Consider the following 1153433-nt stretch of genomic DNA (forward strand, 5'->3'; position numbering starts at 1 on the left):
TGGCTCAAGATATTGTTGCAACATAACGGGTAAATATCTTCAATTTTTTTCTGCAAACACGAAATGTCAATAGGGCCTAGTTATTCCTAATTCATACATTAACTTTAGGTGTATCTCGCTGAGATTTGTATAACAGGTTTGGTTGTTCATCAGTCAAGATTTGGCAATTATTTCTATTAGCATAGCGGCTGAGATGGAATATGGCTTTGTCGCTAAAGAGAACATTTCCCATTAAGTTCTCACTCTCCACAATTTCCAACAAACCATAGCACATGGCCTTGCGAGCTGCATAGTCTTCGGCTTCAAGCTTATGCACAGTTTCGATGTGGTATATATGCTTGTTTAAATGATAGCGTAGAGTTTTCCGAACAGTATTAAGCGAAATGCCAAGCTTCCGGCTGAGTCTTCAACGTAGATGCTTGAGGGCTACGCGTAATCGCTTCTTGTACGCTTTGCACAACTCATGGCGTTACCCAAGGTCTCCCAGAACGGTCTTCATCTCTTTACCATTACCAGTTCGTTTGAAGTTATTTATCAAGGTTTTAGTTGCTGCTCTGGTAGGGGCTTATTCTCTGAATTTGTGGAAGAAGACCTCTTGCATCTGTTGACACGTTAATCCATTCGTACAGAGCACAAACAATGGCTAGTCTGTCCTCTGGTGACAACATTCTTTCAGATTACCTGCAAGGAAATTGGAATTAGAACACATTTCTCAATATATAGAGACTTTATAAACACAATATATATATATATATATAGCAATTGCGCAAGTAGTAGTAACTTGTTTTCGCACTAAATGAATTGTTTAGGAAATAAATTATTATTAACTAACTTTGCAGCAATTGCGCAAGTAGTAGTAACTTGTTTTCGCACTAAATGAATTTAAGATCATACAATATTATATATATATATAATATAACGATCCTCGGTTTTGATGAAACATCAGGTTTAAATTAGAGGACTTCCTGTTCTCATGGGAACAAACACCGAGTACCCGCTAAATGGCCGGGAAGTAATCAAAAAAGGAAAAAAAAAAAAAAAAAGAATTCGTTAAAGACACCTCCCCCTTGTGCGGTTTTCTTGCGACACAAACGAAAAAGGAAAGGAAGGGGCTTTTGTCTGAGAAATGCCATAGGTAGAAGTCGCACCATGCGATTGTCCGATCCGCATCATGTGGAAGCTTTTATTTCTGTTCTTTCTGTAACTGCGCTGATGATTTACTTTTATTTAACCCAGAAATCTTTGTATAAGTTTCAAAATAAATATTTAAAAGACCACTGGCCTGATTATTTCCCATCTCGAAAGCTCGCTTGCGTTACAGTATCTATACATAATACACACACACACCCTCTTACCCGGTTCTTAAACTCTGTTTCTTTATTCTGATATGTTAGTAAATAGTACATTTTTTGCTTTGTAAGTATTATAATTGGATTATGTTGTTCTTATGTGCCGGTTAAGGATTTTATGTCTTTAGTAAATCTGCATGCAATTGTTGTAGAGTTATCAACAATCTAAAAGTTTAAGTGGTGCTAGGCCTAACGTGGCCGCCATTTGTTTGCATTTGGAACTCTTAGTAGAAAAGTGAATGAAGTAGATTGGTGCACCAGCTTCGGAGTCTTTTTGCACAGTGGGAAATAAAATTAACTTTCAATTTTGTGCACCGAGAAGTTTGTCGTTCTGCCCGTTGGCAGAATTACTTGTTTTTAAGTAGAAAACTTTAATTTTTAATAGTAAAATATTGTTTAATTGTTTTTAAATGTATTCGGTGCTTTAGCTTTTTCTGTATTTTACAGTTTTTAACGAAGATGTTCTGAGTTTTTATGTATCTTTGCCATGCCGCTTAATGAGAACTGAATTCATTGAATGAGAAATATATCTCTAATAACATTCGAGGAAAGACTTTTGAATAAATTGCAGTAAAAAATGTGTATAATTTAATAGGCAGTGCAAGGAAGTCATATGTGATATCCACATGGGATTTTTTAAAATTATAAAAATAAAAAAATAAAATGTTAAAACTCTTTCTGTTAATACTTTTTCTCTCATTGCCAAAATTTTTTTCTTCATCTCCTTGAAATATGGACATAGCCCCCTTGCTGTAATCACATTTCTCAAACAGTGTCACCCCCAATGTGATTATCGGATCACGAGAATGAAGAGCTGATGATAACTACGCGATAAGCTCAAGGCGGGCTGTATTAAGAGTTGAGGAGAAATTTTAAGAGATTACCTAATTCCTACCTATCAAGGATTGAAATCTTGGGCGAATTATATCACTTAAGCCTATTTTTTTCTTCCAGAGTGATAAAGAATGAGTCTTTTTTAGTATTACTTACCAAGGAAAATTTTTTTCCTCTTTTTTTTTCTTCCAATCTTTTAATATTTAGAAGAGGTAAAAAATGCTTCAATTTCTTCAATTTTGATCCAGGTCCCTTAAATTACTTCATTTAAAGACTGTAGATAATTCATGAGGATGGAAATAAGTGGAAGTATAATAATCGAGACTTTTTTTTTTAATGGAAATTGTAGGTCTCCAATTGATGGATTATAATACGTCTGATTAGCTATGGTTTTCTTTTTTTCTTTTTTTTTATTTGCATAATTCTTTTAAATATAGAATGGTGTTTTGACTGAATTTACGGAAAAATGAATTTTAATCAATAATTATTCAAAGACGATGGACGGATTAAGTACTATACTGAAATCACAATACGGGAAAATTCAACGCTTTGTCATTAATACGTAAATAATGGATCAAAAAACAGTTTATGTTAATTACCAAGGAATTAAGCCATTATCGAAGCAAATTTAATTATACTTATGTTCCATCAGAAAGATCACTGGTGTTATCTTTCTGTAAAAGCTGCAAAATTTCTTGATTTTAGTCCTTTATTTTAAATGCTTTTAAAAGCATTATATGAGTATGATTTTTACTTCCTTGCACGAAGTCAAAAGGAAGTATTGTAATCTCGAAAAGTTTCAGGCAGCATATTTCAACGAAAATATCCATTTTGACCGCTATCGAATGAAATTTAACGATATTTTTGCGTGATATCTGTACGTAATTACAGAATAAAACACTGTTTTACTCCAAAAAAATTATAAAACTGCTTTAATATGAATTCTGAAGAGAATTTTTCGTGGCGTCTGTACGAACGTACGTACGTACGTATCTCGCATAACTCAAAAACGAGTAGCCTCAGAACGATGAAATTTGTATATAGGACTGCTATAACATGTAGATGGGCACCTCGTATTTTGGTTGCAACCGACCGCACCAAACGTATATAAATATATTTATATATATATCCGCTCTGTTACCCGGCTCATTGATATCAGTTTCTTTACTGTTATATGTTTGTAAATTGTACATTTTTTGCTTTAAATATAATTGAATTATGTTGTTCTTATCTTCAGGTTAAGGTTTTTATGCCTTTAGTAAATTTGTATACAATATTTTTAGAATTATCAACAAGTTGTTTAAGTGCCGCTAAGCCTAATAATTTTTTGATGGCGGCCATTGCTTGTTTACATTTGAAACAGCAGGATAGTGGATTTGTTGCCAATCTAGAGAAACTTAGCTTCGCAACAACAAAGATAACGCCTTCATTTATTATTGCGAATTAAATCAGGCTTAATCCTTTCCGGAATTTTTTCGAGGAAATAAGTGTTTAAGATTTACGTCGTAATTTTTATTACAGATATTTTGAGTTTTTCTGTATTTTTGCATTCTCGTGAAGTGAGAACTGAATTAATTGAATGAGAAATACTCAATCGTCTGCGAAAAACTGTTTCTTTTTTGTTTTGTTTGCTTAATTTCTTTTATACACCGTTCTAGATTTATTATAGCATTTGAATAGAACATGTGGCAACGATTAGATAATTCTTTAAATGATATAAATTTTGTGCATTCTGAGTTATAATATGAAAGAAATGTAATACTGTTAAGTGAACCAACCTATCGCCAGAGTGTCGCTATCGTAAACAAATAGAGTGAATTTTAAAGAATGCATTTATTCTATTATGGTTTATGCGCTGTGGGCGAAGTAGATTTAATTAAATCCGACAAGTTTAAACAAAATGCAAGAAAAAATGCGTATAATTTAATATTCCGTACAAGGAAGTCATGTGGTGTACACATCAGATTTTTTTATTTATGGTCTTACAGCTTATTTTTCATTATGCAACAGTCACAGCTAACTAGAAAACGATACTTAATAATCTCCGTTTTATATAATATTTGTGGCAACAGTCATAATGTTTTTAAACTAAATATGGCTGGCTACACAGTGATGCCTTTAGATCCAAGGAGGCAGCAATAAACGTTGAGAACGAGTTTTAGAAAACGATTTATTTCGCTAAATATGTTGTTCCGAATGACACTGAAAGGTTTGCAGCTATGTGAGAGATTTCTAGGTATTCTTCATGAATCTACAACTCAAATTTAGGATCCACTTTTGCTTAAATTTTGATTTTAATGTCGAAGCTATTGATATGATGATGAGTTCCCTTATCGTATTACTGGAAAGGATTTTTTTATTCAGTTAATTTTTGCTTCTGAAAAATATTCTTTTACAGTTTTCTTCAACTGAAAAAGGTACTCCATCGTACAATTTTTAACACAGCAGTCTAATTTTAATTCATTTTCCATTAGCAAACTGCTTAGTTTTGTTAAGTTTTAAAACTTATCGTAATTAGTATCTTTACATTTATTAGTTAAGAAACACTAATTAACCAATGTAAGTGCTTTATATTTTTCTTTTTGAATTTTCACTTTGAGTCATGAAGCTCTGAGAATTGATTCGGGGAACCTCGGAGCTCCGCGGAACACAGTTAAGAGACCACTGCTGTAAACTATTTGAGTTCTAGAATTGAAGATAAATAAACAAAGTTAAATACAAAAAACAGCACTATCAACAAGAGATTGTTTTGATGACAAAATCTGACTTTTTTTTTATCATTAACAATTAAAAAAGCATGCATCGTTGTAATAAAACAAATGAAAATAAACAGTAATATTAAATAACATGAATTCAGATTTGTGCCTACTGCCTTGTCCTCAAGATTCATTTGCAATGACAGAAAATTAAAATTGTCCTCATTTGAAACATTTGTAAACTGCCGTACTCTGAAGAAAGTTTATTGAATAAAAAATAATAATTCATGTGCAAAAATTTGTTAATTAAAATAATTTAAGATAATTAATAAGAATTTAAAAATGATATTTTATGTGCTGCAAAACAATATAAGCAAATAATGCATTCTTCTCAAGTGCTTAATGAAAGGTATCACTAAACATGTCAGGGCCGACCAGCGGCCGAGCGGTAAAATCGCTGAACCCTGGTAGTTCGGTCCGAGGTTCGAATCACACGAACGGCTGCATGGGCGTTTTCGTGGTTTTTCCCATGTGTAACGTGTATACGAGCCAGTTTCCTTAGAACGTCCTCCACAAAGGCATCCCTCCCCTTAGGCAGAAAGCCCTAGTGTGCTTTGCCGTATTCTCAATACACCAACATGTCACTTTGATTACTAATAGGTATCGAGTTCGAATTCCGGAAGTTGCATCATCAAATTTTCTGAAAAATCTCATTTTGTAACACTCGTATAACACAGCTGCGATGCTTTTTTCCAATTACCTTTATTGTTTCTTCTCGATCATTCGTTAACTTGATTCATTTTTGTCAGCAATTATGCCAAACGCGAAGTCAACCCGTAGAGAAAAATATTCTGACCATGAAATTCAAACAAGGGAGAGAAAATATTTTTATAATTCATATTTTTATAAACAAAAGATCACAGAAAATCCTTGAAAAAATTATTTTATTATGTTTGTAATTTGAATCCTAGTTTCGTCCAGATCTACATCTAAGCACGAAAGAAATCGAATCTCTCCCTTTCTTGTGGACGTAAATCCCTATTCGCAAGCAAAAAAAAATTTGCAAAGCTACCTGTACACGCGGACCAGTTGAAACCGGTGATTAAAAGCAATGGCACTTCTCTTTCAACATAAATATCGATTATTAGTTACAAACCTTACATTACATCGGCAACTCTTAAAGCCAAATTTTTCTTGTTTTGCTCAAAAAAAAAAAGGGGGGGATCCAGAATTATAGTTCTCGAAGACTGCTCAACAAGCCACAGAGTACTATATAGTATATGTTGACTTACACCAGAAGACCTTCCCCGTGAGAGATCGTAATAACGGAGAGTCTCGTTGTATCTGAAGATAACAGTTTTCTGTCGGTCCACAAACAACGTCCATCACCCGGCGACAGCAATGGGACTCTGGAGTGACATGAGGACTGTAATCCTGAAGAAGTGTCAGCTCCCAGAATGGCCGACTTGGGGACATAACACTGGTATTAAGGGATTACGGCGCGCTCGATATGGCCTTCTTCGGGACTTGTTGAGTCTTGCTTTTTATGGAAGATCGTTCATCTGACGCTGGGGACCATGATGTACTCCAGGCCATGTGTTTGCTAGCACCCAACCTCGGCTCAAGATGTTGAATGGAAGAATCGAGTAGTTTTCTTATTCTCCGGCTTGCGCATTCTCGGAGTTCACGAGGCGAGAGATGAATTATGCCCCGAGCTGAGATTCAGAAGGGTTTCCATTGTTCTGCCGGTTAAGCAACCCCCAAATAAGTGCTAAAAGGAGGTGGTGGGGTATAAAAGAGAGGTCCTTTTTCAAAACCCTGCTTATGTGTTCGATTATAATAAGTAAGAGTACGTATTTGTTTAATAAAATAATTCACCTTGTGACGAAACTGACTCCATAAAGCTGAATATTATACATGGTTTTTAACTGGAGCTATCCAGTCTGACAGTAAATAGGAATACTTTTGCTTTTGCGAAATATTTTTTTTTTCCTTATAGCAAATCGGAAGTTCCCAAAGTTAGGAATAATTATTAATTAGAATTTAACCTCCGAGATACACGTTACACATGGGGAAAACTTCGAAAACACCTATGCAGCCAGCTCGTTCGCGGGATTCGAACCTTGTACCGAACTACCAGTGTTCAGCGACTTTAACGTTTACTCGGCCGCTGGTTGGCCCTCACGACGGGCGGAAAGATTTGAGCTGTTTGCAATTTTTTAAACCTTAATTTTCAGTAATCTAATTCATAATTCGAGCTTTGTTAAAACGAATTTCGTAAAGGAGGGCGTATGACTGCAGACGCTTTGAAATACAAAATATTTAACGTCTAAAACGTGCCTAAGCACTAAATCTTTTCTGATTGGAATAAAGAAAATTCTCAGAACAGGTTAAAATATCAGTCGTGTTAATAAAAGAAAAACAAATCCGCTACTTGCAATATTAGAAATTAAAAACGGATTTTGTGGTATCTGAACATATTTATTATACATTGTAAGGTTTATCTTAATTTATCTAACAGTTAATTTTTTAGTTAAAAGTTACTTTCCTCTCTTTCCTGAACTTCAGCTTATAACTTCCCGCCAGAACGTATTTTCAAAATCGCGATCAAATGCAAATGAGAAGTATTTAACTGCGAAGTACTATTGACTTCGTCAGAGAGTCATTCTGATCAGCGCGCGTTAGAATTTTGGCGATACTCTCTCACAAACTGTTATTACGCTCGGCCGTACTTTAGGCGCTTGATAGCTTCGCAGTTAGTTTGCGTTAAGGGGCCAACTCTGTTAGAATCTTGATAGCTTCGACTATATCTTTTTAGTTAAGATTAGTTAAGTTTTATTTCTTAGTTTCCCGAGTTTAAGCCCGAGTGGAGGCTGTAAACTCCAAAAAAGAGTCTTCTGTGAACTTTATTTGTAATAATTAAGAGTATTTAACCCTTCTTGATTTTCTGCTCTCTGTCTACTGAAATAAAGCCATTATTCGCTTACCTGTACTTAAGGTTCCTTAACTTTAGTGCAGCCGAGCAGTAAAGCCGCTGAGCACTGGTAGTTCGGTCCGAGGTTTGAATTCCGCGAACGGGCTGGCTGCATGGGCGTTTTCGTGTTTTTCCCCATGTGTAACGTGTATACGAGCCAGTTTCCCTTAGAAAGTCCTCCACGAAGGCATCCCTTCCCTTAGGAAGATAGCCCTAGTGTGTTTTGCCGCAATTTCAATAAACCAAACCAAACCAACCTTAACTTTAGCTGTAAATCAAAGATAGGAATCTTACAACCTCAATATCCGTAACGAAAGAAAATAGAGAAAATAACAAAAATGAATGTAGGAGTAATGTATTAAAAGTAGAAAAGCCATTTAGAATATAACAACTGTTTAGAAATATATCTATATAAAACTAGAAAGCCCGGCGGTCATGCGAAACGATCGCTGTTCTAAATATTATAAATCGTAATTAAAGTAATTTGTGCAAAAGTGTCTGCTAATTCAAACTGAATTACCCAGGGCAGACGGCGAGGAAGCCCCTTTGCTTACTGCCCCACGGGGTTTTCCCTGTCTACTTGCTTAATTGCTTAAAGTAGAGTGCAATGAAGGAAACCACTGGCGGTACATTTCTTAAGAGCCACGCTAGCTCAATCAATAAAGGTGATTTAAATAATAAAATGTTAATTCACATGTCAAATATCTCTTTGTATACAACACTTCTTGTGTAGATCTTTTCATCATTTCTAAGCTCGCCTTGCAGAGGACCATCCATTATTTTTAATTTTACGTTCGTTCTTTCACGAACTCTTGAACAGGAACTCAGAAACTCTTGCGTTCAGTTGTAAACCATTTCAAAAACAGATGATTGGTAATGCAAACAAATGTTCACGTTCCCCCTGACACACTCAATTTGCGTTCAGCTGAAAATTCATTTTAAAACACAATGTCGGAATAAATTCGGGCAAAATTTTAAACTCCTTACGCGAAAGGATATTTAGCATAGGAGATTGGGTAAACCTACCTGATGAGATGTACTACGCACGACTCGTTAGTTGGTTTCGTCTCCTTTAATTTCTGTAAATTAATAATGTTTGCGAGTTTGCTAATTCATATGTAAATATAGTTAAATGCAGCAACAATTGTATGAATTAAAAATATTTAACTGTTCTTAAATACCATGATAATTTAATTAAAATAATCATAACTGCATATATGATATCATTATATGGACTATTTGAATGCCGTGGCAACTTCACCCCATTGTATTGCTAGTACAGTTACGCAAGCAACCAGTAAACTATCGGCGACAAACAGACACCTAAGCCGAATATATAAAAGGTACTTATAATTTTATACACATTTCTATAGAAATATGAAAATATTAAAAATATTCTAAATAAAAATATACCCAACCTGAAAGGAAAACATGTTAACGATGATAATACTGTTGAGGGTAATTCATTTCTTCAAGATTTTTGTGAAAAGCTGTGATCTGTAGTATTTACACAAAGCTTGGGTATTTACACAATGCCAAACAGAGCTACACTGCGGGGAAAAAAGGGGGGCAGTTCTACATACCCCATTCTACTGGACCGATTGACAAAATTCATTTTCCATTTTTCATGTCTCGAAAGCGCCACTTAGGATAAGTATTAGATTTATATATATAGCATTGTTTTAATATAGGTATTTTGATGCAAAATCGGATTTTTTCTAAAATGACATGCCAATTTTTTTGCATATTTTTCTAAAATGACATGCTAATTTTTTTTTTTTTTTTTTTTTTTTTTTTTTTTTCAATCTGCCAAATTTCGTAAAACTCGCACGAGAAGTTTTTTTAAAAATTAGCTCTCAAAATTTTTCCTTCTCAGTGTTAATTGAATTCGGTATATATTTATTAATATCTTTTTTTATTAAACTCATTTGATACCTTCTTCCAGAATTTGAAATTTAGGCTTAATCCGAATACAATTCGCATATTTATTATTATTTTTTTTTATTTGTATTTTAAAATTATTTTTATAAATTTTTCGAAAGACGTTTTGTATTATAACCTATAAAATTTTTAGCATCACCTTAAAGTAGATGTATTTCTAAGCATATCTGCAAAAAATTAGAGTTTTGTATTCAAAATTTCCTAATATATACGTTATTTACATCTTGGCGCGTTTTGAAATTTGACGTATTTAATATAAGCGATAATAACGAAAATGTGGTTTATGCACTTTGATAAAATTATTTGAAAGAATGAACGATGGACTTTCCTTCCTCTCGTGCATCAATGAAAAATAAGGAAAGTAAGTTGGTTATTATAAATTAAGAATTCCGCCAAGTGAATTATTATCGGCGCAAACTGAAAAAAAATCCGCCAAGATAAATTTTTAAATTTCTCAGCAAAAATTACAAAATTTAATACTAGGCATAATTTGAGTCGTAGAAGTGAAATATGGAAAAAAAATTGATATGTTATTTCAGAAAAAGTCCGATTTTGTATCAAAATACCTATGCTAGAATAATGCTATATATAAATCTAATATATCCTAAGTCGCGCTTTCGAGACATGAAAATCGCAAGATGAACTGTCAATAGGCCCAGTAAAATGGGAAATATAGAACTGTTTAACTGGTGTTTTTTTTTTTTTTTTTTTTTTTTTTTTTTTTTTTTTTGAGCGCGTGCAGTGTACATTTGAAAATAATGTTTAACCAAAAAAAAAAGTTCCGAAAGCTTTCAGATTTTATATTACGCCCAAACAGACGTTTTTATAACGTTTTGTGTATTGCCTTTATTTATTCAATATCTTCGCATTCGCACTTAAACCGTAAAATTCAATTCAACAGCAATATCTCAAAATATTTTTAAAAAGCATATCTTTCAAATTTCCGATACACAGTATCTCGAGCTGGAGATAATTTTTTCCCGTAGAGTGTTGCCATGGCTCGTTTTGAAATCCTTGAATTTGTTAATCCAAAATTCGTTAAAGTTTACCAAAAATGGGAAATGGTTAATGAAACAAATTCCAAATCTATGCTTCCAGATGCCCTTATTCGAGTGGAAGATTACGCTATTCAAAATTTGATGTCTCTAAGTACCGTTGTTTTTTCAAAGTGTGAGAAACATACATACAGTCATGCAGATTCTTCATTATTTAATTTCTTTAAATATAATGCAGGACTCTAATATTTGATGGCAACAATTTGAAAAATGAAAGGCGGTTTATAGTGAACCAACGCAAAATGCCAAAACAAAATTAATAGCCCTTTGGGCTAGTTACTATAAATTATTACTGTTATATGAAATCCCTATTTATTTCAGCAAAATTATTTGATTCTGCTCTTCGGTAATAAAAAGAAATCATGCTTTATCCCCGCAGTTGTAATCTAATTTGAATACTTTTATCTTCCTCAAACAGATAGATGTACACAATCTCTTTTCTTTCTTTAACCTCTTTCGTTTAAAAGAATTTATATTAAGCTGTAATAGATTCAGATATACTTTGATGCTTAATCAATATGAAACCACAAGATGTCTTATTGCGTAAATATTTTTATATCGTTCCTGAAAACAAAAATCGAAATTAGGAACTTAAAGTTTTCTGCTAATGATTATTAATCTGTAGTCGTGGCTACTAATTTATTAAAGAAACTTTTCACCGCTTTTCACAAAAATCTTGATATGTCCTAATTTGTTTTGACGATATTTTTTTTTAATTCGCATAAAATATCGATTTTGCCATCTTACAATTTGAAAAGCTTATTACTTCCTTGTACGAAGTAAAAAGGAAGTATTGTAATCGAGAAAAGTTTCAGGCAGCATATTTCAACGAAAATATCCATTTTGACTGCTATCGAATGCAATTTAACGATGTTTTTGCGTGATATGTGTACGTAAGGACAGAATAAAATACTCTTTTCCTTCAAAAAAAATTATAAAACTGCTTTAAAATGAATTCTGAAGAGAATTTTTCGTGGCGTCTGTACGAACGTATGTACGTATACGTATCTCGCATAACTCAAAAACGAGTAGCCTCAAAACGTTGAAATTTTGTATATAGGACTGCTATAACATGTAGATGTGCACCTCGTATTTTGGTTGCAATCGGCCGCACCAAACGTATATAAATATATTTATATATATATCCGCTCTGTTATCCGGCTCATTGCTCTCAGTTTCTTTACTGTTATATGTTTGTAAATTGTACATTTTTTGCTTTAAAAATGATTGTATTATGTTGTTTTTATCTTCTGGTTAATGTTTTTATGCCTTTAGTAAATCTGTATGCAATATTTTTAGAATTATCAACAATTTTAAAGTTGTCTAAGTGCCGCTAAGCCTTTTTTTAATGGCGGCCATTGATGTTTACATTTGAAACAGGAGACTAGTGGATTTGTTGCCAATCTAGAGAAACTTAGCTTCGCAACAACAAAGATAACGCATTCATTTATTATTGCCAATTAAATCACGCTTAATTCTTTCTGGAATTTTTTCGAGGAAATAAGCGTTTGAAATTAACTTCGTAATTTTTAATACAGATATTTTGAGTTTTTATGTATTTTTGCCTTTTCGCGAAGTAAGAACTGAATTAATTAAATGAGAAATACTCAATCGTCTGTGAAAAACTGTTTCTTTTTTGTTTTGTTTGCTTAATTTCTTTTATACATCATTCTAGCTTTATTATAGTATTTGAATAGAACATGTGGCAACGATTAGATAATTCTATTCTTTAAATGATATAAATTTTGTGCATTATGAGGTATAATATGAACGAAATATATAAGTTAACTGTTATATAATTATTGGATTATATAACAGCTAACTTAGTTTCCGTTATATAATTATTATATAAGTTAACTGTTATATAATTATTAATACTGTTAAGTGAATCTAGCGCTGGAGTGTCGCTATGGTAAACAAATACTAGAGGGAATTTTAAAGAATGCATTTATTCTATTGTGGTTTATGCGCTGTCGGCGAAGTAGATTTAATTCAATCCAATAAGTTTAAATCAAATGCAAGAAAAAATGCGTATAATTTAATATTCCAATACAAGGAAGTCATGTGGTGTACACATCAGATTTTTTATCTTCGTATCATTATATGCAATAATATCAACTTTTCCTGTCTGTCTCAGAACTTTTGTTGCTGTTTGTTCTTAATTTTGGAAAACTGAAACATGATAAAAGTTTTATGTGCCATCAGCTTAACACTACAATAATAATTACTTTTTGAAGCGCTGCATGTATTATAATTCTTAGCACTAAAGAGCAGTTTAACTAATTACGTGATGTTTAATGTGCATTAAATTAGTCTTCCTCAGACAATAGTTATCTGTTATAATATGATGAAATTTACGTCCTATAGTTCAAGTTATATATATAGTTAAGAATTTTGCATATGTGTAAATAATTTTAATGAAATTATAAATGAGAACGTAATTTTTAGCCTATAGTGGTTAGCCCAGAAGGCCTATTAATTTCATATTGGCATTCTGCGTCGAAAACTTTAAACGTCCGTATCACTCTTCAAATTGTTGCCACCCAATATTATCACCCTGCGCTATATTTAAGGAAATTAAATAATGAAGAATCTACATAAATGTATATATGCTTTTCGCATTGGGAAGAAACAACGGTACTTAGAGCCATCGAATTTTTAATAATGTAATCCTCCAACCGAACATGGGCACTTGGAAGCCGAATTTTGAATTTATTTTATCATATTTTTCAAATTTTGTGAAACTTTAACGAGTTTTTGATTAACAAACTCAACGATTTCAAAGCGAGCAATGGCAAAACTGTCTCGAACGCGCGAGACTGTGTATCGAAAATTCTAAACAAATGCTGTTTTTAAATATTTTGTGATATTGTTGAATTGAATTTTATGTGTTTTAAGTACAAAGAGTACATAGAGTTTAAGTACATTTAATAAATAAAGGTTGGCACAAAACGATAGCAAAACGTCATTTTTGGGCGTAATATAAAATCTGAAAGTTTTCAGTCCCCCCCCCCCAATAAGGCAACATGAAACTCTTGAAAGAGACGAAGCTCTGCTCTGCCGAAAAAATAAGATTAAAGGGGCAAATCTATTTAAAACTGACGTAGCTGGCTAAATTGGCCAGAATATCGCCAAGCTGGCGATGATTTTGGCGACTATTTGTGGCCAAATTTGGGGAGAGATCACCAAAAATCGCCAAACGTGACTATATCTTGGACACAGTTTGGTCCGGTTCCTGTATAACTGTAACTAGTATTGTAACTGAATAAGTGTAATTGATCCCTATATGTAACTGTAACCTTATCCGACTCTCATATGTAACCGTTTAATTGCATATACCTTCCAATAATTTCGAGAAATGCAAGGTACTACCGATTTCTTGACGGCCGAGAGAACGCTATATACAACCGCAGACAGCATCAGCTCTCAGTTGTTTAGTTCAGCGTGAGTTCGGAATATTAAGAAATCTCCGTAGGAGCTTCGCCTTTTCAGATGAGCTTTGCATTGCACTGTGTTTAACGTTTTTAATAGTCTGGAATGTAACTACTGATTATACTGTGTGATACTGAGAAGAGGTGTACGAGTATTTTTGTGGAAAGTTCCAGAACTGTAAAGTATTTCTTTCGATAAAAATAAATTTTATAAAGCTATAATTAGTTCTGTGCGCATTCAATCGAGTACGAACTCGTACGCCCGCAACAATATATTGCTCGGAAACAGGATCTTCCAAAGGAAATGCATGGCTAAATATCTCTTAAATAGTTGCTCTCATTTCCATTGTTCCTTTTTAAGAAATGAAGCAAGCAATAGCTTTCAAAGTAGAAAATATTTGCCCCCCCCCCGCAAGTAAAAAGTGTCTACTGGTGAAATGGTCAGAAAATGTAATGCGGGCAAATGAAATCAAAATTGTTATTAATTAAAATTTTAAAGCAGCCTTATTCAAATATGCATATTAAGTTTAGAATACAATTTTCTAAACACACTCTAGAAAAACATTAAATTAGAAGCATTGATTTCTAATTCCCCTTTATGAAAATGCTAAAATCTCAGACTTAACGAAATTTAATTTAATAGGAATAATTTGGACTCTTTCATAATTTAATTTGGACTCTTTCATCAGGTAAAATTGGTTTTAATTATAAAATTTTGTCAATTTTTTGTATCAGTTTTTTTATGTTATGCATATCCCTCTCGGGGTGATATTTAAACAGAAAAATAAAAAACTTACTGTAACTTTCCTTGCAGCTGGGCCGTATTAAAATTTAAATTTCATACATTTTTCTGAAAGATATGTGTGGAAAGCTGTCGAGGGTTTGATACTCTATCTTATTTGATCCATTTCTTAAACTGGAATTAATGGATCCGATCAGATGTTTGAGAGCTTTTCTGGAGAAATAAGGTATTAAGATTATCTCATTGGGAATTCTAAGTAATTCCTCAATTAATTTCAAGATGTTACTAAATATTAGAATTAGAATTAGAAAATATTTCTCATTGCATCGTATTTTCCTTTAAAATTCTTTGTAGAATTATGAACAATATAAAAGTTTAATTGGCGAGTTAAGCCTAACGAACCGCAATTTGTTTACATTTGAAACTATGTAAAATAGTAAATTAAATCAGTTTCTGCACCTTCAGTGTCTTTTTGCCAAGTGGGACCAAAAGCGAACTTTCAGTTTTGTGCACCGAAGAATCTGCCTTATTACCCGCTGGCCGAATTGCTTGTTTTTGCATAGAAACTCTAATTTTAATTGTAAAAATTGTTTTAACTGTATTTGGTGTTTTATGCTTTTCTGTATTTTACAATTTTTAATAAAGATGTTTTGAGATTTCATCCATTTTTGCTTCGCCGCGAAGTGAGAACTGACTTAATTGAATTAGGTGGCTCTAGGTCTAACGAGGCCGCCATTTGTTTACATTTGAAAGTCTTAGTAAAATAGTGAATTAAGTAAGTTTATGCACCAACTTCAGTGTCTTTTTACCCAGTGGGACGGAAAGTTAACTTTCAGTTTTGTGCACCGAAAACCTGATCTTCCTGCCCGTTTTCCGAATTGCTTGCTTTCGCGTAGAGACTGTAATTTGAATTGTACTAATTCTTTTTTTAATGTTTTTAAATGCATTGGCTGTTTTAGGTTTTTCGTTATTTAGAAATTTTTAATGAAGATATTTTAAACTTTTATGGTTTCCCGCGAAATGAGAACTGAATTGATTGGCAAAGAAATATATCTGTAATGAAATTCGAAAAAATAAGTTTAAATGAAGTGGAGCAAAAATGTGTATAATTTAATAGACCGCACAAGGATATCGTGTAATGTCTCCATAAAATATTTTAAAATTTCATACGTGTAAAGTCTGTGCGATTTAATTTATATTTCTCTTGTGCAGGTCAGTTAAATAGAACTCACAAAAGCATCTCTTCTCCGAAGTAGACAGGCCTGGTAAGTTTTGCCATGACTCAATAAAACCAAAACTTTTTGCACAAATAAATTTATAAATATAATTCTTCCAAAAGTATCTTAATACTTTAATTATTCATTCTGTTTCAACGTTATATCAGTAAAAACACAAATGTTTCAGTACTTATCTGAATATACATCCGAATGTGGTTGCAATGCTACAGATTAAAGAATGAATATCTTACAAAACAAAGTCCAGTTGGGTTAAATGATGTTTATCTAACATGTTTTCTTTGAGAAACAGTAGGTCTAAGTTACTATATGTTTTATTTTTTTTATTTTATTTATTTATTTATTTATTTATTTTTTGAAAAAAGTAAATGTTAAAGCACTTGAAGTAGGAAAATGGTTTTTTTATTTTTTTTAATTTTTTATATGCGGAATTCATTTTAATAAAGCATGTTAGCTTCTTCTAGAACGCTAATTTATTTTTATTTATCGAATCAAATCTTTATACCAATTTCCGCCTGAGGTACTGTGTGCCTAAAATTTTTAAATAATGTAAATAATAAGTTAAAGGACAGATAACATTATTAAGACAACAACTGTATCTGAGTGAAGCAGAAACAGAAATATGATAGGCGGAGAATGACATGTTAAGAAAGGAAGGTAATATTTTTAAGAAGGTTATAAGGTATTTCTCCCGCCTTCTTGGCATGCCTTCGTGGTGTTGTGGTCAGCACTCTGGGCGCGTATTCCAAAGGTCTAATTTAAATTCCAGAATATAAATATATGAGTGCAAAAAAAGAAGAAAATTAAATAACTTATATCTTAAAATTCAAATCTACAAGAACCGAAATTCTAAATTGAATCCTAAAAGAATTTTTTTCTGAAAAAGAATACTTCTAATTTCGAAGGTTGTCTCAAAAACTACAATTTAAAACCGGTTGAAATGGTATTCCAGTTCTCGATGGCACTTCAACGAAGATATCGTTCATCGAATTGTTTAAAAGAATTTTTTTACTCAAAGGGGCAGTTTGTCCAAAAGGGCTATTACTTCCGTTTTCGCATTTTGTGTTGAAAACTTAAATGCATTCGATCACTTTTCAAATTGTTGCCACCAAATATTTTAACCCTGTATTATATTTAAAGAAATTAAATAATGAAGAATCTGCATAAATGTACGTATGTTTCTCGCATTGTGATAAAACAACGGTATCTAGAGCTATAAGACATTTCCCCCGCCTTCCTAGCATGCCTTTGTGGTGTGCAGGCTGGGCGCGTAATCTAGAGGTTCTCGGTTCGATTCCCGGCGAAAGCGTTGCTCATTCTTCATCTTGCCTGCTTCCGAAAATACCTAATGTCTCTACAAGGTTTTATTTTTATCAAAAGAAGTGATTATATGTTTCCAATTAATTTATTTAGTTATTTGAGTAGTTAATTCCTTCGGAAGACTCTCCATTCCAGACCTTTTCGTTCCAGAAAGGCATCCACAAAGCCATTCTCACACACTATAGTACTGTTTGCTCTAAAAACTTGCAAAAACAAGTTATGCTGTGATGAAATAAGGCAGTTCATAGAGAACAGTTTGTGATTCAGACATAATTTTATGCATCAAATGCTACAGATGGGCGTCTCTTCTTCGTCAAAAACATAAGCCTGAACGTCTCTGAACATTTCGAGCCCGTCCTGAATCCTTGGAAAGCGAATGGTCCTTCTGTATAGATTTCCTATGCATAACTGAAATACAAGTCGGTTACCTTATAAGGTAGCCCTCCCACCTTCTAAGCGTGCCTTCGCGGTGTAGTGGTCTGCACGCTGGGCGCGTATTCAAGAGGTCCGTGGTTTGATTCCCGGCAAAGGCGTTGCTCATTTTTCACATCTCCTGCTTCCCAAAAAAACTTAATGTCTCTACAACCTTTACAAAATTCTCAAAAAAAAATTATTAAGAAAATTATCATCCTGCCTTAAGATATGACTCTCAAGTGCTTTGTCATAATTAAGAAGCTAACAACCCTCCCCCCCCAATAATTGACTGTAAAGGAACTGCTCAACCAGCTCGTGTTGTAAGCGCATTGAAATAAATGGATAATAAGGTATCTTAAACTTAGTCGTACCTTAACTTTTATGCTTTGCCGCAAAATGAGAACTGAATTGATTGACAGAGACGGTTGTGGTCGTAAATTTGTTATTTTGTCTGAATGTCATGAGTGATAGCATATTCATATCTCAGGTGATATTTGTCTTTACTTTTTGGTCACCTTTTCCTGTCGGATAATGAAGAGCACTAAGACAGAAATGGGGGGAAATCCCAAAATAATAATGAAAAAAGAATCAATCAATTCCATTGTGAGCAAATGATGCAGGGAAGGTGGAGAGGATTCCATCAGCAGCGTTGTGACTGACCACCAGGTGTCGTCTTACATCCCCAGGAGGGATCAACTTCTAATTGGACCAGATAGCCCACGCTTCTAGGAGTGACAGAAACTCCTGATGAGGAGCCATGGTCCAGATCGCGGCATAGTCGTCCTTTCTAATTAGTCCCGGGGATCAACGAGACGGGAATGACTCCCTGGAAGCTACCCCCCTGACCATCTTCTTTCTCTTGGAATAGTCTGCAATCCCGACCGTACTCCACGCACTCCCTGTAAGAATTTTCTTGTTGAAGAGAAAAGGGAAAGGGGGATACACTATGACTGTAGTTATAAATTTTTCTGGACCGCACCATGACAGATCTAACCACGTGATTGGTGGAGACAGTTTTTTTTATTGTTGTTGGGAGGGTCTCGGATGGGGAGGGTAACTTCAGGATTTCTTCAGAGTTTGTTATATTGGTGGGACTTAGAAATAAATTGTCCTCCTCTTAAAAGAGCAGTAAGATTTTTTTTAGCTTCCTCTCTAAGTTAAAGACGAACTGAGATGCTTTAAGATCTGAGATGTTCTTAGTTTTATAGATTACTGTAGTGGTAGCTTTATCTTTTTCCTCCTTCTTTTTTTCTTTTTTTAGAGGACAGACAATTCTCGGGGGCAATTATGAAAGAGAAAAGTGATTTTTGTTTTTCATTCGAAGATGATGTCTACCGTTATTAAAAACCTTAAATTGCTAGTTGGAGCCTTGATGATTTGTAATTATATATTTTTAATTTATTTTCTTTCCTTATGATAAGAGAGACGCGTAACTACGTAGTTTAAGTCGCATATATCGTATGATGAGATATGAAACTTGTGACGCTCTTAGTTTCAAATAAGATTTACTCATTTTGATATACGTAAAAAAGTAAATTTCTATAATAATAGTTTGAAATGGTTGGCCAAATTTAGTAAGGAAGAACTGGAAAACCTAAAGTTTTTCTCAACACAAATTTTCAAATCCTCATCCTCGAAGCCAACCTGAACTTACAGTTTAAAGCATTAATTTTGCACACTAAAAATTTTAGTGATTATGTGTCAAAGCCATCTGTAATCGTTTTACTCATAATTCAGTTCATTTTAAAGCCATTTTACAAATTCCAAGCTCTTAATAATTGCCGATTTCCAGTTTGTTTCAATCGCTTCTTTTGATTTATGAAAACGGGAAACTAAATAGAAATAACTTAAAATCTACTTTAAAATATACATAACTTAACAAACAGTCTATTCTAAATTCATCATCCAACTAATGCACAAAGCGCCAGCCGAGATCATCAAAATTCACTAATTAAATAAATCCTTGTAAATTCCCAATCTTTTTTCCAAGATTTGTCCTGTCTTATAAGATTTGTCCTGACTAATGCGTCGGAAGCTTGGGCACTTATTTTACGTGATGAGGAAGCTGTGTTGCATACTTGGTGGGGTCGAAAATCTAATTTAGATCTATTCAAGATCTATAGGCAACCTGATGTAGTAAAATTCTTCAAACTACAAAGACTTAAATGGAGTTGTCATCTAGCCAGAATGCATGAAGTTCGGTGTTGCAAGAAAATCTTTCTGAAAAACCTATAGGAACCAGACCTCGGAGCAAGACCCCCGGTGAGACGGATCGATTGTGTTGAAAATGATCTAAATAGGCGTCGGCAAACGCGTTTTTGACTGTGGGTCATAATCAGCCAAAGTAGGTATATTAAGAAGACGCTTCGGGTCAGTAGTATTTTTCATTTTAGAATAATGTATTTCGGAGAATAATAAGATAAATTTTATTGAGATAATAATCATAATACGCTTTAAATTTCAAACATAAAAATTGTGATTATAATTCTAAATATTATAGAAACAAACATACTTGAATGAACTTCATTTTCCTCCTTATCAGTAGCTGCCATGAAGTTGAACTTGTGATGTCAGTTTAACCAAATTTCGCTTATAATTAGTTTTCTTAAAACAAATTTCGGGAGGTGAAAGTATTTTGTCATAGGCACCCCAGACCCGAAAGTGATTTGTGACTCTGACTGTCAGAGAACCTGAGTTCGAATCCGGGAGAAGACATGTATGTAAATTTTCCGTCTCTTCATATAGGAGGCAACGATGGCGCACCAATTAGTTGCCTCCATAATAAAGTGACCAGCGCTTCTGACCTAAGGTAGCGGCTAATTTCTGCAACGGGTAATGCTCACCACTGGAGGGGGGGGGGAAGTATTTGCTTGCCATTATAAGTTGAACCGAAAACAGACAAAATGGCAAAACCAGTTTTTTGGAATTATGGATTAAGGATCCGTTGCCAAATTTATATATATATCCTTGAAATTATGTCACATTTTTTTAAAAGCATGTTCGTTATTTTAAGTTTTTTATTACTATTATTATTATTATTATTTAAAGAAAAAGAAATCCTCGTGCACCACAAAGTATCACACGAGACTTTTTTACTTACGATTTGAATTATCGTAAGTAAAAAAGGCAAAATTGTAAGTAATAACATCAATTTTCAAAAATACAATGAAATCATGCACAAAGAAAAAAAAAACACACACAAAAAAAAGTAAATACAAAAGCATAAAAGTGTATAAAGATATTATTTACAGTGTTTAAAATAAAAGACAACAAAATCGTTGAAAGCTCGGTAGGCCGAAGCTGAAGATAAAAATCACAATCAATATTTCGGCGGCCAATGTATTCCAATTAATTTTAATCTACATTTCAATAGATTTCTTGCTTTATCAAGCAATGGGCAGTCAAAAAGCAGGTGAAAAACACTTTGCTGAGCGCTAAGACTGCAGTAACACAAATTGAAAGACGTCAGCTTAAACCGTTCAAGAAAGACATTAAACTTTCCGTGTCCAGACAAAAATTGCTTAACTTTAAAACTGAGCAACAAGTCCTTACTTTTCAGTCTTTCAAAAATAGTTGGGAAGAATGTTTTTGTAAGAGATCCTTTATCAGAAGAGATATAATCACAGTCCCACTGCTCAATCATTTTAGCTTTGAATGTTTTTTTAAATAAGATTTTGGAATATTTACATCAACATTAATATCATTTTTAGTTGCATTCTTAGCAAGCCAATCAGCTCTCTCGTTTCCATAATTACCGGAATGACCACGGACAAATGTATAAAACACCAAAATACCCTTCTTCTCCAGATCTCCGAGAGTCTGCAATATATTAACAATAATATCATTACATAAAGAGGTATTTTTAAGGGATTCCAGGGATAAGAGTGAATCCGTACAGATTAAGTAGCTGGAACCACGTCCATCCTGGCTAATTATCCACTTAATTGCAAAATTAAAACACAGAAGCTCAGAAATATATACAGTACATTCATTTCTAATGCGAAATTGGTGGCACTCAATTTCAATATCATTTTCAAAAATAACATAAGCGAAACCAACTTTATCATCATCCTACTACCATCCCTATACAACACAAGTGAGAATGAATTTACATCAGTGTCCATACTATCCAAAATTTGTACTGGTTGTCTTACAGAAGGATGTGGAAGAACAGACAAGGGCAATAAACGACCAAAATCAGAACTGGAGCAATTTCCAAGACTGTTCTTATAATCTATAAAGGCCAGAATAAACAAATCCAGGTTGGTGTATTTAATTATGGCAAAGCACACTAGGGCTATCTGCTTAAGGGGAGGGATGCCTTCGTGGAGGACTTTCTAAGGGAAACTGACTTGTATACACGTTACACATGAGGAAAACAACGAAAACGCCCATGCAGCCAGCCCGTTCGCGGGATTCAACCTCGTACCGAACTACCAGTGTTCAGCGACTTTACCGCTTGGCCGCTGATGGGCTAAACAAATCCAGCGGTGGAAATCCCGCAAGAGAGAAAAAAGCATTATAAACTAATAGTTTGGTAACCCCTTAGTATATAACTCGCAGTAAAATTCGTTTAGAGTTAATTAACTGGTTACAGTAAGTTTGTAATAAAAAAAAATTAAATAAATAAATAAATAAATAAAAATTATTACTCATTTTCGGTTCATATTTTTATGTATTCTTCAAGTACTCGTTTTATATTTATGTTTTCGAATTTTCTTGTATATATTGTGCTCTATTTTCGGAACTCAAGTGATTCACTTAAAATTATGAAATGGGTCACTCGGTGACTCGCGGGTCATAATTTGCCGAAGTCTGATTTAAACATTCTGAAGGTCAAAAACTGGAAAAGAGTTGCCATAAGCAGAGATGCTTTTAGAAGATTTCTGAAGAAAAGCAGGGCCCACCCTAGACAGTCGAGCCAATGAAGAAGAAGAAGAACTCCTTATACTGTGAGCTTGACTGCTGAAAATAATTTTTTTGTACGATTTAATATAGAGCTTCAATTCATTACAAAGTTGCTTTCCAAAGATCCGAAGAATAGAGAAATCTGTCATGCCAACATATGCTTCTTTAAATATAAAGGATAGAAGACTGAATCTGAATATGTATTTTACCAGATGTTTATCAATTTTTTTACCAGTTTACCAGATGACAAATATCGAAATAAAAAAAGACACTAATTCTCGAGTCTGTTTTATATATTCTAACAATAGACCCTATTTATAGCATCTGTGTCTTAAAAAGTAAAGTATATAGTATTTTATGAATGCAATGTTAATAATATGCCAACAAAAATCGATGAGAGAATAAGATCATTGAGTATCAGTAATTCATTCTGGTTCAGCACCAGACTACTAAACGGCCTCGTTTCTACAATATCGAAAGTTCTTCCCATGTGTAGAGTAAATATGAACGAAGTTTTCTTAGAAATCCCCAAACGAAAATCAATCAGATAGTTGTCAAGCGCTTTTCATACTAAGCAACTTACAATAAAATAAATAAATCTTATAATCGCAATAACTAACTTCAGAAAATAATTTTTAAAAATAATAATTTTAAGAAGAGCAACCTCACAGGAGTCCATTCATTTGGAACTGTAGGTAGTGGCTTCAGGCATGAAGTAACCTATTTAGTCCCGGATAATAAGTGGGATAAACTGTATTTTAAAATTTTAAAGTATTTAAAAAAATTTGAAATGTTTCAGATTTTAAATTACGTCTATACCTTCATTTATTAAATATCATGTTCTACGTAATCAAACAATAAAATTCAGTTCAACCGCAAAATCATTTTGAAATAAGCATACCTTTAGAATTTCTGATACAGAGTCTTGCGCGCTGGAGATTAAAAAAAAAAAAAAAAAAAAAAAAAAAAATTCCGTACAGTGTTGCCATGGCTTGCTTTGAAATCATTTAGTTTTTTAATCAAAAATTCGTTGAAGTGTTAAAAATCTGAAATCGATAATAAAACAAATTTAAAATTCCTAATTCGGGCATTAAAATACTCATATTTGGGTATCTAGACACTGGACTACGTTATTCAAATTTTGATGGCTCTAGGTACCGTTGTTTTATCACAGTGCGAGAAACATACATACATTCATCCAGATTCTTCATTATTAAACTCCTTTAAATATAATATAACGATATAACAGGCATAACATTGGGTGGCAACAATTTGAAAAGTGAGACAACGCTTATCGTGAATCGACGCAAAATGCCAAAACGAAATTAATAGTCCTTCTAGTCAAATTGCTTCTTTAGTAAAAAAAAAAAAAAAAAAAAATTGAAAGGTTTTCAATTAATAGTCCTTCTAGTCAAATTGCTTCTTTAGTAAAAAAAAAAAAAAAAAAAAAAAAAAAAAAAAAATTGAAAGGTTTTCAGATTTTAAATGAAGTTCAAAGGGGCGTTTTTTTAACGTTTTGAGTGCTACCTTAAGCAGTTCGATAGCAATGTCGCAAAATAATTTTAAAATGCGCATCTCTTTAGAATTTCCGTTACACAGTTTCGCGCGCTGGAGATAACTTTTTTTTTTTTTTTTTTTTCCGTAGAGTGTTGCCATTGCTCGCTTTTAAATCGTTGAGTTTGTTACTCAAAAATTCATTAAAGTTTTACAAAATATGAAATCGATTATAAATCAAATTCCAAATTTCCGATTTGGTCTTCCACACGCCCCTATTCGTAGGAGGATGACGTCATTGAAAATTCGATGGCTCTATGTACCGTTGCTTTATCACAATGCGTGAAATACACATACATTGATGCAGATTTTTCATTATTTAATTTCTTCAAATATAATGCAGGAGTCTAATGGGTGGCAACAGTTTGAAAAGTGAAACGAACATTTATAGTGATTCAACGGAAAATCGCAAAACGGAAACAATAGTCCTTCAGAGACAAAGCCCCTTTGGATTAATAATAAGTAAATCAAATCTGAATGTGATCAACTTCTCCTTCAAATCAGCGTCCTTATATTAGGTTTTCAAATCAAATATTTTTGTTTAAGTTGGGCAGCGCCAAACTGCAGCTCTGATTCGCGATAAATGCAGTTCGCGTTGTAGTAAGAACTAATTTTATTTTTCCAGTATACTTAAAAATTTGAAGCGGATGTTGCTGCTCTATCTTACACTATTTTAGCTACCAATAATTTAATTATTTCAACTGCATTATGCATAAAATAATTTCAAAAGACGCACGCTTCACCAGTAGCCGAGTAGTCAAGATCGCTGGATGCTAAGATGAGCAGTGTTCGATCACAGGCGAACGTCCTGACTGCATTGTAGATTTTCGGGAATTGTTGTTTGTGTAATGATGATATGAGGCAGTTTTCCCTGTAAAGGTCCTCCAGGAAGACATCCCTTTTGCCTAGGTAGATAGTCCTCGTGTGAGTTTCTATATTCAAACAACTAAAGCAAACCAAAATATGCAGCTCACGCTAATTTTCAAAGTATAAAATGAAATAAAAATTATCACTCGCTTGTGACTTAATGTTATAGCTACTTTTTAAAACAGATTCCGGCTATTGGAAGGGAAAAAATGCGTATCAAATACATTGCACAAATGACATATCTGAAACCTTACCCAAAGGTGCTACAGTAGCAATTTTAAAGAAAAAATACATTCTGCATCATCAAAAATTGACGATGCAGGTTGTAAATGAATATTCAAAGACTAGGTGTGATGTTCATGTTTTAACCCCAGATTTAGTTTATAGAGAAAATCAGATTTATCAAAGTCAGGACACATGAAAAACCAAATGCATCTTTGAATATATTCTAAGCAGTGATGGACGGGCTAAATAGTTATACTAGTATAAGAGCATGCATAAGAAAATGCACTTCAGACATAACGTCTGTTAAAATACATGAAATATTCGAAATAAAACTTTTACATAAAAACATGATAAAATTTAAGAAAAAAAAATTTCTGAAAGCCTTCAGATTTTATCTTGCGCCTAAAAGGGGGTTTTTTAAACGTTTTGTATGTTACCTTTATTTATAACATATCATGTTCTTCGCATTTAAACCATAAAATTCAGTTCAACAGCAATATCATAAAATGTTTAAAAAGAGCATACCTTTAGAATTTCCGATACACAGTTTCGCGCGCTGGAGATAATTTCTCCCTCCCCCCGTACCATGGTGCCATTGCTCGCTTGGAAATCGTTGAGTTTGTTAATCAAAATTTTGTTTTAAGTTTCGAAATTAGTTTTACAAGATAGGAAATAAATAATAAAAAATTTGGACTTCCAGATACCCAAATTCGAGTGAAGGACTACATTATTCAAAATTTGATGTCTGTAGGTACCGCTGTTTTTTTCACAATACGAGAAAAATACATACATTCATGCAGATTCTTCATTATTTAATTTTTTTAAATATAATGCAGGGCTCTAATATTTGGTGGCAGCAATTTGAAAAGTGAAACGCCGTTTTGCAGTGGACGACGCAACATGCCAAAGCGAAATTAATAGCACTTTTGGGAAAATTGTCCGTTTGGGCTAATAATAGTCTGTATAAAGAATTAATTGCACATGTTAATATGATAACAATGCAAGAAATTTAAGGAATTAGAAAGGATTATATATTGCTTATTACACTTGTATGTGCATAGTATAAAGTAAAGTATAAAAAATTGAATAATTTCTAATAAAAAAGCATTTTTCAAACGTGATATCTAATCTGATTGGATGGCTTTGTATTATTTGATTATTCAAAACACTTAAGGGCTATCTCCAAAGGAATGAATGCCTTCGTGGAGGACTTTCTGAGCAAACCGGCTCTTATCCACGTTACACATGGAATAAACCACAGAAAAGATAATGCAGTTAACCCGTTACCCTGGAATAATATCGGGATCGAACTATCAATGTTCAGCAATTTTACCGCTCAGCCGTTGGTGGGTCCAGTCTAACTGGAAGAGAAATATAAAATTTAAAATTAGATGAGAAAGTCACCTAAGATTAATGTGAATTTTAAACTTTTTATAAATTCTTAGACTTTTAAATGCCTTCAAACAATGTCTGACCGACCATGAAATCAAAAATTATTCACTGACCTAAATTATTCAATTCCATATCAACTTCAATCTAAAGCAACAGTTCTCAAACCTTTTCAGTCCAAAGGGAAGGAAGGATTATTGCTTTCGTTTTGCGATTTTGCGTTGAATCACTATAAACGGCGTATCACTTTTCAAATTGTTGCCACAAAATGTTAGAGTCTTGCATTATATTTGAAGAAATTAAATAATGAAGAATATGCATAAATGTATGCATGTTTCTCGCATTGTGATAAAACAACGGTACCTAGAGCCATCCAATTTTGAATGACGTAATCCTACTGCACATAGGGCATTTGAAAGCTGGAATTTGTTTTATGCTTGATTTAATATTTTGTAAAACTTTAACTAATTTTTGATGAACGAACTCAAGATATAAAGCGAGCAATGGTAACACACTACGGGGGAAAAAAAAATCTCCAGCGGGTGGAACTGTGTATCGGAAATTCTGAAGATATGCTCATTTTAAAATTATTGTGCGACATTGCTCTGGAACTGAATTTTATGGTTTAACTGCAAAGAACATGATATTTCATAAACAAAGATAACACAAAAAGCGTTAAAAAAACGCCCCATTGGACGCAATTTAAAATCTGAAGCCTTTCAGAATTTTATTCTACTTTTTTTTTAAAAAAAGATTTTAATTTAAATTATTTAACGTGTTTCACGAATTAAGCAACAAAAATTATAGAAAATGCCGATAAATACCAGAACTTGAATAAAATCAGATTTTTATATTTGTAAACTAAAATTAAGTACTTAATAGCAAAATGACCGCATTGCCCCCCCCTAGGGAGGTTGTTTTCTTTGCCTAATAACTAAGCTCATTTTTCACTACTTGTAATGTAAGCTTTTTGGAGCAAAATGATATCAAACTAGACAGTGAATGAACGTATAGAATTATGAAGAAAAATAAATTTCTTCTGCCTTTTCTCCAGTGTCTAGTATATCGACTGACCTCTACGCACGTCTGTCCATCAACTGATAGAAGTTGGGAGGAAATGAAACTTTTTTTTCCAGTAAACTTAATGAAAAAACAAGTGAGAGAGGATCTAATTAAAGATTCTGAATGGCGTGCCAAACGTATATGTGTTTGACAAGGGCCAATTACTACTTCAACTGTCGTTCCCTATTCCATAGAACAAGCCAGCCTCAGACAAAGAAAGAAAAGGCGGCAAATTTCAAAAGAAGATTCGGAACGGCTTTTATATTATTTAGCTACAATAGAGGCAGCGCAGCTGTAATTGGACGCCAGAACCTGTTTTCCTATTTAAATGCTATTTTTTTTTTTTTTTTTTTTTAATGTTTAGGTTATGGAGGGTTAAATATGGCTTCTTTGGTTTTATTTATTTATTTTTTTTTTTTATTTTTTTTACTTTTCGGCTGATAAACATCAACTTCTGTTATACATAGAAAGAATATTCTATTCGATTTGCTACTTAAGAGCTAACGGGTATTTTGAAATGAAGTTGGAGGCTAAGATAGGTTTCTGATTACTATGTCAATTATTTATTTTTACCCCCAAAAGCGATGTTAGTCCCAAATGAAATAACACTCTCGAAACGGCATTTTACAAAAGTGTTGCAACCCTTAAATCCTTTGCATCACTTTTCAAACTGTTGCCACCAAATATTATCGACCAGTATTACATTAACGGGAATAATAATAATAAATAAACAAGAATCTGCATGAATATTTCTCTCACTGGGAAAAAACTACGTCACCTAGAACCATGAAATTTTGAATAACGTAGTCCTCCACCAGAACATGAAGACCTGGAAGCCGGAATTTTGAATTTCGATTTTGTTTTATTATCTCTTTCGTATTTTGTAACACTTTAACGAATTTTTGATTAACAAACTCAACGGTTTCAAAGCGAGTATTGGTAACATTGAAAGCGAGTATTGATAACAAGGGGGTGGAGGAAATTTTTTTTTATCTCCAGCGAGCGAGAGTGTCTATCGGAAATTCTAAAGACATGCTATTTTTAAACATGTTGCGAGTTTGCTGATGAGTTGAATTTTATGTGGCCTAAACGTGAAGAACGAGGCCCGGGGTTCGATTCCCGGGCTGGGCAAGGTTAACTCAGACTTTCATCCCTTGATTTCCACCACTTGGGTCGATAAAATGAGTACCAAGTTCGCTTAGGGACTAAACACTGGAGGTCCTGCGACAAGCCGACCACGTGTTCAGGGCATATGCTTACGCACTCCGGGGCCCACGGTCAAGAAAGCAGATTTCGGGCACTGCAGGCCTTGGGCCATTATTCCTGTTACGCCACTGAGTTTAGTTTAAACGCGAAGAACGTGATATTTAATAAATAAAGTAAACACATACGTTAATAATAAAAAGACAAAAGAAAATTGTTGTAAACTGAACATTGATATGATGAATTGAGAAAAGACCGAAGGAAACAGAAAAATGCATGCCAACACTGAACACTGCATCGAGAATTCTAAATATATACTGTCATACTGCTTTTAAAATTTTTGTAATTTTGCTTTTTGAATAGTATATGGTGGAAGTGCGAAGAAAATAACGCTTAATAATAAAGCTAAAAAGACAAAAAAAAAAAAAAAAAAAAAAAAAAAGCGGGGTTAACAGAAACGAGTGAAACAGCAGACTGGTAGACTGTGAGCTTATCGAGAGTGTAAGAAAACCTTAGCAAATCGTTAAAATCTAAAACCTTTCAGATTGTTAGTCCCTTTTTTAATTGTTTTATTAATATGTTAATTTGTAGCATCTGTGTATAGAAAGCGTTACGTTTGAAACATTTTTTTTCCCAATAAATATACCGCATTCAATGCGCTAGCGTATAAATAGGAATTTAACTTAAAGCACAAAATTTCATATTTAACTAACTACTCAAGCTTTAGTTCCAAGATTTTCATGAGATTAATTCTGAGACATTTTTTAAGAGCTTGAGTTAAGTAGCAGCTTTTTTTTTTTTTTTTTTTTTTTTTTTTTTTCATAGCGGGCACTAGCCATTTTAGGCATTGGGCACTGCCACGGACAGAAGCAGTGGCCATTTTATTATGGAGGCAACTAACAATCAATCACATTACCACTTATTGAAGGAGCAGACATTTTACATCTATCTTTCTCCAGGATTCGAATCCGGGCCCTTAGTACAGCACTAAGAGTCACTAATCACTTTCTTGACTGGGCGACGCACATAGCATTTTTGAACTGATTATTGTTTTGTTTTGCTTTTCGGATTATTTACATACTATACTAAGCCATTCTAAGGGTTAATTTGCTTTTAGTACTTACATTACAATTATGCAATTATAATATGCAATTAAAATATAATTATTATATGCAATTAAAATACGCAGATTAGAAAGCTATTTGAAATCTACATTGGTGACTAAGAAAAAAGTCTCTATTGAGTAAGTAACGTTAGATAAAAACGTTAAACTCAAATAGCAAAATAGATCTTGAAACATTTACAAAATTTCAAAAGAATAAAACTACTGATAGTAATTTTTACTCAAAAGGGGATTTGTCCCTGAATTTTTTTTTTTTTTTTTTTGCGATTTCGTGTTGAATCACTATAAATGTCCGTCTCACTTTTCAAACGGTTGCCACCGAATGTTAGAGTCTTGCATTATATTTGAAGAAATTAAATGATGAAAAGTCTGCATAAATGTATGTCTATTTCTCGCATTGGGATAAAACAACGGTACCTAGAGCCACTGAATTTTGAATGACGTAATCCTCCATAGAATATGGGTATGTGGAAGACCAAATTTGAAATTTGGAATTTGTTTTATGATCGATTTCATAATTTGTAAAACTTTAACGAATTTTTGATTAACAAACTCAACGATTTCAAAGCGAGCTATGGCAACACTCTACGAAAAAAAAAACATTTTTATCTCCAGCGCGCGGAACTGTGTATGGGAAATTCTAAAGATAGGCTCATTTTAAAATTATTTTGCGACATTGCTAATGAACTGAATTTTATGGTTTAAGTGCAAAGAACATGATATTTAATAAATAAATGTAACACACAAAACGTTAAAAAAATGCCCTTTTGGACGTAATTTAAAATCTGAAACCTTTCAGATTTTTTTTGGGGGGGGAGGATGTTTTTTGTTTGTTTGTTTGTTTTGTTTTTTGTTTTGGATATACTTAGTTAGCAATTTTTAATTCGTATGGTAAAAATTTTGTTCTGCAACTTCTCTGAGAGCATTATTTTTGATTCTTTAATACAGAATTATGATTCTTTAATAGCCTGTTTATCAAAATAATGCATGACAACTAAAGTGGTATTTTCACATTAATCGTAATGCACGAATATATTTTCTGTGTGTGTTTATAGATGAAAAAATACACGAAAAATTGCGTATCTACATCTGGGAAAATGATGTTCACTCTGCACAAAAGGGGGGAGGGAGAGGGAGGCAGTTTTACATATCTCGTTCTATGAGGTCGACAGACGAAATTTAGCTTGCGTTTTTCACGTCTTGGAAGCTAACTTAATATACGTATATATATATGTATACATATATGTGTGTGTGTGTAAGATGAAAAATATGTAAATCAAAATTATATTTTAAACTAACGGGTAAAACATTTAATTCTCAGTCTCTGTTCTAAAATTCGCTATAACTTCTCTCGATTGCGCCAGTTTTAGAAATTTCCTTTTTGAATGGCCTGTGTAGAGCTGATGACGTAATAATTGTAAAATGAAACTTTTTAACTCAAACCAAAAACATTTCTCTTCGTGTCCTTCCACCTTCCATAACTACGCACTCCCTCTTCTCTCTTTGTTCTGCTTGGACGTAATTTCGTAGTGCAGCTTCATATTGCAATAATATAAAAACTGTAACTATTCTTGAATAGGCACGGATAGAGTGCCAAGTGAACTGTGGCCTCACAAAATGGGACTTTTTCTGAAGTTTCATAGCGATTCTTTTTCATATTTCGATTCTAGGACTCACATTATGCTTAAACATCAATTTTTTTTTCTAATTAGGTGAGAAACTTACCGAGAAATTCAAAAATTATCTTGGCGCAATTATTTCAGTTTGCAATTTGCTTGGCGAAGTTCTCAATATATGGTACCTTATTTTCCTTTCCTTTCTATTTTGCGCGAGAGAAAAAGAAAGTGCATCGTTCATTCTGTCAAATAATTTCTTTTATATTTCATTTTTTATGCGTCATTGTTAGTAAAAAGGGGCTTTGTCCCTGAAGGACTATTGTTCTCGTTTTGCGATTTTGCGTCGAATCACTATAAATGTCTGTTTCACTTTTTAAACTCTTGCCACCCAATGTTAGAGTCCTGCATTATATTTGCAGAAAATAAATAATGAAAAATCTGCATAAATGTATGTATATTTATCGCATTGTGATGAAACAACGGTACCTAGAGCCACCGAATATTGAATGACGTAATCCTACTGCGAATATGCGCATCTGAAAGTTCAAATTTGAAATTTGGAATTTGTTTTATGATCGATTTCATATTTTGTAAACCTTTAACGAATTTTTAATTAACAAACTCAAGGATTTCAAAGCAAGCCATGGCAACGTTGTACAGAGAAACATATTTATCTCCAGCGCGCCAGACTGCATCGGAAATTCTAAAGTCAGGCTCAATTTAAAACTATTTTGCGATATTGCTTCACACTTAAACCATAAAACTGAATTTTAAATTTTATGGTTTAAGTATGAAGGACGTGATATTTAATAAATAAAGGTAACAGACAAAATGTTAAAAAAACGCCACCTTGGACGTAATTTAAAATCTGAAACCTTTCAGAATTTCTTTTTTTGGTTTTTATTTTTAAATTTTTTATTACCTTTTTTGAAATTTTAACGGTTAAATTTTTTCGAATACTAGATTGTATTAAGTGCTCAGATTGCAATGTTATTAATTTTAGATCCGTAAACCACAGTTCGCGTTATTATTGCTTAAAACAAAGATGCTAAATTTCCAAACGAGCCGATATGTAAATTCACATATATTTTAAAAATATTGAATAAGAAACTGTAATTTTTTGAAGGTATGCTTAGAAATCTATCTAGTTTAAGAAAATGATAAAAATTTTATAGGTCAATGTTTTCGAAAAATTAATAAATATTTCTAGAAAATACAAATTTTAAATATAAATCAGAAAATAACTGCCAATCATTTTTGGATCGAATCTAAATTTCGAACTAGGGTAGAAGAAATCAAGTAAGTTTAATAAAAGAAAAATATATTAATAAATATATATCAAATTCAATTAACACTGACAAGCTAAATTGTGAACAATTTTCTTAAAAATCTACTAGTAAGATTTTTACAAAACTTGGTAATTCGGCATAATTTCACTCATAGAATCGAAATATGGAAAACAAATCGGTGAATCATTTCAGAAAAAGTCCGATATTGTGTCAAAATACCTATGTTAGAACAAAGCTATATATACATCTATATATAATTGAAAAAGAAAATGTAAAGCTAACTGGTAATTAGACGTAAGACCTATCTGGTCTCAAAAACTTTTGCTTTCGAGATATGAAAAACATGAGCTAAAAATTAGAAGAAATGTTTATAAATGTTTGTAATAGGATATGCATATGCGCAGTACCACGTCAGGTTGATTATATAAATATTCATAAGAAATATATGCGCAGCAAAAAATGAGGAAGATTAATTTACAAGCGATAAATGTCCGCAAATTTTGATTAAAAAACTTATATTAATTCTCGAAGCGCACATGAGTTATATATAAAATTTACAGCTGAAGTGTAATTTTAGGTGTAACTGAAGTGTAAGTTTTTTCTAGTGTAATTTAAAAATACATGGAACTTGGTAGTAATTTTATTACTACGAAAAAAAAATTTTTTTTTAATCCTAATACAACGTCTTATTATTATTAACGCCGCAATTTTAGTATTTTTGATCAGATATTCATTCAATTAAACCGATTATTTTTTTAATTCATTAAAATATGGTGGTTTTAAAATCAAAAGCCATAATGCTTTAAATTTTTATCCCAAAGGGGCAATTTGCCCAGAAGTGCTATTAATTTCTTTTTGGCATTTTGCGTCGCTTCACTAGAAGCGTTGTTTCACTTTTTAGACTGTTGCCACCGAATAATATCTCCCTGTATTACATTTAAAGAAGTTAAATAATGAAGAATCTGCATAAATGTATGTATGTTTCTCGCATTGTGATAAAACAACGGTACCTAGAGCCATCTAATTTTGAATAGCGTACGTCTCCTCTCGAATATGAGCATCCGGAAGCCCTAATTTGGAATCTGGAATTTGTTTTATTATCTATTTCATATTCTGTAAAGCTTTTATGAGTTTTTGATTGAGAAACTCAACGATTTTAAAGCGAGCAATAGCAACATTGTACGGAAAAAAGGAAACATTTTTATCTTCAGCGCGCGAGACTGTGCATCGGAAATTCTTAAGATATGCTCTTTTAAATATTTTGGAATATTGCTTTTGAATCGAATTTTATGGTTTAAGTGAAAAGAACATTTAATAAATAAAGTTAACACACAAAACTTTAAATAAAAGTTCCTTTGGGCGTAATATAAAATCTGAAAGCTTTCAGATTTTTTTTTTTTTTTGGGGGGGAGGGGGGTATGTAATTTTATATTTTTTAGACATGGATGCAGTGTCTTTTTGTTTGTTTGTTTGATATATGAAGTAGTTTTAAGCTTATTTTAAATATTAGCAAATTTTCATTTACGTAAAATGTTCTTGGCGATAATTTAATAATCTTGAGTATTTGGTTATTGATGTGTCTATGTGTCTGCTAAGTGGTTTGCATTTGATATAACAAAAATCCTTTTGTTTTCCTGAAAATACATCGCGCATTTCAAATGGATTGGGAGATTGCATACTCAAATTCTTTTCTAAACTGAAGCCAATCTAAGATGGAATTGTTGTTAATTTTAAATTTCAAACTGGCGAATAATCTAGATCTTTTACAAAAGAAAAAGAAAAGAAAAATAACTTTCCGTTTTTTTTTTTTTTTTTCCATACATATTATCGAAGACTATTAACATAAAGCAAAATATTAAAAAAATATTTTTGTTTGAAATGCATTAATCTGTAATAAAGCATTTTCCTTTTTCTTAATCAGGCCAATTCAACCATCCCATTGTTCCATTATTGGAAGTATAATTTATAAATAAAAATGGAACGGAAATGGTTTAAATAAAAAAAAAATCAGTCATACTTTAAAAGGCACATATTTTTAGTAAAAATTTAAATAAGGGATTTAAAATTTCAAAAATAAAATAACAGCTGAAATTTAAAGCGAAGCATTCGAAACGAGCGCTACCTTCGAAATACAAGTTATGTTTACAATAATTCCTAATAGATGGCAGTAGCAGTGTCGACTGGCAATAAAGAAGGATGAAGTTCTGATCTACTTGCTTTCTAAAAACATTAAAATTGTTAAATTTCGTTTCAGTTGCCATTAAAAATTTTCAATTAAACGATTATTTTTTTTTTTCATTCTCAAATGTCGCAAGTAAAGAACTGGAAGTAATTCTATTGGCTCTGACTCCAAATTAATCTTTATTTTTAAAAACTCCGTTTCATCAAATAACGTCAATCCACGTTTTAAATCAAAAGTAATTTTTATTTTGTTTTTAGCAAATGTAAACAACTCTTTAGAACAACGTCATTAGCAGTCTTTTGTTGCCATTCTCAAAACAACAAAAAACAAATAAAGCGATATTAATCAGTATTTAAAGTTACCGTATAAGTTCAAGCCAAAAAAATTCTACGTTTAAATGTGTAGTTTAAAACTGGAATATTACATTTGACTATTCCTTTAAAAATTATTAAAATGAGTGCATTTTATTTACTCATTCAAATAATTTATTTATTTATTTATTTATTTTTAAATTTCCTGGTCTTTGAAGAGTAAATTTAATTGTAGTGTCACTGTTCGCTTTTAGAAACGGTGATCTGTCACAAGAATGCAATTACGAAAACTAATATTATGAATTCTATGAAAACTAATAATATATATCTCTGTTCAATAAAAATTAACTTCAGTTTTGCAATTTCAATTACTTTAATTATTAATATTACAATTGAGATCTACGTGAAACGTTAGATCTGAAAGGTTCTATGCGTAGCGCAATAAATCCCGAAATTCTGCCAATTTACATCATCATTCCTGCGATTTGACTTTTTTTTTCGCTTTTACAAAATGGCTATTTATTTTCAAGTATTATTTATATTATCAGTTCATAAATTTATTTCTTGAAAATTGTCATCCAAATTCTTTGCAATTTTACACTAAAAATATGATCAGAATATAGGTAAAAAAAAAAAAAAAAAAAAAAAAAAAAAAAAAATACAGGCTTAGAGGAATTAAGAAATTAAAAGTTTTGATAAAAAATTAAATTTTCTCAATTTGCTTAATTTTCTAGATTTGCTTAATAGCTATACATGTAACATCAAGAGCTATTTTTTAGCTTATTTCGAAATCACGTATTATCGCAACCACTTTAGCAGAAGTCGCCAGAATTTCGGAATGTTCTCAATTTTGGTAACTATGCGCAAAACCAGTCTTCCGGCTACCTTGCCCAAAGTAATCCTCCTGTCAAGCAACTTCATCATTTTCGTATGCGTTCTTTTTGTTGTATTCTAAATTCCATTTTTTTTATAAATAAATCGTTATGTTTTTTGCCTTAAACACAATTTTTGGCACACATGCATATGGAATTTGCGAGCAATAGAAAAACTGCGGTAAAATTTCTGAGGAAATACAGTATTTTTTGCAATATCATTAAAAGAGAACAATGATGAGATTCGTTTCGCAAATAGCCGATGCGCAGGGCCGAGACAGTGCTCGATGCCGAGTTTAAGCAACTCTCTGATATTTTTTAATCGAAAAGAGATCGCTGTGTACATAGGAATAAGAGCAAAGCAAAATATTACAGAAGAAATGTAAGTGTTTTAATTTTTAATGTATCACATAATATTTATTTCATAATTAAAATTTGCATTTGAAACTTCTGAAGTACGTCTTCTTTTATGTGCTGGTAATGTGTAACGACTTACAATAAATACTGACAGTTTAGGAATCATTTTAAAAAAATCGCCAACTTGCACCCATAAGCAACTTTTACCTTTTCATCTACAAAAAATCGCCAAATTGCGCAGAGATGGTTGGATTATCAGGTAAGTACCTAAAATCAAATATCATATTAAATAAATCATACAGAAAGAATAATGTAAATTCAAAGAAGTGCTAAAATTTAAATCTCAGTTTAAACAATAATGTAGCCATACGCACTGTGTGTAAATCTGAACTTTGGTCTGTTTCTATGGCAAAAAGGTATCAATAAAATGTACGCACGTGTATGGGCGTATATATGCCCACATAATATACGCATATGCATACACAGACATACGCACGTACGTACTTATATACGTGCATACATGGAGACATACATCTATACACACGTGCATGCATTACATACATTTCTGAGTCCGGTCCCGATAACAGAAGAGTACCAAAAAAAGGAACAATTTTAAATCTGCCGTTCTACTGGGCCAATTGACAAAATTTAACTAACGCCTTTTTTTTTTTTTTTTTTTTTTTTTTTTTTTTTTTTTTTTTTTTTTTAACCCCATGTCTCGAAAGCGCGACGTAGGATACATCTTGAATTTACATATGGCATTGTTCTACCATATGTTTCCTGACATAAAATCGGATTTTTTCTGAAATGACATAAAGACTTTTTTCCCCATATGCTGATTCTACGATTCATACTATGCAAAGTGCTACGTTTTGTGAAGATCGCACGAGTAGTTTTTAAAAAATTCGCTCTCAAAATTAGAGTTCCTCGATTTGAATTTAATTTGATATATATTTATTAATCTCTCTTTCTTTAATTAAACTTGCTTGATTTCTTCTTTCACAATTCGCAATTTAAGTTCAGGCCAAATAAAATTTGCAGATTTTTTTTTTTTTTAATTTATTTTTTTAGTAATAAATTTTCGTAAATTTTTCGAAAAACTGTTTTGAATTATAACCTATAAAATTTTTAGCATGAATTTTTAAAGCAGATGTATTTCCAGGCAAACCTGCAAAGTTTCCCAAGATGTACGTGAATTTACGTATACGCGCGTTTTGAAATTTGTCATGTTTTTATAAGCGATAATAACGCGAAATGTGGTTTACACTTTGTTGAAATTATTTGAAAAAATTAATGATGTGCGTACTCTTTTTTCCCCTCTCGTGCACAACGAAAGGGAAACAAAAATAGGTTACGGTAAATTAAGAATTTCGGCAAGTGGATTATTCTTGGCGCAAACTCAAAAATATGCATCAAGGGGAATTTTTAAATTTCTCGGGAAATTCCTCACTCTACTTTAAAAAAAAATTTTTTAGGCAAAATTTTAGTCATAGAATCTAAGAATGGAAATACATCACTATGTCATTTCAGTAAAAGTCCGATTTTGTGTCAAAATACCTACGTTAGAACAATATAAAACGTAAATCTAATATATACCACAAATCGCGCTTTTGAGACATGAAAAACGCAAATTTTATCAATTGGCCCAATTGTTTTATAAAGAATACTAGCCGGTAGGAGGCCAGCCTTCGTTTGGCTTTTAAATGGGCCAGAAAAATGCCTAAAGGTATCACCAAGCATTAAATTTAAAAACTGCACAGAATTTTACTCTGCAGAGCAACTTTATAAAAATTTTATTTTATATATTTAAAAAAAAATTACATTCCAGTAATGAAATTCAATGCTGATTTCCAGTAATGCATTATGTAAAGTACTATGTAACTAGCAATATGTATGTAGAGTACCATGTACTAAGTACCAGTAATGTATTGTGTAATCCGGTAATATAGTCCACGTCTTCCACGTACAATGTTTTGTATAAATAACGTATGATGTAGTCACTGTATCTAAAAAAACACATGTATTCAAAGGAAAATCACGACAGAACTGTGAAAAGCGAACGCAGTATAGCGCATTTCTTACTATGTAATGTATACTATGTAACCCAATAATGTAATTCTTTTATATATTCCAATATTATATAAAGTACTAAGTAACTAGTACCACGTATGTAGTGTACAGTATACTAAGTGCTATGTATTCCAGTAAGGCGCTTTATGTCAAAGACACGAATGTGAAAAGCGAAAGTAGTAAAGTATAATGTATTATATATTATGCAATGTATTCAACGTAATTCCAAACAAAGTGTATTAAATAATACAATGTAAGATTTAATGTTTTGTTTTCTGACATAGTGTATGTACTCTAATATAATAATCCCCAGTAATTCCATGTATAATGTACAGTACAATATAATTTAGGGTGTAATGTATTACATCCTAACATAACGTATGTATCGAAAGAAAAGTATAAATGAAACCTAAGACCCTAGTATGAAACGCGAAATGTAACATAACGTACAACTTTTCAAGAATAACTGCAGTTTTATCCAATGTAACATCATGAAACAAGATATCATCGTAATTTAGCTAATTTAAATATCCCATGTAACCAACATCCTGTGTAACTCGGATGACCTGTATCACTAAAAATTGTGCCTCTGAAATCGGGGGAAAAAAAATTGCTGTGACAGTCTTACATCCCACTGACCAGCCACAAAATCCGCTTGGTTAAACCGGAGACTGGTAGCCTGGCCAGTGTCTCCCATCCGATCCCATAATAAAATTACAATGAAATAAGCAATATCCCTTAACACAAATATTAATTATCCTAATAAATAAATTGACCAACTTCCCGTTGCAAAATCTTAAGAATTCAAATGGTATAAAGGTAGATAAGAACTTTTCCTAAAAGAAAAAAAAAAAAAAAAAAATCATGCAAAATTTTTTATATAATTATAATTAAAACATAATATCAAAAATACAATGAAATAAACAATAACTCTCATATTTTCAAGAGAAAACAGTCAGCAGTCCAGTATCAAAAGCAATGAATGAAAAAATACATTCCTAAAAGAATGAAACTATCATCAGAAAGCAATAACCAATGAAAATTGTGCTTTGTGGATGACATAATTCAAAATATACAAACCTCTTTGCCATTAGCTAATAAAGAGAGAGAGAGAGGGAAAAAAAAAGAAGGAAATTATTTCTGGTGTGCCTCGCGAGACACATGCTCTTTAGAATAAGAAGATTGTGATGTGCGTGTTGCGTGTATAATTAATAATATTTTATCTCATATTTTCAACATTCGGCAGTCCAGTATACAAAGCTATGAATGAAAAACTCTTGCCAAAACCACATTTCTAAAAGAATGAAACTATTCAAAATGACGCGATTTCATCAAAAAAGATAAAATAAAAAACAAATCTGATTCGAATTTTGAAAAAATCGCTTCGAGGTGCACTGGCTCTTTCTAGATGCGCCTATGTACCCAATTTCGTAGCCCTGTGTCTATTAGCGTATGCGCAGCACGAACGGAAGACACACACAGACAGACTCTTTCTTTTATTATATGTAGAGATTAAAAATTATCTAAAAAATTTAACTTCCTGAAAAATAATTAGTTTATCTAAATTATAATTAGCTTTCTGAAAATAATTTTTTTTTTATGTTCAGTAATACAGTTTATCCACTGGTATTCGCGACATTGCAATGCGGGAATGGTAGCAAATTCAAATTTCATTTCAAATAGTTCTATTAAAACGTTTTAAAACATTCAACAATTTTGCGTAACTGATTTTTTTTTAATGCCCAGAAACAAACAACTCTAGCAGCAAGCGCTGGAAATCCACATAAATTTTAAACCTGCTTTTCCTGTCGACCCTTAATCACAACGTTGTCCACCTCATAACACTCGCTGCCAAGCCATCTTGTAAGAACTGTCCTTCTGACATGCTAATCACAGAGACGGGCATAAATCAGAGGCCAATTTCGGGCCTCATTGGAGAGTGAGGAGGGGACCTAACTCTCGCACCCTCCCAGCTCGGATTTCATAACCCAATTTTTAGAAGCGCATGTTCTTACGATGTAACCTGTCACACAGTGTTGTAGAAAATGATGTGTGTTACGGTGGTTAGAGACAAAATTAATGAGATTTTTTTTTCTTTATTGTTTACGTGTATTATTTTATCACCTCTTCGCAGATATGGCATGCGTTGGTTTTATATTTCCGCACGTAGTTCGACGCACCTTTATTTACATGGAGACTTGGCAAGAGATGTAACTTGAGTTGTTTTTCTCAGGAGGTGCCCTCTTTGCCTGTAGAATTTAACAGATACCATATCAGTTCCCTAATCGTTTCCCAACATGTTTGCAACAAGGCATTTCTGTGACTTATTATTATCGTAACTCGAGTTTACGGTTTATGACATCATTTTTAAAATATAGAACAACCCTTTCTTTAATATCATCCTTAAGTTTTGGAAACAATTAGCACTGCTTTTCCTAAAAGTAGATGCTTTTCAGTTAATTTTCATAACATGGTTACGAATTTTTATGTACCCTGGTGTGGGAAATTAAGAGAACTTTCATATTTGATCTACGATCTCCGGAACTACCGGACAGATTTTAATAAAATCTGGTGTGGACATAGGTTGATATAATACAAACAAAATAAACATTCAAGAGTTATAATAGACACACACATGTTCGTGTGTAACACTCATGGGAGTTCGAAGGTCTGAAACAGCGGCTGCAGAAAACACAAAAGAAATGGGTTAATAGGGGTATGATCCCCTCTTACAGCCATACAGGCCTCGCAGCGTGATGTCGTACTGGAAATAAGGCAGTTTATCAGGGCCTGTGGCAATTAGTCCCACTCATCCAGCAACGCTGTTTTCAGTTCCTGGATGGTTCTCGGAGAGGGGTTGCGAGTTGCAATTGCCCTCCGCAGAGCGTGCCGGATATGCTCTATAGGGTTGAGGTCTGGAGATCTGGCTGGCCAATCCACCTGGCAAATATCCTTCTTAGATGCGCTTTGCGTTGCGTTGTGTTTAACATTCTTAGAACTTTGAAATGTAAATAATGATTGCGCACTGTGGTACTGAAAAGAGCTTTACGAGTATTTTTGTGGAAAGTTCTAGAGCTGTGAAGAGTTCCTTTTGGTAAAATAAATTTTATCAAGCTATCATCGTTTCCATGGGTATTCAATCTATTAACGAACCCGTAGGCAAGCCGCAACATCAATAACTCAGACGAAATGGGGATCGAAGAACAGAAAGCCGTTGAAAAGACATTATTTCTTATGCATGCACGACATAATTATCGATTTTCGCTTAAATGATTTAGAGAATATATAGTTTAATTCTCTGATAATAAAATTGCAAAAAATATGTCTTTCAAAGTTTAATAAGGTTTATCAGTGGATATTATCTAACAGAGATGGCCTAGGTGGAGCAGTGAAACATTTTATGGTATATTAGATGAATATGCATTGAAACTAACAAGGGAACGTTATATATCTTTTGTAAGTTCATCAAATCATTCTAGAAACACCAGCAAAAAACAACGATATGTAAGAAAATAATCTGGGGAAAACTGTTTATTAATAATATATTCTGAAACTCACTATAATATTTTGTTATTTGTGGTTATATTGGGTCGTACCTAAGTCATCCAAAATTGTGTAAGGAAATGCCCTAAGTTGCAGGTTTAAAATCTGATCTAAATTTTACCAACAGCGAACTTTACTCGACATAATATTAATGTTATAATCGATAAAACTTGCTGTTATGTGAAACGCTAATTTGCTGATATTACATGGGATGTTCCCGAAGTTCTAAGAACTGAGCTTTCGTTCAATTCCTAGGACCTGCAGAGAACCCTATTGACCAGACTTGGCATGTTTATGCAAATATCCCCTAATTGCTAATTATTATATAGTCTACTATAGCTTGCTATAGCTAATATTGTTTAGTCCGATTCTGTTGTTTGACTGCTGTAGACGCATTTCTAAAGCACTGTTTTGCAACCGTTGAAGATGCGAAGAGCAATTTTTTTCTGGACAATAAGTATCAAAACTTCAGAAACAGTTTAACGTCCGAAAGGAGTATTCAGCTCCTACCATTGGAAAAAAAGATTTACGTATTGTTCGATTTAAAAGTTTAGTCACGTCGTAAATGAGTAAATTGAAGAGACACCAAAAATCCTTTGAAGTCGACTTAAAAAATTAATTTTTCGTTGGGATAAGTGTATTCAAATAAATAATGATATAAGGCTACGAAATTTTTGCCATCACCCTAAAGTAGATGTAATTCTAAGCATACCTGTAAAAAAATTGAAGCTTTGTTTAAAATTTCCCAAGATGTATGTGAATTTTTATAATACTAATTTTGAAATTAGTCATATTTGTTATTAGTGATAATAATGTCAAATGTGGTTTACTCACTTTGTTAAAATTATTTGAAAGTAATGAACGATGCACCTTTTTTTAGACTCGTACACAATGAAGAAGAAAGAAAAATAGGTTACTATAAATTAAGAATTTCACCGAGTGAATTATCCTCGGTGCAAACTGAAAAAAGGGAGCCAAGGTAAATTTTTGAATTTCTCGGTAACTTTCTCGCCGAATGTTACTAGACTTAATATTTAGGCATAATTTGAGTTGTAGAATCGAAATATGGGAAAACATCGATATGTCTTTTCGGAGAAAGTCGGATTTTGTGCCAAAATACACGTATTAATGTAATGCTATGTATATCGTAAGTCGCGTTTTCCAGACATGAAAAATGTAAATTAAATTTCGTCAACAGGTCCAATAAAACAAGAGATGTAGAACTGTCCCCCCCTTTTTTTTTGGTGTGTGTGTGGGCGAGTGTACATTAATATTCCAGCTTCATGAACTAATAATTCAAAGCATAATTTAAATAATGAATTTGAAAATGCCTTGATATATCGCATAAAACAAACTACTTATTCTGATGCTTTCCGATATTAGAACAAATATTGATTCCGATGTCAAAACTTGGAATGAAGTTTATGGAATTTTCAATCAAACCAATAAAAGTACAATCACGAAAACCATCACGAAATTAATTGAATGCATTTTAAAAGAGGAAAATACGTAGAAAGGAATTTCTAGAGATAACAAAGAGATGTAATTCTGATTCCAAAACGTTTAAAGCCAATCTGTTTCGACATTTGCTGCTGCGGGTTACCTAAAGAAAAAGTTAATAACGATCCAAACCCAAAATAGTCTATGAATACCCAAATCTGAAGAAAATAAAAATAAAAATAAGAATACTGCAGTATTATTAGTAGAGAAATACCACCAGATAACATATTAAAAATAATGTTTTTGACTAATTTTAAAAAAGCTAATAAACAAAATTAAAAATCTGAAAGAGTTCAGGTTTTAACAATCATCTAAAAGGAATTCTTACGATTTTTTATGTTCTCGCTCAGCTTGTAGTCTACCTGCTGTTGCACTGATTACTCCTGGATTTATTAATTAAGTATCATTTTCTTCGCACTGACACCACGTACAAGTCAGCAGCAATACAAAAAAGAAAAAAAAAAAAAAATTAAAAGCAACATAGCTGCACAGGTTTTAGAATTCCCGATACAGCTTTAATTGTTGGCATAAATGTTTCTAAATTTTTCAGTCTTTTCTCTGTTTGTCATATCAATGTTAAGTTTCTTAGTAAGATGTCTTACAAAACCTTTTTCTTTTCTTTCTTTTTTTTCTTTTTATTTTTAACGTTTTGTGTTAACTTTAATTATTAAATATCACGGTCTTCTCATTTATGCCACATAAAATTCGATTCAACAGCAAAATAACAAAATATTTAAAAACACCATAACTTAAGAATTTCCGATGAACAGTCTGACGCGAGTGAGATAAATATATTTTATTCTGGACACTGTTGCCACTGCTCGCATTCAGACTGTTAAGTTTGTTAATCAAAAATTTATTAAAACTTTATGAAATATAAAATATAATATTCGAAATTCAAAATTTGGCCTTCCGAGTGCACATATTTCGATGGAGGAGAACATTATTCAAAATTTGATGGCTCTACGTACCGTCGTTTTTTTCACTGTACGAGAAACATGCATACATACGTACATGCAGATTCTTCATTATTTAATTCCTTTAAAGATAATACAGGGCGATAGTATTTGGTGGCAACAATTTGAAAAGTGATTCGCCGTTTCTAGAGGACGACGCAAAATTCCATTAGCATAGTCCGGCTAATTCTCTTTTAGGCTATTAAAAAAGTATTTAACTATACATGCAAGTAAAGATTTTCATCCTTGCTTTCGTGGTAGAGAATTTTGAGTGCATGTACTACATGCAGAGTGTAAAAAGACTGTAGACACAGCTTTAAGAGGTGGCAAAATGTAGTAATTTTCTTAGCATAATGCATGGTGGAATGTGAATTCTGTATTCACATAAAAAATACGGAATTCACATTCCACCATGCATTATTTACATAGTAAATACGAAGAACATGAAAAACGAAACGTCTTTTACTGGGGGCAAAAGTAATAATCTTTTTAATATAATGCGTGGTAGAATGTAAAATGTAAATTTCATGTTCACAAAATAAGTACGAAGAACGTGAAAAACGGAAATTCTTTAACATACATGTCCGTATGAACGACCCGTAACTGTAATACATGCATCATAATGACGATACCCCTTTACGAGAATCAAAATGACTCAACCTGAAACCAGCTTCACCAGGATTAGCGTCCCTGCTGCAGAAGTGCCAGTCAGGTATTACAGAAGTGCCGGTGTATACCAGTCACGTTGTCCTCTCGTTATGTATCGCGACTGATGGTCGTTCATTCGAACAATTCTTAAACAGCGTTGCGAATTTTGTACATATGTAAATAATTTTAGAGAAATTATATATGTTTGTATAATGTAGCAACATGTAAATGCTTCAAAGATGCTTTACCGAAAAAGTAAAAATACAGGGTAAGTCTAATTAATATTCAGCAAATGGTTATCTCCCTAAACTGGCGAAATATCGCCAAGCTGGCGACGCTTTTGGTGACTAATATTTCTTGCCAGATTTGGCGGGAAATTTCCAAAAGCTGTCAAGCGATGTTTGGGTCCGTCCATGAATAATTCTAATTGTTATTCTTATTGAACAAGCTCTCTTTAGATTTTTCGCGTTACATTACACAGAAAAATATAACAATTCCACAGATAATTGCCCTAAAATCATCCAACTAAGTACAAAATACGTACACACTATTTTTACTCTTACATTTCTTATTAACTGCTTTAGAAAAAAAATACCGGCTAATACCCAATAAAGTGGTTTTAATTGACAAATTTATAGAAGTACCAGTAATTGAACAGTCGGTAAATTTACAATATCTAGTTCCCATGCGCATCATTTGCTTCAAAAACAGAGACTCTCTCTATATAAAGAGTTTTATTAAACTGTATATGTAACTGTAACCGTATCCAGCTCTCATATGCCTTCCAGTAATTTGGAGAAGAAGAAGGTACTAGAAATTTCTCGAAATCCGGGGAGGGGACTGTATAAAACCGGAAAGAGCACCATTATCTAAGTAGTTGTTTGTTTCAACATGAGTTCGGAGTATTGAGATATCCTATTGGTGAGCTTCGCTCTTAAGACGCCCTTTGCATTGCGTTGGGTTTAACATTCTTAACAGTTTGAAGTGTAACTATTGATTGTACTGTATGATACTTTGAAGAGTTGTGCGAGTATTTTTTGCAAAGTTCCAGAACTCTGAAGTGTTCGTTTTGGTAAAATAAATTTAACCAGCCTGTCATCAAACTCTGTGTGCATCCAGTCTGTTAAGAAATACGCATGCAACAATATCAAACATCAATTTCTTGCAAATATCGACTATACAAAATATTTTTCCTTCTTCATGATATTTACACGTACTGTGTTCCCGCATCCCCATTGTACCATACACTGAATCACGAGAATCTTAACTTTTCCCATATCCGGTCACCCATTAAAGTTATTCCTCTATTCTGTTACGCCCTACATATAATAGTTTATTAACATATCACAAATCGTTAACATGAGCCAATTTCACTTAGAAAATCTTCCACGAGGACTTTCTCCTCCTAGACCGACAGTTCCGTGTTGAATAACGTAATTATGTTAAAAGTTATTTTGAATTACATTTTACGTTCGCATCATTATGAATTACTTTATTGTATCATTATGCTCTGCTATTTATTTTGACATATTTTACTAATGCCAGATATGTTTCCAATAAAATAACTATTTATTTTATTAATTATTTTATTGTTGCGTGCGTACGGGTTCGATGATAGGTTTAGTTACCAGTTAACTGTGGCGCTTTCGTTTAAGAGTGCGCACCGTTTTGTGTGGCCAGAATCGAGCCATGGTGAGTCTATTCGTCCATCACAGAGTAAGTTGAGCTGGTAAGATACTGGATGAAAAAGATGGGTTTATTTTATAAAATTGAAAATTTTATTACTAATATTTACTTATTTGGTAAACATAAACATACAGTACATACATATTAAACTAAAAACGCAATCAATTAAATTAAATATTATACATATAAAAGTAAGAATTTAAATTCCAGCTGTGGAGTGATATTCAGCGAAACAGGGTACTAAGCACAATGGGACTTTGCAAATCGAACACCAGTCACGCGATTCCTTCCTGATCTTACGTTTGTAGCAATGCGAACACCTTCGCGTAGGTTTTTTTTTTCCCCCGATGTTCCGGGTATATAATCCGGAACATGATTCCCGCCTAATTGGCTTATATTAGGTCTAAATGGCCGAGTTTGTGTCGATTTATTTCTTTCAATTGGATACGTCGCAAAACTATCTTCAATAAATTAGAGCAAAAAGTTGATACGCGATCATGTTCCATTATTTTTTTATATAATATGAATGCATTCAGACACATAATGTCTAAGAAATGGAGAAAGATCTTTTTGTAGTACTTTTTGAGTCATTTTCTTGCTGTGCAGTACGCTATGATAATTCCATCGCTCATATCCACTCCACCCATTTTTTTTTTTTATAATCAATCACTAGCTCCGGTTTCTTTGTTATTATTTTTCTTTTCTCTGTTTCTATTATGCTGTCATTATGTACAGTACTTACTAAATAAACCTCCCTCTTATCTTTCCATTTCATTAACATAATATACGCATGACGAGTATACTCGTCAATACACAAAATCGTATCGCTTCTCCATAACGAGTATACTCATCAATCACAGTTAACTGGTTAATAAAATTTATTTTATTCAAATAAACACTTCATAGTTCTGGAATTTCCGCAGAAATACTGATACAGGTGTCCAAACTATCACAAAATACAATCAGTAGTTACGCTTCAAGTTACTAAGAACGTTAAACACAACGCAATGCAATGAGCATTTAAAGAGAAAGCTAACTCGGAATTATCTCAGATCTCACTCTGAACTAACAACTCGCAACAACAATAACTAGATTGGGACTAGAACAATAACTAGATTATTGGGGACAGATGCTCTCTCTGGCCTTATATAGCTTTCAACCGGCCGCCGAGATATTTCTAGTACTTTCTGCCTCTCTAAATTACTGAAAAACAACATGAGGGTCGAATTACGGTTGCAGCTAATACAGTGATCAGTTACATTTATTTAATTACAATACTTATTACGGTGATACAGAGACCGGACCCAAATGTCGCCAAATGGTTGACAAGTTTGGCGACTTTTTGAGCTTTTTCGTCACACTTCGGGACAAAGTAAGTTGCGAAAATTAATGTTGGCGACATCTCGCCAAATTACCGAGATACCCATTTACTCAACGTTAAATGGACTCGCTCCTGTATTCTTACTTTTCCGGCTTAGCGTCTCTCTTTAGATTTTTCGCATTACATTACACAGAAAAATGTAACAATTCCACATATAACTGCCCTAAAATCATCCAACTAAGTACAAAATACGTAACACTATTTTTACTCTTACATTTTTCATTAACTGCTTTAGGAAAAAATACCGGCTAATATCCGATAAAGTGGTTTTAATTAACAAATTTATAGAAGTACCAATATTTGAATAGCCGGTAAATTTACAATATCTAGTTCTCATACGCATCATTTGCTCCAAAAACAGAGCCTCTCTAGTTTTATTTTGCTTTTAACAGGTATTATATCAACAGAAATACCATAAGAAAATTTCTTTAAGGAAAAGGAAATGCGAGTTAAAAAATAAGTAATCTGTTACACATGCATCATTTTTTTTTAATTCTTTTACAACAACATACGAGTATGCTGTTTATTTACTAACTATTTTGCTAAAAAAAATTTTCGAGCAGATTTCCAGAATTATCCTAACTTCTCAAACCTTTCTAATTTTATCATTCTGATGTCACAAAGGTTATATAATTTGATATACAGTTAGCTCCACTTAAAAAAAAATGAAAAGAAAAGAAAAGAGAGAAAGAAAGTTGTATGAAATTCTCAGTTCCTAAATCTCTCTCGTACTCACCTTCCGAGAGAAAAGAAAAGCTCCAGTTAAAGGTAAATACTGATAAACTTCAGAAACATGAATTTGTCCCGTTCTGTAGCAGCGCTGCTAAGTTACTTTTATTTTACCGGTGGCCAAACACATTTATGTGAGAGGGTTCTTCAATGTGCTTCACCCCAAAAAAAATGATTTGCGTATAAGACATCTAAGTACACACAAGCGAAATATGAAATATGTTATTCGTGTTTCTGGAGTATATTTCAGCTCCAGGGAGGGTATGGTGTTTTTTTTTCTTTTTATCGCCATTTGTAGAAGCTTGAGGGATCGTGGAATAATTGAAAAAAAAAATCTCATCAGTTGTTACAATTCTGTAAATTATAAAACTTATCAACACCATTTAAAGTCACCTAGATATGCTTTTTCCTTCTTTCGTGTACACCGTAGTGAGGTTTCAGTTTAATTTCAACTAACAGTTTGCAATTTTAATTGATCTTCCCTGGAATATTTTTTTTCTCCTCTAAGACATGATTATTGAATATCAGAAAATGCAAATTTGTATTCGCTGAATTTTTTACTATTTGCTCTGGTGAATGCTGGAATACGCATATTCATTTCATTTCTTCAGAGAGAAGATTTCTGACCTCCTAGCTGTCAAGCCACTCGATATTTATGCCAGCTCGTCAGAATGTATAGCTGTTACTAATTTCTTGAATGGAATATATTGCATGTTCAGAACACTAAATTACACGCTACATTGCAACACTTAAGAGAAAACATTTTACAAGAACAAAACTAAGGATGATACAATACTGAAGTGGAATGAACTATACAGGAATTCTACTACTGCCTCTTTGGCTAAACTATATTTTCCTTCCATTCCTTACAGATTGAATAATAAACACTTTTTCTGCAATTTTGAAGTTACTCAATTTCTAACCGGACATGGTAAATTCAATTCATATCTGAAGAGATTTAGATTATCGAGTACAGACTTGTATTCATGCAGTTCCGGGGAGTGCAAAATGTCGAACATTTGTTGTTCTATTGTTCGAAGCTCAAGGAAGGACGAAAGGAACTCATTTCTAGGTTAAACTCAGTGAATATTACATTTCCTCACCCTCTTTACGTATTTGTCCAACATAAAATGACTTTCTCTTCCTTCTGTAAATTTATGTCTTACGTGTCATCTGTGAATTTGTAAGTTTATTTTATTTTGTACTGTGTTGTTGTATTTTTTTTTTTTTTTTACTTACCTCTGTAAGTTTTGTGTGCCTATGTGGTGTACAAGGAATTTAAAATTTTCAATTAAAAAAAAAGGGAAAACACTAATAATAAATTTTAAAACCAGTTATTAAATGTAACTACTATGCAAGTCTGTAATATAAACAGGCACACTTTAAAATTTTGCAATAAAATAACAAAAATATTGCAGTAATCAGAATGACATCTAAATGCAATTAGTCCATGTACCATGAGTCCGATTCAGAAGCGTACACATTAATTCAATGACTAATTCTATTAAAATTATTGTGTTAAATATAATATGAAATGGACACCAATTTAACAATAGAGTAACAATGCAATTTGCAGTGTAAAACTATAGGTAATAGTATACGGTAATACATAACAAAAGGTATAAATTAGTTAAAAGATATCGTTGGAAAATAAACCATTTTCTGGAATTGAACATCTATAAGTTACAACTGACGCATGACATCTAAAAGAATTCTTGTAAGTTGCAGTAATGCCTGTTGGTTCAACTTCGAGTTGATACTAAGTTCAACTAAGGTACACTCTTAGACGGGAAAAAAAAAAAAAAAAAAAAAAAAAAAACGCATCAAGAAGGTGGTGTGGTGTGATGTATTTAATTATGCCAAAGCACACTAGGGCTATCTCTCTAAGGGGATGGATGCCTTCGCGAAGGACTTCCTAAGGGAAACTGGCTCGTATACAGGTTACACATGGGGAAAACCACGAAAACACCCATGTAGACAGCCCGTTCGCGGGATTCGAACCTCGGACCGAACTACCAGTGTTCAGCAACTTTACCGCTCGGCCGCTGGTGGACCGCCACATCAAGAAGGAGTTATCCGAATGAGACGAAAATCGGTAGAAGTGATGTACATGTACAGAAAAACAAATGATTACAGTTTGAGAAAAATTGGATGATTTATTGATCACAAACTGAAAAAGTCAGTAATGCGTTTGTCCACCTCTGGCCCTTATGCAAGCAGTTATTCGGCTTAGCATCGATTGATAGAGGTTGCGGATGTCCTCCTGAGGAATATCGTGTCAAATTCTGTCCAACTGGCATGTTAGATCGTCAACATCCCGAGCTGGTTGGAGGGCCCTGCCCATAATGCTCCAAAAGTGCTCAATAGGAGAGAGATCCGGCGACCTTGCTGGCCGGTAATGTTCTGCAAGCACTAAGGCAAGCAGTAGAAACATGTGCAGTGTGGGGGCGGTTGTTATTTAGCTGAAATGTAAGCTCAGGATGGCGTGACATGAAGGGCAACACAACGGGCCTTAGAACTTCGTCGACGTACCGCTGTGCTGTAAGGTTGCGATAGATGACAACCAAAGGGGTCCAACTATAAAATGAAATGGCACCCCAGATCATCACTCCTGGTTGTCGGCCTGTCTGCCGGAAGACAGTCAGGTTGGTATCACACCGCTGTCCGGGACGTCTCCAGACTAGCCTTCGCTGTCATCGGGGTTCAGTTCAAAGCGGGACTCATCACTGAAGACTATTCTACTCCAGTCGGTGACATTCCAGTGCGAATGAGCCCGACACTACTACTACAAACGGGCTTGACGTTGTATAGAGGTCAATGGTAGTCGGCGCAAGGGGCGCCGTGACCTCAGCCCCCTTTCTGTGCATTATCTATGAAGGGTCCTTGAGGTCACTAAAGCACTAGTTCCACGTACAATCGATGACAATGATGCATCTGGGGCTGTGAGTGCGGCTTTGACGATTGCTCGGTCTTCATGTTCTGTCGTTTCTCTAAACCTACCGCTTCCTTCTTGACGCTGTGTGCTGTTCACCCATTCCTGCCAACATCGTCTAATAGTGACATCGCTCCTGCTCAGATGTCAAGCTATTCGCCGATAAGACCAACCGGCTTCTTTGAGCCCAACTACACGACCTCTCTCAAATTCTGACATCTGCGCATTCCTTCCAGAGTTCCCCCCCGGGGGTTGACTCAGGCGAATGCCTGGGAAGTACTGGTTAGGATCTGTACCTAGGCAGTCTCAACCACGTGGGTATAATAAGACTTCACAGAAGGCCTGAGGGCTCTCCGGACAGAGTAAGGCTTAGCAGGGACCGTACTGGTACTGCCTTGCCTGCCCTTGCTCTGTGGGGTCGCTACATGGTTGATTGTTTTTGGAGTGGGATGGCATCTAATCTGAATGGCAAAGTAACCGGGGCGGAGCCGTCTCGCTCTATGAGTTGTCTACCAGAGTACACAGAAGGAAATTTGTGAAGAGTTACTACCTGGAATAGTAATTTCTCCTCTTAAATATCCTGCCAGTTGCGCAGATCAGATGCGCTGTAGCGACAACCGTTCATTCATTGGCAGCCAAAATGTCAAACTTTGCATTTTCCGTCGCAACCTGCATGCATATCAATTTGTGTATAATTTGCTAACCAAGCAGAAAGACCACTGAATATTCGTACTCTGCAGTATTTTCTCTGTCTCTCTTTCTTTTCTTTTTTTTTCCTTGTGAAAAAAAAACTATTTGGGGGGGACGACAGGAAATTTGTATAATGTTTTTATGCTTTCGTCAAATTAAGTGTAAGCAATTATGCATAATATTGCATATTAAATTATAACAGAAAATTTTGATATTCTTGCCTTTTAGGACATTTAAGAGGAATATTCATTATAATAGCAATAAAGAACTGATATAAATATATGCAGATATTTAAGTAGCATGGAGATATTCAAATAAATTAATGTAAACTGCAATTTTATGCTTCCTAATATTTGTCGTAATCTATATATATATAAAGAAGAGAGTCTCTGTATTAGTTTGTTCGCTAATAACTCAGTCACTACCGACACCAAACTTTCTACAATTCTTTTCTGGATCCTTGGAAAGGTTGACGTTCACTCTTTTCCAAATAAAAAAAAAAAAGCTAGAATCATAGATATTAACTCAAAACGCTAATTTTCGCCCTCATTTTTCCTGGCAACAGTCTCGCACGCTGGAGACACAAATCTGTTTTATTTTGAAAAGTCTTGCTACTGCTTGCTTTCAAATCGTGAAGTTTGTTAATAAAAAATTTCTTAAGTTTCACAAAATCAATATATATATATATATATAAGAATGTCTGTTTGTGTGTTTGTTTTTTTTGTTCGCGGTATTAATTTCTGATCAATTACGATCAATTTTTGCCATTAATCGACTAAAATTGAATATAGGTGAAATATTGGATGGAACTTGAACTTTTACGACCATTTGATTAGAAAGACGAAAATCATTGAAAACTGCGTGCTATTGTTGCTGATATAATGACAGAGAATAAGTTTATTTTTCTATTGAAATGTTTTATATGGGTTCCATATCGCATCAGGCTGAAAAATGTATGACTGGGAATCGTAATTTTTGCACTGCTATTAAAGAAGGATTACAGAGGTATCGTTCTCTCTGTTGTTAGATTACCCTTAATCTAGCTTATCTGGCATTGGGTACTTCCGCTAGTATTATATGTTGAAAACAGAAATAGTTTTAGATATAAAAAAAAAATGTTCAATTTAATTATATTCTAAAGCTGTAAATATTTAATGCGAACTAATAGGACGAAATTAGTTATCTGTTGATATTAGGATGCATTAAATTGTCTGCTCTTATCAAAAGGAAAAAAAAGGGATAGCGTGAGTTGCTCTCAATGAGTTGTAAATCGTGTTGGCATCATGCCATAAACTCCCCGAATACGTATCATCTGTTTATTCATTGCAGCTTAAGAATGTAATTCTTTACTCTTTTTAGCGGCCGAGCGGTAAAGTGGCTGAACACTGGTAGTTCAATCCGAGGTTGAATCCCGCGAACGGGCTGGCTGCATGGGTTCTTTTCGTGGTTTTCCCCATGTGTAATGTGTATACGAGCCAATTTCCCTTAGAAAGTCCTCCACGAAGGCATCCCTCTCCTTAGGCAGATAGCCCTCGAGGCTTTGCCGTCATTAAATAACCTAACCTAACCTTTAATCTTCAACTGCAGTAGACAGTAACTGCATCTGAAAGTTTTGCCATTAGTTGCAAACTCGATAACAGAAATATTCCATAACTATTCTCATTGTAAAACTCGCTATAGATCCGGTAAACTGTTTTTTTTTTTTTATCAGTCGCAGACTTTTACTGATACTAATTCCAACAGAGACCTGGAAACAAATATTTTCATCACAAACACAAGCCCTCGTAGAGCGGTACGGAAAACACCCCCTGTCAGCTAGTTTCGAGAACCTTAAATGATATGAGTAGCTTGTAGCTTCTCTCGGAATAGCCATCGTAACTTGGAGCGTAAAATTGAAGGCGGGAAGCTATCTTAAATTAGATTCCGTTCGCCTGAAAGTGCAATGAACAGACCATGTGCACGGCTGTTGATGACGAAACGTTCCGAATCGCTTTTGAGTTAGAAGCCCTTGTCCTCGAATTGTGAAATACTGAATTCAGATTACGCGAAGAATAAAAAGCTGAAAAGAAAGCACCGTCACTACCCCACTCCGAACCACCCCGAGGCGAGCGGTGTAAATTTTGCGCAAAGAACCGTCATTACGCCATGCAGCTGGTGATGATAGAAATTTAGAACGAAAGAGGCATTCTTGATGTTTAAAATTTACAAAGTGTTTCCCTCTTTATTGTACATCGAAAACTGTCTGAAAAGGAAAGTTATGATTCCAAGACGTGAGTTTCCTGGTAAGATATAATGTGACTATTCAAGAAGACTTGTACAAACAAATAACTCGTTGATGTATAACAGTTGTAAACAAATATATTAAAGAATTTTTGTTCAGACTGGTTACTTTTGTTGATCCATTTGTGCTGTTTAAATACAGGAGACCATCAATAGAGCAGCCACACCATTGGGACTTTTAATGCTCCAGTGTTGGATACTATCTACCACCAGTCAGGCATTTATTGGAAAAAATATCTAAATGGGTACAATGAATATACAATGATAATTATAATTAATTAATTTATAAGATCTTTGTTATGGTGCTTTCAGGTTATCGCTATTAATGGACAAATAGCTGATGAGAGTTTCCAGTTTATTTCGTAGGAATTTTTTTTTTTTTTTTTTTTTTTCAGAATTTCTTTAAACCAGAGTTGAGCTGATATTATAGAGTATGGCTTGAAGTGAAGATGCTTGGTAATTTCACAATTGAAGAGGTAATGATCTATTGTACCTTCTTGTTCACAAATGCATTTATTTGTATGATATAGACCAAATCTATTTAGGTATGAAGGAAAAGGTATTAAATATGCAGCATGCTGTTTAAATACAAATATCCTGATCCAGTACTTGCATATTTTACAAGCAGAGCCTTTACTACTCCAAGGCGAAAACGCTCTTATATCACTGGGCAGTGGCCGAATTAACGTATCTTCAAAATTGTTGTTTTCAGAAAAACATATATTTAAATGTTTGACATGCTTTTTACCTTTTAGTAATGATTTCTATGCAATAATTCCAACACACCAAGAGCTTTCTTGTTAGTCCAAAGGGGCTATGTTCCTGAAGGACTACTGTTTTCGTTTTGCGATTTTGCGTTGAATCACTCTGAATGTCCGTTTCACTTTTCAAACTGTTGCCACCAAATACTATCGCCCTGTATTATATTTGAAGAAATTAAATAATGAGGAATCGACATACATGTATGTATGTTTCTTGCACTGTGATAAAACAACGGTCCCTAGAGCCATCCAATTTTGAATGACGTAATCCTACTGCGAATATGGGCATCTGGAAGACCAAATTTGAAATTTGAAATTTGTTTTGTTATCGGTTTCATATTTTGTAAAACTTTAACGAATTCTTCATTAACAAACTCAACGATTTAAAAGCGAGAAATGGCAACACTTTACAGGAAGGGAAAAAAACCTTTTCATCTCCAGTGCGCGGAACTGTGTATGGAAAATTCTAAAGATAGGCTCATTTTAAAATTATTTTGCGACATTGCTGTTGAAATTGATAAATAAAGGTAACACACAGAACGTTAAGAAAACGCCTCTTTGGACGTAATTTAAAATTTGAAACCTTTCAGATTTTTTTAAAAAATTGTTTTCTTGTTTTTGCTTCTAGTTTCCTGTACGCACAATACACATGTGGAAACAACTTCCAATGTAAAAGTTATTCCTAGCTACATCCCAAGCAAGCAATGAGCAAGGTAATTCCTCACAAGCATTGTATCATCAAAAATACAAGAATTACACTTGTTTCTTACAAGTCAAGTATTAATTCTAAAGAAGTAATACTCTTTCAAAAAGCATAATTCAAACACAAAGCTGGAGTTGACAAGTAACATCAGTTGACTCCTTGATTGTTGTTGTTGGTGACTTCAGAACATTTGTCTGACATCAGAACAAGCCCACGATATTCATAGGAAGGAGTACAAGGAGTGCAAGATTACTCCCGTCGTTGGCAACAGCCTTGGGCACCATATAGGTGACAGTACAATTTTGCCCGATTCTGAGGAAGACACCTCGGGAATAGGTCCGAGGGTCTCCCACCCCTCTTCTTCTACCACCAGTTCACACGAAGACTTTCGATTTGCCGTATATTTAAAGTATTCCTATGCTGCAAAAACGTTCCACATTTACAAACATCCATATCTTCTCCGAGATTCGAATTCGAGTTCTTCGGTACGATAGGTCAGAGTTGCTAGTCACTATCCCTTTCAAGCGGCTAAATTTCATGATAAAGTACTAAAGCTCCCGTTTGCTCTTAACTGTCATTTGTATAATTATTAAGTTATAAGGTATTTCTCTCGCCTTTGTGGTGTAATGGTCAGCACGCTCGACGCGTATTTAAGACGTCAGTGATTCGAGTCCTGGCGAAGGCACTGCTCATTTTTCATGTCTCCTGCTTCGAAATAACCTAATGTCTCTACAGTGGCGCCCCGAGCTAAAAAAGGTGGTGTATGCTGATTCTCCACCGCTAGGATTTGGCGATTGGATCCCCTAATCCCCAATCGCACTTTAAAAGGGGAAGTATATAAAGTATTTCTTCCTCCTTCATTGCATGCCCTCGTGGTGTAGTGGTCAGCATTTTCGGTGCGTATTCGAGAGGTTCGAGTCCCGGCAAGAGCATTGCTCATTTTTCACGTCTCTCAGCATCAAAAATCCTAAAGTATTTCGGAGAATATCCTTCTCTTTATTAGCACAACGTGCAGTGGTACAGAAAAATGATCTTGTACAGGCATCAGGTTAATTTCAGAGAGGAAAAAATTCAGCAGTGGTCTCGGTGGGATTCGAAAATGAGACCTCATATTTGGTTGTAAGGTATTTCTTCCGCCTTCCTAGCGTGCCTTCGGGGTGTAGGGGTTCTGCACACTGGGCCGATATTCCAGGTGACAGGTGACGGAGGACGGAGACGCCTGGTGTTTAACATAGACGCCCTCCCCTATCTAGGAACAACAACTCCCTGGGGCTCTGTGAGGCTGCCTCGGAAGTTTATAATACAGTTCTAAAGATCAATACATGGCCAAACAGGGGCTGAGGATTATTGTTTGACAATGGTTACGTGACAATAGCTTTGTGCGTGTGCATGCCCGTTGGAATAACACATATACATAAAAATATACAAAACAAATACAAGAATAGATACATACACAGACAAAAACAAACAAATACTAACAGATACGAACATAAAGATGCATTGATATTAAGAAAATATGACAGATATGTCAGATAGTAATACAAAAGTGAAATGCTAAAATACTAAAAAATGCTAAATACAGGGCCGATATATCCAGAGGACCGTGATTCGATTCCCGGCGAAGGCGTTGCTAATTTTTCATCTCTTCTGCTTCCAAAAATTACCTAATATTTCTATATAGTAGTCGAACGTAGCTTTCAATTACAGCTCGAAGGCACGCAGTAAGGAGGGGAAATACTTCTTACAAAGTCTAAAAGTGCTTTTTAGTGAGAACTACAAAAATACAAATTAGTATTTTTGGCAATAAAATATAAACACCAAGAGCTTTCGTTACAGGACAAAACTCGATCGAGGTTAGATATTCAATTCAAGTAAAATGCCTTTCTAAAGATACTCTAATACTAGTTCTTCTTTTGAACGTATATTCGTATTCACATTGCCCCGCTTTTATTACATTTCTTCTGGTATTAGAATCTCTATTCTTCTGTCGATTGCTATGCATGTTAAACCATTTACGAGATCTGCACAACTTATGGCTTTGATGGGAAAAGCTCTGCAACAATGCTGATTGCAGGAAGTCAGCCTAAGGAGGAAGCTTTCAAACTTTTAACGAGCAGGAGAAGACATGCTGGAACAAAAATTAATCGCAGTAAATTTGTGCTTAATGATGCAAACTCACGAAAGGCCGGAAGATAGTATTTGCTAATAAGGAAAAAAAAGGGGAGCCGATCTGCAAAGCCTTCACTTAGAGAGTAGAGTTCACGTTACTGTAAAAATTGTACTGTAAGAGCCACTTCCCAAATAAATCGATGAATTGTTTAACAAAGGATCTAATGGATATGTTGATCGAAAAAATTCATAAACATTGAACAAGAAGAGCTCTTTGTAGGCTTTTCCTGGTCTCGTTGTACCCTCGTGTAAAATGTAATTAATTAAGAAGCTCGGTGAACGAGCGATTTAAGCATTAAAATGCCCGTTAGATTTATAGCTTATCTTTTAATTGCAAATTCCACTAGATACTCTGAATAACATTTAATGTAAGGCCTTCAAAAAGGCAAGAGGCTAAAGCACCAGAGCTCTTGCATTCCGTCCCTTTTTTGGAAGAGATTAATTGCTTAGGGATGTAATGTGTTTTAAATGAAAGGGTTAGTTGCATGGAGTTAGAAAACGAAAGAATTAGTAGCATAAGAACATGATCGATTTTCGAATATCTAATACAAACATAAACCATCTTACCTTCGAGAAACTTCTACTACGACATTTTTCTTCTTTGGCAAAAGCTCTTTGAATGTTTCCTTATATGTTAAACTGCTATTCTTAGTTACTCCTTGCAGAAAGAAAATGTCCAAAAGTAGTGATTCCCAAAAACATTAAATTGGCTAATTAATAATTGCATAAACCATCTTACCTTCGAGAAACTTCTACTACGACATTTTTCTTCTTTGGAAAAAGCTCTTTGAATGTTTCCTTATATGTTAAACTGCTATTCTTAGTTACTCCTTGCAGAAAGAAAATGTCCAAAAGTAGTGATTCCCAAAAACATTAAATTGGCTAATACTCTTGAGAATCAACCTTTTAATAGTAGCCAAGGAGCTAAAGAGGCGAAAGAATTATAGTTTGTCTCAAAATTAGTTACCGAGGCCGATGGACTTTTCTTGACTATCGTCGTATGTAAAGAACACACGGGATACACCATTCGTTTCTTATAAAATCTTCCTACAATCAAACAGAAGTCTTTCGCCTAATCTGATCGTTTAAATAAGTTTTGCTACAGGGGACGGCAAGGGGACATAATTTCATTGAAGAAAGAAGAAAATTCCTTACAGCATGACTTGTGACCCAACTGAAAGCACTTACAAATTTTTATATACTTGCTGCAGTTTATCAAATTATTATTTAGAGCTCCTCACGCAGTATGGAAATGGAATGACAACAAATAAAGAATTTTCGAAACATTATACACTTGACAAACTGCGTACAAATAGCCATCTCAGTTCGCGCAGCGGGATGGATTGTTTGCCGTCATTTAATAAGATTTTGTAAAGGTATGTGTCTGTAATACTTGTATAATCAGATGAACGTCTGGTTGTTTATTCCAAAACTATTTAGGTAGTCATATTTGTCGAGCCTGTTTTTATTGCTTATTTGCTTTCCAATGTTCCTTTACCGCCTTTCGAATTAATAACCCCCTTCCTTTATCAGGATCCTTTAGCGTGTACTGGGTATGATGACACCCTCATTGGGAAACTATGGGTTAAGGCAATAATCGTCAAACTTATGAACTTCTTTAAATCCTACTTCCTTTCAAGACATAGTTTTCATCCCAAATCATTTTTCTTTTCCTAATCGTACGAAGCACCTACTACAAAAGGCACAATAGTCTTCATAACAAAAACTTTCATTTTCTTATGACTATCGTTCAATTTACCACATCTGATCCGCCACCCGGCCATTCGCTGTGGTGCGCTGATAGTGATTTCTTCCTTCCGTGGGATGTCATCATCCTGCTCGTTGTCCTACAGGGCAGCTTAGGTCAGAAGCCGTCTCGTCGGGTAGAGCTGTAAGCTACCAACCAAAACAACTATCAATTCGTTAAAAACAAATCTTAGATTTGTTTATGGCCTGTAAACTTACTTTTCTAGTCAAATATGAAATCACTTAAGCAAAAAGAAACTGAAATTGAATTGTACATAAGAAAGAAATTGAAGTGTAGTTAGTAATAAATAACATATGTAATGACAGACTTTTTTTAATCAGACTTATTAACTTTAAAAAAAAAGATGGAACTCCCTTTTTTTTTCCACCAAAGGTTTTTTAGTGTTGCGAGAGTAGGTAGTGGCTGCCATTCGAATACAGTTGCTCAAGTGTTCGAATGTGTTTCTGGACTTATGTTCAGTAAATTTCATACTGGAAAAAGAAATCTCACACAGATATTGTAGAGCTGAATTGTAGAATAATGTAGATATTGTTGAATTGTAGATATTGTAGAGCCTTCACTTTGAGACAAACCTGGACCAAAATTGGGTATTTTCTTTAGAAACAAGAGACCAAATAATTCCAGAGCACGAAAGAAGCGATTTTACAGATAAATCATCTTGAAAATCAATCAGTTCCAACTCCACTGCCTCTCTGTCTTCTTAAAAATCAAAAATAGAGAACTCTTCAGAATTAATCTCTGTAAAAGGCGATTTGACAAACAATTGAAATCCTTTTGAAATCTCGGAAGCATTTATTGAATTCACTACTCTTTTACGAAACGATACACTGGCATAGCACACACATTTGTCCTGTACCTAAATAAAAAAGCAATCGGTTTTCCATTTTGAAAGAAAGTGATACGTTTTTTAGTTTTTGCTTGAACACGCCATCGTTAGAACAGACCTGTAATGGTACCAATGAGTAAATCAAGCTATCCGAGTTAGCAAATGTCTAATATTCGCACGAAAAACGTAACGTGCACAACGTCACGCGTATACAATCAACTATGAGAAGAGGCTGGCAATGGCAGAAACTAGCAGTTGTTGTCATCGGCCTCAGCTCAGTGGAGGAATCAAGGTTAGCCAACCGGAGCTTTAACGCGATCTACCGAAAATGTCCCCTTGAGCTACTAGTAGCTCGCGATCGACGGTTTGGCGATCACTGGGTTAAGGCATAGGTACAGATAAAAGATGAGGTGCACATAATCTGTAACTAAAATTGTTCTTGTTGGGACTTATCTCCCTTGTCTGACAGTAATATCAGATCAAATCCACGGATTGTGTTGCGGCCAAAAAGCAAAGGTAGCGTCTATTGTTAGCCAAGGCGTTTGGTGCCTTATAGTGACAGCACAAATTTGTCCAGATTCGTCCCAGTTTTGAAAGATAATCTCCAGTGGTATAGATCTAAGGATCTCTTCCAGCAACCTGTTTAGACTTTCGACTCGATGGTATTTTAAGTACCCTCGTATCGAAATTATACACTTACAAACATCACGGGATTCGAATCTAAACCAAGGTTATGACAGAGGGCTCCCATACCAACAGGCTAATAAGGCGGAGTCAATAAATTATAATGGATTTCCTCTCTTTAATAGATTATCAATAAATAAATTTGTGAAATTCGTGCATTATGGGAAATGAGTAAGCCTACCATGAAACAGAACTAACATTTTTTTTAATTAACATCTCATACTTTTGAGGAAAGAATTTCATCAAGTATGATTTGTGCTGCCTTTGAAAATGAACGTGAAAATATTACTTCACATTTTATCCCAATTATCGTCAATTACTCAAATACAAGCTTCGCATCATATTGGTCGAAAACAATTATCATTTGTAGAGACATTAGGTGTTCTTTTGGAAGCAAGCAAGATGAAAAATTAACAACCACCTTCGCCGGGAATCGAACCACGGACCTCTGAAATACCGGCCCAGCGTGCAGAACCACTACACCATGAAGGCACGCTAAGAAGGCGGGAGGAATACCTCATACATTAATTAGATTATACTAGAAACACACATTCTGGCATTTTACTATTGTATCGTTAGAAATGATAAGAATTTACTTCTCCTACGCAGAATGAAAATATTATTTTTCAGAAACAATCGATTTGTTTATACGCGATACCCATATACTGTATCTCAAAGTTGTTATCAATATACTTTACTCACGAGGTTGTCCGGTCGAACTTCAAAGTGATGAAAAGGGCGCAATCTCGAGCGCTGTATTCATCCGCGGTTGAAACAAGGAGAAAAAAAGAAGGCATAATTATTTAGTGATCACGGCGGTGCGAAGTTTTAAAACTTCTCAAACCTAGTTGCATCCGAAAACTTGTTGAAGAATGCGGCAAAAATGCAAAAATTTTCTTAATTAGTGCGTCACTTAAGCTGGTGATTAATAACACCCTTTCATCAAGAGCACGGGCAACACCTGCTCTGTTACGTCAGAGCGAAAACTCTGTACGCGCGTGCTGGGCCCCCGCAATAAGATGGATTGTTTACGCGGGAAATTTCTTTTCGCTTCGCTTGCCTCTAACTTAAACGGTTTTCTCGACTTATCCAAAATAGAAGAGACGATATTCCGGCAGAATGGCCGTTTATTTACCAAAAACTAGAAAGTTTATTGGATATTTTTAATTATTTAGTAAATGGTTGAAAGAAAAAAAAAATCTTAGAACTTTTTATGCTTTCCAAGCTGTTCTTTTAACTTCGGTCTTGTTACATATTCTGCCATTCAAGCTCAGCCAAAAGTTGTGGGTTGGATCCTCGCTTCCATTGCTTAAAAAATGAAGTTTCTACTCAATAAGCTTTCGAGTCATTTTGAATTAAGGTGTTCTTTCCACAAGAAAAACCATTTTTTCATGTGTAAGTACCGTATATTCTGGCTTACAAAGCGCACTTTTAATACAAAAAATAAGATCAAAATTTAGAGGTGCCTGCTTAACGTCAGATAGGAAAATGACAGATTTAAAAATAAGGAAAAGCATACAAAAATTAGATTTTTATATGCGCCTAAATGCTGTTTATTTAAAAGGACTGTCATACATTATGATCATTATCGGATGGCATGAAAAATTCGTCACATTAGTCTTTCGTTGTAGCTTCAGACACATCACCGAATTCTGTTTCATCTTCACGATCACTGTCATTCTGATCCATGAATAAATAATCACCTTCCGCTCCATCTATATTCTTAGTTATATTACATGTTTTAAACGATTTTTGAATTATATCGCGTTTAATTTCATTCCATGATTTTATTAGCCACTCATACACTATTTCTAAGACTGGCATGATGCTTTTGGCCACCTTTTGTGAATGATTTTTTACCCTTTAAGGTATATGCCTACCCTAAATTCGTCGTTCTGGTGAAAATTTTCGAAATTGTTTTTTATTTATTCATTTTATAGGCCATACATTTAGGTTTCCAAAAATGCTTCACTTTTGTTTTTACGATAGTATAGAAAATTAACCGGAAGTGAATAATTGGATGCCAGAAGTTGGTATTTAAATGGTCGTAAAAATGTAAAAAAAAAGTTTAAACAACTATTTTCTAATTATTAAACAATATAAAAGCTGTAAAAACAACACATCCTTCACTGTGTGACACTTTGCTGATAAAATGCCTACATGGGAAGACTCAGAACAATAATGGGTGTTTTAATAACCTTTTGAGGACTATTTTACCTAAAGAAACATTTGTTCAACTGAAAACATTGCGTTTAGCTGCACATATTGCTTTATTATTATTTAATTCAAGATATTTAAGACTTTTACCTATTTTCAGGTATATAGAAATAGAAATTAATCCCATTATGCTTGACAGCTACATGAGAATAGACAAACAGCTAATTCAGAAATCGAAACGCCAATCTCTACAAGCAACAAAGTTATCGAGAAAAATGCTAAAAGAAAATCAAATTTAGTTAAGAATGAAGTAAAAGAGGGCCTAGCATACAAATACGGCGAGTTTTAAAGGTCTAAAGTGGATACAAAATTTTTGCTTTGTATTAAAATCTTTAAAAGCATTTTCTGAGCAATTGTGTTTTTCGTTACTTTTGTTTGCGATTACGTTAAAATTTCTCAAAATGTATTTAAAACATTGAAATGAAATTTTGCCAAAATGTTTTATTCATCTTTAGCTGTGTTCTGTAGCAAAACCTGACCTCTTTTTATTTATTGATTGATTTTATTGACAGTATTTTGAAGAAAAGAGGATTTTTTTGTTTTTATTTTAATTTTGAGTTTTTGTACCAAGTTTTGAATATTTCAAAAAATGTTATAAGTACAGCAAATCTTTTGCTACAGAACACAGGTAAATATGTTATTTATATCCTGTGTAAAGATTATTGAAGTATATTCAATAGAATCTATTATAGAAGATCTGGCGTAAATGAAATTTTCACAAAAAGTTTACTAAATATTGCCTATATTTTTTTTAAAAAAAGGAAACGTTCTATGAAATCCCATTTAAATTCATAGTTTTATATCCCATCTTACTCAGAAACATGTGTGTTTAATTAAAATTTTATGTATTTAAAAAAAAGTGCTTCGTATGTAGGCACATACCTTAACATGCATGTATTCTAGTGTCGTTTTAAATTTTCTTTGGATAGTTTCTTGATACACGCATCCAAAGGCTGAACTAATGGCGTTAATCCTCGTGGAATTACTGCTATGTCTGGCTTTTTCAACAATTTCTTCGTATTATCCGTTAGTGTCGCTGCTCAGTGCGAACTGAAGTGAACTGAGTGAACCTCACGAACTTGATGAACTGAGGACTAAAATAAAACCAAAGAGCACGAAGGAAAAGCAGTCATGATTGCTGCTTACGTGGTTGAAACGAAGAGATTGCTTGCTGCTTACGTGTTACGTATTTCTAATTTTATGTGTTTCTATCATTTAAGTTCTTTTTGTAACTACTAACAAAGTAAGTTTGTGGTGTGAAATGAAGCCTCCCATTTTTCGACTGGATTGCGTCATTTTAAACTGGATTATCTTCCATTTTTAGAGGAGTTCTTCAAGCCGCCTGCCGCGAAGAAGACAAAAGGGTAAGTTTACCTTTCGACATACTGTTACATTTTTGTATTCTTCTGACACCAATTGTTACGTCATTTTCTTCCTTCACATTCGTACGGGGTTCGTAGATTTGGAGTGAATAACGACGACACTCGATGAAATATCGAAACATCGATAACATTTAGCCAATACTGATCAGGACAGCTCCAAAGTCACTTTTACAGTCGTCGAAGATCTACTATAAACACTCTCTGTAACAATCAGCGACACAGCCTTCAGGTTATTAGGCTATCACGGTTGAGACAGCTTCACTGCAAAGCACTAGATTACATCTCTCGACTCTTCACAGTCTAAGACAAAACTCGGTGATGCACTAAAAGACTCTCTCGATGCACTCGACGACCAACTCGGCGCTAGACTTCGAGACACTCTCTTAATGACTGACTCTCAGCTCGCTAGACGAGGCACACACACTCGATACTGACTAGACGATGCACACTCACTCGCCCTCTCGATGAAGCACACTCTCGATACTATCTCGCACTCTAGACGAGGCACACACACATACTGACTGCGGACCGCAGGGTTTATATAGTTTTCGGCTTGTGTTCGAGAACATTCTGGGCTAAAGCGGTTCGTTCCAGAAGGTTCTCCATCAGTCCATGGCATATCGCCAATTCTGCCCCCAAATGGGCGATTTCTCGCCAAATGTGGCAACCCTGCCTTTCCTTACCATTTTATGGCAACTCTAAAACTGCTTTGCGGGGAAGCCATCTCACCGCGCCTGTTCATTTAGTAACAATACTATTTTATTGATCTTCTACGAGTTAGATGATATATGAACCTGTTCCAAACTAAAATACTTTCTGGACTCTTTAAGGCAAAAGAACGCTTTTGCCAAACTTTTTTTATCCGTACACCACTCGTACACTATTTCTAAACTGGCGTGATGCATTTGGCCACCTTTTGGCGACACCTTTAACATACATGTATTTTACTGTCGTTTTAAATTTTCTTTGAATAGTTTCTTGATACACGTAATCCAAAGGCTGAACTAATGGCGTTAATCCTCCAGGAATAACTGCTAGGTCGGTCTATTTCAACAATTTCTTTGCATTATCCTTTAGCTGGTATCTGAACCTGTCCCAAACTAAAAGACTTTCTGGATTCTTTAAGGCAACAGGACACTTTTGCCAAACTTATTTTATCCCCAATTTCACACCTTTTTTGCTCACCCGTCCTTTCTTGCATGAAAACATGATTTGGAAAATTACATTTGGATAACGTTTTACTTTTAAAAAAGTTACTGGTTTTAATTTTCTATATATTTCAAAATACATCGTCATCAAATGAGAATCTGAACATCCCCGCCTTTGTAGCAAAATATTACATTCTTGCAAAAATTTCATGGAACTTTCTTCGTTTGCAGGCAAATCCCACAAGTATACATTTCAAAATTTAGCTGAAAACCAAAAATATCGCAGTTTGCCTTTAGAACTTCTAATACACCCAAAACAGCGTATATGAAAATGGCGGGTCGCTTGTTCAACAGCAACAGATCTTACAGTTATCAATATGATTACCTAAAGAATTGCTGTGCGCGTGGTTGCCACAGTTTGTCGACTTCTGAAAATTTGGCGACTTCTATCAAGGGGGTTGCGATAATGCCAAAGTACCACAAAAATTTATATAATTGGTGACTTTCTGTGAACTGTCGAATGCGAGTCAGGACCTCCCCTGCAGTCAAGGGCTTGCGGGCCCACTTCCGTCAGTCTTAGCATAAGGGTTAGAATTTAGAGATAAATTTTACAATCAAACTGTCTTTATTATTTACGGTTACTGAGCTTCTAATGAAGGGTTAAAAATTAAGTGACAATGTGTCATTTCCTATCATTTATCAAGCTATATGAAAATATTAAAATTATTCTTTGCTAAATAATTTCTCGTTTTAAGGAAATTATATTTTAATGGTTATAAGATTTGTTGTGTCCAATTATTTATGCTTACTCTTCATCTGAGTTTTTGTAAAAAGTAAGTAGTTTGTCAGAGAAAACTAAGAAAAACTGTCTGTTTTTTACGAAGCATCTTCATACAAAACTATAAAAAAATTAGTTAATATGTATATTATTACACACGATAAATTACACAGACACAAATAAAAGTCCATAAAGTAAATTTAACGTAGTAAATTTAAATTAAGTATTAGTGTCGTAATATTAATTCACGTTTCAAACTATTGCCACCAAATATTACAGCCCTGTATTATATTTAAAGAAATTAAATAATGAAGAATCTGCATAAATGCATAAATGTTTCTCGCACTGCGAAAAAACAGCGTTACTTAGAGCCAACAAATTTTGAATAACGTAGCCCTCCAACCGAACATAGAAGCACTTGGAAGCCCGAATTTGGAATTTGCTTTATTATCTATTTCATATTTTGTCAAAATTAAACAATTTTTTACTAAAAAACTCAACGGTTTCAAAACGAGGAATGGCCCCATTGTGAGGGAAAAAAAAACATTTTATCTCCAAAGCGCGAGACTGTGTATCGAAAATTCTAAAGATATGCTCAATTTAAAATTATTTTGCGATATCGCTGTTGAATTGAATTTTATGGTTTAAGTGCGAAGAACATGATATTTATATTATGATATATAATTTTTTTAATAAATAAAGGTAACACACAAAACGTTAAACAAACGGCCTTTTGGGCGTAATGTAAAATCCGAAAATTTTAAGGTTTCCCCCCCCCATTAGAGATAATTTACGTTTGCAATGCAAATTGATTATATCAGTTTTGAAAGTTAGAAATAATTAAGGCAATTAAATTAAGGCAATATCTCATGTAATTAAGGTACAAATACGTATTATTCTCGATTTCCTTTTCAAATTCTAAAGTAAGAAATTATATCAAATTATAAAATTATTACTTATTATAACAATAATCGAGAAGGGCAAAGGAATACATTTAATTTTAAAAATGCAGAAAAGAATAATAAAGTTTTAGAAGCATTTCCCTGTTTTGTTCTAAAGTAATTAAATTCATGAGCGTTCATTTTAACTCTATTCTAAAGCAATGGAAAAAAAAAAAAAACTTAAATTTGAAATGAAATGATTCACTAAATTAATATAAAAAATTCTGGGAAGATATGTCAGGAAGCGTTTAATTATTTCACATCTAATCATGTTAACTCCTTTTCCACCTATTGTAAGGTTGCAAAAAATCTAATGAAGTTTTTTAAATTTTTATTAGCATTTCAAAGAAAAAAATTCAGTGTTGCCATCTAGGGGAAAAAACGAAACTCACTGCTTAATTAAAATGCAAAATTCTAATAATCATTTAAGCAATTAACAGAAAAATTTTTAAAAAATAAATGCGTTCAAGTAGTTGCAACCTATCTCAATTTTTTTTCCTTCAAGAATCTCTTACATGAGATATTTTCACTTGATATAATTCATATCAACTAATCAAAATTACACTAATTAAATGGTATAATTAGTTCTTATTTAAGTTTCATTAAATAATTTCTGTATCAAATAATACGACAAATTGACTGAGACAATTTCAGAATTTTTAATAATATTATATAAAGTAGTTTTCTGTATTTCTCTCAGTTTTTTCAAATTTGAAAATCATATGCAATGTTTTTAATTAATAATTAATTTGCTAATTGAATTCTGCTACATTGCTTGTTGAAATAAGCTGGCTTTTTGACGTCAAATTAATTCTCTCTTTTACGGAGAACTACTCTATTTTTAAAAATATTTTTAACTCTAGGGATTTTGATAGAGATTCTTCTGTAAGGTTCTCTTGATGGAGCTAAAATTATTTTATCCATAATATATTTATTTATATTAACGAGAAATAATTTTTTTCATCAGCTCATTAATGTTTGGCTAAGTACCTGGAATAATAACTTTATACTTATTACCCTTACAAATATAGAGTTTTAAGCTGTATTTTAAAAACAGAGAAAAACTCAAATTTAGGGTAGTTAGTTGAAATAAATATTAACTGAGAGATATCGGTAATCAGACACTGTAAGTTATATCAACGGTATAATTACTTATGCAAGACTTTCATATTTTAAAAATCGCCCAAAAGGGTTTGTTAAGGTTAAAAACACTCTAGCTGAGGTCGTACTCTATCAGTCTGTTGTTCCACTCACTCCTACTAAACTTTTTTTTTTGTCTTTTTAGCTTTATTATTAAGCATCATATTCTTCTCACTTACATCCTATGTAGTTCAACAGCTAAATTTCAAAAATTTTAAAAGCAGCATATACGTTTAGAATTACGATGCAGCGCTTAGTGTTGGCATACCCTTTTCTGTTTTTCTTTTCATTCTTTTCTCAGTTTATCGTATTGTAAAGATTCTGTATTGTGTACCTTAAGTTACAGTTGAATGTGAAGAATCTTAAGAACTAGTAAGCGAATAATCTCTTTCGTGAGATAGAAAGCAACAACTGAGAAGGGTGAAATAACCCTTTATTATTCCAATTAAAGTTTAACAGAATTCCATCTTTGGAGTTTTACAATATAGGCGACACTCGGGCTTGAACTTAGGAAACTAAGAATTAAAACTTAACTAATCTTAACTAAAAAGATATAGCCGAAGCTATCAAGATTCTAACGGAGTTGGTCTTTAACGCTAATTGACTGCAAAGCTATCAAGGGCCTAAAGTACGGCCGAGCGTTAATAATAGCTTACGAGAGGGTAGCCTAAAAAGGCGGACACGTGCTAACCATAATCTCTGGTTCTCTCTGACTAAGACAGTAGAACTTCGCGGTTAAATAACGCTCTTCCTTAATTTGCAATCCGACGTGATTCTAAAGCTACGTTCTGGTCGGAAGTGGTAAGTTAAAATTAAGAAGCGATAGGAAAGGAAGTTTAACTTAAAAAATTTATTTTTAAATTAAAGTTTTGGGTACTTTTCCGTTTTGCCGGCGCAAACGATAAAGTCGCCAATAATGGTATAACTGATGCCAAACGGAATATCCTCGCTGGTAACCTTTTACGCCTCATTTTCAAAACAAATCGCAACCATTTCTTATCAGATTGATTGTTTCTTTCAATACTGGCATACGATTACACAGAATTTTTTTTTTTTCAGATAGTTCAATTTCATGCTCTAAGGCCATTCGCGGTAATTAAGTCAATTACGATGCAATCACACCGCTCACCCGAAGGCGAAAATATAGAAGAGGCAAAATCAAGGGTTAAATTCATCCATTCTAATGAGAATGCATTAGTGAAGTAAAGCACTGCGGTTTGACATAATTTCTGAGTAAGCTATTCCTACGAATTGAAATAATTCTTGTATTCCAAATTAAGATTTAACTTGAAATTAATGTAGATAATGACTGAGAGAATTATATTTTTGTAGCGTAGTTTATGTGAGATGAGATCACTTGGGGTCACGTGATACGAACCGGCGAATCAGGATGTTGAACAATGATAGCATAGTAAATTCTTAAATTAATGTCTTTTTACAAATTTGTCTTTATTTATTGTCTTTTTACAAAATTACAAAACATATTAAAATGTTTATGCCTTCAAAATAAAAAAATTCTTAGAACTAACATTTGTTAGCATTTTTTATGTATATACTGTATGTTGTCGCCAATAAAGTCTGCTTGGCGAGATTTGCGCCGGCGAAACAGGAAAGTACCAAGTTTTGTGTTTTACTTTATTTATTAAATATGACGTTCTTGGCTTGTATGACACATAAAACTCGACTCAACAGCAAAATAACAAAATGTTTAAAAATTGCACATCTTTAGAATTTCCAATAGACAGTCTCGCACGCTGGAGATAAAAATGTTTTTTTTTTTTTTTTTGTATACAATGTTACCACTGCTCGCTTTCGAATCGTAGAGACTGTTAATGAAATATTCATTTTAAAGTTAAAAAAAAAATATGAAATATAAAATTCGAAATTCAAAATTCGGACTCTCAGGTGCAGATGTGCGGGTAGCATATATGCATTCTGTACCGCGCCACGCACATAGGGCGAAATCCTTCATCGTGATTGGATACGGCTTCCGATGACATCATTTCCTCTACGTTTAGGAACGCCTTGACTTTGCCTTGGCTCGAGGGTAAACTCCATACCGTTTGTTTACATTTTGATAGCAGTACCGAAACGATTATTACGTACGTTGTATTTTTGTTGCTATGAGATTACACTTGCAACACTGCAGTGTGGTGAATTTAATCTAAAAATGTAGCGTTTTTTTCCCTAGAGAGAAAAAGTGTTATTTCTTTTAGTGTTAACAACGCAAATGTGTATTAATATTAAGTGCAGAGATTTCTAATCAATGTATGTTCATTATATATCCATTCTCTGCAGATGCAGTCACCGAAAGCGTGAGACAAGTCACTTTTCGGAAATAGCAAAAACGACGTTGGGTGCTAACATAGTACAGAGTAAATTCACAAAATTTACTTTTGGAGTTAGACTAATATAGATTTGGAAGACATATAGAGATACGTATTTTAAATTGAATAGTATTACTTTACGAATATTGCCCATTTTTTAATGTGTAACATCTTTTGCATCTTTGCATATAAAAAAGCGTTTGTCAGAGAAGGAAGTTTCTTTTGTTGTACATGTGTATTAAATTCAGAGACAGTACTAAATGCACTTTTTTCTTTTATTTAAGGCAACAGAATATTAGAAATGACATGGACATTAACATGTAAATAGCATAAAGTTTGCAAAGGAAATATTTTCTGCAATGTGAAAGGAACAGAATTCAGCTGTTGCAATAGTAATAATATACTTGTTAGCACGCAATATCTTTATAGTTGGATCGAGACCGTCGTGTTTTGGTTTTGCACTAAATTTATGAACTCAGCTATTTATGCAACCTAAATGCTTAAGCTTGCTTCTGATATTAACAGCATGTTTGAAAGATTCTATAATTCCATGAAACAAAAAGCCATCTTCAGAACGCTGAGGATACATTTTTTTTTCCCCAAAGAAAACAAACGATAATTTTCACGCTTAATTATCACTCAGGCGAGTCATTCATTAAAAACAAAACCATAAGAATCCCGTCTAAACGACATTACGCCGAGAGAAAATGATGTCATCCAAAAAGAATGTCCAATCACAAGTACGGATTTTTCCCTATGCGCGTGGCGCGGTACAGAATGTTTATATGCGTGCGGGTGCTTTTCAAACTTTAATGCCTTTAGGCACCGTTGTTTTCTCACAGTGCGAGAAACATAAATACATACATGCAGATTCTTCGTTATTTATTTTCTTTAAATATAACACAGGCGATAGTATTGATGGTAACAATTTGAATAGTGATACGTCGTTTATAGTGATTCAACGTAAAATGCCATTTCGAGAGTAATACCCCACTTTAGACTAACATCCCTTCTGGACTAATAATTGCACAACTATAAGCCTCAAACCTCACTTTTTTGTGGTTTGAAGGGAAAACTATGCAAGCCCAAAGACAGCATCAGTTTCTCAGTTCAGATATGACTTCAGAGTATTGAGATATCTCCGTGCGAGCTTCGCTCTTAAATACACTTTGCATTGCTTTGTGTTTAACGTTCTTAATTGAAGTATAACTATTGATAGCGTTCTGTGATACTGAGAAGAGCTGTACGAGTGCTTCTGGGGAAAAGTTATAGAACTGTAAAGTGTTTCTTTTGGGAAAATAAATTTGATTAAGCTATTATCCGCCTGTGGCCGTTCAATTCATTACGAAACCGTACTCATGCAGCAATATTTTTAGGTAACGAGAAATCTGAAAAATTCTTATGTTATTAATTATGCCTTTGCTTGGTTTCGAATCATCTACCTTTCCAGATGCTATTCTAATGCGCTTATCACTTACATCACAACAGAGCATGGATGATAGATGCGGAAATTTCTTCCCAAAAGGGCGACTGGGAAGAACCACAAGATCCAGTCGATGAAATCCAAGTGATGATTTTAGTGTTTTTCATTTTAAATAGTGGGTTTTTATCCTCCACATTTCACTTCGGACACTACTGTAGAAATTGTTAAACTTTCTGCAGCCAGAAAACGGAAGAAATACACAGCCGGGATTCAAATTATCGATCTTCCTTTTCCAGTTGGATGTGTTAGCCACTTACATGGGGAAAGCATATAAGGGGGACTGCTATAATTCCTTGCAATATGAGTGTGTACAATTTTCAAATTTCACTTAACGCGAAATGATAAAGTTGTAACGGGGTTCTTATTCTATTCGTATAAATTTTTTTGCAAGTCTAAAAATTTGTTTATCCTGAAATCTGAATTTTAGTAGTACTTAAATTAGTGGTTCCCAAACTTGCTAGGATCGCAAACCCATTTTAGATGCTCGGGGTGTATTTGGACCCCAAATTCTTAGAGATATGTATTTTATAATATGTTTATAATATGTAAAGGACTTCCTCTGGAAAATGTTCTCATTTTTTTTTTTTTTTTTTTTCCACATAGGGAAAATCACGAACATACTCATGCAGCCAGCCCGTTCCCCGGGATTCAAAAACTGGTCAAAATTACGCACTCAGCTGCTTTGTGTTGATATATATATATATTTTTTTTTATTAAATTTTCTTTCTTGAAATTTTAAATCATCGCCTCCCAGCAAAACCAGTTGCTAAACTAAAATTGTAGACATCCCAATAAATAAATAAAAATCGCACATATTTCTTACGCAGTGTTTCTAACTGTATATTATCTTTGCTTTTAATGGGCAAGCAAAATGAATTGTTCTGCTACGATCATTCTCGCGTTCTTCTTCGAAAAATCTCAGTTTTTATAAGAAGATTCAAATTCGGTCCACCCTCTTTCTACCAACCAACTTCGTCTTTCGATTATCTCGTACATACCTAGAGCCTTTCAAAAATTCCATCATCTTCCACGGGTTTTTTATTTATTTATTTATTTGTTTATTTATTTTTCATCTTGCAAAAACAGAGGACTTGGGAAGAAGGCTGGAATGAAGACAAGAATCCAACTGAATAATTCATACTTTGATTTGACTTTTCTTTTGGGTTGGTTTTTCTCAAGTTGCTTTTTTTCTTGCCACTTTCATTTTGAATGACCCCTTGACTGGATACGTGAACTATAAATATATAAACAGATTTTTTTAAAAAAAGAAAAATAAGTTACTTCAGATATGCATTCCAAGTTTCACATTAGCTATAATGAAGGGGCGTAACGCAGCAGCCGAAATGGAAAGGTTCGAAATTTGTCGTTCTTTTTCTTTGTAATAGCGTTATGCTAATTGATTCCTTGCATTTAAAATACAGGTTTCGGAGTATATGCAGTATATGCATCTGGAGTTAATGCTTCAGAACATTTATGCTGTGATATTTAAGTTAAATTAGTAGTTGCCAAATAGAGTATGATTATGAGAAAATAATCAATTAACATACAGTTTGGAAAGGGGAAAACTTCGAACGATTCCAAAAACAAAAAAACAAAAAAAAATATGGTGAAATTCTTCTAAAATAATCGTTTATGGCTTCAGACAATTTTATTCTTCTGCAAAGGCTTATAGAACATGATTATCGGTACCGTTTTTATAATATAACCATCCACTGCTTCAGATAATTTTATTCTCTGTAAAAGTAGTAAACTTGTAGAACATGACTATTGATACCGTTAATAATAATAACCATCCATGCTTCAGACAATTTTATTCGGTACTTTTCCGTTTTGCCGGCGCAGGCGATAAAGTTGCCAATAATGGTACAACTGATGCCAAACGTAATATCCCGCTGGTAACCTTTTACGCATCATTTTCAAAACAAATCGCAGCCATTTCTTATCTGAATCATTGTTTCTTTTAATACTGGCATACAATTACATAGAATTTTTATCAGATTGTTCAATTTTATGCCCTAAGGCCATTCACGGTAATTAAGTAAATTAGGATGCAATCACAGCGCTCACCCGAAGGCGAAAATATAGAAAAGACAAAGTCAAGGGTTAAATTCATCAGTTCTAATGAAAATGCATTAGCGAAGTAAAGCACTACGGTTTTACATAATTTCTGAGTAAGCTATTCGTATGAATTGAAATAATTCTTGTATTCCAAATTTAGATTTAACTTGAAATTATTGTAGATAATTACTAAGAAAATTAGATTTTTGTAGCGTAGTTTACTCGAGATGAGATCACTTGGGATCACGTGATATGAACCGGCGGATCAGGATGCTGAACCATGAAAACATAGTAAATTCTTAAATTAATGTCTTTTTACAAATTTATGGTCTTTATTTATTGGCATTTTACAAAGTTTTCAACGATACTAAAATGTTTATGCTTTCAAAATAAAAAATTCTTAGAACTAACATTTTTTATGTGTATACTGTATGTATACACATAACATTTTTTTTATGTATATACTGTGGCGAGATTTGCGCCGGCGAAACGGAAAAGTACCTTTTATTCTTTTGCAAAGGCTGATATAACATGACTATCGGTACCATTTATAATATAACCATTCACGGCTTCAGATAATTTTATTTTCTGTAAAAGTAGTAATCTTGTAGAACATGACTATTGGTACCGTTTATAATAATAACCATCCATGCTTCAAACAATTTTATTCTTTTGAAAAGGCTTATAGAACATGACTATCGGTACCGTTTATAATATAACCATCCACTCCTTCAGACAATTAGCGGCCGAGCGGTAAAGTCGCTGAACACTGGTTGTTCGGTCCGAGGTTCGAATTCCGCGAACGGGCTGGCTGCATGGGCGTTTTCGTGGTTTTCCCCATGTGTAACGCGTATACGAGGCAGTTTCCCTTAGAAAGTCCTCCACGAAGGCACACTCCCCTTAGGCAGATAGCCCTAGTGTGCTTTGCCATAATTAAATACACCAACACCAACCTTCAGACAATTTTATTCTTCTGTAAAAGTAGTAATCTTATAGTACATGACTATCGGTGCCGTTTGTAATATAAACAACATCCATGGCTTCAGACAATTTTATTCTTCTGAAAAAGCAATAGTGTTATAGAACATGACTGTCAGTACCAATATTTATTTCCTGTGAGGAATCCGCCGAAAAAATCGCGAACGAAAATGTCTTTGAGTAAACAGCGCAAGAAAAAAAAAAACATCGTCATACAAAACATCGTACGAGAAGAGAAAGTAATTAGAAAATATCGCGGTTCTAAAACATCGTGGTATAAAACACCACCGTAAAAAATTATAGCATGATGATAATAACACATATAGGTGTTTTCAGACAAAAAGTTTAAAATGCATTTTCGGACCATCAGTCTAACTTCACAAAAGAGATTACCAATAATGGAACTTTATAAAAGAGATTTATTAAATAATGACCGTTTATAGTTGACTATTCAAGTTTAAAAGACTATTAACTGTTACACGTAGCATTCGTTTTCCACTCATTTTCTGTTTTTGAATTTTTTAGTTTCCTTTTGCTTTATCAGTAAACACTTTCAGTAAACATTCAAAAATATGAAATATAGAGGTAAAAATATTCCTCATCCCTTCTTGCGTTCACAAATTATTATTCAACATGCGCTTAGAATTTTTAAAATCTGAAAACGCATGTCTGTGATATAATGATTTTTAGGTGCATTATTTCTTATCACAATAAATTCTATGTTTTAAAGTTGGGAAGTTTTTGCGATACTTTATTTTCTACGACGATGTTCTGCGATGTCTTCTCCTTGCTTTCTTTTTTCCTACGATGTTTTGTGCTGTGGAATTTTACCCTTGCGATGTTTTTGTCCGTGATGATTTTGATTTTCGCCTGTAACTTTTATCTATGCTCGCAAAAATACTGATCTTTTTTACAGTTTGCCATTAACGGAAGGTGGTGGACATGCAATGTTCTATTCTGTATAGGCAAATAATATGCATATCTTTCAACTTCTTCGTAAAGCACAAGAAATTCCCGTTTTACGAACGAGTTTTCTTTTTGAAAATGTCAAATTGTACTGTTTTAAATCATCTTTAAGTTTTGTGTTTCTCGGATAATTTATGAACAGAATATATTACATTTATTCATGATCCTGATACAGGGTTATAAAGAACGAATGAACTGATTTGGAGGGCCTGTTTTTTTAGTTAACACGCATCTTCACGGAATGGATCATTGCCCATTTGTAAGATAGGTTTCTAAGTTTTGAGTAATTGCTAGCAGGGCGCTATTATCTCTGATTGCCTCATTTATTTTCGATGCTGATCTGCTTGTTCACGTTTAAAATGGCGGCATATCTGCGAAAAAGCACTTTGCGTTTTCGAGTTCGAGAACAATCAAAAATGATTTGGATAGCTTCAAGAATGTTGATATCTGGGTGAAAGTTGTGAATGTCTGTGTTTCGGGAGATAAAACAGAGAAAATTCGAAAGGCACTTCAACGTATGTCATATTCATGTTAACTTTAAGCTTAAGATTCCTCAATTACTTAAATTCTCACAAGAAAGGCAATAGAATCTTGTTATTAGTAGAACATTTTCGCCTAGTTAGAAGTCTGAAGTTCTGTGGCTTAATAAAATACTATAACACCATAAAACAGTTTCTTTCTTTTTTGCGGAACCTTGCTTAGTGACTCATACGGAGTAATAGTAATACAGTATAATGTTGTAAGAATTTATATTTATTTTAAATAACCAATTTTATTTAATTTGTTATTCTTTCCTATAAGCCTTCATTCCCTTAATTGTCATTGCCAGAATATTTAAATTTGGTAGCGTGCGTGAAGGAATGCAAAATCTACTTGGAGGAGAAAAAATGTAAATACCGGGTTTTCCAGAAGGAAAAAGTTAGAGAGAGTTAGGCTATTGTCATCACCTCTGTTACGTGAGCGTCTTACTCCCGGAGTTATTGCTGGTTTACGTGGCATACAGCATTTACTTTGCTGCCACCAATTTCGACGCAGGTTTAAGAAACAGGAATATCTGAATCCTGTAGCTTAAATTTCTACTACTTGTGAACATCTTCACATTTTTAGTTTAGTTCTGCGATTTCAGTTACAGCTCAAGGGAGGCGCATTGTGTTAGCGTCGAGATGACGCAGTGTAAATTTCAAAAAGTTTAATAAAGGATACTTGTAACCCTTCTCCCGTGTAGTTCCTACAAGAACTTGCTACACGTACAGTTGTCACTTAGAAGCGTATCTGCACTTAGAAGCGTATTTTGCAAAAGTATCTGCGTACCTTTGCATAACGTACCAATAACGTACTGTATAATATAAAACTCAGTACGAATAACGTACTGTATAATATAACAATCAGTAAGAATAAGCATAATGCACGAATAATGTAATGTATTCCTCATACTTTATGATACCAGCCCGTACGTTGTTGTAATTTTTTGACTAATAGCAGATCGCTATTTATTTTATTTTGATTTTAATTTTACATTGCTCGGAGTTGCAATTACTTTTTAACACCCTAATGTGTTTTTCAGCGGACGCGTCGAGAAAAAGGAACAGAGCAGTGAAGCTCCAAAAAAGATTTATTCGGGAATATTCATGTTTTTATAAAAAAATTTTCGCATTAAACAAGAGCTTCAATGGTCTGTTTCGGCGAAACGCGTAATGGTATTTAGCCTAGTTCGACACTTAGTCAATTTTTCCTTGAAAAGCCTGTTGAGGGTACGAGTGGGTTAATTTACCATTTTCCGCTATGTAATTATTGTATTTTTGTATTATTGCAATTTATGTTTTCAATATAATTTTTGCGTTTTATGTATTGGCATTTTTTCAGTCCATCTATTTTTTATATGTATTAACTTTTCATATATATATATTTTTTTCCGTCAATCTATTTTTTATGTGTGTTAACTTTTCACATATCACAACGGTCAGATTAATTTTTTCGTGCATTAGCATATCTTCCAACATTAATTTTGGCGGTTTTAATTTATCCGTTGTACACTTACGACGCCCCTGTTTGGCCACGGGGGAACAAACTTATTTTGATATCTCAATAAACTCCCGGTGCGGGGGCCTCTTGCGGCTCCAGGGAGTTGTTGCCTCTAGGAAGGGCGTGGGACACATGCCTGTTTACCTCTGTTTAATTGTTCCCATCGGTTTCGTATTATAAGCTTGCGCACAAAGCACACTAGTAATTTTAAATAAGCAATAATATGTGATCCAAGAAAGAGTTACTCCGTTTTACATGCATTAACTCCGTCAGGTAAAATAGTCGGTTTAGTTTGGTTTATGTGATTACGGCAACGTCTCGAGGGCTATCTGCCTAAGGGAAAGGATGCCTTCGGGGAGGACTTTCTAACGGAAACTGGCTCGTATAAACGGTACACGTGGAGAAAGCTAACAAAACGCCCCTGTAGCCATCAGAAATGAATTAAAATCATGAAATGAAGTTTCACTATAGTAAATTGCGAAAATACTCTGCTTCATTTTATAAAGTATTTCTTCCACCTTCTTAGCGAGCCTTCGTGGTCTGCACGCTCAGAGCATAATTGAGAGGTCCGCGGTTTGATTCGCGGCGAAGGCGTTGCTAATTTTTCATCTTGACTGCTTCCAATTAACCGAATGTCTCTGCATATTTTTTAATTCAAGCAAACGGAACATAGAAATAAAATTGAACGAAGAAGATGATATAAAACAAAGAAGTTTAATACACGGAAACTTTTTTAGGCGTCCGTCTTTGAAGGGGAACAATACGTCTAGGAAATTAAGTAAATACTGGCATTGAACATAACGTTCTTCAAAGTAACCAAAATTGTTTGAAACTGTAGTTGAACATCTTAAAGAGACTCTACTGTAGATTTAAATATGCATCTTTGCGCGTGAAGAGTAATCAGTAATTTTATGTTGCATCGCTATTTCGTTTACGTGAAGGGGTATTTCTGAGTACCGAACACAAATACATCAGTGGGTATATAATGGCAGAAGAGCTGCTGGAGAGGACAATGAGAATTACAGATGTAGAATTTGATTCTGTGTCTGAACGAACGAATTTTATTTCATTCTGTTGCAAAAAAAAAAAATAAGATTTGATTCTGTTATCATGCAGAAAAAAATCAATCGCAAATTATCAATCTAATTATTAATTTTAAATTATCCTTATAATAAACACCAGAGAATGGAATCCCGTATGCCCTTTCCTTCATAATGGAGAGTCAAGGGAGAGAGACAAGGGCTTAATGGTCCCAAATGGCATAAGTCGAAATGGCATAATGGTTCGAGTCCCGGCGAGGGCATTGCACATTTTTCACGTCTTCAGCATCAAAAATAAACTAATTACTCTACACCTGATCCTTCGATTTTTTTTTTTTTTTCATCCGAAAACTGAAAAAGGAGTCGAAATTAAATTTATTTTTAGATTTTTGTTTATCCTGCAGTAGTTCACTGAGTATAGAACAGGAAAAAAAATATTAGTAAAAGCATTTCACGCGCAGTTTCTTCCCTGTTTAACCCCGCAACGAAATATCTTCGGAAAAGTAAATAAATGCATAAATAAATCTGAGGAGATAATAAAATTGCCTTTCTTCTTTCTCTTAAAATCGTGGACCACCGAGTAATACTTTCGAATTTCTCATCACCTCTCACCTCCATCATTACTACTGATAAAACTTTTCTCGAAACAATACGCGCAATTTAATAACCGTAACTCGGTATCGTGATCCATCGGTCCTATTCGGACAGACCGCAATGCATGACGAGAAAACGAAGTGTTTATTTTCATTCGGTTTTAATGAATGCCCCTTCAGAAAATCCCTGCACTCCGTCGCATCTATCACAGGGTGGGATGGGGGTGGCAGTTCTCGGTCCCCTGATCGTCAGCAGTCTCACCTGATACTCTGGAAGATTCGGATTCGTGATAAATTTCGAAAAGGGAATTATTATCCACGGCTCTTCTGCGCGCGCACAATCCGCGGAACACGTTTCAGCGTGAAGACGAAAGCGATTTTCGAGTTCGAATATTATATTACCGGCAAAACCGATACGGATTTTGTAGCAGTTTGGGTCATCTTTTATTGATTGCGTATTTAAGCAATTTAAGGGGAACAAGCTCCGGGAAATTGAGAACCAGTCGATATTCCGGGAATTATTTATTTTGATTATTTTGCCCCGTCTCGTGCAGAAGTAATTTTTCATAGAGATTATCTAAGTGATTAATATAAAGCGTTAAAAAAAGCAGTCATATTGCGTAGAAACTGAACTTACAGAAAAGGTAAAAATAATGCATAAAATAAAACATAGAGGCACGTGGAAATACTGAAAACAAACTTTAGTATTCAGTGTAAAAATTCTCGTTATATTTCAATCGATTATATCGTAAAATAATTTTGCGAGCGTAAGAAAACAGGCAATTTATGTATATTCATAACGTATGTGTGTAGTGTATCAGTATAACATTTAACGTAACGATTAATATTTTGTATTAATAGAATTACGGAAAAAATATTTATTACATTTATTACGTCTAATGCAATTATAACCTCGATTTTGTTTAGAATATAAAAATAAGAAAGCGAGTGCAGAGTACAAAACATAGTCATGTCAAAAAGGTTAACTGTTTTTTTTTTTTTTTTTTTTTTTTTTTTTTTTTTCTGAAGCGTTTAACTTGTAAAAATAGTAATACAGAGAATATTAGGGGGGATTCGAATGACTGATATTCAATTTCTAGCTGGGCATGATAATCTCCAACACCACCATAGGCTAAATGGGAGAATGCCATAAATTGCTATATTTTTCTTTCTAAAAAAGGGGGCCCAGCAGCGACGAGCGGAATCGAATCCCGACGAACGGGTTGCTGCATAGTTGGTTTTCATGATTTTCCCCATGTGTAGCGTGGATAACAACCAGTTTCCCTTAAAAAGTCTTCCATGAAGACATCCCGTCCGATAGGCAGGACAAGACTAAGTGTGAGAAGCACCAACACATCGCCATTGGCAGAACTGGGGGTGTCGCTCCTTCACACTAACCGTCTTGATAAGAACACTTCCACAGGGCGCACTTATGGCATGCATCGGTGTTAATTGAAAAGTTATCATTCGGGTCTACAGAACTTGTGGAGCTGGAAGATACAGTTGCTGATGACAATGACATTACAATACAATACCATACATACAATACAATACAATACCATACATACAATACAATACAATACCATACATACAATACATTGCAATACCATACATACAATACAATACCATATATACAATACAATGCAATACCATACATACAATACAATACCATACATACAATACAATGCAATACCATACAGTTGATGGGGAAGTATAAATATATATACACAAATAAACAAATAGAATTGAATGGAAAACATTAAACATTATTATCTTGGTTAAGATAGGCCTCGAGTTGCTTCGCCTTATAAGGTATTTCTTCCACCTTCTTAGCATGCCTTCGTGTTGTAATGTTCAGCACACTCGGCGCTTATTCGAGAGGACCGAAGTTCGAGTTCCGGCGAAGGCATTGCTCATTTTTCACGTTTCTTGATTCGAAATAACCTAATGTCTCTACAGTGGCGCCCGAACTAAAAAGAAAGATGGTGGATGATGATTGTCCACCACCAGGATTTGGCGATTGTGTCCTCTAATCCTCAGTCGCCCTTTAAAAAGGGGAGTATATAAGATATTTCTCCGCCTTCTCAGCATGCCTTCGTGGTGTAGTGGTCAGCACGCTCAGCGCGTATTCGAGAGGTCTGTGGTTCGTGACCCGGCCAGGGCACTGCACATTTTTCATGTCTCCTGCTTCGAAGTAGCCTAATGTCTCTACAACCTTAATCAATTAAACTGGGTGGTAAAGCAAGATAAAAAGTAACTGGGGGAAAGCAAGATACCCAGTCGACCAGATTCAGATGATGACAAGTTATTGTTCACCTCATTTTAGTTCGGACGGTACCGTAAAGACTATTAGGTATTTTTGAATGCTAGTTGGATGTGATAACTACGACCAACACGCAGGGGAATGCAGTAATTCTATACATTCCTTACTCTGAGCAAAAAATCAAAAGTACGCCATTATGAGAAAAATCCTTAAATGTGATATCTATGCATAATTTAGTATCATCGACTGAAATACACATGAAGTTGCTTTTCTTGAAGGAATTGCGTTAACTACTGAAATAATTTGCTGAAAATGAAAATAATTTAAAATTCTTCAATTTAGCTAACAGAAATGTATTTAAATCATACTCATTTTTGGTAGGAGCATGGAATATTAGATTAATACTTGAGAGGTAGCTTGTTACTTAGCCTCCATAAGTTCCATTTCTCTACCAATAAATGTCAAGAGAATAGTTATAATAACACTTTATCTCATGATAATTGACATGCTTAGACAAATAGCAAACCAGTGGCTAAGAGATTAAGGCAGCCGAATATTGGTAGTTCAACCTGGGTTCGAATTTCAGTAAATAAGCTCGCTTTGAGTTGGTTTTCAAGCTTTTTCCCCCCGTATGTGATATGCAAATGAACCAGTTTTCCTTAGAAAGTTCCCGATGAAAAGATCCCTTCCTTTCCGTATATTGCCTTCAGGCAGGGATATCTTTATCGCAGTGCGCTTTGCTATATTCAAATGAAAAACAACAAACAAAATAAACCCATACGAATATAAATCACATCTGGATAATATTAGGTTATTTGTATATAAAAAAGCACACGAGTGCTATCTGCCTAACGGAAGATATGCCTTTGCGCAGGATTTTTTTAAGACAAACTGGCTCGCATTCTCGTTACACGTGGAGAAAATCATGAAACCATCTATACAGCCAGCCTGTTTGGGTGAGTTAGAACCCAGCTCGAATAACCAGAATTCAGCGGTCTTAACCACTTGGCCACTGCTGGAGCTACTCACAGATGGAAACAAGTATTCATGACGCAGTCTTTAAATTCTTCAGAGAAAGAAAACAAGCGTTCATAGATAGTTTTTGTAGTCTACTTCTGCGTTGATTTTCTCTTAATCTGTTCACATAGAAAGAAAAAATTTTATTACAGTTGTAGAGTTCTTCACTTTGTAAATGCTAATTTATAGTTGAACGTGAAGAATTTTAAGAACTGATAAGCGAATAATCGCTTGAGTTCGTGTGACAGGAAACAACAAGATAGAAAGGTAAATAACCCTTTATTATTCAAATAAGATTTAACAGAGCTCCGTCTTGGAGCGTAGAATAAAAGCCGACACTTGAGCTTGAACTTAAGAGGCTAAGAATTAAACTAAAACTAAGATTAACTAAAGAGATATAGCCGAAGCTATGAAGATTCTAACCGAGTTGGCCCCTTAACGCTAATTGACTGCGAAGCTATCAAGGGCCTTAGTACGGCCGAGCGTAATAATAGCTTACGAGAGAGTAGCCTTAAAAGGCGGACGTGTGTAGACAGAATACCTGGCAACTCTCTCGCTAAGACCGAAGAACTTCGCGGTTTAAATACCGCTCCTTCTCATTATGTATTCAGACGTGATTCTAAAACTACGTTCTGGCCGGAAGTAGTAAGTTGAAGTTAAGAATCGGCAGGAAAGGAACTTAAAATTTAACTGTTAATACATTTAAGGGGGCTCATACACCGTATTTTATTTATTTTAATAGTAATTACTTCCAACTATTTACAGCTGACTACATAATATAGCTGCTTTGGAAACTAGTAACCAGAAAGTTTGTGTTGCCAAAAATATTTTTGTAATTTAATCCGCTTTGGGACAAAATGTTTCGTCAGGTTTCCACCTTGCGCGCATGATATTTTAAAAATGGCTATTGGTACGTACTTGAAATTGGATGGAATTCTTTATATGGGCATTATTTTCTAACAGAACCCAAAATATGCTAAACATTTTGGTATTAAAAAAAATTTATGGACAAAAACATTACAGATTTTTTTAATAAAATACATTTTATAAACTCACTTCAAATAAAATAAAAATTTAACATGAAATTCTTAGAATTTTTGATTCAAAATAGTTTCCAAATGTTATAAAAGCTATATATTAAATATGGAATTAAATTATGCAACAGAATGTTTTAAACTGTGCGCGGAAGGTGGAAACATGACGAAAACTTTTGTCACAAAGCGGATTAAATTATAAAAATATTTGTGGCAACACAAACTTTCTGATTACTATTTCAGAAAGCAACTATACCATGTAGTCAGCTGTAAAAAGTTGGAAGTAATTGCTTTTAAAATAAATAAGTTATCCCAATTCTTGCAACATTCACATATTCGAAGATCTTATGGGTTTTAAGGTGTATAAGTCCTCTTAACAGTAAGCAATACGCAGACATTTCCAGTCTGAATACACATGCAGAAAATTTATATGAATTATATGAATTTAATATGAAATTGAAATATCAAGTGCACACTGATTAAAACGAAAAGCAAATATATATATATATATATATATAACTCGATTTCGCACTAAGTGAATTTAAGATCATACAACATTATATATGTCACACAAGAGCTTCAATTGTCTGTTTCGGCGAAACGCGTAAGATGTTAGCTTGGTTTCGACGTCCAACTAAATTTCCCTTGAAAAGCCAGGTTGGAAAGGCTAATTTACCATTTTCCGCTTTGTAATTTTTATAATTTTTGTAATTTTATGTTTTTCATATGTTTTAATTTCGTTTTAACTTGTTCCGTCGATCAGTTTTATATGTGTTAACTTTTCACTTATCACATCGATAGATTTTTACTGTATTTTTTGCCATTCACATGTTTCCAACTCTTGAGTTTAACAGTTTTTTATATTCTGCATTTTATTTCGCGTGAAGGCTAATTTTTTCACCCTTCAATGTTATTTTTTTTAAAAAATGCTGCGTTGAACTATTTCTTGGAGCCACAGCTCCTGGTAACTTTTTGGCGAGCTCACTATAATATTTCTTCCTATTATTTCATAATTTTTGCAGCATATTGCGCAAAAAATTTTTTAAGACCAAATAGGTCTTACAGCACATTACTTATTAGCTTTTCAATTTCAATTTTATATATATATATATATATATAATTTATTTCCTAAACAATATTGATTAATTGATTATACAGCCGCTAAGAATTTTCGGACATCCTACACTTATGAGTCAGACACGAAGGGAACACTTTGCCAACTCCCCACTAGAAAGAATGTAAGTTACTTAATACCTTTTCTGGCCTTTATATCTTCATGTACATTCACTGTTCTTATTATATATTATTTTTTATATTATTTTTATATTATTTTTGATTTGTTTTTACAAAGTTTGCATTATTTATCTTATTTTGTAATCTTCTATGTTTATTTCAACTTTACTTTGAATTCTATTTCATAATGACAATTTCCAATGTTTAATTTTTACAAATAATATAGAACTCAAATGCATAAACATGAAGGTGTCGGGGGCGGTTACTCGAGTTATTTCGGATTTCTCTACAGAAATTGCTTTTTACTCCAAATTGAATTGACTAAAATGCTTCATAAGAATAAGTTCTTTGAGTATTAGCATTGGTTCTTAATCCTTTCTATTTGCGGAAATATTTGGCCTGACTAGAATTGCCGGTTTGGCTTTAACTTATAACTCGAGTAAAGACGAAACACCTTCGTATTTACGTATTTTTATCAATTATTGTTCATTGAACGGGAGTTGGTTTGTTCCCCTTGAAAAGTCAACTAATTTCCGATCAATGACAATGATTACATGTTTTTAATTTTTCCTTTTACAATTGAAATTTTGTTCTTCATGATGATTTAACTCCAGTCCATATATATCTGAAATGGTTCAAATTTTAACCGTCTTCCAAAAAGTTCCGTTAAGGTTTTTCATACACTCATTGAGCTCGTTGTTTATTTGTTGTTGCACTTGTTACTACTAACCGCTTTTTTTTTGTATTTTTAGCTTTTTAAGCATCAAATTTTTCGCACTTACTCTGTATACAATTCAAAAGCAAAATTACAAAAATTTTAAAAGCAGCATAGCAGTCTATGTTTAGGATTTCCGATGCAATGTTAAGTGGCATACAATTTTCTGCTTTTTTCAGTCTTTTCTCACTTCATCATATCAATGTTCAGTTTCCTTACTAAGATGGCTTTACAAATTTTTTTGTCTTTTTATTATTAGCGTTCTGTGTGTTTATTTATTAAATATCTCTTTCTTGGCGAGTACGTCACATAAAATTCGATTGAACATCAAAATTGCAAAATGTTTAAAAACAGCATATGTTTAGAATTTGCGATAGACAGTGTCGCGTGCTGGAGATAAAAATGCTCTTTTTCCGTACAGTGTTGCCACTGCTCGCTTTGAAGTCGATGAGTTTGTTAATCAAAAACTGGTTAAAGTTTTACAAAATATGAAAGTTTATTTCTTAGAGATCAAAGAGTCTTTATGAACTGTTGGGTTACGATCAAAAATAATAAACTTTTTGCGGATATTAAGAAAAATTAAATACATGCATAAAATGCAGTACTACGTGGAAGGTATTCAACTGTAGTTGCGGTCTGAAATGTTTAATATTTTGAAAATTATATTTTAGATATGTTATAAGAAATTTTTTCCACCTTCCTAGCGTGCCTTTGTGGTGTAGTGATTCTGCACACTGGGCCGGTATTCCAGAGGTCCGTGGTTCGATTTCCGGCGAAGGCGGTTGCTAATTTTTCAATCTCTCTTGCTTCCAAAAAATCCTAATGTCTCTACAGTGGCGCCCGAACTAAAAGGGTTTTAGATGATGATTCTCCTCACCCAGGATTTGGCTATTACGTCCCCTAAAAAAACACCAGTCGCCCTTTCAAAGGGGGAGTATATAAGGTATTTCTCCCGCCTTCCTAGCGTGCCTTCGTTGTGTAGTGGTCAGCCCTCTGAGCCAGTATTTCAGAGATCCGTGGTTCGATTCCCGGTGAAGGCGTTTGCTCATTTTTCATCTCTCCAACATTTCCAATTAACCTAATGTCTCTACAGTGTTTCATACCTAAATTTCATCTTGAAATAAAACAAAAATTAAATCCATTAACGTTACCAAACTATTCTTAAATGGCAAATTTAAAGTTATGTATGAATAATGTAAAAGGGAAAAGGAAATGCACTGTAATGTTTAAAAATCTTTCCAAGGAAGAAAGCAATTAAGTCCGAATCATCTAATTAAAAACCATTTCTGAGAAACCAGCATTCAATTAGTTTCAAAAGAAATAAGAAATTAGTAGTCAACTCAAATAAATAATTTAGATCAAACTTAAATTCCAAATAAAACATTAATATTAGCTATTTCTGCTATTTCCAGAAGCCTAATTTCTGTTGAGAAGAATGTGACATATACAAAACAAAGACCCCAACCAAGCAAAAAACGATACATAGCTCATGTATTGATTCCTCCTGGTTGGCCTTCAGCTATTTCCTCAACTCAATCCTTTCCATTTATGCCATTAAATGTTCTTAACACACCCTCCGCGTGTTCTAGTCTCTCTATCCAATAGCCTGTGCTCCACCTTCCCCTCCATCATATTGTTCCAAACCGAAATTAAAAAGAAACCCATTTTTCCAGAACGGGAAATTCCAAAATGCGCAAACAACAAGAGCTTGTCCATTTACAGAGTAAATATTGAAATATTATGATTGTGCTTTGAAAGAAGGGGGAAAGGCTGAATTCGGAAGGTGTTGGGGAGGGATGTAGAAAATGTTCGGAATGGGTAATGAGAAGGACTTGTGACAGCCAGAGAAAGAGAGGAAAAATGAAGAGGAAAACGATGGTTAAAAAAGGGGAAAGGCCAACTTGTGTGTCGAGAGGGTTTCGAGTTGCCCATTGATTTCTAGCAGAGGGATTGAAAGAAATTATATCTTTATCTTCAAAGGTCAATGCTCCTCAGATCGAGAGAATCTCAAGATAGGAATGAAACTTCATGACAAATTTTCCGACCACATTCGGTTACGTAAGCTTGATGACTTGTTATTTTTCATAAAGAAAATGAAAAAAGTGCAGTGAACTCTTGCTAAGACAACCATTCTTGGTTCCAAATGATTTTTGGTCTTCTGGGGAAGTGATCGTCTTAGAGAGTTCATGTTTAATATCGATACTTTTATGTGTTCAGAATGCTGGTCACTTTCAAAGGGATACCAATCACTAAAGGGAGTGGTCGCCTCGAGAAGTTGAATGTATTTTATCTTCAAAATCTTACCTGCCCTTCGAATTTGCATCTTTATGATCTCGCACTATAAATTTGAAGAGCAGGTAAGGAAAGTGCCTTTCTGTGCATTCTTCTTGTTTGTTTTTTACTTCCTTCTACGAAGTAAAAAGGAAGTATTGTAATCGCGAAAAGTTTCAGGCAGCATATTTCAACGAAAATATCCATTTTGACCGCTTTCGAATGCAATTTAACGATATTTTTACGTGATATCTGTACGTAAGGACAGAATAAAAGACTCTTTTCCTCCTACAAAAATTATAAAACTGCTTTAAAATGAATTCTGAAGAGAATTTTTGGGGCGTCTGTACGAACGTATGTACGTACGTACGTACGTATCTCACATAACTCAAAAACGAGTAGCCTCAGAACGTTGACATTTTGTATATAGGACTGTAGATGTGCACATCGTATTTTGGTTGCAATCGGCCGCGCCAAACGTATATAAATATATTTATATATATATCCACTCTGTTACCAGGCTCAGTGATCTCAGTTTCTTTACTCTTGTATGTTTGTAAATTGTACATTTTTAGCTTTAAAAATGATTGAATTATGTTGTTCTTATCTTCCGGTTAAGGTTTTTATGCCTTTAGTAAATCTGTATGCAATATTTTTAGAATTATCAAAAATTTTAAAGTTGTTTAAGTGCCGCTAAGCCTAATAATTCTTTTAATGGCGGCCATTGCTTGTTTGCATTTGAAACAGCAGAGTAGTGGATTTGTTGCCAATCTAGAGAAAGGTAGCTTCGCAACAACAAAAATAACGCCTTCATTTATAATTGCGAATTAAATCATGCTTAATCCTTTCTGGAATCTTTTTCGAGGAAATAAGTGTTTAAGATTTAACTGAATTAATTGAATGCGAAATACTCAACCGTCTGTGAAAAACATTTTGTTTTGTTTTGTTTTGTTTTCTTAATTTCTTTTATACATCGTTCTAGCTTTATTATAGTATTTGAATACAACATGTGGCAACGATTAGATAATTCTTTAAATGATATAAATTTTGTGCATTCTGAGTTATAATATGAACGAAATATAACACTGTTAAGTGAGCCTAGCGCCAGAGTGTCGCTATGGTAAACAAATAGTGTGAATTTTAAAGAATGCATTTATTCTTGGTTTATGCGCTGTCGGCGAAGTAGATTTAATTTAATCCAGTAAGTTTAAATGAAATGCAAGAAAAAATGCGTATAATTTAATATTCCGTACAAAGAAGTCATGTGGTGTACACATCAGATTTTTTTTGTTTAGCAGTAATGCTTTCATATTTTTTAGAATGCCTGTTACTTTCAGAGACGTTCATGTTAGGGAAATGATTGCCTCGATAAGGTTGAGTGTACTTTATCATGAACAGCTTAACTGTTCTTCAAATTATATAACTTCATGATCATACATCGTCATGAAGACACTAAACTTAAAGAACAGATAAAGAAAGTGGCCTTTCTCTAAATTTTGTTTTTGTTTATCAGTTATTTCTTTATAAGTGATCCGATGCTAAATGACGTACGAAGTGAAGTACCTTGTGAACTTTTATAATATAAAGATTTGTTCCAGTCAGGATCTGAACTAATTATTGCTTCATGAGTGCTCTCATTGTATACAGTAGATGAGAAGTAAATGAGATATGAAGATAACTGTGATTACACGCATCTCTTTTAATACATTAATGTCGTTGTATCAGGGCCGTTGTTCTATTACTAATTCATCTTTAATGTGAAGCAAAGTGTGTCCATTTCAAATCTGACGATATAGCTGCTTTTCCTTCTCAAAATTTTATTTTAGTTTTTAAAATATTTTAATATATTTAATATATACTCATTTTTAATATATTCCATCTACTGCTTTTCTTAACAAGAACTCTGTTCATTCGCTTGACAAAGTGGATCCTGACCATCTTCTTTTCTTTTTACTTCCTTGCACGAAATAAAAAGGAAGTATTGTAATCGCGAAAAGTTTCGGGCAGCATATTTCAACGAAAATATCCATTTCGACCGCTATCGAATGGAATTTAACGATGTTTTTGCGTGTCATCTGTACGTAAGGACAGGATAAAAGACTCTTTTTCCTACAAAAAAATTATAAAACTGCTTTAAAAGGAATTCTGAAGAGAATTTTTCGTAGTGTCTGTCCGTACGTACGTATCTCGCATAACTGAAAAACGAGTAGCCTCAGAACGTTGAAATTTTTTATATAGGATTGCTATAAAATGTAGATGTGCACCTCGTATTTTGATTGCAATCGACCGCACCAAATGTGTATAAATATATTTATATATATATATCCACTGTGTTATTCGGCTCAGTGATCTCAGTTTCTTTACTCCTATATGTTTTTTAATTATGCATTTTTTGCTTTAAAAATGATGGAATTATGTTGTTCAAATCTTCCGGTTAAGGTTTTTATACTTTTAAGAAATCTGCAAGCAATATTTGTAGAATTAATCAACAATTTAAAAGCTGTTTTAAGTGCGGTTAAGCCTAATGTTTAAATAACATGGTGGACATGTTTGTTTACACTTGAAACAGCGGAATAGTAGATTTGTTGCCAATCTAGAAAGATTAAGCTTCGCAACAACAAAGATAACACCTCCATTTATTATTGCGAATTAAATCATGCTTAATCATTTTGTGAATTTTTTCGATGAAATAAGTGTTTAAGATTTACTTCGCAAATTTTAATAGAGATATTTGGAGTTTTTATGTATTTCTGCCTTGTTGCGAAGTGTAAACTGAATTAATTAAATGATAAATACTGAATGGTCTGCGAAAACCTGTTTCTTTTTTTGTTTTGTTTGCTTAATTTCTTTTATACATCGCTCAAGATTTTTTATAATATTTGAATAGAACATGTGACAAAGATTAGAGAACTTTTCAAATGATATAGATTTTGTGCATTCTGAGTTATAATATGAACGAAATATAACGCTGTTAAGTGAACCTAGCGCCAGAGTGTCGTTATGTTAAACAAATATAGTGAATTTTAAAGAGTGAATTTATTCTATTGTGGTTTATGCGCTCTCGACGAAGTAGATTTAATTCAATCGAATATGTTTAAATGAAATGGAATAAAAAAATGCGTATAATTTAATATTCCGAGCTAGGAAGTCATGTGGTGTGCACATCAGATTTTTTAAATTTTAGTCGAGCGTCCTTCTCGTTAGTGTAGAAAATTTACTCTACACGCTTTATGGTTTAATCTCCAGTACTTTTTTGATACAATTGAGATCCCGGAAAATAACAATAACATCTTTGACAGAAGTTGCTTGGAATTTTATCTCAGAGTAGTTAAACCTGGCCTGTTTTATCGAAGAGCTTGTACATTTTGTTAATTATTCAACCATTTGTTTTTCGTTCTTTCTAAAAAAAATCATTTACAGGAAATCCATGACTTAAGTTTTTTTTTTTTTGCTCTAAAAAGCATCGCATTAAACTGCAGCAAGAAACGAAAATTCCGAAAATATCGCAGCAAAAACATCACGGATGGAAATGTCGCGGAGGAAAGAACGCAAGGTGAAAAAAACCGCCGTTTCAAAACATCGTGATGCAAATCATCGTCGTCTAAAAAAATGCTGTTCAAAAACACCACAGTTTGCCAGATATAGCGCGAAATCTCCCATTTGGCGATATGCCATAGATGGAGCGAGAACATTCTAGAACACATTCTTAGCGGTTTTCTACAGAATATTCTCCACGGTGCGTTAAAGCTATATATACACTGCCTGTTCCGGGAGTAGAAATAATATCTGGAGATTTCAGAAATTAGCTTGAGAGCGATCGACCGAGTCGGGAACTGTACTTTAGTGCTTTGCCGTGAAGCTGTCTTCACCGTTATAACCTGAAGGCTGTGTTACTGATTGTTTCAACATGTTTGTCGTAGTTTTTCGTCGAACTGTCCTGTGTAACAGTGCTTACTGGTGAATAAATTATGTTTTGATTCTTCATGAAGTATTATCATGAATTATCCAAATCCAGGAACCCGTAGAACACAACAATATCGTAGTAAAAAAAAAAACATCTACAAATCAGAGCATGACTCCAACATCGCAGACATGCGTTTTTCAGTCTTTGAAAGTTGTAAATGTATTTCGCATAAGGATTTCAGAACGTAAGAAAGAATGAAGAATTTTTTATTTGATAATTCATATTTTTGAATTAAATAATAAATTTAAACACACATTGTACATGAAAATGTTAATGACACTTTAAGAAGATGAATAAAGGGTGACAAAACAAGGTTTACTTTTCGTCAAAGACTATCAGGTTAACAAAGGTTAAAGAAAACAATTTCGCAATAACTAATTAAACAGTTTCAATAGAGGTAATCTCATACAGTTAAATTTTTGGATTTCCTAATCTTTTTTAGACTATATTTTTCATGGAAAATTAGCAATAAAATTTTATAAAAAACATTAATTAATTAACTAGCTTTATTAGATGTAAGTTTAAAATTCTGTTAACTGCTATAAGTAGCATTAACTTTCCACTCATTTTTTGGTAGTGGATACTTAAATTTTTTTCCCACTTTTCATCGTAAATTTATTAGTTGCTTAAAAATATGAAATTATAAAAGTAAAAATTTCTCATTCCTTCCCCTGGCTCCTAAATGATTGAGCGAATATATACATACAGCTTTTAAAACCTCTCTGTGACATTTTCGTCAAAATAACGAAGTCAGGAACTGAAAAATGTTCTTCTTTTTCTTAGTAAATAGTTCTCTTCTTCAAACTGGCTATTCAATCAAAGCAGCAGCAAAAAATTGCAAATACAGTTAAATTCTAGTATTATAAATAATTAATGTAAAATACTCAGTAAATATTTTATTTAATGAGAATTATATTTAGAAACCATTTTAATGTTTAACGTAATATTGTCTCAGTGGGTTTATTTATGGTTTTAAAACAATCGACATGATGTTTGGTTTTTTTCCTTTCTTTTGTGACAATACAAAGCTTTTGTTATGGAAGCAAAAATTTATGTTTCAGTGTGCTTAAAAGTGTGTGCTATGAGGTCAGAATTTTTCCAAAGAGCTCCATTTTTTTTTTTTTTTTTTTTTACTTTTCATTGATGATACTATCCTATTGTTCTATCTTAGAGGCTACTTTGTCAGTTTTTCACAGTCCTGAAATATATGATTTTTAAAATTTCAAAAATAAAAACAATCTGAATTTCAGATTTTAAATTACTTCCAAAGAGGCATTTTATAACATTTTGTGTGTTACCCTTATTTATTAAATATCATGTTCTTCGCCCTTAAACCATAAAATTCCAGTACAAAAGCAATATCTTTTAAGGAAAAAGGGATTTTAAGTTGAGCCTGTCTTTAGAATTTCCGATACAGTCTCACGCGCTGGAGATAAAAATGTTTTTTCTCTACAACGTTGCCATGGCTCGCTTTGAAACACTGGAGTTTGTTAAACAAAAATTCCTTAAAGTTTTACAAAATATGAAATAGATACTAAAGCAAATTCCAAATTGGGGCTTCCAGATGACCCTATTCGCAGTAGGATGACGTCATTCAAAATTGGATCGCTTTAAGTACCGTTGTTTTATCAGTGCGAGAAACATGCATACATTTATGCAGAAACTTCATTATTTAATTTCTTCAAATGTACTACAGAGCGATAATGTTGGGTGGCAACAGTTTGAAAAGTGAAATGGACATTCAGAGTAAATTCGTCGCGAAACGAAAACAATAGTCCCTCAGCGAAAAAGCCCCTTTGGACTCCTAATCTTATTTCCGGGTATTATTTGTCAAAAAGCATGAAAAGAAAAACAGAAAGATTAATAACTGGAAATCTTAAAAAAAGTACAGCGTTTTAATAGTTTTCCTTACAGGAAGCAATAAACAATTTTAAAATCCCTCATATTCCAAAAGGAATTATTTTTTTCTTCTCTGAACACGCTGACTCATATTTTAAAACTTTAAGGCAGCGACACGATCTTTAACAACAGAAGCTGCTCAGAAGAAAGCTAAAACAAAATCTTGCTTCTTATGGACTTGTATATTCATCAGGTTACTGATATGTGCGCAGTATGAGTAAATCGCATGGGCATTTGCTTTAAAGTAACGCTGCTTGTCAATGAAAAAGATGTGACGCATCTTCGAAATATGTTTAACACTAAAACTCATGAACGTATACTTATGTAAGCATACTTTTGTTAATGTATATCTGCTAAGGCTGTTTAATCATTTGTCGCCCTCAATCTTGTATTTTACATTATTACTTTCTCCGAGATTATTAGACCACTTTTGACGTCACCTTATTATATGATAGCTTACAAATCAGCAAGAAAAAGGAAGAATTTTAGTGAAAAATTCCCTTGAGTAGCATAGTACGTATATGCAGATAACTTTTACCAATTTATTTGCTCAGTATGAAACAACTAACGCATTCTCAGTACATTCTTTATAAGTATGAAACGGAATTTGAGTACGGTCTTAGCATGACTTGCACACCATTACTTCATCTTATTTCTTCCTTAATATTATTATTAAATATATTTAAAAATAACTTTATTTTATTAATTTTCTATTCTACTTATTTCTGCCTTTAACGTTCTGAGTATATTAACTAAAAGAAGGACATAGATCTACTTGATGGATGATCAATAGGTTTCTGTTAGAATACCGTATGTCTGAATGGACTTATTGCGTATATACTATTGAGGGTGTATCGAGCAATAAAAGTCAACCGTAACCTCGTTGAAATTTCAATCAGGGCTGTGGAGTCGGTAGAGAAAATGACCTCCTTCATATATATATATATATATATATATATATTGTATGAACTTAAATATATATATATATATATACATATGGGTTACAGCTTATTTTTTCTAATATAAAAGAAGTAATAGATGCTACAGAAAAAATTGATGGCATAGCAAATTGTTTATATTAATTAGCATTTATTATGAAATGGAAAAACTGGCATTAGTTATTTCTAAGAAACAGTATAGCTTCGGCAAGATTTTCTTTGTTGGAGAGCCATAGATCCGATTGGATAAACTTCAGAGCTGAGAAGAGTCTTTCCACACTAACTTGAGTAGGAGGAAGAGCTATTCCTGTTAGGGCTACTTCTTTTAACTTTTCTGGATAGATTTTTATAAGTTCTAAAACAGGTATCTTGCAAGCGCAATCATATTTCTCTAGTTCTTCAAAGGCCGTGTAGAAATCATGTTTGTATTTTTCCATTTTTATATCGAAAGGCTCTTAGTTCTTTATTTTCATTCGCTTTGCCTTAGCCTCTTCGATATTATCCAAAAATATTTCTCAAGATCTAATTCGACTTTGGAGAAGGATGATAGAGACTCTATCGCAATGTCTGCAGTTTGACTGTCCTGATTTGAATTCTCCAATTGTTCTGAGAATAATTTCATTCTTAATGAAAGTTCGTAGATGGCTTTCTTTGCCCTTTTAATTTGTTTGTCATCCAAGAAAACTTGGTGTTTCGAATCTACATATATTGAACCCAGCAAGATCTCATTGTCTAGCAAACTAGTTTCTCTTTTCTTCATTTAGGAAATGATTCCTTTTGTAATAAACCCTCCATTTCAGAAAGAAAAACATCACATTCTTCCATTCTCGCCTCCTGTCGATTCTTCAGATTGCAGCTTTTTTGTGGCTATATAGGGTGTAGAAAGAAGAGTTTCCAATTTTGCAAGATCATTCCACAGTCTTTCTGTTAGTGAAACATTAGTGTTATATACAGCTTCTAAAAAAGTTTTTAATTCTAATAACCTCTTTATCATTCAATATGTACTACCTTATTGCGTTGCTTGATCAATAATTGCTCTTTGTCCTGCTCGCTTCCTATGGATGGCATCCATTTTGGGAGTTCTTGCTTCTGAATCAGTTTAATCACTAATGACAAATATCACATCCATCCTCCTCCCTTATATTTATTTATTAATACGTCAATAAAATAGAAAATAACTATTTATTAATGTATATAGCTCATAAATAAAAATAATAACTCAGCTTGTCATTATTTTTTTCAATTCATTTTACTTTCATTTCAAATTCAAACTGTCCAACAAAAACTGGAGTCGGAGTAGACCTGTTTTTAGCGACTCCAGCTCCGACTCCTTTTACCCCAAAATCTGCTCTACTCCGATTCCGACTCCGACTCCACAGCCTTTATTTCAATCATGAATCTTCCGGTTACTGACTGGATGTGCTAAGCATATCACCACGAAGATATCCTTACAGCTGATCTTAAAAGAAATCGCTGTCGATATTAAAATAGTTCTCCTTTTGTGAACCCACTTAAAAATGATTTTCTTGTTATAATTCTCTTTATGTTCTTGTTGTTTATCCTCGAAAGATCTGACATACGGGCTTCTGGAGCTGATCTGACTCTTATGTCAGATTAGCTCCAGAAGGTTGTTGACTATCAAAAAATCAATAATAGTGAGAGGATCGGATGTTAAGTCCTCCTTAGAAAGTCCGATTAACCCAGTACATGATCCGGTGAAGCTGTATGGTAACAGCATTTTTACAAGCGGGCTGATTGAGGTAGTCAACGAAACCATAATGAGGAGGAAGTGAGCAGCTTCTGTTGGTCAGATAGACTAGAGCCCCCTGGGCGAAAGCCAAGGAAAGAAGTCTGTCTTTGCTCTATTGCCTGCAGGTCTTAGCTGAACATAATGGAACTGACTTAATGCCTTGGGTGACCCTTCCAGGAGATTACTCTTCCGACGTTCTTCGCCGATTCCGCCCAGGTACAAAGAGAGGTTGTTCCGCTGAGAAGTTGTACGAAGAACCGAAGAATTGTGGTCAGATCTTGTATCGCAAAGCGAAATTCTTCCACCGAAGGATGTCGAACTTATACTTCACAACACTGGCAACATGACGGCTAGCGCCACCATACAGTAGAATTATTATTTAGGAAAGATGCCAAGGCTTCTGACTTTAATTTCCTGACTTGTTGTTGTTGTTGCTGCTTATGTACACTTGTCTGACGTAGTCAGCCCACGCCTACGAAATTCCTCGTGGCAAGGAGCATTAGATTACGCTTGCTGTTGGCAACAGCCTTGAGCACCATTCAGGTGACAGTGAGATTTCAGGTGATAGTGCGACATTCAGGTGACAGTTTGAAGGAGAGCAACCCGGGGTGCCGAGTCCGAGGGTCTCCCACCCCTCTTTCCTTCTACCAAACCATACGAGAGGACTTTCGCCTCGCCGCATATTTGGAGTGCCGCCTTGCCGCACCGTCACTGTACATTTACAAACATCATGTCTTCTCCCGGATTCGAACACGTGCCCTTCGGCACGACAGTCAGCGACGCTAATCACTATCCCCGTTGGGCGATGCCGTATGAGTTCTGATAAGTCAATGTTTGACTACGGAAAACAGCTTTCACTCTTGCCTGCTACTTAACGAACGCTGCTCTGAATTAGAACTACCGGGTGTTAGCTCGTGCAAGTTAAATCTTGATTTAGATTTTAGTTTTTGTCTACCTAGAGGTTGTAACCTTTATATCCAGATATTTAGATTGCCATCTGAGAGAATTTTACCTTCCCCCTTTGTTTCCCTAAGAAGTCCAGGAGACTGGTATTTTGTTTTGTGTTATTTTAATTGGACTTTCAAGGATAAGGCTGTTTGCGCTGTAACAGTTTAGTAAGCTATCAGCAGCAACTTGATCATAACCTTTCGGATTACACTGAGAGAAGAGATTTACATGTAAATAGCTGGTTAACTAAAAATTGCCCTTTAGCTGTTTTATATTGCAAGGTTACTGTGTCTTTGCGGCATAAAATATTGTGAAGCCGAAATTTCTCTCAGAAATTGGTGATAGCGAACGAAAGACAGGAGACATTCTGATACAGGTTGGGCGCCCTAGTTCTTTCGCTGCCATGTTGGTTCAGTGATCGGTGAGCTCTCTTTAAAAGTGCCTATATTCTGGTAATTACTTATTGTGTTTCTCCCAAAGTGATTTTATTTGAATGTGTTCGTGTTCAAGCTTAGTTCTGGATAACAAGCTGTATTTTTGAAGATTGAAGGACTTTGTAAATTCCTACAGCCTAATTTTCATATGAAATGCGAGTTTTTTCCTTTTCTTTATTTACACTGACTGGGAAAATGAATTTTAATGCGTGATTCGTGTATCGCATAGGTTTTACTATTTAATTCTGAAAACTTTTGATTATACGCATGATTACTTTTGATCTCATCTGTATTTTTCTTTACCAAGTGTGATTTAGGCTTTGTGTGGTAGATATTTGTTACTGATGATTTGTGCACCACATATTTAGGTCTTTCTGCCCGATGGACAACTTAGACAATTTTAAAGATAAAAATGCGCAGAACATTTTAAGAATTATTTGTTGGCATTTTAAAGTGTTTTAGAGAGATTTCATTCACATTTTTGTTATTTTAGAACATTTTAATAATCTGAATTTTGGTAATTTATCGTGGTTTTAACTCTATTTATTTTATATTCTATTTTTAGAGTTTGAAAAGTATTTATCTATGAAATTTATCTATGAGTTAGTATTTTACTGTTGTTCCTACACCGATTTTAAATATGTCACAAATTAAAACATCTTTGGCCGACACTATTATTGATTATAAGAAAGAAAATTTGCATCATGATATATTTTCGGTTATGTGTAATATGAATAGAATAGAAGATATCCTGAGAGAGAAGAGTTTCCAAAAAAGTTTAAAATCTTGTAGAGAATTTGAGCAATGAAATTAATTGCATTGTCAATTGAATCATCAATAAAAATTTTAAAAAATCAGAAGCCTCAAAAGAAAGATACTTGGAAGAAAAATTAGATTTTATAGTAAAGGAAATTTCTGAAATACATGGAAAACTTGAATTGGGTGATAAAGATGATGAAGGTGTGATAGAGATCTGCTTAGATATTGTTTAAGACCAAAAATTTTATATTGTTGTATCATAAATTATAATACGACGTTTCGCTTAAGAGAGCTTCTCCTGACGCATGCGCCGTTCGCGTTTATCCGCGCGGTGATGATGACGTAACTGTTTATTACGTATGTATGTTAATGACGTAACTGTTTATTACGTATGTATGTTAATATGTATGTATATCATTCTTTCATCTTTTTCGCCTTTTTTCTCTGCTGTACGCAACTATGTTTAAGTTAATCTCTGTCATTAAAAATGTTCATTGATATTACAATCTATTTAGGCTCATTTATTTCTTCATATATGATGACGAAAAGTTGAATAGTGATGCCTTTCACAGGTGTAATATTTATGAACTATATTCCAGTACTTATTTTTCAATACCGTATAATTACGAATTTCTTTCAGAACGGAGAACTGTAAATATATGCTGACGGATCTAGTATTCGAGAAAATATCGGATGTGCCTGTTTTTTTTGTTTTTTTTTTTTCCCATCATGAAATTGAAATAGACAGGGAAAAGCTTAATAACAAAAATTCCATTTATCAAGCAGAATTTAATGGCTTTGAAATTGCTTTTACGGATTCAAAAACATACTGTTCCATATTGCATACATATTTTTTCGGGTGTCCTTGCAAAAGAAGCTGTCCTGGAGGCGGGGACTAAAGAATTGCGGTTGGATCCTAGCAGAGACCACACCCTTGGCACGAATGATTTTGGTTATAGCGCGTGTCGATGTTACATGGACAAAGTCAAGGGAGTGCGATTCGCTGATGTTTTTTTAAAGTGAAAATAGGTCGGTGTGTATACATAGATACCGAGTTTGGGCAATTGGTACTTTTCCCTTTCGTCGGTGCAAATTTCGCCAAGCAGACTTTATTGGCGACAACATACAGCATACACATAAAAAATATTAACAAATGATAGTTCTAAGAATTTTTTATTTTGAAGGCATAAACATTTTAATATCGTTTAAAAGTTTGTAAAACAGAAATTATGTAAAAACGCAGTGTTTTACTTCGCTAGTGTATTTTCATTAGAATTTATGAATTTAACCCTTGACTTTGTCTTTTCTAAATTTTCGCCTTCGGGTGAGCGGTGTGATTGCATCCTAATTGATTTAATTACCGCGAATAACCTTAGGGCAGTGGTCGGCAAACTTATTAGCCAAAAAGCCAAACATGAACATTACAACAATTTAAAAACAAAATGGGAGCCAAATCTGCTTCTTTAGTAAACTTTTATTACACTAAATAAAACTAAATTTAATACTTAATAAATATTTATTAATTCGAACAATGTGCTTGCATCTTCTTGTAAAGTTTGAGTAAGTTAGGTTTGTATGTTGTTGTTTTTAATTTTAGGCATGATTCCAAGTTCTCATCAATAAGACGACTTCTCAGTTTACTCTTGATAATGTTCATGCTTGAAAAAGATTGTTCACATATATATGTAGAACCGGAAAGGGAAAGAACAGCAAACGCGAGCTTTTTCAGCTGATCGTAAGAGTCAGGAATACTATTCCAAGCGTTGAAAATGACCCTGTCTTCATTCTCGAGGTCATTCAAAGCAGACCACTTGCTCTGCTGTTTTTAAATTCCTGAAACCTGCTGAGAAATGCTTCCCTCATATTTAAACTTATTGTTTTAAAATGGTGTTTATCAATAGAGAAATTATTTTCTTGGCGATGCTTCAGCAGGCTCGTAAAGTGAAACAATGTTTCCCTTTCAAAATTTTGTGCAAAAATGGATAATTTGTTTTCGAATGTTTTTACTTCTTCTAACATCGAAAAAAATTAAGTTTCCTTTCCCTTGTAGTTTACGATTAAGCTGATTTAGATGAGACGTAACGTCTACCATGAAATAAAAGTTTTGGATCCACTGATCGTCTGTTAGTTCTGGATAGTGAACGCCCTTCTCAAAGAGAAATGCTTTAATTTCCGGAAAAAGGGACGCGAAACGTTTTAAAACGTTCCCTCTTGATAACCAACGTACCTTGTTATGAAGCAGAAGATCAGCGTACTCACTCTGCATTTCAAATAAAAATTCTTTGAATTGGCGATGATTAAGAGCTTTAGCTAAAATGGAGTTGATAATGGTAATCACTAATTCCACAACTTACAAATTTCTTCCGGAAATGTTTGTGCACAAAGCGCTTCTTGGTGAATGATACAATGGTAAACAAGTATCTCGTGATTAATTTTTTCTTTCAAAATACCAACAACCCCTTTTCTTACGCCGGTCATTACTTTTGGCCCCATCTGTTGAAATCGACACAGTTTTATCGAAGGAAATATGATGTTTATCCATACACTCAATTACAGCATTGGCGATATCTTCTCCACGCGTCTGATCTTTGGGTCGCAATAATCCTAAAAGTTCTTCTTTAGGGCCTGAATGAGACATAAATCTTACAGAAAGTGAAACTTGCGCTGTATCATTTATGTCACAAGACTCGTCAACTGCTATTGATAAAACCGAACCCAATTTCAGATCTTCCATATACTGGGTGTTTATATTCGAACACATTTTAATTGTTCTATCTTTAAAGGTTTTGGCTGGCAATGGTAACTCTTTAATTCTTTTCAGAATGTCTGTTTTGTTCCTAAAATCCCGAAATAGCTCTTCGGATGTATTTATAAAAAACTTTTTAATGTATTCGCCGTCTATGTACGGTTTTCCTCTTTTAGCAATCTCTTGGCTACAAACAAAACTTCCCAATGTTGTTGGAAGATTGCATCCAGTTATTAAACACAGAAGTTGACGACTCTTGACTCTTCTGAAGTTCCTCAACTGCTTTCTTCCTTGCATCACCGGTAGGATATTTAGTGCTAAATGACGCGTGCTTTCTTGTAAAGTGTCTCCCTAAATTTGACTTCTTGTTATGCGCGAATTTCTCCTTACAAATAAGACATGTCAGAAGTCCATTCAAGTTTTGAATAAACGCAAAATTCTCTGTCCACTCTACTTTAAATTCGCGGTTTTCAGTTTTTTTTTTTTTTTTTTTTTTTTTTTTTTTTTTTTTGGGGGGGGGGGTAGCCATGTTAATTGGGGTGCCTATAAAAATATTCCAAATATATTTTTTTCTAAAGCCACCAGTACAAAATTATTATCATTATTAAATTGATAAAAATAAAAATTTAAAAAATCTTTTTAAAAAATACAATTTTATTAATATATGTAATTGCACTTTTTAGTGCAGTTACATAATAATTTTTCCATCATCAGAATAACAAAACTTTTAATATGACCCAAAATGGAAGAAAGCTTCCAATATTCGGACAAGTAGAAGTTATCAAAAATCGATTACAAATTTTGTACTGGAACCACAGACATACATAGCAGGTGTAATAAAATCGTATAAAAATACCTGTAAGATGTGCAGCTAGATTAAAAAATAACTTTTTAATAAGACAGGACAACGGCAGACACGGTAGATAAGACAAAACTGTTCACACCGCAACTGCTGCTCTGTGATGCCAATTTGTACCTTCACTACTTTGTAAAAAGCATGAACGCGCATGCCGGTAGCTTGTACATGGTTTATGTTTACGTTTACGAAAACTAATAAAATTAAACTCGATGTTCGTTACGTATTTTTACATCAATATAAAATTTTAATTACCTACCTATCTTTTTACTCAAATAAAAAATTATACATGTTCTCGATTTATAGAAGAATATTAATTTATCAAAATAAGATGTAATTTTTTTCTTACGAATTTTTTTTTAAATGAAAATATTATTGCGCCTTCCGTGGATATTTGTACCAGAGCCGCACTTAAAGAGCTAAAGAGCCACATGCGGCTCTGGAGCCGCACTTTGCCGACCACTGCCTTAGAGCATAAAATATAATTATTTTTGTAAATATTCTATGTAATTGTGTGCCAGTATTGAAAGAAACAATCAATATGATAAGAAACGGCTGCGACTTGTTTTGAAAATGGGGCGTAAAAGGGTTACCAGCGAGGATATTCTGTTTCGCATCAGTTGTACCATTATTGGCGACTTGATCGCGTGCGCCGGCAAAACGGAAAAGTACTGTGCAATTCTTTGTTTAGTTATTTTCAAGTTGGCGATTTTGAGAAACGCGCGAAGCAGTGCTCACTTTCCCAGTTTGTCACCAAAGGTGCGGGCTTTCCTAGGATTTTACCAAGAATTGTAAATACAAGGCTTTAAAAGAAAAATATGTACGTACCTTAAAAATAAAACTATTGACTTCTGGTGCAAACATTGGGTTATTTCTGATAAGAGAAAACGTTATTTAAAACTTTTGAAAGTGAGTAAAAGCCTCCAGGAAAATGATAAATGCAAAATGTGGAATTTTGTTGGAGATGCGCAACACTTCGTCGAGACTTGTCAATTAACTAGGGAGATGAGGAAAAGCCTTTTCTAGCCTTGAAGACGGAGACATAAGTAGATTGCAGACTAAAAAGGAATGTTTATACTGATGGAATTTCTACAAGGAGTGGGGAGTGAATGTGTTTGGTGTCATAAATTTTCTTTTGGGAAAGTGCAGAATCGCCCACTGCTTGGCACATTTTTAAGAATTGCACATACTCGGTATCCATGTACACATCGACCTATTTTCACTTAAAAAAACATCCCAGAATTGCACAAAAACGGCTTTGCGCATTCTCTTGACTTTATCCATGGACCAATTTTCACTTAAAAAGGTCAAAGAAAATTGACAAAAATCCAGTTCTTCTTAGTCTTGTAAAAAACGGCAAACAAATAAGTGGGCGATTCTGCACTCTACCCTTTGCTTTGTCGAATTAACAGTTTAGTTTTTTCAGTGTTTGATCTGGTGGTCTATTCAGCTTTTGCAACGTTTGTGCCAGAGGTTTGTTCAGTTTTTTATGTTACTGTTTATTAACACTCGGAGCTCGGACCGGGTTTTCCGAGGGTTGAGTTTAAATTTTTTATTGAATTCTATAGCTTAGGTTTGTGGGAACGCAACCGGGTGGCTGGTTGCCGTCCTTTGTTGTTGGATTTGCCAGTCCTTCCACTTGGCCATATGGTTGGCTTTGGGATTTTGGCTTTCTTTGACCGTTTGGGCGGCTTAATTTCCTTATTGGAATTAGCAAACCAATTAAAAAACGGTTTTAATGAAAAGTTGCCATGAATTAGCCACTCACGCTTATGTACGCAAGTTTTATCGACTTATTTATTCAGCGCAGGAACAGTTGAAACATTCTTGAAAAGTTTCTTATTAATATGATTAAATGCATAAAATCTTGAGAAAAATTACCTTCGTGCTAAATATGGCTTTCTCAGCCCATAGTGTTAAGATAATGTATGAACGAGATAATGTCCCCATGTTTAAGTTTCTTTGAAACCAAAAGAGAACTAAGAATAGCTGAGTATTGAACTGTTTTGGACATCGATCTGCTTTTCATCTGTTTTAGAAACACTGATAAATTTTCAAAAGTATATGCAGTATATTATAGAAGAAAAGCCTGAATGCAAGAAATACCTTAGCAGACCCTCGATTCAGTTCATAGACCTTTGCATTTGGTGATTGTAAGTAAATATGGTGCGCATCACTCAGGCAACCTCACTTACTTTTTGATAGCACTCCCACATAATTAAAAAATAAAAAGCAATGATATTAATGATAATTAAGCAAATTTTTGTGACAATCCTAAAAGTGATTTATTAAAAAAAGGAAGAAAATCTTTTTAATCGGAATTCAAGGAGCATTCTACGTCAGTATCAGTACGTAGTCACTAGTTAAAGTCAGAACTGGCTTGTACAAACTCACGAAATAATTAAAAGGGGACAGGTTGCGTAAAGACTGTAAAGCCTTAAATGAGAAACGACTTCTTTAACTATTACCCTAACATTCCCTTTAATTTTAACAATAAAGGAAAGGGAAATAATTTTACTGATTCCTTTTAAACAAACACCCTCGTACAAACTGCCCTTTAAAAAAATTTCTCATTCTCATTCAAAAATGTTGTTGAATTTTGCGCGACCCCCTATTGCATATTCCACCGCCCATAACCCTTTCTGTTAATGAGTTGCGAGTTATTAATTGGCCTGGGTGGCAGAATCTAATTAGTTGGAATTTTATTTCTTAGCCATCTCACTACCTCCCCTCTCCCCCACGGCACATCTGTGTTCAACCACCCCCTTCTCTGCAGAGCCTTCTCATCTTTGTGTACATTCTGTACAAGGCTCGAGTTTTCCAAAAGGAGGGAGGATGGTAAGAGATTAGGGGGTGGCGAAAGTTTGGATTTCCGCATAGCTTTTTTTCTTCCTAAAACAACTGATTCATTAAAGGCGCTTGGGCTTGCATTTTGAAAAGTCAGACAAAGCTTGCTTTCTCGTTAACTTGTTCGAAGTTTGCGCGCCGAGAGAAAGGGACTGTTTTTTGTATGTGTGCGTTACATACTTGTTGGGATTCAGCAGGGCTGCAGTTTATTATGGAAGTTTGTGATCGCAGAAAAGTGGAAAAGTGCTTGAAAATGAAGCAAAGCTATAAAGTTTGAATATCTGAGTTAATTCAAAGGATTGTAATAAAAGCATAGGCAAAAGCTGAAAAGTGGAAAAGTGCTTGAAAATGAAGCAAAGCTATAAAGTTTGAATATCTGAGTTAATTCAAAGGATTGTAATAAAAGCATAGGCAAAAGCTGAATGTCAGAGAGGTAATCCAAGAAATTTTAGCAGCAAGGTTGATAAATGCTGAATGCTTTAATGAATCAATGAAATTTTAATAAATGTTCAACAATTTAATTCCAGAATGGTCGCAAAGACGTTGTAATCGATTATGCTTTTTGAATCCTATAAAAGTAAAAAAACCTGGTCGAGATTCGAGAGTTGATAATTTTTATAAGCTTTTGCATCATAACTCTAGTTAACAGAAAGTTGTTCTCTAGTCAAAGAAGATTTATTTAATTAAAATAAAAGCGTAAGCATAGGAAATAAAACTTCATTGGTTAGTTTAATGCAAAAACCATATGTATAGTACTTGTTATTTAACTTGCTATTTGTTTATTTGCTATTTTTGCGGAATTGAAACGAATTTCTTAACTGAGTAATCTTTGCTCAAAAATAAACGAGAAAACACTGTTCTGTCAGTTGCGGTCAAGAAAACGTGTGGTCTACTATTTCTTTGTTTTTCTTTTTTCTGTTACGCACTTTGACTACTATTTACATTCGAGAAACAGAATTTAGTGTTACCGTCTCAACTTTTAAAGGGGAAATTTGTTGGGTATTTTCTTCGGAAAGTGAGAAGACCCCTTTGGTGTCTAAAGGGCCGTTCTCACTGGGGTTTATTTGAGCTAACGGAGTCAGTTCCATATGTCGACTAGCTCTGTGTGTAGTTCACACTTTTCAACTATGTGTTTGGTTTATTTAGTTATGGCAAAGCACACTAGGGATATCTGCCTAAGGGGAGGGATGCCTTCGTGGAGGACGTTTTAAGGGAAACTGGCTCGTATACACGTTACACATGGGCAAAACCACGAAAACGACCATGCAGCCAGCCCGTTCGCGGGATTCAAACCTCGGACCGAACTACCAGTGTTCAGTGACTTTACCGCTCGGCCGCTGGTGGGCTTTCAACTACGGGGAAAAACTGGTTTTGGAGAGAGATGGGTCGGCTAAGTCAGTTGTCTCCGTTACCTCAGATAAACCACAGTCTGGAACGGCCCTTAAGGGGAAGTAAATTTTTCCGCACGATAAAAATTGTTCCTTTTCCTAAGGGCCGTTCAGACTGGGATTTATCTGAGCTAATGGCTACGTCCGTTAGGTCAGATAAAGTCCAGTGGAAACGGCCCTTAAGAGGTTGGAAAGAAGGTTGCAGATGCTTACAGTCGTAATTACTGTTATAAATAAATAATACTAGGCACTTTTTGGCGTGCTGTATTTCAATATTTCGCTAAGCCCATTGACATTTGGAAAATGTTTAGGAACTAAAATGCGTTTTTTTTGGGGGGGGGAGGGGCGGTAGAGATACTTATTAACTATTTTTAATTGGATTGTAATACATACTTGTAATATTAAGAAGGAACCAGATGCCTGTAATCGTAATTACTGTCATAAATAAATAATGCTGGGGATTTTTTGGCCTGATGTATTTCAGTATTAAACTACACTAAAGCCCAATGTCATCTGGAAAATATTTAGGAAATAAAATGCGTTTTTTGAGAAAGGGGGGAGAGTCTTTATTTGTCAAGTGTTTTCGATTAGATTGCAATATATACTTGTAATATTTGATTCCGCAGTTTTCGTTTCTTTGTTTTCCCTGCCGTAATTTATGGTTGCTGTGGCTTGATTGTATTTCTAAATCAGTGTAACAAGCAGTGTAACAACAAAATACATCGGTGAAAGATCGAATATTGCATTACATTCTTGTACATTTGGACCCTCACAGGTGTATGTCGACAATCACAGATATGCTGTGGTGTAGGTCGAAAATAGAGGTCATAAAGTGTCATAATAGTTTAAGTTGTTGCAATAAATAAGATTTGAATCACATAATTTATTAAGTTTTTTATTACTAATATTTTATGTTCTCATTTATAACGTACTGTATATTTAAGTAAGTTTTTAACTTCTATTATTTTCCTTTCTCATTTTGAATGTACTGTGTGTTTTAAGTTCTTATAAACTTAAATTCCTATTTTAAGTCTCAAGTGCGTTTTTTCGCGACTGAATGACGGAGAAGAAAATATAATATTCTTATAGGTTCAACATTCACCATTAGAACATGGTGAATGTCGACATTGTAAGTCAGAAAATTGTGTAAGTCAGAAATAAGAGTATTTGGAAAATATTTCGGACATACACCAAGTGACTATGTGAATGTTGACATTCACCGGTGAATGTCGACATTCTCCAAATTTCGGTGTTTCACCGTAACATATATATATATATATATTGCTTCTATTGACATGTATGTCATTGTAGATTGTTATAGATACTGCTAAGTACATACCGTTTCTAAATGATTTAATTGTTTATAAATTTGACGATTTGGTAAACAACTCAATCATCTGAAAGCTACATGCACGTGCTTAGTAATCTCTCGATATGCCGCCTTGATCCTTAGTGGTTAAAAATGTTGGCTGCCGTATCACTACGTCCGGATTCGAATTCCAGATTATTATTAGTGTCTGCACAATGTGGGAGACACTTTAAATACTGGCCACCCGAAAGTCATCTCAAAGGCTTGATGGTAGAGGAGGATGGAGGTGGAAGAATTTCTAAACGGTCCTTTTGGGTTCGTCTCCATATCAAACAGGGACGAAGTGTTCCAGTTCATGCTAATGTAATTCAGTCGCTTCATGTGGTATACCCTGGACAATGTTCTCGGTGATGAGATGGTTTAAAAGTTGCAAGTATCCGGCCATTTGAAACAATAGGATATCTTTATAATTTTTCAACAATCTTTATTGAAATTTCTGTTTAGCATAATTAATAAAAGAGGATTCTAATGCCCTGTATTGAATACCTCGCTTTGGATACCCCTAGACGTTTTAACATTTGTGTTCTATACCTAGAATCGTTTATACGAAAATACGAGTGTTAATATTTTTTGCTGGGTTAAATAATTAATCGGTAATAAATTAGGATTAGAATTTTATGCTTTGCACCAAATTTTTAGGGTTCTTCAAAGAAATACATTAAAGAAGATTAAAAACATTAGCTTCTATTTTTGTGCTGAATAGAAGACAGGCAATCAATTGTTGAAGAAATATATCCAAACGGTGTGGAATAGTGGTGAATAATTTTCTTGAGAGTTTCTCAGAGTCAAATTCATGTCCAGTAAAACCTCCCAAAGTGCACGTCCTCCAGATACCGCTGCGCTCATAACTCAAACATTATTTATGGTCAGCTATTCATCAGCGATCGACTCTTGTCGATTTTATTTATTTATTTATTTGAATACCCGTATCGTGATGTTCTGGGGAAGCAACGAATCTAAGAAGAGAAGAATCGGAGGACGATTCGCTCGCATATATTGCCTGAACCCGAGGGGAAGAAAAGAAACAAAAACCATTCCCATATTTCCCAGAAAACAATTCTTTTCGCAGGGCCGCTTCATCGCGAAGATGGACATGGAAGTTAGGGTTGAGGTTTCGGCTGTGAGATTTATGGGCACGCTCGGGTCAGAACAAGCGGCCGACAGTGACGTCATACTGCCCAGTACAAGGAAAAGAAGGAGAAAAACGGAAGACAAAAAAGAAATTTTGGGAGGGCTAGGAATTTGATAAATGGTCGCCCCCTCCTTCTTTCTCCTCGAGTTACAATTGTTTTCATCGGGTACCTTCTCTGAAGGAGGGTTGCCATAAGAGCTATGCTCATCTTCGCCAAGTTGGCGAGAAATTTTATGAATTTTTGTGTTCGTAAATGCTTTTTTAATGACAAAATCCAGAAAATCGCTTTTATTAGCTTTTATGTAATCTTTTGGTGTACGTCAAACATAAAGAAACTGATTGTACTGCCACAGTTTTTAGATTTTAACGTTTGATTTTAACGTTAAGTTTAAAGATTTTAACGTTTGATCATTTCTGTATAATTAACTCAGCGTAACTGAAAATTTTACGTTCTAAAAATTCAGACAAAACCTAATTTTCGTTAGAAAATTCATAAAAATTTTGAATTTTATAAAACATTTCATATTAGTTTTTATGTAAATTTTATGTCAGTTATGATTAACGCTGTTTACAGCATAACTATATTTACTTATGTCAGATACAATGCATTCTTATATTGATGTTAGATATGATCAATGTTCTAACGCTCGTGCAAGACCGCATACTGATTTTCTTGAAACTGCGCAGGTTGATTTTTTTTTTTTTTCTTTCATATGCACATAGTCTGCTACAGAATTTCACCATGCAAAGTATTCAGAATAATCCAAATAACGTACTACCAACTACCTTTCTGGATTAGGCGGCCATGACATAATATCAAAGAACATTCATGAAAAAAGACGCAAGATAGATCATTACATATTCGACATTTCTCTCTCTCTCTCTCTCTCATCCTCTGACATCTAATCTGCACTATAAAAAAATCAAGCTGCTTTTACAGTATGTCAAAAAATTATATTCAACATAACCTTTCTTTTACGATAATATTCGAAAATTCATGTTGAAACTTATGACCATGGCTCGGGAAGAACTGTGCAAAGTGTAATAGATAGCAAAATACATACATTACTTGCATAGCAAGAAGGATTGCCTACGGTATCCTGCCATAAATAAATGAAAATTAATGCATATGTCAGCAAATAATTCAATTCTGCAATGTGACCAGTTGAGAAAAACAACCTACTAAATACTAATCACTGGTTATGTATCCGATGATGTACCATTGCAAATCATTTGTGGAATTTATTAGATTCTTATAAACTCACAAATAAGTTCAGATTAAAAACTCCTTCAAGCATGCACTTTTATTTTGATATATCTCTAATGCAATTTTATAATACACACTACACCTGTTTTTTATAACACGAACTTAAAAATTATGTACGTATTTGTTTCCTGTAATGTAGGACTGTGGTCCAGTAGTCAACAGTTCTATTGACCATTGGACCGTGTTTCTCATTACTTATGATTCCGATTGGTACCAGACCGTGTCTTACCCACCCACCCCCTCTGGGTTGTGGGATAAAGGTGGCTTATTGGAGACGGGTTAGTGTCTATTCCACTTCTACCTGTATCTCTACTGAACTGTAACCCAGGTATCCACATGCTTGTTTCTGGCCTGTCTTGTATTGTCTACATACAGGGAGGTTATAATTTAAGTGACCCTATTCAGACCCCTGTAGAACCCGTTCTGCCTATCGGATTTTGACAAAACTTGGTATATACATTAGATGGACTATGGGGAAAAGATTTCCGTAATAAAAAATAGTTCAAATTTTGACCATCAGATGGCAATTTTCAAAGTTTCCTTATGCAAATCAGTCAAACCTATAAAGAGACTTGGAGTCAGAGCCAGAAAATCATTCTGTGTGCCTTTGTCATCGTTAATCATGCCCTTACAGAAGAAAGATCGAGCTTTACTGGTAAAACAGTTTTATCAGAACGGCAGCAATAGCTTAGTAGCATTGCCTGAATATTATCGTCGTTTAAAGGGATTGCGAAAACAGTCCACGTCGAAGAATGGTTTGAAGAAGATGGTTATGAAACTTTTTTATTGCAGAAATCTTTTCCCCGTGGTCCATATAACATATATACCAAATTTCATCAAAATTCAATATGCAGAATAGGTCCTAGAGGTGTCTGAATTGGGTAACTTTCATTATAACCACCTTGTACAATACAACAATGTTGTATAAAAATAGCAGTATTGTCCTGCAACCTACTGGATTATAAACTAAGTATTCAGCACCCTTTTCTCTGCCCTACCTTGCAATATCTTTATACAACGCGACAGCAATGTGTAAAGACAACACTATTTTATTAAAAGAGAGTATTGTGCTGTAAACCTAAGAGGATGTAACTGAAGTATTCAAAACGCTTATCTTCGCTTTAACCATGGCAGCTTGCATTGTCCTTGTACAGTGTAACAGTACTGCCTAAAGACAGAAGTGTTGTACTGTAACTCTATCGACACGCTTGTTTCTGGTCTATCATTATGTCTTGCATTGTCTACATGCAATACAGCAGGGCTGTATAAAGACAGGATTGTTGTTCTGTAACCTACTGGATAACTAGGTATTCAACACTCTTTTCTCTGCCCTACCATTACTCCTTGCAATATCTTATATCTAACCATGGCACCTTGCATTGTCCTTGTACAGTGAAACAGTACTGCCTAAAGACAGTTGTACTGTAACTCTATCAACACGCTTGTTTCTGGCCTGTCATTACGTCTTGCATTGTCTACATGCAATACAACAGGGCTGTATAAAGACAGCACTTTTGTTCTATAACCTACTGGACAACTAGGTATTCAACACGCTTTTCTCTGCCCTACCATTACTCCTTGCAATATCTTTATAAAATGCAACACCACTGTGTGAATACAGCACTGTTTTACTGTGTAAACATAGCATTGCTGTATTGTAACTTACCATGTTGTAACCGAGCTATCCAACGCACTTGTTTTCGCTCTAAGTATTACGGCTTGCAATGGCTTTATACAGTATAATAGCGATGTCTAAAGACAGGACTGTTGTACTGTAATCCACTAGGTTGTAATCCGGACATACAGTACATCTGTGTCTATCCTACCATCAGGCTTGGCTTTGCAATGTCTTCATACAAAACAATTATGCAGCAGGACTGTACCTATATCTCAAAAGTCTTGGTGTCTTTTTTTTTTTTTTTTTTTTTTTTTTACTCTTGTCTCGTCCTATTCTATTTAGAATATCAGAAATGGGACAAATAACTTTGTGCTCTGCCACGAAATGGTTGAAAAATATTTTATGCCGGTTTTGACAAATGCAAAACTAATAACAGATTTATTCACGTTATTCTAACCTACAAAAAGGTTGAAAAAATAAGACATTTTAGGCCTGAAATGCTGCGAGATTTAATTTTTGATGACTCAGTGATTGTCTAAATGGAACCTCCAGGATGTCCTCATTTGAGTATGAACCATTCTTCTTTAGGAAATTATCTATAATTGCATTTTTATAGCTTAGGCTTCAGCATATCAATAATCCCAAACGAGCGCGATCTGAAATTGTCGTTTCATCTCATTTACGATACACTAGAAAGCCCGACGGTCATACGAAATGATCGCTGTTCTAGATATTATAAATTGTAATTAAAATGATTTGTACAAAGGTGTATGCTAATTCAAACTGAATTACCCAGGGCAGGCGGCGAGGAGGCCTCTTTGCTCCCACGGGGTTTCCCCCTTCTATTTGTTTAATTGCTTAAAGTATGGTGCAATGAAGGAAACCACTGACGGTACATTTCTTAAGAGCCACCGGTAGCTCAATAAATAAAGTAATTTAAATAATAAAATGTTAACTCACGTTTCAAAGATCTCTTTGTACACAACATTTCTTGTGTAGATCTTTCCATCATTTTTAAGCTCGCCTTGCAGAGGACCATCCATTATTTTTAATTTTACGTCCGTTCTTTCACAAACTCTCGAACAGGCAACATAAAGTTGACCGTGTCCAAATGCAGGCTCAGGTAAAAAAAATGCCAATACGCTTAAGCGTTTGGCCCTGAGACTTATCGATGGTCATAGCAAAGGCAAGTTTTATCTCAAAGTTTATTTCAAAGGAGATAGTATTCTCAATAATCCATTAGTGAATAAATTATTATTTTATTACTTTGCAGCTTCTGTGCAAGAATTAATCATTTTATGACGATTTATTAATATATTTACTTTATTCCAGTCTTTTATTTTTATTCCATTTCACCAGTCTTTGATATATATATATGTTTAGGAAATAAATTATATATATATATATTGCTTCACAAGTCAAATTAAATTTAAATAATTCTCTTGCGCCATTGCTGCAAGAAATGAAATTTGAATTTAACAAATATTCTCTAATATAAATTTTAAATTCAATAAAGAAATTTTAATTGCAAAGATAAAAATAAAATTAATTATTGCTGCGAACTAATTTACAATATCATTTAAATTCTAAGAGTATATGTTAATTAAGTGCACGTATCTATAACCATGAAAAAATATATAATATTCCAAAAAATTAATCTCAAAAAAATTTTTAAAGAGTTTTTAACACAAAATTAAATTGCATAAGTGAATAATTGTTGAGCAGGCAGGAGACAGACTTATCAAGAGGAAGTTGCCTCCAAACCTAATTCTTCAAATACTCAGTTCGTGTTTTGTCATCCATACAGGTAACATTTCAATAAGCAGTTTCTAAATTACTTTGGTTTTCTAAAAAAATTTGGTTTTCTACTCTTAATTGACATTTTATTAATATTTTAATTCCTAGTCATTTTATTTGTTAAATTTCTCAAAATTCCTACTAGTTTAAATTTCTTTTTTAGTATTTCAATACATTTGGTTTTACTTTTGGTTTTGAATTTTACTTTTACCCTTGCCTATATGGATGACGAAACACGAATTGAGTAATTGAAGAGTTAGGTTTGGAGGCAACTTCGCCTTGATAAGTTTGTCACTTGCCTGCTTAACAATTATTCACTTATGCAATTTAATTTGGCCTTAAAAATTTTTTTTGAGATTAATTTTTTGGAATATTTTTTCATGGTTTTAGATACGTGCACTTAATTTACATATGCTTGTAGAATTTAAATGATATTGTAAACTAGTTCGCAGCAATAATTACTTTTATTTTTTAAAATTAAAATTTCTTAATTAAATTTTAATTAGAGAATATTTCTTAAAATCAAATACATATATATAATGTATTCAGGATATATGTAATATATATAATATATTCAGGAGCAGGAATTTTGATGGCGTAGAAGTGTTGATCCATAATGACTAGGAATTTGGAGGCGAAGGCAGATTAAATCTTCAGTTTTATTTTCAGCAACACGTTGCGGCTACACACAAGTCGTCACATTTAATGTGCCTGTTCCAAAAGGCTTACATTATTGATATATTTGCAGCAAAAAAGAAGCAGCAGACAGACTGCAGTCCAGCTAAGGCAAAACGTAGAAAGAAAGTGTGTAATGTTCAGGATGAAATCTCAAGTCAGACTGAGTTAGTTTTGGTTTTCAAAGCATTTTGATTGGACAGTTAATATTGCTGTGAAATTACTATTGGCTGGTTGAGTTTTAGTTCCATTTACATCATCATAATTACGTAAGAATCATATGACATAGAATAGCCTCGAAATGACGCAGTGCTCCAACACTAAACGTACAGAAGGGAAACAGAGATAGTGAACAGATGGCAAGGTCAAGGGCGTTAAACGTCCTTGTTGGCTCATGGAAGTACCGTATATACCCGCGTATAAGTCGAGATATTTTGGACAAAAAAAAAAGACTTCAAAGTGGGGGGGTTGACTTATACGCGGGGCCATAAAAAATTAAAAGAATCGGAAGTTCAAAAATTTATTTATATAATGCAGTTGTTTTCTTCCCGCACTCAAATTGGACGACTTATCAAATAAGTCACTTACTTGAAGTAATTTCATGACTTAAATTATGTGACGAACTAATCACAGAGCTTCATACTTTAACTAAGTTTCGATTAAACCAAAGAATTTTCAGTCCCCGAAACAGCCGATCAATATCGAGCAATAAAAAAAGTTTCGCCAACACGCCAAGAAAAGAGAAATGCAGATAGTTTTTACGTACGTATAAGCCTTTATAATAGTTATTGTTCATTCATGAAATACTTTTGTTAACAGGCGTACACGTCAAAATTTAAAAAAATAGCCCACGCAATAATTGAACAGTTTTGAATATTTTTTTTAACTTTTAAAAAGGGAAAATGCAGATAGATTTTATGTACGCGAATCTTTTCCGGAACAAATTCTAGAAGGTTACTATATACAAAGGGAGGCAACATTAAAAAGCCCGATATTACATTAATTGCTCAGTGGGTTAAAAATGCTTGAAATGAAATACCATCGGAAATGATTATAAAATTATTTAAAAAATGTTGTATTAGCAACGAACTAGACGGCACGGAAGATGATGCTGTTTTTGAAAATGAAAATGATGACGAAGGCTCTAGTAGTGATTGTAACAATACAGAGTTCGAGACTGAAAATATGTATGATGACGAGCCAATGACGACAGAAGAGTTCTATGAAATGTTTGGCGAATCTGACCATGAATCGGACGTTGAAAAATTTTAATTTTGTTTATTTACCAAGGTATTTTTTATCGTATATTTACTTTTTTTTCTCAGATGATTTTGAATAAATGTAGTACTTAAAAAAAATTTTTCGATCGTTTCGATCGATTAAAAGTTTCTCGATCGATTTCGGAAGTGGGGGGTCAACTTATACGCGGGTTTCTTATTTTCTACGAATTTTTTATGTCGAAGTGGGGGGGTCGACTTATACGCGGGTATATACGGTATGTATCCTGACCATTATTGAGAAGACAAAGGCAGTGATCGTCGATTAACTGCTCACTTTGTGTCTATCTCGAGGATTTGTATCACTACTTCCCGAAAGCTATGTCCGAAGTCTCGAATAATAATAAATGGCTCTGGCAGCTGGTCTACGAACTCGTCCAGTTCGTTCTTTCTGGTCAATAGCTTCATTTGGAGGCAGATATATGGAAACGATGGAAACTAATTCTTTGATATTAACCTGTATAGCAACCGCTTGAAGGGATGTTGCTAATAGAAGGACAGTTGACGGATTGTCATGTGAGGTGAGAAGGCCTATTTTTTTTTTTTTTTTTTTTTTGAAACACTTGCAAAACACCACAAGAGAAGGATGATTGGTTATTTTTTAAACACTGAAGGGAAAAAAAAAATTGAGGATTCACTTCTTTCACATTATCTTGGATTTATCACAAAACGATGATTTGAAGAGCTTAACTAAATTTTCCATTGAGGTCTCAGGCTGCAGGAAACTATCCTGAACGACTAATTGACATAATAAAAGCAAGGAAAAGACGGAACACTGTTGATGCGTAGTTATCCTATACTGAAGAGGAAGTATTCTTATTGCGTAAGCTAATGTGTTGACTTCGTAAATAAAATTTGGCAGTCGAGGCGATTTTAATTCGATTTTTTATTTCCAATTGACATTATGTGGCCATAGATCACTTGACACCCTAATCGTGCCTGTTCAAGAACATTTATATTATTGATATTATTGCAATAGGAAGCAGCGTAGCGAAATTGCGTCCAAGTACAGCACAGACAGAAGCTGAAGTTATGAAAGATGTGTGTATGTGGTTATGGCAAAGCCTCGAGGGCTATCTGCCTAAGGGTAGGGATGCCTTCGTGGAGGACTTAAGGGAAACTGGCTTGTATACACGTTACACATGGGGAAAACCACGAAAACGCCCATGCAGCCAGCCCGTTCGCGGTATTCGAACTTCGGTTATGAAAGATGGAAGCACGCGAAGAGAAAAGTTTTGCTTTACAATGGTAGTTTCAGTTCCTAATTATTACGTCATCAGAGCTGCGCAAGCCATAGAATGATCTAGAAATGACGCAATCCAGAGAAGTTATTGCGATTTTTAGAATACAGAGGGAGAATTAATGTTTTACCGTTAGTTTAAAATTTAATTTTGATTCACATATTTTTATCTTGCATATATATGTGTGTATGTATGTGATTATGGCAAAGCCTCGAGGGCTATCTGCCTAGAAGGAGGGATGCCTTCGTGGAGGACTTTTTAAGGGAAACTGGCTCGTATACAAATTACACATGGGGAAAACCACGAAAACGCTCATGCAGCCAGCCCGTTCGCGGGATTCGAACCTCGAACCGAACTACCAGTGTTCAGCGACTTTACCGCTCGGCCGCTGGTTGACCTGCATATATATGTGTGTGTGTGGTTGGTAACTGCTTTCTTTTTCGCTTTATACCTTTTCAGAGTGTGAATAGTTTCTCTGGAACGTAAGCGAGAGAAAACTGTTTAATTATTCCTAATGGTATGATAAGGAGGCATTCTAAAATTTAAAAAAGGACTTCATCATTAAATATCTAAACAAAGTAAAATAAAGCATGTATAAAGTTTAGGTAAGATATTACTTTGCATTTATAACTCGGTTATCCTTCAACCAAAAATTACGACGCCAAATAAAGAATTCTTCGCCACATGAAAACTCCCAGTCGCCAAACGCCAGCGTGTGTACGCTGCGAGAAAAAGGAGGGGAAAACGAAAACCTCTTCCATCAAAAACGTCCATCTGTCTTCCCACACCACTCTCTTTTCTCCACCAAACAGAGACGAAAGCTGGGATGGAGAAAAAAGAAGAAAAATCTACTTTTTTGATTACTTACTCCACTTAGAATTTAAGAAATGGCTCTGTGTTCGCTGTTTAGACTAAATTGATTTGGCACTCAGATAAACTAGACATCATCTAATGTATCATCACTCATAAGTAGTCAGATAAAAATCGCCAAAGATGCCAATATCATCCATAAAGAGGTTACAAGATAATGCACTGTTTTAGTATCGGACGATAATCGATATCATTTTTCACTGATACTCTTTCTTTTTTATCCGTTTAGCCACTTTTTTTTTCTTTGCATAAAAATTCTGATTTAAGAAAAAAATGAGAACATTTATGGTATAATTTTTTTTATTTATTATTTGTGGCATAATTTGGGAACGTATTTATGACTTCAATGAAGTGTGCATATTTTTCTTATAATAATGATACGCAAATCACGCTGACATTGAGGAACAGCTAAATATAATAAAATGCTGCCATTTTTATCAAGAATTTAAAAAAAAAAATTCTTTGCAGTTTAACAACATAGTGTTACTGCGTTCGATACAATTTCTAACTTGTGGGTATACTATGGAATTTCCAAAAGGTAAAATATGTTCATTTCTGTACCGATTAATTGCACATATTACAACACCTCATATGTTCAGCGGTTCTTAGTAACTTAAATGTCTTTTGCAAGATGAAATTGAAAAGCATCTTTTTAGGGGTTGTATGACGCAATAGGTACACTCCATTCTAGAAAAGCTGCTGCTGACATTACGGTAATTGTCCCATTGATGAACTTTAAGATGTCTTTCTGGCAGAAGTCTGTTGTCTGATACATAAAAAGGTTCGATGTAATCTTATTTGCTTTGTAAGACAACTAGAAATATTTCTTTCATGGACATTCAGCAGATCAAAGAATCGCTAAAGAGGTGCCAAAGATGGCAGTACACATTGACATCTTTGGCAACTAGGTTGTGTTTGAGATCACCTATCTGAAGCTTTCAACCTCTAGCAACATCGACGAGAGTGGACAAATGAAACATTTGAGGAGATTCCTTGGATGTCATCTGGATCAATGCATTATCATATCGTGTTATCATACTTTAGAGCCTGAAGATAAGGTACGATAGGCGAATTCTGTAGAAGACAGCTGGAATCTTTCCAACAAGGTTACCCCTGCGGTCGAAGTCGGTGAGACAACAACTTTTACACCATCATCTGCAGCTACTTATAATCCACATAACGAGATACAGCCATCGTACGCTGGCACTTTTAACCAGTCCAACAAGCTGTTCCCCACAAGCACTTAATCCTCATTGCGCAACGCAATCATTGATGTCTATCATAGTATTGGCTTACCCTTCTATGACAATAATAAAAAAGGATAGTCAAATGTTGGTCTACTTTGGCCGCATTCGGTATCAACAGTGCCATCAATATGTGCACCAATATTCAGTACACATTCGGCTTAACAATTTTGAGTAGAGATCTTACTAATCTTCCTGCTCGATTGCGAGCTTTATCTCGGACATCGTTCACGGTATAACACTTAGAAAGTGTCTATTGAACTGAAATTTTGTTTCGCCAAATGTTTATGTATATATATATATATTTCCATTTTAAGAATCAAATTTGCCAAAATATTTTTCAACTTTAATTATGAAAATAGTAATATTAAATGATAAAGAGTTCAGCGTTCTCACTCCGTTTGGCCTAGTAGCACTTTTAATTCCCTGTGCAATTTTTTCCTAGGATAGGATAATCTTTTTCTTAAAATTTAATTAATATTAATAATTTCTTAAATTCAATCCTTTGCAACTCACGCACAGGCACTTCTTATTTTATTTTTGTTTTTATTTTATTTATTATTAAAATTTGTAAATTTGTAATTTCAAGAGTTTACTATAACTCTATATTACGCAAAGGAAATATGAAGTATATTTAATTAAAAAATATGAAACATTTAACTAAAAAATTCCTCCCCTTGAGCTGCAGAGGACTGAATTAAAAGCAATTACAGTGGTTTCCAAAAATTAAAAAAAAAAAAAAAAAAAAAAAAAAAAAAAAAAAAAAACAGAAATAGCGATAACTCGTCCAGAAATAAACCAATCCGTATAAAATTTGAATATGTTGTCATATAACAGCTTCAGAGTAAAACTGCAGTATGCAAATTAGTGGCGCTGAAATCGGAATGCGTCATCTGCCAGGAACATAACGTATTCCAGAGGTCCATGGTTCGATTCCCGGCGAGGACGTTGCTTATTTTTCACCTCTCCTGCTTCCAAAATATACCTAGTGTCTCTACAAACCCCATTCATCAAAGGACTGCAATGGTGAGGCATTGGGTGACTGAGGCACGACAAAGTCAGATAGAAGTAACCAAATGGCTAAATTTGAATCCTTCTGTGCTTCATATACTTTGACAACAAGAACAACCACGTATTCGGCAACCAAGAGGTTCAGCCAAGGACGGCCAACTGCTACGACGAGTGCCGATGACCGATATTTGTTGTTATGAAGGAATAGAACCGCGTCTCCGATTCATTTTAGATCCTTCCTTGCTACAACCACCAGAAGGTTGATGTCGACGTCAACTGTGTATAGAAGGCTTCCCAAAGGAGGTCTGTGCCCAAGGCGACCAGCCATTTGGGTGCAGCTCACGTCACGTCATAGAAGGGAACGCTTTAGGTGGGCACGTCAACATATACACTGGACTGTTGATAGTGGAGGACATTTCTCTTTTAAGTCCAGGTTTAGCCTTCCAAAGCGATAGTAGAGTTATTTGATTTGGAGAGAACATTGAATACTTTATCATCCATTAAACGTTCGTTAAAGGATGCATACGGAGGAGGCAGTGTCTGTGTTTGGGGTGGTATCTCTAGAGAGGACGCGCAGACTTTCACGTCTTTCCACGTGGAACCGTGAATGCTCAGGCCTATAGAGATGAAATCCTTGACGTTTATGTAAGCTACAGGATGATAACTCTGGACCACATAGAATTCGTATAATGAATGATTATCTTCAGCAGCAAACAATTCAGCGCATGGAGTGGCCAGGTCGATCTGAGGACCAGAATCCTATCGATCATATTTGGGTTGCTTAAGGAAGAAATATAGCTGCTCTCAATCTTCCTCTTCAGACGCTTGCCAACTGCTCTGCAAGAGCAGTGGCTTTCATTTCCTGCGCAACCGATTGCCTGCGGTATTGCTTCTAGGGAAGATCGTACTACATATTGCCTCCTCTTCAGGCGCTTGCCAACTGCTCTGCAAGAGCAGTGGCTCTCATTTCTTACGCAACTGATTGCCTGCGGTATTGCTTCTAGGAGAGATCGTACTCCATATTGCCTCCTCTTGCCAACTGCTCTGCAAGAGCAGTGGCTCTCATTTCCTGCGCAACTGATTGCCTGCAGTATTGCTTCTAAGGGAGATCTTACTCCATATTGAAGGTAACTTTTCTATGCCAAACTGATACATTCGATTTGTTCGTTTTATACATATGCTAATTTCTTTAACACCTTAATTGTCTGATAACTTTTTCATGTTTCTTTTAATACCAAGTGTTGTATATTGTGGTTCAGTTTCATTAAATTCTACGTGTAACTTTTTGAGTAAACATCTTTTTTATGATTTTTTTAATTAATGCGCAGCAGCCTATTAAAATAAGAAATTTTTTCAAAAAACTTTTTTAAAACATTTTAAAAAGATTATCCTATCTTAGAAAAATTGTGTAGAGCAGTAATATTGTCTCATGTTAAATGGTAATGAAAAGTTAAAGCTTGAGGAAAAAAATTTTCTTAAGGGCAGTTAAAGTTAGAAAAAAAACGTATTAGCAAAATTGGAGGGGTGTTTCGAATTTAGAACTTTGAAGTTTGAAATATCTCTTGGGAGATGGATATCTCTTAGAAATGAAACTGATATATACACGCTGTTTGAGGAGGGGGATGAAGCAAAACCGAAGAAGCATAAAGTATTTTCTATCGAACTCAGTGACTTAAAAATGTCATATGCTTGCAGTCTCTAAGTTCTTTCGGAGAAAAAGATATGCGTATTTATTCCGAAATTAATGGTTGTAGAATTTTAGAGGACTTGAAATGAAATAGATTTAGCAGATTCTTTTGTGAGGAAAGCGAGACCGGTCTTTTGACTGGGGCTCATGTTTTGGGAAAATTGCTGACTGATAACTTAGTTCAGTTAGATTCGTGTCTGACAGCTGTTAAAACTACACTTGGGTAGACGGTAATTGGAAAACAGAATTTAAGTGCAAGGGGTAACATTTTTACTACTTTTCCATGCATATTAAAAATGCATGGCCAGCTTTAATCGCTTTAAGCGCTTTATGCTCTAAGCTTTAAGCGCGATATGGGAGCTTGAAATTTTAGGAATATCTAATTCGTCCCAAACTGTTAAGGAGAAAGTTAACTTATGTGATTTTGAAGGAAAAATGAAAATTCTTCCCGATGGGAGATATGAAGAAGAATTGCCCTAGAAATGCGATTCTACGAATTTATCTGATAATAAAGAATTAACCTGTAAGAGGCATAATAAAATGATTAATAAGTTAAAATGTGGTAAAACTTTTAAATGACTATCAGAAAATAATTAAGATAAAATAACACGCCGAACAAGTATTAATTTAGAAGTCAAATAATAAAAATCAGCGTTATATTTGCACATTTTCACAGGACTAGTTTCAAATTTGCAAATACAGAGGCTGTTCACACATTTTTTAGACGATGTATATTGTATTCACAAAACTAAATTACATAAAATTCTTGTGTTTTAAATGTTCTATTTGACATCCCTTATTCTGAACTATCTTTCGACGCCGCAATTTCCAGGATAATAATGCCTTTTGAAGTGGCAGAAGAGATGTTCTATCCCATTCCTCCCGAACAGCTTTCCAGAGTCCTGTTAGGGTTTGGGGACAACGTTTGGATAATGCAGTTTTTAAAAGTCCGAAAGCACAAAAATCCATAGGTGACACATCGGGAGATTTAGTAGGGATATCAGTGAAGAGTATGTATGGCCTTGATACCAGTTTTTTGTTCCATTTCTTTTAGGAAATTCACAGTGGATTTTGATGTGTGAGTGCTAGCTTTGTCTTGATGGAGTCTCACAGATGGATGGCACTGTGGGTAAAGCGATGGTATTTCATTCAGAAAAATTGGCAATAAAATATGTTCCTGATAGTATTTGGAGGTAATCTTAACAGTTTTTTGCACTCTCTTTATTTTTAACTCGCCATTCTAAGAAAACCCAGCAGCAATCATGAATTCCTTAGAAAAACTTTCTTTCGATTCTTTAAACCATGTACTTAAATTTTTTTCTCCCCTTTTATGATAATAAATGGCTCTTTTTTGTTATAATCATTAAAATACACCCATGCTTCATCTATTGTGACAATTGTTTTCCATTTTTCTTTGGATAAGTGTTTCTCATATAGAATTCTGCAGTGTGTCCTGCGTCGAGCGATATGCTTTGGAAGTAGACGATGCACATCGCGTTTTTTCGCTTTCTTAAGATTTAAATCAACGTTTATCATTTTGTTTACAGTGGACACCGAGCATTTTAATGATTTTGCAACTGTCCTTTGACTAGGGGGATTTTCTTTTAACATTAAACAACGTACCTTTGCAATAGTCGAAGATGTCCGTTTTCTGCTTGGATACTTGTTTGGAATTTTTGTCCCACTTGAGGCTCCAATTTGACGTTTTTTTCCTTTCTTGTTGATGTTATTACCTATCGACGCTTTAGATATCACAAAGCCATGACTCTCACATCCTTTTTGGATAACGAAGTATGCATATTTCTCTTCGGAAAGAGCGTAAATGAAGCCTTCGAACCAATGCTTTGTTAAATTCACCATTTTCAATAAAACAAAACTTTCAAGCCACAGACGATAATTTTGACTTTTAAAAACATAGTACAATTGCAATTACTTCTTTTGCAGCAAACAACTTTTTATTACCGCTTACCGAAATCGTCTAAAAAATATGCGAACAGCCTCTGTATAACGCTGATTTTTGTTGTTTACTTCTATAGTAATATCAGAAGGTATTTCAAGACTGGGGAAAAAATAAGTATCATCGAACGCGTACCGGAAATCGAACCGACTATAGAATGTCAATATTTGCCTCACAGGCCAGTGATTAAATTAAAACTTCGAAAATTCGCCTGGTTTTTGACGCTTCTATCTCTCGGAAACCTTCGTTAAACAATTGTTCATTTAAAGGAATTAATCTAATACGCTTGATACCCCATGTTTTTGATCATTTAGAATATATCCGATTGGTATAAATGCTGACATTGGGGAAAAGCCTTTTTGATGTTATCTGTTGCACCTAAAAGACTGGATTTATTCAATTGTACGTGCTTTGTTATAAGATTGAGACTCTCCCCAAGTCTCAACGGGAGGAAGGGTATCCTGAACTGAAATGAATTGAAGCTCGGGTTTTTGTCGCCTGCTTTCGTGGTGTGGTGGTCTGCACGCTGGGTGCGTATTTCAGAGGTCCGAGGTTCAATTCCCGGCAAAAGTGATTGCTCATTTTTCAATCTCTCCAGCTTCCAAAAAATCCTAATGTCTCTACAGCGTGACGTCAGCTTCTAGAATGTATAAGAATTCAAAAGTTAGTCTTTGGTTGAAAAGGAGAAAAGAAACGTCAAGAGTGTTTTCAATGTTGAGTTATGTGCTTCAATGTTTGCGGAATGACTCCTGGCATTCTGGAGTTTACATCACCTTGCATTTGGGTAGATGCGAACTCAAGAAATAATTCTAGCTTTTCGTTCTCAACATCTGTGGTGCTCGAAGCTTTGACTCCTTGCCAAGATGAATATCGTGGGCTTGTGTTGACCAGCTGACCGTTGTCAGACAAGTGAGATAGGTACCGACAACAGAAATTTATAAAATGCGGTCCAAGTTGGAGAAAATTCAGTAAGTTACCAGTTTTGGAGATAAAATATTTTGCCAGGTAGACGTCTTCTGTCTAGCTCCGGTTCTTACTAACTTTTCGGTTTCAAAGTACATTTATTCAAAATTAAATGGCTACAAAATAATATAGGAGGTAAATATATGCAAACGTAGTAAATATCCATACATTAAAACTCGTTAGATAAATAAACAAAAATGCAACATCTGCGGAAACCAATATACAAACAAACAAAAAGAAAACAAAAGAAAAGAGAATCTGAAAGGTTTCAGATTTACGTCCAAAGGGGCGTTTTTTTAACATTTTTGTCTATTATCTTTATTTATTAAATATAATTCTTCGCACTTAAACCATAAAATTCGGTTCAACAGCAATATCGCAAAATAGTTCTAAATTGAGCATATCTTTAGAATTTCCGATACATTCTCGCTCGCTGGAGGGTAAAAGTGTTTTTTCTGTACAACATTGTTATTGTTCGCTTTGAAATCCTTGAGTTTGTTAATCAAAAATTCGTTAAAGTTTCACAAAATATGAAATAGATATAAAACAAAATCCAAATTTGGGCTTCCAAATGCCCATATTCGAAGAAGGATTACGTCATTCAAAATTGGATGGGTCTAGGTACCGTTGTTTTATCACAATGTAAGAAACATACATACATACATTCCTGCATATTCTTCATTATTTAATTTCTTTAAATATGATACAGGGCTCTAATATTGGGTGGCAACAGTTTGAAAAGTGAAACGGACATTTATAGCGAACCAACGCAAAATCGCAAAACGAAAACAATAGTCTCTCAGGGACAAACCCCAGGACTAATAGTAAATGCAAATATTTTTCGCAAAAATTTGCGAAGTTAGGTATTTATTTGTATGATTCTGCAGAAATTTGTTCAGCAGTCTGTTACCAGACGATGGAACTAATCAACAGAGTTTAATGTATTTCTATACAGATTTGAATTTATAAGAACAAAGTTCCCTAAATTTACCTCAAGAAATATTTTAACTTCCATTTAAAGATTGAAACCATAAGAATCTTGAAAGTAAAGCAGCTATCAATCGAACTTTGTCTCGTGATAATTCTATCGAACTTATCTCGTACCTTCACTTTCTTCTCTAACACACAATGTAAACGGTTGCAAAGAAAGCAGGTAAAATTCCGGTCAAAGCCTGATATCGAAGAATCGATCATATCGATAAAGAAAAAGCAATAAACCAATACTATTCGACTGAGCATTTTCGATTTTCAATCCGATATATTGGACATTACAATATCGATGGGAGCCACAGTTAGATACCTTTTGCTCGTATATCTCTGTTTGTTACTTTGTCAGAAAATCCATGTTATAATTTTCTGTAAATGTTGTCAGCCTTCCTAGCATATTATACCAAATTAATCAGATTTGAAAAAATTTTTATCGGATAAATGCGACGGTACTATGATATTCGATGATAACTTTATTTTTTCCGGCACAAATAAAGTGTTTAAGCATGCGTGAGGAAACATTAAAAAAAATTTAACTTTCATTTCACTTAGATTTTTATCATTTAGCTATATGATTTTGATTAAAATTTGCATTTATGATACAATGGAATTAATTCTTCATTATTGCTATTTTAGTTCAAAATTGCAATTTAACTGGGCGGGTTTTTAATAGTTTATTCTTCTTTCCCATTCCAGAAATCTAGCAAAATTTTGGGTTATTCAAACTAAGTTCTAGTTTAAATTTTGTAATAGGAATATTTTATAGAGTATTTTTTAAGAACATGTTAACAAAAAATGGCATAAAAACTATTTAAATATTTTTAAAAAAATGTGAAAGATTTCAGATTTTAAATTACGTCCAAAGAGGCGTTTTTTTAACGTTATGTGTGTTACCTTTATTTATTTATTATCATGCTCTTTGCACTTAAACCATAAAATTCAGTTCAACAGCAATGTCGCAAAATAATTTTAAAATGAGCATATCCTTAGAATTTCCCATACACAGTTCCGCGCGCTGGAGATAAAAAGGTTTTTTCCCCCATCCCGTAGAGTGTTGCCATTGCTCGCCATTAAATCGTTGAGTTTGTTAATGAAAAATTTGTTAAAGCTTTACAAAATATGAAACCGATAATAAACAAATTCCAAATTTCAAGTTTGGTCTTCCAAATGCCCCTATTCGCAGTAGGATTACGTCATTCAAAATTGGATGGCTCTAGGTACCGTTGTTTTATCACAATGCGAGAAACATACATACATTTATGCAGATTCTTCATTATTTAATTTCTTCAAATATAATACAGGGCGATAGTATTGGGTGGCAACAGTTTGAAAAATGAAACGGACATTCAGAGTGATTCAACGCAAAATCGCAAAACGAAAACAGTAGTCCTTCAGAGACAAAGCCCTCTTTGGACTAATAACAACAACAAATATTTCAAAAGACTATCAGACTGAGCAAAGCACCTGAGGCAACACTCATCTTTTCTTAGAAGCACTCTTTCGCTGAAACAGTTTAAAAAATGCATTACCATTCATAACAGCTCAATCAGAAATGTTGCTCCAAATTTCATGTTGCTTGCAAGTTCTGTTTCGGAATAATATTGTGTTGTCAGCGGAGGCGTTAATGAACTTTTGCTTAGTGTGCAAGTTAGTTTTATAAAAGTGCAGCATAGCCATTTAGACGAGTTTATTATGTGTTTTACCTGAGAGTGTTTCTAAAGGCCACGGATATTAAACACAAATATCTAGGAGAGTCTCCAAAATATCTCCAAAGGAAAATTGGGATAATGATATGGTTATATGGATTGTTTCCCAGTTGAAAGAAATCGTTTTTAAGGAAGAGAAAATTAATTTTTTTTTAGCCCAAAAGGCCAGTAGCCCGAATGGGCTATAAGTTTCGAAACGAGATTTCGCGGCATATCACTTTAAAAGTCTGAATCACTTTTCAAATTATTGCCACCAAATATGATCGCTCTGTATTACTTTCAAAGAAATTAAATAATGAATAACTGTATGAATGTATGTGAAAAAACGACGGTACCGAGGAGCATAAAATTTTGAATAACGTAGTCCTTCACCTGAACATAGGCATCTGGATGCCCAAATTTTGAATTCCGAATTTTATGTTTCATATTTTTTAAAACTCTAATGAATTTTTAACAAACTCAACAGTTTGAAACAGACCAGTGAAAAATATGAAATATAAAATTCGAAATTTAAAATTTGGGCTTACAGGTGTCCATGTTCGGGTGGAGGACTACGTTATTCAAAATTTGATGGCCCTAGGTACCACCGTTTTTTCCAGTGCGAGAAACATACGTACATTGAACACAAAAAAAAAAAGGGGGGGAGACTCCCGTTCTACTGGGGCGATTGGCGAAATTCAAATTGCGTCAAAATACCTATATTAGAAGAATGCTATATATAAATCTAATATGTATCCTAGTCGTTCTTTCGAGACATGCAAAACACAATTTGAACTTCGTCAATCGGCCCAGTAGAACGGGACATAGAGAACTGTCCCCTTTTTATTTATTTATTTTCGTCTTTTTGGTGGCAACAGTTTGAAAGGGGATTCAGACATTTAAAGTGATACGCAGCCAAATTCCGATTCGTGACTTGTAACTCATACGGGCTAACGCTCTTTTGGACTGATAAATCTAACGAAACTCAATAGGTATTGTTATTCACGCTTATTTAGAACTTAATGATATAAATAACAATAATATAACCATACAATTCCCTATTTGTATTTTATTTACTTATTAAATAAAGAAACTTAGTCTCTGTGTAACAATTAAACAAATTAATGAATGGACGTATGCTAATATCGATACTCATCCAGATCAATCGATGCTCAAATCCAAGCATCTGCTACACTCATCCACTCAGAGTGATTAAGTTCCAATACACTCTCGACGCCATCTTTTAAGAACTCCTTTCTTAAGTACACAGCGTTTAAAATCTCCGCTACCTCAACAAACAATAAAATTTATTACCGAATAAAAGCCATAATATATTACGGCAATAAATAATGCCCGTGTCTCCAGTGACGCAACATCAATTGTGTTCGCACTTAGCCACTCTTAAAAGTCGGGAGAAACTTTGGCAAATCGGTCTCTTTGTTTGCACTGTCAACAAAATACTCCACGTTTATGGCTTTATATTCCTAGCGGTGGCTATTCGGGTTTAATGATATGATAGGGTCCTAGGTAAGCAGTTCGCGTTTGCACAGAACTTGCCCAATTTCGCCGAACTTCTCAAAGAGCACGAAGAGGGAATTTTTACGAGCTTCCATATTAAATAGACATGCTGCACGATGAGGCCGAGGAAGGGATAAGAGAGGAAAGAAAAAAATATAGTTTCGCACATTATGAGTTTTGAATAATTTTATCTTGTGTCAGCTTGCTTCCATTAAATAAATTAAGAATTTTTAAGTAATTTTCTCGGCTCAAGAGATGTAAACAATGTGTTTCTTTTTCGCGAAAACTGCGATTCGCTACCAAAAATTAAACAAAATTTCGGATTATTGTTTTTATATTCTAAATTAAATATTGTTATTAATTAAGTATTACAAATATTGCAACATTAAAAGAATTTCCGTGTTCCCTATCCCTTCACTTTTTAAAAAAATTTCTTTAGTTAATAATGCGAACGCAGATTGTTGTTGCTTGTCGGTTTTTTGATAAATTCTCCAGGAAATATATCGGAACGCATATAGAAATGTGCTCAGAAAAGCTCTTATATGGCGTGTGTAATAATTCTATTAGTGAAATCTTTTCATTTTTGTACTGGAGAATTTTCATTACGATATTAAATGCAGCCATGATGCAATTCTCACGCTTTTTAGATGATATTGCTTTGCTAATAAAAAAAAGTCTGCTTGGAATTTTTTTTAACTGCAATAATATTTTTGAAAGTATAAATTATATTCTGCTACTTGACAGTTTTGTTTTCATGCAAAATGGCGCTTTCAACCTCTTCATCGTCCGTAAAGCGTCTAGCGCGTTCAAGTGAAACTTCTGCAGGGCGGCGGTAACGCGCTTCAAGCGTTCTTCTACATTTTAAAACTTTTAAACGTTTAAAACGTTTTCTAAATGTTTACTTGTTTGAGTTTTTATTTTTGTTTGTTCTAATATCTCCTATAGAGCAGTACTAGTCAGGTATTCTATTTCTAATTGAATTTTTCCCCGGGTTTTATGAATATTCGCGCCATTTTACATATGATACAAAACAGTGAGAGATCTTCAACGTCTACTCAGCAGAAAAAGAGAAAAAATGAGGTTGTGAATTGGAAAGACTAGAAGGATGTACGTTTGATGAGTACAGTCCATAATAACTCGATGATTGATGTTGGAACACGGAAAAGAACTGTAAAAAAATCAATAATTGTAAAAGATTACAAAAACAAAATGGGAGGAGTGGACCGCCTGGATCAGATGTTATCAAATGAATCCTGCTGTTAGAAATAAGCAGAGATATTATTACTTTTCCATTATGCTTTATTTCCTTATAATTTTACTTAATATTCATTTAAATTCATCCACTGCGAAAGTTATGTATGTACCAAGAAAACAACATTACACGCGGCGAAAAACAAAGGGCAGCTGGGTAGAAATTTTCGCGGACAGGAAAGGACGGCGAAAGGGTTAAAGAAGGTATAGATTGCAGGCTATGTTTGTGCTTTTTCCGAAGAAAATTACTCGTTTCTGGTTATTAAAAAACGCTGTGAAAGCTATATCTATATCTAAAACTGTGGTAGGTGATGTTGTCAACAAGAAAAGGGAAAAAATGTCGAAATTTGGCTTCATGTGGAAGAATTTTTCCAAATGCATATCCAAAGACAAAATGGAATATTTAAAATAATGCAAAGATAAGATTTTGAATGTTAAAAGAAAATTTGCCAGGTCAAAAGACAGTTGAAAAATCTGCTCAGTGCCAATTGTTAACAACGTACTAATGCGGATTTGAATCTTAAACAGCCAGAAAAACATAATGTGTAAACTTAAACTTGGCCAAGTAGAGCCAATATAGAATCTTAATGTAGGACTCGGAAAAGAAAAAAATTCCATTATTCCATGAACATTTAATATGCAGTCTCAGCAGGCCAGAACCTATGACCAATAAAGACTGGTGAGCTTTCCTTCAGACTTAAATTCAGAGGATAATCAAGACGTTCAAAATAATAATGCGTATGTTGTAAAAGATGTGAATTTAGCTAAACATGCTTATTTATTTTTGAACACCCTTTAACCACTTAACTGTGATTGACGAGTATACTCGTCATCACAGTTAAGTGGTTAAAGGGTATTTTTGTATGTGTGTATTGACGAGTATACTCGTCATGCGTATAATGTATTGACGAGTATACTCGTCATGCGTATAATGAGATGGAAAGATAAGAGGGAGGTTCATTTAGTAAGTACTGCACATAATGAAAACGTATAATAGACGTTTGTGTATTGACGAGTATACTCGTCATGCGTATAATGAAATAGAAAGATAAGAGGGAGGTTTATTTAGTAAGTACTGTACATAATGAAAACGTATAATAGAAACAGAGAAAAGAAAATAATAACAAAAAAACCGGAGCTAGTGATTGATTATAATAAAAAAAAATGGGTGGAGTGGATAGGAGCGATGGAATTATCATAGCGTACTCCACAGCAAGAAAACGACTCAAAAAGTACTACAAAAAGATATTTCTCCATTTCTTAGACATTATGTGTCTGAATGGATTCGTATTATATATATATATATAAAGAACATTATCGCGTATCAAACTTTTGCTCAAATTTATTGAAAACACTTTTGCAACGTGTCCAGTTGAAAGAAATCAATCGACACAAACTCTGCCATTTAGACCTAATATAAGCCAATTAGGCGGGAGTCATGTTCTGGATTATATACTCGGAGCATCGAAAAAAAAACAAACCTACGCGAAGGTATTCGCATTGCTACAGCAAACGTAAAACCAGGAAGGTATCGCGTTACTGGTGTTCGATTTGCAAAGTCCCGTTGTGTATGGTACCCTGTTTTGCTGAGTATCACTCTACAGCAGGAATTTAAATTTTTGCTTTTATATGTATAATATTTAATTTAATTGATTGTGTTTTTAGTTTAATATGCATGTAATATATGCTTATGTTAACCAAATAAGTAAATATTAGTAATAAAATTTTCAATTTTATAAAATAAACCCATCTTTTTCGTCCAATATCTTACGAGCTCAACTTACTCTGTGATGGACGAATAGACTCGTCGTCGCTCGATTCTGGCGACACAAAATGTGCGCACTCTTAAGCGAGGCGCCACAGTTAACTGGTTAAGTACGAACAAAAACCCGTCAATACTCATTACAATCCCCCCTCCTGCCCCTCGAATTGTCTTTGTTCTATACCGAAAATGTTCGATAATCAATAATTAGCTGTAGTTTAAAATACGTAGAGATGGAAAAGTTTAAATTAATTTAGCTGTGGTTATGACATACTACGACAGAGTCATAAAAATAAAATAATAACTTTGATAGCTTTCTGAATTTTAGTGAGGAAAAGATCGTTTACATTTCAAGAAAATTCAGATGTTATTTGGAAAATACCTATTCTAGAATTTAAATTCAATTTTAGATTTGATAAATTTTTTTCACTGTTGGGGAAAAAAAATTAGTTCTAATGACTGTCTTTTCAAAGCATTAAATAATCATAAAATAAGAAATTTCGACGTTAGAAATAACTGTAACCTCTCGTGCTTGCTTTAAATTACATTATGCTCTCAGGATATTTATCACCCATGTGTTACCACTGCATGAGTCATACATCTTATAATTCACCCTTCATTGTGGCACTGCAGATTATTAATTCTGAGAAGGGCTTTTGTTGCAAGCATCACAAGATCTTTAATTTATCTTTCAAATAAAAACTTTAAACTTAACTTTGCTTAATAAACTCGAAGATTTAAAAAACATTGCATTTGATAATTACTTGGTAATGATTTTATATTCAATTTACATGATAATGTATCTCAGCCAACGTCTCATGTTTTTACATACATACAGCTGATACCGCCCGCTTTGCTGGAATCTGTCATAAACGGATTTCCACATCATCCATGAGGTACTGTGTATCGGGATGCGTCCCCATTGTTTAACGTGGCGGGATCCCCAGTAGGCCTAAACCACGAAAAATTGCCAACATAAAACTAAGGTTTATATATATTTAACTGTTATCATAAATTTCATGAATATAAATATTATCTTTGTTATCAAATTTTTTAATCAATTCTAATTACTTGTCCTTGATTTTTTATAAATCACAATAATTTATTTCTCTTAATAATAATATTTATTTTCATAAATCTTATGATAACAGTCAAATATAAATATTATTATTAATCTTATCATTTAAATGTTGTTTGTATTCATTGGATAGATGCAAGTTGTTTCATTTAGTGTTGTCCAATTTAGTAATTTTAGAGGAAAATGCATTCATTGGCAACATTGTATTTCAACTAGTTTTGGCAACAATGAAAGAAAATTCTGAAGTTGGATTTGAAAACAAAATGTTTGAGAAACTTCATTATATAAGAAAAATCTATTTTGGACAGGATTTACGTAAAATCCGTTCTTAGTGCTGTCTACATCGTGGAATGAGTAACTATGCAAAATTTCAATTCAATCGGGTGTATAGTTTCGGAAATCTCGTGATCAGTCAGTGATATTTCGCTTATATATAGATAGATAATTGATAATTTTTATAAACATGGTCATTATTATGGCAATTAAAGTAAAATGTTTCTCGGTACAATAAGTCGTTTGCGTGCTTCCTGGAAATGAGGTTTTTTAAACATAACTCATGACTTCCGAAACAATGCTGTCAGACCTTATTACTATAAGGCAGACCTTTGGTCATTTAGCTTGAAAATACTCCGTATGATTGGACACCAAAAAGCATGACGTCACACACCTTCCCCCTCCTTATTCTTTTTGTACCCTTGAAATACGATTCCCACGCAGTTTCCGACTAGACCCTTCCAACTATCCCAATTTTGCAGTTTGTTGTTATAGACAAGAATAACAATCAAATATCATCGTTGAAAGGAATGGGGGGGGACAGAAAAAAATAGAGTAACAGCCCTGAAACGAACGTAAAAAAAAAAAAAAAAGTAAAGCGGAAACTATAACTCCCTGTGATGTACTCTTTTTGTGGAAAGCTATCGGCTATTAGTTACTGTTTCAGCGGCGTGTAAAATTAACTTGTCAAAAATATAAATTAGTACGGGGAGGGAGGTGCTGGGAGGAGAAGGAGTGCGGAGTTCCCGCTGAATCGGATCAATGTGAACATCTGGCATTTTCAGCCCTTGTCAAAGCAAGGGGCATTAATTAAACGTAATCAATATCTGGCGCAAGCGACCGACAGTTGTTGCTTTATACCGATGAAGGGTCCGACTTGAGAAAGGGGAAGGGGGTTTACTTCGACCCACAAGCACCTTCGAATGTCCCCTCTCAGAGAGGAGAAATTTTTTTTCTCTGGAAGTGAAATACAGGTACATTGGCTGGTATTGATACTTCGATAACAGTAGACACAGGTTAGAGGATCAGTTTTCTGTGGCATTTTTTGTAAGATTATGTAGCTTTTGATGTATACAATAAATGAGGTTTAAACTGTTGCAAAAAAAGATAATCTAATTTTATGATCTACCCTTTGAAGAATTAATCCACTAGAGTTATCTGTTTCAATTACTAACAATCTCTATGGCATATGGTAAAGTCGTGCGATTTACCATATGCCATAGAGATTGCTAGTTTCAGTCAAATTCAGTCAGTTTCTTCATGTACACTATTCCTACAAATTAAAGGATTATTTAAGTGAAGTGCAAAAGCGGCGGATAATTGGTGGATTCGAAAATTTGGGAACACAGATGAAAGTTGCTCGAGATATGAATACCTTTTAAAGCTTCAGATCAAGAATTTAGTTTCAGTTCCTTTGGTTATGGCAGAGCAATTTAGGATCGGCTTTTAAATAGTGAAACAGTTGACATACAGCCTGGTCAAGAGCGCTTAAGAGCAAGAACTGCACCCGAAGACCATTCCTGTGATTGTTGACTTGAAGAAACAGTGAGGTGATTAACAAGAAAGCTGGTTTTAGATGTTTAGGCTGCCAGAGGAACTGGAATCGGTGGCCCTGTTTGGTACCGTTTATTGACGAGTTCACATAATAACCTGGATTGTGATTCTATACGTGTTTTGATCTGGACGAAAAACAACATGCCTTCCCTTGTTCATGAAAGATCCCGATACCATGAGAGCGTACCATTAATAAATAATCTGAGGTAAAATCGTCAAAAATGTCAAAACTGAGCAGCAGGTGTTTTTTTTTTGGGGGGGGGGATTCTACATCTGTGAACGAGGATTTCGAACCCCATGTAAAGCTGTTTAGAGACATTAACCCAGATATTTTGCTAATAGGCCAATTCTCCTCGGCTTCGAGTATCTCTGATTTAAAAATACTCGGAAACAGAAGATATCAGTCGAATTAACAAGCTAGTTTATTCACAAAACTTGAGACTGAGTGAGCCTAAAAAAAAGTTTTCGAAATACCTCCAGAGATCCTCCAGAACCTGAAAAGGTCAGTTTCAGAAAAACGGAAGTCCTAGAAGACTAGACAAATTTGGTAAATTCTGTAAAATTGAGGTGTGATTTTTGCATTTCTGTCAGAGGCAATCGTATATCATTTAAAAATCGGCCTGTTGCAAAAACAGAGAAAATATTTCCGCATCGTTTTTTAGTTTTTCCTAAATTTGACGTTAAATTCAATGTTTTGAGATTAATCAGCTGATAAACGTGGTAATCTGTGTTAGATGATGTTCTTTGATGACGAATTTGATGATGACGAATTTGTTTTTAATAATTTTTCAGTAAATAACGGTTAGATTTTCTCTTTGTCAATATCTTTTCAGTTTTACAAACAATGTATTTAAAGTACAGGCACATTCAAGGAGTTTGAATATTAACAAGCCAAAAATGAGATGACTGTTAACCCTTTGTTGCATACAAATAATCTAGAGAAGTTAAACGAAAATGTTTGCATTTTCTCTACTTAAAATAACCTTAGTAATAATTAAAAAAAATAATTTTATTCAAATTTCATTTTAAATAATTGCTACAGTTTGTTCACTACAGTGGACAGCATGCATATACGTACATGCATACAAATCTCTTCCCAACGATTTACGGTCATTGCATTTGAAATCATTTGCTGCCTTGTTTGCAGTGATCATTACCGTCTCCTAAATGGTACATTTACAACTGACATGTACATACAGATCCTCCAAAATACCTTCATTTCGTCGATTGTGATGGAATTCATTTTGCTACGATTTTGTAACCTGTACTTATTGGATTCAAATGTCAAATGTTCTAGAAATTCCTTGCCACACATAAACATTTCCAGTGGTGTTTCGACTTGATAAACAGTACGTTTGGATTTCAATTCACTCTTTTCGGTAGATCTTTATTATGACTGAATTTTTTTCCAAACTTCACAATTTTCTCAAACTGACATTTAAAATAAAATGTCTAAAATTTCTAATTATGAATAAAAAATGGCAGTATAAGAAAATGTAAGCAATATTATATAATGTTTACTATGAGAAATTGTACTAACTTGGAAACAGAAGTTGCAGCCATTTTCCAAATAGCAATGCTTTACTTAGTGATGCTACACAGCCATCTATGATCGACAGTTGAAAGTTCTAATAATATAGAATGAATAAACACAGGAATGGACTCTGTTAAGGCATTTAGCATTTACAGAAGAATAAACAAATTTAAACTTTTGTCCACTAGAGTGGACATGATGCAACAAAGGGCTTAAAATGTATAAAAAAAATTAAGTAAAGAGCTACGACACTTTAATTTCTCACTCAAAGTAAATCCTTCTTGAAATGCAGATGCGTAATGCATCATTTGTAATGAATTTGAAATTCTTAGTAATGTCTTTGAAACATAGAATTATTTGGTTCAGTAAATTAATTTTAAAAAAAATTCTGATGTGTCCACACACATGACTTCCTTGTACGAGTTATTAAATGACACAAAATTTTTATTGCATTTAGTTAAAATTCATTTTCTCTAATTTGTTTTATCTCTATCGCTCAAGGCAAGTTCAAAAGGACAACAAAAATCGCAAATTTTCAAGTATAAACTCCAATTTTATTTCAAAAAAATTGTTTTTCTGTAACTGTTTTTAATTGTGTTTGGTATTTTAGGTTTTTCTGTATTTTACAATTTTTAATGAAGATGCTTTGAGTGTTTACGTATTTGTGCCTTGTCGCGAAGCGAGAACTAAATCGGTTGAATGAGAAATATATCTCTGATGAGATTCCAGGAAATAAGTTTAAACGAAGTGCAGTCAAAAATGTGCATAATTTAATAGACCGTACAAGGAAGTCCCCCACCAACAGCCGAGCGGTAAAAGTCGCTGAACACTGGTAGTTCGGTCCAAGGTTCGAATCCCGCGAACGCGCTGGCTGCATGGGCGTTTTCGTGGGTTTCCCCATGTGTAACGTGATACGAGCCAGTTTCCCTTAGAAAGTCCTCCACGAAGGCATCCCTACCCTTAAGCAGATAGCCCTCGAGGCTTTGCCATAATCACACACACACATGTACAAGGAAGTCGTGTGGCGTACATATCTGACTTTTTATCCTATTGAAATGGGAAGTTAATAACAAAGTTCTATGATAAAACCTTTTTATGCAAAGACTGAAATTTTATTATTGACATCTACTTATTTACAACTGACGTAAAAGGAATACAGTTGTAAAACTTTTATTATACTTCGATGTAATCCCCAGTGTTGAATAGAAACCTTTGCCAGGAATGTAGAAATCGTAGTACATTTGCAGAAAGCTAATTCTGTTGGTGGTTGGTTCTAAGGGAGAGGTCTGTTGTCAGCAGAATCTCTGGATCTGTTCGGAAACGAATGCTGTGGAGTGGTTCCTTAAGAATCATATTTACTGTACTTAAGTCTAATAAATATGAAGGATGACAGAGTACTTCTCCGCTTCATCGAGCTAATAAATCACGTGCAGGTTGCGTTCTATGCAACTTAACTCTGCTCGGCAAAGTTATAAGGTATTTCTCTAACCTTCCTAGCATGCCTTCGTGGTGTAGTGGTCAGCACACTCTATGCGTATTCGTGAGGTCTGTGGTTTGAGTACCGGCGAGGGCATCGCTCATTTTTCATCTCCCCTGCTTCCAAAGGTAACCGGAAAAATGCCCACAAGAAAAACGCTCACAGGTGTAAATGCTCACAGGAAAAAAGCCCACCGAGAAATATGCCCACGTAGAAAAATACCCACATGGAAAAATGCTCACTCAGAAATATGTTCACACGGAAAAAAGCTCGCATGGATATCTTCTCACATGGAAAAAAGCTCACTGATAAATAAAATACGTAGAAATATCCTTACATTAATTAATCAATAATTAATCGATTTGGACATCGTACACTTACTTGAATTTTTTAAAGAAAAATTATTTAAATTACCAAAACATCTATGGTATGTATATATTAAAAACTGTATAACTTTTGCGTAGATTTAGTTGCTATACAAGATTAACAAACGGGCCGTTTTGAATTAGGAAAAAAAGAGGAGGAAGGAAGAAAAATGAAACAGAATTACACAGCGAAATATTATTACAATTTTAATTGCTAAAAAAATTAAATAATAATAAGTTACACATTTTATCATATAAACATTTAGAAGAATAAGCAAGTAGAAATAATTATTTTATTTAAATTACGTAAAATACCTTGCTATATATAAATCATGTATATTTCACATAAACTTATAAAGTATTTCTCCGGCCTTCTTAGCATGCCTTCGTGGTGTGGTGGTCTGCACGCTGGGCGCGTATTCCAGAGGTCCGCGGTTCGATTTCCAGCGAAGGCTTTGCTCATTTTTCACATCTTCTGCTTCCAAAATACCTAATATCTCTACAAACGTACTGAATATTAACTAATATAAGTAAATATCTAATTTTAAAATCGATTTCATCATAGTTTCTTACATGATTCGTGATTACCAAATGTCAGTTTTCATATATTTTTTTTTTTTTTTTTTTACTTCAGTACGCCTTGTATTTACAATAGCTAGTAATAAACGTTAACGGGTTAAATCTTTTTCAGTCCGTCAAACAAAAACCACATACTAGGATGGCTACAATTAAATAATGAAAGCTTTCGTAATAATTTGTTGTTATAGGAGATTTTTCGAAGGCTGCTTCATAATGATTCCACACTTCGATTGGAAACTGTGGTCTTCTTGAACATTTTTGGCTCCAAACTTAAATAACTACATTCAAACATCAATTTCTATAGATACAGATCAAAAGTATGCAAAATTAGAGTAAATAAAAAACAAAAATAAACTGGCAGTTACAAGAACAAAAAAATATCGTACAGGAGGCAGTGGTATAAAATATTACAGTACATGCAAAATTTTACTATAGTTTTCCTTCTTTTATATAATGCCTCTGAAAAGGTTAATGTAAGCATTTGTCCTATAATTTTTTCAAATGATCAAATAATTTTTCTTTAAAAATTTGAAGTAGGTGTGCGATGTTCAAATCGATTAATTATTGATTAATGTAAGGATATTTCTATGTATTTTATTTATCAGTGAGCTTATATCTATGTGAGCTTTTTTCCGTGTGAGCATATTTCTGAGTCAGCATTTTTCCATGTGAGTATTTTTCTACGTTCGCATATTTCTACGTGGGCTTTTTTCCTGTGAGCATTTATACCTGTGAGAATCATTCCTGTGGGCTTTTTTCGTGTGGGTGTTTTTCCTAGAACCGCTTCCAAAATACCTAATGTCTCTACAAAGTAACAAAAAAGATTCTGCAGCAAGTCACTTCGCTTCTTTTGCAACGCTGGTCACATGTTAAGTTCTATAAGTTTCGAATTGACAGTTTAACCGTAAGGTACGTGTAATGCCATCATAGTTGAACTAGAAAATTATTATAACTTTCCCATTCCTGAGGCTTTGATGAATTTTTGATTTTTCAGGTGACCCGTAATGATGGCATTCATATGATTGCCAATTTCCTTTTGGCTCATAAGGTCTCATTCAGCCTAAGGCATCCGAAAGCTCTTCTTCGCACTAAATGTTCTAAATGGGTTTAAACAATCTCTTATAGCAGCCATTTTTGCATTTCTATTAACTCCGCTTTCTTATTTCGATAGCATCGTGGTTATAAAAATTTAGACTGCCAGTTCACACATGACTGAATTAATATCGTCACGCTTCATACAAGTTGGTTAAAAAAGGAGTTTGTTTATCGAAAGATGGGCTAGGTATCAAATTAACATATCCTACGAGCGAAAAGCTCTGATTCCTTTTCATGACAGATATATAGCAAGCAGTGTTGCCAGTATAAAAATTCCAGTTTATATATTTTTTCTGAAGACGATCATTTCGAACACCTAAAGCAGACACTTATTAATCACAACTTTTTGCTCACTTTTTAATTATGGTAAATAAAACTAAACCCGTCTAATATTCAAAGAACATGCATTTTGAACATATGCACTTATAACTTTTAAATATTCTTCTTTCGTTTTTCGGCATTTAAAAGTATTCCTGTATCTTACTCACTGAAGTCAGAAAACGAAGAATGTAAAAGTATCCAACCGCGAAAATTCGTAGCATTCCTTGTTGTAAGCACAAAGCAAAGAATGAGAAGAAATTTCCGAGTAGTTATGCTTCTCTGGGAATAAAAGAACAGGTTTTCATTTCGCGGAGGAGGCATAAATAGGTAATTATCCTTCCAGAGGAAGTCTGGAGAAGTGTTCTTCCTAAAGACACATACTCCACCTCCCCCACAAAGGGAAATGCTGCCGACTTGCTTCCTGCACAAAAAGACGAATTGCAGAATGGGCAAAGAATAAAAGTTAATAGGGTTTGCATACAAATTAAGAAGAACAGTGGCCCATGGTAAATAAAAAGTCTACACCATTTACATACAGTATAAAAATATTAAAACTGTAATTGGCATTGATGTATTAATTTATTGGTGTTGTAAAGAAAAGTTAAAGATTTTTTTTTAAATTATATTTATTTAATTAAACCTTAGCACTTTCAAAGTAAGTTAATATTTCACATTTTGATGTCTCAGTCTGCAAACATTACATGAAAGCGAAATGTCTTACAATATTTCATAGGAAACAGAACACTTTGAGATATTAGAACCAGCTTTATAAGCTTGTAGAAACATTAGGTAATTTTTGCAAGCAGGAAAGAGGGAAAATGAGCAACGACCTCGCCGGGAATCGAACCACGAGCCTCTGGAATATGCGCCCAACGCGCAGACCACCACAACACGAAGGCATGCAAAGAAGGCGGGAGAAATACCTTACAAGCTTGTAAAGTCATTAGGTTAATTGGAAGCAGGAAAGATGAAAAATATGCAACTGCCTTCGCCGGGAATCGAACCACGGACCTCTGAAATACCGGCTCAGTGTGCTTGACCACTACACCACAAAGGCACGTTAGGGAAGCGGGAGAAATAACTTATAAGCTTAATATTAAGAATGCGGTTTTAGAACTTAAAGCCATTTTCACAGTATTTTATTTCCATCGAATTTCACCTATCTTGAAGTATTTTCGTATGCATTTTCCACCAGTGTTAAGACGGCCATTATTATGAGGCTTAGTTCTAGTATACCGTATCACAGAATAATGTTGCCACATTTCCAGGAACTCGATTGTAAAATGTTTTTCTGATGTCATTATCTTCGTAGAGCAAACTCAACCACTTAATAAATGTTTAAAAGTTCGATAAAATATTGTTGCGTTCTACGGTTTCGTGGATTTGGAGCGATGGACGACAACACTTGATACAGAATCAAAACAGAATTTATTTATCAGTATTACGCAGAAGAGTTCCAAAGAGACGTTTACAGCCGTCGATAAACGACGATAAAAACGCTGAAACAATCAGTAACACTGCCTTCAGGCTGTAACGGTGAAGACAGCTTCTCAGCAAAGAACTAAAGTACAGCTCCGGACTCAATCGATCGCTCTCAAGCTAATCTCTGAACTCAAAGCACTACTACTGAACTCAACACACTCAGTATACTCTTTACGATAAACTGCTACTTTGCGTAGAGGCAGATTTTATATAGCTTTTGATTTGCCTTCGAGAACATTCTGGGGAAAACCTGAATTCGGGAACATTCGTTCTGGAATGCTCTCGCTACGTGTATGGCACATAGCGAATTTTGTGGCCAAATGTCAACCAAATGGGCGATTTCGCGCTAAATCTGGCAACCCTGCTTTTTCTTGCCACTTTATGGCAACCCTAACTTCGCTTTGTGGTGAAGCTATCTTACCGCAGCAATATGAATATCAATCTATTTTTAGTTCGACCTGGTCACTTTATTCTCGGCAAAATAGATTCAAGCGTACATTCTCCCTACCAATCTTTGCAACGTTCATAGATTTTTACATATACGTCTCACAAAGTAGACAATGAATCTCTGCCGGTTTCATATTCCTTGCGTACTGCCAAAGGGGTAGCTTGATTGTTTTGAATAATTTAAACACGCATAACAATGCATCGATATCATCTAATTTTCACCCAGTGGCATATGTAGCTTGCTAAGAAATAAGAGAATTCACCGTACATTCGGGTATTTGTGATCGTGACTCTTGCGGTGGCGTTATTTCTTATAGAAATAACTTTCTTGGAAACATCTCCGACAGCTGAGAAATATGAGCTCAGAAAGACGAATTATGGAAAAATGAAATACTATATTGGGATATCCAGAATGTCTTTCCATTCGAAGGTACGTCATCTGACCGATGAAACAATGCTTCTCTCCTGTCATTAATGCGTGGCTCAGTGCTCTCTCCAGATTTCTTGAATAAGCTGTTAACCATTCTTTTGTTCTTGTCTGAGTAACTGTCTTCTCTTAAGTGGATCTTTCTTTTCTGCTTTTTACCATCATTCCTTCCGCTCTTGCTGCTATTCTGCAACGTGGTCTTATTCAAGGTCAGCAGACAGACAAGGTTATGCTCTTTCAAGGTCAAACATTTCTTGTATCTTACGCTCGAGACGGTGACGTATGTTATTTATATGCTTAGACTTACGAATCGAGGACATCAACGTCACCACGTTGGTTGACCTTGGTCTAGAAGAGCAAACCTTGTAGTATAGGGACTAATGTTGGCATCCATCACTGAAGTGTACCCAGAGCACGAAATTGGAAAACTGCAATACATAGCAAACAAGCTAATGAAAAATTCGCTGGCAATCGCTGGGTGTTTCAAGGAATATCGGACACCAATAATTTTCGAAAATAAATTATTCAAATTTATTGCAGACTTCGTAATTTACAAATAGAGTACCTGTTTGTGGGGAAAATAAGTATATATTCGTGTTCATTTTAAGCTCTCACCTCTACAAGATCATCGAACACTAATTATTTCTTTCAAGGATCACTTTCTTTTGGAAATTACCAGCAGTTTTTATTTCTTTCGAGAATTTCCAATATTTTTTTCCGATTTCCTTGATAAATGTATTGGAAAGTTAAGGCCTCACGTAATTTTAATTTATAAAATAATACAAACCTGCTTTTCGTAGTCTACAGAAAACCTGTATGCCAATAGTCTTTATAAGGTATTTATCCCGCCTTCTTGGCATGCCTTCGTGATGTGGTGTTCTCTACGCTGGGCGCCTATTCTAGAGATCCATGGTTCGATTTCCAGCGAAGGCGTTGCTCCTTTTTCATCTCTCCTGCTTCGAAATAACCTAATGTGTCTACAGTGGCGCCCGAACTAAAAGGGTGGTGGATGATGATTCTCCACACCCAGGATTTGGCGATTGAGTCCCCTAAAACACCAGCCGTCCTTTAAAAAGTTTAAAAAGTAAAGTCCTTTTAAAAAAAAGGGGTATATAAGGTATTTCTCCCGCCTTCTTAGCGTGCCTTCGTGGTGTGGTGGTCTGCACGCTGGGCGCGTATTCTAAAGGTCCGTGGTTCAATTCCCGGCGAAGGCGTTGCTCATTTTTCACTTCTCCAGCTTCCAAAAGATACCTAATGTCTCTACATCCTCATTCATTTATCTTTGGTAAATTAACTAGGTGAGTACGATTTTATTAATTTTTCATCTGCCTGATTACCTAATTAAAAGGAAGCCCACCAACGGCTGAGCGGTAAAGTCGCCGAACACTGGTAGTTTGGTTCGAGGCTCGGATTCCTCTAACGGGCTCGCTGCATGGGTGTTTTCAGATTTTTCAGATGTGTAACATGTATACGAGCCAGTTTCTCTTAGAAAGTCTTCCTCGAAGGCATCCCTCTCCTTTGGCAGATAACCTTCGAGGCTTTGCCGTAAGCACATAAACCAAACCTAATTAAAAATTGTCTTAAAAAATTTATTCTTGTTTAAACTGAAACATATTCCTATCTCGAATTATAATAAAACTGTATAAGCTTTCATACGCTAAGAAAACATAATCAAACACTGAAAAGATATACAATGGGCATCTTGGCCCGAACCTCGATTTTGAAAACTCTCCTGAAGAAAAAGTATGAAATCGAAACTTCCCCATTCGTTAACAGACTTCCCTCCTTACAAAAGTCGAATGCGGTTATCTTCGAAATCCCTCTGTGAGGACTTAACTGTTCCACGAATAATTATTTAAACCGAGCACGTAACTAACTACTTGGCTACGGTTAATAACTTCAGCAACGAAGAATACAATCTGCAATTATTCCATTTCCCTATGCAAACGTGAAATTAGGTGGTTCAGTATAATAAATGCCGTGATAATGCGAAAATTGCTTGCATTTGCTGTCATTTGCATAATTTTACGAAGGTAATATTCGGCAGTGCTAGAATATATCGGTATATATATATTGCTTGGAACTGTATTAGGAAAGTAGCATGATCCGAAACTCACTCTAGAATTCGAGATTGACAATGTGGCTTAAACTATTATTTGTACACAACTATGTTTTTTTGCAAGGAATTAGTACCAGCTCGTATCCTCTTTAACTCTCTATCCTTGTTTTCCAGTGTATTTTAAAGACTTATGATAGATTTTTATGTGATTCACATCATAAATTTTTGCTTAAATTTCCGGTTTATTTGTCTATTATTAAGTCTGAGGGACCAAATGTTTCAGATAAGTTCTCGCACTCCGTTATAAATTAAATAAAAGTTTGTTAATTGATCGCACAGTTTGAGATATTTAAGTTTGTGACGAACTTTTCAAATTTTATATTTAATTTATAATTTTTTAGACAACTAAATCTAGAAATGTCCTTATTTTTAAATTCCTACTATTAGCTCGCACTGTCCCTATGTCTTGTTCAAATTTTCAGTCGTTAATAAAATACTTTTTATTCATCCACTCAAGTTCAAATACATTATTTTTTAAACTTGTAGTGGATGATACTTGATGTTAATACAGTTTTCTCACATATTAAAAATTTTTTAATTAATTTTTTTTGGATGTTAAAAACTTTTCTTTGTTGTCCTAAGTAGGAATTGACTTTTAATTTTTTGTTTAATTAATTATTAATTCATTAATTTTCATTCGTTAATAAAATACTTTTTATTTATCCATTCAAGTTCAAATACATTTTTTAATTTGTAGTGGATGACACTTGATGTTAATATAGTTTTTTCACATATTAAAATTTTTTTATCAAAATTATAATTTAAAATCAAATTTTTTATATTTATTTTTTTATTATTATTATATTTTTAAAGTCCAAAGGGCAATTTGCCTTGAAGCACTATTAATTTCGTTTTGCTATTTTCCATCGAAAACTTTAAAAGGCTGTATCACTTTTCAAATCATTGCTACCGTATATTATCGCCCTGCCTTATAGTTAAAGAAATTAAATAATCAGGAATTTGCATAAATGTATGTACGTTTCTCGCATTGTGATAAAACAGCCATCAAATATTGAATAACGTAATCTTCCATAGAATATGGGCATGTGGAAGCCGCAATTTGAATTTGAATTTATTATCGATTTCAGATTTTGTAACACTTCAACGAATTTTTGATTAAAAAACTAAACGGTTTCAAAGCAAGCAATGGCAACACTGCAAGAAAAAAAAAAAAAGACATTTTTATCTCCAGCATGCGAGACTCTGTATTGGAAATTCAAAAGATATGCTCATTTTAAAACTAATTTGGAATATTGCTGTTGAACTGAATTTTATAGTTTGAGTACGTAGAACATCATATTTAATGAATAAATATAACACACAAAACGTTAATAAACGCCAATAATATTATTGGACGTAATTTAAAATCTGAAACCTTTCAGTTTTTTTATTTATTTATTTATTTAAAAAAATTCTTTGTTGACCTAAGTAAGAATTGATGTTAAAAATATTGTTTTAATATTAATTGTTACTGTTCTGGTCTGTACACAGAGGCTTTTCGTACATTTTTAGACGATTTTCATTATATTTGCGGAAGTAGGGAGAATAATCATCAGGCCTACGTTTTGCGTTATTTAGGTTTGGGAAATGGTAAGGATCGGAAATTCGTCTTTTTCCATGTTTTTTCAACTTTTTTTGGGGGGGGGAGTGGTTAAACAAGTCTGGAGCATCTTGAACTTGGTTGGTTTTTCGGAAATCTTATCGAAGCATGTAGCTTTACACAATCAACGAAAATGTTGTTACATATGGCTTTATTGGAAAGATCAATCTAAACATATAAAACAGCTAAAGTATCACACATGAACATAGATAAATAATAAAAGAGAACAAACATTTATAAAGTAAGAATCAGAATATAAAAATTTAAACGACAAGGAAAGGAACATAAAAGATGTAGTCTTTACAAAGAGTTCATGAAAGCACTGGCACTCCAATATAGTTTACTTACCTCACCACGTTTCTGAGACTCTTTATCTAGTTCTGGGCATATAAGAATACGCAGGGTTTTCGTTACTTTTTGAATTGCAGATGTAAGTTAAGTAGTCGTCTCAGCATTTTAGGTATTTGAGTTTGCTAAAACATGTCGGCTGTCTATGGCCAAAGCCCTGGCATCGAAAACTCTGTATTGGCAAGCTTCCAAATTTGTAGTTTTTAATCGGTACGTTAAAGTTTATCACTTTAAGGGTTCGGTAGATTGTTTTCCCTTTCATCGTTGCGTGGAAGTTCCAAGAATTTCTTTTGTAATGTCATGTTGTCTGCTGGTGAATTGCTGAAATTTAGTTGTAGGAATGCAAAGTTCCGGCAGGACATCCTAAATTGAACTTGTATCTGTATCTACTGGTAAGCAAGCTTCTGAATGACTACTTAGGTGGGGCAATCTTTTCGATCACGTGTGATGAGTACGATAAATTTCTGTTTTTGCAAACACACTATCTGGTTTTCTCCCATCCTATAAGTCTAAAAGTATGCTAAACGATTTTAGCGTGACCACGAACTTACAAATTTTATAGGAAGTGGGAAATGTCTCTGTCTGAAAAAATGTGCAAATTGCTTTAAAAAAAAAGAGCGGGGGTTGCTGAGAATCGCTGGATACTAAGTCAGTTTTGCACTGTGGTCCGGGTGTAGCTGCATGCCCTATGGTGTAATGAACCATGCAGATATGAACCATGAGACTATGTGCTCCAGTACATATTGGTGTTACCTACAGATAACTTACATATCAAAATGCATTGACATATAAAATACATAAAATTATCCTGCCTATATGCAAAAAACTGCTGTTACTTACATTAAATTAATAGGTAGCACCTATTGAGTTTGCGGATTTAGTTACATTAATACATACACAATATTATTACATATTTTAAATATGCGACTTTGTTGCAATTCACAAGTAAGATGTACTTGCACAATTCCAGATTATGTAAACAGATAGTTATATGAAATTTACTGTGGGTGCCCTAAGTATGAGCTGCAAGTCTTTTGTCATAAATAGCCATACAGAAACTATTCCGTGAAACTGTGAGCCCTAGTTCACAACTGTGCTACCTACAATTAACACCCATAAAAACATACATTGACAAAAAAATAGAATTATCCTACCTTAATAAATATACAAAAAAATAGAATTATCCTACCTTAATAAATATGACTACTCTTACTCGCAATGTTAATAAATTGCACCTACTACATTGCAGATTTGGTTACATAAGGATATACTAAGAATATGCCTTATGAATATATAAGACTTATTTTAAATACAACTTACAGTTCACATTATAGAATATGCAAAGGGATAATTGCATAGAATCTACTAACATGAGCACCTAACGTTATGCAGCACTGAAAACAGAAAAATGTATTCTAGATAAAAAGAATACTGTGCAAGTGCAGAACCCGTCTCCCAATGTGACACTTGCATAAAGCTGCATGCAAAACTTTACAATCACACTACCTAGAATATGCATTAAAGCTTACATTCGCAATTACTTTAGAAGCCTATCCGCTCTCTGAGAAATGTGATAGCAGGATACATTCAAACTGTGGGCATTATAGAATGCCTATGTTACACTGAAGTGCATTTATGGCACGTACACCATTATAATCCTGTTGACTATGTTGAGCATCATGTTGAGCATCATCTTTGGGGGGAAAAGAGTACTTTAGTTTCAATGCACAATGACCAAATTAATAAACACTGGCAAGGAATTTAAATGGAATATAGTACAACTGCATATTTTGCTAAGACGTAGCATAAGTGGTGTTGCATTCTCGGAAAACTTTGATGCAATCCAGAAATAATTATTACATGATACTTACGTCACACCAACTATTTACAAGACACATACCCAACATTGCATGCACCTTAGTGCTTTCTGGATGCACACTGAGAGTATACATAAAGAATTACCTAAATAACTATATACACACAACATTAATTCTAGACTAAAAAATCTGATGTGTACACCACATGACTTCCTTATACGGAATATTAAATTATACCCACTTTTTCTTGCAATTCATTTAAACGTATTGAATTGAATTAAATCTACTTCGTTGATAGCGCATAAACCACAATAGAATAAATGAACTCTAAAATTCACTATAGTAATTTACCATAGCGTCACTCTGGCGCTAGGGTCACTTAACAGCGTTACATTTCGTTCATATTATAACTAAGAATGCATATAAATTTATATCATTTGAAGAATTATCTAATCGTTGCCACATGTTCTATTCAAATACTATAGTAAATCTAGAATGGTGTATAAAAGATATTAAGCAAACAAAACAAAAAAGAAAGTTTTTCACAGACGATTCAGTATTTGTCATTGAATTAATTCAGTTCTCACTTCCCGACAAGGCAAAAATACATAAAAACTCAAAATATCTATATTAAAAAATTACGAAATAAATCTTAAACACTTATTTCCTCGAATAAATTCCAGAATGGATTAAACATGCTTTAATTCGTAATAATAAAAGAAGGTGGTATCTTTGTTGTTGCGAAGCTTAGTTTCTCTAGATTGGCAACAAATCCGCTATTTTGCCAAGTTTTAAATGTAAAGAAACATGTCCGCCATCGCAAAATTAATTTGGCTTAGCTGCATTTAAACAGCTTTTAAATTGTTGATAATTGTACAAATATTGCTTGCAGATTTACTAAAGGCATAAAAACCTTAACCGGAAGATAAGAACAATATAATTCAATCATTTTTGCAAAAAATGCACAACTTACAAACATATAAGAGTAAAGAAACTAAGATCACTGAACTGGCTAATAGAGTGAATATTTATATACGTTTGGCGCGGCCCTTTGCTACCGAAATACGAGGTACACATCTACGCGTTATAGCAGTCCTATATACAAAATTTCAACGTTCTGAGGCTACTCGTTTTTGAGTTATGCGAGAGAAGTATGTACAGACGCCACAAAAAATTCTCTTTAGAATTCATTTTAAATCAGTTTTATAATTTTGTAGGGGGAAAAGAGTACTTTATTCTGCCCTTACGTACACATGTCGCGCAAAAACATCGTTAAATTGCATTCGATAGGGTTGAAAATGGATATTTTTGTGAAATATGATGGCTGAAACTTTTCGCGATTACAATACTTCCTTTTTTACTTCGTGCAAGGAAGTAAAAAGGGACCAAACCATTCAGTTCCTAAATAGTAACTCAATCAATTATACACTTCTGTATATAAATCGGTACTTAACCCTTTTGTCATACAGTTATGAACGGGTGCATTTATTATTTTTACCATATCGCAACAAAAAGTGCAAGTATATATGAGGAGACAGTGCCTAGTTAATACCATTATAAACAGGACTGCAGTTAAAGTGATTTCTTAATGAATATCAAAATACCTTTGAACATTATGCCAAACAGACAGAAGAATGCAAGACAGCACACTGATCAATATCCTAGTGATACCTTTACTAAATTCAGTATACAATAGTAATTATAATCCTAAAAAAAGAATTGCTAATTGCTTTGCTTTACTGACTGGCACAGTCTCTCATACCATTTTTGCAATCTCACAATGAGAGTTGTAAAAGTTCAATTACTATGTCTTATTGCGTGGCCAACGTATTGCAACTGTTCTGGAACCCACAGATGGTTAATTTACCATAAAAGCTGCACAAGGCCAGCTGTACTGCTAATTGCGTATTACTGTAACCTAGCAAACATATAGTTGCATAGTATTGTGAGGAATTTAGTTTGTAAAGCACTATGCCATTACTAAGTAGACTGTACACTGATACCCTAGTTGTCTATTTATTAAACTTTCAGTTATTGATTCCTGTTGGATGTTTGTAATTTTACTCTTCCATTATTGATAGCAGAGTTCTCAACTGCACAATGTTTAACTAATTCCCTAAGCTTTGCTTTTGGCTATTTTATTATTTAATGTATTGTCCGCCCACTGTGACCAATACTGTGGGTTTGGCTGCCTTTGATGTAGAGAACTTGTATCATTGCAGTTGAAAACATAATAGTCCGAGGTCTCCCACTTCTCCACATCTACAGTTATCTCTTCCGCAAACCTATGTTATGAACAAGCCATGTCCTGTGAAGAAGTGGGTGAGCTCACCATTTGTTACTAGCAGGCTTTCCCCAAACTTTCGGAAAGAATCGGAATGTCCTTCTGCCGTTTGGAGCCGTCTTCCATATACTTTGCCATTGTTCCAGGAGGTGAATACATGTCATTTTTCTGATATGTGAGACTGCGAGTTTTAGTGGACGTTCTAATAGAACTACGTCGCTTGCGCAGTTTCTTCCAGCCTGTCCGCTTCTTCATTTCCTTGTGTTCGAACATGGGCTGCGACCCTGTGAAGAGTGGGACGAGCTGACTGCGGTAGTTGCAGCAGTCGTCTAATATCATTCACATATGGGCTTCTACTCTTAAGACCCCTTTTGCTTCCAGGCTGGAGGCAGAGTCACTATAAATTGCAATTTACCCCCACTCACCTGATGCATCTATTGCTGCTTTTAACGTTGCCAACTCCGTCTGGAAGACTGAGTTGTTCTCATTGTGTTTCCTTTTCCAGTCGTGCTTTATGGCACCCTCTTTAATGGCACAGAAGGCACTACCCGTACCTGTTTCAGTCTTGGAACCATCTGTAAACAAGCTTACCTCTTCATGATTTGGGGGCGTGTACGATAGACTAACGGTGCCCTTGAAGTCAGTCTCTGCAAGGTAACCCAGTTGCATTGGCCTGTGCTTCTCATAGTCTCGTGAGTAGTAACGATTCTGCCAGTAATAATTTTGACAGACCTAAATCTTCTCCAAAACGTATCACTCTTGCTACAACTGATTCCCTTTCTGCCTGAAGGTCTAGTGGAGGGATGCCTGCCAGAACCTATAAAGAGGTGGTTGGGTGAGGTTCTGTAACCTTTACATATTATTAGCCGTTGCTCCTCTGCATTGCTAATAAAATTTCCTCATGCCGGTATTAATGCATTTGCGTCATACTTCTGCACAATAAAGGATGATGTGCTCAGTTATGGTCTTGTACCAAGCTTTGAGCATCCCTAGGCAAGTACCCCAGTGCAGTCCTGTAGTTCTTAATATTGTGCTTGTGATATGGGCACTACGCTGCTTCATTGCTTTCAAGTGCGGAATCCAAGAAAGGTTGTTGCTAAGTATGATTCCTAAGTACTTTAGGGATGATTTTATGGAGGTCCCATTTATTTTTTCTGTTGGATTACACTTTAGAACACCTTTGTGTCCAATACAAAGCAGCTTTGAGATTTCCAATGTATGTTTTTAGGTCTATAACATGAATTTGTCTACTTCCCCTTGCGCTCTGGCTTCTATGGCTTTCCTTCCCTTAACTATAACGACAAAGGCATCAGCAAATGCTTGCACTTGCACGTGAATCTGGTTTTGAAACATCCCAAAAGCCCCATATTTGCAGCTATATATTCCAGAGAGTTGGTCCTAGGTAAATAGGGCCATAAATGGTATTCAGGCTGCTACAGTGCTTCCTCCACAATTTATTTTGAGCTACAATTATTGCTTTTTTGTAGGGTGCTCTTTCTTTTCTGTAACCTCTCATTTTGGGGGACCTTAGGAGTTCATCTGTTCCTCTCTGAGCTCTTCTACGCAATGCCCTTACCTTACTTCTCACAACTGTCAGTAATGGGTTTCACCAAAGTATCAAAGTTTTACATATTTCTTAATTTTATACGACTTCAGCACGGCTAATGTTATTGGTAATAAAAGTTTGTTGTAGGCAATGTCCAATTCTGCTTTCGTCTTACAGTTTCCTAAATCAACATGATCTCCTCTAGCTTCAGGCGAATCATGTTTGTAAATTTCTTGTGACTTCCGTATTTGGTGCTGAACAGTTGTTTTGCTGTGTGCAACAGCTGAGAGTCCAGTGCGTAACTCAGAATTCGGTGGTCACTTAGGGACGTGTGTCCAAGACTTTACAGTAGTATATTTGTGTCACTAGAGCAGAAGATACCATTGTAATGTTTGGCCAGTCTTACGCCCTAGAGGTAAGAAATGTAGGTGGAGAGTCTGGAGAATTTATAACTCCCTGTCTGTTTGCCGCAGCAAAGTCAATGACTTTTCGCGCTCTGCTGTTTTCCGTACTTGCCGCCTCCAGAGAGGACTTGTTGTATTAAAAACCATGTGATAATTCGGGAAAGTCATTTTCATAAATAAAACTGGATAAGTTTAACCATGAATGGTAAGAAATGTAGGTGGAGAATTTTTATTGTTATTCATTATTGTTATTTACTTTTCATTTGTTATGTTCTTCGCCTAATTTTCCCTTCTCTATTTTCGTACCATAAAATTAGTAAAAAAAAAAAAAAAAAAATTCGACAATGTGCAAGTAAATATGATATAAAGACTGTGTTTTTTTTTCCTGTGCGCGTGTGTGAACTGTAATTTTAGTTCCTCGTGTTGCATAAAGTAGACCACGATACTTACAACGGTAACTGATAGCTCTAATAAAATTCAAAAAATGTACAGTAGCATTGCGATTGGGTAAAAATTATTAAAAAGTAATAAATGAATTGAAATAATAAAGAAAGGAAGAAAATAAGCAAAAGAAAAATAAAACAAAATTAAAAGTAATGAAATAATGATAACTCAATAATCTAAATTTAGAATGAAATTTCGAAAAGCAGAAATTGTCCGAAATGCTCAGAAAAACTGGTAGGAAACATACAAACAAGTGCTTCAAAGTTGTCTGAAGTATATTCCTTTGTTAGACATGAACGCACTCAAAAAGAATATACTTAACATCTTCATCACCGATACCACAGCTGCACAAAATACTTGAGGCCAGTCCATATCGCTTCAAATAGCTTTCAAAATTGCCACGTCCAGTTAAAAGTTGAGATCATTAAGAATCTGTTAAAAACTGCCCTGTGAAAAATTGTAGGGGAAAACTCTTTGATCCATTGCGCTTTTGGTGACGCTAGATATTCTCTGTTCCAAATACAGCATTTCTATAAGAGTGATTCCAGTGAGAAAGATAAATGTGCTTTCTTTTGAAACAGCAAATTAAAAGGTAAGCTTAGAAATATATCTATGTCTCCTATTACCTATTCATTATTCTCGGTTATAGATACTCAAAGCTCAGTGCCGCTCAGCAGATATTTCCAAAATTGAAAATATAAATGGTTTTAAATTAGAGCATGAACTCTAAACAAGAAGGAATCGTAACAATCACTCCACCCGCGTCTATTATAATTTACACACAGTAATTTCGACGAAGAGTTCGATCCTGACTGACTGTCACAGTTATGCAGTGATTTGACAGAAAGCATGTTTTTTATTGTAATTCTAGCTTTTGAAATGTAAGTAATTCTATACAGTGCAAATATGCATTTTTTCGTTGTTTGTTGTTTCTTGAGGATACGCCAGACCACCAGCATCCTTTACTTTCATATGAACTAGAGAGGATGTACAATGTAAAAGCAGCGTACAGTATACTGTACTCTATTCAAGTTGATAAAATTTTATTCTGTGGAATTTTGTAAATCAAGCGTTACTGTATAGGGTATGCCATATTGAATGGGACAAAAATTGAGCATACCAGTGAACGCTGTAGTTACTTTATTTTGACAAATCAAATTTACAGTGAAACTATAGTTCTTCAAATTTCTACAGATGTTGTATGTGTGCCCCTCCGATGATACGGCAAATAGCTATGCGATATTTCAGTTCCTGCCACACTTCGTAATAGAATATCCTTTGTTAATAATTCGAGCACTTCAGCTATCCACTGCTTCAGTTGCTATAAATCCTGGAGAAATGAAGGGACGGACATTTTATCTTTAACAAGACGCCATAGGAAAAATCACATCTGTGAACCTCGGTCGCCAATAAAGCAATGGCATATCGTTTGACCCAGCGTGACCGATCCAGCGATGGGGTAGACAAGCAAGTAGTCCAGCGATGGGGTAGACAAGCAAGTAGTCCAGCGATGGAGTAGAACAGACAACGATGGGGTTTAGGTGCTGGCTTACATTTTTGTGCCAATGCGGTCTTGCACCAGATTGAAGCAAGGAACAGCTTTCTCCAACTGAGGGAACAGCTACTCAGACAGCATATCTAGGTTAACGTCCCCGTTAATCGATTTTTCCACCAAGGCAAAAAGGACTGAAAATACAACTGTTGAAAATGGCGCAGAAAAAGTTCACCTTTGGAAAATCACGCTCATGTTCCATTACATCATGTGGATTTTCAGTGCCCCCAAACCGTAAATTATGGCGGTTAACATTGCCAGAAGCATTAAAAGTGGCATCATTCCTAAAAACAAATCTCTTCACGAAACCATCTACCTCCAGCTTAACTTGTAAATTCTCACAGAAATCATTGCCCAGCGGTTTAACGCCTGCACCATCTGGAAGGTTTACAGCCGGAACTGCAGACATTTCCTTAACACACGCCATACCCTTACATGAGACACACTGAGTCCAGAACCCGGACGACACGTTGTTTTTGTGGGACTTTCTAAAAACCTTTCACGAAGTTTTTCACTCACTTCGGTTTTCGCTGCTGTTCGTCCTGGACTGGTTTTCTTACACAAGCAACCCGTGTCCTGAAACTGCTTCACTAACCGTTCGATGATGTAATGATGCGGTGTTCCTTTACCAAATTTCGTGCGAAAATGTCTTTGAACGACGATAAACGATATTTTGGCGGATTCCAAAACATAGTAAACATTCGCCAGCATGGATGGCGCCATTTTGATTAACCATGCTTTGGCTGTTATTTCAAAAACTGAAAATTTTTTGCTGTTGTTAGATAAAACTTGTATAATTGTAGTTTCAGAATTAATGTGTTTCGGCTTAATAAATCAATTACAGAATTTGTATTATACTGCTCTTTTGTCCCATTCAGTTTGAATCACCATGTTTTTATGTCCATTTTATAAATAATATTCTGTAATGTATAGTTTATGCTATTCCACTTTGCTTCATGTAGTTACAATATTGTGGCGTATCATTGGATACTGCAGGTGATCACGATAATCTGAAAAGGGTTGAATCTCTAGGGGTGCAGAAATAAATTAATTTTATTTTTATATTTCATTTATATTCCATTCTCATACAATTACTATTGATATTAAGATAAAGTGTTAAAAGTTAAAGTGGCACAGATCATAGACGATATTTTTATTCAGATAAAATAATCAATTATTTTCACCTATCAACATTACTTCCTTTCTATCAACCGGGTCATTTTTTAAAAACATTCCCATTATTTTTACCTTTCTACATCTAGTTAGCAATATACCCTACGACTAATTAGTTCTAATCATTCTTTCTAAACATTTTAGCTTATTTTATAAAGTGCTAATTACAGAAGATGATAGATATGAAAAAAATGTTCAACAATCCTATGATAAATGAAAGAATAGTTCTTTTGAATACTTTAAAAATTCATTAAAAAATGCTTGACACGAGATACCTTATTAAGAACATCGAGTTCTTTAATGATAACCATTTTTCAAACGAAAAAAAAAAACTTTTTCATCCTTTCTAAACACCCGCTTTATTTCCATTGACGTTTGTTATACAGACCAGTTAAGTCTTCTGCGAGAAGCAACAGCGCCATCTACGTTACAGCTTGATTAATAAAACGTTTAATTTTGAATCTGTCCATGGTAGGAAAAAAAAATAATAATGTTTTCTGACGGAGTGAGGAAAAAAAAACACTTTTTTACCTCGATGTTCTAACCTCTTCGTGCCACTTTACCTTGGATTTACCAGATGGAGAATCCTTGCAAAGGAAAAGGGGAGAGACGGAGGGTGGTTCAAATAAAATGGAACGAACGCTGATGAAAAAGACGAAATTAAGGTTAGGCAAATTGCAAAATATTGCATCATAACTTTCTTTTCTGCCTCTTAATCTCGGGAAATGGATGGCAGGTTGCGGAAAAGTTTTGTGTTTTAATGAAATTTAATCACCCCTTCCTCCTGATTAATGAACAAGAGGCGGTGCGAAATTAATTATTTTACAAAGTCTTGCCGAGTTCTTTCAGGTGTCCGTGCGCTCACACCGCTAATTTCTTCCTTCCCCACCACCACCACCGCGCCGACCCCCAGCCAACCCCTTACCCTCGTTCCATGCTGAAAAGAGAGAGGAGAGGATGCTGATAGATGGAGGTGAGGGGAACACAGAGAGTGTAAAGGATCGGGAGATGCTGCACGTGAAAATGGCTCGGATTTGACGTCGCCAGTGCAAGCGCAATTACGAGTGACATTATGAAACTAGTCATAGATCTTAACATACGCTAGTTTTTAGTCAAAATTAGGATCTGTATTATTTCAGTCCTGTATTGTCTCTATCGCTTGTTGAATGCATCGAGGAAGGCATTTAACCATCCCATACGTATTCCAGTGGCCTTTTTAGTCAGAAAGTATTCAGGTTTTATTGTCATATTTACCGATGTGGAATTATTTCTAGCGTGGAATAACCCCTTTTTTTACTTGAGATTTCCTTTTTAGCCCAAAGGGGCAGTAACCCAGAAGGGCCATTAGTCATTAAGTGGCATTTAAACAGCGAATCACTTTTTAAATTGTTGCCACCAAGTATTACCACCCTATATTATTTTTTAAAAAATTAAATAACGAAGAATCTAAATAAATGTACGTACGTTTCTCGCATTATGAAAAAACGACGCTATCTAGAGCCATCCAACTATGAATAACGTAATCCTCCACCCGAACATGGGCATCTGGAAGTTCGAATTTATTTTATTATCTACTTCATATTTTTTAAAACGTTAACGAATTTCTGATTAACAAACTCAAGGATTTCAAAGCGAGGAATGACAACACTGTATGGAAAATAAAACACTTTTTACCTCGAGCGCGCGAGACTGTCTGTCACAAATTCTAAAGATATGTTATTTTTAAATATTTTATAGTATTACTGTTGAATTAAATTTCATGTAGTTTAAGTGCGAAGAACGTAATATTTATTAAATAAAGGTAACACACAAAACGTTACTTTTGGCGTAATATAAAATGTATAAACTTTCAGATTTTATTTCTATTTAAATACAACTTTTCCCCCTCAATTGCGAGTAGAAAACAAATGACAACACAAACTCTCTGCCTATGCCGTATGCTAATATTAAAGTTAGAAGGCTTTAATGACATTCTTTCCAGTTGCTTTCGATATATAGTGGCCAGCATAGCAGTAAAGTAATCTACAAAACTGGGTTCAATTTCTGTAGAGGAAAATCTCCTAAGGCTGCTTCAAGGTCGTATCACACATTCAAAACATTTCGGAAGAACAACTCTTTAGAACAGTTTATCTGCTATGTCAAACGACATGAAAAAGTCGGTCATTTCGGATCGTTTTTGGGTGATCATGTAAATGCGAAACTAGTTCTCCATTACAAATGACGGTTGATGACGAAGATTCGATGCTGATAGCTGATTGATTGCTGAAAACGAGCAACTTACAACTTTTTGTGAAAGAAAGAAAAAATCATGCGTCTTTCTTTCAGTGCTAAAGCAAGTAGACAAATGGTTTGAAACAGTTGTCTGTCTTAAATAAATGGATGTGTGATACCAACCAAATATCTCTAAAGCAATGCTCGAACTAAAAGTGGTGGAAGACAAATCATCTGACCGTCTGTGTAAGGCCTCTCCCCCTCCCCTGCTCTCCCATTAGTTTTGAGGCATGGTAATTAACGAATTAAAGAACAATGAATTCATGACGTCGTTCCTTTTCTTGCAGTTGTCAAAGTATTAGTTCGAAGTTTGTTACTGCCTAGACATAAAAGCCTGGTCGTTAAACTTTCTATATAGGTCTTACGGGGTTACAGAATCATTTCTTTAAATCATCCTGTAAATCTGCATGGCCTATTAGTGGCCAAATGATAAGTCCGCTTATACGGGCAGCTCGACCTAGGCCTTCATATCCTGAAGAACATGCTGGCTGGTGGACGTTTTAATGATCTTTTCCTCGGGTGTTAAGTAATTTAGATGCAGTTCCTTTCAGAAAATCCTCCACGAAATCATCCATTTTCTTAGTCAAATAGTCCTCGTGTGTTTTGCCGTGCTCTAAATAATCCAACCCGGTCCAACCTAAAACTCCTGGGCTTCTGTCAAAGAAACAAGAAAAATGGGCACTGGGTAACTGAAAGAGTGTTGTGGTTAAAGGCCCAGACTATCTTAATAGGATCCTGATCAGTAGTGTAATCTGACAGCCTACATGCAGTTCTTGACAGGGGTACACTGAATTTTTCAACAAACCCTTCTTCCAAAGCTCTTAATAACACAAATTTGTAGACGGTCTGTTGTTTTATCTTAACCCATAGCTTAAATTGTGCCAGTCCGGCTCCGTTACTTGACAGGTTCTGAGATTAATCACAGTTCTAGTCGGAGTGAACGAGCTCTAAATAAGAGGGCTTCAGTACATTTCCTTATGTAACTGAACTATAATTATCAGCAGAAAATATTTTTTGATTTCGGAAATTTTATTTTGGTAATAAATTAATCATAAAAATCGATTATTTTCCTCCTAAACATGTTTTACTTGATAGCTAGAATTATACAGACAGGGGATCGTGGTCTAAAAGTGTTGGACTCTTCTGCCTTTGTTTTTCATACTTACACATAGCCTTTAAAATTTCCTTCCATATTGTCGCGCTGTTTCTGGCATTCTCTCTTTTTATTTTCGTAACGCTTCAACTGTTTATCTTTTTCCATTGGTATTCAGGAAAAGAATGCTCTTTGTTTCCGGTCATCCCTTAAAATAACACATTATAGTAATCTATAATGATCACGGCTTAAATTCAGCCGTAGTCTTATTGTATAATTTCTGAGGTTTTGAATGAAACTGTAGTTCCCAGCCTAAAGAAGCCCTAAAGAAGACATTCCAGCATTCTATTTCATTCTTTATTTATTTATTACTGGTTTAATATTTTTTAATTTTTATTTATCTCTGTACATTTTACTCAATTTCGATTTTAATTAATAATTATTTTATTAGCCCAAAGATCGTTAGCCCAAAAGGGCTATTAATTTCGCTTTGGCACTTTGCGTTGAATCACTATGAATGGCGTATTACTTTTCAAACTGTTGCCACCAAATGTTACAGCCTTACAATATATTTAAACAAATTAAATAACGAAGAATTTGCATAAATTTATATATGTTTTTTGCATTGCGAAGATGATATTTAATAAATAAAGGTTACACACAAAACGTTAAAAAAACGCCCCTTTGGACGCACTGTAAAATCTGAAAGCTTTCACATTTTTTTAATTATTTGCGCTTTTTTTTTTTTTTCCCCTCTCTGTCTGACTGTCACGGGACTCCAATACTTCTGATTTTATAAATTAAGCTCTGTCTTTAGACCTGTTTGATTTCATTCTAAATTTTTCTAATGCTCATTCCATAATTTTTTCTAATACTCATTACTGCCTCCAATATATTTTTTCGCTGATTTTAAGCTTCATAACCTTCTTTATTAATATGCAGAGTTTAAAGAATACATGTAATATTCGGAGTTAGCTTATGGGGTAATAAACATTATGCACTCGCACTCTACGACATTTTAGTATCTCTTAACAATCACTAAAACTCAGTCAAGCATTCTAGTATTTCTATTGATTCGTTTTTACTTCCTTCACAAAGTAAACGAAGTATTGTAATCCTGAAAAATTTTGGATATCATACTTCAACCAAAATATCCATTTTGACCTCTGTTTTGAAGCCTTAAACAAGTTGATAATGAGTGGCAAAAAAACATGTTTCGTTTCACTGAATTCTCTGAGACTTTAAACCGCTTTAAATTAATCCAACTTTCTTTACAAATAGAATTTATTTTAAAAGTCTCATAAAATTAGTTCTTTTCCCAATATACATATATATATATATATATATATATATACGAATATATATATATATATATATATATATATATATATATATATATATATATATACGAGGGTCACTCTGAACTTCTTGTGATACACATATGTTTTTAAAGTTATACTTACAAAATTTTAGGAGTGTTCAAAGTAGTCTCCTTTAGCATCAGTGCATTTATGTAGGCGAATTTACCAAAGGTTAAATGGCGCAAGCCATTCATTTCTTGGAATCGATGAAGAAAATGTACGAGGGTTGGAACTTTAATAGTGGCAACACAGCTGAAAAAACGCTACGCATCAAAACCAAAGAATATCGCGTGTACCACACGTAAACTACATACCTACCTTACCTCTCAGCAAAAAGACTCGTCCTGCCTACTTCACGCGCATGCGGAGTGACGCGAAGAACGGATCCTTGTATTAGCTCGCGGTCTAAAGTAAGTGTTGTTAGGATGTTTTCAAAACAAGAACAACGATGTTGGATAAAAATTAAATGTGCCAGAGGTCGTACAGCACGACAGTGTCATCAAGGGCTTCAAGAGGCTTGCGGGGAATCTGCATTGCCTTACAGAACCGTAGCAAGATGAGTGAAAGCATTCAATGAAGGACGGCAAAACGTGGCAGACATGCTGCGGCCAGGTCGTCCGAGTGTCAGCGATGCAGACGTGCAAGCTGTTGCCTCACTAATGTACAGTGATCGCCATCAAACGATTCGTCAGCTGGCCGGACAAACCGGATTAGCGCATACGACTGTGCTGCACATTCTGAAGGAACGCCTGTCCATGAGAAAAATTGCTTCACGATGGGTTCCATATCAATTGACGGAAATGCAGAAATGGCTACGATACGATGCTGCCCGAACCCACCTGGAGCGCTATGAGCGCGAAGGAGATGCTTTTTTACGCCGTATCATTACGCTGGATGAGACTTGGACCCGATCGTACCAGCCAGAACTGAAACGCCAATCAAACGAATGGCGTCATCACGGGTCACCACGACTTTCGAAATTTCGTCAGAACCTCAGCAATGTGAAAGTTATGGTGATTCTCTTGTACGACAGTGATGGTGTCATCCTAACGCATACCGTTTCCCCACAGCAGACCGTCAATGCACAGTATTACTGCTCATTTTTGGAGCACAATCTCCGACCAGCTTTGAGAAAAAAACGGTGACACTTTCTGCAGAATGCTCCTCTCATTTTGCATGACAATGCTCGGCCGCATGCAGCGCAAGCTGTGACTGATTTGTTCAAGCGATGGGGCTGGGAATTGCTTTACCATCCACCATACTCCCCAGATCTAAGCTCTTGTGACTATGACTTAATTCCTAAGATGAAGGAACCACTTCGTGGCACTCGCTTCCAAACTGTTCCTGAGATTCTTGCGCCAGTAGACCGGTCCATTCAAACTATCAACAAAACAGGCGCTGCTACAGGTATTCTGCGACTTCCACATCGTTGGAAACGGGTTGTACACAATGCTGGCGACTATATTGAAGGACTGTAAAACATGGTGACATGAATCACTTTTGTATTCCTTGTAAATAAATACTTGCCACTATTAAATTTCCAACCCTCGTATTTATTGCCTTATCAATCTCCTCTTCGGAATTTAAACGACGTCCACATAAGTTAATTTTTAGATTAAAAAATAGCCAAAAATCACACATAGCTAAATCGGGTGAATAGGCTGGATGGTCTATCATGATCACTTTGACGCGTTTTTATTCAAGAATCTGAACTGGCAATCCTGCTGAATGAAAAGATGCATTGGCATGGAGGATGAATTCTCTAACATTCACTTCTTGAAGAATTTCTGGAAGACACTTAGTGGTGTACCAGTTAGCTGTGACTGTCTTTTGTCCTTCCAGCTTGATGGCTTTGACCAAACCTGCACTTTCATGGCACGTTGTTTTTTTCACTATTGTGGGGGTAGGATCATCTTCAAAGACTAATTTTTACAAAGACTTTCGAACTCTTAATTTTGATTGTTAAAAAGATAACTATTTTAACTGTATTGGATGTTTTAGGTTTTTCTGTATTTAAAAATTTTTAATGAAGATTCAGTTTTTGTTTACTTTTTTATTTTATTTTATTTTATTTTATTGTTATTTTTTGCCTTGTTGCGACATGAGAACTCTATTGATTGAATAAGAACTATATCTCTAATGAAACTCAAAGAATTAATTTTAAATGGTTTGGTTTCGGTTTTATTAGATTACGGCAAAGCACTCGAGGGTTATCTGCCTTAAGGAAGAGATGCCTTCATGGAGGACTTAAGGAAAACTGGCTAGTATACACGTTACACATGGGAAAAACCACGAAAACGCCCATGCAGCCAGTCCGTTCGCAGGATTCGAACCTCGGATCGAAATTACCAGTGTTCAGCGACGTTACAGCTCGGCCGCTGGTGGGCCTTAATTTTAAATGAAGTGCAGCAAAAAATATGAATAATTTAATAGGGAGTGCAAAGAAATCACGCGGTGTCCGCACAGGTTTTTTTTTAATATCAGCTGCTTTAATATGCTTGTAAAACTATTTTTATATATTGTTACTTCACTTGATTAATTGTTCTTTTTAATATTCCTCATTTCACTTTAGTTGTTACCTCTTATAAATCTTTTGCATTTTTACACATTTGTTTTAAATTAAATGCAAAATATATTCAGTAAGAATATGCGAGTAGAAACTTTGAAAATAGGAATTATCTTGCCTAACAATAATAGCATTCCTTTAATAATAAATAAATTATTAAAAAAAAGAACATTTGCTAGTGAATAATTACTGAGTTAAATAAGCACAGAGTGCAAATTACTTTCATTTTCGCGCACTGCAATTATTCGTTTTCCACTCACCTACCGAACCGCAGTCTAAGAGTGACAAATATACTTATTTTTGCGCATGCGCAAAACAGACGCATATATTAAAAGAAAACCTCGCAATTTCTGTATTCCCTAATTTGGGTACGTGCTAGAAAGTAGAAATACCAGAAAAATAATCGACAATTATTGCGAAGGCAGTCGAACGGAGGAGCAGAAATTACTTCACAATTTTCCCCTAAAAGTTGGAAAAAAATATCCTCAAACCCCAGTTACAATAAAATAAAAATTATTAAGCACCCACTTTTACTAATGGACTTTTAGAAGCGCTTTTCTGAGAGAGCGGGCCCTCATTAAAAATGCGCTGCACGTACGTCACGATTTAGCTCCGCCCACCCTTAAGCTCGATTATTACGCCACTACGGACGATACCTATATCCGTATAATTCGGCAGAGGGCGCAGTTATCATTTCTCAACTGACTAGTTGCCAGGTGAAATTTCTACCAAATGAATGTAATCACAACCATTAACAGTGCGGGTGAAAAAAAAAAAATCCGCTTTTATGCGGATCCTCTGGCCCGGATGCTTTTCTACGACTCCGTTTCGGATGCAACCACGACTCAACATTAATCATTGTTATACATAAAAGGTCAAAAATGTATATATATGTGTAAGACTCAAGTGAAAATGTAGGCAAACTCGGCGACTGCTATTATTATTTCGTGGCAATTTTTTAAGGTTATTCTGCAGTCACGTTTCAATATTATGTGAACTAGCTCTGTGATGTGGAGCCCTATTATGTATCGCTTCTGACGTGGGCTTCGTATAAAGCTGTAGCACAGCCTGCTTTATTGTTTTATTATTTTTTTCTTGAAAATCATTGCTCTAGAAACCTGATTAAAATGTTGGAGTTATGATTAAGTGCATAAATTGACTGTTCTCATATTCCCCCCCCCCGCACACCTCCAAAGGCTGGGCGTACATCAGTTAAAAGCTGAACTCGAGTCTTCAATCGCAAACACGACTGAAAACACGTATTAAAAAGTAAAAGTTGTTTCAATAGAAATAGTTAAAATTTCGCAAGATCGTGAAAGGCCAACAGGCTTGAAAAAGTAATTTCATAATTTTTATTTTATAAGTTCCGTATTTTATAAGTTTCAACATGTTATACAAAAAATGTCACACACACACACAGAACTCTTAAACAAAATAACAACTTTATTTAAAGTGTTAGGATTTATTCGTTTAAAATAAAATGTGGTATTTATAATAAGCAATATAAAATATAATTATCTAAAAATTAAAAAAAAACGACTACTAGATTACACTCGAATGAATAAATAGGAAAAATTACTTCTTCTAAACAAGTACCAGTCCACTGAAATATTAGCAAATAAACTGTTCTTATTTTCACGGTATTAGAAATAGGCCTACTCGGTAATACTTCATTAACAGCATTTGTATTTAGTGTTCAATAAAAACATCAGAAATTTTCAGAAAAAAATGTAAAAATTTATAAAAACTTTTTCCGGAATCTTTATTATATGCGCCTTAAGTGTCTGTTTGTCGCCGATAGTCTATTGGTTGTTGCGTACTTTATTATATGCGGCTTAAGTGTCTGTTTGTCGCCGATAGTTTATTGGTTGCTTGCGTAACTGTACTAGCCAATGGGGAAGAAGCATTGACACGGCATTCAAATAGTCCATATACACTGATAGCATACATGCAATTATCATTGTTTTAATTAAATTATCATGGTATTTAAGAACATTTAAATATTTTTAATGCATACAATTGTTGCTTATTATGCATTTAACCATACTTACATATGAATTACCTAGAAACTTGCAAGCGTTGAGAAAATTAAAGGAGACGAAACCAACTGTAACAGTTTTAAATATTATTAAAATCTTGTAGTTTAAATAATTTAAATAGATGAACATTAGGGTATTTGTGAATGCAATATTTGAAACCAGACTCGAGTGACACGTGCGACTCTCGCACGAAGAATGTAATTTATTTTTAAATGTTAGAATTCTTTCTTCTTCTTGTTTTGTATGTCGTCATTTGAGTGTTAAATAAAGTTTTTTCTGTGTTCCATCATTGGAGTTGCTTCATATCGCCAAAGAAGTATCACACAACTAACGAGTTGTGCGTGTCTCATCAGGTAGATTTACCCAAACTCCTATGCTAAATATCCTTTCACGTAAAGAGTTTAAAAGTTTGCCCGATTTTATTTCGACATTGTACTTTAAACTGAATTTTCAGCTGAACGCAAATTAAGCGTGTCAGGGGGAATGTGAACGCTTGTTTGCATTGGCTGTTTATAATCAATTTATAATATCTAGAACAGCTGTCATTTCGTATGACCGCCAATTCCTTGCTGTCCACTTTTAACGCTTCGCCATATGTAGCAATTTATGCGAATGCTCAGAGCAAAATTTCAATCCATGAAACTCAAAATCAGAGCGTTGCAACAAAAGAAATCCTTAGAAAAGCAAGGACGACAGTAAGATCTATTATCGCTTGGCAATAAATTGCTGAGCCCCCCCCGGTCCATTATTTAACTATGGCAAAACATGTGTGAACTGTCTACCTTTTAGGAGAAACATTTTCCGTAGAATATTAATGGAAACTTTTTCGAAATCATATTTCACAGAAGAAAAATCTAAAGGGTGTAACTAAGAGTTTAGGATGCCAGTAAATGAAGGTAGTATTACACAGGAAAAGGAAAAGTGCATCGAAGTCATTTCAGAAAGCTATGAAAACTTCCTTATCGGTTTTGGTACAAAGCTTAGATTTATGTCCAAAAAAGTTAACTTAAATGAATCTGATATAAATCAGTCTAAAAAAGGCTACCGAAAGCCGAGTGGTCAAATCGCTGAACACTGTTCGTTCTGACATGGGGCTCGATTATAGCCGAACGAGCTGGCTGCATGGGTGTTTTCCCCGAGCGTAATGTGTATACGAGCCAATTTCCCTTACAAAGTTCTCCAAGAAGGTATCCCTCCCTTCAGGCAGATAACCCTAGTGTGCTTTGCCATAATCATATAAACCAAACAGCTTACAAAAGATCCTTGCTCCGATAAGTTCTTAAAAGCTGTATAAGATATTTCTCCCACATTCTTCGCATGCCTTCGTGGTGTGGTGGTCTGCACGCTGGACGCGTATTCCAGAGGTCCGTGGTTCGATTTCCGGCGAAGGTGTTGCATATTTTTCATCTTTCCGGCCTCGAAATAACCTAATGTCTCTACAGCTGTAGCCAACAAAATATATATATATGTCGTTTGTAACATTAAAATAGTGTCTTGAAATCACTAGCCGACAGAGAAAATTTAACTAAAATCTTTTTTGGGTAGAGCGACTGAATATGAAAGATAAATCAACGACATTGTTTGAATTGGCAAATGTTACATATGCTGATTGGATATCTCGAAGCGGAATGATAGCAATCGTCAGATTAAGGCTTAAATGCCAAGCATGTCATCCTAAACCGCCTGTGCAATCATTATCAAGATGTTTTGAACAGCCATGAGTAAATAAATATCCGTGGATCACATCTTTTCGAGATATCCATTGCCTGGGTCTATGTAGCTCGAAGTCACAGTTTGTGACTGCAGCATCAAGAAAAGCAGTCGTGCCTGATGACTGCAGGAAGATCTCCTCTATGCAAGATGACTGACTGTCGGCTTCCGATGTCCTAGCAGAAGTGAGCTCAGTTAAACTGCTTTTAAGATCCTCTCGCTTGAGCCCGTTAACAACAGAGCGGTGTCCTTTCTAAGGATGTGTTGCGAAGTGATCTGGTCTAGCTCTCTTTTAGGCCACATAAACTAATCTGGATTCTACAAATGAACTTGGCGACTTCTCGCACAGGCATGAAATAATACCAGCACAGAAGAATGGTGAAAATAACCCTTTATTAATTTCAACTATGAACAGAAAGGCACGTGCTCTACAATAACACCGAGACAACTTGCGGTAGAAACTAAGAATTTGTAACACGATAAATCCAAATCTAAAAATAGAGTAGTGCTGGTCTAGTTACTTTAAGTTACTGCCAATCTAGGTTGACTTGTTAAACCCAACAGGCGTGATCATTATTCAAAGTGGTCAAGAAGCGTATCAGCGTAACAGCGAGGTCAGAAACGAAACGTGCGCTGGCTAGCAAAAACACGCTCTGTATAAACTCCTGGATTCACTCGTTTAAATACTCACTTCATTCAACTTTAAATTTACATCCTGGCAAGGAAATGCGAGGGGAAGTTGAGGAGTTCAGGAAAGATAGCAAAAATTTAAATAATACGTTAGTTGAACTAAAGAAACCCTACAACATAAACAAAAGTTACAGAACTGTTGTCGGAAACTGCAACTAATCTCCTCGTCTTCCTTGCAGATACAGTGACTGAAATATATATTGCTGAGATGACATCCTTGACCAATAAATTTGCTATCTTCTCGTTTCCATGAGCCTGATGAGATTTTTAATGACGACGTCATAAAACCTCAACCGTGCATAATCCAGCAACTTTGCAGTGAGAAACATTGCTCCTGTGGAATAGATATTATAACCTTTTGACTTTGAAGACCTTTATGTTTGAATACTAATACAACATATGGAGGCTCTTTATGGCTCTTCTCACAATTTCTAGCGACAACAGTCATGCCTGTTATATATGAATGATCTGTGATCCGGTAAACATTCAATAATTATCTTACTATAAGAGTAAGCCGGCATTGTCAAATCTGAGTATACACTGGTGTGCAAAATTAAGGACGAAGTCGAAAAATTAGCATATCAGCTGAACGAAGAGGCAGAGCGGACAGAAAGACCAATCAGGAGATTAAGTAAGGTGATGTACGGTAGCACATGCACAGATATGCAGGTACACGTAATGGGGGAGTGTCTGAGTAGTATAAAGCATGTTGTCGGTGTAAGATCAGTATTTCTGGCAAAGAGATTGCACGCCGTATAGCAGTTCAAATCACACCGAGTTGCTGCCTCAGCGAGAAATGCCGAATAATCAATCTGTTAGACGACATCTGGATGCTTTTACCCGAGGTCAAATCATTGGGAAGTTGGAGGACGGCTGCAGTGTGACAAGTGTGGCTGCAGAGTTCGGAATTGCTCACAGCATCGTTTTACGACTTTGGAGACAATTTCAAACTACAGGAACAGCTATCCGGAGGTTTAGTAGTGGTCGTCCACGAGGAACCACACCCGCAGATGACCGGTATATTGCCTTACAGGCCAGAAGAAACAGGCGGCAGACAGCGGGAGAAATCGCTAGACACACGAAACAGGCGACTGGACGACCGATATCGCGTTTTACCGTGGCCAGAAGACTGCACGGTGGTGGTCTGTTTGCACGACGCCCTGTACGGTGTGTACCTCTAACGCCTGCCCATCGGAGAAGGCGTTCTCTGTGGTGCCGGGAACACCGGAATTGGAGAGACAATGAATGGGGACGAGTACTCTTTACAGATGAGAGCAGATTCAGTCTGAGTAGCGATTCTCATCGCATACTCATCTGGAGAGAGCGGGGAAGCCACAATCATCCCTCGAACATCATTGAAAGGGACAGGTATGGAGGTGGCGGTGTTCTCGTTTGGGGAGGCATCATGCTTGGTAGTCGTACAGACCTTCACATCTTCGACGCAGGTTCAGTCAACGGGACCCGTTATTGTAACGAGATTCTTCTTCCATATGTGCGTCTTTTTAGAGGCGCTATGGGTCCGCAGTTCCTTTTCATGGACGACAATGTACCATGTCATCGCACAATAGCTGCCGAACAGCTCTTAGAGAGTGAGGATATTGAACGTATGTATTGGCCGGCACGATCTCCGGATCTCAATCCCATCGAGCATGTATGGGATTTTCTAGGCAGATGCTTGGCAGCTCGTACCTTATCACCAGTAACGATTCCGGAGCTTCGATTGGCGCTGCAAGACGAATGGGCAGCAGTGCCCCAACAACTCATTGACACCCTTATTCTCAGCATGGGCAGACGCTGTGAAACCTGCCTAGCAGTCAGGAGAGATCATATCCCCTATCAAAGACCGGATGTTTCTTGCTGGACACCCATCACAGGGATGTTTCGGCCTTCAGTCGCATTGCGCTCCATGCTACTTTTTCAATAAAGCTTCTTTTTATCCCTCTGATTTCTCTTTTAGCAAGTGTTGCTTACATTACTCATGTCTTTACGTATTGGGGATCTTACGGTATTAAATGTGTTGGTTTGGAAAGCTTTTGTACAAAGTTATATTGAAAAAAACGTCTCGTCCTTAATTTTTGCACACCAGTGTAGTTTCGTATACTGTATTAGCAGTCCGAAAACTGAATACTTATTATTTGTGTCTGTTAAGTTATTCTTACGGGTCAAATTTTTCTAATTATTTCCTGTGGTTTGTTTTGACATAGCCTATTTCCTCTGTATGTTTCATTCATTTGCAAACGGTATTTATTTCTTTTCTGTCCACCTTATTTAATTTTAAGCAATATGTGGAGTTGGTTCAAAAGAATGACAAAGTAAGAAGATAAAAAAATAATTTTTGCGAATTTGGTTTTTTATTCCAAAAAATAAACGATAAATAGTTTCGGAATAGAATGAGCATTTGTTGTTTCCTATGTGTATTTACGTTCCACAGCAATAATCTGGACAACTGAATTGCTGAAGGATCATAAAAACTGCGCGAAGTAAATTTTAAAAAGTAATCATAGTTTATGTTTAATATCGTTACGAAAAATCTAGTAAGATAGCTTCCCCGCAAAGCAGGTTTAGGGTTGCCAGATAATGGCAAAGAAGGACATGGTTGCCATATTTGCCATATTGCCTATTTGGCGATATCTGGTGACAAAATTGGCGATATTCCATAGATGGTTTAAGAACCTTCTCAAACGAATTCTTACCAGTTTGGACCAGAATGTTCTCTAATGCAGCCAAAAGCTGTATAAACCCTGATGGTACGCGAAGTGCCGAGTCGATCGAGTTCCATCGAGTCGAGTGAGGTGATCGTCAGTGAGAGAGTCTCTCGCAGTCTAGTGCCGAATTGGTCGTCGAATGCATCGAGAGAGTCTCTTAGTGTATCACAAGTTAGTGCATCGTCGAGTTTCATCTTAGCGCTCCAAGAACGACCGAACCGAGTCGGGAGCTGTACTGTAGTGCATCATGCAGCGTGGAGAGTCTCGAGAGTATGTGGAGTTCCGAGCAGAACGACCGAGCAGAGCTGGGAGCTGTACTATGGTGCTTTGCCGTGAAGCTGTCTTCACCGTTATAGGCTACTGAAGGCTGTGTCGCTGATTGTTTCAGCATGTTTATAGGAGTTCTTCGACGACTGTAAACGTGATTTTGGAGCTGTCTTGAATAATACTGGCTAATAAATTGTGTTTCCATACTTCATCAAGTGTCGTCGTTATTCACTCCAAATCCACGAACCCCTACGTACGTACGTAAGGAAAAACATAACAACTGTATGTGAAGGAAAAAACGTAAAAACATACCAAGCTTTCGTTATCTTTGTAATTTAATTTAGATTTTCTCTCCTTATTTAAACTGAGAAAGCTCTTTAAATTTTTCACGTTAAGATTTTTCACTTTGTGCATCACCACTGCGTTCTTGCGCAGCTGCAAAATCTTATGACATTTTCATTAATATGCTATGTTTGTTATATAGGTACTCTTAAGTATTTTCAGTTATTGCAATATGAATTATTAGTGGTTAATTATGTATTATTTATAAATGACACTTAAATTTTTGTGCACTACGAAATAATTCAGGATGTCTTAACAGGTTGCATGACGAAATATCTCTTGAACGATTAGTCGCAAGCCTATGATCGAACTTAAGCTTGTTACTATTAAGTTACAATATGACAAAACATACAGGGCTGTCTGTCTAAAGAAGCGATGCCTTCGTGAAAGACATTTTAAGGGAAATAGCTAATATTTCCATTACACGTAGAGCAAACCAACCATTCAACCAGTCTATTTGAGTGGGTCTGAACACAGAACACCAACATATCACGGTCAATTGTCTCCACCGCTAGTGACCGCTCGAGGGGACGCTACCTCCCGATAAGTGCAAGGGGACGAAAGTCCAAAGCGAGTAAGAGAGGGAGCTGACGAATTCCACGGCAGTAAGGCAAGGACGAAAGGGCTAACTCCGTGTTGACGAGATTGATCAGAGGAGAAGGTCACCACTCCTCTCAACTGACTATATTAGACAAGTAGAAATTTTTACAAGAGATGAATGTCGACCCTCACCATCGACCAAGGGGAGCCCAATCCTTCGAAGGACCGACATATCTACGATGTAACGTTCCCATAGCTTCGGGACGGATGTGACAGTACCATATGGTCCCTGCCGAGCCAGAACCAATCAACGAATAAACGATGGTTCTAATCTATGCGAAGACTGACTATTTGCTCTGCAGGCCGAAGCTGTCTAGACACTGCCTAGACAGATCACTGGCTAGACTTGTGTCTAAGATCCAACTGCCAGTATTCAAGGGTCTTATTCACATGGCAAATGAATCAAATAAGATAGCCCTTTCAGTTTCGGTTATGCAACTCCGTTTGAAAAACATATATGAATTCAGAATATTGAACATGCCCTCTACAGAGGAAGGCACACCCCTGCATGTGTTTGACAAAGGTTTCCTGACTGTTCTGAGGTTCAGAGAGATCTTAGAGCCGTATGTTCGAACATTCAGGGGCGCAATTGGTCATGGGTTCCTGTTAATGGACGACAACGCTCATCCAAATAGGACTCATCTGGTGGACCATTACATGGAAAGTGAGGATATCCACCACATGGTTTAGGCGACCAGATCTCTTGACCTTAACCCTATACAGTATAGCTGGGAAGCTACAGAACATGGAATTTTGCCATCTTCCTTCGAGAACCATCCCGGAATTGAAAACTGCCTTGCTACAAGAGTCGGATCGACTAGCACAGGGTTTCCTCCTCCTGTCCGGTATGCAGTCACGCTGCGCGACCTGTCCGGCTGTGAGAGGGAAACTACACCCCTTATAAGACTCATTTTCACTTTAAGTGTCTCAACGTGGATTTTGGCACTGTGAGCTTTGCTTGTAATAATGCGTAATTATCAGTAAAGCTCACAGTGCAGATGAGCTCACAGTGCTGGATCTGTGTTCTCATAGTAAGATGGCTTTTGGATGACACATCTCCTTCTCTGTAATAAATGCATATTCGCCACAAATTTCATTGCAGTCTGTCCATTCGTTTTTCAGAAATTCGACCTAATATACAAATTCTCTTAATTTTGCACATCTGTGTGTATTGGAAGAAAAGGCAACAAAGAACAAAGTAGAAAGGTCATTTTGGAATTATAATCAAGAAAATGCCACTTATTGGTAGTCTTTGGGGTAATTTTAGATTTCAAAGCCAAACCCTTGGCCACTTGCGGGATTTTAGCATGATCTACTGCCTGAACCACAAGAAGCGTATATTCTTCCTGAAACAAGAAATCTCGCTATTAAATACTGTAAATAATATTTGAATTTATTAAACAATTCTCCATTTGTAAAATATTTCTTAGGAATTCCCTACTAGACACATAATATATAATGACACTATATAAGGTATTTCTCCCACCTTCTTAGCATTCTTCTCCGCCTTCGTAGTGTGGTGGTCAACACGCTGGGTGCGTATTTCAGAGGTCCGTGGTTCGATTCCCAGCCAGGGCGTTGCTCATTTTCCTCTTCTTTCCTGTTTCCAAAAAAATACCTAATGGCTCTACAACTATACTTCATTATTATTATGCTTTCGATGAAAACATTCCACGGGTAGTTTAAAATTTTCTTCTTTTTCGTCCGATTCCATAGAACAGGTAACAGCTGGACTTTGAGATTTGTTGAAACGAAATGCATGAAAACTATACTTCATTTATCGGGACTACAGCTCATGTTAGTTGAGAGCTCTTGTAAAGACATTAATTCGTTTTGGCATTTTGCGTCGATTCACTATAAACGTTGATTCACTTTTCATCTTGTTGCCACCTAATATTATCGCCATGCATTACATTTAAAGAAATTAAATAATGAAGATTCTGCATGAATGTATGTATGTTTCTCGCGTTATGGTAAAACAACGGTACCTAGAGCCATCCAATTTTAAATAACGCTCGTTTTCTCCCGAATATAGGCATCTAGAAGCCCAAATTTGAAATTTGCTTTATTATCTAATTCATATTTAGTAAAATTTTAACGAATTTTTGACTAACAAACTCAACAACGATTTCAAAGCGAGCAATGACCAAACTCTGCAGAAGGGGGGGGGAACATTTTTGTTTCCAGCGTACAAGACTATGTATCGAAAATTCTAAAGATATTCATTTTAAAAATATTTTGCGATATTGCTGTTGAACTGAATTTTATTATTTAAGTGCGAAGAACATGATAAAACGTTAACAAAGTCTCTTTGGAAGTAATGTAAAATCTGAAAGCTTTCAGTTTTTTTTTTTTTTTTTAATTATTATTATTTTTTATTTTTTTAGTCCAAGGGGGTTTTTGTCCCTGAGCGACTATTATTTTCGTTTTTCGATTTTGCGTTGAATCACTCTGAATGTCCGTTTCACTTTTCAGATTGTTGAGAGCAAATATTATCATCGTGAATTATATTTGATGAAATTAAATAATGAAGAATCTGCATCACTATATGCATGTTTTTCTCATTGTGATAAAACGACGGTACCTAGAGCCATTCAATTTTGAATAACCTAATCTTCTAGCGGATATGAGCATCTGGAAGCCCAAATTTGTAAATTGTAATTTGTTTTATTATCGATTTCATATTTTGTAAAACTTTAACGAATTTTTGATTAACAAACTCAAGGATTTCAAAGCGAGCCATGACAACGTTGTACAGAAAACACATTTTTATCATTTTTATCAACAGCGCGTGAGACTGTGTATCGAACATTCTAAGGATAGGCTCATTTTAAAATTATTTCGCGATATTGCTATTGAACTGAATTTAAAGTTTTCCGAACAACATGATATTTAATAAATAAAATTAACACACAAAATGTTTAAAAAACGCCGCTTTGGACGTAATTTAAAATCTGAAAACTTTTAGATTTTATTAAAGTTTTATTATTATTATAGAATAAGATTACTGCTTATGATTCCTTTATCAACTTATATATGAAACTTAGCAACAGATTTTGGATTTAATAATATCAGAAAGTGATAAACAGGTAATAAACAACGAACTTAAGTGATAAACAACGAAATTTTCTTCTGTGTGGGCACGAAAAACTGACTTATCACTTTATAACCAGAAGTAAAAACAAGGATTGAAAAAGCATCCCTACATTTCTGTATTAGAAACAGAAAACAAGAAGGATTGGTCTTTCCAAGAAATAATCTATGAAACCTTTATACCTTAATACGTAGCATTTCGAAATAATCCTGTGCTTATTTTATCGGATTAAGATAGCCATGTATCGCAAAGTCTACATTCAGTGGCAGACATACAAAAAAGAATGGCTTTATCGAAGCAGGAACGGGAATGATTTTTGATGAGCAGATCAACACTTACTACATTGGCAACTGCATTGTTCGCCGTTTCTAAAAAAGAAGAAACTGGTCTCCAGTCATGGTAAGCCCACCCGCAAGAGGGCAATGTGTCATAACGAAAAACAGGGACTATCGCATCGTTGAAAATTTCGGTAAAATTCTGCATCACGAAATTCAATTGATTCTGAAGCATTTTGAAACATGCCACATACATTGCGGACTCGACTTAAATCTAAATTTTACACAACGGTTATATTACTGTTCACATCTAACAAGAGTTGTTGAAGTGGACATTGACTACCTGAATGATATAGCTGTTAGAAGATCAAAAGTATGATGAATAAAAAGGAATTATTTACTTGCGTAAACTTGCACTGCACTAAATACTCGATCCCTCAGACTGACAGACATAAAAACATATTTCTTTACTTCTTCTTTTTGCCATCTTCAGGGGGAGGAGACCAAGGGTCAGAAAACAGATCGTGAAACTCTCCCCTCCTCCCTCCAAGCAGCCCCATTTTTTAAAGAAGCAGATTGTACATGGTGATCACGTTTCGACCATTGTGCAACTCCGCCCCTCATTTGTTGAGCAGGTTAAAAACCCCCGCTTCTCAACCCCCACTCAATGTCTCACACTCAAAAATATGCGACTGGCAATTTCTGCCAACTAGAAAGCTATTGCCACCTGTGATGTCTAATCTGAAAGTTCATATTTCAAACCTAAACGCTTTTGAGAACGACAAGCAAAACAGCGATCTTAGAAAGATTACGGGTACACTTAAATGAATTGGAAAATTATTTAAATTTAATTTTCAAGTTAAGTTTTTATTGAAATCACCCACCTCTAAATGTTTCTTCTAATGTTCGAAAGATCATTCATATTTCTATCTGGACCACATGCTGGTTTGCAAAATAATTAACAGTTCATGTTAATGATCTCGATACGAAGTTAAATTTTTGATTAGATGATCTGATACTTCCTGTGGTGACATTTGCATTTTTGAAAAATGATACAGAAGTTAAGTGTGCATCCAACAGTTTTATATTGCTTACCAAAAACCATTTGTCAACTCGCAGAAATACAGATTAGCAAGTCTTACTGATTTTTATTAATGATTATTCATGCCAGTAATAGATTTAGGATGACATAAGTTATTAAAAATTTCATTTTAATGACTTATCTCAAACATATCAATTTAAACCATATGTGCATACATACGTAACATTGGAGTAATAATTTTGATGATATTTTGTCACAGGAATTTGACGTGATTCAGATACGATCTTCATCATAACTTTTCTTCTTTTTAATTTTTATAAGTTTCCGCATCCTGGCACAAAGTACCATTTGTTCGTACTATTTCTAAGTACCCCAATTATTACGTCGATAAATAATATGACAGTTTATTTACATTCTATATGAAAGTTCTGTGAGAAAAGTGCGCGTTTTCAAGCATTATTAGTATGAAATAAAAGTTAGTAAAATTTTGGAAAATATTTCAAATTTATATTGTACAGACATTAGGATTTTTTGGAAGCAAGAGAGATTGAAAAATGAGCAACCGCCTTCGCCGGGAATCGAACCACGGACCTCTGGAATACCGGGACTGCGTGCAGAATCACTAAACCACGAAGACACGCCAAGAAGGTGGGAGAAATACCTTATATATTCCCCCTTTCCCCCTTTTAAAGGGCGACTGGGGTTTTTAGGGGACCTAGTTGCCAAATCCTGGGGGTTGAGAGTCATCATCCACAACCCTTTTTAGTTCGGGCGCCACTGTAGAGACATTAGGATTTTTTGGAAGCAAGAGAAATTGAAAACAGAGCAATCGCCTTCGCCGGGAATCGAACCACGGACCTCTGAAATACCGGTCCAGCCTTGCAGAACCACTACACCACGAAGGCACGCCAAGAAGGTGGGAGAAATACCTTATAATATTCCACACTGACCAAAAATAATTAAAATGAAGAAATGATAGGGGTTTTTTTCGTACTTTTATGCTATCTGTAGATAGAATTACATTTTCCAACCATGAAAAATTAATGGAAACATCTGAAAATTTGCATAAAAAGAGGTATCGATCTCCGATGTGACCTCATTTGCTTATGTTGTTACATATGTTATCAGCAATGTACGAAAGCAGATATTGTATAGAATTCTGAAAATTGGATATTAAAGTATGAAACTATTAATATTTTAGAGCTAGATGGATCTTTTTCTTTTAATGCAAAGCACTCATTTGCTATTGACCTTAGAAAAGGGAGGCTTTCATGGATAACTTCCTAAGGGAAATCAGCTTATGCTTACGTTACACAAGGAGAAAACCACGAAAATGTTCGCGGAAACATCCCGTTTTCCCTGATTAACTGCCAAGATAAAGAAAATTAAGGGTGTAGAGTTATTAGTATTTTCGTTGTTAGGAAACTAAAGTAATTCGCACTGCTCTCGCCTGGATTCGAACTCCGGACCTACGAGTCGAATATGCTTCCAGTTACACCACGAAGGCACGCGGAAAACAAAGGAGAAAATACCTTAAAACAGAAAAAAAACTTCAAGAGATTTTAAAGGAAAGAAAATTAACGTTTTAGAAAGACCGTAATATATAACAAAGTAACGGAGAATTCGGTCCTCACCTCAAAACGAAGACGTATCTCCGAGCGCTCAAAGTTAAATTTTTATGAATATTTTTATTAATAATGTTTACAATACAAAGAAAAAAAGTACAATAATTGTAAAAAATAATACGATGCAAGAGTTTAAACATGTAAGTGAATACAAATAATGAAAGTACAAAATGAATAATGCAGATTATGCTCATACAAAATGATAAATATAATCATGTAAAATAAAGTATTTTAGATTCGTGGATGGTATGTCCTAATTGCATTATATTGCCATTCAAAATATTGAGTTTTTCTAAAGCTTTAAGTACTTTATTGACTATCATTATAAATCTTTGCTTTGGCTTTCTCGAAAATTTATCTATACTATTCCCTTTTGAAGGGCTACCGTTTCTGCTTTGAAATATGGAGTTTTTAATCTCTTTTTTTTTATAAGAAAATCCTTCTTGAAACGTGCCATTTTTGTAAATAAAAAATGCTCCTGCGGTTCCTGTGTCCATTTTGGAGCCATCAGTGAAAATTTCATATCCCTGTTGCAATATGCAAGGCTGGAATTTTTTGCGGGATGTTTATGTCAAATTGAAGTTGGAAAATCCAACTCTTCCTTTGGAAACTAAATTTCAGCGACATTTAAATCGTTCCATTTTCGAATTGTGCGCTTAAGAGATATTCTGAGTCCAGTTGGTGTGTATTGAGAATACGGCAAAGCACACGAGGGATATCTGCCTAAGGGCAGGGATGCCTTCGTGGAGGACTTTCTAAGGGAAACTGGCTCGTATAGACGTTACACATAGCGAAAACCACCAAAACGCCCGTGTAGCCAGCCCGTTCGCGGGATTCGAACCTCGGACCGAACTACCAGTGTTCAGCGATTTTACCGCTCGGCCGCTGGTGGGCCTGAGTCCAGTAATACCGGCAATGTCTTGTAGTGCTGAGGTTCAAGCAGCTCTATAAACTTCTGGTTATTGCAAGTAGCGCTGCTCTTCGAACTGACAGAACTTTTTCACGCATTTTTAATTGTGGGATTGACCCCCCATGCTGCACATGTAGACATACCTCATTTTACTGCGCTTAACATATAATCTCATTTTTACAAGCTAGAGCCACTCTATTGGTGCTATAATGTCAATTATATTAGCTCTTTGTATACCTCTATGACCTGTTCTAGTAATTATCATAATGTTTCAAATATTTTCAATACATTACCTAGATATTTAAAAGCTGAGTGACTAATACAGTATTTGTTATTTAAATCCTCAAAACCATGGTTTTATCATCTATTAAAATTTTTCCACTTCATGACTTTCGCTTCTTCCTTTACAATAAATATTACTGGATTTCTAGAAAATAGAGTAGAACTCCAATTATCCGAATCAATTGGGATCGGACCCCATTCGGATAAACAAAAATTCGGATAATTGATTTTTTTTTTTTTTTTTTTCCGAATAAAGGTCTACACACACTTTAATTAATTACTGTGTGTTAGAAATGGAAAAAAAAACTGTTTTTAAAGAAAAGTAGTTTTAATTAATTAGAATGAAAAGGTAACACTTTTACGTACGTGTTATATAGCGTACTGTACAGTATGTTTCACGTGTCTGCTTCAACTTCGACATTTAGGTCATCTTCTTCTTCGACAGTTTCTTCTCTCGCACTATTAATAAGTTCATCATCATTTAGAATTTGAAACCTAGGATCTGACAAATCACACACCATCCATTCTGCTGCATCCTCAGCATTAACTTCTGAACATCGAGTAATTTTCAAAAGAATGTTTCTTAATTCCTCGAGTGACTCGTCATCATCATCTTCTCCTGTCTCTTCCCTTTCCTTTTCTTTAGTTTCATTTTCCTTTTCCTTCCCTTCTTCAGCTGATTCTGAAAAATTTGGAAATCCTGAAAGCGAGTCGGATAATCAGCGATTCGGATATTCGAAGTTCGGATAATTAGAGTTGTACTGTATATAAATTTCACACATTTAATATACACAAACTGTAGTTTTTTATATTATTTGAAACTCTTTCGTTAATATAGAAAAATAAACGATCAGTAATCTAATATTATTAGGAGTTGAATTGTCTCCATGCAAGAAAGAGTCACGAACCTCTCTTTTTAAATAAAAAGCGAAAAAACGAAATTTATGTCGAAACCTCAAAACAGGTCCCAAATGAGGCTTAATTTACAAATTCTTATGAAACAAGTGTCTGAGGATTATCTTCAAAAGTTCCATCGTAGCTCTGATCAACGTCAACCTCAGGAGATGAAATTTAAGAATCTTGAAGAGATCTTTCTCTACCATCCGCTTCTCTAAAGTAACGTTCTTGAAGTCAGAAATACTTCTCCGATAATTGCACAGATAAGTAAGAAAGCAAAATGAGAAGACAGAATAAACTTATCGCTTTACAGATTACAAAATGTGCGGATTGCCCTATATATACGTATATATAAAAGTAGAAAGTGGTAAACAAAAAGGAAGAGATAGACGTATTTGGTCAACAAAATTTGCGCACTGAGCTCCAAATTTTAAAATATTAGCGATTTTTGCTCACTTTAATATGAAAAGGCAATCGCTAAGGACACAGGTATGTCAGTCTTTTTCTTCGCCTTTGGTCTTAGCAGACCCATTTTGTGTCGTATTTTTATTTCTTTTACAAAGTTTTTATTCTTCGATTTAATAGGGCTTACCCTTAAAATAATGTAATTTTTTAATAATAGCTTTTTAGCTATTTATTTTAATTGGACATTTGCCAACACGAAGTACCTTGTAGTAGTTTTTCTTTCATCCGTTTCAGGTTTTATAAAATTTTTTGTGTTCTATTTTGTTTAAGTTTAATTTTAATTTAAATTGCAAGCACGTCGGGAAAAAGAGACGAAGCTATTGAAATATTACTATAATAAGATTTAATTAAATAATTTTGTTAATGAAGTACCGCTTTAAGTCTCAATTGTTTCGTTTGACGAAACGTGCTTATGCTATTAGCCAAATTGGAGTTTTCTCATGCTTTTCCCTTGATAAGTCTGCGTGAAACCTCGAATTGAGCTAATTAACCACTTTTTCCATTCTTTGTTTATTATTTCTTTGTCTTTAAAATGTTTTTAATTGTTTGCGAAAAAATTTATGTTTTTTAGGTTTAGAAAAAAATTTTATATTCTTTTCTTTTTTCCAATTAGTTTTTGTAGATTAAATTGTTTGGTAGTTATTCAGGAAGTGTTTTTTTTTTTTTTTTTTTTTCGTAAATTTAGTATTGTATTATTTTTTTTACTTGGTGTTACTGTTGTAATATGGAGCTGCAGTATCATATTTGCTTTAAAGCATTAGCAAAAAAATTTTTACTTTCCTCTTCTGTGCTAATATGATAGATGCTTTAAAGAAATAATTGGCGACCTCAAAATTAGCATTCTACATTTGGTGATCTCCCCCTAAATTCGTCTGTTCTCCCAAATTCGAGATCTTTCGACGTTATGTAACGCTACCGGAAAAGGGCAACTAAAACTACTATTATGCAATCATAGCTCCTTTCTAGAATCCCACCTACTCTGGTATAAATATTTTCTGCTAGCTTCTACCTTGCTAACATCTCCTCACTTTTCTAAATTGCGTGCGTCCTTCTTTTTAAAAAACCAATGTGTATAAAAAATTCTCGTAAGTGTATGATTAAAGAGTACGAGGAATTATTCTAGTGTGCCTGGAAATCTGGAAATAACGATGATAATTGTCTGAGTTTTTGTCATACAGTCGTATGTCTTTAAGGTTTGTCACAACGAATTTCAAGCTAAACTTTACATTACACTACCAAGCAACGCCACTATATGTTAAAATGTGGCATTAGACTATGAAAAGAAAAGATCTGTCTCTATTGGTGGCTGGAGGCCAGTTTCAACATCTCATATACTGAGAGTGCTTTTACACCTGCCTTTTGCAAATTAAATAATGAAGAATCTGCATAAATGTTATGTATGTTTCGCACATAGTCATTAGACAACGGTACCTAGAGTCATCCAATTTTGAATGACGTAATCCTCCTGCGAATAGGGGCATCTGGAAGCCCAAATTTGAAATTTGGAATTTGTTTTATGATCGATTTTATATTTTGTAAATCTTTAACGAATTTTTGATTAACAAGCTCCAGGATTTCAAAGCGAGCCATGGCAACGTTGTACAGAAAAAACATTTTTATCTCCAGCGCGCGAGACTATGTATCGGAAGTTCTAATAGACTCAATTTAAAATTATTTTGCGATATTGCTCTTGAACTGAATTTTATGGTTTAAGTGCGAAAAACGTGATATTTAATAAATAAAGGTAACATACAAAATGCTTTTAAAAAAACGCCCCTTTGGACGTAATAGATTTTCATTTTTTTTAAATTTATTTTTATATAAATTTTTAAAATTATTCGACCCCTTTTGCAATCCTCGGCTTGAAATCGAAGTTTAACGGTGGAGAAATATGCACAGCGCCCCTTCTTGGAGTTCGTCAAAGAGGAGAAAGCATAGAGGAGAAGGCACTTTGGAAAGAGCGATAGAAGCCCCATTATAGGTAAATACCTCAAGGGGATTTTCGAGGAGCGCGAAAGGGATTTCCATACGCAAGAGAAAAGACTTTAAATGGCTAAATAAACTTCGCATCTCGGAACTGTGAATATTTAAAAATATTCCCTCGACGACTTAGGCCTAATCAGCCGATGAGGCTGCAGAGATCGGTTGAAAATTGCATTAGCGGCTTCGCGGATGTTGCAAGAATCACTTTCAACGGCTGGGGAGGTGAATTTTATTGAATTTTCACACACAGCAGGAGTTAAAAATGCTTCTCCACCGTCGAATCACGGCTCTGTGAAAGAAAAAAGGTTTTATTCGAGAACTGGTAACTGTTGCTCGTCGAGAAAGGATTTAGGGAAGAGTGCAAATATTCATTTGTAATCACACACCTTCTTGTTTTTGTTATGTTCTCCGCAGCTCTACTTATATGACATTTATACGCGTTTTAGTTATGTTGTCATTTGTCTCAAACATCACATGTGTTCTAGTACCTTTTGCTGAAATTACCTTCTCCTCGTACGATAAGTATTTTCTACTCACTTTAAAGTTTAATTGCGGGAATCTATTATTAGCTGTATATTATTCCTTCTCCAAATTTCACATAAAAGTCTTCATTTCCTTTTTACTTCCCTGTACGAAGTAAAAAGGAAGTATTGTAATCGAGAAAAGTTCCAGGCAGCGTACTTCAACGAAAATATCCATTTTGACGGCTATCGAATGCAATTCAACAATGTTTTTTGTGTGATATCTGTACGTAAGGACAGAATAAAAGACTTTTCTTCCCAAAAAATTATAAAACTGCTTTAAAATGAATTCTGAAGAGAATTTTTCGTGATGTCTGCACGAACGTATGTATGTATCTCGCATAACTCAAAAAACGAGTAGCCTCAGAACGTTGAAATTTTGTATATAGGACTGCTATAACATGTAGATGTGCACCTCGTATTTGGGTTGCAATCGGCCGCACCAAACGTATATAAATATATTTATATATATATCCACTCTGTTACCCGGCTCAGTGAGCTCTTTCTCTTATATGTTTGTAAATTGTGCATTTTTTGCCTTAAAAATGATTGAATTATGTTGTTCTTATCTTCAGGTTAAAGTTTTTATGCCTTTATGAAATCTGCAAGCAATATTTGTAGAATTATCAACAATTTAAAAGCTGTTTAAGGCGGTTAAGCCTAATTTTTAAATAACATGTCGGACATATTTGTTTACATTTGAAACAGCAGAATAGTAGATTTGTTGCCAATCTAGAGAGACTAAGCTTCTCAACAACAAAGATAACGCCTTCATTTATTATTGCAAATTAAATCATGCTTAATCCTTTCTGGAATTTTTTCGAGGAAATAAATGTTTAAGATTTACTTCGTAATTTCTTTATATAGATATGTTGAGTTTTTATGTATTTTTCCCTTGTCGCGAAGTGAGAACTGAATGAATGAATTGAATGAGAAATACCGAATCGTCTGTGAAAAACTGTTTTTTCTTGTGCTGTTTGCTTAATTTCTTTTATACATCGTTCTAGATGCATTATAGTATTTGAATAGAACATGTGGCAACGATTAGATAATTCTTCGAATGGTATAAATTTATATGTATTCTGATTTATAATATGAACGAAATGCAACGCTATTAAGTGAAGCTAGCGCCAGAGTGTCGCTGTGATAAACAAACAGAGTGAATTTTAAAGAGTGCATTTATTCTATTGTGGTTTATGCGCTCTCGACGAAGTAGATTTAATTCAATTCAATAAGTTTAAATGAAATGCAGGAAAAAATGCGTATAATTTAATATTCCGTACAAGGAAGTCATGTGGTGTACACATCAGATTTTTTAAAATTTCAGTGGTGATGAATTACGAAATTGAGTTAATTGCTAACGGCTAACTTGAATGCTCATCGTGACACTGACATAACCAATTCCAATGCTACTGGACGTATGTCGTTTTGTTCCCCACTTTCATGTTGTGGGGATTTATTTAATTTACGTAACAATTAATTTATGTTTAAGCAACCTTTCATTTCGCTCTTACTTTCAATCTACGCTTTTTTTCCAGAATCTAAATCATCAAGAGCGCGTAGAAAAATGTTAGTATTTAAGGAAAGGTTTTGGAAGGTGAGATCAAAGCATGTTCTGCCTGCCTGAAGGCCACGTTGCTATCTTTGATTTCTTAGCGATTAGACTTCTGTGCGATTGAACGCTTCTTACCATTAAGCTTGTTTACGCCGACTTCCGAGTGAATGTAGCCCAAAGGGCGTCAGCCCAGAATTGCTAGTGATTTCGTTTTGTTATTTTGCGTCTGTTCACTAGAAACAGCGAATCACTTTTTAAATTGTTGCCATAAAATATTAGAGCCCTGCAATATATATAAAGAAATTAAATAATGAAGAATCTGCATAAATGTATGCATGTTTCTCGCATTGCGATATAACAACGGTACCTAGCGCCATCAAATTTTGAAGAACGTAATCCTTCTCGAATATGGGTATCTGGAAGCTCAAATTTTGAATTTGAAATTCATTTTATTACCGATTTCCTCTTTTGTAACACTTTAACAGTTTTTGTTTAACAAACTCAACGATTTCAAAGGCAACAGTTTGAAAAGTGAAACGGACATTTATAGCAAACCAACGCTAAATCGCAAAACGGAAACAATAGTCCTTCAGGGACGAACCCCTGTGGACTAAAATTAAAAATAAATAAATAGAAATAACAAGCCCCTCCCCAAAAAAATCTGAAAGGTTTCAAATTTTAAATTACGTCCAAAAGGGCATTTTTTTAACATTTTTTGTGCTACCTTTATTTATTAAATATCATGTTCATTGCACTAAAACCGTAAAAATCAGTCCAGTAGCAATGGCGCAAAATAATTTTAAAATGAGCTTATCTTTAGAATTTCCGATACACAGTTCCGCGCCCGCTGGAGATAAAAAGGTTTTTTGCCCCCGCCGTAGAGTGTTGACATTGCTCGCTGTTAAATCGTTGAGTTTGTTACTCAAAAATTCGTTAAAATTTTACAAAATATGAAATAGATCATAAAACAAATTCCAAATTTCAATTTAGGTCTTCCACATGCCCATATTCGTAGGAGGATAACGTCATTCAAAATTCGATGCCTCTATGTACTGTTATTTTATCACAGTGCGAGAAATAGACATACATTTATGCAGATTTTTCATTATTTAATTTCTTCAAATATAATGCAAAGCTCTAGCATTTGGTGGCAACAGTTTGAAAAGTGAAACGGACATTTATAGTGATTCAATGTAAAACAAAAACAATAGTCCTGCAGGGACAAAGCCCCTATGGACTAAAAAAAATTTTGAAAGCTTTCAGATTTTACATTTTACGCCCAAATGGGGTTTCTTTAATATTTTGTGTGTTACTTTTGTTTATTATATATCATCTTCTTCGCACGTAAACTATAAAATTTAGTTCAATAGCAATATAGCAAAATAATTTTTTAATTAGCATATCTTTAGAATTTCCGATACACAGTCTCGCACGCTGAAGACAAAAATGTTTTTTTTTTTTTTTTTTTTTTTTTCCCCTTCTGCACAGTTTTGCCATTGCTCGCTTTGAAATCGTTGAGTTTGTTAGTCGAAAATTCGTTAAAGTATTACAAAAATGAAATCGATAATAAAACAAATTTCATATTTTAAATTTGGACTTCCAGATAACCGTATTCGCTAGAAGATTATCCCAGTGCGAGAAACATACACAGATTTATGGAGATTCTTCATGATTTAATTTCTTTAAATATAATACGGGGCGGTATTATTTGGTGGCAACAATCTGAAAAGTGAACCGACATCTATAGTGAACCAACACAAAATGCCAAAACGAAATTAATATTCCTTCAAGAGAAATTGCCCTTTGGACTTATAACGTTGCGCGCCTCTAACTTGCACGCAACCAAGAGGTGACTGTGAAAGCTTGTATAAACCACAGAGTCTTATAAAGGGTTTAAGTCCCTTTTTATTCAACGTAATAAATTACAATGGCGTCCTCTTGACGCTTACAGACTGTGCCCACTAGGCAGTCAAAATAAAAATAATAACCTGAAAAAGAAAGTAAAGACAAGATTCTAACTACGAGGCTCTCTAAAATAACTAACTCACCGCGTTTTACAAATACCGCAGCTAATTCAGCAGACTTGAAGCTCACTGGAACAATTGCAACTACTTCCCGCCAAGCACATAGGCCGCAACGCGGGGTTCTTCAATTCTCGATAACTACCTCCGCGCTCGCTAAGTAAGAATAACTCTCACCGAACTCGTTTCCTTCTATTTAAACCATACTACTTCCGCTGATAATTTGAATGCTTGCGCGTTCTACTCAAATTTACATATTCTGGCATTGGCAGTTCCAGGGGAAAGTAAGGCTTGACAGGAAAGATAGTTTAAACTTAAAATAAATGTTAGTTAAAATAAATATAAACCCTACAGACTAATAAATAAAAGTTTCTGAGGCGATCAAAAAACCCAGAAAAGCACAGAATACAACTTTCTCCCCAAAAAGAAAGAATACTAACCAAAAATGAGCCAATTTTTGCCAAATAGCCGCAAAATTTTAGTCAAGTGTTGATTCCTCAATGAGTGAAAATACATTTAAACTCATCTAAATAATCCAATTTTAAAGATTCGGGTATATTTACTGATTGAAATTGAATATGGAATTAATGGAATATCGAAAAAGAAGAAGCCAAGCACCTCATATTTACTGATTGAAATTGAATATGGAATTAATGGAATATCGAAAAAGAAGAAGCCAAGCACCTCATATTTACAAGAGTATTATTTCCCTTAACCGAAAGTTTCTAAATATTCACTCGTTTCATGCAAATTTCCAATTCAAGATTGTAACTTCGTATTTTATATTCTAACAAAAACACATGCATAATATCAGCATTTTGTATTAAGTACATCGAGCGAAGCTTTTTTTTTTAATCATTATATTAAGTATCTTTTACGCATTCGCATTAGATATTTAAATTATGTGGACATATCAAGTAACTAGAGAAGGTGCTTTCCCTCCTTTTTTGTTCCCCCCTTGTTATTACAACTATTATGAGTATTCAAGTATAATGGTCTTGATGAATACATTCAAGAAAAGAACATTGATTCTGAATGCTGTGCTTTAAAATTACTTTAGAATAGTGAATCATTTACTGTTAGGCATAATGGGAACCATCAGGAAATAAGTAGGTCTTAACTCCATGACAGGGACCCATTGAGTTTGATACACCAAAGGAATAATTCTATGAAGCATACGGAAATATGAATACACTACCGATCAAGAAAGAACTAAACAAGTGATGGTAAGATAATGTAAATTTTGCAGTAGATTCTCAATAAAAATATTTACGATTAAAATTCATTGGACTGGTATTTAAATTGCAATGGTGACGATGTGTTAGGGAATTTTTAACATTTATTACGAATTTTATGTACACGTAAAGAATTTTAGTGAAATTCTGGTATTTTTTGTGTAACGTAACAAGAAATGCTTGAAAGAATCGAAGCTCTGCCGAAAAAAATAGATTACAGGGGCCGCTAAATTGCCGAGATCTCGCCAAGCTGGCGACAGTTTTGGAGACTAATTTCTGATATTCTGATTCGCGATAAATCGACAAAAGTCGCAAACTTGGCGACCATTTGGCGACATTTGGGCCCGGTATCTATGTAACTGTAATTGGTATTGTAACTGAATAACTGTAATTGATCCCTATATGTAACTGTAACTGTATCCGACCCTCATACATACCATCTAGAAATTTCAAGTGGTGGAAAGTTAATGTAATGTAATATACGAGTGTGCTGCAACTCTCCTGGCCGATTATCATCGGCCTCATGGTGAACGCAGCACACCCAACACAGACAAACAAAAATACAGTTAAAAGATTAAAAGAAAAGATTAAAACACAACTTAGAACAGAAATACAGTCAAAGGTGGTAGGTACTAATATACGAGTGTAATGTAATATACGAGTGTGTGTAATATACGAGCATAATATGTAATGTAATATACGAGTGTGTGTAATATACGAGCATAATATGTAATGTAATATACGAGTGTGCTGTAACTCTCCTGGCCGATTATCATCGGCCTCATGGTGAACGCAGCACACCCAACACAGACAAACAAAAATATAGTTAAAAGATTAAAAGAAAAGATTAAAACACAACTTAGAACAGAAATACAGTCAAAAGTAGTAGGTACTAGTGGAAGGTGGTACAGAATTGGAAGGTACTAGAGGTTAGATCGAATCCCCGCTCTCTTATGAAGACCAGCGTAACGTCTGGTCTACGAATGTGGACGTGGGTTCGAATTTCTATACAAAATTCCCATATAAACAAAATTCGTAACACTATTTTTGATGTTATTAGCCCCAAAGGGCATTATAATTTCGTTTTGGTATTTTGCGTCGATTCACTTTCTGCGTTGATTCATTTTTCAAACTGTTGCCACCAACTATTACAGCCCTATATTATATTTAAAGAAACTAAATAAAGAAGAATCAGGAAACATGGAAAATAAGCAATGCCCTCGCCGGACTCGAGCCTAGGACCTCTCGAATACGCGCCGAGTGTGCTGGCTGTTACACCACAAAGGCATGCTAAGAAGGCTGGAGAAATACCTTATTAGCTGACTGTCGCCAACCATACCTCTCGAAAACCTGAAATGATAGTTTGAAGTGCCGTTTCATTTAATAGCAGGCCCCCTTTGGTTGTCGTCCGAGGCATCCTTACAGCACAGCGGTATGTCGACAATATTCTACGCCCCGCTGTTTTGCCCTTCACGCCTCCATTTCACCAAAACAAAGACGACTCGCAAACGACGATAGTTACCTTCGTGCTTGCCCAACGCTACCTTGACCAGCAAGATCGCCGGATCTCTCCCCCATTGAGAATAATTGGAGCATTAAGGGCAGTGCCTTCCAACCAGCTCGGGATTTTGCTGATTTAACGCGCCAGTTGGATAGAATTTGACAGAATATCCCGCGGGATGACATCCGCCAGCTCGATCAATCAATGCCAAGCCAAATAACGGCTTGCATAAGGTCCAGAAGTGGAAGAACACGTCATTGACTTGCTCGATTTGTGTAACTCTTTCTCTTGAATAAATCGTCCATTTTTTCTGAAACTAATCGCTTGTTTTTCTGTGCATGTATATCACAGCTACTGATTTTCATCGGATAATCACTTCCTAAATATTTTTTCGGATAATTTTTTTTTTTTTTTTTTTTTTTTTTTTTTTTTTATCTTATTGTATAAAATTCAAATCCAGTTCAAATACATTTCAGTTTTAAAAACTGCATATTTTAATCCAGATAGTATAAACTAGACAAATTAAAATACATTTGTAAAAGGTACTTGGCAATTTATGAAAACAAGAAATATACAAACAGACATTTGTAATCTCTGGGAGTTACCCAACAGTTTAAGTGTACTGCTCAAACACTTGAGGAAAATACTGTGAGTTCTGTAAGACACAACCCTCTAATTGACTATATTTTTGATGACCGATTAAACAAGCAAACATATACAGGCTCTGCGGATTAACTGTCTATTTTGTGCCGATAATATCCGAAATCTCTACTAATTAACTGCAGGTGATCTACTGATAATCTAGATAACTGTAGATAATTCACTGATTAACTGTCAAGATTAAAGCTGATATGCAGAGAAGCATACAGTACAGTATATTATTACTTAATTTTCTCTTGTCTATGGACGCTTTCGTGGTTCCTCTCTGTGTAACGTGGATGAGAGCCAGTTTCCCTCATAAAATCCTCCACGAAGGCATCCATCTCCTTAGGTAGATGCCCACCAGCGGCCGAGCGGTAAAGTCGCTGAACACTGGTAGTTCGGCCCGAGTTTCGAATCCCGCGAACGGGCCGGCTGTATGGGTGTTTTCGTGGCTTTCCCCATGTGTAACGTGTATACGAGGCAGTTTCCCTTAAAAAGTCCTCCACGAAGGCATCCCTCCCTTAAGGCAGATAGCCCTCGAGTGCTTTGCCGTAATCTAATAAACCAAACCGAACCAAACCTTAGGTAGATAATTTAGTTCGCTTTGCCTTAATCGAGTAAACCAAACTAAACATGTTTCTATTGGTAATGCTTTACAATTGAGTGTACTTCTATGTATATTATACGTATTATACGTATTTTATGTATATTATACTTTTATGTATATTATACTTTTATGTATATTATACGTATATATGTATTATTTATGTATATTATACGAATATCGCGAAATACTTAGCGTTTGCTACTGTCCACAAATTTTATGTAATTGGCGTTGCGATGCGTAACAACCATGCACACGTGGTCGAATCATGGAACTGTTTGCAAACGAATCCTAATATTCCCATATCATTTATTCGCAAAATTGCGCTAAAATAACATTCAAGTTGCAGAAATAAACACAATAACGAAATTACTGTATGAAATTCCCTTTGCAATTATAATAATAACAACGAAATAGACCAAAATTCGTGATCAGGAACACAAATCTCCAAAACAACCATTAAAAAAAAAGGGAGTGTGCTAACTAGTACACTGGAGCCAAAGGAAACGGCATCACTAATAATGTTAGGGCGAGGGCTCGCATGTAGCGGCACCGACTGAACACATTCGGCAAATCGTAATGTGTGACTCCACCTCTGCGGATGTCAGTTGGTTGTGCCATTTCCAGTTTTCCGGCTCTCTGGCAAACGTCATAATTACGGCTGCGGCTCTCCAATAAGAACTACAGTCACACGGAACAAATACAATTGGGCGAATTAGAATTGTTCTTTTTACTGCAGTTGCCGTTTTAAAGCCACTAGAGACAGAGAAAGAGGCGTGTGTAAAATAATGATACCAGGAATTTCATGGAAGGGAACTCTCTTCTTGCAAATTTAAAAGGAGAGATTCGTGATGTATGAGCATGTTGTTATGTTATTTAAGAAGCAGGTTAATTTTTTTGTATATTCTTGCTTTTTAAATGTACTAAGATAAATATTCTGAAATGTTTAAGACATGATTTTTCACGCTGAGTAGACTCCGCATTATCCGAACTACACGAGAAAAGAAGCAATTTCGGATGATGCTTTTTTTTTTTTTTTTTTATCATTCAAGATCAGGTTTTTTTTTTTTTTTTTTTTTTTTTTTTTTTTCCTGAAAAAATGTTATGAGCCATTTGTGCACTCATCACTGTTAAAAACAAGTGTTCCTTTTAAATCAGTTTAAAATAGAAAAAAAACCTAAAAGAATTTCGATTTAAAAATTTTCATTTTATTTAAATCGCCGAAAAGAGCGCAATATACATTTCTACCTTGAGGGGTTAAACAGTTAAACCGCTGTAAAAGAACAAACCTCTCGGTCGTGGGACATTTTCTCTGCGCCAAGTTATTTTCTCTGCGCCAAGATATTTTCTCTGTGCCAAGTTATTTTTTTAAGACGCGCCAAGCTATTTGTGCTTTTATAATGGCAAAGACCGCCGGGCTAAGTTGAGGGATGCTTTCGTGGATGACTTAAACTGTCTTATATCCATGTTGTCTCATATCCATGTTGGTTATGTCGAAAACTTAACTGTCTTATATCCATAAACTGTCTCATATCCATGTTGCATATGTCGAAGACCAGTTTTAGTTTATTTGATTAAGGCAAAGCACTTGAGGGCTATTTGCCTAATGGAAGGGATGCCTTCATGGAGGGATACTTTGTAAAAAACTGACAAGGTTACACAAGGGGGAAGTCCCCGAAAACGCCCATGCAGCCAGCCCGTTCGCGATATGACCGAACTACCAGTGCTCTGTGACTTTACCACTCGGCCGCTGTTGGACGTCGAAGACCAGAAAAGCGCACATATAACTAGGTCTTCAGACAGGGCCGTTACATATAAGCTTCCGCCATTGTATTGCTGGTAATGCCATTTCTGTTGTCTCATATCCATAAGCCTGAGTAGAACCACCAGTGTTCATCGACTTAATCACTCAGTCGCTTCCCTTTTCCATAGAAAGAAGATAAATGCACCAGAATTACCTGTTGGCCAGCGTCAAAATAAATGAATTGTTCTCATCTCTTGCAGCAAGTTTTTTTCCAGTTCAAAGGGGCTTTGTTCCTGGGAGACTATTGTTTTCATTTTGTGATTTTGCGTCGAATCTCTTTGAATGTCCGTTTCACTTTTCAAACTGTTGCCACCCAATATGATCGCCCTGTGTTATATTTGAAGAAATTGAAGAATGAAGAATCTGCATCAATGTATGTATGTTTCTCGCATTGGGATGAAATAACGGTACCTAGAGCCATCCAATTTTGAATGACGTCATCCTACTGCGAATAGGAGAGTCTGGAAGTCCAAATTTGAAGTTTGGAATTTGTTTTATTATCGATTTCATATTTTGTAAATCTTTAACGAATTTTTGACGAAGAAACTCAAAAATTTGAAAGCGAGTAGTGGCAACGTTGTACAGAAACAGCATTTTCATCTTCAGCGCGCGAGACTGTGTATCTAAAATTCTAAAGATATTCTAAATTTAAAATTATTTTGCGATATTGCTACTGAACTGAATTTTATGGCTTAAGTGCGAAGAACATGATATTAATAAATAAAGGTAACATACAAAACGTTGAAAAAACGGCCTTTTAGGCGTAATATAAAATTTGAATTCTTTCAGACTTTTATTCAAGAGGAGCGGCAAAGTCACGAAATACTGGTAGTTCCGACCTGGGTTCTGTTCGCGAACGGGTTCGCTGCATGGGCATTTTAGTGGTTTTCCGCAAGTATAACTAGTTTATAAACGAGTTTCCTTTAGAAAAATCCTTCACGAAGGCATCCCTTCCCTTAGGCAGATAGCCTTCGCGAGCTTTGCCACAATTAAATAAGCCGAACCAATTTCTCATTTTTTAAACAGTTAATAATTACAAATATGTGGAGGTGGTCGCCTTGTTTTGAAAGTACCAAAATTAAAAATGAGCAATCAAGAGACAATTTTAGTTATAATTTTAATTTGCATATTTATTTATCTTACATATCCCCCCCCCTTCAAAGAGCAAAACGCTTGGCAACAGAAAAGCCTTTTTAGAAGAAAGCATTAAAGCATTAAAAATAAATATAATTTTTTGTAAAATACAAAATATCTATCTTTCGAATAATAAACTAATAATTCCAATAACAACATTTTTTAACTGCTTTGTTTCTAGATTAATCTATGCCACGAAGCTTGCGAAACGTCGATGACTTAGTAATTGGGAATTGAAACTTTTTTAACTCAAACCAAAACCTTTCTACTTCTATATTGGATAACTACGCACTTTAGCTTCCCACTATGCGCTACTTGGACGTAATTTCGCTGGGCTTCCTTACTATAGCAAAAGTATCAAAAATGTAATGTTCTATAAATAGGTACGATTAGAGTGTCAAGTGATTGTGGCCACAAATGTCCGTTGGAAACAAAAATGGAATTGAAACTGCCTCGACTACCCAGCTGCTCTGCATTACGATTTCTACCTTCTAAATATGAAGTATCTTTGCAATCAGCGTTTCTACCTCTCAGTATTCCTACCACAATACTTCTCTGAAATTTGCTTTTATTGTGTATAGTCGAACTAAGTGATTTTAAGATTATATATATATATAAAGAAACAGGCCACTCATCTGCGATAGAATTACCATTTTTTAAAATTTCTGTAAATACTTAAATTCTATCTACGACGCTTTTAAATTATGTTTATAACGCTATCACAAATAGACGCTAATAACGCTCAAATCCAGAGGGCATTTACATATTTTAGAACGATTTCCGTAAAGAATGTTTTGGAATAAATATTTCTGACAACAGCTTATTATTGAAATGAGAAATAACGTCCCTTATTTTTTAATTTATTCTTCTTTGAAAATGACCCCCTCCCCGAGGGTTCGACGTATTACAGTTGTGCATATCGCCAATAGCGCCAAAAGTCATCTTAAGCGTCTCTGCCTTCCTACTTCTAAAGTTCTTTCTTTTGCGACACTTCTTACGGCAGATAAGTACCTTTTTAATTCTTGTTTTGTAGAGACATCAGAAAAATTGGAAGCAGAGAGATGAAAAATGAGCAACGCCTTCGCCAGGAATCGAACCACGGGCTCTGGAACCCAGCGTGCTGACCACTGCACTACAAAGGCATGCTAAGAAGGCGGGAGAAATACCTCAGAGTTTTAATAAAATATTATTTATCGGTTAATAATTATTTTTAGTAATCTAAGACGAGAGTTTAAAAGGCTCTAGTTTTTTTGTAAATTTTTGTAATGGGATTTTTGTATTAGTAAACTGTATATTTTAGCATTATAGCTTTACTTTAGAAACACGAATGTATTTCGTTTAAATTTATATTTTATATTAAATTTTAGTTATTTATTTATTTTCCTTTTTTACTTCCTTGTACGAAGTAAAAAGGAAGTATTGTAATCACGAAAATTTTCAGGCATTTCAAAGAAAATATCCATTTTGACCGCTATTGAATGCAATTTAACGATGTTTTTGCGTGATATCTGTACGTAAGGACAGAATAAAATACTCTTTTCCTTCAAAAAAATTATAAAACTGCTTTAAAAGGAATTCTGAAGAGAATTTTTCGTAGTGTCTGTCCGTACGTACGTTCAACAACTCTAACTCTTGAGATAAGGACTGTAATAACCATCTGTGCAAGATCTTCTTCTTTCTTTTTACTTCCTTGTACGAAGTAAAAAGGAAGTATTGTAATCGCGAAATTTTCCAGGCAGCATATTTCAACGAAAATATTCATTTTGACCGCTATCGAATTCAATTTAATGATGTTTTTGCGTAACATCTGTACGTAAGAACAGAATAAAAGACTCTTTTTTGCCAAAAAAAAATTATAAAATTGATTTAAAATGAATTCTGAAAAGAATTTTTAGTGGCGTGTGTAGGTACGTATCTCGCATAACTCAAAAACGAGTAGCCTCAGAACGTTGAAATTTTGTATATAGGGCTGCTATAACATGTAGATGTGCACCTCGTATTTTGGTTGCAATCGGCCGCACCAAACGTATATAAATACATGTATATATATATATATATATATATCCACTCTGTTAACCGGCTCAGTTTTCTCAGTTTCTTTACTCTTATATGTTTATAAGTTGTGCATTTTTAGCTTTAAAAACGATTGAATTATGTTATTCTTATCTTCCAGTTAAGGTTTTTATGCATTTAGTAAATCTGCCTGCAATATTTGTGGAGTTATCAATAATTTAAAAGTTGTTTAAGTAATGCTAAGCCTAATGAATTTTGCGATGGCGGACATGTTTGTTTACATTTCAAACTTCGCAAAATTGCGAATCTGTTGCCAATCTATTGACACTAAGTTTCGCAACAACAAAGATAACGCCTTCTTTTATTATTGCAAATTAAATCATGTTTAATCCATTCTAGAATTTATTCGAGGAAATAAGTGTTTAAGATTTTCTTCGTAATTTTTAATATACATAATTTGAGTTTTAATGTATTTTTGCCTTCTCGGAAAGTGAGAACTGAATTAATTGAAAGAGAAATACTCAATCGTCTGTGAAAAACTATTTCTTTCTTGTGCTGTTTGCTTAATTTCTTTTATACATCGTTTTAGATTTATTATAGTATTTGAATAAAACATGTAGCAACGATTAGATAATTCTTCAAATGATATAAATTTTGTGCATTCTTAGTTATAGTATGAACGAAATATAAGGCTGTTAAGTAAACCTAGCGCCAGAGTGTCGCTGTGGTAAACAAATATAGTGAATTTTAAAGAGTGCCTTTATTCTATTGTGGTTTATGCGCTATCGGCGAAGTAATTTAATTCATTCCAATAAGTTTAAATGAAATGCAAGAAAAAATGCGTATAATTTACAAGGAATATACAAGGAAATCATGTGGTGTACACGTCATATTTTTTAATTTGAAAAGGAAAGCGGCTGTGTAGAGGAGGCATTCGAAACTTTCAGATGAATAGCAATAATAAAATAAATTAAGGCGGGGCATCAGCTAATTTTGAGTGAATAGAAACACGTTGATTTTCTTTCGAAAGGGATTGAACTGAAGTCTGATCCACCTCCTCTTGATAAAGTAGAATTAGATTTTAATTGCATTTTTTTGCCCGTTCTTTTTTTTTTTTTTTTTTTTTTTTTTTTTCTAATTTTTTCCGAAAATTCTGATTTAAAGTTACTGAGTTTTAGAGATTTTTCATTTACAAAATAGTACTAATTTTAAATTTATTTCCTTTCAGCTCTTTGAACGAGTTGGTTCAAAATTATTTTTTCGTGTCGTTAATATATATGCACCTTGTTACCCGCCTTGGTGATTTTTTTTTTTTATTCTTATAGTACGGCAAATGTGCCATTTTTGTTTTAGAAGTGATTAAATTATATTGTATTTATCTTCCGGTTAAGGTTTTTATGCTTTTGGTTGATTGTGCATGCAATAGCTGTAGAAATATAAAAAATTTAAAATTGTAAGTAGCGGTAGGCCTTAGTGGCGGCTATTTGTTTACATTTGAAACGCTTAGTAACATAATGAATTAAGTCAGTTGGTGCACCAATTTCAGTGTGTTTTTGCACAGTGGGACGAAAAGGTAACTTTAAATTTTTGTGCATCGAAAATTTTGCCTTTCTACACATTGGCCGAATTGCTGTTCTTTTGGCCTATAAACTGTAATTTTAAATGCAAAAATTGTTTTCTTTAACTGTTTTTAATTGTATTTAGTGTTTTAGGTTTCTTCTGTATTTCATAATTTTTAATGATTTTTTTTTAAGTTTTTATGTATTTCCCCCTTGCCGGGAAGTTACATCTGAATTGATTGAATGAGAAATGTATCTTTAATAAAATTAGAGGAAATAAGTTTAAATGAAATGCAGCAAATAATAATAATAATAATAATAATAATAATAATAATAATAATAATAATAATAATAATAATAATAATAATAAAATCTGAAATGTTTCAGATTTTAAATTACGTCCAAAGGGGCGTTTTTTAACATTTTGTGTGTTACCTTTCTTTATTAAATATCATGTTCCTCGCACTTAAACCATAAGATCCAGTGCAACAGCAATATCGCAAAATAGTTTTAAAACGAGCATATCTTTAGAATTTCCGATACAGAGACGTACGCGCTGGAGATAAAAATGTTTTTTCTGCACAACGTTGCCATTGCTCGCTTTGAAATCCTTGAGTTTGTTAATCAAAAATTCAAAAAAAAAAAAAAAAAAAAAGAAAAAAATTAAAAAATAGGAAATCGATCATAAAACAAATTTCAAATTTCAAATTTGGTCTTCCACATGCTCATATTCGTTGGAGGATTACGTTATTCAAAATTCGATGACTCTATGTACCGTTATTTTATGACAATGTGAGAAATATACATACATTTACGCAGATTTTCATTATTTAATTTCTTCAAATATAATGCAGGACTCTAACATTTTATGGCAACAGTTTGAAAAGTGAACCGACATTTATCCGTCCGACGCAAAATGCCAACACGAAACTAATAGTCCTTCGGGATTCAAATCCCTTTGGACTCTAAAAAAAAAAAAAAAAAAAAAAAAAAAAGGGGGGGGTATAATATTAGTCCGTACCATGAAGTCATGTGATGTTTGTTCACATCAGATTTTTTTCATGTGTAACCAAAACTCTCACATGTGGACGCGGTTTATGACCTTTCGACTTTCTGCATTTAAATTTTTTTTTCGTTTTATTTATCTTTGTTTTTATAAACATTTATTATATATAATCTATGAATGATAGACAGTGCATTATTTTTCGGGTTTAAAATACATTTGTGGGCTTAAAAGAAGGTTTGAGACCGCACTGCCGATTTTAATTTGTTGGAAATACCAATGGTCTCAAACTAGCGAACCCCAGCAATTTTATGAGGCCCGCAAATACATTTCAATTGTATATTTGTCGCAAAAAGATTCCAAGATTTTAGTTATTTGAAACTTTCAATATTTAGTTACTGTAGATATTTAAATTCGAATTTACATTATTTTTATTAACATTAAGATCAAACAAGACTGAAAACTGGAAGTTGTTTTATTATCGATTTCATATTTTGTCAGACGTTAAAGAATTTTTGATTAACAAATTCGGCGATTTCAAAGCGAGCAGTGGCAACACTGAACAACAACAACAAAAAAAACAAAAAAAAAAACTTTTTTGTCTCCAGCGCGCGAGACTGTGTGTCAGAAATTCTAAAGATAGGCTCATTTTAAAATTATTTTGAGATATAGCTATTGAATTGAATTTTATGGTTTAAGTGCTAAATATATGATTTCTAATAAATAAAGGTAACACACAAAATGTTAAAAAAAAAAATTCTTTGGCCGTAATGTAAAATCTGAAAGCTTTCATATTTTTTTTATTATTTTTTGTTAATTTTAATCCTGGGCAGATGGAAAACACATAACGGGCCTTATGAATATCGTAGGTCACCACTGATGTAAAGCGTTACAATAGGATAAAATAGCCAATGACAGCGGAAAATTAGCTCTGTCTGACAAATATGCATTACTTGTTTTTTTAATGCGAAAATTAATTTTTTTAAAAATAATCTTGATATTTTTAATAAAATTTTTCATTTTGTTAACAAAAATAAAAACATTTGGTGGGTTTAGACTGCACAAGGCTTTCGTAGAATTTGAGACCACTTTCTTAATTTATAAGATAAGTAAGCATTATCAGTGCCAACTATTTGCTAATTTTGATTTTATACCTTTGCTTGATTTTTAAACAAACAGATTTTTCTTAAAAAATATTGAACGCTTTTACTTCAGTTTTGAGTATTTAGTTTTATTTGATAGTTTGAATCTTTCATCTGTCATCAGCCTCACATGTAAGACGATCAAACAAAAGAAAAGGTAAAAAATATTTTTATAATTCTTTGAATAGATACAGTTTGCTAAATCATTTTCACTGCAATTTTTAAAACCTTAAAATAACCTATTTTAAGGGAGCAGAAAAATATACTCATTATTAAATAAAATCATTCTCAACAATGAAATAAATTCAGCTTCAACTTCATAAATTACTTTTAGATATCACCTCACTCCTATTTTTGATTAAATTCCGTCTGAACGATTGATTAGGGAAAACGGGATTCCCCTTTTCAAGAGCAAAATGAGAGAATTCTCTTTGCAATATAAGCTGAAAAATCATTCAAGTTACCAATGCTTAATAATAAATATTTTGCCATTTTATTCCTAATATTAAAAAGAAAGAGGCTTTGCTACTGAAATTCCAAGTTATTTGTTTTCTCTTCTTAAAAAAAAAAAAAAGCCTTTAATGAAAAACTAAGCGATGGAAAGAAGATGGCTTATTACTATAGATGCTAGGTTCATCTTAAAACTTGATATGTAAGCACGCAACCTTGTAATGCTATAACCTTTCGATGACAGTTGATACATTCGTAATGCTCACATAAGTTAAAATAAATATATACACATAAACGCGTTTAGAATTTCTACCACTGCAAAACTTAATATGTCTATTTATTATGCCTGTCTTATTTGATCGTACTATTTATGCCCGATGAGCTGCTTATATTACTACATTTCATACTAAAATATATTCTCCAATTGTCACGTGCAAACTGCTTGAAGATGTTTTCTTTTGGTAATCGTTGGTTCAAGCGCGAATTTCTGCGAATTTTAGAGTGATTTTTCTAAGATATCACAAACACCAGATTTTTTTCGTAAATATCGAATATGTACTTAGTTTTTTTTCAACTGATGATTTTTTTATTCAGTTTCTCATTGCCAAAGAATATACGCATAATATGCTTCAATCTTCCATCACCTGAAAAAGATGTAATTCTGTACAGAAATCAGGATTTTTTATGGTGAAATGAAAGCAGTGAAAAACGAGCAATGCCCTCGCAGGAACTCCAATCACGGAGCTCTCGAGTGTGCTGACCACTACACCACGAAGGCATGCAAAGAAGGCGGGAGAAATACCCCTTTTAAAGGACGAATGTGGATTAGAAGGCCCAATCGCCGAATCCTGGTGGTGAAGAATCTTCATCCACCAGCTTTTTTAGTTCGGGCGCCACTGTAGAAACATTAGGATTTTTGATCCTGAGAGACGTGAAAAATGAGCATTGGCCTCGCCGGGACACGGAACCGTGGACCTCTCAAATACACGTCGAGCGTGCTGACCACTACACCACGAAGGCATGCAAAAAAGGCTGAAGAAATACCTTATATAGTTAGCAACTGCAAGATCTGTATTGTTAATTTAAAACTAAATGCTTCTTTACAAGCTACAGTAGTCGGTCAACAAGTCCAGTAAAAGGAAAGGAGCTACACCAAATACACAGCAAAAATAGTCGTTATGTTACATGCATTTTTTTTTTTTTTTTTTTTTTTTTTTTTAATTTAGAGTTTATTTTAGAAAAATACTGATTTTGGTTTATCATGTCGCAATTACACTGTAGTGTCATTAGGCTATTTTGAAGCATGAAACATGAAAAATGTGCAATGCTCTCGTCGGGCCTCGAACCACGGACCTCTCAAATACGCACCGAGCTAGCTGACAACTACACCACGAAGGTATGCTAAGAAGGTGGAAGAAATACCTTATAATTCTAGAGAAAAATATTTTACTCTTCGAAAGAATTTGTGAAAATGGGCATAGTATACCTAAAATAGAAAAGGAACCATATTTTGGCTACCAGATAATTCTGATTCGGGTATGTTTGTATATATTGCACGTATTTTCTATGTTACTCTATACGTTGCGTAAATATGTTGTCATCTGCAAGGTGTACTGCGCCGCCCTGACGGGAAATTGGTTAGTAATTCTAACTAAGTACCGAAAGCCCGGGTTCAAGTTCCGAAGAAGGCGTGGTTGTAAATTGTGTTTCATAAGGTATTTTATTCCACTTTCCGAATGCCTTCGGGGCGTTAGTGGAAGCACACTTGTCGCCTATTCGAGAGGTCCAGGTTCGATTCCCGGCGAGAGCATTGCACATTTTTCATGTCTCCTGCTTCAAAATAAACTAGACTCTACAGTGGCGCCCGAACTAAAAGATGGTGGACCGTCACCACCAGGATTTTTCGATTGGGGTCCCCTAATGCCCAGTCGCTCTTTAAGAGGCGGAGTACATAAGGTATTTTCTTCCTTCTTCCAGCATGCCTTTGTGGTGTAACAGTAAGCACACTCAAAGCGTATTCGAAAGGTCCAGGATCGAGTCCCGGTTAAGGTATTGCTCATTTTTCATGTCTCCTACTTCAGAAAAATTCTACATTTATTACAGTTTATTGTAAATAAATTGCTTACAAAAGTGTATTACCGTATTTATTCGTCCATTCCCTCTCACGTAATTTCTCCCTAGAGATTTTTCAGCATCAGCGGAAGTTTCAGCTTTTCAGCAGAAGTTTTATTATGGTAGCAAGGTCAAATATCTGCACAAACACAGAATTATTTATGTAAATAGAAAGAATATTATTGAAGCGATAAATCCTAACAAGTAATATAATAATATCAGTGTGTCTTTATACGTGCTTTTTAATGTTTATATAACAATAATTAAATAACAACAAACTAAAAAATCACTGCGTTTGCTACCAATCCCAAATTTAAATACGGCAATATTTGAAAAGAAATTTTTAAAATCCGTACGTTAAATTAGTTCGGTTTTTACCATTCAAAGAACGACGGAAAATTTAAAATATGTAATTTTTGTAAACTGTTTTCAATACTTCAACCGGTCAGAAACACTTAATTGTTTTTTATATTATTAGTGCCGGAGACAAAATTAATTACAACAAGAAGACATAGATCATATCAGATTACCTCGAAAGATACAGTTTTTCGCTATTGAAGAAACAATTCATATGGACAGTCACATATTAAAACTTCGGAATACTGGTAGTTTGAGCCAAGGTTTAGATCCTAGCGAACGGGCTAACTGCATATAAGATTTTGCGGTTTTTCTTATGTGTAGACTTACTATGAGCTAGTCATCTTAGAAATTACACGCAAGGACCCTTCCCTTTAGACCAGTACTGAGCTTTGCCATAAAACAAATAATTTAATCCAGCACTATTCGTTAAACAGGCTGGCTGCATAAGATTTTCGTAGTTTTCCTCGTGCAGGACACACATACGCACATTCTCTAAGAAACCTTTCGCGAAAGCAAAATATTGCCTTCGTTTTTAGCGCTGAAAGCGGTGTTTTATATCTTTAAATATTTTAAGCATTGTCTACAGTACTCAACTAATGCCTTGCATTTACATTCTTTCTTTATGACACAGCTACATTTTCTATATTGCAACATTTTTGTATGATGTGTAATGAATGCTACGACACCAGCTTGAATCATCAAAATTTACTAGCAATTAAATTTAAAGCAGTTTATAAATTGATCTAGTTTAGCCACTTTACTTCTTCTTTCCTGAATAAATATATATAAATTAATGAATAAAAATAAAGTAAGCTACTTTAAACACTTTAATTAAATTATTTTTAAGTATGCTAATATATATTTTTTAAATATTAAGATAGGATACATAGAGATATATATTTAAAAAATTTAAATATTAATTTTCTACACTCTTTTGATTGAAGAATAAGTCTGTAAGGTGAGTAATGTTATAATGCTATTAATCTGGAAAAACCTTATAAGCTAAGGTACTGAAATCCCACGATGCACCTATGCATGTTAATTCTGGCATTTTATGCCTAACTGTATACCTGGAGGGGGCTGTGGTATAAATATGATTGCATTGCAAGAACAATTTTCCCTCCTTAATTTTTATTAGGTATTTTAAATTTTGATTTGAAAATTCACATTTAAGTTACTAGTTATAAGAATATTAATTCATGTCAAATTTATGAGGGAATTTCCTAGCTTTGCTCATTCGAGCTTCGAGAAAATGTCGAAAGATGGCGCTGCAATACTAAAGCCGGTGGTTAACTCAAATAATGTTTTGTTGACGATTTTAATGTTGAGAAGTTCATGTTACATTCAACAGATAAAAAACGAAGAACTTTCTGACAAATATGTATTCAAATATCTTTCTGAATTCTAAATTAATGCAAGCAAATAATTTTCGGCATAGATTTATCAGAAAATTATTTTTAAGGAAATGTAATTTACATGCTTATAATAACGTAATACATCTTTTAAAAGCTTTTTAATAAACTGTTTTTATGTACAAAATGAAGAATCGTGCGCACGTTCTTCATTTATACACGCGGGAATTATACTACGCACATTAACATTATATATATGATACATTAACATTATAACAAGTTCATTTTTTGAAGCATTTTACGTATCTTTTTTTTCACAACACTGATTAGGCACCTTATAAGTGTTGCCACCTTTTCAAAATTGCTGACCAGACAATTTAAGGATATTTAGGAAAATTTTTCAAAATATATTTTTTTGTTTTATTTATAGAGATAATAAAATCAATATTTATTATTTAAATAATAAATAAATAATCAATATTTACATTTATTTATTATAATAAAATCAATATATAATAAAATCAATATTTACATTTATTTATCATTTTTCTTTTTTATTCTCTTATTTCATTTATTTATTATTAAACATATTGAATTAATTAAACTGTTATGTCTGCTTTACAAAAAAGAAATAAATAAAAAACTGTATCTCAGTTAAACAAAAAGGCTTAACAGCAGCAAGACAAAATTAAGAATTTTACCGCTTTAAGTAGCATCTTAGTCTAGAACCTCACTTTTTGTCCGTATCATTTTTCAAATTGTTTCCTACAAATATTATAAGTTAAATTTTACAGTAAATAATTTTAATAAACTTATGTGTGAAATTGTAGTATCTTTTGTATAATGTTGCATGAAAGAGTCAAAGCTCTGCCGGAAAAATTAGATTACAGGGGCAAGTCTATTTAACATTAAGTAAATGGTTATTTAGCTAAATTGGCGAGATATCGCCAATCTGGCCATGGTTTTGGCGACTAATCTTTGTCGGCAAATTTTGCGAGAAATCACTAAAAACCGCCAAACTTGGCGACCATTTGGATCCAGTCCCTGTATACTGAATTTGTACTGTAATATTGAATAACTTCAATTGATCCCTATATGTAATTTCTACAGTATATGACATCCAGTTATTTCGAAGGTACTAGAGAAGTACTAGAGATTTCTCGGAGGCCGGACTAAAGCTATATAACACCGGAGAGAGCATCATCTTTCAGTTTTCTCAGTTCAGAGTTGACTATTGAATATTGGAATGTCTCCGTGTGAGCTTCGCTCTTTAGATGCACTCTTTAGATGTTCTTAGTAGTTTGAAGCGTAACTACTGATTGTGCTCTGTGATACTGAAAACAGCTGTGCGAGTGCTTTAGGGTAAAGTTTCAGAAATTTAAAGTTTTCCTTTTGATAATTAAATTTCATCAAAGTGTTATCGGTTTTTTTTAGCATTCAATTTATAACGAAACTGTACGCACGCAACAGTATGTAGAAAAACTACAGTACGTACAGTGACCAAATTTTGAATACACTTTGTCCTCCACCCAAAGGTCTCCACCTCGAAGGCCGAATTTTTGATTTGTTTTTATTTCATATTTGCTACATATTTAATGAACGTTGTTTGGTCAACAGACTCAGTGATTTGTCAGTGAGCAATGACAACATTATTCGAAATAAATCATTTTTACCTGCAAACGTGCGGGACTGTTGCCATTCGGCAAAATGTAAGATATTAATTAGCTTTTCAATTTTAACCAACAAACCTCGCTTAAGAAGCAACTGGCTGAAATAAAATAGTTCTTATCTTCTACTCATCGGCGTGTTTTCAACCAGTAAAGCTAAGATTCAAATCAAGAACTTATGTTCTTGATTTGAATGTTAATGCGATGTTAAAATATGAATCCTTTCAGATTTTCTTTCTGTTTGCTTATTTTCCTTAACTTTTACATTTATTTCTTTTAATTTTTATATGTATATAAAATAATATAACAACACATACACATTCAGAAATTCAGATTTATTCTGAAAAGCTTGAACCATGACCTTAAAAGTTGACAGTTCTTAAAAATATTTTTTAGTCCAAAGGGGCTTTGTCCTTGAAGGACTATTGTTTTCGTTTTGCGATTTAACGTTGAAAACTTTAAAAGGCTGTATCACTTTTCAAATCGTTGCCACCGAATACTATCGTCCAGCATTATATTTGAAGAAATTAAATAATGAAGAATCTGCATAAATGTATGTCAATTTAAGATTGTGATAAAACAACGGTACCTAGAGCCATGCGATTTTGAATGACGTAATCTTACTGCGAATATAGGCATCTGAAAGCCCCAATTTAGAATTTGTTTTATTATCGATTTCATATTTTGTAAAACTTTAACGAACTTTTGATTAACAAACTCAACAATTTAAAAGCGAGCAGTGGCAACACTGTACGGGGTGGGGGGAAACCTTTTGATCTCCAGCGCGTGGAACTGTGTATCGGAAATTCTAAAGATGCGCTCATTTTAAAATTATTTTCCGACATTTCTGTTGAACTTAATTTTATGGTTTAAGTACGAAGAACATGATATTTAATAAATAAAGGTAACACACAAAACGTTGAGAAAACGCACTTTTGAACGTAATTTAAAATCTGACACCTTTCAGATTTTTTTTTTTTTCCTATTTTTAATATGACTGATTTAAATAAAAATGCATAAAAATCATCAGATGTTAATTAGAAATTACACAACTGAATTCATTAAAATCATAATATATTTTTTCTTTTTTATGATAACTAATGTAGGCGGCTGGTCACTCTTAACAATTATTTTTTTAAAGAAGCAGTACAGTCAATATAGAAAAAAATGTTTGGCAGTATTTAGCATGCTATCGGAATTCGAAAGATATACTTTTATTTTAAATATTTTGTGATTTTGCTTTTGAACTTTATGTGGCAAACGTGCGAAAAAACGACGCTTAATAACAAAGCCAAAATGACCAAAAAAAAAAAAAAAAAAAAAATTGTGTTGGCAGAAGTGTGTCCAAGAGTAAATTGTTAAACTGCGAGTATTGAGAGAGAGTAAAAACCTTCATAAACCCTTCGATGCGATGTTAAAATATGAATCCTTTCAGATTTTCTTTCTTTTTGCTTATTTTCCTTAATTTTTACATTTATTTCCTTTAATTTTTACATGTATATAAAATAATATAACAACACATACACATTCAGAAATTACTCACTTGCCATGAATAATTAATTAAATTAGAAATTAAAAACTTGTAAAGCGAATGTGATAGTTTCAGTTTACAACACTATTTGTGCGTCACAAATTCAAAATTACGTTTTCTGTCACTCCTGGCGTCGGAATTAGTTTGCGGGGGAGGGCATGCAGTAACAATTAACATAGATAAAGGATGAAGGGCATTAGTGACTATATATATTCATTATCCGTAGAAATAAATTACTCGCAAATATTTTCTCAAAATTATATTACATTATTATTTCACGATTTCTACGAAAAACGAAAAATGAACAATTAATTCAGACCATGAATTTAAAAACGGGCTTGTCGAGATGATCCCCCCGGGTTGCATACACTAGCTTAGTATCATACTATGATAGTAGCGGCTCTGGGGGGGGGGTACACCCAGTTCCTACTGCCTGAGAGCGCAGCCTATGCTGTCCCGGATGCGTAATGGCAGACCGCACATTGAGTTGAACAGTGTTAAACGAATGTCGCATACTGCGCATGCCCAGAAAACAATTTGGCGTAATTACTATGTTGGCGCGATTTGAAAAGAAGATAAATACGGTATATGGTAGATGTATCGCCATCTAATTGTAAACAAATCTGGCGTTCAAATCTTCGTAGAGTATAATGTAAATGTAAATTAATTACTGTGTTAAAATACTATTTTTTGCTATACTGCTCAAACAACTAGAGAGCTGAAATTATTGCGAAGTAATGTGAAGCAGTGTTTACATTCAAAATGTAAAATATAATATTTATGAAATTCTGCACATTCCTTTGGAACTGTACAACTTTTCGTTCAGAAAAAGACTGAAATTTAGGATATATTAGTTGAAAATTTATTCATTATACTTCTAAGCAATAAAAACAATTCAGGATTTACCATACGTTCCATTCGTACATACATAAAGAAACACTGAAGAAATTTTACAATTCTTTAATGCTAGTTATTAAATTCTTTGAAATGAGAAAATTAAAGAACGAATATACACTAACAAACTAAGCGAGATACTCCAGTTTACAATTACTGAATTATAACATGTAAACAAATTACATTTAAATAACGAATTATTACGAACATATGTTAATAAATATTAAATGCACTGTTATTGACAAATTAAAATGAAATATATATTAGAAAAATAAGCAAGTGCAATCGGCATGGACGTTAAAATAACTAATAAGCAAAGTTCCACAACATTGCAATTTTAAACATCACTCGAACACACTCGGCAACCATGGAGATCACGAATAAGCTAACGTAGGGTTGCTTAGTCGCCAATATTTCTCCCAGCGCCAAAGGTACCACAAGCATGCGCAGTAAGCGAAATTCGCTTAACACTGTTCAACTCAATGTGCGGTTTGCCATTACGCGTCCCAGATGGTAGTGGCTTCAGCCATTCGAAACGATAGCATAACAGCCATGAACACAGTATCATAGTCTTTTGTTGCCCCCTTCCTCCCCGTCGTGGTATCTGACATCTGAAGTTTGACGAGCGTCCTGTGTGACAGTTCAGCGATGGGATACCGACACAGTTAGTTTTAAGTAAGTCTGCGTTCCAGGATTTAGGCCCCTGGTTTGTAAGCAATAAAGAATTTGTTCTATTCTCTCTCCGAGGTGTTTTATTCTTCACTAGTTTCCACCTCCTGCCTAATATGGAGGGTCTTCATTTGGGAACTCTGTCTCCCCTAGTTGCATTAGTTGCAGAAAAGGCGGAAAACGTTTGTTGTTATTGCCTAGGTGACATCCAGCCCAGTGCCAACAAATCGGTCAAACGAATAAGATTACTAAACACTGATAATTCGACAGGGATTTTAATAACGACGAAAGGGCTAGCCTGCAAGTGAATTTTGTAGCTTTTCTCGTGAACGTGATTTTGAGCTACGAAAGCATTCTTCGTTTTTAACAAAAAAAAGCCTCGTGCACGTTGTGGCAATCAAACAAATAAGAAATATTAAGTGTAATCACAAGACTGTTTATCATAAAGAGTAAATTAGGATCAAAATCCTATTTCGAACATCTTCACTGAATGACTCACTCTTTGAAAAAACAGTTTTCTATGTTTCGTATATCTACCAGCAGGTTATCCCACCCCCAATGTTGGCTTAATGGCCATTTATTCATTATCTGCTCAAAATCGTCTCGGCTCGTCCGCTACCTTCCCTTATCAATTCGGTTCCTTCATCTTTTCAAAAAGCCACTTTCTAAGACAGCGAACACCATGATTTAGGGAAGATAGGCCTGACTGTTTCCACCTAGCTTAGTTTTCAGTTTATAATATTTATTTTACCAATTTCTTTTTAATACACGACCTATTTCCGAATATTAACGCTGGATGACCATATTTAGTTTTAATAAATTTGTAATGGAAACGGGATACGAGCGGACGAATCGGCACGATTATTAACGGGATGAAACCATCTACCAGTTTCACACTATATTCGAATGGCGACACCTCAGTAAAAGCCTCTCGAGTTCGGTGTGAATAGTCGGCGACGGTTTCGAGTTTCAAGATAGTAGATGTATGTGCAAGGGAACAAGTCTTGGACGGTTGCGAGTTTCGAAGGGAAAACTAAAGAAAATCCGGCAGGCATTTCTGCAAAATCCACGAAGTCAACAACTCAAGCCACTCGTGTATTTATGAGTTCTTAATACATCTGAGAACACATGTAGAACAGAAAATCAAACTTCACTATCAGAACACCTTTTTGCCTAGTTAGAAGTTCAAAGTCTTCTTTTCGTGTTGTTGACGGACTTACCTCACTTGTCTGACAATAACATCAGAACAATCATCAATATCCATATCATATTCATTGTTTAAAAGACACTGCGCCTGCCGTTGGCAAAAGCCTTTGCTCAATTCCGCCCCTCCCCCCACTTTTGATAGACTGCACCCCAGAAGGACGGGTCCAAGAGTCTCCCACCCCTCTTTCTCTACCATCAACCTCTCGAGACGACTTTCGGCTCGCTGCATATTTAGACCTTGCCGCACCGACACTACACGTTTACGAACCTTCTCTGGAATTCGAATCCGGGCTCTTCGGTAAGGCAGTCAGGGTCACTAACCACTGTCTCGGTTGGGCTTGGTAGTAAAATATAATTCAGTGAAACCAGTTTATTCTTTCTGATAGTGCTTTTCGATTAATTGTTATTCTTTTGAACGACGCTATTAAAAATGTTTTCTCACTGTTGGTATTCAGAAATAAGCTTTCTGTTTGTTTCGCGTCAAATAGATATTTAATTATTAAACTATCAATTTAAAGACCTATTAAAACTATCAATTTAAAGACCAAAATTCAAAATCTCAATGATAAGTTTATGAACACTTTTTATATGATCTAGTTTAAATTCTTTATTCTATTTTTTACCATGTACTGTTTGTGCAAATGATTTTTATATGCAAAACTAAACATATATTTTCATTAAATTTTAAGTTTTATCAGCAAGCTTGTGAAGAGATGATGATTAGGATTTTATCAGCGAGTAGGTCTGTGCAGAATGTTTAGTGTGCAATGAAACACAGCTATTTTACAATTTTGTAATGCAGAGTCTTGGAAAATGAATGACAGGAATTTAGAAAGTCTCTGTGAGGTTCATATTATATATAAAATGGATTAAAAGTGTTTTTATATAATTCAGGTCACTTAAAAAAGATCATGAACAAAACGAAAAAGTTTCAATGTGTGCCATTAACAGGATGCCATTGCAATGTTCAGTTTCAGCCCTTACTCTAGCAAGAATGTTTGATGTAATATTAGTAAGTGCTTAGGCTTGTCTCCAACCTAAGTTACTTGTCCTACCATTTAATTGAAAGCAACGGCTAAATATTTAAGGATTTAACCTCAATCTCTTATTCCTGATGTTGGAAACTGATTACGTAATTATGCAGTTGATTAACACCTATAAGTACACATCAATCTGACCAATGGGCATTTTTACATTCTGATATTGGCAACACTGGTTGATTGGAAATGAGGGAGTTTGTGAACACAGATGGAAATAGAATCTTACATAAGAAATGCATTTTAAATACAACAGAATCTATCACATTACACCAGTATACAATATGTCCATATTTGGTAACGGCAAGTTTTCCGCGTTTGTGAAAGTTTCAAAATTGTAATACATTTATTATCAGTCATGTTTAATAACCTTTGTTTGTTAATTTAAATGTTCTTTAATTTTTAATTGCCTTACGATGTTTTTTAAATAGTAAAAAACATTAAATATGCACGCATGGTCAAAATGACGGCCACGTGTACCTATGCCTTATAATGAACATGTGCTCTTATAGGTAGGGGTTAAGGAAGATTTATGGAGTGAAATGACCATGAACACAAGACTGTTGGGTTCTTTTAGCATTATATTCTGTTCTGGGTTTTTTATTGTTTTTAATTTTTGAAGAATTCTGGAACTAAAATAACATCTGTCCTAGAACTATTTGTTCCATCTTCAGATGCCGTTTTCATGCGCTAGGTCTCTTTCACCTGAATCACCAATGTATCAATTCCTGATGCAATATAACGGCTGGTCCAGCTTATTTTGGTTCATGAAATTCCACCAGTTGTGTAGGATTTTACAAAATTGCTGTGAAATACTCATTCAAAAAGATTATATGCAATAAAAACACATGCATATAATCTTTTTGAATGAGTATTCCACAGCAATTTTGTAAAATCCTACCATTCATTCCAAAGGACTATGCACTCAAATGCTAGCACATTAATCAATGTTGTATACACACATTTGCATAAATGGAGTGACGAAGAAATAATGAGACACAAAATGCAGGTTATTTTTTAACGAATAACATAATTTATATTTCGTTCATTCAAATACAATATGTGCAGTTTGCAAACGCCTTAAAAACAAAATCTTGTATGTTATTGATTGTACACTATAAGAGATCATTGCAGGAATTCTCATCATACAATTAATTGTACAACGCGATATGTAATTTTGAGAACATATACAGGTCTGGTATTTCAGGGATTTAAAAACTCATAACCATAAATTCAAAAACATAATTATTTTCTTTACAGATGTTTTTCTTATTTCAGTACACAGATTCAGAATAATGCACAAGTAAAATGTCAGATGTTTCGTAAAGAAACCCGACTTAAATCACAGATGGAAATAGAATCTTACATAAGAAATGCATTTTAAGTACAACAGAATCTATCACACAGTTAAACTGTTTGAAAAAAAAATATAGATGTAAAATGACTGATTTGAAACTGCTTTTCGAATATTAATAAAAAATAACATAACAGCTACAATCTTCAACTGTACGTATTTAAAATATTCACATTAGGAATGAACAAAATTTAATTGAACAGAAAAATCATAAGTTCAGATTTCTAAAGTATTACAAGCTTCATCAGCACTGAATGGGGAATAATGAATTATTACAATAAATATTGTAGCTAAGAGTAAACAAGGTAGGCTTCTTAGTTTTCTATACAAGTTTGCTGAGCTTGATAGAAATCGATGATAAAAGTACTGATCTTTGGAAACACACAAAACAACAACAACAAAAAAAAAAAAAAAAAAAAAAAAAAAATTAAGTTTGATATATTTGCAGTATTTACACAGATTTAAAATTAGTTATTTTCAGCTTTACAGTTCCAAGACTGATTAATTAATTAGCAGGTAAAATTCTAATTATCATATGCATAGAAAAGGTCAAAGTATAATAAATAAAATGCTTATGAATCATCGTAATGACCTGAACAAAATATAATAACATTTGCTTTATTCAGTTCATTACAAGAGTAAAATTTAATCTCCAAAAGTTGTAAGCCATTGCCATATTTTAAAGAGCTAAATTTGGAATAAAATATCTATTTAGATTTCACACTAAAGAAACTCATCTGACCAAACTATCATGATTTAGTTATAAGTAAACAGGATTGCACATCCCCAACACTGTTCATTACAAATATATACATATGAATTTAAAAATTTGTAGACAAACTATTTATTTTTTAGATAATTTCTTGCTTACTCTAAAACATCTGAAACAATTTCTGTTTAGCTTAAGAACTGGTACTCTTTTGTTATTGGGACCGGATTCAGAAATGTGCGTATGTATGGATGTATGTGTTCATTGTATGCACATATATATACACGCACACAAATATATATGCACATACATGCACACATTTCTGAATCCGGTCCTGATAATGTCAGAGCATCAAGAATTTCATAAAACAATTCATAAATAAAATAAAATTGATAATAATTATAGAAATCTTCATAACATTTATTAATAACAATAAAGACTGATGGTAAACTTAAGGTAATTTTAAATGCCATGTTTTTGTTAAATTTGTCATTATATTTCTTCTGCTTTTAGATTTTAATTGTATTCGAACATACCACTCGTTTTCACAGCTATAAATTAAGATAAATATTAATGAAATGTCTAACTGAACTGTTTCAACATTTAACTATAAGAATATAATTACATTAATTTATTAAAAGGCCTTACTTAAGCATCTAAAATATTTAAATTAGTGTAACCTTACAAAAGTAAATAAAAATACCGGACATGATATTAAAAAGGGAAATTTTGTTAGAAATAATAAGAAATTTAAAACAAACTTATATCTAAAATAATATCTGCTATTGCTTCAAATATTCCGTTGACAATTTAGGCAAAATTTTGATTTTCACACATTTCTTGACGGTCATTAAAATAATGAATATCATTTTAATAATTTCAACAAGTATTCTGAATAAGTATTTATTCAACTTTTACATTTTTTTACTGGCAAATATCAACTGCAATTTATTAAGAAACATTGCATCAATAATTTATAAACACAATCGTTAAAAAATGCACTTTGTAAATCAAACACAACTGGAAGTGAAATTAACATATTAGTTTGGTTAAACGATTTTCTCTTCATCACAGAAATTTTAAAAAAAAAGTCATTCGATTAATGTAATGCCTATACGTATAATAGACTCCTAAAAGCAAGTTACGAAACTTGAGACCTGTACACATTACCTAAGTATCATCGATACCTATCAAGCTCATTTTACTATACATAATTTTTGCACAAAATCAATCGACATTCATATACAAATGAGTTATACAGAAAATTTTCACGCATATTAATTACAATACCTCTCAAACCGTGCTACTTTCCGAAAAAAAATTTATACAAAATTCAGGGAAGAAAAAAAAAAAACGAAACAAAACAAACGGAAGAATGAAACCGAGGTGGTGAACTTTCTCTGCTTTGATTCCAACACTAGATGTACACTGGCAAATGATAAGGGGGAAAATCAATGTATCGAATAGACGAATGGACGTGAATAACAGCAATCTTTGGGCCTTTTTAAGAAATATTATATAAAAAACAACTTGAAAGCATCACACGGCGTCACAGCCACATTCCACGTGGTGCACCGTAAAACCGCACACCAGGTGGCGTTCCGCTTGAGGGCGATGGTGAACCGAAATCTTCCCCCGAACGGCCACGTTCTTTTGTCCCAACCTTTCATAATTGGAGTGAATGAAAAACGAACGTGAAATTAAAACGTAGCGAGGCGAGTCACTGTCCTCACTGACGAGTCTATATTTATTTATATAAAAGTGCACATATTTCTGCTGATTGCTACACAGTCTTTAGAACAACAACACGGGGGGGAAAGACGCCGAATTGTGAATTCTGATGTACAAGAGTCATATCCGAATTTCCAGATGAGTCATCACAATGATATATTTTATATTTCTGAGAAAGAAATGTACACTTAAAAACAGTTTTCCGCGACCGATGCGCGGTTTTGAAAAGAACGACACTAGCATACAGAAGTAACGTCACTTTTCCTAGTGTACAAGTTCAATGGTCAGGGATTTCATCTCTCCCTGCAAAATCCCCAAAATCTTGCTATTCTTTCTTCTTCTGTGCGACAAAGTGCAAGAAACGATGTTTTTTAAACTTTATTCATTTACTTTTATTTTGATGAGACATGATTCTTGAGGTCTGAGAGATTTTATTTGAAACGTATATATGTGAAGTATTCGAGTCCTTCCTGATTGGCTAGTTTGAGCCTGGCCCTGTTCACCGATTGGCTGATGTTTATCGTCCCCGGTCTACACTAAGGATGAAGCTCGGAAGGCTGAAACGGAAAAGAAACGAAATAAGTACATATATAATACACATGTGGTAAATGCAAATTGTTACAACTAATTATACTACAAAAATTGAATTTATCATTCAGCAGTCAATCTAAACATTCCATTGATATGTAAATTATTTCTAGAGATTTAATTAAATTTATATCCACGATGAGACAGCCCAGAATTGACCAAGGCTTCCTGAACTAGACGTTTCCAACCACCTCTGTTAGCAGACGAACTGGTTCAACTCTTAGTTTTAAAGACCAAACAATCCTCGTCTACAGCATCTATCCATCGAGGTATAGGTCTTCCTCTTCTTCTGGTGTTACCTGGTCTAGCCGAAAAAGTTTTAGTACATTACTGTCATTTACACGGATATCAGTCCAAGCCCAACTGAGGCAGCTTATGTTCAAGTCATGAATAGCGTCTCATGAACATGGCTCTTTGAAACTTCGATATAAGTCATGAATAACGCCTGGCTCTTTGAACATTCGGTATTGCGTCTTCTACGTCAGATACCATTTTCCCGAATTCCTCCAAAAACGCTTCTCAGGACTTTGCGTTCAAAAGTACCAAGGATCCCTTCGTCCTTCACGGTCACAGTCCAGGTCTCCGAAGCGTAAGTCGAAACAGGACGGATTAAGTAACAGCTTTGTTTTTCTAGATAAACAGCCAGATCTAAGTAAATGCTTCAAGCCATAAAAAGCTTTATTAGCCGCAAAAATACGTCTCAAATTTATATCCAATACTGTAAATATATTATTAGTGTAACGCGAAACAGAAATTTGCCATAACAATACAAATATAAGATAGTTTTACACATCTTACATACGAGTATTTCAAGGCACTTTGCGAAAAGAAAAAGGGCTTGTACGTAATAATACGGTTTCGTGTGCAAACTTGATATTCTGAAGTTGTTTTACAATATACTACACAAACGGTTTTGTATAGCAATATTAATAAATGGTCCAAACAAACTCTGAAGCAAAATTAAACGAGCCTATTTCCTTTCTAACTTAAGGAACAAACGATGAATTTTTTTAGTTAAATTTTAGATATCGGACTTCGTTACATTTTAAAGTGTTTTAAAGAAATAACTTTCACCTTAAATTCAAACCAATGGGATATTTCTGTTTTAAAGTGTTAAAACTTTTAAGGATGATGAATTATTTCCATTAATTCAAATATACGTTGTGGGGGGAGTACATATAATGAAACAGTCATAGTAGTTAAAAATAACACTTTACCATCATATTCTAGCAATGACAATTTTTTCTAGAAAAAACATTAGTCAGTAACTAAATGCTCTTTTTTTTTTTTTTTTTTTTTCCTGTACGATTCCGATCATAAGTGCAGTCGTCGTATGACTTCAAGACGATTTCGACAAATTATTTATGTTGTTTAATATTCCAAGTGAGGAAAATATTGATCGCCAGATATTTATAATCACATATAAACACTTATTCCATTTAATTCTTTTAAATAAGACGGTGGGCAACAGCTTTATTTAAGAGAAAGTTTCGGTTAAAATTTTGTAATAAGTTCAATGATGAAAAAAAAAAAAATAATTGCTTAGCTCATGTAGGGCATTATATTGTGGGGTTCCAACCTTTTATCCAACAGCTAAGTGTGTAGGAACCTCGTGAACAGGTAAACGAATATTCGTTTTAGTTCAGAAACAGATACGTAAAACTCAAGAAGGGTTAATTACCCTTTCTCAAAAGAAGAACTTAACAGTTGGCTCCTTTCTCAGAGCGTACAGCAAAGCCTTCACTTGGGCTTGAACTCAAAGTAATAAGAAATAAAACTTTAATAAAAGATACAGCCGAAGCTATTCAGAATTTCTAAGTACGTAGTTGGCCCCTAAATATCGACTATTCTGGCGAAGCTATCAAGGGCCTGAGATACGGCCATGTTAGTAATAGCATAGAGAGAGAGTAGCCACAAGGCAAAAGCATGCTAGTCAGAATCTCTGGCTCTCTAACGAAGTCGGTGGAACTTCGACTTAAATACGCTCTTACTCATCTGCATTAAACGCGTTTCTAAAAACACATTCTGGTAGGAAATTGTAAGCTGAAATTAAGAGGAATGGGAAAGTAGCTTTAACTGAAGATAACTATTAAAAACTTAGGATAACCTTTACAATATAATAGTTTGGACCCTAATATCTGAGATTACCGCTATAAGCCGATAAAAAAAAAAAAAAAAAAAAAAACTCTTTCAAAGTTGAAATTATGCAGCGATAAAACAGCGACTGGAAAAAAAAAGAGTGCACGTGTGCATTTTCTCTTTCTGCACTTGAAGCATTTTTACAAACCAGACAGTTAATTTTTTAAGTTCTTAATACCAATGACTTTGACGACACTTCTGTGCTCAGTCAGATAACAGCATTTTATCATGGCGAAACTGAGACAAAAACGACAGAGCTGAGGGTCCATTCCGAATTCCAAGTGCTTGAGGACGATATATGTATCCTTTAGCTAATATCTCGGTATTCCAGAATTAAAATTCACGTTGCCTGCGCACAATTAGTTTAGTAGGTAATAGTGTTTCTTACACATAGCTCTTAAATAAAGGTGCAATCAAGTTATGGCGACTGACCAATGTTAATCAAAGCAGAAACTTTCACTTTGGTTGTTCCTGCGTGAAGAGACCGATGTCATCGTTATGCCGGGTCATTGCAAGAATAAGATTCTGATTTCCTTTGACATTCAGACTAACAAACCAAAACTTAACTTACATATATGTGTCCCAGGCTGGACAGTGTTCTGAAGTTTGGCCTTGGTGAATACCAACAGACCAGTAGAGCTACCTTTATGACGGGGCCCACTATGTAATGCTTGCCACATGAGTACAGTCTGTCTAGCATAAGAAAAGCTCTCGCTAGTTAGTCTGCAGCTGTCTGTTGCCGTAGAAACAAACCTTGACCCATTTTCCGTAGGGATGTCTTGAACATGAATGACAAACCAAACTTAACTTAGATAATTGTACCCCAGGCTGGACAGTGTTCTGAAGTTTGGCCTTGGTGAATATCAACCGACTAGTAGAGCTGCCTTTATGACGGTGCCCATTATGCAATGCCTGCCACGTGAGTACAGTCTGTCTAGCATAAGAAAAGCTCTCGCCAGTTGGTCTGCAACTGTCTGTTGCTGAAGAAACGAGCCTTGACCCATTTTCCATAGGGATGTGTTGAAGATGAATGACAAACCAAACTTAGATAACTGTGCCCCAGGCTGGACAGTGTTGCGAAGGTTGGCCCTGGTGAATACCAAGAATACCAACCGATCAGTAGAGCTGCCTTTATGATGGAGCCCTTTACGCAACGCCTGCCACATGAGTACAGTCTGTCTAGCATAAGAAAAGCTCTCGCCAGTTAGTCTGCAGCTGTCTGTTGCCGTATAAACGAGCCTTGACCCATTTTCCATAGGGATGTCTTGAAGATGAATGATAACTAACTCTTTTCCCCTCAGCCAATAGTTGCACAAAACAAAAAAGCAATAATGCAACCCTTGGTTCCCCCATTTTAAATATACTAGCCCTGTTGCTACAGCGACCGCCACCCATCAGACAGAGAGTACCTGCATGTACAATTTAACAATTAAAACCTTCTAAAAAGTTAAGACTTTTCAGTTATGATCTTTCATCTCTCATAAGATATGAACTTCATTACAACACAATAACTTTCATGGCCCTTTTTTCCTTGCAGAATGTAATTGGCAGGTGCAAAAAAGACATCGTCAAAGCATTAACGTTTCCAGAACTATTATTGTCATAAAAACATTTGAAACTGAAAATTTAGATTAAGATACGTACTTACCTGATGCATGCCTGCAGGGTCATACATAGATGCGGTGGACTGCGGCGGAAGGCCATCTGCGTAGCCCGCTGTCTGAGAGATCACATGCCTCAGTGCGTTCGCCTGGAAATACACAAAAATACAGAACTTAGCACGTAACTTCATAAAGCTCAACAGCATGAAAAGCTAAATGTTTATATAAACAAGTAATTTTTAAAAAATCTGAAAGCTTTCAGATTTTAATGGTCACCTAAAAGGGTTTGTTAAGGTGCTTTATGCTCTAGCTGAACTTGCAGCTTACTAGTCTGCTAACCCCTAACTCCCTTCTATTAACCCCCTTTTTAGCCTTATTACTAAGCATCATTTTCTTCGCACTTACAACATATACAATTCAACAGCAAAATTACAAAAATTTTAAAAGCAGCCTACGTTTAGAATTCTCTACGCAGTGTGAAGTGTTGGCATACGTTTTTCTGTTTTCTTCAATCTATTCTCAGTTCATCATACGAATGTTCAGCGTTTTTACTAACATGGCTTTACAAAACTTTTATTTTTTTTTATCTTTTTATTATTAACGTTCTGTATGTTTACTTTATTTATTAAATATTGCGTTCTTGGTGCTTACGCTAAATAAAATTCGATTCAACAGCAAAATCCCAAAATATTTAAAAACAGCATGTCTTTAGAATTTCCGACAGACGATCTAGCGCGCTGGAGATAAAAATGTTTTTATTCCGTACAGTGTTGCCGCTGAACGCTTTCAAATCGTTAAGTTTGTTAATCAAAATTTCTCAAAATTTTTGCAAAATATGAAACAAATAGTAAAACAAATTCAAAATTCAAAATTCGGGCTTCCAGTTGGCATATTCGGGTGGAAGACAACGTTTTTTTTTTTTTTTTTTTTTTTTTTTTTTTTTTTTTTTTTTTAAATTAGATGGTTCTAGGTACCGTTGTTTTATCACAATGCGAGAAACACACACATTTATGTAGATTTTTCATTATTTAATTTCCTTAAATATAATACAGGGCTCTAATATTGGGTGGCAACAATTTGAAAAATGATATGCCACAAAATGCCGTTTCGAGAGTAATATCTCATTTGGAACTAAAGTCCCTTTTGATCTAAAAACATTTTCAGAAACTCATCGACAGTTAAAGGATACTGCACTTAAATATAATGTTGGCGATTTCGTTTTGTAATCGTAGCCATTTGTTTAGAAACTTTATTATGTCTGTAAGACATTATATGTACGACAAGAGCAAGAAGAGATATATCACGATAAACATGTATACGTCTAGAATTCTTCAGTTGCCATCTGAAAAGTATAATGTCCTTTGCTTAAACTGACTATGATCCTATCTCTTAACCCTTTGCGGCAGAGTGTGTCCGGTCTGGAACACACCTAAAAATTTCCCTTCTGTATGCACAGAAAAATTGAATGAAAAAGGATTTATAGGTTACTCTGAACCTTCTTTATTTATAGTAGATGGCAGCTCAACACAAACCAGTCCATATATTTTAGCCATGTTCAGTTTTCTAGAAATTTTCCAGATTTTTTTAGGGTATAAAAGGAATCGTTTAAAAAGAAATTTCTATGTTATTTTTTGGGCTGTATGCTAATCTCCTTATTCTATATCAGTTTTAAATTTTTACCTTGAAATGTTGCATAAAATCAAACGGCGAACCCTAGATGTGCCCAAACCGGGCTCACCGATCATCTAGGACAACTGAGAGTCTGTATTCTTTGTTTCTCCGCATCTCATCGGTCAGTTCATTGACAACAATGCTCGTTTCAGCACTCTTTTCGAAGCTCTATTCAATCAGTGTGCCCACACCCACAGAACTAAACGATAAGTGGTATCTTCACAAAATATTAATTGTGTACTTCTCTAAGCCTAATTAGACTGCTTACCTTTTTTTTAATATATATATAAAAACTCCGACTTTAAAAGGTAGCGTGCCGGAAAGTGTTAATAGTGCTTCTAGGCAAACTGCCTCTTTGGACTAAAAATCAATCATAAATCATCGATGCAAATCACCAAATGCTCAACCCGAAATCTAAACAATCGCACTTTAAAGCACATGTAACTAAACAAGAAATTAAAGATTCCTAGCCTCGAAAACAACAACAACGTCTCGAATTTCGCGATGCCTATTGATACTGCACAATCAATGAACGCAATTGCTGTAAGTACTTATGCAAATATTAATGACTCCCCTAAAAAGGAAAAAAGTTTCTCCTGTATATAACATTACATAAGAGCGAGTGGAGGAGGGGGGAAGAGCTAAAGCGACCACCGTACAAGAGCGGGAAAAGAACTCTTTTAAAGGAAGAAAACACTTTTTTAAATTTCAAAGAAAAGCTAAAGTGCAAGGTAATGATGATGAAAAAAAAATCGAAAAAACGGGGATATACTTAAGAAAAACTTCATTGCCGGATAAGTGTGAGCCATTAAGTAGATTAACGAGCTGGAGTAAATAATAATAACAGTAAAAAAAAATTCTCTTCCTCTCACACTTAAATCTGAGAAGCAAAAAGCAGCGACACTAAGGGATAAGTGAAAAACCGACACTTCGGTTTAAGGAATGGCAAGGGGGGACGAAAAAGGGGCGAAAAAAATTCAGGGAGCTGTTTTTATTAGTGGGTGAAAAGTTTTTAAGATTTTTTTTTTCAACGTGGTATAATGTTTGTTAAATCATTGACGCCCGTGTTTTTGTCGCTACTCTTTGACAAATTGTTCCGCAGGACTTAACAGTAATACAGGGGACATAAAGACACTTTTTTTCCCTCCAGTTTTTTTCCACCTTCCCATATTATTAAAAGTTTAATCTACTGGCGAGTTTTTAAGGAACAGTAGACGTTAAGTTTGGTTAAGCGAGTGTAAAAATTAAACGCATTAAAATTGCATGTTGCTATGTTTTGAAAGTTATTTTTTCCAAGTTATGCACTTCCTACTGAATGGTTAAAGTGCTTTAAAAAAAATTAAAGCTTTATTTTCCTGTTAATTTCTTTTAACAAGAAGTAGCAAGAATGAAAAAAAGAAACTTAATATGTTCAGACACATTTGTATTGCCTTAGCGTGGGAAAAAAAGATTGAGTTTTGTGTCAACTATCGAAATTAATACACATTTTCTAGCTTGTTTTATTTTTCGGTATTTAACAGAGCATCTCTAAGCACATAAAATGAAAGCGGTTGTAGTAAAAGTATGTAGAATAACTCTATGAACTGCAAAATGATTACAAAGTAAACAAAACACGCACACACAAAAAACTTTTCACCCTTGTTGTTTTTGTCTTCATATATTATACGGAAAAATGGTTGTCAGTATTAAAGTATGTTAATAAAAATAATATTAATATAATATATAGATATAGTTTAGATAAGTTCTGGCAACAGTGAGTGTTGTCGTCATCAGGAAATCGTGCTTCGCGATACTGTCGTTCAAAAAAAAAAAAAAAGCTATAGTTTGTAATTCCAATAAAAGCATCGTATTTTTGCTCTGCTATTCGTTTTTCTCTTTATTTTTAGAAATACCTTTTTAGGTTATGCATTTTTAAGAAATACTTTTTTAGTCAGAACCTCAAGAAGGTTGGGTTTCTACTTTCCACCCCAATTTTGAAGGACAGCACCGCAGGGAGGGATGTCCGAGGGTTTCCAATCCCTCTTCCCTACCAGCAAACCACACGAGAGGACTTTCGGCTCGCTGTATATTTAGAGTGCCCCCATACCGCAAAGAAACTGTTCATTTACAAGGGATTCGAGCCGGAGCCCTTCGGTACCGCACTACGCAGGTGGCTTTTACTCTACAAAAAGCAGAACTGCCAATCTACTAAATTAAAGAAATCGGAATTTTTTAAAAAATTAAACCGGGAGAATTTTCGCAGAGACAATAAATTTTTAAACGATGAAAATTTATAGAATGAAACTACCTTTTTCTGTATAAAATAATGAACTTAACTATAAATAGTATGTAATTAATAGTTAAAAATGCAAACAATTATTCTTAGATGCAAATGAAAGAAAAAAATTAAAAAAAAATAATAATAATAAAATAAAAAAATCTGAAAGATTTCAGATTTTAAATCACGTCCCAAAAGTTGTTTTTTTAACAATCTGTGTGTTACTTCTATTTATTAAATATCACGTTCTTCGCACTTAAATCATAAAATTCAGTTCAAGAGCAATATAGCAAAATAATTTTAAATTGAGCCTATCTTTAGAATTTCCGATACACATTCTCGTGCGCTGGAGATAAAAATGTTTTTTTCTGTACAACGTTGCCATGGCTCGCTTTCAAATCCTTGAATTTGCTAATCAAAAATTCTTTAAAATTTTACAAAATATGAAATTGATCATAAAACAAATTTCAAATTTCAAATTTGGGCTTCCAGATGCCCCTATTCTCAGTAGGATGACGTCATTCAAAATTGGATGGCTCTAGGTACCGTTGTTTTATCACAATGCAAGAAACATACACACATTTATGCAGATTCTTCATTATTTAATTTCTTCAAATATAATACAGGGCGATAATATTGGGTGGCAACAGTGTGAAAAGTGAAACGGACATTCAGAGTGATTCGACGCAAAATTGCAAAACGAAAACAATAGTCTCTCAGGGACAAAACCCCTTTGAACCAAAAACGCTTCTATTCGATTTATAGCTTATAGCAAAAAAATAATACTTTAAACACTGCTTTCGCACAACTGCACAACAGCGCCAAATTTTATTGTTTCTGCCATGTTTCTTAATTCCTCAAGTGACACTTTGTCCTCATTTTCTATTGTCTCTTCTTTTTCCTGAGTTTCTTTTTCTTTTTCTCCTTTTTTTCTCTCTTCTTCAGCTAATTCTAAATATTTCTGAAATTCTGAAAGCGATTCGAATAGCTGGAATTGTACTTTGCTATAAACAACTATCGCTTGGAAAATTTTCTGCAAGTCGTTAAAAAAATAAAATAAAATAAATAAATAAATAAAATAAAATATAGCCTATGAAACTTTATTTGCGTATCATGTGTATTCATCATTTTACAGTTAATAGATGACAGTTTCTCGCGTTTTCTAGAGTGGCACTAGAATATTCACTTATAAGACGGTAGTCAATATATTAAAACATGCAATGGGAAAATAGAATTTGTCTTGCTTAACTGAACTACTGACTAAACAACTCCTGTTCCTGAATATTTTAAATCCTTGGCAGCAGCTAGTACAAACAAGAAAGACTCCAATACTTCAGTCCCGAATTATTCAGTCTTTTAAAAAGAATTAATAAGAGAAAACAACACTGCGTTTTAATTCCCATCTCAATCGCCATCGTTGTCTCGAGAAATTTACTAACAAGCGCGTGGAGATGCGGCATTCAAAGCCTTTCCGCAGAGCGCTCTTTCAATCAGGCGATTCGACACCGCCTAATTTATTCTCAGAGCAGACGATTAAATAATTCGAAATTTAGTTGGAGCGGAAAAATCCATTATTTCGAGAGTGATGCGGAAGAAGAAGAAGAGGGATCATTTTCCCTCATCGCGCCATTAAAATAACGAGCAGGAAGAATCATTCTTTCCCGCCAAGTGGCAACGGTGCCATCTTCAGGGCATTTAAACTATCAGGCTCGTCGTCGCGAAAAGAATTACGTCAAGCTGTGAATCTGAACGTTTAACGAACGAGCACTTTGGCAGTGCGTACCTGTAAACCCACATGCTCGCTGCATGGAATTCTTTTTAATGCCATTTTAACAAAAGACTTTCTTCTCATTAAGCGGTGTTTGGCTTCCGAAGTAAATTACTGGCAATGAATAGTGAATATAAATAAAATGAAAGTTATTTCTCTTCGGAACATTAATATGTTTTAAAAAGTGTTCAGGAAAACTTCCTCCCAGACGACTACCTGGGATTCCAGATGATTTTGGTCTAGCATATAGACATACATCTCAGAAAGAGATAGCTAAGCGTCAGTATTCACGTGTGTCCTTACTCAGAGGTAGTCGTCTACTAGAACGGTAGTCACGTAAGTTTCACTAGAAACAGTAGTAGAAGTTAAATATTTAAAAACAAAATAGTCACATAAAATTTCATCGAGAGATTAAGTTGCTGCAGAAGATGCCATGGAGGACTTATGTCAGACATTATTTTACTTTCTTAAATCAGAACATTTACCTGTTATAAGTATGTATAAAAAATTTTCCATTTTCTGAGAATAGGGTATTTTATTGAGCAGAATGAATCCGATGATTTTATTGGGACAGCCTCTATTTTTAGCCCAAACAGCGTTCCACTCAGAAGAGCTATTCATTTCGTTTTGGCATTTTGTGTTGGTTCACTATAAATGTCGGTTTACTTTTCAAACTGTTGCCACCGAATATTATCGCCCTGTGTTATATGTTAAGAAATTAAATGATGAAGAATCTGCACATATGTATGTATGTTTCTCGCATTGTGATGAAACAACTGCACCTACAGCCATCCAATTTTGAATAACGTAATCCTCCACCGAATATGGGCATCTGGAAACCCAAATTTGGAATTTGTTTCATTATCGATTTCATATTTTGGAACATTTTAACGAATTTTTGATTAACAAACTCAATAGTTTCAAAGCCAGCAATGGCAACACTGTAGGGGGAAAAAACATGTTTAACTCCAACACGCGAGACTGTGTATCGGAAATTCTAGGTATGCTTTTTTTTTTTTTTTTTTTTAAATTATTTTGCGATATTGCCGGTGAACTGAATTTTATGGTTGAAGTGTGAAGAACGTGATATTTCATAAATAAAGATAACACATAAAACAATAAGAAAGCCCTTTGGGCGTAATTTAAAATCTGAAAGCTTTCAGTTTTTATTTATTTATTTATTAATTTTTCAGAATCTTAGGAATGATGATGCTCATGAACAGTGCTAATTTTACATATATGTAAAATTGTATTATCTTTTGTAAAATGAATTATCTCAAGAGAGCGGAGCGATTAATTTAGAGAAATATCACCAAATGTCGCCAAAGGACGACCAGAAATGTAAACCGTATCTTTTGGGAAAATAAATTTTATTAAGCTACCATCAGTTCTAGGTCCACCAACGACAGAGCGGTAAAAAGAGCTGAACAGTGGTAGTTCGGTCCGGGATTCGAATCCCGGCGAACGGGGGCTGCATGGGCGTTTTCGTGGTTTTTCCCATGTGTAACGTGGAATCCAAGAGTGGAACGACCAAGAATCGAATTACAGTTCGTAACTTACTAAAACCAACGAAGACTGAATTTATGATAACATCAGAGGTCATATGAATGTACGTAACTATGACGTCATCCGAACCACGTGATATCTGATGTCATGTGCTACTTTTTGCTACTCTTCTTAGTTGAAAAAGTTCTGGTAACAGTGATGTACTAGTGGCTTTCAGGGGTAATCCTTCACTAGAAGCGATCACCAGAGAAGCAACTGTATACGTGTTAAATGAAATTTTCCTTCGATGGTTTATTCATTTGTATTCTGTTTATCATACGTGTGTGTCTAATGTCTTGTATATATTCTCTATTGCACGGATTTTAATGCTATGTTTAATAATCGTGATGGAAGTCTTTTAAAAATCTTGTAATTAAGAACTTTAAAGAAGGTGATCGCCTATCTGTGCTCAGCTCCATGTCTGACTGATCCATATACCACTGAATAGATAAAAAAAATTTACATTGAACACTTGTAATTCTCCTATTTAGTCCTGTGTGTGTGTGTTATTATGGCAAAGCCTCGAGGGCTATCTGCCTAAGGGGAGGGATGCCTTCGTGGAGGACTTTTTAAGGGAAACTGGTTCGTATACACGTTACACATGAGGAAAACCACAAAAACGCCCATGCAGCCAGCCTGTTCGCAGGATTCGAACCTCGGACCGAACTACCAGTGTTCAGCGACTTTGCCGCTCGGCCGCTGGTGGGCCTATCCAGTCCTGCCCCTGTATTCTAAACTCTGCCATCGTATATACACACTTTATGAATTTAAAAACCGCGCTGATATAAAAGAAATTGAGCAGAAATATATAAAAATCTTTAGATATATTAATGTCGGTTTAAAACGCAAAAATAAGACTAAAACACGAAGTGATAGGAGGACTATGTGGAGGACTAATAAGTCCACTTATTTGTTTAAAGCAAAAAAAAAAAAAAAAATCCTCAGCTGAAACATGCGGCTTAGAAAAGTCATCGGGAAAGAGAATTTCGAGATTATTCCACATTAACATCGACCTAGCAATTGTCTTTAGAAGCATCTAAATAAATGACCATCTTCAAACTTACTTGAAAAGATAATCTTTGCTCTCTAAACAGAACCTACATCGAATTTCTTCGAGTTATCAACAAATTAATCCTTCAAAGAGAGAGAAAGAAGGATCGTAGATGCTAAATTAATGATCACGACGTCTTTACTTCGGCGAATGAAGTATCTATCACACACGTTTAAGTGTTAATCTTAGCGTTTTAGTTGTTTGAGCGATTCATTTAATTTGTTCGATCGAGCAATCAATTGCATGTACTCACATTAAGTTACAAATCACTTGCTTAAATTATGAAGTAGAGTCGATTGCTTTAGAATTAAGACTGGAACGCATAAAACACTGACCACCACACGCTTTTGGGAAATCCCCCCCCTGGGTTCGTAACATGATGTTTCCTTAGTACTGCATGACTTCAGCTAATTCTTCGTCAGGTTATGACAGTTAAAAGTACAGTATATTTTATAGACTATTTTCACCTGATTTCTCGACAATGGAAAATAATATCGGCCGATTTGCGAACCATACATTTTAGAAAGCCTCGACAGTCTTCCTACCCCTCCAAAAAACATTCTAACACAGAATAGCATAACTTGCCAAATACAAGATAGTAATTATCTTGAGATAATACTAACCAAATGAGCGTCTTTATTAGTTTGCACAATTTACTTCCAGAATTTTATTATTTATTCGTATGATCACTAATATTCTTGATCTAAACAATTATGGCACATGCGCAAGTAACTATATCACACACAAGTAAAATTCAAAGCTTTTGGAAGGTTTAAACAAAAAGGATGCATATACTTTTAATGGTTATATTAGTTTAACTATTTACCAGCATAATCTTTTCTGTGATCACTATCAGATTGTATATATCACGAAATGTAGATTGTTGGTGGTCCGTATGACCAATTAGATGTTCGCGCCAAGTAAGAGAACCGAATATCAGCGAGGAAAGCCAAAGCACACTTTACGCCTGGCGGTAGGATGTACGGTTTCTACGCAAAAGCCCCCATTTCACCCCCCAAGGTCACAGGTAATTCACCACCTTGATAGACACTGGAACCAATCAAAGCTAACAGTACCACGAATAACAGCAAAAAGCCATCAAAACGTCAGGATGACCACAAATATACTATACGAATCAGTACGCATTTATCTGTGTTAATTTTTGAGGTAATCCCTTCCCCTTTTACATTTGCCTTCATTTAAAAAAGGTTGCCAATTTTTCATCTTGCCTGCTTCGAAAAAAATCCTGATGTCTCTACAATGGCCCGAACTAAAAGGATAGATGATTATTTCTCCCCACCCAGGATTTGGCCATTGGGTCCCCTAGAAAGCCCAGTCGCCCTTTAAAAAGGGGAATATATAAGGTATTTCTCCCGATTTTCTAGCGTGCCTTCGTGGTGTAGTGGTTCTGCACGATGGGCTGGTATTCCAGAGGTCCGTGGTTCAATTCACGGCGAAAGCGGTTGCTAATTTTTAATTTTTCATCTTGCCTGCTTCGGAAAAAATCCCAATGTCTCTACAACTGTAACAATATTAACATTTTCTCCTTCTTTCCATCTTTTTACAGTTCTTGTAAGAAGAATTCAGAGTTTTGAAAGCCTATTTGGATTCGAGAAAATTTTAAGATTCACTCCACCTCTATAATTTACAATTCTGATAAGAGTGATACGTTGCACTATATTAGTATAAACTATATTACAAAATATTCTCCTTAACCAGATCAAATTAAATTACCAGATAGGAAGGCTTATGTAAATGCAGTATAACTTATATAAAGATATTTAGATATTTATGAACATGAAAAGAAAGAAAAATGCTGTTATTGATTGTTCCCTTGAAGCCACTCCACTTCTGGTACAAAAGATTATCTATTTCAATCAAAGAGTTCCTCCAAAGAATATGATTAGTTTCGAGAACACGTGAAGAATATTAATCCTGTGGGTCTGACAGATCGTATCTTCTACCAGTTTCGTATGAAGCTTTTTCGTGTACATCATTTTTATCGGATTACGTAACTCGGATGAAGTTGTACAGTTTTGACCAGCCAATAATCAACGACGAAATAATGATATACGTAAGTGCTCATCATCTCCTCATCCCGTCTAAGCAGACGCCGATACGGACACGGGGCGTGCAATCATTTTAAATAAATCCAACCGAAGAAAAGTGGCTTTACAAGCCGATCCCACTATTATCGTTAAAGAGATCTTGGCGGTCATGAGACACAGAACACAAAAACTGGTAAAAATCGATCTTATTTCAAACTTGTTACGATTTCGTACCTACGTTAGAAGATGAGAGTCGGAGATTGAGAAGGAAAAAAAAAGAAGGCCGACACAATAATTGAATCGAAAGCGAAGGGAAGCGGTCGGACACGCATTAAGCAATCACAGAAAGACAAGGCCTATAGGCGGCCTAATTTGTGAGCAGCAGATCCAGTTGATTCTTGGGGAAAGAAGAAAGGCAAGCGGCGTCGCAAATTCGTTAACTGCCTTGTCAAGCAACGAAATCCAGTTAAAGTGAGAACTTGGCCAAATTCAATTGGAAGACCGAAAACATTTTCTCCATAGAGATCCCTCCCCTCCCTTTTACTCTCCCTCGTTCTGTGTGTACCCTTTTTTCTTCTCTTATTTTACTGGATTCCTGTTTTCTTACAACCTACCTCCCCCCTATACGGTTTCTTTTCGTTTAATTTTTTCCCCCGTTTAGTTGGTGACATGCCCGATGAGTAATTAAAGAAAGTTGGACGGCAGAATGGGAAGATAGAGAAAGTCCTCTAGATGGAAGAATGAAAAGAAAATCGAGGGTGATAGCTACTCAATTTCGATCGATTTTCAAGTTACCTGATGATTTTTATCTCATCAATAAAAAGGCTTCCGAAATTTTTTTCATGTATGTCGTATCTTGCGAGTATCTATGAATATGATACAAATTTTTAATTGTAGTTAGGCTCATCAAATCATGCTGTAGCTTACTCACAACGCTAAAATATATAAATTATCATTTTCAAAAGTCAGCATTATTCTAATCTGTTGTGAAGAGAATGGTTCACACATTTGTAAGACAATTTTTATAGAAGTATTTTACCTAACATTTTTGTGTTTTAAATGTTTTCTTTGATAATCCTTACTTTTCACTATCTTTCTACATCGTAATTTCTAAGACAATAAATAAAGCCTCTTACAGTATCAAAAGTATATTATCCCATTTTTCTTGAACAACTTTCCAAAGTCCAAGGAGGATTGTAGGTAGACGTTTCGACAACCTGCTTTTTAACACTTTTCGCCACTCTCTTTATTTTTAATATGCCGTTATAAGAAAAATCAGCAAGAATCATAAATGTTTTTTGAAAAACTTTCTTTGGATTCTTTGAACCCTATTTTAAGATTATTTTTTATCTCCTTTGATGATAATAATTGATCTCTTTTTATTACAGTCATTTAAATACACCCAAGATTCATCTATTGTGACAATATGTTTCCATTTTGGACACGTAAATGTTTCTTATAAAGAATTCTGAAGCGCGTTCAACGGCGATACATCGTAAAGAAAGACGACGCACATTATTATTTTTTAGCCTTTTTAAAATTCAAATCAGCATTAATCACTTTGTTTACAGTTAACAATGAGCACACCTTAACCCTTTGTTGCATCATGTCCACTCTAGTAGACAAAAGTTGTCCATTCCTGTGTTTATTCATTCTATGCTATAAGAACTTTCAACTGTCGATCATAGATGGCTGTATAGCATCACTAAGTAAAGCATTGCTATTTAGAAAATGGCTGCTACTTCTGTTTCCTAGAAAGGAAGGTATTTTGGGGGATCTGTATGTACATGTCGGTTGTACATTTACCATTTAGAGGACGGTAATGATCACTGCAAACAAGGCAGGAAATGATTTCAAATGCAATGACCGTAAATCGTTGGGAAGAGATTTGTATGCATGTACGTATATGCATGCTGTCCACTGTAATGAACAAACTGTAGCAATTATTTAAAACGAAATTTGAATAAAATTATTTTTTTTTATTTTTTATTATTACTAAGGTTCAGTGGCGTAGCGAGAGGGGGGCAAGGGGGTGCATGATGCCCCGGGCGCCGCTCGTACAGGGGCGCCAAATGGTCTCCAAACAAGATTTTCCGGAAAATTTCAGTTTTTATTTTGATCGATTTCTGGAAAATATATTTAAAATTAATAACTATTGTAATATAATTAATTATTTATTTTCTTGATTTGTGTAATAAAATGCTTGCAGTACATCAACCAAAACGTTCTTTCTGACCACTTTATTTCTCCAAAGTAGAGATATATATTTAAACGAAATGCACGTATATCTCTCGTTTTTTATTTTAAAACGATAACACGACCTTGTCCCGAATTTCTCAAATATATCCAGTTTCCAAATTCCGATTCCATAATCTGGAAATGGCATTTTTTGAGATTCGTAACGCTTCCGCTACAATGGATTGCGTTTGACTCTCCTGTAAACGTCTGATGGCCTTCCTGGCTACTGATTCAACTAAGTCATCTTGCTGAGATGTCGTATATTCACTGCTACGAAGCATTCAACGCATGTGAATTGTTTTTAATCTTCTATTACAAAAAGGAATACTGCAGGTCGTTCCTTACTCCTTATCTAAAACGCATAGTTTTCGACGTCACAGACTAAATTTGCATATTCCCAACTTTGTAAACGTTATAATTTTCCTTTATAATCTCTTCTATTTTCTTTTGTTCAAAAATGTTATCGATTATATGGTTATTTCATACCGAACCCACAATACACCCTAATTGTTTTGAGCAGTGAATGTGACTGCATGACGTTACTCCGTAGTAGAAAAGAAACAGAACCTAAAACTCCACTGCAGATCTATAGGGAATATGTTTTTCCAAACCTAAGAGTCGCACTTTAAATACTACTTACTATGAACGTTCGTTCAGCAAATTAAAATAAATTTTCACATATTTACAATCAACGGTGGGACAAGATCCCCTAAGTCATCTAGCATTTTTAAGTGTGGAAAGAGAAAAATTTGAAAGGATCTACTTTGATGAAGTAAATGATAAATTTGCTTCTAAATTTTCAAGGTAAGAAAAATGTATACATAATAATTAATTTTATTCATGTATTATATTATTATTAATAAATATAAGAGCCCGACCAAGTCGAGGTGCACGTGATTGAAGCGAGATGAGGACAAATTAAAATTTTTAAGTTGGCTGGTGGTGTGTCTGACAATTTGAGATCTTTGGCACTCCAAGCATGATGGTGTCCAGTTGGCTATGTCCTTTTGCATGCTATTCCATACGAAACTTTGCTATATCAGTTTCCTTGAAGCCTTGATGCCAGGATGTGACAGACGATGTAACTGACTAAAAATGGCATGGCGAAACACGGAGGTAACATAAGGTCGAAATCTTGAATCCTGAACATCACAATAAAGTGATTTTCCAGGTGACAGCTGCATAGGCTGCAAGTTGAGATTGGTGGAAGATTTGCTTTTCAAGAGGGTTTGTAGTTCTGAATCCCGGTGTTGTTCATCCGCAAGGGCAGCAAAGTTTATTGGCGAAGGAACGGCTAGTTCTTCAATACGAGACAAGATGTCTGCTACAATATTCTGCGAACCCGCAATATAACGGATATCTGTTGAAAATTGCCCTATGAAGTCTAGGTGTCTCATTTGACGAGGAGAAGCTTTATCCGAACGCTGCTGAAAAGTATAGATTAAGGATTTGTGATCTGTGAAGATCATGAAAACGCGTCCCTATAGCATATGCCGATAATATTTGACAGCTTCATAAATTCCTAATAATTCGCGATCGTAAGTGCTGTATCTGGTTTGTGCTAGTGAGAGGTTTTTAGAAAAATATGAAAGTGGTTTCCATAATTCTTGACCTTTTTGTTTTAAAAGTGCTCCTATACCTGTCGTTGATGCGTCAACGTGTAGAGATATTAGGTTATTTTTTGGAAGCAGAAGAGATGAAAAATATGCAACGCCTTCGCCGGGAATCGAAACGCGGACCTCTGGAGTACTGGCCCAGCGTGCAGAACCATTACACCATGAAGGCACGCTAGGAAAGCGGGAGAAATACCTTATAAACTCCCCTTTTTAAAGGGCGACTGGGGTTTTTAGGGGCCGCAATCGCCAAATCCTGGGTGTGGAGAATCCTCATTTAACACCCCTTTTATTTTGGGCGCCACTGTAGAGACATTAGGTTATTTGGAAGCAAGAGAGATTGAAAAAATAGCAATCGCCTTCGCCGGGAATCAAACCGCGGACCTCTGGAGTACCGGCCCAGCGTGTAGAACCACTACACCACGAAAGCATGCTAGGAAAGCGGGAGTCCCTCTCCTTATAAACATAGAGTGATAATGGTTTAGATGCGGAAGGATACTGCAAATTTGTTGCCGAAATTAAATCATTTTTGCATTTTTTTAACGCTTCGCGAGATTCTGCGGTCCAGGTTATAACACGTTTATCGTTTTTCTTGATTCCAACCAAAAAGGAATTTAGAGGTGCTTGTATGGTTGCTGCATGAGGTAAGAAACGTCGATAAAAATTGAGCATAGCAAGAAATCTTCTTAAGTCGTAAGTCCTTCACTGTAGATGGTTCGGGCATATCGCGGATAGCGGTGACTCTATCTGGAAGGGGTCGAATCTCATCAGAGGAAATTTCATGACCAAGAAAGGATACTCTTGACTGGCCAGAAACGCATTTGGAAGGATTAAGACTGACACCGTACCTTTGAAAACGTTCAAAAACTGTTCTCAAACGTGAAAGGTGTTCTTGCTCTGAAGAGGAGGCGATTAAGACGTCATCAAAATAAGGTACACCATTTTAAGGTACACCATAAGTCGAGGCCATTTAGCACCTGCTTCATGAAGCGTTGGAATGTTTGAGCAGCATTGCATAAGCCGAAGTCATGACCGGCAACTCAAATAGTCCAAAAGGCGTAATAACCGCAGTTTTTGGAATATCATCTGGCTTAACGGGCACTTTGTGATACACCTGCTCAAGATTAATGGCTGTAAAAATAGCTTTTCACTCGAAAACTTGCATACAGCCTTGAATGTGAGGGATTGGGTAACGATCAGGAATTGTAGCTGCATTTAACCGGCGATAATTGCCACACGGGCGCCAGTTACCATTTCGTTTCCGAACTAGATGGAGCGGACTGACCCTAGAACTTTTTGAAGGACGGCAAATTCCCTGTTCCATCATGTATTGAAGTTCCTCTTTGGCGGCTTTAAGCTTGTCCAGAGTTAAGCGTCTTCGTTTAGCGGCAATCGGAGGTCCGGTAGTTTCAATATAATGTAATACATCCTGCTTGGGTTCGGAAATACCCATAACTGGGCGCGTGTTTGTAGGGAATTCTCTGAGAAGTTGATGCCATGGGGGAGTTACCCGAAATCAGTTTAATGCTCAAATCTTGACTATTGCGAATTACTCCCGGATAAGTTAAGTTGGTTGTGGAATCTATCAAACGGCGATTTTTAAGATCGGCAAGCAAAGAAAATTTTTGAAAAAATTCTGCGTCGATAATAGAACTTGAAACAGTAGCAATAGTGAATGGCCATTGGAAGTTGTGGTGCAATCCTAAATCAACAGATATCAGGCGTTCACCAAAAGTTTGAATAGGAGTTCCATTTGCTACATAAAGTTGTAACTTGGTAAGGCGCTTTTGTTCGTGAAAATGTGGTGGAACGACAGAAACATCAAAAAACAAGAACGACAAGAAACTTAAGCCCGAATTCTTTTCGATGAGAAAAAGGCGTGCAAAATTCCAGCCGCTGTCGTTCACAACTTCAAGCAACGGCCCGTCTCGTTTCCCTGGTCGTTATAACGACACGGTGGGCGGCATTTGTTTGCCTTGTTTCGAAATTTGTGGTGGTAAAAACAAATACCCGGTCATGAAAAATTATAATAAATTCATTGTTACCGGTGATTTTAACTCTAAACATCCAAGCTGGGGCGCAGGAGATATTGATGCAAGAAGGCGATTGGTATTTGACTTTATCGTCTCTAATAATATAATTTTACTAAATGATTTGAGTTTTCCTGCAACTTTCAAATCTACCATCGGTGAGGTATAGACTGCTCTTGTTATGACCTCACCAGGTTTGTCTATCAATTCTGGAGCTCTGCAAGTTCTGATGGATGAGAGTCTTAGTGATCATCGTTATTTGCAGTTGAATTATGATGAAAATATTCATTGTGCTCCTAAGATTGTTTTAACAAGAGATGTCCACCGGATTACAAGGTATTGTTATAAAATTGCTCCGATAATGCAGAAATTTAAATTAGTTTATTGAAGTGTGAGGACTCTGATACAATTGAAAATTGTATTGAAAAATTTTTGATTTGCTACATAAAGTTGTAACTTGGTAAGGCGCTTTTGTTCGTGAAAATGTGGTGGAACGACAGAAACATCAAAAAACAAGAACGACAAGAAACTTAAGCCCGAATTCTTTTCGATGAGAAAAAGATGTTAAAAAGTTCTATCGATGTTAAAAAGAAGTTACGAACAAAACAAAAGGGAAGTAGGCAGATTTCGTGGTGGACTCCACAACTTACTTGTATGCGACGCCGGATACGTGCTTTGAGGAAAAGTTCGCAAATTTTGAATTTAACGGACAATATATACGTAATGAAAGGAAAATTGCATATAAAAAAAAATTGGCAACTTATAAACATCTAATTTGGAAGACAAAATTTGAAACTAAGAAGAAATTTTTTCTTAATAATCTTTATTATTATGATGGTTTTTATCGAATTGCCTCTGAAAAAGTGAGACGTGCTGTTGCTCTGTATAATCCTCAGCACGCTGACAGTTTGATTGAACTCAATAGACAGAAGCTTTCGCAATCACTCAAATTGGGAGCACCTTAGGATATTTCATTAGATGAGGATAGACTTTCTGATTGCCATTGGATGACGCTGTAATTACAGAGGCAGAGATCAGAAGTGCAGTTGAACAAATAAGGCGTCGAAGCGCTCCGGGCCCGGACTGTTTTAATCCTATATTTGTTCAGATTCTAATTTTTACATATCTGGATATTTTTATATTGCTTTTTAATTACTGTTTTAAATTTTATGTGTTTCCAAGAAATTGGAAAATCGGTCGAGTTGTTTTAATTCCAAAGCAGAATGACAGATATAGACCAATTGTACTTTTGAGTGTTTTTGGAAAAGTGTATGAAAGAATCTTGGTTGAGAGATTGAAGTTTTACTTGAATAGTAGAATGATACTCAGTCGGCGACAGTATGGTTTCACAACTGGCTGTTCTACATATGATGCATTATATGATACTATTGACTTTATTAAAAGCAATAAGAGTTCGCATCACGTAGTGCTGCTGTCCTTGGATGTTTCGTCTGCATTCGATTCAGTGTGCTGGAACTCTATTTTACAAACCATGATTAACCTTAAATTGCCAAGGAATTTGATTCAATGTTATAGGAGTTATTTTAACAATCGCAAAATCTTGTTTAATGCTTTTAAGGATGAGACTGCAGAGATAGAACTAGAGATTTTCATTGGTTGTCCGCAGGGCTCCTTCAGTGCTCCCCTGCTCTGGAATATCATATTAAACAAATTTCTTATTTTGGAATTCCCCAGTGATGTTAACTTTATTGCATATGCAGATGATCTTGCTGTTCTGATGTATGGTGCATCATTGGAAAAACTCGAGAAATCATTTGAGAATGTTATGTTAAAACTGGAAAACTGGAGAATCGGCGAGGGTCTTGAATTCAACTTAGAAAAACTTTTGCAATCATTTTCCCTCGGGCTGGGATCAAAGTGAGAGCTCCACAATTTAGATATCAAGGAAAAAGAATAAAGTTTGTTGATGTTATTAAATATTTGGGAGTCAAGATTGATTGCAAGTTGACCTTCGCAGATCATTTTAAAACAATTCATCGGCTCTCAGATGATATGTTAATGTTTTACAGGAGATCCTTTTTCTAGTGAGACACTTTGTAACAAATCATGCATTCTTAAAGATATTTTGAATAATGTAATTATCCCTAGAGTTTTCTATGGAATTGGTGCCTGGGGATCCAGTGCCGGGGATTGGTCAGGTTGAGGAACAAACTCGATGCCATACAGAGGAGCTGGTGCTTAATGATTACAAGATGTTTCCGTACTGTCTCAACTGAGGTGCTCTGCGTTCTAGCCGGCACGCCGCCTCTTTCAATTTTATATAAATTATATTTTGAAAAATTTTTGTTTAGAACTGGTAGACTTGATTTTAAATTGTATAAAGATATTTTGATTACAAGGCATATGTTTGAAAGAATTAATAATATTTTGGTACATCCTTCTGGGTTTATGTGTTTTTGAATTTGATTGTAAACTCCCAATAGTCGGAGAATTGGATATTTATGCTGACGGGTCCAGGCAAGATGATAAATTGGGTGCAGCATTTGTGATTTATCATTATGGAACTGAAATTGACAATAAAAAATATAAGCTTAATAATTATAATTCTGTATTTCAATCGGAATGCTGTGCTTTACTTAAAGCCCTTCAGTGGGTTAAGGAAATTTTGACTTGTGTTAATTCTATTCATATATATACTGATTGTATGTCTTTGCTTCAATCCTTGACCTCGGCCCGTCCTACTAATTTATTAATATTTGATATTAAATGTCTATTGAAATTTTTGATGCAGAATATGTGCATTCATTTACACTGGATAAAAGCACATGTTGGCTTTGTTGGAAATGAAAGTGCCGACGTGCTGGCTAAAGAGGCCGACCACTAATGATGATTGTGAATATAAACAGAAATTTCTGGTTTGAGAAGTTATGCAATTAGAAACATGAACAATTTTTATAATGATATTTGGAATACTACTAGATGGAATGAATCAGAGAGGTGCGTGGGTCTTTTGAAGTCTATTAAAATTCAAAATGGTATGCGACCAATTAGTAATATTGATTTAAACCAGTTTTTAACTGGGCATGGAAGATTTCCCGCGTACCTTTCGAGATTTAATTTACAAAATTCAGACTTGTGTGGTCATTGCTATCAAGTTGGTAACGCAGATCACTTCTTGAATCATTGTTCCTTACTGGAAAATTTGAGAAAGAAATGTTTGGGAGATAAGTCATGGAACTTGAAAATCGTAAAAACATATTCTAAACGTGCAATGGATTTGATCAATTCTAATATTGAATTTGGAATATTTGTTTAGTATTGTGTATATTTATCTTTTGATTATATGTATTATATTTTCAGTTATGAGTATTTATAGGTTTACTACGAAAATTTTGAAATTTTTCTGAGTAGTGTTTTATTTAATGCATTGTGGATGTTTTGTACATGCGGTATTTCGAAGAGATGCAGTTGATTCTTACATAGATATGGCTTTGCAAATGCTGAGAATCCTGATGGATTACCAGATTTAAATTATCGAAATTAGTGGTTTTGAGTTTTAGGATTTTGATTTTTAAATTTTAAATTTTATGGAATTTTTATATTTTTTAATTGTAGTTTTTGATTTTAAAATGTTCTGAAATTTTAAAGTTTTAAAATTTTTTCTTATATTCTGTTCTTAATAGAGTAATTACTAGGGTTTTAATATGATACATGGCAATCTTAAATTTTTCCAGTTTCGGTTATTGGCAGTCCTGGAGCTTCTTTTCTATGATTATTAAGGATAATTAATACATTTGAATTCAGATAGTAGTAGGACTATTAAAGTAAATTTTTAAAATAAATTAATAGTTTAAATAGAATTATGATTTTACAAATAATATGCTATTAAAGTAATACTGTAGGGAATTCGGTTTGACCTTCTGCAAGTTATTTAAATTGGGAATTCCTCGATGGCTTTGGACCGCCTGTGCCTGTTCCGAAAATTCATGTGAATGAATATTTCTTGAGAGTTTCAGCCACTCTGTTTGCTCGTGGAGTTTTTCATTGTTTTTGGATTTTGAATGTTGGTGTTGTGCTTTGTTGTTTGTATGTCTCTTCCTTATTTTTAGTTCGTTAATTAACCTCCAATTATTTTTAGATAATTAGCTTCTTTTTCTCTCTTCTTTCCTTTTTTGGTCTTGAGGGGGGTCGACCTTTCATAATCATATGGTCATGGGACTAGGAGGATTGGGTCTTCCCTGTATTATGACTATTATGACTTGGAGGAGGGCTTTGATAACGTTTCCTCAGTTGGCTACAGCGTGTATTTCGACCACGTGATGCGGAGCTGTTGCGCTGAAAAGGTTCAGCTTGGATGACTACTAATTGAGCAACCTGTTTGGACAGATCATCAATATAAGCTTGTAACACCACAATACCTGGACCAGGAGCCTGCACTGCGTGTATTTGCGCTGGAATGGCCATCTCGTGAATTTTATCAGCGATTTCGGAAAGATTTTTAAGTGGCTCGCTACTGGCCGCTAAAATAGTTTGCATGTTAGATGGGAGTCTATTCATCCATAATGTTTTAAGAATGTTATCCGTTAGGTTACCGGCGACTAAATCTGACATTTTAGAGAGCAAGTGAGAAGGCCTCATATCACCCAACCGTAAATCATGCAACAGCTGTTCGATTTTAACTGTCTCGGATTCTTCATAAACAGAAATTAATTTTTTTTAAAGATTTGTAATTGTCCGTCGTCGATGGATTCAAAATTATTTCATGAGCTGATTGCAGTACCTCTGATTCTAACGCAGCGATCACTATAAAATTGAGTTTCGTCGGCAGTAATGTGACTCAACTGCGCATCCAATTGAATGAACCATAACGATGGGTCTCGGCGAGAAAAAGGCGGTGGCTTAACTGCCACTCTCGCCAATTGCGAAGCAGCATCGTTGTCAACCACTTTAGCTCAATCAAATATGCACAATAATAATATGTATAGAAAAATAATGAATATGTATATAGTGACACAGTTTCTTGGTACTTGAAATCAGAGAAATTGGAGGCTCAAATGCAGCAGACGATACATATATCCGCTGAAATTATGACAGAAATATGTTGACTCACCGGAATGCGGCAAAAAGCTTGAAATGACAGGTGAATGTCTTACTTGCATCTCATCACACTGGATAACTTACTGCTGCTCAGAATTTAGACATATAAACTCCATACTTGTGCAACATTGAAGGTTGCCATTCGTAATAAATGCGTGTCACCAATTATGGTAGTACAATTTTTTGAGACAGATCGTTAAACAATTATAACAATTGAATGGAACAAATATTATTTTTGTTTTTGGTTGCTATGGGTTATCAGACTGGCAGAGTTAAGTTGTAGTAGGTAAGTTGCCACATATCTGTTTATCTATAATGTATATTAAACTTTTAATTGTTTAAAAACTGTACTTTTTAAAAACACTTATATAAATATGTAAAATAAATAACACCTTTTTAACTAATTCTAGATCATCGTAGGTCAGATTTTTCCGCCGACACAGATGCATTTCCGAATCCAAGGCTAGTGCAGTTAGGTAGTGACTAATCTTTATATATTTTTGAGTATTTTATGGCAGATTCAGCATTTTATTATTATTTGCATTATTTTCTTATTAAGAATATATTCTATACATTATATTACTGAAAGTTTTTTTTGTGGGGGGGGGGGCGCCAAAAAGTTATTTTGCCCCGGGCGCCAGTTACGCTTGCTACGCCACTGCTAAGGTTATTTTAAATAAGGAAAAAAAAACATTTTCGTTCAACTTCTCTAGATTATTTGCATGCAAACAAAGGGTTAACGATTTCGCAACTGTCTTTTGGCATTGGAGGAGCTCCTCTTCCTTGAATATGTATATGGAACAATTTTTCAACTTTGACTTTTTTTTAACCTTTCTTGTTGGCAATATTACCTTCTCGTTCTCGTCCTCGAGATGACATCCGGCCTAAGGCTATAGACCTAAGGCTAACGGATTACGGTCATCCCGACGAAGAAAACTACCGGCAGACACACATTTCCTGATAAAAGGTTAAGGATAAATAAATATAAACCTGATAATATATATTAATATTATCAGGTTATAAAATAAATATAACCTGATAAAGGTTGCAGGTTACATACTGTTAAATTACATAAAATAAATAAATGGTGCGCAAATCCATGCTTCGTTAGACTATTACATTCAATATTCGCAGTGATAATTTTTAGCATTGCAGATTACACACAACTATGCCTGAAGAATGCCTGAAGGGCACACCAAACATTAAATTTAAAAACTGCGCAGAATTTTACTCTGCAGAACAATTTCATCAAACAAAAAAACTACAAATTTTAAAAAAAATGTATTACATATACCAAAATTACAATGAAATAAGTGCATTATATCTCTTAATACAAATATTAGTTATCCTAATAAATAAATTAACCAACTTCCCGTCGCCTTCTCTCAACAAACGTCCAGTATCCAAGAGAAACATTTAATTTAAAAACTGCACAGAATGATCGCCCTCATTTTTCCGAGTGGCAACAATGCTGATTTTTAACAGTCGGCTGTCCAGTATACAATTGAATGAAAAACTGTTGCCGAAACCACATTTCTAAAAAAATGAAACTATTCAAAATTATGCGATAAAATAAAAATTAAAAAAAATCGCTTCGAGGTGCACTGGCTGTTGTCTAGATGAACCTATGTACCAAATTTCGTAGCCCTGGGTCTATTAACTTACTCGTAACACGAACGAAAGACACACAGACTCTTTCTTGTATGTAGAGTGCTCAAATTCGTGCTTCTTTAGGCTTTTACATTATTCACAATGGTTTTTTATGCTACGCTGTGCGTTTAGCATACTGAAACATTTAATGTTTGAAGGGAGTATACACAGATTAAAACAAAGGGAGGAAGAAGTCGAAAAAATTACAAAAGAGGAAGGAAAAAAGCTTGATTAAATAATATATTAAAGGTAAATAGCAATAAGAATAGTTAGAAAACATATATATAAGATGCTGACAGGTAAAGTTCTCAAATTAATTCGCTACAGTTTAGTAATCAACTAGTAGTATCCATGATGAGCCAAGTCATTGAAGCCAATCACTGAAGTTTATTGCAGTTATTGTATAATTTACAGACTCTAGTATTTGCTCATTACATGTTAGTTCTACAGCTAGCAAGTAGCGAATATTACGCTGTTGTGACACCGCACAGTAAGGCAGTGCATGAAGGTCTTTGCCAACTTTGCTAGTATAATTCTGTTTTAGACTGGCACTGAGCCAGACTGACCAATTTGCATCAGCTGGCTTATTGGGGTGAAATTCTTTAGTTTCAGGACATTCAGAGCTATAACGTTCTGGATCTCCCAACTTGCCACAGTTACATAGATCTGTTCTACATAGTTTGAAAACGATGAAGATAGGTTTTAAAAGGACCATGTCCAGTGGGGAACCACGTTATCCAATTCGTTTTGCCCAGTAAATTCGTCGACACTTTTGGAACCATTTTGAAGGTTCTTCTTCCAGTTAAAGCTGTTTCCCATCTCGTCTGCCATTGCTGCAACAAAGATTGCCATGTAGAAGCTTTGAGGTGTGAAATCAATAGCGAGACTTGTGTCTCTTCGGCATATGTGAACATAGCTGCTTCTATCACCAAATGGTCAGCTATTTCATTTCCCTGAATTCCCACGTGTCCACGAACCCAGAAAAGTTGAGGACGATCTGAGGAATGAAAATTTAACAACTGTTGCTGTACCTCATGAACCAAACTGTTTCTGGTGTTGAAGTTTCAGTGCGCCGCTAAGTCAGAAGCAGAATTTGAAAAGATTGAGACTGAATGTTTATTGGCATATAAGGCTGCGGCGAGTCTTGTCGCTTTCCTCAGTGCAACTAATTCGGCTTGGTAAACTGAATTACCTACTTCTAATCTTCTTCGCCATCAGTATATCAGATGATTATCTTCCATTAGGCAAAGCTCATCTCCCGTGCCATTTTCCATTTTAGAGCCACCCGTGAATATCTTAAACTGGGAGTTCCAGTTGATTTGCTTTAGATGAACTATATCCGGGATATCAAAAACTGTTGGATGCCATAGGTCTTTACACAATGGTGCGTCATACTCTTTTGATGCATATAAACGGCCCCACGGAAGTTTCAATTTCTGAAGCGTCAAGACGTTAGAGATGATAGCTTTCCTTTCAACTAAAGGCTAAAGTTGGGGAAGTACGATAAGTTCTTGTAAAGTGTAGCATTTGCTGAGGTTGAATTGTATTGAGCAGTCTTCTTTCTTTTGGGGTACATTTTGTCCCTCAGATTGAGGCTGTCTACAGGACGATTCTCACTGAGACTGTTTTTATCCAGGTTTTAAGATATTCTGCAGGGACTTCCCAACTTGGTTATGCAACCTTTATTATTGAGTTTTGCAGTTGAGCTATCCTTAGTTTAATCTGCATGAGATGCGCAGGCCATAAAAGTCTATTGTTTATGATAATTCCCAAGTATTTAAGATTGGTTACAAACTTGATAGATTGGCCCGAAATTTTAATACGTGGGTTTCTGTTTAGTGCTTAACGTCTGCCAATTAGGAGTGCTTTAATTCTGGCTGCAGAAATTTGAATTTTATACCGCTTCGTCCAGGTTTTGGAAGTTGAAAGGACACTATGCCTTAGTCTCAACTGATGAGCGTCCTGCGATAGTAATTACAAAGTCATAAGAGTAAGATATCCCGTGCACATCTTCAGACCTTCAGATTCCCGAAATGCTCTTTTAGCTATTATATTCCACAGTAAATTCCACGCTATTATATTCCACAGCTCTTTTGGCTACTATATTCCCAGGCAGGAGCCCTGTGGGCAGCTTCAGACCTTTTTATTAGATATTGAACAACACTGAATTAACACTAAATCTGTTTATATGTCGATAATTTTTTTTCCTTTCCTTCACTGGCAAGCCTTCTGATTTGGCGTAATACGTGAAAAGATTGTTTTTTAATCCAGTCATACTTAGTTTTTCTTCTGGGAAATATTTTATTATAAATTTCTTCAACTGAAAATGGTAGTCTTATTGTATTGTAGATATTGTAGAAACAATGCGTTATTTAGAAGCCTGTGAGATAAAAAAATGAGCAACGCCTTCGCCGGGAATCGAACCAAGGACCTCTGGAAATACGCACCCAGCGTGCTTACCACTACACTACGAAGGCGTGCTAAGAAGGAGGGAAAACTACCTTATAGTATGATGCTTAACATTGTCGTCTAAATTGAATTCATTTTACATTAGAAAAATTGTTTAGTTTCGCAGAGCATTGCCCAACATTCTCTTTGAAGAGCACATGTTAAATTTTTAAATTTATAATTATATGTGTCTTTATATTTTTAGTTAATAAACACTAGTCAACTAGTATGCATACATTATAATTTTCTTTTAGATTTTTTTTTTTTTTTTTTAAATATTATTCTGAATAGGGTAAGCCAAAAACTGACAAAATTGTTCGTTCTCTCGATCTTTATTATTAGTTAATGATAGTATAGTATATATACTATCTAATTTAATTTAATACTTTCTTAATGTGCTCATTTTAGTTTTCACCTTGAATCAAGTCTTAAGAACTTCTCTTGCTAGAACATCTGGCGGTCCACCCGTCGATATTCGTTATGCTTTGTGAATATCGACCACGAATAGTAGCCACAAACTCAGATTCTACTAGCCACATACTCAAACTCTATTCCTTAACTTTCCTATGAAATAAACAGCACACATATCTTCCTTTCTACTATCACATTTATGTAAATTTACACTAAAACTAGATAAATTTTCAACTGAAAACTTACCAACATTGATACTGTACTGATTCACAATAAGAAAAGATAACCATATCCATTCATTGTATGACTGCAAAACAGTACCAGGCATCGAAAAAGGAGGGGAAATAATGGCGCAAAGGAAAATTTACGGGCGTGCAATGAAAACGCTACACTGCCGAAACGAAGTCAACAAAAACACAAAGGAGTAAAATTCGCATTTATAACTCCTTAATATACGAATCCCAGTTGAGAGTTACGGGGCAAAGAGGAGGGAAAAGAATGAAAAGCAGCATGTGCTTTTCTTATCCAGAAACGTGGAGCACTAGCGTCAAATGCCTAAGTGGCCATCTCTGCTCTCATTAGTATCCGAGTAATCCTGTTTAGGAGAAGCCAACTTGCGTTTTCTCTCTTTATTTATTTTTCCCCCTTTTCTCTCTTCCACAGCATAGTGATAGAAAAAGCAGCCCAAAATTACGTATATCCCCCCCTCACTAACTCCTATACAACTGAACCTGTACCGTTATTGAATTAGAAGCATGTTTAGCCCGTAGTTTTTTTTTCCTATTCTTTTCCCTTCCCTTTCTCCTGCCTCCTCCCGATTTCTCCCACAAAACTGCGTTGACCAAAAGATTTTTTTTCCCCTCTCCCTTGATTTTTTTTTTTTTTATATTATTTTTTTATATAGACGGATAGATTTTATTTTGCTCTTGTTCAAGAAAGGCAGTCTTTTCAAATTAGGCTTCCTTATTTGTCCTTAACTCGCGTCTTTTATAACGAGCTATGCCAAAAGCAGTTTTCACTGCAACGTTCTCAAAAGAGAATTTTGTTACTTTTTCACTTTTCTTCACTTTTTTTTATTTCAATTATATTTTTTTTTATCCTTTCTATCGTTCGTTGTTTAACTACTTGTTTCTGCCGCCATGCTGTTTCTTCTTCTTCTTTCCCCTCTTCTTCCATACGCCTTTTTTTTTTTCCTTCACGGCTGCCACCTTCTCTAACGAAACTTCGGTTCCTATTTTCTTAAATTCTCGTCTGTGGCTGTCTTTTCGATAAAATGGCTGCTTTGATTCAATTTTTAGCGGCGCGTTGTTTCTTCTTTATTTTACTTATTTATTTTAGAGCGCTAAGTGTTAGCACAGAGATTTTTCAGAGTAAATTAAATAATGTGATTACCCTCTCGCCAGTTTTGTTTCACTTCTACTTTATCGGTTCTCGAAACTCGTGGTTAAAAGGTAGCTAATATTGCCTAATCTTTCACCATCGACTCTTAACTCGTCGACGCGTTGAAGAAACGGGGAAAAGGAGTGACAGATAATTACCATACATGGCTACTTTTCCGTCTGCTGCAGTATTGATAGAATAATGCTACTGTTAATTTGTACTTTTTTTACAGACCGTTCAGAAAAAAATAAAATACGAAATCTCCGACTCCTCATTTCTTCTTTCGTGTTACCACCTGGATCACCCTCGAAATATAAAAAATCAAATAAACATTATCTTAGAGCATTACACAGAACCTTCTTATATTAATTCGCGGGGAAATTGTTTCAAAAACCAAACAATTACGAAATCCTTGGAGCCAAACTGTCTGATTTTTCGTTCAGAGGACCAATCCTATTCACATCAAGTAAGCGTTAAAAAAATGCAATATTTATTATAAATAGAATCTTCCCAATGAAACATGTGATTAATTGTTTAAAATCGTCGTCAGAGTCAACCAGCAAAGGTAGCCGAAACACTGATCCAGCCGCAAAAAATTTATCCAGTTAGGTTATTGTCTGCAAATGGTATCTTAGGCAGAAAGAACATCAAGCAGAAGGCTTTCATCGCTCGTGCTAGGGAGAGTTCTAGACATCCCTATGCTTGGCTAAGATATCCCGCAACACTACGCTGAAAGTAAAATTTTGGGTACCGGAACCAAATCCTGTGACTAGAAATCTCCACCTAAAAATGGTTAGACTAGAACACGAAATGTAAAGTTGTTTATTGAGTCCAATACGACTTTTTATGAGATATTATTTTATGAGTAACGCATTATACAACTAACCCACCGAATTCGCAGGAGCAACACGCGGTATGGTCAAGAAAAGAGAATAAAGCTGGAACTAACCTGTGACTGAACGTTCGCCCCCATGGACGAGTAGGAGTCGCCGCCGTTCATGCTTATGTTGTACATGGAATCCTGAGGCGTCCCCGAACCTGGAGGAGGACTTATTATCTGTCCTTGCGATGAAGGTGCCAGACTGTACGGGGAAGAACCCGCCGCAGACGGAGGTGAGTAGCAGTCATTTATATAATCTAGAAAGAAAAAAAAAATACACACATCAGTCCGTCGCTCAGTGAAGGTGCACAACATGAAGTGGACAATCTGTAACTACTGTGGTAAAGGAATTACATTAAAACTGATCTTACAACCTGACGTCTACCCACAGACCTTACCGAACTGGTTGAGTTATCTTTCCTTGCACGTGTTTAACTGTAATCGCAATATAAAATTGACAATCAAACAAATCTTTATTAACTACTCCTAATAGTTTCACAAACTTAACTGACATACATAACAAGATCCTACTTTGAAACCAGTAATATTTGGGTCGTAATTGCTGTATTTGAATTCTTAAAACAGCTTACCAAACACAGCGACTAACCATCAACATCCGCTTCACAATTTCCTCTCAGAAAAGTTTATTAAGTCAATACGACAGCGAGGCGGCGTAAGCTCCAACACGGGTAAAATTAACTTTCTACTTTTAAATAATGGTACTTACTATTAAATTTTCATAACTTTCTTGTCTTAGAATTTAGGCGGGTGGCGTTCCCACCCCAAGGGCAAATGTCCAGAACCGACCGCTCGCGGGAGGAGACCTGGCATTTGATCTAAGGAACGGAAGCCGGCATCTGACCTGGAGGTTGAATGTCCGGAACCGGCTGGAACTGACCGTGCGCGGGAAGGGAAGGCAGGAGACCTGGTGATAATGTCTTAGAGAGTACTGTGACAAGGTCATGAAAACAAGATACAGTTTAACTCGTATATCACAGCTAGCTATCGAGGTTCCTATGCTTCTTCGTCGAGGTTCCTATGCTTGTGATGAACTGAGGTGGATACGTTCTGTCTTCTTCACTTAAAATATTTATATCAGTATTTGATTATACAGTATTTCCAAGCATTGCTTCTGCTGAACAGATGATACTATCAAAGAGGGACGGAAGAAACTAGTTCTCAAACGTTTTTGCCTTTTTTGTCACATGCAGGGTGCCCTGTTGAATCTAACATCATCGCTATTTTCCTAAAGACTGACATACATAGTCAGCGATCTCAACTCAAATCGCATGGGAGCCGCATGCACGACCTGAAACGCAGATCTGAAAGCAACACTGGGACGTTCTGCACAATTTCAGATGATTGGTATCGATGTAACGCTGATCTAACGACCAGCACAAATACCAGGTTTTACAAGTTACGATAGCTACTCCATCTCCGTGGCAATATGAATCGACCAGCTTATCAAGTTATGATTGACTCGAGGAACGTAAAATTACCAACTGACTGGGAGGGATCACATCACACTACAAAAGTTCTACCAACAGCCGTCAGCTGGCGAAGAGATTTATTGATTGTATCGATGTCCCACCTCAGTGTAGCCATGCGGCCTGACATGTAAGCAACAAAGTCTAATATTTTTTCGTTTAACTAACATCATAAATCTATTAATTCAATAGCCATCGCGCTTACAGACACAATCCATCCATTTCTAAAGTTGTTTATATTTATATTTTAAATTACCATTTCCTGAGATGCGATGCTTAATGTCCCTTCCGTTACCTTCTTTTGTGGGTTTGTCAGAGCGCTACTATGCATGCGTTACATATGCACTTTTGGGCTGTGTGCTTCCAGCTCAATTGGAATGTAATGACTGCTGAAATGTTTGCTAGTGCTTTTGTATTTTGTCAACGAACACTATATTATTGCAATCTACTGTCCAGTGAATCTATGCTATACGGAAATCTATAAGCCCTGTATTAACAGAATTACATAACTGAAATGCACCGGCGGGTCGCATAAAATTGCTTCGCTAGTTTGAGACCAATCGTCATCGATGAAGACTTAAGTGACCCACACGAAGTTCAGTCCTAACGTATTTTGAAGTTTAGTTAAGGAACCACTTAAAGCTTTTAATAGGAACTACAGGTCTGCAGCACTATGATGAAAGAATTCACGAAGCCTGTCATCAGACAAATCTTCATTACAACACAGATTCAGTTACATTGCCCCCTCGACAACATCATTTAATGGAATGACAGCACTGACAATATCTATTTGTTATAAAACGAGACATGCACCAGGAAAAGATTCTTTAAAATCCACTTTAATAACTGGATTATGGCACAGTTGTTATTGTTATGTTGTTGTTGTTGTTATGATTATGTTGATTCCTGCGTCAGGAAACAACAACGTTCCCTCTATGTCCCGCGCATGCGCGATAGAAACGTTTTCAAAACTGTATTATTCAATTTTAAATTGATTTTAATTTCTATATTGTGCTGTTTCCGCCCATGCCAGTTTCGTTATTTCTGAACCACGTCACCTTCTCGATTACAGCTACAGCAAATCTTAATCTCCGAATACTAAAGATTATTCATGAAGTGATTGCTTGACAGCATTTACTGCTTTGATATGTACAATAATTTACTTCACTGTTCTCAAAACCTTCAGAAAATAATTTTTGCGTCATAAAGCAAAATAATTCGCGAAAATATTTTGAAGAACAAAGGTAAATACAAATAAACTCATGACCAGATAAGGCTATGCCATACAAGGTGTAAACTTATTCAATCTACAACTGCTGCGTCAGTCTGAGCGATCGTCTTTCTCGCCTGCCAATATCGACTTCAATCGATGGAAGGACTTCAAGAAAATGCAAAAGACTCCTAACTTTCCGAAAAAATTTAATTTTTAGCAAATCGGGTTCGCTCTTTGAGGGAATTTTTTTTTCTTCTCTCTCGACAGCCAGACTTCCACTCGAGAGAATGAGTAGGCGACGCCAAGAAACCCCTCCCTACAGACGGACTGACTAATGCCCTGTCATTCGTCCATCTCCTTTCCCCGACCCCTGTTAGGCCCCGACAATTTAGCAGATTAAAACTCCAGAAGAAAGGACTGAGATTTCTTTTTTCTCATTAGCGAAACATTTTTATTTATAATGTATTGCAGTTTACTTCCTTTTTTTGGGTACCCTCCTTTCGTTTCTTTGCATGTGTGTTCCTCAGAGAAATTGGCTCAGTTTTTGCAGTAGACTTTTGTCCCTAAGCGGAAAGATTCACTCCTTTCTCATCGGTAACCGATTTAGGAACTTTTTCTTCTTTTGTTTTCCAACTCCGCGTTCCAGTTTTTGAAGATTTGGGAATCGTCTTGCTGTTTTTTTAAACCTCCATGATGGAAATGAAAATGATAGCGATGCTTACTAGAGTGAAATCGAGATGATTCGACCCGTGACAGAGCATGTTCTTTACGAAATAGGAAGAGTCGATAATGGTATTAATCCGGATCGATTGATTTAATAAAAAATTTTACAAGGGGGTGGGGGAACCATCAATCTAAAGAAGAAACAGTCAAAGGTTTCTAGAGCTTCGAGGTCATAGCACTCTAGAGCAAATCAGAATCTACTGCAAATCAGAATTTACTGCAGATATTCGCCGCAAGATTTACAAAACTAACGTTTTGCCAGTACTTGCACTACACGTGCCAAAAAAAGGTTTTCCATCAATACATCACTAAATGGATAGAACGCCGTGAAATGGTTATTTGTCGAAATAAATGATTTAATTATTTTAAACATATATTCATCGCAAAATCCACAAATCATAAACGCACGTTCTTGCACAGTAGGCGTCAAATAGGGTCTTCCGCAAATGCATCATTCTTTTACCACAGCCAAATGTCAATTGTGTGTGTGTCTGATTGTGGCAAAGCCTCGAGGGCTATCTGCCTAAGGGAAGGAATGCCTTCGTGGACTTTTTAAGGGAAACTGGCTCGTATACACGTTATACATGGGGAAAACGCCCATGCAACCAGACCGATCGCGGGATTCGAACCTCGGACCGAACTACCAGTGTTCAGCGACTTTACAGCTCGACATCTGGTGGGCCCAAGTGCCAATTGTAAAATAAATTAATTAAATGCTACGTATCATTGACAGGAACTCTTAGTGGGAAACGAACAGACACATAATTGCATTTAGCAATAAATAAACTGATATATAACTCAATGAGAAAGGAATACTTCGCTTGAAAGGATTACTTTCAGAAATGACACCAACAAAGGGAAATTGATTACATTTCCCTCTGTTGGTTCCCTCTGTTATAAATAAAAGTACGAAATCTACTATGTCTCAAAGCCGTCATCCAAGAATCAAATCCTTAACGAAACAATTCACTGCTTTTCCCAAGGAAAGGTAAATTATGGTAGTTTAATCCTCGTCTGCATTGCTCGGGGAGGGGTTAAAGGGCTGACTGCAAAATGCATTTGTGGTTGTCCCCCAGATGTTATACAAATATACACCAGTTTTCATCATACTATTACAGGCAAATAACTTTCAAGCGCTTTACTGACAATAACCAAGTTACTTTGGCCTTGTTACCTGAAAAACATTAAAAATTTCTATTCTGCGGAAATTCGTACGTACTTTGACACAGATGCAACACATTCAAGGGGTAGTGGCATTCAGCAGTTACAGTCATAGAAGTTTTCAAATGTTATTTTTTACACTGCGTTAATTCAAATATATAAGTTGCGTTTCAGAAAATTTCAAGGCAATCAAAATTTCAGGGAATACTAAAATCTTTTTTTCACAGTTCTGAAGTTTACAATTAAAGAATACAAAGAGTGTAAAACGAGGAATTTAACACATACAACAATATGTACCGAGCTGCTATTAAATCAGTGCCAATATAAATAAATAACAACAACTTATAAAGCAATTAAACATTCATCTGGGAAAATATTTAAACCCCTTCTTTTTTTTTTTTTTTTTTTTTTTTTTTTTTTTACTGCACTTAAAAGTGCAATAAAGAAAGATACTTACACTAGCATACCCAAAAAACATTACAAAAATTCACTTAAAGTAAAGAAAAGCCTCGTCGCTAGTATAATGCGAAGAGACAAATATTCAACATTTTCTGAAAAATCAATAAAATGTGCTGTTATTTCGATAACGCCTTACCAAATAAAAGGAGTTGAATTTCACAGCCAAATAAGTTGCATATAATACAATAATCAACTATCCACTTTCTTACATTGGAAGTATTTGGGGGGGGGGAAAGCTGAAGAGAGAACGCCTGCTCACTACTAATATCACTAAAAAAAAAAAAAAAAAAAAAAAAAGATGTGCATGAAACTTCTTGAAAAAGACGAATTTCTTTAAATTTCTTTTCATAGCTTGAAATTTCTAAAGGTTAATAAATGTCAACTCGAGATTTGCTCCCTGGAATCAAATTCCTCCACCCACTTTTTTCCCCCTTTCCACCCTCTAATTTTTGCAATGTTTGAAACTCAAAGCAATTTGCCAGCAATTGTTGCGGAGTTTCATACAAAACCTTCCCAAAAGAGCCGTACCCCCCCCCTTTTTTTTTAATTCTTTATTTTTTTTCTTTGGTATGAATTAAAAGAGATTTGCCAAATTTATGCAGCTGCGTCATCTGTCTTCAAACGCGGGAAAATTTCTTTGGTGGGAAACCTTTTGTTGCCATTTTTCCTTATCTTTTTTTTAAACAAGAAAAACGAAAGAGGCGCGGCCCGTTGATAGATAAATTATTATTCAAATGAAATTCGTAGGTTTAGCTGCGAAATTCTATTAGCTCCTTTGTCGAAAAGGTGATTTTGGAGGCGAGGAGATTCAATCTGAATGCTTGCAAATCAGAATAAGTGAAGACACTAATTTGAAAGTTTGAATATGTCTGAACGCTATCATTAGCATACAGGATTCAACAAGGTTTAAGAAGACATTCACAACCGACATACGATAATCAACGTTTCCTTTTTTGGTATCTCATATAAAATATACTGTTTTGCAAAATTAAAAAATAATTTGCGAAATAGTTCTTAACATGGAGTTAATGACTAAACTTTGTATGGAAAATTCATCGAAGCTTCTTATAGCGTCCACCAACTTAGAAATTGACCAATATTGTTAAAACTAGAATTTAAAAACGATTATCTTTTAATATTCTGAAATAAATATGAGAACACGTTTTTAAGGATGGATGAATGTGGACAGGTTCTGAACAGTGTTTTGATGTTGCAATGGGAATCAGAGTTTGCATTACAGATCGTAAACGATTGACATAGTCGGGGATGGCGGGGAAAGCTGATCTGAGCAGAAGATATCCGAAAGCATCCTTAAGGTAGTACCATAGACTAACTCAGAACAAATTGTTTGAATGTCGTCTTTGACGGAAGATCGAATACCAAAGAGTATAAGAGGTAAGGATTCTGTCTAGTTTTTCTTGCGCTTCTATGCTGTTTTTCAGCTGGCGATGGAACCGTTCAAAGACTCCATTTGCTTAAGGTCTGCAGGCAGTGGTACGAATACGATGCCTAGAAATTGACTAGAACCGTAAATATCCTTCAGGAGGTTTCAGTTCATGTATGTACGCTAATTCGAATCAAACAAAGGCGAAAAACATGTACTTGTGCACACACTGAAGCTCAGAATATGCAAATAAGTTTTGTGGAAGCGAATAAGATATGAAAGGTGGATTACGATTCTGGATTTTTGCTTCATATAAGCTAGTAAGCATTTAGGAATATCACAGTCATCTACAACAAAGTACATAACAGCTATATGAAAAGGATGTAATATATCTTAAAGACATAATTTAGACGAATATCACAGGGGCAAGAAGGTGGCAGATTAAAAATTGGTCAGTGGAGCTCAAATGCCTCCAGAAATTTAAATATTTCACTAAACTTTACCTCAAGAACACAGACATGATTTCTTACCAATAGTTCTCGTTATTCATACAGCAGCTACTATTTGTACCGTTATCTGTGTTCTGCATTGAAAAAAAATCGCCTATAATCACAAGGGAACTCACACTGACCCCACTGAAAAACACCAATAGTAGCACAATACACCAAAAAGGAAGATCCTCAGACCTCGGCCTTTTTCAAGCCCTTAACAGGGTTATTACGCCTTCTCCTTGTGAACTGGTCAACCCCGGGGGACAAATTTAAATACAGCCAAAGTATTGCATCACAAGTCAGTGGCAATCGGGCCCCAACCAGTCACCCAAAAGGAGAACGAGGTACAAGTCTAAGTCGTAGTCTGTTTCCCTGTGCTGACCAAGGGGAGCCAAACTCCAGAGGACAACCTTTCAATATCTCACCATATAGTGTCTCCACAACGAAATGGCAGACAACACAGTACCAGTACGGTCCTTGACAAGCCTGAACCTGACACCGAAAAATCGATGGTTCTAGTCACTGGAAAGACTAGTTATGTAGCCCAGGAGCCGAGTCTGTCTAAGTACAGGTCTTAGCCAAAACGCCAAGAGTTGCCTTTCAGCCAACCCCCAGAAGGGGATTGGAAAACACCAAATAGCAAACCTGTAAACAAGCTTGTTCCACTATATACTAAGAGTCGCGTAATGTAGATTTCATACAGTGCGACCTAAGCGTTGCGCTAGCACTCTTTCTCTGTCTGAAAGAAGTGTTTCCGATTGGGGTCGCCTACATTACCAATGGAGGACAAACGATTACAGGAAAGTTCTTTTAATGATGAATTCAAAACTGATTTTAGATATTGATTTCCAACAACTTTCAATACCGGCAATACGTAGCTTTCCGTCGAATGTTCATCAGAGACTCATTTTCCACGGTGGTGTGGTGGTTTGTCTGCCTTCCGTGGTGTTCCTTCTGTTTGCCAGAACGATACACGAAGTTACAATGAAGGTCCACACTAATGTATACAGAGGTTCTAGGATCAGTCTGAGCGTAAAACGTCCTACATCTTCAAATAGAGCTTTTCAGGGAGGCTGCTCTATGTCCAAAGTTTCGCCAAACGGTCAATAATGCCGTATTTCAGTCAGACTATGCAGCAGATGAATGCCCTTACGATGTGGGCGTAGTTCAAATGAACAGACAGCATACTTGCCAAACTTGCTTACTGATCATGTCTAAGATGATTAGAATATCCATGTGCAGTAACAGCAGTCTGCTCTTGGAGCTCAGATCTACTGCACTAGAAGTGCTGCCAAAATAGTTGTAGTGGTTGGGGTTGAGAAACCCATAGGTGCTATATGCTTGGGAATCCCAGAGACAGCATGAGTGTTTAAGAGTAAAGTGTCTGTATGGCATGGGGCTACTCTCGAGTGAATTGGTGGTGGACAGTCTCCTGGGGTGTCTGCCATCAAAACTGGGGTGGGACTAACGTGTACAACCAATACTCTACCCCAATTCTACCTGTACTTGTGAAAGAAAAATGGATGTTACTTCTATAAGATTTAATTCTCACTTCAATGAATCCCATGAAAGGACGTCATGGTACATACATGTAAGTTCGTGGTGATCACAATCATACTAGCAATATCTGTCTAAATGGAGATACCATGATTTCATGTTTTCGTAATCATCTACACATTTTGCTCTATTGGTATGAAACTTAGCAGCATTTAAATAGCATAATTTGTCTTCATCCAGTTGTTTTGCTCTATTTATTCAAAATTATGGAACATTTCTTTCTCTTTTTTTTTTTCCCAAGCAATATTTTCTTTCCTAAGCATGACTTAGTTTTGAACATCAAAGTATGACTCAAATTAGAGCAAGATAATGTATGAATGAATGTTTTGCTTTACAGATGAACTTATTATAAAAAAATACCGAAAATAAATCAAGCACTTTCTTTCGTAGAAAACAAATTCGTTCATAATAAATATTAATTTTCGATCAATTTTGTAGTTTTTAAAAGAATGCCTGATGAGACAAAAGCTATTAAAATATCGTTCAATCGATTATTTAAAGTATTAAAAAAATATTTCTGAAAAACTTAACTTGACAAATTCACGCGTACATTTTAAATTCATACACACCAACTTTTTATAAGAATAATGAACAATAAAGTAACTAACATGGCCTATTAGAAGCATATATACATCAGCAATATAAGATGGTTTGATGTTAAACTCATCTCAGTTCTTTATTATTTTTTAACAGTGCAAACACCTCCAATCTAGTCTAATGACTTTTTACATCAATCAGCCGCACAGCCTGCCAGTTTTGTGAGCCATTGCCATCCTCTTTGGTATAAAAACTAATTTATTTTTCACATTAAAATAACGCAAAACTGTTCAGTTAAAAAAATTACGTATATGTGCTTAATAATTCTTACGCTAGAATTAATCTTTTCAAAACCACTCACTTATCACTTAGCTTAAATGTTGCCATTGCACGGAACATAAGATTTTCAGCTTTCCGACTATAATTACGTAACAGACGATGCGATTTAAAATCATTTAACGCACTGATTAATAACATAAATATTCGCAAGATATTTAACTTATAACTAATACTGGCTTTAATTAAAGAAGCTCATACAACGGCTGTTTTCCAAGGTAGCGATGCTTTCATGGAAGGCATTTTTAAGGGAAACTTCCTCGTGTTTAAAACGCAGAAAATTATATAAAGGCAGATTTTTTCGCCAAGATACGAACTCGGGTCGAACTATCAGGGTTCAGCGGTTTTACCACCTCGGCCATTACCGATTACTGATAATTATGAACACTTCCAACATTATCAAATTAATAACATGTTTCTAATGACATTTATTAACCAGCTAAGTATAAAATCTGCTCTTGGAGCTCAGATCTACTGCACTAGAAGTGCTGCCATAATAGTTTTGTTTTCTATATTATATTTCTATTTTTTTCCTCTCGATACAGTTAAATGACATAAATTTATCTTACTGGCAATATTCATAAATATTTGCATTAACAACTTTATTTTAAAAGTATTTATAAATCGTACTATAGCTTTAGCCATATACTAATCATTTTCAAGCCTTTCGCAAGGAATTACATAAATACATTTGTCTTAAAAAACTGATTCGATAAATTCATGTTTGTCTATAAATTTATCACTAAATGCAATGCTGTTGACTCATTCTTTCTTGGGAAGGGCATAACGTTGAAATAAATTTGATGACTGGTGAATTTGTGAAATAAATTCAGTGCCTTGAGAAAAGTTTCAGGATTTAATTTACGATTTAAGTCTGAATTAAGCCAGCAAACGACAATTTTAGAGAAATGGTTGAATAATGTAAAATGTTGGCGTTCGGAAGTGAATTCATATATTAAGTAAATATACGTATATTTTGCACGCAGTACGTAACAGCCGAGAAAACTGTTCTTCGTTTCAGTGAGCAAGAATCTCAACAAAACTAAATTAGCCTCCATTCTTTCGTCTTACTAAAGATAACAGAAACGAATTAATTACTTTCTATTATTCCCACCCCCCTTTTTCTTTCTTTCCCTACTTCATTCGAAAAGGAGAGAACATACAAATAATATCTTCAAATATTTCATCATATCGATGGAAAATGAAAAGCATGTGTGCGTGAAGGGGAACCAAAACGGGAAAATCAAAAAAGAACCCTTCTTCCTCCTCAAAAATCCGCGCGAAAACAGTCGCCAAACATTCCACAAAACAGAACTTTTTCCCTGGAAAACGCGCGAAAAATTTCGCGACCAATAATGCAAAAGGTAAAAAGGAAGGGGAGAGGGAAGAAGCAGACGATACAGCAGGCACATCGAAAAGGGAAGGAAAGAAGGGTACACTCTCGATATAATTAGCGAGAAAGCATTCAAGAGACTTAAAAAGAAAATGGAAAAAAGCCCAGGAAAAAGCAAAACTTTTCTCAACAGCAAGGCAACGATATGCAACGGCAGTAGCATCAGCACCAGAACTTGCGAGGAATGCGCGCGAAAATTTCCCAACTTATCCCCCCCCCCATCAGGTCCTTCTCTTCAAATGAGACGCTATAGCAGAGCACCAAGAGGTAGGGGTAGGGGTAAGGGTAACAGAGAGGAGCAAGGTAATAAAAACAAAAGAATGCTGCTAAGCTCCCTCGCTACAGCTTCTTGCTTATCCTGAGCAACCAGCCACTAATATTAAATTCCGTAGATGCTTAGTGGCGGATCGCACTCAGGGCTGCTACAATGACACCAAGTCGCCAATGTGGCGAAAAATCATCGCCAAGATGATCAAGTTTGCACCATCACTCAAGTAGCCATTAGCGACTTTACTCGTGGAACAAACCCTTACCATCATGCACAGTAAGTACCCGTTACATAAAATTAGCGGAAGATGAATCACTACGGAGAAAATAACAGTTTTAATTACCAGTGCAATTTAATGATAATTCATAAGTTCGTAGTTCCTAACGATAGCCACAGAATATAAAATAATAATTAAAGAAAAATATTCTGAAAGGTTTCAGATTTTAACGGTCACCCAAAAGGATTTGGTAAGGTTTTTTACACTCTCACTGTGCTTACAGGTTACCAGGTCTTCTGTTACACGCCCTAATACAAGTTTGTTTGTTTGTTTTTAAATCTTTTTAGCTTTCTTCACACTTACGATAAAATTCAACAGCAAAATTACAAATGTTTGAAAAGCAGTATACGTTTAAAAATTCCCAACTCATAAGTTTTCCTTTTTAGTCCAAAGGGGATTTGTCCCTGAGGGACTATTGTTTTCGTTTTGCGACGAATCACTCTGAATGTCCCTTTCATTTTTCAAACTGTTGCCACCCAATATTCTCGCCCTGTATTATATTTGAAGAAATTAAATAATGAAGAATCTGCACAAATGTATGTATGTTTCTCGCATTGTGATCAAACAACGGTACCTAGAGCCATCCAATTTTGAATGACACAATTCTACTGCGAATATGAGCATCTGGTAGCCGAAATTTGTTTTATTATCGATTTCATATCTTGTAAAACTTTAACGAATTTTTGATTAGCACACTCAAGGATTTCAAAGCGAGCTATGGCAACGTTGTACAGAAAAAACTTTTTTATTTCCAGCGTGCGAGACTGTATCGGAAATTCTAAAGATTTGCTCAATTTAAAATTATATAGCGACATTGCTCTTGAACAGAATTTTATGGTTTTAGTGCGAAGAACATGGCATTTAATAAATAAAGGTAAAACACAAAATGTTAACAAAACGCTCCTTTGGACGTAATTTAAAATCTGAAACCTTTCAGATTTTCTTGCTTTTTACCCCCCCCCCCCAAAGTCTTCTCAGTTCATCATATAAATGTTCAGTTTCCTTACTAAGATGCTTTTACAAAACTTTTTTTTTTAATTTTTATTTTGCCTTTTTATTATTAACAGTTTGTGTGTTTACTTTATTTATTAAATATCCCGTTTTTAACGCTTACGCCACATAAAATTCAATTCGGCAGCAAAATCATAAAATATTTAAAATGAGCATATCTTTAGAATTTCCGATAGGCAATCTCGCGCGCTGGAGATAAAACTGTTTTATTCCGTGCAGCGTTGCCACTGCTCGCTTTAAAATCGTTGAGTTTGATAATCAAAAATTTACTAAAGTTTTACAAAATGCGAAATAGATAATAAAATAAATTCGAAATTCAAAAGTCGTGTTTCTTGTTGCTTATATTCGGGTGAAGGACTAAGTTATCCAAAATTAGATGGATCTAGGTACTGTTGTTTTTTCGCAATGCGAGAAACATACATAAGTTCATGGAGATTTTTTATTATTAAATTTCTTTAAATAACAGGGCGATAATATGCGGTGGCAACAATTTGAAAAGGGATACAACGTATTTAACTGTCTCGAAACAAAACGTCGTTTCCAAACTAATATTTCATTTGGGACTAAAGTCCTTAATGTTTGTTTTTAGTCCAAAAGCTAAAATAAAATCGGTAGTTGAAAATCTGTATTGAAAATAATTTTAAAATTAAATATTTTTTAATAAAATTTAGCGACGAAAAACTACCGCGGGAAATAATAGATACTGAATCTTTTTAACTATCTTTTTAACTTTTTTATCTGACTCTTTTTAACTTTCGATTAGAACTGCGATTGTAATTCTTGGCAACATGATGACATTTCGTTACGCTGATGAACACATTAAACATATTCAGAGGCAATAAACCGCTTAACCATTTGAATGCAGCCATTTATTTAATCAGCTATCGTAAAGAAAGTTTTAAAGTAAAGCCGTCAGCCAACAATACGACTTAAAAGACGAAGAAAATTTAATGACTTAGTTAGCGACCATGATATCTGAATTCTAAAAGTGTGCTTTAGAATATTAAAGACGTTGTTCTACTCTTTAATCATTTTCTTTCATCTGACGATGCTATAAAACACAGATAAAATCATTCCTTGCAGCTGACTTCTTATAGTTTTCTTTTTGCATTATTTAGCATATTATTAAATGCAAAAGTGTTTTGCAACGCAGAATTTTTTTTATTTCATAAATAACATAATTTCTGGCCATATATACTAATTTCATCTATTTAATAATTTATTTAAAATAAGAAAAACTATTCTCACTATATAAAATAATGTGCGTCAAACCGTCAGAACAGTTTTTCCTGCGATTGAAGAAAGAAAAAATGAAATGGATGATACTCGCAATCGCTTAATTGTTGCTAACTAGTTGACATTTCTAACATATCTTTCAAACTGAAATAATGTTCCTGTACTTGAGGTCGGGGGAATTAGATTGTAAGCAATAAACTGCCACGAAATCCAGTATTATTAGTTACTTACATTTTCCAAAATATCTTTGCATGGAAATAAAATAAAAGTAATTACTTTTTACAGAAATTTTTATTGCACAATTTCAATAAATTCTAAACTAACTAACGTATATACTTTTAATTTCTACGAATGTCCAAAGTTTATAGCTAAAACAAGAAAATTTCCACATTTTGAAATTAGAAAGCTAATCTCTCCATTATGGTTATAACTAGTTTATTATTTTCGGGAAACTTGGTGTACTGAAAACGATTACAGATTCCACTAAAAACATTCTTAATAGCAATTTAATTAATTAATTAATTAAAACGTCAAAAAATATCAATATTCTACTTAAAAATAACGATTGCGATGTTCCGTCAATTAATCAACCAAAAAACGATCTATTACCATTTTATCCCTAAAAATCAAGTCGCTCAAACTAGATGGCAGTTAGTAAACTCTGACTAGCGTACCGAAGGGCACGGGTTCGAATCCGGAGAAAGCATGGCTGTTTTCAAATGTATAGTGTCTTTGCGAAAGTCCTATCGTGTGATTTGGTGGTAGGAAAAGGGAGATGAGAGACACTCGGACCCATCCTCCCGGGGTGCTCTCTCTCTAAATTGGGGTGGAACTGGGAAAAATTGTACTGTCAGCTATACGCTGTCCAAAAGGGGTAAGTGTTCCTCCTGGAATAGAGTCAAAATTTAGTTCCCATTTGTTCCTTGCTGCGAACGCCCCTTGTTGTTGGGTTAGATTTTTGGTGTTGAATTGCCCCCCAATTTTGTACATAAATTTTAATAGAAATAGGGAACTAGTAATAATAATAATGGGGGCAACGAATCTGAAACTGGCCGATATACATGACGGTCACGGAAAAATTTGAAATTTGAGAAATCCCAAAAAATTTCCCAAAAGTTCGGGGGGGAATGTTCCACTATAAAAATATTAACCTAATCATTACATGTGCTTACTACAGAATAAACGCACGGTAACCTTGTTTCTTTAAACGACGAATTCCTATAAAAATTACAGTCCCATATTTTTAAGCTCCAGACAAACCACACTTGATTCGTTTTCGAATTATTACAGATAAGTTAAAAAAAAAGAGAGAGAGAAACAACAGCGACCTCTCTCCCTCCCGCTCAAATAATAAGGTACACTCGAATCTAAGAAAGGCAAAAACTGCACTGAAGTATATGGAAAAGGGGGGGAGATCACTGATCCCCCTTCTCATATATACTGCAATGCAAAGGAGTTGAGGTCGGGGGATGAAAAAAAAAAAAAAAACATTTATACCCTTTTTCCCATTTCCGAGCTATTTTACACACACTTGGGAATCGCAGCGTTTCGGACCAATCATATTTGGTCTCCTATTATGACGTTGGAAATTACAGTGATACTTCGCCTTCGGCCAATCAAATTGCGACGAGACAGAAATAGGGGTGCAGGGAATTTCAGCTTACTATACAATCAGATTTCATAGTGGGTTGGTTTAAAGGGGCCAAGCCTTTATTGCCTGGCGCATTTATTAGATCCGTTCCGCCAATCAGATTCCGTAATGTTTATTTGTATTTTAGATACTAAAAATATTTTAAGTGTCCAGCGCGTTTCAGTTATTTATTTATAGCCTAAGACTACTTTTTTAATTGTAGAACAGTCTATTTGCCCCCCTTTAATTTTCGAGAAATGTCTTCCCACTAGAGTTACTGACGACATCATTCACAAATTCAGTAATTCTGTAATTTAAAACTTGTTATTCGGCAGTTTAACAGTTAATTTTTAATTTACGTGATTTTCATGGCATCACACCACATATTTTTTTATTTCAGTATAACCGGAAATATTTTTAAAATCAATTTATTTAATTGGAATAATAACTTAAGTAAATGTACATTTAGATAAAAGATTTAAAAAAAAAAAAAAAAAAAAAAGAGCTGTGATCTGAAAACGTTAGAATACTGCGTAACATTTCAAAAACTACGAAAAATTCATCAAATATTTCCGAAAAAATAAAACAATTAAAAATACGAAAATCGTACAATTAGAATCTGAAATCTGATCTTGGCATGCAGCTTCCAATTTAACACCTGAAACAATTTTACTTACAACAGGTTTACTAGTTTAAGAATAAACCCACCAGAAATTTTAGACATAAAATATTGTTGAGCTTTTCGAAATGGCAAAACTAAACGTGAAAAAAAGTTATAAATTTCATCCTAAGTGAAAGTTTATGTATTTATTTATAAAAGGAAAGACCGAATTATTCAAGACATATCTATGCACTTATTGCACGAGATCGCTAGCACATGGAGTTTGGAACAAATACTTCCCTCAGTTGGCAATCTTTCCGTTCTGCCAGGACGTAAAATACTTGAACTCTCTCTCTTTTTTTTTTTTTTTTTTTTTTTTTTTTTTTATGCGAATACCGTACATTTCGTAAGAGTATATTTTGTTTAAAAAAAAAAAAAAAAACTGAATTCGGGACGAAGGATATTTTTTTTTAACTTTATTGAAGAAATGGAGCTAGTTTTTGTAATAAAATAAAATCACGCATGAAAATTACATATATGCGATTTTACGAGTATATTGATTATAATGTGCAGTTTTATTGAATTTATTCATAAAATTCAATTTTAAATGGAGTCATGAAAGCAGTGAGTTTTCTGCTAGTTTTTTACATGATATATTCCATTTCAGTTTTATTACACGCCGTCTTGTTTTCCAGTAATTCTGGGTGACAGAATTAAAACTATTCAGTTCAGAGCATGTGTTTCAATGTTCTATGTCTGTGGAATTGTCTAGAGTCACAAACAGAACACAATGGAGAACTCGCAAGTTTAACATGCTGTTGTTGTAACTTATCTCACTTATCTGAAAATAACATTAGCAGAAGCTCACGAAATTCATCGTGGCAAGGAGTGCAAGATTGTGCCCGTCGTTGGCAAGAGACTTCAGCATCATACAGGTGACAAGTTGACTTTGCTGTGACCCATCTCCAATTTTGATGATAAGCACCTTGGATGGGTCTGATGGCTTCCCACCCCTCTTTCCCTACCACCAACCTCTCGAGAGGAACTTCGGCTCGCCACATATTTAGAGTGTCCCCATACTGCACAGACAATATACACTTACAAACATCCCTGCCTTTTCCGAGATTTGAACCCAAGGCCTTTCGGTATGGCAGTCAGCGTAACTAACCACTATCCCGAATGGGAGGCGTCTAATATGTAATGATGCACAGCTGTATGAAGTGTAATATGATAGACCGCCTCTGCTGCATCCTGGTTAACACTAAATCTACAATCATGCTGCCAATTCTTCCTTGTGTTTTGCTAATATATAGGCAGAAAAAGGCACATAACTATTAAAATAACTCATTTCTGCAAAAATGTTCCTAACTTCACACAAATCACACTATAATTTGTTGTTTTTAATTAAATATCAGATATTCACAATACTGGGTCCACAATTTATCTTCAAAAGGAACTAAAGATACACTTCAAGTAATAAAATCCTTTTACTGAACGTAATTACAGTTTTCTTAATTCACAGCTCACTTTCACCTGTTTTTCTCAAATGCTGACTTTTAACGAAAAAAAAAAAACAATATGCTGAACCACGAGGTTTAATCACCACATTGATAATAAAATTAAAGCAAACATTTATTAATAGTAAATTATCCTAAACATTGTACATAAGATCAGATATTACAAATTATTTAGAAACTGTACGGCAGACATAGAAAAATCGAAGGCCGTTCCACAGCTTTTTTCTGCTTATTTTCACTCCCAGTTCTTTGAATCTTGTCTTCTCCCGCCTTCTTAGCGTGCCTTCGTGGTGTAGTGGTATGCATGCTGGGCGCGTATTCCACAGGTCCGTGGTTCGATTCCCGGCGAAGGCTTTGCTTATTTTTCTGTGACTCTTGCATCCAAAAAATACCTAATGTCTCTACACTTCTTACGAAAATTTCTTGTTTTTATGGACTTGACAGTTCTGAATAGAAAGAAGGAGGAACCTGACAAACCCTGAAAATTTTATCATTCATTAATTAACCTATCCCTCCTACTTTGGGCTGAGCCCACAATATCGTGTGCACATTTTTTTGGGCAAATCAAAATACAAGGATCCAGTTATTAGACGTATACTGGATGAGGACCTTTCCAAATTATCCCAAAATCTGTTGCCATTATTTTTTTTAAATATATATAGCAAATAAAAATGTTTACACTGTTATAGTCATGTCTAACTATCCAGCTTTTACTTAGGGTTCAATGAGAAGGAGAGAATTCCAAGAAATGCTCAAATTAATTTCTGGCACTTCTTCATTCCTCGAAGTTTAATTATATAAGGATACTTGGAGGTTTTTGAAAAAAGCACTTCAGTCGATATAGATTTTCTAGAAATGTAATATAATAACATATGTTATGGCTTAGGTATTTTCATGCAGAGAACATATGTCTCCTCAAAAACAAACTGCTCACTTCAATATATTATTTTAATTCGCTTCTCCACTTTACAGTCATTATGTACAAATACATATTTCTATAAAAGCATGTCAATGGATAAATATCTTAACAAAAATGAAAAAAAAAAGTGGTTTTATACAGTTTGGTGATTTTATGCGCAGGATACGAGGGGAATATTTAACTGCTTAGCCGAGGGAATTTTCCTCCCCAAAATATACATTCTTTCGAAGAATAATTTCCGTATACGTCCGTCATTGATCCTGATGTATGACGATACGGGAGAATCGCAAATCACAGATCCTTGTTATCCTCCATCGAGCGGATTCCTTGCTTCCGGATTAGGCCTAAAACTGCGCTCGTGCGAAGTGTGGGACGGACCCCCCCGACATGGCATACGTCATTATCGGCGCTGGTGGAGGCGACGCCTATGGCTCAGGGCTCTGCAATCAAGCAGAAAGAGCCCCCCACAATTCAAAGCTATCTGCAGAACAGAACCCATTATACTGATGAAAACGACGGGCCAGCGCGATTGAGGGTCACTCCCTTTGACTTTCTTTTTCTTTATCTCTTTCTCTCTCTCCCTTTCCGCGCACACTTGCCAGTTAAAATGGGTTTTTATTTTGCTTCGACTGGGTTCGAAATCAGCTCTCACCTGATACGTTATGAATGAGTAATTCTAAAATCCACAAGGGGGTGATGCAGTTACTGAAGAACGATGAAAGCAAGTGAGAACTGTATCAACGAGCAAATACAGATCCAGAAAAGCAGACACGTGCGCTCATTTTAATAATTTGGAACCAGCGGGAAAAAAGAAGGAGAATGCTTTCAGATCGTCGCAGCGCTGCCCACTTCCCAACTTCATACTTATCTTAACAAAAATTGCGGGAGTTCTACTCATTACTCCCCACAGGTTTTAGTTGGTTTCTCTGATATATCAGCACGGCGGAATGATCTTCATGTTAGGTATTGCTTTGGACAATCGTGCCAAGATCCGCGATCCTTGTGGAGGACATTTCGAATAAACCACTATGAACATTCAATTGATCCCATTCAGGTCCAGCATCAACAACAGGACTTCTCGATTTGCAAATATTTGCACCAAGCTATCAAGGACCTTTGTACATACATGCATTCGTAATATTTACAGGCAATCATTTCTTCAACAGACATGAAATTGAACAAAGCAAGTAAATCACGAAGCAAACCAGTGGAAATATAAACAATAATCATGAATACAAATTACGGCTACAAAGACATAAATATGACAATATGATAAAAATTACATAAATGAAATATCATTCAGACACACGGCAGTCATTCTTGATTTAAGGATTCACTGATCCATTTTATCACATAAAAACGGAGGATATGAAGAAAACAGCTTACCTGCTTTTTTTGCAGCGTAGAGGTTGGCTTCTTCTTGAGCTTTGCCTATATTTTTTTTATATCGTATCCTCTTGTTGCCAAACCAATTAGATACCTAATAATTAGATAAAAGCGTTTCCATGTTAAATTGAGTTGTATCTTGAAATCAAACATTTATTTAAAATTATTGTTTTTAAATAAAGCATATTTTAACTGCGGAGTGAAAAGAATGTTTTTGATACAGTTTTTTTTTTTTTTTTTTTTTTTTTAAGATTATAAGATGTAAGCCTGAAATACGGCATATTTTCTTTAACTTATACATTTACTCTTCTGCCAAAGATATTTGGAAACCTTTCCTTTCGAGACTTTTAACATTAAAAACCAAAAATCGTTTAAAATTACTGGTTTTTTTTTTTTTTTTTTTTTTTTTTTTAAATCAAGCTATTCTGTTTCAAACTGTATCGGGATTTCCTAAAATGTAGTTACAGGTTCCACCATAGATGGTACTGTCTTTAGGTGCTCGGTTGTACACCCTTGTGTAGACAGATGCGGATACCTTTATGAAAATCACCTCACAACTTGAAAAAAAGCAACCTCAAAACATGTGTCGGCATCTTTGTCTTTTTCATTCGCCTTATTAATTCAAATAGTAAATTAGAACTCTACTCGCATAAAAGTAATTCAACAGGATGCTGGCATCTACGTAAAAATTTCTTTTACAAGGTTCCAATGGTCGGGAATGGCGCACTAGTCGGAAATGGTTGAAGGTCTTCGAGAATGCATAGAAAGGAACTTGTTTCACGATGCAAACGATTCGACTCGGCATTGACCGCAAGACGGGGAACGGACAACTTCTCCTGTTACAATCCGAGCACAACAATATGGTAGCCCGCACCCCTAACGACTACACCGAACAGGGCGGTTCGGCAGAAAGGTGCTGGCACTATTCTGAACATTAAAATCTGATTTCCATCGAGATGCTCCAAAGAATTCTTGCGCTGGCGAATACTGGTTGACCTGCAGGAGTGCGCGCCCGCCCATTTATGGTGAGTTACTGTCGCAATATAGAGAAAAATAAGGGAAGGTATCATCATCATCATTCCATTGAGTGACAGTCCGGGGTACGCCTTGGCCTTGTTGGTCTAGTTCTATAGCAAGGCCTTCTGAACAGAATAGTTCTATAGCAAAGCTTTCTGGCCTAGTTCAGAAGGGCTTGCTCTATAGTAGTTAAACTGCTCCAATCAATCAATCTTTACAAAGGACAACAATCAATCTTTACAAAGGACCATAATCAGATGGAACCATCGGTAATTGTATGAAAATTTACCATCGCTAATAAATGAAGATGAAATAAGAGAAGTTTTCATTGCAATGACAACCTTGTTGGCCTAGTTCTATAGCAAGGCCGCCTTCTGAACAGAAGGCCTTGGCGGCCTAATTCTATAGCAAGGCCTTCTGAACAGAATGGCCTAGTTCAGAAGGCCTTGCTCACCTCTACAGCAGCCAAACTGTTCCAATTCTTAGTTCTAAGGGCTAAACAATCTTCCTCTACAGCATCTATCCATCGAAGTCTAGCCTTTCCCTTTGTGTTACCTGGTCTAGCCGAAAAAAAATTGTTTAATGTGTTACTGTTGTTCATACAAATAACACTACTGTCGCAATATAGAGAAAAATAAGGGAAGGTATCATCATCATCATTCCATTGAGCGACAGTCCGGGGTACGCCTTGGCCTTGTTGGTCTAGTTCTATAGCAAGGCCTTCTGAACAGAATAGTTCTATAGCAAAGCTTTCTGGCCTAGTTCAGAAGGGCTTGCTCTATAGTAGTTAAACTGCTCCAATCAATCAATCTTTACAAAGGACAACAATCAATCTTTACAAAGGACAACAATCAATCTTTACAAAGGACCATAATCAGATGGAACCATCGGTAATTGTATGAAAATTTACCATCGCTAATAAATGAAGATGAAATAAGAGAAGTTTTCATTGCAATGACAACCTTGTTGGCCTAGTTCTATAGCAAGGCCGCCTTCTGAACAGAAGGCCTTGGCGGCCTAATTCTATAGCAAGGCCTTCTGAACAGAATGGCCTAGTTCAGAAGGCCTTGCTCACCTCTACAGCAGCCAAACTGCTCCAATTCTTAGTTCTAAGGGCTAAACAATCTTCCTCTACAGCATCTATCCATCGAAGTCTAGCCTTTCCCCTTGTGTTACCTGGTCTAGCCGAAAAAAAAATTTTTAATGTGTTACTGTTGTTCATATAAATAACACTACCAGCCCACTTGAGGCCTCTTATTTAAATGTAAAGCTAAATATCGATACAAATTTCATACTTCTGGCTATCGATAAGCAATGATCATGCAATCATGAATTATTTCTCAGACTGCGCCCGCGTTGACGAAACATGTCAACGAGTGTCGGAGAGACAAGAAATAACAACAAAAACGCAACAACGATGCCAGTCCATCCAAAATGGCACATAAAACAAAGGCACTCACTTGAAGCTGTTCGTCACGTGACCGACATGACGTCACGGTAAATAAGATTTCGCGGCAAAATACGAAAAGGTGAGGCATGCATACATACAGCGATGAGGGTTACTGGGCGGCGAGCTCATATAAATACGTTCTTTATTCTGGCGAGCGGTGGTTGCTTCCCCCGAGTCTTGATTCATTATAATTTAATGAGTTTGTCGTTCGTATCGCGCTCGAGAGGTTATAAATATTAATAACGTGTCGCGGATGGACTACGTAAATTTCCAGCACACCCTGAAGCTCCGTGGATATTCTTACTTGTAAGGAAAATAGACATGTTCCGAGATTTTTATCTGGAACAAGGTTTGTTTTTTGTTGCTGCTGTTGCTTTGCTTAACCTGAAAGATAGCGCAATCCAAGTCCTGCTGGCTTGCTTCAAACTGTCTTGTAAAATGTCACGTTCGAATACTTCCACACAGAGAGATAATAAAGGATGGAATGTAATTTACGAACTAGATAACAAATATAAACAATACATAAAATCTATGCAGACGCCTATTAAAGCTGTCTGCAAATCTACTGACGTTATGTCAGTAGTTTTTCCTTCGAATGCAAAGACTCAGTTATGTAGAGCGTTTTCCAGTTTCTTAAAGATTAGTTCTTTCAGTCTTTTTCTATAAATTCCACGCTTTTCAAACAGCTTTTTTAATAAGTATATATTCTTGCCACTTTTACTCTATTATTCGGCTTCAGCTCACGTACATTCGCAAACGATAACCGAATGCTTTGTCCGATATTAAATTTCATCAACCAAAGGTTAAAAATTATGCTAGCATTTCGGTAATTTTCAATCTTCGAGACCGTTTTGGTCCGTAACCTGCACAGCAGTGTAAAATCATTGTTGATTTGGTTTTTAAAATATACCTATATTCATTATAAGAACGTACAATAATTTGCACACTTCACACTCAGCAACGTATTTGAATTTAAAAAAATTTTACGATTTAACCCTCTGACTTATATGACTTTAACGGAACATATAAGCCCCACTAAAAGTTAAAAAATTCCTGCTAGGTTAAAAAGTACTTACTTAGCATCTCTTGAATGTTTGGGATCATCTTCCAGTAGTTGGAAGATCAAGACGCCGTTATGTTCGCCGTACACAAATGAACATAGAGAAAAGAACAGATAGAGTTACTCAATGTGTAATGTCGGATAACCCTGTACCATGCGATATAAAATATATTTCATATAATAAAGTTTTCCAGAATAACAGGTGTGCTTATAGTAAATCGATCGCTACGTGGTGGAACCTATGTAGTCCACCTTTAACTACGGCTGGGACGTATGGCTTGAAAACCGTTTGTCAAAAAAATCCCAAATGCTAAATTTACCTTATTTACGACATATTTTGATCACCAAATGTTAATATAAAACTAATTTAAATAACAACTCATTCGGAAGTTGTCAATAAAAGAATGTTTTGTAAAGTGTAGACTTTTCTCAGAATTGATTACCATGTATTTTGCGTAAAAGCAATGGACATCCATTTTTTCGTGTGAAGGTTAATATTAACTGCCATTCCATATATAGCCATGCAAGGCTTTGGTCTTTGTTTACTGAACAAGGAATATTTGCACAGTGTCAAAAGTTTTGAATTTTGAACTAATTACAATTTCAATAATTAATGCATGTATTGAAAAAGTCTGGTATCCTCTCAGCAACCTTAAAGTATTCGAGTTTATAATTAACCAAATTTTGATTAGTTGGTCAAAAGTATGATTTTGCCGCAGCCTTTTCCTACCATCAATCAGAAATTTTGACGAAAAGAAAAGTTCAAAAGTTACCAGAATTTTCACTCCGAACAGCATCGCTGATTCGTTTTGTAATGCGGTTTATTTAATTTTGGAAATAAAAAAACTATAATCAGATAAATTCCTCACTAGATGATTTCGAAATTAATCTCTAATAAGGAAAACTTTCCTTTATTTACCAGCTCAGAGGCTTATGATTCTGCCGATACGGAAACGTGAAAAATAAACTCCGTTTGCTTCTGCAGATTCCAATTTTATCATTGAAACTTAAATCTTGCAAGATCCCCCTCACTTTTCTTTGTATTTCTTCATCACCCTTCGCCCTCCCCCTAAATCAAAGCAGACAGAAACCTAGTTTCATAATTTTGATCGCCGACTCGAGTAGTTAGTTATAACTTAAGAAGCATTAAATAGCGTAAATTAGTAAAACGTTAGTAATATTAAAATATTGGGTCAGTCCATAAATTCCTGCGCATTTTTTGGTAAATTTTTAAATAATATAAAAACACACAATTTAGCATTTTAATCAATGATATATTTTCCTCCATTATCTACAATGTCTCGCCATCTTACAGGCAGCTTTTTTATGCCATAGCCGTAGAAAGACTCTGGTTTTGATGTCAAAAGACATGAAAGTTCATTGTGCACAGCCTGTTTAGAATTAAATTTTTTTCCCAGTAAAAACTTTTATAAGGTACGAAATAAGTGAAAATCACTCGGGGCAATATCTGGGGAGTAAGCAGGATGTGGCAAAACCTCCCAATTAAATTCACTCATTTTTTGCAGCGCTGTTCGAGCCGTATGCGGACTAGCGTTATCACGATGAAACAACACTTTCTTGAAATTCACCCATCGTGGGCGTTTTTTTAATCCATTCTGATTTTAGACGGCAAAGTTGTTCACTATAAACTTCCGAATGAATCGTTTGATTTGGTTATAACAGTTCAAAACGTCCTGAACGGGGTTCATCATCCATGCTGCTTTCTTTAAAATTGTTAAACCATTTCTGGTTTAACAATTAAGTCAAAGTCCTTACACACTTATAGTGTGTTTACCATGTACACTATTAATTTTTATCGCTGCAAACCTGGCAGATTCACCACACGAAAATAAAAAATGTAGCACAGCACGTTTGTACTGATTATCTATATTCATCTTCTGCGGGTGCTAAAATGCGTTCCATATTTACGAAAGTGGGTGATGAACTGAAATATATTAATTAAACGATGACAAGTTTCAGCAGGTTCAAGATTGCATTGTTTTAGTAAATGCGTCATAGTGAATTCCACGCATACTCTTAATGCGCACGAACTTATGGACTGACCGACATTTTAATTTTTAAATCACAATTATTTATCTCACAAGAGAAAGTCCTAAAAGGAATCATGAAGATAATTTTTCAAGATGTAAGGCAGAATATGCGATGGCAACAAAACAAGTCTCTCCTTTCCAAAAAGGTTTTGGAAGATTAAATATTTTGCAATATTTTATTACATTTTCAGTACGCAAAAGCAATTGTTTCTTCACGAGATCTGAACTGCGATCTTCAACCTGTTAACTGAGTTACATTACCGGAGTACGAGGAAGCAGGAGGGCGATAATTCCTTGCAAAATAAAATAGAGGGGCGGGGGAGAAAATGATAAATAAAAAGTCTGAAATGTTTCCGATTTTAACGCCCTCCCCCAAAAAAGGGTTTTGTTGAGGTGGGTTCTCGCTGAACTAGCACTTTACCAGTCGGTTGCTACTAACCCTTTTTTTGGTGGGGGGGGGGCTTAGCTTTATTATTAAGCATCATTTTCTTCGCACTTACGCTATATTACAGTTCAACAGCAAAATTACAAAACTTTTAAAAGCAGCACAGCAGTATGCGTTACGAATTCCCGATGCAGCCTTAAGTGTAGGCACACATTTTTAATCCAAAGGGGTAATTTGCCCAGCACTATTATGTTCGTTTTGGCATTTTGCGTTGATTCACTATAAATGTCGGTTATTCACTATAAATGTCACTTTTCAAATTGTTGCCACCCAACATTATAGCCCTGTATTATATTTAAAGAAATTAAATAATGAAGAATCTGCGTAAATGTATGTATGTTTCTCGCATTGGGATAAAACAACGGTAGCTAGCGCCATCCAATTTTGAAGAACGTAATCCTTCTCCTAATATGGGCATCTGGAAGCCCAAATTTGGAATTTGTTTTATTATCTATTTCATATTTTGTAAAACTTTAACGAATTTTTGATTAACGAAATCAACGATTTAAAAGCGAGCAATGGCAACACTCTACGGAAATAATAATAATAATAATAATAATAAACAAACCTTTTTATCTCCAGCAGGCGAGACTGTGTATCGGAAATTCTAAAGATATGTTAATTGAAATTAAAATTATTTTCCGATATTACCATTGAACTGAATTTTATGGTTTAAGTGCGAAAAATACGATATTTAATAAATAAAGGTAACACACAAAACGTTAAAAAAAAAAAAGCCCTTTGGGCGTAATGTTAAATTTGAAAGCTTTTAAATTTTAATCCCCTCCCTCAGTCTTACGCCACTTAAAATTCGATTCAACAGCAAAATCACAAAATATTTGAAAATTGCATAACTTTAAAATTTCTGACAGTCTAGCGTCGAGATAAATTTGGTTTCTTCCTTACAGTGCTGCCACTGCTCGCTTTCAAATCGTTGTGTTTATCAATCAAAACTTCGGTTAAGTTTTTCAAAATATGACACAGATAATAAAACAAATTCGAAATTCAAAATTCGGGCTTCCAGGTGTCCATGTTCGGGTGCATGTTCCACGTGCCCATGTTCCGTTATTCAAAATTGGATGGCTTTAGGAACCGTTGTTTTTTCACAATGCGAGAAACATGCATACATTCATGCAGATTCTTCATTATTTAATTTCTTTAAATGTGATACAGGGCGATAATACTGGGTGACAACAATTTGAAACCGTTTATAGTGACTGAACGCAAAAGCCGGTTCGAAACTATCCCATTCGAGATTAAACGTCCCGTTTGGGCTAATAATCTTAAAATTGAATCAAATTGGAATCTTAAAGTTTAATCAAATCGACTCAGAAGCTAATTCGAGAACAAATTTTCGATTTTTTTTATTTTATATTTTATTTTATTTTTTTAACGTTAAGCACCTTGAATATTTAAATGTGTCCCAGTATTAAAAAAAAAGGGGGGGGCACTTTTTGAAATAAGGAAAACGTTGATAAGTTTACGAGAACGGATAGTTTGTATCATTACCTGAGATACCGTGATACCACACTTCCTGGCGAGTTCTTCTTTCGCCTCTTCGCTTGGGTAAGGATTGCTGAGATGGGAATAGAAGTACTCGTTCAGGATCTCCGTCGCCTGTTTGCTGAAATTCCGCCTCTTCCTCCTGCAGCACAGAAATAACAACATTATATAATAAAACGAGTATTGCACAACAAAAGAATTTACATGCGAATAGCTAAGCTAATATTGGACGCGTAACTATGACAACTAAACTCTCAGCATATCGTTTATCAAATTCAATCACTAACACATCCAATTGCAGTTGATGGACAGGCGATAAAAGAGATCATCTTGGTTTTAGTTGCTTTCAAACAGATTTTGTTAAGAGTGTGAAGTCTGTTACGCTTTTCGAAGCAAGAAACACAAGCAACCAGCTCGCCGAGATTCGAAACACAGAGCTTGCAGTTGCTAACTGTATAAGGTATTTCTCCAGCTTTCTTCGCATGCCTTCGTGGTGTAGTGGTCAGCACGCTCGACGCGTATTCGAGAGGTCCGTGGTTCGAGTCCCGGCGAGGGCATTGCTCATTTTTGATGTCTCCTGCTTCGAAATAATGTAATGTCTATACAACTGAACATGAACCTTTAGAGAAAATAACGATCATTCCTTATTCCAGTAAAGTTACTAACGTTGCTATATTACATTCCATCTGCCGCATGCTCTTGCTATGAGGATCGCACGTGTTCACGGATGAATATATATCAACAGCTCGCACATGTATAGATTAATAGTTCCAGTAGCGACAACTTATTTTATCGGATAATTTTTCATCGAATGAGTGGCAAATTCAAGCGCAAAAACTTGGTCTTCTGGTGTGCTGCAGATCATCATTCAACGAACTCTTGAAGTTCCGCATAAGTCATCAACAGAGAGATTAAGAGCAAGAAGATTGGGAGGGACAGAAAGATTTATAACGAGTACAGAGCTTCACTTAAGTGGCTCAGAAATAAATGTTTCTTCCCCCTTCTTAACAGCTAACAAGATTCATACGCACTCAATGCGCTAAAAAATACGAGGGAAATCAGAGTTTAACGATTGGCTGAATCACAACATTTAATTGCAGCAGACGCTTAACAGCCCAGCTTTCTTTAGATGGAGAGTATCATGAATTGAAATTGTATCGTATTACATGCGAAGATAATGTTGCAAAGCCAACGCGCTTGCACCTGTTAGTAAACTAAATAATTCCCAAACATTTTCGGTTAGTGGCACTCTTAGCATATCGGAAGACGGCGTCCAATTTACCAGCTAAGAGTAACAATATTCACTTATCTAATGCTCACAGGACGCCAAAATACGTAAATAATAATAAATGAAACATGTATTTTAAATTCAGAAGCAACTGATACAAAATAAGCATATCACTGTTCCAAAACGACTTTTCTCACAATACTTGCTTTTTGAAAAATCCATATTTGCACAAGTATGACATTGAATACGGAACTGTTCGTTCATTTTTTACTGATATTCAGCAGTCAGTCAGTCATCCGTTGCGGAATTTTTCCTGTGAATAAGAAGCTCACATCTAAGCTAAGACGTACAAGCTCAAAAGCTAATAAGATGTACAAGATAGTTCAATAAAATGTCCCTCTACATGTACAATCTGAAGCAAGGCTAGCACTTGTGCATTCAACTAAGCATATCGGGTATCGCCGGACGTTGCTAACGGCTAAGCTTCCGTCCCGGATGGAATTCCGCGGGAGAACATGCTGGAATGAGTTGTGATGGTCTCCCACCTCTCTTCCCCTGCCACCAACTTCTCGAAAGGATTTCGGCTCGGCTCGCTGTGTATTTTGATTGTTCCCTTGACGTACACTATACGCTGACAAACATCATCGCCTTCTCCGAGATTTGAACCTGGGCCTTTCGGTACGGCAGCCAGCGTTGTTACTAACTGTTACCCTGTCTAAGCGGAGGTGCATTCAGATTATCCTCCTACAGGAGGTCTTCAATATCCTCCTACAGGAGTACATTCCAATGGGGCTTTCGTTCTTAGCCTTGAATGCAGGCGAAATTTATCGCATTTCCATTTGAAAATAATTTCCATACCAACTGATCAGCTGATACATTGCTCAGAAACCGTAGTTTGCACATTACCTGTTAAATGTTTTTCCCATCAAATCCACATTTTGATGGTGACCTACCTTAATGGCTTAAGTACGTGCTTATTTTGCTTAATGGTTAATACATCTCCGCAACACATCCGTGCTCCGATTCTAAAACCAAGGGGATACGTATAATTTCCGTAAAAATACTGGAATAGCTCTTAACGCCTCTGTAAGCTACCAACGGTGACTCAAGGCTCCACGAAGCATAGTTTTAAGAACCACTGAGTTTTAAGTGTTAAATTGTATAACAAGAATGCGTATCATCATTACCCACAAGATGTCTAATTAAACTCAGTGTTTATTTAAAAAGCAAGACAATAAAATATAATATCAACTTTTGCAATAACGTCCAGTTCCAACTTTTATTGCTGAACTTTATTAGATAGGGAATGTATACGCTGTTTAAAATAATGAGCAAAACCGAGTTGGCCAAAGTGACACTAATCCGTCTCAGACATAGCAACGCTTAAAAAATCAAGTCAACAGCCATATAGTATTTTAACTTTCTTGCAAATATTTCAAGCGGCCGTGTTAGTAAGTCGTAGAAGATATCTGCAAAGGGGTTTGATATTGATTCCTCACTGAAGGAAAGCGAATTACGTTCTTCGAGCAGAGAAGGCAAAGGCTCCGAGGCATATGGACACAAAAGCTAAGGGTAGGGACAAGTTCGGCCTCAGCTTTTGTGTCCTCTGATCTCTACAAAATCATATAAATTTTGAATCTGTAAATGGATCTGTAAATATATGAGATTCGCGTGAAATATAAGTCTCCTGTGTTCATGAAAATTTAATATATCGTCAAAATATTTTTACTTTCAGAGGCATAAGCTTTTTCCGAACCCTATTTTGGACGCATCAGAATCAACCCATACACAATCGGTGTACTTACAAAAATGCAGAACTGGCCTGCTTCGGTCAAAGTTCACCATATTAAAGTAAACCAGATGAATCAACTGCGTTAAGAAGCAAATCTTCAGAAATCAAGAAAACAGTAAATGTCCTCCCTGGATAGCGACAACCCAGACAGTGGTGTCCTAGCTGGGGGAAATCGAGCGTTGGTGAAACACCACCACGACTTCTGCAGGGAAAGGAAAACTTTTAAAACGTGACGGCGGCGATGGCAGTAGTAAAACCAAAAATCGCACACAGCTCGGGGGTCCTCCGTCGAGGTTTTAAGAAACGCCGGTAATTAGCTTAGCCACGACTCACGCCATGACATCTGAATTCTAATTAATGGTACGTTTATGGCAGGTAAGGGATTAGTTTTGCGGCCTAACGCCTGAATGAGTTTCGCGCGCCTATATTCTCAACGCCTCCCCACATCTCCCTCCCTGTAACTCACTTTCCATTTTCATTGAACGAAAGCGCGCCCTGTATAATCCTCCCCTCTGCCGCCCTCTTTTAAAACAGGAAAACTTTTCCTCCCAGCGTGTAAAAGTTTGCTGAAAAATGTCGTTTTAATGGCTCCTGAAAGTGCCTAAAATCGTCTGTGATGGAAGGCCTGAGAAGTACGGATTCAACAGGAGTATTCGGGTGGGTGGTGGCAGCGGTGTTGGAGGGAGGGTAAGGTAAGGGAGAACTTTTAAGTATTTCTAATTTTTGGCGATTGAAATGGCACGCACAAATGCATCTGCACCGCCGACAGTTAATTCCGAAATTAAAATCGGTAAGAAATAGGGATGGCAAAGATCCATCAGAAAGCCTCTTGCGCCAGAAAAATAATTATGGTTAGTTAGACAGCATACACCCGAGTAGGTCCTAACGAAAACAGAGACGTTTATAGCCGAAATTTTGTTATAAATGATGTAATGTTAAAGTGGCAAACTAAAATATATTATATTCAAGCTGAACTGGCTATGTTCTCGTTCAAATTCTAATAACTCTTATATATTATCTTTTAGGATTAACACTTTTTTCAGTTCCTAAGGTTCCTTAACTTACATTCAAAAAGTTTTCTCTATAAAAGATGAAACTTTTAAAACACAATTACGTAAAATTAAGACAGCATTAGCTATTAGAATGCCTATTCTACAGATCACATTTAATATTAGATTGTCCACCATCGATTAATTTTAGACGTAGAGAACTTAAAATAGTTTGATTTAAATACACGAAGAAGATAATTTATGCCTAAAGATTTTTTTAACCATGTTAATAAAGGATTAAGACAGTTGTTTTTAAGCCAATCCTAAATCCATCATCCATTCCATTTTTAAGCCAATCCTAAATCCATCTTCAGTGGCATAGCCGAAGTAATGTATTTTCTTGAATTTGTAGTTTCCTGTTCATGATTTAAAATACATTAAACCTTCGTTTAAAATTAGCAGCTACAACCAGACACCAATGAGATCAAATAAAACAAAAAGATCCTATATGTAAATGATTTAAGTTACAGTCAATAACTCGATTATATTACATAGACTAATAGCGAAACGTTTTTCAGCAGCAACAACATCAGGGAGAGGGGATTGTTAATAATTTTTACCAGGCCTAACTTCTTTTCAAGAAAACATTTCACAGCTATTTTCGCTGAATGCAATACCTTACTCAACTTTCACCTAGACTTAAATGACAATTTTAATACCATCTCGTCCACGCTGAAATGCAGAAATCTCGGATCCGTAAGTTCTTCGTTTTCAGTTACTGAAGAGTTACTTTTACGGATTTTGTATATGTGTTAATAACTTCAGGAAAATTACATGTGAAATTATACTATTTTTCCCATAATGTAACATGAAATGTTTGAAAAAGTCCGAAGTTTTGCCGGAAAAATAAGATTACGGGCGCAAGTGGATGTAAGATTGAGTGAATGGGTATCTCGCTAAATTGGTGATATATCGCCAAGGTAGCAACGGTTTTGGCGACTAATTTTTGTCACCATATTTGGCGATAAGTCGACAAACTTGGCAACCATTTCACGTCAGTTGGGCTCGATCGCTGTATAGCTAATTGGTACCGTGATTGAATAAATACATTTGGTCCCTATATGTAACTATAACCGTACCCGGCGCTCACATGCTTTCCAGTAATTTCGAGAAGTGGAAGGTATTCTCGGAAACTACATTATTTATGGGATGACACAATGTTTATCTTCCTACACACGTACTCGTTTGTTTTGCACTTATGCGAGAATTGGATAGTTTTATAATGTATATATAAGCTATTGTATATTAAGATATACAGTCTTTGGAAAACACGGCTGAATCATAAATTTTGCAATGAGTAGACAATCCCCGAATCAGGGAATTATAGACGCTAATAGCAGAATCAATGCTGTTTAGTATAAAAAACAGGTAGGAAAAAAGTGGTTAAGATGCTATTTCCAAAAGAAGCATCATTGGGCGAATACTTGTCATTTTAATTAAATCTCGAACGTTAAAATTCTTAGCTCATTCCTTCCCTCCCCTTCACAGCGATCCTCTTTCCTATTTATCTTCGTTTTCAGCTGCACTATCTCGATCCCCCCCCCTCTTCGGTATAAAATCTATTTATTATCAAGATTTTTTTTTAAACCTTCAGCTTGGAGAAAAAGGTTTCAAGATATTTAACAATTTTCTTTAGTGCTAAAATAAAATGATTGTAGCTTCCCTTTTTTTTTTTAACCCTCTCCCGTCCTCGTTTTGTAAGGAAAGAAACTGCAACTTCTTCGAACGCTAATAAACAAAGTAATAAAAAAAAAAAAAAAAGACCTTTGGTATTAAGTGGTAAATATTTTCTTGCTGGTTGTTATTAGCCGAAAGAAATTTTTTAAAGATTTTCTTTCCCTTTTCGTTACCTCCACCCCCTAAAACTTCTTTGATGTGTCAGGTAATAATTAATTTGCAAAAGCCTCCTCCTACTTTTGAATTCTGCTTACTTGTTTTTTACACGGAGTTGTATTGTTTGCATTTAAAGTAATGCCGTTCTTCAAATTTCGGCTAAAAATTGAATGGCATACTTGAAAGTCTTATTTGATACTGAATTATAAAAACTTCTAATTTAAAAAAAAATTTGTGTACAAAATTTGGGGGAAAAAATCCGCTTTCCATTCTAAATCATAAACAAAGGCTGGTCACATGACTGTTAAACATCTCTTTGTAGAAACAGGGAAATATGTCCAGCTACAAAACTATCTTTCTGTGCGGTATTTTACATATTTATACTAAAATGGTACCTTAAGAACATTAACTTTCAGAAAATGCTTCCAAAATTATTCCTAAAATCTCTTTGAATTACCACGAAAGGAAAATAGATTTCTTTATAAATAAATCACTGCAGAAAGTTACTTTCTTTGAAATTTATTAGTCCAAAGGGGCTTTTGTCCCTGAAGGACTATTGTTTTCGTTTTGCGATTTTGCGTTGAATCACAATAAATGTCCGTTTCACTTTTCAAACTGTTGCCACCCAATGGAGTCCTGCATTATATTTAAAGAAATTAAATAATGAAAAATCTGCATAAATGTATGTATATTTATCGCATTGTGATAAAACAAAGGTACATAAAGCCATCGAATTTTGAATGACGTCATCCTCCTACGAATAGGGGCATGTGAAAGACCAAATTTGAAATTTGGAATTTGTTTCATGATCGATTTCATATTTTATAAAACTTTAACGTATTTTTGATTAACAAACTCAAGGATTTCAAAGCGAGCAACGGCAACACTCTACGGGGGGGGGGGGGAACCTTTTTATCTCTAGCGCGCGGAACTGTGTATCGGAAATTCTAAAGATATGCTCATTTTAAATTTATTTTGCTATTGAACTGAATTTTAAGTACAAAGAACATGATATTTAATAAATATAGGTAACACACAAAACGTTAAAAAAAAAACGCCCCTTTGGACGTAATTTAAAATCTAAAAAATTCTATTTTTTTAAAAAATTTTTATTTATTTATTTATTTATTACTGGATATTTTGTTTCAATTATTAAACTTTTTCATAACATACTTAAAATTCGTATTTATTCAAAATATCTTATCATGTAACATTTGCTAAAATTTAAATTTTATTACTGCTTTTTTATAGTTACAAGTTATTTGTTTACTATCTGCAGTATTAAAATTTTTAACTCTACAAACCTCAACACCTTTTATTGCATATTTCTCGCACACAGAATGCCCGAAAAATGTGTTGAAGTTTTATGCATGTAAAATTGCTACAGCATGTGTCTAGATATGGTGGAGCACTTTAACAATATTTTTCCAAACGTAGCAAAAATCAACATCAACTTTAAGCCCTGTCTACACGAGGTGACACGAACAAGTATCTCTTCAAGTCTGCGGCGCTTACGCCAGTCCGTTTACACAAAGACACATATCTCTAGAACCTACAGGGGAGTCGCAGTCTATACTTTTCAAAGATAGAGAAAGATGGGTTAAAAAATTCGTTTTCTGGAGTGGTGGACTGAGCAAAATGAGTACATTCTTTAGGCTTTATGATACCTGGAACACCATGATACTTTTCAGCAACTGCGTAAAACGGTTTAGCACGTTCAGACGGCAGTGCATTTAGCTGAAGAACTTTTAGATAAATCAATGAATTTATGTGGTACTGTAAAAAGAAATAGAAAACTTCTACCGGCAGAATACAAAACTAAAACAAAACCAAGGTAACATTGCGAGTATGGAAAATCCTAAAGGAGTTAATTTTTTTAAATGGACAGACAAACGGTCTGTTTGTTAACTACTTGCAACAATCATACTTGTACTATGATTGAAGGAACAAGTAGTAAGCTAAAAAATTTAGTTTAACTACAATAATGCAAAAAAAGGCGTTGATATATCCGATCCAATTGCATCATATTACAATTCCTTATGCAAAACTGTTAAGTGATACAGAAAACTTATCATAGAATTGATTGGAGCAACATCAATTGTCAATGCATGGTATATTCAGAAGAGGTGGGGTACCAAGCATTTTAATATTTTAAAACGTAGAGAAAATATCATTGATCGGCTGAAATGCCTACAGAACCACAAACACCTAATATAACTACACATTTTCTTGAGAAGTATTCCGGAACTACGAGAAAGTCACGGAAACGATGCCGTGAATGTTATAAATCTTTATCTGCTCGACGAGGTAGAGACATTGCTGAAAGTAAATCGAAAAGGGTTACAATGTTTTGCCGATTTTGCGAAGGTGAACCACCACTATGTCTAAAATGTTTTTTTAAAAAAAACCCACAAAAACAAATAAATATGTAAATACATTCATTACGTCTATTATGGTCTACCTGAAAAATTAAGATTTTCAGTTTTTCAATAAAAAAGTTATTTTTAACCACATGAATTATTTTTCATCAAACAAAACTGTCTTACAAAACTATAGCTGATGTGAGCCACCGGTGGTACACGCCGCCAGATGAACCATTCGCGTGTGAGACACCGCTGGTACACGCCGCCGCATAAACCATTCGTGTGTGAACCATCGTTGGTACACACCATCCTCAACGTGCTAAAGATTTTAAAATTTCTCTCGCAGTGAAGAGCTGGACAAAACAAAGATGGAACATCGCTATACTTTAAAACGACAATGCATTAACCATTGCTTTCTTGTGGAAATAATGGTCTAGGGAAAATGGCACATTCTGTAATAATCCTAAAAATCTGGATGGAACACCACTGCACTTTTCAACGACGGTGCACGACGTTTCCAAGGAACTGGTCAAAATAGGCCTGTTCTTTAACCTTTATAAAACCTGAACGAAATCATATTTTCGACCATACAAAATACATTAAACATTCATTTTCCGGGAGGTGTAATAGACAAAATTTGACCCTCATGCAACCTGAATCTTATCCTTCAAGATTCTTTTCTTAGGAGATGTTCAAATAAAGATGAAAATCAATACAAATTTACAATGAAAATCTTGGCCACTTAAAGGGAAAACACGCTGCAGTAATTGCAAACATTAACTCAAAAAAATTCTTTCCGGAATGTTGATCAAATGTGAGTATCTTTTTTAGTTTTTGAAGTTGCTATAAAAAGTCACACACAGAAAAAGTCATGTTATTAAGAAGCCATGTAATTTAGGAAATACAGTGAAGATGCACCATAACTTATTGAATATCATTTATTTCTGCAAAAATTAACATCCACGACTATTTCTCGACCAATCTTGTGTAATAATTTCCAACATATCTACCAATTCAGGTTTCAGAAAGCTAATATTTCTAACGCTTTGTCTGAAAAACTTTAAACTATTCGGTTAAATAATCAGATGAAATTTTAAGAGTTTTTTTCAGTACACTGAGGGTTTCAGAAACTGGTCTCGAATTTTCAAACAAAGAATATGGAACAAAACTATTCCTAGACTGTTTTTCCTTTGCGTTTTCTCGAATTTCGCGCCACTTGTAAGGCAAACACAGTACACTAAATCCAACACTTCTGCCGGAGAACATTTAAAGTGATTCTTCTTCTGGTTGTTTCTGTCAACATTCGGCGAAATTTCATCAGGGTAAAAGAAGGAATGGTGAGGTATAGGGCGAAAAAAAAATCAGCGTAAACAAATCTTAGACAGTAAAAATTTTCTTCAAAGATTCAGAGACGTGAGAAATTCGACGCTGCAAGGACAATCCTTTTCATTCCGAAACGAAAGAAATCTTCTGCTACTAACACCCAGGATAGGGTCGTTTGCTCATTCCGACAACGAAAAGTGGTGCTCTGTCTTTCTATTATTCGCTGGCGATTACTCAAAAATAAAATGATAGAAATGGTTCCACCACCCCTTCAGACGGTTGTATTTCAGTTTATATCTGCGAAGGAGGAAAAATAATAAGCGGGGTTACGAGGGGTAGAAGGAAGAAAAATTGGTTATTCCGTTTCCTTTCCTTTTAGAATTGTTAGTGGCATAATCTTCGAATCGTCTGTCACCGGAGAGCAAAGAATCATATTTCGCGAGGATATGGAAGCTGCGATTCTGCACTGATTACGTATGCGCATATAGCACAACATTCAAAAACGCTCGAAATTTATTTTAGAATAACCGATTCGTAAGGAATAAATTTATTCATGTAAAAGTCAATCACTTGTCTTAAAAATAAAGTCGTCTGCCTTAAATGCCGAATGTATATCATAAGAAGAAATTGAAAACTCATCTAAAAATTCTATCGATCCATTCTTTATGCAAATATATATGAAACCTTTTGTCATATACGTTAAACACTGCAATTAGTTACAGAATAAAAAAATTATTTTAGAAACATGTTGCGGCCACAAACAACTTGTAACACTACCCGTGCCTGTTTCAAAACTTTCACATTTTTGATAGCTTTGCTGCAAGCAGAAAGCAGCAAGCAATAGTGCAACTACGCTGAAGTGTAGAAGGCAAGTGTCTTGCATTTCGAGACGAAATCTTAATTCAGAATGAGTTAGTTTGGGTTCTCAATGCATTGGATTGGATAGTTAATACTGCTGTAAAATTATTATTGACTGTTTAAGTTTTAGTTCTATTTACATTACAAGTGTTATGTAAGAGTCATATGACATAGATTAATCCGGATATGACGCAGCGCAAAAAAAACCTTACCATTTTTAGAACAGAGAGGGGAAATAAAATTAAGAATTTAGGGGATGCTGCTAATTTAAACTATAACTCATATTTACTTTTTTTTATATTTCATAGCTATCGTAATCAATGCAGCTAAACACTACAACAGACTTAGTTCCCTGAAACCAGTTTAAGTAAATTCACTCTGTTAAGCTACAGACACCATGGAAAAATATTCTATGCTGAGACTTATGACAACTAAGGAACATATCAACATAATAATACACTCGACTAAATTCATACTCCTTTATAATTTCTTTAATGTAAACCTTTCATTTATTCGCATATTCGATTTTGAAAATTTTTAGGTGACTTATTATACACTGGTTATCATAAATTAAGGAAAAATCACAAAAATCACGATTACTGAAAAAGTTACATGTAGAATTTTATGAAACTTACCCACAATATACAACACATAGTAAGGTATCAAATAACATAAAAAGAAATTACCAGACAATTATGGTAGTATAGAAATTAGCACATGTATAGAATGAACAAATCGAAGATGTCAGTTTACTATAGTAAAAGTACCTTTAATATGGAATATAATCGCCTCTAGAAGCAATACAGCGGATTCAGCGATGTGTGATGCTTTCAGTTATGCGGTCTATCAGTTCCATAGGAAGCGAGAGCCATTGCTCTTGCAAAGCAGTTGCAAGCGCGGCAAGGGTCTAAGGGGGCGGATTGAGAGCAGCTTTAAACGTCTTCCTAAAGCATCCCAAACGTACTCGATAGGATTCAAGTCCGGGGATCGAGCTGGCCACTCAATGCGCATAATTGTTTCCTGTTGAAGATAATCGTATACGATGCGAGCCCTGTGTGGTCTTGTATAGTCTTCCTGTAACAGGAAAGCATCACCTATTGCCCCGGCATATGGGCGCACATAAGCATCAAGGATATCATCTCTATAAACATGAGCATTCACGGTTCCCCTTGGAAAAACGTTGTAGGTCTGTGCGTCCACCCAAAGAGAAGCCACCCCAAACACAGACACTGCCTCTTCCGTATGCATCTCTTTCACGGATGTTAAACGGATGATAACGGGTTCCAGGTTCTCTGCATATCAAATAACGCCTATTATCGCTTTCTAGACTAAACCTGGACTCATCTGTAAACAGAATAGCCCTCCATTGCTCAGGCGTCCAGTGAACATGTTGTCGAGCCCACTGGAAACGATCCCTGCTATAGCGTGACTTAAACGGCATGCAAATGGTTGTTCGTCTCGCATACAGACCACCTCCGTGAAGTCTTCTACTCACAGTTGACGCTGACACCAACCTCCCAGTGGCTGCAGCAAGGGAAGATCTAAGAAGAGTCGGAGTAGCGGTTCTATTCCTGCGTGCACAGAATGTCAAATATCTGTCATCGGCAGTCGTCGTAGCAGTTGGCCGTCCTTGGCTGAACCTCCTAGGTGCCGAATCTGTGATTTGAAATTGCCTCCAAAGTCTATGAACCACAGAAGGACAAACATTTAGCCATCTGGCCACTTCTGCTTGACTTTGTCCTACCTCTAGTCTCCCAATGGCTTTCTATCGTAGTTTTGCAGGCAAATGATGCCTGGAGATTATTGTTACGAATTGGCTATCTCAGATTTCTGATGTCACTATCACAGTGAAATATGTGGGCCTGCTCTCAAACATGGACTTTTATGCTCCTAGCAGATGACTTATTCCGAGTGCAGCGTCACTAATTTGCATATTGGAGTTTTACTCAGCTACTCTTACTTGGCAACATATTCAAATTTTACACGGTTTGGTTTATTTTTGAGGGAGTTATCGCTATTTTTGTGATTTTCCCTTAATTTATGAAAACCAGTGTATGTTAGCAATTGTACACACTTAAAAGTATTTCTAGGATTGAAATTTTGTGCGATTACTTAAATTCGAAAGTATGGACTGCTAGTGATGTACAGTGAAAATTCTTCTTGCTTGGAGTATAATATCGACATCGAAACCTGATTATAATTTATTCATTTATACACACCTTTCCAATAAGCCCCAACAGCACAGACTGCTTGCTGGTTTGCAACAACAGCACAGACTGCTGGCTACTTAAACGTAAAAACTTAGAAGACTTAGTAGAAGGTTTTGCTTCACGTCATCCCATAAGTAATGTGCAGATAGGACTTGATAAGACATGTTCTAACACGTTTAAGCAAGTGATTTCTCAAGACTAGTTAAAAGTACCACGAAGGAAACATTGTAGTTCAGGTAAATTTCGAATGAGAATTTTATTTGATTATGACACAGCACTCAAGGGCTATATGGCTAAGGAAAGGGATGCCTCCGTAGAAGGACTTTCTCAGGAAAACTGGCTCATAGACACATTAGACAAGGCGGAAAACCACGAAAACGCCCATTCACCCCGTTCGTTCGCCAGGATACGAAACCCGGGCCTAACTACCAGAATTCAGCAACATTATCACTCCGGCACTGGGGGAGGGGGCGCCTGGCAATTCGAAGCTTGCAAAGTTTCAGTGATGGAAAAAGAATACAATTCCCATGAGGAATTTGAAATGGAATTACAAGATTTTTTTTTTTCAAATAAACTGACTGGTTTCTTCGTGGTATGACATAAAAAACTTATTACAGCTTTGGAAGAAAGTTATAGATTCAAATGCGGAATATGCATTTGATTAAATTAGTACTATTATTTTTTTCCACTTCAGAACTTGGTTAAATCGACATTATTTATGCGATGATCTGATAGTTAGTTAGCTCACTTGGTTAAATACCAACTCTATTATAAACAAGATCTCTAATTATATTCACTTACGCTTACAATCTAATCAACGTGGGGGGAAGCACACTTTCAATACTTTAAAGCTGATTTTAGTACAGTGAAAACTAATAATAGATTAAAAGTTAATGCCTATCCTTTTTACACCATGAAGAACTGCTATTGGAAAGATCTGATACCATTTCTGAAATTCTAAGCTTTTCATGAATAACAAGTTTCAAAAATCCTGAACGAATCGCTTTCGCTAATCGAAACGTGATTTAAAGAGAGGCACAAGCCTGACAGCAAAGACGGCGGATTGCTTCCAGGGTGCCCTTTTACGCTAAATCAGTTCGATCTTACAACTGTTTTAACACCCGTGTTAATGTACCGGCAAAGAATGTCTCAAAAGAATAAAATGGAAAGGCTAGGTCACCTGGCGTCCAGGAACCTCGACCGGAGGATCATGACGGCTTCGCAGGTGCTCTGCTTGAGCTGGACTTGGATGGAGTTGAACTTCTTGTGGATGATCTGAACCATGCGCTCGATCTCTTTGGGAGTGATGGGCCTCGTGCGACTCTGTTCCCGCAGGAGGTTCATCACGTGCGTCGTGAACTCGTTGCACGCCTGGAATAAGAAAAAGGACTAATCTTAAAATACAAGTCATTTGAAAATAATGAAGCAAATATCATTTTACCAACAGCAATAAATTCATCCCATTTCCATAAAATAAATGAAAGTGCGATGATGGGGTGTCGAAAGAACATACGAGGGTTTGCAAGTTACACAGAATGAAAAATTAGGCCTCTTAACAGTTCATTCAAGTTATTTGGCCTTTCGAGCGTAAGATATTTAAGCAACGCATTTTCCCGCTTTTCAGTAACGCACGCTTTTATCTGCTGGTTAAGAATGTGAACTCTGTGGATGTGAATGAACCTGCGCCTATCGCCAACGAAACGGTGTGAATTAACAAGAGAACTACGCATAATTCCTTAAGAGAATCGTGGACAAAAAGATGAGGACAGTTTCTAATACAATAATTCAAATTTTATATATCAATTATTACATTACAGTTATAAAATATTTTATCGATGTATCAACATATTGTTGCGAATTTTTTGCATGCATGTAAATAATTTTAGTCAAATTATATGCAAAACTGTAGTATCTTTTTGCTGTAATGTAGCTTTTTGCGAAGCTTTGCCGGAAAAATAAGAATACCGAGACAAGTCTATCTAACACTGAGTAAATTACAATCTCGCTAAATTGGCAAGATATCGCAAGAAATTATTTCTTTTCTCGAGTTATGGATAACGTTAGCTACATTTTAACAATCATTGCCACATATTATTAAAAGATATGAAATCAAATAACTAACATTTTCATTATTCTTTCTCCTTTTGTCATTTTTCTACGCATGCTTTCTTTAATTCAATGACGAACTACCTACTATATGACAGCAGGAGACGCATTTAATGGAACATCCGCACACATTTAGCGGGCGCTTTCATCATTATGGTTGAAGAGCAGGACGACTGCCATTCAAGGTAACAAACCACTTACATCGCAAAAAGCAAGAAGATAGGGGGGAAAGCAAAATTGATTCCGCAGTGCAGCCTCAACTGCTGATACATAGAAACGCGATCGCTTAACCATCGAATAATAGTCGTGGAGGTTTAAAAGGTAATACGTTGGCGCGATTCCAAATGCAGCTCCTACTTCTTTTCTTCCCTTTTCCAGCACTATACTTTGCAAGTCATAATCTGCGCTATCCCAGATACTGGATGTCGCCAATTACAGTCGCCGATTCTACTACCCTATACGAATACTTGGCAGACAACAAAATAAGTCTCAACTACAAACGAATCATCAAAAGGATGATGATCCGGCAAATGCAGTAAGTATACCCCGAAATGCCCTACAACGCTTGACATAGGTACTTGACCTTTGTTAACTAACTATCCGCTTTCCTTCTGCGGTTACGCCCCACCCGTAACAACCATTAGAAAAATAACGACACGCGCAATCACAGAATAGGACTTTACTTTTTGCAAAGACCCCTGCCTACCTACCATTTCAAACTCAATTGGAAGAAACATCATTTATCACTTCCCACCAAAACATTAAGTCCTAGCGAGCCTCTAATAATAGGAAAGAGGCCCAGCAGTTCAACCCTCTGGAAGCACATTATGTGTTTACTTTAATAGCACAATGATACAGATTACTTCTTTTAAGTGGTGTCACTACGTTTGTTTCTGGCGATAAGAAAACGCAATGATTATTAATGATTTTTTTTTCACTTTCATTTTTGCAGTAAGCATTGCCTCTTGTTTCAGAGGGCAGAGAGGGGACAAGTAAATAAATGGTGCCAGTCGGGCAATGTCACCGACGCTGAAGGGGATGCTTAAACGCAACTGATTTATGGCGTTTCTTAAGCAGAGTGCTTTTTCGTGCGCTTTTAAGAACTTAATTCTCTCGTCCTATCGCACTGCGGCGGTAGTTAGTGACAGAGGTGGTTAAGCATAGAGATTTGCCGCTAGCCATTTTTCATAGTAATGCTTCTGCGAAAAGAAACGATATTGTTTTTTTCACTGCCGCAGCGAGCTGTTGGAGACGAGAAAGAATGAAATTAAGTCATCAAGGTCTTACTTAAGGAAGTTAGGTTATTTAAATAAGGCTACGCAAGTCTTCACACAACACACAATTATGCAGAATGCATTCCAGTTATAAAAATAGATCTGATATAGCCATCACACGCTTTCTTCCGTCATAAATCATTAGCTCGAAAGTGGCATTATTCCCCCCCCTTTTTTTTAAAAAAAAAAAAAGAGGACCCATCCATGAAACTTTATTTAAAAGTGATTCATTGCAGCTGCCTTCATTTTCATAATTAACAGAACTTCAACGAAGACAGATTCAAACACTAGACTCGCTTGGAGATTTGTGTCAACCGAGTAAAGATTTTTCTGAGCAAGTCCTCAACAATCCATTCAAAACCCATTAGCGCCAGAACGATGACGTTGAGGAAAACCATCCAATTTGTCTGGGCGGAAGGCAAAAATTAATAATGGTCCCTTTGGCCTGACCCCAAACGCAGAGCAAGTAGCGGCAGGTCTCGGGGTTAAAAGACGCAATATATATATATATATATATATATAGTAGATGTCAGAGACAAGAGATCGCTTAAACCTCGGCGGTAGCTGTCACTAAGGCAGTTAACGGACACTGCCACAACTCTTTCACTCCTCTTTCGACCGGATTATATGTATCTCATCGAATTTCTAGACGAGTTGACAACTCGAGGATTTATGCAAGCGCTAGGAAGGAAAGAATCGCAAAAATCAGATGTAGCGATAACTTGGAATCTCAAACATCGTACGTGACAAATAACACGCGATTTTTTGTGGCCAGGATAATTTTACTACAAGTTGTAATGAAAAAGGAGACTCGAAAGAATTTCGGAAAGGGATTTTTCAGGCCTAATTAATCAGTTAGGATGCAACTAATGTCTGATGAAGACTTGGAAGACCGGAATATGCAGTAATATGAAAAGAAAAGGGATGAAACGCATCTTGAAAGACACCTATGACTTCTGTTGATACCAGTGACTTGCATCTTAAGAAAACAAGCCACGTAACTCACATGGTAATATTTTTGACATCCAATCTTAAATTACGCTACGCCAATAAATTATTCAAGATTCATCTACCACTACATCCTTTAAAATATACTGACAACTTATGAACACCCGAACACTGAAAGCCTGCAATTACACATAGCAAAATCTTTAATTTAGTTGATTATGGCTAAGCTCTCTACCTAACGACCGTGGAAGACTGGTTCGTATTCATATAATGCATGGAGAAAATGATAAAATCGTCTACACTGCCAGACTTTTTGCCATGATGTGCTAATGTGCTAGTGTATATGTGCTATACTTTTGTGGTGGTTTTAAAAATAAATGCATTTAAAAATTATATATGCATTGACTGTAAAAATTATCACGTTATGTAAAATCTATTCAGATATTTAGAATTCTGTTTTAGGGTATTTATGATTGATAATGGATTATTTATTTAAAGCTGAAATTAAGAAATAATTCGTAAGCACACTTCAAAATTTTTATTTTTGTTTTCATTCAGGGATCAGTTCAGGATCCATTTTGTAATTTTCGAAATAATTTACAATTTATTATTTAAATATTTTATGCTTCAGTACTGTTCCCAGTTGTTTGATCAATAGTTGAAACACGGAGTTGTTTCCCATCTAATTAATTATTTCATTGATAATTCATTAATAGTATTTTCTCCTGAAATCAATTGCAAAGTTGTTCTTTTTTTCTTTCATCGTATATTATTAAGTGGTTACTAAAACTAATACAGAATACTCAAGAGTTATTACAATTTTCTATTGCACTAGTTTGCTTACTGCTATACGTATACAATTTACTGTATCGTCATAAACACAGTCGCTATAGCAGAAACAAAATTCCTCCAAATCATAAATACACTTGAATATAAAGTGTCGTATAAGTATTAAGATCATTTTTCTGCTGAAAATTTAACAGGAAAATATCACTTATGTAACATTTTAATTACGTGTACAACAAACTAGAGCTACCAGCAATTAAAAATTAGGTATCATAATGCTCCATTTAAAACCAACTCTAACAGACAGACTAAAAGAGCGTTCTGAATTATTTCTTTAATCCTGAATAAATCACAATAACGGCAACTTAAACTCCTTTTAACAGGCAGATAGGATACAACTTTCTGGCCACACCTACTTTATTACTCACCAAAACTTCAAATTTTAGGTTTACAGTTGATGAATTCGCGAATCAATGAACTTGACGCAGGCAGCCTTCCGAAGGACACCAACTATAGGGTTGATACCAAACAAAGACAGAAACCACTATTTCTCGGGCACACTACTTCCATATCGGAACTGATATACAGATATAAATTCTGTCGCCATGGCAGGGGAGACACTGGAATTGGTAGCGACAAAATTACAAGGTTCCCTTGCCTCTGAGCGGGGTATCGTAATTAATGACGACCGTCCGAATGGGTTGCCAGGGAGACAGAGGAGCTAAAGACACCGAGGGGTTAATTAAGATGAGGGAGGTTCGAATGGAGGGCGGACGAGGAAATCCCCTGCCTCTACCCTCACTAGTCTTATGCCTAAAAGACTCCGTCCGGTTTCAGCTAAATCCATATATATTCCGAAGGCAAATGATAACTATTTGGCGACTATTAGTTTCCAATCTGACATCTCGATTTAGTGAGGGTGGGCGAAGAAAAGTAAGACTCAGCAAGGCACGTGATCATGTCGATGAATTGTCAGCAATGGTCAGTTGCTGAAAAGAGGGTGGATGACATATGTGGGAAGACATAAAGGATTTTCTGGAAATCGATTTGATTGCATGATATATATACAGAGAACTTAACTCACCTTGTACGAAGTAAAAAGGAAGTATTGTAATCGCGAAAAATTTCGGGTATCATATTTCAACGAAAATACCGATTTTGACCGCTATCCAATGCAATTTAATGATGTTTTTGCATCACATCCGCAAGTAAGGACAGAATAAAGGATTCTTTTCCCAAAACAATTATAAAACTGATTTAAAATGAATTCTGAACAGAATTTTTCGTGGCGTCTGTGCATACGTACGTATCTCGCATAACTAAAAAAAAAGTAGCCTCAGAACGTTGAAATTTTGTATGTAGGACTGCTATAACATGTAGATGTGCATCTCGTATTTTGGTTGCAATCGGCCTCACCAAAAATATATAAATATATGTATATTTATATCCACTCTGTTACTCGGCTCAGTGATTTCAGTTTCCTTATTCTTATATATTTGTAAGTTGTGCATTTTTTGCTTTAAAAATGATTGAATTATGTTGTTCTTATCTTGCGGTTAAGATTTTTACGCCTTTAGGAAATCTGCATGCAATATTTTTAGACTTATCAACAATTTAAAAGTTGTTTAAGTGCCACTAAGCCCAACGAATTTTGCGATGGCGGACATGTTTGGCGGCGATGGCGGACACTTGGCAAAATAGCGGATGCGTTGTCAATCTAGAGACACTAAGCTTCGCAACAACAAAGATAACGCCTTCTTTTATTATTGCGAATTAAATCATGCTTAATCCATTCTGGAATTTATTCGAGGAAATAAGTGTTTAAGATTTGCTTCGTAATTTTTAATATAGATATTTTGAGTTTTTATGTATTTTTGCCTTATCGGGAAGTGAGAACTGAATGAATTGAATGAGAAATACTGATTCGTCTGTAAAAAACTTTCTTTTTTGTTTTGTTTACTTAATTTCTTTTATACATCGTTTTAGATTTATTATAGTATTTGAATAAGACATGTGGAAACGATTAGATAATTCTTCAAATGATATAAATTTATATGCATTCTTATTTATAATATGAACGAAATGTAACGCTATTAAGTGAAGCTAGCGCCAGAGTGTCGCTGTGGTAAACAAATATAGTGAATTTCATGTTCATAAGGTATGTCATTTCTTTTAAATAAACAGCATTTAGATACATATAGAAATCTAATTTTTTTTTTTAATTCCTTATTTTTAAATCTCTCATTTTTTCACCCGGCATACAACGAGCACCCGTAAATTTCGATCTTACTTTTTGTATTGAAAGTGCGCTTTATACGCCGGAATGTATGGTATACACAGATATATTAGTGTAAGAACTGAGTTGACAAATTTCTAAAATTACACAGTGAACACACAAACTTTGAAGATGCAATGACTGATAAAGTTTCAAAACCACATACAGAAACATGGGCACGTAAGATAGACATAAAGAGACACGTATGAGATTCTATGGAAAAGAAAGATATACACTGGTTATCATAAATTAAGGAAAAATAAAAAAATAGCGATAACTCCCTCAAAAATAAGCCAAACCTTGTAAAATTTGAATATGTTGCCAAGTAAGAGTAGCTGAGTAAAACTGCAATATGCAAATTAGTGGCGCTGCACTCGGAATAAAAGTCCATGTTTGAGAGCAAGCCCACATATTTTACTGTGATAGTGACATCAGAAATGTGAGATAGCCAATTCGTAACAATGACCTCCAGGCATCATTTGCCTGCAGAACTACGATGGAAAGCCATTGGGAGACCAGAGGCAGGATAAATTCAAACAGAAGTGGCCAGATGGCTAAATGTGACTCCTTCTGTGGTTCATAGACTTTGGAGGCGATTTCAAACTACAGATCGGCACCTAGGATGTTAAGCCAAGGACGGCCAACTGCAACGACGAGCGCCGATGACCGAGATTTGACATTATGTGCACGCAGGAATAGAACCGCTACTCCGACTCTTCTGATCCTCCCTTGCTGCAGCCACCGGAAGGTTGATCTCAACGTCAACTGTGCGTAGAAGGCTTCACGAAGGTGGTCTGTATGCGAGACGACCAGCCATTTGCGTGCCGCTCACGTCACGCCATAGGAGGGACCGTTTGCAGTAGGCACGACAACATGTCCACTGGACGCCTTTACGGATGAGTCCAGGTTTAGTCTAGAAAGCGATAGTAGGCATTATTTGATATGGAGAGAACCTGGAACCCGTTATAATCTGTCAAACATCCGTTAAAGACATGCATACGGAAGAGGCAGTGTCTGTGTTTGGGGTGGCAACTCTTTGGATGGACGCACAGACCTCCATGTCTTTCCAACGGAAACCGTGAATGCTCCGTTTATAGAGATGACATCCTTGATGCTTATGTGCGCCCATGTGCCGGGGCAATAGGTGATGCTTTCTTTTTACAGGACGATAACGCAAGACCACATAGGGCTCGCATCGTAGATGATTATCTTCAACAGGAAACAATTATGCGCATGGGGTGGCCAGCTCGATACCCGGGCTTGAATCCTATCGAGCACGTTTGAGATGCTTTAGAGAGACGTCTAACTGCTTTCAATCCGCCCCCTCAGACCCTTGCCGCGCTTGCAACTGCTTTGCAAGAGCAATGGCTCTCGCTTCTTATGGAACTGATAAATTCGAGCGGTGTGTAATGCATAATTGAAAGCATTACACACCGCTGGATGTGCTGAATTGCTTCTAGAGGCGATTATATTAAATATTGAAGGTACTTTTACTATAGCAAACTGACACCTTCGATTTGTTCATTTTATACACGTGCTAATTTCTATACTACCATAATTGTCTGGCAATTTATTTTTATGTTATTTGATACCTTACTATATGTTGTATATTGTAGGTAAGTTCCATAAAATTCTACATGTAACTGTCAGTAATCGCGATTTTTGTGATTTTTCCTTAATTTATGATAACCAGTATATATATATCACAATTAGGGGGGGGGAGAGAAACTTGCTATTTCACTCACATTCTGTATCGTCGCCCCAAAAAAGAAGCATAATACAGTTCATGAAAATAATATAAAACAAAAGAAAAAAATCTGAAAGCTTTCAGATTTTTATGCCCAAAGGACCCTTTTTTTTTTAACATTTTGTGTGTTACCTTATTTATTAAATATCATGTTCTTCGCCCTTAAACCACAAAATTCAGTTCAACAGCAATATCGCAAAATAATTTTAAAATGAGCCTATCATTAGAATTTCCGATACACAGTCTCGCGGGTTAGAGATCATTTTTTTTTTGGGGGGGGGGTACAGTATTGCCATTCCTCGCTTTGAAATCCTCGAGTTTCTTAATCAAAAATTCTTTAATGTCTGACAAAATACGAAACAGATAATAAAACAAATTCCAAATTAGGGCTTCGAGATGCCTCTATTCGCTGGAGGATCACGTTATTCAAAACTGGATTACTGTAGGTACCGTTCATTTATCACAATGCGAGAAACATATATACAAATATGTAGATTCTTCATTATTTAATTTTTTTAATATAATACTGTAATAGTTGGCGGCAGCAGTTTGAAAAGTGAATCAACGGAGAATGTGAATCGACGGAAAATGCGAAAACGAAATTAATAGCCCTTCTCTGTTAACGCCCCTTTGGGCTAATAAACTTTTTTCTACCTGTTACTAAAGTAAAAATGCTTTTACACTAAGTTGCAGGTATCGGATGAATATTGCCAATTTATTCATTATTTTTATTACAGTACGGTTATACCTGATACTTTCATTAATATAAGGTAACATCTAATTCATCCACCGAGACTTAATATTTTCCTTTGTAACTTCAACAGCTAATAAATATCTAAAATTACCTAACTATTTATTACAAATTTATTTTTAAAGTTTTCTTATGGTTATGTTCTACGAAACGCGCAGATTTTACGAAGCGCCAGAAAATGTTCCAGCCCCACTTTTTCTTCTCCCACCATATTCTATTCAGCAAAAGGGGGGAGTGAGGCATGATTATATAAAGCATACGAAAATTATCAGCTGCTGCACAATGATGCAGGCACAATTTAGAGTAATCATTTCTCCACCGCCCCTTCGCAGGCTACATAATATATAAGAGTTCCATGGAATAACGACGTTCTGCGAGCCTCGGCAAGCTATCTGTAGCACAGCACGCTCGAATTATCCAACCGAATATAATAAACCAATCACAGACAGAGAAAATTAAAGCCAATTATCCCGCCTTAAACACAGCTCAAAACACTGAAATTAAACGGATTGCAATTGGCCAGAGTGGGCTATCTTATCTCAAACTATATAAGCAAAGTAGAATTCGTCCCAAGGCCAAGCAATGCAAGCCAACAATAATGCTAAGTAAAAAATAAAAACAAGATAAATCGAAATTATACGTTTTAACCGCCTTTTTCGTACTTGTAATTTCGATGTGGCCAGATTCTGCACTTTCTTTTCCTTTTTTTTTTTAACTTTTCTATATCGTTTGTTTGTTATTTTTACCATGGGAACGCAGGAAGCATAACACGCTTTGGCAAAAAACAACTAAGAACGACTCTAGGACCGCTTTTCGGGAAACATAATAACGTAATGGCGCCGAATGTGCGCCGCAGAAGCGCTAAAAGAAGAAGAAAAGAAAATTATTAAAAAAAAAAGTGAACCCAGGGCCTTTAAATTCATTGGCCTGATCAGAGGGTTTATAATAATCGATATGATTCATTTCAGAAATTGGCAGTACTTACGTGCAGTTATTTCTGCTAAGTGTGATTTTCTTACTTCCACTGCGCCGGCTCCAGTTCCTCCCTCCCCTATCAATAATTACGCCGCATCTGCCATCTAGTCTGTTATATCGATGAACTGCTCTATTTAACAACTCCAGACATGTTCATAAAAAAGACCTCCAAAGCCAGCCAACACATACATCGTCGTTATTTTAAGAATTTTAAATTATTGGGAATTTAAAAGCAAATACGGATATATATTTATACACGTAACACTCAGATTTTAATTTACGTCCAAACGGTTGTTTTTTTAGCATTTTATCTATTACCTTTATTTACTCAATATCACGTTCTTCGCACTTGAACCATAAAATTAAGGCCCACCAGCGGCCGAGCGGTAAAGTCGCTGAATACTGGTAGTTCGGTCCGAGGTTCGAATCTCGCGAACGGGCTGGCTGCATGGGCGTTTTCGTGGTTTTCCCCATGTGTAACGTGTATACGAGCCAGTTTCCCTTAGAAAGTCCTCCACAAAGGCATCCCTCCTCTTAGGCAGATAGCCCTCGTGTGCTTTGCCATAATTAAATACACACACCAACGAACCATAAAATTATGTTCAACAACAATATCGCAAAATAGTTTTAAATTGAGCCTGTCTTTAGAATTTCGGATACACAGTCTCGTCGTGCTGGAGATAAAAGTGTTTTTTTTTTTTTTTTTTTTTTTTTTGTACCACGTTGCCATGGCTCGCTTTGAAATCCTTGAGTTTGTTGATCAAAAATTGGTTAAAGATTTACGAAAATATGAAACCGATCATAAAATAAATTCTAAATTTGGGCTTCCGCATGCCCCTATTCGCAGTAGGATGACGTCATTCAAAATTCGATGGCTCTATGTATCGCAGTTTTATCACAATGCTAAAAATATACATACATTTATGCAGATTGTTCATTATTTAACTTCTTCAAGCGAACCGTCGCAAAACGAAAACAATAGTCCTTCAGGAAAAAAGCGCCCTTTGACTAAAAAAAAAAAAAAAAAAAAAAAAAGCTATTATTTGTTTAGCTTGTAGGGATTTTTATTTCAAATAACTAATTTTATTTAATATGTTATTCTTTCTTATAATCTTCATTCCCCTAATTGTCAGTGCCAGAATATTTAAACTTGGTAGCGTGCATGAAGAAATGCAAATTCTACCTTGATGAAAGAGTTTAAAAACCGAGGTTCAGTAGGAAAGAGAGAGAGTTAGACTATTGCCGTCACCTCTGTTGCTTAACCAGTTAACTGTGGCGCGCTCGTTTAAGAGTGCATACCGTTTTGTGTCGCTAGAATCGAGCCATGACGAGTCTATTCGCCCATCACAGAGTAAGTTGCGCTGGTAAGATATTGCATGAAAAAGATGGGTTTATTTTATAAAATTGAAAATTTTATTACTAATATTTACTTATTTCGTTAACATAAGCATATATTACATACATATTAAACTAAACGCAATCAATTAAATTAAATATTATACATATAAAAGTAAGAATTTAAATTCCTGCTGTGGAGTGATATTCAGAGAAACAGGGACTTTGCAAATCGAACACTAGTCACGCGATTCCTTCCCGAGCTTACGTTTGTAGCAATATGCGAACACCACTGCGTAGATTTTTTTTTTTTTTCCCCGATGATCCGAGTCTATAATCCGGAACATGATTCCCGCCTAATTGGCTTCTATTAGGTCTAAATGGAGGAGTTTGTGTCGATTTATTTCTTTCAATTGGATACGTCGCAAAAGCGTCTTCAATAAATTTGAGCAGAAAGTTGATACGCGATAATGTTCCATTATATTTTTTATATATAATATGAATGAATTCCGACACATAATGTCTAAGAAATGGAGAAATATCTTTTTGTAGTACTTTTTGAGTCGTTTTCTTGCTGTGGAGTACGCTATGATAATTCCATCGCTCGTATCCACTCCATCCATTTTTTATTATAATCATTCACTAGCTCCGGTTTCTTTGTTATTATTTTTCTTTTCTCTGTTTCTATTACGTTGTCATTATGTACAGTACTTACAAAATAAACTTTCATCTTATCTTTCCATTTCATTATACGCATGTCGAGCATACTCGTCAATACAAAAAATCGTGCCGCTTCTCCATGACGAGTTTACTCGTAAATCACAGTTAACTGGTTAAGCGTCGTCTGCTCCCAGGCCGTCGAACTTCCCCTTCGAATTTATCAGATAAAAAACTGAGCGTGCAGGTATATTTTAGACTGATAAAAATATTTTTTAGTAAGTGTAAATCCATATCTAAAACCAAGCAATTGAGATTCTTAACATCGATGCCCAGTGGTATTCGATGACAAGGACAACATAGAAATTCGACTAACATTTCACCAAAAGAATATGAAACGGTCAAACAAAAAAATTTATTACAAATCCTAAAGCATAACTTCTGAATTAGAAACAGGTATTTAAAAAAAAAAAATCATCCTTGACACACAATATTCGATTGCATTATTCACAGATGGATCTTCTGTTCCCTTCTTTCCTACAAGAGTTTAAGGATTCAAGTGACAGCAATGCACACACTCTCCCATTAACTTTCATAACACGAAAACTGTGCCTGAAGGACAAGGGGAGAAAAAAACAAGCAAAATGAATTGTTATCCAAGGCAGTAACTCGAATAAATCTTATCGTTGTATCACTGTTTCGAAGATTTCATCTTATCAGTGGCAATAAACCGGTACAACGGCCATAAATTCCAGGTGTTTTGTTTAAATCCCAGCGCCCTTCTCTCACAGTTGTTTTTTATGTCGTCGAAAATCTGCTGGCATAGTTGATCTTAACTTGGCGACCAGTTAGTAAAAATGAAAGTCATCTGACTATCGATTTTGACTGATAATCATTACGTGTGACTCAAGAAATTACTAAAAAATTGATATGCAATATTTGCATTATCGAACAAAAGATGGCACTTCTTCGAGCGATGGCTTTCGTAACTTCAGGCGAATGTGCTAGGAAGTTTCAGCGTATAGTCGCACAGTCTTCTTACAGTTCAGAGCTTTTACATTTGTTGAAATATTATGTGTTACGCATTATAAAATGCTTGCAATATGGTCTCCGTTTGGGTTATCCGTATCTCGCATGACCTAAATCGAAAACTATAATAATAATTAAAAAAATAATAAAAAACCCTTGGGCAATGAGTGTGCAGGCGACCTATATTCGCCGTATGCGTATACAATCACAGAGAATAAGCATATGAAATAAACAACGTCATAAAAAAGTGCGTCTTTATAAAGCTTTACTTATTTGGAACTAATAAGCTCTTTTTAGCTTCTTTACCTTCGATTTTCCTAGTTTAGCCATTTATTTTGAATTTGTCAAACTAGTACCATTTACGAAAGCATCACAGCATTAGGTTTGGTTTGGTTTATTTAATTATGGCAAAGCACACTAGGGCTATCTGCCTAAGGGGAGGGATGCCTTCGTGGAGGGCTTTCTAAGGGTAACTGGCTCGTATACACGTTACACATGGGGAAAACTACGAAAACACCCATGCAACCAGCCCGTTCGCGGGATTCGAACCTCGAACCGAACTACCAGTGTTCAGTGACTTTACCGTTCGGCCGCTGGTGGGCCATCACAGCATTAGAAAAGCATCCCTGCAAAAAATTTTGAGTGGCCTTCATAAGGGTGCCAGCACTCGTGGACAGATAAGACGCTGCGCAACAACTCAAAAACATTCACTCGAGTGCGTCGGCACACTTTTAATTTGGAAGCAGCAAGAATCAAAAGGTGCCGGTACCATTTTTCATATAAGATTTCAATTTCCTACTTTGGTCTGACAAGACGAGTCAAACGAAAATTCTGCTTGCATAAAGATACCGGAACTTTTACGAAGGTTTCTTTTTTCTAGTTAATATTTGAACTTAAAAAAAAAACACAGGCCAATTTTTTTGCCAGATACTTTTGTGAAGGTTTCTGTCTCAGCAAACATTAGCTAAATTGCGTAAAAATACCGGCACTCATAGAGAGATTTTACAATTTTACACAGTTTCCTTACCATTAAACACTCACAAATATAATTCCACTGACAACACGGTTTACTTTTTTAAAACTCAAGGTTTCTCCTTGGAATGATGGAAATTTATACCACGTTAGCAAAATCAAATAAATAACGATATATAATTCTGATTTCAGAAGTAGCTATAGGTTAGTCTTTGCTACTGTTCATGTTATATTGCGTTTATTGAATTATATTAAATACAACCTGAATCAGTTAGTACTATTGCCTGAATCAGTTGTCATGCATATAACTTGACAAAACGTTAATACTGAAAGCTATTATTCTACGCATTATTTATCTCTTATATATCTTATTATTATCTTGATAATATATGAAGAATTCAGATTACAAAAGGGCGAAACTAATTCTTGCATAGCTTTGAAGGTAAAGGGATTCATTAAAAATGTAATAAAAGCGATCAGTACCAAAACACTTTCCTTACCTTGTATACAATAGCAATGGTTAATGGCCAAAAGCCAGGCATTTGTAAATAAGTAAAATAATATATAATTGCAATCTACTAAATTGTGCAGGAAAATTAACTATTGTAAAGAAATGAAATTGAAAGTGGATTAACAGTAGAGAAAATATATAACTGCTTAATCTTATGCTGACAAATTTACAGTGTAGTCCATTTAACATTAAGCAAAAGCACATGTTTGCCAGTTTTCTCATTAAAGAAATGATATTGTGTGCCTCGCGAGACATGAACGGGATATAGTGTGTCTCGAAGGAGACGAACAAAATTGGCTAATTTTGAAATATATAAGATATATAAAGCAGGATTACACTTTAAGAGTATCAACAGCGACATTTTTACTTCTGTATACGAAAAACTCCCTGGTACCATATTTCAACGAAAATATCCATTTTGACCGCTATCGAATGCAATTTAACGATGTTTCTGCATAACATCTGTACGTATGGACAGAATAAAGAACTTTTTTTTTCCTCCAAAAAAATTATAAAACTGATTTAAAATGGATTCAGAAAGTGGCGTCTGTACGTACGTATGTATATGTATCTCGCATAACTCAAAAACGAGTAGCCTCAGAACGTTGAAATTTTGTATATAGGACAATTAAAGGATGTAGTTGTGCACCTCCCTTTTTGATGGCCATCGGTCGCACCAAAAGTAAATACAAGTAAATATATATATATATATATATATATTTCCTAAACCGTATTGATTAATTGATTATATTATCTCCTAAGTTTAATTAAAGTAGAATTATATACCCACTCAGTATTGATGTATAGTGTCGGTGCGGCACGGCGGTGCCCTAAATATGCGGCGAGCCGAAAGTCCTCTCGTGTGGGTTGGTGAGAGTGGAAAAATGTACTCTCCTTCAAAATTGGGAGTGGAAAACTGAAGTCCAACCTCTCTCCGGAGTGGCAACTATTGTTCCATGTAATATGGACACTACGACAACAACAACAAGTGAGAAAAAGATCAAACTTTTGTATACATAATTTTGATAATACCAATTTCAAAGCAGGGTTCCTGAAGCGTTGAAAAGTTAGCGCCGATTCGACACACACGTGTCAGTTGTAACTCGCCAGGAAGGAACAAGCACATTTGTTGAACTGTAGCAGGACAATAACTCGCTGAATATTTTAAAGTGACTGTTATGGAAGTAACGTTAGGTGTATTTTTATGCACAATTTAAGCGGTACAGTTTTTCGAAAAACTACTTAACTGTTATCACCCAGGCAGGGATGTGCTGGCGAAGGATACTGTACGAAAAGTACCAGAACATCAAAAATTTTTTAATTATACTGTTAAATGAACGAAACAGTTATAAAACAGAGTTCTCCCAAGTCTTCAGGCGGAGGAGAAGTGTAAAGCTATAACTTTCAATGAGGTCCTTTTTTTTTTTGGACATATGGGAAAGGCGGGGGAACCGGAGTGTTATTCGAGTTCCATCGGCAGGAGTTCATTTCTCACAATAATAACACTACGCTCCGTCTCACACATTCTACCAAGTACTTATCCCAAGAATACATTCGGGCTAATATGCGTATTCATCACGACGATCATCTCCGTGTACCTCTTTTTCCTCAGTCGAAATATTCATATCCATGCTCAGACATAAGCCATTCATTGCATTCACTGCCATCAAGCAGAAAATAAAAATAAATCTCACGCACAAACAAGCGCACGCGGGGAAAAAAAAAAAAGAAACCCTCCGGTCGTCTACTAATTTTTTAAGAACACTCTCTCTCCTTTCCATCAACTGCTCAAAGAAATGAGGCAAGTCCTTATATGAAGAAAAGATGATGCTGGAGGGGGGGATGTTCACGCTCGTGGCAAGGGCAGACTGCAGGGGTACGAAACAAAATAATAATCTTTCGAAGTCGCCTTTAAAACTTTCTCTCTCTTTCCATTATTAATGAGCGAGTATGAAGATCAGGCGCATGACATACGAAGTTTCCAAATCTCGTAAAGATTATCACACTGCAGAAATTTTCTTGGCGAGAAAACTTTTTCCCAGACCGCCTTTACTTACGAGGAGGACCCGGCGTTAATACGTATCCTCCACACACCACCACCACCACCACACTACTCCTCAACCTCCTTTTCCTCTACATATCTCATCGTGAGGTAATTTCCTTAACTAGCTGGGGTGCGTTCGCTTTTCTCGGGGCGTCTAATCATATTCTTGTTTTACATCTTTATACCTTCATCAGTTTTCGGCGACCCATACAGATATATGGAAAAATTTTCCACCCCTAAGTGAGGACGGTGAGCTAATTCATTAAAAATGATATCCGAGTACGAAGAGAGTGTGAGGGAAGTCGGTGGAAGATAGGAGGGGGGTTCGAGCGGCCTACCTTTTTGCGTCTTCGCCGGGGCCTGGCTATAATAATAATCATGGCTCCGTTGGCGCGCTCTCTTTTCTCTCTCATTCTTCTGTATCGTCTTACTCGCGCTTATAAAGAACCTCAATTGGTGAGGGGTTGCTGGCCGGTTTTCGTCGCCAAGAAGACCGAGATCATCGTTGAATCCTCCGCTCAAGGTGGTAGAAACAAATGCATCACTAAAATGCACGCAGTCACAAAAGTGCAGTTCAGCTAAGTCGTCTCACTCTATACAGGGTGATTCTAAATTATTCGTACAAATTAAGAGGGATGATAGTACTCATCTAGATGATCAATAATTACCATAGAACATAGGGTCGCATTCTACTCCGAGAGGCAGAAAAGAGAAATATTACAATTCCAACCTGAACTTACAACAGCGTTGGGAGAGCGAATGAACGAGCCCAAAAGTTACAAAATCAGTTTGAAAAACTCACAGAGTATGAACAAAACGGATAAAACCGATAACTTGGCGTCCGAATGTTCATTCGAGTTCACACTTTGATGGCAAACGCTCAGATGCACCAAGCGGAAATGAGCTTTCAAGTCTCTGAATTTCAATCAGAGCTTCAATTTAGCCGGTACCAGGCTTTCTCAGTTTTTGAGTAAATTCCAGCTAAGAATTCACATAAAAAGAGCGTTTTTATTCAGAAATCATAGCGCTACTTTTTGTTGCCCAGTAACAGATTAGGTTCGCAAATATTTTTTTGTTCTTGAAGAAGAAGGACTCGCCTTATTCAAAATTTAAGCCAAGCAAGTTTTTTTTTTTTTTTCTAAATAGTTGTACGTTAATTAATTAGCCAGACAGTGAACCGGATTTATAAGAGATAATTAACGCACAGGATCGGGAAATGATCATTATAAAAAGAGGTATACGTTTACCTTAAAACAGTCTGCAGTGAATGTGAAGTTTTGATGTATTGCGATAACATCAGCGAGAAAAAAAAAAAAGAGAGAGAGAGAGAAACATATATAATGCAGTCCTCAGTTGAAATTTCACGCCTTATGTACAAAAAAAGCAAATATGTTGGGGAGCCATTCTCTAAAAAAGCCACAAGAGGATCTGTCAATCTACAAGAGTCGACTTTGAAAGCGGAAGTGGGTAACTCTAAATAAATAGCTGTATTTAACACTAGAAAGACTGAAACTTGGTACATATTACATTGCCCAAAAGCAGTCAAAATGACTGCATTGTCAAAGAATAACTAATGTGTAAAGAAATTTGTTTAAAATTAATTTGTAATACAGTCAAAAGTCGTTAATTCGGACACCCATAATTCGGAATGATCTATAATCCGGACCTCAAAGCTAAAAACTTTCTGCGCATCCGCCGCGTTGACACATGCGCATAGGCGTTCACGCGTGCGCGTAAGACCTCTTACGACTGCTCATTTGCGTGTCAAAGAATAACTAATGTGTAAAGAAATTTGTTTAAAATTAATTTGTAATACAGTCAAAAGTCGTTAGTTCGGACACCCATAATTCGGAATGATCTATAATCCGGACCTCAAAGCTAAAAACTTTCTGCGCATGCGCCGCGTTGACACATGCGCATAGGCGTTTACGCGTGCGCGTAAGACCTCTTACGACTGCGCATTTGCGTGTGCGCAAGCGCAGAATACGTTTTCGCGTGCGCGTTTTATGTATAACGGACGGTGTAAGCTAAAATTATCTAATTATCTATTTCAGTTAATGTTGATGATTGCGTTGTTCCTTAATGTTCGAATTGGATCCGGCTTATTATTTTTTGCAGACTGTAAGAGAAATACTATAAAAGTAAACTTGAACTTTCGATTATGTCAAATAGAATTTTTGATTCTGGAGCTCCCAAAGGATCGTACAAAACGAAAGTATGCTTCGAAGTCCATCAAACAAAAAGTGGAATTGCTGCAAAAAAATGGATAAGGACATGAAGAATGTGACAGAGAGGTTAGTGAAAACGAAAAAATTTCGATTGACAAGTTAGTCGGTATTCTCGGCACAGCAATTAACGGGACTTGAACAGCGGAACTTTGTAAGTGAACAAAAAATTATGTCTGTTTATAGAATTAAAGAGAAAGTATTATCACATAAAACGAAGCAACTTAAACAACTTACATTGAAAGAAATGTTTAATAAAGTAAACAAATAAATATTAAGCTTTTTTTGTAAATTTTGATACCCTTTAGATCATAATTGTTCTTTATTTCATAAATTACGGTTTCATATTTTTAATTTTAGAATTTCTGCATGCCATCTTACGCGATTTAAACTGATAATCTATAATCCGGAAAAATCGATAATCCGGAATCGCCGAAGTCCCGACGAGTCCGGATTAACGACTTTTGACTGTACTTTTTATATTATTTACAGTTATATAACAAGTTATTAGTAAATACTAACAATAAAAAATTTATTTCACTGTGGAAAGAAAGTAATTTATGCATTATTATTTGTACATTTTTTGAAAATGAAAGTGGAAATCTTTTTATGTGTACATCTTCCGCAAATACACTTTCGACATTTTCCCCATATATTATGGCAAAGTCGTACTTGACAAATTTGCGTAGCCTATTGGCCCTTTACCACCCTTGAAAATAGAAGTAGATGGTAACCTTCCAGAAATACCACCTTCGTCAAATTTTCACCACACAGTACCATCGGCAGCTGTTTCGGTCTCCTGAAAGGTTTCAGTTTCTTCATCAGAGTCTCTGAACTACTTAGCACCCTACATCTTTTCCTGGGCATATGAATGACACTTTCATTTTCATCATTGGTTGATCGGATCTTCATCGCTATCTTTAGTGTCAGATGTTTCACTTTGAATATAATTCGCTTCATCTTCAGATGATAGTTCAGAATTTGTTGCATCTGATTCCATATCGGAGAACTCTTCACTCAGTTACATTGAACTTTTCTTCAAGTAGAGAAACTGCTGTCATGCAATATGGCCCGAATACAGACTGTTATTGAGAAGAAATTATGGCTTAATACTTACAGAATACATCTAATGACTTGTGGTATGGCGAATATCGACAATAAAAAGGCCAAATGTAGGTCTAAAGTCTAGAAAAGAGAGATACCACTTCTACGTAAAAATACATTATACTCCGAATGTTTTTTTTCAGCGAAAACGTTCCTTGACAGCAACTAATTAGAATTCCAGTTGATATGCGATTATTAAATTCATTTTATACATCTATACGTTTAGCCTTTATCAAAAAATTGAACACGCTAAGATAAACATTTATTTTGCAGCAACTCAAGTACATCCTATTAATATATTGGGGGGGGGGACAGACGAATATTGAAAATACCTGAATTTAAAAAAATATATGGCAATCAAAATTATTTAACACTTTCAAACTTACGGTCTGATGCACTTTACTTACGCTCTGCTACACGTATTATTACAATTAACTAAGAATTAATTACTGTAATACACACAAATACACACACAAATAAGGAATCTGTCCGCCCCCCCCCCCATTGTTTTCGCTTACATATATTTTTAGTTACTTTCCGATGTTTATATTATGCTAAAATACATATTCTACGAGACGCACATAAAAAACATTATTATATACATGTCACACTATTATTTTCTCAAAACAAAGTGCATCTCAAAATTATAATTTCTTAAAACGACGATTTTGTAGTTTTTCCTTTCGGAATTTTTCGTGGCGCCGACGATATCTTTCATTATCGTTAATTTTAAGGCAACAAATGACAATTCTGTGTCATACAGTTAAAATTTTATGATAATTAGAATTAGTTTTTCAGTTTATGATAATCAGAATTAGTTTTTCAGTTTTTCAGTTTTGCATGCATGGTTCGTGTCGGCGAAGTACATACCATGGAGGTAGGAAAGGGAGGAGGGGCCATTCCGCGCTAGAAGTGAAGCACTGCTTTGAAGCTTGGGTCACCAGACGGGGTGTTCTTTGTTTACATTCAGAAGCTCGCTTGACAAGATTCTGATAGCATTTCGACACACGACAGTTCCATAGAAATCGAAAAAGGGACACTCTCGCATGAAAGAAACATTCATAGTGTAATGGATAATAGCAATTTGTATAGTTTACTGACATTTACGCAAAAATCACATCTTGGTTAATTTTCGATAACTAACAACAGCGATTTTGATTATGAATTTGTTTTATAAAATTCTAAGCTGTTGCACTACAAAAATATAGATTTTAAGAAAATTGCTAAATGAAATCTGCCAAAATTTATTTTCTAGAAGATTTGAAAAATTTGAAACTTGATGGCTAAATGTAAATATAAAATTATGTATGTTAAAATATTTGTAATTAGGCACATAGGTCAGATTAAGTTTTTATTAAATAAAGTAACGCATGCAAGGGCTATCTGCCTAAAGAGAGAGATGCCATCCTGGAGAAATTTTGAAGAAAAACTGACCTTTGAGTGGGTATTAAAAATAATACTTATAATTTTCATTCAAATTATATTCCTATATATTTTTTATGTAAAACTTTCGGGTGTATGCTAAATTAGTGTAAATTACTTTACACGAAAAATATAGTGAATGCACAGAAATTAAAGATTTGCACATGCCGGAAATGATAAATAGGAAATATGTATGGGTATTTATGCATGTGCTTGCAAAAAGCATGTATCTGCCTTTGACAAAATACTTAAATATTCATTAAATTATTTATAAATGTATTTGAAATGAAGAATTTATTCACTTATAAACAACTGTGAAAGTACCGTGAAGAAATCTAATGATTAAATGTATCTAATTTATAATGATTATAAATGTTATCTAAATATATAATAACCTTAATATTGAATTGTAAACATAAATTGAAATCCTGTTGACAAATACGTTATAAAACTATTTAAGCAAGAATTGTTCATATTGGAAAGCAATCTGTTAAAAGGTATTGTAAAGCAAATGCTATGAGATGCGCACTTAAGAACGTAATAAAGAGTTTTGGAATATGTATTGTTGAAATGAAGGGTAAAAAAAAAATCTGATAAGTATAATTAAAAGAATTATTCCCTTTACATTTTATAATAACTCAGTTACAAGTTTTAAATAATACTTAAAAAAAAAAAAAAAAAAAAAAAAACTTATTTTATTCCCTTTCAGAAATGTTCAGAGAAAGTCAAATACTATTTAATTCCTAATAATTCTCTAATTTAAAATGAACCGAATAGAGCATTAATTATAAATTGACTTACATTTTTCGATTTAAAAGAAGCCAAAAAATCATGTCATATTTAAGAAAGTATTTTAGGAAGAAGCTCTATAAATAGAAAAGAAATAATGCATAATTTTAATATTAATAATACAATAAACTTTGATCTTAATTTTTGTACCTTAACCGAATGAAATCGAAGTACCTTAATTTTTTTTCTAATATAATTAATGAAAACTTGTGAAAATATTTCATTCAAATTAAACCATTCTGTGAAAAGTATAGCATTTAATTCCGTTCAGAATGAAATGTTGTTTTCACATACTTAGGACTTTGAAGTGTTGTAGAAAAAGAAAATACATACATTTATATGTATATTTGCGACGTAATTACAAAATATTTACACCCGAACGCGTCAAATCCCATAGAACTCAATGGTAAATGACCCGATGTTTTGGTCACCACGTAGGGATCGCCGGTGCTTCAGAGCAGGGTACGGAGAAACTTGTTTAGGGTGACTCCTTCTTACTTCCTACCTCCATGGTACATACTTAGGATTGGGATTCTAAATTACTTTGGCTATGTACTTTTAATTGACTTAATTTATAATAATTTTTTCCTATAGTGGATTTGTTGCCTAAATTTCTGGAAAATTCTATATAAATGTTAAATTTCTCATATTAACATATCACTACTTTTGATTTCGTGTATTTCTTAACTTATGCCTGTATACGTGACGAAACACGAATTGGGTAATTGAAGAGTTAGGTTTGAGGGCAACTTCCCCTTGATAAGTCTGTCTCCTGCCTGCTCAACAATTATTCACTTTATGCAAATTAATTTTTTTTTAATTTAAAAAAAGTTAGAATTGTATTAATTTTTCTTGTATTTACATGCTTGCACTTTAGTTAGTAAACATGCAGAAACCGATAATACTTTTTTATACGATTAAAAAATAATTTTGTTTAATTTTAACAATCTTCATTTAAAAAAAGTGGGGAGCATGCCTAAATAAATAATTTCGGCATTTTATTTATGTTCAGAAAGGTATAAATTTTGTCTTAAGGCTATTCATAAAATAATTTTATTCTTTAATTCTGTCGAAAAATACGTCTTTTGAAAATATTCTTTACTATTTCAACTGCATAATCCCGACTGAAATGAAACGAGATAAAGGAAAATATAAAACCCCGTCCTTATGCTAAAATAAATACGCAAGCCTGCAGAAAAACTAAAAGGTAATTATTCAACTTTTCAAATATCCAAGTAGACAATGGGCACGATAAGTCCGGATATTTCCAGATTAACTGCAAGCAGAAATCTAAAATTCACTCAGCTAATTATTAGAACGTTCGAATATCCGAATAAACAACCGGCCCTATTATCCGAATATTTGGACTTTTACTCAGGGTAGAAATTTTAATTTCTTTTTGCCAATATCCGGACGTTTTAAATATCCCAATAGAAATGGGCTTGAGTAATCCGAGTACCTGGTATTCTATCACAAGCAGAAATCTAATATTCACTCAGCTAATTATACGGATTTTTCGAATATCCGGATATACAATGGAACTGTTTAGTCCAGACATTTGGAATTCTCCTGAAAGCAGAAATTTAATTTTCGCATATTCTTGTTTTCACGAAAAAAAAATATTATATGTGCAATCGCAATATTTACACTGCTCTAAGAAGTGACGCTCAAAAAAGAAAACAAAACCTGCGATTATTTACTGCATGTTTGTTGTTCCAGAATAATATTTTATCAGCCGAATTAAGGTCTCCAATATCAGCACTTTAGCCGTCAAAATTTATAAATACAAGGTGGTCACAAAAAAAAAATGCCCACCCTGTATAATTAGAAATGCTGCGAATTAAAACTCACAACAGTTTATGAATTAAATCACAAAATTACACATTCCTAATTTAACAAGAATCCGAAGTCACACAAAGGCGGAAAATAACTCAGCCAGAGAAAAAAATAATAATTAATAATAAAAAAATTCCGCAAAAGGGCGATTACGGCGCCAAATCCGGTAGCCGCTTCCTCCGCCTTTTCCCTCGGCGTAAGGTAGACTCATCAATCTTAAACCCGACTTAATGTCATTATGTTCGGTCGCAAAAGGCTTCGGGGGTGCAGGGGAAACCGGGGGAGAGGGGGTGCAATGCCAAGAGTGTGGGGATGGGTGCAAAGTAAGACAGAAAAGACCTGAATATTTCATAGTTGATTTTATGCCAAACCAAGAGGCAGCAGCAAAAACACGAGCACTCGTAGATATTACATATATTAGGTTAACCAAAAGAGTCTCGCCACAATAGATTCATTTCGCACGCCGGGTAAATTTTAAAAAGGAGTGAAGCGAGACGTCCCTAAAAGCTCGATTTAATTGAAACTTATTCCCTGATCCGTCCCCTCCTCCCCACCGCAAAACCCCCTTCCCATCTCCAAGCAAATTTAGAATCGCGACTTCGAGCGTCACTTATAATTTAAGTCCTTTTCAACTCAATTACTAAAAGTATCAGCCATACTTAAAGCACCTTGGCTGTGCGGAAATAATGCGGCGGTTGCAGTTAAGGTTCTTAATGCGCGTTGGGATGAAGACGAAATTTCAATTTTCTCGATCACTTTTCCGAATTTCGAGGCCTTGTATTAAACTGACGATTCAGCCATAAATCTTTCGAGCATGCTGGCAAAACGGAGAGATCCATTTTCAACAGTTTTAAAAAGGACGTTATTGTTTAAACGAATGGGGGAAAAAATTGTGCAAATTTAAATCCGTTCAAAAGAGATTTGACATTTCGTTTTTACACACGCCCGACACGATTATGTGAAAAATGTAACGTGTATACAGATATATTTTTTATACATTTTGTTTGTGAAAATTATAACGTGGATATAGTATTATAAATTATGTCATTTAAACATATTATGAAAATGAAAATAAAGCAAAAATATGTAATGCGGATATAGTATTATCAATTAAATCATTTAAACATGTTCTGAAGATAAAGGAAAGTATGTATACTGCTTATGCCACACGAATAACAGTATTTCTCAGAATCGGAAACAGACCAGCCCAAATATTTCACATGTAATATTTCAGAGTGTAATGTGGTTTGGTTTGGTTTATAGGTTATGGTAAAGCACTCGAGGGCTATCTGCGTAAAGGAAGGGATACCTTCGAGGAGGACTTTCTAAGGGAAACTGGCTCGGATACATGCACACATTGGGAAGCCACGAAAACGCCCGTTCACCCGATGTGATAATAAGTTATAAAAGAAAAATGTAAAAGAAGAAGACAGAGAGACACTAAGCTATCAAAATCTCAAAATCAAAGACATACATAATAAAATAAGTAAACATTTAAAGGGGAAAAAAATCACTTTTAGCATTTCAGCGGAAAGTACACTTCTTTCACGAGGACAGAAGTTTCATCTCAGCAAGTATTAAACTTTCTACTGAAGACAAACTTAACAGCATTATCTATAGCTTAATTTGTAAGCAAACTCATTCATTTTTTTTAATGATATCTTCACAAAGAGGGGATCCTGAATTACATATAAAACAAAATATATGTCTTTTGAGCTACGAAAATAAGAGATGTTAATTTTAGGGAGAGAGTAAAAATCAGCAAGAGCTTTTGATAATTTAAAGCAAGACAACTATTTAAGAAAGCCTTAATCATACTATCCTATAATTTATTAAAATTTTTTTTATGAATTGCGAAGTAATAAAACTGCAAAACTATACAAATAATTTCATTCTTAATAATAATTCAACGAACTAAAATTACTTCACTGTCAGAGCTTATATTACGCGAAACTGACTCTACTGATACTTCTTACAACTAAGATGAGGTTAGCCGTCCAACCGGGGTAGTGGTTAGTGACTCCGACTGCCGTTCCGAAAGGCCGGGTTCGAATCCGGAGAAGGCATGGATGTTTATTAACGTATAATGTACATGCGGCATAAGGGTACTCAAAATATGCGCCGAGCCGAAAGTCCTCTCAAGAGGTTGATTGTAGGGGAAGAGATTAGTCATAGCAAGATCAGAAGCGAGGAATACTCGAAAATAAACAGGTTCTTGCTCGGTATCTTATATGGCTCACTTTGTGGTGCAGTGATTAGTAATATGCTAATCATTTAAAAACTTTAAACACTTAAAAAAGAAATACAATTTATAAACTTCTCCCCCCCCTCGGCATCCATTTTTTGCAGTGGGCTTGCACCCCCGTACCCACCCTTAAGTTATTATCTTGTAAAAAAGCGTATTTAATATATAATTTAAGGCACATGAAAACAAGCATATAAGTGGAATTAGAGAAAATTCAACTTCAGCTAGGCATTAAGGTTTACAAAAATGTTTCAGAAATCTCGAAGGAATCCGCATAGGCTTCTCTTCTTCAAGGGATAAATACTTCGCCATTTTATTGGAAATAAATCATTTAAAAGGAGCACGAAAATTACACCGAATACTAGTCGTTGAAAGCAAACATTGACAATATTCTTTCAAAACATTAAATCGTTTCGCTTTAACAAAGTCCAAGCCCACCAAACTACATTGAACACACCCGCAAAACGCGCAACGTAAAAATCTCTGAATTGATTTCACAGCAGTTAAGGGAATATTTTTCCCCCTCTCCGGCAAAGGGAAAAAGTGTTCCCTCACACAAACGGCAAAACGTTTGAATTCGAAATAGTTGTGGAAAAGTGTAAAAAAATATACGCATAGCATCGCATTTGCTAAATCCGGGTGATGATAAAATATATAAAATAAAGTAGCGCTGGGAAAGATGCAAGACAGAGAGGAAAGAAGGGACGAGGGGTACGGATGACGCTCCCTCCCTTCCAGCAACCCCTATTCGCAGGAAAATCCCTAACGCACCCTTAGGAACGGGGAATGAAAAATTTAAACAGATCACATGGATTCAAGTTCCTAAATTCCCGAAACCTCCTGTTGGTCATACATAGAACTGGACACATCTGGTATCAAGGCAAAAAAAAAAAAAAAAAAGAGCATTACCTCTCCAACCCTCCCCTTTTCGTACTATTTCACCTTTAAACCTCCCCCCTTACGTCTATCTTCCCCCCTTCTACATGCGAAACCATTATTCCTTCACAAAGCTTTCAAAATGCCTTACTGTTTTTCTTGTGTGTTCCTATTTTATGTAATATTTTCTTTTTCTTCTGTTCTTCTGCTGCTTGGGATCTATGTATGTGTATGAGTGCGTATATATATAGGCTATATATGTACCAGCTATTTCAATTCTTGTCCCCTTCTCGTTGTTCCGGGGGGGGGGCAGAGCGAAGTAGGCAAAAGAACGTTGTGGGGGAGAGGAAGGAAAAATGGCTGAAATGAAAATTCGCTGTGTTGGCTAGTAGGACAGCTTGTCACAGTAACACGTGATACGGCCCTTTAGATAGAATGTACAATATGTATATGTATAAAGAAAACAAAACAAATGTACAATACGACCTGTTTGAAAGTTTTTCCTCTTCTCCCTCTCCCATCTTCTTTTTTCCTCCCTCCACCCCACTCTCCGACGTACATTTCTGTGCACACTGAGCCTTTTTCGAAAGCAAGGACTATCTTCCTAAAATTCGGGGAACCTTCCACAAAGTGAGGAATGTCCGAATCAAATCCAAAATAGTCTTCTTTCATATTAAAATACTGCGCGAGCAAGCAACAAAGAACGCTGCACAAATGACCTTTCCTTTTTCCTTTTTGTCATGGAGGGGGGTTACCTTTTACAACACTAACTCATATTTTCATATACAACAGTATTTACGAAACATTATTCTGGAAACGGGACCCAATGAATACATGTAGTTTCCTAGACGAGAGAATAAAATACTGCGTTTGAAGAGACAAATGCTTTCTCTCGTATTCTCCACACTTTCTTAAATATTATCCTACATCAGATTTATAGATTATGGTTGGTTTGTTTTATTTAATAAAGCTCTCCTGTGTAAGGAGAGGAATGCCTTCGTGGAAAACTTCCTAAGGGGAACTGGCTCGAATAAATGTTACATATGGAGAAAAACACAAAAATGCCCATGCAGCTAGCCCGTTCGCTAGAATCCGAACCCCGGCCCGAATTACCATTGTACCGCTCGGCCGCAGGTGGGCTTCGGATTATAACAAACAACACGGAACTACCTGCCTAGAGGGAGAAATGCCTTCGTCGAGGATTTCCGAAGAGAAAGTGGCTTATATTCACGTTACACATGGGGAAAACCCCGAAAACATCCAAGCAGTCAGCCCAATCGCCGGACTCAGACCTGGGTCAAAATACCAGCGTTCAGCAGTCTCACCCACTCGGCCGCCGTTGGGTTACTTTGATATATTCTTACAGGTAAAAAAATAAAATACCCTGTTTACTCGCTTGATAGTCGCACCCCCCCCCCCCCGTTTTGAAGCCGAAAAAACTGTCAGAAGTGTACAATACTGTGTAGTAGATTTCTCCGCATAATAATCGCACTAGACATTTCACAATGAAAAAAAATAAAAAATATTAAAAAAAATCTGAAAGGTTTCAGATTTTACATTACGTCCAAAGGGCGTTTTTTTAACGTTTTATGTGTTACCTTTATTTATTAAATATCATGTTCTTCGCACTTAAGCCATAAAATTCAGTTCAACAGCAATATCGCAAAATAATTTTAAATTGAGAGCCTATCTTTAGAATTTCCGATACAGAGTCTCGCGCGCTGGAGATAAAAATGTTTTTTTCTGTACAACGCTTCCATTACTCGCTTTGAAATCCTTGAGTTTGTTAATCAAAAATTCGATAAAGTTTTACAAAATATGAAATCGATAATAAACCAAATTCCAAATTAGGACTACCAGATGCCCATATTCGGTGAAAGATTACGTTATTCAAAATTGGATGGCTCCAGGTACCGTCGTTTTATCACAATACGAGAAACATACATACATTGATGCAGATTCTTCTTTATTTAATTTCTTTAAATATAATACAGGGTGATAATAATCGGTGGCAAGAATCTGAAAAGTGAAACAACGCTTGTAGTGAATCAACGTAAAATGCCAAAAAGAAATAAATAGTCCTTCTGGGCAAATTGCCCCTTTGGACTACAAAAGTGACTAATACGCTAGTAAACGCTAGTTTATATTTAATACAGAATTTTCAAAACTAAATGCACGTTATCAACAAATATACATTAACGAGCTTTCATAACTGGATTTTGCGTCTTTCCGAGAAATGGAATTCTAAGCCGAGGTGTTGTAGGCTGGCTGTAGGTATAAGCTAGGAGATAATCAAAACTCGGTTTTAAATACCACATGTTATGGAATATACACGAGAAAGGCATTGCTCTTTCATATAATTAATGTATTAACCTGATTAACTTTCTATCATTTCAAAGCTTGGTTACTGAATGCATTTTAATGCGACCATACAAAAATTTCTTCAAAGACCACACCAAACATTCATAAACCGACTTGCTGACGTCACGTCTACCCTCGTGGCTTTTTGCACGTCTCATGTACATACGTAAAAACGCCTGATCAAGACGATACGAAGAAGATTCAAATTGCTGCTCGATTCGTAAAGTTACAACGGACAAGAACTTGAAGTTACAAGGACGGACAAGTGCTTGAAGTTACAACGGTTGTCGCTAGTTCTTGTCCAGAGAACTGGCAACACATCGACGTTTGAAAAAAAAAAATTTCAGCAGTGTTAACAGCCAATTATTAGCCGGTAGACAGCAGTTTAACAGCCAATTATGTTAAAAAATATTGAATAATTGAGATTTCAATGGAAGTCTTCTTCCATTTAAAACGTCAGTTATTCAAAATTGCCAAAATTATTTTGTGACATGTTTGACCGTCCACCCATTTTACATTAGTACTGTAACACAAATACACATAAAGTGAAATTTCAGTTTTATTTGGTTTAATTTGATAATGCAAAGCCCTCGAGGGCTATCTCTTTAAAACGAAGGATGCCTTCGTGGAGAACTTTTAAAGGAAAACTTGTAGAGACATTAGGTTAATTCGAAAAGTCGGAGAGATGAAGAATTAGAAACCGCCTACGCTAAGAATCGAGCCATAGACCACTGGAATACCGGTCCCAGCGTGCAGAACCACTACACCACGAAGGCACGCTAGAAAAGCGGGAGAAATACCTTATATACTCCCCTTTTTAAAGGGCGACTGGGCTTTCTATGGAACCCAATAGCCAAATCCTGGGTGGGGAGAAATCATCATCCACCCTTTTAGTTCGGGCGCCACTGTAGAGACATTAGGTTAACTGAAAAGCCGGAGTGATGAAAAATTAGCAACCGCCTTTGCCGGGAATCGAATCACGGACCTCTGGAACACCGGCCCAGCGTGCAGAACCACTACACCACGAAGGCACACTAGGAAAGCGGGAGAAATACCTTTTAAACCGACTCTTATACACGTTACACAAGGGAAGCCCACGAAAACGCCCATGTAGCCTTTCCCGTTTTCCTGGAGTTTAAAATCCAGGTCGAATTACCAGTGCTCAGTGACTTCACAGCTGGATTGCTGGTGAGCTTGAAGTTTTAGAATTAACTACGAAAATACACTGCTTGGAAAAGAATTTTTCTGTTTTGTTTCATCCAAAGTACAGAAAATTATGCAGGACTCCTAATTAAAAAAAATAACAATGCAAAATACTTGAAAATTTTCACATTAAAAACACTGTCATCTCAGAGACGATTTACCATTAAATAAATAAAAATAACACCCACTGCTCGTAATTCAAAAAACTAAATTTAATTTTCTGTCATTTGAAAGTTATAAAATACATTTACGAATAAAATTAAAATAAATACAACTATGAATAAAATAACAATAAAATACAGCGACGAATATAACATCATTAACATAACTATAAAATACAACTATGGATGAAAATAAATATAACTGCGAATAACATTAAAATTCAACTCCGGCAAGGAGGTGTTTACTTTGATCGCGTGTGATTCTAGATCTCTTTTCTGAACGCTCATTTCCACACATTTGGGAAAATCAAAATGTAAAAAAATAACATCACTGTCAGAAGAAAATTAACATTTGAATAAAATTAGACAAGAAAATTAGCACTTGAATAAAATTAAAAAGAATACACATAACCTTATAATCTAAGTAAGAAATAATATATATATATATTTAATATCAACTGAGCGAGTTAAATTACCTAGCAAGAAGACATAAATTAAAAACTATTTGAAGCAAAGATTTGGAAAATAAACTTGAATAAAAATAAATTAATTAGGTTAAAATAAAATTTTATCACTACGATTAGATTTTATTTTTGATGCAAATCAATAGCTAATCAGAAATTTTTTGGCAACATAAAACTACATAATTTAGATATCTATTTTTAATTACTTTAAAAATACCAAAAAAAAATTTTTGTTTATTTCCAGTGGCAGCACCTAATAGATGGGCCACCACTGCCTCCTATGAAGGGACAGACAATTTGCAAGCCTGCCTTCTCCGAGATTCGAATCCGGGCCCTTCGGTATAGGAGTCAGAATCACTAACCACTTTTCCCTCTGGAAGGCGTACCAAAAAAAATCAATAAAAAATTTACAGAAAATAAAAACAATCGTATGAAAAACGAACAGAAATAGCTCGTAAGGTTGGTTTTTGATTGAAATCCAATCGACACTTTTAGTTTACTACAGAATTTATTTAACAATCGATTAATACGTTATTAGTCCAAAGGGATTTGCGTCCCCCGAAGGGCTATTACTTTCGTTTTGGCATTTTGTGTCGGACTCCTATAAATGTCGGTTCACTTTTTAAACTGCTGCCACCAAATATTAGAATCCTGCACTATATTTGAAGAAATTAAATAATGAAAAATCTGCATAAATGTATATTTCTCGCATTGTGATAAAACAACGGTATCTAGAGCCATCCAATTTTGAATGACGTAATCCTACTGCGAATAGGGGCATCTGAAATCCCAAATTTGAAATTTGGAATTTGTTTTATCATAGATTTCATATTCTGTAAAACTTCAAAACGAATTTTTGAGTAACAAACTCAACGATTCAAAAGCGAGCCATCGCAACACTCTACGGTGAAAAAAAACCTTTTTATCTCCAGCGCGTCGAACTTTTTATCGGATATTCTAAAGATAGGCTCATTTTAAAATTATTTTGCGACATTGTTATTGAACTAAATTTTATGGTTTAAATGCAAAGAACATGATATTTAATAAATAAACGTAACACACAAAACGTCAAAAAAAAAAAAAAAATGCTCCTTTGGACGTAATTTAAAATCTGAAACATTTCAGATTTCTTTTGTGGTGTTTTTAACACATATTTTGATTATTAACATTCCCACAAAGTTATCTTTCAATGCACATATTACAGGAAAATGTCGTGGCAATTAGTAACGCAAATCTTTGACGTTTTAAAAACCTTTAACAACTGTGCGAAGAGGTTGTAAAGTTTCCGAGACTTTATTATTTCCGTAAACTGATAACAGATGGCGCTTCTATCAGCATTTGAGAACAGATACACGTGACTCGGAATTACCATTTTTCGGCTGACCACGAGTTCGTTAACTAGCTTCTCGTATCATGATTTATTATTTAATTTATTACAGGTCTGACATGGTAAGCTATAATCATTTTTGATGTTGACTATTTTAGGGCAACTACAGGTAGTTCGAAATTTAATAAAGATGAATATTTATTTACTTTGGAGATTAAATTTACTACGTCTATTAACATTTTCTCTTTAATTTTGTGTTGCTACATCTTAAACATTATTTTAGGAATAATTTTATGGTACTAAATTTAAAAGAAAACTATTTATTGTTCACTTCTTAAAAGACGTTCTCTTAAAAACAACATCATCTTAAGACTATTTTCGTTTTTTACAGTTGCCACTCCAGTCTACATAAAGTTGTAATGAAGAAAAGATTATATATGATTTGTAGAGGTTAGAAATGCATTGTCAACCTGAGACCAGTAGTGAACTGTTAAAATGGTCATTAATGAGTTTTCAAAAACGGATACTTAGATAATTAATGCAGGTAACCTAAAAATTCCAAATATTTAATATTCATTTTATATGACATTAGTTTAGAGATTATTTACATTTAATACTAACATTACCTTTGCATTGAAATTTGTGCTTGAAATATTGTTTCATAATAAGAATAAAAATTCCGGTAAGAATAAAAAACTGGTTTCGTTGGAACTTTAGAATTTGGAATTCACTAACAATATTTGCTTGGTCAACACACAATTAAATTTTTAGATTGTTTCACAGCCATAAATTTTAGAATACCATTAAATAATATTCGGGATATAAACTTTCTGAATTAAATTTATAACAGAATTTATTATTAAACATCGTTTTCATCGCATTTACACTATATGTAATTCAAAACAGCAAAATGAGAAAAACTTTAAAAGCAGCACATATTTATAATATCCATTGGCATACCTTTTTCTACAATTATGTAATTACTATAAGATGTTCAGTTTTCTTAGTAATATGACTTGCTAAACACTTTTTTTTTTTTTTTCCCTTTTTACTACGAACTTTGTGAGTTAACTTTATTTATTTAATATCATGTTTTTAAATAGCTAAAAATAGAAGATCTTTAGAATTTCCTATATACATTCGCGCATACCTAGATAAAGGTGTTTTATTCCGTACAGTTTTGCCACTGCTCGCTTTCAAATCGTCGACTTTTTTAATCAAAAATTTATTAAACGTTTACAAAATATGACATATAAAATTCGAAACTCAAAATTCGGGCATCCAGGTGCACATTTTTGGATGGAGGACTACGTTATTCAAAATTTGATGGGTCTAGGTACCGACTATTTTTTCACATTCCGAGGAACATAAATACACACATGCAGATTCTTCATTATTTATATTCTTTAAAAATAATGCACGGAGATAGTATTGGCCAACAATGTGAAAAGTGATTCGCCGTTTATACAGAACGACGTAAACTCCCGTTTCGAGACTAACGACATTTTGGGCTAAAAAAATATTGGAATTCGTCCACGAATCTAAAAGCTACATCATATTTAAAAGCCAGCACATTCCTTCGAATTACATATTTTTATAATTATTCTGCTTATGTTATTTTCACATTTTAATGCTGTCAATTTATAATAGACCAGTTTGCGATTGGTTTATGTGATTACGGCAAAGCCTCGAGAGCTATCTGCCTTCGTGAAGGACTTTCTAAGGGAAACTGGCTCGTATACACGTTAAACATGGGATAAAACACCCATGCAGCCAGCCCGTTCGCGAGATTCGAAACTCGGATCGAACGACCAGTGTTCAGCGACTTTACCGCTTGGCCGCTGGTGGGCCCAGCAGTTTGGGAATTACCATGCAATTCGATGCTGTTATTCACATTCCAAAACAGCAATGATTCCCACTAATCAATATTTTTATTTGTCAGAGGTCAGCTAAATAAGAAAAACAAAACTTGCATCGCTGTCTAAATAAAGAGTACCAGTTTTTAATAATACATCAAAATTATGGACGGTACAAACAAACATAATGTATCTATTACTTGTAAAAAAATTTTAAAAAAACTCGTCATATGTTTTTATATTGCTTATCATATCAGTTCACATTGTTTTCAACAATCTCCCCTTATCTGCATTACAAACAAAGCCACAGTCTTGTAAACAATACACTGAAGTTGTTTGAACGACTGTGCCCAAAATACTCGCTTCAATGCTTTTACTATAAGTACACACGCCACTACTTGTAAACATCATACAGAAGCGTAGCCCTATAAATATCTTAAAGATTGCTTCCACATTAAATTCTAAAACAAATATTACATCATATCATATTGTCTTCTACAATGAATGTCTATGCCAAGTTTGAGCTCCATAGCTTATCATGAAATAGTTTAAAAATCGACGGTAAAGTTTTAAAATTAAAAAAAAAAAAAAAAAATCTGAAAAAGCTTCAGATTTTAAAGGGGTGTTTTTTTAACATGTCGTGTGTTACCTTTATTTATAAAATATCATTTTCCTTCCACTTAAACTGTAAAATTCAGTTCAAGAGCAATATCGCAAAATAATTTTAAAATGATCTTATCTTTAGAATTTCCGATACACAGTCTCACCTCGCTGGAGATAAAAAATGTTTTCTCTTTACAACTTTGCCATTCCTCGCTTTGTAATCAAATCCTGGAGTTTGTTAATCAAAAATTCGTTAAAGTTTTACAAAATATGAAATCGATAATAAAACAAATTCCAGATTTGGCTTCCAGATGCCCCTATTAGCAGGAGGATTACATACATCATCCTCCTGCTAATAGGGACTGCTAATAATAACTGCATCATCCATACCGTTGTTTTTATCCCAAATACGAGAAACATACTTAAATGTATGCAGATTTTTCATTATTCAATTTTTTTAAATATAATACAGGGCGATAATACTGGGTGGCAACAATTTGAAAAGTGAAACAACGCTTGTAGTAAATCGACGCAAAATGCCAAAACGAAATTAAAGTCCTTCTGGGTAAATTGTCCCTTTGGACTAATTATTTCGAGTTAAATATTCAGCTTTGGCGACCAAAAGCTACGAAATCGTGTAACTGAGATTGAGCTTTGCTATATTTATATTGCCAGTAAGCTTTGTCTTGAACCATACTTGCTGCTGTTTCTAATTCCAGCTTGTCCAGCCAAAGGTACACCGAGTCTATCTTAAACACATATATCTCGTTCTCTGTAAGGATTAAGTTTCAGATCATGCAACTTCAAGCTTTCAACGGTTCAGACATCAGCCAACAGGTTAGAACTTAAAAAATGGATCTACATCTAACAAGTGTCTCATTTTGTGCACGGTCCCGAATCTACTCGTTTTTCGTTGGAGTTCTGCGGTGGGGATTGATAAATAGGCAGAGGGAGGCGGGATTTCGAGTTTTTCCGTATCGTTTTACACTGATCATTAGATGTCTCAGCAGTTTTGCAAAAAAGGAAGGATATCTAATACCACAAGATGACCAGCTGCCCCATCATTGTTTCCAATCCTTTTTCCTCCCTTTTTATTTTATTTTATTTAGTTATTTATTTTTTTAGGAAAAGGGGAAAGTTAGGATAGATAAGAATAGATATTTGCCGGCTTTTGCTGGTTTCAGCAAATGTTATTTCGCGTCCCATCGCCCCGGATAAAAACTGCAAACTTGATCTAAAGCATGCACAAGTGAAATTACACAGAAATCAGGTGCCGTCAAATCGATAAGGGAAGAGCTTAGGAATGTCAATACGTTTTCCAACGCCCTGCTGTCGGACATCCGGTCAGTAACACATTCCAAGCACAAAAGTAGCCGCTCCGCATGCGTAGTTTTAATAGGAAATTTTTCCGTAAGCGACAGCAGACACGCACAAAAAATTTATCGCCTTGTGACATGACACGAATGGAAGACACGTGACGTTCTTTAAATTTTTAGGTTAAATTTTCTTTAACTACCTTTTTAGCTTTCAATACACTGAATAGAGCTGAAGTATACGTAATCTAACTTCCAAAATTTAATATTATAAGGGGGGCATGTTGGATAGGGTCATATAAGAGTCCTTTGTAGTGTAACAATTATTTATTAACAGCTTTAAGTTACACACGGACATTACATTTAACTTTAAGAAAATTACAGAGCAAGAGTCTGAAACAACCTATCAGATTAAACACTTGGCTTTTACTGTAGTCCTTCTCTGGCTACTCATCAGAGGGCACCCTTGTTGTTACAGTTAGTCCAACAATTTATATTAAAGGACTAGTTACAGTATCATTTTGTTCAAGAGAAGGGTTACAGTTATATAGTTAATTTACGTGTCCTTGACTACTAGAACTTTAGTAAAATGTCACTTCTGTATTTCTCGCTTTCCATTTTGAAGCTTAACTGGAACAAAACCTTTACCTCTGAATAAAACCTAAATAACCTATTTCAGAAATTTCTGATAAAAGAGAAGGAAAATAAAATATTTTCAAGCCTGTAAATTTAATAGCGCCAATAGATATAACTGTTCTGCAATTAGTAATTTTACAAAATTACAAAGCATTCTTTTCTCGAGAAAAGAATTCCATAAAACAAATGTATTTTAAAATAAAAGACTGAATTTTGTATTCAAAGGCAGCGTTTCGTACGGCTTTTTCAAGAAATAAAAATTAAGCAAAAAGAAATTCTTATCGTGTGCACATGCTTCGGCTTTCAAGCTGAAGAGCTATTATTTTTTAACTAATCAATTTGATCTTTAAAAACTCAGCTACGTAAAATGAAACAGCGGGAATTAATATAACTTACTGTTAACACATTCATACGTTTAAAAAAAAAAATAATTTTCAATTTTCATTTCTGACAGGCTTATTACAAAGCTCAAATACATATAATACCTTAGAATAATACCGTTAAACTATTTTATTGGCATAAAGATGACAGTATATTTGTTAATTCGAATTGCTTCGTTAATGAAGTCCAAAGGGGCAACTTGCCCTGAAGGACTATTAATTTCGTTTTGGCATTTTCCGTCGAAAACTTTAAAAGGCTGTATCACTTTTTAAATCGTTGCCACCATAACTTATCGCCCCGCCTTATATTTAAAGAAATTAAATAATGAAGAATCTGCATAAATGTATGTATGTTTCTGGCATTGTCATAAAATAACGGTACCCAGAGCCATCAAAATTTGAATAACGTAGCCAACTGGAAGTATCAGACGAACTTGGAATTGCCCAGAGTATCATCTCCAGGCTTTGGCAACGATTCCAAGATGAAGGTAATGTGAGTAGACGTTACAGCACAGGTCGCTCCAGAGTTACAACGCCGAATGAGGACCGGTACTTGGCAGTTACTGCCAAAAGAAACAGGCGGAGCACAGCCTCAGACCTGTCTCGTCGGATCTCTTCGGAAACTGGTACGACAATGTCAAGGCAGACCGTGTACAGACGCTTAGGGCAGAGCAGATGGGTCTATATGCTCGTAGACCTGTCAGATGCGTTCCACTTACTGCAACTCACTGTCGCCTGTGGTTAGTCTGGAGTAGAGAGCATGCATTGAGGACATCGCAACAGTGGGCTTGTGTGATGTTTTCCGACGAGTCCAGGTTTAGCTTGCAGTCTGATTCTTGCCGGACTTTTCATATGGACAGCTCCAGATACCCGTTACCACCAAGAAAACATCATTGAACGACACCGTTACGTGGTGCAAGAGTGCTTGTTTCGGGTGGAATTATTCTGGGTTCCAGAACTGACCTGCATGTTCAAATTGGAACTATGACAAGCCAAATCTATCGGGACATCATTCTGGAACAACATGTACGTTTCTTTCGGGGCGCCACGGGCGCACAATTTGTGTTTATGGATGACAACGCCCGTCCTCACCGTGCAAACATCGTAAGCGAATGCCTTCAACCAGAGGATATCACCCGTATGGACTGGCCAGCATCCTCACCGGGATTGAATCCAGTAGAGCACGTGTGGGACATGCTTGGCTGACGAGTTGCAGCACGTCAACCTCCTCCTACATGTCTACCGGAACTTCGGAGAGCATTGCCTTTTTGAGTGGTGTAATATTCCCCAAGATCAGATCGATAATTTGACACTCAGCATGCCCAGGCGTTGTACGGACTGTATTAAATCGTCTGGGAGACATACAATGTATTAACAATCATACTAACCATGTAATATTGGTTTTTTGTAAATAGGTTTTTTTTTTTTTTTTTTTTTTTTTTTTTTGTAATTTGTTCCAGGGAGAAAAAATCGCTAATTTTTTTAATAATATCAAACATATAGCATCTTTTATTTGCTTTTTACCTTTTGTTTAATAAATAAGCTTTACAAATAAGTCAAATTTGTTTTGCTTCTAACTCTTCCTTTGCCTGATTTTGCATTATCCTTAATTTATGGACATGAGTGTATTTCATAAATTGTCAACAATTTTCACACCTTTAAGAACACTTGAAAAATGATTTCATTTTACACCCAAACTCTATGTTCCTGATAAAATTTCATTTCACCAAAAATTCCATCTGAAACAAAATGCACAGCAAACACTCAAATAAAGCACAAAATAGTATTTTAAGACAGTATTAAAACGCCAGCAAGACAAAGCAGTTTCAAGCAATTTGAGTAACACGTAATCACCAACTAAACCTTTTCAAATTAATAACATGGGACCAATTCTAGTTCGTTTGTGATTCAGATTTCCAAGTGATATGCAAAATGGCTGGTTCGAGAACAATCTCAATACTTATATTTTCTTCTGGTAGTGCTCCAATATTCATAGAAAGAACCACTTTTTGGCAGATTCACATCTTCCGTGCTAGGCGTTGGTGTCATCGGACACAACATATTCTGTCAGGCGCCTCGACCCTATTAGGTCAAATTTTCCAATAACCGATCCACATGCATGCCCTCATCATTGCTGCCAAACCTTACTGCTGGTAGTAATGATCAAATTGGGCGAGGTTTTTGAAAGCCAATATTAAAAACCTCTTTAAAAAAGAGGAGAAAAAATGAAGGACCGCGCCCGGCGAAGCCACTTGCAGACCGCTTGTCATAAACTGGTCCAATTTGTATGCTAATGTCATGGGAGTGTTGGCAACTAATGAAAACTCCATGGATTCGTTCGCCATTACCGAAATCCTTTACGCGACGATCATCACTGCCCAACGATAATGTAAAAACGCGGCGGGACGTCTAGAATAATACACATCCCCCCAACCTTTCCCCCTTTTCACGTGACCTTGTTTGACTAATAATGTTTGGAATGGAATTGTTGTTTTTGCTGCTGTTTCCTTTTCGATGTTTTTATTTGCACTTAATCGACCGGGCCCAACAAGCAATGTAAAGCACACCACCTGTTTATGTCTTTCAGCACAGACTAATCATATTCTTGAAGGAAGCCTTTTACAGGTAGAAATACACGCCAATGTCCAGCTTAATGGACGTAAATGACATCTGCTTCAAGCGAAAATAAATTAGGAGATCAAAGTCGTTACCACTCGCTGTTTTTTCATAAAAAAAGGCGAGCTCCTGGTAAGCTGTGATTTCATTAGTTTTGAATCACAGGCGTATGGCAAAGTTAACAGTAGTTCTGGAATAAATATGAAGTGAGATTTCAATACAGATGAATTCCGATGCGATATAAACTGGGAATTAATATGATAAAAAAAGTAAAACTATGGATGATAACAAGAACACTCGACCACACACAAAATCACATTTTTATGACCGAGCATTCGGCAAAAAGGCTGCCATTTGTTAGCATTCTTTCTTCTCTATAACAAAAATATCACACATATGAATTATGCCATGAATGAAACTTAAGGCTATAGGCAAAAGATTAAAAAATGAAACTTTTGTCGCAACTTTTAAAACACAAGAAAGGCCCCCCCCCTTTTTTTTTAAGTTCTCTCAAGCTTTTTTTTTTTTTTTTTTCTAAAAATCTACTTAATAAGTATCTTGATATTCTGCCATGATTCGAAACAAAACCCTGTGGCTTACATTTTGTACATCGCATCATAAATAAAAGCAATCTCTCTCTCTCTCTCTCTCTCTCTCTCTCTCTCTCTCTCTATATATATATATATATATATATATATATATATATATATAAAGAAGAAAGTCTGTTTATTTGTCCTCTAATAACTCAGCCACTACTACAGCTTTTGTCGCCAAACTTTCTACGATTCTTTTCTGGGTCCTGGAAAAGGTCGAAGTCGACTTTGGGGGGGGGGGAAAGCTAAAATTAGAGATATTAATTAAAAACTCGCAAAAACGATCATTTTCGCCCTCATTTTTCCGAGTGGCAACAGTCTCGCAAGCTGGAGATGAAAATCTGCCTTATTTGGAAAGTTGTTGCCACTACTCGCTTTCAAATCCTAGAGCTTGTTAATAAAAAATTTCTAAGTTTGACGATGAAATAAAAAATAGCAGTTCCAAACATTAAATACATTATTCCCGATTCCAAAAATTTGTTGGAAGCCATTTCAACTATTCCTATTTTCGTATGACTTTAATCGGCCGAAATATTAATTAAAAACTCTGAAAGCGCTCATTTTCGCACTCATTTTCCGGTGGCAACAGTCTCTGGCATTGGAGATAATGCTTTATTTCGAAAACTGTTGCTACTGCTCGCTTTCAAAACGTAGTCTGTTAATCAAAAATTTTTAAGTTTTACAAAATCTATACATATAAAGAAGAATTTTTGTTCGTTTGTTCGCGTTACTGATTTCTGATCATTTATGATGAATGTTTTGCCACACTGAATCGACTAAAATTGAATATAGGTGAAATATTGGATGGAATTTGAGAGCTTTTACGACCATTTCATTAGAATGACGAAAATCATTCAAAACTGAGTGCCATTCTTGCTGATATAATAAAAGAAAATTAAGCTTATTTTTCTATCGAAATTGTTTATGTGAGCTCCATATCGCAGCAGACCGAAAACTGTATGACTATGAATCGTATTTTTTGCATCGTTGTTAGAGAAGGATTAGAGTGGTACCGTTCTCTCTGTTGTTAGATGCATTATTACTCTCAATCTAACTTAACCGGCATCAAGTACTTCCGCTAGTAGATAAGTAAAGAAAATGGCAAATCATGTGAGATTAAGAAAATATAAGCAAAACAAGAACAGAAACACCAGACAAACTTGCCATTATGAAATTCAGTTTTGTGTCTCACTCCCTTCTTAACGGCCACAATTATACTGATGCCCAATAACAAACTTAACAATATGGGACACCTGCGTTCTTAAAGATAATGAGATAAGACGGACCTAATGAACCAATTTCCCTTTTTTTTTTTTTTTTTTTTTAGTGTGCAGTGACTCCCTGACTGTATACATCAGCTAGATACAAGGGCTGTGCCAAAGGTTAGTTGGTGTCTTTTAGCAAGGACTGCAAGGCCTCAGACGTTACCCCTGCTTCATCTTCAGACATGATACTAGTACTTTTGAGAAGCGTGAACCACTAACCAGATATGGGTACGGAAAAGTTGGGAACCATCACTCTAGTGGTGTTACAACTGATGTCATGACTCCTGTTATTTTCTCAACTAAATCACTTTAACGGACGAAAGACGTTAGAACAGCGGAAAATTTCGAAAACTCTAAATGTCATCCCCTCAACGCAGAGACACATGCTGAGAATACTACATACTGGATTTTAAACATTCAAGAGCCTCATTTCTGCAGCTGTGCATAAAATAGTGAAATTGAGACTTACCTGTTCGTACTTCTCGAGTTCTTGGTGATATATCTGTCGGATCTGGGCAAGTTTCGCCCTGTAGTCGGAATGCTCAATCGCATTCTCGCCCTGGGGCCCGCCGGGGCTTTGAGAAGCAGCTGCTGCAGACGCGTTCGCCGCCGCCCCTGCACCACCACCCTTCTCAGGCCCGGCGACACCCTCTGCTATCAACATATTGTCCAGCCTCATCAGCTGTGGATCTGGCGGTTCGTCTTCTTGAGTATTCCTCAGACTTAAGACTAAAAAGGAAAGAAGAAAAGAAAAATTAGGTTAACGTCTTGCAAACAATGAAAACATATGTCATGAACATAGTGACAGAGCAATCTCATGAACAGTTATCAGATAGATAAAAATTCTATTCAGATTATTCATATTCTAGATGAGTTTTTCAGCTGCATTTACGTCTGCCAGTTTTTATGACATTACTACCCATTAGCGCACAAGAGTCACATTTCAAACACTAAATGGTTTAAGGCACAATAACACGCCGAACAAATACTAATTCAGAAGTCAAACAACAAAAATCAGCGTTATATATTTTAAAATTTTCACAGGATTAGTTTCGATGGTTTTACCGAACCACCATCTTCAGCTGCAAAAGCGGGGGGGGGGGGAATCCATATCGCAGCAGACCGAAAACTGTATAACTATGAATCATATTTTTTGCATCGTTATTAGAAAAGGATTAGAGTGGTATCGTTCTCTCTGTGTTAGATGCATTACTACCATTCTAACTTAACTGGCATCGGGATTTTTTTTTCCTCTTTTTTTGCTCTTTTGCAGCTGAAGATGGTGGTTCGGTAAAACCATCGAAACTAGTCCTGTGAAAATTTGAAAATATAACGCTGATGTTTGTTGTTTGACTTCTGAATTACTAAACGGATTTTTATTATCAATTAAATTATCTGCCGCTAAAAAACAGAAATGTAATAAAAAGATACATATTTCAAAATAGTTCAACATGTTTTAACAAATGCTGCATTGTTAAAATTTAGTAGATTAAAAAAATTAAATTACCAAAAATCTGAAAGGTTTCAGATTTAAATTTACGTCCGAACAAAATAACTTTAAAAAAATGAGCCTATATTTAGAATTTCCGATACACAATTCCGCGCGCTAGAGATTTTTTTTTTTTTTTTTTTTCCTTTTCTTTCCCCCCCCCCCGTAAAGCGGCGTTTCCATTGCTAGATTTTTAAATCGCTGAATTTGTTAATAAAAAATTCGTTATAAGTTTTACAAAATGTGAAATCGATAATAAAACAAATTCCAAATTTGGTCTTCCACGTGCCCATATTCGCAGTAGGATTACGTCCTTCAAAATTGGGCGGCTCTAGGTACCGTTGTCTGATCACAATGCGAGAAACATACACACACATTCATGCAGATTCTTCATTATTTAATTTCTTAAAATAAAATACAGAGTGATAGTATTGAATGGCAACGGTATGAAAAGTGATACAGCCGTTTAAAGTTTTCAACGCAAAATTGCAAAACGAAAGCAATAGTCCTTTAGGGACAATGCCCTTTTGGACTAAACACTTGTGTACTACATGCATCTTACAAGTTCCCGTTTATATTAATTGGATATTATTTTATGATTGTCTTAAAAATAAATAACTTTTTATATATTAACCAATTATCTGCCAATGTTTTCAAATGTGAGCATTTATAAAATGTTTCTGTTAGATGTTTTTCAAAATCAGTGGTAATTCCTACGCTCAGTTACTAGAAAGAATGGATATGGTTTTTAAAGTAATTTCTCCAATGAAAAATTAACTACCGACTGTGAAGCTTAAAATAAGGTACAAATCAACGCATTTGTAGCTTATTTCAAACATTACAGTTGGCGGTCCACCCCCCAACAGAAAGTACACATAGTATTAATTTCATTGGTGATACGATTTAAAATTATAAATATTTCTATTTGTAGCGAAATTATTTACATATATTTTGCATGACTCTGATTTATTTTTGTTTGCATAATTTTGACTTATTTGCGATTGACTGCTAATTTCTTGACGTGAACATAAAACAAACCTAAAGTAATTTAAACAAACAATTCAATACAATTCCACGGCAATAACATAATGGTGTCCCAGAAATCAAATTCATAAATGTTCAGTTCATCTGAATTTGTCATTGAAAGAATCTGTGTAAATTACAGAGAGAACACGTCCTTCCAAAAAGTTGTGACACTCTTTTAATTACAACTTTTGTCTAATTAAATTAACGAAATAAAATATACCAACAATATTTACAGGTAATATACATGGTAATAAAAATTTTGATAATGGCGTCGAAGTGACACTTCACGCATAACTCACTTACTGACCAATATTGTTACGAAATATCCAGACGCTGTGAGATAGCATCCCCGCAAAGCAGGTTTAGGGTTGCCATAAAAGGCAAAAGAAGGCAATGTTGCCACATTTGGCGAGAAATCGCCCGTTTGGCGACAAAACTAGCGATGTGTCATGGACGGATGGAGAACCTTCTGGAACGAATTCTTACCGGTTTAGCCCAGAATATTCTCGAACACAAGCCAAACACTATATAAACCCTGCTGGTACGCGGAGAGTCAGTGCGAGATAGTTAGTGTCTCGAGTTAGTCAGTCCGTGCGGAGTCAATAGAATTTGACAGTCGGTCAGCGAGTGCCGAGTGGGTCGTCGAGTGCATCGAATGAGTCTGTTAGTGTATCGCAGTTAGTGCATCGTCGAAAGAGTGTGTTGAGCTCCAGGAACGACTGAACCGAAGAGTCGGGAGCTGTGCTCTGTGTGTCGTCGAGTGCACCGCGAGTTGTAGCGTGGAGAGTACATGGAGTTCCGAAAACGAGCAAGCAGACCCGGGAGCTGTACTCTGGTGCTTTGCAGTGAAGCTGTCTCCACCGTTACAACCTGATAACCTGAAGGCTGTGTCGTTGATTGTGTCAGTGTGTTTATAGTAGTTCTTCGACGACTGTAACGTAATTTTGGATCTGTCCTGAGAAGGGTACAACCCCTCCTTGATAATTTCAAGAAAACGCTTCACATTTTTTTTTTTTTTTTTTTTTTTTTTTTTTTTTTTTTTTTTTTTGTAAACCAATGGCGGGCACTTGCCTATAACGGCATTGGCATTACTAAGGCCAGACGTGGTGGCCATTTTATTGTGGAATCGCCTAATAGGCGGCCAACGCTACCTTCCTATGAAAAAGACCTGCGCGAAAGAGAAGACAACATGCTTATGAGGCGAAGGCAAGTGAGAGAAGGATGGTCTGGACTATTTGGTTACGGCAAAGCACAGGAAGCTATTTGCCTGGAAAGCAGCCCTAGAGGACTTTCTAAAGGAAACTGGCTCGTATACACGTTAGACATGGGGAAAACCACGAAAACGCAAAACAGCCTGGCCCGTTCGCCGGGATTCGAACCTCAGTCTGAACTACCAGTGTCCAGCGACTTTACCGTTCGGCCGCTGGTAGACGCAAGTGAGAGAATAGTGCTACGATTGTGATGCGATATTAGATCGGAATACTGAAATAATGGTTGCGCTTTATTTCTGTTGGTTAATTAGGGTTTTTGCGTTGCAAAATTTAACAATATTACTGGCTAAGATTTTTTTACTCTATGTATGTACGCGCAACGTAAGTGTTATATAAGAATCGTATGACAAGACTTATTTTCGAAACGACGCAGTTCAAAGAGCTTTATTATAAGCATGCTACTATTCGTAAGCTAGAAAGAGAAAAATAACCAAATCAAACGTGAGACAACTATGGGGCTATTACACGTTAGGTTTGAATTTAATCTCAGGTATTTCTTATAGACAAACACATACACAGTTTGCATAAATTTTATACATAGTACATAATATAAACTAAGATAGTAATTGAATTCGATTAATAACAATTGAACTATATATTATTAAACTTCAAACAAATTGGTCCAATAAACCTAAACCTACAAGGAATACTCAAAACAGGTGACAAGTAAAAGAGGGCGCCTTACATAGACCATGGAGGTAGGAAAGGGAGGAGGGGTCATTCCGCGCTAGAAGTGAAGCACTGCTTTGAAGCTTGGGTCACCAGACGGGGTGTTCTTTGTTTACATTCAGAAGCTCGCTTGACAAGATTCTGATAGTATTTCGACACACGACAGTTCCATAGAAATCGAAAAAGGGACACTCTCGCATGAAAGAAACATTCATAGTGTGATGGATAATAGCAATTTGTATAGTTTACTGACATTTACGCAAAAATCACATCTTGGTTATTTTTCGATAACTAACAACAGCGATTTTGATTATGAATTTGTTTTATAAAATTCTAAGCTGTTGCACTACAAAAATATAGATTTTAAGAAAATTGCTAAATGAAATCTGCCAAAATTTATTTTCTAGAAGATTTGAAAAATTTGAAACTTGATGGCTAAATGTAAATATAAAATTATGTATGTTAAAATATTTGTAATTAGGCACATAGGTCAGATTAAGTTTTTATTAAATAAAGTAACGCATGCAAGGGCTATCTGCCTAAAGAGAGAGATGCCATCCTGGAGAAATTTTGAAGAAAAACTGACCTTTGAGTGGGTATTAAAAATAATACTTATAATTTTCATTCAAATTATATTCATATATATTTTTTATGTAAAACTTTCGGGTGTATGCTAAATTAGTGTAAATTACTTTACACGAAAAATATAGTGAATGCACAGAAATTAAAGATTTGCACATGCCGGAAATGATAAATAGGAAATATGTATGGGTATTTATGCATGTGCTTGCAAAAAGCATGTATCTGCCTTTGACAAAATACTTAAATATTCATTAAATTATTTATAAATGTATTTGAAATGAAGAATTTATTCACTTATAAACAACTGTGATAGTACCGTGAAGAAATCTAATGATTAAATGTATCTAATTTATAATGATTATAAATGTTATCTAAATATATAATAACCTTAATATTGAATTGTAAACATAAATTGAAATCCTGTTGACAAATAAGTTATAAAACTATTTAAGCAAGAATTGTTCGTATTGGAAAGCAATCTGTTAAAAGGTATTGTAAAGCAAATGCTATGAGATGCGCACTTAAGAACGTAATAAAGTGTTTTGGAATATGTATTGTTGAAATGAAGGGTAAAAAGAAAAAAATCTGATAAGTATAATTAAAAGAATTATTCCCTTTACATTTTATAATAACTCAGTTACAAGTTTTAAATAATACTTAAAAAAAAAAAAAAAAAAAAAAAAAAAAAAATTATTTTATTCCCTTTCAGAAATGTTCAGAGAAAGTCAAATACTATTTAATACCTATTTAATTATTAGGAATTAGCCAAATACTTATTTAAAGTATTTCGCTAATTCCTAATAATTCTCTAATTTAAAATGAACCGAATAGAGCATTAATTATAAATTGACTTACATTTTTCGATTTAAAAGAAGCCAAAAAATCATGTCATATTTAAGAAAGTATTTTAGGAAGAAGCTCTATAAATAGAAAAGAAATAATGCATAATTTTAATATTAATAATACAATAAACTTTGATCTTAATTTTTGTACCTTAACCGAATAAAATCGAATTACCTTGATTTTTTTTTTTCTAATGTAATTAAAAACTTGTGAAAATATTTCATTCAAATTAAACCATTCTGAGAAAACTGTCCTGTGAAAAGTATAGCATTTAATTCCGTTCAGAATGAAATGTTGTTTAAAAATATGTTGTTTTCACATACTTAGTACTCTGAAGTGTTGTAGAAAAAGAAAATATATACATTTATATGTATATTTGCGACGTAATTACAAAATATTTACACCCGAACGCGTCAAATCCCATAGAACTCAATGGTAAATGACCCAATGTTTTGGTCACCACGTAGGGATCGCCGGTGCTTCAGAGCAGGGTACGGAGAAACTTCTTTAGGGCGACTCCATCTAACTTCCTACCTCCATGACATAGACAATTCAGGTACTGTCCGGAGACCACACCTGTCTAGTACATGCAGCATGTGATGCTGCAAGAGCGCGTCAGGATTTCAAAGCATATAATGCCAATCAAGGGCTAGATGCTAAGAAATGCAAAGGAATGGTATTTAATTTAGAAGTCAAACAACAAAAATCAGCGTAATACTTTTCAAATTTTCACAAGACTAGTTTCGATGCTTTTACCGAACCATCATTCTCAGCTACAAAAGCACAAATGAACGAGATAAGAAATAATGATTAGATAAGATAAGAAAGCCTAGACAGGAGATAAACTACTGGAGCCATCTGTTGATGAAGCCAGAACTAAAACATAATTTCTTTAAAGGCTGAAGGCAAAGATGGATTGGAATTAGGGTCGTTAACTAGAACAGAAAGATTTTTTTTTTGAATGTGAAGTACCTCTAGGAAATCCAGTTCACCAATGGAAAATGTTTTTTTAATAATTTTGGCGGCAGAAATTTGGAAAATATGATTTTCGGACCAACAATGTTGGGCAACAGAAAACTTCTGTGTTTCCTTTTTTCTAACATATGCCTCATGTTCATTAACGCGAAATTTTAAGACTCTCTTAGTTTGGCCAATATAAATTAAACCACACTCGCAAGGAATCCTGTAAATATCCGGAATGGGGTCCTTGAGTATGGAACTCGGAATTTTATTGATGGGAGAATAAAGGACCCGAAAGTTAAATTTCTGCAAAATACGTGGAACTTTATAGTTAATTGATGGAAAGAAGGGAATGACAACAGGATTTTTATATTCCTAAAACAAGAGTGTACCTTTTGGTGTGCTGAGATGAGAATTTTTTAACTGCTTGATTAATAATTTTGGGTGAAAAGCCTATGTCAGTAGCTATTGCTTTTAAATAATTTAGTTCTTCATCAAGGGATAATTTGGAGGAGCAAACTTGAAGAGCACGTAAAAATAGGAATAAAATTAAGCTAACTCTTCTTTAGTCAGATGACATGAAGTGTGGTGGAAGGAAAACCGATGAAGGTTTACGGTAAACCGTACTACTGAAGTTGGATGTGCTAGGTATCATCCAAACATCCAACTTCATATCAGGTAGTACATCATATCAACATATCAGGTAGTACCTCACTAAGCATGATATAAAACAACTGTAAAGATTCAACTCAACTGCGAATAATCGCTTTAGTTCAAGAACACAGGAGTAAACTTGAGAAGGATTAATTACCCTTTATTGATCAAAATAAGGTTTCACAGATAGCCCCTTTCTCAGGGCGTACAGCAAAGCCTTCAATTGGGCTTGAACTCAAAATAATAGCAAATAAGCCTTAACTAAGCCGTAACTAAAGAGATATAAGCGATAAGCAACGGAGGACGTGGGCACTGTCCCTTTACCAAAAGGTTAATCGGTATAGCACCACGTCCACCTATATCTAGAGCCTAAAGAGGAATCACAAGACGCCACGCACCGGGCTCCCAAACCCAAAGCCAAATTCAACCCGGGGGCAGTCCAACAGACCAAATGCCCACGAAAGACAGTCCCAACAACCGCCCGGGCCCCACATTTATTAAATAAAATAAAAAAAAGCGTGCAGGGCCAAAAAGGGCGAGTTTTGACAATAAGAGAAAATTTTACAAAGGTGTAATACACACAAATATAGAATATACATAAGCTAAAGTACAGTCTGATGTTGAGCAGCCCAATAATATACAATGAGTAAAATATAGACAGTAGAATTAGACTTAATGACAATATAACATAAAAATAGAGAACATAGTGACATAATGAATGTAAATGATTACAGCAATACACAGAGGGTATACCAAAAGAAATAAAAATAAAATAATACAATAGCCATCAGTGTGTGACTGGAAGTACTGATACATGGGAAATGCGTAAAGCATTCAGATCGGGATACATTGTATAGCCAAGTACATATATTTGACAAAGCAACGTATTGAAAGTCAGTGTAATAAACTAGATATTCGCTATGACAAAGTCATGTTACAATACCGCAGGTAGTGATGTGATACAGAAGAAGTAGGTAGCGTACAATATAATTTGATCTCGGTACGCATTCAATCCCTATAGTACAACAATAGTTAGGAAAAAGGAATATGTTATACAAAATATATTTAGCATGCAACTGTGTTTAAGATATACAAAGGTCGATATACATTGGTTACTACCAATTATGGTACAGGATTCGTACCAAACTTAGTAACTGAATGCAATAGCGGAACAATACAATTGATCACGTGGTATTGTGGGAAAAACATGCAATAAGGCTAATTATACGATTATGAGGAATAAAAATAACATATTTAGCCTGCATAAAAGTTAACGAATATAAGATACCATACAATACGATACAATATTACAATACAATACAAAAAAGAAATTAACATATTTAACCTGTACTAAAAGCCAACTGATATAAGATACTGTACAATACTATACAATACCACAATACAATACGATATAGTAGATGCTATACAATACTATACAATGAAAATACAAAATACATTCAGTGTTGGTGACACAAAGATACATTTAAAATTGTCATGACACCAGTGATCCTAATGCAGCAAATAAATTGATGCAGTTACCTGCATAAAAGATAACTAATATAAGATACCATACAATACTATACAATACTACAATACAATACAATAGCTAGCTAATTATATAAAAAGCTAATTATAATATAAAAAGCTAATTAAACGATTATAATGAATAAAGATTAACATATTTAACCTGTATAAAGCCAACTGATATAAGATACTGTACAATACTAAACAATACCACAATACGATACGATACAGTAGATACTATACAATACTATACAATAAAAATATAAAATACATTCAGTGTTGGTAACACAAATATACATTTAAAATTGTCATGACACCTGTGATCCTTATGCAGCAAATAAATTGATGCAGACAGTTAAATGTGTTACTATACATTTGTAAAGGATGAAATATAGACTTAAGTATGCCACAAATTATGAACGTATATTATACCGTGAAAAACACAAAATACATTCAATGTTGGTATAAATACAATGGATATATTTAAAACAATGGATAATGGTTGGATATATTATACAATGAAAATCTCTAGCGACCCCAATACATTCAGTGTTATTATTACACAGAGAATTAAATGTATGATATTACATGGGCAATTGATGAAAAGAAGACAGTAACAGTATAATGTATAGCCAAATATGCAAGTATATGGTATACCGATGTTTAACAGCAACTGGCAAACAATGTATCATTAATACGCACAACTAGATATGCCAAGATATTATATGCTATTATACAGTGAAAAACGCAAAATACGTTCAATGTAGATATTATCATAGTGCATTATGAGGGAATACAGACAGTTATATGTATGATAATACATGGGCAAAAGATAAAAATAAAGACAATAACATTATTATTTATAGGTAAATATGCAGATTTAATATATTCAGATATTTAACAGCACCTGGTAAAAAATGTACCATAAGTACATTGATAGCTGCTATGGACAGCAAAGAGATTATTAGGACATATGCAACAGATAAATAAGCGAATTCAATATATTCAGATATTTAACAGCACCTGGTAATAAATGTACCATAAGTACATTGATAGCTGCTATGGACAACAAAGAGACTATTAGGACAATACATATGCAACAGATAAATATGCAAATTCAATATATACAGATATTTAACAGCACTTGATAATAAATGTGCATATGCAAAAGATAACATTATTATTCATCGGTAAATAGGCAAATGCAAGATATACAGATACTAAACAGCCGAAGCTATCAAAATTCTACGTAGTTGGTCCCTAAATATCGAATAAGCTAGCGAAGCTATCAAAGGTCTGAAATACGGGCCGGGCGCAGTAACAGGTTAGAGAGTAGAAGCCAAAAGGTAAACGCGCGCTAGTCAGAAACTCTGAGGCACTCTCTCGAAGTCACTAGAACTTCGACTTAAATACCACTCTTACTCATTTGCATTAAACGCGATTCTAAAAACACATTCTGGCAGGAAATTGTAAGCTGAAATTAGGAAGGACAGGAAAGTAGCTTTAACTAAAATTATCTATTAGAAACTTAGGATAACCTTACAACATGACAAATACTAATATACATGTTACACTAAAGATACGAATTCCAAGGGCATTGCTTGATTCATACTGTTGGGAGGAAGATACACTGTTGGGGGGGAGATTATACATGCGTGCATGACATTGGTTCACCCTGTTACTCTAATACGTCAGTTAAAAGAATAATATTTCTAGATTGCAGACAGAAGACCTACGCATTTCGGCATTTCAAGTTAAAGTACTGTGAAGTGAAGATATAGAACAACACTAAAGGTAACATAAAAGATGTCACTAAAACATTTAATCAGACGCTTGTCCATAACATTAATTTATAAGCACTGCGACATACAGACCCTACGCAAAAGGCATTTCAGGGATTAGTACTGATCGTTTTCTGAATTTTTCAGAATCAACTGAAGAAGAGAAGGAAAAAGAAGCTCAAGAAAACGAAAGGAAGGAGACAAAAGAAGTCCAGGATGACGTGTCACTTGAGGAATTATGAAGCATTCTTTTGAAAATTCCCGAATGGTCAAAAGTTGGTGCTAAGGATACAGCAGAATGGATGGTGTGTGATTCGTCAAACCCTAATTCTAAATGATGAACTTATTGAAAGTGCAAGAGAAAAAAGTGTCGAGGAAGAAGATGACCTTAATGTCGAAGTTGAAGCAGACACGGCTACTGACAAGCAGTACATACAGTAATCAATACAGCTTCAACATACAGTAATTAATTCCCATACAGTAATTAATACAGCTTCAACATACAGTAATTATACATACAGTACATACAGTAATTAATTAAACTACGTAGACACTTTCTTCGGAAAAAATCCAATTATCCGAATTTTTGATTATCCGAATGCCGTCCGGTCCCAATTGATTCGGATAATTGAAGCTCTACTGTACTACAACACTAATGCTAACATATAATATAAACTAAAACAGCTAAACATACACAAATGCATGAAATACTCAAAACAGACATAAGAAATTCTTTACAAGCTAAACTATAGACAATAAATACTACAGTGCACTTAGAATTAGATTACATTAAGTATTTAACCGGCCGAAGAGCGGTACTTCTATTCTGCATAGCTATTACTAAGCGCACTTTTAACGGTATTAAAGACGAAACTTCAACGCGCCCGCTAAAAAAGGAAAAGTCCGTTGAAGAGCGCGTTTAAATTTTAATTTCGGATGTAATTTTCTAGGAGTGAGGACCACTAATTATAATAATACTTCATTACTACGCGTTTTCCGACTCTCTACATTTTTAATCTTTTCAACGTGCCGAAAAGAAGATGCGTCATAAAAAAATGAAATAAAAAATAGAAAGCTAAAAGAAGGAAAGCCAAAAAAATTTTTCAAGTTTTTTAATAAGCGCAACATTCATTAAAAAATAACAATATAAAAAGCATACCTTTGCTACCTGAACTCGAAAAACATAATCAATTTTTTTAAATGTGCTTAAGGAATTTTTTTGAACATAAAACCACCTATCATTAATAAGATTTTTTCCCTACTTCTTGCTTGCCTTAATAAAAAAAGTAAATAAAAAATAAAAGAGGAAAAAAATAGTGTTAATTCCGTACCGTTGATTCCAACTGTTAAAAACTTAAGATGAAGAGTGGATGGTGGGGAGGGGGAAAAAAGAGGACTTTTATCCTGCCCACCTTGTGTGTTAAATTTAATTTCTACAAAGCTCCGATGATATGGTGGTTAAAAAATAGCGGAAAAAGGAAAGGGAGGGTTAGAAAAAACGTTAAAAGAATACCTGGGCTAGAAATAGAAAAAATACCAGATTTTTTTTTTTTTTTTTAATCTTCATTCGCAAGAAGCCAAGTGCACCTAAACTCGCGGTTTTCACACATGAATGAGCTTCAGAAAATACTAGCATTAATTTTTCCATTAATTTCTGCCACCAAGTTAATAAGATAAAATTAACTTTTTTGTAAAGTTTTTTGTAATGATGGTTGGTGCACAAGCAGAAAAAAATACTTTAGTTGCGGGGAAAAAATGTGCGTTATACTCATGGTTTCCTCAACCGACATTTTTTTTTTTTTTTTTTTTTTTTTTTTTTCCATAAACGTCACAGGAAATTTTTGGAGGCGCTTCTTCACTTAAACGAGATTCGAATATTAAGGGTCAACTTCTCCCCTTCCCATGTAAACAGCACTTTTTTTTTTTTTTTTTTTTCGTTGAGCAAAAAAAAAAGTTCCTTTAAATTAGACTATTAAACAACTGCAAACAGAAAGTTGTAAAAGAACTTCAGCTAATACGTGTTTGATTCTTACGAATTTCTCTAAAATCGCATTTGTGAGTTACGGTAAATCTTTATCGGATCAGTAAACACATGGCTTTTGTCTGCTCAGTGTGCTACATTCTAGAAATTTTCCCATTATATAAATATTTTGTAGTTGCTATATCGAATTGAATTAAAAAAAATAGTTGGATATTCAGCTACTAATAAAGATCTCATTATTTATATCTTCTGAAGAGCATTATTTAATTTTGTCTATTGTTAAAATTCTCCACTTCACAAAATTCTCTTCAAGCCCCCCCCCAAGAACATTACGATATTTTTATTCATTTAATTTTAAACATTTAATATAAAAGCAGGTAAATCTTGCAGTAATTCATACTATCCCACTAATAAAGGCGAGCCCTAATACAACAAATTTACGGCTTCATCGAATTTTATTTATTGCCCGACTGTATAAGTAAATTCTCTGAAACCATTAACTGAACTAACTGACATCTACTTCCATTCGCTAATACGTCATTTTCCTAGAGGACATGATGAGTATTGAACAGTAAATATGACAACTGCATAAAGTACTTACGGTACGCATAATTCACAAGTGCACATCAGTATCGCAACTGAGGGAGGGGTCTCATAAATGGACCAATGAGTTTCTATTGCTCTTAATTGTGCTTATGTTTAATTATATTATATTAGGATTATATTATTATGCTTAAAGAACAAGAAATCCACGATGCTTTAATTATTTTGTACAGGAAATTGCGTGGCAAAATGTTTTCGACAATCTTGCTTAAAGCCCGGCAAATGTCATGTGAGAAATATTACTGGAAGCCCATTAGTCCATTCTAGAAGCCACTCCCTCGGTGGCGATACAGATGGGCACTTATGAAATATGCTTACGGTACCCTCTTGGTAAAGCACCATCGCGCCGAGTCGCCAAATCTGGCAAACTTAAATCTCATCATCTGTAAAGAACAAATTTCAAATGTCGCCAGTTATATGCGGTGGCCACTTAAGCAAAAAAATATCTGGACTGGAACCCCATTAGTCCATTCTAGAAGCTACTTCCTCGGTGGCGATACAGATGGGCACTTATGAAATATGTTTACGGTACCCTCTTGTTAAAGTACCATCGCGCCGAGTAGCCAAATTTGGCAAACTTAAATCTCCTTATCTGTAAAGAACATTTTTCAAATGTCGCAAGTTACATGCGGTGGCCACTTAAGCAAAAGAAAGATCCGGACTTTAATGATTTATCTCATACTCATGCCTCTTTGTATAGATCCCAGTAGTATAAAAGTAACAATCAAAAGATATTTTTGGAAAGACAAAAGTGAATTTTACATAGAAAACCCACATATACCTGAATATTTTGAAGCAATTATACACACACGGGAAAAGTTTGTCACCAAGCGGATTAAATTTTAAAAATATTTGCGGCAACACTAACTTTCTGATTACTATTTCAGAAAGCAGCTCTATTATGTAGTCAACTGTAAAAAGTTGGAAGTAATTGCTTTTAAAATAAACAAGTTATCCCAATTTCTTACAGCAATCACATATTCAAAGATTTTATGGGTTTTAAGGTGTATAAGTCCCCTTAAGTATTTAAATTAATTTCAAGCTCCAAAAACATACAGGAAAACTACCAAGCCGAAAAGAAAAGATATCATAATACGGACTGCATAGTATTCTGGAGCAAAAGAGAATATACCTAGAATTTAACACTCACTGAAATAAACAATTGGACAGTTTTTAATAATACCCCCCCCTTCCTCGCCAATACATGGCAAGGAAGACTCAAGATATAAGCAATACTCGAATGTTAACTCAGATGTCGACGACGGCATAGTTGCTCAGAGAATTCTCACAAGAACTCTGACGTACCGACACGAACTCAGTGGAACTTACACCGCTATCAGAAAAGAAAAGAAAGGCTTTTAAAGAACTAAAAATGAATCTACATCGAACATGGAAAACTGACGATAAGGGAGCCTGCACGTCGTGGTCGAAAAGTTTGGGATATATGGCCCCCTGAGCGGTCATCTATTACAATTTTAATGGACCAGTCTAAGAAGAGAACGCCCCCATGGAAGGTGGGGGTTTGAGATAGGAAAGCCCCCTTTTTCTAACTCGGACGCGAGCTGTTTTAACGAGAGTAGGAAGAAAGGTGGAAAAAATAAGAATTTCATCTTTACAGAAATAAGAAAATTTTTCCTTTATTACTGGTTTTTTGAAAATCTTGGTGGTAAACTTAAGCTAAACTTCGGAAAGGTAAAGAAAGAAAACGGAAATCTGTACCACGAATTTATAATTTAATATTTCGACTTTTACAAACATTTCTTATTTTTAATTAACAAGTTTTCATTTCTTAGGTACATAAAACAGCAAACAAATATTTTTGCATAATAAGATTTACTAACTAACATTAAATAACTTCCACATGCGTTTAAAACTTTTGTGTTAATTAAAAATGGTTTTATCTGTTCTCCTTCGTAACATTTGTCTTGAGCGTTTTCTATAGCATAACTGTGATAAATAAAATATGCTGATAATATTCTGGAATAAACATATCGATTGCAAAATTTTAACTGTTCCTTCTCTATGTACTACCGTTTTCCAAACAAAAGAAAACACAATGGTGGCAATGAATTTTGTATTAACGAACATACTGTATTCTTATTTTTATTATTACGTTATTCAACCACTAATACTGAGCTTTTAAAAAAAAAAAAAAAAAAAAAAAAAAAAAAAAAAAAAAAAAACCTCTTAGTAGAAAAGTGAATAAAAACAGTTGATGCACCAACTTCGGTGTCTTTCTGCACAATGGCACCAAAAGTTAACTTTCCATTTTGTTCATTGTAAATGTTCACCTCCTGTCTTTCGCCCTGTCTTAAATATTTTGATATTTTTTCTGTTTATATCATTTTATACTAAAACTAACTGATATGGACAACTTATGACTTCTTTGAGCAGTTTATTCTACATTTCATTAAAACGTATTTCTCGAATTTCATTAGAGATATATGTCTCATCAATTCAGTTCTCACTTCGCGACAAAGCAAAAATACATAAAAACTCAAAACACTTTCATTTAAAATTTAAAGTTGTAAAATACAGGAAAACCTAAAACAAGAAAATACAGTTAAAAACCATTAAAAAAACAAAATTTTTGCTATTAGTTTCAGTCCAAAAGCAAGCAATTAGCCTAAAGACAGGAAGACAACATTTCCGTGCACAAAACTGAAAGTTAACTTTTGGTCCCATTGCGCAAAAAGACACTGAAGTTGGTGCACCAACTGACTTAATTCGCTATTCTAGTAAGAGTTTCAAATGTAAACAAATGGCGGCCTCGTTAAGCCTAGCGCATTTAAACTTTTAAATTGTTGACAATTCTGCAACTATTTCATGCGTATTAACTAAAGGCTTTACCGGAACATAAGAACAACATTATTCAACCACAATTAAAGCACAAAATGCAATATTTACCAACATATAAGAATAAAAATAATGAGCTCACCGAACCGGGTAACAGAGTGGGATATACATTGATATACGTATGGTGTGGCTGCTGGCAACGAAAAACGAAGGCGCACAGCTACCAAAATTTCAACTTTCTAAGGCTGTACGTTTTTGAGTTATGCGGGAACATACATGCGTACGTACAGATGTCACAGAAAAATTTCTTCTGAATCCATTTTACAATCTGTTTTGCAAGAAAAGGTCTCTTATTCTGAGATGTCACGAAAAAAAAAAAAAAAAAAAAACCTCTTATGGGATTGATTCTAGAACGGTCAAATGGATATTCCTTTGAAGTATGATACCCGAAACTTTTCGCGATTACGATAGTCCCGGCGAAGGCAGTGCTCATTTTCCACATCTCCTGCTTCCAAAAAAACCTAATGTCCCTACAACTGTACAAAAAAATTAAAAAAAAAATTTTTCTATCTCCAGCGCGCGTGAATATGTATCGGAAATTCTAAAGATACGCTCATTTTAAAATTATTTTGCGATACTGCTGTTGAACTGAATTTTATGGTTTTAGTGGAACATGATATTTAATAAATAAAGATAACACACAAACCGTTAAATTTAGAATATGAAAACTTTCAGGCTTTTTTATCTTTTTCTAACTACAATAGTTTAAATTCTATTTATTTTTTTAAAAATTAGTTCACCCCAAAAGAAAAATTACAAAGCAATCTCGACAAGTTGTTTCGAATTAATAAATACATGACAGCCCTTTCCCGTGTTTAAACTTACCGACGAACTTAAACTCCCTTCTTCAACTTTTACACAATTAGCAACCTCTACATCACCGTATATACCGTCATAACAGTTCCCCATCCAAACCTGGCCTGTTGGACACAAGTCACGGCAAATCCAAGCCGTACTTAAATTTATGGCAATGCTATCATCATTAGCGATAGGCATAACACTCTGTTTTATAAGCCATTTGCATCCTTTATTAGCCGGCCTCCCAAATCGAGCCAGAAGAGGAAGTTCGTGTTGCACGAGATGGGAAGGACAGAATTTTCAGATAAAGCGAATTTAATCGGAGTTTCGTTTAATTCGAATAAATTTTAAAACCTGGTTTATGAACTTGGTTCACCCCTTTATTGAAAAAAATGGAAATGTTGTTAGTAGGGCAGCACCTACGATCATCTATCAGTAGCTTAAACAAATAAAAAAAAAAAAAAAAAAAAAAAAAGTATGTGGTCTGCAACAGAAGTGATAAACGAGTCTGTAAAAATTTGTTGTTGGAGAAATGGTACGAAATCTATTATTTCTGACACTGTAGATATACAAAGCAAATAAAAATTATTTTACCTTTATCTTAGGTCATCTTTGTGTAAGATAGTGTTATTTAATCCTCCTGTCTAAAGGTTTTGCGACAGAAGGCCTCTTTTTTTTTTTTTTTTAACCAGTTATAGAAGGCGGGAACAAAAAATAACCCTTTTATAATTTTGCATTTGGATTCTTTCTCTCGCGATGTGCTGCTTAGAGATGACTTTGTCATATTTAAAAATGCATACATAAGTGCTTGTAGGTACTGGGATAAATATTGTTTGATGATGATGATGTCGTGTCTATGACAACCTGCAACTATATAGTTTTGCAACCTCCGCAGCTCTATCAGTATAAAGTAGGTCCACTGGGTCTTCAATGTCGATGTTAAACAATCTGGCCTGGATTGCTGGGGAGCTGAAGATGTGATGGCAAGACAGTGGGATGTCATCTGGGCAATGAGGACAAATGTTGGTGTAACTACGCTGTCCGTCTGCAGAAATCCTCATCCCTTTTAAGTGATTTGTATTAAGTCTGGTTATGATAGTCGATATGGCTCTGTCACAGTTCAATTCCAGGATGGAGTTTGTCTTTGGCTGGCGATTAGTCTTTGGCTGGCAACTGCATTGGCATCAACGAGGGTTAGGCAGTTGGATGGCTGAGGAGAATCACGGGATGCCTTTGTAAATATTGTTTAAAGAATATATATGGTTTAGATGATTGGAAATGTGAGGTACACCGACTTAATCCAACAGACACCTACAACTAAAGTTTAGACACACAGTAAAAGAACTTGAAAAATCAACTATGCCTTTGTAGAACACAGGTCTTCCAATCCCAACTGAACACTTACCACTTACACCGCGTGACCACACACGGTAAAATGCGATAATTCTCTCAGCATGAGAAAAAACACATGAAATCAGCGTTTCGCCTCATAATGGTTTGGATTTGGGTTATTTAGATTATGCCAAGCCACGTGCAAGCTCTGCTCAAGGGAACGGATACCTTCGTGAAGAATTTTTTAAGGGAAACTTGTTTGCATCAGTTAATTAGGCATACAGCCATAAGCATGAAACTGGTGGGTTTCCCTAGCAATCGAACCGAAACTGCTAGCGTTCAGCGGTCTTATCCACTGGTTGAGTAAAAAAATGTACCATTTTTATCAATCATTTTAAATTACTTCGGACTATAACAAACTATACATTCTGACTGTTATAAATATCTAATTTATTGTTAAAAAGTCCCCACCAATGGTCCAGTGGTTAAGACCACTGAATACTGGTAGTTCGACCTACATTCGAACCCAGGCGAAGAGGCTGGCGGTATAATTGGTTTTCCCAACATGTAACGTAAATTCAAGCCAGCTTCTCTTAAAAAGTTCTCCACCGAGGCATTCTTTTTCTTAGAAAGGTAGCCCTCATATGCTTTGTCATATTCAAATAACCTAACCTAAAAAATATCTATGAAAATATGTGATTCGGAAAACATCTTTCAACCGCTCTGACACCATGATGTTTTTGGAATATTTTTCTTTTTTCAGCAAGAAAGAGACACAAGGTAAATAAAATTTTGATTTAAAATTTTTACATGAAAGTTTTCGGTCCTGAATGTGAATCCACATCCAGGATTTAAGATGCATTTTTCCCCGTCTAAATGGAAGTACTCCTGAGGCTCATCAAGATGCATAATGAAGGAAAAACGATTTAAGCGCTACATTCCCTAGCAGTCCCGGTAAATGGCCAAATTCTCCGTGTGGTTCTGTTTTTCAATTGCCTGTTAAATGAAAGGCAAAACTTCAATTTGAAATTCGGACAGGGAGGCGCCCGTTGTTTAATCAAACACGGGTTTAACAAACCACCTAACATAAAGGATTAGTAAAAGCAGGGCAAAGAAACAGACACACATCATTATCGACGTCACATTTAAGTTCCTTATTCCACATTCCTCCTCTTATTATCATTGCAGCCAGCCGCTCTCATCATCCCATTCTGGATGCCGCCCTATTCATTTACATTCTGCTCCCCCCCTCCTGCTCATTTCCTTTCGCCAAGGGCATTCATGTTACGAATTGTTAGGAAAGCAATTAACACTATCATCATATGGATGGCGTGGGGGGGGAGGCAAAAACACAATTTACTCGCAAAAACCCGACTCCTTTAGTTTTCTCTATTAACATCACAACCGCCTTCAGTCATTACTGTTGGGGGGAAGAAAAAAAAAGGAGCGGGGAAGAAATTGCTTTTTTTTTTTTCTCTTTAATGTTTATTATTAATAAGAAAAGGATCCTTACGGGTATGGGAAATTATAAAATTAAAAAAAATAATCATAATAATGGACAGAAAGAAATACTCTGCCGCATTAATGATCCAGCAATGAAAAGGAGTCAAAGTAATTTGTGCTTTTTAGAAATAATACACCTATAAGGAAAAAATAGCAGTGGGGGTAAGAATATGAATAAAAAAGAAAAAAAAAGTGCCGGGAAAAGAATATTTTTTCCCACTCTTTTCCCCCCTGGGTTCTATTTATTGTTATTTTAAGTGAATTCTGTGAGGTTAAAAAGTTTTTAATTTTTTGTCCCTCTTTTTTGCCTAGTGTTTTTTTTTTTTTTTTTTTTTTTTTTTTTTTTTTTTTTTAAGCTACGGATATTTATCAAAACCTTACACGTGTGGAGAGGTTTAACATCTAAATGTTGTCATTTTCATACGTAGAGTAAAAGAAATGACTTTTATAAAAATACAGATGGCCAAGAAGACAATTAGTCGTTGAGCTTCAGATGTTAAAATTATGATTTATGTTTAATAAAGTCGTACAGCTACAGAAACGTTAAAGAATCAACAACTACAATAGATATCATTTAATTATGCCAAGTAAGAAAGAAACATTACCTTTTTTTTTCCTTTTTAAATTCTTAGTAAAAAGGTATAATAGCATGATATAAATACAAATACGACGGAAGGGGGGAGATAAAACTACCAAGTACTATATATTCCGGCGTTACGCGCACTTTTAATACAAAAAATAAGATCAAAATTTACGACTGCCTGTTATACGCCGGATATAAAATCGTTACACTAAAAACAAGGAAAAAATCAGCATACAAGAATTAGAATTTTGCATATACCTAAATGCTTTTTATTTAAAAGAAATAACTATACCTTAAGAACTTAAAAATCGTCATTATCGGATCACATTATCATGACTAATTCCGCGAAATAATTCGAGTCGGAAGGGTAATCTTACCCCTAGTTTTGTGCCTCTTTCCTCGAAACCCAAGAATAACATTCTTGTGTACATTTGCATTGAATACAACCCACCTTCTCTGCAGAAGTATTTACTCTCTCAAGCATTTTCTTCTCATATACATGTTGTTTCGCTTATCAATTCAGTATACCACCGTTCGAACGCCTGGGAAAAATCTTCAAATGAATGACTTCGAAAGACAACAGCGTCATACAACACCTTTCTTCGTAAAGAAAAGAGTGCGCGTTATAAGGCGAATGTACCTAAAAATTAAAAATTGTTAGTCTGAAATCATACATGCGCGTTATACTCGGGAATATACGGTATATAAAGTAAACGGTTCACCACTGGCTAGTACGCTTAGGCGTGTTAAGTGCTTAAAATTTTTATCTTTCTCGTAAGAAAAATAAAAATTAAATGCATTTAAAATGTAATGTAAATGTATATTTTAAAGTGCAACTTCACTCTAACGAACGATTTCAATTATTGTTGAAAAACAATATTAATAAAACAATTCTTCATAACTACAACGAGAAACACAAGAAACCATTTTCAGGAAAGTGAATTCATATAATGGGGAACGTTGGAATATACCAAGCACATTAATGCAATTTTACTATATTTGACAGAAACCAGAAAAGAAGCATTTCTGGCGAGAAAAAGTGCACAGAAAGGAAAATCTTTGGTATGGAAAACAAAATTCCAGAAACCTCCAAGAGAAATGGAGATGTTACACACCAAAAAGTTCGGTTTAAATATTACATCTTTGTGCAATTATTAGTCAAAATTATTAAGTTCATGTGAAATCCAAGAATTTTAAACCAGTGCATAAGAAAATTCCGGTCTGGAAAGTGAAGGCTGGATTTATTTTATTTTGACAAAGCACAACGTCATCTTTTGAATATAAAGAATTTTACGAAATACGCAGGGACCCAAATGAATGGTGAAGAACCATGTGGCACCGAACAAAGTGAATAAGGAAGAATGCCCATCTGCCATGTAAAATGCGAAGCATAAAATTAACTTAACTACTTTAATTTAGCGATATGATACGGAAATGCAATCAATACCCCTCAAAATGTACCCTAATTCAGTACAGCTGAATACTAAAGAATCAACAGCGAAAATGTCACGAAAATTCACCAGTTTCCCCTTTTCCCAGTTCCATAAAACACCAGTAAGATTGTACTAAATCAAGACTAACTGACTGCTTGTAATTATACCGAGATTTCTTACCAATTTTAAGCTTACAGTTTGAAGATGAATCGAAATCCTCTAACCAGCAACATATTCCCGGGACCAACTTCCACAGTGGAGATTTACCAGAACCAAACATGAAACAATGCCTATTTTGTGTACCCAAACAAGCTTTGAGTAGCGATATACTTGAGCAAGTTTAATGTTTTGGGTCCGACATTACACAATTCGCATTTTAAACACTCGAGAAGATCTTTGGTCTCCAGCGCCATCCATATAAAGCTAATCCAATAACACGAGCAATATTTCATTCATAAAATATAAATACTCGAGGCCGTGAATTTTCATTCATGAAAGAGATAATTAAGGCACCTGTATGCAGGCGCATTATCATGTCACCCCTTCAGGACATTGGGGGATTTAAAAGCAACCAATCATGGTTAATGGACATATTCCATCCCTTTCCCAAATCCCCACCCACCCGCATACCCTCTTCCCAACCCTTTCAAATTTTCCAAGCGGACACACACACACGCACACTGTTCTCTCCCTCCCTCTTGATTTAAAAGGTCCGCGTTGTCTGGGAACTTTGGCGACGGTATTGTCAATCAAAGCACTGCCATTTTCAGTGCCCTGGCGACCGAAATGGGGAGACTTTTCATTCTCCAGGGTTGCTTCTGATTCCCTCTGATTAAGACTATCAATGATTTGGATTCAATGTTTCCAACTCCTCAGACGCAGAGTCATCTCTACTGAAATTACTTGAATCCAATAAACCTAAATGTCCTGTACAAACATTTTTGACAATTAAGAGCAATGTGTTATGTTTATTGCATTCAAGAATATTATACATAATAATCAGTGGAAATATTTTTTGGAAAATCAACGAATCACATACCGTAGTGCCCATCGGACACACTTTCTGATCTACTAAATCAAGAATTACCAGTTAAATAAGGCACTGACATAGTAATGATGACTGTACCAATAAAGGAATTATATTTCTGCATAATATACCATCATTATAGTCTTACAAGCCAAGACAAGACTTAATCTTTGATGACAGCGAAGAGAAGAAATCGGAAAGAATCCGTTACAGTTTTTGAGTCCGTAAATTTTGCAAGGCCTAATAAAATTGAAATATTTTAGCGCTCCATTATATTTAGTTCATGAACTGACGAAGGATAAATAGACAGGCTAATTAGGAAGCCATTTACGATATAGAAACATGATGATTATCTCTTTTAAAAAGCTCCGGATTATCTTTTCTAAGAAGCTCTGGCTTGTATTAAAAGCGAAAGAAACCATAAAAATTAAGAACAGATAAGCGATTTCTCTCTGAGAATCGAACAAAATATAAAATTATAGACTTTTAATGGTTTCATCTCCATTGACAGCAAAGACATATTTGATTAAATGTTTAATAGTGATGGAAAGCAGTAAGAATAGAAATTATTCAGATTTCAATATTTTTTCTGGAACAGATTCCTTTTAAAAAATCTGTTTTTCAGAAGTAAGTATAATATTAAGCAGCATATTGGTACCAATAAGAGAACAGAGTAAATGATATCAGTTACACCGTAATCAGAATTTTATGAGAAAATATTAATAAAAAATCGACAGCAATACCTGTCGCCTGTACCAGATTTCATTTTGCGCAGAAATAAAAGTATTTATATGAATAGTTCTTCCAAACTGCGAATTCTTTAAATTTGCACGAATAATTTTAATTTCCTGTGCGCAGTGGGCCTTGAGTGTTTAGCATAATATTTTTATGCTAAACACTCAAGATGATACAAATACTGTACCATACATACGCCGTACAGCTACAAGAATATATTCAGAAAACGTGTTCGTATTATAGTACCATAACAATCATCCGTGTTTAAAAGGCATCAGCATTTGAGAAATAAATACTTTTACTCTCATTTCACTAGAATAAATTTTAATCGAATAAAATTATTTTTTATTATACAATTAAACCCTTAAAATAATGAGGAAATGACATGTAAAATATTTTAAATGTGGGGGAGGGGGGAGGGAACTCCAACTTTTGTTTTAATATTTATCCATATGTACTAGATAAACATTCTACATACAAATTTAAAGCAGAATTTCCAAGTCTGCTTTAGATTTCGTTCGTCAATAAAGGAGCCACGTTTAGACAACCAGAGGCTGCAAATGACAGTTTACAAAGAGTCGTAAGAAAAAAAATTCCCAGTTCACTTAGGAAAAATTTGACTTCGGCATCAAATGCGGTTGTTTATGAGAAAGTTAAGCTAGATTTCTCAGCAGTAGGTGTTATTAAACGAAAATGAAAATGCTAGTTGATTGCTGTTTCAAGCAATTTGGCTACTAGGAATTAAAAAATTCAGCAAACATCCACTTCTGATCAATAGAAAAGATGCAATAACATCATGTCAAAAATAAATAAATAAATAAATAAATAAATAAAATAAAATAAAAAAAAAAAAAATCTGAAATGTTTCAGATTTTAAATTACGTCCAAAGGGGCGTTTTTTAACATTTTGTGTGTTATCTTTCTTTATTAAATATCATGTTCCTCGCACTTAAACCATAAGATCCAGTGCAACAGCAATATCGCAAAATAGTTTTAAAACGAGCATATCTTTAGAATTTCCGATACAGAGACTCACGCGCTGGAGATAAAAATGTTTTTTCTGCACAACGTTGCCATTGCTCGCTTTGAAATCCTTGAGTTTGTTAATCAAAAATTCGTCAAAGTTTTAAAAAATAGGAAATCGATCATAAAACAAATTTCAAATTTCAAATTCGGTCTTCCACATGCTCGTATTCGTTGGAGGATTACGTTATTCAAAATTCGAAGACTCTATGTACCGTTGTTTTATCACAATACGAGAAATATACATACATTTATGCAGATTTTTCATTATTTAATTTCTTCAAATATAATGCAGGACTCTAACATTTTGTGGCAACAGTTTGAAAAGTGAACCGACATTTGAGTCCGACGCAAAATGCCAAAACGAAACTAATAGTCCTTCGGGATTCAAATCCCTTTGGACTAATAATAATCACGTGAAGTACTGGTGATTTTAATTAATTACAATTTTACTTCTTCATCCACATTATATTTGTTGATTTTATCCCAAAAGACAACAGCCCGCTCACACTACAGTCTAGCCAACTGTGACACTTTCTAGATGGAAACAGAACCCCAACAACCATCACTTCCCAAAAAGCGCATCTCAGAACAAATACACATCGGTATGGAACATCGTTTCTGTAAAGCGTGTACCTCCACAGAAAACCGATATCGATGAGCAATGATAAACATTTAACGACGGGGAATCCTTTGACACACCACTTTACATTCTTTCAAATAAAGATGATTCAATATAGCGCGAAAAAGAATCGAATTACCGTATTCACTCGCGTAACAGTAGCCATTTGTTTGCCAATTTTTCATTGTGAAAGCTCTAAGTGCGACTATTATGCGGAGAAATCTACTGCACAATATTGTACACTTTTGACTACTTTTTCTGCTTCAAAACGGAAGTGCGACTATTACGTGAGGACGACTATTACGACAGTAAATACGGTATAAAAAATATTCAAAATTTATGTGAACTAAGTGGTATTCGAGCTCACCAAAAATTTACCGTAGCTGTCAAATTAATTAATTGCAGTCGGAAAAATGAAATGATTTCAAGTATCCATAAACAGCAACTTTCTTTCTTCCTTTCCACCGACAGCGAGGCAGCCGGTCCACTGGGAAGTTAGCATATCGGCCAGGTAGCCCCGCTGACGGAAATAACTTGAACAAAAGACACACTTATAAATACAACTAAATAATTTGAAGTATCGAATAAATCTTCTGTTTCATTGATTGAATATTTTCTGTGACTTTTTTTCCGGCAGTGCCCATTTGAACAGGGGAGCAGTACCGAAGTTTCATTGTTTACACAATGACGGCAAAATATACAAGGGCTGTCTGTCTACGGAATGAGATAGCTTCGTGAAGCACTTTCTAATGAAAACAGACTCGTACTCGCATAACGCATAAGAGAAATCATGAAAATGTCATTATCAGTAATCGCAACTGCTCTGTGTGTGGTGTGCCCTTCATTATCGAATGAAACATACGATTGTACAAATATTGCAATGTGTACATTCATTTAGCAATACTTTTCTGTAAAAATCCTTCACTGAAAATTATTATAAATCATTTAAAGTAGTATATATAGATGAAAACGATGAATAAAGTGATTATTTACATTTGTTCACTTACATAGGATTTTTTTCATTAATTAGCATTCTAACGTCAAAGAAAATTAGTAGTTCACGTATATGAATTATTATATTTTAACTGATGAATTGGAAGGTGGCAAACTGGTCAAAGCAAATTTTCACGGGAATGAGGTAAGAAGTCTCCTCTTCGAATTCAAATACATAAATAAAAATTTAAAAAATATATGAATAAATAAACAAATGTAAATTTAAAAGTATCTAATGCAATTTTGAGCTCAAAGTTTCATAAATAATCGTTAAAAAAGTATGTTTAAGTTACTATAAAAGTAAATTACGGTAAAATTTGTTTCTTCTCGGTTGAATATTCTTCATCCAGTATTTACTATGTGTTGCAATTCTTCCGTTTAACAGCTGTATATAGCAGACCCGTTAAGCAGTTTGTATTTTAGGAATGCATCTTCAGAGTTAATGGGATATAATTGTATTTTGGGTAAAATATTTAGAAGAATGATGAAAATGTATTTCATTTTATTATGAAATAACAGGATTTATATCTAAAAAAATCCACAAGATTTACATCTGAAAAAATCTTACTCATATATCGGAGAGATGAAAGTCAATTTTAAATTAGGCAGAACTTAATTTCACATTTTATGTTTCTATAAAATCCAGTCAACTTTACGTTGAATTTCGCCTGACTTTAAACACTTGTATTTGACGGACTAAAATTTCTAGAAGCCTATTAAAAGCATTAAATAACAAGCCAGATCCTCTCAAACTTATCATTTACATATAAGCTTGAAACATAATGGAAAAAAAAAAAAAAAAAAAAAAAAAGCTATCTGCTATGGTAAAACTTAATCTCTAAACTCGGTATTCGTTCCATTCTATCTCCACAGGAACTAAACCCACACATAAAAGGCAATAAATGCGCCAAATATAGAGCTCTACAGTTCCTTCTTTCCAGCCATTCCACCAAGAAGCTTGTTTCTCGCTACGGATAACTAGGCCTAACTGAGAGCGAAGCAGGAAGGGCCTGGAAACGTAGGGGTGGAAAGGCAGGAGAGAGAGGTTGGACACAATCTCTTTTCTAATTACAGTCGCGGTCTGGGCTGTGCCCGGGGGCACCTTGGGAAAACCCAAACGACACCCAGGGGGTTTACCTACGCAGTAAATGGGGTTCACCCGCGAGCGTGTTTACTCAGGCAAAGCCGGCTTCCCTTTCGCACTATTAGTAGCTGGTAAAATGTAGTAGTCCACCAAAACTCCGAGAGCAAACAACACATATACATACACACACATACAAAGAGATGCGATTGTTTCGAATTCCTGATCCATTTATATCTGTCTCTCCAGAATTCTACGAAGTTCTTCTAATATCCCTCCCCCTTCCTTCAAAAAGCCCCTTCTACTTTGCTATAACTGCGTACAATATCCAAGGGTTGCGTAATGGCAGGTCGGTGCAAAGCACATGCCAAGGAATATATCAGTCATTTGAGGCAAAACTTCCTGACCGGGAAAAGTGTGATTTGGAAAATTCTTCGTGTACGCAAGCAGTATAATAGCTGCGAGGGCTAGAATTTAGCATGCAAAAGGGCGAAAATTTCCGGAAACAGCAAGGAAAACATTTCCCCCAGCCAACCAAGGAGTAAAGTTTTAATGCTGCACACTCGAATTTAACTGCTTCTGCTGCTGCATGGGGGAGGAGGCAGCGGTGGGAGGAATAAAGGTCCGAACATACACCCAAGTGCTTGTATAATGACACGCACTTCCCACTTTTGTATAGAACACCCAGCCAGATCTCGTGGCAAGCGGTGATTATACACGGGCTTGAGCATGGACGCGCTGGAAGCTCATCTTTCATAAATCTGTCGGTTTTAAGCTTTCAAGTCGTGTAAGTACGCCGAGAAGACTGCTATATATACGATATTCATTCATCTCTCAAAATCAGAAGATATAAATCTTTTTGTTATTGAAGGAATACCAGTATATTATCTATCGGTTTACGAATAGAAGCATGGGGGAGAATTCGCTTGGGAAGCTATGTCGAATACACCAATAAACAATAATTTTAATTCAAAAAAATCAATTTTATTTACAGAAAATAAATTTTATTACCAAAACTAAAACTAAATTTTATTCGGCAAATAAGCTATATTTACCTAAAACTGAGTTTTTGTCTTAAAAATACATTATTACTATTAACAAATTTTTTTAAAAAAATTCTGATAGGTTTCAGATTTTAAATTACGCCCAAAAGGGCCGTTTTTTTAACGTTTTGTGTGTTACCTTTATTTATTCATGTTCTTCGCACTTAAACCATAAAATTCAATCGCAATATCGCAAAATAGTTTTAAAACGAACGTATCTTTAGAATTTCCGATTACAGTCTCGCGCTGGAAATAAAAATATGCATACATTCATGCAGATTTATTATTTAATTTATTTAAACATAATACGGGGCTTTAACATTGGGTGGCAACAATTTGAAAAGTGAACCAACATTTATAGTGAACCAACGCAAAATGCCAAAACGAAATTAATAGCCCTTTGGGTTAATTATATTTCGTTAAAGAAGAGGGAAGTACCGTAAGGTGTTGCCAATTTACATTTGATTTTACATGCCGTTTAATATAGTTCAAAAACTTCATACTCTTCGTGAATATATCTCTCACGCCGAGCGCCACATTTCAAATGTAACATCATAACGCCGCATTTTTTTTTTTTTTTTGGTAACTTTAGAGCCAAAAAATTGTTGTAAATTAATCGCGATATTATTACATTTACATTTTAATAAAAAATTATGTTAAATAATGAATTATCTTATCAACGCAGTATAAATTTATTAAACATTTAATTTAAAAAATGAATTTAAACTATTAAATTAATTTACTATTATTTACTAAAAATTAACAATGGAAATTCGGAACTTGCATTAAAAATACCTTTCAAATGTTTTTTGTCATATAAAATTTAGACGAAATAACTATTACTTTTCTGACAAATTACACGATTTCTTTTAGAAGCTGAAAATTGCAATGGCAATTACTAACTTCAACATTTCACGAACTAAATAACAAAGGGAAGTTTGAAAAATGTTTTAAATTTCAGTTTAGGTTTAACATTACTCATATTACTAAAAGTATTAGGTAGTTTTTTTTTTTTTTTTTTTTTTTTTTTTTTTTTTTTTTTTTTTTAAATTGTTTAAATAAACATAAAAAAAGTGTCTCAAAAATCGCTGCTTATCAAGAAATCATTTACAAAGAGCTTTTAAACCTTTAAATAATAGTACGTGACTGCGATCAATGGGATTGTAATATTTAACAAAAATAAGTGGCAACAGTAAGACAGAGTTCTAAAGATTTTTAAAGTGTATGGAATTAAAGAATTGTATGAGTTTAGATGGAGCGGATGTCAATGTCCCATTAGGTAGCGAAAATTCTCGCTATATTTCTATGTTAACGTGATAATAATATATTTTTAAAATACAACCCTTTAAAATGTCCCTTGCTTATTAAAATAAATAAATAGCACTAGATTATGCAGTAATATATTTAGGAAGAAAACTTTTGTCAGCAGGTCAAGAATATGTCGTCTCGAGTCGTGTGAAATCGTTAGATGGAATACTAATTGAAGAACTTGACTGCTCAAAACTCATTGGAAAGGTTACTTGCAATAACGAAGCATTACAAGAGATGGAAAGAATGAGAAATTATAGACTACCATCAGCTTCATAAATTAGAAACGAAAAAATGTTAATAAAAAGTAACAAAAAAAATTTTTTTCTTTGTTGACCTAAGTAGAAATTAACTTCAATTATTATTATTTTTTTAATATTACTTGTTCCTAACAACACATAAAACTTAACACTGTTTTGTTACTGAACCATTTCACTTTAGTATGCATTTTCATTTTGTCTGAAGAGTGTCGTTTACAAAGTGTTTAAAAACAAGCACATTAAGTTCACAAATAGTCTCATCAAACAATCAGCCCCGCTTATAACCTTCTTTTGTAAAACTTCTCTTTTATTGCCTTGCTATTCATATATTTTGTTCTATGATCTTTTCCTGAATCAAAAAGCAAAAGAATCATGCAAAAAGAGGAGAAAATCATTGAAATTAGTTAGTAATGATGAGAATTATTTATGCGATTTAAATGAGATATCTTTTCGTGTCAGCCATTTTGAAAAGAATACATTATACAGAAATAAATGTAGTGATGTTAAAAGAAATAAAAGTAAATCGGCCACTTCTTCACACCGTGGTAAGAATAATACATTTTTATTAAAAAAAGAACATATAAGCTATATCAACATAAATAAATCTGATTAAAAAAAGGTATATGTTATGCTGTACAATTATGTTACATATGGTAATAATTCTAAAGAAGAAACTGAAACAGTTAGTGCGAAAAAGCAAATGGAAACTTTAAAAAAAAAAAAAAAAAAAACTACTTGGATCAGACTACTGGGAATGGGGAAAAACAATCTGGACTGCACATGCAAAGTCAGTAAAATACACAGTTAACCACTGTGATTATTTTAGAAAGCCTTAAAATAACACAGTTACTCTTCACGGTTAAAAGTTTTTTTGCTTCCCAAAACGATTTTGAGTGTTTTCACGGCCATAATTCTGTGAATACAAGAAAATACTCATTTCTAGCCTGAAAATGTATTACAAGAAAATTCAGGAGTGCTATGGAACAAAAGTCAGGCTTTCCAGATACTCTCATGAGCTAATATAGTTTTATTTAGTTTTGCCGAAAACTTATTTGCAGACTTCCTGAAAATTAAGTTAATTAATTTTCCAAGAAATTCGCCAAGTTCCTAACGTCCCCATTTATGAATCCTAATCTTCCAAATAATTACACTCAAATCTAAGTAAATTCAACGTTATTATTCAAAATAAAGCAAACAGAATCCCATTAAATATTTCTATAAGAACATTCAGAAATCATTAATAATGATCAAAAGTTAAAACAAACATCAGTTTTCATCTATCATTGTTTACTTTGGAACTTCATTTTCCAAGTTTTTAAAGCCGAAGTTTACAAAGTTTATTACAGTGATTAAAAACCCACAGACTTTGATCTTATTTATTATTCTACAAATTTCTTTTTCTCTCACCATTTCTGATATGATTTTAGCGAGCATTTCACAAACAGATTTAAATTAATCACCGAAAAACCTTTTCTCTTCTGCATTTGACAGATTAGAACACAAAGCGTTATTCAGCACTTTCTTGATTATTTCCTGTCCAAGAAAATTATTTCCTCTCTTCTCCTCATATTTGTGGTACACATAAAAGACTTATTAGCTTTCATGTTGCCAGTTACTTCTATAAACAACATTTCACACAAGTAATCATCACAGAAAGATATCAGAAGAAGCATTACGTCGTCACATGTGGAACTTATTCATTTTTACAGATCTACTTGAGCTCTAATTCTCAAGAGGTACCCCCAAAAAACATTACATTCACAGAAAGTTGCAGTCTAAGCACAATAACCGTTGACCCCACGATAAAGCCCACGTACCCTTGGCTGTTCTCAGCTACCAACTATCCAGTGGCGTAGCTAGGGTGGGGCAAGGGGGGACATCTGTCCCCGGGCGCAGCATCCAAGGGGCGCCAAATTGATGCTACGAAATTTTCTAATGAAATGTTTTCCATTCTTGGCACACAGAAAGGGGCGCAAATTCTTCAATAGTTCCCGGGCGCTTGAAACCCTAGCTACGCCCCTGCAACTGTCAAGAAAATGGTGTTGGTGTATGTGAGTATGGCAAAGCCTTGAGGGTTATCTATCTAAGGGGAGGGAAGCCTTCGTGGGGAACTTTATACGGAAAACTAGTTCATATACACGTTAAGTCCCAATCACACATGTTTCCGCTACGAGTTACTGGACGTCGAAAGGGACAATTGTCAGAACCCGCACATTTCCACGAAACCTACGTATCTAGGTTACCATTTTTACTTACTAAACAGACTTGAAACACAAACAGTAATCGATTATCCCTCAGATTGGTATCCCGTGATCTTTCAGAAGCAGAACTTTTGTCCGATTGGTTGATATCTACCTGGGACAGAGCTGCAGCCGAAGCACTTTCGGCGAGGTTTCAAAAAATCCCGCGTAGACGGTACATCGTTTTTGTAGCTAGGCGGGACTTCGCTTCCAGCGGAGCTGTGTTTTTTAGGAATCCTCACGAGATTCGAACCTCGGACCGAACTACTAGCGTTCAGCGACTTTACCGCTCGGCCGCTGTTGGCCCTTATCAAGAAAATGATAGGTCACGCTTTGTCTTCTGATTGAATAAATGCAAAACTGAGTGTCCCAGCCTTATGTTTCAAGACTTAGAAGTCAACTGATCAACGAATTTTAACGCTGACACACAACTTGCTAGCTAACAATACAGATTTTCAGCTGAATTTAAGAACATAATACCACCCGACTGACAAACAGAAGCCAAATCTACTCCTGTTTATCCGTTGGCATTAAGCTATTGATGAGCACTTTTTACCCAGCCTCAAAAAACGGCACCACGCAACGGTCGGCTTCCTGATTAGATTTTAATGGCAAAGAGCCTCCCCAGTTCCTTCTTGCCAGCGCCCGCAGTCATTTGCATGCAAATTTCTTTTGCATTTTAAATAAACCTTTCGCTACCTTACCTGCGGTCCGGGCGCCAAAACAACAACGCGAAGGAAAAACGGAAAAAAGGAAATAATAACAAAAAGACGCATATATATATTTACATAAATGTTTTTGTTTCCTTTTTTAATAAATAAACAAACAAACAAAAAAGCATAATCACGCCCCAGCGAGACTTTTGAAGCATTAACGTTTTCAGGGGGCCAACAAGTTGTACTACGCAGATATATAAATAAATAAATAAAGGAAACAAATAAAATTTAGATTCTCAGCTACCGATGTTAATACGGTCGATCTTTTTCCAATAAGCTTTCTTTTTCTTATTTATTTATTTCTTCTTAAAAAAAAAGGGGGGGCGAAAGGGTGGGGCGGAACGATCGGAGTCTTATTTGCGGAGGTAAATGCTGTGAACGAAGGCATATGGCTAAATAAACAAAAACAACAGCAGCGATGCTTAACCACAGTTCCTATCTCGTTATATTTCTTCAATACGCATAAGAGATGCCTCCAACTCCCCCACCTATAGCTTTAGGGGTTATTATTTCCAATCTCTTTTTTTTTATGCTTATTTTATTTAGGCAACTACATAACGTTCTAGAAGTTTATAGCTTTCAATATAAGGAGAGCTTAAGGCATTATTTGATTTCGAAGAAGGCGGAGGGTTAGATGGGGGGAGGACGGAACACAGCTTCACGAGATTTGCATGCTTGTGCAATGTATGATTGCGCATAAGCGCTGGAATGTCATTTTCTCGAGTACGTAATGAACAAAGGTTCCTCTCTGGATGCTGTTCATAATGCTCATCTAAGTGGTTATACCAAGCCCTACCCCCCCCCACCCTTGCTTCAGTTCAAAATTATTGTTCTCTTTCTCGCTTCGCCCACCGCTTTATTTATAAAAAAATAAAAGAAATCTACTAATGTATTTTTTGGCGAGTACGAAATCCATTTCAAGAATATATTCTATCACAACCGCTCGTTCCTTCAACCGATTCTGTTATTTATTTAAAAAGGAGCGCGGAACATGATACGTGTATTAATGATGCGATTCTTGTCATTAATATCACATAAGCAGAAGTCTGATGGAAATTCGGTAGTAATTTAATCACTATTCGACGAAGGAAAGGCGCTCGAGTTCTTCCAAGAAGTAAACCCACCATGAACGGGAAAGAATCAGAAATACAGTTCGTCAACAAACTAAACAGCAATCTATATTTATTTTCCAGAACAACTATAACAAAAAACAGGACATAAGGAAAATTTTTATCATACAAAATACTGCAAGGATGGGTAAAAAATGCCCCCATACTGGAAATTGTCAATAATTTGTAAACAGCATTCGATCTTCACGAAACAAAATATACTGCGATTCTTACAAAAGCAGAATTCAGCACGACCTAATTAATGTTTAAATGACAAGATCGAGCCTAAAGCCCGAGATTTAAAATCATCCTATAAATCAAAATCCAGTCTTTCTTCCGTACAAAATATAGGCACTTCTTATAGATTTGTCTTTAGTAAGCATTGGAGGCTTATGAAAGAATTTTGTGCTTAAGGCTGCGTTTAGAAGGCGACGTAAATGTCACAGAGGCATAGCCACAAGGAATAAAATTCGAGAGTTACGTTTACACCTGCGACACAGAGTCTAAGCCACTCACAGAAGCTAAATTTGCGCATGCGTTGGATTATGTCTACAGTTTTCCCGCTCTGTTTCAGTTTTCTAGGAGGTACTGTCTGTTTTCCTATTCAGGTTTCGCGCGTTCGCTCTGATTGGTCGACGCTTATTCCAAGTTGGCATAAAGTTGAAAACTTCGAACTTTATGCCAAAAGCTCGTGACGTAACACAGACTAACTGTCTGGCAACGCAGCTCGGCTTAAACCATTTATGCCCTTTATACCGTCGTCTGAACGCAGCTTAAGATCAGACTGGCTTAGTCGAGCCTTAAATCCAATATAATTTGAAGACTGTACCTGAGATGATACAAAACTACCATAAGGTCACAAACTGACAAAAAGTCTGAAATCCATTTAGAATGTGAGCTTATTCCAAAACAGGGTACAGTGAATGCAACAGCAAGCAGTACGTTTGTTGTTGCATTCATTGTTGAAGACTGCTGTAAGACGACGCTTGGCTTATTCTTTCCAACAGGACAACTTAACGGACCTCTACGAGGTGATGTGGTGATGTCCTGTACTATTCTGTACTCGTTACCAGTGAGTAACTTGACAGCGAGATTTCCAGGTGGACCATCATCTCACTCTCATGACAGTCCAGCTTCACTGATCAAATTTCAAATTCTGTCGATAAACTGAAAGAAATGATTCTCATTATTTTGATCTGACGTACCACCTGTGTGACTGCTGAACTCATTCCAGTCGAGTTTATTCTCACACATTTATGAAAACTGAAAGATAAAGCTGGTATTTACGTTGAATTTTAATTGTACAATGGAATTGGAGCACCAATTTAAAAGTTCCATTTAGTATATACATATATACTTATATATTTTTGGCGCGGCCGATTGCAACCAAAAAGGGAGGTGACCAACTTCATGTTATAATAGCAGTCCTATATACAAAATTTCAACGTTCTGAAGCTATACGTTTTTGAGTTATGCGAGATACCCACGTACGTACGTACAGACGTCACGAATAATTCTTTTTGGAACCCAGTTTGGAACAAAAAAAGAGTCCTTTATTCTGTCCTTACGTACAGAAGTCGCGCAAAAATATCGTTAAATTGCATTCGATAGCGGTCCTTCAGGGACAAAGCCCCTTTGGACTAACAAACGCACAATTTACCACAACGTAAGAATAAAAAAGTCACCGAGCCGGGTAATAGGGTGTGAATATATATATAAATATGTTTGGGGCCGCCGATTTGAACGAAGAAGAGCGGTGCACAACTAAATGTTATAGCAGTCCCATATGCAAAATTTCAGCGTTCTATGGCTGCTCATTTTTGAGTTATGAGAGATAAATACATACATACATACGTATGTACGTACGGGATACAGACGTCACGAAACAATCTCTGAATCCATTTTAAATCCATTTAATTATACATTTTGGGAAAAAAAAAGTTAATCTGTGCATACTTAGATACATCACGCAAAAAAAAAAAAAAAAAAAAAAAAAAAAAAAAAAGTCGTTCAAATGAACTTGAGGGCGGTCAAAAAGGTTATTTTCGTTGAAATATGATACCCGAAAATTTTCGCGATTACAATTCTTTCTTTACTTCGTACAAAGAGGTAATAATGGATTAAAAAAATATAACATCGATATATACTTTATATATCTATGAATGTCATGAATATCCTTTCGGATAGTCGCTGCGTTACGTGTAGAGTTATGCAGTGTGCGTTATGCGTTACGTGTAGAGTTAGAAAATGCATTTTTTCCATGTGGAATTATAGACACGTTTCTATAAAAAGTTCAGAATATTTGCTAATTTCGTCTACTTAAGAAACGGTCGAACGACAGAATATCGCTTTCAGACATTTGTAGCATCCATGTAATATAACTACTTCGTTTCTCCCTACAGTATTTGATCAAGAACTGCGTATATCTATATTTACGACACATAGCTTTGGTTTATCTAGAAGGAATGAGCTACCCCAACGACCATTCCAGAGCGAGGAAGAGCGAATGAATGGGTTAAAATGAGATGGCAGGATAGAAAAATCGAAAGTATGAAGAGCGGAACGACTGGACTTCCAAGACGGTGCAAATTACAAGGTTATTTGTGCACTGAATAATGTTTGGAGGAAGAATGGCATATCTTCGGCTAAATGAGGAGTTTTAATTAATGAAGACGGTGAGACAATGCGGGTCATTTACAGCATTTAATTACTTAGTCACGTTACGAGAAAGCTTTCATAGGGGTTTGAATAAAATCAAGGTTAGCAGCTCTTCCACGTTCTTTGAGTCACTTTTGGATAGTGTAATTTAAGCTATGTCATCGGAGATGCATTTTTATTTTCCCTTACATTTTCTCACGTTAATTTTAGGCTCTACCGCAGCAACCAATTACAGTTACAGATAAATGAGAACTAAATAATTTACACTGAAATTTGTTTTAAAAGTAAACAACGCCTTACAACGAAAGTATCTCAATTACTCAAATAACATCCCATTCTGTATCTTAAGCCCAGCTTCTTTAAGGTGAAGCACGAAGTCCGTTTATTAATATTTATTTCGTTTATTACTATTAATTTTAATTATAATTAAAATACGAAACGCAAAAGCCTTCAAAACAGATGTTCTCGTATCTATGACGAAGCCTATTCGAACAGTGCCATGGGCGAGGATGACAGACTTGACAATTTGTAAAACGTTATCATCGTTAAAGGTTTGGTATAATAAACAAGAACCTAATTTTTAACGATTCAGCAAAGATGGCCGGAACAATGAAAATCCCATAGGAAAATTAATTGCACACGTTTCTATGATGAGCCTAGATTGTATTCAAAACACATTTTCAGTTATATACTATACTAGCAGAATTAATTCTTCATTGCCAGTTAAGTTAAATTGAAAGTACTACAACACAGGGAACGATACCACTGTAATCCTCCTCTAATAACGATGGGAAAAATACAATTCATAGTCGTACATTTTTCACTCTGGTGCGATATGGAACCCACATAAAAAATTTCGATAGAAAAATAAACTAACTTTTTCTCATTATCACCAACAACGGAATGCAGTTTTCAATGATTTTCGTCTTTCTAATCAAACGGTCGTAAAAGCTCAAGTTCCATCCAATATTTCACCTATATTCAATTTCAATCGATTAAATGCGGCCAAAAATGAATCAGAAATCAATACCGCGAACAAAGAATCACACAAACATACATTTTTCTTTATATGTTTGGATTTCGTAAAACATACAAATTTTTTATTAACAAACTTTACGATTTGAAAGCGAACAGAAGCAACACTTTTCAATTCTGTAGCAATCTTGCTTTTGAGCAAGAAGAAAGGAGGTGAGGACTTTGGCGAACGCCGTTTCCTCCAGTCCGTGAGAACAGTAGCAACACTTTTCAAAACAAAAATTTTTACATCCAACGCGCGAGACTGTTGCCACTCGGAAAAATGAGTGCGAAACTTAAGTGTTTTCGGAGTTTTTAATTAATATCTCGACTGATTAAAATCGTACTAAGATGCGAAAAGTCGAAATAGCTTTCCACGAATTTTTGGAATCCAGAATAATGAATTTAATGTTTAGTAATACTATTTTTATTTCACTGTAAAACTTAAAATTTTTTTATTAACAAACTCTACGATTTGAAAGCAAGCAGTGGCAACACGTCTCGAAATAAAGCATATATTTTTATCTCCAGCGTGCGAAACTGTTGCCACTCGGAAAAATGAGCGCGAAAATTAGTGTTTGCGGAGTTTTTAATTAATATCTTGGCTGATTAAAGTCGTACGAAGATGCGAAAAGTCTTTCCCCGAATTTTTGGAATCCAGAATAAAGTATTTAATGTCTAGCAATACTATTTTTATTTCATTATAAAAGTTCGAAATTTTTTATTAACAAACTCTACGATTTGAAAGCCAGCAGTGGCAACACGTCTCGAAATAAAGCAGATTTTTATCTCCAGCGTGCGAGACTGTTGCCAATCGGAAAAATGGTTGCGAAAATTAGTGTTTTCAGAGTTTTTAATTAATACTTCTGATTTTAGCCTTTTGGTGACAACGACGTTTTCCGAGACCCAGAAAAGAATTTTAGAAAATTTGGTGACGATAGCTATAGTAGCGCCTGAGTTAATCGCGAGAAAACACACACACATCCTTCTTTATATATATAGATTACAATCACTATTTTGTTAAGTTTCACACATCTCTCTAATCTCATGCAGCTGCAGTCGCATGTTATTTTCAAATGAAGAGCCAATTCAGCCTTCTGAATATTTTACAAGCTAGCAAGGAAATTCCTTCTTCCGTTATACGTACAGAATTTCTGTAAAAAGGTTTAAGAAATGTGGATTTAAATTTAAGAAATGTGGATTACCGTATTTACTTATTTCGAGGAAAAGGAGCTAAAGGAAGAATTTAGCAGGTTAAAAAGCACCAATGAGTACACAAATCAGTTTTACAAGATTCCACATTTGAAAGATGTCAAAATTATTTATTCCTTCTAATGCTAAACGATATTATTTCAACGATGGATTTTGCTGCATATTTACATTTTATCAGAAGTTTGTAAATGAATGCGATGAAAAAATTAAGCGGGAAAACACGTGACGGAGATAAATATGCAAATAAATACGATGTTTTATAAATCCCTTCGGGACATATACTCTTGAAACACACACACAGAATCCTGATGGATACTCAGAAATTGTTTTGAAATAACAAAAAAAATCTAGATTAAAAATAGAAAGTTTGATCTTATCGTCTTCAGGTACGGTCTAACGTTTATCACCTAGACGTTGACAGCGGAATGCAAAGCAGACTACTTGTAATTCTATATCAAGATTCTGGAGTATTGTTCTTTAGGAATAGAAAAACATTGAAGTATTAACTACGCACCAGCCATTTCACTCTCGCAAATTTAATAAATAATCGGTTTCAAATCATTCGGCTTCTATCCAAACGAATCATTCATTCGATATCATACCATTAAGCTAATTCAATCTGCAAAACTGATCACAAAATCTTACTGATTGCGAACGTAAACATTATCAAACGTTTGCATCAACAGCATGACGAAAGGCAACAAAATAAGCACTAGCAAAATAAAAACGGACTTCCTTTGAAAAGTACAGTAGACAAAAAAGAAAAAAACACAGTGGAGCTAACTTATCAAGAACACAATGACCATATTAAAAACTTAAATCAAAAAATATATCCTCGGCAAAGTAAAATAACTCCAACTCCCTCTTCTTCGATTACTGTTGGAAACGAGATAGCAGCGAAGTCGGGCGGCGTTGTATTTTGCTCCAAAAGAGACATCTGGCAATATCGACCGGCCTCGGATTGTGCTCGGCAAGGGGCCCCCCTGCCTAACGCCCAAGCGCCCCTTTCCCCCCAGCCGATCGCTAACTAGTTTTGCATGAATGCCCCCCTCTGAGACCCTTTACGATGGGCACGTTATCTATGGCGGCACGCTCTTGCGCAAACCTCACCCAGCGGATGAACACTACATGAAGATCGCAGATAGTCACTTGCCTGAAATTACCAAAGGACAGCTTCCGATCTTCTTAATCCGAAGGGATGACAAAATGCCTATTAACGGTTAACCGCGATAGTCGAAGGGCAGTACTAATAAACGGATGCCTTTTGGAGTCAGGGCACAGAAGATTCTTCATTAGTAAAGATAATTAGCATTATTATTGAATATTTCACACTGAAAGCAAATTTTATTTCAATGGAAATCATGAGCAATTGATACAATAATTAATTCTTAAAAAATTACAATTACGGAAAGTACTGTTTAAAAGAAATATTTATAAGAGCACGTGACCCGTTCTGTTTATACCTACACTACAAATCCGAAAACTTTGTTTTATTATAGATTTCATATTTTGCAAAACTTTAACGAATTTTTGAGTAACAAACTCAACGATTTGAAAGCGAGCAATCGCAACAATCTACGGGGGGGGGGGAACCTTTTTATCTCCATCGAGCGGAACTGTGTATCGGAAATTCTAAAGATAGGCTCATTTTAAAATTATTTTGGGACATTGCTATTGAACTGAAATTTATGGTTTAAGTGCGAAGAACATGATATTTAATAAATAAAGGTAACGCACAAAACGTTAAAACGCCCCCTTGGACGTAATTTAAAATCTGAAACCTTTCAGATTTTTTTTTAATTTATTAAAAATTTTTTTCATTATTATTATTTGAGAATGTTGATACACAGAATAGAAATTTAGAAAAAATATGCAATATAGAACTATATAAAAATATGCAATATAGAACTATAGAAAAAATATAGACAACGGCATCTTATATATCTTTTCCAGTATATAAGTAATACAAACAATAGTATCTCAAACCACACAGTAACCAAAATCTGTACATTAAATTATATTTCTCACTATAATATACGAAATACATAAATGTCTCAAAACTGAAACGAAAGCGCACTCGAAAAAGTGATTTAATTTTAGATATTACCATTTTAAAGACGACAACTATACCAACCCCCTTTCAGATATTTTAAAAGTATACCAAAGTGTAAAATATATACGTTGGAAAATATTTATGTTACATATATAATTATTATTTAAGTCTTTAATATGGTCAATTCCTTTAATTTTTGGTTTCCGGTGCTTTTCAAAGGCAAGCTGTTTTTTTTTTTTTTTTTTAATTTTTATTTATTTATTTATTTATTTTTAATTTTTATTTCGTTTTTGTGCTTTTTTTCTTACGTCGTGATCCCGCTGTTGATTCGGTTATTTAGTAAAGTGGGCATGTTCACAATCATGCCCACTTTACTCAATATTTCGTGATATTTTTCACGGGTTAGATTAGTTGAATGGGGTGATACCGAACAAATGATTTGCTTGAAATGAAATAATAAAAATGTAAAATATCGATGTTACGTATTAAACGCATCTTCAAAGAACAAAAAAAAGAAAAAAAAAAAAAAACTAATATTACCTAATTTCAAAATTAAGTAAGGTTTAACCTAAAACGCCAAAATCGATCTAAAGCTAATGTTGCTTAATTTTAAACTACAAACTGACGCGCTTCTCTTGTATTATTATTGAAATTATCCAGGTAATTTCAATAGCAAGGTACTTTTGTTCCATGAAGAAGACGAATCAATCTAAGACTCCCTCAAAAATGCACAAATCCTTTCTATATAATTTGTTTACAGCTAAATTTTATCTTGTTAGCCTAAAGAAGCATTGGTTCAGAAGAGTTATTAGTCTCAAATCGACATTTTGTGGCATTTCATTATAAAAAGCGAATCACTTTTCAAATTGTTGCCACCCAATATTAGAGCCCTGCATTATATTTAAAGAAATTAAACAATGAATAATCTGCATGAATGTATGTATGTTTCTGGCACTGTGAAAAAACGACGGTACTTACAGCCATCAGGTTTTGAATGACGTAATCCTCCACCCGAACATGAGTAACTGGATGCCCGAATTTTAAATTGCGAATTAGTTTTATTATCTATTTCATATTTTGTAAAACTTCAACGAATTTTTGATTAACAAAGTCAAAGACTTGAAAGCGAGCAATGGTAACACTATACGGAAAAAAAAAAAAAAAAAAAAAAAAAAAAAAAAAAAATTATTTCCAGCGCACGACACTCTGTATCGCAAATTCTAAAAGATATGCTCTTTTTAAATATTTTGTGATATTGCTGTTGAATTGAATTTTATGCGGTTTAAGTGCGAAGAACGTGATTTTAATAAATAAAGGTGACACACAAAGCGTTAAAAAAAAAAAAAAAAAAACTTTAGGAGTAATACAAAATCTGAAAGCTTTCAGATTTTATTTATTTTTTAACTGAATTGACTTGCTTCACTTACATCCACACATTTAATGAGAAGAGATATTTAAAAGTGATTTGCTTCCTTTGATTTCACTGCATTAATTCCTTTCTGGTAACAGAAAATTGGCCTTTTTAATGCTAGTAAGGAACTGTACAATTTTTGCTGAAACTCAAATTAATATTAAAAATTTTTTGTAAAAATCAATTTTATACAGTAATACTATTTTTTAACGTTTTTTTTTAAAGGAAGCAGATTAATTTCACATTTTACTCGCGTAGGATTTGACAAAACTTTGATTAAGAACACAATATATGGATTTTACGGTAGGTTGCCGAAAATATTCGACTTCATATGCAAACAAATCTTCATTCTGAAACCAGTATACTATATTAAGAAAAAATTCTTGGACAGCCAAGATTAAAGAATACTGTTAAACAGCAGAATGGTATTTATACCTCGAATTAATAGTTGAGTTCATCAACCGAGAAAAACTTTGCTAGTTCTATGTGAAAAACTCAAAAATATTATTAATGAAAAAAGTACAAAGTATTAGAAGAAGACAAATTCATATTTTCGCCGCACGTTAGAAAATTCCGCTCTTAAATTTAATTAATGCTCGTCTGAAATGTACGTTGTCAACGTGAAACAACATTGATTGAAAATGAATAGAATCTCCATCAACAGATTCCCTTTAGTGATGCCAAGTATTTTAGACCTATAATTAGGATTACGCACGCGTTTCGTATTAAATAATTTACAAATTTTTATCAAATATGTAACATATTGGTGCTAGAAACACTTTTAATTAATAGCAATAACGCATACTGTAATCTATTTTAATTTAAATTAGATATGTTATTAAAAATAAAATAAAGATAAGCTAAATAATTCTATCAAGAATTCTTTTTATTACTTAAATCACTCGATTTTTCAAGGAATTGCAGACAGATTAAAATCGAATATCTTACATTCTGACGAATGGCAGCATACTGAGAAGTGATGATGCGTGAGGCGCATGGAATATAAATTGAGTACCTTATGAATCGAGCAGTGGCAACATTTGACAAGGCGAGAGGATGACATAGCCATGACGGAGTAAAGTAGTAGCACATAATAGACACGTTTAAGACGTTTTATAAGGTATTTCTTCCGCCTTCTTAGCATGCCTTCGTGGTGTAGTGGTCAGCAAGCTCGACGCGTATTCGAGAGGTCCGTAGTTCCAGTCCCAGCGAGACCATTGCTCATTTCACACTTCCTGCTTCCAAAAAATGTTAATGACTCTACAGTGGCGCCCGAACTAAAAGGTGGTGGATGATGATTCTTCACCACCAGGATTTGGCGATTGGGTTCCTTAACCCTTAAGGTATGGATTTATTTCAAAAAATTCTTCTGTTGACTTTTCACAAACAACATTCACTGAAGTACTGAAAGAAATTTACTCTTATAACTGATACCAATGAATTTACCATGAACAAGAATGTACATGTTTAATTTTGTCCTAGTTTAAACAATTAAGATTCATTAGCCATAACTTAGGCAAAACAAGTGCATGACAAGTCGTCAAATGTACCCAAAGGGTTAAAAACCTCACTTGCCCTTTAAAAGGGGGAGTATGTAATGTATTTTTAATTACAGCATGTCTTCGTGGTGTAGTGGTCAGCACCCTCGACGCATGACTATATAGTTTTAACGTCAAAATAAAACAACATTGTTAAAATAATAATTTTTAAAAAAACTTTGGAACATTTAAAAAAATAAATTGAAAATAAAACGCAGTTAATAATATTACTGCTTTTCACATTCAAAAATATGCAATGAGAGAGGAAATTAAAAGCATGGATAAAATATCCGGCATTTAAGGTGCAGCCATTTTTTTCCCCTTTATATTACAGTCACCTTTTTTTTCCCGCCTTTTAAGAACTAGAAGGAGGAAGGTGATTCTAACAGGGAACGAAAGAAAAAAAAAAAAAAAAAAGTGTAGCTTAAAATTCATTAAGTTGCCTACAGAAAACAACTTCATTCAAGACTTGACAAATGGTCATCCCTTCTTTTTTTTTTTTTTTTTTTTTCCCCCCAAAAAAAGTTCGCAATGGTTTATATGGTCTAGGCATATCTTTACCCGCGCCAATAATATAAAAAGGAAAAATTCAGAAGTGAAAAAAAACTTTTACCCGTTACAAGCGCTCTTTAGAAGAGGAGTTAAAAAAACCCCAATGAATTAAGGCAGAGGGGGGAAAAAACAATGAAAAACTGCAGGCGTTAAAATATACATGTAAAAAAATATTCATTACAGGGCGGTTAAAAAAAAGAATCTCCTTTCTTCTATCAAGGAGTTAGCATCAATCATATAGGCAAATGACGAATTTTTTTAATGTGTGTATCGCCTATTATATACAAATATAAAAAAACTCAATAGGGAGAACGAGAGAGTAAAAAAGGGATACTTGAGGCACACTTCACTATGAATCTGGTCTGTCTATCTCCCTCCCGCCTTCTCTTTTCTAAATACTGAACTGAAATCATTAGAAAGTGTGTTAATGTATTCATAATGGCGAAGGCAGCTGGGTATCATTAAACTGCAGACGGAAAACCGGAAGACGTGGGGGTGGGGATGCTAAAAAAAGGGGGGATCTGTTTAACAGCTCCTTCTGAAATTCACTCAATTGATCTCGTCCGCCCACCCCCTTAATTTTTTATCACATTTTCCTCCTCCCTCCCCCCATCTTTTTTTTTTTTTTTTCCCCTCCTGTCTTCTAACCAAGTCTGTCTCCTATCACTGGAGCTCAAATATTTTATACGATTAGTAAATTGGAGAAAGTAGGATTTAAAAACTATGAAATTCTACGGGGCTCGTTAAGTTTCAGTGAACGGTCTTTTCATTAATTTTTGCGTCATAAATTAGACTAGCTACGGAAAGGAAATCCAAACTAATATCTTCGAAGTTCGAAAGTTCTAATAGTTCGAAAGAAGTTATTTCCCTTGGCACTCACGTTAGTAACTTTTTGTTTTTATTATGGAGGAACACTTGAAATATTTTTCACATCACTCGAAAGCCCTACGTAAAAAGTATTATGCCTGAAGTTTCGAATACCACAAAACTTAATATAAACCATCTATCACTATCATTCTTTTCATTATTAAGCTAAAATTCGTGCTGAAACATACATACGTTCTCCAACTGTAACCACATAAGGCTCCCATCATTAAAACAGATAGGGGAAAAAAGTATTATATCTAACTAAGAATATAAACAGAGCTAACTAAGAGCTAAGAATATAAACAGGGAAACAAATTCCAGATTTTAAAATGAGTCAACTCATAACCTCCGATTACAAACTAGTCAAATACAGAATAAACCAGTCAAATACAAAAGTACTAGAACAAACACATCAAAAGTAAACATAACATTGCAATAGTTGCAAAAAACAAAAGGGAGAAAAATGCAATTAATAAGCAGACGATATTTAGAAAAGTACAGATATTTAGACTGGAAAGTGAAATTATCTGAAATTAACCACACGCGCAGACGATATTTACAAAAGTAAAGTTATTCAAATCTGAAAAGGAAAATATATAAGTTACTCCATCAATAAATGCCATAAGTTTGTTTAGATCTTCATTATTTTATGAGTTATTAAACATCAAAACGGGTCCGGGACTTTATAAACACCCTGTATCACAAACGCACTCAAAGGCACAAAAATTAACAGTAAAAAACATTTACAACATAGCCCTGGAGAAGAAAAATTGATTTCAGTGTTTGATGCATAGTAAGGAGTAGGATGTAACAATAATTAAGAACGTGATGCATAAAATTCAACACATGAATGTCCAGCTATTTCTCACAAACGCCCTCTTGCGGCTCTTCTCGTCGCATAAGGGGGGACAAGGGCCGTTTCTAATAAGACTCAGCTGTTGCTGGATCGAATTTAATTAGGGGAAATTCCAGGCTTTTAATCAAGAGGGCGCAAACACCCTTTGACAAGTTTCTGGAAAAGGCATAGATTATCGAAGGTTGGAAGACCACCCCAATTGCATTCTGCCAGTTAGTCCTAACGACTTGTTACAGGAACATTAACTACTGACAGCAAGCATGGCACACATTATAAAAAATGCTTTTGCAGAAAATGGCGAAACATTAAAAATCAAAACAACAATACGTCAAAGAAGGACGAAAGCTTGAAAACTCCAGATGAACAAGAATGATCATTTGGCTTTAAATTCTTCTATACGTATAATTAATTATGGTTAACTGAATGAGTTAATTGAAGACTTATTGCTGTGTCGTGCAAACTAAATATTTGTTTTATTAATATCGAAATTCGTTTCATGTATTTTAACATCAAAGTCATTATACTAATATGAAATTCAATTTAAAAGTTTACTGCACATTTAAGAGTACATAATTTTATGCAAATTTTAATTTGCGGTAGGTGCCCGATTATTATATTGTTCAGTTATATGTACGTGGTTAATAATCCAAGGTAAGAAGGAGCATTAAAACTTCAGAAACGGAAAGCGTTTTTCGGGAGTAGTTTTCGGATTTGATGAGTGCTGAACACTGTACACGTCATCTCTGTGAAGAAGTGACACTTACGCACACCATTCCGGGTGGAAAATATGAAATTGACACGTCTGCACAGCCTGTCAGGAATTAACATTCACCTATTATTTACCGACATGATTTTTCTTAAAAATCTCCATTCCTATTTTGAATATTTTTGCATATTATCAGTTATCTCCCCGGCCCGAGTTCTTGCTAGAATGTTTAGATAAAATGAATTCACCCTTACCGAAGCATCTATGACGACTATCGGCATGCATGCAAATAGTGTTTAAATATATAGTTAAGCATACTTACAAACTTCATAGGTATTTTTTATTAAGAAAATAATATGCATTTACAGGATTTGAAAATAACTATAATTTTCTCATACCTATTATATTCTGGCTTGCGTACAAGATCTCTCGTAATCATTGGTCAGAATTTCAAAAAGATTTGACCTCACCAAAAACTCTAAAAGAGTTTAGAATGAGCAACTATTATGCTTCTCGCCTAAAAATGTTACTGAGCGATCCCACTGTGCAAAAAGACACTGCAGTTGGTACATCAACTGAATTAACTATTCTACGAAGAGTTTTAATGTAAACATATAGCGATCTAGTTAGGTCTAGCGCTACATAAACTTTTAAACTGTTGAAAATACTACAATTCGGTTAGCTACAAGCATAAAAACCTTAACATCATAAGACCAACGTAATTCAATCACTTCTAAAGCAAAAAATGCACAATTTACCAATATATACGAATAAAAGAATGACTTCACCGAGCCAGGTAAGAGTCTGTGTGTGTATATATATATAATTCCTGATAAAAAAACTTCTTTTACCTCTTTGTCCACTGGAGCGACCTTCCAGGCTGCAACCGGAATCATTAACAAAGGCACAGGATTTCACCACAGATATGAAACTATGGCACTCTGAAATCCCTCACCCTCGACAAAGAACCTTTATGCCATCTTATCACAATATATAAATGCATACAATTTCGTTCCGTAATCCGCCATTAGGCACTACACAGAAAGAGAGGGACGCCCATGTCAGTTTTTTTTTAAAGGACACTGGCTCTATATATTATATAACCTTTAGTGTAGCCTAGAGTAACAGCTAGACGTTATAGCAGTCCCCTATACAAAATTTCAACGTTTTACGGGTAATCTTTGAGTTATGCGAGATGCGAGATACATACATACGTACGACGTACCTACAGACGTCACGAAAAAAGCCCTTCTGAATCCATTTTACAATTCAATTTGGAAAAAATAGTTCTTTATTCGGTCCGTACGCACAGATGTAACGAAAAAAAAAAAAAAAAAAAACTCACATTACAAATTCCTATAAAAAAGTAAGTGAAATTCAGTCAGAATACGCATCAAAATAACTTTCTCCCTGCATTGCAAAATACGACAAAGTGTTACCCCGAAATAGCTGACATCACATTCTAGCATGGGAAATGAGATTTTTTCCACCTGCAGTGTAGAATAATAAGTGCGTATAAGAGTACTGTTACGAATTGTCCAGGCGCGGTGAGATAGCTTCCCCGCAAAAAAGGTTTAGGGTTGCCATAAAATGATAAGGGAATGCAGGGTTGCCCATTTGGCGACAAAATTGGCGATATGCCATGGACGGATGGAGAACCTTCTGGAACGAATTCTTACCGGCTTAGCCCAGAATGTTCTCGAACACAAGCCGAAAGCTATATAAACCCTGCTGGTCCGCAGTCAGTTAGTGTGTGCCTCGTCGAGTGCGAGACAGTTAGTGTGTCTCATCTAGTTAGTCCGTGCGAAGACGATCGAGTTGACAGCCGGCCAACGAGTGCCGAGTGGGTCGTCGAGTGCACCGAAGAATCTCTTAGTGTATCGCGGTTAGTGCATCTTCGAAAGAGTGTGTTAAGCTCGGGGAACGACTGAACCGAAGTGTCGGGAGCTGTGCTCTGTGTGTCGTCGACTGCATCGCGAGTTGTAGCGTGGAGAGTCTCGAGAGTACGTGGAGTTCTGAGAACGACCGAGCAGAGTCGGGAGCTCTACTCTGGTGCTTTGCAGCGAAGCTGTTTCGACCGTTATAGCCTGGTAGTGTGAAGGCTGTGTCGCTGATTGTGTCAGCGTGTTTATAGTAGTTCTTCTACGACTGTAAAACGTGATTTTGGAGCTGTCCTGATTAATATTGGCTAAATAAAGCATGTTTCGATATTCCATCAAGTAGTGTTGGCATTATTCACTCCAAATCCGCACGAACCCCGTAACGAACGTGAAGGAAGAAAAAATCGTAACAGTCCCATTATGACAGATTTTCCAAATAAATTTCTAAAGGATTTTCTTCATTTACGTAAAACATGAGGGGCAGGAAATAAGGGAAAAATAAAATTTTATGAGCTCAGATGTTAGAATGTAACATCAGATGTTATATTCTAATGTTACAATTGCAACAATCGTTCCATTCAATAAGTGTGTCATTTTCCTACTCTTCTAATTCTGCAATAAAGTGTTTAGTATTCCACACAAAATACTAAACACCGCGCCATCAGATAACCTGATAAAGAAGTCGTTTAAATACTGTCCATTAGCAAGGCCAAGGTCGATATATATTACTTCCTACTTAACGCTAAGTGCTACCGTCGGACTTCAGTACCTTCAAATTTGACTGTCGTAGCTACTCAAACTCGGAATTTGAATTTCCAAAAATAACACATATGTGGATTTTGCTGAAGACAACTTCATTTTATTAAATAGTAAAATACGACGAAGACATTGTTACTAAAGTTCCTAAAATGATTATTTTTAAATTATATTATTACCAAAAATTGGAAAATCATAGGAAAACAAAAATGTGTTTCTATGATTTTTGATCGAAATTCCTATGATTTTGATTGAATTTCCTATGATTATGATTGAAAATTTTGGTTTCCTACCCGCCGGGCGAATTGCTTGTTTATGTATAAAAACTCTTAATTTTAATTGAGGAAGTTGTTTTTTTAATTGTATTTTGTGTTTTAGGTTTTTCTGTATTTTATGAATTAAAGGTATTTTTAATTTTCATGTATTTTTGTCTTGCTGCGAAGAGCGACCATAACTGATGGAATGAGAGATGTGTTTCTCATGAAATTCGAGTAAATGAGTTTAAATGAAGTGCAGCAAAAAATGTGTATAATTTAATAGGCCGTACAAAGAATTCATGGGGGCCTCTACATTAAATACTTTTTTAATGTACTTTTGGCTTGTTCCTTTTGTACATTTAATATAAAACTAACCTCCATGTACAACTTAGCAGACGTATAGAGAACGCCATTAAACAGACGATAGCATTACAGGGCGGCTATTTGCTGTCTGAGTTCTCCCATTTATTTTGTATTTAAAAAAAAAAAAAAAAAAAGTGAAAGGTTTCAGATTTTAAATTACGTCCAAAGGGTTGTGTTTTTCTTCTCTCTCTCTCTCTTTTTTTTTTTTTTTTTTTTTTTTTTACATTTTGTGTGTTACCTTTATTTATTAGTTGCCATTGTTCGCTTTGAAATCGTTGAGTTTGTTAATTCAAAATTCGTTAAAGTTTTACAAAACATGAAATCGATAATAAAACAAATTTCAAATTCAAATTAGGGCTTCCAGATGCCCATATTCTATGGAAGATATCGCTATTCAAATTTGGATGGCTCTAAGATACCGTTGTTTTATCCCAATGCGAGAAACATGCATACATTTATGCAAATTCTTCATTATGTAATTTCTTTAAATAAAAGACACGGCGATAATATATGGTGGCAACAATATGAAAAGTGATATAGCCTTTTAAAGTTTTATACACAAAATGAAATTAATAGTCCTTCAGGGCAAATTGCCCCCTTTAAACTTTCACAAAAAAAAAAAAAAAAAAAAAAAAAAAACCACTCACTTTTTTTAGAAAACATAGTCTAAGGTTTAATAATCCAAAGGCCTCAGTTACTAAGTAACAAAAGAATGGTGACGGAATACTTAAAATCCATACACGTGCAGTGTTACAAAACCAAATTGTGCGTAATGTACGAAAACCAATAGAATAGCAATTCTTCAGGAATCTTTACCTCGTTACTGCTCTCAAAAATCGCCATTCAAACACATCTTAAAAAGCATGAAGTTGATAAAAAAAGCCTTTTACGGTAACAACCGCGGCAGTCGTGGAAAAAAAGTAAAAACTGCACAATTTCTAAGAGTAAAGTTCTTTTTTATTACTATTACTTTATGGTGGCAATAACAGGAAGATTTGTGCACCCGAAAAATTTAGCTTGAAAAAGCGCAGGGGGTGGTGTAAATGAGACAAATAGGTCATGAAAATAAAATATATCCACAGATATATATCCGCGAATAACAGAGACTTAATATATAAATATATCTTCCATCCTGCAGAAAGAAGAAGAGTGCAGTAGGTAACCCAAAACCGATTTTAAGTAACGGCAATTTTTCACTTCAAATGCAAAAGCACCCTCGCTCTAAAACGTAAAATATTGTAATGCGATAGCCACTTTAGGGGGAGAAAACGTTAAAATGAAATAAATAAACAGATGAATAAAAAATGAAGAGCCCCCGTCTTTCTCGCAAGGGATGGAAACACTAAAGAGGGGAAAAAAATAAAAACAGGGACATGCAAATGTGTGATTTGTGACAATTTCTCTTTTTCTAAGAGAGCAGCTGTAAATAAAGGTTAAAGAAAAACAAAGCTCTCCCAGCACAAAAACGTCGTTACTTCTGCAGCTTGAAATTGCAAAGGAACTATCTACGAAAATAAATAAATGAAAAATGAAAAGTATTGAAAAACTTCAAATATCGGCCTAAACTTAAAATTTCAAAAAATGACAAAAATAAATTTTAAAAATGTAAAAAAGAAGTCATAAAATGTAACAAAAATGAAATTTAATCTTCACAGTACGACTCTGATAACATCTTAATATCTGAAACAGTTTTAGGATAAAGAATTATAGGAGAAGTCCTCAGAATTCAACATGAAATCATATTCGAAACGAATTACTTATAACAGCGATGCCAAACAATTGTTATAATCTTATTCTATCCAAAAAAAAAAAAAAAAAAAAAAAAAAAAAAAAGAAAAGAAAGAAAATTTACCTTCTTCGCAGACATTGTATTTAATTAGTTTAAAAAAATGTGCGATTACTTTAGACGTAGCAGTCCAACTTCATTCGATCTATTAACAAGCATTTGTCACAAACAAAATGGCAACAGTTTTTTTTTTAAATTTTATTTTATCAAGAAATGATATTTGTTTTGAGAAATAAGAGTATTTACTTCCAACGTGTTAAAAAATCCAAAAATGATTACTTAAATATACTTTTACAACTGAATAAAAAATAAATATATTCTAAAAATTATCGACGTAACACTAAGCAGAATATATACTCAGAATGATTAAAAAATTCAGTCCGAAAAAATATATTTACTTGCAATAAATTAATCAGGCTTTAGATACAATTAGAATATTTATATCAGCTAGTAATAAGAATGACAGCAAAAAATATATTTAGATTAAAGCTTCCTTCACCAAGACCTTGCTCTCAGAATAAATATCTTTACAAGAAAGTGTTACAAATAACAAATCTCTAAAATTTTCCCGAATAACAATAAGCAAAATATACACTCATAATGATCAACTAAGCAATGGAAAGAAAACATACTTACTGCAAGTACACTGGCGGCCGCCCAAATTGCAACACCAAGAAAGACAAGAGATATCACAACAAATTTTATTTAGTAGATAACACGTTGACCAAGTATCAAATGATTAAATTTATAGACTTCTGTGAAGCGTTGTTCCTTCCAGAATCAGTAGCCAGAGTAGCCGCCATTGTTGGAGATCACTGCTGCCACACGCCTCGGCATTGATTCAAAGAAACTTTGGATGTGTTCTTGGGGTACAGCAGAAAAAGCAGTTTCCACACGTTGCCAAAGTTGATTTGGTGTGGCAGCTTGGGATGTAATCTGGGTCAATCGTTCAGCAACCATGGATCAACGGCGAAAGATCCGGAGAGCGAGCCGGTCAGGGAAACGATTCAATCTAGCGATTGATGAAGAAACCTTGGACAATGCGTGCCACGTGTGGTCGCGCATTATCCTGTTGAAATATGGCTATGGGCAAGCCCTGAAGATAAGGAAGGACAACTGGCTCCAACACCTCGGAGATGTAGCGCTGGCTGTTTAAAGTACCCGCAAAGCGTATTAGAGGAGTGCGAGAGTGATATCCAATAGCGCCCCATACCATAATACCCGGTTCAGGACCAGTGTGGCGGTGCATAACGCAGCTGTTCAGCATCCTCTCTCCACGGTGTCTCCAGACTCGAATCCGACTATCAAGGTGTTGCAGACAGAAGCGTGACTCGTCAGCAAAGACAATTTCATTCCATTCTGCAGTCCACATCGCACCATTGGCGGCGGAGACGTCTGTGGTTCTGCGTTAAGGGTAGACCAAGCAATGGACGTCTTGCGGACACTCCACTGCGTCGAATGGTACGCGCAGACACTGGATGATGCGTTACAGACTGAATACGCTGTGCTATGGTTGGTGATGTGACTGAGCGATCCGTCACTGCCAATCGCACAATGTTCCTGACATCGCGTGATGTGGTGCACTGAGGTGGATGCGATCGAACACATCGTACCCTCCTGCATCCAGCAGTCACATATCCGCATTACAGTTGTTTAGTTTCATCCAACACGACTATCGATTTCCCTGAAAGATAACCCACACTCTCGGTAGACCACTATCCTTCCTTTGTCGAACTCGAATACTTTGTCAAACGATGATCGCTGTTTACTACAAGGCATAATTCAATTTTTTTTTTTTTTTTTTAAACTACAAGAAAAACACAATTGCCGAACTTGAAATCGTCGAAAACTCCAAGCCTTAAATAGCGCTTTGAAGTGGCGCCACAGGCGCGCGTGATATGCGTCTGCGCTGAAATTCTAATCATTTGCATATCTCACCCCCGCTAATGCATGTTGTAAATTTCACGTTATTTGCATGCTTCCTTCAGGGTGTTGCATTTACGGTGGCCAGTAGTGTAAATTAATTAACTACAACTTGACATTCGCAAGTTTAGGAAACGGCCTCAAAATGTCCTCACCAGATCCTGCTCTCAGAATAAATACTTTTTAAAATAATTTAAGAAAAAGTAAACAAGTTTTTAAAAGTTCTAAAGTTTGGCAAAAGTACTCAACCAGAATGATCAACCATTTAACTTCAGACAAAGAACATATAGTATCACTTAAGCTTATACTAGCTAGACTTGGAGAAGGTCGCAAAAAGACCCTGCTCTTTTTACGATTCGGTTTGTTAAACAGTGTGCAGTTTAAGGTCACTAGTTTAAGGCAGGCTAGTATTCAATCAGAAATGAGTATTATAAAAGGTCAGGGATTTGGAGCTCAAAGCCATTATATGCAAACAGAGTACTAAGCAAATATTAGACAAGCATATTGTACAACAACGGTGAGTTGAGAAAGAATGACTAGAAAGGTCCCCTCCGAAAATATATAACCTTACTTTTAGAGTATGCAAATAGCCCCTTCGTCACGTGACAGCTTTAAAATGCCCCTTTCTTACCCAACACCCAATATATCCTTCACAGATAAATATCGCACGGATAGAACCCTACCCTGTCTACTTCATCCCGCGCAGAATAATGGAGCAGTTACCCCTTCGCAAAAAGAGAAGACTATAAAAATCATCTAATGCGTGCATCTTAAAAGACTCACACTATAAATAATACGAAAGGCTTTGCGTTTTTGAAAGAGATGGTAGGTTATGGGATGGGCTGAGTTCCCTACCTGCCTGCATCTGAAAATTTTCTCGCCATACCATATACAGAGAAGAACATTTCGTAGAATCGTGTATAGTCCGAACTATGCCAAAACCATGAATCTACAAAACTGCTGTTTAAAGAGAACGGCCCCTTCCTCGAAAAATCCTGGAAGAAATCACGGTTTCAACTTTAGATGATATAGTAACACCCTAGTTAAATTTGCTTAAATGGCTTACATTTAAAGTAGGTCGTCAATGGATAGAGATAATACTGTACAAGATCAGTACTGTCTATCTCTACGACTAGTACTAGGTATACGACTGGTATTAGTAACCGGTATATGATTTGTAGTATTTGTAATATTAGTAACCGGTATACGATAAAAAAGAAATTTTAATTATTATGCAATACTGTATAAGAGATATAATGAACAACTGTCAGCAGCACAGAGTGATCACAAGTTGGTTAAGATCGATCAAGTGTCGGTTAAGATCCATACCAACATACCATTGCCACGATTATAGACCAGCTATATGGTAAATGATCGACAATTTCTCTGCAGATACACGTTCGACAAACAGTTCATTAAACCAGTTTCGGCGCTATACCGGTGTCCATCCCAGGCAGGTATCCCAAAAAGTAATAATTTCATCAAATTTGCTTCCTTTTATAGTCAAATTCTTTAGTTAATTATAAACTTCGTCCACGCTCTATTGTATTCCAGTTCGATCCTACAGCGGCAACGGTTAAGATGGTTTGAAACGTCAATCATACATACAGCTATGATAATTCCGTGCCATTTCCAAATGTGCATCTATGTTATAGCATGATCAGAATTTCGCTTTTATGATGTCGATCGTATAGTGGAAAATAATGTCTATCACGTTTTGACGTCAATTCCATGTCACTGGCGATGGCATACTGTACAGATTCTGTGCAGTGTCGACTCTGTAACACTGCACAGAATAGTGTAGGATTGACACAGCCAACACCTACTATTTAAGATATTGACACTGCACAGAATCGACACTGGCGAAACATCGACACAAGACGTACGAGCGACATCGATGTAGGATAGACACCAGACATCGGAAATAGCGTAAGTTATTAACTTACAAATTGGAGAAAGATTGTTGGGAATAAGAAAGAAAAAATAATCAGAAAGGAAGGAGTTTGATGAAATTATGATTTTTAAAGGTACCTGCATCGGATCGACACCGAAATAGCACTGAAATCGGTTTTCGGACTGTCATATCAATTGTGTGTCGGCAGAGGGACAGTCGATGCTACGCGTGTCGATCCTGTATCGCAGTTGTGCTTATATAACCACATATGACATAAACTGTAAAAAAACAGACTTTAGAGTGAAGTTTAGGCACGAAGGAAAAGAAGTTCTTTAACGCACATCATGAGCTCGCATTTCAGGAACTTCTGTACGCCTTCTTCGAAGAAACTCAATAAGCTGATCCAAATCCCAGTTATGGAATTATGATAAAGGTCAGATATCATCGATAATAGTATGAACAGTTTTTAAAATACTGCAAGCACAAAAGAAATGAAAAGCACTGAAAATAACCAAGCGAGCAACCTGTTAAAATGCTGTGCTGACGCTCAGGCGACCCGTAAACGAAAAGTGGAATTGCTTTAAAGTTTAAAGCAAGTAAACAACATTAAAATAATGCATTACGTCTATTTTCAGTATTTATTTTTAACATTTGTAAAGTATTCATTTGTTTTATTTAACCAATTACTTTATTCAATACCTTTACTGTCGTTCCGTTTTCTGCTAGAATGCCAATTTTAGTTCGCGCGTATTCAAAATAAGGTAGAAGGAGGTAGTATTTAAAGAAAAGTTTTAAGATCGTTTAGTCAGAGCGTGTGCCTCCCGCTGAAGGTCACGTTACTAGTTGAGATTCCACGATGGCAGTTTGTCTTCGGCCTTGCTTTATTCTTGTCAATAGCCCACTAGCGGCCGAGCGGTAAAGTCGCTGAACACTGGTCTTTCGGTTCGAATCCCGCGAACGGGCTGGCTGCATGGGCGTTTTCGTGGTTTTCCCCATGTGTAACGTGTATACGAGCCAGTTTCCCTTAGAAAGTCCTCCACGAAGGCATCCCTTTCCTTAGGCAGATAGCCCTCGAGGCTTTGCCATAATGACACACACACACATATTCTTGTCAATAGTGCTTTTAACGCCGCTATAAATTTAAGCGTTATTCATGTCTAAGCAGCCTTTGGGTAACTTCAGATTTCATTTTAATTCGAATTCATTACCTTCGAGTTACGCTCTAAGTGCTGGCTGGTATGTAAGCAAAAGAAGTGCCTTCTATCTAAAGAAGTTGTTAATAAAATAGTCTTTTACACCCTTCTTATGTTTCTTACTGGGCATAGCGATCAATCGCTTAAATTTATCTCGTTTAAATCATCATGCTTCCCAAGGTGAAATCCTACAACTTTATTTACCATTTTACGCTTAATAGTAATTCATACTAAAGTGTACAACAACAAAAATTTTTTTACTCTTAGAACATATTATTAATTGCATTCATCTGATGATCCACAGAAAGATCTATGAACGTAGTCTTCTTTGAGATGGAGCAACGGAAATTTTGAAAGTTAAAGAAATGCCAAATTGGATATTATACAATCTTATCCCCCCACCCCCTCTGTATGGATAGATAGCTAACCACTTCAACAACGACAGCATATAAAGAAATGGAATAATTCTTTACAGATTAAAACGTGCCCTACCAAAAAGGAATATTCATTATATTTGCAAATTTTTATACGAAATGGCAACAACCTTGGGTTTTATTTGATTTAACTTCAGTTTACATTATTTCTGATAATTGATTTCTACCACAGATTCATATTAAAGTTTTTAATCTTCCGTTAACGCTAAACAATTGATCCAATTAAATAACCAACTGATAAAACTTAGGCTAGAATGAAATAGAATAATAAAATATACAACAGCTGATCTTCATTTCCCTCCTGTAACGTCCTTGTTTATTAGCAGCCAATAATCAATCAAATGACATTTTAGAATTCTGTGAAATGATAATTTTGGAAATCAAAGGATAAAAAAGAAAATAAACTTCCTGGTTTTAGGACCTAGGAAAAGTAAAAAATAGCACTAACGCTACTAAAATTTTTCTCAGATACGGGGAGAAGGGGCAAAAAATATAACCTACACGCAGTCAGTCTTCCCCTTCTTGAGCTGAATCAGTACAGAATAAAGATGGGGGAGATGCTGTCCGTGCCTCTCCCCCCTCGCGGGGGCCCTGGGGGCCGGGGGTTGTGTCACGTGCAGCTGCAACGGGAGATAGCGCGGAAGCTGATTGGGTCCGAATTCAGTGGTCTGTCTCTGGGCGATAACCCTTACTTGGACATCGGGGGTTACTAAGTATAACCTGGTTATCCCCTTCATTGGCGACTAGAAACGGTACTATCATATTAAATTTTCGATTGCACCTTCGAAGACAAAATTTCTTACTTTAGCACTCGGGCACTTTGTGTATCCGTTAGAAACACGACGCATTTTGAAGATACTAACAACCATGTTTTCTTAATTTGAAAACTACACTAAATTAAAATAAAATTAAGATTTTCATTACAATTCATTGGGGAAGATTTTTTTTTGGGGGGGGGGTCCTAAATGTCTCAATGCCGGGTACGGTATTCGAAAATTATATACTGGAAAGCGAATACAGGTAAAGAAGGAATTAGTAATGTTCTATATAAAATTTTCTCCAACACAGCTGCAAAGACATTAACATCATTGTTAGTGCGCGTTAATTTCAGTAACGTCATTTGAATTATTTTAATGCAACCGATAGCGTGCAAAGAAAAGAGAGAAATTTTGCAATTGACACACTATAAAGAATTATAATTTTAGTTATCAAACTTATGGTATGAAATAAAAATTTTGAAAATTGTACAGATAAATTAATCTTTTAATAAGGATTCGTTTTTTTAATGCCAATGAACACCACACTTTTGAAATAGAAAAAAAAAAAAAAAAAAAAAAAAAAAAAAAAAGTATCTTACACTTTTATTTCTTAAAAATAATATATTTTCGAGATGTTAGCAATAATAATAATATAACTCATGCAACCAGCAAATTCCGCCAGGAATACAACTTGGAGTAAATTTATGAGACGAGTTTATAAATTCGAATTCAAAGTTAAAAATAAATAAATAAACAAACAAACAAAAATTTAACAAGACACATTATTTGAGAAAGATTTATACCGCAAATACTCTTTCTAACGAAAATCATTTCAAGTAAATAACTAACAAAGAGCACTTACTGTCATTTTCATTACTCAGTGGATTTAGTATTATATCTTTAGATAATTTAGAATTAAGTTTACCTCCCCCCCCCACAACTACACAAACAAAATTACACAGTGAGAATTTAGAAGTTACAATTTACACGAAAATACAGGTTTTTAAGCATTTCTTGAACTCAGTAAAGCAACATATTAATTTATTCCTATAACTATATATCATAATAAAATTTTTAAAACTTATCATATTTAACGATAAAAATTCATTTAAAACTTATTTATTATCAACTTATGTTATTTGCTTATTATTAAGTGTATGCTTTTAAAAATCCCCGATAAATTAACACTGAATTAAGTGCAGTTTAAGATTGTAAAGATATTAAAACCACATAAATATGTATGTAACTATTTTATTTTCTCCCCACTATTTATTTTTAGAATGTCTGATTTAATTAAAAATTAATTTATTTCATAAAATTTAAAAAAATAAAAATCTGAAAGGTTTAAGATTTTAAATTACGTCCAAAGGGGCGTTTTTTTAACATTTTGTCTGTTACCTTTATTTATTAAATATCACGTTCTTCGCACATAAACCATAAAATTCAGTTCAAGAGTAATATTGCAAAATAACTTTTAAATGAGCCTATCTTTAGAATTTCCGATACACAGTCACGCGCGTTGGAGATAAAAATGTTTTTTCTGCACAACGTTGCCATGGCTCGTTTTGAAATCCTCGAGTTTGTTAATCAAAAATTCGTTAAAGTTTTACAAAATATGAGATCGACAATAAAAAATAAATTCCAAATTTCTGCTTCCATATGCCCATATTCGCAGTAGGATTACGTCATTCCAAATTCGATGGCTCTAGGTACCGTTGTTTTATCACAATGCGAGAAATATACATACATTTTCATTATTTAATTTTTTTCAAATATAATGCAGGACTCTAACATTTGATGGCAACAGTTTGGAAAGTGAAACAGACATTTATAGTGAACCAACGCAAAATCGCAAAACGAAAACAAGAGTCCTTCAGGGACAAAGCCCCTTTGGACTAAAAATAATAAAATTAAATTTGATTCTGTTAAAAGTTTCTGAAAATTAACACGAAAGAACAGAAGATTTAATGAAAATATAGACTGTGAAGAAATTTTCCAGCTAACCCTAATGTTAGTAATGCATATCAACTCCCGATTATTTAAAAAATTTTCGAAGTAAAGAAAAGGGACTAATTCAGTAGGTTTCTTTAGACTGGATCATCAATAAATAAATAATTATGTAATAAATTTTTAAACAACTTATTGGATGTTTTAAAATTATCCCGTTATTATCATTTTATTATAAAAAAGGATTATTCTGGCAGAGATTACTTATTGCAAGATATAAATAATAGCAAAAAATATGAAGTTAAATTTAGGTTGAGAACTGTTTTAGCAAAGTCACTAACTGTAACTAACTCAGCTTACATGAAATTCCCGATTTAAAATGAAAATACCCTCTAGAAGCATGGAATGTAAAAGATTCCACAATGTTCATAAAAATTTTCGTGAGTATATAATACAATCGAAATGTATTTTAAATAACAGTAATTAAATATTAATCCATAATTTGAAAGATAAATCGAAAATCTTATGGCGCTAAATACGAGGGCTATCCAGAAAGTAGATTACGTTTTGGAATAAAAAATAAACAAAGTATAGGAAACAAATTTTATTATATACAGATGAAAGCCACACTCAAATACTACTTTTCTACATAGTCACCATACAAATTAAGGCATTTATCGTAGCGATGTACGAGCTTGGAAATTCCTTCGTCGAAAAATTCGGCCGCCTGCGCCTTGCCGACATTGTTTGCATGCATTTCTTGGGTTTTTGGGGAGAACTTGTGTGCCCCCACTGCATTGATTGCAATTTCGTTTCACAGTTCACATGTTTCACCCATGTTTCGTCACCAGTAACGATGCGATCGAGTAAAGAGTCACCATCCTTATGGTAAGCGTCCAAAAAGTTCAACGCTGCAGCCATTCGCTGATTTTTGTGGTCCTCTGTCAAGATTTTTGGAATCCATCTTGCACAAAACTTGTGGTAACCAAGCTTTTCGCTGATGATTTCGTGCAACAAACTTCGCGAAATTTGTGGAAAACTCAAAGAAAGTTCCGTTATTGTGAAATTTCGATTTTCACGGACTTTAGCATCGACTTTTTCGAGAAGTTCGGCGGTCACTATGCTGGGTCTCCCACTTCGATCTTCGTCGTGAACATTGGTTCGGCCATTTTGAAATCTTATGACCCACTGACGCACTCCACCTTCAGTGATAATGTTGTCCCCATACACTTCACGAAGCTGCCGATAGATTTCTATCGGTTTACAGTTTTTTGCAGTCAGAAACCTTATTACTGAGCGCACCTCGCAGCTCGCGGGATTTTCAATTAACGCAGACATTTCAAACCGTCACAGTATCTGAACGGAGCACAGCACGAACCTCTCACTAGCACGGCTAGATGCAGACTGAGCTGCGCAACGCTCTGACCCCAAGATGGCCGCGCTAGCCCCGCCCCTAGCGGACACAGACGGAAACGTAATCTACTTCCTGGATGGCCCTCGTACGTTGGAAAGTGGCTATTTGCCAAGCAGCATAGATAACAGATCGTTTGGCAATATCGCATGATGTAACGTAACATGACGTGACGTGGCGCTTCAAACTGTCAAAGGCGTGGCGTAATCTTTCCTAACAGCCTATTTATTCTTTAAAAAGGTTATAGGTAATTTTTATACGGTTTGTTTATTTTAGCCAATATATTATTAATTCTTTTCTATACCTTCTATTTCTTTTGTCAACCTTCATCATATTGCAAATTTATATGCGTTTAAATAGCAAGCGAATTTGTAATTTTGAGGGAGTATGGTGGCAACCACTCAGCGTAGCTCAACCTGAAACAAAGAGCCGCCCAATTGGTCGACATCTGGACTGACGAGTAATGTTTGTCTCTGCTAGAGCATGGAATTTGAATCCCCACTGCTAAGTTAATCGATGAATGCTAGAATTTGTGCTTTATTATTTTCTGAAATCCCGCAAATAGCGGTGTTCAGTGAACGTTAACTTTTACTTGTACTAGAAAATTTAGTTTTAATATTATTAGCCCAAAGAAGCGTTATCTCAGAAGGGCTGTTAACTTCGTTTTGGCATTTTGCGTCGATTCACTTTTCCAACTGTTGCTACCAAATATTACAGCCCTGTATTATATTTAAAGAAATTAAATAATGAAGAATCCACATAAATGTATATATGTTTCCCACACTGTGATAACAACGGTATCTAAAGCCCTCCAATTTTGAATACCGTAATCCTCCTTCGAATGTGCGCTGGAAACCCAAACTTGGAATCTGTTTAATTACCGACTTCATATTTTGTAACACTTTAACGAATTTTTGATTAAGAAACTAACGATATAAAAGCGAGCAATGGCAATACTGTACAGGAAAAACAAGAAAAAAAAAAAAAAAAAATTATTTCCAGCGCGCCAGACTGTGTATTGCAAATTCTAAAGATACGCTCCTTTTAAAATTATTTCGCGATATTGCTGTTGAACTGAATATTATGGTTAAGTGCGAGGAACATGATATTTAATAAATAAAGTAACACACACAACGTTAAAAAAACGCCCATTTAGGCGTAATGTAAAATCGGAAAGCTTTCAGATTTTTTGCTTTCAAGTCCAAGGGGGCTTTGTCCCTGAGGGACTGTTGTTTTCATTTTGCGTCGAATCACTCTGAATGTCCGTTTCACTTTTCAGACTGTTGCCACCCAATATTATCGCCCTGTATTATATTTGAAGAAATCAAAAAATGAAAAATCTGCATAAATGTATTATGTTTCTCGCACTGAGATAAAACGACGGTATCTAGAGCCATTCAATTTTGAATGACGTAATCCTACGTCATGCGAATATGGACATCTGGAAGCCCAAATTTGAAATATGGAATTTGTTTTATTAGCGATTTCATATTTTGTAAAACGAATTTTTGATTAACAAACTCGAGGATTTCAAAGCGAGCAATGGCAACGCTTTACAGAGAAAAAAATTTTATCTCCAGCGCGGGAGACTGTGTATCCAAAATTCTAAAGATAGGCTCATTTTAAAATTATTTTGCGGTATGGCTGTTGAATTGTAACATACTGTTGGTAACACACAAAATGTTTAAAAAACGCATCTTTGGGTGTAATGTAAAATTTGAAAGCTTTCGGATTTTTTTTAAATTTAACTTTACCTCTGTCATCGAAATTCAGATCGACTTTTTAACAGAAAAATGATTAAGTCGTCACAGCGAGGAAAGATTAAACAGGCGCAATTAAATGGCTAATTAGGCTTAACCTCACAATTAATAATAAACCCAACTTGTTACACACACACACAAGGAAAATAATGCCAATAATAAATTAGAATTCTTACTTATACACCAATAAAGCTAACAATTTCTTACATATTTCAAAAATTTACAAAATATATGAAACAGTTACATTTCGAAACGGTTTCCTCTGTGGCAAATGCCCTGTTGGCGACGGTTCATTGTGTCTTTTGGCGAGTATCATAGCAGCAACCCTTCTTTCAGTTAGTTGGTTTCCGAAAGCTTGCTGGAATTATCAGCGAGACTGCAGCAGAGGAACGAGTCAACGTGGAAAGAAAAACGAATACTGGAATACTGGAACAGGAGGACGAAGAAATTGTTTCATTAGAGTTCTCCAACCGTTCCAAAGATTTCGTCTCAGAGACGGGCATGGATTTTAGAACAAACATCGTCATCAGAAGAGCAGAAATGTAAAAAATTACTCAAATGTAAATATACATTAGTGTGTCGAAAAATAAGTCTTAACAAAAACACAAATTTTTAACCGATATTATTAATTCATTTACACTATTCTTTCACAAAGAGCAATAATAACAATAATTTTTAAAAGAAACACAAAGTTTCCATATTTAGCGAGGCGGAGACTACAAATGAATTAGGCTTTAATTCAATTATCTTTATTATGCGAAGGATTATACGGCCTAAGGGAAAGGATGTCTTCGTGGAGAACATTATAAAGCTGGTACCACACATTAAAATATTTGAAACGGACAATTTTTTTGTGCAACTTTTACGCTTTAGGCTGCCATCACATATCCGTTTGTTTCGGAAGAACAACTGTTTGGAACAATTTTTCTGCTTTGCCACATTAGAGAAAAAAAATTTTTCACAAAGAGGTGACTTAATTTTTTTATCATTTTCCAATTTCCATAAATTTGGTTTTAATTTTAATAATTTGCGAATAATTAACTGCCATACATTATAATTTATGCTAATTACAATTGTACAAATTTGTACAAATTTCTGATAATAATTTTCAATACGTATCAGTTAAGTTTTATATCTGTCATTTTCCTTTAATTTTGATTACCAGTGCATTTAAGGGGTCTATAAATCAGAATTGTACACCAGTACTGCAATGCATCTTTGTACCATTATTAAGTAACGTATATTTTTATATTCATATTCAGTATTCGGTATACTGCATCCATATTCAATGTTGTATAGACATCCAGAAAATTAATGGCAAGTGTTTGATATGACCTATCATACACTCCTTTGCATCTATGTGGCATTATCAGGAAGGTCGAGTCTAACATCATCCTGCATTCTTTTTTTATCAACTACGATGGAATCAACAATAAAGAATGAACATTTATTTGCCCAAAATGGATCTACAAAGAGGTGCTTCAATGCAACAACATGGTCGAGTTAACCGCAATTCAAGCCTTGATCACAATTCGTAGAACTGGATGTTTAAATCTTTAGAACAGTTTTTATGCAGAATTTACCATCAACTCTAGCTAGCTCTACAGAAAAAGTAAGGTCATAATAATAAATGCTGTTTCGGTTAAAGACACTTTCCACGATGGTTAAGAATGCAGTTATCACAGCAAAAAATTTCAGGTAGCCTGCAATACATTTCATTTCATCTGAGTAAGACCCCTTGACCCAGAAGACTTAGGTCTTCCATAAGCTTGCAATACATGTTGTATCAGTTACACATATACATACATATGACAGTATAATCCAATAAAAGCTATAAATAAGAAAAAGTTGCGATCGCAATCCAGCTTCAGTTCAACATAATCTGTCACCTAGCCATTCTTCTTAACTACCAGATATCTGTATTTTTGACATTTCCTCTACGTACACTGCATTTGCAGTCAAAAACTATTTATTACCAGGACGTCCATAATATTTATCAAGTTGATGATATTTCAATTCAGGATACACCAACGTAAGGAAATACATTCGATAGAAGTAGGATGAACTTTAGCTTTTAACCATTCGCCCTGTCAAATATAAAATCTGCAGCTGTTTAGTAAGTTTTTTCCTTTTCCCACTTTTTTTTACTCGTGGCAGCCAGTTTATAAATGCAAAAAACTCAAATGCCATTTGTGAAGACATTTTAGAGATTTATGCTCTATTTTTTAATATTTCTGTCAGCAATGTGATAATTCATAATGGAAAGGTCCCCAGCCTCTGAACTTTTCATCTCCGTCTACGTCTCGTTTCAACATGGAACCTCGAGTTGGAGTGGATTGCTGACCAACGCACTCGAACTCGGGAAGTAATAAATCCTCAAACTAATTGCTAATTTGATGAACTTTAATCCAACATTTCCCACCAAGGCTAAATTGCAGCTGGCGGAAAAGTACAGCATTAACGAAGCGTCTTGCTACAGTAGCACAGTGACCTTGAAAGTTTAACCCAACAAACTTCAGTAACTTCACATCCGATAAATTCGATCTTAGCTAAAGAAATATCGTCATTTATTTTAATATCCGATCCACATATTACAAAGCAGACTTCCCAAAGAAACTTTTTGAATCACAAATAATCTTGATTGATGAGACTAGTGCCACAGCGTATGCTACGAGTAGTTACAGAAACGTATGTTGTGTAGTACTGTTTTATGAGGTGGTAGAATCGTTAGGTTATTTTGAATTAGCAGACGTGAAAAATCTGGAATGCCCTCGCCTGGATTCGAACCCTGGACCTCTCGAATACGCGTAGAGAATAAATGACGTTGTTCTTTGGCTAAGATCTAATTTATCTGATGTGAAGTTACTGAAGTTTGTTGGTTAGCCTTCTAATTACTCCACGAAGCATGCGGAAAGAAGGGAGGGATTACATTATAAGGTTACTTTAAAAGGTTATAAGGGACAAAAATAAATAAATAAAAATCTAAAAAGTTTCAGATTTTAAATTACACCCAAATACAAATTTTTTAACGTTTTGTGTGTTACATTTATTTATTAAATATCATGTTCTTTGCACTTAAACCATAAAATTTAGTTCAAAAGCAATGTCGCAAAATAATTTTAAAATTAAGATATCTCTTTAGAAGTCCCGATACACAGTTTGCCGTTATATATATATTTAAACCGTAGAGTGTTACCATGGCTCACTTTTAAATCGTTGAGTTTGTTACTCAAAAATTCGTTAAAGTTTTACAAAGTATGACATAGATAATAAAACAAATTCCAGATTTCAAATTTGGTCTTCCCCATGCCCATATTCGTAGAAGGATTACGTCATTCAAAATTCGATGGCTTTGTAGTAAGCGAAAATGGTAACCTAGCTATGTGGGTTTTCTGGAAATGTGCGGGTTTTGAGAATTAGTCCCTTTCGGCGTCCAGTCCTTCGAAACATAATGTGATTGGGACTTTAAGAGACAAGGATCTCGCTCAGAGCGTTTGTTCGCTAACAAGGCGCAAATCAAACGGATTCTCCTTCACACTACTTCTGTGTGTGCAGCTGCCACCAAAAAAGTACAGAAATCACGCGCAAATTCTCCACAGTAAAGCTTTTAGCGTTGATTCAAAAGGATTAAAACTTATTTCCATAAATAATGACATTTTGAACTCACGTTCCGGAGTTTACGATAACTCAGAAAGTCACCACTATGATGGCATTTAACGTCACCAAAGATATGACTCGCTAGTTATAAATATGAACAAACTACCAAACTTTTGTTTCATTTCGAGAAATGGCAAAGATTTCTTGCCCGCGTAGCAATGACTTCAGCAAACAGCGTCTCACTCGAAACGAATACTTGTGGGACATATAAGGAAACAAATAACGGTCATACGCAGAAACTTGCCCCAAAATCAGATTTCTTACCTTTAATTGTATTAACATACTATCTCTCTCACGAAACATCCTCAGATATATGACTCCAATTTCTAACGAGTCAATTCCTTCGCAATAGCGAACTGACCAATCTCCAGTTGCTTTCTTTGTAGAGACATTAGGTAATGGCCATTAGGAACATTAGGCCTTCGCAGGGAATCGAAACACGGACCTCTGGAATACGCGCCCAGTGTGCAGACCACCACACCACGAAGGCATGCCAAGAAGGCGGGAGAAATACCTTACATACTCCTTCTTTTAAAGGGGGACTGGGGTTTTTTAGGGGACCCACAAATCCTGGGAGTGGAGAATCATCACCCACAACCCTTTTCATTCGGAAGCCACTGTACAGACATTAGGTAACTTGGAAACAGGGAAGATGTAAAATGAGCAAATGCCTTTGCCGGGAATCAAACCACGGACCTCTGGAATACGCGCCCAATGTGCAGACCACCACACCACGAAGGCTGTTGCGAACCGCCCATAGAGGGCGCTGCCCTTTTTTTTTTTTTTTTTTTTTTTTTTGTGGTGTGTGTGCGTGTGTGTGTGTAGGATTATACTTTGAACTGTACGGAAATGTTATACGTACGGCTGTATTTAATGTTTCTGTAAAACTTAACGTCGAAATTAAAACTTTTTTTTTTTTTTTTCTTTCTCAACATGTAAAATATTATTTGAATAGGTTTCCTAAAATAGCAATCGGCAAGCTCAAATCCGGGCAAGAATTAGATACAAGGAACAAAAGGCAAGTGACATCTTTTCCCTAGAGCTTTAGAACGTAGAACTCAGAAATACTAGGAAGTTATTCTTAGAGTTTTCTATAAAGGCATGCCAAGAAGGCGACACAAATACCTTAGATCCTTTCACATGAAAATTCGCGGAGAATTATATTCTTACACATGCTAATATCAATCCCTACAACATTAATTAATTCAGATCTCATTTCTCAGGTCTTGGGAAAATAATTTGGACCCTTTACGAAACTGAATAGCACCCAATGCTGTCTATTAAGTAAAATAACCGTAACTGAAACATCGATTTCAGGAATTTACAACCTGAATTCAAAAGAAATATCGGACACTGTTACATTTACGGCAAATGTCTTTGTAACTTTACATTTTTTAGATGACATTAATCCTCAACGTAAGCAGAAACACAAGCTATTTCAAAGCAAATGTACTGACTATTTCAAATCACTTGCAGACTTAAACCCGTGTTCTTCGCACAAAACTGCACAACGGAAAGACGGTTTGGGAGGGGGGGGCGGAGAATGGGAATAACATTTAAAGGTATTAAGTCTTTTGTTCCAGTGAGTGTAAGGTACCGAGGCGCCACCGCACGGCCTACACACCAAATTGCATCTTACCCACTGCGATTTAATTGAAAGCCGCTTTTGTGTCGGTCCGATGCGAAATTAATGGAAAGCGAAAACTCGCTTCGACGGACGGACGGACAAACGAGGAATAACGCGCGTTGTTACGCGAAGGGAGGGAATCCATACTTGGAAGGGGAAGAGTAGCCCTTAATGGCTCTGGGTGAGCGATTTGGATATTGGGAGAGATTTTAAAAGCGTCCATTGGAGCTCTACGGAAATTGCGATTCACAAAGCCGATTTGGGAAACTTGAATTTAAAATCACAGCAGAAGCATTCGCTGTCCATTGGAAAGATACAATTGAATATACTTTTGTAGTGGAACTATTTGGCATTTAGAAAATGAACTGTACGTTTCAAATTTTGGCTATATGTATTATCCATTCTTTGCAAAGAAACCCAACCATGTCTACCCTATCGATAGAGCATAAATTATAAATCGATTCGTGTTACAAAATAAGACTTTTAACGATCACAGGTTGCCGAAAACTTAATTATCATCCATGAATGATGATTTCAAGATTTTACCACCAGCATGATTCCTCGGAACTGCAGATTTATTATGCCGAAGCACCGACGCTATTCAACTATCCTGTATGCGAATTTATGCATCATGGAAAGCTTAAAACTAAGACAACCAGATTAAACTTAACTCATATAAAGAGAAATCCACGGGCAATCAATGACCAGCTTCTCTTTATATCGGAAAACATACGTTTCATGAAGGTACGCCTTTACTACGGAGCTCCGCTGTACAGATACCGTGACCATTATGCAAGCTGGCTGTACATGAAGCAGGCATGGAGGTAGGAAGTAAGATGGAGTCGCCCTAAACAAGTTTCTCCGTACCCTGCTCTGAAGCACCGGCGATCCCTACGTGGTGACCAAAACATCGGGTCATTTACCATTGAGTTCTATGGGATTTGACGCGTTCGGGTGTAAATATTTTGTAATTACGTCGCAAATATACAGATAAATGTATATATTTTCTTTTTCTACAACACTTCAGAGTCCTAAGTATATGAGAACAACATATTTTTAAACAACATTTCATTCTGAACGGAATTAAATGCTATACTTTTCACAGAATGGTTTAATTTGAATGAAATATTTTCACAAGTTTTCATTAATTATATTAGAAAAAAAATTAAGGTAATTCGATTTTATTCGGTTAAGGTACAAAAATTAAGATCAAAGTTTATTGTATTATTAATATTAAAATTATGCATTATTTCTTTTCTATTTATAGAGCTTCTTCCTAAAATACTTTCTTAAATATGACATGATTTTTTGGCTTCTTTTAAATCGAAAAATGTAAGTCAATTTATAATTAATGTGAAAACAAATCTAAATTCGAAAATATCGTTATTGGAAATATTACTACGTTTCGTACACACAGTCCGGACGTTGTTTTACACATGATTCGCAGATTATTTCTTTAAATCTCCTATTTCAGCATGATGATATCTGCGCTACTCACAAATTCCTTCAATAGACACGGCCTGAGAGTATGCACCACGAGGAAACCATCCGATGCAAAAGCAGCAATCTTTTGAGCAAAAACATATAGTATAACGTTACTTAGAGTTATAGATATTTCAAGCAAATTTTCAGGCACCTTCGCTGCTTCTTTTTCATCAAAAAGACGACAACATTTTCAGCCGCAGCCCCGCATACTCGTGCGAGCCGTAGTCAGGAAAGAGAGAGAGGGGGGGGGGAACCTATTTGGCGGGTACTTATATGCACGTGTATTTCTTCGATTCCGATTAATGTTACGATAGTGTCCATGCTGATGAACTGCGTGGTGTGAGAAATTTCCATTCTCACAAATTACAAATTTCGTCCTGTGATAATAGAATCACGAAGTGTAACAGCATGATGCCAAGGTATCTATGTAGTACTTTTTCTATACATCCAATAACTTGCGAAGTTTAAGTAAAGATTGCAATTAAACAGCGATGTCTTACCATTTTCTCTGGGCGAAATAAACTCATTGACTGAAAGAAGCAGGCTTGAAATATAACAAAATTTTTATAAAAAATCACCATATTAAATGTGAAAGACCAACACATTAAATTCAATCCTTTGATTCCGACAGACCTTTTATAAAGGGTTTATCAAGACGAATTATAAGTTCAGGAATAGGAAGGAATCCATACCGTTTGGTGCCGATTTACACAGTCTCACAAAACACCAAAATCAACTCCTATTTCCAACCCATCAGGGCTGTCCTATGCAAATTTCGCTATCTGGGCCTAGCTCGAATTTCGAAGAAGGCTTGGATGTTTTCAAGTGAGAAGTGTCTATGCAGCACAGGGGCACATAAAAAATGGCAAGCCGAAGTCCGCTCGAGAACTTTGATGTTATGAACTTTGGTTTGGAGGGTAGTACACCCACGGGTCCACCTCCCGAGGTCTTTCTATCAAAAGGAGACACAGCTCTACAGCTAGTTCGTACGGGTTTTATCCGCACCACCAATTGATGGTGTCCTATCTCCTTCTTCCTGCCTCGTCCATTATGCTTCTACTCAGCGCGTAGATAAACATGCACCAAATTAGCCAGTATTTCTCTCTTTATCTTAACTTTAAGATAAAAACAGCAAATAAAAGATTTCGAAGCATTTTAATTAACATTCTGAGAGTCAGAATTTGTAAAAAATAACAGCAGCCAAAGAAAATACAGAAATTAAAGAGCGTGATGTCTCAAAAGTTCAAAATGTGCAGTCATGGATATCAGGATGCAACGTAACATACCAGCTTAACACGTGAGCCTGACTGTAAATCTTTTTCAACGTTATAACACACTAAAAGATGGTGCAGTAAAATTAAGCAATTCAACAATTTTAAATCTCTGCGTAATTAGTCAGCATCGAATCAGCAGGAATTTTTTTTAGATTACAACTACTTTATTCCTGAGAACTAGGACTAGGCATTCCAGTATTATCGCCGAAACTTGAAAGCTGATTTTTGCTGATTTGCCACTGACTTATTACTTAACGAATATATGGCAGCGTTTCAAAGAAATAAAAGTTAGAAAACTACTTTCTCGTACATATCTATAATATCAAATCTATGTCTGCTCAGAACCCCATACCTCCACAAAGAAGATAACAATGCCAGGATCGGTGGATATCAGAAAAAAGTTACATCAACAAAACCTCCACTAAGCCCATCCTTTTGGGTTAAGAACTAAGATAGAGTGGGGTAAGAGGCGTGGGGGGTTAGCCCATCAAATCATCATCCCAACGCATTGATGCTGTCCCGGGGGCTGCATTAGGGCACCTTCTTCCCCCCCCTTCTTTGCCTCAGTCGATGACGTCAGCGAAGGGGTGGAATGCAGTAATCAGCCAAAGGGGTCAATAATCGGTGGCAAAGGGTTAGGCCCAATGGACAATGCAGGGGTGGAGGGGTTACTAACTAGATGGACATGGATGTTACACAACTAGATGGGGAGGCCGAAGTAATTCCATAGGTGAGGGAGGAAAGGGGACACAATCACGCTGGAAATAGAATCGCGTAATTATTCTCACTCGAAACAGATGCCGAACGATAGACGCTTAACGAGACGCTAATCGTTTTGGAAACTATTTATCGATTATGTCTTGATGTCCTTTATTTGGGAGTAAATTAGCAAGATTTTGAAAAATGCACTGAATGAAAAATCATTACACGCAAATTCTCTTTGCAGCAGTAATCACTGACACATCGGATATTATTAAGTATATTTAGCGAATATTTTCTAGCTTTTCAAATTGACTTTTTTTTTTTTTTTTCCTTCCCCGTCAGAGCCATTTAATTCCCATTTTTAAGACTACGGAGGTATAAAAATGAAATACATGTGTTTCGCATTTGAATAACCGACATCAGAAAGGGTATTTGTCATCATTTCAAAATTTTACGGAAGAGTTTGGAAATGGGAAGTCACCTATGATAAATAAACCATTTGCTTTGGAGGGGGGAGGGTCGGCTTTTATTGCATTATTCCAAAATCTTTCGCAAGCAATTCCTAGCAAAAGGATTATGTCACAGTTTCAGAGAACGTACTTATCTTTGTAGACCTAATTATAGCGAAAATGTACTTAATTTGAAGAAAAAAAAAAAAAGCTAGCTCTAATTTAAGTTATACATTTTGATTTACCTATTTTTTAATTTTACGTACATATATTTACTTAAAATTTTTAATATCCTTTAAAAAATCTGAATTACAAATTTATGTTTAGAATGTAATTGAACATTTTCAGATTGCAGTTTTTTAAACTTACTGTAAGAGCGTACGTAGCATGGCTTTAAAATTACGTACGTATGTCATATAAGAGCACAACATTACTACGAATTTTGTTCACATGTAAATAATTTTAGTGAAATTATATGTGAAATTTGAATATTTTTTCTATAATTTAACAGAAACGCTTGCAAGAGATGAAGTTCTACCTGAAAAGTAATATTACAGGGCAAGACGATCCCGAATCAATGTTTGGCGACTAATTTTTTTGCCGCTAGAAATCATCAAAAGTGGCCTAACTTGGCGATCATTTGAGTCCGGAAGGTACTAGAGATTTCTCGGCGGCCGGGGAAAAACTATGTAAGACAGGGGCGCATCAGTATCTCAGTTGTTAGTTCAAGTAGTTAGCTAAATTTGGAACATCGAGATTTCCGTGAAAGCTTCGCATTTTAGATGCACTTTGCATTACTTTGTGTTTAACATGCATGAAAGAACAAGCATGCTAAGAAGGCGGGAGAAATACCTTATATACTTCCCCCTTTAAAGGGCGACTGGGGTTGGTTTTTAGGAGACCCAGTCGCCAAATCCTGGGTGTGGAGAATTATCATCCATCACCCTTTTAGTTCGGGCGCCACATTAGAGACATTAGGTTATTTTTTTAAGGAAGCAGGAGGCTTGAAAAAGAGCAACGCCTTCGCCGGGAATCGAACCAAGAACCTCTGGAATACGCGCCCAGCATGCAAACCACTACACTACGAAGGCATGCTAAGAAGGCGGGATAAATACCTTATAGAGTACTGTAATTGAATAACTGTTATTTATCTTCTATGTAGCTGTAACCATACTTCGATCCTCATATTACAGTCATTTGGGGAAGCGGAAAATTCTAGAAATATCTCGGCGCCCGGGTGAAACCTATCTAAAACCGAAAAGAGCATCTGCTTTCAGTTGTTAGTTCGGCGTGAGTTCGGAGTACTGAGATATCTCTGGATTAGCTTCGCGCTTTAACTGGGCTTTGCATTGCTTGGTGTTTAACGTCTTTACTAGTTTGAGTTATAAATACTGATTACGATCTGCGATACAGAAAAGTACTGAACGAGTATTTTTATGGGAAGTTTCAGAAATCTAAAGTGTTTGTTTTGATAAAATAGGTTCTAACAAGTTATCATCGGTTCAGAGTGCATTTAATCTGTTACGTACCCCTACGCACGTAACAATATAATATGAATAATTTAACAGAGCTTTTTTACATACATTAAAAAAAACTGAAATAATCAGCATAACTTTAATAAATAACCAAAATTTTTAAAGTAAATCTTTAAAGATTTCGTTTATGCAGCAAAATCATTAAATCACAAGATTTTACTTACTAAGCTACATCCCCCCCCCTGGAACCATTTAGAAGGAAACTGAATAAGCTGCAAATTTAAAACATCAGAAACAGCTTTTCCATAGGGCTGAAGAGTCGTTCGCCACGTCGACATACATACCTTATACAGCAACCAAAATTGTATCAAGACATTTTACGCAATCCAGTTCGTTTTACATAAAAATAAATAACAAAAATTATTCGAAATCACGAAAGAGGGGAGAAGAAGAGCTGTCCCGCATGTGTGGATAGATCAAACAAACTTTCTTTTCTTTTTTAATGTACAGGGTTGACCGGATTCTCTATTACACCAGCAAATTGCCGTCGCCGGGAATTTTAATCCAGCGAATAAAGTAATAAAATTAAAATGACAGAAGAACAAAATACAAAAATAAAAATCTTGTTCGGTCGCAGTTTTAAAGCTCGAAAAGCAAAGGGGGAAAACATTATAATGGGAAAAAAAAAGAGAGAGGGCCTTATTTCTCTTTACAGACGTGTAAAAATGGTATAACTCCGAACACGATGTCGTTCTCATTTTTCAGTGGACAATCAAATTAAATAATTGTCAAAGGAAAAGGCAACGAGGTAATAATGGACGAGAAATTCAGAATAAGAGCAAATATCCCCTCCCCACACTTTTGCACTTCACTTCATTACTAACAAAGGTTATATATAACATTTGAAATGTTTGTTGCTTGAAAAGAAATTTCTATGTTATTTTTTTCGCTGTATGCTAATCTCCTTATTCTATATTAGTTTTAAATGTTTACCTTGAAATCTTGCCTAAAAGTAAACGGCGAACCCTAGGTGTGCCCAGACCGGGCTCACCGATCATCTAGGACAACTGAGAGTCTGTATTCTTTGTTTCTCCGCATCTCATCGGTCGGTTCATTGACAACTATGCTCGTTTCGGCACTCTTTTCGAAGCTCTATTCAATCAGTGTACCCACAGAATTAAAATGATAAGTGCTATCTTCACAAAATTTTACTTGTGTACTCCTCTAGGCCTAATTAGACTGCCTACCTTTTTTTATATATATATATATATATCAAAACACCGACTTTAAAAGGTAGCGTGCCGGAAAGGGTTAAATGATGACGAAAATATTTATAGCATAAAATAAAACACTAAAAATAGACACTAATAGTAACATAAACTAGAACACAATGACTTCGAAGAGAAAACCTGGCTATTAATGCTTCCATAGTTTACGGAAATTCAAGAACACAAAAGATATTGCGCTGGTGCATAGATTAGTAGTGTTTTGTTATGGATTGGTAACACAGCAATGCCAAGAATTCGCTATCCATTATTATTTTACTGTTATAGCTTAGTTTGTAGTTTAGTGTTCGTGAGAACACAGCATATTCTGAGAACATTTTGTCTATTTTGCAGACTGAAGACGGGCGTTGAACATTTCCAGAGAATCCTACTCGCCTGGTCTGACCAAGAACCAAGTACAGTAGACAGTTTATGCTGTGTATGGCACTAAATGCTGACGACAAGGGAATGGTTCGCACGATTCCGAGGAAGCGATATGAATTAGCCTTACGTCCAAGTTCTGGAAAGATCATCTGATTTTAAAAACGTTTAAATCAGTATATTCGTAATAATCCCCGTCAAAAAATGCGGGCATGTGCACAGTTAACGGTATGAGACCAGTCAGTCCCTGCACACCATTTGTATTCGACTGGTAAGTTCATAACAAAACCTATGCAACTGCCGAACAGCTTTTTAAGCTTATAAGGCATTTTCTCTCTCCTTCCAGCATGCCTTTGTGGTGTAACGGTAGCACACTTGCCCGTATTCGTGAATCCAAGGTTCGAGTATCAGCGAGGGCACTACACTTTTTCACGTCTCCTGCTTCAAAATAAATAAATAAATAAAAATAATAAATAAATAAAATAAAGATTCTACTGTGGCGCCCGAACAGAGACTCGAATACGCGCCGAATGTATTACCGTTACACCACAAAAGCATGATGAAAGGAGAGAGAAAATACTTTATAAGCTTTATAATCAAATCTTTCTTAAACAATCATGCATATCGATATAGAGATTAAATAACCTTCAACTTTACTATAAATAACTTTCCAAGACATGCATGTCCAACCTAATAATTTAGACATCTCACTCTGGTACTTTTTTCATCAGAAACCATCGTTTAAAAATTAAATTAACATTCGTCGCTAATTTTTCTACCTTTAGCATTCCACAATGTATTCGTAATTACTTTTTAAAACAAAGCTTCTCCAGTCTGTCAAACCTCCGCATTTCCTTCATTCATCACAATAAACATATTAGTCATTAGCTCTGACCACATTTAGAATTCGTTTACTCTCCACGAAATGGCGGTAGTTTCTTACCGAGTTCGTGAGTGCACGAAATCAAGTAATCGAGATGAAAAAAAAACGCATAACATTCCCACATTAGCTTAATTTACTACTTATTGCGCGTAAAAGAGACTAATGGCAGTATTTTACATCAAATAATGACTGATGATTAATGTTCATGACAGTGACGTACGGCTATTCGATCTCAAAACCATTAGTAATTAATGTTCGTAACAATGTCACACAATTTATCAAGCAATGGCATATAATCATTCATATATCTTACCATTCCATTAAACGGTAGCAAATCGTAGTGACATTAAAAAATTAAAGTGAAGAATAATAATATTCGAATAGCTGAACAATGTAAAGCCATTCACTAAAAAACTCCACGAAAAGGGGATTCATTATTTTACGATTTCAAAACGGGCTTAGACTGATTCTTCTAATTGCCTAGGTCTATAAGACATAGGCTCAGGGCTTCTGATAAGATATCTACCTCATCGCACAAAAGCATGAAGTTCGTTGAGGTTCTTGAAACTTCGATGTGTCTAGTGTCTCATACTGACGGCGAGCTGCCTAATGTGCGATTAATATATTCAAGACGCCCTAATTAAGTACATTCTTTCATGACAACTAGGACATTTCAAGGCTGGAAGCGATAGTCATGGAAACATCTTGAGGGCCGTTCATACTGACATAATTGACCCATCTCCAAAACCAGTTTTTCCCCACAACGCAACCTGAAAAATCTGAACTGTAGGCACAGCGGAGCTAGTCGACACATGGAACTGACTCCGTTAGCTTAGATACGCCTTAGTGTGAACGGCCTTTTAGATATTAAGGGGCATCACACACAGCTCCAAATTTCCTGCATAAATTACTTGAGCTCTATGCGATGTGCCATCAATAATGCTGTACAAATGCGGACGGACATTGCGGCTTCATCCCAGAAGATAACAACAACAACAACAACAGCAATAAAATAAAATAAAATAAAGTTTTAGAAGTCTGACAGGCCCCGGCTTCAAACAGGCTACAAACCAGGGTTACCCTTTTCATGCATCGACTTTTTTTTTTAAAGAATTTTTTTTTTAAATAAATTTTACAAATCTCAGTATGTTTTCAGAAACAAAATCACATATTCTAATTATTACTTGCCCGTAAATTTCGACGGCCGATGTTTATGCCTTTCGTTTATCTGCATGCAACAGTTGTAGAATTTCAAAGAATTTAAAAGATTAGGAGCCGTTAGGCCTAACAAGACCGCCATTTCTTTACATTGGATACTCTTAGTAGAATAGTGAATTAAGTCGTTGGTGCACCAACTTCAATGTCCTTTTGCCCAATGGGACCAAAAGTTACGTTTCCATTTTGTGCATCCAAAATTTGGCCTCCTTGCCCGTTGACCGAATTGCTTATTTTTGCATAGAAATTCTAATTTTAATTGTAAATTTTTTAAAATTGTTTATCGACAATTAAACATATTGCAAATTAGGACTTCCAGGTGCTCATGTTCGGCTGAAGGACTACGTTATTCAAAACTGGGTGGCTCTAGGTATCATTGTTTTTTCACAGTGCGAGAAACATGCATATATTCATGCAGATTCTTCATTATTTAATTTCTTTAAATATAATACAGGTAATACTTGGTGACAACAATTTGAAAAGTAATACCCGTATTAATATTCGGAACTAACATTTCTTTTGGGCTAATTTTTAAAAGTCTGGTATTAATAATCTTTAAAAGTTCGGTTAAATGAAGTAAATATGAGCAGTATTAAAATGTTATCAATTTTCACCTAATATAATGATGTAACAAAAGTAATAAAGAATAAAAATAAAAGCCACACAATTTTATCAAACCTATGATATTGATAAAATGAGGCTTCGATATACCACTTTTACTACAGAAATCGACATATCTTGTTCAATTAAATAATATACAAAATAAAGCCAATTGGGAATTTAAAACGGAAAGGATCACCAACTCTAGGGACAAGATTTAAACAAAAATTCACCAGGAATGGGTAGTTTCTATAACCTGCATAAGTAAAACATATTGATCAAAATGTTTAATAATTATTAAACTAGTTAGTCAACTGAAATTCAAACATAAGTGAAACAGAATTGAGCAACATAATTGAAGTTTGTAGTTTGCAAAACGCTATCAATTACATTTGTAAATATTGCATTAAATTACAGAATTATTCACTCATTACGTAGATTGACATTTAAACATATAATGAAAGAAAGAGTCTTGTTTGTGTGTGTGTCTTTCGTTCGTGCTGCGCGTATGCTAATAGACTCAGGGCTACAAAATTTGGTACACAGGTGCATCTAGACAAGAGCCTCGGAGCGATTTTTTCAAAATTCGAATCAGATTGTTTTTATTATATATTTTTTTACTGAAATCGCATCATTTTGAATAATTTCATTCTTTTAGAAATGTGGTTTTGGCAACCGTTTTTCATTCAATGCTTTGTATACTGGGCTGCTGACTGTTGAAAATCTGAAATAAATATTATTATACTTTCCTTTTCAGTTTTTTTTTTAATTTTTTTATTTTGTGTATGTGTGTGTGTTTCTTTCATGTTATTTATTGTTTATTTCACTCTTTTTAAGATATTGAAAACATCTGCATGATTTTTTTTTTTACGAAACAAAGTTTTTAGCTTCCTTTATTCCACTTAAATTTTTAAGATTTTGCAAAGAAAAGATGGTTAATTTATTTATTAGGATAAATTAATGTTTTCATTAAGGGATACTGCTTATTTCATTGTAATGTTTTTATATAATTCATTATTTAGGATAATTAATATTTGCATTAAGGGATACTGATTATTTCATTGTAATGCTTTTATATACAATACATTTTTTTTTTTCTTTTAAATTTGTGTTTCTTCAGTCCAAAGGGACTTTGTCCCTGAAGGACTATAGCTTTCGTTTTGCGATTTTGCGTTGAATCACTATAAACGGCGAATAGCTTTTCAAACTGTTGCCACCCAATGTTAGAGTCCTGCATTGTATTTGAAGAAATTAAATAATGAAAAATCTGCATAAATGTATGTATATTTCTCGTATTGTGGTAAAATAACAATACATAGAGCCATCGAATTTTGAATGACGTAATCCTCCTACGAATATGGGCATGTGGAAGACCAAATTTGAAATTTGGAATTTGTTTCATGATCGATTTCATATTTTGTAAAACTTTAACGAATTTTTGAGTAACAAACTCAACGATTTAAAAGCGAGCCATAGCAGCACTCTACCGGGGGGAGGGAAACATTTTTATCTCCAGCGCGCGGAACTGTGTATCGGATATTCTAAAGATATGCTCATTTTAAAATTATTTTGCGACATTGCTATTTAACTGAATTTTATGGTTTAAGTGCAAAGAACATGTTATTTAATAAATAAAGGTAACACACAAAACGTTAAAAAAAAAAGCCCCTTTGGACGTAATTTAAAATCTGAAAGCTTTCAGATTTTATATGATGCGCAAAGGGACGCTTTTCAATCAGTTTTGTGCTGGCCGCGTTGCGGCTAGTAAAAAGAAAAGAACGAAAAATTAATCAACGATAATCAACACTCCATGAATAAAATGCTCTGAAGATTCAGAAGTTACAGAAAACGAAGTCAACGAAAGATACAACTAACTATACGAGAATGGCTTATGTACCGAAACCGGAATCCCATCTTGTCCACCCTCACGCCAGTTTTGCCCAGACAGAGAGGATTCCATTTTTCTATCCATTCCGGTCCTCGGAAAAGAATCGGTTCCGCGCGACCCCCCACCCCCAATCCCCCCATCCCAGACCCCATCTCGCCGGTGTTTCCCGGCGTAAAATGTCATTACAAGACCTGTCTTCATTTGCATGGGAATGAGAAATTAATGAAGTGTATGATGGAATTTTCGCAAACAACAGGGAGGACGAACGCCATTAGCCATCTTGTGCAATTTGAGTTCACAGTAGTGTAAAATCTAAATGGGTCCCCCGTTCGTTCTGTTTCTTGCCCGAATCCACACACACCACCCCCTCGTGCCCGCCGAATATAATCTTTTCTTACGATATTGCTCGAGCTAGCACAGTCCTTTGTTTGCGACTCGTTCCTGGATATTCTCCTTTTTATTCCGTATATCCTTCACTTCTTCTCCCTTCCTTCCTCTTCCTTATTCGACTTCTCCCCTCCCACTCTTTTCCTTTTGAGCTTTTCTAGTCACCATCTGCTTGCCGTACGAGAAAATCTTATTTCCTAACACACACACAGACATGCCTCTGACTTGAAAATAATGTGAATGGCATCCACAGTAAAAATCCGCACTTGAAATAACATCGTTCTCCAAAATGTAATTATGCAAGGTTAGAGTGGCTACTTTAACGACACAATTTCCGAACAATTCCCCCATAAACTGCATATTTTCAAGAATGTGCTTTGCTGTTGTGTGCTACATTTCGAGATTGCCCCACAAGAAGGAAAAAAATTATAGAATAAATGTTTAGATTAGTACAGTTCGATAAATAATTTTAATTAATCTTAAAAAAAATCTGATGTGTACACCCCATGACTTCCTTGTATCGAATATTAAATTATATGCATTTTTTCTTGCATTCCATTTAAGCTTATTGGATTGAACTAAATCTACTTCGTCGATAGCGCATAAACCACAATAGAATAAAGGCACTCTTTAAAACTCACTATATTTGTTTACCATAGCGACACTCTGGCGCTAAGTTCACTTAAAAGCGTTACATTTCGTCCATATTATAACTCAGAATGCATATAAATTTACATCATTTGAAGAATTATCTAATCGTTGCCACATGTTCTATTCAAATACTAATCTAGGACAATGTATAAAAGCAATTAAACAAACAACAACACAAAAAGGAAAAAGAAAGAAACATTTTTTTTCACAGAAGATTCAGTCAGTATTTCTCTTTCAATTAATTCAGTTCTCACTTCGCGACAAGGCGAAAATACATAAAAACTCAAAATATCGATATTAAAAATTACGAAGTAACTTATTTCCTCGAATAAATTCCAGAATGGATTAAGCATGATTTAAATCGCAATAATAAAAGACGACGTTATCTTTGTTGTTGCGAAGCTTAGCTTCTCTGGATTGGCAACAAATCCATTATTCTGCTACGTTTCAAATGTAAACAAATATATCTGCTATAGTAAAAATAATTAGGCTTAGCGCACTTAAAAAATCTTTTAAATGATTGATAATTCTACAAATATTGCAAGCAAATTTACTAAAGGCATAAAAATCTTAACCGGAGGATAATAAGAATAAAGGAATAAAGGAAGAGTCCTTTATACTGTCCTTACGTATAGATGTCACGCAAAAACATCCTTTAAATTGTATTCGATAGCGGCCAAAATGGATATTTTCGTTGAAATATGATACCCGAAATTTTTCGCGAGTACAGTACTTCCTTTTTACTTCGTACAAGGATGTAATATTAACTAATAAGTTAGAAAGCTAAATTTAATTATTGTAAGTGATCTAAGAATCCGTTTCAAAATTTCACCCATACGTACTCGACTATGCGCACAGTCCTATTAGAAAAGAATGGGCACCTAGTTAAAGGCGCCTTTTTACTGTAGCTAAGTACTTAAGTATTAAAAGTTCATTTACATTAAACCACCTGCTATTACTGACACATATATGCTATTACTCGCAAATATAGAAATGTTAATAACTAATACTCATTCCATTTGTATCAATAAAGCACATGAATTCCTCAACTTTTAAAACTGATTACTACAGAATTCTATACTTATCCCGGTGGCAGCCATAAGTATCAGCCATTTCCAACTATTGTCCAGTTACCGAAAGTGAACTTTTACAAAATTCCGACTGAAAAACTTTATCTTAGTTTAGGAATGAGAGGAATTTTAACCTACTTCGGTAATTCAGGGTCCTAATCTTTTAAATTTAAGTTTCATATGATAATGATTAAAACGATATATCGTATAAATGACAATTAACAGAAAAGTTTAATAAATAAATTTAAAATTGATCACTTAGGCCCGTAATCGAATATTCTAGACATGATTTATCATTTTAAACCAATTTTCACATAGTTCTCTTCATCTCATGATAAAATATAATAAAAATTTATTCTACGCTCGAATCAAATTATTGTTGCACATGAATTTTATATGACCTATCTTACCTACATACTACAATACAACTTCCATTAAAAATATTCAATAATTTGGCATTTTAAGAAAATCGAAATGAACATTTTCCCGACAAAATTTATGAAAACTTATAAAAACTACAAAAGTCCAAATTTTACCTCAAAATATTCGAAAAGTTAAATATTTCTCGAATTTACTTCCTTGCATGAAGTAAAGTAAGTATTATAATCGCGAAAAATTTCGGGTATCAGTTTCAACAAAAATATCCATTTTGATCGCTATCGAATCCATCTGAACGACGTTTTTCCGTGACATTTGTACGTACGGACAGAATAAAGGACTCCTTTTTCCCCAAACAGATTTTAAAATGGATTAAGAACAGACTTTTTTCGTGACGTCTCTACGTAAGTAGGTACGCATGTATCTCGCATATCTCAAAAGCGAGTACCCGTAGAGCGTTGAAATTTTGTATACAGGACTGCTACAACATCTAGTTGTGCACATCCCTAGTCACTGCAATTCGCCGCATCAAACTCATTGAAATATGTTGTTCTTATGTTCCGGTTAAGATTTTATGCCTTTAGTTAATCTGCATGCAATTTTTGTAGAACTGTCAACAGTTTAAACATTTAAGTGGCGCTAGCTCTACGAAGCCGCCATTTATTTACATTTGACACTCTTAGTAGAATAATAAATTAAGTCGTTGGTACACCACACACATTCAGTGTCTTTTTTCCCAGTGGGGCCAAAACTTAATTTTCAATTTTGGGCATCGAAAATTGTCTTCCTGCCCGCTGGAAGAATTGCTTCTTTTGGTGTAGAAACTCTTATTATTATTTCATTTTCCACTCTTATTATTTGATTTTTATATCAATCTTATATCATCAATTTTTGCCACAAAGCCATTAGTCATATAACTCATGTATATATTTTTCACTTCTGAGGTTACGGCCCTCTAATTTCAATTGTAAAATTTTTTTCTTTTAAATTGTTTTTAACTATATATTTGGTGGTTTAGGTTTTCAGTATTTTACAATTCTTAATGAAGGCGTTTTGATTTTTTATGTATTGTCCCTTGCCGCGAAGTGAGAACCGAATTGACTGAATGAGAAATATATCTCTAATGAAATTCGAAGAAATTTCATAATTTAAAATAAAGTGTTAAAAGTAATCCCTCTCCAATCCAAAATCCTCTATTCTTGATCGAGGAATTGTCCGAATAAATTCCGAACTGCGAAAGTTTGGAGAATTTTCACTACTAGTTCCACAAACTAATTTTTTATTCAAAATAAAATTATTGCCTGAATTATCGACATAATTTAGGCCATAGACTCTATATCGCAATTAAATGTAATAATCAATGTTATTGCCATAAAATGTTTAAATATATAAATGTTATGCTATAAAATGCTATAATAGAAATGTGTTACGTTTATATATGTTATAATATAAATGTTATGCTATAAAATGTTTAAACTGAACAAACATATTTAAGATAATAGTATAAAATGTAATAATTAACGTAATAATATAAAAAGCAGTAATTAATGTAATAGTGTAAAATGTTTAAATGAGTTATTAGTCTGACATAATTTAGATAACAGACTCTATATCTTAATTATAGTATGTAGTATAAGGTCAGTCCATAAGTTCGTGGGCATTAAGAGTATGCGTGGAATTTACTAAAACAATACAATTTTGAACCTGTTGAAACTTGTCATGGTTTGACTAACGTATTATTCAGTTCATCACCAACTTTCGTCAATATCGAAGGTATTTTAGTACCCATAGAAGATGAATATAGATAATCAGTACAAACGTGCCGTGCTACATTTTTTATTTTCGTGTGTGAATCTGCCAGGTTTGCAGCGATAAAAATTAATAGTGTACATGGTGAATACACTATTAGTGTAAAGAATGCCCACAAATGGTTTAAAAAATTTTAAATTGGAAAAAGCAGCATGGATGATGAACCTCATTTCAGGACGTTTTGAACTGTTAGAACCAAATCAAACGATTCATTCACAAGTTTATAGTGAACAAATTTGCCGTCTAAGTTCAGAATGGATCAAAAAACACCCACGATTGGTGAATTTCAAGAAAGTGTTGTTTCATCGTGATAACGCTAGAGCGCATACGGCTCGAACAGCGCTGCAAAAAATGAGTGAATTTAATTAGGAGCTTTTGCCACATCCTGCTTATTCCCCAGATATTGCCTCAAGTGATTTTTCACTTATTTCGTGCCTTACATAATTTTTTACTGGGAAAAAATTAAATTCTAAATAGGATGTACACAATGAACTTTCAAGTTTTTTTTCTTTTTTTTTCCTTCAAAATTACTTTCTACAGCAATGGCATAAAAAAGCTGCCTGTAAGATGGCGATACATTGTACATAATGGAGGAAAATATATAATTGATTAAAGTGTTAAATTGTGTTTTTTTATATTATTTAAAAATTTACCAAAAAATGCGCACGAATTTATGGACTGACCCAATAATTAATATAATAGACATAATTATTACACACATACGTCAAAATTAAAACTTACAAAAACACACATAAAAAACATTACTTCAAAATTTTCGGGGCATATGTTTTGGGAACAGGTAGTTTAGGGTTTTCAGATCTGGTTCCGCGGAGACACGGACGGATTCCATATAATACCTCCAGCAGTTTCGAAATTCAAAATTTGCAAGAATTTTCGAACACCGTGTGGATTGCTAAATTAGACACCTAAAATGATTATTTAAATATTTCTCTTTATTTCTGTTGTCCTCTCCATGTACTTCATGAAAGAATGGTTGCCAGAGCCTCAAGGAGATTGAAGTTCTGCTTTCACCACAATTTTGAGAAGAGCACCCCAAGGAGAGGGTCTAGGGTCTCCCAACCCTCTCCTCTTCCACCAAACCACACGATAGGACTTTAGGCTCGCCATATATTTAGAGTGCCTCTGCCGCACAGACACTGTACATTTACAAACATCCATGCCTTCTCCGGGATTCGAATCGGGGCCCTTCCTTACCATAGTAAGCTCCCCTAAATATTAGTTTTAGAGGTGTCATAAAAGTTATAGTCTCAGGGATTCTCCGAGTCAGCAAAATTTCAAAAACTCTGGTACTGCATGTTTGAGAAGGTTAGGTCGAACTACCAGTGTTCAGTGATATTTACCGCTCGGCCGATTGAGGGGCCTGTTTGAGAAGCAGGTGATTACATAACACGTATTTTTAATATAATAAAGAACCTAATGAGTCGACACCAAATCTTGTTATTTAAATATTAACGGCAACAACAAATCAACAAATCTTGACATAAATATATAAATACTCACAGCTGAAGTTATCTGGAACCAAGGTTTCAGTATTTGCCAGCCACTGCAACGCTAGCCAGTTTTCAGACCAGCATTTATGTATTACAACAGGGTTTCTTAAACTGTTTTCAATCGTAACCCCCTTTTATCACTGAGATTTTTTCGCGACCCCCAGGACCCCATAATATTTACAAAAATTTTGTGGGACCCCATAAGTATTGCGCAAATCCGACACACGCGTGAGTGAAACTGTCAATTTTTTCACTTGTACTGTAATATACTATTGCAGTTTTAGGTCATTAACTTTAATTTCTAATTTTAAGACAGAACAATGTGACTAGTCCTGTAAAAATTTGAAAATACAAGCCCTCCCCCCCCAAAAAAAAATCTGAAAGGTTTCAAATTTTAAATTACTTCCAAAAGAGCGTTTTTTTTTTTTTTTTTTTTTAACGTTTTGTGTGTTTATTTTCAAATATTATGTTCTTTGCACTTAAACCATAAAATTCAGTTCAGTACCAATGTCGCAAAATAATTTTAAAAATGAGCATATCTTTACCATTTCCGATACACAGTTCCGCGCCCGCTGAAGATAAACCCCCCCCCCCCCGCCGTAGAGTGTTGCCATTGCTCGCTTTTAAATCGTCGAGTTTGTTACTCAAAAATTCGCTAAAGTTTTACAAAATATGAAATCAATCATAAAATAAATTCCAAATTTCAAATTTGGTCTTCCACATGCCCATATTCGTGGGAGGATTACGTCATTGTTGTTTTATCCCAATGCGAGAAATAAACATACATTTATGCAGATTTTTCATTATTTAATTTCTTCAAATATAATGCAGAACTCTAAGATTAGGTGGCAACAGTTTTAAAAGCGTTTCGCGTTTATAGTGATTCAATGCACAACGAAAACAATAGTCCTTCAGGGACAAAGCCCCTCTGGACTGAAAATTTTAAATAAGTAACAGACGAAATGACAGCGTCACGTGCAAAGCAAGGAAAATGAACGTTTATATTATACAAAGAATGCGTGGAAACGTTTTAGTTTTTTTCTTTTCTCTTGTATTGTCTTATCTTTATCTATTTTCAGATACATTGCGTAAAAATATTTGGTAACTGTAAAATTATTATAATAAGTTAAAGAAATATCAAAACTGCTAAAATTTTTGGCGGCACCCCGACCCAAAGTTTAAGAAATCCTGTATTACAAAATACACTACTAAAATCGAGCATATAACAAAATAAGATTTTATAACATTCTGATCTGCCTACCAAATTTCTCCCATTTCGAAGGAATAAGTCAACTTCAAACAAAACAATGCACCGATGCGAAAAACACAACACCGTTGTACAATGATACAGTGCTACCAAAACACGGCTTCACAGACATAATATGTGAAGGTATGCGTGTGTGTGTGTGTGTGTGTGTGTGTGTGTATGTGTGTGTATGTATATATATATATATATATATATATATATATATGAAATACGTAAGAAGAAAAAAATGAAAGACTTCAACCCATCCGTGAAATTGGTTGGCTAAAGGACTGTCTTCCTAATTCGTCTGATTCTTCATTATGTTCGATGTTGCATAACCCTCCCGTGAAAAACCATTCTCATATTCTATCCCTTCCCTTTTCTCCCATCTATCCATTCCGGAACTTTTTTTCCTGGGGCTTCCCTCTTTTCCCTTCTTTGCTTTACTCATACTAACGAGTTTTGCCGTGGATTACAATTTCGGTTTTGAGAAAACTGGCGCAATCGTTTGCGTTTTCGGTTTTCAGTTGGAATAAGGCGAACTATATTTACTGGGGTGGGGGGTGGAAACATCACTTAACTTATTTCCCGGGATTTATTAGCATAAACGGCTTCAAGACACTTGTATGAATACCTTTATAAGCAACATTTTCATCATGTTTAAAATAGTAACAAATAAGATAGAAACAAAGTGCTCGTTATGATAATGTTTTGTTTATCTGATTGTGGTAAAGCACTCGAGGGCTATTTGTCTAAGGGTCTAAGGGGAGGGATACCTTCGTGAAAGACTTTCTAAGGGAAACCTACTCGTATCTATACAACACATGAGGCAAACCATGAGGCCGCTGATAGGTTCTGTTGTCACAGTTAAAAACAGGAACAATATGCAAATGGATAATTTATCTGGTTTTTTTCGTCCAAAATACTTATAATTACACACGTACTTATTCCCCCATTAAGCAGTGCAATCAAACATGCTGGTATGTTGCAAGGTTTTTCTTGAATTTTAAAACGAGCAGTCCCGGTTTGGGGATTGGATTGGACTATTTATACTATTACGAGCACACAAGAGCTTTGCCTAAGGCAAGGAACGCTTTCAATGAGATATTTTGAAAGAATTAATTAAACTGACTTGTATTAAAGTTACAGGTGGAGGAAATCATAAAATTTCCCACGCAGCCAGTCCGTTCGTCGGCATATGGACAACGGCCAACAATAGGAGCTATTGTACGAAACCGGGTCTAACTGCCAGTGTTCACAGAGATTTTACAGCTTCGCCGTTGGTGAGTCAGTTTCTGTTTTGGATTCATCAAATTATAAAAAAGCCCATTAGAGCTACCTGCCTGAAGGAAAGATGCCTTTATGGAGGACTTCTTAAAAGAATATTGTTTGTATTGAAAATATGTACCACGGAAACTCTCATGTAACCAGCCAGTTTGCTTAGAAATGAATCGGAGGGGATTAGGATTATTTGGATTTTGGCAAAGCATACGAAGATAATCTGTCTATGGGGATGAATGCTTTCATGGAGGTATTTTCAACAGAAACTGCCTTGTATTCACGTTAGAAATGGGTAAGACTATGGAAACTTCCATGCAGAGATGCATGTTCGCTGGAATTTCAAAGGCCGAGCTAGCTGGTCGCTGGTGGATTTGAATCAAATCGGGCAGCCAGTGTTTAACGGTCTCCGCTTGTTTTTTTTTTTTTTAAGGTTGTGGTTAATTTTCAGAATATAAAAGATAAAGGATAAATGCTTTTCGAATGGGTTCAAGTTTGGTTTGGTTTATTTGATTAGGCAAAGCAAGCAAGGGCTATTTGCCTAATGGAAAGGATGCCTTCCTGGATGACTCTGTAATGAAAACTGGGTTATATCCACGTTACACATGCAAAAATCCCTGAAAATGCCCAAATAGCTTGGCCTCTTACTGGGATTCGAACTCAGGTCGAACTACCAATGTTCCGCGACTTTGCCGCGCGGCTGTTGGTGGGCCCCAGGATAGCTTAAAGAACGGATATTTGCTTCAATGATTATTAGTAGTTTCACGATACCTGGTTGTTTTGACTCTTCGAGGGGCAGGAAAAGGCATTTAACTTTTTCAGCACAATTCTTGTTTTATTTACTATATCAGGTGTTAGAATGAAATTATTTGCGACAATTCCACATATTTTGTCCAAGACGCGTGAAAAAAATGACCCCTTCTGGTGGTGAGTGTCAGTGACCACCGCCCACAGAACACATCCCTACAAATCAGTCTCTATGGTACTTATGGAAATAGTTTTTCTTTTTCAAGCAACTTTGTATGTGCTGCATTCCCACGCTGTTCTTACAGGCTTTTTCTTGGTGCTGCAGACTGCACATCGTCGTGATGTTGTCTTCGATAGCTGATGCTTATTTTCTTGAAGACGAACTGCTGCATCAACGACAGGCTTATGTTTCTTGATTGCCATCTAGTGAGCTACAAGGGAACTTCAGAAACGGTCAGTTTTGAAAACACTCACACGAGTGAGTAAGTTGTTCAGTAGAAAAGGTGGTTACTGTAGGTAACCACCGCCCTTTAGAGAGTTGAAGTTTGGGATGTCCAGCAGCCATCTCTTGGTAGTTAACTACTTTGGTGTAAAAACTACCTTATTAATTCCTATGGGTTGCAGTTACTGATGATACCCGCTATTCCCCTCGAAAGAGATTTGGGGAAATGTGCGATAATAATCTTATAACACGGAAATGAAACCGAATTTTTACACGACATACCTTTATGTTTGAGAAATGAAAGTTGTACATTAAAAGAGGTGCTGGAAGTGACATCCACTCACCTGTATACACAGTTTAACAGGGCACTGTTCGTGTATTTGCTGTCACAACATGGATTTCACGGCGTATGTTCTGACGCAACTCGTGGATGGTGCGTGGTTTGTGCTTTTAAACATTACCTTTAAGGTGACCCCATAGAAAAAGTCAAGGTGGGTCATAATCTTTCGGAAATCCTTACATATCTTTTATAAATTTTTTTAGCTTCTAATACGAAGACAGCGTATAAGAAAACGGCGACTTTGCTTATTGAAGCTTACAGGTATCGGTATGGTTACCTGGAGAACTGTTGTGCGCATGGGCTGCCACAGCCTGGAGACTTCTACCAGGGTAGTTGCGATAATACCAAAGTAAAAATTCTTTAATCATTACAAACAAATTTATTAGCAGAGCATAAAATGCTATGAAACACAGAGTGTTGCTAAATGTCGATGAAAATGTCAATTTCTGAGAAAACCTTGCAAGCGATTTCTTGCACGTGCTTTTTTTTTTTTTTTTTTTTTTAAATGAATCATTACCCCACAGTAATATATATGACTACAGAATAATTCACTCGATGTATTTAAAATATGATTTAAAGTTTAATAGGCACAAAGCTGAAAGTAAAATTTAAAAAAAAAATTGAATTCGCAAATGCAATATTTTTTTTTTATTATTTCTATTACATTTACTTATTTTCATCATATTTATTTAAATAGTGAACACGAAGCAAAAATTAAATAACTTTATTCATATGCCTGAAGTATTATGTATCCAACTCTACCTATCCACGTATTTGTCAAAACCGATAATGAAAAATTTTAGTTTCGTCAAATTTATGAATACTTTTTTCCCCTTCCACCGAGAGAAAATTTCAGAGAAATAGTAAACCATGCATTTTCCTTCAAAAGAACAAAATTGTTTTTCAGTAACAAAAATAATAAATAAATAAAAAGAAATTTCTTTTGCTGCTTTATTTATACACTAAAAGAAATTTTTGCTTCATTTTCTGTTATATATCGAATTGAATCTTGTACTTCTAAATTTGCGATTCAATATCTGCTTTGACAAATACAATGTATTTCAGTAGAAATCGTACATCGATGATATATTTTAGCTTTCTTGTTAGCTTAAAATAAATTACCAAAGCTATGAATTTGCAATTTTATTTTCATTCCTTCGTCCGATTTTTAAAAAAAAATTAATTTAATTTAATTTAATTTATTTATTTATTTATTTATTTTTTTGGTGGGCCGTATTCGACATTTATGAAGAACACAGAAAATGTCTTTCAATTCCGGATTCTATTAACAATTTCAGACCAAGTCATACCAATTTAAAAACTAAATTACGATGGGTTATAATTACATACATTATAAAGCATTTACGGTGAAATGACGAAAATATCACACGAAGTTAGTAATTTTTAAATTAAGATGTTTCACCAAAATGCATCTCATGGGAAACTCTTTCTTTATTCAGGGCTTTTTTCCATGTTGCCATTTTGTCTTTAATCGCATGCTATCAATTAAAAATTAATTTGTTGTAAATAAAAATTATTTTTTTTGTTTTACTTTAACTGAAACTGAAATATGTAATATGCTTAGGCAAATAAAAGTAAAATTTCCTGCTTTACGTTCGTGCACGTTTTCAGCAAAGTGTTATTTGTAATATCTTTCAAAGAAATACAAATATTTAATTATAATTTAATTGAATGACCTTATTTGAAATAAAATGTGATGAACGAAAAAAGTTTGTATCTACAGGAAAATATCTTATGTGGACATCACATAAACTTCCTTGTATGGCCTATTAAATTATACACATCGTTTGCGGCATTTCATTTAAAACTTATTTCCCCGATTTTCGCTGATGATATATTTCACATTCAATCCATTCAGTTTCTCACTTCGCGGAAAAGAAAAATACATAAAAACTCAAAACATCTTCATTAAAAATTGTAAAATACAGAAAAAATTTAAACACCAAATACAGTTAAAACAAAATTTTTACAATTAAAATTAAGAGTTTCTAGGCAAAAACAAATAATTCGGCCAGCGGGTCGTAAGATTGTATTTTACAATTCTCGGTGCACAAAACTGAAAGTTTACTTTTGGTCCCACTTGGCAAAAAGACGCTGAAGTTGATCGGCACGGAAAAAAATGAAGTGCACAACTACATGTTACAGCAAACCCATAAAAATGTCAATGTTCTACGTTACTCGTATATGAGTTATGCAGGATACATATGTACGTACGTACTGACGTCCCGAAAAAAATCTCCTTTGAAACCATTTCAAATGGATTTTACAGTCCGTTCCTTACGTATAGATGCCACACACACACACACACAAAAAAAAATATTTAAATGGATTCGGCCATTTAAATTATTATTATCATATTAAATGGCCAAAAACGGATATTTTCGCTGAAATATGATACCCGAAATTTTTCATGATTGCAATACTTCCTTTATTTTGCGCAAGATAGTAAAAAAACTAATCACGTTATCCGAGTTTCACGATTATCCGGACAAGGGGTGATCCTAGAAAGTCCGGCTATTAGGAGTTCAACGTATTTCCACAGATAACGCACTTTCGGGAACCCACAAGACTATAGCACTGATACTAATTTATATCTAATTCCGTTCATAAACAAGACAGCAAAGTTTTTGTACCTTTCAAAGACATCACCTGATATTAGGCATATGGATATCCAAATATAAATCCCAAAAGAAATGTAAATTACCTGAAAGAGAAACAAAGAGATGTAAGTATCTTATGAATGCTTATACGTTTGCACATATTTAAAAATATATAATTTTAAAAAGAAACTATTATTAGAGAATACTAGAACAATATGCAAAATTATAAAACAGTATTTTATTAATTTTCATTAAACCTTATAAGAGAAAAACAACAGAAATGAAAGACTTCGCAAGCAAAATTTTTAACAAACATATTGAGAATACTGTCAATTATTTAAAATAAATACAGCAGTATCATATTTGAGCAAAGTATTACATGAATAGTATGCATAGAGTAGAAAGAGTTTTTCATTACTGCAGCGTAATGATATTCAGGCGTGTTGGTCTAAAGCAGTTGGTCTTCAAACTTTGTAGGTATGATTACGTAAGAAAGATGAAACGAATTAACTTAGAAAGACGCAGGCCAGAAAAATTATTATAAACAATTTAGAACAGAAAGCGGAGATAGCCAAATTAAAATGAGGAATTAATAGACAAATAAGCTAATTCTCTCTTATTATAACAGCAACAATGGCACGCAGTTTTTAATGATTTTCGTCTTTCTAATCAAAGGGTCGTTAAAAGCCCGAAATTCCATCCAATATTTCACCTATATTCAATTTTAGTCGATTAATGTGGTAAAAAATGAATCATAATTGATCAGAAATCAATAATGCGAACAAACACACATTCTTCTTTATATATCTAGATTTCTTAAAACTTTGAAATTTTTGATTAACAAACTCTACGATTTTGAACGCATTTCGAAATGAAGCATTTTTATTGCCAACGCGCGAGACTGTTGCCAGTCGGCAAACTCTTTCCACCCTTAGTTCTAAAACTGTTTCCTTAAAGTTCTCAATCTAAATTTGCCTGATTTTAAAAAAGTTTGTACACTAACTTCTAATTACTTGCATATCATGCATTAAATAAAAATTTTCCGCAGGTGCTTGAAAGAGATGAAAGCATTCTGACGTTTTGGAAAAGAATCACGATTTTTTTCTGACGCAATGAATTTCATTGCTACAGCAAGGAATGAAATCAAAAGCTTCAAGCTGATATCTATATAGGGGGGAGTTGGTTTGGTTTTTGTGATCATGGCAAAGCCTCGAGGGCTATCTGCCTAAGGGGCGGGATGACTTTGTGGAAGCCTTTCTAAGGAAAACCAACTCGTACAAGGTATCACATGCAGAAAACCACGAAAACACCCATGCAGCCAGCCCGTTTGCGGGATTCGAACCTCGGATCGAACTACCGGTGTTCAGCGATTTTACCGCTCGGCCGCGGGCGGGCTATCGGGGGAGGGCACTGATAGCACATAACGCAAAGAAATGAAAACTTCGCCAATGAGGAAGTACCAGCAATAGGCCTCGCTGAAGCCACAGAGATTTAAGTATATAACGGTATGGCGGAGGGGGTAAAATATCAAATTTTACGTCTCAACATTCCAGAAAGAAACTAATCTGAGCTTCGAACCCGAAACATCAGCGAGTAACTATCTTATGGATCGGAATGACATCATAAACGAAAAATCTGGGTAAAGAGGATAATAACACACTGCCCCGTTGGGCCTATTGCATGTGTTTTAGCGTTGTGATTCACCAGGATTCGAACCCCGGACCGAACTACCAGTGTTCAGCGATTTTACCGCTCGGCGGCTGGTAGGCCTGCAGTGTAGTACTACCCACGTACATATCTGCTCCGAAGAATCAACAGAAAGAGTAAAATTTCTAAAAGAATATTCTGTAATTAAGAAATACTAGTAAATAAACGTATGCAATTATAAGTTAAAAGTTCAGAATTATTTAATAAGTATCAGTAAACATACATAACTATAAATAAAACAAAATTAAATTTACCTACCAAAAAGTACATCCTAACACACACTTTGGAAACCACAGATGTAACGTTCTTACAAAAAGAGGTTGGTGATTAAATCTCAAAGAATACATCAATCGTTAAAATATACATAGGTCAATCAATCATTTAGTTAGGGGCACCCTATTTCGACGAGAATAATAATACAATACGGATAAAAATTACGAAATTCGGCGAAATGTAAATAAATAACTTGCAAACGCACGGAACAAAAATGCCAACCACATTCATTACAAAGCAAAGGGTAGCAGCCATCTTCATTAAATGTAACGCTCTCAACCGGATGACACACTAATAACTTTGCCCTAAACTATGAGGTCAATAATGGTAATGGAAGTAGTGAAGGGGAAAAATTCTGAAAAACCCTCATAAAATGTAATTATGAGACAGATTAAAAAAACTCTCCATAAAAACAACCGAAATCTGCAGAGATAATAAATTTAATGTGCATTTAGAGTCAGAAAAAGGCGTTGAACGTTGAAACCATTAATTAGAAAATTAACCATGGCGTTTTAATTTGTGTTATTAAAGACAAATTAACACCTTTTCCCGGAGCCCACGTACACCCTCGGCGAAATACAATCCAAGACTCAGTTTACGGGAGTCCGGTCATTTAATACACAAAATGGATACAAGCACTTTTTTTTTTTTTTTTAAATCTCCCCCACTCCCTTTATAATTATTACCACTTTTATTTATTTATTTATTTTTTTCACAGTCGTTTCAATTCATAAACGTTTACTTTACACAAACTCAACGCATTCCCTTCCCCATAGAACTTAAAACTTTTTCATCTGCGTTTAACAATCGTTTGTCACGGAGGGTTTATGACTCCTCGTACACCCCAGAGCCTCCCTCCCACCTTCATTCGTTATTCAATTAGAAAAGCCACAAATTATAATAAGTTACGACGGGAAGAAAAATACGGAAAAAAAATATTCCAGTCGAATTAAGCAAGAACAATAAATAAGTACTAAAAAATAAAATAAATAATAAAACGAGATTTTCGAAAAGATGGTTTAGAGGGGGGAAGAAAAAAAAAGGTGGAAGGAAAAATTATGAATTGAAATACCTTTTCAGACAGGGGGGTGGATAAAAGGTCCATGTAATTGAGAGAGACGGACAAGAAGCATTTTTTTTTTTTTTTAATTCTTCTCTTTCGTGGCTATCTAAAATTTATATTCAAATAGAAGGTTGGTAAGTGTTTGGGCCATATGTTTTGGCAGTTCTGTCAAGAATGTAATGCAATTAAAAGATGTTTTATTTTAGAAAGCTCATCTTCGTGTGGCTGCCTTTTTTTTTTCCCGTGGTTATTATTATTTCGCTTTCGCAAAGAGGCTCTTTTTATCTAACTAAGTGTTTTAAGGGAGGCAAGAAATTAATTTTCATTTACGCCCAACGGTCTGAAAACAAGCAGAGATACGAATAACACGATGACGGCTGAAATAAATGTACAAGGCGGTAACACGGGGAATTTGCATTAATTCGTCTTCCCTGTCATAATTTCTTTATTAGAAGCCTCCGGTTTTTTCCTTCTCCCTTCTGCGCTTCCACTTAGCACTCGCATTTTAACAAATGAAGTTTTATCGAACACGGAGAAAAACGAGGCAGCTGTTTAGGATAACCCCAGATAAAGATATTTATATTTCTGCAATAGTCACTTACTTACGCGTGGCATTTAATTTTTTAGCCCAGCCGACTTAAGCAAGAAATGGCACTAGTAGTAGAATTATTATCCCGGATTATAAAGCGGAAAGAAGCGTTGCCACAGAAGAAGAATGCAATGATGCTCTAACTACTCGTGGATTTAAGTTGGAGCATTTTTTGATCAGAATTTTAATTTTTAGTCCAAAGGGGCAATTTGCCCTGAAGGACTATTAATTTCGTTTTGGCATTTTGCGTCGATTCATTTTCCGTGTTGATTCACTTTTTAATTTGTTACCACCCAATATTATCGCCCTGTATTATATTTAAAGAAATTAAATAATGAAGAATCCGGATGAATGTATGTATGTTTCTCGCACTGTGATAAAACAACGGTACCTAGAGCCATCCAATTTTGAATAACGCAATCTTCTACCGAATATAGTCATCTGGAAGCCTTAATTAGAATTTGAACTTTGTAGTATAATCGATTTCACACTTTGTAACACTTCCAAAGAATTTTTGATTAAAAAACTTAACGATTTCAAAGCGAGCAACTGCACGAGGAAAAAAAAAAAAAAAAAAGTTATCTCCAGCGCGCGAGACTGTGCATCGGAAATTCTAAAGATATGCTCATTTTAAAATTATTTTGCGATATTGTTGTTGAACTGAATTTAATGGTTTGAGTACGTAGAACACGATAGTTAATAAATAAAGGCTCGTTCTATACATGAAGGTTACTCGTTTTAAGTATGTGCCTTATCCTGAATAACTTGCGCTTGGTTTTGACTGGTTTAATTTATTCGATTATGGCAAAGCATTCGAGGCTATCTGGAGATGGATGCTTTCGTGTAGGGCTTTCTAAAGAAAACTGGCTCGTATACAAAAATGGCAAGAAACGCATGAAAACACCAATGGAGCCAACTCGTTCTCGGAATTCGAACCTCTGACCGAATTACCAGGAACTTTACCACTCGGTCGCAGGTGAACCCTTGGTTTTAACTAACATTTTTTGCAGGTATGTATAACATGATAGTTCAATTTAAATCTAATCAAAATGTGATTTTCTTCCTGTAGCTCTTCGGTGAGGTTTAACGCCAGATGATACTTTAATGAAGCTTAATATTGGGGGGGGGGGGATCAGTATTCTATCTAAGTCGTAATTTAAAAATAAAGACTTCATTTAAACCATTTATTATTTCTATATACTTCTGACAAAAACGCAGGAATAGATCAGCTGCGAAACTAAAACGAATGATAATTTTTTCCCATTAATATTCGTATAGAATTCATTCTTTTTCATTTTTAGCGTACTTTGTTCTATCAAAGTTTCAGTTCATGCAGGTAAAAAAAAAAACCCACACGCAAACAGAATAAAAGTAGTCTTCCACACAAAACTTCTTTTCATTTCCGCGTCTTTCTGGGAAGTGAGAAATATAAATGCTAGTGCCCCAAACCGTTCCACTTAAGCTGACCATGACTCTTGTGGTCGCCTTTACACGGACACACACATTCGTCCTCCCTCTTCTTGGCTTGTTACGCTCTCTTGTAGAATTTCTCGACTTCAAAAATTTAGACTCTTCCTTCTTCTTTTCTTTTTTTGTGTGTGTGCCGTTGAGGGGGTGCAATAAGAAGACAGGATGTTCCATCTTGTTGGGGAGAAAAATGGCTGTTTCTTGTTTCGTTGAACCCGCAAATTCGTTTGCACAGAGAAGGAAGGACAGTATCAACTTCTTTGACGCTTTTTTTTTTAAACCCATCCTAATCTCCGACAACAAGAAGACAGTGGCATTAATTCTAGTCTCACAAGAAACACTACATAGAAGATCTTTTAGAAAAACGGAACTGAAGAAAACAGTTAAAATTTTCTCAAAGTACGTCAGGTAAAGTCACCACAGAATCAAACGGGAAATTTATAGATTAAACGGGAGAGTGGAGTAATAAAAATTGAAGAACAAAATTTTTGCAGAGTTCAGTTATAGGAATTATTATTTTTTTTCTTTGTGGTGCGGATCGTCAGAAATAAATTACACCCCCCTCCCGCCGGGATTCGAACGCTCCACTGCAGTTCACCATCTGTCCCCCCCCCGGGGGAGATTCCTTGTGAATTAGCCCTTTCCGATCAAGAAAAGTTACCAACATTATCTTTACACGAGATTTCTGTAACCAAAGTTTCTGTAATCTTCGTGAACCTTCATTACCCTACGCTAGACTAGAATTTAAGAATCACGATCATAAGCAAAGCATTAATTTTTTCTTCAGACAGAATTTTGCTGTTCTTTGCTCAGCGTTCGAATCCATAACAGCATATTACATAGAAAAATCTACTCGGAATTAGACAATATTTTAGGAAAAACATGTTGAAATCTCACATTAATACCTTCCGCAAACATTAAATTTAAAAACTGCACAGAATTTAACTCTGCAGAACAAATTTATCAAAAAAAATGTATCACATATTTAAAAAAAATTACAATGAAATAAGCAATAGCCCTTAACACAAATGTAAATTATCTTAATGAATAAATTAACCAAAGTCCTGTCCCAAAATCTTAAGAATTCAAATGGTATAAAGGAAGTTAAGGACTTTGCTTCCTAAAAAAAAGAAAATCCACGCAAAACTTTTTATATAATTAAAATATAATATATAAAAAATTACAATGAAAAAAGCAATAAATCTCATATTTACAAGAGAAAACAGTCAACAATCCAGTATCCAAAGCAATGAATGAAAAACTGTTGGCAAAAACACATTTCTAAAAGAATGAAACAATCATCAAAGCAAGAAGCAATCTAAACTGCGCTTTGTGGATGACATAATTCAAAATATACAAACCTCTTTGCCATTAGCTAATAAAGAGAGAGGGGGGAAGAAATTTTTCCTGTTGCGCCTCGCGAGACACATGCGGGTCAGAATAAGAAGATTCCGATGTGTTTGTTGCGTGTCCAAAAATCAAAAGAAAATAAGCAATATCCTTTAATACAAATATTAATTATTCTAATAAATAAATTAACCAACTTCCCGTTACGAAAAAAAAAAAAAAAAAAAAAAAATCATGTTAAACCTTTTAGCATCTTAAAAACAGTGAAATAAGCAAAAAATATTCTATCTCACATTTTCAACAGTCAGGAGTCCAGTATACAAAGCACTGAATGAAAAACTGTTTCGAAAATCTCATTTCTAAAAGAAAGAAACTATTCAAAATGATGCGATTTCATCAAAAATGATAAAAATTTTAAAAAAAAATCTGATTCGAATTTTGAAAAAATCGCTTCGACGTGCACTGGCTGTTATCTAGATGCATCTATGTACCAAATTTCGTAGCCCTGGGTCCATTAGCTTACGCGCAGCACGAACGAAAGACACACACACAGACAGATTCTCTCTTTTATTATACGTAGACATTCCCAGTGAATTCCATAGTATACAGCAGATACTGGTCAACAAAAACCTAAATTATGCATGCAAGGCTTCCATTTCAGTTAATGAATGCAATATGAATTAGCAATCTTACGCAATTTGATTCTACTGGGAATACGAGAAAAATTCGGGAACAGAAATAACAACCAACCATTCTTCTTTCTGCGTCTCTTAATTTTTCAGGCTAAAGTATATTATAAACACGCAAACATGTAAAACCTCCGATTACCCTTCGAGTGCCTTCTGCAAGCATGATTTAATTTCGTCCAGAATTCAACGCAACAACGCAGATAACTCTTCCCTTAAATTACCTCCCATCAGGTGCTTGGAGAAGCATTACGAGCAACGCAACTGTGCAGTGACAATACCATAATTCTGGGCGGAAGCATTTAGAAAGACACCGAAAAGCTAAATAACAGAGGTCGATGCTGTATATTCCCGTCGCAAATTTGCCCAAAATTGCATTATCCCACCGAGGGGCCAATTCTAATAAACCAAAAACCGCAGCAGCAGACCGAAGCGGGCGCATACAAACCAATTACATTCACTCGTCATTACTTATGATTAACACGCTGTAACAACGAAAACGTTACGATAGTATAACAACCCCCGTTTTAAGGGGTGGGAGAAAACAAACAAAAATAAAAATGCACGTGCCTTTTGCAGAATGTTAAGTGGCCGACAGTATCACCCTTTCATTGGCCGGAGGGGGGAGGGACGTTTTACAAAGAATAAACAAGATAGAGCTCGGCCCATTACATTTTAAAAGAATAATTTTATTTCGTGAGGCCAATTAAGGTTTCTCGCAGTCTCAAAAGTGGGGTTATTAATTTTTCTTCCGCAGAGTTTCGCTGTTTTGCGTAAAAATTGCGCCAGTCCGGCCGGTGATAAATCTTGTTAAAAATTCACACGCACTCAGATGTACAATTACTATTGCGGGAGAGAGAATAGGGTGAGGTAAAAATTTTTCCATTTGGAAACGGCGGCTTGGCGAGCTTTTATGAGCCATAAGAGAGACATTTGTAGAGAGGGAGAAGAGTAAATACTGTGGGGAATAAGAGCGCGAGGTGTGTTAAGGGAGGGGTCGTAGAAAGCGATGGGGGGCGGGCGCAAAAATTCGGATCGGAACATGCGGATGATTAAATGGAAACCATTATTTTTATATGAGGACGTTCGCACAAAGTCACTAATTCTCGACAAGAAGTTCTAAAGGTGAAGAAATGTTGTACCACTTATCTTATTTTAACACATAACAAAGAAAGCGGTCTCATTTATTTCAAAACTGGAGAAGATTCCCTAGCCAAATAATGAAACAAAATTTCTGGAACAGAGTTCGAATACATATAGACATATAAGACTCTTAAAATACCTAATATCTAAAACTTTCATTTTACATTAACTCTTTCGCAGCGAAGTTGCACGAAACGCCCGTACGTTCGGACATCGGCAGGCCGCTCGAACGCCCGAGAACATGTTCTACTTGAAGCTTTACCCTTTCACGTTACAGCATGGATCACTGGTTTCGGGAGTTATCAAATAATGACATACCAGCCATTCTTTTGAAGCGACTAATGTACCTCTCATATTTGAATGCACTTTTTCTCTTTCCTTTGTTTGACGTCAACGTTTAACTATTGATGCTCACAGTTGCAAACCTATATTAAGGTAAAACCGCATAAAGATCCCCAAGAGAGAAGTAATCACTTATGTAGGTATGTGCGTTTCAGATGTTTGAGGGAAACAGATTTTGGCCTCTATAAACGAGAAAGAGTTAAGCGTCAGAAGACATTCGAGAAGGCAATCCTCCTCACAGGCGGAGAGACTTACCGTAATCCCTAAATCTAATCCTGATCTTCTAAAAGTGTTAACGCAATTTTGAAGATAGGGAAAATGATGCTTGTAATGGATTTCAAGTTTAAAAATGCGAAAATAAATTCCAAACAAAGAAATTTACAGCTATAAACGATTACCGTCAGTGGAAACACGCATATCCAATATGGAAACTTCGATAACACAAAAAATAATAGTTCTTTATGTGTTTAATGGATTACAGCAAAGCAATCGACGGATAGCTGCTACTTAGAGCGATGACTTCGAGGAAGGCTTTCAAAGGGAAGCTGATTCGCCTCCACGTTCGCAGCCTACTCATTCGTCCAGTATCTAAATCCGAGTGGAGTTTCATCACTTTGCCATTAGCGAACTTCAAAAATTAATAAATCATTCGGAAAAGATTTGCGATATCCAAAAATTTTTATTCCTCTTCACTTTAGAGAAGTTTCGAGAACAGGAAAAGATATAATCATGGAATTTTTAGAACTGATGAGCAGGCGGATCAGAACATTTACACATATAAAATATTAGTTAAGCACAATAGCTTACCCCGAAATAAATTTTTACGGCAATTTCAAAACAAAGTATTCAAATGGGGAATTATAGAACACTATCAAAAATCTCCATGAATAATGCATAAATGAATGCATGAAATTGACCAATGGGTCAAGCTACACTGCATAATCGATCTATTTGTCTAATAAAGTTGTTCTGTAACGTGTAAATACGTTTTCTATTTTTATAATAAAGATTTACTTTTTCCAATCAAAGACGAAGATTTTCTTTTAAATTCCTTTAATTTATCACTTTACTTTTAGATAATGAATTTTAATATATGAAACTAAACTGAACAACATGAGGTTGATACAAAATACAAATAAAGAACTCATTTTTAGTCCAAAGGGGCAATTTGCCCAGAAGGACTATTAATTTCGTTTTGGCATTTTGCGTCAATTCACGATAAGCGCCGTTTAACTTTTCAAATAGTTGCCATCTAATATTATCGCCCTGTATTATATTTAAAGAAATTAAATAATGAATAATCTGCGTAAATGTATGTATGTTTCTCGCATTGTGATAAAACAACGGTACCGAGAGCCATCCAATTTTGAATGACGTAATCCTACTGCGAATATGGGCATCTGAAAGCCCAAATTTGAAATTTGGAATTTGTTTTATTTTCGATTTCATATTTTGTAACACTTCAACGAAATTTTTATTAACAAACTCAAGGATTTCATAGCGAGCAATGGCAATAAAGTGCAGAAAAAACATTTTTATCTCCAGCGCGTGACACTGTGTTTCGGAAATTCTAAAGATTAACATTTAACATTATTTTGCGATATTGCTGTTGAACTGAATTTTATGGTTTGAGTGCATAGAACGTGATATTTAATAAATAAAGGTAACACACAAAACGTAAGAAAAAAAAAAAAAAAACTGCCTCATTGGATGTAATTTAAACTCTGAAACCTTTCAGAATTTTTTTGGGGGGTATTGTTTTTATTTCTCGAAATCCGACCCAATAAGAGTTTTATCACTGCAATTAGCAACACTCTACGATCGAGTGGAACACATTAGTGTAGTGTCTGTCACACATAAAGCTTTCGAATTAATGCCAACGTCACCACACTATGTCACATGCGAAGTGAGAAGCGACAGTGTTACGAAGCTGGAATTAATTCGATGGAATCATGTAAAAAGCCAGTGGGATGTTGTTTGTGTATTAAGACTTCCAAGTTAATAATTATTAGTATATAATTTAATGGGGGAATTTGAAAATTAAAGTCTGTGATAACCTTAAAGGAGAATGGAAATACAGTTTTACAAGAATGCGTTTAAGCTTTATTCAATGCTCCAACTGAATTTGAATATTCTGAAGGGGATGAGAGAAGGATACTTGATATAGTCAAATGAAGACTTTTAGGTGATTTAGAATTTTCATATTTCTCGAAATGCATTTAGGAAGAAAATTGACGACTTTCGTGATACAGAAGAACCAACCAGACGACGTTACCGATAGCGGCGACGGACAAAACAAATTTTTTATCGTACATAACAAATGTGAGAGTGCTAGTAATAAGAGTCATTATGCTTTCAATAAAAATTTCAAGACGTCAAGTCAAGAATTTTAAGGAGTCCGCACAGGAAAGTCAAATAAACGATGCCGCATGTGGATATAGTTAGACCTTGGATATATAACTATTCCCAATCCGTTAATGTGTTAATAATAACTTACCACCAATTGAGTAGCTGTACCCCTGTTAGATGACTATTAGCATTTGTACTCAACTGATGGAGAATTCTGTTGTCGCTTGGCGAGGCCAAAAATTTCTACGGAATATTAAAATTTGTAGCGGAATTTATAAAGCTACTTCGGAAGATGGGTATTTGTGACCTGTGGTGATTATAGAGACCCTGTCAAGCCCTTGACTGTGCTGAATGATGATTTTAGCAATGCCTTATGCATTGGGATTCTGAGTTTACAAAGAACAGTCATTACACTTTTAATGAAAATTTCCATGGCGTTAAGTAAAAACAATTAATGGCTCCCCAAGCGAAATTCAAATAAGTGACGATATATGTGGATTTGGTTAGACCTTGGCTACATAACTTTCCAGAGCTAAAGGAAACAGTGGGTAATGATTATGATGCTCGATTTTCGGGGCATCTTGTAAAATGTATGAACGGATAACCGCCAAAAAGCAAATCTAATAGCGTATGGAACTAACAAACATCAATCTTATCAAGATTAGTTAAGAATGGCTTCACAAGCGAAATTCAAATAAGTGACGCCAGATGTGGATTTGGTTAGACCTTGGCTACATTAACTTTCCAGAGCTCCAGGAAACGGTGGGTAATGATTATGATACTCGATTTTCGGGACATCTTGTACAATCTATGAACGGATAACCACCAAAAGGCAAATCTAATAGCGTATCGAACTAACAAACATCAATCTTATCAAGATTAGTTAAGAATGGCTTCACAAGCGAAATTCAAATAAGTGACGCCAGATGTGGATTTGGTTAGACCTTGGCTACATAACTTTCCAGAGCTAAAGGAAACAGTGGGTAATGATTATGATGCTCGATTTTCGGGGCATCTTGTAAAATGTATGAACGGATAACCGCCAAAAAGCAAATCTAATAGCGTATGGAACTAACAAACATCAATCTTATCAAGATTAGTTAAGAATGGCTTCACAAGCGAAATTCAAATAAGTGACGCCAGATGTGGATTTGGTTAGACCTTGGCTACATTAACTTTCCAGAGCTCCAGGAAACGGTGGGTAATGATTATGATACTCGATTTTCGGGACATCTTGTACAATCTATGAACGGATAACCACCAAAAGGCAAATCTAATAGCGTATCGAACTAACAAACATCAATCTTATCAAGATTAGTTAAGAATGGCTTCACAAGCGAAATTCAAATAAGTGACGCCAGATGTGGATTTGGTTAGACCTTGGCTACATTAACTTTCCAGAGCTCCAGGAAACGGTGGGTAATGATTATGATACTCGATTTTCGGGACATCTTGTACAATCTATGAACGGATAACCACCAAAAGGCAAATCTAATAGCGTATCGAACTAACAAACATCAATCTTATCAAGATTAGTTAAGAATGGCTTCACAAGCGAAATTCAAATAAGTGACGCCAGATGTGGATTTGGTTAGACCTTGGCTACATAACTTTCCAGAGCTCCAGGAAACGGTGGGTAATCATTATGATACTCGATTTTCGGGACATCTTGTACAATCTATGAACGGATAACCGCCAGAAAACAAATCTAATAGCGTATCGAACTAACAGACATCAATCTTACCAAGATTAGTTAAGAAATTCGTTTCTGTGCGTCTTCAACTATTCCTCAGCCTATTCCGTATCAGTCTTTTACGTCATGTACCAAGGGAAGTCGTCGTCGTACGCGAAGTGCACTCAACAGAAAACCCCTTCTCTTATGCAAAACTTCTCAGCGGAGACCAGATGATAATTAAGTAGGCACCTCACGCATCAGCTTAAAACAATAAATACACACACGCGCTGCAGATTACACATAGCGAAACACTTTACACACTTTTTTTTCCTTCTCACTCCCCGAATCCAACTCTCCGAAACAGGCGCTGAAAAGTACGAAAAGTGATTTACGTGGCTAATTTAAGGGTAAATATTACACACATATTTACCATAATGTCGTACGCTGTGCTTCGCTTCGAACCCCCACCCCCTTTTAGCCGGTGGGAAAATGAAAACGAAAGGACAGACAGACCGACAGATATATGCTCGTGGAGAGGAGACGAAAGTTTTAAAAGATTCGGTTTTTGCCCGTTTAATTTGCATGGGAGTCGTACGAGGATTTTGGAGGGGGGAGGGAAGAAATTTCGAAGCAGAAACTCTGCAAAGAGTGGCAATTACCATTCATTCGTTAGAGAAAGGGGCGCCGACGGAGTTTAGTTGTTTATTTTCCGCACAATGCGTCAATTTTAAACTCTTAGGAAAACAGAAACTCAGTAGAGACGAAATGGCTGGAAAAGCAAGATAGACGTTTAGGCGAAGTCAGGTAATTTTGACGGGGTAAAAAATCAGTATACAAACGCTTGCTAAAAACAAATCACTAGGCAAAAAGTTAAAAATCTGGCAATCCAAGCAATTATTTTATTTTCGATGACGATAGAGAGTCATGCATTACAAGTATTCAAGAACGAACAAAAATATCCGATGCGTAATGAATGTAACTAACTCCCAACAATGAGAATAAACAAATATCAAATTACTAACTGGAATTAAGTTTTTCTTCACCAGTATGCCTTCTTGGAAGTAATGAATAGGTTAAAATATTAAATATATTAGGGGGGAAAAAAAAGAAAAATTGGAAAGTTTTCAGATATATATAAAATCTGAAATAACACTTTCAGATTTTATATTATGTCCAAAGAGGCTTTTTTTTAATGTTTTGTGTGTTACCTTAATGTTTTAATTTTTTAATGTTTTGTGTTAATGTATTTATTAAATATTATGTTCTTCGAACTTAAACCATAAAATCCAATTCAACAGCAATATCGCAAAAAAAATTTACGAAGAGACTATGTTTAGAATTTCCGTTACACAATATCGCGCGCTGGAGATTTAAAGGAAAAAAAAATCCTTACAGTATTGTCATTGCTCGCTTTGAAATCGTTGTGCTTGTTAATCTAAAAGTCATAAATGCTTTACAAAATGTGAAATAGATAATAAAACAAATTTGGTTTCCAGACGCTCAAAATCGGGTGGACGCGTACGTTATTCAAAACTGGATGGCTCTGGGTACCGTTGTTTTATCACAATGCGAGAAACATACATACATTCATGCAGATTCTTCATTATTTAATTTCTTTAAATATAGTGCAAGGCGATAATATTGGGTGACAACAATTTGAAAAGTGATTCAGACTTTCAACGCATTTAAGTTTTCGATGCCAAAACGAAATTAATAGCCCTTTGGGCTAATAATGACTCTGTGGTGTCTTTCAGAAGGAATGTGTGTCCGAACCGAAAAAAGTTCCGCACAACAAACATCCCGAAACGCACGCGAATTTCGTTTGACATTAAACGTGGACTTAAATTTGTTTTCTTTTTTAATTCCTGGTGTAACGGTGCGCCAAATGCGTGTGGAAGGGAAGAGGGTGAATGTGCGTAAAGACAACGAATGGAAGAGTGAGCAAACGAACATATTTAACACTGTTATCACAACTTAAGAGTTGCAATGTCCTCTTTGACCAGAAATACGGACAAGCCCATTTAGATGTTCTTTACGGAATGGGAAAAGGAGTCTTTAATACTAACTATATGACTCTACGAATTATCTTCTGAAGAAGCGTATATTAGACTCATTCCATATTTCTTCAATCGAAAATTTATTCAATTAAAAGTGGTTTTTTTATTTATTTTATTGAGATTACGGCAAAGCCTCTAGAGCTATCTGCCTATGGGAAGGGATGCCTTCGTGGAGGACTTTCTGAGGGAAGCTGGTTCGTATACACGTTACAAATGGGAAAAACCACGAAAACACCCATGTTCAGCGACTTTCAATTAAAAGTGAGAAAATGTTTTAAATCGTATACCAGAAAGATTAGTAGAATGGGTGAGTAATCGATTCGATGACTGCGCCAGACTATCTCAGAACTAACTATCCTAGAGAAAAGGAATAGCTATTGACAAACTTCTATATCAGACCAGTTTAGAGAACTTTTTGTAGCAGGAAAAAAATTTAAGAAATCAATTTTGTATAAAATGCGAAATGCAACTTGAGAAAAGGCATGTGTTATACATTCCTCTTGTCTTTATACTTACATTTGGGAAAATTTTGCTCCCGTTGTAAAAAACAAAACAAAAAATTATATTTAACAAAAATTATATTTAGATACCTGGTATTAAAATCGAGAATCATATTTAGAAGTAGTGAAATACACAAACAGAAGAGTGAAATGTTTACATTTTTACCCAACTAAATATAAAATATCATTCCGAAAAATATTCTCATGTTAAGAGACAACGCGACTTTATAGATTATTGTGAAACTATTTGTCAACATAATGTTTTTCAGAACGGAGACCTTATTGGCAGGCTTCATTATTGGCTGGTAGCCGACTCCTAATATTATTTGCATTAATTAAAAATGAAAAAAAATCTTTCGACTTTAGTGAACTTTTTGTACGATTTTTCAGCAACGAGAATACTAATCAGGCATTTTAAAAACTTTTAAATAATTGGGTCATAAAAAAAGTCTCCGCTTTTTTTTTTTTTTTTTTTTGTGCATTTTTGAACAAAACATTTCTTTACCAAAAATCAATTTTAATAAACCACATATTGACCATTATTATCTATTACCTTTGGCCATTTCCATCGGTGTAGGGCGCTTCGGTCGGCCAGTTTTTTACCATCAAGAGAGTTTTGCAGAGACCGAAACAAACGGTAGTCAGATGGTGCGCAAAGTCCGGGCTATACGGTGGGTGCATCAAAACTTCCCAACCAAGTTCCGTTAATTTGTTCCGAGGCATCAAAAATGCGTGTAGAAGCACATTGTCATGATGTAACACAACTTCCTTTCTGTTGGCCAAGCCTGGTCGACCTTTCTGGACTGCTTCGTTCAAACGGTGCATTGAATTTTGATTTTTAAATGCGTGCTTTGTCCCTTACCTCTGAAAACCACTTATGCCATTCAAACACACGTGCACGAGACAAAGTTTCATCTCCATAAGCCTTGGTTAACATTTGAAATGTTTCCGTGGGTGATTTCTTAAGTTTCACAAGAAGCTTGATATTGATTCATTGTTCGGCTTTTACATTAGACATTTCCCCCGTCAAAATGTAGTTGCATATGTTCACTTAATCAAGCAGTACTCCCAACTGGTGTGATCAGTTAGGTCGAAATTGGACGCATGGGTAGAGGAGTTGTGCGGGATGACGTCACTAAAGCACTTGTTGCCAACTCCACTCTTTTTTCAAGCTACACACTTAGTCTGGTTTTTTTTCTTTGTGTGTGTGTGTGTGTCACACCTTGTATATATTATTTTAAAACATGTGTACCCATATGTAAATGCCATATAAATTACGACTGCAGTTACAAACATAACTGCTTGTTAAACTTTAGTTCATCATATGTAACGATTACTACAGTGGTTGTTCATTATAACGATCTCGTGCATACGAGTCTGTTTCCATTAGAAAGTCCTTCATGAAGGCATCCCTCCTCTTACGTAGGTAACCCTCAGGGCTTTGCCATAATCTCATAAAACAAACCAAACCAAACCATTAGAACGTAATATTATACCATTCTATTATATTCCATTATATAATATTATATAATGGAATATAATAGAATGATATAATTATATTCCATTATATAATATTATACCATTCTATTACAGCACTAAATGTAAAAAAAGTCCTCAACTGATGAAAATATACTAAAACTGTTTCCGTTATAGAGATCAATAAATACGAACATCTTATTTTTTCTTTAGGAGGCAAAGGGGCATTATATCGAGAGTCAATATATTTGTTCAGAAGTCTGAAGTGACATAATTATGGAAATCCTTAGGCTATTTGTAACCAAGGACTTCCTAAGCACCACTCCTGACTCTTCTTTTTGAGAATAGTGTGCTTGGTTTCTTGGACACTTTAAAATATCATCTCAACGAAGATTTCCAGGATATCCGAAACCGTAACTGAGTGCTTCCTTTCTCCATTCATACGCTCGAAATTGAAATCTCTTCTTACGAAAACCTTCTTCAGAACGAAACAGATCGAATAAAAATCTAAAGCTTTCCATCGATAAATAAAAGAGAATAAAGAATAAAAAAAGGGCAGAACCATTTTGTTTTGGAAAATGCAATAGAGACTGTCATGTGTTTTCAGTTTTTCCATTTTATGATACTGACCATACACCACCTTAATACATCTTGCTTTTATTCCAGTTTTTTCCGTCTTTCCCTTTTTATTCTTCCCACCCCCATCCCATCTCAGACTACTTCTTCATATCTACGGATAGATAAGTTTTCCATCTAAGAAAGTAAAAAAAGAAAGCAAATACTTCGATATATATAGAGAGAAAGCTATACTTGTTATATTGTAGGAAACGCATGTATAACAGAAAGATATAAATTCTCTGGTGTATACATCTTGAGCAGACACATGATTCAATCCCCCCCCCAAAAAAAGAGAATGGATATTGGTCAAGGTACAAACAAATTTAATGCTCACAATGAAATATTTACACAGCAACTGAAATTTTACATTGAAAATTACATATTTGACTGCTTATTTTAAAGAGAAAAAAAGCCAAACAAAGATACGTCTGTATGGTTAGTTCTCGTATTATTATAGGATATATTTTTACCAATAATTAACACCTTTTTAGAAATATTTATGAAAAAAAAGTCTCGTCCTTCAATCCATTATTAAAAAATAACCGCTCTGGCTTTTAAACGTACCAAAAAATGCCTAAAGGGAACACCGAACATTAAATTTAAAAACTGCAACAGAATTTTACTCTGCAGAACAACTTTATCAGAAAAAAACGAACAACAACAAAGGGAGAAAAACAGAAATTTCAATAAAAATGTATTACATATAAAAAAATTACAATGAAATAAGCAATATCCCTTAACACAAATATTAATTATCCTAATAAATAAATTAACAAAGTTTCGGTTGCAAAATCTTAAGAATTTAAATGGTATAAAGAAGGATTTCTCAAACTTTTTTCAGTCGCGACACCTTTTTATCATTGAGAGGTTTTCGCGACCCCAGGACCCCATAATATTTACAAAAATTTGTGGGACCCCATAAGTGTTGCGCAAATCCGACACACACGTTAGTGAAACTGTCAATTTTTTCACTTGTACTATAATATACTATTACAGTTTTAGGTCATTAACTTTAATTTCTAATTTTAAGACATAGGACAATGTGAAAATTTTAAATAAGTAACAGACGAAATGAACGTTTGTCATGTTCATTTCGAAATGAACGTTCGTGTTGCGTCACATGGAAAGCAAGGGAAATGAACGTTTATATTATAAAAAGAATACATCAAAATTTTTTCGTTTTTTTCTTCGTCTGTATTGTCTTATCTTTCTCTATTTTCAGATACATTGTGTCAAAATATTTGGTAATTGTAAAATTATTATAATAAATTAAAGAAATATCAAAACTGATAAAATTTTTTGACTACCCCCTGCTGCAGGTCCCGAGTTATATTATGTATATGTTATATTATGGTATAAAGGAAAATATTTGTTACTTTGTTTCCTAAAAAAAATCATGCAAAACCTTTTATATAATTAAAACATAATATAACAAAATTACAACGAAATAAGCAATAAATCTCATATTTTCAAGAGAAAATAGTCAGCACTCCAGTATCCTAAACAACGAATGAAAAACTGTTGCCCAAACCACATTTCTAAAAGAATGAAACTATCATCAGAAAGCAATAACCCATCAAAATTGCGCTTTGTGGATGACATAACTCAAAATAAACAAACCTCTTTCCCATTAGCTAATAAAGAAAGAGAGAGAGAGAGAGAAATTCTTTCTATTGTGCCTCGCGAGACACATGCGCACCAGACTAAGAAGATTGCGATGTGCGTGTATAATGAATAATAGTTTATCTCATATTTTCAACAGTCAGCAGTCCAGTATACAACGCATTGAATGAAAAACTGTTGCTTAAAACACATGCTAAAAGAATGAAACTATTCAAAATGATGAGATTTCATAAAAAAAGATAAAATTTAAAAAAATCAGATTCAATTTTGAAAAAAATCGCTTCGAGGTGCACTGGCTCTTGTCTAAATGCACCTATGTACCAAATTTCGTAGCTCTGGGTCTATTAGCTTATGCGTAGCACGAACGAAAGACACACACACACGCAGACAGACTCTTTCTTTTATTATACGTGGAGATTGAAGATTACATTAGCAAACTTTTTATAACCTGTATAGTTATTAAGGTCCCCCCCCCGAAGCAAGAGACCTGAAAATGAGCAATCCCTCGCTGGGACTCGAACCAGGACCTCTCGAGTACGCGCCCAGTGTGCTACCGTTATACCACGAAAGTATGCTGGAAGGAGAGAGAAAATACCTTATAATCTTTGTGTTGTCCGTTTCACGCCGTGTAATTCCAAACCTGTTCCTGTTTAATAGCGTTAGCCAATCAAACCTTATAACCTCAGCATTTTTTAAAACAGAAGTTCCGCCCTGATAAAAATCAAAAATAAGTATATACCAGATTACTATTTAATTCATATAATCATAACAGTAAGAGTCAGGAAAAAATTTAAAAAAAAAAAGATTTAAATATATTTTTGCGATGGAAACTTAGTGATGGACAATCAACGATTAAAAAGAGTAAACCTACACTTTTAAAATTCGCGTCAATGCTTGAAAACGAAGATGAAAGTTCTCCAAGAAAATCAATAAAGGCAGCAACAAACAAAAATTTAGAAGGTGTCGTTTTCAAGTGGTTTTTGTAGCAACGTTCTTATGGGAAACCCAATCTCGGGCCCGATTCTTTGTGAAAAAAGCAAAGATCTTAGCTCTGAAGCTTGGTTGTTCATCCTTTAAAGCAAGTAAGGGCTGGCTAAGAATTTTTAAGAGTAGCCACGGTGTCCGACAAACAACTTACTTTGACCTAGATGTTCAGCAAGCAGTGACTTTCAGCACTTGTAAGAATTGTACAGTATACTATATAACATGTACGTAAAAGTACAACTCCAATTATCAGCCTTTTCATTTTAATTAATTAAGACTTATTTTTCTTTAAAAATAGCTGTCTCTTCCATTTTCAACATACAGCAGATACAATAATTAATTAAAGTGTACGTAGACCCTTTCTTCGGAAAACATCCAATTATCCGAATGGGGTCCAGTCCCAATTGATTCGGACAATTGGAGTTCTGTATATGTCTTTGCGGGTAACTTAAAAAAAATGGGAGAATTATTTAACTGCACGTCAATTCCCATTACATATATGTGAGAATTCGACGCATATATAGAGTCCCCCGTGCCACACAGACACCATACACTAACAAACATCCATGCCTTCTCCGGGATTCGAGCCGGGGCCCTTCGGTACGGCACTCAGAATCACTAACCACAGTGCCGATGTCCAACGGAAGGGATGTTTTAATGGAGGATTTTATAAGAAAACTCGCTTGTAACCATGTAACACACAGGAAAAACCACGAAAAGGACCATGCAGCCAGCCATTGTGCCTGGAATCGAAGCCATGTGGAAATGCCCAGATTCAGCTTGAATTTGTACAGCCTCTTGTTTCAGAACATCACATTTATTTAACGTATTCCCATTTTTTTCATTGTTGAGTGAAAATTAACTGGTATTACAAAGAAAACACACATAAATCAGTCTTTGAAAACTAAATGTGCAGTTAGAAAAAAGAGCTTAGTTACTTCTAAAGGCGATTAACCACGCCCCGTCTTCACTATTCGCCACCACTGATTAATAGCTAACAAGCCATTTTCATTTTCTCATGCACATTAAAAAAAGGGTTTTTAAAATCAAAACTTTAATGGACTTCATTTAGAAAATTAAAAAGCAAAAATATTAGAAATCACAACTGTAACTGACTCCATCGTATTGCATTAGGCATCTAAGCAAAAAGTACATTAAAAAAAATCATCGATCATACAAAAACCGTCGAATAATTTAAATCGAATATCCTTTCCGAAAGTGGAGTTTGGGGAGAGGAAGGGCACATTTTCCTGATTGAATCCTGAATTTTAGATTTCAGGAGACACTTTAATAAACAAAGACTAAATAAAAATCCCAAACAAATTGCGAATTTATAGTCTTCCGAAATTAAAACAAGAACCTTTTCGTTACCCCTCCCTCTCCCGTAATAGGATACATTCAAAACAATAAGAAATAAGAAAACTCATTAAAAAGAAATGGACGTTTTCCAGAAAAGTTCAATCAGCGGCGATTTCTTAAAATGTAATAGGAAACAAAAACCTGGGAAAGAAAAAAAGTTCGGGAGAGAGAAAGAAAAAAATATTTTATAATATGATTGGTTGAAGTATTTCCTAGAACTTGCAGCACAGGACAAATTAACTGTTATTGATTCGGAAAAATGCGGGGAACTATTTAAATATTCGTTGGAACATTTTAAAAGCGATTAAATATAATACATACTTCAGAAAGTTAACTGCTTGTGATGAGATTCCCCTTTAAATGTCGCAATTAACCGCTAGAGGGCACTCAAGTCTTAATTTACAACATTTTCTCTCGGCCGTGCTTTTTCAGAATTTTTTTTTCCTATCATCATTGTGCAGAAATGGGTAAATGTGCATTAATAATGCAAGGGTAAGTTGATTTGAGAAGAAACTTTCGTTTTTTATTTTATTTTTTAAAACATCATCATTTTCGACACTTATTATTTTTCCCCCCCTCGCTTCCTCCTATGAAAAGCTTTTAAAAAACGATTAGAAAAAAGAAGGAAATAATAATTATTATTCACGAAATTCTTCGCAGCTTTAGATAGCTAACTTCGAATGTTATCAGTTTAGAATATAATGCGATAATATTCGGAGAAATGGATATAATTCTCGAAATGAAATAAATAATATTTGATAAATAACGTTTTCGCACCTAAAAGATGATTACTTTGGTTGTTTTATTTTTTTTTAACGGAGTAATTTAAGAAAGGAATTTCCTTTTTGATGGACATCATACATATTTCAAAAATGTTTATATCACTTTATTTTATTTACTTATTTATAAGCTTCCTTCCATTACGTTTATTCAAATCCTATATGGTACTACGTAAATAATAAAAAGTATGTTCCGTAACTTGTAGCTTTATCGTTTGGCTGACGGAACACTTTCCAGTCGGATTATTATTATTGTGTATCTGTGAGATCTGGCAACATGAAATATTGTAAAGTTTAGTTTCTGTAAATTGGCAACTGATATATTCCGCTACGCAGAATAACGCTTCCTCGCAGAACTTATACGCTGAACTAACTCTACTTTAGCGAATTTTCTGTAACTTCGCGAATATTAAATTTTCCCGTAAATGCGCCTAAAATTTCGGACTTTTTTATATTGCTTTTAAGTTTTCATTTGAAATGTAAGATTGTTTTTTTATTTACATATCAATCATAGTTTTCGGAATTTACGAATCATTTCAGAATTTATGCAAAAGGTGTTGTGCAAAGTAATCCCCCTTCCAAAATTCAAACCAAAAGTTTGAATCATAATTTACTAACACACAGTTTTTGCCGATGTGCCTGGAATGCAAGAAAAAGTTGTTATCCAAAGTTAATAATAACGCTTCAGTATTCAGTTTCTATTCGAAATAATTCCCTTAAAATGCGGTACTAAACTTATGTACGCACGATATTATGAACATTTAATTATTTAGTATTAAATGTATCCAATTGCCATCTATTTTGATAGAACTCTTTTGAAATTACTAGAGTATGATTCTAACAAAACTTTGTATTTGTTATCTTTGTTAGTAATAAGTAACTGAAATCGGCAAATTTTACTATTTTTTAAAATTCCTACTATTAGCTCACACTCTTCCTATATCCTGTTCAAATTTTTAATCGTTAATAAAATACATTTCATTCATCCAATCAAGTTCAAATAGTTTTTTTTTTTTTTTTTTTTTAACTTTGAGTGGATGACACTGGATGTTAATACATTTTTTTCACATATTCAAGTCAATATTTATAAATAATAGTACGTGACTGTGATAAATGAGATTGTAATATTTAACAAAAATAAGTGGCAACAGTAAGACAAATTTCTACAGATTTTTAAAGTGTATGGAATTAAAGAATTGTAGAATTGTTGGATGAAGCGGATGTAATGTCCCATTACTTCGCAAACTAAGTTGCGAGCACTGTAGCCACAGTAACATATCTATGACGAAAACTCTTTGTGAGGAAAATTTTTTTGTAATCCATTGTATCTTGATTATGTTGATCAATTGCCGGCGCTTACTTCGCTATCGACCCCCTCATCTTCACTGACCCCTTCGAAGTTTCATCCATCCCCAGGTCATTAAGTTTCATCCATTATTAGGTCACTATGATAACACAATACAGGGTGATTTAAAAATATCTTAATCTCGCAAAAATATAAAGGCAGAAAGGGTCGAAATAAGCATATTTTGTAACGCAGCGCAAAAAAGGCGATCTCCTGGCGTAAATTGTCATTTTCCATGCTGATGTATGAACGTGAATATCACGGGTATGGATTTTATTTGCGTAGCTGCTCAAAGGAGGTACTCCAGAAGTAGATACTTTGTTTCCGTCCTCAGCCTCCCATACATAAAATGCATATCGGAAGGCTCCAAGTTTGTGTGTTGGAGTATACTGCTGGAAATTCGCATTGAGAGTGATGATTTACGCCAGCAGACCACTTTTATCTGTCAATTTTGACAGCATCATGTACTACTTCGGAACATACATTCTATCACAAAATTTCCTTATTTTGGTATTTTCTGCATTTTTTAGACGCGATTTAGAATCACCATGTATCAGGTATATAATAAAATATACAAAAGACGAAAAGGGGAATATATTGCGACGCGTGTTTACATATCTAATATCAGAAGGAAAAGATATTGGAATGGACATTAATTAAAGGAAGTTATAACACATATCCTGCGAAGTTCAACAAATGGACTCAAATAAATTAATTATTGAAGTTTCCAGTATGGATGGGTACTCTAATACAATTGACACTGAAAGTAATTTCTAGTCTGAATTAGATTTTCGTGGTATGTCGAGTAATTCAGATATTACTCTATATAAATCCCTAAAACTAAATTACCGTTCAAATTAGGCAAAGCTTTAAAATTTTATAGAATTAAATATCCCCTGTGAATCGTTAATGTCGACGACTAAACGTAGCGTAATACAGCTACGGCCTTTTTACCAATTACTTCAACAATACTACAGAATATAAACCAAATTTATGGTTGTAGATCCATAACAATAACAACAAATAAAAAAAATAAAAACAATAAAAAAATCTGAAAAGTTTCAGATTTTAAATTATGTTCATTGGGCCGTTTCTTTCCCCCCCTTTTTTTTTATTAAATAACAGGTTTCTCGCACTTAAACCATAAAATTCACTTCAACGGCAATATCGCAAGATAATTTTAAAATGAGCCTATCTTTAGAATTTCCGATCCACAGTCTCGCGCGCTGGAGATAAAAAGGTTTTTCCTGTACAACGTTGCCATGGCTCGCTTTGAATTCCTCAAGTTTGTTAATCAAAAATTCGTTGAAGTTTTACAAAATATGAAATCGATCACAAAACAAATTTCGAATTTCAAAATTTGGGCTTCCAGATGCCTCTATTCGCAGGAGAATTACGTTATTCAAAATTAGATGGCTCTACGTACCGTCGTTTTATCCCAATGCGAGAAACATACATACATTTATGCAAATTCTTAATTATTTAATTTCTTCAAATATAATACAGGGCGATAATATCAGGTGGCAACAATTTGAAAAGTGAAACAACGCAAAAACTTGTAGTGAACCGACGCAAAATACCAAAACGAAATTAATAGTCAGTCTAGCCAAATTGCCCGTTTGGACTAAAAATCGTGCGTGTCAACAAAATTCACATTAACAAATTCATCACAAATTTAAATTCATTTATTTGAATGAATAGTCCCTCCCCCCCATAATGTAAAATATGCGACTATCAGAGCCAGTTTCCCCTCCTCTTAATCCTATTGTGCATTTTGGATTTTAATTAATATATATTTACAGTTATAGATTATTTTCTTTACTTAAGTAATATTGAATATATTATCTCCTAATATAAAGTTAATTAATTAATTCAATCTTTACAGTTATAGACATATACACTTTTAGATTCTATGATCGGCAATATATGAGCAGTAACTTAAACTGGTCATCTCAAGTAAAAGTAAGAAACAGTGGTTTTTCGTTGGCCTGTTTTGCTCTCTATACTGAGCATTTCCAAACAGAAGTCCAGATCTACAAAAAAGGAATGATTACGAAACATTTAAGTTTCCATACTTCAAAAGAACTGATTGAACATATTCATTCTGATGCTCTCTCGGCCCTACAAGGCTTGGCAAATCCGGAACCAAGCAATAGACTTATCATAATTAAACATTATTTTTGGATATAAAAAACATTTATAACAAAATAAGAGAGAAAAATGTAATATATTTTCATTGGGTTAAGGCACATATTGGCGTTATCGGAAATGAAAGGGCGGATATGCTAGCTAAAGAGGCTGCCCTGGGAGAGGGTGATATTTATGAGGCTATTAATGATTCCAGAAGAATTACCTCGAGAAAAATGAAAGCAAGTATAATTGAAAAATGGGATCGGAAATGGAATGGTTCAAATAAAAATAAGGGTTACTTGAGGATTTTGACCATAAAAAGAAAAATGGATCTATTTAATAATATAGATACTATTCAAGTTATCACGGATCATGGTAGTAGATTCCCGGCCTATTTAAAACGATTTGATCTCCAGGGCAATGATCAATGCTTGGCTTGTGGGAAGTACGGAAATGCAGCTCATTTTATGGAAGAATGTAAACTGACCGAGAGTGTGAGGACGAGATTTGGAAAAATAAAATGAACAAAATGTAATTGAAAAAAGAAAATTCTTGAATAGCTATGCAACAGAAATTATGAGGATTGTAAATGAAAATAAGACCATCATAGGAATAGGACTTTAAATATTTTAATCTTTTATTTATTAGTCCAAAAGGATTTGAATCCCGAAGGACTATTAGTTTCGTTTTGGCATTTTGCGTCGGACGGATAAATGTCGGTTCACTTTTCAAACTGTTGCCATAAAATGTTAGAGTCCTGCATTATATTTGAAGAAATTAAATAATGAAAATCTGCATAAATGTATGTATATTTCTCGTATTGTGATAAAACAACGGTACATAGAGTCATCGAATTTTGAATAACGTAATCCTCCAACGAATATGAGCATGTGGAAGACCAAATTTGAAATTTGAAATTTGTTTTATAATCGATTTCCTATTTTTTAAAACTTTGACGAATTTTTGATTAACAAACTCAAGGATTTCAAAGCGAGCAATGGCAACGTTGTGCAGAAAAAACATTTTTATCTCCAGCGCGTGAGTCTCTGTATCGGAAATTCTAAAGATATGCTCGTTTTAAAACTATTTTGCGATATTGCTGTTGCACTGGATCTTATGGTTTAAGTGCGAGGAACATGATATTTAATAAAGAAAGGTAACACACAAAATGTTAAAAAACGCCCCTTTGGACGTAATTTAAAATCTGAAACATTTCAGATTTTTTTTTTAAATTTATTTTATTATTATTATTATTTTGTTGTTGTTTTTCTGCGTCGGGTGTACTGCGTTAACCATGAGGCCGATTATTGTCGGCCAGGAGGGTTGCAGCATACTCGTTAACTAAACTAAACTAAACTAAACTTCAAAAGAACTAAAATGGAAGCATCATTTCTTTGAGATTTCAAAAATGGTGCACGACACGACACGCAGACCAAATTTACAGACGCCGCTGAGAATGACAATAAAAGCCGCCTCGCCCTTCCCCTTCCCTCCCTGTTCGTGAGAATATCGTCCGTCCCGACACAACAAATGCATACTTAAATTATTCAAGAACCGGGCACAAAACGCAACTTCATTACAACAAACGCGCGGGAAAACTTAACTATAACCGCATTACGTCGAAGCGAGGCATTCGAAATCAGGAAAAGGCCCTTTTCGGCTTATCAATCACAATGGTGTCACCAAAGCGCGCCCATTTAGAACGGAACGCACTTTTCCGCGAATATAATTGCCATCGATTCAGCTTTTGTGTTTAAAGCTTTTGGCCGGGCGCGATTACAAGTGTTTTCGTCCTCCCCCTTCCTCCCTACGCGGCCATCCTCTTCTCTATCTACGATTCCGCGTGGCACATTTCGAACGCCCACCGGCCATTTTGATTGATCAGTCCTCCATTTCCCCAGCGCTCACGTAGAAAACGGTTTATGAGTTATTATGTAGAAGGCGCTGCTGGCCCGGCTGTATGAGGGAAAACAACCCTTGCAAGCCTTCGTATCTTCAGGCAGGCGATCTTGAATTGCGCACACACACATGCCCCACAACAAATATCTGACAATAAAAACAACTAATTAATAGCGAAATTATTTTACACGTCTTACGAAAAGAAGCCCAGCCTATGAATCTGAATATGATCCACTAGATTACAATTCAGAACTCGCTAATATTTTAAATCTGCTGATAAATATATCGTTTTCACCTATCCCCCTGTGTATTTTCCACTTAAAAATTGTCAGCCTATGATTTAGAACCATCCTAATTTACGGTAAGAACATACAACAGAAAGCGATTACTTCAGTTCATTCGTTTTGATCTTTTCATTTAGATTATTCGTGCACACAATGTTCTTAGGTTCTTATACCCAATATTGCCAACACATTTTGAATAATTTTCAAAGGCAGACAGACATGTAACACAGCACGGAAATAACGTTCCTAGCGCAAATTAAACTACTGTGTTAGAAATACGAGTAATTAAAAATATCACATATTTATTAATACCACACAACTAACACATTTAAAAACAAACAGCAGTAAGAATTTATGGCATAGATCTACAGCAAAATACAATCAACTTTTGATTAGCCGGGGTAATACCAGGCATAATAATGCAAAGATAAACCAATTAAAAAAAAACTGAAAGCTTTCAGATTTTATATTACGCCCAAAGAGTTTTTTTTAAACGTTTTGCGTGCTTATTTATTAAATGCACTTAAACCATGAAATTCAGTTCAACAGCAATATCTCAAAATAATTTTAAAATGAGCATAGCTTTAGAATTTTCGATACACAGTCTCGTGCGCTGGAGATAATTTTTTCCACTTGTACAGTGTTGCCATTCCTCGCTTTGAAATCGCTGAGTTTGTTAATAAAAAAATCGTTAATGTCTGACTAAATATGAAATAGATAATAAAACAAATTCCGGCTTCCAGATGCTCATATTCGGGTCTAGACGTACGTTATTGAAAATTGGATGACTCTGGGTACCGTTGTTTTACCACAATGCGAGAAACATACATACTACATTTGTGCAGATTCTTCATTGTTTAATTTCTTTAAATATAATACAGGTCTCTAATATTGAGTGGCAGCAATTTGAAAAGTGAACCGACATTTATAGTGAACCAACGCAAAATGCCAAAACGAAGTTAACAGCCCTTTCTCAAAAAAAAAAAAAAAAAAAAAAAAGCGCTACAGTATAATTAATAGCTAAGTGCTAATAATAATTTACTTCTCAGTATTGAAAACAAAACGAACACAAATTACGAAAGAATAAACAAAATTAGAAATGAAGAAATTGAATTATAAATCACATTAAAAGGTGTGTATTTATTTATAAGAAAACCTTTAACAACACCTTTGAGTACAAACTATTGTAAAAAAAGCCTATTATATTTTTTCCTCTTTTGGGATGCGAATAGTACATTTTCTGTCTTTCCGCGTAAAAAAAAAAATATAACATAATAAACAAACAAAAAAAATGGAATGGTATTAATAGACGTAAACATAGGAATAAACTTCTATCTGGAACAACCAGAAACGACTTATCGCTCATTATGTAGATTTTTAATGCTCAATAATACAGATAATTTAATTCAGTTAATAGAGAAAAAAAGACTGCGAAACGTCTGCAAAAGACGAACAGTTTAAAGGAAAAATACACGCCTCGTTCACTGTGTATTAAATCGGTGATTCCAAATAAGACTAGTTATTTACGATGGCTTGAGGACAGTCTTCTACGGGGGGGGGGAAGAACTGACATCGAAAATATTTTACCTTTATTTATTTAATTTTCTTGTTTAACTAGGAAGAGAAATACGGCAAGCAGCAAGTGGCTCAACGAAAGGAAGGATACATGACTACACCGCAGTTCGGCAGTGCTTAGAAATGTTTCTATTTCAAAGGACACAATACTTTCAGGGAACATTAAGTTGCATGAAATTTAAGAACCTGGAAAATAGATGGAACCGAAATGAAGGAAAGGAGCTGAAAAATAATGAGCAAGCAAGGAAATGAAATCTCCTCCGCGAATGAAAATCCGGCTTAATATTCAGCGCCGGCGACGTGAGAAGACCATGGGAGCTTTAAATCCTCGATAAGAGCCAAGGTGTTCCCGCGATATCCAACCTGTTATTAACGGGGGAAGGAATTGATACTTCAAATTTCAGGAAAAGAGCTCGCCGATTACCATAAGCCTTTCATTAAGTCGGTGAAGTCCTGCTCGCTGATGAGGCACAGAGCGCTCCCTCTCTAATATACGGCTACAATTTGAACGAAACACAAAATCTTTGTGTCGATGATAGTTCCCACCTTTAAAAACATGCACCAAGCAGTATGACAGTGGTGTAAGTTAAATAGTTAAGCAATAAGTCAGAAATTAGAGTAAGCAATCCTGGAGATCTGAAGTCGACAGCTCAAACGATTACTCTGGTATTTTATATGTGGCACAATGATGAACTCTAAATAAGTCCCTTAATTATTGGCGTTACGGACCTTTTACCTTTAGATTGCCGTCCAAACGGGAAGTGGTTGGTGACTGAATGTTTGTAAATGTATAGTGTATTTGAGGCATGGTGCACTTTAAATATATGGCGAGCTGAAAGTTCTCTGATGTGTTTTGGTGGTAAGGGAAGAAAGATGGGAGACCCTCAGTCCCCCCTTGAAGTGCTCTCCCTCAAAATTGGGGTGAAACAGGGCAAAATCGTACTGTCCCCTATATGGCGTCCAAGCTCTTGCTAACGACCGACGTATTCTTGTACTCCTTACCATAATACATTTCTTGAATTTCTGCTAAGGTTAGACAATTGAACTTAGTCACAACCTTTAGATTCAATTGCAAATTATTTTTATATTTATGCACTACATACTAGCTACGTCACCGACCTCCACCTATACTTTCTTCTTAATCAAAAGCATAATCTGGATTGTGACGTCATAAAGTGACGGCTGATAACCAGTGCCTTTCACAGTATGAAATGTTGTAGTGTATTTTTTACTGCACGATTAGTTATGTTATTATGTCTCCATATCTTAACTAAGCCTAGTGCGTAAGAACTTACTATAGATATTCACATCAAGTAATAACACTATTACTTGAATACTAGGCCCACCAGCGGCCGAGCGGTAAAGTCGCTGAACACTGGTAGTTCGGTCCGAGGTTCGAATCCCGCGAACGGGCTGGCTGCATGGGTGTTTTCGTGGTTTTCCCCATGTGTAACGTGTATACGAGCCAGTTTCCCTTAGAAAGTCCTCCACGAAGGCATTCCCCCTCTTAGGCAGATAGCCCTCGAGGCTTTGCCATAATACGCACACACATTACTTTAATACTATTACTAGTATTCAGTACTATATCACTCTTCGTAGTCTATACGCAAAGCTGAACATAACTATGCGTAACGATTATGTATGGCGGCGATCTCCAAAATTTTTTGATGGCCTATCTCTAAGACGAAAATAATTATAAATCGTTCCCCAGATAATACAACAAAAAATAATATGTGTATTAGAGCTCGTTCATTTATGCAGCTTCCTCGACTCTAGTGAAACCAGTGAGAGAACTCGCAATCACGTGATACACGATCATATAATCGCAAGTGATCGTGAGCGTACTTCTTAGGCATACCCTACTCTTGTGGTACCAGTACCCTACTTTGGAGACAGCTAATGTAATGAATGCACTGTCCGTTTTTTTGTTATTTACATAACAATGCTTACTCTTATATTCTATCGGTAGTGTATCAGAATTAATGTGAAATATATCAACGTACGTAGCACCTGAAAACTCTGAGAAAACTTTTATATATAAATACTAATGTGGCTCTGTGCAATTCCAGTATAAATTGCTGTTTTCTCTGCTGCTGCACCTAAGCTTGGGGACAACATGCCAGGATAACAATAACGCTGTGTGACTTTACCAAACCCTAAGGGGTCATCTCTGGGAACTGTTTCAGTAAAAATAAATGCGTTTTTGTAGTTTTACCAGCAAGATGGTTTCTTTCTGACGGCAGTTATGTTCCCACCATCAGTGATTAGGCTTTTCTCATGAAGCTGTTGCCTAGTAGACTCGAAAAGGTAACGTACAGCAAACAAAAGTAAAATGACAAAGCGAGGCAACAGTTCTTAAAAGCAAACTTTTAAGTTGAGTTTTCCAGTATAGTACTAGACTGCACACGTGTTCTATATCATACTTTCGCCGCCACATACATATATAGCACATAAAAAAATGGTATTATTATGTACAGTTTCTGGATGCCGTCAAGAAAATAATAATCCTGCAACAATAAAGCACACTAAATGTTGGCGCATTCGCATAAACTCATCGCATCGATGGATGCAAACAATATCCAAGTAGCCTTAGGATTCTTGCCACTGCCACTTATCAATAAATTAATGTTCAAATATTTACTACTATCTGTAAGGTGACTGTACCGCCCAATTTCACTATGAAACGTCCCACAGGATCAACAGCTTCTCTGAAGGTAGATGATGAAAGCTGGCAGATCAAAAAGCGGTTTCGATTCCATCAGCTCTCAAGCAAGCAAATATTCGTCTTTAAATATTGCATTTGGGCAATGGATTGATCAGAAATGGACGCGTAATAAGTATTTGCGAATTTAGCCCTTTTCCTGGTGGAAGTCCGAAAACTCAAAAACAACTCAAGCTTGGACAACTCAAAAAGCAGTACACCAAAAAGAATAATTTAATTAAATTCTTACCCCTTTAATTGTGCATCTTTACTAATTACATGGCTTTACTAACTGCATGTGTTACAGCAATATCGACTCTATGCCAGTCTCAGTATTACGCCAAGTCCATCCTATATCAGTACCAATTTATTCGAAGTGACTGATACGCATTAATTAATCCTTTTATTCATTATTATATCAATGTCAAAAAAAATTATCGTGTCGAATGGCACGCTGTACATCGTCATCGATTATGTCGTGTCGATGATAAACGAGGCCTATCCTGTGCAGTGTCGATTGTACGCAGTGTTAATCCTATGATTGTTAAAGCCTTCACTGTGCTTTTAACTCATGTTTCACGTAAATCCTGCTCACGCATTTTCTAGTTTATTTAAAATTCAGTTACCTGAAACAGCTTCATTTGTAAAGCTTTTGCTTACCTGAGTTATGGTAACTGTGGCGTAAAAAATATACACATAACTTTTACATATTAGTAAGGAAAAATAGACAACTAGAATGTTGTCTGCTTTGTTTTTGGAAAAGGACCCTAAAATAAATTTACTAAAATGTACACAACCTGCTTCGTAATTATTTGTATTGCAAAAACCTGTATGCTCTTAAAAACGATACGAAATTTCAGAATCTTCCATACTGTTAATTACCGCTTCAAGTTTTTAAAAAAGGCACACAAATCTTCCAAACTCCACGAAGTTTTCAGCAGCAATTCACTGGAACTTCCGGCTGAAGAAGCTTCATTCCTAAGATTACACTCGAAGTCGACGATAAAGAATTAAAAACCTAATGAACAAAAATGTCATTTCTTGGCAAGAATCGACTGCAAAAAGACTTTAGCTTTTTCGTTTTCTATTAGCCACCTTTGACCTTGATCATTAAATACATAATACCCTGCAGCGGCCACAACGGACAATCTTTCTGAAAGTCTGACGTCGATTTGTTCGAGAGGAGACAAGGGGGGGGGCAGAAGCAGTATTTTTGGATTAGAGAAGAATGGGAAGAGGAGAGGGGTAGAGGAGAAATCTTGCAGAGTTCATGCACTAAGACTAATCTCCAACAATCCTCTTACAGAATTCTTGTCCATCGGGTTATTTAGTTTGATCCATAGTCGCTACCTTTTTTCCTTCTTGCTTCCCTTCTTTGACTTTCTTTCCACAAGGATCAACAACTACGTGCAGGCCAGTTTATATTAATTCCATGCCCGGATCCCATATAATGTAGGTTCTCCGAAGAGATTTTAATAAAAACGATGACATAAAGAAATGACATGGAAGTCGTAGTAATGAAATACTACAAAGGAATTAAAAAGTGAATGAGTCAAGCAATATTCGTAAAGTAATTGTGGTCTAATAGTCCTTACTGATACCGATACAAGAGTTGGTTACAAAAAAAAAAGAGCTACAGGATTATTGATCATGACCATGTTACCATGTTTAATAACCCCTTTGAAAGATATATAAAATGTGAGGCATATAATGTTTAGTTTCTTGCTATATATATAGGGAAATTTATTTATCGACAGATGAAAATGTAATTTGTGTTTCCGCATATTTTCCGTTCTCCGCAAATTAAAAATAGCTTCAGAAATGCTCAACATGTTTGTACTTAATCAGCTAATTGGAAAAAAAAAACTCACCATTAATAACTGCAAAAAGGTGTACATTACACTACTAGCAACCCGCACATCAAACAACAATTCACAGAGTATTTAGAAATAAAATGATGATTAATTAAGCATACTTATACAGTTCCGATCTAATAATGAACATCCATATAATTAAGACAAAATAACACGCTAAACAAGTATTAATTTAGAATTCAAACAACAAAAAAACATCGAAACTAGTCCTGTGAAAATTTGCAAATATAACGCTGATTTTTGTTGTTTGAATCCTAAATTAATACATCCATATAGTTTCGCTCTAATTTCTATTCAGTCTATCATATTCAGATTTAAAAAAATTTTTTTTAAATGTCACTTAAGTTTTAACGGTGGCAAAATTAAATTATCCACTTTACCCTTTCCGGCACGCTACCTTTTAAAGTTGGGATTTCGATTTAAAAAAAAAGGTAGGCAGTTTAATTAGGCCTAGAGGAGTACACAAGTAATATTTTGCAAAGATAGCACTTATCGTTTTAATTCTGTGGGTGTGCCCGAAGCGGGCACACTGATTGAATAGAGCTTCGAAAAGAGTGACGAAACGAGCATTGCTGGGAAGCGCTTAAAAGAGTACGAGATTTTGCCTTCGATTAAAAAACACTAGATTCTGAATACCATAGTAGATTTAGCATTACCCAGGATGTGCCACAGGGAGATCTGCTACTCTACACCCCCTAAAAAGCTCATTTTTAGTTATATGATGATTACATGATTATGAATGGAAAAAAAGTAACTTGGGTATATGATATTTACATTTCATATTTACACTTTAGTCTGTTTTTTTCATCGTGATACTTTTTGAAGAAAGTGACAAAACCTTTGAAAAAGCACAGCCCAATATTGCATTTTTGCACATGTGCTGGAATTCGTATCAGATTCACTATCTGAAAGCAATTCATGTAGCACTTGCAGTGCTTTAGAAATGATCAGCCCTCTCCGGTCCGTTTGGAAAATAATTAAAAATCCGAAAAAAATAAACTAACATTATATCTACAATTTGAAATTTTAAACTATAAAATAAAAATATAAATGTCTACAACTCAAAACCATTAAACGTAGCGTTATGAAAACTTCTTTGAACCAAAGCGAAAGAGAAAAAGAGAACTGAAAAACCAAACAGCTAACTGATAAAATTATCCCTGACCTTCAGAAAATCACCGCAACAATTTCTTAGATGATAACAAAACCTCCCCTTCCCCCCCCCCGAAAAAAAAAACAGGAAATGAAACACAGCCCACCTTTCCATGTTAATGAGCTGACCGATGAGCTGCAGACAAACAAAGATACAGCTGACTCTCAGTGACCTAGACTCGCAGTGAGCCCAGTCTGGGAATCACCTCGATTCGCCGTTCGATTTTAGGCAAGATTTCAAGGTAAAAATTTAAAACTAATATAAAATACGGAGATTAGCATACAGCCAAAAAAATAACATAGAAATTTCCTTTCAAACAATTCGCTTTATATCCTAAAAAAAAAAAAAAAAAAAAAAAGCTGGAAGATTTCTTTGAAAAATGAGGGTCTTAAAAAACTAAAACATGGCTAAAATATATGGACTGGTTTGTGTTCAGCCGCCATCGACTATAAATAAAGAAGGTTTGGAGTAACCTACAGTAACTTTCAAATCCCTTTTCATTCAATTTTTCTGTGCATACAGAAGGACATTTTTAGGTGTGCCCAGACAGAGGGTTAAACAGAAATATATGTGTAATGGTTCGAGCTATTTCACTACAATTTCTAAAATACACAAGTTCATTTTTAAAATGCAAACTGCACACAGGAATCGTTGATTTATTATGAAAGAGCATAAGAGAAATATTTCCCTAAAGCTCGATAATGAATTTTTATTTCAAACTTTCTTCTAAGATCAGACGTTTCGTGCATATTCCTGTTTACCTGTTCATTGCCATCAACTTTGAAAAGTAAAATTGATAAAATAATAGCAGAGCATTCAAAGGTCTGTATGTCTTTCGTGAGCAATATCTTAATAGCATTATGATGTTATAGACACCATGAAGGCAATACTTCGGCCACGGGGGGAGGGGAGAGCAACTTAAACCGTAACGTAACATCGCACCTACTAAAGTGAAATAATCAGCTGCAAACAATGGCTGAGGGTTAACGTCGGTATACATCAGATTTAGGGACTTAATGCAACAGTTCACAATTTTACCTTTTTTTTTTTTTTTTTAAATTATGATAGAAATATAGTAAAATGTTTTAATTAAGAAAATGTTTAAATTTCTAAATAAACATACAGAATGAAGAGAGGAAACAATCTGCTTTTATTTACCGTAAGCTAATTTACAATCTCGAATACAAAAGGTGGGGTTAAATCTTCTATCAATTAACTCATTAATTATCAATTAATTACATTCCCAGCAGATCACTATGCTAAGAGCGTTACTACAGAAACAAAATCTGAAGGATACATGCTACTACCGAATTTTGCGCATTAGGAACATAACGAAAATGTTACAACTAGCATCACAGTTAAACGTAAGCAGAAAAGATCTTTGAAAGGAAACAATATCTTGGATACAGAAAGCAGCGGACTGGTTTCTAACTGTATTTTAAAATGACAATGCAGAAACAGTAAGAAACAATGAGAAATGGATATTCAAATTTTAACAGAACTTGCATTCGAATTAACTTTGTCTTTTAACACTTAAAAGGAGCAAAACCTTTGTTTCAGAATAATTTTGAGGGAGCATTCCTGTTATGTCAGAATCTTCCATTTTTGTTTCATTTCAACAGTTAAATACTTAACACACATTTTTCAAGAGGAAAAATTATAAACCGGTTTCGCATTATATATCTATATATTCTTAAAAAAGCCAGGACTGTCTGCCGACAGAGTTTGCTGACATAAACTCCGACCAACAACACACATCAATAAAAATAACAGAAAAGAAACCCTCATAATTAGTTTTCGCCAACACCCCCCAACTTTCCTTATCCGGACTTAATACCCCTCGCGATGGATTATGGGTCCTGCGTGACGTCAGCGAGATAAGGCCTGTTGCAAGAAGAAGACAGGGACCGAGGTCCGAAAAAAAGGAAGATATAAGCTAAAATAAGTCAATAAATAACTAAATAAGCAAGTAAATAATAACAAAGAGAAAAAGGCTTACCGGAGATTAAGATCATTTGAAGCAGAAGCAAAAAGAACGAAGGAGAAGTAAGAATTCCAGGGAGATGGCAAGGCTGCTTATCAGTTGGCTGCGGACTCGCAAACAATTGGGCACGCAGGGATTATAGCAATCACTAGGGGGACATTATTTTCCACAATTTTATCCGCCGCGCCACCTTCTCTATTTTTTTCTCTTCCACCTCCAGTGCCAAGTAAAAGTTCTTCCTCTTCTCATTTTTGTTTGCTTTTTTACAACTTCTCTCCAAGTTGTAGAGAAACTTTCGCCAGCACTTGCTACTGCAGATACCTACGAACTAATATTCTTGGAAAAATTTCAAGAATATTTCAAAAGAAAACAAAGAAAACCGCTTTTTCGCAGGTGCGTTGTGGTACTTGGTGAAGCAAAGCGGCACGGATGGAACAGCTTCGCAAATGGTCAAAAACTCCGCTTTCTCTGGAATCTTCTATTTTGGGACGCGAAAGTATCAACCAAGGCATAAATGCCAGATCCACAGACTAAAATAAAAAAACACTTTGATGTACAAAATATTAACAGATCTTCAGAAAGGTGACACAGAAGTGACTGACAACAGAATTTGGCTTTCAACAGAATCTGAAATTCATTCCGACTTGAAAAGAAATTATTATCTATGAAAGAAGAAACAAAATTTTGTTCGAAATGCTAACGCAGAAATAGGTTTGGAATTTTAAATGTATGATGAACCAAATTATACAGAACAATAAAGGAAAATTTTATCAGAACTGATTCCCCATCGCCATTTATGTACAACATACACTTGTCTAATCCTTTGCACTATGATCACTTTCCTGGCTGTTTTTGGTTAATTTTCATTGTTATTACAATACATACCAAAAAGGGAAATAGTCCGTTCTTGAATCCTTTCGAATAAGTTTCACTAATTGAACCTTAAAAATCTTCTCCAACATTTGTTCAAATCGTATTCTCTGTCACTATCAGGAACAAGTTTTGTTATTCATTCTTTCTTATATTGAATAATTTTTGGTGCAGTATCACTTTCGCGAACAGCTAAACATTCAACAGTACCACTCCTTTGCCTTGCAAAGTATTATCTTGTTTGTCATTTATAGGATGCGGCAGCGTTCATAGTAGGATATTAAAAACACACCATAAGGCAGTAACTGATTTATTACCTCTTATGTCAATTAATAGTTAAAAAAAAGTATGCCATTTACTAATGTGTAAGTCATTGTCCATTGCGTGGATTACTTTTTTCAAATGATGCCCCTCTGCACAAGACATTCATCTAGGCGGCGTTGGAAGCTTGCCATAACTCGGCGTAACGTATTCCCTGGGACATTGCCGACGACAGTTCGGATGCGATCCTTCAAATCAGGAATGGTTGTACAATGTGTTCGGAAAACTTCTTGCTTCAGGTGCCCCCAAATTCTGCACGTGAAAGATCAGGTGAGCGAGGCAGCCAGGAAATGTCACCCAAACGGGAAATTACTCTACTTGGAAATGTCTGTCGCAATGGTCCGTCCATCTGGAACTTTTCCATGACGTCCCAAGTTGAAATGTTGCCGAAATAGACGCTGGGTAGCAATGACAGAATAGTTACTCTTGAAATAACTTTCAACAGCAAAGGCACGTGATGTGCACTCCACCGATCCATATCACAGTGACACTCGAAATGGCAGCTAATTAGTACAAGAATGCGGCACGAGCTGGCGCGCATTCATGCAGTACGTCAATGTGATACGCAAGTCAAATTACGCTATGAACGCTGCCGCACCCTATAGTTATAGCATACACCGAAACCCAATGTAGAGTTCGATTAAGTCAGTTTAGAGCACACTTTTACCAATGCACACTTTCCTTGTTTTTTACTGGAAGAAAAGGACTTTAAGAAATTATATGATGATTTAAGACCCTATGCCCGGGTCTTGCAGGCCTTCCCTTTATGCGAGCGAATCAACTCAGAAGTTATAAGTAAAATACAATCATCAAAAAAGAGATGAAGTGCGGTAACTGGAAGATTGGATAAGGTACTAAAACTTAACTTTCATTTCCAGTGACTTATCCAATTTTCCCTTTTCATGTGATTTTAATTTAGGCATTATTTAAAGCGATAAATTACAAGATCAATTCCGATTTTATCAGCTAAAGCGTTATGAGAGGATACCCGACCGACAACTATGTTAGAAATGTGATCGTGAGCGGTCACCACCCACACTATCTCTTGTAGGAAGGTGATATCACGATGGTCTTATCAGCAGCAGCCACAGGTTCGTGAGGGATGAACGGGGATAGTTGGATATATGTAAGACTAGAGGATCAAATATTGAGGCAAGAGGGGGGAAAAACATCATCTTCTGCTGACAGGTGGGATCACTTATAAGATAATGGAGATGGCAACAGAAGGAACTTGCGCAAACACCCAAGACGATTTATAACTGGTCGACAATGAGCGCTGAAAATACAAGATCTGGCATGTCTTTTTATTTACCCACCCCATGTTAACATAAGAAAATATGTATTTGACAGTGGAAAACAAAATTTCTACTACTTTTCATTTAGATTTTTCTTTTACAAAAGATATTAAATAAAACTAAAGTGCAAGCTAGCTTGTGACAATAAACTGTAAGGAAAATTAATTTTTCCTTCATAATTTGTAAGTGCCGAAATTATCTTTTTCTCTCGTTCCCAAGCAGGGTGTATAAAATTTTATTTATTAGGCCTAAGGGGCGTTAGACCCAAAGGGCTATCAATGTCAAAACGACATTTTGTGTCGCTTCACTTTCTGCGTTGGTTCTTCAAACTCTTGCCGCCAAATACTATAGCATTATATATTTAAAGAAACTAAATAATGAGGAATCTGCATGAATGTTTCTCGCGTTGTGAAAAATCAACGGTACTAGAACCATCAAATTTTGAATAACGTAGTCCTCCAACCGAATATGGCACTTGGAAGCCCGAATTTTGAATTTGTTTTATAAATTATTTCAAATTTTGTAAAACGTTTCTAATATGCGAGATACATACATACATACGTATGTACAGACGCCACGAAAAAAATCTCTTCAGAATTCATTTTAAATCAGTTTTATAATTGTTTTGGGGAAAAAGAGTCCTGTTTTGAAGTACGGATTTTGCGCAAAAACATCGTTAAAACAGCATTCGATAGCATCAAAATGGATATTTTCGTCGAAATATGATACCCGAAATTTTTTGCGATTACAATGCTTCCTTTTTACTTCGTACAATGAAGTAAAAAGGCGAATTTGAACGGATTACTTTTCATTTCGTTTCTCTTCTTTCTGAAATATGCATGTGTGAGAATCTGCATATACAGAGAGAGGAAGGGAAAAAAAAAAAAAAAAAAAAAGAGAAAGAGAGAGAGAGGAAGGGAAAAAAAGAGAGAGAGAGAGAGAGAGAGAAGGAACAAAGGCAGGAATAAGAATTACCATCGAAAAATTTCTATAAATTTCCCATTTGGAAATCCCATGCGTAATTCGTCTTCTCTCTTATTACTATTACATTCACGAATTTGTTACGAGTGAATTATATTGAATAATTACTATGAAGTTTCATTAGTTTTAACTTATAAGGCTTTTATATCAAAAAATATAATTGACAGCAAAAGCATTAAAAAAATTTGCAGAAAAAAATTAATATCATTCCCCCTTACAATTTTCACTGAAATAAAATCTTTTTAAAATTTGTTCTATTCATTCAATAATCAGAATAAACGATTGGTTGGGTTTATCTGATTATGACTCGAGGGATATTTGTCTAAGGGAAAGGACGCCCCCATGGAAGCCTTTCTACGGGGATACACGTTCGTATACACGTTATAAATGAGGAAAAGCACGAAAAAATGTCATACACCGAGATTCTTAAGCCCTACCAGTGTTCAGCGACTTTAACCGTTCGACCACACTTTAGTTAAAATAAATGAACAACTAACTAATAATTAATCTAATTTTTTTCCCCAAAAAAATATTCTCAGTTGGGAGCGCAAACGAAACTTTTTTTACCACCATTAACTACCTACCAACTAAAAAATCACTAGAGGCTTGATGAATGTCTAAATGCAAAGGAAAGAAGCAAAGGTAAAAAAACAATAAAAAAATACTGGCATTAAAAACAAAAAGAAAAGTGCAAAGCAAAGTGCAAGAAAGGGAAATGACGACCACGCCCCTTACGTAATGCCATTCGTCATCATCACACGCTACCTGTGACGCAAACAGACGTCTTGTGTCACTGCGGCCAATTAGAGCAAATGGATGGGAAACACCACCAGTTGATTGGCACTGGGGACAACAAACGAAACAAAATGGCGGCAGTCGATCAGATTTAAATTATTTCGTGCCAGCTGTTCACTCAAACACTAGGACAGGAGACTTGGTATTTCCATACAACAAAACGAAGCTACGCGATTGCGTCTGAGACCAATATGCGGGTCTCCGTTGGCTAAACATGCTGTAGAAAGGCAGTCTGTCTATCACTAAAATTAATGCCCGAATGTTGCTGTCAGAATAAGTCGCAACGTTTAGAATAACTTAAACGGAAATGTTTGTAAAGTATAAATCAATCTAACAAACCGCTTATTAAATGGAATACGCGAGCATACTTCAAATAGGCAGAGACGTCCATGTCAACCATGTAAGAACATTTAAAGCATAATTAAAATGCTCACTGAAGCACTATCAAATGATTTAGCGTATTAAAAACAAACAAAAAAAATTCATGAATATAGTAATAGGATCTGTGACTCCGTTTTCTTAGAATCTGTTCGAAAGTTTTACAGACACTATAAAAAAATGCAAAACTGAAGACTGAGGCCTAAAGGCTTTCCTGACAGTACATCCCTATCTTCAGACACAAAGCAAGTAACCCAAGCTCTGTAGAAGACACTTCCTTTAATCAAATAGTCAGTGTTTTAATAATAAAAACACTATAATTAAAAAAAAAACCTGAAAAGTTTCAGATTTGATTTATTTTCAGATTCCCAAAGGGACTTTTTTTAACGTTTTGTGGGTTAACTTTATTTATTAAATATCAAGTCCTTTGCACTTAAGCGATAAAATTCAATTCAACAGCAATATAGCAAAATAATTTTAAAATGAGCATATCATTACGCAATACCGCCGCACTGCAAATAATTCCCCCCTCCCGGTACAGTGTTGCCATTGCAGTTTTGAAATCGTTGAGATTTTTAATCAAAAATTCGTTAAAGTTTTACAAAATATGAAATCGATAATTAAATATATTGCAAATAAGGACTTCCAGATGCCCATATTCGGTGGAGGATTACGTTATTTAAAATTGGATGGATCTAGGTATCGTTGTACACAATGCTAGAAACATACACAGATTTATGCAGATTCTTCATTATTTAAGTTCTTTAAATATAATGCAGGGCTTTAAAATTGGATGGCAAGAATTTAAAAAGTTAACCGACATTTATAGTGAACCGACGCAAAATGCCAAAACGAAATTAATACCCCTTCTGTACAAACAGTTCCTTTGGGCTAAAAAAAAAAAAAAAAAAAGAAAAAGAAAAAAATCTGGGTAACAGGATTAATTCAACATTTGCGGAAATGTTTCAGGTTCCCGAAATCTTAAAGTGTTCCTTAAAATTCGCGTAAGTAATCACAGAAATCCGCGGTCTGATAAATTTACTAAACTAACGATTCACATACACACACACACACACACAAAACAAAACAAAAAAAAAAAAAAAAAAAAAAAAAAAAAAAAAAAAATTACATGCAAAAAAAATTTTCCCAAATCATGATAAAATAATTCTAATTTCTAAATACATAGAAGGATCAAAATCAATATAATCGGGGGTTGATTATCAAATACTTCTGAATAAGATACCAAAGTTATTTTACCAATTGACCAATTGTAACCTTCTATTTATTGTAAAATTATTTCAAAATGGTATTTCAATTAAAATAACCTTCTCTGTTAATTTTTCTGTAATTTCTTAACGTCTGAAATAACCATTCAAACGTGCTTTACTTCGATAAAATTTTGAAATGGTAAATAAGACATTTGTTTTTGATTTTGTTATTAAACAATTATTTTCATTACCGCTAGTTAAATAAGCATACAACGACAAGCAGACCATGGCGATAAACACCACATAACTTTTACAAAAATAATTACCTATTAGTCATTTTATTCACACATTTTATAGCTGAGGAATTTTATGTCACTCGCAATCGATACCACATCCAGAAGTTCAGCAATTGTTTATTTCCAACTTGCTTATGCACACAAATAGAGTTTATGCTTTCACATTCACAGTAGGAAAAATTTAAATACAAATACTACATATTTTTAAAACTCAAGTATACATCAGAAAATACAGACACTTGCAGGTATGCATACGTATCAAATATATACGTGTCATTAAGTAAGCACACATCATCAAACACCAGAACCAAAAACACAGAAAACCAAAAAGTTGCACCGCAGCTTCTTCACCAAAAATAATGTAGTAACAAGAAAGAACAGTGGATATATATCCAAAAACAAGAGTGTGCAAAGTTCGACATGAAATCCAGTTACCATTTTCCAAGCAACAGGCATGCCCACTGGAAATGAATACAAATCGAACATCAGGCGGATTTTCCTTTTATGCCACGCACCCTCACAACCCCCCTTACATAAATACTCACCATATCACATCTCAATAGCGCGCAGGCCTATTTACTGGCCAAAGCTGATGACAAATGAACAGTCCAAGGTAACTCCCAAGAATAACGGGAAGAGCGAAATAGGAACCATCTCCCTACACCACTACCACAGCACGGGATTAATGGATGTACACATACCTCAATCGACGTAATACTGCAGAAAGAGAGAGAGACATAGACACATTGGGGGGAGGAAGCGGTATGAAGATGTTCGAAGGATGTATGACGCCTTCGTTAAGAGAAACTTGCGTAACATATTGGCACACAGAAGAAAAGCAGGTTCAGGGTGGTAGAGGCAAGAGGGAGTTGAAAGTATGATAGGAGAGGGGGGGAGAGTACAGGTGCTGACAGAGGAATCCATAAAAGATGGACACCACGAATAAAATATCGGAGGGCTGGGGGTTGGGGATGGAATGAAGTATGGAAGAAAGGAACCAAGGAGAGGGAGAACAAGGGTGGGAAGAGAGGTTAATGCATTATTTAAGGGGTGGTATAAAAACCTCGTATTGCTTTCATCAGATTTCAGTTTATTTTTTTATCCGTGATGTTGCTACATTTTACTGAAATCCCTCTCATTACGCATACGAAACCAGCTGCATTTTTTGATTGTTTTTAAAAAATATATTAATTTTTGTTTTTTCTAAAAATCAAGAAATTTCAACAAATCAATCAACAACATTTTTCTCATTTGACGCCGAGTTTAGAAGTTCTAAAAAGTCCCGAACAACATATCCAATTGTGAGCAAACGGAAGTATTAAATAAAAAAAGTGATTCTGGAAGAAGGGGGGAAAAAAAAGTGGCCATCTTTTTCCCTTCAAAACGAGGTTTTGGCACTTTGCTGTTGGAAGCATTACTAGTAATTTCTCAGCAAAATTTTTCTTTTCCATAGAATTTACACAATAGTAAACAAATACATAATTTTTACACTAGCAAATCCTTTAATTTGGTTTAACACAGTCTAGACTACATTGGCGACCAGGAGCATTACTGATGCTTCTAACTTTCATTGAACAGGTATTGTTTTAGACTTTGAATAATGGGTTAAATTACGTGGAACGCAACATGAAGCATCCTCTTGCAGAAATGCCTGCAGGTAATAAGATCTGAAGACCCATCGCAAGTGCAGGTAAAATGAAGACTTCACATTTGCATCACAGTTGTTACAAGGAAAAGTTACATGAAAACATGAACCAGACAAGTATTTTAAATTGCTTTCCAGATTTCCTGTTGACATCTCCGTACTACTGGTGGTCCGTATATAAATATTTTGTACACATCACTGATTTCCAGTCCTGAAACGTATTTTTTTTTTTAATTACAGACATTTTTAAAAAAATTTTCAGTTTTATGAAAATCAGTGCTTATATAATGCTTACATAATTTTTACGATGGTGTCCTAATAGTCACGTTCATTTTATATACTGCTGGCCACTCCGCTAACAGTTGCATTTAAGACACAGTTTTGATAAGATATTGAGACAAAGAAAATAATTTGTACAGACAGGTTACTTGGAAGCAGAAGAAGTGAAAAATGAGCAATTCTCTCGCCGGGACAAGAACCTGGACCTCTCGAATACGCGCCGAGTGTGCTACCGTTGTACCACGAAGGTATGCAAAAAGGAGGGGGAAAACACCTTATACACTCCCCTTTCAAAGGGACAACTGGGAATTGTCACCAAATCCTGGTGGTCAAGAATCATCATCCACCATCTCCCTAGTTCGGGCGCTACTGTAGAGTTGTAATGGCTTCGTGGTTTAATAAGGCACCATTTAGCAAGACGAAACGAACATTTATTAAAAATATGGTTCAAAGCATAACAGTAACTCAAAGCAGTACATTGCTCCTACCGCAGGGCAAAATCTACAAGCTTCCTCTTCCGAGGCTAACATGCAACACTCAATAAATACATTAACCCTTCTTGGAGAAGAGCTACATGCGCCAAGCCCGCTCTGTTGCTCGCCAAACAGTCGCCAGATATCACAAGAGTCAATAATATTTTTGAAGCAGGAGACGTGAAAAATGAGCAATGCCTTTGCCGGGACTTGAACCTGGACCTCTCGAATACACGCCAAGTGTGCTAGCGTTACACCCCGAAAGCATGCAGAAAGCAGGGAGAAAACACCTTATAAATTCCTAAATGAATTGCCAACTAATGATTCAGCTTTGCTTCAGAACTTCAAACCCATTATAAAACGCTACTGTCATAACTCCAATGGTCAATGTCGAAAATGCAGTCCAGAACCTTTCGGAATCATGCACATTCCATTCTCAAGATTTCAAGCGATGACAGAGAGATAAATGTTCTTAAAATCGGAGTTCTTCACATTTTTGATACAGAATATTAAAAAGATACAGCCAGAGTGTCGATATGGTAAACAAATATAGTGAATTTATTCTATTGTGGCTTATGAGCTATCGACAAAATAGATTTAATTCAATCCAATAAGTTTAAATGAAATGCAAGAAAAAATGCGTATAATTTAATATTCCGTAGAAGGAAGTCACGTGATGTACACATCAGATTTGTTTTACGAAGTTTTACTGCTAATTTTTCCTGAAAAATATAGTCTAAATAAAGTTAGAAAAAGGAAGATCAAAATCATTATGCGAATATGCATTTGCAAGCTTTTAAAGACTGGAAAACGGATGTCTGCGATGTTATCGTCATGCGATGATTTGTAAGTGCTTTATTTTTATGGCGATGTTTTAGACGACGATGTTATCAAACAAAAGTTTTTGAACCGCTTTATTTTCGGGGACGATACCTTAAAACTGCCGTGTTTCCTTTTTGCTTTGTTTGTCCCACGATGTTTGTACGAGGACGTTTTCGCCTTGCGTTGTTTTATCCGCGATGTTTCCGTCCCGATGTTTTCGCCGCGAAGTTTTCGGCGGACACCCATTGAACTAGGACACGAACTCAGCATCAACTAGAACATTAATCAAGAACAATTAAACGCAAGGAAGCTCCATTCGAGGCGTTTTTGGAATATTAGCTATATAATGCACAGTTTTTTAATACATGTATTGCTTTACAGTACTTGCAAAGACTACCTTACCTTTAAACGGTTATGATAGCTAGAAAGATCTGACAGTCGGCAGCAATATAAGTTTTATGAGAATACTTCAAAGCTTCGAGGGCTATCTGCCTATAAGGAGGAATGCCTTTGTTTAGGGCTTTATAAGGGAAACTGGCTCGTATACACGCTACAGATGGAAAAACCACGAAAACGCTCATGTAACCAGCCTGTTAGCGGGATTCGAACCTCGTTTTAAACTACCAGAGTTCAGCGACTTTACCGCTTGGCCGCTGTAGGCCCCGGGTTTGTACTTACTCTCTGCATTTGATTACACATGACACTTTATATAATTATTTACCACTAATATATACTGATTGTACTGTAAGCATGACTAACTATGTACAGATTGTATCGAATAGTGTATTTACTCACTGTACTTAATTACACACGACACTTAGCTATATGTAAATATTTACCACTCATTTATATAACCATCTGCTGATTGTACTGTAAGCACATATTATTTTTGAATATTATATTTACTCTCTACAATTGATTACACACGGTACTTCACATAATTATCTACCACTAATGGGTATAACCATTTACTGACTGTACTGTATGCACGAAAAGCTATGTACGGATTGTTTCGAATATTGTATATACTCTCTGCATCGGATTACACACGGCCCTTCTCTGTATGTAACTACTCACCACTAATATACTACCATCTACGGATTGTACTGTAAGCACAAATAGCAATATACACAGTTTGTATCGAATATTGTATCTACACTTGTTTGCACACGGTACTGTACTATATGTAATTTTGTAATTACTCTCTACAATTGTTTGCACACGGTACTTTACTATATGTAATTACTTACCGCTAATATTTATCACTACTTTCTGATTATAATTGTATGCACAAATAGCCTTGTATAGTTTGCTTTGAATATTATATCTAATCACTGCACTTGATTATACACAGTTTGTATTAATGTCAGCTTTACTTATCCACTACTATTATACCTAGTTAAGTACTTATGTTTAATGATCCACCATTACATTATGCAATCATGTTCTGTAACTTCTGAATGCACATTGTAGCACGAAAGTGCAAAGACGTTTATATATAACAAAAACTGTGACTCTAACATTTTATTATAAAGATTTTTTTATGCGTTCCCGGCTGCGTTATGGAGTTTTGCTTCCGCTGTATGGGCATTATTCTGATAGGTATAACCTTAGGTCGGAAGCCCTTACAGCGGTGATCGGTAGGCCCCGGGAACAATATAAGTAATAAGACTATGAGCACAGTCAACGTATTATTTAACCGAGAATCGCGGATTAATCGGGCCTCGCATGTCAAAAAATGTTTGTTTATCGCAAAATGATGGAAAGCTTTCTGTCACAAACCAACAGAAGAAAGCAAAAAGGAAAATAAATTGTGTGGGATAACAGCAGTGATAATAGATTTTCAGAAGCTGCTTTTATTCACAGCAGAAAATAATTTAATTACACAAAATCTGGAATGTTAAATTGTATATAATTTGTAATATTAAACTGTTAAATCGTCCGTTAAAGATGGATTGCTAAATCGAAAAATAAATTACATACACAGTCATTAATCTTTCGTTTCCCAATGACTGCTACCGAAATACACGAGTAATATAAAGAAAACATCGTTCTTTGTGGCATTTCAGGTTAATAGTGGGTGACGTCCACGGTATTGACTCGGTTCATCGGAATTCTACTCTAACTGTATTGAGCAGTTGAGTTCTATTGCAAATAGATTTTAATTTAATTGCTCTGAAAACCAGCTAAGTTGCAATACTCAATGGGTGGCATGAAATTATACACAAATGAAGAAAAAAATACAGCAGAACGTAATTGAGAACTACAAATGCACAAACACAGCAAAAGATTCGCAGTTTCACACTTGAAAAAAGGTATCATATGAAAGACTGTTTTTGGTTTGAAACCCAAACCAGACGGAAAGAAAAGACACAAAAGAAAAGACAACTTAAAAATGGTGTCGTTGATCCTTACCGCCTGATGCATATCATTAAATGACCATTCGAACATGAAAGGAGCAGCATATTCCGTTGCTAAGCGATGGATTGTTTTGTCGTCTGAAAATGCACCACAAATGGACTTCGAAGAGTATAGCGGTGGGTGAATCTGAATGCAAAGACGGGGCATAGCTCAAACCATGGTTAAATGAACTCCCTCATCACGTTAAATGAACTGCCTGCTTCCCATGGCAGAATTATGAATACTTGAATAAGAACGGAATATTCATTATAAAACTCCAGTTACGCAATTCATATGTTTTCAAATGTAACGAATCCCAATTCAGGGGCTAATAACCGGATGACATGCCATGTTGATTAACCGATGACCAAAGAAGTATATCACACACAGATGGACTGGACGCATTTCTAAACGACTGTTGGTAGCTGAAAGAAAAATATATTCATTTACAAGGCACCATTTTAAGTATTTAAGAAAAAATCAACTACTACTTATTTCTTTTAATTGTTTTCAAACTTCAAACTTGATATTTATTTGTGTTGAAATTTATTTTTAGCCCAAAGTCCCGAAGGGCTTGCGTCATTTCACTTTCTGCGCTGGTTCAATTTTCAAATTGTTGCCACTCAATATTATCGTCATATTATTATATTTAAAGAAATTAAATAATGAAGAAACTGCATGGATGTTTCTAGCGTTCTGATAAAACAAATAGAGCCATCGAGGTAGGTTAAATAACACAACAAAACAAATAGAGCCATCGATAAAACAAATAGAGCCATCGAGGTAGGTTAGGGCCACTGAATTTTGAATAACGTAGTCCTCCATCCGAATATGGGCTTCTCTGGAAGCCCAAATTTGGAATTTGTTTTTATTATCGATTTCATATTTTCTAAAACTTTTTCTTTGTGTATTTCGAATAAAAAAAAATTTTATGGCACACATTCATTACTTTTTTTAAGTAAATTTTTAGTCCAAAGGGGCTTTTTGTCCCTGAAAGACTATTGTTTTCGTTTTGCGATTTTGTGTTGTTCACTATAAATGTCCGTTTCACTTTTCAAACTGTTGCCACCCAATGTTAGAAGCCTGCATTATATTCGAAGAAATTAAATAATGAAAAATCTGCATAAATGTACGTATGTTTCTCGCATTTTGATAGAACAACGGTATATAGAGCCATTGAGTTTTAAATGACGTAATCCTACTGCGAATATGGGCATGTGGGAGCCCAAATTTGAAATTTGGAATTTGTTTTATGATCGATTTCATGTTTTCTAAAACTTTAACGAATTTTTGATTAACAAACTCAAGGATTTCAAAGCCAGTCACGGCAACGTTGTACAGAAGAAAACACTTATCTCTAGCGCGTGAGTATCTGTATGGGAAATTCTAAAGATACGCTGATTTTAAAACTATTTTGTAATATTGCTGTTGAAATTAATTATATGGTTTAAGTGCGAATAACATGATATTTAATAAATAAAGGTAAGACACAAAACGTTAAAAAAACTTATTCATTTATTTATTTTCCCCAGCTACCCCTTCTATTAAGAATTCAGATTCAGGACCTTTTAAATAGGAAACTAATGTGCAAGCAAAGCATTCTTTATAATCAGCTGATACAATAACAGCAATGATCAGCAAATATATTTCACACACAGGTTAAAAAAAAGTAAAGAACATCAGAAAGTTATGATATCATAGAATCCACCTGAGAAAGATCCCATTCCTGCCTCAAGGAGTTATGTAAAACATTCATAATATTTTTAAACTGACTATGCCATTTCTGTTTTACACAAGAGATACTCATAGTTCAGACAACCTCCAAAAAGCAAAAACTCGGCTATTGTTTAAATCATCAAATGGCAAAGAAATTAAAAGAATTATCTTTTATTATTATGTAAAATAATTCACTTCGTACCTAGCTTCTAGTGCATATTCTTCGGCACATTGCTTAGAACTGTACAGCGTAGTTTTGAAAACTGTAGAATATTAGTTATTAGTCAGAAACCTTTATTGTACAGTTTTTTCCCCCTCCTTTATTGCAAAATTAAGGAAACTGGAATTATTTTCTTCTTTTGTTCTTTTTTTTTTTGGTCATTATTTTTTTTTTAAATTTTAAATATTTGATTTTTTTACAGATGAATTTATCTATGTCAGGCTGGGACGAATGAGATTGTTGCGTTCTACGGGTTCGTGGATTTAGAGCGATTGACAACACTTTATAAAGCATCAAAACACAATTTATTTGTCAGTACTACGCAGAATAGTTCTAAAGACAAGTTTACAGCCGTCGATATACGACGATAAAAACGCTGAAACAATCGGTCACGTGGCCTTCAGGCTATAACGGTGAAGACAGCTTCACGGCAAATCATTAAAGTGCAGCTCCCGACTCGGTCAAACGCTCTCGAGCTAATCTCTGAACTCAAGACACTACTTCTGAACTCAACAACTCTCTTACTCCGCGTACAGGCAGGGAGCATATAACTTTACACTGGCCTTCCAGAACATTCTCGAGAAAATCGGCAAGAACTCATTGTAGAATGTTCTCGCTCCGTTTATCGGATATCGCCTATTTTGTCATCGCCAAATGGGCGATTTCACGCCAAATCTGGCAACCTGCCTTTCCTTGCCACAATCTGGCAACCGTATTTGCTGGGAAGCTATCTTGCCGCAGCTGGGCATTTCCCAGCAATATGTTTTTTCTAAAATGATTTCACGTTTGCTCTTAAGTGCACACTCGCAGTTTTCTTGTTCTTTCGTTTATGCAAATCCGGTAAACAACATTTTCCTTGTTTCTAAGTGGAATTCGATACCGGTAACTTTTACAAGGGGCTAAAATTTGTTTTCCCTTCTAGCCAAGATCATATCTAAATATTCATTAGAACAAGAAATGAAAATAACAAATAATATTAGAACAAAATTACAAACAGAATGAAACTGAAAGTTTTTGAGAAAGAGAACTAAACTAGACACATCTTTATGCTAACGATATGGAGACTCACTTTATTAACAAAGGCACAGCCCAACCCGTCTTAAAGACTAATCCTGATATAACCCGAGTAGAAAGTTCTACGCAAAGTTTTAGCGTACTTTCGGATTTCGCGGAAACAGGAATAATCTTAACAACTGCAAAAACAGGAATCGCGGAAACGCGACTGATTCATTTGAAGAAGGTTCGAATGAGTTCAAGGGGGTTCTTATCATTTGACCGCTCGCGGAAAAAGGCTTAGAAAAAAAAATTGTGTGTGTGCGGGGGGGGGGAAAGAGTGATATATAGAATCATACACACGAAGCAGTATTTCGCTCATGATATGATTTTATTAATCTGCCATAAATTCAGCCACATTCTGCATAAAAATTTGAACCATATACGTTAAAGTAACTTTAAAAATAAAATATAAATTTATAGCCAAAAAAACTTAACTAAGTACAACACCGCTTTTATTTATTTATTTATTCAGAAGCAGACTTCTACTACAATAAATGCAATATTTTTCAATTTCACAAAACTTAAATATTATTAAAATTAAATGGGGAGGAATCTTTTACAAAATGCCGAAAATCGCCATTTTAAGTTTTTGCATTTCCAGAAAATTTTATAAGCTATTTTCTACCTGCTTTTTGCCTGCCTTCGTGGTGTAACGGTTTTACGCTCAGCGCGTATTCGAGTGGCCTACGGCATCGCTCCTTTTTCATGCTTCCTGCTTAAAATAACCTAAAGTCTCTACAGTGAAGCCCGAAATAAAAGATGGTGGATGATGATTCTTCACCACCAGGATTTGGCGATTGGGTCTCTTTAAAAGGGGTAGTATATAAGGTATTTTCTCCCCCCCCCATTCTACATGCTTTTGTGGTGTAACGGTAGCACACTCGGCACGTATTCGAGTCCTGGTGAAGACATTTCTCATTTCTCACGCTTCCTACTTAAAATAACCTAATGTCACTACAATTTATTTTTTTAAAAAAATAACAATCTGAAAGGTTTCAGACTTTAAATTACACCCAAAGCGGTGTTTTTTCGTCTGTTACCTTTACTTATTAAATACCATGTTCTTCGCACTTAAACCATAAAATTCAGTTCAAGAGAAATATCGCAAAATAGTTTTAAATTAAACACATCTTTAGAATTTCCGATGCGCAGTCTCGCGCGCTGGAGATAAAAATGTTTTTTTCTGTACAACGTTGCCATGGCTCGCTTTGAAATCCTCGAGTTTGTTAAAATTCGTTAAAGTTTTACAAAATATGAAATCGATCATAAAACAAATTCCAAATTTCCAATTTCGGCTTTAAGATGCCCCTATTCGCCGTAGGATTACGTCATTCAAAATTCGATGGCTCTCTGTACCGTTGTTTTATCACAATGCGAGAAATATACATACATTTATGCAGATTTTTCATTACTTTATTTCTTCAAATATAATGCAGGACTCTAACATTGGGTGGCAACAGTTTGAAAAGTGAAACGGACATTTATAGTGAACCAACGCAAAATCACAAAACGAAAACAATAGTCCTTCAGGGATAAAGCCCTTTTGGACTAAAAAAAAAGTAAATGACAAACTCTATAACAACATCTTATAACAAATCAGTTCCTAAATACCTACAGCTCAAATAACCTGAAAGTCAGAATGAATGAATTCAAATATAAAATATATTTTACCGGCTGAATTTTGTTCAATAAGACATTGAATGGGAATGCGACCTAAAAAGAGGTCCATGATGCATCCCCCCAATAAATGACATCACCAAGCAATAGAGGGAGGAGTAGAAGAAAAAAAATGCAATCCTATACTGTGGAGTTATGGATAGACAAGCTGTACAATGGAACGTCCGGCGACAGTCAATTTATTCCAGGAAGACTGGACAGGCCCTGATGCAGACAAATAGTTAGCAGTGACACCACTTTTAACAGCCCCTGACATCGTGAGTGATTATGTACCTCACTCTGACCCTGGGGTGCTGGGAGTCCATCTAATGGGATTTTGATGCGTGGAGATTCCAATTTTGCACAAAGGAAAGACACAGTCTATGACTTGGAAATGAAAATTTTTGGCTCATATGGCCTTCGCTTGACCAAACTGCACAAAAGGATGTTGCAGTGAGTCTTTCTGCCGCAAATATCACAGTTTCTTTAACTGCAATCACAGCCTTGCTCTTCAAGCATGCTGTCTCTTCTAACTGCAATTCACTGCAATCGGTGAACGAAAGCGTTGGTGCCATGAATTGTATGAACACTTTTGGTCCATCTTCTTCCACTTTGCTTACAAAAAAAAAAAAAAAAAAGAAAAAAAAAAAAAAAAGAAAGAAAGAAAAAAAAAAAAAGAAAAAAATTTGAGCGGAAAGAATAAGCTGGAAACGTGAACAGACAAAAATTAATCCTGATTTTAATTTTTTAATTACAAAAACATTTCTTAAAAAATTACTGAACTCAATTACGAGTTGCATTTCAAGCAAAAATTCATTAACTTTTATCGCAGTAAAGACGAAAATGAATTTTTAAAATATTTGTTTCAGCAAAGAAATAATGTATAGTTATTTATTATGCACTTTTTCGGGTCATTCTGGCATTTATTTTAATTTTGAAACCACAGTAACTGAAATAATTAGATAAATATTGTCATAAAATAATAAGTTGAGGGAATCTCAGTGACTATAGTAATTGAAAATATTCATAAAAAATAAATTGACGACATCTAAGTGTCTATAGTAATTGAAATAATTAGATAAATATTTATAAAAATAATTTGGCATTTCAGTGGCTACAGTAATTGAAATAATTTGATAAATATTCATAAAAATAATTTGATAAATATTCATAAAAATAATTAGATAAATATTTATAAAAAATAATTTGACTACATCTAAGTGACTATAGTAATTAAAATAATAAGGTAAATATTCATAAAAAAATAATTTGATGACATCTCAGTAACTATAGTAATTGAAATAATTAGATAAATATTCATAAAAAATAATTTGGCATCTCAGTGGCTACAGTAATTGAAATAATTTGATAAATATTCATAAAAATAATAAATAAATAAATATTTATAAAAATAATTTGATTACATCTAAGTGACAATAGTAATTGAAATAATTAGGTAAATACTCATAAAAAATAATTTGATAACATCTCAGTAACTATAGTAATTAAAATAATTAGATAAATATTCATAAAAATAATTTGGCATCTCAGTGGCTATAGTAATTGAAATAATTTGATAAATATTCATCAAAATAATTAGATATATATTTATAAAAAATAAATTGACTACATCTAAGTGACTATAGTAATTGAAACAATTAGGTAAATATTCATATAAAAATAATTTGATGACATCTCAGTAACTCTAGTAATTGAAATAATTAGATAAATATTCATAAAAATAATAATAAATAAATATTTATAAAAATAACTTGATTACATCTAAGTGACAATAGTAATTGAAATAATTAGGTAAATATTCATAAAAAATAATTTGACTACATCTAAATGACTATAGTAATTGAAATAATTAGGTAAATATTCATAAAAAATAATTTGGCATCTCAGTGGCTATAGTAATTGAAATAATTTGATAAATATTTATAAAAAATTTGACTACATCTAAGTGACTGTAGTAATTGAAATAATTAGATAAATATTCATAAAAAATAATTTGACAACATCTCAGTAACTATAGTAATTGAAATAATTAGATAAATATTCATAAAAAATAATTTGGCATCTCATTGGCTATAGTAATTGAAGTAATTAGGTAAATATTCATAAAAAATAATTGGATGACTTGTCAGTGACTATAATAATTTAAATAATTAAATATTCATAAAAAAATAATTTGGCATCTCAGTGGCTACAGAAATTGAAATAATTTGATAAATATTTATAAAAATAATTAGATAAATATGTATAAAAAATAATTTGACTACATCTAAGTGACTATAGTAATTGAAATATTTAGGTAAATATTCATAAAAAATAATCTTATGACTTCTTAGTGACTATAATAATTTAAATAATTAGATAAATATTCATAAAAATAAGCAAACTACAGGGTGGTAGGGATGGGTGACCCTTAAACCAAACTCCCTGGTGCTCACCCTCAAAACAGAGGTGGAAGTCCAATCTTTTTGAGGCTCTGGCAACCATTCTTCCGTGAAATACATGAGCAAGACAACAAGAGCATTTACCTGTAACACCGCGAGGCCGGGGGGGTGAATACCCAAATATGGAAACAAATTAAAAAAATTAATTGACAGTCAACCATTTTTAACACTGCTATACCCCTGCGATAGCGATCAGAGAAATAAATTTTTATTCGATTCTTTTATTACAGCGGAATTAAAAGGAAAAAAAAAAAAATCCAGCATATCCAGTCCGTCCAGCCACAGGATCCGAAGTTAAGAGGCCCGTTTAAAATCGCTCCCAGACCGCCAAGGGCATTAAAATTTAAGGACAAACGCGGGCCCATAACAATATCGATTCGATCCTTACCTCGAGGTATCGCCGGCACAATACTTAAAACGAGCCTACGAGCGGGCGAATTCGTTCATTAATATGCAAATTAATGAAGTCACAGGCGATAAATTTTCGCGCCCGAAATCTTGCCTAATTTATCATTCGGTTCCTGCGGGTGGAGGGGGAGAGACCGAACGGCAATGGCCCCAATTACAGGTCGAACAGGGGCTGCCAACCCCTTTTGACACCCACCACTAAAGGGGCGCGCCCCTGAAAAGCTGGTCCGGCCCCTTTTCATCGTTGGGTGAAAAATTATTTCATGAAACATTTTAAAGAGTGCAAGGCATTCGAGAGCTAGCCTGATTACGCTATGGTATATCCCAAAGTACGGGGTTGAGAAGGGCTGAAACTGGCATACATAGGTAGTAGCGTCAATGAAATATTTAATAGTTTCGCCGTGTATCAAAGCTATTTATAATAAATTAGATTTCAGAATCAGGAGAATTTACTTTAATTGCATTAATTGGCTCTTTCGCGACATCGGTAACACAGATTTTGCCACACACGGTTCTTTAAGATTTAGATCAACACAGCGATGACGAGGGCTATCCGCTAATCACCGAAATGAAGGCACATATGTGCGTTGTTACAAATATTTTCGCGAGAGTGCATTATACAATTCTGTAAACCGCCGCGATAAACATCTGCAAATAAGTAATGGTTTTGGCGGCGGGAGTTAATTTTAGAAAACTATCTTCTAAGCTAAATTATCATTTCCTTTGCTCGGAAGCTCCGAAGGGATTGCTTAAACATTACGCTTAAGACATTCTTCGGTAGTACCACTCAAGTGCGTAACACACAACAGAAGAACTATTACGAAACTAGATCACCCACTTATCGAAGCTTCAATACATACTATTATCTGTCACACTTGAAGAAATTTTTTACTATTAAAAATGCCACGTTTATGAAATGTGCAGCCGCATTCTAATTCAGACAAATTACCGTTGAATGTGAAATGTATTAAAAGATATTCCGCTCACTTACGGGTGTGGTAATACGGATTTGGCTGATCAATCCTACGTTTAAAGAAGATCCGGGTTTGATTCTCGACGAATGCACGATGAAGCTCTTTCGCCAAATCCTGGTGGTGACGAATGATCGCCAACATATTTTAGTTCGAGCGCCACTGTAGAATCATTAGGTGATTTTGATGCGGGAGACGTGAAAGATCCTCGCCGGGACTCGAAATTGGACCTCTCGAATACGCGTCGAGTGTGCTACCGTTACACCACGAAGGCAAGGAAAAATGCCTTATAAACTCTCAATACTTTTATAAAAATTTGAAGGAAGTTTTTGAGTTCCATTTACGAAAAATTTCCCACATAAAGTGCATTCATTACAGATACAATATCAATACTTTTTTCGCATTAATTTTTTTAAAGAGGGCAAAAAATGCTTCCTAAAAATATTAGGGTTCCATAAAAGAAAGTTATAGTTTTAGGGGTTGCCTGTGTAGAGCCCTGCGATATATTACATCAGTTTGATATGAAATATAAACTATAACTTAATTTCAAACATAATTTAAAGATCTAATCCTATACCAATGGAATTCTGAGAAACGACTATTAGTCATGTCGCGTAGAAATTAGATCTTATATTTGTAGAAATGGATTTCCGCATGAATGATAAATTCGCTGTTTATGCAAAGTTCCCCAAAATTGGAAAGATACCATTTATATACGTTTTTAGCATCATAACCAATTTCGACTCAAAGCAGAGGGCTCATTAATAAAAATAAAACATTACTTTTAAAAATATTACTACAATTTAGAATCATGGAAGAAGATTAAAACGTAACTAAAGTGAAAATCTTCTAAGTACTTAGAGTAGTAGTAGGTTACTTAGCGTACGGTGCTTAATGAAAGTGTTGCTGAAAACACTTTTGAAGTATTACTTAGTGTAGGTTATTTATTGATTATGCAGCTTAATTACTATTACTATATTTTATTGTGTAGGTTACTTATTATTTATGCAGCTTAATTACTATTACTATATTTTATTCTGCAGGTTACTTATTATTTATGCAGCTTAATTACTATTACTATATTTTATTGTGCAGGTTACTTATTATTTATGCAGCTTAATTACTATTACTATATTTTATTGTGCAGGTTACTTATTATTTATGCAGCTTAATTACTATTACTATATTTTATTGTGTAGGTTACTTAATACAGGCTAGGTATTTAAAAATCGGACGATAATTCGCTCGGCATTCTAAAGAAAAGCAAACTTCTGTTTAAGCTACACTGAGTTTAAGCCTAGAAGTGACCACCGACGCATTGATATTGTTTCAAGAGTTTGTCGGATATCTATTAAATAAGTGTGGAGGAACCCAATGAACAAACTAAGCAAATAATGGCTTAAATTCAGTAATAGATACGTACACTCAAGAAGGGTTAATTATCCTTTAACTGCTCAAACTAAAAATGTACAGACGGTCCCTTTCTCAGGGCGTACAACAAAGCCTCTGCTTGGGCTTAAACTCAAAAATATAAGAACTTAACTAATGACTAACTAAAGAGATTTAGCCGAAGATAACACAATTCTAAACTAGTTGGCCCCTAAATAACGAAAGCGAAGCTATAATGGCCTGTAATACGGCCGATCGTACAGTCTGTCTATCATAAGACGTACTACAATATTACTACAATTTAGAATTATTGCCGTATCGTACAGTCTGTCATAAGAAAAGCTCTCGCCAGTTAGTCTGCAGCTGTCTGTTGCCGTAAAAAAGAGCCTTCAGCCATTTTCCGTAGGGGTGTCTTGAAGAAGAATGATAAACTCTTTTCCCCCTCAGCCAACAGTCGGCAGAAACAAAATAACAATAAAGCAACTCTTGGTTCACCCCTATTTGAAATATACTAGCCCTGTTGCTATAGCGACCGCCACCTGCCAGACACTGTGGCGGCAGCTATTCTTCTCGTAGACAGACAGTAGTAACAGTTTGGAGAGACGTAGCGAAAAAGAAATCGCGCGCTAGTCAAAAACTCCGATTCTCTCTCCCGAAGTCAGTGGAACTCCGACTTAAATACTACTCCTTCTCATTTACATTTAACGCGATTCTAAAAACACATGCTGGTAAGGAATTTGTAAGCTGGAATTAGAAGAGATAGGAAAGAAGCTTAAAAAATAACTGTTTTAAATATAGGATGAACTTCATAAGTTCAGTAAGGTTAAAAGGGTCGATGAAATTAATTTTATCATTTTTATTCTCCTGCAACAAAAGGCATTCACTGAAAAATAAGCATTCGATTACAATATTCTTTACACAAATTGAAATACCCAATTGTCGCTTTTTTAAATCAACCCGCTGCTGCCTCATTTCTACACAAACATAAACGCTTGTGTTTCCTGAAACACTATCAGAAATTTTATCACAGCACCGTTCGACGATTTCAACGATTCGAAACAATAACGTAAATTGCAGTATTTCCGTACATCAAACCAAAAGTCTGCATATCTTAAAAGAAATATTTTGTATAAAAAAAAAAAAAGAAGAAGAGATTTATTTTTGACATTCCCACTTCACAAAAACAAGTAAAAACAGAAAAAAGCACAGACAAAAAAAGGGGGGAGCGGGTTCTCCAACAGCTATTTGTTTCCATGGGTAACGATCCAATACGTCAGGAACAATACATCCGATATAATGATACGAAATCCCATAAATAAAATAAAAAAAAAAAAAAAAATACGTCGATTTCTTGAAAATAATAAAATACTATTAGTAATAAGAGAAAAGAGGCTGGTCCAAAAGGTAGGGTCCTTCAATACGTAATTGCTGTGAGAGAGAGAGTTTATATGTGTGTTCAATGATCTTGAGGCTATAACTCTGGGCTGGACAGTTATGGGCCTTGTAATTGCTCAATAAATGTCAGAAGCTTTTAATAAATGCCCCCTTTTCCTTAGAGGGCTTCATTTATGGGACTCCCTTCAGTTCGATCGAGCGCATCGGAAATCGAGTACAAACACAATGCAAGTGGGGGGGATGGATTCTGTTGCTTAATTACTCATCTTTAAAGCGCGACCAGATGAAAATGCAGGTCCCGTTTTGGCAACGTCGCAACCACGTTTCAGCAACGTTCCATAATCGTTGACGTTTAATGCTTCCGAACGGATGCGAAGGTAGTAAGTAATCACCACTTAACCTTTGATTAAGATTGATAAATTTCGAATTTAAACACCACCGGCCATTTTGAAAAGGTTGATGAGACCGCGAATTTTGAATATACGTTAAAACCGCAAAAGAACATCTAGGGAACTTCTATAACATCTTCATTAGGTAAACCGCTAATAAACAGCTCACTTAATTTATTCCAAATGAAATCCAATCGATGAGTTCACACTATTTAAAAATGATAACGCTATATGCTTTTTAATTGTATAATAAGTATGTCTTTATAATTTGTTTACTATAGCTTATTAGGGCTTCCAGATAACTATATTAGGTAGAAGATTGCATTATTCAAAATTGGATGGCTCTAGGTACCGTTGCTTTATCACAGTGCGAGAAACATACACACATTCATACAGATTCTTCTTTTACATAATTTCTTTAAATATAATACAGGGCGATAATATTGGGTGGCAACAATTTGAAAAGTGAAACAATGCTTATAGTGAATCAGCGCAAAATGCGAAAACGAACCCTTCGGATTAAAAATACAAATTAGAAAAACAGACAAAAATTCAAAATGGTGCCGAATACTTCAATGCTCCGAACTCACGCTGAGCGTGGAAAACTGTCAATAAAGATAGTTATAAGGTGTTTCTCACGCTTTTCTTGGCGTGCCTTCGTGGTGTAATGGTTCTGCACACTGGGCCGGTTTCCAGAGGTCCGTGGTTCGATTCCCGGCGAAGGCGGCTGCTATTTTTCATCTCTCCTGCTCAATTCCGTCTAAGCAATCATGCTTCAGTCTTCCAAGCCGAGTCCCTAGCACTCAAAGAAGCAGCACTATGGTTAGGTACGCAACCAGCAGCTCACACTTCATTCTTCACAGATAGCATGATCGTTCTGAATGCGCTGAATTCCTTTCCTCCAAAACATCCGCACACGGCAGCACTTAGAGAGATCTTCTTGACGTTAGGCTCTTCCATACCTTTAAAGATCAACTGGATAAAAGGACATACCGGGCAGAAAGGCAACGAACGAGCGGATGAACTAGCTAAGACAGCAGCTCTCAAACCAGAAATTGACAAGGAAGTTCCGCTTTCCGCACAGAAGTTGCAAAAAGGCTCCTCAAGACAGCATTTCAAGAGACATGGTCATCACGATGGCAGGAAGAAGAGACAGGAAGATTTACTTACAACATCTTCCCAATACCTTCTCTCAAGAGGCTGAAATGCAACCGACTCTTCCTCCAAGCCTGTACCAACCACGGGAAATTCCCAGCGTATTACAGACGTTTCCTCAGACGGGACGTCAACTGTTCTTGCGGTTTTCGCGGGGAAGACGCGGACGCACTTCATTACCTGCTCTCCTGCCCTCTGACAGAGCACCTTCGACAGCAGTTCTTTCCTTCCGACTACATCACATATTCTGTGAATAGACTGTTCACGGACTATTACTGCAACAAGGGCATCTTAGAGATAATGAAGCAAGTGAATGAAAATAATTATATCCAAGAAACTACAGATTAAAGTAAAATGTAGAAAGGCGGCCTAACCGTCAGATTGCTAGCAATGACTAGGATGACTTCCTAACCCTGTAGTGCCATTAACTGTTTGGCGGAACAGGTTAAGTAAAGTGACCATATCTCTCCTGCTTCCAAAAATCCTAATGTCTCTACATAGTCACTAATTGCCGAAAATTACGACAAGCCAATAAATGTTCTGAAAGAAAGGTTTGGCAGAAAAAAAAATTTAATAAATGCACAGATTAATCGTTCGCTGAATTTAAAGCCAGTTAAAAAAAATATCAAATCAAAACATTACGTAACTTATGTGATAGTTAGCTTTCTTCACTCAACTTTTACATGAAATCAAAAAGAACAGAAATAAGAAAATTCACACCTACACAACGATGCGATCTGCATCCCTCACGAAACGGTGACAGTGCAATTATAAACACCGCTATAAATAGTCAATACTATCATACTACATTTATGCCTGGCTGTTTATTCAAAAGACTATAAAAACTGTAGCGGAAAAAAAAAATTATTGCCATTAGAACAACAAATATACGTTAAGGAACAGAACAGAACAGAATAGAAAAAAAAAAAAAAAAAAAAAAAAAAAAAAATTGAATCTGAATAGTTAAAAAATTATAATAATGCACGATAAGAATAATATAGTTTACATAAGAATAATAGCGAGACTGAGTGATTCTAAACTGAGGGAATATTTTAACGATCTGTGAACTGCCCCCCAGCAGCATCCAATTCGTTGTTGCCTGTTGCAGACTACAAACTGCATACAGGAAGTGCGTGCTAACATCTGAGAAGCCGACTCATTTCTAGGAACCGAGGAAGTGTTCGTGTCTATCCGATTATTCAGTTTTTCAGCCAAGTATTATGCTGAAGCGTGACGAATGGGCACGAGTGGACCGTCATTAACATCATTAATATTTATTTCTGTTTCATTATAATTATTATTAAGCCGATCATTTGAATTTCTGTCGGCAATAGACTAAGGCGCGTTGTAAGATGTAGCGTATTTGATTTACGTAATAAATATTAAGGTCATATAATAGAGAATACCTAAAGTGGAAAAAGACAAACATAAAAAAATAATCTCGGACAATTAAAAAAAATATCCGTTTTTTTTTAAGGCTCGTTCTTGAATTACGAAAAAGATGTTGCCATTGGCAAACAAGAAAATTATGAAGGAATGTCTCATTAACATTCCGATTGCAAGTAAGCAAATTTTACGTTGCCATTTGCAAAATTTCAATTGCAAACATTTAATAATATATAATTTATTTACTAAATATTGATTATATTATCTCCTAATATAAATTTAGTAGAATGTATCAAAAAGAGGAAACCAATGTGTAGGAAGTTTAATTCCGAAAATTGTGTTTTAAAGGAACTTGAATGTAAATTATTAAAAATGTTTTACGGGAACTTGAATTAAATCATGAATAACAAAATTTCAAACATTGAAAAAGAAATTCAAAATTAAAAACAAGTAATTATCGCTATTGATCGGAAATTAGTTGACTTTTCGAGAGGAACAAAGCAACTCCCGTTCAATGAACAATAATTAATAAATGCGAAGGTGTTTCGTCTATTACTCAAGTAAGAATGTTTACGCGAAACTGGCAAATTAAGTTAGGCTAAAATTGTAGTTCCGTGAAGTGATGGGATTTATAGCCAGAGTACTTATTAAAATATATATATATATATAATATTAATATATGTATAGGCGTCTTCATAACAAAATGACCCCCCCCCCCCAGCTTCTGGCCTAAATAGTAGCCGAAGCCTAAAATAGTTAGTAGCCGCCATAAACAATATACCAGTCTACAGAATTCTTAAAAATATTACGTACGAAAGTAAAACAGTAATGAAACAATTTCAAAATTTCTGAAGAAATCGAAATTTTATTTAATACTTAACCAATTTATTTAACGTTACATCAGTTTTGGTAGAGGTGTGATGTACGATATTCACTGCTCGTTACAACTTTAACAAAATTCTGGGTCTATTTATTTACTATAGTTTTTGCCGAATTTTTAAGACAGCTTTTTAACCAATAATGATGAAAACAATCAGAATTCGTAGTCTCACATGTTGTGCTTATGTATCTTTACAATATAATTAAAGAAACTGTAGAGACATTAGTATTTTTGGAAGCAGGCAAGATGAAAAATTAGCAACGGCTTCGCCGGGAATCGAACCACGGACCCCTGGAATACCGGTCCAGTGTGCAGACCACCACACCACGAAGCCTTGTTAAGAAGGCGGGAGAAATACCTTATAAAACTATAATACTTCTTTGATGTGAACGGTTTAAAATAACAATAATACAATTAAAAATTTATTTACATGTTCTTATTAAAGAATTTTTCTCCAAAGTTCAAAGACCTCTCGGCAGTTAATAATAAAACTTAATAATTATAGCTTGCTATGCGTTAAAGTTATACGGTACCAGAACTTCATGTACATTCTACAAAACATTTTGCAGAATAATCATAAAAGGGGGGGAACTACTAATTAGGGCACCACGTGAAAACACTCCAACGAAATCACAAAAAAAGTACACCAATTCATTTCACACTAAACTCTTAAAGTTTCGAAACAGAAGAAGGCGAAACGAGGTGCAGGAGGAGGGAGGAGGACACAATAAAAAGAATGAAAAAAACAAGAGAGGTGATCGCAGCGGTTTAAACTCGATACTCGAGAACGAAAACAAAGCTGCCAGGAAAACATAGCTAAGGCGGAATTTTCCTATCACTTATAATATAATATAAAGCCAGCTAAACCGGAAAGAAAGAAAGGGAGAGAGAGAGAGAAGCAGCGTGAGGACGACAGCATCTGTTCAGCTCCGTATCCCTTTTGCTCCGCATCCTCCTCCCGATAGTTTCGCCATCGCTCCCAGCCATGCGAATTCCCTCCCCCCCACCAGCTCCCCTGCGCGCACACACACCACACTTCCCTCCGCCCGGCACACAATCCATCCCTTTAAGCGGGGGAATCAAATTACTCGCCCACCCCCGCTCTCTGATTACCGATAATTATCATTGATCGTTTGGCGTCCTCTCGTTGGTTGGCAGGGGGGTGAGCTTGAGACAGTGGGGATGAACACCACCCCCATTGTCGAATCTCCCCTCACGCACACTTTAAGTAATCTAGTACGCTAGAAATGGAAAGGGATGGTTCACTTTTATTTTTTATTATTTTTTCGGTGGGAAATGCTAGTAGTAAAAAAAATATATATATATCTATCTACTCACAGAAAAGGGTTTTCTTGAAAAGGTAAAACAGGGGGAGATGACGGTGACGGTGGTGAGATTAATTGGGAAGTTATCCGCGCGAGAGATGAAAACGGTGAAAAGCGAAAAAGGAGAATTTGGTAATATCGGGATTTCTTTTTTTTTTTTTGGTGGGACTGTCGTGCTCGATAATCGCACGATCTCCGAAAAGCTCATTTTCCGATGTGTTTTTACGTATGCGAAACAACATTCACACTCGTTATGCGAATTCATTTCGTTTCACTGCACTGTCTACTTCATTTACTTCAACAGCAGAGCAGAATTAACAAGCGCATATTTGCAAATTTAATTTAACCTATCTGTTCCTGTTTTTAAGCTTTGCTAATCATCTCTTTTATTCGTAATTTCTCCTCAACCTTCCATATCAGACGAAAACATTAAGAAATACGATCTTTACTTTTTAAGAACTCCCTGCATCCTTCCCGACTGGAGACGCGAGGATCCAAATCGTCAAATCCTGGTGGTGACGAATTATCATCCAGCACATTTTTTAGTTCGGGCGCAACTGTAATTCCGATGCTAAGTGGACATGCTTCCAATTACATCACGAAGGCGCGCGGTAAGGAGGGAGAAAACTCTTCATAAACTCAGTATGTTGGAAGTTGCAAGAACAACATCTTCCCCAACAGTGGCACTCTTCAAAAAAGGTTGGCCACTCCTGCTTTAAACTATCGGCAGAAAAGTACAAAGCAGAAATCTTCATCATATTTCAAATGAAGACGATCGTGAACTGAGAAAAATCTACAAGAAACGAATTAGCAATATGCTTAGATCAAACAGAACTTTCGAAATAACAGAACGTCAAACGGGTTGCAGAATGAATGCCCATCGAAGTGCCCACACTTGACTTCAAAGAAAATACATGGGCACAGAGAAGATCAAAATGATGACATGCTGGATTTTGAACATCGTCGTCAAAGGGAATACAACAAAAATATGATCCGGTCCTGCGGGCGCAGAATTCCATTTCAATAATAGTGAACACATACATATAAATATGATATTGATACAAGGACATATTTATACATCATAGGACCTGATCATATTTATAGATTTCATAAAGACTTATACACAAGCATCAAGTCTGAAGAATATCCAAGTTATTTTTAAGTTTAAAATTTGCCATTCACTGCGATAAAAATTACTAATAGTTAAAATTTTTGTGACATCATTTATGTTATCTACACGAAATTTATGCAGTCGGAGGTTCATACAAATAATTTCGCAGGCACCAGAGTTTCGTCTTAGCACTTAAAATAATTAATAAAAACAAGGAAAAAAGCCTTTTTAAAAACATGAAATTTGAAAATAAGACCATACAGACATAAAAAGGCAATGATCAACCAAAAGCGAGTTAGCTTATAAAGTATTTTCTTCCTACTTTCTGCGTGCCTTCGGGATGTAACGGCAGCACACTCGGCGCGTATTCGAGAGGTCCAGGTTCGAGTCCCGACGAGGTCATTTTTCATGTCTCCTGCTTGAAAAAAAAACCTAATGAATCAAAACTTAACTACAAAAGTTTCTCGAGACATGTTTGAAGCAGAGCTGCTGACAAGTGGGGAGATTAGTCTACCTCAGGGATTCTCAACCGGTGGTACGCAAGAGAAAAATAGGTGGTATGCAAAGAATTTTTAACTATTAAATTCAGAAATTAAAACCCCAACATCCTGATTGAGTTTTTTCTCTAATACTCGTAAATTTATACCATCTGAGCTTTGTTAAAGAGTGGTGGTGGTAGTAGTACTTTGTAGTGGTGGTACTAAAGGTTTCCAATTTTTGTTTAGATGGTAGGCGTCAGTCAAAAGGTTGAAACCGCTGGTCTAGCTGGCTTTACTCAAGGTGCTTTTGTTTACTCAAGGTATCGCAAGTCTAAAATTGTGTGAAAGAGTTTCCCGTGTAGTAGTAAACAAAGAAACGTATCAGGATATTCTTCAGTAATAGATTGATAAAAAGTGATTCATTAATGCATTAAACTAGGAGTCTTCAACCTTTCACGCCCGCGGACCGCATCAGTGAATTCACAAAGACCCGCGGGCCACAGGTCTGTCAAAAAATAGTGTAGTCAGAAAATTTATATAAAAAAGTTAGGTTTCTTAAGCAAAACTAGAACTGATTCTAAGCGAAGAGATTTGCATATATATATATATACACTGGATCCAAAAAGTCAGATGGAAATCGAATTAAAATGTTTCAAATCTTTTTTAACCATGGAAAAAAAAAGTATAAAAATGATTGTACAGAAAGATGTTACAAAATGCATTTGCAAAAAAAAAAAAAAAAAAAAAAAAAAAAAAAAAAATCTGATGTGTACACCACATGACTTCCTTGTACGGAATATTAAATTATACGCATTTTTGCTTCCATTTTATTTAAACTTATTAGATTGAATTAAAAATACTTTGCTGACAGCGCATAAACCACAATAGAATAAATGCATTCTTTAAAATTCACTTTTGTTTACCATAGCGACACTCTGGCGCTAGGTTTACTTAACAGTATTATATTTCGTTCATATTATAACTCAGAATGCACAAAACTTATATCATTTAAAGAATTAACTAATCGTTGCCACATGTTCTATTCAAATACTATAACAAAGATAGAACGATGTATAAAAGAAATTAAGCAAACAAAACGAAAAAGAAACAGTTTTTCACAGACGATTGAGTATTTCTCATTCAATTAATTCCGTTTTCACTTCGCAACAAGGCAAAAATACATAAAAACTCAAAATATCTGTATTAAAAATTACGAAGTAAATCTTAAATACTTATTTCCTCGAAAACATTCCATACAGGATTAAGCATGATTTAATTCGCAATAATAAATGATAAACAGCTTTTAAATTGTTGATAATTGTACAAATATTGCTTCCAGAATTACGAAAGGCGTAAAAACTTTAACCGGAAGATAAAAAGAACACAATTCAATCATTTTTAAAGGAAAAAATGTACAATTTACAAACATATAAGAGTAAAGAAACTGAGCCGGGTAACAGAGTGGATATATTTATAAACGTTTGGCGCAGCCGATTGAAACCAAAATACGAGGTGCACATCTACATGTTATAGTAGTCTTATATACAAAATTTCAACGTTCTGAGGCTACTCGTTTTTGAGTTATGCGAGATACGTACGTACATACGTTCGTACAGACGCCACGAAAAATTCTCTTCTTCATTTTAAAGCAGTTTTTTTGGAGGAAAAGAGTCTTTTATTCTGTCCTTACGTATACATATCACGCAAAAACATCGTTAAATTGCATTCGAAAGCGGTCAAAGTGGAATTTTCGTTAAAATATGCTGCCTGAAGCTTTTTGCGATTACAATACTTCCTTTTTACTTCGTACAAGGAAGTAAAAAAAAGAAAAAAACTTACATTACTAGCAGGAGATGGTAGTTACTTTACTTTTATTGCGAAATTTGATATTGTTTTACTTGACTAAAGCTTCAATGTCCGGTTATATATGTGTTGTTGCAATTCCTAAAGTCTCCTTCAAATGTTTGTGTGTCAGCCGTGTTCTTGGTTTTGATTTTAGGATTTTCATTTTACAAAAAAGCTGTTCACATATGTAGGTACTGCCAAAGATAGAAGGCATGAAGAGTGCATGTTTACGAATTTTTGGATACTTGTCTTCGGTCACATACTTCGAATAAAAATCAATTAATGTAGGATTTTCAAGAAACTTGCATTTTACTGCAGAGTCACGCTGTAACTCGATAAATGCTAATTGAAGTTGAGTTGGAACAGTATTACATAAGATAAATTGCATAAGAAAAAGTGATTTTTTTCAAAAAATTCGTTATTTTCAGAAAATGTTATGTCAATAAAATGTTTTAAATATCAAGAACAAGATAAAAAAAAAAAAAAAAAAAAAAAACCTCCCCCCGACAAAAAGCTGACAAGTCAATTGCTCTTGATATCAAAATTTCTTAAAATTCTTCAAATTCAAATGTGGGGCCACCAAAATACCTTCAACGGGCCACCCGTGGCCCGACCCCTACATTAAACGATTCTATCAAATTTAAATGGCTAAAACTAAGATGAGTGAATCCGAGTAAAATGTTAATACCTTTTGGTGAAACACAGCTTAGATTACCACAATGCCGAACGAGTTTTACGCGAGCTCCATTCATCACCGGAAGAAAAACTGAGAATACATTCTACCCAAACATCATTAGGGAATTTTGTGACATGATCCTATCTCCACACATTAATGTGCTTTCTGCACTTATACGTGAATGTGTTGGCTCAGGTTTTGATGCCACCTTTGAGTTAACGCTACAAATGGATAAAACTTGGTAAACCAGAGTGGTTGGCAACAAAACAACCATCGGCCACTGAAGACTTGGTAAACAAACATTAGATCCCATTCCCTTTCCGCAATTACAGATCCCAATTCTTTGAGCCACACTACCCCTTTTTCCCACATTGCCTCTAACATCCATTTCCCAAATCCTGAGGATGCCTCTCTCAGGAACATCCCGGAGAAATAGGAGAGTGTGGGTACACAGTCTTAGCTATTGTCAAGTAATGGAGCATGTTTTTAAGCAAAGAGTTTTTAAGAAGCTAGAAGGGATCCGGGAAAGAGGAGAGAAGTAAAAGCGGAAAAAAAAAAAAAAAAAAAAAAAAAAAAAGAATAATAATAATAATAATAATAGTAAGAAAAAAGTAAATGTAAGAAAAGAAAAGATAAGTTCTTTCGGATGTGGTGGCCGGTTCCGCTTAACACGTCATTTCCTCCCGGTTCCCAAAGTGATCAGTTAATGGGTTCGCCGGTTCTTTCTGGTTCGTCATCTGGACTTGACAGACACGAGATTGATCCAGAACGAGAAGAGATTCCTCTCCCCCCTTTTCCTCGGATTTTTTCCCCAGGGACTAATCAGTGGAAGACTGGAATTTTTTTTTTTTTTTTTTTTTAAATCTTTTTGTAGAAGATCAAGAAAAACCAAACTGATTTTCAGCGGCTTCGATTAGTCTGGCTGTAACTAAATTCTAATCTAGTGGAAAACCTCGCACAGATTTCTATGTACAAGTACAACTAGTTCCAGCTTTCATTTGAATTTGGCTGCAACTAGAAACAAACCTCAGAAAAATTCATTCGTATATCCACTGCTGTAAAGTACTGCAGTAAAGCTTTTTAAATAACAAATTTCAGCAATTAATTTACTCACACATGTATCGACAGATCTGACCTCTATTAAAATCAATATGGCAAATAAACATTTTTATATCATAAATACATGCTTTGATAAACACAAGCACTATACTTTGCATCAACACATGCACACAAATAAAAATACATTAATTTTAATTTTTCTATCCATAAATTAACATTGATTTTATATTCCTGTCCCCTTGACTTACATCACACACAAACATACACAAAACAAAAGAGAGAAAGAAAAGCGAATATAAATGATAGATTAACATAAATACAGCATCTTTAGAATTCTGAACTCAATTTCGAGAAGATATCCTTTAAAAAGATCAGTACTAAATAAACCAATTATATAATTAATAGTAATAGTGTACACTATTAAATCAAATTAGCCTTGTGTTTGGAATAAGTTTTAGTCACGACACTATCCATTTCAAAGTCAAACAGCCACTTCTTCATCAGAAGCGAAGGGAAAGCAACGGGTGTTTTTATACCCAAAAGGAATACAGCAAACGAGAAAGTAGCGCCATCTTTCTGCAGTAATACCCCGATATTTGAAAAATGTAGTTAATAGAATTTTAAATGTGATAGGAAGGACTGAATTGGAATTAAAAATCATTAACTAAACAAGATAGACTTATTATTTATTATTATAAAATATCTTAATGACTTTTATTCCAATCCGGTCCATCTTAACGCTTTTTAAAATCCTATTAACTCTAATTTTTCAAACTTGCGTTATTATTTATGCCGACAGATGGCGTTACCTTCTTCATAGCTTTTCTCCTTTTGGGTATAAATATACTCGTAGCTTTCCCTTGGCTGTAGATTTTTCTGCTCCTGACGAAGAGGGACCTTTACCTGTTTACCCTCGAAATCGATAGAATCTTGATTAAAATCTACGCCACAGTCGAGGTTATTGCTTTGTTAATTTTATAGTTGGCGAGTTTTGCGTCTGTCCTGATATACAATACTACCCTTTATTGGCGGAAGATTAGTTAAATGTTTTATTATTTCCACATATATAAATGATGTTAAGTATCATATAATTTTGTGTTTCAGTAGATCAGTAGATTCATGGAATTTCTTTCATGCTTTTCTTAAATAATAAAATAGTAAAACATTTGAAAAAGCTTACCAAATTCCAACGACATTCGGATAGGAACAGCAAATGAACAAAAATTGTTCTTACCTAAAAAACAAAACAAAACAAAACATTAACCTTTTGCGATTTCAATGCACAAACAACAACACAAGAACAGCAGCATAAAATATAACAAACAGAAATATTTTTGATCAGTGAAATATTTTTGAATATATTACGCAATTAATGGTGACATATGCCACGAATTACTGAAAGTACAGAGTTAAAACTGCTCATTAAATTTCGGAAAATCGATGGCTGGTTTAGTCTAAACATACCACACATAAAAATTTTTACCCTAAAAAATATTAGAAAGAAAAACAAACGTTTTCAGGATCCACGCAGAATATATCTTACCACTATAAATACACTTTTGTTAAAAAAAAAGTCTCAAAATAAAACTTTTAAGTTACTCCAGATACATTTTATGCAAAATCGTAGAGGCATTAGGTTATTTCGAAGCAGGAAACATGAAAGATGAGCAATGCCCTCGCCGGGACTCGAACCTCGGACTATTTGAATACGCGCCGAACATGCTGACCACTATACCACGAAGGCGGGAGAAAAAACCTTATATACTCCTCCTTTTAAAGGGCAACTGGGGATTAGGGGACCTAATCGCCAAATCCTGGTGGAGAATCATTATTCACCACATTTCTTAGTTCGGGCGCCACTGTAGAGACATTAGATTATATGAAGAATGCCCTCGCCGGGCCTCGAACCACGGACCTCTCGATACGTACCCAGCGTGCTAACCACTACACCACGAAGGTACGTTAGAAAGGCGGGAGAAATACTTTATAACAGTTCTCTGACAGCGTTTAGGAAGAACTGCATATGAATAGAAGTAATTAATTCTGACACCATTGAAATTAATATTGTAACTGTTGCTCTTCCTATCTACGCACTTCTTTTTCTTTTAAAGAAGGGTGTTAGGTTAACGGACTAAGGCAAAGCAACTAAGGGCTATGGGTAAAGATGCCTTACTGGAGAATTTTCTAATGGAAACTGCCTGGCATTCACGATACACATGAGAAAAATGACAAAAACTCCCATGTTGCCGTTAAGATTCAAACCTATCTCCGGTTGCAAGTGTTCAGTAATTTTACTGTTCGAACCCTAAAGAAGAAGGACCTATGTTTGATTGTCTTCAGAATCTAAATAACTTATGATGGCCTTTTTTACTTAATTTTTAAAACTTATTCTATTTCTGATAGATCCTAGTTTCCGATTAAGCATTCTCCGAGAATTATGCATTAAATCATTAGACACAGTCATCTCATCATGGAAGCTATATACGTCACAGGGAAGATGGATATGACACCCGCAGGTGAGTCGAATCTAGAGCCTTGGTTTTGGACTGATATGCAGTATGATAGTCAGTACTTGCTAATTACTACAATTTGGCGTAACGATAATTATTATTTGCATACGCATTTACAATGTAACTTTAATTTTCCCGCTCTTTAACTTTAGTTTCTATGCGATTCATATATTAATTTGAATCGCTTATTCATAAAAACTTCATTTCTTTTTCGTACGTTTTATACCCTTCAAGACTCCTAAAATGGCATTTCCGTTCTCTTGTGACAACTGAGGAACCATCAGAAATGAACGAAAATGAAACAATGAAATTTACACATCTCAAAATGAAACAAAGAATTATATCCACTGTTGTAAATATTACGGCAAAATCAATAATAAAATAACGCATCATTCACGGCCTATCAGCATCAATAACTAATCGATAACATTGAATAAAAATCAACATTTATCAGGTATAATATTAAATCCGCCTTTGCTTTTGTACCTTAAAATCCGATACGGAAATAAATAAAGAAAGAAATAATATAAAATAAATAGAAATATAAAAAAATCTGAAAGCTTTCAGATTTTTTTATATTTCTATTCCAAAGGGGCGTTTTTTAGCCTTTTGTTGGTCACCTTTGTTTATTAAATATTATGTTCTTCGCACTTAAACCATAAAATCTAATTTAACAGCAATATCACAATGATAAAAAAGAGCATATCTTTAGAATCATCGATACACAGTCTCGCGCGCTGGAGATAAGAATGTTTTGTTTCTTTCCGGTACAGTGTTGCCATTTCTCGCTTTGAAATCGTCGAGTTTTTTAATCAAAAATTCGTTAACGTTTTACAAAATATAAAATAGATAATAAAACAAATTCGAATTTGCGCTTCCAAATGCTCATAATCGAGCGGAGGACTACGTTATTCAAATTTGATGTCTCTAGGTACCGTTGCTTTTTTCACAGTGCGAGAAATCTTCATACATATTCTTCATTGTTTAATTTCTTTAAATACTCGTATAATGCAGGAATCTAAGTGAAACGCCGCGTGAACCATCGCAAAATGCCTCTGAGTGAAAGGCCGTGTGAAGCAACGCAAAATACCAAAACGAAATTAATAGCCCTTCTGAGCAAATTGGGTTAATAATAAATAACTTTCTGAAATAAAGAACCACTACATTAGGTCTATGGAAATATTAATGCTTATACATTTCGATTCTTTAATTGACAAATAATAAATATGCTACAAATTTCTCTTAAGATTTCAATGAAGAGTACTGGAGTGCATAAAACCCGTATACGACGTGTATATCAAATCACAGACAGCTTAAGAAAAGTAATTTATTTTAGATCAATTTTACTCGTACAGCAGTCGAATAAAATAAAATAAAACAAATTCTAAGAATAAGGCAAAGGTTGACTTTTATAACAAGAAAATTATTTGAAAAATTAAAAAAATAATAAAAAAAAGATGAAAGAAAAAAAAAAATCTGAAAGGTTTCAGATTTTAAATTGCGTCCAAAGGGGCGTTTATTTAACGTTTTGTGTGTTACCTTTATTTATTAAACATCGTGTTCTTTGCACTTAAACCGTAAAATTCAGTTTAATAGCAATGTCGCAAAATAATTTTAAAATGAGCCTATCTTTAGAATTTCCGATACACCATTCCGCGTGCTGGAGATAAAAAGGATTTTTTTTTTCCCGTAGAGTGTCGCCATTGCTCGCTTTTAAATCGTTGAGTTTGTTACTCAAAAATTCGTTAAAGTTTTACAAAATATGAAACCGTTAATAAAACAAATTCCAAATTTACCTACATTTATGATTTTTCATTATTTATTTTTTTCAAATATAATGCAGGACTCTAACATTTGGTGGCACCAGTTTGAAAAGTGAAACGGACATTTATAGCGATTCAACGCAAAATCGCAAAACGGAAACAATAGTCCTTCAGGGGACAAAACCCCTTTGACTAATAATTTATCTAACGCGCACATTAATATGGACAAAAGTTACGCTACAAATCATAATTTCTGTTTATGGAAAATTTTTAGGTGCATATAAGCAACTACTCACAGAATTTAACATTAAAATAACGCCAGAAAAAAAACTGAATTCTTAAAAACTCTACTGCATTTTCCATTACCTGCTCCAGTTGTCTATTTTTGTATAACACACACACACACACACACACAAAAAAAAAAAAAAAAAAAAAAAAAAAAAAAAAAAAAAACACGGACTTGCCGATTACCGCAAATACGAGTCAATCGATTTCCTTCAAAAGGAAGACATACTCAACAAACAATCGGACCACACGCATTAAACACTACAAAATCACTTTAAAAGGTTTTAACGAAAGCAGATGCGAAACACACGCAGAAATAAATAAAGAAAAGAATGTAAAAGCGGGAAAAATTTTAAAACACGAACCAATCCTCCCTTTAACCCACATTTCAGTTTATTTCGCTTCCTGGTCATTTGCATGAGGCCATAAAAATAAGCTTCCGTTGAAGAGAGAGAGAGGGGTGAAGGCGGTACAGTGGGAGGTGGAAGATTCGTCTGGCCATGCAAATCACCATCCAACTCGAACGGGTGCTTAGGAGGGCATTTATACCCGATGATGGGCCAAGGCAGGGGGAAATTTTATGCTCACCCGTTTCTGGAGCGAAAACGGGTCGTTCCAGCCGCTCAACAGGCAATAGATGGCCAGCTTTTCATGCAATCATTTGCCCAATTTCTTTTTCTTTTTTTCACTTGGCAAGCTGCAACAATGGATTTAAACCAGTGACATTACGGTAATTTTTTGTTATCATTTTCTACCGACCGAAGCGGGTAAGTAATACCACCACCACTGAAAACGTGTATTCACTCATATTTCATAAACAACTGCATTACACATACAAATAGTACACGCACACAAAATGCTTTTAAGTTTCTTATTCTACGGGCTCTTTGCGAGCTGTTGTTATTAATACTTCGGTTGTGGAAATAATAAGATCAGGTTCATCAGTTCATCATGGCAAAGAGGAGAAGAGCACTAAGATCTTGGGTATCTTATACAGAAGAGTACCAGCTTGGCTACCTTCATCCCAGTTTCAATGCAGGGCACGTGAAGGACGGATCAAACGGACTTTTATCCGTATTCCCTTATGTATTATTTTTAAGTGCCTCCAAACCGCAAAGAGACTACGCACTTAAAAATACACATACCTTCTCCAAGATTCGAACCCAAACCCTTCAACATGGCAGGCCAGCAGGAATCCCGATCAGAGGGAGAAACAGACTCTTTGTACACTCCTCAAATAAAAACTGTTTATATAAATTATGTAACAGTGACCCCTGCAAAGCGCTTACATCTGACCTCAAACTCGTAATTAATTAAGGATTATAATCGCAACATCATACATATATGTCTGAAGTTACTCAGATCTTTAGCAATTCAAACATACCTAGGTTCTAGAGACATTAGGATATTTTGGAAGCAGGAGACTTGAAAAATGAGCAACGCCTTCACCGGGACTCGAAACACGGACCTCTGGAATACGCGCCCAGCGTGCAGACCACCATACTACGAAAGCATGCTAAGAATGTGGGAGAAATACCTTATAAGGTGGCACACACACAGCCATACCTCTCACGTATGACCTATGCAAATCTAAGTAAATTTGTTATTGTCTTTGGTAAAGTATGATCGGGATGTCAGGGGAATTTATTGCTAGATACCGGCTTGTCAGCAATGTTGTGACTCGCCCACTGGTTTGCCTTTCTGCTAATACCAGCTTCAAAATACGCAACATAACAGCGGGAATAACATAAATCAAGAGAAATCGAAGAGTTGTTTATGTAGAAATGCTTTAGGTATCCGCGAAAGATTCTTGTCTAGAATACAATGAACAAATTCTTGTCTAGAATGGTTACAAGGAGTAAATTCACTAGTTAACTTCATTGCATTTACAAATGCAGAAACATTTATAAATCTGCATTCATTTCATCCGACCCGATTTCATTCACTCAAATGCCTCCACACTTTTCTTCCAATCAAATCATTAAGACAATAAAATCTTCTTCTCAAAGGGCAATAACTCAGAAATAATTATCGTAAAAACTACATAAGCACTTTCTGCATATTTTTCTTCTCACCGAGACCGAATCTGAACAGTTTATTTCAAAACCGCACAGCTACAAACAACAGCCAAAACAATGAGCAACTTTAAATTTTCATAAATGGAAACCACCACAACGCCTTTGCAGCAAAGAAACCTGATATTGCTCGGTTTAATCCGAAGATTCTTTATAAAAAATTGCATACGTAAAAGGGGACGGAAAAAAGATTCGTACACTAGGCGAGGTGTACGAGAGGATGGATCGTAAAAGGGAACTTCTAGCAGAGCATCGTACCACCTTAATCTTCCCACGCAGCACCAAAAGAGAACCTCTCTGGGGATGAGGGGGTCCAGCCACAAGATTAAACCATCGACCTGCTATGCCTACTCTTGGTCCATACGGGCAAAGGCACAATACAATAACAACAGCGAGCGCGAGCACCGCGGTTATCCACAAAATTGATCGAAATCCCACAGCTGCTGGATTCGTCGAAGCTGCAGGAACAGAAAAGGGTTTAAGCACCACTGCTCCCGAGATGCGATTGAAGGGGGTGGGGGAGAGAACGAAGTTGGTGGAGGGGGCGATTTGGATGTGTGGGTCAGTGGTGATGTAATTAGTGCAGAGCTGGATGCATTCCCCCTTTTCCGTACCAGCGCAACCGACCAATCCTCTTTTCCTCCATAGGTCTTGGCGCTAGAGGAAAGGTTTGAGGGTATAAGATGGAAGGCAGCAATCATGGAATCATTGGAGACCTCCTGAATGCACCCCCCTTCCCTAGAACCTCGTATATGCACGTCTCTCCCTCTACTCCATTGCTCCGTCCGGCTCAGAAACCAGCATCGCTACCAATTAGCTGTGGCCTGATACATTCCAGCAGGGGCTATGAGAAAATTGATGCAAAATTCCAAAGATTAACTAGATAGTTATTAGCGAAAAAGAATTAAGACGCTCAGCATTCGGGAGCCAGCTATCAAAACTGCATCTCCCCTTCACCAATAACCCAAGAATTTCTTTATATTTCAGTCAGTTACATTTTGCACTTTTATTACATATTTGATTAAAATTTAAATTCTCAAGAAGTAAATAACTTGAGATCTGTTCGCGAGTACACATTATATAGTTTGGTTTATTTTGAGTATGGTAAAATAATGGAGGGCTATCTGCCTAATGGGAGGGATGCTTTCGAGCAGGACTTTCTAAAGGAAACTGGCTGGTATACACATTACACACGGAAAAGCCACGGAAACGCCCATGCAGGCAAGCCCCTTTGCCGGGAATCGAACGCCGGGCAGAACTACCCGTGTTCAGCGACTTTACCGCTAGGCTGCTGGTGGGCATATATGATCGATATATATCTTTCGATGATAGTTCCAATTTTAAAAGATTAATAAGTAGATGCCTTCCCTCCCGAAGGAAAAAGATAATTCAGCGACATATGCAAATGATATCTTTTTTTTTTCCCTATGCAATCAGCATCTTCTTTATTACGCTCCTTTTACCGTTACATCCGTGCGAGAAGGTAGTTTTGGGTTGTATTTGCAGTGAGGAGTGCACAAACTTTTTGACCACGTTATCATTCGAATACTCTCAGCGAATTTAAGGATGCCAATTGGATAATAGTCAAAGGAAGCATGTGCTTTAAGATTAAGGTCTAAACAGCAGTTCCTGAATGACAACACATAGTGCAGATGCATCTGAGATTATACAGCATGCTGCTCCCTTCGACTGTAATGGGTTTAGACTATTAAGAATATTCTGACAGGACGACGATGACCGCACGGCATCTGCAGCTAGAAATCCATCGCAAAAACAAACAACTAGGTGAGACTGAATTATTTGTCTAACTAATGAATAATTCAAGAGACGTACACCTATTTTTGAATTACTTATCTGGTGACTTTTAGTTTCCTGTTAATTTATGAAACATCGTCTTGTCTGTACAGTACAATTATCAAACTTCACGCAGTTAACAAAAAAGACAACACACATATATAACTCATAGATGATATTTTGTTGTAAAGTTAAATGTAAACTAAAAACTGGATAGTACTGCATAGCTACATAATCCAGACATAGGGCGCCCTCAAAGCATTTTCTTTCATTTTTCTTGATCCTTCGCGTAAGGATTCTTAAGGGGGCTCATACACCTTAAAATCGTTATGATCTTCAAATATGTGATTGCTGCAAGAATTGAGATATTTTATTTATTTTTAAAGCAATTACTTCCAAATTTTTACAGCTGACTACATAATGTAGCTGCTTTAGGAACTAGTAACCAGAAAGTTTGTGTTGCCACAAATATTTTTGTAATTTAATCCGCTTTGTGACAAAATTTTTCGTCCCGTTTCCATCTTGCGCGCATGATATTTTAAAAATGGCTAGTAGTACATACTTAAAATTTGATAGCATTCTTTATACGGGCACTATTTTCTAACTGAACCCAAAATCTGATGAATATTTTAATATTAAAAAATTTTATGCACGAAAACATTACAGATTTTTTTTTAATAAAATACATTTTATGATCTCAACTCCAAATAAAATAAAAATTTAACATGAAATTCTAAGAATTTTTGATTCACGGTAGTTTCCAAATGTTATAAAAGCTATATACGAAATATGGAATTAAATTTTGCAACAGAATGTTTTAAACTGTGCGCGCAAGGTGAAAACATGGCGAAAACTTTTGTCACAAAGCCGATTAAATTATAAAAATATTTGTGGCAACACAATCTTTCTGATTACTGTTTCAGAAAGCAGCTATATTATGTAGTCAGTTGCAAAGAGATGGAAGTAATTGCTAAAATTAATAAGTTATTCCAATTCTTGCAACAGTCACATATTCGAAGATCTTATGGGTTTTAAGGTGTATGAGTCTCTTTAAATTCATGCTCGAAGACGGTTCCTGTCGACAATAAAAACACCAAAGCCAGTTCAATTAAATACAATAGAATGGGCATGAAATGTACCCCTTGTTTGTTTGTGGTTATTTAAAGAATTCTCGATTCACCGAAAGAAAGATTCCCTCCACAAAAGGAACGGGCCACGCTTCACGCCTTGAATTCCGCGAACCGGATGCACTTTTCGGTTCACTACTTCGTACCACCCGACCGAAAATTGGTTTCGCGATTTAATATTAGACTAGGAAACCGACACAAAACTCAAAGCGATCAATGGTTCTGGGGGGGATCGTGAGACTCAAGAATTATTTCAGACGGACAGAATGAAACGCAGACACGAAAAGCGCCGGTTAAGTGGTTTGTTTTCACCAAAGGAAAAGGTTTCGAGATTTTTATCGCACTTTCCTCGTCCGTCCGTCAGCCCACCCTTTACCCTTCATGCCGACAACAAAAGCGATGGATTCACAGCTTAAAAATGCAAAGCACAAAGGTGAAAAGGAAATATTTTGATGGATTGCAGGTTGCCATTCGACAAATGATGGATGCGGATGAACGCGCGCGCAGGACATTTCAGTACGAGCAGAAACAGGAGGAAGGAGCTGCACCAGGAAAGAGAACAGACCGCAACCACCGGGTAGCTCAACGCATTTTATTCTCACCGACAAGCTTTCCTTATGCAAATAATACTCAGCCGCTTAATAAGTCACATTTGAGAAAATACAAGTACATAAACTGATGTATATCTATATATGCTAGCGGAAGTACCCGATGCCAGTTGAGTTAGATTAAAGGTAATGCATCTAACAACAGAGAGAACGATACCGCTGTAAGAGATAAAAGAATTAAAAAGGATGCAGAATAAAATGCTACTTATTTAATTGTAACATTTATTTCTTAATAATCTTGATAACAATCAATTATTTAAAAATTTCATAAATCATGTTAAGGAGCTTTCCTCCTTTGCATCTCTTAAGTTTCTTTTTCAGTCCTACACATTTCAAAATATTTGTTTGAGTGTAGGTAAGTATGTCTCAAAATTAAGAACACATAAATTTTATAAATCCCTCTATTTTTTATTTACGTACAGGCTGTTTAACTCATCGTGCATCAATTACCAAAGGGCTCCAAACAGGATAAATTCTTATTAAATTAATAATTCGAAGGCAAATTTCTTCTGATGATAATGGCAACATAATTGAATCCTAAATTTGTTGCAAAGAATCAAATCTGCGCACCTTTATTATTATTTCCGCTTAATGTTAGCCTCAGAAATAGTCTACCCTCTAAGCAAAACATTCATGCAACATAAGATTACTTTCAACATTAAATTTGCATATTAAAGGCAATATCTGATCCTCTCTTTATCCTTTTTCATGATCTGATCCTCTCTTTACCAGTCTATGGCTTTATCTTATATTGTCTGATACCAATAAAAGATAAAGCCAGAGACATGATTTTTTTTTCTTGGTATCAGATTCGGACAATGATAGCATAAGACAATGCAGCACATCAATCGAGTTTCATCAGCTCCACGAGGGATACCTTCGTGATGGGCAATACATAGTGCCACTCTTTCTTATCAGGAGTTCACCTTAAACAGCATTACTGAAATTTATTGTTCTCAGATACAGGGTCACTAGTATAAGATGATACCAATAAAAGATAGTGGCCCGTTAGCTCAGTTGGTTAGAGCGTCGTGCTAATAACGCGAAGGGTTCGATCCCATCACGGGCCAAATGATCTTTTGGATTCGTAGATAATGGCACCTGCGAATGTGGTGAGGTAGGTGACCCTGACCATCTCTTCTTTTCATGCACCCTCAGAGCCCAATACAGGCTCAAAAAGCTTAATGACAATTACTGGCCCCAATAGTTCCAAAGAGACTAAGACAAGACCAGCTAAAGATCAAGGCTGTAATAGATGCATGCGTAATAATGTACAGGGCAGAGCCCAAAGAACAGAAGTGCAAATTTGCAGTAACGACCATAATGCTCCACTTGAAAACCCTTAGGGCTCAGTGTATACACACCGGCAGACATTTGTTGACTGGGCACATCGTATTTCAAGTGACTATGGCCAACATTGACTCATCAAACCTTACTAATTAGAGACATCAGCTACCTACTTCTGAGTGACAACTGGTAGTTACATTGTAACGCACCTCCTTCATATGGAGGTGTGCATTAGCACATGAACTACAGCACACAGTACATAATTCTCAACTAATATATACTCGTAAAGCTCCTACACTGTTCTGTCTGCACCCTGTTGGTGGTAACCACTAGCATTTCTCTATGTATTGTTTGAATTTCTCTATGTATTAATTGTACCAATATCATATGAATGTCTATTATTAACTTTGTAACTCTACGTAAATCTATGCAGTTGTATCTCTTAATCATATGTAATGCAACAACAGTGTAAGTATTTTCATATTCAGTTGTAATCCCCCTATTACTTGATTTATGCAGTATGACAATAGAATATTTGCAACTCTTCAAGGGCCCCGTAACCAATATGCAATACATTGTACACAGTGACATATTCAGAATGTGACCGGCAGGCCATGGTTGCCACAGACAGGGTACACCATTTGCACTCATGTTCCCAAAATCAAATCAAAGAGAGATAAACCTAATTTTAAATACTTTAAAGCGGGTTCAATTTAAATTGTTACCAAGGGCGCCATTTTACGTACCTACGCTTCTGATCGTACAAAAAAGTTTTCGTAAAGTCTGAACAAGAGAGAGATTATGTCCACATAAAGAGTCAGAAACATTCGTCAGGACTTGATCCTTTGTAAAAAACAGCGTACTTTCATAAAAAATAGGTGCTGGAACAGTACATTTCGTCGACAAAGCGTGCATAACTACCATTCTCTCTCCATGCAAGCAAATGCGATCTTCAGTTGAAAAATTTAAACAAAAACATATTCCACCAATTTGGCAAGCAAGATCGGAGCCTGAGCCATAGAAGCCAGGGGGCGAAAAAAAAAAAAAATCAGGACACAGTAAATTGGTTCGCAAAAGTACAAACCGATCAAATCAGCAAAAATAATACCTTCAAGAAGGGGAAAAAAAAAAACAGAGAGAGAGAATTCCACGAATGTACGATTCTCCATCCACTGTGCTAAAAGAAATCACGAGTCACCTTTAAAATTCAAGCAAAAAGCGCGAAGACGAATTCTAAAAAGAATCATAATAACAAAAACAAAAATCTCGCAAGAAGACGAGACTTGACGAGATCTCGCACCATCTCAAGCGAAATAACGAGATCGGGAACCGAAAGCCCTTTCTTTCTGCTGATCGGTCAGAAAAGTTGTTTTTCGGAACGCATTTATCTTTTGATCGTTTTTTTCTCTCTCTTTTCGATCCCGAAGGGAAAGGGAAGGACACTGACCACTGGTCAACCCCTCCCCTCGCTTCCCATGTGACAAAAGTGCGGCGTAAGAACTTAGGGTAGAAAAATAAAATAAGGAGAAAATGCAGGAACAGGAGGGCTAGTGGCGGTGATGGGTGGACGAAGAGGATAAGAAGAGCAGAGAAATTCCTCAAGATTACGAAAAAGAGAACACTAAATAGGAAATCTTTTCCAGGGTACACGGATGCATGTCACAGAATTTCACTTAAACGCGCTTCTCCATTTGGACTGAATACTGTAGCAGAAGATAATGCGACCAAATTAGCCACATTGAATTAGTAAATTATTTAGGGCTTCTCTAAAAACATACAATCGTTTCACTACTATACTCAAAGTTCGCTAAGCATATTTGTTAAATGTTTCAAATGAATTACAAAAACAATGACTAACACACTATATCAATTACTATGCGATTTAATCACTAAATCTTATCTCGTTCCTTTGCGCTTTGGCGGCTGAGGATGATGATTCGGTAAAATCATCGAAACTAGTGATGCGAAAATTTGGAAATATAACGCTAATTTTTGCTGTTTGACTTCTAAACGATTACTTGTTCGACGTGTTATTTTATCTTAATTAGTTTAATAACTGACAGGTTTAAAGTTGTGCTAAAACACAGACGACAGGGACTGCAAGATAAGGGTGCCTCGTGAAAAATGTGCCCTCTGCTTATACAGTAAGTTAATATCCAAATACAGAAACTTTCATCAGTCGATATAAAGGCGAGGGCGTTAATTTTTATTTGGGAAAAGTAGGCTTCAGAAAGGTGTTGCCACTCTTATTCGAGCAATAGTTTCTTTAGACAGTAGCAAACTAATATTCTGCTTGTATATGAGAGCTGGCACCTTTCTGAAGGTTGTAGAGACATTAGGTATTTTTTGGAAGCAGGACCACGGACCTCAGGAATACCAGCCCAGCGTGCAGAATCACTACACCACAAAGGCACGCTAGGAAAGTGGGAGAAATACCTTGTAAGGTAGACTTTGACAAATTAAACACAAATTTATCTATACAGAAGGTTCTGATACCTTTATTTATCACTTATTTTATCAGGTCATATTTGCTAAGATTTCACTGGCCAGTGCAGTACACCGGAGTCGGAGTCCTTGCCAAGTGACGCTACTCTTAACAAGGCTTCGCGACACAGGCATAATGCGGATTCATTGAATAACTAAAACTAAATTCAGTGGCGCAACAACCTTAGTGGGCCACAGCCTGCAGTGCCCTTTTTCTGTTTTCTTGACCTCTGGGCCCCGGAGTGCATATGATGACAATTGGGATCATCAGCATATGCCCTGGACAAGTGGTCAGCCTGTTGCAGGTCTCCCTGTGTTTAGCCCCCAAGCGAACTTGGTACTCATTTTACAGACCCACTCAAGACTCACCCACAAAGACTGAGTCAACGTTGCCCAGCCCGGGGATCGAACCCCGGACCAATCGTGCTGCTCGCTAACGGGTGGTCGGATTCAAAGAATATTATTGCTCATTCTGATTAAACACTGCTCAATATGCAAACAGGATCACGTGTAATTTCTCTGATAATGTATATTATAAACACTAATATAGTATACAACACTCAGAGGGTGAAGAGGTATTGGAGGTACACAGCGCGGGCACCTTCTGAAGTGAATCTTATCCATTTCTTCAAGCCGCAAATTGGGCAGTTTATGCTTCAGAATACCAACACGGTAGATATTCAAGCCTAAAACTGGCCACAGCTATTCCCCATGATATGCCCGGTGTAACAATATGGACACCTCTGACAAACATTTGCTCAATGAGAAGAACTTGTTTTGTCCAGAGACTAATTGTCAGTTAAAGAAAGGTGTTGCGGAAATCGCCTGGTGCAGTTTCCGGACACCAGGAACATAGTAAGTGACCCTCATTCCAAGGCAATTTCGACAAGACATTTAACAAAAACGAAAGAGAGGGGCTTTTGTGTGAGATTTTATGCAGTGAAAGATTTTGAGAGAAGACGCAACCCGCGTCGTTGCCGCATCCAGCGGCCTTTGTTTTGTATTATGGCTGTAATGTTTTGATTATTTTACTTAGTAGTATTCAAGAAGAAATTATAAAGTTTCAAAATAAATATTTAAAAGACAACTGCTCTTTTCCTTTCATCCAACACGGGTTTTGAGACGTTACACTGGTAATTTCCTTTCCAAGATGTCTCTATTGGCTGAGACACGCGCCATAAATTAACCTCTCCACTTACGCTAAGAAATTTATGAATGTTCAGTCTTGCAAAACAGCAGGAACAATTCGTAGATATCTTTTGAACAATTTCTGAACTTTTTTTTTTTTTTTCCCTCCAAGTTTGTTGGTCTGATCGTTACCACAACGGCCACAATGACTAGGAATCCACTACAGTACAATCTCTTTACCCCGTAGTCTCAGTTTCTCCAGAAGAATTTGGCATTTAAGGATATTTTCTCTGATTCCAAGGTGATAAACATCCAAAGAATATGACAGATATAACATTTCGAGAATTCTTAACTCCTGTATGATTCACTAGATTACGTGGATTATGGGAAAGCTCACTATAAGGTATAAATTCATTTATACGAAGGGATCCTTTCGTGGAGAACTTCTTGAAGAAAACCGGCTAGTATTTAACATTAACGTGTAGAAAACCATAAAAACATCCTTGTAGACAGTCCATTCATTGGAACCCGAGTCGAATTTATAGCGTTCAGCTTACACCTTCAGCCGGTAATGGGCGCTTTCGCAGTATTTAATATGCTTAAAAATATAAACTTGCGCTAGGAGTCTAAGGATCATTTTGGTATTCAAATATTCTACGTTTTATAAGCAATAAATATCAACTTAAACTTCCCTCTGTCTCTTATGTTTATTGAAATCGTATTGTTATATGCAGCTCGATACACGAGAAAGAGGAAGACCAGCTTCCCTTTCCAGGAAGATATACCCACAGCAAGAAAATTTCAGCAAAAACAGGAACACCAGGGGGAAAAAAATCCCGAGTTTTTATGGGATACACAGCGAAAGAAAGAAAAGACTAGAAAAACCAGAAAGACAGACAGACTGGGAAAACGCAAATCTCTCTCTATAGAAGCCCCATATATGAATACGAATTTTCAGAGAACGCGAAATATTAAAATAATTTCCATAAAGAAATGCGAAAATTATGCTCACTTCGACGTGCGGCTTTTCACTGCCTTTCCCCCACAACCTCCCCTCCAGAAGCGGGTGCGGAGTGGGGCAGCGGAGAGGATTTAAACCTCCCTTCCAATTCCCAACAATAGAGGTTTATAGAAAACGAGTGGTCGCAATGTACGTTCCTTCGCCAAATGCAACTCGCCAAGTTATGCATTTTCTCTTTCACAAACGCTCCCTATAGAGATATACTTTACATAGCTAAAGGCGTCCGCTATGGGTGCCTGCATAAAGGCTGATAGCAGAGGTTGGCTATTACCGCATAAAAGCCCCCAGGGAGACGCCAATGCATACAAATGTATGCAGATGGTGGTGTGGGCCGCGCGTCGGCGTATATTGGAATTGTCGGGAAGATGGCGACGAATATGTCATGCGATTTTTCCGGATTGGCCTTTATTTTTATTTTATCCCATCCCCTTCTGCTGGTATACGCTTTTTTCGTTTCTTTATACTTTAATAGCGGCTTTATTCTAACAGGTTATTTTAACTGCAGAAGAGAATACTTATACTGGAAAACTCGTATTCCAAGACAAAATGAAGAAGATACAGAGATTGTTCCCAAAATCGTTACATATACAGATAAAACCTACCATTTGGAAGCACAGATATAGCGGCTGAGTGGTGGTATAATGAACTTCATACTTTCTAGTCCCATCTTCAAGTGTTCTGTACCAGTAACCGGTACAAAATGCCAAGCAGATATAAAATGGTGCTCTGTGTAGAAATAAACCGCACATGTTTTTTCAATGAACGCATAAATTTCCAACTCTACACACTGATTTGTATTTCTCAGGGCACTTTCCGTTATCAGGCAGACTATATACACAAGTGAATTGTAAACGAACCGTAAATGAGTGAATAACACAAGTGAACTATGAATTGGCAAGCAACTATGAATAACTATGAGTAACTATGAGTAAGCAACTATGAGTAAGCAACTATGAGTAACTATGAATGTGGCAAGCAAATATCACACAGGAACTCTGCTAAATATGAGAACGGCACATACGATGTGCATTAATATACCCAGCTGATACTGTTCACTATAATGCATCAGAATAACTTCTTATATCCAAGCTACCACTGACTTCTAGAGCAAACATTCTCTGTAAACTCAGAATCCCAATGCATAAGACATTGCTGAAATCGTTATTCAGCACAGTCGAAGTCTTGACAGGGTCTCTTTAATAGTCACAGGTCACAAATACCCATCTTCTGAAGTAGCTTTAAAAATTCCGCTACAAATTTTAATATTCCATAGAGATTTTTGGCTGGGCCTAGCGAGAATAGCATGCTCCGCCCATTGAGAACAAATGTTGATTCATATAGCAGGCGGTACAGCAACTCAAGTGGAAGTACGTAGGTAGGGCTGTATTATCACTTACAGGCTACTTGTAACTATGAGCAGCTCTTAAATAGCGTGAAACTGTTTATTTCAAACACAAATGCCACCTTGAATGTAGGAGAGAATAAAAGAGTTAATATCAGTTGCAAGGGCTTGTGTACATAAAAAACCATCAGATCTCTACCAAAAATATCTGAAAACAACTCATTTATAAGTTAACGGATTATGGCAGTGCACACAAAGGATAGTTACCACACAGAAATTTCTTCGTGGAAGACTTTCTAATGGACGTTATCAAACCTGGTACAAACTAAATGGGATACAACTGGATCCCTCGTGGGCCTTCTATAGAAAACCTGCAGTTCTGTTTCTCGCAATCCTCAAGCCTTTTGAATAGACACAAACAACATATTCGATATTACTTTTCATCACAATGTCAAAATTGTTCACATTAAAACTGATCTCAGCCCACTGGCCACCAGTCGATGTTACTTCTGCTCGGGACTCTGCAGGCGGGGGAATAAGCTGGCACCGACATGCCGCATGTTCAATTTCAGTGACAGGATGGATTATCTGCAATGTCCCGAACGGCACACTAGCAGTCTTTGCAGCGTCGCTGATAGTCCTCCCATGATCCGCATGCACAAGCTCCCGAATTCGTTCAACCCTCCGGAAACACGACAATTGATTCTCGAAATGATGCTCGTGGTGCAAGCGCAACCTCACGTTTCCAATTCTTTGCGCGTTATAGATTTAGTCGAGGATTTTCTGACATGCCTTTGCAAAGGCGCTAAATACGCTTCCAGAGCTTCATTCATTTAGAAATGAACAAATCATTTATGTAGTTACAATCAAATTATATGTGTTTAATGTTCCGTTTTTAGTATATATTCCCTTTCGGAATATAAATATGAATTTTACATGAACGCCAAATTTTTTGTGCAAGTCCGAAGCCGCGAAAGCGATCGCAATTCGCCAGTTTCTCTACTTACCTTTAAAATACCCATTTTCTTCTACGAATAAAATTACTACCTTAATTACAGATCATCCCAATTAATTCGAAACCACTATATTATATTTAGATGAGGTATTGGGCAAAAGCTAAGTCACATTTAAAAGTATGGCATATGAAACTGTTACGCAGACAATTCTAAATGCGACTATTGAGTTGTTAGCAAAGGAATGACTTGCATATTCTTAATGCCTTGATTTGAATCGGTGACTTACAATACGCTTTATTGAAATGTTACAGCCCATGACATATATTAATTTCATAATCTCATAAAACAAAGTTCAGCTCTATTCTTTCTATGACTGACACACACACACACACACACAAAATAAATAAATATAAAAACAAGCAAAATAAAAAAATTAAAAAAAAAAAAAAAAAAAAACTGAAAGGTTTCAGATTTTAAATTACGTCCAAAGGGGCGTTTTTTAACATTTTGTCTGTTAGCTTTATTTATTAAATATCACGTTCTTTGCACTTAAACCATAAAATTCAGGTCAACAGCAATATCGCAAAATAGTTTTAGACTCAGCATATCTTTAGCATTTCCGATACACAACCTCACGCTCTGGAGATAAAGATGTTTTTTTCTGAACAACGTCGCCATGGCTCGCTTTGAAATCCTTGAATTTGTTAATAAAAAATTCGTTAAAGTTTTACAAAATATGAAATTGATCATAAAACAAATTCCAAATTTAAAATTTGGGTTTCCACATGCCCATATTCGCAGGAGGATGACGCCATTCAAAATTGGATGCCTCTCTGTACCGTTGTTTGATCCCAATGCGAGAAATATACATACATTTATGCAGTTTTTCATTATTTAGTTTCTTAAAATATAATGCAGGACTCTAAGATTTGGTGGCAACAGTTCGAAACGGACATTTATAGCCAACGCAAAATCGCAAAACGAAAACAATAGTCCTGCAGGGACAAAGCCCCTCTGGACTAATAAAAACAAAACAATTATTTCTAACACAAAACAGATTTTGATAAAACGACTTCAAAAAAGGAATATTTTATTCCATTTGTGTAATAAATATCAAAAAATATCTGAAAGCTTTCAGATTTTATATTAAGTCCAAAGGGGAGTTTTTTCAACGTTTTGTGTGTTACCTTTATTTATTGAATATCATGTTCTTCGCACTTAAACCATAAAATTCAGTTCAACATCAATATCGCAAAATAATTTTAAAATGAGCACACCTTTAGAATTTCCGATACACAGTGTCGCGACGCTGGAGATAATTCCCCCCCCCCGTACAGTGTTGCCATTCCTCGCTTTGAAATCGTTGAGTTTGTTAATCAAAAATTCTTTAATGTCTGACAAAATATGAAATAGATAATAAAACAAATTCCAAATTAAGGCTTCCAGATGCCGGAATTCGCTGTAGGATTACGTTATCCAAAATTGGATGGCTCTAGGTACCGTTGTCTTATCACATTACAAGAAACATACATACATTTATGGAGCTTCTTCATTATTTATTTTCTTTAATTATAATACAGGGGGCTGTAATATTTGGTGGCAACAGCTTGAAAAGAGTATCAATGCAAAATGCCAAAACAAAACTAACAGCCCTTCTGGGCTAACGCTTTTTGGGCTAAAAAATAAAACTAATGGTCAATAATCGCAGTATTTAACATTTATGCCATTATTACAGTACAAAATTACACACACACAGGAGATATACTTTTAACCTCCAGCTATAGTTAAGGCCTGAGGTATTCCAACCTATTTTACATAACTACTACGAATGTCTAAATGATGTAGTTAACTATCCATCATTTGATGCGATTTCTCTAGACACGACAAAAGTAACGTGTCAAAACCCGGCAATTGCAAACTGCTCGTATGTTTTACACATTGCATGGCAAACACTAGAATGACTCCCCCGCTTTTAGATACAAAGCTCTTTGAGTTATTCAGCGAGAGGGGGGAAAAAACAATACAGAGTCGTACGAAACAATTCGCAGTGCAAACATTACAAACCCACTCTTTAGGCAAGCGAAACATTAGCGGCACTCCATCTTCAAAGTGGAGAAGAAAAATCTTTTAACCCTTTACGACCACATTTTCCGCCAACATAATTAAATAAAAATCCCCTTCTCCTTCCAAATTGTATGGATCTCCCTTATCACCCCGCGACCCCCCCTCCCACTAATTCTCCGGCAAATCTCCGGAAAAGACAGTTCAACTCTCGCTAATGGCGAACGCAAAACACAACAAAACCTCCTCGTGATTTTTAAAAGTTTCCACGAGAAAAGCAAGCAGCAGTCGCAAACATTTCGCGTTTTGTTTCCGCGGATGTATAATTGAGTTTTATTACTTTGTTAGGTAGAAAAGCCAAAAGAGGGAACCATTTTCCGAAGTCGTTAAAAAGATTCTTCGGGCAAACATATAGCAGTTATGAGTTTTGCTCTTCGGAAAATGAATATGCCTCTCGCCGCTGGGCGACACCAATGCAGAATCCCGGCTTCTCGAAGGCCCCCCACCAGAATGAATGGAGAATTTCTCGAGAGCGATAATGCGTTTCCAAAAACTTTTATAATTGCAACGACTCCCGAATTCGGAGCTTTTTGTTCCAAACGGAAAACGCAATAAAAGTGCGTTTTCATTCAGTTCCCGTTTAATGTTAATTCTATGAAAATGCAACCTTCTTTGTGCCGGAATTAAATGTTCTTAATGATCACAGTTTGCCCTCCAGCTGTTAATATTTCATACTCTAACGATCGCAGCGCCCCAATATTACGTTTTTTCCCCCCATTTGCCTCAAAGGACTACAGACGAAAAATCCGCATTAATTTTCCAGAAAAGTATAATTAGCTCGCAATAAACATCAATTAAATTATAAGACCACTTTTTTGAAAAACAATTCCACACATGGGAGTTCTTTCTACTTGCCTAAGAATGGTCCTGGACACGTGACATTTAATTAAAAGCTCTAACAAACGAAGATAAAAAAAGGTAGCAAAGCGTAATAAGATATCTGAATTGTAGTTTAATCAAAGACAGACATAAATAAAACAGAAAAAAAATGATTTTAGTTTAATTGACTCGAAATTAAGAAATAATTAAGACTTTAAATTCAGATATCGAGTGACTTAATAATGAAACATTTCGAGGCTCTGTTATCCATAACACAAATATGCAATGAACTTCAGGCCACATCACCAGAAACACATTGATACATAAAAACAACAAGAAGGTGCTTATTCCTGAATGGATAAATTAAAGACACCAGACATTCAAATTCTCGAATCTACGTGATTCCCCTCCCCCTCCTCATTTGAAATTTTCGAATCCTAGCCTAAAAAACCCTTTAAAGCTAATTCAAAACTTCGAAAAGAGTTTCGGAAAAGCGAAGAAATGTAGAAAATGGAGCAGATGCAAGGAAATAAACATAATAAATTATACAGAAATTGTAAGACTACATTCAAATTCTCGAATCTACGTGATTCCCCTCCCCCTCCTCATTCGAAATTTTCGAATCCTAGCCTAAAAAACCCTTTAAAGCTAATTCAAAACTTCGGAAAGAGTTCCGGAAAAGCGAAGAAATACAGAAAATGGAGCAGATGCAAGGAAATAAACATAATAAATTATATAGAAATTGTAAGACTACATTCAAATTCTCGAATCTACCTGATTCCCCTCCCCCTCCTCATTCGAAATTTTCGAATCCTAGCCTAAAAAACCCTTTAAAGCTAATTCAAAACTTCGGAAAGAGTTTCGGAAAAGCGAAGAAATACAGAAAATGGAGCAGATGCAAGGAAATAAACATAATAAATTATACAGAAATTGTAACACTACATTCAAGCATTACGGTAAAACACACTAGAATTTTAATTGCTTAGGAAAGGATGCGTTTGCTGAGGATTTTCTGGGGGAACTGCTCACCAACGGCAGAGCGGTAAAGTCGCTAAATACTGGTAGTTCGGTCTGGGATTCGAGTGCTGGCGAACGGGTTGGCTGCATGAGCGTTTTCGTGACTGTTCCCATGTGTAACACGTATGCAGGCCAATTTTCCTTAGAAAGCCTAGCTCTACTGGCTTGTTAATAAGGCACCTTGGGGGGGGGAAATGGATGCTTGTAAGTGCAGGGTGTCTTTGCAACGCAGAGACATTTAAAATACTGTCGAGCCGAAAGTCCTATCGAGAAAATGGAGGTAGAGGAATAATGGTAGGAGACTTTCGGATCCATTTCTCTTGGGGGGGGCTCCCCCATCAAAAATGGAACAAAGCGAATGCAATGGGCGGGTTCAACAGCTGACATGTTGCACTCCTTCACCATCGTCGATGCAAAAGTTAAGCAGCCTTCATATTAGATCATTAAGATGAATATACATTTACTGACCGACCAAAACTCATCATAGACAAAAAAAAAAAAAAAAAAAAAAAACCCGACACAATAAATACATTGCTACGTTACTGAAACCACTAACTGCAACTATATTTACAAAAGCAACTGGAGCATAACATAACAAGAGTCGACTAATTACAAACACGTAAGCATTTCTGATGTCATTTCAGTTGAACCAGAATATTTGCTTAATTTCAAAGAATATAGTGTTCAAATTTATTAGTAGTACTTACCAACCACAAAATGCCGGTTCTAGAAATACACAGGTATACTAGCTACCTATTAGCGTAAATAAGAGAAATTAAACAATAAATCCAAATATGTTATTGTTCCATGAACTTTCTATTCATCAATTAGTCTACAATAAGATAGATTTTGCCGGTTTTCATTTACCTCATTGCATGCGCAATGCTAATTTGCAGATGATACTTTTTAATTATGTACTACATTTCTTATTCATAATGCCCATTAACTGGTTACATGCGATCTGCGACGATCCTCTACGACGAAATCAATGCATTTATTTTACTACGTGAGGGGGAAAAAATAGAAAAATAAACGCATTGATTTCAAAGGAACACGGAAAGATTTCATATTTTGTTTGTATTAGTAAATAAATGAAAAATAACAGTTAAGTTGCTTTTCATATATTTCGCTCAAAATAAACACTTTTGGAAATTACACATGCTCAGGAAGTTGCAGAATGCATGGTTTGACAGATATTTTCGATGATTTTTACGAGATGATAGTACAGTGGTGCCTCGTTTAATGAACGAGCGTATGGACCAAATTAATTTCCGCGTAATTAACTGGTTCCTGAATTATTTATGCATAACAACACGGAGTTTTTACTTTATGTTTTAATGGCACGTAAATGTAATCAAAAACAATGAGTGATCTGGTTTATGGGATTACAGCAAAGCCTCGAGGGCTATCTGCCTAAGGGTAGGGATGCCTTCGTGGAGGATTTTCCAAGAGAAACTGGCTTGTATAGACGTTAACATGTGGGGAAAAACACGACAACGTCCACGCAGACAGCCCGTTCGCGGGATTCGAACCTCCAATGAGCGAAGGGGAATGAAATGCACATATTTTCTTCATATCGTACAGTGATAATGAGTATCAATCAAATGGGAGCAACTCTCCGCCCCCTTCATGAAAACTTCAGACTGTACGAAAGGTGCCAGCATTGTACTGAAAAGCCGGAGAACAAGTACATTCTAGTACACGTTGAATCGCAAACTTCTAAGAATATGACGAATGATATATATCCAATGAATCACACACATAAATAAAAGTACGTCCGTCTGACCATGGCAAAATTTCTAATATCAGCACTTCAAAAATTACAGTAACGACCATAATCACTAATTCCTGAGCACGGCTTTAAAAAAAATGTACAAAGGGGGAGGGAATAAGTTGGATATTGGGAATAAAAATCTTCCTCGGATTCTTTGCGTAAAATCTCGATACGCATACAAAAATATCACTCGCAGAAACTCTTATCTCCACTCAATATGCTGAAAAGCTCGCTCATTGGCGAAGGAACGGCGTCACGTGACTCCGGAGAGGAGATGGAGGAGTCAAGGGGTGCGAGAAGAGATAAAATGAGAGAGAGAGAAAGAAGGAAAGGGGAAAGGAGAGAAGGAAAAAAAAAAAAAAAATTCTAGCATCGTCCTATTGATCCCTGTCACAGAGTGGGCTCCATGTATGTATATTGTCATTTTTGAGACATTAATGCCCGGCTCGATAATGGCTCCCACTTCACGGCTTCAAATTCGCTTTTAAAAATCGTTTGTGGCCTCCGCGCTTTTATCGCCTGCCTGTTCTCTTTTTCAATGGAACTCCCTCCCCCGCCACGTTCCCTTTTCTCTATATCGCCTTGCTCTTCAGTAGGTCGTCTCTATTTGAATGGGAAGCCCAAGAGCACAGAGTAGGATACACAGGAGTGGAAGGCGACGAGAAGGATCAAATTCTTCAGAACATCTTCCCCACAAATGGGTGTGTGTTCGTTATTTTAAATCTTGCCCCCCCTTTTTTTCCTTTTAATTCCATGGCGTGTATTGTCATGACATCATCTATAAGGAATACCACGGATCGGTTTTGTCTAGCGCAAATAATATCAATAAAAATTAAATTACTTATTCATGAACCAAACTTCTCATATTGGTAATATCGGTAACATAAATAGCTAAAATATAACTACTACATAAACATTATATTATACATACCTTAACTGAAATTTACATTTATACAACAATCAACTCATGGAAACGCATTTAACATGTTATTTAGATCAAGATCATCATTTAATTGGACGATAGTTTTGACACGTCATTATACGTGTTATTATTATACACTAGCCTTCGTCTGCTTTTTAAATGTACCGGAAAAATGCCTAAAGGGAAACACCAAACATTTAATTTAAAAACTGCACAGAATTTTACTCTGCAGAACAACTTTTTAAAAAAAATAATAATTTCAATAAAAATGTATTACATATAAAACAAATATCAATGAAATACGCAATATCCCTTAACAGAAGTATTAATTATCCTAATAAATAAATTAACCAACTTCTCGTTGCTTTCTCTCGACAAACGTCCAGTATCGAAGAGAAACATTAAATTTAAAAACTGCACAAGTTATGGCCCTCATTTTTTAGAGTGGCAACAGTGCTGATATCAGCAACAATTGCAAAAGAGATATATCAGCAGCAATGGTTGCGTGCCATTGTTGGTGATATATGGCTTTCGAGGGCTTATTCTGATGTCAGAAAGCGAGATTAGTCACACCAATAACATATATGTCGTTATTTAAGAAAAATAAATTGCTGAATATTTAAACATATGTATTACATATTCATTAATGACTAATAGCGCCTCTAGTGGATGAGAATCATTGTAATAAACTAAGGAAAACAAGGTAGTTAAGCACTGAATAAGTTTGAGGAAGTTTGAATGCCATTCGAAATAATTTGTTAAGTGGAAAATCTTTCTCAATGTAGACAACAAAAACAAAATATAGAAACAAATGAAATGCGATTGCAGATAACAAGAATAAAGCTAGACTTCCACAGTTTGTGTCAAAAAATGCAAAAACACTTCTGTTACAAAAATAATACAAGCATAAATGATACTTGAAGGAAGAGTTAATGCTATTAATGAGTAAATTACATTAAAGCGGGATTTTATAGTCAGATATTTTAATAAAAAAATACAGTGCTTTTCTTTAATTGTCCTTACAATAAAGTACCTATAACATACTGCTCTAGTTTAAATATAATTTAAGACATATTTTTTTAAAGGTAGGATGCGGATTTATAGTTCCAAGAGTTTTTTACAATTCTGTGAGTCGACAATTTAAGACATATTTTTCCCATCCTGCTTTTAGAAAAATATGTCTTAAATTTCCCCGAAAAATCTTTAAAGTTCTATGAGTTATTTATAGTTCTGTGAGTCGACAATTTAAGACATTTTTCTAAAGGCAGGATGGAACTCCTCGGAAAAACTTTATAGTTCTAAGAGTTTTGTATAGTTCTGTGAGTCGACAATTTAAGACATTTTTCTAAAGGCAGGACGGGTCTCCCCGAAAAAACTTTATTGTTCTAAGAGTTGTGTTTAGTTCTGTGAGTCGACAATTAAAGATATATGTTCCTAAAGGCAGGATGGAGCTCCCCGAACAAACTGTATAGTTCTAAGAGTTCTTTATAGTTCTGTGAGTCGACAAAGTTCGCTCTTCTACATGAACAGGCTATAATAAGTTGCAAACCATTTACAGCCAGCGACGAAGAATTCTCCTGAAACTATGATAAAATTTTACCGGATGAAAATCCTATTGCAGGACAAATGTCAGGATTCTGTTATTTTACCACTTTGTTATTAAATAAACACACGGCGTAAAAACGCGGAGATCTTACAGGAGACAATTTACATAACACCAATCTTTGAGCACATTTATTCATCCAGCTCTAAAACAACTAGCAATGTAGCTTATCGCTGAAGCATTCATTCATCAAAGAGATTTTCTCCTTCAATTTCAAAACCCCATAGTCCAACTGCATCTTCTGAAAAATGCAACCCCAGACGGAAAGAATTCTCAAACTCTTCCACAAGCCAGAGAGGAAGAAGGTTTCTTTAAACTTTCGGGTCCGCGATTAATATTCGAAATTCGGCTGCTCTACATTCCCCGGCGGAGGAAACCGTCCCAAAATTCTTCTAAACTGTCCCGAATTAAATAATTCTCAACAAAATAGCAGAAAGTAATGCAGCAACAAAGACACAGCAAAGCGTGCCTCGCGCATGACAAATTATTTCCCAGCATTCCTCGGCGCACAAAGCGGGATGTGGTATTCGGCAGAGAGACAGATATAATATAAAACTCGCTGGCAACATGAAAAGATTCCTGCACGATTAGCAGACGGTAAAAGATTTTTAACCGAGTTTTAAAATTCCTTCGTTATTTGATATTTAGAAGAGGGAAGAGGTAAAGCGGTGAGAGTCGCAGCTAATGCTACTATTCATGTTTAGTTTCTTGAAACAGGAAACGAATATTGTGAAAAAGAATTATGAAAAGATTATGAAAAATCACATAATTTTGCAATAAATACGTTGAGCAATATTTAAGTCTTATATTTAGTTAGTAAAATATTAGGATTGGCTAAATTTATTTTGAATGCTGATTTTGGTTAAAACTGTACCCTTCGGCTAAAGCAACGATCTTCCTTCAAACTGTGTTCCACGAAACCTGTATATTTCATAAATTCGATATAACTTTTAAACTCCACGAAGAAGCCAAAGCCAAAGTAATTCACTGAAATAATAAAAGTTATGTTTTATTCATTAAAAAATTATTAACTATACTTTGAAACTTGTGTTCAGATTGCACGATAAAAATTTCGAATGAATTAATGATTTTTCCCTTTTATTTTTCATATAAAATTACAAAAAAAAATTATCTGTTTTCAAGGCTTTTTTAACATTTCTTAGGACGATAGGGGTTCAAAAAAATAAAATGTGCAAGTTCTCTGAATGGAAATTGCTTCAAGAACACTGAAATAAAGAAAAGTGAAATGATATCACACATTTCTAAATCTGCGTCTTCTTCCATGCCTCTCGAATTAACTTACATATTTTTCATTGCCCTGCGTTGGGTACACGCTTTTAGATTTGTCGTCGATGAAATTCGGTTCCTAGAATGTAGTTGACCTGTAACTGTTTTTACTTAACGTCTAATTCTTATTTTAAAACTTAACTGTGTGATTGAATTATTACCAGATGTTTACGTATGGATATTTTATTATGAAATATTTACAGTTTACTTTGGATAAACGGAAAGTAGTCGAATTTATTAAAGATATTTAAAATCGATATTTAAATTCTTCCATTTCGGCGCCATTCGAACATCAATCAGAACGTAAACAATCTGGTTTCATAAATTCTTTCATTTGAAATCAAAGCTAATCTGAATTTAATTTTTTAACTAATTATAACTTATTCTAATTAAACAAAATATCGCTTTCCACGTAAATGCGCTTCCTGTTCTAAAATTATGTCAAAACATTACCACATTTCTTAGAATATAAAACGTACGTTTTTATGCCATATTGCTATTGAATACAATTTTTTTTTACTGTAACGTATGGCAACGCAAGAAGCTGTAAAAATTGCATCCGACTTCAATAAATTCTGAGTTATAAGAAATGAAAAGTAGTAACAAAAACATTCTTTTGATTTGAGTTTTAGATGTACAACTGAATTCCAGATATTAAGAGTCTGGATTATATTTATTTGCAACATTTCTAATATTTTCTTTTAAAACTATACTTTAAACCCCCCCCCGAATTACTTAGTTTTCCATTATGTAATCACCGAAAGAGGTCACCAGAAAACCAACTGATGTAAAACTTAGACGTAGTTAATCTCATAAATTTGCTATTCAATTCGGAGATAGCCACCACTTTTTTCACATTGCATAAAAAGCACTGCTATAAATTTACTGCGCCTTAATATGGCAGATCCCCCCCCCGAATTACTTAGTTTTCCAAATCAATGACATTCTTAAATTTACTAATTTATATATGAATATTATATTTGTTAATAAATTAAAGTCCATTATTATTAAAAGAGCGAGAGATTTGCTAGATGCATTTTAGCACATCATTTCGTTGAATGTATTTTTTCAGAATTAAAAATCTTTTCTCAAAGAATGGTACTGAAATTAAAGGATACGTCTTACAGGACAGTACGCTGCAAGAGTTTTATAGCATTAAATTAACATCACACAATTCGATAAAATAAACGGATCAGGAAAATGTTTAAAATTTCATTTGGAAGATTCTTAGCATTTGATAATTATTAAATATTTATTATCAGATAATTATAAATGTAATCTCTAACGCTTTCTGCGGTTTAATTGCACAATCAAATAACTGAAGAAATATCAAAATTACGCTTAGTATTTCTTCAGTCAAAAACTACATTTCAGTTGCAAAATTATGTAGTTCTAAAATACACATTTCTTTATATTAAAAACAGAATTTCTCTGATTATTTTCTTCTCTCCATGAAAATAGAAAAATAAAAATAAATAAGCAAACAAATATAAAAAAAAAAAACCTGAAAGGCTTCAGATATTACATTACGTCCATAGGGGTATTTTTTTAACATTTTGTGTGCTACCTTTATTTATTAAATATCATGTTCTTCGCACTTAAATCATAAAATTCAGTTCAACAGCAATATCACAAAATAGTTTTTAAACGAACATATCTTTAGAATTTCCGATACACAGTCTCGCGGGTTGGAGATAAAAAAAAAGTTTTTTCTGTACAACGTTGCCACGGCTCGCTTTGAAATCTTCGAGTTTATTAATCAAAAATTCGTTAAAGTTTTACAAAATACAAAATCGATAATAAAGCAAATTCCAAATTTGGGCTCCCAGATGCTCATATTCGCAGGATTACGTCATTCAAAATTGGAAGGCTCTAGGTACCGTTGTTTGACGACAATGCGACATACATACATACATTTATGCAAATTCTTCATTGTTTATTTTTTTTAAATATAATACAGGGCAATAATATTGGGTGGCAACAATTGGAAAAGTGAAACAACGCTTGTCGTGAATCAACGCAAAATGCCAAAACGAAATTAATATTTCTTCTGGGCAAATTGCTCCTTTGGACTAAAAATAAAATAAAATAAAAATAACTACACCGATCAATACAAAATTGAGCTCTAAAACTATATAGATCCACATTAAGACTTAGAAATAAATTTAAAAAAAAAAAAAAAACGGAAAGATAGTATAAGTCATCTGAAATATAATAAATAAGCCATAAATTATAGTAGACACAAAATCTCATACTTCAGTGAAATCCCCTTGTTCCCTCCCTAAAATATTACACATAAAACTTTTATGAAACGGCTCAAAAAAGACATATCAATGAGTAAGATGTGTAACATAAATTTCAGTTTAAGAAATGATATGTATACTTTAACTGAACAATTTAATTGCTATCGTTTTACTGCTATATAACATAATCTTCCTATTTTTATTTTATTTAAAATACTATCTATGTTTAATTAAATTAAATCTTTAAATGCTAACGCATAATTAGTGCTTAAAATTCTTCCTGCAGAAAGTTAATTTCGAAGAAATTTAAGGAGCTGCCATAACAAAATTAACTACGGACCCCAAACAGAAAAACCACTCCATCCGATCTGAACATGGCATATTGGACTAGAATTTCTCGATATAGCTATATATTTGGAAGACAGCCAGGCCGGTTTAAATGTGAAAGCTCTATCTAATTCCGATACCGATGCCACGCCACAAATGACAAAAGCATTTGATAAACTATTTTTCGATGAGAAAAAGAATAAGAATTATTATCAAGAGTCTAGATTGCTAGACGCATTAAGGAATCCCTCCTCCTTCCCCCTTTCTCAATAAAATAAAAACAAAAGACGAATAAAAAGACAAAATTTTTCCTTATTTTTAGTTCTCACAGTAGTATAATTCTCCGAATGGCAATACGAATGGCATTCGTATAAAAAACACATGCAGATTTAAAAAAAAAAAAAAAAAAAAAAAAAAAAAACAATCCCACTAACAAACCAACAGAAAATTCACACCTACTTTCAAATTTCTCACAACGTTGCTATCGTGCTTAGTAAATTTTATCCCGACTAGCTCGGTTTTGAGTTTTGGATAAAATTTGGACGTTTATGTTAGTTTAGACGGAGAAAATATTTTTAACTGCAAGCTCCAGATCTGACGCCTTTTGGTGCAAAATTATTGATTTGTGCAAGCATTAATTTATATAAGCATCGACAATAAGAATTGCTTATGTCTACATCTACAGAGGCACATACAATCTGTGGCTCCGACAGTCTTGTCATGTGGTTGATGGGAATGAAACTCGGGGACGTTCGTCAAAACTGGGATGGTATGTGTTTTATCACAAAATACAACCGTGATAAACACTGGTAAAATTCTACGTACCCATCTAGGTAACCATCCTAGCAAAGAAGAAAAATCAAAGTCAGAAGATCTATAATTTTTTTTTTAACTTTAAATATGTAACACCAAAAAAGATATTAAAAAAACAAAGATTTTAAATTACGTTCAAAGGGGCGTTTTTTTTTTACATTTTGTGTGCTTCGCACTTAAACTATAAAGTTCAGTTCAACAGCAGTATGGCAAAATAATTTTAAATTAAGCATGTCTTTAGAATTTCGATACACAGTCTCGCGCGCTGGAGATAAAAATGTTTTTTCTGTACAACGTTGCCATGGCTCGCTTTGAAATCCTTGAGTTTGTTAATCAAAAATTCGTTAAAGTGTTACAAAATACGAAATCGATAATAAAACAAATTCCAAATTTCAAATATGGGCTTCCAGATGCCCCTATTCGTAGTAGGATTACGTCATTCAAAATTGGATGGCTTTAGGTACCGCTGTTTTATCCCAATGCGAGAAACACATATACATTTATGCAGATTCTTCGTTATTTAATTTATTCAACTATAATACAGGGCAGTAATGTCAGTTGGCAACAGTTTGAAAAGTAAAATGGTCATTCAGAGTGACTGTAGGCAAAATCGCAAAACGAAAACAATAGTCCCTCAGTGACAAAGCTTCTTTGGACTAAAAATTTTCCTCTATTAAAAATTTTCCTCTATTTCTTCTTGCACACGTAAAAGAGCGATTTCAGTATGAAATGAATTCACACACAAAAATTATTCTTTCCTACACCAGTAATCCTCGGAAACGGCTAGAAAACTCTCGCAGCCGACTGAACCCGAGGTTATTTTTCATCGTCGCTGGGTGGAATTCCGAAATATTCCGAAGCCTGTACGCATGGACCCTCCACGAAGCACACAACACGTTAGCCGGCGGGGGGGGGGGCAGAAAGAATCTCGCGAAGAGGAAATTCTTGGCAGTTTTTCGAGAAAATCCAACTTACGTTTTCGAAGTTAACACAGTTCTGCCCAGCCATAAAGTCAAAAGTATGATGTTCTATACAGAATCTACGTTCATCACAACAGTGGATAAGAAATGTGGACTTCAGTATTCGCATTCTGATAGTCGAGTTCGAAGATATATTTGAAGAAATAAAATCTGAATATTAACACATCTTTTGAAATCGTCGAGTTTCTTAATCAAAAATTCTTTAATGTCTGACAAAATATGAAAAAGATAATAAAAAAAATTGCAAATTAGGACTTCCAGATACCCATATTCGATGGCTGATTACGTTATTTAAAATTGGATGACTCTAGGGACCGTTGTTTTATCACAATACGAGAAACGTAGATATATTTATGTAGATTCTTCATTATTTAATTTCTTTAAATATAACACAGAGCTGTAATAGTTATTGGCAACAGTTTGAAAAGTGAATCGACGCAAAATGCCAAAACGAAATTTAGCTCTTTGAGCGAGCCATTTAGAAATCAAAACTACAGTTTCTCTCTCTTTTTTTAATATTGTTTGTTTGTTTAAATTGAACAGTTAGAGTACTTGATATACAACATCAAATTCGTGGTTTATTTTCAATAATTCAAAATATTTCTGACAATAAAATATTTTCACAGAAAACGCAGATTTTACCTGAGCGCCATCATTTGCTTTTATTAAAAAAAAAAAAAAAAAAAAATCTGAAATGTTTCAGATTTTAAATTACGTCCAAAGGGGCGTTTTTTTAACGTTTTGAGTGTTACCTTTATTTATTAAATCACTTAAACCATAAAATTCAGTTCAAGAGCAATATCGCAAAATAATGTTAAATTAAGCATATCTTTAGAATTTTCGATATATACAGTCTCGCGAGCTGGAGATAAAAGTATTTTTTTTCTATATAACGTTGCCATTTCTCGCTTTTAAAGCATTGAGTTTGTAAATCAAAAATTCGTTAAAGTTTTACAAAATATAAAATCTATAATAAAACAAATTCCAAATTTGGGATTTCAGATGCCCATATTCGCAGTAGGATTTCGTCATTCAAAATTCGATGGCTCTATGTACCATTGTTTTATTACAATGCGAGAAATAGACAATCATTTATGCAGATTTTTCATTATTTAATTTCTTCAAATATAATGCAGGACTCTAACATTTTGTGGCAACAGTTTGAAAAGTGAACCGACGTTTATGAGTCCGACGCAAAATCGCAAAACGAAAACAATAGTCCTTCAGGGACAAAGCCCCTTTGGAATAATAAAGAAGAGAATGTATCAAAAACCTACAACTCCACCGATTTTGAATAATAAGGCCGATACATATAAAAAACATATAAAACATGTACTACGATACATACAAAAAAAGGGAGAAAAACCCCTTTCTTATGTTTTCTGAAAGACAAGAAGAAATAAATACAACAGGAAGCCTTTGATGACTAGAACAACATTTGCTTCTCGATTTCTAAGAAGCAGCTAATGAACGATGAAAAATTTATAGCCAAGAGAGTCAGGACGGTTTTTCTCCACTTTTCGTTCATTTGTTCCTTCATCGTCATTCTGTTATGCGCAAAAAATGCGAAGAATTTGCTGTTGTAGAAACAGTAACTGTGCTCGGACATGAAGTCCTTCACTTTGCAATGAGTCATAAACCTCAATAATGAAAAATTATATAAATTGAAAAATAAAAAACTGGTTATAATTTTTGAATAAATCCCCCCCCCTTTTTTTTTTCCCGGGAAAGCGCGAGAGAGAAACTTTCGTAGCACTTCAAAGGTAACATTACTGCAGCACATGGAAATCACACCCTGTTACGATCATTATAATATGACACACATATCATTATTCTTTCGTAGCAGTGGCCTCCGCAGAACTTGTTGCGGAGGGGAGTGGAAGGCAGAACAGAGTTTAAAAAAGTATGCTTTTGTTTTGATGCATAGATAGTATAAATACAATATAAATGTTTCTACACTGATGCATTAGTCCACTAATAGCACACCTCAGTAGTGCTAGTAGCACATAGTTTCATAGGTAACTTAGAAGTTATACTGCCAGCCTTCGTCTGGCTTTTAAATGAACCGGGAAAATGCCTGAAGTGAACACTAAATGTTAAATTAACCCTCCGCCCCCCCACACAATTTTAAAAAAATGTATTACATATAACAAAATTACAATCAAATAAGTAATATCCCTTAATGCAAACATTAATTACCCTAATAAATAAATTAACCAACTTCCCGTTGCCTTCTCTCGACAAACGTCCAGACTCCAAGAAAAACATTAAATTTAAAAACTACACAGAATGATCGCCCTCTTTTTTCCGAGTGGCAACAATGCCGATTTTCATCAGTCAGCAGTCCAGTATGCAATTGAATGAAAAACAGTAGCCAAAACCACATTTTTAAAAGAATGAAACTATTCAAAATAATGGGATTTCATCAAAAAAGATAAAATGTTAAAAAAATCTCATTCGAGTTTTGAAAAAATCGCTTCGAGGTATACTGGCTCTTGTCTAGATGCACCTATATACCAAATTTCGTAGCCCTGGGTCTATTACCTTACGCGCAGCACGAACGAAAGGCACACAGACTCTTTCTTTTATTATATGCAGAGATAATACAAAAAGCGATTCTTAAGATAAATCAGTGCCATCCAGTGATGGAGTCTCTTATTTACCTACGGATCCCATCAAACTAAATATTTAAATAAAAAAATTATGTAATTATTTTGTCTTCAATCTTTTCCTCCATTCCCGAAAAATTTTATGAGAAGGGTTCAAGCTTGATACACATGTTAATTTATACTACAACCTCCAAAGCAAAAGTGGTATTCTCGAACGGTAATACTCATAGGTCCACACAGCGTTATTAAACAAAATGAAATTGATATTTCCAGAGAAAAACTTAAACTCTGAGTTCTTCACTGTCTTCTAAGACTTCTTATTGTGTTGCCGTAAGTTTCTTTTCAACATTCAGAAATACCGTTCTCCCGTAACTTATAGACACAATACCGATTCCTGATCTTTTTTTGTTAATTATTCGAATTAATAATAGTCCGCAGCAGCACCTAAACACCCCGTTCCATCTTTTGCGTTCCTTGGCGGAAGATGATAAACTCGGCATATTTATCCACAAGAGGTGGCGTAACAGATCACTTCAAAACATTCTCCGTTTAAAGCAAACAATACATTATCCTCTAGCCACCCTTGGTGACGGTGAGTCGCAGAGTTGTTGTGTTTGATGGAAGAAAGATTCAAATGAAAACAAAGACATGCTTTTATTTTTTGGATACGTGTACGTGGTACACGTGCCTTATCTCGGAGAAGATTGGCGAATTTTGCCGATTTGACTTTATAATAACTCTTTTCCCATCGTTTCTCTCTCTCTACTCTTTTTTCTCTCTTTCTCTTCTTTTTTTTCCCCGGACAAAAATCTGATTCGGTGAGCGTGGCCGTTTAGATGGCTACCCCTGAATTCTGACGGCCGATAAAACAAAACAAAGCAAAACAAAACACTGCCGTTCGCAATCAAAACTCGAAAATGCATCTCCCGAGTTTCTTTGCGGTGTATGTTGAGGGCACGCGAAATAAGACAAGATGAAAGAAAAAGAAGAAAGAATAAAAAAAAAGAAAAAAGAAATATTCCACTCTCTATTATTTGCCCAGGAGGACAAGAACCAAGCCCCCGCGATAACATGCAAAACAGATGAACCAGTAGAAAATCCTAATGGGTTTTCGCCCCCTTACGAACCCCCCTCCAAGTCCAATTCTGTGGGACTAGCATATCAATGAGAGAGGAAAGCTATTGTTTCCTATGTAAACACGAGCGGGATATATCCACCAACCTTATCTGGGACTTCTTGTTTGTGTTGGCTTTCCTGTAAGGCACATGGTAAGCCTTAGATTCGGGTACCCTATTCCGGGGGAATCTTCTTTTTCTTCTTTGTATTATTTTCCTCCTCTTTCGTTTTATGCGTGCGTGCGCGTGCTGGTGTATTAAACGGTTGATCTGTTTTTATCAGTAAATTGTGTTCATCTCTCTCTGTTCCCACTCAACCCTACCTCCTCCCCGCACCCGCGCCCCTTATCTTGTAGACAATGCATTATTCCAACAACGGCAGAAGATGGGATAAAGGTTTCCAGGGTTCAGAGGTCTTTTTATAATAAATTTCACTTTCTCTCTCTGCATAGAGAATAACCCTTATTCACTGTTTAGCTACTTTTCATATATTCCGTTTCTTGTGAACCGTTAAATGGAGACACTGCATTTTTTATTGCATTTCCTGAATGCATTACATTTCCAATAGGTGGCACTCATGATGCAGCGTAAAGAAAATGCACTAAGGCAAAGCAAGTTCATATTTACTTGATATACGTCCTTCCCACACATTACTACATCGCATAAATAAATATGTTCAAAATTAAGTTATTATCAAGGCACCATAACTTAACTGTTTATTTGTCGGTTATAAAATTACGGAAGTTTTATTGATGGGCCTCTTAACAGCAAGGTCACCTCATCCTTCTCTACACGGCCCATTTACGACAATCTAGAGTCATACGCATAATAACCCTACAGGAGCCCTCGGTGCTTCTTTCCAGATCTTCCTGAGAGGAAGAGAAAAGGAAAAAAGTTGTGAGGAACTATAGGATGATTTGGAGAGCCCTAATGCCTATGGCGGTAGGCCGGGGCTTCGAGAGTCACTCGAGAACGAATTTACTGGCGTAGATCATTTTTCAGTGTCTATATTTAAAGTATTGTATTATATTTAAACAAATTAAATAATGAAGATTCTGCACAAATGTATGTATGTTTCTCGCATTGTGATAAAACAAGGGTACCTAGAGCCATCCAATTTTGAATAGCGTAATCCTCCACCGAATATGGGCATCTGGAAAACTTAATTTGGAATTTGTTTTATTATCTAGTTTATATTTTCTCAGACATTAAAGAATTTTTGATTAACAAACTCAACGATTTCAAAGCGAGGAATGGCAGTACTGTACGAGGGGGGGAATTGATCTCCTGCCCGCGAAAATGTGTATCGGATATTCTAAAGACATGCTCATTTAAAAATTAATTTGCGATATTACTGTTGCATTGAATTTTATGGTTTAAGGCGAAGAACATGATATTTAATAAGTAAAGGTAACAAACAAAATGTAAAAAAAAGCCCCTTTGGGCGTAATTTAAAATCTGAACATTTCAGATTTTTATTTTTATTATTATTATTTTTCATTTATTTACTTATTTATTAGTCCAAAGGGGCTTTCTGACTGAGGGCCTATTGTTTTCGTTTTGCGATTTTGCGTCGAATCACTCTGAATATCTGTTTCACTTTTCAAACTGCTGCCACCCAATATTATGGCCCTGTATTATATTTGAAGAAATTATAAATGTATGTATGTTCCTTGACTGTGATAAAACGACAATACCTAGAGCCATCCAATTTTGAATGACGTTATCCTGAGGCATCCGGAAGCCCAAATTTTTAATTTGGAATTTCATATTTTGTAAAACTTTAACGAATTTTTGATGAAGAAACTCAAGGATTTCAAAGCAAGCAATGGCAACGTTGTACAGAAAGAACAGTTTTATCTGTGCACGGGAAATTCTAAAGATAAGCTCAATTTAAAACTAATTTAAGATTTTTGATGGTAGAATCTTCTTTTAGGTGTTAAACTGCAATCAAACTCTAGCTTGCAGCATTGCTCATGTTTTTTATTAGTTACGCTAAAGATGCAGAAATGTCCATAAGATTAATATATAAAAAGAAAAGTGCGTAGAAATCATAACGTCATTTTTCTCAGAATCAAGTGCGCGCCAATCGTAAAAACACAGTTTTCTTAAAAAAGCGGGTTTGCAGATTCGTGGTTTTGTCTGATGTCTTACGCCAGTATCTCATGTCTTACGCCAGTGATGTGGTTTACATTACGAGACTGAAAACAAAGCACAGACTTCAATGACCTGCAACTGAAAATATTTATCATCATAAAAAATTTCAATCCTAAATCTTATCAAGAAGTACATCAGTGATCATACAAGGAGATAGGATCAAGGGCACACTTCTATCTGAAGTTTATCAAATGTTGCTCATGCAAGTAATTAACAAGTGGAAACGTCAATCACACTTCTAAAATATTTCAGCTAAATAAAATAACTGCAAAAAGCAGAAATCAAAAGAATTTTTGTTTAAATTAAAACTTGAGGAATTAATAGCATTTGAGCATCTTGACGAATGTCCCCAAATATTATTAGTCCAAAAGGCCAATTCGCCCAGAAGGGCTATTAATTTCGGTTTCACATTTTGCTTCGATTCACTATAAATGTGGGTTTCACTTTTCAAAGTGCTGCCACCAAATATTAGAGCCCTGTATTATATTTAAGGAAATTAAATAATGAAGAATTTGCATAAATGTATATATTTTTCCCGTATGATAACACAACACGGTAGTTAGAGACATCCAATTTTGAATATTGAACTTTTCCACCCGAATATGGGTATCTGAAAGCTCAAAATTTGGAATTTGTCTTACTATGTACTTCATATTTTGCATAACTTTAACGAATTTTTGATTAAGAAACTCAGCGATTTCAAAGCAAGCAATGGCAATACTGTACAAAAGAAATATTTTTATCTTTAGCGCGAGACTCTGTATCAGAAATTCTAAAGATAGGCTCATTTAAAAATTATTAGTCCAAAGGGATTTGAGTCTCGAAGGATTATTACTTTCGTTTTGGCATTTGGCGTCGGACTCCTATAATGTCAGTTCACTTTTCAAACTGTTGCTACAAAATGTTAGAGTCCTGTATTATATTTGAAGAAATTAAATAATGAAAAATCTGCATAAATGTATGTCTACAGAACAACGGTATCTAGAGCCATCCAATTTTGAATGACGTAATCCTACAGCGAATATGGGCATCTGAAATCCCAAATTTTAAATTTAGAATTTGTTTTATTATCGATTTCATATTTTGTAAAACTTTAACGAATTTTTGATTAACAAACTCAACGATTTCAAAGCGATCCATGGCAACACTCTATGGGGGGCAAAACCTTTTTTTCTCCAGCGCGTGAGACTGTCTATCGGAAATTCTAAAGATAAACTCATTTTATAATTATTTTGCGACATTGCTACTGAACTGAATTTTATGGTTTAAGTGCAAAGAACATGACACTTAATAAATAAAAGTAACACACAAAACGGGAGGAAAAACAAAAAAACAAAAAAAAAAAAAAAAACCTTTGGATGTAATTTAATATCTGCAAAATTTCAGTTCCCCCCCCCCCCCCCCCCGATATTGCCGTTGAAGTGAATTTTATGGTTTAAGTGCGAAGAACATGATATTTAATAAATAAAGGTAACACATAAAACGTTAAAATAACTTTCTGCCCAGAAGGACTGTTAATTTCGTTTTGGCATTGTGCGTTGGTTCACTATAAATGTCTGTTCACTTTTCAAATTGTTACGCCATTTAATGCGCTTTTCGTACTGTTGACGGACCATATTTTCAGATATATTTCCCAGAACAAACTGTTTTGGGAGTTTCTTTGCCCTATGAACTCAGAAAACTGGATTCATTTAGCGCAAGTAACTTAAAGCTTTCTAAATCCAACCCCATCTCAAAAGCATAAGGCACTTTCACAATAGTTCTCATATTCGCTCAATTTAACAAATGTTCTTAATCTGTTTAATAATTTCTGTTCGGTTTAGCTTTCACAGCAATTCAATCCGGGCCCTCTCGTAACTGTTAAGAATGGGAAAAAATTCCTGGGTAATCCTCTGCAAAATTGCATCTGAAACAACTCTCTGTATCTCCCCACCTATTAGACAGATTAATAATCTTGTTTATATATTCATTGCGAGTGCCATTTTGCTTCTAAAATGAGGGAGTTCGTGCGTTCCGTTCAGGAATCGTCGCCGTGTGCCGGACGCTGACCAACAACTGCTCGGTCTTTTCTTCCGACAGCGTTTTAAAAAACGGCGTCCTCTTCATTCACTTTCAAATCACGCACACGCGAAATTGAATGTCCATCCTTTTTATAACCATTTTCTCTTTTTATATTATTATTGTTTACTTCCCCCTTTCGCTTCTCTTCAAACACCGTTGACGATAAACAAAAATATGATAATACATCTCTCTTGAGATCACTGTTTTTGTTTTGTTTGTTTATTGGCCTGCTTGTATATTCCAGTTATTTTCTTTCGTTTTTTGGGAGGGTGGGGGGCAAAATAACATACATATGTATGCACACACACACACATGTATACCTACAGTTTTACTTTTCTGGGGGTCGAGATGCCGTATCTGCGGTGTGTGTCACTCAGTGTGTCTTCCCGCCTCCAAAGCTGCACGATTCGTTCGAATCCAGTCTAGCGTGGTGGGGAACTGAGTTTTATCCGTGCTCGAGTCGGTGGTTTTCATGCAGTGAGAAAAAGAATTAAAAACTGGAAAAGTTGGGTATTTATTTATTTATTATTTACTTTGGTAGAGTTTTATTTTGCCGTTTCTTTGTGATGTTCACTGGTCCAAACAGGTGCTTTTTTCGCCATGTTTCTTTCGTACTTTCTGAGCATTTTATGCATCTGAGGGAAAAAGAAAACTAACAATTTATCGGTGGAGTATTGGGTTTCTTAGAATGTATTTGTAGTCCCTTGCAGGTTTCGCCTCTTTCCACCTCTGCCTACACTTTTATAGTTCACTGAAATGAAAGACTTCATTCAAATAGGTAGACGCGCTGCAAACTGTTCAGATTGCAGATGGTTAAGTATTAGTATGCTTTACATACATATTTCGTGATTACAAAAATACAATTATGTTTTCTTCTACCATCTATTTTTATTTTATTTACATCACATAATAATAATTATTCATGTTACGTAATCTCTATACATTAAGAAGAAAGTCTGTTTGTTTGTCCTCTAGTAACTCAGTCACTACTATAACTATCGTCACCAAACTTTCTACAATTCTTTTCTGGGTCCTGGAAAAGGCCAACGTCGACTTTTTTCCACAAAAAGTAGCTAAAATCTGAGATATTAATTAGAAACTCGGTAAAACGATCATTTTCGCCGTCACTTTTTCCAAGTGGCGAGAGTCTCGCAAGCTGCAGATGAAAATCTGCTTTATTTTCGAAAGTTGTTGCCCCTGCTCGCTTTCAAATCCTAAAGTTCGTTAATAAAAAATTTCGAAGTTTTAAGATGAAATAAACATAGCATTGCCAAACATTAAATGCATTATTCTCGATTCCAAGAATTCGTTTGAACCCATTTCGACTCTTCCCGACTTCGTACTAATCAGCCGAAATATCAGTTAAAATCTCTGAAAGCTCTAAATTTCGCACTCATTTTTCGGAGTGGCAACAGTCTCACGCGCTGGAGATAAAAGAAAATGTGTTTTTTTTTTTTTTTTTTTTTTTGTTGTACAACGCTGGATTTGAAATCCCAGAGTCTGTTAATCAAAAATTCGTTAAAGCTTTACAAAATATGAAATCGAGCATAAAACAAATTCCAAATTTCAAATGTGGGCTTCCAGATGCCCCTATTCGTAGTGAGATTACGTCATTTCAAACTGGATGGCTCTAGGTACCGCTGTTTTACCACAATGCGAGAAATATACATACATTTAAGCATAATCTTCATTATTTAATTTCTTCAAATATAATGCAGAGCGATAATATTTGGTGGCAACAGTTTGAAAATCAAAGTGATTCATCGCAAAAAGGAAACAATAGTCCCTCGGGTACAAAACCCCTCTGGACTAACAGAATAAAGACTTTATGTTTTATAGTTCCTATGATGAATTGCATATATCTTCACATCATAGTTTAACATACGATGATTTTGACAGCAACAGCTAAAAAACAATAAATTGAACAAACAGATGCAGCTGATTTTCGAAAGAATTCGTTACTTGATATAAAGATAAATAAAGGTATGGAAAATAATACTTTTTTTTTTAAACCATCTCGAAAAAAATTATCAAGTTGGAAATCCATTTTTGCGCTGCTACGTTAAGGTATATCACGTACCTTCGTAAAAAAACAAAAGGAAAAAAAAATAAGCATATACCTCTTCATAAAATTATATTCCAAATCTTAATAACAAGTTCAAAATGAAAACGTTATTGGACATCATCAGACCTCATTACTGACGCGTACTTCTAGTCAAAGACATCCACAAGGTCAAGATTCAAAGTTGCGGACATCATCAGCTCCCATTACTGATGCACTCGCTACCTGATGTTAAAAGATGACTGACTGACTGCTCGCTGACCGAGGTATCGCTTTGTTTAGTGGTAAGTTTAAGCGCCAGCAATAATCGTCGTGTCGCTGTAGGTCGCAGGATGTGCCCGTGGTCCCCCCCTTACTTCCTGGAGCAGTCCCACGGCCTTTCCATAACCCAAGGCGAAAGCCACAGAATTTTTACCCCGTCTGCTAACGAGATCTCTTGGTTACAAGGGTTAGCAATCCATCATGCATCTCCCACATGGCGGTGACAGCAGCCTCACACGTGCTATTTACAGCAACCCTCTCCATCCCGACCCTGGCAGTCTCTCTATTTAGTGCCTGGCGCTCTTTAGCGGTGCAAGGGAAAGAAGGCACGGGACAAAAAAGAAAAAGCAAGATACAAATAACACTTTTTTAGCGGGAGGGAGCACTCAAGACGAGATTTTTCTTATGATTCGTCTGATGAGAATTCGGAGTCCCAGCACGAAAAATCACGCAGAGCCGAAAATTCGCTAAATTCGAATTTTGTGATTCAGCTTTCCTTAATTTAAAAATTAGACTGCTTTATATTATCAATTTTTATTTCGCTCTTAACTCAGAATTTTTATTTTTACTCTTAACTGAAACTTTTCCAAACACTCGAAAAATCACTATGAAACAAAGATTTTAAACTAAATTTTACGTAATAAACAATTACTAATAAAGTTATAATTCCATGTACTAAATATTTATCAAAACTTACATGAACAGCAATAATAATGAAACGAAAAAAAAAAAAAAAAATTCAATTTTTATTTATTAAGTCTAAAGGTTGACATTGTACAGTAAATTTGTAATTGCTACACTTTGTAATTCAAACGTAGTAACTAATATTCAACTTTTAGTTCAAATATTTCTAGTATGTAGATGCACTACTAAATAACTTAATAAGAGATTAATTAATTAAGTTAATAAGAGAAATATAAAGTTGAAGTTTATTAGATGAGCATACCCCCCCTTCCCGAAATGAAAGTTTTATTTCGTAGGGTGGGAATTTTTATCTGCATTTTATTTATTAAATATTGCAGAGGTCTCAAACTGCACACGAGTCAAATTTCCCTCCCCCATTGAAAAATTTTTATTTATTTAATATTTCGTTAACAAAACGCCTGTTTACTTATAGTTTCTGTCTGAAGCTAGGATCTGCAAGAAATTTTTTAGGTAACACTTTCTCATTGAAACATAATAACAGGTAAACATTAAATTTACATACTGTCATTTATTTTAAATAATAAGTTTGTTAATGAACCACTTAATTAAACTAAAATTAAACAAATTACGAAAACTTTCCAAGCGGGACAAAACTTGAAAATTAATAATGGCAACCTGTTCTCTTTTCACTTATAGAATTTTTTTTGTACTTTACAGCAAAAACACATATCATCGTATGTAATACACTCATGTCCATAAATTAAGGATAATGCAAAATCAAGTAAAGGAAGAGTTAGAAGCAAAACAAATTTGACTTATTTGAAAAGCTTATTTATTAAACAAAAGGTAAAGAGCAAAAAAAGATGCTATATGTTTGATATTATAAAAAAAATTAGCGATGTTTTCTCCCTGGAGCAAAATAAAAAAAAAAAAAAAAAAACACCCTATTTACAAAAAAACAAGATTACATGGTTGGTATGATTCTTAATACATTGCATGTCTCTCAGACAATGCAATACAATCCGTACAACGCCTAGGCATGCTGAGTATCAAATTATCGATCTGATCTTGGGGGATATTACACCACTCAAAAAGCAATGCTCTCCGAAGTTCCGGTAGACATGTAGGAGGAGGTTGACGGGCTGCAACTCGTCGGCCAAGCATGTCCCACACGTGCTCTACTGGATTCAAGTCCGGTGAGAATGCTGGCCAGTCCATACGGGTGATATCCTCCGATTGAAGGCATTCGCTTACGATGTTTGCACGGTGAGGACGGGCGTTGTCATCCATAAACACAAACTGTGCGCCCATTGCGCCCCGAAACAAACGTACATGTTGTTCCAGAATGATTTCCCGATAGATTTGGCTTGTCATGGTTCCAATTTGAACTTGCAGGTCAGTTCTGGAACCCAGAATAATTCCACCCCAAACAAGCACTCCTGCACCACCGTAACGGTGTCGTTCAATGATGTTTTCTTGGTGGTAACGGGTACGTGGAGCTGTCCATATGAAAAGTCCGGCAAGAATCAGACTGCAAGCTAAACCTGGACTCGTCGGAAAACATCACACAAGCCCACTGTTGCAGTGTCCACAACGCATGCTCTCTACTCCAGTCTAGCCGCAGGCGACAGTAAGTTGCAGTAAGTGGAACGCATCTGACAGGTCTACCAGCATACAGACCAATTTGCCCTAAGCGTCTGTACACGGTCTGCCTTGAAATTGTAGTACCAGTGGCTGAAGAGAGCTGACGAGACAGGTCTGAGGCTGTGCTCCGCCTGTTTCTTTTGGCAGTCACTGCCAAATATCGGTTCTCATTCGACGGTGTAACTCTGGGGCGACCTGCGCTGTATCGTTTACTCACATTACCATCATCTTGGAATCGTTGCCAAAGCCTGGAGATGACACTCTCGGCAATTCCAAGTTCGTCTGATACTTCCAGTTGGGTACGCCCACATTCCAGACGGCCGATTATTCTACCACGTAAAAAATCATCCAAATGCGTCCTTTGTGTCATAACTATTCGGTTATTGCAATGAAATGCTTATAAAGCGCCTGCGAACAATTTTACTTCTTTGTATTCCTTATATATCACTCTTTCATACTCTCATCATTGTGACTTACCATCGGTGTCACGTGGTTACTTCCTGAAATTTGCGTATGATTCTTGAAGATGTGTGTAGTGATTTTACAGGTGATATATTTATTTTAGTGTTCGATTTCCGCGTGACTCCGAATTATCCTTAATTTATGGACATGAGTGTAAATCATTATAAACTTCTCTATTTCTTACTATAACTTTCGGCTATGACACCTGATTTCATTTCGATTTTAATAAAGTTTGTAACATTGGAGAAATTTACTAGAAATTATCTTTATCATGAATAGAAGATGTTCATACTGCAAAATATTTGTGACTAAGGTTTGAATTTTTCTTTTGAATTCAGAAAAAGGTCAACCAAAATCTTTAGATCTTTGAATATAATTTATATCATGGCGTAAATTAATTACTCTCTCTGTAGATTTTCTGACGTGTTACTCATTCTCGTTTCTAATGTTAATGAAAATTTTGTCAGACTGAACACCAAACCATTAAATTCTTAAAACGTTCTTCAAATCCTTGCCGTAATTAATATCATAATAACCTTAATTAATTTACGGGACATATTATTAATTTATATATATTATATATTTATATATATTTGTTAAGTTATACTCTTTTGCAAAAAAAAAATCGAAGCACCAAGAAAGACTTTTGCGATCGTGACGAAATTTGGTATGCAAAGACATCTTGATCGAACATGCAAATAATCAAAGTCTCAAGGCCAATGAATAGGAATTGCAATCACAACGCGCTTTTCTAGTGCGCAATTCGCAAAGTATAAAACCAGTAACAGAGGCGGAAAATTTATCTTTTTTTGTTACTGCCATTATAATTCCGTAAAGAAGGAACTAAAGATGCCATTAAGACGATATCGAAGACCTTACAGACAACTAAACGACTTCGAACGTGGTCGCATTGTAGGGTTGCGTAAAGCTGGGTGGCTATACCGAGCAATAGGCAGCCACCTGCAGCGTACAAACACTGCTGTGAAAAGATGTTGGCAGCAATGGTTGCCACAAGGAAATTGCCGACGAAATGAAGGCTCTGGAAGGGGCACAAATGCGAGACAAGATAGGATGATTATTCGCCAGGCCCGAACCGCGCCAACGGTATCATTGTCGACTATTTAACGCACTACAGACACGTCCTATACCTCCAGTGGTACCGTCCACTACCTCACGGCGCTTGTCTGAGGCGAACTGAAAGTTAACCTTTGATCATACTAGGGAAAAAGACACACAAGTTTGTTCACCAACTCACTTAATTCACTATTCTAAGTTTCAACTGTAAACAAATGGCGGCCTCGTTAGGCCTAATGCCACTGTTAAATTGTTGATAATTCTACAACTATAGCATGCAGATTAACTAAAGGCATAATTAATGGTATTACTGGAACATAAGAACAACGTGATTCAACCTCTTTTAACCCCTTAACCTACGATTTAGATTCGAAGCTGGTTGGGCCGAAATAGCGTACAAGCTCGCGGAGCGTTGGGGGACATTTGCACGACTTGTGTAATACGACGAATTATGTAATTTTCGAAGAAAGTATAGGCGAATAATTATTGATGATACATCCGATGACGATCAACTACAAGAGTCCTGGCTTTGGAAAGAAATAAGAAATAGTCCAAAAATCTGGGACTATAAAGGTCACTCCTGGCATAAGAGAGGAAGCCTTATGTCAATTAGGAGGAAGTAGAGGAGAATTTGATATATTTAATCTAATATTTGATGACATATTTTAGAACAATATTGTACCCGAAACTAATCAGTATGCAGATCAAGTACGAGAAAATCCACATAGAACACGAGTGTAAAAAGTGTAAAGGTCCATTACATGTACCAGAATGCTTTGAAATATATCATACCGTTACAAATTACTAATTTTATATTTTGGAGTTTTGTATAAATAAACATTTTGTAATACTTGCGTCTACCACAATTATTGCATCAGACTGTAATTGCGTATCAAATATTCCACGTAATATTCACTTCTGGCCCAATCACCGTACGCGGGCTATGCCCGTGAAAGTTAGGTTTGGCCCGGTCATCGTACGCGGGCTATGCCCGTCATTGTAGACTAAGGGGTTAAAGCAAAAATGCAATATTTACTTTCATATAAGAATACAAATGCTGAACTCACCGAGCCAGTAACAGAATGGAAACATATATATATATATATATATACGTCTGGTGCGGCCGATGCAACGAAACACGGGGGCGCACAATGACGTGTTACAGCAATCCCACATACAAAATTTCAACGTTCTACGACAACTTATTTTGGAGTTATGCGAGGTACAGGCACGTACGGACAGATGTCGGGGAAAATTTCTTAAATTTCTTCAGAATCCATTTTAAATGCAGTTTACAATCAGCTTTGGAAAAAAAAAAAAAAAAAAAAAAAAAAAAAAAAGAATTCCTTATTCGGCACAGATGTCATGCAAAAACATCGTTGAAATGGATTCGAGAGTGGACAGAATGAATATTTTCGTTGAAATATAATGCCCGATATTTTTCGCGATTATAATAATTTTTTTTATTTCGTACAAGAAAGTAAAAAGCATATAAATAAAATCAAACTGTCACCAAGTATAAGCAAAAGTTAAAAACCACTGGAGAAAGGAAGGAGGGAAGAAGAAAACATGAAAAGCGTACGGTTCAAGAATCGATCGGGAAATAAATAAATACACAGAATATTTGAGAATCTTTTCCCACAAATTGTTTTATCGTGAAACCACAAATCAACGATTACGAATAAAGATATATTTTGACCTCTGCATTCTGATGGACACTGCACGTGATCGTAATTGAAAACGACTTTTACGATTGCATAAACAGTCCATAAGCGACTTTCTGGCAGCTAATCAATTCCATCGGACAATTTATAAGTCTCGAGTCATACGACGGCACTGATCAAAAACAATAAAATAAATTCATACCTAGAAAAATGCCTAGCTTTCCCCTCCTCTTTCCATACACCCCTTTACCGACTTCTCTCCTTTTTTTAAGGTAAAATAATTGCTCTAAACGAGGGTCATAAAAATGTGATGCCAACAATGGTCCACCTATTGTTTATTCGCGAAATGTATCTATCGAAAGTGAGTATCTACGTCAGGCGATAAGGAGTGACGTGAGTGAGGACATTTTTACCTTCGCAAAAGATAATACGGCAATTACCAGAGAGATATCTCTTAACAAAGCGATAGAAAGAGTTTTTCCGGATTCAGATAAAACATACTTTAGATTAAGATTTAAAAGAAAAAAAAAAAAAAAAAAGGGGGGGGGGCATTTTTTATTACTTTTCTAAAGTAAAACCGAATATAAAAATAAAAAATAAAATTATTAAAAATAAAATTATAAATTAAATTATTAAATTAAATTAATGACAAATTAATAAAATAAAATTTTAAAAAATCTGAAAGGTTTCAGATTTTAAATTCCGTTCAAAGGGGCGTTTTTCTAACATTTTGTGTGTTACCTTTATTTATTAAATATCAAGTTCTTCGCATCTAAACCATACAATTCAATTCAACAGCAATATCGCAAAATAATTTCAAATTGAGCCTCTCTTTAGAATTTCCGATACACAGTCTCACGCGCTGGAGATAAAAACGTTTCATCCAAGACTTAGAAGATATTATTTTTATTAAATCTATTTATCTCTGATTTTATCTGTACAAACGTTGCCATAGCTCACTTTGAAATAATTGAGTTTGTTAATAACAAATTTGTTACAGTTTTACAAAATGTGAAATGGATAAGAAAACAAATTCCAAATTTCGGCTTCCAGATGCCCATATTCGCAGTAGAATCACGCCATTCAAAATTGGATGGCTTTAGGTACCGTTGTTTTATCCCAATGCGTAAAACATACATACATTTATGCAGATTTTATTGTTTTCGTTTTACGATTTTGCCTCGAATCACTCTGAATGTCCGTTTCACTTTTCAAACTGTTGCCACCCAACACGATCGCCCTCTGTTATATTTGAAGAAATTAAATAATGAAGAATCTGCATAAATGTATGTATATTTCTCGCATTGGAATAAAACAACGGTACATAGAGCCATCAAATTTTGAATGACGTAATCCTCTTACGACAAAATTTGAAATTTGTTTTATGATCGATTTCATATTTTGTAAAACTTTACCGAATTTTTGATTAACAAACTCCAGGATTTCAAAGCGAGCCATGGCAACGTTGCACAGAAAAAACATTTTTATCTCCAGCGCGCGAGACTGTATATCGGAAATGCTAAATATATGCTAAATTTAAAACTATTTTGCAATATTGCTGTTGAACTGAATTTCATGGTTTAAGTGCGAAGAGCATAATAAAGATAACACACAAAATATTTTTAAAAAACGCTGCTTTGAACGGAATTTAAAATCTGAAACCTTTCAGATTTTTTTAAATCTGTTATTAAACGCCACCAGTACAGTCACCAATCGCACGGTAGGTAAACATATCACTGATATAGACACAAAGCAATCATATAAAAGTAACATTTGTTTGGGAAAAACTTTCTCTTCTATATATACTTTTTATTCTCTTTAAAATCACAGAAACACTTGGCTATAAAAAGAAATTTTATTCTTTTGCATTAAGAACGCACGAAAAACAACGCATACTGTTTTACTAAACCGAATCCATGCACATAAACACTTGATATACCCCTTGAGATCCATTACTTATTTATTTTTTGGAACTTGAGGGTAAACAATCTGCACCGTCATACTTCGCACTATTCGCAACAACAATTTACCTGTCACTATTATCATTGTTTTATTACCAGGACTATTACGATTTTCTTCCTCTAACAACAACAGCGAAAGCAAGCTTACAGAAATTTATAACGTCGCAATAATTTGATATTTTTTTAAGGCATGCTTAAGTGGACTCCCCCCTTCTTCTATTCTATTGTTTATTATATTACGTACGGAGGGGGGGGCAAAAACGCGGGTTCTATCCCGTTCAACAGCGAGCGACGTTCAATAAGCGGATTCTTAAACTATTGTTCAAGTAGCACGTAGTTATTTTCGAACCAGCCAAATGTTAAAATTGTTGTAAATTTCTCGCTAGCTCTTAAATCAAATAAATACCTCGAAAAGTGGTCGAAAAGCAGATAAATCGTTTTTCTTTCCTGATATAGAATTTTTACCCTTTTATAACTGCTAAGTGCGATTTCTATATTATGATTATCTGGTATTGTTTACTATAAGTTTCGTAATCCTGAAACTTAAAATCTCAAATAGTTTAGATTTAAAAATTATATTTCTTTGAGACTACGACGCTTCACCGAAACCAACTTTTTTTTATTTAAAATTCATTCGTGTCTTTTTGATCATTAAATAGCTTGAGATGTATTCTTCCCATTCTCAACTTGTCCTTGGAGAAAGGGGAAAGCTTCTGACTGTAATTAATTTTTTCATATTATTTTTGAAAGATTATATAAACTAAGAATGGGTTCAAGTGTTAAAAATTATCACGTACGAAAAGCATATCAAGCAATTTGAAATTAACGTAATTTATAGAGGTCGAACAAAGTGGACGCGAACTATTCTAGTTTTATTATTAACTATATGTTGGAGTAGAGTCTTATGCTATTAAACATTCAACCGCAGGTAACATCTAATAGCAAAAAATTGCGAACCAACACGCAACTAATAAGAAGGATCACGAAGTAAGAACATAAATGCCACATGAAAAATTATAAGGTATTTCTCCCACCTTTTTGGCGTGCCTTCGTGGTGTGGTGGTCTGCACACTTGGCGCGTATTCCAGAGATCGGCGGTTCGATTCCAGGCGAAGGCTTTGTTAATTTTTCATCTTTCCTACTTCCAAATAGCTTAATGACTCTACAGTGGCGCCCAAACTAAAAGGGTGTTGGATGAAGATTCTCCTCACCCAGGATTTGGCGACTGGGTCCCGTAAAAACCCCATTCGCCCTTTAGAAGGGGGAGTATATTGGCGTGCCTTCGTGGTGTGGTGGTCTGCACACTGGGCCGGTATTCCAGAGATCCGCGGTTCGATTCCCGGCCGAAGGCGTTGTTAATTTTTTATCTTTCCTACTTCCAATTAACCTAAGGACTCTACAAAATGACAACCAGGATTGCAATTCTAATCCAAAATTCTTATCTAATCTCAGATCCTTTTCAGAGGCCTCTAAATTTCATTTCACCCTTAGGCCCGGGCCTTGAGGATTATCCAATAATTACTCCCCGTAATTACCTAGCTAGCTTCTTTATTCTTAGCTAGGCAGGCTTCAGTAACGATGGGCAAGTCACTGTTTTTTTACAACAAAGCACAAAATAAATACACAAGTTAAATGAATAATTGCAATGTTTTTGATTGATATTATAACCTATTAATTATACTACGGAAAAAATAAATACGCACTTTCACTATTTTTACTTTAATTAATTCAATTCCACAACTCATGTACAGATACGTACCGACTTTATAATACAAACAATTAAAATTGATAACCTGTCGATGAATGTCGAATTTTCGAAAAATTTAAATTCATCCACCAAAAGAATTTTTACATAATTTCAGCTGAAAATGCCCTAGATTAGCCCTAAAATCAACTTTCACATGCAATTATTTGTTCTTGGGACGGTCCACCAAATTTTTTTTCAGTGAAACTAAAGTTATTATTTTACCATTTAAATTTATTTAAAAAAATATCACGGCAGAAATTTAATTAAAAAAAATAGCAAAATAACTTGAGCAAAGAATTTCGTAAACTCCCACTTGAAGCACGAACAGCAAAATGCATCGTTAATTTTGAAAATAAGCAGTTAGGAATGCTTATGGTTAAAAGTCACTCCTTCCCCTCCCATTGCAAATCCGAATCCACCGGCTAAGACAGATTGTCCCGAAGCAAAGACAGGCAAAACGAATGACTTAAGTGATTTGAAACAAATTGAGGCTTTTCGAGTGGCTGACAAGAAACACTCCCATTCGGGGGCTTCGCAAGTATGGATATGCGTAATCTGTCATCTTCCGCTTATTGATGGATGGAGTAACGGCGGTTCACCGCTTTTGATATTCTGTCGACAGTTCGCCTGTTTTGAAAAACTTACGCAGAAAAAAAATATTACAAGGCATTTGCGTGGATCAACAAATACGGTGGTATCAACGACATGGGGCATCAAGCGCGTACGGCAGCGGTGCCCAACCTTGTGCTCGCCAGCTCGATTAGGTACTATAAACAAAAAATATTTTAAAAATAGCCATTCTTTTATATTTCTTATTTGTTAAAATATGGTAAGCATTTACAGTCATAAAAGATATCTTGCAAGACGTTATAAAATAATTGATTGCTGACTGATGAACTTCATACCAAACATGGAATCTTATTGCTTCATTCCGATGTTAGATGGCTCGGCAGGAAAAAAGTACTTCAACGATTTGTAGAACTTCTTTCACCAGTAAAGCAGTTTTTGGAATCCGGAAACGAAAGGTATAAAGAATTGGACGATCATAATCGGTTATCCGATCTGTATTTTCTCACGGACATAACAGCTAAACTGAACAAACTGAATGAAGATCTCCAGAAAAAAGAAAAAACCCTTTTTCAATTGACTGGGACTGTAACTGCTTTTCAGATAAAGTAAAATTTGAGGATAAATCAGATGAAAGAAAAAAAAAAATTTACCCATTTTCAGAATTTATCAGGCCATTAATAACCACAAGGCAATTGAAACAGAGAAATACTCAGAAAAACTAAATGCACTGAAAAATAATTTTGAACTCCGCTTCTCTGATTTCCACAAAGTTCAACCAATATTATTATTCATCTCAAAAACCATTTGCCGAAATTAATAGTTAAGATGTATCATATATGATTGGAAATATGTTTAACAAAAATGTTGATGTTTTGGAAATGTGCTCTCGATAGGCCGAAATGTGCTGGCAATACGCCAAAATGTGCTCGCGAGAGGCCAAAGGTTGGGCACCACTGACTTAATCCGTGACCAATGATTGATATAACTGACTGTCACGATTTATTGGTTTGGCGGCAGCCAATGCAATAACGCGGTTCTGGCAGCATACATGCAGGTTTATCCGATCAAAAAGAGAATTTTAGAAATATATCACCTTGGTTCATCATTCTTATTTTAGTATTTCTTATTCTAGTATTTAAATTTTAATTAAGTCCTTTCCAAATCTATTCCCCTCTATGCTAGCGTTTATAGAAATATAATACTTTAACGCATAATTCTGTAGCAAGTGTACCAAAAACAAAAAATAGAACAAAATGGGTTGAAAATGCAGTACAGACGAATATCAACAGCTCCAGGCGATTTTGGTTTCTGTGTAGGTAGGTGGTCATCTTATAGAGATGCTATTCAACACGAATACAAAACACGTGCGCATATGGTCTAACTATTGTTTTATCTACAGAGTAATTTAAAAAAAATCTACTAAATATAATTACAGTATTTTGGGGAGAAGCAAGGAAGTTTTGTAAATGCATAAATTGTGCAATCGAACCTCCGTTATCGGACACTTCACTTTCGAACTATTTCTGAATTCCCGAATTTTTAAAGTAGGATATCAGTGCATCCCATTTAGGGAACAATATCTGATAATAAGCCTTAGGCTCGTCAGTACCTGCTACCGGGCATTTTGGCTATATTCTTAAATACTGGTTAGAGAAAACATAAAATGCACCCTGAGCCTTAAATCACTCCAAAATTTAACAAAGATAAAATTTATTTCCTTTCTTTTTCAGATTTTTTTTTTTTTTTTTTTTAAAGGGGCAATTTGCCTTTTGCCATTTTGCGCTGATTCACTTTTCAAATTGTTGCCACCAAATACTATCGCCCCGTATTAGATTTAAAGAAATTAAATAATGAAGAATCTGCATAAATGTATGTTTCTCGCATTGTGATAAAACAACGGTTCCTAGAGCCATCCAATTTTGAATAACGTAATCCTCCAGCGAATATGGGCATGTGAAAAGCCTAATTTGGAATGTGTTTATTACTTCTTTCATATTTTGTCAGATATTAAGGATTTTTTTTATTAAGAAACTCAAAGATTTCAAAGCGAGCAATGGCAATAACAATAAATAAATAAATATAAAAATAAATAAATAAAAAACCTCCAGCGCGCGAGAAAGACTGTATCGGAAATTCTAAGATATGCTTTTTTAAATATTTTGTGATATTGCTGTTGAACTGAATTTTATGGTTTGAGTACGTAAAACATGATATTTAATAAATAAAGGTAACGCTAAAAACGCCCCTTTGGACGTAATTTTAAAATTTAAAAACCTTTCAGAACCAAAAAAACATTTTTTTTAACTGTTGATTACTTACCATTTATTTTAATAGCATTTATCCACTTTACAAGGAAAATTGTCACAAGTTTAGGCAATACTTTCCATTTATTTTTACTGATGTTTTGAAAACTTTTGATAGCATTTATCCACTCTACAAGGAAAATATATAGAAATTTAGACAAAAGTTCCGAATGAATATGAACACTGAAAATGCAGCTGGAAAAACACGTACATTCGAAAGCCTTGTTAGTTTTTAGACCGAAATTTTTGTCATTCCATTTCTCAAGTCTCCAGGACTCATTACGTAGCAACCGGTCTGGAGAATACATAGCCATTGAGACCCAGTAAAGATAGTCGGTCACCCTAGGCGCAGCATTCTTTGTGCTTTTGAAAAATTCTTCGACTTTCCTTATTTCTGTGAGAGAAAAATAATAAAAATACTGCAATTTCATTGGATGATTTGGGTGGGGGGGCTGTAGGCGGTAATCAAGGCTTCAGGCATTCTGCTAGTCATATTAAAAACTACATGTGGAGGGGGTAGGGAAATTAATAAGGTCACAGGCTTGGCTACGCTACGAAGACATGATGGACAAGTAATAATATATAACAGGCATTATTTCCCAAAGAAGCAATTTCTTTTGGAAAGAAAGTTATCCAAAATCACCTTTCTCTTTCTCAGCTCCTGCTGATATCATGGCAGGCGCAAAAGAAAAATCACCACCTTTCTGCTAAGCACTAATAAATTAGACCTCTTGGGCTTATTGTTGGAAGTAACGAGCAAAAGTTGAGAGCGTCCATTAACTGGGGGGCCCACTGTAGCGAACGCTTCAATGAGGCGATCTCATTCTCGACAAAGGACTCTGGCGAGGAAAAATTCCATAAAAGAATCTCGAGACCCCTTTTCGTCGGGAGTTCGCAACAAAAATAACAATAACGGAGGCATCTGCTTTAATTACACAGCAAAACAATGCCTTAGAACAATAATTGCGCTGACAGTGTAAACCGAAAGCTCTATTGTCAGCTAGAAAATTTTCCCTGGCAAATACAAGGACCGTGACAACAAAGAAATCCCGCCATTTAGCGCTTCCGCGACACCACAGCCCCCTGGTGGGACAAACAGACACCAAAGCAACTCTTTCTTTTTGGTATTTGCTCGCAATGCACACTTCCTGTGATGTCATCAAGAAACATCCACCACCACCACCACTACCCTAGTTCTACGTGTATGTTAAAAGTAGTGCGGCACTCTGCAAGTCAGAGTTCCTCCCCCTACTCGAAGACAAATGATTTCTTAAGAAACGTGTAAAATTTTCGGGGCGATAATTTTTCTCTGCAATGAACAACCTTCCAGCTATAACTCATCGCAGCTTCACTGAGCCTATTATCCGTGGCTAAGTATTCCGCTGCTTCCGTTCCAAATCAGACGACTTTTGCCGGAAAATGCCGAGCTGGCGAGTTCGCTCGTTTTGTTTTTGAAGGACAGAGGTGGGATGTATAGAAGATGAAGAACGGATGTTAGAATGCGTCAAAGGACTCCCAAACAACAGATAAAAGAAGGACTTTTTGTTGCCGTTCGAAAAGTTCGTGGAATTTTAAATTCTCAGCGCCTGGCAAGAATTCTCGAAACAAGGAAGTCGCTTCTTTCAAGCAAAGTCTCGAAAATGTTCTTACTTTTCGAAAACATGCAACTAGTTTTAACGCTGATTAAGTAATATGTTCTTAGCAACAGTTTTAATGCAGCATAAATTCCAGCAGATTCAATGAATTCTTTATATTTGGAAAACATAATTAAAAAAGAGTCTAAACAACATTAATAAAAGTAGCTCAACAAAGACTTTAGCAAATATATCTTTGGAAGGAATTAGCAAATATAATCCTTCATCTTCGCGGGGAGTTCAACAAATCAAACGGATTCATAATATTTGGAAAATATACAACGAGTTTATGATTTTATTACAGGAACTTTCATTATTTCAACTTCAGGTTTAACATATTGGTTTGACAGCGGTAACTGTACACCTTTTATTCTGATTACATTCAAAATAACGTAACGTAACAGGTACAGGTACAGGTTGAAGAAAAGCCGGCATCAGTGCATTTCCGTCTGTATATTATTATGTGTCAGCGGGCTTTGCTAACTGATAAGCTCCGCCCAAATGTTGATGAAAAGCACTCCGGGAGGAAGGCGTCCGAGGGTCTCCGAGCCCCTTCTTCTACCATCAACCACTCAAAAAAGGCTTTCGGTTCGTTGTGTTATTTTGAGCGTCCCGTTGGCGCACAGACACTATACACTTACAAACATCCATGCGTTCTCTGCGATTCGAACAACAGTCTAACGACACAGCAGCCACAGCACTAACCACTATACCGATTAGGGTGGCGAAAATCTTCACTTCTGACTCAATTCCAGATGAAAAGTTAATTTATTTATATATATGTACCTGGAGAAAACATTATTGAATAAGCATTTGGTTCACAACATATTAGTTTCGGTTTAGTCAAACCGATTTCGGAACTTAATAAGTAGTTAATTATATGTTTTCAAACCGAAAGCTTTCTTATTTTTAACATAGCAAATGTTTTTAACTAAATTTTACTTTTTACATATATATAAACGATAATAATAATCATACAAAAGAAAAAATGACAGTTTATATAAATTTTCTGTATTAAATCAACAGGCAAGACATTTTTGCTGCTTTGTCATTCAAACGTAATGACAGATAAATATTAAATTTTCAGACTGTCATTTATTTCAAATAACTTTAGTTTGTTAAATTAACCACTAAATTATTTACTTAAACAAAAAAATAAACAAATTATGAAAACTATCCAAACGGGACAAATCTTGAGAATAAATAAGGACTTTTATTATTATTATTATTTATTAAATTTTTCTTTGACGCATACAGAAAAATACTAAATTCGCACGTACGCTGCGCAAAAAAGAAAAAAATGGCAAAGTTCTATATCTCCCGTTCTACTGGGCTGATTGACGAAATCCAACATGCGTTTCTCATGTCTCGAAGCGCGACTTAGGATATGTATTAGATTTATATATAGCATTGTTCTAATACAGGTATTTTGACACAAAATCAGACTTTTTATGAAATAACATGCCAAGTTTTTTCCATATTTCGATTCTATGACTCAAATTTTGCCAAATTGCCAAGTTTTGTAAACATCGCAAGGGTAGTGTTTAAAAAATTAACTGTCAATATTTAGCTCCTCAATATCAATTCAATTTGATATATATTTATTAACATCTCATTTTTTATTAAATTTATTTGATTCTTTCATATTTCGAAATTTACGCTTAATCCAAACACAATTCGCCCATTTTTTTTTAAATTTGTATTTTTAAATAATTTTTATAAATTTTTCGAAAAAAAATTGGCACTTTTATTAAAAAAGCTCTTTCCTTCTCCATTCCACTTTTCTCTTAAATAATAAAATAATAGTAATACAGCTAATAATAATGTCTAATTGTAGCACATAACCGCTCACCAATAATTCATTTTAATGCTTTGAGAACCATAGATTAATTTCCTACACGCAGGCATGATTAGTTACAGACTGCTGGCCATCCACCACAGAAGAATCATATAAACATTGACCTAGAAACTATGGTTCCACATGCTGCACAGTACGAATTGGCTTGTTACTATCTCTTTACGGAGTTTATCAGATAATCGATGCTATCTGACACTGTTTATATCAGTATTAACTTAACTCTATCTGCAGATGATGAACTCTTCTCGGATCCATGCAACGTGTTCAAACACAACTCACAAACGTTTAAAGTCCAATATATAGAAATTTATCTGTTATCCTGCTTTCTATATACTGCGTTTACTCGTATAATTGTCACACTCTTTTTTTTTTTTTTTTTTTTTTCCAATTTTTCATTGTGAAGGTCCAGGTGAGACTATTATGCAGAGAAATCTACTACAAAATATTGTGCACTTTTGACGATGTTTTTTGCTTGAAAACGAGGCTGCGACAATCGCGAGTAAACACGGTATATAGAGACGGCTCCTCACCCTTCTCCAATAAAGAGGGATAGAATTGCAGCAATGTAGAATAGCTTATTTTAATATCCGTTCTACTAATATCAATTCCACAAAAAAATCACTTTTCACAACTAAAGAGGAATAACTTTAAATTTATAGCCACTGCGGCGAAACTTAAGAAGTGAACTGAAAAATTGATCGAGACATCAAATTCTCAATTTGCACAGCATAAAGTCATTAAACTATTGGATTGTTCGGAAAGTAATTTCGTTTTTTTATCCACCAGAGGGCTTAATTGTATTTTTTCACAGCCAAATTCACACTTAAGGCGCATAACCATTATATATTTTGACAGCTGATATCGCAAGGCTTGTTTGTGAAAAAATTCGATTGATTCTACACAGTAGTTTTTGGTTGGTGAAAAGCACCATTTTCGGCATATTTTACTTTTCTACTATCGAAAAGGTAAAAATGCTGTTCCAGCAAGAAAGGAATTGTCCGAGGTGTATGGAGAAGACCACAGGACACCAGTGCCAAAACTGGTTTGCAAAATTTAGATCTGGCAGTTTTCTTCTTGAAGGTGCACCGCTTTCTGGAAGATCAGCTGAAGCTGACGGAGGACTTAAGAACATGAAGAACCCATATGTTGAGCTCTAAAATTAAAACCTAGGCGTTTGAAACCACCATGAATCGTCGACTTCGATGAATTTAATCTCTCAGCGATCTCACGAGTTGTTATTCGCCGCTTTGCACCAATTAATGCATGTGTCTTCATCAGCTTCAACTGGCCTTCCAGAACGTGGTCCATCTTCAAGCTCAAAACTGCCGGCTCGGAATTTTGCAAACCAGTTTTGGCATTGGTGAATACATGTTCTTCATACACATCGGATATTTTTTTTTCCTTGCTTGAACGGCACTTTTAGCTTTTCGACAGTAAAAAAGTAAAACATGCCGAAAATGCTGCTTCTCACTTTCTATATTTGAACATGCACCAACCAAAAACTACTGCGTAGAATCAATCGAAATTTTTCACAAACAGCTTGCTGTATCAGCTGTCAAAATATCGAAGACTATGCGGCTCAAGTGCGAAGTTGGCTTTGAAAAAATACAATTAAGCCCTCTGCTGAGAAAAAACTGAATTACCTTCCGAACAACTCAACAACAGAAGAAAACGCCAATACTATAACTTCACGTAAAAGAAAGTCCATTCTCAAAGACGCACTTAAAATTCTGGATAGGAGTTGCTAGACCAGCACAGATAGTATAATATGTTCCATTTCCATATTCTGCCAGAATCACAACATTACGATTCAAAATTACTTCATTAGCACCAGGAATGGGAGTGTTATAAGATAAAACCCAAACCGAATAGCTAATTCAACGTAGAAGATGGATGCTTCGCCTGCAGCAATGTCCAAAAAAAAAAAAAATTCTTTTTTTCGTATTTTCTTCCATTCGCTGATTCCCGTTTGGCTGAGGAAGCAGGAGTGGCCCGAGCCTCCATCTATCAGCAATCCATCAGAGGATGATGGTGATTTTATTATTTGTTACGGATTCGCGGATTAGTGAATTCTTGCAGGTGTCTGCATAAACAGTCTCGTGGGAAGGCACACTGCTTATCGCATGGACAACGAGGGGTGGACGAAGCAGCTATTCTAGACTAAAGTGACCACATTTTCATTGAGACAAAGCGGGACAAATGGAATGGAATGAAAATTGTAATTCAGTTATGAAAGCAGACCAATACTTGTCTGTAAATATACAAAAATATTTTATTTCTAGCTATTGGTAAAAACATATAATTTGAATATTACGTTTTTTAATTAATTTAAAATTTTACTTAAAAAAATTATGATTTTCTTTCACGGTCATATTTTTTTTAATCCAAGTGAATACTTTGCAATAGATTCGGATCATTTATTAAAATGTCGCGAAATTTCTCACATGAATTGGTCAAATTATATTTACCCCTAATACAGATTTCAAAGTTTTAATGTTCAACTGTCCACATTTTATTGATACCAGAAAAAACATATTCTGTTGCTGCATTTTATCCTGGAAGGGAGAGCGTGTGTTCTACAATTTTCATAAGGAATATTATTCTGTTTAAAATGAAAGAATAACTCCGTCCACTTTTTGTCTGTTTCCACATTTGCAGACAACATTTAATTTTTTCTTCAGTAACATATTTTTTTACTAATGACATCTCATCCAAAAGATCATTTTTGCAAATATTATTTTTCGGAAAACGGTTACTAATATATTAAAAAGATTTTTCCACATATTCCCATAAAATTTTCGTTTTTAATATTCGATTTCTGCGCTTTCACAAAAATCCTTCAAATTTTCAACACACATAGAATATATATATATATATATATATATACATATAAATACGAATAAATGTTTTCAATAATATTTTCAAGATCCACTGGAAGTAAGTCAGATGCTGTTTGAATAGTACCGTGTAGAATATGCGCTGCAAAACCTACACCAATAATTTTTTGTTTCAAATGTTCGTTAAAATCTTATTGATGCATCTTTTAGCTTTTCCACCAAAATTTGCGTTAGTGTTATCCTCACAATGTTCAATATAATTATTGTTCAAATTGTTCTTTCTTAAAATAGTACTTATTGAATCAATTATTTATGAAGTTTCACCCGGCAAAAAACAAAATCTAATTTTAATTCCTGTTTCTGGATCAAAAAGTCTAACAATTGTGGGAAATAATTTTTAATCTTTGCGGTTGGAAGCATCATAATATATGGATATAAATGTATATTTATCTAATTCTTTCTGCAATTGTGAAAACGAATATGGTGAAAAAACATTACAAATAATTGCTTCGGTTTTTGTCCTTGCACATGCAAATTTTTTGTCGTACAATGTTTTGATCATTTGCGACGCACAACAATCAATTGATCTGAAACTTTGATTGTGGTTTATGGTGTGGAAAGCAAATAGCCCTTCAGTTAATGCTAGCCGTTCCTCCGTTAATAATACATATTCCTTGACGAAACGCAACGACAATGATCCAACACCACAGAGTACATATAACTTGTTACATCGCCTAATATAGTTTACTCTGCAAGCATTTTATGTGTTTTTTTATTTATGTATTTTTTATTTCTTTATATTTACTATAATAATTAATAAATAACAGGTAATATATTTTTACAGTACATTTAAAACAAAAATGCAGATGTTTTCTAAAAAGCGCGACATTTTTAAAAATCGGCAGGATGTGTGGTCAACTTTACTCTAGACCCAAAAACATATCGGCTTACTCAAAACGAGAAAAATATAACTAGCATCGTTGTACGAAAATCGTGACTTCTGTACAATAGCTAATCCACACGCATCCGGAAAAGGGCACACCATTTTAGAAGACAGTACTATACGAATCGGAAAAATGGCTTTCGAAATTAATAAATGAAATGCATTTCAGTTTCATTTCTTAACAAGAAATAGCAGTAAAAAAAAAAATAAAAATAAAAATAAAAATAAAATAAAAAATAAAAAAAAAAAAAAAGTGAGTATGTAGAAGAGAAACAATGAAAAAGCTGACATACCATAATTATATAGCTAAATGTCAATTTTGCTCTTGATCATACAAACTACATTTTAACGGCCCGTTTCAGTCTTCAAATTAGTAAACAGAGTTTACCTTTAAGTAACATCTCTATATCTTATGAAACTTAGTAGCTCAAAAATAAAATACATAATCTGAAAATAGCAAACTTTAATTAAAAGGATAGACCACCTTCAGAACACTGACAAATCTGTCACTGTCTGCAAGGACACATTTATACGGACGCCCCCGGCATAAAGGGCTCCTCTTCCTCGTCAGATAAATTTCTAACTTTTATATATATATATATAAAACAGATGTGAGTGAATTTACGGCAATGTACAATTATGTAAATAAAATTTTCATTCTAGCTAATCAGAATAGTAAACTAAAAAAATGCTACTTGCGTAACAATGTCGGAACTTTCGTGAACCCAAATTATAAATTATTTTCATAAGGATACAAGCACCTTTCTGCCAAGGACGCATTATGAAAGTTAGTACAGTACAAAGTCCGTAATCTGGACTCGTCGGGACTTCGGCAATTCCGGGTTAGGGGTTTTTTCCGGATTATAGATCACTAATTTAAATCTGGTAAGATGAAATGCAGAAATAATACAATTAAAAATATGAAACTGTAGTTTTGAAATAAAGAGCAATCATGATCTAAAGCAGTGCTCCGCAACCTTTTCTCACCTGCGACGCACAAAAAATCTTTCTGGAATTTCGTGGCACACCAAAGAGTTCCGAGTTATCAAGGAAGTGCCGAAAAAATTCAAATGCTGGCACAATACAATCACACACACAACCACACAACAGTGAAATATATAAAAACATTTAAAATAGACATTATTAAGGGAAAAAATGTTATTGTGTATTAAATACATGATAAAAAAATTGCAAAATGTGAAATACATGTATTTGATTGCGGCACACCTATATCCTACTCATGGCACACCAGTGTGCCGCGGCCCACCGGTTGCGGAGCACTAATCTAAAGGGTATCAAAATTTACAACAAAAAAGCTTAATATTTATTTGTTTACTTTAGGAAACATTTCTATCAGTGTAAGTTGTTTAAGTTGCTTCGTTTTTTGTGCTAATAGTTTCTCTTTAATTCTATAAACAGACATAATTTCTTGTTCAGTTACAAAGTACCACTGCTAAAGTCCTGTAATTGCTGTGTCGAAAATACCGACTAACTTGTCAATCGAAATTGTTTCGTTTTCAATAACGTTCTCTGTTACTTTCTTCACTATCGAAAGAGCGCATGGGTAAACGCTTTACTGGCTTTACGCGCATGCGTAGCGGACGCGCACACGTAAACGCTTTACGCGCATGCGTAAGTTTGTGGATTTGAGGTCCAGATTATAGATCATTCCGGATAATGGACGTCCAGATTAGATACTTTGTACTGTAATATACTTACAAACAGTGGCCGACTCACACAGTAGCAGCACCCTCGCGGCGAGTTGTGAGGGGTTACAAAAACGGTCTCCAAAAGAAATAACCAAAAACCAAAAATCAAACCAAAAATTATGGATTACGCACTGTGACGCTTTCTAAAAGCAGAATTGCTATGGGAGCAAAAGTAATTATCAGGGGCGTAGCTAGAGGGGGGCAAGGGGTGGCATCTGTCCCCGAGCGCAGAATCCAAGGGGCGCCAAACTGATGTTAAGACATTTTAGAATTAAATGTTTTCCATCCTTGGCAAGCAGTAGGGGGCGCGAAATCTTCAGTTGTCCCTGGGCGCTGAAAACCCTAGGACTCTGGTAATTATCAGTGATTCACATTCGCACGTTATGAGTAAAAAATTTACAAATTCCTAAATTTGCAATAGATTCACTCTACCGAAATTCATAAAATTACATTTATATGTATGTGCGTGTGTGTAAAACGCTTTACACTTGTATCTTAAAAGTTAACATACATTAAAAGCAAGAAATTATTTCCACGTCCAGAGAAATATATTTATTACATGATATCAACTAAAATATCATATGAATCTCTGTCAAAACAGCTTTATGGTAATTTAAACTTGCATTATTACAACACTTCATGACGACATTCTTCTGATTCTCTAACTATCAAGTCAATAACTTTACTCAACTAGGTATTATCAAGACTTTACTCGAATATAAGAATATGCTTAACAAAAACCAAATCCAATAACAACACATATGTCGAATAAAGCATATTTGTAAATAACTGGGCAAAATCAGTTAAAAAAAGTCCGGATATGCTTTCCTCCTCCTGCTTTTGCAATATAACGCTACGTGTATACGGGGTTCGCAGTGGATTGAATGGAAACAGAACCGAGGACAGCTTCACAAAACTTTATTTTACCATAAGAAACATTTAACAGTTCTGGAACTTTCCAGGAAAATACACGTACAGCTCTTCTCAGTAATACACACACAGCACAATCACTAGTTACTGCTTGTCTAACGAGAACAGCTCCTGGCGGTAGCTATAGCAACAGGGAGAGTATATTTCAAATAGGGACGAACCAAGGGTTGCTTTAATGTTATTTTGTTTTCGGCGACTAGGAAAGAGACCTTTAAGACACACCTACGGAAAATGGGTCAAGGCTCGTTTCTACGGCAATAGACAGCTGCAGACTAACTGGCAAGAGCTTTTCTTATGATAGGCAGAGAATACACTTCAAACTATTAAGATGGTTAAACACAAAGCAATGCAAAGATCATCTACAGAACGAAACTCACACGAAGGATATATCTCAATACTCCGAAGGCGACTCTGAACTGAAAACAACAGATGCTCTCGCCGGTTCTCTAAAGTTCTTTCCGAGTCGCCGGAAAATCTCTAGCATCTTCTATTTCTCGAAATTACTGGAAGGCATACACGATCAAAGTTACTTATAAGGGCCGAATACGGTTACAGCTACTTACTAATGGATCACGGTTACTACATGGATCAAGTACAGTTATTCAATTACAATACACATTATGGTGATACAAAAGTCGCCAAATGATCGCCACGTTCGGCGACTCTTGGCGATTTCTCGAAAAATTTACGACAGCTCGGAGATATCTCGTCAATTTAACGAGATAGCCATTTACCTCAATGTTAAATAGACTTGCTACTGTACCTTTATTTTCTGGCAATGCTTTATTATCAGACTTTTCATGTTACATAATGAAAAATTCGTAGCAAGTCGCCAAGCTTGGCGATTTATCACCGAATTTGTTGGCAAAAATTAGTTGCCAAAACAATTGCCAGTTTGGATAGCCATTCACTCACTGTTAAAGACTTGCTGTAATCTTACTTTTCCGGCAAAACTTCGTTTTTTACATTTTTCATGTTACTTTATACAAAGTTCCTAAAAAATATTTCTTTGTGACTGATTCATTTTTTGTTCAATTCATTTTGAATGCAAAACATCGCACAAGCCATGTTTTTTTATTTCTATTTCAATTAAGAATAAAATAGATAAAACAATAAATACAATAAATATCTGTAACAGATTTATCTAAAACCAAATAACTGAAATTTGCTAAACAATAATTAGAAGACTAGAGCTTACAGCAAAGCAAATAAATTGAACGAATCTTAAATGCATTTCTATTTGTCATTTACAGAAAGAGCAATGCTTTGTTTCTTCTTAACATAATCCAAAGAAATACAGATATGACAATTCATATAACGAAAAATCCCATTTCAATTATGATAACACTGATAATAATACTTCGTAGTTTATCTCGTTTCAACGAAGTTGGTTTAATAATTAAAAGATAAGTGTCTTCAATGAGAAAATATGATCAGATATATTTTGCATGCTCTGAACAAGTCACGAACTTGGCCTCCATATAACTTCCTGTAAATTAATGTTTCAGGCAGAGAGCATAAAAGTGTTGATCTGCGTAACAGCAACGTTTTAATGCATGGTAAACAGTGTGAAAAGATCACAATCTATCTTATGCACAAATAAAAAAATAAAAGAGCCATTATTCCGAACTATAACTGATGAAAAGCAGAATGCATATTAATAAGAATCTAGCGGAGTTTTTCATGACTATATTATTCTTTTTTAAATATATATTTTAAAACATATTTTTTATATTTAAAACCAATACTGAGTTGGTTTTAAAAACAAATACTATAAATAAATGCATAAGATATTTCTCCCGCCCTCGTAGCGTAGTGGTCAGCATGGTGGGCGCGTATTCCAGAGGTCCGTGGTTCGATTCCCGATGAAGGCGTTGGTCATTTTCAGTTTTTCCCTCTTTCAAAAAAAAAAAAAAAAAAAAAAAGAAGAAGTCTCTACAGTGGCGCCCAAACTTAAAGGGTTGTGGACGATGATTCGCCACACCCAGGATTTGGCGATTGGCTCCCTCAAAAACCCCAGTCTCCATTAAAAGGGGGAGTATATAAGGTATTTCTTTCGCCTTCTTAGATCTCGACATCGTGTGTTCGGGCTCAGGCATTTTTTGAAACTGCGTTCTCGCCGTGAAGGAATGAATCACCGTACAAGACAAAAATGACTAATATTCTCCAAGGACCCACGCGATTAATAATTTAATTAGTTTAAGTTAAATAGTAATAATTAATTAAATGATTCGTAAATAATTACAGAATAAAATTAATGAATGCCCCGGCGATTCAGGACGGATGGCATGGCGGGAAAAGGATGAGTCATTCCAAATGGACACCACGTTGGCAACCTTATAGTGGGAGGTATACGTGGGTTATCTGCTAAATGAAGGGATGCCTTCTTATAAAACTTCCTCAGAGAAACTGGCTCATATTCACGTTACACATAGGGAAAATCATATGGAGCAATTCCGTTCGCCTGTGACTGAACCTGGGCCGAATTACCAGTATTCAGGGGGGCATAACTACTCGGCCACTGGTAAAGCAGGTCTATTTGTATGAGTAAAATTATAATAAAATAATGATCTTTTAATTTCCCATACAAAGTAAACTCAGCGCTGATATATTATTGTTACAGATTTTGTATTTAATTTGCTATTTTTAGTAGAATTATAATTAAATTGTTTCATTTCCCGGTGCAATGCTGCGCGCGACGAGTTTTAAGAGAAAGAAGCTACGCCGGAAAAATAACAATACAGGAGCACGCGCATTTAACATTTAGTAAATAGATATCTCGTAATTGTGCTCTTTCGCTTTCCAGAAACCTCGAGAAAAGTACCAGAATGTTCTCGTGCATGATTAAAAAGCTTAGAAAAAACAGAGGAAAACAGCTCAGTTCAGTTGTTTACTAAGTGCTGTTATTGATTGTAGCGAATTCGCGGGGAGATAGGATTAGCCATCTCTGTGTTTTGAACTGAGTTATGTTTAAACTTTTAGTAGTTTAAAATACAACTATTGTGAGATATTGCGATAGTGTACGAATATCTCTGAGGAAATTTACGCATTTTGTTCTATTTCTTGGGATAAGAATAAATTTTATTAACTTTTTAACGACTTGTGCATTCAATCCGTTACCGCACGCACACAACATTACTAACGTTTCTTAAATGCTTATTTTTCTGAAGATGGCAGGAGTTCGATTATCGAAAATTGCAATTCTATGAGCTGGCAAAATTTGAAGACAGTTTATTTAAAATTATGAATTCTCTTAAGACCACGTGACGTAACGTAACAACGTAAAAAAAAAATGTGACGAAAATGGCATTCCATCGTATTTTTAAATTAAAATCATGCATCAACATATAGGCAGCTGCCACCTCACTCGAAGAAAAAAAAATTACGATTTCGTCTTACAGAATACATGTCTGCCAGATACACTGTACCAGACATCCACACAGCAGGTGTGAACTACAATTATCTCACGAGAAGTGTATTTGAGAGCAAATGATACACGTTATTTTCCACTCTGAAACCACCCCATGCTGCATCTGAACAAAGAATTAACAGCGAAAACAACAGCAAGCGAAACTTCATTACCATTCTCCATATTAATATACATCAACCAACTCACCGGCGATCCATCACATTCCGCAATTTCTGGGAGATAACCCGCGAATCGAATAGCAGGTGATTGCATATGGAAAAAAGATGTTCCCTGTATCCAAACCGAAGCGAAGATTTTATCGGGTCGCAAACATCACGCGCCAACGCGCACAGAAGGTCTAATAACAGGGGGAAAGTGGAGTAAAATAATAAAACCTAAACTAAAGAGATCTGCTGAGCACCGTATATGACTTCTGCTGTTGAATTTCGCCAGCGCAAAAATCACTAATAGTTACTCATTTTCTCCGTGCAAATAGCAACGGCCTTGGTAAAGCCTGGAACAAAAGCTGTATACCATATCTACATTGTTCCTCTTGCAAGCCAATTTCCCACATTATTCGCGGTCAATTTGCCAAGTACGGACGCAACATTTCAAGGACATTATTCTTTAATTATTTCCCACATCATTCAGTATAAACTTACCATCACTATATGGGTTGCAGTTACATTTCCGATGCCACAATTTCCTAAAATTAAGAGGGTACGCATTGAAATAATTTAGTCTTAATTGCAAGTCATATTTTAACTTAATGCCATCGTAGTCTGCTAATGTGCCACGCTTTCCACTTCCATAACATTTTAAGCTAAAAATCTCACAGATATCTCCACACTGGATACAGTTGTGTCCAGTCCATTAAAACACAGGGTGTTTAAAAAGTCTCGATACATTTTTGCTTAAACAGGCTTTATTCTGAAATATAAGTTATTTATATGAAAATGCAACATAACAAAACACTAAATTACTACAATTCAACCTGGCGCCCCCGAGGGTCTAGGCATAATTGCCACCCTTCCAGTACACTCCGGAATACCTTATGTGAAGTTATTGGTGCTGCAGGCATAATTCACTGTTTTCATTGTTCATTGCTGCCAGTCTTCAATTGGTACACTTTGCACTTGACAAAACCCCATACTCTAGGGAAGCTAAGTCTGGTGGTTGTGGAGCCTAAAGCCGTTGAGAGCCACTTACCCATCTACCTATCAGGAAAAGTTTCATTAAGTTAATTACGCACAATAACGGCAAACTGGAGAGGTACCCCATCCTGTTAATAGACAACACTGTCAATAATGCCATCTGATACTAGCTGTGGCTCAAGATATTGTTGCAACTTATCGAGATAAATTTCTCCAGTGATAGTCCTTTATGCAAACATGAAAGGTCCACAGAGCTTAGATTTGGTTATTATTCCAATCCATTCACTAACTTTAGGTGTAGCTAAATGAGATTCGTATAACAAGCTTGGTTGTTCATCAGCCGTCATTTGGCAATTATGCCTATTAACATGGCCGCTGAGATGGAATGTGGTTTCGTCGCCAAAGAGAACATTCTGCATTAAGTTCTCATTATCCACAGCTTCCAACAAGCCATGGGCTCGGTCCGATCCTCCTAGCCGGCACAAGCCGGCCGTATGATCAAAAAATGGGATTGGCCAAAAAAACACAAGAAAGAAAAAAAAAACATATAAAGTCCAGAATCTGAGTCTCAGTGCCGAATTTCAACTCTATCTTTGTTCGTATTTATAATCTTCGTTATTGTTTCTGCAAAAACTTTCAAATTTGAATAGTTCCTTTCAAAATCTTCCTTAAAATTCTTTCTATATTTCTCTCTTTCTATATTTCTCTCCGGGTAAGCGTACATTCCTCGACGAAGTGCCCGGGGTCCCCAAACTTATCACAAATTAAGCATTTATCATTATTCTATAGATGGAACCGATTAAAATAAGCCGGGAAACGCCCATGATTAGTCAATGGCTTGTCGAGCTGCACAGACCTCGGCTTCAAGCTTATGCATAGTTTGAATGTGGTAGGCATCCTTGATGATAAAGTAGTTTTCCAAACAGTAATATGCGAAATACCGGCTGAGTCTTCGTGCAGATGCCTGGGGGCTAAACGTAATCGCTTCTTGTACGCTTTACTCAACTTGTGGCGTTATCGAAGTTCTCGCAAAACAGTCTTCATCTTTAACACTACCAGTTCGCTTGAATTTGCTCACCAAGGTTTTAATAGCTGCTCTGGTAGGGACTTGTCTCTTCTAAATTTGCGGGCGAAGTCTTCCTCCGCCTGTTGATACGTTAATCCACGTATACGGCAACAAACAATGGCTATTCTTTTCTCTGTTAACAGCATTCTTTCGCTTTGTGAAGAGAGTTCATATTTTCGAGCACCCGGGAAGACTCCCTATCCCAATATAATGAGTAGATCATTTTCCGAATATTGAATAGCATATTGTGAGGTTTTAGGCAAAAGTATTGTAAAATGAATAATTATTTCTGGCGATTCTATAGCAGCAATTGGCAATTTTGTTGAAAGTCGATAAAGATGCAAAAGCGATATATGAAACACGTAAAAATTGTTGAAGCGAAATATCCTCCGTAGTTACTCTGCTATCAGATGTACAGGTTTCATCGATGGAGTGCCGTAGCTGAGTGAAAAGTTCGGAAGCAGAAGATAGAAGGTTATCTTCACCAACAGCGAGGAGAGCGCTGATAAGATAGCATTCTTTCAGATCACCTCCAAAGAAATTGGAATTAGAACGTATTTCTCAAAAATGTATAAGGAAAGAAATACGCTAGACTATTCTACGTGGCCCAGTGATAAGTAGACGGAAGTATTTGCAGTACCAGATGGTGCCCATAAGCTTACTGCCTTCAATCAGTAAGATTTTAGAAAAAGTAATTTTGCAACGCCTTAATTTCCACATGTGCAGGAACAAGTCTATAAACGAAAAACAATATGGCTTCTGCGCAGGAAAGTCCACAGATAATGCCTTAAAACAACTGCTAGATAACATAGAGCAGAACAAAGACAACAATATGGACACACTGGTTATTTCGTTGGACATCAAAGGGGCATTCGACTCGTTGTGGTGGCCAGACGTAGTCGAATGCCTAGACATCATCAAATGCCCAAAGGAAATCCTGAATCTTAAGGCCCGTCCACACGAGGACGCTCCCGACGCAGTTGACGTAACTTTTTTGACGCCGGCGTAAATTCGCAGGACGCAGAAGACGTAAAACTGAGTACGCTCCTGTTCAGCTTTTACGCCCGCGACGCGCGCGTATAGCCAATAGCCGACCCAGTTCTTATCACGTGTCATAATCAGAAAACCTTCTTGCTTACCCGTTTCAATATGGCGTCAGAGCCACACAGAGATGAGTTTTTGCTTAGAAATATAACTGTATACAGCAATAAAATAATCAGCATTGTTCACGCCATCTTCAGATTTCTCAAACCGTACATATTAGTATAAATTTAAAATTCTCATTAAAAGGGAAAACTGTATACTTATAAAGCAATGATCCGACCAGTATGTCCATATGCTTCACCTATTTATAACACCGTAAGTAATAGGAGCCTAAATAAATTACAGTTTCTACGAAATCAAAGTTTCTGCCTTACAAAATTCTCCTTAATTATTATAAATATTGGCTATATCATGTGTAATAAAAAGCTCTATAAATATCCCAATATTAAATATACCAAAAACTAACTTCAGCAATATAATAACTCCTAAAATAAAGCAGTTGACTGTGAAAGAGTATTCAATAAAATACAATTACGAAATTTTGGAGGAAAGTTACAACTTGTGTCATACAGCAATCATTTATTTAAGTTTAATTAAATGACCTTTGCAGCGACTTCTACTTGTTATATTATTTTTCACAAACAATGCTATCACAGATAGCTGAGTGGTCAGCGCGCTGCTTTGTTGGCGGAGGAATGGAAAGGTGGCAAGTTCGAATCCCACCCGTAGACGGTATAATTCAGTTAGCTTTTCTCATTTTGAAACGTGTTTCTTATATTTAATCATGAATCATTATAATCTTATTTTACCTATTATTATTGTTTTTATTTCGTATTTTATTCATTATTATTATTGTTTTTAATTTAGTTTAAAAATGTGCAGTGCAAATAGAAATCCTTATGTAAAAATATATCTGCATCTCTTTATCATATATCATTTATAAATTCTCTCTTTATTTTTACTTTATTGCATATTTGATCATGCACATAATTTCTCATAAACTGTCCAAAGTTTGAACCTCATTCTAAATTCAAAAATAAATAAAAAGAAAAACAAAAGACAGCGAGTTAAAAAAATATGAAGTTGGTTTTATTATATGGTGGATGGTGTATATAAAGAGAATTAAGTAATTTAATTCTCTTTATATACTGTATTCCAAACCAATTTTATAAATCCTAATTTTCATACGATATAGAATCTGCAAGTCTGTCAAACTGGTCGATACTCATCCTGAAGGAATTAAAAAACAAGTAATATACCCCGACCCCAAAAAATTAAGTCAATTCCTACTTAGGTCCATAAAGAAAAGTTTAAAAATACAAAAATAAATAAATAAATAAATAAAAATACAAACATAATTTTTTTTAATTAAAAATTTTAAAAATTTTAATATCTGAAAAAGCTGTATTAACATCAAGTGTCATTCACTGCAAGTTTAAAAAATTGTATTTTAACTTGAGTGGATGAATAAAAAGCATTTTATGTACTGAAAATTTGAACAAGATATAGGGAGAGTGTGAGCTAATAGTAGGAATTTAATAATTCCAGATATTCCTTTCGCAAACAAGGCAGTAAAAAAAAAAAAAATCTCTTTGAACAGGTCGCTCTAAATAAATCTTTCGGACCCATTCTTGCCATTTTTTGCGGTTTTGCCTCTGCTTAATAATTGTACATAATAGTAAAGTTTCAGCTATAAAAAAAATCATCTGATTCGGACAACTTGCCGCAAACATACAGAAGAAAAGCGAAGTAATAAGATACAGCTCTGTTGACGCTATATTACAGCGTCACGTGATTTTTGCGCAAAATAATTCTATTGGTTAAACGCACTCTTCGCAAGCGTACTCGTTTGGACGCTTTTACGCTGGTAACGTAAAAGCGCGTTCGTCAGCTACGTTTCGAGCGTACTCGTGTGGACGGGCCTTTATACGCAGCTACTTGCAGGATCGTTGGATACAGGTTACAACGGACAATGATGTACTCAAAGTCAAGTTGGAAAGAGGCTGTCCCCAGTGTTCCTGCTTGGGACCTACACTTTGGAATCTTGTAGCGAACACAGCCTTTGCGCTTTATGACCAACAGCAAGGAGTGGGTATCCAGGCGTACGCAGACGACTTTTTATTGGTCATTTCTGGTAGCACGGACATTAGGTTAAAGGCACAAAACGCAATCAATACTTTTGAAAGCTGGGCAAATCAGCACAAATTAAATATCTCAGCAGATAAAACTAAACAACTGTTTATATGTAAGCATGGAGCGCGAAATAGGATTCCCAACATTAAACTAAATGGAGTCTCTAATAAAAAAGGTCACTGACCTTAAATATCTAGGTATTATATTTAACAATAGGCTTTCCTGGGTACCGCATATTAAAGAGCTTAAGCAGAAAATAAATCAAATTAATAATTCCATGGTTAGAACATCAAGACCTCATTGGGGCACTCCAATCACTATGCTCAAAAGCTGGTACAGAACAATCTCAGAAAAGATCATATTATATGGGGCTGCCATATGGGGAAGGAAGCTTACTGCCCATATGAGAAGACAGCTTCTCACCATACAAAGAATGCAACTTTTGATCATATGCAAAGGTTATAGAACATCCCCAACTGCGGCACTGCAAGTGCTGGCGGGTATCCCTCCACTGGACCTTCTAGTGGAGAGAGAATCACTATTAGTAAGGACATTGCGCCTAGAAAATAACGTCTCTCTGTGGCAAAAGACATTCTACCATACAGACTATGAGAAGCGCAAGCCGATCATGCTTGGACACCCTGCAGATACTGATTTATCGCACACAATATACATGCAATACACGCCGCCAAATGAGAAGGCATTTGCCATTTATACAGATGGCTCAAAGACGGAAAAAAGCACAGGCTGCGCCTACTGTGTACTCCAAGAAGGAGAAATGGTTAAAACTTGGGAAAGACGACTGGCAGACAAAAATACTGTCTTTCAGGCAGAGCTTCTTAAAAATTAAAGTTAATTAATTCTTAAAAATTAAAAGCAGCCATCAATTTGGCAAAATATCAATTAGGATTAAAGGTCAGCATATATAGCGACTCTGCCTCAAGTTTGGAGTCCATCCGAGGGCACAAGACAAGGAGTCCTTTGGTGCAAGATATTCAGAAAATTCTTCTAAGTATCCCACCATATGACAGACCTATCCTGATCTAGGTTCCAGCTCATGTGGGTATTACTGGCAATGAAGCGGCGGACCTGCTTGCGAAATCGGCTGCCAATGATTCCAGTAGATTGGAAAACGCAGTAAGTGTTCCGCAGTCCTATTTAAAAAAAAACCACGCTCAATAGCCTTTTTCAAGAATGGCAGAAAAGATGGGAAAGGGAAAGCACAGGGAGGAGAACCTACAAGGTCTTTCCAAAAGTCACGTGCTCAGTTAATACATACAGCGGAGCACAAACTCAATTCTACACTGGCCATGGTCCCTTCCCACATTACCTTAAGAGATTCGGCATACGAGCAGCAGATTTGTGTGAATGTGGTGCGGTAGGTGATGCAGATCACTTCCTCTTCAACTGCCCACAAACCGATAAACTGCATTTAAAAATGCCAAGCAGTGAATACTGGCCACAATGGGCGGAGAATACCCGCGGCAACAAGCAGACGAAAACTAAAATAGAGGAGGTAATCAGGCTTTGCTCAGCAAGATTCTAAGAAATTCTTCCCCTCTCTTGAGAATTGTATCTTCGCAGCATAATTTTAATAGCAATTCAAAATACTACAACAACTGAACATCAACACTAGGAAAATAGCTCACCCCGTAGAATAATAACACGACTGTAAGAGCAAAACTATTGTAATGTAAGCATATTACTATCCAGTTTATATGTACTTGATAAAAATAATATTGTAAAGCAGTTTAAATGATATTGAAAATCCAGTCAATGTGTAAATGAATTACAAGTTTAATTTTGATTATCTCAGTAAAAGTATTGTAAATATTAATTCATATAATGTCTAAATGTACACATAGCTGTCATGATTTTATGTATCTATCATATGTAACTTGTACAAGACAATGATTGTAATCAACATATCTATGCTTATTCACAGGCCTTGTATGCCCATGTAATATTTATATGTATATTTTTACACGGAGGAAATTTTCCCTTCTGCCAGGATGACTACTAACACTGTAAGACTTTTACAACAAAGTCAGGTCAGTGGTTATCTCAGGCGGCGCTCAGTACCAGATGGTCTGGAGAGGTAAAATTGCAAAATTTTAAAATGGGGAATGAAGTTAAATACATTTCTAATTTTAAAGAGAAAAAATACATGGAAATTTGTAGCTGTAATGTTGATATTGACTAATGAAACTCAGAAAAGTTATGCATTAGAATTATTTGATGAGCTTATTGGTTACAACCATAAAGGATAATTGCAATTCGCTACCTCATTGTACTAAGTTCACATAAACTTCATGCCGTTTACCATCGGGTCAGCAGCAACCTAATGGCAAACACTGCCAATTCATATCGGGCTCCGTTCTTACAACAGGTTGAAAACATTAAGACGTTACAGCCTTAGACAGCTATCCCCGAAGGTATTCTTTCAAAGGCCAATACTTTACAAGTGATTTCCTATAATTACCAAATCATATCAGTTGAAGAGTCTTTTTATTTTATAAAGTATTTCTCCCGCTTTCTTCGCATGCCTTCGTGGTGTGGTGGTCTGCACGCTCAGCGCGTAACTGAGAGGTCCGCGGTTCGATTTCCAGCGAAGGCGCTGCATATTTTTCACCTTGCCTGCTTTAAAAAAAAAAAAAAAAAAAAAAAAAAAACTAATGTCTTTACAATTTTAGGAAATCAACTTGGGAGACTTTTCTCTGTGCACATTTTCTGCTCTAGATAATGGTGACGTGGTGCTGTACTGATTAACCATTATGGTAAAGGGACAGTGCCCACGTCCACCGTCACTTATCAATGCACATTTTCACTTTTTTTTTTAAACTTTCCCCTTATATATGCAAATTTTTACTTGTCTCAAGGACTTCCGTCAGTAAATTTCCTATTTACAAAAGCTTTCAATAACCAGTTAACTAATTATTAATCAACAGAGACAAAAAAACAGCAGTTGAAGTGGGGACTTAGCCAAATAAAACTAGCCTCAAACTGAATATGATTAAGCCTTTTTAAATTTACAACGCGAAAATAAATCTGATGATTAAATTTACCTTACGTTTCGACAAAGACTTTAATAAAACAACACCTAAGTCAAAATAAATTCCATTTCTCATGGGAATATGGGAATAGTCAGTCCTCCATCGGTTTCTCTGTCGTTGAATTTGAAAAAACATCTTTGCATATAACTCCAGATATAGTGGATCCTGCTATTTTTGCTAGAGTTCTTCATTTTATAGTTTTCACTTAACTGGTCCCTTTAATCGTGACGAAGAAGGTCCATAATCTCTTCCGATTCCGCCGCCCTTTACCCGTGATCAAGTCTTCCAGGATAGAGCGACACCTCTCCATCTCCACCGCACCCCTTCCCATGCCATCTGATGCGTCATACTTATTAAAGATGTCACTTACAATCGGTGGCAGGTCGCAGTTCGGGCACCAAAAGGGGGGTGGGTGAAGGTTCAATTATGGAGAAACCTGCGCCAGAAGGTCCGACTCGCGAGAAGGTGTCAACCAAGGTGGTATACGATAGCAGGACTGTATCTCTCTTAGACTGTCAGCCAGGCTATCTTTATATCATGCACAGTTAAAAAAAAAGCGACTCTCTCCGACCTGCAGTCCTCCTCCCCTCTTAACTGACGTCAGAAAGAAAAGGCAGAGGAGATCCCGAAAGTTGGAGTTATGAAATTGCAACCCTTTGTTTATCATATTTTATTTATTTTTTTAAAGAAGCCTGATGTGGTTGGTGGTATATTCTTCCCATTTGCATATTTTGTGGGAAAACTCGACGGTCGTAAAACAACTTCCAAGAAAAAAAGCTTAATGTTGGTTGATAGAATCAGACGGACACAGAACTAAATATATTAAGATATCTTCAAATTATATGAAACAACTTCAAGTTCAATGAAACAATGCGGAGATTAATTTAAAATTCTATATTATTATTTCGTTGTTTCAAAAATGACGAAAATTCACGCTAAAAAAAAAAAAAAAAAAAAAAAGTTGTTTGTGAGCAATATTACTACGTAATTACAGATCCTCTAAGATTTCAAGTGAATATTCGCTGTAGTGTAGAAACAATAGAAGAAACACCTTTGTGAGCAGTTAAAATTTCTTTAACAGATTTAAAGAAATCTGCCTTATCTTGATTACGTAATGTGCTTACTTAAAACCATTCACATGTATCAGAAAAAAAGTAAACGTAATGACTACTTTAAACTGATGAAATATATTCATAAATAAATCGTAAGCTTCGAAGTATTTGCAAAATACACATATTTCAACTATTCCTAAACTATATAAAGAACGGCGAATAAATACGAAAAATGCAACTGCATTTTAGATGAAATGGGGGGGGGGTGTTAGGCTAATTACGATAAGACAGATACACACGGAAAATTTTCTTTAACTTGTATTTGTATCCATATGTATTGGCTGCGTGCACACGGGTTCGCAGCAGACTAAAGGCACACAGTTCCGATGATAAGTTGATAATATTTATTTTATCAATACAAACACTTCAGAGTTCTGGAACTTCACCGAGTACAATCAGTAGTTACACTTCAAACTTCTAAGAACGTTAAACACAATGCAGTGCAAAGCGCATCTAAACAGCGAAGCTTACCCGGAGACATCTCAGTATTCCAAACTCGCATTGAACTAACAACTCACAACTACAACTCAGAAACTGATGTTCTCTCCTATCTTATATACGTTTCACCGGGCCGCCGAGATATTTCTAGTACTTTCATCTTCTCGAAATTACTGGAAGGCATATGAGGGCCAGGTACGATTACAACTACATTTGAAATAATTACAGCTATTCAGTTACAATACCTATTATGATGATATATAGACCGGACCAAAATATCGCCAAATAGTCGCCAAGCTTGCCGACTTTTGGCGATTTTTCGCCAAATTGGCGAGATGGCCATATACTTAATGTTAAATAGACTTGCCTCTGTATTCATATTTTTTCGGCAGAGCACCATTACTCTAGATTTTCATGTTACGTTACACAGAAAAATAAAATTTCATATATAACTGCTCGAAAATCACCTATCTATGAAAATTCGTAACAATATTATTATTATTTTTTTTAAACTGGCTATCTGATTCTGAATTAAATACTGATTTGATATTATCAAACTCATAGCAATTAATATCCTTAAAAGGTTGAGATAGTACAAGGAATAAGTAACCAACACTATTTATTATACTATAATCCAAAGAATATTATCAGATAGAACAGGCCTCGGAACCCATGACCCAAAGGTCATCGGGTGACCCATTTCATAATTTCAAGTGATCTATTCCAATTCCGAAAATAAAGTTTAATATAAAAAAAAAATCATAAACCATAAATACAAAATGAACACTTAAACAAAACATTTAAAAGAAAAGAAAGAAAATAAATCCTAATAGAAAAATAGAAGAAAAAATCTGAATATAAGTAATATAGGTATAGTCCTACTACACTTCGGTTTATTTTTTAAAGTTAGTATTTAAAATAGTACATAGTATAATATTAACACAAAATATAACAGTATAAATAGTATATCGACATTTTGATTGATATCATATCTATTAGATATAATTATAGTTATAATAGGTATAATAATAGTAGGCTAACAGTCATAATTTATAACAGATATATTTTGTGTTTCATAATAGTTCCTTGAGATAAAGTTTATTATATGAATTCGTATCTTCTCCCTCTTCTTTTCCCTTTTTTTACTATATCATTATTATTGCAAGGTTTTGTTTTTAAGATAATTAGATAATAAAAGTTTTAGATGAATTGCAGCTTCAAAAATGAATTTTGATATTAATTACGTTAGTGCTCACATAAATGTTTGCCTATTGAAGATAGATATTTGATTGTATTTTCTATTTTATTTTTCAAATGTTTGTTGTTAATTGCAAAACGAAGGAAGGCATTGATATTTGAATTAGGCAATTTAATATGAGTTGATTTTGTTAAAGGACATTGAGTAATAAAATGAATTGAATCACCTATATTTCCACATACACAGTTATACCTTTATTTCCACAATTCAGTTCAACAGCAGTATCGCAAAATAATTTTAAAATGAGCCTATCTTCAGAATTTCCGTTACACAGTCTCGCGCACTGGAGATAAAAAGTCCTTCCCCCGTACAGCATTGCCATTCCTCGCTTTGAAATCATTCAGCTTGTCAATCAAAAATTCGTTAAAGTTTTACAAAACATGACAAAGATAATAAAACAAATTCTGAATTCCAAATTAGGGCTTCCAGATCACCATATTCGGTGGAGACGCACGTTATTCAAAATTGGATGGCTGTAGGTACCGTCGTTTTATCACAATGCGAGAAACACACATACATTTATGCAGATTCTTCATTATTTAATTTCTTTAAATATAATACAGGGCTCTAATATTTGGTGGCAACAGTTTGAAGTGAATCAACGGAGAAAGTAAATCGACGCAAAACGCCAAAATGAAATTAATATCCCTTGTGGGTTAACGCCCTTTGGGCTAATTAATAACAGTTTTGTTTGATTACGAAGTTGGAGTAACTTCGTAAATTTTAAAAATGCATTTTTAAAATTTATAACAATTTCAAAGTAAATCGATAAATTTGGCAACGCCAATCCGTTTACCATTTGGTTCGAAAACGGTTCAACTTATAAATGCGAGCAAATATTTTCACACGAAATTTATTTTAAGTAAGAACAGGAACAAAAGTATCGAAAATTCAGATGCTTGTACTTGTCTAAGACGACTAACTAAACGCCAGACTCGACTAAATTGAAATCACAAGTTACGATTAAGAGAAAACCTATAGAACAGAAAAATAAACTTCATTAAGTTACGTTAGTTATTATAATAATTTTAATGATTAAAGTTTAAAGCATATCGTAATTATTATTTTTCCAATAAAATTTATCTTAATTATCAAGAAAGGCAGTTCTAAAAAGAAAATACCACCGACCCGAAATGTCTTCTGAATGCACCCATTTGACCCATCCAATCCTGAGATAGAACAGTTCTATCCAAAAAAAAAAAAAAAAAAAAAAAAAAAAAAGTTAAACGTACACCTTATTCATAATCAAATGTTGTAGTAGAGACATTAGGTATTTTTTTGGAAGCATGGAAGATGAAAAATGAGCAAAGCCTTCGCCGGGAAACGAACCGCGTACCTATGGTTACGCACCCAGCGTGCAGACCACCACACCACGAAGGCACGCTAAGAAGGCGAGCGAAACACCTTATAATGTTAGTAACTATTTATACATTCGGGTAGCTTCCAGAACTAAACAAATCTGTTTTGTTATAAAAGGTGTTTAATAACCACGGAAACATAGAACAGATTACACAGACACACAGGTACAGAAGATTTTAGCTTAGAAATAAAACTTGCAAAACACTTCGTCTCGAATCCATCCAATTTATCTAAAAGAATTGCAGGAACGGAATAAGCTGTTTGCTACAAAAGCAGCTTTGTGTTCACTGGTCGTTTTTCCAGTTGGTGATTTTCTCAGCACAGAAACAATAAATATATGCATCTAATAAAAAGAAAGCACAAATATACTTTGAAATAAGCAGAAATTTTTCAAACATTTTATTTTCCTTTAAAATACGAGAAACGAGGTACTGCTGAAAAGTCTACTTGCCCGTCACTCAAGAAAAAGAAAAGCTTGAATACATCAAGGAATGTGACACACATCTTCGCACATATATAAAATTTCGGGAAAAAAAAAGCTCTCGAACCCATGCACGAGCATTTTTAGGCACATGTCATGACAATCAGCGAACGTAAAAGGGTGCAAATGTGGCAAAAATGCACGAAACATAGCAATCCGCGAATAACTTTTTTTTTCCCCCTCTTGCTTCTTCCTCTCGGTTCTCCTGCAGACGACACAAAGGCTGCAAACTCTTAAATCAACTCACAGACATACGCAAATGAAATAAAATATTCCGAAAAAGCCCTCGCATAAAACAAGAACCATCTTTCCCCTACCATAGTGCAAAAAAACTAAACTTTGGCGCGGAAGTTCTCCAACACCGATTCCATCGAAGACAATGTACCTTACTAGAATTTTGTTTCCCGCGTTTTATTTCTCTTCCGCTCCTCCCCCACCCAATCTACCATCGTTTTATTAGGCTTTTGACGGGTGGGCCATTACAGAGGTTGACATTTCGAAAAGCGAGGAACACAACCCCCAATTCGCGCCACATAAGATGGCTTGACGAAGTACTTTGCATATTGCCGTTTGTCTCCTCCACTTATCGTCAGTTGTGGCCCAGGTAAAAGCACTCCTACTTACGCCTTTCGTTTTCACTCTCCCTTCGTTTATTATTTATTTTTTTTCCCTCCCGAGGGCCGAGGAGGGTGGAATGTAGAAGGGGTAAGAAATTTGTATTACGTTTACCTAACAAACGACATCGCCTGAAATAAGTTTTCGGTTTTTTGAAGATTACAACACAGGTTCCTTTCGCTCATTTCGCTTCCCAAATGAAAGGTTTTGGAAAAGCAGAAAGATTCGAACACCATAAACGGAAACAAGGAATGTTTTGAGATGTATAATCCAGCATGTAATAATAAAAATAATAAAGAAAGAGTAACCGATAGGTATATGCAAGGCTTTCCATCATTACGTGAATCTCTGAAACGATGAAAATTTGATTTGAACGAAAACACGAATTTCAATCCAAACCGTAATTGAAATGGTTGAAAACGGAAGGAAGTAAAATGATGGATTGACTCGTCACTACTTTTAATTACATTAAAAAAAAAACTACAAAATATTAGTGCATTACAAATAAAAGTGAGCTTATTATTATTTTTCGACAGTTTTCTCGTAGTCCACACAGAATATTTGCATTAATTCACGACTTCTGTGTATCACTAGCATTTGTTTGCGCTAAGATAACATATCTTAAGTGGATTGCGTCCAGTTGCAGAAGGATGCAGAAGGAAGTTGCAGAAGGAAGTGAGACTACTGACTACAAGTGGGACTACTGACTATACATCCTTCCACAATTGGCTTTCACAGTAATTAAAATTTTCTCTGCAAGGCACTTTTCGTTATTAAATATTGGGGATAAATATTCATTTGGGCAGCCAATTTATTTATTAATAAATATTATTACCCAACACTTGTGATTTAAATAAGAGCAGCATTCAATTTGAATCGACAGAAATTCACGCTTAAAAAGGTAAATTTTCTCAGTAAAAAAGATATACCCCTAAAAACCATTTTATTGTTCACCTATAGTTGTAACTCTGTCGCATATAAAATGTCCTCGAACACTTCAAATCTAAGAATTCATATAGGAGGATTTTTGTTTAGTTCTACTTTAAGATCATTAGCAAATAATTCACATAGACCACAAACATTTTAAACGCCAATAAAATATCCTTCGAAACGCTGCCAAAAATAATAAGACAACCACTCAAATAAGCATTATGAGCAACGTAACAGCTTGTAAGAAAACTTCCCAATCTCCAAAGTGGTATTCTTAGGCTAGTCTGAAGAACTTTCACAGCTCAGAGGTCAAGGAAACAAGGAATTCGCATTATTTCCAGGCACAATACACAACTTTTATTTTTTTCCTAGATCATCCGGTACTGACTTTTGTCACGGCAAGTAGCGGAAATACCCCCAATTTCAGCTCCAACGTTCTTTCCACTGGAAGCTGCAAAGACTGTTAATTACACTAATTAATACATTGAGGTCATAGCCTTTCTGAACGTTAATTACAACCTGCCCGTTCTCATTACATGCCCAACAACCAGATCGGTGACAATTACAGCACCAATGGAACTCATTACGGATCAGATTTTGACTTTTTTCCCCACCTCCTAAAATCTCACACACTTGCCGTGAAACATTCTTTAAAAGGTTTCGAGGAAAGGCATGTTAACACATTTTAAAAATAATTTATTTTTTACATGTATAACGGTAAACATTCAGTTTTTACTTCCTTGTACGAAATAAAAAGGAAGTATTGTAATCGCGAAAATTTTCAGGCATCCTATTTCAACGAAAATATCCATTTTGACCGCTATCGAATATTTAACGATGTTTTTACGTGACATCCTGTACGTAAGGACAGAATAAAAGACTCTTTTCCCCAAAGAAAATTATAAAACTGATTTAAAATGAATTCTGAAGAGAATTTTTTCGTGGCGTCTCTACGTACGTACGTACGTATCTCGCATAACTCAAAAACGAGTAGCCTCAGAACGTTGAAATTTTGTATATAGGACCGCTAGAACATGTAAATGTGCACCTCGTATTTTGGTTGCAATCGGCCGCAGCAAATGTATATAAATATATGTATATATATCCACTCTGTTAACCACTAACTCAAATATATTCTCTCAAATTTAACAGAGTGGACTCAAATATATTTATGCATATATATATATCCACTCTGTTAATCGGCTCAGTGAATTTCAAACTTGGCAAAATAGCGAATTTGTTGCCAATCTAGAAAAACTGAGCTTGGCAACAACAAAGATAACGCCTTCTTTTATTATTGAGAATTAAATCATGCTTAATCCATTCTGGAATTTATTCGAGGAAATACGTGTTTAAGATTTACTTCGTAATTTTTAATATAGATATTTTGAGTTTTTATGTATTTTTGCCTTGTCGGGATGTGAGAACTGAATTAATTAAATGAGAAATACTGAATCGTCTGTAAAAAAACTGTTTCTTTTTTGTTTCGTTTGCTTAATTTCTTTTATACATCGTTTAAGATTTGTTGTAGTATTTGAATAGAACATGTCGCAACGATTAGATAATTCTTCAAATGATATATATATATTTATATGCATTCCGATTTATAATATGAACGAAATGTAACGCTATTAAGTGAAGCTAAAGCCAGAGTGTCGCTGTGGTATACAAATATAGCAAATTTTGAGTGCATTTATTCTATTGTGGTTTATGCGCTATCGACGAAGTAGATTTAATTCAATCCAATACGTTTCAATGAAATGCAAATAAAAATGCGTATAATTTAATATTCCGTGCACGGAAGTCATGTGGTGTTACACATCAGATTTTTTTCTTTAAACAAACCAAAAAAGCAAAGACAATTAAAACAGGCAAAGCTCGACATATAAGGATAGTAAAACTACAAATTATGCTTATTAGTTTCCCTTGCGGTTTTCATTCATAACCGCGTATAACGACAATAAAATTACTCGCAAAATTATCCGGAATCATGCCGAACGTCAAATTGCTATGGGAAAATTACAGTGAGCGGGATGTGGAATTAGTAGGGCTGGGGGGGGGGAGAAAAAGGGAACAGCTCAACATTTGAAATACGAATATGCAGTAGCAACAGAGTACCTCCATCTTGCAAATATTTTCATTTCTGTTTAAGAAGAAAACAGAAAATTCGCATTTCTGTCTTTTAATGACACTCCTTAATTTTTAATCATAATAGTTACACGCTTAAGTATGAGAACTCTCATATATTACATGGGAAAGTTAAAAGAAAAATCTCTTCGGAAGACAGCAAGTCATCGAATCATATGCCATTAGGTTTCCCAATTTAATTTTTTAATAAATTTTACGAAAACAAGAATACGTTAACGTTGCGCAAGAACGGATTCCACTCAAGGACAGCCATACAGAACTGTGATGTCATCTTGAAAGATGAATTCTATCTTTTGCTGTATGGAAGTGGCTAGGTAAACACAAGATTAAGCAAAAATATCGCGGACGGAGAGGGGGCGGTGGAAGAGATTAAAATTACAATTGCTGCGGTGCAGTTAAAAGAATATTTGTTGCAGAAAACTCTTCGGAATAATATTACAATGCAGTGATACGTCCGTCATTAAAGTTTCGTTACCTTCAACACGTTAAGTGTCGAGATTATTTTGCTGGCCGACGTAAAATTTAACGCGGAAACAAGTCGGCCCGTGTTCGAGAAAACGATAACGGTGGCCTGAGATTCCAACCTTTTAAAACGCAATTTTCACTTTTATGCCGGGGGCATATTTCACAAGTGCACATCTGTGTAGCCACCGAGGGAGTGGCTTCTAGGATGAACCAATGAGAATCCAGTAATATTTCTGTCATGTCACGTGACCTTTCGCGTGCTTTAAGATTTAAGCAAGATGGTTGAAAATATTCTGCCACGTAATTTCCTGTACAAAATAATTAAAGCATCGTCGATTGCTTCCGAAACTTTTCGTTGCAAAGTTAGATCAAATATAGGAAATTATGAAGATTTCACTACCTGGTTGAAATAAATACAAACACACGTTGGATACTTCGCAAAAATATCGATGTGAAATATTACTTAAGTGGTAAATAAGATGAAGAAAGAAATATGTGATAAACATGAGCCCAAATGAATCTTTACATAAAACTATGCGTATGAGAAAAATATTTACACTAGTTATATATGTAATTACAAGTCAGCACTTTTTATTGCAGTCGATATGAAAAAGATGTTCTATAATAATAACCAATGCAGAATTTTATTCAAAGTAAAATTTACTAATTTTCATTCGTATACATTCAGTGCGTTAAATTTCACATTTAATAAATGCTCACTCTTAAATGTACTGTCTACACAAGAAATACTCATCAAAGAGTGAATTTATCGTATTCACAACGAGTATATTACATTTATTCATATATAATTTTTAATATTAACAATGGATATAATCAGATCATATGTTTTCTGAATCTTACACTTTAAAAATCAAAAGAATGCAAGCACTGAAATAAGAAAACACGAGATTCATTGTAACACTTTCTTTCAGTCATTCTCAGCTCAATTAAAAAAAAATATACACTAGAATTCTCTTAATCCACATAATATGCCGTGAATATCAATCCAAATATTAATACGTGATAAAAATCGCGAAAGTGAAATGTCAGCGATTAATCAAACTCAGAAAACGAAAGCACTACAAGATTTCTACTATTACGTCATACATTTATAACTGCGAAACAAATGCAAATTAAAACGTAAACAAACGCTCACATGTGCGAAGATTTAGCGTCACAAGAGCAATAGCGGCTCATTGGACCATTTTCAAAACCCCTCCCTCAGTGGTTACGCTGATGTGCACTTGTGAAATATGCTGCCGGGGGACTGCTACGCAGATAGGGTTTTAATTTGCTAAAACAAAAGAAAATTCCTGGCATAGCGCGATTCAGTATAAAAGTACCCGTACTCTTAAAAACGATTCTTTTTAACAATTTAAAAAGTGACCTTTAGGAGCGTGAAGGATGATAGGTTGACTGTCTTTTGAGAGCGACATGCGTCAAGGTGCCTACTCCTTTATGGCTGGATACCATCCAAATCTAGTATTATACGTAATGATGATAATATTGTATTAATTGGTATTTACTGGCAAAGCACCACCTGTTTAATACTTTTCAGGCTACCTTTCACAAATAAAGTTATAAAAAAAAACACCATGCAATTAGATTTCGAACTGAGACGCTACAGGACATTTTGCTAAGCTGGTATTTTAAAGATGCCTTTAGGTCTACGATTAGTAGTAGTAATAGTAATGGCAGTAACAACAGCCTCCAAGGTCGTAATTGAAAGTTGCTTGCATTGTCAAAGAGCAAACGACTGACAACGATAGCATAAGCTAAAAGAAGTTACTTAAGTTACATAACTTACTTTCATCGCACTTAACATATATAGCTCTCATCTGCCAGCAAAGTAGTCAAATGCTTAACGAAGCAACGTTTTAATTCACCAAGGCCGAAATCAGAAACTTAAGACACTTGAGCATCCGTCATCAAGTTGAATTCGCTGAGAACGACTTTCATAATCCGTCGTGGCTCAAAAATAATTGGCACAATAATTCCATTTTTCTTCTTCATCGTTTCAAATTTCATTGTAATCAAATATCATTTTGATCAAGTGAGCAACATAACATCGAGAGCGGGTTCCAAATGTACCGCAAGCTCAATTAAATATCGATAGTTCGACAACGTTTACTTAAAGTATTTAATGACTTGGAACAGCTTAAATCGATCCATTTCGTTAAGGTTTACACGAGTTTACGACTATGTCAGTTTAGGTTTGTTTCAAAATAGGTTCACTCATCAATCTGCGCTTTCTTCAAGAAAGTGCTCAGATCCTCGAAAGTGAGATTGATGCACTCCCATTTAGCGGACTAAGAACTCGGTCTGGCGAATATCAGCTAACACGGAAGGTTCAACTATGTTTGGCATTGCATACCTGCACAAATAACGTTCTCTCCAGCTTCACAGACCCATTTCGGTTTTAGAGTACACAGTTTCATTAAGGAGCGGATCCGTGGAACAATTGTAATGAAATGCCATAGTTTTTACAATTATACTATTTTATTATAATTAGAAAAAATATATTGCGAAGATTATATTACAGATCCACTTAATTTTTTAATCTTATACACTACAACAAAATCATATCATGTAAATTGCATTATAGCAACGTACTGGATGATTACACTGAAAACATAGTGTATGACCGAAAAATTTAAAGTACTGCTACAGCTCATTTTATTTAAACCATTAATAATAGTATACCAAATAAGAACTGAAAGTCATATAAAAGCTCCTCTGAAGCACTGATATGTGTCACTTGTGTGCGGCAAGGAGCGCAAGAGTCGTTGGCAAAACCTTACAGATGACAGCGCGATTTAGCTCAGTTCCGCCCTCCCAATTTCGATGGAGTGTACCCGGGGAAGGGCAGAGGTCCGAGGGTCTCCCACCCTTCTTCTCCTACCTCCAACCTCTCGAGAGGACTCTCGGCTCGCTGCATGTTCAGAGTGCCCCGATGCCACACGAACATTATACATTTACAAACATCCATGCCTTCTCCGGAATTCGAACCCGGGCCCTACGGCACGGCAGTTAGCGAAACTATACCGGTTGGGTGGTATAGTGGTAACCGGTATAGTGGCATATGTATAGCACGATTTAGTGGTTCGATGTGCTATATTTAAACGCATAATAGTTGTACGGTGTTTCCTTCTTCATTACCACGCGAAATTGGAAACATGTCCAGTCGATAAATCAGAGTTCGAATATTGGCGACGGCACTGCGGATTTCTTGGCTTCCTTGGCTTAGACAAACCTGTTTCAACACTCTTATTCTAAAGAGGTAAACACCTAACATAATATTACACACGAGATGTGCCTTCAGTTGGAGGGGGGGGGAGAAAATTAAATAAATGTTCTATGAAAACTTTAAAAAAAATTCTTTTAAAAAATGAATACAATTCTTGGCATAAAATGAAAAGAAAGGAGGCACGGCGGGTTCCAAAAGATAGAATCCTCAATTAAGCTTTTACTGAATTTTCCTCGGACAAAAAATGGAGGCATTTATTAATCGCTGGAGAATATATAGGGAATCCTGCTTCCGTCCGACCATTTACCACCCCAACAAAATCTTTTCCACCCAGAAGCAAATTAGTTCGACGTAAACATATACTAAGAGAATCCTCAAGGATTTTTTTTCCTCCTCTCGTTCTTTCTCTCTCCAACACCCATTTCAGCATTCGGAGCAAAGACCTTCCTTAACTATGTTTGTATTGGCTCCAAACACTTCCACTTTGTCTGCAGGGATTGTTGACATAGTGCTCGGGTAAGAAAGTTGCAGCGCGCCAGTATATATATGGCGACTTCTTTTATTATTATTTTTTTGCAGTGTTTTTGTTGACGCTCTTCTCTGAAACCGGCGCTTGAGAAAACACTTCGCAATTTAAGAGCGGAAAAACGGCTGCCACAGAACGAACATCTTGATAACTTGTGGCTGAACCCAAAAAAAAAAAAAAAAAAAAAAAAAAAAAAGTGGTGGCCAAGAATGAATTTGCCCAGATTTAACGTGTTCTCCCCCCCCCTTCCACACTAGAAGAGGAAGTACAGATTCAAAACTATGAACACTATGCAAAAACGTAAATGGTAGATAAGTTTTGTTTGCCACGAATGGTACCACGGATAATTAATAAAGCGCTCAGAATGTACCGACGTCTAAGAAACACAAGAAAACTGACTGTTACTTAACAAAATCGGCCGCTAGGTGGTGAATGCAGCCACACGGGCTTTAACATTCTTTACCTGCTAAATGGGAATGGCAAATTGATTGCTTACTCTCCCCACATATAAAACTTACGTGGTCGCCGGTGAAGTCCAATATACGAACTGCAAAAACGTTTTGTCGGTAAAATTATTTTATAATTTCATTAATTAAAAAAAAGAGACAATTAGTCAGTGCGAGGCTTGTATAAAATATCTCATTTAGCTTATGCGTTTATGTTGGTACTACATTGGGTAAAAATTGCTACACGGCGAATTTGGGACAGGATCCAATAAATAGTTGATTAGTATAGATATATGATAATAATGATAATAACTTTAGGAAATGTGTTCAGTTTAATTCCTTCTCTTTTTTTTCGGGGGGGGGGGGGTAATTCGTATACAAAAATTACATTCAATTACTCAAGTCATCAAGTTAATAAGAAGAAATGACAGATGACTGCAGGGCATACACTGAAACATAATAAGACCATTTCAGTGCATAAATAAAATAATAAAACAGAAAAGTGGACAGAGTGGGAGACATACCCACAAACAGGTACACAAAAACGTAAAGACAAAAGAGGGGGACAGCCAAACAGCAGAATTTTTGTAATTTTGTTTGCGAAGTAACCTTGACTTCGTCCTCTTTGCTACGACTTCGGATTATCCGAAATTCGTCAATTCTGCTTCTGCTTCATTCCGTATAATTGTCAAGCATATATAAAATACACCGATGTGCATCCGTATAATAATTTACATAGAGTTACTCATCAGTATCAACGGTCGTTGTCACAGGAAACTCCGCATTGGAGGAATTGACTTTTTTAACAAAGACACAGGGAATTCTTCCATCAAAATCATCTTCGCTCGATTGATTTGCTTTTCAGAGCAACGCCAATTATCCGAACTGTCTAATTATTCGCAGTTTCAAAATCAAAATGAAAATGATTTAGATCATAGTTTTCCAACGAAGGCGTTAATATCCACCAGTGAGCCGATTAAAAAAAATTAGTTGAAGACGTTTCTATTTCTAACTTTAGTTAATTCTGATGAGGAGGCAAATGGTTTTAAACCATAGGCACTCCGTAATTTGAAATCATTGGCATTGGGCAATAGAAGGCATTCAGAAGTTAATGGCAATAAAAATACGAACTGAAAATCTGGTTGTTTGAACATTCTTGAAACAAGCATATAAACATTCAGTTCATTGTACAAATTTTATAGGCTAGCTTCTTTATCTGAATCATCCTAAATCAGATCTGTTGGTTCTTCACACAAGCTGATCAATGTTCAACGTAGTTTCATTTTTCTTTTCCAAGGAATCGAAACTGATATAATTCTAAAAACAGGAACGCGAATCCTTACTTGGATGTTTTGCAGATTCTTTATTATAACTGCTTTGAGAAATGTTACATCACTACCATTCTGTTTCCATATCGTGTGATGAGTTTTAATAGCAAATTGATGCTGAGCAAAGGCGATAAATACCTAAACATTTTTATGTGTTTTCAATCGATGCTTACAGATGAAATTCAAAACACATCTAATCTTGTATAATTGTTGCAAGGGAAGAGGGCGCTGAACAAATTCCAAGAGGGGAGTTCAGAAAAATTCAAAAATGGGGCAACGAAACAAAAATAGTCAGACATCTAATGATTTATATAATGTTAAAGTTTTTCAATAAATAGTTTTAAAAAAATCATTAAGCTCAACTTTTTTAATAAAAAAATGTCGTTCTTAACACAATCCGTTCGGAATGTGGTTATCTCCTTAGAACAATTCTCTAATTTTTGTGGATAAGAAAAGTAGGCATAATTACCTAAACCAGTGGTTCTCAACCTTTTAATTAACGCGTACCATCTAAACAAAAATTAAAATCTTTAGTACCGCCACTACATTTTACTATGATTATTTTTCAATTTCTCGATAGAAATACTTTAAAAAAAATTGCCATTTCGTGTGAAATATGAACACATGAAAAATATCAGATTAAAAATGAGTTACCATTTTCATTATCAAAATGTAAATTATATTTTCATTCTAGCCGTCTAGACGGTACAGTGGTTAAGAGTCGCCTGACTGCGATACCAAAGAGCGTGGGTTCGAATTCCGGAGAAGGCATAGATGTAAAATATTCTGTGGAATTAAAAACTTTAATTTTAAAATTTAGTGCGAAATTTGGACCTGGATTTAAGAGATTTTTGGATTTAATAGAGATCACCTTCTTTATGTTTGATCTCATTTCACTTAGTTTTTAACCGTAAATTAGGATCCACTTTTAATTTTGTTCTGTATTTAGTTTTTAAATCTAACAAGGAAGAAAATGCTTGTTCACACAAATAGGTTCTGCAATAAAAATTTAATCGCTTTATATGAAACGCTTTTAAAATCCTTTTTTTTTGGGGGGGGGTCAGCTAAAAGTTAACAACTGTGTTATTTTTTAAATCTTCAGTCAGAGTTCGACTTCTTTTCCTTAACGAGATTTTTGGATTTAATAGTTAAAAATACTTTGTTTCTCTGCGTACCTCTTCCGTACCACGGGTTGACAATCGCTGGTCTAAATTATTGCTAATCCGAACTGAAAAAAATTCCTGATGGTTCAAATAAACTTTCAGAACATGCTATAATAGATTCAAATCATTAGAATACATAAAACAGCTTTTCCAAGTTTTTCATAAAAATTAAATATTCATTAACCAACATTAATATTTATTAACGGTTTATATATTTTAAATTAAAAAAAAAAAAGCAGGAACACTGTTGTCTCAGTGTTCCTTCGGATTATGTGATACTGGATTAGAATAATTTTTTAATTCTCTGTTCATTCAGTAAGTCAATTTGCAGAAGGTTCTCGCAGATTAGGATAATCGACCTTTCGGTGTTATTTTGATCAGAAGTGGATACTTTAGAATGTCAAGGTGAAAAAAAAAATATCTGCTCATTGTTTTATTGGCTCGCCAATAACTCAACACTGGGTTTTTAAAAAAAAAAAAAAAAAAAAAAAAAAAATTCAATTACTTTAACATTTCCTGACTTTTGAATCAGTCATTACATAAAAAGTAAGATCTGCGATATTCATACGTTTAGGATTGCAGGACAAACGACAGATGCGGGGAAATTCAAAACACCAATTGACTATAACATTTTTTCACAAGAAATAAGGCCGAGTGGGGGCGTGTTAAGTACAATACCACTGCTTTATTCGCCAATAAGGTCACTTCATTAACAATGAAGGTAAATTCGTGCTCCAACGCCCTGTTTCTGAAGCAACTACTCCAACACCTTTCTAGGTATCTGCGCCTCCTTTTTTTTTTTTTCGTTTGGACCCATCCGAAAAATAATACAAGTATGGAAGATCAAAAGAAAAAAAAAAAGATATTAACAGCCAAAAAAATAGCTCCTTTTATTACTTTTTATTTTCACTATTAAAGTGGGGACGAGGAAAACTCAACCGGTTAAGCTGTGGGCGTTAGAATTCAAGATCAACAGGTAGTACGTGTATAAATACAGTGCCTCAACCATAATGCCATGGAATACTCACTTTGGTTTATTTCGTTATTTATTTTGCATTCAAGTTTTTTTTCTTTTTTTTCCTTTAAATAGGAACTTTTTTTTTTTTTTTTAAAACTCGCTGGTTTGGTAGAAGACCGGTTTTTTCGGAATCGGTTCTGAGAAATTTTATTATTATTATTATTATTATTATTATTTTCTTTTGAAATTTTTAAGCAGAGGAATTGTGAAGCAACAGGCTCTTTCATAGGCTAGTTTGTACGATTGTTTTTCCTTCCCCCCCCCTTCTCTTCTTTCAATAGACCAGGAAAAGCAACTGCGCAATCTGTGTGGCAAAGCAAGCTGGCGAAAGATCTAATTCAATAGCTTGAAAAATGTTCGAAGGATTTCAGCAACAGCAACTGATGAAATTCTACGGTGCGTTTTTTCACCCGCATAAAAATCTAAATTTCTGCAGTTAGAACGATTCGAGGAAGTTAGAAATCTAAAAATATGCTCTTTTGCTTTTAATTAAATAACAAAATACCTTTTTTTTTTTTTTTTATTTAGGACGAAATCATTTCTGATAAAAAAAGTAGAGATTCCTAGAAAAGGAAACAAGATAAAACACTGAATTGTTGCTGATAAAAGCAAGACACTTTAATGTTGCTTAAATTGTACTAGCTGAAGTACCCCATGTCAGTTAAGTTAGATTGAGAGTAATGTATCTAACAACAGAGAGAACGATTCCGCTGTTAATCCTTCTCTAATAACAATGCAAAACATGCGATTCATAGTCATACATTTTCCAGTCTGATGCGATACGGAGAAAAATAAACTAATTTTTCTCATTATATCAACAACAATCGCACGCAGTTTTCAATGATTTTAGTCTTTCTAATGAAATGGTCGTAAAGGCTCAAGTTCCATCCAATATTTCACCTAGATTCAATTTTAGTCGATTAAATATGGCAAAAAATGGATCATAATTGATCAGAAATCAATAACGCGAACAAACACACAAACCGACATTCTTCTTTATGTAGTATATAGATTTTATAAAAATTACAATTTTATTAACAAACGATTTGAAAGCGAACAAGTAGCAATACTTTTCGAAATAAAGCCTTTTTATCTCCAATGCACGTGACTGTTGCCACTCAGAAGAATGAGTGCGAAAATTAGTGCTTTCAGAGTTTTTAATTAATATTTCTGCTGATTAAAATCGTACAAAGATGGGAATAGTCAAAATGGCTTCCCATGAATTTTTGGAATCGGGAATGATGTATTTAATGTTTGGCAATGCTGTTTTTATTTTAACGTACAACTTAGAAATTTTTTTTAACAAACTCTGGGATTTGAAAGCGAGCAGTGGCAACAACTTACGAAATAAAGCAGATTTACATTTCCAGCTTGCGAGACTGTTGCCTCTCGGAAAAATGATTGCGAAAATTATTGTTTTTTCGAGTTTTTAATTAATATCTCTGATTTTTTTTTTTTTTTTTTTTTTTTTAAAACGGACGTCGACCTTTTCCAGGACCCAGAAAAGAATCGTAAAAGTTTGACGACGATAACTACAGTACTGATTGAGTTATTAGAGGTCAAACACACAGACTTCTTCATATATACACAGACTTCTTCATATATAGTATATAATATTCAATATTTTTAAAAATAAAAAAATCCTCCACTTAGATTGAATTTTGAACTATTATGAATACACGGTCTTTCCCGTATTCGGAGACAATGAATGCTCATTGGGAGGTCGCAGCAATAAATAGCCAACTATTTTAAAGAACAGAATTTAAAAAAAAAATTACAAATAACTGCACATGATGATTAAAAACCCTGAGCATTAAGGGCCTAATTTCAGCAACTTGTGTTTGTTCCACATAGACAGCCTCGCTGGACCCAGAAGGATGAAAGCAGATGATGCAGCAGGACGAAAACGCATTTCTGGAATATCAAAATTACTCATGTGTAAGTCTTCAAAAAGTTATGGAAATAACCATTTCTTTAATTTTCTGTAGATGCTTGATGAATTTAAAGAATTCCGAAAACTCAGCAACTCATGAAAGTAATACCTATCCGTGCCTTTACCAAACATTAGCCGCCCAACCGGTAAAGTAGTTGGCGTCGCTGACTGCCGTGCCGAAGGGCCCGAGTTCGAATCCCGAAGAAGACATGGATATTTGTAAATGTAATAGTGTCGCTGTGGCATGGGGGCACTCTAAATATGCGGCGAGCCGAAAGTCCTCTCATGTGGTTTGGTGGAATGGGAGAAGGGTGGGACCTCAAACCCGTCCCTCCCGGGGTGCTCTCCATCAAAATTGGGGGCGGAGTTGAGCTAAATCGGACTGTCACCTGTAAGGTGGTCAAGGCTGTGGCTCAGGGCTCAAATTGGAAGAAAGCAACCAGACCACTAAAATCATGGAAAATGGACCATCGAGAAGACCATAGAAAATGGAAAGCAACTAGATGGAGGAGTTGCAACTGAACAACTGCGTATCATGATCATAAATGTAGCAATGCTGTACATTCAATTTCATAAAAGAAAAACGTGTTCAGTCATAGTATAAAAAGATGTATAACGTTTGTCCGAAATTTTAAGAACTGTGAGCCTATTTTTTACACTTTTATATAAAAACCCACCTCGCTCAAATAAAAAAAAATATCTTTCAGTTTCCAGGTTTCACACGTAAAGTCGCTGAACACTGGTAGTTCGGTCCGAGGTTCGAATCCCGCGAACGGGCTGGCTGCATGGGTGTTTTCGTGGTTTTCCCCATGTGTAACGTGTATACGAGCCAGTTTTCCTTAGAAAATACTCCACGAAGGCATCCTTCCCCTTAGGCAGATAGCCCTCGATGCTTTGCCGTAATTAAATAACCTAACCTAACCTAACCAGGTTTCACACGAAGGCTGGCTGCCTAAGGAAGGGAGCCTTCGTGGAGGACTTTTTAAAGGAAACTTACTCGTATTCACGTTAACCCTTTGCGTCACAGTGTGTTCTGCCTGGACACACCTAAAAATTTCCTTCTGTACGCACAGAAAAATTGAATGAAAAAGGATTTATAGGTTACTATAGGTTACTCTGAACCTTCTTTATTTATAGCAGATGGCAGCTTGACACAAACCAGTCCATATATTTTAGCCATGTTTAGTTTTTTTAAGACCCTCATTTTCAAAGAAAACTTCCAGATTTTTTTAGGGTATAAAAGGACTTGTTTGAAAAGAAATTTCTATGTTATTCTTTTGGCTGTATGCTAATCTCCTTATTCTATATTAGTTTTAAATTTTGACCTTGAAATCTTGCCTAAAATCAAACTGCGAACTCTAGATATGCCCAGACCAGGCTCACCGATCATCTAGGACAAATGAGAGTCTGTATTCTTGTTTCTCCGCATCTCATCGGTCAGTTCCTTGGGAACAATGCTCCTTTCAGCACTTTTTCGAAGCTCTATTCAATCAATGTGTCCACTTTGGGCACACCCACAGAATTAAAAGGCAAGTGCCATCTTCACAAAATTTTACTTCTGTACTCCTCTAGGCCTAATTAGACTGCCTACCTTTTATTTATTTATTTTTTTTATCAAAACTCCAACTTTAAAAAGTAGCATGCCGGAAAGGGTTAAACCCATGAAAACCAATCATGCAGCCAGCCCATTCGTCAGGGATCGAACTCCTAGCCTTCAACTTTCTTTAAAAAGTCGGCAGCTGGTGGCGATCTTCAGTTTCTAAGAGTTTATCTGATTAATTTATTAAAAATTGGGGCATTGTGAAAATTGTTTCAATGAAATATTTCAACACGGTTTGTATCATTTATCTACAGATAAACTGAATATTGCTACACTGATTCCGTTCTCATTCCAAAGTGCGCACGGTTTTCTCTCAATTTAGACTGATGGAAAATTTTCTTGGTAAGGGCTATCAGTATCCCTATACAGCTGATAAAAATAAATATGATAATATTTCCCAAGAATATTTTCTTACATATATCCTAACTTAACCATATTCGGAAAATACAAGTAATACCGATTAAGATTAGGTAATAAAATCACACATTTATACATGAAGAAGATTCTAAATTACGAGATAACCCAATGAAATGTGACTTGGCACAGAATACGTGTCATCTGTGCGATTCGTACCCCACAGTCATTCTATTTACATTTTTACATCACTGGAGTGGAAAACTGGTTTAATTCTTAGTCCAAGGGCTACAACAAATGACTGAAAGATCGTCCTTCGGTGGTAGGGATTCAAACGCTGGACAGGGAATGTCGACAAAAAGCCCTTTTGATTCAGCGGCTACTCACCTGATAGGAAATGGACACCTGTTTTTGTATTAGTATTAGTTGGAAAAGAAGGTGGAGCACAGGATCGAAGCTACACGAATTGCTTTGTTGACTTCCCATACACAACCGCATACCGGTAGGAAGAGAGCAGAATTGATATTCTTTTGTTTATTCTATCATAAAAAGAAAAAGGGGGAAAAAAAAAAAAAAAAAAAAAACCAATGAGAGAAAATAACCTCTCTCTGCGAAGACACAGAAAGACAAAGATATTATTAAAGTGGCAAAACAGCGGCTTTCGAAGAAGCGTGTAAAATCCACGCAACATTCCAGCAAAGAATATCAAAAGCTTTTTAAAACGTTACTGGAAAATTACCCAAAAGCGTGACAATTTCAAACATGCAGTGCTTGTTAAAAACATTTTAAGAAGCCAAGAAAGCGTACGCAACTGCGAAAACTTTCTAGAAGCGCTGTTTTAAGAAAAACAGAAATATTTATGTTGAACTCAGTAGGATATCAATACTGATTTTCAAATCTATTAGTAACATCAATAATAAGATGAAGATGATATTAATTGACGAATTTACTTGCTCCAAACTCGCGTCAATCAATAGCATGCCCAAAATCTTTCAAATAAATGCATTTAACGTTCATTCAATTCCTACTTTCCTTATCTTTAAAAAAATAAATAAATAAAAATTTTAAAAATTTGTAATATGTGAAAACACTATATTAACATCAAATGTCATCCATTACAAATTTAAAAAACATATTTGAACTTGAGTGGATGAATAAAAAGTACATTATTAACGATTGAAAATTAATTACCAATTAATTAAATAAAAAAAATTGAAAGTCAATTCCTACTTAGGTAAAAAAAAAGAAAACTTTTAAAAATACAAAAAAAACTTTAATATGTGAAAAAATTGTATTAACATCCAGTGTCACCCACTAAAAGTTTAAAAAAATGTATTTGAACTTGAGTGGATGAATAAAAAGTATTTTATTAACGATTGAAAATTTGAACAAGATATAGGGAGACTGTCAGCCAATAGTAGGAATTTAATAACATCCGTTTTTCTTTTCGAGTAAATAAATTTATTTCTTTCATTCAAACAAATAATCCGTTTAAGATTTTATTTCATGACAAAAATATTCATCAAAAAGGCTGGAATAAACAAATTCCATGCAAATTAGAGAATTTTGTCAAATTCCTTAAGTTTTTACACTTTTTCTTAATTCATCCCCCCCCCGTTTTTTGGGCGACCGGGTGTGTAAGTTATATGATTCACCGTTGCACGATCACGCCGGCTTTTATCAACAAAATATCTATAGAAAAAGTATCAAAACATTGCTGTGAATCTTATAAAGTTTTATTTAATCCTTTGAAAAATGTCTAAAGACATTACCGATCGGCATATGGCTCTTCATGTTGCTTTAGTCTCTAACATATGCAAACACCATCTTTTATGGTGAACACCCTTATTTGACCCCCCCCCCCAATCACTGATAAGAAGTATCAAAAGATCAATCAATCGCTGGTAAAGAAATTCCCGAACGCATTACTGATTCTCGTTTTGTCCTTTCTGATTTTACAACATTTTCTCTATCATTTCTTTAAAATGATTACCGCTCGATTAATACAGACCTGTTTAACAGAGGCCCTAGTTACACTATTATATACTTTTAATAAGTGATTATTACCTTAAGGGGTCTCATACACCTCAAAAGCCTTAAGATCCTCGAATATGTGACTGTTGCAAGAATTGGGATAACTTATTTATTTTAAAAGGAATTACTTCCAACTTTTTACAGCTGACTACGTAATATAGCTGCTTTCTGAAATAGTCATCAGAAAGTTTGTGTTGCCACAAATATTTTTATAATTTAATCCGCTTTGTGACAAAATGTTTCGGGCACAATTTAAAACATTCTATGGCATAATTTAATTCCATATTTAATATATAGCTTTTTAACATTTGGAAACTACTATGAACCTAAAATTCTAAAAATTTCGTGTTGAATTTTTATTTTATTTTGAATTGAGTTTATAAAATGTATTCTATTAAAAAAATCTGTAATGTTTTCGTCCATAAAATTTTTCAATATTAAAATATTCATCACATTTTGGTGCTCATATAAAGAATTCCATCCAATTTCAAGTATGTACCATTAGCCATTTTTAAAATATCATGCTCGCAATGTGGAAACAGGACGAAAATTTTTGTCACAAAGCGGATTAAATTATAAAAATACTTGTGGCAACACAAAGTTTCTGGTTACTAGTTCCCAAAGCAGGCATATTATGTAGTCAGCTGTAAAAGGTTGGAAGTAATTGCTTTTAAAATAAATAAAATATCCCAATTCTTGCAAAAGTCGCATATTCGAAGATCATAAGGCGTTTAAGGTGTATGAGCCCCCTTAATATAAACAGGCATCAAGTTTAATAATGATTGAATAACCACAAACACCAAAGCCACGACAAGGGTCAGTACAAAGGAGGAAAAAAAAAAAAATGTACAAAGTTTGATACATGGGTAAAGTCAGCAGTGGAGCTTCTCGGTACCTCTACTGTATCATTTTAACAATTAGAAACTATCTTCTTTATTAGATGTAATAGTATGTGCAAGATCGCCAACTGCTTTGCTAGTTGACGCGGGTTTAATAAATCGACTGCAGTCAGAGAGAATCACTTTTTAAAATGCAACAAAAGGCTTTCCTTCGACATAAGTTCTTATTAAGTTACCTGGCGGCAACTTATGCACTAGCCGTCAACAACAGGCGCGGAAAACAGGTTCCGCCATTCTAAAGGGAGGGATGGCAACAAAGAAACTGTCCCTTTACGCCTGCGTAAACCAGGTAGCAGCAAAATGGAGGTCAAACACACAAACTCGGCCTAACCGTCCACAAACACACACACACACACACCTTTCCGACACACGTTCATCATCCCTCGGCAGTGACGTCCTAAACGCGAGCTTTGATTAATTAATACAATGTTTTTAGCAGTTGTTTTATTGAATTATCCATTTTGGAGCGGCGACGGCGGCCACCGCCCGCCTGTTGAAAATCTGTCTTCAACAAGTGCCTTAATTATGGGTATCCGCGAATTTACCTATTAGTCCCGACTGACAGTTGGAGCGGGCGATCATTGTGCGGGAAAATTACACCTTTTCAATTCGGTTATATATTTGTTTTTTATGGTAATCGGCTCTCGAAGCTGGGTTGGCTACCGAAGTCGTCAAAGGAATGAGATCCATCAAATTCGTTCGCCTAGAAAGCGAATGGAATAGACACAAGTGCTCCTTCATCACAAATGGCAGCTACGGACTTGCCCTTTACCGGGAAGAAAATAAATTACCCTCGCAGAGACGCTTCCTTGAAAAGCGGGGTTTATTCTCGTATTGTTTGACAGTAGATTATAGCTTAATTTTCGGTTGGCGAAATCTTACCTGCGCTACTGGGTACTCGTTGTGCAGGTAACACATTATCGCAGACAATATAACTTTGCATATAAATAAGATTTCTTTGAATTCACAGAGGTGTTGAAGTCTGACCGTTCTTATTAACTGACCTTAATTCATAATTACAGATACTTAAATGTATGATTAAAAGCTTACATTTAAATAAATAGCTTTAGCTCGATGAGCAAATGGGTAAGAGCTCAAAAACTGTCGGTGACCCAACATGGCATTCCTGCTTTGGTACAGACAACAAATAGGTCGTCATTCAGTAAGCTAGTCTATGTTCTGAATTTGAAAATATTACATTCATTACGAGTTGATTCTCAGTTTAACGTAGGAAAATTATAATTAATAATAGTACTGAAAAGGTAGTAAACTATTCAGCACGATATTGAAAAGGATCAGTTCTCTAATACCTATCAATCTCAAACGTCTTATTCACCACGTCATTAAAACGAAAGGTTTGGTTTGGTTTATTTGATTACGGCAAAGCACTCCATGGCTATCTACTTAAGGGGAGGGATGCTTTCGTGGAGGGCTTTCCGAAGGAAACTAGCTCGTATACATGGGAGCTGTGTCTAATCCGATAAAATTCTGCGACATATTTTAGATAATACCATCACACAAACTTCTGTTTGTTTTAATTTGTTTCAAGTTATCTGCCTAAGAGAAGGGATGCTTTTGTGAAGGAGTTTCAAAGGGAGACTGGCTCCTATTTACGTTACACATGGGGTAAACCAGTCAACCCATTTGCTACCATTTTAACCCAAGTCGAACTAGTGCTCAACGACTCTGCCATTCGACCGTTGGTGAGCCTCACATTTCTGATCGAATGATTAAAAGTTATTTTGAAAGAGTAAGCAGATATTAGACAGTTTTTTTTTAAAGGGGAAGAACTTTATGCTTTATTTCTTTTCATAACGATATGTCGAGCAGCTACTATAAGTGTACACATATTACAGTCGTCATATTGTAGAGACATTAGGTATATTTTTAAAGCAGGAGTGATGAAAAATGAGCAACGCCTTCGCCGGGAATCGAACCACAGACGTCTGGAATACATGCCCAGCTTGCAGACCACTACACTGCGAAAGCATGCTAAGAAGGCGGGAGAAATACCTTATATATACTTCCCCTTTTAAAGGGCGACTGGGGTTTAGGAGACCCAATCGCCAAATCCTGGGTGTGGAGAATCATCCACCACCACCACCCTTTTTTTAGTTCGGGCGCTACTGTAAAGACATTAGATAATTTTTGGAAGCAGAAGAGGTGAAAAATTAACAACGGTTTCACCGGGAATCGAACCGCGAACCTCTGGAATACCGGCCCAGTGTGCAGAACCACTACACGACGAAGGCACGCCAGGAAGGCTGGAGAAATACCTTATCAGTCAACAAAGTTTGGGGGGGGGACACTGATGGAAAAATATTTGCCAATTGAAACCGGTAAGAATTTTAACGAGTAATTCCATTTGTTGCTATAAAAAATGTGCATTCCTTTGCATTGTACAGACAACGTGCATTTAATTATGGCAAAGCACACTAGGGCTATCCGCCTAAGGTGAGGGATGCCTTCGTGGAGGATTTTCTAAGGGAAACTGGCTCGTATACACGCTACACATGGGGAAACCACGAAAACACCCATGCAGCCAGCCCGTTCGCGGGATTCGAACCTCGGACCGAACTACCAGTGTTCGACTTTACCGCTCGGCCGCTGGTGGGCCACGGACATCTGGAATACGCGCCCAGCGTGCTGACAACTACACCACGAAGGCATGCTAAAATGGCGGGAAAAATACCTTATAATATAAACGCCTCATTCCTCTCACATCAAACTGACTCACTGATATTCTATTTGGAACACGTGCAAATTTCCATCATTATAATATCCATGGTTGATAATGGTGCTTATCCGATCGAATACAGCAAATTACGGGAAGGCTATCTGTCTAAATGTGGATTAAATGAATAACAGTACAAAAACTGGTCTAGGCGAAATGTTTCCAACCAATCCTAGTCGCCTTGCTTTGTAACTCACCTCTCTGGACCACGTAAACAAGGCGATGTTTCCTGCCCACTCCGGTTTAGCACTTCATATTTCGTCTTCGAAAATATACCATTTTCAAAGGATTTTGGAATATTAGCAGTTTTAACACCCCAGGGGCGGTAGGTGGTTGTCAGTCTTCCATCAAGATTGAGCAAGGTCCCCTGCGAAGGCGCCGTCATCTGAAGAAAACAGAGATCTGCTTGGAAGAAAGCCAGAAGGACAAAGGGAAAAAAAAAATGTAAATGAAAAGGGGGAAAAAAATCTATTTGCCACAAAGGTAGTTTTCCCAGACACTGGCAAAAAGCCAATAGAATCCGTGAGCCTCTCACAAAAGGTTACCATCACAGATCATTCATTTATTATAGAGTTTTCGGATCTTAACGATCCTAGTTTTCTATTGAAACTCGAAGAGTATTAAAATAGTGTAAGTTAGTTAGTTTTCGGGTATAAAGACTTTTTCCATTCGAGATGAAATTGCAAAAAAATTGAATATAAGTTACTGAAAAGACATGAAAGTATTAAAGAAAGAAGACGTATGACTTCTAAATTAGAAATCATTTCTGTTTGAATGAAATTATAATGTAAGCGGAAACTTCGAAAGATAATAACGTCTTTCGACAAAGAAATGTAAACTAAAATTATTTTGGAAAAACATGCTGTCCGAATGAAAGTAGTTTGATTGAGTTCACATATTTAATATTACGAAATTTCAGAATACAGTTACAAATAGTTATATGATTAATTTTACAGAACCTCTCGTGTTTCTTTGACTAGCTAACCGACCATTACCATCCACCTTTTTCAGTACTTTTCAGTGAGGTTATTACTATTCAGAAGTTAATTTAAAGTTTAAAAATTTTTATTTCTTGGATAGAATAAGCATTATATAGATAACATAAACATTATATATAGATTATATATAGAACATTATATATAGATAGATAATAAAATAAACATTTTTCGCCATTAAAAAGATTAAAAAAAAAAAATCAGTGTACCTATTCCTAGTTATAGTGCGATTCCAGTTCAAACACGGACGATGGGGCCAAACAGGACATTTTCGTGGTTTTGCTCACGTGTTACAGGAATGCGAGTCGGATAACTCTAGAAAGTCATCCATCTCTCGTATTAAAGCAGACGATCCTCATGTACTTTGCCATAATCAGCTAAATAAGATTATCTGCTGGCGCGAATGCATCTCGAGGTGGGAAATGAATTTCTGTACGTCTTTGTGACTCGACAGTTACTTAAATGGTTCGAATCAAGGCGAACGGGCTGGCCGCTCGGTCGTTTTCGTGGTTTTCCACCCATTTGTAATGTGTACATGAGCCACCTTACGAAGTGATGGCTCGTAAGGTTGCTCATGTCATTCGTGGAGGACTTCCCTTACGAAGTCCTCCCCGAATGCATCAAATAAAACCAAACGAATCTTCCCAGGTTACTACTCCGTACCTGTTATGAAAAATGACTACTTTAAAAGCATTCAAATTCTGATTTACTTGACGTACGGAGCTGCTTGCCCCGGTAAATATGTTAGAGAACCTCGCAGTTCGATAGTAAACATTGGCGTCGATAATTCTCCACTAGCGACTATGTATAGCGTGTGTTAATTTAGCCTTTTTATATATATGTCGATATATTAAAATGCGAATATTAACATTTCTGAAGACTTCTAACATACAAAGATGTAAATAATTCACTACTTGACTAAATTGGCCCACAAATTCACAAACTAACCAAACTGCAAATTTGAATGAAAGATTTTCAGAATCTTTGGAAAGTGATGGAAAATGGAATGTGGAGAATAAGATATAATTTTGAACTACAGCAGAAATTTAGGAAACCAAATTAAAGCCTCTCAACTAAGATGGCTAGGCCATACGTACAGATATGGATAAATTGACATCCCAAAAGCCAGATGGAAATGGAAGAAGAGGAAGGCCACGGGGGAAGGCGGTTAGACTATGTGGAAATGTGGTTAAAGAACGTTGTGTCACTAGGTGGAGGACTGTGGCTCTGGATGGGTCAAGATGGCGGAAGCTGACTGAGATAGCCTTAGCCGGAAGTCAAACTGTAGAAATAGTATCGTAATACATGGTATACAAATTATCGTTTAAGTCTGTTTCATTGTATTAGATATACTTCCCCTGTTTTTAAAACAACATATTTTATCCTGAAGACTTGATTACCATCTATTGGCGCAAAGAAGCCCACCTAATAAACACAAAAGTCAAAGAGAATTTTTTTTTTAAAATCAAAAGTTCTCTCCTCCCGAAAATAATTTTTTTAATTAAATGAAAATAAATAATAATAATAAAAAAACAGTAAAAAATTATGTCCAAAGGGGGGTCTTTTATACATTTTGTGTGTTACCTTTATTTATTAAATATCATGTTCTTCGCACTTAAAACATAAAATTCAGTTCAACAGTAATATCGCAAAATAATTTTAAATTGAGCGTATCTTTAGAATTTCAGATACACAATCTCATGAGCTGGAGATTTACCCTCCCCCGTACAGTGTTGCCATTCCTCGCTTTGAAATCGTTGAGTTTGTTAATCAAAAATTCTTCAATGTCTGACAAAATATGAAATAGGTAATAAAACAAATTTCAAATTAGGGCTTCCAGATGTCCATATTCGGAGAAGGATTACGTTATTCAAAACTGGATGGCTCTAGGTACCGGTGTTTTATCCCAATGCGAGAAATATACATACATTTATGCAGAGTTTTCATTATTTCATTTCTTCAAATATAATGCAGGAATCTAAGATTGGGTGGCAACAGTTTGAAAAGTGGATCAACGTAAGATGCCAGAACGAAATTACTAGCCCTGCTAAGCTGCGTTGAGCTAAAAAAGAGAGCGAGAATTTAACATGCATTTTCATGGCAAGTATCGGGTCTCACACGCACAGCGGAATGTCGCATAGATAACCTGCAGAATAATGAAGCGATTTCAGAACACCAGAAATCACGATTCTGGATGAAATAATAATAATAAAAAAAGGCCACACTATATAAAAGCGAGAAATTTTAGGAATAACAGAGTAGCGAAGAAGAGAGTCTGCAGAAATATATTAGAAATGGGGGCTCTCCCACCTGAATCAGGAGAGTTGCAATACAAGGGTAGAAAGGCGCCATATTTATGCTCGATACACTCATTAACTCTTGTCTGGCACAGACTCCTCTTTCATCAAGTAGCAGAATATTTTTGTTCCTGGAAAAGAGAAACTTCCGTCTAATTTCTCTTGAATGGCAATGATCTCTCCTGCAAAACTATAATCTAAAGTTAAATTTACCTTAATATAAAAACTATGCATTTTATTAAGGAAGATGCATCAAAGTTTACACACAGTATAAAAAAAGAATCCAATTATCACTTTCCCTACTTAGGAGCAAATTCGCTGCCCCTCAGAAGTTAACCCAAAATCGAAATCTTCCAAGAGGTGCAATTACATCGAAAAAATTCATTCTAAACAATGGGACGGAAATAAAACGAATGAAACTGTTCAGGTAACAGTAATAAAATCCCAATCTTGGAAGAGATGGGGAAGTTGCCGGAACAGATTCTGGGCGAAAGAAAAAAAAAAAAGCGAAGAGAAAGAATACCTAGGGGGTGGCTAGTGGTCTTTTTAACCTCTCCAGCGGGTACTCCCAACTCGGCAAATAAAAACTTTATGCCCCGTAAAAAAGCGGTTTACGGCATTGGGAGTGGGAGACGGAGCTCTTCTCGAGAACACTTTTCCACATCTTAGGTAAAGCGACAATCACGCAAAGTGAAAGTGCCGCCACATTTGGCGATTTATCTCGCCAAAGAAACAAAAACGCAACTCAAAGCGATTATGTGCATGTAAATATGAAACTGTGCTAGAATTCTTAGATTTCAGAGATGCTAAAAATATACTTAAATTACAGCAATTTATACAGTAATATTTTTTATTTTAATAAAAGCGATTTAGTCTGATCATTTAGAATAAAAAAAATTAAATATTTAAATTTAAGAAAAAATTATTTATGTATTAGATCCTCTGCATTAAAAAAAAATTCTAAAATAATAAAATGATAGTAATTTAATAGCTCACGGGACTGAGAGAATTATTAAAAATAATATATATATATATATATATATATATATATACATATGTAAGATTACTATCAAAAAATTTGTAATTGCGAAACTGTAATTGCGAAACCACAGAAAGAATTTGATTAAAAATATTGCTTTAGTGCTTTAAGCGATCCAGCAGGAAATGTTCTTAAATGGAAGCAATTACACCCACGCAAAGAAGAAATTAAAATTTCCCAAACTCAACTGAGTTAATGAGATAATTGTTTTACAAAACAATTCTATTTTAGGCTAATAATATTTAAACTTATTGAAACGATGAAAAAGACCGGCGTTTAAGTAAGCGCTTTTATTCCTCAAATATTTCCACTATATTTCGACAGTAATTTATTAATAACTTAGCAGCTAACTAAGTTTCAATATCATTTACTGTTTACCGGATTTGATATTATTCTCTCAGGACTAGTAACACGTTTTATATCGATACTAATAAATATTTTGAAGTTCTGCAGATATAACTGAATGCAATTTCAGATGAAAATACGGCCTGATTTCATTCGGAAATACCAAATTAGCAATTATAACTACCGAAATAATTTGTGAACGAAGTTTCTTTCGATAATCTAACCAAATTTCACAATTAAATTGTGCACTACCGAAAATTTATAACTCCAAACATATTTCAAAGTTGCATAATGGCAGTCTGTACGTTCCTACCAAGGGGGGGGGGGCTGCAATGGGCACCTATCCATTGCCCGAAATTCAGTAAAATGTGTTTTGGTTTTATAAGACATTTCTCCCGCCTTCTTAGCATATTTTCGTAGTGTAATGGTCTGCACGCTCGGCGCGTGTTCCAGAGGTCCGTGGTTCCATTCCCGGCGAAGACGTTGCTCATTTTTCACGTCTCTTGCTTCCAAAAAATACCTAATGTCTCTACAGTACTTATATAATACTTTATTCTATTATTATGATGATGATTATGATTAGTACTTAATACTTGAAAAGCTTTCAAAATGAAATAATTAAATAAAATTTTATTGATGTAATTATTTATCTTCAGTATTTGTTTGTCTCATTTTGGAAGATTTTACGCGGAGCATGGGATCGTCACCTTCATAGGTCTTGGGCAAAATGTTCTCAACCCCAAAGCCCACTTTTCATGTTTTTATATGGAAAAAACAGCATTATGAGAAAACACAAAATGATTTGGGAGGCGTTCAAACTTAAGAAACCGTGGGCGAGGTCTTCTAGGCTTAGATGATAATCAGACCTTATTCAAATTTTAAACCATATTTTCTACCAAACTATACAAATCCGATCAAATAAAATTGTGAAACCTAGTAGCAGGTTCAGACACAACTGGCGTCAGTATTTACAGTTGTCAAAGACAGTATATGTATGTATAGGCAGAGCTGCTATTCATTTTTTGGTTGACTCCAAGAGTAAATACCGAAAAACTTTTTCTCAAGATTTTAATGAAAATAAAGTAAATTTTTTGGTAAGATTGTACAACGCTATGTTCCGAAAATCCCGTCTGCATGTATTTTACAATTCAGATTTCACAGTAAATAATATCATAATTAAATTTAAGAAGTTAAACTGTTTTAAAAAATTGAAATTTGAAGACAAAAAAAAAATATGTAAGTTTCAGATTTTAAATTACGTCCAAAGGGGTTTGACATTTAGTAAGTTTCCTTTATGTATTAAATATCATGCTCTTCGCACTAAAACCACCAAATTCAGTTCAACAGCAATATAGCAAAATAATTTTAAATTAAACCCATCTTTAGAATTTCCGATACACAGTCTCGCACGAAAAATGTTTTTTCTGTACAACTTGCTACGGCTCGCTTTGAAATCCTTGAGTTTGTTAATCAAAAATTCGTTAAAATTTTACAAAATATGAAATCTCTACATGTAACAAAAGAAAGAGTCTGTGTGCTTTCGTTCGTGCTGCGCGTAAGCTAATAGACCCAGGGTTACGAAATTTGGTATATAGGTGCATCTAGACAAGAGCCAGAGTACCTCGAAGCGATTTTTTCAAAATTCGAATACAATTTTTTTTTAAATTTTATCTTTTCCATTTTATTGCATCATTTTGAATAGTTTCATTCCTTTAGAAATGTGGTTTTGGCAACAGTTTTTCATTCAATATCGTATACTGGACTTCTGACTCCTGAAAATCAGCACTGTTGCCACTTGGAAAAATAAAAGCGATCATTTTGTGCAGTTTTTAAATTTATTGTTTCTCTTGGATACTGCACGTTTGTTGAGAGACGGCAACGGAAAGTTAGTTAAGTTATTTATTAGGCTAATTAATATTTGTATTAAGGGATATTGCTTATTTCATTGTAATTTTGTTACATGTAATAATTTTTTTAATTTCCCCCCCCCAGCAAATTAAAAAGTAAAATTCTGCGCAGTTCTTAAATTTAACGTTTGGTGTTGCCTTCAAAGCATTTTCCCGGCACATTTAAAAGCCAGCCGAAGGCTAGCCGCGTAGCTGCTAGTCGATAATAAAACAAATTCCAAATTTCGGGTTTCAGATGCCCATATTCGCAGGAGGATTACGTCATTCAAAATTGGATGGCTCTAAGTACCGATGTGTTATCACAATGCGAGAAACATACATACATTTATGCACACTCTTCATTATTTCATTTCTTCAAATATAATACAGGGAGATAATATTGGGTGGCAAGAGTTTGAAAAGTGAAACGGACATTCAGAGTGATTCAACGCAAAACGAAAACAATAGTCCTTCAGGGACAAATCTACTTTGGACTAAAAATAATCCTTCAATTTTACACGGAATTGTATGGAAAGAAAACAAGCGTTACCAGAAAAATAAATTTCGCTTTAGGAGATACATTTATACGAACAAAACTTAAAAAAAGAGGCCGTTCTTAAGGAAGGGAGGGGCAATCGCATAACCAATTTCTGGACAATTACAAAAAAAAAAAAAAAAAAGCTATCATATTAATACCTAAACACGCTGTCATATTAATACCTATCAGAAAACTTCAATTTATTAAAAAATAATAATACATAATAACTTTCAAGAAAATTTGGAGAAATTTCTCTGAAAAAAAAAAAAAAAAAAAAAAAAAAGCTTTCTTACGGCTAGAGTGGTCTAAATTCGATATTTTCAATAGGTATACTTTAGCGTTTCTTTTCAAGTCAGTTGAAGAGTTAACTACTCCAGGAAATTGGAACCACAAAACAGAAACTTCACTACCATCCACATCTTGGCGAGCAACTTGGCGCCCGTTTCGAATTCAACACATTCAAAAAATAACCCCGCCAGGTCCTAACGTTGAGCGTTTTATGAATGGATTTTCAACAACACACGGAACCAGCAGAGATCGAAGCACAAACATTTCAAATAGGAACGACTCGGGGAAGAGAGAGACAGAAAGAAGGACGGGTAGAAAAAGGGGAGGGTGGAAGAAAGAGCAGACGACGCTCCAACGCATCCTTTTTAAACATCCCTTTCTGTACGTGCATAAGATTCTTCCTCTTCTCTTCCCAAAGTTTTCGATTTTCGAGTTTGATACCTTATCGCCAAGCCTCGCTTGATGGCCCTGCGCGCGTGTATCACTAAAATATTTTCGATTTTCATTTATTTAGTTCTTTCAAGTCCCGCATTCAAACGCGCCACTACATATTCTCAGTATTATTTCTTATTTTATTTCATCTCCGTTTTGGCACTTACAGATACATGCTGCAGAGGCATCGAGGAATTTGGTTTTCGCATTCAAAACGTTACCACCCGATATGAAAAGGGGGTGAGATGCCATAAAAAAAATCGACTCTCGAGGATGTGGCGCAGTACGGGTGATCGAACACGCAGAAAAATAATAAAGGAAGATTATTTCCTTACCCATTTCCTCCCCTCCCCCAAGGAAATGAAGCTTTCACCCCCCTTACATCTGTAACCCCCTCGCCCAATGAAATATATCAGAATTGATTACTGACTGATTAGCGAGCTTGTCTTGATGCTAGTTAACCATTCCTCGTTAAAAAAATGCCGCCACTTTCATTCAAATATGTTAACGTTCGAAAAGACAGAAACCATCAGAAGGGTGCCAGCACTTTTATGCATCAACCGATTTTACCTTAAGTTAAAAGTTTTAAATTAAGTAGCAGTTCCCAACTTTAAGAAAAAAAAAAAGGGAAGGGAATTTTTTTATAAAAGTAATAATTGTAGCCCCCCCCCAAAAAAAAGAGTTTTGCAGTTTTGATTCCAATAATGAAAAACTCCTGCACAATTTTTCACTTCCATCTATTTGATATACAGTATACGCTGGTTTAGACGAGTACTGTCTATGCAAAATGACATGCACAACAAATTTTATGAATGCACTTGAACGGAATTCCATACACAGCAATCACTTTCGGAAATGAAATTAATATTCTGAAAATTATCGCTGTTTCACAAGGTTATCCTTTAATCATTATTGACATTGCTGGTAAGAAAATTTTCGAAGTTTCATGTCATCTTAAGACTCAAACTAACATCAGTTCTTAAGACAAAAAATCTACTTCAGTTTCCTTAGTCTTCAAACTAAAGACACTTTATTTTTTTCTATTCATCTACCATTTATTCCTAACCTCAGCCTTTACTTGCTAAATGCTTATAATAATTTCTTTTTTCTCTTTTTTTTTTTCCACCAGTCCAAAGTGGTTTCCTGAGGGACTATTGTTTTCGTTTTGCGATTTTGCCTCGAATCACTCTGAATGTCCGATTCACTTTTCAAACTGTTGCCACCCAATATTATCGCCCTGGATTATATTTGAAGAAATGAAATAATGAAGAATCTGCATCAATGTATGTATGTTTCTCGCATGGTGATAAAACAACGGTACGTAGAGCCATCCAATTTTGAATCACGTAATCCTACTGCGAATAAGGGCATCTAGAAGCCCAAATTTGAAATTTGGGATTTGTTTTATGATCGATTTCATATTTTGTAAAACTTTAACAAATTTTTGATGAAGAAACTCAAGGATTTCAAAGCGAGCGATGGCAACGTTGTACAGAAAAAACATTTTTATCTCCAGCGCGCGGAACTGTGTATCGGAAATTCTAAAGATAGGCTCAATTTAAAATTATTTTGCGATGCTGCTCTTGAACTGAATTAGATGGTTTAAGTGCAAAGAACATGATATTTAATAAATAAAGATAACACACAAAATGTAAAAAAAAAAAAAAAAAAGAAGAGGCCCTTTGGACGTAGTTTAAAATCTGAAGCCTTTCAGATATTCCCCCCCCCTTAAATCTGTAAATAAAATCAAGTTTGCAAGCAGGGTTTGGAGCTGGGTTTTTCGCCGTCAGATGCAATCTTACCAGCAATCTAAATTCTGCCATCCAGTACCCGCCTAAATGCCAAACAATTGTCTGAATACTACTGTGTGTTGCGGCAGCACCGGTTCTAGCGCTGGCCCTGAGAGCATAAAAAGTCGAATAATCGACCTTCATTCATGGTGCATTTATATAATTTCTTACCAGCGCGTTTTAACACATGCATTGAGACTATATGACATGTTAAACAGAAGTAAACGAAAAAGTCTTTAGTTTCTCACTGTAAGAATAAAAATCATAAATTGCAATTTTTGCAAGCCAAAATTATTCCTTAGATGACTCGGCCCTCAGTTCAGATTTCCGGTTCATAATCTTCTGAAAGGCGCAACTCTAACTTCGTTCCGGTCGAAAGCATGGAAAAACTCTTTCCCAGTCCGAGCTTTCGACCAAGGACCCTTTCAATCCCAATTTATTTGTTTGTTTCAACTGACTTGATTTTTTTATGTGCTCTTGGTAATTATCACAAAGAATTGAAAAAAAAAAAATCATTTTAAACATCTTATTTTAAAATGGGGAGATTCCAGAGGACTCGGACAGATAAGTCCACTGGGTGGTAATGGTGGGACATATGTGTTCGAAATCGTTGACACATAAAAGAAACTATTTTTATTTTTATAACTTGTGCGTGATTAGAAGTAAAACAGTTTGTGTATAGTGGTAGATTGCACGCCACAAAAATTATGCTAGTTCTTTTTTCTTGACACCTTTTTCTAGTGGGCCTTTCGATGGGTAAGTGATCTCCTATATACAACAACTTTGAACTGGATGATGATGTACCATATTGTAATAGTATGGTACTATATTGCAGTGGTAGTGTTTGGTCTACCATATACAATTTTGTAGTGGGGATGCCAGAAATGATGTCTACTACCAGTGGCACATCAACTACGTAGTAAATTGATGCGTGTAATTACCTCTAGGCTTCTTTAAACATCTACTGGGAGCTTATATAACCCATTGGGACTGAAAGGGTTAAAACTTCGACGTCAAATAGTACACTTCTAACGCTTTTACTACCACAATAACAAAGTTTTCATATTGCTGGACTAATGGACTAAGCTCCAATAAAACAATGATTATCGATAGATTTTTCTGGCTCATTTGGGCAAATTATGTTATTTTATGTTAATTTTTGTTTTCAGTATCGTTCACACTAAATTAAACATTCAAAGAAGAAATAATAATAATAAGGCAATTCCTTTTCTAATGTAGTTTTTCCGATAGACAAACTCCTAAATAATAACTTTCTCCTTGACACCTAACAACGTTAGTGAAAAAGGAAAGCTGTTCCCCATGCCATATTAAACATGGAAACATCCCCTTCATTTTCATGCGAATATCCCAATCCCCTTTCTTCAGTTCTCAGCCCCTTTTGATCGATACAGAACAGAGAGATCAATACGCCAATGCGATAAGTTAAGGAAAAAAAAAAAAATGTGTGTGGGTGTATATATATATATATGTGTGTGTAATTCGTGAAACAAGGCTAGTTGGAATGGAATAGGAGGGATGTACGAATCATTTTCAGCGGGTGGCAACTCATTCTACTGTCAAGAGCCTCATCGTCGAGGGAGTCCGGGCGGTACGCAGGGGACGATAACGAAAGACGCGTGACACCACTTTTAAAGGGGGGATATCGAATCAAATCATCCCCTGACCTGGAATTTTATAAACAGCACACAACGCTCAGACAGGAAATGAGGAATTGGATCCAAGAAAATGTAAAAGCAAACAAGTCGGCAAAGGGGTAGAGACAAATAAAACGCAGAAGGATAATAACAGAGGTCAAAGCTAAATATTAGAACAATTAAAAAAATATTCTTTTAATCCAACGCTTCCGAAATATTTTCTTACATTAAGCCACTCTGAAACAGAGAAATTAACATATAAGAAAGTTCAGAAAGTAACTATGCAGTGCCATGTTGTGGTGTGGTAAGCAATGACTGATATGATTGTCAATTATTAATACAACTGCACCTGCATGCTGGAGCCCTTCCTAGGTGAACTGAATGAGAACGAAATTGAGAATGCCTGGGTACAACAAAATGGGGCGACTGCACATATCGCCCAAAGGACATAAACTTTTTAAAGGACATCTTCGGTGACCACATCATTTCTCGAGGACTCTGGCCTATGTTCAAGGGAAAGGCCTATGAAGACAATCCACACACCATACAAGAACTCGAAGCTGCTCTGACAGCGTCACATTCGGAATATCACTCCCGATGTTCTGCACAAAGTCTTCAAGAACATGCAGAAACGTGAGTAACTGTGTCTTCAAGTTCAAGGGGATCACTTCCAGCATCTCTTATAACTTCAATGACTTTGATACGGCAAGTTATGAACTGCATAGTCACTTATAGAACACACTAATTTTCCAAATCAACAAATAGCAATTAACATTATAAATAATTTCACAATAATTTGCATCAAAGTTAAGTTTAACAAATTCATTATTATCAAATTTCCATAAAGTTAACCATGTTCAAATAACACGGTGGGGGAGGGAAAGTCAACGATTGACTTTCCCTTGATTATAAACAAAATTATTATAATAATATTTACTTTTCCTTTATAGTCCTTTAGAGGATATGTTCTCGAAATAGTTATTTCCATACACGATGCAAATCCATCCTTTCGAAAACAGGCTTCAAGGCGCTAGGCGTCTTGAAGCCCCTCACTGCTCAGTTTTCTTGTTCACATGTAAGAAAAAATAAAGTTATGATAAGTTTCTGGATGGTTTGGGGGTCTTTATCCTGAATAATTAAACAGTAATCTGGTCCAGCTCAGAGTGACATATTCTCTTCATTTCTGTTTGCTGTAGGAATGAAGAACAGCTTCTCGGTAAGAGTTAAAGGAATGACAGTTTGTCTAATTCTTTAGTATGTCACAGGAATCAATAACAGCTACTCGAATACTACTGTTCTTGCTGCTTCATAGTCTGTAACTGGCAAGTGTTTTGAGATATGCACACAAAAGAAATAATTTTTGAAACAAATATTACAGCGCTGGGTCCTCGAGGTGCAGCATAATATTGCTATACTGCAGATAGCCGGTATGATTTTTAGACTCAGACCCTCGCAGTTTTCATCTAATTCTTTGAAAGAAGACTGTTTAAAGCTTTTATTATTAAGCTAACAAATGCCCTACCAGCGGTCTAGTTGTTAAGACAATCAGAGCCGGTCCTAGCGGGGGGGGGGGGGCAAGATTGCGCAAATAATAGTAATTCGCTATATAATATGTCAGCTTTGTTTTTAAACTTAACATGAACTAAAATGAGAAATAAATCTTCTATTTTATAATCAGGATTAGCAACATTCGTACATATCATATTTTCTTTAATTTTTTCTCTTTCAAATTCTATTTTTTATCTGAAAGCCCGTTATTACTTTCATGAAATACGAGTATTTTAAAAAGTCAAAAATTTGATCTAAGGGTAGCCACATTGTAACAAGATTGATTATCTTTTGTCATTTTCCATCTGTTATCAAACCCTTTGTTATAGTTTTCATTTTCTTCAACTTTAAATTTATTAATTATTTCAGTGATTGATGTTTGGGTTGTTATGGATCCGTCACCTTTAAAGATATATTTTTTTCGATTAGCATTAGCACTCGCATCAATATATATATATATCAATATACATCAATATAATCGCATCAATATATCAATATATATAGTGGCTACCCTTATATATATATATATATATATATATATATATATTGAGTTGTTGAATAATCAGGTGTATATTCGCCAAGTCTGATAACTTGTTGTATAATAGAAAAATAATCAGAAGTATTGTTCAGTGTCTATGCCACTTATTGCCAGTTTTTTACCGGTAAATAAACCTAATAAACAATTTGCTGTTAACATTACCATTACCTATAGAATCGCCGTTATTTTTCAGAACTTTTGGCATTTGGCGTCGGTCTCCTATAAACGTCGGTTCACTTTTCAAACTGTTGCCACATAATGTTAAGAGTCCTGCATTACATTTCTAGAAATTAAATAATGAAAAACTTGCATAAATGTATGTATATTTCTCGCCTTGTGATAAAACAACGGTATCTAGAGCCATCCAATTTTGAATGACGTAATCCTTCTGCGAATATGGGCATGTGGAAGCCCAAATTTGAAATTTGTTTTATGATCGATTTCATATTTTGTAAACCTTTAACGAATTTTTGAGTAACAAGCTCAACGATTTAAAAGCGAGCAATGGCAACACTCTACCGGGGAAGGGGGACCTTTTTATCTCCAGCGCGTCGAACTGTGTATCGGAAATTCTAAAGATGGGCTCATTTTAAAATTATTTTGCGGCATTGCTATTGAACTAAATTTTATGGTTTAAGTACAAAGAACATGATATTTAATAAATAAAGGTAATACACGAAACGTTTAAAAAAAAAAAAAAAAAAAAAAAAAAAAAAAAAACCGGCCCTTTGGACGTAATTTAAAATCTGAAACATTTCATTTTTTGGGGGGGGGTTCCCCTTTTCCTGTTTACATTTGTTTTTTCTAATACCACCAATTCTTTATATTATCATCATAATGATAAAAGTTATTTGTTATGTTATTAAGAATAAAAACTTCGGTCATTTTTAAGGCTAGGTAATTAAAAAGAACCTTTAGACTGGCGCAGATTTTGAATAAAACTCACAGATACAAGTTTCGTCCAAAATCTATGTTGCTTTGCTTAGTTTTAATTTAAATTTTAAGTTTCTTCTGTTCACCCTGTAAAAGTAAATATACGCTTAGCACACTTTTTAATAATTTTAAGAAGTATAAATGCATTAACTTTTTTCTGCAACGTAGTCATACAATAACAACATACACATAAGATTAACAAAAATAAGACAAAACTTGGAAATGGAAGAAAGCCATACTTTTAAAGACGGATTCCTTGCATTTCCAAGTTCGTTCTAATTCTTAATAGACGCAAAAGGAGGAGCACCAGGATTATGCAAAAGGGGAATATCAATCCCGTTGGGTGCATCTCAAAATCCAATTCTCTCTTCTTCTTACTATATCATTATACGTTCCGAACATCCTGCAGGAGTCAAAAACATCACGCATCGATTAATCGGCCGGGAACCATCTCTTTGCGATAAAACCGTCCGATAACTCCAGAGCGATTAATCGGCGAGAAAAATTAATCCGAGTCGAACGATCTGAGCCACTGATCAATTAAAACCCCGTCTCTTTGCTTTCCCCCCTACTGTTGTTTTTAATGCGATATCTATACCAGGAAAGCACACGATAACTAACTCCCTCTGCTCCGCCCACCTTCATTAAAGCTTCAACAAGCCATTTCCTCGCAGTCTGAGAAGGGGACAAAACCCCCAGATATAAAACCGGATTGAAAACCAATACACTGGTGGCAAATGCAATCGCAGACAATGAAAGTTAATTTCGAGGACCCTCGGAGGAAGTGAGAAAAGGTTCTGGAAAATTTCCACCAGCCCGCGAAAAAGTCAGTCGCTTGCTTTGATGCATCGCACAATAAAAATCGTGGTAAATAATAAAGCGCAATCGATTGGGTTCCAGATCGATGGATATTTCCTTCATCGTCATCGCGGTCGCCAGTGGTCGTAGTAGTAGTAATAATAATAATAACAATGATAATAAGGAATCGGTCTCACTCCGCCTTAAAACATTTATTGATAAACAGATCAGCGTACGGTTTATTAAGTCGGGAGATAATGTGCGAATCATAAAGACTGTCCTCCCCCCTTTCCTTTTTGGAAGAGCAGCAGAAATAATGTGGTGTCAAGAAAACGTATGAAAGGAAAAATGAATGGAGGCTGACATTTACCGTAATGTTCACGACTAATAAAGGGCGACGACGTCCCGGGTTCGACTCTTTCGAGGCAACGACGCTTTTCAAGTAAGAAATGACTTTTTAAAATGATCCAATAATCGTTAATACGCCACCAGTCGATGAATTAATCACGAAGGTTCGGTCGATTAACAAGTTCCGGGGGGTAGGGAGGGTAACGTACGTGCCGTTGTGACAAACTGCCACATAGATAATGCCACGTGCAGGCGTGGGATGGGAGGGAGGTGAAGCGGTGGAACAAAAAACTATAATTCTATGGGCCAATGGAAGTTGCTTGTGAAAAGCATTCTCGTTTCAACAGTTCCACAGATAAGCGTTCGTTTTAATGTCCGTCCACTTACTAATAACACAAGGGAACAAGTGCTCCAGCCAATAAAAAGCAGGAAAAAGGGCGGGAAGATAGCAGAAAATGACAGAACAGAAGAACGACAGAGGAATTTTGCGTTGGTTGAAAAGTTTTAACGTTTTAATCAGCACGACAGACTCACAATTCATTTGCGCCACTAAATACAAGACCCCGAAGTCGATAAAGTAACAGATTTTTAAAGTTTCACTCCTAGCTTCTCTCTTCTCTGCGCCCCCTCAACCCCACACGCCAACCACCCCCGTTCCAATCCGCGGTCTTATCGTCGTCATTTATTTAAAGCGGCAATAGGGGAGATTCCGAAAATGCTGGGAGGGAGGATGAGTGTGGGGGGCAGGCATTTGCTTTTATTAGCTCTTTGTCGGAAGGGGGTGGCAGGGGTGGAGAGCAAAGGAAAGGACTGAAAAGACTCCCCTTTGTTCCTTCGATAATGCCAAAAGGGGAAAAATCGGCAAAATTATTAATTGTTCCCCCGCTTTTCATTCAGAGCGCCCGTGTAACAATAAAAACCGAAGATATTGTTTTAATTACTTAATTTGGCGACGAAACTGGCCATTTGTCTCTCCTTTTTCGGCAGCCGCGGTGAAGGCTAATTTATTTCTCTCTTCACAAAAGAAGAATAAATGTATGGGAAGGTGGGTGAGAGGAGAGAACGGCTTGGCGATTAAAATAAAGGGGGACGGCGACGAAAAATAACAATTTTGACGGAAAATCGCAGTTTTCTCTCAATACGACACGACTTTATGACATGGGGAAGAGAAGAATACTCCCCCACAGCCCACCCCACGCCTCGTCTTCTCAGCAGCTGAAAGCTAAGGACAGTTCCGATGGATCAGTCAGAGAAAAGTATCTCTGAGGGGCAATATGTGTTAGGCACAATCAAAAACATTCGCTTTTAATTTCGGCGTTACGATTCACTGCCAATCACTTGAAAGAATAAAGAGAAACGACCTTTTTATTTTAACCCTACATAAATTTTATTAACTAAAATTCTCACTCAAGTATTTTCGCAAGAAAATTAGTTCTAAAAATTTTTAATTTATTGACATTTATTCGGTAAATTCGAAACTGAAAAAATTCGAAAATTTATTCGGTAAATTCGAATTATGTGACACAGACAGAGTCGCCTAACATGCATTCTAGTCTCGACTGTCTGTATCCCTAGAAAACGAAACTCGACGGTTTCAAACTCTACCTTTATACCGCCAAACTCTTGAAAGGACTTCGGGAGGACAGATTTTAAGTGCCTTTATTGCAATAAGTAATATTACAAACATGTTTACCTTATTCGGGATTCAAAACCGAGCTTTTAAAGACTGGCAGACAACCATTTGCTAATCACACCAACCGTTATCCAGAACATGAATATTTTTATTATGTTAAATGAACCTTCATACAACAGTGATGGGAGGGGGGTACACATATACATTTACGGACGCATAACGAAAGAAATTTTGGATGCTTAGGTTTGCTAGTTTGGCATCATTGGTGAAACTAAAATTCAGTGGCAAGAAAGTAATTCCTCAAAATGCGAAAAATTGCAACAAGACAGAATTTTGAACCCCCCCCCCGAAAAAAAAATTGTATAACTTAAAATTTATATTTTACTAAATAAAAATGAAATTTAAGTAAATTCTGACTTTTTTAAAACAAATAGGGAAAACAGAATATGATTCAGTGCAAAATTTGAATTAAATTTTAGAATTAATTATACTTTAAAAGTATTAGACTCAATAAGGGGGCTAAAAAACTAATTAGTGTTAAATTTCTTACTTCATGAATTAATACAAATTCTAAAGACAAAAGTTATAAAAAAAAAAAAAAAAACTATAGAATACGTTAAAAATAATAAATTTTGCGAAGTTACTAAATTTAATATTAAACAATGATTTAGCTCAAGTAACACTATTTAAAAGATAGATAGTTGTTTAATAATGCTTTTTAACTAACATGATCTTAGCTTTTTTAAAGTGTTACCTCAAATTTCCTTATTAATTAGCAATATATAACACAATTTATTAAAATGAAAGGGAATGATACCGGAACACGGAAGCTTGAATATTTTTTTTTTTAGTTTCTTGTGTCAATTTAACGAATTTTATATTCGAAGAGATTCGTTAAATCAATGCCTATCTTATTTCTGCACTGGTACTGTCATAATGATGTATGCGTCTTTATGACCTGGAGTACGAGAGATTAAAATTTGAAAACTGAATAAAATAAAACTGTGATTTTTAAAAATAATAATAATAATAATAATGCAGAAAGGTTAAGACTTCTTTTAAGAGAAGTTTGTTGCGTATTTTTACTGAATTTTTTAATACATAAAATAAAGAATAATAATAAAAAAAAAAAGCCTCAAAGCTTTCAAATTTTATATCAAGCCCAAAACGGCTTTCCCCCCCCTCTTTCTTTAAACGTTTAGTGAGTTACCTTTATTTACTAAATATCATATTCTTCTTCCTTACACATAAACTTTATTTCAGAATTTCCGATACAAGTCTCACGCGCTGGAGATAAAAATGTTTTTAGCCGTACAGTGTTGCCATGGCTCGCTTTGAAATCGTTGATATTGTTAATCAAAAATACGTTAAAATTTTACAAAATATGAAATCGATAATAAAACAAATTCGAGATTCCAAGTACCCATGTTCGGTTGGAGGACTACGTTATTCAAAACTGAATGGCTCTAGGTGCCGTTGTTTTTTTCACAGTGCGAAAAACACTCATGCATTCATGCAGATTCTTCATTATTTAGTTTTCTTTAAATATAATACATAGCGATAATATTTTGTTGCAACAATTTGAAAAGTGAAACGACGCAAAATGCCATTTTAAAACTAATAGCAATTTGGGTCTAACGCCCCTTTCGGCTAAAAAAATTCCCCCCTTCCTCTACCTATGCAAAGAAACCTAGTGAACCTTGAATACTGAAAAACAACAAGACGCGAAGAATATAATATGTAATGAACAAAGGTAACACACAAAACGTTAAAAAAACGGCCTTTTGTGCGTAACGTAAAATCTGAAAGCTTTCAGATTTTTATTTATTTATTTATTAATTTCTATGTAATAAACTTTACACTTATCGATGTTTTACGTTGCGGGAAGTTTCTCTAATTGTTTTTTTTTATCAAATAAAATACGTTTTGGAGCATAATTTAATGTTTCTCTTTTAGTGTCAAATTTGTAACTTATTTAAGCCCACACTTTGAGTCGGCAAATTTAAAACTTCTTTAAATCCACAACTTGATGCAACATTTATTTATTTATTGTGAACATTTAATAATTCTCCCCTCTTAAAAATTCTTATTTATTTATTTTTAATTTACAGACTCATTCAGCATATTGCGATAAAAATTTAAAATAAAAATTGAAAGATGATAAATCTGCACTTAACAGAAAACTGCAAATCAGCTGGAACAGAAACAAAGGTGATGAAGGGAACAAACAAATCCCCGATGATTATCGCGGAAGGTGATGCCTGATGATTGATGTCTTTTGAGACAAGATGATGGCGATGCTGATTTTTATCATTTTAAAGAAAAGACGATGATGTTGATTTGTGCTCGGTGATAGACGCGGTAATAACAATGACTTCGCATTTTACGAACATGAATTACAGCATCCATGCAACGATGCTTATTTCTGCCACTTAAAGACACCCAATTTTGTTCATTCAGAATTGGCAACCGCTTTACCGTGGACGCAGTTTTAAAGTTATTTGAAAAAATAGTTTTGAAGAAGTAAATTTTGTACTGTCGATTTAATGATCCAAAAAGAATTTAATTATACGTAGTTAATCCAAAACTACTTACCGTATATACACGCGTTTAAGTCGACAATTGATTTAAATTTGTCTGATAGTATAAAGAATTTTATAACGTCGAAAATAAAAGTCGAATGGCGAAAAGTTTGTCTCCCGAAGTGAATTAAAAAGACCCAAACGACTGGGATTCCGATGACGAAATGATGAATAAAGAGAACGAGGTTTCATCAGCAGTGGAAAATGCTTAAATATTAAAATTAATAAATAAAAAATTTAATATTTTTTATTTATTTTGAAATTGAAAGTTTATTAATGCCGTTGTGTTTTGTGATATTCTGTTAGTAGTATAAAATAATATCTATCCATGATAAATATACTATTTTTCAACCTAATATTTGAGTCCACAAAGCAATTTTGAAATTGTTGCCACCTAATATTATCGCCCGGTGTTATATTTAAAGAAATTAAATAATGAAGAATCTGCATAAATATATGTACGTATGTTTCTCGCACTGTGATGAAGCAACGGTATCTAGAGCCACACAGTTTTGAATAACGTAATCTTTCACCGAATATGGGCATCTGGTAGCACTAATTTGGAATTTGTTTTATTATCGATTTCATATTTTGTAAAATTTTAACGAATTTTTAATTAACATATTCAAGGGTTTCAAAGCCAGCTATGGCAACGTTGTACATATCTCCAGCGCTCGAGACTCTGTATCGGAAATTCTAAAAATATGCTCATTTTAAAATTATTTTGCGATATTGCTATTGAACTGAATTTTATGGTTTAACTGCAAAGAACATGATATTTAATAAATAAAGGTAACACACAAAATGTTAAAGAAAAAAACGCCCCTTTGGACGTAATTTAAAATCTAAAACCTTTCAGTTTTTTCCCCTTTTTCTTTCTTCTTTTTTTAAAGAAATTTTATTTGTAGATCACAGCATAGGATTCAAAGGACAGTTAAATAAAATTTCAACTGGTTAGTTAAATCGAAATAAAACCTTACGAAATATTCTTCCCCTTCTTCGTTTAAAACCAAAGAACAAGGGTTGCTAACACTCTTTTTTCAATGAGAGGAATAAGAAAATTGCGCCTGCTTCATTGTGTGCTTAAATCGTTAGAGCTTCCGATTAGCGATAGGAAGGTGTGCAATTTAAATCGTGCTGACAGCATCGCTGATTTTCTGCTTTGAAATGCCTACCAGACGAGAACTTTATTATGTATAGCTTTCATAAAATCGATGGAATATACAAATTTTAAAAGTTTTAAAACACTGATAAGTTATTTAAAACAAAATGATCTCCATGGGTTGCAGCAGTTGCCACTTCGGTGCAATATAATAATGATTACACCTCTTATAATAACCATTTTCAATCGATAAACCTCGTTCCATAGAAATGCTCACTTTTGAAATACGAAACGGCACCAAAAACGGACAGAAATATTCGAGCCAGTATATATTCATACACTGATACTGGACGATAATGCTTTAAGAACGGTTTTTTATTTTATGTTGCATATTAAAATAGCTCACGTTGAAAGAATCTCTTCAAAATATGCTACTAAAGAAACTGATCTACTTAAGAGACATTACTTCTTAAAAAAAAAAAAAAAAAAAAAAAAAAAATACAGCAGGCAGAAAATAAAGTTATGGAGAGGAAAAAAAAATAAGGGGAGGGGGCGAAAATTCAGGATGCAATTCAGGAGCTATGTTGTCGAAGCTTTTATCGCAAAGATCCGGAGACTCAGTTTCAAAATATCGTTAGCAACCGTTTAAACGATTCCCGATACTGATTGAGAAATCGATACGTCCGGCATCGATAAGGAAAAGGTTTGAAAGAGTGCAGGGCAGAAGGGAACACGGGAGAGGGTGGATTGGAGGGAAAAAAAAAAATATTCCGGAAATTCCTCTATAGTACAATGAATGAATAAAAAGAAGTGCAAGGCAAAGGTTGCAGGAATCGAATCTGCAAAATGATTTTTTTCTTCCCTCCTCCATTTCTTCTCTTTCGGAAAAAGTTTCCGGAAAAATTACGCACTTAACACGGAACGAGTGTTTTATATGGAAATCGATAAAATAGTGAATTTCTTTCCCATGATTCCGTTCATAAACAGAAATATTACTGATGTGGAGAGAGTGACGTGGAAGGAAAATCCTCGGGTTTGGCAAATTTTATATATATGTAAAAGACTAGATTTACCCGCGGCTTCGCTCGCGTTCATGTCCTCAAATAACTCCCTGTGAATTTTAAAAATACACTCCGCGTAAGATTTCAGTACATACTGCCCTTCTTCAATACCTATAGGCAGCAGATATTTTGTATTTACGCCTGACCAAAGGGTTATTTTTAAAAATAAAGAACATTCGAGCGCCTTAAAATAATAAAACAATTGTTGTTATCGCATACAGTAAAATGTAAAAAATATATATAATAAATGCAATTTTTCAAGCAGCAATACCAGAAATATATAAAACGAATGTACAGATCTTTAAAAAATACGAAACAAAACATTAAATATATCACAAAAGTCGAAATGTTGATCATAGTTTCAAGTAAGTTAATTAGAAATAAAGTTATTAATTTTTAAATGATTATCCGCGCGTAAATCGGTGAACTTTGACCTTTTCACCAACCCAACGGACCGGATACCAGCTACCCCCCCTCCGTCGCTTTCGAATCGCAGCCTGTCAACAAAGAGTTAACAATAGCAAGCGGGATATTGTTTCATCCGCGATTAAGCTCGAAATAATTAAGCGACAAAAACAGTTTTACCACCAATGTTCCTATCATTCAGAGTGCGACACAAGTTTCTGAATTTCGAGAAATTTGGATAATTAGATCAAAAGTTATCATTTTTATGACCAATTTATTGGACCTACAAGGGAAGACCTAAGGAAAAAAAATCCCTGATTGAGTCTCATTCAAATTAGCGTTTTCAGAGTTTTTAACTAATATTTCAGCTGATTAAAGTCGTACAAAGATGAGAATGGTATGGATGGACTCCGACAAATTTTTGGAATCAGACAGAGATTACGTGTCTCGAAATTCAGCTAACCGCCGTTCCATAGATATTTGTGAAAAAATTAATTGGCGCGTAGCCAAATCCCTTTGATAGGGAAAAACGGACATACAAAGTAAGCGAAAAATGTAGGAGAAACATAGTTTTTAATTAATATCTCGGCTAATTAAAGTCGTACGAAGACATTTTATAGCCTATAACCTTTTCTAATATAACGAAAATATTTCTTGAAAATTTCATGATGATCGGTTAAGTAATTAAGGCGTGAAAGCGTAACAAACAAACACACAAACAAACTCACATTCGCATTGATAATATTTCCGGGGAGCGCAAGGAGGTTTAAATAAGATAACAGTGAGAATTTTCCATGTTTTTAAATTGCGTTTTTCTACACGGTGGATTAACAATGCAAAAATCGAAGATGAGTAGAAATTACTTTTATTTAGATTCCAAATCCTATTTCGCTTACTCTTCCCATTGCTTTTTATACAACATACTTCACAATATTGTGGTGTTCCTCTCTTTTATTTAACAACTTAAGTGTGGAGGAACTTAGTGAACTGCTAAGCGAATAATCGCTTAAGTCCAGAAACATAAACGTAAAACTCACGAAGAGTTAATTACCCTTAAAAATATACAGTCGGCCCCTTTCTAACGGCATACACCAAAGTTAAGTTGTTGGGCTTAAACTCAAAAGTTAAAGAAATAAGCACTTAACTAATGCTTAACTAAAGAGATGTAGTCGAAGCTAACACATATGTAACTAGTTGGGCCCTAAACATCGAATTAGCTGGCGAAGCTATCAAGGACCCGTAATACCGCTGAGCGTAGTAGACGTGGCCAAAGGGCAAACGCGCGCTAGTCAGAAATTCTGATTCTCTCTCTCGAAATCAAAGGACTTCGACTTAAATACTACTGCTTCTCATTTGCATTAAACGCGATTCTAGAAACATATTCTGGTAGTAAATTGTAAGCTGAAATTAGGATAAACAGGAAAGGAGCTTTAACTTAAAAATAACTGCTAAAAACTTAGGATAAATCTTAGAGACCGAAATTGGAGAATGTCGACTTTCATCGAAGAATGTCAACATTCACCAAATACGTCGGTGAAAGATCGAATACATTCTTGTACATTCGGACCCTCATCGGTGTATGTCGACAATCACAGATATGCTCTGGTGTAGGTCGAAAGGAGAGGTCATAAAGAGTCAAAATAGTTTAAGTTGTTGCAATAAATAAGATTTGAATCCCATAATTTAAGAAGAAGTTTTTATATTACTATTATTTTATTTTCTGATTTAGAACGTACTGTATAATTAAGTAAGTTTTTAACTTCTATTATTTTCCTTTCTCATTTTGAATGTACTATGTGTTTTAAGTTCTTATGTTCTTATTTTAAGTCTCAAGTGCGTTTTTTCGCGACTGAAAGACGGAGAAGTTAATATAATTTTCTTATATGTTCAACATTTACCATTAGTACATGGTGAATGTCGACATTTACCGGTGTAAGTCAGAAATAAGAGAATTTGGAAAATATTTCGGACATACACCAAGTGACTTAGTGAATGTTCACATTCACTGGTGAAAGTCGACATTCTCCAGATTTCGGTGTTTCACCGTAGCATATACACAAATGGAACTCGATTCCCAGAATCTCAAGGGAAGGGAGAAAAAAGCGATGACCAGTCGAAGGATGTAATTGTTGAGCATTGTAAGTAAGTAGTATTTAGTACTTTCAACCCAAGCATATTACATTAAGAAACTACTCTCTAATACACAAAGTCGCATACAATGGTTTCATGGCTAAATTTTGCTTCAACCAACAATGCCACTTTCCGAGACTTCATATAAAATATTAAAAATAAATAAATAAATAAATAAATAAGTATGTAAATCCTTTACCCCCCTCCGACCTAATCGTTATTTTTTCTTTTACCCCGATTTTAACATTCAAAACAACAAAAAATTACAGTTTCAAATTCAACAGAGCAGATGACTCATCTTGTAGATATTTATATGCATTTTAATTATTATTCATCTATTTGTAATTATTGCATTTTATTACCATAATTACTTTATTATTATTGCTCAAGTGTTATAAAAATACTGGAAATTATAAGGTGTAATAAAACCCTGAATAATTTGAATTGAGTTTAGAAAAGTTCAAAATTCTCTTTGTATAACAACAGTTCACACCCTCCCATACGATTACCAAATAACAGGATAAAATTTAGTTTTACACCTGATTTCTGTATAAAGTGTAGAGACATTAGGTATTATTTGAAACAGGAAGCAGTGAAAAATGAGCAACGCCTTCGCCGGGAATCGAACCACGGACCTCTGGAATACGCGCCCAGCATGCAGACCACTACACCACGAAGGTACGCTAGAGGGCGGGAGAAATACCTTATAGAAGTACATTTAACGTCCAACCCTTAGTCTCTTTTATTAAATTTGGTGAAAAATTGCAACAAGTCGTTTTCCAAATTAAAGAATTTTCCACTAGAAAAGGGGGTGCTTTCTGCATGGAAACGCAATGAAAGAGACTTCTATTAAATAAAATTTACAAGAAATGTTAACTTCTTCTTTATACGCAGCGTGCTCAGTTTCCGTTTAGAAATGAAATACTGTCATTTAAATTAAAATGATAATTCTAATAGAAAATATACTGTTTTAGGAAATAATTATAAAATTTTTAAGAGGAATTTATTTACAGGGCAATTTTCTGCACCATTAATTTTGTTTTACTAGAATGTATGCACAGTGTTTATTTTCAGTACCCCGTAGTGTTGGGTGTACTGTATTCAGTGCTCCCCGGTACAGAAATCTGGCAACAAAAATTCACTATACCGGTTTCGTATTCAGATAAGTACAAAGATTTGTGCTCGTAATTAATTTAATAAATTATAATTAATTTTTAATTCTCTTTATTACTCCTATCGATACAGCGTTATTACTCTGTTACGATATAAATTATTGCTTATTATATGCTCTTAAAAATAAATTAACAATAAAAATAATAAAAGAAAAAATAAAATTAATCTACTTTCAAAACGAAAGAGATCTTTCAAATCTCGATAGAGCAATATTTTAGAAAGATACTCAACAAAGGTACTTTTTTCAAGTCTTCATATATTATGAAGGATTACCAGCAAAACACATTATTATTTATTAGGAAGTTACTCAACTCAATTCGCATTAGCAGATTTACTGTTTGCTCATCGTTTTTCCTATATCATCGTTATCCATATATTCTTCAGATTCATCACAGACAGACATAAAAAGACTTACCTAAAAAAAGAGAAAGAAAATCATTAGCCACTGCGTAATATGAGTAAAACACAAAAGAAGTACTAAATCTCTTATAGGAATTAAAGGATTTTACATTTTTTAACAAAAACGAACATTAGAAAAATACATTTTACTTTAACAACAAAATTAACAACAAAACAAAAGGATTTATGGTAAGTAAAAACTTAATCCTCTGATTTCTTTCAATAATTTAACAACTTTAATCAATAATACTTGTTAAAGGGGATGAGAATTGATTCTTACACGTTCTGCAAAATTAATTTCGGCTATTAAATTGAGACTTTCTGTCGGGTTTCTTAAAAGAAAACTTTTCTAGTGTTCTACAGCAGAGATCAAACTGGCTTTCAGACCTTCGAGAAAGCTAGAATGATCTCTGATAAGGAACAGACAGTTAATTAAAATGTCAAGCTGAGATATTAGATTAAGAATACGAAACAAATATCGGTACTTTTCCGTTCACCGGCGCAAATCTCGCCAAGCAGACTTTGTTGGCGACAATATACAGTATACACATAAAAAATTTTAACGAACGTTAGTTCTAAGAATTTTTTATTTTGAAGACATAAATATTTTAATATGGTTTAAAATTTTGTAAAATGACAATAAATTTGTAAAGAGATTTTAATTTAAGAATTTAATATGCTTTCATGGTTCAACATCCTGATTCGCCGGTTCACGTCACGTGACTCAAATGACCTCATCTCACGTAAACGACGCTACAAAAATCTAATTCTCTCAGTAATTATCTACATTAATTTCAAGTTAAATTTTAATTTGGAATACAAGGTTAAATGCAAGAATTATTTGCTAGTGCATTCTCATTAGAATTGATGAATTTAGACCTTGATTTTGCCTTTTCTATACTTTCGCTTTCGGGTGAGCAGTGTGACTTAATTCCCGCAAATCGTCTTAAAGCATAAAATTTAACTATCTTTTAAAAAAAAAAATTATGTAATTGTATGCCAGTATTGAAAGAAACAATCAATCTGATAAGAAATGGTTGCGACTTGTTTTGAAAATGAGGCATAAAAGGTTAGCAGAGAAGATATTCCGTTTGGCATCAGTTGTACCATTATTGGCGACTTTATCGCTTGCGCCAGCAAAACGGAAAAGTACCCAAATAATCTCCAAGCCTCAGATCTTAGAAAAAGAATAAAAAGTGCACACTAATTGACTGACAGCAAAATTTACTTATTTATTTTTAATAATTTAAATAACATAAACTAATCACAGTAATTAATAATAGAGGTGGTCCCTAAGAGTTTGCAAAAATAAGCTTCAAGAAATCCTACTTTATACGGAATCGGACCTAATTGAATTACGGAATCAAAACGCCAGACATAATTGCTAACGACGTATACATGAAATATTATACTTATTTTATCTTCGACACTTAATTGTTTATTAAATTTCTAGAAAACAGAATCTTTTCTCAACAGAATAAAGTAAGGAAAACACCGACGACATCTCTTTTAATAACAGAAAAATAACAGCTTTCAATCCACAAACTAGAATTTCAATACACAAACTGCTCAATGTTATGTAAATTTTGTTTAACATCACAAGACAGGAAAAGAGTGCATATGCAAAATAGTGCTTTAGAATTTAAGCGACCGATTGGAGCTTCCAATTGCGTGGGTGCAACTACGATAAGCTTTCGGGAGATAGTAAGGCCTAGCAATTTCCACTTCAACCTCCGCGATGTCTTTAAGAAAGAGTGAATAAAAGGAAGTTAGATTTCTTTAAACTCTACTCAGGTCTTCAGACTTCAGAAAGTCTAAAGTCAACTTAACACCAGTGACGGAACACATATACGTGGTTACTTTATTGTGAGCACGTGCGTGAGATACAAATAAAGAGAGAAAGATAGATAGACCGAAACAAAACAAACTATTAAAATAAGAGAGACAGGATAGATAGGAGCAAAACAAACTATTAAAATAATTTTTGGTTTTAAAGAGAGACATTAAATCCAGGAATCGTAAAAGGCAATTTCCAAGTCTTTAGGCCAACCTCATAAAATGTATTTGCAACCTGTTTACATCATTTAAGGTTGCGTTCAGATAACGACGTAAATGTCACAGAGGCATAGTCACAAGGAATAAAATGCAGGATTTCCGTTCACACCTGCGACACGGAGCCTAAGTCGCACTCACTTAGAGAAGCTAAATTTGCGCATGCGTGGATGTATCTACAGCTTTCCCATGCAGGTTTCACGCATTCGCTCTGATTGGTCGACGCTTATCCCAAGTCGGCATAAAATTGAATATGTCCGACATATGTCCGACAAATAGCGACATCTATTATTCTGGAAAACTTTATTATATGACATATATTTTATAATGTATGGTACAGGGCAAAGCATTCTTTGCATAACCCAACATTACACTATAAGGTATTTCTCTCGCCTTCCTAGCGTGCCTTCGCGGTGTAGTGGTTCTGCACGGTGGGCCGGTATTCCAGAGGTCCGTGGTTCGATTCCCGGCAAAAGCGTTTGCTAATTTTTCATCTTGCCTGCTTCCAAAAAATACCTAATGTCTCTAAAGTGACTGTATTGACATTAGGTTAATTGTAAAGCGGGAGAAGTACCTTATAACAACATTTGGTAACTCATATTTGTTCTTTTTGCGTGTTCATTTGTGTACAACGAGCACTGGGGCGTCTTGATTTTCCAACTATTGAAAGATGATCTCCAACATTCACGAGATTCAGATGTAATTTTTAAACTTTTAGTGGAACAAATATGTCCCGTTAGTAGTCAAAGGTTTAAATAATCAACGCCACTTTGAAAAGTATCGCGATCATTATGTGAGGCAGAACTGCATTGAACAAGATAACGTTAAAAATAAGAAGTATATGGGATTAAGAGTTATGCTGTTTTTAACATTTTATCGTCTAATAGACGTGATTCCGAATCAAACAGACCAAATCTGCATCACTGTAAGATGTAAGCTGCACGGTAATCGATTGACTTAATCCGGCACTATTTTTGATATTTATAAACACCTCATTTACTGTCTTACAGGAGAAATCCCGAAACTTTTACTATGCGAGGATGAAGATAATAAATAATTTTAAAACAAAATATAAACAACAGATGAAAGCATTATATAGGGACGGGGGTGGGAGAATAGCCCAACCATATCTATGAGCGCAGAAGCGACAAATGCATCCTTTCATTATTGCAAACCCCAAATTACACTACAAAATGCATCACGAACCACAACGACAAAGGATTTTTTTCTACTTAATCGCATGGATGGATACTATAACATACGCAGCATGCAGAAGTAGAAAAAGAAGTCAGTACCAGAAATTACAATTCCCAGAAGCGACCTCCGCTGAACGCGACCGGTGGAAAAAAAGTCCGTTTCAATTGGTTACATCTTCCAACAATTCATACAACCCGAATTTTAAAACCACAATCAGAACGGTGATGATAAAAACGCACAAACGGCATGCATGTAGATGTGTCCATGTGTTCGTTTCATGCCCACGTGTAAAAAAATTAAAAATCTCCCTGCTAATTTCGTGAGCGTAAGAAATAAAGAAATTGCAAAGTGAATTTCAGAGCAGTGATTCTCAACATTGACGAAACTAACGCATAAACTAACATTGACGAAACAAAAGAGAAAATAGCAAGTAAAAGACTAGAGTTAAAATTAATTACAGTCAATTAAGAGTAGAAAACCAAAGTAATTTAGAAACTCTTGCCTACTGGAAACTTCCCCAACACGAACTATGCATGTAAACCTAAAATTAATTATATACAGCTATCAAAATATAAAAATAATAATAAAAAATTATATATATATATATGTAATGCCATTTGCACAACTTACTGCCTATATTAAATGTGCACACATAAAAAAAATTAAATTAAAAATTGGTTATTATTTTAATTATCAAAAGTTAAGTTATAATACCTTAATTCTAAAATTTAGTGTGAAATTTGGACCTATTTAAGAGAGATCAATTTTTTTATGCCTGGTCTTATTTCACTTAACTTTAACCGTACATTAGGATCCACTTTTAATATGTTCTGTATTTCTTTATCATATAAAACGTGAAAGAAAATAATTGCTCACACAAATAGGTTTTCCAAAAAGGCAATAAAAATGTAATAGCTTTATGTGAAATGCCTTTAAATTCTTTTTGGGGGTTAAGCCAAAAGTTAACAAGTGTTAACTTGTATAATCTTCGATGACAGTTAAAGTAAGATAAAGTTTGACAGGAAATTTCTATCAATTTTTCTTCAAGAGATTTTTGAATTTAATAGCTAAAAATACTTTGTTTCTTAGCGTACTACCGGTTGAGAATCGCTGTTTTAGAGAGAAAATTAGCATATAATTGCATTTTTTAAACAATATTACACAAAGCATTTATCATCTGCCTAAAGGGAGGGATGCCTTCGTGGAGGCCTTTCTAAGGGAAACTGGCTCGTATACACGCAGAATGAAAGGAGAAACATTTTAAAACATGAACAGAAAGAAACATAAATGTTTTAATTATTCTACAAAAAACTATTTTCATGACATCATTATTATTGCCGTTAAAAGATTTGTAAAGAATTTCACATATCGATATTTAAATTTAATTAAAAATCACCGAAATCTTAATAAGACGCCAAATTTTATGACGCAGGGTTGAAGAACACATACTTCAAAAAAAAAAAAAAAAGGGGGGGGGGAACTATGGTATAAGAAAGAAAACGAAATCAAATACTACAGGAAGGTCTGCAGAAAGTACCGAGTTTAAATACAGATTTGACGTCTTTACGAAAGTTCCGAAATTCGTAAATACGAATTCTGCACGTACGATCGTAAAGTATGAAAAATGCGATTCATATTAATTTGAATATAAGCTAATTTAAATTTTTGCCTTAAAATGTACGAAAATCCTTAAAATGTACACGCAAAATACAGACTTGCATACGAGGGAAGTTTAGACATTGCATGCTCCGATGCTTGTTGGGAAGTCATATATTGCATGTGCTACTTTACATTAAAAATGTATATAGACAATTTATCCCAATGCCACCATTATTACATTAAAACAGCACATTAACATATTTTACCTCAGTATCCTAACAAAACATCACTAAACCATTTTAATTTTCTCGTAGAATTCTTCCTATACAGCAAAATCGTATTCAAGTTCTTCTTTTCATGCAAAATCCTACCAAAAATATAGGATCTTCACGTGAAGGTAAATTTTAATCATTCCAATTAATTAAACTACTTAATAATTAAACGACGGAAGTCTACAAGGAATTGCAACATTTAAAAATGTTCTGTTTGCTTCAGAAAGAATATTACATCACATATGTAGATCACAAAGCATGCATGCATGCTTAAATATTATTTGTGTTTGACACTTCAATAGAACTTGGATCAAAAAGCGATTTTTAACACTTAATATAGCACATTCTCCTAAGTAGTTCCGATAAGCAAAGAATAAGCTTGACGCAACTGCTAATAATTTTTTAATTCCTCTGCCTCTAAACTTCGCTTACATGCGTTAGATCTCGGTACACTGATAAACTTATAGATACACTTCTTCACGAAATCCATCGTTTAAATGATTAAACAAAGCTGCTCGAAGCATCAAAATAAACCTAATTTTAGTACTTTGAGAAAAATTACTCCTGAACAAAATAAATGGGCAAGCAAGCCTTAACTACATGTACACGCAAAATACAGACTTGCATACGAGGGAAGTTCAGATATTGCATGCTCCCATGCTTGTTGAGAAGATGCGTTATTGCCACATGCTCTGAGCGTGCCATCAGACCTCCACTAGGAAGTTTCAGGTAAATTTAATTAGAAATGGGGGAAGGAATTTGAAGGGAAAACAGTTCTTGAACTCTTGAGATCGAACGGACTTCATAAGGATTGCTTTAACGGAATGTATGCTACTAAATCATCGGATTGTGGGCACAAATTCGGCAAATTTCATACGCTAACGATTCATTGCTTTTAGCCTTTTTGGAAACGTTATTCAAGAACATAGGGAATTCTCCATGCATGAGAAATTCGCTTATTCGAATTTTAAAATTACGCAAGATTCATTATTAGCCCACAGACCGTTAGCCCAAAAGGGCTATTAATTTCGTTTTGGCATTTTGCGTTGGTTCACCATAAATGTCGGTTCACTTTTCAAATTGTTGCCACCCAATGTTATCATGCCGTAATATATTTAAAGAAATTAAAGAATGAAGAATCTGCATAAATGTTTTTCGCACTGTGATAAAACGACGTTTCCTACAGCCATCCAATTTTGAATAACGTACGTTTCCTCACCTGAATATGGGCATCAGGAAGCCCAAATTTAAAATTTGTTTTTATTATCTATTTCATATTTTGTAAAATTTAAATGATTTTTTAATTTACAAACTCAACGATTTCCAACCGAGCAATGGCAACACTCTACGGGGGGGGGCCGTTTTATCTCCAGTGCGCGGAAATGTGTATCGGAAATTCTAAAGATATGCTCATTTTAAAATTATTTTGCGACATTGCTATTGAACTCAATTTTATGGGTTAAGCGCAAAAAACATGCTATTTAATAAGGTAACACTCAAAACGTTAAAAAAACGCCCTTCTGGGCATAATGTAAAATCTGAAAGCTTTCAGAATTTTATTAATTTATAAAATACTATAAGAACTCTGTCTTACTGTTGCCACTTATTTTTGTTAAATATGGCAATCACATTGATCACTGTCATGTAATATTATTTATAAGTGGTTATAAAATTAATTTTTACAGCACGTGAGAATTCCTAGTAAACAGCCATTATTTGTAAGTCTTATAATATATTTATTTAATAAAAACTGCCTATCTTTAGTTCTGATAAACAGGAAGCAATAAGTAGGAATTGACTTGAATATGTGAAAAAACTGTATTAACATCCAGCGTCATCCACTACAAGTTTCAAAAAATGAATTTGAACTTGAGTGGATGAATAAAAAGAATTTTATTAACGATTGCAAACCTGAACAAGATATAGGCAGAATGTGAGCTAATAGTAGGAATTTAATAAAAAGGACTTATTTAAATTTTGAAAATGAAAGCAGTCTTAAAAATCCACACTGTTTATGGGATGGCTCAATTACTTAGGAATATTCCCTGAAATGCACCACACTACAACGACAAAAATTAAGTCACCTGTTTCATTTGTGTGTTTGTTTATTAGGCAGTACGACGATTAAAGTTCTGTATTAAAGGAAATTTGAGAAAATACCAGCCAGAAAAGATACCAAACATTCCAGCCAAGAACAAAACAGGTAGCCGAGATTCCTATTTTGGCTGACACAAGTATCCAAAGATAAAGCATTTACCACATCTTTCGGAACGTGTCCCATTCCCCAGTCGTTCCTATTCTCGCCAGAAACGAAGCTTAAACACCTTCTCTTTCTCAAGGCCCGGCACCCGACTACATGAAATGGCTTTTAAACAATAACGCGGCTTGGTCAATAGTTGATTTATTTAGCGCTCCCGCCTGCAAGCTGTGTGAAAGAGAAACGTGTTCCGCTTTTCGGCAGCTATTTGATTGGAATCTTTAGAGAAAACTCAATCGCTGGCGGTACGTGATGGTATAGGCCGTGATAGTGCACACGTACTACTACTTTTGATTACATTTTTCCTCCGAATAAAGGCTCACTGCCTCCAAAGAATACAAAAGCCCCCGGATCTTTTTGTTTGTTACCATTTCTTTTTCGCTTAACAGTGATACGCAGAGAGGGAAACAAAGTGGTCTACGTATTTTATCACACAGTCAGGTATAAAAGAAGGGGAAAAAAAGAAATGGCGCAAAAAGGTGCAAACTACTCGCAAAGAAAACAAAGGAAAGATTCTTTGATTAAAAGGTTCATAGAATTTGAAATTTAATTAAAAGATTCACACAACCCAATAAGCAAACCCTGCGGAAACCACCATAGAATAATTATCTATTATTCCAGCTATGAAATCAATCATACACTAAAGTATTTTAGGTAAATGTTTTCATATGTACTCTTAATATCCTTTTTGCTTCACATAAGCGTTTTTAATGTCACTCTTTTTTGCCTGAAAAACAATTCACATCATAAAAATTGCAGAGTTCTTGAAATTTTACTTCATTTTATTTATTTTTTAAAGATTCAAGCTTAATTTTACATCTTGAAAACTGAAAAAGTTTTCAGCAGGTACACACAAATAACATTTTGCCAGATAAAAAATACAAGTGCAAGAATGCGTTATAAAAGACGCGAATAATGCGTTATAGCTATTTAAGATCAATAATTGTTGTTACAGATCAGGAATTACGGTGCTTTAGTCAGATCATCTAAATAAATGTCAGAAATTGTTCCACAGGATTAAAAATATACGTGCTTTCTGTCACAAATAATATGCATTCTTAACTCTTTCTGATGCTTGTTATTAATTACAAAGTGTCCGCATTTATCTGAAGTTAAAAAAAAAGTGATCCTAGGCATTATTTAAATTAAGAATTTCTCAAAATAAGGTATAAGAATCTATAAAAATTTATTTTATCCGTAATATTTATATATAAATATTACTTTTTAAACAAAAGATTTAAATTTGTATGTTTCAGCAGTAAAAGAATCAGTTAGTAAAACGAAATCTCAACTCCATTTTAATGGATTTAACTTTCTCAGAATTCCTAATAATTTTTTCAGCTTCTGCACCAATAAAAATTAATCATAGCTATCACGATTATCCACGAAGTCCATATAATTTTAGGCACAATACATGACTATATAGAGTTTTCCGAATCTGGAATTCCAGCAATGATATCCGGACTACAATCATCACTGCTAAAAAATTAAACTACAGTCACTAATTATCTGCTTCTCATAGATATCGAAACACAAAAGTAGTATAAACAAACGTATTGTTCTTTCTGTTTGTAGTGTGGTCTGTGCATTCTGAATACTGATTCAAATTACAGAAACAAATGGATTTTTCTTCGAATTAAACTGCTTGAAAATACATGTCCATTGATTGTTAATAGTATTTTTTCTGTTAATTTTAATACCGTCTTTTGCTTACATTGCAAAAAACACTTTCTGATTTCTTTGTCTGCACCTTTAAAGTTAGTACCGCAGTCACTATAAATCTCAAATGGTTTCCCTCTTCTTGCAAGTTCGTACAAATTTGTGAACTGAATATCAAAGAATCCTCTTCCTACATAAAATGTGCCACACGACATGGGATCATCTTCTTAATGCACAGTAGTCAATGAGTGGCTTCGGAAGATTTTCCGCCAACCTCATAACCGCATCTCTTGCCATAAATCGCCCGCCCATCCTCCACCAAGATACGCAGACGAGAAGACAATCAATTAATAGGAGTGCAAAACCTGAACGAGCATACGCCTAAAATGCAGGAGAATTTCATCGTTTCTCTCTGCGCGCCATTCCCGACTTTCCGCAACCTCTGGCTCTTCCTGTTCGGACATTATCCTTAATGGACAACAACCAGATGGGACGGGAGAGCGGAGGGAGAAGAGATATCCCTGGTGCACCATTAACACCCCTCCCTCGCAGAGTTCCAGGTAAACTAGCACGTGCCTAGGTGCTGATGGAACTATACCGTTTCTAATCTTATCAAAACGGCAATTGTGGTCTGGGGCAGCCCAAACTACTGCAGCTACATTATATAATAGAGGAAACGAGCCTTCAACGCCTACAGTTTTGCCTCTTGCGGGAAGGATATCAAAAATTGACAGCGGACTTCGTCCCTGAATGTTCCCACTACAGGCGAATTTTTCTTTTCTACGGGCTCCAAAAATGAAATAACTGCGAAGCTAATACGTATATGTGATTATCATCATGGCTACTTAAAAAGTAACCGATTACAGCCGGTCGAAAAATCGGGGGGAGGGACTGAAAAAGAACTGAAGTGTGAAAAATTTTAACTTACGACTATCGTTTCAAAGTATTATTAAACGCATTAATGACCTTTTAAGTATTATAACGTGAGCATAATGAAGTGACAAGAGCTGTTTCAAAATAGATTTTCTTGTAAAGCCATAATCTTTAAAAAGGTCCCTCTTCTTTTGCTGAAAAGCGGATGTTAAAATCGTACATCTAAATTAGTTTCTTTCTGCACGTTAAGTGACGGTACATGAGTGAATATACAATGTGCATACGCGCGTGTAATGTCCTTGTAGAGATATAAGTTATTTTTGGAAGCAAGAAAGATGAAAAATTAACGCCTTCGCCGGGAATCGAACCACGGACCTCTCAATTATGCACTGAACTTGCAGACCATCACACCACGAAGGCACGGGAAGAAGGCGAGAGGAATACCTCATATACCTTATATATATTTATTTAAAGGGCGACTGGGGTTTTAGGGGACCCATTCTCCAAATCCTGGGTATGGAGATTCATCATCCCCCACCCTTTTAGTTCGGGTGCCATTGTAGAGACATTAGGTATTTTTGGAAGCAGACAAGATGAAAAATTAACAACGCCTCTGCCGGAAATCGAACCACGGGTCTCTCAATCACGCGCTGAGCGTGCAGATCATTACACCACGAAGGCTCGCTAAGAAGGCGGGACTTATAAACTGTATAACAACACATCGCATTATATCGATTCTAAAATGCTTTAATCTTCAAAATATGAAACTCAGCGACTTATTCAAATCGCTCAACAAGTCACTTGATATCACAGCCAAGTTTGAAAGCGTATATGCTAATAAAACTAACTGATAAACAAACAATGAAATTTTTTGCCATAGACAATTATTCCAATTATTTATAGGTCTAAGTTTACGACTGAAATAAAGAAAAATCCAAAAGTACGAGAATGCTAAACTTAAACCATCGCCGCTGCAATCAATTGTTTATACGCGGCATACAAGTTCCTGTAATGTATATATATAGAAAGAAATAAACGACTTCTAAAAAACTCTCTTCCCTCTTTTACATGCGCATGAAAATAATTTAAGCTTTAGGAGAACGAAAAATATAAGTTCATTGCTCAGTATGCGAATTTAAAAACATCGCGCACATCATATACTAAAAGCACGTCCTTTAACGCTAATAACTACAGTACCTTTTTTCCGTTTCACATACGTTCAGATTTTCAACGATTTTCGGCCGTGCACCAGTTGTTGATTGGATAAAATCGTAGAACAGTGATACAACAGGGTTCAGTTTCGGGCGAACGGGCTGGCTGCATGGGCGTTTTCGTGGATTTTCCCCATGTATAACATTAATGTGTGTGTGTGTATTTAATTACGGCAAAGCACACTAGGGCTATCTGCCTAAGGGGAGGGATGCCTTCGTGGAGGACTTTCTGAGGGAAACTGGCTCGTATACACGTTACACATGGGGAAAACCACGAAAACACCCATGCAGCCAGCCCGTTCGCGGGATTCGAACCTCAGACCGAACTACCAGTGTTCAGCGACTTTACCGCTCGGCCGCTGGTGGGCGTATAACATTAATACCACTCAATTTTCTATGTTTATGATGGTTCTCTTATGGCGCAATATGTCATGTTAAAATCCTCCACGGAGGCAACCATCCCCGTCAAGCAGATACTCCTAGTATGTTTTGCCATTATCAAATAATCTAAGCTAATCCGGTTAAGAAAATTTCAATCACATTAATAAATAAAATTTAGTTAAAAAGCTCCGATTCGTCTTAAATATGATTTCCTTGTTTAGCTCAACAGATGTTAAGTTAAATATTCTTTACATTTGAAACAACTCACACAATGCCCATACGTAAAAAACTTTCTGGTAAAGAAAACGTACACGGTCATTTGTTTTTCTGAAATGTGTTTTTTGTGAGTGAATGAATTACAAGAAACAAGGACCTGAATTTTCTGATTATTAAATATAAAATCATCATGTTCTTCGCACTTAAAATTTCGCACTAAAATTCAATTCAATACCAAAATCGCAAAATAATATTAAAATGTTGTAATGGATATATTATCTTTCAATTACTGAACTAGATTTTTAGAATTTCAGATACACAGCCTCGCGCGCTGGAGATAAAATGTTTTTCTTAACGTAAGTGTTGCCATTGCACGCTTTGGAATCGTGGAGTTTCTTAATCAAAAACTCATTACAAGAATATGAAACAGATATTAAAACAAGTTCCAAATTTAAGCTTCCAAATCCCCATATTCGGGTGGAGACGTACATTATTCAAAATTCGATAGCTCTAGGTACCGTTGTCTTCTTTACAATGCTAGAATACATACATTAATGCAGATTCTTCTTTATTTAATTTCTTTAATTAGAATACAGGGCGATAATATTCGGTGGCAACAATCTGAAAAGTGATTCGACGCAAAATTCCAAATCAATTCCCCCCCCCTAAAGCTATCACACGCAACACCCATCACACAATGAAGCGAAATAAAACCAATAATCAATTTAAAGTACCTTACACAGTTTTACTCCATGAAAAAGAAATTCGGAAATATTCATTATTTAAAAAATAACCAGAGGAAAAATGGGAAAGAAAGGGCGGGGGAGGGGGCAACTTCTTATCCATAGTAGAAGTTCTTAAAAATTTTATAAGGTTTCAGCTCATAGAAAATAAGTCGCATCCAACTCAAATCTCAGAAGGCAAATTTAATCTCGCCTTTTCCTTTTATCACCTGCTTGTGATCAAATTACTCTTTTTACACGGCCGGAAAAGTAAAAAAGAAAAAGACTCACACACCACCTATTCCGGCAAGGTTATTATTAAACTGGCCAGTTTTAGTGAAGTATTCACGCTCCCAGCCCAAGAGAATTCTGGAATTGGTTCATTTTCTGCCATCCACTGAAACACAGCCGCAAAGCTGGTCCAGGCACGTACGCTCCTGAATCTTCTCCCGGCTTTATATTTAGCCTCTTCTTACCACCCACTACTTCAAGCCAGCCGAAAATTGTTTTATTGGATTTTGATGTGGCCTAAACTTTAGTTTTCCTCCTTCAATTCCGGGATGTGTTAAAGAGATTGGAACTTCTCTGGTGGGCAACAGGTATCTGGTTGCGTGATCCGAAGAAGCACTTAGGTCAGGAATCTCGAATCGGAGATGGCGGATGGACGGAGATGGTTGGACCATTTCATTTTTTTTTCCTCCCCCTTTTGTCGTTGTTGTTGCCAGGAAAGAATGCGAGGAGAGTGAGAAGAACTTGTTGCGATTTCTAGCAGACGTTCGTTTTTATCTAATAACACGACACAAAACCGCAAATGTGAGCTCTGCAGCTATAAAATAGAGTGAATCAAATCGGTACAAAAAAAGCTGACGATCACCCACAACCACGTTCAGAAGTTTAGTGGTTATTAAGCTGAAACCCGACTTGGTTTTCAAGCTCTATGGGGCGTTTTAAAATATCTCCTGAAAAATTAAGCCACTATCAATAAAAATTTAGCTTATGGAAATTATTCAAACTATTCCTTCACAATTAAAAGAAAAATTGGAAAGTACTTAAAAATACAATACTTATATTTTCAAATTCTAAATTTGGTGCGAAATTTCGGTAAAGAAACAATACTTTAAAAGCCTTACACCTTTATTCTCATTAACAAGAAGCTTTTTTTTTTTTTTTTTTCCCCTTTTTCTTTTCTTTTCTTTATTCCCCCCCTTTTTTTTAAAATATGTGCAAACGTCAGGAGAAACATATTATTTTAAAAACAAAGCTCCAAGAATTTATGTTCTACATTTTAAAGCCTAGCCTGGAGATTTACAAATACGAATGACAATAATTTCTAATATGTATTTAGCTTGATCATTAAATAAGGTTCAGTTTGATTTAATTCGTTACGGCAAAGCACATTACGGCTATCTGGCTAAGGGAAGGGATGCCTTCGTGGAGGACTTTCTAAGGGAACCTGGTTTACCCATGGGGAAAATAAAACAAGGTTTAAGACTAATGCTAAAAATTTTAACTCCAGACGACAAAATGAACATTCAGTTCAGGCTCTTTTACACTCGAGGCGCTTGGCAGCGCTACAGTGGTAGAAAATGTGAAAAGCTATCGGGAAAGAATGCCTTCGTGAATAATTTTCTAAGCTAAAATTAGCTCGCACTTCTATACCCAGGGAAAACCCGAAAACATGCAGCCAGTCTGGTCAGCCTTAAGGAATCGAACCTGAGACATATTTTCATCCACAGGCAACTTACTCAGCTGCTCCGAGGCGGAAGATGAAAATCTTGTTCTCATGTCTACGTTTATATTTAGTCTATATATACATACAAGTAAATAAATATTCATATATATATACACACACTTATTCACAAATAATCTCAACTGAGGATTTTTCAACGGCCAAACGTACAACCAAGTTTGCAAATGGCCATCGATCCGACCCGTTTGGGAGAATCCTCAGCACCCCCTTTTCCCGAATCCCTGCTTAGGAAATGCAGCGTGCATTTGCGACGGACGCGTGCCTCTGGGCTATGTGCGTTAAATACTGACATCCATCCCTTGTGTTGGAACATCATCAAGACCAGGGCTTGTGGTCAGCATGCCCTGATTACCGGCTGACGTGAGAGTTGAGCCCCAATGGCCAGTTGCCACGAATGACCGCACTCGGGAATGGACCCGCCTTCCACTCATCTGCCCTCCCTCCCCTCAGTCCACAGCGCCATCATAAATCACTGGCCCTCAACGTCCGATGGCTCCCCCTCCCCCCCAGCAAAGCGTTACCTGTTAACCCCTTTACACGGCCACTCGCATATATACAGCGCGGTCTCCTCGTATACGTATGTATTTATATATATATCCTCTCTCTATCATTATATTCGGAATCGTAATCTCTATCGTTAGGCCAGGATGTGAATCAGCAATGGGCAGTTTTCGGTTTAGAATTGCTGATGAACCGGGAGCTACACGACAGAGGAAATACCAGTAGCTAGTAGCCGCACGTTTGGGATAGAAAGGCGGGTAAAGTAAGGGAACTAATATTTCGACTTGAGTTCATCAAGGATGGCGGTATCGATAATAATTTCGAGGCTATGAATACGGCCATTACGCGTCTATTTACAAACGCCCTGAGATAAGACTTAAAAACTGCGTTGCTAGATAAAGGATGCATTGGTCAACAATTCAGATCTTCGAATTAATAATTACTTAGCCAAAAAAAACAAAAAATATTACGGCGACAAACAAACACAAAACAGAAAATCTAAAAGGTTTCAAATATTAAATTACGTCCAAAGGGGCTTTTTTTTTAACATTTTGTGCGTTACCTTTATTTATTAAATATCACGTTCTTCGTACTTAAACCATAAAATTCAATTCAACAGCAATATCACAAAATAATTTTAAATTGAGCCTATCTTTAGAATTTCCGATACTCAGGCTCACGCGCTGGAGATAAATGTGTTTTTTCTGTGCAATATTGCCATGAATCGCTTTGAAATCCTTGAGTTTTTTTAATCAAAAATGCGTTAAAGATTTACAAAATATGAAATCGATCATAAAACAAATTCCCAATTTCAACTTTGATCTTCAAGATGTCCATATTCGCAGGAGGATTACGTCATTCAAAATTGGATCGCTCTAGGTACCGTTGTTTTATCACAATGCGAGAAACATACATACATTTATGCAGATTCTTCATTATATAATTTCTTAAAAAATAATACAGGGCGATTATATTGGGCGGCAACAGTATGAAAAGTGAAACGGACATTCAGAGTGATTCCACGTAAAATCGTGAAACCAAAATAATAGTCCCTCAGGTACAAAGCCCCTTTGGACTAAAAAATTTATTATTTTTTAAATGCATACATACATAATACAAATTAGACAGTGCATAGCAATGAGAATTCGTATAAAGTTCTAATACGAATTGAAATATTTTCAGTTTACAAATTTAATATTAAAGTATAATTATGTCTACGATAACTAAAAGACCTCTACATTTACATTATATATAACGAACTCCGTAATGTTCACACGATAGCAAAGACTGGCTGTGTAAATTAGCGATAGTTTACAAAAAACCTGATTTTTGAAGAAAAGCACAAAATTAAAACACGATATTTTTAATTTCTTTCCTCCTTTTAATTTAGTACTTTTGAAAGGCCAAATTAAAAATTATTCAAAATCTTTAAAATATTTTTAATTACAATGATTTGGAGGTTTTTTGAAAGTAGAGATCAGAGCACATGCCTATTTCCACTGGCAAAAATTAGACCCTGTTTAAAATCAATGAATTACAAGTTTCAAGGCAAAAGTAAAATCTAATAATAATAATAATGAAGACATGCAGAACAACGCTCATAATGAAAACCAATCTGTCTTCTTCAAGCAGTATGATGACTCCTACATGTCAGCTCTTTTCATTCTTTCGCAGGGATATTTGGGATTTAAAACTCATCAAGTTACGGGAAACCAAAATTACGCTATTCATTTCGGAGGAAATATGCTTACGTGGAGGACATTCCACAGAAAACTGGCCTGCATTCATGTTATGGGGAAAGCTACGAATACTATAACGCAGGCTGCCCTTCGGTCGGATATGAACCGAGGTCAAATTATCAATATTCAACGGTTTTATCCGCTCGGCAGTTTGTGGACCTATGTTATTTTGGAGAATATATGTTTTTTGTTTGAAAGCTTCTATATTCTGACATTTCCGCACGGTACTTCAGTTTGTTTAGCTTCTTTCGATTCAATCATGATAATAAACATAGATACACACAACTGGCGTAATAAAAATACAAATATATTATTTCAAAAAATTACGAAACTAGAGAAAAATTTAAGAATAGCACCCGAAAACTTAACCTCATGTAGTATAAATTTTGAATTCACATCACAAGTTGATATTACTTTACAATTAATATTTCCCATTACGGTCCAATCGGGTAACAGCCGAGCGTAAAAGTCGCTGAACACTGGAAGTTCGGTCCGGTGTTCGAATCCCCGCGACGGGCTGGCTGCATGGGCGTTTTCGTGGTTTTCGCTATGTGTGGATACGAGTCAGTTTCTTTTAGAAAATCCTTCACGAAGGCATTCCTTCTCTTAGGCACATAGCCCTCGAGTGCTTTATCATAATCATATAAAAGAAACAGTGAATGAGGAAGCTACATATGTCAAATTCAGAGGCTCTTCACAATTATTCATGATGATCTATTTCACGAGTACTTTGAAGCACTGATTCATTAATTCGAATTCCGCTGAAATATACTTATATGATCAGGTACGGCACTACCCCTTTTCCCCAAAAAAGGTGTGCACAGCTCCCATATATCAAAAGAAAGGTATACATAAACATGAAAACTAGATTTCTACATTTAATTTTTTATTTGAAGAAGATACAAATCGCTATTTATATGGAACAACATGCCTTAGCCATCAAAAATTTTATTATTATTAAATAAGAATAGTACTTATGATGATTTTTGCTAATCATGTTTAGCGTAGAAGCTAGCTTAACATATAAAATATGGTTTTGATCAATAAGGCATGCAGCTTACAGATATCCTGAAACGTTTCAAAACGATGCCAACACCTATCTGCACGTAGGCCAGCTACTGCTCGGAAAGAAAAATTTTATAAGTGTGCCCCGGTAAAAAGGTAGCCGCACCCTTATGCTAATCAGTTTCTAATCTGAAAGCACAATTTTCGTTTGCTCTACTACCCACAGTTTTTTTTTTTTTTTTTTTTTTTTTAAGCAAATGAAAACATTATTTGCACCCGATATCCGCACCTTTTATGACGCCATTTCACTCCGCTTTCGCCAGTTTTTTTCAGGATTATTACGTGTCTCATCAGGCGTTAAATCAGTAGATTTTAGCGTCCACTTCCATTATAAATAATTAAAGTACTTAAAAAACCCTTAAAGAAATAAACTAATACAATGGAAACTGATTTTTGACTTTGCTTGGAAATTTGCTGTCTTGTGTTTAACTATTTGAAGGGCGGTGGTTACCTACAGTAACCACCTTTTCTAACTCTTAAAATAATTTCATTGTAACACCTGATATAGTAAATAAAACAAGAGTTTTGCTGAAAAAGTTAACTGTCTTTTCCTGCCCCTCAAAGAGTTAATACAAGCAAAGACGTTCCCGAAATTTTAATACTTTTAGATAACAGTTACAACTAAATGTTTCTTTGTGATAATTTTTTTTCACTATTCTCCCCCTGCGCCCCCCCCCAAAAAAAAGCGAATTTGAGACCAAAATTTACTTAGAAAAAATATGCACTTTTCTCACTGAAGAAATCCTACGTATAAACAGAACTAAGTTAGGAAACTAGTTTTTAAAAGAGTACATGCTTTTTTAGCTTTGTTCTCATGTCCACAACAAGTTTGCTGGCTAGCTTTCTCCAACCAAGAGGACAAAGAAGAAAATAAACAGCAGAACAGAATCCCTATTTACAAACAGAAATACATACAGCAAATCATTCCTACAAACCGAGAAGTTAAAAAACGCTGAAAAGCATCAGACACTGCGACGGCCATGTTAAATAATTCATCCGAAACGGTCACGTGATTTTAATAAGGGGGGCAGAACCATAAAAGCACTACCCACCCCATCTTTTCAGATATCCTCAAACAAGATCCCATAGTTCGTGGTTCAATGAATTCGTAGCCACCAGTAAAAGATAAGAAGAATACGAAGAATAAACGGAAAAAAAAAAAAAAAAAAAAAAGTGAAGGGGAAGCGAATGGACGAAGGGGAAAAAAAAAAAAAAAAAAAAAAAAACATATGTGGAATAAAACTAAAGTTAAAGAATATAAAATAGGATAAATTCAGCAGCAAATCGAATTTCATATTTTCTGGCATCATAGCTCGAGTTATATATATGTATGAACGTTATTTTACTTATTTATTTATCCTCCGTTCTTCTTCGATGTTTCGTAGCATTCAGGTGGTTATATATACCAAATGTTCTGTGTATTAGATTTCGTCAGAATTTTACAACCAATTTTTAACAGATTATAACCAAGAAATGCATGATAATTCTAGCAAGAACGAGTCTCTTAAGACAATTTCAGACGATGAAATAATGTCTACCTTTTTTAGCCCAAACGGAGCGTTATAATCAAATCTCGAAACGGGATTTTGCGTTGAATCACTATAAACGGACTATCATGTTCCAAGTTGTTGACGCTAAATATTATCATCCTGTATTATTTATAAAGAAATTAAATAATGAAGAATCTGCATGAATAGTTTTTCGCACTGTGAAAAACACGACAGTACAGAACCTGAGCACCTGGAAGCCCGAATTTCGAATTTTATAATTCATATTTTGTAAAACTTTAACGAATTTTTGTTTAGCAAATTCAACGACTTAATTTTTTTTTTAATTTATTTTACAAAATTTTAAAAAAAACTGCAAGATTTCAAATTTTAAATTAAGTCCAAAGAGCCGTTCTTTTATTATTTTGTGTGTTACCTTTATTTATTAAATATCACGTTCTTCGCACATAAACCATAAAATTCAGTTCAAGAGCAATATCGCAAAATAACTTTTACATGAGCATATCTTTAGAATTTCCAATACAGAATCTCGCGCCGCTGGAGATAAAAATGTTTTTTCTGTACGACGTTGCCATGGCTCACTTTGAAATCCTGGAGCTTGTTCATCAAAAATTCGTTACAGATTTACAAAATATGAAATCGATCATAAAACAAATTCCAAATTTGGTCTAAATTTGGTCTTCCACATGCCCATATTCGTAGGAGGATGACGTCATTCAAAATTCGACGGCTCTATGTGCCGTTGTTTTATAACATTGCGAGAAATAGACATACATTTATGCAGATTTTTAATTATTTAATTTCTTCAAATATAATGCAGGACTCTAACATTGGGTGGCAACAGTTTGAAAAGTGAAACGGACATTTATAGGAACCAACGCAAAATCGCAAAACAAAACAACAGTCCTTCAGGGACAAAAAGCCTTTGGACTAAAAAATTCTTTTTCTTTTGATCTCATAAAATTTATTCTTGGGTGTTAATTTCTCAAATAGTAAATATAATATTAATTTCAAACTCCAAATAGGAACACTAGACAACTAGCAAAGAAAAAAAAAAAAAAAAAAAAAAATTCATTTGGAAAGAATTGATCTATGACAACGGTGAAGGCATTGTACCATATCTAGTTCTATATGGATTTTACCGGCACTTTATGTAGTATATAAGCAAAAGAAATCAATTCTACAGAGACTTGATGAGAAGAGTTCAGAGATAGCAACGGCAGGAAGTGGCATCTCACACCTAAACCATGGAAGACAAGCAGGGGGAGGGGACAAAGAAGTGAAAGGGAGATGGTGAAGGGAAATCAAGGAACGTACACCTCTACAGAAATGTACTTCGGCCATCAACTTTCATTAAAGATAATCGTGGGGGTAGGATCGAGGGAGCTGTTTGTCACAAAAACCGGAGTGGTTTTTCGTGTACTTCCGCGCGAGGACACTTTTGTTTTCACCTTTTTTTTCGGTGGGAGGTTAAGTCCCCATTTCGGGCCCAGGGAATGGTTGAGTGGGGAGGGAGAAAAATCGCCAGTCGTGTAAGAACGAGCCAAAGCTTTCTCAACAGTTCACCGATCGTCGGATGGGAATCGATTCTCCAACTAGACCAGGTGCTGAATCAGCGAAGACTATTTTAAGAAGGCGCTCAACCCCTTCCCCCTTTTCTCTTCCCTGGAAAGGAAGCTCTATTAGGCAAAAGCAAAGCTGGTCATCCGGAGTTTACATGGACGACTCATAACCCTTTAATTCCTCTTAGTTTTGAACAAAAGCGAGTCGCGTAATTGAGTACCCTCTTGAATGATAAGTATACACAATGCTCACAGATTATAATGTTTGAACAACATTAACTGAAATCAAATGATTCAGAATGATATTGCCATTTGAATCATAAACGGATTATTTTACCCTACAAAGTCACATTGGAATTAACCATAGCTACATCGCCAAAAAAAATAAAAACTCCACTGAAATGTAAAGGATTAAATCTATGAGATACCGCGACTGAAATTAAACCTATCCCCTTCCCCAGATATAAAACTGCCATTACAAATTGTTAGCACGAACAGCAATGAAGCATTAACTGCAAGATAATTGATTAATATTGCATTACTCTTCGTGCTAAGAATTCGCAACGATGTGTTTGACAAGGTAAGGAGGTTAACTAATTTCTTTAATTGTTTACTTAAGTAAACGTGCGCAAGCGTATTAGTGCAGAACTTATTTGAGTGCCATTAATGCAAGCACTCAGCTGTTACAAATAAAACGCGCTTACTGAAAAAGAATCTACACTGAGGAGATCACGTCTTTTATTTTTATCGCATTCTTGATAAAATTTAAATATCTAGCAAACTTCTTTCCATATCGATTACTACCGAACATATATTATAGTTACGTTAAAAGAAAAATATGTTAATGTAAAATTTAAAATTAGGCAAAAAAGCAGTGAACTGGATTGCTTTCAAAGAGGGTAAGAAAAAAAAAAGTTTTTTTTTATAATAAACTTTTTTAATATACACAGACCACTACTTAGAACAAAAACATTGTTCTTGGAATTTTCAAATAACTACAAGAAGACATTAGAAACGGTTTCTTAAAGCGGGACATTGAAGAAATGTGCAATACCCTCGCCGAGACTCGAACCACCAACCACTCGAATACGCGCCGAGGGTGCCGGCCTCTACATCACGAAGGCATGCTAAGAAGGCGGGAGAAATACCTTATATAGGAAGGTATATAAAGCTCTTTTAAAGGACGACTGGGAATTAGAGGACCCATTTGCCAAATCATGGCATTGGAGAATCATCATTCACAGCCTTTTTTCGTTCGGGCGCCACTGTAGAGACTTTAGGTTATTTCGCAAGCAGAAGACATGAAAAATGAGCAACGCCCTCAAAGAAAATTGAACCAAAATCTCAACCTCAAAGAAAATTCTCTAAAATGTGCCCAGCGTGCAGACCACTACACCACGAAGGATATATACTATGATAAGAAATCAGGAGAAATACCTTATAAACTAAAGACAAACATCCATCTAACTTTTCTCATAACTGCGAAGGGGGGATTACACAATATTTAAAAAGCATATAGATGTTTTATTTGTAGACGTTCAGTAACGGTGTGTGCATAAGAAAATAAAAGCCCTTACGGAACTTAACACAAGTCAGGCGCTACCATGCAATCTTCGATTGGAAATAATTTTATAAAAGGAGCAACACTTCGAAGTATCCTACGAGCGGCTGTCTTCTTGAAGGGAGGGAAAAAGTATATGCTGCATCATTCTGCAAGAAATTGTTTATAATAAATAAATAGTTAAAACAAATATAATAACTGTAGCGCCATTGCCTACCAGACGGTAAAGTGGTTAATGACCCTAACTGTCGTACCGAAGGACCCGGGATGGAATCCCGAAGAACGCATGAAGAAATTAATTTGTCCCCCCTTCATAGGAACCAACGGTGCCCCACCTATTAGGTGGCTCATAATAAAGAGACATCCGCTTCTGACCTTAGTAGTGACCAACGCCTATAAACGACTAGAGCCTCCCATTGAAGGGGTGAGGGAAGAAGCTACAGCGCCACCTGCTGGAAAAAAAAATTAAAAAGCATCAAAACGAAGAACAAAACTCGAATTAAAACTATGAAGAAATTCTTGAGTTTGTTAATGAAAAATTCGTTCAAGTTTTAAAAAATATGAAATCGATAATAAAACAAATTTCAAATTTTGGCTTCCAGATGCCCATATTTGCAGTAGGATTACGTCATTCAAAATTGAAAGGCTCTAGGTACCGTCATTTTATCACAATGCGAGAAACATACATACATTTATGCAGATTTTTCATTATTTAATTTCTTCAAATATGATACAGGGCGTTAGTATTTGGTAGCCTTTTAAAGTTTTCAACGCAAAATCGCAAAACGAAAACAATATTCCTCCAGGGACAAAGCACCTTTGAATTAGTACATTATAATGGAAATTACTAAAAAAATCCATGCTAAGACCAAAACACTTTTCGATTATTTTAATAAAAGAAATCTCCTCCTAAACGAGATCCAAACAATCTCTTAACACTTCCCTTTTCCTCGAATTCAGAAGAACCTTTTCCTCGATTTCATTAAGGGAAAATATGCAGTCTCTGTGCACATATTTTTCACGTGATAACAACGTACTTGGGTAGACTTCTTCCTGATCTTTATATCTATCTACGAAGTTCCGGCACCTTCAATTACATAAACAACGTAATATCAAAACAGCGAAGAACAAACATCCTTATTATACTTTTTAAATGATACAAAAATAAAACGCAAATCAGATCAAAATGCACGCAAACAATGCAGGTTCTTTCAAACTGCCCAATCTCGTTACCACTAACGTTAAAAAAAGGGCAAAAGAAAGCATGAGGTGGGCATGCCCATCAAACACGATTTGACATTTAAATGACACCTTCCCCCCCCCCCCGAATCGTCGGCCACCGTTGACACATTTTAATAATTTAAAAATATTCTGTTGATTATCACTTCATTCAAAGTTTGCGAAATTCATCCGTGCCCCCCCAGCGGCAATCACAATGAATTACTTGTTTGTATTCACAGTTCATGTAAAAGTCGTGCGTGCTGGGAATAACGATTAACATCCAGACGATTGTGATCGAGATAACAAAGCTATTTACAAGAGCTGCATTTTAGTATCATCTCCGCGTCAAATAAATTATTTTTAATGCTATTAACGTTATGATCGTATAAACAGCAATCAACTTTTAAATTAATGTCCCGACCCTGCTTAACTACAGAACCATCCTAAAAACAATCCAGATTTACAAATATATGTGCATTGGTAATTAAAATTAAATTCCTTTACGTCGGCTTGAAAGGCGACACGTGTCAGGATGCACGTTATTAATAATGACAAATGAGAGACACGAAAATAAAAAAATATCAATTTGAAAAACTGAGGTGGTTACGTGACTAAGAAGGAAGAAACATTTCTCAATATTCAATTAGTCTCCGAGGTAACCTAGTTATTCAGAGACTGTGTGTTGGGGGGAGGGAGGAGAAAAAGAAGAAAGAAAACTCTATCTGGAATACAGATTTTGGCAATGACTGAAAAAACGAAAGTGTGTTAACTAGAGTTAGGAATATATGTAAAATATACCCATTAAAAACCACGTGGAGAAGAATAAGACTGTTTATACACTCTTTAGCAAATAATTTAGCTCCACCAAGTGAAAAGAACATAGTGAATCTTACTAAGACGACCACTCATAGCAAAAGACAATTTTTGATCTTCTATGAAAGCCGTCGGCTTATAGGGATGCCCCTATTCGCAGTAGGATTACGTCATTCAAAATTTGTCCTTCCAATACCGTACTAGGTACCGTTGTTTTATCCCAATGCGAGAAACATACATATATTGATGCAGATTCTTCATTATTTAATTTCTTCAAATATAACACAGGGCGATAATATTAGGTGGCAACAATTTGAAAAGTGAAACGGACATTCAGAGTGATTCGACGCAAAATCGCAAAACAAAAACAATAGTCCCTCAGGGACAAGACCGAGCGGTAAAGTCGCTGAACACTGGTAGTTCCGTCCGAGGTTCGAATCCCGCGAACGGGCTGGTGTTTTCGTGGTTTTCCCCATGTGTAACGTGTATACGAACCAGTTTCCCTTAGAAAGTCCTCCACGAAGGCATCCCTCCCCTTAGGCAGATAGCCCTAGTGTGCTTTGCCATAATTAAATACACCAACACCAACTTTTTTTTGAGATGTTTCTAATTAGAATTTACTTTGTTTTTTCCTTGCTTTGGGGAAGGGTCAGAATTTTCGGTTGAACTATTATATTTATAATTTAAATACATTGAAATGGTTCATCGGCTAATTCTGGATAAAGAAAAGCAAGGATTTTTGTAGAAGAGAGATTTCAATTAATTTCAAAGTTTCTCCCCCCCCCCTATGAAGTGAGATTGAGATTGATTTAATTCCTTTTCTGTTTTTGTTTCATTTACTTTAAAAATTTCATGGTTTTTGAAAAGGGGTTTAGCTTGTTTGAAATGTTTTGGTTTTAACACTTTTAAATTAATTGTTGCATTTATATGTTTATTTGAAATTTATTAATTATGAATTTCAATTTCTGGTCTTTTTTGAAATTTTAGTTCTAAATTTCTTACTTCATGTCTTTAATGATAATTTTCCTGCAGCTTATTGCGCAAAAACGACAAGGCATGTTTGTGTTTTGTTTTCAAAAGAATTGTTTTGTAATTATATATATATATAATTACAACTATATTCAAATTCAGAAGCAATGGCCAGGAAATTGGACGCGAATGTAATATATTCAAACTCAGAAGATGTAATATATTCAAAGTCAGAAAGAAGCAATGACCAGGAAATTGGAGGCCAAATGCAAATTAAACCTTCAGTTTTATTTTCAACAACATGTTGCAGCTACACACAAGTCGGCACATTAAATGTGCCTGTTCCAAAAGGCTTTATTTTTATTTTTATTTATTTATTTATTTATTTATTTTGAATATTTTTGATAACTCTGTAGCAAGAAAGCAGCAGCAGACATACATCAGTCTAGCTAAGCCAAAGCGTTGAAAGCAGGTGCGTAATGTTCAGGATGAAATCTTAAGTCAAACTGAGTTAGTTTTGGTTCTCAAAGCATTTTGATTGGATATTTAATAATGCTGTAAAACTATATTATTGTTTAAATTACAGTTCAATTTACATCACCAGAATTACGTAAGAGTCACATGTCAATAGATTTTTCTCGAAATGACGCAGTGCAAATAGATGTTGCTATTTTTAGAATACAGAAGGGAAATTAATTTATGCTGCTAATTTAATCTTTTACATATTCTTTATTTTTCTGACATATATATGTTTAATTTCGTTTTTATTCTCATCTATTTATTTTTATCCTAATTCCATTAAACTAGACCAAAAATAACTACAAACAAAATAAACAAATAAAATAACAGTAATTATGATGCAGTAATCTTTGCTAACTTTTCATTCTACAAAGTATAATTACTTCGCAACTATTTACGGTTTTAATTGTACGTAAACGTAACTCCGGATGTTTTCACGTTAACAAATTTAAAAGAAAGTTTTCAACGAAACGTTCAATTCACACAACTACGTCATCCCTCCCTCCATTTGAAACGAACTTTAAAAAAAAAAAAAAAAAAAAAACCACGGAAGCTGTAATTTAAATAAACAAATCATGCCGGAAAATCAGAAACTTCCGAAGACAGATATTTAATGAGGATTTCCAGAGTTCTACTACGACTTTCATCAAATCCAAAACGGAAGAAGAAAAAATCTTTAATTTTTGTTGTGAATATTTATATTTACACATAAACTATTTTACTTTTTGCAGAACAATAATTGCAAAGTAATTCCATATTTTACTGCACGTCAAATGAAATTAATTTTTGTAATTCATATAGTAAAATAGGAAATTTTAGAATTTAGAATAATTAACGTAGAGCTGAAATTCGAATGATTTCAAGATTATATGATTAAGAATTACGAACAATGAAAAAGTACATAACTTGTCATAAAAATAATAACAAAATAAAATTTTTTCTTCCCGTAAAAATTATATAACTTTACACAGAAGTTTCAGAATCCTGAGTGGCTACCATTGCTTTCCTGTAACAACTGCTGCCGTCTATTAACTATAGAATATCGGGTACTGCATTAAAAATATCGAAGACAAGTACAATATAAAACAAGATACAGCAACGTGCATTAAATATAATAACGGTTAAAAGATACCACTAAAAAAAAGTATAGATTAAAGATATCAGTAAGGGGGGACCCTTCTTAAGATATCGACAGAAAACCTAGCGATACCACCAGAAAGCCATATCGATCCAAAAAGGCCAGTTTGAAAAGACAATCGACTCTTACTAATGAGTAAAATAACACAAATAGTACAACCATTAAATCTTTATAAATATAGCACTTTACATTCCAGACAAAGCACTTATTAAAAAACATGAAATAAAAAATGAATGATGGGATAGAGAGAGGGTAGAGGTGTAAGAACTCTGACATCTCAGTTAACACCTCAGCTTCAACATCCTGAAATTTGTTCCATGCTTCCCTATCGACTTGAGGCTCAGCCTTAACATTTTTTTTGCTCCTCTCTCTCTCTCTTTTTTTTTTTTTTTTCCCCATTTTTTAGCCGTCACTTTCCTTTTCGGCTATCCACCCCTCTAGGATAAGACGGAGAAAGAACGAGAGAAAAAGAGGAAGGAAGAAGGAAAAAAAAGAAGAAAATATTTGAAGTGCCTTATCCCTATCGCAGGCAATGTCAACACCTTTCGGGGCATTATCTTCAACCCCACAGATGATAAGAGGTGTCGTATGCGCCATAACGGCAGAAAGCAATCCTCATATAAAAGGGGGGGAGGGAAGAAGGATGAAATAATCCAAGTTAGCAATTTCAGGCGAATTTATTCAGCGTAAAGAAAACTAACGAAATACTTATTGTATTGAAAAAATAAATAAAATTTAAACACCCTTCAAAAAAAAAAAAAGGGGGGGGGAGGCAATTGTACAAAATACAAACTTAATATAATTTCCTTGAAATAGATCTACATACATTTTAGTCACGTAAAATTCACGTAAATAAATAAATATAAATGAAGAAATAAAAAAAACAATAACTAAAAATCTGAAAGTACTGTTTCACACATTTTTCTTTCATAACTGCTATATATTTTACGGCAAAATATTATTATATTTACAATAAATTAACATGATACGTAGTGCAATACATGCGAGATGCGACAAGAGTACACAAACTCGGAACCTTATTTTATCGAAGAGCTAAGCGAAATTTCGTTTATAGAAACATTAATATTCCTTTGTTCATATCTGTTTGTTTTGTTTTTTACGGTACTATTTTGTGTTAAGTACCCGCTTCAGTTTATTTATAATTTTTTTTATTGCAAAAATTGTTGTTTTGCACAATCTTTAATTTAACATGAAGATAAAAGAAGACAGAAGACCATCAATATAGCAGCCGCAATACCATTTACACTTTCTGCTTGTATGCTCTACTGATGGGTACTTTACAACATCTGCAGCTCAGCGGCATTTATTATAACACTTTAGTGTACATGTGTTACATTAAGATTGGTTGATGTACAAAACATGCATAATGAGAAATGTTGAATACATAATATAACTTTAAACTTATATAACTTTAAAAATAAAATATAAATATAAAGTCTATGTAGAAGTCAACTAATAAATATATGTAAAAGTCCATATCTTGTAGAATGTAGAAGAATGTTCATATGTAAAATATCCATATGTAAAATGTCTATATGTAGTAAAATTAAAAAAGTAATAAAATAAAAACATAACGTCTATGTAGATGTCCATTATAATTATATGTAGAGGTCCATGTCTTGAAAAGTGTGAAAGAATGGCCATATGTATTAGTCCATAGTTTAACAATATTGTTAATTACATCAGAATCCTCCTGATTCAATCCTTTTTATGGAGGTTTTAAGTTTTCACAGTCGATGGATAAATAGTTTATGATATTCTGAAGTTTATTGCGAAGGAAATTGCTTTTTAGTGGTTAAGAACAGTTTTAATGAAGATAGAACGAAGGAAAGGTATTTCATTTTCTTTGATATTTTTAGTAATTACTTTAAGTAAGAATTTTGATCTAATAACCCTTCATACAACCTGTTGGAGCCACGTGCTTTCCACTTCACTCAGTACGTAGAACAAAACCGAAGTCGCTATAAAATATAAACAAACAGATCTCTAACGATTCCGAAAAGAATCAGTTTTTTCCCTATTTAGGGTCTATTACATATAATTTATAAGGCGCGTGTTATGGGTTTAATTATTTACTGCAACTTGCTATGATTAATTAAGTCTTCGCACCTATCTTAATTGACTGTTCCGACTTCAAATAATAAATAACATATAAACCTCGAAGAAACTGCGTTCACTTTTACATTACAAGTTCCTGGTATTTTACTCCATTTATATCTTATATAGGGTCAGTCCGTAAGTTCGTGCGCATTAAGAGTATGCATGGAATTCACTATGATGCATTTACTAAAACAATACAATTTTGAGCCTGATGAAATTTGTCATCGTTTGACTAACATATTATTCAGTTCATCACCAGCTTTCGTAAATATCGAACACATTTTAGTACCCACAGAAGATGAATATAGATAATCAGTACAAACGTGCTGTGCTACATTTTTTATTTTTGTGTGGTATATCTCCCAGGATTCCAGCGATAAAAATTAATAGTGTACATGGTGAACACACTGTTAGTGTAAGGACTGCCCAGAAATGGTTTAAAAAATTTAAAGTTGGAAAAAGCAGCATGGATGATGAACCCGTTCAGGCCGTTTTGAACTGTTAGAATCAAATCAAACGATTCATTTAGAAGGTTATAGTGAACAACTTTGCCGTCTAAGCTCAGCATTGATCAAATAACCCCCCACGATTGGTGAATATAAAAAAAGTGTTGTTTCATCGTGATAACGCTAGACCGCATACGACTCGAACAACGCTGCAAAAAATGAGTGAATTTAATTAGGAGCTTTTGCCACATCCTGCTTACTCCCCAGATATTGCCCCGAGTGATTTTCACTTATTTCGTACCTTATAAAAGTTTTTACTGGGAAAAAAATTTAATTCTAAACAGGCTGTGCACAATGAACTTTCAAGTTGTTTTTGCATCAAAACCAGAGTCTTTCTACAGCAATGGCATAAAAAAGCCGCCTGTACGATGGCGAGACATTGTAGATAATAGAGGAAAATGTATAATTGATTAAAATGTCAAATTGTGTTTTTTATATTATTTAAAAATTCACCAAAAAATGCGCACGAATTCATGGACTTACCCAATACATTCATATTAAGCCAAGTAACGGTAATTTAAGTAAAAGGAGAAGGTAAAAAGTAAAAAAAAAAAAAAAAAAAATTGCAATCGTTGGGATAAACGCCAGACAGTATCCACAATCAAACAGTCAAAAGTCCCAAAATCCCCGCGAAAAAGTTCGAATGGCAGTAATTGACCGAAATGTGACGTGCTATTCCTCGGACCCTTTCCAAGAGCAGGACGGAGATGAGGGTGGAGGGCAGACGACGCATCCTTTTGACACGTGATCGTGCTCTCCAGTCGAAGAGATATCACGTTCGGCCCCTCTCCCTCTTCATTTGTGCGCCTGCGTGACATTCCCGTGACATCCCTGCCAGATATACCCCCGATTTAATTTAATTCTTTCTTTTCTTTAAAATAGATAAAATAAAAATTCAAATAATAAAACTTTCGGGATGGAAAAAAACTCTCCCTTCTCAGCTTAGAGCAATAGCGTCTTCGAAATCATGGAATCGGAATGGTTAAAAGGCACGACTAGGTAATAGATACTTTCTCAGTCTCAATGCGAATGTTTTATTAAGTGGGGATGAATTTGTATTACTTCGGAAAACGTAATGAAAAACTAGAGACGGAGATTATTTTTCCAGACATTTGATTAAGTTCGGAGATTTTCGTAATGGATCAGCTGCTGAAATAAGAATACGAAGCTGATCTAACTATTCCAAGATAGAAAAGAAGTACAATTCAGTCACTTTAAGCTTCTTCTAAGAACGTTCGGAATTACTGCAGCATGATCACTCAATTCATAGATTACTAAAAATATTAAATAAAAAATAAAAAATGTAAAACTTTTAAATCTTACATTACGCCTTTTTTTGGGGGGGGGGACGTTTTGTGTGTTACTTTTATTTATTAAATATCATGTTCTTCGCACTTAAACCATAAAATTCAATTCAACAGCAATATCGCAAAATAATTTTAATATCTTTAGAATTTCCGATAAACAGTCTTGCGCGCTGGAGATCATTTTGAAATCGCTGAGTTTGTTAATCAAAAATTCGTTAAAGTTTTAAAAATGTTAAATAAATAATAAAACAAATTCCAAATTTTGGCTTCCAGATGCCCATATTCGGGTGGAGACGTACGTTATTCAGAATTGGATGGCTCTAGGTGCCGTTGTTTTTATCATAGTGCGAGAAACACATACATTTATGTAGATTCCTTCTTATTTAATTTCTTTAAATATAATACAGGGCTCTAATATTGGGTGACAACAATTTAAAAAGTGATTCGCCATTTATAATGAATCAACGCAAAATGCCAAAACGAAATTAATAGTCCTTCTGTGCAAATTGCTCCTTTGGAAAAAGAAAATGTTTATATTTTACAAAGCTAGTGAGGCAACACAATTCATGAACTTGCCAAGCCAACCATCATTAACATTATGCATGGAATTACTTCGCCGAAATAATTTTGCAATAATGTCCTAAGAATGCAAATTCTGCTTCTTCATTACCATTATGATAATATACATTTGAGCATTGATACATTTGAGCTTCTTTTTTCTTTATTTACCTATACATATTTGCATACACACACGTGTTAACGATATGAATAACAGCAACAAATCTAAAAATGTACAAAAATTATAACTGTAAAAAAAAATATTTTAAATTCTTTAGTGACTGTGAAATAAGAGATCTAGTCAAACTTTTTGAGAACATCAAATGTTTTTGAACCATATACTTTAAGCTTAAAATAATCGTTTCACATATTTATGACAGCTATGCTAATTTTAATGGAAGTATTTACTAGATTGAGTATGTCGCCCTTAAAAAGACCACTGCTTTCGCCCTTAGTACTAGGTCAACGCTTATAATGCCTAGTTCCCGCCAACTAAAGGGGGTATACGGAGAAGAGAGACTGGATTTATGAATACCTGCAAAGCACAGTACGGCTAACTGCTTTAAAAAAAGGGAATATCTTCGTGGAGAACTTTCAGAGGAAAAGTGAGTCATATTGACGATACAAACGGAGAAAGCGGTTAAAATGCCAATATAAGCAACTCCTTCCCGGAATCTGAACCTGAGTAGAGTGGATTAGTTTATTACAGAAAGCACACGATGGTTATCTGCATAACGGGAATGCGAACATCCAGGTCTTTCTAAACGATGTCCGCCCATATTTATATGAAACCTGAGGAAAAACAAGAACCAGTCCACTGAACGGTTAGAAAGAGAATCCTAAGCAGCATACCAATGGACTGGATCATCTGATAAAGGCAAATCCGCTCAAAGGATGCCTCCATGGCGGACTCTCTACGACGAACTGGATCATATTTACTCGCATATGCGGGAAAAAGACGAGAACAGCATACAGCCCGCAACCCGAGTCGAATTACCAGTATTCGGTAATTTTACTATTTCCCGACTAAACTGTATTCTTTTCATTAGCATGCTGTTCGTGACAGCATTGTTTCATTGGAGATTTCATAGTCTAAGAACCATGGTTTTTGAAATATCAAATATTTAAATAATAATGTAATATTCTTTAAAATTTATTCTGCTAATGAAACAGAATTTAATATGCACAAGGTAAAAATACTTACTAAACAAACTACGTTATCGCCGCTCTTGATTATGTATTATCAGAGTCAGTTTCTGAGTAAAATGCATTTTAAAATCTCGGCATTTCACGTCTAAAATTAGCCGCATAAAAATCGGTTCTTCTCGGCAAATAAATCATGTCGGCCGGAGGAAATCTTACAACGCTTCATCAGTTTTCAGACAACATACCTCATTCTGAAAAGAGCTGTCGCCTCACTGGGCAACGAACACAAGTCCTCCGCTGAATATATATCACACCTTTTCGAGCATTCATTTGCGCTTTAAAAGCTCACACTGTTCATTATTCAAATTTTGGGCATTAAAGACCTGGGGCACTTTTGAACTGCGAGGCTAAATCAGCACAACACAGATCCCCGAGAGAAACATAACCCACTACTGTGGATGTGTCCGTGGCAAGCTCACGTGCAGACACGGATGGACAAATTCGTCATTCCGCCAAGAATTTCTGGAAGACTTTTCCATGACCTCGCCTCGCAATGAATAACTCCCCTTCTCCGCCCCCACCCCCGGTAACGACCCTTGTCGTGGAGCATGTGTTTGGGGCCATAATTAACGATGGATTAATTACTCCCAGCCGCTTAAACCCATTTCACTTCGAATCAGCGAGCCAAACCGACGAAGCATTTTCAAAGTGGTTTGGCCACGCTGCGAGGACATGTGGTATACGGTTCAGAACGTACGTATCTGCTTTTGTTTCCCTTTCGTTCGGTACCGGGACGGACATTTCCGAAAATTGCCCTTAAAATCTCCTTTCCATCGTACGCATTGTAATGATGAGTTAGCATCAATATTTATAACAACGATGCAGACTATCAATCAATCGAAACTAACACAGAATTAAAAGCAAAACGGAATTCCCGAATTTCAGTTTAAATTTCCCAGAAGATGAATGTCAACATTTCCTGCACACAAACTTTGACTTAAAATTATGCATCAAATGGAAAAGTAACATATACTCGAACTCATTTGGGAAAACGAGACCCCATTAGCAGTTACTAATTCACACCCTTCGTCGAAGACCTCATAAGGGAAATTAACCTGCATTTGCTCTAACATAATGGGGAAAACGAATTCCTTTACAATTTTCAATTGTCAAGAACACAAGCCGACAAAAACTATTAGTGTTTCGCGGATTTAGCCACTCAGCTATATTTAACTTGGTTCCTATAAAAACTTATGTACGCAATTTATATTATACCATATTGTTACGAATTTTGTAACTAATGTATGTAATAAGTATGTACATGAATGTATGTAAACAATTTTAATGAAGGTATGAAAATCTGAAGAGTCGAAGATCTGTCGGAAAAGTAACATTACAAAGGTAATTCTATTTAACACTGAAGTAAACGACTATCTCGGTAAATTGGCGAGACATCGCTGAGCTCGCGACTAACTTTGGTCACCAAACATGGCGAGAAGTAGCCAAAAGTCGTTTAACTAAAAATGGTGATCCCCCTAAGATCTTCCGCTTCCAAATTAATCATATCTCTACTTTTTATTTAGCTATGTTTTTAGGAAGAAAATCACAGTACAGAAAAAGATTTTGCTATATTTTTTCTCTTTGATGTACACAGATTGATAGGAAGTCTTCCTCATAGCTCCAGAAACTTCTCTTAGAAGCAGCTTCCTTTACTATTTCTGCTTCATTATTTTTTTAATTAGTATAATTTTTCAAAAGAGAACAAACCTTAATAAAAATAATGTTCTGCTGAATGCATGATCCATGAGAAAGAGAAAAATTCAGAAAGACTTTCCGTAACATGATGAAGCAGCTTCTTTCGAATCAGCTGGTTAATTCTTCAACAAAATTCACAGCACTACAAGAGAGTCATATAAATAATTCTATATAGAAATTGTCTAATAAAATCAAAACTCCTCTTCGGAATTTCCTCCTAATATATCTAAATTTTCACAACAAAACTAAAGATGCATAAATGGCATGGCTATAAAAAGGGTACAGGTACTCCTTTCTTACGCATATTTATTCTGCTCCTATCATTTTCACGCTTCGTGTTTCTGATTCAAATTAAAATAGCTAAATTTTTTCACAGACTTCTAAAGATTAGCATTATTTTTCATCTTTACCATACAGTCACTCTCAGCTTTCACTTCAAGGAATTCGGCTTTATTTAGTTCAATAATATTATAAACAGTTCTTTATGTTACTTAACAAATCAGCAAAGACGCTTTGGTTCGCAACAGTTCTAAAAATGTCAACCCATGTTTAAATTTCTCTGGTGAAAATTTCACAGAGTAGCAGAAACCCACCAGTTCCGACTTACATCAATATGCTACAGAACTCGAAAGGCCACGGGATGTGAAAATTCCGAAATTCACAATCGTATATAAGAATTTAAAACCGCGTTCTGAAATTTTGAAAATGTTTAAACAGGGAAAGGAAGGTAGGAAGGGGTTAACGAAGCCGATTTCTCGCGTGTGAGATTCCAGCTTGTCTTCGGGTTCTTCCGGAGGGGTTGGCGGCCACCGGTTTAATTTGCGGATGTCAAGAAGCCGCGCTCTCTGTTTCAACACTTCAACGGTTGGTCACGAAACAGTTGAAAAGTTTTCGAACACATTTTAACGCATGCAAGCTGGAAGTCACAAGTTACACACGAACATAGTCCAGACGTCTCACACACCACCCCCAACGCGGAATAAATGAATCCTTTGTCAACAGGTAACAAATGTGACGCTCTTCGACCAACATTCTCAAGACTGCTCCGAAGAACTTCGATTAAGAATTCAAGCTTCGGTGCGCATTTGACAAGTAGCAGAAAAGAGGCACGAAATTCAATCGGTGGACATTTTCAAATAAATATACCCTACTCGACAGTCAATACCAGAAATTAGAAACATTATAGAAACAAGTACGAATTGTGATAATTGCGGGCAAAACTGGAGTTAGGCATAAGTAATGGCTCTTAATTTTACCTCTTTTGTTAACCAAAACGTCCAATTCGTTCATGAAATTGAACGAAAGCTGAACAAAACGTTTAATTGATTTCTAGAATCTACACGTTACTTTTTCTATGCAGTCAGTATGAAATCGCATACATAATACAAAGTTTTAAAGTTAAGCTCGTACAAAATCAAAAGCTGAAGAAAACACTATTGTTAGGTTATTTTCTTCCTTCACGTTCGTATGGGTTTCGTAGATTTGGAGTGAATAACGACGACACTTGTTAAAGTATCGAAACAAACTTTTATTTAGCCAATATTAATCAGGACAGCTCTAAAGTCACGTTTTACAGTCGTCGAAGATCTACTATACACTTGCTGAAACAATCTGCGGCACAGCCTTCACACTATCAGGCTATAACGGACGAGACAGCTTCACTGCAAAGCACTAGAGTACAGCTCCCGACTCCGCTCGGTCTTTTTCGGAACCCCACGTACTCTTGAGACTCTTCCCGCTACAACTCGCGATGCACTCGGCGATACACAAGAGTACAGCTCTCGACTCGGTTCAGTCGTTCCCGGAGCCCAGCCCACTCTAAGACAAAACTCGACAATGCACTAACTCGTGATACACTAAAAGACTGTCTCGATACACTCGACGACCCACTGGGCGCTAGACTTCGAGACACTGGCTCAATGACTGACAATCAGCTCGCTACACAAGGCACACTAACTAACTCTCCTCGTACCAGCAGGGTTTATATAGCTTTTGGCTTGTGTTCGAGAACATTCTGGACTAAACTGGTAAGAATTCGTTCCAGAAGGTTCTCCATCCGTCCATGGCATATCGCCAATTTCGTCCCGAAGTGGGCGATTTCTCGCCAAATGTGGCAATCCTGCCTTTCTTTATCATTTCCTGGCAACCCTAAACCTGCTTTGCGGGGAAGCTATCTCACCGAGCTTCGACACACCATTCCTTTAAGTTCCTTCCTATAGTACGCTTGATACACTCATATAGCACTTTGATTCATTTGGAAACGTTACTTTAAGTCTCTAGTGATATGTTCCGGAATCTCTTTTAATGCTTATTAGAAGAGCTTTCAGCTGAGGAATGCACTTCATGAGAAAAAAATTTTCATGTCCCAAATTTAGTGAATAAGCGAGGAAGTTGAAAACTGCGACATTTTCCTCTGCTATGAACTGCTTGAGAATGTAATCGTATGAAGGCGCGACGTTGTGCAGCAGAAAACCACCCTAGCTTCTTTCAGACCCAATACGGTGAATTTCCCACAAAAATCTGCCTTTAAGATTATAAAATGTACGGAATTTACTATCTATTCTTTGGGGAAAACGCTTTGCTAATTACTACTTTCCAATCAAAAAAAGTTCATCAACCAATAGTCTTTACTGCAGATTTCGGAAATCGTTGTTTCTGTGGACGTAGTGAACCTTTTCAAACCCACTTACTTACGCACTTACCACCAGCTGAGTTGCTGTATCGCCTGTTATATGACTATTAGCATTTGTACTCAATGAGTGGAGCATTCTATTGTCGCTAGGCCTATCAGGGCTTGTACGACTTTTAATTTGTTTCAGGAACATTGCGTGTCCTGAATAGGAACAGGGAGTTCACTCAAGGTTTGTTCAAATATGTGTGGAATGGATGACACAACCAGGAAGGGTTAACTTTATCCTTTATTGTCCACGATATTACAGGTGCTCTCACACTTCGGGATACAAAGACCAACCACTTGCGGTCTGAAACTAAAAATATAAAAACTACTAACTAACTAAAAATAAGAGTTAACTTCGAGTGCTTTACACAACTGACTAACGCTAAGACTGGCTTTTTAAATTATTACGTATGTAGTCACAAACTGCCGAAACTACAATACGTTTTAAATACCAAGAGGACTAAATCTCTGGCCTTAGAGGCAGACAGCAGCTGATGGAAAACTCGTGCGGAATACAGTGGCAAGGCGGCTCACTTTCCCTCTCTCTCTAACTCTTGGCAAAAATCCAAAACTTAAATACTTGGGCGTTAGCAAGTATAATTTGCATAAACAAAGCATTTCATTTTAAAGCATTTCATTCTGGCCAGAAGTGGAAAATAAGAAAAGATAGTAAAGTTTTAAAATAAAATAAACGTTAGTAAAACTTAAGATCCTTACAGGCCTAGCCAAAAATCTCTATAGAATATTAAAATTTGTATCGGAATTAATAAAGTTACTTCGGAAGATGGGTATTTGCGACCTGTGATTATTAAAGACACCCTTGTCAAGACTTTGCTAAATGATCATCCCCCCTCCCTAACTCACTGCCATCGTCTGAGCTTCACCTACATTTTGTTTGAAAAAGGTCACTGTTTTTCACACTTTACAGCAAAACTTTACTACTATACTTGGCTCAGCTTTCGAATAGTCATGGATCAACTATGAATAGTCATGGGTAGTCGCAGCCATGGCTCAAGCCACGAATCCCTGACTGCAGATGTTTACAGAATCAAAGCAATTAACTATCTGTGTTTAAACCTATTATCCTGTCCGTAAGGATATAATATTTTACAAAACGCAAGTTGAGATGTTACAGTAATAAATGCTGTTAATCATCGTTTGACAAGTTTGCAAGAGTTAAAAAAAATAATTCTGAAACTTCTTCTCATTGTGCTTTCTCTCTGTATGTTTAATTAAAGCAACGTCCTAAACGAGCGGGATAAGTAAACAATAAAACACCGGCAGGATTCATTCCGGACTCACTATAGTATGAGAAATACGTTGTATTTTTCGCTGTTTTTCTGTATGCCATCTAAACACCGGCAACTTTTAAGTTTCTTTTGAAACAGCATGAAAGACAGTCCTCTCAAAGCAAATAGCTCTCGCGTGCTTTGTCATAATCAATTAAATGAACCTAACCTTCAGGAAGTGAAACGCTTGAATCAATTTACATACTAAAAAGACTTTTCAGATTCGAACAAATGCCAGCACACTCTATGGAAGGAGCATTCATCTTAAGACAGGTAAAGAACTGTTTCTCATAATTACTTTTTGGAATGAAATTAACTTTGTCAGACAGTGGAATGCATTCTACCATTTCAAAAATATTTCCATTTTGATTTCATTTGATTTAATAACTTTTTCTAATTTTTACGCATTTCACATTTCAGAGATATGTATATGAAGATACCTAGAAAGAAATATATGGTGTTTCACGTCTAAAATTCTTAGATAAGACTTAATAGGAAAGATTTGCTGCGACTTATTTCGCTTTAATGGTATGCAAAAAGCAAAGAAATGCCTCTTATATCACCAACTGTCTAAGAATTATGTAATTAATCCCGATGTTATTTACGTGCAAATAATATATTACTATTTATTTTAATTCACACATATTAAAAACGGGGATCTTTTACATTTAGGACAACAAGCGGCTGAGAACTTTCTAAAGAACATTAATCCCCCCCAATGGCGGACACGAGCCATTAAAAGCGCTGGCCACTACTAAGGAGTGCCGGAACCGATGGCACTCCATTATCGAGCACCTAATAAACGAGCCATCGTTACCTCCTATGAAGGAACAGGCACTTTACATATATGCCTTCTCCGAGGTTCGAACTCGTGTCCTTCAATATGGCAATCAGAATCACTAACCACTTCTCCACCTGGGCAGATAGAATAATAAAATAATTATGATATTTCAGGAAAGGAAATGAAAGATTTATTTTATCACGCAGCCGATTCGCATTGCCATAATATACTATTCTGCGCTAAATAAATAAAACACGCAAAAGCACAAAAGTTGCAGAATTAAAATATTTCACGAAGTCTCATTTATTCAAACATGCTTTACATGTACACGAAAATTACAATTCAATTTCACATATACTACGGCTTTCAGCTACAACCCAAAGGGATGAAAAGGTGCCATAGTTGCATTCATTTAATCTTCCAAAGTATGGCAGTATTCGATATAATTTCCACACACTGCAAAATATTCATTAAGCTTTAATAAGTACAAGAAGTGAAATATCAAATTTCATGGAACCAACAAAAAAGTTAATTGTCGATCTGTTTATTCAATCAGAATCATTCCTTAATCGTCAAAACGTGTAATTTCATTTGACATTTCCATTTCTCTCAAATATGATCAAAATCTTACAGGTATCATGCGGTAATAAATACTGAAAAGTGGCCCACGTCAGTAAATTCGTTCCTCTATGAATTTTGTAGGTAAACATATGTAACATTTATGCTTTATTAAAGTATAACAAAAGAACAAAACAAAAACATAGGATAGGAAATGATTATTAAAAAAAAAAAAAAAAAAAAAAAAAAAAAACTTTATTTTCCCCAAGTTTTACTCGAGTTTGTGAATAAATACGTTTGAAAGCATACAACACTCCCACAGTATAAGCAAACCCAAACAAATTATGCTTTCAGTTGTTAGGATGATAGCTTTACCACGAATTTTAATAACGTGGAACCACAATGACAATTAAAGAAACATTTTAAATGATACTTTTTAATTCTCCTCTTCCTCCCCCCTCCACAGTGTGGTGTAATGGCTGAAACCGCTACACAAAACCCCGGTTGTTTGTGACACAGGGTTGAAATGAACATCTAACTCTTTGAGATTTAAAGATACAAAATTTAAATCCAAGCATTTAACACTCGGTAATCGAGTTAACTGCGTACGGTTTTTCCCATGAGTAACATAAATATGAGCTAGATTCCTCAGAAAATCCTCCACGTAGACATTCATTTTAGATAGATAGCATCTGAGGGTCTGCTTTACCTCAATTAATTAACCAGCTACCTTATATAACAAGCCGCTATTTACTTTGCGTACTCTTTAAATTCAATAATGCAACGTATTAATATATGACGCTATATTTATAAAGTTAAATATAAACTCGCATTGCATTAAACTATGTTTGAATATTACCTTAAAAATACACAGCAGAGATAGTCTGTTTTCGAGTGCGACGCCAAATGCATCTTAATATGCATTGAATATTATGCATGCATCGCTTCACGACACTCACGTCAAATTGAATCGCAATGGTAACCATAGCAACCGCACTTCATTTCAAAGGAACAAAACGCGAGAAAACGTCGAACAGACGGCTTGCAACATAACAATTTTATTACTCTTTATAGTCTTAAATAAGAATACCGTAAAGACTTCGGCAGGGAATATCAGTTTAGGATTGTTTTCTTTTCGGCATTTTAAAATAAAAGATCCATGCAAATTTTCAAAACTAGTTAGAGTTCGCATTACATCTAATCTGCCAGAAACGAAAAGGGAAAATAAGATAGATGAATGGACATACATTTCGTAATTCCATTACTACGGTAGCTACTGAAAGTTTTCTACGCAAATACAAATACAATTTATTCATAACAATCGTAAATAATTTATGAAGTACATCTCGCCCGAACGTGAAATATTTTATTAGCATATCCATACTTATCTAAGAAAATTTTAAGAAAATATGTTCATTATTAACTTACATAAAAAACAACACAAATACATCTTACATAAAAAAATAATAAAAAACTATATTACTAAAAATAAAATAAAATATTATAATTAGATAGCGTTAAAAATTCTACTAAATTTAACTGCAGTAAATCAGAATGTAGTTTTTGAAACTAGGCAATATAAGACGCATGATAGTTTTTCAGAAAGGCATTTTGAGGGCATTAGAAGCACGTCCCGCTCAATCAGGAAGCAAAAGCATTGTGCGCCGTTTTACAATACAAAGGTCTTTTAAATATAGATAAATAAGGGAAACGATACGTGACACGTTACTATCGAACAAACAGGGAGAGAGAGAAAAGGTTAGAAAAATTACAAGATAAGCCACTATGAGAAGGGGGGGGGGAGATTACAATTAAAACCACCAACAAAAGCTGACAGATTTCGATAAATGCAGAAAGCTTCGAAAGAAATCTAATTTTACCAACTAAACAAGTTTCTGGGTAAAAGAAAGAGATGAAGGGAAATTTGAAAATTTAAAGGATCAGATTTAACGTGAGCATTCACAAACAGCTATAAAACTATACATTTCCAAGGAATCCGATCCTGGTCCCTCTTCTTCAGGAAGCAGAAAGCAACTGCAATTTGCCGAAAATGCATCAATTAAACAAAATTTCTTTTTTAAAAAATAGCTTGGCTACTTTCACTACTTTCTTACTAATTTAGAAATTGTCTTAAAGTTTTTCCCTCGGTCGGTGAATTACGGTGCTCTTGCTTGCGAGTTACACAAAGATCACTAAGCAACTGATATCATTCACTAAAATGATCAAACACTAACTTAAACATAAGGCAACTCACCAATGGAGCGAATGATAATAGCAGCTAAATACTGGTAGGTCAATACGCAAGGGCGTTTTCGTTGTTTTCTCTAGATGTAACATCCATACGAACCATACCTTAGAAGGTCTCCCAATCCATCAGTCGTATAGCCATCCTACGCTGTATTGCCAGAAAGATTTGAGCGAAACTAGCAAGAGAAGAATCGAAAAGTCGCAAAAAAGTAACAAGACATCAGAATTCACGTGGTATCTTTCTTACATTAGGGACGTGAGTGCTCACATGATCTCTAACGTCATCATAAAGTCAGTCTCCAAGTGCTTTTAAGTCATAGACTACAATTTCTTTCTTGCTCGTTTTGCATGTGACGTCAGAGATAAGCGATTCATGGACCTTATAAGAAATAGACTAACCCAAATGGGTTTTCTCCCTCGTCTGACGCGTTCCCGGCTGTCACCTTGATCATATCCGGAGGAGTAGGGACGACTTGCAGAAATTTAACAGTGGTTGTCTATTGCAGCGTGTATAATTGTCAAGAAAAAGCTGGATGTAGCGCCTCATTTCACATATTAGAATTTCTACATACTTTGATTTTTGAAACTGAGATTAATTTTTAACAATTTAGCATATTTATCAAGCATCATTATCGTTTCCAAATAATTAAAAAGCTACTGCATGCTTTCAGGGCTGGATATTTTTTTAGCTTTTCCTATGCTGTAAGGAAATTTGTAACTACTTCTTTTAGAAAATAATATTTTAAATCTGAACTAACAGAAAATTTCAAACAAGCAATTTTTATGCTTTTTATTGCTGTAAATACGTAAAAAATACTAAAATATTTCAAAACGAATTTTTGAAAGTTTTGTTTAAAATTCTAAATTGTGCTGCTTTTTTTTAAATTATAGATGTGTATTATAGTACAATTTCTATAAAGGAATTTTATTTCAATTATATTTCATAATACATCATAGTGATAAACACTTTTGACTCCTTAAAAATTTTTATACATTTAATTCTAATATTAAAATTGTATTTAACCGTAATAATTAATTTTGCTTGTATTTTATAGTGATTATTTTTTAAATTTATTTTTAGCTATGCATAAGATTTTTATTTACTGTTAATTTATTTTATTAAAGCGGCATTTTGCGCTGTTTCACTATAAATGTCCGTGTCTCCTTGCAAATTGTTGTTACCAAATGTTATCGCCCTGTATTATATTTAAAGAAATTAAATAATGAAGACTCTGCATGAATACATGTATGTTTATCGCACTATGATAAAAACGACGGAATCTAGGAGCCACCAAATTTTGAATAATGTAATCCTCCACCCGAGCATGGGCATCTGGACGGCCAAATTTCGAATTTATTTTAATCTATTTCATATTTTGTAAAACTAACGAAGTTTTGATTAACAAACTCAACGAGTTCAAAGCGAGCAATCGTAACACTGTACGGAAAATAACATTTTTATCTCCAGTGCCGAAATTCTAAAGATATGCGGTTTTCAAATGTATGTGGTTTACGGGCGAAGAACATGATATTCAATAAATATAGGTAACACACAAAACATTAAAAAAAGTTCCTTTTGGGCGTAATATAAAATGAGAGTGCTTCTAGATTTTATTTTATCTTTTTTCCTTTATTACACTCAGAAAATTTTATGCTGGGAATTTTATAAATTACTAAAATAAATAACCCACTTTAATGTTAATAATTTAATGATGATATAATCAAATGAATAATCAATTTTTAATGTTATTACAGTTTTGAAAATCACTGCCTGAAAATGTTCAAATTTTTGCTTGTTTTCATGATGCACTAACATTTTTTTTTTTTTTTTAATGCAACAAAAAGTAGCACAAGAAAATAATGAAATCGCAAAAAATTCGTAAAGTCACATAGACATCTAAAGTAACAAATTTGCGAAAAATCGCAAGATCTGTATGCACTAAACCTTAAAATCCTGCTCTTTGCTACATACGAAGTAAACAAATGCAAACATAAGAAAATTACACAACCTTACACCTAAGCTTTAACACATTACGACGTCCCTACGACTAGAAGACTTGTCCCTCTAAGAACATCTAGAAATAAAAACAGCATTTTGCAATACCTGCATAACAAAAAAAAAAAAAAAAAAAAAAAAAAAAAAAAAAAAAAAAAAAAATTTTAGAAAACCTATAAAAATATTAGGAAAATGATATCCAATCAAAGAAGAAATCGCATACTACAGAAAGATTATAGAGAAACGTTTATAACGGCAGCACACTATCTATCCATAGAGAGGAACGTTTTCAGAAACGGTTTTCTCAGGAAAGTGGACTCCTGCACGCAAACATACTATACACAATTAAAATGAAAACTGCAAGCGCTCTTGACTTTTACCTCAAAAGTTAACATTACTATTTCTTAGCGTTTTACTTAACCTAACATTCATATCACTTTTATCACCTCCCATAAGACAAGTATTAACAAAATACAGATTTCGAACTTCCACCTTACAACTGCAGCAATACAGCAATCGTAAGTCAGTCACGGGATTTAAATAACGTTACAATTCCTTGCCCTAGAAAGTCTTTCTGGAAAGCGTTTACACCTAACTACCTGCTTCCATAAAAGATTTTCTTTCTTCCATTATTCACCCCTCCCCCCCCCACTTATCCAAGCTCTTTCTCGTCTCCGCTCATTTTCTATACATAGTTTTTATTTCCCCCGTTTTCTTTCTCTCCTAAACACAAGGCTTTAACCCGAGAAAAACCTCAAAAAAGCTTGACCGTCATACATATACTTAAAAGCTGCGAAGAGAACAATATTGCAGGGATAAAAAAAAAAAAAGTCCCAAATAAAAGACAGTAACAAAAAATACCACTTTTCTAGCCCATGCAAAGCTGTCATTGACTGAGTTTTTTTCCCCCTTCTCTCCCCTCTCTTCCGTGCTTTTTTCTATAACCCCCTTCCCCGACGTATCTTACTTATTCACTTATTTTCCACGTCTTTCTCTGCGTTTTCGTTTGACGTGCCCAAAGTAGTGGTTTTATCTGTCAAGGCTTAATTACAGACCTGTATGTATCGGTGTCTATCTCACGTTCCTCAAACCCCTCATTCAAAGATTTCTATCCTGCACCTACTCCCCCCTTATTTCCCAAAGTGAAAATCCACCAACCGGCTGAAGGAAGTGAAGTGTAACAAAAAAGTGCATAGGTAAGTGGAGACACCTGAAATAAAACAGCATTCGCTGCGATGAATTCTTTCATGGCCTATAAACACAGAAAAATAAATATGAATGCTATGCAGATGTAAACCAAGCTATCGCCAATATCAACAGATGCTCGAATTTCAATTATGTTGCAAATATAGCTTAAAATAAACTAGTATTCGCCAACATATTATCTTGCGTGAAATTCTCGTACAACTTCGAAAAACTATCCTAAACAAATTTTTCCTTAATCAGTTTCAAAGCTCTAGCATCTTAGACAATCTGTGGAATAAGCGCTGCAGGCATCATTTGCGAAACTCCGCTTTTAACTCGGAAAAAATAATATTCACAGAAGTATTGGCAAGGCTCTGCAAGTAGAGTTTTTAGTTTGCAAGCGGAAATCCTACTTGAATTCTACAGCAACTAACTGAAGGTTGCATGTAATGCAACTACCTCCTTTTCATGGCCTCTTTTTATCCATATTCTCCTTCCACTATTTGGCATTATTTTACGAAGGCGACCCATTTGGGACATAGGCTTGCATATGTAGTATTCCTGGCCTATCCTGAAGGGACAATTCCCCCTGAAGGACTGCTTATTTCGTTTTGGCATTTTCGGTCGAAAACTTTTAAAAGTTGTATCACTTTTCAGATCGTTGCCACCATATATTATCGCCCTGTCTTATATTTAAAGAAATTAAATAATGAAGAATCTGCATAAATGTATGTATGTTTCTCGCACTGTGATAAAATAACGGTACCTAGAGCCATCCAAATTTGAGTGACGTAATCTTCCATAGAATATGGGCATGTAGAAGCCCTAATCTGAATTTGAAGTTTGTTTTATTATCGACTAGCAGCTTCGCTGCCAGCCTTCGTCTGCCTTTTAAATGTACCGGAAAAATGGCTGAAGGAAACACCAAACGTTAAATTTAAAGATTGCGTAGAATTTTACTCTGCAGAACAACTTCATTAAAAAAAGTTATTACGTATAACAAAATCACAATGAAATAAGCAATATTCCTTAATACAAATATTAATAATCCTAATAAATGAATTAACCAACTTCCCTGTGCAAAATCTTAAGAACTCAAATGGTATAAAGGAGGTTAAGAACTTTGTTTCCTAAAAAAATCACTCAAAACTTTTCAATATCTTAAAAACAGTGAAATGAGCAATAAATAACATAAAAGAATACAAAAAAATTCTGAAAAGCAAAGTATAATTAATGATTTTTTATCTTATTTTCAAGAGAACAAAATTACAATGAAATAAGCTATATCATTTAATACAAATATTAATTATCCGAATAAAAAATTAACTAACTTTCCATTGAAGAAAAAAAAATCATGCAAAACTTTTCAATATCTTACAAACAGTGAAATAAGGAAAAAAAAAAAAAAAAAAACTTGAAAGCAACTCCAAAAAAACATAACAGAACAACTTTGTCAAAAAAATGAATAAAAATGTATTATATATATATAAAAATGACAATGAAATATTCCCATCTCTTAAAAACAGTGACATAAGAAATACGATGAAAAATTGTTGCCAAAAACCACATTTCTAAAAGAATGAAATTATTCAAAATGATGCGATTTCATCAAAAATCTATCAGCAACAGTAAGACAGGAAAATTGTTGCCAAAATCACATTTTTAAAGCTCTGAGATGTGAGAAGTGTACTCGGAAGCTTCATTCAAAAATACAAAATATCATTTTTCCAGAATTCTTTTTGTAAAAGCAGTCGCAAGGATGAAAGTTTAACGTGTCCAAATATCAAAGAAAAATAAACTGTATATTTTAAAAAATAAACTTTTTTAGAAAAATCCCGTTGAAAAGGTGTTAAGCTCCCTTTGTTAAATAAATTCTTATTGAATCGATTTATTGAAACACGAAATTTATTTTAAGTTCGTAAAATAGCTAAGGGCCTACGTTTCATGACGATGTGAAAATGGAGTGTGTAGAGTAAAATCTCGCTTTCCTATAGCCCATTATGTCCCAAAATGACGCGATTTCGTCACAAAACATAAAATAAAAAATATTCGAATTTCGAAAAAATCGCTTCGAGGTGGACTGGCTCTTGTCTAGATACACCTATGTGCCAAATTTCGTAGCCGTGGCTCTATTAGCTTCCTTGCAGCGCGAACGAAAGACACACAGACAGACTCTTTCTTTTATTATGAGTAGAGATTGTCCAGTTGATATAAGTGCAAGCACAATTACGTTGAGGTATTATTCTTGGTGAACACTGATGAACTACACTCATGTCCATAAATTAAGGATAATTCGGAGTCACGCGGAGATCGAACTCTAAAATAAATATATCACCTGTAAAATCACTACACACATATTCAAGAATCATATGCAAATTTCAGGAAGTAACCAGATGACATCGATGGTACGTCACAATGACGAGAGTGTAAGATAGTGATATATAAGGAATAGAGGCAAAGAAGTAAAATTGTTCGCAGGCGCTTTATAAGTATTTCAGTGCGATAACCGAATGGTGATGACACAAAGGACGCATTTGGATGATTTTTTACGTGGTAGAATTATCGGCCGTCTGGAATGTGGGCGTATCCAACTGGAAGTATCAGACGAACTTAGAATTGCTCAGAGTGTCATCTCCAGGCTTTGGCAACGATTCCAAGATGATGGTAATGTCAGTAGACGTTAGAGCACAGGTCGCCCCAGAGTTACAACGCCGAATGAGGACCGGTATTTGGCAGTTACTGCCAAAAAAACAGGCGGAGCACTGCCTCAGACCTGTCTCGTCAGCTCTCTTCAGCCACTGGTACGACAATTTCAAGGCAGACCGTGTACAGACGCTTAGAGCAGATTGGTATATATGCTCGTAGACCTGTCAGAGGCGTTCCACTTACTGCAACTCACTCTCGCCTGCGGTTAGCCTGGAGTAGAGAGCATGCATTGTGGACACCGCAACAGTAGCTTGTGTGATGTTTTCCTACGAGTACAGGTTTCGCTTGCAGTCTGATTCTCGCCGGACTTTCATATGGGGAGCTCGAGCTCCAGGTACCCGGTTACCGCCAAGAAAACATCACTGAACGACACCGTTACGGTGGTGCAGGAGTGCTCGTTTGGGGTGGAATTATTCTGGGTTCCAGAACTGACCTGCATGTTCAAATTGGAACCATGACAAGCCAAATCTATCGGGATGTCATTCTGGAATAACTTGTACGTTTGTTTCGGGGCGCCATGGGCGCACAATTTGTGTTTATGGATGACAACACCCGTTCTCACTGTGCAAACATCGTAAGCGAATGCCTTCAATCGGAGGATATCACCCGTATGGACTGGCCAGCATTCTCATCGGACTTGAATCCAGTAGAGCACGTGTGGGACATGCTTGACTGACGAGTTGCACCCCGTCAACCTCCTCCTACATGTCTACCGGAACTTCGGAGAGCATTGCTTTTTGAGTGGTGTAATATCCCCCAAGATCTGATCGATAATTTGATACTCGGCATGCCTAGGCGTTGTACGGACTGTATTGCATCGTCTGGGAGACATACAATGTATTAACAATCATACCAACCATGTAATATTGGTTTTTTGTAAATAGGTTTTTTTTTTGTAATTTGCTCCACGGAGAAAAAATCGCTAATTTTTTTAATAATATCAAACATATAGCACCTTTTTTTTGCTCTTTACCTTTTGTTTAATAAATAAGCTTTACAAATAAGTCAAATTTGTTTTGCTTCTAACTCTTCCTTTGCCTGATTTTGCATTATCCTTAATTTATGGACATGAGTGTACATGAAAGTACCGCCATGAAGCGGTCTCTTTTTGGATTAGAGGTAGTTTCGGTTTTTGCATTTCTTACAAGTACTATATCGGAATATAAACAGCTATATTATTGGGTTGGCCTATAAGTTATGCCCCCCTTTTATTAAAGATTTTAACAAACATAAACAACTGAACAAATCAATCAATAATGTATTCTCCATCGTAATTCACAACTTCTTCCAAACGTTCAACAAATTGTTCAATGCCTCGACGGCAGAAATCACAGTCTTTGGATACCTTAAGCCAATTTTGAAACGTCCTAAAAGGTATCGATTCTTCGCCAAACAACTTCACAAATCTCTACACCAGCTTCCGACGCTTTGGCACCTCAATTAAAACCAAAAAGCAAAAGGTGTAAAAAATGCTTTTTTTGGGGGGGGGGTGGATTTGACACTTTAATTTAATGACATAAAAAGGACAAAATGTATATCAGTATTTGAAAAAAAAAAAAAAAATCTGAATACTTTCAGATTTCATATTATGCCCAATGGGGCGTTTTCTTTTACGGTTTTGTGTGTTACCTTAATTTATTAATATCATGTTCTTCGCGTTTAAACCAAAAAATTCAGTTCAACAGCAATATCAAAAAATAATTTTAAATTCAGCTTATCTTTAGAATTTCAGATACACAATCTCACGCCCTGGAGATAAAAATGTTTTTTCTGTACAATGTTGCCATTTCTCGCTGCTTTGAAATCATTTAGTTTTTCAATCAAAAATTCGTTGAAGTATTACAAAATATGAAATCGATCATAAATCAAATTTCAAATTCAAATTAGGGCTTCCACATACCCATGTTAGTCGAATCTTGATGGCTCTAGGAACCGCTGTTTTATCACAATGTGAGACACATATATACATTTATGTAGATGCTTCATTATTTAATTTCTTCAGATCTAATACAGGGCGATAATATCTGGTGACAACGATTTGAAAAGTGATAGAGCCTCTTAAAGGTTTCAACGCAAAATCGCAAAACGAAAACAATAGTCCTTCAGTTGTTTTCTTTGGACTAAAAAACTCCCTCCCCTCTTTTTCTTGCTACTGGAAAAAATATTCTTTGAACCTTGAAAACATTTGCTACAAAGTCTCGTGCATTGGAGATAATTTTTTTCTTTCTTTCTTTCTTTCTTTTTTTTTTTTTTTTTTTTTTCTTTTTGCCCGTACAGCGTTGCCATTTCTCGCTTTGAAATTGTTGAGTTTATTAATCAAAAATTCTTCAGTGTATCACAAAATATGAAATCGATAATAAAACAAATTCCAAATTAACGTTTCCAGCCCAAATTCGGGTGGAGACGTACGTTATTCAAAATTCGTTGTACAGTTGTTTTATCAAAATGCGAGAAACATACATACACTTATGTAGGTTCTTCATTATTTAATTTCTTTAAATATAATACAGGGCTCTAATATTGGGTGGCAACCGTTTGAAAAGTGAATCAACGCAGAAATTGAATCGACGCAAAATGCCAAAACGAAATTAATAGCCCTTTGGGCTATTTAAAAGAAAAAAAAAAAAAGACCGTAAACATATTTTTTATGGCACATAATTTTCTATCGAATAGCATAAAACGGACTGCCAAACCATTTTATTTTTCAAGTAAAATTTTCACTTAAAAATAATGCCAGGACTTACTGGCCAGCCAGACTCATGACACAGGTCGCACAAGAAGGCGAAACGAAAAATCATACTAATAATCCTGGAACACAAATAAGTCACTAACCTTCAAGTTCAGTTAAATATGTTGACAAAATTCGAGGCCAACAAATAAGCTATGGATTTAGATTAAAAGTTGTGAAATGGAAATGAACTTCGGAATCCCTGCATTTGGAATCTGCATTTTAAGCTTCAATATCTTATTAAAAATCGAAAGTTCTACCGAACGACCGTAAACCACTCGCCATTCTAGGGAATAACTATTTCATTTGCACATTTAATTCACTTGCTTTTGCAAAATAATAATCCTCGCAATTTTCTCAGGGACATTTCTACCCTCTTTTGAATCGCATTCAAGGTAACAGCGATTTGTTTCAAAATTCATTTTTCCCCCCTTCTTCTATACTCAGCGAGCCTTTATTTCCTTGATAAGCTGTCAGAGAATCAGATGACTAACTAATTTTGAAAATTAAGTTATAAGGTATTTGTCCCGGTTTTTGGCATGCCTTCGTGGTGTGGTGGTCTGCACGCTGGGCGCATATTCCAGAGGTCCGCGGTTCGATTCCTGGCTGAGGTACAGCTAATTTTTCATCACTCCTGCATAAAAAATAAATACCTAATGACTCTACACTAGCTGCCGAAATAAAAGAGCTGTAAATGATGATTCTCCTTCCCCAGGATTTAGCGATTGGGTCCCCTAAAAACACCAGTCGCCCTTTAAAAGGTATTTCTCCCGCCTTCTTGGCATGTCTTCGTGGTGTGGTGATCTGCACGCTGGGCGCGTATTCCAGAGGTCTCGGCGAAGACGTTGCTCATTTTTCAACCCTTCTGCTTTAAAAGTAAATACCTAATGACTCTGCAAAGTCTCTGAAACAGTGTACCACGATACATGCACTAAAATACATAGATTCAATACCTCAAATAATGTTTTACCAACTATCACAGATTTCAAGAACATGCGGTCTTCTGCGATATCAGTGCTGGAGAGAGAATGCCTGGGTCTTTCTAGAGATTATGGAGCGAGTCCTTATATATGACATGAGAAAATGAGAAAACAACTCGAAAGTAATGCATATTTGTATAACGCATATTTAAGAAGAATAAACTAAAACTAAACAACAGCCCTAGTGCGCCTTTTTCTGCTTTCTTGGAGTTTGGAGCCTGGACTGCATCAGCATATGGCCTGGGCAAGTGGTCAGCTTGCCGCAGGACCCCCAGCTAATTAAATTAATTAAAATCAAAAGTTCTAATGAACGACCGTAGACCACTCGCCATTCTAGGGATAAGCCCAGTGTTTAGTCCCCAAGCGAATTTAATACTCATTTTATAGACCCATTTAAGGCATGAAAGGCTGGGTCCAAAATTGCCCAGTCCCGGCATCGAACCCCGGACCCGTGAATAACAAATAATCGGGACCATTAACCTTTTGAAGACGAGATGGCCATTATAGTGGCTCTTTGAAAAGACGGGGTTGTCCACTTTAGTGGTCATTTCTTTTTCCCCCATTTCCCAGGCTGAAAAGTGGGGTGAAATGTCAAATTTGACGTCCCTAGGATTTTAACCACTTATCTCTTTCAAAGGTCTTCCTTTTGCGACATAGATGCACCCCTCTGAGAATCCATTAAACTACACACAAGAATCTTTGTTGCAAATAAGAGGTGATTTCTTAAAGGGGGGAAAGCATTCGGTTCAAGATTCCCTGTCCTTTGGTAGCTTTTACTGCTACCAAAACCCCGGCCTCAAAAGGTTAATAAAAACTGAGGACCAAATCTCCCTAACCGATGCAACATAAAAAGCAAATTTGAGAATACAAAAATATGTTGCAAACACCTTTTTGGACTTTAGCATGGAAACTTTATGTATAGAAAAAAGAACCGGTATCCAAGTCAAGTTCCTTGAGATTTTTATTTTATTTTTTTAACAGAGCCTGAAGCAGGCCTTGGCAGAGAATCGGGCTCCAGTTATTTATCGGCTAGCAGGCAGTTTCATTCAATGTAATACATTTCACTACATGATATGTAATTCAAACCTTTACGTTTTATAACTTTGTATAATACTTTTAATTAATTATTGCAACAAGAAGCAAGCAATTTTTTTTTTCTTTTATTTGATTTCTCCCGCAATATTAACGACTATACCCATACCACATAATTAAGGAAATACTTTCTAAATTGTTTTCGTACATATTTATTATTCTGCAAAGCAAGTTCTTAAACCTTCCACAGTGGCATCCTGTTGTTCCATTCTAAACCTCCGCAGCTAATGTATTAAAACATTCTGTTCAAATCAATTTTTCCATTTAGAGAATTTTAGGACCTTATTTAACATCTTTATAAATAACTATCTAATATATTAATAATTCATTATTTACATAAATTGTAATGCATATAGTGATTATATAATTAAATCAGCATAAGTAATTATGTAAGTAAATGCATTAATAGTATGAAAATTAAAATTACCCCCCCCCCCCGAGAAAAACATCAGAAACAATTTCAATAATCAATTTTAAAGCATGATGAAAATTCAAAAAATATAAAATTAATTACAACCAAATCAGCCGCGCATGCGCATCACACACAATCGTAAACAATGGAACAGACACACATTCGAGAGAAAAGAGCATTCCCCCGCTTTTCATAATTATCATTCACTTCGTCCAATGCTGGCCCTAAGCGGTCGGGTCACCTGCCGGGGAGCCGATTGGGAAGGTAGGCAGGATCACGTGACCCAAATCATTCCGAAAAATAGGCAGGGCAGCTCGGCAGCTGGCCTACCTGCAGACTAGCTCCTTCGCGTAAAATATGCCGGTGGTGGTTGTAATATTAGTTTCACGGGTCTTGTCTACCTGGTAGTCCCCCCTCTCAGAATGGCGTGTGAGAAATAATTAAAAAAATAAATAATAGAAGTCATGCATAAGTCACGGTTAAATTGAATAGAAAGTACATAATTGAATGGTTTAAACAAAAATCGTGATACTTACTAATTATTTTTTACAAAAGAACACTTGTAGTCACGCGTCATACTGTAAAATTCCGAAAGCTTTTTTAAAATCAAATGTAGTTATTGCTTCGTCAAATAACAAGCTCCCCTTTCTTAAAATAAATAAATAAATAAAAATAAAAATAAAAATAAAATCTTTTCTGAAAAATCAAAATGCGCGAATTATTCGATGATGCGATACACTAAAAGCAAATTTCTTAAATTTTATTTTTAAAAATTTTAATGCGTCGACGCATCATTAAATTCATTGGCCAGTTTGTAAAAACAAAGCGAAGAGAAATTTAAATAATTATGCGAATTATGGGAATATTAACACAGCTCAGAATTTTCAGAATGAAATTACAGCTTTTACAGAATGAAATAATTATGCGAATTAATTGATACAGCTCGGATACAAATTTCACAAGACTTTATTACGCATAAAAAGCATACTTGAATCTCTTGTTAGCAGAATGTTACGGAAACAACATTGTACAATTAATACTGTTATTTAATGGAGAGTGTCAGCTAACGTGGGCTGTTTATTATTGAAGGTTCGACTGTATTTCAAACACGCTTGATACCAGGAGGGGGGATATGTCGGAATAATTCAGACCAGATCTTCTCTAGTTAAAGTTCAAGAAAACGGGCGGTTGGTTAGTCGTTCATAATTATGTTTTATTTCATAGCACAGAAAAAAAAGTTTAAAAATTATTGAATAATTTATTGAATTTATTATTCAATATTTATTGAACTAATTGATTTTGTTGAACAAGTAATCAATTGTTGACGTTTAGTGAAAACGTAATAAATGCAATTGATAAGGATTTTACTTTTCAATAATTTCCGTCCCTTTTCGGCGCCGGAGAATGAAGAAATGAAATCCTTGAGAAAAAAAAGTGCGACTTCTATTCCAGTTTTTCTTTCAGAATTAGTTCGAAAAATTTGGCAACTGGGGATACAAGAAAAATGCAAATATAAGAATAACTAAAAGAGAAATGATGCCTAAAAAAATATGAAAGTTTTGAGATTTCACATTACGCTCCAAAAGGAGTTTTTTTTAACGTTTTGTGTGGTATCTTTATTTATTAAATATGTTCCTGGCACTTCAACCATAAAATTTAATTCAACAGCAATAGCGCAAAATAATTTTAAAATGAACATAACTTTAGAATTTTCGATACACAGTCTCGCAAGCTGGAGATAAAAATGTTTGCCCCAACCCCCCTCCGTAGTGTTGCCATTGCTCGCTTCGAAATCGTTGAGTTTTTTTTTTTTTTTTTTATAAAAAAATTCGTAAAGTGTTACAAAATATGAAATCGATAATAAAATAAATTCCAAATTACAGCTTCCAGATATTCGGTGGAGGATTACGTTATTCAAAACTGGATGGCTATAGATACCGTTGTTTTATCACAACGCGAGAGTACATTCATGCAGATTTTACATTATTTAATTTCTGCATTATGTAACACAGGAGCAATAATATTTGGTGGCAACAATTTGAAAAGAGAAACGGAAATTTAAAGTTTTCGACGCAAAATGCAAAACGAGATTAACAGCCCTTCTCTAAAGAGAAGATTCTAAAAGAGAAAATCTTATTTCAATTTTTTTTTCACTACCCTGTTAATTTAACATATTAAAAGTATTAAAAATAGTTAAATATGATAAAAATACTACAGGTTTCAAATGCAAATAATATTCACACAAATAAAGGAGGGGGGGGAACCAATCACCAAATAAACTGGGAAGCTATAGAGAAGGGAGGAATGACCCAGGTAAAGCATAATTTAGATACCCAGAAACTAAAATTATTTATTCATTCACATATTTTTTTTTTTTTTTCCCCCAATGCGGCTACAAAAGTACCACAAATAACGCTATGTTACAATGAAAAGCATGGCAGCACGATTTGAACTCTAAAGAGAGTTCTTTTTCCAGAGCTGCAATAAGAATAATTACAATACGGAGTGACGGGCTATGCCGAAAGGGGTAAAACCGAGACTCTTCCAAGTAGAAAATACTGCAGCAATCCAACAGCGGGTCACGAAGCTTCAGAATTAGGCATAAGTAAGTTGTAATTCATTCTTGGCAGTTGATTAAATCCATCACTGGAATTAGCTTAAAAGCTCAGAAAGGAAAAGTGCGCTTGTAGAGGGATTATAGTTTAACATAAAATGCAATTAGATGCTTGAAGAAAAATTATCCGTGAAAGAAGATGCATAATTATTCTTTTATGTATGGGGCACATAAAAAATACAAAGCAAAAAATTTAGTGTATTGTTTTGATTACATATACATTATAAAATGTTAGCAATATGAAAATATTTTTATGTTTATTTACTACCGGTAATTTTTGCAATAATATCACGTGAATTATATTTTTTACTTAAACACTGCAAATGTATAGTAAAATATTCTCGTTAAAAAAATATTCCCATGCAAAATAATTCGCTATGCCTTCTCAGTTACTAAATTCGGTTTCATTAATCTGAAAACCATCTCTAAGCAAAATTATTTTTTTGAAGGGCACTGAACTTAGTATCATATACAGGAAATCTCACTCTATATAAATCGCCGAAGGAGTGTTGCATAGCCCTCATGAAGCACAGATCTGATGCCACGTGACTTGCACAGGTAAACCATTTTGAACTCTTTGATGCACATGAAGGAGATTGTTTGCATACGTATGTTTCCTGAAACTTTTCTAAAACGTGCCTCCCTTTCTTCCTTCAGATCTTGCGTTTCAAAGATAACATACAACAGAATCACTGAAAGTTGGGCCAAGAAGGTGCCGGGATATCCAAGATTACTGGTGTACAATGGTTGCAAGAGGAAGCCGTCTGACTTGTTTTGACCTTGACAGCTGCTGGACTTGTCTGTGTTCATATATAACTTAAAAGAAATATTACACAAATTGCAATTAAAAATATAGATAGAATGATCCCTCTTTTGGTTTAAAGAGCCGCTAGTGTTTAATGCCTAGGATTAATAACGAAGTGTCAGTATGCTATAGAACAAACAAAACATTTTACACGTGCATTTTATTAGTCCAAAGAGGCAATTTGCCCAAAAGGACTATTAATTTCGTTTTGGCATTTTGCGTCGATTCATTACAAGCGTTGTTTCCCTTTTCAAATTGTTGCCACCAAATATTATTGACCTATATTATATTTAAAAAAATTAAATAATGAAGAATTAAATAATCCAGAATATGTATGTTTCTCGCATTGTGATAAAACAACGGTACCTAAAGTCATCTAACTTTGAATAACGTAATCACCCTGCGAATATGGGCATCTGGAAGCCCAAATTTAAAATTTGGAATTTGTTTTATTATCTATTTGATATTTTGTTAAGACTTTAACGAATTTTTTGATTAACAAACTCAAAGATTTCAAAGCGAGCGTTGTACAGAAATTCTAAAGATATACTCATTTAAAAATGTTTTTTGTTGTTGCATTTATCCATTGAAAATGAACCTATGTAAAATTGGTCGACGATCAGAAATAAGATACAAGATACAAAATTTAAGATATCTGCAGTTATATCCCTAGGAACTGTTAAATCTATAAATAAATTGTCGACTGTACTTGGATAATAACTTGGCGCCACATTGACATTAAAATGATGTTTCATAAAATCAAATGCCTTTTCATTTCGTTTGACTCGCCACTGAAATCTCCCATCATAATAATAAAAATATCTGTATCTACAGTCAACTTTCCATAGATCCATATAGTAGACTCGGAATATTTCACCAATGCGTTAAACAAGAACATCTTCATATCTCCTGAATTAACATGAATATATATATATATACGGATGCTAGAATAAATAGGTCATAAGCTAAAAGAAATTTTCCCAAGCGTTTTAAGAGGCACATTTTCCCCTTGAATTGATTAAGCAAATGTCTGTAACACATAGCATAGATCTTCTTGCCATGCGGCCTGTATGTTGATTAATGTAGATGTGAAATAACAAAGAGCTACATGACATAAACGACTCAATTTCCATTCGTGAATACAAATGTGTTGTTCAGGGTACAAGTACAGATACATATTCACTAATATCGCCTCTAAAAATATCCAATGGTATATATAATTAACAAAATAAATAGCCATTTATTCTGACCAAAATCACGAAAGAACCAGATATACACTAGCCATTACGTGACAACGCTACTCTATTTGAAACAGTAGAAGGTACAGGGCGTACAATTATACTGCATTTAAAAAATCAAATTATTCCTGAACAGCGAAAAGTCAATAAGAAAGAAGTCAGGCATAGGTATATCGGTAGCAAGGATATTAATATTTATTATGCAAACACAGTAACATGTACATAATTATAATTGTTGCGGTTCGACGAATTAAGAGAACATATTATAAAAGGGGTAATAAAATAAAGGATATAAAGTTACCGTTTGCAACATGCAATGAATATCAAATTATTATGTTCCAGACAACACGAAGATTCAACGGACTAGCAATACAAAATGTACAAAATGTAATGGCAATTTAATTGGACTGGAATACTATAATTCCACTAGAAGCTCGAAATTACAGATATATTTGTCTTCGACTTTAATATAAATAAACAAATAAATAACTTGTGAAATCATCCATGAAGGTCTTTCCACACAAAAGGCAATTTTACACGCAAAACGTACATAATTATGTTAACGATGATCCAAAAAATTGGAAATCGGGGAAGGGGGAAGCGCAGTAGAAGAATTAAATTACGGCTCTGAACATGCAATTCATTTTAGCCTATTCCGTGTTATAACAAGCTCCAGTGTTCAAGAATATACAGTTTGTGTAATAAAGTTTCAGTATTTTAAACACAAAAAAGTAGAAAATGTTTGCCCAGCTTATTTATTTATTCATGTTCTTTAATGAAAAATAGAGACGTTACAGAAATTATTAAAGAAACTTAGAAAACTAATTTATTTTTAACAGGCTCCTTAGTTGAAAAGTTACTGCTCTCACTAAGTTTTCATAGCAGTTACTCGGAAACGTACATCTTATGAAACGGCAAATGCAGATTAACTTTTATTAATAAACTTATAGAGACATTAGGTTAATTGGAAAAGCAGGAAAGATGAAAAATTAGCAATCGCCTTCGCCGGGAATCGAACCACGGACCTCTGACACATATATATGTAATAAAATCACTCATTGTAATACAATTCAAACTCAGATTCATTGTAATATATTCAGAAGCAGGAATTTTGATGCAGTAACATTGCTGTAAAATTAGTAGTAGTGTTGATCCATAATGAATAGGAAATTGGAAGCGAAGACAGATTAAATCTTCAGTTTTATTTTCGGTAACATGTTTTATTTTCGGTAACACAAAAGTGGGCACATTAAATGTGCCTGTTCCAAAAGGCTTACATTTTTGATAATTTTGTAGCAAGAAAGCAGAGCAGACAGACAGCAGTGTAGCTAGGCCAAAGCGTGGAAAGCAAGTGCGTAATGTTCAAGATGAAATCTCAAGTCAGACTGAGTTAGTTTTGGTTCTCAAAGCATTCTGATTGAACGGTTAATATTGCTGTAAAATTATTATTGGCTGTTAAGAGTTTTAGTTCAATTTACATCACCAGAATTACGTGAGAGTCATATGACATAGATTTTTCTCGAAATGACGATGTGCAAATAGATGTTGCTATTTTTAAAATAGAGAAGGGAAATTAATTTAATCTTTTACATATTTTTTACTTTTCTTACATATATATATGCCGGAAATTAAAGAGAGGGAGGTAACTACAATTATTAATAAACGCATTTATACGTTGCACAAAAAGTCACAAAATTCTAAGAAATTGTGTCATTATATACATAATTGCTTTTCTAATTCAAATTAAAAAGCAGTCAAAATGACTTCCTTGGGCAATCTAATGTTAAAAGAAAAACTTTTATAATTAATCGCTATTTTGAATACCTAAGACCAATTCGATTCTTAGAATACGAAAAAAAATGTCTAAATTTAAAAATAAACTCTCAGTAATGCATATATATAACTCTGTTGCCCTCTTTTTTCTGCATTACAAAATTACAGCATGCTGGCATTTGAGGTATTCTGTTAGCCTTCGTCTCCAACCGATTTCACAATCAGTGGTCGTCGACCCTGACAAATTTTTTTTCTCACATCTTCAAATAAGGAGAAAAAAAAAGGCTGCACTTGGGAAAAGTTATTGTACAAGAAGTCACATTATTATATATTCATGACCATAACTAAACAATCCTGCTAGCCAAAATATTTATACTTAGTCTACAGCTTTTGCTGTAAGAAATATACATCACTGTCACTATTCATTTCATAGCAGCTTTTAATGCAGTACCAATATTTCAGATAAATGTATTCTGAATTTCTCAGCACGATTTTTTAAAAAATGATATATTACTTGCTATCTGGTATCTCAGGGAACTGGCATTACTTTTTTTAATTGACTCAAAAGGCGGGAAATTTATTTGTTGCAGATTCGTTCCATCGATATTTTTCTCCACCTGAATTTAACACACAATAAACTCCATTTGAAATTGATTCATGTTGATTTTTAAGCAAACGGGAACAAAATTAATATTATGCTCTGTTAATGATTTCATCCTAGAAAACAAACATCAATAACGTCTTTCAGTTCTATATAAAAATTCAATTTGAACATGCAATGGAAATACATAACTGGTCAAACTTACAGTCACAATCCTTTCTACAAGGCTAGAGTCATCGGATTGCGATTGATTTGATATGTATGGTGTATAAAGAACGTGCTTTCTAAAAATTATAAATTCAAACACTAGGAAAGTTGGAACGTCGGATTTCACGTGCCCTCATCTTCATTTCAGAAATTTTACCTATCACACGTGGATATATAAATAACGACAATATAGTCCCTTTCTCTAATTTTTGAAATTTTTCTTCCATGTATAAATTAAAATACAAATGTTTGTATGTAAATAGAAATTTTGTGTAATATCTGTGCACTAGAGAAAAATTACAAGAAATTATCTTCATCATGGGCTATAGAAGATAGTCAGTCTTTACGGTTACTTTCTTAATTTTTAACTGTTGGGGGCGGGAACTGTTCATACATGAATGTATTGTCTATCACGGCGATTATTATTAGTGCAAACATTCGTAATTGAGCTTACTTAATTTTTGACAATAAGAGTTAATCAAACCTGTATCTTCACATCTCCAAGATTTATTTATACAAGATACACTGTAAATCATTTAATTCAATTTACAGATTTTCTGGTCATTATTTATACTTCGTTTTTAATAGTAATGAAAATAATGTAAATTTGGAGTACTGTGCAATACCGTAATCCTAACGATGCAGTCATATTTGTTTACATTTGAAACTTAGCAGAATAGTGAATTAAGTCAGTTTCTACACTTTTTTAAACTATATTTTGTGTTTTAACTATAACTGGTGTTTTATGTTTTTCTATATTTTTCAAAATTTTTAATGATGATGTTTTGAGTTTTTCATGTAATTTTGCCTTGCCGCGAAGTGAGAACTGAATTAATTCAATGAGAAATATAGCTATAATGAATATCAAGGAAATGAAATGCAGCAAAAAATGTGTATAATTTAATAGGCCGTACAAATCAAGTGGTGTCCACATTAGAATTTTTAGTAAAAAGAATGCTGAAAAATAGAAGTAATGATAAGTGTTGCAATCTTTTTGTACCAAATGATACATCGATTTAAAAGCAGTGTGTCTACCGATATATTTTCCCATTTATCGGAATAAAAGCAAGTACAAACATCTTTCCCTTAACAATCAATAATATAAATTTTTATTTATTTATTTTTTATTTTATGTCCTGAATAAAGTTAATAAAACAATCATAAATAAATTGCATTCAATTTTCAAATTATTATCAATCGAAACTTTCCTGATTTGGACTAATAATTTGGAAATGTTTTAATCATTTAATATGCAGTGAGAACCGTACGTAATCACAAGATTTCAAGATAAATACGGGCAATAATTTTAGAAGCGACGATACGCACAGCGTGCTACAATATGCGTAATTCCTAATCAATGAAACGCACAAAATACAGAATCAACGTTAGAATATAAAGAATGGAAGCCATTACCCTTTTCCAACGTAAAGAACATGAAATTCACATACCTAAAAAAAGAAAAAATAACACTAATTAGTAAAATGAAAAATGTACACATATTTAATCATACAACTAGACAGTACTTAATAATACGGATACATATTAGTAAATATATACCATATTAGTACAATTACAGAGACAAAAATTATTTCATTTCTTCACTTTGTTAAAAATGATGGTCCTTTTTTTTTTTTCCTTCTACGAGGTCTGGAAGTACTGACATCGCGAAAAATTTCGGGTATCATATTTCATAAAAAATATCCATTTTGATTGCCCTGAACCGAACAGAGGACACCTTTCCCAAAACAGATTGTAAAATTGATTTAAGATGTATTCAGAATAAATATTTTCATGACGTCAGCACGTACGTACGCATGATAAGGTATTTCTCCCGCCTTCTTAGCATGCCTTCGCGGTGTAGTGGTCAGCACACTCGGCGCATATTCCAGAAGTCCGTGGTTCGAGTCTCGGCGAGGGCATTGCTCATTTTTCATATCTCCAGCTGCAAAAATACCTAATGTCTCTACAGTATCTCGCATAACTCAAAAACGATTAGACGTCCTTTTTGGTTGCTATCGGCCGCACTAAATGTACATAAAAATATATATACATACCCACTCTGTTACTCGGCTCGATGAGCTTAAGTTTTTTATTCTTAAATGTTGATAAGTTTTGGATTTTTTGCTTTAAAAATGATTAAATTACGTTGGTCTTATGCTCAGATAAAGAAGTTTATGCCTTTGGTTATCCGCACGCAATACCAGTAGCCAACGCTACTAGTATAACACGCGCTAGGCCAAACGAGGTCGCCATTTGTTTACATTTGAAACTCTCAGCAGAATAACGAATTAAATCAGTTTACCAACTTCAGTGGGATCAAAACTTAACTTTCAATTTTGTGCGCCGAAAATTTTGTCTTCCTACCCGCTGCCCTAATTGCTGGTTTCTAAGTGGAGTAAAAATTGTTTTTTTAAACTGTACTTTGTATTTTAGAATTTTATGTAGTTTACAATTTTCAACGAAAATATTTTGAGTTTAAAGCCTAAAAGTATGAAGATGCTTCTTAAATACATACTCGTAATCGGTTGCTTGGTTTATTTGATTATGGCAAGGCACGCTAGTGCTATGTGTCTGAGGCTGGTTCACATATCCATTTATTTTAGACGTTTCCCCTTGACATTGTAATCCCAAAACGATCCGTGGTGATTGAATGTTTCATATCGTGTGACAAAGCACAAAATTTTTTCTGCAAAGTTTTGAATGTGATACAACTTTAAGAGAAGGAAGCTTTCCTGGTAGCCTTTCTAAAGGAAACTGGTTCGTATCCACGTCACACATGGAAAAACCATTAGAAACGCCCATGCAGACGAATCCAAATCGAACTAAAAAGCATTCGACGTCTGCTAGGCCGATTTTCATGATCCTGCCGTTTTATGGGTAAAAGTTACTTAAAATAGCTTTTCTGAACAGGAACGAAAAGATGCAAAAGAAACTAGAACAAACACAAAAAAGCACTTAAAAATAAACATTTAAAATTCTCATTTCCCTATCCTTTGCCCTTCTTACGCTATCACTTAATTTAAAACTACATAAAATGTACTACAAAATCTATAGCAATAAATATATGTGCTAAGTTGAAACGTTTTAAAGAACAGAGCTTTTATTTCTACACTTTTTAACGTAAAATAGTAGCCGTGAGCACTCAAGATATTTCACATTATCATTTTTTAAAATAATTATTATTTGAGAACAATTAAGAAACAGAAAAGGTTGCGATTTATAATATGTTATAATATCATCTTTATCATTAAGTCGTACCTTTGGAGAAGATACAATTACGACTCAATACATAGAGTTAGAAATTTTACAACTGACGTACTTAAAAAGCTTCAAAAATGTGTTTTTAGTCCAAAGGGGCTTTGTCCCTAAGGGACTATTGTTTTCGTTTTGGTATTTTCCATCGAATCACTCTGAATGTCCGTTTCACTTTTCAAACTGTTGTCACCGAATATTATCCTCCTCTATTATATTTGAAGAAATTAAATAATGAAGAATCTGCATAAATGTGCGCATGTTCCTCGCATTGTGATAAAATAACGGTACCTAGAGCTATCGAATTTTGAATGACGTAATCCTACTGCGAATATGAGCATCTGAAAGCCCAAATTTGGAATTTGATTTATTATCGATTTCATATTTTGTAAAACTTTAACGAATTTTTGATTAACAAACTCAAGGATTTCAAAGCGAGCCATGACAACGTGGTACAGAAAAAACATTTTTATCTTCAGCGCGCGAGACTGTGCGTCGGAAATTCTAAATATATACTCAATTTAAAATTATTTTGCGATATTGCTGTTGAACTGAATTTTATGGTTCAAGTGCAAAGAACGTGATATTTAATAAATAAAGGTAACACGCAAAATGTTAAAAAAACGCTCCTTTGCACGTAATTTAAAATCTGAAGCATTTCAAAAAATTTTTAAATTATAACTACGGTTTATAAAATAACATTTATTGCAGTAAGTGATTAAGAAGTAGATACATTTGCTTTTAAAATTATTCATTTAACGTTGATGGAAATGCGCTTTTAAGATACAGAGAAAACAAATGAAAGATCTTATGCTTCTCGACTCGCAACAACTTCTTATTTTTATTTACACTGGACGTCGACCGGTAAGCGAACCCTTCCAAGATATCAAAAAACACATAAGCAAAGCCTACTTTCTCTCACATAAGACCTTTTTTAAATCTAATAACATACACACACATTTCAAATTCCCTCACACGTATAAACCTTTACGGATGACCTACAAAAGACGAGTTTTTCCAGACAGAAGTAACTCTTGATGTTCGAAGATTCTTGTCACGAGACGCTCGATCAAAGAGAGATGGACAGAATTATGAAGATTTACCAAATAAAAGAAAAAATTAATGAATAAAACAAAGATGGGCGTCACAGTGTGTGTAGGCGCTTCACAGCGCGAGTTGAGACATAAACCCGAGCCAGGCACTTAATGCGGACTGTAGGTATAATTACCATTTTGTCACAGTGACGGCAGTCTGATGGATGGGTGCAGACTAGCCGCTAAACACGAACGTCCATGGCATATTAAATTCGACGAAGGCACATCGAAAGGAACCACAGGAAGCCTAAGAAGAAAATTATTACCACTGTGGTCTTTGTTGGCCGTTCGCATCCAGAGAGGGTAATTTTTAGGTAATTTAATCGGTGTAACATCCCAGCATGCAGGATGAATCAATGGGAAAATGCAGGAATGCAATGCACATTAACAAAAGGCATAAAAATCTTAACTATAAATATAAAAACCACATAATTCATTCACTTTCAAAGCAAAAAATGCACAATGGTTTCGAGAGCGGTTGAAATTGATATTTTCGTTGAAATACGATACCCGAAATTTTTCGAGATTACAATACTTCCCTTACTTCGTATAAGGAAGCAATTACCGAATTTTGTATCCCTGTCTTCACATAACTGTTTTGAATATCAAGAAGATAATATTTTCGCTTTAGTGAAAGGATGACTATAACAGAACTTATAAAAAGTACTGAAACTGATATGCTGCAATTAATTTAACCAAAGAAAGAAAATTGGTTATGCCGCAGACAGTAAAACATAACAGCTAACAGTTTCTTACATGATGGCAAGTTTGTTACGATTCGGTATTTTAATTAAATGGCAAAGATTTCTTTTTATAGAATGGCAGTTTAGCAAATTTTTCAGAAACGAAAGAAACCTTTACTTAAAAAAAAATAATACATAAAAATACTGTAAACAATGCAACGACCTAGAAAAATCGGAGAAGATAATTAACTTTTGTTTGTGTAATTGTCCCATTAGCTAATTCTTACGTTTTAAAACCTTAAATAAAAGCAGTGTTTCTTTAAGAATAACAACACCAGCAAATTACCTTTAAACTTTCCAAAGCCTTTTTCAAAAGGTGATCATAACAAAATTTGCTTGTTGTAAGAAAAAAATACTTCTATTTCAAATTTACAAAATAGAAACATTTTTCACAGCGTACCGTTTTTTTCCTACCTCTCCTAACCAAACATTTTATTGAGGTTAAAAGTATAAAAGACTTAAATTTGAACACATAATATATTTATGATTCATTAATATTTACGAGAAAGTTAAATTATTTCTCATAATCATGTCTTGAAACTTATTAAATTACAATTATGAAGGAATGCCTTTTTTTCTCCATTTTAAAAACTAACATTTTGTTTTCTATAACGAATTCAAGAACTTTACATAACTTACTATGAACATAAAGGTTTTCAAGCTTCTGAAATAAGAATAAAACTATAATCATATTAAATTATATGCAGCAATAATGAAACGAACACAGTTATCAATAATAGAACTTATTACTTTAGGCCGAACAGCAGTCATTTAAAACTGATTTTTCAAAAGAGTAAGGGGAGAAATTTACTCACTCCTTTCAAAGGAGCAAATGAATATTGCAAAAGGAGAAAGTTTCAATAGGAGACAAAAGAGAAAGGAGTAAGTGGAAAAAAGGAGTAAAAGCTATTTCAAAGGAGTTAGTAAAAATTAATATTTCAAAAGGGGTAAGTGTCCTTTGAAAAGGAGTAAGTGGATATTTTAAAATTAGACAAAGTACTCTTCAAAAGGAGTAAAAACTATTTCAAATGAGTTAGTTAAAAACTGATACTTCAAAAGAAGTAAGTGGAGATTCCTTGATATTTAGAAAGGAGTAAGTGGAGACTGATATTTCAAAAAGAGTAAGTGGTATCTGCAATAGTACACACCATTGATTCCAGCCACACAACTTCAAGAGAATAATTAGTGTTCTACAACTAGCCGTCTCAGCAAATACCTCTAAAAAAATTACAGTAAAAAGATCTTGGATAATTGAATTATTTAAATTTTGGAAAAGCACAGGAAGAGAGGCTAAGATCAAAATGTACTATTGTAGACACATATACTGTAAACCTTATATACTCCCCCTTTTAAAGGACGACTGGGATTTTTACGGGATCCAATCGCAAAATCTTGATGGTGAAGAATCATCATTCACCACCTTTTAGTTCGGCCGCGACTGTAGAGACATTAGGTTATTTCGAAGCAGGAGATGTGAAAAATTCCTTCAACGGGAATCAAATCACAGACCTCTCGAATACGTGTCGAGCGTGCTGACCACTGCACCACGAAGGCATGCTAAGAAGGCGGGAGAAATACTTTATACTATATCCGCTAAAGGGAAAGAATACCTTCGTAGATGATATTTTAAGAGAAACTGGCCCATATTATAACTAGGCGGTAAACCACGAAAACACACATATTGTCAGACATTTTGCCGAGATTTAAATCCGTGTTGAACTACAAGTATTTAGTGGTTTCACCGCTCGGCCAGTGATGGGCCCACGTGGGATAGAAATAGGAAATTTCATCTGTCTATTTTTTTTTTTTTTTTTTTTTTTTTTTTTTTTTTTTTTGCTAGGGTTATTTAGTTAATTATCTTGTCTGCAAAAGTATTATTTTTCTCAATAAAGGTTCAAGTCTTTCTGTTTATTTCACCTCCAAGTGTTCAGCCGTTTCACTACTCGGTCGTTGGAAGGCCAAATATTTAAACGAGAGGAAACGCATTGATTTTTATAACGGTTAAAAAAAATTTTTTTTTTTTTTTTTGAAAAGCTGTAATCACAAAAGTTAATTATTTTCAGATAATGTGCATATTCCCTATATTTTATTAACCGTACGCACCTATCTCGACAGGACACAGAAGGTAACTGACTCCTAAAGTTACATTATAGGAAAGAAAACAGCCGCTGTGAATTAAATTCCTTTTTAAAATTTTTCATTAAATTCAAAATTTATTCTACAGAAAGCGAAGCTGCATTTCAAAATAACTGTAGGTTTGATTTTGAACATGTAAATTACTTTTAGAAAGTTTTCGAAAATTTGAACGTCTCTGATTCTTGTTTGTTTAACCCTTTGCGGCACCTAAAAATTTCCTTCTGTACGCACAGAAAAATTGAATGAAAAAGTATTTATAGGTTACTCTGAACCTTTTTTATTTATAGTAGATGGCAGCTCAACACAAACCAGTCCATATATTTTAGCCATGTTTAGTTTTTCAAGACTCTCATTTTTCAAAGAAATATTCCAAATTTTTTTAGGGTATAAAAGGAATTGCTTGAAAAGAAATTTCTATATTATTCTTTTGGCTGTATGCTAATCTCCTTATTCTATATTAGTTTTAAATTTTGACCTTGAAATCTTGCCTAAAATCAAACGGCGAATCTTACGTGTGCCCAGACCGGGCTCACCGATCATCTAGGACGACTGAGAGCCTGTATTTTTTGTTTCTCCGCATCTCATCGGTCAGTTCATTGACAACAATCCTCCTTTCAGCACTCTTTTCAAAGCTCTATTCAATCAGTGTGCCCACTTTGGGCACACCCACAGAATTAAAAGATAAGTGCTATCTTCACAAAATTTTACTTGTGTACTCTAGGCCTAATTAGACTGCCTACCTTTTTTTACAGCATTAATTTGGTCTGTGTTTTGTATTAGCGACAAAGTTCTCATTTATTCTTCGGTCAGATACATAATAATTATTACATTTAATTGAAAAAAAAATCTGCAAAAAAAATAATCTTAAATAAATCTTAAAAATGAGCCTATGTTTAGAATTTACGATACACAGTCTCGCGCGCTGGAGAAAAAAAATGTTTTTCCTGTACAACGTTGCCATCGCTCGCTTTGAAACCCTTTAGTTTGTTAATTAAAAATTCCTTAAAGTTTTACAAAATATGAAATTGATCATAAAACGAATTCCAAATTTGGGCTTCCGAATGCCCATATTCGTGTGGAAACGTACGTTATTCAAAACTGAATGGCTTCTAGGTACCGCTGACAATCACAATGCGAGAAACATACATACATTTATGCAGATTCTTCATTATTTAATTTTGTTAATATAATACAGGGCGATAATATTAGATGACAACAATTTGAAAAGTGAATCGGACATTTTTAGTGAACCAACGCAAAATGCCAAAACGAAAATAACATTCATTCAGGGAAAACTGCCCCTTTGCACTGAAAAGTAGTTAAATCAATTTTTCCTGACTTGTCAGACCTGCAGGCTAAATAAGGAAAGAAATTCATCCATACACTTAAAAAAATTTCATGTTTGCGACACCAAACTTATTAGCCCATAGGGGTGTTTGCCCCAAACGCTATTGGTCTCAAATCGGCATTTTTCGTAGAATCACTATAGACAAGTGTCATCGCTCTGTATTATGTTTAAAGAAATTAAATAATGAAGAATCTGCACTATATCTTAAGTCGAATAATTACAATACTTAACTCAAGCTTAAACTGCATTAACCCAAAGTAAATTATGATAAAAAGTGAAGACAATTACTGTTAAAATTTGCGGTTAGTACAAATGGAAATTTTTTAAGGACATGTAATTAATAATGCACTTTTTTTTTTACATCTATTTACTCTAACAAAAGAATAATAAGCACTGCAAAGGTTAATAAAAAATTCAATATTTCCTGCCAAAATAAAACAAAATAGTTTATGGCATAAATTTCACTTGCTTATCAAACGCAAATCACCGCTTATTTAATATACTTCCCAGTAAATAATGATTATACAGTAAAAAAAAAAAAAAAAAAATCAAAAAAGAAGACCATGCGGCCAGATAATACACGCAAAAAGAGAAACAAATAACAGTCTAATCTTACACACACAAAATTTCCGCCAATTCAATCCTTCAATCAGGATAACTCAGGACACCGCATTCAACCTACCATCAATTACGTAATTTCCCGGCATGCACGTGAACCTGTTTCCACACGAAAAGAGCCTCTCTCTTCGCGTAGTGTCTGTTGGTGCTTTTGGGGGTGACTGCGCTTAAATTGACCGCAGGACAAACGAAGGCAGCGGACTTTTAATTACGAATGGGTAAGGGAATCAGGGTGTGTAACATGGAGTTCTGTGCAGACGCTTGGACAGGTGGTCAAGCCTGAGATAAATCGCTCTACGGGGAGCGCCCATAAACTGGGTAAAGCTGGGATCCCTTAAACTGCAATGGAACCCGGAGGAGAAAATGCTAGTTTCCACTAGCAATTAAAACAGACTTCAAGCAATTAATACTTCTGGATTAAAAAGGTCGGACCGAAAGCTAATTTTGTGCCATCCTATGAAAGCTTATAACTACTACAGAGAAGCCACACCCCAAAACATTTATTTTAAATGAATTTCTTCATTAATTTTTGAAAAAATAATGTGCAATACAACGTGGAATGCCGCAGCCTCGTGTACGAATTAAATAGATATTTTTATGATATATACCTAAGCACATATATTTATGATTATAAGAAAATGCTGAATCATACAAATGATTTGAATAAGGTTTAGAAATTCAGTTTAGATTTGTCGACACCGAAGGATTAAATTCTTTTTAGTATTTTAATTACTTTATTTATTTTAACGGAAACCTACTTATCTGCAGGAAAATAAAAACTTGAAATCGTCTGCCGTTAAATGTGTGAGGACTCATATAATTAACGAGAGATGAACTAGAATGCTTTACCTTTTATTTATTTATTTTAAATACTCAACAGAAATACTTTTGCAGAACTTTTTACTCCTCAACCAGAAGAAAAAACTGAAAATATATTAATGTCGAGTGTACTTTATATAGAAAGTGAAAAGAAAATTGCTATTATATTCAATAATAGAAGTAAAATATGTTAGTAGCCCAAAGGGCGTTAGCTAGGAAGGGCTATTAATTTCGCTTTCACATTTTGCGTTGGTTCACTATAAATGTCGGTTCACTTGTCAAATTGTTGCCACCCAATATTAGAGCCCTGTGTTATGTTTAAAGATATTAAATAACGAAGAATCTGCATAAATGTGTGTATGTTTCGCTGGTAAAACAACGGTACCTAGAGCCATCCAATTTTGAATAATGTAATCTTCCACAGAAAATGCGCATCTGGAAGCTCGAATTTGGAATTTGTTTTATTACCGATTTCATATTCTGTAACACTTTAACGAATTTTTCATTAACAAACATAACGATTTCAAAGCGAGCAATAGCAATAGTGTACGGGGGGGGAATTAACTCGAGCGCGCGAGACTGTGTATCGGAAATTCTAAAGACATGCTCATGCTATATTGCTGTTGAAATGAATTTTATGGTTTAAATGCAAAGAACATGACATTTAATAAATAAAGGTAGCACAGAAAACGTAAAAAAAAAAAAAAAAAAAAAAAAAAAAAAAAAAACATGAAAGAGACGCCTTTGTGAAGAAATTTTTAAGTCAAATTGGCTCGCATACACATCAGAAACGGGGAAACCACGGAAATGCCCATGCAGCCAACCCATTCGCCGGGATTCGAACCCCAGAAGGAACTACCAGTGTTCAGCAATTTTGCCGCTTGACCGCTGGGGAGCCATTACTATGTGGATAAACTTAATAATGTACCATATATTGACACACATGATAGCTGAACATTCATAAAAAGTCCTACATTATATTATGATACGTCAAATAAAATTAAATTTAACATGAAAAAGTCTACTGAAAAATCCCTAAAAGTAGTGGAATGGAATTTGCAAAACTTGAGTTTGAATTATTCAGAAAATTTTATTTCTTACTGGAAAACAGTTTTCACCAGAAAGTCAATCACGAAGGAATACCTGCCCTACAATTTTGATATCCCATAAATGCATTATTGCAATTAACAAACAAACCACGGAATGTGTATCAGATTAGCTTCCGCCCCTTTTTAAGTTGCTGCAGAATTAGCGTATATTCCGGAATAAAACGCTCACCTATAATTTCAAAATACATTTTATTAATTTTAAGGTATATTCGCCGTATAATGTGCACCCTTATCTTTAAAAAGAAACCTGAAAGATATATGTGCTATACTCTTATTATTATTATTATTATTATTACTTGAAGACTTTTTCCAGGCCTTCGAACAATGGTATACTAAAGTGGCAAGAAATAAGGGGAACAATACGTGTGTGGAGGGAGTATAAAATTCTGCAAAGAAAGTGGGCTGTATTCGATGCAGGTGTGCACAAGAATATTATTCAAGCGTTTCGAGAAAAGGGGGACAGAATTTGGAGTAAGAATGTCCTTCCGAACCCAATGAATTCGCGGCATTAGGAATCAGATTTTTTCTCGTTCTGTAGTCGTTTGAAGTCGTGATTTTGGACATCTAAAGGCATTAGTAAATCGTATTTGCCTTAGCTAAAATACAGTTGATCTAGTGCTCTTTTTAGCAGCAGAAATGGCTTCTGCCAAATGAAATAAGACAATGCTGGTTTCAAATGAAAACTAATTCAGTTTGCGAAAGAAAATGGAAATCGGGCTACACCAAGGATATTTGGTGTTGGTGAATGATCGAACGGATGATGATTATTTATTTATGGACCAAAGTAACAATGAAGATAAAGCAACATTCGATGATGTTCCTGAAGGTATAACGGAAGACGAACATGACGAACTTTTCTTGTCACCCGATAATGACAATTTTTAAATTCCTAAGATATGTCATTTTCTTTTAAATAAATAAACAGCATTTACGTACATAAATAAATCTAATTTTTGTACGCTGAATTTTTCCTCATTTTTATATCCGGCGTATAACGCACAGCCGTAAATTTCGATATCATTTTTTGCATTAAAAGTTCGCGTTCTACGGCGGAATATACGATAATTCTTAAGATCAAAGGACTGAATATACTATTACAATCGCCTTTTAATGGCATAAACAATAGTCACGTTAAATTTAATTTTTAAATCTACCAACGCATACTCCAAATACAGTTGCAATATTGATTTATTCATACTTCACACAGAATTTACTTCTTCGCTATTGTTATTCGGATTACGCTCGTAGAACAGAACGTTACACAACACACAAATAAAAACAAAGCACCATCAAAACACAATTACAGCGGCACCTTACGTGCCCACCGTAACAAACAGCATCACCTGAGTCATTAAGTACAAACAGATGTAAAACAAAAGTATTACGTCATTTTAATTAACATTTCACACTACGTAGCCTCTTCCCGAATGCCTTTCTCTCTTTTTTATATACGTTTTTGTTTGTTTTTGTTTTGTCTTCTCTTCCTCTCTTTCTTTGCAATCGCGCAACAATACGAAAAACAGCAGCAGAATAACACAATAGAGGATAAAAGCGAAAAACAGGGGGGAAGCAACTTTTTTTGACGAACGTCACATATTTGATGAGTGGGCGTGGCCAGTTAGCAGGAAAAGGCGGCGAGAGTACCCGTGACGTGATGCGTGACGTCACGCATAAAGCACTTTTACCATTGGCCGCGTTGCTGTGCGCGGTCAAGTTGATTTCCGTCAAACTGTTTTTTCATTTACAAACAAGCAGTTACACTTACTTATATTTGCAATATAAGAAACATAACATATGCAATAAATAAAATTATTCCACAAAAATTTTGAAAACGAAATTCAAAAATACGAAATGCGCACGGCGGCCAAATAGGGAAAAAAGAAAATTTCGGATTATATTAAGGAAAGGGTTAAAAGCATAAATACGTATATTTATGTACAATGATTATTTAGTATTATTTCCGATCATTTTCCAGTTTCATACGGAATATAAACGAAAGAGATTGTAGCCGTACATAAGAAGCACATATGCCTTCTCCGCATTTGAACATTGCTGTACTTCTGGCTACGAGTAACAGCTAAAGGTTTAACACAGATCTAAACAAAACAAAATTAAAATAAGAATTCATAGTAGAGCAAACTCGGGGGGAAAAAAAAAAAAAAAGTGCCAAAAAGAAAATATACAAAATATTAAAATATAAAAATTAATCTCCTTTTACTGAAACTTCAATCCGAAATTAATCAGGGAAAAATGAATTTAAATCTCCATAAAAGTCGATGAATATGTTTCGAAAACATGTTTCGTTCTCTTGGTTCATTTGTGATTTAAAACCCAAAAAGATTTTAAAATTTTAATTCTTAAATTTTCATTTAAGAAATAAAAATTCATACAGAACCGAAAAAACGAATCTCAAATGTACCAGAATTTTTTTCCCTATACGCTTTCGAAGCACTTGGAATACTGTTTTCCAAATTTAATGATACTGCAAATTAGTTCGCAGCAATAACAATTCAATTCCTTTTGTAAGCAATTAAATTTGCATAAATTAAAATTTAAATTGAGATTATTAAATTCATATACATAATAACGCGATCCTTTGTAAGAAAGCCATTTCGGTGGCTCAAGTACTGTGAAATACAATTTCATTTTGCGGTTTTCCGAAAAAAGTCTTTTAAAGTCAATAATAAGAATGTAATTCTGACTCTAGACACTTCTCAAATCATCTATTTCATATTGATTCTTAAAATGGTTGCCTCACTGCGTAGCTACTGCGGAGTTAAATAGGTTACCACATTTGGCACTTTAGAGCACAATTATGATTGCCGCTCCGTTAATCGAAAAGTAACCCCTTCCTCCAAAAAAGAGATACCTTAAGGTCTCTTACTTCTCTCTTCCCTTGAAAACAATCCCATCACAGGTCTTTCTAACACACAAATTTCCTGCGCCATTTGCTCCGATAAATCTGAATTCATACGTTATATGAGATATGAAATAAATCTGGATCTACTTTTCATAAACAGCTTATTACTCGGGGAAAACTACTATAAATGACAAAGGTAATTTTTATGCAACTATGATATTAAAGTAAGATTACGTTTCCAGTTACGTAGAGTTCCGCAGCTTATATAATAATTAAAAGCAGCTATAAAAAGGATAGGGGAAAAAAAAAAAAATCTGAAAGGTTTCAGATTTTAAATTACGTCCAACAAAACGGCACCATAAAATTCAGTTCAATAGCAATCTCGCAAAATAATTTTAAAATGAGCCTGTCTTTAGAATTTCCGATACACAGTTCCGCGCTCTGAAGATTAAAAGTCTCTCCCCCCCGTAGAGTGTTGCCATGGCTCGCTTTGAAATTCCTGAGTTTGTTAATCAAAAATTCGTTAAAGTTTTACAAAATATGAAATCGATCATAAAGCATATTCCAAATTTTAAATTTGGTCTTCCACATACCCCTATTCGCAGTAGGATGACGTTATTCAAAATTCGATGGCTCTCTGTACCGTTGTTTTATGACAATGCGAGAAATAGACATACATTTATGCAGATTTTTCATTATTTAATTTCTTCAAATTATAATGCTGGACTCTAACACTGGGTTGCAACAGTTTGAAAAGTGAAACGGATATTTATAGTGATTCGACACAAAATTGCAAAACAATAGTCCTTCAGAGTCAAAGCCCCTTTTAACTAAAAAGAAAAGTGGATTTTTGTTTATAGTTTCGGTTTGCAGAAAAAAATAAATTGAGCATACCTTTAGCACAAGACAAACTTCTGGAACGGCAGCAAAAAAGTAAAATTCTAGTATCATAATTTTGCATGAATCAGCAAATAATGATAATCAAAAACATCTGCATATTAACAGAAGGTGGCAAAGTCAGTAGCTAATTTTCTAAAAAATGGGCTACAAACAGCGCTGCATCCTGACTCACAATTTTTTTTCATGATTGTCATCGTGACTATTTCTTTACAGTAAAGACAATTTTCATCGCCGTCACCAACACTGCCATCGACGCATACGAGTATCAATCACAAATGAAAAATCACAATGACGAACAAAGATATTTTTCGCTGTTCTTAGTACAATTCTTGATTATAATGAAAAAAATGGCATTAAAAATTATAACAGAAAGCTTAGACTCACTGCGTCAGATAATGTCGTTGCTTATGCGGTTTAAGGAAACAGTAAAAGCCTGAATATGTACCAACAAGCTTTGGAATAAAAATTCAAACCTGCACGCTGTCCCAATCATATCACAAACTTAATGTTTTACTTCTTTGTGCGAAGTGAAAGAAGTATTGTAAACGCGAAAAATTTCGGGTATCAAATTTAAAAAAAAAAAAAAAAAAAAAAAAAAAAAAAAAAAAAAAAAATGACCGCTGTTGAATCCATTTAGACGATATTTTTTTCATGACATCTCTACGTATGGAAAGAATAACGGACTATTTTTTTCCAAAACGGATTGTAAAATGAGTTCAGAAGGGACTTTTTTCGTGACGTTTGTATGTACGTATGCACGAACGTACGTGCGTGCGCACAGTTCGCTTTAATAAACATGTGTATATATATGTGTATATATATATATATATCCATTCTTAACGTCAACCGTGAGCCTTTTTTAGTCCAAAGGGGCTTTGTCTCTGAAGGACCATTGTTTTCGTTTTGCGATTCTGCGTCGAAAACTTGAAAAGTGAAAGGCTGTATCACTTTTCAAATTGTTGCCACCAAATACTAATTGTTAAATTGTTAATTAAATAACAAATTAAATAATGAAGAATCTGCAACAATGTATGTGTGCTTCTCGCATTGTGATAAAACAACGGTACCTAGAGCCATCTAATTTTCAATGACGTAATCCTCCTGCGAATATGGGCATCTGAAAGGACCAAATTTTAAATTTGGAATTTGTTTTTATTATCGATTTTATACTTTGCAGTTTTATTATCGATTTTATATTTTGTAAAATTTAACGAATTTTTTATGAACAAAGTCAACGATTTAAAATCGAGCAATAGCAAACCTCTACGGGGGCATAGAAAAAAAACCTTTTTATGTCCAGCGTGTGGATTTGTGTATCGGAAATTCTAAAGATATGCTCACTTTAAAATCATTTTGCGACATTACTGTTGAACTGAATTTTATTGTTTAAGGGCAAAGAACGTGATATTTAATAAATAAATAAATGTAACACACAAAACGTTAAAAAATGCGCCCCTTTGGACATGATTCAAAATCCGAAGCTTTTTTTTTTTTTTTTTCTTTTAAATTCTTGGATTTTGCTTTAAAAGTGATTAATTTATGTTGTCCTTATGTTCCAGTTAAAGTTTTGATGCCTTTAGCTAATCTGCATGCAATAATAGTAAAATAGTGAATTAAGTGACTGGGTGCACCAAATTCAGTGTCTTAATGCACAGTGGAACCAAAAGTTAATTTTAAATTTTGTGTCCCAAAAATTTTGTCTTCCTGCCCGTTGGTCGAATATCTTGCTTTGGCGTAGAAACTCTAATTTTAATTGGAAAAAAAATTTAATTGTTTTTAATTGTATTTCGTGTTTTACGTTTTTCTGTGTTTTGCAATTTTAAACGAAGGTGTTTTGAATTTTTATGTATTTTTGCTTTGCTGCGAAGACCTGAATTCATTAAATGAAAAATATATCTCAAGTGAAGTTCGAGGAATTAAGTTTAAATGAAGTGTAACAAAAAATGTGTATAATTTTATAGGCCGTAACAAGGAAATAATGTGGAGCCCACAATAGACACTTCACTTACTTTCATTTTCATTATGGAAAAAAAAAGGTTTCCGTAAACTGAATGGAGTGACAAAGCGGCAAAATTTAAAATGATAATAATAAACAGATTCTTCTAGTAATTAATATTTGCTACAGCAGGAAGAAATCTGTCAGTGAATCTAGAACTAATGTTCTGGAATAAAGATTCCTGACTTAGGAATCGTAAAGATCATTTACTACAAAATATTAATATTTAGGGGAAAAAAATAGTACCATTTTTCTGTATATATTCATGGAATGCCCTGCAGTATTAATAGTACTTAATTTTCATAGCGCTTTTTTCTACTTTATTGAAGGATATTCACATAATTACAAAATGTATATATACTTATTAATTAATTAATTAAAGACGGACGTTATTTCGCTATGAAGATTTAAATGAAAATAAAAATTTTGAAGTTTATTTCATATAAAATTCTTTTTAAAGTATCATCTGTCAAGAATAATACCTACAAATACGATGCATTTACGTTTTACGAATGATAAGCCAGATTATGGATTATCTAGGTTTTCCGAGATAGCCCCTTTGCTTCGAAATACAATTTACTGTACACTGAATGAATACAAAGAGAGAAAGGAAAAAAATTTAAAAAAGCAGGCCAGAAAAGAAAAGAATAACAATATATTATGCACAAAAAGGCTTTTTTTTAACGTTTTTTGTGTTGCCTTTATTTATTAAATATCATGTTATTTGCACTTAAACCATAAAATTCAATTCAATAGCAATATCACAAAATAATTAAAAAACGAGCATATCCTTTAGAATCTCCGATACAATCTGCAGATAAAAATGCCCCCCCCGTACGGTGTTGTCATTGCTCGCCTTGAGTTCGTCAATCAAAAATTCGTTAAAGTTTTACAAAATATGAAATTGATAATAAAACAAAGTCCAAATTTGGGCTTTCGGATGCCCATATTCGTGTTGAGGACTATGTTATTCAAAATCGGATGTCTCTAGGTACCGTTGTTTTTTCACAGTGCGAGAAACATACATACATTCATGCAGATTCTTTATCATTTAATTTCTTTAAGGGGACTCATACACCTTATAACCCATAAGATCTTCAAATAGGTGACTGTTGCAAGAATTGGGACAACTTACCTATTTTAAAAGCAATTACTTCCAACTTTTTACAGCTGACTACATAATATAGCTGCTTTCTGAAATAGTCATCAGAAAGTTTGTGTTGCCACAAATATTTTTATAATTTAATCCGCTTTGTGACAACATTTTTCGACATGTTTCCACCTTGCACGCACAGTTTAAAACATTCTGTTGCATAATTTAATTCCATATTTAATATACAGCTTTTACAACATTTGGAAACTACTGTGAACCTAAAATTCTAAAAATTTCATGTTAAATTTTTATTTTCTTTTGATTTAAGTTTATAAAATGTATTTTATTAAAAAAATTTGCAATGTTTACGTCCATAAAATTTTTCAGTGTTAAAATTTTCATCAAATTTTTGGTTCAGTTAGAAAATAGTGCCCATATAAAGAATTCCATCGAATTTCAAGTATGTACCATTAGCCATTTTTAAATTATCATGCGCGCAAGGTGGAAACATGGCAAAATATTTTGTCACAAAGAGGATTAAATTACAAAAATATTTATGGCAACACAAACGTTCTGATTACTAGTTTCCAAAGCAGCTATATTATGTAGTCAGCTGTAAAAGGTTGGAAGTAATTGCTTTTAAAATAAATAAAATATCCCAATTCTTGCAACAGTCACATATTCGAAGATCATGAGGGGTTTAAGGTGTATGAGCCCCCTTAAATATAATATAGGGCTGTAATAGTTGGTGGCAACAATTTGAAAAGTGAAACAACGCAAAATGCTAAAACGAAATTAATAGCCCTTCTGGGCACATTACCCCTTTGGGCTAAAACGTGCAAACTGATATTTGTATTCAGATTCCTGAAATAGGGTAAGCAGAACATATACGGAAGGACCTACTTATATAATAATTAACTCTTAAGATTTTTAAGATCCACAGCATAGATCATGGATTTAAAACAAGGTGCTTGAAACAATGCTGTCGATAGGAGAGAAAGGGGAAGTAATTAGCTATAATGTTACTGCTAATAAACTCAGTCGTGAGGAGATTTTCACACTTAATGAAGAAAGGAATTATTCAGGGCATAGCTGTGCATTTCTTTTTTACACTAATCGCCTGCGCACGATGCTCATGACAATAGATAAATTCCCATAGATAAATTTGGAATAATTTCTATTTTACCAGGACACGAAATTCGCATAAGTGAAAACAATAATACCTGAATTTAAGGTTAAAATAACTGCCATTTTTTCCTTGTAAAGTTATCTTACACCAGCAAACACTTTTATTCACTTCATAGCTTAAAAAAAATTTTAGCCATCCAAATGGAAACCACTGATCGCCAGCTCCAACACTCAGACAAATTTTTACGGATGTAAATTGCAGCAGAATTCCTAGCCTAAAAACCTAATTCGATTCACGGCAGAATAGATCACCAATATAAAAGGAAAGGGGGGATGGAAAAAAAAGAAGCCCCGAACGAAAAATAACAGATAATAATTCGATCGTAAAATGTTTATGGCTTCTAAAAAAAGGTACTCACGCGGCTGCTTTTGCGTTAGGGTTATTTTTATGCCGAACAGACAGCGAACTTTTCAGATTAATACAGTGACACACCTTCTCACAGGACAGTCAATACAAATAAATGCAAATGGCCGTGATTGCGTAAGGATGGAGTATTAAATGTTAATCGGAAAGGATATTTTAGAAAGCTACGTATTAAAGGTATCACGACGCGAACCGAAGATAAAGGTTTTTAGCACTCTTATTTCTGAACAGAATCAGGAAGGAAAAGTTTTATAGCTTTTATATATAGAAACACAGGAAAATAAAGGATTGTAAAAATTCTCAGAGGTAGATTTTGATTTATATAAATGCTCTGACCTCGTCTAAACTCTTGGTTTTTTAAATAATCGCACGTGCGAGTTTGTATAAAATAAATGGCAACAAAAACGTACGGATTCTAGACATAATTTCAACAAGTTAAACATAGCTTAATCGAGTTAATTGATTTCTAATAAATAAACAAGTTAATCGGTTTATAAGTTATTACAATTTTCATAAAGATATTTTCAAGTTTTAGGTAGTTTTTGCCTTGCCGCTAATTGAGAACTTAATTTATTGAATGAGAAATATATCTGTAATGAAATTCGAGGAAAAAATTTTAAATGAAATGCAGGAAAAATGCGTATAATTTTTATATTCCGTACAAAAAAAGTCATTTGTGTACACATCAGCCTTTTTTTTTTTTTTTTTAAATTCTCATACGTTGGTAAAATGTGCATTTTTGCTTTGAAAATGGTTGAATTATGTTTTTCTTACCTTCCGATTAAGGTTTTATGCGCTTGGTTAATCTGCATGCAATAGTTGTAGAATTATCAACAATTTAAAAGATTTTTAAACGCGGTTAAGCCTAACTTTCTTTTATCATAGCAGCCATAGATGCTTACATTTGAAACTTAGCAGAACAGTGAATTAAATCAGTTTCTGCACCTACTTCTGTGCCTTTTTGCCGAGTGGGACATAAAGCAAACAGTTTCGTGCACCGAAAAATCTACCTTCCTGCCCGCTAGCCGAACTGCCTATTTTTGCATAGAAACTCTGATTTTAAATATAAAAACAATTTAAAAATTATTTTAACTATTTGGTGTTTTATATTTTTCAATTTTTAATAAAGACATTTTGAGGTTTTATGTATTTTTGCTTTGCCGAGAAATAAGGAGTGAATTAACTGAATGAGAAATATATCTCTAATGAAATTCGAGGAAATAACTTTCAATGAAATGCAGAAAAAGAATGCGTATAATTTTAATATCCAGTACAAGGAAATCATGTGGTGTAAACAACAGATATTTTAATCAATAAATTTGACATAAAATAACTGTAATTTATTAATTAACAATATTAATCCGTGCTCCAGATGTCACCTATTCTTGCATTATAAATTTGCTTTTTAAAATTCTTGCATTATAAAATTCCCAAATTTGAAATTTGGAATTTGTTTCATTATCGATTTCATATTTTGTAACACTTTAACGAATTTTCGAGTAACAAACTCAACGATTTAAAAGCGAGCAATGGCAACACTCAACGGGAAAAAAAAATTATCTCCATGGAGCGGAACTGCGTGTCAGAAATTTTAAAGATATGCTCATTTTAAAATTATTTTGCGACATTGTTCTTGAATTCAATTTTATGGTTTAAGTGCGAAGAACATGATATTTAATAAAGAAAGGTAACACACAAAACGTTAAACAAACGCCCCTTTGGACGTAATCTAAAATCTAACCTTTCAGATTTTTTTGAAATAATAATAATTTATTATTATTATTTTAATTTGCGGAGCACAGTTTAAAGACTACTGCTATAAGCTTACGCAAAGAAGGGGGGCAGAATCGATTTCAAGCGTATATTTTTAGACACGTTGCTGTAAAAACTCCCTCTTAATTAACAAAAACGTGACCCTGACCTTCAGACACACGCAAAGAATTTATCATGGCGATCCCCCTTTCCATATTTAATTTTCGAAAAATCAACTAATTGTATGTGGCAGACTTGTTTATGGTTTTCCAGAGCAGTATTTTGCAACCCTATGATTAACAAGAGATCGGTCTGCACGTACAAGCTCACACCACAGGAAGAGGCAGAGAAGGAAGCGGTGCTCAGAAGAGGCTTGGAAAAGCCAGCCATCCCTGCTGGAAGGAAAAGAAATGAAAACAGCCTAAGTATTTCATAATATTTCTTGGACAGAAAGTAATATTTTAATTACTAAAATCTATATCAGTGGTCCCGTTTCTTAAAGGGGTTTCATTAAGGGGACTCATACACCATAAAACCATAAGATCTTCGAATATGTGACTGTTTCAAGAATTGGTATAACTTATTTATTATAAAAGCAATTACTTCCAACGTCTTACAGCTGACTACATAATATAGCCGCTTTCTGAAATAGTAATTAGAACGTTTGTGTTGCCACCAAAATTCTTGTAATTTAATCCGGTTTGTGACAAAATATTTCGTCATGTTTCCACCTTGCGCGCACAGTTTAAAACATTCTGTTGCATAATTTAATTCCATATTTAATATATAGCATTTATAACATTTGGAAACTGCCGTGAACAGAAAATTCTAAGAATTTCATGTTAAATTTTTATTTTATTTGGAGTTGAGCTTATAAAATGTATTTTATTAAAAAAAACCTGTAATGTTTTCGTGCATAAAATTTTTTAATATTAAAATATTCATCAGATTTTGGGTTCAGTTAGAAAATAGTGCCCATATAAAGAATTCCATCCAATTTCAAAGTGTGTACCATTAGTCATTTTTAAAATATCATGCGCGCAAGGTGGAAACATGACGAAACATTTTGTCACAAAGCGGATTAAATTACAAAAATATTTGTGGCAATACAAACTTTCTGGTTACTAGTTCCCAAAGCAGCTATATTATGTAGTCAGCTGTAAAAAGTTGGGAGTAATTGCTTTTAAAATAAATAAAATATCCCAATTCCTGCAGCAGTCGAAGATCATAAGGGGTTTAAGGTGTATGAAACCCCTTAACATATTTTGCCCCGGAGTAAACTGCTGGTTTTACCGACGTGTGTGTGTGTGTGCATGGCAAAGCCTCGAGGGCCATCTGCCTAAGTGGTGGGATGCCTTCGTGGAGGACGTTCTAAGGGAAACTGGCTCGTATACACATGGGGAAAACCACGAAAACGCCCATGCAGCCATCCCGTTCGCGGGATTCGAACCTCGGACCGAACTACCAGTGTTCTGCTACTTTACCGCTCGGCCGCTGGTGCGCCTGGTTTTACCGACGTATATAAAGGTGCTGGCACCTATGTTAGAGTGTCGACACGTGTAAGGACTTTGCATCGATTCTCTTTTTCTTTTTTTAGCCTCTTCTGATGAGCTCCTGCTACAGGACCTACCTGATTGTCATTGAAAGCTATGTTTCTTCGGGATAACTCTCCTGCTACTGGGAAGTTTTGCCACAGTGCAGTAGAAACCCAGTATATTACAACTAAGTATCTAAGTGACAGGGTCCCGGAAAAAAGATACAGACCAGGTATAAAAGCGAGATTATTCCCCAAAATTAAAAACGAATTTCCCTCTACATCCACAACACCGATAAGTTCCGATAGCAAGCACAAGAGAGGCAAAGGGTAGGAGTGATCCAAGAGATCGCACTCAGATGAGCAAGGTGAACTAATCATAGAGCTCATGGCATGGCAAATCCATTTATCAACTTGCTAAGCTTCTCTGTATATGGCAACTACCGGGACCAGCCCGGCAGTTTGACTTGCTTAACCCTCAGGGTGCACGTGACCACGCGGTTTTATCGCCGTTGCTAGTTTTTGAACCGTTAAACAAGGCCTGAAAAATTAGGTCGCAAATAATGAGCGTTTACATTCAATAACATGAGGTCTTTCCCTGCCCCTTGACATTCAACATTCAAAGTACCATTAACGTTACGTACACTGCAATTTTATTTCATTAAGGTGCTGTTGTGTTAATATATTATTACATTCTAAGTCAGTTTCAGTACTCATTTTGCTAGCTGGGAATTAACATACAATGGGAAAAGAAATACAATTATTAAGCTGTTTTGTAATGAGCCATAACACGTTCAAAACTTTAATAAAACTAACTAGGAAATAACTCCATTTTTCGGAATAGGATACGCATCCGTTTCTCTATGATACCAATTTATAACATGCTATAAAACTCCATAAGGAAATTTTTTTGAAGAAATAAATAAAAGAATATAAGGAAAATTAATTTTAAAAATATATAATAGCAAAAGACGTACTTTAAAGACTACTTTTTAACTTGCTTTAAGAAATTATCCCTCCCTCCACAAAACAAATGTATAAATAAATATCTTAGTGATAAAAATGTCATAAAACTCCGCAAATCTATTCCTTTTTATATTTTTCTAATGCTCTTGCGAACACTTTTCTAAGAATTTCTTTTAATTTTGTTGTGAATTAAATAAAGATTAACTCCTGGTTTGCCAGGCAACATGCAAGGGCAAGCTATTTTAAGAATCCGCGTAGAATATTGGAAAAAAAAAAAAAAAAAGAAAAGAAAACTGAGAGGTTTTAGATTTTAAATTACGTCCAAAGGGTTTTTTTTTAATATTTTGTGCGTTATCTTTATTTATTAAATATCATGTTCTTCGCACTTAAACCATAAATTTCAGTTCAAGAGCAATATCGCAAAATAATTTTAAACTGAGCATATCTTTAGAATTTCCGATACAGAGTCTCGCCCGCTGAAGATAATTTTTTTTTTTTTTTTTTATCTGTACAACGTTGCTATGGCTCGCTTTGAATTTGTTAATAAAAAATTCCTTAAAGTTTTACAAAATATGAAATCGATAATAAAACAAATTTCAAATTTGGGCTTCCACATGCCCATTTTCGCAGTAGAATTACGTCATTCAAAATTCGATGGCTCTATGTACCGTTGTTTTATCCCAATGCGAGAAACAAGCATACATTTACGCAGATTCTTCATTATTGAATTTCTTTAAATATAATACAGAGCGATAATATCGGGTGGCAACAATTTGAAAAGTGAAAGAACGCTTGTAGTGAATCAACGCAAAATGCCCAAAAAAAAAAAAAAAAAAAAAAAAAAAATTAATAGTCCTTCTGGGCAAATTGCCCCTTTGGACTAAAAATAAGAAATTATTTATTAAATCCAGTAAAATCAATATACGCTGAAATGGATATTTATGAACAAACTATTTAAAAATACATTTACAATATTTATTATATTCGAAAATTAACACATAAAAATAGTATGCATTATTTATTCACGGTTATATATCAATTACAATATAATATCAGTTATTTTAACTAGCGGTAAAATTTATTTATTAAAAATAACATAAAATATTTACTACTTTTCCTACTCAGTTTAATGACATCTTAAGCAAAATACAACTAAAGAAATTCTTAAATTTCATATATTTTTGTTATCTAAATATTTCATATATTTATGTGACCTAAATCTTATGCGAATTCATTGCATATTCGTATCTTTATACAATTATACCCTTGCTTCTCGAATAATTAATAATTTTAGACAAAAAGTACAGTTATAATTTTAAGGAATTTTTAGATGCTTAACTTTTTATCAGACATTTTGTAATATATATTTAATTCTCTCCAACTGAAAGTTAAAAAAAAACTACACAAACTTTAAAATACTGAATTTTAACTGAGTTTCCACACGCTATGTTACTTAAGAAAGTTTAATGTAAGTACGCTCCTTATACCTCTTATAATTTTCAATAAATACTGAAACTTAAAAATACAGTACAGCTCCAATTATACGAACTCCGACAATCCGAATCGCTTTCTGAATTTCAAAATCTTTTAATTTCAAAATCTGAAGAAGAGAAAAAGGAGAGGAAGCTCAAGAAAAGGGAACAGACAAACAGAAGATGAGGACGACGTTTCGCGGCACACTAAAGTGCATCGGCACAGTGGTTCAAAATCACTGCTTTAGTGACAGAAACGGCACTTCGTTCTTATCGTCTGTTTGTTAAAGCCTAAGAACTTCTTTCTGAATTTGAATTTTATCAAAACCGAACCTTCCACATCTTTGACATCTTCATGTGTTGATTCTTTTAGTTTCTTTAGTGTAATTTCAAATAGGGAACATATAACTCAGAACGTAGCTCTATGCTATTACAGCACAACTCCAATTATCCGAACCGCTGATTATCCGAATCGCTTTCAGAACGTTTTAGAATCAACTAAAGAACTTCTCATTCCTAAGCGGATGCGCAACTTGGCTGCCCGAAAACGGATGAAGACAGTCATACAGATTACTTTGACCGAGATTTTCAGTATGCAATGACAGTCAGCGCTTGTAAGTACTGCCCATTACGCTATATAACACGTACATAAAAGTTTTGCCTCTTCATTTTAATTAATTAAAACCTCTTTTGCTTTAAAAATAGTCTTTTTATTCCACATTTTCAACATACAGTAATTAATTAAAGTGTGCGTAGACCCTTTCTTCGGAAAAAATCCAATTATCCGAATTTTTGATTATCCGAATGGGGTCAGGTCCCAATTGATTCGGATAATTGGTGTTCTACTGTGCTAATTTTTGAACGGTTAAGAGTTAACTCAGCTTTTACTAATTAAAAATATTGTTTCCTTTGTATCAGAAATTAATTTTCATGTTATGCTCTTAACCAGAGCCATCTCTAGCTCATCCGTAACTCACAGAACCAATAACATCAGCTGCTTCATTTAAGAATTATCAATATCAATATTCGGTATGTGCCTCGGTTTCAAACTAAACTAGGTGTTTCATTTCATCTTAGTTCCGGCATCACACGTAAAAAATTTAAATCTGCAGTTACGAAAATACAGAAATAGTCATCTCTGTAACCAATAAAAACTACTTGGATTATAGTTCTAAGAATAACTTCAACTAAGAATAGAAAGCACACAACACAAATCCAAACTCAGAATGGGCTCGAACAGCACTGCGAACGAAAAAAGAACTGAAATAAATAATGTTTCAGAAAAAGAAAAATGTGCGAGGGTGGTACATCAGCAACCGATATAATATTTCGCTTTTCCATATAAACATGGAAAATCCCGCCGCTTACAATTTCTCACCGCTGTAAGGAGAATTCAATGAAATATTAAAAGGCAACTTTTACTTTTTACCAAGCTAACAAAGCGTAGGAAAAAGCGCCAGAAAATCCACCCCCAAAATCTCCGGACGGACACATATAGTAGCAGAAAATCTCCCTAAATCGTGCTGGTATTAAAACGGGACGGTTTCGCATTTCAATTTCCGGTGCGATACGCTTTCCCTCGCCCCCTTCCCGAAGGATACTACTATCCCCGACTCCCCCAAGCGGCGGAATTTCCTGAAACGTAGAAAAGAGCATGCAGTTGCCAAATACTAAAGACGAGATGGGAAGAGGATTGGAAGGGGGAGATCTTTTCTAATATTATAGATGTATATATACACATTCACATGCATTCAGAAATCCTATTTCCTTATATTCATTGGAAAAATGCAGATTGTGGTGACGAAGGCAAGGGAAAGAGTATTATTGTTCTGACTGGGTAGTTTGTTTTTTTGACTGCAGATTATTGGCAAATTCAAAATTTTATGCTGTTATATCGGAAACAATTTGATATAACTGCATGGAAAGTTTCAAAAGCAATGTAGAATAAATATTGTTACTTTTTTTCCCCTTCTGACACCAGTTGTTACGTTATTTTCTTCCTTCACGTTCGTACGGGGTTCGTGTGGATTTGGAGTGAATAACGACGACTTTTGATGAAGTATCGAAACACACTTTATTTAGACAATATTAATCAGGACAGCTCCAAAGTCACTTTTTACAGTTGTCGAAGATCTACTATAAACACGCTGACACAATCAGCGACACAGCTTTCAGGTTATCAGCCTATAACGGTGGAGACAGCTTCAATGCAAAGCACCAGAATACAGCTCCCGACTCTGCTTGGTCGTTCTCGGAACTCCACGTACTCTCGAGACTCTCCACGCTAGAACTCGCGATGCACTCGACGACACAGCTCCAGACTCTTCGGTTCAGTCGTTCCTGGAGCTTAACACACTCTCTCGACGATGCACAATTCCCCGGTACACTAAGAGACTCCTTCGGTGAACTCGACGACCCACTCGGCGCTAGACTTCGAGGCACTCGCTCAACGACTGACTATCAGCTCGCTAGACGAGGCACACTAAGTAACTCTCCTCGTACCAGCAGGGTTTATATAGCTTTCGGCTTGTGTTCGAGAACATTCTGGGCTAAACCGGTAAGAATTCGTTCCAGAAGGTTCTCCATCCGTCCATGACATATCGCCAATTTTGTCGCCAAATGTGGCAACCTGCTCTCTTTTGCAAGTTTATGGCAACCCTAAAACCGCTTTGCGGGGGAGCCATCGCACCGCGCTTGTACATTTCGTAGCAATATTTTCAAATGAGATACAAAGAAAACGGTAAAAAGACCTTTTTATATATAAAAATTATTACATATGGGGAGCATACCAATATTCTTCAAATTTGAATCCAAAATCGAAGCAGTTTCTGAATCCCTCATATACGACAAGAAAAGGCAAACTGTTGCATCAAAGTGTTTTTTTTTTTGGGGGGGGGTTAAATAAAGCAAAACTTAACACCTGTGTTTAATGTAAACTAAATTTAAGAATACAAATACGCTTCATTCCCCCCCCCAAGATACAAACGGAAATTAGTAAGTAAAATTCATAATGCTCCTAAATTTTTAAATTTATTTCCTGAATGTAATTCGGCTTTACAAGGTGCTTCAACAAACCGGTTACAAAATTTCAAGAGAGTACACTGATCGAAAATGCTTTCCAGACGCGGCAGTGACAACACAATAAAGGAAGAACATGAACGGAGTGAGAAAACATGTTTATTATGCTTAGTACAGCAGAAATAAAGAAATAAGAATAAAAATCTTCTTTGATGACGATCATTGTCATCAAAGAAGGTGTTCGGAATTACGGACGCTGGCCTCCGGTTCAGGCCTTCTACTATCTCCGGCACATGGAAGATCTGGAAAATACCGGGCACGTCCCGGACTTCCTCAGCAGTTGCCACGATGCATGCAACAAGTTTCTCAGCACTTCTAACAAGTGTTTCTTACACCAATGTCTTGACAAACCTCCAGAGGAAGTAGTCAATGCAAGTGAGATCTGGAGATTTCTTACTACACCGGATCATCCCTGCCGATCCCATGTTAAGAATATGTTTCGAACGAAATTTCGAAAACCTTCTTTGATGGCGATCGCCTGTTTTTGTTCTTATTTCTTGGTTTCCGCTACAACTATGCATAATAAACATATATTCTCACACCTGTTCGTGTCCTTCCTTTCTTGTGTCGTCACTACCGCGGCGGAAAGCATTTTCGACCATGCATTGCCATGTGTTTTTCCGTCGTCTAGGTGTACTAATATCTCTTGAAAATTTGTAATTGATTTGCTGAAATATCCTGTATATACGAGTACACTACCAGCAATGTAGGAAAGCTGGCATCCTAAAGAATACCAAGATATTATAGAATGTCGAAAGTAGCCGTCAAATGACATTTCATGTATTTCCTGGACATAGTCTGGAATGGCAAACGACAAACCGCCAAAGTTCGATATACATCTCCGATTCGTTTCGAATATCCAAACGTTTAATGCATTCATTCCACAATTTCCTGCATTGCTTTATTTAAGAAGAAAGGCATAAATTTTATTTTGTACAATTTTCATTTTTCTTGACGTGTTTTGAAATAAACGTTTTTGAATGGGACTTTCATTATTTCTCAAAATAACACTTGTGTTTTTCAGGAATGCACATCTTTCAAATAACAGACGTTTTCCGTACTTGCTTTAATAGCATTTGTCATTCTACAGAATGCGAAGGTATCATATACAATGCCAAGACAAAGCATATAATAAAATTCTTACATTTTGCCTAAAAACAGGAGGCATTCTATAAAATGCATAGGTATTCTACAGAATGCTGAGGTTTCCTTACGTTGACAGTAATATATATATATATTTGACAGATTTTGATGAAAGCAGTAAAAAGTTTAAATTTATTTATTATTATTATTTTGTATTAGTTTTGTTTCTCATCCAAACATAATTCAGGAACGCGGCTTTCTTGGAATTACTTTTGGCTATTCCTTTTGACACAGGAATTTTTAATTATTTTTTAACTTTTTAATATTAACTTACTTTCGTTTCAGTAACACACACACACACACACACACACACACATACATACAAAGAAAGAAATTTAGAACCAATTTTTCACAAAGACCAAAAATTGAAATTCACCAGAAATAAATTTCAGAAATCCTATAAATGTACAAAAGAATTTTTAACAAATGTTAAAACTAAAATTCTTCAAACAAATAAAACCCAAATTAAAAAAATTAATGACCAAAAAAAGAAAATGAAAGATGAAGAAATCAATCAATTGCAATGCCACATCATCAGAAAGAGGACACCAATTAAAATCATAGCAACTGCTTATATATAACTTTCTCTCGACTGCGTCGTATCCTCAGATCACCTTTACTTAGCGATGATGAAGAAGCTAATTCGAGAGCCGAAATCCTTGTCTTAATATACACCTATGTGCCGCCCAGACGGTATAGTGGCTAGGGAAGACTGACTGCGAGCGCCTGGGTTCGAATCTCGGAGAAGGCATGGTTGTAACTGTCCGTCCCTTCATAAGAGGCGATGGTGGCCCACCTGTTAGGTGCCTCCATAATAAAGAGACCACCACATCTGGCCTTAGTTATAGATTAATGCATTGTGTTACACTGTAACTGTTCACAACCTGCCATTGGGAAAAAAAAAAACATATAAATATATATATACGCCTACGTTTATTTGTCTTAGAGTGAGCCGAAAAGACTGCAAATGAAAGTGAAAACTTTTCAGTTATAAATGTACTTTCTCCCACCTTTTCGCATGCTTTCGTGGTATAATTAGAAGCATACTCGACGCGTATTCGAGAGGTCCATGTTTCGAGTCCGGCGAGGGCACTACTCATTTTCACGTCTCCAGCAGCAAAAATCCTAATGACTCTATAAAATAACTTCGAATTGAAAAAGTTGGAAAGTCTTTACCAAAATGAACATATATATATATATATATAGTAAACTGTTTTTTAAAATTTTATACATTATACAATAGGATATGTTAAGTAATATGAGTAATTACGTATTTGTCTAAGCAAAGAGGAAAAAAATTTGATTTCGCAATAGAAATGAAAGATGTATGGACAAGTATCCCTAAATTACATTCTCTCTCTCTGTCTACATATATTTACATATATTATAATAAACTTTTTCTAGAATTTTATACGATACACAGTAGGGAACAGATAGTATCATTTTAAATAACATGATAAATGTGCAAATAAATTATAAATGAGTGGCTGATTTAGGAAAAACTTTTTCTAAGAATTAATTTTTTTGCCTTAGATCAAAAATTAACTCTTCACACACGGTTGTTTTCAAATTTATTTTTCTTCATTTTTGATCATTAATTAAAGCTCTTGTCGGGCGAAAGGTGCTTGGAGTGAAGGAAATCGTATTGTTCTGAGCTTTTATTAACAATTAATGCAGATATACAGTGAACACTGAACAAAGATTTTTCCACCAGAGGTACACTAGCGGCCGAGCAGTAAAGTCGCTGAACACTGGTAGTTCGGTCCGAGATTCAAATCTCGCTAACGGGTTGGCTGTATAGGCGCTTTTAGTAGATTCCTCCCATGCGCAGCGTGTATACGAACCAGTTTCCCTTACAAAGTCCTCCATGAAGACTTCCTTCACAGGTAAACAACCCTCAAGACTTTGCCGTAATAACATAAAACCAAAAACTAGAGAAATAAGAGCATGACATCAGGGAGTGTCGGGAGGTGTTATTGGTAATCCAGGTCCAGTGACAATACAACATTCTTTTTTTAATGAATTCTTCCAAAGAACTCAATAAATCCAATCTTTACACAATTTTCACTAACTAGGAAGTGTTTTCCAGTGCTTTTAACTGCTGACGGATTAACCATGATTTGGTAACCATGCCGTGGACGCCATTCCTGGTGGTACCATCCGGTTAACAGAGAATCTACTGTAATTTCAACATGGAGATATAAAAAAGAAAAATCTTTTTCTGATGTGTGAAAAATCTGTGGAAATTCCATTCCTACTTTAATAACACCACCTTATTAGACAGAACACAGCACCTAGATCATTTTTACGATACTCGTGAATTATTTATCATTTTAGATAACCATTTTTATATTACTCGTACTTTCCGTTTGTCCGTATATTCTGATTATCTATTTATTAATTAGCATGGACAATCGACAATTCACTGCATTGCGCTATCACTATCAACAAGGTTGCAGTTTGCAACGAATTATACAACTATTCAGATCTTTTTAAGGTATCACAAACACACCGAACCAGGTACTGGATTTAATTAAATAAATAAATTGTTATTTATTTAATTCATTCATTCATTCATCACAACATTCCTAGGTACAGTTAAGATATTCCTAAATTTTCACGCTTTCTGTTAGTTCAGGTAAGGCAGAAGAGAGGATAAAAAATTCCAGAACGAAACTACATAATTTTTTTTTCCTCATTTCCAGAATTTACTGCTGGGACTCTCCTATAATAAGAGCATAATTTACATAGACGCACGAGCTGCATTTTTTTGTCCCAATTTTTTTCCTCTCCTTCTTAAGAGTATCGTCTCTCATTTCGTGACGCGTATTATTTATTGTTCAAACCCGATGACTAAAAAGGCGAACTATATCCGATATATCCGTCCGGTTATCCCATTTAATGAGCCCTGATTGAAATTAATAGCCAGAACTGAGACTCGGCGCTAAGCCCCAGCACCTAATGACGCAACTAATGAGGTATAAGCCCCAGTCTCTCTCATCATTATTGTTATTATTATTTTCTGCCTAATGATGTCTTCATTTTTTCTCCCCCCTTTCTGCCTCTCTCGGGAGGATAGGATTTTTTTTCCCTCCACCCTTTCTATCCTTTTTACGGATGTTGTTACCAAAAATGCCTTAGGATTTAAGACTGAAGAAGAAGAACAGTGGTATGAGAAATATGCTCCACCGCACGACATCCCTTAACAAACAACACAAAGACCAAGATTTTCCAAGAAAGCAGGAAGAAGTTTTGGTGAAAGCGAAAAGAAAGCTTACAGGATAATAACAAATCCGAGAAATCATAATTTAATTTTATCCATGCTTGTCTGGACATAGTATTGCAAAGCCGATCTTTGGTTCCTGTTATATTAACTGCAATTCTTAGGACTGAAATGCAAAACTCGTTTATTTTCGTTATCGTCAAAGCCGGATTTAACTGGAAATACTAAATTTTCCTCTTAATCAAATTGGCACTTCCCTAACAGGAAAAAATTTGGATCTCTCCAGCCCGAAGATTACACGGCCACCCAACCGGTATAGTGGTTAACGTCGCTGACTGCCACGCCGAAGGGCCCGGGTTCGATTCCTGGAGAAGGCATGTATGTTTGTAAATGTATAGTGTCGGTGCGGCATGGTGGCACTCTAAACATGCAGCGAGCCGAAAATCCTCTCGTGTGGTCTGGTGGAAGGGGAGAGGGGTGGTAGACCCTCGGACCCGTCCCCCCGGGGAGCTCTCCATCAAAATTGGGGGCGGAACGGAGCTAAATCGCACTGCCATCTGTAAGGTGCACAAGGCTGTTGCCAACGACAGGCGTATCATCTTTCCTGCTTCAAAAATAATCCTAATGCTTCTACAAAGTGAGCATAAGTAACAACAACAAGAACGAATTTACACGAGTCGGAGAGTTTTCTGCAGAAAGTTTTCTGCACAAGTGTCGCCTATGGGCCAGCATTAAATTTAACAGGTGTTATTCTCTTTTATAACCGTGTTCTCTTGTTCTCAGAGTTAGTCAATTAAAAGTATTAAGTGTGCGGCATTTTGTTTCATTCTTTGTTTACTGAAATAACTAATCTACTGCTTGGGATAACAGAAGTACGTTGGTGGTTACATCTTGCTAAGAAACTTGTTTGAAGTGAAAGGATTTCGAATTTTCAATGACATTATAAATTCGGAAACGCATCACATATTTCATACTTCAGCATGACGAACATTCAACAAAAATTATACAGCAGTCACTAGGTATTTTACTCTTTCCCGAGTGGCGTTACATCTAAAGCCCTTGTCACTTAAGGGAATATTTTGGGACATATGCCAATTTGGTAAAACATTTCTCTATTGTTGTCTCCAATTCTGAAGGAGAGCACGCTGGGGGAAAGGGTCCGTGGGTCATTCACATCTCTTTCCCTACCAGACCCCTCGCGAGGACTTTCGGCTCGCCGCATACTTTGGCCCCATGCCGCACAGACACTATACAAACATCGGGATTCGAACCCGAGACCTTCGGTACAGTAATTAGAAACACCAACCAATATCTCGATTGGGTGGCACATTTCCACTTTTTTGTCACATGAAGCAAAATAACCAATCACTGTGCTTTTTCTTCTTCGACGACTATGGATAGAAAAAATGCTTTAGAAGACGGGTTATATTTTAAATGCTACTACTAATAGGCACTGAAACTTGACTGGTTGAGAAATATGACATCTCCATGTTTTTGCAAAAAAAGAAAAACGAAGGTGTATACGTTTATTTCGACAACAAATAACATATAAAAAATATTCCCAATAGCTACTAGCTATCCAAAAGCGTTTAAATTATCAAATAACCGCTATTGAGTAATTTAAATACTAGAATACGAAAATAAATAAAATAATAATTAATAAAACAAAAAAGAAATTTTCCTGCATCAGCATAATTAAATTGCATTACTAGTTTGCGGTATGAAACAATAACGGTGAATTTTCCACCAGCGTACCCATAACCCAAAACGCGATATTTAACTCGATACAGTTATTTATATGCCGTAAACTGCATCAAAATGTGTTCCATATTCTAGTATGTTACAATAATTACGTGCAAGGATTGAATTTTTAAAAAAATCATTTCTCGGCACATCTTTATAAAATTCGTTAAATTTCGCAACATACAGTGTTGCTTGCATCTAAATTTCTAGCTTAGAATTCCTACCGTTTTCATTCATAAATTAAGATTCCATAAACGTCAGGTTTTCGTGATTATGAGTCTGTAAATCTCTCAAGATTATTAAACCAGTAAACACGATGGCTCAGTTTGGTAATATTATTTTAAATCACTTACCAGGAAACATATTATTTACTAGGTCTGGTTTATTAATGGCAAAGCACTCGACGGCTATCTGCCCACAGGGATACCTTCGTAGAGGACTTTCTAAAGGAAACTGGCTCGTACACACGTTACGCACGAGGAAAACCACAAAAACGCCCATCCAGTCAGCTCGTTCGCTGGAATTCGAACCTTGGGCCGAACTATCAGTGTTCAGCGATTTCACCGCTTGGCCGCTGGTGGGTCCTCCACTGTTTACTTTTCGAAAAAAAAATGTTAGATATAAAACAATTTAGATTAAACATTAGTTTATAAATAAGTCGCTTTTTTTAAAAATGTAAGCATAAAGTTCGGTATTTTATTAAAAAGGAGAAAGGGACATTTTGGGCGCCAATTCGAACTAAGAAATTTATAATAATCTGCTGAAAAGTAATTCGAGTATCATATAATCCAAAATTTTATGACCATAATTACCCCCCCAACACACACACACACACACACACACAAAAAAAAAAAAAAAAAAAAAAAAAAAAAAAAAAAAAAAAAACACTTCTCTTAAATAGGCTTTGACATTTTATTCAGATCAAAAGTTTTGTTCGTCAAGAAACGTGTTTTTTAATTACTTGGATACCCCTCTTTAACCAGTGTTAAATCAAAGAAATTTATGAGGGGGAAAAAATTCAAACAACAGTATCTGACGATTGCGACACCTTGCGCCATCTATTGCAGAAAATAAAAGCGTAGATACAAAAGAAATTTTTAAAAACAGAAACGTGAATCTGAATGAAATTTACGAAAACTAGAGGCAGTTTCAAAACGGTCAGAAAACAAAAATTACAAACAAAAATGCTGAAATATAAACCATAAAAGTATATTCATTCCAACCCAGTATCACAGACTAATTTTATCATGATGGGAAAACGCCGTGAAAGAATTGAAAATATTAAACAGTACGTCACTACTGTTCTGAAATCAAATATTTTCTTCTACCTTCAACACAAAGCAGAGAAAAATAAACAAAAGTAATTCATATTTATTTCAATTACGTTCACGTCTTTAAGCTTTTTCATTAAATGATGAGAAATGATTTCTACGACAAATACGCAAAAGACTTGCAAAACAAAACAAAAATCCCAAGATTAAAAAAAATAAAATACACATTAATTAACATAAATCTTTAAGAATAATTAATCCTCACCAAGTTTTTGGTTACACTTTAATAAAAGAGGAAAAAAAGTTTGCTTTCTATATGGAGTAAAACTCGGAATAAAAATATTCTTTGAAAACGGAATGCAAATTCGATATCAATATCAAATAAAATTTTATTAGTAAGCGTTTGTCTCTTTTTTATAGATATCTCCCGAAATATATACATATATACAGTGGATGGACAAAAATATGGAAACACCTTGTGAAATGCATGTTTGAAAAGAAAGATTGATTTTAATGACATATGTAGGTGGCGCTGGCGCTTTTGACTGCTGATGCCACCTATACAACTTCGTAAATGTGCTAAACAGTTCAGTTGTTGTCGGAGTACTGTTATGTGAAGTTGTCATTGCATTATGTCAGAGTTAACAGACTTCGAACGTGGGCAAATTGTTGGAGCATGTATGGTAGGTGCTTCCGTAAGCAAGGTAGCCGAGATGTTTAGTGTTTCAAGAGGTACTGTATCGAAGATTTATTCCGCATATTTAAAAAGCGGAAAAACATCATCTGCTAAATCACAGCGCGGACGAAAGTGTGTCCTGAGTGATCGTGACAGACGATCATTAAGAGCAATTGTGACGAAAAATAAAAAGACCACAGCTGCAAAAGTTACTGCTGAAATGAATGTTGTGTTACCGAACCCTGTGAGTACCAAAACAATTAGAAGGGAGCTTCATAAACAGGGAATTGCTGGCCGTGCTGCAATTGAGAAGCCACTCATCAGTGATCTAATGCCCGTAACAGGAAAAGGTGGTGTTTAAGTCATAAAGTCTGGACTATAGAGCAGTGGAAGCGAGTAATATGGTCTGACGAGTCTTCTTTCACATTGTTTCCCACTTCTGGCCGAATTTACGTTTGGAGAACGCCATCTCAAGCCTATAATACAGACTGCTTGTTTCCAAGAGTGAAACATGGCGGGGGTTCTGTTATGGTTTGGGCAGCCATATCGTGGTTCTCTGCTAGCCCCATGATAACTGTGTCAGGGCACATGACTGCCAAGACTTATGTGAACATTTTGGCCGATCAAGTTCATCCCATGGTACAAACTTTGTTTCCCGATGGTGATGGTGTCTTCCAAGACGACAAAGCCCCTGTTCACACAGCTCACATTGTCCAGGACTGGTTTTCTGAGCATGAGGATGAGTTGACCTATCTCCCCTGGTCACCACAGTCACCAGACCTGAATATTATCGAACCTTTGTGGTCTACATTGGAACGGAAAGTGCGTTCTCGTTATCCACCGCCAACATCGTTATCTGAACTTGCCACCGTTTTGCAGGAAGAATGGTATAATATTCCCTTGGCAAACATACAGGAACTGTATTTATCCATTCCGAGAAGACTGCAAGCTGTTTTGGATGCCAACGGGTTTCCTACACCATATTAAGCAAAGAAACATGTTTTTTTAAAGGTGTTTCCATATTTTTGTCCAACCCCTGTATATGTGTGTGCACACACAATATGAGAATTACAGGGTTCGTACACATTTCTGCACACGGAAATTAAGTACTTTTAAGGACCATTAACGAAAAAAATTAAGAACCTATGAGCGAATGGAAACTGAATAAATTCAATTAAAAATAAAGTATTGGCTCTGGTGTAGAATTGGGAGCCCACAAGCGGCCGAGCGGTAGAGTCGCTGAACACTGGTAGTTCGGTCCGAGGTTCGAATCCCGCGAACGGGCTGGCTGCATGGGTGTTTTCGTGGTTTTCCCCATGTGTAACGTGTATACGAGCCAGTTTCCCTTAGAAAGTCCTAAACGAAGGCATCCCTCCCCTTAGGCCTGATAGCCCTAGTGTGCTTTGCCATAATAATAATAATAATAATAATAAAGTAAATAAAAAAAAATAAAATAAATAAATAATTTAAAAAAAAAAAAAAAAAACAATAACAGTATAGAATTGGGTGCCCCTTCGACTAGCGACAATTTTTTTTTTTTTTTTAATTTTGGCGATGAAATCTCACTTCTGGTTACCATGAAAGTTTTAACTTTGTTTCAGTTTCCTGATTTTATTTAAATAAAAATAGATTGATGTGTAATGGACAAATTTAAAGCAGTGCGCAATGCTTAGTTTGTGCAATTCTAGGATGTATTTTTAAGAGAAAACAGATCGATGTGCAATTCTAGGATGTATTTTTAAGAGAAAACAGATCGATGTGTACAAAATGGACACAAAATTTGTGCAATTCTTTGACTTCTTATTTTGGTTTTCTGTAGCGGCCATCTTGAAATTGTGCCTTCCTGGCGCCGATCTTGGCGTCAAAAAGAATCGCCAAAAAACAACAGGGCACCCAATTGTAAACTTTTACCAAAATATTATCTATGCCTGAAATTCACTTTTGTAATACCATCCTAAAAACAAAATAGATCCTTAAGTAGTATGCATTATTACTAAACATGAATTAATTAGCATAATTATTGATAAGTTTGAGAATAAACTTTACGCAATTTATCAAGTAGCATTAAATATTTTACACTTCTAATAGTTGGACACACTTGAAGGAAGATAACTGACATTTACGTTTTACTAACAGTTAGCTTTATCAAAATCGTAAAAACAACCTTGTATTTAGCGTAGGTATAATGAAACACTCAATCGATTTCGAGGGCAGCTAAAGGTCCCTCCTCATCAGGAGAAAGAAATACCTAGAAAGAAAATAAAGGAGGAGTCACAGAAACACTGCACTTATCAGCACTGCACGTGGTTATAATTAGATTTTTAATCAGAGTTGCACTGGCCGCCTACTTTTAATAAATAAAAGATTAAAAAAATCGATTGAGTGTTTCATTATACCTACGCTAAATACAAGGTTGTTTTTACGATTTTGATTATCACATTAGCGTGTTTCTCTTCTAGTCTAGTTAGCTTTATGTAGATTTTTTTATGTCTCATTTTGTCACATACATAGTCTAGAGGTTTAGTAAATAGCAGGTAGATTTTGCGTCACACGGCATAGGTTAAAATGAGAAGTAAGATCATAATCAGCATGATTCATAACAAAAGACTGAATGTTGTCACTGCTGCTTGTCTAGAGAGAGACCTGCTGATTAGAACATACCTGAAAGGCCTGATGTAGGCACGGTTGGCAAGCGTTGAAAGTTAGTCAGGCTCTGTTTGATGCAGTTTTCTAGAGCGTTATTCATGTTCGTTTTAAAATGGAAATGAAAATAATGTTAACTCCGAACTTTTCTTAAACAAACACATAATTGAAATATATTGGTAGACCGCATAAAATTGCTTCGGAGTCTGTCAGTTTGAGGTCACTTGTCCAAGATATGATCTTAAGTTAAGTAAGGCTTTTATAGACTCCAGTAAAAGCACCTCAATAATAAAAGAAATGATACTCCATTTATGGTCTAGAATCCACGGTCTTACATCCATTTGATCGCTACTGATGAAAGACCACAAGATGAAAGACAATTACAGTAAAAGGCTCTTCTTTATCGTGGGACTTAGCTTTTGAATTTCTATTTTCTATCGACCATTATTGACAATTTTATATAAATATTAGTGTACTTGGATACCCCTCTCTAACCAGTGGCAAAGACCTGCAAAAAATTTTATTTTCTGTTTTTTAGGTTTTCAACTTCTAGAACGCTGTTGGCCATTCTCTCCACACAAAGGCGCCGAAACGGTAAAGTCGCTGAACATTGGTTTTTCGGTTCGAAGTTCGAATCCCGGCGAATGAGGTGGCTGCATGGTCATCTTGGATTTTCTTCACGTGTAACGTGTAGATGAGCCACGTTCCCTTAGGAAATCCTCCACGAAGGCATCCCTCCTCTTGGGCAGATAGCACTAGCGTGCTTTGCCGTAAGCACATAAAACAAACCAAACTCTCTACATAAGTGTTACAGTATTTTTTTGGGGGGGAGGGAGGGTTCCAGAGCTTGGTCTTTCGCCTTTGGGTAATCGTTATTGTCCACTCACACCAAATAAGCGTTACAATACGTATTTTATTCTTTGTCTTAGCGCCTGGTTTATCAGCTTTTGTTGACCATTCTCACCAAACAAATGCTATATCACATATTCTTTCTCCCAGGCTTCATTTTTCAACTTCTGTTGATCGCGTTTGGTCATTCTCGCCAAATAAATATTATAATATTATTATATTCTTCGTCTTATGGGTTGCTTTTTCAGCTTTTTTTCATAACCTATAGCCATTCTCAGCAAATGAGTGTTACAATACACATTCTATGTTTTGCCCTAGAGCAGGGGTTCTCAACCGGTGGTACGCAAGAGAAAAATAGGTGGTACGCAAAGAAGCAAAGTATTTTTAATTATTAAATTCAAAAATTAAAACCCCAACATCCCAATTGAGTTTTTTCTCCAGCACTCGTAAATTTATGCAATCAGCTTTGTTCAAGAGTGGTGTTCGTAGTAGTACTTTGTAGCGGTGGTACTAAAGGTTTTCAATTTTTTGTTTAGGCGGTACGCGTTAATCCAGAGGGTTGAAAACCGCTGCCCTAGAGCTTGATTTTGGCTTCTAATCGTGTTGGCCACTCTTACTAAATAACTATTATATTACATATTCCTTTGTTTGTCCTAGAATTTGTTTTGCAACTTCTGTTGATCAGTGTTGGCAGCTTTCTACACGAATATCATTCTACGTACCAACATCGAAATTTTTGTAATTCCACCAGCGCAAAATTTAAACACATTTTTTCAAGTCTACAAAAACAGCTTGGGGGTGAAGCAATTTTGCAAAAACATAAGCACACCAAATAAGAAAGAGAAAACAACATCCTTGTCTACTGGAAGTTGTGCAATTCTAATTTGCAAATGGCACCTTGAAAACAAATTTACTTTAATTTTTCAACAGAGAATGCCCATGAATAGACAAAAAAATTCACTTAAAAAAATGAGAAAGAAAGGAATAAATACTTTTAAAGATAGCAAACGGATAAAAACGAATCGATAAGCGAGAGAATAGGGGAGGGGGCGACGTCTTTGACATCCTTAATCAAATTCTGAATGCAATGCATATTAATGGCACCGACGCAGAGTTTACAAATAGAGACAAATTGGAGACGACTTTGCCGAAATAAGTGATGCGAGCCTTCCCCCTTCCAACCACCCCGCACATTCCCCCTTTTGTTCTTATGTAAAGCTGCAATCTATTACTGCCCGTATTTGCTTTTCAAGAAATTTCATTTTCTTAGGAAAACTCATTGCCAAAGTTTAAAATTCCGTTACTAGCATTGCCCGGCAGTTTCGAATGTTTTCATTGAAAATCAGAAAGGGGTATGGCTGCGACGGGGAGAGAGGGGGGGGAGGAGGATAGTCTGCTCTTTTATCGGAGTTTTCTTGAATTCGAATCGGTCGCTAAAGGTAGCGTAAACAAGGTTACTGTTTTCTCGTTAAATATTCAGAGATGCGCACAATACTGTTACGAATTTGTATATACGTAAATAATTTTAGTGAAATTATATATGAAATTGTAATATATCTTTGTAACACGAAACATTTGACAGACGAAGCTCTGCCGGAAAATAAGATAACAGGGGTAAGTCTATAAGGTATTCCTCCCGCCTTTTTAGCGTGCCTTCGTGGTGCAGTAATCTGCATGCTGGTCGCGTATTCCACAGATACGTGGTTCGATTCCCGACGAAGACGTTGCTCATTTTTCGTCTCTCTTGCTTCGAAATAACCTATGTCTCTACAGTGGCGCCTGAACTAAAAGGGTGGTGGATGATGAATCTCCATACCTAGGATTTGGCGACTGGGTCCCCTAAAAACACCAGTCGCCCTTTAAAAGGGGGAGTATATAACGTATTTCTCTCGCCTTCTTAGCACGCCTCCGTGGTGTAGTGGTCTGCATGCTGGGCGCGTATTCCAGAGGTCCGTGGTTCGATTCCCGGCGAAGGCGTTGCTCATTTTTTATTTCTTTTGCTTCCAAAATGCCTAATGTCTCTAAAAGTCTACTTCACATTGAGTAAATGACTATCTCCTAAAATTGGCGGGTAATTTCGGAGTACTGAGATATCAGAGCTTCGTCTTTTAGACGCGCTTTGCACTGCAGTGTGTTTAACGTTCTTAGCAGTTTGTAGTGCAACTACTGATTGTGCTCTGTGGTAGTGAAGAGAGCTGTAGGTGTGTTAAAAGTTCCAGAAATGTCAAGCGTTTCACACGGAAAAATATGTTTTAAAAAGCTATCATCGGTTCTGTGTTCATTCAATCCATTACGAGCTCGCACACACGCAAGATTACTATATTCCCCCCTTCTCCGACCGCATTTTGATACTTCGGATCATGCGACCGAGTGATTCCTATTGGAAAATGAATTAAATTTGTATGTCTCCGCTGCATTGACGGGGTGTGACAAAAACAATTCAAACTACCGTAAAAAGTTATTTATTAAGGACTGTAAAGTTTGTACTAATAGCCATTGCTTAGTATCAAAAATCATACTTCTAAACATTATTTATGTCAAAAGAATTTCACAAACTGATTGACAGGTGCAAACACAAGACGAGGAAAGATGATACTTGTTGATTCACCTCAATCTAACAAAGGCTGAATCCACTCTAAGCAACAAAATGCAAATTACAATTACACCACAGCAAATTACAACAAATTACGGAGTACCTTTGCTTTATAAAGCAATTACCTCCACATCATCGTTAAGAAATATGAAATGAATCAGAGTGAGCAATAGCTAAATGAACGAAAACGGATTTAAAGATCCAAGACTTTAGACTGGATTTACTGGGAAGTGACCATTAAAGACACTTTTAATGGTCACTTCCCAGTAAAATGAGCAGCTACTTTGGCCCCCTGTACCCTGAAAACTTTGGTTCGAGGATGTCAGAAAACGTAGAATATGATTTTTATTCCAGATCTGCGAGAAAATTCTCTCTAACTGGATAAACATTACTAAGTTATTTTACAGTCTGAACCAGAGAACGTACAGGCGGAATGACGTAAAGCGAGGAGCGTTAAGACATTTTAGTAGCATATTAATTTGTGGTTATTAACTTTAAAAAAAAAAAAAAAAAAAACATTATTCACACGGCGCAAAAATAGTTTTATTTACATGAAATCTTTTTATTAGTCCAAAGGGACAATTCGCCCTGAAGGACTGTTTATTTCGTTTTGGCATTTTGGGTCGAAAACTTTTAAAAGTTGTATCACTTTTCAGATCGTTGCCACCATATATTATCGCCCTGTCTTATATTTAAAGAAATTAAATAATGAAGAATCTGCATAAATGTATGTATGTTTCTCGCACAGTGATAAAATAACGGTACCTACAGCCATCCAAATTTGAATGACATAATCTTCCATAGAATATGGGCATGTAGAAGCCCTAATCTGAATTTGAAGTTTGTTTTATTATTGACTAGCAGCTTCGCTGCCAGCCTTCGTCTGACTTTTAAATGTACCGGGAAAATGGCTGAAGGGAACACCAAACGTTAAATTTAAAAACTGCGTATAATTTTACTCTGCAGAACAACTTCATAAAAAAAAGTTATTACGTATAACAAAATTACAATGAAATAAGTAAAATTCTATAATACAAATATTAATTATCCTAATAAACGAATTAACCAACTTCCCTTTGCAAAATCTTAAGAACTCAAATGGTATAAAGGAAGTTAAGAACTTTGTTTCCTAAAAAAACCATTCAAACTTTTCAATATCTTAAAAACAGTGAAATGAGCAATAAATAACATAAAAAATACAAAAAAAAAAAAAAAAAAAAAAAGCAAAGAAAAATAAACTGTACATTTTTAAAAATTAAACTTTTTTAGAAAAATTCCCGTTGAAAAGGTGTTAAGCTCCGTTTGTTAAATAAATTCGTATTGAATCGATTTATTGAAACACGAAATTAATTTTAAGTTCGTAAAATAGCTAAGTGCCTACGTTTCATGACGATGTGAAAATGGAATGTGTAGAGTAAAATATCGCTTTCTTATAGACCATTATGTCTCAAAATGACGCGATTTCGTCACAAAACATAAAATTAAAAAAAAAAAAAAAAAAAAAATTGAATTCGAATTTCGAAAAATTCGCTTCCAGGTGCACTGGCTCTTGTCTAGATGCACCTACGTACCAAATTTCGTAGCCATGGGTCTATTAGCTTAAGCGCAGCGCAAACAAAAGACACACAGAGACTCTTTCTTTTATTATATGTAGAGATTTCATATTCTGTAACACTTCAACGAATTTTGGAAAACGATTTCAAAGCGAGTCATGACAACACTGTTCGGAGGAAAAAATTCTTTTTTATCTCCAGCGCGTGAGACTGTGTATCGGAAATTCTGAAGATAGGCTCAATTTAAAATTGTTTTGCGATACTGCTGTTGAACTGAGTTTTATAGTCTGACTACGTAGAACACGACATTTAATACATAAAGGTAGCACACGAAACGTTAAAAAAACGCCCCTTTATTTAAAATCTGAAACCTTTCAGATTTTTTTTCGTATTTTATATTTTTCGTTTTTTTCCCTTTGTTTTAACCTATTTAGCAGCGACCACGATGAAATATTACTACTAAAAGCATTATTAAAAAAAATTTCTTTCCACCACTTTTCTTATTTTTATTTTTAACACGCCAACATATTAAGCGAAACAAAGCGAGCGAAAGGAGTCAGTCATAGCCTCGAACACAAGAGGGGAGGAAAATCTCTGTAAATGTAAACACTCGTGGTTCCCAAGTAGAATGGCTTGTCTAGAGATAAACACTGATGCAGAGTGCTTGATACACATAGACGGCGTGGTTGGAGTTTACACTGAAATAAGAAGAATGGTTGTATATGGAAAGATAATGGTGTTTGTTTCAGAAAAATCTTCTCCGTGCTTTTCCGCTAGAAACTGTATCTTGGGTACGGAGGCGTTTTGCGAGAAAAATGAGGGTGACGCCCACCGAAACATGTGTGATTCATATGTCGTCACTTCGCTGGATGTATGGGGGGGGGGAGAGCTTTCATGGAAGAAATTAAACTGAAGCAGACGTACTAAATTAACCAATATTTGCTTTAGTCTGCCATTTTCAATTTTTACGTTCATTTTTATAAAATTTTTCAAAAACATTGCTCCACCTCTTTTACAGTTATATTTACAGACACAATTATTAAATTTATCACCTCCCAGTCCACAACTTCTATTTAGTTTACTTAAATTTAACATGTTTTAGAAACTTCTCACCACTTTTAACAGAAGTTTTTGAAAAACTGACGAATGCCCCGTTTGACACCACCGATACATGCGAAGTCCTTCAGGAACACAACTACCCTATGACGATTGTTTTGAAACTTTGTTGACCCATGGATTCGATTCTGTGGTATTAAGAGAACCCGGTAATATATATATATATTTGTCCTTGTGGAACGCTTACCTTGTCTGCCAGAAAAATAAAAGTTCAACAAATATTGAAAATATATCAACATTACGGAGACTTCATACTGAAAAATAAAAGGAAAATTATCATTTAATTACATTACGCAACCTTATCTATTTCATATTATTTTAAGTATCAATAATGGCGGAAATAAATATTTATTATTTTAGAAGTTTAGTTCCGTGGTCCACATGAAAAGATTGAATTTCAGATATTACTGTAAAAAAGAAAAATTCTTTCGAATTTTGACATGGCTTTTTGTATACCCCAGAACAAGTTGCATGGAATCCGAGGCTTCCGCAGAACACAACCCCATATTGTATCTAAATGAACATTTTTTTTTTTTTTCCCCTACAGTTGATATATGGCGTCCTCTATCTATTTTAACGTACTACATTTTTTACCGTTTGCCACTCTTTTTGTTTTCCATTGCTAACAAAGCTATTTTAAATATTTTTTGCATTTTGCACAAGTTGAAAAGATTCCATCCCAGTTCGTCTAAGCTCAATCTCAATTTTGACAGATATCACTGCAGGAAATAAAATATCTGAAGATTATCTCTCATCAATAATCTACTTTCCAGAATACAATTAAAAGTGTCCTCATCCTAAAAGACACTAAAATCACGAATATTAGTTTATACGATTTGAAAGAGAACCCAACGGCACGGAAATCAGTCAGCTTTAATTACTACCACCACCCGCAAAAACCGAATCAGTGTGCATGCGCACTATAACTTTTTTGGAAATTGAAAAGACTACTTCGCCTTCATAACCGAAATACCTTAAATTTTTTCATCTTGATAACAACGCTAAATTAAAACTGAACTTTCCAGAATAACAACTACGTGAATCACTTCCAGATATTAAAAAAAAAATTTTTTTTTGAATAAACATATATACTAATTATGAAACGAATCACGGATCATACTTTTCCTTTTTATCCTACAGTAAACAACTTACTACATATTACTCTAAAGCAGGACTTAAATTTTTTTTTCATTCCGACACACCTCAATGAAACTGTCATTTTTTTCACTTGTACTGTAATATACTATTTCAGTTTAAAGTCATTAACTTTAATTTCTAATTTTAAGACATAGAACAATGTGAAAATTTTAAATAAGTAACAGACGAAATGACAGCGTCACGGGTCCCGACGCTGCAGGGGGTCCCGACGCAGACTTTTAAGAAACTTTGCTTTAAAGAAATTTATTACAACATTCAGTGGCAGTTTTGTAAAACTTTTGGCTTTTTTAAATCAAACGTTCTCAAAAGATTGAATTTCAGATATTACTGTAAACAAGAAATATCACGAAGAATGGTGCTCAATAAAAACGTATCTAAAACAGGGCGTGAAGGGAGAGGATTTCTTCCTATTCTTTCAACAGGAATAATTAGGAAAGAAAGATTAAATTTCTTAACAAAAGAATTCAGAAATTATGGAGGCATCTGCAACTACGCACACAGTGTTTGTTTCAGCTGACGTTCCACCGTCGAAGACCAGCAACATTTTTAGCATTCCACTTTCAACAAACGTCTGGAGTACCTACCCTACGCCCCTCAAAAAGCTCACATTTCCGAGAATTTTCGCCCCCTTAGCCACTTCGCCAACACCCCCTACGCGATCTCTACCATAACATTTGACCCCTCGATGGAAACAGGAGGGCAAAGAGGGAAGCTGAAGGGCAACATGATTTGCAATGCCACCTTCCCCGGACATGGTGTTCAAGAGTCGATGAGAAACAAACCCTACGAGAATTCGAAAACACGTAAATTTTAAAGTGGCAGCTTAAAGTTTGATTATCAGATAAAGCAGACAGCAATGCTGGACAAGTAATAACAACTTAAAAACGATTAATGAATCTCAGCAAAGCTAACATCGAATTTACTGGTCATATTTAGAGGGGCAAATTTGTTTCATAGGTTCGTTTCGGCACGACTAAACTGGAATTTTTTATTACCAATTAACTGAATTTCGCGTTGTAACAAACAATAACTTTATTTTTACTTCTAATTTAAACAAATTTAAATTCTTAACAAATACGTATAAAAGTAAAAAAGCAAATTTAAATTCTAAAAAAAGAAAAAAGCCAAAATAATTTAAAATAATTTACAAATATGCAAACATGTAAAGGATTTAATTCTCGAACTAATCTACAATATCATTTAAATTCAGAAGCATAAGCAAATCAAGTTTAAAATCTATCCATGAAAATAAATTTACTAATTTAATAAACTAAAATTAAATTAAAAAATTTTTTTAAAAAAATGCATATGTGAATGATCGTAGAGTAGGCAGGAGACAGACTTTTCAAGGGGAAGTTGCCTCCAAACCTAACTCTCCAATCATTCAATCCGTGTTTCGTCATTCATGCAGGCAAGGGTAAAAGTCAAAACCAAAAGTAATTCCAATAAAGTGGTACCCTTAGAATTTAACATTTAAGTATTAACATTTAAGAATTAAAGTTCAAAAAGGAAAATACTAATTAAGTCTTTTGAGAAACAAGCAAGTAAAGTCAAGAATTAAACTTTTTCTTAAAAAATTTATTTTTTATAAAATAATAAAAAAATCTAGAAACCAATGTATTTTAGAAATCCTTGTCTACAGAAACTTCCCCTACACGAATATCTTGTACGAAGTAAAAGAGGAAGTATTGTAATCGCGAAAATTTTCAGGTATCATATTTCAACGAAAATATCCATTTCGACCGCTATCGAATGCAATTCAACGATGTTTTTGCATAACATCTGTACGTAAGGACAGAACAAAAGACTCGTTTCCTCCAAAAAAAATTATAAAATTGTTTTAAAATGAATTCGGAAGAGAATTTTTCGTGGTGTCTGTACGTACGTATGTATCTCGTATAACCCAAAAACGAGTAGCCTTAGAACGTTGAAATTTTGTATATAGGACTCCTATAACATGTAGATGTGCACCTCGTATTTTGGTGGCAATCGGCCGAACCAAACGTATATAAATATATTTATATGTATATCCACTCTGTTACCCGGCTCATTGCTCTCAGTTTCTTTTTCTTATATATGTTTGTAAATTTTGCATTTTTCACTTTAAAAATGATTGAATTATGTTGTTCTTATCTTTAGTAAATCTGCAAGCAATATTTGTAGAATTATCAACAATTTTAAAGTTGTTTAAGTGCGGTTAAGCCTAATTTTTAAATAACATGGCGGACATGTTTGTTTACATTTGAAACAGCAGAATAGTAGATTTGCTGCCAATCTAGAGAGTCTAAGCTTCGCAAAAACAAAGATAACGCCTTCTTTTATTATTGGGAATTAAATCATGTTTAATCCATTCTGGAATTTATTCGAGGAAATAAGTGTTTCAGATTTATTTCGTAATTTTTAATATAGATATTTTGAGTTTTTATGTATTTTTGCCTTGCCGGGAAGCGAGAACTGAATTAATTGAATGAGAAATACTGAATCGTCTGCAAAATACTTTTTTTGTTGTTATTGTTTTGTTTTGTTTGCGCAATTTCTTTTATACATCGTTCTAGCTTTATTATAGTATTTGAATAGAACATGTGGCAACGATTAGATAATTCTTTAAATGATATACATTTTGTGCATTCTGATTTATAACATGAACGAAATGTTAAGTGAAACTAGCGCCAGAGTGTCGCTGTGGTAAACAAATATAGTGAATTTTAAGAGAGTGCGTTTATTCTATAGAGGCGCTATCGACGAAGTAGACTTAATTCAATCCAATACGTTTAAATGAAATGCAAGAAAAATTGCGTATAATTTAATATTCCGTGCAAGGAAGTCAGATTGGTGTACACATCAGATATCTTAAATTTCCTTATTAGCACTTGAAATAAAATGTGCTATGTCATACTTTATTAAAAATGATCATACTTTATTAAAAATGATTATTTAAATTACATTACGCATATCTTGAAACAATTTCATATTGCGCCGGACTTTAAACCGTTAAACGTAATTAATGTAAAAAAGGCAACTAATTCTACAATTTAATGTTATAGCGACGTTTAATTTCAGATTAGATAATTGAAATTCGAGATAGCAGGAAACACAAATATACGCTGTTTTAATGATACACCTGAAATCTTACAAAACGGTACTAAAACTACATTAGATAAACAAAACATACCTAATGATCCAATTCTCAATTAAGCAATTAGTTTAATGATTTAAGTAGAGTTAAATCATTAAACTAATTTTTATGGGCACCTTCACTATAATAACTATGCAGAAAATTAAACAATTCATTTCAGCAATGAACAGATATGTTGTTTTTAAAATAAATTTCGCACCAGAAATTGTCACTTACTTCATGCATGAGGTAGCCATAATTTGTTTGTTCTTTAGGAAATAGTACGAGAAATTAAACACGTGATACAAAATAGTGCTAAACTAAAACTATGCGCTGAAAGTGGAGGGGAAAAAAACATTAAATTATGTTGTTTAATAACAACGTTATTATTCTTCGCTCGAATTATCCCCCCCCCTCAATAAATAAATAAATAAAATAATTGCACAGAATCACTACTTTTCCTTTTTCAGTTTATTCTTAATATAATCAGCTGATAATTACTATCAAGGAAGAAAGAAATACAAATAAAAAAATTGGTTTGGTTTTATTTTGATTAAGGAAAAGAAAAGCACGCCAGGATTAACTGCCTAAGGGGAGAGATGAGTTCGTGAAGGATTTTCTAACGACAACAGGTAAATCCACGTTACACATGAGGAAAAGCACGAAAATATGTGTTCAGCGACTGCTTGGACGTTAGTAGGCCCAGGAATCACAAGAAAAATATTGGTTTTTATTACTGCACATATGAAAAAGGGCGTTTAATACCGTACAAAAAATATAAACTGCATAAACTAGGAAAGTACATTCTTGAACACAGAAAAAAAAAAAAAAAAAAATTTGTTCCTTTACCATTAAAATTATTTGTAAAAGATATCTCAGGGACCTTCTTTTTTTAACCTTATTAGTATAGAGTTTTTATATTAACAGAAATTTCTTTCTAGAAATTTGTTGGAAACCCTGCAGATAAAACTGTTGATAAACAGAAGGCTCAAATGTCAACGTTAATTCGAAAATCCGTTTGAAATTTTATCATAACAACAACCAAATAAAAAAATCAAGGGAAAAAAAACAGAAAAGTTTCATATTTTAAATTACGCCAAAAGGGGCGTTTTTTTTAACATTTTGTGTGTTACCTTTATATATTAAATATCATGTTTTCGCACTTAAACAATAAAATTCAGTTCAACAGCAATATCACAAAATAATTTTAAAATGAGCATATCTTTAAAGTTTTCCGATACTCAGTCTCGCGCGACAGTGTTGCCATTGCTCGCTTTGAAATTGTTGTGTTTGTTAATCAAAAAGTCATTGAAGCGTTACAATATATGAAATCGCTAATAAAACAAATTTCAAATTCGGGCTCCCACATGCCTATATCCTATGGAAGATTAAGTTATTCAAATTTTGGTGGCTCCAGGTACCGTTGTTTTATCACAATGCAAGAAACATACATACATTCATGCAGATACACTTTACATAAATCATTATCTTGAACTAAAATTAAGTAATGTAGTTCAAGATAATGATTTATGTAAAGTATGTACGAAAGTAGGAGACAATGTCCACTTTATTACAGTGTGTAAGTTAACCAGATGCATTGATGCAGCGAACATAGATTTTATGAAAAATGGTTTTCTTAGGGCAAGAGGAATAGCGCATAAGATTATGAAGATTATTAACAATAAAAAAGCCATTGGCATTGTGTGATTCGTGTATTTGTATAGTTGTGTGGTGATTTTTGTACTGGCGTAGCCCATATAGGGTCATAGGGCAAACTTTGTTTTGTAAGGTGGACCGGGCTGCGCCCTAACAAAAACAAAACAGGGTGATAACATTTGGTGGCAACAATTAAAAAGTGAAACAATGGTTACCGTTAATCGACGCAAAATGCCAAAACGAAATTAATAGTCCTTCTGAGCAAATTGGCCTTTTGGACGAAAAAGTAACAAATGTATTAAAAAAGACACATCTAATGTTTAATTAAAAAGAATGCGGAACCTCAAGAAATATTCGTGAATCTCTTCTTAGTATCATTGTTTTTAGATGGAGCTTAACCATCAAAATCATCTTTGATCACAAATCTCCTTTGCAAATAAAAAAGAGGCGAGTACAACACGAGCCACATTTAATGAAAAAAACTGCCTGCGAAATATTACTTCAAGCTGAGTTTACTTCGCATTAAAAACTAAACGGAATTTTCAGGGAATTGCCTGAGAAATGTCGAGTTAACGATTGTGCTTGCAATTAAAGACCCACAAAACTGGGGGAAAACTGACTCACACAAACCCGAAGCAATAGAAGAATTTCGTCCCCCCCCCCAAAGAAAAAGCAACTTCATTTTGAATAAAATTCTGCGGATTTCTAGCGCGATCAGGCATCAGTCCCTCTTCTTCAAAAGCAACCTCGCCCCCTCCCCGAGAAAAAATACTGCAACCATTTTTATATCAAAGGAACCAATAAGTAAATAAATTTAATTTAAAAAATAAGTAAAAGAACCCTGAAATTGATAAGAGTTTTATTCAAAACTTTACACTGGCGTGTTTCTTTTCCATTTGATTTTACAAGAGTTTATTTTACGTGCGAAAATATACCTAAATACAAATATACAGTTCTAAGAACTTTGAGGGGGGGGAACTCTATAAAGCAATCCTTAACGAGTAAAATATCGCGTTAGCGTTGAAATTTACTCGTGACTTAAAGAAAACTGCAAGCGGAACTTCAAACCATGATGAGTCCTAACGCTATTAAATTTGATATGCCAACAAAGATAAGGAACGGAATTTCTAATTGCGAATGAAGATTGAGCAGGGCAGGGCGTCTTGGTATATAAGGCAGAATCAACTTTTAGAAGCAAATGTAGAGACGTGTAATAAGGTGGAATCAACAGAATCAGATAACTGGGTTGTTATTCGAAATTGAGAAAGATATATCCTTCTCATTTAACATTCAGGATATAAACTGTCATAAAAATGCAAATTCTGAAAGCTGGTTTCATTCACGTAAACCACGAGAATGCAACAAGAAATTTGAGAACTACACGAAGCAAAGTGCAGCCGACAATGTACACCCTCAACTCTGGCACCTTCATTTGTCAGTCACAAGTGTCTGCTTTCTCTCGCGCTCTTTCGGATGACCCTTTCGAACAAAATACGAAGATGGATTTTTCAGCAATTTGAGCTACCACGAATCTGGAAGAAGGGAATTATGGGATAATTTGGGAAAGGAATGCACATTTTTCTTCTTACAGCAACAAGTGGAATTACACGTTAAAACTCTTATCAGTTTCAATTGGCAAATATTTTTCCATCATTGTTCCCCCTCCCCCAAACTTTGTTGGCTTATAAGGTATTCCTCGCCTTCCTAGTGTAGTGGTATGATTATTATAAATTCTAAACATGAAACATAATGTGTCTTCCAGAAACTTTAAACAAAATCAAAAACTCATTTCCTGATCTTTCTAAATAAATAAAAAAATAAACACATAAAAAAATTTTACTTTTTGGATCTCGGTAAAATTATTTTCTCCAAAAAAGTGTAACACTTTTTTGGCCATATTTACGATTACTCGAATGAAGAGAAAAAGCGTGCAGATTCGAGTCTTCGATTTTTCTCAAGATCCTTAATATTCCAGAATAATGCTTCATCCGTAAACATTAAATCTTTTTTTTTTTTTTTTTAAATGAACGTCATTCGAAGCACGACCACCGAGCTGTTATAAACGACGAGCCTTTAAAAAACACAAAAGAATGATACAAATCCGACATGAATATCACATCAGCAGGATAAACATACTGGGATTCGTGAAAAGCAATTTTCGTTACCTTCACAAACATTTATATCATAAAGAAACTTGAGCGATTTGCATCCAACACTACTGACCTGCCACTAACTCCGTCTGTCATTCAACAAGCTACACACGAATTTAACACATACACACTACATATTCATAAGTTTCATTTGAAGAAACGCTAAATTATGCAGCTCATAAAAAAGGATATTTCTCTCTATATTTTATTCCCAAACCAGAAAATTATAAAACACCTCTAGCAATGACTGCATTCAACTTTAACTAGTAAGCTATTTATTTATTTGGAAAAAGAAGCAAGGAGAAAAAATAATTAACATCTCAACTCAACTCAACTTTGAAGAAGAAAAATATATAACGCTAAAAGATAAAGGCAAAGGGGGGGGAGAAAATAAAAGTTCAAAACAAAACAAAAAGAATATGATTTTCAGTCCTTTTGTTTACAGTTAAAACGAGCTTCGTCGTTATAGCAACCCGGACCAATGGTGAGAGACCAGGTCTGAGTGCCAAAGTAACTAAGGGCAGAAGGGTCGGTTGTGTGGGGGCAGACAAAATGGTAGCAGTTCGTCCGGTAATAACCTGGAATACCAAACGGTGCGGCCAGAAGCGCAGGGGAAAAAATAATAATAAAGCAAAAAATAAAATGGCTTATTAGCGTGGGGAATATACTTACTACAGAACCACGCCCAAAAATCTCACAGTACCCTTTTTTTTTTGCGATTCGCAATAGCCGTGAGGTCGTTCTCCGTAAGTTTTTGATAATTAAAATTATAACGTTTGGCACCTACACAACATATATTAAGAAAGGAATTCCACCAATCAACCGAATACATAATAAAGTAATACACAGTCGGCCCAGTTGAATGTCTTGAAGCAAAACCGTGTGAAAAAAGAATGCATCGATATTACGTTAAGCACAGAAGAATTTATTTATTTTAAAATAACTACTAAAAATCAATACGTGCCAACGTATTAAATACAAAATCAGCAATAGCATGAAACTACAAAACAAATTTTTATACGAATTTTTTACGCAACGAAATTGTAAATTGAAATGCCGAGAATTTAAAGCCAAAGAATTACTCATTTTAAAATGGCTTTATTTATCGTGAATATAAGATGCTGAGTAAAACGTACCACAAGGGTTAGAGAATATTTCCTTTTTCTTTCATGAGGTAAAATAAATCAAAGATTATCTTAACAATTTGGCTTTTGTGATGTGCTTTGCTTTGCTGTGTATAATTTTTATTTATTTTAAAAAGCGCGAAATACTATGCATATAAACGTAACAGTTGCTATAAAGAGGAAAGGTTAAGATTCACACGTATTGCTGATTCTGAAATCAAACGTTAAGATTTTTTCGTTTACCCTCCTCCCCCCCGGGGCCTTCTTTCAGCAATGGATCAAATGAGCAACAATAAAAAAAAAATATTATCAGTATAATTTATTTCTCCTCAGAATTATCAAGAATGGGCAAATACTCGTAAGAGTTAATAAGAACATAACAGCAATTGCAATCACCATGATTTTCTAGATGCCCTAATCATGAACTTGTTATGTGCACTTCATAAAATTAACTTGAACTTCCGTAACAAATTTTTAGTGTAATTTACCTCTATTGCATGACTACACTTAGATGCGTGCGTCTCTAAAGGAATATTCTTCTTTATGGCAGATTTCGTGGAATGAACACGCACGTGGTCGCCTGCAGAGCCCTCTGCTACCACGAAGGCGTGTTAGCTATACAAATTACACTCTGAATGAATTACATTTTCTCTAATCCTTTAACAGAGCTCCACGGAGTTAATTGAAGCTAATTTTAAAATTATTTCTTATAACTATTCCTGGTAAAATTAGAAGCTACAGTTATACCGTAAATTAATTTAACCATGAAATCCGAACACACTGAAACATTAAGCCTAAATTTGACTTTTTTTAAACCAGTTATGGTACTAAAGGTACATTCAGTCTTATGACATCAGTCAGACATTCAGTCAGTACATTTCAGTCTAATTAAGAAAAGTTCTTTCAAATCAGATGGCTTGATTTTTCCAAGATTGTCTCTTATGATTATCTCTTCCCCAGATGAACTATCTGCGAAAGATAGTAATTGACAATGAACACGGTTCTCTCAGCCTTTACGATAAAAAGACAACACAATATATCTTCTGAATACATTCATATAGATCTCTTCTCATTAAGGACAAGAAATCAAATATTGCTTAACCATCTTGGAAATAATAAACGCATTGGAGGCGTTACTCTAAAAACAGCCCTGAAAGCATCGCTGCACCATTATGATAACTGGTAATTTCGGTTACGTTACTACGATGACACTGCATCGCTTATTCACAGATCCAGTAGACTGTTGTTGATCAAAAACACACAGTAAAGCTCCTTTTAGCCCACTGACGAATTCACTTAAAAGAAGTTACATTCACGTGGATTTCAGCAACGAAACACACACACCCATACATATGGTTCAGTATTTCATTGAACAGCATCATATTACGTGGACAGAGTAAAAAGGGGGGAAAATATGAAATAAATTAATAAAGAAAAAATGTACAAGCCCATCAGGAGTCTGTTCATCCCTATCTGACCGTGCGTTTCACGAACGCGAGTCCCGCTTTGATAAGTCTGACAGTTATGAGTCTGTTTCGTTGTCGAAAAATCCGCGCCGGTTGCGTGCGCTACTCTACCACCTTTTCCTGTAACGGGTCAGATTTGAGTTAAAAAAGAAGATAAAAAAATAGATCCATGCATGAAATGAGACTCGCCTGTCTTCCACTCGTGACGTCAGTTTCCCGCCCCTCCCGCCTTTTATCTTTCAAAATCGGTTTGGACACGAACTTGAAGTACCACGCTCGTGATACCCATCCAAAGCCATTTATCGGTCCTTTCTTCTACTGCTTTATTTTTGGGGCAGAAATGGAAATTTATAGAAAAAAATCAACGAGGAAATTTTTGAATAGTGAAATGTGTAGTACCAATTAGCTAACTACGACTAGAGAAGGTGATTAATGGTTTGAAATCTTACTCCTCATAGTATTCCTTTGAAATCGAGCAACCCAAAGGATGGTTCACCGTTGAATATAGTGACACTGCATTGAATTAAGTGAAGCGCTGGTGGAAGCAAAATTTTATAAAGATCTCTCGCTGACAAAGTTCCAAGATCATCTTGTAATAAGCATAAATCCCATTTCAACATGGTTCAATTTGATGGACCATTCGATTAGGTTTAAGCACTCCCTAACCAAATCAAAAGCTACAGCTTAATGACATTTGATTTGCAGTGGTTACGAATGGAATTAGGGTAGACACAGCAATGACTTTAATAACAGAACTGTCCGAACATTCATCTAAAGTTAGACAAAAAAAGGGGGGGGATATCTTACAAACACCTTCACTTAACGTAACATAAATGTCAAAAACATATTATCTCCAACTGCAAAAGCAAAATGAACAGAAATTTCTGAAGCCACATTTAACATTAAATTTCCATTTCTTGGACTAATTTTCCTGCACGTTTTGGCAAACTACTTTTACTTTTGGCAAATTTCCAAAATTAATTTATAAGTCTCTGTGGTACATGGACTCTCCCCAATTACAGGTGAGGGAAAAAAAAATCACAACGTAAACTAACTTTCTGATACATCTAAAGATTAAAAGTCTTTCTTAACATGTGTGTTAGAGAAACCTTTCAACACTTTCCAAGTATCAAGGAACTCGTAATCGCCAAATGTTCAGCTGAAGTTACAAAAATTCACACAATGTGTATCAGTGTGACATTTCTTGAATAACAGTTTCCCTACTCATTGTTTAAGATCAATCTAGCAAATTGTCAAGCGCATTCTTTTTGTTATAATCCCACGGACACAATAAAGATTATCAACTGCTAGTAACAGCGTTACCTAACTGCAAGCATCTCAAGATATAAGGTATTTTCTCACCTCCTTTCTGCATGCCTTCATGGTATATTGGTTAGCACACTCGGCGCGTATTCGAGAGGACCAAGTCCCGGCGCGGGTATTTCTCCTTTCTCCCATCTCCCGTATCAAGAAGATCCTAATGACTGTATAGTGGCACCTGAACTAGGTGGTGGAAAGATGATTCTTCACCACCAGGATTTGATGGCTGGGTCCCCTAATTCCCAGTCGTCTTTTAAAAGGAGGAGTATATAAGGCATTTTCTCCCTTCTTTTTGCATACTTTCTTGGTGTAACGGCAACACACTCGGCGCGTATTCGAGCCCTGTCGAGGACACGGCTCATTTTTCATATCCCTAGCATCAAAATAACCTAATAACTGTACAATGATATCAAGTGAAAATGGACAATTAAAGTGAGATTCAGGTTTTCGAAACAAAGATTCGGTAAATTAAATTTTGATGAAAACTCTAAACCGATTATAGTTAGGAGTTAATAGCTACTGTTAATGCTAATGAGTAGCTACTGTTATACAAGCAGTGGTGATAAAATTCTGAACACTCTCTCTCTTATATATAATCACAAAGTAAAACTGATATAAACCTTGCCAAAGTAGCACAGTTAAAAATATTAAGCAAAGAAATTTTTTGCTCAGCTTTTTAAAAATATTTTCCTAACTATGATAAGTCCATTGCTGTGTTTTACAGCCTTGTGACAGTTGCGTTAGCTTACTAACAATTTTTGGCATTGTCCCGACTTCTTTCATTTCCATCACAATAGTGTCCAGTTCAGAATTTTACGCTGATATAAACCATGCAAAGGTAAGTTTAAATACTGCAGTCCCATAACTCATGCTGAATTTTAATAGGGATGACTCCTCGTTAAAGCAAATTCATCACTTTTAAAGAGTTATTCCAAGTTGATAGTCGACCGTGACTTTAAATAAATAGTAAGTGGATGTTTTAAAATTAGAAAGCTAAAATACTTCGACGTGTCAGACGATTTTGGTAAGTAAATTGTACACTACAAGAGGCTTTGGTTGTGCACTTGATTGCAAATAAGTAAACCAACCAGCTTTGTATGATGTATCATTTTAATGATAAACTGTAATTCAAACAAACTTTTAGTTTTTGTGTTTAACTTAATTGTGCTGTTACCATTATTAATAGCAGTTAATTATTTCGTTAGTTATTATTTAGATATTATTATTAATTAATTAATTATTTGTGTTAGTTATTATTTAGATATTATTATTTGTTAATTAATTATTTAGTTTGTTATTATGTAATCATTACTAACTAATTGTTCTTTACTCTTGCACCAGCGAAATTCGTCTTGACATAGCCTCGGGTACCTCGGGTACTGTTACGTTAACAGAACTTAAATTTAGAGTTACAATCTTATACATGCTTAAACAACAACAACAAATATCTGAAAGGTTTCAGATTTTAAATTACGTCCAAACGGGCGTTTTTTACAGTTTTGTGAGTTACCTATATTTATTAAATATCACGTTCTTTGCACTTAAACCATAAAATTCACTTCAATAGCAATGTCGCAAAATAATTTTCAAATGAGCCTATCTTTAGAATTTCCGATACAGAGTCTCGAGCGCTGGAGATAAAAAGGTTTTTTCTGTGAAATGTTGCCATGGCTCGCTTTGAAATCCTTGAGTTTGTTAATCAAAAAATCGTTAAAGTTTTACAAAATATGAAATCGATCATAAAACAAATTCCAAATTTCTAATTTGGTCTTCCACATGCCCATATTCGTTAGGAGGGTTACGTCATTCAAAATTCGATGGCTCTATGTACCGTTATTTTATCACAATGCGAGAAGTAAACACACATTTATGCAGATTTTTCATCATTTCATTTCTTCAAATATAATGCAGGACTCTAACATTGGGTGGCAACAGTTTGAAAAGTGAAACGGGCATTTATAGTGAAACAACGCAAAATGAATACAATAGTCCTTCAGGGACAAAGCCCCTTCGGGCTAAAAAAAGTTCAATACTTCAAAATTAGGACTTCTATATATATTGCATAAACCAAGATTGCATTTTCAGCACAAATACTTTTTTCAAAACCTCACATTCCGCGGTAGATAAAAGTGAAAAAGGTCCAAAAGCAGAACATTCAAACCCAGTCTGCAGTCAGAATACGAAACCGAAGCCGGTCATCATTTAAGGCAGCTTATTTGAAGTCATAATGCCTGAAGCGATATATATAACGTCCACTTGGGTTACAAAACAGGCAAATATCAGACAGTTACGAAGAAAATTAAAAGGCGGGGGGTTGCCATCACATTACGCACGGAAGCGATCAAAATTACGAAGGCAGCGGTAGACTATAGCGGCAGCGAATAATTCTTTAGCATGCTATCCAGGCGCAAAAGTACATGGCCGTATTAACCGGGCCGGTGCTTTCTATGATTAAATAATAAGCCCTAGCCGATCGATACGCGGATGCCCATTTGATTGATGCGCGGCCAGGTTAAGAGGTTACTTAGCAGATCGCTCGAGAAGAGGGGGGGGGGGCGGAGCAGAAATGAAAAACTGCCTTGCGGTTGCTGTGCTAGAACACGAGATTTTAGAATGCCTGGCATTTTTAGGCAAGATGTGAAATATGTTATTTATTTATGTAATTTTACTAATGCCAAACATTAGCGCTTAAGCCTAAGTTTAACGGCTTTCCAGTACTTTTTAACAATGTTTCATACCGAGAAAGCGCAATACAATTATTTAAATGTTTAAAAATCACAAGCTGATTGGAGTCTCACGAAATACAGTTTGGAATCCACCACAGAGCTAATGCTGTTTTTCTTGGAGAAAATTGGAATGGGAAGCCAAATGCCGTTTAAGGAAAGTATGAAACAAAGGCCATGATAACGCTAGTATTTAAAAGACGTTACGTTAAAAAACAAAATATCTTCAAATAATTAGTTCCTAATATCATTTTGATTACAGATGATGTTTACCGATGTGGTTTGGTTTAGTTGATTATGGCACAGCACACTAAGGGCGCAGGGATGTCTTTGTAGAGGACTTTCCACGGTAAAATGACTCGTATTTACGTTACACACGGGGAAAACCACGAAAATGTCCATGCAACCACTCCGTTCGTTTGAAATCGAAACCGAGGTGGGAAGTACCAGCATTCAGCGATTTTACCGCTCGTTCACCGGATCTCTACATTGTTCGGAGGCCAGTTGTGCATGATTTATTTATGCAAAAAACCATAGTTAAACCAAAATATTCAACATGAGCGTTTATGACGATTCACATGAGCGAATTCACGACGATTCACTGAAAACGATTCACATGAGCGTTTATGACGTTATAACCTTTTCTTCAGCATACTGTAGAGTTATTCTGTTATTTTGATGCTGGAGAGTGAGAAATGTTCTGCACGGGACTCGAACCTAGAGCTCTCGAATAAGCGCCGAGTGTGCTACCGTTACACCATGAAGGCACGGAGAGAGTAGTACCCTATATAGTCCCCCTTTGAAAGGCTTTTTTATTTATTTATTTTGGAAGCAGGAGAGGTGAAAAATAAGCAATGCCCTCGCCGGGACTCGAACCTGAACAACTCAAATACGACCCGAGTGTGATACCGTTACACCACATGCTAAGAGAAGGGAGAATTACCTCATAATACAACCAACAACAAAAAAAAAAAATCTTCGAATAAAACCATCATTAAAATTACATGATAAATAAAAAAGTATACTTATATAGCGAAATATTTTTATTCACCCAAAATTCGGTCAAAAACTACGACTATAGTTCCTAATTTTCTTGTCAGAAAGAAATATCTACAACAAAGCATTCCTACCGAGATATCTTCAAATTAAAAATATACAAACAAACTATAACACGTGAAAAAGATACGTACGTATGTAAATTGTGACAACAGAAAACAGCATTTGAGTTGTTTTCTACAAAAAGATTCTCCATTTTTGAATCAATATTACTGATAGTATCTTCTTAATATTATTAGGTTTTTATGGAAGCAAAAAGCAGAAGTGTTTTTGCGGAGATTCGAATCATTAAACTTTCAGTTTTCAGCTGCCATTTATACCTCAACAACACACAAGGAGGCGTGCAATAATTCCTGACAACTTTGCTATGGCCTTCCTGATTAAACAAAGAAAACAAACGCTACATTTTATTAATTCATTATAAATTTTCAAAGCACACCTCATACACCAACATGATTCGGCATTTAAAATATGATCTAAAAATTTCTGTTTCTAGCCTCTGCCGCAACATACGCTGTTTCTAGCCTCTGCCGCAGCAAGGCAAAAATATCCAATTTTACTTTCATACCTTTACACGTTGGTTCATTAAACAAAGAAAGCAGCACTGTCAGTTTCATTTAAATGATGGATGCCCAACACTCAAACGGAATCAAATATTAATTCATTTGGGCTTTCCTCACACGCATATATATACTGCTATTCGTGTCATAAATATAAGTTGTAATCAGGACACATCTCATATGACAATTACATCAGATGCACGTGACACGAAATTGCAATAAAATATAATTAATAGCATCAATTAGTATCTAAGGGAAACGCACCATTTTTTTCGTTAGGCAAAATGGACCAACTCCCATAGTTTTTTCGAAATAAGTGAACCCACAGTAGAGATAGCACGAAATGAAAAGGAAAATACATTACGGTATACATCGCAAGTTTTATACGCTAACACTTACGTTAGATTTTAGTTTATACATTTCACCCCCCCTCCAAAACATTAAACTATACCCACACAGTTTGCTATGAAAGACGCTGAACACTTTCCACAAGACCTTGCTTTAAATCTTTGTAAATAAAGAAAAAAAAAAAAAAAAAAAGATTATGACCGAAGTAAATTTGTGAAATAAAATAAATATGCTCTAAATCTGCACAGAAAACAGAAAATGCAGAAATGCCAAATACCCTGATTTCGTGAGCAAATATTTATATACGTAAAAAAAAAAAAAAAAAAAAAAAAAAAAAAAAAGTCAATTCCTACTTAGGTCAACAAAGAAAATTTTTATTTTAGTAACTTTTTATAACATTTCCCCCCCCTATAATTTACGAAACGGATGGTGGTCTATAATTTCTCATTCTATCCATCAATTGTAGTGCTTCAATGCTGCAAGGAACCTTTCCAGTGAGTTTCGAGCAGTCCAGTTCTTCAACTAATATTCCATCTTATGATTTCACACGACTCGAAACGACCTATGCTTGACCTGCTACGAAGAATTTTCGTTTTAGCTATATGACTGCATGATCTACAGTGCTATTTATTTAATTTTATAAGCAAGGGACATTTTAAAGGGATATATTTTAAACATATATTATTATCACGTTAACATAGAAATATGGGGAGAATTTTCGCTTCATAATGGGGCATTACATTCACTTCATGTAACTCTATAAAACTACAATTCTTTAATTCCACACACTTTAAAAATCTTTCGAATTCTGTCTAACTGCTGCCACTTATTTTTGGTAAATATTACAATCCCTTTTATCACAGTCACGTACTATTATTTATAAGTGGTTATAAAATTAATTTTTACATGACGTGAGAATTCCTAGTAAACGGTTATTATTTTTAATTCCTATAATTTTTTTAAGTCTTATAATATATTTATTTAATAAAAACAGCCTATCTTTAGTTCGGATAAACAGGAATCAATAAGTAGGAATTGACTTGAATATGTGAAAAAACTGTATTAACATCAAGTGCCGTTCATTACAAGTTTCTAAAAATGTATTTGAACTTGAGTGGATGAATAGAAAGGATTTTATTAAAGATTCAAAATTTGAACAAGATATAGGGAAACTGTGAGCTAATAGTAGGAATTTAATAAAAAAATACGGTAAAGTTTAGACATATTCGCACGAAATAAATTTGTGACTTAAAACGGATGCGCAAAAAATTTAACATAGAGCAACAAAATCCACAAAGCATAAGTTTATAACTCTATTTTTTTATAAATGGCTGATCATAAAAAGAAAAGTGTTGGAGCTTTAAAATCTCTATGAAGTCACTGTGATTACTCACGCGGCCAAATTACTTCGAACTGTAAAACAATTCTTAACTTTTGCCAGATTCAAAATTAAACAGGTACACTGCGCGCGCGCAAAATAAATAAATAAATAAATAAAATAAAATAAAATAAAAAATAAAAATAAATAAAAATATAAATAAATAAATAAATTTAAAAATAAATTTATAAATACATAAATAATAAAATAAAAAAAAATCTGAAATGTTTCAGATTTTAAATTACGTCCAAAGGGGCGTTTTTTAACATTTTGTGTGTTACCTTTCTTTATTAAATATCATGTTCCTCGCACTTAAACCATAAGATCCAGTGCAACAGCAATATCGCAAAATAGTTTTAAAACGAGCATATCTTTAGAATTTCCGATACAGAGACTCACGCGCTGGAGATAAAAATGTTTTTTCTGCACAACGTTGCCATTGCTCGCTTTGAAATCCTTTAGTTTGGTAATCAAAAATTCGTCAAAGTTTTCAAAAATAGGAAATCGATCATAAAACAAATTTCAAATTTCAAATTTGGTCTTCCACATGCTCATATTCGTTGGAGGATTACGTTATTCAAAATTCGATTACTCTATGTACCGTTATTTTATGACAATGTGAGAAATATACATACATTTACGCAGATTTTCATTATTTAATTTCTTCAAATATAATGCAGGACTCTAACATTTTATGGCAACAGTTTGAAAAGTGAACCGACATTTATCCGTCCGACGCAAAATGCCAAAACGAAACTAATAGTCCTTCGGGATTCAAATCCCTTTGGACTAATAAATAAATAAAAATCCCAGTTCTATATTTCCCGTTCTACTGGGCCGATTGAAGAAATTCAACTTACGTTTTTCATGTCTCGAAAACGCGACATAGAATACGTATTAGATTTATATACAGCTTTGTTCTAACAAAGGTATTTTGGCACAAAATCGGATTTTTTCTAAAATAACACATCAATATTGTCCCATATTTCGATAAGACTCAAATTATGCCCTACTGCCAAGTTTTGTAAAAATCAATCGCACGAGTAGTTTATAAAACATGTTAATTCAATTTGTTTTGTATTTATTAATACCTCCATTTTTATTACGCTTACTTGATTTCTTCTTTCGCAGTGCGAAATTCAGGTTCATTCCAAATAAAATTCACCCTTTTTTTATGATTTATTTTTAAAATTTGTATTCAAAAATAATTTTCCTAACTTTTCAAAAAAACGTTTTGAATTACAATCTATAAAACTTTTACCTTAAAGTAGATGCATTTCTAAGTATATCTGAAAAACAAAATTAAGAATTTTTTATTCAAAATATCCGATGGTATACGTGAATTTATATATTGGCGCGTTTTGAAATTTGGCATATTTGTTGAAAGCGATAGTAACAGCTAATGTAATTTACGCACTTTGCTAAAATTATTTGAAATTAGGAACGAGGCGGGGCTTTTTTTTCCTGTCGTGCATAATATAAAAAGAGAAAGGAAAATAAGAAGTTAGCAGAGTGAACTAACTATTCTTGGCGCAAACTGAAAAAAATACGCCAAGATAAATTTTTGAATTTCTCCATAAATTTCGGCCCAAATTTTACAAAATTTAATATTTAGGCATAATTTTGAGTCGTAGAATCGAAATATGGAAAAAAATGGCATACCATTTCAGAAAAAGTAGGATTTTGTGTGCTATATATAAATATAATATATATCCTACATCGCGCTTTCGAGATACGAAAAACGCAATTTGAATTTCGTCAACCGCGCCAGTAGAACGGAAGATATTGAACTGCCCCCCCCCGCAATGTACATTAATACCACAGCAGCATTTTCACTACAATAATAGATATTCTGATACCTATAATGAATAAAACCATGAAACAGTTAATAAGAAAGAATTTAATTTTGGCAATTTTGGTGACTAAACGCGGTGACTGCACTTTTTGTATTATAACCAAATTAGCTGCAAATGATAATGTTAACTGAACATAAATAGGTAGTTTTAATTTTCAAAAAGCCATTGCACATAAAACTTAAATCAAAACCCAAGGCTAACATGAATGATTTCTTTGTAAGATAGTTCCAACGGTACTGTAAACAAAACGATAACAAAAAATTCCCTTTCTGAGCAGTGATAGATAAGTCGCTAAAAGAAATACGCGTTCTATTAAGTTCGCACTCTCTCATGAAACGAACATTTAAATACCAATCAAACAAGAAATCCCTTATGCTTACCCATAGACATTTTTCTGCCGATGAAATAAAAAAAAAAATATTCTACAAGGTCCAAATCCAGAGAAAAGAGAATTTAACATACCTATAAAAAAAAGAAGAAAATTATTACATTATGATTGTTGTAAAAATTTTGAGTGAATCAGCTACAGAAAAATATAGTATCATTCAATACATCAATACAAAAAATGTATTATAAAACAATACTGACTATCTAGTAAAACAATTAAATACTAAATGTTACGTCACTATTTTTATCAGCAGATTAATTAAGATGGACAAATTTAGGCCTCACCTTTCCATAACACCTTCTTTTGACGTCAGAAATACCTTAGGGTAAAACTTTCCACAACTTTTTGAACTGTCAGGTTAGGTTAGGTTAGGTTAGGTTAGGTTAGGTTAGGTTACACTACGCTATAATATCTACTAATATCTACTCACGTTAGGAAGTGTTGCCACAGCGCGAAACATAAAATTTATCGTCCACGCGATTATGTTTGCCAATTAAAAATTTTACATTGTTTCGAATAGTGCTGCCATTTGGCAAAACGTAAATATTTTAATTTATCTTTCAAATTTAATGACTTTGCATTTGCTTAAAAAATGAGAGATTTTAAAGTAACAAACTTATTTTTTAAAATCTCGCACCTTTTCTCCTTTCCTATCATACGTCTAACTGATCAAAATTAAAATCTAACTGATCAAAATTAAAATACATTATTTTAATTCATAATAGCTGTTTTTAATGCCACATAAAAGTGTGCATACATATTTCATTGTAAGACACGAATACTAATATTCAGATTTTATCAAGATTAAATCGAAATTTTACCAAATGCACGCAGAAGTAGAAAAAAAAACTGATGTGTACACCACGACTTCCTTGTACGGAATATTTAATTATACGCAATTTTTCTGCATTTCATTTAAATATATTGAATTAACAGTTAACGAATTTTGAATTACATTTACTTCGTCGATAGTGCATAAATCACAACAGAATAAATGCGCTCCTTAAAGTTTACTATATTTATTTACCATATCGACACTTCGGCGCTAGCTTAAATTAATAGCACAACGTCTCATTATTCATTAGAGTGCACAAAAATTATGTCATCTGAAGAACTACTACACGTTTTCTATGCAAATACTATAGTAAATCTAAAACGATGTATAAAAGAAATTAAGCAAATAAAAAAGAAACAGTTTTTCACACACGATTCCGCGCCGCTTACCTAATGCGCATGCCCTACTAATTAATTCAGTTCTCACTTCGCGGCAAAACAAAAATACATAAAAATTCAAAATATTTTCATTAAAAATTGACAGATATAAAAACACATAAAATACCAAGTACAGTACACACAATTAAAAAAAAAAACAATTTTTAAAATTAAAATTAGTTTCTACGCAAAAACAAGCTAATAACTTAAATGATAATTCCAGAATGAATTAAGCATAATTTAATTTGCAATCATGAAAGAAGATGCTACTTTGTTGATGAGAAGCTTAGTTTCTCTAGATTGCCAACAAATCCACTATTCTGCTAAGTTTCAAGTGCAAACAAATATGGCTGCTATTATAAACAAAAACTAGGCTTAGCCGCACTTAAAAAAAAACTTTTAAATTGTTGATAATTCCACAATTATTGCATGCAGGTTAACTAAAGGCATAAAAACCTTAACCTGAAGATAAGAATAACACAATTCAATCATTTTTAAAGCACAAATTGCACAATTTACAAATATATAAGAATAAAGAAACTGAGCTCACTGAGCCGAGTAACAGAGCGGATATAGTTATACAGTTTTGGTGCGGCCGATTGCAACCAAAATGGGAGGTGTAGATGTTATAGCAGTCCTATACACAAAATTTCAACGTTCTGAGTCTACTCGTTTTTGAGTTATGCGAAATGCGTACGTAGGTACGGATGCCGCGAAAAATTCTCTTTAGAATTCATTTTAAATCAATTTTATATTATTAGAGTGCTTTATTCTGTCTTACGTACAGATGTTACGCAAAAACATCGTTAAATTGCATTCGATAGCGGTCAAAATGGAAATTTTTTTTGAAATATGATACCCGAAATTTTTCGCGATTACAATACTTCTTTTTTTACTTCGTGCAAGGAAGTAATTAAGAAAACTCACAAATAGTTTTAATCGATTACTGAAAAACACAAAGTGTGATATGCTTGAAAAGTAAACCAGAAACACAAAATAAAATTTGTATTAAAAAAATTAGAAATAGTGCAAAAGTAATATTACAGTCCAAGCATCGATGAAAGGGGGGATTAAAAAAAGGCTGCGAAATAAATTTATAAATTTTAAAAATAATTAAATGAGTGTTTTAAATAAGATACCTTCTATTTGTTTCGAAATACCGAATTACCTTAAATATCCACGTACTAAGAATAATAAAGCCTCAAAACCTGAGTACATGCCCTAGCATAATACCTCATTTAAAGAATTAGGTTCATCTCCGAACAAAGCTATCGTTAAGTCTTATAATGCAAAGCTCATGGAACATGACTTAACAGATCAAAATGCACCGCAGGATAAAAATCAGAAAAAAGCTGAAAAATCAGTCATTGAACTAAGGGAGGTAAGGTTATTTTGTGACACAAGATACTTTTAAACACGATTCGCCTCCCCTGACCATTCCTCCCCCCCTTTTTTTTTCCTTCTTTCTTTTCCCTCTTATAATTGAGTCGCTTTTCTTCATGTTTCGGTGGCGATTATTGCATGTGATTGTGGCAGAATTGTGATCCATCATTTGCGAGAGGAGCGGGTCCCTAATCAACGGGGAACAGCATCCAATATCCCCCACCTAATTAGTAATCGCACCGAACTGGGCACACTGGCCTCCTAGCGTTTCTCCATCAACCCATCTTTTAGGTCCCTATGGTTTTATTGTTCCGTCTGCTGAAGGGCAAAGGTGACTTCGGATAAAATAATCACAATACCACAAAAGAAAAAAAAAACATCCTTGCAGTTACGATTCAATTAAATTCATCCATGCGTTTACGAATCGCATAACTAAACCATAATATAACATTTATTATAAAAGCTTAGAAAATGAATATATGAGAGCAGTATTCTTAATTACACACACATATAGGTAAGAACACAGCTTTCATGGCAGCAGACTTAACACTGAATACTGATACAGAAATTTGATATCTACACCACATGACTTCTTTGTACGGAATATTAAAATATAAGAATTTTCCCCTGCATTTCATTTAAACTTATTTCATGGAATTTCATTAGAGATAGATTTCTCATTCAATTAATTCAGTTCTCGCTTCGCGGCATGGCAAAAATACACAAAAATTCATAATATCTTTATTAAAAATGGAAAGATATAGAAAAATATAAAACACCAAATACATTTTTTCAAAAAAATTATAATTAAAATTAGTTTCAACGCAAAAACAAGCAATTCGGCCAGCAAGAAGAAGATGCCGGGCAAGAAGGCAGATGTTTCGGTGCACAAAACTAAAAGATTCTATTTGGCTCCCCTCGGCAAAAAGATATTGAAGGTGCAGAATGACTTAATTTACCATTCTGCTCAGTTTCAAATGTAAACAAATATGCCTGCTATAGTTTAAAAAAAAAAAGAGGGCTTAACCGCACAAATTTTAAATTGTTGATAATTCTACAAACATTGCATGCAGATTAACTAAAGGCCTAAAAACCTTAATCGGACGATAAGAATAACAGAACTCAATCATTTTTAAAGCAAAAAACATTTACCAACATATAAAAATAATAATAATAAATAAAATATTAAAAATGAGCTCACTAAGCCGAGTACCATACTTTTGTAGTGGCCGATTGCAACCAAAATAGGAGGTGCACAACTACATGTTATAACAGCTTTATATACCAAATTTCAACATTCTGAAGCTACTTGTTTTTGAGTTATGCATACGTACGTACATCAGCTTTCCAATTCGTTAGGGAAAAAAAAAAAAAATCCTTTATTCTGTCCTTACGTACAGATGTCAGGCAAAAACATCGTTAAATGGCACTCGATAGCGGTCAAAATCGATATTTTCGTCGAAATAAGATACTCGGAATTTTTCGTGATTACAAGACTTCCTTTACGTCGTACAAGGAAGTAAGAATCGCATTAATAGTAATATTTATAAATTAAGTCACAAAACAGTATGATTATTGAAAATTAACAAAACTATTTAATAAAAACAATTTTCGATTTCTAATAGTAAGCTAGTTAAGGACTTTATTTATTTTACTTATTTACTTTTTAAATTAATTATTGGAATTTATCAATACCTACTGCGTACAAAAGGCAGAAATTTCTTCATATTTGCAAGTGAGGAACAAGTTCAAAGCAATTTTTAAAGCCATATTTTAATGCCGAATAAGTCAATTTATTGTTATTACTGAAGATAAATTATACATCAACTAACTTTCCTTTCACTGATATTCCTAATAAGACTCTACTTATTAACACTTAAAAGCCATTGATAAGAAGGGGAAAAAAAAAAAAAAAAAAAAAAAAAAAAGGAAAAACTTTTGAATTTGACTAGAGGAAAAAAATTGGAATTTTTTCTAACCTATCCCCTACACACGCTAATTTTAAACGACCCTCCCCTTTACACGGGCATTTTATTCACTGGTTAAAAGAATACCGGTTTAATATACTAAAGAAAATTGTGCTCCTTAAAATACATAAAAGCACAGGTTTTGCACCACACTGCAGTGGAGTGGATCTTTAAATTATTAGAAACAGGGGGAAAAAAAAAGAAGGAATTGGCAAATCAAAACTTTCAGTACTTTAAATTGCTCTTTTATCCGCAACGCAGCTGTTCAAGATCCAGATGTTTTCAAATCGAGAAACATATTTATTTTAAAAGAGTCACATTGTTAATACAGATCTTCTTTTTAGAAAAACTGCTGAACAATTGTTTGCCATACGAAAATTTAAATCTATATGTCACTGGCTTTCCGTTCTATCCTCGTACGGAATATTAAATCATACGCATTTTTTCTTGCATTTCATTTAAACTTATTGAATTAAATCTACTTCGTCCATAGCGCATAAGCCACAATAGAATAAACGCACTCTTTAAAATCACTATATTTGTTTACCATAGGAAACTCTGGCGCTAGGTTCACTTAAAAGCGTTACATTTCATTCATATTCTAACTCAGAAATATATATTTATATCATTTGAAGAATTATCTAATAGTTGCCACATGCTCTATTCAAATACTATAATAAATCTAAAATGATGTATAAAAGAAATTAAGCAAAGAAAACAAAAACGAAACAGTTTTTCACAGACAATTCAGTACTTCTCATTCAATTAACCCAGTTCTCACTTCCCGACAAGGCAAAAATACATAAAAACTCAAAATATCTATATGAAATAATTACGAAATAAATCTTAAACACTTATGTCCTCGAATAAATTCCAGAATGGATTAAACTTGATTTAATTCGCAATAATAAAAGAAGGCGGTATCTTTGCTGTTGCGAAGCTTAGTTTCTCTAGATTGGCAACAAATCCACTATTTTGCCAAGTTTGAAATGTAAACAAACATGTCCGCCATCGCAAAATTAATTTGGCTTAGCTGCATTTTAACAACTTTTAAACTGTTGATAACTGCAAAAATATTGCATGCAGATTTAACAACGGCATATAAACCTTAACCGGGAGATAAGAACAATATAATTCATTCATTTTCAAAGTGAAAAATGCACAATTTACAAACATATAAGAATAAAGAAACTGAGATTACTGAGCCGAGTAACATAGTGGATATATATATATATACATATATTTATATACTTTTGGTGCGGCCGATTGCAACTAAAATACGAGGTGCGTGTCTACATGTTATAGCAATCCTATATGCAAAATTTCAACGTTCTGAGGCTACTCGTTTTTGAGTTATGCGAGATACGTACATACGTACAGACAGGCCAGGAAAAATTCTCTTCAGAATTTTTTTTAAATCAGTGTTATAATTTTTTGGGGGAAAAGTCTTCTATTCTGTCCTTACGTACAGATGTCACGCAATAACATCGTTAAATTTCATTCGATAGCGGTCAAAATGGATATTTTCGTTGAAATTTGATGCCTGAAAATTTTCGCGATTAGAATCTTTTTACTTCGTACAAGGAAGTAAAAAGAAGCAGAAACAGATGCAGAGCTAGTTGAGTATGATACAAATGCATTCTTAACAAATGTATTTTAGCCTATTCCACACAGAACTGTTCTTAAAGCTTTCGTTCTGCATACCACGTGAGGGGTTTGTGGACTGAAACCAAACTCATCTTTCTTTTCTACCACCACCTCCCCTCCCAATGAAAAACAGGTGAAAAATCAGTTTTATATTTAAAATAAGCACACTTTTCCACATTCATTCTGTAATAATATTTCCGAGGCCTATTTTTACATAAAGTCAAACAAGATTTATTTTGGCACAAGACTGAAACTTAACCAGAAATCGTAAATAACGTATCAGTTGGAGTCTTCACGAATTTCACTACACACTTTTATCAGCGTGATAAGTTTTTGCCTATGGTAAAACAACAAAGAGAGAGGAAATAGGCACAAATACACAGTTCTGTGAGCACAGTGATCAAAATAACGCTAACAATTAATACTGGATTACCATATCGGACTATATTAAAAATGAACGTAATAATTTTTAGGCAGCGATTTTTCTCATGAATGAAAATTCTTTCTATAACAAAAATTTGAGAGAGTGCTACAAGAACATTAGGAACGCAGTAATGACGTGACAATGATAAACCTATCCTCAAGCTTCAAAGAGAAATATACAAACAGATAAGACAGGCAACGAACGAAAAAACACGATTAGAGGAAGTTTATGGGGAAAGTCTTCACCAGAGAAACCTCAGAACATACCTAAGCAGGTTAAAAAAAAGGAAAAAAGAAAAAGAAAAAAAAAGCGTCAATCAAATACTGCATTAACAAATTAAATATTCGAATCATGATTTACTATACAATATGATAAGTATGCAGGGGAGGGAGGAATAGACTGAAGCCACAGAAAACTGGAAAGGCGAATTATACATTCAGGGCAGTACATTTTCCTTCCCAACATTCTCTGCTCCTTGACCCTCCGACGAAAAGTGACGTCATGACAGATGGGAAGAGACCCGTCGTGTCACGTGACCCTCTACACTCCACGCACCCCCTTTCGACAAGCAACAAACCCTTCCAATTTACACCAACTGCTACTCATTTTCAAATCCTCGATTTTCACCATCCATCATGTTGGCCATTTTTTTAAAACCTTCTCTTCTTCCTCCTTCTCAGTCTTTATATATATACATTTTTTAAGAATACATTTCATATACTACTTACTGCCTTTACGGTATTGTATCCAAAAGAGACGCACACACAAAACAGTAAAGAGAAATAATAAGCAAGTAATTCCTATCCATCTAAGTAAATAAATACTGCTATACATGTAAATAATTTTAGTGAAATTATATGTGAAATTAAATATTTTTTGCATAATGTAACATAAAACGCTTAAAAGATACAAAGCTCTGCCGGAAAATTAAGATTACAGGGGCATGTCTCTTTAACACTCAGGTAAATGGCTATCTCTCTAAACTGGCCAGATATCGCCAAGCTGAAGATGGTTTTGGCAACTAATTTGTATCGCCAAATTTGGCGAGAAATCGCCAAAAGTCGCAAAATTTGGCGATCATTTCGCGACATTATTGTGCGGTCCTGTATTAGTACTGTAATTGAGAAATTGTAATAGGTCCTTACCCGGCCCCCATATGCCTTCCAGTAATTTCGAGAAGTGCCTAGGTACTAGAGATTTCTCGGCGGCAAGGGGAAGACTATACAGACCGAGAAAGACCATCAGTTTTTCAGTTGTAGTGAGTACGGTGTATTGTACTCTGCGATACTGAGAAAAGCTGTACTATTTTTGTGAAAAGTTCCAAAACAATAAAGTGTTTCTTTTGGTAAACTTTTATTCGCTTTTTATTCTCATCTTATTCTTAAAATTTTATTCACTGCGGCGTAAAGGAAATATCGGGCGTTGCGCCGTTCACCAAAATAGCTTTCCCTAATTTTAATTTCATTAAGGGGTGTTGGAACCCTAAAATCCTCAAAAAGTCATGATTTCGGATTTTTGCATTTTCAAATTCTCTACACTTTTATCTTCCTAAAAATACCATTCTTTAATCCCTAAAACTAATTCTTTAATCTTAAATGCTAAGAGCTGCTGTTGAGAATGCAGTAACATGATTTAACTTGCTTTCGGAAAATGCTGGACGCTATATTGAACATGCTTTGTAACAAAGATCTAGTTTTAATTTGTCATCGAATGCTTTGTTAAATGAGGATTTTTACATAAAAACGCGTTTTTCTCCAAACGTAATTTTTTTATACTGGATGTACCTTTTCCCGGGGACTACTACTCACAGGTATTTAAAATTTTTTAAGGCTTATTTATTAGGTTTCCCAATATTTACTGAAATGAGCTTGTGTGTGAGAAAAGTGCTAAATTTTACTATGCCTGACAAAATATTCTGTCAATTACTCTAAAATTCAAAATGTTTCAAAAGCTCATTTCGGTATAATCAGATAGGTATACTTTAATCTCACAAAAAATTTCAAGCTTGTATCTACAGCCGATTTTGAGAAAAGGTACATCGAAAATGGCCAATTTAACATTGTCGGTATAGGGGTTGCTGATGCCTCTTAATAACATACAACAAATTGGTACCAAGCATTTCTTGCAAAACTTACGTGGGGGGAAAAAAAAGCAGTTCTTGCCAGCGGTCAAGCGGAATCTTAACAGATAATAAGCACCGATCAAACTTAATTGCCACAGAAATATAAAACATAGCTTTCATTTCTAAGATATCTGTAAAAAAAAAAAAAAAAAAAAAAAAAAAAAAAAAAAAAAAAAGTGCCGTCATTTTATTTTTAAGACTCACGGTGAAATCGGGAAAAAATTCTTTATGGCCTAAAGTATATGTTTCGAAGATTTACTTCATGAGCAGTCAGGAAAGTTTAGAAATAATACTAACCTATTGATAGTTATGATTGCTTATTCACTAAAGGTGATAGCTCTCCCGATTCAGACGCAAAATTCTCACTTTTCGACAATATTCCCCCCCGCTACCCGATTTCAAATATATTATTGTCTTGGCTTTTTTCTTTTCCAACAATATCTCACGATTTCTATCGAATGAGTTACTTTTATTTATTAAATATCATGTTCCTTCGCATTTAAACCACATAAAATTCAATTCAACAGCAATACCACAAAATATTTAAAAACAGCATATTTTTAGAATCTCCGATTCACAGTCTCGTGCGCTGGAGATAAATTTTTTTTTTTTTTTTTTTTTCGTACACGGTTGCCATTGCTCACTTTGAAATCGTTCAGTTCAGTTTGTTAATAAAAAATTTGTTAAAATTTTACACAAAATTTGAAATAGATAGTAAAACAAATTCGAAATTCAAAATTCGGACTTCCATGTGCCCATGTTCGGTTGGAGGACTACGTTATTCAAAATTGGATGGCTGTAGGTACTTCGGTTCCCCCCCACACACACACAATGCGGGAAACATTCATGCATTAATGCCAATTCTTCCTTATATAGTTACTTTAAATATAATATACAGCAATAATATTTGGTGGCAACAGTCTGAACAGCGAACCCCACGCAGAAAGTGAAACGACTCAAAATGCCGTTTTGAGACGAATAGCCCTTTGGGTCTAACGCCCTTTTGGACTTAATATTTATATATAAATTGAAATAGAAATTGAAAAGCTAACAAGTAATGTGACATAAGAGCTATTTGGTCTTAAAAATTTTTGCGCAAAATGCTGCAAAAATATGAAATAATACGAAGAAATATTGTAGTGAGCTTGCTAAAAAGTTACCAGTAGCTGTGGCTCCATGAAATAGTTCAACGCAGTATTTAAAAAAAAAAAAAAAAAAAAAATATTAACATAGAAGTAATTTTTAAAAAAATATTAACATGGAAAAGTGTGAAAAAAAAATATATATACTCTAGCAAAGAAAAACTGAAAACATATGGTATTTGTAATGCATAGATCATATCATATGAAAAGTGCAAAAACTAAAACATGGTCTGTAGCGTCTGATATCGCGAATTTATTTTTGTAAATTACCTAGAAAAAGAGGAAGGTCATTTGATCAATGAGATGCTATGCACACTACAGTTTGCCTGTGATAGTGTTATGCTCCTGCTTTTATATTAACATTTATTAGCCGCTGGTGGTCATGACTATATAAGCCAATGAACACTGAGAACTGGAAGGTTGCTTTCAAGCGTCGCTAAAGGTTGTCAGTATCACAGGCTTCGAGACAGGATACGATTCAAATTCGAGATATGAATATCCATTTTTTAATCTCGGCTATGTCTGCGGAAAAAGTAAAATATTTATGTCGAACAGAGATGAATTTGTATTATTTTATAAATGAAATGGTTCAGTTTGTCATCGCGATTTTTTGATTTGGTTACGTATATTTTTAACTGGAATACTGGAAAGTTCACGAGGGTTTATCTGCCTAAACAGAAGGATGCCTTCGTGAAGGCTTTCTACGAGAAATTGGCTAGTACGTTACGCATGCAGAAAACCGTTAATTTTTATGAAGGATAAAATTGATTTGAAAGTACAAATTTGTATGTTCTTATGAAGAATGAAAACTACTTCTAAAAATTCAGCCGAGTATTTAATAAAAAAACTGCTCCCCAAAACATAAAAACAATAGAAATTGCTTCACATGAAATGAGAAAGTGTTGTAATGTCTGACAAGCACTCTACGCTGATAAGCCATATCGATAACTGCACGAGAAAACAAACACTAATTTCCACCGAACGCAAATAAACAGATAACATCACATAAGGATTTTTTTTTTTTTTTAATACTATACAGATCAAAAGAAAATGATAGACTATATTGTTTTAAACAATGTCGAAAAGCTATTAGAAACAACATATCTTTTTAAAAGAACTTTTAGTAACTCATTTCTATAACATTAATTTTATCCTCCGTAATTTTCGAATTCGCAGCAGCGTTGAAATCCATTTTTTTTTTTAAAAAAAAGGGCGGGCTCTTAATGTTTGAGAACTGTCATGCAAGTAGGCTTTCAACTATTTTTTTTTTTTTTTTTTTTAATTTATAACGTGTATACGAGCCAGTTTACCTTAGAAAGTTCTCCAGGGAGGCGCCCCTCCCCTTAAGCATATAACCATAATGTGCTTTACTGTAATCAACTCGTAGGATCTACTGGTCTAACTTCTAAGTGAGAACTGCAGAGGAGAAGGGTTAAAAGTACCCCTTATTAACTCTTTAAAATTTACAATGCGTCAACACGACGCTAACACACTACGCCTCCCTTGGGCGGTAACTGAAATCACAGAACTAAACTAAAAATTCGAAGATATGCACAGGCAGCAGAACTAAGCTACAGATAATTCCTGTATCTTAAACCCGCGTCGAAACTAGTGGCAGCAAGTCAATGCAGTTATGCCACGCGAAGCAGCAATAACTCCGAGAGCAGAAGCTTACGCAGCGGCAAAAGCCTAACTCTCTCTAACTTTCCTACTGAACCTCGGTTTTCAAACTCTTTCTTCACAACGTAGAATTTGCATTCCTTCACGCGCGCTACCAAATTTAAATATTCTGGCATTGACAATTTGGGGAATGAAGGCTTATGCGAACGTTTAAAATTAAACTTTAACTTGTCAGTAAAAACAAATATAAATCCCTACAAACTAAACGAAATGAAACTCAGCACAGAAATCAACATTTAAAAAGGATGCTCACTTTCCACGTTAGTAACAGTGGTACGGACACCTTGTGCAAATCAATTACAAAAACAGAAACGTCACAAAGGTTTTCTGCATTTTTCTGTTTTTCCTTCCTTGTACGAAGTAAAATGGAAGTGTTCTAATCGTGAAAAGTTTCAGGCAGCATATTTCAACGAAAATATCCATTTTGACCGCTATCGAATGCAATTCAACGATGTTTTTGCATAACATCTGTACGTAAGGACAGAACAAAAGACTCGTTTCCTCCAAAAAAATTATAAAATTGTTTTAAAAAGAATTCGGAAGAGAATTTTTCGTGGCGTCTGTACGAACATATGTACGTACGTATGTATCTCGTATAACTCAAAAACAAGTAGCCTTAGAACGTTGAAATTTTGTATATAGGACTCCTATAACATGTAGATGTGCACCTCGTATTTTGGTGGCAATCGGCCGAACCAAACGTATATTTTTATATATATCCACTCTGTTACCTGGCTCAGTCATCTCAGTTTCTTTACTTTTATATGCTTGTAAATTGTGCATTTTTTTGCTTTAAAAATGTTTGAATTATGTTGTTCTTATCTTCCCGTTAAGGTTTTTATGCTTTTAGGAAATCTGCAAGCAATATTTGTAGAATTATGAACAATTTAAAAGCTGTTTAGGTGCGGTTAAGCCCAATTTTTAAACAACATGGCAGACATGTTTGTTTACATTTCAAACAGCAGAAAGCAGGAGACATGAATAATGAGCAACGCCTTCGCTGGGAATCGAACCAGGAACCTCTGGAATACGCGCCCAGAGTGCGGACCACTACACCAGGAAGACATGCTAAAACGGCGAGAAAAATACCTTATATACTCCCCCTTTTAAAAGACGACTGGGGTTTTTAGGGAAACCCAATCAACCACACCCAACAAATCCTGGGTGTGGAGATTCAGCTTCCTTTTAGTTGGGGCGCAACTGTAGAGTCATTAGATAATTTTTAAAGCAGGAGTGATGAAAAATGAGCAACGCCCTCGTCAAGAATCGAACCACGGACCTCTGGAATACGCGCCACTACAATACGAAGGCAGGAGAAATACCTTATAAATGTAATAATCACTATCTTTGCAGTCACTGAGAAAACACACGTTTATACCCTTCATTCTTGATTAGTCATGGGTGCCTGTTTTTATAAATTTTTAGTTACCTGAAGTCAGTTGTATATATTTACACCTATAAATTGCTTTCAATTATAGGTACGTTATTTGAGTACACAAATGTCACCGAAAGAACGTAAGTGATCTGACAGCAACGAACTGAAACGTAAGCGAATTTCCTCCTCTTCTTCAAAAAACCATTCTGATAACTCAAACTCTGCAAATGGCTGTCCAAGGAAATCCCATGCAAATTGCCCCCGCATACGACGATTTAAATATTCATGAAATAATGCCTCTGACAATACTAACGTGTGTTTTAACTGAATGGTCAACTCTATCAGTCGTGGAGGGCGTTTTTCTTCCCCGCTGCCTTCCAACTACAATCCTCCGTTTTTCGGCCATCCAATCAGATATGCATTGTATTATAATAAATATTGCATCCAATCAATGTGCATAACTATCCGAGCAGAAGACTTCCAGCGCCCGATGTGACAGCACATCGTTCCGTCGTGCATTTTTTATGCCCACATTACTCGGTATGCGAGCTGTGGGTGGGGCATATCTGTACCGGACGCTATAGTGCGGAGTTTCCTTTCTAAATAAAGAAACTTATGCCACATTACTCCTCCACTAAGTACAGCGATATAGAGACTTATTTTCTACATTCATTTCATCTGCATTTTCAAAAGAAATAGAAGTTCAAATCGATTCGCCAACAGTTTTGAGCATACACACTGGCATCGCACATTCTGTTATCAAAACACACAAGTATACTCATGAAGACTTGAAAGTAGGTTCATTAATACATAATGTAGATGTCTGGCGTTTTTAACCACCTTTCTCTTTGGAAAGCTTAATTACACAACATTTTTTCAATAAATCACTACCACAGTATTTTCAAGCTAATGGATTAATTCTACGTCAACAGTGCATATGTGGAATGGATGTAATTAAAATATGTCCATCTTTTACTTAAGCTAATTCGAAACGCTGTCTGGAAAGCTTTGAGACACTGCAAAAAAATGGCGTTAAACACATAGGTGCCTGGACTTGAAGCCCTACCCCAAATCGAACACAATTTGACTTGAGATTATTACTACGAGCAACTTACAGAGTATGCAAACAACGAGTTTAGAATGTCAAATGGCTGCACGGTTTTTTCAATACAAGCTGCTCCAGCTAGTGAGCAGTGAGTTAGTTTCGAGAAAATAAAAGTCGGCGACAATAATGCAAAATGGGCCCAAGCTTACGCAAATAACACTTATGTAGTTTGCCAGAATTGACGCATGAAAAGAACAGATATGTTTTAAAACTGTTTCTCTTCGATTATAGTTATGCTCCTGGTCTGTTTTGATGGAGCAGCTGCGCATTTATAGCTTCTCAATGCCTGGTCTTTCAAGAACAACCAGAAATAATTGGGTGCCAGATCATTAAATCAAAATTATTCTGTCCAGTGCTTTTACTTCATTAATTTCAGTTTATGTATAAAAAAATCAGTGCTCCATGCAAACAAAAGATCACCATTAACTGAAACTTCTTGCAATCTATGAGGCAGAAGTAAGATTTTAGCGTCAAGAAGCCTCAGTTTGGCAAGATAATCCTGGTCAGTATTCGGTCAGGAAAAGATAAATCTTCTAGAGAAATGCACCGATATTTGAGCAAATTTGTTGAAAGACCTAAATAAACAAAGCTTGTTGTTAAGAAAATAACACATTACACTAGGGCTCTACATGTTATGCAAGGGAAAACCAGAAACGCCCATGCAGCCATCGCCGGGATTCGAACTCGGACTGAACTACCAGTGTTCAGCGTCGGTAAAGCTCGGCCGCTAGTTTGCCCGCTTATGATAAGGAGTGCCATTTGGTTTGGTTGATTATGAAACGCATACTAAGGCTATCTGCCTAAAGGGAGGAATAACTTAGTGGAGGGCTTTCTAAGGGAAACTTTCTTATATGCGCGTTACACATGGGGAAAACCTGGAAAAGAATGACTACGTGACGAACTTTCCAAAGGAAAATTACTCGAACAGTATTCAGCGATCTTGACAACCCGGTTACTGATGCATCTGGGAGAAGTGCCTTTTTAAAACAAGCAACTGCGATTCTCACCAGTAGTAGTCCAGTCAACAAGTGTAATATTTCAATTTGTAATATGCCCTAAATGATATACAATTTTACTTATTAAAGAATCGTTTACATTCACAATTGTCTAATTCTCTTTATCATACCAAGCTTGTTCTTAAAAGACAAATTTTATTTTCTAATAAAGCATAATAAAAGGAAGAACGAATTGCCTCGCATTGTAAAAATTTTTCTGTTCTCACAATTCGACATTACGAGGCGAGCAAGAAAATATCCTTTACAATTCTTTTCTTCGAGGTATGCAATATGTGACGTCAGAAACTAGTTTCAGTAACGAAAATGATAACAAAAATTTTCGTAGACATTATTATATAGACACAGCATAAGCCACATAAATTAAAACTATAGGTTATTTTGGGGAATGATTAAAAATATCTCTATTTCAAGAGTGTGCCATAAAATTTTAAAAATCAGTAGCAATGTCGTAGCAGACACGAAACACCTACATGACTATCGGCATGACTGTAAATCAAAAAGAATTTTAGTATTAGTGATCCTATATTACACAATGATATAAAGAAAACAACGCACAATTTTAACAGTATTAAAAAAGCTACAAGAACACTTTTTGCCTTCGTCCTGTAGATAGCTAGAAAGACGGAAACAGCTTAGTTGTACATTTCTCTGATACATTAGCTCAATATTAGCATAACGAATGAGAATAAAATCGGGATAATCCCGCTTTACGACTGAAAAGTTTGCTTCACTGGCCAAGACGGTTTCGAGACGTTTTAACACATGCTGCAGCTTTTTTACTCGCTAGGGCGAACGACTCACAATTATTCCTCGCCTTGGCTTTTATTGCCACTTTCCGAGATTTTTAATCCCCCCCCAATGAAGCTTAGTCATTGTCTTAATAAAACGAGAGAAGATATTTAAGCTTCAGCGCTAATCACTTCCTTTTCAATGCGATATTTACTTCAGAATCTCCCCCTTTGCCTTTGAAAACATCCGGGTAAGAAAAAGCTAAACCGGCAATGAAAATTAATTATTGCCCTTTTTCTTTTTCATTCATTCCATTTTTTTTAACGGCCACCCCTCTTTCCACCGAGAAAGAAATCTCCCCCCCCCCTCATCTGAACTCAAACCTCCCCTCCGCCACTTCTTTTTGTCAGTGTTTTCCAAATATGCATGTATAATTGTTAAGTCTTTTTTACAGAGCCGCCTCACTGCCGGAACAAGATTTAAAATTAAAAAAATAATAATAAAGTAATTTTTTTATTAAAAAAAAGGTTCCCAAAGCGGTTCGTCTTTGTTTATACATTTTCATAGCATAAACACAAAAACCACAATTTCTTCAAGTAAGTTATTTTTTTTATTTTATTATTATTTTTTTTTTCCAGGACCCCTTCTAAGCTTTTATGCCTCTTTTTTTTTTCCCCCCTCTGCCTTTGAACTTTTTAAAGAACTAACTTCTCCCCAATTCGTTTCAATTGCGAAAGACTATATAAAATTCAAAGCGAGGGAAAAAAAAAAAAATTTTTTTTTTTAAATATCTCCCGCGACTATGTGTGTGGTCTTGTGCTCTAAAATTCTAATTTTTTTAATATATAAGTACATTTTCTTATCTTTTTCTCCAGTATTGTTTTAATTCTTTTTACCCGGGTAGCTAGTCATTGTCTTATATCCTTGTCGTTTTAAAAACAAGAACCATTTTTTTTCCCCCAATCCTCCTCTCACTTGCGGCATGAAGTCGGAATACAATAACTAGAGTTATTCCGTTTTGATTTTTTTCCCGGGCATTTTTTTACCCCTTTATCATTCCCCAACTTAATGCCGCACCCGTCTTTAAAAATTTGAGTTTGCAGTGGAAAAAATATACATAATGGGATACAAACCGCATTCTCTTTGTGTGCCTAGATTCATTTCTTAAAGCCGCAAAGAGAATGAAATTAAGGATATAAAAAAATAGTTTACAGTTAGTCAAAAAAAAAAAAAAAAAAAAAAAAAAACGCGCTAAATAGAAGGGAGAGGGGACAACAAGCTAAAAAAAGTTCTTTTCTTTTTCCTTTTTAAAAAAATTATTTATTTTTATATCCCTTCCAGTTCGAGCAAAGCAGTGTTGAATGACAGCGCGCATATAAATTCCACTCCCTCACTACTCTCCAAATACCAATTTTAACCTAGAGAGAGGGAGGGGGGAAAACGAAATAAAAGAACGCTCTAACGAGATGAAATTTTACCCACACAGCACTAAATCTCGCCGATAATGCAAAATACAATTACTTCCTGTATTAAAACAAATGAGGCGGCTTTTTATTTTTTACATACTTTTTTTTAAAAAAAAATACTTGCAAATTTAAGAGCTCATTGATACGAAATTTTTCACAGGCAAAATTTTACACATACGCACAGAACTTAAAATTGGCGTAAACCCCTCAGATTGGGTGGGATTTCTTGGGATTATTTACATCATGGTAAAGCACTTAATAACGGAAACTACCTCGTATTCACGTTATACATAGGAAAAACCTCAAAAACGCCCAAGCAGCCGGCTCATTTAGTTGGACAGAAGATCTGAGTCGAGCTACCAGTGTTCATATAATTTACCGTTCAACTGCTGGAAAGTCCGATTAACCCTTTTCAGTCACAAGCAGCGCGATCGCGCTGTTGAGATTTTATGTCGAGAAAACCCAGTACATTTCGAATATTGTGGAAAACTGACAGTGCGCTACCGATTATTGAAGTTGTCCGCTTACTGAAGCAAATACATCACACAGCTCCTTTTAATGTACATAGTACATTTTACAATTGGTAGAATAATGTTCCGATTGGGATTCATCGATGTAAAATAAACAAAGCGCTATCGCGCTGCTTGGGTCTTTCGTACTTATTTAGAGAAAGCGCGGTTGCGCTGTTTGGGATTCTTCGACAGAGTTTTTTCGATACCCCCAGGGGATACAGATGGTGCAGGGGCTGGAGGGAGCGTAGGAGCTGCCTTTGTTATTTTTTACTACGGAACTGAGGTGGATTGTAGAATGTTTAAGTTGAACGTATATAATTCAGTTTTCCAAGCAGAAAGTGAAGCGTTCAAACAAGCCTTATTATGGATTAAAAATACCTTGTTTATACCCACGTCTGTAAATATTTACACTGACTGCCTGTCACTTCTCCATGCGCTTGCCCGCCCAGAAAATTTCAATCCATTAATTGTCCATATTAAGAGTCATTTAGACACTTTGAGTTCTATTTACTTTGAGTTTATTACTCTGAGTTCATATTTAAATTAAGCTACGTTGGGTTAAAGCCCATATAGGATTAATTGGTAATAAGAGGGCCGACAGCCTGGCCAAGCAGGCGGTCTCAAATGGAGATAGAAGTAACACGTTCGAGGAAAATTGCTATTCAATGAATGAAAGGATTTGGATTATTCAATTATGGCAAAGCACACGAGGGCTATCTGCCTAAAGGGACGGATGCCTTCGTGGAGGACTTTCTAAGGGAAACTAGCTCGTATGCACGTTACACATGGGAAAAACCACGAAAACGCCCATGCAGCCAGCCCGTTCGCGGGTTCGCCATGCCCGTTCGCGAATTACCAGTGTTCAGCGTCTTTACCGCTCGACCGCTGGTCAGCCCGAAGAATGAAAGAATTTTACGTTAACAAATGGAAAATACAGTGGCTCTCTTCACCTAAAAACAAAGGATTTATGAAACTAATTAAAACCACGAATAAAATGAAATGTATGAACAATATTGACGTTAATCAGGTTTTAACTGGACATGGTAGGTTTCTGTTCTATTTCAACCGATAAAATATTCAAAATAAACTGTGTAATAGTTGTCAGGTTCATAGTGATGCTAAGCATTTCGTGGTTGATTGTAGTTTAACAGCCCCTATTAGACGGATTTTTAACACTACTGATTTTAATGTACGTGCCATTAATTTTAAAGTTTATAAATCATATACTATTGCTCTAATGAAGTTTATCAATGAAAATAAGGCGCTTGTAGGAATATTCTGTTAAAACTTAATTTTGTATTTATACGAGTTTTTAGATATCTGTGGTGTGTGAATTTATATTATTTTTTTATTTATGTATTATTATTATTATTGTTATTATTATTATTATTATTATGTGTGTGTGTGTGTGTTGGTCTGTAATTTTGTGTTAGATGTGCTTATTTTTAATTTAGTATTTTTTTTTTTTTTTTTTTGTTGCTTGGGGGTGGCTGGGTTACTGGCTGTCCTCGTTTGTGGAGATACGGAGCCTTTTCTTTTGAGCTATGGGAACACTCGTGTCCAGGTGGGCTGAAGGGAGCCTCCAATTCTTACCCCTCGGGAACTCAAATGGTTAATGACCTTGTAAAGACTATGCCTATAACAAAGTCCAACTTGTGGCCAACACTTGAACAGACTTGTAAGCGATTTACCGCTATGTCTGAGATGAAACAGAATTTAAGAAGGCTGTAAAGGACCTTTTATCCAGAACTCAAAATAATTTACCTGAAGGCATTTCTTGCGCTTACAAACCAGCCAGCATTTATGGTGTAACTCAAAACTAACGAATGCAAGTTAAAAATAAGTTAAATTTTAAGTTAGCCAAAGGCTACACAGCAATGAGTATTCCGCAGGTTGGCTCAAACCTGTAACGGCGAGAGAAGCACTATTGGCACGAACAACGCAACACCGAAGAACTACAACTAATAACGTCGCTTTAGGCTGGTAGAACACGCTCTGACGTAACCTAAAAACCTTCTTTTTATTCTTTCTATCTCATTTGAATAAGCGCGAACTAAAATTAGCATTTTGGCCAGAAAACGGAAAGCAAGAAAACCCTGAACATTACTTGTTTCAGTGTCCGCTAACGTCAGCCCATCACATTCGCCATTCCACCAATACTAGAATAAAATTTAGAAGATTCATCATTAAGCACCGTAAAGTTTTCCAAAATATCAAAAATATTATGGATTTCCTACACCGCCAAAGGACTGGACCTGTGTCATCCATAGCTTACAACCCAAAATAATCCTCAAGTTCAGAAAATGCAACAAAAATAATATCCACTCTCACCCTCTTACTATACAGGAGTGCCTTTATAAAACACACTTAAATATCTCCATTTATTGAGGACAACCGTGAATTTTCTCATACTACTCAAACTACGAACTATTAACTACTTCATACTGTGCAATGTGTGACAGATACACCAGTACTACGCACTCAAGTACCATGAAATGAATTCATAAACTGTATGCTGAACTATGAACTGTACTATGAATGAACTTAAACTGTGAACCGTGTAACAAAAAAAAAAAAAAAAAAAAAAAAAATATCAAACAACGAACCACGTACCCATAATCACTCCCCCCCGCAACAAAGTTCCAAACTGAAACACAAAAGAAATATGTACATACATCTGTAAATAATTTATTGTAATTATTGTACTTATCCATCCAACTGCAAAGTACCCGTGTAAAGTATATCTTAGACAATATTGTCTGCAATGCAAATTATGCACCATTAATATATAACTGTGTATTATGAATGCTGCAATGTAAAACAAATGCCCGGACATGGCGTTAGCGTGCCCCGTCAGGCTGCACTTCCATAGATGGTTAGTGCAGTGAGGCGATACCAGTTTCGCCCATGGCGATGTTTTAGTGCCCCCTGTACTTCTTTCTGTCTGTGTGGCAAGAAAACGGAACATGACAGCAAAGACATAAAATAACTGGTTACATAAAAATAAATAAATCCTTACAACCTTTCCATAACAGTTTCTATAACATTATTCACCTATCACTTTAACGCCGAGTTCAGTTGTCATAGCCCTGAACTGTTAAAACAGCGCGTTTTTAACAAGCAACCATCTGAATTTACTAGCATGTTCATACAGAATTGAATATAAAAAAATAAAAAATCGTTTCAAAAATCGTTATCGTTACAAATCAAAAAATTGTTATAAGGACAAAATTTTACAAAAGAATCGCAGGCAAGTGTATATCCATAAAAAAATCACACCACATTTTTCATAAATGAATGTTTCGACACAAGAAATGAAGGGAACGACTACAACAGATTATTGCTCTCCATTACTGCAACATACCAACGCATACTACTTGGATCAAGTGCACTGATAAAGTAAGAATATTTTTAAATAGCTATCAGTAATAAATGTCGCGTTAAACTGGTATGTCGCCGGCAGTATTTTAAATTTCGCGACATCGTATTTTAAATTTGAAAGTAACAAACTAGCCAGAAGACCATTGACTGTCTGACTGTCTGAAAACAAGTCTGAAATTCGGAAGAAAACATCAGGCAAGTGAGTACAAACACACGGAGAAAAAACCACAAAGAGCGTCACCAACAACAACCGGTACGAAATGTGAAAATAACTTGAAACTAATTTCAGGTTTTCCTGAAATCAACTCCATAAAAAGGCAAAATACCCGCGAATGAGATTTTCTTGTGATTTCATTAAACCTTCCGTCCGCCTTCAATTGACATTGCTGAAGAATTCAGCGGAGAGAGACTCACGGAAAAAAACGATAATGAAAAGAATGATAATGTCGTTACGAATTTAAATCTTGATAGTTAGCGATAAAACATAAGTTAAACAAACACATAGTAATAGTAAAGAATCTGTCGTCAGATATAAACGAGATCATCGTTTTGCATTTAAAATGATCTGAAAAAAAAATTCTATCTATTAACCATGCAATGCTACAAGTTTACAAAACATTTAATAATAATTAGTTTCGGTAATTACAATTTCCATCCCTTTTGGCAATTTATGTACATCTTGCCAAAAAAGTAACAGATCACATAGTAAACAATCTGTCTTCAGATATAAACGACTAGAAAGCCTGGCGGTCATATGAAATGACCGCTGTTCTAGATATTATAAATTGTAATTAAAATGATTTCTGCAAAGGTGTCTGCTAATTCAAACTGATTACCCAGGGCAGGCGGCGAGGACGTCCCTTTGCTTACTGCCTCACGGGGTTTCGCCCTTCTACTTGCTTAAAGTAGAGTGCAATGAAGGAAACCACTGGCGGTACATTTCTTAAGAGCCACCGCTAGCTCAATAAATAAGGGTGATTTAAATAATAAAATGTTAATTCACATGTCAAAGCTCTCTTTGTACACAACATTTCTCGTGTAGATCTTTCCATCATTTTTAAGCTCGCCTTGCAGAGGGCCATCCATTACTTTTAATTTTCGTCCGTTCTTTCACGAACTCTTTTACAGGCAACATAAAGTTGACCGTGTCCAAATGCAGGCTCAGGTAAAAAAATGGGACTTATGGACCCTGAGACTTATGGATGGTCATAGCAAAGGCAAGTTTTACAGGAAATTGTACATCTCAACTGAAACGACAACCCTCTGCCTTGGTATTAACTTCACCCCCATTGGCTAGTACAGTTACGCAAGCAACCCATAAACGATGGGGGACAAACAGACACTTAAGCCGCATAAAGATATTTATTTATTTAATTTTATTTCTTTTTTCATCGTTGCCGGTTTCTGCCGGTTGCATATTTCCGAATTCTCTCATATATAGATGTTAAATTTATTTATTAAATGCTAAATGCACCATTCTCTTGTATTTTTAATTTTTCCGGCTTAGCTTTCTCATAATATTCGTCACGCGCTGCACTGCACGGGGAATTAAGCAATTTACAGTTACGCAAGCAACCAATAAACTATCGGCAACAAACACTTAAGCCGCATATATATGAGATATCATCATTTTGAATGTAAAATGATCTGAAAAAAAAAATTCTATCTATTAACCCTGCAAGACTATAAACATTAAAAAACATAATAATAATTAGCTTCGGTAATTGCAATTTTAATCCCTTTCGGCAATTTATGTACATCTTGCAAAAAAAAAGGGGGAGGCAGTTCTATATCTCCCGTTCTACTGCCCCGATTGATGAAATTTAACTTGCGTTTTTCACGTACCGAAAGCGCGCCTTTGGTTTGGTTTACTTGATTATGGCAAAGCACATTACGGCTATCTGCTTAAAGGAAAAATGCCTTCGTGGAAGCCTTTCTAAGGAAACTTGTCCCGTATACACGTTACACATGGGGAAAACGTTCATGCAGGTAGCCTTATTTGCCTGGAATTGAATAAAGGCTTACAATTGATTGCTTCTTTCACAGTTCCAAATTTATCTAAATATAAAGAAAAATTCGCAGAAATTTTTTATTTATCTTTAAAATTTGTATTTTTCAGTAATTTTTATTAATTTTTCGAAATAAATTTTTACCCTCACCTTAAACGAGATGTATTTCTAGGAAAGTAATGAATCTATGTAATTCTTCAAAAGAGATATATTTTATGTATTCAAAAGAGATATATTAAAATTTCTTTTATTCAGAATTTCCCCCTCCCCCCCCAAAAAATTATATCTTGGTACGTTTTGAAATTTGGCATATTCGTTGTAAGAGATAATAACGCCAAATGTGGTTTAGGCTCTTTGCTAAAATTATTGGAAAGAATGAACGATGAATTTTTTTTTTTTTTTTTTTTTTTTTTTTTTCCCCAGCTCATGCACAATGAAAGAGAAAGGAAAACAGGTTTCCATAAATTAAGAATTTCGCAAGTGAACTAACTATTCTTGAATATAATTTATTAAACTGGAAGAAGTGCGGCAAAATAAATGTTTGAATTTTTCGGGAAGTTTCACAACAAATGTAACAAAATTTAATATTAAGTTATAATTTCAGTCGTCGAATCGAAATATGAAAAAAATTGGTATGCCATTTCAGAAAAAGTCCGATTTTGCGTCAAAACATCTATGCTGAAACAATGTTATATATAAATCTAATATACGAGTATATCCTAAGTCGCGCTTTCCAGACAGAAAAACGCTAGTGAAATTTCGTAAATCGGCTCAGTAGAACGGGAGATATAGAAATGCCCCCTTCCATGTAGAGTGTCCTACATCTTGAAAATTCAGTAGCAGATTTTACAGTGGCGATCATTTGAAACAGACCAGTAGCTATAGTGTGGACCAACGGTACATAAGAACCCAAATATGGGCATTTGAAATCAAATTAACAGGCATTTTCTGACGCAAAGAATCCAGAAAAATAAAAAAAATGGCGTCTTTTGTAGCTGTTTTGGGGCAAAAGCACCTCAATATAATTGGAATTTCGACAAATGCCAAAGATTAGAATCTAGTTGCAAGAAATACTCCTAAAATTTCATGTTTCTATTTAACTCACCCGCGCCAAATTTCAATTTTCATATTGTGCACTCGTTTAAATATAATTTAAAAAAATTTCAGTGCAATCTCAGCTAATGCTAACATCCCAAATATGAAAACGGTAAGAACTCAAGACATGCATATTGCCAGTTTTCCATATAGAATCGAAATATTTTTGCTCAAAAGTTAACACGCATCCATTAACCTGCTAAACCCCAATTAACTAAAACTGCATATTTTGTACAAATCTTAATTAAACCACCAATACTAAAATAAGACAAGATTAATCAGGTAAGGCAAACCAAAGCGACTGCTAAGTGCCTGAAAAAAAAAGGTTTCTCAACCAAAAATAAGAATTATTTCTGAGAAGAAACTTATATAAAAATTGTTCACATTTCATAACTTTCTCTTCTTTTATTTAAAAGCTTATATGGAAAATATAATTGAAACAGATAAAGGCGAACAGAAGAAATGACTGTATAATATAGAAAAAGCAGACAAAAACTTCTCATTAATTAAGCAAAAATTCAATACTTTTCATTTTAAAATTCATATCACTAATTAGTATTCCTAAATGATATGCTAAAATTTACTACATAATGTGTACGAATGAGGGATTGTAACTGCACTCGCATAATATACTTGATACGGGAACCTGTAATAGCGATTTAAAACAGACTCTGTAGAGATGTCACTACATAAACAGGGAATTGGATTCACATTTCCTGTATTCTTCAGAACTTTCCTGCTGACTTGATTAGTGAAGTCTAGCCCAATAGGAATACCATCTTCATTTATGCCGGTAATTACACAGCCATTGCAAAGTAAAAACATTCTGAAGAGACTTTTGATCAGACATGGGTTCGGATTTGAAAGTAATGTGTATATTTCAAAAACTTATTACAGTTTTAAATCGTACAACAGGCTGAAGACATAACTAAAATAGCTAAGAGTATGTCACATACGTACAGTAAAAGTAGGAATACGAAATTAAATGACTCAAAAATATGTTTATAAGCTTATATAGAACTATTTCTTGTGATAGTGAAAGGATTCCAATGACGATCGACAGAGGAACACTGGCTTGAGGAAAAAATGCCCTCCCAAGAAAGCTCTCTAGAAACTGGACCATCATTTAAGATATTAAGGGGGGGAGAAAATATGAAGGCTTTCAGATTTATTATTACACGCAAAAGAGCATTTTTTTTCCTTCTAACGTTTTGTGTGTTACCTTTATTTATTAAATATTATGTTGTTCGCACTTAAACCACATGAAATTCATTTCTACAGCAATATCAAAAAATAATTTTAAAATAAGCGTGTAGACACATTAGGTTATTTGGAAGCAGGAAAGATGAAAAATATGCAAACGCCTTCGCCGGAAATCGAACCATAGACCTCTGGAATACCGGCGCAGCGCGCAGACCACCACACCCCGAAGGCACGCTTGGAAAGCAGGAGAAATACCTCATAAGTGTATCTTTACAATTTCTGATACACAGTCTCGCGTGATGGAGATAAAAATGTTTTCTTCCCGTACAGTACTGCAACTATTCACTCTATCATTAAGTTTGTTAATCAAAAATTCGTTTCGCAAAATGTGAAATAGATTAATAAAACAAATTCAAAATTTGGACTTCCAAGCGTCCATGTTCGGTTGGAAGACTATGTTATTCAAAATTGGACGGCTCTAGGTACCGTTGATTTTTCCGCAATGCGAGAAACATTCATGCAGATTCTTCCTTATTTAGTTTCTTTAAATATAATACATGGCGATAATATTTTGTGGTAACAGTTTGAAAAGTGAATCAACGCAGAAAGTGAAACGACGAATATGCCGTTTTGAGACTAATAGCCCTTTGGGTCTAACGCCTCTTCTGATAAAAAAAAGGAATCCACGAATGACCGTGCGGATAGATGGTTCAATAGTCGGGGACTGAACCCGATGTGTCACAGCTTCTGCCTCTCGCTCATTGGTGTCAACATCCAATTCTTTTCAAGCAACCATTTCGGAAAACACTTTACGGTATCATTGCTTCTTTCCCTAATTACAAGAAAATTACGAACAAGTGTCTGAACATTCGAAATTCGTGGGAAATATACCAGTCTTTTTATAACAGATGGCGATCGGTCATAATATCAGCTTGACCAACTGGTGCGCGTCGACAATAACCCTTCTTCGTGCGTTAAGCTCGGCTTTGTCTTTCCCATTAATTTTTTTACACGACGCCCTCGCCGTCGCCTTATTCGGAGACAAATTCCCACTTGAGTGACAAGGCGCGAAAAAATAAATTTTCTAAAATTCAAAAAGTAAAAATGGTTAAACAGATTCTTGCAAATTCGTTCTCTCCCCCCATTTTTTACGCGAAGGTGCGAAGAGAATCATTAGTCACGAATGCAAACAGGTGTTGCGACCGAAAAGCATGGCAATTATTGGTGGTGATGGATTGCGAGCGAGAAGATTCTTGACTCCATCCATTCATTCAAATACAGCCCCCTCTCAAAGCGAGGTATAGTGAGACAAGTCACATAAACTACATATCCGAAACGACGGAACATTCACCTGGACCCCAAGATGAAACTAAACAGGACAAGCCTTTAAAAAAGAACTTGGAATACAACTAGTAATCGAATTTGCCCCACAAGAACAGATCCAACAGTAAACGTTATGTTGAGAAGAAAAATTTTCTGATCTCAGCTCTAGTTAGTTATCATGATAAAACTGTCAATTCGATTACACCGCATATTATACTTCTGCTTTTTTAAAAAGGAAACTATTATTTATTTCTTCGTATCTTATTCGGAACAAGATCAAACACACAATCAAGATAAGTTCGATAGAAATCGGTGCTTAAGTACCACCAACACCAATGATGCTCGGGATTAGAATTTCGAAATCATCTTTTGATTCATCATAATCCTTTTTTCCCTTTAAAAAAATAATAAAAAATCGGAAAGGTTTCAGATTTTAAATTACCTCTAACGGGGCGTTTTTTTTTTTTTCCCTTAATATTTTGTGCGTTACCTTTATTTATTAAAAATCATGTTTTTCGCACATAAACTATAAAATTCAATTCAAGAGCAATATCACAAAAATTTTAAAAGGAACCTATCTTTCGAATTTCCGATACACAGTCTCGCGCACTGGAGATAAAAATGTTTTTTCTGTACGACGCTGCCATGGCTCGCTTTGAAATCCTCTTGTTAATCAAAAATTCGTTAAAGTGTTACAAAATACGAAATCGATAATAAAACAAATTCCAAGTTTGGCTGCCAGTACGATTGCGTCATTCAAAATTGGATGGCTTTAGGTTCCGTTGCTTTATCACAATACGAGAAACATACATACATGCAGATTCTTCAATATTTAATTTCTTCAAATATAATGCAGGGTGATAATATTGGGTGACAACAGTTTGAAAAGTAAAACGGACATTCAGAATGATTCGACGCAAAATCGCAAAACGAAAACAAAAGCCCCTTAGAGACAAAGCTCCTTTGGACTTTAAAAAAAAAAAAAAAAAAAAAAAAAAAAAAAAAACACCTATGCACGGAGCACAAGACTGCTTTAACAGAGACTAGTAGCCCGGTGAAAACTAACAACAGCCATAGAACAGACAGGCTAATGGAACAATGTTAAAACAGGGGGTGTGCAAAGCTAAAATACAGTAAAACAAATATTAAGGTAAAAATGTCTAAATATGTTTTAAGGCACGCATTTTTTAGATTTGCCTTAGCTGCTGAAGTCTCGTGGTTTTTCTTTTGTATAAGTATTTGAATTTTCATCAGAACTTACCAGCGACACATTGGATAAGAACGCTAGATACTGGTAGTTCTAACCGGGTTCTTATGTCGACCAATGGGCTTAGACAGATATTTTGGTAGCTTTCCCCAAGCGTATGCACATACGAGCCATAGCGGTTCCTCGCAATATGGATTGGGGCAAGTTTTGAAGCTCTTTACAAAAAACGATACATATTTAATAATAATTCTACTGAAACATATTAATAATGATTACTGTGGTTCGCGATAAATTGCACATATATGCGTATGAAAAGCAAACCTAAAAATTGGAAAGCGGTGCCCACGAATGTCTTGCAAAACAGCATCCATTTCAAGGCAGCTTCAGCTGTAGTGCTTGGTTGTATAGCTTAACTAGTTTGTGAATTTTCATCGGTTATTTATATGTAGTTCAGTATTCATCCAAAGAAGTTCGCTTTAAATACGGCTAGGTTTTACACCCTTTGCTGATTTATTGTTAATTAGTGTTTCGGTATTAACGAGTTCTCAACAAAAATTTGTTATTACTCTCTGAAAACATTAAACCGCACTATGAAAAGCTAAAACTGTTTGCAATTTCTTATTAGAGGATACTGCTTTCTCCATAAAAAGAAACTCTCGTTCCCAGGAAGTCGTCTTTCGGAAACAATATGCTCTATCAGCTGATACATCACCGTTCTGATCGAAGACCAAGCTGACATTTCAGAAGAAACACCTGTTAAGATACCGAAATTGAGACATTGTTAAATGTAGCGGAGATTACGCTACAGCTGCACAATTTAAAATTACTGCATCTTATATCAGATTACAGGAAAACCTCAAAATGCAAAACATTAAAGTGCACCGTCAATTACTTTAGAAGAAAACAAAATACATTAAAAAAAATTGAGGTTTTTTTTTTTTTTTTTTTTTTTTTTTTTTCCCCCGTATACATGCAAATATCTAATCCTCAAAAACAGTGTTTCTTTAACTGCGGGTCGCCAAAAATTTTAGCAGTTTTTATATTTCTTTAACTTATTGTAATAATTTTAGGTACTTTTCCGTTTCGCCGGCACAAACGATAAAGTCGCCAATAATGGTACAACTGATGCCAAACGGCATATCTTCGCTGGTAACCTTTTACGCTTCCTTTTCAAAACAAGTTGCAAACAAACTTTTCTTATTAGATTGATTGTTTATTTCAATACTGGCATATAATCGCATAGAATGTTTACAAGATAGTTAAATTTTATGCACTAAGACCATTCGCGGTTATTAAGTCAATTAGAATGCAATCACACTGCTCCCTCGAAGGCGAAAATATAAAAAAGGCAAAATCAAGGGTTAAATTCACCAATTCTAACAAGAATGCACTAGCGAAGTGAAGAACTGCGGTTTTACATAATTTCTGAGTAAGCTATTCGTACGAATTGAAATAATTCGCGCATTTCAACTTGTATTCCAAATTAAGATTTCACATGAAATTACTGAGAGAATTTGATTTTTGGAGCGTAGTTTACGTGAGATGAGATCACTTCGGGTTACGTGACACGAACCGGCGAACCAGGATGTTGAACCATGAAAGCATAGCAAATTCTTAAATTAATGTCTTTTTACAAATTTATTGTCTTTATTTATCGGCTTTTTACAAAATTTTAAACCATATTAAAATGTTCATGCCTTCAAAATAAAAAATTCTTAGAACTAACATATTTTATGTGTATACTGTATGCTGTCGCCAACAAAGTCTGCTTGGCGAGATTTGCGCCGGCGAAACGGAAAAGTACCTAATTTTACAATTATCAAATGTTTTTATCCAATGTATCTGAAAATAGATAAAGATAAAACAATACAGACAAAGAAAAAACGAAAATGTTTCGACGCATTTCTTTTTATAATATAAACATTCATTTTCCTTGCTTTGCACGTGACGGTGTCCGTTACTTATTTAAAATTTTCACATTGTTCCATGTCATAAAATTAGAAATTATAGCTAATGACCTAAAACTGCAATAGTATATTACAGTACAACTGAAAAAAATTGACGGTTTCACTCACGCGTATGTCGGATTTGCGCAATACTTATGGGGTTCCACAAATTTTTTGTAAATATTATGGTGTCTTGGGGTTCGCGAAAAAATCTCAGTGATAAAACGGGGTCGCGACTGAAAAAAAGTTTAAGAAACCCTTCTCTAAAACATAACCATTCTATTTAAGACTTCAACGAAATCGAAACCCTACCACATGACATTCTGCAAGTGCGTGTAACCCATTCGCCACCTTGTGAACCCAGCGAGAATAAAGCATTCTTTAGGTTCGATTATTAATGGCTGTTTTTCTTTGTGAAACACAACATTCGTCAAAGACCTATACGGGAAACGAACTCGTACTAAAAATGCGCAAGCCACCAAACAATGCCAAAAAATACACTATTAAAAATTAGCGAACAATATTAACAGCAATCACCTCCACAGAAAGAAATACTTACCAGAGTAGTACGCTTTTAGAAAGGGTTCTCAACCCTTTTTTGTCCCGTGCACCCTTTTCACCATTGTTAAACTGTCATTTCCTCTCTACCTTTCCAAAACTCGAAAAAAAAATATATATATATACGTTTATTTAAATTAAGATTATCTTTAATGCGTTTTATGAATTAAAGCAGAAAAAAACAGTATAAATATTAAATACATATTTTTCTAATACATTTTCCCTTACAGTATACATTGTCAAACCACGGTATTTAGACCATTTAACTGACTTCCTCATAGAAACCTTCAGTATATGAAGATCATGCACATACGGCAATTTCGCTCTCGTAAAATAATTTTAAAATGAAGTATTTCAACATATATATAACTATCTTAAATCTGGTGGTGTTAGTGTGTTGAGTTATGGCAAAGCACACGAGGGCTATCTGCCTAAGGGGAGGAATTCCTTCGTGGAGGACTTTCTAAGGGAAACTGGCTCGTATACACGTTACACTTTCGTTTTACCACGAAAACGTCCATGCAGTCAGCCCGTTCGCGGGATTCAAACCTCGGACCGAACTACCAGTGTTCCGCGACTTTACCGCTCGCCGCATCCCTCCCCTTAGGCAGATAGCCCTCGAGGCTTTGCCGTACTAACCTATCTTAAATCTGAACTAGTACAGTTAGGTAGCTTAAGTACGGCAAAACACAAGAGGGTTAGCTGACAAAAAAGGAAGGTTACCTTCGTGAAGGACTTTGTAACGGAAAATGGCTCATATTTATTTCACAGGGAAAAAAAAGAATATAACGCTCATGCAATCGGCTTGTTCACCCAGATTCAAACGCCGATTTTTATCAGTATTCAGCGGTCTTAAGCATTCGACCAGTCATTAACCCGAACATTAAATTTACTATTTTCAGTAACTCAGCTTCGTTATACTGTCATAATTTGACCTCTTTGATGAAGGTTTTAAGAAAAACTCGAAAAACCACAGAAACCAGGCAGTCGACAAACGTTTCGATGTCGACAAATGTTTCGATGTTGATAAACGTTTCGATGCGAATGAGAGACATGATGGGCTCTTATATAGTGAGAGGAAGAAAAAATACTAAAATGTCCAGGCATACACAAAACGGCAGATGGAAGGATGATTACACCAAAGAAGCTAATAGCGCAAACAATTCAAAGCTAGGGAAAGGGGGGACGAGAAAAAGAAGTGAGCAGAACCTGATTTTCAGTCCACAGATCGCCCGCTTGAGAAGAAAAGAAAAAAAATTAAAAATCACAACCATACATACCGCAGCTTCTGATGTATTTCATTTGCATGCATTCTAACATTCCTTCTTTTTTAACCACCACCCCCCTCTTCCACCTCAGTCCGTCCGTCCGCGTAGTCTTCTCTGCCTCCGATGAACCCTCACTCTCTCTCTCTCTCTCTTGCAGGTAGGAATACTTGCAGGTAGGTAGGTATTCCGGGCGGCAGGGTTTCGGATTGGCCGCAGATGACGGCGGGAGATAAAGCGGGACGAGAAAGGAAGGCACGCTGCGGCTCTGCCCCCCGACGGACGCCGCGGGGCACCCGCCGCGTTACGGACGCGAAATGCTGCCCCCCTCCACAAAGCGGTTTTCTAGCCCCCCCTACCAACACCAGCAGTGGCTCACATAGAAAAGCAGAAAAGTTGAGCGAAAAGAAGAGGAGAGGAAAAAATTATAAAAAAAGTGGTCGGTTGACTTTTAAAAGAAATATTTTTTTTTTCTTATTCGGCCTGGTGGTGCTAGGCCGGACAAACGGACAACGAGGGGATAGTTGTGAAGGAGGAAAGACTCTCGGCGAGAAGTTAGAAGGGGGGGGGAGAGAATCTGCAGATTCCACGCCTACTTTCTCGCGGCATCTTGCCCTTTTAAAATTTTCTTGAAAAAGTCAGTAGCAAATTTTATTTTTTTTTCTTTCCCATTTATTTCTTTATTTACTTTACTTTTCGTTCTTTGGAAATCTGAAAAAGAGAGTAAAACTTCTAAGCACTGGAATGTCACATCGCACTCGAAAATGTTTCTCATCGACTCGTTAAGCATTTACATGAAAAACAAAATAATTTAAATATTTAGTAGATTATGACTGTTGCTAAATACAATGAAAAATTAACACAAAATATCCAAATATCTTTATGAAAATGATTTTTTTAAATTTCTAATAAGAATTTAAATAAAATTGTAAAAAATATGACAAAAGACGCTGAACTATTATTAGTTCAAAGGGGCTTTTTCCCTAAAGGACTACTGTTTTCGTTTTGCGATTTTGCGTTGGTTCACTATAAATGTCCGTTTCACTTTTCAAACTGTTGCCACTAAATGTTGGAGGCCTGCATTGTAATTGAAGAAACTAAATAATGAAAAATCTGCATAAATGTATGTCTGCTTCTCGCATTATGATAAAACAACGGTATCCAGAGCCATCCAATTTTGAATGACGTAAATTCTGCTGCGAATAAGGGCATGTGGAAGCCCAAATTTGAAATTTGGAATTTTATGATCGATTTCATATTTTGTAAAACTTTAACGAATGTTTTATTAACAAACTCAAGGATTTCAAAGCGAACCATGGGAACTTTACACAGAAAAAACATTTTATCTCCAGCGTACAAAGACTGTGTATCGGAAATTTTAGAGATATGCTCAATTTAAAACTATTTTTTGATATTGCTCTTGAACTGAATTTTATGGTTTAAGTGCGAAGAACGTGATATTTAATAAATAAAGGTAACAGGCAAAATGTTAAAAAACGCTTCTTCGGATGTAATTAAAAATCTGAAACCTTTTAACTTTTTAACATAACAGAAACCGAGAAATTTGAGTTGAAAGGAACGCTAGCGGTGTTCTCAGATACCTGGAAATCACACACATATAACGTTTATGCCCTAGTTTTTAATGAAAAAGGTGGTACTTTTTCGTTTTGCACTTGCCTTGCATTTGGGGATCTGTGTGCATTACGGGAAAATATGGAGTGTGTGTGTCTGTATGTATGCGTGCGCATACTTTTCGTGTTCTGCCATGTGTAAACTGTTCTTGTGACTATAAATAATTTAACCCCCCCCCACAAAAAAGTCTGCTAAAATACAGGGCAGGCGCATTACGGAAAAATACAAGAAAAATTTTCAATATAAAATCCACTTTAAATTGAGTAATATGTAGTAATAACGGACGTTTTAAAAATTTTATCACCCGGGTAATTCACATGATCAGTTCGAAATTCGATATTCGAATTAATTAAAATTTCAATCTTCAAGTAATTTTTTTAACCGATTTCAAAAGAATTTTATACAGCCTTAATTAAATGCTCAAGAATCATACAAAAACTTCTTAGACATCCTGTTACACACAAAATTCGTTTACTTTTACAGATAATAGACTTCTGTGCGCGATATCAAAAAGCGCATTCTACGAAACTTCTCCTTATAAAAAAAAGAGGAGAGAAAGAAAAACCCATACTAAAAAATCCAATAATTTTCAGAAAAACATTTTAAGGAGGAATTTCATTTTTTTTTTTTTTTTTTTTTTTTTTTTTTAAATTAGAAAGTATTCTAATTTCCGAATCGCACAAATTTTAGCGAAAATTGCAGATTTAAAAAATTCAAATTTTTGTGCATTTTTCGTACCTTTAGCTAAAAATCATCGAACAAAATAACTTTGAAAAGGGCAAGTTTTCGTTTATTCAGGTCCAACAGAAATCCTCATAAAAATATTAAAAATTGGAAATTGCGATTTTAGTCGATCTAGATCATGTCAGTATCACTTCATGGCTGTCTTGAGTGCCAGAATTTTTAATTTTCTGGAAACATTACAGCATTCTATGTTCATCAGTGTTAGCTATTAAAATTATCCCAGCTTTTAATTTAAACAGATTCCAGAAAGAAAAGATTCAAGACTTAATTATGCTCTTACTAATTTTTATTTGTTATCTTTTGTTTGTTAATTTTTATTTGTTCCTTTTAAACAAGTTCACTTCTTGAGGTTGTTTTCCGTTAAAACTCAAATTTCAAAAGTGGCTCAAATTAATAACTTTTAATATAAAATATCCTCCCCTTCCTCTATTGTTACTCTTATATGAAAGATTCAAGAAAATTTAGGCAACTTTTATTTATAAGCACAACTTTTTGATAACTAAGACTTTTCTGCAATTGCCAATTCTTATGAATTAAATATTAATTACTATCAAAGCATGGCTTATGCTGTTACATAGATATGACAAAGCGCTGTTACAATTATACGCAATATTTCTTAGTTATTTATCAATATTTTGTCGAAGACGGAAGTCACTTGTTCGGATTTTAACAATCACAAAAACATTACGAATGTGATAATAATTTAATGCATAAAGCAAAGCTCATAATTTGCCGTTCTTGAACTACAGTCGATATTGACGGACTAGACAGCTGATGCAGTTGACATCCAGGACTAGGAAAAGAAAAATTTTTTTAGCCCAAAGTGTCGTTAGACCCAAAGGGTTATTTAGTCTCAAAACGGCATTTTGCGTTGTTTCATTTACTGCGTCGGTTCAGTTTTCAAACTGTTGCCACCAAATATCATCGCCCTGTTTCGATGTATTAAAAAGAAATTAAATAATGAAGAATCTGCATGAATGCACGAATGTTTCTCGTACTATGAAAATTCGTACTTGAAAGCCTGGATTTTGAATTTGTTTTACTATCTAATTTAAATTTTTTAAAATTTTAACGAATGTTTGATGAACAAATTCAACAATTTCACTTTTATGATATGGCTGTTGAATTAAATTTTATGTGGTTCAAGTACGACGAATATGATATTTAATCAATAAAGGTATTTTTAGTATAAAAATCTGAAACCTTTTAGATTCCCCCCTTAATGTAGTCAGATGTTATTCTATTTTCCAATTTCGATGTAGTTATTGTTAGTGTAATGAGGTTAATTACTGTTTTGCCCTTTTGCAATTCTATTTTTGTATTTTTTCTCATGCTCTAATGTCATGCATCTTTGATGATGTATATGTTGTATAACCAAGTGCCTTAGCAATAAAAGCAAAAAAGAAAATTAGATTTGCCTTTTTCTAAAGATCTTAATAAAGATACCAATTATGGTAAAAATTCCACAATACACAATTAACCGATTCGACATTTCAATTTACAGAAATCTTTTTTTTTTACACTTGCCAAACTACTACTACTAGAGGAAATAGCAATTCGTTAACTTGAAAATGCACTGAAATATTAATACGCTGTTATCCGTATCCACGCTGTTCAACAGCTGCGATCACGATTTTGCTGCTACGGAAGCGTCGTTAGTAAAACTTTTACGCTATTTCTCAGTTCATTAATCACGAATTGATGTCAAACGTTTCAAACATGTTTAGAATGCTTAAATAATCATAATATTCATAATTTTTCAGTAGATAAGACCACAGTCCTGAATGTCTTTATTCTTTTAATGTTTAAATCTGTTACTTAAATACAAAACTGGTAATCGCACATATTACGGATGACAAAACACTTTTTTTTTTTTTTTTTTTTTTCCGCGAGGTATAAACTACATTTATTATGGCCAAAATCAATCAAGTTTCTTAGACAATAAGTAGTAGCAACACAAAGATTCAACTTTTCATTATTGATGCATACTAACATTTAAACAAGTCAAAAAAGAAAACAGTTAAAGTTTAATTGGTGTCTTTCCTTTTCTGCGAAATCATCAATCTTTATTACACCCCTTACCAAAAGGGTTATATAGTGGGGGGCCGAGTGGACCTTGGCCTTTTTCGAAATATAGGAAGGCAAAAAATTTTTAGATTTAAAAAGAATTTTTAAAAGAAATAATCAAAAAATATTTACGATCTCAGATCTTTGCATAAAGGAAGCTAATATTGTATTTAAAAGGAGAGAGAGAGAGAGGAAAAAAAAGATCTTCAAACTCTGCGATGATTTTGGCAATGAACTAAAAGATTGTTTCCTAAAGTAAAAAACAATAGTCTTCCAAAATTCTGCATAAAGGTGAGTTATAATAAAATCTTTGAGAATAAATATTCGTTCTAAAACGACATTCTTTCTTCTAAATCGACGACTTCTTTAGTCTCTTTTGCGCTTTTAATTCTTTCATTTATGCAAATCCAATAAAGTACATTTTCCTTACTTTTATTCTGATAACCTTTATAAAAGGCTAAAGATTTTATTTCCCTTTTAGTTCCAATAATGTCTAAAACATCCACATTGATTAACATAAGATGCGAAAATAACAGCTAACATTGTAGCAGAATTACAAATGGAATGAAACTAAAGCTTTCGAGAGGAGCCTAAACTAAGACACGTCTTCAATCTAACGAAGACTAACTTATTCACAAAGAAACTGCCCAGCTCTTCTTAATGACTCATCGTGACATCTCCTGAGGAGCTGTGGGAGGGGAGCGATTTCGCGGGAACAGGAAGAATTTTGAAAAACGCGGAAACAGAACTAATTCTGTTTATTTCCCACTCTTAATTTACAAAGAACAGCCAATTTATCGATCAAGTTGGTATTGCTGAAATCAAAAATACTTTTGGTGAGCCGCAAACTAGGGTGCTGCTAGAATTACTGCAGTTCATTCAGACCTTATTACAAAAACTCAACTTCAAGATAGTATCCAACAGAAGGTTGCAAAACCACGACAAGAGGCGTAACTGTAGTCATTTGATCAGGGAAACTCGACAGCAAGAAATCAAGAAGCCAGCCCAGAGTTTTGAAAAGAGGCGGTGAAGGGGGGGTAAGCAGAATCCAGTCCCACAGTTAAGACACTAATACATATGTATCACATTGTACCATATTTATAATCTGTCAAAAACGTTTATATGGCTTTTAAGGATCCAATGGACCTTTCTATTCCCTTCAACCAAAAACGAAAAAAAGAAATGAAAAAAAAAAAAAAAAAAAAAAAGCATGGGAGGAGGGTGGTTGGGGAATCTATCTAAAAATCCCTTAATATTAGAACCCGCACTGAATGCATTTCCGCATACTGTACCAGGGTCTCTCAGCCCCCCTTCCCAATATATACCCCCATCTCCTCTATTCCAGGCACCTCGTCTCAGTAAAAAGAGAAGGGAAAAAGGTGATTAATGATCTTGTGGTGTTATTGATGGTACTCGGAAACTCCCCTCGCCCTACTCCCCGATCCCAATAGGTGCAGGTACCACTTTTAAAAGTTATATTATTATAGAGGTAGGCGCCCACCTATCTGTTGGCATCAGCCCACCACGTTTTAAAAAGCGACCTTTTTCGTGTGTCACAATAATATAATAAAAAAACACCACCATTTGGACCAGTTTGGAGAAGTTGCACAGTAGTCGACGGCGTGTTTATGTCTTTGTATTTATAAACGATTAGAGGAAAAATTGGCCCTCTTTTATAGAAGGAGGTGACTGAAAAGACACTTGTTACGAGAAGGGGTTGTTTACCCCCGAATATTTTCGAGAAGATTAATGATGTTTCACTCTTAGTAAACGGGGAAGGACTATACGAACTCCGTAAGATCCTTTAAAAATAAAAACTAGTTCGGTAACATTTTCAAACCGTTTTGCGAATAGATACTTTTTTTTTGGCACCTCTTAATTTTTTCATTTGGAAAAGAGTATATTGTACAATCAAAACGTGGAGACAAAATACTGACGAGGTGATGGTGCCTGTAACATCTCAGTTCACTCTGGGAGTGGACAACGCACTCGTACAATGTTCGTAAAATAAACATTAGAAACTATTTTACATATTAAAAGGAAAGTGTCTAAACAACTCTTTTTTTTTTTTTTTTTTTTTTTTTTTTTTTCTCGATATATTTATGTAATGATTTCAAAAATGCGTAGATGAAAACACTGAAACGTTTACAGCTTACGATACTGCGTAGATGGCTGCGAAGAATAGTGGCTTGAAAGCGGCTGAGTGGAAAGCATGATGACGCAATTTAGCGCAACGTATCATCATCACGTCCTTTTGCGTCTAAACACTTAAACACGTCGCATCACTTTTCAAATTGTCGACACCAAATATTATCGCCATGTACTATACTTAAAGACATTAAATAATGAGGAATCCGCATGTATGTACGTAAGTAATATATTTCTCGCACTGTGAAAAGTAAGTCAACGGTACTTACTTGAATAACGTATTCCTCCACCCAAACACTAGTAACTGGAAGCTCGAATTCTGAATTTCGAATTTGTTTTATTATCTGTTTCATATTTTGTTAAACTTGTAACGAATTGATTAACAAACTCAACGATTTCAAAGCCAGCAGTAACAATACTGCTTTCTAAATGTGTATTTAAAACCATCTCGCTAAATTTCGATGATTGTTTAATTCTTTTTTATCACTTTTCAGAATGAAAGGAAGATTTTAAAGCAAATTCAATCATATCAAATACCTTACCACTGCACCTTTTGGAAGTATAACACCAGATTCTAACGTAATGAAAGATCCTCATGATCATGAAATTTTTTTAAATAGGAGGAGCAGTTTTACAGTACAATTTTCCCCCGTCTTGTTCCGAGTGCTGCGACCAAGAAACTCGAAGTTCCGCACATGAACCAAATTCACGTACAAACTGTCAAGAATAGATTAGATAACTTAACAAATTGCTGGCTATTCGCGAGGTAATAACACAGGAGCTAACGCTTTTATCCGTTACTCGCAGATCTTAATAATAAGAAGTTTATAGCTGTCATGCAAACGTCCACTGCGACTTTTATGCCATTACAGCATTCTGGACAAGGGGCCGGCCCAAGTGAATAGATCGAGAGGCTAACCGACGTGTTTATGCAAGGCCCCATTCATCATCTCATCACGGCAAAGTCAGTTACACATTTTCTGTTTCGCCGCGATTGTTTAATTCTTGTAATTGAAGCCTTTTGCAAATTTTGTCTGGAACGATTCAGAATGTCTGAAGCAAGTTTAAAAGAGCTTTCTGACCAACATGGAAGTGAAATCCAACAACATATTTCAATTTAAATATAATATTCACATTTGCTTTCCCTCTTTTGATATTCAGATGTCTTTCTTCACGTTCTTTCTTCTACTTGAAAAATGTCTAACGTTATATAATTACACGCATATAACATACAGATATTTCTTCGAATATCCAGAAACTACAACATGGTGAATGGTTAAAATCATTCACCTGTCAACATCTGAATGGGAAGAGTGCAGGAGCTTTTTCTTTAAAGTATAAACGAAAACGCCCGGTTGTGAAGTGAGCTCGTCGCGCAACTTCACCACAGGTCCGGTGTTCGATTCCCGGGCTGGGCAAGGTTGATCTATTGATCCTTTCATCTATTGAGTGGGTCGATAAAATGAGTACCAAGTTTGCTTGGGGACTAAACAGAGTCCCAAACTCTCTAGTCCAACCATGCTGTTCCTTGCATACATATATTTAGAATTGCATTTACGCATTAGTATATAATTACAGGCAAATAATACAACTACAACATGGTGTATGGTTAAATTCATTCAACTAGCGGCATCTGAATGCGCAGACTGCATGAGCTTTTTCTTAACTCTTTGAAGGGCGGTGGTTATCTGCAGTAACCACCTTTTCTATTGAACGTTTTACTCACTCGTGAGAGTGGTTTTCAAAACTGACCGTTTCAGAAGTTCCCTTGTAGCTCACTAAATGGCAATCAAGAAACATAAGCCAGTAATTCATGCAGCAATTCCTCTTCAAGAAAATAAGCATCAGCCATCCAAGACAACATCACCACAATGTGCATTCTGCAACACTAAGAAAAAGCCTGTAAGAACAGTGTGGAAGAAAAACTGTTTCCATAAGTACCATAGAGACTGATTTGTAGGGATGTGTTCTGTGGGTGGTGATCACTGACACCAACCACCACAAGTGGTTAACTTTTTTCCACGCGTCATGGACAAAATATGTGTAATTGTCGCAAATAATTTCATTGTAACACCTGATATAGTAAACGAAACAAGAGTTTCGCTGAAAAAGTTAACTGCCTTTTCCTGCCCCTCAAAGAGTTAAAGTACAAATGAAGACAGATTTCTTCAAAAGGTTCTCTGTGAAAAGCATTCCATCCCTTGCGCTAAGACCAGTTTTCGCATGTTCTGCTATAACTAATTCCATTATTCAGCACAAAACTGGAACGCCGCTAGGTTTGCATAAATTTATCAGGACTCTCAAAATAAGGACAGAAACTAATCTTCTGGCAACATTTTAAGTTAACACTTCCAAAGACAAAATTTACATCGTCTCTGAAGACACAGAAAGTCAGTTTCAATCGCTAATCCAACAGAGTTCCCTTTTGAAAACATACAGCATAGAATTCTGGAATATTTCCATTTGCATCTCGCATAGAGAAGATTTCACGTAGTATTCACCTATCCTCAATAAGCACATTGGTGAAATACAACCATTATAACAGCAAGATACTCAATGACCGGAGACAGAAAGTAAATCTTTATCGAGACATTTTGCAATTACCCTTAAATGTGCATCACATGAAAAGGATGAAAATGTAATATATCATTCATCTGCCGAAAAAGTAAGTACCAGCGAATTAACATGCGTTAATCGAGTCACTATTTCCACCACAAGCTCCGAAATTCGTCTAGGCATACAAAGGCACGTCCGGAAACCGCAGATTTAAGTAAACCTTTACATCATATTATAACATAGAGTTACGAAATGAACAGACGCGGTAAGACAGCTTCCATGCAAAGCACGTTTAAGGTTGCCATGAAATGACAAGGGAAGGCAGTGTTGTCTCATTTGGCGACAAAACTGGCGATGTGCCATGGACAGATGGAGAACTTTCTGGAACGAATTCTTACCGGTTCAGCCCAGAATGTTCTCGAACACAAGCCAAAAACTGTATAAACAAACCCTGCTAGTACGCGGAGTGTCAGTGCGAAGAGTTAGTCCGTGCGGAGTCGACAGCCGGGCAGTGAGTGCCGAGTGCATCGAAGAGTCTCTTAGTGTATCGCGGTTAGTGCATCGTCGAGAGAGTGTGTTGAGCTCCGGGAATAACTGAACAGAAGAATCGGGAGCCGTGCTCTGTGTGTCGTCGAGTGCATCGCGAGTTGTAGCGTGGAGAGTCTCGAGAGTACGTGGAGTTTCGAGAACGACCAAGCAGAGTCGGGAGCTGTACTCTGGTGCTTTGCAGTAAAGCTGTCTCCACCGTTATAGCCTGATAACCTGAAGGCTGTGTCGCTGATTGTGTCAGCGTATTTATAGTAGATCTTCGACGACCGTAAAACGTGATTTTGAAGCTGTCCTGGAAATACTGGCAAATAAAGTATTTAATTTTATATCACAATATGGAAGGAAGAGCAAGATAGCGATTCTTCTAAAATACAGCCATAAGCTCGTCGTGCGCAAGTTTTTCCCCTTTTAAACCAGCTTTACAAAATTCGGGATCGTTTTATACTTTAAAATTAAATTTTTCACTATATAAAAGTTGTTTGAAAAACCTGGTTAACTTCTCAGAGCGCTTCGAATGTTGAAGATGATCACTCTACAGCGAGGATAACTGAAATTAACAGAAATTCTAAAAATTCTCACTAATTTCTTTGATTAAAAGTGAGACTATCATATTTAAAAATACAAATCGGACGACATAAAACACAGAATATACAGAAGTCATATTCACGGTATTTGTAAATTTGCAAAATATTAACTCGAAACGCAACATAAGTCGACGGATAATCGCATTTTCTGTTACATATAAAAGCAACTGAAGATGCGATAAGTGTATTATTACCTTTGACCCAAGGCGAAAACCCAAACGCCCATACTTGAGTGCCTCAGGTTTTATTATTTACCGTCCACTCAAGAAAGCACTACTAGCTTCTAAAAATTTGGCATAACACTGGATTCTAGAAAGGCATAAAAAGACGGGGGAGCACATAAAAGAACTCATTATCAATTTCAATCGAAATCCAACTGCATGCATGAACTATTTCGAACAATCATATTTCAAACGCATCGTTCATGTGAAGACGGGAAAACTGCTTACAGTTCTACAGATTGAGTACCGAAACTGATACCAACAATCGGAAACCTTTTTTATCAGTTGCAAAATTAAGAGAAGTACTAGTTCTGACTGTACGGTGATCGAGATAAGGGAAATTAACTTTTGCATCCAATATTAAGTTTTGAGAACAAAATTAAAAATAAATGGAATATGATAATCCTCACCTTCAACTTGAAAACAATGTGATATCAAAACTGCATATTTACCTGAAAGAAGGAAAATTCATTGTTAACAAAAGGCGGAAGGAAAATACAATTGCATCACTAATAAAATAAGTTTTCAAACATTACATTATCTTGCAACTTCCAGCATAAAGTCACACTGCTAACAAAAAGATTAAATACACGGTTTAACGCTTAATAAGAATCAGTATTCCATAAAAGGTCAGCAAATGCATGTTACGCGGTAAAGAACCACTTAAGATTTACAGCATCCAATAAAATTTCACGAAGGTCTGGCTCCAACAGTATCGGTGTCCTAAGCGATTAAGTATAGTCGGAGACCCCCTAGTAAATTAAATACATTAAGAAACTAAAGAGGAAGATCTCCCATTCTACTGGACCAACTGACGAAATTTAACTTGCGTTTTTCATGCCACGAAAGCACTACTTAGGATATATATTAGATATATATATATATATATATATACAGCATTATTTTAACAAAAGTATTTTGACATAAAATCGTTATTTTCCCATACTTCAGTTTTACGACTTAAATTATTCCTAAATACTAAATTTTGTAACATTTGGTCAAAAACTTACTAAGAAATGAAAAATTTATCTTGGCGCATGTTTTTCACTTTGCCTACTTGGCGAAGTATGGTAACCTACTTTTAGTTTAGGTATGCCTTTCTTGCATTATCTTTTCCTTTCATTGTGCACGAGCGAAAAAAAAAAGGGTACATCGTTTATTCTATTCTTTCCAATAATTTAAAAAAAAGTGCGTAAACACAATTGGCTTTAATATCGCTTATAACAAATATGCCAAATTTCAAAACGCTCAAATATATATATTCCCCGTGTATCTTGGGAAATTGTGAATAAAAACTCTAATTTTTTGCAGATGTGACTAGAAATACATCTACTTTAAGGTGCTGGTAAAAATTTTATATGTTATAATTCAAATTTTTTTTTCGAAAAATATATAAGAATTGCTAAAAAATAGAAATTTTAAAGATAAATAAAAAATATCTGCAAATTTTATTTGGATTGAACCTAAACTTGGAACCGTCAAAGAAAGAATCAAGTATCAGTTTAATAATAAATAAATAAATAAGATTCTGTTTCAAAGCAGAGTTCTAAAATGAGATATATGATACAACATATAAAATAGCAGTATCTCATTTTTATGAAATATTTACAGAACAACTCAGACTGTAAAACATTCACCAATAATACAATGAATAATATTATATATAAAAATTATTATTCTTAAAATGTAAGAAAAATATTGGGAAAATGGTTACGGAATCTACAGTTTTTGCTCTTAACAGAATAAATGCTAAAAGAAGATGTGCAGATCCCCCCAATTAAGAAATGCAAACTTAATTTTAGTAACCTCTTTCATTAATTAGAATGATAATACACAAGTTCATAAAATTATCAACGGTACACTTTATAAACTATAATAAGTGCAAGTTATAATAGTTAAATAGTTTATCAAAAATAAAGGAATTTTTCAGAAATGTGTTTTTTAAGTAGCTCGGTAATTAATGAGCAATAAAATGACAAACGCACAACAAAATCAATAATTTTTATAGGTGCCACAGTAAAATTTAATTAGAATATTCCAACTGGTTCGTTATAATACATAATACAGTTTACATAATGCAATATAGAAGTATGCACTGCATTCTATGTTAAAGAAAGTGACAGGCTTTATACGAAGTTAAAAAAAAAAAAAAAGGCTTGATTTGTTAAAAATGATCTACATGAATTTCCGTATAGATTCTATATGGATCTATTTCAGAATTCTGGTTAATCCAATTTGGGTTTAGTTTACCAGATTGTGGCAAAACACACTAGGTTAGCTGTCTAAGGGTAGGGATGCCTTCGAGGAGGACTTTCTATGGGAACTGGTTCGTATACCCGTTGAACCAGATAGTTAAATTTCTATGCCTAAGGCCATTCGCGGTAATTAAGTCAATTAGGATGTAATCACATCTCTCACCCGAAGGCGAAAATATACAAAAGGTAAAGTCAAGGGTTAAATTCATCCATTCTAATGAGTAAAGCACTGCGGTTTTACATAATTTCTACGAAGCTGTTCGTACGAATTGTAATAATTCCTGCATTTAAATTTGTATTTTATATTAACATTTAACTTGAAATTAATGCAGATAATTACTGAGAGAAGTAGATTTTTGTAGCGTAGTTTACGTGAGATATGACTTATGAACCGGCGAATCAGGATGTTGTACCATCAAAGCACAGTAAATTCTTAAATTAATATCTTTCTAATAATTTATTGTCTTTTTACAAAATTTTAAACGATATTAAAATTTTTATGCCTTCAAAATAAAAAATTGTTAGAGCTAGCAAATTTTTAACATTTTTTATGTGTATACTGTATGTTGGTCGCCAATAAAGTCTGCTTGGCGAGATTTGTGCCGGCGAAACGGAAAAGTACCAAAAATTATTTATTAACCTCCCTCGAAAACAATCGCTCACAGTTCCAGATTATTTTGGACTACTGATTAAGTTGAGATCTTAGAAAGCAGGTCTTCAATACCAATTAGAAATACTGTTCTTTTCCAGAAGTGGTCGTCTCTGAGAAACGATCGCCGCGAGAGATTAACTATCTTTATATGACACGCGCGCACGGGTACACATACATGCACAAACATAAAGAAAGCCGAAGGGGAAAGAAAAAGTTAAAGATCAGTAACAAACATTTATCTAAACTTACGAGCATTTTTAAACAGCATAGCTCTTACAGTAGAATTTGTTACGAATATCCTTCTAGAAATAACACAAAGTCAAAATTGTTGCAAAAGCTTCTTCAAAACATACTAAGAAAATAAATAGTTGAAATCAGAAACTCGTAATATTGACTGACGAGAAATAAAATTCCCTTTCGTTAAAGCACACATAAAAAGCAAACACATCGTGGCTGTTTATTTTTTCTCAACTTCAGTTTGACCTCCGTTTGAATGGGAAAACGGTCGTTTTATGGACTTCAACATGCAATCCTATTTAATTCAGCAGATGTTACATAATACTTGTAACAATTAGTAAATTTAATTATTTATATAATGTTTACGTTATTTTTACAATTTTGTAATCAGAATATTAAAATTTTAAACACAACATTGATAATTATGGATTTATACAAGATGCACATACATACACATCCGTGGGGGGAGGAGGGGGAGAACATTTAATATCCTAAGCTTTTTAGTGGAACATTAGCTTAACACCGTAGAATGAATCCTCTCCTGTAGACCATCTCTCTAAGATGACCACCTCTAGAGAAGATAAAAATTATCCGAAATCGTAGATAGTGATTTTATACAGGGTTTAGTAAAATTACAAGAAATGTCTTATAAGGTATTTCTCCCGCCTTCTTGAGCATGCCTTTGTGGTGTAGTGGTCAGCACGCTCGGCGCGTATTCGAGAGGTCTGTGGTTCGATTCCCGGCGAGGGTACTGCTCATTTTCCATCTTTCCTGCTTCGAAATCACCTAATGTCTCTACAGTGGGGCACGAAATAAAAAAGGTGGTGAACGAGTATTCTTCACCACCAGGATTTGGCAGTTGGGTCCCCTAAAACCCCAGTCGCCCTTTAAAAGGGGGGAGTATATTTCTTCCGCCTTCTTAGCATGCATTTGTGGTGTAGTAGTCAGCACGCTCGACGCGTATTCGACAGCTCCGTGGTTCGAGTCCAGGCGAGGCCACTGCTTATTTTTCGTCTCTTCTGCTTCAGATAAAAAAAAAAACCTTAATGCCTCTCCAGTCGACAGTTATGATTGTGGAATATTCTTGTATTTGATGCTTTTTTAAAACTGTCTTCCGGCCAGAATTTTTAAAAATAAGAATTAGTTTGCTTTTACTAATTTTCAGATGCTTATAGGAATGATTTAAATAAAACCACATTTAAGTAATCGGTAGTTAATATTAACAGATAATCCTCGAGTCTAGATAATTCTTGTCATTTGTGGAGATAGTCAGTCATCTTAGACAGATGATGTTTATTATCGACAAGTCAGAAATTATGGTAAATTTTAGAAACGGTCATCTTAAAAAAAGTGGTCGCTAAATGAGGGTTCAATAAACAAAACAAATACAACTTAATTAGATTTAATGCAAAAAAAGTCTTTTTCACGAATAAGTTCAACGCATTTCAACTTAAAAAGCAATGCAAAATATTAATAAAAAAATCAGTGCACCTCGTTTAATGTAAATTAATACTGAAAGCTGAGTTTGCTTTATATCAGCGATTTCACCAGCGGAGTGTACATGCGAACTTCTACTTCCTTTTCTAACATAACGTATTATTTACAGATATCTTGACAGTTGCTTATCTTCAGACGTTTTATTAATAATGTACAAAAACACTGCACGTAGATTTATGGCAGGATAAACTGACTGGTGAAATCACTTATTGCCTTTCACGAGCATCGACAGTATTCTCATTAACTTTGACATGTCATCTATTCTGTTTTCAAACTGCATACAAATGTAAGTAGAATATTTTGAAACAATCACTGCTCTTGTAAACAGATATGCTTCAAAATATTGTCCGAACGGAATACAGTTCGAAATAGTTGGACATATTTAAAACTGGCCAAGGCACAGAAGCTGGCCACCACTGAGTTACCTAATGGCAAGACGGAAAGGCAACCATCTTCATGAAGTATTTTTTAATTTATAGCTCGACTGGTGGTTACTGATGCTGACATGCTGTACCAAAAGGGCCGGGTTCGAATATCGGAGAAGGCATGGATGTTTGTAAGCGTGTCGTGTCTCTGCGGCAAGCTGGCACTCAAAATACACGGTGAGCAGAAGGTCCTTTCGAAAGGTTGGTAGCAGTAGAAGACGGATGGTATACGCTCGGATCGTCCCGCCAAGTATTCTTCCTCAAAACTGGGGCGGAAAGGTAGACTTAGTGCAGCGAGGTTATACATGTAAGACCAACGATGAATTTCTGGTGTATCCCCAATACTACCACTACAGCACAAATAGCGCTTTCTTAGATAGATACAAAGCAAAAAAGATAAATATTCTATTATTTTTAAAAGCTCCCTGAAGTAATTAATTTTCAAGTACCCTAAGTTTCCCTCCTTATAACTTCAGACACCAAAGTGTAATGTAAATGACTGTTTAAGACCTTCAGTCTTAAACAGTCATTTACAGTTAGTCAGCCCATGACAGTCATTAGCACTGAAATTAATTTCTTAAGAAACCAAACTGTGCGTAACTTCCATCCCAAATGAAAAACAGACAACCAGCTGATTTTTTATTTCACTTTCCGCAGATGCTAAACTCGAGGTAACTAGCTAACTGAAAAAGGTTTTTGTACCAATTTAATAGTCCGATACTAACAAAAATTGTTAAATGAAATCCGGATCCGGTTAGTTCTTGATTGCGTTTAAGCTTAACCTGATTGTCTCTCGCCATGTGGAAGTCAAACTCGCTAAGGGATGAGGATTCCCCCAAAAGACCCAGGTGTTCCGTTAGGGGCCCTCATTTGTTTTCGCGCCAAAATCCGCATTACCCCTGCGAAACACAATCAGATCCATTCAGTTAGGGGGTGTCCTGATCTCCCCCCCCCTCTAGGGCGACTCAGTCAATATTGAGAGATTAGCTTTGGATTTGAGAGGAAGGGGGCGAGAGCTGACAAATCGATGGACAGGATCAAGGGCCGTTTTCTAGCGGTGGTTCCCAATGTCCTTATCCCCCGATACTAGACTCTTGTATTGCATGAGAGACTTAGGAAAGCATACACTGAAAAGGGTAGGATTGGTACAAACAATACGAACTTTCTAACCAACAACACATCGAAGGGAGCTACCAATGTCGGTTAACTTTGGGCAGCAGTCGTTCATTCTACAGCATGAGCAGTTGGTACTGAACGCATATTGCGATTTTTATATTTATCCGCAAATGTAATATGCTTCCCCATGCTCCCAAAATGAAATAGAAAGAGAAAATGTATTATACATTAATGCGCAATCAAGTGGATATATTGAATATTAGGCATACTGATTTGAAACATCTAGCTCCAACATGTTAAAAACAGAATATCGCAGTTTACACAGAACCCATAACGTAACCTGTATCGCAGATTTTTGATTTTGACTTTATACAAATAAAAAGATATTCCCACCCCCTTACACCAATAAACCATTATATCCTTTAATAATTATTAAAAGCACTAAAATTTATGCACACACACACGTAATGAATCAAAATTTGGCAGCCGAGGAGATTAAATAGTCATATTTATTCTTTATTTCAATTGTAGTTAAACACTTTGTGCTGCGATAGGAAGAGAAGCAGTATGACCAGAGTTTTAAGAGCTAGATGCTAAAGCGCACAGTTATTCAATATGGAGGCTTACCAGAAGAAAGGTTTCACTTCTCAAAATTTTGAGTTCAAAGGAAGGAAATAAAATTATGGTAAATTTTACGATGAATGATGACTTAGAACAGGATTTCTTAAACTGTGATGGCGGGACCTGCAGCAGAGGATCGCTAAAAATTTTAGCAGTTTTGATATTTCTTTAACTTTTTATAATAATTTTACAATTACCAAATACTTTTTCACATGCATCTGAAAATAGATAAAGATAAGATAATACAGAGAAAGGAAAAAACGAAAACGTTTCGACGCATTCTTTTTATAATATAAGCTTCATTTTCCTTGCTTTGCACGTGACGCTGTCATTTCGTCTGTTACTTATTTAAAATGTTCACATTGTTCTATGTCTTAAAATTGGAAAATAAAGTTAATGACCTAAAACTGCAATAGTATATTACAGTACAAGTGAAAAAAATTGACAGTTTCACTCACGGGTGTGTCGGATTTGCGCAATTCTTATGGGGTCCCACAAAATTTTTGTAAATATTATGGGATTCTGGAGGTCGCGAAAAAATAGCAATGGGGTCGCGACTGAAAAAAGTTTAAGAAACCCTGACTTAAAACATGGTTGATTCTGATTGACTTTGAGACTTCGAAACATTAAGATGAATTGTCAGCTAATAAAAAGACATTATTCATCATTGCAAAGCAAATTTAAAAAAGGGGAGGAGGTGGATGGATTGGTTTATTCGACTCTGGTGAATCATTGGAGGGCTATCTGTGTAAAGGGGGGATGTCTTCGTGGAGGACTTTCTAAAATAAACTGGCTCGTATAGGAGATACGCATGGGAAAACCCACAAAAACGTTCACGCTGCCTATTTGTTCGCAGAATTCAGACCGAACTACGAGTGTTCAGCGACTTGACTGCTCGGCCGCTGCCGGGCCGTAGGGAGATGGAAATGACGCAATGTCTATAAAGGGATTAGGTTTTTAAATTAAATCAAAGCATACGAGGACTATCTTCCTAAACGATGGGATGCCTTCGCGGAGGAGGTTTGAAGAAAAAATGACTCGTATGCATTTATACATGGGAAGGACAACTAAAACCAACCATGCAAACAACTCATTCACATGAGATCGAATTTCCAGTATTCAGAGGTCTTAAATACTCGGCCACCAGCGGAGGCGTCCACAAAGGGCCTCCTCATTTTTTCTAAGGTCCAGTGATCTTGGGTACATAATTTAATTCATTTTAATACAAAATACGTCTTTAATATTTTAAAACTGCATCTACTGGCTGAGGACAGGTTGGGCAATATCAAATACAATTTCATATATTTAAAATTCATGTAAGATTGTTACAAACTAGGATTGGAAATAGCACAAGAAAATTTTAAATAAAACCGCAGTTGAATTACAGGAATATCCAAACTTTCTAATTATAAAGACACCGAGTGAGTAAGTACTTTGAAAGATAGCAGTGTCACATTTCAAACAGAAGGCTCCATAAACTGCAGTTGGCAGAATTTATGAGAGAAGGCTTACATACAACCAAAAATACCGATTCGAATTCATGGTTTGACAAAGAAGGAGGTTGTGAATCAAAAACTATTGCTAAGTCCGGAAGACACACAGAAAACAATATAATATTAAGAACGTTTTAAAACTCGTTTTCTGAACTTTTCTGAAGTCGTCGGTTTGCTAAATGCACGGCAAACTCATCTCATCAAATGAAGCGGCTTATTGGACAAGTATTGTTATTATTTGCACCAGATGTGTATCATTAAACAAAGTGTTTCACTAGCATTAAAGAAAGAACAACAAAATCACAGGCTGCGCTATGTTAAGTTTTACATCTGGTTTATTCCCCTTCTCTTTTTTCCGTTCCAGCGGCCCGTTCTCACCAAAGTTCAAAGATACGAAGTACATAACAATTTTTCTTTTCCAACATCCCTTCAAACCAAACCAGAGGTGAGTGTGTGTGTAAAAGTCAACATAGAGATACTATTCACGAGAACAGGCTGCACATCTTATCAGTTAAATAGCAATAGATAATATTTTCTCGCACATACTCCACATCAGAAAAAATGGAGAGAGGGGGGAAAACGTTTCTACTTGTGGAGGCCAGGGCGACATCAACCGCCATCTTGGTCCACAATAGCCGATGACAACTTAAAGAGATTATTTTCCAGGTGACACTTAAGGCAAGATATTTAACACACGACAGATATGGCGAATACACTTCCGTCAAAAGCCACCAATGCTGGAAAACTTTATTCAAAATCGCAGTCGTATACAATTAATTCCTCATCACAAATCTGAGGTGGAGGCAACTTCTCATTTGTAATGCACGCACGTATTAATTATGTAATATTTTGTCCTCTCTAAATGTCCCGAGGCAAACTATATATCGTACACAAGGGTCGGACCACTCAGCAAAAATACTTCGCACCAAATTAAACAAAATACTAAATTAGGCGGAAGAGAGGGGGGAGTGCTTAATTTTTTTTTGTTTGCTTTTATTTCACTCTTTAAAAGCATTTTACTATATTAGTGACTTATTATCATAGAAAACTAATGCAAAACTGTTAAATTAATACGTTTCATAAAGTTAAATTCAACTTAATCTAAACACTAATTTAACCGGACGAATTCTCGTGTGGTCGATACTTTTCTATACCAGAACACTCAATAAATATAATGTTAAAAAAAAAAAAAAAAAAGCTTTCAGATTTTACATTACGCCTAAAGGAGCGTATTTTTTTAAACGTTTTGTGTGTTAATTTCATTTATAAAATATCATGTTCTTAGCACTTAAAGCATAAAATTCAGTTCAAGAGCAAGCTCACAAAATAATATTAAAATGAGGATATCTTTAGAATTTCTGATACACAGTCTCGCACGGAGATTAAAAAAAAAAAAAAAAAAAAATTCCGGTACAGTGTTGCCATTCCTCGCTTTGAAATCGTTGAGTTTCTTGATCAAAAATTCTTTAATATCTGACAAAATATGAAATAGATAATAAAACAAATTCCAAATGAGGGTCCAGATGTCCATATTCGCAGGAGAATTACGTTATTCAAAATTGGATGGCTCTAGGTACCGTTGTTTTCTCCCAATGCGAGAAACATACATACATTTATACAGATTCTTCATTATTTAATTTTTTTAAATATAATCACGTCGATAATATTGGGTGACAACAATTTGAAACGTGAACCAAAGCAAAATGCCAAAAGGAAATTTCTGGGCAAATTGCCCCTTTGGACTGAAAAAGGCTAGCGGATTTATTTGCTCTTCAACTCGAAGTTATGCAACTACAACGATTAAAAATGATTTCTGTAACTTTCGGCTAGACAGAATGATTAAAAGCATTTATAAGAAAGACTATAAGTTTTCATTTAGTTTATTACCCAGTTGTTTTATATTAATTTGCTTTTCTGTCCTTCTGGTTTCGCATTTTCCTGCCAGAATGTAAGTTTCTAGTGTATTCGAATAAGGTAGAAAGGAGATAGATTTCATAGTGGGTTGAATCACAGCGTGCTCCGCCTGCTGAAGGCCACATTGCGTTATTTTCGCCACTCGGCTTGTTACGCCACGGTCAAAGCCAACTTGCGCCTTCCTCCGTACAAATTGGGCTAGCTTACGTTTACATAGTTAAATTAAATTCATTATGTTTCATTTTAGCCATAAATGCTGCCAATTCTGTATGCATGATTGTTGCCTTATGTTAAACTTTCATTCGAGTTAAATGAAAGGATCTTTTACACCTGCCAAATTAAACGATTTTTATCTTCCACGCGAATTTTTATCTTACGTTTTCAACAAAACATAAGATAATATTTTTTCATTTATTTTGTTATTAACAAATTAAGTTAATTAAAAGCAATAAACACAGATTCATTTGAATTATCCTTAATTACTGGTTATATCCATACAATTACATTAGTTGCATTCATTCACATATAAATATGTTAAGGTATAACAAAATACGATGGCTGCTTTAAAAATAATTGGCGACCTCAAAATCAACTATTCTAGATTTGGTGCTTTTTCCCTAAATTCATCTACTCTCCCAAATTCGAGATCATTTCACGTTACATAACAATCGAAAATAACCCAATCATAGCTTGTCTCTACAATTGAATCTACTTCGGTATAAATATCGCTCACCCTAGCTCCTGCCACGCTGTCAACTTTATGCTACTCTGCCTGTCTTTCTCTTATTCTAAACTGACGTCGTATCCCCTCTATCTGTGTATATAAGAATTATTGTAATTCACTAGGATTGCATAAATGTTTACTAAGATATGCGTGAAAAGAAAGACTGGGACTGCTTCAAAATTTATTTGTGTCGGCGGTCATCTCTAGTCTTTCCGCTTGGCCATCTAAGACTGTAAAGCTATTCATAACACTCACCCATATAAAGGCTCCTTTAAAGTTTAATATGGTTTATCAGTAGATACTATCTATACAGATGACCCAGGTGGAATAGCAAAACATTTTATAGGATACTTGATAAATACACATTTAACTTAATATGATAACGTTATATACTCTGCATATTTGAAAAGTGAAAAAATATATAACGTAATTCTATAAAAATATTTACTGCTTACTTACTAATATTAGATGTATCATGATATAAATTCATTTTTATTTAAACCAATCGGAAAAAAAAAAAAAAAAAAATATTTTTAAGAATTGGTTATTTGAAAAATAGCTTAGTTTTTTTCCATAAGTAGCAGATAGATTAAATTTGAAAGATAAATATCTTGCATTTTACCAAATGGCAACCTTCGAGTAAAAAGTTAAATAACTCATTTATAATGGGTGACATTTACAACGAATCAATGCAAAATCGTGTTTAAAGACTAACAGCACTTTTGGGTTAAAACTTTTGTTATTGTGTTAACATTTGGTACTGTCAAACGTTTTTCTGTAGTAAGAGCTCATTTTTTTTTCACTCCAAACCAACAGTGGGGAGGAGTAGGACGATTATTTAGAATTCATTGAAGAAATATGCACACTAGCAATTTGCGTGGATATCAAGTTCTGCGTTAATTCCTCCATGAGAGGTTCCATGACCATTAAAGCGCATAATTCTCTCCTGCCGACTGTTTAGATTTAACGAAAATATATATATTTCATTTCAGAGCCCAGAAACCGCTAGACAAAAAACCCTCCGTGTTGTGGTCGCACTTCATACAAAAATTCTCGGAATGCAAAGTATTAGGTTAGGTTATTTAATTACGGCAAAGCATCGAGGGCTATCAGCCTAAGGGAAGTGACGCCTTCGTGGAGGACTTTCCGAGGGACACTGGCTCGTATACACGTAACACACCGGGAAAACCCCGAAAACACCCAAGCAGCCAACCCGTTCGCGGGATACGAACCACGGACCGAACTACCAGTGTTCAGCGTCTTTACCGCTCGGCCGCTGGTGGACTGCAAAGTATTAGAAGGGATAAAGAATAAAATAAAGAAATCAGGTCAACTGAACTTGAAAGCAATAAAATTTATCATTCCATACAACACAGTCTTAAATAGTAATCAAACAAGAAAGTCGTAAGAATCAAATAAGATTTACGCACTCCATGAATGTTTTTGTTCCAATTTATTGACGAAAAAATATAATATATATATATAAAACTGAAAGGTTTCAGATTTTAAATTACGTCCAAAGGTCCTTATTTTTTTTTTTTTTCCCTCCCTTATTTTTTAAATATAATGTTCTTCGCACTTAAACCCTAAAAATCAGCTCAACAGCAATATCGCAAAATAATTTTAAATCGAGCCTATCTTTAGAATTCCCGATACACGCAGTCTCACGCGCTGGAGACACAAACGTGTTTTCTGTGCAACGTTGTCATGGCTTGTTTTGAAATCTTTGAGTTTGTTAATCAAAAATTCATTAAAGTTTTACAAAATATGAAATCGATGATAAAACAAATTCCAAATTTCAAGTCTGGGCTTCCAGATGGCTCACTTCGCAGGAGAATTACGTCATTCAAAATTGGATGGCTCTAGGTACCGTTATTTGATCCCAATGCGAGAAACAAACATACATTGATGCAGATTCTTCATTATTTTATTTCTTCAAATATAATACAGGGCGATAATATTGGGTGGCAACAGTTTGAAAAGTGAAACGGACATTCAGAGTGATTCGGCGCAAAAAAACTGAATCGATAAATATGGTAAACAGAATTCTGCCAAGCCATAAAAACATTTATTTCTTAGCACGGCATCTTACAGCAGCTATGGCGTCGCATGCTAACTTGACGCAAATGAGGAATTATTTTTTTCTCTCGGTTATTATCATTTTTTCCCCCTTCCTTTCGAGATGAATAAAAATCCAAACGAAACGCTATCGCAACTTCAAACATTGAGAAGTGCTGACGCAAGCAACTGGCATCCAGAGCTCACGTGGGTGTGAATTGGAAATATCGGTTCTTATCGCATCGATTTATTATTATTTTTTTGTTCCTCCGGCAATCGATAACATTGAACTTCTACGCGACCAAATATCCGGGATAATGCGCGATAGCAGATTTATATTTGCCTCGCGCTTGCTTCAGTTAACAGTTCTGAGGGCGCCTTAACGATAGAGTCCTTTCAACTTCTCAAATGCGATCTTTTCACTCAAATCGCAATTAGTGCAATGAAAGAGAAAGCGTGCAAAACATCAAAAAGGTGCGAAAATTAAATCGCTTGTTTGCAAGCTGTTGCCGTCCATAAATTAACATATTATGTGCCAGCGATCTGCGATTTTTTTTTAGCCGCGTTATTTTCGGAACTTGGAACTTTGATAGATACGTTGACCTTTGAACAAGATGAGTTTGGACTGCGTGATTCGGCTTCTACGAAGATTTTATTCAATACGTGTAATAACAGTTTTACAGTCCGAAAGCTCGAGGCCTCGAGCTTTAATATTATCAAGAAAAAAAAAGTATTAAATAATAATAAAAATTCTGAAAGGTTTCAGATTTTAAATTATGTCCAAAGAGGCGTTTTTTTAACGTTTTCTGTGTTACCTTTATTTACTAAATATCATGTTTTACATACTCAAACTAAGGGAAGTGACGTTTAACAGCAATATCACAAATTTTAACAGCAGTTTCAGTTTAACAGCAATATCACAAATTAATTTTAAAATGAGCATATCTTTAGAATTTCCGATACAGAGTCTCGGGAACTGGAGATAAAAATCTATATTTCTCTTTCGTACAGTGTTGCCATTGCTCGGGATAATTTTTTTTTTTTTCGTACAGTGTTGCCATGTCTTGCTTTGAAATCGTTTAGTTTTTTTAATCAAAAATTCGTTGAAGTGTTACAAAATCTAAAATCGATAATAAAACAAATTTCAAATTCAAATTGGAGCTTCCACATGCCCATATTCTATGGAAGATTACGTTATTCAATATTTGGTGGCTGTTTAATCACAATGCGAGAAACATACATACATTTATGCTGATTCCTGATTATTTAATTTCTTTAAATATAAGACAGGGCGATAATATACGGTGGCAACGATTTGAAAAGTGATACAGCCTTTTAACGTTTTCGAGACAAAATGGCAAAACGAAATTAATAGTGCTTCAAGGCAAATTTTTCTCTTCAATTTGTGTACGCCCCCTAAATATGATATCCGAATTCAAAACCAAATATCTCGATCAATTTTCGTCGCATGGGAATTACACTTTATTTTTATTTTTTACAACAAGTATAAAGATCGGCCCGAGCCATAAAAAGTTAGATTTCGTAATTTTCATAAAAATGATTTCTTTAAATTAACCTCTCCCGCCACAGGGGGAATTTCTCCCTGGTCAAGAGCCCCTGGTATACAATTTCTTCTCGCTACTTTTTTATTTTCCTTTAATTTTTTTAAATCCTTAGAGAATTAATTTTAAATTAAGAAGTCTGAGAAAGAAAAGATCAATATCTAAATTAGGAACACGACTGAAAGTTATTGAATATGTTGCTGTTAATCTCTTAGAAAGAAAGCTGAAATTTTACAACTTGTTGATTTACTTCATTAAGTTAGTATTTAAGCAAAATAATGTTGTCGTTGTTGTGACTGATCTCGCTTGTCAGATATCAGAGAAAGTCCATGAAATTCACTGTGACAAGAAGCAAGATTACGCCTGCCGTTGGCAACAGCTTTGGGCACTACACAGCTGACAGTACGACTCTGCTCCGTTCTGCCCCAATTTTGACGACAGCACCCCGGGAGAGGATAGGTCCAAGGATCTCCCCTTCTTCGCCTAGCGCCAACCTCTATAGAGGACTTTCGGCTTGCCGCATATTTAGAGAAACCCCATGCCGCACAGATACTATACATTTACAAACATTCACGCTTTCTCCCGGATTCGAAACAGCTTAAAAAAAATAATACTAACGAAGTCATAATACTAACGAAGAGGCGGCGAATAACGAATAAATTTCTTTCCTAATTTTATTAATATACTGGTATTCGATATAATGCACATCTACGACAGTTACTTTTCTTTAACAGCGTTCAAAAGCCTTGTCCCCTTACACAGACCGGCAATCGACAACCGTATTCCCCAAGATGACCATCTCCACAGAAGACCAAAATTATCCGAAACCTCGGCTAACCATCTCACAAAATCGATATATATTCAATAAGTCGATAATCGATATTCTTAAGTTCATAGACATCCTTTACGGGAAGCTGAAATAAAATATCTCCTAATTTTATCGTTACGTATAATTTGTTTTTGCTTTATTTGTATCGTTTTATGAATTACAACACGGCATGCGAGAACTATTAGCTTAAATGCTTTTTTGGAGAACTTTCTGATGGAAAGAAGCCCATAATCTAGGTTACATAAAGAGAAAAACCACGTCATTTATCGAGAATCGGAATCAAGGACTAAGTAGCAGCATTCAGTAACCTTATCTAGTCCACCGTAATATCTGAAGAGTAATATACGTATGTATGAAGCAAAAGTGTTAAGAAACATAATTTTATAATGGGGTATTGTTTAAGCAAAAAAAGTACCATTTCCATGCAGTTCATTCAGATGGTCTCAGTTATAATTCCAATCTGTCTTTAATGCCGATTACCTTGGAGATTCCGACAGCGCTCAAATGATCTTTTCAATGAAAATCGCTTCAACATTTCTGAGCGGCCGGTAGTAAACTTTTCAGCTGGCAATAAAGCAGCAATCTCTGTTGGATACTTTCAGCCCGCTGAAGTTCAACTTTTCCAAACTACCCGTCTTCGGGCACAGAAGCGAACACGTGGAAAATGGAGCTCGTAAAACACGCCTGAAAAGAGCGCGGGCTTTTACGCAGTGGGGCGGCGCTCACTCCCGGTGGCGGCGGCGACCCGACGAGCACCGCCGCGGGGTCCCTCCTCCTTGCGTGCTCTGCCGGCCACTGGAGACGAGAGCGCTCGCTGTTCATCTTTCGTTTCCGAGCGTCCGCGAGAAAATTAATTTGCCACTTGCATTTCAACGAAAGGCCGCCGTCGAAACTTTCTCAAAAATCCCAGACCTTGATTTAGATTTTTCTCTTATTCACCTGATTCCATTAAGATCGCCAAAAGCTTTCTTAGCACAAGGATTTCCACGATTGGAAGGATGGATTCGATTTATTTATTACACGATAATACTTCCACAGATAGTATGCGTATAAATAAAAAAAAAATCTTAGGAAAAACATTATAATTTAAACATGTAACCGAAACTTATTTATGAAAAATTATGAATTAAATCTTTTTTCGTTTTTATTAACTCCCTCCCAAATAAATTCCTTTTGCTGGACATTAGTATATTACAAACACGAAAACACCTCCGAGATGATCAATTATTCCAATAAAAACGTCAGTTTTAACCCAGGGCTGATTAGCCGGACGTTGACTGTTAGCGAAGCGATGAAAAAATGAGCATCATAAGCCATTAGCGTAAAACAAAACTGTCCATGAAAAATGAAAATGAATGAAATGCATTGGATGGCAGCATCGTTAGCAGACGACGTCATAAACGTTTAAACCACTTTTTTCATTATTTGTAGGGAATATTTTTTGTTCTGAAAACAGATTTAAATTCACATAGCCAATGAAATTCATTGAGGTTTAACGTTTCGACGCATTATTTTTATAATATAAACGTTCATTTTACTTGCTTTGCACGTGACGCCAGTCATTTCGCCTGTTACTTATTTAAAATTTTCACATTGTTCTGTCTTATATGTTTTAAAATTAGAAATTAAAATTAATGACCTAAAACTGCAATAGTATATTTTAGTACAAGTGGAAAAAATTGACACTTCCATTCACGCGTGTTTTGGATGTGCGCAATGCTTATAGGGGTCTCACAAAATTTTTGCAAATATTATGGGGGTTCCTGGGGTCGCCAAAAAAATCTCAGTGCTAAAAAGGGGTCGCGACTGAAGAAAGTTTGAGAAGCCCTGGTCTAAAGGGTCCTGAGGGACACAATTAGAACCCTACAGATATTTTTATTTAAACGGAAAAGCATGGAAAAACTCCACTCTTCTCTCAGTCTGAGTTTAGTCAAACGTCACAAAAAATTTTTCCCCGGTGACTATACATCTAATCTTAATTGAAACATAAACGTTCTAAACATAAATAGATTTCAGATCAAACACCATATCGTTATCTCCTTTTCTGAATTGAGTTACAGCTTCATCGTGAGCGAAGTGCGAGATAAAGGACAATTTAATAACTTTGAATCTTAGATGCTAAATATTTTAGATTATACTAATTCCCGATAAATTACTTATTTAATAAAAGTTTCACCCTCAGTTTGGAAAGACACTGTAATATTTATATATAAGAAACCCTGATATTGTAATATTTATATTGCAATATTTCTGTATTGTAATATTGTATGTAAATTTCTGAATATCGTTTCGACTTGATTAAAATAATTACGGATTTATTTTAATTGGACATATAAGGGAGCCCTATTTAATAACCTTATTAAACTATTTACCCTATTAAAGTAATAAAATGTTTATCATACTTTTAAAAACACTTATAATTTCAGAGAAGAAATCGGAACTGAGTTCTGTAAATTAGTGGCACAGTAAAAATATTAGCTAAAAGATAAAAGTTATTCCTTTTTGTTTGTTATTTAAGATTTCAGAATTTCTATAATAATATGATGAATTTGTATTTTTTCTTGAAAACATAAAATCGTCGCCACACAATAAAAACGGAACTATACATGACGTCATTCAAAACACGACTACGTTATCCAACTCGTCTACGTCACTTCCGGTTGCTACGTTATCCAAGATGGCGGACGGACGCCATGCAATTTTCCTGTGACGTCACTTCCGCCGCACGAGTACCGTGGATTACTACTCACGCCCATAAAAAACTCATCCTGGATTTGTCTCACAAAAAATCATTAAAAAAAATTTTTCCCCCTTTTCTTAGGGAGCTCTGACCGGTTTAAATATTATAAATTCTACTTTAAATTCATATAATTTTTTTTAATTCTGAGAAACGATAAGCAATTATAAATGAACTTCCACCATTTTTAACTACTAATTCTGTAATCAAGAATTGGATATAAATTTGATAGGCTAAAGATACTAATAATTAGCAACAAAAATCGGTGTAAGGTGCATAAAGTTTCAAAACTACTCATTCCTACAGTTAATGTTCTCAGGCTAGTCCTTGGGGTGGAAGAGATCCTTTTCTTCGTTGCAGTCCCTTTTTTAGTCCTTTGTGGGTTAAGTCCTGCACATTTGTGCCCGTAAGATCTACAAATTATAAGTATCTTTAACATTCGCTCCTCGATGAGTTCCTTTTTTTTTAAATTTGAAAATGTTATAAGGTATTTCTCCCGCGTTCTTAGCATGCCTTCGTGGTGAGGTGGTCTGCACGCTGGGCGCGTATTCCAGAGGTCCGTGGTTCGATACCCGGCGAGCGCGTTGATCATTTTTCATCTTTCCTTCTTCGAAATTATCTAATGTCTCTACAGTGGCGCCCGAACTAAAACGGTGGTGGATGATGATTCTCCCCACCTAGGATTTGGCGATAGGGTCCCCTAAAAATTCCAGTCCTCATTTAAAAGGGGGGGGGAGTATATAAGGTATTTTTTCCCGCCTTCCTAGCATGCCTTCGCGGTACGGGTCTGCACGCTAGGCGCGTATTCCAGAGGTCAGTGGTTCGATTCTCGGCCAGGGCGTTCCTTATTTTTCATCTTTCCTTCATCGAAATTACCTAATGTCTCTACAATGTAAAAACGAAATATTCCGATTTTCTTACCATGAAACTACTATCCTCCAAAAAAAGCGGGGGGGGGAATCTTGCTTACATTCCGAAACTAGAATTTAGCGTTAGTATGCTTAAGGAAGAGCTAGGGAAAAGCAAAAAGTAAGATCTTGACAGATTGCCAATCCTTATCCAGACTTTCATAAATAAATCACAGGGAAATGTATGTAACTGCTTCTAAGCACAAGATAAACTCATAAAGCTCAATTTATTAAACATTTATGACAAAATGGCTGGTAGTACATTTAAATATAACGTTTAGTTCTGTATGCCTAAGGCACAGAAATGCTCCATTTAAACAACTCAATACCTACGTATTCAAATACTACTTTAACTGGTTAATATTAACATTAATTCAAGCGAGTAAGATGTAGTCAGCTTCAAAAGCAGTATTTAAGAACAAACAATTTATTTGCAGATCTCTCGAAAAGTCCAGACATGCCTGCTATGAAACACCTACGGTAAACTAGCTGGTTTTTTACGCTTTGAAAACGGTAAACTAAACAAGCAGGTTGTTTCAGTAGCAGGAACTTAACGTAGGCTAAAAATTACCAGCATTCCGCGGTCTTATTTGCACGGTCGCAAAATGTCTCTACAGTGGCGCCCGAACTAAAAGAGTGTTGGATGAAGTTTCTCGACACCCAGGATTTACCGATTGGGTAACCTGAAAACCCCAGTCGCCCTTTAAAAAGGGAAGTATTATAAGGTATTTCCCCCACTTTCCTAGCGTGCCTTCTTGGTGTAGTGGTTCTGCACATTGGGCCGGTATTCCAGAGGTCCGTGGTTCGATTTCCGTATGCTAATTTTCCATCTCTCCCACCTCCAAAAAAATCCTAATGTTTCTAAAACATAATAGAAGTAGCTAATAACACTAAATAATTAATAGCGGAAAGGAAAATATCAGAAATATTGTTCAAATTTAATAAATGCTTATAACAACAATCCCCCCTCCCGATGTTCTAGGTATCTCACCTAGCGTTTAGATGAAAATCTAAACGCTGAAATAATTAAACGGTTAATCGGAAATGCTACAGATTAAGAATTCAATAAATTTTTGTACAAAAATCATCATATTCGTAATATATGATGAAGAAAAATGTAATAAAAATATTGAAGTTGATTTTTATTCAGAAAATTACTGTAATTCTAATGTGCAAATGCATTTAAAATTAAAAATAATATCAAATAATTTCACAGCATTTAGAATTAGAATTTAATAAATCGAATGCAATAATGCAGGCTACAATGCAGGTCTGGGTAGGCAAAAATGAAAATAGATGGAGTTTTTTTTTTTTTTTTTTTTTTTTTTTTTTTTTTTTTTAAACTTATTGGCCATTCTAAATATGAAAACTATTTAGCTCTTTTTTTATGCTTCCTTTACTAATCTATATACCTATATATAGAGAGAGAAGAAATTCTCTACATAGTCTGTGTGTTTGTTTTTTTTCGCTAATAACTCAATCACTACTACAGCTGTCCTCACCTAACTTTTTACTACCCTTTTCTGGATCCTGGAAAAGGTCGACTTCCATTAAAATAAAGGGGGGGAAGGCTAAAATCAGCTTTATTTTCAATTAAAACAAACTACAGTCCAAGACTCCCTTAAGCGTATTTAGAAACAGTTTCATCTATTACAGTAATGCCGATTCAATACGTATAATAATATAAACAAAAATAAAAAGTATAAAAATTCTTTGTGTTAAGAAATGGTAAAAAAAAAAAAAAAAATCGTATCTTTGTTCTTAGAAATTTTAAATAATATGTTAAAATTTAAAAAATTAGTTTAAATTTTCATTTACCTTATATAATAACTTGCCTTATTAGTGCCTATTTGGGGAGGTTTAACTGTATTTTGAACGAGAGTAATATTTTCTCTATATTTTCATAACTAGTATGTCAGACAAGTAAAAGTACTATTGAGATTTTACAGTCTAGCTCTATAATTATGAACTCGACATTAAGAAGATTCGAGAAACTAAAATCAGATTTTCGTACCGCACAGAAATCTTTAGCAACTGAAGATCACAAAGTCACAATTTAGGAGGTGAAAATACTTTCATCAGTAACTTAACTAGCAACTTCACAGGCGAAGATCGTTAAAAAATTGCGAGTAAGTATTTAATACCTCACAAAAAAATTAATTAATTAATTAATTAAAAATCTGAAAGGTTTCAGATTTTAAATCACATCCAAAGGGGCGTTTTTTTTAACATTTTGTGTATTACCTTTATTTATTAAATATCAGGTTCTTCGCAATTAAACCACAAAAATTCAGTTCAACAGCAATATCGCAAAATAGTTTTAAAATGAGCCTATCTTTAGAATTTCCGATACAAAGTTCCACGCGCTGAAATAAAAACGTTTCCCTCCCCCTCTTCCCATAGAGTTTTGCCAATAGAGTATTGCCATAGCTCGCTTTGAAACTTTGAAATCGTTGAGTTTGTTAATCAAAAATTTCTTAAGGGTTTACAAAATGTGAAATAAATAATAAAACAAATTAAAAATTCAGGCTTTCAGATGCCCATATTCGGGTAGAAACGTACGTTATTCAAAACTGGATGGCTGTAGGTACCGTTGTTTTATCACAATGCGTAATCAATAATACATACATTTATGCAGATTCTTCATTATTTAATTTCTTTAAATATAATACAGGGCTCTAATATTGGGTGGCAACAATTTCAAAAGTGAACCGACGCAAAATGTCAAAAAGAAATTAATAGCCTTTCTGGGCTAACGCCCCTTTGGGTTAAAAATACTTTTTTTAATTAATTTCTATTGTGAATAGTACATTCACCTTTGCGTTCGAACTATTTGTAATTCATTTTTGAACTCATACTTAGCCGACCCTCAAGACTACAGTACGAAAACATTTGCTTAAAAAATTCTCAGCTTACACACGGGAAAATGTGATAATTATAAAATATCATGAGTATAGTACAAGGACAGCATAGACTTTCAGCATATATTCCATGGTCTATCAGAAAGTGAACAAGCGAAAGGGAGAGGGAATATTAAGTTCAAAGAATGGATGGATACACGATCCTTTGCTATCTAAAACTATGTTTTTTGTCACCAGATCTTTCGACTCACCCCGCTAATCCTTTTTACCCATCATAAATTCAGAATTCGTCGAAAACATTCGCCTGGATTTTTTTCCCGGCTCGCGAGAACCTTGTTTCTGGTAATTTGGGGAAGATTAGCCATCAGAAGAATCCCTTCTTGAACTACGAAATACGTGATCGGGAATTTGACAACCGAAACGGCCGATAAGGCTCCACAAAAATCGCCGAACCTTGACCGCGAGATCCTCCTATCCCCTTCTCCCCTCTCCACCCCCACTTTTCCTTGGCTTAAAAAAAAAAAAAAAAACGAATATACTTTCTACACATCACCAATAACAAGAGTGAAATCTGTGCAAACTTCTGATTGTGCGGCGACCTTTGATGTTGACAAGCATATTCTGCTACGCGCTAGATAGCTAATAGATGGTTACTCAGTTTACTATTAGAAGTACGCTAACGGAAATCCAGCAAATCGTACTTATTTCAGACGAAAGATGTTACGTATGTGTCAGATATACACGTAAAAACAAGTAAATAAATCATCCCCTAAAAAGCTGCGTCAAATTAAGGTCAAAATTCAATGCGCGTGTGACCTCTTGTACCTCTACTTTCATAAATTCATTAGGAAACAATCGTATGCTTACGGAATGAGGAAATACAGTTCCGTTCTTTCTCTGCTTCTCTGTTCAGTTAATTTTGCGTACTTGCTAGCGAAACAAATCAGGACGGTTATCTGAAAAGACCACTTAATAACCAGACAAGGAATTTTTACAAAATTAGAAGTCGAACAATCCATATTAAAAAAAAAAAAAAAACTTGAGAATGAATTTTGAAGAATATGTAGCTTTCTCTCCCAAAACTGTCTTTTCTAGCGTTTCTCAAATCTTGAGTACATCCGGGGGTGTAGCGCGTAAAAGTACGTGTGTGGCCAGACTCTCGCGATACCACGCCTAATATTTTAATTCATAGTAAGAACTTGCCATATGTAAGTACTTTTTATACAATTTGTTATATGTACGTACTCAGAGAGTATGAAATAAAAATGTTATTAATCATTGAGCAATTTTTTTTTTTTTTTTTTTTTTTTTTTATATTTGCAGGCGACGATTTTAGGAAAGTACGCTGGCAGCCAACGGCCTTTATATCTTAAATCTAGTACACCTACCCTTCTATGGTGAACCTAGCATGCAAGAAAGTGTTAGGAGGAATTTCGAAAAAGTTGTGGGATGAATCAAGTAATCATAAGTAAGTACTGTTAACTAGGGGTTCCCGGAATTATAAATATGATCACAAGGATTAAGAAGTTTTAAAATGTTGCTCTAATGAAATGGTCATTAAGTAAAACTTTCAGGAATGCAAAGTACAGGGCGGTTATAATCAAAGTGACCCTATTCAGACCCCTCTAGAATTGTTCTACTTATTAAATTTCGATGAAATTTAGTATGTATGTTACATGGACCATGGGGAAACAATTTTTGGAATAAAAAAATAGTTCGACATGGGCCCTTTACGCGACGATATTCACGCAATGTAGCTGAGCTATTGTTGCAGTTCTGATGAAACAGTTTCACCAGTAAAGGCTCGATCTTTCTTCTGCACGGGCATGATTAACGATAACAAAGGCACGCTGAATGATTTTCTGACTCTGAATGCATGTCTTTTCATAGGTTTGACTAATTTGCATAAGTAATTTTCAAAATTGCCATCTGGTGGTCAAAATTTGAACTCTTTTTTCTTATTGCAGAGATCTTTTTCCCATAGTCCATATAACGTATGTACCAATTTCATCAAAATCCGATAGGCAGAACAGGTTCTACATTCTCTGAATAGGGTCACTTTAATTATAACCGTCTTGTATTTGCAAAGTACTTTCTACTATATATTTTCAATAATAATATATGAAACACAGTATTATGAACATCTTCGAATTAAGAAATCACTGTTACTAATACCATCAGCGAGAGACACGGCTTTACAAACGGCTTTAGTTATTCTGCTTTTGGCTATTACTTCAAAAAAGAAGACTGTGTATTCGCTTTAAACACAAAAATCCTCGTTAAAGAAAACAAACAGAATACAGTTAAACAAAAATATTAAAAAGGCATCTTCATTTTACTACACTGTTTTGCCTGACAACATTTAAAATTAGCACAAAGTTGCATGCAAAAACGTAATGGCATTTTTAGTATAACTTCATACAAGTTCAGTATGCGAGCTCACTAAAACAATGAAAAATGTGAATCTTCAATGTGCAAAATGAGATAGATCACTTAAAGGAATTTGAAGCTGCAACAAATTTATACATAGTTTTACAGTAAAGAAAAAGACACAAATTTCGCATGGTTTTAGCATATGTGAGATATGCTTTAAGTGCGCACACATATTTTATTTTAAATTATATAATATTATTAATTATTATATTTAATAAAAGATTTTGACGATTTGTTATTTTAAAATAATGGGAAAAGCATCCGGTTAGGCGATCTAAATTAATAGCCAATTCAAGATTACCTAATATTCATTTTGAGAAGGTATCTTTACACGCTTCAATAAATTTTCCGCAAAAATTCGTTGCAATAGAATGCTCAATTAAAAAAAATTCTGCTTGGGGAAAACTAATCTCTGTCTTGCACCAAAACTTTTTTTGTAAGCTAGAAGCATACACCGCAACTGAAATTTCAAACAATGTATTAATTATAGACGGGTGTCATCCGCTGTAAAAATTTGCCGTAAATATTTACTTTAGGAATTTCCACAATTTTTGACGTGCGTGACTTTAGAGCCACTCTATATCTATAACATTTAAAATAATGGGTTACCTTATTTTCATGATTCTTCCTCCTCTCAAAACTTCAACGTAACAATGCTCACAGATTCACGAGCAGAACATAGGGAAAACTATGAAAACGCTCATACTCGCCACTGGTGAACCATAATAAAGTCTTACAAAGTTCGCTCGGAATACACTGCCTTTACAATTTACTATGGTTTTTGGTACTTTTGTTTGTTCCAGCAGAGCCATGCATCAGCGTTTCGTGACCAAGTCAAAAGGAAATCAGAGCTCCTATGTCAGACAGAATTATAAATATTTCGTGCATAATTTCATGACTTGAAGGCCCCTTTGTACGCCAATGTATGCATCTTTAAGGGAAGTCCAGTAAAACTAATGAAAATTCTATTTGCAAAATATAGGTACAGGTGGGGGGGGGAAGGACTTCAGAAATTCACCACTGATCTAGTCCCACCGTAATAACTGCGCAGCTCCACCGCAATTTTGATATAGAATACTCGGAAATCGGATCCAAGAGTCTATCAGCTCTCTTCCTCTACCAGCAATACACTCAGAGTACTTCCTGCTCACCTATATTTTAAGTGCTTCCATACCACTCAGACACTTACAAACATACATGGCTTCTCAGGGATTCGAACTCAGGTCTAACGATACAGCAGCCGATAAGGGCGGCTATTTGCATAGGCTCCTTTAGGCCTGCGCTACTTTAATATACGTTCGTTGTCATATTTTATTCCAGTCTTAACTATACATTCTAGTTTGTCAGCACAACATGCTAAGGATTCGATATAATAGCATAAGCAGTGGTAATATTTCAAAATATGCAAAGCGAAAAAGGTTTGGTTTGATTTATGTAGTTACGGCAAAGCCTAAAGGGGAGGGACACTTTCGTGGAGGACCCTCTAAGGGAAACTGGGTCGTATACACTTACACGTGATGAAATACACGAAAGCGTCCATGCAGCCAGCCCGTTCGCGGATTCGAATAACGGACAGAACTACCAGTGTTCAGCGACCTTTACCGCTAGGCCAATGGTGGGCGCAATACGAAAAGAAGTGAAAGATCGATATATAAAAACAATCCCACAACTGTCTACCAGATTTGCTCTGAAGCAAACAAAAGCACTACAGAATGATTCCGACAAGTCACGCTGCAAAGATCTGTGCAGGTCACGCTGCATACCCCAGTGCACGGTGACTTTTCAAACATGTAGCCAAAAAAAAAAAAAAAAAAAAAAAAAAAAAGACATTCGTAAATGTTTTTCTGAAAAAAGAAACAAACATGGGGAATTAATCTCCTCCGTTAACTAATGCTAACTCACAAAATGCAACAGATGATTAAGAGGACGGGAAGAACTCGTTTGGGAAACCAATACTTTACTTATAAGGAGAGGGGGAAAAAAGCGTGCGACTGTTGACAATAGTTAACGTCAGATAATGATTGGTTATGGGATTAAGCTGACCGAGTCCTAGAAACAAAATGAAAAATCGACTGTTTTCGATGCACCCATCTGTGAATAAGGAAACACTCCACTGCAGAAAACGTCGGTAAACTAACAAGGGACAGAAATTTGTTTAATTAAAAGAAAGAAAAAAAAAAAAAAAAAGGCATCGTCTACAAAATTCACATCAGATTTATGGTAATACTCATCAACGTGACATTTTGAGGCCTTATCTATAACTCAGTTATATTTAGTCATCGAAAATTACTCCAGTTTTATTGTGGAATTAAAAGTTTCAAGTCATACGATATAAAAAGTTCATATTCCAATGACATCGGGTCGAAATTTAAAATATTTGTAACCGCATTGAGAATACAGCAAGCTATTAAAACTCGACGGACATTAATATCTTCCAAGAAATTTTTTAAAGATAGAAAACTATGGCAAACTTCTTTTTTCGGCCCAGTTTTTGCTACAAGAGGCAATATAGCTTCATCTTAATTTAATATAAAAATAGTTATGATCCAATTTAATAAGAAGAAGACCGCAATACCTTCGCCATCGAAGGTAACAACACGAATGTAGACACCAGCAGGCCTAATTACTAGCGGACATAAATCTCCCTAATTCCACAAGTTGTTGGTGCGACCTTTTTACGATACAAGCATGTAATAATCCTTCTCTACCTTTGTTAAGTAAATAAGCAATATGAAGCAAATGCACTGCATAAACATCGAGTTCCTGATGATGCATCTGATAGATATCCATGAAGATTGTATCGTTGATAGGGGCAATGTGCATCCATGGAAGAAAAAGTTTAAAGTAGCAAAACCAGCAATTCAGGCAAATGGCGCTGTGAAAAGCCATCATAAGTGCTTTATCAAAACTCAGTTTGTAGAGACATTAGGTATTTTGGAAGCAGGAGAGATAAAAAAACAGCAACGGCTTCGCCGGGAATCGAAACCACGGACCTCTGGAATACGCATCGAGCGTGTTGACTACTACACCACGAAGGCATGCTAAGAAGGCGGGCGAAATGCCTTATAAGTTTTCCTAAACAAGCGTTCAAGTACGGAGTCCAGCAGCATGCGAAAGAAACTATCTTACATAATTACCTTTGTACAGGAAAGGAGTTATTTGAAAACTATGCGGAATTTGAATGATTTGTTATTAAAAGAAAAGTTGAACGGACTTCTACATTATTCCCAGTACAGACCTCATACTATCTTCGTAAAATATTCATATCCGAACAGTTATTAGAAGACTTAAAAAGGCATACATGGCAAAAATATAAATTTCTGCGCTCAATAAGGAGATCAGGTTCAAAACACTGTTCAAGTAGGGAATTTCTTAAGCAGGTTTCGTAGTATATATGTCACGCAAGTAATAGACTCATAACAGTTTTTGCATGTTATAATGTAGTCTACTTTGGGTGTGTTCTGACCGAGGCGCAGCCGGTTGTACTCTTCTGAAAGTTCAAGTAAGTCAATTGGAATGATAAACCATACGATGGCTATCTGCTTAAGACAGGAATGTCTTCATAAAGATGAATGTCTGAGAAAGACAGGAATGTCTTCCTCGAATCTGGGTTCACCATCAATATTCAGCGATCTTAAGCATTCAGACATTGGTCAGCTTAGAACATTCACGTATAAATGAAAAGGGAGGAGAGTTTTCGTCAATCTAACTATTACTTTTTTTTTTTTTTTTTTTTTTCAAATGCGTTTATATATATATGTGTGTGTATGTGTGTTTATATATGTAAGAAAAATAAAGAATATGTAAAAGATTAAATTAGTAACGTAAATTTCCCTTCTCAATTCTAAAAATAGTAACCTCGCTCTGCAATGCGTCATTTCTAGATTAATCGATGTCATATGACTCTTACATAATTCTGGTGATGTAAATGGAACTAAAACTCAAGCAGCCAATAGTAATTTTACAGCAATATTAACTATCCAATCAAAATGCATTGAAAAACGAAACTAAGTCTGAATTAAGATTTCACCCTGAACACCTGCTAGCTGAACTAGAAGAACCCTGAACGCTTTGGTCTAGCTGGACTGCTGTTCTGTCCGCTCTTTCTATCTTACTGCAAATGTATCTAAAATGTAAGCTTTTTGGAATAGGCACAATAAGCACGACAATGCCAGCTTGCTTGTGGCCACAACACGTTTGCTGAAATAAAAAATGAAGATTTAACCTGCGTTCGCCTCCAATTTTTTATTCATTGTGGATCAACACTTCTACGCCATCAAACTTCCTGCTAGTTATTACTTCCAAGTTTGTTTTTACATTTTAACTTTATATGACTTAGAAAACGCAGATATGTCAGGAAAAGAGGCAAATTTAACGAGACTTTTGATTAGTTTAAGTTGGTAAAGAATTATGAGTTCGACAAATACCGTTTGAAGTCTGAGTGGATTTGTTGGAATGAAGCATGTTTGCATGGTCTAGTTAGTTAATCAACTAGGTTTGAAGCTCCAAAACACTTTTTCCTTGACAAGTTCTGTTTAAAGCTTTGAACAGAGGAGATTAACAAAAAAATATAATTCATTTGTTTAATTGGTAATTAACTTAATATTGGTATTTTAAAAATAAAAACGTTTCACGAAAACATTTAACTGTTTAAATGATATTTATATAGCTATTCATTAAACAGCTTCTTCTAACTACAGAACGGATTTCCTTTAGAAACATAAATATTGCGACTACAGGTTTAGACAATGCCCATGTATTCTCAGAAAATTTCCTGAAATTTCTCTATAGAAAATGCTAAGGCAGAAAGTCCTCGCATGCATAACCATAATAAATAACTAATCTAGCCTAACCTTTTCATAATTAGCATTCGTATACATTTGTTCATTAAATAAGCAAACATACACAAATAACTAGCTACTAGTAATTAATTAAGCGACTATATATCGTTAAGAAGGGGTTCATTTTACAGTTCAACCTCGAGATAATACAATATTACTCTTTTATTACTAAATACGAAACTAAATGAGAAAGGCTTTCTACAGACGCGAAAACTAACTACCACACACACATACACACGCAAGCCATGCAACCAGGTACCCAAACTATCTTCTTTTAAAACTAAAAGGGCGGACAGCAGGCAGACTGTTAAAGTCGTTTAATTAAAATGCTGCAATCTCGCCACAATAATCGTGCAAAGGGGACAAGAGGGGTAAAACAGGGTTGAGGGCGACTTAAAGAAAAGAGAAACCAAGAGGGGGGAAAACAAAGCCTCTTTTCAACTTTGTTTGAATTGCAAATGATTCGCGAACGGAATCTTTTAATGCGGGGTATAAGCAGGTGGCTTTTTCGCTCCCAATTCCACCAAATCCGAGGAAATAAAATTTAGACGGCTATTTGAGAGATGGGGTGGGGGTGCAGTCTCTTTTTAACGCGCGGCTGTTTTAAATTAGATTCGACGGCCGTAGGGAAAGAGTGGGAAGAAAAGAAAGGGGAGGGGGGCGATTGAAAAATGTGTTCGTATCGAACATTTTTTCGATCTCGGAGAAATCCGAATGGAACATGCATAAATGTTCCACACTATTTTATTACAGAAGTTGTGAAATACAGATGAGATCTCATGTAGCACTGGAGGACGATTTTTATGAAAATAGACACTATGGTCGATTTTAAATATTTCTTCCATATTATTACTCCATTTCATTCTATTCACATTTTTAAGTTTCTATATCCCAAAGAAATGCATGTTTGAGTTTAACGGCTAAGAGAGGCGTCATATTAACTGCTACATTTTAGGAATGAATTTAAAAAATTCAACATTTGGGTTTGGTTTATTTAACTACTCGAAGGCTATTTGTATCTGGTTGTAACGAAAATTTTTCGCCATGAGACCAATACCTTTATAGTAATCACCACCCAAATCTATGACTTTTCTGCGAACGTTTTGGTACTTTTTCAAAGCCTTCCACCCAGAAACTTGGTGGCCGCGAGTCCAAAAACAGATCAATCTCATTTTGAATGTCTTGTGCAGAGTGGAGGATAACACCAGCAAGATGCAGCTGCAGGTACGAAAAAAGGTATATGTCCGAAAGAGCGATGTCTGTGGAGCTCTGTGGTGGGTGTAGCAAAAGATCCCATTTGAATCCGTACAGAGTCCAGCCGACGAATGCAGACACATGTGGTCTTGCATTATCTTGATGAGTCATTACCTTTTTTGCTCTGAAACTCATTTCGACGTTTTTCCTTGATAGCAGCGTCAGTACGGACTAGCATCTCGCTGTACACCTTACTGTTGACGGTTTTACCTTTCCCCCAATACTCTTTGTGAATAATAACCACGGCCATCCCACCAGATACAAAGTATGATCTTTTCGTTAGTCAAATTCCGCTTTGCGACGCTGCCGACGGGCTCACTGTGTGGAGACCAACCCCCTTTTCGGCCAGTGTTGCTCCAGGGGGGAAAAACCTGAAAAGCACCCTACAGAATATGCCGCTTGCTCTTCCCCTCAAAACGAATCTACTCCAGCATAGAAAAAGAAGCCCTAGCAGTAGGCACTCAACAAATTTAGAGGATACGTCGCCAGTCAGTCTACCACAATCACCTTTGACCATTAACCATTGAAGTGGCTGATGCTTTAAAGTCACCAAGTTGTAGGCTCCCAAGATGGGCCTTGTAAATCCAGTCCCACAATCTCAATACCAATTACGATGTAACCGAACTATTTTATCGAATGCTATCTAGTGGAACGAGAACAACTTACAGCAGTCGACTTCCAGCTGCGATGAAGATAAGTTCTCAATATTATGTTTCCGAGACTAAAACGTTAATTCTAAATGTTAGGTGTTCACTTTTGGTGTTGCCAGAATTTGGCGACTTCTACTAAGGTGGTTGAGATAATACCTTAGTAGTGCCTTAACTTATTTCTACTAAAAGCAGAATTTTGATGAAATACTTGGTCAGTTTCAACTGGAAGAGAACTCTGCAATGATATTCGGCGAAGAATACGTTAGAGTATGCGTTTTGTTATGTTGATACATATATAACTTTTGTAAACCAGAAAACAACTCCTCCATAAGATATTAGTAAAAATATGATTAAAGTAACTGATTAAAGCAAAATACCGAAAACTAAAGTAAGGGATGATTTCACTGAGGGTTTTCTAAGGGAACTTGCCTTCTATTCACATACAGAAAATTAAGAAAACATCCACGCGGCCCAGCCTATTTTTCTGGAAATTTAGACCCGAATCGAATTATCAGGATTCAAGACACAAGAACATAAAGAAACCAACAAATGCACCAACGCTGTATTGATACCAGTATCAACTTATGCGTACGGTGACGTCAGAATGCGCATTAATACAGTGGAACCTCAAACTATAGTTTTTCTAGAGAAAGGAAGGAGAAAAATACGATAATTTACACGATTAAACTAGACGAGGATAAATTGCTCCATATAATAACTAACACAATTATAAATAAATTACATTTACTTTCAACATGATCACTCTACATTCAAAAATGCGTTTTACACAAAACAAAGAACTATATATTAGGCTTTGCTTTATGGCTGAATTTCGCCTCATCCAAAAATGCGACTTTTTAAGATTTAAAATTTTTTACGGTCCTTGTCACTTCCACTTGGTGCTTAAAAAAAAAAAAAAAGCTTTAACTTATTCGAATCTTTTTAAAAAAAAAGCTGCTAAAAAATGTGTCAAAGTGACTGAAATCCAAAATTTTACAACCTTCTTCTGCAATAGCTGTATTCAAGCAAGCACTGAAGCAATCTTTCCGGGAAATAACAATTCTCTAAATATAAAAAGTCATATGATTACAGGTTGAGCACATGAAACCGTCCTCACAACTCAAACCTAGAATTACAAAATACGTTTCGCAACTTCTATAGACCGCCAAGTGCTATATTACACTCAAAGCGGGAAAAAATGAAAACAATAGCGTTAGAAGGAAGCAATCTGCAAATCGACAAGAATGTGAAAACTATTAAAATTACGGCTTCAGACGTATCGAGATGGATAAAGAGATATTGATATAAATGCTGCTATCCTGACAAGATTACAATCAGTAAATTGTTTCTGCACTCTGTCGATTTCGACAATTTGAATAAAAAAAACTTTTACATGCGCAAAGAACAAACATCAACATTTTCGACGCAGAGAATGTACAATTTCATTATCAAGACGTGTGTATTTATCATCAAATGCGTATACATAATTTATATTTCTTATCGAAATTAGGTATTCTATAGTTTTAGTTTTACAACAACATTATACGTTCTTGTTTAGTAATAAATTTGATTATTACATGTAAACTTTACTGAATTATAAGGATCTTGCGATTTGGCTCTACAAAGAATTCTGTAAAGTTATTTTCAAGATTTGGATTATAATTAAATCTAACACGTTGAAAACGGCGCAGATTTTGCTATATCGCGTTACCGGACGGCAGTGCCTTTAGCTGAAGAAATTTTAGATAAATCAACGAATTTATGTGGTACTGTAAAAGGATATAAAAAATTTCTACCGGCAGAAGCAAAACTAAAACAAAACCGAGGTGACATTGTGAGTGTTGAAAATCCTAAGAGGGAGTTTAATTTTTTAAATGGTCAGTTTGCATGTTAACTACTTGCAACAATTTTACTTGTACTGTGATTGAAGGAATAAGTGGTAAACTAAAACCTGATGTTATTTTTGACTACAATATTGAAAAAAAAAAAAAAAGCTGTTGGTATATCCGATCCAACTGCATCATATTACAATTCCTTACACAAAACCGTTAAGTGGTACAGAAAACTTATCATACCATTGATTGGTGCAACATCAATTGTGAATGCATGGTATAGTCAAGTACCAAGGATTCGGGTACCAAGGATTTTAATATTTTAAAATTTTGAGAAAACATTATTGATCGGCTCTTAGAGGAAATGCCTACAGAACCACAAACACCTAAAAGAAGAGCTATCTTCTTAATTATTCCGGAACTGCAAAAAGTTGCGGAAACGATGCCGTGAATGTTATAAAATCCTTATCTGCTCGCCGAGGTAGACACATTGCTGCAAATAAATCGAAAAGAGTTACGATTTTGCGAAGGTGAACCACCACTATGTTTAAAATGTAAAAATAAAATAAAATAAAATAAATAAATAAACATGTAAATACATTAAGTCTATTATGGTCTATCTGTTAAATGTTTCAATAAAAAAGTTATTTTTAACCGCATGAAGTTTTTTTCATCTAACAAAACTGTATTACAAAACTATAGCTGATGTGAGCTACCGGTGGTACACGCCGCCAGATGAAATATTCGCGTGTGAGCCACCGGTGGTACGCGCGGTCTCCGACGTGCTATATGACTCCATTTCTCCAAGATCATGACTGCCATTATAAAATACTCTAGTCAAGCAATGAAAAATAGGTTACACAAAGGATGATAACCTTCCCGAGATGATAAATTGATACTTGTCATGATTAAATAGCATACCTTTCAAGTTAAGTAAATATCTCTTTTCTTCAAGCCTGGAGTACATTGGCCACAGAAAAATTGCCCTGCCTAGTCCAGGTTAGGTTAGGTTATTCAATTACGGCAAAGCCTCGAGGTGCCTAAGTATACACGTTATACATGGGGAAAACCACGAAAACACCCATGCAGGCAGCCCGTTCGCGGGATTCGAACCTTGGACCAAACTACAGTGCGAGCAGCAAAGTCGAGCGCTGAAAGTCATTGAACGCCGCTCGGCCACTGTTGGGGGTCCTGCCTAGTCTAAGCAAACTTAGTTAGGCAATTTTACAATCGCAAAAACCCTAGCACAATAAGCTAAGGGAAGGGGATATTTTTATATTAAAACACAAGCCTTAGAAAATTCGAAGCACAGTGTGTACTGGCGATTACATTGTAAATACGAGTCATTTCTCAGTCCGCGTATCTCTACCAGAGTATTTCTTGCACATTCCTACGAATTACGTTACACCTGAGCTGTTGCTCGCTTGTCTAATACCAGAACAAGCTCACGAAATTTCTCCATGGCAAGGAGGAAAGACTGCGCCTGTCGCTGGCAATTTTGACTCTTCACTTACCACCAATCTCCCGAGAGGACTTTCGGCTGGCTGCATATTTAAATTTTCCTTAAGACAGACACTTAACATTTACAAACATCCACGCCTTTTCCGGGATTCGAACCCAGCCTTTCAGTGCAGCAGTCACTAGCCTCTATACCGGTTGGGCTGCGTTACGGCATATTATACTTTTTTTATCAGTTCCCATGCTACTTCGGAAAATATAACACACTGATATATCGACATCTTTGTTATGATAGATACTAAGAAATCGACAACTTTGTTACGATAATTACTAAGAAAATTAACTCCAAATGAAAAAGCTAAAATGGTTGATTTATTTTACAACAACAAAAGTATTTTAGGATTCTCTTCAACAAGCATTTCTTCTTCGAGAATCTTCTTTACGCATTGAGGAAAGTCACGGAAATCCCCCGCAATAAGTCCGGTCAATCATCAAAAGTCGAATCCCAGAATAAGCAGCAAATATCCTACATTTTAGGCGGCTCGGCCTTTGGGGCCTATTTGCTTTTTTAACGAATAAAATGAAACTTTTCGACAATACAATCCTATATGAATGTCTCTGACGTTTTAAATTAATGAGTCATTATACTTTGTGATTTCTTTCTTCAGAATATATATATACAGAGAGAGAGAGAAATCCGAAGTAAAATGCAATTTTACCCTCATTTTGCAAACTGCAGGTTTGCTTGGCATTGATACTGAGTTTTGTATCACTTTCTCATTCTGTAATCGCTGTGTGCATAAAGAATTAGTTAAATTTCACAAAACACTTGTGGCGGCTCTGCCATTCCCGAAAGAATCTCTAATAGCAGGGATTTTATTCGGAGACAGCGGGGATCTCTAATAGCGAGGTTACCAAGTTAGACAACTCAAGTACAAACAAACAAAAATGTAGCCGCTTTCGTCATTTTTCTTCTTCCAGAAGCACGAAATGAAAGTTACACTGGCCATTCAGAGTCTAAGTAAGCACTTACACAAGGGGTAATCTGAGGAGAACAAACACGGATCCTAACATACGCGTCATAAATTTGGCTGACAGTTGAAAATCCTTACAGGTTTTTGAGTCAATACCTGGAAATCTTACAATTTACTGCACCAAAAGACTTCTTAAAACATTGAAGCGAAATAGAAAGATAAACTGATAGCGAGTTATCTCTTGACATAGTCTGTGAAAGATCAAGTTCGTTTCTTTTCGAAACATGCAACTAGACTTTTGGCTTTAGTAATAAAATAAAAGCACAGAGTTCAGCGATTTTGACATGCAAAACTTGTACTATTTATTATACATTTAAACGCTTGGATAATTCTTTAAAAATCACAGAATCCTTGCTGCGTCTAATGGTTCACTACCTCAGTAGTAAACTACATAGATAAAATAATCTAACACACTAAAGCAACAACCACTAACATATTTTCAGTAAAAAAAATCCCCCTGCAATCTCTTTTATTTGATCAAATGTTACGACTTTCGTTTGTTGTTTCATTGTGCGTCAATTAACATTTTGTGGTGGGGGGGGGGAATCTTTGACATCGAAAATTTTTTTAAATGCATTTTCAAAGATTTCAATTAATTAACAAAAAACTAAATAATATTACATAAGTAAATTTTAGCCTCTGCATAAAAAAATGATATTTTTTTAGCCATTCAAGGTGATGAAAGAAAAGTCGACGATTGCCGCTTAGCAAAATTTTGACAAAAATTGTTTCGTCATTACATCTAGTTTCATATTATTTTTCTTTATGAGACTTAATAAAGAGTAAAACAGAATTTTATTTTGTAAATAAATGTGTTTAAATATAAAGATATTACCGAAAATTATGCGTTAAAAATAAGCCATTTTTAAAACAAGTCATGGATTATCTACAAGAACGTGATATCCGAAATTGCCAGCGCTTCCCCCCCCCCCAAATTAATTCGGTTAAGAATTTTGGCGCATTATTTCAGACATAAAACATAGGAGAATAAAATTTAAAACAACTTAACACGACTCTTTCAGCTTCCGATCAGCGTTTTGAAATCATCACAAGAATATTAATATACAATGATGTATCTATATATTAAACATTACACAAAATAAAACATAATTCCACTATACAGTATAAAACAGTTTTAAATTAATGTTTCTTCAACGAACAATTTCACTTTGATAATAATCGGGAAAATTTCTTCGGGTTATTAAACCTTTTTCTAGGTTTCATACCGAAGATCGAAAATAAGTGCCATTTTGATCCTCGATATTCTAAGAAAATTTACATAGGCTAACTTTACTTTAATCTATTTACTTATTTACAGTAAAACTCCAAATATCCAAACTCCGATTATCTGAATGGCTTTCAAAATTTTTTCGAAGGAAAAAGGAGCTCAAAAAAAGCATTCTTTTGAAATTTCCAGGATGTATAGAAGTTAGTGCTGAGGATACAGCAGAATAGATGGTGTGTTATTCGTCAGACCCTGGATTTCAAATTCTAAATGACGATGTACTTATTGAAAGTGTGAGAGAAGAAAGTGTCGAGGAAGAAGATGACCTTAATCTCGAAATTGAAGCAGACACGAGACCTTCACCTAGTAAAGCGTTTGCCGGTTTGAAACTGCTTTTTTAACTGGAGTTCTACTGTATTTGTTTTCATTTTTATTTAACTTTACAGTCCTAATTTTTCAACGATTACAAGAAAATGACTGCTAATATCCATGCATTTCTTCAGCTGACAGACCCACAGTTGCTAACTTTCTTGATTCTAATCGTCTTGATCAGGATATTCACCTGTTTCTGAAAGGCCCAAATGATGCTTAACATTCAGCTTAGCTTTTCCACCGCATATTCTCCTATAACAATAACGGATGGTGCCAAATCAGAACAAAACTCAGAATTTCAAGCAAATCGGACTGCTTCATAACAGTGCTCCATCGCAAATGTGCCGTCACCTTTATATACAAGTCGGTTACTGTTCGAAAAGACAACCTTCACAAGGATCCTTGGGATAAATACAGGGTGCGTCAGAAATCTGTATACACACTTTGAACTGTCATAGAAAATTGATTTTCCAACCTACAAGATTAAATTGCTGGGAAACGTAAGGGTATATAAGTCCAGTATGAAAAACAAGAGTACTTTCTGATTAAACTGAACGTTCCAAATGGTGTTTAAAGTAATTGTTTAAATATGGTGGCCTTAGCATCGATACATTTCTTGAGTACGAGTCACGACCGATTCCGTACTTCGCACCAAAGTGATCAATGGGATTTCCGCGCACATCGCTTGAATCACCTGCCAAAAATTTCTGGGAAACGTAAGGCTATACAAGTCCAGTATGAAAAACAAGAGTACTTTCTGCTTAAATTAAACGTTCTAAATAGTGTTTAAAGCAATTGTTCAAAAATGGTGGCCTCAGCATCGATACATTTGAGTACGAGTTACGACAGATTCCGTACTTCGCACCAAAGTGCTCAATGGAATTTCCGCGCACATCGCTTGAATCACCTGCCAAAGTATGTCAAGGTTACGTGGTTGACGTCAGTACATCTCACCTTTTACTATGTCCCATAAAAAAATCTTATCATTTTTGACGCACCCTGTAAACTGCGTAACCACGTGCCTTACATTTATGAACGCCACTTTCTAACTTGAGAAAAGCAACCTTTATAAAGGTACGAAAATTCTGCTTGCTTAACGGTGACCCAGAAAACAAGGTACGGCACCTTTAGGAAAGTTGCTTTCTTCAAGTCAGAAACTGATCGTCGGGTGCCGCATCTTTGTGCCCTGGCACTTTTATGACAGTTCGTGCTTCCATGCATGGCCAATTTGCATTAAGTTGCCGGCACTTTCGTGACGGAACCCCTCAATTAAAGCATTCGGAACATATGACTCTAATGGATAGCGTAACGAATCATCATCACGAATGCTATGGAGAAGGCAGAATGTCTGACACTAGGATGAGCACGTTGAAAAGCGATGAACAATCATGCTTTCAGAAGAAAATACAATTAAAGTGGTAATTAAATTATTTCAGTGGAATCAGACAGACTTTTCAATCTTCGCACGCGAAATAGACAACTACCTGCTTATCAAATTTATCATAATACGCTAAGCATCTAATTCATGCAATTCAATTTCCTTTTTTTTACCAAATATAACACAACAAATTTATCCGTAATTAACAAGCCAAGTTTTAAAAGCCCACACTTACGGACAACACTTTACAAACGTAACAAAAAGATTTTTGGATTAATATTTCATACTTCCCAGCAATATATTTAAAATAAAAAAACCAAACAATAAACTAAATGACGTTGCAATTCAAATATTGGTCTTATTAAACGGTAGCCAAACGGAAATCGAAACACCATTTCAAAGATATTCCGATTCTTTAGGATCAACAAGGGGTGGTGGACATGGCAAGTGGGCTGCAAATTTTATGGCATGTTCTTTAAAGAAGAGCTCAGCGATTTTATAGCAAAGACTTTACAAACCGGGGAGTGGAAGAGAACCGACCAATCCCCTTTTTCGCAGAATCCACGGGAGCAAACGCTTCCCTTTTAATTTAAGCTTTTACGATGATGTAAGAGCGACCGGCAATTTTATTTTTATTTACCCTGATACACTCTCTAAACCTTCCAATGCTGAGGTGCTTAGTTTCAAGTTGGGAATTTTATTGGCCATTTTACGTCAGAAGAATTACGACAAAACATTTGTTGTGGTCACATGAAATCCGAGAGGGTGTACACCTACAGATCCACTTTCTCTAAGCCTCGAGCTTTCTTTCTATTAGGAAACCCAAGATAAAAGCTACACTTTTACATGTTTTCTCGAGAAGTATCGGCATTCGTAATGTAGGCAACCATTTCAAAACTTGAGAAAATTTATACAGTTTTGTTGACAGCACTTTTTCCAGACTTAAATTCTTTACCATGAAAAGACTGGAATAGTTTCTCAACGAAAGATGACGATTTCAAGCTAAAATTAAACATTTTTGATTATTCTACATGAGGTGAGCTTTAGGAAACCGCTTAAGAAGGATGGCCGTTTAAAAGGTGCCTAGAAATCGAAAGGAAATTTGAAAGGAAGTCGCCCACAATTTGCAATAACAGAAATCTTCATAAAGGGTGCCCAGTTATAAAAGTGTGTGCACCCTGATGAAGATTAATTTAGGTTTCGGGTACCTTTATGCCTCGGCACCCTCATAGAAATCCAATTTTCGTTTGCAAACTAAAATAGGAAGTGCATGATGGTGCGCAGACAAGAAGGTGCCGGCACACTTATGTAGGTTGCCTTTTACAAGTAAGAAATTGATCTTTATAAGGGCGTGCGTACCTTTATACCGAGACTTTCATAAGGTTTGTGTATTTTAGAATTGCGGCCTGTTTGCATAAGGGTACGGGCACCTTTATAACGGAGCGCTGTTATGAAGGCGTCAAAGTTTTAGTACATATAATCTAAACTTCTAGTTACCACCTCAACACATTTTAACGCTAAAAATTAAATCCACAGAACATTAGGCACTTCATTTAAAGTGCAATATTAAGTTTGCGTATGAACTGCTCATTTGGTAATACTCAACGAGTGACAGCCTTAATTTCCGAAAATTTCCCAAACATCAGATTTCTCAACGAAAATCGAAAGTTCACTAATTTGGGGTTTTTTCTTACTACAGTGGATTATCGAAATACGAGCACCTCTGTATACGAGAAATTCGAGATACGATGAAAGTATGAGGGAAAAATTTGTCTCTAAATACCAGCATTGACCCGAGTAACGAGCCGGGCGTGGCACCATTTCCCGATTCGGCTCGACTCGGGGAATCCCCTCGTCAGATCAGTCAGTGTTCTTTGATTTACGTATTTGTGCGCTTGTGTTTTAATTGTTTATTACCTTTAGTGTGAAAATAATTACTTCACGATGTATCTCAAGAAGACTGTTGCCTCGGATAGTGCTGCAAAGAAAAAGAAAGAAGCCGTGGCCATTGAAATTAAGAAAGAAACCATAGATAAACATCCCGCCTTCTTAGCATGGCTTCGTAGTGTAGTGGTCAGCACGCTCGGCGCGTATTCGAGAGGTCCGTGGTTCGAGTCCCGGCGAGGGCATTGCTCATTTTTCATCTCCCCTGCTTTCACAAAATAGCTAATGTCTTACAGTAGCGCCCGAACTAAAATGTTTAGTAGGAGATGAGACTCCACACCCAGAATTTGGCGATTGCGTCCCCTAAACGCTAGTCGCCCTTTAAAAGGGGTAGTATATAAGGTATTTCTCCCGCCTTCTTAGCATGCCTTCGTAGTGTAGTGGTCAGCCCGCTGGCCGCGTATTCCAGAGGTCCGTGGTTCCATTCCCGGCGAGAGGGTTGCTTATTTTTCAACACTCTTGCTCTAAAAATAACCTACTGACCCTACAACATAAGCGTGGTGTAGGAGTAACGGAATTGGCGAGGACTTTTTACGACCTTTCGACATCGACGATCTACACAATTCTGAAGAAGTAGGAAGAAATTAAGAAACTTGATGTAGCCAAACGAATTACTGTTACTTCCAAGCACAGTCCAAAACTGTGCTTGGAAGATGTTGAGAAGCCTTTGTTGGTGTGGATTAACGAGAAGCGTGTGAAAAAGTCCGATTACCAAAACTGATTTTTGAAACTTTCCGACAACCAAAACTGTCCGAGAAGCATTTGTTGGTGTGGATTAATGAGAAGCATGTGAAAAGGTTGGTGTCGGAAGCTATCATAAAGGTTAACTACGGTTATATTATTTACCAGTGTCATGTATTAGAAAAACCGATTTTTATGTTGATATTTTTGGGGGTACGGAACGGATTAATGGAATTTCCATTATTTTCAATGGGGAAGTTTGTTTCTAGATACAAGAAATTCGCTAAAGCCACTCTATACTAAGCACATGTGGGTTGGGGTCTTTTTCCTTGCGGGAATGTTATTGAAAATCCTAGACCGCAAAATATTTTGCAAAATTGTCAGTGTAAATCACATGCCAAAGTTTTGTAAGTAAGTTTGTAACCGCAAAAGTTTTGTAAGCATTTACCATTTATCCCACAACTTATAAATTTTGCCAAGGAGCACAAAACATACACTCAAATTAGAAAACTTAAAATTCGGAAATCAGTTCTACAATTCACTACAGTTTATGCCTTTTATGCACTTTACACATTACTTTTTGTTACACTGCTGAACCTGTTAACGGTTAATATAATCCAGATACATTTATAGAAAGGCGAAATCAAGGCAATTCGAATTAGTAAAGGAATTTTTAACAGCGATAAGAAATCCTCTAATCTTCCATTAACTCAGTACTTTTAGCACAATACAATAAAAAAAAAATAACATTTCTTGTATAACAGAACTAAAACCGCTGGCTTAAAAAAGCACAGCTAAATATCTTAAAACTTAATGATAACCGAAGAAAAGTGGTGAATAAAATAAAACTATAAAATGAATTTTAGGATATTTGAAGACATTAAAGTATTTAAACTACACTAAATAGAATATTTATCATTCTATTAACGTCCCGAACAAAGTTATTTTATATTATATTTCTGCAACGTTCCGGAGTTGAAAATTTTATTAATTACCTTTCAAATTCAAATGCATTTAGAAAAAAGGTTGAAAAAAATTACCTTTACCGAAGCAAACGAATATTCCAAAAGTCAACATACCTATAAAAGAAAAAGAATTACCAAAAGCATATATATATATTTTACATAATTTTAGCACAATACAATAATTACAAAATGAGCACATATTATATACATACATCCCCACACATAACACATACCAAAGTATATACATAAAACTCTTTTATAATTTAAAAAAAATATACAATACCCCTTTATAAGACCGGTAACATCGGAAAAACTTGCATTTCGGGCATGTGGAAGCCTAAATTTGGAATTTGTTTTAATAATTTCATATTTTGTACAACGTTAACGAATTTTTGATTAACACACTCAACGATTTCAAAGCGAACAATGGCAACACTATGGGGAAGGAAAAAAAAAACAAAAAACTCCAGCGCGCTAAACTGTGTATCAAGAAATTCTAAAGATATGCTTATTTTATTTTAAAATTACTTTACTTTGCGATATTGCTGTTCAACTGAATTTTATGGTCTAAATGCGAAGAACATAAAGGTAACACACAAAACGTTAAAAAACGTCCCTTTAAGCGCAATTTTTTTAAATAAAAAAAAGTCCTTTTTTTTGTTGTTAATGTCGCTTAAATTGAATTTTTAAATTTGTTAACATACTTTTTTATCTACATAAAAAAGGTATCCGAGTACAGTAATGAAGTATCTATATATCGTTTATTTTTTATACTGCGCTAAAAGCTTAATTAGCTATATTTCAAGTAAATAAATTCTACACATTAAAAGCAACTTAAACGATTAATCGTGCCAAAATTTAAAAAGGAGGGGAATAAAATAAAAGCATCATAATTTTTTCCCTTTTAAAAAAAGGTGACGGAGTTTGCAAACACTTTTAATCAAAATGAAGAACAAGATAACATGCAATATATAAAAAGGACATAAAACAATTATGAAATTTTCCTTGTATATCAGAAGGCATTTACATAAAATGCTGTATTTCAAAGATTCGCACGTTAATGGCAACCCTGCGCGGTAGCAACCACGACGCAAGCCTTATCGCCGCGGCAGGGAACGAAAAACACTGCCAAGCTAGTAAGAGTGAAAAAGAATACTACTATATACACAGCAGCCCAAGTTTCTCTTAAATCTGAAAAAGGATTCAGTGAACTTTTTTCAGATAATCACAGCACATTACAAACATTTAAAATGATATATATTTTGTTCCGTAACAAGCAGCGTTTAACGATACTGGCGAAATTTGCTCGCACACGAACAGAATTTCATGAAGCACTAAATTATTTTTTAATGAAATTTAACTGTCATTACAGATGATATGAACAGAGGAACTACGTTATTATCGCAAAGCAATCGAGCACTTATCTGACTAGGGAAAAGTGTGTCTTCGTGGAAGACTTTCTGAGAAAAATGGGCTCGTATCAGCGTTATACAACGGAAACCAAGAAATCCAACAATGCAGCCAGTCCGCTCGGCTGAGATCGAATCAGTCTCGAACTGCCAGTATTTTGGTCTTAACCAACCACTCAACCACTGGCGAAGGTATATATCATGATAATTAATCCATATAACGTCCTTACGCAGAGCATCAAAGTTTTACGATTCAATTCGGGAGAAAAAAAAGAAAAAAAGAAAAAAAAATGTGAAAGGTTTCAGATTTTAAATTGGAGAGATCTTATATTCGGAAAGAAAAAGTTGGGGGAGTGTAGTGCAGAAACCAAATCTGACGAAAAAAAAGGGGGAGAGAACTGTGATACATTTCTTATTTAGAAATTAACTAGAAATCTTTGAGGTACACTGCCGTGCAGCCAGAAACCAGTTACTAGACAGTTTCTCACACTGAATTTTTTTTTAAAGTTTACAACAGCTCACAGGCTCTTCCTCAAGAACAGTTTTCCACAAGAATTATCCCTTTTTCACTCAAAGGACGGTCATAAACATTGCCTTTCTGCGAAGGTTTGAACCAGAAGTTTCTGTGGCTGTGGTAAACCTTCCCCTTTTGACATGGAGAAGACCATGAAAAATCCCATTCAACCAGACTGTTTGCCAGGATTAGAATCCAAGTCGAACTACCAGTGTTCAACGACTTTGCTGTTCCGTTGCTAGTAGACATGTGGAACAAAACAAGCAGGTTTCTACCACCAGCGGCGAGTAGCAAAGTCGTTCAACATTGGTAGTTTCGACCTGGCTTCGATTCCAGGCGAACGGGCTGGCTGCATGGGCATTTTCGTGGTTCTTCCCGTTTGTAAGACTCAGTTTGCCTTAGAAAGTCCTTCCCGAAGGTATCCTTCCAGGCAAATAGTAGGCAAATAGCCCTCGTGTACTTTGATGTAATCTTCATAAACCAAGCCATATGTCCAGCTATGGCCAAGCGGATGAGACCATTACAACGTTGGCAGACCGACTCAGGTTTATCATGGCAATTAGGCTGGCTGCAAAAGTTCATAAGTTTTTGTCTCCCATGTTGAATGGAAATACGAACGAAGTTCCTCTTCCAACAGTTCTCCACGAAAATATCCTTTCCTTAGACAGATGATCTTAATATCCTTAGCCATAACCTAATAAACTTAACATCTAAGAAAACAACATCTTATAATATGTCGACTACAAATTATTATTAAGAATTATTATTACAAATTATTGCTTGGCTGAACCGTGATGTACGTGTCTACGTCCTTAACGTGATATAAAAATGATGTGCCGACGATTAATTTTGAAATGAGGTAATCTGGAGCAGTTAGTTTAAGCAGTTCTTAATTTTTGGTTGGAAATAGGAAATCACCATATTAAAAAGGAAAAATAAGAGACTAATACAAATAAAAGTTTGTATTTTTTTAATTAATATATACATATTTAAACAGGCAGATAAACTCTTGAAAAAACTAGAAAAAATAATTAAAGAATTCTTGCACCTAAGCCGCAAAGAAATTATTATAATAAGAAATTTTTACTAGAAAGGGCTAGAAAAAATTGTTTCAAATCTTTTTTTAGTCCAAAGGGACAATTTTCCCTGAAGGATTAATTAATCCCGTTTTGGCATTTTGCGTTGATTCACTACAAGCCTTGTTTCACTTTTCAAATTGTTGTTACACAATATTATCGCCTTGTATTATATTTGAAGAAATTAAATAATGAAGAATCTGCATAAATGTGATAAAACAACGGTACCTAGAGCCCTCCAGTTTTGAATAACGTAATCCTCCTGCGAATATGGTCATCGGGAAGCCCAAATGTGGAATTTGTTTTATTAACGATTTCATAATTTGTAACACTTTAACGAATTTTTAATTAACAAACTCAACAATTTCAAAGCGAGCAATGGCAACACTGTCGGGGGGGGGGGAATTATCTCTAGCGCGCGAGACTCTGTATCGGAAATTCCAAAGATATGTTCATTTTAAAATTATTTTGCGATACTGCTGCTGAACTGAATTTTATGGTTTGAGTACATGATATTTAATTAATAAGGGTAAAACACAAAACGTTAAAAACGCCCCTTTAAACGTAATTTAAAATCTGAAACCTTTCAGATTCCCCTCCCCCCCCCCAACAAACAGGATATAGTTTTGAATCATTTTTCTTCTTATAGCTCTTTTATGTTGTGGAAGCGAAGGGAATGAAGTAACAAACGTGGGATCTTTCAAAATTTAAATTTTTTCTGAATAAGTTTTAATTTTATTATTTAATATAATTTATTACTCCGATTCCTTAGATTTCATAGTTAAAAAGCATATAATTTTCATCTTTTATGACAAATCGTATAAGTTACTGCTCTACCAGAAAGGAACGTCGTAAAATTAATTTAAAACTGATGCTCCAAGTAGAAAATTTATTTCCAGTCATAATTATTCCACCCGCATTTTACCTTATCATTTCTAGTACTTTTTATACTATTTTAATCACATTACAATTGCCCCGCTCTGATGTTTCGTTATTGCACTCGATACGATCTGCAAAGAAATATAATCTCGATCTTCACTGCGCTGTAAAAGCTTAAAATGTTTTAACATGCCAATCAATAAAATCTGCACTGAATCATACAGAAATCGCGATAAAAACGGGAAGCAGATTTAAAAAAAAAAAAAAAAAAAAAAAAAAGAGGAACAAGTCCGCATGGTGATGCATCCCAAAGCAAAGGACATATCTAAAACCTCTTCCCCTAATTTCATATTCGATTCTCGATCGACTGCGACTCGATAAGGGCGACTGTAAAAAGATTTGTATTCCGATCGTCTGATTTTTGGATACTGATTGACTCCCGGCTCAAAGTGCTTGGTTTTGCAAGTATGTATTACATACAGGCGAGCAAAGGGAGGGGGGTTAGAAGTCACTTTTATTTACTTCGACGTCGGCACGCATTTAGTTTATAAAATAATGTTAAATTATACACACTACACAAATGCAACAGAAAAGAAAAATAAAAAATAGTTTAACAAAAAACAGTCAGCTGTGTAACGTATTTCAATGGCCCTTTTATGCCCCTTTCCCCCTAAAAAGCTTATTTATTAGTCCAAAGGCGCAATTTGCTCTAAAGGACTATTTCGTTTTCGCCTACTGCGTCGAAAACTATAAACGGCGAAACACTTTTCAAATCGTTGCCACCCAATATTATCGCCCTGTCTTGTATTTAAACAAATAAAATAATGTAGAATTTGCATGAATCTCGCAGTGTGATAAAACAACGGTAAATAAAGCCATCTAGATTTGAATAACGTAATCTTCCATCGAATATGGGCATACGGAAGACTTAATCTGAATTTGAAATTTGATTTATTATCGATTTCATATTTTGTAACACTTCAACGAATTTTTGATTAACAAACTCAACGCTTTCAAAGCGAGCAATGGCTACACTGTACAGGAGAGGAAAAAAAAAAAAAAAAAAAAAAAAAAAGAGCGCATTTTTATCTCCAGCGCACGAAACTGTATCGGAAATTCTCAAGATAGGCTCATTTCAAAATTATTTTGCGATACTGCCGTTGAACTGAACTTTTACGGTTTGAGTGCGAAGAACATGATATTTAACAGATAAAGACAAAACATTAAAAAAACGCCCCTTTGGACGTAATTTAAAATCTGAAAACTTTCAAATTAAAAAAAATTTTTTTTAAACATAAATTAGTTAAGGGTGTAATGTTGATTCTTTTTTTTTTTTTTTTTTGCGAGAATGTGTTCGAAGCAATAGCAACATGTTGATCGAATACAAGATCAAGTAACTGCGATTCGAGAATAAAACCTGGAATCTTACCAAAATTTAAAGGCCAAGAGGTAGTTTCATCAAAAAAATGTTGCGCAGACAATTTAAACTAAGAAAGGGAGGGAGGGGGAAAACAGAAGGCGCGTTCGATGAAGGTGAGGTGATCATTCACTTCTCAGTGACGTGGCTGTTTATATTGAGAACTGGGAATAAATTCGCACGGTTTAGTAAGGCATGGGAAAAACCTGACAACGTCTCTGCTTGATACACCGGAACAAAAACAGCACAAAAAATAAAAATAAAACGTTGTCTAATGGTGAAAATAAGATGAGGGTCACCTACCCGAAAGTATGAACGATTACGGTCCAATGAAGGGGTGACTGGTGACGGTCAAGAGCTATATGCCTCAGTACTCGTTTGTACTTTAACTTGACAGAGCGAAATTCTCATTTCCGCTTGCTCCTGAATTTCCCATTCAATACAGAACTTAAATAAATGGCAAAATGAAATTTTTAATAGGCTTTAAGAGGCTCAGTAGATGTCAATGGTCAGCAATTAAGATCTTCATTAGCGGAAAAGACACCATACAGTTAAATTCCTACGAATCATTTACTTTCCCAATCCAACAGGCAACCGTTAACCCTTCTGGTAACTACGTCAGGCCAATTCGACTTCCCAAGTAAATAAATTCGAATCAAGGACACTTCTGTCCACGATCTCCACTTTGGAATCTCAATAATTTCACCAAGCCGAGACACAGATGTGTAGTTGAGTTTGCCACAAATGAAGATGACGAGTACAGCTTACGAAATTCAACTTGCTTTACACGCGGCACAAAATCACTGTAATCTCTGTTCATCACACACATAGATTTACTTATTTAAACCTGACAGACTTTTCCATGAAAATATGATCTATTTCGAAAAATACCAAATAAGAGTAAAGCATGTAAATAATAGGTTTTTTTAAAACACGACAGTCATAAAATTTAGATATTTCTGATATACCAACAATTTTAAGAAAAACAATTAACCTTTTCGCAATCCATTTCTGACAAAGTTTGGTATGTGCAATCAATCAGGAATAACTTTCTTTGTCATTTCCAGTCCCTTCTTTTTTGGAAAGAGGGACTGACAGTTTATTCAAACGGATATCCAATTCCGACGATGATCGAACCTATCAGTAATTTCATCGTCTCACCAAAACTACAGCCCAAGGTGCATCGTACGAAGCGTCGTTAATTTGACACACTAAGTAAGATGCGCTTCTATCACATGACGAAATCTTGATTCGAAGATGTTGCGCAACTTTTACCAGAAGCCATTACGCAATCCCTACTAGGATGCGTCGCGCAATTGTTGCTGCGCGAAGTTACGACGACTTTTGGTAATATTATCGCCCTGCATTATATTTAAAGAAATTAAATAATCAAGAATTTGCATGAATGTACGCATATTTTTTCGCACTGTGAAAAGACAACGGTACCTTTAGCCATCAAATTCTGAATAACATAGTCCTCTACCCAAATACAGTAGTATGAAAGCCTAAATTTTTTACTTCGAATTTAGTTTATTGTGTATTTCATATTTTGTAAAACTTCAAAAAATTTTTGATTAACAAACTCAAAGATTTCAATGGCATCACTGAATGGGAAAAAGCATTTTTATCTCCAGCGCAAGACTATCCAACAGAAATTCTAAAGATATGCTGCTTTTAGATATTTTATTGTGTATTTCAAATTTTGTAAAACTTGAACGCATTTTTGATTGACAAACTCATTTCAAAACGCGCAATGGCAACACTGTACGGGGGGGGGAGTTTCAGATTTTAAATTACGTCCAAAGGGGCTTTTTTTTTATACATTTTGCGTGTTACCTTTACTTATTAAATATCATGTTCTTCGCACTTAAACCATAAAATTCAGTTCAAGAGCAATATCGCAAAAAATAATTTTAAAAGGAGCATATCTTTAGAATTTTTGATATAGAGCCTCGCACGCTGGAGATAAAAATGTTTTTTTCTGTACAATGTCGCCATGGCTAGCTTTGAAATCCTCGAGTTTGTTAATCAAAAATTCGTTAAAAGTTTTAAAAAATATGAAATCGATCATACAAGTAAAACAAATTTCAAATTTCGGTTTCCAGATGACCATATTCGCAGGAGGATTACGTTATTCAAAATTCGACGGCTCTACGTACCGTTCTTTTATCACAATGCGAGAAACAGACATACATTTATGAAGATCCTTCATTATTTAATTTCTTTAAATATAATACAGGGCGATAATATTCGGTGGCAACAACTTGAAAAGTGAAACAATGCTTGTAGTGAATCGATGCAAAATGCCAAAACGAAATTAATAGCGCATCTGGGCCAATTGTCCCCTTTGGACGAAATAACTCCAGCGCGCGAGACTGTCTATCGGAAATTCTAAAGATAGGCTGCTTTTAAACATATTTTTGCCAAACGAACTTTAGCTCAAATGCTCTAGAAACGTGTATTTGCGTATTTGCTAAACGGAATAACGCCCTTTTGAACGTGATATAAAATCGGAAGCTTTCAGAATTTTTTTTTTTTTTTTTTTTTTTTAAAGTAGTTTTTATAATCATTTAGTAGCTAGAGTACACACGGCAAGAAACTGACAAGTTTATATGAATTCACATTTTGGGAGATGCACACTAAGCATTTGTATGATAACAAATTTCTATCTTTTCCCTACCAGATGACATGCAACTCATTTTGTACAAGAAATAATCAAGAACGTGAATCTTCTTTCTGAAACACTATATGCATGCATGTGTCATTTACAACAACGCTCTAATAAGTTTGAGCTTAAGTTTCGAACATTTTTATTCCGATAAAAAGATATCAGCTTTAATTACGGTTATTACGGGGTGGGCGACTTAATGTTAATTTAATTCACACACACTTTAGAGTCAATTCTAAATAGCTACAGAATATCGATGAAATGCTTCATAACCTGTATCTTTGCATCAGTAACTCAATTTTACTACAAAACGTATTTTTCCCAACTAATTTAGCGTATCTTCTTCGCACGGACATTTTGCATTTCGAACCAACTACTGGGCGAGTAGAATATGACGTGACGTTGATTTTTGACACCTATGTGACAGATCAGACCACGGAATAGGGCTAAAAGCGCGTGGCAGAACTTCGCCCCCTAACACGCAACATAATGCCCCAGTGCATAGGCAGATTCTTAAATCATGCGACATTACTAGAAGAGATAGCTTTTCTGTCTTGCAAACGTCTTGCTACATTTAAAATTCACAGCCATAAACAGTTACACATAGGTATTTATCAAGTCTAATACACACACACACACACACACATTCAACAAACAGCGAGAAATTATCTAGCAAAAATAAATTAATTTTGAATGAACATTTTTATCTCCAGCGCGCGATACTATGTATCGGAAATTCTAAAGATATGCTGTAATGACATTAGGTTAATTGGGAAGCAGGCAAGATGAAAAATGAGCAATCGCCTTCGCCGGGAATCGAACCACGGACCTCTGGAAAAACGGCCCGCGTGCAGAACCACTACACCACGAAGGCGCTTAGGAAGGCGGGAGAAATACCTTATATACTTCCCCTTTTAAAGGGCGACTGGGGTTTTTAGGGGACTCAATCGCCAAATCCTGGGTGAGGAGAATCATCATCCACCACCATTTTAGTTCCAGCGCCACTGTAAAGACATAAGGTTATTTGGGAAGCAGGCAGGATGAAAAATGAGCAAACGCCTTCGCCGGGAATCGAACCACGGACCTCTGGAATACCGGCCCAGTGTGCTGACCACTACACCAGGAAGGCACGCTAGGAAGGCGAGAGAAATATCTTATAATCCTCATTTTACAGATATTTTGCAATATTACTGTTGATCTCAATTTTTTGGTTTGAGTGCTATAATGTAGTATGTAGAACATGATATTTAATTTTAATTTATATACTTTATTTATCTTATATGTTAATAATTTATTATTTGTTACATGTATTTATTATATTTGTTATATGTTATTTCTTTATGTCTTATGTTTGTAATACTTCATTGCATTATGATATTGTTACGCAGCTTATGTCCATAAATTTACTGAAAATCTCTTTGTAAAACACTTTGTAATGACTATTTTGTAATGACTATTTTACTTTTTGTATTTACTTTGTAATGCAAGTAATGATTATGTAATGACTCTGTCATTATGATTTTGACATTGACTATGACTTGGTAATACTGATTTTGTCTACAACTCATTGTGTAATGCAAGTAATAACGATGCAATGACTATGACTACGACTCTGTAATACTATTATACTGAATGTAATACTGACTCTGTCTATGACTATGACTCTGTGATACTACTATACAGATTGCAATACTGACATTGACTATGACTTACTGTATCACTATGACTTTGTAATGACTATATAATGACTCTATGATGAATATCAAGACTTGAACATGCCTTTAATAACTCTGTAATGCATGTGAAGGTGATGATTATGTATTACATTCTGTAATGATTATTTATGTGGCAGCATATTAGCCTGCAATGATGTTTCTGTAACATACACATACTAACTTCTGTAAAATATTTTTGATATAGTATTCAATAAATGCCGCTTATCCGCTGGGCTCGTCCTGGTGTGTGGCGAAAGTGGATGGTAGATGGTTTCTACAGATGAGAATATTCCGATTGGTTTTACCTTAGAACGGAAGCCTGATCTGTAGTGAAATAAATAAATAATTAAATGATAATTAATAAATAAAGGTAACACACATAACGTTTAAAAAATACGCTCCTTTGGACGTAATTTAAAATCTGAAACCTTTCAGATTTCCGCCACCCTGAATGTACACAATGACAATAACAAAGCAAATCGTTGCAGATACACTTCCGGTCCACCAAATAAAATCATAATCTAATCTCTCTCTTTTCAAAACAGTAAATAAAAGAAATCATTCCTGAGATGTAAAGTGGGGAGAGAAGAGAAAAGGCAAAGCGTATCAATCCGTGCCACGAGGAAATTTGCTAGCACTCGGACGAAAACCGCCATAAACACTTCTTTCCAAATGGAAAAATAAAGACCATAATATCGCAGCGATGTTTACTCACACATATACATCTATAAAAGATCAAACACTCATGCTCCTCGAATAGCTGTAAAAATAAATCTCCCAGCGGCAATTGGTTGGAACAAGCTGTTCAAACAAACAGCGAACAATTTTTCCCATTTTATGAAAATTGAGAATCACGGAAAAGAAACGATGGAGAAAACCTACTCCTACCACGATTTCGAATTAAACCGCAACGTTCGATATTCCGATAATCCTTCTACCGATCTTTTTCCTTCCCACCCCGCAATACACAAAAGCGCTTGCTTGCCTTTTCCTGATTGTTGACATACGAGGCAGAAGATATCCGTAACCGTTTGCGTGCAGAGACGTATCAGTCAACTGAGGATACCGAGTCAATCAGAAACTGGAAGAGAAAACTTTTAGAATGCAAGTGGGTATAAAAATAAACGAACAAAAGGCGCGTTCACTCCGACTTTAAAGTCTGTTCTCTCTTTCTCTACCAAAAGATCCACGGTCATTAACGATGGAAAAGTTTTCATCTACTCTGAAACTTTGGAACTGTGAACAATCGGAGGGAGAAATTTCTCTTACATACCCGTAATGTGTTCCTTCGTTTTGTTTCGAATATTTTTTAAGTAGAGAGGGTCGATTAGTACTCGACTGTCGCAGCAAACTTTTATGGAACAGTGAAACAAAAAGATCTATCAGTACGTCATTTATGAACATAAAAATCAAAATAATCCACTTAGGCATATTAAAACAGCAATAAACGTCTTTATAAGCTTTGGAAGTATCACTTCTTCCAGTTACAATAAAGCCCAGAAGATATGTCAGTTTGATTTTGTTGGGATGTCTTAAAAAGAATAACGACCATTCCAAATCAATCAGTATTTGCCAATTCCGAAAGCTTCACAACGAATTTACACCATAAAGACGCTGCCATTTTTATGAGAAAGAGCTTTTAATTTAAAGAAAATAAAGCAAAGTAAAGAAAGCAAATTTCAGAAAGACGCAGGCATTCTGTGGCGAGGCACATATCGAGTGCGCTATTAATGTATAATATATCGAATGCACTATTAATATATAATATATCGAGTGCACTATTAATGTATAATAGTATATTGAGTGCACTATTAATACATAATGTAATAGGGGGACCGGAAAGTAATGTCGCTTTCTTACATTAAATTCAAACGAATACATTTTTAACAAGTTTTTATTTTTAATCAATAATATAATCACCCTCGTTATTAACAATCTTTTGCCATCTAATGTGCAGATTTTCAATACCGGACCGATAAAAATCCATTGGGTTTTGAGTAAAATATCTAGAGGACATTTCGAACATCATCCAAATTTTCAAATTTTTTGCCACTAAGAAAATGTTGTAGGGATCCGAATAAATGGAAATTCAATGCTGCGAATGACGCCTTTTCTGTTGACAATTGATATTTTTCGGTTAAAGATTGGTTCACTACATCCAATTGTTCACTATAAAGGTCTGCATTAACAGTTTATGCAGGTTTCAGCAATTCAAAATGAACAATTCCGCGAATACTCACTCCATCAAACACCCCAAAGCGCCTTTTCGGGATGTAAACCCTAAACTGCCTTTTGAGTTTTGGATTATCATACAGGATTTATTTTTTTTTTAAATTTTTATTTTATTTTATTTTGTCTCCACTCTTCCTCCAGGTATTTTCTTCTTTACAATTTCATAACTTCCACATTACTGTTTCCACCCTAATTACTGTGCAAAAATAGCAAAATGCACATACCTTTTATTAACATTATTATTGGAACAAAAACTACAATTTTACAGTTAGCTGTATCTATTTACCTTCTTTCAGTGACAACAGTTCGCCGTACTGCTAATTATAAATCGAAACGGCTAAAGAATGTTACATTCAAAATCTAGGACAAAGTTCGGGCCATTCTTCGCACAGGGATGCTTTTATCGTCGTTACAGGTTAGTAAAGAATTAACAAAAAGATTTACACCATAATTAAATTTAGCAAAATCGGACTGCAAAGACGAAAAGAATTACAGCAGGCTATCTCGGTACAGCTACAATATTTGTATTTTATTAAAAAGGGGGGGAAGTCGCTTTGAAGGCAGCAATGCCCACAGGCAGATCCCATGATCTATTCGGGAAGAAAAAGTGCGTCTAAAACTTGTACTAGAAAGTGACAAGGAAGTGAAGAGTGGCACAGACAACTAACCTCCCGAAGACATTTACCAACTCTTTCTTGTTCAGATTTGGAGCAGGTTAACACGGTGTTAAGTTTCTCTTCGGCTCTGGTATTAATTTATGTTTATAATATTTATTTCTATTTAAAGGTGTTTCAGAAAAAGAAAAAAAAAAAAAAAAGAAAGAAAGAAAAAACTATTAAAAAAAATCTTAAAGTTTTCAGATTTTACATTACGCCCAAAGGGACCACATAAAATTCAATTCAATACGAATATCGCAAAATAATTTTTAAATGAGCATATCTTTAGAATTTCCAATACACAGTCTCGCGCGTTGGAGATAAAAATGTACCTCCCCCCCGGTACAGTGTTGTCTTTGCTCGCTTTGAAATCGTTGAGTTTGTCAATCAAATATTCGTTGAAGTATTACAAAATATGAAATCTTTACTTTTATCACAGTGCGAGAAACATTCATGTGGATTCTTCAATATTTAGTTTCTTTAGATATAAAACATGGCGATAATATTTGGTGGCAACACTCTGAAAAGTGAACCAACGCAGAAAGTGAAACGACGCAAAATGCCGTTTTGAAATGCCTTTGGGCTAAAAACCATCATACGGAACAATATTATAAAAAATCAACAACTATAAAATTCCTCCCACATATTATTTACCTCAAAGGCATAATTTTTCCCCAGATCTAAATGATATCTAAATGTCAAGATGCTGACAAATTACGAAGCACGTTATAAAATGCATCTGAGAATTTCCCATACTACTCCCGAATTGCGTTCACCAAGAAAGCGGTAGCAAACAAAAGCAACATAAACGTTTAATCTGATAGAACAACAAACATTCCGTTATATGTACCACCGAAATGTGAATATAAAACAAAACATTAAGAACGTGTAAACATGCAGCGTGACGCATTTTGTCTCGGCACATGCACCTCGTTGTAAACCACCTTTGAGAACACAGCATATCTTGATAATGTAAAGAATAGATGTAAACAACGCATAAAGTATTAAAAAAACACAGATCATTAGATAGACTCCTTTATACCCAACCACTGTCCGACAAAGAAGATGCAGAGATAGAGCGTGTTGTCTGTTTTGTTGCTTTTCTTTAAAAAATCACTGATGTGTTAAAATTCCCCTGCTCTGCTCTCGGCACACATTCCTCGCTGGAAGAGTCACTAACAACGGAAGAGTATTTTAAGCAAGCGAAAATTCTCTGCGCTTAGCATCAAGTTAATAACCGATGCGTGACTCCAAATCCTAATACAGCAATAAACAGCACTGCACTCTCGACTTACCGAAGTCACACGACTACCTAAAGGCAAAACCATCAACACAACTTAGACGAGATTTCGATACAGATAACTATCACATAATTTAATGAATGGCATGCACCAAAATAGAAATATTCTCGTTTTTCTTCAACCAGATTTAATCAAAATTATGATTTTAAGGTATCAGAAGACCAGCTCATTAGTCACAGTATACACAGAAATAGTCACAGGCATAAACAGCCAAAGAATAGACATAAAAATAATATTGGGACTTTTAGGTAATGTTAACATCAGCATGAATGTAAATACGTTGAGTTTTTCCTTCCTTCCTCTACAAAACAGAATTGTAAGAATTTGAGGCTCCCTTCAGCCCACCTGGACACGAGTGTCCACATAGCTCGAACGAAGGGAACTATAGTATCTCCACAAACAAAGGCAGCCAGTAACCCAGCCACCCCCAAACAACAAACAAAAATAATAAATTTAAAATAAGTAAGCACATCTAACACAAAATTACAGAATTCAATTTTAACAGAAGATTCCTACAAGCGCCCTATTTTCATTTTAAACTTCAGAGCAATAGTATATGATTTAAAAACTTTAAAATTAATGGCACTTACATTAAAATCAGTAATGTTAAAAATCCGTCTAATAGGGGCTGTTAAACTACAATCAACCACAAAATGCCTATCATCACCATCAACCTGACAACGATTACGTAGTTTATTTTCCTGCAGATTAAATCGGTTGAAATAGGACGGAAACCTAACCATGTCCAGTTAAAACCTGATTAACGTCAATATTGTTCATACATTTCATTTTACTCGTAATTTTAATTAGTTCCATAAATCCTTTGTTTTTAATTGACGAGAACCACTGTATTTTCCGTTTGTTAACGTAAAATTCTTTCATTCTTCGAATAGCAATTCTCCTCGAACCTGTTACTTCTATCTCCATCGCACTGACATTTGAGACCGCCTGCTCGGCCAGGCTGTCGGCCCTCTCATTAGCAATAAAGCCTATATGGGCTTTAACCCAATGTAGCTTAATATAAACTCTAAGTTTCTAAATGATTCTTAATTTCGACAATTAATGGATTGAATTTGTCTGGGCAGGAGGGCGCATGGAGAAGTTACAGGCAGTCAGTGTATATATTTACAGACGTAGGTTTTCTTACGTTTTGTTAGGGCGCAGCCCGGTCCACCTTGCAAAACAAAGTTTGCCCTATGACCATATACGGGCTACAGACGTAGGTATACGAGGAAATCTGATTACATCCACATTCTTCAGAATGGTACACCAATGACTGAGAAGAGTTAGCCACTCATTTTTAAAAACGGCGGACTGGACACAATGGACATCTTGTGTTGAAACGTAAGTAATGGCCGTCTTTTCTTAATTTAAAAATTCTTATTTTAACAAAACAATAAATTAGTCAATAATATCCGAGTTTTTGGACTTTCCCAATAGACCCAAGACGTTGAATTGTAGTCATTTGGCTACAACCCATTCGTTCGGCTAATTCTCGAGTGGTTTGACGCGCGTCTTCGTGCACAAGTTGATTCAAACGTTCTTCATCTAAGACATTTGATCATCCGGAACCAACAGCGTCCTCGAGGTCGAAATTTCCATTTTTGAATTTGGCAAACCAATATCTTGCAGTTCGTTCAGGCATTGCACTGTCTACATACACTTCACAAATCTCTTGGGCAGCTCTCTGCAGCATTGGCGCCTCGATTAAACGCAGAAAGAAGAAGGCGTCGAAAATGCTTATTTTTGTCGACACTCGATTTTAATGATCTGAAAAATAGCAAAAGTTAGCTCAGACAGAAAAATCAAATACGCCCTCTTGTGGAGGGAAAGATTCTCTTTCGAATAACACAAAACATTATGTTAACCAATACATTTTATTTTTATCGCGTAATTTTAAACACACCAGAAACGGCCATTACTTGTTTCAACCCAATATTTTATGCCCTCGGAATAATGTATTGAATCTTTGGCGATGCTAATTTCATTTCATCGTAAAACTTAGAAATTTTTTATTAACAAACTCTAGGATTTGAAAGCGAGTGGTGGCAACAACTTTCGAAATAATGCAAATTTTCATGTCCGGTTTGCAAGACTGTTGCCATTCGGAAAAATGAAGGCAAAAATTATCGTTTTACCGGGTTTTTAATTAAGGGGACTCATACACCTTACAACCCATAAGATCTTCGAATATGTGACTCTTGCAAGAACTGGGATAACTTATTTATTTTAAAAGCAATTACTTTTAACTTTTTACAGATGACTACATAATAAATCTGCTTTCTGAAATAGTCATCAGAAAGCTTGTGTTGCCACAAATATTTTTATAATTTAATCCGCTTTGTGACAAAAGTTTAATTCATGCTTCCACCTTGCGCTCACTGTTTAAAACATTCTGTCGCATAATTTAAATCTATATTTAATATAAAGCTTTTATAACATTTGGATTGGATTGGATTATTAAATTACGGCAAAGCACACGAGGGCTATCTGCCTAAAGGGAGGGATGCCTTCGTGGAGGATTTTCTAAATTTATAACATTTGGAAACTACTGTGAACCACAAATTCTAATAATTTCATGTTAAATTTTTATTTTATTTGGAGCTGAGATTATAAAATGTATTTTATTAAAAAAAATAAAGTCTGTAATGTTTCCTTGCATACATTTTTTTAATATTAAAATATTCATCAGATTTTTTGTTCAGTTAGAAAATAGTGCCCATACAAAGAATTTCATCCAATTTCAAATACGTAACATTAGCCATTTTTAAAATATAATGCGCGCAAGATGGAAACATGGCGAAAACTTTTGTCACAAAGCGGATTAAATTACAAAAATATTTCTGGCAACACAAACCTTTTGGTTACTAGTTTCCAAAGCAGCCATATTATGTAGTCAGCTGTAAAAATGTGGAAGTAATTGCTTTTAAAATAAATAAAATATCCTAATTCTTGCAACAGTCACATATGCGAAGATCATAAGGGATTTAAGGTGTATGAGTCCCCTTAATATCTCTAATTTTAGTAACTTTTTTTGGGGAAAAAAATGGACGTCGACCTTTTCCAGGACACAGAAAAAGACTTGAAAGTTTGGTGACGATAGCTAAGTTATTGAGTTATTAAAGGACAAGCAAACAGACCTTCTTTAAATATATAGTTCGGTATTTTGTCTCATTAATGCCCATAATCGAAGATTTATATTTATAAATCATACATCAGTTACTTTTAAAGAGTTAGGTTATTCGAATGTGCAACGCAGGCGAGGTTTACCTGCCTTACTTTTAAAAAGGCCATTCAGAACTTCGTTCTTAAGGTTCAAACCTGCTCTTACATCTTTACAAATTTAATGACTTTACGCAGTTAATGACAATTTAAATAAATGCGAAAGCAATTCTGCTCGAAGAAGGAAAGAAGGCAGGCAACAAAACTAGAGAAAACAGTTCCGCATGTGCAGTTTCTCACTATACGCGTGGGCAATCCAAGTTCGAAAAACTGACCGAATGGGGCATCAAGCTACTTTTCGAACCTAACTAGGGCAGTAGAACGGACCCACTTTTATGATTTCGAATCAAATCATCCTGCTGCGGCTAAATCCGATTTATTTACTTATTCCGAGGCATTTATTTATTTATTTACAAAATCTTCGGCTTAACAGCCTGTAGGCATGTAGTCTGGACCACTCACTGTGAAACCAAATCACATGGTCGGTTTCGAAGAATAAATTTTTATTACGATTTTTCTGTTTCTCCCCCCTTTCGCCATCCCGTTTTTACACGCTCCACTGGGGAGTTTCTTCCCCCCTTCTTTCTTTCTTTATCTATTTATTTAAAAAAAGAATGGATTTTCTGTTCCATCCCTCAGTACTTTTTTCTTTATTCCTCCCCCCCCAAAAAAAATATGAAAAAAATTGACCCTAGACAAGGAAAAAAGCAAATTCCAGTCGCACAGAAAACGCTTCATAGAATACGGGCATTTTACAGTACGAATATGAAAACGAATTTTAAGAAGCAAGAGGAATGCATTATCTACCGGCACAGTAAGAAATCTGGCATCCTACTGAATATCTAAGCATTTTACAAAATGGCGAAAATTGGCCGACAATATATGAAACAATTAAACACTTCACTCATTGCCCAATGACAAACAGCTAATAATGATGGAATGAAATACATTTCCGATTCGTTTCGAAGAACCCAAACTACTAACTAGAACTTAATAAATGATGCAAGAAGGCCAAAATGACTATTCAGAAGAAACCACGAGACTACTGGCTAGAATGTGATTTTTATAGAAAACAAAAGTACATACATTTATCCTGTTAAAGAAAACGTCAGTACTATACAGCAGCGGTTCTCAACCTTTTGACTAACGCGTATCAACTAAACAAATATTGAAAACCTTTAGTACCCCCACTACAAAGTATTACTACCACCACCATGCTTGAACTAAGCTAAGACCACAAAAATTTACGAGTGTTAGGAAAAAAAAACTCAATCAAGATGCTGGGGTTTTAATTTTTGCACTTGATAGTTAAAATACTTTGCTTCTTTGCGTACCACCTATTTCTCTCTTGAGTGGTGGTGTATTTAATTATGGCAAAGCACACTAGGGCTATCTGCCTAAGAAGAGGGATGCCTTCGTGAAGGACTTTCTAAAGGAAACTGGCTCGTATACACGTTACACATGGGGAAAACCACGAAAACACCCATGCAGCCAGCCCGTTCGGGGGATTCGAACTTCCGACCGAACTACCAGTGTTCCGCGACTTTACCGCTCGGCCGCTGGTGGGCTATTTCTCTCTTGAGAACTACCGGTTGAGAACCCCAGCTATACATTTATTACGTCACGGACGCTGTGTTATTTCCGAACTTAATGAAAACTCATTTGAGTGCTGGACATTGACGACGCGACGCGTTTTTAGTCCAAAGGGACTATTGTCCCTGAGGGACTATCGTTTTTGTTTTGCGATTTTTCTTTTAATCACTATAAATGTCCGTTTCACTTTTCAAACTGTTGCCACCCAATGTTAGACTCCATTATTATTTTATGCATTATATTTGAAGAAATTAAATAATGAAAAATCTGCATAAGTGTATGCATATTTCTCGCATTGTGATAAAACAACGGTACATAAAGCCATCGAATTTTGAATGACGTAATCCACCTACGAATACGGGTATGCGGAATACCAAATTTGAAATTTGGAATTTGTTTTATTACCGAGTTCATATTTTGTAAAACTTTAACGAATTTTTGATTAACAAACTCAAGGATTTCAAAGCGAGCCATGGCAACACTATATGGAAAAAAAAAAAAAAAAAAAAAAAAAAAACTTTTTATCTCCAGCGCGCGGAATTGTGTATCGGAAATACTAAAGATAGGCTCATTTTAAAATTATTTTACTACATTGCTACTGAACTGAATTTTATGGTTTAAGTGGAAAGAACATAATATTTAATAAATAAAGGTAACACACAAAACGTTAAAAAAACGCTCCTTTGGACGTAATTTAAAATCTGAAACCTTTCAGTTTTTTTTTTTAGCAGCATTTTGTGTTTTACCTTTATTTATTAAATATCACTTTCTTCACACTTAAACCATAAAATTCGGTTTAAGAGCAATATCTTTACAATATCTGATACACAGTCTCACGCGCTGGAGATAAAAATGTTTTTCACGTACAACGTTGCCATTGCTCGCTTTGAAATCCTTGAGTTTGTTAATCAAAAATTCGTTCGTTAAAGTTTTACAAAATATGAAATCGATCATAAAACAAATTCCCAATTTCAAATTCGGGCTTCTAGATGCCCATATTCGCGGTAGGATTACGTCATTCAAAATTGGATCTCTAGGCACCGTTGTTTTATCACTATGCGAGAAACATACATACATTTACGCAGATTCTTCATTATTTAATTTCTTCAAATATAATACAGGGCGATAATATTGGGTGGCAACAGTGTGAAAAGGACATTCAGAGTGATTTGACGCAAAATCGCAAAACGAAAACAATTGTCACATGGGGACAAAGCCCTTTGGACTAAAAAACCTTTAAAAGGCCATCTGAAAACCTCAAAACAAGGAAAAGAATAACAACATACCTTAGAGATGCACATCAGCTTGCCCCTCTAAATTTTGGTATTCATTACGCAAAGAATTACCAAGAAAGTATGGAGAACACTTATGGCGTTTAATGAAGTTTGAATTGGTCCGCATCCTTTGTATTTATTACATAGCAAATACATTTGTACGCAAGATATGAATTCGGTTTTTCAAAAGGCAACCGAAAACAAAAAATTTTAAACAATGCCACTAACTGCAAACGCAACCGAGCAGCAAACCGTTTCACTAGCATCTTCTGGAACTACTTGGCTGAATGCTAATATTCGAATTCTATTCTTATACCCATTGGTATGAATAAATAATCTGGGGATATAAAGAACCACAGAACCTGTACGGATGGATGCACTGCTCAACAGATCTCTAACTGTACAACTCACCCGGCGACCAAGACTTTATAATAGGTAATGAAGGTCTTATCTGCACTTCCAGTGCAAGCAGACGATTATCTCGAATCTTTTTAACGCCCATTTAGAACATCAGTGTAAAAGGAAGCAAGGGGGAAAGAACACCAGCCTTCTCGTTCAGAATAAATATGCAGTTTCATATGCGATTGTTGGGTAGCTGGGTTATACGATGACTGCTTGCTTATTCATAGTTCTTTGTTTCATAATGCAGACGATCTCTTCGCGGGGAAGAAATGCGCCTTTTATTGAGCTATAACTTTTTTACGGCGGCCAGATGTTTAGAATGCGACGCATACCGGCCACTGCACGAAATATATAATCACATATTAGCGAAATATCAACTATTTCCATCAAGAGATCAGTGTGATATGAAGCATGTAACAATCGCCGTCTACGTTTGATGCCCACAAAATGAATTGCGATATTAATCTTTAATTACATTTGAAGAAGAACGAATAAAAGTTTAATATAACAATAAAATAACAACTAGCATTTGAATGGTTCAGACGAGAAACTATTCATTCGTCTCGGATCCGGTTGAAGGCAGCTGAACCAGAGGAATTTCCTGGATTTTAAATTTGAAAAAGTTCTTGAATTTCTAAAATTATGGAAGTTCTTTGGCTGAATGGGTTTAATTTGGTTTATTGAGATTACAGCAAAGCACACGTCGCTATCTGACACACGGGAGGGATACCTTCGTGAAGGTCCGTTTACCTGGAATCAAACCCACGTCGGAACTGCCACTGTTCAGCGACTTTACCGCTCGGCCGCTAGTGAGCGTTTTGGCAGAACCGAGAACTCGCGATTCTTTCGTATATGACGCCAAACAAGTATGCTTCCATTAGAAAGGTATCCAGGACATCTCCCGCCGTATGTAGACAATCCCACGAACACGTTATTGTATAACTAAGAACTGCACTTTTCCAGATGAAAAATTAACGACATTTTTTGGGGGGAGAGGGAAGGTTATGAAACCATTTCGCATATTTTGCGAATCACAGAGACATTAAGAAAAACAAACTGTAGGTCGGCATACCTTCTGAAAAAATCTATTTTTTCTTAATTTCGATATTTTATAAGGGTAGTTAATTTACATGGAAAGAAAACACAAAATTCACACGGTCATTATAACACATTATTAACCAGAAAAGCAAACTAAAAACCCTTTTATATAGCGGTATCCCATCATAAAGACATCCGCACCCTTATGAAGCTTGCCCTTTTCGAGTTCTAAACTGATCTGCGTAAGAGTGCAGAGAAACCTTATGAAGATTTCTATCTTTTTCAAACAGTAACCAACTTGCATAAAGGTGTTGGCGCTAGTTGAGACGTTACATTCCCACGGCCGGGTCAGCTGTGAAAAATCTGCGAAACTTTCATGGCCTAGGATTTACTCACCAAGCATTTTACAGAAAAAAAAAAATATTCATCAGTATTTTATTTTTTTTTATTTTATTTTTTTTTTTTTTTTTTAAGTAGATGGGGAAAGAAAATGTCTACCAGAAACGAGGGAATAATATAAATAATTAATTCATAAACTCAGTTACCATAATGTACACTTCTTGATGAAATTTTACATCAAATCAATCAAATTTTCTTCAATCGACTTTAACCATCGTTATTTTATAGATCAGGACTGCCATTTCTTCATGAAGCAGCACATTTTCTAAAAAGGATTTTTCGGTATCGATGCTGTCTCTCAGCATTAACAGGCAATGGAAGGAGACATAACGTAACTTTGGGAACCCTCTCTTTTTTTCTTGTATTCCTGAAGTCCAACAAAACTCGAGTATTTCATAGCTCTGGTTTAGATTTTGATATACGACTATTATATAGCGTAATTCTTGCTCAGAAAATTCCGCAAATTTAATAAAAATTATTATTAATGATTGCATTTAATAAATTATGTATTAAATTGTAAATTTAAATAATTTAACAAGAACTTTTTAAACATAAAAAAATATCAATAAAAATGGAAGTTAAAAAAAATAAATAAAATCTGAAAATCGTAAGAGTTTGTGTTACCTTTATTTATTAAATATCATGTTCTTCGCGCACTTAAACCATAAAATTTCGGTTCAACAGCAATATCGCGAAATAATTTTAAATGAGCATATATTTAGAATTTTCGATACACAGTTTCGCGCGTTGGATAAAAATGCCCCCCCACGTACAGTGGGGCTTTACAAAATTATTTCTTGTTTTTTTATTGTTAACGTTTTCGTGTGTTTATAAATAATTATATGTGTGTTTATTTATTAAATATGACTTAGTGGCGCTTACGGCAATAAAAATCACGAAATATTTAAAAACCAGCATATCTTTAAAATTCCGGATGGACAGTCTTCCAAGTTGGAAAGGTTTTATTCCGTAGTGTTGCCATTGCTCAGACTTTGAAATCGTTTAGTTTGTTAATCAAAAATTCGTTAACGTTTTACAAATTATGAAATAGATAATAAAAAGAATTCCAGATTCCAAATTAGGGTTTTCAAATTGCCCATATTCGGGTGGAAACGTACGTTATTCAAAATTAGATGGCTCTAGGTACCATATTTTTAGATCACAATGCGAGAAGCATACATACATTTATGCAGATTCTTCATTATTTAATTTCTTTAAATATAATACAGAGTGATAACATTGGGTGGCAACAATTTGAAAAATGAACCCACATTTATCGTGAACGAACGCAAAATGCCAAAACGAAATTAATAGTCCTTGTGGGCAAATTGCCCTTTTGGACTAAAAATTTATATATATATATGAAAGAATCAGAAATCCGTGGGAAAATATAACATTAGATTTCATTTACGGAAAAAACGCAAAATCGTTTACGTTACAAAAAAACGTAAAAAAAATCCCCTTAAAATTGGCAGAATTAATCGCAGAACTTCGCGCGATGATAAAATTACAGCCTTCAGTCAAAAAAAGGAAATTAACAATATATATATAATATAGTTATTTAATAACTATCGTGCATTATTAAAATAAAATGGGAAAAGTAACTACTGATTCAGTTAATATTACAGTCAATCTTTATTTACTCTGCATGTTGACAACAGAAAAACAGAAAACTTGGATTCTGAAATTTTTCAATATCTAAAGCATTTTTTCTCACCAACATTTCCTCCGATCTGAAATACTGTGCACTGTCCTTCGTATAACTGCGCAAATGCTTTTCTTTTCTTCGCGCACGCACGCACACACACACACACATGCGCAAATGCTTTTCTTTTCTTCGCGCACGCACGCACACACTCACACACACACACACACAAAACAAAAAAACAAACAAAAAAAAAAAAAAAAAAACATGCAAAGCATTCATTTATGATAATCCAAACCACATTAATAATAAAAACAAATAATATACTGCACGACGCAGGGCAATAAATGGTGCACCTAAAAAAAATTTTTTTTTTAAATTTATGTCATCATTTTGGAATACACAGAATTAAGATTCATGTTAATCAATTACTTTTAATTATAATCGAGTATCTGGGACAAAGAATTTTTTTTGAAAGTTCCCCCCCCTCAAAGAAATAATTGGCCTGGCTCGTTTTAAGATGCATATATATTTTGATTCCCTCTCCCAATAACAGCCATTAAGATCGCTGAATGCTGAAAATTCGACGACAGGTGGACGGGTTAGCTGCTTGGGTGGTTTTCGTTATTTACCCCATGGGTAACGTGGGTCAGAACCAGTCTGCCTCAGAAAGTCACCCCGCAGTGGCCGAACGGTTCGAGTCGCTGAACACTGGTATTTCGACCTAGCTTCGATTCCAAGCGAATGGGCTTCCTGCACGGACGTGTTCGTGGTTTTCTTCATGTGTAACGCACATATGAGGAATTTTTCCCTTAAAAATTCCGCCTTGCATCCCTCCGCTCAAAGAGAAAGCCCTTACGTGCTTTGAATAGCAAACCTTAGTGATTCCTCCGCAAAGGCATCCCTCTTTTCAGGCAAATAACTTCTGTGGGCTTTACCATATCCAAATAACCTAATCCAATCCTCTTCATATAAAAACGTACTTACTTAGATGAAATATACGGTAAAATTTGTCTCTCTAATTACACATATTCTGTCAAGAGTTACAAACAACAACAACAAAAAAGCCCGAAAAAAAAAAACCCTTACATATAATTTCAACTGCTGACCAAATTCCTCTTGGACTAGCCATTTATCTCTGTAAACACAGGATATTTCTGATGCGTAACAGCAGAAAGACGGCAAATTTTCGTTTTTTGACGAGAATTTTGCCTTTACTTATCAGGCTAATGAAAAATACTGAACTTCGTTTTATTAACGTTTAATTTTGTTATATTAAATATTAAATTACCGCCCTCTTTGAAGGGCGATGGTTACCTACAGTAACCACCATTTCTATTGAACGTCGTACTCACTTGTGTGAGTGGTTTTTCATGGCTGACCGTTTCTGAAGTTTCCTTGTAGCTCACTAGATGGCAATCAAGAAACATAAGCCAGTAGTTGATGCAGCAATTCGTCTTCAAGAAAATAAACATCAGCCATCGAAGACGACGGTGTGCACTCTGCAGCACCAAAAAAGGCCTGTAAGAACAGTGTGGGAATGCAGCACATGCGAAGTTGCACTCAGCTTGAAAAAGAAAAACTGTTTCTATGACATATTCCATTTCATAGGGACTGATTTGTAGGGATGTGTTCTGTGGGCGGTGGTTACTGAGACTAACCACCAGAAGCGGTCATTTTTTTCACGCGTCTTGGACAAAATATTGTGGCAAATAATTTCATTGTAACACCTGATACAGTAAATAAAACAAAAGAGTTTTACTGAAAAAGTTGCCTTTTCCTGTCCCTCAAAGAGTTAAAACAGGCTCCAGAAGTGAATGGAGTAGATTTATACTTATAGGAATTTTGCTTATTTGATTAAGGCAAAAAAACAAACTACGGCTACCTATCTAAGGGAAAAGATGCTTTCGTAGAGGATTTCCACGAAAACACGCAGCCAGTATCCGTTTACCTGGAATCGAATTCAAGGCGATTTACTAGTGTTCAGCGACTTTTACGCTCTAACGCTGGTGGATTCTTACTTGCAGCAAAGCGAGCAAGAGTTCTCTGTCTTTGTATGATGGGAAGGAATACATTCGTGAAACACTTTATAGAGGAAAGTGATTCGTTTTTCATTACACAACGGGAAAATGCGAAAACTCCACACAACAGTTTTAGATATCTATCAACATTAAGCGTCTTTAGTAAGCTCGTTAATGTGCGTGTTTCATTAAGCAGCTTGGTTGGGTAATTAATTGATTAAAACTAAGCACGCGAAGGCTATTGGAGGATTTCGAAAGAGAAAGTGATTCTTATTTAAGTCACAATCTCCGAAATGCTGTTAGGAGCTTTTGGTTTGAATATTTTTAGTACACCATACTTGATCAATAATAAAACTGGTGTATTATTTCACCATATGTATTCGGTGGTATATTAACTTCACCGGAGAAAATTTCTATCAGACAACAATTAATAAGGCACTTCTGTTTTAATTCAATCCACAAGCAACATCGCATTTATATCATATACGTGCACTTTCTCCCAGGGCATATATTTCCATGGCAATCACGCTTAAACGACCATTTATACAACATTTAACCCTTTCATTAAGCTAACTTCTTACTGAAGAGTATTTCGATTAACGTCGAAAAACTGCGATTCCTGCGCGTGGGTTAATCACTCGGCTTAATAGGTGTCAAACCTGAAGAAGACCGCGGAACAAAATGGCCAAAAGCTTGTCAGCGCTTGTAATATTCGAGAAATATCGGCAATGACTCATCTCTCCCTCGAACCACGTGATCCAAAGAAAGCAAAGGCTTTTGGAAAAGAATCGGCATGGTGCAGTTATTCTAATGAATGGGCGTTGTCCAGTTGTATTTCGGAGAGACCACCCAGTCGGTGGCACTGTCACTGACAACGCCCACTCTTTGGAATTACACCTAAAGCCCTCTCTCTGCTCTTAAAACTTACGACTTTTAACTGCTTTTCTATCCCCCCCTCTGCCCGCGCCATCCACCTTTCTCTATCACACAACTTTGCATAATGATAATCGATTACTAATGAGACTGTTTAGTAGGAGAAACTAGTTTCAAGGTTTGGCTCTTCGCCTTCCTCCCCCAAACAAATGAATAAGTAGTACCTTGTACGATTCTGTTATCCTTTTCAATTGATTCTCTCTTATGTTACAGTTACTCTAATAATAAATTCTGGCCGCCTTTCAAGAAGTACTACGTTACTATTATGACCCAAAACCGAAGAAAGTGACGAGTAAAGACGTGGTTTTCTAAATTTCGAGGTAAACTGGCCTTACAAAAGTCGCCCTTAGCCACTTCTATTTAATAAAAACCCCGATATTTTCACCTGTACCTGCCAACTGAAAGAAATACGAAAATGCTTCTCACTTAAAATAAGTGGGGTGAATAAATGCTCATTCAATTCCAGACTGCACGAAGCTTTAGAGCAGATCTATTTAGGACAGACATGAAACTGAAAAATCAAATACACTCTTATTTCAATCCTTTCGCATCAGCCATAGAATGCGACGAACTTCAACTTCGCAGAAGCAAATTATAATTATTTATCTTCCTGGCAGATACACACGAATAATGAACAGTTAACAGATAGTTTCTTCTTCCTTCTACCTCGGTTTTAAGACTCCTACCAAACGAATTTCCTGATATAGCGGCCCAACCACATCATTTATAGGAGGTGCTAGTCCAAAACACCATCAATATTATCGGGTCAGTCCATAAGTTCGTGCGCATTAAGAGTATGCGTGGAATTCACTATGACGCATTTACTAAATACAATTTTGAACTGTTGAAACTTGTCATCGTTTGACTAACATATTATTCAGTTCATCACCAACTTTCGTAAATATCGAACGCATTTTTGCACCCATAGGAGATGAATATAGATAATCAGTACAAACGTGCTGTGCTACATTTTTTATTTTCGTGTGGTGAATCTGCCAATTTTGCAGCGATAAAAATTAATAGTGTACATGGTGAACACACTATTAGTGTAAAGACTGCCCAGAAATGGTTTAAAAAATTTAAAAGTTGGAAAAAGCAGCATTAATGACGAACCCCGTTCAGGACGTTTTGAACTGTTAGAACCGATTAATTCAGAAGTTTATAGTAAACAACTTTGCCATCTAAACTCAGAATGGATCAAAAAAAGCCCACGATTAGTGATTATCAAGAAGGTGTTGTTTCATCATGATAACGCTAGACCGCATACGGCTCGAACAAGGCTGCAAAAAGTTACTGAATTTAATTGGGAGCTTTTGCTACATCCTGCTTACTCCCCAGATATTGCCCCAAGTGATTTTCACTTATTTCGTGCCTTTCAAAATTTTTTACTGGGAAAAAACTTACTGGGAAATTCTAAACAGGATGAACACAATGAACTTTCAAGTTGTTTTGCATCAAAACCAGAGTCTTTCTACAGCAATGGCATAAAAAAGCTGCCTGTAAGATGGCGAAACATTGTAGATAATGGAGGAAAATATATAATTGATTAAAATGTCAAATTGTGTTTTTTTATATTATTTAAAAATTTACCAAAAATGCGCAGGAATTTATGGACTGGCCTAATACTTCTCTTTTATAAGCAATATATTTAACATAACTTATAACAGGTAAGAAATTATTGAAAACTCTCTAAGGGAATATTTCTCGTATTCACATTATACATGAAGAAACAAGGAAAGCCAACCATGCAGCTAGCCTGTTCGCCAAGGTTCAAACTGAGTTTTTTTTTTTTTTTTTTTTTTTTACAATGGCAGATTGTGAACAGTTACAGTGTAACCCAGTCCATTAATCTATATAATCCATATTAATCTGTGGTGGTCTCTTTATTATGGAGGCACCTAATAGGTGGGCCACCATCGCCTTCTATGAAGGGACGGACAGTTATAACCATGCCTTCTTGGAGATTCGAACCTAGGCATTTCGGTATCGCAGTCAGGCTTCCCTAATCACTATACCGTCGGGGCGGCAGTTCAAACCGAGATTGAACTACCAGCATCCTGCATTCTTACGCAGTCGGTCATTGGCGAAGCGCTCTTATTCCACAGTTGATGTGAATCATTAAGGTATGTTTTGCTTATGGAAGCGCTTAAATTTTTAACTGTTGTTGCTTCTTTATTTTATACCATTTCAAATTACAAAAAGTTTCCTCCGAAAGATTTATTTTCAAGTAACATTGGAATTCTTTCGATTGTCCTTCTCCCCCACCCAGCGATTATTTTACAATTTCAGACTGTATTAAAAAGAAGTATTTGGTTCAGTCTTACAGTTGATACAGTATTCTTCCCGCTACTGGTTTCACAGTGAAGAATCTACAAAATATCTAACATTGGTCAACGGATTTCTCAATTTAATGTTTTCTTACACTTCTACAATCGAACAAAAATCCATGACACTTCGACAAGAATTATCGCGCTGTTATTCTGCACAGATTCCTCTCGATTGGTATTGTTTCACCACAATACTATCGAAACGTGGTGGTTACTAATTTAATACCATCATTTCAACAACTAGGCAAGCTTTATATCTTGCTCACGACTTTACAGAGGAGCTCAAAAATTTTAATTCAAACTAAAAGGCTTAGATTAAAAGAACTAAAGAACATTCACCGTAAAAGAGAGGTAAGGTAAAATGTTATGAGAATTACTACAAATTACATAAAAAGCTTTCCTCCGACTCTTCCAGGACAATAAAAACATTCCTGGACAGGTTCTTTTCTTCGTTTTTTTTTTTTTTTTTTTTTTTTTTTTTTTTGTAGGGGAACTACATGGTAATCGTAATCCATATAAGTCATATTTTCTTTTAAATAAGCCTGAAAATTAACGTTTGCAGATCAAGCAATGCTTATTTACCGAGAACAAAACGACTCACAAAGCAAATAGAATTCTAGACAAATATTAGTTCCTTTCTTGCGTAAATCCACTTTCACTAGGCCGACGGCAAGCGAAACAACGGTTTTGAATATCTTTAGAATTCTCCACCGCTGCCACTTACTTAATGCTAAATCATTAAACATTTTTCTTAAATGTCGAGTAACTGATGAGCACAGGGCTTACTTTTTATCATTATTTTATAACATCGTTTCTCGATCAACACGCGAACGGAAAAAACTTAATGCCAAATTTTCCGCTTAGAAATTTCTACGTCATTACATTTCTCTATTTAGGGATGTATATATTTTTAGTATAAACTTTGGTACCTGAAAAGAATTTCATTCATTTCAAGATTGTTTCTTTAATAAAGCCCCAGGGTTTTTGCCATATGAAGATTCGAACAAAATTAAAGCTGCACAGTTACCATTCAAAAAAAAAAAAAAATGAAAATATAAAGTTATTTAAAATAAAAAATTAATCGGAAAGGAAACGATTCAGGCATTAAAAGGAGCAATCCTACACATCTAAATTCCGTGTCCCTGCTTGAAAACGAAGATGGAAGTTCTTCAAGACAATTACCGAAGGCAGCAGCAAAACAAAAATTTAGAAGATGTCGTTTTAAAGTGGTTTTTGCAGCAAAGTTCTGTGGGAAACCCAATTCCGAGTCCGATTCTTTGTGAAAAAGCAAAGGATCTTAGCTCAGAAGCTTGGTTGTTCATCCTTTAAAGCATGGTGGCCAAAAACGTTAGCAGTTTTGATATTTCTTTAACTTTTTATAATAATTTTACATTCACCAAATACTTTTACACATGCATCTGAAAATAGATAAAGATAAGACAATACAGAGAAAGGAAAAAACGAAAACATTTCGACGCATTCTTTTTATAATATAAGCGTTCATTTTCCTTGCTTTGCACGTGACGCTGTCGAGCTGACGGGGTCCGAGTTCTGTTATTTATTTAAAATGTTCACATTGTTCTATGTCTTAAAATTAGAAATTAAAGTTAATTACCTAAAATTGGAATAGTATATTACAGTACAAATGATAAAATTAGGCCCACCAGCGGCCGAGCGGTAAAAGCCGCTGACACTGGTAGTTCCGTCCGGGGTTCGAGTCCCGACGAACGGGCTGGCTGCATGGGCGTTTTCGTGGGTTTCCTATGTGTAACGTGGATACGAGCCAATTTCCCTTAAAAAAGACCTCCACGGGGCATCCCTCCCTTTCCGTTGTAGTGCCTAAGAGGGCGTAACACCCTTAGACACTACAACGGAAAAGGAGTAATAATAAGTTAAAAAAATAAGTTAAAAAATTGATAAAATAAGTTAAAAAATATAATAAGTTAAAAAATTTGATAAAAGTTAAAAATTGATATTATTATAATAATAAGTTAAAAAATAAGTAGTAAGTTGATAAAATTGACAGTTTTACTCAAGCGTGTGTCGGATTTGCACAATACATATGGGGTCCCACAATTTTTTTGTAAATAATATGGGGTCCTGGGGGTCGCGAAAAAATCTCAATGACGAAAAAAGGTCACGACTCGAAAACGTTTAAGAACTCCTGCTTTAAAGCAAGTACCGGCTGGCTAAGAAGTTTTAAGTGTAGGTATGGTCAAACAGCTTACTTTGAAGCTATGACTTTCAACACTTGTACGATTTGCTATATAACATGTACGTAAAAGTGTTGCCTTTTCATCTTAATTAATTTAAAGCTCTTTTTCTTTAAAAATAGTTTTTCTCCCATTTTCAACATACAGAAATTAATTGCATTGTACGTAGACCCTTTCTTCGGAAAAAATCCTATTATCCGAATGAGATCCGGTCTCAATTGATTCGGATAATTGGAGTTCTACTGTACCTTACAAAATATATAAAAGTATTTTCAGAACACTACAATAATTTTCCATGCCGCTGCACACACTGGCTACAATACCTTTAAAATACGAAATAGTTTTTATATCAGTGTGCTTAATTTCATAACAAAATTACGAAATTCAGGGTAGTTTTCTTTCCACATGTTTGATGATAAACTCTTATTACAGTCAAATACTCTTTGAAACTCTTGATTAGGAAAACCTTTACGTACTTAACCACGCGTAATTAACCGCTGTGGGTGAATTGCATAAAAAAGTAACATAAGGTAGATATGGTATACAGTGGATGGTGCACATATAATTAGTGCGGTGTTATTAAGGAATGTCACTTATGTTGCCAACGAAGAGATGAGGAATTAAGTGCGTGTGAACTTCGCAAATAGCAATAAATCGGCATAAATTACACAAAACATAGTAGCATATTTGGAGAGAACAAAGGCTCGTGATTCGTCGGCGTCCGTCACGTGCGTAGCCTTTCTCCCAAGTAGAGAGTTAATACTTCTCCGAATTTTTCTACTAAATTAAAGAACAAGAAAGTTTTATTCATGGACTACTAAAAATTTACGATTATTTATTTGGGTGGGGGGAGAAAAATTGAAGTCCTGAGTCTAGGCGCAAAGAAATAACTAGCATAATGATAAATTATATTTGGAGCTTTATTTCTACACATTTGAAAAGCACAATTTTACTATTTTATTTTGGAAATTTTTTAGCACGGCGATAATAGAAGTGGCTACAGAAAAGAACATTTGCTTATCTTCCCCCTTTTCATGCACGTATTTAATTAATTTTTTTAACTCCCCCTTTTTGAGAAAATTTAAAGTTTATGTTATTTAACCTTACAGGGGGATTATTTTTCATTATTATAATAATACTTTAAAATATTTTTAATTGTAATATTGATCAGCTCTTCGATTTCTGTTTCTAAATAATTTTCTGTTTAAACCTTCATCCATATATAGACTATGATAAGTTTCACTTTCTAATTAGCAATAAGTTTCAACTCGAACAAATGTATTGAATTAAACTAAGCTGAAAATTACTGCATGCAGAAATGCACATAAAATTGGTTTTATTATTATTTTTTTATTTTTATTTTATTTTTTTTTTACGTTAATTATTACGAACAGCTGATTTAATTCTAAAAAAATTAAAACGCCAGTCTATAAACCAACCCCCGCCCCCCCCCCCCAAAAAAAGGTGAAAAATTTATTAAAATCTGAAAGGTTTCAGATTTTAAACTAAGTCCAAAGGGGCTTTTTTTAACATTTTGTATATCACCTTTATTTATTAAGTATCATGTTCTTCGCACTTAAACCATAAAATTCAGTCCAACAGAACATCGCAAAATAATTTTAAAACGAGCCTATCTTTAGAATTTCTGATACAGTCTCTCACCGCTGGCGATAAAAATGTTTTTCCTGTAACAACGTTGCCATGGCTCACTTTGAAATCCTTGAGTTTGTTAATCAAAAATTCGTTGAAGTGTTACAAAATATGAAATCGTTCATAAAATAAATTCCAAATTCATAAATTTGGGCTTCCAGATTCCCATAATCGCAGGAGGATTACGTCATTTAAAACTGGATGGCTCTAGGTACCGTCGTTTTACCCCAATGCGAGAAACATACATACATTTAAGCAGATTCTTCATTATTTAATTTCTTTAAATATAACACGGGGGGTAATACTGGGTGGCAACAATTTGAAAAGTGAAACAACGCTTATAGTGAATAAACCCAACATGCCAAAACGAAATTAATAGTCCTTCTGGGCAAATTGTCCCTTTGGACTAATAAGAACAACAAAGTGTTGAAATCAGTCACATAAAAGACGCAAAGGAAACATTTCTAGAAAACACAGTTAATACACTAACAATGACTGATACAAATTAGCATTAAAGTTGCGATCATTTCCAAAACAAAGCACCCGATATTAATAACAACCGCAACTATCTTTGTGACAGGCAAATTAAATTAAAAACCATCTTCAGCAGGATATCAGTCAGATGCCGAAGTTCAACCCAAAATCCCTTTGATGTTAAGCATTAAGACAATTTATTCGTTCATCGTGCGTGACGACACATTGCTAGAAAAAAAGATTCAACAAAATTAGAAATATATCTTTATTTCGCGGTATCTCTGAAAAGTATTTCAAGCTTCCCTCCCCTCCCCTCCATCTCCTTTCCAACTAATACCAAGCGATGGAAAAGAAAGCACACAAGAGTTGCATCATGCAAGAATAAACCAGAAAATCGAGCAACCAGTTTTGAATACCTAAAAGGCTTTCTCGCTATTATTGTTCTCCAGCTTGAACCATGGTCGACCGGACGAAAGCGAGGTCATCGCTGCTTGATTTTCGTTCGTGTCCCCTGTCATAATTCATCTTGGGAAATTATTGTGTCACTAAGTTTACACTACACGCTGCATCTCTGTCGATGAACAACCACTTAAACGCCGTTAAACATTGTATATCATTTAAATTGTACCCTTATCGGAGGTGATTTTTCAAGCCGCTAATCCTGCTCTGTCGAGCGATGTTTTGCCTGAAGTTTTTATTCGACCAAAACTGGAATTTTGACAGGAAGTTTGTTACCGGACCACTAACATGACATCTAAGCGTTTTATGCCTAGGTGATAAAAAGAGCGCTGCCTTTGATGTAGCTGCCAGCTACTGCACCTGATGGTACGGAAGCTTCAGAGATTACGAGCGCTTTTGGCTGAACTCGTGTTAGCACGTTTCCACTAGTACACACTTCCCGAGAGATGTTCTACAGATCTAAGCAACATTTCGTTAGCATACTTTGAAAGTGCTTTCCTTTTAATGATTTATATTGTTTGTTCTTTCCGCAAATGGCTATTTTCATTCTCAATTTCATTCAAAGAGAAGGGGTACCGTAAAAAACAACAGTAAGTTCGTTACGGAAAGCGGCACAGGATCGACGCAATAGCTCAAAAAATAGCGTCGATCTTAACGCAAAAAGAATAATCAAATTCTTATTAAGTTGGTGATCATCCTAATTACTTGGTCATTTGAATGCACGAAAGAAAGAAACGAAGCCTAAGCGAAATATAGAATACAACATAAAGCAAATATAGGCAAAATCTGCTTACGGAAATCGGTGCCTTCGTAGAGGACTTCCCGACTCATATGTATGCTACATGTAGCAAAACTAGGAAGACGTCCATGCAGCCAGCCCAGTCGCTGGCACTCGAACCCGGGTCTTCATTCCGCCGATGGTTATGAGTCACTGCTAATTATAAACCAACGGTCTAATCAGTACAGAGGTGCCCAATGGTGAAATTCTGGTATCCCGCCCAGTTCACCTGTACCTGGTTCACAAACATACATTATTAACATTGCATGCGCTATGAAAATGTTAGCTGTAAACCGGTGTCTATGTAACCCCTGTCCATCCTACGGAGTGTCGATCGCGTATAGGCAACATCCCCTAGAACCCTGAATCCAGGGGGTGTTGGTACAGGTGACAAATGCGCATTAACCGCCTTTAATTACCAAAATTTCTTTTATGTCGATTTCTCTACCGGTAACTAGTATGAATCATACATCCAGTGTCGGTTAAACGTTGTACTGGCGCTACGCTGCACCTATTCTTGTGCAGTGTCTATTTTATAGCTGTAAGCTACTCACTCGTTTTCCCTATTTTTTCCTCAAAATTACATATAATGAAAAGTGCTAACTGATAAATTTCTCACACCGCAAGCTAAAGAACAATATTAAAGCTCATGTTATCTATAAAAACATGTTTATGAGTGTATTTAAAAAAAAAAGTGATTTTTTTTATCCACAATTTGCATGCTGTAAATACTGAAATTTCATTTCGATGCCGAAGAAGGTATCTTTTTAAATTTTATTTAAAATATTCCAATATTTGGAGTATAAAGTACAATATAAATCTAATTATATAACGTACTTATTAAATGAAATCTGAAAGCTTTCAGATTTTATATTACGCCCAAAAGGGCGTTTTTTCAAATTTTGTATGTTTCCTTTATTTATTAAATATCATGTTCTTCGCATTTAAAGCACATAAAATTCAATTTTAACAGCAGTATCACAAACAATTTAAAAGCAGCATATCTTTAGAATTTCCGATAGACAGTCTGGCACGCTGGAGATAAAATTGTATTTTTCCGTACGGTGTTGCCATTGCTCGCTTTGAAATCGTTGCGTAAAAATTCGTTAAGGTTTTACAAAATTTTAAACAGATAATAAAGCGAATCCGAAATTCAAAATTCGGGCTTCCAAGTGCCCATGCTCAGTTGGAGGACTACGTTATTCAAAATTTGATGGCTCTAGGTACCGTTGTTCCTTCACAATGCGAGAAACATTCATGCAAATTCTTCATTACTTAGTATTCTTGTATTAAATATAATATGGCGATAATATTTGGTGACAACAGTTTGAAAAGTGAATCGACGCAAAATGCCGTTTTAAAATTAATAGGCCTTTTGGACTTATAGTCCAAAAGTATACAATTTAGTGTCGATTAGTTACAGCAAAGCATACTGCTTAAGAAGACATTCTAATAATTAAAAGAGTTAATTTTCATTATTGCAGTCATACTCAATGGCATGAAAAATACAAATTTAAAAACTACCAAATTATTAGGAAAACCAATTATTTTTCTCAAGTACGGAACTTTATTATGACTGATCACCTCCGAATCATAAAAGCATAAATCCCAGTTGTAAATTACGTGAAATTGTGGTCATTTTTAGGTAAAAAAAATCAATTCTAATGAAAAATTCTATTTCATTTTAATAATTTTTGTTTTCGTGCTGTCCGAAAATTTTAAGGAATTTTAATTAAATGATTTTTAACAGATCTGGATAAATTATGGGCATAATATGAAAAATGAATCTCTTCCTTTGAATTTCGGGTTAGAAGAAAACTGAATCTTTTTAACAAATCATGTCCCATTAGTTAAATCTTACCGTAAAAAATCCTCTACTTTTCCATGCAATTGCCTACAACAATTCCCCTACTTAAACTACAAGAAAAACTGGTTCTCATTTTAGACAGATCAGTATGTTTAGAAATTAAATGTATTTATTACCTTTTCTAAAACTGGAGATTCCCTTTAACAATAACAGTCACACTTGAGCTACAGCTACATAAAAGTCTTCGAAAGGTAACACTGAATTACTTGTTAAGGAGAAATGTATATTTTAAAAGCCAACCAATTCATTACAAAACTTCTCCAAAACAATTCGAAAGACTAAACAAAAACGAGTTCAAATCAAAAATAAAACTAGGAGTTTCGCATTACCTAATGTCCTTCTTACCCAGACATAAGAAAATGTTTTTTTAAATATGAAAATGCAGCACTCATTTTCATCCACATCTCATGGCTCTAAAAAATTAGATGCAGACTTACGACATCTCGTTTTAATTCTGTGAGTGTGCCCAAAGTGGCACACTGATTGAATACAGCTTCGAAAAGAGTGCTGAAACGAGCATTGTTGGCAATGAATTGACTGAGGAGATGCGGAGAAACAAAAGAATACAGACTCTCCGTTGTCCTAGATTATCGGTGAGCCCGGTCTGGGCACACCTAGGGTTCGCCGTTTGATTTTAGGCAAGATTTCAAGGTAAAAATTTTAAACTAATACAGAATACGGAGACTGGCACACAGCCCAAAAAAATAACAGAGAAATTTCTTTTCAAACAATTTTATACCCTAAAAAGAAAAAAAATCTGGAAGATTTCTTTGAAAAATGAGGGTTTTAAAAAACTAAACATATGGACTGGTTTAATATAAATAAATAAAACATATGGTTTTTATGTATAAAACTAAAATATATGGATTGGTTTGTGTTGAGCTGCCATCTACTATAAATAAAGACGGTTCAGAGTAACCTATAAATCCTTTTTCATTGAATTTTTCTGTGCGTACAGAAGGAAACTTTTAGGTGTGTCCAGACCGGACACACTGTGCCGCAAAAGGTTAAGACGTCTGAGTGCAAGTAGATTCACGTCCAACAAGTTAAAGAACTATAGTACATAGGTTCTATAATTCCAGGTTTTATAAAAGACCAAATATGCTCTGGTGTAAGTTTTGTAAAAATATCGGCGACTAATATACCTCACACTTACATATGTACCTCAAATACCTCAAGAGCAATTATACACCGCCCCCAAAAAACGGGGGGGGGGGCAGTTCTATATCTCTTGTTCTACTGGGCCGATTGTCGAAATTCAACTTGCGTTTTTCATGTCTCGAAAGCGCGATTTAGGGTATGTATAAGATTTATATATAGCATAGTTCTAATACAGGTATTTCCACACAAAATCGTACTTTTTCTGAAATGACATGTCAATTTTAGCTCCTCCACGTTAATTGAAAATTTTCGCTACAGTATATTTATTAACCTCTCTGTTTTCATTAAACTTATTTGGTTCTTCCTTTCACGTTTAGTAACTTAGGTTTATTCCAAATAAAATTCACCCATTTTTTATGATTGTTTTTTAATTTTGTGTTTTTAAATAACTTTTACAAATTTTTCGAAAAAAATTTTGAATTTTAATCCATAAAATTTTTACTATCATCTTTAAGTAGACGTATTTCTAAGCACCTCAGATGATGATGATGATGATGATGACGACGAATACTGCAAAAATGCTGTTAACTTGAGCTGGAACTTTTAATACCAACAGTAAAACAAATCATTTATTAGCTAGAACATAAATGTTCATTAAAGAACTAATAATTTTTAAAAATGAAATTTAACTCAGGTTTGCTAGATTTTCATAAAATTTAGAGAAGTTCACATGGCGACATTCATGATTTACGGTCTTTCCATATCACCAAAAGTTACAGGTTTTCCTTAAAAAAAATTTTACATTACTAATGAAATATCTTCAATTAACTATTTTATCGATTCATTTTAAAGCACTAAATTTTCGAAATGCACGTAATTTATATGAATAAATGCTGTAAAATTTATGATGGTTGAGTAACAGACAAATTTTTTGTTGGCGGCTATTTATTTCCAAAGCAGCTATGCTTACACCCTATCGTCAGGCCTAGATTTATAAAATCCAACAGAGAGAAATGGCTTAACTTATTTAATGCGAATGAATGTGGCTTGAGCCACTATACGGCTAAAGGGGAGCTGTAAAGAGACACTACGAACACGTGTACGTCAATTACCTAAAAATTCGACACAAAGTTATTTAAGATTTATAAAAACCGATTTAAAATGAATGTTGCAGCTTTATTACAGCCAGTACGAGCAAGCATACATAAATTGCCTGAAAATTCGACACAAAGCTATTTAAGATTTATAAAAACCAACAAGATTCAGTGAAAATCACAATGTACATCTCTATTTAACCAAAGCAGGACCGGTGCTAGGCATTTTGTTGCCCTGTGCCTTTCTAATTCTAAAAATTCTGCAGCTCAGTTTTCTCCTAATTTTTAAAAACTTTGTCATCCCTAAATTTTGCTGCTCGGTGCTTTTCTAAATTCTAAATATTTTGCTCCGGTTCTGGCTCAGGCCCTGAACCATCCAATGTAAACCTGGAATACAGCAAGCAAGAGAAAGCATAGGAATGTCATTTAGTAGATGGAACGCCGACACAAAGTTACATGATGGTTGCAACTTACTACACTTAAATACAAATTAACTATCTAAAATAATAATTTTTAATTAGCATTTCTACTCCTTTTTTATGAATTTTTCAGCTAAAAAATCTTGAAGTGGTTTTGGCTTTTCATGCGTCCGAAATATCGGTAATAGTTAGTAATAATAGTACTTACAGCGTAATAATAATAATAATAAAACCTACCAGCTAATGTCATACCATAAAATAAAATTATCCTGGCTCGGTCATGTTTGTGTTTTGCCACTAAAATAAAAACAAACTCTTTGAACTAGAACTTTCGTACCGAGTCTCCAAATCTCAGAAAATGTAAAGTGTGATTAAACATGATCAACAACGTTCATTCGCTTTTTTACCCCTTTACCCTACAGACATACACAAGGGAACAAAAACAACTCCTTTATTTATTTTTATGAGCATTTCCAACGACTGATACATTGCCATCGTTCTCAATTCTTTAATTTTATTTTTCGGCTGTTTCGAAAACTGTTTACAATCCAGGAGGACCACGAGAGTTAGTTTTTCTACTCGACACGTGATTGGATGTTTCATTTTGGGGCACACACACCTTTTTCCCCTCTTGCCCCGTAGCTTCAATGTTAAATTCCTGCCGAGTATAAAAACCTACAAGAGGAAAAAAAGGCGTGTTTGTGGAAATTGAAATTATCGAAACGGAAGAATGATTTTTTCCCAGACGAGTGTTTTTTGGCAGTCTGCAGATACCGAAGCGAGGTGAGGGAAAACACTACGGTTAACTACGCTTCACAGGAGGGATTGGGGGGAGGGAATTCGATGTAATTCGAATCCAAACCAGGTAATCAATCGACTAGCCAAATTCTAAATATCAACAACCCACTGCTCCTTTCCCATTGCCACATCAAAGAACACTGAAAGAAAACAACTTCCTCTAGCATCATCTTATTTGCTGATTGCACCCGGTGATAAAATGTATCAGTAACATTTATACAAGATTTCAAATTATAGTCTAACACCATGAAGAAATTATTCTTAATAAATTATAAGCGTCATAGGATGAAAGGAGAAAAAAGCCTACAGTATTAGCATTTAGAAATAAAAAATCTCCCTAGAATTTAGATCAACGTTTCCAATTTTATTGTAAAGGTTTTGTCACAATGACATCAAAATATTTGTTTACGATATTTTGATTTGAAAAAGTATCGAAGGAAAATGAATATCTAAATCTCAAATTGAGTTAAATAAACTGTTCAGTTCTCTGAAAAGTCCTTAACCAAAATTTTTTTGTTTCAACATCGAATAATTTTGTGTAACAATGAAGAAAGAAAATTATGTTTCAATCTACAATGAAGAGACAGACAGCTAATTCTTTGTTCAGCAATAAAACATTATTCTCAACAGGTTAAAAGAGAGAGGAAAAAAAATAGAAAGAGGAGAAAGAGAGATAGAAAATGAATTTGGGCGAGGGGCGATTAAAAGAAAAGAGATCCTCCTTTAAAGTATGTAATATTTTGAAGGTTTATTGAAGAAGAGGGTAGAAAAGGGCAGAATAAGATTCGTTGGTAATAAGATTCACTGGATTTTAAACTTTGCTAAATAGCAACAGTACTTCGAAGGCCATAGGTATGAAAATTTGAAGCATTTTTTCACAGCGTTTCTAGAGCACGAGGATTATATCAAATCTGAAAATGTTTTGTTTGTTTAGTTAAATAGGACAAAGCACATAAGAGCTATCTGCCTACGAATCTGTAAATGAAATAGCAGCTATTTATACATTTTGCCAGAACACGTATGAAAACAAATAACACCATTTTTTAGTAGCATTTCAGATAGTGATATATTGCGGATTCAGTTCTAATCGAAATTTCAAAATAAAGCTGAAGACCAAAAATATAAAAATTTGCCTTTAGAGCTTCTAATAAACAAAACAACATATACGAAAAGGGCGAATTTGCTTATTCAAACTCTTACAGTTATCGATATGGTTGTCTGAAGAATTGTTATGTGCATGGTCGCCACAGTTTGGCGACTTATTAATTAATCGCCACAGTTTGGCGATTAATTTGTACCAAAATTCTTGCGATAATAATAAAGTACCCATAAAACATATAAATACCATAATACCCGGAAAAAATATGCACCAGGTATATCAAGTTTTATTAATATATAAAATTAAAGAAAACTCTTTCGAGGTTTAAACAATAAACGCACTGTTATCGAGTGAAATGATCATCCTAGGACCACGTGGTTTATCTATCTGTTGCTTCGATTTCTGTTTATTATATTATGTACTGTGTATTATCACCCTTGTTTGCTAAATTTCTTACCGTGAACGCACCTTAGGATTTTCACTTAGGTTTACTGTTCTTTACACGTTTATTTCTAATATCTTGTTAGGTTAACACCAGCTCGACAGCCCCCTTTTCAGCTTCCCAGATGGTTAAGTCTTTCTGAATTTTTGTAGGCTTAACTTCCTTCGTTCATACTTAGTTCATTTATTATTTGATAATTGCATTAATCACTCTTAAAAATATTTACTTCAAAATCTTTTTTTAAAAAAAGTTATGTAATGTGTACAATGTTATACTTATCTAATGCAGTTATTTTGCTGTATAATTCGCAAACTACTTATTCGATAAGTGGTAGGGTCTTTGATTCACGCACTCTGGTGCTACACCATTGCCACGCGTACCACGTGGTTTAATTACAATGTAATAAAATACAGAAATAATGTGCGAATTAATTACAAGAATGTAAATACAAAAATGAGCAAAGTGTGGTTCCGGCTAAATAGTATTCTCCGTCAACAGTTCTGCAGATAAAAATGGCAGGAAGACGAGTAGATTTTAAAATAGGTACGATTTCAAATATGCGATAAATTTTGCACTAAGTTTTAAGGCTGCAATAATTTATGAAGAAGAGAAAGAAAAAGATCGTAGGAGATAAATAAATAATAATTTAAAAAAATTTTTTTTTTACTCTTCCTTAAAAATGCATCTTTTTACTACACCCAATTTTAATTAATTTATTTTTAGCCAAAATGAGCGTTGTCCGTATTCACTGTAAAATGTCCGTATCACTTTTCAAACTGTTGCCACCCAATATTATCGACCTGTGTTATATTTAAAGAATTAAATAATAAGAATCTGCTAATGTATGTTTCTAGCATTGTGATAAAACAACGATATCTAAAGCCATCCAATTTTGAACAACATAATCCTCCTCCAAATATGGGCATCTGGAAGTCCTAATTCGGAATTTGTTTTATTATTGATTTCATATTTTGCAACACTTAACGCATTTTTGATTAACAAACTCTACGATTTAAAAGCGAGCAATGGCAACGCTGTACCCCCCCCCTCAAAAAAAAAAAAACTTTTTTATCGCCAGCGCGCGAGACTGTATCGGAAATTCTAAAGATAGGCTCATTTTAAAATTATTTTGCAATATTGCTGTTGAATTGAATTTTATGGCTTAAGTGCCAAGAACACGATATTTAATAAATAAAGGTAACACATAAAACTTTAAAAATACGCCCCTTTGAGCGTAACGTAAAAAAGCTTTCAGAATTTAATTATTATTATTATTATTATTATTTTCAGTGTTTTACTTTACACCTCGAATGTTATGTATCATTTTTCACTTAATACGCGGTTAAAATCCTGTCCTGGCAACATAAAATCCGTAGACGGCACCTTTCGGCAAATGTTACAATGGGTAAAACATAAAATTTATTTTTTAGTCTTCGTGCACAGCTGATTTTCAGAGTATTTAGCAAAGCGTAAAATCTTTAATTTTCTTTCAAAATTAATCAGTCTGCCAATGGATTTACCAACTCAGTGATACAAATGTACTTCTTAATAATTTAAATCTCTATTACAAATGAAGCCCAAATTAGTGGCTATAATACTTTCAATAATGATAAACATCAGAAAGTTTCTTTACTGTAACCTTTTTTTTTTTTTTTTTTTTTTTTTTTTTGTCTTCTATGCCACAATTTTCCTACAAAGCTTCTATTTGAAAGACTAGCTTTTCAAAAGTCTATAAAGCTAGAAGCATGACTATAACGAACCTACAGTGAAATTGATATTCACTATAAAATATTAAAAAAATAAATAAAAATAAATAAATAAATAAAATAAATGTGCAATAAAAGACTGAAGATGTAAGTTTAATTTTTATGAAAAAAATCAAATCATAGCACTAAAATTACTCTTTATTGGGTTTTCAAATGAAAACACGGCTTGGTGGCAACAGTTTGCAAAATGAATCAAAGCAGATAGTGAATCGACGCAAAATGCGAAAACGAAATTAACAGCCCTTTGGGCTAAAAAGAATGTTTTTTCAAAACTGGCAACGAGAATACAAACTCTACAGATAGATTAATTGTACAAATTTCAGGAATATATGTTACATTATTTTTTCCCTTGCATTTTTCTTGAACTTAATCGTACCGCAAATACCTTTGCGATTATTTTTATGTTTCGAATTTTTCGCCAGGTCTATTTGGCTTTTGACGATATCCGATTGTGATTATCTGACCAGTACCGGAAATTCTACCCGGTAGATAAAATGCGTATTAAAAAAACTTTTAAATCACATGATTTCAGTTATTCAACTAATAAGTAAAAATAACTATAGCTACCATTATGTTACTGATTATATGTGACTAAACAAATTTTGGGCACCTGTGTGCTAAATTAATATGTTGTTGCGTAGAGAATTTAAAACAAAAGTCAGTAATTAGTTTGACACTGCAGAAATAACACACTGGCATGGCTTTTATTTTTTTCGAATGATTTTTCGAAACTACCAGCAGTTCCATGATTTTATTTTAAGTCGCACATGATCAAGATTATTATCATTACTATGATTTCCTTTTCCAGTTATTCATTTAAAAAGTATTTTATGTATTTTCTTTCCTATTTCTCTGTCTATTCAACGAGGAAAAACACCGAAAGCAAATTCAATAGTTCTTTAATGTAGAAAAGTTATTCCTTGCTAATCAGTACAAATGCGCCGAGTCATCATTTTATAAGGTCTTTAAAAAAAAAAAAAAATTCAAGTGGTTTTTGACACGCTAAAAAATCTGGTAAATTATGTTGGAAATTCCGGAAGATTATTTTCTTAATCTAGCTGACGACGTAAGTTAGGTTAGGTTAGGTTACGTTTATCTGAATATCGCAAGGCACACGATCGCTATAGGAATGCCTTCGCGGATGATTTTAGAAAGGAAACTGTCTAGTATCTATCTACACTATTCATGGGGAAACCAGAAAAACACGCATGCCTCCGTCAGGGTTCGAACTGTCATTGTTAACCATTCGGTAACTTGTGGGCCAAATGATACAGAAATCGAAATGCTCCAATAATTGTTTTGATTATTCAGAATATTAAAGAAAAAGTCGATATCAAATAAAATTTAATCTATACCACATTTCGAAAGAATTTCTGCAAAGACTTTTGTCACCGGAAATACGTATATGAGATAAATTTCGAATAAAAAGCAGCCCCGTAGAAGGGGAATAAAACTTCCATTTAAAAATTCGACCCAAACAAAAGCGGGGAAACCAAGCTAAAAAACACCTGACTTTGAGAAAAATTACATTACACGCAAAAATTAAATACATTTCGAAAGCAGTAGCCTTAATGCAAAGAAATGCAAATTCATGATATTTAAAACAAAATAATGGCAACAATCAAAATTTCAAAACGTGTAAGCATGAAACCTCAATTAAATTGTTCTAAAAATTGAACTTGGTTTTTCAGACAGTTGAAAAATGTAACAATTAACACGGACGATACTTCTAAAACTTCTTGATGATCCATTCTACTTACATTCGCTTTGGAATGAAAAAATAATAATAATAATAATAATAATAATATTTATAAAAAACTCAAATAACATTTAAAATTTAAGTTCACAGAATTACAAATCGTTTTTATGTAGCTTGAAACAGAATGAGTGGCATATTCACTACATATACATAAAAATATTTCAAATTTTCTCGACCTTTCGGTAAATCTTTAATGCAGATACATACATATTTATTAGGGGTGAGACATTAGAGTCATAGAACTCCGCGAATCTTGATTCGAGATTCTAAAACTCGCATCTTTGCCCATTTTGCGTCACTTGAATGCTAACCTAAAATATCTTTATAGCTTTTCAACTCAAAACTTTAAAAAAGATCATGTATATCGACATTATTCAATGATGTTCATCAACGTTGAGTACTTTTTGCGGAAAATGGGAAAAAAAATCATTATTATATCCATTAATATCTGTACTGTTCAAAAGATAAAAATATCATTTAATTATTTTACATGTTTAGCTCTGCAATCCTCATCCATTCGGAAATTCTTTCAGACTTTTATTTTGGGCCTGCGGAGCTTCTAGAGATAGAGCTTCTATTCTGCGGAGCTTCTAATGAACCAAAACAATGCCAGAAATTAAGGCCAACGAACGGCAGAGCAGCATAAGTCACTAAACACTGGTAGTTTGGTCCGTGGTACGAATCTCGCGAAGGATAGCTGCATGGGCGCTTTTGTGGTTTTCCCTAAAACATCCTTCACGTACGCAAATAGCCCTCGAGTGTTTTGCCATACTCAAATAATCCAAACCGCAAATTAAGGCATATTACGAAAACAGTGTCTAAGAAACTGTCACGCCAACGACGCTAGAGGTTTAGGATTTCAAATTTTGCAGTTTTTCAAGGATAATTTTTTTCCTTTCAGAAATCCCTTAAAATGCAGAATCCATTATAATTTTAGAAGGGCTATTAGTCTCGAAACAGGATTTTGCGTTGAATACCTAATCCTCCACCCGAATATGGCGGAAGGGCGAATTTTGAAATTGTTCTATTATCTATTTCATATTTTGTAAACGAATTTTTTATAAATAAAACTCAACAATTTCAAAGCGAGCAATTCCAACATTGTACGGGAAACCACGGCGCGAGATTGTATCGGAAATTCTAAAGATATCCTCCTTTTAAATATTTCGGGACATAGTTGTTGAATTGAATTTTATGTGGTTTAAGTGCGAAGAACATGATATTTGATAAATAAAGGTAGAACATAAAATGTTAAGAAAACGCCCCTTTTGGGTATGGTATAAAATCTGAAAACTTTCAGATCAGTTTATAAGCAGCTTCACAATCGTTGATAGCCTAAACGAGTAATTACGCGTCAAAATACGACATACAAAAGCGATATTATGTTAAAAATATATATTTCATTGAATGTGTAAATTTGTAGAACGGTTTATCGTATATGGCATTTCGTTTAATTCTTGAGTAATTTTTGTGTTGTTCATTCGTTCGATCACGACTCGTATCAAGCGGGTATATAAAGTTTTTTCGAAAGCGGAGGCAATTTTGTTTCAATTACACAAAATTACGGTAATTTTTTACATCTCTATAGCTGAATCTATTAGCTCTTTATTGTTTCGAGCAAATTTAAAAAATTCTCGAATCAAATTTTGAATAGGAAACCGGGGAGATCGCTTCATAAACCTCAAGAACTTAATTTTAACTACCTGGAATACAATTGGAAGGAAACTGGGAGAAATTAAAATAATGATATTTAACTTCCGATAACAATTACTCTAATAACAAACATTAAATGATGAATTCATACGGCCTGTTCAAATTCAGCAAGAAATCGAGTTAGATGAACAGAAGTGTTACAATATGGCGCATCAAATAAGCCTGATGTTTAGAAATAAATCAACACTTTTGCATCTAGAAAAAATTCGTGATATGATACCATGTAAAAGAATATCTTCTTTAAAGCAAATAATTTCATTTTCACTTCGTACAAGGAAGTATTGTAACAGGGAAAAATTTCGGAGATCATATTTCAACGAAAATACCCATTTTGACCGCTATCGAATGCAATTTAACGATGCTTTTGCGTGATATCTGTACTTAACGGCAGAATAAAGGACTCTTTTTCCTCAAACGAATTATTACACAGGACTTGCTATAACATGTAGCTGTGCACCTTCTATTTTGGTTGCAATCGACCGCACCAAAAGTATATAAATATATATATATATATATTTGAATTTAACAAATTCTCTATTCGTATAAAACTAATATAAAATTAAAATTTAATTAAAAAAATTTTAATTGCAAAAATAATAAAAATTATTGCTGCGAACTAATTTACAATATCATTTAAATTCTAAGAGCATATGTAAATTAAGTGCATGTATCTAAAACCATGAAAAATATATTATTCCAAAAAACTTCCCCTTGATAAGTTTGTCTCCTGCCTGCTCAACAATTATTCACTTATGCAATTTTTTGGAATAATATATTTTTTCATGGTTTTAGATACGTGCACTTAATTTACACATGCTCTCAGAATTTAAATGGTATTGTAAATTAGTTTGCAGCAATAATAAATTTTATTTTTACTTTTATTTTTGGAATTAAAATTTTCTTAATTAAATTTTATATTAGCTTTATATGAATAGAGAATTTGTTAAAATTCAAATTTCATTCCTTGCAGCAATGGCGCAAGAGAATTATTTAATTTAACTTTACTATATTATTGTAAATATATATACCCGCTCTGTTACTTGGCTCAGTGAGCTTAGTTTTTTTATTCTTATATGTTGGCAAATTTTGCATGATTGAATTATGGTGTTCTTATCTTCCGGTTACGGATTTTATGCCTTTAATTAACCTGGATGCAATACTTGTACAATCATCAACAATTTAAAAGTTTTTTAAGTGCGGTTAAGCTTCATTTTTTCACCACAGCAGCCACATTTGAAACCCAGCAGAATAGTGGATTTGTTGCCAATCTAGAGAAATTAAGCTTCCCAACAACAAAGTAAGGTCTTCTTTTATTATTGCGAATTAAATTACACTTATTCCATTCTGGAATTATCATTTAAGTTATTAAATTATCTCATATATTGACTCAGCATAGCGTCCACAGCAAATTAAGTGTCTTTTTGCCGAATGAGACCAAAAGTAAACTTTCAGTTTTGTGCACCGAAAAGTCTGCCTTCTTGCCCGCTGGTCGAATTGCTTGTTTTTACATAGAAACTGTAATTTTAATTATTTTAACTGCATTTGGTGCTTTATTTTTTTCTATATCTTACAATTTTTAATATAGATATTTTGAGTTTTAATGTATTTTTGCCTTGTCGCGAAGTGAACTGAATTATATCTCTAATAAAATTCGAGAAAATAAGTTTAAATGGAGCAGAAAAAAATCCGTATAATTTAATATTCCTTTTTTACAAAGAAGTCATGTGGCGTACACATCACATTTTTTTAATTGGTAAAAAAAAAAAAAAAAAGAACACTTTTACTTATACTCTTATTTTTACTAATTGCATATATTTTTAAGCGGCAGAAATTAATGTGAAGGAGTTTTTTTATATATTTTAAGGGAGGAATAAACGTCGTTGTTTATTTAACTGATTGGCCTTTGAATTGCGTGGTACAAATAAAAATTAAAAAATACGTGCATATAGTATTTAAAGACAGTTTTAATCAATTTTAGAACATGAAAAGCTCGTTTTAATTTCACGCTCAAATTTATGTTATATATTTATTTCTCTTAATACATACATAATAATCAAAGTATACGCATGAAATGTAAATTCTTGAAGAGACTTTGAAAGTAGTTGCTTTTTGAAAATGGAATTCCATTTAGCTAATTTCTCAGCCAAAATTCGGCAAACAAAATTAAATGAAAAGAATTTACACAACGGTTACATCTTTTTGTTTCTTTTCGTTGAAGCTGTGAAACGAATATGCGACACGTATCTTCACGTCGGAAAACATCCATAATTTGGACTCTCATTCATCACGGCCATTCTTGCGTGGTAAACAAGTATATGTGTTAGCAAACATTGTAACAGCTATTATCTGTTAGTAATCTATCCTTGACTATTAATACTTACAGAAATTAACCCAGTGTATTATATGAACGGACTTTAATCAAGCCAAGAGATTCTACCGCAGTATCTCAAGTTGAAATTGCACGCATGTCAAATGCAAAAATTAAAGCGAATAACGGGTCTTTTTTTTTTTTTTTCCCTTTCACATATTTTCCCTCCTCCAAAATGAAAACTTTTAACCAAATCTAAAATTTATTTGTTAAATATTTATCAAAAAATACATAAGCGGTAATAACAATGACGCAAAAGGACAAAAAATCCACTTCATATTTATTTTATGTTTGTAATCTAAAGGTTCGGAACCTGCAAGAAATTTCCTTTGGTTATCTACACACACATATATATATATATATATAAAGTAGAAAGAATGTGTGTTTGCTCGCGATTAACTCACTACTCAACTTTCTACATTACTTTCCTGGATCCTGGGAAAGGCTGACGTCCACTTTTTTTTCAAAAAAAAAAAAAGCTGAAATCAGAGATATTAATTTAAAACTCTGAAAACGATAATTTTCGCCCTCATTTTTCCGAGTGGCAAAGGTCTCGCATGCTGGAGATAAAAAGCTGCTTTATTGCGAAAGTTGTTGCCACTGCTCGCTTTCAAATAGTACAGTTTGTTAATAAAAATAAATAAATAAATAAAATAAATCTAAGTTTTGCAACGAAATAAAATACCATTGCCAAATATAAATAATAAATTCTCGATTCCAAAAATTCGCGGGGTGCCATTTCGACTGTTCCCATCTTCGTACGATTTTAATCAGCCCAGATATTAATTAAAAACTCTGAAAACACTAATTTTCGCACTCATTTTCCCGAGTGGCAACACTTTCGCACCTTGGAGATAGAAATGTTTTATTTCGAAACGTGTTGCTGCGGCTCGCTTTGAAATCGTAGAGTTTCCTAATCAAAAATTTGTAAGTTTCACAAAAATCAAATATATATATATAAAAAAGAATGCCTGTGTGTTTGTTCGTTCGCATTATGGTAAATTTTTTGGCACATTTAATCGACTGAAATTGAATATATGTGAAATATTGGATTTAACTTGAGTTTTTATGAACATTTGATAAAAAGACGAAAATCATTAAAAGCTGCATGCCATTCTCGCCGATATGAGAGAGAATTGGCTTATTCTTCTATCGAGATTTTTTATGTGGGTTCCATATTACATCAGACTGAAAAATGTATGACTATGAATCTTATTTTTGGCATCGTTATTAGAGAAGGATTACTGCGATATCGTTCTCTCTGTTGTTAGATACATTATTTCAATCTAACTTAACTAGCATCGGGTACTTCCGCTAGTAATTCAAACTTACTGATTACTAGATATTTACTTTTCAGATAGATATTTATTTCAAATAATTCAACTATGTTGATTTAACTACGAAACACTTACTTGAACTAAACATAAACAAATTAAACTTGAGAATAATAATGGCAATCTTTTAACTGTCTTTTTTTTATTAAATTCTTCTTTGACGCATTCAAAATTATCATCTCCTTTCTTACTACAGCTTTCAGCTACATCTCCTGAGTTTCGATTTGGATAAATAATTGTAACTTCGGAGAAAAATTACCAGAAAATATCTTTATCATAAACTGTAGATATTTATCGATCAGCTTGATTCTTTTCTTTTAAAGCCTTTTCAATTTTTAATCGCAGGTATTAAAAAAATAAAAAACTGTTCAAATACAAATGCATTCTTAAACAAAGCGATTACTCGTATTGCAAAAATTCGCACTTGACGTTTGGCAAGTACGAAAAAAAGCAAATCAAATCTGTATATTAAGATATCTGAATAAGATTTGCATTACTGTGTAAGTTACTTAGCTATATTCATAGATTTTTTGCGGTGTTACTAACATTCGTTGTAAATGCTAATGAAAATTAATGTCAAACTGGACACTAAATTACTAAAATATTAAACCTTACTTCAAATTCTTAATACAATAACGTTATAATTATGCTTAATTAAAAATTGCTTTGGGGGACGCATGCAGCTCGCCAGTTTGAGGCCACTGTTCTACCGCATACTTCAGTACAGTCATAAATTAAATATATCTAAGTATTAAACTTTGCAATAGTAAATTCCATAGCTCTGAACCAAAAGTGGACAGTTTAGAATGCTGCTATCCCTTCTTGGATGATAAACGTTTGTATTCGAACTAAATGTCTGGAAAAAGCCAATAGAGCCCTTTCGGGCACCTACAGGCCCTAGTATTCACTATGGTTGTACAAATCGCAGACAGGATACAATGAACGGTGCAACTCTGTGTAAAAAAAGTCAAATACATTTTAGTTCTACCAGACTATTCAATAGTTCTCCGTGCTACAAGCACCGGAGTCTTCAACAAAATGGCTATCACAGCCTCCTTCTATATAACAGACGGTCCCAAAAGAAGCCGTATGTGTATGGACAGACGGGCAGAGGGCCTCCCCTCTCGGATGGGACGACCTACTAAGGGCCCCCCGGCACCATCCCACTTTGGGGAGGGTAGAAAACGTGGGGGAGAGGGTTCTATTTCTCCTCGTCTAGTTTTGTTCCGAGAATGTTTCAAAAAGGGGCGATGCATTGAGTGACAGGGAAGCGAGAACGAAGAGGGGTGTCATTTTCCATCCCCCATCCTGCTAACTCGAGTCCGAGGGACGGTCATACAAGTCTGGAAAATATATATCTGCAAGTAAATGAATTATACGATTCCTAAGCCATCATCTACATAACATTTTACAGAAATTATTGGTTCATATTATTTCCTTTTATCATTTTCATTTAAGAAAGAATAAATTGCTGATAGACATTCTTACGTTGATGTACTAATATCAGTAATATATTGCTGAAATCGAATCAGCTGATTCTGTTGCAGTAAGTTAAATCGATAATTTTCACATTTTAGAAACAGCAGCCGTACATCATTAAAACGTTTGGCAGTCGCATTTACCGTTGCACATGCTTATCATTCATGGTAATTAAAAGCATGAACAAACAGTCTGGACTCCACTGTTGTGGTCCATAACTTCAAAAAATGAAGACTGTGATATTAAAAACTAACATTTCACTGTTATAATTTTGGTATAGGTATATTCAAATATACTTTAATTAAAATATAAACAAAAATAAATTTTTTTAAGTCTTTTTTAATTTACATTTAGTTAGTTACATTTTGGTCTTAGTAATAAAGTCCTAGTTTGTCTTAGTTAATAAACATTTTAAATAGATAAACACATCCCCCCCAGCTACACTAATTTCAGCACAGCAGTAAATGAACAGATAATAGATTCATTGCAGAATATTATACTGAATCTGAATCTTTTCAAGATTTTTGTTATTTATAAAATATTTATTGTTATTATTATCATCATTATTTAAGAGAAACAAGAAAATAAATTGTTACATTTTCTAGAGATTAGGCATAACGTTTCTATTGAGAAAACAATGCACTACTTAATAAAATTCTGATCGAGAGGAATATTTTAACATAAACTAAGATATAATTTTAGACAAAATATTTCTGCATTTGATATGTCCATCAAATAAGTAAAATTCCAATTTACATTATTTTGAGGAAGAAATAAAATTAATCAAAATGATTATATTTTTAAAATACACCGTTGATGGTATAATAATTGCAGTGAATTTAAATGTAGGAAATTATGCTTTATCACAGCACTATGCCTCAGGTATAAAAATGAGCCACAAAGCTAAATTGTAATAAGTTAAGCATTCAAGTGAAAATATTTAATAAGTGTAATTCCGTGACACGGTTCAAGTATTAAAATATAAACACATTTCTGCTTTACATTCATTTCTTTTATGAACAGAAATAAAAAAAAGTTACACAAGAGCATTAAGTATAAAATGAAGAATACAGATATCTTTCCTACAAAGCTTCTCAATTTTAAATATTTTTAATGTGAAACAGATATTTATTTTTGGTATCCAAAATACGCTAAAATTTAACTTCAATTACAAAAATACACTAAATGTTTATTTAATGAAGAATCTTATTCCATTAATTACCATGGTATAAAAATTAATTATTCGAATTCTTCCGAGTTGAGATATGACATTATTATTCCCGCCAGAAAATTTATGATAATCTTTGTTTTTTTAACAGTTAAGTAAATATTACGTAAAATACTTCTTTCAAAGCATCAGTACGGTTTTAAACGACGGTTAACGAGAAAATGATGTAATCCTCACACTTTCATTGATTATTTTATGCCACATAATGAAATGTTCTTATAAGACGGGAATCAAGCGGGTTTTCGATCTCAGACGCCATTAGGCATGGAACTTGAATGAAATGCGACGCCTGCTGCAAACGAATGGAAAAGAAACCAAGGTCATTAAAAGAAACAAAAAAGCTTTCGCACCACTTACGAAACGGCTTTCTTTGCTCACCAGCCACCATTTAAAATGTGATAGTAATTACGCTAGCCTTTTTTTTTTAACCCCATCAACTCCAAATTTTACTTTTTTTTGTGTGTGTGTGCCTCCTGTATACTGCACTGCCGCTACATAATCTCTCAGTGCTCTGTGTTAATTTTCCCTTTTAAGCTGTCTACAAATCATCCCATTCAACATTTTTAACTTTAAACTTTTGTTATTCGTAGCGTCAAACGATAAGTTTACGTTCGACATTTAGTGATACTTCACAGCTTCTATCTCGACAGGATCATCATCTCACATATTTATAATGGCGAAAAGCAATCAAACATTCAATGTTAGCTCACTGGAATACTTTTTAAAACACAGAGGAAATGTGGTAGAGGAATACATTACACGCTGTTTTCGGTACAACGTCAAGTTCAAATATTGACACAATCCACTCCCCATGTTATGAATTAAAACATGGATGGGGGAAAAAAAATACAATTACTTTAACCCAGCCGCTTAACTGTGTAAACGATAATATTAATTACGTAGCTTTCGTGCAAGTAGGATACGGAGAATATTTCTTTTTGCTACAAAGGGCGAAGCATGGAAAGTTGTTTGAATATCGCACAATGGAATAAGGCTGAGAGATATGCTGCCAATTATGGCCAAAGTAATGTCAAGTTTATTATTATTATACTTGCATACTAAATTAAAAAAAAAAAAAAAAACTAAGCAATTTTATAAATTAATAGAACTTTTAAGAAAAAAAACTAAAGAAATTATTTTGTATTCTGAGTATTTACTTCTTAAAAATAATATTTCTGTCTCTTTTTAATATATTCAGAGAATAGTATAGCAATGAATTTAAAATAGAAAACTAAGCTCTTTAATAAACCTTTAAAATTAATGTAAATATTATTATCTGAGACACATATAATAAACCTTAATAGAGTATGAAGATTATTTATTATGTTTTAACACATGAATAACACATTGAATAAATTATTCAAAAGAACTAGATCAGCATTCTATACCATAACTTTGAAATTAAATAAATATTCATGAAAAAATTATTTTGTTTGAAATGTTCATTATTTCAGCTTGAACTAGCCTCCTAGTCGCTCAAAAATTATTAGTTTAATTAAAATCAGTAGGACATTAGATAAATCTTACCAACAAGGATCTCTAAAATTCCTAGCTTGTTATATTGCATTTAAAAGTTTTTATATGGAAACAGTCTATTATTTATAGCCTAAGTATCTCTTTTTTACACTTATACGCTACTGAAAAACTATTTTCATATATTACATGAAACTTCATACATTAAATTAGCTGAATATTTCAAATCTTTTATTTATGCAATTTTTTATTTAAATTTGTATTTATGTAGTAAAACAAAAGTTAAAATACACCAGAAACCTATTATTATATTCAAACATACACTGTGTTAAATGAAAGCAGAAGCTATAACTGGTGCTAAAAAACTGCTGAATTTTAAATTAAAGCATTATAATGAAAATACACGTTTTAATTTTACATATTTGAGTTGCAGTATTGTATTACCATAAAAGATATTTTTTGATAAATAGAATAAAAATTATAAAATTCCTCCCATTTTCTGCATGAAAACTTGTTTTGTATTTTAAAGTTCAATATTTTAATGGCACTGTTTTATATTGTTATCTGTATGAAGTAATAATATGTAACATAGTACGAAGGCAGATATACTGCCTTCATACTATTTTGAATAAACAGATAAAACATAATAAAATTGAATAGCCAGAAGATTACATTTGCAGGTATGTTTTCAGGTAAAAATCCTTTCTTTACAAGTTTTAATACAAATAAAAATTAAACAAAAGTTAGATTACCATTGCTTATATTATATTGTAAATATACCTATATCATAACTGAAAAAGTCATCAAGTTACACAACTGACTTCAAAATAATGAAGCGGTCCAAATTAAATTGGAAGTTGCTAATTATACTGGCACTGTCTTGTTTTACTCATGCAGAAATAAAGAATACTTCTTAATTTCATATAAGCGGAATTTTAAATCTAAATATTAAGAGCAAAAGCATTTTTGTAATTTTATATAAATAATTTGACATTAAATGTAAGATGTAAAGATTACAAAAATATTTTAAATGTAAATAGCATCAAAATAAAAAAACTTTTCCCAAAATGAGCAAGTCAATGTAAGTGCCATGCAATGCATATTAAAATTTCCACAATATTTGTAATGCATGTACAATGTTTAAAATACAATGTCTAATCCTTAATAAATTGATTGAAAATAAAGTTTTATAAGTATGATTCAGAAACGACAAAAAGTTATTCGTTTATATATTTTGAAGCCTGTCCAGAAATCTAAGATAATATGAAAAACTAATGCGCATAAATGAAAAAATACCCAATACATGCATTTAGCTATTCATCATTTGGTCTGAAATGATATACATGCATAACATGAAACATAAATTCAAATAGGATTTAAAAAATTCTCAAAACACTTTCACGATCAAGATCAGATTTTAAAGAAATTATTCCGATGATAAAACGATTAACCATGTTTTTTTCTAACTTACAGCAAAAATTTAGAGCTTCATGTTGAAACAATTTAAACACTCTATGAAATTTCTAAAAAGCTATTCGAAAAGGAATAATGCACATATATAAAAAAAAAAAGTCATTCAGAAACTCTTTGATACGAATCAGAAATTCCTTGACAATTAAAAAAACACTGCTTTTATAATAGTACATTAACAGTTTTATAAATTGTAAGGATAGAATTTCTATAAAATTTCATTATTATTCTACTCACAACAAAATTCACATCGAAATATATTTCTCGCAAGAGCTGCAGCTTACGCAAAACAGTAGATGTATGTTTATGAACAGAAATATGCTGTAGAATCTTAAAATACTACGCTCAGAGCTTGATATCAATATGGCAGATGCAATGAAGCAAAATTGTAAACAAAATGTAATGTAATGTTGTACACAGTGATTGCCAAAATAATTGTTTCTGAATTTTAAAAGGTAAATAAAAGAAATCAGAATTTACAAATGAGTACACTGATTGTAAACAAAATATTAATTTAATTCGAGAATTATGCATTTCGATATAAGAAGAATGTACTGCAACTAACACTACAAGAGAACACTTATTCATATTTATGGAATGTCAACAAATGTTGACATGACAGAAATCCATGTAGATTTGTGTTCCTTATTGTTCTTTTAGTACTCTATACATCACGTCAGGTATAAATAACATTCCTGTGACAGATTTAATGGTATCAAAATACTGATCTAGCTCATTCAAAATGTAAACAGAACAACACTTACCTGTTTTTTCCTTTATTTCACATAGCACGCTAAACAGAGCTGGCTTCATTCGATGACAGTTCAACGTGTGTTTCCTACACGAGAGAAAAGAACAACTCTCAGCATAGGAGCACTCCAAAAAATTTTCAAAAAATTAACATATTTGAACAAAATGCGTGAAATGTGTGCATGCGGCCGTAAACTCAGGCAACGGTCGTAGCAACTCAAGCAGCGCGCCGTCGTTAGGCTTAGCACGCCGTTGCATAATAATAATAAGCTGTGATACCGAAGGCATACCTCGCTTGTGCTTCGTCCAAGCTTTGGTCCGTAATATTCATGATTTGTTGCAGAATTTCTGAAATGTCGTGTTTTGGGGCGTCCTGGTCGGGAGTCCCCCCTTGGGATCCCGGGTTGACAACGTGAGACGGCTGGGCCAGTCCATAGCCGTGTTGGGCCCCTACATGGCCGGCCATGCTCGCAGATGGGAGTTGTGAAACAGGATGCATCATTGTTTGCTGATCGTTCATTCTATGAGTACACACTCGGAGGGGCCTTCAAATCGAGCAAGGGCCCCGACCGCCTTCAAGGCACCGTCCAAGCTCAGCACCGAACCCTTTGGCGACCAACATCCATAAAACCTGGCGCACTCCACACGCTGCACTAAAACCGACTATAATTGAGTGTTTTGATTGGAATACTTTTGACGGACAGCAAGCGGCTCCAAGGTGGGTTGAACGATAATGCCAGTCAAGCCACTTCGCCATAAAAGATGAGCGTATGCCGCGACGATGACGACGTCATCGATTAAAGCGACCAATCACAGCCTTGCGTCATGCTCACATTTCGCCAGCACACGAACGTCAATCACGGGATTTGGCTCCGCCCAGTACCATGATAGATGGCAAGCGGAAGTTCCGGTTTCCAATCAGCGCATGCGCTCAGATTTAGCAATGTATGTCGGGAGTTTTCACGATGCAATGGCGGCTGTGGGATCGTAGCGTCGTAGGGAATTCCTTGATTTTTATACTTCTATACCAGTTTTTTAATTTTTTTTATTTGATTGCATATTATGTTGAATTTTGAAATTTTTGTTTCTTATTCTGGTTTGCTTATTTATATTATTAACACTGCTTTTCATATATAATGCAATTTTTAAAAATGTCTGGTTGTTTATGTTATTATTTATGTTATTTTTCTTTGAATGAATTTACTTTCATTCATATTTTGACCAGAACGTAAAGGATTCAACAGCATGGACACTAAATGTTAAGTCTGGTGTTATGTATAAAAGATTATCTTAAACTTATATGTTTCATATCATAAAATAAAACAAAGTTAATGGTTTAATATTATGAATATAACTCTAGGTGAACTTTTTTCCGAATCTTATTATGTTTGTTAAATGGAAATCATTAATTTTAATCAAAGAAAAAAAAATTTATTTCGATTTCTAAAATTCTGAATATTTTAATTTTTTATAATAAATTTGTGCTGAAGAAATAATGTTACAATCAGACTGTTAAAATATAAAATTCTTATTTAGAAATTAGGTTATTTTTAACCTTCTAATTCCAACATATCCTTTATCATAATAAAGTATTTTTTGCCAAAATGATGAAAAAAATGTGTCATCAGCTATCTCTAAGGTGGGTATTTAGAATTTTTTAAAATCTGCTCCTTTTAGACAAATTAATACTTGGTAGATTTATAATAATGTTAATGCTGATTAATTGTATTACTTTAGAATTCTGCGATGCTGAAATAATTGAAGAAAATATTTTTATTTTGCTATTTTAGTCCCGAAAAGACAAAATTAAAATCTAACTTATCAACATAAATAAATATATAAAGAGATATGCAAAAAAGCCAAAAAAAAATTGTGTGCATTATTCTTTATTATTTAGACATTTATATAGAATTCAGCATTGTTTACTTATTTGTAGATGGGTGTAAAAAATTATGTATATATGTAATAATAATTTCTTTTCCAATAAATTTGTAACCTAATTGTTTTTATACTTTGGTATTATGTATTATGTTAGCAAAATTAAGTGAAGCCACATAAATTAGTTATAATTGTTTGGTTCTACATATACAGTTTTAGTTTTTAATTATTCTGAGAGTCATGCTTTCAAGCTGCATTGCTTTATACAGGGTCATGCTTTTAATTCATGTAATATTTCATGCTGTATTGTTTTATACAGTTCTATTTAATAATATTTAATGACATAATTTCAAGGGAAACTAAGCGTTGTTTATCTCAATTTCTACAGCTATACTAAAAATATAACTGGAATAAAATAAAAACTGTATATGCATTTGCGATTGCTTATTTTATTTGCTGTGATTGGGGTTAAAGATGCAGTTGATTTGTTTGAGATATACAATATAAAATAATTTAGTATATTGATAAATATGAATCTTTTGTTTCCTGTCATGAAATTTTATTTTGATTAATATTTATTGAAAGATATGCTATAAAATTAAGTAAATGTGGTACTTATATATTTATAGTCATAATTACTCATTTTGCATTTTTTTTTTTTTCAAGTGATTTAAAATTTTCAAACTGTTTAGTTTTTTTTTTTCATTTATTTATTTATTATTGAGCTAAAAGTAACTTCTTTAGCTAACAAAAATTAATAAAGTATTTTATTTATTGGATATCTTGCATGTAAAATGAAGAGGACTAAATCTAGTTTATTTCCAGAATAGGCATATTAATTTATTAAAATTGATTCAGACACTTGAGTAAATCAAAATCGTAAAAAACAACCTTATATTTAGCGTAGGTATAATGAAACACTCAATCGATTTCTAGGGCAGCTCCTCATCATTGATGAGGAGGGACCTTTAGCTGCCCTCGAAATCGATTGAGTGTTTCATTATACCTACGCTAAATATAAGGTTGTTTTTTACGATTTTGATTGTCACATTAGCGTGTTTCTCTTCTAGTCTACTTGAGTAAATGTTAGATGATATATATAAACATTTTGATCAAACTAGAGTATAATAATAGAGAGCTGACAAGAGGAAAGAAAATGCTTTTCTTGTAAGGAGTTTTGTGACATCCATGTTTTCTTTCTAGCGGGAAAGGCATCTGTTGCATGAGAACTGCTATTAAAAATTAAAACTTGTCTGCTAAATATTAATAACATTCATAAAACACATATTTTGATTTAATTTTTAAAAAGATTTATCTGTCATTTATATTAATATTTCCCTTTTCCTATGCAGTGTAGTGATGTAACATATATATATAGCTTGTGTTATTCCAAGGAGAGTTTTCAAATATAACATGAGTCATTTTATGTTACATAATTGTGCATTTACATAAACATGGAGTCTGTATAACTGCTTTACCATGTATATGAAATCATAATTAAATTGTTAAAAATTTAATTATTTATTTTTATATTTTTTGATTTATTTAAATAAATATATTTTTTGAGTCTTTTAGTCTTTCTGTATCTTTTCTTGTAAATTTCATTGTGTTATAAATGTGGTATCATAATTTTGTTGCTTTAAAGAACTGAAAGTAAAATATTGAACTTCATTCATTCGTATATGAAAATAAAACAGACATAGCATAATAGAAGAAAAATTTTTTCCTTTACCAAAATTATAAGTAATTAGTGCATATTAATTAAAATTCCAGTTAATGTGGATGTCAAAAACATACATGGACCTCAAAAAATTTTTAAAGTCCTGTACATTTGATATGCTTATTTTACATATTAATAATTTTTTCCCTGCTGTTATAATAATGCCTTTGTGGAAAAGTCATTAATTTAAAATTTTTTCATGCTATGGTGAAGAAATATATTTATGTTAATTGTTCTTCAAATAAGTTTTATTTAAAACAGAAAAATTATTGCATTGTCTTTTAGCTGATTTTTAAAATAAAAAAAATTAGTGCAATTATTTATTTTTAAGGTAATTTCTATACATAGAAGATTTAATAATGTATAGTTATGTTAGTAATGTAATGTAACAAAACAGTGTATAAATTTAAAAAATAATAAAAATAAGTATAAATTTTGTGGTGAGAGATTATAGCAAATTGCTTTTAGCAGTTTCTTTTTGTTTGTTTTCTTAGAAACCAGTTAATTCTTTTTAATTCTACTCTATAAAATCAAAAATTTTTAAAAATGGTCAGCACTTTATCATAATTGTACTTAAATTACTTTTATTTTTTAAAAAGTGCATTTAAGTCTTTACTATTAATAATTTATAATTACAATAATTAACATTTACTGAATAATGTAGCGAATTTGTATTTCATTCTGTTATACATTTTCTAATTAGGATTTGCACAATCAGAGCATCCTTGCATTTGTATAAAAATTTTGTCTTAATAGCATATAATTTTTATGAGAATCTGTAAATACATGTATTTATCCACTATTGATGCATCTATTTAAAAACTTAAGTTTTGAGTAATTTGAGTATTTTGAGAGTTAAGTGAGTGTAAGTTTGAGTTGGTAATATTTCTAATCTAAAGTATCTTAATGTTTTTAATCAGAGAGTGATCATTACAGATTGTTTTCCCGTAATGTAATTAAGAATTAGTAATTACACGATGTAACATGTATGCGATGCAAATGTACTGTATAATTCATTTACCACTAAATTCCTAAACAATGCGTGATGTTTAGATGGCGTTGGGATCGTGGCTGATGTTCGCCGGTATAGTAGCGCCATCTGTGGAGCAGCTAATAGATTATAAATTTTATATCTGTTTTTCTCGTTCAGATTTAGGTTGCTGATACTGCTCAGATAAATTTTCATGTTACTTTCATAAAAGTAGTGAATGTGCTGTCTGCATAATTCATTAATAAGTCAGTCGGTAAAAAAATCTTTCATCTTCAATATCTTCTTTTTAACAGAATTTCATTATGAAAAAAGTATGCGGTATAATTTCTTGAATGATATAATTTTTCATTGAAAGTCATTTAATGTAATTTAGTATTTTGAAATTATTTTTCTACTTTATTATCACCAATTGAACGCAATAATGGCAATATTCGTCTTGCGCACTGCATCTAACTTGCAGTTACGGAGGTTATACCATTTAATACAGGAGAAAAAGAGAATTCAGTGAAAGATTTTTTTCTTGAAATTTAAAATTTGTTTATTGAGTAACTTAGTGCAATAGAAAAACAAGTATTATATATATTAAAAAAAAAATTAACTCAATTCCTACTTAGGTCAAGAAAGAAAAATTTTATTTTAGTTACTTTTTATTAACATTTTTTCGTTTTTAATTTATGAAGCGGATGGTAGTCTATAATTTCTCATTCTATCCATCTCTTGCAATACTTCATTATTGAAAGGAACATTCCCAGTGAGTTTCGAGCAGTCTAGTTCTTCTAATCGTTGCTTACGTTGTATTGTAGTTTCTTTTCGTATTCTCCGTTTGTGAAGCAAGGGACATTTTAAAGGGTTATATTTTAAATATATAATATTATTACGTTGACATAGAAATATGGGGAGAATTGTCGCTACATCTGGGGCATCGCATCCGCTTCATCCAACTCAATAGAACTACAATTCTGTAATTCCGTACACTTTAAAAATCTTTAGAACTTTTAAGAGTCTTACTATTGCAACTTACTTTTGTTATGTATTACAAATCTTATTTATCACAGTCATGTACTATTATTTATAAGTTGTTATAAAATTAATTTTCAAGGCAAGTGAGAATTCCTAATAAACTGTCATTATTTCTAATATATTTAATAAAAACAGTCTATCTTTAGTTCCGATAAACAGGAATCAATAAGTAGGTACTGACTTGAATATGTGAAAAAACTGTATTAACATCCAGTGTCATCCACTACAAGTTTAAAAAGATGTATTTGAACTTCAGTGGATGAATAAAAATAACGATTCAAAATTTGAACAAGATATATGGAGAGTGTGAGGTACGAGTAGGAATTCAATAATAATACAAAAATTAACCAGCATGACTCAATTTCGAGTTTCATGAGGGTGTTCACTTTTCATTATTTGGTAAATAACTAAGATAAATGAAAAGAAAGAACCTTTTTTTTACTTTGTAAGTAGATTCCCTTAAAACATTATATAAATACATAGACAATGCATGAAATAGAAGATTAGTTCAGTGCTGATGACATCAGGTCCGAAGTGACAAACGTCCAAAGTATTCGGATCTTAACTCATCATTCTCGCTGTTCGAATGAAGGAAAATTACATAATTCTTTAATTCATTGTCTTATGCTGGCAACAACTGTTGCGTTAAAGCATTTTACAGTTTTTCATTTCATTAGCCTACGCTGGATTAAATCATTAAGTTCAAAGGGAGACGGAAATTTACATCTGGTTTCTTTCTCATATAGCATATGTACTTTGTTAGCACATTTTTTATCTGCATATAAAATTTACTGTCGATTATACTTTTTTCATATTTTAAAATTTTTAGTTTAAAATATATTACTTTATTTTATTAACCTGAGTTCCTGTTATTTCCATACAACAGACTATTAAACTATAGTGTACACTGTTCAGTTAACGTAACGTAACGTTATCACGCCTACACTCATTGATAAATCTTGCCACTTGAACGAAACATAAGATCTTTAATTTATCTTCTGTACGTCTTGTACATATCTACTGCTGCTATTCAGCAAAAGATAAGATTTTTTTTGGTACTCTCTATATTATAGCGGTCCCCAAGATTGTATAGCTAATATCCCAAGATTGTATAGCTATCGAGATATCTCGCCACGTATTCTTATACCCAGGGTTATGGAGTCGCTAAAAACAGGTCGACTCCGACTTCAGTTTTCGTTGAACAGTTTGAATTTGACATGAAATTAAAATGAATTGAAAAAAAAATTAATGACAAGCTGAGTTATTATTTTTATTTATGGACTACACACATTAATAAATAGTTATTTTCTATTTTATTGACATATTAATAAATAAATATGAGGGAGGAGGATTGATGTGATATTTGCCATTAGTGATTAAACTGATTCATTTAGTTACAAATCTCGCTGGTAAATTTAGGCTAGCAGCAACAACTCCAAAAATTTATATCATTCTTAGGAAGCGAGCAGGAAAAGGAGCAATTATTTGATCAAACAACGCGATGAGGAAGTACATATTTGATAATATAGAGGTTGTTAGAATTAAGAACTTTTTTAGAAGATGTAGATAACCCTAATGTTTCACTAACAAAAAGACTATGGAATGATCTTGCAGAATTAGAAACTTCTTTCTACACCGTATACGAAGGCGAGAATGGAAGAATGGGATGTTTGTTCTTTCTGAAATGGAGGGTTTATTGCAGACGAAATCTTTTTTTCATCGAAGAAAAGAGAAGCTAGATTGCTTGCTGGGTTTAATTTATGTGGATCCGAAACACTGAATTTTCTTGGATGATGAACAAATTAAAAAGGCAAAGAAACCCATCTATGAACTTTCATTATGAATGAAATTATTCTCAGAACAATTGGAGAATTCGAAACAGGACAGTCAAACTGCAGACGTTGCAGTAGAGTCTCTATCATACTCTTCCAGTGATGAATTAGATTTTGAGAAATATTTTTGAAGGCGAATTAAAATAAAAAACCTTTAGATATAAAAATGAAAAAATATAAACAAGATTTCTACACGGCCTTTGAAGAACTAGAGAAATATGATTGCGCTTGCAGGATACCTCTTTTAGAACTTATAAAAAATCTATCTAGGAAGTTAAAATAAGTAACCCTAACAGTAACAGCTCTTCCTCCTACTCATGTCAATGTGGAAAGACTCTTCTCAGCTCTGAAGTTTATCAAATCGGATCTATGGCCTTTCGACAAAGAAGGTCTTGCCGAAGCTATACTGTTTCTTAGAACTAACTAATACCAGTTTTTCCATTTCATAATAAATTCTAATTAACATAAATAATTTGCTATACCATCATTTTTTTTTTTTTTTTTTTCCCTGTAGCATCTATTACTTCTTTTGTATTAAAAAAAAATAAGCTGCAATCCATGTGTATATGTTTGCATATATATATAATATATATATGAGGGAGTCTTTAAAATGTCAGCCGTCAGAGTCAGTCATTTTCCCTACCGACTTCCACAGCCCTGCTTATACTTCGCTACATGTTACATCTCGATTGATTAGCGATTACATTTTGGGGGCCGCTATAATAAGAAAGTGCCGATTTTTTAATATATCTTTCAGATTTGTAATTGCTAAAAAATGGGGCGATTTACCAGCAATAACGCATTTTACAAATTTTACTTTCATTTTTAATAATATTTCTAATTGATATACTATTGATAGTACATTTAAATATCTGTAATTAATGAAAAATGATTGCAGTACATATTTTTTTAATAAATCAAATTTGTGAAAAAAATACCGCTGAAAAAGAAATAATTTGATGTTGTTTGAAAAAAAAATATTAACTGTAACAGCAGCGAAATTTTTTAATGTTAAACTACTTAATATAAGGTACAAGATGTATAAAAATATACATTTCTATCAAATTTTATATTCATTATGATCATTAAAAGATCTTTTAGTGTCTTTTTACGCTACTTTCTGCTGTTGATTTTTAATAAAATGCTATGATACTTATTTGTTTATTAATATATTAGATAAATAGAATATTCGAATGTATAGCATTTCCTGTGAAAAACAAATAATTCATTTCAAATGACTTTGGTGGCAACGCCACTATCCTTTGTGACGCCACCAGTGCTGACTGTACATGTTCAAAAAATTCTCACCAAATTTGTTACCTCAAGAACTATTTATTACTCGAAAATAACTATCTATATCTCTTTAGTTATTTAAGACTCTACAATAATTAAATAGTTCTTTTATTCATACTCTCAAATGATGAAAAAACAAAAGTTACACTTAACTCTCAAAAAAAGAACAACATCATAGTATGTTGCCATTCTCTGAAAACATAAACTTTTACAAAACATAGATAATAATAATATCAATAGATAATAAATAACAAAAAAAAAAAAAAAAAAAAAAAAAAAAAAACCTATAAAGAAAACGATTACATCTGCTTGAAGCTTGTGCAATATTACTCAGAAGCTGCAGTTAGAAAAATATTAAAAAAATATTGTTCATCAGTCAAATATTAGTCAAAATATTGTTCAGTACAGGTTTTATAAAGATTGGATCCTTGCGCTTCCTTTTGAGGCTTTGCAATGAAAAAAAAAAAAAAAAAATTATTTTATCCTTGAAATTGATTTGCGTAAGGGTAATAAAATTCGTTTTATCTTCAAATAATTAACAAACTCTCTTAAAAATATCCTTTTGTAGTCCAAAGGTGCAATTTCCCCAGAAGGAATTTCATTTTGGCATTTTGCGTCGATTCGCGATAAGCGTTGTTTCATTTTTCATATTGTTGCCACCCAATAGTATCTCCCTCTATTATATTTAAAGAAATTAAATAATGAAGAATCTGCATGAATGTATGTATGTTTCTCAGATTGTGATAAAACAACGGTCCCTAGAGCCATCCAATTTTGAATGACGTAATCCTACTGCGAATATATGCATCTGGAAGCCTTAATTTGAATTTGAAATTTTTTTTATTACCGATTTCGTATTTTGTAACACTTCAACGAATTTTTGATGAATAAACTCAACGATTTCAAAGCGAGCCATGGTAACTTTCTACAGAAAAAACATTTTTATCTCCAGCGCTCGAGACTGTGTATCGGAAATTCTAAAGATGTGCTCATTTTAAAATTATTTTGAGATATTGCTCTTGAGCTGAATTTCATGGTTTAAGTGCGAAGAACGTGATATTTAATAAATAAAGGTAACACACAAAATTTAAAAAAAAAAAAAAACGCTGCTTTGAACGTAATTTAAAATCTGAAACCTTTCAGATTTTTTTATCATCATCATTATTATTTTTTAAATTTACTTAAATATCTTGGATGTATTGATAGAATAGGCAGGTGTACCCTACTTTACTACCAGTTCCTTTCCTTCTATTTCCGTGTAAGTAAGTATTGTGTTCCAGAAATTTCGGCTATGATTTTTCAATTGATATAACCATTTTTACCATCCCCAAATCCATTAAGCCTCTTTTTTTTTTTTCTTCCGCCTTGGGGTGTCTGTACGTACGGATAGAATAAACAACCTTTTTTCCAAAATAGGTTTTAAAATGGATTCAAAAAGGACTTTTTTCTTCAAAAAGGACACGTCTGTACGTGCATAGGTACATCACGCATAACAGAAAAACAATAAGTCATAGGAGGTGAAATTTTTATAATGAACTGCTGTAACATCTAGTTGTGCACTTCCCTTTTTTATTGCCGTCAGCGGTACCAAACGTGTATATACATTTAAGGGTGTCCAGTGCCGTTATAGGCAAGTGCCCACCATTTAAAAAAGGTATATATATATATATAAAGTAAGAAATTTAGAACTAATATTTCACAAAGACCAGAAATTGAAATTCGTAATTAATAAATTTCAAATAAACATATAAATGCAACAAAGAATTTAAAAATGTTAAAACCGAAACATTTTAAGGAAGCCAAACCCTTCTTCAAAAACCATGAAATTTAAAGAAAAATTAAAACATTGTTTATATATATATATGTCATATTTTGGCAGTGGGGCACAGGAAATAAGACACTTGCCATCTAATGACGAGAAAGAAGAAGTTAACTGTTTTGATTCCACATCTTTATTCATTTCAAATGGCAGCCCATCATTCTTTCAGATTCTCCAAAATTGCACATGCAATAGTAATTTAAACTAAATAGGATTAGCTTTAAATTGACTGCGTCCTATTGTTCAAAGAAAGGGAGACAGATGGGACGAGCGGCAACAAGGTGTTTCAGCACCAGAGGGAGAAAGCAGTCTGACAAAAAATGGCGCGAACTCTGCATTTATAGTAGCGGTTACATAACATTCCAGAATGTTCTCGAAAGTACTGCTCTAGGGGATGAAAGTTCCTGAAATAGCGGAAAGTCAATCAGAGGTTGCTTGTTCGCGTGGAGCAAAGCCATTTTATTTTTTATATTTTGTATACATATGTTACGGTGAAACACCGAAATCTGGAGAATGTCGACTTTCACCGGTGAATGTCAACTTCACATAGTCGCTTGGTGTATGTCCGAAGTATTTTCCAAATACTATTATTTCTGACTTATACCGGTCAATGTCGACATTCACCATGTACTAAGGGTGAATGTTGAACATATAAGAATATTATATTTTCTTCTCCGTAATTCAGTCGCGAAACAACAAACTTCAAACTTAAAATAAGAACTTAAGAACATAAGAACTTAAAGCACATAGTACATTCAAAATGAGAAAGGAAAATAATAGAAGTTAAAAACTTACTCAATGATACAGTACATTCTAAATGAGAAAATAAAATAATAGTAATAAAAAATTTACTAAATTATGTGATTCAAATCTTATTTATTGCAACAACTTAAACTATTATGATACTTTGAAATTGCACAAGACGCCCTTGCTTTTACATCTGCATTTATTCGTAGAACACTTCCTTTTGCAATGCGACATTTGTAAATAAATCTCATCTATGGAAAGTAACTTTTCTTTACAAATTACGAACTGAACGTCCGAATGTACAAGAATGTAATGCAATATTCGATCTTTCACCCACGTATTTGGTGAATGTTGACTTTCTCCGGTGAAATTCTCCAATTTCGGTCTTATATATTCCCACCCCCTTCACCCGGCCTTAAATTTTGGAATCGGTGGTCATAGTCCTATACATGCAAATACAGAAGTGTTTTAAATGAAAATATTCATATTTCGGCAACGTAAGATTTAAAAATAATAATAATAATGATCATGATAATAATTTTGGACAAAACAACAAAATCAAACTTTTCATGCGGTCTCCCGGCTCCTATGCTTTTATTTGTAAACGTTTTACACTCCCTTAAAAAAATAAATAAATAAATTATAAGACTTTTGACTCCCGTACGACAAAAATTGACCGGGATATTTAATTTCAAAATTTGTAGTTTTTGATGTCATTTGCAACTAACTTATCTTCAGGGATCAGTAATTCGAGAAAATATGTTTAAAAGAAGTGCAGCAAAAAAAAAAATGTCTATAATATAATAAGCTGTACCAGAAAATCTTATGGTGTCCCACATCAGGCCTAAAATTATAATATATATATATATATATTATAATTATATACTGGTAACCCTCCTATAACACGGTAGATAAGTTCCTAGCAAATGTCGTGTTGTGCGAGACCCAGAGCCAGTACAAAAAGAAGGGTTACGTTCCGAAATCGTATTAGAAACAAGTATTTTTTTTTTTTTTAATTCTACATAAATAACTTCAATTTTTATTAAAAATATAAATGCATGTACAACACAAAACAAAAAATATTACTTTAATTTAATTAATTTCTTTGTCGTCATTGCTCAATATAATCAACCGAGTACGTTTTTTCGGTGGAATGAGATCGCTTTCATTTTCAGAATTTTTTTTTTCATTTAAAGTTCTGGCACCTTCTTCCCTCTTTCAAAAATCTGCAATTTTACTTTGCTTACGAGTTCTTGCGAGGTCATTGTAAATTTCTCGATATGGAGCCATACAGTTTTGCAGTTCCCTTTTGAATTTTCGGTTTCTTTCAGCGGAAGGGCTTGGATTCAAGAAAAATGACTCGAGATTTTCAGCTAAGCTTAGGCCTTCCTTTAATTTTTTGCTGTTAAATTATGAAGCTTCATCTGTGCTAGTGTTCTGAGAATGCATTTGATTTACGGCTTCGGATGCCATTCCATCAAATCTGCTTCGCCAATTTCTTCTTCCACGAATAAATCTTCAACGTCCTCAATAGCCGTATCCAGAAAATCTTCGCCTCCGATTCGCTTAGCAAGATCTAATATGCCACCAATTTCATTTTACTGACGATTCACGCACGTTTTCTATTTCAACTGAAGAGGGCCATATCTTATTGCAACGCGCATGTAACGTTTGATGTTTTCAGTGATAACGATACAGTGCCTAATTGAAAATTTGGCTAATCTTTGGAATATGGTAACAGGTAGTTTGGCGACATTTTGGTAAGGCGATAAAGGTTACTAGCTAGGACTTGGATATAGCTAGCAGTGTACATGGATATAGTCAAGGGTGTGCGCAATGCCATTTTTGTGCAATTCTGGGATGTTTTTTTAAGTGAAAATAGGTCGACGTGTACATGGATGATACCGTGTATGTGCAATTCGTAAAAACGCGGCAAGCTGTGGGCGATTCTGCACTTTGTCATAATTTCGCACCTAATCTTCGTCATGATTAAGCACTTTTATTCCATAAAAGTTCTAGCATAAGCGTAATTCGGCTAGCAGATTGTTGGAAAAAAAATGTTGGAAATGTTAAGTAAAAAAAAAAAGAAAAAAAAAATGCCTTTACTTCGTGAAAACAAAATAGCGTTCAAACAAAAACTAGCAGTTTGCTGTAGCAGGGTTGGTCGCCAAATTTTCGCCAAAAAATCGCCGAGTTACCATAATCCAAAGATTAACCGAAAATTTCTTCCAAGCTTCGATTACATTAATTGATTTTGAATCGCTTACGTCTAAATTCCACCGAAGGAAGGTTAACGGACGACTATCTCCGCACCTTAAAGGGTGAGGGAGGCAGAATTAATCTGACCGATATTTGGGTCAAAGCCGGGTGTTTTTTTTTTTTTTTTTTTTTTTTTTTGGATACCCTGCTGATCTGTTCTATACTTCAGCCCCCGTTTTTAAAGTGGACTATGTTGGTGCTTTTCTCAATATGGAAAAACTTCGTGCGGATTTGCTTAAATTTCTTGGGCAATTTTCTTATCGTGTTAGAGCAAAACCGTATTATAGGATGCCGTGTTGTACGACGGTTCTCGCAATTTACGATTCGTGTTATAGCGAAGCCGTGTTACAGGATGCCGTATTGTAGGAAGGCTTACATATATTATAATATCCAACTAGTGTCATTTCGTAAAAGTATTTCATATTTCTAATTAGACATTTCATGATTTAAATGCATTTTAATTTAAATCAATCAGATAAAGTTAGAAAATTATTCTTAGGAACTACAGTTATTGCTTTTAAATTCGCTTGGTTTGGTAAGGAATGCGCTGGCGTGTGAATGATAAAGGTATTTTATTTCTAGCGCTGGCAACACATTGTTTTCAAGCAGCCGGGTTTGTTGATTAAACGCGAAAGCTAAACATCTTACATTTTGTTGAATGGCAACAGTCTGGCGTGCCACAGATAAAAATATTTTGCACTGCTCACTTTTAAATCGGTAAATTTATTAAGTAGACTTAAATTCGTACAGAATGTGAAGTTTAAATTTTAAAAAAATCGAAATTCGGGTTTCGAAATAAATGCACATGTTCCGGTGATGGATTACGTATTCTAAATACGGTAGCTCTAGGTCACACATGGCCAAACTGCGGCTTGCGAGCTTTCGCCATTTGAAATCCGACTTGTTTTGAATAAATTTAGTTTAATTTTTTAATACAAATGAAATTTTAAATAGAAATCATGCAGTGCCACGTTGGTTTATCAATCGCTAACTTAATTCCTGAAATTATATAACTAAAATTTTAGTAGATTTCAAACTGTCCCCGCGGGCTTATCGTCAGAGCAACAAATACGTAAAATGACAAATAATTCCATTTCTTGTGATTACTATTCCGGTTATGTTACTTTTTGAACAGATAATGGTCATATCACGGAGTTACCTAAAACGCAATGCTAACATATTTAATTATTCTCCTTCATATTTTTTCTCTCATGTTAATTTTACTTCGGACAGTATCTGTTTACATCGTTGTGTGATCCCATTGTTCACAACAGTTGTGATCCACCTGGATGATTCCCTATTCTTTTTAAGGACTACTTTTATTCAGTTCTTGAATGGCGTGAGTAACTGCTGAAGAAACCTTGCAATTCATATGGAACTCTTTTAATCTACGGGAAAAATTACCAGGATTTCATTTTTGGTGGATAGGCGCAGTGGCTATCGCATCGCGCAGGAGCACCACAGGGTCGACTCAGCCTTTCATCCCTTGGGTCGATAAAATGAGTACCAAGTTCGCTTGGGGACTAAACACTGGGGGTCCTGCGACAGCTGACCACTTGTTCAGAGCATATACTTACGCACTCCGGGGACCACTGTCAAGAAAACAGATTTCGGGGCAGTGTAGGTCTTGGCCCACTAAGGCATTTGCGCCACTGAGTTTAGTTTAGTTTATTTTTGGTGGAATGAACCTTCAACCTCTTACTTGGTTAGGAGACTTATCTCAATTTTCTGCGGAACTCCTTCAAACTTAATTTCCTTTCCCCAAGTCAGGCATTTATATGAAGTTGCTTCCCATATTTCGCAACCATTCACAATGAATGAATATTTTTCCCACATGAAACTCTTATCTTTCGTATTAATTCTTCGGTAATCCTAGGCAAAGATCAAAATTTATTTCACCAATGGTTGCGCATGCTGAAATATTAGGAGTCTTGGGAACGATCACTGGTTTGACAACGATTTAAATTTTAGTAAAAATGTTTATTTCCCATTTTATCAAATATTGTTTAACCAGATAGAGATCTTTCACCTTAGTTCTCAAATCTTCATATCAATAACGTTGCATCGAGCAATGAGGGGTCAACAGAACACAAACGTCTCTCTTCTCCAATGTTTCTGCCAAAATCGGCATATTGATACTGGTCAAATCACTTTAGCTTGTGATTATTTACTAGTATTTTTCGATTTCTGGGTTGATGACCTTTCTTTCTACCTCGCATTAGGTTCGAGGCATTTTACTGCACTAGGCTAGAGTCGTAGGTGAATATCGCACTAGGTTAGAGGCATTTTGAGCATGCATTTGCTTTATGGCCGAAATATTTAAATTTATAAACCTATTAAATCTTTTATTTTTATTATCTTTGTTTTAATTTTATAGACAACAGATTTATGACCAATTTCATCGTAGCTGGAAAACTTAAAACTTTCATTCTTCATTGATTTAGTACAGTAACTTAATCGAAAACCTTTTTTCTAACTCGAGCTTTTAAGTTATTAATACTGTCTTCTAAAATTTTTGCCTTTTCATTCGATTCTTCTTTCAAACTGTGACTTCTTTATATTCATTCATGATGTTTATATAGCTACTTTTTTTTTTTTTTTAACGTTGTAGTAAAGTGTCTACAAAATGTTCACCTGTTTTATTTGTTCATCTTTTAATTGATCAGCAAATTTGAGCTCGTTTAGATCGTTACAGATTTTTATTTCTAAACCATATATCCATTTTTCGAATAAGTTGTTCAAATGAAAGGCGAAATCACGCCAGGATGAAGAAGTTTCGTCCTTATGTAAAATACAATTTTGTCTCAAGTCTCCGGACTCAGTTTGAAGCTCTTAATAAGTACTTTTTTTCCATGTAGTTGTAATTGTTTGCCAACGATCCATAATTATGGATAACCGTGTCCTTGAGAATTCCGAAGTAACCACTGATAACTTGCCGAAATTTACGCCAACGGTTGACGAGATAATAAGTAAGTACCGGTTTCAAAATGTTAGGTAAGGTTATTTAATTACGGCAGAGCCTCGAGGGCTATCTGCCTAAGGAGAGGGATGCCTTCTTGGAGGACTTTCTAAGGGAACTGGCTCGTATATACGTTACACATGGGGAAAACCACGAAAACACCCATGCAACCAGCCCGTTCGCGAGATTCGAACCTTGTACCGAACTACGAGTGTTCAGCGACTTAACCGCTCGGCCGCTGGTGGGTACCGGTTTCAAAAGAATCGTGACTTTAGATATTATGCGAAATCGGGATATTATGTAGCGACATTTGAAGCTTCCATTTTTTCCCCTTTCCTGAAAAATAATTTGAATCATTTGCGTCAGTACGTCGTAAATTTAAATCTCAAAGTCTGATTAAAAATCTTGTGAATGTGCATAATCTACCCTTCCTTCCAGAACGGAAGACATATTTATGGTGGAAGGTAACTAAAAGTATAACTATGCGGCTACAAACAATACTTAATTTTAAATCCAAATCATCAAACAGAAATTGAAACGAATTGAATGTAAACATTTTCTTATATGTCATTTCTATGTTATTATTCTATAGTGTTCCTTGAAATTATGCTAATATCTTAATACAATTTATAACACGAGAGTCCCCATAATTTTATTTTTAAATCCTTAGGGCCAAGAATATTATGATGGTTGTCATGATAATATATTTAATTATGATAACTATTATGAAAGTTAATTTTTTACATTTTAGTGCAATTAATGACTAAAGTGTGATTTGAAAAGGTGTTTTTATATATCGTTTTTTACTCGAATATACAAACCCCCCACTTTTTAGGATATATATATTGGCTTATGCGATTACGGCAAAGCCTCGAGGGCTATCTGCCTAAGAGAAGGGAGGCCTTCGTTGAGGATTTTCTAAGGCAAACAGACTCGTCTACACGTTACATATGGGTAAAACCACGAAAACGCTCGTGCAAGCAACCCTGTTCGCGGAATTTGAATTTCAGACCAAACTACCAATGTTCAGCGGCTTTCCCGCTCGTCCGCTGGTGGTCCTAGTCTGCTGAGAAGTGCCAAAATCCGGATGCTTGACCACATGGTTCTAAAAACTGAAGCCAAACCATTTTCATGATTCCTATCTCTAAAATGGATGGGATTCTTTGTACTTTTTTTCATTTTTCTCTATTGAGACAGTTTTTTTTTTTTTTTTTTTTTTTTTTTTTTGTAAATATTCATGTTCCTGTCGTCCATTTTTGTAGTGTGTAAAAATTGTGGATACCTCCCTTAAATATTCAAGTTAAAATGTCAGATGGACTTGTCTATTATTTTCCGCTACGCGTGGTAAAAAAAAATTGAGGGCAAAAATTAATTTCAAAATTTGTTTTAGACAGAAAAACGAAGTTAAATAAAACGCGCAAAAGCATATGTTGTCTCCTGAGAAAAATAATGATTTGTTTTAAATTACTAATTATACTCATTAAGGGAATTTTTCACAACTTCAACTAGAAGCCCGATATTTTCAGCTCCCATTCACAAAATTCCGCAAACAGACTTTTAAGTTTGATGAACTATTTTGCTTCTGGACGCTTTTTAGTAATTTTTTTTTTCTTTTTTTAAGTTTACACTTACATACGAGGACTATCTGTCTAAGCAGAGATGTCTTCATGAAGAGATTACTAAGACAAACAGGCCAGCATTGATATTTATTATGGGAAAATATCGGAAACGCCCATGCAACTGGCCACTTCACCGAGGTCTGAATTCGAATCGAAATACTAATTGGCAGTGATCTACCTGTTGCAAACTGTCTGTGAATATTTTTCTGCTGCCCGTTATCTGCACAAATTCTAAAAATTTCTTAGCCCCTAAGTTCTGCTGCTCAATAACTCCACTGAATTATAAAATTTTGCCGTCCTTAAATGTTATTGCTCAGTGCTTTATAAAACTTTCGCAGCTGTGGCGCCAGTCTTACGTAGAAATAAAAGGAAATGTAGCGAAAATAATTTAGTGATTTACTCCTGAAACCTTCAGACTCGTGGTTAAATATTTCCTTTATAAAAAAATACAGAATGTTGTCCGAATGCTGGTTGTAACAGATAATTTCTAGGGGTTCATCTGGTTGCAGAATAAAAAGTGTTTAGACTTGTCTTATTGAAACCCAAAGCACTCAGCATTCACTTATTGAAACAAACATAAAGTAAAACTTTTATAGTAAAATTTAGTTCAAAATTTAGAAGTAAAATGAGATTATAAATGAAGGCAAGCACTTTATTTATCTAATTAATTTACAATAACATTCTAATTCTCTTTAGGTCAAATAAAGTTCAAAATAAACATATGAGTCAATTTGACATAGACGTTAAGATGTTTTTAAACACTTTTTACTGCAGTAAATTTTACTGAAATAAATTTCACATAACTCTAACAGCATGCACAAATAAAACAGTCCTAGACTGCTGAAATAAAACAGTCCTAGACTGCTGAAATAAAACAGTCCTAGACTGCTGAAATAAAACAGTCCTAGACTGCTGAAATAAAACAGTCCTAGACTGCTGAAATAAAAATGTCCTAGAATACTTACAGACACGTTGCTGTCTCGGAAATATTCACAGCCTTTTTTTTTTTTTTTGCTGACTTTTCCTTATGAAACACAAATCGACACAACGGTAATTGGCTATTAGAAAACTTTGCACTTATTAATTTATTCCTTTTCTTTGGAAGAAGCTAATGCAGAACAGTCCTCATAAAAATGATCGAAGACGTCGTCCGATATAAAAAATCGAATTAGTTTTTCTGTTAGTTCAAGAACCAGAAGATGCACTTTGTCCACAATAGCCGACACCTCGGTCACTTCACAACAATTAAGGCAAAAAAAAATTCACTTGAAGCAGTCAATAACATCCTGGCTTGATTTTATCTCCACTTCATTTCTTACAAAATTGTCAAGATATTTTAGAATTACATCGCTGCCTGCGACATCGGACTTGAATTCCGTGATAAATTTTTGCTTAAATTTGTCTTGGCTTTTATCATCCTCAAGTATCACGTTGGCAAGCATTGTTCTGAAATAAACCTGTTTCTTGAATGCTGGGGCAGTTTGTAGATGTTCAACATTCCAAGCTTTCAATAAGTTGCGAAGTAAATCTTTGATAAAAATGTCTATGTCAGACTTCAAAACCATTTTTTTAACGGATTAATTTAACGGGCGTTAACTTAAATTATGGAAACATCCACAAACGATGCATGGCTTTCAAAGTCAGTCATTTTATAAGAAGTCTCAGGCGATGCAGACAATGCTGCGCAACGTTTACCAATCACATTTCCAAATACACTTCTTCGCAGATTTGCAAATTTATTATCGCTCGTATGATAATTAAGTAAGTTCGACGGGTAAAGAAAGCCATATCGATTGTGATTTCGAAAAATAAGCAGGATTATACGTATATATCACCAAGTGAAGAAAGAAATCTTCAGATTTAATGTTAGCAAGCATATTTTCTGTAGGGATATTTCGAAATACCCGACTTACTCGTGTTATTGACGCTATGATGTCTTTTGCGCATTTGAATATCTTTTCTCGTGAAAGAAGAAGCCAAGGAAATATAAGCAATGGCAATGATAATTGATCCGCGGGCTATAAGCAATGGCTAACTAGATCAAGCCTATTCATCATTTTTATTAAATCTTAATCTTACAAATCTCGCTGGTAAATTTAATCTTAGTTTTGTCTATAATGCATTTACTTATACTAAAATATTCTGTTTGAAGACTGCATTCTACACTTACAAGGAATTTGATAAATCAGAGTGATATCGTTTTCTGAAGATTCAGGTTCAGAAATACAGTAAACTCTCGCTACAACGATACCCGATACAACAATAACTCCCTCTACTACAATAATGTTTTGTGGTTCCGGTGATTTTTCATATAAATTAATGTTAATCTCCCCTCAATATTTCTATATTCTCTAGAACAATAAACCTCTGTAAAACGATTTTTTCAATCTAAATTTCAGTATTATTTTCTCCCTTTATAATAATATTTTGATTTTCAAATGCTTTTTTTTTTTCGTTTTCTTTTGTTATTTTTTCCGTCTATTAAGACTCATTGTGGATATTCAACTTATCCCTGAGTAAATAGCTATTGTTCAGATTTCAAAACAGATGAAGACCACCCTTTTGGGAATTGGAGTGGGTGAGGGGGGTGAAGTGTAAATGTATGCCTAGTCTCATTTCCCAGTAAGCTTTGGAATTCTGATAAGGTTTAAGGACAACTAGACCTGTCTGGTCACCTTGTCACAGAACAAGTGCCCTTTGTTAGAGGAACAGGGGGAGATGGAGGCGGGGTGTTCAAAGGTTCAAAAAGTGAGTTCAAAGGTTGTTTTATAGTCTTTAACGATTTTGAGTTCTACGCGAAACATTTGGTTTAAACTTTTCTTTCTTTCACGCGATATTGTTCCCTAAGATGGCAGGGCGAAAGCAACTATCTTTTCGAGATAAACTGAACGTTGTCAATGATATTGATGAGGGAATGAAGCAGATTGATGCGGCTAAGAAACATAGATTATCGCAATCTACAGTTGCAACGTTCCTAAAGAAGAGAAAGCAAATCGAAGATGCTGTAACTTCAAATGAAATTAACCCAGAGCGAAAACGACTGAAAGTTGCGACAAATGAAAACATTGATGCTGCTGTTTTAAAATGATTTCAAGAGATGAGAGCAACAAATGTCCCAATAAATGGGCCTTTATTATGTGCAAAAGCACGGAAATTTGCAGCAATGCTAGGGAACGAAACTTTCAAAGCTAGCAATGGTTGGTTAATGCGTTTTCGAGATCGTCATGGAATAACTTTCCAAGAAGTTCACGGAGAGAAAAAGTCAGCCTCGATGAACGACGCAAATGAATGGCGGCAAAACAAGATGAAAGAAATCTTAGAAAAGTATGCTCCAGAAGACATTTATAATGCAGATGAAGCTGGGCTGTTTTTCCAACTCCTACCCGATCGAACATTGGCATTCAAGGGTGAAAAGTGTTATGGAGGGAAGAAATCAAAGCAGAGACTGACTGCTTTTCTGTGTACAAATAGCACAGGAACGCATAGAAACAACCTCTCGTCATTGGTAAATCATTGAAGCCAAGGTGCTTTAAGAACGTGAAAAGACTTCCCGTGGAGTATAACGCAAATAAGAAGGGTTGGATAACGTCTAAATTTTTTTCCGAATGGTTACAGAAGTTACACAATGAAATGAAGAAGAGAAAGAAAAAAATCGTTTTGTTGATAGATAACTGCGGTGCTCACACGTCATTTCCAAAGCTACAAAATATCGAAATCGCTTTTTTCCCTGCCAATTGCACTTCAATTTTACAGCCTCTTGATATGGACATAATTAAGTGCTTCATAGGATATTACAGAAAACGGTTGGTGGACTCCATACTTGTAAACTTTGAAAATAAAGTAGAAGACCCTTTCAAAGCTGTAAATTTCAAGGAAGCGTGTGACAATATTGCTGGAAGTTGGTGGGAAGTAACAGAAAAAACCATTCGGAATTGCTGGAAAAAGGCCGGTCTTTGTGTTATGGAAGATAAGAAATCTGATAATGATGAAAATTCCATAGAAAATGATCTCTCAGATGATCAAGAATGTGTTTTGCTCATCAAAAAAATCCGTATCTCAACTTGAGGAAACAAGCGGTAAAAAGTTTGGAATTAGTATAGAAGACTATTTAACAGCAGATGATGATCTTATGGTTTTCGCAGGAGTCACTGATGAAGATATTCTTTCTGAAGTTACTGATGAGATAGGAAACAATGATGAAGATGATGATGATATTGATGATGATGATAATACAGGTCCATCGCAGTCCTTATTGTCATCCCAGGAAGCTCTTCAATCTGTGAATTCTTTACGGACATTTTTTTCAAGCCTTCCGTCGACAAATAAGGAACGTTTTCGTGCACTAGACTCAATGCATACAGTATTGGTGAACTTAACAGTTAAAAAAATCAATAAACAAACAAAAATATTGGATTATTTTCAATAAAAAGTGTTTTCAGCTATGTGAATATTTCTGTGCTTATTTTCTGAATTTATCTTATTTATTTATTTTTTTAGTATTTAAACCACTATTATTAGTATTTTACAAATTAATTTCTTTTAAATATAGACTTAAAAGTAGTATGTTATGTACCTTAAACTAATAATAATAAAAAAAAAACTCTTATTAAATGCTCAAAATATGTGGGCCCTCGATATAACAATATGCCTCTCTACAACAATATATTTATTTGGTCCCTAAAATATTGTTGTAACGAGGTTTCACTGTATTACAAGTCAAAAGCAAAATGGTTAGAACAATAATGAAATATACCGTAACCAATACAAAAATGTTTTTCTTTCTAAAAAAATTAAAGTGAAACTTTTTCGATTTAAAAAGTATCTAAATTTTTTTTTTTTTTTTTTTTTTTTTTTTTTTTTTTACTTTTAAAAATCAAAGTGTAACTTTTTCCCCTTGCATTTTGAAATTAACATGGGTTTTCCCATAGACAAAATAGAAGTGGAGATTTTTCTTCTTAAAAAATTTAAAGTGAAACCTTTTCGACCTAAAAAAATCTAAACGAATTTTTTTTCACGTTTTTAAACTCAAAGTGTAATTTTTTTAACTACATTTTGAAATTAACATTTAAAAATAACCATAGACGAAATAACAGTGGCGATTTTTCGTCTTAAAATATTAAAATGAAATTTTTTACAACACACAAAAGCAAACTGTTTCTTTTGAGCCCTAACGGAAACTGCAGTGAACATTTTTCGCCTTAAAAAACAGACACATTCAGAAATTATCATCAAGATATTCCCCTCACATATATTTTTCTGCTTTTCATGCCATTACATTTCCAATGAAATTTGATTCATCGCCAGATAGTTAAATGTTTGTTATTATTATTATTATTATTTTTTTTTTTTCGTATCCGAATGCATTTCGTGTCTCACATATGCTCATTACATATGATTTACCAAAATTACAACTAAGTTAAAAGTTAAGTGAACAGTTCCTGAAATACTGTACATTTCATTCCGGAAAGTATCTTCGTTTTGAATTCTCTAATGTTTCTTTTCCTGTGTTAAATATTTGCATAATCGCCTGTAGTAACGGCAACCGCCGGCAATAAAAGGAGGTGCTTTCCTTAGTGGCACCGCAGTTCCTTTTAGTTCGAGCCAGTATAGACCTGCCCGGGGAGAAGCCAGGGGATGAGAGATTCCGGTTCCCGTCTTGTTGCGGATCCAGTCCTGTTCCGGTTCCCGTCTTGTTCCAGTCCTGTTCCGGTCCTGATCCAGTCCTATTCCAGTTCCAGCCTGGCCGTTTAAGTCCAAAACACGTAGGAGCGGATGTCTGAATTCAGCGAATGGAGATGTACGCCGAAAGGGCTAGATGGATTCTGTCTTTTAAAGGAAAGTGTTCTTCACCGTGCCGGCATAGCTGTTACTTTAAAGCACTTTGAAGTTTTTTCACCCAAGATGTTAAGTTTTTGTTTGTGATGTTAAATTTTCATCAGTGTTGAAGTTCCAGTTAAATAGACCTTTAAGTTTTAGACAAGGTTTTTGTGTTCTTCAGAAAATTTTAGATTCGAAGTCAGATATAGCACATAGGACTATTATCGGAAAAATCAACATTTGGCATCAAGCGACAGGACATTGTCTGCAAGGTAAGCGACTTTTTTATTTTTGAATCATGGAAGCTTTAAAGGTAGCACGAACTCAATATAGAAGACTATTCAGTAAAGCGTGTAATGAATTTGACAATGAAGAAACTAAATTTAATTAGGAAGAAAAATTAATTAAAATAAAAGTTATTGCCAAGAAAGCTAAAGTTTTGTTTGATACTGAAATGAAAATACGAGAATTAATGTTTAAAGAAATTACAGATGAGACTTTACTTATTAAGGAAATAGATGAATCTGAATTATATTTTGATAGGTGGAGACTTATGCAAAGTAAAGTAAAAGATCTTACTTCTGGAACCCCGAATGTAACTTTAATTGATCCGTCCTTTATTCAGAATAAAATGTTACATTATCCGAAGATTAAATTGCCTATGTTTGACGGCAACGTGAAGAAATGGCTAGGATTTTGGGGGCAATTCCAAAAGATTGATAAAGATTCTACATTAGATAATAATGATAAATCTGCTTATTTAGCACAGGCTATGGAGAAGAATTCTCCTTCAGAGGAAATGGTTAAAAGCTTTCCGCCAACTGGCGATAGTTACAAGAGCGCAATCGAAGCATTGCAGACGCGTTTTGGTAACAAAGAATTACTAACGGAGATTTATATTCGTGATTTGCTAACCCTTGTTATTCAAAAACAAGGTACACACTCTTTGCGGAAACTATACGATGAACTCGAATCTAATCTAAGAGCCTTGGAGATATTGGGAATAAATAGAGGCAAATATTGCGCGATATTATATCCATTGGTAAAATCAGCATTGCCGAATGAAGTCTTAAAAACCTGGGAGAGACGCGTAAAGGATCAGAAAGTTTAACCGGTGAAAACGCCGAGTTAAGAGAAAGGGAATCTGACCTTGAGCGCCTTTTATGCTTCTTGCGCGGTGAAGTTGAAAGTGAGGAAAGAATTTCTTTAGCAGCTAAATCTTTCAATGTTTTCGATCGTTGGCTCACGGTAATAAGAAAAGAAATTCGGGTTTAAAGATAAGAGAACCTCACTTAAAACCTACGGCAGCTGAACTGTTTACTTCTTCTAATGAAGCTAGAAAAGGCTGCATATTTTGTTCCAGTATAAATCATGGTTCTGCGGAATGTTTTCAGGCGCGTAACTTATCGTTGTCGGAAAGAGAAGTTTTGGTCCAAAGGACACGCTCTTGTTATCTGTGTCTGAAATCTGGACATTCTGTCAAGAGGTGTAGATTAAAAACAGTTTGTTTTACATGCGGCAAAAGGCATCATATTTTTCTATGTAAGGGCCATTCACAAATGAGTGAGACAAGGGCAACGGAACAGCCTCCAAATCAGGCTGAAACACTCGCCAACATTTCTTCAAGGTCTCCTAAAGTTTTGCTGCAAACAATAAGAGTAATAATTAAAGGAGATAAAAAATCTCGTTCGGCTCGAGCTATAATTGATACTGGTTCTCAAAGGTCATATATTCTGCAAAGCGCAGCTCAAGATATGGGTTACAGGAATTTGATTACATTAGGTAAAGGAATACCTTAGCCACGCATTATTTGGCGGTACAACGACCAGTTTGTGTGAACATAAAGTTTACAAAATTCATTTATCTAATATGTCTGGCTCTTACAGTTGTAATTTTGATGCGTTAAGTCAGCCTGTTATTTGTAATAGTATACCTTCTATTGGACAAGGAATATGGCTTAAAGAGCTTTCTGACTGTGGAATAAGTTTAACAGATCGTTTAGAAGGACCTATAGAAATTTTAATAGGAGCCGATGTTGCAGGACGATTATTAACGGGCAATCGTAAACAAATTTCAAACGGTCTTGTAGCTATTGAAACAAAGTTAGGATGGACGGTTATGGGAAAAACCGGGGAGTTGAATAGTGAAGGTTCAACATTCTTAGTTACATCAATGTTGAATAAAGAGGCTTGTATTTCTGATTTATGGGCCCTCGACTCGCTTGGTATTACGGACCCATCCGAACAAAAGAGTAAATTGGAATTGTATGAGGCTACCAGGCAACATTTTCTTGATACTGTAAAAATAGAAGATGACCTCTTTGTAGTGTCTTTGCCTTGGTTGGAAGGGCACCCTCCCCTGTCGGATAATTTTGAGTTATCGCTTAAAAGGTTGCATGGTACGATTAGGCAACTTGAAATCGATAATCTTCGCCAAGAGTATGAAAATATATTCCAAGAATGGCTCAAAGAGGGCATAATAGAGGAAGTACCCGTAAATGAATTAGATTTACCCCATCATTATTTGCCACATAGACATGTTGTTAAGGAACATAGTACTACGAAGTTACGGCCAGTATTTGACGCTTCGTCTAAATCAAAGGGTTCTCCGAGTCTCAACGATTGTCTTGAAAAGGGATTAAACCTTATTGCATTTATTCCTACAATCTTAAATAGATTTCGCCAAGAAAAAATAGGGGTGATTTCTGATATTCGTAAGGCCTTTCTACAAATTGGCCTGAATTTTAGTGACAGAAACTTCCTCCGATTTCTTTGGATAAAGGGTGAAGATGGCTTGAAGCATTTTCGTCATTGTCGAGTCGTATTTGGTGTAACTAGTAGTCCATTTTTACTTGGAGCTGTTATTCAATATCACTTAAATTCAATTTTGGAGAAAAATGATGCAGATGTAAAATATCCTTCCAACATTATTGTTAAATTAATGAATAGTTTCTATGTTGATAACTGTGTAACAAGTGTCGGAAGTGAAGATGAATTACAGCGCTTCATGAAAGTATCTTCAGATGTTATGGCAGAACGAAAATTTGAATTACGGGGTTGGGAATATACCGACTGTAGTTTAGAAACAGAAACTATTGCGAATGTATTAGGTTTGTTATGGGAAAGACAAGGCGATACTCTTCAAATAAATGCTGCTAATTTACAAAATCTTTGTTTCGAGAAAGTTACGAAAAGAAGTATTTTGGCAATAGCCCATAAAGTATTTGATCCCATCGGTATAACATGTCCAGTCCTTATATTACCTAAGATGTTATTACAGCGTACATGGGAAACAAAAGTAAAATGGGACGAAGAAGTTAACACCGAAATTAAAAGTAAATTTTTGAAATGGGTGAAAGACATTTTTCTTTTGAAAAACATTAAAATTCCAAGGTGGATACGATATCAGCCAAAACAGTGTTCAATCCATGTTTTTTGTGACGCCAGTCAAGCAGCGTATGCGGCAGTAGTTTTTATTCGTGTAGAAGAACCTGAATCAGTTAAAGTCCAGTTGCTTCAGGCTAGGTCTAGAGTTTCTCCTTGTGGTAAAAAGGAAACTACTATTGTAAGATTAGAATTGTTAGCAGCAACTATTGCATCTCGTCTTGCTGCAGACTTTCTAAAAGACTTTGAGGCCAGAAGTATATTTTTCTGGACAGATTCAACTACTGTCCTCGCATGGATAAAAAGGGAAGAACAATGGGGGACATTTGTAGAAAATAGAGTACAGGAAATAAGGCTTTTGACACGTGTGGAGGATTGGAGGCATATACCTGGTCACCTTAACCCTGCAGATCTTCCAAGTAGAGGGTGTTCAGTTCGCCAACTCTCCCGGTCAAAATGGTGGGAGGGTCCGAGCTGGCTTTTAAAATCGCAAGAAAATTGGCCAAGTGCCGAATTTATAACTGATGAAGCGGAAATAGCCAGCGAGAAAAAAAAGGCAGTGGTTTCATCTCTAGTGTCTACTGAAAGGTTTAGTTTGAGTGAGCGATTTTCTAGCTATCGAAAAACAGTTAGTTGTTGGTTGGATTCAACAATTTTTCTTTAATTGCAGAAATAAGAAAAAAAGGAAAGGTGAACTCACTGTTGATGAAATTGATTTTGCAGAAAAGGTTGTTATTCGCTTGATTCAATCGGAATCGTTTCAGGATATAGAAGACGCACGCTTACGAACTCTTAGTCCATTTTATGATGCGGGAATTCTCAAGGTTTCGCATAAAAGAGCTGAAAGGAAAGTTACTATTAAATTAGATGATATTGTTTTGATCGGTAGTAGTGACAAAAGACTTTTTTGGCAACTTGGTCGTGTCATAGAACTACTTCCAGGACCTGATGGAATAAATCGGCTTGCTAGAATAAAGACCCGAAATGGAATTTTGCTTAGAGCAGTTCGAACTCTGTATCCTTTAGAGATAGCGCAAAATGATGTACCCGTGAAGCTGCAGAATGAAAAATGATTCGTTGTCTGAACTTAAACTCAACATAGATGATAAATCTGTCAGGCCTGTAACACGATCTGGTAGAACTGTAACTCCGCCGGACAGAGGATGTTAAATATTTGCATAATCGCCTGTAGTAACGGCAACCGCCGGCAATAAAAAAAGGTGCTTTCCTTAGTGGCACCGCAGTTCCTTTTAGTTCGAGCCAGAATAGACCTGCCCGGGGAGAAGCCAGGGGATGAGAGATTCCGGTTCCCGCCCTGTTCCGGTTCCCGTCTTGTTGCGGATCCAGTCCTGTTCCGGTTCCCGTCTTGTTCCAGTCCTGTTCCGGTCCTGATCCAGTCCTATTCCAGTTCCAGCCTGGCCGTTTAAGTCCAAAACACGTAGGAGCGGATGTCTGAATTCAGCGAATGGAGATATACGCCGAAAGGGCTAGATGGATTCTGTCTTTTAAAGGAAAGTGTTCTTCACCGTGCCGGCATAGCTGTTACTTTAAAGCACTTTGAAGTTTTTCCACCCAAGATGTTAAGTTTTCGTTTATGATGTTAAGTTTTCATCAATGTTGAAGTTCCAGTTAAATAAACCTTTAAGTTTTAGACAAGGTTTTTGTGTTCTTCAGAAAATTTTAGATTCGAAGTCAGATATAGCACATAGGATTATTATCGGAAAAATCAACACCTGAATCCCAAGTAAATTTTGCGCATGAAGTTTTCAGTTTCGATGAAAGTTATTTGCGGATGAATGTAATGTTATCGTGTTTTAATAAACCATTTGAAAACTATGAATATTACCAATGTTTACGTTACGGCCACTGCAAATCATCGAATTTTCAAATATTTTCTTATTTATCTTTTACAACGCCTTGTAAAGATTTGGGAACAAATTTTTATTAAATAGTTATATTGTTTGATTTAATAATGTTTTACACGTTTGGAAGATTTAACTTTGCTACACGCTGAATCAGAAAATTAAGAAAAGAAATGGAATTTTTTATCTTAGTATACTATGGGAATAGATTAATTTTATCTGACGCTGATGTATTGGAATGTAGATAATAGAGACTTTTAACCCAGCTCATACAGAATATTTTCTCGAAGTCGCCAAGTATCACTGTCATAGATTTTTCTCATGAATTATATTTCTTTCTTAAAAGAAGTTTATATACTAATTTCATTAGAAACATGTCTAAGAAAATATCTGACATTCATAAGAAACGTCAGCACCTTGATTTAAATTACTAGGAAACCAAGAATCAATGTTTTGTAAATATGTTTCTCTTTGACTCAAAAGTTTCTTCTTTATCATATTCTAAATGAACAATTAATCTTACATATCTAATATATTGTATTGATGAACCAGTGTTATATTTCAATTTATTGTATTACATATCAAGTGACTCTGAGAAGAAAGTCATGTTTTTCCCTAAAATGCTCATTTTTCAAGTAGAATTTTACTAACGCACACATGTGTTTATTGCACTTTTTGATAAAATATCAAAGGCTGAAATGAGTATTTCATTACCAAATTTGTACTTTCCGGTTTCATTCTACAGAAACGAAAACATTCATAAGTTATTGCGAAGAAACATTTGTACATGTTTTTGATTAATTTTCATACCACTTGATTATCTTTGAAACTTTGTTTCCTAGTCCAGTGTTAATGTAATGCTAATTTCCGCTTTTTCAGTGGCCTTTCTTTTTATGACAAAAACTCAATTTAGAACCTTTTCTTACTTAACACCTTGCACTGCATTGCTGAACCGGGGCCATGCTTTCATTTTTATTACATATCATGCGAATATTATAAAAAAACACATTTTTTTCCCCTCTTCTGTTAGCATAATTTTATCGAGCATTTTACTATTACAGAAACTTCTTTAGTAAAATCTCAAAGGTTAAACTGAACGTTTCATTACTAATTTTGAAGATTCTGGATATATCCTACTTAAACTTTCATAACCGGTTAGCAAAATAGTTTATACATGTACTTCGTTGTACTCTTGGTTAATTTTTAAATCGTTTTTCATCTATAACACTTGATTTCTAGTGAAGTATCGAAATGATTTTTAACTATCCATTTTTTGCAAAGAATTTCGAAGACACGTGTTCAGTACAGAAAATTTTTCTAACGTATCAGTAATATAGCCATAATAGAAAACATGCAAAATTTCGATAAAAATGTATACATTGTTACGTTTTTCTTTCTTATGACACCAGTTGTTACGTTATTTTCTTCCTTCACGTTCGTACGGGGTTCGTAGATTTCAGTTCGTAGTTCGTAGATGAGTGAATAACGACGGCACTTGATGAAGTAGCGAAACACACTTTATTTAGCCAATATTAATCGGGACAGTTCCAATAACACTTTTTGCAGTCGTCGAAAATCTACTATAAACACGTTGGAGCAATCAGCGACACAGCCTCCAGGCTATCACGGTGGAGACGGCTTCACGGCAAAGCACTTGAGTATAGGTCGCGACTCTGCTTGGTCGTTCTCGCAACTCCATGTACTCTTGAGACACTCCACGCTACAATTCGCGATGCACTCGGCGACACACAGAGCACAGCTCCTGACGCTTCGGTTCAGTCGTTCCCGGAGCTCAACACGCTCTCTCGACGATGCACTACGAGACTCTTTCGATGCACTCGACCCACTCGGCACTCGCTGCCCGGTTGTCAACTCGATCGACTTCGCAGGGATTGACTCGCTAGACGAGACACCAACTCGATACTAACTAACTCGCACTCTCGACGAGGCACACACACTCGCCCTCTCGACGAGGCACACTCTGAGACACTCACTGACTGCGGACCAGCGGGGTTTATATAGCTTTCGGCTTGTGTTCGAGAACTTTCTGGGCTAAATCGGCAAGAATTCCTTCCAGAAAATTCTCCATCCGTCCATGGTATATCGCCAATTTTGTCTCCAAATGAGCGATTTCTCGCCAAATGTGGCAACCGTGCTTTCTCTTGCCATTTTATGGCAACTCTATAACTGCTTTGCGGGGAAGCCATCTCACCGCGCCTTGACATTTCGTAACAATATTTATTTCTTTAAAAACATGTACACTAATACCCACATTTAATAGTTTAATGAGTATTTTCCTATATGTGTGCTCTCGGTACTCTTTTGAACATTTCGATACTGTTTTATCTTTGTTGTTCATTTGAAATGCCAATGAATTCTCGACATTTTTTCTCTTGGTTTATCTTCGACTTATGAGTTATTTAAATACTTAAAAATAGATTTGTAGATCGTTTATGTTGACACTTGTGATAGATCTCTTGGACGTTTTTGGAAAATGCATTTGTTTAAATCACGTAAATGAAACTGATGTTTTCTTAAAATTTTATTATTCAGAGTCGTAGTCAATTATGACAGAATGCCGGATTTGTTCCCATTATTCAACATTCATATGAACTTCAGTATTCCAAATCTCTCATGTAACTGCAATTTTTCCTATCAGTAATAACAAAATGAATGGAATAAAAACAGGTCATGCAGACATACGGTAAAAAATCTGGAAGTAAACGTAATTCTTCAGATCTAGGAAATACAGTACGTGTGCAAATATTATTCCTATTCGAAGCTTATTTTTGGAATGGCATACCAAATTTTCAATTAGGCACTGTATCGACATCATATCGTTGTCACTGAAAACATCGACGTTACATGCGCGATTCAAGAAGATACTGCCCTCTTCATTTGAAATAGAAAACGTGCGTGAATCGTCAGAAAATGAAACTGGTGGCATATTAGAACTTGCTAAGCGAGTCGGAGGCGAAGATTTTCTGGATACGGCTATTGAGGACGTTGAAGATTTATTCGTGGTAGAACAAATTGACGAAGCAGATTTGATGGAAATGTCATAGGAAGCTGTAAATCAAATCGATTCTCATGACACTAGCACAGATGAAGATTGAGTGATTAATAATTTAACAGTAAAAAAATTAAAAGAAAGCCTAAGCTTAGCTGAAAATCTCGAGTCATTTCTCTTGAATGCAAGCCCTTCCGCTGAAAGAAGCCGAAAATTCAAAAGGGAACTGCAAAACTGTATGGCTCCATATCGAGAAATTTACAATGACCTCGCAAGAACTCGTAAGCAAAGTAAAATTGCAGATTTTTGAAAGAGGGAAGAAGGTTCCGGAACTTTAAATGAAGAAAAAAATTCTGAAAATGAAAGCGATCTCATTCCACCGAAAGCACGTACTCGGTTGATTATACTGAGCAATGACGACAAAGAAATAATATTTTTTGTTTTGTGTTGTACATAATTTATATTTTTAATAAAAATTGAAGTTATTTATGTAGAATTAAAAAAAAAAAAAAATACTTGTTTCTAATACGATTTCGGAACGTAACCCTTCTTTTTGTACTGGCTGTCTCGTACAACACGGTTTCACCCAACACAGCATTTTCTATGAACCTAACTACCGTGTCATAGGAGGGTTACCTGTATATAATTATAATATATATAAATGTTATAATTTTAGACCTGATGTGGGACACCATATAATGTCCTCGTACGGCTTATTAAATTATAAACTTTTTTTTTTTTTTTCTGCACTTTTTTTAAACTTATTTCCTCGAATTACTGACTTCTTATAAATTTTTCTTAAGAAATATAAAACTTTTGCAAATAAAAGCATAGGAGCCGTTAGGCCGCATGAACAGTTAGATTTCGTTGTTTGTCCAAAATTATTATTGTTACTGTTATTTTTAAATTTTACGTTGCCGAAACATGAATATTTTCATTTAAAACACTTCTGTATTTGGAAGTATAGGACTATGACCACCGTTTGCAAAATTAAAGGCCGGGTTAGGATTTTTAATCCGGTTAAGGGGGTGGGAATATATATAGTATATATATATATATGTATGTAAAATATAAAAAATACGATGGCTTTATAAAATACGATGGCTATATACTCTTTATTTTTCTTATATATTCCTCCCCTTCAAGAAGAAAAAGGCGTAGATGTAAAATATAAAAAATAGGACGGCTTTGCTCTCTGCGAACCAGCAACCTTTAATTAACTTTCTGCAATTCAGGATCTTTCCCCTAGAATAGTACTTTCCAGAACATTCGAGCTTATTACGTAACCGCTTCTATAAATAACGAGTTCGCGCCGTTTTGAGTCAGAAGCTCTTTTCTCCCTCTGCTGCTAAGACAAAGAATCTGTAAGGATCTTTGGCAGATTCTTTGGCTAAGATCTATGCGGCGCTTCTCATCTTTCTTTGTTATACAGCTATCCCATATACAAAGTTTCACCCTAATCATTTCTGAGTTATGCGAGATACATACATACTACATACGCACAAATGTCACGAAAAAATCCCTTTAGAATCGATTTTGGTAAAAGGAGCCCTTTATGCTGTCGGTATGTCTAGAAATGCAAACCCAAAGTGCAGAACGCAAAAGTGGACTAAATGGATTCGGGATCGGTCAAAATGAATATATGCGCTGAAATATGATAACCGAAATTTTTCACGATTACAATACTTCCTTTACTTCGTACAAGCAAGCAAAAACATTAAGAAATAAACGTCGAGAAAATCAAAAATCTAGTAACCTATTCAAGACAAAGAACAGGATCCGGTAACTATGCAAAATTTTATTGCTTCCTCCCAGAGGCGTAGCTAGAGGGGGGCATCAGTTCCCGGGCGCAGAATCCAAAGGGCGCCAAACTGATGTTACGACATTTTAGAATTAAATGTTTTCCATCCTTGGCAACCGGTAGGGGGCGCGAAATCTTCAGTTGTCCCTGAAAACCCTAGCTACGACTCTGCTTCCTCCGTAAAAAGACCCGAGGTTAATAAAATGCAGGGTTAGAGAGTTCTCTTTCAAGTTCTAGTAAAATCAACATCCTTTCTGTTCTAAAGACCATACGAAAGTCTGCCTTATAAGTAATTTTCATTTTCATCATCATTAGGAAAATAGCAGGAAAGGGAAAGCTCTGGTTCCCGCTATTTATAAGTTTAAAAAACAATATTTCATGTTCAAGCAGTATCTTTGCTGCTGTGTTATTAAAGAAGACCTTTGAGCAAAAGTAGAAGTTAAAAAATAATTCCAGCTCCTGTTTTTTTTTTTTTTTTTTTTTTTTTCCCAAATTCTCATTTAAAACTATGAGGAAATTGTTTTAAAAACACGAGTTTGAATCAACTGTGAAAAAGAGTTTTATCTATTGAGCTTAGTAACACCCTGAACAAAGAAGCTCTAAGGAGCTCCTTAGATATTCTTTGACCCTGAACAGGTTCACGGAAGTTCCATTCCCTTAAAGGGATGACCTCTTTTCTTGGTCATTTCCATTCCTTTCACCCCCATCGACTTCTTTCACCTCGCCCACCTACGTTAATCTCTTTCTTTGAGACATTTTCCCTCCCCCCATACACAAAACGGCCAGATCCATTGCTGGGCTTGTCGCCTTACACATAGGCATTTATTTGAGGATTTTGTTGCGATTAGTAAGCAAATTTTGACAGAGTTATTCGATGCAAAATATTTATTAGAGTATCAATTTTAATTTTCCCAGAAGACGTCATTGAGTGTAACTTTGAACTTCGTTTGAAGTGTAAGAGTGAATTAAAAGCATTTTTAAAATACTGAAACAAGTTCTAGAAAATTTCTTCCCGAAACTACCTTTTATTCCAGAGGAGGATCATGTATTTCGTCGATGCCACTTCATTGGTTTTCTTGGACTTGTGTTGGACCGAATTCCATCCAAGAAGAAAGACGACGTTAGTTTCTGCTTTGGATCTGGGATTCGGGCCATTTCCTAATGAGGGCTATCGATATATTAATCCTGTCCTCACGCGCCCTAATACAGTACTGATTGAAATTTTAGGAGTTGATCCGCATCTTTCCTGGTATATCGAGTATGATTCCCGTGTCCGTCCTTCACCTGTATTTATTTATGATTATAGTAAGTACGTTTTAAATAAGTCTTTGACGAAGCTGGATATTACAGCTGTGAGATTATTTTTAAAGCATCTGAAATCCTACTGTAATTTTGCACGGAAGTGTATATTTAATAGGTGCTTTTTTGACTCTCCTACGGATAGAACTGTGTATGAATTGAAAGACATCTGCAATAATCTGCTAAGGTCTTTTATGCCGCAAATAGCCAGAGAATGGATGCAGATGTTTTGCGACACAAATTATTCAGATTCCAGTTTTGTCGCAGAATTCTTTCACGCTGTAACCGATGTCAAGGCCAAGACTATTATTCTTGGCTTCAGCGACTTGTGGCAAGTTAAAGTATGGCTCTTCATGGGAAAAGAACCTAACCTAATGGAATACATTTTTTGTCACCTGAAAAAGGCAAAATATAATTTGAATGCTTCGCTGCAGGAATTTTTTTCCACTTTCCGTGTCGGTTGTAATCTTACAGATATCGCGGCACACTTGGCAGTGTTATTTAATTACGGCTTCAAAAATCTATACAGGCCAACAACGGCTCTTGCTGATTTGAGTTCCAGCGGACTAAGATGGTAAGTCCTTATTTTCGTATTTTATTCCAAGATTTGATTCATATAATTTTTTATTGCAGCTTTTTTAATTACTTACAAGAAACCTGAAACTTTACAATAAACTGAATAAACTATAAGCATTATTTCAAACGGTAGGGTACGAACTGCGCGAAAGTTGATCGAAGATCCCCCCTCTTATCTAACCCACGAACTGCGCGACGTTTTCCTGTCCCCTCTTTCTAAGAACTTGAATTCCCAAGAAGATGGGTGCTACAAAAAGTCATTTATCGCTATTAATGGGACATTTTATTGAGACTGCAAACCTCTGTCTTCGTTTATCAATATTGTAAAAAATTGAGCATACAAAACAAATATTAATTTAAAGTCTGGCCTGTGCTAGAGTGAAAATGAATTTCTTTTACACTCATTTTAAAACTTAATGATGCTTAACAGAATGATGAGGCAGATCTTTTTTATTCTCTGTAAGAATTAAATACTTTCCAAGTTGTAGATTTTAGTCGCTGATATATATATATATATATCACAGTTTCGAATAATAAAATTGATAGATTAATGACATACACAAAACTGATACATAATCAACCTATCAAATATCGGATTTGTAGCTCACCTTAAATACGTTTCTTGTCTAAATAAATATTATTAACAAATCTTCTTAGGTAGCAGACTGGTTTTAATTTTCAAATTTACCATTTAAGATAAATAGTTCTAATTTAATTTAAACAATTCTCTTTATTAAATCTAAAAATTGGATTTTCTAAATTCGCACTAATATTATTGCAATATATTGCCGTATTATGCTTTCCATTTTTAGTCATTGAAGTAATTTTAAGTTTATTTATGATCAAGCGGAAAAGTCACTAAACATTGGTAGTTCGACTCGAGTTTCTAATCCCAGAAATCCCCCCCCCAATTTTGTTATACTTTTTTGTACTTATTTACTGTGTAAATTTCTATCGTAAAAATTTCAGTTCATGAAGAAAAATAGTGTTACGAAATGTACAGGCGCGGTAAGATGGCTTCCCCGCAAAGCAGTTTAATGGTTGCCATAAAATGGCAAGGGAAAGCACGGTTGCCACATTTGTCGAGTAATCGCCAATTTGGCGACAAAATTGGCGATATGTCATGGACTGATGGTATGTATGTGTGTGTATTTAATTATGGCAAAGCACACTAATGCTATCTGCCTAAGGGAAGGGATGCCTTCGTGGAGGACTTTCTAAGGGAAACTGGCTCGTATACACGTTACACATGGGAAAAACCACGAAAACACCCATGCAGCCAGCCCGTTCGCGAGATTCGAACCTCGGACCGAACTACCAGTGTTCAGCGACTTTACCGCTCGGCCGCTGGTGGGCTCCATGGACTGGTGAAGAACCTTCTGGAACGAATTCTTACCGGTTTAGCCCAGAATGTTCTCGAACACAAGCCGAAAGCTATGTAAACCCTGCTGGTCCGCAGTCAGTTAGAGTGCCTCGTCGAGAGGGCGAGTGTGTGTGCCTCGTCTAGCGAGCTGATAGTCATTGAGCGAGTGTCCTGAAGTCTAGCGCCGAGTTGGTCGTCGAGTCAAAGAATACATAGACTTTCTTTGGTCGAGTGCATCGACAGAGTCTTTTAGCAAAGAAAGTCTATGTAAAGAAGGAAAGGCTCCATAGACGTAATGTAAACCAGTTTGTCTTCCGCGCCGCTAGAAAGAAGAGGGACAATTCGCCAAGGGATTTGGCGACGGAACGTGTTGGCGAGAATTTCCCCCTTTGTGATGTACCTCGTCGAGATTTTAGACCTCTCGCCACGTGTACAGGAAATTGAGGAACACGGGTTAAGATGAATCGTTCTTTGACTTTTCGCGATAACTTTAGACCTTTTGTAAAGCTTCAGTCTATGCAAATTCTTATAAAACTTGCAATTTTTTTTCTTTTTTTTTTCTCTCAAAGAGTTAGTATGGGAAGGCATTACCAGTTGACCTATGGTACATCGCTGGTGTCCCCCATACTTTTACCTTTACCTTTACCTATCTGTCAATATGTAGAAAAAAAAAAGGGAGTCACACAGCTTTAAACTCTTGATAAATATGACCGTCGAACCTGTTCCAACTTCGACATCAGCTTCGAGCTTTGGCGCTTTTTGGCGACAGATATTTCACGCATGCGCAGTGTCCTTTTCGTTCAAATGGAGCCACTCCTGCTGCTGCGAAGCTTTTCTTCTTAACAATACATATTCTTTGACTTAGTCTATAGCTTTCTGTTGCCGTAGAAACGAGCCTTGACCCATTTTCCGTAGGGGTGTCTGGAAGACGAATGATAACTCTTTACCCCTCAGCCAACAGTCACCAAAAACAAAATAACAATAAAGCAACCCTTGGCTCGCCCCTATTTGAAATATACTAAAGCTTTTGCTATAACGACCGCCACCCGCCAGACACAGTGGCGGAAGCTCTTCTGGTAGACAGACAGTATAGTATAGCAGCATTGTTATCCTTTTGGTAATTTTTACATTTGACGAGTGTTTGAAGGGGTGTACCCAACTGCGCGAATGAAAATCCCTCCCGGTCCTGCTATAGTCCAACTGCGCGAAACAAAATTTCTTCCCCCTGTTGCCTACAGGGTTACAATTTAACTTTTCGGAGCCAATTGTAGCCAAGAGGAAAATAAAAATAAGGAAATAGAATTACCTATCACAAGAACATATGTAAAGTAAAAAATCTCTAACAAGCAGGCTAATTACTTGAATAACAGTAATAAATACGAGAGCAAAAAAAGAAAATAAAAGGTATTGGTAAACGTACATATTAGCATTACAAACATCTTTCATTTATTATAATAATATCATAAATTAAATAATTATAAAGCATACCAATTATATTTTTAATAAATTACATCAATAATTAGTCAAAATATCTGAACTAGACAGGAAAATTTAATAGAGTTCACTGGCGTACAAAAGATTATTCCACAGCAAAGTCTGTTAAGTGTGCTAAAAATATTTTTAGTTAATTAAAGTAATCATGTAAATGTTTGCAGAAATTAATAGTTAAATTTAAAAAAAGCTTAGCATGAAATTTATTATAACAACATTACTATGCGTTTGGAACACTGACGTATAAATTGTAAATAACTTTAAATTATTTTGCTAAGAAATTTTTTCTAAAATTTATCTAGAGTAAAAGAATTAGATAAATAGTACTGCAAATTAATATAATCAATCAGGCCTCTCAATAAATAAAAGCTAATTTTTTTAACCAAAAATTAAAAATTGGGATGTAAAAGTTTAGTAATATACTTGGAAATATCTGAACATAATTAATTAGAAATGTATAATTAAATTAATAACAAGCTAATTAACAGTAACATTAAGCTTAATTTCATTCAATCTAAAACAAGCAATCGATCAGGAGCTCCGCATAACTGAAGTTTTAATGCTATTTTACGTAGATTTGCGTATAAAATAAAAGTTGCGCTTGTGAAACAAGTGAATAATGTACTGATAGTCAACAGGAATTAAAATACAGTGGTTAAAAATATAACTACTTGTCAGAAGGTATGCAAAGTTGCCATGATTAGAGAAATTGAATGATTATAGAAAACTCATAAAGTTAAGCGCTACAGTGTGAAAAGAAAATTCTGGAATAAACATGTTAAGAACATTAGATGGAGAAACAATCCTTAATGTATTGATATCCATATAAACTCTACGCTTTTGGAAAAAGTTACATATAATTTTCACAAAGGAATCAATTACCGAAAACGAGTTAATTTCTTTCCTTATTTTTTTCTTATTAAAGGGATTTGTAAAAAGATATGTTAAGGTAAAGGTGAAAATTTTTGCAATATTTTTAAAGAATAAATTTAAAAAATATTTATACGTTTTTCTCTTCCTTCACGTTCGTACGGGGTTCGTAGATTTGGAGTGAATAAGACGACACTTGATGAAGTATCGAAACATACTTTATTTAGCCAATATTAATCAGGACAGCTCCAATAACACTTTTTGCAGTCGTCGATGACTTACTATAAACACGCTGGAACAATCAGCGACACACTCTTCACACTCTCAGGCAATAACGGTGGAGATAGCTTCACTGCAAAGCACCAGAGTACAGCTTCCGACTTCACACCCAAAGGGGCCTTTATTTATTTATTTATTTATTTATTTATTTATTTATTTATTTACACACACTTTTCGAGAGCATTTGGTCTAACGCTACATTCGGCTAAAAATATTTAAAAACAGCCTATTTTTAGAATTTCCGATAGACAGTCTCGTGCGCCGGCGATAAAAGTATTTTATTTCGTACAGTGTTGCCACTGCTCGCTTTGAAATCCTCCAGATTTTTTAATGTAAAATGCGTTAAAGTTTTACAAAATTTGAAATAAATAATTACTCAAATTCAAAATTTAGGCTTTCTCATGCCCATATTCTATGGAAGTTACGTTATTCAAATTTGGATGGCTCTAGGTACCATTGTTTTTCACAATGTGAGAAATATACACTCGTTCATGGAGATTCATCATTATTTAACTTCTTTAAATATAATACAGGGCGATAATCTTTGCTGGCAACAATTTGAAAAGTGATTCAACGCAAAATGTCGTTTCGAGGCTTTGGGCTAATAGGAAAAATGCTTTCATACAAAAATAAGTAGCGTAATCATTTTCAGTTTGGCAGTTGACGGGAGACGGAAACACCATCGTTTAACCAAGAGACAGTAGTCTGTTGAAACGACGTTACTGTAAAGCGGCGGTACTTAAGCGGTATTAATGTAAAACGGTAGTACTTGTAAATATTAAACGACGGTACTTCGGTGGTACTGTCTCGCATCCCTACATGTCTAGCATTAGGAGATGCATCAAAAAGCATTGTAAATTATAAGATTGCAAAAAGATTCCATGAAAAACAGAAAACAATTGACAATCCTGTCATCAAAATTCCTGATTATGATCCTAATGATCTTGCTAATTTTAACAGACCACTTCCAGTGCTTAACCCATGGATAATATTCTCCCGCGCAGTTTTACTGTCCTAACGTATGCTATTGTTTGTGTACCATGCTACTAATGCTTATGTATGTTCTGCATAGTTTTTGTCACATTGCATTTATTGGAAAAACTGGATATTACAGTCCATTTTGTCGCGTTTTCAAAAAATTGCCGAGTCGCCAAATCGGTTGTTTTCGCGCGTTTTAGAAAATCGCTAACTCATCATATCGCCATATTAGATAGTTGCGAATTCGAATTAATTCTGTAAACATGCAAAAAATAGATCATGTAAACATGCAAAAATATCTAAACAACCTGTAAACATGCAAAAATATCTAAAACAGGACTTCAAGAAAAACAACAAAAAGGGGGAAAGTGCAGAATCACCAACTGCTTGGCGCGTTTTTAAGAATTGCACATACTCGGTATCCATGTGCACGTCGACCGATTTTCACTTAAAAAAAGTTCCCATAATTGCACAAAAAGGGCATTGCGCACTCCCCTGACTTTATCCATGTACACATCGACCTATTTTCACTTAAAAAGTCAAAGAAAATTGACATAAATCCAATTCTTACTCTTGTAAAAAGCGCCAAACAAATGAGTGGGCGATTCTGTACTTTACCTAAAGTATTTGAAAGTTAATAACTATGTATTTTATAGGATCAACAATATTAAAACTTTTCATAATATCATATAGGAGAGAGTAGCCTAATTTGAACCAATTTTGTATTTTTCACTATATAGAAGGACGGAAGGAGTGCCAATAAAAAGTTAAGTAGTAGAAAATAAACTCACTAAATGTACCTTCAAAATAGAACTTAAATTTTAAAAAATATTTATAACGGTGAAAAATGAATTTAAAAAAATCGTGTCATCGATTCAATTTAGGAAACCGATTTCCTTATTTGGACAGCTAGTTTCCTAAATTGGACCATGAGCTTTCTTAACGGCAATTACAACAAAAGAACCTTTTAATTGCAGCACTAACTCCAACACACCGAGTATGTATCCAAGCATGACATTTCATGCATTGTATCGTTTCCTCTTCCTTGGTTTCTTCACATAATATACGAGTACAAAACCATGAATCACCAGTTTCTTTTATGTTTCTGCATTTTGTTAAACTTTGGTGAACTGATTTTTACTTCCTTGTGCGAAGTAAAAAGGAAGTATTGTAATCGCGAAAAGTTTTAGGTAGCATATTTCAACGAAAATATCCATTTTGACCACTTTCGAATGCAATTTAACGATGTTTTTGCGTGATATCTGTACGTAAGGACAGAATAAAATACTCCTTTCCTCCAAAAAAATTATAAAACTGCTTTAAAATGAATTCTGAAGAGAATTTTTCGTGGCGTCTGTACGAACGTATGTACGTACGTGCGCACGTACGTATCTCGCATAACTCAGAAACGAGTAGCCTCAGACCGTTGAAATTTTTTTTAGGACTGCTGAACGCTGCTCAAGTGGACTGCCGCCCTTAACTATAGTAAGCCTTACGGTATTTGTTTCCACTTGGCAGATGCTGTCTAATCATGACTCGCTGATCCGACAGCATTTATTATTTCAAAATCTTAGGTTTCATAATCACTCATTATTTTACATAGGTTTTTAGTATCTATAACTGCCTGGTTGTTAACTCAAGTTCTATTTTAACTACTACGCTGCTAACTATACTACACTACTTTAACATGGGCAATGTTGCTATACTTCCTTTACACTACAATACTACTTCAATGTTTTACACTAGACCACAATACATTTTACACTGAGTACTATACATTGTAACAATATCATATATAAATGCAAGACATAGAATATCCTATATAAATGCAAGACATAGTAAACCTGGTTATAAATATAATACGATAATATTAGATAATTTTTCTATCGCAAAATTTCGAGTACAATACAATGCCTACAAAACTTTACACTCTAGTACTATAAGCTACAAAAGTACAAACTCGGCTAGAATTGCATTTTACATTGGGTACAATACATTGTGATTCTATTATATATATGTACCAAATTTACAAAATATATAAGCATTAAAGTCGCATAACCTCATACTACTACTTATACAGATATACTGAACAATTACTGTAAATACAGTAGCTCTATATCTTGATTACAATTCACACTGTACTAGTTAGCCATATAATTACAAAATTAAGAAATAATATACAATGTTAATCAAACCATACACTGTTATTCATTATTGATGCAGGTACCCAAAGATAGTACTATAAATAAAAAATGCTAAGGTTAGGTTACAATACACTTTTCAAAACCATTCCTAGTTAGCAAATACAGTGGAACTACCAACAACATGATTTAAACATTGATATTTCAAGCATAAAGCATAATCCAATTTATATTCTGTACTCTAAAAAAAAAAAAAAAAAAAAAAAAAAAAAAAAAAAAAAAGATATTTTTTTCCTTTCCTTTTTTTTTTGGGGGGGGGGGGTAACAATGGGTTATGTCTCCATCTATGCTGAGTAAATAAATAAATATAATTCTGCCAATGATGGAATAGAAACAATTCAACAATGATACAGTTATATAACTAGTAATTTTTACAATACGTTTTAATGATTCTTTCAGTTATGAGACTTATTAATTGTAGTGTAATCTAAAAGTCACAAAGATGTGTACAATGAAAAATTAAGAATCTATGCACCAATGTGGTTAAATCACACAAACATTGAACAGTTCAAGGTTCTGCAATGGTAATAAAGCTAATGTTATGTCATTCACAAGGAAGTCTTTACCCTAAGATGATCCTTTAATTGTGAGCGTACAAGGTACAGATGTGTGCAGTAATTGTCAATTATTCTGAAGTGTTCGCTCTGTTTATGCCTGCATGACTCTGTGCACAGTACTTTAATACCTCATTCAATTTGCGTTTAGCAATACTATTCTTGCAGATTGTTTCTGCCCATTGTGGCCAAAATAAATCACTTGGTCTCCTCAGGTGATAAGGTTTGGTGGATGCACAATGGAAGAGATAGTGATCTGGATCACCTACCTCTCCACATTCACAGAATTCTGTTCCGCTTAAGTGGAACCTCTTTAAATAGGTAGGGAATGGTCCATGTCCAGAAAAAAAGTGGGTCTGTGCACCGTTCGTGACTTTTGCTACAGTTCCCACTTTTGGAAAAAAAGAGTAGGTCCTTCTACCCGTGGGTGCTGAGTCCCACCTTTCCTGCCACTGGCATAATAAATTTTCAAGAGTACTTCTCTTGAGATAAGAGGTTGGGAGTTTCACAGGATATTCTCTCAGGCTTTTATCATTAGCTACCGATTTGGCAAGCTCATCTGCCTTTTCATTGCCTGTGATGCCCACATGAGCTGGAACCCAGACCAAGTGTGGACGTAAGGAGAAAGGGCAATGCAAAAGAATTTTTTTTTTTTTTTTTTTTTAAGCTTTTGTACATAAGAGCTCCTGCTTTTATTTCCTCTAATCGCTGCCAGGCTAGAGGCCGAGTCACTGAAGATTGTTGCTCTGAATCTAAGTGAATAAACTGCAAATTTAATTGCTACTTTTAGCGCTGCAACCTCTGTCTGAAAGACTGTATTTCTAATATCTAGTCTTCTTTTCCATGTTTTAATAATAGTCTCCCCTTGTAAAGCGCAAAATGCACTACCGGCGCCTCGCTCTGTTTTGGATCCATCCGTGTAGAGGCTGAAGCTGTTCTTTTTTGAAGATGCGTACACAAGTTGGATGCTATCGGACAAGTCTATGTCTGCGGGGTGCCCTAAAAGAACTGGTTTGTGCTTTTCATAGTCTGTGTGATAATAGTTCTGATTCCATAATGTTGCATTCTCATCCAGTCTCAGCACTCTTGCCAATAGGGATTCCCGTTCTGCTTGTAAGTCTAATGGTGGTATACCAGCAAGCACTTGAAGTGCTGCTGTAGAAGTGGTTCTGTATCCTCTGCATATCAGTAATAATTGCATTCTTTGTATTGTGAGCAATAGTTTACTCATATGTGAGGAGATATTTTTCCCCCCAAATTGCTGCACCATACAAGATAATCCTCTCGGATATAGTACGATACCAACTTCTCAGAATATTGGCTGAAGAATACAGTGGGGAACGCCAGCCAATATTCTGAGAAGTTGGTTCAGTGATCTCAGTTTCTTTACTCTTATATGTTTGTAAATTGTACATTTTTTGCTTAGAAATGATTGTATTATGTTGTTCTTATCTTCCGGTTAAGGTTTTTATGCCTTTAGTAAATCTGTATGCAATATTTTTAGAATTATCAACAATTTTAAAGTTGTCTAAGTGCTGCTAAGCCTTTTTCTAATGACGGCAATTGATGTTTACGTTTGAAACAGGAGACAAGTGGATTTGTTGCCAATCTAGAGAAACTTAGCTTCGCAACAACAAAGATAACGCTTTCATTTATTATTGCCAATTAAATCATGCTTAATACTTTCTGGAATTTTTTCGAGGAAATAAGTGTTTAAGATTTACTTCGTAATTTTTAATATGGATATTTTGAGTTTTTATGTATTTTTACCTTGTCGCGAAGTGAGAACTGAATTAATTAAATGAGAAATACTCAATCGTCTGTGAAAAACTGTTTCTTTTTTGTTTTGTTTGCTTAATTTCTTTTATACATCATTCTAGCTTTATTATAGTATTTGAATAGAACATGTGGCAACGATTAGATAATTATATTCTTTAAATGATATAAATTTTGTGCATTATGAGTTATAATATGAACGAAATATATAAGTTAACTGTTATATAATTATTGGATTATATAACAGTTAACTTAGTTTCCGTTATATAATTATTATATAAGTTAACGGTTCTATAATTATTTATACTATTAAGTGAATCTATCGCCAGAATGTCGCTATGGTAAACAAATACTAGAGTGAATTTTAAAGAATGCATTTATTCTATTGTGGTTTATGCGCTGTCGGCGAAGTAGATTTAATTCAATCCAATAAGTTTAAATGAAATGCAAAAAAAAAAAAAAAAAATGCCTATAATTTAATTTTCCAATTTGATATTCCAATACAAGGAAGTCATGTATGTGGTGTACACATCAGATTTTTTTTTAAGCTTTAGTATAACCGCGATTTATTTCCACTGCTTTCTGGGCTATTGGTGCACTGTGAGAAGACGAAGGGCCAGTTGGATTTGGATTTTTCTTTGGTCGCGGTGATATTTTTTCAAGAACTGTCCTAAATCGTTTATTTTCGTTATCACTTCTATCTTCATCATCATCACTACTAGAAGGTGAAACAGGGGTTCTGCAATATTTCTACAATTAGCTTTTAAAAAAAGAAGCACGCTTACGCATACTTCGTCTTGGAGACGAATGGTTGCCATTCCCGTAAGTTTTTCGAAGGGTAGCATTCTAGGATTAATTACAATTTATCCATGAAAAAAAAAAAAAATGTCGTTGCCGAAATTGAACCGGTTCAATACCGTTTCAATATGTTTTCGGTCCAACTTGGGAAACTTGAATATTTAATGCTTGATATTGTACAGAAACGTCAAACTAACATAACCTCGCAAAATTATAATTGCAAATTGTAGATAAATAAGCAAGTTTTGTGATGGTATAATAAGACATGTAATTACTTACGTTTAGACGAATTAACTGCTTTTACACTTATGTCGAAATAACAGATTTTCTTTACAAACACAATTGCATTAACCTCTTCTACATCTACGTGTAACAAAAATGCTTGTCTCAAATCTCGCAGATGTCATCAGTCTTTGTATATCATAGCTGTCCAAATAAGGCTACGGGACAAATTAGGCTACCTTCCCCTACCATTTTTAAGACATAAATGATCGAAAAGCATTGATTGGTATTTAAGCCAAGAGGTTATCAGATTTGGCGCGATTTCGCTTCGCCAAAAGATCAATCTCAATATAGCAATGAGACTACATGAGATATCAGTGGAAACAACCAATTCAGAACAAATGAAGATTTCACAATGGTCAGATGTATCCAACTTACGCCTCTGGTACCGAAAAACGTAGCCGGGCTATCAGGACCTGTTAAGAACATTCAAGTTATTCATGGAACAAAATTCAGTAATTTTTGGCCTGGCCTCTGGAATCTGACGACTACTAATCAGATCCCAACGGGGAATTCTTGGCATTAGAATCTCCACATTATTTCGAGTCCTCATTCAAGTCAAGAAAGCTATTGATATATATATCCACTCTGTTACCCGGGTGACGACTTGAACGATGCAAATAATCGTTCAAGTCATCACTCGGACGACAATACACCGAAATAAGAACGGTGTTTTTATTATTTATTATAATTCTAATTGCCACAATATTCCAAGTGGCATACAAAAGCATTGCTGGAGCTTTGCCGAACAGAACAGTCGCTGCTTCAGGATAATTTTTAACATCATTGAAAATCCGAAATTTCATCTGGATTCCCCGAACTTTTTTATCCACAACAAAAGGTTCATGTTGCAGGGCTAGTTCATAGTTCCCTTTCACTAGCCTTAACGTATAACTCATTTGTTGCAGCTTTACGTGATAGAAATTTATTTGAAACATTCTTAAATTCTCATGACTTGTACTAGCCACAGTTCACGCGACTCATTAAGAGATCCATTTGTCGCTTATGACAATGACAATTTTGATCTAGACTGGAATGATAAAAGCTAAGCTTGTATTTATCCTTAGCTTCTTGATAGTTCACGGAGTTGCTTTGCACTCCCAATGCTTGTGTCCAGTTTCAACATAGAATGGTGTGCAAAAAGTAAGGACGAAGTCGAAAAATTAGCATATCAGCTGAACGAAGAGGCAGAGCGGACAGAAAGACCAATCAGGAGATTAAGTAAGGTGATGTACGGTAGCACATGCGCAGATATGCAGGTAGACGTAATGGGGGAGTGTCTGAGTAGTATAAAGCGTGTTGTCGGTGTAAGATCAGTATTTCTGGCAAAGAGATTGCACGCCGTATAGCAGTTAAAATCACACCGAGTTGCTGCCTCAGCGAAAAATGGCGAATAATCAATCTGTTAGACGACATCTGGATGCTTTTACCCGAGGTCGAATCATTGGGAAGTTGGAGGAAGGCCGCAGCGTGACAAGTGTAGCTGCAGAGTTCGGAATTGCTCACAGCATTGTTTCATGACTTTGGAGACAATTTCAAACTACAGGAACAGCTATCCGGGGGGTTAGTAGTGGCCGTCCACGAGGAACCACAGCTGCAGATGACCGGTATATTGCCTTACAGGCCAGAAGAAACAGGCGGCAGACAGCGGGAGAAATCGCTAGACACACGACACAGGCGACTGGACGACCGATATCGCGTTTTACCGTGGCCAGAAGACTGTACAGTGGTGGTCTGTTTGCACGACGCCCTGTACGGTGTGTACCTCTAACGCCTGCCCATCAGAGAAGGCGTTCTCTGTGGTGCCGGGAACACCGGAATTGGAGAGACAATGAATGGGGACAAGCACTCCTTACAGATGAGAGCAGATTCAGTCTGAGTAGCGATTCTCATCGCATACTCATCTGGAGAGAGCGGGGAAGCCGCAATCATCCCTCGAACATCATTGAAAGGGACAGGTATGGAGGTGGCGCTGTTCTCGTTTGGGGAGGCATCATGCTTAGTAGTCATACAGACCTTCACATCTTCGACGCAGCTTCAGTCAACGGATCCGTTATTGTAACGAGATTCTTCTTCCATATGTGCGTCTTTTTAGAGGCACTATGGGTCCGCAGTTCCTTTTCATGGACGACAATGCACCATGTCATCGCACAGTAGCTGCCGAACAGCTCTTAGAGAGTGAGGATATTGAACGTATGGATTGGCCGGCACGATCTCCGGATCTCAATCCCATCGAGCATGTATGGGATTTTCTAGGCAGACTCTTGGCAGCTCGTGCCTTACCACCAGTAACGATTCCGTAGCTTCGATTGGCGCTGCAAGACGAATGGGCAGCAATGCCTCAACAACTCATTGACACCCTCATTCTCAGCATGTTCAGACGCTGTGAAACCTGTCTAGCAGTCAGGGGAGATCATATCTCCAATTTAAGACCGGATGTTTCTTGCTGAACACCCATCACAGGGGGTGTTTCGGCCTTCAGTCGCATTGCGCTCCATGCTACTTTTTCAATAAAGCTTCTTTTTATCCCTCTGATTTCTCTTTTAGTAAGTGTTGCTTACATTACTCATGTCCTTACGTATTGGGGATCTTACGGTATTAAATGTGTTGATTTGGAAAGCTTTTGTACAAAGTTATATTGAAAAAACCGTCTCGTCCTTAGTTTTTGCACACCAGTGTATCTTGAACACATTCAGGATTCTTGGCATTTTGTTTGTAAATAAATGCCCATACTTCGAGCATTTAAAACATTGTGTTACGTTCAAGAATTCTTTAATCCTAAGGCGGGGCCACCTTGTATTAACTTTACCAACCTTCATTAAGGCCCAATATTTCTTTGCATCTACACTGGCAACCCAGTGTACTTTATTATTTCGACGTTTCATCGGAAATTTTAATTCAGAGGCACCATCTTCAAAGACCATATTCTGATCTCTGATCATTGTCTTAAGGTCTTCTCCAGACAGGTTAAAATCTACATTATAGGTAATAATTTTTAATAATTTTCGGATCTTTTTTTAAAAGGAAGTTGTATCACCATTTTATTTTTAAGCAGTTCATTTGATTTAACCTCTGTTTCCAAAGCTTCTATTAAGAAAGCAAAATGTAAGCCTGTTTGGGGCTTCTATAATTAAGACACAATAACACGCCGAATAAATACTAATTCAGAAGTCAAACAACAAAAATCAGCGTTATATTTACAAAATTTTCACAGGACTTAACGCTGATTTTTGTTGTTTGACTTCTGAATTAGCTTCTATTAAGACTCTTCCTTTATTGATTTTCCTGAATCTTTTTACGCCAATATGTAATTGGGTAGGGTCAGTCGAATTCCCAATTTTATTTTTAGCCTCCTCGGAAGTAACTCCACCCTTTCTTGGATGAAGTAGTACTGTAAAGTTTCCAGATCTACTTCTGCTAGTAGATCTTTCCCGTTTATTCTGTATTATCCTCTGAGGATATGTTTTTGGAGCTGCCACTCCTGCGTATGTGAGAGGCTGAAGAGTCGACAATACTGTTGTGCGTTCTTTCAAGCCTTTCCTTGAGAATCTTACTATCAACAGTTTGTGTAATCAACAAGTCAAAAATATATTATGCCATAGAAATAATCTTTCCTTTAAAAATATTCGAAACTCTTCTTCTAATGAACTTAGAATAGTTCGTGCATCTATTAGTAAGGCAGTAGAGTCCACAGACAGTGCCTGAATTTCTTGAGATTTTAGTACAGCCATTGTCCAGCCAGTAGCCTGGAGTTCACAGTGCTGGAACAACCTTCAGCTGCTGACTTTAAACCACTTCCCCTTGGGGAAGGGAGCCTTCAGACCACGACAAGATACTCAGCAGCGGGGAAGTTTGTTGAAAAAGATAAAACACTTCAATAAACGCTCTTCAAGAGAAAAATACTTTGCACAATGTTCAGTCGTTCAACAAATAATTCCCACTGAGGAAAGGTGCCTCATATAAAAGTGTACGCACCCTTATTTGATTAGGCCACCTTTCGAAACGACACAAGCCTTCATTAAGAGGTTATATCCCACATGGCTACAGTCCCTGCTAGACGGGACTTTTCTGAGAAACGATAATCTGGTAGCACTGGTTTAAACGGGAGGATTCCTAGAAAATCAGAGCTCCGCCTGGCTACGGAAACGATGTTGCGGCTACGCGGGATTTTTTCAAACCTCACCGAAAATGTCTCGGCTGGACCTCTGTTCCGGGTACAGACAACCAATCAGACGAAAGTTCTGCTTCTAAAGGTTCACGCGATCCGAATCTGAGCGATATAATCGATTACTGTTTGGCGTTCAAGTCTTTGAAGTAAGTGAAAATGGTAACCTAGCTACGTGGGGTTCCTGGAATTGTGCGGGTTCTGAGAATTGTCCCTTTCGACGTCAAGTCCGGCATAGCCGAAACATAATGTGATTGGGAGCTTATGGTGCCTCGGGATAACATTTGCGGCACTCTTATGAAATTCACTTTTCGAATTGAAAAAATTATCCTCCACGAATAAACGACACGTTTAATGCAAGTCCGATTCTTGTTTGCATTACTGATTAGTTAGATAAGCAGGGGTGAAGTTGAAATAAATCTTTTTACAAAGCCCCCGTTTTCCCTAAACATACTGAGACCTTTGTATATTTGATGTTATTTTCCATAAAAATGTCCAAGAAGTTTTATTTCATCTCTCGTGCTAGATGTATTACTTGCATAAAATTGTCTCTGTATGTAGTTTTTTTTAAATTTTTTTTATTATTATTTTATTTTTTTTAGAGTTAGAAACTTTGGGTATAACAATAGGTGTTTCTTTTGATTAAAAAAATAGATAAATTATTTACTGAATTATGAAGTTATCATTGATAATATTTATTTTCAGGAAACCTGGAGATAGACTAGAGTTAGAGTCAGAACTATTCCGGTCAGCAGAAAAGGAGGATGAATTAAGAAACATTATGATTCTCGAACTATTTAAGGCGCTTCTCACCGAGTCGCCTCGACCGTTCTTCATGCATATGAAGGCTTTGCGCGTCATCTAGAGATCGAGTCCCGAAATTGCCATTTCATACCAGGAGATGAGAGACGTATTGCTCAAATATATTATCCCGAAACCCGACGAAGATATATGCCAGGAGTTTCGGAAATATGAGCTGGATGACTTTGATGAAGTCCCTCAACCGAGGAGCTTACTGCATTATTGTCGATGTGGAATTAGAGATGCACTGATTTGCAATTTACAGTTGCCAGAAGGAATACCCCTTCTAGGTTTGCCTCCTCGCCTACAATCTTATTTAAGACTCAAATTTTAATTTCTGTATGTATGCGATGCTCTGTGACAAAAATAGTCTCACAAGATGCTCATTCTCTTAAAATGCTTGTAATTGCCTACAATCTTATTTAAGACTCAAATTTTAATTTCTGTATGTATGCGATGTTCTGTGACAAAAATAGTCTCACAAGATGCTCATTCTCCTAAAATGCTTGTAATTGCCTACAATCTTATTTAAGACTCAAATTTTAATTTCTGTATGTATGCGATGCTCTGTGACAAAAATAGTCTCACAAGATGCTCATTCTCCTAAAATGCTTGTAATTGCCTACAATCTTATTTAAGACTCAAATTTTAATTTCTGTATGTATGCGATGTTCTGTGACAAAAATAGTCTCACAAGATGCTCATTCTCCTAAAATGCTTGTAATTGCCTACAATCTTATTTAAGACTCAAATTTTAATTTCTGTATGTATGCGATGCTCTGTGACAAAAATAGTCTCACAAGATGCTCATTCTCCTAAAATGCTTGTAATTGCCTACAATCTTATTTAAGACTCAAATTTTAATTTCTGTATGTATGCGATGTTCTGTGACAAAAATAGTCTCACAAGATGCTCATTCTCCTAAAATGCTTGTAATTGCCTACAATCTTATTTAAGACTCAAATTTTAATTTCTGTATGTATGCGATGTTCTGTGACAAAAATAGTCTCACAAGATGCTCATTCTCCTAAAATGCTTGTAATTGCCTACAATCTTATTTACGACTCAAATTTTAATTTCTGTATGTATGCGATGTTCTGTGACAAAAATAGTCTCACAAGATGCTCATTCTCCTAAAATGCTTGTAATTGCCTACAATCTTATTTAAGACTCAAATTTTAATTTCTGTATGTATGCGATGTTCTGTGACAAAAATAGCCTCACAAGATGCTCATTCTCCTAAAATGCTTGTAACAAATAAACCTTTTTGAAAACCAGTATTTTAATCTTAGAAATGTTTTGTTAATATTCCTTTTTACATGTCACACTGAATTCCTTTACGATAGCATTAATCAACATAACATGGTGGGCCAAATAAGACCTACTAATGTTAAACAAGGATAACTCTTGTAATAGTCATTTGTACTGATTGATTGTTTTATACATATATTAAATATATTTTATGGAAATTACCACGTAATGTTTCTGGTTGAAGGCTCAGCATTTCGTCTCGAATATTCTGTCTAATAGTTTCTGATTTATTAACATACACTTTGTGTTTTAAATATCCCCATAAAAAAAAGGATTCTGCTCGGCCATTGGCCGCAAAAAGTTTTCAATCTTTGTTCTGCAAGAAGCTCCGGGAATCGTTTCCGGCTGTCTTCTCACTGTCATTCTCACTGTCGAAGAAATATGCACCGATAACTCTATTGGCCATAACATCGCACCAAACAGTACACTTGAATTAAAATATTACCGATATTTACGCTGCATCATATCAATTAATCGTTGACAAGAACGCGTTGTTTTGTACTGTATGGTTCCATAATAAATTTCCAAGAATTCAAATAACCTACAAAAAGAAAAAAAGTATAATTATGTAAGAAAATAAAAAAGTTATTTGTGTTTAACATTGATAGGTCTTATTTGGCCCACCCTGTATCATATCTTTTGTTAGTCTTAAGAGAGAAGGTTATTAATCATATGGACTGCCAAACTGCTAGTTATTAGCAGTTTTACAAGCATTAGGGAAAATCGCAGTCTTGCGCTAGGCATTATGCTTGCTGCTAGGTGAACTCGTTTTATTTATTTTTTATTTATTTATCTAACACTAAGAATATTTATTTAAATCCTAAATTAATAATTGTCACATTCCAAGTTTTCGTACTGAATGCAAAACTTTTAAAACTCAGACTTTGTAACTTCAATGAAATGAATGATTTTATTTTCTGAAATAGGCCTCATGTCAGGCTTGTTTGTTCTATCAATTTGTTGTCTTAAAAACTGAACTATCATATGAAATTTGTCATGTGTTTCATTTACCACTTGAGACTGTTCGTGAATGTACTGTTTCGTCGAGCTGGTATTAAATTTTGCTCACTGAATTAAAATATAAATAGTTTTACTAGTGTGTTTTAAGCCCAAAAGCCAGTGGATCAAGTATCACTTCATCCACTGGCTGTCTGAATGACAAGGTGAATGCTTTTGATACAGAATAGGAGTGAGAACAAACTAACTCTAAAATGTTGGAAACGTGGTACTGAAGGCCACATACGACGGAACTGCAGAACACCCCACGGCACGGAAACTAAAATAGACGATTTAACCAAACAAGTCAGAGCCTTGAGACGGAATAGAAGCAACAAGAAACAAATCCTAAAGTGCTGGAACTGCGGTTGAAGGCCATATACGGTGGAATCGCAGGGTAGTGAAAATAAGACCCTTTCCCAGCAACGACGCAGGAAGCAAATCAGTGGCCATCTCGTGGAGCGGAGTTTGAGCGATAATGAAAAAGCCCATTTTAAAGCGCTTAGGTTTTCTGCAGTGAGTGGCAATAGTAATGGTGTATTCATTAATGGGCATATCAATCCATTCAAAACTTTGACAATAATTTTTATCAGCATCGAATGCTGAAGCACTTGGATTTACTTTATTTTATCGGATAGTAGTTTTCATTGACTAATGTCACTCACTGCCCATTGATTTAATGTGTTGTAAGAACCAGACGAATGAACGCCGTAAACATCAGCAATTACGTTCTTTCCACGCTTACGTTCTCCCTGATATCACTTTGTTTACTGTTGACATAAATACAATGTGTTACATTCTTAGGGATTCTAAACGAAGGTTATTCTTCCCGTAGCAGATAACACTCGTACGGTTGTGACATAATTCACGCAATTTATTTTCTTTTTTCAAATTTATCGTAATGCCGTTCTGACAGTCTTTTGGTTAATCACACTACTGAATGGACACCTTTCATTGCATCCTATTTTATTTGTGGCGGATTGTCTACCGCTCGCTTTTTTTTATAAATTTCCATCGGGGGAAATACGTGAATTTAATCAGAAATTTTATTTTCCCTGATTCATTTGCTTGGAGCGTACTGGTACTTTTCAGAAAGATTTATTTCTTATTTGTCTTTCACTAAGAAATTCTAATTTATGATGATTAGGGGAAATTCAACTTTCTAACTTAAGCAATCATCTTTGTAAATCCCTATGATTTTAGAAATATACCAAAACCATTCGAGTATCATAGTATAATGTTTTAAGTATACAGCGTGCCCTTTCCAAGAAGATTACAAACGGTTCGACAATCACGGCCTTCCCTGACGGTAGTCAACACGAGAGAGTTCAGTGTAAAAGTTTAAACTATATTGGCGGGAAATGTCAGAGAAACAACTACAAAAAGGTGCTTTATATTAATTCTCTTATGTTAAGTCCTATGAAAGGTTGTAGAGCTATTGGGTTATTTCGAAGCAAAAAAGATGAAAAAGTGAGCAATGTCCTCCCCGGGAATCGAACCACGGACCTCTGGAATACGCTCCAGCGTGCTGAGCACTACACTACAAAGGCATGCTAAGAAGGCGGGAGCAATACCTTGTATACTTCCCCTTTTAAAGGGCGATTGGGGTTTTTAAGAGACCCAGTCGCCAAATCCTGGGTGTGAAGAATCATCATCCACCACCCTTTTTTAATTTGGGCGCCACTGTAGAGACACTAGGTATTTTTGATAAAAAATCAACAATGCCTTCGACGGGACTCGAACCACGGAGCTCTCGAATACGCGTCGAGCGTGCTGACCACTACACTACGAAAGCGGGAGAAATACCTTGTAAGGTAACTGATTGATAGCTTAAATTCAGTGTTATCACGTAGTTTAAAGGCATTCGCCTTCGTTACTCAGAAAGATGCTAATTTTTGTGTCCGTTCCTTTGGCACGTGAGGAAATACCTGCCAGAGGATGTTTAAAATTCTAGTTTCAAAGATTGGGCGAGTAGCTGGATAAAATTTTCGCGTGTGGCAGAAATTTCCGACAGTGCCTCAAGCCTACAGGCAATAATCGGACTGAGCCGCTCGCCACTAGTAAGGGAAATTGAACATTTACTATGCTATTTCCCAGAGAATACCCATCCCAAGCGGGGATTATATTATACATATTTCAGATTATTCAGAGGGGGTGTTTTCTAACGTTTTGTGTATTACTTATATTTATTAAGTATCATGTTCTTATAAAATTCAATTCAGCAGCAATATCGCAAAATATTTAAAACAGCATGTCTTTAATTCATTTTAACAGCATGTCATAATTTCCGATACACAGTCTCGCGCGCTGGAGATAAATTTTTATTTGTTTATTTTTTTCTATGTGTGTGTTGCCATTGTTCGCTTTGAAATCTTTGAGATTCTTAATCAAAAACTCATAAATGCTTTACAAAATATGAAATAGATTATAAAACAAATTCCAAATTTGGGCTTCCAGATGCCCATATTCGGGTGGAGACGTACGTTATTCAAAATTCTATGGCTCTAGATAGCGTTGTTTTATAACAATGTGAGAAACATACATGCATTTATGCAGATTCTTCATTATTTAAATATTACATAGGGCGATAATATTTGGTGGCAGCAATTTGAAAAGTGAAACAGACATTTAAAGTTTTCGATGCAAAATGCCGAAACGAAATTAATAGCTCTTATAGGGTACAGAAAGAGGCGCAGCCCCCCATCCACCTAATCGATTTGATTTTAATCTTATAGAGTAACGCTTTTTGGGCTAAAAAGCTCTCAGTAGTAACCCCAGGTCCTGAGTAGGCGGAAGTGACGTCACAGAAAAGGGGCGTGGTCGGCGCCATCTTGGAACGCGTGACAACCGGAAGTGACGTAGATGGATGGAATGACGTCATCAAAGTTTGCGTCACCAAACGAACTTGGTACTCATTTTATCGACCCAAGGAATGGAAATCAAGGGATGAAAGTCTGAGTCGAGCTTGCCCAGCCCGGGGATGTATTCCCATCTTCAAGTTTTCTGTACCAGTAACCGGTACAAAATACCAAGCAGATATAAAATGGTGCTCTGTGTATAAGCGAATCGCACGTGTTTTTCCAATGAACACATAAATTTCCAACTCCGCACACTGATTTGTATTTTTCGGGGTCACCTTTCGTTATCAGGCAGACTATACATAAGTAAATTGTAATCGAACCGTAAATAAGTGAATAAAACAAGTGACTACTGGGAATGTGACAAGCTAATATTACACGGGAACTCTGCAAATACGTGAGCAGCACATATGATGCACATCAATATACCCAGTTGCTATTGTTCAACATAATGTATCAGATTAACTTCTTACATCCAAGTTATCACTGACTTCTAGATGCTCTGTAATCTCAGAATCACAATGCATAATTGCTAAAATCCTCGTTCGGCATTGTCAAAGTCTTCGCAGTGTCTGTTTAATAACCACAGGTCACAAATACCCATCTTCTGAAATAACTTTATAAATTCAGTCGGAAATTTTAATATTCTATAGAGATTTTATTTTGCGATGCGTAGCAACAATAGAATGCTCCACTAATTGCATACAGATGCTGATAGTCATATAATACACGGTAGAGCAACTCAGCTGAAACGTGGCACGCAGCCATTGTTGCTGATGTATCACAGTTGCCATTGTTGCTGATATCAGCACTGCTACCACTCAGAAAAATGAGGGCAAAAATTAGCGTTTTAAGAGTTTTTAATTCATAGCTCTGATTTTAGCTTTTTTGGGGGAGGGAATGGACGCTGACCTTTTCCAGGACGCAGAAAAAAATTGTAGAAAGTTTGGTGACCACAGCTGCAGTAGTGACTGAGTTATTTGCGAACAAACATACAGACTTCCTTTATACCATTTGAATTCTTAAGATTTCGCAACGGGAAGCTGGTTAATTTATTTATTAGGGTAATTAATATTTGTATTAAGGGATATTGCTTATATCATTGTAATTTTTTTATATTTATGCATTTTGATTGAAATTTGTGTTTTTTCTTATTTTGTTCCTGTTTGTTTTTATTTTTGATAAAGTTATCCTGCAGAGTAGAATTCTGTGCAGTTTTTAAATCTAATGTTTAGCGTTTCCTTTAGGCATATTTCCGGTACATTTAAACGGCAGACGAAGGCTGGCCGCTTAGAAGCTAGTAATTAAATAAACCGAATCCAACATAAAATACCTTAAGACGGTTTACGCATATTCATTAATATGCTATAGCATGTTAAACCGTGCTACCATGGATTTCCGCAATTTTCATATCGCGTAAGAACGAAATCGTGTTATAGGAAACCGCGTTATATGAGGGATACCGGTATAATACTCTTAACTGCATTATTGATATCACTCTTCTTTGTTTCAATCTCACATTAAAAGAGTTCAATGCATTGCGAAAACCCATGCGAGTTATTTGCAGGATCACATTAATTTCTCGATGTAAAACAAATCTGTGTTTTATCATTAAATGTTTATGTTGTTTATATGGTCCTAAAGGCTGGAGGAATTGATTTTTAGCACCTTCCACCTTCAGCGTAAGCATTCTCAAAGCACGTAATTCTACCAAAGAAGCAAAATTACAAACACTGCGTTCATTCGTTGACTTTTAACCAAAAAAAAAAAAAAAAAAAAGATGTCGAAACCTCCGCGTTCGAAGATGTAACCTTCGCAAATCTCGCTCGAAAAAATAACTGGTGTGTTTACTTTGGCTTCATAAAGTTGCCAAAGTGAAGACGCATTATCTTTAAGCCGGCCGTGTTTGCCAATTAGTTCAGTACGCCATCTTAATGACTCGAACAAGGCTCTGTGCACGGCGATGCCTTTTTTTTTTTTTTTTTCCACTGCGTTATTGCCACCGCTGACAGGACTTTAAAATTACGACCGAAGCCTACCTGTAAACTTTGACTTATTAGAGAATTTAAGCTTCATGAAAATTCATGCCGCGATACAGAAGCTACGAGGTTCGTTGCTGCTGTGGGCGTATAAATCAAGGGCGATCTTCTGCTTACAGAACAGCGTCACGTACGTGGACAGTGTTTCGCGGTCTGGAGCGGCGCTGCTATGCGAATGCCGATACTTAAAAGCTATGCCTGGCGATGATTGTTGATGCATTTTGGTGTGTTGTGCATAGATTTGACCGACCGGTTATTCGTGTTTCCAGGCTTGTGGGTGGGGGGAGAGTAGTATGTGGGAAAGCTGACCACCCAAATGAGAAATATTTTCTGACCATTAGTGCCAACGTAAATTTCGGTAATTTTATCGCTAATTAAATTCGTTGAAATTTCGATCTCTGTATTGTATGCAGAAACAAACAAACAAAAAGTGCAGTTTTGCATGATTAGTTCCAGTTTAATACCTGGGACATTTCTAAGCCATTCATTTAAAACGAGCCGCTCAAAATAGTAATTAGAATTAGTTAAAAATAGTAAAATAAACGGCTTCATTATTTAAAATGTAGCTATACGGTTTTTTTTTTTTTTTTTTTTTTTTTTTTTTGCCTGATATCTTGTTGCAACAAATTTTTCTCGCAAGAGATTTGGCAGCAGTTTCTTTTCTTGCCAGGATAGGAAATTGGTGCTATGTAAAGAGAGGTCTTGAAAGTGTAAAGACCTTATAAATAAATAAATAAACTTTAAAAAAAGTCCGAAAGGTTTCAGATTTTCACGTTCACCCAAAAGGATTTGTTAAGGTTTTTTACGCTCTCTCTGAGCTCGCTGTCTACCAGTTTGCTTGTTAACTCACTCTTACTAACACACTTTTTCTCTTTTTTTTAGCTTTATTATTAAACGCCATTTTCTTCCCATTTACACCATACACAGTTCGGCAATAAAAGTGAAAAAACATTTAATACCAGCTTAGCAGTACGCGTTTAGAATTCCCGATGCAGCATTAGGCGTCGGCATATTCGCCCCCCCCCAGTCTTTTCTCAGTTCATAATATCAATGTTCAGTTTTCTGAGTAACATGGCTTTATAAAATTTTTTAGCCCAGGTGGGTTATTAATTTCGTTTTGGCATTTTGCGGCGTTTCACTATAAACGTTCATTCACTTTTCAAATTGTTGCCACCCAATATTATCGCCCTGTATTATATTTAAAGAAATAAATAATAAAGAATCTGCATGAATGTATGTACTATGTTGTGATAAACAATGGTACCTAGAGCCATCGAATTTTGAACGACGTAATCCTATTACAAATATGCGAATCTGGAAGCCCTATTTAGAATTTGAATTTGTTCTATTATCGGTTTCATATTTTGTAAAGCATTTATGAGTTTTTGATTAAGAAAATCAACGATTTCAAAGCAAGCAAAGGCAAAACTGTATGGGTTGAAAAAATTAAAACATTTTTATCTCCAGCGCGCGAAACTGTCTATCGGAAATTCTAAAGTTTATGCTCTTTTAAAATTATTTTGTGACATTGCTGTTGAACTGAATTTTATGGATCAAGTACGAAGATTTAATAAATAAAGGTAACACACAAAACCTTAAAAACAACTCCCATTTGGAAGTAATTATAAATTCTGAAGTCTTTCAGAGTTTGTTTTCCCTTCTCTTATTAACATTTTGTGTGTTTACTTTAGAAGTTCTTGGTGTTTACGCCACATAAAATTCGTTTCAACAGCAAAACCGCAAAATATTTAAAAACAGCATATCTTTAGAATTTCCGATTGACTGTCTGGAGCGCAGATAATAAAAATGCTTTTTTTTTTTTTTTTTTTTTTCCGTACAGTGTTGCCACTGCTCGCTTTAAAATCGTTGAACTTGTTAATAAAAAATTCATTAAAGTTTTATAAAATATGAAATAGATAATAAAACAAATTTGGAATTACAAATTCGGCCTTCCAGATGCCCATGTTCCGGTGGAAGACTACGTTATTCAAAATTGGATAGCTCTAGGTATACCATCGTTTTTTTTTCACAATGCCAGAAATATGCTGCAGATTCTTCCTCATTCAGTTTCTGTAAATATAATACAGGGCGATAATATTTAGTGGTTTGAAAAGTGATACAACGCATTTAAAGTGTTTCGACGTAAAATGCGTTTTCGAGATTAAGATCCCATTCGGGATTGACGTCTCATTGGCCTAAAAAGAGCTTGAAGAAATAAGGCTAGTAAGTATCACATCGATACTAAACAGTTTTCATTTAAAGGCGCAAAATTTTCGAATATAATGTAGTCAAATTCTGGAGGATTTCCTTTGACAGATCACATTAAGTACGAATAGGGATGGTAAGCTTGTTTGCAAATGTTGCAGTGGATTATCCGATGTCATTATACAACTTCTGTACAGTGCTATAGCGACATTATACCTAGCTTAATTTTTTTAATATTTTTTAAAGCTGAAATCTTATCTGATAATATGAAAGCTTTCAGATTTTACATTACGTCCAAAGAGCGTAATTTTTAACGTTTGTAACCTTTATTTATTAAGTACCGTGTTCTTCTCACTTAAACCATAAAATTCAATTCAAGGAAAATATCGCTGAATAATTTTAAAGTGAGCATATCTTTAGAATTTCCGATACATAGTCTCGAGCTGGAGATAAAAATGATATTTTTTTTTTCGTACAGTGTTGCCATTCCTCGCTTTGAAATCGTTGAGTTTGTTAATCAAAAAGTCGTTAATGTCTGACAAGATATGAAAGAGATAATAAAGTCAATTCCAAATTCCAAATGAGGGCTTCCAGATGCCCATATTCGGTGGAGGATTACGTTATTCAAAATTTTACCGCTCTGGGTACCGTTGTTTTATCGCAATGCGAGAAATATACATTTATGTAGATTCTTCATTATTTAGTTTCTTTAATTATAATACAGGGCTGTAATATTTGGTGGCAACAGTTTGAAAACTGAATCGACACAAAATGCCAAAACGAAATTAATAACCCTCCTGAGCTAACGCCCTTTGAGCTAATAATAATATTATTAATATTTTCAACGGTTGACCCTAAAATGAGGAATTTTTTCCCCGTGCCTCCCATACGTACGAATGTATATATCTTGCATAACTCAAAAACGATTAGTCGTAGAACGTTGAAATTTTGTATATGGGTTTGCTATAACAGTGCTGGTTCATGGGACTGATGTAATTTTGTATATGGGATTGCTAGTTGTGTACCTCTTTTTTTAATTGCAATCGTCAGCACCAAACGTGTATGTTTTTTATTCTTATATGTTAGTAAACTGTGCATTTTTTGCTTTAAAAATGATTGAATTATGTTGTTCTTATATTCCAGTTAATATTTTATGCCTTTAGTTAATCAATCTGCATGCAGTTGTCCACCTGGTTTGCTCACAAAATCATTTCATACTGCGTGTTGTATGCTCGAAAAAATATGTTATTTATTTCATAATTTTATTAACATTCCATAATAACTCCTCTGTATTATCAGGCGTCGTCCACTTGCTAACAAATTTTAATTTTTGTATTATACATATCTTTTTCCTTGTAGAGTCATTAGGTTGTTTTGAAGCAGGAATACATGAAAAATGAGCAATGCTCTCACCAAAACTCGAACTTGGACCTCTCGAAGGCATGAAGAAAGGAGGGAGAAAAATCTTATAATCTTGCACTTACTTTCCACAACAACATTTGATTTTATGTGTTAAAAACTAACGAAAAGATCTTATGAACTAGATAAAAAAAATCTGACGTGTACACCACACGACTTCCTTGTACGGAATATTAAATTATACACATTTTTTCTTGCATTTCGTTTAAACTCATTGGATTGAATTAAATCTACTTCGCCGACAGCGCATAAACCACAATAGAATAAATGCATTCCTTAAAATTCACATTATTTGTTTACCATAGCGACACTCTGGCACTAGGTTCACTTAACAGTATTATATTTCGTTCATATTATAACTCAGAATGCACAAAATTTATATCATTTAAAGAATTATCTAATCGTTGCCACATGTTCTATTCAAATACTATAATAAAGCTAGAACGATGTATAAAAGAAATTTAAATAAGCAAACAAAACAAAAAAGAATCAGTTTTTACCAGACGATTTAGTATTTATCATTCAATTAATTCAGTTCTCACTTCGCGAGAAGGCAAAAATACATAAAAACTCAAAATATCTGTATTAAAAATTACGAAGTAAATCTTAAACACCTATTTCCTCGAAAAAATTCCAGAAAGGATTAAGCATGATTTAATTCGCAATAATAAATGAAGGCGTTATCTTTGTTGTTGCGAAGCTACGTTTCTCTAGAGTGGCAACAAATCCACTACTCTGCTGTTTCAAATGTAAACAAGCAATGGCCGTCATCAAAAAAAGTATTACGCTTAGCGGCACTTAAACAACTTTAAAATTGTTGATAATTCTAAAGCATACAGATTTACTAAAGGCATAAAAACCTCAACCGGAAGATAAGAATAACATAATTCAATCATTTTTAAAGCAAAAAATGTACAATTTACAAATATATAAGAATAAAGAAACTGAGATCACTGAGCCGGGTAACACAGTGGATATGTTTGGTGCGGCGATTGCAACCAAAATACGAGGTGCACATCTACATGTTATAGCAGTCCTACATACAAAATTTCAACGTTCTGAGGCTACTCGTTTTTGAGTTATGCGAGATACGTACGTACTTACGTACATACGTTCGTACAGACGCCACGAAAAATTCTCTTCAGAATTCATTTTAAAGCAGTTTTATAATTTTTTTGGAGGAAAGGAGTCTTTTATTCTGTCCTTACGTACAGATATCACGTAAATACATCGTTAAATTGCATTCGGAAGCGGTAAAAATGGATATTTTCGTTGAAAAATGCTGCCTGAAACTTTTCGCGATTATAATACTTCCTTTTTACTTCGTACAAGGAAGTAAAAAGCATAAAGAAAAGAAAATAATTTCCCGGACATTCGACGATCGTTGGAAATAAAATAATAATTCCTGCACTGGATTTTATAGACAGAAACATTTAAATAATATTTTTGTATCTATTTACGATTAAAACTGTAATATATTGTTTATATTCACCGATAAAATTGAACTTCATCGCCACAACAAATTTTACCGCTTTATGTCATTTTTCGAATTCAGATCTGTTAAATTTTATTTGCTTTAGTTTATTAAATAATTGAGCGTCTACATATTTTCAGATTGAAAGAGTAATGCAGAATTCTTTTATTTCCATTGAAATCAGTGAGTGGTAATGAGTGGGATCTTTGGAGATACTCTTTATTTATTGCTGAATTGTATAGATGATTGACACGCGGTAAAATTTAAATAAGGCGAAGCTTTTAAGAAAACTGCATTACAGGAATAAATTTTCAACGCGGTGTTTCCAGAGCAAAATTAAAGTATAATCATGTACTATTTGGCAACGATCACATTCTTTGATTAATAAACATGACTGCGACAGGAAAAAATGCATGTATAACAAATGAAAGAAAATAAATATCCGTGAAAACAAAAATTAGCTGCTCTTTGATTGAAGATAATACGAGATTTAGAAATATTACAGATAAAATCACCAAATTCACCCAAGGGTATATTACTGTAAAGTTAGTAAAACTCACTTTTTCATTTTCTCAAAAGATAAATCTTCTTTTCCATTTTTGAAGGGAAATTAGCGTATTTAGAAATAAGCTTAAAGAAAAGTGGTCACTGAAAAATATAGAACAAATAAAAAAGAAAAAAAAAAAAAAAAAAAAGCTGAAAGCTTTCAGATTTTACATTACGCCCAAAAGCGCATTTTTTTAACGTTTTGTGTGTTATCTTTATTTATCAAATATCATGTTCTTCGCACTTAAACCATAAAATTCAGTTCAACAGCAATATCGCAAAATAATTTTAAAATGAGCGTAGCATTAGGATTTCCGATACAGAGACTCACGCGCTGGAGATGAAAAATGTTTTTTCTGTACGACGTTGCCATGGCTCGCTTTGAAATCCTTGAGTTTTGTTAATCAAAAATTAATTAATTAAAGTTTTACAAAGTATGAAATCGATCATAAAACAAATTCCAAATTTCAAATTTGGGCTTCCAGATGCCCATATTCGCAGCAGGATTACGTCATTCAAAATTGGATGGCTCTAGACCCCGTTGTTTTATCACAATGAGAGAAATATACATACATTTATTTTTCATTATTTAATATCCTTAAATATAATACAGGGCTGTAATAGTTAGTGGCAACAGTCTGAAAAGTGAATCAAAGCAGAAAGTGAATCGAAGCAAAATGCCAAAACGAAATTAATAGCTGTTCTGGGCTAACGCCCTTTGGGTTAAAAATTAATTAGAATGCGGTTTTCGTATACAATTTTCAGGCGATAATGAATTGACACTAATCATTGAGAATACCTTCATTTTCATTTAATAAAATGAATAACCGTCAGTAATGCGAATACTGGTTATGAGTTGATAATTACTGTTATTATTAACAATTAATTAAAAGATATATCAGTACGTTACCGACAAAATATGAAATCTGCCATTCTATAGACTACCTAGGCAGTTTATAAAATGCCGAAAATTGGTCGGTAATGTATAACATGATTAAACATTTAACATATTGCATAGGCATTCTAAACTGTCGCACTATATGGCGCTTAAGAGCATTGCCAACGACAGGCGCAACCTAGCACTCGGATCACTGTGATCTGAGCCGACCAGTGGCAGAGCGGTAAAGTCGCTTAACACTGGAAGTTCGGTCCGGGTTCACTTATATAAACGTTTCTATAGTTCCAATTCCGGAGAATGGGCTGGCTGCATGTACGTTTTCGTGGTTTCCTCCGTGTGTAACGTGTTTACGAACCAGCTATCCTTAGAAAATCCTCCACGAAGGCATCCCTTCCCTTTGGCGAGATGACTCTCGAATGCTTTATCATCATCAAAATAAGCCCAAACCAAACCGCACAGTGATCTCTCAATATTCTCAAAGTTTCGAGCTAAACTGAAAATTGACACGCTCTCCGGTCCTGTATAGTTTTCCCCTATCCGCCAGATAAATGACCAGTAGCTTCAGATCAAGTACTAGTAATGACCAGTAATTTCTTGAAATTGCTCTAAGACACATACAGTACAGTTACATAAGGCCGGATACAAGGGTCGTACACTGTTGTAGTTGCAAAATGATTGAACCAAATTGTCACTAAGCCTGGCGACTTTTGAGTGTTTTTTGTAAAATCTGGCGACAAAAAATAGTCACCAAAAACATCACCAGTTCGGCGATATCTCGCCAGACATTTACCTCAGTGTTGAATAGACTTGACACTGTCTATTTAACAATGCGACTGTTAACTAGCGATGCTTCGCATTCTGATGCGTTTCATACTACATTTTATAAGAGATACTACAATTTACATATAATTTTACTAAAATTATTTACATGTATACGAAATTCGTAACAATGTTTAAGGACTTTTGTGTAGTAGAATAGTTTTTGTCTTTTTTTTTTTTTTTTTTTTTTTTGCAGGATAAAGATCGGCATGGTATCTTTGTGTAGGAAAAGAGAGAGAGCATGTGTAGGTGTGAGAAAAAATTTATATTAATATATTTTTTGGATAATATCCAGTTGGAAAATTTATGTTTTAATTCAAGATGTATGTGAAGCTGATTATATCGAGTGCTCAATAAAGTTGTTATTCGTCAAAACGCATGTGCACTATCCAGGTAGATGAAATGTATTTCCTTTTTCTTAAATATTGAAGATATGTTGCAAAGTGGTTCTCTGATAGAGAATTCACTGTGTCTAAGTATTTTTAAGGTTTATTATGGATACATTAAGGGTCTGTTCAGAACAACCGTTCACTGCACCACGAAGGCATGCTAAGAAGGCGGGAGAAATATCTTATACGCTTTAAACGCATCAAGTAACATTAAGTGTATTGGAAATTGGACAGAACCAAAAAGCTCAGTATTTCGGTAGTTATATCCGGAAGCTCGTTTTAAGCGAATTTTGTTACAGCTGGGCTTCGCTTTATATATAAAGAGACAGAAATTTATGTTTGCTTATCTAAAACTCAGTTATATTTTAATATTTGTTTTTCGTATTTTGTTTACCTATAAATATATGTTAATGCAATTAAAGCTGTTTTTAAATTACTAATAAGAACTTAGTAATAAGATGGTAAAATTTCCGTTTTCAAAAGCTATTTGTATTAAATATAAACCAACTGAATATTTTTGAAGTTTTTTTTTTTTTTATAAGATAAAGTGTATTTTTGTTATACTGCATATGTCCTGTGACATACATCATGCTATTTGAGAATAATTTATACGAAATCCTGAATTCTGATCATCTATAACTCGCTGACATGTTCGCTCAAATAATAAATTCTGACAGACATTTCAGAATTTAACAAATCTCTGTTGAGTGCTGTCCAAGATGAAATGCCAGAAAATTTAAATAAAGTTTTCTAAAGAATGACTTAAATAAAAATGTGTATTAGACTTTCAACTCAATATAACAGCTGAAAGATTTTGAATGGAAAAATCGAAATAAATCCCTCAACAGAATGACTTTAAGGGAACCAAAAATCTTCTAAAAAATGGTGATTTCGAATTTTTTCATTTTCAAATTCTCCACACTTTTAGCTTTCTAAAAACATCATTCTTTAATCTCTATGAAAATTAGAACTGTAAAAATCTAGTTTTAATTTGTCATCGAATGCTTTGATGAAATGGGGATTTTTTACATAAAAATGCGTTTTTCACCAAACGTGATTTTTTTTGTACTCGATTTTTTCGTACGCGTCTTTATGTATCTTTTCTCAGGAACTACTGCTCACAGGTATCTAAAATTATGGCTCTATTATGTTTCCTAATATTTACTGATATGAGCTTTTTGTGATAAACTAAGAAAAAAATTTTTTAAATTTTTTGTGTGAGAAAAGTGCTAAATTTTACTATGCCTAACAAAATATTCTGTAAATTACTCTGAAATTCAAAATATTTCAAAGGCCCATTTCAGTATAATCAGATAGGTATACTTACACAAAAAATTTCAAGCGTGTATCTACAGTAGATTTTGAGAAAAGATGCATCGAAAATGGCCAAATTAACATTGTCGATATGGAGGTTTCCAACACCCCCTTAAAGATCAAGAAAACAAAGTATTTAAGTGACGTTGTTGTACAATACAGAGCAATGTAATTAGCACAAAAATGCATGAAATGGCAGGTACGGGAGCGAAAACATCGCGGGCCAATACATCGAGGAGAAAACAACGCAAAGTGAAAACATCTTCGTAACAAGCATAGTGGGAAACAAGTAATATAAAAAAATAAATAAATAAATAAATAAAAAAATTAAAGTCAATTCCCACTTAGGTCAATAAAAAAACAATTTTAAAAACACAAAAAAATTTTTTTAGTGAAAAAACTCTATTAACATCAAGTGTCATCCACTACAAGTTTAAAAAAATGCACTTGAACTTGAGTGGATGAATAAAAAGTATTTTATTAACGATTGAAAATTAATTAATTAATAATTAATTAAATAATAATTTTTAATTAATTAATTAATAATTAATTAAATAAAAAAGAATTTAAAGTTAATTCCTACTTAGGTCAACAAAAAATTTAAAAATACAAAAACAAAATTTAAATTAAAAATTTAAAAAAAAATTTAATATGTAAATAAACTGTATTAACATCAAATGTCATCCACTACAAGTTTAAAAAAAATGTATTTGAACTTGAGTGGATGAATAAAAAGTATTTTATTAAGGATTGAAAATTTGAACAATATAATAGGGAGAGTGTGAGCTAATAACAGAAATTTAATAAAAAGAAAGCAAGGCGAACTTGCAGTTCTAAAACATTGTTATCTAAAATAAAGCTGTTTAAAAGCATCGCAGTTTTAATCGTCGAAAATACCGTCGTCGAAAATATCGTGGCACAATTAAAGCACCTACAAATCATCGCAGATACAATCTTTTGCAAAAAAATCGGAGCACCATGAAGGAAGTGCTTGTTTTTGAATGAAATTGAATATCTGTATAGCTCATACGCACATAATAAAATGATTAAAAAATCTAGGTCATAGTACCTGTCACAATCACCCATTGAGAGTTCAAATTAGTAGTTGGTCGAACCGCCCCTGGCGGCAATACATGCTTGAATTCGTCGAGGCAAGGAGTGGTAGAGGTTCCTAATGTCGCCCTGCGACACATTCTGCCAGGTTGTCGCTCCAGATGTGAGAAATTTTGTTTTGCCCGAATCTTGCGGCCTACCATGTCCCAGACATGCTCGATTGGTGAAAGGTCTGATGACTTTACTAGCCAAGGAAGAGTATCAACCGCACGGAGACAGTCCAGAGATATGCGAGCGGTATGTGGTCTGGCATTATCTTATCTTGTTGGAAAATGACCCCAGGATGACGTGCCATTAAGGGTAATGGAACTGGCCGCAGGATGGTATCAACATATCGTTAAGCTCTTAAAGATGTACGGAGAATGAACAAACGCTAATTGGGACCGCTAGCCCAGTCCTCTCCAGACACGAACACGGTGGTCATCTACTTCAAGAGTGAAGCGGGATTCATCGCTGAACACTATACGATACCAGTCTGATGGTAGCCATGGTGATCGGCTGCGACAGCACTCCAGACGACTTCGCCGATGTTGTGGGGTCAAGGGTCTTAAGGCCTCTGTGAGCGTAACCCCGTGTCAGAACAAGCGCCATGAGATGGTGGACGGTACCACGGGAGGTATAGGCGTGGCTGTAATGCGTTGAATAGTCGACAATGATACCGTTGGGGCGGTTTGGGCCTGACGAACAATCATCCTATCTTGCCTCGCATTTGTGCTCCTTGGCCTTCCAGAGCCTTCATTTCGTCGACAATTTCCTTGTAGAAACCATTGCTACCAACATCTTCGCACAGCAATGCCTGTACGCTGAAGGTGGCGGCCTATTGCTCGATATGACCACCCAGCTTCACACAACCCTACAGTGCGACCACGTTCGAAGTCGTTTAGTTGTCTGTAAGGTCTTCGATATCGTCGTAATGGCATCTTTAGTTGCTTCTTTACGAAATTACAATGGCAGGAAAAAAAAAAGATAAATTTTCCGCCTCTGTTACTGGTTTTATACTTTGCGAACTAGAAATGCGCGATATGATCGCAATTCCTGTTCATTTGCCTTGAAACTCTGATCATTTGCATGTTCGATGAAGATAGTTTTGCATGTCAAATTTAGTCACGATCGCAAAAGTCCTTTTGGTGCTTCGATTTTTTTGCAAAAGAGTGTATTTCGTTTTCCGGCTTTAAAAATTCGTATATTAGCATAATGATTCGCGAGTGCATAAAGGAATGAGGAATATTTTTGCATTTATATTTCACATTAATAGTTTTTTGATGAAAAAATAAGAAGGAAATTTAAGCATTCAAAAGCTGAAAATGAATAGAAAAATAATGCTAGGTACAGTAGAAATAAGAAGGAAATAAGAACAAGGAATACAGTAGAAATAAGAACAAAAATAAGAAGGAAATTTAAGCATTCAAAAGCTGAAAATGAATAGAAAAATAATGCTAGGTACAGTAGTTGACAAAAATTTATATAGTTAACTAATAAAGGTCATTAATTAACTAATCTCTTCCATAAAGTTTTATTGCTAATGTTTCTTGGAAAGTATAGTTTAAAAAGGCTTAGTAAAAGAAAGATCAATAACTGTATGTGGTTGATTACCTCCTATTAAAATTGTTTAATTAATATCAAATTTTCAAATTCTGTTAACTGTTAACACTTTATTACTAGGCATCGCTTTCTTCGCACGTACTCCACACAATATTCAAGAGCAAAATCACAAAATTTTTAAAAACAGCATATCTATAGAATTCCCGAGAAAGTGTTAGGGGTTGCCATACATTTTTTTTTAATGTTTGCTACATTATTTCTTTGAAACTAGCCGATTAAAGTCGTACGAAGATGAGAACGATATCGATGGATTCGGAGAATTTTTTGGAATCCGAGGATACGCGTCTGGAATTTCAATTCGGCGCCGTTCCGTAGATATTCGAGAAAAAAGAATTTGGCACGTAGCCAAATCCCTCTAATAGGGAAAGCCCAAAAAAGAACGTGGAGAATGTAGAGAAAACGTAGGGTAAAATTAGTTTTTAATTAATATCTCGGCGAATTAAAGTCCCGGGAAGACGCGAATGGTCAAAATGGCCTGCCAAGGACCTGCGGAATCCAACGGTGTGCTTCGCTAAGCCCAGGAGCCAGCCGTTTCGGAGGAGATGATGTTACTTCACCCCATATATACGTAGGTAAGTTGAAAAATAAGTTTCCCCTGTCGACTGTGGTCTTTTGTTCTACCTCTGTAACCATAACCTTCAGTTGTCTCACGTTCTTACAATGTACTACATGTAGTCTAGCCCTTGTATGGCCATGTTAACTTTTAAGATCCTAATGGACTCCCGGGGCGGCCTCATGGGGCTCCAGGGAGTTTTTGCCTCTACACAGTGGAGGACGCGGGGTATATGCCTGTTTACCTATGTTAGACACCAGGCGCCCCCGTCCTCCGTCACCTGTCACCTGTCGACTGTGGTCAGAGTTGTGTATGAAAGTCAAAAAATAGAATGAGACATTAAAGATATGACATACCTTTATTTTATTATTCTCGTACGAGTACGTTGAGACATTTGTCATATCGCTTGATAAGCTTCAAAAAGTCCTCCAAGAAAAATTCACGCTTTGCATATGGAAGAAGCGTTGAACGGCTATGGGCGAAAGGCGACACAGCAGGAAAACGCGCAAGTCACCGATACACCATTGGGTAGAGGTCGCTGCAAATCAAGCAGATGGCGCTGTTGCAGTGCCTGCGCAAAGCGGAGACCAGCCTCTCATTTGAGCCCCGGTAGGTATGGAGAGAAGGTGCGTTTTGAATTCGTGGTCAAAGGAGGAAGTGAGAGCGGTTATCCGCTATGAATGGGCACGTGGAGTATCAGAACAGAAATTCATAACCGCCTCGTGGAAGTCTATGGGCCAGGTGTGATGTCGAAGCAAATGGTGCGGAGATGGTGTCGCACATTCAGTGATGGACGTCAGCAAGTGGAGGACATACCGAGAGCTGGACGGACGCGCACGGCCACTACAGATGAAAATGCCAGGAAGGTGGATGACATGATTAGAGCGAACCGGCGTATCACCATCCATGAAGTAGCGGAAGGACTTGGAATCTCACATGAGCGAGCTCAAAACATCATCCACGACATTCTTCGATACAGAAAAGTGTCAGCACGATGGGTGCCCCGACAATTGACCTCGACACACAAGGAACAACGCATGGGGGTTAGCCTGGAACATCTCGTGCGTTACCATGAAGATGGCAACGACTTTCTGTTTCGGATTGTGACGGGGGATGAAACGTGGGTCCACCACTTCCCGCCAGAATCGAAGGCCGCATCTATGGAGTGGAAACATCCGTCATCACCTGTCCGAAAGAAGTTCAAGACAACTCCCTCTGCAGGTAAAGTGCTCCTCACAGTTTTCTGGGACGCCCAAGGAGTTTTGTTGCTGGACTTTTTGGAGGTTGGAACCATCAATGCTACGCGCTACTGTGACACCCTGTCGAAATTGAAAGAGGCGATTCGGAAAAAGCGACCTGGCCTTCTCACATCTGGCGTTCTGCTGTTGGATGACAATGCCAGACCACATTCGGCGATGGCAACGAAAACCATATTGCAACTCTTGATTGGGAGCGCCTACACCATCCGCCATACAGGCCTGATCTCGCACCAAGCGACTTCCATATGTTTCCGGGTTTGAAGAAAAATCTCGGGGGAAGGCGCTTTGGAAGCAATACTGAAGTGAAACAAGCCGTTCAACTCTTCTTCCATATGCAAAGCCCTGATTTTTTCCTGGAGGGCTTTTTGAAGCTTATCAAGCGATATGACAAATGTCTCAATGTACTTGGTACCTATGTGAAAAAATAAAGGTATGTCGTATCTTTAATGTCTGATTCTATTTTTTGATTTTCATACACAACTCTGACCACAGTCGGCAGGGGAAACTTATTTTTAAACTTACCCTCGTATATGCTGTTTTATGTATGTATAAGTGTCTGTTTGTCTCCGATAGTTTATGGGTTGCTTGCGTAACTGTACTAGCCAATGGATTGAAGTTGCCACGGCACAGGGTTGCCGTTTCAATTGAGACGTAGACAATTTCCTGTAAAACTTGCCTTTGCTATGACCATCCATAAGTCTCAGGGCCAAACGCTTAAGCGTGTTGGCATTTTTTTACCTGAGTCTGCATTTGAACACGGTCAAATTTATGTTGCCTGTTCAAGAGTTCGGGAAAGAACGGCCGTAAAATTAAAAATAATGGATGGTCCTCTGCAAGGCGAGCTTAAAAAGGATGGAAAGATCTACACAAGAAATGTTGTGTACAAAGAGATCTTTGACATGTGAATTAAAATTTCATTATTTAAATCCCCTTTATTGATTGAGCTAGCGGTGGCTCTTAAGAAATGTACCGCCATGGTTTCCTTCATTGCACCCTACTTTAAGCAATTAAGCAAGTAGAGGGGGGGGGAACCCCGTGGGACAGTAAGCAAAGGGGCCTTCTCGCCGCCTGCCCTGGATAATTCAGTTTGAATTAGCATACACCTTTGTACAAATTATTTTAATTGCAATTTATAACATCTAGAACAGCGATCATTTCGTATAACCGCCGGGCGTTCTAGTCTATATATATAAAGAAGAAAGTCTGTGTGTTTATTCTGTAATAACTCAGTCATTACTACAACTATCATCGCCAAACTTTCTACGATTCTTTTCTGGGTCCTAGAAAAGGAAAATGTCCGCTCGCTTTTTTCAAAAAAAAGAAAAAAAAAAAAAAAAAATGCTAAAATCAGAGACATTAATTAAAAATTCAGAAAAACGACCATTTTCGCCCTCATTTTTCCGAGTGGTAACACTCGCAAGCTGAAGATAAAAATCTGCTTTATTTGGAACGTTGTTTCCACTACTCACTCTCAAATCGTAGGGTTGGTAAAATAAAAAATTTCCAAGTTTTACAATGAAATAAAAATAGCAGTGCCAAACATTAAATGCATTATTTCCGATTCCAAAAATTCGTGGGAAGCCTTTTCGAGTGCGTAGGACTTAAATCAGCCGAGATATTAATTAAAAACTCCGAAAAAATTTATTTTCGCACTTATATTTCCGAGTGGCAACAGTCTCGCGCGTTGGAGATAAAAAGGCTTTATTTCGAAAAGTGTTGCTACTGCTCGCTTTCAAATCGTAGAGTTTGTGAATCAAAAATTTGTAAGTTTTACAAAATCTATACTTATAAGGAAGAAGGTCTGTTCGCGTTATTGATTTCTCATTAATTATGACCAATTTTTTTGCCACATTTAATCGACTAAAATTGAATATAAGTGAAATATATGATGGAACTTGATATATATTTAGTTGGGCCATAGACCTATCCATATTTTCCAAACTGTTATAGTCGTAATCACAGATTTTAATACTGGGATTATCAATATTTTGCTGCCTTTCATGAAATTGTTTGGCTAAGTTATAATAATGAGTGCGCAGTAACTCAGTGCCTAACTCTTCATGTATTCCATTATTGCTTACATACCATCCGGCATTTACAATTTTTCGTAGAACAGTATTTTGGCAGACTTGCAATCTTTTCCTATTAGTTTTCTTCGTATATGCTTAAACTGGACTTGCATAATACAAAAGGGGACGTAGAATGGACTTGTAATTGAGTATCTTGTTATCAATGGATAATATACTGTTTCGAGCAATTAAGGGGCATAGTTTGGCTTTACGAACTCGAAACTTCTGGATAATAGATGTAATAGCGGGGACCATGTAAGTGACTTATTGAGGATCATCCCAAGATAAGGGACTTGTTTGGCCCAGGGAATATCAGTGCCATAGAACTTCAGTTTTTCTTGAAGTTGGTCTTCTTCGCAAACATAATAGCTGTTGTTTTTTCCACGTTGACGAGGATCTTCCACTTGGAGAGCCAAGTCTCTAGCGTGTGTACGTAATTTTGCAGTCGTTGTATAACTGGACCTGGAAATGCGCTTTGCTCGAGGACCACTGTGTCGTCTGCATACACAGCTAATGCTGTCTCGTGTGTGGAAGGTATGTCGTTCACGTAAATATTAAAAAGTGTAGGTCCGAGCAAAGATCCTTGCGGGACACCTATCATCGCTTTTTTTTCCCATTGAGACCAAATATTAACTTTAAATTTCGAGCACCGAAACTTTTGCCTTCCTGTCCGTTGACCGCATAGCTTGTTTTGGTTCAGACACTCGAATTTTAATTGTAGAAAATTATTTTTTAAAATGTTCTTAATATATTTGGTAGCTTGCGTTTTTTTGTATTTTACAGTTTTTAATGAAGATGTTTTGAGCTTTTATGTATTTTTGCGTTGCCACGAAAGGAGAAATGAATTGACAGAATTAGAAATACATTTCTAATGAAATTCGAGGAAATAAGTTTAAATGAAGTGCATCAAAAATTGTGCATAATTTAATAGGCTGTCCAAGGAAGTGATGTGGTGTCCACACCAGATTTTTATTTCCTGGTTTTCTTGCACTCTTCGCATCTGGTCGGAGGGAAGAAAAAAGAGAGAGAGTTGATTTTATACTGAGGTACACAACATAGACGCAAGTTTATCTTCTCTTAATTGCAGAAATTTTGCAAATGATAATAAAAATTAGCAATTAAATATATCATTGACACCAAATAATTTATTAATAATCTTATTGCCTTTGGAAAAAGTAAACAGTTTTGTTTTGGAACATTCGATATATGACGCTACATGTATCTTTAATCAATGTACACTGCACCAAAAAAAAAAAAAGGGGAGAAGGGGGACAGTTCTATATCTCCCGTTCGCATATTTCACAAGTGCATATCTGTGTAGCCACCGAGGAGGTGGCTTTTAGGATGGACGAATGGGCATCAAGTAATATTTCTGTCATGTCACACGACCTTTAGCGTGCTTTAAGATTTAAGCAAGACGATTGAAAATATTCTGCCACGCAATTTTCTGTACTAATTAAAGCATCGTCTCATTTGTTCTGAAAATTTTCATTGCAAAAGTTAGATCAAATATAAGCAATTGTGAAGATTTCACTACTTAATTGAAAGAATTTGAAATAAATACAAACACGTGTTGGACACTCCGCAAAAATATCCATGTGAAGTATTACTTAATAAGATGAAGAAAGAAATATGTGATCTTTACATAAAACTATGCATATGAGAAAAATATTTACACCAATTATATGTGTAAGTAGAAGTCAGCACCTTTTTTTGCAGTCTATATGAAACAGATGTTCTATGATAATAGCCAATGCAGAATTTTATTCAAAGTGAATTTTACTAATTTGCATTCGTATATATTTAGAGTGTTAAATTTAACATTTAATAACTACTTAGCAAAAAATGCTCACTGCTTCAATTTGTATGTATCTCAGAAAACAGTAACTGAGCACGACACCGCAGAAACCAATCAACGTTTAACTTTATAAACCTCCATAAACATGTATAGTAACTGCTTGATTTTAAACAATTTTTGTATTTCTTAATTGGTTAAAATCAACCAATCGTTATTCCTCTCTGGAGATTTATGAAATTATCGCGGGCACACACACACACACAATAAAATTCTCAAAATTCCAGACCCATAGCTGAGTATAGCGCTTTTGCAGCTGAGGTAAAACCATCGAAACTAGTCCTGTGAAAATTTGAAAATATAAAGCTGATTTTTGTTGTTTGACTTCTGAATTAATATTTGTTCGGCGTGTCATTGTGTCTTAATTATTAGAAGTAATTTGAATACATCTTACTTATCAAACACATATTCAAATTTTCTAAATTTTGAAATATTGATTTCCATTTAAGTGAACACTCCATTGATATCCTCTTCACTGGCATTAATTCTTGAAATCTATACCAAGCTTTCGTGACTCAACCCAAATACTAAAAATCTTATCTATTTGATGTCTTCTGATGCCAAGTTTCTTTTTTGGAAATAAATAGTGTGAAGGAGGAAGCGCAAAGGAAGGGGAAAAAAAAAAAAAATGCTCCTCATCTTTCAAATATAGACGGGCATTGAAAAAAGTTGGGCAGCGCCCAAGTTAGCTCCTGGGCGGGGGGTGGAAGAGGGGTGGCGTGCGTCTTGTTAAAGTCAAGGCCCGCTGGTTCTAATAATATCTTTCACCCCTCTTGATGTGAAAGATTCTAGTTCATGACCAAGGCTGGTACGAATACATGACAGAACCGTATTCCTCTTCTTTATTGGAACATGATCGGGTACGAGAAATCTTCTAAATGTATGAGGATTATCGTTATATAAGTCAAATTCAAAGAGAGATGATTAACAATTGCAAACGGTATGAACATTCATTTGAAATGAAATAATTCTGGTATTTCGTTAATTTCTAGACTCACATCTCTTACCGAGAAATTATATGTTGAGGAAACTTGAAGTACAGTGAAACTCCAATTATCCGAATCAACTGGGACCGGACCCCATTCGGATAATTGGATTTTTTCCGAAGAAATGCATTAACGTACAATTAAACTAATTACTGTGTGTACTGTAGGTTGAAAAGGGGGAGAGGAACTATTTTAAAGAAAAAGAGGTCTTAATTAAAATGAAAAGGCAACACTTTTACGTACATGTTATATAGCGTACAGTACAGTACTTACAGGTGCTGACAGTCATTGCTTGCTGAACATCTCGGTCAAAGTAAGCTGCTTGACTGTCTTCACCCGTTTTCGGGCAGCCAAGTCGCGTATCCGCTCGGCAATAAGAAATTGCATGAGGTTACACTCGGGCTGACGCTTTAGCCACTTCAACGCAGTTTCGAGGCCGGCAAGCTCTTCACTAGCCGATGGTTCCGTGTCTGCTTCAACTTCGACATTAAGGTCAACTTCTTCCTCGACACTTTCTTCTCTTACACTTTCAATAGGTTCATCAACATTTAGAATTTGAAACCCAGGGTCTGACGGGTCACACACCATCCATTCTGCTGTATCCTCAGCACTAACTTCCGAACATCCAGGAATTTTCAAAAGAATGTTTCTTAATTCCTCAAATGACACGTCGTCCTCATCTTCTAATGTATCTTCCCTTTCCCTTTCTTAAGCTTCTTTTCCTTTTTCTCCTTTTCTCATCTTCTTCAGTTGATTCTAAAAAATTCTGAAAGCGATTCGGATAATCAGCGATTCGGATAATCGGAGTTCGGATAATTGGAGTGGTACTATAATATCTTAGAGCTACGTTCTGAGTTATATGTTCCCTACTTGAAATTACACTTAAGAAACTAAACGAATCAACACATGAGGATGTCAAAAATGTAGAAGGTTCGGTTGTGATAAAATTCAAATTCAGAAAGAAATTCTTAGCCTTTAACCAACAGACGATCAGAACGAAGTGCCGTTTCTGTCACTAAAGGAGTGATTTTGAACTACTGTGCCGATGCACTTTAGTGTGTGTCGCCAAAGAACTACAATCTAATTTCAACTACTGATATCCTCTTCTCATGCAATAGAATTCTTTTTTCTAGTCCAAAGGCGCAATTTGTTCAGAAGGACTATTAATTTCGTTTTGGCATTTTGCGTTGGTTCACTTTTCAAATTGTTGCCACCCAATATTATCGCCCTGTATTATATTTAAAGAAATTAAATGATGAAGAATCTGCATGAATGTATGTATGTTTCTCGCATTGTGATAAAACGACGGTACCTAGAATCATCGAATTTTGAATAACGTAATTCTCCTGCGAGTATGGGCATATAGAAGCCCAAATTTGAAATTTGGAATGTGCTTTAATATCTATTTCATATTTCGTAGCACTTTAACGAATTTTTGATTAACAAACTCAACGATTTCAAAGCAAGCAATGCCAATACTGTAAAAAAAAAAAAAAAAAAAAAAAAAAAAAAAAAAAAAATCAGCTTTTCCAGCGCGCCAAACTGTGTATCGGAAATTCTAAAGCTATGCTCCTTTATTATTAAAAATTATTTTTAATTAAAATTGTTATTTATCAATAATAATTTTAAATTATTATTATTAATAAATAATAATTATTTTATTATTAAAATTATTTTTCGATATTGCCTTTGAATTGAATTTTAAGGCTTAATTGCGAAGAACATGATATTTAATTAATAAAGGTAACACACAAAACGTTAAAAAAACGCCCTTTTGGGCGTAATGTAAAATATGAAACCTTTCAGATTTCTTTTTATTATTATTTATTTATCATTTTTTTAATAAGATGCGTGTATGGTTTTCCTACGTCTTAACCTAATGAGACGATGAGACGCCACTGCGAATATTCACATATAAGCGACGTCAGACAAGTTGTTCAATCGGTTCTTCGCGAACCAGTCCCAACGTAAAACATTCGGGTGAATTAATTAATTCGTTCTGAATTAATTAATTTCGGTTTAATCTTAGATACGATTACCTGTTACTATCACAAAAAGCTTTAAGTATGTTATTACAGTTTTTATTTTTCTTATTAGCGCGAATTCAGAATTTCGGCTATGATTTAACACACACACACACACACACACACAAAAAAAAAAAAAAAAAAAAAAAAAAGAGAGAGAGAGATTCAGAATTTTAAATCTGGATCAGGAAATAAGAGTAGCATTATCATTTTTAAGCCCAAATGTAAATGGAGTTATCAGAAAACATCAGCCTCAAACTTCGCATTAAAAGTAATTTTTTAATTTAACATAAAATAAACAATTTTTTTTAAAATTTCGTAACGTAATTTTATTTCATATTTCCTTTAAAATCAGTATCTTATACTGTTTTAACAAAATATATTATGGGTACTTCAGTGAATTAACCAAATAAAAATTAAGACACAATAACACGCCGAATAAGTACTAATTCAGAAGTCAAACAACAAAAATCAGCGTTGTATTTTCAAAATTTTCACAGGACTAGTTTCGATGGTTTTACCGAACCACCATCCTCAGCAAATTTGCGGTTTTGCAGCTGAGGATGGTGGTTCGGTAAAACCATCGAAACTAGTCCTGTGAAAATTTTGAAAATTAACGCTGATTTTTGTTGTTTGACTTCTGAATTAGCAAATAAAAATTATTGTGAATTTTTTTTATTGTTAGTGCCCCGCAAAATTTTAAAATTATTAAAAGTGTACCGTAACAAAAAGAAAGTTGAGAACCGCTGCAGTAAAAAAATTATAGTGAACTTTTTTTGTGAAGAGCTTCTCCATTTCAAAAATGATAATTGTACATCAGTACCAAATATCAACTTTCCAGTACGATCACCTCCGCATAAGACCACAGTCCTCTGGAAAGTGGGCGACGTTGTTTGGGAGGAGTCTTTGTAGTTATTGTTACGAAAGCCAGCTGCCCAGCTGAGACAGCTTTCCCGAAAAGCGGGTTTAGGGTTGCCAGAAAGTGGCAAAGAAAGGCAGGGTTGCAAGATTTGATGCAAAACTGCCTATTTGGCGACAAAATTGGCGATATGCCATAGAAGGAGCGGAAACATTCTAGAACGAATTCTTACCAGTATTTCCTAGAATGTTCTCGAAGGCAGGTCAAAAACTATAAATACCATACCTGTACGCGGAGTATCTTGATCCATCGTAGCTGACGTCTTGGGCTCATTGACCAGGTAATCATTCGATTTCAAGCGTCCACTGAGGCAAACATATTAAGAAAGCCGGAAAATAACGTACATTTATCATAATAGTGGCGACTAGAGGAACCTAGAACCTAAAACTATGTATCTTGAGTAGTAGAGTAGTATGTTGAGTTCGGCAGTAGTGTCCTAGATTTGCTGGAGAGCGATCGACCGAGTTAGGAAGCTTTAGTTTAGTGCTTTGCCGTGAAGCTGTCTTCGCCGTTAGCCTGAAGGCTGATTGCTTCAGCTGCTGATTGTTTCAGCGTGTTTATCGTAGTTTTTCGACGGTTGTAAACGTGTCTTTGGAACTCATCTGAGTAATACTGAGAAACAAATTGCCTTTTGATTCTTCATCAAGTGCTGTCATCAATCACTCCAAACAGAACGCAACGTAGTACGCATTCATGTAACACACGTAAGTCACTAACTTGAAGAAAGGGACAAGGGCCCTTTCCGATACACAGTCTCGCGCGCTGGAGATAATTTTTTTTTTCGTACGGTGATGCCATTCCTCGCTTTGAAATCGTTGAGTTTATTAATAAAAAATTCTTTAATGCCTGAGAAAAAATGAAATAGGCAATAAAACAAATTCCAAATGAGGGCTTCCAAATGCCCATATTCGGTGGAAGATTATGTTATTCAAAACTGGATGCCTCTAGGTACCGTTGTTTTATCCCAATGCGAGAAACATACATACATTTACGGAGATTCGTCATTATTTAATTTCTTTAAATATAATACACGGCTGTAATAGTTGGTGGCAACAGTTTGGAAAGTGAATCGGCGCAAAATGCTAAAACGAAATTAATAGCCCTTCTAAAAATCTAAAGGTCCCTTTCAGATTTTATATTATGCCCAAAAGGGCGCTTTTTCAACGTTTCGTGTGTAACCTTTATTTATTAAATATCATGTTCTTCGCAGTCACACCATATAAATTTAAATTCAACAGCAATATCACAAAATATTTAAAAACTGCATATTTCTAGAATTTCCTATACACAGCCCCGGCCGGTGGATATAATTTTTTTTCCCGTTTTACAAAACTTAAAATAGATAATAAAACAAATTCGAAATTCAAAATTCGAGCTTCGCCCATGTTTAGTTGAAGGACTACATTATTGAAAATTCGATGGCTCTAGGTACCGTTGTTTTTTTACAATGCGAGAAACATGCAGATTCTTCATTATTTAGCTATTCGTTAAATATAATACATGGCGATAATAATTGGCGGCAAAAAAAGTGAAAAGTTTAAAAAGTGAAACGACGCAAAATGCCGTTTTGAGACTAATAGCCCTTCTAGTCTAACGCCTCTTTGGGTTAAAAATAGAGGAGGGGGTGTCTGTTATTTTCGAGTAAATATGTAACTATGCTGACATTACAGTTATCGTAGCACAGTTAAATATCATGATGAGACAAGAGCCAGTCTTTTATTGTGAATTACTTTGCATTAAAAAACCGAACGTCAGGCAATTAAACCTGAACTTATTTTCTGTATCTCTCCTATGGAAATAGTGATATGCATGTGCAAACAACAACTGCTTAACAGAAGTGGTATTTATGGTATTCCTCGGGGGGGGGGGGTAAGCTACCGCAGAAACATTCAAGAATTCAGAGGACGAGATTTATGGGATCATGAGGCCAAGAATTGGAAGAACTTGGCGAATCACTTCTTTTAATTTTAAAAGTAATTATCTGCCACTCTGACTGAAATACAGTAATAGATATGAACTTTTCGTTCTCTCCACTCAAATAGCTGATTATTTTGTTTTTAAGCATTAATAACATAAGCGAAAAAGAAGAATGGTTTAATACCGTGTTTCTCAAATGGCTTCCCATTCCTAAGCTTCCGTGAATTATAAATTGGGCTACCATGTAATATTTATACTAAAAATTTCTGATGTGGATACTACGTGACTTCCTTGCACGGCCTATTAAATTATACACATATTTTGCTTCGCTTTATTTAAACTTATTCTCTCGAAGTTTTTCAGAGATACATTTCTCATACAATCAGTTCAGTTCTCATTTCGATACAAGGCAAAAATACGTAAAAACTCAATCTTCATTAAGAATTGTAAAATAAAGGAAAAAACTAAAACAACAAATGCAGTTAAAAACAGTTTAAAAAAAAGGCAATTTTTTCAATTAAAATTACAATACCTACCCCAAAACAAGCAGATAGTCCAACGTGTAAGAAGGCTATATTTTCGGTGCACAAAACTGAAAGTTTACTTTTGGTCTCAATGGAAAAAAAGACCCTGAAGTTGGTGCACCAACTGACTTACTGACTGACTACTGTAAGAGTTTCAAAGGTAAATAAATGGCGGCCTCGTTAGGGCTACCGCCACTTAAACTTTTAAATTGTTGAATAATTCTACAACTATTGCATGCAGATTAACTTAAGGCATAAAAACTTAACCGGAACGTAATCAATCACTTTTGAAGTAAAAGGTGCGCTGTTTATCAGCATATAAGAATAAAAATGCCGAGCTCACCAAGCCCGGTAACTTGGTGGGAATATATATGCATTTGGTGCGGCCGACTGCAACGAAAAGGAGAGGTGCACAACTACGTATTATAGCAATCCATTATACAAAATTTTAAAGTTCTGCGGCTGCTCATTCTTGAGTTAAGCGAGATACATTAATGGGTGCGTATTTCTGAATCCATCTTAAATCCATTTTGCAATCCATTTTAGAAATATACGTCTGTACGTACAGAGAGAATGCTTCGTTCTATCTGTACGTATAGACGCCACGCAAAAAAGTCATTCAAATGGATTCGAGATTGGTCAAAATGGATATTTTCGTTGAAGTATGATACCCGAAACGTTTCGCGATTACAATGCTTTCTTTACTTAGTACAAGGCAGTAAAAAAGAAAGGGGAAATAAAAGGCCAAAACTCAATAGAAATATTTTATTCTATTTTATATTTTTGTATTATTTTTCATTTTGCAGTGACGAAAAGAATCTCAAGGTGGTCTGACATTTATGTGAAAAATAGCATCCTGCAGAATTAATTGTCGCTTTGATAGGCTAAAACATCTATTATTTTAGCCATTCTCGAATAATCGCTTTTACCAATTATTTAAGAGAAAAACTGGATCTATTAAATGACAATTGGAAGCAGAGATTTCGCACACAATCCGCACCAGAGTTTGCCTATTGTCTTCAGTTGTAAAATATGCAATCCAAGTTTTCACCAAAACATTCTAGGGAAAAAAATTTTGATGGTTAACCCGATGTCTTCAGCTGCAGAGCACATAAATCCAAGTTTAGACCAAAACTGCTCTAGGAAAGAACTTCCGATGGTTACCAGACGTCTTTAGCACGCAGTTCAGATTTTGACCAAACCATTCTAAAATAAAGAGCATTCGATGGCTTTTTATATTCTTCCTGTTTTACGAAAAACATGGAAGGACTTTCACTGACTTGTTATTACCTTTAATACTTAGTATGAATTTAGCATACACCTTTTCCCTAGCACAGACCTTACTATCAAAAGGTATGGATAACAGTTCAAATTCTTTGATACTACCGTCTGCAGCACAGAAAGACAAAAAAATGCGAATTTCTTTGCTCAGTATACCTTATCTACACTCATGTCCATAAATTAAGGGTAATGCAAAATCAGGCAAAGGAAGAGTTAGAAGCAAAACAAATTTAACTTATTTGTAAAGCTTTTTTATTAAACAAAAGGTAAAGAGCAAAAAAAGATGCTATATGTTTGATATAATTAAAAAAAATTAACGATTTTTTCTCCCTGGAGCAAATTACAAAAAAAAAAAACCTATTTACAAAAAAAACAATATTACATGGTTGGTATGATTGTTAATACATTGTATGTCTCCCAGACGATGCAATACAGTCCGTACAACGCCTAGGCATGCCGAGTATCAAATTATCGATCAGATCTTGGGGGATATTACGCCACTCAAAAAGCAATGCTCTCCGAAGTTCCGGTAGACATGTAGGAGGAGGTTGACGGGGTGCAACTCGTCAGTCAAGCATGTCCCACACGTGCTCTACTGGATTCAAGTCCGATGAGAATGCTGGCCAGTCCATACGGGTGATATCCTCCGATTGAAGGCATTCGCTTACGATGTTTGCACGGTGAGGACGGGCGTTGTCATCCATAAACACAAATTGTGCGCCCATGGCGCCCCGAAACAAATGTACATGTTGTTCCAGAATGACGTCCCGATAGATTTGGCTTGTCATGGTTCCAATTTGAACTTGCAGGTCAGTTCTGGAACCCAGAATAATTCCACTCCAAACGAGCACTCCTGCACCACCGTAACGGTGTCGTTCAATGATGTTTTCTTGGTGGTAACGGGTACCTGGAGCTTTCCATATGAAAGTTCGGCGAGAATCAGACTGCAAGCTAAACCTGGACTTGTCGGAAAACATCACACAAGCCCACTGTTGCGGTGTCCACAATGCATGCTCTCTACTCCAGGCTAACCGCAGGCGACAGGGAGTTGCAGTAAGTGGAACGCCTCTGACAGGTCTACGAGCATACAGACTAATCTGCCCTAAGCGTGTGTACACGGTCTGCCTTGAAATTGTCGTACCAGTGGCTGAAGAGAGCTGACGAGACAGGTCTGAGGCTGCGCTTACCCTGTTTCTTTTGGCAGTAACTGCCAAATACCGGTCATCATTCGGCGTTGTAACTCTGGGCGACCTGTGCTGTAACGTCTACTCACATTACCATCATCTTGGAATCGTTGCCAAAGCCTGGAGATGGCACTCTGGGCAATTCCAAGTTCGTCTGATACTTCCAGTTGGGTACGCCCACATTCCAGACGGCCGATAATTCTACTACGTAAAAAATCATCCAAATGTGTCCTTTGTGTCTTAACTATTCGGTTATTGCACTGAAATGCTTATAAAGCGCCTGCGAACAATTTTACTTCTTTGCCTGTATTCCTTATATATCACTCTCTTACACTCTCGTCATTGTGACGTACCATCGGTGTCATCTGGTTACTTCCTGAAATTTCCATATGATTCTTGAAGATGTGTGTAGTGATTTTACAGGTGATATATTTATTTTAGAGTTCGATTTCCGCGTGACTTCGAATTATCCTTAATTTATGGACATGAGTGTACTTAACGGAAGAGATTCACTTAAGACGTCTTTGTGGATGGCTAGCTAAAATTATCAACAGACACATAACAAATTACTCAGAACATGATGAGCATCAAGTTATGGAGTCATCAGAGCGTATATTGTGGGCGGAGGAGAGGCGAAAGTAGGTATGCGATGCAACAATCATGTACAATTTTTCATCCATTATTACATATTTTATTCTTTTTTCCTTATTTTTATTTAATAGATTTAAAATGGATTCTAAAGGGGTTTTTTTTTTTCGCGATGTCTGTTCGTATGTATGTGTCTAGCGTAACTAAAAAACAATTAGTCGTAGAACACTGAAATTTTGCATATGATATGGGACTGCTATAACATCTAGTGTGTATCCTCCTTTTTTTATTACAACCGGCAGCATATTTTACAAGTGCACATCTGTGCAGCCACCGAGGGAATGGCTTTTAGGACCAATGAGTATTCAGTAATATTTCTGTCATATAACATGACCTTTCGCGTGCTTTAAGATCTAAGCAAGATGGTTGAAAATATTCTACCACGCAATTTTCTGTACAAAATAATTAAAGCATCGTCGATTGCTTCTGAAACTTTTCATTGCGAAGTTAGATCAAATATAGGCAATTATGAAGATTCCACTACCTGGTTGAAATAAATACAAACACACGTTGAATACTTCGCAAAAATATCGATGTGAAATATGACTTAATAAGTGGTAAATAAGATGAAGAAAGAAATATGTGATAAACATCTGAGCCCAAATGCTATCTTTACATAAAACTATGCGTAAGAGAAAAATATTGACACCAATTATATATGTAAATAGAAGTCAGCACTTTTTATTGCAGGCTATATGAAAAAGATGTTTTTTAATAATAACCAATGCAGAATTTTATTCAAAGTGAACTTTACTAAGTTGCATTCGTATACATTCAGTGCGTTAAATTTCACATTTAATAAATGCTCATTCTTAAAAGTACTGTCTACACAAGAAATACTCATCAAACAGAGTGAATTTATCGTATTCACAACGAGTATATTCAATTTATTCACATATAATTTTTAATGTTAACAATGGATATAATCAGATCATACATAATATGTATTCTTTCACTTTAAAAATCAAAAGAATGTAAGCATTGAAATAAGTAAACACTAGATTCATTGTAACACTTTCAGTCATTCTCAGCTGAATTAAAAAAATATACACTTGAATTCTCTTAATCCACATAATATGCCGTGAGCATCAATCCTAATATCAATGCGTGATAAAAATCGCGAAAGTGAATTGTCAACGATTAATCAAACTCATAAAACGAAAGCACTGCGACATTTTCTACTATTACGCCATATATTTATAATTGCGAAACAAATGCAAATTAAAACGGCAACAACGTATGTTCACATGCACGAAGATTTAGCGTCACAAGAGCAATAGCAGCTCATTGGTCCATTTCCGAAACCCCTCCCTGAATGGCTACGCTGATGTGCACTTGTGAAATATGCGAACTTATCTGCATATAAGAGCACAAGAAAAAGCCGGAGCAGTGTCGATGCGTGCCTAGATCCATATTGAAGAAGAATTTTGATTGCGTAGTATGCTAATAATGTTAACTTGGTAAAATCTAAAGAACTTGGCAGTCAAGGCTGTTTTAATTCCATTTTTATTTGAAATTGATACTTGTGGCCACAATCACTTGGCACTCTTTATACAGAAGATTTACATTTTGTATATTGTTGAAATAGAAAGCAAGCCAGCGAAATTACATCTTAGCACAGTAGAGAGCAAAGCTGAAGTGCGTAGTTATGCAAGATGGAAGCACGCGAAGAGAAAAGTTTTGGTTTGCAATTTGGTGATTGGTCAAGAGGCATCTGCATTAAGGGTTACGTAAGATCGCATGATTAATTTGAATAGCGCAGTTTAGACTTAAGCGCTATTTTTAGGACAGATAGATGAAGTTCCTAAATAAAAGAGGTTATAGTGAATTAAATTTAGAAGTTTGATTTCCTATTTTTTATCTTACACATATATATATATATTTGCAAAGAAGAGGAATGTCCAAAAGCTACTGCTAAAAAGTACATTTGATACTGTAGTTCCTGAGTAAAATAGTTATACCAAGTAAAAACAACAAACAATACTAAAGAAGTCTCAGTTATCGCGTAAAAACTTAATGTAAAAATTAAAAAACGAGATAACTTCAAAATCAAAAAAGGATGAGAAAAAAATTAATAAATTTTAATTAATTTTTTTTAAATGATGCACGTAAATAATTAAAAATATTTCAAATACACAGCAAATATGTGCAAAGAATTGCAATGTATGGTAAAATAGGCCAACCCGAAGTTTAAGCCGGACTTATCAAGGGAAAAGCGCGTAGAGTCATTAGGTTAATTGGAAGCAGAAAAGATGAAAAATATGCAACTGCCTTCGCCGGGAATCGATCCACGGACCTCTGGAATACCGGCCCAGCGTGCTACAGTTACACCACGAAGGCACGCTAGGGAAGTGGCACAAATACCTTAAAAGAGGCTTCTGTCTTATAAGAGGCTCAAAACTCGAATTCAACTAATACCGTAAGCGCGTTTCGTCAAACATAAAGAATTGAGACTGAAAGCGTAATTTGATTACTAGAAAACTCAAACTTAATTATCTTAATAAAGTAAATCTCAATGGTTTTGTTTCTTTTCCCGACGCGCCTGCAATTTAAAATTATAAATGTAAAACTTACTATTAAGCAAGAAAAACCTATACAAGAAACCTAGTAAGGCAAATGTACAATTAACATAAATAACTAAAAAGCTATTACAAAATTTTAAGGGAGATATCTACTAGCATGAAGAAAATTATATATCCATCACTTATCTAGGGGAATTAGTGTCCATAAAAATCACCAACAATATATATACTGTAGTTCCTGAGTTGTTCTTGATTGTTGATATATATATAGATATATATGTATGTGTGCGTATTATATACATATATATATATATATTCATAATTTATTTACTAAATAATATTGTTTAATTGATTATATAATCTCCTATGTTTAACTTGTTTTAATTTGTTTGTTCCTAAACCTGAGAAGGCGGTATAAGTTGGATGACTATCAGTTGAAGGATTTATATATAGTGTAATTACTCAGCTGTCTATAATGTAAAAATCTAATTCTCTTCAGACTTATGCTGTTACTAAAAAAATGGGACTATTTCATAATCTTTAGTCTGTCAAATAGCTCTTTGACAGTGAAAATTCCTTTTTTCCTTTCCTAAATTCATAATCGTTTCGACACGACAATTAGCCAGAAATTAATTAATTTCCATTCACTAGTATTTTCAAAAAAAATTTTAACAGACGGTTTCACTCAAATAAGAACTCCACAGATTCTTGAGAGATTCAGATCTCTCAAGAATTCCTAGTCCCACCCACTACCATAAATTACTTCACATAAGTCTAACCGACTGATATTATTCAAAGCCCCCGCTGCCGCTAAAGAATTTTCGGAAACACTACCCTTCTGAGTCAGACGCGAAGAGAACACTTTGCCCACTTCCAACTAGAAAGAACGTAAGTTAATTAATACTTTTTCTGGCCTTTATATCTTCATGCTCATTCACTTTTCTTATTATATTTTTTATTTTTATTTTTTGATTTGTTTTTACAAAGTTTGCATTATTTTTCTTATACTTTGTAATTTTCTAATGTTTATTTCAATAACTTTGAATTCTCTTTCATAATGACAATTTCCAATGTTTAATTTTTACAAGTAATATTGAACTCAAATGCATAAACACGAGGGTGTCGGGGGACGGTTACTCGAGCATTATCAAATTTTACTGCAGAAATTGCTTTTCACTCAAAATTGAATTAGCTAAAATGCTTAATACGAATGAGTTCTTTGGATATCAGCATTGGTTCGTAATCCCTTCTATTCACGGAAATATTTGGCCTGACTTGAATTGCCGGTTTGGCTTCGCCTTATTGCTCGAGTAAAGACGAAACACCTTCGTATTAATTTCTTAATTATTGTTCATTGAACGGGAGTTGGTTTGTTCCCCTTGAAAAGTCAACTAATTTCCGATCAATGACAATGATTACATGCATTTAGTTTAATTCTTTCCTTTTACAATTGAAATTTTATTATTCATGATTTAATTCCAGTCCCCGTTAAAACATTTTTAACAATTTACAATCAAGTTTCTTCAAAACATCTTTCAAAATAGACCTTACTAAGTATGGATTCACTCTTTTAAGATAATTATACTATAATTAAACTTAGAGATAATATAATCAATTAATCAATATTATTTAGTAAATAAATTATTATTAACTTACTTTGCAGCAATTGCGCAAGTAGTAGAATAACTTGTTTTCGCACTTGAACTTTTCAAAATCTGCCTTTTCTGTAGTTTCCCTATTAAAAATTAATATTTTCCTCTTATTTTCTAGGAAATAATCAAACTGAATTTAATTATTAAAATGCATATTTGTATATATATAAATGTATATTAGATTAAGTCTGATGACCAAAAATTAAGATTAATCTGTCTACGGAAAATGATGTAGAGTAGGGAATATTTCCTAGGTCTTCCGCCTTCCTGGCGTGCCTTCGTGGTGTAGTGGTCAGCGCACTGAGCCGGTAGTCATGGTCAATGTGAAAGTTCGTCGTCCTGCTCAGAAAACCAGTCCTGGACGATGTGAGCTGTGTGAACAAGAGCTCTGGCGTCTTATAATACGACATCACCATTGAGGAACAAAATTTCTACCACGGGACGGTCGTGATCAGCCAAAATGGTCAAATAATTCTTGGCAATAATGTGATCTTGCACAGGAATGATGGATCCCTTGGAATACTACGATATGGCTGCCCAAACCACGACAGGATCCCTGCCATGTTTCACTCTCATCAGCAAACAATCTTTGTCATACGCCCTACCATACGTTCGCCAGACATAAAGCACCCAGAAATCGGAAACTGTGTGAAGCTAGACTCACCCGACCAAATGTCAGTCTTCCATTGCTATAGAGTCCAGGTTTTATGACTTTGACGCCACTTTCTCCTGTTACAAGCATTTTGAACTATGATGAGTGGCTTTCGGATTGCAGCTTGCCTAAAAATACCCTATTTGTGGAGCTATCTTCGTATTGTTTTGGTGCCGATAGGGTGTGCGAGTGCGACATTCAATTCAGCAGTCACTTTTTCGGCTGTAGTCCTTTTATTTTTCATCACAGTTCTCTTGAATGGTCGTCTGTCATGATTACTCAAACGCCAGCGCTGTGATTTAGCGGATGCAATTTTTCCGGTTTTCGTGTATAAGTTAAAAATCTTAGATACTGTGCTTCTTGAAACATCAAACGCTCTTGCTACCTTGGTTACTGAAGCACCCACCATACGAGCCCCAACAACTTGCCCACGTTCGAATTCATTTAGCTCCGACATCGAGCACTCACAACCGCACAGAACACTGTTTCGATAATGAATGACATTGCAACGTATTAAGGATGCTGTACAGGTGGCATTAGCGAGCAAATATAACAGCGCCACCAATAGATTCTGCAAGAATAAACATTTAAGTTCAAACGTGCATTTTAGGAGGTATTTTCATATTTTTGCCCAATCCTTGTATCTCGTATAACTCAAAGACGATTAGCCGTAGAACATTGAAACTTTGTATGTGGGACTGTTATAACACGTATTTCGGAACCTATTTTATTCTTCTTGCAAATAGGCCGCACTAAACTTTTATATATATATTTCCTACTTTGGTTTTCTAAAAAATTTTATTTCCTACTCTTATTTTTTTAATTTATTATTTTAATTTTTAAATTTTATTTTTAATTTAATTCTTGTCTTATTTCTCAAAATTACACTTGTTTAAATTTCTTTTTGGTAATTCACCACATTTGGTGTTACTGTTGGTTTTGACTTTTACTCTTGCCTACATGGATGACGAAACACGAATTGAATGATTGAAGAGTTAGGTTTGGAGGCAACTTCCCCTTGATAAATCTGTCTCCTGCCTGCTCAACAATCGTTCACTTATGCATTTTTCTAAATTTTTTAGGATTAAATCATTTTTAGAATTTTATATTTGTTCATGAATTTGATATTTGCACTTGATTTGCATATGCTCTCAGAATTTAAATGATATTGTAGATTAGTTCGCAACAACATTAATCATTTATTTGTTTTCATTAAATTTAATTTAAATGAACTTTAAATTTGCTTTTTACGAATAGAGAATGTTTGTTAAATTTATATTTACACTCTGTTACTCGGCTCGGCGAGCTTAGTTTTTGTTGTTATATGCTCGAAAATTGTGCATTTTTTGCTTTAAAAGTGATTTAATTATGTTTTTCTTATGCTAAGGTTTTTATGCCTTCATTTGATCTGTATGCAGTAGTTGTAGAATTAACAATTTAAGTTATGTAAGAGCCAAACGAAGCGGCCATTTGTTTGCATTTGAAACTCTAGTAAAATAGTGAATTAAGTAATGCACCAATTAATTTATGCACCAACTTCGGTTTTTATTTATTTTTTTATTTATTTATTTTTTTTTTTTATTTTTTTATTTATTTATTTTTTTTTTTTTGTCGAGTGAGACCAAAAGTAAACTTTCACCGAACTTCCTTTTTTTCTGTTGTTTGTTCTGGGCTGGTTCCTTATACTACACTAGCAGCCCGTATCCTGAAACTGCTTCACCCACCGTTTGATGCTGTGGTAGTTTACCAAATTTCGTGCGAAAAGTGTCTTTGAACGACGATAAAAGATAATATTTTGGGATATTGCTAAACACAGTATGTTTTCTCCTGCAAGGATGGCGCTATTTTGATAAACAGTGTCTCTAGTGGCGATTTCGCAACCCGAATATTTTCTGCTGTTGTCAGATAAAAGTTGTATAATTGCAGTTTCAGGATTAATTTGTTTCTGCTTAAGTAATCAGTTACAGAATTTGTACTATGCTATTCTTTTGTTCCATTCATCATGACCCACCCCGTATTATCTAAAATGGAACAATTGCTCATAAATCAATAAAACAATATGTAATATTAAGACAATGCACAAAAAAAAAATTCTGAACGGTTTCAGATTTTAAATTACATCCAAAGGGGCGTTTTTTTAACGTTTTGTGTGTTGCCTTTATTTATTAAATATCATGTTCTTCGCACTTAAACCATAAAATTCAGTTCAACAGCAATGTCGCAAAATAATTTTAAAATGAGCCTATCTTTAGAATTTCCGATACACAGTCTCGCGCGCTAGGGATAAAAATGTTTTCCCCCCCCGTAGAGTGTTGCCATGGCTCGCTTTGAAATTGTTGAGTTTGTTAATCAAAAATTCGTTAAAGTTTTACAAAATACGAAATCAATAATAAAACAAATTTCAAATTTGGACTTCCAGATGTCCATATTCGCAACAGGATTACGTCTTTCAAAATGTGATGGCTCTAGGTACCGATGTTTTATCACAATGCAAGAAATATGCATACATTTATACAGATTCTTCGTTATTTAATTTCTTCAAATATGACACAGGGCGATAGTATTTTGTGGTAACGATTTGAAAAGTGATACAGCTTTTCAAAGTTCGATCAACGCAAAATCGCAAAACGAAAACAATTGTCCTTCAGGAACAAAGCCCCTTTGCAGTAAAAACAACAATGCAATAAAATAAATTCAAATATTTATAGAAATTCATAATAACATTGATACATTGATACAAACCCTATCCTTATATGTAAGCTACCATAAACGATAGGAAATACTGGGAGGGTCACTTGTTGCACAAATACGGTACAGTCGGTCAGATATTCTATTGTTTCGTTCGGGTACTTGTTATCTATTGCATAATTTTATGGTTTAGCACATTCCATTAACATTTTTTTTTTCACAAAATATTTTTAAACAGCCGCCGCCAATTGACTTTAATTGCTCTTTACTCGTAACTTCACTCTGTGAAACCAATAACAAAAACATCCATTCATTGGGTTATTCGAATTCATGAAAAGTGGAAAATGGCATTAACTCCCGCACTACTTGTAAAATGCGCTTGAAGCTATAAAACCTGATAACATCATCAAAAATATGACTCGAGGAATTTATTCAGATAATAAACAACTCAAATTCATGAGAACTCGAGTTAGTATTTAAAGACATAAAATCATCTCTTTTAATGAAATATGAATAACTGGCCTTTTTTTTATTTTTTAATGCCGAGAGTTTTTAAAATATCTATGTTAAATATTTTTGTTGATAAGCGAAAAATGTCTTAGACCATTTGCAATGCAATTTTATGCGTTGAAAAATGTAAAGAGTCATAAAATAAAGTGTTGCCCTCATGAAAACTTAATCGCAGGGAGGGAAAAAAAATTTCATTTCTCTTCTTTTCAACCCATGCGAAAATCAAAGAGCGCTTAAAATCCACTTACGTTCCACTTTCCCAAATCGGCGATTAAAATGGCGGCGATGTTTATGGGGCGAGACTTAAGTGCGTAGGAAATTACAGAAAAGGAGTTTTTTCCGTCTCTTTTACACTCTTTTTTTCTCACCCATTCTGTCATAAACGAGCCAAAATGGCGGCCTTGTTCGGAACCATAATCGACGTAACAGGTGAACATCTTATAATGGATTTGCAAATAAGATCATTTCTATTCATTACGAATACAGAATGCGTTTCAACTGCTTTCGGCGACAAGATTATGGTACTTTCCACAGCAACACATTAAACTGCGCTGAAGAATTTGTTTTGGTACGGGAAAAGTGTCCTGAAATATTTATTGCTTATTTAATTTGAAATTTTTTTTTATGGAGTTCTTATGATCTGGCGGGCTAAAAATGATTCGTAGGAGGAATAGTCTAAACATCTTTTGCATAAAAATGAGCTGAAAATTTAGCATACATAGTAAAATACTTGTGAATAGTAATTTTTTTTTCATTGTTTAGTTTTGAATATGTGCGAACACGCAGTATGGAATATGTGTAAACACACTATTATAGGTGAGCAAATTATTTACAGTCATAAGATCTGAGGGTTCATTAATAACCCAGTAGATGTGGAACAATTGCTTGAAAAGAGTGATAAGAGTGATGACCTGGTACTAGTAATGTTATAAGGTATTCCCCCCCCCCTAGCGTGCCTTCATGGTGTAGTGTTTCTGCACACTGAGCCGGTATTTCAGAGGTCCGTGGTTCGATTCCCGGCGAAGGCGGTTGCATATTTTTCATCTTTTCTGCTTCCAATTAACCTAATGACTCTACAGGTGGCGCCCGAACTAAAAGAGTTGTGGATGATGATTCTCCTCACCCAGGATTTGGCGATTAGGTCCCCTAAAACCCTAGTCGCCCTTTAAAAAGGGGAGAGTATATATGGTATTTCTCCCACTTTCCTAGCGTGCCTTCGTGGTGTAGTGGTTCTGCACACTGAGCCGGTATTTCAGAGGTACGTGGTTCGATTCCCGGCGAAGGCGGTTGCATATTTTTCACCTTTTCTGCTTCCAATTAACCTAATGACTCTACAATGTTAATAACGGCACAAGTTCTGTCTAGTTAACAGATGACGAAACTCCTGACTACTCTAGCCTAAGAACAGAAATCATATACTTATATAAATTAATCTTTGTGCTCAATTTACTGAAGCTTAAAGGGAGTGGTTTGATTTGGTAAAAAGTAAATAAATAAAATAAAACTATATTACCCCCAAAGGGGCGTTTTTTTAACGTTTTTTGCGTTACCTTTATTTATTAAATATCATGTTCTTCGCACTTAAACCATAAAATTCAATATCGCAAATAATTTTAAATTGAGCCTATCTTTATAATTTCTGATACACAGTCTCGCGCGCTGGAGATAAAAATGTTCTTTCTGTACAACGTTGCCATGGCTCGCTTTGAAATCCTTGAGTTTGTTCATCAAAAATTCATAAAACAAATTCCAAATTTCAAATGTGGTTTTCCAGATGCCCCTATTCGCAGTAGGATTACGTCATTCAAAATGGGATGGATCTTGGTACCGTTGTTTTATCACAATGTCAGAAACATACATACATTGATGCAGATTCTTCATTATTTTATTTCTTCAAATATAATACAGGGCGATAGTATTTGGTGGCAACAGTTTGAAAAGTGAAACGGACATTCAGAGTGATTTGACGCAAAATTCCAAAACGTAAACATTAGTTCCTCAGGGACAAAGCCCCTTTGGAGTAACTACTTTTTAACTACTTAAGTGCGAAGTCAGTTTTTAGTTCTTCTTACGCCTGCTAGACGAACTTTTCATCGCTACGCTTTTGTCGAATAGTACACATTAAAGTTCTAATCATGCACTACACATCCCTCATAAAGATTGGGTTTTCCTTAAAAGTTTTGCATGATTTTCCCTATATTTCTCAGTTATATTTTTTTACGTTGAATTCTTAAGAATTGTCTTTAGAACAGGTGAGCAACGATTATGGTGACAGTCGGCCAAAGAAGAAGTGAAACATAGTAGACATACAAGAACTGTTTGATGTTTCATGACATTTGCAACTGTGCTTTGCTCCCTCGGTAACTAACTCCAAGCAGCCCGTGAATTAGGACATAAAAACGTCTCAAAAATATAGCTGGGGATCTACAACGTAACAAAAGCTAATGTGAGTGGAATCTGAAGATACTCTATAATCGTAACACGAGATTTCAGGGAAGTGTTGTTTGGCTTAGCGGAGGATTCATGTAATCTTTCAACTTTAATCCACTAACTCGGCTGTTTTGAAAGCAATGCCAAACAAGGGTGGGGTCGTGGATGCCTCATCTGAAAAGACATTGCTGTGTCATTTATTTGTCCATCTCCGACGTTCTAGGCATCATTGCAGCCTCAGATACTAGTAGTGTTTAGAAAAAAGTAGCTGAAGCAGAGAGCGCACTGAAAAAAAAAAAAAAAAAACTCTCGATTTTGAATCGAACTTACGGAGACTGTTTATTGTTCAACAACTCTAACTCTTGAGATAAGGACTGTAATAACCATCTGTGCAAGATCTTCTTCTTTCTTTTTACTTCCTTGTACGAAGTAAAAAGGAAGTATTGTAATCGCGAAAAGTTTCAGGCAGCATATTTCAACGAAAATATCCATTTTGAACGCTATCGAATGCAATTTAACGATGTTTTTGCGTGATATCTGTACGTAAGGACAGAATAAAACACTCTTCTCCTTCAAAAAAATTATAAAACTGCTTTAAAATGAATTCTGAAGAGAATTTTTCGTCGTTCGTATCTCGCATAACTCAAAAACGAGTAGCCTCAGAACGTTTAAATTTTGTATACAGGACTGCTATAACATGCAGATGTGCACCTCGTATTTTGGTTGCAATCGGCCGCACCAAACGTATATAAATACTATATTTAGATATATATCCACTCTGTTACTCGGGACAGTGATCTCAGTTTCTTTACTCTTATATGTTTGTAAATTGTACATTTTTTGCTTTAAAAATGATTGAATTATGTTGTTCTTATCTTCCGGTTAAGGTTTTTATGCCTTTCGTAATTCTGGAAGCAATATTTGTACAATTATCAACAATTTAAAAGCTGTTTAAGTGCGGTTAAGTTTTAAATAACATGGTGGACATATTTGTTTACATTTGAAACAGCAGAATTGTAGATTTGTTGCCAATCTAGAGAGACTAAGCTTCGCAACAACAAAAATAACGCCTTCATTTATTATTCCGAATTAAATCATGCTTAATCCTTTCTGGAATTTTTTCGAAGAAATAAGTGTTTAAGATTTACTTAATAATTAGTAATTTAATTTTTAATAATTAGTAATTTTTAATACACATATTTTGAGCTTTTATGTATTTTTGTCTTGTCGCGAAGTGAAAACGGAATTAATTGAATTAGAAATACTCAATCGTCTGTGAAAAACTGTTTCTTTTTTGTTTGGTTTGCTTAATTTCTTTTTTACATCGTTCTAGCTTTATTATAGTATATGAAAAGAACATGTGGCCACGATTAGATAATTCTTTAAATGATATACATTTTGTGCATTCTGATTTATAATATGAATGAAATATAATACTGTTAAGTGAACCTAGTGCCAGAGTGTCGCTATGTTAAACAAATAGAGTGAATTTTAAAGAATGCCTTTATTCTATTGTGGTTTATGCGCTGTCGGCGAAGTAGATTTAATTAAATCCAATAAGTTTAAAAGAAATGCAAGAAACAAATGCGTATAATTTAATATTCCGTAAAAGGAAGTCATGTGGTGTACACATCAGATTTTTTATTTTTATGACGATGACACTCATCAGTGAGTTATCCGTTAACTTGTAAGGATCTTAAGTTTTACTAACGTTTATTTTATTTTAAATCTTTACTATCACTTCTTATTTTCTACTTCCGGCCAGAATTATAAGCGTGAAGGAGTTTATGCAAAGTTGTCTGGCGAACGCCAAGTATTTAAGTGTGGCCTTTTTGCCAAGCAGAAGAGAGGAAGCCGTGAGTTCGAAGCAGGCCGCTTACCTTAGAAGTTACGCAGTTGCTACTTTGCCTTCCAGGCCAGAGGTTTTAATCCTCTTGATAAATTAAACGTATTGTAGTGTTCACAGTCTCTGTGCTACATACGCTTTCTGTTATTATAAGGCCAATCTTATTCTAAAGTTAAATTAGAGTTTAGTTTTATTTTGATATCTTTTAAGTTAGACCCCGAGTGGAGGGTCATTGTATTCCGAAGTACGGAAGTCAGTGTATATAAAGAAAAAAATAAAGGGTTTTGTATACCCTTCGTCTGTATCCTGTCTACTTACTACAATTAGTGAACATAGCTTTAGTAAGCTCTCTGTTCTAGTCAGGTCATTGTATGTTTCCGAAGAAGGTTAGAAGAAACATTGAACCTGATAGTGGCGCCCGACGAAGAATAACCATGGCCGAGTTTCAAGAAGAACCTGTGCTGCCTGCAGAAACAGCTCAGAATCCAGAAATGCCAGCTGCCGCCCTGGAAGGATTTGGGTATATTGTCCAGACCATGCGCGCTTCGATGAAACCAGAAGCAACGTTTAATGGAAACTCACAGGTAACCAGTTTTTTGGAAAAATTGGATGACCACTTCATGCTCTACCCCGTGCACGAGTTTCAAAAAGTTACCTTAGCTACCAGCGCTTTGAGGGGCCAAGCGCTTAACTGGTTCAAATGTATCGGCAGAAGTCTCTTGGGTCAAGCAGGAAGTCCCACCTATACCTACGAAAATTTCAAGACTGCCCTACTAAAAGCCTTCCCTGTTGTAAGGGATCGTGCGAAATTAGAAACAGAACTTTTCAGTATATATCAACAAAGAATGGAAAACATCTCGAGTTTTATTTTAAGAAAAATTCACGTTTTCAAGCTCTTGTATGGAAACCGTCCGGATCCTGAAATAATTCAAGTGATTTTGCCGAGGTTACTACCCCAAGTGCAAGACTTTATTGAATTGAGAAATCCGACTACACTGGAAAAATTATTTGAGCTAGCAATCCAGTTTGAAAGTAGAAGAACGGCGGACGTCGAAAGAAGACGCCAATATCAACAGCGAAACCAATTTGGTACGCCAAGACTACAGCAAACTCAAGCACATGGCTACGGAGAAAAAGCGAATCAGTGGGCAAGGAAACCCGAGCATTCAAAAACAGCCGGCGAACGTCGACAGTTCAATAGCAACCCAGGAAAAAAGTCTCAAGGCCAGTGGAGAAAGAAGGAAAGCACCGAAAGGAAAAATAATTTAAACTAAAACGGATTTCTGCTGACGAGAGGGTGCGGAAATCCGAAGGCCACGAAAACCCCTCTTCCTACAAGTTAAATACAGTAATGGTGAAAAATTTAACTCTTCCGAAGATTGAAGTCTTGGTAAATAATATCCCGGCCACCGCACTCCTGGATACCGGCGCGCAGTGTTCCTGTGTGGCAGAAGTCTTTTTTAGAAAGTATTTTCGCAAATACCGCATATATAATGCGGATAATACAACAGTATTAGCGGCGCAAGGAGAACAATGTAAGTGCGTAGGTAAAGTACCTTTGTACATCCGTATCAAGGACGAACAAGTAAAGGTGATGTTTTTTATAGTAAAGAATTTGCAAGCACACTTAATACTAGGAATAGACTTTCTTTCAGACGCACAAGCTACACTGGATTTTAATGAAGCGTCTCTTAAGCTGACGATGAAACCAGTGCGTGTAGAAAAGGTTGAACCGCCAAGGTTAAATCTCGACCACCTGCCTAATGACGAGCAAGATAGAATCCGACAAGTGGTAAGTGAATTTGCTTCCTTATTTAGTGATATTCCAGGATTTACCCAGGTTACTAACCATAGTATTGACACCGGAGATGCATTGCCGGTTCGTCAAAAACCATACCGGTATGATAAGAATAAGGAAAAAATTATAGAATGGCATATTACCGATATGCTACGTAAAAAGATCGTAACGCCTATCTCAAGTAGTTATGCTAGTCCGGTGGTTTTATGTAAGAAAAATAATGATTATCCTTTGGAGCATCCAAAAAGGTGGAGATTCGCTATTGATTACCGTAAATTAAATTCCATAACGAAATATCCGGTATATCCGTTACCGATTATAGAAGAAATTTTAAGGAACATAAAATCAACCAAATTTATGACAACTTTAGACTTAACGAATGGTTATTTTCAAATAGGGATCAGGCCTGAGGACGTGCCTAAGACTGCTTTTATAACCAAGTCTGGCACTTATGCATTTTTGCGAATGCCGTTTGGCCTTTCAGGCGCCCCAGCAACATTTCAGCGATGCATGGACATTGTGTTAAGACCTGTTCTCGGAAAGTCCACATTTATCTATTTAGACGATATCATTATTACTAGTGATAATCTAGACCAACATGTACAGGATTTAAGACAGGTGTTTTCTTTATTAAATGAGGCCGGTCTAAAAGTTAATGTCGAAAAATGCAAATTTGCAGCCCCTGAATTAAAATATTTAGGTTACAAAATATCGCAAAAAGGGATCGAGACAGATGAATCAAAAATAATCGCTGTACAAAAGTATCCGACTCCAAACACGGCAAAGAAGCTCTCTTCTTTTCTAGGACTTTGTTCATATTATAGGTCCTTTATAAAAGATTTTGCGGCTATCGCTGAGCCGTTGTTAAAATTAAAAAGGAAAAAGGCAAGATTCTCGTGGACGGCCGAAGCCAATAGTGCTTTCGAAAAATTAAAACAAGCATTAACGCAAGCCCCTGTGTTGAAATTTCCTGAAAAGGATGAAAATTTAGAAATTTCAGCGGATGCTTCGGATTATGCGGTAGGAGCGGTACTTTCGCAAAATCAGCAGCCAGTAGCATTTTTTAGCCGAACTTTAAATCAAACACAAAGAAACTATTCCGCGACCGAGAGAGAGGCACTTGCAGTTCTGTTAGCAGTGCAAAAGTTCCGAGTCTATTTTGGAAAGGCGCCGATAACAGTATATTCTGATCACGCGGCGGTAACTAGATTGTACTCTGGGAAAAATTTATCCCCAAGGTTAATAAGATGGGCACTCAAGCTGCAAGAATATAATCTGGTAATCAAGCATACCCCCGGAAAGGAAAATATCGTAGCAGATGCCCTGTCACGAATTAAATTAGACGAACAGGGTAATACCGTAAAAGTTGCAATGCTGACAGCGTGTACAATAAATTCCCGAGAAACTGTAATAACCGAACTGGGTAAGAATCCTGAGTTTGGAAGTATTTATGAGTATTTGAAGGATCCTGAAAATTTTAGCCACCAAGATATTGTGGCGATAAGAAATAGGGCGGCCCATTACGAACTAATAGATGGTCTATTATTTTATACAAAAACTACGAATTCCAACAACGAATTTCGACCTGTTATCCCAGCTAGTCTTAGATTAAATATCCTGCAAGAGCTCCATGACAGCCCTTTAGCTTCTCATGCTGGTATTCGAAAAACTACTCAACGCGTACGCGAGGCAGTCTACTTTCCTGAACTGCAAAAGTTAACAAGGGCGTATGTCCAGTCCTGCCCAACATGTCAAGCCGTTAATTATATTAATTTCCGCCCGGCCGGGTTTCTAAATAGTATTAAATCCGAATTTCCAAATGAAATAATCGGCATCGATTTATTGGGCCCTTTCCCAAAAAGTCAGTTAAACAAAAGTCGCTATCTCCTTGTTATAGTTGATCATTTTAGTAAATGGACCGAAATTGTTCCCTTAAAACGAGCCTCCGCGAAATTAGTTACCGATTCTATTTTAAATAAATATATTTTAAAATACGGGGCGCCCCTAAAAGTTATATCGGATAATGGTCCTCAATTTGTAAGTAATATATTTGAAGACATGTGCCAAAAACTGGGCATACGTCATTTAAAAATGGTCCCGTATCGGCCGCAATCAAATATAGCGGAACGGGTCAACAGAAATATAGTGAAAATTATCCGTAGTTATGTTAAAAATTTTCATAAAAGCTGGGATAACTATGTCAATGAATTTGCTTTCGCCCTTAGGACCGCAAAACATGATACAACGGGCAAAACTCCTGCTGAGTTATTTCTAGGCAGAAAGGTTATAACACCGTTAGATAAACTATTTTACGTGCAACAAAGAGCCCCAGAATTTAAAATGGGTGATATAGAAAAACTAATAAAAGAAGCAAAAAAGAATACGGAAGTAGCACAAAGAAAACAAAAATTGTATTATGACTTGAAACGACGGGGAGTAACTTATAAAGTAGGGGATGAAGTACTAAAAATTAAGCATTCACTTTCTTCAGCACCAGAAGATAAAACTGCCAAATTTTTTCCACGCTTTGAAGGACCGTATGTTATAGAAAAAATAACTCACGCTGTTGTAGTGTTAAAGGCAAGAAATGGTGAAACCTGTTCCGCAAACATTGACCAGATAAAACCATTCTATGACCGTAATAAAATGCAAATCTTTTCAGATCTTTTGCAGGATCCGGTACGGCAGACACCGCAGGTACAAGTTCCAGAGGTGGGAAAACGACAAGTACAAGGGCAAGCCAATGAGAGACAGAAGCAAGTGAAAAGAAAATTGCCCCGCGGAAAAATTGAAGGTACAAAGAAAAAGAAGCCGTTCCACCGTCCAAAAAACAGAGTTCACGAACACCCCCAGAATGAAGAAGGGAGAAGGACGACGTATGTGGAAAAGACCGGGAGAAAGGACGGCAACTATAACCCGGCTGTGAAACGGAAGATTGACTCATCCGACAGAACTCTCCGCAGCAAAAGTCGCCGAACTGCGGAAGGGCCATCAGCGGCGGAGGAAAAAGTACAAGAAAAATTTGAACGGCCAACAACGAGGTCCAAGCAGGATCACGACAGAAGTTTCCCGGTTCCACCAAGACCAGCTGCCTTCAAACGGCCAAGACCACAAGCAGAGGACAGAAGGAAGATGTTCAAGGGTGGCCGTAGTGGTGAAAAACGGAAGCTTCCAGAGGAAAGCACTGAAGGGCGAGTCCGTACAAGAAGGAGGATCAACCAAGCTACGGTCTGCAGCACCTTTAAAGACTGGGCCCAGAAAAGGATGTCTGAATATTACAAAGATAAGTAAAATTTTATGTTACTTTACAAACTTAAGTTAATCTTTCATTCTTACTGCAAGTGGCAGATTTCAAGAAGTTTTACCTCATGCGAGGTCTACCTTTATCGCCAAAAGGGCGAGAAATGAGTTGTGACCGATTTTCTTATTATGTTTTTCAATTACTCGCGCGTAAAACTAAAGTTGATGTATAATAGCGTTGTATAAAGACTTAAATATTGTAAAAAGTTATTGTATAAATTTTATTTAAAACATTCTAACAAGAAAGAAGTTTTAGTCTGAAAGACTTTTTGAAATGTAGTATTATTTCAATGTAGAAAGAATTGGCACTTGCTTTGAAAAGAATAGAAGTTAACAATGTACTACTAATGTATGTTTTCAAATGTGTAAAATTAACGGCATCTTGATATGTTCTTGTATACATGTGAACTGTTATTTTGAATGTTTAGAAATAACGTGATATGGTAAAAGTGAAAGTAATGTTAAAAAATTTGTTATTCGTGTGACTGTAAAGATTAAATCATGGTGAATATGTGTTAAAGGTTGAATGATGTAGTTAGGCTCTCTGACGCTACACTTTAGAGTTAGCCACTTTCAGAATAGTACCTCAGGGTCTAGAGTTGAAATTAGGGTGTGTTAAGAGGTTTCGTATGTTGAATTTTAACACATTAGTGTTTTGATTGTAGGAGGAAGTGTTGAACACATAGACAGAAACACATTCGTGTTTGGTGTTTTTACAACACATGTCAGAGAGCACGGGGAGAGATAATTAAAATAGTCATGAATGAAATAAGAATGTTAAGAAAAGTATATTCTATATGTTATTTGCAATGTCATTCTGTAACATTTCATTAAACTAGTTTTCCTTCCAGATCTCTGGAAGGAACCAGAATTGAATAAAGCTCCTGTTTTGATGCAGTACAGATGAAAAAGAAAAAAGATTGTTGTATATTCCGGGAGCTGCTATTGTAACAAATTTCTTTCTTTTAAAATTTTCTAGTTTCTAGCTAAGTTATGATTGTAAAAGTTTGGCCTCGCGTTAGTTTCTAGAGCTAAAAGTTTTCAACAAGGTCGTTTTAGACCTCAGTTTCAAACTAATTAACTCTGGCGGGAAGTATGTAAGGATCTTAAGTTTTACTAACGTTTATTTTATTTTAAATCTTTACTATCACTTCTTATTTTCTACTTCCGGCCAGAATTATAAGCGTGAAGGAGTTTATGCAAAGTTGTCTGGCGAACGCCAAGTATTTAAGTGTGGCCTTTTTGCCAAGCAGAAGAGAGGAAGCCGTGAGTTCGAAGCAGGCCGCTTACCTTAGAAGTTACGCAGTTGCTACTTTGCCTTCCAGGCCAGAGGTTTTAATCCTCTTGATAAATTAAACGTATTGTAGTGTTCACAGTCTCTGTGCTACATACGCTTTCTGTTATTATAAGGCCAATCTTATTCTAAAGTTAAATTAGAGTTTAGTTTTATTTTGATATCTTTTAAGTTAGACCCCGAGTGGAGGGTCATTGTATTCCGAAGTACGGAAGTCAGTGTATATAAAGAAAAAAATAAAGGGTTTTGTATACCCTTCGTCTGTATCCTGTCTACTTACTACAATTAGTGAACATAGCTTTAGTAAGCTCTCTGTTCTAGTCAGGTCATTGTATGTTTCCGAAGAAGGTTAGAAGAAACATTGAACCTGATAAACTTACTAATGATATCATCTCAGCACCACTGGTCACGTTGTAAGGATTATGTTAATTTTATTAACAGTTAATGTTTAAGTTAAAGTTCCTTTCCTGTCAAATTCTTAACTTCAACTTACTACTTCCGGCCAGAACATAGTTTTGGAATCTTGCTGAATATTTAATGAGGATGAGCGGTATTTAAACCACGAAGTTACTTACAGAGGGAGAGAGAATCAGAGTTTCTGATTTGCGCGCGTCTGCCTTTTTGGCCACTCTCTCTCTCAAAGCTGTTATTACGCTCGGCCGTACTCGAGCCCTTGCTAAGCTTCGTAGTCAAATAAGTTAAGGGGCCAACTCGATTTGAATCTTGATAGCTTCGGCTATATTTCTTAATCTTAGTTTTAGTTTAATTCTTAGTCTCTTAAGTTAAAGCCCAAGTGTCGGCATTGTTTGTACACTCCCAGGCGGAGTTTTGTTAAATCGTATTGAAATAATAAACAGTTAGTTACCCTTCTGTCTTGTTGTTTCTTGTCACACGAACTTATGCGATTATTCGCTATCTAGTTCTTAAGACTCGTCACTTTCTACAGTAACTGAGATTTACACAGTGAAAGTCTTACAACGTCGCCATCACTTCTCGAACGCATGATTCCATATTCTCATCACTTCGGCCACATTCCGCATTTCGGGCAGCGGTTTTGTGGAAGAAGAATTCGTAGTCTTAATATGTGGCATTTTCCATTGATGAAAGTCAGAATGCTATTATGATAGCTACCGCATTCTTCGATGAAACATAAGACATATATGCACAAGAAAGGCGAGCAAAATAAATCCGTCGTTTATTGTGATTACAGAATCTGCTTCTAGAAGGTTTCTTGGAGCATATTATATATTCAAACCTCATGAAATAAAATGGGCAGAGGAAACTGATACGGAATGTTATTTATTTACTTATTTATTTTTAACTGTGCATGTTTTTATGTGAAAAAAGCACTGACTGCAATGAAAAAAATTACAGTTTAAAAAATAGTCTTTCAGAATCATTCAGATAATACAATGAAAGGAAGGGTGAATAACAAACTAAATACAAGTTTTCTAGTTTCAGTTGCAGGTGATCTTATGACTGGAGGTCTCCAGAAAATTGGTAGAGATTTTATGGAAACAATTCCAAGAAAAATGGTGCCATCGCCAGGACATCGGACTTATGTTGTTCAAGACTAGCAACAACACTGCATCAAATAGTGAACTGACATAAAAGCACATGATAGCCTAAAAGCTATTTCTTGAGCTATCCGCTACCTTTGGAAAAACAGCCTGAGGGACACTGAGAAGAAGTGAACAAAAGGGCTTTACCTTCAACGACCACTGGTATATTCTTTCTCTCTTCCTTCCAGCTGGTCTCTCGATTTGCCTCTGATGATAAATGTCGCGTCATCAGCAAAAGCAATCAACTTTGTGTGGGTTGGCCACAGTGCTTTGAGAATGGAATTAAAAGTTGCCTTGCATAGGTCAGGACCTACACATGAACCCTGAGGGCAGCCCCTGGTCTGCTTTCTCTCAACAACTCCTCCGTCATGCACTGCTACAAGAGTGCGATCAGAGAGATAACTTTTGCACACCTGCAGCAGAGAATCGGCAAATCGAGAGACCAGCTGGAAAGTAACAGTAATGAGACCATAGCACAATTTGTACGGCTCTGTGAAGGCAAGAAACTCACCATCTCGGAGCAAAAGTCAAAGTATTTGATCGTACACAAACCAGGTCAAACTCTTGCAAGAAATCCAGTTTTGAAACTAAAGGGCCGTACAATCAAACGAACTCGGGAACTGAAACTGCTGGGGCTTATAATCGATGAAAAGCTCTCCTGGCTGCCTCATCTCAGAGCAGTCCGCGCGAGAACGCACTCAATTGCAAATACCTTAAGGAGGCTTCAAGGCTCAGACTGGGGCCTTAGACCACATATCCTAAAAATCCTCTATCAGTCCGTCGTGGAAAAAATGGCCCTCTATGGAGCGGCAATCTGGGCAACTCCAATGAACGAAAGGAAAAGGAAATTGCTCAGTAGTATACAACGCCCCTTGGCTCTGGCTATTACAAAAGGATACCGTACAACATCGACAGCGGCAGCCACAATACTGGCGGGACTTTTACCATTACATATTAGAGCAGCACAAGAAGCAGCAGTAACGACTGTTCTCCAGTTACATCTCTGCACTACTTTTGGACCGCTATGCTATCATCCAGAAGAGTATGAAACAAAACGTCTCATAAATGCAACCCATCCTTCACACCATGGAAAAGGGGTTGTAGCACATACCACCTCTCAGCACAGCCTCCATGAAAAAATAAGGCCAGTAAATGTCATCCATTCGTCTAACTACGGAAAAGGAGTCTCGGCCCACACATCATGGAAAGATGACTCTGACATAAAGGATCAATTTTATGTTTATACGGATGGTTCAAAAGTTGACGGACAAGTAGGCTGTGGCCCTATAGTAACTAAGAACAAGGAAACGCTGATAACATGGAAAGGTCATATGGGACAGAATAATTCAGTTTTCCAGGCTGAAGCAATTGCGATTCGTAAAGCTATCGAGTTAACAAGCCCCCCAGTAGGATCCACTGTTAATATTCTTACAGACAGCCTCTCGGTCATATATGCCTTACGAAATCCCAGACATCCTTCTCCTATCATAGCGGAGATTCAGGACACGCTGAAGGAGCGTTCGTCGACAATGAATATCCTCATATCTTGGATAAAGGCACATGCCGGCATTCAAGGTAATGAGGAAGCCGACAGGCTAGCAAAAGAAGCAGCTCACAATATCGATGCACAATGCGTATTTACCAAACTCCCGTGGTCTCACCTTAAAAAAGTGACAAGCACCAGTGGCAATGGGAATGGGACTCTACCGAACAAAGCAGGAAGACCTATGAATATTACCATAAAGTTTCGCTCGATCGTCTCGAGTCATCCCCACAAATAACGAGATTTGTGACGGGGCACGGGCCTTTCCCCTCCTATTACTATGACAGAGGAATTGCAAATACCGAAAGTTGTGTCTGTGGAGGCATTGGTAAACCAGACCATTACTTGACCCAATGCCCTCTAACCGCACAGTGGCATGTGCAGCTTCCGGAACAGGCAACTTCTCATAAGCGTTATCTGATCAAACAGCCAGCATTTCGCATCAAAATATGCAGGATAATGCAGAAACTGGAGGAATTTGGAACAGATTTGTGCAGTGTGGAGTAGTTCCCTGTCAATCTCTTCTCTCTCTCTCTCTCTCTTCTATCTTTTTTTTTATTATTATTTATTTATTTTTATTATTCTTTTTTTTAATTTTTATTATTATTATTATTATTTTTATTTTTATTGTATATATTATGAAACATGTATGTATTACGGCCCACTGTATATATTATGAAACAGGTATGTACGAGTACTATGGACAATGAAAATCATTATGAACTATGTATGTATTATGTAACAGGCTCAATATATTATGAACTATGTATGTATTCTGTAACAGGCTCAATATATTATGAACTATGTATGTATTATGTAACAGGCTCAATATATTATGAACTATGTAAGCAAGTATGAACTATGTAAGCCACTATGTACTATGTAAGCATGTATATGTATGAACTATGTAAGCAAGTATTATGAAAGATCTATGTATTATGAATTACTTGTATATAAGCATGTACTATGAACTATGTAAGCATATATTATGAACTATGTAACTATAAGCATATGTTATGAACTATGTAAGCATGTATACAGGACCAATGTATGCCCTTATAGACCCCATGAGGTGTTGCCCCGGATAGTTGCGGAACCTGGACTAGACCCGAATAGTCTTAGTAAGCCGCACGGGTGTCCAGATTCTGCTCTCAACTCAACTCAACTCTCTTCCTTCCAAAGAGGAGCCCTTCTTTTGATTTCAGTTAATATTATTATTGAACATCGGAAGCAATTAGTTCCTCTCCTCTTTTCTAGCTAGGCAAGATGAAATTTATAAAGAGTCTGTAGACGTGTTTGCTACCATCCTTCACATATACGAGAGCGCAAAAGCTTTGGTGGAAGAGGCATCTTAATAAGAAGGGATATGCTGAACGAAAATTTGCTTTTAGCTTCAGGAAGGAAAGTCTCTCCTGAAGTTTAACGCTTTGAAAACCGAACTTTTCACTAACCTGTACGTATAAAATACCGAACCGCCGGAAAAGGTTTTCGAGAGTCACAATAATTTCCTCCCCTCCCCATCCATTAACGCACAAAGAAGAGTGAAGATTTCAAATGTCATCCTGTCTATCTGCTAACAAAAAAAGATAAGAAAACACAAATAAATCCTTTTAGGACATGCTGTAACTGATGCAATAAACTGATACAATGCATTTGGAGAAACTGCACCTGCTACTGCATACCTTAGGGGAGTAAAGAAAACATCGGAATTTCGGCCGTTTTGAGCGGTTGTGGTCGTTTGAATGAAAGGCCGTCCTGGGCGTTATGGTCTTCAAAGAGTTAAACAATGAATCACCATCCAGTATTGTGGCGCTAAGACGTTCAACAAAAAGAGTACCACTAAGCAACATTACAAAAAAGAAATCATTTACATCATTACAAGTTTTTCAGGCGTTCTTGGATCTCAATCGATTTTCTTGGACGACACAAAGCGTTTCAGCAGAGAAGGACTGGCTGTTCCATATTCATCGAAGAGGAGAATATTCGTTGATAAGAATAGCGAGCTAAATCTCTGAAACATGTACGAGGTGCTCTAGAGGATAATCATTAGAATAGGTTAGCTTTAATGTAGGGTTATGAGTAAGGTACTGTCTGTCTACGAAAAGAACAGCTCCCGCCACAGTGTCCGGTAGGTGGCGGTTGCTATAGCAACAGGGCTAGTATATTTCAAATAGGGGTAAACCAAGGGTTGCCAATTCATCTTTAAATGCACCAAGATGGCAAACTGAAAAGTAAATCTTCAAGACATCCCTACGGAAAATGGGTCAAGACTCGTTTCTATGGCAACAGACAGTTTCAGACTAATAGGCGAGAGCTTTTCTTATGACAGACTGTATATTACCTTTTTAGGAAAGAGCTAGATTTATTGACATATATATTTTCTCTATGATATCGTCAGTGGCATGAGAAATGATATCGAGAGTTTTATAACTATTCAGAGTGAACACACTTTATGTTAACCTACCCTGTCTGACAGACCGCTTAAGACTTTGAGTATTTTTATCCATATTTGCACATGGAAGAAGTTTATCTCTTCTTTTTTAATTTTGTGTTTCTGTGTTAACAAACCACGACAAGAAGTGACACACTTCGTTAATATTTACTCTTATCACGTACTATTTTTTATGCATTATTCAATTAGTGTTGATTTTTACTTCCTTGTACGAAGTAAATGAAGTATTGTAATCGCGAAAAATTCGGGTATCATAGGTCACCTAAAATAACAATTTTGATTGATCACGAATCCATTTGAACGATGTTTTTACGTGGCAATCTTTTTTCCAAAACGGATTACAAAATGGATTTAAAATAGATTCAAAAGAGATTTTGTAGTGCGTTTGTACGCACATACGTACGCATGTATGTATCTCACGCAACTTAAAAGCCGGTCGCCTCAGAGAGTTGAAATCCTGTATATGGGGATGCTATTTTATGTAGTTGTGCACCTCCCTTCCTTTTCGGTTACAATCGGTCACACCAAAAGTATATAGATAATAGCTTTCAATATCCGTCATGATTGTGGTTAAGGCATACAGATGAAAATAACGACTTGGATTTAGATAAATCGCAAATATTTATTTTTACACATATCCAATTAATTTGGCGGACACTTATTCTATCGTAATTAAATATGATAAATTTCAATGTGCGTTGGCTTTCTAAAAGGAAACGACGTAGTCAGTTAAGAAGCGAAGCAATGGGAATGCATTAGCAGTGGCGAAACTGGTAAAGGAATGACGTAGTTTTTTGTGCCAAGAATATATAAGTAGAGCTAATCTGTGATTGGTTAATTTTAGGTTGTTACATAACATAGAAGGTTCTCGAAATCAATTTAGGGGGACAGCACCAAATCTAGAATCGTTCATTTTGCAGTCGCCAATTATTTTTAAAGCAGCTATCGTATTTTCTTATATCTTACAAGAATATGTAAGAAAAATAAAGAATATGTAAAAGATTAAATTAGCAGCTAAATTAATTTTTCTTCTCTATTCTAAAAATAATAATCTCTCTGAACTGCGTCATTTCGAAATTAATCTATGTCATATAACTCTTACATAATTCTGATGATGTAAATGGACATAAAACTCAAACAGCTAATAGTAATTTTACAGGAGTATTAACTATCCAATCAAAATGCATTGAGAACCAAAACTAATCTCAGTCTGAATTAAGATTTCACCCTGAACACTTGCTTTCTACGCTTTGGCCTAGCTGGATTAGAGTTCGTTTGCTACTTCTATCTTACTGCAAATTTATCAAAAAATGTAAGCTTTTTGGAAGGCACAATTAATGTCAAAGTAACAGCTTTTTCGAATGAAATAATTGTAATTAGTTACTGTTTCCAAACTCAGACGATTAAGACGGATTTAAATAATACACGAATTCTGGATTATTGCTGATTGTATTTCTACTCTGTTTCGTGAAGATGGAAATTCGCATACGTTAAAAAAAAAGAGGAGGAAAAATTGATATAGCTTTCCTAAAGGGATTAGAAGTGAAAAACTAATTAACCTTTCCCACATATTATAAACTTAATTCAATGTTTATATGTAACAACTACTTTAGCAAAGTGACAAGACTTGGCATAAAAACAATTAAATAAATGAACTTACATTAATACTTAAAGTTTCGAATGACAAATTAGGAAGTTTACATGTCACATTGTTTAATCAGCTCCTCTTTGAATCATGACAAAAACAACCAGCTTCTTCTGGTTTGGTAGAAGCGGAAAAAATTCCATCTGCGTTTTCATAAACAACATTATTCTTGAAAAACGTCTTTCGTGTTATCGGGAGCTAATCCTCTGAGAATAAGCCAATTTTTTTACCCCCACACTTTTTTTGCGTCCCACCCTTTTTTAAAAAAACAGTTCCGCGACGCTGCGTTAACCAATTTAGCGTTTCTTATCTGGCATCCTCTAATACGTGCAGACGACAAATTAAAACGGAATAAAAAACAATTATATTTCAAACGTCGTCTATGGTTTATGTTATGCTCAAACACTCTTCTTATAAAAGTAAAGGCAAACGCTCAGGGAGAGGAGATAAAAATGAAAATAAATTTAAAAAAGGATCTTTTGTCTCTCCTTTTTAGAACTCTTTGTTTTAATTAATACTTTCTGCAAGAAAAATGAATTTTGCTTCAAGGGGGAAAAAAAAGACGTTGAATTCATGATAGAAATTTATACTTTCTGGATGAACTCGGAAGTTTACATTAGACTAATCAAGTGAAAAGATAGCAGCAGACGACAAAAAAATATATATATAAAGACAAGGATAAAAAAAGTTCTTAATATTTTACAAGCGTTGCCAGTTCAGGTGTGCTAATTAAACACATTCCTTATCAAATAATAAAAAAAATGAACGGAGTGTTAAAAATTTTTTTTGCAGCTATCAGAATTCTAATTGCAAAGACTTTAAGGAAGAGAGCTTTTATTGTGTTTTTGACAGGCGGGTTTTAGCGCTAATTCCCAAATATAATTATTGGTTAAAAGAAACAATGGTGGAGGTGTGACAGCGAGCTTGTCATTGCGTGTTTGGAATGATGTCCTCCGAAAAGAGAGGAAAGGATGGAAAAAAATAAAAATCTTTCGTAAAAAAAAGTATAGCGCCAAAGCTCAACGCAGATACTGATTAGGTTTCTTATTTAACGTTGTTTTTTCCTCTCCCTTCATTTTTCCCTTTCTTAATTAATTTAAGGGAAAGAGCATAAATTATTTTGCTGGGAAAATTAGCTCTTTTGCTTAATTTTAAGACATTGTTTGAAGTTTGCCGATTACCGGATATGGGGCATGGCATTTCGTTAAAAAAAACTGCGTGGAGGATTGCAGCATAAAGGTAATAATATCCAAATCTCTCAATGTACAATATTTTCACTAAATCACGAAGTTATTCCATGAAGAAAGAATTAGCATTTACGTTTTATTTGCGATTTCAAAATTAAGTCGGGAATTTATAACGAACGTAACATTTCATGGGCAATGTTTTAGAGCTTTGATTCTGGAATAAAAATTCAAAGTGAAACTTAATACAAACTTTCTGCAATATACTAGGCTGTTGTGTTTCTAATGTCTCCTTTAGACTTCACCTTTCAAAGAATTTTTTTTTTACCACTAGGAAATTATTGTATGTATAATGGTGTACATTTACGACGTTTAGAGCGTACTTTTTTTTTTTTTTTTTTTTTTTTTAAATCCAAAGAGGCAGTTAGCCCTGAAGGATTATTAATTTCGTTTTGGCATATTGCGTTGAAAATTATAAAAGGCGAATCACTTTTCAAATTGTTGCCACCCAATATTAGAGCCCTGTATTATATTTAAAGAAATTAAATAATGAAGAATCTGCATGAATGTATGTGTGTTTCTCGCATTGTAGTAAAACAACGGTACCTAGAGCCATCAAAATCAGATTTTGTAACACTTCAACGAATTTTTGATAAAAAAAAAAACTAAACGATCTTAAAGTGATTAGACTCAATAAATGTACTCAATAAAATTTAGACTCAATAAAATGCCTTCTCGACGGCGAACATCATACTGCAAGAGCTTCCTTCCGGCCAGTAGTCCTCCTTAGCAGTCCATACATTTGTATGTATCTCGCATAAACGAGTAGCCGTAGAACATTGAAATTTTGTATAAGGGATTGCTATAACATCTACCTGTACATTTCCTTTTTTCTTTGCAATCCGCCACACCAACCAAATATAAATATATATATTCCCGTCCTGTTCCTCAGCTCGGTGAGCTCAGTATTTTCATTTTTCTGTTTTGGTAAATCTGTTTGGTAAATTCTTATGTTCTTGTTACGTTTCTTATGCCTTTAGTTAGTCTAATGCAATAGTTGTAGAACTATCAACCATTTAAAGGTTTAAGTGGTGCTAGGTTAAACGAAGCCGCTGTTTGTTTACATTTAAAACTCTTAGTAGAAAAGTGAATTAAGTCAGTTGTTGCACCAACTTCATCGTCTTTTTGCACAGCGAGACTAAAGTTGACTTTCAATTTTGGGCAATGAAAATTTTGTATTCCTACCCGTTGAACAAATTGCTTGTTTTGGTGTAAAAACTCGAATTTTAATTATAAAAATTGTTTTTTTAACTGCATTTGGTGTTTTAGAATTTTTTGTATTTTAAAATTTTTAATGAAGATGCCATTTAATGAAGTGAACCACTTTTCCGTCTGGGCGGCTCCTTTAAATTTAAATTTATAGGATTTTATGTTAATTAACCTGTTACTGTGCGTTGACCTATACTATAATTTCTTCTTTCCGCAGTCTTGATTAGAACGGAAATTAGTTAATATGTATTTAAGCCGAGGGTTTAATGTTTTACAGCTTTTGGCAACCTCTTCTTGTTGTTACTTACTATCGCCAGCTCTTCCAAACGTATTCCTGCTTTAGCATCTTGCTAACCGATGTTTAAATATACACCGTTAACTATCTTGAGCGATCTTAAGTAGTTAATTGTTTATGTTATCTCAGAGTACCTTACCTATGTTTATTTTTACTTCCTTGTAGGAAGTAAAGGAAGCATTGTAATCGCAAAAAATTTCGGTTATCTTATTTCAATGAAAATATCCATTTGGACCACTCCCTAATCCAACTGAACGATGCTTTTGCCTGACATGTGCACGTAAGGACAGAAAAAAGGACTGTTTTTTTACAAAGCGGATTCAGAACAGACCTTTTTCCTCGGTATGTATGTGTATATCTTGCATAACTCAAAAAAAAAATAATAGCTTTGAAACATTGAAATTTTGCACATGCGACTGCTAAAACATGTATTTGTGCACCTTCCTGTTTCTTTGGAATCGATTCATCATCAATTTTTTTTATTCTTATATGTTGGTAAATAGTGGATTTACTTTAAAAGTAATTGAATTATGTCGTTCTTATGTTCCGGTTTAGGTATTTACGCCTGTAGTTAATCTGCATACAATAGTTATAGAATTATCAAAAAATTAAAAGTTTAAGTGGGACTACCACTTTACTACTAGATCTAATGAAACCGCCATTTGTTTACATTTGAAAGTCTTATAAGAACAGTGAATTAAGTCAGTTGGTGCACCAACTTCAGTGTCTCTTTGCACAGTAGGGCCAAGCCAAAAGGGAACTTTCAATTTTGTACACCAAAAATTTGGTTTTCTTGCACGTTGGCTTGCACGTTTTCTTGCACGTTTAGTTTGGCGTAGAAACTCTGATTTTAATTGCAGAAATTGCCTTTTAACTGTTTTAAACTGTATCTGGTATTTTAGGTTTTTCTGTATTTTACAATTTTTAATGATAATGTTTTGAGTATTTATCTAGTTTTTGCCTTGCCCCGAAGTGAGAACTGAGTCGATTGAATAAGAAATATATATCTCTAATGAAATTCGAGGAAAAATTTAAATGAAGTGCAGCAAAAATTTTGTATAATTTAATAAGCTGTACAGGGAAGTTATGCGTTAATTTCAACACTCGAAAGTAGTAGAGGGTTGTTTGTCGCACAAGTAAGCTTTTTATTCGTTTGAGAGTTAAATAAAATGCTTATTTTAAACTTTTAAAGCTAGTTATTACTTCAGGCTAAAACGATATCTCGCTTTTAGTTTGCAGTAGGTTAACACATAGCAGAAGCATACAAATGACTATTATTATTATGGCATCTTCGCAGTTTCAGAAGAAATGTTCTTGGATGTCGTTTCCACCAGCCCTTTTCTTTACCCTAAATATACAAAATCTTTCACGCTTTGAGGTAATATTATCATAATTTCAGATTAGTCTAGACACATGCTGTTTGCTAGAAGTTTACCTGTTGTATAGGTTCAAATTTTTATACGTTGATTTTACAAAATAAATAGATAAATGCATAATGCTTGACTTCCTCATTACGTTGGTTGTCACTTTACTGAACACAAAAATTGCAACTTCCTGAATAAAGTGATGAAGGTTGATAAAAATTCTGCAGAATATGCTAATGCATATATCATACAGGAATCATTATTTGCATTTCATGCATCTGCGAACAGGAGAACAAACGATTTATATTCTTCAAATATGCATTATTTAAGTTGCGTGAGACTCCCTGTGGGGCGAAAATAAACTAATTCGAATATAAAAGTATGGGGAGAACTTTAGCTAAATGATCGAAAAAAAAAACATAATATCGCATATCGTACACGTCTCCATCCACGTGATAGCACTGGGTGCCAAAACTCAATGCTGATTGTCTAGACAAGATAAACATAAATCTGTGGACCCATCTCTAAAGCACGGTACAGAAGTAATTATTTTTATAAGTCTGGGAATTTCGCGACTTAATATCAATCACTTTCACGTTATTTGAAAATTAACAGTTGAATTCGGGAGAGGGATATTAGTCCTTGAAATTTCCCGCATTCCAAGGACTGTTCATTCTTATGCTGCTCGTTGAACATACACTCCAAGGCCCTTTATTCAACCTTCAAACGCCTACTGAAGGCTACTCATTCTTCCCGTCCATAGAAATAAATATGGAAAGGGAAGAGACGTGTGCATCATGCAAAGGTTTCGGGCCCATAATGCTCGATTCTACTCCCTAATTCCTCGAAACAGCATTAACCATTAACCGTATCGCTTTCCATGCTCATTTATGTTTGATCTGTATGGAGGTATCCTCGTGGAACAAATGGGAAGCCTCTTCAAGCTGCCCAGAACTGTCTCTTGAGACACAGCGCAAATCCAGGACCAACAGCAGCGGCATATGGGAGGACATAGTATTTATCAAGGCTCTCGCCTTGATAAATACTACAGGTCAAAGTTGCTCCATGGAACACATACAGGTCAGTGGGACCACCAAGAGAGATTCCAGCCAAAACCATTATGCAACCACCTCTGTAACTGTGTCTATCCACAGTGTGGGATTGGTTGTACCTGGTGCATTGTTCCCTCCAGATCAGCGGACGACCTGAATCACTCTCCAATGGGAACCTAGACTCGTCTGTTAAGAGAACAGACGGCCATTGTTGACTGGTCGCAAGCGCCGAAGCTCTCAACAAAGAACCAGTCAGGACATTTTCCAAGCAGGACTGAATACTGCGACACCTGAGAGTATTTAAATTCGATCTAGCGATCACATAACCTGACCCAGACTTAAACAGTACCCTTAACCAAAGAATACATATTCTTTGCCACCGTAGAAAGGATGGTTCTAGTCCTGTTGAAGGCAGTAAATCTGTTTATCTCCTTCATACTGTCCTTTCTCAACGTATGGATAGAAGGACTGACCAGCTCGGGAGGTGTCTTTTACGACAGATTTCAAACAGTCTCTCGTATGTCAGGAACAAATGTCAGAAATATACGAAAAACTCAGCATTGTGCCGTTACGTGCCTATTATGTTACGCTGGCACGCCAGTTTCATATTAAGCTTAGACAGAGCCAAAATAGTGTAGCCCAAATACACAACTATGACTGTAAGTCGTCTTATAATATTAAGCGCCCTATGTCCACTTTAAACTGTATTAGTAATCATCTGTAAACTGTGTTATGTAAATACTATATTTCTTGGTTTAATTTATATTCTTTGTAACAGAATTCATTGTTCTGCATTATATTTGTAACTATTCTTCATTGTATGAGCACCTGTTTTTATATTTGGTATCTGTACTTTACATTTAGTGATTATGAATTATGTTTATTGTGTATTGCGCCTAAATGGTCCTTTTCACCATCGTGTATTTGCGCATCTGTATTTTCAAACTGCGTTTATTCGTGCCCTTTCATAATTAGTAAGATAATAATCGGTTTTGATGAAGGCTGGACTCGGTGTCCGTAACTCCGGCATTGCACCATTTTGATTAGGTTCCAGTTATAAAGAAAGCATAACCTTTGAAATTCAGTCTGCAAGAAAAGTTGACAAAGAACTTCTTAATTCAAGAGCTTTTTATTGTTGTCAATAATTGAATATCTCGCCTAAGGAAAACTTCGTCGTCCTCCCTTTCATTCAGTTCCAGTCATTAGTTAAGATAAGAAACTATGGAATTTAAAGATCCATAGTGCTCCATTTAAAATGTATTAGGATACCAACAATAGACCTAAATTATGACTTAAAAAGAAATTTTATTTCGACCTGTTCTCGAAGAGTCGAGTGGATAGATAGTGTTGCGTGCATCCGAGTTAGTAATAGATTCAATGCACATATTATCGATGGTAGATTTATAGAGACATTAAGTATTTTTTGGAAGCAGGAGTCATGAAAAATGAGCAACGCCTTCGCCGAGAATAGAATCACGGATCTCTGGATACGCGCCCAGTATGCAGACCACTACACGACGAAGGCACGCTAAGGAAGCAGGAGAAATACCTTATATACTCCCTCTTTTAAAGGGCGACTGCGATTTTAAGGGGATCCAATCGACAAATACTGGGTGTGGAGAATCATCATCCACCACCTTTTTAGTTCGGGCGCCACTGTAGAGATATTAGCTATTTTTGGGAAGCAGGAGTCATGAAAAATGAGCAATGCCTTCGCCTGGAATCGACTCACGGACCTCTGGATTCTTGCGCATCTGTATTTTCAAACTGCGTTTATTCGTGCCCTTTCATAATTAGTAAGATAATAATCGGTTTTGATGAAGGCTGGACTCGGTGTCCGTAACTCCGGCATTGCACCATTTTGATTAGGTTCCAGTTATAAAGAAAGCATAACCTTTGAAATTCAGTCTGCAAGAAAAGTTGACAAAGAACTTCTTAATTCAAGAGCTTTTTATTGTTGTCAATAATTGAATATCTCGCCTAAGGAAAACTTCGTCGTCCTCCCTTTCATTCAGTTCCAGTCATTAGTTAAGATAAGAAACTATGGAATTTAAAGATCCATAGTGCTCCATTTAAAATGTATTAGGATACCAACAATAGACCTAAATTATGACTTAAAAAGAAATTTTATTTCGACCTGTTCTCGAAGAGTCGAGTGGATAGATAGTGTTGCGTGCATCCGAGTTAGTAATAGATTCAATGCACATATTATCGATGGTAGATTTATAGAGACATTAAGTATTTTTTGGAAGCAGGAGTCATGAAAAATGAGCAACGCCTTCGCCGAGAATAGAATCACGGATCTCTGGATACGCGCCCAGTATGCAGACCACTACACGACGAAGGCACGCTAAGGAAGCAGGAGAAATACCTTATATACTCCCTCTTTTAAAGGGCGACTGCGATTTTAAGGGGATCCAATCGACAAATACTGGGTGTGGAGAATCATCATCCACCACCTTTTTAGTTCGGGCGCCACTGTAGAGATATTAGCTATTTTTGGGAAGCAGGAGTCATGAAAAATGAGCAATGCCTTCGCCTGGAATCGACTCACGGACCTCTGGATTCGCGCGCAGCATGCAGATCACTACATCACGAAGCCACGCTAAGGAGGCGGGAGAAATACCTTATAAATAACACTTCAGGAGTTCTGGGACTTTTCACCGAAATACTCGTACAGGTATTCACAGTATGAATCAGTAGTTACACTTCAAACTACTAAGAACATAAAACACAGAGCAAGCAAAGCAAGTCTAAACTGGGAACAATTTATTATAATTATTCAATTACAATACTTAGCACTGTAATGCCGAAATGTCGCCAAATGGTCACCACGTTTGGCGACTTTTGGCGTTTAAAATCAGTCACCAAAAGGTTGGCAGCTTGGCGATATCTCGCCAAATTAGCGAAACAGCCTTTACTCAATGTTAAATAATGCCCCTATATTCTTATTTTCCCGGCAGAGCACCCTCTCTCTAGATTTTTCATGCTACATTATACAGAAAAACACAACAATTTCACATAAAATTTAACTTAAATTATCTATGTGCAAAATTCGTAACATTAGCAATGCATAAAGAGCAAACAGAAAGATAATAGTGAAGGTAATATGTACTGCATTTTATTATGTATATATATATATATATATATATATACGTATATATATATAATTTATAATAAGAAAACTTTCCATATACAATCTCCAAGTAATAGAAATTTAATTAAAAGCCATGAATGAAAAAAAAAAGTTAAAAAAATTTTAAATACTATTGAAATTCTGACCCCCCCCAATTTTTTTTTCATTCATGGTTTTAAAGTAAATTTGTATTTCCTTAGATGGTATATGGAAAGTTTTCTTATTATAAATTATTATGAATTATTTGTTCATTACTTTGCAGCTTTAACGCAAGTCATAGACTTTTAAATTTACTTTTAACCCCTTCCGGCACGCTACCTTTCAAAGTCGGAGTTTTAAAAAAAAAAAAAAAAAAGGTAGGCAGTCTGATTAGGCCTAGAGGAGTACACAAGTAAAATTTTGTGAAGATAGCACTTATTCTTTATATTCTGTGGGTGTGCCCAAAGTGGCACACTGATTAAATAGAGCTTCGAAAAGAGTGCTAAAACGAGCATTGTTGTCAATGCGCTGACCGATGAGATGCGGAAAAACAAAGAATAAATATAAACTCTCAGTTATCCTGGATTATCGGTGAGCCCGGTCTGGGCACACCTAGGGTTCGCCGTTTGATTTTAGGCAAGATTTCAAGGTCAAAATTTAAAACTAATATAGAATAAGGAGATTAACATACAGCCAAAAAAATAACATAGAAATTTCTTTTATTTATACCTTAAAAAATCTGGAAGATTTCTTTGAAAAATGAGGGTCTTAAAGAACTAAACATGGCTAAAATATATGGACTGGTTTGGGTTGAGCTGCCATCTACTATAAATAAAGAAGGTTCAGAGTATAAATCCTTTTTCATTCAATTTTTCTGTGTGTACAGAAGGAAATTTTTAGGTGTGTCCAGACCGGATACGCTGTGCCGCAAAGGGTTAATTACTTTATTTTGAATTTATATATATATATTTTTTTTACTGCTCAAGTTCTTGATTGGAAATTTAAAAGACTTCCTTGTGGATTTTTATCTTGAGGTGATGTTATACTCTTAATCCTGTCCATGGAATGCAAGAACCCCTAATATAGAGTATAAATGCCTTTCCACCTCACTTGATATTCAGTTCGATATCAGACAGAACATCACCGGAGCTATGCTGGGGAAAGGAAATGGTTTTTAAGCGTATTCCTTAATTAAACGAAGTGTCAGAATCCTGCCATATTTCATTCAGTAAAATGAAACTTATATAATGCTTTCAATTGCGCTTTATGATTTTAGCCATGACAGCATTGCATTTTCAACGCCTTAAAATTATTTACTTTCTGAAAGACTCAATAAATGACTTAAAAGCTGAAAATGTCTTACCTTTTACAAAAGTGATGAAAGCTGTTCAGGGAAAATTACATCATTTCACAATTTCTGATTGCATTTTAGCATTGCGAATTTGGGAAAAAATTTCTGCTTTAAATGAGAAGGTGCTTAATTTTTTAAATCTTAAGTTTATTCTACTTCATCTCTTGTGAGGGGCAAAGTAAAATCTTGGAAAATAGAAGTACCAGTCACCTTGACTTGGCAGTGATACAACTCCTTCGACCTTTAAGAGACCTACATCTTTAAGCACACTTTAAGTTACAATTTAAATACTTTCAAGGCAGGGCTACAAGCTGTATGGATCCGGAACTAAAACTTAGCTCAAAATCTTAAACTACCAGCCAAACTAAATTGTCATGAGATTCTATTTCTTTTTCGAGTAGCGGCTTCGCTAAGAGGCAAGAGTTCTGGGTGTCTTTTTTTCCGCGATTCCTGTTTCCGCTCCGCGGTTGTCAAAAACGTTCCTATTTCCGCAAAATCATCAATCTTCATTACTCCCCTTCCCAAAGGGGTTACACAGTGGGGCCGAGTGGACCTTGGCCTCTCTCGAAATGTAGGAAGGCAAAAATTTCTAGATTTAAAAAGAATTTTTAAAAGAAATAATCGAAAAATAGAAAAATATTTACGATCTCAGATCTTTGCATGAATGAAGCTAATACTGTATTTAAAAGGTGAGAGAAGGAGATTTTTCACAGTCTGCGATGATTTTGGCAATGAACTAAAAGATTGTTTCCTAAAGTAAAAAACAATATTCTCCCAAAATTCTGTATAAAGGGGAATTATAATAAAATCTTTCAGAATAAATATTCGTTCTAAAACAACGTTCTTTTTCTAAAACGACGACTTCTTTGGTCTTAATTGCGCTTTTAATTATTTCATTTATGCAAATCCAATAAACTACATTTTTACATTTTCCTTATTTTTATTCGGAATTCGGTTCTGATAAATGTTTTTTTTTTTTTTTTTTTTTTAATTCCAATAATATCTAAATATCTAAAACATTCATATTGATTAACATAAGATGTGAAAATAACAGCTAATATTGTAGTAGGATTACAAATGGAATGAAACTAAAGATTTCGAGAGGAGCCTAAACAAAGACACGTCTTCAGTCTAACGAAGACTAATTTATTCACAAGGAAACTGCCCAGCTCTTCGTAATGACTCATCGTGACACCTCCTAAGGAGCTGTGAGAGGAGTACTGTACTCTCCGATTTCGCGGGAACGGGAAGAATTTTGAAAAACGCGGAAAGAGGAATCGCGGAAACAAAATTAATTCAGAGTTCTGGGCTTTACCGAATATATCTATACACTTAATTACGGTTACGGACTTTTTATCCTAACTTTATGCTAAACTCCTTGCTACTCAAATCTGCGTAATCTGTTGTGAAATGAGCGAGTCAGACACGAAAATAGGGCAGACAAGAAAGATGCAAATTAAACTTAACTCTTAGTCAAACTCAAATATAATCCCATAATATAACATCAAAAATTGCTGAGGATATAAATTTCATAGAGAACTCTTTTGAATGTCCATCTCAGAACATTATTGATGATCTCCTTTTTACTTCTGATCCGTTTCCAGAGATAGTATAAAGTATTTCTCCCACTTCCCTAGCGTGCCTTCGTGGTGTAACGGTAGCACGCTGGGCCGGTATTCCAGAGGTCCGTGGTTCGATTCCCGGCGAAGGCGGTTGCATATTTTTAATCTTCCAGTTAACCTAATGACTCTACAATAGAATCTTTCAAATTTTTAGAAATCAGCAACTAAAATCTTACTGAAAATAACAAAAGCAAAAAATTTTTGAACAAATTCGAGTATGTTGAGTTAAGCCATCCTTAATTTTAGCCTGTCAGACATTTTTTTTCTATTAGAAAAGAATTAGGATAATGGGAACTTAAATTTGAGTTAAGTTATAGGAAGTGTCGAGTTACCAGGGTTTTGAGTTAAGGCCCGTTTCCACTGCTGCGTATGCGTTGCGGTGCGTATGCGTTTCTCCAATCAGCGAGCGAATTCACTTTGATTGACATCTGCAATCCGGTCGGTGTGCGGTGACGGATGACATACGGATGGAGTTCAACAATGTTCAACTTCTATCCGTATGTCTGCGGATGCGTTGGGGTCACGTGGTGAAAAAGGAGCAATAATGTGTAGTCACCAAAAATTAATGGCGGCAGAAGAGCAATGAACGCTCGCTTAGGAAAAGAACGTTTTGCTAAAAAATACTTATTTCTGAATTAACATTATAGCGAGAAATCTGCGTGCTGAAAAAGATAGCAATCAGCTGAATTTAGTTTAAAAAAGATAAGAAAAACAAGATAACTGCAACTACAGTACTTGTTCGTTCAAGAAATTCAGTTCAAGAAAATCAGCGGCAAAAATTATAATTCCAAGTCCATGAAATAGCAAAATTTGTTCTGATAATCATTTCCTAGTTCTGCATACTCATTTAGCTTTAATGAAAATGAATGTCTGACTATATCAAACTGCTATAGCAAATTAGATATGATTAAAAGATTTGCTATTTTTTTTCTTTTGAAAAAGGTAAAAACTAAAAACGTTAATTATAAAATCAATTTGATAGCCTTTTAAATACTCCAGCTCATTGAAGAGTATGTTAAATTTGTATTTCCCTTTATAAATATATCTTTTTGGCTAACATATATTTGTAAGCTCATGAAATATATTTTTAGCAGCCCGTTTAACTTCAATCGGAACGCCACTTTAAAAGATAATGATTTTTGTAAAAAATGTACTAGAAGCTGAAGAACAAGCTCTGGTGAATTTTTCAGACGATAGCACACTGAAATAGGACCAAAAAACTTAAGTTTTAAGAATTGCTTTAGTTGATGATGTATATAAGCCAAAATATGCACGTGACTCACGTGCAGTCCTGGCTTGGTGGTAAAGCTAATGGTAACGACGTTCGCCTTTTGGAGTCGTGAGTTCGAATCCCATACGCTTTTTGCACCCTGTCTGCAACTTTCTTAGCTTTTTATTCCAATTTGATCTAAATTCGTGTTTTATAAATTATTTCTATTATTATATGCATTAAATATATTGTTTTATTTATGCTCTTATTTATTTAAATTTTTTCCGCAAAAAAAGTTTGAAAATTATATAATACTAATTTAAAGCATATCCTGTACATATATATTTGAATTTAACAAACATTCTCTATTCGTAAAAAGCAAATTTAAAGTTAATTAATTTTAAATGAAATTTAATGCAAACAAAGAAATGATTAATTATTGCTGCTAACTAATCTACAATATCATTTAAATTCTGAGAGCATATGTAAATCAAGTGCAAGTATCAAAATCCATGAATAAATATATAATTCCGAAAATTTATTAATCCTAAAAAATTTATAAAAATGCATAAGTGAATAATGGAATAGATTATTAATCCTAAAAAATTATAAAAATGCATAAATGAATAATAGGTTAGATTTAATCCTAAAAAATTTATAAAAATGCATAAGTGAATAATAGGATAAATAAATTTTTGGAAATATATATTTATTCATGGATTTTGATACTTGCACTTGATTTACATATGCTCTCAGAATTTAAATGATATTGTATATTAGTTCGCAGCAATAATTAATCATTTATTTGTTTGCATTAAATTTCATTTAAATTTAATTAACTTTAAATTTGCTTTTTACGAATAGAAAATGTTCGTTAAATTCAAATTTCATTCCTTGCAGCAATGGCGCAAGAGAATTATTTAAATTTAATTTATTTTCAAACCCTGCAGATATATATATATATTTTCGTTTCACTTTTATGTGAATGTATATACATGTGCTCAGACTTTGGGATGTTTACGACTCTAAACTTTCATTCCAATTAACATGAGACAGTATTAATGCCCTAAACATTTTTTAACAAAAAATTACTATAATAATTGCTTTTAAATTCAGTCCTCTCCAGCAGAAGCGCAGGAATTAATTAATTAAATATTTCCATTTTCTTTACTTAATGTGTGTATATATAAAGAGAAAAATCTTATTTTTATAACTTCTTTCATAAAAAGAGATATGAATTAAAAATGTTTAAATTAAAAATAATGTTATGGATTATGCATAAAATATAACTGCCCATAGTGCATTTAAAACAAACGAGATTTTTAATAAATTATCCAGCTATGACCCTGAAGTCAGCGGTATACAAGCATAGCAAATTTTGCGTAAATATTGTGAACCTTTCTTTACAGTTGCTCTGTACTTTTAAAGTACCAACTATTTTTTAATCCCTTTAACTTTTTTGTTTTATTTATTTATTTGTTTACTTTTTCACTAACAGTACATTTTAGTTTTAATAATATATATATATTATTTCATAATATTTAAGGCTTCTAGAAAGACAATTTTTTTTTTTTAATTTACTTCAGCTTCCATGGAATTAGTGATGTTCATAATATGCATTATAACCTTACTTATCTAAAAATTGCTAGCGTACTTTGCTTTCGCAGTTCATAAGCAGAAATAAAAATTTCCAATAACATGGAATTTAGTAAACAAAGCTTTTCTGCTTTTTACGTCAGGATCCATATTAAATCCAAAACAAACAATACTCGCTTAAGCGGGAAAAATTCAGATGTTCAGCGTCGTAACTCGCGAACTGCTTGTTTGGCGCCAAAATATTACAGTGACACCTAGCGGCGGAAAATGAAAATATTTTACGGATACGCAGCAGTGGAAACGCTTGTACGGATGCCGTAGGCGTGTCTTCAATTGACGCAACGCGTTCGTACGCAGTAGTGGAAACGAGCCTTTAATCGTGATGGGTTAACCCCTTCCGTGCATATTTTCAGTTTTCTAACAAAACTGTGATTTAGTTCAATTAATACACATTCTCCATGTCCTGCATAAGTCCTCAGGGTCAAAACCTACCTGTTTATGCCATATTGCCCGTATGACAAGCTGGGAGGGAATTATTATCTAACTTACTTAACACAGCAATTCATGTTATGAAAATAGAGAATGGGACATAAATTCGAACACTATGGTAAGCTTGCGGCTTACCCTGTTTATTGAGATAGTCAGCTTTCTACTGGCTCATTAGGAAACTTGAACGAGTCAAGGATATCGCTATTCCCCTTAATAAGCTTAGAGTCCGAATCATTTAAGGGAATGTACTTGGAGGACAATAAAGTGCACTTATAAAAACGCTACCAAACCTTGGGCGGATCATTGCTTTGTTAGTAATTTCGAAATTTTGACCATAATCTTGTGAATTTAGACATGAAGCTAGTGCTTGGTTAACATGTATTGTAAGCGTTTGTCCACATCTGTTTCGAAGCCACTTTTGCGGTAAAATTATATCAGAATTTTTAGCTAAGATTAGACATGACTAGGTTATGAAGTGTTGATTCCAGTCTGTACATCTGGACATAACATCATATTCATATTTTCATCTAAATCTTGCAGACCTGAAGAGTGGATTAAAGGATCTTTTTCCACAATAAATTCAGAGGAAAGCTCTGTTAGAGCAAAGAAAGTATGTTTCAGTTGTAGTTATTTTGTCAGAATAGTGTATAATGGAAGTTTTGTTTTTTGTCATAGGCTATGGATAACACAATGTATAAAAATGAAGTGTTGCGAATGGGTTCAGAAACAAAACATCTTTACATAAATCAAGAAAAACGTTTCGTATTTCTTCAAAGTATTATCCATTGTTTACAATCCACTTCTGATAATGGCTGTACGCACCCGGAAAACTGAGGGCAAAGTTCTCTTTCGGCATCGACTGAAGAATCCTCGTCCCAGGGATTTGAATACTTGAAATGTCCGATAAATTGTTCTCTTTTAGGGCTCGTTTCTGGTGCAAGATCAAAACTATATCTGTCGAAGCAAGTTCAGGTGAGTACGGTGAATGATCGAGGGCTACAGCTTCTTTACTTGATATAAATTCTTTCATGATGAGGACCGAATGTTGTCCTGGCATTATCTGGAGAAGGAATCAGGAGCTCGCCTTTTGGTATTCTGGACGCATACAAAGGATCCTTCTCAATAAATTTGCTTCAACATCCTTATAAAGGTTAGTATTCATTGCTGCTCTTTTTGGCTAACATCATTTTCATTGTTTCAACGATTTCATCCGTAATAAATGACGCAGGCCTACCATTTCAAGCAGCTTTTTCAATATTGTCCACCCTGAAAACGTTTAAATTGTTCACAAACATACTTTTAAGATACGATTTTATTTCCGTAAACTTTTTTCAAGATGCAGCGTCTCTCTTTAGACTACAGTGACTGTGCAGGTTAACCAAGCTTGAAATATAACTTTAAATTCGTTCGTTTAATTCACAGTATCTCGCAATACAATCAGTAGTTACACTTCAAACTACTAAGAACGTTAAACCCAACGCAATGCAAAGCGCATCTAAAGAGAAAGCTAACTCAGATATCATATCTCACGATATATATCAGATATATTCACGCGGAACTAAACAACTCGCAACAACAATGACTATGCAGTTGAGAGCAGATGCTCTGTCTCTCCGAGCATTTAGATTTTTCAACCGGTCGCCGAGATATTTCTGGTATTTTCTGCTTGTCGAAATTACGAGGGTGGAATTACGGTTACAGCTAACGTAGTGGTCAATTATATTTATTCAATTACAATACATATTACGGTGACACGGGGACCGGACCAAAACGTAGCCAAATTTAACGGCTTTAGGCGATTTTCGTCAAATTTGGCGACAAAATAAGTCACCAAAACCGTTGTCAGCTTGGCCATATCTCGCCAAATTACCGAGTTACCTATTTATTCAATGTTAAATGAATAAATAGGTATCTCGATCTCAGTATTTTTACTTTTCCGGCATAGCTTTGTCTTAAAATTTGTCTCGCACTACATTACGCAGAAAAATACAACAATTTGAATTATAATTCTACTAAAATGACCTATCCAGGTATACAAAATTTGTAACAGTATGTATGGCATGTATTTGCTTGTATGAGGAATGTATTAAATAAAACTTAACAATGGTGAGTGTTATTAAATACGAAAATTATTTAGATTTCAGTAGCGTTAAAATTTTTTTAATTTGAATTCTTTTTAAATTACTTTTGTAGAGTAATCTATCGAAAGAGTTAATATCATTTTCTGGGCTTTCTCCAGAAAAGAGATTTGAATAAAATATGTTTTATTTATCATTTTCCAATGATTGTTTAAGTGCGAAGGAATCATTTGCGTATTTTGTTCAAGGTTTAATTCGCTATAATTTGCTTTCAAATTTGTTAAGTTTTTTCCATGATGGCAAGCCTTGCCACGCTGTAAATAAGAACTCTGGCAAAATTATCTCTTCTTTGAAAAAACGAAAATGAATGGAAATGATTTCAGCAATAAATACGAAGATACGAAGATCAACAATAAATACGAAGAAGCAGCAATAAATACGAAGAATACTTCTAATAAATACGAAGATGCATGTTTAATTACCGCGATTTTGGTACTTAAAATCACGCATGTGGATTAAAATATGCATATGGTCCCTATCACTTTTAACTCCTTCAACGGCCATGAACGGTTAACGCTTTCTGCCTAGAATTTAAAAAAGAAATGAAAAACATTCCTTTTTTTCTTATCCCTTTGCTTTCTTTCTCTTCTTTTGCTCTTATTCCGTTTTCAAAAAAGCGAAAAAGACGTTTATTGGTTGAAAGAATCTCCTTTGAAGGGTTTTCGTTTGAAGCGCCACCTATTAAGCGCGGTGTCAAGTAGGAGAATTAAAAAAAAGGCATAAATAGAGAAAATTAACCATCTCCTGAATGCAAGCGTTAAATCTCGTTTTCTTTTGAAGTATAGCACATTAATACCGCAGTTCAAACACGATGGCTTCTTTTTGATTGCAAAAAAGGAAAAAAAAAAAAATAGCATATCTCGGTGCCATTTTTATTACAGGGGATTAGAGATGTGTTCGAATTTTTGCGATAGTTGAACGCAAACTAAATGATTGCAATTCGAATATAAACGTTCTCGCATTTGTTTTAAGAAAATAAGACGAATGAAGTTATTAAAATTTTGTACACTTCATCATTTTCTTTCTCAGTCCAATTGGCATGCAATATTTTATTTTAAGTGTTATTCTTTTTTCATTTCATTTTATTTTACTAATTAATTATTTTTTTTTTTTTTTTCAGAAACTTACATTTATGGTATTTCAGTTTCTGAGACATCATTTCGCGTGTAGAGCTTAGATGAATAGTTGCTGAAGCAAAACCTCTCTAGAATTAATAAAAATGTCACTACTCAAGTTCTCAATTTTTAATTTATAACCTAAAAAAATTGTTTTCTGTGAATTATATTTATTTTGAAAGAAAAATATAATATTTAAGAATAGCTGAGAAAAAAGGAAATGTTTGAATTAGAAATGTTTTGGGGGAGATGCATCTAGTGCTACATTCGCCAAGTTCTAGCTTGTTCAATTAGATGATTTTTTATTTGAGCGCATTAGGTACACTCTAGGCCCGGTGGCGCAGTGACTAGCCTATCGTGCAGAAACACCACAGGTCCGGAGTTCGATTCGCGGGCTGGGCCGTCTCCCTCTCGAAGGTCACGGCTGGGCAAGGTCAACTCAGTCTTTCATCCTTTGATTTCCATCACTTGGGTCGATAAAATGAGTACCAAGTTCGCTTGGAGACTAAACACTGGGGGTCCTGCGACCCAAGTTGACCACTTGTTCAGGGCATATACTTACGCACCCCGGGGTTCACGGTCAAGAAAGCAGATTTCCGGCACTGCCCATTAAGGCCACTCATGGCCCATTAGGGCTGTTACGCCACTGAGTTTAGTTTAGATACACTCATATATGTACACATCTAAATTTGTTCATATCTTAAAAAATGTTCCTTTTAGTTGATACATTATTATAATTTTTTTTAATTCTTTTTCTTCTTTTATTGAAAATCTATCTTTTTTCATTAAAATATTTTTAGGAAACTTGAATGCTCTTCTTAATTCAATGGATAGTTATTTGGCCATGTACTTTTACAATCTGTCCTTCATGCCAGATTTGCTCGGGAAAAGTCTTGATCGTAGATCTACGCAGGTATCTAGCATTAAAACAGCAGAAACAAAACCAAGAATCTATATGAAAAATATATAAAATACCTTCATGAAGTGTTTCACAGAAATGCATTTAAATGTAATGACAGGGTTTACAAATTATTTACATAATAGTTTATACCGTCATAAAAACAAGGAAAGCTCACATGAAAGCTAAATAAATCCTGCAGTTTAGAAAGATTATTAGGAGTTGTGATCATCTTTAAATGTTTCGCCTATTTTCGCAGTTGCTGTTTGTTTAAAAGGGAATTTTGCATCAAAAACATTGAAAGTATTTTTGCAAAATCCTGGGAAGGGGATGAAATTTTAGTCTCTTTTCTCAGAAACGCTGTGTTGGATTGAAGTTTGGAATCTCGCTGGACATCTTTCGAATATCTTTAAATTCAAGATATTCATCGACTAGTCCAGTTTTATGCGGACGAGCACGGTTATCTATTTAAAAATGAATGTGATGCTGAAAGTTTTACTAAAATGCTTTACTGAGTTAGAAAGATTTCATCACTGTATCTTAGAGCAAAAGCATGACGAAAAGAAAACACATGGAAATTTTGCATAACGATGCTATGTTATACCATGAATCCACCACTTCAATACCCGATCACCACTAGTAATAAATTTTTGTGATTTTAAAGAGGAGATAACATACTCTTCCTATTCTTGAAGAACGAAGTTCAGCTGAAGAGACCTTAGTCCATTGATCTTGGGTATGAAAACTTGATGTTGTCTGCACAGACAGTCTATAGGGCCATATGGTTGTTGACCACTAACCTCGACTTGTTTCAACTTAGTTCATGGATACCCTCATTCTTTCTTTTTATTACTCAAATCAGTTTACAGAAATCTGACTGCACATTCAATTATCTGGCTATATTAACACGTTGAGCGCGGCGCCGGGCCCTGGAGACCGGCAGTTAACTTTCCGTGCGGCGGCGTCGGTCCCCAGGCACCGGCAGGAACACAATGAGCCTGGCATCGGTCCCTGGAGACCGGCACTGGAATTTCGTTTGGCTGGCGTCGGTCCGCGGGACCGACAGAATTAACATTGGCGACTACGAGCTTTGTCACGCACAGGCAGGGCTTGTATGTCGGTAGCCGACAAAGCTCACCAACAGATAAGCTGTAATCAGTGAGTGAGTGAGTGCACCGCTATGATGGCTTCCGACCACGGACATGAACCAAACGGAATTATATACCATCACGGCGGGAAAGACTCCAGAGTAACAAGGTTGAATATTATAAACTAATAATAGTTTTTACATATTGTTAACTGCAAGGCACTAAGAGTTATTCTGGTTATCTGCTTTAAGTTCTGAACTTTTGAAACATTATAATATTATCCACGGTTGTTTCTGCTTAGGCAGTGTTCTGAGATTTTCTCTATTTTATCAAGGGCTATTCTGTTTTTGAGTGTGTTAGTCGTCCACATTGCCCAGGCACAGTCCGCTGGTTTCTTCAAGTGCCAGGTTCTTGTATGTACACAATGGAAGTAATAATGGTCCGTGTCGCCTTCCTCTCCGCATTCGCAGAAAGGAGTATCCCTAAGTCTGAATCTGTTCAGGTATACTGGGAATGGTCCATGACCTGTCAAGAACTGTGTTAGGCTAGCACAGTGGGTCTTTATTTCCATGTTAACTTTTGGCAATAAGCGAAATGTCCTTCGTCCTACCTCTGCCTCTGTCCATCTACTTTGCCAATTTTGTAGAAGACTTGTCAAAGTTGTTCGCTTAATATGAGACCAAGGAAGTTTAGTTGGTCTTTCTAATATATCCGCACAGTTGGCTGCCTGCTTGGCCAGTAGGTCAGCGGCTTCATTGCCTTGAATCCCTGTGTGAGCGAGAACCCATTTTAAAGTGGGTCTTTGCGAAATAGGCATTGTCAGAAGCTGTTTCTGAATTCTGTATACCAATGGACTCCGGCTGTTTTGACTTGCGATAGCCGTCAGACTTGATGCCGAATCACTGAGTATGGAGAATTTCTCCTGTTGACATGTGTTCGCATATCTAATTGCAGCACTGATAGCTAGAAGTTCTGCTTGGTATACCGAGTTATTCAAGCCTAATTTCCTTTTCCACTCGAATGTTACAACTCCATTTTCTAGTCTACAGAAGGCGCTGCCCGTGCTGTTCTCAGTTTTGGAGCCATCTGTGAAAAGGTTATTACTGTACCTCTGAATTGGTTGGTCGTTTATACTGATACCGTCAGAGAGATTAAAAGCTGCTGGATGAAAGTTACTGCAGTTGTTTTGCTCCTCGTAGTCCGAGTGGTGATAACTATGACCCCAGAGTGTTGAAGTTTGACCCAGCCTGGTAACCCTTACGATAGCTGCCTCCCTTTCTACTATCAAATCTAAGGGAGGAATTCCTGCTAGTTGTTGTAGGGCTAGTGTTGACGTGGTACGGTAGGCCCTGCATACTTGAAGTAGCTGCTGTCTCTGAATAGAGAGCAGGGATCTTTTCATATGAGAGGTAAGTTCACCACCCCAGATTGCTGCTCCATAAGTTATTACTCTTTCTGTAATGGTTGTATGCCAAATTTTTAGTAGCTTAGATGAGATACCCCATTTATGTGAAGTCATGCGTCTCATGTTGTTGCTTAGGATGCTAATTCGAGTCTTAAGATTCCTGACATGTGGCATCCAAGAAAGTCAGAAACGGTCAGTCTTGAAAACCACTCACACGAGTGAGTAAGACGTTCAGTAAGAAAGGTGGTTTCTGTAGGTAACCACTGCCCTTCAAAGAGTTAAAGATACTTCTTAGCGATAGTGTACAATGACGGCAAGAATCGGTGAGTTCATGCCAATCGAAATTTCTGGAGAAGACGGGAGGCAAACATCTACCAAAGCTGTTCAATATTTCGGTATTATCGAAGACACTTAAAGCTATTGGAATTTTAGTAAACGAGCCGGCGGGAAATTATTCCTATAACGTCATCCATTGTACGTCAGCACAAACGATCTAGAATTCCACTTTGCTTGAAAAGTTATTTCAGCCTTCTAGTCTGAAAAGTGCTAATAGAATGCATAACTTGCACATTATCACAGAACTGTTATAGCTGAAATGTACATCTATGTAAAGTTATAAAGATACGCTGATTTAACTGAAATGTTGAGATATACCGGGTGGCCATAACTAAACTGACAGTGCTCACAGTGTTCTGTAGCGCGATCTATTTGCGAGAATGACGCCACATTTTGTAAGAAGATTAAACAAGACGAGGGACGAAGGATTTCGCGAAAAAAAATTAGTTCCAAAAGTCACCGCTAGGGGAATATTTGGCGCTGTGTAATAGAAAGTAGAGTGTTAACAAATGCAAATTAATACGGAATAAAATTTATCGTATGAGAACATTACCCCGACAGGACCGGAAACCTGTTCTGTTACCGGAGAGAAACATCGCCACATGTTGAACAGCTTTATCATTCCGGCACTTCCGCAAGGACAATGCCTGGGGGAAATCATTTTCATGCAAGATGGAGCCCCTCCACACGTTGGTGTACGGGGGCAACAGATGCTACGACAGAAATTCACAACAGAAAGAGTCATTAGCCGCTACTTTCCAACTGCATGGCCACCTCGGTCGCCTAATGTTACCCCATGCGACTTCTGGCTATGGGGTTACCTTAAGTCCAAGGTCTATCAAGGAGTGGTCCAGGACCTGGCTACATTGAAGGATAACATATCACGGACTGTACGGGAGATTCCTGCAGACATGTTACTTTCTGCTGTTGTGCATACTGTGCGCAGAATGCAATATGTGGTCCACAACAACGGCAGCCACATTGAACCTCATTTGAATGCAAAGTAAAAGGTAATTTCCGTATTGATTTGCATTTGTTAAGACTCTATTTTCTATAACACAGCGCCAAATATTCCCCTAGCGGTGACTTTTGGAACTAATTTTTTTTTTTCGCGGAATCCTTCTCCCCCGTCTTGTTTAATCTTCCTACAAAATGTGGCGTCATTCTAGCAAACAGATCGCGCTACAGAAAACTGTGAGCACAGTTAGTTTAATTATGGCCCCCTGTTATATATGTATGAGAAATATGTTCTGTCCTTTATTTGTTCTTTTAGTCGTGTGAGCATACAGTAATATGCAGTTGTAATTAAGTAAAAAGTAATTAAATAGTGTTAACAAACAGTCGTACGTTATATAAACTGAATGACATATAGCAAATAATACTAATTTTAGGGCTCCTCTGTAGAATAAGTAACCGAAATTTGTTAGATAAGGTAACTGAAATTATGCAACAAATGCATCGCAATTGAAAACTTGAAAAGATCTAAGATGGCTCGAATGCTCACAGAATGATCTAACATTGTAATGACTGGGTTGAGGGACTGTCATCTTTAAAACACTGTTTAAGTTCTAATCAATGTTGTATGCGATCTACCGCTTTTAGTTACTTATTTCTTAGAAGGCAACACCATAACGCTATTTTTAAATTCGAACCTGTGATAAATACCTGGGAAAGGAAATGGTTAAAACGACTACCATTTTTTACTGCTATAATCTAAAATATAAATAATGAAAAGGAGATCGTATACTATGCGATTACCTGATATTCATGACACTGCACATGGAATACTTCTTTATTTGACTAATGTCACATTGTTTGATTGCTTGGTCTGCTGCATAGTTACAATTATGTGGAAATAGAGAGAAGCGGTAGCGCTGTGATAGATTTAGAGTTAACCAGGATGCACCAAAAGGAGGCTTATCACTTTTTCATTGAAAGAAAGAAGCATTGGTTCTGAAGCTGGTATATGCAGCAAAGTTTTTTCCCTTTTTTTTTTTTAAAGCAATCGGTATTTAATATCAATAGTTTTGATGATGAATTAGAAGCATGATCTTTGCTGCTGTAGGACCTCTTTCTCCAAAGCCGTATCCTTTTTGGACTCTAGATTTGTCCTTCACGTTCCCGCCAGCAATTTATCTTGTGTCTCGAAACTTATACATGAATGCCGATATCTTTTAAATACTCTTATCTAGTATATAGCATTACAGAGATGCCACCTCATTGTGGAGTACAAGGAAATGAGTGTGCAGATTTCCTAGGAAAAAAGAAACGACTAATCCAGAAATTTTATGAAGTTTCCTTTTGCAAAGAGACTGATGAATATTGGAATTTAGCAAGTTTCCAGAGTCAAGTGTCTGCTTAAAAGCTAGGTAAAAAGCTTAGCAGTGTCTGCTCTATAAGGCATGTAATATTCCAGGTTTTCTTAGTGCTACAATAGTGGCATCATTCCGTCTTTTGACTGGACATGATACTTCAATACTGACCTCTTTTACGTTTCTCTCAGACATTCTCCAGTGCGTTTGTTTTGTTTGTGATTCGGAACAATCCGTGGGCAAAAGAACATTTAAACTTCTGCTGTGCACTTATTGGTTTTCATTCTGTAATGCAGAAAGTAGGAAGCAAAACCGCTAATGGCTCAAATACCCAAAGCAAGGCATTTAATAATAATAATAATAATAAAATAAATCTGAGAGGTTTCAGATTTTAAATTACGTCCAAAGGGGCGTTTTTTATCATTTTGTGTGATATCTTTATTTATTAAATATCATGTGCTTCTCACTTAAACCATAAAATTCAGTTCAACAGCAATTTCGCAAAATAATTTTATATTGAGCATATCTTTAGAATTTCCGATGCACAGTCTCGCGCGCTGGAGATAAAAATGTTCTTTTCTGTGCAACGTTGCCATGGCTCGCTTTGAAATCCTTAAGTTTGTTAATCAAAAATTCGTTAAAATGCTACAAAATGTGAAATCGATCATAAAGCAAATTCCAAACTTCAAATTTAGGCTTCCAGATGCCCATATTCGCAGCAGGATTACATCATTCAAAATTAGATGGCTGTAGATAGCGTTGTTTTATCTGAATGTGAGAATACATTGATGCAGATTCTTCATTATTTAATTTTTTTCAAATATAATACAGGGCGATAAGATTGGGTGGCAACAGTCTGAGAAGGTAAACGGACATTCAGAGTGATTCGACACAAAATCGCAAAATAAAAACAATAGTCCCTCAGAGACAAAGCCCCTTTGGACTAATAATAATAATAATAAGTTCTCTACAATTACTACAGGCAGTCAAATTAGCATGAACTTGATAGTAATGATAGTAATATCACGGGAAAGCTTGGCAGATACAGCATCAATGTGCCCATGAAACTTTCCACTTTTTGCACCATTTTAACCTCTTTTTAAGTAGTCTTTTTTTAACATAATGCAAGAGGTTTTCTTTCCTTTCTTCTATGTCATGTTATTTTGAGCAATCTTAACTTGTGTTCATTTCTAAGGATCTATATTAAAATTATTGTCTAAGAACACACCTTTCAGTATGTCCTACTAAATCTGATGTCCAGTATCTCTGAAACTTATTCTTTGACGTATGCAATGTACCGTATTTGCCGGCGTTAAAGGCGCAATTTTTTCCTTTGAAAATAGGTCTGAAATAGGGGGTGCGTCTTATACGTCAATACTGCGTTTTAAACGTCGATACTCGTTTTTTGATTACATTCATTTCTGAAAATTTCCTCTATTAGGAGCTATGCCATTTTCTTCTTGCTTCTTTGCGAAATGGGCGAATATTATAGATACGTAGATTTCAGTGAATGCGCATGCGCTGTCTTCGACAATCACATCTTTGTTCGTTTAAACTTTCGAATTTTTTGAACGACTTTTAAGTGTGTGAAATTTCTACAGCTCAAGTTTCTTAAATTTGTTGGCAAGTTACGGCTCTAAAACAACGTCGGCATTGTTATAACATAGCATACAAGCTACGTATGATTGCGTATGCTAAGGAACATGGAAACAGGATAGCAGAGAGGCATTTCGGTCCCCCCCCCCAACTAAGAAAATGATAAGAACTTGGCGGAATTAAAAACTTGGCGAAATCAGGAAGAGGATCTGAAAAAAGTAACTCACAGTAAGCATAGCATACGAAAGAGAACTGCACAATGGCCTGATTACTTTACATTATATATATATTACTTTATATAATTAATGCATTACTTTGTATTATTAATGTATTACTTTATATTATTAATGTATTACTTTATATTTAAAATGCTGCAAATTCATTGTAATGATCAGTGATAAAGCTTTATCCTTCAAAAATGTGTATAAAAAAGGGGGTGCGTCTTATACGGTAGTTAAAAAGCTAATGGCTTCAAAATTTTTTCAAAGATATCATAATTGTTTTCCGGATCATAGTGTGTGAAATACAGCAAAAACAAGTACCGAAGCACTATAAACAAAGTTTGATATTTATCAAAACTGCAGCAAATTCGAAGCTGAAAATGTAAAAGTTTACTCGCTTATTAAACAAGGGAGATATGTGTATTCACTTATCTTTCAGAATTTTAAAATTTACTTCACGAAATGCGCACTTCTTTTCTTTGAGTAGCTGAAAGTGACATACTTTACTCTCGTGAAAAGTGCCATCCTGATAAATTGTTTCAGGTGATAAAAGCGTGAATATGTTGAATGAAAGTGCCCAAATCATCGAATGAACACACGTTAAACAAGGAAGATGAATATTTCTGCTTATCTCTCAGAATTTTAAAATTTAACTCATGCATGATTTTTTTTTTCCAAGAAGAGAGAAACGCACAGATGTATGTTCTTTGAAGCATAGAACAAAGGTAATACTTTGTTTACGAAATTTTGGGTCAGAATTCGAACTGGAATGCTGCTTTCCGGAAATTTAGACACTGCCAATGCTTTTTTTACATATCAAACAGTTCAAAACCATCATTATATACATTGATAAGAATCTCAAAGAATCAAGCAATGAGTCGGCTCCTGAAACAATTTACCTTTCAGTCAAACAAAAAGGTTGTCGTACTTTCCTGAAACAAAATAACATTATGTAATAGATTTAGCCAAACCTTTTTTTCTTTCCCCTTCTAAGTATCCCCCTTTCTTCTTCTCTGTGAAAGCGAACTTTCATTTCCGTTCGCTCTCACCAATTTATGCATCAAGATGTGCGACGTTTCAGTCGCCAGAGCGGCAACTTTGTAATCTCCATGCATCTTTGGATCGCTGATTTTTCCGTCGTGTTTCGAGCATTTAAGTTCGTCTGTCATCCTGTACTTACACACATGATTATCATGAGAGTGCTCCCACCTCCGTCCCCTTCCCCTCCAGAGACTTCAGATGAAACTTGGAACATTTAGATAAGGCATGCATTCGATTTCGCAGGTATTTTACCTGAGGCGGCCTACTTTTGATACGCTGCTTGGCTACCTCCGACCATCTATCTATACAAAGGGCGAATGATTTATTCGTAGTAAATTTAATCCGATGCTTATCGAACAATGTTTTAAGCTAAAAATCAATCAAGATCGTACCTTTTTGCAGCAGCAATCCTCAATTCAGAAGAAAAAAAGCACCTAATAAATCAGCCGTAGACAGAAAAAAAGAAATATGTATAAAATGGTTGAATGAAATAGTGCTCAGAATGATTGTAATTGGAATAATGGAGCATCATGTGAAAACCGTAATGCCGTTCTTTGCATGTGGGAAACGTCAAAGCATTTGTAGGTAAAACGCATATGCCACTGCGAATGCATTGATGAAATGCTTTTTAACATAGAATTTTAAATTGTGCTGCTCTAACCTCCAATAATGTTAACACGTGACTGAAAGCAATACTCAGGACATATTGCAACTCGTGACAGGTTGAATTTTTCAACTTCAGAATTATAAATGGCTGTTTATAACAACAGCAAGCTGACTAAAATTTCGAACGGATAATAAGTAAACGACATTTTTTATTGAAAGATCTATCCATCTGTTACATACAAAGTCTGGCTAAAAATAATATTTCAAGAAAATTTATGAAAAATTTTAAGCTTAACACTTTTTCAAGAAAAATATTTTATTTATTCTTCTTGAGGAATTTCACCATGTTGTTAGGCTTTACATAATTTAACTCACTAATCTTACTAATTTATCTTTGTTCTCACTTCTACTTTCATCGGCTTCCACCAGGATTTAAATTAGAGAGTTTTTGGCAGCGACGCTGTTCTGCGCAAAACTTCTCGCCCAGCTCTTAATTACTTAGATCGACTTTTGCTACTCGTGTTTAGAGTAGCAAAAGTCGATCTAAGTAAATCTACTACTAGATTTACTTTTTGCTTCTCGTGTAGCTCGCTCATTTAGATTCCTGACATAAAGCCTAACAGACATTTGATTTGTGAATTTCAAGGATTAAATGCTTATGTTTACGTTTTCTCTTCTGTGAAATTCCATAAACACTAAATAAATTCAACAAAAATCAATAGATTTTTTAGAACTAGGAATGCAATGTAAAACCGCTATCGAGCATACTACAGCTCAACCCAAGCTTTAATGAATGGTGATCAGACATTGCCATTCACAGATAAAAAAATTTCTAATTTCTTCGTTTAAAGGAATTGATTGTCTTATTTTAATTTAAAATATCTGATGCGGACACCACATGACTTTCTTGTATGGCCTACTAAATTATACACAATTTTTGCTGTACTTTATTTAAACTTATTTTCTCGAATTTCATTAGAGATATAATATTTTTCATTTAATCAATTCAGTTCTCCCTTCGCGAAAGGCAAAAACACATAAAAACTGCAAAATACAGAAAAACCTAAATCGCCAAATACGGTTAGAAAGAGTTAAAGGAAAACAATTTACGCAATTAAAATTAGAGTTTCTACGCTAAAACAAGCAGTTCGGCCATCGGACAGAAAGACAGATATTTCGGTGCACAAAATTGAAATTAATTTTTGGTCCTCCGGGTAAAATGACAATGAAGGTGGTGCACCGAACAACTTAATGCACTGTTCTATTAAGAGTTTCAAATGTAAACAAATGGCGGCTTACAAAACTTAGCCAAAACTTTTGGCTGTAACTCAAAATAGGAATATAAAATTAAAACTAAGCCTAAGTAAATCAACCGAAGCTTCACAGAAAAAATTAACGGGAGCTAGCTCTCAGCCCTACCACCGACGTACACAAACCGGGAATTAATATGCACGGCCGTAAATAGCAAGCTTTAAATATCATCTAAGCGACGTAGTCAAAAGGCAGAACACGCTCTATCTGGATTAACTCAGACACCAGCTTAAATATTAGCTTTCCACCGTACTTTGCATAACGCGTGGAATATCATTCTGGCACGGAATGGAAACGAGAGGAAACAGGAATGGTAAATAACTAATAAAACTGGCTAGTTTATAACAAAATAAAGTCCTTACAAACTTTTTAATTTTTTATAATTTTACAACTACTGCGGGCCAGTTAACTAAAGGCATAAAAACTAACAGTTAACTAAAGGCATAATTCAAGCGTTCTTAAAGCAAAAAATGCACAATTTACCAACATCTAAGAATAAAAAATTTGCTGGGAATAAAAAGAATTGGAACTCGGAATAAAAAGTTGGATTTGCCTGATAAAAGCGACTACATCATTTTTGAAATCATGTTGCTATTTGCATTTTATATCAAAACTAAACTAGATGTATTTTGATGCATTCGTACTTTCACTGTGAATCTTAAATTTGTTAAAAATCTTAAAACCAAGTCAGTGCCAGCTTGGATAACTGTTTTGGAAGATGTGTATTTTGGTATTCAAACATGTCGGTATAAAAAGAACTGGTGATACGATTATTTCTATAAAATCCTACACGTTATGATCATCAAAAAAGGAATCTCTACAAACCGCATCCACTTCTTTAAAAATCTAGATTAGGAAATACTTTTTCTCGTAGACAAACACATAGCGAATGTGTTTAATTTATTCAGTGGATATGCTTGAAAGAGTAAACGAATCAGCATAGCAAACATATCAGCATTACGGTACATTCAAAAACAATTCTACGTATAGCTAATTATTATCAGTTTACCAATTAAAGTTGAATAATTCATCCCACGAAATATGGACAAGAAAAAAGTTTGTGTGCTTGTCCTCTAATAATTCAGTCACTACTATAGGTATCGTCGCCAAACTTTCTACAATTCATTTCTGGGTCCTGAGAAAAATCGACAACCACTTTAAAAAAAAAAAAAAAAAAAAAAAAAAAGCAGCTAAAATCAGAGATATTAATTAAAAACTCGAAAGAATGATAATTTTCGCCCACATTTTTCGCAGTGGCAACAGTTTCGCTAGCTGGAGATGAAAATCTGCTTTATTTCGAAAGTAGTTGCCACTGCTCGCTTTCAAATCCTAGTGTTTGCTAATAAAAAATTCTTAAGTTTTATGATGAAATAAAAATAGCACTGCCAAACATTAAATACATTATTCCCGATTCCAAAAATTCGCGGTAAGCCATTTCGACTATTCCCATCTACGTAGGACTTTAATTAGCCGAAATATTAATTAAAAACTCTGAAAGCGCTCATTTTCACACTCGTTTTTCCGAGTGGCAACAGTCTCGCGTGTTGGAGATAAAAATGCTTTATTTGGAATAGTGTAGCTACTGCACGCTTTCATATCGTCTGTTAATCAAAAATTTGTAAGTTCTACAAAATCTATACATATAAAGAAGAATGTCTGTTTGTGTGTTTGTTCGCATTATTGATTTCTGATCAATTATGATTCATTTTGTGCCACATTTAATCGACTAAAATTGAATATAGGTGAAATATTGGAAGGAACTTGAGCTTTTACGACCATCTGATTAGAATTAGAAAGACGAAAATTATTAAAAACTTCTTGCCATTGTAGCCGATATAATGAGAGATAATTAGTTTATTTTTTATCGATATTTTTATGTGGGTTCCATATCGCATCAGACTGAAAAATGTATGGCTATGAATCGCATTTTTTGCATCGTTATTAGAGAAGGATTACAACGGTATCGTTCTCTCTGTTGTTAGATGCAATATTCTCGATCTAACTTAACTGGCAACGGGTACTTCCGCTAGTACTGAGATAATTATGAAAAAGTATACCTGAGAATTATATCTTTTCATAATTATCTTGATAATTTCGTAGCCCTGGTTACAATTTATCCTCCTCCTTACGCGAAAATTCCGTATAATTTAGCTTTAATATCAAATTCTTTTATTTGTACAATCAAAATTGATAGCATAAATATAAGCGATTTTTATAACTGAGAAATAACTATTTCAGAAAATAAAAAATTGTTCTTTCATAGATTAAAAATTTTTAATATTATTTAAACAATTACAATAAATCTATCAGATTTTAATATCATTAAGTTGCAAAACTATACAATTAGAAAATGTATTAGAATTATTCGGAAAGTCTGGAGCTAAATCGATATTTTTAAAACCACTATCACTTTTGTGGTCTTTAAAAAAGATTAAAATTTTACTAACCTTCTTGGAGAAACTAATAATAGAAACGTAATTATTATCAACATAATATAGCAAATCTTTAAAAAATAGCTTGTTTACTACTTCTACATCTTATTACAGAAAATATTCGTTCCACATCAATTATTATTATTATTTTTTTTCCAAAAGACTTAACTGCGTTCTATAGTGTAGCCATGCGTCTTAGGTTAAATAAATATTGATTGTGAAATCTCAATAAATTAACATTTCATTCTTCTTATTTGCTTTTCCTCTGCTTTATTCATTTACTTTACGAATATATTTTGATGCTTATTTTAATTTTCTACAGTATATTGTATGCGTTATAGAAAAGGATTAAGAGTTATTTTATTTTCTAAGCTCATTTATTTTATTTTAACGCACTGCTTTTGAATAGTGATTTTTGCTCCTTTCACATTTCATTCTATGTAATTCACATCAAAGAATTAAATATTTGTATTACCAAATCATATTTAAAAGCAATGATGAATTTACAGAACCTCTTTCACCGCTTTGAGTAAAAGGTGAAATGTAGAATCCGAGAATTAAGATTTATGAGAATAACCACAGCAATTAAGCTTTTCTCTCAATCAGTCCACTCCTCGGTCCACCAGTGGCCGAGCGGTAAAAAACATCTGGTACCACCTGTCTCCAGTACCAAGAATATTTGCCATCCATGTCAAGGAGGGTTGGAGCTGCTTTGCAGGCCAAAAGTCGCGCAACGTGTTTTGATTAGGTTTTTGGTCGGTTTTATGAGATTAAAGCAAACTGCCTAAGGGGACAGATGCCTTCGTGGAGACTTTCTAAGGGAAACTGACTCGTATACACGTTACTAACGGAGAAAACTACGGAAACGCAGGTACAGCAAGCCTGTTCGCGAGATTCGAGCCGCGAACCGAACTACCAGTATTCAGCGACTTTTACACCTCAGCTGCTGGCGGGTCTATTATTAAACAGGTGGTCGTAATGTTTTGGCTCTTCAGTGTGCGTACGTACGTACATAGACTGGTACGTAAAAACAATATTCTGTATATATTATTCTGTCTGTACATACAGATGTCACCCAAAAATATTGTCTACATGGACTCGAGAGCTATCAAAGTGGATATTTTTGTTGAACTATGATACCAGAAATTTTTCGCGATTACAATACTTCTTTTTTTTACTAATAAAATAATTCTGGATAGTTTACACGGGCACTGTTGCACTGTTTAAGAGTTAAATGCATACTTTCTGACTGAAACAAAAAATTTATACCAGTATCCTAGTGTGAGTTTTTTTTTTTTTTTTTTTTCCGGAAAATATATCAGGCATTCAAATGCTTTTCACCAAACTGTATTTCTTTCTCCACAGATGAATAGTATGCGAGGTAAATGTATTATATATGTTTAGAATCCTCCTATATCTTCTTTGTTAAACTACGAACCAATTATTTAACCCTGAGATAAATTATTATTTTTACACTGGATGATTCTTAATATTATTTGCTGCCAAAGTTTTGAATTTTAATCAAATGGATCGAACTTTCCCGTAGAGACCTTCTTCCTAACATTTCCTCTTAGCCTGAAATAAGAAAAATTTTTGTTATGATTTCCAGAAGCCATACGTATTTATGTTTGTTTCATATTTAGTTGCAACACTAGTTATGATCGTTTTAATAAAACTTGTTATTATATACAGATGTGGGGGTACTGTCATTTATAGTTTAGTTTCGAACAGAAGGAATTCCCTTGTTGAATTGTAACTTAACAGAGAGTCAAATGAACATCTTTTATAACGTTATTGCTTGCAGTTTGTGCTGACCTACTAAACGGCGCTGTGATTTATCCGCTCCATCCTCGAAAGAATTGTTCTCGCAGACTATTGCTTTCATGTGACCTCAGAGTTATTTAGTTTAAGAACTTTTCATAGGTATTTGTCGTTTCTAAATAACCTTACCGATCCTGAGAAAATAACTTGCGTTTGGCCAATTGCAATGGCGGGTCACCCTGGTTCCTTGTGGCTTCACCTCAACCCTCCGTGAAGCGTATCTGATGATTCCTCCGCCGCAGATTGTCCATATTAGAGATGGTCCGTAAAGGGTAATTTTTCGAAATGATTCACTGATTACGCGTGAAGAAGGAGGTGCAAGGGAGAACGTTTTGCTAGCATTGGTAGACCTGTTTGGCTTTTGTTGTTTATGAGGCAGTCCTCTAACACCAGAGCACAGGAGGGAATAACTTCGGTGAAGCCTTCTTGAAAAATTGCGACGCGTTTTTTGGACAAATGGATGGATGACTTATAATTTTTTTTTATTTATTCGCATATTATTTTTATGTCACAGCGATTTTGACCTTTTCTGTACGCGTTTTGGTTTTAAGAACGTGTGGAAGGGAGGACTGCATCCTAAGCAAGAAGTTGCTAAAGCTTTCTGAGAAGTATTGTAGATAGCTACAAATTAGCACCATAATATCACGTTTGATAAATATATTCATGTTAAGTGAAAGGAGGAATATTCATGAATTCTCCTCGGTTTGCTGTATTAAATTAAAAAACTCTCACGAAGAAGTAAATTGATAATTGAAGATACGTATAAAAGATAGGATAATTGAAGATACGTATAAAAGATAGGATAATTGAAGATACGTATAAAAAGTCTGATAAAAATTTTTGCCGATTTATATGACACCGTTGTATCACTTTTAAGTTCCTTTTGATATTTTACTGAAATTTATTCCTATATAAAACCAAAGAAAATACTCAATTTTATTAATTTTTGTAAAACCTTTTCTTAAAATTAAATAGCTTATAGCACTTACAAAAATTAAAAAAAAAAAAAAAAAAAAAACTCTGCATTTTTGTGATTGTGAATTTGTATTTCATTTTAAACGATTTATCTCCCATTAAAAATGAAAAATAGAATTACAAAAGACTTGAAGCGGAAATGAAAATTTTTGTGGAGCACTCTATCCTTCCGAACCTTTTGAAAAACTACTCTCAGCATTAGTATGTACTATATACGAAGTGACACATTATAAAAAGGAATACATTACATGACACGCATTTAACGTTTTTATGTACTATGTACTAAATACTCATAGAAGTTCAGACATTTTTTTAACGTACTTAAGAACTTTTTATAACTCGAAAGTGATGCATTATTTCACTATATAAAACAGTCAGGATAAAGTAAAATCCATAGACACAATCATGCTTCTAAAACTGACGGATGAGTAAGATGGGAAGAATCTCACAATAGGCTTTAGCAACTGTTGCCACAACAGGAAACATAGAACATCAAATTATCCTCTACACGCTCTCGCATATAGCTGTGGTGGATTCTCAAAATGTGGCAATGCATAATGTTTTGAATTTATCTTTCAGTATTAATAAATTCTTAATTATTTATCTTTCAGTGTTAATCCTTATGTTGATAAAGAAGCTGAGGGATCAGAACTATGCGTTACCGTTGCATTGAAACATAAAACGTTTAATTTATCTTTCACGATCAACGCTGCTTTCACTTCGCAATTTCTCCGACTATTGCAATAAGTTGCAATGCGGCAATGCAAAAGATTTTAGTGCGTTACTTTTCTCTATTTCAAAATTTCGAAAACACCTCCTTTGAAATGTAAAATCTATTAAACTATTTCAACTGTTGAAAAGCATTTGCGAAATTTTCATTAAAGTTTCGAGTACCACCTAGATTCTTCCTAGAGTTTGTTATGTATATCTATTATAATAATTATTGTAAATAATATGCAAAATATTGTGCTAAAAATGTAATAATATTATTCTTATGTAAATAAATAATGGCAAGATGTGTTCACAATAGTTAAATTATGTAAATAATTAAAGGTCCCTTCTTGAAAATTTTTATTCTAGGCCAAAATTTTAAAAAAAAAGGGGGGGAGAGTATTTAATTTTTTTTTTTTTTTTTTTTTTTTTTTTTTCAAGAAACTGTACAATTAATGAAAAAATATTTTAAAAACTGTTGTATAAATTTGTAAAATTTAATTTAAATATTTTCATTTATGCTATTGAAATTGCTATTGTAAACTAATTATAATATTTTGAAAACGGCTTGAAACAGTAGACGTTAAAGTCTATCCAGATGTGAGACACACAATTAAAAATACTTTTTAAAGTATTTGTAAAATATTAGTAAAATTATATAAGATGTTACTTTTAGAAAGAGCATACTACGAAATATGTAAAAGAATACGATTAAAAAAATTGTGACTGATTTTCAATTTCTCCGGAAATTTTCCCAAGAAACATCCTTTCAAATTTCTAAAAATTCATATATTAAATATTTTCTTTTGTGAATAAAAATAAGTAACTGAAATATCGTAGACAAAATTTAATATGTATTTAGCTTAAAGTTTTTGTACGAATTCGTTTATGTTTTATTTTATTTTTATTTCCGATGCGTAAAAAGATCTTTATGTAGTAAGACACTAATAAAAATGCAGGCTATAAACACACACAAAATTCAGCGGAAGAACCATATTTTAGAAACTTTAAAATACTATGAAGAATCTTGATAATAATGTTCAAAACAGAAGAACGAAGAAGAAGATGATCGCTATCCATGAAGCCCGAATTACACAGAACACAGAAGACCATCAATAGAGCAACCGCACCATCATTTAGACTTTCGGTTTGTCTGCTCTATTGATGGGTACTATCCACCATGTGCATTTATTAAAACAATTTAGTGTACATATTACGTTACAATTGGTTAATGTACAAAACATAAGTAATCAAAAATGTTGAATACAAAAATATAACTTTCGAGTTAGATAACTTTTAAAATAAAAATAAAATATAAAGTCTATGTAGAAGTCAACATATAAATATATGTAAAATACCATATGTAGAAGTCTATATCTTGTAGAATGTTCATATGTAGAATATCCATACGTAGTATAATGTCTATATGTAGTAAAATTAATAAAGTCATAAAATAAATATAAAGTCTATGTAGTAGTCCATGTAATTATATGTTATAAGTCTATGTTTTGAAGATAGTGAAAGAATGTCTATATGTAGAAGTCCGTATTTTGTAGATGTCTATACACGTAGAAGTCCATAGTTTAACAATATTGTTAATTAGATCAGAATCCCCTTGTTCAATCATTTTTACGGAGCTTTTAAATTTTCAGTTGATGGATTTATTACGAATGTTTATGATATTATTACGAAATGTCAAGGCGCGGTAAGGTAGCTTCCCCGCAAAGCAAGTTTAGGGTTGCCATAAAATAGCAAAGGAAGGCAGAAGTGTCATATTTGGCGATATTTGGCGACAAAAATTGCCGATATGCCACGGACGGATGGAGAACCTTCTGGAACGAATTTTTACCGGCTTAGCTCAGAATGTTCGCGAACACAAGACGAAAGCTATATAAACGCTGCTGGTCCGCAGTCAGTTAGTATTGTATTATTTAATTATGGCAAAGCACACGAGGGCTATCTGCTTAAAGGGAGGGAGGACTTTCTAAGGGAAACTGGCTCGTATACACGTTACACATGGGGAAAACCACGAAAACGCCCATGCAACCAGCCCGTTCGCGGGATTGGAACCTCGGACCGAACTACTAGTGTTCAGCGTCTTTACCGCTCGGCCGCTAGTGGGCCCCGCAGCCAGTTACTGTGAGTGTGTGCCTCGTCTAGAGTGCGAGCTAGTTAGTCTCGAGTTAGTCAGTCCGTGCGGAGTTGACAGCCGGCCAGCGAGTGCCGAGTGGGTCGTCGAGTGCATCGAAGAGTGTCTTAGGGTATCGCGGTTAGTGCATCGTCGAGAAAGTGTGTTAAGCTCCGGGAGAGTGTGTTAAGCTTCTGAATCGAAGAGTCGGGAGCTGTGCTCTGTGTGTCGTCGAGTGCATTGCGAGTTGTAGCGTGGAGAGTCTCGAAAGTACGTGGAGTTCCGAGGACGACCGAGCAGAGTCGGGAGCTGTACTCTGGTGCTTTGCCGTGAAGCTGTCTCCACCGTTATTGCCTGACAGTGTGAAGGCTGTGTCGCTGATTGTTCCAGCGTGTTTATTGTAAATCTTCTACAACTGTAAAAATGTTTTGGAGCTGTCCTGCTTAATATTGGTAAATAAAGTGTGTTTCGATACTTTATCAAGTGTCGTCGTTACTCACTCCAAATCCACACGAACCCCTTACGAACTTAAAGGAAAAAAATAGTAACGTAACAACTGGTGTCAGAAAAAACGTAACAATATTTTGAAGTCTATTGCAAAGCAAGTTGCTTTTTAGTATTTGTCTGAACCAGACTTGTGCTGATGTTGTGGTAAATGGCTTGAGGTGGAGATCCTTTGTGATTTCGCAGTTAAAGAGGTAGTGATCAAGAGTGCCAATGTGTCCACAGATACATAGGTTTGAGTGATGGAGACCGAATCTGTTAAGATATTCTGGAAAAGGACCATGTGAGGTGAGAAAGAGGGTGATTGCTCTATTGGAGGATAATAATTTTCTTGAGGGTACAGGTAGGAACAGGAAAGTTCTGCTACCTGTATTTTCCAATGCCAATTGCTGTTTCCAGAGGTCAAGTAGATCTTCTAGTTTATTGTTTGAGTACGATAAAGGTTTTGGAAGAAAATGTTGAGGTAAAGGCGGATTATTAGCTGCATATTTGGCTAGCACAGAAGACACCCAGGACTATCAAGAATTCCTGGCTTCTTCAAATGGGTAGTCGGGAAAGCATAGTCGGAAAGCAGCAACTGCACTATCTAGATGGCAATCTGTTAAATCGTCGGAATTCAGGTTCCAGACTTTGTTTTTAATACGATTTTGGAGATTACTAATAAATGAACTTTTTACTTTTATGCCTGTGATCTCAAGCTGTTTTAAAAGATATCTTATGAAAGCAGATTGTGTTATTAGCCCAAAGAAACGTTAGTTCAGAAGGGCTATGAATTTCGTTTTAGCATTTGGCGTCGATTCACTTATTGCGTTTTTGCGCAATTTTTCATCTTTATGATTATTAATAATTACTAGGGCCGTGAAATTACATTAGCAGAACTCATTATTTATATTTTCTTTATATATATATATATATATATAATAGCTGTTTTAGTTGCTGACCGCGGAAGCTGTTAGTTTTGTAAATAACCACACGTGTCGTAGAGACATCAGGTTATTTCGAAGCAGGAGACATGAAAAATGAGTAACATCCTCGCCGAGGCTCGAGCTTCGGATCTCTCGAAAACGCGCCGAGCGTGCTAACCACTACACCATGAAGACTTGCTAAGAAAGCGGGAGAAATATATACTTCCCCTTTAAAAATGCGACTGGGGATTAGGGGACCCAATCGCCAAATTCTGGTAGTGGAGAATAATTATCCACACCCCTTTTTAGGTTTGGACACCACTGTAGAGACATTAGTTTATTTCGAAGCAGAAGACATGAAGAATGAGCAACACCCTCGCCTAGGGCCTCTCGAATACGCGCCGAGGGTGCGGACCATTACACCACGAAGGCATGCTAAGAAGGCATAATGCATCAATGCATCAATGTATTTCTCAAAACAAAAAAAATCTGATGTGTACACCACATGACTTAATTGTACGGAAAATTAAATTATGCGCATTTTTTCTTGCATTTCATTTAAACCTATTAGATTGAATTAAATCTACTTCGCCATCAGCGCATAAACCACAATAGAATAAATGCATTCCTTAAAATTCACTCTATTTGTTTACCATAGCGACACTCTGGCGATAGGTTCACTTAACAGTATTATATTTCGTTCATATTATAACTCAGAACTCACAAAATTTATATCATTTAAAGAATTATCGAATCGTTGCCACATGTTCTATTCAAATACTATAATAAAGCTAGAACGATGTATAAAAGAAATTAAGCAAACAAAACAAAAAAGAAACAGTTTTTCACAGACGATTGAGTATTTCTCATTCAATTAATTCAGTTCTCACTTCGCGACAAGGCAAAAATACATAAAAACTCAAAATATCTGTATTAAAAATTACGAAGTCAATTTTAAACGCTTATTTCCTCGAAAAAATTCCAGAAAGGATTAAGCATGATTTAAATAATAAATGAAGGCGTTATCTTTGTTGTTGCGAAGCTAAGTTTCTCTAGATTGGCAACAAATCCGCTACTCAGCTGTTTCAAATGTAAACAAGAGCAATTGCCGCCATCAAATTAGGCTTAGCGGGACTTAAACAATTTTAAAATTGTTGATAATTCTAAAAATATTGCATACAGATTTACTAAAGGTATAAAACTCTTAACCGGAAGATAAAAACAACATAATTCAATCACTTTTAAAGCAAAAAATGTACAATTTACAAACATATAAGAGTAAAGAAACTGAGATTACTGAGCCGGGTAACAAAGTGGATATATATATAAATATATTTATATACGTTTGGCGCGGCCGATTGCAACCAAAATACGAGGTGCACATCTACATGTTATAGTAGTCTTATATTCAAAATTTCAACGTTCTGAGGCTACTCGTTTTTGAGTTATGCGAGATACGTACGTACGTACATACGTTCGTACAGACGCCACGAAAAATTCTCTTCAGAATTCATTTTAAAGCAGTCTTTTAGTTTTTTTTTGGGGGGGGGAGGAAAAGAGTCTTTTATTCTGTCTTTACGTACAGATATCACGCAAAAACATCGTTAAATTGCATTCGAAAGCGGTCAAAGTGGATATTTTCTTTGAAATATGCTGCCTGAAGCTTTTCGCGATAACAATACTTTCTTTTTACTTCGTACGAGGAAGTAAAAACACCAGTTTTCTTCATCTTTTACATTGAGCTACCCGTAGCATAAAAGCAAGATCTTAGCACCTACATCAATTGAGCATGGGGTAAACGAGCTCCTCCGCATAGCAGGAAATGGTCAGAGGATTTTGATTAATGATTCTCGTACTCCAATCTGAGCTGGTAATGACATGGCTGTAACTGTCGAACTAATTTTTAAATAACCGTCCTTATCTTAAAAGGGGGCTAGTTGTTTGCACCCGATGATTACCGAAAGGTCAACTGCAGGTCCCATCCAAAGGCGATGAATGGAGTTCGTGGTCACGGTTTAGAAATGATGTTCTACAGGGCAAAGAAACATTACTTTGCCGAGGCGTGGTAAGGAAATTTCTTTTCTTTCCTTCCTATTTTTCATCTTAATTTTCGGGGAACTCCTACTTGTAGTGTTAACGCACAGGTAGGCCAACAGAAGCAGATGCAGTGGATTTCCAAGATACTCGATAATCTTTTTCCTTGATGAATGTAGCCCTGCCTAATTAATTTGTTATTTTAAAAACTATGTATCTTTCTTTTTCTACAAGAATAAATTAAGTTCTAGTAAAGATATATCAATGAAAGTTTCACTGCAGAAGTGGCATATTATACAACAGTACGATGACGTCATGTGCGATATATAAGTTAAGACGGAAGAAAAAAAGGCTAACGCTTCAAGGCCTCAATCTTGATTTGTTATTTTGTGAAAATTTTCAGTGTTATCGAGGATGTCGGTTTCGATTTTAAGGACAATTTAAGTAAACATTTGCAGGAGGAATTTAATTTTTACGCACCATTTTTTGGTGATGTCAGTGTTGTGGCTATGCTATGGAAGGTACGAAATTTGATTTTGTCAAAAGATTTTTAGTGCGGATATATCTTGTCGAAAAGGAAGCTTTTAATCTTCTTGAAGGCGTCCATAAATTTGATTTTGAGGTTCAGATTTAAGCTTGGAATGAGGGGCATTGGTGGAAATATTCTCGTTGTCCATCCTAACAGTCCTTTTTTGAGTAACATTTGCATACGACACTCACAGGTATCCCATGTAATGATTTTGACACATCATTATTGCAGTTTACGTTAGTATTTCGTTTAACGTTAACGTCTTTGAACAACCGGGATAGTATTTAGGGACGTTGATTGCCGGATGTTTGTAAATGTATAGCATCTGTGCGGCATGGGGGCACTCTAAATACGCGGCGAGCGGAAACTCCTCTCGAGAGGCTGCTGGTAGGGAAAGAGGGGTGGAAGATCTTCGGACCTGTCTCCCTGGGATGCTGTGTATCAAAATTGGGGGCAGAACTGAGCAAAGTCGTATGTTCCTTAAGGCTCTTGCACTCCTTGCGACGATAGATTTCGTGGGCTTGTTTTGATTTTACAATCAGCATTCTCATTCAGCTTGGCCTAATGAGCTGAGTTCCGTCTATTATGTCTTTATAGAGTATGGAGCTGACCGGCTGCCCCTTAGAAATAAAGATCTTATTAATTACCAGTTTCTAATTTAAAAAAACACCTAAACGAATTGATATCTGAAATGAGATGTCTGAAACCCGAGTTTCTGTGCCTGCAGTGAACCCTTCTCCAACTTAAGGAGATGAATGCATTGTCTTTCTAGATCAGGGCTTCCCAACATTTTTTGTCCCTTAAGAGCACATTCTAGAATTTCTGTTGGACAGCGGGCGCCATTTACTTGTTCAAAGTGAGTTTTCAGTTGGAGAGAGTTAATAATACATGCACATAAAAGGAGACATCGGTCACATTTCGCTTTGTGCTGCTATCTGTGTTGGACACAATTTCTACTTCATTAAAAATGAGAAAAGTTTCACATAGAATTTTATTGAAAACTAAAACATTTGTATTGCGACCGCGCACTGCGGAAGCCAAACGTTAAACGATCGGCGGACCCCATGGAGCCTGCGGGCATAGAGTTGGGAACCCCTGCTCTAGACCAGGGTTTCTTAAACTTTTTTGTGTGGGGACCCCTAATATTTACGAAACTTTGGTGGGACTCCATAAGCATTGCGCAAATCCGACACACGCGTGAGTGAAACTGTCAGTTTCTTCACTTGCACTCGAATACACTGTCGATTTTAGAGCACTGACTTTAAAATAAAATAAACGTTTCTATTAAAAAAAAAAAAAAAAAATGAATGCGTCGAAACGTTTTCGTTTTTTCTTTGTATTGTCTTATCTTTATCTATTTTCAGACACACTATTGTAAGGATTATGTTAATGTTATTAACAGTTAAATTTTGAGTTAAAGTTCCTTTCATATCGAATCTTAACTTCAACTTACCACTTCCGGCCAGAACGTAGTTTTTGAATCACGTCTTAATACATAATGAGGAAGAGCGGTATTTAACCGCGAAGTTCTTCGGTCTTAGTGAGAGAGATACCAGGTATTCTGGCTGCACGCGTCCGCCTCTTTTAGGCTACTCTCTCGTAAGCTGTTATCACATTCGGCCGTACTTTAGGCCCTTGATAGCTTCGCAGTCAATTAGCGTTAAGGGGCCAACTCGGTTAGAATCTCGATAGCTTCGGCTATATCTCTTTAGTTCAGATTAGTTTAGTTTAATTCTTAGTTTCTTAAGTTCAAGCCCAAGTGTCGGCTTTATTGTACACTCCAAGACGGAGTTATGTTAAACTTTAGTTGGAATAATAAAGGGTTATTTTCCCCTTCCAATCTTGTTGTTTCCTGTTACACAAACTCAAGCGATTATTCACTTATCAGTTCTTAAGATTCTTCACTTCCAACAATAACTTAGAATTACAAAGTGAGGAACTCTACACAATGTAAAAATATTCGGTAATTAAAAAATTATTATAATGAGTTAATGAAATATTAAAATTGCTAACTTTTTGCCCTCCCCCCTGCTGCAGGTCCCGCGGCCCAGTTGGGGTCGCGACCCACAGTTTTAGAAACTCCGCTCTAGACCATAAGTGAAGCATCAAATCTGATTTCTTGTCACAATGTATTCGGTTTGGTTTAGTTGATTAGGGCAAAGCACAAGGAAGTGGATGCCTTCGGGAAGAACTCTATAAGGAAAACTGGCTTGTATACACGTTACACACCGTTACTCAGCTTTCAGCCTTGCATCTATGACACCAGATGTACACCGTGTAGAGACATTAGGTATTTTTTGAAAGCAGGAGAGATGAAAAGTGAGCACTGCCCTCGCCGGGACTCGAACCACGGACCTCTCGAATACGCACCGAGCGTGCTATCCACTACAACACAAAGGCATGATAAGAAGGTGGGACAAACACCTTATATACTCCCCCTTTTAAAGGGTGACTGGGGATTAGAGAACCCAATCGCCAAATCCTAGTGGTGAAAAATCATCATCCACCACCTCTTTTAGTTCGGGCGCCACTGTAGAGTAACTTAGAATTTTTCAAGTTCAGGAAACTGATGGAATAAAAAGTGAGCCGTGCCCTCGCCGGGCCTCCAACCACGGACCTCTCGAATACGCGCCGAGCGTGCTGACCACTACACCACGAAGGCATGCTAAGAAGACGGGAGATATACCTTCTAACCGGATCAGAAAAACGATTAACTGCATAGGATATTTAATCCGTTAGCGAACAATATTCTATGAAAAACAAGTCGAAATGTCATAGTAATAAACATTGATAATTCGAAAGGGGTGTGGGAATTTGTTAAGAAAAAAACAATGAGTTCTAAAATTTATTAGATGCACTGTATATGCAGTTTTAGGCAACACCAGTGCATCCGATAGATGGAGCAACAGTGCAACAGGCTAATAGCGTGCGAATGTTATCCTTCCTACATTTCGTGTATTCAGTAACGTAATAGCATTCTTCATTACCTGCTAGTATTTTCTTTCTATTCTTATGAAGAAAGAATGCCCCATGTAATAAGCCTCAAGCAGAAGGGTTTTAATGATCGCATCTGCTAATTTTGTCATCTTCACCAGATGGCATGCAGTTGCACGGGGCTCGAAAAGGGAGTCGTCAATGTCATGGAAGTTCGGCGATCAAGATGACAAATTTCGCTTTCGTAACAGCCAATATCGTAATAAAACAGACCTCGGATCAGAATTTGAGATCAAAATGGTGCACATGCCATGACAGGAACAGATTTTTCTAGTTTTCACTTGCGATATTTTATCGCACTGCTGTCACTTCAATATTTTCACAACTATTTGCGTTTCTTAAATTTAGGAGTCTTAGAAAATTTAGAATCGGAGTAAGTAACAGATACGTACATTTTTAAATTTAATGTAGTTGTGTTATACAGTAATGGTATTAGTCCAAAGGGCAATTTGCCCTGAAGGACTATTCATTTCGTTTTGGCATTTTGCGCCGGTTCACGATAAGCGTTGTTTCACTTTTCAGACTGTTGCCGCCAAATATTATCGCCCTGTATTATATTTGAAGAAATTAAATAATGAAGAATCTGCATGAATGTATGTATTTTTCTCGCATTGGGATAAAACAACGGTACCTAGAGCCATCCAGTTTCGAATAACGTAATCCTCCTGCGAATTTGGGCATCTGGAAGCCCAAATTTTAAATTTGGAATTTGTTTTATTATCTATTTCATATTTTGTATAACCTTAAAGGAATTTTTGATTAACAAACTCGAGAATTTCAAAGCGAGCAACGGCAACTTTGTACAGGAAAAACATTTTTATCTCCAGCTCGTAAGACTGTGTATCGGAAATTCTAAAGATAAGCTCATTTTAAAATTATTTTGAGGTATTTCATATTTTGAATATCTGTTGAATATATATATATATATATATGTATTTAAACAAATTTAAATTTAAATTTTAACAAACACGTATAAAAGTAAAAAATAAAATTTAAAGCCCAAAATAAAGAAAGTCAAAATAATTAAAAAAAAAAAAAAATGTGCAAACATATAAAAGATTTAATTCTCGAACTAATCTACAATATCATTTAAATTCAGAAGCATAAGCAAATCAAGTGCAAAACCAATCCATGAAAATAAATTCACTAATTTAGCAAATTAAAATTAATTTTATTTAAAACAATTTTTTTTTTTTAAGAATGCATAAGTGAATGACTGTTGAGTAGGCAGGAGACAGACTTATCAAGGGGAAGTTGCCTCCAAACATAACTCTCCAATCATTCAATTCGTGTTTCGTCATTCATGCATGCAAGGGTAAAAATTAAAACCAAAAGTAAAAAGTGAAGAATGTCCAAAAAGAAATACCAATAAAGTGGTACCCTTAGAAATTAGCATTTAAGAATTAAAGTTCTAAAAGGAAAAAACTAATGAAGTCTTTTGAGAAACAAGCAAGTAAAGTCAAGTATTAAATTAAACTTTAAAAAAAAAAATTAAATTTAAAAAAAAACTAATTTTTTATAAAAAATCAAAAATAATCTAGAAACCAATGTATTTTAGAAACCCTTGTCTACAGAAAGCTCTCCGACACGAATATGCTTATCAATAAAAAGAAACTAAAAAAGAACTAGACATAATCCATATAAACCAATAAGAAACAAAAAGAACTAATTTACAATTTAATATATATATATATATATATATATATAAGAATAAATACGTATTTGTTAAGAATTTAAATTTGTTTAAATTTATATATCGATATTTTGAATCAATTTTGACATTTCACTGAATGTCATAAAATTTTGAATTCAATAATAATTTTAGACACTGTACTCTTTTAAAACAATTGCACATTTTAGTGTTCTGAGATAAGAATGTCCAATGAAATTTTGTAAAGTTCTTGAAAGGGTCGAAAATCGGCTGCGCCATATTTTTGTAATGAACCTGTGGTTTGAAGGTGGCAGAGTGGAAAGCATGATGACGCAATTTAGCACAACATATCTTGAAAAATCACAATCTTTATTTTTTCCATGCATATCAAATCATCCTTTTTTAGATAAGATACTTCCTAATTATATTTGAAGACATCTGCATTAAAACGTTACATAAGATAGAAAAGTCTGGAACCTGTGAGAAGAGACGAATTTAGGGGCAGATTACAAATTTAGAATGTTAATTTTGAGGTCGTCAATTATTTTTTTGAAACAGCTATTGCTGTATCTTACATATCTCCTCCTTCAAAAGAAAAGTTGGGTGAGCAGGGTGGAAGAACAAGCATTAGAGCAGCAAAATGTGAAAGATATAATTATGAAAATACAAACATATTAACTTTTAAACAAAAAATTATTGTCATAAAATTTTGACCGATATTTTGAATCAATTTTGACATTTCACTGAATGTCATAAAATTTTGAATTCAATAATAATTTTAGATACCGTACTCTTTTAAAACAATTGCACATTTTAGTGTTCTGAGATAAGAATGTCCAATGAAATTTTGTAAAATTCTTGATAGTTCCACATAGTAAAAGTTCAAATTTTTTTCACAAACTAAAGGTTCAAATAAAATTCTTTCAAATTTTGGTTGATGATGATTTCTATTATAATACAAATTAAGATGCCAACTTTCATGTTATTTAATTATGTTTTTTAGGGAAGGTATTTTAAAACATAAAAATTTTGTAAAACATCATTCATAAACACAATTTCAAATTTTTCACTATTATTAAGACATTTAAAATTTACTTATTCTTTACAAAACTTGAAGACTCCACAACTTTATCTAAATACTAGCATTTCCATCATATTGGTTTATCAGTTCAGTAAACTGGTGTTGAATATTCTTCACCAGTGGCCAAAAGATTTGCCAAATTAGCAGTTACTGTAGAAAAGGCCTCCGTTCCTTCTGTAGAGGCAACTGGCCTTTTTCGAACTGCTGTCATTCCATATGAATATTGAAAACACACTCCATTTTATGAAAAAATCAAAATACTTAGATTAAAAAAATGTATTTTTTCATAAGGTGAGAGCCTTCAACGTTTATCATAAAAACATTAAAGAAATTTCTAGAATTTAAAATTTTCAAATAATAATTTCATGCTTAAAATACAGTAAAAATTCAAAAAAAATTTTAAACTATAGTACAAAAATATTATTTACATTAGGAACCATCCCTAAGTAAAATTCTCAAATTCTTTACCTAATTTTTATCAAATTCAATAATTTCTTTTTCTCAATTCAGAAATACAAAACTACATTTTAAATAAATTTATCATTTTTAAATTATTAACTTTGATCTCAAAATGACTTGAGCAAAATATTACCATTAATAAATCATAATGCAATTAACTTATAAATGCAATTTTTTTAAACATAATGTATTCAATTTGGAAATTAATATCACTTCACGATCACATTTCATGACTTTTGATAATATTGCATTGTTTGAATATGAAGAATTAGCCGAGCACTGAGCATGCAAGAGAGCACAAAATACTATTTGGCATTTCGTATTTCACTGATGAGGTTGATGCCCTTCAAAGCACTTTGGATGTTTAATTTTCTTTCTACGCGATGATCGGAGATGCATAAACATTGTGAATATTCGAAGCGAGCAAGGAAGATTAACCATACTTCACTACGTTGGCGACACTGACCTTGATTCCGAAAACTTTCAATTTTGAACTTACAGATACTTGATGATTTTCAAATCACTTTTTGAATATGCCGTTAAATCACACAACGGGAACGAATTTGATGATTCACTGGTAGTTTGAGGCAGCAGAGGTCGAAATCCATTCGGGAAAACTTGCACCAGGTTAATCCTGTCTTCACTTTTTATATATATATATTATATATATATGTTGAACTGAATTTTATGGTTTCAGTGCGAAGCATATGATATTTAATAGATAAAGGTAATACATAAAAAGTTAAAAAAACGCCCCTTTGGACGTATCTGAAACCTTTCAGATTTTTGTGATTTTTTTATTTATTTATTTTAACAGCTAGAAAATATTTTAACAGCCACAAAATAACTATTCATTAAAAATAGTTATTCAGTTTATCATTTAGAATTAAAAGTTACTTTCGAATTAATTACTTTAAATATACAATTGAGATTTTTTTAAGAGTGGGAAGAAAGTGCTGATTTCAGCAATTCACTTTTAAACTTCAAAGAAAATTTCAGTAATTTTGTTAAAGAATTCATAGTTATGTTATCACTTTCAGTTCGCAATAAAATCTTACCCAATATAAGCAGACGTTGTTGTCATTCGACAGTATAAAGTATGGCAAAAACATGAGCTTGTACATTGTATTGTACAGTGAATTTCATTTCGAAAAAAAAAAAAAAAATAATAATAATAATAAAAATTAATTGTTTTAATAAAAAAACGGAAGAAGTGAAAAATTCAGTTTTTAATACCATACCCCTGATACAGACACAGATTTTTGTTTGGAAGGAGAGAAATTATGAAATGAATTATCATGTAAATTAGGTAATTATAATCGCTAATACTTTAATAAAAATAATTAATTAATTGCAATAATACAGTGAAACTGAATTTATACTTTTCTCATATCTACGCCCTTTATATATATATATAAACTTAAAGCATTTAATTTTTATTAAATTCGAATAAAAGCAAGACAATCACTCTATAAAATAATAATTGCAACCGTGTATAAGATGTTTAACACAATATTAAAACAAATCCAATTAAAGAAAGAATTCATAGATTAGTATATATTGGTTTTAGACCTTTTTTTTTTTTTTTTTTTTAAATTTTTTTCTATTTCAGTGTACATAATGTAAAGTTCTATGTTTTTTTAATTGTCATCTTGGCGAAATGTTATGTTTCATTCTTTTTTCCAAGTGTTTCGAAAATGTGTAGGGAAAATTCTGGTACATTTGAGATTCAGTGTTTTCGGTTTTATGTGAATTTTATAAAGTGTTTAATAAAAATTTGATCAAAGTCCTTAATAAAAAATCTTAAGTCTTTCATAAAATAAAGTCCTTAATAAAAATTTGATGAAATCTATTTACGGTTTTTGATCTCAAGTAGACCAGGAGAATATTTTCCCCTGATGAGTTCTGAATTGGAATTTCAGTAAAAGGAGATTAATTTTTATTTGTATAATTTTGTATATTTTCCCTTTCGTCGACTTTTATGAAGCTTTAATTCATGTTATCCTGATGAGTTAGTTCTGAATTGGAATTTCAGTGAAAGGAGACTAATTTTTATTTGTATAATTTTGTATATTTTCCCTTTCGCCTTTTCATTTTTCGAGTTTGTTCTACTATGAATTTTTTATTTAATTGGATTTTTTTTTAATATTGTGTTAAACCTCTTATGCACGGTTGCAATTATTATATTATAGAGGAATTGCTTCGCATTATATATATATATGTAATATTAAAGCACAAAGGAAAAGACGGAACACTGTAGATGCGTGATTAGATCCATACTGAAGAAGAATTTGATTGCGTAGTATTTAAAGAACTTGGCAGTCGAGGCAGTTTTAATTCCATTTTTATTTCCAATTGATATTTGTGGCCACAATCACTTGGCACTCTAGTCGTGCCTTTCCACAGAAGATTTACATTTTTGATATTGTTGGGATAGAAAGCAAAAGCTGAAGTGCTTAGCTGAAGTGCAAAAGCTGAAGTGCGTAGTTATGAAAAATGGAAGCACGTGAAGAGAAAAGTTTTGGTTTACAATTCGGTGATTGGTCGTCAAGAGGCATCTGGTATTAACGGTTACATAAGATCGCATGATTAATTTGAATGATGGAATGCAGATAAGTTATTACGATTTTAGAATAGAGAGGAAGAATTAATGTTTATAGTTTAATCTATAATTTTGATTCATATATTTTTATCTTACTTTATCTTACATATTCCCCCCTTCAAAAAGAAAAAGGCGTAGCGACAGAGAAGCCTTTTTAAAGAGAAAGAGTTAAAGCACTAGCAAATGTTAAAAAAAAAAAAAACATAAGTCATCAAAAAAATTTTTCTGTAAAGTATAATTTATAAAGATAATTTTTTTAAAAAAATAAATTTTTAATTTTTAGAGTCCTATTGAATTTTTCAGCATTTCAGTCCAAAAGTCTTTTTGTTTGAGAGTTCACATAATCATAATTCATCAGGGAAGGTTCTTGTTATTACAGAATATCACAAAAACTTTTACATAATCATTACTTATAATTAAATGTAATGCACATAAATATTTATGATACTTATTTCTATACTGATAAATTATAATTTAACATCATAAATAATAGGATTAATATTTTCAGAATTTATGGTTTCACCGTTATCATCTTTCATTTACAATTCCTGATTTTACCAAACTGGAAGCCTCGCAATACTTCTAAACAAACATATCCATCAATAGGGCTGTCCTCTTGAGCTAACCAGTGTGTTCTCTGCACTAGTGGCCCAGGGTGCCTAGGCGTTACTTGAAAAGGCCTCCGTTCCTTGCATTAAGGTAACTGGCCTTTGAGAACTGCACTAATACATTCAATAATAAAAAAATATATAATAATAATAATATAAAAAATTTACATGCATTCATAAAATGAGAGCCTCCAACATTATCTTGCATGAAGAGGGTAAAAGGAACAACTGTACAGAGGTAATTACAGGCCTCTGTTGAAGGAACCAGTACACCCTCATCATACTATACTTAACACACAATAAGCCACAAATTTTAACATGCATTTACTATAATTTCATATTACTTATCTGTACTAATTTCACTTATTTTTAACATCTTTATTTTTAGAATAATTATAAAATTCGTATTCAAAATTCTCAAAAAAAATTTCAAAAACATAAAAACTTATCTTAATATCCTTCCCTATGAATAATTTAAATAGCTTAAAATTCGTTACTTAATTTGCTCACACATAATTATGAAAAATTAGAAAAATTAATGAACAAGAATTTCAGATTTTCTCAAAACAAATTGCAGAAATTTTAACTAAAGTTGAAATGAAAACTATTGAATCCGCAGCACATTAAATAATTTAGTTCCTGAGTGTGATTCACACGAATGTAATAATTTTTGAGCTGTTGAAAAAGCGGAAGTGCAAATAATTTTCTGTCGCACATACTTGCAAACACTAACTCAGATCGACCTTGAACCCGCAGTAATGCTTAATTCCTAAACGGTAATTCACTGATGATTTCCTTTTCACTAAACATTCGAACTTCTCAATTTATCGAGAGATCACTCTCAATCTGTAAACACAACGCGTGATTATTTTTTTGAAGCACTTGCAAAACACCACAGCAGAAGAATGATCTGTTATTTTTTAAACACTGAAAAAACAAACTTGATGATTCACTTCTTTCACATTATCTTGGATTTATCACAAAACGATGATTTGAAGAGCTCAATTGAATTTTCCATTGAGGTTTCAGGCTGCAGGAAACTATCCTGTCGACTTAATTGATATCTAAGATGTAAAATAATAAAAAAAAAAAAATACGATGGCTTTGCTCTTTGCGAACCAGCATCCTTTAATTAATTTTCTGCAATTCAGCATCTCCCCTTAGACCATTACCTTCTAGAACATTCGCACCTATTACATAACCTTTCATATAAATGCTGCGTCATAAGTTCTAGACAGATGCCTTCTCGCCTTCGTTATGCTAACGCTTCCGCTATGCTCCTCTTTCTTTGTTAGAACGTTATGACGTATTAAAGTTTAAAGTAAGTCGTATCTAATAGTTCAATTACTGAATAAGTTATTTGATTAACTTCATCTGGAAAAAGTCATCTGCTATAAATTAAAATAAAGATATGCTTGCTGTTAAAAGTGAAAAGTCCTGAGTCTTCATTTTTCTCCGTACTTCAATCATCCCAGCTTCGTCAACCATCTGCCAGAACGTGTAATGGAATAGCCTCACCATTCGCCCACGATGTGATGGAATAACTGAAAACATTACATATATATATATATATATATATATTGTCTCTAGGTAAACGTCGATAACCTATGCGCTGTGTGGACGAGCGTTATCATCTGTTAACAGGCGCCCAGGAGCAAAGAATATGAAGTTTGTTGTTTAGAAATTTTGGGCAGCCATTTGGTTCTTAAAAGTAAGGCAGAAAATCTGCATTGCATAAGAAAACTTCATTCTGAGATACTTTCAAATGTTCCTGATTTATTTAATAATCTGGGTTACAATTTTAAAATAAAATGTTCCAGTGAGAGTTTCCTATTCAATCGCTCATAACGTACGATTTTTCTCTCCCCCCCCTTCTTATGTCATGAAATGAATTTTTAACGAAATTAAAGTTGGCAACTTAAGCAAAGTTCTAAGACTAAAGAACTAAGAATTACAAGATTTAAGAAAAGAATTCACGTTTTCAAACCATTCTATATAGCAGTCTGCAAGGTTCTCAGACGCTGCCGGCGTTTTCAAATCGCATTCGTGGATGGATTTCAAGGACTGTCTTTACGCCAGTAAAGTTTGTCGACTCCTTACACATTTTAGACTCAATTTTTTCTACGTGGCGTTGAACCTCTCCCAATTCAAATTCTTTGCCCATGAGAAAATGCGGGCCTGAAAAGTCGAAGATATGGCTATAAGATCTCCTCATAGCAGTCAGGGAGCCATTGTCAAACACATGCAGACGTGTGTGAGCATCCAACACAAAGCCTGCCCAAACCATTAGACCTCCAACACCCTAATAAAACTTTTTTCCTGATGAGGGAGGGATGGTACCGTGTTTCAGGCTCTCTCCAGATACAGGCACACCGAGAATCAGTGTCCAGACTGAATCTCGACTCATTTGCAAAACAACAGATGAATAGAATTGTCCCAATAGATGAATCTTGGGTGTGTTTAAATGACTGCAATAAAGAGAGATCCATTTATTATCAAAGAGGAGAAAAAGTCTTAAAACGTGGTTCAAAGAATCTAAAGAAAGTTTTCAAAGGGATTTTATGGTTGTTGCTCGTTTTTCATATAACGGCAAATCTATATATATAAAGAAGAAAGTGTGTGTGTCTTTCCTCTAATAACTCAGTCGCTACTATAGCTATCGTCGCCAAACTTTCTACGATTCATTTCTGGGTCCTGGGAAAGGTCGACGTCCACTTTTTCCAAAGAAAAGTAACTAAAATCAGAGATATTAATTAAAAACTCGGATAAACGATCATTTTCGCCCTCATATTCCGAGTGGCAACAGTCCCGCAAGCTGGAGATGAAAATCTGCTTTATTTCGAAAGGTGTTGCCACTGCTCGCTTTCAAATCCTAGATTTTGTTAATAAAAAATTTCTACGTTTTAAGATGAAATAAAAATAGCATTGCCAAACATTAAATATAATATTCCCGATTCCGAGAGTTCGTGGGAAGCCATTTCGGCTATTCCCATCTTCGTACGACTTTAATCAGCCTAAATATTAATTAAAAACTCTGAAAGCGCTAATTGTAGCACTCATTTTTCCGAGTGGCAACAGTCTCGCGCGTTCGAGATAAAAATGCTTTATTTCGAAAAGTGTTGCTACTGCTCGCTTTCAAATCGTATCGTCTGTTAATCAAAAATTTGTAAATTTTACAAAATCTATATATATAAAAAAGAATGTCTGTTTGTGTGTTTGTTCTTGTTATTGATTTTTTATCAATTATGATCAATTTTTTGCCACATTTAACCGTCTAAAATTGAAACGTAGTTGAAATATTGGATGGAACATGAGCCTTTACGACCATTTCATTAGAAAGACGAAAATCATTCAAAACTGCGTGCCATTGTTGCTGATATAATGAGAGAGGATTAGCTTATTTTCCTCTCAAAATTTTGTATGTGGGTTCTATATCGCATCAGACTGAAAAATGTATGACTACGAATCGTATTTTATACATCGTTATTAGAGAAGGATTACAGCGGTATCGTTCTCTCTGTTGTTAGATGCATTACTTTAAATCCAACTTAACTGGCATCGAGTACTTCCGCTATTAAAAAATTAAGAGAAGGAGAAGAATGTTATGATCAACTTCACATATTATCAAAAACATATTTTATACCCAATTATCAAATATGAAATACCTTCTGTTTACCCATTGCCCCGTCATCCATCAGCAAAACTACATCAAGACAAAGTTAACAGCCTAAACGTCAAAATCCGCTGTTAATTTCGTGGAAATAGAATGGAACAAGAAACGGGTATTAAGGACATACCTTTAGTTCATATCCTTACTAAATCACAGGATGTATCCCACATGGATTTAAAGATTTTTAAGAAGCACTTTTGGATTTTTAAGAAGCGGATTGCTTAAACGTCCACCTACAATCCTTCTTTGACTTCAGACAACTGTTCAAGAGGAATGGAATGAAATACCTCTTCGGATTCTACCAATGGCTTTATTGTCTTCGAAATTACGATGCAGAAAGATAGTGAAGAATAAGGGTTATCAATCAGTACATTTTAAAAAGCAAAACTTTTATTAAAATATTTCTGTAAATACCACGAAAATTGTCTAAAAAAATGTTCGAACCACCTCTGTATCGTTAATTATCAGCTGGACTCGTTAAGTACTCAAACTCATTCAAATCATTATATATTTTTCTTTTTTTATAATAACTGTTTAAGGCGGTTGGCCACGGAAGCGACTAAGAAATGAAAAAAAAAAAAAAAAAAAAGCAAAATTTCTGTGTTTATGAGTTCCTTATTGCAGATTTGGAATCTTTCATTTCGAAATGAATCACATTACTGAAATATAATAATAATAATAATAAACCTAGAGTTTTTTAATTATTTACTGGACAGCGAATCGCGTCATAACTTAAGCTTTCCTTACAATGATTTCTTGCAAAGTAGCTACTTCTTACAATATTTCATCTTTAAAAACATTTCCTAGTCGTCACTCAGCGTAACCGAACATGGAAAGCGATAATACATTGCTGGCAAGGCTAAGCAGTCCATTCTACTTCATAAATCTTCATCCGCGAGTTCGGGGAATATCTTCCCTTAATTGGACCCCACGGTGGAAAACCAAACTACACCTGAAGACGGGGAAGCAGAAGGAAAAGATCATTATCTACTGTTTGGTTAAGCCACAGAAGAGGGAAGGCTATTAACGTTGGAGAAAAGGACTGGACACTTCGTTGTGAGGGGCATTGTGCTCGAGACACCCCCTGGTCTTTTCCAATGACCGTAAATCTTTGTCACGAAGTTATTGTGCGAGGAGGACAATACTTTAACCCTGTTTTTGGAGCATCTTTTCTCCTTTTCCCTTTTATCTTATTTCTACATACACTTTCTCTGCTCCGTGCCTTTTTTAGTGTATGGCTCTGAATGCTATAGAAAATGGTCATGCATTTAGTGTTATGAGTTTTGACCTTAGGTCTCTAAAACCTCTTTTGACGGCCAGTAGCTGTGGCTCCGTTATGTGCGAGGCAAGTTTTGCGCACTAGCCAAATAAAGCTTTTTTCCGAATCCCAATGTGTTTTTTAAAAGTTAACAGGAATAAACTTTAATTATTTTTTTTACAAATTTTTTGTCCACTCATGTAAATATATATTTTACACATAATTTGAGCCATTATAAATGCATTTTTATAAAATTAAAACGTAAATCAATAGGCTTGGAAGAAAATTTTAAAATTTATGTTTAAGAGCCATACCAATAATATAATTTAATTTATGCTAAAATTTATGCCACAACTGCGTTTATGATATATACCAATCATAAATGCGGTTGTGATTGTGTTATTGATTTAATTTAACTGTTAGGAAACATATCTGAAGAATTTGGGGAATCAAAATCCCAGATACATTATGATATATTAAGATATTAGTAATATCTGTTGGCCAAAATGGCTGATATTTTAATATGATGATTTGTAGATTAACTTGAGTCTGTCGGGAAAAAAATTAATATTTTATATAACACACGCACATGCTATAAAAATAGAAAAATAATAATTTTAAAAAGTCAAAAAGGTTTCTGTTTTTAACGCTCTCCAAAGGGCTGTTTCTAAATTTGATATGTTTATCGATACAGATGCTCCAGGTGGAATATTGAAACATTTTATAGGATACTAGAAGACTATACATCTACTTATATATAATTATAATGCTATTTACTAAAGTAATATTGAGTACATTATCTCCTAATATAAAATTAGTAGAATGTACCTGAATGAAGTAACCCAGAAGCATTGACAATTAATAAACTAAGTAATTATCATCATTGATCGGAAACTGGTTGACTTTTCAAGGGGAGCAAATCGACCCCCGTTCAGTTAACAATAATTAATAATTAATAAATGCGAAGGTGTTTCGTCTTGTTTGCAAGTAAGAAGTATGATGCCAAACTGGCAATTTGAGTTAAGACAAAATTGTAAATTGAGTTTTAATCCAAAGTATGGCAAAGATTAAATTCTGTTTATTATGTTTATAAAGATAGCTAGCTTTGAATTAACATGCATGAGAGTGAGAGTGTCGGGGGACACTTTACTCAAGTAAAAGAGAAAAATTTTTTTACTACTACTCAATTTGGCAATAATATCTCAAGCTTTCTAAAAAATTCATTAACGTAACGGAACTGCTACATTCATAACGATGTCTTCATAGTCCTTCTCTTTAATTCATCTCACTAATTGGATTAAAACTCAACTTACAAGTTTGGCTTAAACTCAAATTGCCAGTTTGGCATCCTACTTCTTACTTGAGTGAAAGACGAAACACCTTCGCATTTATTAATTGTTGTTAACTGAATGAGGGTTGGTTTGTTCCTCTTCAAAAGTCAACCAATTTCCGATCGATGACGATTATTACTTAGTTTATTAATTTTCATTTTAAAAGTTTCCATTTCTATTAAAATTCAAGTTCCATTTAAAAATATTATTTTCGAGATTCTTTCAATGCTTCTGGGTTACTTCATTCGGATACATTCTACTAACTTTATATTAGGAGATAATATACTCAATATTGTTTTGGTAAATAAATTATTATTATATTACTTTGCAGCTATTGCGCAAGTATTAGGAAATTTATTTCGATTTCAATGAATTTCAATTAATTAACTGTAATGTTATATATACAGTAAAATAGTATATAGATTATAGATGGTGTATTTTATGTGTTAATGTAGTATTACTATAATGTTATATAATACATATATACATTCTAACATCTACTATATATAAGTATATAACATTCTAACATCCACGATATATAACATTCCTCTGTCTATTCCAGTCTGTATATAAAAATATTAGGCATTAGGTTATTTCGAAGCAGGAAAGGTGAAAATTGAGCAATGCCCTTGCTGCGTCTCGAACCACGGACCTCTCAAATACGCGACAAGTATGCTGACCACTACACCACGAAGGCATGCTAAGAGGTCGAGAGAAATACCTTATAATTGCTACAGTGTTATATTGTTGTTATATAATTTTATATTAGTGCATTTATTTGTAGTATTAAAACTAAGAAAACCACATTATTAAATTATGCGTTATGAATTACATAAGCCTAAGCTTATGTTTGTGAAGAATGAGATTAACTGCCCACTTTGCGACCCCACCAGTGCCAAGCGGTTACAGACTGCTGAGTGCTGGTAGCTCATCCCGGGGATCTAACCCAGGTGAAGGTATCAGGTTCAGTGTTCCGCCTTACTTTCTTGGGGAACATTCCAGAACCTGACTCGGAACAGGGAGCTTACTAAAGCTATGTTCAATAAATGTGGGAAGTAGACAAGATACACAGGAAGGGTATACGAAACGCTTTATTTTTCACTCTTTACAATAATTTCCGGACTTCGGAATACAGAGACCAACCACTTGTGGTCTGAACGTAAGAATATAAAAAATATTAACTAAACTCTAACTTAACTTTGGAATAATAAACAAGGGCCTACGTGGAAGATTGGCCGTATATTAACAGGAAGCCGTATGTAGTACAGAGAACTGTTAACACTACAATACGTTTAAATTATTAAGAGGATTAAACCTCTGGCCTGGAAGGCAACCAGCAACCGAGTAAAAACTGCTCAGGCAAGCGGCCTGCTTCTACTAACTCCTTCCTCTCTCTCGCTTGGCAAAAAGCCAGAACTTAAGTACTTGGCGTTCGCCAGACAAATTTGCATAAATAAGTTAAAGCTTTTAATTCTGGCCGGAAGTAGAAAATAAGAAGTGATAGTAAAGATTTAAAATAAAATAAACGTTAGTAAAACTTAAGATCCTTACAAAGGGACCGGCCGAGTGTTTCGTTTTCAGAGTTTTGCCTCTGTGTAACGTAAATATGAGCTGGTTTCTCTCAGAAAATTCTCCACTAAGGCATAAAACCCTCGTGTGTTAGCCGTATGCAAATAACTTAACCTTAAGTTGCATTTTTAATTATTAGAAGTTATAGTAATTTTTTGTTTCATTACAAAATATAGCACTGGTTTAAGAATTGGTAATCATTAAATAAGTAATCATTCAGAGAATTTTCCAAATATTTATATTCTTTTTAAAATTTTTTATTTGCTTTTATTTTGGCATTATTTCGTTGTTATAAGAGCTAGTTTTGAGAAAAAGAAATTTGTTCCAGTTTGCGTAATAGCAAAATAATCAGCATCACTTTCGTTCATTTATATTGTAATACAAAATGTAAAATATAAATAGTAATTTTTAGTTCAAAGGGGCGATTTACCCTGAAGGACTATTTATTTCGTTTTGGCATTCTGGGTCGAAAACTTTAAAAGGTTGTATCACTTTTCAAATAGTTGCCACCATATATTATCGCCCTATCTTATATTTAAAGAAATTAAATAACGAAGAATCTGCATAAATATATATATGTTTCTCGCATTGTGATAAAACAACGATACCTATAGCCATCCAAATTTGAATACCGTAATCTTCCATAGAATATTGACACGTGGAAGCTCTAATTTGAATTTGAAACTTGTTTTATTATGATTTCAGATTCTGTAACACTTTAACGAATTTTTGATTAAAAAAAACTGAACGATTTCAAAGCTAGCAATGGCAACACTGTACGAAAAAGAAAACATTTTTATCTCCAGCGCGCGAGGCTCCGTATCGGAAATTCTAAAGATAGGCTCATTTTAAAATTCATTTGCGATATTGCTGCTGAACTGAATTTTATAGTTTGAGTACGTAGAACATGATATTTAATAAATAAAAGTAACACACAAAACTTTTTTAAAAAACGCCCCTTTGGACGTAATATAAAATCTGAAACATTTCAGAGTTTTTTCCTTACTATTTTTTAATTACTTTATTTCTTCTGTATTATTGCATTGTAAATATTGCCTAAAATGTGAGTTATTTCACTTGTCTGACAGTACCATTAGAACTAATCCACGAAATTCATTGTGACAAGGAGAGCAAAGCTGCGCCTGTCGTGGGCAAGAGCCTTGAGAACCAGGCAGGTGACACACAGAAATATTTTAAAATTGTGTTTAAGAATGCTGTTGATTTTTCAGAGACACAGTAACAGTTTAACTGGTTATAACCTTAACAGAGCACATATGTCGAACAGGAAAAGGAATGCCATTAGAAATGCTCAAATGCCAAACTAAAATATTTGATCATAAAACAAATGTAATTACAGTTAACTGGTTTTTGAACTTGAAGACTGATTATCAAATATAAGTTAATGTTTAATAAAAAGATTTCATGAAAACAACCTAAATTTGAAGTTCTATGAAAATAGTAGATTTTATTTTACCAAAATAGCCTAGCACAATGGTTTTGTCAATGTATTCTTTATGTTTATTTATGAAAAAGGTAATTTTTTTTTATTATTTTAACTATCGCTAATTAAATATAAAACATTTACAAAAGTTTGAATATTTGGTGTAAAATTCGATTTTTTGTTATTAAGATTAAATGCCCTTTCCACCGATTACTTTTCTTGATTTAATGAATCTCAGGGGCCTCTAAAGAGGTTGGCAAGGGGGCATCTGTCCCCGGGCGCAGAATCCAAGGGGCGCCAAACTAATGTTACGACGTTTTAGAATTAAATGTTTTCCATCCTTGGCAAGCAGTAGGGGGCGCGAAATCTTCAGTTGTCCCTGAAAACCCTAGCTACGACTCTGATGAATCTCCTTTTGGTCTCTCTTACACCTTATAAGATTTTCACCCGGTTTGGTAATATATACTGTGCGAGAACTCTATAGAAAACTTAAGCGACTTCACGACTGCAATTTTACAACCAATTTTCCACCGCTATTTGGATGGCTAGCACCCAGGGATCGGGTCGGGTCCCCCAACCTGTCGAGAGGACTTTCGGCTCGCCATGTATTTAGAGTGCCCCATTTCGCAAAGACACTATGCATTTTTTTACAAGCATCTATGCCTGCTGCGGGATTCGAATCTGGGCCCTTCGGTATAGCCCAGATTAACATAACATGCATAGACAACGGCCCCCTGGGGGACCGTTGTCTAAAATTGTTCTACTTGTTTATGTAGCTATGTGCTTTGATTCGTACTTAAAGCACTTTTAGCAATAACCTCATGTCATCATCTTATCAAACTGCACTAAGTAAGTTACTTATTTGTAGAGTTAGTTAACTGCACTAAGTTTCATCAGACTTTCAACTTTACAGAAAGCTTAAATGCATGAGGGTATTTTCTCAGCCCGCCAGCCTTTGTAATCGATCTAAATGATATCGCTTTTGGTGCCCTGATGTTAACCTGGTGACGTTTATTTGAAGGAAAACATTTTAAACAACCAGTGTTCACATATCTGCTCGTGCCACTGGCAACAGTTTTTTATGTGTCAACGTTGACATATTCATAGCCAGGTGTGAATGGTAGCCGCCAGCGTTTACCTGTGGGGATGTCACTCGCTCAGATAACATGATGGCTGACTCGCGAGCTCTGCTTCAACTTATCCAAAAATATAATAACTTTGGACACTTTTATGAAGAGTGCGAAGTTTATTTCTTTACACAGTGGACATTTTATTGACTATTTGCTAATACGAACAATTTTACAGGTCACTTTTTTTTTTTTTTTTTTTTTTCAGGAAATGCGTCTTAGGGTTTCGTATGTTTTACTTAATTTAAAAAATCTGTTGTGCCCACCACATGACTTCCTTGCGCGGAATATTAAATTATACGCATTTCCCCCTGCATTTCATTTAAACTTTATTGAATTGAATTAAATCTACTTCCTCGATAGCCCATAAACCACAATAGAATAAATGCACTCTTTAAAATTCACTATATTTGTTTACCATAGCGACACTCTGGCGCTAGGTTCACTTAACAGCGTTACATTTCGTCCATATTATAACTCAGTATGCATTTAAATTTATATCATTTGAGGAATTATCGAATCGTTGCCACATGTTCTATTCAAATACTATAATAAATCTAAAACGACGTATAAAAGAAATTAAGCAAACAACACAAAAAAGAAACAGTTTTTCACAGACGATTCAGTATTTCTCATTCAATTAACTCAGTTCCCACTTCCCGACAAGGTAAAAATACATAAAAACTCAAAATATCTATATTAAAAATTACGAAGTAAATCTTAAACACTTATTTCCTCGAATAAATTACAGAGAATGGAATAAGCATGATTTAATTCGCAATAATATGTTTTGGGGAAGCTTAGTTTCTCTAGATTGGCAAACAATCCACTATTCTGCTGTTTCAAATGTAAATAAACATGGCCGCCATGGTTACCAAACATTAGGCTTAGTCGCACTTAAAAAACTTTTCTATTGTTGATAATTCCACAATTATTGCATGCAGGTTAACTAAAGACATAAAAATCTTAACCAGAACAACATAATTCAATCATTTTTAAAGCAAAAAATGCACAATTTGCAAACATATATGAATAAAGAAACTGAGATCACTGAGCCGAGTAACAGAGTGAATATAAATATATATATATATATTTATATACATATATTTATATACTTTTGGAGACGCCGATTGCAACCAAAATGCGTGGTACACATCTACATGTTATAGCAGTCCTACATACAAAATTTCAACGTTCTGAGACAACTCGTTTTTGATTTACGCGAGATACGTACAGACGCCACGAAAAAAATCTCTTCAGAATTCATTTTAAATCAGTTTCATAATTTTTTTGGAGGAAAGAATCCTTTATTCTGTCCTTACGTACAGATGTCATGGGGAAACATCCTTAAATTGCGTTGGATAGCGGTCAAAATGGAAATTTTCGTTGAAATATGGGACCTGGAATTTTTCGCGGTTACAATACTTCTTTTACTTCGTACAGGGAAATAAAGATTTAATTTAATTGAGAGCATAAAAGTGAAAATTATCTCTCATGAAATGTGATTAAGTTTTCCTCTTTCGGCAATGAGTTCTTGTTTTCAAGAAACTCAGATTAATTTATTTCTGTGGTTTTATTGAGTTGACATTACTGTTTCACTTTTTATTTATTTATTGCTACCGTTCCTTGATATTCTCAATTTTTTTTTTAATCTAAGCTTTCTCTAGAAATACCTAAGATGTTTTTTTCATGTCTTTCGGAAATACGTTGATATTTTGTTTCAACTTTTTATTAATATTTTTTATGAACTATTGTCAGGCTTTACAAAAAATTAAAAATAAATTTATTAAATGTATTTAATTGATACTGTCATATTACATACTTATATTGATAAATTGGCATAACAAGAATTTCAGCCGTTTGTGAAACGGTATTTATTTGTTAAATTTCAAGCATTTTGAATTAAATCAAAATGCTTTTATGCCTTTATTCTTCTCTATAGGAGGCGCTGTCTATTTAAAAAATGTTGTCGGAATAAGATGTTAAAACACAACTTCAAATCTTTAAAACAACCATTTTCATTAATTTTTAACAATAAGAATGGTAAGGAAAAAACTGGTAACCTTGGTAACGCTTTGCAACTGCGCAGATAGTCTCGCAGACGCTGTGCTAGCGCATAGCAGCAAAATTACAAAACATTTAAACAGACCCCACCTGTACTCTGTTAAGAGTACATAAAATATTAACAAAAGATCAAATAGAATACAAATTAATAAGTATAACACAAATATAAATAGTACTACATGAGCATACAACTGAATTGAATAACATTTGTTGGTTAATCTTTGGATTATGGTAACTTGGCGATTTTTTGGCGAAAATTTGGCGACCAACCCTGCTACAGCAACCTGCTAGTTTTTTTTTGGACGCCATTTTGTTTTCACAAAGTAAAGGCATTTTTTTTTTTTTTACTCAACATTTCCAACATTTTTTTCCAAGAATCTGTTAGCCGAATTACGCTTATGCTAGAACTTTTATGGAAGAAAAGTGCTTAATCATGACGAAGATTAGGTGAGAAATTGGGACAAAGTGCAGAATCGCTCACTGCTTGCCGCGTTTTTACGAATTGCACATACACGGTATCATCCATGTACACGTTGACCTATTTTCACTTAAAAAAACTCTTGACACTCTTGTCTATACCCATGTACACTGTTAAAGTCCTAGCTAGTAACCTTTATCGCCTTACCAAAATGTCGCCAAACTACCTGTTACCACATTCCAAAGATTAGCCCATTTGTTATGCATAAAACAATATTAAAGGAGAAATTTCAGGTTTTTTTCAAGAGGATAAATTAACTGAATTGGTCTTTTATATTGTTTCTTGTCAGTTCGAATAACACAAGAACGTACGTATCCGTCTCTTGACTATATCCATGTGCACTGCTAAAGTCCTAGCTAGTAACCTTTATCGCCTTACCAAAATGTCGCCAAACTACCTGTTACTATATTCCAAAGACGAATAAAAACCTCTTTGACAATACCAAGTGGCCAGAGAAATTTTGATTTAGCAGCCCCTTCAAGCAAAACTACATCTCCTCTTATAAGATCCTTTCCTGGTGATGGATTTACAAATTTATGTGCACTTCTAAATTGCATCAAATAATTATTTTTCCATTTCATCTAGAGTGACGTAAAAGTTTAGTCTGATATTATAATTTTCGACGAGTCAAAGTTTCTTTTGTAGAAGGTTGACTGCCGAAAATTTCAATAAAATGTATACGATTACTAACATTCTCTTCACCAGGAAGCAAAAAATGAGCTGGAGTAAAAGGTTTGGTTCATTTAATACATTGCTTACATAAGTAAGGGGTCTATGCTTTAAAAAAAAAATTCCAATTCGATTCCCGCTGGAAAGGTCATCATTTCCTCGAAGCTAAGACAAACTTTTCCAAGGACTTTCCTTAAAGGGTCCTTTATGCTTCTCATGAATCTCTCATAGAACCCACTCCACACTGGGGCATGAGGGACAATAAACTGCCACGTTATTTCATGTAGAGCAACAAAATTTTTCAAGTCCGAATCAGTCAAAATGTGGGGAAAACCTCTCAAAATGTTCTCTGTGGTCTTAAAACTCTTAACATTACCAGAAATGTTGACCTTACAATTCTCCCTTCTTGCCGAAAAACGAAAGGGCAAAATAAAACTTTTCGTCGACATATCAGTAATTAATTCGATATGAAGTGCTCTATTTTTCAATTTTTTTTACACATTTTTTCAACTTTTTTTCCTTAGATTACATTTTTAAAATTATACTATTGCATTTTTCAAATTTTTTCATTGATATCTAAATTATGATTCCAATTTTTTTTTCGGTACTTATCAATATAAGACAGGTTAAATATTCAAAAAAATTTTTAAGTACATATTTTTCTTTTACTTTATAATTGTATACTTCAATTTTTATTAAAAAAATTAATACAATGTTTTCAAAAATTGCCCAGATATTTATTGCCACATATGTTTTAATGTTAAATAATTATATTAACTTAGGATTTGAATTTAAGTAATATTTTAATTCTTTTAAACGTTGGTATGATGTTTTTAATTCGATATTCAATTCAAGTAATATTTTAATTATTTTAAAAGTTGGTATGATGTTTTTAATTCGATATTCAATTTAAGTAATATTTCAATCCAATTAAACGTTGGCGCAATGTTTTTATAGCGGTGTTTTTATTCTATTTCTTTGCTATATCAAAGTAATAATTTAACCTTGCTTTAGTATTTTATACTCGTAGTAAATGTATTAATTTACATTTGCCTGCCATCTTAAAAAACAACGTTTTCAATAAAAAATTAATGCATTATTTTTAACGATATTTATTTTTTTAAAGTTTCGAATACTTTACTATGCGTAAAACACGTAAAAACAGCGTTTTTCAAGATGGCTGACGATTGTAAAAACCGCGCCAACTTAAATCGCCAAAAATCCGTGCAACCGTCTACCAAAGTAGCACCAATTCCAAAATGAGGTCACTGGGAAAAAGTTTCGAAACTACAGTGCAAAGCATTACGCTAAAATTTTCTGATTTTTATACCTAAACTCTCAAGAGAACGAGTTTGGGTTTGGCACTTAAAATATAATTTTCTCAACTCTTGTAAGTTAGAAATGTTCTTTAACGGTGTCATATTCAACAGCTTAGACATTATGGGCATTGATTAACACATTTTTCGGGCCAAAGGTATCTTGGATTAATTTAAGAGCCGACTTATAGTTGTCTGAGGTTAATAGCGAAACCTTTAATACAAGAAAGAGCTTCGTCTCCATGGCAACTAAACAAATAAGAAAATTTTTCGACATTTGAAAGGGAAGGATTTTTGTCAACAGAATTTTCGAATTGATTCCAGAAATTTAAATACTCAGATGGGTCCTCGTAAATACGTATGAATTTTCGGTTTAGGCAACTTCGCGTTTGTATTTGGAATACTTTGGTTTGTTATGGGTTGCGCACATGCGGGTCCTTGTACAAATGAGGATTGCAACGATTTTATTTTATTTTTTAATTTTACCGAGTTAAATACAATTACTTCATTACATTCATAAATTCTCTCTATTTCCGTTTACATTTCTGCATCATCTAAAAGATCTATTTTATTGGCAATGGATTTGAGCTGTTCGTCTTTGATTCGTAATTAAACTAAAAGACTTTCTAATTAATCTACTTCTATATGTGATTCAGACATACGATTTTCTATTTTTGATATTAATTTCGTAACCTGTCTTTCTATGGCAGGTACGAATAACCATTTTCATTTATTTTTAACAATAACAATGGTAAAGAAAAAAACTCAGTAACCATGGTAACGCTTTGCGACTGCGCAGATAGTCTCGCAGACGATGTACTAGCGCGTAGCAGCATGAATACAAGAATTTTAAGCACTGTCCTCGTGCTGGATGTTTTTCTGCGCATATATTTTTAATTTTGTTTTTGTGGTAACAGATTTAAAAAGTCAGACGACATAAGAATCCAGTATTCCATGAAAAATGTCAACATCCAAAAATTCTGTTATTGTGTATATAGTTCTATATCTTATTATTATTTTTTAATCATGCTGCATGGGATGAGCTTGGTGTCATATATTATGAGGTGCTCAAACCGAACACAGCTGATGATACTGAGCAGAACACTCAAGGGAAAACGTGCCTACTACTGCAGATGGACAACCAGTGGCCAAGCGGTAAAGTCCCTGAACACTGGTAGTTCGGTCCGAGGTTCGAATCCCGCGAACGGGCTTGCTGCATGGCCGTTTTCGTGTTTCCCCCCAATGTGTAACGTGTTAATACCAGCCAGTTCCCTTAGAAAGTTCTGCACGAAGGCATCTCTCTCTTCCGTGCACGGCGAAATACGTTAATAATAAAAGATAATAATATTCCAGATAGGAAAAAATTATTCTCCTGCATGATAATGCTCGTCCACATGTTCAGGCGCTGGTTAAGAGTCTACTTGGAAACACTCAAATGGGAAGTTTTACACCACCCGCCGTATTCGCCAGAATTTGCATCTTCTGATTACTGCTTGTTTAGATCGATGACGCATTGCCTGTCTGAGCAACGCTTCACAACATGTAAAGATGCCAAAAATTGCGTCTAATCAAGGATAACCTTAAACTACAAAAAGTTCTCCCCACGTGGTATCCGTATACTACCAGAAAGACGGAAAACTACCTAGCGGTAGATAATACTTTGAATAAAACGTAAGGTAACGTTCTTTTCGCAATAAAGTATTGCTGACATCTGGTTAGATTTCTCGCCAACGCTTACGTTTGGCGCTAAGTTGTTTGGCGCTCCCTTAATAGAAAAATACCAGATATTTTCACGAGACTTTTGAAATTTGTTTAACTGAAAAATTCTGATAATTATATTAATTTAAAGTATGATTATCAATATTTTTAATAACAAAGACCATAACTAAAATTTTATATAGTACAGTAAAAATAAAAATCTAAACTTTCCTTAAAAAAAATGAGGAATTCCTTAAAACTTTCTACAGAACTCAGTTTAGGTATCTCCTTCCTCTATATTCGATTTTAAATTTAGCTGAAAGAAAAAAATATGTTTTTATTAAGTTTATTTATTTATTTTTTTCCAAAAAGAAATTATCAAAGAGACCCTACAATACATTTTTACATTACGATAGCTATGTTCCAGCTGACAAATCACCAGTCTTAAAACTAACGAAGCAAATAAAAAGAGGTTAATTTAAACGTAACGACTTTTACATTAAAATAAAAATATCGTTACGAGAGGGAAGAGCAGAACGTACCTTTCACAAAACCTCCACATTCTGCGAACCATAATTGATGCCGACAAAAAACATCTTTTTCGCTCCATTATCATAAATAAAAATTAAACTACTGTTCCACCGACCGGTGCAAATGGTAAAGACATAAACCTGGGTGTCTGTCATCGAACGGGGAAGCCGTAAATAGTGGGCCGATATCGTAAAATACGAGTACAGCATGTCCGCGGCCTGTTGAGTTATGGGCCCTCGACCTCAAATTGGCCCTCTCGTAATGAATACCAATCGAGATCTCGGGGTCACAGATTCCAGATTTCGATCGCAGCGGGATGTTTTCCTTTTCTTCGCGTCGAGCTACTGACTGCCAAGGTGCCTGACGATTAGATACCTAACTACAACACCCAGACACTCACGTGATCGAGTCGTAACATGTCTGTGTGTTTTCCATTACGTTTGTTGAACCCGTCTATTCCTATTTGCAGAAACTGAAAGCGAATTGGTTCATAACAATAGGAAAGGACTGCTTGTAGAAGAAATAAAAGATTTTGTTTAGTATTTGGCAACTCACGAAGGCGAAAAAGTAAATGAAGAATGAGTAACTTTAGTCTGTTTATACTAATATTATTTATAATTTTTTTTTCTTCTTTGCGCAAGCATTCTGTATTTTCATAACTAATATTTATAAATTTCGTCCTGTCTTTTATTGTAACACTGTTTAACGGACCCAGATTTCATGGCACCGCCACTGTCTTCCAGTCACTTTTGATACACGAGACTAGCATTTCCATTAGACAGTCTGTTGATATCTGGTAAGGCATTATGTCTAGGCAGGATGTGAATCCTCTCTAAGAAGACTGGTTATCCACGGTTCCAGATGATTTTGGTCTTCTGGGAAAGCGGTCGCCTTAAAGAGGTGGCATTCAATAAAGATGTTTATAAATCTGAGTTAACGCGCCAAATAACGGTTATCGGAGGTGTTAAGGCAACAAAAATCAGAATAATATTTACAAATTTTCAGGAATTTGAATATTACGCTGACTCTTGTTGCCTTTTGCCATGTAGAATTTTAACGTAACTAAGAAAACGTTTTAAGAGAAAAACAGTTTTTCACAGACGATTCAGTGTTTCTCATTCCATTAATTCAGTTCTCACTTCTCGACAAGGCAAAAGTACATAAAATCTCAAAATATCTATGTTAAAAATTACGAAGTAAATTTTAAACACTTATTTCCTCAAATAAAATTCCAGAATGCATTAAGCATGGTTTAATTCGCAATAATAAATGAAGGCGTTATCTTTGTTGTTGGGAAGCTCAGTCTCCCTAGATTGGCAACAAATCTACTATTCTGCTCTTTCAAAGTAAACAAATATGTCCGCCATATTATTTAAAAATTAGGCTTAACTGCACTTAAACAGCTTTTAAACTGTTGATAATTCTACAAATATTGCTTTCAGATTTCCTAAAGGCAGAAAAACCTTAACCGGAAGATAAGAACGACATAATTCAATCATTTTTAAAGAAAAAAAATGCACAATTTACAAACATATAAGAGTAAAGAAACTGAGATCACTAAGCGGGGTAACAGAGTGTATATATATATTTATACACGTTTGGTGAGGCCGATTGCAACCAAAATACGAGGTGCAAAATTTCAACGTTCTGAGGCTACTCGTTTTTGAGTTATACGAGATACGTACGTACGTACGTACATACATTCGTACAGACGCCACGAAAAATTCTCTTCAGAATTCATTTTAAAGCAGTTTTATAATTTTTTTGGAGAAAGAGTCTTTTATTCTGTCCTTACGTACAGATGTCACGCAAAAACATCGTTAAATTGCATTCGAGAGCGGTCAAAATGGATATTTTCGTTGAAATATGCTGCCTGAAACTTTTCGCGATTACAATACTTCTTTTTTACTTCGTACAAGGATGTAATAACCAGAATAGTCGTAATTAAATAAATAAACAAAATAATCGGAAAATCAGTGTACATTTTTATTGTTTTTTATTCCTGTATGATGTAAGGTTTATAAAGATATACGATATATCTCATTAAAAATCAAATGATGAAATGTTTATCTATGTTATCGATAAATAAAAAGTTTAGTCGTACTAATAAAAATTGTCTGCGCAAAAATGATTTCCATCTTATTTTATTCCTAATGAAGTTACATAAATAAAAGCAAGATAAGTAACTGGTTTAAATGTATGATAAAGAAAAAACTATATTCAATTAGTAAGTTCCTATGATGTCTGAAATAAGATATTTTATTATTTCGAAAAGTAAAAATTTTTATTAAACAGTTCAAATTAGACATGCAGAACATGAATGGATTTAAAATATTCACATTTCGAGACGTATGCGTAGACAGACTAAAGAAAAAAATGTAAAGAATTATGATATTTAGAGAAATAAGTGTTGTATTTTTATCTAAAACATATTAGTTTAAAACGGACATTATCATTGACTGCCTTTACTGTAAAAATACATCAAATAATAGACTTCGATTTTTTTTTTTTTTTTTTTTTTTTTTTTTTAATGTGTAGATAATTGGTTAATGTTTTGAATAAATTATAAAAAGGGAATTCATAGTGATTGAACATATTTTCTTTAAAATTTTGGCAAAAGGTATCTCTCCCACCTTCTTAGCATGTCTTCGTAGTGTAGTGGTCAGCCCGCTCGACGCGTATTCGAGAGGTCCGTGGTTCGAGCCCCGGCGAGGGCATTGCTCATTTTTCTTGTCTTCTGCTTCAAAAAACCTAATGTTTTTACAATTTGAAATCAGTTTTTTAAGATTTTCCTTTGTAAAACCTAAAAGGAGTATAAAAAATAACAAGAATACTTGATTCCTCTCTCTTTTTCAGGTTCGCAAGTAGAAAATTTCAAGATGGCAGGCATTTAGTTTGACTATAGATTGAGTGACTGACTGTTTTCTGCATATGAAAGCTGTGGATGCCTGACTATAGTCACCCAGTCTATAATCAGGCATTTAGTCTGACTATAGACTGAGTGATTCACTGTTTTCTGCATATGAAAGCAGTGGATTGAATAAGATTATCTCGATCATGCAAAGCATGCCTATCTGTGTAAGGGCAGGCCTGCTTTTGTGGAGGACTTTTTAAGGAAAAATGATTCGTATCACATTACACGTAGGCAAAAGCACGAAAACTCCCATGCAGCTAGCCTGCTTGTTAGGATTTGAGCCTGGTTTGATTCTTTGGCCGCTAATGGATTCTAGAGCAACGTTCTATTGGCCCTTTCCTCGGGGCTAAAAAGGCACCTTATTGAAATTGTCAAATGTGCGAACATTTATCTTGTTTAGTCAGGTGTCGGGAATTTACGGGAAACTGCTGCACTGATTTTCCTATCCACAGTTGGAAAATGAGTGAATTAGTTCAAGCCCAAATAATGGGCCTTTATGAATAAGATACATTGGGGAGATATGACGTAAGGTTTGTGAAGCAAAATCTGAATTTCTTTTCAATAATTCACATGCTCACGTATGTGCTGTACATTTACATGCGCATTAATTATCAACATTTTGATACTCTTACTCATTTCGAATATCGCTTAGAAATTTCTTTGTTCCGAAACGCCCCAGGCACTTCAGAAACTTCGAATTTTTGTTTTAAGCATACTGTAAAAAATTTCTATTTCGTTTAAAGCATTTACTAAATATTATTATAAAGCAACAGGAGAGAAACAGGAAAAAAAAAAGTGAATAATAATAATCACAGTGATGTATTCTTGTGGTGATGGTTACTTTAAATAGCAATTGCGGCAGTAAAATAATTTCTACAAAAAGCAGTTAGAATTCTTAAATTGACAGGGAAATGGTAATGTGAAAATAGTGTTATAGATGAAGTGAAGGATGAGGCATGGTATAAACTTAGGAATGTGATTGCAGCGAGCCGTCTCTAAGGCTAGTATCACACATTCATTTATTTCAGACGAACAACTGTTTCAGACAATTTTTCTGCCTGCTTTAAGAGGTTATCACATCTAGCGTCGGTCCCTGCTAGACGGGACTTTTCTGAGAAACGAGATTCTGGTAGCACTGTTTTAAAGGAGGATTCCTAGAAAAAAGAGCCCTGATGGAAGCGAAGTCTTGCCTAGCTACGGAAACGATGTACCGGCTACGCGGGATTTTTCAAAACCTTGCCGAAAATGTCTCGGCTGCAGCTCTGTCCCGGATAAAAATCAAAAGATCAGGGAAAGTTCTGCTTCTGAAGGATCACGTGATCCCAATCTGAGCGATAATCGATTAGTGTTTGGCGTTCAAGTCTTTGAGTAAGTGAAAATGGTAACCTAGTAACGTAGGTTTCGTGGAAATGTGCTGGTTCTGTGAGAATTGTCCCTTTTGACGTCCAGTCCCTCGTAGCAGAAATATAATATAATTGGGTACTTTACCATTGAAAGAAAGATGCACGAAATTTTCCTTTCTTTCGCAAAAAAATTGTGATTTTTTTTTTTTTTTTTTTTTTTTTGTTTTGTTTTTGTTTTTGTTTTCAGCAACCAATTAGCTATCAGCGTCTAATCACTCCTCATCAACCATCAGCTATACTGGAGAACTTATTCCCACTGTACAAGTAACCACCAAACGATCCCCTGTGATTGACTGTGTGACAAGGCAGAAAAATTGTTTTAAAGAGTTGTTCTTCCGAAATGTTTTGAATGTGTGATACGACCTTTAGGCAACAAGCCTTGATTCCTGACGATTTTGGTCTTCTGTGGAGGCGGTCGTCTTAGAGAATTAATGGCTAATACTGACTTTTGTTTGCTATGGAATTCTGGTCGTTTCTGAAGATGGTTAACTTAAAGCGATGGTTACCACAACAGAGCTCACTGTACCTCATAACCCATGCTTTCGGAAAAGAGACTTAATATGAGCGAGAAAATGTTACACGCTGGAAAATTATAAATTTAATTTAATTCAAGGAAATTAGATTTTGAAAGACGCAGAAGGTTGAAGAGACATTCTAACATTCACTTTCTTTATACGAGTTCTGTTAGGATAAATTTGTTGAAAAATAATTCCGAGCAATCATTATTGAAACTGAGATATAAATATATGAGCATAATTTCAAAAGAATCATCAGAAAATGATAGACAGACATGTTAGCTTTAAAACCAGTTTATTTGATTTGCTGTTTTATTTTTATTTATTTATTTATTTTAAGAGAAGGGAGAATATATAATAAGGATTCTTAAAGTTAGTGTGCTGAGCTTATACATCTCCGTGGAATAACTGTTCCAAATGAAACATCTTTCACTTACTATCATTTGTGCAATAATTTTATCGACAATCTCTACAATTATTTTCCTAAATTTTAAACGATTTCTAAAGATTTCGGGAATATCAGATAGTATTTTGTCAATAAATGCCTCCCAAACACTCAAACTTTTGAACTTTTCCTCATTATTTTTTAATTTCTATTACATTCGTTAGATTACTTTTATATTTACACAGTCTTCATGTTCTTTTCTATTAGAATTGCTACAAAAATACCCTGCGAAGAAATCTTGTTCTAAAATCAAAACTGAAGAACTGAATTCCGAATGACTCAAGGTTTGGCGGATTTCTGAAATGCGAGGAACAATCCTTTCACAGAATTTTATAAAGTGGATTTCTGTTGATGCCGATAAGTCCAATCTTGTACAATCTTCTTTTAAAAACGCAGTATTTAATGAAGGAAATGTGTATACTTAACATATAATATATAAAAACACCATCTTATTAAACGAAAGTCTAAAATAATGATACTAAATATATTTTTTCAAAACTGATTAGTTTACAAATGCAAATTCTAATTCAAAAGTATGCAACATAAATTTTATTTTGTTTTAATTGGAATTTGCAGGACACCACGCTACTTCCTTGCACGGCCTATTAAATTACACGCATTTTTCGCTGAATTTCATTTAAACTTATTTATTAGAATGATTCTAAGTTAATTGATCTCTGAAGGGAAGTTGGAAATGACACCAAAAATTGCAAATTTTGATATTAAATATCAGGTTCAATTTTTGTTGTACGGAAGTCAAACTTCTTCTAATTTAATTTTTTTCATAACGAGTATAAAACTTTACCAAATATAAACATAAGAATCGGTAGATCGCATTAGAATTTAAGATTTCGTTGTTTGTAAGTTTTTATTACTTATCCCAACAAAGGCCCTCGAATTTTGCTTTTATTTAACCTCCGCGATAAAATTATTGCTCTAGTCTATATATATCTATATATATCTATATGGTGGCTTGGCAAATGCGGTCAAGAGCAAGAGACTGACGTTAATTACGGAAGGGGAAAGTAAACGGCTGTGTCGGGGATCCTAAGGGGACATATATTTTAAAAGAAAAGTGTTTTTAGGTCTCATTCAGTATCAGTAGATCAGGAATAAAATCTTGAATGGACCTCTCCTCTGTTTTTCACTGTAAGTCAGTAACGCGTACAAGGATGCACACGGTACCGGAATGGAGACAAATTACATAGGATACGAAAAGTTTTGAAGTGCTCTTTTACGTATTTATTAAACAGCTTAAGAATATTACTATGCACTTTTTTGGTTTATTAATAAATAAATAATTAATATTAATAAATTATAATAAATTAATAAATACGTTTTTTAATAAAATAGTACATAAACATATCAGTAATAAAGTATTTACAACTATTTTAGTAATAATTAGTAAATATCCATATCATTAATGTAATTAATGAAAGGCATTTGAAACCAAAATAGGATTTGCTTTAATAAATTATAGTTAAGAATAGTGGCCCCCATTGTTCTGATTATTATTGGAATAATTTAAAGATTAAATCCGATAGTAGCTTAAGATGGTTTTGCAGTTGGAAAAACAAGAATGTAACTCATTTTGATTCACCTTTCTTTTCTTTATGATTGACGAATATCCGTTTGCCATACACGTGATCAAATAGGGAGTAAGTGTTTAATCCATAAGATAATAAGTATTGATTAACATTTCCTATAACTACTTCTAATTAAGGCTTTTTAAGAGCAACCCCCTTAATTTTGACTCGCAGCTTTTAATTGTAGACTAGGATATGAGCATAGGATCTACCTTTAAACAATGGGATTTTTTTTTAAACATTGTGCAATGACAATGCCTAGTAATAATAGTTTTAGAGTCACTAAGAATCATTTTCTGGATTCCCATACTGATTTTTTTTCCAAGAGATATTAAAAGTTGCAATTGACGAGTATAAGCAATGCATAATACATAAATATATAACGTAAGCATACCATAAAGTAAAATGAACCCCAACAAAAGCTGATCGACTGTTATTGAACTCTAAAGGGGGGGTTATCAGAGGAAAAATGGCAATTAAAATTCCATTTAATTGATTTTAATTATTTATTTACTGTATCCATTTATTACTAATTGTAATGGATTGCAGTATTTGAATATGAATTAGCTGAATATTTAAGAAAAATATTATGACTGCGAGAATAGAAAAAACATTTTTTGAATATCTGCTTTCTAATAGAATGCAGATGAATTCATTTTTACTCAACGAAAATCAAAATTTAGTAGCTGATTAATCTGTATTGTATCGAGTACCTTAGTTCAGTGATCCGTATTAATGTGGCCTTTTTAAAAAAAATTAAATGCTTCAAGAATAATTAGAAAAGGACATAATTCTCTTCTTACCCTTAAATTCTTCAATAAAAAAACTGCATTTTCAGCTGTAACCAGGTAAAATAATTTTCTAAATATAATTCAAAGCATAAAAAATAAGGTACATAAACGGCTTCGAAATGGAACTAGCACTGAGATTCTCTAAGAAATATGGTGAGGCTTACAATAAGTCTACGAAGTGAAGAAATTCCGTAGAATATTTTCTAACTCTTTATGATTAAATTGTATTCAATTATATTTAATAAACGACATGTAAATATAATTTAATGTATATGTGTAGATGTGTGTGTGTGGCTTATTAACGGCTGAGCGGTAAAGTCGTTGAACTCTGGCAGGTCGATCCGGGTTCGAATCTCGGTGAACGGGATGGCTGTATTGGCGTTTTCGTGGTTTTCCCCACGTGTAACGTGCGTAAGAGTCAGTTTTGCTTAGAAAGTTCTCCGCGAAGCACCCTTACCCTTAGGCAAATAGCCGTCGAATGCTTTGCTATAATCAAACAAACCAAACCAAACAATAGATATATAAATAAGTAGCTTAAAAAACTGCTATATTTTATGTATACTTATAAAGTAGTGTTTAAATATATATAATGATTAAAAGAAAGGAAAAGTCGGATCTTAACTGATTGCATATAATGTAATCCCTATAAATGCCCTAACAATTCTTTCTCACTTAAAGCCGTAACCCAAAAGGAGAACAAGTAAAATTAAATTTCAGATATGTATAATACAAAAAATACAAAATATAAAAATAAATTATATGTTTACGAAACCTAACTAACCATTTATATTGATATTACGTAAACATACGTATAGTAATGAACATTGTATAATAAAGATATTTTTCTTTGATATTTTATGCCTTGTTCTATATTTTGTTCCGTTTATATATACCTATACATAGATATATATAATTTAAGGATTCCATATTAACTACTACACATAAAATCCAAAAGTGCATCAATAATGTATTTTTAGGTATTATTTAACTACATTCTGAAGAATTTTTTGAAGTCTAGTTTGCGTTATTTTATTCATAAGTCTCAAATAAAAAAAAATGATTGTTTATATGTCATTAGAAAATTAACCAAAAAGCAGCGACCACAATGTAATTGAAAAACAGTCCTTAGACGTGAAAAGGTTGAAGGCCATTTGAATGAAGACTAATTTTTCACATACTCAGCTACTTCGCATACATGGAACATAGCATTCGAAATGAAAAACTCAATATTTACTACAAATTCATTCATGTAACAAATATCTGTCTTTCTACTCCTATGGCTTTAAAAAAAGATGTTATTTGCCTTACAGTTTATCGTTCAATAATAAATTTTCATTGTACAAAATTCCATTCATTAGAAAAAATCAATTTGTGTTTTCCTCTGTATAAAACTGAATGTAGAGAAGTTACATGTTTAAACGGCTCCCCCCCCACACACACATTTTCTCAAGACCCGAGCAAGATTATCCCCTCCTCGTAAGCTCTCCCCCTGAAAAAAGGGATGGTAAATTTACGACCTGACCGCATATGAGGTGATTTCATATATATTTATATAAAGAAGAAAGTCTGTGTGTTTGGTTGTATTCTAATAACTCAGTCACTACTATAGCTATCGTCACCGAACTTTCTACGATTCATTTCTCGGTCCTGCTATAGATCGACGTCCAACTTTTTCTCAAAAAAAGTAGCTACAATCAGAGATATTAATTAAAAACTCAGAAAAACGATCATTTTCGCCCTCATTTTTCCCAGTGGCAACAGTCTCGCTAGCTGGAGATGAAAATCTGCTTTATTTCGAGAGTTGTTGCCACTGCTCGCTTTCAAATTCTAGAGTTTGTTAGTAAAAAATTTCTAAGTTTTACGATGAAATAAAAATAGCACTGCCAATTAATTAATACATTATTTCCGATTCCAAAAATTCGCGGTAAGCCCTTTCGACTATTCCCATCTTCGTAGGACTTTAATCAGCCGAAATATTAATTAAAAACTCTGAAGGCGCTCATTTTCACACTCGTTTTTCCGAGTGGCAACAGAGCGTTGGAGATAAAAATGCTTTATTTTGAAAATTGTTGCTACTGCTCGCTTTCAAATCGTAGAATATGTTAATCAAAAATTTGTAAGTTTTACAAAATCCAAACGAATATCCATATAAAGAAGAACGCCTCTTTGTGTGTTGGCTTGTTTGTTCGCGTTATTGATTTCTGATCGATTATGATTCATTGTTGCCACATTTAATCGAGTAAAAGTGAATCGAGGTTAAATATCGGATGAAACTCGATTTTTTACGACCATTTGATTAGAAAGACGAAAATCATTAAAAACTGTGTGCCATTGCTGCTTATAGAATGAGACAGAATTAGCTTTTTTTCCTATCGAAAATTTTTATGTGGCTTCCATATTGCACCGGACTGAAGAATGTATGACTATGAATCGAATTTTTTTGCATCGTTATTAGAGAAGGATTACAGCGATTGATAAATAAGAGCAAATAAATTTAAAACAACAAGCAGGTCAGTATGCTGCTCTTCAGAAAATAAAATTATTATTAAGTGTTTCAGATTGTATAAATTTTCGAAGAAAATTTCGAATCATGTGATTGCAAAATGGATCGGTTACAGTTATTTACCGCTATTAAGTTTAACGTTGCAGTTAAAAAAATTTCGGTCAAACGGAAATTTGAAAAATTTGTTATAAGCAGATCTTCAATTAAAAAAAATCAAAATGATTTTTGTTTTGTTTTGTTTTGTTTGTTTGTTGTTGTTGTTTTTGTTCTTATTTGTATAGATATAAAATATCGGCACTTAACAGTTGTTTTCATTTCTATTCATGTTGCATTTAATAGAATACTAAAAACATTATCAGATGACGTTTATTAAAGTATTAGATGGGAAATTTGAAATTATGAAATTTGTACCAGGATATTTTCTTCAAAATTTAGAAGCAAGATTTATGATTGCCCTACAAGAGCAACATAATGAGTACCTTTGCGTTCTAATAGATTTCGATACCAACGCGTTATCCGACCAAAAATTAAGTATGCTAGAAAATCATTTACTGGCAGGGGGGAGGGGGTAGAAGAGGAAAAAATTACATGCTTTTAAATATTGTTTCTAAGTTCAAGTTTTAAAATTAAGAATATACCCCAATCTATGAAATCTATGAAACATATGCGAAAAGCGTATATTTATTAACAGCAAGCTTGACACATTTTCCTGCGATAGAAAATGGACACGATTTTATTACTATTACTGCGATTGTGAACGTTTATTGGTATAACAAGGTAAACAGGTTCGCCTTCATTGCATTGACATAACTTAGAATTGACACTGCACAGGATCGACAGTACATTGGATCGACATCACATAGAATCCATACTGCACAGAATCGACATTGTGCTGTTCTGACACATCTTAGAATCAGTGACTGTGTAAACGAATGCTGCACAGGATCAATATTACATAAAATCGACAGTGTGTAGGATCGAAACTGCGCGGAATCGGCACCACTAAAAGATCGACGTATAGAATCCACATTGCTCAGAATCGACACAACCATAGGAGCGACACGATTTTTTTCTTCTTATTGTGTTTATGAACGTTCTATGGTTCTAGCGTTCATAGAATCGACATCACGGATCGATCATATAACGGATCATGTATAGGATCGACATAGAGTATCAACATTCGTAAGATCGGCACCACCTAAGTTCGACATCGCATAGAATCCACACTGCACAGAATCGACACAACATAGGATCGGCAGGATATTTTTCTTATTGCAATAGTGAACGTTGAGTGATTCATAGGATCGACACAATGTAGACACGGATATTATGTATACAATGTCGACACGGTATAAGGTATTTCTCCCACTTTCCTAGCGTCCTTCGTGGTGTAGTGGTTCTTCACGCTGGGCCGGTATTCCAGAGGTCCGTGGTTCGATTCCGGCGAAGGCGTTTGCTATTTTCCATCTTTTCTGCTTCTAAAAAAATCCTAATGACTCTACAAGTGGTGCCCGAACTAAAAGGGCTGTGGATGATGATTCTCCGCACCCAGGATTTGGCGACTAGGTCCCCTAAAATCCTAGTCGCCATTTAAAAAGGGGAGTATATAAGGTATTTCTCCCACTTTCCTAGCGTCCTTCGTGGTGTAGTGGTTCTGCACGCTGGGCCGGTATTTCAGAGGTCCGTGGTTCGATTCCCGGCGAAGGCGTTTGCTATTTTTCATCTTTTCTGCTTCTAAAAAAATCCTAATGACTCTGCAACGGATGTTGAATGAACACTGCGGAAGATCGATACTACATAAGACTGATACAACATAGAATCGAAATTGCTCGAAATCGACACTACATAAGATCGACATTGAGTAGAATCAACACTGCACAGGATCGATGCTACGTAAGATCGAAAGGACGTAAAGTCAACGCCGGTTTACGACTGGCACTAGTTAACAGAATGCGATCTTCAGAATAAAAGAAAAATTTTGGTGCTCATGTAATAACGAGCAAGAACTTAAGGCACATCTCTCATCTGCACAGATTCGTTACAGACTCATGATCGACGTCGCTTAAGGTCAATAACGGCTTGCTACTCAAATGGCATTAAAATCGACACTAGTATACAATCGGAAATTTCATAACATATGCAAGGTTTATAATTACCATGTGATCATAATCAAAAGGGTAGAACTTGATTAAATTATCTTTTTAGGACACCTGATTACGATCGACACCCATGTAAGATTGAAAGAATTACCTTACTCCAGTTTATTTATTCCAGTTTAAATCGAAATATAATGCATGAATATTAGATCAGACTCTTTATGTACTATACGAAAAGGAATTTAGATAGAAAGCTTGAAATTGCTTTACTTCTTTAAAATTGTTAGACGCTATCATTAGTTTTTCTTTCTTTCTTTATTTCCGATTTTCTTCCTTTCTTTTTAAAGAAAAAAGGAAAGAAAGAAACAACAAAATCTTTTCCAGGAATCGAACTACCGACTTTCCATTTGCTTTTGAAATGTTCTAACCACTTTAGATGCCAGATCTTATTTCCTTTCGATTGATTTGTGAACGAAGATTTCCCACATTTGGTTTTAACATCATTACTTGAACTCCTACGTCAGTTTCCATTACCCAAAAACCTATTTTTTTCTTTTCTATCACGCAGACAAATGATAATTCAGATCATTTTAACACGATCAAGCATTTGATCAAGCTGTTACAGTAATAATATGCATTCGTCAGCATTTTCTCACATTGGAATTAATCCTTCTTCGTTTTTTATATAATGTTTTAGTCTGACAGGTCAATTATTTTTTACTGTATTCTACCATGTTCATAAGACCTATCAATCAGCTAATGTCAGAAAGGTATTTATTTCTCAATTGAAATGATGTTTTTCGAAAAAAAGCAATCACTTTATTACACTCTTCAATCAGATTCTTCAAAAACGAATTCTTTGAAACCACTGTTCTTGAATGGTTTCTTTGCAATGGGCTCATCTATATATACATAAAGAAGAAAGTCTGTGTGTTTGTTCGCAAATAACTCATTCACTACTATAGCTATCGTCACCAAACTTTCTACAATTCTTTTCTGGGTCCTGCAAAAGGTCGACGTCCACTTAAAAAAAAAAAAAAAAAAAAAAAAAAAAAAAAAAAAGAAGATATTAATTAAAAACTCAGAAAAACAATAATTTTCGCTCTCATTTTCCCCAGTGGCAACAGTCTCGCAAGCTGGAGATGAAAATCTGCTTTATTTCGGAAGTTGTTATTATCTGTTAAATTATTATTAAAAAGTTAAATTATTATCTGCATTAAAAGAAAACATGAAGAAATTTATCTTTTTTTTTTTTTTTTTTTCTTTTAATTTTATTCAGACGGTAATCTTTTTCTTCCCTCAAAAAGTCGGGTGCTTTTAAATATTTTGTCATATTTCTACCTACAACCACTTTGTGTTCAAAAAAAGAATACAAAAGTAAACATTAAAGCTTTCAAAATAATAGATCTAGTGTGCATCATGATAAGCAATTATGCAATTTTCCTATGTCAGCTCACTACTTAGATATATTTCTGATGTGGAGGTACATGTTACGTATAATCATTGGCATTGGCAAAATAATAGCAATTCTGTTTTATTTATTTATCTATTTATTTATTATTAGTTGCGATTTTATTTTATTTAACGGTAAAGATTTAGTTTCCTCAGTTGGCAACAGTAAATATTATTTTTATTTAATTAATGAGATAAAATTCCTTCCGTAAAACTGTCTGAAATTTCCGGAATATTTATTTTTAGTGAAAATCTGAACCAAAAATAGTTTTATTTATTTATTTTGATAGAATAACATTGCATTTTTGTATGTCAGTATAATGACAGACAAAATTTCATAATTTCGTGTGCATCGTAATTTCACTTCATTTACTGTTGTAGTAAATGTTACACTTTCATTTTCATTCACATTCTAGGCTTGAAAAAAGGAAGAAAATTTTATACTATATAAGCTGAAAATTTTTCTGTATTCTAATTTTTTCCAACTGATAATCAACCATTCAGCAGATCAAAATGTTACTTCTTGAACTAAAAAAAAAAAAAACTTAAACTATTTAATTTATAGCAAAGCATACTAGGTCTAGCTGCCTAAGGAAGCCTTTCGTATAGAACTTATTTCGTATAGTATAGGTCTACTTGCCTTTCGTATACAACTTTTAGATACGGATACGATACGAACCTGTAAAGGAAAGCTGATATACTCATCATCTTCGTCTACCGTTATATTTGAATTACCCAATTTCAGTTTGCATGATAGTCTGTTAAAGTTTTTAATTATTTACTAATTTATTTGTTGTTTGGATCAATTCAGAGAAAACTGATTCTAAAATTTATGTTTATTGTCTCTTATCTGTTAGAAAAAAAAGTCTGCGCTGAAAGAGATGAAGGGGGGAGACGTAGACTGATTAAAGATGCTGAAATCTGTGGTCAAAATTTAGCACCTCCCACAACGGGGCAGAAACTAAAAACAAAGCCACGCCTTGTCCTGCCCACACCTGTCCGATCTTAGCAATTGGACAGGTGGAATTAGACAGGTAATATTCAATTTACGCGGTGTGGTGCTGCCATCTATTGTGAAATATATGAAACACTTTTAGACTTCCTGAGGGGAATAATTTTAATTCTTCAGTTTTTTAGTTTAATAAACAAATGCTTGTTCAGTCTTTTAGTTTAATTAAATGCAAAAAGGTGTATATATTCCAGACACCAAAGATCTGATTACTACTGGTGATATTTTGTTTTATTTACGTAATTTAATATTTTGCGACAAAATTAAAGCATTAATGATATTACTAATTAATAATAAAATCAAATAAGAGAAAAATAATACTTTTTCTCCTCAAGCATAGTAGCGGTAATGAGCTGATTTTTTTTATCTATCACATCTTAATATATTTCCAATTTTTTATAAATCAGATTATTAATAACAACTTGTCAATTTCTTAAAAAAAGCCTTTTTTAACTGCTCTTTTTCCTGCCACGCTTAGTCAGGCAATTAATTATGCAATTTTTATGCGTAATAAATAATATGTTTAATTTCTGAAATATATTGTTTATTATATTTCATATATTATAATAATAAATTTTATACACAATAGACAATGTAATTTATAAAGCATTTTTACATATTCCCGCAATAAACTACATAATTTATTGCTGTACAAATTATGAAATACGATCTAGTGATATATGTACTTTTTTAAATAATGAAAATTCACCAGTATAGTGTTGTCATTATTTTTTTAATTAATCGCCAAACTATTATCATAATTAAGTACTATTACTTGAATTTCGCGAAACGACTTTATTTGCAGGTTGAAAAATTAAATTAAATTAAATCATTTTTTTAAACTATGACATCATTTTATATAACATTCTGCTCATAATTCCAAAAACTTTGTAAAATACTACATTAATTTAATACTCCTGCTAAACAAACGTGATTTTATTCCTTTTAGTTATAAACTGCCGCTATATTTAAAAAAAAATCAAATACTTTATTTTTAAAAATTATAGAATTTAAACTTTATAACACTTAATATGAAAACGACTATATCTTTATCTCAGGTGCTCATTTTACATAAATAACAGTTCCTCCCCACGAAAGGATTTTAACATGCATAAATTATGCAGATTTTAATTTTTCTTGATGTAAAATAATGTTGTCTCGATGATAAGTCTTTCATTTATCATCAGACTTCAGTGTTATTCGGAAAACCTTGCGATACGATGCAGGATATGGAACCATATCATGGAGAGAAAGCGTACAAGCTCAGTTAGTGAGAGACTTCGAGGAGGTGATTACAATTATAACAGTTTGGAAAATATAGTAGTCCTATGGCCCAACTAAATCATGTAATATCCAACTCTAATAATTTGACATATGTGTTTATTTATGTATTTATTTTCTTTCCTCTTATCTGCTACACTTCGAATCTTCTGTCTGCATTCTCACTTTTGTGTATGTTATAGATATATGAATAAAATTATTTCAAGTTCGTGTCTTAATATTAGATGTTGTGTACTTGATAATTCTTAAAGGATTCAATTTGCCTATGTTTGCACTACTTTATTCTTGTCACAGACACCAGTTTCTCGACTTTTCTGCTCTCACTAATTTAGACAACAACTCCATTGTTATTAAGACGTTAACAATATTTTTATCTGACTAACAAAATTATATAAAAAAAATCTATTCGATTTATCTCTCGGTTATTGTACCTTTCGAAATGATCAAACTGTTCTACAAGGGCCTTGGCTCAGGCACCCTGGTGTCTCAAACACCATTCTACAGAGAGGAGAAGTCGAGGTGGATCACGTGATGGTACGGGCGAATGGAGTGATAGCCACAGTGGTAGCAGTGGTAGACGTGCTGAAATTATAATTAGCACAATACTTGAATATGAAATAACACATAAATAAATAAGTAACGTAGAGTCCATAGCCTACTCTACCAGGCACAAAGTCCATTAAGCTTTGCCAGAAGACACAATAATTTAAGTTCTTAGTTAGATAAATAAGGAAAGTCTTGGTTAAATAAACTTGCAATAATATTAAACTATTTGCTTATATACACTGAGAAAAAAAATCTGATGTGTACACCACATGGCTTCCTTGTACGGAATATTAAATTGTACACATTTTTTCTAGCATTTCATTTAAACTTATTGGATTGAATTAAATCTACTTCGCCGACAGCGCATAGCGACACTCTCGCGCTAAGATCACTTAACAGTATTATATTTCGTTCATATTATAACTCAGAATGCGCAAAATTTATATCATTTAAAGAATTATCGAATCGTTGCCACATGTTCTATTCAAATACTATAATAAAGCTAGAACGATGTATAAAAGAAATTAAGCAAATAAAACAAAAAAGAAACAGTTTTTCACAGACGATTGAGTATTTCTCATTCAATTAATTCAGTTCTCGCTTCGCGACTAGGCAAAAATACATAAAAACTCAAAATATCTGTATTGAAAATTACGAAGTAAATCTTAAACACTTATTTCCTCGAAAAATTCCAGAAAGGGTTAAGCATGATTTAATTCGCAATAATAAATGAAGGCGTTATCTTTGTTGTTGCGAAGCTAAGTTTCTCTAGATTTGTAGCAAATCCACTAACCTGCTGTTTCAAATGTAAACAAGCAATGGCCGCTATAAAAAAAATGATTAGGCTTATCGGCACTTAAACAACTTTAAAATTGTTGATAATTCTAAAAATATTGCATACAGATTTACTTAAGGCATAAAAACCTTAACCGGAAGATAAGAACAACATAATTCAATCATTTTTAAAGCAAAAAATGTACAATTTACAAACATATAAGAGTAAAGAAACTGAAACTACTGAGTCGGGTAACAGAGTGGATATATATACAAATATATTTATATAGGTTTGGTGCGGCCGATCGCAACCAAAATACGAGGTGCACATCTACATGTTATAGCAGTCCTATATACAAAATTTCAACGTTCTGAGACTAGTCGTTTTTGAGTTATGCGAGATTCGTACATACATACGTTCGTACAGACGCCACGAAAAATTCTCTTCAGAATTCATTTTAAAGCCGTTTTATAATTTTTTTGGAGGAAAAGAATCTTTTATTCTGTCCTTACGTACAGATATCACGCAAAAACATCGTTAAATTGCATTCCAAAGCGGTCAAAATGGATATTTTCGTAGAAATATGCTGCCTGAAACTTTTCGCGATTACAATACTTCCTTTTTACTTCGTACAAGGAAGTAAAAAAAGGGGACAGTTCTTATATCTTCCGTTCTGCTGATCCGATTGACGAAATTCAACTTGCGCTTTTCATGTCTCGACAGCGCGACTTAGGATATGTATTAGATTTATATATAACATTGTTCTAATATAGGTATTTGGACAAAAATCGGACTTTTTCTGAAGTAACATACCAATTTAATTCGCAATTTATTCCTTATCACCAGCAATTATTCGGACCATACAATATTTCCTAATAATCAATGAGTTTCGATGGAGATTGTACTTTGAGTCCCGAGTCCTCTGGACCACTTCTGCACCTGAACATCTGAACTGAGGTAGAACAATAAGATTTCTCTTTTGCACCTGAGTTTTTCTTATAAGGCAGTATTGCATCTGAAAGGGAAATTTCTGAAGAATTTAAGCGAACTTCGGGGCTAAGGTAAAAGAGGTTAGGGGGAAACATTGCTGTTAATGCAATACTTCACCACACCCCAACCCTGATAAGAGGGTCCTATATTCAATAGCTTTCAAAAGAACTTTTCTGGTTACTGACAGAGGCTGACTTCCTTCCACCAAATCAGGCATGAAATCAGACATTCCTAAATCAAGCATGGCCAGCTGTAACAAAACCTCCTAACAGAAGGAGTCCTTCTGTAAGGAGGTGTTGGCTGTAATTGTTTTACCAAAATACTCTTTGATAAAACGATAATAGTGCAATATAAAGCAGAGACTACCGAGTAATTTTTTTTTCCAACAATAAGCAATTTATTTATTTATTTTAGGCTTATGATAATTTCTGACAAATCGTCAACATGATAAACTAAAGGTAAATAAATCACTTCGTTTCTGTGACTCATGATCTTGGCGATACTATTTTTAAAATATTAATAGTTTAGAAGACAATATTATTAGTAGAACATTAAGAGCAAAAAAACAAAGAAAATCTGAAAGGTTTCAGATTTTAAATCCCGTCCAAAGGGGCGTTTTTTTTTTTTTTTTTTTTTTTTTTTTTTTTAACATTTTGTGCGTTACATTTATTTATTAAATATCACGTTCTTCGCACTTAAACCATAAAATTCAGTTCAACAGCAATATCGCAAAACAATTTTAAATTCAGCTTATCTTTAGAATTTCCGATACACAGTCTCGCGCGCTGGAGATAAAAGTGTTGTTTTCTGTAAAACGTTGCCACGGCTCGCTTTGAAAGCCTTGAGTTTGTTAATCAAAAATTCGTTCAAGTTTTACAATAGGAAATCGATAATAAAACAAATTCCAAATTTCCAAATTTGGATTTCCAGATTAAAGTGAAGTTTTTAGAAAAGATCTGCATTTCTCATTTTAAATCTACTGTAAAAATATATTACCTATTATTTATTAATTATTATAGTGAATATAAAGAAATAAAAAAAAAAAAAAAAAAAAAAAAACACACATAAAATGCATGCGGGGTAAACTAAATTAGGCAATGTAACGAGTTGGATTTACTGAGTGGTGTTCGATCATTGTCGTTACATCTCGTCAAGGAATATGTATTGTTAACGGAGGAACAGCTAGCATTAGCTGAAGGGCTATTTGCTTTCCACACCATAAACCACTATCAAAGTTTCAGATCAATTGATTGTACGTCGCAAATGATCAAAACATTGTATGACAAAAAATTTGCACGTGCAAGGACAAAAACCGAAGCAATTATTTGTAATGTTTTTTCACAATATTCGTTTTCATAATTCGCAGAAAGAATTAGATAAATGCACATTATTATTATTATCATATATTATGATGCTTCCAACCGCAAAGATTTAAAATTATTTTCCACAAATGTTAGAGTTTTTGATACAGAAACAGGAATTAAAATTAGAATATTAGATTTTGTTTCAATGCCGGCGAAAATTTTTTTTTTTTACCCTCCAATGGCAGATTGTGAACAGTTACAGTTTTGTAACAGAGTTCTTTAATCTATGCTAAAGCCAGATGGGGTGGTCTTTTTACTATGGAGACAACTAATAGGTGGGCCATCATTGCCTCCTATGACGAGACAAACAGTTACAATCAAAAGAATTTGTAAAACAAGAATTTGTAAAAACTTTGAAAAACAAGTAATTATCGCTATTGATCGGAAATTAGTTGACTTTTCAAAGGGAACAAACTACCTTTCAATTTTCGAATCAATAGCGATAATTTCTTGTTCTTCAAAGTTTGAAATTTTGCTATTCATGATTTAAATTCAAGTTTCCTTAAAAAGTTTTTTTCATGATTTACATTCAAGTTCCTTTAAAACACAATTTTCGGAATTCAATTTTCTACACATGGGTTCCCTATTTTTTGATACTTCTACTAAATTTATATTAGGAGATAATATAATCAATATTTCTTTAGTAAATAAATTATATATAGATACGTTTAGTACGGTCGATTGCAACCAAAAAAGACTGCACAGCTCCATGTTACAGCAGTCCCATATAAAAATTTTCAAGATTCTGAGCTAGTTGTTTTTGAGTTATGCGAGATACATTTATACATACGTACGTAAATACATACAGATGTCACAAGAAAAATCTCATCTGAATCCATTTTAAAACCCGTTTTGATAAAAAATGTATTTTTTATTCTATCTGTGCGGACAAATATCATGCAAAAACATCATTCAAATGGATTGAAGAACGATATTTTTGTTGAAATATGATACGCGAAATTCTTCGCAATTAGAATACTTCCTTTACTTCGTGCAAGGGAGTAAAGAATAAATAAATAAATCAAAATTAAATTGGCAAACAAGACCCATTTAAAATACATAGTTACATATAAAGCTAAGCTACACGGGCAGTTGAGTTACATACTAGTTCTTTTATTATCATAATCGCATACTGACACAATAATTATTAATTTTTTGTTGCCAGTATAGATAATGTTACTATAACTTGCAAAGGCAGTACTAGGTATGTTTCAAGATGCGTGTATGCGCCTGTGTTATTTATATATCAAATAGTTAGAGCACAGTTTTAGTAATATAACATTTTTCAACATTGCATTAACAAAATAATGTGTTAATTACAATTAAAGCTGGATTGCATGTACAAATAATAAAACAATTAAAAGCTTCAATTATATAGAATTTATGCATGTTGCAACAACTATGCTAGCTACCATATAAACTGGATTATCTGTGCAAACGAAGTATCATAAAGTCGCATAATTTATGAGTACATTTACAGGTTATAGTATCATTCAGTGTTCCAGTACATTGCTGAAAAGTAGGCAATAATTATTTACTGTGACTGGCTGCTGGTACACACTAGTTACACTTCTTAGTTTCTTTTTAAGAGGGGTGGCTCTGAGATGTTTATCTGTCCACTGTAGCTAGTTTCGAACGCCTGGGCAAAGAATCTCTAAGGAGAAGAATGAAAGCTTCCATAGACGCAATGTAAACCTGTTTCGCCTCTGCGCCGCTGTATCGAAGAGCCACGGCTATGCAGTGAAACACCAGCGCAGGGTGAAATTTAAACAGCGCAGTTCGAGGAGATAGTAAATTTTTTACTTTGAAATAAATCAAAAAGTTTTATTTTCATACATTTCTGGAGTTTTATGAGCAAAAGGATGTTAGTTGGAATTTTGGGGCGAATTATAGAAATCCTGTCCAATTTTTACTTTCAATTTAAACAGCAAGCCGTACGAAGACAAAATTTAAATGAAATAAATTTCTTAACTCTTTTCTTCTGTAAACTTAAAAAGGGGCAAAACACATGCCATACAAAACGTAATAAATTTTTATGGATCCATAGTTAAAATTTTACAGTGAAATTTTAAAAGCAAAATTTGCAATAACTAACTGAAACAGAAAAAAAAAAAAAATATATATTTAAAGACAATTAAAGGCACCCCTAAATAAATTGAAAACACTGAAATACATTATAATTATCCGACAACAACTTTAAAAACAAATTACCATGAAAACGTTTAGACAATTATTTGGAATGACCATTGTGAAAACCAAGAGCAAAGTTTTCACCCAATAGCCAAAACCATTTCACTTACAGCATTACATTTAAAAAGTCTTTAAAAGAATTTCACATAGCTAAAACCAAGTACCTCTGACTACAACAACAAAGAACGTTTTCGAACAACGTGGTAAAAGATTGCTAACATGGCCGACGGCATGCTGCATTCTTTGATGCTGCTTTGTTGCCTCCTGATGTTATTTCGCACATGCGCAGTGAGGTACGGAGGGTGGATAGCTTTGGAATGGTTTGCCCTCTTTTTAGAGATTCTTTGGCTTGGGGCCCGTAGGTGACACTTAGCTGTTCTATTACAGTTGCAGAGGTAGGGACCGGGTCACTTGCCTCTGTGAGCTAACCAAGTTCCTAAATGGACAGCTCAAAACGCTTCAGATATTTCGGAAAAGGCCCATGATCTATGAAGTACTGCGTAAAAAAGCAATTAAACACTTTCAGCTCACGATTAACTTTCTGAAAGAACTTCTTCTTCCCAGTGATGAGTTGTTGCACCGAGCTTGCCACTGCTCCATGAGTTTCCCCGTTGCTATCTTTTTCTGGTAGGAAATTGGTTGCAATTTTTGAAGTAACTAAAATTTTGAGTTGTTAAATGCCGAATTGGCTATCAGTTTATCTGCTCCTGCTATACCTGCATGAGCATGTCGTACTGAAAGACTCGGGCTCAAATCCCAGACAGGCCATGGATATTTGTAAATGTGTCTGGTCAGCATGGGGGCACTCAAAATATACGGCAACCTAAAGTTGTCTCGAGATGTCAGACAAATAAGATCAGTCAGAACAAATACATCCTGTCAGTCTTCGCTGGACTTGAAGAGACTTTGGAAAATGGATAAATTATAGCTATATTAGCTGTTTTAAAAGATTTTGATTATTTCCATCAAATTTAAATTTAACATTTTCTGGTTTAAACCACACTTTCTATAACGACAGTGAGCAAACGTTGGTGAAAGATGCAAACATAAATATTCATGAGTTTTAGTTCTGAGTAATATCAGAGAGAAAAGTGTACAGTTGAGAACAAATATGTGTGCATTTTTTAAGCTTTTAAAGGCCCAGATTTTAATTTCACATCTGTTGATAAAGAAAAATCGAATATAAAATGATTAGAGTTGTCAAACATCTGCTGCAAAAGGTGTCACAAATTCGGGGACGAAAACTCAAGAATTTATATTATGCATCATTATCCATTAATTAGACCTAGCCAGAGGAAAAAAAAAAATATTCGGCAACTTCGAACAAAGATTTAAAAACAGTACGAAATAATTTCATAAAAGCCAAATTTGTAACTAAAATGTTTACTAAAAAAAAGTAAACGTGCGCAACAGATATCAAAATTATAAAATTACAACCTGTGAAAATTTTATTCTGGTGCTGCCATCTATTATTCAACTGTTGCATTAATTACAAAGCACGTTTAATTTTAATATCGTTCACTTTTGAATGTTATAGACAGTGGCGTAGCTAGGGTGGGGCAAGGGGGGGGGAATGTGTCCCCGGGCGCAGAATCCAAGGGGCGCCAAACTGATGTGATGAAATTGCAGAATGAAATGTTTTCCGTTCTTGGTATACAGAAAGGGGCGCAAAATCTTCAGATGTCCCCGGGCGCTGAAAACCCTAGCTACGCCTTTGGTTATAGGTACAATTATTATTTATAACTGAATGAGTAAGAATATTTTAACACTTAAATCAATACTTGTTAAGATCTTCACACGTAAAAGCAACAAATAATTTATTATTATTATTATTTTTTTTAATTTCGCAATAGTAGATATAATAGCGATGTGCTAATTTTAACGTTACTATCAGTTTACCCAAACAGAAATTTATTTCTAACTTTTATGTAAATAAATAAGCATAGAAGCTTTTTTTTAATTAACGTTATGAACTTCGTTTGGTGTGTGATTTATAACTTCAAATTATTAACTTTTTGGAATTTTTATCTCTTAGTTTCTGAAGATAATATGAAAAAAAATAATTTGCTCTTGAATCAGAATCCTTCGAAATATTCAGAGCTTTTATATAAAATGCAAAGGTAATATAACGAACAATTTTCGCCTCTGCGATAAATTTAAAAGTTCTCATTTCGCAATGTATACATCTTTTGCTACTCTGAATCACGACTAAAAAATGATGCAAAAAAATTTTAATTTGCTACATTAATATGTAATATGTGGCGCCATCTATTGACACGAAATACAAACATAATATGCTAGAGTAAAACTGTTATTGAATTTAATTGCAAAGTAAGCTATTGAATTGTTTTCTTCTCCCTCCCCTCCAAAAAACTACTAAAATGAGAGGTATGAATTAAGAAAAAAAAAATATCAATAATGATAAAGTAAAATTCAACATTTAATTAAAAGAATTCCTTGAAATGACTTTTAAGATGGAATATCATTCAAATAGTAACTGTAAAGGGACTTCAGTAAAAATAACTACAACTTTATAATTAGATCAACTCTTTTCGAAGTTGAAATCGCATCCCAGATATTGGAATGAAAATGATTTATAAAAATGGCGATGAGGACTCGAATATGAATATGTCAATAATCCTATTAGAAGTTTGAAATGAGTTGAAGAAGAAATTTTTAAAAAATTAACATATTCTTAATATGTAGAGCTTTATATTTTCTAGATGGAATAGCAAAAAATAATGAAAGTTTGGAGAGTACATCAACTTCTAATGAAAGGAAAAGAAAAATTCACTTGATAATTGGACAGTTAAAAAAATAGAGGCTTTCACCCCCCCCTTTTTTTTGAGAAGTCGAGATAAATTTTTGAAATGAATTTACTATAAGACGAATATTTGATATTTTTTATGGCTTCATCATAAACTCCTTTATAGCTTTCCACTATAAACTTTTCTAATATGCACCGTTTCATTTTTTACGAGTCAAAACGGAGAATAAAACGATTAAAAATTGCCAGTCTCGATGGGTCCCCCCCCCTCAATTAGTTGAAACAATGATTGTCAAAAAGTCATCGGTCTTCATTTTTATGTCAATAAATCGGTCTCCTTATTGTGTATAGTATTTATCAGAAGACAAATATATTCCTTAACATGAACATTTAAATATAAAGATTTATGTTCCTCAATCACTACTTGTTGCGGTCGATATACAGGACTTCCGAGAATGAATGGTCAGATTTCACAAAATCTTTGTGAGTATTTTATATTACCATGTTTCCTTGCGTATTTCCCCCTTTTTTCCCTAATTTTTCCATCAGAAAACTGAGAATTTCCGCTCTAATTATGTGAATAATTTAACTTCCGATGGACGCCATTACGATAAGAACTTAACAAATGAAAAGTATTCGTGGATAAACTGCAGGTAACTATCACAATATTATTTCTTTAAAAGGAATCGCCCTTTCTTATTAGTCCAATTAGTTTCTTGTTGTCCCTGAAAGACTATTGCTTTCGTTTTGCGATTCAGCGTTGAATCACTATAGATGTCCGTTTCACTTTTCAAACTGTTGCCACCCAATGTTAGAGTCCTGCATTATATTTGAAGAAATTAAATAATGGAAAATCTGCGTAAATGTATGTATATTTCTCGCATTGTGATAAAACAACGGTACCTAAAGCCATCGAATTTTGAATGACGTAATGTTATTGCGAATAGGGGCATGTGGAAGCCCAAATTTGAAATTTGGAATTTGTTTTATGATCGATTTCATATTTTGTAAAACTTTAAACGAATTTTTGAGTAACAAACTCAACGATTTAAAATCGAACCATGGCAACAATCTTCGGGGGGGGGGAACCTTTTTATCTCCAGGGCTCGGAACTGTGTATAATTAAAATTTACCATATTTAATTATGATTGAATAAGTGTCTGCCAAATTAATTGGAGATGTGTAAAAAACAAAGACTGGAAATTTTTCAAATTCATGTTTTATTATCTTCATCTGTATGCCTTAACCACAGCCATGACGGACATCGAAAGTTGTTGAGAGTTCCAGCTATCGCTACTGTACTTAAGAATAAAACATATATATAGTATATACTTACAATTCTTTTGAAAACAAAATATAAACATGCTTAGTATCATTTCGCTGAAGAAAAATTATCATTAAAGACGTAAAGTAAGAAATTTAGAACTAATATTTCACAAAGACCAGAAATTGAAATTCTGTTTTTTCACTTTCGTTTTCAATTTTTTAATAAAATAGAACTCTCTTGATATAAGATTATTCTAATTAATCTAATTAGAATTTTTTTTCCCTTGCTTTGGGGAGGAACTAGAATTTTCGGGTGAACTTTTATAATTAAAATACATTGAAATGGTTCATCGGCTGATTCTGGATACAGAAAAGCAAGGATTTTTGTGAAAGAGAGATTTCAGTTAATTTCAATGTTTCTCCCCCCTGATGAAGTGCCATGGAGGTTGACTGAATTCCTCTTTTGTTATCTTCACTTTTCTTTAAACTTCATTATTTTTTTTAAGTGCGGTTTTGCTTGTTTGAAATGTTTTGGTTTTAACATTTTAAAATTCTTTGTTGCATTTATATGGTTATTTGAAATGTATTAATTATGAATTTCAATTTCTGGTCTTTGTGAAATACTAGTTATAAATTTCTTACTTTATCTCTTTAATGATATACATATATATATATCGCGTTTACTGCTCATCAGAATGTGAGTACCGTATACTAGGATTAAACATTTCTGAAAATTCAGTACTTAACATCTTTTCAAGGAAAATGCATTTTAAGCACAGTAGCAATGCCACTATAGTAAAGATAATCTTTTTTATTATTTATTTATTTATTTATATTTAAAACAAAAACGGATACACACCTGTACCTTATGTCTAAATGTGAAAGTTGCCGGTGTAAAATTTGTTTTAAGAAATGTTTTTTAAAACTTTAAATTTAGCTTTTACATAACCGGTATTAGTACAGCAGATAAAAAATGGTAAAAGTTAAATTTTTCAGTTGAAAAAAAACTTACAATAAGCAAACTAATTTTTTGACTTTCTGTATAAAAGAGACTAACCCCTCCCATGTTTAAAAGTATATTCAAGAAATTATTGTAATTATCATTGCTTGTCTTAGGAACTTGTGAATTTTAAATCTCACTAGAATTTTCTCATGCTTTTAATATTCAATTTCTCGCACTTTATCTTAAAGAAACATGGCACAATGGCACATTTTACTATTGCTTTGACTTTTTTTTTTTTTTTTTTAACTCACTTATGTTTTATTTTTGTAAGGTTTCAAATAAGTTTTGTTAAAAATGCAAGTAGCTATGATTTCCTTATCAAGTGAACAGTGGGATTTTTGATATTATGCAAAAACCTTTTATTTTTTATTTTTGAAATTTTTAAATGAATATTAAGTTAGAATTTAGAATGAAAAAATTTGTATTAACTCGATGAACAAGATAATGCATAAAAAAGCATAATAATTATAATTATCCTTTTCCCTCATAGATTTCTTTAATATTAAGGTAAAGGTATTAAAATAAGGCAAAGTTTTGGAGTATAAGAAGGCAAACAGGAGACATAACCTCGAGAAGCTGTTTTTTGTTTAAAATGATCAAAATATGTCAAACTGTTGCCACCGAATATTATCGCCCTGTACTATATTTGAAGAAATTAAATAATGATGAATCTGCATAAATGTTTCTCGCATTGTGATAAAACAACGGTACCTAGAGCCATCGAATTTTGAATGACGTAATCCTAGTGCGAATATGGGCATCTGGAAGCCCAAATTTGAAATTTGGAATTCGTTTTATGATCGATTTCATATTTCGTAAAACTTTAAAGAATTTTTTTTTATTAACAAACTCAAGGATTTCAAAGCGAGCCATGGCAACGTTGTAAAGAAAAAACATTCTTATCTCCAGCGCGCGAGAGTATGCATCTGAAATTCGAAAGATATGCTCAATTTAAAAAAAAAAAAAAAAAACTATTTTGAGATATTGCTGTTGAACTGAATTTTATGGTTTAAGTGCGAAGAACATGGTATTTAATAAATAAAGGTAACACACAAAATGTTAAAAAACGCACCTTTAGACGTAATTTAAAATCTGAAACCTTCCAAAGTTTCTTTTTCTTTTTTTTTTTTTTATTTAACAAGCTTTTGTCAACTTAAAAGCGTAACATAGAAATAAGTAGAACATTATACAGTGAATGCAGAATAATGATAGAACAGTGATATATTTACAAAATGGAAGTAATATTAGATACATGCAGTGTACAGTAGGTTTAATACAGTGAGAGATTGAATAGTGATGTATGAAATTATTATACATGTATAGTAAAATTACAAATGAATATACTAAAAAATATAAAAAAAGTCCATACTCGCTGAACTCTGGTAGTTCGATTAAAGTTCGAATCCTAAATGGGCTGATCGCGTGCGCATTTACATGGTTTTCTGCATGCGTAATGTGAATATGAGTCGGTTCTCCTCGAGAAGTCCTCCACGAAGGCGTCCTTACCCTTAAGCGGACAGCCCTCGCATGTCTTGTCATAATGTCGTAATCGATTAAATATTTAGACAAACTGTAAAAATAGAAAAAAAAAAAAAAATGCCAGCATTTAATCATTTCTCTGCTAGGATATCGGAATCTTTAATGAGAAGGCTAGAAGACTGCTCAGCATTAGTTTATTGGTTTTTGACTCGGGGTTGTCTTCTAAGAAAGGGTTGGCTGCATATAATTTTCGAAATTTTCCTTACATGCAAAGCGAAAAAAAGCCAGTCCTCTCCAAAAGCGCGCGTTTCTTTTGACAGCTAGCTGTTGCATATTTAGCTATAATCTATTAAGAAAGAAATAAACGTAGAAATTACATCGTTGCTCGCCTCTTACCATTTTTCAGGGCATTTGTTCCGTTTGGTGGTATTATAATTTAATCAAGTTGTAGATACATTAGGTATTTTTTTGAAAGATGAAAAATGAGCAGCGCCTTCGTCGGAAATCGAACCACGGACCTCCGGAATACGCGGCCAGCGTACAGACCACCACACTACGAAGGCATGCCAAGAAGGCGGGAGAAATACCTTATAAAGTTTCGAAAGCAAAATTCTCTCGTGGTTCCATGTTCTGGAATGCAAAATTTTCTGAAATCAGTTACGCATAAATTTAATCGAAATTCGTAAATATTCGCTTCTTTTTCGATTTTGTTTGGAATAAAGTTGTGCGGTTTAATTTGACGCAAGTCGCCAAATCTAGACCATCGTCCTCTTCTTCGAATTCGTAGGAAGCATAACCAAATTCTTCGATGAGTAGTCTCTGTAATCTGCTGCAATAAATCAATAGTTTATTCGTCATATAATGTGCTTTCTTTTTTTCATAATTCCGACTACAACAATCGAAGTCTTTCTGTGCTATGTGCTTTATCTCTGATGGTTGATGTTGGTTCACTTTGACCCAAGCGCAAGTAGAAAGAAAACAATAAGTAAGGCCACAAAACGCGTTTACATGTTTAGCGTAGAGTTCTAGGTGCTTCTTCACGGAACTTAATGACAAAGTGTGTAAACATTTCAAATGCGGACCATAAATTACATTTAGATTTCCTAAGTTTTTTGCTACAGCACTGATTCCTTCGTAGTGTCCGAAAGCTGCAGAATCTAGATACAGAAGAAAGGCTCCGTTTTTCATCAGCTTGAAAATTTCCTGTGAAAGAAAGAGAAAATTACTAAAGGCAGCATCTGGTAGTTGAATTTTAGATATCTTTGCAGCTAGGTGTTAGAGTGAAAAATTTGAATTTAGGAGAAGCAAGAGAACATTCGAATATACCGCAATATCACAGATTGAAACATTAACTGATATTAATGTGAAGTTATAGTATTACCAATTATCGAAACTAATCTCGTTCGTTTAGAGTTTGAATATTTTTATTATTTGGATTGCCTGTTAATATAGTCAATAGACTTACAAAAAATACCTACAGTGGAACCTCGAGATACGAGCACTTCTATGTACGAGAAATTCGAGATACGAGGAACTGAATACGAACATTGACTCGAGCAACGAGCCAGGTTGTAGGTATGCGTGGCGCGTTTCCCGAACCGGCTCGACTCGGGGAATACCCTCGTCAGATCACTCGGTTTTCTTTGACATACGTGTTTGTGCGCTTTGGTTTAATTGTTTCTTACATTTAATATGAAAATAACTATTTCACGATGCCTCCCAAGAAGATTGTTGCCTCAGATAGTGCTGCAAAGTAAAAGAAGGAAGCCATGGCCGTTGAAATTAAGAAAGAAATCATAGATAAACATAAGCGTGGTGTAAGAGTGATGGCAAAGAATTACAGCCGTTCGACATCGACGATCGGCACTATTCTGAAGAAGAAGAAAGAAACTAAGAAACTTGATGTGGCCAAACGAATTACCGTTACTTCCGAGCACCGTCCAAAACTCCTAGAAGATGTTGAGAAGCTGTTCTGTTGCTGGATATGGATTAACGAGAAGCAGTTAAAAAGCGATTCGGTATCGTAAGCTATCATTTGCGCTAAGGCTAAAGTATCTGTACTTGGACCTTGTCCGAAAAACACCAGGGACGTCGACTGAAGATGAGATGGGAATGAGATTTTGGGGCGTGCGGAACGGATTAACTAGATTTCCATTATTTTGAATGGGGAAGTTTGTTTCTAGATACGAAAAATTCGCTATACGAGCTGAGTGCTGGAACGAATTAAACTCGTATTTCGAGGTTCCACTTTACAAAAAGAGAATTTCATTCCATTTTCAGCTGAAAAAGACAATTTTGAAATTTCAGCAGAAAATATTATATACGATTAGCTTGGATTAATTTAGAAACCTCTTAAAAATAAAGGTAATAACTGAAATTAAAATTTTTTTAAAAGAACGAGTTTATTAAAAAAAGTTCAATCATATTTAAATGCCTCATACCCTTAGTTATCGTAAAATGCAGCTAGATCTACCTAAGCGTTGATCCTTAAGAATTCTCACACAGGTTGGAAGATGAACACAACCAGTGGAAGGTTGTAAAAGACCCTTTTATTGAACACAAAATATTTAACAGGTGACACAGCCTTACGTACTTGCAGAAACACCGACCACCTGCGGTGGAAACGTAAAAGAAAATATAACACAGAATTTAAAAGTAAAGAATAGCGCGAGACTACACAATTCAGTTTAAGCTAACAGGTTGATTCAAAAACCTACACCAGCAGAATAACTTAACGGCAAGAAGACGTAGCCGCTATTAAGGTTAACATCTGGCAGAAACTAGCAACGTGCACTCAAAACAGCGAAATCATGCTTTGTAGAACCTTCCATGTCCCATCTGCAACTACATGCCGCGATTATTCTGCATTTTGCCGGAACATGTTGTGCAGAATAATCACGTGTGCAATTATTCTACACAACGTGTTCCGGCTTCCATGAAGATAGAGATACATCAAGTAGAGTCTGCCATGTCAAGGGAACTTCGATACTAAGAAGCTAAGATGTAAAGTACTGGGTTTCTACTACCAGTAGTGGTAGTACTTCCCAGTAGCTTGAAAGAACTTTCGAAGGACCTGGCATTGTGGAGAATCCAAATGGATCCTGTAGCAGGTCATCAGGAGGAAGCTAGAAGAGAAAAGAGAAGACAAATGTTGAACTGGTCGCCCTCTGTTGGCGGTGGAAGTGAAGGTAAACAGTGGAAAAGATGAGAAAGCTTCTTGAAAGTGCATGTAGAAACTGAAGTCGCTTGGGTGGCGCCATCTCTCGTCAGTTGTGGAAAGTGAGCCCAAAGTCGAGATTTAGGGTTAGCTGGGGGTTGAACGTGGTGCCATCTGGTGCTGGAGGAACTTCGAAGAGAGACTATATAAAAGCTACACAAAAAGGGGAAGGCAGCATTTCGCTGGCCAAAGAGAAAATAGTAATCCTAAAAATAGAAGAAGTATGTTCTGCTTGAGATGTGGAGCCATCTGCCTTCCCCAATCGTAGTTAATACACTCATCGTACAAATTAAATGGAGAATTATATTTGCAGTTCATCGAAAACCTGAATAAACTGAGTAGCGAGTTGTAGTTTATCTTCCTGCGTTTTCAGTTTCTTGAAAATCATAGCAAATTTCAACATTTGCTGAAGAAACCGGCAAAATTAAGCATCATAGATTCAGAACAAATATCCTTCAGGGAAGTAGAATTCACCGTCATAGTGGAGAGGTAACACATGCGCAGAAGCACGCTCATCAGGGAATGTCTTCCTGGACTTAAAAGCTTTTTTTGATCGGATTATTAGTCAACTCCGCAGCTGGCTTTTCTTCAGACTTTCTGTTATGAATATAAGACGAGCTCCGGTACTTCTTTTTACAAAACTGAGCGACAATCTCAAGGAAAAAATTTAGAATTCGTAACGTTTTATTTTAACAATAAGCAGACTTTGCAATACTTTATTTCCCTAGAAATACGAACTCATGAGAACATGAGACGTTCATTAGTCATTCATAGTCCCCTCACTCACATGCAGAAACCTTTCCCTTTAAGAAGGGCAATAAATTTGGGGAAGTTTGTTTAGGCGTAAATTTTTCGCCATGCCATCGTATCTTGTGTATTGTTATCGATGCTTATAGTTAGTTATCCTAGCAGGAAGGAAAACTTGTGTTCTTAAATGTGCGTTAAGTGACAGCGAGTACAATAAGAGTGAAATACTGAGATAAACTGCTCAAGCACGTCCTATACATCGTCTTCCCACAGTATCCACGAATGGGGAAAAGCGTAATCAGCAACTTTACATTCATCCTTAGGAGTCATATTCAGGACTCATTTTACCCCTGACACACATGTGCTTGATGCCTATAATTATATAAGCAAAGAGCCGCGGTCAAAGAGAACGTTCTCTCTCATTAAAAGTCTCCTCATTTTTTGTTTCCACCCACTCATATCCTCATTCTGTTTCGTCCTGGAATTTTCATCAGCTATAGTTTAAGTATATTTAATATTTGTATGATAAAAGAGCTCCCCCCTACGATCAGAGCTAAAATTGGACCGGCTTCGGTGCTTCTTAGTATTTGTAATAAATCATAATTCTAGCCGGAAAGAAGCACTTCCTAAATGCCTAAATGCGCTTCTTTTATGTAACTGAATAACGATTTCAGTAGAAATTTTATCTCGAAAATTTTATTTTTAGCAATAAAATTATATTAAAAAACGATTATAAAATTTATTTTATTACTTATTATTATTTAATTTAATTTTAATTGTTCAATAAATAATAATTAATCATGTAATTAATTATCAATTAAATTATAATTAATTTTTTATATAGTAATTATTGATTAAACAGCTATTAATTAATTTGATAATAATTAACCATTTAATTTTAAAATGATTAATGAGTTTAAAAGTCATTTTATTTATTTATTTATTCTTGTTCCTCTTTGCTGACGAGCTTCCATAGGGCTCCGGCACTTCTAATTTTAGAAATTAAGCCCTGACTTTCAGATTAAGAGCAGCTTTCTTTTTAGCTCAAAGGGCGTTAGCACAGAAGGGCTATTAATTTCGCTTTGCCATTTTGCGTTGGTTCAATATAAATGCCGGTTCTCTTTTCAAATTGTTGCCACCAAATATTAGAGCCCTATGTAATATTTAAGGAAATTAAATAATGAAGAATCTGGATAAAGCATTGGTAGAATCCAATGCTTTATCCAGATTCGGTAGAAGATTCTCGCATTGGGATCAAACAACGGTACCTAGAGCCGTGAAATTTTGAATAACGTAATCTTCTACCGAATATGAGCATCTGGAAGCCCTAATTTGGAATTCGAAATTTGTTTTATTATGGATTTCATATTCTGTTTGTTTTTAACAAACTCAACGATTTCAAAGCGAGAAATGGCAAAACTACGGGGAAAAAAAAAAACGCGCGAGACTGTGTATCGGAAATTCTAAAGATAGGCTCATTTAAAAATTATTTTGCTGTTCAATTAAATTTTATGGTTTAAATGCGAAAAACCTGGTATTCAATAAAGGTAACACACACACACACACACACACACACACAAAAAAAAAAAAAAAAAAAAAAAAAACCCGCTCCTTTGGACGTAATGTAAAATCTGAAAGCTTTTAGATTTTTGTTTTTTTGTTTTTGTTCAAGATCTTTATTTAGAGAAATAAAACCTCTAGCCACATCCTTAGATAGCTTGCATATCGAAAGCTAAAGCAGTACAAACACAAACACCCCAACCTTCTTACTAGGCTCATCATTTTTTGCATTCGCTTTTTCGGTTTATTTTTAGATGGTTGGCCTGCTTGGTTATCGTGGTTTCGATTTGTGGCAGTGTTCTGGGAAGATAATATTGTTAAAAGCTTATTCAATGAGTATCTAATCAACCTTATCGAGCTTCCATTGTTACCGTACAAACATTTAAAACGAAATAATGCAGGATGGCATAGTATCAAAGCATCTAGAAAATGATTGTTTAACAAATCCTCTGCCTAAAGAAGAAGATTCATTCTGAAGAAAATTCATTAAGATTGCTTAGTTTGTTCATATATATGACAAGGATTGTCTTTTGTGTGAAAAAATTTAACATTATTTATATATTTTTATCGAACTTTTCAGATATAAGCTACTTGGTTTATTTTTAGTCCAAAGGGACTTTGTCCCTTTGTTGTTTTCGTTTTGCGATTTTGCGTCGAATCACTCTGAATGTCCGTTTCACTTTTAAAACTGTTGCCACCCAATACTATCGCCCTCTGTTATATTTGAAGAAATGAAATAATAATCTGCATAAATGTATGTATGCTTCTAGCATTGTGATAAAACAACGTTACTTACAGCCATCCAATTTTGAATGAAGTAATCCTACTGCGAATATGGACATCTAGAATCTAGGACATCTAATTAGAAGACCAACTTTGAAATTTGTTTTATTATCGATTTCATATTTTGTAAAACTTGAATGAATTTCTGAGTAACAAACTCAAGGATTTTAAAGCGAGCCATGGCAAGGTTGTACAGAAAAAACATTTTTATCTCCAGCGCGCGAGACTCTTTATCGGAAATTCTAAAGATAGGCTCAGTTAAAAATTATTTTGCGATATTGCTCTTGAACTGAATTTTATGGCGAAGAATGTGATATTTAATAAATGAAGGTAATACATAAAATATTAAAAAAATGCCCCTTTGGACGTAATTTAAAATCTTAAATATTTACTTACACAGGATATATGAGAAATACTTTATGTGCAACGTTTTACACATGCTGTATATGAGGTTATCTTATATACAATTAATTCCTCTTTTTTTACCCAAATCACATTCAGAATTTGGAAGTTAAGACGTCTTTAATACGAGGCCGTCTCAATATTTGGGCTAATGTGATACACCTTTCTGCATAAAATTTTGTAAAAAATACAAACATTGACTTTAATAGGTTGGTACTGTGGATCAACAGCGGCTGAACACTGGTTCATAGGAGCTTCACATTTTTCATATGTCTAACTGGAGTTCGATTCCTAGCAAACGGGGCTCCAAGTGAATGGGCGTTTTCGTGGTTTTCCCCATGTGTAAAGTGGCCTCGATTCAATTTCCCTTAAAATGACCTCCCTGGGAAATCCCTTCCTTTAAGTGCAGCGCCTAAAGGCGGAGCACCGCAATAAAAAAATTAAAATAATAATAATAATAATAATAATAATAATAATATGCTGGTACCTAAATATGCAATGGGTATGTTGAATGAAATTAATAAATGAGTAGAAACATTTAAATTAAAATTTATATTTTCATTAAGAAATAACTAATTACTTAATATTGTATAAACTTTAGTTCGAAATTCTGGAATGTTCCTATCTGCTAAAGTTTTACCGAGGCCCATTAGCGGCCGAGCGGTAATTTCGCTGAACACTAGTAGTTCCGACTCTTCCAACTTGGGCTGGTGGCATGAGCGTTTCCCTGGCTTTCCCCATGTGTAACGTGTATACGAGCCAATTTCCTTTAGAAAGTCCTCCATGAAAGCACTCCTTTCCTTAGGCAGATGGCTCTAGTGTACTTTGCCATAATAAACTATACCAACCACTCTGCCAGTGGTCGAATGATTAAAGACCGCTGAGTGATGGGAGTTTAACTCGGGTTCCAGCCTATGTGAACGGGCTGTCTGCGCATTCATTCCTCAGGCAGGTAGCCCTTGCGTACTTTTCCATACTCAAATAACTTAACTCGCTGAGCCTTATGTTGTGCTGATATATTTTTATTTATGTAATAACTTGTAATATAATTTTGTAGTACTTTATATTTCATGTATTTAAATGGCCCAGTTTGTAACCTTGTAGGATTCTCCACTGTGTTATTCTACAGTTAAAAGTGCATTCATTCCTCAGGCAGGTAGCCCTTGCGTACTTTTCCATACTCAAATAACTTAACTCGCTGAGCCTTATGTTGTGCTGATATATTTTTATTTATGTAATAACTTGTAATATAATTTTGTAGTACTTTATATTTCATGTATTTAAATGGCCCAGTTTGTAACCTTGTAGGATTCTCCACTGTGTTATTCTACAGTTAAAAGTGCATTCATTCCTCAGGCAGGTAGCCCTTGCGTACTTTTCCATACTCAAATAACTTAACTCGCTGAGCCTTATGTTGTGCTGATATATTTTTATTTATGTAATAACTTGTAATATAATTTTGTAGTACTTTATATTTCATGTATTTAAATGGCCCAGTTTGTAACCTTGTAGGATTCTCCACTGTGTTATTCTACAGTTAAAAGTGCATTCATTCCTCAGGCAGGTAGCCCTTGCGTACTTTTCCATACTCAAATAACTTAACTCGCTGAGCCTTATGTTGTGCTGATATATTTTTATTTATGTAATAACTTGTAATATAATTTTGTAGTACTTTATATTTCATGTATTTAAATGGCCCAGTTTGTAACCTTGTAGGATTCTCCACTGTGTAATTCTACATTTAAAAGTGCATTCATCCCTTAGGCAGGTAGCCCTTGAGTACTTTTCCATACTCAAATAACTTAACTCGCTCAGCCTTATGTTGTGCTGATATATTTTTATTTATGTAATAACTTGCAATATAATTTTGCAGTATTTTATATTTTATGTATTTAAATGGCCCATTTTGTAACCTTGTAGGATTCTCCACTGTGTAATTCTAAGTTACAGTTAAAAGTGAAGAATCTTAAGAACTCATAAGCGAATAATCGCTTGAGTTCGTGTGACGAGAACCTTTATTATTCCAACTAAAGTTTAACAAAACTCCGCCTTGGCGTGTACAATAAAGCCGACACTTGGGGTTTGAACTTAAGAGACTAAGAATAATACTAAACTAATCTAAACTAAAGAGGTACAGCCGAAGCTATCAAAATTCTAGCAGAGTTGGCCCCTTAAGGTTAAGCTATCAAGGGCCTAAAGTACGGCCGAGCATAATAATAGCCTACGAGAGAGTAGCCTAAAAAGGCGGACGCTTGCAGCCAGAATATCTAGTATCTCTCTTACTAAGACAGAAGAAATTCGCGGTTAAATACCGCTCTTCCTCATTAGCAGTCAGACGTGATTCTAAAACTACGTTCTGGCCGGAAGTGGTAAGCTGGAATTAAGAATCAATAGGAAAGGAAGTTTAACTCAAAATTTAACTGTTAATAAAATTGACATAATTCTTACAACCTTATCACAGCATAGCATTTTAGATCAAAATTTCTGTTTAATATTTTAATTAAAAATGTACCCTTGCATTCAGAATTACTAACTTTGCATAGCTTGTTGTGAGAAACGTGAGTCTGCTATTTTCTTCTATGTACGTCAAGAACTTCTAATTGTTTTAATTCCGTTATCAGTAAACTAACACAAATTTCAACAGTAATTAATCTTTTTTCTAAAGCTAAAAAAGAGCAATTAATTTCGTTTTGGGATATTAATTTCATTTTGTCATTTTGCGTCGATTCACTTTCTGAGTTGATTTTCTTTTCAAATTGTTGCCACCGAATATTACAGCCTTATATTATATTTAAAGAACTTAAATAATGAAGAATCTAAGTAAATGTAAGTATTTTCTCGCATTGTGATAAAACAACGGTACTTAGAGTCATCCAGTTTTGAATAACGCAATCCTCCTACAAATATGGACATCTGGAAGCCTTAATTTTAAATTTTGAATTTGTTTTATTATCTATTTTATATTTTAACAGACATTGAAGAATTTTTGATTAAGAAACTTCACGATTTCAAAACGAGGAATGGCAACACTGTACGGAAAAGGAAACATTTTTATCTCCAGTGTGCGATACCGTGTATCGGAAATTCTAAAGATAGGCTTATTTAAAAATTATTTTGCTATATTGCTGTTGAACTGTATAGAGACATTAGGTACTTTTTTTAAACAAGGAAACTGAAGAAATGTGCAATGCCACTCGCCGGGACTCGAACCACGGACCTCTCGAATACTAGCCGAGCGTGCTGACCACTACACCACGAAGGCATGCTAATAAAGCGAAAGAAATACCTTATAATACTTCGACTGTGGATTAGGCGATCCAGTCGCCAAATCCTCGTGGTGAAGAATCATTATCCACCACCTTTTTCATTTTGGGTGCCACTGTAGATATATTAGGTACACTTTTAAAACAAGGAAATTGAAGAAATGTGCAGCGCCGTCGCCGAGACTCGAACCACGGACCTCTCGAATACGCGCCGAGCGTGTTGATCACTACACTACGAAGGCATGCTAAGAAGGCGGAAGAAATACCTTATAACTGAATTTTATGATTTAAGTACGAAGATCATGATATTTAATAAATAAAGGTAACACACAAAACGTTAAAAAAGCGCCCCTTTGGGTTTAATGTAAAATCTGAAAGCTTTCAGATATTTTTTTTTCCAATTTTATATCAGAGTTTTCACTCCATAAAAATGTATTTGGTTAAAATAAATGTATGATTATGAATGTATGAAAAAGCGTTTTATCGGATTTTAAGAATAACTCTTTTAACCCTTTACGGCACAGTGTGTCCGGTTTGGACACACTAAAAAATTCCTTCTGTACGCACAAAAAATTTTGAATGAAAAAGGATTCATAGGTTACTCTGAACCTTCTTTATTTATAGTAGATGGCAGCTCAACACAAACCAGTCCATATATTTTAGCCATGTTTAGTTTTTTAAGACCCTCATTTTTCAAAGAAATCTTCCAGATTTTTTTTAGGGTATAAAAGGAATTGTTTGAAAAGAAATTTCTATGTTATTTTTTTGGCTGCATGCTAATCTCCTTATTCTGTACTAGTTTTAAATTTTTACCTTGTAATCTTTCCTAAAATCAAACGGCGAACGCTAGGTGTGCCCAGACCGGGTTCACCGATCATCTAGGACTACTGAGAGTCTATATTCTTTGTTTCTCCGCATCTCATCGGTCAGTTCATTGACAACAAGGCTCCTTTTAACATTCTTTTCGAAGCTCTATTCAATCAGTGTGCCACTTTGGGCACACCCACAGAATTAAAACGATAAGTGCTATCTTCACAAAATTTTACTTGTGTACTTGTGTACTCCTCTAGGCCTAATTAAACTGCCTACTTTTTTTTTTTTTTTTTTTTTAAATAAAAACTCCGACTTTAAAAGGTAGCGTGGCGGAAAGGGTTAACTATTACTCCTTGAAAATTTCGACGTCTTAGAGTGACATAGACACTGAACTTTGAATATCAGTGTGCTCGAAGCTTCCTGTCGAATGCCTAATTAATATTCTTTTTAAATGCAATACTATGCAATAAACATTAAATTAACTGGCATTTTAGTTAAAGCATCTTTTAATTTAATGTTTTAATGAATTTTAATACGCGGAACATTGACGTGATGTTACTGAATTTTGCAGCCGTTCTTTCATAATAATACACTGCTCATATGTTAAAGACAAACATACTTATGTAGAAAAGCTAATATGAAGTCTTACTGCAATTAGTAAATTACTTATAGGGTACGTCAAATGATAAGAAAATGTCTGACCTCCAACATTTTAGGACTTTTATCTCTTGCACTGCTTCCGTTGACAGCAGACAGAAAGTATACCATAGTAAGGACATCGGCATTCATCAAGACGTCTTTCACATTGCTGTTGAGCGGTTGGGTGAGATCAGCTTTGAGGAACTTGAAGTTGAGCGACATTTCCTCAGAATTGAAGAAACGTGGATTACATTCCAAAGTCTTCATCACATTTTTCCCCGTCGTTTCCCACCCTTCACTTAAATCTATAACCGTCACTGTAAAGTTTAGTTTCTTTCTGTTCCTCGAAAGACAATGGTACACGGAAGTGACTACCTTGCTGACGGCCACTACATCCGAGGCTGGACCACCTCCAATGCAGCAAACGTTTAGCCTTTGCTGAAGTACGCACTTCTGGAGGGTGTGAGGATTACTGATTAGCAAATTTAGGAGATGTCTGGCTACGGCTGCAGTGAAGCATGGACTGTGCTTCATGACATAAGCACATCTTTTAGCAGATGAATCAAAGCATATTTTTGAAGCACCATTTTTGGTAGTTTCCTTAATATAAGCAGTGACAATTTCTCTTAAAGCACGTTTCATCTTCAAGCCGTTGCCACTGCTCGTGACGTCCAATTCCCTGTTGATCACAGCATAGTAGAACTCCTGAAGATCCTTGTCAAAAGTTTTCAGGAGCTGGGAAGGAGGCATGGGGGAGATGAAATCCATTTTGATAACCCCATAGAGGGTGATGGTGTTGTGGATGGCCCAAGTTCCGATTGAGGGGGATGAAAAATTATTACCGATAAAAAAACTTCGAAAAATTTATCAACAAGCTGTTAGATAACTTGTTTTACGTTCCACGTAGATAATGGATTTCATGTTGCCATTGGTGTTGCCAAGGTAACGAAATCGCTTGTGAGTCCTAATATTTCTCTAATCGCTGGCTCATGAGGTTTACACAAAACGATATCCTTTTATTTAAATAAATATGACGCATATTCTTCTTAGTTACTTTTATAAAAACTAAACAGGCTCTTCATGCAGTTCACAGCAGCCTTTTATATAAAAATACCTAAAGAACTATTATGCTACAAACTGCACTGAATCATTGCACTTAAAATTAGTGATAAGTTAACTGGTGAGGAAATAGATTAATAATACGCTGAATAAGACACAGCTTTAGAATTATAAAGAACAAAGCTTGAATAAGCTTCATTTGAACACCAAAGCGAGAAACGCGCTTCGAAAACTGCCTTTGCTTTAGTAGGAAATTGAAATGTAATTGTTGCTGAGTCAACACTAAATCAGTGTCGTAGTCATGCCATTGTTTTTTGAGTGTCGCCACTCACATCAGCAATTTTTTGTTTCTGTTGGCGTTTCCTAAGTAACGCAGTTTGATAGTTATAACCAGGAAAATACAGCTTTTTTGAAATACTGCTACTTCAGCTAAACTCACGACACTAGATAGTAGTCAAATGTACTTACCATAAAACAGCTATTTCAGAATTATACATAACTTCAACTGAAAGCTTAAAAGCGTATTTTATTCGTCAACTGTCTAAAATCAAAGAAATTACAAGTGTTTATCAAGTTTATATTAAATAAATATAAATACATTTTCAACAAATATTAGATATACTTTATTATTTCTTTAAGATAATAATATAAATAAATTATAGGTATCATTTCTTATACTAATAAAGATAAAAACATAAACAAACCTTAGATATCTTTTTTATATTCAAAACTTTTATTGATCTAGATTTAAAAAATGAATCTGATAAAATTTTGAGTCGCTCCAATGAAATGATATCATAATTCCCGTTTAAATTTTATTTCAAGATTTACTATTACATGAAATCGAGTTCTTATTATAATATGCCTTCTTTTCCTACTTCCATAATTTTCCTTAGAGTTTATATATTCTTGCTACGTATTTGTTGAGTTTTCCTAATTGATTTTAAAGAGAATTTTACAAAATAAATAAATATAAAATGTAAAACCTGAAAGATTTCAGATTTTATATTTTTTAATTTTTTTAATACGCCTAGAGGGGCGTTTTTTTCATTTACACATACATACACGTTTCGAGAGCGTTTGGGCTAACGCCTCTTTGGGCTAAAAATATTTAAAAACAGCACATCTTTAGAATTTCTGACAGACAGTCTCGCGAACTGACGATAAAAATATTCTATTCCGCACAGTGTGTTAACACACTGTGCGGAACCTAATTAATGTCTCTACAAGATAATAAAACAAAGTCGAAATTCTAGAATCGGGTTTCGAGGTGCCAAAATTTATATACAACCAAAATACGAGGTTCACATCCACATGTTATAGCAGTCCTATATACAAAATTTCAACGTTCTTAGGTTGCTTGTTTTTCAGTTATGCGAGATACGTACGTACGCACAGACACTACGAAAAATTCTATAAATTTTATAAATTTTTTTTTGGAGGAAAAGAGTCTTTTATTTTGTTCTTACGCACAGATGTCATGCAAAAACATCGTTAAATTGCATTCGATAGCGATCAAAATGGATATTTTCGTTGAAATATGCTGCCTGAAACTTTTCGCGATTACAATACTTCCTTTTTACTTCGTACAAGGAAGTAAAAAGGGTGGAAGGAATTTCACTGGCAAATATGAATCTTTAATTTTTATGGGTTTTTAACACTAAAAATGTTAATATTTTTACTAATTAAATTCTTTTTATTATTAATAATTTGTAACGAATTCCAGAAGTCTGTATTTCACCATTCCAGAAGTCTGTATTTCGAATCCCAGCGAGAACATCCGCTGATTGTTCCTATTTCCTGCTTGGATTTCCGCTGATTGTTCCTATTTCCTGCTGTTCCTAACTACTATGCTGGGTATTGTTCTACTACTATGCTGGGTATAGTAGTTACTGACGCTAACTGCCATACCATCGGGCCGGAGTTCGAATCTTAAATCCTGGTTGTTTGTAAGCGGATAATATCTGTGCGCTAAGGGAGCACTAAAAATATAGGGCGAGTTGAAAGTCCTGTTGAGAGATGAGTAAGAAGGGCGAGAGAGATTTGGATCTCCCGCGGTGTGATCTCCCTCAAAATCTGCGGCGGAAGTTTAACAATTAGCTAGATTCAGCAATACATCAATTACATACGCTACTACAGAGGTGCTAGCCTAGCTTCTACCTCTACTTGTTTCTCAATGGGACAAATACAGGTGCTTTAATTGGCAGCAGATGGAAAGGAACGTTCTCTTTTTTTACTGCATACCTTTGTGGTGCAATTAGAAGATTGTCCGGCTAGTGGACAAAAACTTCTGACGAGGAGTGGTAAATTTTCACGTTTCTTGCTCTAAAATAAAAATAGGCCAAACAGTGGCCGATTGGTAAAGTCGCTAAACACTGGTAATTCCTACTTGGGTTCGATTCCAGGCGAACGGGCTGCCTGCATGGGCGTGTTTGTGGTATTCCCTATGTGTGACGTGTATGTGAGCCTTAGAAAGTTCTTCACAAAGGTATCCTTTCGCTTAGGCAGATATAGTTCGACCGTCTCAAACGCAACCTTGGCTGGCATTCTGCCAAAACACGTAGACTCGTCCAAAAGGGGTGTTATTACTTGCTGCGAACGTGAAAGGTCACGTGAAGACGTCCGGAAAGAGAGAATTTATATGTTCGAAGGAAAGAAAGTCCCCAGCCATCCACCCTATTTTGAGAACAATTCGGTCCGAATGGCGCATGCGTAATTGCGCTCATGGTCGCGGATGAGGCGGTCCTAGTGTGCTTTGCCATAATCTCAATAAACCAAACCAAAACTATATAAACCTAATGATTTTTCAGATTGGGAAGTAATATTACTTGCTAATTTCCAATAAAAAGTGCAGTTCGCAAAGCCGTTTAAATAGTTCTTCGTTTTCTGTTTTCTAAATCTAAAATATATTACTTCAGATAATAATTTCATATTTTAATCTGCTACTAGTTCTGAAATTCCGTTTACTGTAAAGTAGAGGTACTCATCTGTGGAACATTGAAATATCAATTAAACACAGTAAAATGACGTCATTTTTGAACTGGACACTGCATATTTTAATTTCGTGACAGTATAGTGTTCGCTCACGATTTTGCAAAGATTTATATATAAACAAACTTTAGAATTTTTTATATTCTGATATGTTCAGTTTGATAGCCCTTTTGTTGAATTATGATATTACATCTTGATTTCCAAGATAAGTCCTTTACTTAAAACATCAAGTTTGATTTTATTTCATTCCCTCCTTCACAATCTTCTAGAGTTCCATCCAGTGTTTTAGGATGCCGCTTATAAAGAGCTTGTTTTAAAAGTAAAGATGCACAGTAATCCGTAGGAGATTTGGGTGGGATACATTTAAAAGGAATAGCTTCAATTCTGGTTTCAGTTCTCATTAAAAAAAAAAAAAAAAAAAAAAAAAAAAATCTGATGTGTACTCCACGACTTCCTTGTATTGGAATATTAAATTATACGCATTTTTTCTTGCATTTCATTTAAACTTATTGGATTGAATTAAATCTACTTCGCCGACAGCGCATAAACCACAATAGAATAAATGCATTCTTTAAAATTCACTCCAGTATTTGTTTACCATAACGACACTCTGGCGCTAGATTCACTTAACAGTATTAATAATTATATAACAGTTAATTTACATAATAATTATATAAAGGAAACTAAGTTAACTGTTATATAATCCAATAATTAAATAAGAGTTAACTTATATATTTTGTTCATATTATAACTCATAATGCACAAAATTTATATCATTTAAAGAATAGAATTATCTAATCGTTGCCACATGTTCTATTCAAATGCTATAATAAAGCTAGAATGATGTATAAAAGAAATTAAGCAAACAAAACAAAAAAGAAACAGTTTTTCACAGACGATTGAGTATTTCTCATTAAATTAATTCAGTTCTCACTTCGCGAGAAGGCAAAAACACATAAAAACTCAAAATATCTATATTAAAAATTACGAAGTAAATCTTAAACACTTATTTCCTCGAAAAAATTCTAGAAGGAATTAAACATGATTTAATTGGCAATAATAAATGAGTGCGTTATCTTTGTCGTTGCGAAGCTAAGTTTCTCTAGATTGGCAACAAATCCACTAGTCTCCTGTTTCAAATGTATACATCAATGGCCGCCATTAAAAAAAGGCTTAGCGGCACTTAGACAACTTAAAAATTGTTGATAATTCTAAAAAAATTGCATACAGATTTACTAAAGGCATAAAAACCTTAACCGGGTGATAAAAACAACACAATTCAATCATTTTTAAAGAAAAAAATGTACAATTTACAAACATATAAGAGTAAAGAAACTGAGATCACTGAGCCGGGTAACAGAGTTGTTATATATATAAAGATATTTATATACGTTTGGTGCGGCCGATTGCAACCAAAATACAAGGTGCACATCTACGTGTTATAGCAGTCCTATATACAAAATTTCAACGTTCTGAGGCTACTCTTTTTTGAGTTATGCGAGATACGTACATACGTACATATGTTCGTACAGATGCCACGAAAAATTCTCTTCAGAATTGATTTTAAAGCAGTTTTATAATTTTTTTGAAGGAAAAGAGTATTTTATTCTGTCCTTACTCACAGATATCACGCAAAAACATCGTTAAATTGCATTCGATAGCGGTCAAAATGGATATTTTCGTCGAAATGTGCTGCCTCAAACTTTTCGCGATTACAATACTTCCTTTTTACTTCGTACAAGGAAGTAAAAAACAGAGCAGTGGATTTAGAGGTATGGCTTGGAACCTTATCCTAATGGAACATAACATAGTGAAGATTGTTTGGATAAAGAGAGGGAATTTCTTCTTTAAAAATAGGTGTTAAAACATATTTCTGATAATAATCCGAATTAATTTTGATATTTTAAGTTTTCCGTTATAAGAGAATCCAGTAATAACCTTATAAAACCTTTAGATAAACTTCCCTATTTTCTCTAAACCAACATATTAAGTCTTTTTCTCCTCTTTTTCTATTGCAGTCAGACACGTATATCCAAGTCGCATAATTGTAATTATATATTTCCATTTTCACCTGCCAAATAATTTTCATACAGCAATCCGCACATAGTCTTACCCCGAGAAATATGTTTCGGCGTTATGTGTTAGGCAATGAACATATATATATATATATATATATTAAATTTGCGAAATCAGGAATTTTTCTGAAGTTTAAAAAAATTAATTCGGAAAATATATTTTCGATCTCGTTTAAAAAAAAAAAAAATTGAGCAGACTAGTGAAAAGAGTACCTAAAGGAGTAAAAATATCTATATAATAAAAAAATAAATATAGAAATTTTTTAACATAACTTTACAGTAATGATACAGAATTAATTCTTTAAACACTTTATAAGGTACTTAATTCTCTAAAATTCTGTAAAAATGGTAATATCGAATCATTAGATAAAAATTTAAATACAGCTTATGCTTTAAGCTATAACATTAAAGGAAAAAAAAAAAAAAAAAAAACAGAATAAGGTTTTCTGTAACGAAAATTTACATTGCCTTTCACAAATAACTGAGTAGTCCTTTTTGTGAACTTTGAAGATTTTTTTTATCTATACGGAAAAGTATTTAGCAGCTAATATCATTATGCCTTTGGACAGTGCAGGATTTATGTACAATGTTATAGCTTTGGGCCCCCACTTTCATGAAAGCAGTGGCGTAGCTAGGGTGGGGCAAGCGGGGACATCTGTCCCCGGGCGCAGTATCTAAGGGGCGCCAAATTGATGCTACGAAATTTTTTAATGAAATATTTTACATTTTTGGCACACAGAAAGGGGCGCAAATTCTTCAGTTGTCCCCGAGCGCTGGAAACTCTAGCTACGATCCAAAAATTAAAAGATAGCATACATATGGTATTAAAAATAGAGTATAACAGACTAATAAAGGGCCTCATATCTCAAATGCCTTTGGCCTTATCAAGCCTTATCGTACTCAAACCATAAAATTCAGTTCAACAGCAATATCCGGCTCTGCCTTTGGATAATTAAAATGTATACGCATTGTCATCCGGAGACCTTCACTAGATGTAGAAGGTTTCTCTGTCATGTGGCACCATCTATCGGCAGATTTTGTTGTGAATTCAAATTTACTTCTTAAAGCTCAATCAAAGAGAAATGTACTGCATATAACATATTCTTTGGCTCAGTTTCCACGGTATTACAGACGTTCTGTTTGGAAAGGAAGAACAATTTTCCCTTCCCTTTCTACTCTTCTCATTTGTAACGTGATCTAACAGAAGTATATTATGCATATTTGTGTTAGCCGAGTGAATATATAACCATTTCAAACTATGGATGTATTGTTTTCGGGAAAGAGCTGGGAGCTGCTGTCAGGAAATAATCAGAACTGATGATATTTAGGTCCTTGTGGATTCGTCAGTTTCTTACAGACTGAGGTGCATTCACCATTTCTTAGAACTTTATTATAAAAGATATCTATTTTCTTCCTGTAAGTTTTTGGAGCATTGCCCATGTGGGATTTTCGTGGAATGAAATTGGTTTTATAAAAATTAGAAATAAAGGTCTTTTAACTTGTAGCCTTAATTTAAATTCTCTCAACTAACGGATTTGCTGAACTTAATGTCCAAACAACGAAGGATTGATTAAAAGTAATGACTTCTGAACGTCTTCCTGTCCACTTAAAAGTCCAGACGATTCTTTGGCGATATCGAGCAATTCTTTTACCAAATCGAAAGCATCGTCAAATTCGTATTAAACTTGATGCATTCCAAGTGTGAGTGTGGGGGGATAAAATGATTTTAAAACAATATACCTATTTGGAGATTTAGAGTTCTAACACAAATATTTGATTCATCTTTACACATTGCAAAACGTAATGAAAGAAGTGAAGTTAAGCATCCCATATCGTAAAAGTTGCAAGTAATAATAATAATAATTAAAAAGAAAAATCTGAAAGGTTTTCAGATTTTAAATTACGTCCAAAAGGACTTTTTTTAACGTTTTGTGCGTTACCTTTATTAATTAAATATCATGTTCTACGTACTCAAACCATAAAATTCAGTTCAACAGCAATATCTCAAAATAATTTTAAAATGAGCCTATCTTTAGAATTTCTGATACAGAGTCTCGCATGCTGGAGATATTTTTTTTCTTTTTTTTTTCTCGTACAGTGTTGCTATTGCTCGCTTTGAAATCGTTGTGTTTATTAATCAAAAATTCGTTGACGTGTTACAAAATCTGAAATCGATAATAAAACAAATTTCAAATTCAAATTAGTGCTTCCGCATGCCCATATTCTATGGAAGATTACGTTATTCAAATTTCGATGTCTCTAGGTACCGTTGTTTTATCACAATGCGAGAACCATGGATACATTTATGCAGATTTTTCATTATTTAATTTCTTTAAATAAAATACAGGGCGATAATATTGGGTGGCAACAGTTTGAAAAGTGATTCGCCATTTATAGTTTTCAACACAAAATGGCAAAACGAAATTAATAGTCCTTCAAGGGAAATTGTCCCTTTGGACTAATGATCATCTTCCCTTTCATCTAGATTGTTTAGTTATATTATATTTTTAAAATGACTTTTGAACTACGTCGTGTTTAATTTATTCTATGCTTTTATTGTCCATTCACACACTATTTCTAGACTGCCATGACGCATTTGGCCTTTCTTTTGTAAATGCTTTTTCACCTTCTACCATCCACCGACGTTCTAAATTTTCTTTGAACAGTTTATTGACACACAATTCTAAAGGCTGAAGTAATGGCGTTAATCGGCCTGGGATATCAACAATTTCTGGGTATTATTCATTAGATGGGATTTGAGCGTGTCCCAAAGTAAAATACTTTCTGGATTCTTTAAGCCGACAGGAATCTTTTGCTAATATTTCTCATCCACAGTTTTGCACCGTTTTCGGCCATCCATCTTTTCTCGTAAACATGAATGAAAATACCATTTGGCAAATTACATTTCGGTATCTTGTTTCTTTTAAAATTACGGTGGGCTTTAACTTTGTACCATCGCCAAGCAGGAAAGCACTACGGTGAGGTGAGATTTTTCGTGACCTGTTGTTTTTACGTGAATCGTTTTTGTTCCTTTCACATCAACCATTTTATTTCCCATCATCTCAGACATTACTGAAGTTTCATCCATATTACCAATGTGAGAGAGTAATTATTATTATTATTATTATTATTATTTGCCTGGATAGGTCAATAAAATAGATCTTTTAGGTTTCTTCGTAAAGAAAAGTGTGAGCTGTTATGCGGCGAATGTGTCTAAAAATTAAAAATTGCAGCTAGAAATTCTATTTGCGCGTTATACGTCGGAATATACAATAATTTATTTTAATTTTTGAAATATTCAGAAATCAAAAATGTATTGTTGTTGTTGTTACTTATGCTCACTTGTCTAACAGTAACATCAGCCCAAGCCCACAATATTTCTCGCGGTAAGTCTTGCCCGTCGTTGGCAACAGTCTTGGGCACCTTAGGTCCCAATCACATTATGTTTCGGCTACGCGGGACTGGACGTCGAAAGGGACAATTCTCAGAACTCGCACATTTCCAGGAAACCTACGTAGCTAGATTACCATTTTCACTCACTACAAAGACTTGAACGTCAATCAGTAATCGATTATCGCTCAGATTGGGATCATGTGATCCTTCAGAATCAGAACTTTCGTCTGATTGGTTGTCTGTACCCGGGACAGCGGTCCAAGCGAGACATTTTCGGTGAGGTTTGAAAAATTCCCGCGTAGCCGGTGCATCGTTTCCGTATAGCTAGGCGGGACTTCGCTTCCATCGTGGCTCTTTTTTCTAGGAATCCTCCCGTTTAAACCAGTGCTACCAGAAGCTCGTTTCTCAGAAAAGTCCCATCTAGCAGGGACCGTTGCTAGATGTGATAACCTCTTTACAGGTGACAGTGCGATTTAGCTCCGTTCCGCCCCCAATTTTGATGGAGAGCACCCTGGGGGGATCAATTTCGAGGGTCTTTTAATCTTCCCCCCCTTTCACCAAACCACACGAGAGGACTTTCGGCTCGCCGCATATTTAAAGTGCCGCCATGCCGCACCGGCACTATATATTTCCGAACAGCCATGTCTTCTGCGGGATTCGAACCCGTACCCTTCGGCACGGCAGTCAGCGACGCTAATCACTCTACTGATTGGGCGGCTAAAACCAGAAAGTAATGGGCCGATAGGTATTGGCTAATTTCGCCTATCTATAACCATGCTGTGTATTCAAGATATTACGCTGTTATCAATCTCGTGTTTTTGCGCACCTGTCGTAAGTTGAGATGTTGTATGTGTTCAAGAAAATCACCCATTAAATCTGATGTTTCACTTATATCCCGTTTGCAACCATCTTTCTCACTACGCAAGCATTCTCAACACTCCCCAAAACGAACAACAAATAAGATGGTTAGGAATTAATCGAAATACAGATTTGCGATTCATATTTTGAGGCAGTTGCCTTCTGATATGTAGCACTTTAGCGCTTTCCAACTATGTTACAAGTGAGTTTTTAGACTTCCTAAGAGTGTTATGGTACTGCAGTGTTATGGCTTTGAATGTAGACAGGATATTCAATATGTTTAACAACCGGGTACTTTTTAAAAAATAGTACTGTAGATATTTATTCAGATTTAGAAAATATTCAACTGAAAATTGCTTGATGTTTCCGGTTAAAACTGGTATGTGTGGGTGTTTGTAAATAAAAGAAAAAACTACAAAATATCTTACCACCTGTTCGTTAGAAGCAGACACCTGTTCATCGATAAACAGTTTTCTAGAATAATGGATATACATCTATTATAAGCAAAAATAATGAAGAATTTGCATCTACATGTATTCCTCGGATTTTGAAAAAATGGCGATAATTAGAGGCATCAAATTTTAAAAACACATACCTGACCACTCGAACATGTGCATTTCGAATTGCATACTGGAAATTCGAATTTTCCCCTTCATTTATTATATATTTTGGAGGAATTTAAGGAACTTTTGAATTAAAAACACAGCCATTTGAAAGCGAGCAGTAACAACACTTCGAAACATAGCAATTTTATCTTCGGCGTGCAGACTGTTGCCATTCAGCAAAATGCAAGATATTTATGTTTTAGTTTTAATCAACAAACGTCGGCTATTTAAAAGCAGTGTGTTGTCACTTGCCAGTACCTAAAATAAAATAGTTCAAACTTCCAAGCTCTAAAGTGTTGCCATTCATTGAAGCGAAAGATGTTTAATTTTCTAATTTAATCTATCAGTGACTGCGTAACAAAGTAAGCGATTTAAAAGCAATGAGCGCAGTACTTAAAAACACTTTTTGTACTTTTTAATTTGATTGATTTAAAAATATGATATCAAAAATCAGATGTGGCCACCACATAACTTCCTAACAATAAGTCTTCCTAGAATAAGTCTTCCTATAATTAGTCTTCCTATAATAAGTATTCTTCCTATAATAAGTCTGGTAAATTATTTTACGTTTTTTTGCCGCACTTCATTTAGCTTTATTTCCTCCAATTATTCTAACTTAATTAACCGATTCTTCAAGGCAAAGTTGAAAATGACATTAAATATCACAAATTTTGAAACTGAATATACCGGTCAACTTCGGTTGTACGGAAGCCAAACTACTGCTTGTATTTTGATTTCTTCATAACGAGTATAAAACTTTTCCAAATATGGTATAGAAACCGAGAGACCGCATAAAAAGTTAGATTTCGTTATTTTATTGTCCGAAACTTTTTTTTTTTTAAATTTTATGTTTTGGCAATGCCAAAACATATTTTCGTCATTCAAAACAAACTTGGTACTGCCTATTTCAATAAACAAGGGAGGTGCACAACTATAGGTTATTTTAATGTTCTACGGCTAATCTTGAATTATGATATACATATTATATACGTCACAGAAAAATTCTCTTCTGAATCATTTTAACATTCCGTTTTGGAAAAATGAGTTTTTTGTCTGTCTGTACGTACAGATGTTACGAAAAAGCATTGTTCACATGGATTTGAGAGCAATGAAAATGGCTATTCTCATTGAAATATGGTACAAGAAATTTTTCGCGATTACAAAACTTCCTTTTTTTCGTGCGTGGAAGTAAAAAGTAAATAAATAAAATTAAAATTACGTTGTCAAGCAAGGCCTATTTAAAACCCATAGTCACATATACAGTTCAGCTACACAGGCAGTTGAGTTACTTATACATAGTTCTTTTATTATCATAATCGCCTATAGGAACAATAATTATTAATTTTTGTTGCCAGTGTAAATAATGTTATTATAACTTGCCAAGGCAGTACTAGGTATGTTTGAAGATGTGCGTATGGACCTGTGTTACTTATATATCAAATAGTTAGAAAACAGTTGTAGTAACATACTCTTTTCAACACTTCAGTAACAAAATAATGTGCTGATTACAAATAAAACTGGATTACATATACAAAGTCGCGAAAAAATCCATTGGTATAAAACGTCTATTATTACGTCCGTACGTACAGACGTCACGCAAAAAATAGTCGAAATGGATTCGGGAAGATTCAAAACGGCTATTTTAGTTAAAATTTAAAAACCGAAATTTTTCGCTATTACAGAACTTCCTTTACTTAAAGTAAAAAATGATTTTATACAACAAGCTTTTATTTAAAATGGATATGACAATTAGTACATCAGAAAAAGAAAAAAAAAATGTCGTGTAGTTTAATGAGAATAATGGAATAAATAATTCTATTTACAGAATTCATCTATAGTTTTTATAATAAAAGTATCGGGCATCCGTGATACATAAAAAATAAGATAGTGGATTATATATTTGCTAATACAATTAAATTGAAAATTTTAAAAGATAATGGCTTATACATTTGACAATGCAATTAAATTAGTAATACATTTCGTTATTTCGAAGCCGACTCTTTTAGTATTCGCCATATAAAATTATAGATAAATTCTGTATAATACTATTAAATCTATTATTCTTATTAGTGCCTTAATTATTATATTCATTTTAAATAAAAGTTTTTAATATAAAAGCCCTCCTCCCCCCCCCCCCCCGAAAAAAAGGGCGTATTAGCCTTAAAACATGATTTTGCTTTGTTTTACTTTCATGAGTTGTTTCACTTTCCGTTTACGTCAGTTGCCATTTGGAAAAACGTAAGATACTATTTTTTCACATTTAACCTGTCTGTTATTAATTAACAAACCAAACTATTTAAAACCAATAAATCCATAATTAAGAATATTATTAGCCTAAATGGCGTTATCCCAGAAGGGCATTTTGCGTTGAAAACTTTGAATGTCTGTTCACTTTTCAAATTGTTGCAACCAAATATTACAGCCCTCTATTATATTTAAAGAAATTAAATAATGAAAAACCTGCATTAATGTATGTATGTTTGTCACATTGTAATAAAACAACGGTACCTAGAGCCATCCAATTTTGAATAACGTAACCTTCCACCAAATATGAGCATATGAAAGCCCTAATTTGGAATTTGAAATTTGTTTTATTATCGATTTCATATTTTGCAACACTTCAACGAATTTTTGATTAACAAACTCAACGATTTCAGAGCGAGCAATAGCAAAACTGAACGGGAAACGAAACAAACAAACAAAAATTATCTCCAGCGCGCGAGACTATGTATGGGAAATTCTAAAGATATACTCATTTTAAAATTGCTTTGCGATACTGCTGTTAAATTGAATTTTATGGTTTAAGTGCAAAGAACATTTAATAAATAAAGGTAACACACAAAAGCTTAAAAAAATGTTCCTTTGGGCGTAATGTAAAATCTAAAAGCTTTCAGATTTTTTTCCTTTCTTTCTCTTTTTTTCTTTTTAATCTTATCGATTTAAATAAAACTGAATTAAATTCATAATATATCTAATTAAAAAGATGACATATTTTTACAGAATTATATTTCCAATTTTTCAAATAAGCAGCGCGTAGTGATAAAACAATGGTACATAGAGCCATCGAATTTTGAATGACGTAATCCTACTGCGAATATGGGCATGTGGAACCCCAAATTTGAAATTTGGAATTTGTTTTATTATCTATTTCATATTTTGTAAAACTTTAACGAATTTTTGATTAACAAACTCGAGGATTTCAAAGCGAGCCATGGCAACGTGGTACAGAAAAATCATTTTTGTCTCCAGCGCGTGAGACTGTATTGGAAATTCTAAAGATAGGCTCAATTTAAAATTATTTTGCGATATTGCTATTGAACTGAATTTTATGGTTTAAGTGCGAAGAACATGATATTTAATAAATAAAGGTAACACACAAATCGTTAAAAAAAAAACGCTTCTTTGGACGTAATTTAAAATCTGAAACCTTTCAGAATTTTTTTTTCTTTTTTTTTTTTTTAAATTTTTATTTATTTGTTTTTGTAGACGTGATCGAATGATAATCTTCTCAGTATACTTTTCCAAATTTTTTTCCCTGTCTATATCATTTTACATTAAAGAAACGTGTGCAGAAATGTGCTACAGCTTTTTAAATTGAAAATTGTTTTTAAATCAAACTTTTATTTTATTTAACGGCGTAAATTTACGTTTATTAATAAACAGTAGTAGGTAAATTACATTATTTAAAACAAAAAATCAGAATAATTCTATGATTCTATAGGTTTTTAATATTTTTTAATGATGTAATATGCGATCTACTGCTATTAGATAGTTAGTTATTTCTTAGTTGGCACCCCAAAAATACTGTTTTCGGATATGAAAATAAATGCAAATGTAATAAAAAATACATAAATGGGAACGATTTAATTAATTCGATTGTTTGAGCATTAGTATCATCTGCAGAATTAAAAATTCTTTTGGTTGTTAATGGTTTTTATCCAATTAGAATGCAATCATAACTGACCGTGAAGTAAAATAGTCATATTCGAATTTGCGATCAAATGGCAGGAAAAAGAAATGTTAAAAGAACCAATTTTAGTGGCGCAGTCTAAAAAATATGTAACTAAACAAAAGCGGTAGATCGCATACTACATTATTACCAATATTTTTACAGATTTAAACTTTAAAAAACTGTTAATGATGAAATTTCGTTTGGGGAAATGAGTTGTAATCAAAGCTCTTCAAATGGTACTTAGTTATTTTAGTACCATTATTTTTATATTACTTAGAATGTGTTGATTGTTGATTATTTTTTGTTATCACTAAAGATGATTTGAACTAACGGGTTTCTGAATTCAATTCAGATTTGTGCTATCTGTAATGAATATGCAGAGACATTAGGTACTTTTTTGGAAGCAGGCAAGATAAAAAATTAGCAACGAATCGAACCACGGACCTTTGGACTACCGGCCCAGCGTGCAGAACCACTACACCACGAAGGCACGCTGGGAAAGCGGGAGAATAACCTTATAAATCCATCAACTTATTTTTACCTTAATAAAAAATGGTACTGGCACAATAGCTAAAATATTAATCTCTTAACCAGACTAAGTTAATTTATTAATTTTATCAGGAGGGTGGAAAAGAAAGAAAAAGGGGAAAAAATCAATTATACAAGTTTTCAAATTTTATATTACGCCCCAAACGGCGTTTTTTTTAACGTTTCGTGCGTTACCTTTATTTATTAAATGTCATAGGCATATGTTCTTCGCACTTAAATCACATAAAATTTAATTCAACAGCAATATCGCAAAATATTTAAAAACAGCATATCTTTAGAATTTTCGATACACAGTCTCGCGCCCAGGCGATAAATTTTTGTTATTATTATTATTATTTTGTACACTGTTGCGATTGCTCGTTTTGAAGTCGTTGAATTTGTTAATCCAAAATTCTTTAAAGTTTTCAAAAATTTGAAATAGATAATAAAATAAATTCGAAATTTAAAATTCGAGCTTCCAAGTGCAAATGTTCGGTTGGAGGACTACGTTATTCAAAATTAGATGGCTCTAGGCACCGCCGTTTTTTTTCCACAGTGGGAGAAACATTCATGCATTCATGTAGATTCTTCATTATTTAGTTTCTTTAGATATAATGCAGGGCAATAATATTTGGTGGCAACAGTTTGAAAAGTGAACCAACGCAGAAAGTGAAACGACGTAAAGTTCCGTTTTGAGACCTTTGGGTCTAACGCCGCTTTGCTCACATATGATGTTAACATTAAATTTGTTAACGTTAATGCTAACGTTAAATTTCTAGACATTCAGTACAAGTTCTCGATTTAACATTTTGCAGTCAGATCGATTCTAAACTCAGCAGTATTTCATATCTCAGGATAATTAACTGCATAGTTGATAAAGAATGCCTGCGTTTATCATCCAGACAGAATTTTCCTTGTTTTTTTGTCTGATATTGATATCAGAATTTTACAACTGCAGCGAAAGGTACTTTGATATCAAAATAATAGATTATATATAGCCCCACTCTTTGACTAAAAGCCACGCGATATCAGAATGGTCAAATTTTCTCTTCTTCTCATAGATAAAGTAATAATATTTTGTGAATGTTTTTATCACACGTAAACAAAAGATTATGCCTCGAAATTTCTTCGATTACTCAAAATCCGATCGTTCGACATTTTCGATCCGTCAGACATCTAGAACGCTATTCACAAACAAAGATTTATTAGCAATTTTTGCTATTTTTTCGATAAATCAGACTTCGTTAACTCGAAATATTGAACGAAGCGAACAACATTGCATATTTTCTTCACACTCTTCTTCCTAAATCCCTAGGCAAAAACTCATCCTTTTTTTTTTGGGGGGGGGGGTAAAATTCTTAAATACAAAGCGATTTGCAAATTTGCAGGTTTTCACACCATGGAAAAGGTATTATTATTTCCACTCTGGGAAATTCATTCCTTTCAAAAGGGAAACTGTTGTCGTTTCACTTGCGGAGACTAGTATTTGTCGCAAACGACGTGCGCAGGCGTTCCAGAGATAAGAATGCGTAGCTACGTGTTGAATAATTAAGTCTTTTACTTTTTAAACAAACCTGCACGAGGCCTTAATTTATGGTGCAATAGTACGGGCTTCTTTACTGTCTAGTCTCACAAGAACCAAGTCTAGAGTCCGGGTTTAGGATGCTCAAAATGATATCCTATAAATCTCCCTGATCTTGTTCCTTTCTTTCATATTTTTACGTTATTTTCTTCCTTTACGTTACGTATATACTGGGTTTGTGCGGATTTGGAGTGAATAACGACGACACTTGATGAAGTATCGAAACACACTTTATTGGCCAGTATTATCCAAAACAGCTTCAAAATCACGTTTTACAGTCGTCGAAGAACTACTATAAACACGCTCACACAATCAGCGACACAGTCTTCATACTATCAGGCTATAACGGTGGAGACAGCTTCACTGCAAAGCACCAGAGTACAGCTCCCAACTCTGCGCGGTCGTTCTCGGAACTCCACGTACTCTTGAGACTCTCCACGCTACCATTCGCGATGCACCCGACGATAAACTAGAGTACAGCTCTCGACTCAGCACACTCTAAGACAAAACTCGACGACGCACTAGCTCGCGATACACTAAAAGACTTTCTCGATGCACTCGACGACTAACTCGGCGCTAGACTTCGAGACACTCGCTCAATGAGTGACTATCAGCTCGCTAGACGAGGCACTAACTAACTCTCCTTGTAACTAACTCTCGGGTTTATATAGTTTTTGGCTTGCTTTCGAGAACATTCTGGGCTAAGCCTGTAAGAATTCGTTCCAGAACATATGACCATAACATATGACCAATCCGTTGCTCCATCCGTCCATAACATATGACCAATTTTGTCGCCAAACGGGCGATTTCTATGCAAATGTGGCAACCCTACTTTCCTTTGTTATTTAATAGATCAATTTATTATTATTTAATAGCTAAATCTGCTTTGCGGGGAAGCTATCTTACCGCGCCTGTACATTTCGTAACAATATAAACAAAGAAAGGGATCCTTGAGGCTCCTGAAAGGAGCTGTGTTTAGTATTCCAGAATGTTTTAATCGGTTTGGGGCAAAAATGTCATTGCAACTTTTTTAATTTTGAAATATATGATTTTATTTATTAATTCTTAAAATTCTTTCGTTAATAGTATCGTAATTGTTTAACTTGAAACTGTTTCGAATGGTCAAACTGTAACTTGAATACAAATTTCAGATTAAATTCTCCCCATTCCTTTGTTAAATGTTCTGCGCTTGAGTTGGTAACATGCGGTCACTTTCATATATGCAGTTTTTAATTTGGTTCGATACTGTTCTGAAACCACGGTTATACTTTTGCCAACAGATGAGGCTAAAAGAAAACATCGTCAGGATATCAGCTTGGCAAATTTCAAGCAATGAATAGCCTTTTAATGGTTGAGTAAGGTCAGCTTTCAAGAACTCATTTATAAAAGTTTAAATGCAAAATACGCTTTTGTAGAGATAATCTGCCTTGAAGTCTGGTAATATTAACGTGGGGATTTTGATCAGATGTCAAAGGAAATTAAAAAGGTATTGTTTAAAGTGCCACAGTAATGTAAAATACTAGTTATATAAAGTATTTTCTCCCTCCTTTCCGCATGTCTTCGTGGTATAACTGCAAGCACACTCGACGCATATCCTTGAGGTTCGGAGTTCGAATCCCAGCGAGGGTATTGCGAACTCCGTCAGTTTCCTAACATCAAATAATTCATAATCACTGTACAGTTGAATAAAAAGAGTCAGGTGCAGTTTATGAAATAATAAATTTTTACTTCCTTGTACGAAGTAAAAAGGAAGTATTGTAATCGCGAAAAGTTTCAGCCATCGTATTTCAACGCAAATATCCATTTTCACTTCTATCGAATGCAATTTTGAGTGACATCTGTACGTAAGGACAGAATAAAGGACTCCTTTCCCCCAAAAAAATTATAAAATTGATTTAAAATGAATTCTAAAGCGTATTTTTTGTGGCGTCTGTGCGTACGTACGTACGTACGTATCTCGCATAACTCAAAAACGAATAACCTCTGAACGTTGAAATTTTGTATATAGGATTGCTATAACATGTAGATGTGCACCTCGTATTTTAGTTTCAACCGGCCGCACCAAAAGTATATAAATATATTTATACGGTAATTCCCCTAATTTTTGCTTGGCGCTTTCGGAGCTCGTAGTATGAATGAGAGAATGACGTCACGGCATCTGCTTCATGGTCTGGTTTCCTTCACAGCTCCAAGCGATCGGCACTCTGTATATATCCACTCTGTTACCCGGCTCAGTGATCTCAGTTTCTTTATTCTTATATATTTGTAAATTGTGCATTTTTTGCTTTAAAATGATTAAATTATGTTGTTTTTATTTTCCGGTTAAGATTTTTATGCCTTCAGTTAACCTACATCCAAAATTTGAGGAATTACCAACAATTTAAAGTTTTTTAATTTAATTTTTTTAAGCCTAATTTCTGATTACTATGCCGTCCATGTTTGCTTACATTTAAAACTTACCAGAATAATGGATTTGTTGCCAATCTAGAGAAACTAAGCTTCTCGATAACAAAGTAACGTCTTCTTTTATAATTGCGAATTAAAGTATGCTTAATTCATTATGGAATTAACATTTAAGTTATTAACTTATTTTTATATAGAAACAGTAACTTTAATTGTAAAAATTGTTTTTTTAATTGTTTTAACTGTATTTGGTGTTTTATGCTTTTCTATAGCTATAAAATTTTAATGAAAATATTTTTAAATTTATGTATTTTTGCCTTGCCGCGAAGCGAGATCTAAATTAATAACTACCTCATACGCATTAAGTGAGCGGCGCTGAATCTCGTCTGATCAAAATCCCGACGTTAATATTATAACACTTCAAGGCAGATTATCTCTACAAAAGCGTATTTTGCATTTAAAATTTTATAAACGAATTCTCCATTTAAAATTTTATAAACGAGTTCTTGAAAGCTGACCTTACTCAACGGCGCGAAAAAGTTTTTTTTATTTGTTTAATTTCTTTTATATATCGTTTTAGATTTATTATAGTATTTGAATAGAACTAATGGTAATTCTTCAGATGTTATAATTTTTGTGCACTCTGAGTTTTAAAATGAATGTTAATGCTGTTAAGTGAGCGTAGCGCCGAAGTGTCGCTATGCTAAATAAATATAGTGAACTTTAAAGAGTGCATTTATTCTATTGTGGTCTAAGCGCTATCGACGAAGTAAATTTAATTCAAAATTCATTAACTGTTAATTCAATATGTTTAAATTAAATGCGGGAAAATTGCGTATAATTTAATATTCCATACAAAGAAGCCATGTGGTGTATACATCAGATTTTTATTTTTAAAGAAATGTGGAACTGAAGCTCTCTAAACAGCAGTGTAGTCTGCATGTTGTTAAATAAAACAAATTTTGAATTATCTTTCTTTAAACAGTAATTAAAAAAAAATTATTAAAGATTAGAATTTCGCAAAATATTTTTAATTATAATAAACTGTTTAGATTCTAGGGTTTAAATCTTAACTTTTACTTTATTCAACAACAAGTAATTTCTTTATGTTCTTCAAAGAAATATCAGGAAAGAACTCACTTTTAATTTTACTCTACAAATTCTGTTCAAAAGAATCACGAAATAAACGTTGATTACAATATACCATTTACTGATAAGTGCAAAATATTCATTTACATAGCATTCCTTTTTTGTTGGCACAGAACTTACCAAGTTTTAAAATTTTATTTAATTATTTATTGAAGATTTATATTGTATTTCTTATAATATTTTAAATTATTTATTAAAATAATTTTGTAAAGTACTTACTGGCATTTATATTTAAAACTTAAAACACAATTAATGCAATTAGCGACACGACATAAAAGGAGCGAACGAAAACCGTACAAAATGTGAAACTAAATGCACCAGTATATCAGAATTCGGGAAGTTCCCTCCTGTATTATCAGACCACGACATTCCCACGCAGCTGCTCAAAGCGAAACTTAACCCGATCACTTTCAGTTGAGTCATTTTTTGGTGAAGGTGTTTTAGTTTACAAATGTTTTTGTTCATTTTATCTGTTCTGGCGGTATTCAGATTTAAAAAGAATTCTGAACTTCAAATACGTGAATCAAGATCAGTTATTAGTTAAGGAATGTTAAAACAAAATCGACAATAACTTATGAATAATTCCAAAATGAAATGAAATTAACTTCCACCGTTTACAAAAGCGAAGACGAGATGATTATTGTCAGTCGCCAAATATACTAAAAAAATTCCCCAATAGAAGACGTATTTCAGTTATTAAATGTTAAATTACGTAATTGTCTTTTAGCATTCATTTTACATATTTGTTAACGCAAAATTTAATATTTTAACGCTTATAAAAAGCTACAGTAAATAGATATTATTTAAAAAGAAATCTAACAAAAATCGCCAAAGATTGCAATTCTACCGAATCTGGAAACCCAACCAAACTTTCAGTTTCGGTTACGGGTTACCATTTGAGAGAAGGTAATTCCCCTGCAACGCCTTTACAAACATTGTAGCTTCGCTATCTATTTATGACTCTTATTTTGGAGCATTTGTGTTTTAGTAGATCAGAAGAATCATGGATTTTTTTGAAATCAAGTCGGGCGTTGATATTCTTCAAAGCTTCGAAAGTGATTTATTAGAATTTTATCATCAAGTCCTAAGCAAAGAATTCGATTTGTCAAATAAATGTAATGTTCTTACATTTAAACGTGCTTTGGGACAAATTTTGCATAGTGTTCACAACCATAGCGCTCTGGTGTATAATACTCCTGCTAAAAAAGCAGCGTACCTATTCTGGCGTTCACCTATGATTTCTAGTATAGCTGGCCGTCATCTATTGCAATTATTCAAACATAATCCTCGCAAAATTGACCAAGCGTTTCTTCGAGGGGAACTGAAAGTTTGTTGTCTTGGTGGAGGTCCAGGTACAGATGTTGTAGCTGTCAGCAAAATCGTAACGGTTCTGCATCATTTTTTCTGGTTTCATAACCGACAGCAGTTGAAACTGAAATTCACAATCATTGATAGTGAGGAGAACTGGAAAATTACAGCCAAAAATGTGGTGGAAGTGCTGGAGCAAAATCCTGAATTTTTCGATGCTGAAAAGATGAGCTTGAGTTTCCAGTTCTTGAAAGCTGACCTTACTCAACCGTTAAAAGACGATTCATTGTTTGAAATTTGCCAAGCTGATATTCTGACGATGTTTTATTTTAGCTCATCTCTTGGGGAAAACATAACCAAACCTGCACAGCATCAACTGATTCAGGTAAGTCAGTATCTTCAAATATTTTACATTCAACTTCAAATAGATTGTTATTGTTATCAAAATTTTGTTGAACAATCTATATATAAATATTTTAGTGTATGGATTTAAATGCTGAATTTGAATAAGACTGTTGTAAATGAATTCTTAGAATAAATTATAGTATTTGTTAGAGAAAAGTTAATTGCCACATATCGTAAATAAATTAACTTTTAATATGGCATAAAATGCTTTACATTTCAACTTTAAATAAATTTTTATCAAAATTTTGTTGAACAATCTAGATATGAATATTTTAGTGTATGGATGTAAATTTGAATTAGAATTAGACTGTAATGTATTGTAATGTAATGAAATTGTATTTGAATTAGACTGTTATAAATTAATTCTTTGTTGGTATTTATAATAAGAATAGGTTTTTCACGCATGGTAGTTTCCCCCCCCCCTTATTTCCTTCCTAGTTTTATTTACGTAAAAGAAACTTAAACTGAAAAGTGTAAGTTTCCATTCATATTAATTATTATAAAATGAATTCGCATATTAATTAACAAGTAACGCATTAACAATGGAATATGGAAAATGCGTATAAAATTTAACGATTGTTCTCACTTTCAGGAAGTCAATTAAAAAAATTTCTAATCATTAAACTATAAAATAGAAAGATAAGATACTAAAGTTTGTTGAAGCCGATGAAACACAAAATTTATTAAGTTTTGACTTCGCAAATCTCTTAGCTGTATGCCACCAAATTAATTAAAATAGTAATAGTGCCTTGTAAATGCAGCTCATCAGTGATGAAACGGATAAAACCACTGAAAACTGGTAGTTCGTAACAAGTTCTGTTTGTTCTAGCGAGAGGATAGACTGAATGAAGTTTCCTTGTTCATCCAGTGTGTAAAGTACAGTGTATTCAGTATATATAATTCTTTTTGCAACTGTTACCGAATTTTGTCCACGAGTATAGGAAACGACATTGGCTGATTCACGATTTTTTATTGGATCTTCTATTGTCATAAGAATATAGAAAAATAACTTATTACAGAAAAGGTAATCAGTTAACTAATAGGCTTATAAATTCACCATCTGCAGTGTCAACTTAAAATATGAAACGCCGTTTTATGTATTAAGTTTTAAAAAATAAATTCATTTTGGAAAGAACGAAATTGCTATGTTATTTCTTCTGAAACGCATTGTAAGGAGCATTATGATTTCTTTTCTGTTCGAAATATCCTTCTGGAACCACACGCATCTTTTATGCGCAGTATAGCATTTAAAAATGTATTAAATAAATTAATAACCTAACCTTCAACTTTTTGCGTTGACAGAAAATATGCTTATTTAGTTTTATTTAAACGTTATAGTTCTAACAGTTCCGTGAGTCGATAGAAAAGATCACTGCTATAAACCAAATAAACCACCTGCCCCAGTGTGTGTGGTTTATTCTCTCAATCATCCATAGTTCCTGATGAGATTCTTCTATGAAGGCGAAGAATAAGAGAATAAAGTTCTTGCAAATATTATTTCAGTGATGGCTGCCAGAGACCATCTATCTGCATCTATTCTACGGTACTTTACTCCCATTAAAAATTTTTATTCCCTTGGGCCATCAGTAAAATCGTAAAATCCAGAAACTGGAGACCAAGGTCTCTAAAATAGTAGACAAGTAGTGCCATCTAGTGGCGAACTGGAAAGATCACATATTAAAGTATAAGTACTGCTTGTGAAGACAGTTTCGTTGAAAAAAAGAAAATAGCGAGAGTTCGAAGCCTGCCATGAGAAGTAAGACTATATATGCTGGTTTATTAGTTGCCTGATTGATCACGTGATGGCTGTCTGTCTCAAAATTGTATGTATAATAAAAGCAGCTCTTGAAGCAGCTTTGGTCTGTAAAAAACCTGGTATTGTCTAAATAAGATAATTTTATTATCACCTTGCACAAAAATTTCATGCAAAAATGAGAGCATCATGATCTTCGGATCTATTAACTATCTAGATGAGCAGCATAAAATGCGGCCCCTGGCCATGCTTAACCCCAGGGTGATAATTTTATTTATAATTGTGATTTCTTTGATTTGTATTATTTTACTGTATTATTAGTCCAAAGGGGCAATTTGCCCAGAAGGACCATTAATTTCGTTTTGGCATTTTGCATTGAAATGTCGGTTCACTTTTTAAATTGTTGCTACCAAATATTAGAGCCCTGTATTATATTTAAAGAAATTAAACAACGAAGCATCTGCATGAATATATGTATGTTTCTCGCATTGAAATTACAATTCTCAGAAATTTGTTTGCATCATCGAATAAAGCGGAAAAAAAAATCTTTCGGTTGAATTTTGTATTAAAGTTTTAGCATAATTTTTGATTCTTTAGCGAACTTTAGAAAACCGCGTTTTTCGACAATTTGACGTCCGTGATTTTAAAAGTTCAACAGGCTAAAAGTTTTTACTTTTTAACAGAATATAAAACTAATTCTTGTCATCAAACAAGAATGCGGAAAATATATCAATTAGACGATTTTTTTAAAGTATGCTGGAAGATGAACTGGACATTCCTGGGAAACAGAATTTCAAGGTTATGAGGTCATTATATCACATGAGCTTTTTTTTGGAGGGGGGTCTTTCATGCAGATTTTTCTAAATTTAATTTTAATTTTTGCACTCTTCTTGCTACAAAGAAATTACCCGCATAGAAATCAGAATAAGCTTGCTATAGAAGTTTTCTGCGATTTTATAAAGGCTTTCTGTCTCAACAAGATGACTTAGTTGAATCGGTAGCCAGGAAGGGCATTAGTCGTTTACAGGAGAGTCAAACAGGAGGTCAGTCATTGCAGTGGAAGCGTTAGTAGTTTCCAAAAATGTCATTTCCAGACCATGGAATCGGTTTCTGGAAACTGGATATGTTTTCCAATGCCAATGATTAAAAATTATGGAGTGCCTATAGTTCAAAACCATGTACCTCCACATCATAATTAATAAATAGTGAGCAGAAATAGAAAAAATGCATAAGTGTTTAACTTGATGCTCAATAGAGGGAGCCACAGGCTCAAGAAAGGTTAGGGATAGCGAGAAAAACAAAACTTAAACATCGTTAGTATTTTTATAAGTTTTTAGGATTTTGTATTTTTTTGTACTTTTATATTTTATACTTTTTTTTAAAATGGACATGTTTGAGAAAATCGGGACACGGTCGTGTTAATGTTTTAAAATAAAAAGCGGGAATTATACGTGCATTTCGTTTAAAAAAAAATAAAAATATATCTCTATTTTAGAGAAATAAAGTGGTCAGAAAGAATATATACGGATATATTTTGGTTGATGTACTGCAAACATTTTATTCCACATTTTATCAGTTAATACAAGGAAATAAATAATGAATTATATTACAATGATTATTAGTTTTAAATACATTTTCCAGAAATCGATCAAAATAAAAACTGAAATTTTCCTGAAAATCTTGTTTGGAGACCATTTGGCGCCCCCTTGCAAGCGGCGCCCGGGGCATCATACACCCCCTCCCCCCCTCCCTCGCTACTCCACTGACAAGTAATGACCTTTAGCACTTGTAAGTTGTAAAAATGTGTTGCCTTTTCCTTTTAATCCACTAAAACCTCTTTTTCTTTAAAAACAGCTTTTTTCTCCCATTTTTAATATACAGTACATACAGTAATTAATTAAAGGGTACTTAGACCTTTGCTTCGGGGAAAAAAAAAAATCCAGTTATCCTAATGGAATCCGGTCCCAATTGATTCGGATAGTTGGAGTTCTGCTGTATTTAGGCGTGGTATCGCGTGAGTCTGGTGGCCCCTGATTTTCGCAGCCCACGTACTCGCGTTACACCCCAGCCAGGAATGACTCTGCTTTTTGAGCTTTAATATTTTATAGCCTTCTAGTAACATCAATCTTCATCGTTAATTTCCTGAAACATATCATCCACTCAGCTTGGCCACTACTGCCATGTGCTAAACATAAACTATTTATCGCTCACGCACCTCGTACATAATTAATTCTCGGGGAATTGCCATTTAGTAAATTTTAAGATTTTTAATTTATAACGGGGCGATTTAAAAGCAAGAAACAACGCATTTCTTAATAGTTCAAGTGTTTAATTATTAACAATACATTACAGTTATACGAATCAAATTACTGTAAAATAACTATTGTAATTAGAAAAAAGATCATCACGTACTTCGCGCTGAATCTGTCCTACGTTTTCCTGTTCTAATACCCAGAATCCTAATATCCAGGTTATTGGCTTCATTCAAAGTAGTTATACACTGGTTATCATAAATTAAGGAAAAATCACAAAAATAGCGATAACTCCCTCAAAAATAAGCCAAACCGTGTAAAATTTGAATATGTTGCCAAGTATGAGTAGCTGAGTAAAACTCCAATATGCAAATTAGTGGCGCTGCACTCGGAATACGTCATTTGCGAGGAGCTTGCAGAGCTACGATAGAAAGCCATTCGGAGACTAGAGGCAGGACAAAGTCAAATAGAAGTGGCCAGATGGCTAAATGGGAGTCTTTCTGTGGTTCATAGACTTTGGAGGCAACTTCATATCAGAGATTCGGCACCTAGGAGGTTCAGCCAAGGACGACCAACTGCTACGACGAGCGCCGATGACCGTTATATGACATTATGTGCACTCAGGAATAGAACCGCTACTCCGACTCTTCTTAGATCCTCCCTTGCTGCAGCCACCGGAAGGTTGGTGTCAACGTCAACTGTGCGTAGAAGGCTTCACGAAGGTGGTCTGTATGCGAGGCGAACAACCATTTCCGTGCCGCTCAAGTCACGCCATAGCAGGGACCGTTTACAGTGGTCACGACGACATGTCCACTGGACGCCTGAACAATGGAGGGCTATTCTCTTTACGGATGAGTCCAGGTTTAGTCTAGAACGCGATAGTAGGCGTTATTTGATATGGAGAGAACCTGGAACCCGTTATTATACGTCAAACATCCGTGAATGAGATGCATACGGAAGAGGCAGTGTCTATGTTTGGGGTGGCATCTCTTTGGGTGGGCGCACAGTCCTCCACGTTTTTCCAACGGAAACCATGAATACTCCCGTTTATAAAGATGACATCCTTGACGCTTATGTGCGCCCATATGCCGGGCAATAGGTGATGCTTTCTTGTTACAGGACGACAATGCAAGACCACACAGGGCTCGCATCGTATATGATTATCTTCAACAGGAAACAATTATGCGCATGGAGTGGCCAGCTCGATCCCTGGACTTGAATCCCTATCGATCACCTTTGGGATGCTTTAGGGAGATGTCTAGCTGCTCTCAATCCGCCCCTTTAGACCCTTGTCGCGCTTTCAACTGCTTTGCAAGAGCAATGGCTCTCGCTTCCATGGAACTGATAGACCGCATAATTGAAAGCATCACACATCGCTGAATGTGCTGTATTTCTTCTAGAGGCGATTATATTCCATATTGAAGGTACTTTTACTGTAGCAAACTGACATCTTCGATTTGTTCATTTTATACATGTGCTAATTTCTATACTACCATAATTGTCTGGTAATTTATTTTTATGTTATTTGATACCTTACTATGTGTTGTGTATATTGTGGGTAAGTTTCATAAAATTTTACATGTAACGTTTACAGTAATCTTGATTTTTGTGATTTTTCCTTAATTTATGATAACCAGTGTATGAAGTTCTGTTGCATTATTCTTTCCTTCTTGCTATAAATTAATTCTCTAAACTTGTATAGGCAGAGAATAGATTCAAGAGATATTTTCAACGAAACAAGGTGTGCAGAAGTTTATATGGGGAAATTTTAGATCTAATCCAAGGTAAAAGAATTCCTTTCGTGGGAGTTATATTTTTACTGTTGCATCAATGTGTACATATAATAAAAGAAAGAGTCTGTCTGTGTGTGTCTTTCGTTCATGTTGCGCGTAAGCTAATAGACCCACGGCTACGGAATTTAGTACATAAGTGCATCTAGACAAGAGCCAGTGCACCTCGGAAGAGATTTTTTTTTCGAATCATTTTGAGTAAATTCATTCGTTTAGAAATGTGGTTTTGGCAACAGTTTTTCATTCAATGCTTTGTATACTGGACTGCTGACTTGAAAATCTCTACATATAATAAAAGAAAGAGTCTCTCTCTGTGTGTGTGTCTTTCGTTCGCGCTGCGCGTAAGCTAATAGACCCACGGCTACGAAATTTGGTACATAGGTGCATCTAGACAAGAGCCAGTGCACCTCGAAGCGATTTTTTCGAAATTCGAATTCGAATTTTTTTATTTTATGTTTTGTGACGAAATCGCGTCATTTTGAGACATAATGGGCTATAAGAAAACGAGATTTTACTCTACACATCGTCTTTCACATCATCATGCAACGTAGGCACTTAGCTATTTTACGAACTTAAAATAAATTTCGTGTTTCAAAAAATCGATTCAATATGAATTTATTTAACAAAGTGAGCTTAACGCATTTTCAACGGAACTTTTTCTAAAAAAGTTTTTTTTTAAAAATGTACAGTTTATTTTTCTTTGATTTTTGGACACGTTAAACTTTCATCCTTGCGACTGCTTTTACAAAACGAATTTTGGAAAAATTATAATATTTTGTATTTTTAAAAAAAATTTTAAACGAAGCTTCCGAGTACCCTTCTCACATCTTTAAAAATGTGATTTTGGCAACAATTTTCCCGTCTTATTGTTGTTGATATATTTTTGATGAAATAGCATCATTTTGAATAGTTTCATTCTTTTAGAAATATGGGTTTGGCATTAATGTTTCATCCTATTTCTTATGTCACTGTTTTTAAGAGATTGGTATACTTCATTGTCATTTATATATATATATATATAATACATTTTTATTGATTTTTTTTTTTGATAAAGTTGTTTTGCAGAGTAAAATTCTGCGCGGAAATTTGTGTTTTTTGAGTTGCTTTCATGTTATTTTTTGATTATTTCACTCTTTGTAAGATATTGAAAAGTTTTGCATGGTTTTTTTCTTCAGCGGAAAGTTGGTTAATTTTTTTTATTAGGATAATTAATATTTTTATTAAGGGATATAGCTTATTTCATTGTAATTTTTTCCTCTTGAAAATATAAGATAAAATATCATTAATTATACTTTGCTTTTCAGATTTTTTTTTTTTTTTTTTTTTTTTTTTTTTTTTTTTGTATTCTTTTATGTTATTTATTGCACATTTCACTGTTTTTAAGATATTGAAAAGTTTTGAGTGATTTTTTTTAGGAAACAAAGTTCTTGACCTCCTTTATACCATTTGTGTTCTTAAGATTTTGCAAAGGGAAGTTGGTTAATTTATTTATTATGATAATTAATATTTGTATTAAGGGATATTGCTTATTTCATTATACGTCATAACGTTTTTTTATGAAGTTGTACTGCAGAGTAAAATTCTACGCAGTTTTTAAATTTAACGTTTGGTGTTCCCTTCAGCCATTTTTCCGGTACATTTAAAAGCCAGACGAAGGCTGGCAGCGAAGCTGCTAGTATGAAATAAAATATTTATTGCTTATTTCACGGTTTTTAAGATACTGAAAAGTTTAGCATGATTTTTTTTTTCAACGGGAAGTTGATTAATTTATATCTTAGGATAATTAGTATTTGTATTAAGGGGTATTACTTATTTCATGCTACTTATTTCCTTTTGAATTTTTGTGCACGCACATCGCAATCTTCTTATTGTGACGCGCATGTGTCTCGCGAGGCAGAAAAGAAAGAATTTCCTCTTTTTTTTTTTCCCCCTCTCTCTCTCACTTTGTATATTTTGAATTATATCATTCACAAAGCAGAATTTTCAGTGGTTATTGCTTTTTGATGATAGATGCGTTCTTTTAGAAATGTGGTTTTGGCAACAATTTTTATTTCACTGCTTTGGATATTGGACTGCTGACTGTTTTCTCATGGAAATATGAGATTTATTGCTTATTTCATTGTATTTTTTTATATTATGTTTTAATTATATAAAAAATTTTGCATGTTTTTTTTAAGGTAACAGAGTTCTTAACTTCCTTTATACCTTTTGAATTTGTAACATTTTGCAACGAAAAATTGGTTAATTTATTTATTGGGATAATTAATATTTGTGTTAAAGAATATTGCTTATTTCATTGTAATTTTTTTAATAATACATTTTTATTGAATATTTCTTTTAATAAAGTTGTTCTGCAGAGTAAAATTCTGTACAGGTTTTAAATTTAATGTTTGTTTTTCCCTTTAGGCATTTTTACGGTACATTTAAAAGCCAGACGAAAGCTGACCGCGTAGCGGCTAGTAACAAATAAAATAAGCAAATTTTTAAATGCAATAATATAGCATTTAAAAATCAAATTAAAAAAATGCCTTTGCGAGAAACATGTTAAAAATTGTATGCATAATTTAGTATTTCTGTTTATATTTTCAGAAACTCTTTGACAACATGAAAACTGGTGCACTACTGTTTTATATTGATGTGGCATTGTGTCGCCATTACAGAGCTATGAGTGTCAGTGCCAACATGTTTCAAAATTTAAGCGAAGTTTATGGTCCTTTTGAGCACAAACTGCATTTGCTGCCTCTGGATGCCATCAAGAAACACATCCATCTTTACTCCAAGGACTTGGGTTACAAAATGTGCCTCTATTCTTCCATCAGCACTGTGAGTGCCTGGTACAAAGAATCTTCGCCTCCTCCAAATTTGACATCGGTGATGGAAAAAATAGATCTTGTTCGAAAAATGCGAATCGGAAAATGTCAAGATAAAAACCGGAGCGGGATGAACGTAAGTCAGAAAAAAATCGAAAAACGAGAAAAGCAAGCAATGCAAATGAGACTTAGTTTAGAAAGAAGACTTGCAAAGCAGGCAAAAATCCGTGAAAGGGAAAGAAATATAAGCTTAAACTCTTCCAAGTTAAAAGCTTTTAATTCTCAAGTTCAGAGACTGATTTCGGATAGAGTGGACAGCGATGACAGCGAAGCTGAAGAACAGAAACATTTCGAAGGATCACGAGTTGATGGCGAGGATGCAGCATTTTTTCTAACGAAGCCGAAAGCCAAGAGAATATTTTGAAAACCAGAATTTCAAGAAAAGTTCCCCAATCTAAAGAGAAAAAAATCTAAGAAATCCATGCGCGAAGAACTCTAGATGAAGTATTTTGCAAAAATACAAAGTAAAAGATTGTATCATCATGTTCTTTTTCACGTACGAAAGAACTCTAGATGAAGCATTTTGCAAAAGTACAAAGTAAAAGATTGTATCATCATGTTCGTTTTCATATGTAAAATATAACATTCTTAGTGTTAGTTTTATAAAATTGAAATATTCTGTATCAGTGGCTTGTCAATAATTCTTTTCTGTATGAAATCAAAAAATTGATACCTATGTAGTATCTTTTCTGTTCCTGTTCAAAACATTAGTATCTAATATTTTTTTCCGTTTTTATTCAAAAAATTAATATCTAATACCTTTTCTGTTCCTGTTCAAAAAATTAATATCTAATACTTTTTCTCTTCCTGTTCAAAAAGTTAATATATTTTCTGTTCCTTTTCAAAAATTAATATCTAATACCTTTTCTGTTCCTGTTCTAAAAATTTAATATCTAACCTATTTTTCGTCATTCAAAACAAACTTGGTACTGCCTATTTCAATAAACAAGGGAGGTGCACAACTATAGGTTATTTTAATGTTCTACGGCTAATCTTGAATTATGATATACATATTATATACGTCACAGAAAAATTCTCTTCTGAATCATTTTAACATTCCGTTTTGGAAAAATGAGTTTTTTGTCTGTCTGTACGTACAGATGTTACGAAAAAGCATTGTTCACATGGATTTGAGAGCAATGAAAATGGCTATTCTCATTGAAATATGGTACAAGAAATTTTTCGCGATTACAAAACTTCCTTTTTTTCGTGCGTGGAAGTAAAAAGTAAATAAATAAAATTAAAATTACGTTGTCAAGCAAGGCCTATTTAAAACCCATAGTCACATATACAGTTCAGCTACACAGGCAGTTGAGTTACTTATACATAGTTCTTTTATTATCATAATCGCCTATAGGAACAATAATTATTAATTTTTGTTGCCAGTGTAAATAATGTTATTATAACTTGCCAAGGCAGTACTAGGTATGTTTGAAGATGTGCGTATGGACCTGTGTTACTTATATATCAAATAGTTAGAAAACAGTTGTAGTAACATACTCTTTTCAACACTTCAGTAACAAAATAATGTGCTGATTACAAATAAAACTGGATTACATATACAAAGTCGCGAAAAAATCCATTGGTATAAAACGTCTATTATTACGTCCGTACGTACAGACGTCACGCAAAAAATAGTCGAAATGGATTCGGGAAGATTCAAAACGGCTATTTTAGTTAAAATTTAAAAACCGAAATTTTTCGCTATTACAGAACTTCCTTTACTTAAAGTAAAAAATGATTTTATACAACAAGCTTTTATTTAAAATGGATATGACAATTAGTACATCAGAAAAAGAAAAAAAAAATGTCGTGTAGTTTAATGAGAATAATGGAATAAATAATTCTATTTACAGAATTCATCTATAGTTTTTATAATAAAAGTATCGGGCATCCGTGATACATAAAAAATAAGATAGTGGATTATATATTTGCTAAGACAATTAAATTGAAAATTTTAAAAGATAATGGCTTATACATTTGACAATGCAATTAAATTAGTAATACATTTCGTTATTTCGAAGCCGACTCTTTTAGTATTCGCCATATAAAATTATAGATAAATTCTGTATAATACTATTAAATCTATTATTCTTATTAGTGCCTTAATTATTATATTCATTTTAAATAAAAGTTTTTAATATAAAAGCCCTCCTCCCCCCCCCCCCCGAAAAAAAGAGCGTATTAGCCTTAAAACATGATTTTGCTTTGTTTTACTTTCATGAGTTGTTTCACTTTCCGTTTACGTCAGTTGCCATTTGGAAAAACGTAAGATACTATTTTTTCACATTTAACCTGTCTGTTATTAATTAACAAACCAAACTATTTAAAACCAATAAATCCATAATTAAGAATATTATTAGCCTAAATGGCGTTATCCCAGAAGGGCATTTTGCGTTGAAAACTTTGAATGTCTGTTCACTTTTCAAATTGTTGCAACCAAATATTACAGCCCTCTATTATATTTAAAGAAATTAAATAATGAAAAACCTGCATTAATGTATGTATGTTTGTCACATTGTAATAAAACAACGGTACCTAGAGCCATCCAATTTTGAATAACGTAACCTTCCACCAAATATGAGCATATGAAAGCCCTAATTTGGAATTTGAAATTTGTTTTATTATCGATTTCATATTTTGCAACACTTCAACGAATTTTTGATTAACAAACTCAACGATTTCAGAGCGAGCAATAGCAAAACTGAACGGGAAACGAAACAAACAAACAAAAATTATCTCCAGCGCGCGAGACTATGTATGGGAAATTCTAAAGATATACTCATTTTAAAATTGCTTTGCGATACTGCTGTTAAATTGAATTTTATGGTTTAAGTGCAAAGAACATTTAATAAATAAAGGTAACACACAAAAGCTTAAAAAAATGTTCCTTTGGGCGTAATGTAAAATCTAAAAGCTTTCAGATTTTTTTCCTTTCTTTCTCTTTTTTTCTTTTTAATCTTATCGATTTAAATAAAACTGAATTAAATTCATAATATATCTAATTAAAAAGATGACATATTTTTACAGAATTATATTTCCAATTTTTCAAATAAGCAGCGCGTAGTGATAAAACAATGGTACATAGAGCCATCGAATTTTGAATGACGTAATCCTACTGCGAATATGGGCATGTGGAACCCCAAATTTGAAATTTGGAATTTGTTTTATTATCTATTTCATATTTTGTAAAACTTTAACGAATTTTTGATTAACAAACTCGAGGATTTCAAAGCGAGCCATGGCAACGTGGTACAGAAAAATCATTTTTGTCTCCAGCGCGTGAGACTGTATTGGAAATTCTAAAGATAGGCTCAATTTAAAATTATTTTGCGATATTGCTATTGAACTGAATTTTATGGTTTAAGTGCGAAGAACATGATATTTAATAAATAAAGGTAACACACAAATCGTTAAAAAAAAACGCTTCTTTGGACGTAATTTAAAATCTGAAACCTTTCAGAATTTTTTTTTCTTTTTTTTTTTTTAAATTTTTATTTATTTGTTTTTGTAGACGTGATCGAATGATAATCTTCTCAGTATACTTTTCCAAATTTTTTTCCCTGTCTATATCATTTTACATTAAAGAAACGTGTGCAGAAATGTGCTACAGCTTTTTAAATTGAAAATTGTTTTTAAATCAAACTTTTATTTTATTTAACGGCGTAAATTTACGTTTATTAATAAACAGTAGTAGGTAAATTACATTATTTAAAACAAAAAATCAGAATAATTCTATGATTCTATAGGTTTTTAATATTTTTTAATGATGTAATATGCGATCTACTGCTATTAGATAGTTAGTTATTTCTTAGTTGGCACCCCAAAAATACTGTTTTCGGATATGAAAATAAATGCAAATGTAATAAAAAATACATAAATGGGAACGATTTAATTAATTCGATTGTTTGAGCATTAGTATCATCTGCAGAATTAAAAATTCTTTTGGTTGTTAATGGTTTTTATCCAATTAGAATGCAATCATAACTGACCGTGAAGTAAAATAGTCATATTCGAATTTGCGATCAAATGGCAGGAAAAAGAAATGTTAAAAGAACCAATTTTAGTGGCGCAGTCTAAAAAATATGTAACTAAACAAAAGCGGTAGATCGCATACTACATTATTACCAATATTTTTACAGATTTAAACTTTAAAAAACTGTTAATGATGAAATTTCGTTTGGGGAAATGAGTTGTAATCAAAGCTCTTCAAATGGTACTTAGTTATTTTAGTACCATTATTTTTATATTACTTAGAATGTGTTGATTGTTGATTATTTTTTGTTATCACTAAAGATGATTTGAACTAACGGGTTTCTGAATTCAATTCAGATTTGTGCTATCTGTAATGAATATGCAGAGACATTAGGTACTTTTTTGGAAGCAGGCAAGATAAAAAATTAGCAACGAATCGAACCACGGACCTTTGGACTACCGGCCCAGCGTGCAGAACCACTACACCACGAAGGCACGCTGGGAAAGCGGGAGAATAACCTTATAAATCCATCAACTTATTTTTACCTTAATAAAAAATGGTACTGGCACAATAGCTAAAATATTAATCTCTTAACCAGACTAAGTTAATTTATTAATTTTATCAGGAGGGTGGAAAAGAAAGAAAAAGGGGAAAAAATCAATTATACAAGTTTTCAAATTTTATATTACGCCCCAAACGGCGTTTTTTTTAACGTTTCGTGCGTTACCTTTATTTATTAAATGTCATAGGCATATGTTCTTCGCACTTAAATCACATAAAATTTAATTCAACAGCAATATCGCAAAATATTTAAAAACAGCATATCTTTAGAATTTTCGATACACAGTCTCGCGCCCAGGCGATAAATTTTTGTTATTATTATTATTATTTTGTACACTGTTGCGATTGCTCGTTTTGAAGTCGTTGAATTTGTTAATCCAAAATTCTTTAAAGTTTTCAAAAATTTGAAATAGATAATAAAATAAATTCGAAATTTAAAATTCGAGCTTCCAAGTGCAAATGTTCGGTTGGAGGACTACGTTATTCAAAATTAGATGGCTCTAGGCACCGCCGTTTTTTTTCCACAGTGGGAGAAACATTCATGCATTCATGTAGATTCTTCATTATTTAGTTTCTTTAGATATAATGCAGGGCAATAATATTTGGTGGCAACAGTTTGAAAAGTGAACCAACGCAGAAAGTGAAACGACGTAAAGTTCCGTTTTGAGACCTTTGGGTCTAACGCCGCTTTGCTCACATATGATGTTAACATTAAATTTGTTAACGTTAATGCTAACGTTAAATTTCTAGACATTCAGTACAAGTTCTCGATTTAACATTTTGCAGTCAGATCGATTCTAAACTCAGCAGTATTTCATATCTCAGGATAATTAACTGCATAGTTGATAAAGAATGCCTGCGTTTATCATCCAGACAGAATTTTCCTTGTTTTTTTGTCTGATATTGATATCAGAATTTTACAACTGCAGCGAAAGGTACTTTGATATCAAAATAATAGATTATATATAGCCCCACTCTTTGACTAAAAGCCACGCGATATCAGAATGGTCAAATTTTCTCTTCTTCTCATAGATAAAGTAATAATATTTTGTGAATGTTTTTATCACACGTAAACAAAAGATTATGCCTCGAAATTTCTTCGATTACTCAAAATCCGATCGTTCGACATTTTCGATCCGTCAGACATCTAGAACGCTATTCACAAACAAAGATTTATTAGCAATTTTTGCTATTTTTTCGATAAATCAGACTTCGTTAACTCGAAATATTGAACGAAGCGAACAACATTGCATATTTTCTTCACACTCTTCTTCCTAAATCCCTAGGCAAAAACTCATCCTTTTTTTTTTGGGGGGGGGGTAAAATTCTTAAATACAAAGCGATTTGCAAATTTGCAGGTTTTCACACCATGGAAAAGGTATTATTATTTCCACTCTGGGAAATTCATTCCTTTCAAAAGGGAAACTGTTGTCGTTTCACTTGCGGAGACTAGTATTTGTCGCAAACGACGTGCGCAGGCGTTCCAGAGATAAGAATGCGTAGCTACGTGTTGAATAATTAAGTCTTTTACTTTTTAAACAAACCTGCACGAGGCCTTAATTTATGGTGCAATAGTACGGGCTTCTTTACTGTCTAGTCTCACAAGAACCAAGTCTAGAGTCCGGGTTTAGGGTGCTCAAAATGATATCCTATAAATCTCCCTGATCTTGTTCCTTTCTTTCATATTTTTACGTTATTTTCTTCCTTTACGTTACGTATATACTGGGTTTGTGCGGATTTGGAGTGAATAACGACGACACTTGATGAAGTATCGAAACACACTTTATTGGCCAGTATTATCCAAAACAGCTTCAAAATCACGTTTTACAGTCGTCGAAGAACTACTATAAACACGCTCACACAATCAGCGACACAGTCTTCATACTATCAGGCTATAACGGTGGAGACAGCTTCACTGCAAAGCACCAGAGTACAGCTCCCAACTCTGCGCGGTCGTTCTCGGAACTCCACGTACTCTTGAGACTCTCCACGCTACCATTCGCGATGCACCCGACGATAAACTAGAGTACAGCTCTCGACTCAGCACACTCTAAGACAAAACTCGACGACGCACTAGCTCGCGATACACTAAAAGACTTTCTCGATGCACTCGACGACTAACTCGGCGCTAGACTTCGAGACACTCGCTCAATGAGTGACTATCAGCTCGCTAGACGAGGCACTAACTAACTCTCCTTGTAACTAACTCTCGGGTTTATATAGTTTTTGGCTTGCTTTCGAGAACATTCTGGGCTAAGCCTGTAAGAATTCGTTCCAGAACATATGACCATAACATATGACCAATCCGTTGCTCCATCCGTCCATAACATATGACCAATTTTGTCGCCAAACGGGCGATTTCTATGCAAATGTGGCAACCCTACTTTCCTTTGTTATTTAATAGATCAATTTATTATTATTTAATAGCTAAATCTGCTTTGCGGGGAAGCTATCTTACCGCGCCTGTACATTTCGTAACAATATAAACAAAGAAAGGGATCCTTGAGGCTCCTGAAAGGAGCTGTGTTTAGTATTCCAGAATGTTTTAATCGGTTTGGGGCAAAAATGTCATTGCAACTTTTTTAATTTTGAAATATATGATTTTATTTATTAATTCTTAAAATTCTTTCGTTAATAGTATCGTAATTGTTTAACTTGAAACTGTTTCGAATGGTCAAACTGTAACTTGAATACAAATTTCAGATTAAATTCTCCCCATTCCTTTGTTAAATGTTCTGCGCTTGAGTTGGTAACATGCGGTCACTTTCATATATGCAGTTTTTAATTTGGTTCGATACTGTTCTGAAACCACGGTTATACTTTTGCCAACAGATGAGGCTAAAAGAAAACATCGTCAGGATATCAGCTTGGCAAATTTCAAGCAATGAATAGCCTTTTAATGGTTGAGTAAGGTCAGCTTTCAAGAACTCATTTATAAAAGTTTAAATGCAAAATACGCTTTTGTAGAGATAATCTGCCTTGAAGTCTGGTAATATTAACGTGGGGATTTTGATCAGATGTCAAAGGAAATTAAAAAGGTATTGTTTAAAGTGCCACAGTAATGTAAAATACTAGTTATATAAAGTATTTTCTCCCTCCTTTCCGCATGTCTTCGTGGTATAACTGCAAGCACACTCGACGCATATCCTTGAGGTTCGGAGTTCGAATCCCAGCGAGGGTATTGCGAACTCCGTCAGTTTCCTAACATCAAATAATTCATAATCACTGTACAGTTGAATAAAAAGAGTCAGGTGCAGTTTATGAAATAATAAATTTTTACTTCCTTGTACGAAGTAAAAAGGAAGTATTGTAATCGCGAAAAGTTTCAGCCATCGTATTTCAACGCAAATATCCATTTTCACTTCTATCGAATGCAATTTTGAGTGACATCTGTACGTAAGGACAGAATAAAGGACTCCTTTCCCCCAAAAAAATTATAAAATTGATTTAAAATGAATTCTAAAGCGTATTTTTTGTGGCGTCTGTGCGTACGTACGTACGTACGTATCTCGCATAACTCAAAAACGAATAACCTCTGAACGTTGAAATTTTGTATATAGGATTGCTATAACATGTAGATGTGCACCTCGTATTTTAGTTTCAACCGGCCGCACCAAAAGTATATAAATATATTTATACGGTAATTCCCCTAATTTTTGCTTGGCGCTTTCGGAGCTCGTAGTATGAATGAGAGAATGACGTCACGGCATCTGCTTCATGGTCTGGTTTCCTTCACAGCTCCAAGCGATCGGCACTCTGTATATATCCACTCTGTTACCCGGCTCAGTGATCTCAGTTTCTTTATTCTTATATATTTGTAAATTGTGCATTTTTTGCTTTAAAATGATTAAATTATGTTGTTTTTATTTTCCGGTTAAGATTTTTATGCCTTCAGTTAACCTACATCCAAAATTTGAGGAATTACCAACAATTTAAAGTTTTTTAATTTAATTTTTTTAAGCCTAATTTCTGATTACTATGCCGTCCATGTTTGCTTACATTTAAAACTTACCAGAATAATGGATTTGTTGCCAATCTAGAGAAACTAAGCTTCTCGATAACAAAGTAACGTCTTCTTTTATAATTGCGAATTAAAGTATGCTTAATTCATTATGGAATTAACATTTAAGTTATTAACTTATTTTTATATAGAAACAGTAACTTTAATTGTAAAAATTGTTTTTTTAATTGTTTTAACTGTATTTGGTGTTTTATGCTTTTCTATAGCTATAAAATTTTAATGAAAATATTTTTAAATTTATGTATTTTTGCCTTGCCGCGAAGCGAGATCTAAATTAATAACTACCTCATACGCATTAAGTGAGCGGCGCTGAATCTCGTCTGATCAAAATCCCGACGTTAATATTATAACACTTCAAGGCAGATTATCTCTACAAAAGCGTATTTTGCATTTAAAATTTTATAAACGAATTCTCCATTTAAAATTTTATAAACGAGTTCTTGAAAGCTGACCTTACTCAACGGCGCGAAAAAGTTTTTTTTATTTGTTTAATTTCTTTTATATATCGTTTTAGATTTATTATAGTATTTGAATAGAACTAATGGTAATTCTTCAGATGTTATAATTTTTGTGCACTCTGAGTTTTAAAATGAATGTTAATGCTGTTAAGTGAGCGTAGCGCCGAAGTGTCGCTATGCTAAATAAATATAGTGAACTTTAAAGAGTGCATTTATTCTATTGTGGTCTAAGCGCTATCGACGAAGTAAATTTAATTCAAAATTCACCTATGTAGTATCTTTTCTGTTCCTGTTCAAAACATTAGTATCTAATATTTTTTTCCGTTTTTATTCAAAAAATTAATATCTAATACCTTTTCTGTTCCTGTTCAAAAAATTAATATCTAATACTTTTTCTCTTCCTGTTCAAAAAGTTAATATATTTTCTGTTCCTTTTCAAAAATTAATATCTAATACCTTTTCTGTTCCTGTTCTAAAAATTTAATATCTAACCTATTTTCTGTTCCTGTTCAAAAAATGAATATCTAATTTCTTTTCTGTTTTTATCATCCATATACGTCAGCTTACAGTCATTATCAAATAAATAAAATAATTTGAAGCAAAATAAAAGTTTAGTACTTTCTTGTTTATAGTCATTGAAATAACATGAAATATGTTCGTTGATATATTTTTTAATCTTCGATCTTATGGAAAAAAAAATGTATTGAACATTTATCATACTTCTAGTCAAAGTTCAAGCAGAAAGCTTTGTATATTACTGAAAAATAACTAACCTGATATTATATTAAATGAACTAAAAAAGAAAATATCCGATCTTAATAAGTTTTTTGTACTATTTGTATTTTATGTTTCATTGAAGATTATTTCTTGTGTTTCACTGGAAGAAATAAGTTCTAATGTGATATTACAAGTTTTATAACTGTTGTTTATGTTTTATATTATTTCTAACCGTGAGCTCGTTAGTTAGCTATTTGTAAATAATATGTATTACATTTTTTAACATCTGTTAATCCATCTGTTTTATGTAATTTGCATAAAGCTAAAATAAAATTTGCATAAAGCTAAAAGGAAGAACATTATATGATTTCTTGATTTATGTAGTTTCGTTAAATGCTTGATTTATGTAGTTTCGTTAAATGCTGTAAATAAATATATAAGTACCGGTATGAAGTATTGACTTTTATTGTAACTGTTTAGATTTATTACATTTTCAAAAATTTTAACTTGTATTTAAAATAATTTTTGTAGTGTATAAAACCATCAACTACTAGAAATCAATCAATCCATCAAATTTGAATAATTCCATGTAACATTTATTTGAAATACTTTTCCAAAGATTTATCTTCTTATTAAACTTCAATTTCAATTATGGTTCTGTTACTAATTACCATATATAAATGTTTTGTTACATAAAAATATATTCTTGAATGATATTTTTTATATCGAAAAATTTCAAACTACTGTTAAAGTATATGCTATTTTTGAACAGTTAAGTATCTTATAGTAACACTTACAATTTGGAAAATAAATTATAGATCTTACATATGGCATACTACAATAATAAATACAGCGTCGACTAGCAACAGTTCTGACAAATATTTGCTATTTTTTTCCCCGTCGAAAAATAAAAATTACCTCATTAGAGCTTGTAACGTATTGCTATGCTACCAACATAATTCCACTAAGAAATGTAAATTACCGCAGACGATTATCCGCAAAGAATATCCGCAGACGATGCGCGCGCTTAAAAATGTTTTTTCAGTTATTCTGTAAGTTTTGACTAATAAAGTTTGTTGCTCTTTCAAAAATGGTGAGATTTCTTTAAAACTTCATTAGGAGATATTAATATTTATAAGTAGTACATACAAATATATTGCGTTCAAGCCAACTCTCAAGTTCAGACTCGATATGCTTTTCATGAAAAGACTGTGCAATTCCAAATTAGTGTATTTCATTTGCAATGAGAAAAAGTCGACAAGCTAATCTTTATAGCCTCCATCTCCCTCGTATAGTTTCTCCATTAGGGTAAGTGTTTACTATGGAATAAATTTCAAATTCTGCAAAGGTTCATTTTCTTTCATTTACTGTAGTGCACTAATGCTTATCTTTTGATATCTTTTGTAACTTTTTCTGTAAATATATATTCTTTTTTCTAAATATTCTTCCATATTTATATAGAGTCAAAATTCCTTTGATATCTCGTTTTAGAATTTTCTAAATCAAGCATGAAGAAACTATCAAGAAATATATATATTTTTAATTCCTTTTTTGAAATATAACCATCAGCGTCTCTTATCTTTTGCTGATTTTTTTAGATTCTGTTTTAAAAAATATAAAATAATTACAATTTTCTCTAATAGTGATAGGAGATAAATAAAAGTTGTGTGATATACAGTGGCTCCCAAAAGTGTTCGTACACTTATGATTTTCATTTAAATAGGGATCTATCCATTAATTAAAAGTAAACTTTCTGAATGAGATTTTAATAATAAGATCTATAATCTATTCGTAACAAAATTAAATGAAATATTTTTAAAATATAGCGAAACTTTATTTTAAAGAAATTAATAATCAAAAAAGGATAAATATTTTATCTCACAAAAGTCTTCGTACACTGAAATATTTTTGGATAAAATCAAAATTAGAATTATCGTTTGCCGCTTTTTTTAATTTTTGCATTGTGGTGGCATTTAAAAAATCGTTTGCTTTAATTTTTTATTGTTTACTTCATAATATTCTATTTATTATTGAAAAATGGGTTGCAGTGGTAAAGAAATTACAAACAGCATTCGAAAATTGATAATTTTGCACCATAGTAGTGGTAAATCAATTCGAAATATCGCTAAATTAGTTAATTTATCCCATTCTACAGTGAAGTATGTGATAAAACGCTTTAAAGAAGAAAACCGGATTGAAAACAAGGTAAGAAATGGTCGATCGAGAAAGTTAACTAAACGTGATGAGAGATTTATTATTAGAAAATTTGTGAAAAACCCACCTTTGAGTACTGTAAAAGTTTCTGCAGAATTTAATGCAAAGTTTTCTACTTCAATTTCATCTTAAACTGTTCGACGAGTTCTCAGAGAAGCTGGATTACATGAGCGTTCCGCCCGTAAAAATTTTTTTATTAGTGAGAAAAACAGAAAGCTTAGGCTTTCATTCGCAAAATCAATGATAAATACACCCGAAACGTACTGGAAATGAAACGTACTGGAAACGTCGAGTAACTGTATGGAGAAGAAAAATGAGGAATTTCATTCTAAGAACTTAGTTGGAACAGTTAAGCATGGGGTGGAAGTGTTTTTGTGTGGGGGCGCATGGCAGCATCAGTAATTTGGTATTTATTGATGGCATAATGAATCATTCTCTTTATTTAAATATTTTAAGAGACAATTTAAGATTATCAGCCCAAAATTTGGGTATTGGAAACAACTTTATTTTTAATCATAATATAATGGAGACAATTTTGTCTCGTCAGCAGAGCAAGATAAAAACCGTTTCGTGCCCTGAAATTTTAACAATAAAACATTTTGTACCTTTTGAATGTACAGTTTTGTTTGAGGGCGCATCAAAAGTCAGAATAACCTCGTCCATGCTTTCTCTTTGTGCAAGTTCACAATTTTCTCGTTTTCGTGCATTTATAACGAATCGATGAAATTCAATAATTTTTTCTTCATATTCGTTTGGCATCTTTTGCGATATTTTTGTTTTAGTTCGCATACATAGCTGATTTCTCTTCGTGCATCTTGAACACCGTAATGTTGATCCAGTAAAATCGTCAATCTATCAGTCGCTTTCGATTTCGTTTGATCAATAATAATTTTTGTAAAGACTCAAAGTGCTGCTTTTCAGTGGTCTAAAATCCATGTATTTAGTTCTGCCTCAAGTTCAGGCCAGTTCCCCCCTTCGTAAGTTATGTTTACTGTGTTTTTTTTTTTTTTTTAATCCTCTTCTTAATTCCGCCATGATCTTATCATTTTCTCAGTTGGGGGTAGCCAGGAAATGCCTCCCTGCAGCCCTGCTTCCATGTTTCTTAGCATACGCAATCACACGTAGCTTGTATGCTATGTTATAGCAATACCGACGTTGTTTTTGAACCATAACTTGCCAACAAATTTAAGAAATTTGAATAGTAGAAATTTCACACTAAAAAGTCGGTCACAAAAATTGGAAAGATTAAACGAGCCAATCTGTGATCGTCGATGACAGCGCATGCGCATTAACGGAACTCTACGTAACTGCAATATTCCCACACTCCACAAGGAAACAAGGAAAAAAAAATCACATAACGCCGAATAGAGGAAATTTCTAGAAATAAATGTAATCAAAAACTGAGTATCGACGTATAAGATGCACAACCGACAAATAAGATGCACCCCATTTTCCAGACCTATTTTTAAAGAAAAAATTGCGGTAATACGGTAATTTACCATATGATAAGTAATCTATCATACATCTTGTTTCTTTGCTTCTATTCCTCGCAATTTCTATTTTGGCATGTGTAAATACTGCAAGAACGCAAAATTTAAACTTTTTGAAGCTGACTAAAATACATGACATCCGGAATTTAAAGGAATAAAGATTTTCCCTTTTATCTGTCTTTCAAATAAAAGAGGATGGACGATGCGAACCTTAATGTATTACTGTCGATGAAAATCATTTCATTCCAGAGTCTTGGCTGTTTTACTGGATGATGTTAAATTTGTCCTGAATATAGACAACGGTTCATATTTTCATTTAAAGTTTTAGTAAGAGATAACGTCTATGTCTTATTCTTTCCACCAAACTGCAATCCATTATTCGGCTAATGGATATCGAAGTGCTGCGCACGTTGAAATGTATATATGAAATCTTTTTGAAGGGTCACAAAAACCATTAAAGAATTTTTGAAATATTAAAATGTGGAAAAGTGATAATATAATAAATAAAGCTGATATCGTAGAGCTATTTGGCTATTTCGAAGCAGGAGAGATGAAAATTGAGCAGTGCCCTCGCCGGGATTCGAACCACGGACCTCTAGAATATGAGCCGAGCGTGCTGACCTTTACACTACGAAGCCATGCTAAAAAGGCGAGAGAAATACCTTATAATATAACAGAAACTTTTCATTGTTATAACAATGCTCCAATCATTAGCCAGCTAACGGAAGGCGAAATCTGTTGTATGATTTTGAAGTCAGAAAATAACGTTACCGATGGTAAAGAAACTGAGAAAGAAGTTGAGGTGAATGAAAAGATTTCGATTGGCAATCTGGTAAGAATTTTCGACACGGAAATTACAGAACTCGAACACGGAATGAATGTGTGACCTTTGCAAACAAACAATAAATTATGTCTGTTTATAAAATTAAATTAACACGAAAAGCTAAACAGCTTAATATTGAAAAATATATTTAATAAAACAAGCAAATAAATATTTTGCCCTCAGCGACTGGTGGGTAGGAAGACATTTAGAGCAAATTACTTTCAAGGTTTCAGCGATGTCTGTACTGTGCATTGCAGTAAATACCTGTGCGTATACTATTATTTCGCAGTTACACAAAGTTACTACAAGCACTCACTGTTGCATTTTTTTTAATTAGAGTTTAGTTTAGAAAAATACTCATTTTGTTTATTAAAGATCATGTCGCAGTTATACTGTAGAGACATTAGGTTATTTTAAAGTAGGAGACATGAAAAATGTGCAGTGCCCTCGCTGGGACTCGAACTACGGACCTCTTGAATAGCCACTGAGCGTGTTGTCCTCTACACCACGAAGACATGCTAGGATGGCGGGAGAAATACCTTATAATAAGAGTGCATATAATAGTGGATGTTCTGGCATATAATCCAGAAGGTAATGATGCGATGGTTGTATATGGATAAAAATAACTTGCTTAACATTAAATGTTCCTCACAGATTAAAAATTCAAATGATAATTCAGATTTTGTACTGTAATACTTCATCGCATTGAATTAATATTGCATAGTTTTCATAGACTAAGAGCTACTGGGCGCATTGGTGGTATATTCGTCAAAATAGTAAAATTTGTTTCAAAAAGTGACCCAATAAATAGCTGTAAAATAAATTGTAGAAAGCGAAATAATTATTTAAACAGATAGTCGAACTTATGCAGCTAGTTATATATTTATTTACATGAATATTTAAAAATACATAAATTAGAAAACTGCATATAAATATACTTAATTTTTTGTTTAATAAAATTTGGTATGGTATAATATTTTCCATTTCGTACATTCATGACAATTAATTGCCATTTAGACATTCAAGCACACATTATTTACGTATAAACTCTTCCTATTTCTAACAATGTTACGGCTGCCGATAATGTAAAACTTAAAAAAAAAAAAAAATTATAACGAAAGTTTGAAAAGAAATCTTCTCAACCAGCGAAAACCACTAAATAATATTTGATGAAAGACTAAGCACGTAGATTATCTAAAAGCTTCTAGAACTTGAAGGTTTAACTCATGTCAGAAATATGATACCGAATTCATTACCAGTTTACTTTTAACGAAGTTATTTTTTAAAGTGGATTTTCTTTGGCGGATAAGCTACTTAGCTTCCCCATAGAAATAGCCGTTTATCTGTTAGTATAAGTATAAGTACTTTTCATACAAAGTGGAAAATTGGTTTTAAGCAATTTGTGTGAAACAGCTCGTACAATGAAAGACAGGGTTCGTGAGCGGTCCTTACAAGTGCTTATAAGTCCTTATATTTGAAAATAAAATATAAAGGCCCTTATAGGTGCTTACTTTTTCTTTAAAGCCCTTATTTTTTTGTTTTTAGTGCTTATTTTTTGCTTTTAGTGCTTTTTTTTAATGAAAGCGCATTTTCCCCCCCGTACCAAAGCCGAAACTAAATAA

At 34.7% G+C, this 1153433-nt stretch overlaps 5 protein-coding genes and 3 non-coding genes across 10 annotated transcripts in view; 4 read left to right on the top strand and 4 right to left on the bottom strand.

Annotated features, from left to right (window-relative positions):
• Positions 1-212879: 212879 nt before the first annotated feature.
• Positions 212880-888779, bottom strand: LOC118189019 (homeobox protein extradenticle-like). Of its 3 annotated transcripts, none has more exons than XM_085825921.1 (9): positions 888331-888779; positions 888055-888128; positions 330962-331221; positions 288988-289178; positions 275158-275293; positions 267626-267719; positions 248109-248296; positions 220035-220140; positions 212880-216220 (listed from the first exon to the last, which is right to left on the bottom strand). In XM_085825921.1, exons 1-9 carry the CDS (start codon positions 888558-888560, stop codon positions 216195-216197), a joined length of 1305 nt encoding a protein of 434 aa, XP_085682047.1. In that variant the 5' UTR covers positions 888561-888779; the 3' UTR covers positions 212880-216194. The 3 variants fall into 3 exon arrangements, with proteins under 3 accessions (XP_085682047.1, XP_085682048.1, XP_085682049.1); XM_085825922.1 differs by having other exon boundaries at positions 220039-220140; positions 888331-888778; XM_085825923.1 differs by lacking the exons at positions 888055-888128; positions 888331-888779 and adding an exon at positions 779144-779198.
• On the top strand, positions 275636-275708 carry TRNAT-CGU (transfer RNA threonine (anticodon CGU)). The gene has a single exon. It is a non-coding gene; the product is annotated as a tRNA-Thr (tRNA).
• Positions 504635-504702, top strand: TRNAI-AAU (transfer RNA isoleucine (anticodon AAU)). The gene has a single exon. It is a non-coding gene; the product is annotated as a tRNA-Ile (tRNA).
• Positions 888780-922830: 34051 nt separating the features above from the next.
• On the top strand, positions 922831-941852 carry LOC146995217 (uncharacterized). Its single transcript, XM_085825925.1, has 2 exons — positions 922831-923923; positions 939388-941852. The coding sequence occupies exons 1-2, from the start codon at positions 923094-923096 to the stop codon at positions 939545-939547; spliced, it is 990 nt and encodes a 329-aa protein (XP_085682051.1). The 5' UTR covers positions 922831-923093; the 3' UTR covers positions 939548-941852.
• Positions 941853-1094787: 152935 nt separating this feature from the next.
• On the bottom strand, positions 1094788-1107451 carry LOC118201651 (uncharacterized). The gene is made up of 2 exons (XM_035373792.2): positions 1106642-1107451; positions 1094788-1096357 (listed from the first exon to the last, which is right to left on the bottom strand). The coding sequence occupies exons 1-2, from the start codon at positions 1107344-1107346 to the stop codon at positions 1095824-1095826; spliced, it is 1239 nt and encodes a 412-aa protein (XP_035229683.1). The 5' UTR covers positions 1107347-1107451; the 3' UTR covers positions 1094788-1095823.
• On the bottom strand, positions 1105052-1105125 carry TRNAT-AGU (transfer RNA threonine (anticodon AGU)). The gene has a single exon. It is a non-coding gene; the product is annotated as a tRNA-Thr (tRNA).
• A 20263-nt stretch (positions 1107452-1127714) lies between the features above and the next one.
• Positions 1127715-1138174, top strand: LOC118201650 (uncharacterized). The gene is made up of 2 exons (XM_035373791.2): positions 1127715-1128866; positions 1137271-1138174. The coding sequence occupies exons 1-2, from the start codon at positions 1128177-1128179 to the stop codon at positions 1137913-1137915; spliced, it is 1335 nt and encodes a 444-aa protein (XP_035229682.1). The 5' UTR covers positions 1127715-1128176; the 3' UTR covers positions 1137916-1138174.
• Positions 1138175-1152674: 14500 nt separating this feature from the next.
• Positions 1152675-1153433, bottom strand: part of LOC118201649 (uncharacterized) — a 12565-nt gene continuing 11806 nt past the window's right edge. The window contains exon 2 of the mRNA XM_035373789.2: positions 1152675-1153433. This exon is cut by the window's right edge and continues 1920 nt beyond it. The gene's annotated coding sequence lies outside the window, so the exon portion shown is untranslated.

The sequence above is a fragment of the Stegodyphus dumicola genome, chromosome 10, assembly GCF_044657685.1.
Source record: "Stegodyphus dumicola isolate Sdum_Otavi_A_Nest chromosome 10, ASM4465768v1".
In the NCBI taxonomy this organism is placed as follows: domain Eukaryota; kingdom Metazoa; phylum Arthropoda; class Arachnida; order Araneae; family Eresidae; genus Stegodyphus; species Stegodyphus dumicola.

Coding starts and splice junctions, on each gene's coding strand:
- LOC118189019 (XM_085825921.1), bottom strand. CDS start 888,560: ATGAACGATCAGCAAACAATGATGCATCCTGTTTCACAACTCCCATCT. Junction 888,129..888,330: donor TTGGACGAAGCACAAGCGAG/GTATGCCTTCGG, acceptor TCTCTCGTGTAG/GAAACACACGTTGAACTGTC. Junction 248,297..267,625: donor CTACGCTGCAAAAAAAGCAG/GTAAGCTGTTTT, acceptor TTTTCTTTCTAG/ATTATATAAATGACTGCTAC.
- LOC146995217 (XM_085825925.1), top strand. CDS start 923,094: ATGTATTTCGTCGATGCCACTTCATTGGTTTTCTTGGACTTGTGTTGG. Junction 923,924..939,387: donor AGTTCCAGCGGACTAAGATG/GTAAGTCCTTAT, acceptor ATTTATTTTCAG/GAAACCTGGAGATAGACTAG.
- LOC118201651 (XM_035373792.2), bottom strand. CDS start 1,107,346: ATGGATTTCATCTCCCCCATGCCTCCTTCCCAGCTCCTGAAAACTTTT. Junction 1,096,358..1,106,641: donor AAAGTCCTAAAATGTTGGAG/GTCAGACATTTT, acceptor TTTCTTTCACAG/GAAATTTTCAAGCTGATGAA.
- LOC118201650 (XM_035373791.2), top strand. CDS start 1,128,177: ATGGATTTTTTTGAAATCAAGTCGGGCGTTGATATTCTTCAAAGCTTC. Junction 1,128,867..1,137,270: donor CACAGCATCAACTGATTCAG/GTAAGTCAGTAT, acceptor TTATATTTTCAG/AAACTCTTTGACAACATGAA.